We start from the raw sequence: 1,153,433 nt of genomic DNA, 5'->3' as shown, positions 1-1,153,433 counted from the left end.
TATAGAACTGGGACGCGTGGAAGAAGCCTCAGAGTCTGAGTAAGACAATTCCTCTATAACATTATAAGCCACCTGGGAAATAATAGATGGTGGGTTAGTCGGTGAGGAATGTGCCGACATTGTAGGATGGTGCCCAGGTGTGTGTTCATGCTGATGGGCAGCATGCCTAGAGTGTGAGTGTGGGATGGGCATGGTCAATGTGTGTGCCAGGCATCCCATGGACCCCACTGCAGAGAAAACTGGTGTGTGGGGTATGGCCAGGGCTGGTGTACCCAGAAAGGGTGAGCCTGATAGGGATGGTCTCTACATGAGTGCCAGGATGGAGGTGAAAAAGCTGCCTTAAGAGTGAGATGAAGGTAAGGTGAAGGTGAACGAGGGGAACTATATGAGGTGATAGCATGCCTATGTCCCATAGAAGACCATTCAGTGAAGACATGAATGGGGTTGAGTTTATCGAGGTGATTTGTGGTTATGTCATGTTTTTCATTGTGCCTTCCTATGTCAGGCAGATTGATCTAGAGTGGCAGCAGACATAGCAGGAGCTGTTGATGGAGGCATATGTTGCTTCTCAGGAGTGAATGCCTCAGAGCCACCTATTGGTGTGGGTCAGCTGGTCTATCTCTCAGATCTCCCTGCTGAGGAGGACCTGTGTCTCTCTACAGTACCTGACATGGGTAGCACAGGAGAATGTGAGGCTCCCAGCAGCTCAAACAGAAAGTGAGCCAGTGAAGTTGTCACAGCCAGGGATCGTCTGCAGGGCAAGGTAACTATCCTATCTGAGGGCTTCTGCTGCACCCACGTCTTTTGGCATGTCCCTGAATGAAAGGGACTTTTGCCAAAGTAGTGCTTTTAAACATTCTTCACGTTCCTTACATGTCCTGGCCGGCATACCTCGGCAACGGGGGCACTTAGAAATGCTGTGGGATTCACCCAAGCACTCGAGGCATGAGGCATGCCTGTCAGACATGGGCCTCTGCAGGCATTACAGTTCTTTGTAGAGTCAGGCAATGAAAAGGAAAGAACAGGTTGCTCATTAAGAGAAAACTGTCATTGAAAGAAGGCTCTGCCGCAGCTGCTGTAGTAGTTGTGGTGGGGTTTTTTGTTTGTTTTTGTGGTAAAGATGGTTTAAAAATAAAAAACAATTAAATTATGAGGGAAAGGAAGGAGGCTAAGTCAAAATGTTCAATTTTTTCAGTTAGGAAAAAAGAGCTGCCTGCGTCCGTCCACAGCTGAGAACAACGGAAAAGGAAATGAGGAGATCTGTACTGCATGCTCTCTCCTCAGTGTGGCGACATCACCTGCCGGCTCCTGCGCATACGTGATACGTGAGGGAAAAGGGGGGCACGGCTCTGCAAAGCTTCTGATCTACAGCACGGGGACATGCTGACACCTATGTGGAGCACGCTCAGGAAGCACTCAAATGAGAACATGGTGCAGGATGGGTACAGGAGTACCCAGAAGTACTCAGAAGTATTCAAAGTTATTGACATGGGCCACTGGGCTGCACAGCCCTTGTATCTGTTCTCAACCCTGTGTTCACAGCGGATGTTTCCATGGCAGATTTCAGCCACAGAGCTTTGGCTGACGCCAACAGTCCCCTTATAGAGTGACTGATCCTGGCTGGACCACAGGCTGCCAGGGTGTTGAATAGCTCACAGGATTCCTGGAATGACTGCAAAATGAACAAAATTTGAAGCCTACAGTTTCAAGTCTGCCATGTTCAGGAGACTTGTGCAGAGAGAGGATCTAATGGGGAGTTTATCAGTAAAGGAGAGCCTATATGGTGAGGTCTTGCTGTTGATACTCAGCCAAGATGGATCAATAGGATCACAACCATCAAAGATGAAGACATCCAAAGGTGGTTTTAAGAACTCCAGAAGGTTTGCATAAGATTAGTCAAAGCTAAGAATTAGCATGTCTGAAACTGTCCAGGTTCTGTCTCACAGCTACATTGGGTAAGAGGGAACTGAGAGTCATGGTTGTTCTGCCCTTTATCAACTCACAAAGGAACACGAGAAGGTGCTGTGCATGTGTGTGGTGTACTCAAAAACTTCCAGGCACATGCACACTAAGGGTATGTCTAAATTGGAGTGATTTGTTGACAGCACTTTCGTTTGGAAGATATCTTCCAGCAAAACTTCTGTTGATTGATCGCAGCTTTGCAGTCTGGCTGGTATAAAAAAGAGCAGCTCAGTTCGGTTGGGGCTGCTGGAAAGGGAGGATGCACAAACCCTTCTGCAGAAAAGCCTCTGCAAAAGCCCAGGGGTGGAGACTCTGCAGCACAGACTGAAGGCAAGATGCTCCTGGTGGCATCACAGGGTTGGCAGCATCAAAGTAGGGGCAGCCCAGACATTTAGGAGGTAAGACAAACACCCAGGCACAACCATGAAGACAGCAGCAGGAAGTAGACCAGAGGAAGGCAATGGTGAACCAGTGAGTGAGCCAAAGCTGGCATGTTTCAGTTGAAGCTTTTTTTCCCACAGCTTGATCTCCAGCTATGAATAAGGCCCCATGCTGGGGTGAAGTGAAGAGGGAGTGAGCAGAGCCCTCCACTGGGGGATGCATCTTCAGCCGTTTTCTGACTCAAATCATTAGATTGCTCTGCCTTGTGGACCAGGGCAGATTCACTGACTCAGGCCACTGGGCTGTGCAGAACTGAGAGCAAGGAAGGATTTATTGACGGGTCACTAGGTTGTATTACCTGCAGTTAAAGGTGAATGTATGGACAAAGGTTGGGGAGAAAGGAGGCAGGATTTTCACGCACACTTCCCTACTTGCAAAAAGAGACGGGTGCACTCACCCCACACTGGATGGAGTCTTCCCAGTGTCACAGGCTGCAGTAATATAAAATGTATTAACAATAGCAAAAGAAAGTATGATTAAAACAAAATAGTATTCATAATATGAACACTCTTACCCTCTGCAAAAACTATTCCAAATAGGTCCACCCCACGTCATTATGGAGAATAAAAAATCTTTCACTTTCCTCAGGAGCAGCCTTTCGTTTCCCCTGTAAGCAGGGTGCTTGTGCAGCTGCTCATGAGAAGTTTAAATGCTGATTAGCAGTGTCCACAGCTAGGTTCTCTGTTTCTACTGGTGGTACACATTCGCACATGCCTTGGTGTACATGGATGGAAAAAGTCTGCACGTGGATGGAAAAGCTTAAAAGGAACATGGGTGTCCATATTATTCTTTTCACTTGAACTCTTTGGCCAGGGAGCATATTCAAGAACCTGCCTCTTAATTTAGATGTTTCATATCATTCCTTCCTTTTTGCTTTGTCCTTCTGGGGTGCCTCAGTTGTACTTTGATCAGTCCTCCTGTGACATCTTCTACAAATGTATTTACATAATGTAATCTTGGAGCAGTATATGGCAGTCTCTTATGAAATGTTTATTATATGTGTCCTGCATCCTTTTAGGAGTGGTGACAGAGAGATAGCCTTAGTCTGTATTCTGTTTTGACTAGTCAGTTCTGTTTCTTATTTTTTTAATTGCCTTGACAACACAGTTTCCTTCTATAGGAGCATATACTTATGCTATAAAAAGTCCATCCTTGAATCTGGTTTTCAGATAAGCAGTTCCCTTCTCCAACAGACACAGGCTCTTGGCTCTCTCTTAGTAACCATGTATTTGTATCTTAATTGTCCCAGTCAAGGGTTCTAAGCTGCAACTGGCTCATTCTGTCTTTAAAAATACATGACATTTTTATAATTCTCTCCTAACATTAATTCTGTGCTATACTCATTGAACATTTCACAACAACAGGTTAAGGGAAGTTTCCTCATTTTTCTAATCTCTTTCAGATTGATTTTTCTGAAGGTATAAAAATGTGATAGCTTTCATTGCTGCACATTAGTAAATCTCTAAGGCTGTGTCTACACTATAGATCAATTTCGAAAGGCAAACTGTCAAAAGGCACTTTTGAAATATCAGCTTTCAAAGTGCATGTCCACATGCCAAAAGCAGATTGAGATTGCAATCCACCTTTCTGAAAGACCGGTCCCCTCTTTCGAAAGGGAGTGTCCACACATCCCACAGTGCTCTTTTGAAAGAAAGGGCCAGGAAACACCACGAATGGGGTCACATGGCAGACAAGCCCTTCTGGGGCTGCAGCCCGGCACTCCTTTAAAGGGCCCCTCCCTGACACCCTTATTCTGCATGAGCTGAGGGCTGGCTAGCCACCCAGAGCACCGCAGACCCTGACCATCCAGAGAACCCACTTTGGGGCACACTACTGACCCCCAGCAGCTCCTTGATGCCCTACCCCTCAAGGCTGTAGTAAGCCTGCTGGCCATGCTGCTAGCTACCATCCTGAAGCGGCTGCAGGGGGCTACCTTAATGGCCGTCCCAGCACAGGCACTGGCTGGTCGTGTGCAGCAGCAGCCTGTCATCTGCTCAGAGTGCCAGCAGGTTCTTGACTTCTGCCTTGCTCCATGAGCAAGCTCTTCTTTGGCCCATGGCTGGGATCCTTGGAATCTTTTTGATGCCTGGTGGGTGCAGGGCTCCTGGTTGCTTGACATGCTGCAGCAGGATTTGCTTGGGGAACTCTGGTGTTTGCTGCAGGGCATACTGGTGGGGGCTCATGCTGTCCCTGCTGCCAGCTCACTCTCAGCTTCCTGCCATGGGTTTTCTGGGTCCCTGCATCTTTAAATGCGACCAGCTGTGCCAACCAAAGAGCTTCACTTGTGCTGGCAGGAGCGTCTCTGCATGCCCGCCAGCCAACACTATGGTGGACTCCTTTCAAAAGAGTGATGTGCAGTCTCTGTTTCAAAAGAGCCTTTTGAAAGAAGGCACTCTTCCTGAAATGGGAAAGGAGGAGCGATTTGACTGGAGTGCCACGTTCTTTTAAAATTCCTTTTGAAAGAGCATGTTTTGTGTATAGATGCTCCATGGGATCTTTTGAAAAGAAAGGTTACTCACTGTAGTAACGGGGGTTCTTCGAGATGTGTCCCCGTGGGTGCTCCACATTAGGTGTCGGGCTCGCCCGGCGCCGCAGATCGGATCTTCCAAGCAGTTTCTGCCGGACCACACATGCGCCGGTGCGCACCGCTCCCTTGTGCGCTCCGGGCCACGTGAGCGATCCGGTCCCCGCCAGTTCCTTGACCAACCGCCTCGGATGCTCCTGCAAAACACTAAACAGAGATCCGAAGCGGGGAGGATGGGCGGGTAGTGGAGCACCCATGGGGACACATCTCGAAGAACCACCGTTACTACGGTGAGTAACCTTTTTTTCTTCTTCAAGTGTCCCCATGGGTGCTCCACATTAGGTGACTACCCAGCAGTAACCCAAGATAGGAGGTGGGTAATCAGATTATGTGCAGCTTGTCCCCGAGAGGACCGCTGTCGAGAGACGGGTATCCTCTTGGAATACCATATGAAGGGCGTAATGTTTGGCGAAGGTGTCATAGGATGACCAGGTCGCTGCTCTGCAAATGTCTTTTAGCGCAACGCCCTTGAAAAAGGCTGTTGATGCCGCCACCACCCAAGTGGAATGAGCCCTGGGCGTGGACAGTAAAGGAGTCTTTTTGAGTTCGTAGCACATTTTTATGCAGGATACGATGTGCTTCGAGATTCTCTGCGAAGACAGACCTTCTCCTTTCGATTTGGGAACGAGAGAGACTAGGAGTCTATCCATTTTCCGGAAGGACTTGGTCCTGTCTATATAGAAGGCTAGCGCCCTCCTCACGTCCAAGAGGTGTAGGCGCGCCTCTTTGTTAGAGTTATGAGGCTTTGGATAAAACGAGGGTAAAACGATAGGTTCGTTAATGTGAAACTCAGAAGAAACTTTAGGAACAAAGCCTGGATGCAGCCGTATGGTTACCGCCTCCTTGGAAAAAACAGTGCAGGGTGGCGTTGCCATAACTGCCACAAGCTTGCTCACCCTGCGAGCTGACGTGATTGCGACAAGAAAGGTCGTCTTTATCGTAAGGAGGAGGAGGGAAACCGTGGCCAAAGGCTCGAACGGCGGTCCCATTATCGCATTAAGCACCAGGTCCAAGTTCCACGAAGGTGGAAGCGGTTTCCGAGAGGGGTATAGGTTTACCAACCCTTTGAAGAACCTGGTAACCATGGGGTGGGCGAGCACCGTGTGCCCTTCCTCTTCGTGTCTGAACGCCAAAATGGCGGCAAGGTGGACCTTTAACGAGGATAGAGAGAGTCCTCCTCTCTTGAGGTCCAGTAAATACTCTAATATTACAGGTATAGGCACCGAAAGGGGGGCCAGCTGTTTGGTAGAACACCATGCCGTGAAGCGAGTCCATTTCTGCTTGTAGGTCTTCCTGGTGGAAGTCCTCCTGCTACTTTCTAGGACTTGTTGCACTTCCTCCGTACATGTGCTCTCTAGGGAGCTGAGCCATGGATTAACCACGCTTGTAGTCGCAGGCCTTGGGGGTGCGATGCACTATGGAACCCTGGGCTTGCGTGGGCAGATCCAGCGCCACCGGAAGGGGCATCGGTGGACGGTCCAACATGCACAGGAGTAGGGGGAACCATTGCTGTCGATCCCACGTTGGGACTATCAGGATCATTCGGGCTCCTTCCCTCCTGGCTTTCTGCAAGACTTTGTGGATCAGCACTGTGGGAGGAAAAGCGTAAAGCAGGGGGCCCCTCCAGGAGATCGCGAATGCGTCTCCCAGGGACCCCCGTCCCAGTCCTGCCCTAAAGCAGAATCGTGGGCACTTCTTGTTGTGTTGAGTGGCAAACAGGTCTATCTGGGGAGAACCCCATGCGTGAAAAATCGGTCGTAGCAGATTGGGACGGATCTGCCACTCGTGCGTGAGTGCGAAACGCCTGCTCAGCTGGTCTGCCTTCACATTGTGAGCGCCTGGTAAGTACGAGGCTTTCAAGATTATATTGTTGGCGATGCACCAGTTCCATAACCGGACTGCTTCCGCACATAAGGCACGGGACCGAGCTCCTCCTTGCCGATTTATATAAAACATGGTGGAGGTATTGTCTGTACTGATCCCGACTACTTTGCCTTGTATATGGTCTCGAAAGTGTCTGCAGGCGTTGAACACTGCTCTGAGCTCCAGTATATTTATGTGCAGTGACTGCTCCGTGGAGGACCACAGCCCTTGAGTCACCTCTTCGCCCATGTGTGCTCCCCACCCTATGAGGGAGGCATCTGTAGTAAGAAAAACCGATATTTGTGGTTGGTGGAAGGGTACCCCTGTTAGCAAGTTCTTGGGGTTTACCCACCATTGCAGGGATTTGCGCACCTCTGCTGTGGGCGACACCACCCTGTGAATGGTGTGTGCTGCCGGTTTGTATATGCTCGCCAGCCAGTGCTGCATGCTGCGCATGTGTAACCTGGCGTTCGGTACTACAAACGTCGCCGCTGCCATGTGGCCCAGCAGCTGTAAGCACGTCAGGACCGGCACCGTAGGGCTGAAGGTGATGACCTGCAAGAGGGAGACGATGGCCCGAAAGCGTGTCTCTGGTAGATACACTCTCGCTGTAATAGAATTTATGCGTGCCCCTATGAACTCTATGTCCTGTGTGGGGTCTATCTTTGATTTTGCCAGATTGATAACCAGGCCGAGCGAAGAGAACGTGCCTGCTGTGACGCGTATCATGCGTAGTACCTCCTCCTTCGAGGCCCCTTTGAGTAGGCAGTCGTCCAGATACGGAAATATAAATACCCCCTGTCTGTGCAGGTAGGCTGACACCACTGCCACGGTCTTGGTGAAGACTCTGGGGGCTGAGGACAGGCCAAACGGTAGGACCTTGTATTGAAAATGTTCTTTGCCTACCATGAACCGGAGGAATCGTCGGTGAGCCGGATGGATAGTTATGTGAAAATACGCGTCTTGTAAGTCAAGGGCTGCGAACCAATCTCCATCATCTAGTGCCGTAAGGATGGAGGCAATTGTGATCATCCGAAAGTGTTGCTTGCGCAGGTACCGGTTGAGGCCTCAAAGATCTAAGATGGGCCTCCAGCCTCCTGTCTTTTTCTCCATGAGGAAGTACCTCGAGTAGAACCCTTTCCCTTGCAGTTGCTCCGGCACTCTTTCCACTGCCCCTATGAGCACGAGATGGTCTACCTCCTGCTTGAGCCTCGCTACGTGGGAGGCCTCCTGGAGGTGGGGCCTGGGTGGAGGTCGTGGTGGTGGGAGCGACTGGAAGGGGATGGCGTACCCCGTGGCTATGATCTCCAGCACCCATTTGTCTGTGGTGATCCTTGGCCACTGGTCGTAGAATGGTCAGAGGCGATGGTGGAATAACCGCTTCGGATGACCTTGTGCGATGGTAGTGATGGCGCAGCCCTGGATCTGTGTGTCAAACTTGTGGCCTTTGGCCCTGCCCCGAGGACGCACGGCTCTGTTGGGAACGTCGCCTGGGAGTTCTGTACTGCTGGTGCTGTTGATGTCGCCCTTGCTCGTAACCCCTGTGGTACTGGGGACGCTGTTGCTGGTACTGGTACCGTCTTTGTTGAGGGTAGTACTTTTTCTTTCTGTATAGATGGGTGTAAATCCCCAGGGTCCTAAGTGTGGCTCTTGAATCTTTACTGGAATGAAGGACCGAGTCAGTTGATTCAGCGAACAGCTTCTGCGAGTTGAAGGGAAGATCGACTATCTTTGCCTGCAGATCCCTCGGTATACCCGAACTCTGGAGCCAGGACTCCCTTCGCATCACCACTGCCGTAGCTGTGGAGTGTGCTGCTGTGTCCGCAACATCCAGGGCGATCTGAACTCCCGTCCTCAAGGCCGCGTAGCCTTCTTGCACGATGGCCTTGAGCACCGGTTTCTTGTCCTCTGGAAGCGAGTCCATGAGGGAGGTTAGCCTAGTGTAGTTGTCGAAATTATGGTTCGCTAGATGTGCTGCGTAATTTGCCATTCGCAACAGTAGAGTGGAGGAGGAGTAGACCTTTCTGCCGAACAGCTCTAGCTTCTTGGCATCTTTGTCTGTTCCCCCTGTCTTGAATTGAGATGTCTTTGATCTTTGTTGCGACGACTCCACCACCAAGGAATTTGGTTGTGGGTGGCTGAACAGGAACTCCATGCCCTTCGCCGGCACGAAGTATTTCTTATCCGCTCTCTTGTGGACAGGCGGAATAGTCGCAGAGGTCTGCCATATCATAGTGGCAGACTCCAAGATTGCTTCATCAAGCGGTATTGCTATTTTGGAGGAGGCAGGAGGTCTCAGATTTTTGAGGAGCTTATGGTGTTTCTCTTGCACCTCTGCTGTCTGGATGCCTTGCGTGAAGGCCACCCTCTTAAACAGCTCTTGAAACTGTTTGAGATCGTCCGGAGGATGGACGTCCCCCGGGGCCGTAGCCTCGCCCGGAGAGGAGCGCGAGGAACCACGAGGATACACCTCTCTGGACCCTTCCGGTTCCTGTTGGTGATGGTACATCCGCTCGCTGGAAGCTTGCAAGGGAAAATCTCGGGGTTCCATAACCAGTTCCCCCTGAGATATTTGAGTGTCTGTCCCCGTTCGCGATTGCCCTCGGGGATACGGGACCGTCTGTGGGGATCTTTCCCTGGTAGATTGCCGGTGGTGTCTATGCCCTGCGTGATAGGGGCGACCATGGCAGCATGGGCATTGTTCTTGGGAAGGTGACCTAGACCATTCCCTTGGTGCATACCCTCTGCGTCTGGGGGAGCGAGATCGTCGAGAGACCTGGGACACTGGAGAGAGCGATTTGTGATAGTACTCCAGCGGCTCAAACCCCAGGAAGGGTGAAGGTGGTCCCAGCCAGGGCGAGGCTGGTTGTAAAAATGGAGACGGGGGCTCCGGGTAGGCTAGGGGGGACCCCTGCCTTCTAGTTGGAGTCTGCAGCATGAGCGGAGGGCTGAGAGAAAGCAACTCTGCAGCCCTGTCTGGAGAGGGGCTGCGGTGCCTTGTTTTGTGTGCAGCCTTCCCCCTCCCTTGAGGGGGTAGCTCTGCCCCCTGACATGTAGGGGATCTCGGCCCCATCCGTGCCGTGCTCGGCACGCTCATGGGCGGTGCCTCACAGGCGGTGTCCTCCGGTGCCTGCAGGCTGCGTGCCTGCACGCTCTGCACCACCGGTTCCCCGGGGGTCAGTGCCGCTGGTACCGGCGCTTGTTTAGCCACCGCCCTGCCTGCGGTGCGGGGCGGCTGTTTGATTATCAGAGGCTGAGCCGCCTCCACGTGGCTCTCTGTGCCGCTGACGATCAGCTGTTGCTGCAGCTGGGGGCTATGCGCTCCTCCCGTCCCGCTCGCTGTTGCTGCCGGCAGGGATCGGGCTGGGGAGACTTTCCTCCGTTTTTGCGCTGATGGGGTGAGGGAGGCAGCTTTCCTTTTATGGGCCCCGGAGGGTCCCTCCTGCTGCGGCCGCTCCGGCACGTCTGGCTGGAGGGCCTTGTCGAAGAGCAGCATTTTAAGCTGCATCTCCCTGTCCTTCCTTGCTCTGGCTGTTAATTTTGCACAGAAGGAGCATTTCTGTGTGACATGGGACTCCCCAAGGCACCTTATGCAGTGACTGTGCCCATCAGACGCTGGCACTGCCTCTCGGCAAGACTCACATTTCTTGAATCCTGAAGAGGACATTGTTGGTGAGTCTTTCAGTTGTTAATGGGGTACTTAGCACCTTCTCTGTGCTGTTTTCCCCCTCTCCGATAGCCTGCCGCGGCAGGAGGGCTAATGGCCCTAGGCTCCTGGCCTCCGGTGCTCCGCTTGTTGCTAGGACTGGACTGAATGCCGTCCCGCTTGTTGTTTCTTTTTTTTTAAATAACAACTGGCTAACTTAACAGTAGCCTAAGAACTTGAAAACTTTAAAGAAAAACAGTTAAAACCATTGAATACGCTAACTTGGCCGTAGCCTAGTCGGATTCCGTCTGCAGCCGACGGCGGTTAAGAGGAACTGGCGGGGCCTGGATCGCACATGTGGCCAGGAGCGCGCAAGGGAGCGGCGCGCACCGGCGCATGCGCAGTCCGGCAGAAACTGCTTGGAAGATCCAAGCTGCGGCGCCGGGCAAGCCCGACACCTAATGTGGAGCACCCACGGGGACACTCGAAGAAAAAGTGCCCTTCCTTTCAAAAACTATTTCAAAAAAATTTGCTAGTGTAGATGCAGCCTAAATGAGAGTTTTTCAGAAGGATAACAACATATTACAAAATCCTTTAAATTAACTACCATTGTTTATCAAAGTTTTTGTTTCCATTTGGAAGAATGAATTTTTAATTACCGAACACATAATAGATGTGTGTCATCTAGAATTTTGAACAAAGGAAGGACCATGCAGACTCAGAATAGACATGAAATCCATTTGGTCCAGTTTCCAACAGTAGCCAATATCAAATGGTTCAAAGATAGGCATAACTACACAATGCATTTAATTTTGCAATACTATGCAGTGCAGAGAAGGAGCTCTTTCAGACCTGTTCTGTAATCTGTACATGCTTTGTAAACAACATTCCTAATTTTATGTATCAATCTTTATTACAGTGTTATGCAAGCACCATAAAATGTCGCAGAAAAAAAAAAGTCATCCTCCATGGATTTTACTACTTTTATCATTCCCTACATAGCCTGTTTTCATCTCAAAGACTTGCCCCAGGTCCTCACTGAGGACTGTACACATTAAGACTAAAGCATGTTGTTGAATGTGGCCCTTGTGAGAGCCAGGCCCATTGTAAAAGAAATCAGGGGCTAATTGACCTGTAGATCATGGCTACACTAGAACACAGAAGTTGTTGAAGAAGGAAAATTTAGGAATATAAAAATGTCAGTCCTTTTACTTGAGAAGAAATTAGGTATTTGCATTTCAAGGACTTTGAAATTTCTGTTTTGCTGATCCCATTCATAATTTATGTTTTCTGTTATAGTTGTGTGGACTGCAAAGATACCGTGGAAAGGAAAGTTCTTCTTCCAAAAACACAACTTTTGGTTGCTCAACATGGGCTTCTAAACCCAAAGAAACCAAGGAGAATTAAGGCCTCTGTATTTGCCTGGGATATCCCATTCTTTAAAGACTAGATTATCTGGTTGCACAAATACTTAATTCAAGATTTTGGAGGATATCATGGTATCTTCTAGCATTGAATATACCTCTCCAAGGAAGGAGACTCATTATTAGGACAAGACAGGTAATAGTTATGAAGGATTCAATCATTAGAAACACAGATAACTGGATATGTGGTGACCATGAAAACTCAAAACATCTAGATAAACTTACGTGTAGTGGTGGGGAGGAACCAGTGGTCATGATACATATAACTACCAAGTGCATAGGGAAGAACAGGATCTCTTTACCAGAAGATGTTGTGAAAGCCAAAATATAATGGAATTTAAAAAAAGAACTAAATAAATACATGGAGGGTAAATCCATGAATGGTTATTAGCAGAGCAGATAAGGATGTTGTAGCTATGTAACTAAAATGTACTATTCCAGTGTTTGTATAACAATATACCCTTATGCAATGTAATACGTACCTTGCCAGCTAACCTTTCTGACTAACAGATAGCAATGGTCAAATGCTGTTGGTGAAGATGCCTCAGACAGGCTGTTTGTGTCTGTTACGTACGTCAAGGCAGAAACAGACAAGAAGCGTCCTCACGACTCTCTACGGTCACCCTTTGTTCTTAGTTCTATTCTTCAAGTATGAGATTTAAGAATGTTGATATTAGCCTTCAGATTGACAACCCTGAAGCTCAAGCAAGCAAGGAAAAGATAATAAGAGCCAACCAAGACCAGAATGTGACGACACACAGTTGTCAAGATGCTGATGCAGAATGACAAATGAAGTGATCTTGAGATAACCATTTGGTACAAAGTAACTGATTGCAACATGATGTAACAAAACTCATAAACTTATATAAGAAGAAACTCTTACAAAAGATGCGGAGTGTTGCCATGAGATTTGGGGTTCTGTCCTGCCAGGATGGGGGAGCAGGGTTGGGGAGTGGAGAAGGGAGGAGTTGAATGAGTTTCTATGCTTTTAAATTTGTATTTTCAATAAAAGCAGCATCTTGGTTTTTTCCCCATAAAAAGATCCTGTGTGCTTCTTATACCCCTAACAGTGGTATCCCTACCGTTTGCTTGCCAGAAGCTGGGAATAGGCATTAGGGAATGGATCACTTGACAATTACCTTTTCTATTAATTCCTTCTGGGACACTTGTCATTGGCCACTGTTGTAAGAAAGGAACTGGTCTAGATGGACCTTTAGTTTGACCCAGTACAGCTGTTCTTATGTTCCTTAAGTTCTTATGTTATACACTGAAGTGGATGACTAGTATGCCCTTTTTGCTAGCTTTGTCTCTGTGGGCTTGTGTACACTAGCCCCCTTCTTTGAAGGGGCCATGGCAATCAGCCTGAGCAGGGAATAGCAATGAGGTGCTGCAATGAATATGCAACACCTCATTAGTCTAATTCTCTCCGTGGCCAACTTTGAAGTTGCAAACTTCGAAGCACTGGCATGCCATATAGCCACGGGCACTTCAAAGCACCCTTACTTTCAAATAGTCAAGAATCAAAGGTATCAAGGCCTGCGAAGGTGAGAGCCCCTTCTAAGAAACCCAAATCAAAAACCTCTTCCACTTGGCTACATAGGCTTCCTACTATTTAGCAAGACTTCCCTTATAGGGTCTGAGCATGAGAGCTCCACAGCTCTCAACCATGGAACTTCCACACCATGAGGTGTAGGGACAGAAGGTTGGGGTGCTGCAGACACCCCTCCTCCTGCACCAACAGATCCAGCCATAATGGGAGTTTGACTGGTTTGCAGACCAACATTTCCAGGACTGAGTACCAGTGCTGCTGAGCCCACAATGGGGCCACTAGGATGACTGATGCTCGATCTAACCAAATTTTGAGTAGGACCTTGTGGACGAGCAGAATTTGAGGGAAAGTGTGTAACAACAGGCCTTACCAGGGAATGCTGAATGTGTCTGCCCAGGACCCCGGACTCCAAGTCTGGTAAAAACAAAACATGCAGCACTTCGCATTGAGGTGTGAGGCAAACAGGTCCACTTGGGGATGTCCTTACCTTTGGAAAATTGGTTGAAGCACGTCTGGGTTTAGCGACCACCTGTGGTCCACAAAGGACCTGGTGAGATGGCCTGCTAATGAATTGTGGACTCCTGGAAGGCAGTGGGCCTGCAGGAGGATCTGATGCTGAATGCAGAACGCCCACAACTTGAGGGCCTCATGACACAGGGGAGAGGAGCATGCACCCCCATTTGTTGATATAGTACATTGCTCCTGTGTTGTCTGTACTCTTGGCCACGCAATGCCCTGTCAAACTGTCCTGGAAGACTTGGCAAGTCAGGCAGATGGCCCTGAGCTCCCTGACATTTATATGGAGTCTGAGATCTTCCTGGCTCCATAGAACTTGAGTTTGGTACTCCCCCAGATGAGTTGCCCAGCCCAGATCTGAAGAGTCTGTCACCAGAGAGAGTGGGAGTTGGGGAGGCCTGAAGGGGACTCCTGCACAGACCGTCAGAGCATCCAGCCATCTGCTGAGGGTGGACAGGGCCTGAGGTGGAACCATTACTCATGTGTCTATGCTGTCCCTGACAGTTTGGTAAACCGAGGCCAGACACAGCTGCAACAGATGCATTCAGAGTCCAGCAAACTGGACTACAAATGCACAGGCTGCCATGTGACCCAACAGTTTCATGCAGCACCTGCCTGTTGTGGTGAGAAACCTGATAATATTGTGCATGATACCTGCCATAGTTTAAAATCTGCTGTATGGAAGGAAGTCCCTGACTCTGCTCGAGTCCAGGAGGGCTCACATAAACTCCATTCTTTGTGTTGGGACCAGAACTGACTTTGTCTCATTGACCAGGAGACCAAGACTACCAAATGTCTGACATATTAACTGTAGATGCTATTGCACCTGAGCCTGAGCGTTCCCATTACCAGCTGGCTGTCCAGGTATGGGAACAATTGGACTCCGTGCCTTTGCAGGGAGACTGCCACCACTGTCATTGATTTGGTGAAGACCCTAAGGGCAGCAGACAAATTGAATGGGAGAACTGTGAACTGGTAGTGAGCACCGGACACTACAAATGATAGGAAGCTCCTGTGAGGAGGATAAATCATTATGTAGAAGTAGGCATCCTGTAAGTCGAGAGCAGCAAACCAATACCCCAGCTCCAGCAAAGGGATAATGAAACCTAGGGTCAACATGTGAAATCTTATCTTTTTTACCAACTGGTTCAGGTCTCAAAGGTCCATGGTGGGCTCCCCCCTTTCAACTTTGGGACTAGGAAATACTGAGAATAGAACCCCTGTCCTTGAAACTCTTCTATAGCCCCCCACTGAGAGAGGGATTGAATCATGAGGGGGGTCCCTGAAAAGGGACAGGGAAGAGGGAAAGTGAGGTAGGAGGCAAACTGGATAGCGTATCCCCTTTCTACCATGTGTAGCACCCAGCAGCCCGAAGTTACACGACACCAGACAGGGTAGAAAGGGGATAGGTGGAAACAGAACAGAGGAAGTGCTGGAGCTGGGCTTGGAACTGGTGTGGTGCTTTCAATCCACCCATCAAAATGCTTGTTTAGAATCCGGCAGAGACTTAGGGTGCTCTGCCCTTGACCCGGCTGATTAGGGCACCTTCTGCCATTTTGGCCTCTGCACCTATTATGATCCCGCTGCTGTTGGGGAAATGTCTAGCAGCGGGGCAAGGGGTTAAGTGCCTATGCTGGGTTGCAGATATATGCAAACCCAGGGAACGCAGCGTGTCCCTTGAATCTTTTAGGCTATGCAGCCTTTTGTCAGTCCTCTCTGAAAAGAGAGTGGGTCCCTCAAACGGCAGGTCTTAAATAGTCTGTTGGATCTCATAAGGGAGGCCAGACACCTGAAACCATGCCCCCCCTTCACATGGCTACCCCCAAGGCCATGATTCTCATGGTAGCATCTGTGGCATCCAATGCCACCTGGAGGGCCACTCTGGAAATGAATTTATTCACCACCATGGCCGGAAACTCAGGTTTAGAGTCTGGAGGGACTCACTCTGAGATCTTTGAAAAAGAGGTGGCTGTGTTGTACACGTATCTACTAGCCAGAGCCTGCTAGTTAGCAATTCATAATTGTAAATCACTCTTGGAATAAAACTTCCTGCCATACAGGTCCAACCATTTGGCTTCCCTATTCTTTGGGGAGTGATCCTAAAACCCCTGTCTCTCCCTATAGTTTGTGGTGTCAACCATCAGGGAATTGGGGGGAGGGTATGTAAACAGATGTTCATTGCTCTGAGAGGGTACAAAGTATCAGCATTAATTTTTCCTACTCATTGGCAATGCCAAGGCCGGAGTCTGCCACACTGTTTTCACTTTAATGAGGGGTAAAGCCACTCTTGTGGGTGTCGAGGAGGAAAAAATGTCTGTGACAGGATCCATACCATCCTGTACCTTCTTGGCCTGCACCCCACCCTGCACAGGAGCTGCTGAAACGCCCTGCCATCCTCCAACACCAGGGATGCTGATGACCATGCCACTGTCTCATCAGGTGAGGAAGAGGAGGAGATCCTCATGACATCCTGCTGTGGAGCCAGAGCAGAGAGTCCCACTGGCAGTGGTTGGGGTCTCTGTAAAATCTGCGGTTCCTGGCACCCTACACCCAGGACCAGCTGAGGTGCCGCAGGCACTGAGAGCACCGGTGCCTGAGTTAAAACCTGATTTAAAGGTGCCTGGCCTGGTACTAGACCAGCTGGTGCGGAATGTAACAGTGCCATGGGGCCTGGCACTGAGGCCAGGGGTGGCCATACCATCAAAGCAGGTGCCAGTGTCTGCGTCGGCATCAGGACGATGGAGCCAGACAGTGCTGGAAACGATGCTCCCATAGTCTCAGGACGGTCCTGGTGTTCTGCCTGCAGTGGAGCGTCAAGCAATGCTGATGGTACTGACTTTGACACTGGAGAAGTCCCTGGGAATGATGGTACCAAGGGCATTCTTGACGGACCTGTCAATTGACCCTGGGCTTCATGGTACACTCAGAGGGTCCAAAATGGCCATTGGGTGCCTGCTTGACCCATGGAGGAGCTCCTGGCATCCCTGGAATGGTGACTTCAATGGCTATGGGAGGGGACAGATCAGTGACTCTGCCTCCTTCCCAAATTGGAATAATAAGATTCAAACTCCGACACGAAGAAACCTGAGGCCGAGGACCAAGGTGGTACCACCGGAGTTGGTAACAACACCTGGGGGGCCAGTGCCTGTGATGACTCCCCCAGCTGGGCTGGGTCCATGGTAGGTGCCTGGGGTGGATAAAAATGCTCCAGCACTACAGGTGGGAGCAGCATTAGTGCCAGCACAGCTAAAAACCCCAGCATCACCACCCCAGGGGATAAAGCAGGGGAGGCCACTGTCAGCAGTCCTTCAGGTCCTTGGCCACTACGCTTATCCCTAGGCAATGAGGCGTCCAGTACCCTGGCTCTTAGCAGGTCCTGCACTGCATGGAATGCATCCGGCACCATAGGAAACTCCAGCACATGCAGGTCGTGGCCTCACACTAGAGTTGTGGTGCACACCTCGGGCTCACGCTCTGGGAACTGGGGCACTGGTGCAACTGACTCCTCCCAATGCCTCAGTGCCATTGGTAAGCAGGCTAGGCCTATAATGCCACTGCTTCTATTTCTTTGGCACTTGGGACTGGGTCTTGTGCCTTCTCACCTGCATGGTGCCCTCCTCATGGTGCTAAGCTTCCTTCTGTGCCGACGCCAGCGTGTGCGCTGTGGCACGCCACACCGAAGATGTTGTACTCAGCCCTTTGTGGTGGGAAACATCCAGCTGCAACGTCACCTCCATGAGGAGTACTTCTAGTCTTCGAGCCCTATCTGTTACAGTCCTGTACTTAAAGGAATGGCAGATAGCACAGCGGTCGCCTTGATGTCCTTCCCCAAGACAGGTAAGGCAGTCCATATGTGCATCAGACTTTGGCATATGCTTGCCACAGTTCTTACAGATTTTGAAGCCTGGAGAAGCAAGCATCCCCCAGCACCAAGGTGCCAATAGATATGGGGTACCCACCCCAGCAATTAAAAAACAATCACCACTAACTACTATACTTATCTAGAACCATTTACAACTAATTACACTATCTACACAGGCTATCAGAGATGAATGAGAAGAGAGAGAGGGAGCTTCAGCAACGGACAGTGCAGTGAGAAGGAACTGACCCGGGGGGTGGGATGGATGGTGCATATACTGGTCGCCATAATCAGTGCCACTCCAGGGAGCACCACTCCACCCGATGGCTACTGGCTAGGGAAAAACACTTCCAGCAACTGGGCACGTGCCAGCACACATCCAGTTTGGAATGCACAGGAGTAATCACTCAAAGACGAACCTCCAAGTTCCTGATGGCTATTCTTGACTTAAGAATCCTTTGGCAGAGGAGCAGAGAAAGTGCTAAATAATGGGACCCATCACTCATAAAGAAGAAAAGGAAGAAAACTGGGAAAGGGTTGTAATAGCACCGTCTTCAAAATGCACAAATATCTTCCCATCTAGTTTCTGATGAGGATGTGGAGAGCAGTACTTGAACTGCTCATGGAGAATGAAATTGAGCCTTTGGTGCAGATGGCCTGCAAAAGTCACTCAGCAGTGTGAGTCACGCAAGTGAATGGCCATGCAGAGGCCTTCTCTGGATGTCTCACAAATGGATTACTCTCCTAAGTAACTTTTGAAAATGGAAGTTAGAATGGTGAAATTTTGACCTCCAAGGGCCAGATTTTCAAAAGCATTTTGGTAGCTACAGATGAAGACAGGTTCCTAATTGGATTCTCAAAAGCATCTAAGCAAGTTAAATGCCTAACTCCCATTGATTTAAAATACCAATGAAAATCTAATCCAACAGTATGTCTACACAGGCATAAAAAACCTGCAGCTGATGCAGGTCAGCCGACTTGGGCTCAAACGGTGTGGAATGTGAGTCTGAAAAAATCATAGTGTAGCTGTTTGCTCTTGGGCTCTAAGATCTCAGGACCCTACAAGTGGGGAGAGTCCAAGGGACTGTACTCCAACCTGAGCCTGACTATCAATTTTTAGTCTGCCACCTCAAGCCCCATGAAACTAAGTCAGCTGACCTGAGACACATGTCTTTTATTCCCATTAAGACATATCCTAAGTGACTTGGCCCAAGTGAAGCAGAGAATTAGAGTCAGGAGTCAGGAGTAGGTCAGGTTTCCAAACTTTCAGTGCTTGAAAGAAATCATGATCCCAGTGAAGTCAATGGGAGTTTCGCAATTTACTTTAATGGGGACAGGATTTCATCCTCAATTTTCAATAAAACAAATTCAATGGGAATTATTTTTTTTTTCCCTTCTTATAAGTATGGCAATGTAGGTGACCAGTCCAAAATTCTCAGACTCACAACTTGGACTGACCACTGACCTAAAATCACTCTCACAACAGTCTTCATTTTATACAACTTTCACATATAAAACGATGTGGTAATTTAAGCACTATTTAAAACCAACGCACAATGGAAAGTCAAGTTTACCAGAAATTTCAACCAATTTAGAATAGATTTATTTCTATAAACATTCAACTCTCGCTTAAAGGCCACTGTAGAACACCATAAATCATCAGAGAGCTAATGTTGGTTGGAGAGCCTCCCTTACAAAAAAAACAAAACAAAACAGAAAACACTTCAGTCCCTTTTGCCATCTCTTAGAAAGACCAAAAAAAGATTTCGCTTATCAGCCTCCATTATAATTAACAGCTTGGTCCTGTTCAGAATATTGATTGGTTAGTATTCAAGATGCAAAGTCAATTCTGATACATAATCCACTAATACATCAGATATTCTGTATAATGCTTGAAGTATAAGTAACAAGGAGACATCTCACTGGAACTTCATCTTCGAGGCATTAAAATATTTGTATTATAATGCTGAGGAGCCTGCTTATGTTATATTAAGTTTATACTAAAAATTTCTCCAAGATATTTTTCATATCACACCATCAGTTTAAAAACAGCTTATGTGTGCCAGGTGTTTAAATGAACAATCACTGCTACAAACGGTAAACAACATTGCTCCATTAAAAACTGTTTTTCAACCATGGCACTCAGTGACAGAAATATATTATTTTCTTGGCAAAGCAACTAAGAAAAATAGGCCAGAAATTCATTTTTAGTCTAGTAGTCTAATACATTCATGTAACCATAACATACTTTATATAAACTATTTCCTGAGATACTTTGGGTAGTTTATTTTGTTGTATTACTGGATGTGTTATCTTTGATGATTCGCTTTAAAACACCTGTGCAATATTTTGTGTGTAGAACACTATCAATAACTCAAACAGTAGCAAATGCAAATATATTGCAATGGAACAACTCTTACACATGTTGTACTTTTAGTCATGTTACACACACTAACATCTGTCTCCTTTGCAAAAACATGAAGTTACAGCTAAAAATCTACAAAATTCAAAAAAGTATTTCAGGAATGTTAGGGTTTGGAGTATAAGATAAATGACACTAAGAAAAAGTCGCAATCCTTATTGGCTAGGTACTTTCTTCAAAAGCAACTGGACATGTTGTAATCAGTTCTCAACATAATAAATATTTCTACTAATCTGTTTTGGAAGAACAAATGTCTTTTAGGGTTTCAAGCTCCTCTATAAGTTTCTTGTTCTGAACTTCTAGCACTGCAACTCGACTCTCCAGACATTTTATATATTCTTTCTTCCGTCGTCGACATTCCTTAGCAGCTTCCCTGAAAAAAGCAGAAGAGTGCAAACAAAAAGGCCATTTGCAGCTATTATGAAATGCAGATTGGAGATAGCTCAGTATACTATGGAGATCATGAGAGCATTCCAAATTTTAGAACAATTTCCCAAATGAGTTTGCAAACACTAAGCAAAACTGGGCTCACAAGGGTCATAAGAGTCCCTTCCTTGAATTTACATGGCAATTTGCAGAATTGCTTCATTTCATGACTTGATTAAACTTCAGAGTAAACAAGGTCTAAGTCAAAGACAGTTATTCTGCTTTATGGCAGTAAAGATCTTTGAGGGCCTTGAGTTCCTCAATCAGTGTCTTGTTTTGATTTTCAAGCACAGCCACACGATTTTCAAGACATTTGACATACTCCTTCTTCTTTCTGCGACATTCTCGAGCAGCTTCCCTAGAACCAACACAAGGTAAATAACTACCAGAACAGCCACAATAAGGCAAAGACTGGATAAATGAAATCCCTGAAATCCCTATAATGACACAAGAAGCTGATCACAAATCAGACAAAAAGAAAGCTAAGCAATAATTACAGACAATGGCACAATTAAGCAGCTAATTAAGACAACAGGAACAGCTTGTTAATATAGTCCGCTCAGCTTCTACAGTATGAGGAATGAATTTTTACTCACATGAACTGACACAGTGCGACAATAATCAGATGCTAGTGAACTGCCTTTAACTGCACTGTTATGATTAAATTACTGCTTTCGTTTCTGCAAACAGTATTTTTGTTCCCATCACATCTCATTTTGATGTGCTTCTGGAGGAACTTAGGGCTTCATATTCTGCAATCAAAAATTTAACTCCAAAAATGTTACAGAATTACTTTCAGAACACTTAATGTAGCAGCACTCTCCAGATTAAATGCTCAGAATCAGTCTAAACAGACAATGTAACCTTGACTTTGCTTTTGCAAAACAATGGGTTAGGGTTAGTTATAGTTCAAAATGAGAATTCTTTTCTTTAAAAATGTTCCCTTATACCCATACAATCCTGATTCTTCTTTACATGTAAAGAATCACCCATTTCACAATTCTATTCAAAATTGTATTAGGTAAGAGTTAAGTAGTTTGGGAAGATTTTCAAAAGCACTTAAATCCCTCGTGAAGTTGAATGGCAACTCACTTAAGTTTCTGAGAATTCCACTCCTTAATATTTACTGGGATGATATTGCAAACTGTCATAACATATTATGAAAAATGCTTTTCTGGACAATCTGAATAAGAGCATGTGAAACTAACTCAGAAACTAAAGAGAAAAAGAATAGGAAACAGTATGAAAACACAACAATCTGCAGGAGTGACTTGAAACAAAGACAGGCAAGAGAGCAACACAATATCATGAATGCAATGAGAAAGCATGCAGCTATTTCTTAACTAAGAGGTACACCTGGTGGTCAATTTCTTCCTGCTCAGTGCATGCATCTAAGTTCCAATGAGGTTAGCAACAGATGTGCACATACATAGATGAGAAAACAACACCACTACAAAACAGTCAAAATAATGCGTGAAGGAAGATAGTTTTGCTTATTTTGCACACCAAAGTACGTCCATTTTTTTTAAAGTTCCAGTGTGACCAGTACATCAACTGTCATACATAAGCCTACCAAAATCAACGTTATTTAATGGCAGTTATATTCTGCAAAAACATCTCCCTGGCAGAATGCTATGTAACACAATATGTAACAATCCTTTCAGAGTACAACAGAACTTCCTTGTACAGTTCACATTGCATAGATTCTTTGCTGCACACCCACCAAATCTGAATGTAATTCATATTTTTGAGTATCAACCACAAATGAGTGAATGAAATTTACATCACAAAGAAAACAACTGCTTTTAATCACTCAAATATTTTCATCCTACAGGATTTATATTTTGATGTATATTTGGAAAAAAGGTTTTGAGTATAATGCAGATATCTAAATTTCAGACAGCAATAATTTTATGCTTCTTTCCAAAAGGACCAAGCAAACAGCAATGGTGAGCCACATGCTTTTTATTTATCATTGCCAAGCTTTCATAATTGTCCTGAAGCCTCCAGAAATTAAAGATTACTCTTTAATTGAAGATTATGTCATCTGAGGAAGTCTTCAGGAATACATCCAACCTAAATCGGCAGCCCTATTTACACTGCATTATCTGACCTTGTTTGTCAAAAAGAAAGAACGAGAAGCAGTGGAGGGGAGACACAGATTTTAGTTAAAATACTCTGTCTCTGCATAAGTGCAGAGTGCAGTACAGGACAACTTGGTCAGTCAATGTCTCCACTTAAACTTGATCAAAATATTTTTGTTGTTCACAGGTACTTTAAAAAATGTGAATGACAATGATTTGCCACGACAAGTGAAAATGTAAACGCTGCTTTCTCAGGAGTGCTCTCCTGCGAACAAAGTGAAACCCTCTCATGGGGAGTGGAAGTATTTTGGGGGCAAAACTGCCCAAAAACAGTGTTCATACAAGCTGACTTTTAGTGACAGGACAGTGTTGACACAGCTTTGCTGATAAAAGCTGCATAGTCTAGACACACCTTGGAAGGGACCAGAAACATAAACAAATAGGGAGCTGCAGTTATTTAGAAACACTCATCAGCTTTTTCTGAAGTTGAATAGGAAGCGTTCGCTGCGGGTGATCCTTCTGCCTTGAAAGGTAACATTCTCCAAGAGCTGTGCCAATGAACGTGTACTGGAGAAGCACAGGACTGTGAAATATATCTGTTGGAAGGCTGGGTTCTAATACCTGGACTGCTCTGGATACAGGCCACAGATTTTTTTTTTTCCCACTAGCAAATTAGGAGACCATGGTGCTGGTCCAAAAGCTGAATGGTTCTAGCCATGGAGATCTCCAGACTGTTTGAAAGGACAGAGACATAGCCATTCTTCCCAGACATGGGAATTAATGACAGCACTATAAAAACTGAGAAAACATCTCTGAAAGATGATCAGAGCAGAATGTGTTTATGTATACTAAAGAACAGAACTGTAAATGTAATGTTGAAATCTTGTATTTAGTTATATTTAACAGCAGCAAAAGGGTGGAGGGTGACTGGGATTTTTTGGCCACTGGAGAATTGTACCTGAGGGTAAGTACGTGATAAATACACTAGCTGGATAACTCCAGAAAATATGACTAGCAGTGAAAATGTTAAGATTGATATTTAAATTGACATAATTATATTTCAGTGTTAACAGTCCATGGGGATGAGTAAGGCAACTCATGACTTTGAGAATTATTGTTGAAGGCCCTCTGTAAACTCAAGAGAAAACATTGCATTGGTTTCTGATTTATAACCTTGAAAACATGATTTTTTCACAATCATGAAGACCAGAAACAATATTATTTTCAAATGGATTTAGTAACAGAGTTTTGTAGGAAAGGGTGTTCCTCATGACTCAGTGGAAGAAAAGCTACTTATGATTTAGGAAATTATTGACCATTATACATCAGTCTTTAAAGTGCTACAAGACTGCTTTTTTGTTTTGTGAAGATACAGACTAACATGGCTACCCCCAGTGCTACGTACACACTTGGCAATGACGTAGTTTAACTGCTAAGAATGTTCTGCTCTCCCTCCATTACATCAAGGGCCGCGTGACCTTAAGAGTAAGAATTTATTGTAATACTTTCTCTTGGAGGAGATTAATCTTAGCTGACATTTGCAGCAGTGACTAATAATTATATTATAGTTACATTCTCTTACCTATTTTTCATAAGTCTCAGCTCCCTTTTGCGTGTTGCTTCTTCTGCTAGCTGCTGAGGGCTGTGCAAAGTTCCTGGAGAGGCTGCCATTACCACTCCTTGAGGCAAGGCTGTAGTGGGAGTTCGAATCTGGTAAGCTGGCATGTCTCCAGTGGCAGCTGTATTAAAGAAGAACATTTTTTCTTTGTATAGACTTATCTGTCAAAATCTAACTGAAATAAGACTTCTTTTAAATGTAAAACTTCATGTTATACAGGATCACTATTACACCAAACATTTTGTAGGGTTGTGATGTGATGACATAAAAGCTACCAAAATACAATTAACACATTCCCCTGTCTATTACTTAACACATTAGTTACACAACACATTTAAAAAGCTGCTTTTCTATGTTTTTAACTTGGAACCAGTCTCTTTTTAATGTTCTCACTCAGTTTCCTTAGTTCCTGTAATTCTTCACTCATTTCTAAGATGTCCTTTTGGTAATTTTATGACAAAGACAATCTTTAAAATATCATTAAAGTTGGGTAACAATGTAAATGGCATGTCTAACATTTAAAATTAATACACATTTAAATGTTGAGTGCCTTATACATAAAAATAAGAGCAAGTTCTTGCCTATTAGTTTTTAAATGTTTTCTATATCACAGTTGACCAAAGCATATAACTTTCCCTCATCACAGCAGATGAATACTAAAGATCAATCAAATTTCAGGTGTTGTCAGATCATCTCATTAAAATTTGTACTCCAGTTCTTTTAAAAATAATTCTAATAGGAAAATAACGGAACACTCAGTAAAATTCAGAAATGTGTTAAAAATAAAAGGTCTCCCTCCACAATCCACTTTTTTTCCTTTATGAGAGAAAGAGAGAAAAGGTAGAGAGGGAGGGAAGGAGAGGTTGGGAAGATGGAGAAGTCAATAATATGGAAGAAAATATAAAAAGAACTAAGGAATAGTTACCCTTCTTATAGGCTTCTTCCACATCCTTTCACACCAGTGGATCTTCTAAAGCAGTACTCAGAAATTGTGAAATGGGAGAAAAATAGATTTAAAATAATAGACTCCTGGGAAGACCATATCAAAAATTCACTGGATGCAGGTCACATTCAAGCAAGAGAGGATGGCCTTGTACATAAGGCATGGGGCAGACTGGCATTCGAGAGATTTGGCCCAATATCGGTCTCCCTGTGTAACCAACGACAAGTTCACTTAGCTCCTGATTCATATTTCTGTGGTACAACGGTGTGCCGTGAAGCAGCACTTAGTGTGCCTCAGAGCCACACACCAGGAGTGCTGTCCACTACTCTGCACAAGCACCTCACTGCTTGGTGGGAGAAGAATGTGGCAGCAGCAGTGGTGAGCAGTGGCGGCACTAGCAGCTCTGGCAAATTACCAGCATCAAGTTAGAGTGGGGCAGGGGGCCTGTGGGTGCCTGGCTCTGGGGGGAGAGGTGGGAGTTTGGGTTATAAGGGGGAGCTGGGCGGTGCCTGGTTCTGGAAGAGGGGAGGGGGCTTGGGTTAGAGTGGGTGGCTGGGGGAACCTGGCTGAGGGGAAGGGGATTGGGTTTTATATGTATTGGGTGCACCGTGAAATTTTAATGAGTGCTGAAGTGTCCCACTAGATGATAAAGGTTGCTGAGCACTTTCATATTTAAGCACACTAATTTTTGTTTTAGTTTACAATTTGTAAAATGGAATAATAATACTTCCTTGGTCCAACACTAAATCTGTCATGTTTATTTAGGCTGCCAGCTGTTCAGGCCAGAAACTGTCTTTCACTGGGTGCATTTTCATTAGGAAAAAAGTGTCACCTTAACTTGAGTTAGCTAGCATGAATTTAAATCTCTGCGAAGACTAGAAAGTTGGTACCATAATTTTAATTGGTTTTGTTCCCCATAATGCTTAAGATCACTGGTTAACTCCTGTGAAAACAACAGACTGCTTTTTTTTTCCAGCAGGTTTTTACCTCATGTCAGCTAACTCAAGATGACTCTAGTGAACACAATACACACGCATGTGTGTGTATGTGGCTCTAACCCAATTGAGCCCTTATCTCAGATAGCGTCTCTAGAGGATGCTCCTTTAAGTCAAATAAATAATGATAATAATGCCTTGACCTGGTCAGCATACTATCTTTCTCTAGCTAAGAGAGTGAGTTCTAAAAGCATTACGTTAGAGGAAAACAATTGTTTCTAATCTAGCAAAGGTCGCAACTGAATCACTAGACCAAAACTCAGACAAAGCCTCAACATTTTCAGTTCACACCACAGTAAAACAAAATAATGTAATTGTGCAGTAGAGTAAATCTCTTCAAAGTACTTCACAATATACCAAATGAAATTACATTCGAGCTGTGATTATTTCTATCTACAAATCATTTTATATAAAGTCTCAAAAATTGGAAATAACCAGAAGAGAAATTGTCATTTTCCTTGAAGACAAGCAGCAAAAAGTGATGTAAGCAGATGTACACATCAAGTATAGCCACCTATTTTTCTATTATTAATTATTATTTGTTTAGGAGAAAAAGCCTTAGATGTTCTCTAGTACACAATAACAAAGTTATTTCCTTTCCCCAAAGATATCACAGTCTAAAAGGCAGACCCAGAAGATCAGGCTGCTTTATTACAATGGTCACCAACATTTTTAACCACAAGATCACTTTTTGAATTTAAGTGCAATCCGTCATCTACCTCAAACCTAAACACCCTTGCCCCATCTCCTTCCCCACCCCTTCTTTGAGACCCCATCCCTGTGCCACCTTGTTTCCAAGAACCAGCCCAGCTCACTTCATCCTCCCTCAGTTTCACCAGGCTGGGGCAGGGTGCTGCAGTGCAGGCATTGGTCTCTGACCATGGGGGGTCAGAGTGCAGGAGGAGCTCTGGGCTGAGCCTGGGGCAAGGGGGTTGGGTGCAGACTTTGGAAATTTAACTGTAGGAGGGCTCAGAGTTGGGCTGGGGGCCTTGCGTATAGGAGGGGGTGTTCAGGATGTGAGATCTGGCTGGGCCTTGCTTACCTCAAGCAGCTTCCAGGCAGTGGTGCAGCAGGACTAGGCAAAACTCACCCCCATCCTGACCCTGCACCACTCCTGAAAGCAGCCAGCAAACTCCTTCCACCCTGTGTCCTGTCATGCCCTGTCCTGCTCTGTGGAAATGAGGTTCAGGGGTGGGGGGAGGGGACTCCTTGATGTTAGCAGCCCCTTCCTCTGCCTTTCCCACCCTGTATAGCAAGCAGGAGGCTCCAGGAGCACAGCTCCAAGGCAGAGGGGAGAGCAGACTTGCTGTGTGGAGATGGGCAGCTGAAGTGCTGCTACTTGATAGCCTCCCAGGCAAACCAGTTAGGTCACATGGCAGAAGCTCCAGGATCGATCTAATGGTAGGTGACCACTACTTTATTTGGTTCAGCAGTTGTGGTGGTGATATTTTAAACATAGATGAAAAACCTGCTTTTTGTGAGACACACAAAAAACTGGGTTTTTAAGAGGAGCTTGAATGAAGACAGGATTACACTTGGAAAGCTGGTATGAGCAGTACTGCCTAACCGCAAAGTGGTCTAAAAATGCAGAGCCATGAAGAGAGAAAGGAAATTGTGTACTAAGACTAGAATCACTGGGTGAAATGGGTAAGAGGGGAAACAAGACAAAACTTAAAGTTTAAATAGGGACAGAATTATGAAAAGCTTTGATATGGGGAAAGGGGAAACAGAGGTTTAGATCTGTTGAGGATGGTACTATTCTAAACTATGTGAAATGCGCTCAGATGCCACCATATTGATCAATCCCTTACAAATACTTGCAATACCTGTGGTTACAGAGCCACACTACTGTGGAAGATCAGCCTGCTCAGGGTTGATCTTCAAGGGTTTCAATTCATGCACGTGCGAAACAGTGATTTCGAGGGCCAAAGTCAACCCCGGAAATCCTCGTGAACGGCGAGGAATAAGGAGAAACGCTCCCATGGACCTTCTTCCATGCAGACAGACATCAAAGTTGACTGCCAGTAAGACCATTTCAGCTATGCAAATGACATAACTAAAATTGTGTACTGGTGGTTGACTTCTATGTCTAGTGTAGACATAGCCTGAGGAGAAAGTAATAATCAGTTAAACAATGGAAGAATGGAAGAGGAAAACCTCAACATAAAGAGGGTAATTCAGTTTATTATTCACTTTAAACTAATCTGATTTGACTTTCTGGTCCCCCAAAATACAGGTTCACCAGCTCCTGCCCTATATGCTCTACCATGTATTGGGCTGGTGACTTCAAGGGTAGGTCTGAGATCACTATCAAAGAGAAAGTTAAAGCATCATATGAATTAGGAGTCAGTGAGACTGTACTTCAAGGACCTACAGGGGAAAAGAAATAATATAATGGTATCAATGCAGATGGACCCCCACAAACATGTAAAACCCCATTGTATTTATGGCATTCAAGTTTAAGACTTTAGCTTACCATGTGGATCAGACTGCAGGATTTATTAGAGAGGGAAGTGATATTTTTCTTCCAAATAAAATTGCACAAAAATGGGAGTCACAATAAGAGTATGTGCTCAATTCACTTATCTTTAGGAAATACAATAATATTCATTATGACTCCATAATGAAACTTTATGAAGATTGTTAGTGGAAATTTTTTTCACAGTTATAGACCAAATTCAAATCAAAGATTAAGGTCAATGGTGCACATAGGTAACAGCCAATGAGTGGGAACCAGAAGAGTCCAAATGGCTGATCCCACATCCCACTGGCTAGTTACTTTTTCCTTAAGGTGAAGCAAAAGAGTTAAGCAAATGGGTACAAAGCAGTCACTGAAAGCCTTGGACTGTATCAGAGTTCAGATACATAATTTATTTACAAAATGACTAAATTATTAAGAAACCCCAGCAAAGCAACATTTAATTTTACTGCTACTGTGCAAATTATCCCTGCAAAACAACCTTATCTGGAGAACTTAATAAAATCAATATACTAATAAAAATCCCTTTAAATACAGGCTTTTTAACTATTTTTCTCTTGCTGAGTACTAAAGAGTATGCAGAGTTAAATTCTGATAAAGGCTATTCAGGAAAAAAGAATATGACATGCTGCTATATATCTCTTCCCTTCTGTAAGGCAAATGTAGTGACTGCCTTCTTAAAAGGGTTTTTAGCTTTATTACATAATCTTTCTAGTTAACTCCTGAAGAGCTGTTTGTTTAAGCACAAGAACCTAAAGCATAGACCTGAGTAGATACTTACACTTAAAGTATATAGAGCAGCTTTACTCAGCTAACAGAAGTCTGTGGACATAGGCTGCAAACTAGTTAACAATATAACTCTGCCAGCAGCATTTGATGAAGCAGAAAGGAACTGACTAAATCACAGCATGACTCGGAGCTGACGTCAATGTGTATCTTGTTTGGAGTCTAACTTTTCCAGTTCCCTACTGCAACACGATTCCAGGAAATCTAATGACGTCAGCCTTTTGAACTCAATTAGCTGAGGAACGCACCATTTTAAACAGAGGAGGAAAGAAACAGGCAGGCACTGCAACTCGCAAAACACTACAGCTCTTTCACATGCATTTGTGCTATTTTCTTCAGCAATGACTAGAAAAGGCTTATTTGTATAACTGGAACAGTGCACATCTTTCACTTGTAGTAGCACTTCAGCTTTCACAGGCTAAAATAATCTGATAAATGAAAAAAAGAGCAGCTGCACATATTTTATAAAGAAAAGAAACTGCTGCAATTGCAACAAGAAAGATACACTAAAGAGTGTTTATAAAAATGACAAATGTACACTGAAATGCTCTGTCAACTAATGGGGAATAAAAATAATTGGCACCAATTTGTGTCAATTAGCATTATACAATTAATTAAGTACTTCCGCAAGTTCTAAAGCCAGATTCCACATACGTCTAACAATGAAATATTTTCTGGATTTCCAAATACTATGGAGACTCACATTTTAAAGAGATTCTTACCCTGACAAGAAATTCTTACCTGTTTCATCTCCTGTTACAGCCATGATCAGCTTTTGCATACAGGATTCTCTTGTTGCTCTATCACAGTCCAACATGAAATGTTCCAAACTAGCAAGCATGTGCAAGATTACAAGCAGCAACACTGACATCACAATGACCTCACTGGCCTAGCACTATCATTAATGCTTTATCCTGGAACAGCTCACTAAAACTGCAGCCCAAAGAAAACCCTGCTTTTGATACTAAACCATCTTCTCATGTTTCTGTAGCCTAGCTTTGTGTTTTTTCTAATTTACACATGTCCCTAAATTACAAAACATACTCAAAGGTCTACTTGTAAATCAGACTCAAAGACACATTGACAGGAAAGGCTGATGGAAATTATTTCATAATCTTAGTATTATCAACTCTAGAAATTACGAGTCAGAGCCCTAAAAATCATTAAATTAAACCAAGTCTAAAGATATTTTCAAAAGAAGTGTAAATCATATTTTTCATCTGTGTTCTAATTTTTCAACTCTTTCTCACCACTCCCAACCTAATTACACTTCTACAAATTCATTGTAAGTAAGGAGATTTTGTTTCTCTTTTCCCGGAAGACCCAATTGAGACCATAGTCCTATTGTGCTCGGTATTGTACAAAAATGTAAGATATGGCCTCTATGCCCCAAAGAGCTTACAGTGTAGTGCAAAACATAATGATGAGTTTGTGACATGGGCTCTCAAACCGGGACTCACCAATCTCATCTAGATGGGACTATAAAACGTCCATTAGATGGGAACAATCCTTGCTGAACTGAAAAAGATTGAATCTTGTAACCAATAGGTGAAAGGCTCTGTAGCGCCTTAGCAATGCCCTGAGGCATCCAATAATTCGAAGTACAAATGTTATAGCTTTGAGAATGAGTCCACTTTTGGAAAATTAGATTTATTAGATCAAGTTCTATCTTTCTTGGACTTTGTACAGACAACATCTGAAACTCTGGCTACACAGGCAAAATATCCCACAACTGCTCACACCACTGTAATACCCCCTCAATAAAATCCCATGTCCTGTTCTAGTAGGGACTGCCTCCCATTAGTGAGCATATAAATACAAAAAATGTACCAGTAAAACAAATATGAACACAGCATCCAGTTTCACATCCAAGGTAAACGAGTCTACCACTTACTAAATCCGAAGTTGTTATGCTAACTTTGGGACAAAGATGTACATTTTTCCACCCCTACATGGGTCATTAGCAGAATGTGATCCCTCAGTCTTCAGATTCCCAGCACAGACCTCTTCTACTTCGTCTACAAAAACAACTAAAATAATGAAAGCATACCTTTATCCTTTATGTGGGCTAATCCATACAGGGAGATACAACATACATTACCAGTGGGTTACACAAGTATTTGTGAGACAGCAGTGCAATGCTCAGCATCAGGAATCCTAGTTTCTATTCTTGGCTCTGGAAGCGAATTGTGTTCTAGAGTTACAGACCATGTAGTCAAATGTAACAAAACCCAGTATGGGTTGTCTGCATGGGACCCTGGAATCTCTGGATATAAAAGCCTGAGCTAAAGATTCAGAGCCCAAGTATGGAGGTAGCAAGAGAGTTATAAACCCCCAACATATGATCTACCCATTAGAGGAAGACAAAAAGCCTCACTATTTGTGTGAGTTACAGAAGCACTTACTGCTTCTGAAAGGAAGTTTCAGACTGAAATTTGGCTGTATTACATTAGAAACCTAGGTTCAATTCTCAACCTGCCTCATCTTGTGCAAGCTTGTAATTATTTTTGCTGCATACTGGGAAAATTATAGTTATGACATTTACTGATCCGTCTCGGCCACAATATGATAATACATTAATAGTTGTGAAAGTAGAGAAATATTGACACTGACTGGGATGCAGATGGTCAGGCCTAGTGGTTTGTGTAAGAAAGGGGTGGCAATTCTTCACACCAGCTGGGCTGCAGAACTAGGAAGTCAAGACTGAGATCAAGAACCATATGCAGACACCAAGAATCAGACAAAGTCAGGAAATCAGGAGGTGAGCGTGTGGAGCAGGCGGTGTTGGATGACCAATCCAAAGCAGAGAGGAGTTCAAGTGTACAAACAAATTCCTGTTCCTCCTTCTAACTTACACAGGCTCAACGGACCAATCAAGTGGTCTAGTGTTCTGCCAATTGGAGCCCAGGAGTGAAGCCTTCTGTCTAAGTGGGGCTCCAAGGAGTCACAGTTCTAGTGATACAAATAAGCCATCAGGTAGAGAGGCACGATGATTTCCCCACCAAGGAACCATGCAGACTTGGGTTTTGAGAGTTATGGGTCGTGACATCACCTTTCCTATGAGCACCCTTCAGAAAACTCTCATTTAGTCTTCCCAAGATCACTATCATGGAAGGTTCATATCTGGGTGAACATTTTCTGCTGATTCCCAGGAGTATTCTTCAGGGCTTTACCCCTTACAGTAACTTAGATACCAGAGCCTACCTTATTTAAGTTTGGAGTCTAAAATTTGATGAATGATGTATTCCTCATGGCCCAGTACATGCGTGGGTCCTGTGGGGAAATGAGTTCTTTCAGTCTGAGTTTAGGAGTGATACAAGGAACACTGGATGGATTCAAAAGCATCAGGATAGATGGAGCTCAAAGGTAACAGACAATTTGTCACGGGATTTGACAGCGGCTAAGGACTCAGTAGTAAAATAGAGGGACTAGCTGTACAAAATTGCTCCATCAAGAGCCATAGTATTTGTCCCACTGAACAGGTAGGGCCCTACTGATAACGCTGACCTACATATCACCTGTAGTCTGTTTTTGCCTTTTGTAGGTGTACCCTCACGTGCTCTGGAAGCTGGTGATTTTGTGCTGTGCCAAGCCAAGGCAAGCAAGTTAAAGGAAGTTGCAGGCAGTTTCAAATAAAATTGGAAGTGCAAAAAAGAGCTTTGAGCCATGAATGAATGGTCTGAGTCATTACACATATATTTTGCATATGAAAAAGTCAGGACACCTTACACTGGTGATAACCGAGAAGTGTTGCAGCTACTGTTCAAGGACCTGATTCGTTCTCTCTGTATTGCTGTTTGGTTGGGGATAGTAGGCAGAGGAGAGCTGTGGGGCATGGGGAGAGTGCGGGGGAGTGGGGAGGGAGCAGACCATTGCTGCCCTGCCATACCATGTTCTCTTCCCAGTGACCCCCAAAACTGTATCCTTGGGGTGGCATGTGGGGGAGAGGGTGGGACAATGAGAGGAAGGTGGAGGGGCTTGGAGAATGGTAACAGACAGCCCCACCTCTTTGACCCGCTAAGGTTCCTGTGCTTGATTGCACAATTGCTCTGGATGGACATGGCCCACAGGCCAAGACTTTGAGACCTCTTTTTAAAATGGACCCCTACTGGTCTTCCACTAAATATTTTTTGTAACCAACTTGGAAACCTGAAGCTAAAAACTAATTTGGATTTTACTGCACTCTCATCTTTAACAACTTCATACTAACAGGGAATTTTTCAACATAAAGGGCCAGAGAGATAAACTGTGTTTTTTATCCCTAGTTGAGCTGTTTCCTTAACAGACATAGACCAGTTTAAGGAAAGGAATTGTCCATTTTGGTGAAGCGGTGTACTGTGATCAAAAGTGTCACAAATCTGTTGGTTTTCATCCTGGAAATACTGGAACCTAAGGCAGCAACCCCCTAGTTTCCAGAGATTGGGAAAGATTGCAGGGTTTGTGATGGGTATCCTAATGTAAGTGCACGTCTCAGGAAGCAAGATATGCCAACACTGAGAGTTGCATTTGGAGTCACTAGAAGTGGAACACTAGCCTTTGGCTAGTAAGGCACCAAAGTGCCATGACACAGGAAAATTATGACATCACTATAGGGCTACTTTTCTTGCAAGGCCTTTGACAATATAAATAGCATCATTCATGAAATGATTCCCTCACCCCAAGTGTCATATGGTTCTTTGTTTACGATGGCCAGTTCATCAGATGGAATCCCTGATGCAGAGGCAGAATATCAGTGTGAATAGATCCTGGTAGAGAGCTACACCTAAGGAGCATCTAGGCTTGAGAATGCAGGCCAGTTCTTGGCTGAGACCTTGTTCAACAGTTCCATATTTTCCCTTTTGTGATAGCGAATCAGCCTGGCCATTTTTGGTCCTGTGGTGGTACATAATGGTAAATGTGAAGTTTGAGAAGAATGCAGCCCACAGGAGATGCCATTGGCTCAAGGTAAGTGCTCTAAGATCTGGTTGTTGGTAAACGCTTGGGCTGTGGCCACACTTGGCCAAAATTTTGAAAGGGCCATGCTCGTCTACACGGGGCTGCTTTCAGAAGGACCCCACAGACTTCGAAATCAGCTAATAGGAATAAGGGAATTTCAAAGTCTGTGGGGTCCTTTCGAAGAGACAAGCCATGCGTGATCCAAACACAGCACTTTCGAAGTGCTGCGGCCAGCAACATGCTAATGAGGTGTTGAATATTTATTTCAGCACCTCATTAGTATTCTCCGATTTGGCCATTAGCATGGCCCTTTCAAAATTTTGGCCAAGTGTGACTACAGCCTCTGACTCAGTAATAAGACCTTCTAAATAATGTCATCACTATTCAGAGGTGGTCTTTATTGCCAGAAGTTCTTTATCCATGCTCTCACAGGTTAGTTCCATTCCTCTAGAATAACAGATGCAAAAATGCGATACTTGCTTTGTTCTGTGTTTTTGGAAAAGACCTGCTCTATTCACCATGCTAAAGGTGAAGATAAGGTTTAACTGTTGAAAAGCACACTGGGCCTCAGGGGACCCGGGAAACTGGATGTTTATCCAGAGCAGATTGATGAGGAGTGTTATTTGTTTCAAAAAAATTTAGAGTGAACCATTAATACAAATTTGACAAAGTCACAAAATGCTGTACATTGCTTATGGTATGGGGAGCTGCCCAGTCACAGAAAGTCTGCACTTTGGGTGGGTCCATCTTTGAGGACAGAACAGACTTTGTAGTGCTCTAGTGCAGGGATAGGCAACCTATGGCTCAGTATGGAACCAAACATGGCTCGTTTGTCATTCCTAAAACATACACAACTTTTAAAAAAAAATGAAGAATTTTAGAACTGCATAATTACTCATGTCGAGAAGGTCTTTTTTCCCCTATTTCACCTATAAACAAAGGTGAAAGTAAGAGGGTGTGCCACGGTGTGCAGCTGCAGCAAGAGCCAGCTGGGGCATGATGCTGAGAGCGGGTATAAATGTCTCCCTCTGCAGGAACTGCTGCCTAGGATGCACTGACCATGCTCAGGAACTCTTCTGAAAACAGCCTTTCCACAGCAGCAGGTAACCCAGGCTCAGAGGCCCTCTGCTCTCTCCAACTCCCCTATCTCTAGCAGTACCTTACCCATGGACCCCCCAGCTCTAACTCCCCATGCACCCTCAGCCCCTGGCCTGTCTCCCCCACATGCCCACAGGCTGCAGCCCTGACTTGCAGCAAAATAATCAGAGGGTGACATGTAAAAAAAAAGCTTGCGAGGGGCTACCGTGAAAAATGAACACTGGACAAAATAGCGTGTGGGCATGACCAAAAAAAAAAGTGGGAGCTTAAACCCCACAAGTTTTTGCAGGTTCATAGAGCATTATCGATAGGGGAAGCTTTTCACTAGCAGGAATTATGTGAGGAGATGCATACTAAAAATTGGTTATGAACTATTTGACAAGTTTCACAAGGACAAAGTCTTACAGAAAATTCAAGACATGCCATTATGGGCAAAAACAATTCGACAGAGCAGTGAAAATGCCCAATCAAATGAACAAGGAACAAATGCAAAATCCGAGTACAGTTACTTATTTTTCATTTGCTTTGGACGACACAACCAACATATGTGATGTTAATCAGGTGTGTATCCTAGGACGATATATTCATGGAAATGCTATGCATGAAGAAATGACTGATATTATCAATGAAAAATAAAATAAGGGGCAAAAACATTCTTAAAACTGTGATGGACTTCAAAACAAAACAGCAGTCATGTAGCACTTCAAAGACTAACAAAATGATTTGTTAAATGATGAGCTTTCATGGGACAGACCCACTTCTTCAGATCTATATAATTTCCCATCCAGACCCAGATATACAGCACAGAGGTCCAAAAAATTGCAATAAAACTGACAAATCAAATACATGAACTACAGGAGGGGAATAAGGGGTGGGGGATGTTAAGAGTCTTGCCTAAGAGCATTATCAACATCAATCCTTGTAATGCGTGAAATAGTTGTTGTCTTTGTTCATACCAAGTGTTAACGTGTCAAATTTGAATATGAAGTCCAGTTCACAAATCTCCCAATATAATCTGTTTTTAAAGTCTCTTTGTTGTAGGACACATATTCTTAGGTCTTTAACAGAATGGCCCACTCCACTGGAATGCTCACAGACCGGCTTACGTGTATTGAGATTCTTAATGTCTTCTCTGTGTCCATTCATTCTTTGGCAAAGTGTTTGCCAGGTTTATGCAATGTACATTGTAGAGGGGCACTGCTGGCCATAATGGCTTATATAATATTGGTCAAGGAACATGAGAATGAGTCCCTGATCTTATAATTAACATGGTTAGGTCCAGTGATGGTATCTCCAGAGTAAATATGTGGACAAAGTTGGCAATGGGATTTGTTGCAAGGAAAAGTTCAGGGATTAGGATTACTGTGGTGTAGCCTGTGATTGCTAGGGAGAATCTTTCTTAGGTGAGGTGGTTGTCTATAAGAGTGCAGGCCTGTCACCGAGGGCCTTCCAGAGTGTAGCATCATGATCTAGAATACGTTGTAGGTTTTAATGATACATTGCAGGGGTCTGAGTTGGGGGCTACAGGTAATGACAAGTGGTGTTCTGCTATTGGTCTTCTTGGGCCTATCTTGAAGTAGCTCGTTTCTGGGTATTCGTCCAGCCCTGTAGATCTGTTTTGTTTTGTTTTGTTTTTTAATTCTCCCAGTCGGTAATTAAGTTTTATGAATGCTTGGTAGAAATCTTGAAGTTTTCGGTCTCTGTCAGTAGGATCAGAGCAGATGCGATTGTATCTAAGGGCTCAACTGTAAACTATGAATCATGTAGTATGTACTGGGTGGAAGCTGGAGGCATGTAGGTAAGTGTAGCAGTCAGTGGGTTTCCAGTAGAGTGTGGTGCTGATGTGGCCATCAGTGATTTGTACTTCATAAATGAACTTTGTACATGAGAAAGAAATACAGTTGGATAAACTTGTGTCTGTGCGTACAAATGATGCACCGAGCACAGCTGACAATAAAAGGGATTCCTTACTCTTTTGTCAAAATAGTTGACCTGCCTGCTTTTGAACTTTCATTGCATTGTGCCTCAGGAGGCACTCTGTATGCAATCCTGTGGAACCGAACTCAGAAATGCATTGGGACTGGACATTCCTATTGTCAGTTGGATTCCTGTCTGAGCCCTTAATCACCAGCAGTTTCAGTCATCGCTCAAGGAAGTATATTCCCAATATCCCAATCAACTAATGCATAGCAATGTTTGTTGGTTTTCTCTTGGCAAAGTTTTGTCTGGTTTTGCTGCCTGCATTAACAAGATAAAGTCATGATGGGATATGAAGGATGTTAAATATGACAAGTTTTCAGGCTGTGATAGGTTGCTCAAGTTTTACTATCTCATTGACATTACTAGCTATTTGAATAAGTTGAACCTTAAGCTACAAGGGCAAGGAAATAGTCTTGACTTTGCAGCAGGCAGGGTTTTGATTTGAGTCAAAAGTGACTGTTTTCATCAAAGATACAGAGATGGACTGATTTCATCATTCATATCAGAGTGAGAATCCAAGCAGCAGCCTTGATTTGCAGCAGTTTGCTGAATTTGTTTCTGAGTTCCTGATGGCATTCATATCTCATTTTGTTGATTTTAACAAACACAATACTCTAGTTAAGTTTATGATTTGTCCTCATAAAGTGTGCAACGAAGAACTCTATTTGACAGTCATTCCAGGCATCTCAGTCAGAAACTTGGAAATGGAAATAGCAGATTTCAAAGAGCCAGACATCTGGGTGGAAAAATTCATCAAGCTGAATTCTGATTTAGAATGCCCTGCTCAACATGCAGATTGGCAAAACTGCACAAATGGGCTGACATGAAGAAATTGCAGCATGAAGATAATCTGATTCTGCAAACTTGGAAACAACTTCTGGTAACACACAACACTACACAAAAAGTCAACTTGGTCTTTTAATGTTTGGTTTCACCTATATGTGGGAGCAGGCCTTCTCTCATCTGAATCACATCAAAAGCAATTTGTGCATGCTTTAAGATGAATTCAACCAGTTATGATGCAGACTTCAAAAAATGTGCACAAAGTTTAAGCAGCAGAAGTCTGTGAATACATTTTATTTATGCTATTATTAATGATCAATAATATTAATTTGTATATTTTCAGTTATGCAAATCAGCATTCTTATACTGGCTCTTTGTTGACCACTTGTTCTGAATTTTGATGTAGTTTGGCTCTTCAGTTTGAAAAGGTTGTGGACCTGTGCTCTAGACAAATGCACTTTCCACAAGCTTGGCATAGAGACCATGCAGCCAAAGTCTCTCTAAGATAGTTCAGACATGAATATCTTGCAGTTCAGGTTCATCTCAAAAGAACAATATATCATCCAGATAGACCACAACGTACTGATCCAATATATCTTATAATGTATTGTTAATAAAATGTTGGAAGGTCACTGGGGCACATCAAGCCAAACTTCATTTCTAAATATTTTAAGTGGCCACTGATCGTTCTGTCTTCAGAGGTTAATGAGAACATTTTTCAGCCTTCTCTTGTGACAACATTTTGTATTCTTGAAAATTGTTATCAGCTTCCCTCAGACTTCTCCACACTGAACAAACACTTTTTTTCCATTTTTTCCTCATAGCTCATGTTTTCTAAACCTTCAATTATTTTGTATCTCTCCTTTGGACTTCCTTCAGTTTGTCTTCAACTCTTCTAAACTGTGGTGCTCAGTACTGAACGCCAGCCAACTATCCATCCATAATTATCAGCTTCTCATATGTTGCTTACAACACTCTTACATCAATCAGAAATGGTGCTATGTTAGGCAGGCTCCTGGGTAGACAACCTGCCCTTACTAATCTGGTCCTGTATATGAGCTTCTCATCCTATAAGGGATATGTCCAAAACTACTGTGATAGTAGGAGAGGGATGGTTGACACATGGGTCACATTGTCTCTGTTGGAGACATAAACTGTCCTAAGCCAGGCTTAGAAACAGCATAGACAAACACATTCAAGTGCATGTGGCAAATATACACGCAGCCATGTGCCTGAGGAGTTGTTGGCATGATCTGGAAGTGACCAGTAGGCTCATTCTGATTCATGCAATTAAGTGCATCAGAATCAGAAACCAGTCTTCAGGTAGGTAAGTTCCGGATGTTGTGGCATCCAAAGTGATACCACTAAATTCCATCCTTTGTAGAAGTAAAAGGGAGGACGTTGAAATATTGAATATGTGAAAGCGAGACACAGTGCACTTTACCACTCTTTGAACTTTCATGTAGGAACACAATGTCCTTTTAGATGCCAATTGTTGAGATAAAGGAAGACAAACTTCCTCATTGGTGGAGCTATGGGGCAGCTATCACTGCAACTTTAGCAAACACTCCTACAGAGTCCAAAAGGGAGGACTCAAAGTACAAGAATACTTTGCAACAAGAATGTATTCCAACATGAAAGCATGTGTCTAGAACAGGGGTTTGCAACCAAAATAGCGAGAAGAGCCATTTTTTCAAATTCAGTTACAAAATCAATACTTCAAGAGCTGCAATGTATCTGAATATGAGACAGCCCTTAATAAATAACTTCAAACCATACTTTTTATCAACTCTATTTTAAGAACAGTGAAAACACATTGATTTGTATCATTTAGAAAGTTTTTACCCTCATCTCCAGGCTTAACCCATCTCAGGCCCCAAATCTGATCCCTATCCCCAAGCTTTACCCCCCAATCCCACAAACACACCCCACATCGCCAGGCTTAATCCTCTCAGCCCCAAACTACCCACCATTCCCAGGCTTAACCCCCTCTCAGCCTCAAACCCACCCCCTATCCCCAGGTTTAACCTGCCTCAGCTCCAACCTCCGTACCCCTAATGCCCAGGATTAACTCGCCTCAATGCATGCAGCTCCTCCATGGCTGCTGCCACTCCCTGCCTCCTTCTCCTATGTGGCTCCGGCAGGAGCAGATTTAGCTGCTCCTCCCCCAGCTGTCCTGAGGACTTAGCACTTCCCCCACATGCAAAGTGGACAGCTTCCTGCCTTGCCAGTTTTCTCTTTCAGGACTCCCTGTCCTGCTGCAGCTTTCTTCTCCAAGGCTCCCTGCTGCAGCTGACTGTTCAGTGGCTCTGAAGGCTGCTGCCACTTAAACAAACCAAAATATAAATAAACTGATTTGGTTTAATGGTAGGCATCTGAATTTAGTTTTTATTTTAAGCAGCAGCAGTCTCCAGAGCCACAAGAGGAGTCAGTGTGGCAGTGCTCAGAGCTGCAAGTGGCTCCTTACAGAGACACATGCAGCTCTGGAGCCGCAGGTTGCTGACCTCTGGTCTAGAAGGTTTCCTGGATCCATGAAATAGTCACCTGGATCCAGGAATTGAATAATAGCTGCAAGAGTTACCATCTTGAATTTTTGTATCTTGAAAAGGATGTGATTAATGGAGGAGCTAATACTGTTTTCTGGACATTCCAGCCATTCAGTTAACTAAAGTCTTTCTCAGTAGTTAACTCTGGAGACCTAACTTTAATTGCCTTGCCTGTGAGGGTTATAACCATAGATGGGGTTCTACAGAGTCCCCAGGAATGCTAGGGAAGCAGGAAGTGAATTATCAGGAGGCCATGAGATCCAATGGAAATAGAGTATGTGCTTCTGAATTGGAATCAGCAACCTTCCTGTTCCTCTTGTTGTGGGGAAGGACTAGGAGGACATGAAATAAGCCATGGAGCCAGAAATGGAGAATCCAGTAACATCCATGCCTAAGGAAGGACTAGGTCTTGAAACTACAGACATATGAGTAGAACAGGAAATATTTAGTCAGATGCAATCAGGTTATTTTCTTTATACTGGGCTTTGTTAGACTCTTCTGTGCTGAGAACACTTAACTACCACCATACACTGTAACTCTGCAATCTGAATCTCAGGGAAACTCTCTGTGTCTTTTAATTTCTTTCTTTAGTTCCTCTGTAATATCTATCAACCAAGTAATGTTTCACCAAATGGCCGTTTCTACACAGGCCACTTCCTTTGGAAGTGGCATGCTAATTGTAGCCAGACAAAATCTCCCCACTACAGACCAGCTTTTGTCTCCCCTCTAAGGTGCCTCAGCGCACATAGGGCACTGAACAGCAATTAAACAGCACAGTCTTTGATGCCTTCCTAAAGGGGCCCGGATGTGCTGGCTCATTGTGACCCTGAGGAACTAAAAACACAGATAGAGGGCTAGCAGGCTAACCGTTAACGAAAGGCCTCAGAGAACTGCCCTTGGCTGGCATTAATGGAGTGATGCACCCACAGAGTTATCCCAGAAGAGAAATCTCCGCCCTTGTAAAACAATGTCCTGTACTCCCAAATTCTTTATATCCTGTCTTACAAGTGCAAATTAAGTAAGAATTGCCCTTGTAAAAACTAGTGTCACAAAAGACAGACCAGTACGATCTGACACCATAGATAAGAAAGAGAATACGTGATCCAAGGGGTATAAAGATGGGCCCAGCAGCACTCTACCTCTGAGTGCATTTCCACCAACTACCTGCTGGTCGGGTCAGGGGATTGCCTCCTGAGGTCCGCAACGGGGGACGCCCAACCTCATATTCGTCTTTCTGCGGAATTGAGTGACCGATCCTGGCTTGACTACTCTGGTATCGAGAGACGCAAGGAGGGTAAGATGTACCCACATTAAGGTCTCCTTTTGGTGTACACAGTTAAAGAACTAGAGCTCTATAGATAGATTTCGTTGTATTAAGATGTCGTTGTATTGGACTGTAACATAACCTGTTAACACCTGTACTCTGCTAGCATATAAGAAGTAGACAATAGCCTTTTGTAACTGCATGCTTATAACTGTAGCTTAATAAACTTGTAACTTGTAAACTTAGTTAAAATCTAAGCCTGACTGCTGTCACTCTTTGTCACTGCAACACAGCCGGCACAATCAAAAGAACTTGAACCGTTTGGTTACCACAGCCTGGCTGTAGGTGAGAGTGCTAAGAGCCTAGTGTAGAGTCGTGCTGCCTCCACAGGGCAGACTCCTGGGGCGCCCGTCAGCCAATCCTGGCTGCCCGCTGTGACGGGACAGTGCGTCCTAGCAGTTGAAGCCTTGGGTGTGGAAAGGCTCTTAGCGCTACCATTGGGGCACCCGTCAGCCAATTTTGGCTGCCCGCTGTGAAGGAGCTCCCTGCTCTAGCAGTAAAAGACTCGGGTGTTTAGGACCCTGGGGCATCTGTCAGCCTGGCCCAGGCTGCCCGCTGCGAAGGAGCCCTGCGCTCTAGCAGTTAAAGACTCAGATGGTAACAGGGGCATAGTTGGCACCTCACCGCACATTACCCGGCCACTGGCTAACACTAATACATGGAGCAAAAGATGCTAATGAGGCACAAATGCAAATTCCCCGTGCCTCATTAGCATAATGTCACGTGATTTGGAGTCTAGAAGACTGTTCTTCTGGACTGCAAAATGCCATGTAGAAGCACAGCCTGGAGGGCTGTGAGCTTCCGGAAGGAAGTCCTTCTTCCAGAGGCCCCTTCTTCCCAAAAATTTTTGGGAAGAAGGGGCCGCAGGAAGGAGGACTTCCTTCTGGAGGCCCCCCCGCCTCCAGGCCGTGCTTCTAAATGGCGTTTTGGAGTCTGGAAGAACGGTCTTCCAGACTCCAAATCACATGATGTTATGCTAATGAGGCATGGGAAATTTGCATCCGTGCCTTATTAGCATCTTTCACTCCGTGTATTAGCACGCCACTTTGGAAGGAAGTGGCCTGTGTAGAAACGGCCAGTGTGTGTGTGGGTGGGGAAGAGTGTTGTTAATAAAAAATCACCCTTTTCAGATCACAATCTGATTCCAGTGTGCTACGAGGTAGGAGTTTCTGTGTATATATGCCTAAGATTGCAAAGCCAAACTACTAAGGGAAATTACAGTTTTCAAGCTCTCTCCAGAGGGAGGGCAGTTACAAGAGTCTGAGGATCTCAGGGCCCCTTTTGGTAAAGCTGCTTATGGGCCCACACAATTTTGTTTACCTGCAGGGTCAAAAACCATGGCACCTCACGGCTCCAATGGCTCTAGTTCATCATGTCCAGCCAAAGGAAGAAGTGGCCCAGGCCACAATGCTTCACATAGCTCCCCTTGGCTGGAAATGGTGACGTGAAGCCAAAGGGAGCTGCAAGGCCCTGTGAGTATGGACCCTTCAAGTAAACAAAACAATGTGGGTGACACCGGCCCATGAGCAGCTGTCCCAAAGTTGGCCTGTGGCTCACTTTGAGAAATACGGCTTTAGTAGTAAAGTGTTTTAAAGTCTCACGTGGGCCTCCCCACCTTCTGCACTCAGAGTTCCAGAATGGGGAATGGCCTTAACAAAAGCTACTCAGGATCCTGAGACCCTAGAATTAGCTTCTACCTACTCTTCTTTTTCAGGAATCAGAAAGTCCTTGAAGTATAATGTACTTCCTTTGAACTGAGTAGAAATAAAGAGAGAGAACCTCTTGCCTGCAAAAGGACAGGGAAGATAAGTGGGAAAGAGGTATGGAGTGAAAGGCGATAGAATAGTCCAACCTCCAAGACGAATCTTTCAGTGTTAATTTGTCCGATGAGCTCCGGAAATAGATGAAACCATTCCCATGAGATGGGAGGCTGCTGGGAGCCAGATGACACAGATCCAGATCACAGGGGTGTTGCATCAAACAAGGAATTTAGGTTGAAAATTTTTCTCACTGGTTTCTGTGTTTCTTTTAGGTGGCTCTAATGTCCTTTGGTGGTGCGAAACTGGATGGGGTGGGATTTTTGAACTGTCTGAGACCTATTAAATATTCTCTTATTTGCATATATGTATGTTCAACAAGCAAAAGACTGCCCTTTAGTCTTTCAGCAAACTGCAGAAAGTAATTGGTGGATTGACTGAATAATTTAAGAACATTTAAAAAGTAGATCTTCAACAATGTTCTGGATTTCATATGGACTTCCCATGCTGAGCACATGTAGCTACTCACATACACTGTAACTCTCAGGACTGTAGCCAGGAAGATCAATGCAAATTAGAGCTGTGAAAATGAGGGGTCTGCTGTGTCATTGTCATCAAAAGTGATTGGTGCACTCCCCAGCCACACATGTGTACCAAGGAATCAGGCGATACCAGTAATAGGTCAAGCACTGCAGACAATGGAGGGTGCGGTACTGTGAGTCTGACTCAACACATGAAATGGAGAAGTTACTCACCCTTGTGCAGTAACAATTGTTCTTCAAGATGTGCCCCCATGGGTGCTCCACATCTGGTGTCAGACTCGCTCCAGCACCGCAGTTCAGAAATTTTTTCATCTGTGGTCAGCTGGATCACATATGCACGGCCAGCGTGAGGCTCCTTTCATGCTCTTTTAGTCACATGGGCGATGTGGCTGAAACCAGTTCCTGGACGCCACCCCAGAATCTGAAAGATATTAAAGGAGAAAAGCTCTGGAGCAGGGAGCAAGGGCAGGTTGTGGAGCACCCACAGCGACACATCTCGAAAAATGATCGTTACTGCACTAAGGTGAGTAACTTCTCCTCCTTCTTCGAGTAGTCCCCATGGGTGCTCAACATCTGATGAGTGAGTAGCAGTACCCTCCAAGAAATACAACATGGAGGAGGGTACCAGAGTTAGTGCTTCTCAGTGACCAAAAGCACAGCTGTTGAGAGCAGAGCATGCCCTGCCAGCTGGTGCTGAATAACACAGTATGTGATGAAAGTGTCAGGCAATAACCATGTTGCTGCACGGCAGATCTCCTTTAATGGGACGCCTTGGAAGAAGGCCATGGAAGCTACCATTTCTCTCATGGAAAGGGCTTTAAGTTGGATAGGTAATAGCATATGACAGATAGCATAGCAAGTGGTGATACATGAAGTGATGAGGTGGGAGAGCCTCTGAGATGATATGGCTTCCCTTTTGGAGTGATCGGCGATTGATACTATCAACCTGTCCATCTTACAGAAAGGTTTGGTTCTGTCAACGTAAAATGCCAAAGTCCTTCGTACATACAGTGAGTGTAACCTTGCCTCATGAGCTGACGCATGAGGCTTCAGGTAAAACAAGGGCAGGATTATAGGCTCATTGATGTGAAAGTCAGACGAGAACTTGGAGATGAATGCTGAGTGGAGTCTGAGTACCACCCCCTCCTTATTCAAGACAGTGAAAGGCAGGACAGCAATCAAAGCGGCCATCTCACTGGCTCTGCAAGCGGATGTAATAGCTAAAAGAAACACAGTTTTCATAGTGAAGTACTTAAGGGAGGTAGTGGCTAAAGGTTCAAATGGGGTTCTGTAGAGAGTCTGCAAGACTATATCCAAGCTCCAAGATGGAGAAGAAGGTCAACAAGGGGGATACAGGTTGGTCAGATCTATGAGAAAATGTTTGGTGATCAGATGGGCAAACACCAACATGCCATTGATGGTAGGCTTGAACACTGATATGGCTGCCAGGTGCACCTTTAAAGATGTTAATGCCAATCCCATTTGTTTCAGCTGAGGTAGTCAAGGATGACATATATAGGAACTTCCAAGGGAACCAGACCCTTTGAGGAGCACCATGTCATGAGGATGTTCCATTTCGACAGATAAGTATTATGAATAGTAGGCCTTCTGCTATGCATAAGTACCTGTTTTACTTGTTCAGAACAGCAGTACTCGGAGGTATTGAGCCAGCTGCCAACCAATCTGTGAGGTGGAGAGTGTATGGCTGGGGGAGTAGCAATGACTGCTTCTTCTGACTGAGGAGCTCTGGCAAGCTGGGAAGTGGGCAGAGAGGATGCGGAGACACTCATCTTAGAAATGGGAACCAGTGCTGGTGGGCCCATGCCGGGGCTATTAGGATCAGTCTGGCTCCATCCATATTGGCCTTCTCTAAGACCTGAGGTATGAGAAATGTGAGGAGAAATGCATAGAGTAGAGGACCCCTCCAACTGATAAGGAAGGCACCACCCAGGGAGCCCGGGCCTTGTCCCACTCTGGAACAATAATGAAGACATTTTCTGTCTTTGAAGGTGGCAAACAGGTTGATGTGGGGACAGCCACACCTATGGAAAACTAGCTGGAGGATGTCGATGTGGAGTTCCCATTCTTGGTCTGGTGCAAACTGCCTGCCTAACAAGTCCGCAGCCATATTGTTGAGTCCTGGCGAGTATGAGGCCATGAATATTAGATTGTTGCGTATTCACCAATTCCAGAGGCGAACTGCTTCTGTGCAAAGGGAGGGAGATTGCACCCGTCCTTGGTGATTGATATAGTACACGGTGCCAACATTGTCCATAAATATTCTGACTGCAGAATCGCAGATGCGACTTAAAATGTGTTTTGCCTGCAGTAAGGACTGCCCTCAACTCCAGTAGATTTATATGCAGGGTTGACTCAGGCAGGGACCATTGTCCTCGTATCAAGATTCCAACCATGTGAGCTCCCCACCCCAATAGGGAAGCATCTGTTATTAAGAATGTCGGCCACAGTTGATGGAAGGGTGTGCCTGAAAGGAGACTGACCCGGCTCTTCCACCATTATAATGATTCTAGGATGCAGTCTGGTAGCGATACCATCTTGTGGACGTGGTGTCTGTTGGGTGTATAGACAGTTGCCATCCAATGCTGTAAACAGCGAAAGTGAAGCCTAGCATGTCAAACCACTTACACCATGTGGTGGCAGCTATGTGGCCCATCAATTGTGGACAAGTATGGACTTGAAACTTCAGGCTGTGGTTCATGACGTTGAAAAGAGTCTGTACAGTGTGAAAATGCTGGAGCACTAAGTAGGCCTTGTCTGTGATCGAGTCTAACCGAGCCCCAATGAATTTGATAGTTTGCATCAGCTCAGTAACTGACTTCTGATCATTTATGATGAGGATGAGAAATAAAAGGGTGAGCTTCACGACATGAATCATATTGAGCATGTCCGTGCGTGAATTACCTTTTAGGAAGCAATTGTCCAAATAGAGAAGTATTATGATGCCCCAGTGAAGAAGGAATGCCTCCACCACAGCAAGGGTCTTGGAGAATACTCTGGGGGCAGTCAAAAGACCAAAGGTAAGGCTTAGTATTGAAAATGGTAATCGCCCACTGTAAAGCAGAGAAAATGCCTGTGAGCAGGAGGAATAGTAGGCATCCTTCAGTCTACGTAGACTATGGGTCGCGCCCATCGTAGTTCCATTTAGAATCATCATTTGCAGCGTCGACTGTGACTGTGAAGGCCCACATGAGAGTGACAGTCCTTGCTGCATCTGTTGCATGTGTAATGGGTGTCTGGCAGGTCCTTACTGTGCTTTCTGTGGGCTCGCTTCTCCTCCGCTAGCTGTCTGATATCTCATCTCACCCTTCTGAAGGCCCTTGTGTAGTTCCTGCCTCCAGCTGCTGCGATCGTCTGCCAGCTCCTCCCAGCTGTCTGGCTGGATGTCTACCTCCCTGAAGTCCTTCTTGCAAACATCTTTGTAGCGCAACTGGGAGCGTCTGGGAGGTCTTTTGCCAGAGGCTAGCTTGCCATACAGGATGCCTTTTGGGATCCTTCCATCATTCATCCTGTGGACGTGGCCAAGCCAGCAGAGCTGCCGCTGCCTGAGGAGGGTGTGCATGGTTGGGATTCCAGCTTGCTCAAGGATGGCAGTGTTGGACACTCTATCCTTCCACAATTTTACAAGGATGTGCCTGAGGCAGCACAAGTGAAGACATTCAGCCTCTTTTCCTGGCGGGTGTACAGGGTCCAAGACTCGCTGCCATAAAGGAGGATACTGAGGATGCAGGCTCTGTAGACTTGCATTTTGGTGTGGGTGTACAACTTGATGTTATTCCACACTCTCTTGCTGAGTGTGGACAGAGTTGTGGCTGCTTTTCCAATCCTTCTATTTAGCTCAGTCTCCAATGATAGGATGTCAGTGATGGTGGACCCGACGTAAACGAACTCTGGACAACCTCTAACGTATAGTTGTCAATGCTGATTGATGGAGATTCAGCAATGTCCTGACCAAGTACGTTTGTCTTCTTTAGGCTGATGGAAAGCCCAAAGTCCTTGCATGCTTTGGAGAACTGATCCAGCAGTTTCTGAAGCTGGTCTTCTGTGTGTGACATGACAGCAGCGTCATCTGCGAACAGCATATCTCTGATGAGGACTTCCGGCACCTTAGATTTAGCTTTCAGCCTTGCAAGATTAAACAGTTTCCCATCAGATCTTGTGTGCAAAAAGATGACCTCTGTTGAAGATCCAAAGGCGTTCTTCAGGAGGAGTGCGAAGAAGATCCTGAACAATGTCGGAGCAAGCACGCATCCTTGTTTGATGCCGCTCCTGATGCTGAAAACATCCAATCATGTGCCGTCATATTGGATGGTTCCTCTCATGTCTTCATGGAAAGACTGGATCATCTTGAGTAACTGTGGTGGACAGCCTGTCTTGTGGAGCAGTTTGAACAGTCCATCCCTGCTGACCAAGTTGAAGGCCTTGGTCAGGTCGATGAAGGCAATATAGAGTGGCTTCCTCTGCTTCCTGCATTTCTCCTGCAGCTGCCTCAGAGAGAAGACCATGTCCACAGTAGATCTCTCTGCGCGGAATCCGCACTGCAATTTGGGATACACCCTCTCAGCAATCTTCTGGAGTCTGCCGAGGATGACGCGAGCGAACAGTTTACCAGTGATGCTTAGGAGGGAGATTCCACGGTAATTGCTGCAGTCGCTTCTGTCTCCTTTGTTCTTACACAAGGTTACGATGTTAGCGTCGCGCATATCCTGTGTAACCTCTCCCTCTCTCCAGCACAGGCACAGTAGTTCATGTAGGGGTTCCAGGAGGGTGTCCGTGGCACACTTGATTACCTCTGGTGGTATACCATCCTGGCCTGGGGCCTTTCCTTCTTCAGTGCTGTCGATGGCTTTCTTCAGTTCGTCCACAGTTGGTTCCCGATCCAGTTCGTCCATTACTGGTAGGAGCTCGATGGCATCAAGGGCTGTATCAACCACAACGTTCTCGGGTGAGTACAGCTCGGAGGAGTGCTCAACCCAGCGCTCCATCTGTTTGGCTTTGTCAGTGATGACTTCACCAGATTTGGATTTCAGAGGTGCCATCTTGTTCTGGGTGGGTCCTCATGCCTTCTTGATGCCCTCGTACATTCCCCTGAGATTACCAGAGTCAGCACTGGTCTGGATGCTGCTGCGTAGCTCGAGCCAGTAGTTGTTGGCACAGCGCCTGGCCGTCTGCTGTACTGTTTTTCTGGCTGCTCTCTTTTTGAACTTTTTGGCTCTCTCTGAGTTTGCTGTCTTTCTGGCATCAATGCGGGGCCTTCCAGTTGGTTTAGAGTGGTACAGCTTCTTGGGTCTCACCTTGAGTTTGGAGCAATCTAGCGAGTGATCTGTATCGCAGTCAGCACTATGATAGCTGCGTGTCAGAAGCACGTTTCTGAGGTTATCACGTCTAGCGATGACCACGTCTAGTTGATACCAGTGTTTAGTGCGTGGGTGTCTCCATGACACTCTGTGCTGTGGCTTGGTATGGAAAAATGTGTTTGTGAGGCACAGATTGTGGCACGTGCAAAGTTCAAGAAGATGCTGTCCATTTTCATTCATTTTTCCCACACTGAAGTGGCCTAAGCAGGAAGGCCATGAGTCACGATAGGCTCCAACTCTTGCACTGAAGTCACCCAAAATGTACAGTTGTTCGCAAGCAGGTATTTGTGCTATGGCAGCACTAAGCATGTCATAGAACTTGTCTTTTACGTCTGGTGTGGAGTACAGGGTTGGAGCGTAAGCGCTGATCAGGTGGACAGGACCGGCGCAAGTTTGAAGTATGACCTGAAGGAGTCTTTCTGATCTGCCCACGACTAATTCCACTATTTGTAGAAGGGTGTTTCTGGTGGCAAAGCCAACACCACGCTCCCTGGGTTCATCTTGGGCTTTACCCTGCCACAAAAAGGTGTAGTCCTTTTCCTTTAGAGATCCCGAATCTGCAAGTTGCGTCTCTTGCAGAGCAGCAATGTCAACTTGGAGCCTCTTCAGTTCTTCATTGATGAAGCAAGAAGAATGGTGATGTGAAAATAGGCATCTTCCAGGTTGAGGGCTGCAAGCCAATTGCTATTGTCTAACACAGGAATTATGGAGGCAATTGTTACTATCTTGAATCATTGCTTGCCAAGGTATCGGTTCAGAGGTTGAAGGTCTAGTATCAGTCTCCACCCACTGCTCTTCCTCTTGGCCAGGAAATGACAAAAATAAAATCCTCTTCCTCTGAATTTCACTGGTACCCATTCCACAGCTCCTGTGGAAAGGAGGCGATCCAGCTCCTCTCTTAAAACATTTTTGTGAGGGTGTCCCTCAAGAGGGACACAGTGGGAGGGATGGAAGGTGGAATGGAGAGGAGGGAGATGGTATATCCTGATGCAATTATTTCCAGTACCCAACAATCGGATGTGATCTCAGCCCAATGGTTGTAAAATGGGAAGAGACGGTGATGGAACATGGATGTGGGGGTCGGTGAGACAATGCTCCGGCAGTCCTTGACCAACCTGTCAAACCTGCGGTCTCGTGGGTTCAGCCAGCTGGTTACGGGTCAACTGTTCAGGCATCGTTATCTCTGCTCATTGCAGTTGTGATCAAAGCCATTTTGTTGATATTCTGGGTGATGGAAGGAGTAATCATATCTCCTCTGGAAGGGGTGATATCATTTTTTGGCGATTGGGTGGTATGTACATACCCAATGTACGTAAAGTCACTTGAGAGTCCCTACTTGAGTCGAGGACATCACTTGTGGTTGTCGTAAACAGCTTGAATTTATCAAATTTAAAGGGCAAATCTTCGACTTTATTTTGTAGTTCTTTCGCTACACCTAAAGGCTGTTCCCAGGGTGCATGATGCATAATGATTACTGTTGCTGTGGAACATGCTGTGGTATCAGCAACATCCAGTGCCATCTGGACCCCGGTTCTGGATGCAACATAATCATTCTGTGCAATAGACTTTAATATTGGCTTCTTTGACTCTGGAAGGTAGTCTATTACCGTAATCAATTCCTTAATGGAGTACTTTGTATTTGTTCTTATTAAACTTCATCCTATCTACCCCAGATCATTTTGAATTATGACCCTATCCTCCAAAGCAGTTGCAACACTCCCAACTCTGTATCAAGCCAAATATATCCTCAATACATGGCACAAGGATAGTTAGAGCACATGTGTGGACCAAATGAGGACTGCTGCTGAAAATCTCTGACAGAAACCACACAGGGCACATGAATACCTCAACTGAACACACACAGGGACAATACTCAAAGAAGAATTTCATATTTCCACAAATAGTAAGCCTAAACTTTGTGGTCACAGTGAAAAAATGGAACAAATACAAATGAAGCATCATCCTATTGACATTTTTACAATGGCCATTTCACATGAATAAACTTTTCCTAATACAGTCATCTACTGACACATTTCAACCGCAGAGGACAAGTAATACCATCCATCCTTACCAGCAGGATTTTTCAGAGACTGTCCTTGCACTTTCAAATTTCATTAATTTACACTTGCTCTTATCAATCTAAAGCTTTCAAATTAATTCAGTGGTATACTTTTTTAAAACCATCAGCAATATTATGTTGTCTTACTCATTCAACATGTTTCTTACTATGAATAAGACAATAAAATCATATGCCACCTGTCCAGAGTCAGTGATAAGATTTTCATACAGTTTGCTTTTTTTATTTATATTATTATTATTAATTGTGCCATCACAGATTAGAACAGTCCACCATACCATGTAGTGCACATGTGCCCTAAATTCTACGGGACTTGACTCCCACACCAAGAATATCTGATATTTACTTCCACCAGACCTAGCAAGCAGATAATCTTAGTTTACAAGCTTTAAAATGCATTAAAGAGTTGTATCCCCTGTAAACTCTAGCATCTTCTCTTATTTTGACTGGTTCAAGGTGACTAATTAGCCAATTATAAAGCCAATCATAAAGAACTGTGCAGTATCTTTATGGGCTATCTCAGTTGGGGGGGTGAGCTAGCTCAGTGGTTACAGCATTGGCCTTGTGAATCCCGGATTGGGATCCTACTCCTTAAGGAGGCCTTTCAAGGGTCTGGGGCAAGTCAGATTAAATAACAACAACAAAAAATCTGTCAGGGATGGGGACAGGTCCTACTGTGAGTGCAGGGTACTGGGCTCAGTGACCTCTTGAAGTCCCTTCCAGTTTTATGATACAGGTATCTAAATATTGAAAAAAAAAATCTCTATTTCTTAGGGAAACATATACTCATTCGTAGAAGTTGAAACTAAAGAAAATCTTACGTTTTTTTTCAAAGGCTGTATCACCTTGAAATGCCAGAACTTCCAATTTGTGTCCAGCTGATTTCTTTCTCTTTTTATTTATTTTGCCTTTTTTTCCATTCTATGTAATGTTGTTTTCTTTCCTGCTGTTAAGTATGAGGGGGTCACACCAGTGAGTGATGATGCATAGGCATATCCTCCTCATAAACCCACCTGAGCAGCCTTTCTTCCTCCTATGGTGACCTATTTACATACAGCAGCAACATGCTCCTTAGACCATGCAGAGGTATAAGAAATTAAGTTGGGGACCCTCCCATGCCTCCCACTCCAGTCCTTGCCACTTCCTACCTCATGAAAGAATGCAGAAGTAAGGAAAAACAGCCTTTTTTCCCTATTGCCTTGTTCAGTTCCCTGTTCTGTGGAGAGATCCAGGAATTGGCCCTCTTTACCCTTTTCATCTCCCACTTCTCTCCACAAGGAAGCCCTAATATCACTGCTGCTTCCTGCCACCTTGACCAGAAGCCAGGAAGAAACTAGTGACCTTACTGAACCCTACTTCTCTCCTCTTTCAATTCTTTCTCTGCTCTTTAGAATGGCTAGAAAGGGAAGGAAAAGAACCTGCAGGCTTTTGCTACTGCTTGCATTAATATACCAAAATGGGGAATTCCTCATCCATGGCTCGGTGTGCAGAGAGGAATAAAACAGGCACTTTCTTGACTGCTGTTATATGCACCTAACTAGTTGAGGTCCCTGACTAGTAGAACTGCCTTCCATCTCCTGTCCTGACTCCTGCAATAATCTCAAGATGCAGGGAAATACAGTCCCAAACATCCCTATCACTATGTCGGCTCCCACAGCACAAATATAAGTCCTATGACCATTGTTAAAATGCTTGATTAGAAAATTTTAATTTTATGTTGTTTACTACAGTTACACAGCAACATCCATTCAAACTCAAACTGCAGCACCTCCACTCTTGTTGTGCTACTATGAAACATTCTTACAAGCTCTGCAAAAAACATACATATGAGCTAACAGTGGCATCATGCTCTTCCCTCATGACCGCATTTTGTCAAAAATAAATAAACCTGCCTTTCGTGAACAAACCAACCCAACCCATTCTTCTCCTACTGCAAATTTTTTCAGCTCCTTTTATTAATTACTCTTTCACTGGTTTAATATCATACTGTGCACCAACAAACACTATGTGAAAAAAATCATTTGTTTAAATTTATATTTAGTAGGTCACAAAATATACCTTGGACAACAACTTGGCTTCCAGGTACAAAAAACTGCTGTGTGCCATCAGGGGTTTGTGCTGCATATTGCACAATGGTAGCACCTGGCTGACCAGCTCCTGAATTTGTCATTGTTAAGGTCTGCAGTCCCTGGATGCCATCAGATGCTGGATTAGAAATCTGGATTGCTCCACCTTGGGCTATGGCAACTAAATAGAAAACATACATATATATATGTATTAGTCAATAGAAAAAATATATACAACATATTATACTATATTTTCTCTAGAAGAAAGGTTTTTTCACCATTATGGCATCCTAATTAAGGTATTTTTAGAAAACTGTCCCAGCCCCCTATGTGTCTTACTCCTGTTTTGTATTAGTCACTTCTTGGGTCAATGACATGGAGAATGAACTACTCCCTCCCTCTCACCCCCACCCTTTTTTTTTTTTAATTTATAATCCTAGTAACTCTAATACTTTAATAATCATTTCCATAGAAGATTGATGAAGATGCAGAGCATCAAGCCCTTTGAAAAAGCTGAAGTTGAGAGTAACTATAACGGATGAAACACGAAAAATAGAAGGACGTTCATGTTTATCCAGGTCCTTTCATAAGATGCAAAATGCTGGGGCATCAGGAGGAAGGAAAAACAGGCATATTTCCTTGGAACTGAAAATCTTCCTCCATTTCTCAACATAGGGTGTCCACAGTTAGGCCCCTTGGAATTTAAAGTTATCTAAATGAGAAAAGACTAAGAAATCTTCTTCTGAGATAGCAAAATGTGAAAATCAGAATCTATTACCATGCAGTCAAGAATATGAAAGAATATGTATGTATGCATTTTGTTTTTAACGGCTTATTTTGTCCTCTGACCCAAAGAGTACTTAATATATAATAAGTGTGCTGTAAAAATTAAGTCATTAAAGGTATGAATGCTAATTCAGCAGATATTCAAAACTACTTATTTAAAAACAAGAACATACCACTAACTTCTACAATACACACTTAGAAACACCATTTAGGGAACACCCATATCCTAGGAAGAAGTAAATGTTCTTTATATGAAGGTATTAAAACTCCACACATAACCAAAGTATTCAAATGATGTGATGTGATACTACATAAAAATCTATTATAAGTATAGGTCAGTGCTGTCCCCTCACGATTCTACTGTGAGGCTCTGGTTGCTTGGTGAAGCTCTTGAAGTGTCAGCTTCTGGAGTCATATGAGTACAGGAGAATCTCAGCTTTCATTATTTTAAAAAAATAAGTGTTTGCCCTTTTTGGTCTTAGAGAAAAGCTGCAAAATGTAAAATCTAAAATTTTACATACTATAAGATAAATAGAAGTTTATATATTATTATTATATTTCATGACTTTTAAATAAATTTGATGATTTAGGGGATCCCAGCTTGTCATTTTGAATCCCTGATGTCCACAATATAGGATGTTTCTCTTTAGTTTCAACTGCAACACAATGCACTAAACATAGCACATGTAAAAGGGCCTTCAGTTACTGACAGTTGATCTAGACACAATTTATACATACTGATGTATCAAGTGGTTTAATTTTTTGAAAGAGAGGGCTATTTGTGTTCCTGTTTGTTTTGACAAAGGGTCAGTTAGTTAGGTTGATCAAATATAGGAAAACTCCCCCTTTACAGAAGGTTGGGTGAAGCAGCAAGCCTTGCTTGAATCACTGAGACATAGTTCCATCCTATCTTCAACCTGACCCTAGCGCAGCAAGTCCCAACAGGATGTTTTCTACATTAAAAGCCAAGACAGACTCCACAAAGCACCAGAAAAAAGAAAGGAGGTGGAGTAGCAGTTATGTTCCCTTCTAGTCTTGGATGCACAAGACATTCCATCCCAGAAACAGAACATTTGAGCACATCCATATGACAAGTGAGATGAAGGACGAGAGGAACAAATGAATCCTGCTGCTGTACAATCCCTCTGAGAAGCACATCTACCAAACTCCTTGAAAAATACAATAGCTTCCCAATTCTTAAGAAACTAATGTTAAACCCTTAAGATCTTTCCAAATACTATCTTATCTCCAACCTCCTGTTTCTAGACAAAATAATTTAGAAAACAGTAACCACCAAGTTCCAGCACCATGTGACATCAGCCAGTATCCTGGATATTTCACAGTCAAGTCTCAGACCAGCACACAACACCCAGACAGCTCTAGCAGAATTAAAAGATTGCTTCCTCATGGCCATGGACCCAAATAAGATCTATTCTAAATGCTTATACTGCAGACCTCTCCACAGACTTTGATACAATAGACCACAAAGTAGTACTAAGACATCTACATGGCACAGCAGGAGTACACAATGAATAGCACAGTAGCTCCAATTATTCCTCTCTAACAGAACTCAGAGAGTAGAAATAAACAATTGCTCCTCCTCTCCAACAGCCGTCACCTCTGAGGTCTCACAGAGACTCACACTATCCCATTTCATACATAAGATCACTGGGAGAGATAATGAGTTAATATAGGCTAAGGGTATGCCTGCAAAGCAGCCTTATTCCAAAATAAAATATTCCGGAATAGCTATTCTGAAATAGTTTATTTTGAAATAATGTTGCTACATGCAAAACTGCATTTTGAATAAAAAAAACAAAAAGCAGTCAAGTAGCACTTTAAAGACTAGCAAAATAGTTTATTAGGTGAGCTTTCGTGGGACAGACCCGCTTCTTCAGACCATAGCCAGACCAGAATAGAGTCAATATTTAAAACACAGAGAACCAAAAACCGTAAGCAAGGAGGACAAATCAGAAAAAGATAATCAAGGTGAGCAAATCAGAGAGTGGAGGGGTGGGGGCGAAGGTCAAGAATTAGATTGAGCCAAGTATGCTGACGAGCCCCTATAGTGACTCAGGAAGTTCCCATCACGATTTAAACCATGTGTTAATGTGCCGAATTTGAATATAAAAGTCAGTTCGTCCACTTCTCTCTCTAAAACGGTGTGATAATGTCTCTTCAGTAACACACATACCTTGAGGTCACTGACAGAATGCCCCATTCCATTAAAATGTTGACTAATTGGTTTGTGGATCTGGAGTGTTTTGATGTCTGTTTTGTGCCCGTTGACCCTTTCTCTAAGGGAGTTAGAAATCTGTCCAATATACAAAGCATCTGGGCATTGTTGGCACATGATGGCATATATGATGTTAGTAGAGGAGCATGAGAAAGTGCCCGTGATTCTGTGAGTAACCTGGTTAGGTCCAGTGATGGTATTTCCAGAGAAGATATGTGGACAAAGCTGGCAGCGGGCTTTCTTGCAGGGAAAGGTTCCAGGACTGGTGTTCCTGGGGTCTAGGCTGTGGCTGTTAGTAAGGATCCTCATGAGCTTGGGAGGTTGTCTGTAGGAGAGAACAGGCATGTCACCCAGGGCCTTCCAGAGTGTAGCATCCTGATTAAGAATAGGTTGTAGGTCTTTAATAATTCGTTGCAGTGGTCTGAGTTGGGGGCGGTAGGTGATGACAAGTGGTGTTCTGTCCTTGGCTTTTTTGGGCCGATCTTGGAGTAGCTGGTTTCTGGGTATGCGTCTGGCCCTGTCGATTTGTTTTTTTACTTCTCCTGGTGGGTAATTCAAGTTTATGAATATTTGGTAAAGTTCTTGTAGTTTTTGGTCTCTGTCAGTTGGATCAGAGCAAATGCGATTGCACCTACGAGCTTGACTGTAAACAATGGATCTAGTCACGTGCGCAGGATGGAAACTAGAAGGGTGTAGATAAGAATAGCGATCAGTAAGTTTTCGGTACAGTGTGGTACTGATCAGGCTATCCTTGATTAGTACTGTAGTGTCCAGGAAATTTACAACATGCAAGAGATACATGTTGGGGCATTCTGTCAGTGAGCTCAAGGTATGTGTGTTACTGAAGAGACATTATCGCACCGTTTTAGAGAGAGAAGTGGACGAGCTGACTTTTATATTCAAATTCGGCACATTAACACATGGTTTAAAGCGTGATGGGAACTTTCTGAGTCACTATAGGGGCTCGTCAGCATACTTGGCTCAATCTAATTCTTGATCTTCGCCCCTACCCCTCCACTCTCTGATTTGCTCACCTTGATTATCTTTTTCTGATTTGTCCTCCTTGCTTACGGTTTTTGGTTCTCTGTGTCTTAAATATTGACTCTGTTCTGGTCTGGCTATGGTCTGAAGAAGTGGGTCCGTCCCACGAAAGCTCACCTAATAAACTATTTTGCTAGTCTTTAAAGTGCTACTTGACTGCTTTTTGTTTTGATAGTGTATAGACTAGCACGGCTTACTCTCTGTTGCATTTTGAATAGTTATTTCGAAATACCACATCCACACACAAAGAACCTATTTCAAAATACAGACAGGCATTCATGGCCCTTAGCGAACATAAAATAGTTACATTCCGCCCTCTTGGAGTTAGGGGTTGGAGAAGATAGATTTTCCAAAGTCCTTTAGGGAGCTTTGCTACCCTGCATGAAGTGGCAAGGCCACCCTGGCCAGTGCTGCAGGACAAGGTATATAGAAGAGAGCCAGAAGGTTTCTCAAGTTCTTTTGTCTGCAAGTTAAGATGGTCACCTCCAACCTTCAATAGCTCTTTATGGGCCTTGGTGTCCTCCTAAGGAACGGCAGCAGGGGGAGCAACAATAGCCTCATCCAGGGATGATGAGGACGAGGACACCATTCCCAGTGCCTCCCCTGGTACCAGAGGTTCTGGAGCCTAGACCTCTGCCTCTTGTGGGACTGATGGTGTCCCTTCCATAGAAGGCTCAGTACAGGACCAATGAGGGAAACTGTACGCTTCCCTGAAATCCCAGCCACCAATTTATAAGGGGTGGGCAAGATCACAGGGAATACAGTTTTACTATGGTTTTTACCATAGCCCCTGAAGCCATTGCACCAGATGCAATACCACCACTGGAGGGGATCCGACTGGGAAGGGTTAGTCTGGTACCATCTGAGAGCCATGGACACAGAGAAGGCTGGTACCCTACCACCCATTACTCTGTGATGAAGAGCTTGTGAAGGTGCGCTGGCATTAGTGTTGGACTCAAGACCACATGATTGGCATTGAGGACCTGGATTCTCTCTGGGAACAGCTGTTCCTGAAGTGGCTGTGGCCAGCAGATTTGTGACAGTGGGTGACCAGTGATTCATGCCTTGTGCTTCTTGAGCAGTGCCACTACCGCAATCTGCACCGGGAGTCAGACCATTTCTGGCACCTGCAATGAGTTGACAGTCCAGGGGAGGGGCACCCATATGAGAAGCCTTGATGCTTACATGAACTGGTGCTGTGACGTTAACCAGGACTCAGTGAGTTTTGCTACTGGTGTTTTTTCTTGGCATGGAGCACATGCCTCCAAAGATCTGCGCTCCTGAACTGGGGAGCCATGCCATGAGCCCTGTGTCTGAATTCCTGACCAAACAAGTGAAGAGGAATTAACAGAGCTGTCTTATCTTGCTTTGACCCCCAGCAGTTGCATGCCAGGGAGTGGCACCCGGACTCTTTCCACAACGGAGTCTGCTGCCATCATGGTGGGAGCCCATCTGCACCAAATACAGGCTTGTCCCTAGAACATGGAATCACAGAGGCCTGTGTGGCTGGTATTGGCAGAGTCAGTAACTTTTGAGTGATATGGAGGGCTCCTGAATGTAGCTCAGGGTCCTGCTCACATCTGAGCAAAGAGGTGTGGAGTAGGCTGGGGAGCTCAACCCTATCTGAGGTGGGCCTCAGAAGCCCAAGGAAGCTACTTAATGTGAGTCTATGCTCATCACTGCTTTATCCCACTGTTTTTGGGATGTGGTTGAATTACCCCTTGCCATCTTCTTCACTGGAGTCACGGAGAGGGAGTGATTTGAGCTGGCAGAAGCCACTGCAAGGGCTCTACACAGAGGCCTCAGGGCTTGGTGCCAAATCCAGCACCAACTCCATAAAGTAGTCATGGACCCAACTGCCCAACCTTCTTGGTCCTTAATTGAAATATTTCATATCTTCCACCCATCACTGCTTTGGGTTTCACCCAGGGAGCGCAAGCATCTCCTGTGTGCGACATTAACTAGAATGGGCCATCTGCAGGCATCAGAAGACTTGAAACCTAAAGATCGGAGCATATCCCAATCAGGGGAGAAGTCCTGAAGGTGATCAGATTACACTAACTATTACTAGTAAATAACTAAACAAGAAAAAATAATCAAAAAGGGAGAAGGCTACAGCAGATAGCTGAAACAAAGTTGTTCCATCAGTGTCAAGAAGGATTTGAGGGTCGGGGGAGTGGCTCAGTGTCCCTTATACAGTGCCATAGAAATGCCACTGCAGGGGGTCGATAAAGGCACTCCTTTATGGCTACTGCTAGGGGAAAAAATTCCAATACTGCTACATATTGTAAGCATACACAGCTATTGTGGAATGGACAGGAGCAAGCACTCAAAGAAGAAACACGTAACACAAATAGAGGCAAAACTAGAAAGATGAAGGCACAAACCAAGTTCAATCTAGCTAGAAACATAAACGGTAACAAGAAAACATTCTAAAAATATATTAGAAGCAGACGCCCATTACTCAGTGAAGAGGAAGAAACAATAATAGATAATGTGGAAATGGGAAAGGTACTTAATAAATTGTTTTGATTTTCATCAAGATGATTGGTGAGACTGGACATGTAACAGTGATTACCAGTGAAAATGAAGTAGGTTCAAAAGCTAAAACAGAGAAAGAACAAATTAAAAATTACTTAGAAATGTTAGAGGTCGTCAAATTACCAGGGCCTGATTAAATGAATCCTAGAATACTCAAGGAGCTGATTATGGGGATATCTGGCCCATTAGCTATTATCTTTCAGAAGTGGTGGGAGACAGGACAGATTCCAGAAGACTAGAAAGGGACACACAGTGCTCATCAATAAAAATGGGGAAAACAGCAGCTCAGGGAATTACAAACCAGTCATCTTAACTTCTCTACCAGGAAAAATAATGGAGCAAATACTTAAGGAATAATTTGCAAACATCTGGAAGATAGTAAGGTAAGTAACAGTCAGTGCAGATTAGTAAAGAACAAAATCTTGTCAAAATGACCCAACAGGTTTTGGTTTGGGTTTTTTGGAGTGGTTACAAGACTTGGGGATAGGAAGAATGAGAAAGATGTAGTATAATCTAAACTTTGGTAAAGCTTTTGATACAATCACACATGACTCCCTCATTAACAAACTAAAGAAATGCATCCAAGATGGAGGTACTATTAGGAGGTTACATAAGTGGCTTGATAACCATGCCCATCAAGTAGTTATCAATGGTTCCCAATCATGTTAGAAGGGTATAACGAGTGTAGCTCTATAGGGATGAGTTCTGAGACTGGTTCTGTTCATTATCTTCCTCAATGATTTAGATAATGGCATAGAGCAGGGCTCAGTAACCCCGAGCATGCATGCCAGCAATGGAACATGAGACAATTTCCACTGGCACATGGCAGGATCTCAGCCAGGCCCCTCCTCCACACATTCCCTTGCAAAAGTAGATAGGCAGGGAGCAGAGAAAAGGAGCAGAAAAATCCCACCACACAGGAACCACCTGGGTGGTGCTGGGTGTGGAGGGAGAGCAGGAAGCATCAGCACATGACAGAGCACATGGTATATGAGGCGATAGGGCTGGTGGCAGTTGGAGTGGAGTGTGTGCAGGTGGAGCCTGTCTTGCAGCTGGGAGGTCTCTGTCCCTAATCCCCAGCTCCCCCTGAGTTGCAGCAGCACCCACTCTGTGCACAGCAAGTGGACTGGCTGCTGACTTAGTGCAGAGAGGATACTGGCAGACAAGTCATGCCTCAAGGCAGGTTTGAAAGCCACTGAGGCATGAAGGGACATGCAAGCATTCTGCCAGTCCCATGGAGCCAAGTGGGAGCAGCAGGTAAGCCTCCCCACTGCACCCCATGCACCTGCCCCTGCTGCCACACTCATGGCCAGACACCCTCTGCCTCACTCCCTTCCCCACACACACTAATGGGGGAGTCACAAGTGTTTGCTTCAGAGGGAGATGCAACTGTTTGTTTTAGCAGAAAATGATCTATCATTTGAGTGACCGATACTGTGATTTCAGTTCTTTGGAAGGAGGATATTGTAGTTAGTGATTAATGTAATCTAGTTTAACTTGTTTCAGTGTGTTCAATATTTAAATGTTTTTTCATTTACATATGGACAGTTTGTTTATGTAGACATATAATTGTAGCATCTTCACCAAATACATTTTAATTTTGTATTATTTGCATATCTTGTCTATCATGTTAGATTTCTGCAACGATGAAAAAGAATTCCTTGGTTGAAAATTTAAACAGAGCCATGCCATCATCAGCAAACTTAATCATCACCAAACGGCTCTCAGCAATCAGTGTCCAAAGCCATTCAGTCAAATTGCATGGATGAGTTTGACAAATGCTAGCACTAAAATTTCCAGTTATAAATTAATGGACTTCAGTGCCCTCAAACTAGCAACACCATTAAACAAACATGTCAGGAGTGGCCTTACAATAAGGGCGCACTTCTGTATCTGCATTCATTTGTTTTTCAATTGTGTGAAAAATAGGATTGCTGTTGATGATAGGTTTGAGCCCAAAAATATTTCATAATTTTAAGGGAATGCCTTCACACATTAGCTCACAGAATGTCAATCATTTTCTCTGATTAACAACAGGATGTTGCTAGACCAGAGAATCTAGTATAAGAGGTTCAACATGTATTAAAATCCTGGACATTTTTAGATATTTAAAAAGATTTAAAGACAGAAACAGTAAAGCTCTGCATCTTAATTTATTTATTAATGAAGCTTCTGTAAGTAAGGCTATTGGTGACTTTAAACAGTATCAATTGCCTTTGGACTGCATAGAGGTCAAAAGGCACAAAATTCAGCACTCTGCCTCAGAAAGGGTTGCTGACCCCTAGCACAGACACTATGCTTATACAGTTTGTGGATGATACCAAGCCGGGAGGTGTTATAAATGCTTTGGAGGATAGGCCGAAAATTCAAAATCATCAGGATAAGCTGGAGAAATGGTGTGAAGCAAACAGGATGAAATTCAACGAAGACGAACGCAGAGCACTTCATTTAGGAAGTAACAATCCACTACAAACATTCAAAATAGGAACTGACGGCCCAGGAAAGAGTACAGTATTGAGGAAAAGACCCTTCAGATCACAGTGGACCACAAGCTAAGTAACTGTCAACAATGTAACACCGTTGCAAAAAAAAATCATCATTCTGGGAAGTATTAGCAAGAGTAATGTAAGCGAGACAAGAAATAATTCTTACTCTCTAGTCGGAGCTGATTAAGCCTCAGTTGAACTATTATGTCCAGTTCTAAGCACAACATTTCTGCAAAGATGTGCATAATTTGGAACAGTAGTCTCAGGAAAGAGCAAGAAAAATGACTGAAGGTCTAGAAAATATGACCAATGAGGAAAGATTGAAAGAATTGGATTGTTTAGTCTGGAAAAGACAGAGAAAAGCTGTTATGTTCCAAGTACTTAAAATTTGTTTCAAGGAGGAGGGCGAAAAAGAGCAGGGGTCTGGACTTGGTAATCTTTAGCAGTCCCTTTCAGTTCTACAATTAATTGTCCCATTTTTTTTTTTAATTTCAGTTTAATAGGAATCTTCATCTCTTCTTGCATTGTGCCTACCCAGAAACTGACAAATGGGAAGTGGCCAGTGCATCCTGATAATGCGCCAATTCTTAACTGACAAAACAGCTCCTTAAGATTGTAGGTGGCTACAATGAAATCGTAAAATTGGTGCAGCTGAGCATTTGCTTAGAAGCTCAAGACCCAAACAGAAGTAGGCAGGTAATATGGTATCTTGTGATAAAATAGTAAATTCTAAATGGTCAAATCTAAAATTTCAACTTGCCAGTATGTAGTAGTAACTGGCTATTATTAATACAGGTCTGATTGACTCTCAGCTCTAACTTTTCTTTCACATGACAGTTTTTACAGCAATGAGAAGAATATCAAGAAATATTTTGCTATAACTCCTTTCAGCAAAGACAGATCTACTGACTTCACTTCAAGAAAAGGTGAATGGGATTTTGTTTTCAGTTTTTTTTTCTCCTTTCACATACAATGGAGATCTTTTTCAGATCTAGTTATGAACTGATCAACTATGAACTAAGAAAACTACTTGCAAAAAGATACAACTTTAAAAACAAAGTTCTCACACGAGACTCAGTCATAGCATACGAAGTTTGTTATCTGCATCCTCGAATCACATTGCTGCAAATATATTTACCAAATACTGTATATTAAATCTGTCTACAGGAGCAGAACATCTTGTTCTAATTTATTTGCATGATTACTTATTTGAGGAAAGAAGAGCATGCATCAGGACTTTTCTAGAACAGGCTCATATAATAGCCTATTTAAAATTAGATTCAATGACATTTAATTGAATTTCTTATAGCCTTTGCTAATTTAGCAGACACTGATGACCATTTTTTTTTGCTTATTTCAAAGTAATGTCTTGCTAAAAAAATATTCCAGTTAAGATGGAGAAAATTCACTACACTTCTAGTTAGTATATATTTGACTAATTATAATAAAAGAAACTAATGTGCAATTAATTTAAAAATTCTTGTCACTAGAGTGTTCACTTAGTTTCGTTTTAAAACATTAAATTTCTTGAAGAAACTTAAAAACACTAGGACATATGACCAGAATAACATTTTAACAAATTCTTTCAGATTAGACACGAGAGTGATCCCTGGGCTCAAAGAGGAAGATGGCTAGCTAGTGAGTATTTCCTCCCAATAATCCTAAAATGAAAGTAGAAAAAGCACAGATTCATGCAAGAATTCCCTGCAGGGCTGCTGAGTTCCTGAAGCCCAGAAAGTGGAGATCCCAACCAGTGAAATCACAGGAGTTCTTCAGGCTTTACTGAATGACACCTCAAACCTTAGCCACCAGGGGGAAGACAATAATGCAACTCATGAAAACCTGGTTCTCAGACTGACTGGATGTTGAATTAAGATGTTTTAATTTTACAGTCTATCACAGATCTGCAGGTCTGAAGATTCACTGTATGTCCGTTAGAATACATCTCAGCAGATGCCAGGGAGTTCCCTTTGTACAACAAACACGCAAAGTGTCTCATTGTGGCTATGTCTACACGTGAAGCCAACATCGAAATAGCTTATTTCGATGTAGCAACATCGAAATAGGCTATTTCGATGAATAACGTCTACACGTCCTCCAGGGCTGGCAACGTCGATGTTCAACTTCGACGTTGCGCGGCACCACATCAAAATAGGCGCTGCGAGGGTACGTCTACACGCCAAAGTAGCACACATCGAAATAAGGGTGCCAGGCACAGCTGCAGACAGGGTCACAGGGCGGACTCAACAGCAAGCCGCTCCCTTAAAGGGCCCCTCCCAGACACACTTGCACTAAACACCACAAGATACACAGAGCTGACAACTGGTTGCAGACCCTGTGCCTGCAGCATGGATCCCCAGCTGCCGCAGCAGCAGCCAGAAGCCCTGGGCTAAGGGCTGCTGCCCACGGTGACCATACAGCCCCGCAGGGGCTGGAGAGAGAGCATCTCTCAACCCCCCAGCTGATGGCCACCATGGAGGACCCAGCAATTTCAACGTTGCGGGACGCGGATCGTCTACACGGTCCCTACTTCGACGTTGAACGTCGAAGTAGGGCGCTATTCCGATCCCCTCATGAGGTTAGCGACTTCGACGTCTCGCCGCCTAACGTCGAAGTTAACTTCAAAATAGCGCCCGACGCGTGTAGCCGCGATGGGCACTATTTCGAAGTTAGTGCCGCTACTTCGAAGTAGCGTGCACGTGTAGACACAGCTTGTGACTAGAACCAAACCAACGCCAAATTAATAAATGACTGATATTTAAGAAAAAATAATTTTGGCATTAACAGTGACTACATGATTTATGACATAGGGAACACAGTTAAGTAGAAGTTGGAAAAAATGGCCAAAAGAATTTTTAAAACAGAAAGAAAATTTATTTTTGGTAGCACTCAGTAATGGTATTTTATATTATGTTTATGTTGAGCGAAATTACCACATAAGGCCCATTTCTCTTTCCATTCAAATCAGCATCCAAATTCATAGTGACCACAACAAAAGTAAAACTGAACTCTAATTCATGTAGAGTTTCTTTTATACGTATTGAAGGTTGCTGTGTAGCATAAGTAATTGCTGAATTTGTGTTTAGTTTCCAAATGCACATAGTTTCTTCAGGCACTTTCAGTTCTGAACACATGCAACAACTCTATTGCTTTGTGTTTTGCTACTTTTATTCCTTCAAGCTTATCCTGGTTTTCCTGAAAAGGCTACATTTTGGAATGAATTCTTCACATTGCTTAATCTAACTTTAATGCCAATTCTCTTGATGATACTGTACTTTGGGTCATGAAGACCCAAAATGTAAAAGGTAACAACTACTAAACACAGTTTCTAACTGAGTGGTGTAAGTTGTGCGCAGCGCAAGAGGACCTCAACGCTCCTGTTGCAGTCCTTGGGAAGTAAAGACACAGCATTTAGCAAGAGTGAATATCAATACCCTTGTTTTTTAGGTCCAAAGGATTTAAGGACTTTCACATAAAACAGAACGTGAATTTGATCATCATTATTAACATTTCTACAACCAGAACAATAATGAATATGAAGAACAGAAATGAGTAGTTCAGTGCAAAATTTACATTTTGTTTTCTTAGTGTTGATAGTCACCTTACTTTTACAAAATATAAAGGACAGCGAGAAGAATTCTAAGAACGTTTAAAGCTTTAATTTATTTAGAAAAGTGAAAGAATGGCTCTTTCTAAGTTCCATTGCTGACATATTAATTGGAGTTCTCTGTTCTCATTACAAGATTCAGAAAAAGCACACTTCCTTACCATGTTCCTGCCATTGTGCAGGAGAAAACATGCTGTTTTTAATAAATAACTCATATTTCTTCACATTAGAAGACATGAGACATTAATGACTCACTGCAAGAGTAAAGTCTTTGTTTTTAATGTTATAAAAACTCTATATAAAAAGGAACAAAGATTAATGGAACTTCAACAACAAAAGAGAAATAACTATGCAAAATCTAACATTCGTAATGAGGTACAAAATGTTTAACATGTAAATAAAGAAAAAAATCTTTGTGGAATACTGCTAAGCTATTTTTATTGCCAGCATTCACAGAAAGTGAATGAGCAGCTGGAAATTATAGTTTATGGTTAATTCCAAACAGAGAATTATGTTAAAACAACCAGATTGGAAAATCAAACAATTAAAAGGCAGAAAACTGAAAGCTGAGATGGAAAGTTCCCCTGGACCTCTCCCTCCTGTGCTTATTCCTAAATTGTAGTCTCTATCTCATTACAAATTATATGTCAATTCATACCATAAATAATAGGATGAAAATGGTCATTTGTACGTTGTAATATCCAGTAAGTTACAGTACAGTACATACATTTTTCAGACAACTTGCTTACTGACAGAATTAGAGATATGAATGCACTATTTAACATCACATAATTTTATAGTGTATGGGTCTTCTGCATTAGATTAGCAAACTGATAACTTTCTGAAGACAAAAAGCGAGCCATAATCACATGCAACTTTGCATCATACTGTATTAATATTTTAATCAACATTTTTCAATCAACATGAGCATTTAATACAGCATTAAAACAATACAGGAATGAAAAAACTATTCTTACAGTATACAAGTAGAAATATATGTGTACGTGTAAGACAAGAGAGACATTTTGCCTCTTTTAGCCAGTCCCTGATTCTTCCTTACTTTAAGTACAATTTCACAATCACCCCATATTTGGGAAATAAACCAGAAAAAGTTTTGTTTTTGCTTATGTGGTCAGAGAGAAGGTGCAACGTGCAATCTTCTTGGGCTAATATGAAGATAAATCTCATTATTTTTCTTGGTCCAAACATCTCTCCCCCTTTTCACTCTGCTATTTTTAAATTCAGCATAAGATAGCAACAGATTGTTTTAATTAAACGCTATACTGTATCTTAGTATACATACTGTATTGCCCTGCGCTAGTCTGATATAGGCTGGTTGGTACAGCCATTGCAGGGATGCCAGAAGGTGTTCCTTCTTCCTCTGACTTTTCCTCTTCAATCTTAGTGACACCAGTTGCATCAGAAGATAGTTCATTTAGAATTTTTCTAAAACATAATTTAAAGCAGATTTAAAATCAGTGCTGTCAAAGCTGATTCCCACTTTGACACTCTGAGTGCAGAAAGTGGGGGTCTGCAAGAGACCTTAAAAATGCCTTGCCTCTGTTCTAGTGGTTCCCAACCTTTTCACTAGTGCAGACCTCCAATCACCCCTCCAACCATTTGCAGTCCATCAATCACCTCCCGCAAGCCATTTGTGGACCCACATCATAGACAACTCTGGCCTCTATGTACACTTTATTAAATGAGAAAGGAAACTACAACACAGATTTTCGGAAAACAATTAATATTTTTATTGGAAGACATTTAATTTAAAAATAATTCATTTTAACTTTGCAATTTATTTAAAACTTATTTTCTATTATCATGTTTATGTATCTTTTATTTTTCTCCATGGACCCCAAGTTGGGAACCACTGCTCTACAGGCTTCTGCTTAAAAGCTCCCCAAGGTCACAGATTCCCTAGCCCTGGGAGGTAGCTGCCACCATCCAAGTGAGAAAGCCTCTCTTTAAAAACAGGAAGACATGCGTGGGATGTCTTCCTTTGAGATAACACCAAGCTCTTAACCCTCCCTTAGAAGAGATCTTGAAAACAAAGAGGAAGAAATTAAGCTGTAATCTGATAGCTGTCGTTTCACTCTTAGGAATGCATATACACTGAACCTTCTCTAGGACACAGGAATCAAATCATTGCCTTAAAACAGGGTGATTTATTAACAGAAGATTTACATAATATAGCATATATGGTTGCTAGGTGTTACAGAACAACTAAAAAAAAAAAAAAGACAGATTAAAGCACAGAGAATTACTTCTCCAGGATTCAGTTTAAAAATTAAGAGCGTGTAGAAAGGTATATCAAAACCAGCCTAAAAGTTCCGCATGAAACCCAAATAAAAAATACACTGATCGTGTCTGACTGAACATTTCCTTTCTACTTACATATCTGTATGCCCACATCTCCTTGTGGCCTAGATATTTACTGAACTCCTTAACACTGCTCAGGCTTAAGCATCTCTCTGTCTGTCTGCCCCGGCAACACAAAAGGAAGACTCATCAGCAAGCAACTGCTTCAATTAAAAAATCTCCCTCTCTCTTCCCATTGGCTCCTCTGGACGCTTGCTAGCAGAGAACCCACTCTCTGTGTGCATCTACAATTGCATTCCTCTTTCAAAAGAGGCATGCAAATGAGGTAAACCAAAAATGCAAATGAGGTGAAATTTGCATATCTGACACCTCATTTGCATATTCTAACGTTGAAAGAAGATGTAGATGCTGCTCTTTCGAAAGTAAACTCCATCTTTAAAAGAATCCTTTTTCCCTTAAGAACGATTATTTCGAAGATGGGGTTTACTTTCGAAAGAGCAGCGTCTACACTGGCTTTCTTCTTTCAAAAGAAGCTCTTTCGAATGATGCCTCATTTGCATACATCTTTCAAAAGAGGAATTCAAATGTAGACGCATGGGTCTAACCCTTTATAGGCATTAATTCATGACAAATGCCCATAACAGAAACATTCTGAGGACAGTTTTTTTTACTTACAGTTATACTGTGAATAGTATGTGGGTAATGTTGTAGCCATGTTTGTTCCAGGATATTAGCAAGACATGGTAGGTAAGGTAATATCTTTTCTTGGACCAAAATATGATTGTGAGAGAGACAAACTTTTGAGCATACACAGAGCTCTTCTTTAGGTAGCATTAGTAATAGCATGTATCATATATGACAGTCAAGCTACTTTTTAAAAAGGCATACACTTACCGGTACGAAGGCCTTCTTGAAAGAATCTCTCTACGTTTTTGAGAATCAGTTACACCCTCTGAGTCTGCAGAGTCCTCTGCATTTGCAATGGATGCCACCTATAATTCCAAAATATCTGAAATTAATTATCTCACATAATATAGATGCTGGTAACAGAATGTCTGATTTATAGGCTAAATGTTCATTATGAGCAAGGGTGTGTTTTCCTCTGCACATGTACATATACTTGTACTAGTTCTGATTGAGCAAGCGTGAGTATGAATAGCAATACAGCTGCAATAGCACAAGTAGCGGTAGCAGAAGTACAGTTTAGTTGTGGATGTATATTCAGAATGTCTAGGCTGTGCCTCCACTGCCACAAACATGCTACTGAAGAACTAATTCGAGTATGTGGACATGAACAGAGGAATGCCATGGTTACCTTGCAGTGTAGATGTAGCCTTACATGTAAGCAATTTCTATTTTCAGAATGGTGGAACCTTAAATTTTGATGCACACATTCATTATAAACTACAGGACTATGCCCAAAACCGAACTGTGACATTTCTGTCACAGTTTACCAAGTTCAACTGATTATCAGTCTGAAAACTATGTCAATTTTTTTCATTTTGGTAATCTCCAGTTTACAGAAACAAAAACAATCCAAATTCTTTGTTTCTCATTCTAGCTTAAAAAAAAAATCCCTCTCAGAGGTGGATGAGTATGTGTCATAAATTCATGCTGTTAGTTTAATCGATTCAAAAAGCTAGATTACTATCAGCCACTCACATACAACCATTTCTTAACCTGCAACTTGAGTATTAGTTTCAACTTAACACCATAATAAAACTGAATAATAAATGCAAAATGTTATCCTAACAACTTTAATGCGAATCCACAACACATATGAAACGCATAGGTTAAAGCTGGTGTGGTAACCTCGCCACAAACACAGAAATTAGGCTAGCTTCCATAAATTAAACAATACTTTTAACAACATAAATGATCCAAAATATTACATCCCACATCTGCATCACAGATAGGTTTCTAACAGTGTGCAAATTTCAGCTTTACAACTATCTAACTTTTGTGAGTTCAAATTCATTGTGTTAGAGTTGTATTCACTTCATTTTTACCTTTTAATTTCCACTTTGGGGATTTTAGAAAGTAAAAAGCTGCACAACTAAACCACAGTCTATACCAGCAGACGTTATTCTGTGTAAAACTGAAACTGTGATTAACTGAGCAAGGAAAAATACCATTTTTGATTCATTTAGCTGTTGGGTAGGATATGTGCAAAAGTAGAACTGTGCAGTAATATGCAATATAGCTTATTCACGAAGAGTGCACATAAGCTGAAATGAGCAACATTCACCATGATACACTCATCCCTTGCTATGCAAGCACAGTTGGTTCCTAAGCTTCTGCTTGTAGGCAAAAACTTATAAGAGCAACACAAAATTCCCATTAAAATACATGTAAAAGTCTCTGATTTGTTCCAAGAGCTTGTAACTTGATATAAATCAGATGAGTTTAGGTACCTTCCTGATGTATTTGAATAGTTTGGCACCAGAAATAGGATGTAGTGTATGTATGTAGAGCAGGGATTCACAGCCTATGGGTTGGGACCCAAACATGAGTCACGATTAGATTTGTTAAGGGTCGCCAACTGGGCAGTTCCGACCTGCATGTGACTATTAAAGAAGCCATTTGCAGTTTCTTAACACTGCTGCCTCAGGCAAATATCAATCATTAGAGATAGCAATTGCCATATGCCTAGGTGCTGAAAGCTTAACGCTTGAGTTAATTGGTTTTAATGACTTTTACCTGCTCGGAGCAAGAAGGTAGGGGGACCCCCCCAGCCTAGCAGCCCCAGTGAAAAGGCTGTGGAAGGAGGAGGAGTATCTAAAGCTTGGGCCGTTTAGGGCTGCGGTTTGACTGGGGGGGGCGCGGAATCTAAGGCTGGGGGCGGTTTAGGCACGTGGATGGGGGAGGTCTAAGACTAGGGGAAGTTTGGGTCTGCAGGGGGTTAAGACTGGAGGCAGTTTAAGGCTGCTGGGAGGGGTGTGAAGGTCTCCCTGTCCCCCAGCCAGGGACCCTGCGGCTGGAGCAGAGCCATCTCCCCACCCCCCGGCAGAGACCCCATGGCTTGCTCATATGAGCACGGGAAGTTCACTCATTTAGTGAACATAGGTGGGTATACTTGTCCCTCGTTTTAGTGAGTACTCATAAGTAAAGTACTCATTAAATGAGGGATGGGTGCACAGAGCAGTTAAGAACCCTAATTTTGGGCACCAGCTTTTTCACACAGACCAAAAACTAGAGACTTTTTAGGTTAGTCTTATTTTTAAACTACGTAAAATAATCTAAATATTAATTAGATTCAACAAAAATAAGCTAGGACTCCGATGGAGTCAAAGTTGGACACACTGGAGGTTCCTGTATCTGGAGCTAACATCAAAAAAGACAGAATTCAGATGATTGCTATACCTATCATAATCTAGGACCATAAAAATGCCCTGGACATAAAGCAGCATTTGCGTGAATCCAAACAGGCATGACTTCTCAGAAGATTCCGAGAATTTGTGGCTTTGAGATACCTCATCTCAAAAGTACAGTCAGAAGTCATGACTTCAAAGAACTATAGGTTACTACTATACAAAAGAAAACACTAAACAAAACAAACCTAGTGTCTATTTTCCTTTGCTGAGTTGACAGCAATTTCTCCTCAAAACCATTTTGCACAGTGTGGCACTTGCTGGGATAAAGCATGGGACTTAGACTAAAATGAAGCATACTAATAATTCAAAAACCTAATAGCTGCATGTACACCACAAACTTACTTCAAAGTAAGCCGCTACTTCAAAGCAGCATGCAGAGCACCTACACACACTTTCCCTTACTTCAAAGTTAATTTTGAAGTAAGGGAGGCTAACTTCGAAGTCACTACTCCATTCCCAGGAACGGAATAGTGGCTTACGTCGAAGTTGTGTGTGTGTAGGTGCTCTGCACTCCTACGTCCAAGTAAGTCATCCACCCAGGAGGCAGCACCCCCCGGAGAACGGAGACACTCTGGCCAGCCCAGGCAGGGCTCTATATTCCCTGCTAGCACCTTAAAGGAAACAGCTCTCTGGCAACCCCAGGCAGGAAGCTGAGACTGTGCCACAAGCAGGGGCAGCACGAGCTTCAACTCAGACTGCCCCTGCTCAAAGCACCAGCCTGCCTCCGCCACTACTGGAGCCATCACATGATCCTCCCACCATGAGGAATATCAGTGTAGAGAGCCTACATGGTGGCAAGGATGGTGTTGTCAGGAAGTTTCCAAATGTTTTGTAATTTCCTCAGGAAGTCACTCCCAGTGGTAGCTGGGAGTGTTGGTGGTATAGGGTTTGAGGAGGCAATCTACGTAACTGGATAGTCTGATAGTAAGGGTGCCGATACCTGAAATGATAGGGCATCTGGGGTTTCCAGGTTTGTGGATTTTGGGAAGTAAATAGAATCATGTAGGTTGAGGCTCGGATGGTGTGTCCCCATGAAGATGGACTACCAGCCCTGACGTTACCACAGCTAATCGGGTGTCTGACCTCAGTAACATTGTTCTCACCCACAATTATTTCCAATTTGGGGACAATTTATACCTCCAGATCAGTGGCAGTGCTACGGGAACCCGCATGGCCCCACAATATGTTAACATATTTATGGCTGGCTTGGAACAACGATTCCTCAGTTCTCATCCCCAACTACCCCTCCTTCACTTACAATACAAATCGACTACATCTTTATCATTTGGACTCATGGTCAAGACACTCGAGAAGAATTCCACAGAGACTTTAACAATCTGCTCCCCACCATCAACTTATGCCTTGACCACTCCACATGAGAGATATGTTTCCTGGACACTACAGTACAAATCACTGATGGCCTGATCAATACCACTCTCTACCAGAAACCCAATCACAGCTACACTTACCTACATGCTTCTAGCTCCCATCCAGCACACGACATGATGCATCATTTACACTCAAGGCCTGAGATACAATCTCATTTGCTCTGATCCAACTGACAGAGACCAAAAGCTACAAGATCGCTACCCAACATTCATAAACCTGAATTATCCACAGGGAGAAGTTAAAAAAAAAAAAAAATTAACAGAGACAGACAAATACCCAGAAACCAACTACTCCAACACAGGCACAAAAATGCCAGTAACAGAACACCACTTGTCATTACCTACAGTCCCCAGCTCAAACACCTGCAACACATCATTAAAGACTTACAACCTATCCTAAATCATGATGCCACACTACAGAAGGTCCTCGGTGACAGGCCTGTTCTTTCCTACAGACCTCCCAACCTTATAAAGATTGTTACAAACAGCCACAATACTACTAATCCTGGAACTTTTCCTTTCAACAAGCCCTGTTGCAACTTTGTCCACATATTTATTCTGAAAACACCATCACTGGACCCAACCATGTTAGTTACAGAATCATGGGCACATTCTTCTGTTCTTCAACCAATATCATATATACCATCATGTGCCAACAATTCCCACACACCATGTATATAGGACAGACTGCAAACACTCTTTGACAAAGAACGAATGAACATTGAACAGAAATGAAAAAACTCCAAATACACAAACCTGTGAGCTCTTTAATGGAGTCGGCCATTCTGTTAAAGACTTGAAAGTTTATGTTCTACTGAAAAGGGACTTTAACAACCCTCTACAGAGGGAATGCTCAGAACTAACATTCATATTCATATTTGACACATGAACACATAGTTTGAACAGGGACAGCAAATATCTGACCCATTAAAAGGACTCTTTTACGTATTTTGATGTTTTATCTAACTCTTAACTTCCCCCCCCCACGCACCCCCTCCCGTCCGTCCCTCTGCTCTTCTGAGTGGCCAACAATAACAATTTTTCTGATATGTCAACCCTGATCACAATTTTTGGACCTCTGTGCTTTATATATTGTCTCTCTTCTGGTAAGACTATGATCTGAAGAAGTGGGTCTGTCCCACAAAAACTCATCACCTAATAAATTATTGTGTTAGTCTCTAAAGTGCTATATGACTGCTTTTTTTTTTTGAAAGAATACAGACTAACACAGCTAGCTCTCTGTCCCTAAACCCAGATATAATAATGGATGCTGCTAATGATAATCTATTCTCTTTTTAAGAGAGTTTGTCCCTCTGTCTGTCTGCCCATTCCTCTTCATCAGGGAATGAGGGGGAAATGCAAAATCTGCTGCATTCCTCACTCTGGCAGGGTTACACATGGGGCAGCCAAACCTGGACTTGCCCCAGCTACGGGACATGCACCCCTCTTCCTGCTACGCCCACTGGAGCTGTTGCAGCTATGGAGAGATGCTTCTCACCTGGCCCCAATGTCCTGCAGTGAGAGAGGGCTGGGGTAGTTGTCTTTCCCCAGGGCAGCCTGAATATTAAACCCACCATCCCCAGCCCCACTCTAGAGCAGTAACTTCAACGAACCATATACATTTTCATTGTATCTTCAACAAAACAAAAAATAATTGAATTAAGGACCTGGCCGATGTCAGGTAAATCTTCTAGTAAACAATAAGAAGAAAAGCTGTATTTATAATATTTTAATTTTCAATACTACCAGATAGATACTTTCCTCAATACAGAGACTACATTATTTTAGATTTTCTATTAAAACAATGAGAAGATAGTCCATGTATTGAAGACTTTATAATCCCATATCAGGCAAGACGTGGAGGAAGAACAACAACAAAATAAGAAAACACTGTAGAAGAGTCATTAAAATAGAACCATATTATAGAAGTTTGCTATGGCACAAAGCGAAGATTCCAAGGAATCATTTATTTAAAAGATTAACAGAAAATATTAACAAATCTCTACAGCCCATCTGTTTAGCTATAATCAATTGGCCATTACTCTTGTATATCATGGTAGAAATGGGTCTTCTATTCACTGGTGAGAAAGAAGATGGGAAGTTGAAGATCTATGGTGGAAATTTCCAAATAGCTGGGAGAACCACAATATTAAAAAAAATCCATAACTACAGTAAAAAATATAAATGACAGCTAACCTGAACTGTCTGAATTGGTGGTGACTGAATAACTGATGATTGTGTGGCTTGAATTACACCCTGGACATGTACAGTTTGACCAGAAGGCAACTGTACGAGAGTTACAGATGGAGATCCTCTTCCAGCACTCGATCCAGCTGCAGAAACCTGCAAGAATTATGATAATCAAGTTTAAATAAAGTGCTCTGTGGATTTCAACAGATCCTTCCGAAAGCAGTAATGCAGATAATTGAATGATAAAGTTTTGACCCCAACTACAATATGAACAACAGTACAGCATAACCGATAATTCTCAATCCTCAAGGCTGGAATAGTGGAAGAATATGGTTTCCTTACTCAGATTAGCAATCTTTCTGGCCCTTTCTTCTTACAGTGTTCTACAACAAACTCTTCCTCCATTAGGTCTTACTACTGCACCAGAGACAACCAGAGATCCAGGTGCCAGCTGAGAGATGAAAGCTTCTAATCCCTGGAGTGGGAGATTTTAAAATTTATCACTTTGTTTGCTATGAAATAGCCAGAAACCCTTTGAAAACCTCTAGTAAATCTTAAATAATTGACAATACAATTTTCTCTTTTCTGGATCTGGTCTCTCTGACCAAATGTTTTGAGACACCTTGTGGAATTATGATAGCTCTGAATTTAGAGCATATGCCCTTCCGGATTTATTTAAAAAAAAAAACACCTCTTAGAAATGCCTATAGCCATACAACTGCCAGAGTTGTTGAATTGATGAAAATATTGCTCTATGGAGAGGTAACCAAGGCTAAAAACTGTCCTGAAGCAAAGGGAAAATTTTAAAGATCATGGTATCTGATTTGAATCTGTCTCTGGCAAATCATCCCTAATCCTGATACTGTGCATATCTTTAAAACAAAATACAGAATAACTGATTTTACAACAGTAACATTGGATTTATTTTGTTTCCTTCTAAAATTTGACTGTGTGCCAAAATTGCAGTCTTGCATTAACTAAAATGCCAGAACATTTTGAGTTATTTGACCATGTACTAATGGAAGTAGCCTTGGCAAGCCATGTAATCCTTACGGCATTGGCAACTGATGATGCCTACATCATCTGAATTTCAAGGCTTGCCTGGACTGCCAATTACTGAAGGCTAATGATCAGCAATGGCAATTCAATAACCTGAAAAACACTGAATAGTGTAATTTTACTATGCATTTCCCACTGTCCCAAACATAGAAAAGAAAGGAAATTCTGCACTGTGTAAAATGAGGGGATCTGATCCACTGAGGAGCTCAGCACTTTCAAATGCAAATGACTTCAATGGGCATTAAAGGCTCTCAGCACCACAGAGGAATTCATGTTTTTTTATTTAGAGAGCCAGACTGTGCCCTACTTCTGGGTCCACATGAGGGAGAGGACGTGTAAGGACTACACACGATCACTATTCTTATGGATGGGCCTGCATCTGTTCAGAAGAAATATTTCCCATCTGTAGTAGCACTGCAATGAGGAAAAGGGGTTTGGGATTTCTCCTGCTTTGGCTTTGATAACGAAATGTGGAAACCTTCCTGAACAAGGAGTGGTGGGGTTGAACTAGGGCATGGGGTTTGAATGAAGGGGCATGGGGTGGGGCTGGCACGGGGGCGGTAAAGCTGAAGACGCACAGAGGTGAAGAAGTGAGAGAAGCGCGGGGGTGAAGAAGTTGAAGTGTGGGGTGGTGAACAAGCTGAGAAGCATGGGGTAGTGAAGAAGGTCCAGGAGTTTGGGTGAAGAAGCTGTGAAGCATGGGGTGAAGAAGGTGCAGGAGCAGGGGTGGTAAAGAAGCTGTGAAGCGTGGGGTGGTGGTGAAGCAGCAGGAGCGCAGATGCGACGAAGAAGCTCCAGAAGCGCAGGACAGAGAAAAAGCTGGGAACTCGCAGGGGTGGCGAGCCACAGCTCAGCATCAGCGTGGCGAGCTGTGAGTGGGGGCATTGAACTAGGGTGTGGGGTTTGAATTGGGGCATGTGAGGTGGGGGTTCAGCTGACCAGGGTAGAGGGATTTTGAGTTGCATTTAACTTGAATTATTGAGAGTTAAGCGCAATTCGAAATCACACATTGCGGAGGATTACTGTATCCAGCATCGATCTGGCATGAGGCTCACTCACTAGCAGCTCAGGCAGCATGTTGTGATGAGCTTTGGCAGAGGAGCGGGCAGAGAGGTTGTACCTGATTACTAAGGCTTTGATGCTCGCCATACCAGTGAGTTTTGTGATTGCTCACAGTAGCGGACTGTTGGGAGTGAGTTTACAGCATCAGCACAGTCCATTTGACATCATCTCGCATTGCCATCTGAAACTGTTCAAAATTTGTTGTGTTTATTGCAGTATATTTGGACTTTAATTAGCCCATCTACCATTTATAATGGTTTCTAAGGCTAGCAAAGTGAAGAAAGTTGATGAAAGTGCAAAAAGGAAGCGAGTTCCCAGCTTCTTCTCTATCTTGCGCTTCTGGAGCTTCTTCGTTGCATCTGCTCCAGATGATGACTTGAAAGCAGCGAAAGCAGAAATATGATAATGCAGCAATACAATATTGAATCATTTATGATACACAATATCAAGGAACAAAAGGAACAGATGTGAATGTACCCTTGGAAGATGAACCTGCTGACATCCATGTTGAAAAGGCAGTTACCTCTTCTGTAACCAGTATTCTTCAAGATGCATTGCTCCTGTCCATTCCAAGTGGGGTGTGTGGTGGAGCATGCCCAGTTGCTGGAAGCTTTTTGCCCTAGCCAGTAGCCATAAGGTCGGTACAGTGCCCCCTAGCATGGTGCCTGTATGGCAACCAATATGTACACCATCTGATCTGTCCCCAACTCTGTTCCTTCTTGCCAGCTACCCCGACAGTGGGGAAGGTGAGAGAGTTTTGGAATAGACTTGAGTAACACATCTTGAAAAACACCAGTTACATAACAGGTAACAGCCTTTTCTTCTTGGAGTGATTGCGTATGTACATTCCAAGTTGGGAGAATACAAGCCAATGTCTAGGAGTGGGGACAGAGCCCCGAAAGGAATGCAGGACATCCCTGCCCACCACTGCGTCCTCCCACATGTGCTGCATCAAGCATAATGCGCTGTAAACATATGAATTGACGACCCGGTAGCTGCCCTACAGATATCCTGGATAGGGACCGTGGCCAAATATGCTGCTGAGGAAGCTTGTGCTCTGGTAGAGTGAGCTCTGATCAAGGACGGGGGACCCCCACCAACTTATAACACTCTTTAATACAGGTCACTATCCAGGAAGAGAGCTACTGGGAGGAGACCAGAAGACCCTTCATCCTGTCTACCACGACAACAAACAGCTGTTGGGACGTTCTGAAGGGTATCAACCTGTCCAGATAGAAGGCCAGCACCATTCAAACATCCAAAGTATGTAAACTCTGCTCCCTAGGGAAAGCATGAGGTTTTGGGTAAGAGACTGGTAGGGCAATGTCCTGGTTGACAAGAAAAGGGGAGGCCACCTTTGGCAGGAATGCCGGATGGGGTCTCATCCTGACCTTATCCTTGTGTGACACTGTATGGAGCGGATCCACTGTCAGATCCCTTAGTTCTGACACCCTCCTGGCCGAGGTAATGCCCATCAAGAATGCTGTTTTGTAACTAACAAATAAGAGGGAGCAGGAAGCAAGGGGTTCGAAAGGGGCACCCATGTGTCTTGACAATACCAGATTGAGGTCCCACACTGGCGGGGTGGGGGGGTCGCACCTGCAGTCTGACCCTTTCCAGGCCCTTTGTAAACCTTTTTACACAGGGTCTGAAAAGACAGACGATAGACCCTTTTGAACTGCTCAGACAGAAAATCTTTTCCATTTGGCTACATACGTTGCCCTTGTGGAGGTCTTCCTTCTGTTTAATAGCACGTCTTTTACAAGTTCCGAGCACGAGAGCTCCACTGCTTTCAGCCATTGAGCTTCCACGCTTAGAGATGTAGCGCTTGAAGATTGGGGTGGTGCAGTCTCCCCTCCTCCTGTGTCAACAGGTCCGAGTGTAATGGGAGTGCCAGTGGGTCACAGACAGACAGCTCCAGGGGGGTCAGGTACCAGTGCTGCCGAGCCCACACTGGGGCCACCAGGATGACTGATGCCCGGTCTGACCAAATTTTGAGTAGGGTCTGGTGGATGAGTGTCATAGGGAGAAAGGCGTAAAGCAGGAGACCTGACTAGCAAATGCTGAACACATCTGCCCAGGATCCCAGGCCCCAATTCTGGTACAAACAGAATGTCTGGCACTTCACATTGAGATGGGAAACAAATAAGTCTACTTGGGGACGTCCCGACTTCTGGAAAATTAAATACGACATGTCCGAGTGTAGCGACCGCTCAAGGTCCATGAAAGACCTGCTGAGACAGTCCACCGAGGAGTTGTGGGTTCCCAGTAGATAATACACTTTCAGGAGAAACTGAGGTTGAATGGAGAACTCCCAAAGCCTGAGGGCCTTGTGACACAGGGGAATGAAGTATGCACCCCCTTTGTTGTTTACATAGTACATTGCTGTGGTGTTGTCTGTGCTCACAGCTATGCAATGACCCTTTAGATTATCCCAGAACACCAAGCATGCAAGACTGATGGTTCTGACTTCTTGATCATTTATGTGGAGCAGGGTCTCCTCCTTGCTCCACAGGGCCTGGGTCTGGCACCCTCCTACATGCGTCCCCCTGCCTAAGTCTGAGGTGTGCATGACTAGAGAGAGGGAGGGTTGTGGGGGGGGTTGAAGGGCACTCCCATGCAGATCGTCTGAGTGTCCAGCCACCAGCGTAGGGTTAACAGTACCCGTGGTGGGACTGTCACCAACATTTCTGTGCTGTCTCTGACAGGTCTGCACGCTGAGGCGAGCCACAGTTGGAAGGGATGCATTCACAGCCTGGTGTGCTGGACTACAAACATGCATGATGTCACGTGACTCAGCAACCTGAAGCAGCCTCTGGCCATTATGGCTGGGAACTTGTACAAGTTGTGGATAAGAGATGCCATGGCCTGAAACCTGCTTTGTAGCAGCAAGACCTTGCCTGCCCCACATCCAATAAGGCCCCCACGAACCCCACAATTTGCATGGGGGTCAACACTGACTTTGCCTTGTTTACCATGAGACAGAGAGAGTTGAATATTTGTTGTACCAGCTGCACGTGCTGTGTTACCTGGAGCTGCGAGCAACCCCTGACCAGCCAATGGTCCAGATATGGAAAAAGGTGTACCCCATGCCTGCGTAGGACGGCTGCCACTACTGCTATTCATTTGGTGAAGACCCTCAGGGTGGAAGACAGTCTGAATGGAAGTAACGTGAACTGATAGCAGTCATTTCCCACAACACAACGGAGGAACTTCCCATGCAGATCAATTGCTATGTGGAAATACGCATCCTTTAAGTAAAAAGCGGCATGATTAGGCCAAGGAATATCATACGAAACCTTATCTGTTTTACAAATTTGTTTAGGTTTCGCAAGTCCAAAATAGACCTTATCCCCGCTTTTGCCTTCAGGATTAGGAAATAATGGCAATAAAACCCCTGTCCCCGAAACTGATGGGGAACCTCCTCTATAGCCCCCCACTAGAGGAGGGACTGTATCTCCTGCCTGAGCAGAGTCTTGTGAGAGAGGTCCCTGAAAAGGGATGCGGAAGGAGGGTGGGAAGGGGGATATGAGGAAAACTGGATAGAGTATCCCCTTTCTACCATGCGTAGGACCCACTGGTCTGAAGTTACGTTGCACCAGGCAGGGTAAAAGGGTGATCAGCAGGATGAAAATAAAAGCTGAGCTGGAACTGGGGTGGTGACTGGTGTGTCGCTCTCGACCGCTCCATCAAAATTTTTGTTTGGGCCCTGGAAGGGGTTTATGGTGACTCTGGCCCTGAGTATGCTGGCCCTGACACCTCCTATTAGTATGGCCCCATCTCCTGTTGGTATCCCTTCATTGCTGAGGGAATTGTTTGATCTGAGGCCTAGGAGTGAAACATTGACGTTTGGTCACAGGGGCGTGCAGGCCAAGTGAATGTAAAGTGGCCCTCAAGTCTTTCAGGCTGCGAAGCCTTTTGCCTGTCTTATCTGAAAACAGAGATGGCCCTTCACAGGGTAGGTCCTGAATAGTTTGCTGGATCTCACAAGAGAGCCCCGAAACTTGTAACCATGCCCCACTACGCATGGCTATCACAGAGACTATGACCCTGGTGGCAGCATCTGCTGCACCCAGTGCCATCTGTAGTGCTGTGCTAGATATAAGCTTATGCTTGTCTACCACTGCCTTAAATTCAGGCTTACTCTCTAGTGGGACCAGCTCCGAGAAATGGGATAAGAAACTAGCTGTGTTGTATGCATACCTGCCAATCAAAGACTGCTGGTTAGCAACCCTTAACAGTAGGGCTCCTGTTGAACAAACCCTTATTCTACACAAATGTAAGTGTTTGGCCTCTCTGTTTTTAGGGGAAGGGCCTTCAAACCCTTGTCTCTCCCTATGATTTGCCCCATCAACAACAAGGGAGTCGGGGGGAAGGGGGTTGAAAAAGTGCTCATTGACCTGGGCAGGAACAAAGTACTGATGCTCATTCCTTCTGGCCATGGGTAGGGCGGAGGCCGGGGTCTGCCAGACTGTCTTTGCCATATTGGCAATTGTTTTAACAACAGGCAGTGCCACCCTTGTGGGCTGCGAAGGCAAGAGGATGTCTGTCACTGGATCCGTTTCATCTCTGACTTCCTCTTGTTTGTATACCGAGGCCCTGGACAACGTGGCGTAGCAGATGCTGGTATGCCCTACTACCCTCCATAACTGGGGATGCCGAGGACCCAGCCAAAGCCTCATCAGGGGAGGATGAGGACAATATACCCACCCCTTCCATGCCCACTGGTAGGAGGGGTCCTAAATCCTCTGTCTGAGTTCCTGGCACCGTAGTCTGCGGTGTCGTGCTCAGCGCCTGGGGTAAAGCACCCGAATATAATGCAGGACTCATTAGGGGCACCTCAGAGTAACTCAGCACCTGGGATGGCACCAGGCCTGCCAGTGCCATTACCTTCAGTGCAGTAGGTCCTGGCACTTGCATGGGTGGTGCTCAAAGATGGGTTGGTGCCGAGCCCACCAAAAGGGCCTCTGGCACAGTAAGACCCTCTGGTGGAGGCGCCCCCAATGACACTGACAGAGCACCCGTGGCCTCTGGGGAGTGCCGGGTGCCATAGTAGGGAGTCCCACAGCCTGCCCTTGCTGTTCATGGACCACCCATGGGGTCCAAAAGGGCCACTGGGAAACACCTTGAGAGGGCGCCTGCCAACCCTCATCTGCAGGGTGACGGCTCTGGTGCCGACATTCACTGCAGCATGATGCTTTTGTGCTCCCACTCCTGGCTGAGCTGGAGCAATAAGAATAAGGGTTGGACTCTGATACTGACTTTGATGCCGACAACCAGGACAGTGCCATGGAGCCCATGGTCTGTGCTGGCTCATGCTGTACTTGCGCTGCGTGGTAAGGCAAGCTGAATGGGGTCATCTTAGCTGGTCTGCCTTGTGGAAGCCGGTCCGGTGCCAGGAACAGCGATGGTGCCATAAAAAATTACTCTCCTATCCAGTGGTCTGCGTTATTGCCTGTATCTGGGGCAGTCCCTCCAGTGGCAATGAGGACTCATAGTATGGTGTCAGTCCCAGCACCATGACCTGTAAGAGGCCCTGCACTGCAAGGACTGTCTCCAGCATTGAAGGCAGCATTGGGCCCCCGCCTCGCGCCAGCATTGATGCCTACACTTCATGACCTGACTCATGGTGTGCTCTGGCAGACATCTCAGAGGATTTTCAGCTCTTTACCCCTTCTGCGGACCATGCTGTTTTTTGTCTTGCGACGCACCAGGGATTGACTTCTGTGTAGTTTTGTAGCGCTAGGTGCTGACACCTGGTCCCATCAGGAAGACTTTTAAATGTTGCGCTCTATCCTTTAGAGTCCTAGGCTTGAAGGCCTTACAAATGGAGCAACATTTGCAAAGGTGTGCCTCACCGAGACAATTCAAACAAGACTTGTGTGGGTCACTCTTAGGCATCTGTTTGCCACATTTTCAGAGGGTTTTGAAACCTGAAGAGCCAGGCATCCCCTGGCACTGAAGCGTCAAGAGGGATTAAAGTCCCATCTTGGCTCTTTGACAATTATGTTAACTATTTACAAGTCATAAAAACTGTCTAAACTATTTACAACTATTTATACTACAATTACTAAATTTACAAGTGATGGCTACCAGCCGAACTATGGGAAAAGAGAGCTCCAGCAACTGACAGCATGACAAGAAAGAAATGAGCAGGGGATGGGTCGGGCAGTGCACATGTTGGTTGCCATACAGGTGCCACTTCAGGGGGTGCTGCACTGACCCTACGGCTACTGGCTAGGGCAAAAAGCTTCTGGCAACCGGGCGTGTGCCACCATACACCCAACTTGGAATGCACATGAGCAATCACTTGAAGAAGATCTTCACCCTGGTAACCCAGACGTTGCAGAGTCCTCACCCTCATGAGCCTGAACCTACAGCTGAAGAAGCTACAATGGAATATTCATTAGATTAGTTGCGCAGCTACAGCAACTACAGTAGCTTTAAGTTACCTTTTTTCAGTCAAGTGAACTTTTATTGCATTAAAAAGTGAAAAGTTTCTTTAAGTATTTAAATTACCATTAGCAAATACAGTACAGTACAGTACGAAGTTTGAGTTTCTGATAAAGAAAGAAAATTACAGCATTAAGTTGTGAATTACAAATTGTACTTAAGTGCCTATAGTACAATTTACTGTATTTACATGTAAAAGCTGTGCTGCACACTAATCTCTTGCTATGGGTACTTAACTTTTTGGATCATCTGCTGAGTAGAGTACAGTAGTATTTATAGTGTAATAAATGTATAGTGCAGTAAATAATACAGTATCTAAATAGTGCATCTCATATACATTAGTGAAATTAGACTGTCTTAAGGCATCATTATGGTGACGTCCAATAATCCAGAAAATTTGGTAATCTGGCACCTGTCTGGTCCCAGACATGACGGATTAAAGGAATTTTACTGTATAATTTAAGAAAAATCTAATTTTGTGCAACGTTACTGTTGACGGCAACCACTGTGAGCCCATTCAAAATGTACTTGTCCCACTGTAGATTGGCGATAGTTCTTTACTTGTTTTAACACACTGAATGTGCATTCACCTGAATTCTCTGATGCTGAGAGACTGACAAAAATAAGAAAGCAATTGAGATATTAGGAAATACAATCAACAGGCCAAGATTAAATTTTCTTGAAGCAGTTATTTTGGCTTGCAGTCTGATTTAAAGTTGATGGAATGTATAGGTTTCAGAAAGATGATCTCATCAGAGAGATCTCTTGAAATTTCATTGTTATACCTTTGTTGAAACCATTCAGCTGCTTGGTTCTTTGAACTTCCAAAGGAATCCAAAAAGGGTACAAATTTGTTACATTAACTCAAATCAACATGTGAACCCAGATTTGATGAAGTCAGTAATAACAACAACAAAACTGACTCAATAGTGGCTTTCTGCATCAGACAGATGTTAGGCTGCAACTGGTGGAAAACTCAGCTGAAATGTCAATACCCTGGTGTTACTGATTTGGACTCAGAAAGGACTGCATCCCATGGGTCACAAATCTTTTGAATATCTTTAAGAAGTCATTCAATATTATCCCTCTCAACAGATATGACAGAATTACATGGTTTAATTACAAGATTAGTTTTGTGGATCATTTTAACAGCTTTATCCACATGGATGACATTAAAATGGAATCAAATTTTGATGTATACTTCTGAATTGACATAAGCTAATGTGAGATAAGAGATTCAAGCTCACTTAAAGCCTCCTTCAAGACTCCGTTGAAGAATTCCACAGAGATTTCAACAACCTGCACCGCACCATCAATCTCAGCCTCAGCCATTCCACACAAGAGATTCATTTTCTAGACACCATAGCACAAATCACTGATGGCTAAATCAATACCACTCTCTACCAGAAACCCACTGACTGCTACACTTACCTACATCCCTCTAGCTTCCATCCAGGACACATCACACAATCCACTGTTTATAGTCAAGCCCTTAGATACAACCATATCTGCCCCAATCCTACTGACAGAGACAAAAACTTCGAGATCTCTACCAGTCATTCGTAAAACTTAATTACCCACCAGAAGAAGTTTAAACAATAAAGAAAAAACAGATTGACAGGGCCAGATGAAAACCCAGAAACCAGATGCTTCTAGACAGGCCCAAGAAAGTTGCTAATAAAACACCACTTGTCATCACCTATAGCCCCCAATTCAAACCCCTCCAGCACATTATTGACAATCTACAACCTATATTGGAACATGATGCTACACTTTCAGAGGCCATCAGTGAGAGGCCTGTCCTTTCCTACAGACAGCCACCTAACCTCAGGAAAATTCTCACTAGCAACCACATGCTTCCCCACAGAAATACTAATCCTGGAAGTTTTCCCTGTGTCAACTCTGTCTACCTATTTACTAAGAGGACACCATCACTGGACCTAACCACATCAGTTCACAATCAGGGGCTCATATTCCTGTACCTCCACTGATATTATATATGCCATCATGAGCCAGCAATACTCCTCTGCTAGTATATTGAACAAACTGGACAATCACTTTGCCAAAGAATGAACACAAATCAGACATTAGGAATCTGAATACACATAAACCCGCCGGCGAGAATGTCAATGGAGCAGGCCATAGCATCCAAGACCTGTATCCTAAAACAAAGGGACTTTAACATCAGATTACAAAGAGAGACATCTGAATTGGAATTTATTCTAATTCACCTTATAGACTAGCAGATATTTTGGAGTATAAGCTTTTGTGGGCAAAGACCTGCTTCATTTGATGAAGTGGGTCTTTGCCCACGAAAGCTTATGCTCCAAAATATCTGTTGGGCTATAAGGTGCCACAGAACTTGGTGTTGTTTTTGAAGATACAGACTAACATGGCTACCTCTCTGATAATTCTCTAATTCGACACTTTACAACTTGGCCTTGATAAAGATAGCAATTACCTTATGCATTACAAAGACTCTTTCCCTGTCTTTGATATTTGTAGTGACCTCAGGCAACTCACTGAATAGACACTTGCCGTAAGTAATTTTCTTCCCCCCTTCACCCGCACCTGCCCAGCGTGACTGACTCATCAGTTTTCATTTCATTTTTTTTTCTGTCTTTCTGTTAAATTCTCGTTGTGCCAGTTTACTTTTAACAGAATTTCCAGATCTGCAGAAGTGAGTCTCTTCCATGAAAGCTCATCACCTAATAAATCATTTTGTTAGGCTTTAAAGTGCTACAAGACTTCTTTTTATTTTTTGTGAAGATACAGATTAACATGGCTACCTCTCTGTCACTAAGGATCATCCAATGATCACCAAAGTATTGTTAGTCTTTAAAGTGTTAAATGACTGCTTTTTTGTTTGGTCAGTTACTTCAAAGGATAAGAAACAAAAGGTGGGCTGACAGGAGAGTTTTGCTAGGGACTTTAGAGGCAGAGATTAAGAGGGGCTAGAAACACATGACAACATTTTCAACTTCTTTAAACTAAAAGGAAACCTGGATTTTTAAAAAATAAACTTCAAGAACAGGTAAACTCTAAGCATGAAGCAGCATGGTACTGAGTCCTCCAGAACATGATAATGAGGTTTGGATGCAAATTTCCCGCACCTCATTAGCATATGGCCATGTGGTTTGGAGTCCAGAAGATGATCTTCTGGACTCCAAAATACACATGCAGACGCACGGCCCACAGGGATCTTCTGGAAGCAAACCCTCCTTCTGGAAACCCCTTCTTCTCCTTCGGCTTGTGTAGACACAGCCTAAGAATAAAAAAAGAATGCAGGTAACAAGCCCATCAACAGAGTGGGAGCTATCCTGTTTATTGTGCCCAATGTAGCATTCATGCTTACATGTCCTATGGGCAGGTGGCATTGTAGCCAGACAGAACCCCACCTTTTGTTCTACCCCATCTTGCCTTCCCTAGGTGCTTCAGAGCACGAAAGGGTTAAAAGGAACAGCCCAACCCTGGAATGCCCGAGAGCGCAGATGTGCTTATCTTAGCCATGGTCTTTGATGCTCCAGAGCAAAGCTGATAAGAACAATGGGCTAATTAACAGCCAGGCCTCAGACTGCCCTTGGCTAATTACCATCAATTGATTCACCTGCACCCTTGATCCCAGACGGAGGAAAATTTCCAGCTCATTGAGAAACAAATGTCCTCAATTGTCTCTACCTCGCAGGCGTGAACTAAGCCCTTGAACTCCATGTGAGAACCACCATCAGATAGTTTAATTCAACTGGCACTTTTTAAAACAAGGGAGAAGCATGCATGACCCAATGGGTATAAAAGAGGGGTCTGACAGACCCCCTATTTGAGCTCCAGTCATCTTTGCTGCTGGACAGGAGGGGTGTGGTCTCCCGAGGTCCCAGGGGATGCCCATTTCCTCAAGAAAAAAGGGAAAAAAGGAAAAATACTTCTTCCCAAGGAATTGAGAGAAGACTGGCCAAGCCACGTTGGTAACGCAGGCGTGAGAATAAGACCTGCTAGGTATTCTACCTTTTGCTTTTGCGCGCATTTAACAAGTATCGATCTATGAATTAAAGTGTATGCTAGCTATCTGTAATCAAAGTATAAACCTTGTAACATTGTAGCCACAAGAGCTTAACTCATTAGTTAAACAAACCAAGTAACACTGTAACCACAAGAGCTTAACTTGTTAGATAAATAAACAAAGTAATTGATTAAGTGGTAACCTGACTCCTCCTGTTACTGTGCAAACCAAACACAAAACAAAGAACCCAGCTGCTTTTCAGCTGCTCTAAGCCTGGTCACCAGTGGAGCTCTGCCCTACCAGTTGAAATCTTGGATGAAAACAAGGGCATAGTTGCTATCTCACCTGACCATCGGCCAACAGGCATATATGTGGATTTGGTGTAAAAATATTAACAAACAGGGGTATGATCTAGGTCTATAAACTCATGAGTGGTGTTGAGAAAGTGAAGAAAGTTATTTACTCCTTCCCATAACACCAGAATTAGGAATCACTCAATGAAATTAATAGACAGCAGATATAAAAACACACAAGATATAAAAAACACATACGATTTCTTCAAAGTCAACCTATGGAAATCTTTGCCAGACAACACTGAAGGCCAAGACAATAACAGGGTTCAAAAACAACAAGAAGTCTTGTGGCACCTTGTAGACTAACAGATATTTTGGAGCATAAGCTTTCGTGGGCAAAGACCCGCTTCATTAGATGCATGAGTCGGGGGCGGGTTTCAGAGGGGTATTTAAAGAGTGGGGTCCCAGTAAGAGGGAGGGCCAGAGCTGACAAGGTCTATTCAGCAAGGTGGAAATGGCCCAGTATCAACAGTATTTATCAAAAGAGGAAAAAACAAGTCAGATCAGACAGGGGGATATACGCCTTTGTCAGAATCTAATGGGGAGCTATTAGCACCCAGAGCAGACACAGTGCCTTTATAAGCTGTGAGCCACTCCCAGTCTCTGTTTAATCCATGGAGAATGGAGTCAAATTTGCAAATAAATTGCAGCTTAGAGATTTCTCTCTCCATTTGCTTTTTAAAATTTTTTTGTTTCAGAACTGTCACCCTTAAATCTGCCACTGAGTGTCCAGGGAGACTGAAGTGTTCCCTCACAGGCTTCTGTACATTACCGTTCCTGATGTCTGATAATATGTCCATTTATTCTTTTACAGAGAAACTGTCCAGTTTGACCAATGTAAATTGCAGTGGGGCATTGCTGGCACATGATATCGAATATAGGCCCCACTGCAATTTACATTGGTCAAACTGGACAGTCTCTCCGTAAAACCCTCGAAATGGTTAACTCAACTGCCACCCGACAGGAGCGGGAAATCCTCCTGTCAGGAGCAACAGCTGTGAGTCAGGTGGCCATCCCTAACAGGAGCCGGGAAACTACTCCTGTCCAAGGCAGCAGCCTGACACTTGCTATCCCTGACAAGAGCGGTTTCCCACTCCTGTCAGGAGCAGCAGCCAAGAATCAAACTGCTGCTCCTGACAGAAGTGGGGAAACTACTCCTGTCAGGGGCGGAAGCCTGATTCTTGGCTGCCACCTGAAAGAAGTGGCTTCCCAGTCCTCAGAGGGGCAGGGAGCTGGGAACCAGGCAGCAGCAGGGCTCCCAGCTCCCCTCCACTTGCAGAGCTGCCCCTGGTTCCTGGCTCCCCTCCACACCATGGAGCCAGGAAACTGACCAAGGTTGCTGCCCTCATCAGTTTCCCAGCTCTGCAAGGGGATGGGGACAGGGAGCCGTGCTGCTGCCTTGTTCCCAGCTCCCCACTGCTTGGGGGGACCCAGGAAACTGACCAGCATCTGGCTGGTCAGTTTCCAGGTCCCAAGCAGCAGGGAGCCATGAAACTCGCCAGCCCAGGGCTGGTCAATTTCCTGGCTCCTGAAAGTCCAGGGGAGCCAGAATCAGGCTGCAGCCTGGTTCCCATCTTCCCTCGACTTGCCTGAAAATGTGAGTTATGCGGGAGTTGCAGGAAAACAACCCAGCATAACTCGAGGGTTTACTGTACTTGGCACAAGGAGCCAGAGACTAACACAGGAATGCTTCCTGCTCATACTGGGACTATACCAATAAACTGTATTTGAATAAAATTGCCAGAAGGCACTGTCTGAATTCAAAAAGAAAAAACAACAACAACAACAACAACAACAAAAACCTGGTGTGATGGAAAGCCGTAGGAGTTGAAGGGCAGTGAAATATTCTAATACCCCAAAGGATCAAGGTACAAATACTGACCAGTACACTGAAATATAAGTAATATTTTCCTTTTAATATAGATCGTGCCTACTTTTAAAAAATCTCCAGGTTTTATGGCACTTGCCTAATATATCAAAACAACGTTTGAAATTTTTAATTGTTACCTCCAATCTATTAACCAACACAATACTTTTCCAGAAAATATCTAAAATTTCTTTTAAAAATCCAGAAAGTAGCATCATGTCTGTAATGAAAAAAACACAGGTAACAGCTCTAAGAATTTTCACCTGCAGGATTGCACTTAGTTTGAGTAAACAAGGGTGGGGTGCAGGGAAAACACCAAAATTATCTTCTCCCATTAAGTTGCTGAACCAAGTGTCTCCATTTTTAGAACACACATGAGGTTCATCTCTTCCTCCTAATCCTGTAGGTGTCTCAATTTAATGGGACAGCATTATCAGATAATTATATAGCAATACTTCAAAGAACAGGGAAGGACCATCTAAGTGGTTTCCACTGCAGTACCACAGTGCTGCACAAGCTTTTTTCAACCACAATCCCCATATTTTATTGCACTTGTGGCACAACCCCCAAAATAGCGAGAAGAGCCATTTTTCTCAAATTCAGTTACAAAAATCAGAACTTCAAGAGCTTCAATTCATGTGAATACAAAACAGTCCTTAATAAATAACATCAAACCATACTTTTTGCCAGCCCTGTTTTAAGATCAGTACACACACAAAGCACACAATGATTTGTACCAGTTAGAAAATTAAGTTACCCCCATCTCCAGGTTTTACCCACCTCAGCCCCCAAGTCTACCCTCCTGTACCCAAGCTTTTCCCCACTTGAGCCCCAAACCCACCACCATCCCCATGCTTTACTCTATATCAACCCCAAACCCACAATCCACCCCCAGTTTTTACCTGACTGAAATGACAAGCTCCGCACACTGTTCCTCCCTGGCCACCACTTGTCCCCACTGCTCCCCCCTGCCACTGCCTCCTCAGCGCAGCTCCAGCAGGGCAGGCTCTGCCACCCTTCCCCCCTCAGCTCTCTTTCCCCTGTGTGCAGCACGGGAGGCTCCTTGCCCTGGTGGCTTCCTCTTCTGGGGCTCCTTTCTACCACTGACTCTTCTTGTGGATCTTGAAGCTGCTGTCACTGAAACAAAACACTAAATCTAGTTTTAACTGTGGTTTTTGTTTAAGTGATGGCAGCCTCCAGAGCCACGAGAGGAGTCAGCAGCTGAAACACTCAGATCCACAGCTAGTTCTGGAGTGCGACCCCCTCAGGAAGACATCTGCAACTTCCCAGCGGGTTCCAACCCATGGGTTGCACACCACTAGAGTACTGCCCTGAGAAATTATTTAAGTGTTACCTCTTTGAATTACCTCAAGTAACATGCTGTATTAACTGTGGTCCTTATACTGTCACATCCATAACAAAGTAGTCATTATTTGGGACTGTATCTTTATTGGGTTTGCTACTTTAAGAGCAAAAGACTGATAAAAGAAAAAGGTGTTTAATTTTGAACTACGTAAGTATCATATTCACCTAAATGATACTTCTCTGTAGTTCTAAATGCCAGTTACAATTATAAATTCTCATTTTCACTTGTTTTTCTCAGCTTCATGCATGTCAAATTACCTGAGCTATCGGGGGGAGCTGACTTTGGCTTGGCTGATTTTGTATGCCAACAGCGTCGCTCTCTGTCACCAAATCTGTTGCACTTCCATCCTGCTGGGATTCAACCATATCCATGGTCATTTGTCTAAAAATAAATAATATAGTGCAAGGAAATGAATTCAGGCCGGAAGCTGGGTTATTTATTTCTATTATATTAAATTATTTGTCTCCTCAATGCCCAATATCCCCTCAGTTTTACCATTTCACCAATTTTATCTTATCAAAGAGCAAACCAACAGTATTCTAGTAGCAGAAAGTGTTGCCTTGCATGACTCATAAATTAGGTATCAAGTTTACTCCCTTGGTTAGCAGGAACTAGATGCACTGTGTAGGCAATACTCCCAGCACTGAACAAGGAAACCAAAGCTGCTTTTCTCTAGAAACCAGTATGTCCAGATACTAGCTAGCACTGCTGATTTCAGAAAGAAACCTTTCCAGGCTTTCCATGTTGCTGGTAAAGAAATGGAAAGAACATTAAAATGAGGGGAAACTAAGGAAGAGAAGAGTTAACTGGGAAAAAGAAGTAGGCCACTCGGAGGAACCCTAAGGAAGAAATATCTAGCAATTATTTATTCAGAGAGGTCTATAAAAGAAACTGTAGTGCATGATTCACTATACAGGTGGACGAAACAATTTTATGCCTAGGAAGAATTGTTTAGAAATGTTCCGCTTGTTTTTATTCAGCTAAGTTAAACAGTCATGATACTATGTATCCTGAAATGGACACAATCAGATCCACAAGATTGTACCTAACAAGTGAATATTTATTCTAGATTACCACCTGTAAATTTTTTTGTGATGAAAATATAACTGCCATCCATTCTTATCTAAGTTAGCCACTGTTACAGTACAGAGAGTATGAGATTATTAAAATATTGAGTCATCTGAAGAGTGCTGACAGAAGTATTATTCATAAATCCTATTGTTCTGTCACACTAAGTTGAAATATCCTCCTTTAGACAAAAATAATTATGGTTATATTCTTTCGTCTCTTTTGCCAACAGAGTAATTTCAAACTTGAAGAGCTTATATTTGAGACACTGAATGGATATTTTTTAAACAAAGTACAGATGTTTAGTACTTGATTTTTAAATTGGTGTGAGCAACTGTTTTGTAATATTTCAAAAACATTTTATATCCTAGAAATACTAAACCTAAGCTTGGGTAAGTTACATCCGTCAATTGAAACAAACTGATTCTGCAGGTGGAGAAATCTTTTAAATATATCAGCTACACAAAAACATAATTACCTTACAGTTGTTTTCCCATTATATTTCTTGACACACTTGCTCATAATGGAATGTGAAAGTGCTTAAAACAAGAGGTGTTTTCCTCAGCTCACTTTCTCTCCTACTGAACACTGCAGTGTAATTGTGATGTTGAAGTTGTGACATCATAATCATTACCACAGCAACAAACCAATCTCAAAAACATTATACAGCCTTCACGGCAGGATGTAGAAGTGAGACACTGAAAGAGAGATGTTCAAACATATGGCAACATATACTTAATATTGTAGGAAATGCCTAAGAAAAAGACCACACAAGGAAAGGAAAATCACCTATTTATTGTTCTTATTTTTTGACAATATGAGGATACCTCTGTAAAGACATAATGGGTTCCTACTCTTGGGTCTGCGGGTATCATGGAAAAAAATGAAGACCTGGGAGATGGGTCAGTAATTGTGGGGTGGGTGTGAGAAGCATGGGCTGCAATGTCCAGGGTAAAAAGAGAACCAAGGAAAAATGGGGCCTGGGGTGGAGGCAATAATCAAATGCGTATGTTAGTTGTCTGTACACAAATGAAAGAAGTGTGGGGAATGAGTAAGAAGAACTTGAAATGCTAGTAAATAAATGTAAGTATGACACAGTTTGTATCAGAGAGACTTGGTGGGATAATACTGTACAGAACTGGAATACAAGAGTACAGCTTCCTCAGGAAGGACAGGCAGGGGAAAAAAAGGAGGTGTTGCTTTATATATTAAAAATGTATACATCTGGACTGAGGTTGAGATGGTCATAGGAGAGAGACTTATTGATAATCTCTGGATAAGGTTAAAAGTAGTGTAAAAAAGAAAGATATCATGGTAAGGGTCTATAACAGATGATTTAAGACTGGGGTCAGCAACCGAAATAGCAAGAAGAGCTATTTTTTCCAGCTGGATAGAACACTCACTAATTCAAGAACGGTAATGTATGTGAATACAATACGGCCCTTAATAAATAATGTCAAACCATAGTTTTTGTAATCCCTATTTTAAGAACAGTGTAAACACAATGATTTATAATAAGATATGTGTTTACTGCAGGATCTTCACAAACTTTTTACATATTCTATTTCCTCACAGTTTACATGTAATGTTTGTACAACTGTCTTCCTAACTTTCACTGCTGAACCTTCTGTGGCTACGTCTATAGAGTTTTATATACAAAACTGGGATTTCGTAGACAAAACTCATGGAGCTTCTACACACACATAATGTGTTTTGTCGACAGCTGTGCAGACCCTCCAGGGGTTTCTTTTGTTGACAGAGCAGATCAAAAATTGATCTGCTTTTATATGTAGACACAATCTGTCGACAGAATTTTTGTCAGACCACCTCTTCCAACAGTAACTTCTGTATACAGATGCTTCTAATGTAGACGTAGCCTCTCTCTGGAGGACAACAGGCGGAGTTATTCAACATCTTGAGATCAGATATTATTTGCTATTTAGATATGAGTTGTTCATTTTGGGATTTTAGCCCTTCACTGTTTATCAAAAATAATTCAGAAGAGCTTTTTGTTTGTGTCTTTCTAACTTTGCAATTATGGTGTCAAATGTCACGAAGTCCTTCAAGATCCACATGCAGCCCTAGAGCCACAGGTTGCAGACCTCTGAACCAGGATGGGTAAGGCTTTTTTTAAACAACTAACAAAATTACTTAAAGCACAGGACTTGGCAATGATGGGGGACTTCAACTATCCACACATCTGTTGGGAAAGTAATACAGCATGGCACAGGTTATCCAACAAGTTCTTGGAATGTACTGGAGATTATTTGTCTCAAAAGATGGAGAAACCTACAGGGGGAATGCTGTTGTACGTGTGATTTTAACAATTTGGGAGGAACGGGTTGAAAGTAGAAGGAAGCCTGAGTGAAACTAATTGTGAAATGACAGAGTTCATGATTGTAAATGGTACAAGGGAGAACAGCAAAATGAAGACAATAGATTTAAAGAAAAAAGACTTTAGCAAACTTAGGAGTTGGTACAGTCCCATGGGAAGCAAAACTATGAGGAAAAACAACTGAAGACATTCAGCAGTTTTTCAAAGTGACATTATTAAAGGTGCAAGAGCTTACTGTTCCACTGGATAGAAAAGATAAGTACAGCAAGAGACTGCCATGGGTTCAGCAGGAGATCTTTAATGATCTAAAAATTAAAAAGGAACCCTATTAAGAGTGGAAACTAGCTCAAAGTACAAACAAATAACACCAGTATGTAGGGGCAAAAATAGAAAGGCAAAGGCACAAAATGAGCTCAAACTAACTAAAGACATAAAGGGTAACAAGAAAATATTCTCCAAATATATTAGCAGCAAGAGGAAGACCAAGGACAGGGTAGGTCCATTACTCAATGAAGAGAGAAAAACAGTAACAGAAATTGTGGAAATGAAAGAGGTACTCAACAAGAAGATTGATGGTGATGGGACACTGTGAGCCGATGCCCAGGTGCCAGCTAAAGGTCTGGTGGGGCAAAGGGGATGATGCCACACCAGCAGCTATACTAAGCAGCCAGGGCAGGCTGGGTTCTTTGGTTTGTGTTTAGTTCGGGTACAGCAGCAAGAAGAAAATTACACTTAGAGAGGCTTTAACAGTTACTTTTTATTTATACAAACATGGAAACAATTTAACTCAGACAAGTGATCAAAGTACCACAATTGTGAATTTTTGTTTATAACTTTACTAACAGTTAATAGGAAACCGCTGGCAGCCATTTTACAACAGAAGCGGCTGCCGCATGTAAAAGGGGGTTTTAAACTGACCGCTCAATTTATGAATGAAAGCAAGATGGCCGCTGAGTGAGTGACAGGATAATGGTTTTTCTCGTGGTTACTAATGTTTACAGAAGGTAATTGCTGACCGCAGCTTGCCAATTAAGGTAAGGTAAGGACCCCCTGTGGTTTGATAGACAAGATAATGATTTTCTACAGTTCTGTGTAAAAGATAGTGGAGGATCGCACTGTTCTAATAGATCAAAGGGGTAAACGGGGTTTAAAGATAAGGTACGGGCTTCCCATGGTTTGAGTGACAGGCTAATGGTTTTTAGCAGTTTATAGCCCAAAACAGTTAGTACCCGCGGTTTTAAAAGGGAAACAACACAATTTAACTTAAGAAAAGTTTTAGATAAACTAGCTAGCTTAAACTAATACAAGTAATGTGTACACAAGAAAGGCAAGTTGCAGGTGTGATTTTCACCCCTGCCTCTTAGACCTGGTGGAACCAGAGTCTTTCCCTCAATTCCTATAGGAAAGAAGTGTAATACAGGTGTAATTCTTACCCCTGCCTCCTAGATCCGGTGTGACCCAGAATCTCTCTCTCAATCCCTCGGGAAGAAGTAGATACGAACCAGGCGTCCCCAGTCTTGGGAGTTAATTCCAGACCTGGCCAGCAGGTGTTGGTGATTGAAACTCAAAGGGGGGTGGGCTGCCAAACCCTTTTTATACCCCTTTTGTCACAGAGGCTTCTTCCTGGTCTCAAGTGGCCAATAGGGAGGAATGTTTTTGAACCCCAGGTTTCCCAGGGAAGGTACAAGGCTCAATTTGCACCTGTGAATTGTGGACAATTGGGCACCTTTGGAGGTGATGGGCGGGGGTTCCCCGTTCTTCCTGGGGAAGTGATCAGGCGTGTCAATTACCGAGATCAGCCAGAAGGGCGGCCATTAGCTAGCCCATTCACCGTCTGGTTTTTGTGTATAGTAGAGGGGCTGGGCGAGACAGCACACCTGCGTTCCCAGGACATCAAAGGCTACCTGTCTCCCCTGCTTGTTTCTCTCTCTGTCTCTCCCAGTGGTGGGGGGAGAAGAAGAAAAGGCCAAATGGGGGGTTCATGTCTGGCTACAGACACCTACAATAATGAATGCTGGAGAAAAGGCAATAGATTCAGAAATTAAATTAGGAAAAAGAACCAGTTAAAGTTTACTTGGACAAGTTACATGTCTTCAAGTCACCAGGGCCTGATGAAATGCATCCTAGAACAGGCAAGAAATTGACTGAGGAGGCTTCTGACCATCAGCTATCAATTTTGAAAAGTCATGGAAGATGGGAGAGATTCCAGACAATTGGAAAAGAGCAAATATATTGACCATACATAAACTAGGAAATAAGGACAACCCAGCAAACTACAGACCAGTTAGCTTAACTTCTGTGCCAGGAAAGATAATGAAGCAAATAATTAAGGAATTCATTTGCAAACATCTAAAAGACAATATGGTTATAAGTAACAATTAGCATGGGTTTGTCATGAACAAATCATGGGAAAGCAACCTGATAGCTTTCTCTGGTAAGATAACAAGCTTTGTGGATAAGGGGAAGTGGCAGACATGATACACTCTCACATGACTTTATTATCATTATTACAGGCAAAGACAATATGTTCATAAGGTTTGTGGATGGTACTAGGCTGGGAACGGATGACAGTGGTTTGAAGGACTGGATTATAAATCAAAATGCACAAGACAAACTGGAGAAATGGTGTGAGGTACATGGCATGAAATTCAATAAGGACAAATGTAAAGTGAACAAACGTTCACTTAGGAACAGTCAGTTTCACATATGCAAAATGGGAAGCGAATCCCTAGGAAGGAGTACTGCAGAAAGGGATCTAGGGCTCATGGTGGACCACAAGCTAAGTATGAGTCAACAGTGTGACACTGTTGCACAGAACAAAACAAAAAAAAAAAAGGCAAATATCATTTTGGGATGCATTAACAGGAGTGTTGTAAGAAAGGTATGAGAAGTAATTCTTCTGCTCTACTTTATGCTGATTAAGCCTCACCTGGAGTATTGTATCCAGTTTTGGCACCATATTTCAGGAAAAATGTGGGCATGCTGGAAATGATCCAGCGAAGCATAACACAAATGATTCAAGGTCTAGAAAACATGACCTATGAAGAACAACTGAAGTAATTAGATTTGTTTAGTTTGGGAAAGACTGAAAGGAGACATAACAGCTTTCAAGTACCTAAAAGGGTCTTAAAAGAAAGAGGGAGAAAATCTATTCTCCTTAACTTCCAACGACAGGACAAGAAGCAAGGGGCTTAACTGCAGCATGGGAGGTTTAGGTTGGACATAAGAAAAACCTTCCTGTCAGGGTGATTAAGTACTGGAATAAATTGCCTAGGAAGATTGTGGAACCTCCATCACAGAAGACATTTAACAACAAGTTAGATAAACATCTGTCAAGGATGGTCTAGATGGTGCTCAGTTCCACTGTGAGTGCAGGGGACTGGACTTGATGACCTCTTGGCATCCCTGGCAGTTCTAGTATTCGATGATTCTATGCAAGACAGACAGGAACTCCATATTACAATGGCTTTGAGGCCTCTGCAGTACTCATACTTATTTTTAATGCACAGACGAACTCCTGGTATCTCAGTGCTCTCTGATACATTATTTGAGCGAGAAAAATATAATTAGAGAAACAGAATTACAGATAATTTTGCATCTCTAAGAATGCCATCTTGACTAGATACACAAAAGTGCCCTGCTTCCTTGTATCTGAAGCCCCTGTATTGATCTCAGATTGTAGTATGTCTCTTAGTAATGAAGTCTTGAAAGATTTACAGCTTTCATGGTTAAAACTGTCTCCTTGAATTCTATCATTCATACACTCTTAAAATAAAGCTCATCTCACACTAGCTTGTTTCCAAATGCGGTCAATGAATACACCATGAAGAATGTATTAGAGTATTCTATCTTTTATTAGTTTATTAGAAAAAATATTTTGTTCTAATAGTTCAACAGCAGTTGTAATTCAATTAATAAAAATACAGTATTTAATATTTAATTAGACACATTAACACGTGGTTTGAAATAGGATGCGAATTTTCTGGGTCATTATAGGGGCTCTTTTGCATACTTGGCTTAATCTAATTCTTGACCACCACCATCTACCCCTCTACTCTCTGATTTGCTCACCTTGATATTTTTTTTTCTGATTTGTCAACCTTGATTACTATTTTTGGTTCTCTGTGCCTTAAATATGGAGTCTGTTCTGATATGGCTATGGGTAGAAGAAGTAGGCCTGTCCCACGAAAGCTCACCTAATAAATTATTTTGTTAGTCTTTAAAGTGCTACTCTACTGCTTTTTTGTTTTGATAGTGTTTAATATATATCTAGAAGGTACCTCCAGCATTCCTGCTTGTTCTCCTGTGTTCCTTTCCCCCAAAATAATGCTAAAATAATTGTGCTGTCAAAAATCTCAAGCTATTGAGGGCATGGGTACTCAGTATGCACCAAGGATTTATTCAGAGGAGAGTGCATAACTTTCTATAGAAGCAATTCTGGAATGATTCACAGGCTATTCCAAAGAGCTCCTACTGCATCCAGCCACTGCTTCTTGCAGCATGTGTAGAAGGGTATCTTCCTGAATTATTGTACTTTGTATGCACATACCCAACACAGTAATAGGCAACCATTTAGGTAAGAAATAATCTATGACTCTAGAGACTCAGCTGTGAAGACACTAGCTGTTTAATATGTACATCCAAACCAACATGCATAAATCAAGACAATTGAAATAACAAGATCAATAATGTAATCAATATGCATTAGCAACATAGTCATTAAAACTTTCTTCTGCAATTAAGAATAAAACCTTGATTATTGTACCTGGTGTAGCTCAAAAATCCCACTTCAGAGTTCATATCCAATATTGTCTGAGATTAAATTTTGGTTAAAATTACTCATTTTACCCCCATCCCACTGAAAATGTACCATTGGCTTCTTATGGCAAGGAACATCTGTCATGTTGTGGAAACTGACATTTCTCCAATTTTACTAGTTTATTGCTTTGAACATGATTTATTATTAAGTCTGGAAACACAGATCCATTAGTTAGAAATACAGCATTTTTCTTGCTTTGATGAAAGGATAGTTACAGTTACCTGCTAAATATCATTTTCTGTTGCTCTAAGTATCATTGAAACAATGAGGAGTTCTGTGGCACCTTAAAAACTACAAATTTATTTGTAGCAGCAGAGCCAAAACTAAAGCCCAAGGGCTTCTGCCCTGGGTGCGGATCATGTAACCTTAGCCCTAGGCAATAGGGCTTCAGACTTGCTGGAACTCAGCATCCACATCAGCCTTGGAGACTCCATTAAAATGGGGTTGAGACCCACTTTTGGGCCCTGACCCACAGTTCAGGAAGTTTTTCTTAGTTCATGGCTAGGGCTCCTAAATATTACGATAATAAAAATAATATCCATCTTATGCCCCTTATTTCATCCAATGATCTTTGTAAAAAAGCATTAAAGGATCCATGAGTAATGAAACTGTTAGCTATATATACACAGCAAGCAACTCAGCTCATTTTAATGAAAGAAATCATGTTGTCTTGACAATCAGAAACAATAAAGTCTGTTTAAGGAAGGCTGACCTTTCGAATCATAACTTTACAGGCCTTGCATATGGAACTTAACCCTAAACTCAAAAATTGCACAAAGCTTTATTTCAGATAAAGCTTATTTAATTACAAATCAGCACTATATCATGAGATTTACGTTGACATTAAATATTAATAGAATTATTACATTTTTAATCACAGTTGCTCACTATCTTTCAAAAAAGTTAAATGGCAACACAATGATACTAGTTAGGCACGATTTTTATCTTAAAATGCACAAGTTATATATCTGCACTTCTATCAAATGTGATTGAAAATATATTCTCTCATTTAAAATAAGGCAAGTTTATGTTTGGGGTTTTTTTGCTTACAGAAGGTAAGGGAAAAAAATCACAGTGCTGGCAGGAAACACATGCCAACTGGCTCTGTCTCATTAATGAGGTAATAACTTACTTATTGCATGTCCAAAAAAATAAAGATTTTTCAGTGTTTAAGAGACAGGTATACTCTGCATTTGTAAATGTGCTTATGTGTCTTCACTGTTTAATATCGAGGACAGGTTGAACCTCTGACATATAGAGATCCAAGTCCTTGCTAGGCTGGCAGCAGCCAGGGAGCCACAACCACAGACAGGCCAGAAGAAGGGAAGCCAGGAGCAGCCAGAGATTCTGAGCTGGGTTGGCAGCAGGGGACTTATGGAGGCTAGGAAGCTGGTTGTGGCCAGGGAGCTGCAGGCAGCAGTCCCTGCCAGAGCCAGATCAGAAGCAGAAAAGCTGACAGCAGCTGTGGGACACAGATGGGAGCCCTGGCTAGGAAGCCAAAGCCAAGCTAGTGGCAGGGAAGCCAGCAGCTGCGACCCCTGTTGGGCCAGGAGCACAGCCAAGTGGCTGGGACTGATGGCCAGCAGTGGGCCAACAGCCTAAGGAGGAGTCGAGGAGCAGTGACACAGGGCAGCAGGGAAACAATGACCTCCCTGGTTTGTCAAACTCTCTGGTTCAGTATCCCTCAGGTCCCTAGGGTGCCAGACCAGGGAGTTCTAACCTTTACTTAGCTTTCTCAAACTGTTAGGAAATCTGAAATCCTCAACAGAAATGCCTTTACCATTTGAAAGCATATTAAAATTATATGTATTGTGATTCATTCATTGACCTCATCAGAGCTAACTAAGGGATATGGACATTCTATGTCAAGTAATGAGAAATGTCAGTGCATTAGGAATGTCACTGGCAATCAATCCTATATGAAGAAATAGCTTGAAAACAGTGTCAGTAAAGACGTCAGACAGATGGAAAAAAAAAAAAAGACGCACAAGAAATCTTCTTCTACCGCTTCTCCCAAAAGGAATCTCACAGCCAGAAAATTCATTCCACCAGGAACCATTTGCCTTATAAGCCAAAACAGCAGCACTGACTGGCAAAAAAGCCAAATGAAAGCAGACACAGCTAGAAGGAAAAAGTGACCATGTGTAAGAGCCCTGCAAATTTGTGGATATCCACTTTGTACCACAGACCATGTTTGTAGATCATGGACTGAATGATCCAAATGCAAATTCTGCATCTTTGCAGAGTTTAATCATGTGAGTCAAGATAGGTGGAGGCCACTCGACTTTGGAGACACAAATCTATTTTAAAAAACTTCCCACTTGCCCCCACCAGAGACTGAAAAAACAAGCTTTGCTCTCTAAGCATTAAAAAAATACTTCTGAGAAAAATAGTGGCAAACTGTTTCTAATTTTGAAATACTTATAAATAAAAATAAATCTTTTATATCTATTGATAAGATTTCGCTGCATAACCAGTAATGAAACTGCTCCAGAATTCAACAAGAACTGGAGCATCTGATACCTTCATTCAATACACAGAACCATTATAAGATAATTAGTTTATTCTAATACACTTTTATGACATAAGAATATATAAATTATCAAATAAACTTGCTCAGTAGTAAAGACACTGCTACTAAATTAAGGGCAGATAATCTGTAATTGACCAATTTAACTAGTGACTGACTGCATGCATCATTCATCTGACCCCTGCAAATCTTTCAAACCTTCGATAGGTGTTACACATTAAGGGTTTTATGCTTCTGGGCTACACATCATGTAAACTTCATTCCTAGAGAGTAAGGACTTGTTTTGAAGTAAAGTTGCAGAAAGGAAACTCAGAATCCACTTTTCATGAATTTCAAGGCTGTTATTTTTTCTTCAGGCCAACTACCAAACCTTTATGAACAGGATGGAACAGTGTTCAGGAACATGTGTTTATTATGCAAACTCTCTGCTTGCAACTCTGTCTAAGTAATTGAACCATTTTACTTATTTCATACCAATATATGAATTCCCAGATTAAATTTCCATTATTAGTAGCAGTCCCCATTTTTCATCTTCTATCTTCCAAGATTTTTCCACACTTTTCCTTCCTCTCTTTTGTCTGAGGAATCTAACAGTCTCGGCAAAAAAAAAGTTAAAAACTCCATTGGTATTAGAGAACAGGTAAGCTGATATATGACTCAAGGGACACATCTGCTCACAGAATACTACAGCTAAGAGAAATCAAGTAGGTCGACTGTGATTTTCAGGCACGCCACAGCTGGGTCAAAAGAACAATCTGGAGCCCTATTTACAATTACAGTGTAGCTAAGATTATAATTTATTCTGAAGCTCTGGTTGGAACATATGTCCAGCTGCATGGACCCCCCCAACCCACTTTTGCACACCACCTCCCAACTCACTCCTGCATCTGTGTGACACAGCAGACTGACATACCCCTCCCTCTCCCCACAGTGTAAATGAAGCTAGGTCAGTGGAAATTTTCTTCCATTGATTGACCTAACTTCGTTGCTCACTGCAATAAGAGTCTCCGCTATAGCTGTTACATCAGCAGAGCTGCAGCGGCATCCAGCAACACTTCTCTGTGACTAGCTCAGCAAGCTGGTCTGGAGACAGCACACGCCCCCTGCCTTGCTGAGGCACTTCCTGCTCTAGCCTGCAAGTGTTTGTGAACTTGCTCTGCCTCACTCCCCTCCCTGTATCATGGTTGGACTCCAGACTCAGCCACTGCTTTGGGGCTTGCACGGTTGCACCTCAATTTGCCTACACACCTCGGCACTGGGTGCCATAGCATCCCCACCCCTTGGGCCAGCCCACCTGCAGCCGCCCCAGACGCCCTGGGGAAAGGCCGAGAGAGTAGAGCGGCGTCCACCTCCCCAGGTGCTGCAAGCTGAGCGTCCCACTGCCGGGAGACAGAACACACACTGCCTGCTGGTGACAGGCTCTGCTCACGGGCAGCCAGCAAACAGCCTGGCTGCAGCGGCCCAGAAGGCAGCCTCTAAGGAAGGGCAGGTGGCTGCGGAAACGACCCCCTCCAGCCAAACCCCAGGAGGAACTGAACTCATAAGAACGGCCATACTGGGTCAAACCGAAGGTCCATCCAGCCCAGCAGCCTGTCTGCCAACAGGGGCCAGCGCCAGGTGCCCCAGAGGGGTGTTCCGCAAAGAAAGATCAAGCGATTTGTCTCCTGTCATCCATCTCCAGCCTCTGACAATCAGAGACCAGGGGCACGTGGCAGCCGCGTTTCTCAAGACATGCAGCAAAGGCAGCCGCTCCCTCGGCCTCTCCTCCCCCACCCTTGTTGTCCCCTCGGCCACCTCCGCCACTGAGCTTTCCCCTCTCCCGGCGCCAGACCCGCAGGGGGTCGGGCTGGGCACACACGCGTCCCCGCCCCCTCCCGCACTCACCCGACACCCTCTACGTGGCGCCCCCGTCACAGGGGGGTGGGAGCGGTTAGGGCCGGGCGGAGTCTCACGTCGCCTCCACGTCAGCACTGATGCAGCCGCGCCGCCGCGGGTACGCTGAGAAAATGGCGTCTGCGGTGGCTCTCAGACGCAGCGGGCACAGGAGGAGGAGCCACGACCGAGGCTGCCGTAGTCGCCAGCGCCGATTGGTTACAAACGAGACCTAACGGCCGGCCCTCGCCAACCGCCGCACGGGGTCATCGGGTCGGCATCTGATTGGTTGCGGGAAGGAGACGTCTTGTTCCTTCCGGGCTCCCCGTTTCGGTCGGGTGGGGTGTGTTTGAACGGTGCACTCAGCTGTCTGAGGAGAGGTGTTATGTGCTCGTCCGGGGCCTAATCCCCATCCCTTCCCGTTCCCAGTGGCACGGATACCACGTGGGATGCGAGCAGTCCAAAGAGCCTTAATGGGTTCCCTGTTAGCCAGGCCCGGGGCCCATCCAACACACAGGAATTGGGACGGATGTAGCGGTGGGCGCCAGCCCCACTGGCAAAGACAAAGTGTTTGAGTCAAGGCCGTGGGGTTTTATACCTGCCCAGTTTCCTGCTGGTTTCTGTGACTTTGCTACAGTTATTATTCTGTAAAATACACGTAAACTCTTATCTCAGGTGTCAACACCCTGAAGTATTCTCTGGGGGCAGCAACGAGCCACCGTCTTTCTATATCACTGAACCCTCTTCGTGTGTCTGAGCAGTGCTCTAATTTCCATGGAAGACACATTAACAGAGTGCACTTACGTATTTCTTCCATCTGAAGATACCTCAGTACAGAGGTCACGGCAGTGAGAGGTTTAGCGACCTGTTCAGGGATACGCTTGTGGGATAGATTTGTATACCAAGACAAAATTATCCTGTAATTCAGACTCTAATGCCAAAAAATGTTTTTGTTTAGGTTTTTTTAAAAAAATTTAAAAATCCCAAAAATGTTAGTACAGTGTATCAGAAAGTTGCTAATAGACAAAAGAGAGACTAGTACTAATGTTAATGTTCTTTCTGCCTTGAACCAAATGATGTGGAATTCACTCAAGTGGGATGTGGTTCACTGTCCCACGTAGCAGCACATAGACTACTTACAGAGGAAAAGAATAAGTCTCCATCACATCGTTAACTGAGAGACAAATGACTTTTAGATCTAACTGCAGAGTCTCATACATTGAGCTCTAGCAGTCCTAGGTTTGAGTCCACCAGCGGATGGTTTTAGATGCACTTAGGCTAAGGCTACACTATTGTTTCTATTTTGGGATACATTGTACAGCAGGGCTTTTTCGAGCACAGTGTTTCATGCCATGTAACCTTCATGGTACAAGGGCTACAAGGGCGTTCAAATTAAGTACTTATTTGGACACCAGGTTCAAAATAAAATGCCTTGGAATAAGTTAGACAATTTCTTTCTGAACCTCAATAAAATAGGGACAATAGTTCCCTATTTTACAGGAGTACTGGGAAGATAAAAACAGTACAGATTGTGAAGGGCTCAGACAGTATGCTAATGGACACCAATAAGTACAAATAACCCAATGTATAAAACTTTAAGGGCATAAATGAAAGAAAGGAAGAGAACTAGGTTAGTGTTTTTCTGTCTCCAAGAACTGCAGAATGCCAGGTGTAATATTCAAGACTCAAGTGTTTATAAACTCCACCATGAAGCCACTGTGAGCTCCATGCCAGTCCCAAGCCTGGATGAAGGAGGAGGGTTGGTCAGATGTGTGTCAATGCACTGACTGTCAAACAACAATACAAATGAAATCTGATACTAGTACAATTAAATGTTAAAAGATGCTGACTTGGACGTCGTCTGGATAACCTTGGTACAAGATACCAACTGAGCGATCAGTATTGGGTCAATAAGTTGGCTACCAAAAGAAAATTACAGCTAACAGGTATGCTATCCATTGGAACATGGAAAGTCTGAACACTGTGGGCAACTGGAAAATCAGAGCTGCTTCAGAAGGAGAAGGAGAGATACGGATGCGATATACTTGGACTTACAGAGATGTGTTGGATGGCATCAGGAGAGATACGCAGTTGCAAAGTCATTTGGTCAGGAAACAAAAAGAAGCATGAAGCAGGAGTTGGATTGAGGAGATTGAGCTATTCTCTGAAGACTTGACAAAGACAGTAGAGGAGATACCGAAGAAATATGTGTTGATCATCGGAGGAGATTGGAATATGAAGGTTGGTAAAGATAATGAAGGTTGGGAGAGAGTCATGGGAAGGTTTGGATATGGAGAAAGAAACAAACGAGGTGAGAAACTACTAGAATTTGCTACAGAGTATGAGATGGTGATCTGCAACACGAGATTCCAACAAAAGGACTGTAGGAAGTGGACATGGCGATCAAATGATGGGAAGTCCAAAAACATGACAGATATAATTTTCATAAGAAGAAGATGGATAACATCAGTACAGCAGTGCCAAACTTTACAAGGAGCGGATATAGACTCAGACCACAGTCTAGTGATCACAAACATCAAGATAAAACTCAAAAGAAAATGTAGGACACAGTTTAAGAAAAGAAGAAACGTGGCGAGGCTATGTGAGGAAGAAACAGGGAATGCGTACAGAACAGCGCTCGAAGAGAAGATTAAGAATATCGCCACAGAGAAAGACCTAGATAAGAGAGTCACATGGACAGCCATCACTATATAAGAGCAATTGAGAAGACTGTTCCAGAAGAAGAAAAGATCAATAAGAAGTGGATTACCCAGGAGACACTGAAGTTGGTTCTAGAGAGGAGAGCACTGAAGATCAGAAGAGATGTTTCTGAGACAGCAGAACAGCACTATAGGATGAAATGCAATGAGGTAAGGAAAGAAGCCAGAAAGGATAAGGAGAAATGGTTAGAGGAGTAATGTGAAGATATCGAGAGGTATTACGGCGAATGTAAGACCAGGGAGGTGTATAAGACAATTAGGAATATTAATAGGAATTGGCAACTGAAGCAGATGACGATCAAAGATGAGAATGAAGAAGTGCTCATGAACAAGAAGAAGATTGTGCAGCAATGGATGAGATATTGCACCGATCTGTACAAAGCACAGTTGAACCCAAGTGTCTCAGAGAGACTGATTGAAAAACTGAAAGACATATCTCCCCTGAGCATCAAGAGCAAGACCAATATTTTGAAGGAGGAAGTTGAAAAAGCAGTGAAATGACTAACGAACAACAAGAGCCCTGGAAATGATAACATCACAGGAGAGATGATCAAATATGGTGGAGAAAGCTTGATTCAGGAAATATACTGACTACATAATATAGCATGGAAAGAAGGGAAGACACGTAAGGAATGGACAAGATCTGTGCTAGTGACAATACCCAAGGAAGGAAGTACATTGGAGTGCAAGAACTACAGCACGATTGCCCTAACAAGTTACCTAAATAAGGTGGTGATGATTATCAATACTGACTGAGAGATTAAGATTGCAGATAGAAGACCATATAGCAGATGACCAAGCACGGTTCAGAAAAGATAGAAGTACCATACAGCAGATATTGGCACTAGGACTGGTAGCGGAGAAAGCTTGACGAAAGAACAAAATCGTATACACTTGCTTCGTCGATTATCAAAAGGTATTTGACAGTATAGCTCAGAGTGACTTGAGCAGTGTGAGAGTCATACAGAGTGGATAGCAGACTGATATGGCTGTTGAAGAATATAAATGACAATGCGGAGACAGTGGTGAGAACATGTGGGGAGTTGGGAAGTTGGTTTAAAACAAGTAGAGGTACGAGACAAGGAGATCCAATATCGCCAGGTATCTTCATTGCACATCTGGAGAGAGCGAGGAACAAGATCAAGGAAGAGGTAGAAGGGATATCTGTACACGGGAAAAGAATTAAAAACTTGAGGCTCACGGATGATATAGTTATCGTTGAGGAAAATGACAAGAAGCTAGCGAAAACGGTGCGGGTCTTAAATGAAGAAGGGAGGCAGAACAGACTGATTGTGAATATCGATAAAACAAAAACAATGGTATTTGGAGATAAGGAAATAGGAAGGAAGATCAGTGTCAATGGTATTGAACTAGAAAATGTAGAGAAGTTCACGTATCTGGGGAGCAACATAACATATGATCTAGACTGTAAGAAGGAAATAAGAACGAGAATAGTGAAAGCAAGAGCAAGTTTGAAGGCAGTGGATAAGATCTGGAAAAGCAAAGCAATTAGCTTAAGAATGAAGCTGAGCGTCTTGAAAACGTGTGTATTCATCAGCAAGTTGTATGGATATGAGACATGGGTGATAACAAAAGATTCAGAAAGAAGAATATTGTTGTTTGAAAGGGGTTGTTATAGAAAGATTCTGAGAATAGGATGCATGCAGAAGGTCACCAATGAAGAATTATATCAGAAGATACAGCCGAAAGAGAACCTGCTACAGAAGGTTCTAAAATGGAAACCACAACTATTTGGACATATTTGCAGAATGAACGACGAACAAAAAGTCAAGAGCCTAGTATTCGACATAATGGACAGCTCGAATAGGAGAGGCAGACCACACAGAGAATGGACAGATGATACAGTAGATTGGTGTGAAGCTAGTGTTCAGAAACTAAGCCACTCTGCATGGGACAGGGAAAGATGGAAGGAAATAGTGAGAGAGGCGTCAGATGCCAACGGGCACTGATCCCACAGTTATTGATGATGATGATGATGAAGTGTTTATACCACATATTTCACATAGAAAGTTTATATAGCACACAACTTTTATTCTGAAATCACCTCAACGTATTGTCCAGCAATATTGTGTATAAGCTTATATATTATTTTTGCTATGTCCATCCATCTGTCTGTCTGGGCGAGGTTCTACCATGTTACCCCACCTCCCACCCTCGCATTGCGCCTGCTCCAGCCCCTCCTCCAGCTAGTGTGGGGCTGGCCCAGGCCCCCCAACACAGCCCCTGCACCATGCCAGCTCCTTCCCCTGGACACTGCAGAGCCCATCCCAGTCCCCCAACAGACTCCCCCACATACACACCATGCCAGCCCCAGCCCCAGCTCCAGCCCCTCCCCCAGCCCGCACAGGGCCCAGCCCAGCCCCCTGACAGAGCCCCCTCCATCCCCTGCACTGTGCAAGCCGCAGCTCCTTCCCTTGGCCAGTGTGGGGCCAGGCCCAGCCCTCAACAGAGCCCTTCCTCTGGTCAGTGCCCATTCCCCACAACAGAGCACCCCCACCGCACCATGCCAGCCCCTTCCCCAGCCAGCACAGGGCCTACCACAACTCCCCAAGGGAGCTCCCCCACCACACCATGGCAGCCCCTCCCCCACTCAGCACAGGGCCTGGCCCAGCCTCCCAATGGAGCTTCTGCCTTCCCACACACACACCGTGCCAGCCCCTTCCCCGGCCAACCCAGGGCTCAGCCCCAGTCCCCACAATGAAGCCTCCCCCACACTGTGCCAGCCCCATTCCTCCCCCAGCCAGCACAGGACCCAGCCCACACACTTTGGATGTGTATTACAAGTTACTATCTACAACTTACTTCCAGACCAACTTCTGCTTCCAAGCAGAGCTGCAACTGGGCCTCTAGCAATAATGAATTTCTTTTATGTGTTTGTTTACATGTTTGTGAACCTATTCAATAGTGGTTTGTTTGTTTGTTCATTTGTTTTAAAAAGCCAGGTCTAAATCAGTTGTTCTCAAACTTCAGGCCAATTAGCACAATGCTGTAGCCCACATTAGGGATGTAAAATCCAGTGGTGGGCAGGGACACTCCAGCCTGGCCACAACAGTCTCTGTCTGTGGCCCGTCCACCTGCCCCTTTCCCATCTAGTCCTCTCCCTGGCTGCTGCAAACAGGACTGCACATGCCAGGCTGGTGCACCCCTGCCTGTGGTGGCCCTTGGGGCTGCAGCAACCCCCTGCATGCAGCGGGCATGGGACTGCCCCAGCCTTTACCAGTAAGTCTCAGTTGTTTAACCAGTAACATCCCAAGCCCACATGACATCTTCGGGCCCATACACATAGGATTGAATGTAGATCATATAAATCATTGTGGGAAATCGTAAATATCTTAAGAACCACTGGCCTAAATTGGTGACAAGTATCAGAGGGGTAGCTGAGTTAGTCTGTATCTTCAAAAACAAGAAGTCCTGTGGCACCTTATTAGACTAACGTATTTTAGAGCGTTAGCTTTTGTGGGCAAAAACCTGCTTTTGACAAAGTGTCTGGTGAAGCAAGTCTTTGCCCACGAAAGTGTATGCTCCAAAATATCTGTCTGTAAAGTGCCACAGAACTTCTTGTTGTTTTTGGTCTAAATTAATTTTCAGGCAAATTACTGTGATTGATGAATTGGAGAATGTCAGGACTGGTTACTTTTGTCCACTGCCATCATCTCAAGAAAATAGGGAGGCCAGGTTTTCAGCCTCATTCATGCAGTGAGGGGAAATAAATCTGAGCATCTGTTCTGGTTACAGATCACAGTTGACTGCTCCACCTCTGGTTTTACTGATGAGACACAAGTATATTAACATTTATCAAGTTTTCACCTTTAGGTTTGTTAATTTTCCATGTTTAATCAGTTCCTAGTAGAGGTTTCCTTATGAAAACATTATTTAGCACAATTAGAAAAAATACAAAACAGTGCAAATAATGTTTGTAGTAACCTAAACATTACCATTTTTGAGGTGTTTCTGTTCTCATCCTACATTTCCTTTGTTGAAATATTGAACAACATCCTCTTCCTGTTTTGAATTATTTCCACCTTCTCTTATTCATTGTGACTTCCTATGTCCCTTTTGTGGGTTTTCTGTTGCTATTGCTTTCCTTGCTTTCTTCCACTAACCCTTTCCTGCTTATATGGAGGTCAGTTAACTCACTAAGTACTAGGGCAAGTGTAAATGTTTGAAAACCCAATCTCTGGGCAAATAATTTATTTAAAGTATTATGTCAATTATAAAATAACTGAATAAGGAAAAAAGACTCTTAAAAGCCTGACATTTTTGAAGACAGCTGTCTGAACGGCATCATTAGAAATTACATCTAAAGTTAATAATTGTTTTAAATCTCAGAATTGTTCATACGCTATTCAGCATAACCTAACCCTTTCTGGCTGTGTCTACACGACAACAATAACTTTGAAGTTGCTTACTTCAAAGTACAGCTTCAAAGTAACAGACTTTGAAGTTGAGCATCTACACCCACCCTACTGTAGATGCACCCAAAATGATTATGACTGAGATACCAACAAGAGCTTTTTCTTACAAATGTAGTTCTTTACAGTGATAGCTCACTGGTTAGAGCCCTGTTCCTCTTAACTAGAGGTTGCAAGTTTGACCCTTGTTAGAGTCTCAGGTGTATTTCAGGATAACAGTTTTCAAGTACTGTACATACAAGCAAGTTAAATAAATGTTAGTCGGGGTGACATAGATGGTGCTAGAAGATCTTGCTGTGAGTGAAGGGACTGGACTCGATGACCTCGTCAGGTCTCTTTCAGCTCTATGAGTCTATTCTTTGTCCAGTGATATTAGCTCAGTAGTTAGAGCAATGGCCTTGCAAACTTAGGATTGTGAGTTTGTCCTTGTTGAGGCTTCATGTTAACCACTTTGAAGCACCCAGTGCAGGAGCCTGAATTCACATGAGCTCTTGAAGTCCGTTCCAGTTCCATGAATCTATTCTCAGTATTTAAGTGACTATGTTAAATACAATTAGTTTAAGTCAGTTTCATGTGCATTTGAATCATGCTTAGGTTTTCCAATAAAGCCTCTCAGTAGGACATTAAAACCAGAAGAAAACACCTGTCTGTTGTATAATATGCTAGGTAAATGATGCATATACATTATCTTTCTTGAACCCAAGAGAGTTGCTAGCACCTTGGAGTTCTCAAAACAGGCTTTTTTCAAAGTTAATCCATTACAGCTTTATTTTTACCACTTTGGCATTCCATCATGATCTTGCCTCAAATGTTTTTAATTGCCTATAGATTTTCAATGGTAGCCTGCAAACAAAGAACCCAGACTCTGAAGCTCCAATGCAAACCAACCTTTTCCCTTCAGGTTCTGAAGTCCTGCAACCCAAAAGTCCCTTTTGTACCCCTGAACCTTTCTGCACCCCATTCACAGTTGCTTAACCAGTGCAGACCCAGAGTTCACAGATCCATCTGCAGAGTTCACCTCCTACCAAAGGTGGATGAGGGGGTAAAGAGGCACCTCAATTGCTCTGCTTCTCAGGCACTTGCTCATTGTTTCTCTCTACCAGCCATCCCGCTGGCAGTTATAGGCCACTCCTACAGGCCAGCTGCTTGCAGTTCCTACTGCTCTTTCTCTGCCAGACACCCTACTGGCCTCTTGTTGCACCTCTCCACCAGCCAGACTGTTGCCTGCTTACTGTGCCTCTCCACCTCATAGCAGCTTGATTGCCAGCCAACTGTGTCACCTTCTGCTGCCACCTGCTTCTGTGATGTGACCTCTACCTATCAGTCTCTTAGTAATTTTCTGTTCTTTGTAGGCTGGCAGATACACTGTTCTACCTCAAGTGATTTCAGCTCTTCTTCAGCATTTAACGTAAAGAGGCTCCTAATGAAACCTATTTAGCTATTTTTTGTGAATGGTGGGAGGGAGGATTCACTATTTTCTAGCTGGGACTCCTATCCACAGCCCCTTTCATGGGTCTCTGGCATTCAATCCACTGTCTTGATGAGGTTCTTTTGGGGGGGGTGATCTCATTTGGGATAGGTTAAGCACAGTCCTGCTTCCCTGGATTCCTACAATAATTGCAACATTGGTAACCACCTCTCATTACTTCTGTATTCAGTGCTAAAGTAATTTGTGACCCAACACCTGTCAAAGTTGATTGCTTTGATCAAACACCACTCTATGGCCATGCCTACACATGTCCCTCCCTTTCGGAGGGGGCATGTTAATAAGGCACTTTTGAACAGTTTAATGAGGCACTGACATGCATATTCTGTGCCTCATTAGCATAGTGGTGGCCAGGCACATTTTGAAAGTGCTGCTTTCAAAATGCAGATTGGCTGTATAAATGTAGGCGCTTCAAAATAAGTGCCACACTGAAATTCCCTTATTTCCCAAACAAATTGGGAATAAGGGAATTTCAATTTTGATTTCAGCTTATAGGAATACGGGGATTTTGATGTTGGCAAGGTCCTTTCGAAAAGGACCCCTGTGTAGTTGAGCCATGGGCGAGTGAACTGTGGCAGTTTTGAAGTGCTGCGGCCAGCGGCATGCTAATGAGGCACTGAATATTCATTTCAACACCTCATCGGTATTCTTCAATTTAGCCATACGGAAGTTTTTTTGCAAGTGTAGATGTAGGCTTTGGGTTTGTACCAATATAACTATAATCAATTTAATAAACCCTCATATTTTTCAATTACACATACGGGCCATATTGATTATATTCCTGTGGGTGCTGTAAAATATTCTTCCAGAAACATGTCTGTTGTGGGTTAATGCAGTTAGAAAAAGGGTTACATTGTACATAAAAACATTGTTTGTAGACTTTATTTTAGTAGGAGTTAGGCCATTCTTGGCCACTTAGATATTATGCATAATTTGATGCTTATTGTAGCAACGACACAGTGTTAAACAATTTTGTTTTGTAAGTTTTATACACATTTGTAAATTTATACTGTTGAGACATGTCAAAAACTCTTGTTTCAAACAGTTCCAGCCGTTGTACACGTTAAGACATGGTGATGGGCACATTTACTAAGATAAAAAGACATCTGTAGTTCAGATGTTGAAGTCTGATACATCATGAACCCTCAGTATTAACATCTTGTAATATTTAATTTTTCTGTAGTTTTTTTTCTAAATTGTTTATTATGCCAGGACCTCTGTTAAATTTTTGGGATAAGTGCTAATCAAAAGATGCCCCATTTTATCTTCACGTAACTGATTCTATGGAGTTTACTGCTCTGGATTTTTCTAGCGTGGTTTTGATTTATGTGATTTGTTGTTCAATTCCAACATTTTCTCTTTTGCAAAACTGAATACCTGTAAATATTTCAAAAGGTTAGTAAAAATAAATGGTAGAGGAGGGTGAAGAGAGTTTAGAATTCATAAACGCTAAACAACAATCCCAAAGATAATGCTAATGAACTAGACAGCAAACACCACCTATTTCAGATAGGTTCGTGATGATCTACTGATGCCCATTCTACTTGGTGGTGATCATTGATCTAGGGTGCATATACACTACCCCGTAGATTGACTGATCTTCTGGGGTTTGATTTCGTGTGCCAAGTGGGGACGTGTGAAATCGATCAGGGGTTGACAGTAGACCCCTGTGTGCTTCAATCTCATGAGGAGTGAGGGAGATTGGTGGGAGAAAAGTTACATCTGATGGCTGTTGAGCAGTGTTTGTAAAATATATGGATTACCAAGGACAATGTATAAGACTGCAGAGAGCAAAAGGAAGCGCTATTCTCTGTAATGCTGTTTATCCACTTCACTACTACTGCTATTGAAAAGACATATAGTTTTTGTTATATATGGGTAAAGATTAAATTTATACTCTCTACAGTTTCAGTTCTTTAAACCACAGGGTATGGTGCCCTCATGTGGCTGTTTCATTTTCCTACCACATCTGTTCAAATTGTAATGCATGGTTTACACACACATCACATAGAACTGGAAGGGACCTCAAGAGGTCATCGAATCCAGTCCCCTGCCCTCTTGGCAGGACCAACCACCATCCCTTTTTTTTGATCTATTTGCCCCAGATCTCTAAATAGCCCCCTCCAGATTGAACTCACAACACTGGGTTTAGCAGGCCAATGTGTTTTCCAGCTCTTCTGTTTACTAGAAAGCTTAACTAAATTCTATCATTCATGAATTTTATAAAACATACATCCTGTGGGATTATGTTTATGTGTGTAAACTGATATTGAAGTTCCACAGCCAGGAAAAGAAAACCCAACTCCAGGTCACTTCTTATCCTTTTCTTTCAGGATGGCTTTAGTTCCAAAAACAATAGCCAAAACCAGAACAAATATATCTAAAAATAATATTCAGCCCATATTTTTTTTTTAACTTTCAGTCAGTTTGGGAAAGAGAAGACACTTTGTTTCCTACTGAACCAGTTTTCCCTTTCATTTTATAAGCCTGCCCAAATCAGCTATGTGATAGACAGGAACCAAGTAACTAGAAACTGACACAGCCATGATAGTCTGTATACTAACAAAACAAAGAAGCAGTCATTAAAGACTAACAAAATAATTTATTAGCTGATGAACTTTCTTGGGGCAGACCCACTTCTTTCAGATCTGGAAATAATGCTGAAATGCAACGGGTCATGTAACTAGAGATTGTATATGTTTTGTCAGTTGTGTTTATGTCAATTAAACTAATTGCATGAGTTACAATCAGAGTTTCAACAAGCAAGTGATAGCCAAGATTTTCCACACTACCTTGTCTAATTTCAGTTCCACTCAGATTACAGATTAAATAAAAAGACAATCTTTATGTAACAAGCAAAAAGTATTGCAGTAAATTCTATTTTATCCAGTAGTCAAACAGTTGGTATTCTCAATTAACCAGCATTCTGTCCATAGAGCAGCAAAGATCTAAATGTTTGTAACAGGAAAATTGAAGTTTCTAAAATCATTTACAGTTCTGATAAAACTTGACAGAAATAGCATTCTATGTATTCAATGTCCTCTAAAAGCTGCTTTGTGCTCGCTTATATTCAATACTGCATTTCACTAAAAAGTTTTATCATTTTAAAAGTACACAACTTAAATACACAGTTGTACAAAAGAGTTCTAATTTCATCATTTATAGAACATATTCCAGATCTGTGTTCACTGGCAATATAAAAAGTATGGGAAAAGTACAAGAGACTAGTTGAGGGGATTGCTAAAGAGGTATGTAACTTTTAACTGCTGAAGTTGACTATGTAATTTAAGTTTTAGTCTTAGATCAAGAGGACAGATGTTTGTTTACATCATAAATTATATTTTGGAACCCCTATTGGCAGTCTCAGCAGAGAAACTGAGGAAGCTATGGACAATGAACTATCTCACTATTAAAACAAAAAAGCAGTCAATTAGCACTTTAAAGACAAACAAAATAATTTATTAGTTGAGCTTTCGTGGGACAGACCAACTTCTTCAGACCATAGCCAGACCAGAACAGACGCAATATTTAAGGCACAGAGAACCAAAAATAGTAATCAAGGTTGACAAATCACAAAAAAGATTATCAAGGTGAGCAAATCAGAGAGTAGAAGGGCAGAAGTGGGGGGCTGAGTCAAGAATTAGATCAAGCCAAGTATGCAAAAGAGCCCCTATAATGATCCAGAAAATTCCCATCCCGGTTCAAACCATGTGTTAATGTGTGGAGTTTGAATATAAAAGAGAGTTCAGCAGCCTCTCTTTCAAGACTGTTATGAAAATTCCTCTTCAGTAAGACGCAAACTTTTAAGTCGTTAACAGAATGGCCCACTCCATTAAAATGCTGGCTGACAGGTTTGTGGCTCAGGAGTGTTTTTATGTCTGTTTTGTGCCCATTAACTCTTTGTCTAAGAGAGTTTGAAGTCTGTCCAATATACAAAGCATCTGGGCATTGTTGGCACATGATGTCATATAGGATGTTAGTTGAGGAACATGAGAATGTGCCCATGATTCTGTGAATAACCTGGTTAGGTCCAGTGATGGTATCTCCAGAATAGATATGTGGACAAAGCTGGCAGCAGGCTTTGTTGCAAGGAAAAGTTCCAGGACTGGTGTTCCTGAGGTATAGACTATGGTCATGGGTGAGAATCCTCATAAAGTTGGGAGGTTGTCTGTAGGAGAGAACAGGGCTGTCACCTAGGGCCTTCTGGAGTGTGGCATCCTGATTAACGACAGGTTGTAGGTCTTTAATAATGCGTTGCAGTGCTTTGAGTTGGGGGGGCTGTAGGTAATGACCAGTGGTGTTCTGTTCTTGGCTTTTTTGAGCCTATCTTGGAGTAGCTGGTCTCTGGGTATTTGTCTGGCCCTGTCGATTTGTTTTTTTATTTCTCCTGTGGGGTAATGCAGGTTTATGAATGTTTGGTAGAGATCTTGTAGTTTTCGGTCTCTGTCAGTAGGATCAGAGCAAATGCAATTGTACCTACTGGCTTGACTGTAAACAATGGATCTAGTTATGTGTGCAGGATGGAAGCTAGAAGCGTGTAGGTAAGGATAGCGATCAGTGGGTTTCTGGTAGAGTGTTGTACCAATCAGGCCATCCTTGATTTGTACTGTAGTGTCCAGGAAATGTATCTCTCATGTGGAGTAATCAAGGCATAAGTTGATGGGGGGTGCAGATTGCTAAAGTATCAGTGGAATGCTTCTAGAATCTCTATACCATGTGTCCAAATCATGAAGATGTCATCAGTGTATCTTAAGTAGAGGAGAGGTTATAGGGGACGAGAGCTGAGGAATCGTTGTTCCACGTCAGCCATAAATATATTAGCATATTGTGGGGCCATGCGGGTGCCCACAGCAGTTCCACTAATCTGGAGGTATAAATTGTCCCCAAATTGGAAATAATTGTGGGTGAGAACAAAGTTACAGAGCTCAGACACCTGATTGGTTGTAGTGACATCAGGGATGGTATTCCTGATTGCTTGTAATCCATCTTTGTGCGGAATATTAGTGTACAGAGCCTCTACATCCATGGGGGCAAGGATGGTGTTGTCAGGAACTTTTCCGATGTTTTGTAATTTCCTCAGGAAGTCAGTGGTATCTTGGAGATAGCTGGGGGTGTTGGTGGCATAGGGTTTGAGGAGGGAGTCCACATAACTGCATAGCCCGGTGTTTAGGGTGCCAATACCCGAAATGATAGGGTGTCCAGGTTTCCCAGGTTTGTGGATTTTGGGAAGTAAATAGAATAATTCAGGTTGGGGCTCAGATGGTGTGTCTGAGTGAATAAGGTCCCAAGTAGCAGCAGGGAGTTCCTTAAGCAGTTGAAAAAGAGGTTGCTGAACTCTCTTTTATATTCAAGTTCGACACAAACATGTGGTTTGAACCGAGATGGGAATTTTCTGGGTCATTATAGGGGCTCTTTTGCATACTTGGCTTAATCTAGTTCTTGACTTCCCCACCACCACCACTTCTGCCACTCTACTCTCTGATTTGCTCATCTTGATCATCTTTTTTGGGATTTGTTGACCTTAATTGCTATTTTTGGTTCTCTGTGCCTTAAATATTGAGTCTGTTCTGGCATGGCTATGGTCTGAAGAAGTGGGTCTGTCCCACAAAAGCTGACCTAATAAATTATGTTGTTAGTCTTTAAAGTGCTAATTGACTGCCTTTTTGTTTTGATAGTATATAGACTAGCACCACTTTCTCTCTGTTACTATCTCACTGTTAATGATAGTGGGGGTGATTAATTCTAATTGACTGGGAAACTTGGACTCCTGCTTTTCCTGTATTGTGGATCTAGACTGAGATTTCAGTATTGTTAATCAGACCTCTTCCATAAACCATAAATATCCTGTTACCACTTAAGAAGGACATCTTGGAGTCCTTGTGGATGGTTCTCTGAAAATATGCACTCAGTGTGAAGTGACAGTCAACAAAGTGAACAGAATGTTGCGAATCAGTGAGAAAAAGATAGAAAATAAACCCACCCCGCAGACTGTTACCTTGTCATAGTGAGTGGGTTTACCTGTTGCAATGAACCGGAGAGCAGTGCTGTAGGGAGTCTTGTATTCTCAGCAGGATCACTAATGGAGTCCAGATGAAGAATCATCCTAAAAGTCCTTAACAGCAGAACAAGCAGAGGATAGCAAAGGTAATGCTACAATGGACGTGAAGGCAGATGAAGTCTGCAGTGGGCAGTAGATTCCCAGTCATCATGGATCCCATGCCATTGGACTTGAGACTTCAATCCATCAAGGATTATGTGGTGGCTGCAATACAACAGTCTCCCAATGTTAAAAGAAGTCATGCACGGGCATCTTCCTCTGTGTGCTACTCTCCTTGGACTCACAAATAGGAGGGTGATGTGAAGATGTCCTACTCATCATTGAGTGACCACCAAGAGAAGAGAGATAATGAAATACCTCTATACATTACCTCTCTGTAAATCCATGGTATGCCCACATCTTGAATACTGCATGCAGAAGTGGTTGCTCCATCTCAAAAAAGATACATTGGACTTAGAAAAAGTTCAGAAAAGGGCAACAGAAATTATTAGCAGTATGAAATGGCTGCCATACAAAGAGACATTAATCAAGTAGGAACTTTTCCACCTGGAAAAGAGACAAATAAGGGGCTGTGACAGATGTCTATAAAATCATGAATAAAGTTGAGAAAGTAAACAGGGAATTGTCATCTATTCATTCTCATAATACAAGAACTAGCGGTCACCAAATTAAATTAATAGGTAGCAGGTTTAAAATAAACAACAGGAAGTATTTGTTTCACACAACACACAGTCAACTGTGGATCTCCTTGCCAGAGGGTATTGTAAAGGCTAAGACATAACAAAGTTCAAAAAAGAACTCGATAAGTTCATGGAGGATAGGTGCATCAATGGCTATTAGCCAGGCAGGCAGGGCTGGTATCCCTATCTTTTGTTTGCTATAGGCTGGGAATGGATGACAAGTGATGGATTACTTGATGATTACATGTTCTGTTCATTCCTTCTGAGGTGCCTGGCATTGACACTGGAAGGCAGGACACTGGGATAGACTGACCTTTAGTCTGACTGAGTGTGGGCATTCTTATGCGCAGTGCTTTTTTGTTAAAAAAGAAAAAAAGAGCTGCTGGTATTCACTCCCCGTCTAAGGATGGAGGGGATCCTGCAGCCCCAGAGCTGGGAGTTGGCTGGGGAGCTGAGCCCCACCAACAGCCCTAGTCATAGGATCCCAAGCCTGGGGTACTCTGAAAAAAAGGTGCCGGTACTCTCTACTGGCACTAAAAAAGCACTGTATATGGTTAATATTGATGTCATTGGTTTAATATCTATTTATTACATTCTGGAGAGGCTATTTAATATTGCCATCTAGTGGACATAGTTGCATTGCTATTTATCATGTCTTGAAAGAATAAAAGGAAATTAATGAAAAAGGCGGGACGAAATAATCATATTCTTAATTTTAATTGAATTCCTGTGGCAGAATCTACAAGAATAAACATTTCTTCCTGAGTATCCTGGATAGCCACAAAATCTGTCTTACACATATATGCTTGTAGTGAGTCAGTATGGCCTCCTGCAGACCCGGAGGCAGGGGAAGCTATGCAGAGGCCCTGGTGGGCGGGGCCGGAGCCAGGAGACCAGAGGCCCGCCCCTCAGAGGGCGGGGCCGAGGGCTAGAAGAGCCAAAGGCGGGACTCAGGAACCATTCGGGGCTGGGCCTCCGGGCAAGTAGGATGTGCCTGCACGAGCTCCTCGGGGCCAAAGGGAGAGGGCCTGCGGCCGCCCGGCCAGGCCAGAGGAGCAGGCCCCCAGAGGCTCCACGCAATCCCAGGTCCGTATGCCCCAAGGAGACTACCCGGACTTCCCGGACCTACCAGGACCTTCCCACCGGCGGAGACCCCCCACCTTGGAAGAGGCCCCGGGAGCGGGCTGCCCCAGGGTCCCGGCGGATCCTTACAGCACCCAGACCCAGGACCGCCTTGCGTCTCCTGTATTGCCGCCGCCTGACTACCCTAACGACATTGTTATGGACGATTGGCCGGAGCCCCCAAAGGTGGATGACCCGGAGGAGACCGACCTAGGAGGACCCCTTGACCAGATGGACTGGGACCTGCCGCCAACAGAGGGTGAGGTAGGAAGTGGCCCGGGGAACGACGCTCACGAACCAATGGCAGTGTGTTGCCGTCTGGATCCCCACTGCCGGGGTTGCATGTGAGCGACCCCCAGGGCCCCGGGCCAGGTTGCAGTGGAGTGGGAGGGCCTGCGACCCCCTACCCCCCTCCTTGACAGGGCCAGCCCACGCTGAGCCTGTCTGTAAACCTTGTGTTGCTGCCCCGCCCCAAACTGAGGGCTGGGCCAGTGTTTAACCCCTGTGTTGCTGCCCCGCCCCAAACTGAGGGCTGGGCCAGTGTTTAACCCTTCTGTTGCTGCCCCGCCCCCAACTGAGGGCTGGGCCGGTGCTTAACCCTGGTGAACTGCTGCCCCGCCCTGGACTGAGGGCCGGGCCCAGAACTGTATTATTACTTGGGACTGCTGCCCTGCCCTGGACTGAGGGCTGGGCCCAGAACTATACAACTCTTGTGAACTGCTGCCCCGCCCTAGATTGACGGCTGGGGCCTGTATGGTGGTAGCGGTGAGCCGCTGACTGCCCGAACTGAGTACGGGCTGGTGTCCTAACCTCCTTTTTGTTGCCGCCCGCCCTAGACCAAGGGGCTGGGTGTCACGGGACGTGCTACAATGCTAATTATTTGAATGGACAAAATATATCCAGGCCCATTAGTGGTCACCTGACCACATCCTTTTTCCACCTTTAATCACAGGCTTTAATATCACTTTAATTCAAAGGGACAGGCACAAATATGTATTTATATAATTTGATGTATAAGCATCAATGTACACCTCATAAAATTTTCCAGAGAACTCCATTGAGTTCTGGTGTGCATCAATACCCTGTTTGGACATAACAATTAGTTGCACTGGGCTACGTGCAGCTCACAGAAAGACAGCCAGCCTTCCACTTTCCTATGCCCTACACCCACTTCTGCACTCCACAAGCCACAGCCATTTAATTTCATCTCAGTTGCTGACTGGCTGTTGTTGGGAGTTTTATATGTTTATGATTGATAGCACTTATGTGTGTACATATTGGATGCCGGGGGAGTGGGCAGGCATAGCCTGCCCACAGCAACAAGGCCCCTCTCACAATGAGAGGGGACCCATTAAAAACAGCCCGGTCCCAAGTAAATACAGGGGACAATGAAAGAAAAACCGGGAGCGGGAGTGAGGGTCAAAGGTTTAAAAGAAGGGAGCCGGAGGGGGACACTGAGCAGAGGACCCCGGACAGCGCCCACCGTTCCTCAAAGGCATCCAGGGAGTTGGTGGACGCCGCCCAGAGGAACTCTGCTCGGATTCGTGAGCGGAGGGAGGAACGGACGTAGGCCCCACAGTCGCAGGTCGCCCCCCCCGCCAGCCTCCTCTCCCTGGTTTTGTAAATGGCCATTTTGGCCGTGGCCAGGAGGAGGCTAACGAGGAGGTCCCGCGACTTTGTGGGGCCATGGATAGGGTGTGAGAGGATGAGAAGGTGTGGGGAGAAGTGCAGCCAGAACCTCAAGAGGAGGTTCTGGAGGAGCCGGAAGAGGGGCTGCAGCCTGACGCACTCGATGTAGATGTGCGCCAGGTTCTCCCTCGTGCCGCAAAAGGTACAGGTGTCCGGGGTGGGGGTGAACCGCGCCAGGTACACGCCCGTGCTCACTGCTTCTTGGAGGATTCTCCAGCTGATGTCCCCAGCGGGCCACGGGACCAAGGTGGAGTAGAGGCCGGCCCACCGGGGCTCCCCACCCTCCGATGACGGCAAGAGGTCCCGCCATTTGTGATCGGGGTGGGACACGAGGGTGGGGAAGTGGAGCGTGCGAAGCACGAGCGCGTACAGAAGGTGTCGAGGCGCGGTTCGGAAGGGGACCGGCTGGAAAGTGTGCAGCCGGCTGAGGTGATGGGGGGGGGGGGATGGGGGCGGGCAGGATGGCAAGGCCGGGGGCCGACGGAGAGGTCCGGAGGGCTAGGAGTGGGAGGGGGGCGGGGTGCCCCCTCTCGCAGGACCCAGCCGAGGTAACTGTGAGCGGTGGAGGGCAGGGCAGTCTTCACCTCCCGGAGTATGAGACGGGGGGAGCGTAGGTCGGAGAGCCCCATGTGCCGGGCGAGCGCCGGGGCTTCCATCCAGTCCCCCCGCTCGTAGTCCAGGAGGTCTCCGACCCTGGTGATTCCACCTAGGACCAGCCTCCGGCGCACCGTGCGAGACTCCGCCGCCTGCACACAAAGGTGGGGGTTGTGTAACAGGGGCTCCGCGAGGAGGTCTTCTCCCACGGTGGCCCCTAAGGACCTGGAGGCTGCGAGCAGCCGCCAAGTGCAGAGGAGGTCCTGGTAGAAGGCCGGCAGCTCCGAGAGGCCTCGCGGACGGTCTCTGCAGGATAAATAGAGGAGCTGCCGGTCGTATCAGAGCCCTCGGTAACGGCGGAGGAAAGCGTGCGCCAGCGTGCTCCACGCCAGACTATCTGCACTGTTGGTGTTGAGAAGCCTCTGCAGGGCCCGGAGCCGGAAGACATGGACCTGAGTGCGCGTGCAGGTCAGGCCCTGTCCCCGCTCCTCCGGGGGAAGATGGAGTACCCCTGCAGGGACCCAGTGCAGTCCTGGCCAGAAGAATTCCGGGATTAACCTCTGGAGCTGGTCCAGGAACCCGGGGGGTGGGACCAGGGTGCTGAGGCGGTGCCAGAGCATGGACAGGATGAGTTGGTTCAGCACCAGCGCTCTCCCTCGGAGGGAGAGACACTGGAGTAGCCCTGTCCACCTCCGCAACCGCTCAGCAACCCTGCTCTCTAGGCCTTGCCAGTTTTCCGGCGGAGAGGGATGCGTGGCGGATAGAAAGATGCCTAGATAGAGCAGCGGACCCGCGCTCCACCGGATGGCCTGAAGCACGGGTGGGAGGCGGCTCGTCTGCCATCCGGTCCCGACCACCAGGCCAGAGCTCTTGACCCAGTTGACCCGGGCGGAGGAGGCTGCCGAGTAGATAGCTTGGCAAGCCTCCAGACGCGCCAGGTCTCCCGGGTCCTGGACCACGAGGAGCACGTCGTCGGCGTACGCCGACAGGACTAGCCGCAGCCCTGCCTCTGGAAGCGCCAACCCCGTCAACCTTCGCCGAAGGAGGCAGAGGAAGGGCTCGATGCCAGGGCGTACAGCTGTCCTGAGAGCGGGCAGCCTTGTCGTACTCCCCGTCCGAAGCTGACCGGAGCGGTCAGGGTCCAGTTGAGCTTGACCATGCACTCCGAGGCAGTGTACAGCACCCGGAGAAACCCGACGAAGCAGGGTCCGAAGCCGAAGGCCTGCAGGGTGCCCAGGAGATACCCGTGGTCCACCCTGTCGAACGCCTTCTCCTGGTCCAGGGACAGGAGGGCGAACGACAGGCCGTCCCTACACCCAAGCTCTAAGAGATCCCGGACCAGGGACAAATTATGCAGGATGGTGCGGCCCGGGACGGTGTAGGTCTGGTCGGGGTGGACCACGTCCTGCAGCACGGACCCCAAGCGACGGGAGATGGCTTTGGCAATGATCTTGTAGTTCGTGCTGAGGAGCGAGATGGGACGCCAGTTCTTGAGGTCGCGGGGGTCCCCCTTCTTGGGTAGCAGGCTGAGGACTGCACGCCTGCACGAGAGGGGGAGCACCCCGCTTTGCAGGGCCTCGGCCCAGACGCCGAGCAGGTCTGGGCCGAGGACGTCCCAAAATACGCGGTAAAACTCCATGGTCAGCCCGTCCATGCCCGGGGATTTATTGGTGGGCATGAGACAGAGGGCTTCCGAGAGCTCGGCCAGAGTGAGAGGAAGCTCTAGCTGGTCCTGGTCGCCCGTGCTGACCGACGGGAGTTGGTCCCAGAGCGCCCTGCAGGCGTCGGCGTCGGTCGGATCCGGGGAGAAAAGGGCGGCGTAGAAGGCGCGAGCCCTCTCGCGCATCTCCACCGGATCCGTAAGAGGGGTGCCATCCTCCGCCAGAAGGCAGAGGATATGTTTTTTGGTGCCCCTCTTCTTCTCCAGGGCATAGAAGAAGCAGGAGCCGCGGTCCATCTCCCGGAGGAGTTGGATTCGCGACCTCACCAAGACCCCCTGTGCCCGATGGGCGTCGAGGGTCCTGAGCTCGTCCTGCTTCTCCTGGTACGTGCTGCAGAGGGATGGATCTCCGGGGCTGGCGGCTAGATGCCTCTCCAGCTCAAGGACCTCCTGTTCCAGCTGCCCTATCAACGCATCCCGCCACCGGCTGGCCCCCCGAGTATAGTCGCGGCAGAAGAGCCGCGCGCGCACCTTTCCCAGGTCCCACCACTGCCGTGCCGAGGGAAAGGTGTGCCGCTGCTCGCGCCAGGCCAGCCAGAACTCCCGGAAGGACGCCACGAAGCCCACGTCCTCCAGCAGGCTGTTGTTAAAATGCCAGTAGGCCGACCCCCGCTTCCCCGGCGAGAGGGAAGCCTTCACGGCCACCAGATGGTGGTCCGAGAAGGGGGCCGGCCGTATGCTGGAGGCGTGGGCCTGGGAGAGATGGTGCCGCGAGATGTAAATGCGGTCCAACCGGGAGTGTGCAGATTTATGGCCCACCACCCGGACGTAGGTGAAACCGGCGTCCTCGTCCAGGTGGTGGCTGCGCCAGACGTCCACCAGGGAGCGACGGTTAATGAGCTCCCTGAGGACGTCCGCAGCGGCCTGGCACTTCTCGGTCCCCGTGCGGTCCCGCTCCTCGAGGGTGCAGTTGAAATCCCCGCCAAGGACCAGGCACTCGCGAGGATCGATGGTGTCGAGGAAGGCCGCCGCCTGCCGGAATAAGGGGGTTCTCTCCGGGCCGAGTGTCGGGGCGTAGATGTTGACAAGGTGAAGAGGCAGCCCCTCCACCCGCACCCGGAGATACAGCAGGCGGCCCGGCACGACCTCGACGCTCCCCAGCACCTCGGGCTGCAGGTCTGGGGAGAACAGGGTCGCTACCCCGGCCCTCTGGGCCGAGAGATGATTAAAGTGGACCCCGTCTCCCCACTCCAGCCGCCACTTGGCTTCGGCGGCCGGAGTAGTGTGGGTCTCCTGTAGAAAGGTGACCGAGTACCCACCCTCTCGGAGGAAGGAGAGCACTCGGCACCTGTGGAGACCCGACCCGCAGCCCCTGACGTTTAGTGTGGCAAAGATGAACGGCGCCATTTGGAGAGCTGGGGAGGATCCTCGCCAGAGGGAGCGCCGGCGGTTCCCATGGGGCCACGCAGCAAGCCGTGAGCCACGCCAAAGGTGACGAGGGCGTCACGGAAGCCACGGGCCCGTTGGTAGACCACAGCATCCCTCTTCCCGGTCCCCTTGCCCTCCCTCAGAAGGGCCCTCACGGACTCTAAAGCAGAATGGAAGTCTCCCCAGCGCTGGAGGGCGAGAGTAACCTTGTTCTTGGAGCTGCGAACGTCCTCCAAGAACTGGCGCATCTCACCCGCCAGCGCGTGGGGTGCCGAGGCCTCGGGGTCTTGAGAACCCGTCGGCCTCGCGTTCTTTTGGGCCCCTCAGCCAGAGAAGAGGTTGGGGTAGGGACTGGGGCCTGAGTTTGGGAGGGATGTGGGCGGCGGAGGGAGAGCAACCCCGGAAGTGCTGGGAGAGGGCAGTGCAAGAGGGGCCTCCCGAGGAGTTACGACCTCGGGGGCAGGTATGACTGGGCAGGGGTAGAAAAGAGGAGGAGGGATGGGGGCAGGGGAGGTAGAGATCGGTGGGGGAAGGGAGGGGTCGTGGGGGGGAAGGAAAGGAGGGAGTCGGGGGAGGGGAGGAAGGGGAGGGTTTGGAGGGGGGTGGATTTCGGGTTCTGGAGCGGGGCATTGGCCGGGAGAGGGTATGGCGGGGGTGGCAAGCAGTGAGGCCAAGGTGGGAGCAAGGGCGGAAATACGGGCCAAGGGGGTCTCCAGAAGGGGGGCTTCCTCAGGCAATGGCAGGGTGGAGGATGACGTGCCGGCACTCTCAGCGGGAGGCGCCGGCAGGTCGGCGGGGAGGGTGTCGGGGTTTTTGGTTCCAGGGACGAAGGAAGGGTGCAAGGGGAGTCCTGATTCTCCTGGGGCATCCGGGGGCTGGACGACCTCCGCCGGGGGGTCGTCCCTAGTTGAGGGAGGGGTTGCCCCTTGGGACAGCTCAGGGCAGAGGGAGGTGGCAGTCAGGGTATCGCTGGTAGGAGGAGAGGGGGAGGGTGGGAGGGGGAGTGGAGAGTCCATGGGCGGCCCACAGGCCTCCAATAGCAGGCCCTCCATATCCAGGGCCACCGGGGTGAGGCCCAGGGCCTCGACCTCCTGCGAGAGGAGGGCGAGGCCGGGACTCACCTCCTCCGGGCGCTATGTTACAGCCGCCTGGGTAGCGGCCGGAGGAGGGTCGGAGGAGGGCGCGGGCGCAGGAAGGGTCGTCTCGGCCTCTTTTGGCTCTGGCTCCGGGGCCAAGGGGGTGTTAGTCTCCTCTGCCGCCGCCGCGGCAACCTCCATCGCCCCCGGCAGATGGTTGGTAGCCGGGGGTTCGGCAGGTGGAACGGGGCTGGCGGATCTCTTGGGTGCCTTGTGCGGCACCTCCACCCCATCCTCCGGCGGGGTGGGGTGACGGACGCGCGCACCCCCTTTTTTCCTTTTCCCCCCCACCAATACCTAGCCCTCCGAGGAGGCGGGCTGGGCAGTAGAGGAGGAGGGGCCAGGGGATAGGGCCGACAAGGAGGGAGGGAGGGAGGAGGGGGGTGGGGCGGCGAGGGAGAGGGGCGACCCGCCCTGGGGTGGGCCCTCTTTTGGTCCTGCCGCCGGCCCTGCCTCCCTCTCCTCCACGGGCCCGGCTTTTGTGCCCGCTCGGGTGCCGGCGCCCGTTTCTTCTCTCCCGGCACCATGCTGCCGGGCGCCCTCCGATGCCCGAGCGGCGATGGATCCGTCCGGGCCTAAAAGAGGAGGGGTGGTCCCAGGGCCTGTCGCGGTCGGGGCGCCGCTGGTCTCGTGGCTGACGCCCCCCGGGTCGGAGGAGGTCCCGGGCTCCTCTTCTTCGTGCCGGGCCAGGGGGCAATCCCTCCGGACATGCCCCGCTGCCTGGCACCGAAAGCACCGGGCCTCCCCCAGGGTGTAGAAGACCCGGTACTGGGCCCCTTGATAGGGCACCAGTATAGTCCCCTCCTGGGCCACCCCGCCCTGTGCTGCCGCCGGCGGCAGTTGGACTTGGGCCTGCTGGCGGAATGAGAGCACGTGCCGGAGGGCGGGGTCTTTGCAGCCTAGGGGGAGGGGACTCAGGACCGTCAAAGGCCGGCCCAGGGCGGTGAGGAAAGGCAGAAGGGCGGCGTTGGGAAGGAAGGGCGGGACGGACGAGAACACCACCCGCACGCCCAGGTCTTCCAGCGGCTCCAGGGGCACGTGCACGCCCCCAACCGCCAGCCCCCTCTCCACCACCTCCTGGGCGGCGGCCTCCGAAGCCAGGAAGAAGACGATCTTCCCAAACATCCGGGAGGCCGCCACCACGGCCGCGGACCCCACCACCCGTGCCAGCGCCCGCACGTAGGTTTCCAAGTGGGGCGAGGCAGCCACCAGGAGGCAGCGGACCCCATGCCTCCTGGTGAGCGCGGGGAAGGGGCCGCGACCGTCGGGGATGGTAGTCCTGGCGGAGGCGGAAGGAGCAGGGTGCGGGGCGGCGGCCGCCGCCTGGGCGTACGACCTGGGGGCCGAGATGTCGGGGCCCCCAGGGGTGGTGGAGGGAGCAGGGGGAAGGGAAGAAGGGGAGGCTGCGGCGAATGCTTTTGCAGCCGGGGGGAGAGTCCCCGCCACGGGGGGTTTAGCCCTCCGAGCGGGGCTCTTGCCCTTTCTTTTCCCCTGGCCCTTCCTGCCCTTTTGGGGGGGTGGGTTCGGGGCCAGGTTGCTGGAGGACGCCGCGGCGGAGGTGGTGGGAGCCCCGGAGCCTGCACCCGCACCCTCAGCCGACATGGCGGCACAGTCTTGGGCGGCCCTGGATGAGTGGGCCGCCGTTTCGGGGGTGGGAGGGGTGACAGTGGAAGATGAGGGGAGGAGGGGGTCACTGGATGACCCTCCGGCAGGTGTGGGGGTCATGGTGGTGGGTTTGTAAGATGGGGGAAGTTTGTAGGGCGTGGGGGCCTTTAAGAGAGAGCGGGGGAGGGGAGGAGAGTGGAGGGGAAGGGAGGGTGGAGGCGTGGCTGCCCCTCCCCCACCGGCTGGGCTGAGGACCCAGTCAGATGGGGGAAGGGCAGAGCAAGGGCAGTGAGGTCAGGGGGAGGTGAAATCTACGATGGCCGCTACTCCCAGCACAAGGTGGTAAGATGGCTCCTTTTCTGCACTGGGATGTGAGGGATTAAAGTTTATGCGTGGGGGGGGGGCCTCCGGCGCTTAGGTGAAGTGAAAATAAAAAGGGGGGGGGTGTGGGCACAGCCAACCTGGGGGAAATGGGGGGGATGGGGGTGCCCACGTGCGCCTGAGGGGGGGGCGCCCACAGCAGCTGCTGCAGAGCCTTCAAGAAACCAGGGGGAGAAGGAAGGGGCAGCTGGTTAGAAGGGGGCCTAGGTGGAGCAGGGGCCCCCAGTGGCGGCTGGGTGTGGGTGGGGGGGGCAGTAAGGGGGGCGGTGGCTGCAGGGGTGGGGCAGGGGCACACCCTAACACCCCACCCCTGGCTATGCAGCCACCCTTCTGGAGCCCCGATGGAAAAGAAGGGCTCTGCCCAAACTCGCCCCTCCCAGGCCACTCCACAGGAGGAGGCCTGCGGAGGGGGCCCAACCGCCGCTTTAAGAAGCCCCTTACCTTTCCTGGGTGGGGAGGATGCAGCAGCTGCTGGATGAAGAGGTGGGCTGCTCAAGTGGGGGGCAGCAGCAGTTCCCCCACCCCAGAAGATGGAAGGAGGAGGGGACAGGGAGCTGCTTCCAGAGGCAGGAGAGCAAGTGAGCCTGCCCTCGTCTTTGTTTCTGTTGGGAATGGGGCAGAAGGAAGGCAATGCTGCTGAAGGCTGGGAGGAATGTGTCTCCCAGAGGTCATCTGCATGAGAATGCAAAGGGCGGCAGGTGTGATACTGAGGCTGGGAGGAGTGTGTTTCCCAGTGATCATTTACATGAGAATGCAAAGGTGTGCATGTGTGATACCTTTTCAGGCAAAGCCTAATGGGTAGCAAGTAAGCCATGAGATTTGGTCTATTGTAAACATGTAGTTGTAAAATCACAATTTAAGCTGACACTTAATGCGGGAGTTGTGAGATCTCACCAATGCTCTGGGTTGTTGTGGGGGACAGGGCAGTCGCCTTAGCTGTGTAAGACATTGATTACACAGGGCTCCCTGGTTTAAAGCATTGTGAAAAACAGGGGAGGGGTACTGGTTGAGCTAACTTGCTGAGTGCCTTGGCCCTGCCTATGCCTTGGCCATATAGCTATAAGCCTGGCTTGACTAACTCTTCCCCACCTGTTGAAAGATAAAGTTGGATACTAGGGTGTTTGTGAAATCCTACACTAGAGATACCAAAAGCTGAAATCACAGAGTGCCAGCTGAGGCCATGCAGAGCTGAAATCACAGAGTGGCAGCTGAGGCCACACAGAGCTGAAATCACAGGGTTCTGCTTTAGGGCGATCCCAAGCAGTGGGGTTAGGGACAGCGGCGGACACCAGTGGGCGGCCGGTAGGAGCGGCGCAGATGACGGCGACCGGTGGGCAGCCAGTAGGAGCGGCGGCGGCGGACCAGCGGGCAGCCGGCAGGAGCGGCGGCAGACGACGGCGACCGGTGGGTGGCCGGTAGGAGCGGCGGCGGACGACGGCGACTGGCAGACGGCTGGTGTCAGCAAGGGGAGGCTGCAGACAAGTGGACAGCTAGTATTGCCCTGGTGATGTATCTGTGGGCTTTGGGTTTGGGACTGCACTGCAGAAGGTACACCCTGTAACTGTGTGTGTGGGGAAAAGGGCCAAGAGCCCCAGCAAGAGACTGGGTTCTACTGCGTATGGGGATGGTATCTGGGTAAAGGGGGTTTGTCTCTTCCTTGCTTAGATATACTGCATCTGTCGCCGTAACCTTGGGGTAGGTTACGGTCATTAAACAAGCCATTTCTATCTCAGACTCTGTGCTTGCGAGGGGGGGAGAACCGCCTTACAGGCACCCAGCACAGGGGTGAAATTGTCCCAGGCCACTGGGTAGGGGCTCGAGCCAGTTGGTTGTATTCTTGATAGGAAAACCCCACAAGAGTTGAACCCGGCCCTTCTGGCAGGCATCTGGCGTTAATAGAAGGGTTACATAAGTTTACGGTATTTCCTCCGTAACTGCTGATTCTGGCACTTTTACAATGTGGAGTTGAGCAACTAAAATGGCATTTGTCATTGGAATCCATTTTGTTCTTAAATGCAGGAAAAATAAAGCACCCCTGGTGTGGAGCGAAAGGCTGGCTGAAACTTGTCAAAGTGACTTGAAACTGCCTGCAAATTCTCCTGCCACTCACTCTACATAAGGAACTGGATGATGTGATCACAGGGATGTGCATTCAGGAGGCAGCTGTGTGCCGGTTCCCACAGTGTCTAGATCAAGAACTGAAGAGCCCTGCGGTATCAGGTAGCAATGCCATCCGCTTACCTCCTGTTTGGGGTTCAGCTCGAGATACTGCAGCAGCAGTTACCATCTGACAGGTGAGGTGGAGTGTTTCGCCCCAACAGCCATCATTGGCCAAGGGTAGAAGATCCTGGTCCTGCAATATACTACCATCTGGCCTACCCATAGAAGGCGCCAGACTATAGTGTGTGCATGTGTAGAAGGGAGAGGCATCTTCAAGCTCCTTGTTTTCTGGGTTTTTGCTGGGTTTTGTGTTTGTTTATCTATTGCCTTTTATCCCCATTTATGTAATTAACCCTAATACAATACTTACCTGTTTTGAACAGATCTTTTGTCTCTACCTTCTTTTCTGCATCACTCCTGTGGGAGAGGGTGGGATACTAGCTGCTTCCCCAAGTGATAGATCCTGTTATAGGAGTGAACCCGGTATCTGTAAAAGGGAGCAGAGAAATATATCAATTTATTTGATTTAATTTTCTCTTGCTTATTCTATGCACCTGAGGAGTGCAGAATAGTTCCAAGCTACCTGCCCCACCAGGCAAGCCCGCTGAGAGCCCATATCCTTGTCTAGATCAATATCTTCATCTATTATTGTATCATCTCCGTTAGGTCCTCTTTCTGCTGCCTCCATGCCCTCTGAAGTATCCATGGGGCTCTTGTTATTGGACCTGGGGTTGCTGCTCAGGATAGCATCCAGCTCCTTATAAAAACAGCAGGTCTTAGGTGCAGCACTGGAGTGATGGTCTGTCTTCCTTACCTTATAATTCCTTTCACCTCAACAGGAAAGTGTTTGGTGCAATAGCCAACCATTGTCACCTTGGAGAATACCACAAGACCGATTTTCTCTGAACCCGCCAACTGGAAATGGAATTTTAAATTCCTGGGGCTTGCAAGGAGCAAAGGCAGATGGTGGAGGGATAGCTCAGTGGTTTGAGCATTAGCCTGCAAAACCCAGGTTTATGAGCCCAATCCTTGAGGGGGCCATTTAGAGATTTAGAGTAAATAGATCAAAAAAAGGGATGGTGCTTGGTCCTGCCAACCGGGCAGTGGACTGGACTTGATGACCTCCTGAGGTCCCTTCTAGCTCAATGAGATGTATATAGCTGTTCACTGGGTAGCAGAGTTCAGAGTGGCTGCATGGAGCTCTTGGGAAACCCCATGAAGGGCAATACAAGTAAAAAAAATGCCTTGTGGTGTCTGCAATGCATGTTTGTCAACAACAAAGGGAAAGGAAAAGAAAAAAGTCTCTTTTTGAGGAGAAAAGTTTTGTCATCGAAACTGCACGTTTTGGCAGTGTGTATGCTCTTGCTGTTTTGTTGCCCAAAGGCAGTTTTTGGCATCAAAACTTGGTAATGTAGACAAAGCCTAAGCCGAGCTGTGCCTATAGGGCTGGGTAGAGCAGAAAGAGTAACTAAGCCACTAGCCAGAGCCCACCAATAGGCACAGAAAGGAAGTAAGGAGGAGGGGAAGCAGGCTTGGGGGCAGAGATAGAGTTTGCTTGCTGACTTGCTCTCCCCTACTTCTAAAAGGAGCTCTTTTGGGAGTAAAGGCACTTCAAAGTAGTGTAGGCACATTGAAGTGCCTGCAGCTACACTCATGTCAGCACGTTGAAGTTAGACATTTCAGAGTTGCTATGGGGGAGAATTAGCGTAATGAAGTGCTGCATATTCACTGCAGCACTTCATTAGTAATCTCCCATCACCCTGATGAACATGCCCCCTTCGAAGTTGGGGGCATGTGTATACAGCCAAAGGTGTTGAACCAGTACAGAGTACAGTGCTCTGTGGTTTGTCAGCTGAGACAGAAGCAGAACCTAAGAGTCCCTGTTTCAATCATGCTGTGCATAATACTGTACATATGAATTTAGTAGAGGTTTCACTATTTTCTTTATAGGACTTCAGAACTTCATCTCTTTTTGCAATTAATTTCTAAATGTTCCCTCTTATATCAAGGTGTATTTCAAGTTATTTATTTTATTCTGCAGAGTTGAAGAATTTAGGATTTATTTGGCTTCTGGAATTTAAAAAAATTATCCCTAAGTGAAGAATTCTTTAAGGTATATCGAAAAACAGAATTACACAAATCTATTTTTTCTGACGTGTATGTAAAATTGTTGACTTCAGACATTTAGAACAGTAAAAATAACAGAACTCACTTCATTCAAATGTGACTTAAAATAAATGTATGGAGATACACATCTCATAGAACTGAAAGGGATCCGGGAAGGTCATCAAGTCCAGTCCCCTGCCTTCTTGGCAGGACCAAGCACCATCCATAACTGATTTTTTTCCCCATTTATTTGCCCCAAACCCCTGGCTTTCTCAAGTATTAAGCTCACACCACTGGGTTTAACAAACCAATGCTCAAACCACTTAGCTATCCTTCCCCCATAGCTTGGCTTGATTTTTAAAGGACAACTATGGTCAGAAAAGTGACTATAGAAATGACACCTTTTTTTCTTTTTCTTTGTAAACCTTTAGATTTTAAATGCTAGAGAATAGGCAAGACATGGTTTTGGGTAAGGCCTGAGTTATAGTTTGACTTGTGTGTGTGGTTGGTCTTTTGGGATTGGAAGAATATTTTGTTGGATGAAATTGGTTTTCATAACCACTCACGCCTGCAAAGATGCAGGGAAACTGGAGTCTCTGAGGGACTTGCTTGTATAATTTTTTATTGGCCAGTGTGGTGAAACAGAAATTCTTTTAGTCTGGTCTGTGATACCTTGTAAGTGAAGGATTTCCAGTGTGGAGCTCTAGCTCTACCAATTTGCCCTAAATCGGTGGAAGCAGCATCCTTCAGTCTACGTAGACTATGGACCACACCCTTCGTAGTTCCATTTGGCATCCTCATTTGCAGCGTCGGCTGTGACTGTGAAGACCCACACGAGAGTGACAGTCCTTGCTGCATCTGTTGCATATGTAATGGGTGTCTGGCAGGTCCTTGCTGTGCTTTCTGTGGTCTCTCTTCTCCTTTGCTAGCTGTCTGATCCTCAACTCACCCTTCTGAAGGCCCTTGTACAGTTCCTGCCTCCATCTGCTGCGATCGTCTGCCAGCTCCTCCCAGCTGTCTGGCTTGACATGTCCTTCCCCAAGGTCTCTCTTGCAAACATCTTTGTAGCACAGCTGGGAGCGCCCGGGAGGTCTTTTGCCAGAGGCTAGCTCGCCATATAGGATGTCTTTTGGGATCCTTCCATCATTCATCCTGTGGATGTGGCCAAGCCAGCGGAGTCGCCGCTGCCTGAGGAGGGTGTGCATAGTTGGGATCCAGCTTGCTCAAGGACGCTAGTGTTGGACACTCTGTCCTTCCACAATTTTGCAAGGATGCATCTGATGCAGTGCAAGTGGAAGACGTTCAGCCTCTTTTCCCGGCAGGCATACAGGGTCCAAGTTTTGCTGCCATAAAGGAGGGTGCTGAGGATGCAGGCTCTGTAGACTTGCATTTTGGTGTGAGTGTACAGCTTCTTGTTATTCCACACTCTCTCGCTGAGTCTGGACAGAGTTGTGGCTGTTTTACCGATCCTCCTATTTAGCTCAGTCTCCAAGGACAGGGTGTCAGTGATGGTGGACCCGAGGTAAACGAACTTGTGGACGACCTCTAACGTACAGTTGTCAATGCTGATTGATGGGGAAACAGCAATGTCCTGAGCAGGTACATTTGTCTTCTTCAGGCTGATGGAGAGCCCAAAGTCCTTGCATGCTTTGGAGAACCGATCCAGCAGTTTCTGAAGCTGGTCTTCCGTGTCTGACATGACAGCAGCATCATCTGCGAACAGCATATCTCTGATGATGACTTCCCGCACCTTAGATTTAGCTTTCAGCCTTGCAAAATTAAACAGCTTCCCGTCAGATCTTGTGTGCAAAAAGATGCCCTCTGTTGAAAATCCAAAGGCATGTTTAAGGAGGAGTGCAAAGAAGATCCCGAACGATGTCAGAGCAAGGACGCATCCTTGTTTGACGCCGCTCCTGATGCTGAAAGCACCCGATAATGTGCCATCGTATTTGACGGTTCCTCTCACGTCTTCGTGGAAAGACTGGATCATCTTGAGTAACCGTGGCGGACATCCTATCTTGTGGAGCAGTTTGAACAGTCCATCCCTGCTGACCAAGTTGAAGGCCTTGGTTAGGTCGATGAAGGCAATATAGAGTGGCTTCCTCTGCTCCCTGCATTTCTCCTGCAACTGCCTCAGAGAGAAGACCATGTTGACGGTAGATCTCTCTGCGCGAAATCCGCACTGTGATTCAGTATACACCCTCTCAGCAATCTTCTGGAGTCTGCCGAGGATGACGCGAGCAAACAGTTTACCAGTGGTGCTTAGGAGGGAGATTCCATGGTAATTGTTGCAGCCGCTTCTGTCTCCTTTGTTCTTATACAAGGTTATGATGTTAGCGTCGCGCATGTCCTGTGGAACCTCTCCCTCTCTCCAGCACAGGCACAGTAGCTCATGTAGGGGTTCCAGGAGGGTGTCCGTGGCATACTTGATTACCTCTGGTGGTATACCATCCTGGCCTGGGGCCTTTCCTACTGCAATGCTGTCGATGGCTTTCTTCAGTTCGTCCACAGTTGTTTCCTGATCCAGTTCGTCCATTACTGGTAGGATCTCAATGGCATCGAGGGCTGTATCGACCACAATGTTCTTGCATGAGGACAGCTCAGAGTAGTGCTTGACCCAGAGCTCCATCTGTTTGGCTTTGTCAGCAATGACTTCACCAGATTTGGATTTCAGAGGTGCCATCTTGTTCTGGGTGGGTCCTAATGCCTTCTTGATGCCCTCATACATTCCCCTGAGATTACCAGAGTCAGCACTGGTCTGGATGCTGCTGCATAGCTCGAGCCAGTTGTTGTTGGCACAGCGCCTGTCTCTCTGCTGTAGTGTTTTTCTGGCTGCTCTGAGTGCTTGCAGGGTACTCTGGCTCGGTGAGCGTTTGTACTCCAGGAGTGCAGCGCACTTCTTTTCGATGGCTGGAATCATCTCATTGGAGTTAGCTTCAGTACACTCAGTAGTATCCCCACCCTGACCCTAACAGCCCTTACTATACCCTCAATGCTTAATTTTTGTTCTGTGTGAGCCCCAGCATATCTAAGCTCAGTAGTTCATAGACCCAGGACCTCTGTGCTTGCTGTACCTGTTATCGAAGTAAAAAAATGTGCTTGAACCCCACAACTACGCAGCGTGGGAGCACTGTAGATTTATATAGTAAAAGAAGAGAAGCTTGGTTTGCCACACTGATCAGCAACCTATGTGAAAAGGTGGCAAAACACCAAAGCTCCAGACAGCATCAGGGTGTAGATAACCTTATAAGACTGTGTTAGCTGATGGCTGGGGGTGAGGTACCATGTGTGCCCTTATTTCATCCGAGTCTTTAACTGCTAGGACAGAAAGTCCCTTCGCAGCAGAAAGCCAGGGAGGCTGACGGGTGCCCCAAAGGTTGTACTGAGAGCCTCCTTCACCTGAGTCTTTGACTGCTAAGACAGAGAAGTCCCTTCGCAGCAGGCAGCCAGGAGGCTGACGGGTGCCGCAGGAGTCTGTGCCGTGGTGGCGGCACAACTCAGCACTCAGCTCTTGGTACGCCTGACCAGTGACCATGCTAATACAGCCGAAAAACCAGCTAGGTTCTTTTATTTGTCTTCAGTTTGCACAGTAACAGGAGGAGTCAGTTTAAAACTTAAACAGTTACTATTTAATTGATAAGGAAAAGCTTAACTTTTATGGTTACAAGGCTTATATTTTACTTCTTTAGTTACAAGCAGCTAGCATACAACAAAAGTACTTTATTTCATAGATCTATTATTAAATGTGCGCAAAAGCAAAACACATAGCAGGTCTTATTCTCACCCCTGCATTACCCGGCTTGGCATGGCCAGCGTCTGTCACTCAATCCCTCAGGAAGAAAAAGTATGAGGAGGGCGTCCCCTGGGACCTCGGGAGGCAAAGACCTTCCTGACCGGCAAGTATAGGTAATTGGAGCTCAATTAGAGGGCACTGCTGGACCCTTCTTTATACCCCTTGGGTCATGTACACTCTTCCTTATCTTTAAATATGCCAATTGTGTTAGATGGTCTCGTGACGCTAGTTCTCACAAGGAGTTTCAAGGGCTTAATTCACACCTACGAGGTGGAGATAATTTAGACATTCTTTTCTTATGGGCGGGAGATTCCTCTCCTGGGACGATGTGTAGGCATATCAATCACCAGTACTAGCCAAGGGAAGCCTGAGGCCTTGGCCATCTGCTAGCCCGTTTTTCTTTTGTTGTCTGGTTTCGGTCCATTCAGGGTCATGATGAGGCAGTCCGTCTATGCTCTGAGGCATCAAAGACTGTGCTTGAGGTTAGCATATCTGTGCTGTCAGGCATTCCAAGACGGGGCTGTGTCCTTTTGCTCCTTTGTGCTCTGAAGCACCTAAGAGGGGCAAGATAGAGTAGAGCAGAGGGGAATTCTGTCTGGCTAGACGGTCACTGTCAAACCCAATTTTAGAAGCACTTAATGGTGCTGTTAAGAATGCTGGAGAGGCACTAAAGTTTTCACAAACAAGCGTGGCCCTTGTACTTTCTATTTAAGTAAAAGATACAACACACGAGTAATTGGAAGCCAATGTCAAGCGCATTGTCACTTGTTAATTCTGAAGTTGCACATTGCTTCTGACCCAAGCCAGCAAATGCTCACAATCTTTGTGCAAGAAACTCAGCTGATAAGTTAAAGACTCAGCTGTTGAAGAAGTGAAGAACCCTTTCATCACATTCAGAAAGGCTGTGGCCACACTAGCAAGGGACGTCAAAAGGGGTAATCCCAATCTGTAATTTCAAAGCGAGTCATTTCGATGTGAAACAGCTACACATAAAGTGCGGATTGACGTTGCGATGTACAGTGTTGAAAAGACCCCCAGCTACACAGCACCTTTCAAAAGAACGTGGCAGGAAATGGTGTGGAAAGGGTCGAATGGCCAACTAGCTCTTCCTGAAGCATGGGCCAGCCACCCCCTTAAGGGGCCGATCTCAAACACCACCTCCGTGCACATGCTGAGGGCTCAGGCTGTGTGCCGCACGCATCCTCCATGACAGGACGGGCGGAGCCTTGCTCAGCCTCATCACTGCAATGTGCCATGGACCTGCAGCACCTCCAGGATGAGGACATCCTGCATATTATGGCCAGCCTGATGGCTGTCCTCGCTGCAGTCCATCTAAGGCCCCCGTGCATAGTTGCTGATGCAGCCTACCCTCTCCAGGCCTAGCTAATGCACCCCTAAATAGGCCACACTACTGAGAGCCAGGACCAATACAACGCCTGGCTCAACCAGACCAGGAACATGGTGGAGCAGATATTTGGGTGCCTGAAGGCACAGTTGAGGGGCTTGCTCACGTGCCTGGACATGGGCCTCCTCGGCATGCTGGTGGTTGCGGGCACTTTCTGTGTATCACAAGCACGAGCTTTTTGTGGCATGCTGGGTAGCCAAGGCTGTGCCACAGTACGACCAGTTGGGTGCGGTCCCGTGCCACCAGGCACACTGGTATGGGGTACGCATGCAGGAGGCCCTATAATTTAGCCCCAGCCCGCCCTGTGCAACCCCCCCACCTCCCTCACCTCCATCCCACCAGCACCCCTGCCCACACGCACGTCCCTCACCATCCCCACCCGATGCATGACACTGACACTGTCCACTAAAGTTAACCTAAACAAGCCTCTACAACTATTTACAAGAGGCTCAGGGGGCAAACTCTGTACAGGGGAAGAAGGGGGGCCTCACTCGTCCATAAGGGTAGGGGGACGGGAGCTATGGCAGCCCCTCGAGCCATGACCACCCTGGATCCAGGCCTCCCTGTGGGGCTGGGTCAGTGCTGGGAACACTGGTCAGTACAGGTGCAGTGGGGGTGTGGCAGGACTGGGCTCACTGGGGGGGCCCGTGGAGCCATGGCTGGGGTGGGTGTGCCCACCTGCAACCACCACACCAGCTCCTCCCTTTTAGCTGCAGGCAGGTGGGGTGGGAGCAAGGTGGCAGGAGGGGTGGTGGAAGGCCTGGCAGGGGGCGACAGCCTGGGTGAAGATGTCCAGGTAGTTGGAGACCCGATCCCAGGCTGCCCGCTCCACAGACAGCCATTCCCAGAGCAGGTGGTTTTGCTCCCGCCACGCAGCTGTATGGGCTGCTGCTAGATCGTCCACCCAGCTGCGCCAGTGGGCCCGCCCGGCACAGCGCCTGGTCCTGGGGGCATGTCACACCTTCCCACTAATTGGCTGCTGCAGGGCTCCCCAGCACGTCGAGGGGGCTGGGGTGGCTTGTGGATGTTGAGGCTGTGAAGACATAAGGGGAAAGGATGGCACCCCATCAGTCGTGCAACTGGGCACTGTGAGCCGGCAGCCACATCCCTGTCGGCCCTCCCTCCCTGCCTGTGGGGGTGGCCTTGGGGCATCCTGGCCACGGTGGGGTCTGCCCATTCCGGGCCATTTGTGGAGCTTGTGCAGCCTCCCCACCCTCCCCTGCCACATGTCTTGCATGGCTGCCCATGGTCCCGTGAGGGGATCACTGCAGGCAAGCCCTCCCTGAAGGTGAGCATGTGAGTCCTCAGGGCTGCTGGCCAAGTGCCCAGCAGCATGCCAGTATCAGTGGGGCCACCCCCTCCAAAGGCCCATACTGCCCGACACCCGGTACTACCTGAGAGTGCCGTGGGAGGATCAGGGGAGGTCCAGGCAGAAGTGGCCTGGCTCATGTCTTCTGAGGGCATGACCATATAGAGCATGCCCTCACTTCCATGCTCCATGTCATCACGCTGGGGCTCCAGGCATGGGGTCGAGGGCAATGCGGAGGGTCCGGCTGTGACTCCTTGCCCTTCCCCTCCAGCTTGGCTGTGTCCAGACCCGGTTCCAGGGGTCCAGCCTACCTGGAGCCAAGGAGCTGGTCCAGCTCAGAGAAGTAGGGGCAACTGGCAGGTGCTGCCCCTGACAACCTAGCCAAGTCCTTTGCCCTTGCATACCCTGCTGCATCTCCTTTACTTTGGAGCGCACCTCATCGGTGTGTGGGAGGGGCAGCCCTGTTCAGCCAGGTTCTCAGCCAGCAGGGTGAAAGTGGCAGTGTTCTGCTTCCACCCCTCAATTCGGAGCTGGTCATCTGTAGGGTGCGAGAAGACTTTGTAACGGTCTCATAAGAGCAGTCCGACCCCTCTGTGAACTCTTAGAGGAATCATATACAGACACATGCTGCCAACAAACAAGAGATACCAGAACTGGTCTGTGCAAGGTGAAAGCTGCAAAACAACTCACATCAGCTGCGAAACAAGCCGCGCCTGCCAAAACTCCAAGGCTACGCTGGCAGTAGGCCACTAGAGATAGTGATAAGGAATGCATAGGCAATTTTAGGCAATCTTATGTTAATGAGCTCAGCTTATCAGCAAGTGTTAGAAGGCCTGTCACTGAGCCTCTCTCCGAGCGAAGCTCCGACGCATCGGGCTTTCCCCCCACTGGTGACTGCAGTGTCTCTGGGGCTCCCGTTGCTGTTGTCACGCGCTTTCAATAAACCAAATATAGCACTCGCCTTCTGGGTGCAGCCTCGTCTCTGGGGAACCCGAGCCTGGTTGGCTACAGCATCCTTGCCCCCCTATATGGCCAGGAGATCCTGGACCTCAGCCTCCAGCCACAGGGTCCCCCTCCTCTTTGGCAGCTGCCTGGGGTCCTGTAGGCCCTGCTGCCCAATGCCTTGGGATCCCTGGGGCTGCTGGAGGTCTTGCCTGCTGGCTATGGCTCCACCTGGCTGGTTTTCAGCCATTCAACAGGGAGCTGGAGAGTGTGCAGCTGTGAGCACATGCTTCTATGGCTGCCAGCACATTCTCAGCTTCCTGCATGGGGTATGTGTGTCCCTGTAACTTTAAGGCAGCCAGAACTGACAGGTATAGAGTCGTAGGTGCTGGCCAGGGCATCTCTGTGCTGCAGGGGCAGGGAGGGAGGGGAGCAGCACCATGGAGGACTTTTAATTTCAGAATGGTAGGCAGGAGAGTGGCTACATGTTTCCTTTCTAAATCAACATCGAAATAAGGCATTGTTCCCTAGACAGGAGAAGACCACTGCTTTCAAAGTGACCACCTTTTTATTTCACTGTTGATTTTGAAATGGGCAATTTGCATGTAGTCACTCTGCTGCTCCTTTCGAAAACGCTTTACAAATTAATGCCTAGTGTGGCCACAGCCAGAGTGTGATACCTGGCTGATGAATGCAGAGATGGAAACAGGCATCCAGTATTAAGTCACAACATATGTTATCTTAATGCTAGTGGTAGGCTAGTTGATGCATTTCTGGATGTTCTGATTATAGAAGACTCATTGGCTGCCACATCTTAAAAGCTAAATACTTGTCAACCGAACCTAAAAGGGATGTCTGCTTATACATTTGATGAAGTTGCAAACTAGGAGACCTGGTAGAGTACAAGCTTTGCTCAGAGAAAAGCATAACCACAATCTCTTGTCTACATACTGCAGCATCCATCTACTCTTACTAGGACTCGTACAAGCTGCAGAACCTTCTAAAGACATTTAAAAAGCTACACATTTAAGCTGTGTCTACACGTGCACGCTACTTCAAAGTAGCGGCACTAACTTCGAAATAGCGCCCGTCGCGGCTACACGTGTTGGGCGCTATTTAGAAGTTAACTTCGACGTTAGGCGGCGAGATGTCGAAGTCACTAACCTCATGAGGGGATCGGAATAGCGCCCTACTTCGACGTTCAACGTCGAAGTAGGGACCGTGTAGACGATCCGCGTCCCGCAACATCGAAATTGCTGGGTCCTCCATGGCGGCCATCAGCTGAGGGGTTGAGAGATGCTCTCTCTCCAGCCCCTGCGGGGCTCTATGGTCACCGTGGGCAGCAGCCCTTAGCCCAGGGCTTCTGGCTGCTGCTGCGGCAGCTGGGGATCCATGCTGCAGGCACAGGGTCTGCAACCAGTTGTCAGCTCTGTGTATCTTGTGTTGTTTAGTGCAACTGTGTCTGGGAGGGGCCCTTTAAGGGAGTGGCTTGCTGTTGAGTCCGCCCTGTGACCCTGTCTGCAGCTGTGCCTGGCACCCTTATTTCGATGTGTGCTACTTTGGCGTGTAGACGTTCCCTCGCTGCGCCTATTTCGATGTGGTGCCGCGCAACGTCGAAGTTGAACATCGACGTTGCCAGCCCTGGAGGACGTGTAGACGTTATTCATCGAAATAGCCTATTTCGATGTTGGCTTCACGTGTAGACGTAGCCTTAATGTCATTATACTGTTTTTCCAGGAGCAATCCAAAGAGACTGACCATCTTAGGAAAAAAAACAGATTAGACACTTGGACTTAAGTTCAAATGAACCAAACCTAGAAAACCCCACTGACTTTCTCATGACCAATCCTTGTTGTTTGAAGATTACTGCAAACATTATTACCATATCAGTTCTTGAATGTATTGTGGCAAGGTGCCCCCTTATCCTGCTCAGGTTTTATGCCTTTCCCCACTCTCTTGTTCTGGCCTTCTTTCCCTCCCCTAGTCAGTTAGGACTATCAGCTTTGCTTTGAAGGAAAAGCCAAGCATTTTTCCTTCCCCAAATGCCTTTACAAGCATTCCTTGGATTCTGACCACTACTTTCCTTAGCTCCTTCTCAGCTGATTACTGATCTCCTCCTCCTCTTCTCTCACACTCTCTCTTTGCTTTACTGGGAGGGTTTTTTAAACCCTTGCCAGCACACCTACAGTCAGATCAGCTGGCTCCCATTCCTTGAGTACAGTGCTTTTACCTGTGTTGCTGTACTAACTGCTTCCCTAGCTCAGGCTGCTGGCATGAGATGCTTTTCCCCCCTTCCTGGCAGCATCTGCCCACCTGACCCTGTTACCATATCCAAGGTGATATGTAGCAGCAATGAAGGGTCCTGTGGCACCTTATAGACTAACAGAAAAGTTTAGAGCATGAGCTTTCGTGAGTTAACTCACTTCTTCAGATGCTGGTCTGAAGGTGATATGGTAATAAGGTGATATGATAGAGCTAAGTAGTGAGGCTGGTGAACTACTTTTGCTACTCTGTTCAGAGAAGACTGTCATGTCTCTTTTCTAAGCATACTGTTGGAACCACTTGGATCATTAAACAATACCATCCAGGTATCTGCTACAACAGTAATTGATCTTTGTCCACCAATCAAAGTTATACTTGGATCAATTAGACATGCATTGAAGACATACTGGAAGAACCAAAGACTTCAGTTCAGAAATTGGCTAATTAAGGCATTTACATTAACTCCTTAAATACTGAGGACAAGAAGTGTTTGTTGTGCTTGCTGAAAAAGTATACAGACTTGACTCTTTTAATCTACAACAGCAGCTTCTTGATTCTGTAACCCTTTTTTAAGAACAGTGCACACACAATGATTTGTACCAGTTAGAAAGTTTAAGTTACTTTCACACTTACATTGGAGAGCAAATGATGACAAGGAAAACGCTGTACCTGGGGAGGAGACTTAATCAGGAAGGAGCAATGTTCACATCAACACTCCATGCCCCTCCCATTCCCAGGTTCTACCCCCATTGGTCCACAAACCTGACCCCTATCTCCAGGCGTTACCTTCCTCAGCCCCCAGATCCGCCCTCCTATCCCCAAGCTTTACTCCACATCCTGCAAATCCATCCCCAGGCTTAACCTGCCTCAGCCAATGATGTTCTCCAGTTATGCAGTGCTGCTGTTCTTCCACATCCACCACCTCCTCAGCAGGGTTGCACAGCTTCAGAGGAGCAAGCTTGGCCACCACTCCCCCCAGTTCTCCTGTGGACTTAGTACTTCCCTGCCACCCTGCCAGTCATTAAACCAATTAAATTTAGTTCCATTATTTCAGCCGTGGCTGGGCAGGCAGCCACAGGAGGAGTAAGTGGCAGTAGTGCTCAGAGCCGCCACTGTTTCCTTAAAGAGCTGCAGGATTGCCAACACCTGTGCTAACAGAACCATAGATATCTGATCCCGGGAGCTGGAGACAGTGTTTTATTTTGTAATAAATCTGGCTGGGTGCCTTCAATCCTCATCTGATTTTGTGATCTTTAGGGGTTCTCTCACGGTCTGCTGTGCTGGCTACCTGCACAGAGCCACTGCAACATTCAAGGGAAGCACATGCGTGCAGCCAAACAGTTACCATCATTGGACAAAGCAAGATGCATATCAAGACACTTTGATTCAAGATTGAATTTTAAGGGATGTAGTTTAAAACCAAAAAAACTAAGCTGTACATATGTAGTGAACAAGCTTGATATGGAAGCTGTTGAGAGAATTATTAAACCATTTATAATCTCTTTTCAGGATCTAACCCCAACTGTATTGTCATCTGGATGTTTCTAGTTTCTCTGTATTTTTTAGCTGAGCACAAGAAAAAATTATTACAACATATGAGAAGTGGCTGCATGGGGTGGGAATGTGAGGTTGGTCATGCTTATGTAACACAAGAACTACACTGCTTTTGCTCAAACTCAAAAACTTTATTAAGATAAAACCACACAGCATTCTTTCTTGGATGAAACTTTCCATATTCATCTGAAAGGGGAATTAGAACTGAAACTGCATTTCTGAACATGATATCAATTGCATGAGCAAAGACTACAGTGTATTTACTTTTTTTCTCTCTTCAGAAAGTCATGATCTCACGCTCATCTCTTTTCTTCTCTCTCTGAACTTCCAAAGGGAAAATATATTCCAAAAACAAACCAAAAATTCCCACCAGAGGGAGTTTTGTTAAGATGCAACTACCCTTTAAAAAGCAAGTTAAGTTTGAAGACAATATTTTTAGAGTCTGAATGTTAAAGTCCATAATTTTGCACATGCATTTAAAATGATTTTACTTTGTTTTGTTACGTTGTAATACGATAGAACTAGCCTTGCATGGTGTCAAGTATCGGAGGGGTAGCCATGTTAGTCTGGATCTGTAACAGCAACGAAGGGTCCTGTGGCACCTTATAGACTAACAGAAAAGTTTTGAGCATGAGCTTTCGTGAGCAGAAGTGAGAAGTGAGTCTGTGCTCATGAAAGCTCATGCTCAGAACTTTTCTGTTAGTCTATAAGGTGCCACAGGACCCTTCGTTGCTGTTATGATAGAACTAGTTACCATTCATTACTGTGTAACCCAGCATCGGCAACTTTTCCATGAGGGACGTCCAAAGATAGCTTAAGTTATGATTCTACAGGATCAGACAAGAGCAGCAGGGAAGTTTAAAAGGTAAGGGACAGATGGGGAAAGTCAACCGTGCACATGCACAATTTTATACAAATGTTAATCATACATGTGTTCACACACTTTTGAGGGGCCAATGTATAGACAGATTTGTGGTGGAATACGGAAGTACCCCCACCTCTTATATGAACTACAAAAGGCATCAGTAACCCAAACAGCGGCCTGATGAATTATGTCCTGGATAAGGAAAAAATCACTCTTCCCAGTGACTGGCTACTTGGATTGCCTGTTTTGGTTGAATGTATTCCTGGTGGCTTTATCACGACATAATCTTTAATTAAAGATTAATCTGTAATTCTGTGAGTTGAAAACTCCTGATTGCCACAGCATATGTTCTAGGAAAGCTGAAGAGGAAACAGCTATGCAGAATATCCTGAGGTGTCTCTGTGGGCAGGAGGTAGGAATATAGGAAACTGTGAGATTTGCATGGATAGTCAGATATTTGTGCTAAGATACATGGAGATGTGAATGAAAATTCTAATTACTCATGGGCTGCCTTAATTGGGGTGGGGGAGTGCTCTTCCCTGAAACTAAACTGGCTTGCCTTCACTTGGTGTTTGTCTTCCCTTAGTTAACTAGCTTGAAGACACCTTCTTTGGGGAGAAGGTGGTTATGAGAACAGATAGTGGACCAAAGCTGTGAATGTGTATAAGAGATGCAGGTGCCTCTTACTAGCCTTCACATATGTAATTACAGAAGTGTTATTTACTCTGTGTGTGTATGCAGTCTAATAATGGTATGCCTACAAGACTAAATGCAGACAACGTCCTTCACAGATACCATGGAAAAAATAGTTAGGGTTTTGCTTTTGTTTGAAAAAGATGGGAGGGCTACGTGCCCCGCCTCCTGCCCCTCCCCGCATGGCGCTCTCTCTCTTAAGGAAATTAGACTCCCACAGCGTGTAGGATGAGACTTTGCCGGCCGACAGACTCTCCCACATCGGAGTGTTAAAGGCTCCTTGCACCGTCTTTCTTCTTAGGCTTGTAGTTCTGGGCCAGGTTGGAGGCGGGGCCGGGGGGTGTCGGAGAACACAGCACAGGCGTGCCTGCGAGAGGAGCTTCAATGGCCCGCGGAGAGACAGGGAGGGAGGCGGTAGCGCTGGGACAGCGATGCCGGAATTCTACCGTCACACCTCGCATCACCCTACGAGATACCGCGCCAAGCTACGCTGCGCGCCTTTCCGTCACTACCCGCTTAACGCGACGTGCAGAAAAAGGAACATGCGCAGAAAGAAGCGCTTGTGGCAGCTCGTGAGTAACGCATGCGTGCTGCGGAGAAAGGAAACGAATCCGAACAGCGCGAAGCATGCGCATGCGGGTCCCGCCTGCCCCTGCGCTGAGGGGAGTTCGATTAGTTATTTACGGTAACAAAAGTCGAGGGAATTTAGTCCTTCGGCACTTCCCGTAGTGCGGACTGTACCAAGCCGACCGGGGGACAAGTACAGAGTGCCCAGGCTCGGCCGTGTGCCTAGTGCCGGGAAGCAGGCGGTGGCCGGCTGCGTGACTTGAGACGCACGCAGCGGGGCGGGTGAGTATGAAACAGGCCTAGAGCGCTAAGGGGCCGGCATGTGAGGAGGCGCCTCTCATCTCGCGGGCTGCAGTGCGGTGGCGGCGCCGGTGGAGAGATGGGGCCGGGGGCCTCAGCCGAGTAATGGTAGGGCTGTGAGGAGGGCGAGCGGGGCAGGGACTGTAGGCTCGGGACGCGTCGGGGGGCCGGCTGGCTCCGCTGACTCAGGCCTTTGCTGCCAGGTAACCCCGCGCTGGTTACCGTAGCAGGGTTTACCCTGTGACCTCCCCGCGCCCGGCCTGGATGCGCCGGGTCACTCTTGCAGCAGCGTGCTATCGCCGAGCGCCTGCGGCCTTGCGGCTGCTGAGAGAGCGGTGGGCTGTTTCCCCAAAGCCTCTCGCTCTTCTGAGGGGTTTTGTTCTCCCCGCGCCCACCCCGCCGGCTTGAAGTCCCGGCCACGCCTGGCTCCCCGCACCCGGTTTGAGCGCTGCCTCGCAGGCCCGAAGCCCCCGGGAATGATACACGCCCCGGCCAGTTTCGCTTTTGGTTTGTGAGTGAGTAATGGGGGTGTGGAGGGCCGGAGAGGTGAGAGACCCACATCCGGAGGGGTGGGTAGGGCGGCCGGGACCCCTCGCCCCACTGGCTCTGGACCTGGCCCCTGACTGGTGGACTTGGCCAAGTTAAATCCTTTGAGTGTTTCAGCTCTAGTATCGGTCACTTGGCTGACCTCTCAGCACTCCACCTTTGTGACTCCTTTTACTTTCACAGCACATTTCTATAGAATTACTGGGGACTTCCACTTGTCATGAAACCACGTTTGACAGCCCCACTTTCTCAGCCCATTTGGGGGTGGGATATAAAAGATTAGGAAACCAGAAGCCATCTCAAAGGGTAGCCCTGTTACTCTGTTTCAGCAAAAACAAGGAGTTCTATGGCATCTTAAAGACTATCAAATTTCTGTATAAACTAAGCAGAGACTTTTGTCATTGATGCAGCTTGTTCTGAAGTAAGCTGCACTGGCGTGTTACTTTTTATACTAGTCCAACATATTCACATTGTAGCTATGCTTACATGTGGCACTTTGTGTAACAACCCCTCATAGGCAATTCATCCCCAAATTTCTGAGGATTAATTAGTTGATCTAAAAGGGTTAGAGATTACAAAGAAATCTTGTAAATACTTTGGAGCAAAAAGTGCAACAATGTGTCCATCTCCAATAAGTGTCTTTTATCTGAAATCAGTTAATATTTTACATTTGTGTTCCTTTTGTGTCCTTCCAGTACTGCCGTACAGATCACATATATGCAGCACCAGCCTCACTGGTTCTGTATACATCACTGGGGGGATATATGTGTGTCAATCAAGTTAGCTTCTCATGATTGGAAGAAAACTCTTCCTTGTGTGGAGAGTGTATTTGTCTGATTAATCCTTTTATATAAAGACCACTTACTAATACTGCTTGTTTCTTTTCCTGGAGTTCATCCTGCTGGATATTGCCTCAAATCTCTCCCTTTTTAGTGATTTTATTATACGTTATCATTTGTGTGAATTCCAGTTAATAGTATCAATATATTATGTGAAAATACTTTTTATTTAAATGTATTGTAGTATATTGGATGAAGGTTTTGAATGTTTCTAGTAAAGTGAAAATTACTGTCATTTTGAGGTGTATTAATAACTAGGGGTTTTTAGAATTTAGGAGAATATCTTGATACAGTAAACTCTTTCATATATGGCGTTCTATAATCTGGAACTGTCAAATAACCAGTATTTTAACCATGAGTAAATCTTAGTTAACTTTTCTTTAAGTACAGCATAGTGAAAGTAAATAGAGGTAAATACAGTATATGTTTACAGTGTATAGTACTATTGTTAGTAAATAAAGTACTCTGCATACATGTTTTGTGTTGTAATATCTAATCTTGTTTTTCTTTTTAGTGTTATGCATTACTAAGTATAATGCTCTATTATCCAGACTATCTGGCAGCCTCCTGGTGCTTGGGCTGCTGGATATGAAAGAGTTTACTGTAGAGTAATCTGTATAAATGTCCAGGACTACTCAGAATCCTACTAAGCTCTCTGCCTTGGTGTTAACCTAGTGATTAGATTCACAGGACAGTAAGTATTTCCTTCTCTTTCAAAATCTGCTATCTTTAATTTATTTTGTTTATTGCATAAAAAGGTAAATACAAGTGCCTGGTTTTCCATTCTTGTAAATCAGGCATGTTTGTTTACTTTCCCATCTTTCTGTTTTGTGTTTTCCTTCAGATTACGCAAATCTAACCTTTGCAGTCCTTTTACAAGCAAGCCTTTCACGCTTCTATGGCTTTTGTCAGGCATCTTTGAACACCATCTATTTCTATTCAATCTATTTTAGAGAGAGTGTCCCATACTGAATATGGTATGCTAAGGTGAAGGTATGCCGTTCTTGTGTGTAGTGGTATTTTATATTGTCTATCCAAACACTTACTGTTTCTTTGGCTGCTGTGCATTTTGAAAAAAAAGGTTTATTAAAACCAAAATAGTTGAGTATAATTTTATGCATTGGACAGCACTCTATCAACTTCAACTATTTTCTTGATGGCAAGATGTTGTTGGTTTTTCCTTGTGCAAGCATGTATTTCTGTAGTGGGAGTTTAAGTGTACGGTCTTTCTGGTGCCCTGTAAAGGAGTGTACCAGTAGCACTAAAAGCTGCTCCTGTTCCTAAGTTTTTGGACCCAGAAGACATTGACTCTAGGTTAGGATATCTGGATCTCTGCTTCCTTGTACAGGATGGACTTCACCTACTTCTCAGATTTTTGATCTTTTGTAGTGCTGATAATACTGCTTATTCTGAGGCCAACTGTGAGTGGCCTTATTTCTGTTATTTTCAAGCGACCCCACTGACCACAGATTCTGTTTGGATATTGTATAGAAGCTTTGTAATCCCACTGGGCTAGGAAACCATTGAGTAAGGGAACAAGATTATAGCTGAGAAACAGGATGCTGCCTAGGGTAGTTTTCAGCCAGTAGTGAAGACTCGAGAAAATACCGACAGCAATTACTGGCTAGTAGGTGAGTGCACTGACCAATGTTCCCTTCAATTTTTTTCTATCTGTGTGCCGAATAAATTTTGTGGCATGTGCTGATATGTACCACCAATGGGCATGCATGCTGATTCTCCCCCCGCGGCAACTTCAAAGTGCCTGGCTGGGACTACGTGGCGTGCCGGCAGTTCAAAGTTTGTCACTTAGAAGTTGCCGTGGAGGGAGAATTAGTCTCACAAAGTGCTGCGTATTCATTGCAGCACTTAATTGGTAATCTCCCATCAGCCTGATTACCATGCCCCCTTGGAAGTTCAGGGCAAGTATAGGTATAGCCTAAATGTACTGTGCCCTTAACTTTTACCAGTAGCTCTCATATTCCCCCAGTAGCCATTGGTTATGATTAATAGACTGAAAACTAAACTAGTTTTCCTGCTTTTCCAACTCCTAGTCGACTTCTTAGTGTAAATCTTTCCTGCAGTGAAGATCTTCTGGAGTTTGGGTTAGTGTGCTTAATAGGGGCGTTTGAAATCAAGCTTACAGGGTGCCTGCATTGGGACGGGTACTCCTGACTCCTAATAAGTGCCAGGGAAGTCGGTGGCAGCAAATGCTCCCATCAGCCTCCTTTAATGGAGACAGCATGGAAGCCTGAATTAAGGTATGTCGACTCCAGCTATGTAACTAACATAGCTGCAATTGCGTACCTTAAGCAGACCTCCCACTGTAGTGTAGACCTGCTCTTGGACTCATATGAATAATACCACACAATGAAAATCTTCTTTCTGTGCCTGCAGAGGAAGCTAGTTGGCTTAGCAACTGAAGGAACTCTTATTTGAAGGTGCCTGACTAATGATTCCCTCCAATTCAGGGAAGTGACTTTGTTCAAAACATCACTAAACATGTACTGGTTACTATTCACTCCAGTCCTAAAATTTATTATGACTGGCATAAATGAAGAGTGAATTGAGACGTCTGTGCCGCAGCAGCAGTATCTTCAGCATCTAGGCATCTAACTTAAATCCAACATCATATATTTAATCATGGCTTTCTCACTAAATTGTCCATAACAATCACCTACTGAATTCCATCAAACATTGTGAGGGATAATTAGTTTGGTTTCTCCCACTGTTTTCAGTGATGCTGAAGAACAATAGTTGTCGTGGACCTATTTTGCGACTTCAACATTTTTCTTTTTTCCTGAAGAAAACAAGCATTTTTTTCCCAAAGACTTATGTATTAAGTGGTGGGGAAGGCATATGTTGAGGAGCAGCTTTTCATCTCTTCTTCAAAGTATCTTACCACCTTTTGTCTGTGACTAAACTGCACACAATAGTTTCAATTTTGGTTACGGTCATTACAGCGTTCACTGTCTCTTAAGTATTCTGTTGTGAATGCAACACGCTTTAGTTGGCCCTGAGGTGATTTTGAGTCTGCTGTACAGTATTAAGTAATAGCTAGCTGGCTTTTAGCTGATGTAGCGGCTCGTGTACTAAGCTCCAGAGGTCCCAAGTTTGATTTCACCTGTTGGCATTGTTTCCATTTTCTGACATAACTATTGTTGTTGACAGATAAGCAACCCCATTTTTTTGTCATCACATAGCCATGTATTACTGGTTCATTGCATATACTACTCCATCCATCAAGATTTAAACTGGCAATTTTCTCTTCCGTATTTCTTTCATGACATCTAGCAATGTTCCACCAATGTCTGCTTCACCAGGTGGAGTGTAGCTTGGTTGTAAGGACTCAACCATGTCTATGAAGGTGTTAACAGTATGAAAAGGCAGATTTGTGGCAGAGATCAACAGATTATTATTTGGTTCATTTATGGTGTCTTGTTGGTATATGCTGATATTACAAAGCCATCCCTGGTGGTGGAATGATGGGATGATCTGAAATCTTTTGCTTGCTACTGGTACTTATCTGAGATGTTAAGTTGCAGCACTGGTGCTTTAAAGTACCAATGGATGAATCTGAAGTTGTTGCAGAAGGTCTAAGTCTCTTAGGCTTAAATGGGATCCTGAAATAAAGTTCAAAAATTATGTTACATAGTCATTTTTCTCACTTGGTTGTTCACTACTTACATTTGTCAGCAACAATGCAGATCCTACTCCAAGGCACCAAAAAGCTGCAACATTGAGTACACTTAATTTGGAGTAAGCCCCATTGAAGTCCCTGGCGCTTCTATATTTTTCTCAGAAACAGAATGAGGTTCCCTAGGAAAAGCTGAGTTACGCTGAAATAAAAGAGGGCATAGACTTACAGCATCACCATTATAGTCAGTGGTTATGATGTTAAAAAATGAGGGGTATGTGTTATGTAATAGAAAATGATAGTGACAACTGGTATCTCTAGATTTGTTATTGCAGATAGATTATAAAGCTAGTTAAACAAGCCATAAAGTTTGGCTAAGCTAAATTTTTTTTCTAGCAACATCGAACATAATGAACAGTTTGGGGAATTTACTTGCTTAGACTAAAAGGCATGGGGAGCTTTAATAATGTATTGCAAAATGAATTATTGACATTACTAGCCAGTTGATCTACATTGTTCTTCAGTCATATATATCCACTTCACTTTCTCTAAATTAAGCAGTTTCTTGAAGATTTTTCATCCTTGCAACTAGATCCAGCATCATCATCTTGCACCACTTAGATTATGCCTATCTAGCTTGTATCTGACTTTCCACATGACTTTGAGAAACAGCAGTTGAAAGCCCAGAACTTGTAAGGAGAAAGTGCTGGTAGTTAAGATGAGAAGACTAGCACTATTAATTCATTTTTTGACACTGTGTACCAGGTGTTAGTAATGTATGTGGTAATAGTTATTTGTAACTTCTGAGAAGCTGGATAGTTTTTGGTGTGTTTTTGTTTGTTTTTTTTTAAGAAAACAATAAGCTTTTGATTCTTGGAAAAAATACTTGATTTTTATCCACCTGGACAGGCTGCTACCCTTCCAATTGAGCAGCTTTGTTGTTAAGAATCCTTGAAAGTACTAAATCACGAAGATATGAGAGTATAGGGATTCAAATACAGTAAAGAGTAAATATCTCATGTGTGCGTAGCGCTCACAAGCATGATCATCTCAGAGGTAGAGTCTGAGGCTGCTGCTATGCTACCATGGTCCTGTCAGAGGTGCCAAGGTAATGAGGCAATTTGAAGCAGGCTAATGAGGTACTGACATACATGTTCAGCACCTCATTAGCATAGTGGTGGCCACCCAAACAAACTTCAATTTTTTTTTTTTTTGCCCCCAAAATGACAGTGAAGATTGGGGCAGCTTCAAAATAAGTGCCCAACTTTGACATTCCCTTATTCCTACAGGACTAGAATGGAGTAAGGGAATTTCGAAGCTGGGCGCTTATTTTGAAGCTGCCCCATCTACATGGTCTATTTGAAAAATCAAAATTTGTTCATGTGGCCGCCATTATGCTAGTGAGGCACAGAATATGCATGTCAGTGTCTCATTAACTTGCTTCGAATTGCCTCATTACCATGGTAGTGTAGCAGCAGCCTGAGTGTCCAATTCACTCCTTAACACATAATGATGTGTAATAGCATGTGAAAAAGGCAAATGTAATTCTTAAGTGAAACAAATAGGGAACAATCAAACTTCCCTTCCCATGTTTGCCTATGTAGGTAGGACGTCTTAATTTTTGTTTGCTGCTTCTGCCAAACAGCAGATGATGTACTTATTGGACCACTGGCCTAATCTAGTGTGAGAATTCCTCTGTTTTTAAATTAACTGTTGTCCCCAAAGATGTGGAATACTAGTTAAATTACAATACATGGAGTCAACTTCACCTGGCTTCAGGATTCCAACTGTAACAACATAATATTATTAAAATCACTTGGGGGGTGGGGAATGGTGTTTGAGCTATTGAAGAGCTCATTCTGTTGGCAGCATTTGGATGAGTTCAGATGTCACTTTTTTGAAATATTTCTTGATTGTGCTAATTGTTGGCTTATTTTGTGTGTACATGAAAATATCTAGTGGTTATAACAAATTTATACTTGTGTTCCTCTGGAATACACAAACTTTCTGAAAGGCAAAAATATACAACAATTTTTTTCATTAGCCAGCCTTCTATTCTAGAGTTTTTGTTCAGGTGTGACAGATGTTCATGAAACACATTGGTGGCCTGAGAAGTATAGGACATGGAATACTAAGTTGTGCATTTACCTTTTAGTGTAGTCCATATGTTGGAATATAATCTAGGAAACTAAGCTCCTTGAGGCGGGAACAGACTTTGTTTAGAAGCAACCAAACAATTCATAATGTTATGTGAGTGTTCAGTTGTCCAAATTCAATAGGACAGTTAATTGTACATTGTAAAACACTTGGCAGATTTGATGTTACTTAACATTTGAATGAGATGCATTTAATTTTTACTTAGTGTGCGTGAAGTACCATATCACACCAGCATACTCAGTTATAAAACAAAGCAAAAGTTTAAAGTGGTGCTTTTAAAAAAAATGCTATTTGCTTTAAAAGATTTTAGGGATCTACCCATTAGTTCTTAAAAATTCTTGAAATGTGCTGTTTGAATGTTTCTATGTGTATCGCAAGTTGAAACTATTTTTTCCCCTCTCACCTTTACAGGTTAACACTAAATCCTCACAATGTCCCTGAAACCACGTGTAGTTGATTTTGATGAAACTTGGAACAAACTTCTAACAACAATTAAGGCTGTTGTAATGTTGGATTATGTTGAAAGAGCAACATGGAATGATCGCTTCTCGTATCCTTTACACAGAATTTTGACTTCATTTTCCTACATATGAATATGTTTAACCCAAAGTGGCCCTTATACTTGGTAACGTACCATGGGTTTGAAACAAAGCTCATCAAAACTAATGGGATTATTTCCACCGATGTCACTGAGTTTTGGATGACGTGTTGAGAGGAATTCATGAGATTCTGTACAAATTTTACTTGTTTTTTCGATGTTTTTTGTAGAGAAGTTGATATCAAGTGTAAGTTGTTCACATTCCTTTCAGTGAGCTAAATTTTAGTGGGTGTAACCAGTTGTTTTAACTATTGTCTTTCCAAGGAGGTACCTTGTTATTGTTAAAATCATTTATATCCATCTTCTACTATCCTAGAACTATTCTGCATTCAAAACCTCTATTGACTGACACTCCCATTGTTACAAGCAACTAAGCCCCCTTGGTTCTAAGTATTCTTGTTGACATATTAAGGCAATTATCACTTCACTAATAAACAGACAGGGCAGAAACCTTTTCCATTTTCAGAAACACACATCCTGCTTCATTGCCATTTACCAACCTTTTTCTTCTCCAGCAGTTGAAGATAAATCATTTTTCTTAAATGTAGTTGTGGTGGTGGTTCCCTTGCCCTCTTTTATTGGTGGACTTATGACATGAAGGATTCTTTCTGAGGGAGAAGCATTGTTGTCACAACTAAAATAGGCTTATAGCATAATGAAGAGGCATAACCCAGTGACCTAGTTTTTTGCTTTGAGAAGAGTAGTCTTTTGACTCTCTGAAAGTAACTTAATAGCTTTGTCTTGCAAGGTCATGCACTAAAAACTGCCTTGTAATGCGTGACGTGCAAGTGACCTCTCAGACATTAACCTGCAATCGGAATCCTTCTTACAAGCAGTAATTTTCTTATCTTGTGCCACAGAACAGATTTTTCAGACACATTTCTACTACATAAATTTACAAAAATTGGAGGGTGTTTTCACTCTAGGTCCTATTTAACATGCTCTATTTACATCTCATGTTGGCTTTCTTTTTGAGCCCATGTTGTCCCTAAAGAACGACAAAAAACAGACTTGGTTGTAATTCTACTTGCAACCTCATTTTCAAGGACAGTAAGTTAGGTGGTGGCTCTTTGATTAGAAAACATTTTCTAATTGCACTTCTGACATAATAATTCTCATCTAATTTTTAAGACACCTATTATTTCCATATTTTAAATGTCACTGCTGATTGGATTTTAAGAGGACTTCATTGCATATTGTCAAATGATTCTATTACTCTTCAACCAAAAGTACATCTTTTTATAAATACATTAGAAGCAAGAGGAAGACAAGGACAGGGTAGGCACATTGCTCAGTGAGGAGGGGAGACACAGTTACAGGAAACTTGGAAATGGCAGAGATGCTTAATGACTTATTTGTTTCAGTCTGCACCAAGAAGTCTGAAGAAGGAGTGCCTAACGTAGTGAATGCTAGTAGGAAAGGAGTAGGCTTAGAACATGGCTTCCCGAACTGGGGTGTGTGCCCCCATGGGGGGCATGAAGAAATTCCGGGGGGGCAGTGTGAGGTGTGCCCCCCCCCCATTATTCTCCCCAGCCCCAAGAAAGAGCCAGCCTTTGCTTCTGGTTTTCGGCCCCTGCCATTTTAGCTGGGTGACCTGATGCAGCCTATATAAAAAGCAGGCAGCAGGAGAAGACCCACATGCAGAGGAGAGAGTGTGTGGGTTGGGGGAGGAGGATGGGGTTAGATGAGGGCCTGGGGGTGCCTGGTTCAGGTAAGGGGAATGGGGATGGCTAAGTATGTGGGGGGGGGGGCTGGTGGTGCCTGGCTTCATGGGAGGGGAGGGGCTCAGGCAGGTGGCTCGCAAGGTTTGGGTGGCTCACCAGCTTGCAGGATTCATGGGGTTTGGGCATCTGGCCCTGGCATCGCAGGGCTCAGGCTGGTGGGCGTCTGGCTGGCTCTGGTAGTTCAGGGCTTGGATGGGTGGCTGGCCCAGGCAGTGTGGGGCTTTGGCAAGCGGCTCTGGCAGTGCAGGTTTCAGGTGGGTGGAACAGCTGGCATGGACAGCTCTGGCAGCTGGCACAGGGCCCAGGCAACTGGCCAGCTGGGTCTGCACCAGGCACCCACAAGGGGCCCAGGAAAACTATTTGTGCTTGCTTTTTAATTTTAAATAACATTTTTATATCAAGTTTTTGTTTGTTATAAATTACACTGTTTTTTTTACAAAAGAGGGAGTTGGATGATGGTAAAGGAGAGGTGGCGGGGGCATGAAGGCTTCTCAAAAATCAAAAAGCGGGGGGTGATGCCGAAAAGTTTGGGAACCACTGATTTAGAATACTTCAAAAAAAAAAAAAAAAAAGGTTAAAAATCACTTAGAAAAGTTACATGTCTGCAAGCCACTAAAGCCTGATGAAAAGCATCCTAGAATACTCAAGGAGCTGATGGAGTAGGCATTTGAACCTTTAGCTATCATCCATGGAAAATCATGGGAGACGAGAGATTCCAGAAGACTGGAAAAGGGCAAATACAGTGCCCATCTATAAAAAGGGGAATAAGAACAAGGCAGGAAGCTACAGACCAGTCAGTTTAATTTCTGTGCCAGGAAAGATAATGGAAGAAGTAATTGTGGAAATCATCTGCAAACAGCTGGAAGCTGGTATGGTGAGAGGGAAGAGTCAGCATGGATTTAGAAAGAACAAATCATGTCAAACCAATCTGATAGCTTTCTTTGATGGGATAACAAGCCTTGTGAATGAGGGAGAAGCAGTGGACATGGTATACCTAGACTTTAGTAAGGCATTTGATACAGTTTCGCGTGATATTCTTATCAATAAACTAGGAAAATACAACTTAGATGGGGCAAAACTGGCTGGATAACCATACCCAGAGTAGTTGTTAATGGTTCTCAATCCCGCTGGAAAGGTATAACAAGTGGGGTTCCACAGGGGGTCTGTATTGGGACAGTTCTCTTCAATATTTTCATCAACGATTTAGATGTTGGCATAGAAAGTACACTTATTAAGTTGCAGATGATGCCAAGTTGGGAGAGGTTGCAACTGCTCTGGAGGATAGGGTCAAAATTCAAAATGATATTGACAAATTGAAGAAATGGTCTGAGGTAAACAGGATGAAGTTCAATACAAACAAATGCAAAGTGATCCACTTAGGAGGGAACAATCAGTTTTACACAGCCAGAATAGGAAGCGACTGTCTGGGAAGGAGTAAGGCAGAAAGGGATCTAGGGGTTATAGTGTACCACAAGCTAAATAAGAGTCAACAGTGTGGTGCTGTTGCAAAAAAAAGAAACGTGATATTGGGATGCATTAACAGGTGCGTTGTGAGCAAGACATGAGAAGTCAGTCTTCTGCTGTACTCTGCACTGGTTAGGCCTCAGTTGGATTATTATGTCCAGTTCTGGGCACCCCATTTAAACAAAGATGGGGAGAAACTGGAGGGGGTCCAGAAAAGAGCGACAAGAATGATTAAAGGTCTAGCGAATGTGACCTATGAAGAAAGGCTGAAAGAATGGGGCTTGTTTAGTTTGGAAAAGAGAAAATTGAGCAGAACAAGATAGCAGTTTTCAGGTATCTAAAAGGGTGTCATGAGGAGGAGGGAGAAAACAACCTGTTCTTCTTGGCCTCTGAGGATAGAACAAGAAGGAACGGGCTTAAACTGCATCAAGGGAGACTTAGGTTGGACATTAGGAAAAAGTTCCTAACTCTGTGGAGGGTGGTCAAACACTGGATTAAGTTGCCTAGGGAGGTTGTAGAATCTCCATCTCTGGAGATATTTAAGAACAGGTAAACGTCTATCAGGGATGGCATAGACAGTACTTGGCCTTTCTGTGAGGGCAGGGGGCTGGACTCAATGACCTGTCAAGGTCCCTTCCAGTCCTAGTATTCTATGATTCTGCCTTCTAAAACCCAAAAGTTAGGCTCTTGTAACATACAGTTCTTAATCTCAAAAGCTACGTCTACATGGGGATGCTACATCGAAATAGCTTATGTAGCGAAATTGAAATAAGCTATGTCGATGAATAGCGTCTACACGTCTTCCAGGGCTGGTGCCGTCAACGTTAGGCAGCACTACATCAAAGTAGGCGCTGCAGGGGAGCGTCTACACACCAAAGCGGCCCACATCGAAATAAGGGTGCCAGGAACAGCTGCAGACAGGGTCACAGGGTGGACTAGCACTTCCGGGTCAACAGCAAGCCGCTCCCTTAAAGGGCCCCTCCCAGACACACTTGCACTGAACATCACAAGATCCACAGAGCCGACAGCTGGTTGCAGACCCTGTGCGTGCAGCATGGATCCCCAGCTGCAGCAGCAGCAGCAGCCAGAAGCCCTGGGCTAAGGGCTGCTGCCCACGGTGACCATAGAGCCCCGCAGGGGCTGGAGAGAGTGTCTCTCAACCCCTCAGCTGATGGCCGTCATGGTGGACCCCGCTATTTTGATGTTGCGGGACACGGATCATCTACATGTGCCCTGCTTCGACGTTCAACGTCAAAGTAGGGTGCTATTCCCATCTCCTGATGGGGATAGCAACTTCGACGTCTCACCGCTTTATGTCGATTTCAACTTCGAAATAGTGCTCGCCATTTGTAGGTGTGGCGGGCGCTATTTCGAAGTTGGCGCGGCTACTTCGAAGTAGCCGGCTCGTGTAGACGCGGCTAAAAAGAAGTTAAATCATGGGTGTATCCCTAAGATGCTGAAGTTAGCCAGAAGTGCTAGGAAATGGATTCTAAGTTGAAAATACTTGAAAATTTACAAAAAACTGTTAAAATTTACACCCTCTGAAAGAACCTGATGTGGAATAAGGTAAGAGTTTGTCTTGATAAATCATCCACCACAATACTCCATATGAGGTATGTGTTTTAAAATTGTATGTGGGAGTCATTGTTTAGCTGGCAGCATTTCTCATGTGTTCAGAAGACTTCTGAAATTTTTACTTCATAAATGACTGTTTTGGGTCTAAATATTTCTTTAAAAATCTGTTACAAATTACTACCTTTTTCCTATATAACCTCAATTTGTGACTTTGTGGTAGGAAAATAGAGGGGTTTTTTTTAACCATGTATGACCAATTTTGTGTTGACTTCCCCTTAAGAACTTAGCCTGTAGCTTACTAAGTATGAGTTATTAGAGAGTGCACACTCACAGAATAAGTTTACCAAAGGACTTCTATGTAATTCCTAGTCCCCCTATGGTCATAAGCTCTTACTTCCCTGTCTAGGAAGTTGGTAGCATAGTGATTTTCTTGGGCTTCTTATAGCTATAGGAAAGGAGGTTTCTTGGGATCCCTTCTGGAGCTAGATAACATGAATTTCTGTCAGCTTGTATTTGTTAAATAAATATCAGCCCTTAAGCTAACTGCTGTTCCAAAAGTATGTATGTACTTCAACTTAAGCTCTGCAGAACAGTACAGAAGAAAATGATAGTTTCGTTAAAATATTTGCCAACGAGACTTGCATCTGATTTAGAAGAATTATTCAGTAATTCATATCCTCTCAGTTACACTCTAACAGAATAAAGTGCTGGTTTTAAAAAGCTAGCTTTTGCTGACACTTCTTCCCCCCCCCCCCGCCCCCCACATGCTACAACAGCTTCAGAGGAGGATAGTTTACAACAACCTGTCTCAAATTGTAGGTATTTGCTAGGGCTTTAATCTTATACTGATTTGTCTTAAATGTGTAGTAAGAAAACATTACACTATCGTAGGCTTAGAAACCTAGGGAAGTGATGTGGCTAAAGAATTTTGAACTGTGTAGTATTAAAACTTCTCTCACTATTTAGCAAACTTACTAATTATAGCACAGTTCATCAGTCTGTGTTGATCAGATAAATTTTAAAAATTCAAGTGATGCTATAACCTGAAGATGAGTCTGAAGACTTGTGGGAGAAAATAGTAGTTAGCTTTCTTCAGTGTGGTTGTGGCATGGTATTTGAAACTTTATTTTTATGTCAATAAGTTATGTTGCTATAGAAAAAAGTCATCCTATTTAATTCTAAACCATATTGTTTAGCACTGTGCTATAGGTAGTGGCGCGCAACCTTTTGTTAACCGTGATCCCCATATTTTATTGCAATTATGTCACGACTCCCGAGTTAAGGCCCATAAGCCCTATCAGTCCCAAACCCACCTCCCATCTCCAGATTTAACTTGTTTCAGAGCACAAACCTAGCTCTCCTTGGGCTTGTCTACTCTACCACCTTCCTTCGAAGGAGGGATGTTGATTAGAGTGTTGGGAGTTCATTAATGAAGTGCTGCTGTCCTTAGGCAGCACTTGATTAAGCAAATCCTGCCCCGCCCCCGCCCCCCTCCCCCCAAACGCATGGCAACTCAAGTTTTTAACTTCGAAGTACCGGCACATGTCTAGCGACGGTGCACCTGGAACTTCGAAGTCCCCTTACTCCTCAAAAGGAGTACTTCGAGGTACCGGTGGGTGTGCTGCGGCTAGATGCGTGCTGGTACTTCGAAGTTTAAAACTTCTGAGTTTATCGCAGGGAGGAATTTGCTTAATGAAGTACTGCCTATGCACAGCAGCACTTCATTAGTAAACTCCCAACCCCCTAATTATGATCCTTTCTTGGAAGGAAGATGGTCGTGTAGATACAGCCCTTGTGTGGCTTCCACCTACCCCAGGCTGCTTCCCCTGCTGCCTCCTCCCCTGCATGACTGTAGTCTCAGCTGCCCCTCCCACGATCTCTCCAGCAGGTTTCCCCCCCACATGCAGGGTGGGTGCTCCTCTGCCCTGCTGGCTTTCTTCTATGGGCCCCTGGCCCTGCCGCAGCTGACTGCTCATTGGCAGCCTCTGGAGCCACCACTTAAACAAAAAAAATAAATTCTGTGTAAGCAGTGGTAGCCTCTGGAGTTGCAAGTGGCTCATTAAAGACCTGTGACCCCCTCCGGCTTCCCCAAGGGGGTTACAGCCCATGGGTTGTACACCACTGCTATAGTGCACTTCAAAAATGCAGTTTTACTGGCTACAGTTGAGATGGGCTTAGGTAGTCAAACTGAGTCCTGCAATTTCAATGCAGGGGATGGTGCTCTCAATGCACAAAACTCATTTCCAAACCTATTTCTTCACTCTGTTCCAGCAAAGCCTGAAGTTTGAGGGGTTTTGTAGCATTTTCTTTTCATTTAAATCAATTATCTTAAAAAGGATGAAAACAGGATAAATGAGGTTGGGTATACCAGCTGTGCATGGTTTCCTGCTTTTGGTAAGGAGCAGCTTATAGACTGTCTATTTAAAGCATGACTCAGTTTTAGCTTTGACCTTCCCATTTTCTCTGTCTGAACCTCTGCAGACATGAAATAGTTCTGGCCATTGCTTCTGGCCATTATGCGCCACTTGGTTTTGCTTAAAACTTGTTACTGTAAATGTCCTAGCTGTACTGAGAGTAACTTTTCTTAATTTAGACAGTTAATGAATTGGGTGTGGCAAAGTTCCTAAGCAGTAACTTCTCGGATACTTGTTTGTCAAATTTATTAGCCTAAGGTGACTAGCTTTTTATTATACAAATTGCTCAACAGTAAATCTTAGGAAAGATTACGTTCACTGGTGAAGAATAGTATGGTGTCTTTTTCCTTCTGATCTACATTTCATTGCAGAATTCCAGCTGCCATGACCTTTGACTCCTACATAATCACTTTTTCAGCGAGCCAAATGAGGGACGCCACAGACACAGATTCTGTGAACAGAATATTTCAATTAGGCTTAAAATGCTAGCAGCATTTTCTGTTTTCCCCTAACGTTTCACAAAGGATTCTGCAAGAGGTTAGAAATCAAAGTCTGGATTTGCATGTTGTATTTTTGATGTGGGGTAACCCCCATCTTAATTATGCTTTTAAATGGGAGGACAGTATAAGTGAAGCTGTCTACGCATGGGCAGCCATGCCCAAGCTACAAACTCTTGAATCTTAAAAATGAGTTGTGTTCTTCCATTGTCAGCTGGTTGCAGGTGATTGGCCCCCCCACAAGAATTCTCCAGAAATTGGTTTGACTAATGTATTCCTTTCAGAGGCTTCTTCTGCTGTGTGATTGATATGGAGAGTTTTTTGAACTTTGGATATGAGTGTTCAGGAGGATCCTCAGAGGTGAGGTTGGTAATACTTAACAACATTTTCTAGATCCTTTGCTTCACCTGAAGCAAGCCTAGTTGTACGTTGTTGGCCAAGGCACAATTGCAGTGGGAACTGCTGTTCACCATGGCTGCTTCTATACATGCACAATCTTCCGGAAGATGAAGCGATCTTCCGGAGGATCATCTTCCAGAAGATTGTATCTGCATGCTAAACGCAGCCTGAAAGAGCTACCCCCCCGCCGTCTTCCAGTAGAGCACATCTATACGTGCACTGGCCCTCGTCCAGAAGAACAGGACAGGAAATGATGCAGATGAGGTGCATGGCAGGGACAGCCGTTCCAAGGCCGCTGGCCACGCAGCCCTTTAAAGGGCCCCACCCAAACAATCCCTCCCTGCACAAGCTGCTGAGGCCTGCCATCTGCTTGCAGCAAGGCAGACCCAGGTTCTTGTCCTGCATGGTCCAACCAGCAGGCATGGACCCCCAGCAGCCACAGGCCAGCAGGCTTGCCCTGACCGGCAGGCTGGCCACCCTCCTCAGCTTCCTGTGGTGACTGAGACCCAGACCTGTGGGTCCTGACAACACACTGCCCATGCTACCAGCATGGAATTGTGGGACAAGGGTCATCATGGGGCAGTGGGACAACAGTCGCTGGCTGCTGAATGTCAGGGTGAAGGAGGAGGCCTTCCTGGAGATCTGCAGCTGGCTTGCTCCCATCCTCCAGTGCTGGGACACCTGGATGAAGCCATCCCTCTCCGTGGAGAAGTCTTATGGAAACTGTCCACCCCGGACAGCTACCGGTCCATCAGCCAGCAGTTCGGAGCCATTGTACTAGAGGTAAGCACTGCCCTGGCACTGGCCAGAGGGGGAAGAAGGGGGATGGTGGGCACAGGGACCCCTGGGGGCCAGGACAGTTGGGGGCTGGACTAGGGGGTGGGTACGCATAGCCCATGGGGGATAATACACGGCGGCTGCTGCTGGAGGGGTGCCCCAGCAGGGTGGGGGGGACAGGAACACCCCTTCACATGCCCATGAGTGTGCCCACTCTTTCCTCTGCAGGTCATGAGAGCTATCAACAACATGCTGATGTGACAGCTGTTGTATATGTGGGACTTGGACATGCTTGTTGAGGGCTCTGCGGAGCTTGGGTTCCCCCAGTGCTTCAGGGCAGTAGATGGGACACATCCCCATCAGGGCCACAGACCACAGCAGCGGATGCTATGTGAACCACAATGGGTGCCACTCAATAGCGTTCAAGGCGGCGGTGGGTGTCTGAGGGAGGGTCACAGACATATATGTGGGCTGGCTGTGCAGGGTGCACAACGCGCACATCCTGCAGATTTCTGTCCTGTTTTGCAGGATGGAGGCTGGAACGTTTGTGCCCTGGCAGGAGTGTGTCATCGGGGAGGTCGTCATGCCCTGTTCCTCATGGGTAACCTGGCCTACCCACTCCAGCCCTGGCTGAAGTGCCCATGCATGGGCCAACTCTCACCTTCCCAGGAGCTGATAGGTGCCCAGCTCATGTGGGCCCAGGGCACGTTTGGCTGTCTGAAGTCACGGTTCAGATGTCTTCTCACATGCCTTGATGTGGGGGTGGAGAATATTTCGCAGGTTGTGGCTGCCTGCTGTGCCTTCCACAACCTCATCAAGGTGGATGAGGAGGTCCTCCCCCAGGGCTGGATGGCAGGGCTGGTCCCCTGGTAATAGCAGCCTACTCCAGCATCCGACAGATTGCTTAACTGCGATGGGGTCCACATCCAGGAGGTGTTTGCTTGGTGGGGGACTACTAACCCTCCCCCACCTTCCTCCACAGCAACGAGGGACACAGGGAGGGTGAACTGTAAATAGGTATACAATAGTAAATGTAGAACACTAGAAAACCTTTTTGTAAATAGTTCTTAGGAAATAATAAAACCAACTTATATGTACCAAAAACCTGCATAACTGTATACAGGGGGGTCAGGGAATGCGGGCATGTAAACTGGGATGGGGACTAGGACAGTAACATTGGGGGCCCCAGTCAAGGAACAAGGTAGATGACAGCGAGCCCTGGCACCCATGGACACCCCTCCTGTCCCAGGGTGTAGTGGATGGCCGCAAGCCCTGGCACCCACGGGTGACCCTCGTGTCCCAGGTGTCTGGTTCCCTGTGGGGCGCTGATGAGGCCGGGAGGTAGGCCCAGGCCTCAGCTGAGGGGCAGAGGAGACAGGTTGCTGTTCTGGGGACCCTCCAGGGGGCCAACCATGGCCATGAGCCAGGTCACAAGGTCCCTGTGGGCAGCCACATGCAGGCCTGAGGGCTGTAGGATGTGCAGGGGCTGCTGGGGGTAGATCAGCCAGGGCCCTGTGCATTGTGCGACACACACACACACACACACACCCCAGGTCCCCCTGTGTGTCCTGCTACCAGTTCAGTGCAGCTTCATCAAGGGCCAGCCACCTCTCCACCAGGGCATTCTGGTGGTGTAGAGGGTCTGTGTAGGACATGGCTTTGTCCTTGGAGGCCTGGCATCTGGTCCAACAGATCTGTGGCCCCGATGCCAGGCACAGCTGGGGCTGGTCTGGGCCCAGCTGATGTGCTGCTGTGTCCTCTGGCCTGGATGGGGCCTGGGCTCCTCGTCAGGCTCTCCTGCCCCTCAGAGGCTGCTGCTGTAACACAGATGGTGGTAGGGAGATGTGGGGTCACTGCTGCATCCAGACCCTGGGTGCCATCTCCCACCCCGGACCCATGGGACATCTATGTCCCAGGGGATGCCATCATGCTGGCCCCAGGGCATGGTGGCCTCTCCTGGAAATGGGCTGGCAGGCTATGGGGTGCTCAGCCATGCAGGGGAGCGGATGGACTGCAGTCATGCCACCTGAAGGGCCCTCAGCACGCTTGGGGCACTCTCCGTGGGGGCGGGAGCTGGATGATGTTCGCAGCCGTGGCCCAGGGCACCAGCCTGGGATGGGCCATTGGGGATCAAGGCATCGCAGTGGGGCCCCAGTGTGCGCCCCCTGCCCCGGGGATGTGCTGTGGCACACACCAGACTGTACGTCCATGGTGGGAGGGCCTTCCTCCCTCTCTGGTGTGGCCATCTCCATGGTGACGCAGTGTGAGGAGGCGTCATCTGCAGCCGGGAGGTGCCTCAGCGCCTGTTAGAAGGGACAGCTGGCTGGGGCACAGCTGGACCTGTGGGTTCTGTCTCAGGCCTGCATGTATCCTTGCCACAGCTCCTTCACCTTACACCAGACCTGCTCAGATGTCCAGGAGGGGTGGCCTTGGGCAGCCAGCCCTGGGCAAGGCACATAAACATGGGGGCATTGCAGAGGTGTTTGCTGGTGTCGCAGAGGACCTCGTCATAACACTAGAACCTGAGGAGTTCCTGGAGCTCTGGCCCTGTCCAGGAGGGGGCCCTCCATTTGGGAGCGTGGTCAGGGTCCTGGCTCCCCTCATCCACAGTCCTGGGGCTCCCCTGGGTGGCATGGGCTGCTGACCATCTGGCCGGCTTGGGGCTTGGTGGACAGCCCTGCATGTGCTGCCACCTTCCAAACTAAGTTTCCTGCCACAGGGTCTCTGGGTCCTAGCAGCTTTAAAAGCCGCAGGACCTGGAAACAGTAGAACCCCACTAGGGTTGCCTAGAGCTTCTCCACCTTCTGGCATGCCACTGCCATGGCAGACCCCTTGTTCCAGCGTAAGCGGTCCGCAAGTGTCTACACATGCTTTCTTCTGGAAGATTGTTCTGGATGAAGGTGTTCTTGGTTCCGCAGCAGAGTATGGAATCTGGAAGAGTCCCTTTCATGTGGAGATGCTCCACAGATCTGCTAGAAGAAGGCACTGGTCTTCCGGAAGACTTTGTGTGTATGATTACTCTCCAAGGCTCTTAGCGTCTCTTGTTTCTGTCTGGGGATGTGTGCTAGTTATGCCATGGTTTATTTGGCATAGGTCAGCTGTCAAGTTTAGGGGGTTAAAATAAAAGAACATCTGGCTTCCACTCTTCAAGGTAACACCTTGCATAGTGGAAGCCAGATGCCATTCCATCTCCCAAAAGGATAAGAGGCCTCAAGAAAGAATTGGCTAGACATATCTTGAAGTTCAGAAATTGATGTTCTTGGGATGTATTTGCCCCCCAATTTAATCAGACTCCTGTTTCTTAGAGGCACTTTGTGAGGGGAGAGATATTTCTTCTAATAAACTGAGGACAAGTTCGGCTGAGGAATAACCTATGATATGTTAACTGTTGATGTAAACTCTTTTTTGCCTTTGTTTTTGAAGCCAGCAATTTAAAAAAAAATCTTTGAAATAATCTAAACATCATTGTATAAGGCAGCTTTTTATTTATTTATTTTTTAAATACACCACTGCTACTGATATGGCTCTTATACATTGGACAAGAAGGAAGGTGAGCTTTCTCTTGCACCATATTATTTTGAATACATTATCAGGAGCAATGTCAGTCTGATTCAATTACAATTTGATTCCATTGGCCAGAGAAGCTGCGGATTGGACTTGAGTTAAGTACTTTTCTCAAGGTCCAAACGAGTTGGTGAGACTAGTGCATGAACTGATGAAGAAAATTTTCTTAGTGTGGCAAACCCCTGTGAAATCTCAACAGTATAGACAGTTGCTTATAGTCAATGGCTGGGTCTACATGTGCCCCTTCTTTTTGAAAGGGGCATGTTAATGGGCAGGTTCGAAAGATCACCAGATAGGAAGAAGGGCTTTCGAAAAGTGAGGGGGGTTCCTTTCGGAAGGTCCTGTCTCCACGGGAGGCGCGCAATTCGAAAATCCTCGCTTTCAAATTGCCGTGGCTGCCATTATGCTAATGAGGCACTGCATATTCTTTGCAGCGCCTCACTAGCATCTTTCAAACCTGCTCATTAACATGCCCCTTTCGAAAGGAAGGGGCATGTGTAGACCCAGCCAATATGCTCATGGAAATTGAGAAGCAGTTGTGCTACTTCCTCAATTAGCTATGGTCTCAGCTGTAGGCTTTTTTTTTTTTTTTTTTTCCTTAAAGAAGTGTATGCCAGCTAAGGGATACTACATCACCAAAGACAAAATAGATTAGAACTTTCTGGGGAAGAATTCTAATGCTTTCGGCAGATGTTTGAATAACGTCTGCCAAACAGCTTTATGTTAATAGAGTAGCCTTGAGTTATGATTTGTGTCTGTCAAGGCAAGAAATTAAGTTTAATATTGAAAGCCAACTGTGCTATCTATATTGCTAGCAGATGTCTCACATCATGTTCTTTATGTTCCTTACTGTTGCTGTTTCTTCTAATGTAGACAGGTAAGTTTACTTACCTGGAAAGCAGATGGATACATCAAATACCTTTGTTTCATTTTTTTAAGAGCTTCTGTTAACATTTGGTCAAAGCAATTGTGGTATCTAGTGAAAGGGATAATTCCTTCACTGTCTGCAGGAGTGGAAGGCTTTCTGAGCTTGTAGCTATCAAAAAAAAAAAATCCATATTTGAAAAGGCTTGGAATGAAAATGGGAAGAACTAAAGTCAATCTGCAGAGCCTCTTCAGATCCAGCAAAAGCCAACTTGTGGCACCTAAGTAAGGGCAAGACTCTGTATATATCAAAAATAAGCTGTCTCACACAGATCAGTAGAGGATATAAACATAGGATAAGCTCTGGAATGGCTTTAATTCTTCTTTTTGCAGCAAACTATTCACAGCTTTTTCCAGTGTGGTAGAGAGATTTTTATGAATAGCCACCTGATTGTTTGGAAACTGAGCACTTGTCCCACTGAGGCCAGGTCTACACTAGAAGATTAAGTCAAATTTATGGGTCTAAGGTCAATTTTATAAACCATCAGTGTACACCACAGTGCTTAATACGTCAGTTTTAAGGGGCTGTAAGTCTTGACTTTTGTAATGCTGAATTCCCTGGGAGTAACTCTTAAAAGTCAATTTTAAAATGGCAACCTATGTGAGTACAGACAGCTGTTACTAAAATCAGTTTCATTAGCCTCCAAAATTGTCCCACAGTGCTCCTTGATGTGTCCTTTCTGGTCATCACTTTACCTCTGCTGCTTTCCAGTAGAGCAGGAAGTAGGTGGCAGGAAGCAGTGGTCACCAGCCTGGGAATTTTGATTCAATTTCCTTTCTTCTCTGGTCAGCAAGCAAACATCTGGAGCACACCCCTGCAGCACACATAGTAGCCTTGAGTTCCCAGGATCATAAAATAGCCCAGCATGGAGCCATCAGGAAGTCTTGGACCTCATCGCAGTGTGCAGGGGAAGAAGCTATCTTCCTTCAGCTCAAAACCACCAAAAGAAGTGCCGTGTCTTATCATGGAATCTGTGCCATCCTCATGCCTCCACCCATTCTGTTCTGTCCTCTTGGTGGGGACCCAGAATGAGGGAGGGAAAGGTCATGGAGATCCCTGCCCTCTACCCCCAGGGAATCCCGCACCTGCCAAAGGCTAACACATGACAAACCATGAGCTTTAGTATCATTCTGTTTTCTCTGTACCTACCATTCTCCCATTAGGGCCCCCAAAATAAAAACATTGTAGCTTGGGAAAAAGTTTTGTTTTAGTCGACATGCTTTGAGGTCCATGTGTTGGGGTTGGGTGTGGTGGTGAGGGTTGTCACGTGGTTGGAGGGGACTTTGTAAAGGGCAAGCAAACAGGATGGGAGCGTGTGGGGTGGGGAATGATTAATACTCTTCATAATCATTCATAAATTTTGGTTCTCAAGGCATCTCTGATTTTTCAATATCTCTTTCTGTGCTTTCCTGTTTGCCCTTGTGTTTGGTTGCTTATAATTTCTTGCCAGAGCCCCTGCCTCTCATGCTGGCATGAAATTCTTCCCCTTTCCCTCATGGTCCCGAGGGCAAGGATAGTGTTTTCTTCACTGAGGCTTAAGGGGGTCAGAAAGTATCTGAACCTGGCTTTTAAATGTCCAAAGGTACATTTATCACCATTCTGCACCTGCTCAGGCTGTTGGAGAACTCCTTACTGAAGTCCACAGTCTGTGTATGGCTTCATGAGCCATGGAAGCAAAGGGTAAGCAGGGTCACCAAGAATCTCTGTGGGCATTTCCACACCTCCAGTGTTCATTTTCTGGTCTGGGAAGAAAGTTCCACTCTGGAGCCTTCTAAACAGACTAGAATTTCTAAAGATTGTGCGTCATGCACCCTTCCCAGCCACCTCATGTTGATGTTGGTTAAACAACCTTTGTGTTCTGCCAACTCCTGTAACCCCTTGCAGGTAATGTACTTCGAGGTCTGGTTGTCCAGTGCCAGGGTGGTGATGTGCATTCCATCTATGGCCCCACCTCAGTTATGGAACCCTGTGGCAGCACATCCATCCACTAAGTTGTGCACGTTTCCCAGAGTCACTGTCATTCACAGGAGAAGCTTACTGATCACATTGGCTACCTGCAGTAGTTCCCCCTTCATCGATGCACTGATAGTGCATAAGCATTACAGTCAGAATATACTGTATTGTGGTGTAGGAAGTTCTCACAAAGCAGCACACTACACACTGAAGTGCCTTGGGAGCCATGTTATTCTTTGTAATGGCTGGTGACAGTCAATGTAAAAGCAGCATGAAAATTCCCTTGTACGTTTCATCTCAGCGGAAAGTGAGGCAAAAGCAGTCGGGGATGATAACATCAGAACCACTTGCGGTGACTTTTTTTCCCCGACAAGACACTGGTATGGGCTCCTAAAATGCAATGGGTCTGCAGGAACTGTGGGAAAGGTGCCCACAATGCACTGCTGCCACAGTGAGACTTGGGCAATCTGCTGGGGACACACTAAATCAGTTTTGGACACTCAAATTTGACTTTCTAAAATTTAGTGTTAAAAAGTCAACTTCAATAACTTTGACTTCATTCCCAAATATAGACATACCCTGAGAGCATCTTTTAGGGGAGTTCACTCTGTGTGGTCCCCCAGAAGAATGGTATAATGCTGTACTTTGAGCGGTACAGCTTGTTCATGAAAACCAGCAAACTCAGGATGGGAACTCTAGTTTCTATCCCTTTGTGTCTTCCTAGTTGTTGATGCTGGCATGAGGTGGCTGTGTACTGTGGCGTTTGTATAAACATCCTGCCTTAGGCCCATGAGGACTCTGTAGGTTTACTTCTTACAACCTGGCCTCACAGCTCCCTGAAGGAAAAGGAAGCTAAAGATTCCACCAACAGATATGCATGGTGAGAGAACGCAAGTCAAAATGAGTCTCATTACCATGTAAGATCTGAACTATTAGACTAAGACAGACCTACAGTCTTGCATGGATTAAGCACATCTCTTCATGAGTGGAAAATCTTGACTATAGAATGGTCAATAAACAGAAGAATCCTGGATGCTCTGTTTTCTAGAGACACCACAGTTCTATTTTGGTGGATTCAGTTGCTTGCTTTAAGAAGGTTCATGCTTGACTCTACAGCAAAGCTGCAGTCTTTTTAGCCAGTCTACCTGGAAGTAAGCATCTCAAAGACAGCTTTTTCCACTTGTGTCCCAATAGAAGTTTTCAAGGTTTTGGAACTCTTTGTGTCAATATCAATGCAAAGATGTATTTTCCCGAGGTGAGAGAGCTATTTTTAAACTACCTGGCAAAGCTATCTCCTGTAGGCCTGTCTTTTTTTTCCTCCTTTCTTAAGCCAAGGATCTCTCTAAAATCAGGGTGCATAGAACTATTCACTGATCTGAACCCGGGGGCCTGTGGTTGTATTCTTCAATGGAGAACTTGAGGGACCTGCCCTACCATCATGCTGCTGCACCTTCTCTGTTGGGTTCCTCCTTTGTAGCCAAGCCCAGTTTGTCTGTTGACAAGTAAAAGAATAGCAGAGACAAAGTAATCTTCTTTTTTTTTTTTTCTGTGCTACAATATCCTGGGATGTGGACTACATTGGCATGTTTTTATCCTGCAAGATTAGGCAGACTGAGCTGCAAGCTGTCACATGATCCATTTTTCCATTCATCCCTGTATCACTGTTTCTCAAACTTGCGAACTGCCATGCTAGTCAATGTAGAAATTTAGCTTGGTTCTGCTATTTCTAATGATTCATCCCTATGAATCTTCAACATAATGCCAGCCACACTGTTAAATGGTGGATTTGTTTGGGCTTTTTTTGTGGGGGTTTTTTTAACCTGGATTTCCTCCAAATATTTCCTTCCTCTGTGCATACAGAAAAGAATCCTTACAAAGGTTTATGTTAATGCGATACTCCACACACAGATTACATCTCTTGGTTTTGTGAGATGCCAGGTGCCACTTAAGCCCTTTTCTGGCTTGTTTTTTAATTTCGGTATTTTTATTTTTGTCACTGGAATTTAAAACTGAGATTTATGTTTGGAAGTTTTCTTTGAAACTTTTGTATTCTCTTTTGTTTGTGTAGAATGACCAAATGACTCATCTCCTTGTATGCAACCACTGGGAGCTTCTCTTGCAGCCACAGTTTCCTGGTCAGTGACTTAGAGGGATAGTGGGCCACCAGCAGGGGTTAGACCCTGCTCCTTTCTGGAGCCACAAACACAGGAAGAGCAGGCAGTTGTCAGATAGTTGTCACCTTCCCATGGGCAGTGAAGCTTTAGCTTTGAGGTGCTGGACAGTAAATTTCTGTCAAGGGGCTTTGGGTTTCAAACCTAGACTTCGTCAACATGACAACAGATGCTGGTGCTTGGCTCACCACCATCTCTATACTGCCCCAGGTGCCCTGCTGTGCTCCTGCCCACTTCCCTCTCTAGGGCTTGCTTTTTCCCTAGCTTGCTAGGGTTGAATAAGTCGCCTGTGGAAAACTTAAGTCCCTCTTTTCACATGGTCCCAGCTAGTGAGTCTGCTTTTTTTTTCTTTTTTTTTTTTTTTTTAAATGGATTAAATATTAAAGTAGCGCAGCAGACTTATTAGTTAACATCTTTAAAAAGCAACCAGATTTTTTAGCTAGCAAGTCTCTCTTTGAAAAGCAAAAGAGAAGACAAGAATGTAAAAGAACCTTATGTGTTTCTGTTCTGTTCAGATCCAGTAAAAACTAGAAACAGTTGTAAAAGATGCTAAATTAGTCTTCGAAAATTTAGATGCTAAAGGGCCAAACTGCAGAGCACTGAAGTATTGCGCTTCTACACTTTGTTGATCAGACCATTTGTTTAGGTGTCTCAGTATGTACTTTGGCCATGGTAGCATTTAAAATATGTGCCTAAAATCTCGCTTCCAAGAAAGTGTTGTGCATATATCAGAATGACTTATTATAATTTTTTTGCATCCAAAATGTGAAAGCTATAGATCAAGCCTTGAATTTACAGAACCTGAAATATATTTCAAGAACCTTTTCAACCTTAACTTCAAATCCAGGGACATATATGCTTTGTGTGTGGCCTATCCAGAACCTCTTGGGGAGAGACTCTATACTGAAACTAAATTTTTTTTGGAAAATCACGTACGCCATTTGCACAAGGTAACTATTGCATGCCTAAAAGTTTTATCTCTGTATTTAGCAAATGCTGCATGTCCTATGTGGATGGATGGATGGATGGATAGACCTCACAGTAGCTTTCACTAGCTCTTAGAGAGAGTGTAAAATGTGGACTCAGAAGTCAAAATACATTTCAGTTTTTGAAAAGTGGTGTAACTTATTACCTTATGTTGGCTAAAGAAGATTCTAAGTGGGTTCTAGTGTGACTGGAGGATTTGAACTAAAATTATGAATAGTTTTCCAAAATGGTGGGTTTGTTTTGTTTTTGTTTTTTTTTTTAACTGTGTACACTTGACCCTCTTGAACACAGCAACCCTGGGAATTCAGAGTGTGCTGGATTAAAGATTTTGCCTAATGAGAAGAGGGACATGGGGGGTTGCTGCTGGGTTTAAGGTGGCTTGTTTATCTAGCACCCCACTCCTGAGTGCACGTAGCTCCACATCCCCTCTTCCCCAAAGCCCTGTCCCCCACCACTAGGGGAGCAGTGAGAAAAGCCTCAGAGGAAGCATTGCTGTTTTTTGCCATTCCCCCATGCAGAGCGTTGAAGAGCAGCATGAGTAGCATGGTGCTACTTCCTTCTTCTCCTTACCATGAGTATTCTGGAATTAGGGATGCCCATTCCAGTATGCCTTACTGGGGAAAATAGTTGAAAATGGGAGGACAGAGTGGAAGTACAGAATCACAAACATACAGACTCAAGTACAGTTATAATTAGATGACCAAAACTTTCAACAGACTATTTGCACTGAACATATACAAATGAGGATATGTCACCAATTCCATTTTTGTCATTGATTGACTCAGTATGTGAATTTATTTTTGTTCCAGCTTACGGTCTAAATTCAATTTCCTTGTCCCACAAATTGATCTTTATTTTTTAGGTAGTGGTACACGTATATGTCAAAAGGTTTTTGTGTAGACAAAACACGGGTGCAGGGGGCGGGCAGTGAGGTAAAGGTCTTTAACCCCCACCCCTTCCTCAGAGCTAAGCAGGTGGACGGATTAGAAACAGGATGGGAATTAATCAAAGGCTTCAGGAAAGCTAGACCACTTCATCAACATCTGCTTTCTAGCCCTGGAAACAATAAAGTTTTTCCCTTGTAAGTAGTGTAAACTATGCATAGATCTTAAGAAATTAATTTGTGATCTTTGTTTCCCTAATACAGAATAGAAATACTTTGTACCACTGTATTTTAGTTACAATGAAGACACTGAATTTCTGCAGTTCACTATTAATGAACTGTACTCGAATTAATTGAGGACAGGTTGTTTCCTCCTACTTAGTTATTTACCTTTGCTTTTACATTTGTCCTTGGAGTCAAGAAGGTGCCGGGGGGGGTGGTGGTATTTGTTTTTGTTGTTTTTACTTTACCTGTTCTGTCTGTTTATGCCATTAATACAAACAGCTACTGAATTTATAATCTTCTGTGTATCTTTGTACACACCCGCATAAGGTGACGTGCATTGGGTTTCTGGTTTTAACATTTAAAAACTACCCTGTCACATCACAGGCCATATTTTTTTAAAAACAAGCACTGAAAATAAGTGATTGTTCATTTCCTTAGAAATTTTATCTTTCTCACTAGCCTTTTTTATTCATAAGAGTGTGGAGTGGTGCCAGAAGAGCTGGAAGGGGCTAAATAAATGCAGTTTTGCAGTTGATCACTTTTTCTACATTAAAATAATAGCATTTTTAAAGTAAAATGAGGAGGGGTAAGATACTAAAAACTAAAGTATTTGGTAACTGCATTTCAGCCAAATAAGTATTTTTACATTGAGATGGTTAGAATAAGGCATCTATCTTCTGTCAAATTCAAACTAAGCAGTTAGAAATCCTAGGTGTGGTGTGTTTGAAGTGATTATTTCATAAAAATTGTCACTTCATCAGTTTAGGCCATAGTTGTTCAATTAGATTGTGGGCTAGCAGATCATACTTTAATGTCTGGGCCTTTAATTTTTGGTAATTTGACAGCAAACTATTGGATTTACAGTCTCTGAGGGTAGCGGTGTTTTGTCTATAGCTTCACAAAATACAGAGCAGTTTGTTAGCCTCCAAGGTTCTACAGAACTGCTTGTTTTTGTGCTGAATTTGCAATGATTTGTATAAAATTACTTACTCTCCACACAGGTTGAATTCTGTTTCCAGCAAAAGACTTAAGCATATGCTTAAGCCCCTGAGATTGGAAGCGTGCATGTATCTCGTGTTACTGAATTGGGGTCTTTTTGTTGAGAGTCCTGGTTAGATGAAAGGGCTTATATAAATTAGTAAATTATGCTGCTTTAACTATGCTGGCATGGGTAAAGTTGTGTGGACCTGTTGTACTGGTATACAATTTTATTATACAGATATAGCTACTTTACTTCTGGAATGGGAATAAGCACACTGGCATAAGGCACTTTTATGTACATAGAACTGTCCATATAAGAGCTTTGGGGTTTTTTTTATCAGTATAATCTCTTTGGGTAAACATCTCTCATCAAAATAAATATTCTGAAATTAGCTAAAATTTCTAAAAGTGTAGCTTATACCTACCGTTGGCTGTGTCTACACTAGCCCAAAACTTCAAAATGGCTGTGCAAATGGGCATTTCGAAGTTTACTAATGAAACACTGAAATACATATTCAGTGCCTCATGAGAATGCTCGCAGCCGTAGGACTTCGAAATTGCTGTGGCTCGCTGCTGCACGGCTCATCCAGATGGGGGTCCTTTTCAGCGCTTCATTAGTAAACTTCAAAATGGCCATTTGCATGGCCATTTTGAAGTTTTGGGCTGGTGTAGACACAACCATTATGTTAGCTTGAAAACTGTGTAGCCACAACTGTTCATTTTTTATAAAGGACTGAAAGCAAAACACCACAAATAGATGTAAGTTCTTGAAGACCTCAGAACTATGTATACACGGTGCAAAGGTGGCTGTGCTACAGTAGAACTGTAAACACTTAAAAATATTTAACATGGTTCTTCGGAGTTTATTTGGACTTTAGTATTTCTAATGTAGCAGTGAGATAAAATATCAGCCAATTAAGAGAGTCTTCTCCTGATAGGGAAGGAATTAAACATGAGAAGAAAGGATGCTAATACACTATTACTTATTCAGTGTTACCTTGTATTCTGAATGGTTTACAAGAGTGTTAATGGTCTTTGTGTGTAGCAGACCATCCACAGGCCCCACCCCTTGCAGCTCCACTGGCCAGCACATCTCTGTGGTCCCTTTGAATTCAGCCACCCCTCTCACAACTCCCGTTGGCCAGGAACAGTGAACCATGGCGACTAGGAACTGTGGAGGAATGGTGGCTGTGGTTGTCAATGTCAGCAAAATAGCTCAAGGCTCACAGTCAAATTATCTTGATGGGTGGCTCATAAGTTGGTCACCACTACTCCTGCACTTTTTCAAATGCTTGGTGACCAATTGCTTCTCCCTAAACAAGTAATTTTTCCATCATATTGTGTGTTTTTTGTTTTTTGTTTTTTTTTTTAACAAAGCAATTTTTTCCCCAACAAAAATCTTCCTATATTATAACTGGCTTGTCAAAAGCTCGATGACTTAGTTTGGCTCTTTTACAACATCACAGAGGGCAAACACTGAAGTGGAAAAATGCTGTGAATCAGTATCATAAACTTCTTAAGATGTAAGGACTGTCTCAATTTGTCCTCGTGGCTTGAAATGCACTTTTGGAATTCAGTAGTCAGTTGATGACTGTATGCTCTTGAAATATTGTGAAGTGTGTATCTTATATCTGTACAATATTTGCCATTACATTCGGAAGCAAGCATTTATGATGTAGTGTTCCTTTTTTTTCCCTTCCCCCTTCATAGCGTGTTCTGGAATCTGAAGAACAAGTACTGGTTATGTATCATAGATACTGGGAAGAATACAGTAAAGGGGCAGACTACATGGACTGTTTATACAGGTAAACTTTACCAACAAGTTTTTAAACAATGTAGCTGAAGATAACTAGAACAATAAAGTTTGGTTTGTACAGAGTTGACTAAAGAAAGCTGTAGAAAATGAGACTGCTCACCTAGTATGGTAGTTGCTTTAGCTATGTATTATATTGTGGCTAAAATCATTAATGGTTAGAGTATTATTTTATGATAGCCTGTATGAAATAGGATTGTAGTCTCAGTTATTGGTTAGTGTAATGTTTCTCAAACTGTGGCCTAATGATGATCTGCGGAACGTGCTAGCTGTCCATAGAAAGTTGTTTGGCCAAGTTGTGCCAACTCCTTTCTCTGTTTCTACATGATACGCTGCTTGTAAAGGAGGGAGTTAGTGTGTAGTTCAAAAGCTCCTCTGCTATTGGTCCAGCTTCTGTGGGTAACAACTACTAGCTTACCTACCTTCTCTCCATAGTTCACTAATGCTACCATGAGTTCAGAGAAACACAAAAAAGGTCATTATTGATCAATTTTCCTTTCTTAATGCAAATAAACCCTTGCATGCAAAACAAGATGGTTTTGAATAGCCCAGGTGTTTGGGGTAGCACTTGCACCCTGAGAGCCTAACTGATTGCCATAGCCAAAGCCATATAGAACAGGGAGGCCTCAACAATCACTGGGTTCCTTCTTCTTGTCTCTTAACTGTAAGAGGGAACATTGATACCTTCTGCATCCCTTGCTTCTAGGTATTAATCTATTATTTTAGTACCTTCTTTAGGTAGAGTAGTCAGGAAGTTAGTTTTGGAAGGTTTAATTTTTGCCCACTGACAGTTTTAAAAAAAAATGCTTTATAAGTAGCTGTTTTCTTTCATTTGTGCTGTTTTGCATGCACGGAATGAGACCCCTTAGGTTTTTTGGTCCTTTTCACCATGTTGTTCTAAGATGATATTTATTAACACTTGCGTTCTTATTCTACAGTATGTAAAAGTTTAAAGCTGACACTTTGGAAAAAAAATCAATGAGCATCAAAAGTTTGTTTAGCTGAGGACTATATCATGTTTCACTTATAATAGCGCTCTTAAATCCCGCTTCTCAAGGATTTTTGTCTCTGTTACTTGATATATCTGAAGAACTCTAGAAAAACGAACATTTTATTTTTGGTCTCTGGTATAAAGGGTGGGGTCCTGTCTGGTTTCCTACAGACTTGTTGATGGAAGATTCTAAGTTTGAAATATAAAATTGAGTTTTCAGATATGTAAAAGTCAGCTTTTAAAATTATATAAATGTACTCACTCCACATTTCCAGTTCTTTCTATTCAAAGACTTTATTTGAACTGGTGGACTTCATTCAGATAAGGGCATGACTCCTGATGTAAAGAGGCACCTAGTCAGTGTATTGAAAATGATGCATATGGAGGGAATAGGCTATAAAGCAGTGGTGTCCAAAACAAAATTTAGCGATCACTACAGCCTGCCCCCCAGCCAGGCGCCCCACCTGTTCCCTGCCATGCAAACTGCTGGTGACTCACCAGAGTCCTGCTGCCCCAAGCTGCAGGAGGAGTCACTTCCACCATGGCCGCCACGTGCTTGTCCCACCAAATGGTGGACTGGAGGGTGCTCCGTGCCTGTGGCTCTAATGAGCTGCTTCACCACAACTCGGTGGCCAGTTTGCCCTGTGGCAAATGGACAGCGTATTGGACACCACAACTATAAAGAGCTTAAAAACAAAGACACAAGTAGCTTTTCTTTTTAGTGAAAAAAGGGAGCCATTGGATGGCGCAAAGAGAGGAGGTAACTTGTCACCCCATCAGCCTAAAATGCCTGAATTCCACAAGAGCCTTAGATGTTCTGTTTTCCAAATCTTGCAGTTAGAATGTTTACAATTTGAGATTGCCTTAATGAAACTTCTTGCTTTAAAGATCTTTCTTTGCTCCAGGGGAATCCAGTGAATACAGTGTACTTATATCTCCAGAAAGCCTTTGACAAGGTTCCTCACCAAGGGCAAGGGTAAACTGTCATGGGATAAGAGGGATGGTTCTGTCATGGACTGTTAACTGGCTAAAAATTGGGAATAAATGGTCAGTTTTCAGACTGGAGAGGGATAACTAGTGGTGTGCCCTGGGTCCATACCGGGACCAATCATGCAAAATATTCATAAATCATCTGGGGAAAAAGGTAAGAGTCTGAGATGACAAAATTTATGATAGATACTAAATGTCCCAGAATAGTTAAATGCAAAGCAGACTGTGAAGAACGTGAAAAGGATCTTGCAAAAACTAGGTGACTGGGCAAAGAAAAGGCAGTTGAATTTTAACATTGATGAATTCAAAGTAATGCACATTGGAAAACATAATTCCAACTATACATATAAAATGATAGGGACTAAATTACGTGTTACCACTCAAAAACGAGATGTTGGAGTCATTGTGGATCAAAACAAAAAGCAGTCAAGTAGCACTTTAAAGACTAGCAAAATAGTTTATTAAGTGAGCTTTCATGGGACAGAAAGCTCACCTAATAAACTATTATGCTAGTCTTTAAAGTGCTACTTGACTGCTTTTTGTTTTGGTAGTGTATAGACTAGCATGGCTTCCTCTCTGTAACTATTCATTGTGGATAGTTCTCTGAAAACATCAACTCCATGTGGAACAGCAGTCAAAAAACAAACCATGTTAAGGACCATCCTATATAAATCCATGGTGCACCCAAATCTTAGATATTAAGTGCGAATGTGGTCACCTCATGTCCAAAAAAAAAAAAAAAAAAAGTGGTGGTAGAAAAGGTCCAGCAAATGGTAACAAAAATAAAGAAGGGTATGCAATGGCTGCTATACGAGATTGGATTGAAAAGGTGGAGACGTTTTTCATCTTTGAAAAGATAAGACTAAGGTGATTTGATAGGCATATAAAATCATAACGTGAAGAAACTAAATGAGGAAAAGTTGTTTGCTTTCATAACACAAAAACTAATTGAAATGAATGAGTAGTAGATTTACAACAAACAAAAGGAAGTATTTCTTCATGCAGTGCAGTCAACCTCTGAAACTTCTTGCCACAGGACATGGAGAAAACCAGGACTTCAAAAGGATTCAGAGGAGAGCTAAATAAATTCATAAATTCAGTGGCTGTTCTCCAGGATGGGTAGGAATGATGTCCCTAGCCTCTGTCAGAAGCTGGGAATGGGTGACTGGAGGGATCGCTTATGGTTTGCATGTTCTGTTGATTCCTCTGGAACATCTGGCATTGGCACTGTTGGAAGACAGGATACTGGACTAGAGGGACCTCAGGTCTGACCTACTATGGCTGCTGTTACATTCTTATGAACAAGCTAGTCAAGTTTCAGAACCCAGTCTGAAAATTCCTGTTCTTTCTCCTAACATGGATCTAAACTAAAGAGATTTTCTTGTGCCATCTCCCATCCCACTTGTTGTATTTTTAAAGTCCCTTTGGCAGTTTTACCAAATAATTTCTGTAAAAATCTATATCTTTAGTTGTTACTGGTGAAGTTCATAAGATTTTTGTGATGTCTATTCACATAAATCCTTTCTCACATCTGTTCTCTTCCTCTTTCTCCCTGCTCCCCTGAACTTGCTTCCATGGTGCTTTGTCCCCCTTTCCCTCCCTTCCACATGCTTCCCTGCCATCTTTCTCCTTTCTTCTTCAGATGTACTGAACAAGCTTTTTTCCTCGGAAACTTCTCAGTGGTATTTGGCAGCTGTGGCATCATGGGATCATCCAGTTTTCTGTAGATTTCCTGCAAGTGGTCTGCAGCAGGCTCTAAGGAGCCTCTCATCTAGGCGTTGTAATGTTGTAGCTTATGCTGTGCAGCGCCACCACGCTGCTGCCCCCACCCCCCCACACAAAGTCCTGTAGCGGCTCCATGCATGTCATTTGTTTGCTTTTGTAGAAAAATATTCAAGTTTGAGAAGCTGGCCCTGTATCCTGCCCTGTATAATGCTCTGCTTGTTCTCTCCTCCAGTGGTGCTCTGTCTTATCCAGTCATGCCCTCCCAAACCAGTAATGGAATGTCTGTGCTACCCTGCATTACTGCACAGCCAAGGCTTTCTCAGCCGTGCAGCCTGGGTTGAAAGTGGAGTTGGGTCAGAGGTGGAGATGGTTTTGGGGTAGGGAAGGAATGAATGGCAGCAGAGGTGCAGCTGCGAGCAGAGTTTGAGGACACAGGCAGTGGGGGCAAAGTCCAGCTGGGTTCTAGAGTGGAGCAATGTTTGAGGGTAGAGAGGGAGTAAGAGTGGAGCTGGGCCCAGAGGAGCGAGACTGGAAGTTTAGTGTACTGTCTCCCCGCTTGCTGAGGAGATCTGGCCCGGGTTTGCTGGCAGGGAAGGGGCCACAGTTTAGGGACCACTGTTGTACTCATGTGAAGTGAATCCGTGTCGGCAGAGTGTGCAGATGACACATAAATGTACCGTGCTTTACATATTTTGGGTCATGGGGTTTTTGTAAAAGACATGTAACAGTGGTACTACTACTTATAGGGTTAAAAATATGCTGGATTTTCTGAAATACCATATCTGAATAGTCCACCTGCAAGCAATGAGAACTAGTTTTTTAAATCAGCAGAAGTTATATTTTTATCCTTAAACTCAAAACCAGATGTTAAGGTCCAAATTTTTATTCACGTTTGCAGGCAAATATTTTGGGCCTGAAAAATTGTTCCAGCTGAGAGAGAATTTTTATATCCATATTGTATCATTTAAGCATTTGAAATAAAAATTGCTGTAACTTTGACTCAGGGTATAAAATCCCACTAAATAGTTTAGCCTGTTTTCGTACAAGTTTTGTAATGTTTTTCTCCATCTTACACAAATAAAATAAGAGGTTATCCAACAACTTTTTAGCACAACGAAACAAGTAGTCCTATAGCACTTTAAAAACTAACACTTTTATTAGGAAGTGAGCTTTACTGGGAAAACGCACTTCATAATCTGGTTTGCGCTTCATGGTTTCCAAAATAATTTATTGAAATAAGAACACTTTGTGTAACAATACATTCCTAATTTTTTTCCCCACCCTATTTTGGCCAGTTGGCATCAGAACACCAGGTTTGGACTTGTTGATATACTGGTTACCTAAGTATCCGTTGAACATGTGTGCAATGTTGAATAACTCAGTTGATGGCAATGCTTTTACCGTGCAAAAGTGAAGCAGATTTTTCTCCCCCTGACGCTGGTGTGGGCTTGTGCTGTAGCTAGTTTTGCTAATAAGAGCTTGGATTATTAATTTGTGGTCATGTTTTCAGCTAGTTCTGCGGAAAATGTGAAAAGATTATATAAATCTTAATTTCATGTGGAAACTAAATAGAATCTTAAAAATGCATGTTAATGAAACTTACGTAAAAAAACAAAATTCCAGCGGCAGACTGCACTCATCTTTAATTCAATTACAAGCAAAACCTATTGAAGTGTTACTCATAGTTGCACAGAGGTGTATTACAGAGCAGTACCATTTGTATGAAATAGTACGGTAATATCCATACTTAAGATGGCACAGTACTTCTCTGGCTGCATCTATATTATGAGATAAAATCGAGTTGAAGTCAGTTAGCTTGAATTTTCCAAGTGCCTGTCCTCACTGAAAATTCTATTAGCTTGATATATGGACCGCTAAAATCAACATAATATCAAAATCCTAAAATCATAGAAGCTTGATGGGTGTAGTGTTCAGTTCAAACTTAAAATCCCAGATGAAGGGTGGTGAGGATGCAGCACATCTTAAAACTGAATTCATTAGCCTCCACAGATGTCTCGTATGTGCCCCATGGTTCTTCTCTCTGGCCTCTTACATCTCCACCACTCTCAGGTGCGGAGGAATTAAACAACAGGCAGACAGTTTCAATTAGGCTCCTGGAAGCCCATGGCTGCAGGGTCATGAGAGGCTGAAAAATCTTTTCTTTTTCTTTGCTAGTAGTGCAGCTGTGGGGTCTGTGGTTCTGTGTATACCCCTGTTAACTGCCTTTTTTTCTGCACTGCCTGGCGCCAGCCGCTGGCTCCCATGCCCTATGTCAGCTAGGCTGCGGGTGGGGGTCACCCTTGTCTGGTAGGATAAGAAACTTCTTTTCAGCCGTTTACATGTTGTCCTAACCCCGACATCTCCCTTTCTCCCCCACCCCCCCTACCCTGGAGGCAACACACAGCATGGAACTTTTCCATGCCCAGCCACATCACATGGCTTGACCCCAAACCAATAAAAAGATGTGCTGTGCAAGGTGCCAGGCAGCTAGCATTCAGTGACATTCATGATTTTTGGGGGCTGGCTGTAGCCAGGGGTCTTGTAGCTGCCCAAGGGACGTCTCCCTCTGCTGTTATGATTTTTGAGGCTGGCTGTAGCAGGGGGTCTTTTAGCTGTCTGGAGGATGTCTTCCTCGGCTGTCATGATTTTTGGGGGCTGGCTGTAGTCTGAGTTCTTTTAGGCAGCTGTGGGAAGTCTCCCTCAGCAGTCATGTTTTCAGGGCTGGCTGTAGCCAGGGATCTTTTAGCGCCCCCTTCCCCCACCACAGCCATATATGTTAATGAAGGCAATGTATTAGCTATACAGTTACCACATTTGTCAAAGTAAGGCTTGCAGCCGGGAATATTCTTGTCCTAAGGGTCTCTTTTTTCCCAGGTCCGAAGCTGGCTGTAGTCTGGGGTCTTTCAGCTGCCCTGAGCCATAACTGTGAATGGTTCATTTGAGTTACAGTGTAGCACCCATATCTACTTAAACGCTTAACATGTCAGGGGAAAGAGGGGAATGAAATGTGGGAAGATGTCGTCATATACTCACATCTACTTAGGGGGTTCCCACTTACTGGAATCAAACTGAACAATGAAGGTTGTGCAGCCAGATGTGTGTGCTATTTTGTGGAGATGAAAACTGGCTACGTTTGTCTGTGTGCCAGTCACAGTAAATGCTTTCTAGGATTTTGAATGGTCATCCATGCACTTTGTACAGCAGAAAAGCAAAATGCTGGGCTGAATAGACCTACATATTGTCTAATTCATGTGTAATTCGAAAGATCAGTATAGAGCCCATAAAGTGTGTTTGTGTATTAAAATTATATCCGCTGCTCTCTTCAAGCTTTGTACTCTTTTTTTGTTAATGCTGAAAACCCAATATAGCTTACGCTGATACAGATTCTTTCCTTTCTCACCTGTCACAAGAATGGTTGTTCTTGGATACTAGTTAGTTGTATACTGAAGCATAGTTTCAATAGTGGAATTAAATAGGTAGAACTTGGTTAATGAGAGCTTCCAGAGCTTTCATTAATTAAGAATTAAATAACCTAATTTGACTTGCAGAGCCCAGACTTTATTTACAGGGATAGTACGGGGGAGGTGTGAGGATTTTTTTAAGCATGCAAGCTGGGATACATGGGATTCCATAATACTACATTTTAGCCTTGCTGTTCACAGTAGAGCTTTAAAGTAGGAGTATACTACATTTTTTTTAGTAAGGTGGAATTTTTTATATAATACTTACAAATGGATATCACGGATACAAAATAAGGATTCAAATCTGCCCTGTTGAATATATGCAACATGAGATGTGACGTGGCTCATTAGTGGACAGAATGGGAGTGGGCAAGGGCTAGGAGTTGACAGTATAACCTGTTGCTATCCTGCCAGTTCGCTTGCATCAAGCTTTTTTAGTACCCTTTTACTTCTCACAGGCAGTAAGTCAAGAAGGAAGAGATGAAGCAAAATTCTGATCATGAATTGTACAAATCATCCCAAATAGCAAAACTTGCAAAGAATATGTTAAAATACATTAATTAGCAATGAAAACTAGTTAGATATGTAGATAACCAAGTATGCCTCCTTAAAAGTCAGTTTGACTGTATTTAGTTCATAATCCAATTGCATGTACACTAAAAATTCACAAGATCGTATACTTTTGTCTACCAAGTGATCGTTAATCATGTAATAGCTTCACGCATTAGTGTTGTCCCTCCATCTTCCCATTTCTTTCCTTTCTGATACCCCTGCTTCTTAAAGAGAGAGATGCTAATTTGTCTGCACATATTGGAGCTAAATACATATACCATTTTAGGTTTAAGAGTAGTAGATTGAAATTCTAGGAGACTAGATGTACATTAATAGAGGGCGGATCACATAACAGTAAAGCATAATGACTCTTACAGAGGTCTTGCTTCTGTTTAAAGGGTTAGTGTCATATCATATCAACTTTGGCTCAGATAGTCCACTGAACAGTCTCAGGTTATGTAATCTGAGAGACGTATTTTTATATATTTTAAAAATTCTTTTAACTAATCCTTCCACTTACCACCTAGTACTGTGCATTTTTACAACACAAACTTTGCAGCTCTGAAAGGGCTATTTTAACTTAAAAAAACAAAACAAAACTGTGTATTTGTATGTGATGCCCAAACTTAAAGGTATGTCCTCTGAAGCATCATTTGTATTAAGTTTGTGGTAGTGATGGTTTGGTTTTGGTATGGTTTGGTCTGTTTGTCTTTGAAGCATGTGATTACTTTCCACTGGAACTGCTTTTATAATGACAAAAATATAACTGTGGTGTTCTTAAGAACTCCCTTTTAAAGAATCATGTAAGGTATTTTCTGCAGTACCCCAAAACTCCACTTCTTTATTTCTTATGTTGCAACTTAGTGATCCTAGCATCAATCCAGCTTTTGCAATTAATCCGTTTATCAACAAAGATTGAGCGATAATGACTGCTTTATTTCTTCTCATACTGGTTTGGATCTGAGGTAGTAGTGTAACTGAAATAATTCATAAAAATCTGTTCTGTAAAGTTTGTATAATGTCAGTTTCGCAAATATCCAGGTTTGCTTTATAAGAATTGATCAAAGTCAAAACAGCTATTTGTGAGACCAGGAACATGTTTTTAAGTCAAAACTATAATAATTGTTCCTTCTGGTCTAACCTCTTACATAACAGAGGCCATGGAATTTCATTTTCTGTGTCCAGATCATAACCTGTGGTTGAGGTGTAGAGCATATCTCTTAGCAAGATCTCCAGTCTTCATTTAAAGGCTTCAAATGATTGAGAATCCATCAGTCTTTGAACCCTTTCAGTTTAACACACATTTGATTTGTGAATTTTGCAACTGGGTAGTAAGTCCCAGTAGGTCTTCACAGTGCTGTACATAGGGGTAAAGCTAGCTCCCTGTTACTGCTCTGTCCCCATCTGGTAAATTCAAAGACCACGTTAGCTAGCCCTTTTGGCCCTTGACTGCACCCTAAGCTCATGCTTTATTGATTATCAAACAGGATCTCCAAATACTTTTTACAGTCACTACTTCCTTAGATACAGTCTTCCAATCAGGTTTGGCATCTCCGGCATATACCATATATTTGGTGGGTCAGGAAATCTTCAAGTACAGGTTTGTGTATTTTTAGTTGAGGTGTTCTGAGTGCAATGTTTTTCCTTGGCAGAGTTTTTGATGAATGCTGATGTCTACATAAATGTACAACAAAAGATGACTGTTGCACACATCACACTTCACTACACCTGAGGAATCAGAAATCAGATTAAATTTTATCACCGGTGTGATGCTGTGGCAGAAAGGGCTAACGTAAGCCTTATATATGTTGAGAGTTGAATCTGAAATAAGGAGTAGGGTGCAGTGTTCCCTCTAATATTTGTCTATATGCAGAGTGAATTTTGTTATGTGCATCAGTATGGAGATGGGTCACACATCTGCATATTGGCGCACATAAAACTCATTCCACATGTGGACCATCGGTAAGGGGGTGAGTTTGAAGTGTGTGAGGAGGACTCAGATTGTGGGGGATGAGAGCTCTGGGTGGGGATGCAGGTTCTGAGGTGTGGTTAGGGATGAGGGTTTGGAGTGTAGGAGAGGGGTCTGAGCTGGGGCAGAGCATTGGAATGAGGGCTATGGCTGGGGGTGCTGGATTTGGGGGCTGGGAATCAGGAGTTTTGTGTACAGGCTCCCCCACCAGGAGAGCTCCCCCAGGTATGTCACCACTGCACCTCCAGACCGGGTGAGTTGTTCCTCCCTGCCAGCTGTGGCAGCTCCGGTGAGGCTGGACTGAGCTGGACAAGGGGCACATTTTGGCTATGGCTTCAGGGGACGGCAGTTGGAGGACTTGGAGAAAGTGCCTTTGCTTTGGCTGTGGCAGCTCCCTGCTGGGACTCGAGGGACACCCCTTTCCTCTGGCCCCAGCAGGGACCTGTGTGGCTGCAGGTGAGGCATGTTGTTCTGGCCATAGCTGCTCTATCTGTGGCAGACCTGAGATCTGTATGGGCTTATTAGGCATCTGCGTGGCCAGGCCACTTAGAGGGATCTGAGGTAGGGGAGTGACAGTATCTCTATATTTGGCACTGGTGTAACTGCTAGTGGAATATAGTTTCTACCTGTGGTGTTGTAAAGTCACAAAGGATGTTGACAAATTGAAGAGGATTCAAAGAACAGCCAGAAGAATGTTTAAATGATAATGAAACTTGACTTATAGCATCAGAGAGGTAGCCATGTTTGTCTGTGTCTTCAAAAACAGCAAGGTGCCACAGGACTTGTTTTTGACTTCCAGTGAAAGAATCAAGAAGATCAATCTCTTTAGCTTAAAGAAGATAAGCGCCGAAATGGGGAGCAACATTTTGGAAAGAGCTTTCCAATCTAACAGACAAAAGTAAAACAAGTGCCAAAGGCTGACAGTTGGGCAAATTCAGGGTAGGAATCAGGCATAACATTTTTAACTGCAATGGTACATGGGATTGCTAGTTGGTGGCAAGGGTTTTTAATGAGTCTATTCAGGTATAGTAATCTATGATTGGAGAATAGATGTCAGAGGGAGGAGGAGAGGGAAGGTTATCTGGACAATTACAGACATGTTAGTGTAATTGCAGTAGTATGGAAAACTAGAACCAATGATGAGAAAAATTAAAAACTGATGGAGGTAAATGGCAAAGGGAATGCAATGCACTATAGGAACATGGGTTTACCTATGCTAGATTGTGCCAGACTAGCATGATTTTTCTTCTTTGAAGAAATAATATAAGGAAAATTAAATATATCTAAGTGAGCTTCAGTAAAACATTGGACAAGATACCAAATAGTGAATTAGTAGTTGAATTAAAGAAGCTGCCAATTAGCACAAGAACTGTAGTTGGATAGAGAACTGGCTCATGGAGAGAAGGGAAGGGTGGTGTTTAAGTGAAATTTAGGTTTGGAGGGAGGTTACTGCTGGACTTGACAGGGGAGCTGCTTCCTTCTGTGTGACCTAGGGGTGGCGAGAGACAGTAGTGGCAGCTGGAGCTCAGCTCTAAGTGGCACCTTCCTTCCCCACTGTGGCCTGGCAATGTCATCTGTTCCTCGCTCCTCGCCTCGCCCATGGCCTGGGGCAGCCCAGCTCCCCTCCACCTCTTTTACTGCCCCATTGGAGCCACTCAATGCAGACTGCCCCAAGCCTTTGTGGCTAGCAGACAGACCAGGACAAGGGGGAGGGGTGGAGATTGGAACAGGGAGGGGTGGGGCTGGGGATTGGCCCTGGGCTGGGGACGTGACTCCCCGACCCATCAGGAGGAAGACAGGCGGAGGTGTGGGGGGTTGCCAAGCATAGCAAGCGTGGGGCACAGCCCTTTGTTGTTATAAAATAAATGAATTAGAATATAATTATTACACTTGTATTCCAGTGTGTAGTGTACATACAGAGCAGTAAACAAGTAATTGTGGGAATGAAAATTTTGTTTTGACTGACTTTGCAACTGGTTTTTATGTAGCCTCCTGTAAAACTAGGCAGAGAACTAAATGAGTTGATGTACCCACAGGAATGTGGGTATCCTTGGTTGAGAGCCATTGGTTTAGTCTTTTTGGATGGCAGAGAGCAGATGTGATTGGTGTTTATTTCCCTAATGCTTTTGTAAAAAGCAATGAGGGTGAAGAACTATTTAAGCTAAAGGAAAATGTTAGCATGAGGACAAACAGGAATTAACTGTCGGGGAGCAAATTCAGATTGGACATAAGAAATTTTCCAACTATCAGAGGAGCGAGGTTCTGGAACAGCTCTTCCAGGAGTTGGGTGGCACACACCATACTTAATTTTAAAAGAATGGTTTCTTAAGGTGCTGGAGAGGAAGCCTTAGCAGCCCAGGGTGACACTTTGGCTTTGTGTGTTGAGTTCCTAAGGCTCATGCCTTAGATGTACAGTTGGTCACTAGCACATGGCCCACTGTGTCCCTCAAGTGTGTTCTGGGGTGTGGTAATTCCTCGTCTTTCCCTGAAGTAAGCAGGAGGGCCAGGGGCTGGAAATGGGACACTTGGTCATGTGGAGCTAGTGCTCTGAATGGGTACTGAGCATGCTTACCTGGCTGGTTCTTGCTGACTGATGACTCTGTGTGGGGTTCAGAAGGAATGCTTCCCCCAATAAGTTTGTTAGTGACCTTGGAGGTTTTTCACCTTCCTCTATAGCAAGAAGTGCAGATCTTTTGCTGGGATTATCTGGGTGTATCTCTCTGAATTGTTTTCCTGATATTGGTATATCTTGATCCTTCCTGTTCTCTGCTTGTGGCACATAATTGTTCAGTCCCCTATGAGCCATAACACTTTGGTCTAATTTTAGTTGTTGGGATTTAGTATGCAGGTACTCTCTTATTCAAAAAGTGAGATTAGTAGAATCCTGAATATTTGCTGTGTATCCATGGACCATTTTTACGGATAGTGGAGCAAATGTGGATACCCACCAAATGTGGTTACCCTAGCCACCAGGTTTGGGGAGGAGGGGTGCCAAGTAGGCCCACCACTGCTGGTGGAGGCAGGAGGCTACAGGCCAAACAACCCTCCCCGCATGAGGGGCCCAGTGCCAGCCCTGCCTAGTGAACCTTGACCTGTAGGGGGTCTGGCTTGGGGAGATATGGCACCTGCTCCTCACTTGCAGTTTTGACACTACAAGCTGATACAGTTGGGAGCCTGTGTGGGTGGGGTGGAGGCAGGTGATTTCCTGAAGCTGGCACCCTTCTCCCCTCCTGGAAAAGTAGAAAACTGTCCCACTCTGAGACAGGAGGACCTGGCTCTGCAGAGCTGAAGCTATGGTGGAGGTGGGGCTAGTGCCCTGGAGCAGGCAGGGGGCAATACCGTGGGCAGGTGCACCTGTCCCTAGTTCTCCTAGCCTCTGGGCACTGAGCCCATTCCTGGGGGGAAGTGGGGGCTGGTATGCCACCAGAGCATCCTGCAGGGCAGGTGGTTTGGTGCCAACACTAATGGTGCTTGGAATGTGGTGTTGAGTTGGGGCAGCCTAGGGGGTGGGAGACTGCAGTGTGCTTGGGACTGGCAGCCACCTGTCGGTGGCTGGGGCTTGGTGGCAGGTCAGAATTGAGTGTCCAGCACTTACTCTCTGCACCACATCCTACCCAGCAACCTGAGCTCCTGGGGCAGCCCCAGTATTCCTACCATGCAGTTCAGCCCAGCAGCTCTGGCTGCACTCCCAGTGTGCCAATTCTTGGGAAGTAGGGCCCACCACTCCCACGGGGATTGGAGTGGGCAGGGCACCCATGATGTACCCTTTCACTCCTCTCTGATATGATAAAAGCTGCTTGCTGCCACTGGGTAGTGAGGCTCAGAGGCCCTCGGCGGTGGCGGCAGCAGCAGCACATAATGCAACATCCATTTCTTCCTCCTCCCCACTCCCACTCAAGACCCTGCTCCCACACTGCCCCTTACTCTCCAGTGCCTGATCTCCTGCTGCGTCTTTCCTGCAAGACCCTGCACCTGCTCGCTCATCTGTGCTCACTACCTCCTCCCCGCTAGATGGCTTGCTGCTGCAGGTGCGGATGCAGATGAAGGTAAAATCCAGCTAGCTGATTGGATCAAGGTTTGAGTGTGGCAGATGTAGATTGTCTGCAGATTGACACTTTGGAATTCATGTTGGGCTCTGTAGTTCAGATAACATGGTGATCCCTTCTAGCCATAAATTTCAAGTCTGTGGCATTGCAATAGCCTTTCAAGGGTTGTGCTAATTTTCCCTCACTGGCAATTTTACAATTAAAATATACTTAGTTCAAAGAATGAATTCAGGGCAAGTCCTGCAGCCTTTGTTTTTATACAACAGGTCTTATCTTATGGAATGCTGTCATTTTCAAAATTATTTGTAATTTGATTATGTAGTTACAAAATTTATTGAAGTATTTAGCATCTCACTTGGTTTTATGCCCTGGGATTTGATTGGAATGTTTTTGTTGCCGTAGGTACCTTAACACACAGTTTATTAAGAAGAACAAATTAACTGAAGCTGATCTTCAGTATGGCTATGGAGGTGTGGATATAAGTGAACCTTTGATGGAAATAGGCGAGGCAAGTACCTCTGAATATAGTTTTTGTGAGGTGACCATAAAGTGTACATAAAAATGTATAATTCAACTGTGTTTATTTAAATTTTAATGATACACATTTGATTTGCACTGGGAGTGTTGCAAGTATTTAGAACTCTAAAAAAAAAAATCACTTTTAAGACATTTTACAGAGACTTGTTACTGCTGGATCTGAAAAGCAAAATTTAATGAGTGGAACCTGTGGGTGAGAGAAACCGATGTGTGTCCGGATCTGGGTAAAATACTGTTGATCAAGCAGACATGGAATTAGTCAAACAAAAGAATTGAGAATGAACATCAGTACTGGGAAGGATGATAATTCCTGCCCGGATTGTGGTTTAGTTTGTATATTTTTAAACTGCACTAACTATGGGATAACTGTTCTTTGTGTTTGTATCTTGATAGCTAGCACTTGATATGTGGAGGAAATTAATGATTGAGCCACTGCAAGCCATCCTTATTCGAATGCTCCTCCGAGAAATCAAAAAGTGAGTGCTTTCATGGTTTTTTTTATTGGTGTTTCTAACCTGGTCTAATTCTTAATTTGTTGCTTTGGAGAAGGCTGTGAATTCATTGGACTTCAGCTAAGCTGCTGTTTACTTTAGTATCAGCCAATTCTGACCATACTGTGCCAAAAGCTGCAGCTATTGAAAACATGAACATTTTATTTTAGCACAAATAGAATTTGAGTTGAAAAAATTAATTCTCTATAATTAGTGCTGGAAGAATTTTGATTTTGTTTGGAAATTCAGTTGGCAGAGCTGTAGCTCATGAGGGAGGCCACCCCCTTGTTGAATGGCTCTAACCTGTGGTTGGCCCCCACGCTCCAGGATGGTGTGTTAGTGAGTGGAACCATGCCAGTGGGACTGCAGAAGTTCCCTGAGCAGATATGAAGCTGGATTCATGCTGGTAAAAAGTATGTGGGAGGTTGCACTGCTGGCTATAACTGATGGATATTTTTTCACCTTTTTCACTGTGTCAGGTGACATAGATATTGACTAAGGACTAACACTTCAAATAGTGGCAATGTTTTTAGTACCTAGGACTTGAAACTAAAACTCTGATTGGTCTTCTAATGCTGAGTTGAAGAGAAATCTTGAGCTAGACAGTATTTATGCCTGATTTTAGCTGCATAATGGGGATTTGTACCTACTGCACGTAAGGAAGAGTGTTGCGAAGGTTAGTATTTTTGTACTGGTTGAAAATAGTCAAATTACCCACTCTAATGGGTTAATAGTATATCAATAACTATTAGTATTTTTATTTCTACTCCTTTCAAATGGATTTTATGCAAGCGTGTTATAGGCAGATAATATATCCTTCTGTAACATGACTTCTGAAGTCAGCAGTACTCAACCTAATTAAATATACTGCTTCTGGACCCAATATGAACAGTGATTCAAAGATAAATTGGTTGTTAAGTAACAATCATATCTTAACTCTTTTGAGTCTTGTGAACAAGAGTAATAAGGTTATACCCCTCTGTAGTACAGAAGTTTGTTTAGTTACACTAAGCATGAGCAGCATGGATTCTCATCTAGACTCTTTATTAGCTGACATGAATGTGTCATGTTACTGAGACAGAGGGCCTGATCAATGAAAATTGGGTATCTCTTAGGAAAAAGATTGACACTCTCGCTAGAGGGGACTGTTTGTCAGCCATAAAGCATCACTTTCGGTGGCTGTGAAAATGATCACATTGCTTCACAGTGGAAATCAGCTAGTTATGGACCTGATCCAAAGACTGTTGTTCATAGTGGAGACCTTGCATTTGTTTCAGCGGGCTTTTGATTGGGGCCCGTAAGAGAGTGGGACAGGCTGGTCAATTAATTGAAAGATATTGTGAAAGTTGTGTGCCTTTCAGGCTCTATGAAGCATTATTGTCTAATAGTTCACCTAGTTGCTCTTTTCTGTGCTGCCCCAGGCACTGCTGGAGGAAGTCATTTTACATATGTTCCTTAGTGTCATCATCTGTAAAATAAAGGTCATCACTTTTCTTCCTAAAACAGTTTATATATAACGAAGTGCACTATTCCAGAGAGAAGGAGTTATTACAGTTACAAAGAACCAAACAGTACAGTGGCTGCTGGCAGAATCTTTACAATTTTGCCTTAGCTGAAATAAGCTCAAATACTACTCTAATGTATCTTCTGTAATAACAAGCAATATTACAAGCAATTAATCAAACAGGTATAAAGAGTTCAGTGGCACCAACAGTAGCTGACTTTTAGAATCAAGTTTAGGAGTGCAGGGATTGCACAGTATCTTTGTAGCAAGAAAAAATGTTAAATTACATCTCATGCACAAATATTTAAAGTAATGAATATTACATGGAGTGGATGGAACGTGGAACAATATAAAAAGTTACATTAATACTTTTCATGTAGAGTATGCAAGTCTCAACATAAAACTGAATTCTATTTCATGTAATTGTTTCTCAGTCCACTAGAGTGTGTTGTGCATTTTTTTTTAGTTTTGTTTTTGTAATGCCTATTAGTAAATAGAAGGGGAGTTACAGCTCATATAATTTGAATTTGTAATGCATAACACAATGTAAAATGAGTACATAAATATATCTCAGTGGCTGGAGCCTTGTTGGTCAGAGGATATTAGAGAGACAAGGTGGGTGAGATGTTACCTTTTATTGGACTTACCTCTGTTGGTGAGACAAGATTTTGGGCTACATGGAGCTCTCTGTTCAGTCTAGGAAAGGATATTCATTGTCACTGCTAAATACAAGGTTGCACAGATAATGGAGCATGAATAATGAGCACTTACTTTGAAAGGTCCCTTAGAGTATGTCATCTGTTAACATTGATGAAGTCTTAAGACCAAAAAAGGGGGTTTGTGGGCTGCAGATTTGTTGTCATAAGCCACAAATCCAGTGTCTCCATTAACATAATTGTTTATGGTGTCTAGCAAAGAGATGCATTTAAACTCCTAGGCTTGTCTTTTGAAAGTTTTGTATGGGTTTCCTTTTGAGGATGAAGACTCATAGGACAGAGAGAGATAACTTTGTGGCAAATGTTCGCCGTCAAGTGATAAGTTTTTTTTCTATTTTATTGTTTTCCTTGTGAGTTCATGTAGCACTGTCCTTATTGCCATTCTGGTTTTGCCCCCATATTAGTTATTGGAACATACCGTGGAATGCGTGAGGTACACCACATACTGTACTAGGTACATGTAGATCCCAGAGATCTTGAAATATGTGATGTGGGGTGGGTTGATTATAGTAACAGTGGAGATATGTTTGCAGATTTTGCATATGTTGTTTGGCAGGGTGTTCTGCCACTTCATTATTGAGTCCTTCAGCACACCATCTTTGCAGCCATAAATGTCAGTTTCTTAGGTATCAGAACTCTACTAATGGCAGTATAGTTGCTTGTTTGAAATATTTATAAGATAATGAATAACCCATCCCAGAATGCATGCCAAAATACATCCATTTCATCCTCCCAACATTTTACATTGAACAACAGAGTCAAAACTGCCTTGGGGTACCAAATGGCCCCCAAATATGTCAGCCTCTTTGTGGATCATCTTGAAGACCTAATACATGATTGCATCATAAACCAGTGATATGCCTGAGATTTGATATTTTCATGCTTTGCACAGACAAGCTCCATCATAGATTTCATCGACAGCTTCAGCAGCCTCTGCCCATCCATTAAACTCTTGCAGTAGCATTAACTTGCTGGACACCATAATCAGCTTTAGGTGTGGAGCCTTAGAGAGGTCTACATATAAGAAACCCACAGGTGACCATGCTTATCTTCATAGATGCATAGACTACAAACACCCCAAGAAGCCTGTTATCTACAGCCAGACGCTCGGCTACCATAGAAAATACTCGGAGGAGAAACTGTGGGATATGTACCTGAATGCTCAATCGCTTTCACCCAACTCTGCGGCTAAGTCTATACTAGGGAAATAAGTCAATTTTCAGTTATGCAATTTTAGCTATGGCACTTGAGTAGCTAGAGTCGATTTATCATAACCAACTTATTCCACTAGTACAGACCTAGTCTCTATACAGTAAACTCTTGAGATACATGCATCTGAGTTGCCCGTCTCAGATTAATGTGACTGCTGCCCCTGACAGGAGAGGTTTCCCTGCTCCTATCAGAGGTGGCAGTTGCTCCAGTAAGGGCAGCAGCCGAGAGTCAGGCTCTCAGCTGCTACCCCTTACAGGAGCAGGTAAGCTGATAAGGGCATCTGGCTCTGCAAGCAGAGGGGAGCCAGGAAACTGACCAGGGCTGGTGCCCTCATGAGTTTCCTGTCTCCCCCAAGTTGCCTAGGAAATTAGACTTAAATGGAAGTTGTGAGAACGCAACCCCTGCATAAGTAGGAGGTCTACTGTACTCTCCCATAGACCTCCCTTACTCCACGCAAAAGCACGGAGCATAGGGGTTGACTGCCAACCCCAGAGAGAGTGATTTTTTTGCCATATGTTTATCAGTCACACAAAATCGACTCCAGAAGATTGAGCCTGAGTAGGTTGTTGTTTCGCTTAGTATAGACAAGCCCAGACAATCGAACAGAGAAGTCAGTAACAAAATACCTGACTTTCCTTGTCTTTCTTGTATTTCACCTAAACTGTTGATATGCTGGAAATGGTTTTTATTGCTTGTCAGTATGCTTTAGAAAAATAACCATAAATGTGCATATTTTTAGTGCAACACAAATGGAACAATTTAGTTATGTATTTAATAAAGACCTCTGACTAAAATTGTACATGTTTTTATATTTGTAGTTTTAACTAAATACAAATGACAGTCTGTTTAAAGAAATAAAAAAAGCTTGTAAATGAGTATTAATTTTAAAGTAAGACAGCAAAATATAAGTAGAAGACTTAAAAATAATCCTAAGTGTAACACGCTTTGTTCCCCCCCCTCTAGCCCAAGCTGTACTTCTACAAGGCAAGCTGAATGTCAACTTTTGCATTTGTGTTTGAATACAGCAGGAAGCAGACAAGATCATGAATTGTGAGGAAAATTCAAGTATGAAATACCCAAACACGGAAATAATCTGAAACGGACTGAAGTACTAGTTCAGATAACAGTAATTAATAGAAACTGACTTAAATTAGGTTACAGATTGTTCTATTAATTGCATAGACATAAGCCTTTTAGCTAGCTATGTAAGTAGCTAATAGTTGTTGAGGTATTTATATTTTCTTACCATTACATATTACCATTTATTTTTTTCTTACCATTAAAAGAAAACCTATGAATTCAGTAGCACTCAGAAAAATAAATGCAAGAATGGCATTTCAGTCTTCCATATTCTAAGTCAGTGACTTCCATATCAACTTGGACTAGTTAATAAGCCTTAAAGGTTTTTTAAGGTACAGCTTGTTCAAAAAACAAACTTCTTGATGGTATAATTTCATAATCATTACAAATGTGTGTATAAACATACAAACAAATTTGCCACAATTTGCCACATATGTTGCTCTTCAATAATTGTTTGCTTTTGCAATGCTGAATACTGGCATAAGTGCACACAAGAATTACTAGTAAGCCAGCAGATATGCATGGGAATACATGCTTAAGAGCTAGGTACTCAAAAGTTTTTTTTTTAAAACCACTTTTTAACCACAGTTATTCATAGAACTTTGAACCTGAGCTAGTAATTGGAGATTTGTTCCTGCATTCTTTCTTGTTAGTTCAATGCAGCGTCACGTTAATTCTCTATTTTCAAGGCCATGTAATGTAAACATATACTTTCCTTGCAAGGACAGCCAGCATTTATTACTATTTTATCATGAGCCTTAAAGGTACCTGTTCGTCAGTTATGCAGTGAGCAACACACTGTTGTCTTGTCATTACATCACTCAAATTTAGTTCTTAACGTAGTACAAGTGTGTTTGATATGAGTTTCCCTGTGTTCTACTTTAAATGTTATGCAGTTTCCTTATTAGATATTAAAAAATTCAACTGTGGCAGTGTTTGCAAGTTCAAATGTACAATAGTCTTGTGGTATCTGTAGGTTTTTTTTTATTTGACCCACTCTTTGATCTATAAGATAAATGCATGGTAAAGAAATTTGTCAGGTAGGTTTATCAATACATTTATTATTAGAATCTATAAAGACAGCGTACAAATCCAAGTTCTGCCCTATACACTTTTCCTGGACCTGACGAACAGTAAAGATCATGTCAATGGTGCTGCGGCCTGGGCGAAAACCACACTGTGCCTCTGGTAGGTTCTCCTCTGAGATGCTGGTGATCAAATGGTTGAGGATGACTCAAGCCAAGATCTCGCTAGCAGTACAGAGAAGGGAGATGCCCCGGTCATTTCCAGTTAGCTTTGTTGCCCTTGTTCTTGAAGAGCGAGATGACTGTGGCATCCTTTGTCTTTGGGCATGTTTTCTTCTTCCCGCATTCTGATCAAGATGTTGTGAAAGGCTTCAAGTGACACTGGTTCTGCCACTTTGGAAATTTCAGCAGGGATACCGTCCATCCCAGGGGTTTTGCCAGAGGTGGTCTGGCTGATTGCCTTTTTGACCTCATCCATTGGAGAGTCAGGTCAAGATGGTCTGTTGTGGGTTTCTGAGGGATCTGGGCTAGGGCCACAGGGTCAACAATGGAGGGTCTGTTGAGAAGGTTGCTGAAGTGTTCTCTCCACCTATTGTTGATGCTGTTCTTCTCCCTCGGAAGAATAATGCCATCTGCAGACAGGCAGGTGTAGTGCTTGGCTTTGACGGTCCATACATAGCACTGAAGAACATCTTGGAGTTCTTGGTGTCAGCGTAGTGTTGGACTTCATCAGCTTTACTCTCCCACCACTCATCTTGCGTTTTGCAAAGTACCGTTTGTGCCTGGCTCTGAAGGTGTTTGAAACAATCACAATTAGGACTGATCGTTTTGCCATAGCAGAAATGCGTTCTGTTTTTCCTCGAAGATTTTCATGATGGCCTCGTCATTTTCATCAAGCCAGTCTTGGTGAACTCTCTCTTTCGGTCCTAGTGTTGACTTGCCTGACTCTGTCACCAGGGTTTTGAACTGGTCCCATTTTGTGTTGGGTCTCCAGTCAGAGGTCCATGGGACGTTAGCACTTCATCAAGGCAGGATGCAAATTTCTCACGATGACCAGTATGTTGCAGCTTCTTCTTCGAGTGTCCCCGTGGGTGCTCCACAATAGGTGACGGCTTGGCCGGCGCCGCAGATCGGATCTTCCAAGCAGTTTCTGCCGGACCACGCATGCGCCGGCGCGCGCCGCTCCCTGGCGCGCTCCCGGCCATGTGCGCGATCCGGTCCCCGCCAGTTCCTCTCAACCGCCGTCGGCTGCAGACGGAATCCGACTAGGCTAAAGCCACATAGTGTATTCAACGACTTTAATTGTTTTCTCTTTAAAGTTTTCAGTTATTTAGGCTACCATAAGTAGCCGGTTGTTATTTTGTGGGGGGGAAAAAAAAAAAAAAAAAAACAACAAACAAGCTACGGAGGGACAGCTCAAGCCAGTCCCAGTAACCAGTTCCTCTCAACCGCCGTCGGCTGCAGACGGAATCCGACTAGGCTAAAGCCACATAGTGTATTCAACGACTTTAATTGTTTTCTCTTTAAAGTTTTCAGTTATTTAGGCTACCATAAGTAGCCGGTTGTTATTTTGTGGGGGAAAAAAAAAACAAAAAAAAACAACAAACAAGCTACGGAGGGACAGCTCAAGCCAGTCCCAGTAACAAGCGCCGGAGGCCGGGAGCTAGGGCCATCAGCCCTCCTGCTGAGGCAGGCCATCGGACAGGGAAACAGCACAAAGAGGGTGCTAAGTACCCATAAACAAACTCAAAGACTCACCAACAATGTCCTCCTCAGGCTTTTAAAAAATGTGAGTCCTGCCGAGAGGCGATGCCAGTGTCCGATGGGCACAGTCTCTGCATAAGGTGCCTGGGGGAGTCCCATGTGGCACAAAAATGCGCCTTCTGTGCAAAATGAACAACAAGAGCACGGAGAGACAGGGAGATGAGGATTAAACTGCTGCTTCTTGACAAGGCCCTCCAGCCAGACGTGCCGGAGCGGCCGCAGCAGGAGGGACCCTCCGGGGCCCTTAGAAGAAAAGCTGCCTCCCTCACTCCATCAGCGCAAAAACGGAGGAGAGTTTCTCCAACCCGATCCCTGCCGGCAGCAACGGTGAGCGGGACGGGAGGAGCAAGCAGCCCCCAGCCGCAGCAACAGCTGATCGGCGGCGGCACGGAGAGCCACGTGGAAGCGGCTCAGCCTCCGATGATCAGCCAGCCGCCCCGCACCGCAGGCAGGGCGGCGGCTAAGCAAGCGCCGGTACCGGCGGCACCGCAGGCAGCGGCACCGACCCCCGGGGAACCGGCGGTGCAGAGCGCGCAGGCACGTAGCCTGCAGGCACAGAAGCACTCCGCACGTGCGGCACCGCCTTCGAGCGTGCCTAGCACGGTGCCGACGGGGCCAGGATCCCCCGCCCATCAGGGGGCGGAGTTACCTCCCTTAGGGAGGGGAAAGGCTGCACACAAGAGGAGGCACTGCAGCCCCTCTCCAGACAGGGCTGTGGAGCTCTTTTCTCACAGCCCTCCGCTCATGTTGCAGACTCCAACCAGAAGGCAGGGGCCCCCCCTAGCCTACCCGGAGCCCCCTTCTCCTTTCCTGCAATCAGCCTCCCCATGGCTGGCACCACCCTCACCCTTCCTGGGTTTTGAAACGCTGGACTATTATGCAAAATCGCTCTCTCCAGTGTCTCGACGATCCCCCTCTCCCAGACACAGAGGGTACGTGCAAAGGGAATGGTCAAGGTCACCTTCCCAGGAACAGTGCCTATACTGCCATGGTCGTCCCTACCACGCGGGGCATGGACACCATCGGCAATCTACCAGGGAAAGATCCCCACATACTACCTCGTACCTCCGAGGGCAATCGCGATCGGGGACAGAGACCCAAACGTCCCAGGGGGGACTGGCCGTAGACCCACGAGATTTTCCCTCGCATACCTCCAGCGAGAGGGCGCACCATCACCATCAAGAACCGGAAGGGTCCAAAGAAATGTACCCCAGCGGTTCCTCGTTTTCCTCCCCGGATGAGGCCACGGCCTTAGGGGACGTCCATCCTAAGGACGATCTCAAACAGTTTCAGGAGCTGTTTAAGAGGGTAGCTTTCACGCAAGGCATCCAGACAGCACAAGTGCAAGAGAAACATCATAAGCTCCTTAAAAATTTGAGCTCCCCGGCCTCCTCCAGAGTAGCAATACCGCTTGATGAAGCGATCTTGGAGTCCGCCACTCCCATATGGCAGACCCCTGCAACTATTCCGCCTGTTCAAAAGAGAGCGGATAAGAAATACTTCGTGCCGGCGAAGGGCATGGAGTTCTTGTTTAGCCACCCCCAGCCAAACTCCTTGGGGGTGGAGTCCTCGCAACAAAGACTAAAAACATCTCAATTTAAAACAGGGGGAACGGACAGAGATGCCAAGAAGCTAGAGCTGTTCGGCAGAAAGGTCTACTCCTCCTCCACCTTAACGTTGCGCATGGCAAATTACGCAGCGCACTTGGCGAACCATAATTTTGACAACTATGCCAGATTAACTTCCCTCATGGACTCCCTTCCAGAGGACAAAAAGCCGGTCCTCAAGGCCATAGTGCAAGAGGGCTACGCGGCTGCGAGGATGGAAGTTCAGATTGCTTTGGACGTTGCGGACACGGCAGCACGTTCCACAGCAACTGCAGTGGTGATGCGACGGGAGTCCTGGCTCCAGACCTCGGGTATACCGAGAGATCTGCAAGCAAAGATAGTTGACCTTCCCTTCGACTTGCAGAAGCTGTTTGCTGAATCAACTGACTCGGTCCTTCATTCCAGTAAAGATTCAAGAGCCACACTCAGGACCCTGGGGATTTACACCCCTCCATACTCAAAGAAAAGGTACTACCCACAGCAAAGGCAGTACCAGTACCAGCAACAGCGCCCCCAGTATCACAGGGGTTACGAGCAAGGGCGGCATCAGCAGCACCAGCAGTACAGAACCCCCAGGCGACGCTCACAACAGGGCCGTCCGTCCTCGGGGCGGGGCCAAAGGCCACAAGTTTGACATACAGATCCAGGGCTGCGCCATCACCACCATTGCACAAGATCATCCGAAACGGCTTTTTCACCATCGCCTCCGACCATCCTACGACCAGTGGCAAAGGATCACCACAGACAAATGGGTGCTGGAGATCATAGCCACGGGGTACGCCATCCCCTTCCAGTCGCTCCCGCCGCCGCGACCCCTGCCCAAGCCCCACCCTCAGGAGGCCTCCCATGTAGCCAGGCTCAGGCAGGAGGTGGCCCACCTCGAGTTCTTAGGGGCGGTGGAGAAGGTGCCGGAGCAACTGCAAGGGAAAGGGTTCTACTCTCGGTATTTCCTGACGGAGAAAAAGACAGGAGGCTGGAGGCCCATCTTAGACCTTCGTGGCCTCAACAGGTATCTACGCAAGCAATGTTTTCGGATGATCACGATTGCCTCCATCCTTACAGCACTGGACGATGGAGACTGGTTCGCAGCCCTCGATCTACAAGATGCGTACTTCCACATAACCATCCATCCGGCTCACCGGCGTTTTCTCCGGTTCATGGTGGGCAACGAACACTTCCAATACAAGGTCCTACCGTTTGGCCTTTCCTCGGCCCCCAGAGTCTTCACCAAGACCTTGGCAGTGGTGTCAGCCTACCTGCACGGACAGGGGGTGTTTATCTTCCCGTATCTGGACGACTGCCTGCTCAAAGGGACCTCGAAAAGGGAGGTCCTCCGCATGATACGCGTCACAGCAAACACGTTCTCCTCACTTGGCCTGGTTATCAATCTGGCAAAATCAAAGATAGACCCCTCACAGGACATAGCGTTCATAGGGGCTCGCATAAACTCGGTCTCGGCGAGAGTATACCTACCAGAGGCTCGCTTTCGAGCCATCGGTTCCCTCGTGCAGGTCATCACCTTCAGCCCTACAGTGCCGGTCTTGACGTGCTTGCAGCTGCTGGGCCACATGGCAGCGGCGACGTTTGTGGTACAGAACGCCAGGTTGCACATGCGCAGCATGCAACACTGGCTGGCAAGTGTATACAAGCCGGCAGTACACACCGTTCACAGGGTGGTGTCGCCCTCACCTGGGGTGCGCGAATCCCTGCAATGGTGGGTAAACCCCGGGAACTTGCTAACAGGGGTACCCTTCCATCAGCCGCAAATATTGGTTTTCCTCACTACGGATGCCTCCCTCATAGGGTGGGGAGCGCACATGGGCGAAGAGGTGGCTCAAGGACTGTGGTCACCCACGGAACAGTCTCTACATATCAACGTTTTAGAGCTCAGCGCAGTGTTCAACGCCTGCAAACACTTTCGAGACCGTATACAAGGCAAAGTCGTCGGGATCAGTACAGACAATACCTCCACCATGTTTTACATAAACAGGCAAGGAGGAGCTCGATCCCGTACCTTATGCGTGGAAGCAATCCGCCTATGGAACTGGTGCATCGCCCACGATATAATCCTGAGAGCCTCATACTTGCCGGGCGCGCACAACGTGAAGGCAGACCAGTTGAGCAGGCGTTTTGCGCTCACCCACGAGTGGCAGATCCGTCCCGATCTACTACGGCCGATTTTCCACGCATGGGGGTTTCCCCAAATAGATCTGTTTGCCACTCAGCACAACAAACAGTGCCCACGATTCTCCTCCAGAGCAGGGCTGGGCCGGGGGTCCCTGGGGGACGCGTTCGCGATCCCGTGGGGGGGCCCCCTGCTTTACGCATTTCCCCCCGCAGTGCTGATCCACAAGGTTCTACAAAAAGCCAGGAGAGAAAAGGCTCGGATGATCCTGATGGTCCCAACGTGGGATCGCCAACAATGGTTCCCCCTACTCCTGCGCATGTCGGACCACCCACCGATGCCTCTTCCGGTGGCGCCGGATCTGCTCACGCAAGCCCAGGGGTCCATAGTGCATCCGCACCCCCAAAGCTTGCGACTGCAAGCGTGGCTAATCCATGGCTCAGCTCCCTAGAGAGCACATGCACAGTGGAAGTACAGCAAGTCCTAGAAAGTAGCAGGAGGACTTCCACTAGGAAAACCTACAAACAAAAATGGACTCGCTTCATGGCTTGGTGTTCTACCAAGCAGCTGGGCCCCCTTTCGGTGCCTATACCTACAATTCTAGAGTATTTACTGGACCTCAAGAGAGCAGGACTCTCGCTATCCTCGTTAAAGGTCCACCTTGCCGCCATCTCGGTGTTCAGACATGAGGATGGGGGGCACACGGTGTTCGCCCACCCTATGGTTACCAGGTTCCTCAAAGGGTTGGTAAACCTCTACCCCCCTCGGAAACCAATTCCACCCTCGTGGAGCTTGGACCTGGTGCTTACCACACTCATGGGACCACCGTTCGAGCCCTTGGCCACGGTTCCCCTTCGCCTCCTTACAATAAAGACGACCTTTCTTCTTGCAATTACGTCGGCTCGTCGGGTGAGCGAGCTTGCGGCAGTCATGGCAACGCCACCCTGCACTGTCTTTTCCAAGGAGGCGGTAACCATACGGCTGCATCCAGCCTTTGTTCCCAAAGTTTCTTCCGAGTTTCACATCAATGAACCTATTGTTCTACCCTCGTTTTATCCAAAGCCTCATACCTCCAGCGAAGAGGCGCGCCTACACCTCCTGGACGTGAGGAGGGCGCTAGCCTTCTACGTAGACAGGACCAAGTCCTTCCGGAAAACGGATAGACTCCTAGTCTCCCTCGCTCCCAAATCAAAAGGAGAAGGTCTCTCATCGCAGAGAATTTCAAAGCACATTGTATCCTGCATAAAAATGTGCTACGAGCTCAAAAAGACTCCTTTGTCGGCCACTCCCAGGGCTCATTCCACCAGGGCGGTGGCAGCATCAACAGCCTTTTTCAAGGGCGTTGCATTGAAAGACATTTGCAGAGCGGCAACCTGGTCATCCTACGACACCTTCACCAAACATTACGCCCTTTACAGGGTATTCCAAGAGGATACCCGTCTCTCCGCAGCGGTCCTCTCGGGGACCAGCTGCACTTAATCCGATTACCCACCACCTATCTTGGGTTACTGCTGGGTAGTCACCTATTGTGGAGCACCCACGGGGACACTCGAAGAAGAAAGAGAAGTTACTCACCGTAGTAACGGTGGTTCTTCGAGATGTGTCCCCGTGGGTGCTCCACTTCCCGCCCATCCTCCCCGCTTCGGATCTCTGTTAGTGTTTTGCAGGGGCACCTGAGGCGGTTGGTCGAGGAACTGGTGGGGACCGGATCGCGCACATGGCCGGGAGCGCGCCAGGGAGCGGCGCGCACCAGCGCATGTGCGGTCCGGCAGAAACTGCTTGGAAGATCCAATCTGCGGCGCCAGCCAAGCCGTCACCTATTGTGGAGCACCCACGGGGACACATCTCGAAGAACCACCGTTACTACGGTGAGTAACTTCTCTTTCCCGGTTGTTGAAGGAAGGTCTGATAACCTTGAGCTTCTTGTGATGCAGTGGTGTGATGTGCAGCATCAAGACTGATCTCACTAGTCTATGATCAGTCCAGCACTCAGCTCCCCACATGGCCCTGGTGATTTTAACATCTCGAATGTCCCACCTGCGACTGATGACATAATCAATCACGTGCCAGTGTTCCGATCTCAGGTGCATCCATGTGGTCTTGTATTGATCAGCTTGCCTGAAGAGAGTGTTGGTAATCATCAGGTTGTTTTCTGCACACAAGCTCAGCAGAAGGCAGCCATTGGCATTAATATTGGCAACACCGTGATGCCCCAGCACGCCTTTCTAGGTCCTACAGTCCCTGCTGACCCTGGCGTTGAAGTCACCCAACAGGAGAAGCTTGTCATTAGGAGGAGTTGCTTTCACAAGATGGTCACGGTCCTCATAGAAACTTTCTTTTGCTTCGTCACTACTAGTCAGTGTGGGGGCATAAGCACTGATGACTGTAACATGGCAAGAGGTGTTGAGGGGGAAGCGGAGCTTGATCAGACGTTCACTGATGCAAGTTGGTAGGTCAGGAAGCTGGTGCATAAGTGATGTTTTGATGGCAAGAGATCAATGCCAGAATCTGCTAGGCCAGCTGGGCACTAGGACATATGAGAGCGCGAGTGTTGAATCAGCACAATATCCAACAGTCCACTAAACTGAAAGTGTACAAGGTTGTAGTCCTGACCAGTCTCCTGTATGGCTGTGAAACCTGGACTTTGTACAGAAAACACACAAAACTGCTGGAGCACTTCCACACATGCAGCCTGAGGTCAATACTGCACATTCAATGCAGGACAGAGTTACGAACCTGGAAGTCCAGTAAAGAGCAGGAACCCCAAGCATCAAAGCCATGATTCTGAAAGCCCAGCTTCACTGGACAGGGCATGTCATACAAATGGAGGAGTTCAGAATCCCTAAGCAACTCCTCTACAGTGAGCTTTCCCAGGGCAAAAGGAATCAAGGTAGGCCTCTCGAGGTATGAAGACTGTATAAAGGCCGACATTGCTCATGCTGATTTAAAACCAGATCAGCTAGAGCAGCATGCAAAAGACTGAACAGGCTGGCATGGTCTCATACGACATATGTATGACAACTTTGAAGAGCAGCAACCCATACACCTCATTGACTCTCGTGAGAGGAAGAAAGCAACATCAGCAGCCGCATCAGAAGAGCCAGGACATTTCCCTTCCCTGCCCCCCGGCTATGAACCTCCATGCCATTCAAAGTTTGGACTCCTCAGTCACATGCGAGTCCACAACTGATGAGCCTGTGCAAGCTCAAGACATCGTTGTCGGACACGACGGACTACCTACAATATAGTATTTGATTAATCCATAGAAAGATTACCTTGCTCAGAAACGTTTAATATGTGCTCATATTATACCTATTAGACAATTACTGTTGTAAGGTTCTTGAGTGGGCATTGTCACTTCTGAAGAATGATTTTAATACAGTATCTGTATATAAAAAGGTTTGTTTTAAACAATTTGTGAAGTGGAGTGGAGTGAAATATGAGAACCAGATAGCATTCATTTATCTATTACAATATTTCCTTCTCAGTTTTGGTGAGCCAAAATGAATTGTCTTTGCAACACAGTCCTTTGGTCATTTTAAAATAATTTCATAATAGCATATCTCCAGTGAAAGCGCTAAAATGTTTGCCAGTATAGTGGCAAACCAATACTGTTCCTAGCTTATGTCATCAAAAATGGGCTTTGGCTTTTATTTCGTTTGGTGATTATAAAGAGAGCAAGAATATAGAAGATCTTCACTGGTCAGACTTCCTACTGATATTTCACTGCAGTAGAGTTTAATAGACCATCAAGGTATCAGAATCTGAAGCTGATGATATCAGACTCAGTTGGGTGGGTTACTTCACCAGTCTGTCCTCGGTCTTTTACAATACATAGTGACCGAAAACAGAATATAGAGACAAAACTTCAGAGAGAGAGACGTACTAGCCAGTATCTTCAAAAAACAAAAGAAGCAGTCAAGTCAAAGTGCTACTTGACTACTTTTTTTGTTTTATGAAGAGACAAAGCTATCAGTCTTGTGGGAGAAAAGTGTGCACACTGTTAAGTATTCTCATAAGTAGATACCGTACCAATACAATTGCTAGAAATGATCGGTGACCACTATATTGATCTTGTGGAAAATTTAGAACAGTATATCAATGCCTAGAAATAGGACAGACAACTGAAAGAGAGTCTCTTTTTCCCATGACCAAAGAGAGGAGATATTTGAGTCCAGTAACTATTGTATCGTCTCCCTGTTGTGCAGTTCAAGCACTGATGTACGTAATTCGGGATTGCTTGAAGTGAATGGTAGAAAGAGAGCTGTCACCACGATAAGATGGTTTCCGAAAGGGGGGGAGGCTCATGATCAAATTGCAAATATGTCATACTGGAAAACGTAGACATTTTGCTTCATTGATCCTTTTTCAAAGTGTGTGTTTGTCATCTGACATGAACATCTCTGAAGATACCAGCAAATATGGGGATTCTAAAGCAGCTCATCAAACTTACCATTGCTTTCCTATGTCAGTAGCAGACCAAGATGCGCACAGCCGTGGACCACCAGTGAATGGTTAAACTTTGGTTGGGCGGGGCGAGAGACAAGGAGTCTCTTATTTCATCCTTTCCATTTGTTTCCCCAAGTCTTTTCAACTTGTACAGAGAACTTTGTTGTGGGAGAAGCCCTCAAAGGTTTTCGGTAATGTGGAAAGAGCTGGGTTTCCTTTTGGTGGACACTAACTTCAGATATGGTGATGGGATATATTTTGCTGCAGCCATCAATCCAATGATTGTACACATCTGTGAAAATGAGGAGCGCAGATTATTCCTGAATCTAGCAAAAACCAAGTGATGTCTGTTGAAACAATAATAAGATGGAAGTGGACATAACAATTGAATAGTCAAAGCAGCAGATAGATCTGATCCCAGATAAATAAATCTGATTAACAAAAATAAGACTTATATACACCAAAAACGTTAGAAGGTCACCAGTGATGGCTTGGCCAGCCATGGTCTTCCTTAGTAAAGTGTGAAAAAACGATGGTATCTTGTACAAAGGTTCAGTGGGTATAAAGCTGAAGCTTTCTTCACCATTATTTATGAGCGGAATCCTAAGGAACAAATGCTGCTGCCAAGAAGAAATCTGAAGCCTTTGAGATATGGTGCTGGCAAAGACAATTTATCTCTGGGGGGGGAAGACAAACACTTATCTTGAAAATATCTTTGAAGAGAAGCAAACACTGCTCTTGGAAATCCCAGCAGGTACAGGTTTACATAATTGGGTTGCATGTAGTATAGAGTTGGAAGGGACCTTGAGAAATCATAAGTACAGTCCCCTGCACTCACAGCAGGACCTGTCACCGTCCCTGACTTCTTTTTTTTTTTTTTTTTTTTTTTGGAATATATTTGCCCCAGATCCCTAAATGGCCTCCTCAACGATTGACCTCACAACCCTGGGTTTACAAGGCCAATGCTCAAACCACTGAGCTATCCCTGTCCCTGGGTAAGACCCTGGAAACACTTTAGCATGGAAGGAGTGGTGATGGTTCATTGGAGTAAGGAATGACCAATATGGAGATGAGTAGATTGTATGCAGGCTACCTTTGGGAGGTCATTGTTCAGTGTGCAAGTGAGTGAAGTGATAGGTCCAAGAGGCTTCCATAATTTCTAAGATGCCACCAGTATTTGGATAGAAATAAATGGTTTTCACTTACTTAACTGCTTCTTAACAGCCTGGAGATCATTGACGAACAGCATTTTGATGTAGTTTTTATAGTGTTGTCAATGTACCCAGTACTTAATAATTATTCTGTGGGGGCCGTCAAACTTATGCATCACAATAAGACCCGTAGCCTACATGGAATGAGAGAAATTCAATCAGCGTACCATGTGAGATTCATGTCACAAATGAACGAGAGGGAAAAGATAAAAGAAGGGATGTTGCTTTCTGCTGGCTAACTTAAATGCACTTTGCTTTTCCCTTCTAGATACATCATTTATTCACAGATGAATTTTTATCTTTGGTTAATAAAATTAAAAAAAATAGAAAATCTTCTTCCGTACAGTGTCAAGAAGTTCTGTGTCTTTTGTGTCTGTTTTATTAGTCACAAAGTTTCTTAGGAACGTGTTTTTGCCTGTTTCAGTGATCGCTGTGGAGAAGACCCAAACCAGAAAGTAATCCATGGGGTTATTAACTCCTTTGTTCATGTTGAACAGTATAAGAAAAAATTCCCCCTAAAGGTAAAAATGCATGATTGCTTGGTGTATTTTTAATTGTGAATATTAATAATATAGCACCTTGTATTATTTGTCCTTGATTAGACTTTCCTCGTTTAGTTTTATCAGGAAATTTTTGAGTGCCCTTTTCTGAATGAAACAGGAGAGTATTATAAACAAGAAGCTTCAAACTTGCTGCAAGAGTCAAACTGCTCACAATATATGGAAAAGGTAAGAAGCCCTCCTTTTGTATATTCAATAGGTACAAGTCAAATTTATATAGAGGCAGAATACAGAACAAGTTAATTATTTTTAATACAATAGCACATGTTAATTATTTTGGAAGAGACATTTTTGTACTAATTTTGCTTCATATGTACAACTACATGGACCCAAAATTTAAACAAGTGCCTTTTATTTTGAACTTTCAACATATTTCTGTAATTCTATCTCATTAGCTTGGTCAGTGAGAACACATTGTATCCATTTCAGAGTGAACATAGATACTGTGGGGATAGGGAGAGGTTTTCCAGGAACCTTCTTAAACAGCTTATGAAATGTATTGTATTTAAAGAACAGAAATTGTCTGGCAAGATCAAATATGAGGATTTTACTAGCTGTTTGCACAGCAGAAAGGTGTTCCGTGTTGCCCTGTTTGTCTTCCCCTTGGCCATGTTTGTTATATTACTGTACATCTTTTGCTATGTATATATTTATGCTTTCTTGTTCTGTGGTAGTTATCAATTATTTTCTGTTATGGTAATCTAATTAAATATTTGTGTCTATGCTCTTCATGTTACTTTTTGGTTTCAAATCACTTAGTGGATATTAAACTCTGATTAACTGATAAATGTGCGTGATGTGTAACCGTAGCTTTTAAAAGTAACTTCTCTACAGCAATTGTCATCCTAGTGCAGCAATTTTCAAGGGTGTAATTAGGACCAGAATATTGGTGTGAGTTACAGGCAGAAACATAGTGTTGTCCAGAGGGAATGAGAAAGAAGTGACTGGGGCAGCATCTACACTACAAGATAAATTCAAATTTAAGGCAGTTAGCTCAATATTAACATGACTGTCTTGACTGTAAACACCATTAGCTCGCTTTAGGCAGCACTAATATTGAGAGTACAGTATCACAGTTACCTGATAGGTATAGCTCCAAGCTCAAATTCAGAAGTTGAATTACAGGCCACTGTGGAAGTGCCATGCCTTAAAATCCAATTTATTTAGTCTCCAGAGGTGTCCCATATGTAACCCAAAATGCCCCTCAGTGCTTTGCTTTGGCTGCTGCTCTCCAGTTAACTGGGTAACAGGAAAAACATGAATTTCAAAGCAGGATCAGCAAGCCTGTGGCTGTGGGCTCATGTTTTTATGGTAGTCTAAGAAACATCTTTCTTTCTTTACTATTAGCACTGTGAGCGCAACTACCCATACAGATAACCCCTGCAGGAAGTTCATAGTTGTGTCTCTATGCTTTTTTGAACTGTACTGCCTGGCATCAGCTGCTGCCCCCCCGTCCCCCCCACCCCACACCTCCAACACCATGTGGCAACAAGGCTGTTGTGGGGGCCATGCTTGCATAAGACATTGAGAAACTTCTTCTCGGCGGTTACATTTGTGTGCGAAACCCATTCCCTCCCCCACAGGCGCCACGCCATCTGGGTCTTTCCCATGCTCAGCCACATCGTATGGGTAGCCCCCCCACCCAATAAAAGGATGTGCCTGCTGTTCAGTGCTGACACTGCTGCCAAGCAGCACCATTTCATAGACTGTGCATGTTTTGGGCTCGAAGGGCAGGGAAGATATTCAGGGGCTTGCTGCCGCTGGGGGGGAAGTCTCCCATTGGTGGCTAAGATAGGTGGAAGGACTACAGCATTTAAAGTGGCTGTGCAGCTGCAAACCACAGCACCCCCCAATGCCTTGCCAAAAATAATTTTGGGTGCTTGCTGTCCATTGCAGACACCTACCAGTTTTATATTTCAGTTATAAAATCTTTTTGCTAATACCTTGTATCTGTCTTCATTCTTTGACCCCCCCAGAAGAACCGGGGGAGGTGGGGCGGAGGGAGTAGCTGAGATTCCTGTTTGTTATAAGATCACTGCCATCACCCCTCTTGGCAATATCTGTGTAGTGAAGGGGAAAGTCAGTTTTTTTTCCCTAGACTTTTCTATCCTCTTCTAACTTTTTAGAATACTGTCTGGGCCCCTGTGTTATTTTCAGGGATCACATGCAATGATGGAAGGTGGCACACTCAGTGGATGGCCAGTTGAGAACACCGTTATTCCACAGAAGACTTAGAGTGCACCAGAAAGCCAAAGACTATTCCCATCAGCAACTGTTGTTTTCTGGAAAACTTTCCTATCTTCTCTTCATGCTTTTCAGGGTCCCTGTATTATTTTCAATGGTCAAAAATGTTTTTTTTCCTAGACTTTTCTGTCCTTTTTCTTTTAACTTTGAGAATACGGTCAGGGTTCCTGTATTATTTTCAAGCATCGGATGCAGTCACAGCAGGAGAGATGCTCAGTGGGATGGCCAGTTGAGAATTCAGCTACAGAAGAATGACATCTTCCCACATTGCAGTTTCCTCATTGCCCTCCCATGCCAATCAAAATTCCGAAAGGTAGGGCATCCACACAGAAGGCAAAAAAGTTTACAGAAATTTCTAGGACCAACAAGGGTACCCAGAATGCTACAGAGATGAGGGAACTGTGGAATAGTTTCCCACAGTGCCCTACTGCAGCAGTCGATGTGTGCCACTTGGAGTGTGGCAGCAATGAGTCAACCTCATGAGGTACACACAGGAGGTGAGGATGGTCAAATTGGAACTTTTTAATTCCAGAATTACAAAATCAATGTTAATCAAGTCAAATTTATCTTGTAGTATAGATGCAGCCTGGGAGAGAAGAGAGGATCAGATTAATAGCTCTATTTTAGCCATGTTAGTTTGCACCTGACGGCTAGACATCAAGGAGGAGAAATCAGGGTCTGAGGTAGTAGCTGAAGGTGTTGTGTGTGAAATTACACAGATGTAAGGGGAGTGGGGGAGGAAGGAGAACCTTCACAGAAAGTTAGAGAGGGGATGAGAAGAATCCTCTTCAGGACATGCTGAATAAGCAATAAAAGACATTGGATGACAACCAGGAGAGGACAGGTTTACAAAAGTCAAGACAGGAGAAAATATCAAGGGGAGGTGTATGGTCATCAGCATTAGATCTCTCAAACTACGTTTCTGCCTAGTTATTAGCTGGGGAGTCACTAGTACGAATAGGAATTACTTCAGGAAACAAAGTTAATGATTTAGTAGGTACCCCTTTCCTTCTGAATTATCGTTGAACTAAAGTCTCAGTGTCCTGTACAAATTCATGTTCCCTACTCATACTTGAATTCTCAAATGGGTATGCAATTCTCCTTTTCTCTCTTTAACTGTTCTGTAGTAGTTGTCTGTTCTATAGCTCAAAATTTTGCCTGTAGGTTTTAGGTAGATTAAAAGATGAAGAAATGCGGTGCCGAAAATACTTACACCCCAGCTCCTATGGCAAAGTAATTCATGAATGCCAACAGCGAATGGTAGCTGATCACTTGCAGTTTCTGCATGCAGAATGTCATAATATCATCAGACAGGAGAAAAGAAGTGGTAAGTCTCACAAAATGTGACATGTTCTGTAGGGGGTTTTTTGTTTTTGTTTTTTTTTAATGTTGCAGTTGATGATTTCAGCAGATGGAAATCTTCCTTCTGCATAGGCATTGCACTAGGCCTCTATGTTCCAGACAAACTCCAGTTAGTCTCCTTCCCATTTTACCTATCCAATCTGTTTAATTTAGCATAATTTGTAAGATTTACTCGTTGGCCAGTCAGTTTTTCATGGTGTTTTGTCTGTCATTAGTGGATGTTAATTTTTTATACAGTTTTGACCTTTCCTCTACAAAAATTTTATGATTCTATAATAAATAAGACAAGTGATACAAAACAAGGATCAGATAGGACCAAAAGAGGGCAAGGTTTGTTTTGGTTAGAGCAAAACTGATATTGGGATGTGCAAATGGGAATATTCAAGTAGGAGTAGAAAGGTTATGTTATCTCTGTAGGAGACACTAATGTGATCACTGCTGGAATACTATGTACAGTTTTGTTGCCTGTAGTTCAAGAAAGATGTTGATGAATTGGAGAGGATTCAGAGAAGAGCTGTGAGAATAATTGAAGAACTAGAAAATAGTATTCCTAGGGTTAAGCTCAAGGAGCTCAGGTGATTGAGCTTACAGAAAAGATGCTTAAGGGGTGACTTGTTCCTACATGAGGAAACAAATGTTGAATCATAGAATGATAGGGCTGGAGGGGACCTCAGGATGTCATGTAGTCCAGCCCCCTGCTTCAGGCAGGATCAACCCTCCACTAAGTCATCCCAAATAATGAATAATGGGCTTTTCAGTCTAGCAGGGAAAGTTAACATAATCCAGTGGCTGGAAGTTGAAGTCAAACAAATTAAGACTGGAAAGAAGATGCGTCTCTTTGATGGTGAGAATAATTAACCATTGGAACAATTTAATGAACATCGTAGTAGATTCTTCCTCACTGACAAATTTGAAATCAAAATTAGATATTAGTAAAATAATCTCTAGAAATTATTTTGGAGTAGTTCTGTGATCTGAAACTAGATGATGACAATGATTCCCTTCTAGCCTGGGAATTCGTGAATACATGCAGTATCAATTCAGTGGAACCCCCAGCTACATGTGTTCTTTCTCCCATTATTCTAGCTTTCTTGGAAGTAGGGAAGAACAAGTCTCAGACAACACTTTTGCTCCAAAGTGTAGGCATAGCTGCCTTTTAATGTATGGCTGAGGAAATTTCACCAAATCTCAAACTTTTCTAAATTGTAGTCCACAGGTTCTTTCTGCTCACACCTGGGCCCTCTTGCTAGAAAGATGCAGTGTATATCAAAGCAGTAAGAATCTTTCAGGGCATGGAGACAATTCGTATTGTTCCTTTTCTTGGATTAGCCTATTAATGAAGTTTATTCTGCCTTTTTGCTATATGTTCTTCAGATTACGGTAAACTGTTTCATATCTGCCAGCCCTGGGACTGGGAGGTTGCCAGATAATCAAATACTCTGACTAATGGAGATGTATACCTAGCAATGCATAACACTGAAGAGAAATAAGATTAGGTATTAGGAAACAAATAAAAATGTAAGCAGAGTACTTTACTAACAACAGTAGTATTGTCCACTGTAAGCTTAAACTGTATTTGCTGTATTTATTTGTATTTACTTTCACTGTATTGTACTGTGGAAAACATAACTAAAATTTGCTTAGGGTTAAACTGCCAATTATTTGAGAGGTCTGGTGTTCCTTGGTCTTGACTTGTAGTAAACTCATCCCGAGGAGAAAAGGATAAAGCAGCTTTCCTATTATAAGTATTCCTTGCTACACATTTTCAGGATTAAAGTTGAATATTTTATTTCCATTTTCTTCAAGTTTTTTGTTGGATGGTAGATTCCTTTTGCTGTCCTAGGAAACTATCACTTACGTGCTTGGAAGTTCTCTAAGATGAAGTGGAGCAAAGCAGGAAGAGCCTTGCAGAGAACACCAGAGCTCTCCTGATTTGCCACCTATCACCTGCTGACATGGAGGTTTAGGAAGATAGGAAATAAATGGTTCCTGAACTTTGTCGTAGTGGGCTGCTGCCTCTTGTTACTCCACTTCCATCTGGAAATCTCACAATTTAGCTTTAATGTAGATTGGTTATAACTCAACTAGTTATCAGGTGAAAAGTGATTTGTCTCAACCTTCATACTTTCTTTTCCTGCCTTTCACTGTACATTCATGTTCAATGTTTATTATTATTTCAGAACATTTTTCAAGATAAGGGATGGTTTTATCTTAATTTGATTAAAATCCATGCAAATTGATGGTGGTACATAAATGTTAATTTAGGCTAGTGGATTTTTGAAGTATATTGTGTAAAAAGTATGTCTTCATTGCAGACATGGCAAATATGTACACTCTGCTTCGTGCTGTGTCAAGTGGCTTACCTCATATGATCCAGGAACTACAAAACCATATCCATGATGAGGGCCTTAGAGCAACCAGCAATCTTTCTCAGGAAAATGTAAGTTTCCTCCAGCTGCTAAGTTAACCCATCTTATTACAGTTCTGATGAAATCTTTGCTTTCTTTCCTAGAAGAAAGGTAAACTGTTTCATATCTCCAGCCTCTGACAAACAAGATAGGGACACTGTTCCTTACCCATCATGGCTAATAGCCATTAATTGGATCTAACCTCCATGAATTTATCTAGCTCTTTTTTAAACCCTGTTACAGTTCTAGCCTTCATGGCCTCCTCTGGCAAGCAGTTTGACAGGTGGACTGTGCTATGTGAAGAACTTGTTTTTATTTGTTTTAAACCTGCTGTCCATTAATTTTCATTTGGTGTCCTTTAACTCTTAAATTATGGGAGCAAGCAAATAACTTTTCCTTGTTCATATTTTCCACACCACTCATGATTTTATGTACCTCTATCGTACCCACCCCTTAGTCTCCTTGTTTCTAAGCTGAGAAGTCCTAGTCTTTTCAATTTCCCTTCATATGGGACCCGTTCCAAACTCACTCAGTCATTTTAGTTTCCTTTTTCTGAACCTTTTGTAATGCCCAGAAAGCTTTTTTGAGGTGAGGGTCCACATCTGTACGCAGTATTCAAGATGCAGGCGTACTGTGTTTCATATGAGGGCAATAAGATACTCTTAGTCTTATTCTCTATCCCTTTTTTAATGATTCTTAACATCTTGTTTGCTTTTTTGCATGGATGTTTTCAAAGAGCTATACACGATGACTCCAAGATATCTTTCCTGATTAGTTGTAGCTAAATTAGCACCCCCCACCATATTGTATGTATAGTTGGGGTTATTTTTTCCAATATGCATTACTTTACATTTATCCACATTAAATTTCATTTGCCATTTCGTTGCCCAATCACTCAGTTTTGTGAGATCTTTTTGAGGTTCTTCACAGTCTGCTTTGGTCTTAACTACCTTGAGCAGTTTAGTACTGTCCGCAAATCTTGACACCTCAGAATTCACCCCTTTCTCCAGATAATTTATGAACAAATTGAACAGGGTTGGTCCTAGGACTGACTCTTGGGGAACGCCGTTAGTTACCCCTCTCCATTCTGAAAATTTTCCATTTATTTCTGCCCTTTATTTTCTGTCTTTTAACCAGTTCTCAGTCCATGAAAGGATCTTCCCTCTTATCCCATGACAACTTAATTTACATAAGAGCCTTTGATGAGGGACCTTATCAAAAGCTTTCTAGAAATCTAAGTATGCTGTATCTACCAGGCCCCCTCCCCCATCCACATATTTGTTTGACTCCTTCAGAGAACTCTAATAGGTCAGTAAGAGATGATTTCCCTTTACAGAAATCATGTTGACTTTTGCCCAACAAATTATCTTCTTCTATGTGCCTGACAGTTTATTCTTTACTGTTTGTTTCAACTAATTTGTCCCATACCAATGTTAGCCTTACTGGTCTGTATTTGCCGGGGTCGCCTCAAGAGCCCTTCTTAAAATATTGGCGTTATGTTAGCTATTGTCCAGTCATTGGGAACGGAAGTTGATTTAAAGGATAGGTTACAAACTACAGTTAATATTTCTGCACTTTCATATTTGAGCGGTTGCATTTTTCAATAGATCTGTTTTCTATATTTTGTATTTTTTAGATGCCAACTCAGTTTGTGGAGTCCGTTTTGGAAGTACATAGTAAATTTGTTCAACTTATCAACACTGTTTTGAATAGTGATCAGCATTTTATGAGCGCCCTTGACAAGGTAATTTTTCTCATGCGCTATTTTTTATATTGTGAGTGTTTTTTACATCTTTTATCAGAGCATAGTAGAGCTGGTTGTTCAGCAGTACATTGGTATCCTTGAGAGAATCCTCATGGAGTTCTTTTTCCCATAAAACAAAGACACAGTAGAAAAAAAATCAAATATTTTGTAACCCTAGGAACTCAAATTCAGTAAGGAACCCTTGCATTTCCTCAAATGAGAAGGGATTCTGTATCTCCAACTAATGTGAATTAGACATATATTTACAAATATTTTCTAGGGCATTGTGTCTACTAAGCAATTCTTAAACAATTTCAAAACTGTCTTTGCTCTTGCCAATAATGAATTAGACTCTGATCACTGAAGTTACCAAGTGTATTGCAGATTACTTGATCATACAAAGTTGCATGGAAACTTTTTTTGTTTGATTCCTCAACGTGGATAGTTGCCGTGTTCTGATAATTTTATCATTTTCAGGGCCAAACTATTTAAAATCAAGGTAGTAATAAGTTTCAGGATATGAGGTTTAGGCATCTAAGTTTTGTAAAATGTATAGCTAGGGAAGGCATTTGTTCATAGGTACTAAAGTTGGCACCCTATAAATAGTAATATAAGTTACATTGTAGAGGTTGAATCTCTCTTGTTCAGCACACACCAGATGAGACAATTTGCCGGATGATGGGAGGTTAGTATTTTGTAGAATATTAACATCACTTCCACTGTTCATGGAGCTCGTAAACATTTCAGGGTAAATTACAGGTAAATAACAGTACAAAACACTGAGGCCACATCTGCACTGGCACAAAACTTTGAAATGGTTCAAGATTACTAATGAGGTATTGAAATGCATATTCAGTGCCTCATTAGCATGCCGCTGGCCATGGCTCTTCGAAATTCTTGTGTTTTGCTGCCACACGGCTCGTCCAGACGAGTCATTTTCGAAAGGACCCTGCCAACTTCAAAATTCCCTTATTCCTATCAGCTCGTAGGAATAAAGGGATTTCGATGTTTGCAGGGTCCTTTTGAAAAGGACCCTTGCCTGCACGAGCCGCATGGCAGCAAAACACAAGAATTTCGAAGACCCGTGGCCGGCAGCATGCTAATGAGGCACTGAATATGCTTTTCAGCGCCTTATTAGTAATCTTCAAAATGGCCATTTGCATGGCTATTTTAAAGATTTCTCTTTGTGTAGACGTCACCTGAGAGCCAGGATTGATAGCTGTAAACAAACTTCATGGGACCACAGGAAACTTGGCCACAGTGGTTGTCCAGCTAACTAAATTTATGACGGATTATGGGATTTGCCAGAAGAGAGAGTTCCGGATTACAGAGATTCAGCCTGTGGTGGTGGTAGTGGTGGTCTATTCTTCAGCTGGAATGACTGCAATATCTCAGTGTCCAACGTTGTCCACTAGCTTTTTGGACCAGGCTTATAATTTTCACATGTAAACTATTCTAACTATTATAAATATTATCCAATCTTATCCGTCACCAAATTCTGGACATCTTAGCTATGTGTACCCTGGCACCTCCCTTTCAAAAGGGGCATGCAAAAATGCTTACTGAAAATGCAAATGATGTGCTGATATGTATATTCAATACCTCATTTGCATAATGATGGCCACTCACTGTTCCAGAACAACCGCTTAGACAGGGTTCCTTCAAAAGGAAGCCCACTTTCAAAAGCACCTTTCTTCATTAAAATAATTAGGGGAGGGGCCAGTGTAGATGTAGCCTCTTTTGACTTAAGTTTTTTTGTTGGGGGTAAATATATAGATTAACGTAAATATGGTGTTTAATTGAAATATCATTTTGTTATTCTTTTCAATTATATGTATAAAGTAAATTCTACATTGTTGCGTTCTATATTGTTTCTGTAGTTTTTTTATGTAAAGGCTGAGGGGTTTTTGTATTTATAAACTACTTTAGGCTTGCTTCTGCTGCTGTGAATTTTAATTCACAGCTTAGCTGCGTTTGTGTGTATGTGTATGTCTTGAGAGTTTTGTCTGTTCATGTTGTGTGCTCTGGGAAGAGGAATCTTGTCCTCTTCATGTTCTGGACAGCACCACACACAGTGATTTTAATAAGGAATTTTTAGACTTAGTTTCATTAATCTTTTTAGTCTCGAGTGAAATTGCACAATCAAGAAAAACAATTTAAAAAGTGCTGCAACAGGAGACAATGTTGCCTGTTGCTTCTCTCTTAAGGATTTTTCAGTTTTTTTGGCGAATCTTTCATGCCCTTGTCCAGGAGCAGGGACTGTATTTGAAAAAGGAAAATAGGTTTTACTATTTCAACCCACACCTTTTGTGTGTGTGTGTGTGTGTGTGTGTGTGTGTGTGTGTGTGTAACATGTCCCATAGTAGCAGTTGTGGACTCTTCGGCAGTGCTATAGATGGATTTCAACAAAAGAGTAAATTCAGGTAGACATGCTTAACCTTTACAACTTTGTAATGTGTTCTGGTTTAAAATAAAAATACTTAACAAATGGCCTTTCGATATTCTTGAAATGGAGAAAAGTCAAAAGCGAAAGACTCATTGCAATTCTAGTATACTTTTTGACTTAATTCTCAGCTGCAATTAGTAGTATTAACCACAAGGTGGAGTAGGAGTAGACTTACACAATTGTATCTTTGATCACCAAGCGATGCAACTTGAGAGCTTAAATACCAAATAAGAAATGGGTTAAAGTGAAGAATAAACATATGTAATTATAATTTTTTTAAGTAAACATTCATGATCTTTGCCTGATTTCATTTACTCATGAGTGAGCTCAAAATATGAGTGGAGCTCACAATACTGTGCTTTATAGTTTTGCCATTATGGGGTATTTACAAAAATTGTCTGTGTTTTGTTAGGTTACTTGAACAACCAACATTGCTAGAATATCTCCAAACTATTATTTTGGAGGATGAATTGTAAGCCTCTAGAAGTTTCGTTAATCTTGTCAGATCATATATGTTCTTAACACATGGCTTTTCAGGGGGTTGTAGTCATGTATCAGGATGTTGCTGAACCACATGAAGCATTGTATTGAAGAGTTACAGGTTTACCATATTTCTGCGTGACACCATATCTGTACGGCTGACGTTCATCTGTAAAGTTCATAATGTGATATAGAAAACCAATGGTTGTTTGTGGTGTTAAGTATTATCTCTACAATATGTCAATTAAGTGTTTGTTAAAGCTTCAAAATCAAGTCCCAAACCTGTATATACATAATACAAACAAGGTTTCTTCAAGAGAAGGCCCGTAACCCCTCTCTTCCAAGGATATCACGTGACTGAGCAGTGCACTGATCTTTAGTACTACATACCTGTGAAGGAAAAAAGTACTTCACGTTGCTGGAATACTCTAAAATCACAGGAGTAAAGTGCAACAGGGAAGCCTTTAAGCTTGATTTCTTTGCAAAAGAGCTTGTAACCCAAAAATTCTTGATTGTTTTGCAATTAACAGTGCTTGGTGTAATGGTCTCTTTTGATATACGATATACTCAAGTTGCGTTGCAGTTATTTCAATAAGGCTGTGTCTACCCTACAAAAATAACTTCCAAGTTCAACCTCAAAGTAGAGTGTCTACAAACACCTTATTTCAAAGTTAAATTTCTAAGTAGGGCATTACTCCATCCCTGGGAATGGAGTAAGGACTTTGAAGTTGGGCTCCCTACTTCAAAGTTACGGGTAAATGTGCTTAGACTCTGCTGGCTACCTTGATGTAGTGTCTAATTTGGAAGTTAACTTTGAAGTTAGTTCCTAGTGTAGAGACATCCTGAGAGACTTAAATATGAACTGTTTTTTAGAATACTACAATGACAACTCTATTACTTTTGTCACTTAAGCCATAGAAATCCATTAATTTCCTTTTTGCCCTCACATTGACGGTCTCCAGATCTCATTTTTTATTATGTTTCAAAGATCTGCCACGTGATCTTCACCCTGTAATACTTTAGACACCTGAGATGATATCACCGTTTACAATTTGCTGTGAAGTATATGTTCCTGAATTGAGGCTTTGCTGCTATTTATATCTGATTTGTTGTCTCTTTTTACTCCCCATTGTGTACTTTCAACCCAAGTTATACACTGTTCTGATTTCTCACTTTATTGCTCCCTTTGTGCTCCCACTCTTAAGTTTGTTCACCCTGCTGCGTATTTTTGGAACATCTTTCTTCCTGTTCCTCTAGCATCCTTTCTCCTTCTTTGTATTCCTAATGAAAATAATTTTGTGATCTTACTTTCCATAGCTGACTTGCTCATCTGTGATGTTGACTCTTCACCTTGGTCTCTTCCTTAGTCTCATTTAATAATGCCACCACTTAGGATTTGCTTATTGTGTAATATTCCATGTTTTTGTCACTCTCCCTTTTTGTCCATTTTTCTGTTCTGTACTTGGTTTTATTTAGGATAGTCTTTGCTCTAAACTTAGCAGTGTCTTCATACCTCTCTGTAAATCAGTAAAGCAAAAATTCATTTATTTCTTAGTTTGTCTTTATTGTGTGTTTTTACATAGGCTCTAACATCAGTAGTAAACTATAGGGAACCCAAATCGATCTGCAAAGCTCCTGAGCTGGTAAGTAACAAATATTGTGTGCTGTAGTAGTAACAAAAAAAAAAAAACTCAAAAGTCATTATTAACACATAGTAACTACTGAAATATTCATCTTCAAAAATATGTATTTAAATAAAAATAAATATTTAAGTCCCCAAAAATATGCATGAGCAAACAAGCATTTATGCGGTGTGGCTACCAGTTTTCCATTTGTTTCAAAATGCAATGGTTTGATGTTTGTTTTTGTTACTTGTCATCTGAGCAGTCCTATTTTAACCATTATTTAGTAGTTGGAAGTACTTTCAAACACTGTTGTTCTCTGGCTTGATAAGTAGATTTTGTTTTGCTTTTTGTGTTTTTACTTGAGCTGGCCAAGTACTGTGACAACTTGCTGAAGAAATCAGCCAAAGGAATGACAGAAAACGAAGTAGAAGATAAGCTTACAAGTTTTATTACTGTTTTCAAATACATTGATGATAAAGACGTTTTTCAGAAGGTAACCTCCAACATTTAGTGACAGTTAAAACAAAAATATAACTTATCTAAACTACTTTATATGTAATGTTTGTGTTCATTCTTTTTTTGAAAAAGTCTCACAACTAAGAAAATATCTTGCTTACTTTGTTTCATACAGTTCTATGCCAGAATGTTGGCCAAACGATTAATTCATGGTTTGTCTATGTCTATGGACTCTGAAGAAGCCATGATCAATAAATTGAAGGTAATATGAACTATTCTTTCAAAATTGGGTAAATAGCAGTAGTAACAGTCAAAGCATGTCTCATTTAAGAGGTATCAGCAGATGGTGCCAAAATTAATTTAGCTATTAATAGCTAGGGTTGCAAGTTGGTGATTATGAAAATCTGCAACCTCAGCTCTCCTAAATTCATGTATTGATGCGCACAAAATCCATCACCATAACTACAAAATAATACAAATTGTTCTTTATTTTGTTTAGTTGTGTACGATGTGCCACTTGACCCGTATTTCCAGAATACAGGTTGAAACTCTGTAATCCAGAACTCTCTCATCCGTCAACATCTGTAATCTGCCATAATTGTAGTTAGCTGTATGACCACTTTTATCATGGTTATGGCCAAGTCTCCCATGGTCCCATAAAGTTTGTTTGCAGCCACCAGTCCTGGCTCTGTTCTGTGCTGTTATTTAGCTGCAATTTGCCCCCTAAATGTCTTCTAAGAGCCTAGTAAGCAGTGCAAGTGCTGATAATGTGCTAGACAATATTGACCTCACATAGTCCAGTAAATTCTTTTGTTTGGCACCAGTCAGGTCCCAGCAGTGCCGAATGAGAGAGTTTTGAACGCTGTAGTAGCACCAGTCAATGATCAAAGCTAAGGCAATCCTTTCAAAACTTTGTAAGTTAGTATTGGGCACAGACAAATTTTAGAAATTAGTAGTACAGAAAAGCAACTTTCTAAAGACAGGTTAGATAATTTTACATATAAAGTCACAATTATATTTTAGCTAATAGGACACTAGCAATGTAGAAATCTATAAATCAGTACTGTTTTGAGGATGCATTCATAATTTTTAAGAAAATGTGTATAAGATACTAATTCTTACCTATGAAATGTATTAAAATGTTTCATTTACAGCAAGCCTGTGGTTATGAGTTCACCAGCAAGCTCCATCGAATGTATACAGACATGAGTGTTAGTGCAGATCTCAACAATAAATTCAACAATTTCATCAAAAACCAGGATGCCGTTATAGACTTGGGAATTAGTTTTCAGATATATGTTCTGCAGGTACTAATGCATAATCTATTCCTATCTATACCTTTGTTTTGTATTTCCAGGACAAAAGGTTTTCTAAAATGTAACTATGTATGAATATTTCTCACATGGAATTGACAACTTATAAAATTGATATCACTATTGAACAGTCCTGATGATCTAAACCAGCTTATTATTCCTAGATTTTGTGAAAGATAGTTTACCCTCTGCAGTGCATAATGGTAATATTGAAACAAAGACCTTAACAACAGTATGCATTTCAGTGAGGTGGACAACTCCTTTTTCTAACTCACGTGTAAGGCTATGATTTAGTCTCAGAGGTCACGGCAGTCATGGATTTTGTGACTTTACCAGACTTCTGTGACATCATCTGTGTCAGATGTCTGCAGCTGAAGCTGGGACTGGGGTGGGATTGTGTGCCCCGGTCCTGCAACTGGGGCTGGGTGGCTGTAACCAAGACCCTGTACTTTTTTTGGAGGGTGGACAATGTGCCCCTGGGCTGCGTGCCCCTGTCCAGCAACAGCCGTCACCTCCAGAGCAGGGCCTGTGCTCCCCATGACTGTGCCCCCCTGCTGTGCCCCAGTCCTGCAGCTTACACAAGAGGCTTGTAGAAGGAACTGTGCTGCAGCCAGGAATGAGCTTCTACTAGTAAAACAAAAAGCAGTCAAGTAGCACTTTTGAGACTAGCAAAATGGTTTATTAGGTGAGCTTTCACGGGACAGACCTGAAGTGGGTCTGTCCCACAAAAGCTCACCTAATAAACCATTTTGCTAGTCTCAAAAGTGCTACTTGACTGCTTTTTGTTTTGATAGTGTATAGACTAGCACGGCTTCCTCTTTGTTACTATTCTACTAGTAGTTGCAGCAGGGACTGTGCATTCCTCTCATGATGTTAGAGAGCTGTTGCCTACCACACCCCAGCTGCAACTGGGGTGGCACATACCTGTCCCACAGCTCCAGAGGTACACCCACCACCACTGCTGTGCCCAGCTATGTCATGGCTCCTACAAGGGCTGTGCACCCAAACCCTGTGGCTTCCATCACATGGTTACAGCAGTAGTCATGTATTTCTCTCCTCTCTCTCCCTCCCTTCCCCCCCCCCCGCCCCCCACACGAGCTTCCCAGGACCATGTGCAGCTGCCCCCCAGCTGCAGCTGGAGCTGCGCACCCTCAGTCCCATAGCTGTGACCAGCTCCCAAGTGGGAGACTGTGCCCTTTGCCATACCTTTCTGTCTCTAAACCATCCCCTTGAAACTCATGTTTTCTTTCTAGTTAGCCCTGCATCTGTTTATTTTTAGTAAAGTCATGGAGAGGTCATGGATTCTGTAAATTCTTTATGGCCTGTGACCTGTCCATGACTTTGAGTAAAACAACTGACAAAATGTTAGTATTATTCATCTGTCATACAAATTCACTAAAAGGACCAGTTCCTGAAAGGAAGATTGCTTTTTATTTATGCTTCTGGCAGCTAATTTTGAATGTACATTGGAATGCTAATTTTTTTCTTCTCCCCTCTCCCACATCTTTCAGGCTGGTGCATGGCCTCTAACTCAGGCTCCTTCATCGACATTTGCAATTCCTCAGGAACTGGAAAAAAGCGTACAGATGGTATGTTAATAGTTTCTTGCAAATTTGTGACTAATGTACTGATACTTCATTAGAATTTGAAACAAAAAGTTGCTAAAAGTTACTGTGAAATGACTGTGTCCATCAGGTATATATTTAAACCACAATTAATCACACTCTGGTTATCTGCAGTTGGAATAGGTTCCCCAAATCAAATTCTGATCTTTCAGAATTCCTCATTTCCAAATTTTAGCTATATCCTTCTTGCTATTCAAATAATTCAACTGTTTAGATACTTGCATCTGAGTTCACATACTGATTTCTCATATTCAGGGTTAAGGGGCTGATCTTTTCCAATGTCAAATCTTAACAGCACACATAAGTTGTTTGTCCTATGGTTCAGGGGAACCCTGAAAACCAAGATTCTGACTGTTCTCCATGAAAGGTGATCATGCACTTTTCACAACAGTATGGATTTACACCTGTGCTCTTTCCCTTTGTCCAAAAATTTCTATCCACACCTATTGGCATTCAGAATGCTATATGAATTTTGCATTTTGTCCTGATCCTGGAAGTGGCACCATTTCAGAGGCCCTGTGTTTTTATTATATGCATGTATTCTAAATTCTAGTATTCTAAATGTATTCTAAATTCTAAATACATGCACCTTATGTTCCTTTACAATGTACAAAATCTAAATTGATTCCTGTGAACACACATGTAGGTTGTGAAGCACGTTGGGGGGAAAAAGCATATAGGACTGAAAGATTTTTTTTCATTATAAATTATACTGAATTCTATAGAAACTGTGTTCAGGTACACTTTTGGATATACTCTTAAATTGAAAACTGATGTGTAATGGAAAACATTCATATTTGTGATAAAGAATGTTACTCAATAAAAAAGTGGTTAAACTTTTTAATGAAATACTCCTATTTCAACTTTAGTGTATTAAGCAATATTTTATATTGTAGTACACCAGATAGCAAAGAATTTTCATACTGTTCTCATTACACCAATCCTGGCACTCCTGGGAAGTCCCACCCCATGGCTGTCTTTAGTGATGCATATCTCTAGAAGATTCTTGGAGGGGAATATACAGCCTTTATTAGAAGATGACTTCTCAACATGCTTCTAGTACAAGATTTTTTGCAGCACCATTTTTTTCCCCATAAGGCCTGTTGAGAAGCCCCCTTTCCTATTCTTACTAGATGGGAAAACTCCTGTGCTCTTTTTGGGCCCTTCTTCCCTCTCTGGCCTTAAGATCCACCAACACACACGCTACCCCCAAAAGGTGTCCTTTGGAAGCTGAGTAAAGCAGTTTTGCAATTCCACTCCTTCACCACTTGCACGCGTTTTGACTGCTTTTTCCTGTGCTGTTATCAGCTATGCCTCAGCTGAGCTAGCAAAGCCCCCACTCAGCAATGTTAGCAAAGGCAATGAAGAGTGCTCAGTCCTGTTCAGAGCGTGGGGAGAGTGTCCACTCTTGCCACTCGACAACAGCCAACACTAAGCTGAAGAAGCATGTCCCTTGGGTTTCTACTGACATAGTGGAAAGGGAAGAGTCCTTGCCCACCACCACCTCCTCTTCCCTGGATGAGGTATTGATGGCTGCTAGCGTGCCCTGCCCCAGGATGACTGCAAGGCCTCCTAGGACTTCCTAAAGCATCAGGCCTTGAATTTGGATATTCAGACAGAAGAGGGGAAAGTGACAAACTTACGGCCTCTTGGGTATTTTGGCAGTGGCAGGCCCCTAAGAGTAGCACTTCCCCTTATGAGGCAGTCATGGATTGTGTTAAAGCTCTCTGCCAGATCCACATTTTTCTCCCGTCTACAGCTTAAATGGCTGGAACATATATTTTGTGCCTGCTAAGGGCTACAAATTCCTATTCTTTCATTCTCCTCCTGGATCCTAGTTGATGATAGCCACTCAGGGCCCACATCTAAAGTGAAGGATCCCAAAAATATGGACTTGTTTTATGTTCCAGCTCCACATAATGAAGCAGCAAAACTGTTAGGTTAAAATCATAGTGACCTATGGGAAGCAATGCAACAATTTGAAGGACATGAGCCTGCAGAGCACCAGGCATAGCTCTCTTCCATTGTAAAAGAGAGAGAAAAAACACTGTAAGCCTTTCTATAGGTAGCCCTGGGTGCCACCAGTTCCACAGCCAGATAAATGGCAGGAGCTTATGGTTACAATCCTTTGGGTATCCTCAGTAAGTGCCGCAGATGGTGCAGGACCTTGTTGCACAACCCTAAAGACTTAAAGACATTTTTGAACTTCTGGAGCCTGTACTCACCTGCAGTATCTAGTAGACATTATAGATCCCATCAGTCTTTGGTGTTTCTACTCTCAGTTGCCCAGATGCCTGTAGAGGAGGAGAAAGAGGAAGAATTTGGGCCATAACGGTCTGCCTCTCATCATTTTGTCGCTTTGAAGCACCTTTTATTTCTAAATGTTTTTTACCATGACATTCTGTCCCATTTCCTCAGTGCATGGAACCGTATTGCCTCATACTGCTGGCTCATAAACATGGAATTCAAGTAGGCACTCTGATTTTTGCCAGTGCTGTTTTCTCACCCATCTTCCTTGTCCCTCTTCGTGGACCCTTGTCATGAGAAACTGTTGGAACAAGAAGTCCACTTCCTCCTTTGGATGGTGGTTGGGTAAGAGATTTTGCATCAGTCAAGAAGAAAAGAGTTTTATTCTGGCTACATCCTGATCCCAAAAGCCAAGGGTGTTGGCAGACAGATTCTAGCCAAGTAACTGCTATCTCAGGAAGTCAGAGTTCTGCATGGTCTCCTTGGGCTTAATCATCCCTTTAAGCAGCCCTCGATTTGAAAGATGCAGCCCTTCACATTCCAGATTTTGCAAGGTCACAGAAGATTTTTAAGATTTTTTTTTTTTGTAAATCAGGCCCATTATCAATTCACACTTCTACCATGCAGTCTATCAGATTTGCCATGGGTCCTAAACATAGTGGAATTCGAGTAGATGCTCCAGTTCACCAAGTGTGTAGTGGTAGTTGTGGCCTTCCCCAGAAGCAGAGTTCACATTTTGCTATATGTTGATGGTTGGCTGATCAAGAGTTAGCCTAGAATTCAGAGGGAGTCCACCATAGATCTCATACAGTTGACCTTCTGGGCTTCGGCACTATTAATAAATGACCAGAAGTTTATTTTTATCCCTAGTCAAAGAGTTGTGTTCATCATGGAAGCTCTCCAGTCGGCCCGCATTGCAAACAAGATGGTCTCTGTTCTCTCACAATATAATAACCATAGCTTGAACAACCTACTTATGAGGTCGTCTCCTTTGGTCCAATGTATTTATGGACAAGTGCTCTCTCTTCTTCCACACCAGGAGTTTGGGGTGAACTGTAAGAGCTCTCTTCCTTTTCTGTGATGTGGTCATTTTGAGCACTAAAACTCTCATTGACCTCAACAGAGTGTCTCTCATAGGTGAGAAGTACCACCAACCAAAAGATTTTATTCAGCCTAGTGCATTCATTTATCAGATTCTGTATCTTCTATGCTTTCTGGTGTCTCATCAACCTCAGCTTTGTTTTCCTCCTGTTCAGGCTTTCCTTTTTTATATGGGGCTGCTAAGGAGAGACTATATCCCTACGTACAACCATTCCAGTACAAGTCATTCATTCGCTCAGATGGTGGGCTCTTCTCCCAAGAACTTGCACCAGAGGAAGCTTGTATCTGATGTAACCATGATCTTCATGAATGCAAACTGAGAGGGGCTGGGTTAGTCACCTGGGCTTCCTCATGTACCATGTACAAGGATATGGGGCCATACAGTAGCAGCTGACGGGCATTCTGGGCCAGTTTTATCTTGCAGGTTTATCTTGCAGAAATTTGTTTTCCCCTGGGACTAAGAATGATCTTTGTGGAGTGCTGTAACTAGGCAGCCACTACCATCACTGTCTGACGAGGGCACTCGGCTTCTGAAAAAATGCACTCGATCAAGGTTTTGGACATGGACTTAAAGGAAGATCATAGAAGATCAATATGGTGGGAGTGTCTTTGTATCTAGATTAACTGTTGAAGAGGCAGTCAGATTTTCTTCCAGAACTCGGCACTCTGGAACATCCCCAAAATATGCTTTATTTGCATCTTATAACTGTATTGCTTATGTGTACTGCTTCAAGCAGTTGGAAAAGGCAAACTTGGAAGCTTCTTGAATCAGTCAAGCATGAGCTTTCATACATGCCTTCTTTGTCATTATTAAACATTATTGACAAGAGGAGTCAGATTGCAGCAGCCTTACCCAAGGAAAATCTGTCTTTTTTTGATCTGTCTAAAGAAGTCCGTAGAAGTTGGAACGTGCGTAAATCCTTCATGGTCGAAGAACGTCCTGATCACGGAGCCTAATGAAACTTTTGAACATGAGCTTCTTGTCCCTTTCAGCTCAGAAATTATAGGCTAAGACTTCGGGACTTTTGCTGGGTAGCATATCCTGAGAGCAGGTAAAATATTTGAACTGAGATTTAGGAAAATATTGGATCATATTTTCAACTCATTATGCCCACTGGGACGTCATCTGTAACAAAGGCCAAGGGACTGCCTTTATGTTGATCTGTTTTTAAGAAAAGGTTAAAGCTAAATTTTTAGATTAGATAATGGCAGTAGAAGCTTGGAGGATCTCTAAGGGAAAATTCATAAAAGTTTCACCCCCTGTATTTCTACCTTCCCCCACCTCCATGCAGTTTAAAGATCAGGCTGCATTTCTACACGTGTACATGGTTGGAAACTGGTTTTCCAAGCCTTATAGCAACTTCCATTTGACCTTTTGGGGAACTGCAAACTCTTTGTACATCATCAAACTAATTTTTCATGTTGCAGTCCCCAACTTATAAACAGGTTATGTTCCAAACACCTGGTCATAACTCGATTCGGTTGTAAGTCAGAAATACCCTTATACTGTAATCCTTGGTTTACCTTTAATTTCGTGTAACTTGGAGAGGGCTTGGGTTGGGGTCCTGGGAGGGTGCGGGGAGGTTAAGCTTGGGGTGGGCTTAGGCGGCAGAGGTGGTGGGAGGGTGCAGTTGAGCTGGGGGTTGGGTCAGGGATTGAGCCTGGCCTGGGGGTTGGAGCTGGAGCTGCGGGGATGGTGGATAGGGGGTTTGGAGCCCAAGGCACAGGTTGAAGCCAGAGCCCCACATCCCAGGGAGTGTAAGCTGGGGCCATGGGGAATTGGGGGGGCGTTGAACAGGGTGAACTGGGCGTGGAGGTGGGATTGAACAGAGGTGGGTTGGGCTGACGGGGGATAGAGCCCCTGCACATGCTGGTGGCAGCACCGGCAGCTGACAGCTGGAGCCCAAAGCACGGGGCGGGGAGGGTGAGCTGGGACCACTGGAGGGAGGGGTTGAACTGGGTGGGCTGGTTGAACGGGGGGTGGTGCACTGGATCAGGGTGATTGAGTGGAGGGTGTTGGGAACTCCACCAGGGCTTGAAGTTAGAGCCCCAGGCATGGGAAGGTGAGCTGGACCACAGGGAGAATGAGCCAGGTGGGGGAGTGGTTGAACAGGGGTGCACCGGGGCAGGGTGCTGCAGTGGGGGTGGGGGGCTCTGTGTGTGCTGAGTGGGGGAGGGTGATCCTGGGCCACACGAGTTGGGGTGGTTGGGGTCCAGGTCTGCGGGGGTTGGGGCTGATTATGGGGGTGGGGTTGGGTCATGGGGGTTGGAGGGGAGCCTCCGGCGTGTGGCTTGAGTCCCCAGCTGGGGCAAGTGAGCTGGGGTGTGTGGGGGGAGGGTGAGCTGGAGGTTGGTCATAAGTTGATGTGTTCGTAAGTTGGGGACCACCTGTACCTTTAGCTTGCAGGGTAAGAGAACTTGAAGTTATGTCTGGTAAGGAAACTCTTCTGCAGCCCATTTCTTACCAAAGTGGTCCTGTAAACTACTCTGGAATGTATACTCACCATGATTTTTTTCCCCCATATCAGTCAAGTTTATCTGCTTTCTTCCTAGATTTCCACCCCTCCCCACAATTCTCTTCTTTACTGCTTGCTAATTCCCAGCAGTGCCAGGATTGGTGGATTGCATATGGTGTGAGAATGGGACAATTTGTTCCTTGACCTGTAAATTGGTTTTCTCATATATAACAATCCACCAATCCTTTATTCCCTTCTGAAAATTACTGTTTGTTGTTGATAGGAAATTACTGTTAGATGTGGATGCTTAAGCTTTTGAAGAATCTGCTAGTAATATGATGTACCCACTGCCAATTTAGACTGGGAATTGGATTCCAAGAATCTCCTAGAGAGGCACCTCAGTTACAAGAGACGTGCTTGAGACTTCCCAGCAATGCCAACATTGGCAAATTGTGTATATATAGGTGAAGACCAATTTACAGGTGAGGAACAAAATTGTCCCGTAGCATTGGGAAGGGAGTATGCACTGAAAAGCATTTTTAAAAAAAACCTGGAAACATTCTTTCCCCTCTCTTCCCCCCCATGCTTCTGAGTGAACATCTTTGTACTCTTGGGCCTTGGTGAGGGGTGTGTGTTTGTGCGTGTGTGTGTGAGGAGTGTGGTTTCGTAATATAGCCATGATAAATTTATACTGAAATGTCTTCAAACAGTTGCACAAAAATCACCTTTCACAAGCAATGAAAATTTTATGTAAAAACATGGAGGGGAGGGAAAAAAGGGACAAGATCATAACTGTGTTGAATATCGTCTACACTTTTTCAAGGGAGCAATGATTTTAGAGCTTCAGTGTTGGGGTATCTAGTTGGTCTCTTTAAAAAGGCTTCTTTGCAAGATGTGGGTTTACAGCGTTTTATGAAAATCAGACACCTTCAAGGTTCAAGTAAATCATTCAGAAATGGAGGTACCCACAGTCACTTCTCCATTTTAATAATCTTGGCAATTAGATTTTGATAATGAAGTTGTGGCAGACCTGAGATTTTTACTCTTTACAAACATCAAAATGGTAATGAAATTTATTTGTACTTGAACCTGGCTTCTACAGAAGCCTTCTGGAAAAAGGGGTGGAGTGGGCATGGTGACTGTTAGTTCTGCTCAATTCATTAGCTACAAGAAAGTAATGAGGCCCTAACCTTGTTGGGTTTGGTAAGGGCTGATGTGCTTACACAGGGCTTTGGTTTGCTGATCAACAGTAGGGACGTATCTAGTAAAATACCATAGCAGCATATGTAATGATGGTATGCAATGTAAGTCACAAATTGGAGAGGAAAATGAATTGCCAAGAGTTCTATACTATGTTAAGAGTTAGAACCAATTGTTTTCATAGTATGTTTGGAAAATATTTGACAGGATTTTCTAAATAACTTAAACATGTTAATCATATTTGGTCCAAATGGACTAACAGAAATACTATTAAAAGTGCCTATTGTGGAAGGATGTCGGTATCAGTTATACTAGGGTCTTGTTCAGAAATACAGAGTGTACTCAATCTTGCTATTCATTTTTAATGCCCTTAGAAGGAAAATTGTAGTGTGCCTGTGTTTTGAAAATTAATATTGTGACTTAGTTAACTCTATGAAATTTAATTTTAACCATTTGCAAGTTGAAACAATATGATCCATATAGCTGGTCAGTGAAACAATAAAGGGAAATTTGGTCCACTCTGTGTTTAAAGGACACTGTTTGCTTTTTAAGGGTAGTAAGTCTGTGGCTCACTGGGCCCTTGGTGTATATAATACTGATGATCTTGTTACTACTGGACTTGATCTAAATTATATCAAAACTCAATATAATAGGTTTTCTAGTTTGAAACAATGAATCAAGCTTCACATATAAAGGATTATAATTGCATCAAAGGAAAGGTTACATATTTAATTGTACTATGCATGGGGATAGATGTGACCATGTTAATAGTAATATGGTATTAGTACCCTAATTTAATACTATAATAGTATAATATAGTCATTGTTATGCAGGTTGTTTTAAAATCTTTTGGGTTCACTATCAACAATACTTGTATTTGAAGAATACTGCGCTACAGCATTAATAATTCACATAATTTCTTTGTCATCTTTAATTCAGTTCCTAAAGTCTGAGGTTTCAAGTTATAATATATAGATTTAAATGTTTGACTGTGATACTTTGGTCTAAAGTAAAAGCTCAGTTTGGTCAACTTACATCTTGTAAACACATGAGGAAGTACTGTGTAGTACAGGTTGAACCTCTCTTGTCCAGAACTCTCTCATCCGGCAACATCAGTAATAAGGCATGATCTTAATTAGCCAGATGACCACTTCTCATGTATGAGGCCATGTTTCCAGTGGTCTCATAAAGTTTGTTTACAGCCACCAGTCCTGGCTCTCAGTGTTCTGTGCTGTTGTTTAGTTGTAATTTAGCTTTAAATGTCTTCTTAGAGCCCAGTAAGCAGTGGTAGTGTTGCTAGACAATAGTGATCTTCTGTCATTTGGCAAATTCTCTTGTTTGGCACCGGTCAGGTCTCAAGGTGCTGGGCTAGAGAGGTTCAATCTGTATTTTTAAATACTTAGAAAATGCTGAATATTAAATTTGTCTTGTTCCTCTACTTATTGTGTAAGGAATGTGATAGTGAATTATTAAGGCTATAAAATGAGTGATTTAACTTAAGATAACTTTTGTTTTACAGTTTGAATTATTTTACAGTCAGCATTTCAGTGGGAGGAAGCTCACTTGGTTACATTATCTTTGTACAGGTAAAAATAAATGCATGTTTCTTATGTATTGAAAACTTACAAAATACCACATGCTTCACATACCAGGTCGTAAATAATTTCCTGTCTTAAATATATCTAAACTCCTTTCCAATTTGGAACAAAGATTTTTATAAAGCAATTTGTCATCTTTTACATTCACGGATAAACTAACACGGTTTTTCCCTTTTCTCAAACAGTATTTCTTAATTGCATCCAGTTAGTGGTAAAAGCGTATTAATGTACATTGCCAGCTTTAAAAGACCATGGCAGAACTTCTGAGTTATTAATCACTGAGCAGACCTTCAACCAGTCAAGTGGTCTATACTGCTTGACCTCTTGAGCATCAAGGCCTTTTAGCTTAACATAAGTGCACAGAAGTTTTAAGTAAGACCAGTTTAAGTTACACTTCCAATTACCATTTTGAAAAATATCAGTAATAAGTTGTCTTCACTTGCCTGTTGCATGAGGTTCATCTTTCTGATTCACAACTAGGAGGAATCCTTTTTTAAAAAATCACTTTTTAAAAAAATTATCATCTATTAGTTGTATGAGTGGTAAAATGGAGGCTTTACTTTTTGCCATGCTCATTCTTGAATATTATACTACTTTGTTTTTGTAGCATTAGTTAGTCATAATTTTATTTCATTCAAGGACATTATATTCCAATTGATTCAGCTAGCTGGGTCCTTGATATTTGAGCATATAACTTATTTTATAAAGGTGAATGATAGAGTCAAATTGCATAGTCAAATATATATACTGAGACGATAATTGAAAATCTCCATTAGTTAATGTCTATCCCTACAAAATGTTTTCAAGTAGTCCTCCACATTGCTTTTTTTTTTTTTTTTTTTCCAAGGGAGACATAAAGAAACTTACAATATTTGGAAAACTCCCATTACAGAGAATTCTCTTTTTCCACTGGCCTTCTTTCATGTAAGCCAGTGCTAATTCCCTTTTTACATTGTAATGTACTGAAACTATTCTGATTTACTCTTTGTTGTTATAAGTTTAAATTCTGCTATGTCGAATTCCAGTATTATTAGGCAGTGCCTCATCTCTAAAACATACCGCATATCTATAGCGTATATTGTTGACTTGATTTTTTTAGTTGAAAAGTCCATGTGTTTGCAAGTACAAATTCAAAAATGACCATGAACAAGTTTTGCATCCATACATGGCTAGATTACTATCCTGTAGCCCTGTGTACAAGTGCAAATCCCTCATGTGCATGCACATTGATAGTAGTGTGTGTCCAGGAGTGCACATAGAGCTTTTAATAATCAAGTCTTGTATGACTTTATAACATAGTTGCAAAGGTGTTGTGTCAGTTTATGAGCTATTACTATGCTTTTACAGGTGAAGTTAAGATGAACTATTTGTGTAAACCATATGTAGCCATGGTCACTACATACCAAATGGCAGTGCTGCTTGCCTTCAACAACAGTGAAACTGTCAGTTATAAAGAACTTCAGGATAGCACGCAGATGAATGAGAAAGAACTAACAAAAACCATCAAATCATTACTTGATGTCAAAATGCTCAACCATGACTTAGACAAGGTATGTTGTAATGACACAAAGAGAATGTGTAACGTTTCCAGTCTTGATTTGTTTCTGCCGTCTTACAAGTTCATTTTTATTTTTTTAAAAAAACAAAGGTGTTTGCCCATCACTTAGAACCAGATTACTGTCCCTCTCTATCTTTTCTCAAATCCCTGTGAGGAAGGCATGAGCAGCCACCTTTGGATGGAATAACCAGTGGAAAGGATAGATAGATGGGCTATTCAGATTCCTCAAAGTGTCTGTACACCAGCAAGGTCTGCTGAAAAGGTAATAAAGCTAAGGCTGTATTATCTTTTCTGCTCAGCCCCTTCTATGTACAAAACATTCCCTGTATGGCTTCAGTGATAATACTATCAGGGAAAGCTCAGTAAGCACAGCTCAGCCAGAGCCAGTCTGATTTTTAGGCTGACTATGAGTGGTAATGTCCTAGACCAGATACAAGGACCAAACCACTTGTTCAGTCTTTGGACCAAGAGAATCAGCAAGTAACCCTTGCCTTGATTACACATTCTAAAGAAACTTGTAGTCATGGGAAGATTTCTGAGACACAGCCATGTGCCTCACAGTCTGTGACATTTTGCCAGCAGTGAGAAATTCCACAATTCCTACAGTACCCGAACAACTTTCAAGTACCATAGTAACATTTGCTTAGGCTTGCGCTGAAGAGAAGGGACTGGGAAACAGAGGATTTAGCTTCAGTGTCTGGCTCTGCCACAGAATCTCTGATCTTGGTCAAGTCACTTAGCTTCATTTTATAGTTACTAGGAGAGATTATTTCCTTACCTCACACTAGAGCTGTGAGGATGAGGTCTTTAAGTTTTGTGGCAATTGGATGCTATGGTGATGAGCACTACAGAAATTATTGTAAATAAAGAAACATTGATATCAATAGTATTTCCAGTCCTTCCAGAGAGTTTGGGATACTCAGGTGATTGTAACATCTACACTCGTGGAGTGTGAGTAAAGGTTGCTCAGGTGGTTTCCAATAAGTCAGCAGTGGCCCCAATGTTGTTGTGGTACCTGACAAGGACATTTGCTGATAAAGATGCTAGGCAAGAAGGAGTATTAGGCAGTGGGGTGGGAACTCACTTGGAAGATTTGGATATTAGGCTTAAGGGTACTTGTTTGCTGGTATCAAGGAATGAGTTTGGCTTGGGAGGGAAGCCGAAAAGCTAACATCAGGTTGAGGAGAAATGTTTAGTGGGGACTGTATGGGGTTTGAGTTTAGTGTGGAGAGCTACTACAGAAAATAATGAACTCCATTTATAGTGCTAAAAAAGTTGATAATTAAACAACTAGCGATGCTCTTGAATATTGTTGTCTTTTAAATTCCACTATTTTTTCTGTGTAAACTATTAGATAAATGGCAGATTTCTTTTGAAGTTCTATTTAGTGCATACTGTACTCTTTGCATAATAGAAAAGATAACTAAACAAGCTGTGTAGATTGATTGATTGAAATCAAGTTACCAGAAAAGTTAATACTGACTATGCTTAAAATACACTTAATTTTAGAGTAAGCGAGTGGTCAGTGTCAACTGGCAATTCTAGATTTCTCTTGCTGCAGCTTTATGGACTGTACATTTAGGTAAAAAATAAACACGAAGTCATGTAGCACTTGAAAGAAGTGGGAAAGTGGGTCTGCCCCACAAAATAAATTATTTTGTTAGTCTTTAGGGAGGCAAGATCAAATCAATATCTTAGATGCCTGTATACCAATGCAAGAAGTATGGGTAATAAGCAGGAAGAACAGGAAGTGCTGATAAATAAATACAACTTGGTGGGATAATACACATGATTGGAATGTTGGGATTGAAGGGTACAGCCTGCTTAGGAAGGATAGACAGGGAAGAAAGTGGGGAGGTGTTGTCTTATATATTAAAAATGTACACACTTGGACTGAGGTGGAGATGGACGTAGGAGATGGACGTATTGAGAGTCTCTGGGTTAGACTAAGGGGGTAAAAAACAAGGGTGATGTCCTGCCATGAGTCAACAACAGGCCGCCTATACAGGGGGAAGAGATGGATGAGGCTTTTTTTAAAAAACTAATAGTCATGCAGGGCCCCAGATTTGGTGGTGATGGGGGGACTTCAACTATCCAGATATATGTTGGGAAACTAATACAGCAGGGCACAGACTATCCAGTAAGTTCTTGGACTGCATTGGAGACAATTTTTTATTCCAAAAGGTTGAAAAAGCTACTGGGGAGAAGCTGTTTTAGATTTGATTTTAACAAATAGGGAGGAATTGGTAGAGAACTTGAAAGTAGAAGGCAGCTTTGGGGGAAAATGTCATGAAATCATAGAGTTCACAATTCTAAGGAAGGGTAGAAGGGAAAACAGCAAAATAGAGAATGGATTTCAGGAGGGCAGATTTTGGTAAACTCAGAGAGCTGGTAGGTAGGGTCTCGTGGGAAGCAAGACTGAGGGGAAAAACAATGGAGGAGAGTTGGCAATTTTTCAAAGGGACATTATTAAGGGCCCAAAAGCAAGCTATCCGGCTGCGTAGGAAAGATAGAAAATATGGCAAAAGACTGCCTTGGCTTAACCAGATCTTGCATGACCTCAGAATAAAAAAGGAATTTAAAAAAATGGAAACAAGGACAAATTACAAAGGATGAATATAGGCAAACAACACAAGAATGCAGGAGCAAGATTAGAAGGGCTAAGGCACAGAATGAGCTCAAACTAGCTACAAGCTTAAAGGGAAACAAGGATTTTTACAAATATATTAGAAACAAGAGTAAGACCAGGGAGAGGGTGTAGGGCCACTGCGCAGTGAGGAGGGAGAAACAATAACAGGGAACTTGGAAATGGCAGAGACGCTTAATGACTTCTTTGTTTCAGTCTTCACTGAGAAGTCTGATGAAGGAATGCCCAACATAAGGAATGCTCGTGGGAAAGGGGTAGGGTTAGAAGTTGAAATAAAAAAAGAACAAGTTAAAAATCACCTAGGAAAATTACATGTCTGCAAGTCACCAGGGCCTGATGAAATGCATCCTAGAATACTCAAGGAGCTGATAGAGGAGGTATCTGAGCTTTTATCTATCATCTTTGGAAAATCATGGAAGACAGGAGAGATTCCAGAAGACTGGAAAAGGACAATTATAGTGCCCATCTATAAAAGGGGAATAAGAATAACCCAGGAAATTACAGGCCAGTCAGCTTAACTTCACTGCCAGGAAAGATAATGGAGCAGGCAATTCAGGAAATCATCTGCAAGCACTTGGAAGGTGGTAGGGTGATAGGGAAGAGCCAGCATGGATTTGGAAAGAACAAATCATATCAAACTAATCTGATAGCTTTCTTTGATGGGATAACAAGCCTTGTGGCTGAGGGAGAAGCAGGTAGATGTGGTATACCTAGACTTTAGTAAAGCATTTGATATGGTCTCATGTGATAGTTTTATCAAAAAACTAGACAAATACAATTTAGATGAGGCTACTATAAGGTGGGTGCATAACTGGCTTGATAACCGTACCCAGAGAGTAGTTCTTAATGGTTCTCAATCCTGCTGGAAAAGTATAACAAGTGGGGTTCCGCAGGGTCTGTGTTAGAGCCGGTTCTGTTCAATATCTTCATCAATAATTTAGATATTGGCATAGAAAGTACACTTATTAAGTTTGCAGATGATACCAAGCTGGGAGGGGTTGCAACTGCTTTGGAGGATAGGGTCATAATTCAAAATGATCTGGATAAATTGGAGAAATGGTCTGAGGTAAACAGGATGAAGTTTAATAAGGACAAATGCAACGTGCTCCACTTGGGAAGGAATAATCAGTTTCACACATACAGAATGGGGAGAGACTGTCTAGGAATGACTACAGCCGAAAGGGATCTAGGGATTATAGTGGACCACAAGCTAAATGTGAGTCAACAGTGTGATGCTGTTGCAAAAAAAGCAAACATGATTCTGGGATGCATTAACGCGTGTGTCATGAACAAGACACGAGAAGTCATTCTGCTCTACTCTGCGCTGGTTAGGCCTCAGCTGGAGTATTGTGTCCAGTTCTGGGCCCCACAGTTAAAGAAAGATGTGGAGAAACTAGAGAGGGTCCAGAAAAGAGCACAAGAATGATTAAAGGTCTAGAGAATGTGACCTATGAAGAAAGGCTGAAAGAATTGGGCTTGTTCAGTTTGGAAAAGAGAATATTGAGAGGAGACATGATAGTGGTTTTCAGGTATCTAAAAGGGTGTCATAGGGAGGTGGGAGAAAACTTGTTCTTCTTGGCCTCTGAGGATAGAACAAGAGGCAGTTGGCTTAAACTTCAGCAAGGGAGGTTTAGGTTGGACATTAGGAAAAAGGTCCTAACTGTCACGGTGGTCAAACAGTGGAATAAATTTCCAAGGAAGATTGTGGAATCTCTATCGCTGGAGATATTTAAGAACAGGTTAGATAGATGGCTATCAGGGATGGTTTAGATAGTACTTGGTCCTGCCACTGGGGCAGGTGGCTGGACTCGATGGCCTCTTGAGGTCCCTTCCAGTCCTAGTATTCTATGATTCTGTGTGACTGCTTGTGTTTTTTTTGGATACGGACTAATGTGGCTACCTTTCTGTATATTTGGGTTGTAGTCTAAACCTAGTTAAGTAATTAAACGTGACATAAGTTAAGTTTTTTGATGTTCTGTATTGCTTGTAACTGCTGATCCTACACCTTTAAGTTCTGTACCCCTAGATTTATTACGTGTTCTGTTTATTCTCTCTGGGGCACCTGGCATTGACCACTGTGAGATGATAGCATACTGAACTAGATGGACATTTGGCCTGAACCAGTATGCTCATTCTTAGATTATGTTCATGGCTATCAGGCATGAAGAGGGTAGAAAGACGCACATTATTTTTAGAAGGATTTAGGGTTAGAATGATGGGAGAGCCCATAGTTGGATCAACGTGTACACTAACACAATAAAATTGTTGTAGGTGTTTCCTTAATTTCTTCGTTATATAAGCAAACCATGAAATCTGTTGAATGATTATAGGAAATACAGTGACTTCTCTAAAACACTTCTGCAGGTACATGGAAATCCTGGTCTTTTATTCTTGGCCTTCAGCTTACTGTATTGTCTGCTGCCTCCCCAGCTCCTCCCCAACAAAAAAAAAAATCTCCAAATAGTATTTTAGGAATACTAAATAGTTCAAGTAAAAGAAGAATACATTGTTTGAACTGATTAGCACATTTTATATATGGCAGAGTTCTTTCTGTTTATTTTGGTTTTAAGTAAACTGCCTTTCCAGCCTAAATAGGCTGTAGGTTGAGAAAAGTTAAATAACTCCAGATCTTCAGAATTACAAACCTTTAAGAACTTATAACAGACTTCTGAACATGTGTGTTTGAACCATATTTAGAGTGGGTTAATTTTTCTCTAGGAAAATATTAGCCATCTTGGAAAAATTATGTATGCTGCTTAGGATTTTTGGAAACAATTATGAATGTTAACATTTTTTTATTTCAGGAAGATATAGAAGCAGAGTCTACTTTTTCATTAAATATGAACTTCAGCAGTAAACGAACAAAATTTAAAATTACTACATCAATGCAGAAAGACACACCACAGGCAAGTATATGTCAACATCTTAAAAAACCTAAAGTTTACTAAGAGTTTTATTAAAAACTAAGTTCATCTGAACTAGAGAAGTCAAGCAACTAAAAATACTGGCGATTTAATGGGTCTGTTAAACAGTAATGGAATACTATTTATTAAAATATTTTGGACGTTTTGTATATTTTCAAATATATTTATTTCAGTTACAACACAGAATGTAAAGTGTACAATGCTCACTTTAAATTTACAAGTACTTGTACTGTAAAAATATAAGAAGTAGTCTTTTTTAAATTCACCAAATACCAGTACTTCACTACAGTCTCTTGATCATGAAAGTTAAACTTACAAATATAGAATTGTGTACAAAAATAATTGTTTCATTTTTGAATGCAATGCAAAACTATAGAATCTTTAAGTACACTCAGTCCTACTTCTTGTTCAGTCAGTCACCTTGGGTATGTCTACACTTACCAGAAGATCGACTTCTTCAGGGTCGATCTTTTGGGGCTCAGTTTAGCATGCGTAGTGGGGACACACGAAATCAAACCATCAGGGCTCTTCAGTCAGCGTTGGACTCCTCATTGTCAACCTCCCTCTGCATGGATGGCCAGAAAAATCTAAATAGGATATGTCAATTCCAGCTACACAATTGCTATAGCAGGAATTGCACACCTTAGATTGGCTTTTCTATCTAGTGTAGACCTGCCCTCTGTCAAGCAAATTTGGTTACAATTTGCTGAAAATAATGCTGCCTGCTTCTTTTTTACAGCGTCACCTGAAAGTGACAGCAGGTGTTTGCATGGCACTTTTGTATCCAACATTGCAAGGTATTTACATGCCACATACACTAAACATTCATCTGCCCCTTCATGCATCAGCCACCATACCAGAGGACTTGCCTTAATGCAGATGATGCTAGTTTAAATGTGTGATTGAACTCTTTTGCGGGGAGGAAAATCTGTGTCTCCTGTGCTGTTTTACCCACATTCTGCTGTATAGTTCAGGTTATCGCAGTCTTGGATGATGCCCAACACATGTTCAGTTTTTTTAGAATGCTTTCACAGCAGATTTGACAAAACACAAACAAGGTATAAATGTGAGATTCGAAGGGGTTGCCTATACTAGGGAAATGTAGGTTTCAGATATGCATTTCTAGCTGTGGCATTTGTTTAGCTAGAATTGACATAGGAATTGACTTACTTCCCTGGTGAAGACCAAGCCTCTATAATCTTGCATGGATACCCCTTACTCCACACTCTAGTGTGGAGTACAGGGGTTGGTGGCCGAGCCCAGAGAGGTTGATTTTTTGCCGCATCATCACCAAACGCACAAAGTTGAACTTCGGATGATCGACCGCCGGTGTGTCAATCTTCCGGTAAGTGTAGACAAGCCCCAAAATACTATAGACAGCGCTTGACCCCAAGTTTTCCTAGCCACTGATGAATTAACAATAAAGAAACTCCAGCCAGTTCACCTCGATTCCCCATCTTGTACCCCAGAAATGTCTTGTTCTGGCCAGAAGTCTAATGAGTGCAAGTTCCTTACTGAGTTCACTTGCGCAAAAGGAAAATGGACGTGTATCAGCCTTCGTAACCTGAGCAGATTTCTCCAGTACTTCACGCAAAATACACCATTTTATATTTTACCTGGAACAGATTTTTTTAACTACAGAAAGATATGTGTATGTGAGAGAGAGAGAGAGAAGTAACAGGTATATAGATCAGAGTTAATAACCTAGCCTGCAAATATATTTGTTTCTTAAATTCTACAAACTAAACAGGATTTGAATCAAGCAACGTGTCACTCTGACAGATGGTACAGGCAGGTTACAGATGCTAAATACAGAGGCTGGGATTGTCCACTCCCAGTTCAGTCTGTCCTCCAGATTCTTTCGAGGTGTAGAGCTGTGAAGTGTATGAGGCCAAGTTATGTCGTCAATTCCCCACCTCCCAGTTGTTTTTTTTTTAATAGTTTTCCTCTGTCTCCTTAGAAAGATCTTTTCCCCTGACATGGGGACCAGACAATACCCTTTGGACAACCTGTCTCCATTGCTTACAGGGACCTCTAAGACCTTTTTTCATTGGTGGGGGGGGGGGGCTTATGGCAATTTTTTACATGTTCTGGGGAGTTGATCACAAAATAGCCCCAAACCACCACCACTAACCCCCAGGCTTAAACCCATCTCAGCTCCAAACCGCCCCCCAAAACCCAGGATTAATTTATCCAGGAGCTCCAAGTGCTGCCAAGCCGTCTGTTCTTCACCCCACCTGCACTGCTCCCCCCAGACCCCCATGAACATCATAGCAGGGGGAGCTCCCAGTGCCCTGCCACACTAAAATAATAGTACTCAATTTAATCAGTTTAATGGGTCGATCTCTCCTGTTGGCCATCAAACCAATTAAATTGAGTTCTACTCGAGTGTTTCTCAACTTTTTTTATAAAATACCCCTTTTACAAAAAAAAAAAAAAAATTTAAGTAGCAACCCCCAGTACCCACAGTTTTCAGACACACACAACCCCAAAGCAACCCCAGTCCCCCTGCTTTAAACCAACCCCCCCCTTTTCCAGAGACAGCCCCCCCACCATTACAATCCAATGCCAGCAACTCACTGGAGCTGCCACTGCGACCACCACCATCATCATTGCTGCCTTGTACTTCTTCTCCAAGCACTGGGGAGGGACGCATGCACAGAGTGGTACACAGTGCTCCCATGGCTCTGAGCATTTTATTGAGCCTCCAGTGCATGTACCACCAGCCGCTTCTCTCTGCCCCGGAGTACTGTACAGGAGCTGTAGGAGGAGTGAGACGGCAGAGGAGGGAGCCACAAGTGGTTCCTTAGAGTCATGTGAAGCTCCGAGCTGCCCATCTGCCTTTTAAAAATGGTGCCATTGCTGGCTACATGGGCTACAGGCCACCAGGCCGTGTGTTAGACACCGCTGCTCTAAGACCTCACCACTGTACATAGTTTTGGGGATTCTTTCTTCAAGGGTGTTGATGACCCAGCAACCATTCACTGTCTGGCTGTTCCACTGTCGTCTGACAGGTTGGTTGTGAGTGTTTCCATCTCACAACGTATTTCAGTAACACACACACATAGCAAAACTTCTTAACTTCGCATACAGTGATAACATATACAACATAAAAGATTATTAATGTTCAACTGAGCAAGATTTAAAATTATGCCTCAGAAGGCATAATTTTTTTTTTAACAATGTATCAAAATTGTAAGAGAGTGGAGGAATATGTGGCATCTGGGGTGTCTGAGGCATAGAGTGTCACAAGCAATCGTTGTAAATTACAACTTGGTTGAGGCTCCCCAAAATGTGCACAGACTGGTGTTTCACATTACCTTCATTGAGACCAAGCCACTGCAAAAAGTGAGCTTTGTGCTATTTTAGAACTCCCAAACCCCACTCCAACTTGCATTATGTGCTGTAGTTACAGAAAACAATCCTGCCTGGAAGTTCTCAAATAGAGATTTAACAAGCTTTCATTGTTAAGCATTTAACTTTTTTCATGTAACAAAGTTAAAAGCATTGCAGATGCTCTGTGAATGTTTGTTGATCTTAGTATGTTTGCAGTATCTCCATTTTCTCCATATTTCAGGAGATGGAGCAGACCAGAAGCGCTGTAGATGAAGACAGGAAAATGTACCTTCAAGCTGCTATCGTCCGTATCATGAAAGCACGTAAAGTTCTGCGACATAATGCTCTTATTCAGGAGGTAAGAGGAAATGCTGTCCATTATCATGATCTAAGTGAAAACCCATATGATGATTCCCTCTAATTTTTTCCATCCATGTGTAGAATAGACTTTATGTGCACCAACCATGTGTGGATGAGTATCTCCAAGAAAAATGTGTGGTGCTGGTTGCAGTCGCTCTGCCAACCAGCTGAGCAGACATGAATCTCTGCTGGGTGGCCACCCAAGTGTTTACAGAGAACACCGATGGTTTGAGTGTTGTGTTCGATCACAAAACTGAGGCCGTGTGCAACTATTTTAATGAGACTGCCAAGAACTTTTCTAGAATGGCTTTAATTTAGAAAGTAAGAATTCTACTTAAGTAGGCATGTTTAGATATAGTCACCTGGCCCTGCCATTGTACCTGTCACAGGCATTAAAAATGTATAGTTTTCACTTTGATTCCTGACAAGTCCAGAGCTCTTCTGATAAGACTGTATTTTGTTTTGCTCCGTGGCTCAGGTTTTAAAAATAGTTAATTTAAACATATGTCTGAATTTGAATGGGAAGCAAGTGTCTAAATTCCCTAGACTGCTTTGAAAATGCCAGCCCATTGATGCTGTCCCTCCCCATCCCACAAGCCCAGAATGAGCATCTGTCCAGACTTGTACAGCCAGAATTTTGGGATCTGGAATATTCAGCTTGAGATCTGAACATGCACATTGTGAAGTCTGTTCTTTAGGTATCTTAGTTCCATCTTCCGTCACTTAAAATCATTGTATGATAAGTCATCTACACTTCACTGTACAGCAGGGGTCAGCAATCTTTCTAAGGCAGAGTACCAAAATTTGACTTTTTGACCTCCTATGTGCAGTCTCAGTGCTAGTGATATTTTTTAAAGTCACTAATAGTCCTACTTACAGCAGCTTCATGAATAAATAAATTAACATGCAGAACTTTAACATTTAGGTGGTGATTAGTAGCATTAGCTGGGCTTTGTTAATCCACAAGCTTTGAGCAAGCTCCTGGCTGCATGGGGGAGGAGGGGCAGGACTGAGCTCCCAATGAAAATTGGCTTGTATGTCACTCTTGGCATGCATGGCAGGGGTTGCTGACCCCTGTTCTTTAAAATTATTCAGTCAGAACCATGTAATAAGTAAATAATCCATTCCACCTCAGAATCTTTGTTCCCTCTTTACTCTCATCTTTCTCAAAACACAAGTGAGCCTTACAGCATGCCTAGGTGGTGACTAGTTTTTTGCTATTTTGTATCAAGAGAAGGAATGAACTATGAAGTCAAAGGTGTCTTACCAAAAGAAAAATAGTTAGCCACTCCTAACTGTACATAACTGAAGAGCACTCCTGCTCAGATGCTTCTGCAGATCTGCACTTGAAGTACAGAAAAAAGAAGGCAACAGTCTGTCGAAACCAGTCCTGGCATATTTTAGAGCACTATAAGCAAATCCAGTGCTTCATTTTTCACTCAGAAATTGAGTATCTACCCATTATAATCACACAGCATTATGTATTTTGATGACTCTCCTTTTACCAAGTAGGCAGCCATATCTTCTGAACAGAGTGAGTTTCTCAAAAATGCCTTACTGGCTTAGGACCATTAGCACTTAAGTGTCTAAATCCCATTTGAAATTAGTACTTGTCACTTTTGAAATTGGGACTGAGGGTCCAAGGTCACTTGTGCTTCTGAAACATTTTTCCAAGATGCAGAACAAATATAGGGTTAGCACGGTCTAACAATTGCACTGCAGGTTCAGCCTCTCTCGTCCAGTATCCTGGGGACCTGTCCAGTGCTGGACGAGGGAATTTGCTGAACCACGTGAGGTCAGTATTGTCTAGGAGCATTACCAACACTTCCACTGCTTACTGGGCTCTTAGAAGAGACTTAGGGGTAAATTAGAGCTAAATAACAGCACAGAACGCTGAGAGCCGGGACTGATGGCTGTAACCAAACTTTCTGGGACCATAAGAAAATTGACCACACCCATGGCAAGTGGGCATCCTGGAAACAAAAGAACATGCCAAATTGCGGGTGTTGTTGGACAAGAGTGTGCTGGATTAGACGTGTTCAGCCTGGACTTGAATACAGCCTTCTCTTTAGACTAACTTGTTTATGCAAAGAACAAGTTGTTCTGTATGATACATATTCTAAGACTTGAGCTTCTTAACTTTCCAAGTTGAAATGCATTTTCTCAGTTCTTCCACCTTTTTAGTCTAAATGCGCCCATTCCTCGTTTAATGAGTACTTGCTAAAACAAGGAACATATATACCTACCTTTATTCACTATATGAGTGAACTTCACCTGCTTATATCAGCGGGGTCCCTGGCTGAGGGTGAGGAGACCCACAGCTGGAGCCTTCTCCCTGCCTTCCCTCAGACATGCGGCTGTCTGACAGCCCTTCGGCTGGGGGAAGAAAGGGAGAAGGCTCTTAGCCTGGTTCCCTCCCCTGCTGTGGCAGGAACATGACACTGACCAGCCATGAGCTGATCAGTTTCCCAGCCGCAAGCCATGGGGAGACTGGAACCAGCCTGCCCCTGGTTCTGAGCTCCTGCCGCTCTGGGAGCCAGGAAACTGACCAGCCGTGGGGTTCCTGGCTCCACTCCCCTTGGAGGAAAATTCGAGTTGTGCAGGGGTTGCAGGAACAACCCTGGGTAATTCCAAGGTTTACTGTATTAGACCCTCGTCCCACCCACCCTGCAGACCTCACCCTCCCGCCAGGTTTTACCTGCCCCCCCCATGGTCCCAAACTGCCTCCAGCCTTAAACCCTCCCAGCAGCCCCAAGCCTCCTCCCACCTTAGACCCACCCCCCCAGCAGCCTCAAACCACCCCCCAGCAGCCCCAAGCTGCCCTCAGCTTTACACCCCCCAGCAGCTCCAAACTGCCCCCAGCAGTAGACTTTCCCTGCCGCCCCAAACTTCCCCTAGTTTTAGCCTGTCTTCCCCTGCATCCTTCAACAGCCCTAGGCTTAGACACTCCTCCTCCTCCTCCTCCTCCTCCTCCTCCTCCCGCAGCCTCTTCACCAGGGCTGCTAGGCTGGGTGGCTCCCCCAGCCCTCCTGTTCCCAGCAATTAATTGTTGAGGTTTCAGCAGCTAGGCATAAGGTAATTGCTATCTCCAGTGATAGAGATAGCTGCCATGTCCAGCAGTTACTACTATTGATAGATATCTGCCGGAGGCAGCGGTATTAAGAAACTGCAAATGGCTTCTTTAACACAAATCTAATGGGACCCATATTTGTGTCCCAACCCATCGATTGGAAATCCCTGCTCTACATACGTACACTACATTCTATTTCTGATGCCAAAGTATTCAAATACATCAGAAAAGTACCTAAACGCAAATGTTTTATGTCAAGTTACAAACCCTGGGAACAAATAGGAGACTTCCACATGTATTTTAATGGGAATTTAGTGTTGCGCTTATGAGTTTTCACCTATGAGCAGAAATTTGGGACCCAATTGCGCTCGTGTAGCGAGGGATGAGTGTATCACCTTCAACTCCCTTAAGTTTTTCTCGCAACTATTTTGTTCTTTGTCTGAAACATTTGCCCTTCTTGTAGGTAGTATTGGCACTTCATATGTGATCATGTGTATTCCACCAGGCATCAGATTCTCTGGCTAGCAGTTCAAACAGAGCAGTGGCTCAGTACTCACACTTTAGCTATTCCAGTGCTTCAGAGTTTTCCAGTACACTCATCCCGCACTATATGAGCACAATTGGTTCCCAAGTTTCTGCTTGTAGGCGAAAACTCATAAGAAGGCACTAAAGTCTCATTAAAATACATGTAAAAGCCTCTGATTCATTCCAAATGCTCGTAACTCAGCGAAGGAGTGGCAGTATGTGGCACTGCTTTTGAAAGGTAAGTGAACCTTAGATTGTGGGAGGGCTTGGAGGGGATAAAGGCTGAGTGCAGTTAGGGGCCATGAGCGGGAGGGAGGGTTAAAACCTGCTGGTGGTTTGGGTCCATGGGTCGGGCAAGAGTGTCAGGGGTGCTGCGGGTTGGGCCTACAGGGAGGGCGGCGGGGCGGGGGGTTCAGCTGAGGTGGGTTGGGGCCACGCAGCTGGTGGGATGGTAAGGTTGCAGTGGCTTGGGGCCGCAGAGTCAGCAGGGGGTTCAGGCTGCTGCGGGTTGGGTCTGTGCATCTGGCAGGGTTTTAGGCAATGGCAGTTTGGGTCCATGGGGCAGGTGGGGTGTTAAGGTTGTGGCAGGTTGGGTCCACGGGGAGGATGGGGGTTTCAGGCTGAGGTGGGTTGGGGCTGTGGAGTTGGTGCGAGGTAGCAGCAGGTTGGGTCTGGCAGGGGGTTCAGGCTGTGGCAGGTTGGGTCTGGAGGGCTGGTTCAGGCGATTGAGGGTTGGGTCTGCAGGACCAGTGGGGGTTCAGGCTGCAGCAGGGTGCGTCTTTGTGGCTGGTGGGGGGTTCAGGCTCCTGCGGGTTGGATCTGCGGGGCTGGTGGCGTTTCAGGCTGCAGTGGGTTGGGTCTGCGTAGAGGGTGGGGGTGTACAGGCTGAGGTGGGTTGGGTCTGCAAGGCTGGTAGGGGGTTCAGACTGCGGCAGGTTGCGTCTGCAGGGAGGGGGACAAAATTCGTATTAGCAGGGGGAGTTTGCTCATCTAGTAAGCAAAAGTAGGTATATGTGTTGCTCATTTTAGCGAGTGCTCGTAAGTAAAGTATTCGTTTAATGTGGGATGAGTGTAGTAACAAGCGCAAATTTCCCCAGAATCCCCACCCGTCCCATTAGGGAATCAGAATTACTAGAGCTCTGAACCCTGAAGGTGATGACCAGCTGAACTCCTTCCTGATTCTCCCTACTTTCCCACCATTGTGCACCAAGTTGATCAGAGCTAGTAGGAGTCCAAGAGGAGCTCCATCTGTTTGATCTTTGTAGGCCCCACAGAAGGGTTGCATTCCACCACAGTTATCAGTATATACACCCTTGCGGTTCCACAGGAGGGGACTTGTACAGTCCAAACTTGAAGGGGTTTCTTCATCCCACTCTATTCCAGCCATGACTGTTCCAGAGAAACCTCTGCATTAAGGCCCTCATGTCTCTCAAGATTCTGAATAATCAGATCAGTGAAAAAGACAAAACTTAGGCTGGAAATCTGGTTCCCACCATCACTACAGTCTTTCCAATAAACTTCCTAAGTACAGTGGACCTGACAGAAGCTTCCTGGCATATTCCAGTCCAGACTGGATATGTGAAATGTCTTTTGTATACCTACAGAAATCATCAGTACCTATACTAAACTGTGCCTTTCAATCTGTTATCCACAGTGCTTATGAAGGTGTTGCTAGTAGCAAGTTCGAGTAGTTTGGGGTTTCATTTTGTTTTTGTTATTAGAGCATAATCCAGGATGTCTTGCAGAAAGATTAGGAGTACCCTCCCCATGAAGTTGGCATACAGATGTGTGATGATTTAGTCCCTATCTCTAATAAAGCGTTCTTCATCAATAGATCTTGAAGTGCTTTGAAAAGAGTAACCATTTATCCCCATTTTACTGATGAAAAGAATTTTTAAATCCCTTCTTAAAGGATTATACATGTAAGAATTGAGCTAGAACCCAGAGGTCCCTGAACCAAAAGTAACTCCACTATGATGGCCATAGAGATTTCTAAGTGCAGGGAAGGTACTGTAAGCTCCACACACTGATATCCATGGTGTTGCACAACACGATTGTCACCCATCCATCTTTATCTGCAGTTCCTGGGCATGCTGTTTTCAGGCTTAGCAGTTACTCCCCATACAAGACTGCATGTTGGCAGACTTTCAGGGATTCCTGTTAACCTGGAATCATTCCTTTAAAAAAATACCATAAAGAAGAGTAAAAACACCATCAGTAAGTGATCCGGTCCCGTAAAAATATTCAAGTGGATGTGCTCTTTGGAAATGTTAAGACAGTCTGCCGATGGCCATCATTCCATGAACAACTGGTTGAAAACCACTGATCTAAGAATTAGTAATGAATAAGTTTGTTTATGCAATATGAATTTAAAATGAATATTTCCATTTATTTGTTCTGCAACAGAAGTTAACAAAGGGGGTGCAGCTGCAAGTTAGAATTTTCCAGTGATGATAAAAGCAGACTTAACCAATATAAGACATACAGTCAAGAAAGAAACAGTTTGTGTCTCTCTTTTGACCTTAGTACGTGTTGTAGTATAGTATGTAATAATCATCTTTGTGGTCTGTTTTTCTTTAGAGAAAATTTATATTGCATTTGCTTTGAATTTATGACTGAGTGATACATTAAATGACTTTTTTTCAACAGGTAATTAGTCAATCAAGAGCTAGATTTAACCCAAGTATCAGCATGATTAAGAAGTGTATTGAAGTCCTGATAGATAAACAGTACATCGAGCGAAGCCAGGCCTCAGCAGATGAATACAGTTATGTAGCATGATGCTGCTATCCAGCAGGTGTGGATGTAAGGAGATCATTGCTGTCACTGTTTGGTGTGTTCCTGTGGGAAGAAGCAGGCCTGTGCCTCCATAACTGGTCACTTGGCAGCCCCTGTTTTTCTGCTGTTTACAACATCACCAGTGCCACGTCATGAGCGTCAATGAAAATGCCTATAGATATTTCAAGCTCATGTCATTATGACATTTCTTAAAACTTTACTAAACAAATGAGTGGAGTATTGCTGGAATGTGGAAATTTGGTTGGGTACCATGCTTTTTTTTCCCCCTCCTTCATGTTTGCAGTTGATGTTTTTTAATGTATCTTAAAAGAAAAAGTTAAACTAAATATTGTAATATGACAGATATCCTAATAATTGTATATCTACATTAAAATGTAAAAAAGATGAACATGATACTGCTGCTTGTCAAATAAAAAAAGAAATGTAATGTGTCTCCAGATTAATGCTTGTAAAGTAGCGATGAAATCATGCCGGTTAGTATACTGTGGTCTTAAAAGCTATGAAAATAGTATGTTATGTTAGTTTTTGAAAAAACAAGAAGTCCTGTGGCACCTTATAGACTAACAGATATTTTAGAGCATAAGCTTTTGTGGGCAAAACCTGCTTCATCAGATGTCTTTGTCCACAAAAGCTTATGTTCCAACATACCTATTGGTTTATAAGGTGCCACAGCACTTCTCGTTGTTTTTGCGGATACAGATTAACGTGGCCACCCCTCTGATGTTTGGATTTTGAATTCCCTCACATTTAGCTCTTTGATAGGGACTTTGTTTATAAGGAGCTGAATAGTAAATATGGCATGTAAAAGATGTTTATGCTAAAGTACAAGTTTTGATCATGTGGGATCAGGCTAATTTTGATATATTTTGTCAATATCTGAAGGCCATATGTGTGTGTAATATATACATCTGTCTCAATATACAGCAGAAGAATTAGCGTGTAATTATGCAAATAAAGTATCTCATCTCTCCCCCATTATTGATTAAAAAAACATTTCCTCCCAGGCAACAGACTGATGCCCTTTGTCACATGGGTGCTGGAGGTGTGAAGGGAGGACGGCGAGGACTGCACAGGTCCCTGGCCCTCGCCCCTCCACCACCTCTGGGACTTGGCTCATTGGGGAGGAGCTGCCACAGCTAGAACATAGCAGGGAGGGAAGGCACCACTCAAAGCCAAGCTCTGGCTGCTGCTACTGAGAGGGGAGTAGCTTCCCACTGCTGGACCTGGATGCAGGGGGAGTCAGTAGCAGCAGCTGGAGCTCAGTTCCGAGCTACACCTGTCATCCCCATGCAGGCCTGATGGTCGTTGCTTCCAGCACCTCCCTTTGCCCATGGCTGGAGGCGGCCCTGCTCTGCTCCACCTCTCTCACCACCACAGCAACCTCTCCCAAGCCTTCCTGGGCTGCACCAGACCGGGGGCTGGCTGAGCAGCTCCCCAGCCCCTTGGGAAGAGAGGGAGGGTAGTGAGCATAGTGAGCAGGGGGCACATTCACTTAGTAATTCATAGTTAGGTAATGATCACAAATCTCTAACTAATAAATGTACCTATCACACTCCTGATAAGGAAAAGAATTGACCAGTAATTCAGAATTGGCTTATTTTGCTTTATATGTTACATAAGTGGATCCAAACCCTACATACAGAAGGCACCTCCTGCTGCTATCACTCTTCCGTTCCTGAAGAGGATTTCTGTCCTTTCCCCCAGGCTCTGAGTCCTAAGGCACCTTTTATTCGCTGCTTCCTCTCCTTGGCTAGCTCCTAACTGTAGCACTGGCCTTCCTCTATTCACTCAGGCTGTTGTTCCGCTTCCGTTTCCTAGATGACAGCACACTTGGAAATTGACCTAGTTAGGTACATTAGATTGGCTTATGTGTTAAATATGGGAATCCTTTCAGAATATACTAATTTTTTATATGGGTCTTGCTGAGTAAGTAACAGTAATGGGAACTACACACTTCTGCATGTATATGGTGCAGGTTTCTAGTATCCTTGTTAGGGTGATGCATATTCACAATAGGGCTCACCTCCTGGCATAATGTCCAGTACCAGTCTGAGTGATAGAACACAGTAGGACCCCACTCTGCAGAGTGGGAGCTCAATTACTGCACTTTAAAACACATGCATTCTGTACTTAGTGGAGCACATTTTCACTGAGCCACCTGGAAAAGTTGTTTTTCTCCTTCCCCACCCCCAATTTGGTTCAAATTTGAATCTGACAGCTTTCTTTATGAAGATAAGTTCTTTCGCATCTTAAATGGGAAAACCTATGACAAGAGCAAAGTGCTAATAATACAATAATCAAATCTTTTCTTTGGATAGTTGATTGTACTATAGCTTCTTCAGGCACGTCTCATTTCATCTTTGTGTTCTCTATATACTAGACAACTCCTTAGTGTCCAATTTTCCAGTCCCATGTCTATATTCACACAATTTTTAGTAGAAATGTATTTACACATTGATCTTGCTAGTAGAATGCTAATGTTTGATCTGATCAGAGACGAATTTTTACAAACCACATTTTACAGAATCATGCTATAGACGAATCAGTGTTTTCTGATAGTGCTGCAGAACAAATATCTGTGGTTTCAGTATTACTTTATCTCTGGATCTTGAAATATCTAAAAATGTCAGCACTAATACTTAGGGGCTTTTCCCAGAGAATTTACTTAGCTGAGACATGTCTAGTTATTTTAAGTATCGGAGAGGTAGCTGTGTTAGTCCGTAGCTTCGCGACTAACAAGAAGTCTTTTGGCACCTTATAGACTAACAGATATTTTTGAAGCATAAGCATTCGTGGGCAAAGACCCACTTCATAGACTCAGGCATCTGATGAAGCGGGTCTTTGCCCACGAAAGCTTATGCTCCAAAATATGTTAGTTATTTTAAGAAATCATACATTTTAGTATAATTGACATTCCCCTGCAATATCTTTTATAACTACACACACACTGAGTCAGTGCCCTTCTCCTGAAATGTAGCTGTAGCTGTGCATTACTTTGAATTTTTACTTCATAATTTATTTCCATCCACACCCTCCCCACAGGGAAAACGTAGGGGAAAAATTCAACCTTCTCAAGTTGGCTTAATCTATTGAAGTCATTCTTGGCACAGGGTGATATAGCTTACAGCATTGTGCTACAGCCTGGCATTAAAACAACCTGGCAAGAATCATCTAAAACACCAAAAACTGCTAATAGGCAATAAAAAAAACAGTATGAACTACAAAGAGAGGAAGGAAAAGGCCAATTTAAAAAAAGAAAATGCTAGTCTTGTTTTGTATTCTGTTCCATTTTCATCTGCAACCTCAGATACTTGATTTGTAACCAGACTTGCGAATCCAGAAACGTTATTTTTTTTTTCCAGCAAAACTTTTTCCCCCGATATTACTGTTGCTGTTAATTGGCATTAATGATCATATCTACATTGAGAAAATTGATTTAACCCCAAATACAATTTTATTTTTAAAAATTAAGTTGTATCCTGCATCTTTCTTTCCCACATCAAACTTTGTATTATTTGTAATGTTGAACTTTGTCTTGGGACTCTTTAAGTGCTGTATCTATGCAATGCCATATAATAGGAAGCTTTCAAAATAGATTTGAGAATGTATCTCTTACTCTGTTCATAGTTTTCCAGAAATTGTACCAGTATTCTGAAGAATGTTTCTATTAACTGAGACAAAACTATTTTAGGAGAAAATATTTTGTATAAAGTGGTATCTTTCAATGATACTTCTAGGTCAGTAGGTGATAGAAATATATAGAGGAGTGGGGGAGAGTCCATGCTCATTTTCACAAGTGTGTTGAGTACCTCACTTCAACTGGTAATTAATTGATTTGAAGTACTAAAGTGTGGCCAAGTTTGGATCCTGCTGTAAGTACTGAAGACTGTCCAACACCTAGATGTCTTGCTTTAAACTGGGGTATACAGAAGAAGTTACATATAAGATTTCCAACCTCATGGATATGTATGTTGCTTTTTGAGGAAACAAAGACAAGCTTCTTGCCCTGTGAATCAAATCAAGAATAGAATAAAAGGATGACAGACCACTGGTGTTAAGAGGTAGGGAAGCAGAAATCTTTTGAGAAACCTAGATTCTTCAAGTAAGTGTTTCTGGGAGTGCTCTCTGGTTTGCATTCTCAACCAGGGATTCAAGTTAGTCCATGCCTGCTAACTGCATGAGGTCATAAACAGACGCTGGGAATAGGCAAGGGGATGAATCACTTGATTTACCTGTTCTATTCGTTTTTCTCTAGAGCACGTGTCTTTGGCCACTGGTGGAAGATCAGGTAAATTCTTAAAGATGTGAAAGGGAGGAGCAGATCTCTGCCACTCTATTTCCTCTTCAACAGCTTTCCACTGATGCTGTCCTCTGTGGAATAGGATCAGAGGTGGTAGAACTTGGAACACCTTATACACTTGCTCAGGGTCTAAGAAAGTATATTTAGGAAGGAAGAATGGTCTTTTTGTTGAGGTATAGGGCTGAGACTTGAGAGATTTTCTTAAGTCAGAGATTTTTCTATGTAAGCTTGAGCCAAGCCATCTAATAGTCTTCTGCTCCCAGCATAATATGTGGCTAATGTTTAAATCAGAAAGTTTTGAGGATGATGATAGCTAACTCTCATAGTGCCTTTCATCCATGGATCTTGGTGCTTTTGTAAAGGAAGGCAGGCTCATCACCCTTATTTAGCAGTGGAAGTGCATCCTACCCTGAAATCAGCCAGTATTTCCAAGATCAGATGGTCCTCTGCTGGAGCAGATACTGAGAAAGCCCCAGACTGGACAGTGAAAGACTTTTGCAATGCCTTAGGTGAGGTCCAGGCAAAATATGGCCCATGTGTTGGATCTGGCCCACCAAGCTCATATGGCTTCCTGTCATGCTCAGAGAAGCCATCTTGGGAGGCTCTGTGAACACTGCAGGCATGGGGAAAGGGGAGAGAGGCTACTCTTGCTGACCGTGCCCCGAGCAAAATCTTGCAGCTCACATTAGCAGGTTTCTGGCGAATGGGAGCTACCTGCTTGCAGGACACATAGCATGTGAAGTATCGCTCCCCTTGGGTTGGCTGCATTCAGTTCAGAGCAGAGCACCTGACCATTGCAACTACTCTGAGCATGTATAGGGGCATGGAAGGCAGGGATCCTGGCTAAGGAACCTGCTGGGCTGCTGGCTGGAAGCTGCTGTTTCCCCTCTACCCTCTGTCAGCTTCCTGCACCCTTACCCCACATAACCCAAAACCTCTGCACTCCTTCAGTAATATCCCTTCTCAGACCCTGCACCGCTCCAACACCTTTGCCCTTGGTCACAACTGCCTCTAACCTGCACTCCCTCCTGCACCACTTCTCCAAGTTAAAATCCTCTTCTGCACCCATTCATCCCAGACCCTGCACTCCCATTCTCTGCCTCTGGTCACAACCCCTTCCCAGACCCTGTACCTTCTGCACCTTAGTCCCCTGCCCCAGGTGACAACTCCCTCCACCCAAACTCCTAGGTAACGCACCCCATTCTGCACTGAAGTTCCTTGCCCCAAGGTCCCTTCTGCACCCAACCTCCATCCCAGACCCTGCACCTTCATTAATAGCATGGAAGAGTGAAATCCTTGACCACTTAACAATTCTTGGCGTAGCACCATTAAAAATCATTGCCCAACCCTCCCTTCGATAACTGTTTTCTGTAACTCTTCCATTTTCTCAAACTGTAGGACATAGACCTCAAAATATTTTGATATCTTCAGCAGTTTCTCCGGAAAACATTAAACAGGTCAGGAATAATATAGTGCTGGCAGACTAGTAAATGGCATGGACCACCAATATTAGTGTTTTCATTTAACTTCCATGGCTGTGTTTATTCTAGTTTTGGTTTCCTCAAATTTCCCATTACTGCTGCCAATGATGCAGCGGTCCCAGCCGTAGTAATGATGTCACCTTACATCTGGCAGGGCTGAATGCACAGCATTTTAAAACTATGGATGCCTTGTTTGTACACTAAGTACCACTGGTGTAACTGGGCTGAATAACAGGGAATGTGAGAAGGAGACAACTAGCACAAACAGAGTCACTCCTTTTATGGCTAAGCCTGAAAGCTTCATATTATGGTGATTGTTGCTATAGGAATGTCCAAGAACCACAGCAACTGTCCTGTAAATGTATCTAAAATATTTATTTTTCTCCAGGTATTAACAGTTTATGCTTTGATACAAAAGAACTGTTAACACAACTGCAGTGACAAGGTTTTTCCAACCCAACTTTTCTATTCATAGCCCAAGACACCATTGCATTAGGCACTGTACAAACACAAAAACAAGGAGTCCTATTGCACCTTAAAGACTAACAATTTTATTTATTAGGTAATGAGCTTTTGTGGGTAAGACCCATGTCATCAGATTGGAGTAGATGATAAGCATCCAGGATTTTAAGATGGTCCCTGCTCCAAAGAGCTTGTACTTAAATCAGTTTGGACCCCCCAGTATAAAAAGGATGTGCATGTGCTTGAGCAGGTTCAGCGGAGGGCAACAAAAGTTATTAAGGGGCTGGAGCACATGACCTATGAGGAGAGGCTGAGGGATTTGGGCTTATTTAGTTTACAGAAGAGAAGACTGAGGGGTGATTTGATAGCAGCCTTCAACTTCCTGAAGGAGAGCTCTAAAGAGGATGGGGGAAACTGTTCTCAGTCATGTCAGATAGCAGAACAAGGAGCAATGGTCTGAAGTTACATAATGAGAGGAGTAGGTTGGACATTAGGAGAAACTACTTCACCCAGGAGCGTGGTGAAGTATTGGAATGCGTTGCATAAAGAGGTGGTGAATTCTCCATCCCTAGAGGTTTAAGTCCTGGCTTGACAAGGTCCTAGCTGGGAAGACTTAGATGGGGTTGAACCTGTTTGAAGCAGGGGGCTGGAGTAGATGACTTCCTGAGATCCATTCCAGCCCTATGATTCTCCGATCATAAAAAGCTTTGCTTACTGCAACATACTGACCAATATCCCTGTTGCAGTGTGCAATAACAAGAGCCAACAGATGGATCCAAACAGATAAATGGAGGAGTGGCATGCAGGAAACAATCAGACAATGTCAGGCTGCATGACTGGCAGTTGTCTCAGACTAGTTGGGTGGAGAGTGTTGTCAAGTTCTTTGTAGGCGTCACAGCAAAGGAACATGTTAGGAGGAATTTGAAGGAGACTAAGGTAGCTTTGTGACTATTTTCAAAACACTTTGGTAGTGTAAGCCAATTGTCTTCTATTTTTCTCTTTGTTGCTGTAGAATCCATTTCCTTGTTGTCATGCTGGCTAGGAGCTGTCTGGGTAGTTTTATTTCTGCTCAAATTTCCTATTTACAGCTTGGGAGGTTTAAAAAGAAAAATGTGTAAGTTTTTGTTTGGTATAAAAGTAGATAGATTTTTCTTTTTCTCTCTTTTGGTTAAGTGGGTTGTATGTACGAGCGTCCAGAGGTCCAACATTTCACTTATACAACCAGCCTGTGAGTGCAGTACTCAATTTATAATGAATGTGCTATGCAGCCACTTAGCTCTCCCACTGAGGGGATATATCAGTAGCAAACAGAGAGAGATGGTAAAGATGCATGTTCTTAACCGCATCAAAGACTTTTAGTGCCAAACTCTTCCAGGACTTGCATGAATACTCAGAAGTGTATTCCGGGACCTTTTCTCTGTCCATCAAAAGAAAAGTTGTAAGTCTTAGCACTCTTGAACATTACACTCTAAAATCACTGTGAGAGAATGGCATACTGGTACCATGTACTCTGGCTGCACTCATGGGAAACATCAGAGGAGCCTTTTTTCCCCCCCGAATGGACTATTTCTGGGCTGAGTACCCACCTGAAAATGTGGTTCCTGAGAATATTCCTTTGCCCTTCTTCAGGCAAAACTGCGCTACATACAAATGTGATCCTACTTTCAGCCAGGGAAGACTTGGAGTATGAGAAGGTCAGAAACGTAATCAAAATTAAAAGACCATATTGTAGAGACATACTACAGCACTCAACCTGCACACCAGGACTGCTCTGACCACATTCTTTTACCTGTCTTCTTAAATCAGTCAAGGAATTTTCTTCAACATCTCATCCCATGCTTCTGCTGTGAAAGTAAAATGGTTCTGCCTTCTGCAGATCCACTACCAACTGACCAGTATCCTGGGGCAACTGAGATTATCACTTCCAGTTCTTGCTGGTGCTAGCAGGAACCCTAGTGGTTATCTCATGCTTTCTCTCTCAACAGTACATAAACTGTCCCCAGTGCTTTGTGACTGCATGGAAATGCCTTCTGGCATGCAAGGCAGTCACGAAGATTGGTTAACAGGCTTGAGGCACCAGTGTTTACTGTTATCTCTGATTACTGTCATACAATGCTATAATTAACTCAATGTGAAGTGAAAGCACAGGTCCCTGCCTGCAGTTCAGCGGTGTTGTATCCCCTGAAATTTCTGTGCTAGAGAGGAAATATCACAGACCTGCCTGGGTGTCATTTGCAGCAAAAGCAACACGATGGTAGTGAAAGACCTCTGAGGTAATGGTAGGCGTCCTTCAGTCTGCATAGACTATGGATCGCGCCCTTTAAAGTTTCAGTTGAGGACTTCATTTACAGCATCTATTGTGACTATGAAGACCCACATGAGAGTGACAGTCCTTGTTGCATCTCTTGCAGATGTAGTGGGTGTCTGGCAAGTCCTTAGCGTGCTTTCTGTGCACTCGCTTCTCCTCTGCTAGCTGTCTCATCTTCATCTCGCCCTTCTGAAGGCCCTTGTGTAACCCCTGCCTCCATCTGCTGCGGTTGTCTGCTAGTTCTTCCCAGTTGTCCAGCTCGATGTCTACCTCTCTGAGATCTCTCTTGCAGACATCTTTGTAGCGCAACTGGGGGCGTCCGGGAGGTCTTTCGCCAGAGGCTAGCTCATCATACAGGATGTCTTTTGGAATCCTTCCATCATTCATCCTGTGGACGTGGCCAAGCCAGCGGAGCCGACTGCCTGAGGAGGGTGTGCATGGTTGGGATTCCAGCTTGCTCGAGGACGGCGGTGTTGGTCACTCTGTCCTTCCATGATATTCTAAGGATGCGCCTGAGGCAGCACAAGTGGAAGACGTTCAGCCTCTTTTCCTGGCGGGCATACAGGGTCCAAGTCTCGCTGCCATAAAGGAGGGTGCTGAGGATGCAGGCTCTGTAGACTTGCATTTTGGTGTGAGTGTACAGCTTGTTGTTATTCCACACTCTTGCTGAGTCTGGACAGAGTTGTGGCCGCTTTTCCGATCCTCCGATTTAGCTCAGTGTCCAACAACAGGGTGTCAGTGATGGTGGACCCGAGGTAAACAAACTCGTGGATGACCTCTAACGTATAGTTGTCAATGCTGATTGATGGGGATTCAGCAACATCCTGACAGAGTACGTTTGTCTTCTTTAGGCTGATGGTAAGCCCAAAGTCCTTGCATGCTTTAGAGAACTGATCCAGCAGTTTTTGAAGCTGGTCGTCTGTGTGAGACACTACAGCAGCATCATCTGCAAACAGCATGTCTCGGATGAGGACTTCTCGCACCTTAGACTTAGCTTTCAGCCTTGCAAGGTTAAACAGTTTCCCATCAGATCTTGTGTGCAGCAAGATGCCCTCTGTTGAAGATCCAAAGGCATGCTTCAGGAGGAGTGCGAAGAAGATCCCGAACAATGTCAGAGCAAGCACGCATCCTTGTTTGACGCCGCTCCTGATTCTGAAAGCATCCGATAATGCACCGTCATATTGGAAGGTTCCTCTCATGTCTTCGTGGAACGACTGGATCATCTTGAGTAACCGTGGAGGACAGCCTATCTTGTGGAGCAGTTTGAACAGACCATCCCTGCTGACCAAGTCAAAGGCCTTGGTCAGGTCGATGAAGGCTATGTAGAGTGGCTTTCTCTGCTCCCTGCACTTCTCCTGTAGCTGCCTTAGAGAGAAGACCATGTCAACGGTAGACCTCTCTGCACAGAATCCACACTGCGATTCGGGGTACACCCTCTCAGCAATCTTCTGGAGTCTGCCAAGGATGACGCAAGCCAACAGGTTACCAGTGACGCTTAGGAGGGAGATTCCACGGTAGTTGTTGCAGTTGCTTCTGTCTCCTTTGTTCTTATACAATGTTACAATGTTAGCGTCGTGCATATCCTGTGGAACCTCACCCTCTTTCCAGCACAGGCACAGTAGCTCATGTAGGGGTTCCAGGAGTGTGTCCACGGCACATTTGATTACCTCTGGTGGTATACCATCCTGACCAGGGGCCTTTCCTGCTGCAATGCTGTCAATAGCTCTCTTCAGTTCATCCACAGTTGGTTCTTGATCCAGTTCGTCCATTACTGGTAGGAGCTCAACGGCATCGAGGGCTGCATCAACCACAACGTTCTCGGGTGAGTAAAGCTCGGAGTAGTGCTCAACCCAGCGCTCCATCTGTTTGCCTGTGTCAGCAATGACTTCACCAGATTTGGATTTCAGAGGTGCCATCTTGTTCTGGGTGGGTCCTAATGCCTTCTTCATACCCTTGTACATTCCTCTGAGATTACCAAAGTCGGCACAGGTCTGGATGCTGCTGCATAGCTGGAGCCAGTGGTTGCTGGCACAGCGCCTGGCTGTCTGCTGTACTGTTCTTCTGGCCTCTCTAAGTGCTTGCTGGGTACTCTGGCTCGGTGAGCATTTGTACTCCAGGAGTGCAGCGTGTTTCTTTTCAATGACTGGAATCATCTCATCGGAGTTAGCTTCAAACCAGTCGTTTGTGTTTCTAGCTCTTCTTCCAAACACCAACAAGGCTGTGTTGTAAACTGTATCCCTCAGATGTTGCCATTTGGATGTCACATCGGCTCCCCCAGGGCCGCTGCGCAGATTTTCCTGGAGGGTGTCTCTGAACTTTTCAGCTTTCTCCGAGTTTGCCGTCTTTCTGGCGTCAATGCAGGGCCTTCCAGCAGGTTTAGAGCAGTACAGCTTCTTGAGTCTCAGCTTGAGCTTGGAGCAAACTAGCGAGTGATCTGTATCACAGTCAGCACTATGATAGCTGCGTGTCAGAAGGACGTTTTTGAGGTTATTACGCCTAGTGATGACCACATCTAATTGATGCCAGTGCTTCAAGCGTGGGTGTCTCCACGACACTCTGTGCTGTGGCTTCGTTTGGAAGAATGTGTTTGTGATGCACAGATTGTGGTACGTGCACAGTTCAAGGAGACGCTGTCCATTGTCATTCATTTTTCCCACACTGAAGAGTCCTAAGCAGGAAGGCCATGAGGCCCAAGCAGCTCCAACTCTTGCATTGAAGTCACCCAAGATGTACAGTTGTTCACGAGCAGGTATTTGTGCTACAGCAGCACTAAGCACGTCATAGAACTTGTCTTTTACTTCTGGTGTGGCGTACAGGGTTGGAGCATAAGCGCTGATCAGGTGAACAGGACCGGCGCAAGTTTGAAGCGTGATCCGAAGAAGTCTTTCTGATCCGCCCATGACTAAATCCACCATTTGTAGAAGGGTGTTTCTGACAGCAAAGCCAACACCATGCTCTCTGGGTTCTTCTTGGGCTTTACCCTGCCAGAAAAAGGTGTAGTCCTTTTCCTTTAGAGATCCCGAATCTGCAAGTCACGTCTCTTGCAGTGTAGCGATATCAACTCTGAGCCTCTTCAGTTCCTCATTAATGACAGCGGTCTTTCGGGTGTCACTGATGGCCTGAAGATCTTCAGTCAAGCCGGTCAGCACGGTCCGCACATTCCAGCAGGCAAGCTTAAATTGTTGATGTTTCTCCTTTCTTGTTGATTTTCTTATTGGATTGCCTGGTGCCCAAATTTCAGTCACTTGTCAGGTTCAGGAACCTTAAGCCTCACGCACCCAGCGAGGCAGGTGAACTGTGGCGGGACAGTACCCTATTGGCTGGGGGCTGCCCAGCTTGAGGCGGGCGGTGACTGTCCAGTGAGATGCGAGGGTCTCTCCCACCGTCGAAGGCAACCCCTGGCGTTCGTTCTCTACGCCAGTTGAGCAAGAGCTTATAACCGGTATCTGTTGCCTCCCGTGTTGATACAGCGCTGTTCAGCGATGCCGGAGTACCTCTCCGGGTGCGAGCCTGGGCACTTATTATGGAGACTCTGGGCTGCCCAGACACCAGTGTCCCCCTCTCGGCTTTACTGATATAGTCCAAAGGAGAGGAAAGACCTCTGAGGTAATACTAGCCCTAGATGTTGATACAAGCCAGCTATCCTACATATTTTGAGATTTTTTTTCTCTCTAAGGCTGTCTCCAAACTTCAGGAAACTGTCAGCAAAAGATATGGAAATTGTGCATCTTTTGCTAACAGTTCTATGCGGAGAGGCTTTCTCCACATTTGACCCAGCCACAAGGGGCCAAATATCGGGAAAAGCCCCTGTCCCAAGACATCCCTTTTTGCCTCATGGCACAAGATACATAGAGTTGTCTGGGCAGAACACTTCCACTTTTCCAAGACTAGTTTCAGAAAGTGGAAGCATTGTTTGGCTGAAGCTGGTAGTCCAGACATAGCCTAAGTGTCATGTAAAATGCTGAGGCTTTACTAGATTGTCAGGAAAACCTGACAAGTATTGCCAAGTTATTTCTCAGTTGAGCCTTTGTTAAAATATATATAGTTGGAGAGAGTGCAACACCATTTTTACCTTGCATTGTACAACAAACTGGCATGCAGTAGGAAGTCTGAGCATCAGCCAAGGCTTGAGTAGCTAGTCTGTATGTGAACCTGCTCCTATAGTTCATCTCAGATCACAGGGGAAGGTGTAATGATGATGTGAGAAACAGCATATTAAACTTTTACACCCTTCTGCATTTTCCTTTGCCATTCTAATATATAAGGTGCATGGAAGAGATGAAAATCTTCAGAATCAGCCGTCTTCGATCAGATTAGGAACACCACCACAATCATGAGCTAGAAGAAGAGAACAGCAAGTGTAACTTCCTATAGACAGACTTGAGCCTGGTCTCTCTACCGTTTGAGCTAAAAGCAAGGTCGCTGTCAGGTAAGGTGGTAGAGGAGGCTCATTCTTTCTCTTTCTAAGTGGTTTAAGTGTTGCTGCATGGGACAGTGAACCGCATCTGGGTGGGTGGGTGACATAAGCAAAGCCTCCAAATCACATGATAGCCACAGTCTCTATTCCTCTCACTCTTACTCTGTCCCACCTCAAGATATATCTGCACGTAAGTGGATGAATGCATAAAAAGAGACTGTAAGAGAGATTTTCAGCTGACAGGGTCCTGGTTTCAGAATATTCAGTGAGTGGTAAGAACTATGATTATCCCCTTTCTGCGGGAGACTAGTTACTGTAACATGCGTAAATCCAGTTTCCTTGACAGCATCAAACTAAGGCCTAAGCTTTCCACACCTGGGCAGTGGTAAGGAATGTGTGTATGTTTTCAGGCAACTTTGGAACTGGCTGAAGACTTCTATTATATCTTTTGATTTTTAGTTGTACAATTCTCTGCACATTCCTACAGCAGAGGCGAGCAATCATTTTTCTTGTAGGGGGTGCGGGGGCGTTGTCAGTCAAGAATTGGGTAAGTGGACCTAGGCCGCACTCTTCCATTATACTAATGGAGGAGGTGGCAGGTTTGGGATAGAGGTTTAGTGCAAAAAGGAGCTTTGGCTGAGGAATCGGGATGCAGGAGGGCTGTGTGGGATCTGGGAGGGAATTTGGGTGACGTGGATGTTGTGACTGGGTCAGTGACCAGAAGGGGTCATGGGTGGAAGAGAGGATTCTGACCTGGAGCAGGGGTACAGGAGGGAGTGCAGGGTCTGTGAGGGGGTTGTGAGCTGGGACAGGAGTGAAAAAGCAGGTGCTGAGATTTGGGTTGTGACCAGGGATAGGAGGTTGGGGTGCAAGGTCTGGAAAGGGGTTGTGAGCTGGAAGAGGGATTTAAGGGGAGGTCAGGGCCTGGGAAGGGGTGTGATGTAGTGGGGGGATAGCTGTGTATATGTGTGTGGCTCACAGAGGGTGTGGGGCTCCTGCGGAGGGTAACCTAGGCAACCAGGTTGACCCCCTCTGGACTGCAGACAAAGGGGGAGGGGGAGCCTGAGTGTTTTGAATTGGAACTGGGAGTTGGAAAGCAGTTAGTCTGGGCTGAGAGAGAGACAAAGGAGGGCAGAAGGCCCCAGCACCAGGGGCCCCTCGAGGCTTCCTCTCCCCAAAATGGATTGGATCGGTTGTCTCTGCCTGCTGTACTGACTCCTCTGTACGACATTGTGCCCTGTTGGCTAAGAAACGCGCTGTTCTCCTGCTGAGTGAGAATCATTCCTGCCGACGGATGGGGTGCAGAGCTTGGGGACCCCCGAACCCCCTGACAATGGGTATGGGTGCAGAGGGTTTGGTTTACACATGGGTTCAGGATATGGGGGGTCATAGGATTTGGAGGTTGGGGTACCAGAGGCAAGCTCTAGCTGGGAGGCGCTTACCTCAGTCTCTCTCCCAGCCAGCAGGTTCCTTAGGCACAGGCCCTGCCTTCCATGCCCCCACAGCCACATGTGCTCAGAGCAGCTGCAGAAAGGGGCTCTGTGTGCTGCTCTGATCTGAAGGCTGTGAGCGTGGGAAAGAGGTACGTCAGATGCTGCCTGCCCTACAAACAAGAAGCTTCTAATGGCTGGAAACTAGCAAATGGGAGCTAAAAGGGGAGGGGGCTGTCTGAGAAGCCGCCTTCCCCCTTCCCCCATGCTGTCAGCATTAGTACACACACAGCCCCCCAGCTGGTTTTTTTGAGTGCTGAGCAGAGGCAGGCAGAGAGCCAGCTGAGGCTCCTACAGGCTGAATCCAGCCTGCAGACCACATTTTGCTCGGCCCTATACTAGAAGCATGTGGTAACAATGAACAGGCTATATATATATATATATATATATACAGATTCAAATTATTTCTCAGAGAAAAGTGGTTAATGCCCCAAAACCTTGCTAATTAAATAACTTTAATTTTCATCTCTATTTCTAGGCTACTCCAAAAGAGAGACACTACCTCCTTCCTGCATAAACACTACTGAAGCCCCTCTGCCCTGCATTCCTTCAGCCTGGAAGTTTATCCGATCCTGCTAATAAAATTTCCAATCAGTTCAGGTAAGAAAAGCAGAGGTTGGGGAGGAGACTCCAGTGTGTCCAAGTATTTCACAGGGTGGTAAATAGTTAAGTTGCAGTATGCAAATTAGGTCCGAGGCTCCAGAGGCAGCAGATTGGGAAAGCGCTCATTTCCAGTTTGTAGTCCTCTGCGCATGAGGGCGATCTCAAAGGTGCCAGGTTCAGGTTCATTTTTTTTTCAAAAGGGAATTTTTCTTAATGTTGTAATACATTGATGATATGGTCCAAACTTGGCACTAGCTGCACAGTCAAAACAATAGGCAGTTCTGCCATGTTCAAAATTCAGTACAATCCCAGAGCAGGCACACCACAAGAGGTGCAAGAAATCTGAGTCACTGCTGTGATTCACAGCCTTGCCCCTTGAAGCTGTTGAAAGAAACCTGAAAACATACTCTTCTGGGGAACAGAAATTACTCAGACTGGTGGAGGGAAACATCCCGCCCACCTGGAAACACATCCCAGTCTTAAGAAATGTTCTGTTGCCTGAGTGATCCTTGTGAAGTACAGCCCCCTGTCCATTCTTGAGCAAGCTCATGCAGAAATTAACTTGAATTGCTGCCACATGCACTTATTCTCAGCCAATAGCTAGATCCCTTACACTTGGCTTCCAGATCACGTGGTAGGTGCCTTCCCCATGTTCAGAGATAGGAGACGATCATCCAGCAGCACTACAAGACATGATGATGAACCTGCTACTGAAAATGGGCCCCCAGTGTTTGGGTTTTTCAGTTTTAAAAGGGACAGAGAATGCACTTGATTTGACAGTGTTGGAAGGGACAGAAATAGGACTCTGAGCACTGTGGAGGGAGGGAAATTAGGCAAGTGGGGATGGCAGTCTTTGTTCTGAATAGAGAAGCATTCAGCAATAAGGAGGAAATAGTTGGTGGCTTTTGTGGGCTGGCTCACAGACTCTCTCCGTTCTTTCCCACACCCAAGTATAAGCCTTGATAGTCAGGCTTGTCAGGGCTGGAAAATCTGCAACCTTGCCTGGTACAACTCCTATAGATGTGGGCAACATGTCCCAGCCTGCTGTGCTTTATCAACTGCTCCACAGAGAGAGTCAGAGTGGCAGCATTGCTTCAGTTTTTCTGGAGTCTGTCCTACAAAGTGAGACAGCTGAGATTTTGTAGTGCTGCAGTCAGTCAGGTAAGGCCTCCATAATAAAGATGTAGTGGTGCTAGAGGATGCTGTGCGCTCCATGCACTGTACTTAATTCTAAAATAAACTGACACATTGATGAAAAATACATGTAGTCATGGTCCGCTGGACAGAGAAATTCTCTGTGTGGCAGATGCGACATCAGTGACATCTGGAATGCCTCTTTATGTAGCTTTGAGGCACAGTTCCACTGTACAAGTCTGAGCATGTTGGACTTAGCTGGGACTTATCCAACCAGCTCATTAGAGTGTTCACAATATAAAAATAAAGTCCTTGATGGAGCTCATCATTCGTGGCTGCACAGGGAAAGTCTCTAGGTCATCAATATGTCACTATGATTAGTACAATAGCTACTTGTTCACTTATTAATTTCTTTTTATGGCTGGTGTCTGGCTCCAGTAATACAAAATTCAGACATCTAAAGGAAACAGTTTCAATACTTTCTGTGGGTTTCAGTTACATGCGTTTTGTTAAAATCAATGGAAATAATGAGACAAAATGCTCCAAGCCCCTTTCGAAATTCCTCTTTATTGTTTAAAATGGCTACTCTGTTATTCCACACCCATAATAATGTTTGCTTTGCTGACTTCTAATGTAGTAAAATCACGTTCCTTTCAGAAGTAATTTTTCTTGGCTCTGTCTCTTCAGATTAGCTCAAATTTGCCAGTCGATTTGTAGCATCTGATTTTGTGAAGGCGAAGGTGCATGTCGTCACTAGTGTGTGTCACCATTAGGGTGGGCAGCTTTGACTTTGTTGGCCGTTCACTGTGGATACCTATCCCACAATACCTGCTGCCCCCTGGCATTTTGCCTTAAGCACCCAGTGTCTAATAGGACAAAGTGCCACAGGTGGTTCTGGGTATGTCTCTTCAGCCTCCCATAGAGCACTTATTTTCTCTCCCTCCCTTTGGAAAGCAACAACAAAAACTGTTTTCACACCCTTTTTTTTTCACTGGCTATCCTTGGAGAAACCATTACAAAGTTATCATGGACCCTGCCTAGCTTCAAACCCTTGTGGCAAGTATTGTGAGCACCTCACATGCTGTACTGCACTTTGCATAGACTAGTGCCTAAGCAGTCATCAGAGTGATGAAGAGTCAGAGGAGGACAAGGACATACACGTGAAATGCTGGAGAGGAGGAACAGGGAGATGCTGGCTGTACTCAATGCTTTGTATGCAGTGGAGTGCCAGTTCTGGCAACATGAAACAAGCTCAGAGTGGTGGAACCACTTTTTTTGCAGGTATGGGATGATCAGCAATAGCTACAAAACTTCCCCAGGCATAAGGCCACTTCCATGGAAATTTGCGAATTGCTTTTCCCCACCTTGAGGCACAGCCATACCAAAATGAGACCTGCTTTGGTAGTTCAGAAGTGAGTGGCAGTATCTCTGTGGACGCTTGCAATACCAGACAGCTACTAGTCAGTGAGCAATGAGTTCAGAGTGGGCAAATCTATAGTGGGGGCTGCTTTGGTCCAGGTAGCCAAAGCAATCCGTACCCTTCTGATAAAAGGGACAAAGGCTCTGAGAAATGTGCAGGGCACAGTGTATGGTTTTGCCATGATGAGGTTCCTGAAGTACATTGGGGTGATAGATGAAATGCACATCCCTATTTTCGCACCAGACCACTTTGTCACAGAGTACATGAACTGCAAAGGGTGCTTTTCAATAGTGTTGCAGGCATTGGTGGATCTCAAGGGTAATTTCATCAACATCAACATGGGATGGTTATGAAAGGTACATGACACATGCATCTTTAGGAACTCTGGTCTGTTCACAAAGCTGCAGAATGGAACTTTCTTTCCAGACCAGCAAAATCACCATTGGAGATGTGGAGATGCCAGCAGTGTTCCTGGGGGATCGAGCTTACCACTTGGTCCCTTGGCTTAGAGAGCCCTACTCAGACAGCCTGAACTGCATTAAGAAGCAGTTCAATTACAGGCTGAGCAACTGCAAATTGGTAGTAGAATGTGCATTTGGCCATTTAAAGGCCAGATTCAGCAGCCTGATGACTTGGTTAGATCTCAGTGAAAGGAACATTCTCCTCATGGTGGTAGCCTGCTATGTGCATCATAATTTGAGAGGAAGGGGGAAATTTTCATGCTGGGCTTGAGGGCTGAGGCTGATCACCTGGCTACTAATTATGAGCATCCGGACAGTAGGGCTCCTTCCTAAGCCCTCTTCATCCATACAACCAGAGGACTGAGGAGGAAGTCAGAACCTGTGGAGATAAGACCTCTCCTCTCCCCAGCTCCTGCCTGCATCATGCTGACCAATTGCAGAGGGCTATAGCACAGAATTAATTACCCATGTTGGGGAGGGCAGGGCTGAGTAGAAGCTGAGATTTCAGCACCATCAAGCAACCTGAGAGCACCTGCCACAAAGTCCAGACTCACCTTACTTGGTATACTTGGAAAAGCAATGCCACTGTAAGTAACCCATGCAATAAGGGTGGCAGAGGGAGAGGAAACTACCCTCCTAGTAAAATCTCTTTTAAATGCCAACAGTTTGGACCAGTTTTGTGAGTTCTGGTGGCACTGAACCTTAAGGGCTGACAATATGGACTTGATGGGCATGGATAGGGTGGGGCAGCAAAGCAATTTACAAAAGGAGAGATGGTGAGTGCTCGGGGCTGGTATTGAGGAGCCTTAGTGGGGGGAGCAGAGACAATGGGGACCTGAGGCAGACAGAGAAGGGGGTGGAGCTGGCAAAGATGGGATTTTGGGCAGGGAAACACAAGATGTAGGGGAGGGGCTTTAGGGTTTTGGGTAAGGAGCTTGTGCTGGGAAGAATGCAAGTCCTTGAACAGGGAAGAGGTTCAAGGGGGTGTCAGGAGGACAAATGGAAAGGATGCATATGGGATTGGGGAAAGAGGGAGGGAGAATATAATGTTTGTAAGGAGGTAGGGGGAGAAGTTGGAGTTTGTATGGATGGTGGGAATGTTCATGCAGCTCCCTTCTTTGTAAATTACGGGTTATTCTTTGGGGGAGGGATTTTTTTTTCCCAAATTTATAACATATATTCCAGTGTCTTAACTCATTCACAGTGGCCTAAAATACTTACTTGCCATGGTGATAGGGTAGGAAATATTCAAGCCAGTTGCCCTAGTCGTGAAAGCCCCTGTGCCCCAATCAGTCCCTTGTGTCCCCCAGGTTGAAGACTTCCATCGCTTTCCTAGGTAATTATTTCACAATGGGATGTTAGATGTTTCGGCATCTCTATTGTGTCTTATCATTTTACCAGGGTCATCCCAAAGGGGATGTGGCCTGAGGCAACCCCTTTCTCTTTTCCAGGCCCTGTCTCCTGACCTTGCTCTGCCCCTACCCTACCTCTGCTCGACTCTGGCCCCAACTCTTCCCAGCCCTGATCTGGCCCTTCCTGCCCCCATTTCACCACTTTCCAGAAGGCCCCATCCCTGGCCAAAATGATCCTGAGGATTACCATGGGGCCCAGCCCAGGGCAGCAGCAGGGCTCAGACCCCCTGAACTCACCACAGCAGAAGGAGCAGAAAGTGGAGCGAAGCAGCAGCTTCCTCCACTCCCATGCAACTCGCTCCAGTACATTGTGGCAATGGGAACCAGGGATACCTGGCCTCCACCCTCTCCACTCTGTTCCCAGAGCCTGCATCTCTCGGGTAGCAGAATGGGCTTTGCTTCCCACCACTGCGTGAAACAGAACGCCCCAGCTGAGAGATGGTGGAGGAGCCAAGCAGGCTGCTGGTGGTTTTTGCTTCCTGTGGCTTCTGCGTCTGCAGTGAGTGTGGGTGAGATTGACCCCTGCCCCTGCCCTGCCCCAGGCCCCTCCAGTAATACCCCAGGCTGCACTGGGCCCCATGGGCTAACCTTAGCATGGAGGAATGTCCCATCCACAGGAGAGTTCAAGTGGCTGCTTTGGCCCTACTCCCTAAAGCTCAGGGTCCAGGCCAGCCACTCCAAACCATTCTATGAACAGGATGGCTCTGCTTGTCACATCTTCTCCACTTTGTTGCCTGAATGAAACTCAGCCCCTCACTACTTTGGCTTCATAGTTTGCTCATTCTGCTTAAATGAAGGCAGTGTCAGCATCAGCTCTCCAATGTTTGGGCCCATGAATGTTTGAGTCTGTGCTGTTTGTTGGCTGAAAAAAAAAAAAAAAAGGGCTAGAGGTATTGTTGTCACGTGTGACTTCTATTCCTGTTTCTCCTAACAGGCACTGGTCTGTGAGGAGCTTTTAGGCACAGATTTATAAACTTGGAACGGTGCACATTTGTAATGCATCCTAGCTGCTAAATAGTGTTCTAATCCAAATGGTTCATGCCCTCCATAAGAAACCCCATGAAAGTTCATATGTCCCAAAAATTTGTCTCCTCCAACTCTTGTTTCAGGAGGCATGTGGCTTCTAATCCAGCCGGCTTCAGTGGGCCTGCAGTTCCCTTTCAGATCAGGGGGTTGGTTAAGGGCTCCTTACTGCACCCCACAGAAATGGTCCTTCTAATTTTTGCACCCATGTGCAGAATAAATTTTGTTGTATGTCCAAGAGCATGTGCAGATGTGCACCACCTACAGAAACATGCTTCAGGCTATGGGTGCTCTGCTGAGCCACTGAATGGCACTTGAATTACCCCTGGGCAGCCACCTAAGTTCTCAGCTCACAGGGAATACTGCCCCACAGGACTGAGTTCATCTACTATAGATTGTTCTTATAACCACTTTGGCTGTGTCTACATTAACACTGCACTCTTGAAAGACACATACAAATGAGGAAATAAAAATGCAAATGAGGCACAGATTTACATGTTGGGTACCTCATTTGCATATTATTTCAAATGAGCTTCTTTTGAAATAAAACCACAGTGTAGACACAGCTCTTTCAAAAGAAAACACCTTCTTTGAAAGAACCCTTCTCCCTATTTTGTTTCAGGAAGAAGGGATTTTTTCAAAGGTGGGAGTTAATTTTTGAAAGAGCTGAGACTACACTGCTTTTTTTTCTTTTGAAATAAGCTATTTCTAAAGGAGAATATGCAAATGAGGTGCCAGATATGTAAATCTGCACAACATTTGCATTTTCGGTTTCCTCATTTACATGCCTCTTTCAGAACTGCATTGCTTGTGTGTACACAGCCTCTGTGAGTGGAAGGTAAATGGAGCAGCTCCTGCTATACATTAAGCTAGCGGGGATGGAAAGAAATTGATTTCAGCCTCCACATTTCATGGGTGAACTGCCACATCTCATGAAGGCCAAGGCTTGGGGGCAGTATCCTGTGAGTTTTTTAGAAAGGTCCATACATCATAGAAAACTGTGAGCATTGACAGCTCTGGAGTAGCAATCAGTGTTACATATGGACACTGATATACCCAGAATTAACTTACCACAGGCATCTCAGAGCCTCACCACAATGTCTGAATTCCATGCCAGTTGGACGGAATTGTGGAATAGTGAAAAGACACTCAGAAGAGGTGACAGTTTTTCTTGACGCTGCAGGGTAAGCACCAGGGCTACCCTTTTTCCCCCTACACAGTTTCATAAGTAATTAATTCTGAAAGTCATAACTCTGATCTCCTCCTTCAGATCTGAAGGATGAGAGTTCTGTGACTGGCAGCACATCACACCGTAGCAAAGTAATTTTTCCCTATGTAACCTTTCCCCCGAAAGGCTAAATGCATGATTAGGCCTCAATTTGTCATAGAAACAGCCCACAATGGCACTGAGCAGGCACTTTGCCTAACCCCACATAATTCAATCTGTACTGCACACAAATAGAAACCTTGCAGCTAGTTTCTTCTACAGTCAATACACTGTCCAATAAAAGGGTCTCACAGAGCCAATTGTCTGACTGCTGGAAACTATTTCAACTGCCCCTCCTTTGCTCTGGTTTAGGAAATCTGGTTTTGGAAATCTGGTTTTAAAAGTCTTCTGTATAGTAACAGGTTAAACTTTGTCTCTTCTGAATATAATCTCTTCCTGCCTATTCCATTCAAGCTGATGAAACCCATATTATTACCCAATCCTTCCTGAAAACTCAGTTCTGTGGCAAACACTACAAGAGAACGGCCAACCAGCAATGGTTGTGAGGCAGCCAGCGATAACCATTCAGGCAATGTGAAGCAGTCAGGAAGCATTAGGGCTAACCTCTTTTACCGCATGACCTTATCTTTCTTACCCTCATCCTTCCTTCCCAGTTTCAATGGTTACACTGGCTTGTATTTTGTTTCCAATTAGAGAAGGGATTTAGGTCATTCAGTTATTAGCTTTGCATTAGAGATGCCTTTTTAATCTTGGGCAAGTTACCTGATCTTTCTTTGCCTGGGTTCTCCGTATGTGACTTTGGGATAACAACACTTCCTTTCTCTGTCATTTGTCTATTTACACTGTGGGCCGGTGGAGGCAGGGACCATGTGGTAGCACAGTCGCATGATATCAGTTAGGATCTCTGAGGGCTTTCATAATAAATAAATATCTTATTTAATAAGCTGTGCCAGGCAAAGACATGTCTAATGTGAGCTTTTTCAGCAGCTACCCAATGGGGTTGTGCCTTGACTGGAGCTTTGGTGTGCTGCTTCGGTACCAATAATGATGATCAGAGGAGAGAGAGCTCAGTGGTTAAACTAGCATTGGCCTTATAAACCCAAGGTTGTGAGCTCAATCCTGGAGGGAGCCTGCTAGGGGTCTGGGGCAGGTCAGATTTCTGTCCTCCAACTCCCCAGCAGGGGTGGGGCTGGGTCAGTGGTTTTTCCATTTACTGGTGTTGCGAGTTCAATCCTTGAGGGGACTATTTAGGCATCTGGGGCAAATAGATTTTAAAAAAATCAGTCAGGGATGATCAATAGGTCCTGCTGTGGGTGCAGGGGACTGGATTCAATGCAAGGAATGGCTGAAGAAAAGTGACAGGTTGTCTTTCATGAGGATGCCACTGTTGGTCTCATACTTTTGTTATAGGTAGCAGTGATAAGGCCTACAGCAAAGTCCTCCTAACACTTTTCATTGTCAGACTCAGTTTCCAATGGCTTATATCGGGGGTCGGCAACCTTTCTGAGGCAGAATGCCAAAACTGGGCCTTTGACCTCTATGTACAAGGGCCAAGGGCCACTGATGCTTTTTAAACTCACCAAGAGTCCTACTTACAACAGCTTCATTAATTAATAAATTAAAATGCAGAGCTTTACCATTTAGGTGGTAGTTGGTAGTATTAGCTGGTGTCTGTTAATCCACAGGCTTTGAGCAAGCTCCCTGCTGCATGGGGAGGTGGGCAAGACCATAAGGAAAATCAGCTTGCGTGCCACTCTTGGCACCCGTAATGGGGATAGCTGACCCCTGGCTTATATCCTGCACAAGTTTAGCTGAAACTTTCCAACCATCTAACGAAAAATGCAGGGGGTGAGTTATCTCAGTCAGGGGCCACATCAGCAAGGGTTATGGGTTGGGGTTTTTTTCCTGTTTTGCTTCTTGCTTTTGTGTGGATGAGTGACCCAAAAAAGCTCCCCCGCCCTTGTAGAGAATGAGAGCCAGTGGCATCTCTAGTGCCAGCTCAAGGCAAATCAGCCAAAATTTGGCCAGCAAATAAGCTTCTAAAAATTGCAGTTCATACAAGCTCAGTAGAAACACGTCACAGTTTGGAAGCTAATTTTTCTGATTCAGTCTGTCCTGGGCATACAGTGTCCCATGGCTGCAGGTGCTGAGCAGGACTTTCCTGGCAACTGCTTCTGGCTTCTGGGGGCCACTGTGGTGCCCAGGCCAGGAAATGAGACTAGAGAGACATTGTGTCCTTGTCTGTCAGTGCCCAGGGTGCCAGGATGAGAAGAAAACAACCTGACTGGAATGCAGAGGCATGAGGAGCTGGTCGTGAAGCTAGATGCTGAAGGTTGATGGGGGTGGGGGGTATTATTTTTTCTGCAGGGCTTTCCCTCATTCAGTGCACAGGATGCAATGTTGCCAACTCTCACGTTTGTGTGTGTGTGAGACACGACTTTGGCTGAGACAGAAACTACTCTCATAATGACTGAAGAAATACCAGCCCTCTAGCAGATATGAGCCCTCTGGCTGACTCTGGAACTTTCCCACCTCCCAGGGCAGAATAACAATCAAAGCTGCTGCTGGCAGTGCGCTCTTCTTCTCTGTTTTTCTTTCCTCTCACAACCTGAAGCCGTTCGCACAGGAGGTGAGGAGGGTTCTTAAAAGCTTGACAGCTGAGGTCTGTTCTGCTCACTTCACTTCCCCTCTTGTGATCAATGGAGACAGGATGGTTTGGGGCAAAAAAACACAAGACTGGCCAAACAGGAGCAGACAAAATGGTCTGTCTAGTCCCATGTCTTGTCTGCTAATAGTGGCCGATGTCGGATGCTTCAGAGGGAATGAAGAAAACAGGACAACTGAGAGATCTTTTCCCTGTCCTCCTAGCCCAGCATCGGGCAACCAGCAGCTTAGGGATTCTCAGAAAATGCTATTGCATCCCTGAGCAGCTTGACTAATTGCCATTGATAGACCTATCTTCCAGGAACTTGCCTAATTCTTTTTTTGAACCCTATTATACAGTATTTTTGTCCCTCACAACATCTCCTGGCAGTAAGTTCCACAAGTTAATTGTACGTTGTGTGAATGTGAAATACTTCCTTTTGTTGGTTTTAAATCTGCTGCCTACTAATTTCCTTCAGTGACGCTGGGCTCTGAACCTGGAAAGAGAAGAGCTGAACCTGCTGCAGAGCCCTCCGGCCTAGGAGAGGGGGGTGAAAAGTCCTAAGAGGAGTAGAGACAAGCTGGGGATGCTGAACTGATGGGTACTCAACTGTGCGAGTGGGGGCTGGTGTGTAACCTAAGGAAGGGTGAACCGACAGAAGCTGGAGGCTCAGTGGGAGCAGGGCATGGACCGATGTGAGAATGTAAACTCTTTCAGTAAGGGCCACAATCATCTTTGCCAATAAAGCTTGGAGAGGGGCCAGCACATACTATTTCTCTCTCTCTCACATTCACTGACTTACCTGCACGCTGGGACAAGCAAAGTGTGTGCAAAATAAAAAGAACAAATAAAATATTTTTTAAATTCACACTGGGGGATCTGACTTTTTTATCTCTTAAGGGGCTTTGTCAGAATTTTGATCTCTTGCAGCTGATAATAGAGGCTAAATCTGGGTTATACAGTGAATGCCTCATTTGTTGCAGAAGTTGGAAGCTGTTTAGTCAATGGGGCCAACAGCCACCATGGGCCCTGGAGCAAGATGGGGGAGGCAGCTCCATGCCCCTGGAAGGGGGTGGGCCTAGGGCAGTCATCCCTTAGCACCCCCAGACCACAGCAATTGGATCCCCTCCCTGACAGTTGTGTGGAGTGGTGGAGCAGCAGTGCCGGCACTGGGAAGGAGCCCAAAGCTCTGGCTGCCACCTCTGTCAAAATAGCAGTGGTGGTGGCTGGAGTGCTGGGCACAGGGCAACTGCCTTCTTTGTGTCCCCCTCCCCCATCAGCAGCAGGCCTTTGTTTAGTGGATGAAGCTGAGGGACTTCAGGAAAAGAAAAGCTGATTCCCATGGTGAAGGCAGTTGAATGTTACCTGGGGAACTGAGAACAACAAGAAGTCTTGTGGCACCTTACAGCCTGCCAACCTGAAACAAATCCTCACCGGCCACTACAGATCACAAACCAGTGACTCTAGGCCTGGAACCAGCCCCTGCAACGGTCCTCACTGCCAACTCTGCTCACATATCCACACCAGTGACATCACCACAGGACCTAACGTCAACTATACCATCAGGGGCTCCTTTACCTGCACATCTACTAATATAATATATGCCATCATGTGCCAGCAATGCTCTACTGCAATTTACATTGGCCAAACTGGACAGTCTCTATATCAAAGAATAAATGGACATAAATCAGACATCAGGAAAAGTAATGTACAGAAGCCTGTGGGAGAGCTCTTCAATCTCCCTGGACACTCAGTAGCAGATTTAAGGGCAGCAGTCCTAAAACAAAGAAATTTCAAAAATCAAATAGAGAGAGAAATCTCTGAGCTGCAATTTACTTGCAAATTTGACTCCATTAACCATGGATTAAACAGAGACTGGGAGTGGCTCGCAGTTTACAAAGATAGTTTCTCTGCTCTGGGTGCTAGTATCTCCCCATTGGACTCTGACAAAGGCTCATATCCTCCTGTCTGATCTGACTTGTCTTTTTTTCTTTTGATACCTACTATTGATACTGGGCTATTTCCACCTTGCTGAATAGACCTTGTCAGCTCTGGCCCTCCCTTTTACAGGGACCCCACTCTTTAAATACCCCTCTGAAATGACCTCCCCCCCCACTCATGCATCTGATGAAGCGGGTCATTGCCCACAAAAGCTTATGCTCCAAAATATCTGTTAGTGTACGGGGTGCCACAAGACTTCTTGTTGTTCTTGAAGGTACGGACTAACACGGCTACCCCTCTGACACCTGGAGGACTGGACTCTGTCCCTGCCTTTGCACACTGTTCTCATGTGATGCTAACCAAGTCACTTAAGCTGAACTTGTCACACATGGCCACTAGCTCTGTTCCTTATTTTTGGGTACCCTTGATCCATATGAGACTTATACAGGCAAATTTTCAGAAGTGCTGCATGTTCACTGCTGCAGCTGAAGTTAATGGGAATTACTTTTAACAAACAAAGCTATTAAAATGCCAAATATTTGGAAAAAGTAGGCCCTGGGAGACCCAAGCATTCAAAATTAGTGAATGCCTGACAATTTTGGCTTGACTTTCCCTCTCCATGTATGCGTAAAATGGGAACAATAAAACCAAACAATCTCACGGCAGTGTTGGGAAGGTAAATTAATAAACATCATGGAACACTCTTATAGGTTGGTGTATGCCCCATAGAAATGTTTATTGGGAAAGTTAAAAGTTTTCTGTCAGTACAGGGCTTGAGTAATATGTGACAAAAAGGCTTGAAGCCATTTAGTGAAAGTGCAGAATAAATTCATAAATTGCAGAGTCAAACTCAATTCTAGCATTCCTAGCTGCTGAATGTGTGACTCTGCAACCTTAACATTCTTTTAACATAATTTCTTGTACATAGTACTTAGAGAAAGTTGGTATCTCACATGAATACATAGTAAACTTGTTGGGACAGGGACTGTCTTGAGTGTGGGTGAGAGATAGATGCCTCGCACAAAGGAGCTCTGATTGAGGGCTTCAAATACTAGTATAACAGAAATAACGTTTTTATAAACAGTAAAACCCTAACAGTTACCACAGTGTTTGAGAAACTCCTGCTAGAGCCAGTAGAGTGGGATGTGTGTGCAGAAGTCACGTTATTGAGTTCTAAATTTAAAACTAGCAATTATAAGTTGAAGACTATAGTTGTAGGGCCAGCTTATCTGAAAGTCCCATAGAAAGGATTGCCAGGCACTCACTCAGCAGTGAGATTATCCCTGCAACACTGAGAAGGTTAGGACTTTAAACTGTGCATCACTGAGCCAGCACATCCACTGACAAAGCAAAAGCATAACAGATCCACTCAGCCACTTCCTAGTGCAATCAGCATGTGTGTCTTTTGATAACTGATGGCTCTGGGAATTAACCCTCATCAAAGGGATCAGTAGAGTGTGCAAGGTGAAACTCTATGGTGTTGTGAAGTGCTAGCAAAAATACCAAATTACAGGGGGTTTACTCCACTGCATAATATCGTGTTACTAATTTAAAACTCATGGAAAGGAAAATGAAACTTGCTTCAAGAAAGCAGTAGGCTGGATAAAGAAACATTTATCTCCTTTTTCCCATCTGACAGCAATTTCTATCTAGTCAGCAGTAGCTACCAAAAATAGCAATGAGTGTATAGGGTTAGTGGTGCCAAAAAAGGAGATTAATCTTCAAAGCTTCTCTCTGATAGTAGAGTGCAGCCGTTCAAATTCAGATGCGCCTTTGTGGGGCTCTGCTGGCATGTGTCACTCGAGCAGCAAACAGCTTTGACAGGAACCTGCAGTCAGGAATGTACAACTGCTTCCCAGCACTGACTCTCCTGCAAAAGAGATCGCCACAGGCAAGGGTATACAGGACACAGGCCCTGTGAGTGTGGAGTGTGGGCTGTTTGTACTCCTGATAGGGTCAGCCCTGCAACACCTTCATGTGCAGAGGTCCCCTGATGTCTGTAGGCACTGCAAGCATGCCAGAGGGGTTGAAGAACTGAGCCCAGTATGGCATTGTACTGTGTTGGACTGGGATTTATTTTTTGAGCAAATGGTTTAATGTGTATTAGAGAGAGAGAGCCATGTTAGTCTGTACCTTCGGGAACAACAAGAAGTCTTGTGGCACCTTAAAGACTAACAGATATTTTGGAGCATAAGTTTTCGTGGGCAAAGACCCACTTGATCAGATGCATGAGTGGAGGGGCGGGGGGTTTCCAGAAGGGTATTTAAAGAGTGGGGTACCAGTAAAAGGGAGGGCCAGCGCTGACAAGGTCTATTCAGCAAGGTGGAAATGACCCACTATCAGTACTATGTATCAAAAGAGTTAAAAACAAGCCAGATCAGACAGGGGGATGTGGGCCCATTGTCAGAATCTAATGGGGAGATCTTAACACTCAGGGCAGAGAAGCTCCTTTTGTATGGTGCAAGCCACTCCTAGTCTCGGTTTAATCCTTGGTTGATGGAGTCAAATTTGCAAATAAATTGCAGCTCAGAGATTTCTCTTTCCATTTGATTTATGAAATTTCTTTGTTTTAGGATTGCTACATTTAAATGTTACTGAGTGTCCAGGGAGATTGAAGTGCTCTCCCACAGGCTTCTGTACATTACTGTTCCTGATGTCTGATTTATGTCCATTTATTCTTTTACGTAGAGACTGTCCAGTTTGGCCAATGTAAATTGTAGTGGGGCGTTGCTGGCACATGATGGCATATATTATATTAGTAGATGTGCAGGCAAAGGAGCACCTGATCGAATGGTTGATGTTGGGTCCTGTGATGATATTGCTGTTGTAGATATGTGAGCAGAGTTGGCAGCGAGGTTTGTTGCAGGGATTAGTTCCAAGTTTAGAGTTACTGTGTTGTGCTCTATAGTTGCTGGTGAGAATTTGTTTAAGGTTGGCAGGCCATCTGTAGGGATTCTAAAGGAGAAACACAAAGAAAATTTGCTGTCTCTTCAACAAGCTTGTGTGAATCAGTTCAATCCCAGTAAACAACAACCCAAGCCCAAAACAAAAACTCAGTGCGACCTAGCCCTGCTATCAAGAGGGCAAAGGGAACAGTTTCTCTGGTGCCCAGTGCTTCAAAGGGGCCTGGAGCTCCAGTTGTGGTGTTAGCTGGAGATCTGGGCACCCTTCAAAGCATGAGTCCATGCTTCTGCTCTGCTGTGCATGGCTCTGAGGAAGAAGTGTAGGTGGCTGCAGGCAGCACCAATGTCCAAGAGGTACCAAGGGCTGACTGGCCTAGGCCCTACCCCTTCTTTCCTTGGATCCACCCCTCCCACATTGCCCTGGGGCTGTGGAAGCTTTCGGCCCCACTGGTGTGACCCTTCTTCCCAAAGAGACACCCAGCAACAGGAGTTTGAACTAAAGTGATAGAAAATTTCCCTTCACCCCCACTATTTTTGGGATGCCATTCCTCCCTGTTTAAAAACCTGTTCCTGTGCTATTGAGGTGAATGGGCCTGTGCTGTTGACTTTGGGCTGAAGAGCTCTGCTGTTCAGGAAAGACTTGGAGTAGAAAGGCTAATCCTTCAGATTGAGAGGAGCCCCCTGAGCTGGTTTGGGCACACGCAAGGGTGTGCCCTGTGGGGGTTCCTTTGGAACTCTCTGCGGCATGTCCCACTGGGAGGAAGCTCCCAGGTTTATGTAGGACATGCTGGAAGGATTTTATCTCCCGTCTGGTCTGGGAAGGCTGGGAAACCCCTCAAGAGAATCTGGAACCTGTTGAGGAGAAAAGGGAGGTCTCCATACTGCCTCCACAACCCTCACTGGGAAAAGTGGCATAAAAGAAAAAGAACCTATTGACTTCAGCGGCTACAGGATCAGACGACAAATCTTCATGACTTCAGACGACTTCATCTTCATGACACTTCATATGTTCTCCTCTGGTCAGAGGCACTGATGGAGCAGCACATGCTGACAGCTCACCTCAGAGGCAGAAATGTGACCATCATGTCTCCACAGCCCTTCCTGAAGATGCAACGCCTGGCTTCATCCTGCACAGACCTGCTACCCTCTCATATTCTTGTGTTCATTGAATAACTTCTACAATGCTGGCTTTCCAAATTCAGTTAATGTCACAGTTACTTAAGCCCAGTAAATAGACTGCCTCCCCACTTGTTTCCAGGGCCAAGCACTGTAGTTTTGCTCTCCTCCATGACTTTTGGTCCTAGCTCTCTCGCTTTTACACCAGTTGGCTGAGATTTGAGATGGGTCTAAATAAACACCTGAGAGACAAAAAGCCCTAAGAGCCGGAGTCCCAGATTGAAAATTATGCCCAAATTTTGTATTTTATAGGCTGTAACCCAGCAAAGCATTCAAACTGATGCTAAATTCAAAGTATGTCCATCAGAAATAATGCATCATGTGAAAAGAAAAAAGGTAGGACATGTTTCCAATTGGCACAGTAGGTTAGGGTGGGGGGAGTATTGGTGAGTGTGAAAGGGGTGTGTAGGGGAATGTAGGAATGTAGGCATCCTTCAGTCTATGTAGACTATGGATCGCACCCTTCGTAGTTCCATTTGGGATCATCATTTGCAGCGTCGACTGTGACTGTGAAGGCCCACACGAGAGTGACAGTCCTTGCTGCATCTGTTGCATGTGTAGTGGGTGTCTGGCAGGTCCTTACTGTGCTTTCTGTGGGCTCGCTTCTCTTCTGCTACCTGTCTGATCCTTATCTCACCCTTCTGAAGGCCCTTGTGTAGTTCCTGCCAGCTCCTCCCAGCTGTCCGGCTCGATGTCTACCTCCCTGAGTGTCCTCTTGCAAACATCTTTGTAGTGCAACTGGGGGCATCCAGGAGGTCTTTTGCCAGAGGCTAGCTCGCCATACAGGATGTCTTTTGGGATCCTTCCATCATTCATCCTGTGGACGTGGCCAAGCCAGCGGAGCTGCCGCTGCCTGAGGAGGGTGTGCATGGCTGGGATTCCAGCTTGCTCAAGAACGGCGGTGTTGGTCATTCTGTCCTTCCACGCTATTCCAAGTATGCGCCTGAGGCAGCACAAGTGGAAGACGTTGAGCCTCTTTTCCTGGCGGGTGTACAGGGTCCAAGACTCAATGCCGGAAAGGAGGGTGCTGAGGATGCAGGCTCTGTAGACTTGCATTTTGGTGGGGTGTACAACTTGATGTTATTCCACACTCTCTCGCTGAGTCTGGACAGAGTTTTGGCTGCTTTTCCATTCCTCCTATTTAGCTCAGTCTCCAATGACAGAGTGTCAGTGATGGTGGACCCAAGGTAAATGAACTTGTGGACGATCTCTAACGTATAGTTGTCAATACTGATTGATGGAGGTTCAGCAGTACGTTTGTCTTCTTTAGGCTGATGGAAAGCCTGAAGTCCTTGCATGCTTTGGAGAACTGATCCAGCAGTTTCTGAAGCTGGTCTTCCATGTGTGACACTACTGCAACAATTACCATGGAATCTCCCTCCTAAGCATCACTGGTAAACTGTTTGCTTGCATCATCCTCGGCAGACTCCAGAAGATTGCTGAGAGGGTGTATCCCGAATCATAGTGTGGATTCTGCGCAGAGAGATCTACCGTTGACATGGTCTTCTCTCTGGGGCAGCTGCAGGAGAAGTGCAGGGATCAGAGGAAGCCACTTTATATTGCCTTCATCCACAAACAGTGTCATCTGCAAACAGCATATCTCTGGTGCGGACTTCCCACACCTTAGATTTAGCTTTCAGCCTTGCAAGATTAAACAGTTTCCCATCAGATCTTGTGTGCAAAAAGATGCCCTCTGTTGAAGATCCAAAGGTGTGCTTCAGAAGGAGTGCAAAAAAGATCACGAACAATGTCGGAGCGAGGACGCATCCTTGTTTGACGCCACTCCTGTTGCTGAAAACATCCGACAATGTGCTGTCATATTGGATGGTTCCTCTCATGTCTTTGTGGAAAGACTGGATCATCTTGAGTAACCGTGGTGGACAGCCTATCTTGCGGAGCAGTTTTGAACAGTCCATCCTTGCTGACCAAGTCGAAGGCCTTGGTCAGGTCGATGAAGGCAATATAAGGTGTCTTCCTCTGCTCCCTGCACTTCTCCTGCAGACCGGTGGGACCACTTTTTTCTGCCGGTGTGGAATGATCAGCAGTGGCTACAAAACTTCTGCATGCGTAAGACTACTTTCATGGAACTTTGTGAAGTGCTTTTCTCTACCATGAAGCACTGCAACACCAAAATGAGACATGCTCAGAAAATTCAGAAGTGTGTGGCAACAGTTCTGTGGAAGCTTGTAACACCAGACAGCTACTGGTCAGTGGGCAATCAATACAGAGTGGGCTAATCAATAGCAGGGGTTACTGCAATCTAGATAGCCAAGGCAATCAATACCTTTCTTCTATGAAAGACAGTGGCTTTGAGAAAGGTGCAGGACAAAGTGGATGGTTTTGCCATGAGGGGGTTCCCCAAATTTGTTGCGGCAATAGATGGAATGCACATCCCTATCTTGGCACCAAACCACCTTGCCACAGAGTACATAAATTGCAACGGGTGCTTCTCAATTGTGTTGCAGGCACTGGTGGTTCACCAGGGTCATTTTACTGACATCATTGTGGGATGGTCAGGAATGGTGCATGAAGCACGCATCTTTAGGAACTCTGGTCTGTTCAGTAAGCTCCAAAATTAAACTTTCTTTCCAGACCAGAAAATCACCATTGGAGTCATGGAGATGCCAATAGTGATTCTAGGTGATCCAGCTTACTCCTTACTCCTTTGGCTCATGAAGTCTCACACAGGTAGCCTGGACCGCAGCGAGAAGCAGTTCCACTACAAGCTGAGCAAGGGCAGAATGGTAGTAAAATGTGCCTTTGGCCATTTAAAAGACAGATTCAGGAGCCTCCTGACTCAGTTAGAGCCCAGTAAAAGCAACATTCACTGTGTGATGGCAGCCTGCTGTGTGCTTTATCATTTATGTGCAAAAAAGGGAGAAAATGTCCTGCCAGGCTGGAGGGCAAAGGCAGAACACCTGGCCAGTAATTATGAGCAGCCAGACACCAGGGCAGTGAAGAGAGTGCAGTGAAGAGCACTGCTAATTTGGGAGGCATTGAAAAGCAGCTTTATGAATGACCAGACATGTCTGTTGCTCTTAAGGAGGTGACCCTGTATGATGTGTGCTTGCCTGTAAACCCCCCAGCTCTCATTCAACACAAAAAATAAAGACAATATTTTACACTGGTTTTTGCAAGCTTATTTGACACTAAAAGAGTTCATGGCAAGGGCTTAGGGCATGGGTAAACAGGGGCATTTTGCCATCACAAGGGTGTGGGGGGTGGGAAATGCCATCCCTCTGCTGTTAGAAGTATCTCTGAGAGTGGAATATCAGGCTACCCATGACTCTTTTCCCCCCCCGCCCCACACACACATTCTGGAGTGCCAATGTGCAGAGGTGAGGAAACGTGGTAAGGACAGCATCTGGTTCATGATGGATTGCGGTAAGGTGCTGTGCTCTTGTTCTAGGCATAGGCATTGCATTGCAGGACTTCTGTTTGCTGCCTCATCAGCTGCAATATCTCCTCATGGATCTCCAATTCAAGCTGTCTGAGCACTCTCTTCACCTCATGATCTGCTCTCCTTTCTTCTCAGTCAGCCTGCCTTTCCGCCAGAGTGGTTTTCCTCCATGTAGTTACCTGTGCCCTGTCTGTGTTGGTGTTTTTTATGTACATATCTTTATCTTCTCCTATGGATTTGTGCCTGTCTAACAGCTGGAAGGGGGAGAACTGGGAAAGCAGTGCAATAAAACATAAGTGAAGGCCAGACATTAAGGAGATACATTTTCTATAGGTAAGTTTAACAGCACACACAAGAATTTCATGAATTAACCTGTGGAAGACAATAGGGATATACAATATGAAAGGACAAATTTTGGCTTTTAAACATCCTCTGTGCAGAAGGTAGTACACAGAGATCTTAAGGGACCTGCTTGACTTGGTTTGCTTCCAGCCATGGTCATCCACAGATTGGGGCATGCCTTCAAGCCTGTGATTGCAAAAGCAGTTTCTGCAGCTGTGCACGCTGTAAGTGTATGGGGAGAGGGCCTAGTGACTGTGTTAGTGTCCGTCACTGTGTGCTTCTCTTTCCCCTTTGCTGGGGCATTGAGCCTTTCCTTTCCCCCCAAGGGACATGAGGAAAGAAAGGTGGGGGCAAGCATGGCAGTGCAGTTGTGTATTGGAGCTTTGTGTCTCTCACAGTCAGCACATGCTTTTGCTTCCCACTCTGCTGTGGCAGTGAAAGCTTCCCCCCCCTGCCCCCAGCAGTCCAGGAAAGGGAGGAGGGAGTGGTCCAGGCAGAGGGAAGAGCGTTCACTTTCCTCCCTGCGGCTGTGTGCCTGTCTGTCTCGGCCAAATGCACTCCCCGCCCCTGCCCCCTTGCCTGGGACAGAGGAAGTTTTCCTTCCCCAGCACCCCTTGGAATGGAGCGGGGAGGTCCATGCATGGTGAAGCAGTTTGTGCTTTCCTCCCTGTGGCTGGTCACTGCATAGTTCCCCCTCCCTTGTAACCCTTGACTGGAACAATGAAAATTTCCCTTTTCTCAGCAGCCCAGGCAGGAGAGAGGAGTGGTCCAAGCAAGGCAGGGATCCCACAGGGCTCCTTCCTCTCTTTTTACTCCATCTGAGAGTCATCTTAGATGCCTATGTGGCTTTAGCTACTGCATCACCACACCGATGACTTTCAGATCTGCCTTAATATTTTTGATCTGGCACCCTCCATCCTAACCTACTTTTCTGACACCTCTTCTTCAATATCTTATGCCAGTTTTTATATAACTGGCCAAAACTGACCTGTCACTGTTGACAGCACCACCACCATCCTGTCTATATGCCACTTAAGCCCTTGTCTCCTGGCTCCACGTAGTGTTTTAATCTTTGCACTTTGCTCACCATAAAATTTCTGTGATCACCCTTTTCCTTTCTGGCCAGAGAGACAAAAGTCTTATCCAGGCTCTCAGCATCTTCTGTTTCTAAGGCTGTGTCTACACGTGCCCCAAACTTCGAAATGGCCATGCAAATGGCCATTTCGAAGTTTACTAATGAAGCGCTGAAATGCATATTCAGCGCTTCATTAGCATGCGGGCGGCAGCGGCGCTTCGAAATTGATGAGCCTTGCCGCTGCGCAGCGCGTCCAGACGGGGCTCCTTTTCGAAAGGGCCCCGCCTACTTCGAAGTCCCCTTATTCCCATGAGCTCATGGGAATAAGGGGACTTCGAAGTAGGCGGCATCCTTTCGAAAAGGAGCCCCGTCTGGACGCGACGCGCGGCGGCAAGGCTCGTCAATTTCGAAGCGCCGCTGCCGCCCGCATGCTAATGAAGCGCTGAATATGCATTTCAGCGCTTCATTAGTAAACTTCGAAATGGCCATTTGCATGGCCATTTCGAAGTTTGGGGCACGTGTAGACATAGCCTAAGAGTGTAACTTCCTCTCAGGGCTGTCTCAAGGATTTCTGGTGCTAGGTATGCTATGTCTTATGTGCCTCGCAACCCCAACCCACATTCCATATAGAGAATAAAATTTTCTTGTATTTATATGGGATTTGAAATGAACAATGTAAAAATAAAACTAAATATTTTATTTGTTTTTCTTCTACTTTTCATTAACCCTAATAACTATACTGTGTCGGGTAAACCTCCCAGTAGAGGACACTTTAAAGTTTTAACCATTTTGAGTTGTACACAATGTTTCTAATCAGTGCTATAGACAGTTCAGTTTCAAGTTGCAACCATCTTCCAAAGGAACTGATTTTTTTGGGAAGCTAGATTGAATGAAGTCTGATTTTGAGTTGTAGTCTTTTTGCAATGGGTCGTTAATTTGTGTAAACATTTTGAACTTTGCTTTTCATGCTCTTGTTTTCACAAATTGGGCAATAAGTTGTTTGAAACAAAGTTTTAAATCAATTTAATGTTCTGTCGAGATGGTGGCCAGTCCAATAAGTCTCTCAGCATAGAAGACTAAAGATGTGCCTTTATCAATTTTAATGTTGAAAAGCTGAGCTCCCCACCAGGAACAGAAACTGGAAGAGTCAAGAGAATTCAACAAAAGATCAAGTTGTTGGGAAACCTGTCTGTGAGTTGGAGTTCTGGACTAAATTTCAATACCTCTTGAGGTGTAAGACATCTTGGAAGTCATCGCGAAATAGCCGTCAATTCACTGCACAAATCTACTTCAGCAATATCTTTTGAATTTCCATGTTGTAATGCTGACTCTAGCAACAAACACTCTTCTAATATCTGTATTGATATTGTATTTGCAAACTGTGCACATCCTTAAGGAAACCAAATATTGAATGAATTTCTGTATCCTGCTCAAATCATTCTTTAACTGACTAGATTGCACTATCTATGACTGAAAAGTGAAGTTTACTTCAAATTTTTTGTTTGTTTGTTTTGGCTCATGAACTGATATGTTTTTTGCCTCATATGTGAACTCTGGCTTCTTTCGCTGAATACATGCTCATTCTGGTTCAAAGGCTATTGGTAGTTCAAATTCCTCAGCAAGCTCACAAGCATCTACTCATGTCTTTTCAAACATTTCAGCACTCCTACGTTCCTCCAGAAACTTCTTGGTCAGTTGAAGCTGTTGTATACCTGACTGTTTGCTGAAGCCCTTTGCCTGAAGTTTCTTGTTGGTAAGGTTAATCTCAAATAAGATGTCACACCACAATATGAGTGAAACCACAAATTTGAAATTGCAAAGGCCATTTGCAAGACCTTCTGCATCTGCATATTACTAGATAATCAGTTAGCATATTAGCTTCGGAAATTTCAATTAGTACACCATAGATATTTCTAATCTCAAATCAATGAGGTTTCAAGGCACTAATTCAACTCTCCCATATTGTTTGACTCAATAATTTCAGAGCTGCAGAATGTACATGGGCACTAAAAAATTTCCGGCAGTGTGTTGAATTTGAAAAAACAAAACACATTTATGTGTTGCACCAGGTCAAAAATAGTGGTTGCCTCCAAACAACACCTGGCAGCATTACTGACAACCAAATTCAAGAACTGTATACCGCAAGGAACAAAATATGCCCACAGATTCATTTCTATAATTCTCGTTCATACATCATTGTCTTCAGCCTTCATCTTGCTCCCATTGTCATAGCATTGGCCATATAAGTTCTCAGTAAATAATGATGTTCCTTAAAGTTCTGATAGAATACATTCAGTCATAAAAACACCACTTGTCTCCTTCAACCATACACACCCAAAAAATGTTCCCTTATGGTCAATTCAAAATTATCTTCAAATGCAGATTTTGATGCATCTACAAAGCCAATGATCATTGTCATCTGCTCGATATGAATTATGTTTGGAGTATAGGTCAGAATTATTGAAAAGTATTTTGCAGAATAAGCAGCTTCTAATATTTTCTCTTTAGTAGCATTTGATAGGAGTTGAATCAGCTCATTTTGCAGTTTTTCCAAGGTAATGATCATGAGATTTGTGATCACTTATTTTATGCAGATGCTCCTTCATGATGGGGTCAAACAAAACTAAGTATTCAATAAAAAGACATTTCTGTTACTTGCACTATATAATTTTTCATTTGTCCCACAGAATGCCAAGATTTGCCCAATGAGAACTTTCATTAAGGCAACCAGATGCTACAATAAATACACAGACTTAATCTTACATGTAATTGTGATTCTCTTGTTAAAACCTCTTACCAAATTTTTCAAGTCCAACTCAGAGCAAATTCTTCATGGGCAGCATGTCTTTGGGATCCTGGCTTGTAACACGGCAGAACAGCTGCTGTTGTGGGTCACTGACTGGCCTTCACTAAGTGGCAAGCAACATTGACTCAGCTGTGTGACGGCCTAACACTGGGCAACAGAGAATGCCTGAATTTGAACTGCCAGCCTGTAGCCAGACAAAGTCTCCCCCTTACAAGCCAGCTTGCTCACTGCCCCCCCCCCCACGCCCCGCACTGAGGAGCACACAGGGCACGGAAACGGCTGCTGACAGCACAGTCTTTGATGCCCTCATTGAGGCCCAGATGTGCTAGCTTATCGTGACCCTGAGAAGCAGAAAGCACAGATAGAGGGCTAACAGGCCAAACTGTCAACAAGGGGGGGGGGGGAACCTCAGGAAATCACCCCAGCTGGAATTGATGAATTTGATGCACACACACATACCATCCCTGAAGAGGAAATCTCAGCCCACACAAAAAGAATGTCCTGTACTCCTAAATTGCTTATCTCCTGTCTTACAAGTGCAAATTAAGTAAGCAATGCCCTTGTAACAAACTGGCGTCACAAAAGACAGACCAGTATGATCTGGCACCATAGATAAGAAAGAGAATACGTAACCTAAGGGGTATAAAAGGTGGGCCCAGCAGAACTCTAACTCTGAGTGCATCTCTACCAACTACCTGCTGGTCGGGTCAGGTGATTGCCTCCTGAGGTCCACAACTGGGGACGCCCAACCTCATATTCGTCTTTCCACAGAATTGAGTGACCGATTCGGCTTGGCTACGCTGGTATCGAGAGACGCAGAGAGGGTAAGATATAGCCATGCTAGGTCTCCGTTCTTTTTGTGCACAGCTAAAGAATTAGAGCTCTGTAACTAAATGTCGTTGTATCAAGATATCATTGTGTTAAATGGTAACAGATATCTTTGTATTGGATTGTAACGTAACTTGTTAACACCTGTACTTTGCTAGCATATAAGAAGTAGATAATAGCCTTTTGTAACCCCAGGCTTATAACTGTAGCTTAATAAACTTGTAACCAGTTAAGATCTAAGCCTGACTGCTGTTACCCTTTTGTCACTACAACACAGCCGGCACAACAAAAAGAACTTTAACCGTTTGGTTAACACAGCCTGGCCGTAGGTGAGAGTGCTAGGAGCTCCCTGCTCTAACAGTAAAAAACTGGGTTGTTTAGAACCCAGGGGAATACCTCACCGCACATTACCCGGCCACCGGCTAACACAGCCCCTGCCCACCAGAGAAGAAACCTAGGCAGTGCTCGTTTGAAGCTATGCTGTGACACATTTTAACTGTAGTTACATAAACAGCTGTGCACCACGGTGTGAAATAAATAACTCAGTGTCTGACATGGCAATGATGCATTGTTTTACAACTACAATATTTGATACTTTCTCTTATAAGAGGTAACATAGATATAGTAAATGCTGTGTTATCCATCACTTGGGTAAACAGCATGCTTGATTAACCAGCATCTGCTGAGGCTGGCAATAGCAGGGCCAGCACCCTAACTGGGGCTGGTGGCAGCAAGGCTGGTGCAATGGGCTCAGTTCCCCAGCAGAGGCTGGCAGCAGTGGGGCTGGCACAGCAGGCCTGGCTGCCCAGCCAGGCATGGCACAGCGGGTCCAGCAGCCCCAGTCAAATAACAGACACACATAATTATCTGGCAAACCTCACTCCTCAGGGATGCCAGATGTAAGCAGTCCGTCGTGTCCGACGATGATGTCTTGAGCTTGCATCAGTTGTGGACTCGCATGTGGCTGAGGAGTCCTAGCTTTGAACGGCATGGGCGTTCACAGTGGGGGCAAGGGAATTGTCCTGGCTCTGTTGGTGCAGCTGCTGCTGTTGCTTTCTTCCTCTCACGAGCGTCAATGAGGCTTACGCGTCGCTGCTCTTCAAAGTAGTCATAAGCGAGTTATGCGAGAGCACGCCAGCCGGTTTGGTCGTTTGCATGCTGCTCTAGCTGATCTGGTTTTAACCCAGCATGAGCAATGTTGGCCTTCATATCTCCCAAGAGCTATAAAGGGATGCCAGATAATAAAGCTTGTACTGTATATTTTTTAAATGGAGAAAAAAATCACTTCTGTCTAATTTGGCACCCCTTAATGCCTGGTGCCCTAGGTATCAGCCTAGTTCACCTATATTGTTGGGCTGGCCACAATTCTGCTTTTGCCTCACTAACCCCCATCAAAAGTTCTCTGGACTGCTGTTAAGATTATTTTCTTTACCAGTCACTTTGACCACCTCATATTCCTTTCTGATGCCTCCTTGTTTCATCACATCAAGGGTAAGCTTTGCATGGTCACTTTGAAGGTTCTTCACAGATTTGTGCCTCTTTACTTACCCCCACTTCTGTCTTCTCCCGTCACACCACCTCCTCCAGTTCTTCAGCAGTTCCTCATAAGCCCATTTCTGAACCATCTTCTATGCTGGCCCATATCCACAGAACACCCTCCTTCCGCTGATCAACAAAGCTAGTGTCCTCTCCTCAACACACAGCTCTTTCATGATACCTCTAAAAAAACCCAGAGGATGAGTAATGGTTTGAGACACAAATGGAAACAGCTAATATTGATAGATTTCAGGGGAAAAACTGGAAGGGCCCATATTGAAGTGTGTCCCTCTGCACCCTCTCTTCTTGTGTCTTTTCTCTTAAAGTATACGTTCTGGCAACAGTGCTCATGCCTTGGTACATATTTATACAGCACAAAGCACAATGGGAATCACAACTGGCATAACACAATGTGAGTATTCAGTAATAAGTATGAGTTCATGAGCAATAGGAACAATGACAGGTCCTGTGGCACCTTATAGACCAGTGGTGTCCAAAACAAAATGTGACAGTTGCCACAGTCTCCCCACAGCTAGGTGCCCCACCCCAGCCAGGCACTGCCCCTGAGCCAGCACCCACTTCCCCCTGCTGCCAGACACCCTACCCCTCACCCCACTCTAGCCAGGCACCCTCCCATGCAAACGTTGGTGACTTACTGGAGCCCCCAGCCAAGATGCACCACATGAGCCTCCCCATCCCGAGTTGCCTCATAGCCCTGAGTGTGCTGCAGGAGGAGCTGTCTCCACCACTGCTGCCATGCGCTTGTCCCACTAATTAGTGGGACGCATGCGCGGAGGGGAGGAGGGCGCTTCACACATGCAGTTCTAACAAGCCGCTTTGCCACACTCCACTGTCCAATTTGCCATATGTGCTGAACAGACAGCGTATTGGACACCGCAGTTACAGACGACAAGATGTATTGGAGCATAAGCTTTTGTGGGCAAAGACCCACTTTGTCAGATACATGCTCCAATAAATCTGTTAGTCTGTAAGGTGCCACAGGACTTCTCATTGTTTTTGCACAAACAGACTAGCACGACTACCATACTGATACTTTTCAGGAGCCATCGGGGCTTTGCTGTCAGATGTAATTTTGAAAGAGAACTCTTACAAGAATTCCAGCTGTCATGTTTCTCATTGTTTAACCTTTGCTGCCTGGGCCTCTGCAGGGTACCTTTTTCCCATTTTCACGAGGGTGGTGGATGACAATCAAAGAAAGCTTAAACGTGAGATTCCACCACATAGCGTGTGGCATCACTGCTATTTTCTCAGTTTGTACAGTAGTTACATGTGCAGACAGTAGTCAGGAAATATAAGATGGACACATTTATTCCCAGATGTGGTGCCAATGTTGTAATAGTTATGTCAAAGAAGATTGGCAGTAGCTGTGTTTATTTACAGCCAGATTCTGCCTGGCCCTTATGTTAGCTGCGCAAAGCTGGCAGTATCATGCTGTGCAAAAATTCCCATTCACTGGCAGTAATTGCCTTGGAGTAAACAACTCAGGAGCAGGGACCATGTCTGCTTAATTGCTCTGTTGTACATGCTCACCTGTCATTTTATTTAACTAATTAAGGCATTGTTATCCCTTTTGATCTAAGCCCTGGCCAAAATTCAGGTCTTGTGCGTTATTTCCATTTGGAGCAGAAATTGATGCCAAAGTCGGTTGTTTTGTTGATGGGCTCCTGATTATTTACAAAGAACATACGAAGTCCTGGTTCCCTGACCTTGGACTCAAAGGCTGCATCTACACTATGAGATAAATTTGAATTTAAGGCAGTTAACTTGCTATTACAACCTGACTGTGTTCACTGTAAATACCATTAGCTCGATTTAGGAGCACTAATATCGATATCATAACGTCATTGAAACCAGCTGGATAGCACCAAGTTTGAATTTAAAAATTCAAATAAAGGCCAGTGTGGCAGCACCATGTCTTGAAATCAAATTTATTAGCCTCTAGAGGTGTCCCCTATGTATCCCACAATGTCTCACAGTGTTCCACTCTGGCTGCTTCCATCTCCACTGCTCTCCAGGTGCACAGGAATTAGGTAACAGAAAGACTGTGAATTTCAAATCAGGCTAGGAAGCCTGTGGCTGTGGAGGGATGTTTGTGTGAGAGGCTGAGGAACGTCTTTTTTTTCTTTCTTTGCTATCAGCGCTGTGAGCACATCTACCCGTTACAAACAGCCCCAACACAGAGCTTGTGGTTCTGTTTCTACCTCTGCTAGCTGAGCATGTGGTATTTTTTTCTGCACTGCCTGGCATCAGCTGCTGCCCCACCACACCATGTGGCAGCTAGGCTGTTGTGGGGGCGGGGTCGTGCTTTGAGAGGCTGCAAAACTTCCTCTCAGGGGTCTCCCCCACAGGTGCCACACAGTTGGAGACTTTCCCTCACCCAACCACATCACATGGCTAGCCCCAAACCCAATAAAAGGCTGTGCCTGCCGTTCAGTGTGGATCACACCGCCAAGCAGCACCATGTCCTAGCTTGTGTGTGGTGAGGGCTCCAAGGGAAGGAGAAATTTTCGGGAACTATTGCTACCATCGGGGGTGGGGCTGCTTCAACAGCCCCTCCAACCAAAAATATTTTCAGAGGGGTTGCTGCCATCGGGGGGAGTTCTCCCCCAGCAGCTACAAATTGCAGGGCCTGGCTGCTGCCTGTGGGGAATGGTTCAAGTGGCCCTCATTCCACGGATCCCACACCCCACAGCCAAAAAAGATTTTTGGGGACCATGTCGTCTGGCCATTCAACCTCCCAAACACCACCCCTCCCTGCCAACAATGGCAATGAAATTTGGCGAGCCCCCGCACCCCCTGTTGGCAATGTCTGTGCAGTGATGAGGGAAGCCAAAAATCTTTTTTTCCTAGCCTTTTCAATTCTTTTCTAACTTGGGACCCCTTCATGCAGGTAAGAGTGGGTGGAGGGCCAGCTGAGGAGACAGACTGTGCACAGAAGCTGTATAATGAACTGGGAGGGCAAAAACTCTGCCTCACCAAATCTCTTTTTTTCAAAACTTTTAGTATCTACTTTTTCTTCATGCTTTTCATTTCCCTGTATTATTTTCAGAGACTGAATGTACTCAAGGGAGGGAGGGCAGTCAGTGGAGAGCCAGATGAGAAGACACCTGCTGCTTTTTATAAAATCTTTGATAATTCAGTTACAGCTACAGTTTTAAAGAGCAATTCAATTATAGAAGAAAGAGATTTCTATTAATTTGACAATCGTTGTTGATGCCTGACTTTTCCTTCCTTCCACCTGGAAAAATGGACATTTGCTTACCACAGGAGGGCAATGAGGGCAATGCAATGTGGGAAGATGATGTCAAATACCCATAACCACTTGCGTGGCATTTTTTGCCCATGCTGCACCAATGGAAATACCCACAGTGCTACAGGGATGAGGGAACTGTGGGATAGGTTCCCACAATGCACTGCTGCAACAGTTGATGTTTGCAAATTGAGTATGGCAGCAACATGGACTTTGTGAGAAGCATGTGGGGGGGGGCGTTGAGGATAGTCAAATTCAAATTTATAAACTCCAGTGTTACAAAATAGATATTAATAAATGTGAATTTATCTCATAGTGTAGACATAGCCAAAGAGTAGGAGTTGAGTCCTTTGCTCACAGTTACAAACACGTTCCAGCCTGCACTTAGCCCAAAAGCTTTCTCTCTAGACTTTTGCTCAATGTCATGCTACTGGTGCTTCTCTGTCTGGTGCTTCCTTGCTATGGCTATGCTGAAAAAATGCTGTCCTTAACTTGTGCGAGCTAAGATACGTCAATTAATGTATGTTGAAATAACAGTGAAAACACAGCAGCTCTGCCTTTGACTCAGGTTAGTAGCTCGTGTTTAACCCTAAGTTTCCCTCTAGACTAACTGAAGCAGCCAACAGACGTTAAAAGCTAAATTTCTCTGTCTTCCCTGCTATTTTAATCCAATGTAGCTAATGTACATTTGCTCACCTAAGATGAGAACACATTTTTGTTTGGTTGTTTGCAATTGAGGCTCAATATCCAGGTAGCCCCTTCACCCATATAGCTCAGTTTCTGACTAGCCCTGCCTTTGTTTTGGATGGTAGTTGAAACAATAGGAAGCACCTTCCATCCTGAATTAACCCCACCTCAAGTCAGCCATGTTTAACCCAACCCCACATAAGCATATAGCAGTCACAGTGACATCCATGTTTACAGTCATGTGGTTCCTCCAAGATTCTCTCCCTGCTCCATTTTATTTAATACATTATATATATCATAACACTAATCCTACCCACTGAACAATAAGTGTCTGAATTTCTGTGTATTGGGGCCACACGCAGAATGTGTGTGTGTGTGTGTGTGTGTGTGTATAATAATTACTCATTTAATGTACAGCGTAATCAGAGGCCAGAGATATGAAGGGTTTCTCCCTATTTCCAGACCTGCACAGCTGTGCACATGGCACACAATTAAGCTGCTGAAAAGCATGGAAAGGGAACACACTCCAGGAATGGGTTATTCTCAGATATGAAGAATTGTATTTCAAATTGTTTTGACTTTTGCACATGTGAAAATGTATTTCCAGCTGGAACATAGGTGAAGGTTGTCATAATTGTCTTTCAGAGAGACTGTATTGGAATTCTGCTCTGTCCCTCCTTCTCTATCCTCGCCGGTGGGGCTTCATGTCACCCTCTGCCCCATCCACCAGTGTTTCAATTCGGCAGTCCATTCATTCTTCCACTTCATCTTCTTGCATAATTACCTCCATATCTTCTTTTTTTTTCCATCCCCTACACGGGGGCTCAGCCACATTCGTCTGACCTGTGAAGCCGCTGCGCTGTCCGTGTCTCATATATCACTTTAGCCATGCTGCTTGCCATTCTAGTTGACTTGTATGTAAACTTTCTATTATGTTGCCTCTCTTTCCCTAATCATTAGGTATCATTCAGTCTGACCAGAGACTCTGCATTCCTCAGTGCTGGGACCCTTCCTCCTTGGAACAGAAAGTACCTACCAAACATAAACCAATACAAATTATGACAACAACAATTGGTGCATGACATTGCATGTAGAAACTCCATTCAGTGTATACTTAGCACATATTTCCTTTCAGAGACGATTTGTGTGTTTATAATTATTAAGCACTACTTATTAGTACAGGTACATGTTGCCAATAGAAGTTAAGTAGGTCTTAAGTTCCAGAAGAAAGGCTTTGCAATGATTATAAAATAGCTAACTAGCATTACTTAGTTTGTTGTGAACAAACATACAAATGCAAATGAGTAAAATATACGCACAATGCATATGTATGTCCTCCAGCCCTTGGGAATCAAATCTCCATGTAACATAATACAGTCCTCAGCTTCCAGCTAATAGGGGGATGCAGAAAAACCCTGAGGCCTCCTACACAGGGGGCTAAAGATTAAAATGAAAATAAACATATAGAGAGGAATGAGGCAGGGGTGGTTCTTAATTACATTTTGAATTACATGGTCCTGATCATGGCTCAAGCTGTATGGTCATGCAGGGGCTTAACCAGCAGTGTGTGTCTGAATCTACCTACTCCCTGCTCTCCAGCCTCTGCACAGCTTTACTGAGCCCTGGATTGGACACATATTGGGATAGGTTCTGTACTTTTGCCATTCCCAGACATGATAGAGGTGGGTAGAGAGCAGTGGCAGCTTGGCATTGGTTTGTCCCCCTGCCAGGTACCAGGCAGCAGAGCTGTGCTAACATGCGGTGTGGGGGCAGATGTTAAGTAGTCTGCAACTGATAAGGGCCAGAAGCTGATTGGTCTTTTGCTGTAGAGTAGCATGGACAGGAAAGGAATTGAGCCTTTGAGCAGAATGATTCCCCCTTTGTGCTGCTTCTGGGATGGTATGTTTATATGAATCTGTTTTGCACATCTGATAGCAGATCAAATTTTTAGACCAACTATTGTTCCTATTACAATTTACAAATAATAGACTAAGCTCAAAGCAAATGACATTTCAGTAATTGTTCTCATTAAAGGAGGGCTGTTGGGTAGGTTAGACTCAACATGTAAAATAGAAAAAGTGACTGTAGTTTCCTTCCTGATGTAGTGCAATTCACTTAACTGAATTTAAACTGGGAATGAATTTGGCTCACTATTCATAAATTTGCTTGGGTATAAACATTCCCTTCAGTGTTGGTTACCTAGCTATTGCAGAATGATGCTTAATAACCAGGCAGTAAAAGTCAGTAAAAACCAACTGGCAACAACAGTCAAACTGACTAGTCTATTTTTATTTCCAAGCTGAAAAGGCACAAAAAGGAAAGAAACTGTTTACACTGGGGATCAGAATTTTAAAAACTTTCAGTTATCTTAATTTGTTAGTATTAACACAAATGGACCATTTGCTTTTAAACAATGCATAGATCAATATTTTCAAGTTGCCTAACAGTTTTGTTACACCTTAAAAAAGGCAAAATCACACTCATATTTAAAAAAACTTTGGCTGTAAATATTTTTATAGTATCTCTTTAAAATCAGTATTTTAAAAATTATACTGTAGTATTGCCGACCTGTTTTCCTTTTGTTGATTATTAAGACTCTGCTTTGGCAGCTTTATTCAGGCAGATTTCCCACTGGCTTCAAATGAAATTCCATTGGAGTTAGTGGGGTTTTTAGCCTGAGTAATGGCTTGTATGATGGGAACATTGATTTGTTCCTCTCCTCCTCACCCCACAGTGAACTGTTATGCTCCACTTCATCTGTATGTTGGTGACAGAAACTCATTGTAAAGTGATTACTAGAGCCAATGACCAGAAGAGCAGTAGTGGGTCAAAAGAATTCAGGGGCAGCACCCATATCAGAATAGTTACACACATTTAACCATTTTTTGGTGAACCAAAATCCTTTTGATATATTTCACAGGATCATAGCCATAAGAGATGGGAGAGCCGTCCTGATGAAGGCTCCCAATCTTTTCATTCTTAATCACAAACCAGAAGAAAAGTATATCTAGCTATCAATGCATCATTATAGCACAACTAATCAACCACCCTGCATTCTCCAAATCCACCAGATTCTGCAGCATTCTTGTTTCAGTGAGAGTGGGGTCATGTGCTGCTTTTGGACAGAGGAATCAAGCTCTCTGATCAGCTAAAGGAAAGGACCTGTAAGTGATTTTCCTGCTGACGCAATGTTCATTAGCATGTTTCCAAAGGGGACTGTTTCTAGGCATTAGGAATGTGGAAGAAAGATGTTTATCCACAACTCAGTAGTAAATTCTTAAGATACCTCAAAGGAGCCAACCTTTGTATAGTTCTTTGTTTAAGTCATTGACAAGTGGGTGGTAATGAACATTGAACAAAATCCTCCTGACAAAGTAGTGGCAGGTCTGCTGAACTTCTTTGTTGGCAATAACTGTTTTAAGTCATTTAAGTTCATAAAAAGTTGTCTTGGTATCAAATTGTTTTAAAAGCTTTCCGTATGTCTTTCAGCTAAGCTGTGTATTTAGCCTGCTCTACATTCTTCTGGGTAAAACAGAAAGGGCTGTTCTGCACTTACAGAAACCACTACTGACTACCTTCATTTTTAATACAGTATTTAAAAATGTTGTATCTGATTTTCATAGGTGCTTGACACTCACAGCTGTGCTTGGCTTCCCTTAGGCCACGGGTCTCAAATGCAATTTAGCTTAGAGCCAATGTTAGTCTTCATATCCTCCTACACGGCCAATGGGCACCTTCTTCTGAAAGGGTTGGGGGCGTGTTCTCTGTGCATTTGCCCCAATCCCTTTGTGCCTCCTGGCCCCATCTACTGACCCACAAGCTCCCCCCTCATCATCAGATCAGGCAGTTCCTCGGCCAGCGCTTTTGGCATCATGGTAGAGGCAGCTATCAGAATTTCCCAGACCAAGCGGCACCCCCTGCAGCTGGGATTATTTCAGTGCTGGGGGACCTAGGTGGTCCTGGGATCCATGTGCATGGGCCTGATTAAATAACTTTGCAGATGGATTGGTGAAGTGCGCAGATGGCTTGCAGGCAGAGAGTTTGAGACCTTTGATTTAGGCTATGTCTTCATTGCAGATGAGATGTGCTTTTTTTTTATCATGAGTTTGTCAACATGAGACAGCTACCTTGATGTAAATCCTAAAGGTGAAAAAGCTCAGGCAGTGTTTACCTCAACACAACTTTCTGAGGTCAACCGAGCACCCACCACCTTGGGTTCACCTCAACTAGCTGCATCAAGGTAAATGTAGATGGCCTTATCTCCCCTATGATTTATTTTAAGGGCTGGCTCAGTGTAAATATCCACCTTATTTTTGCAGTGAAGACAAAAACCTTAGAGTTGGTGCCACTGCATCTCTAAAAACCTGCTCAGCAATAATTTGATTTCAATGTGAGTTGGTGCCTAACATGCTTAGGCACTTTGGGAAATTCTACTTAGCACCTCAGTGTATATTTAGCCACTTGAATACTTTTGAAAATCTGGGCCTTTTATACCATCTAATTAGGAGCCACCATTTATTTTTCAGAGCAACTTTTTCAGTGGGATTTCAGGTAACATATTACTGAACTATAAAAGTGGGTGAAGGTGAAATTATGTGTCTGAGCCAGTGACTTGTTTATAGTACACACTAATAGTAATGTCAAATCATGAAACTCTTACTCATGTGAGTGAGCTTTACTCACCTAGTTAGTGCCATTGACATCAGACTAGTCTGTAAGTGTTACGGAAGTAATTATTTGCACAGGGCTCAGAGAAGAAATGAGCACTACCATTATTAATTGTGTGTGCTCATGGGAATTTACAAGCTTCTAAGCACACAAACTATGAAGAGAAGAAAACTCATTTCCTAGCTGCAAAATTATTGAACATTTAGAGCCAAGCAACAGAAACCTCAAAAAAAAGTTTCCCAGGCTTCTCTCCGCAAATACATTGCTGTACAGTGCAATTCAACTTTATTTAGTTTAGCATATTTCATACAGGGCAGCCCCAAACACCTCACTAATCTAAGTTGCTGAGCTATACTGCAGAGCTAACTCACAAACAAAAGGGAAGAGTGAGACATTTTAAAAAGCAAACAAGAAGAGGCAATTTTTCAGCTGAGAGTTGGAATGCTGTAAAGAATTCAGGGACATAAAGGAAGTCTTAAATTACAAGAACAGAAGTTATAGATAAATTGTGTTTAGTGACATTAAGCAGACTGGAGCACCAATACTGATGCTAATTAATTTTTACTGACTTCCATGGTGTAATCCAGATTCACATCAATGTAATAGGGATCAGAATCTGGCCCTCTATCAGAATTCATTCTTGGGTGTCTGCCTAGTGGGTGTTGCCCATATCCTCAGGAACTAACTGATTGTTTTGGGGTTAGGAAGGAATTTTCCCCTGCGTCAGACTGTTAGAGACAGAGTGGGGCATTTGTCCTCCTTTGCGGCATCAGACACAGTCACCTGCTGATGTAAAGTAGTGTAAATGATGACCTTTCTGTATGAAATCTTTAAACTATAGTTTCAGGACTTCAGGAACTTAGCCAGAGGTTAAGGGTCATTACAGGAGTGGGTAGGATCCAGACAGGCCATTCTGACCTTTAAGTCTATGAGTCTATCCCTTTCTTGGGTAAATTGCAGTAAGTTGGTTAACTACATTTACTGATGATAATTATGGGGCTTCTGGTAATGTTGTCCTTTTCCCAATTAGGAGTTTATTTTTTTACACCTTCTTATACAAGCCATTAGCCAGCATTTAGGGCCTCACGTGTTGGCCTCCATCACACAAAGAAATTATGATAAAGGCAGGTATTTCTTTGATGGCATCCTGCTTATTTGCAGAAAACATACAAAGCCCCATTTCCCTGAGTACAGTAGGAAGCAAACAGAAGGCAACATCCTTGGTCACATTTAAAGGCTTCTTTCGATCAAAACTCTTCCCCCAAAGCTCTCTTTTCACTTTCTCTTTGCTACACTGCTTCTTTTCTCTTTTCCTTGTTTCACTGCTTGTGTGTGTTCTTTCCACTCACATAACTCATTTGCTATTAGCCGTGCACGAGACCTATACTTTACAAGGTGATTCCTATTGTTTCAGCAATCTTACTCCAAAAAGTTACTTAAATGCTCCTTATATTCAGCCTACATTAAGGGCAGCTGTCACTCTTTGTATTTTCACAATGTTTCTACCAAATTGCATTATAACATTATTTTTAAGGTTGATGCTTTAATGGACATGAATGGGTTTTGTAGAGGTAGCAATATGATGTTCCAGACCAAGTTACATTTCTCCAAAAAATATTGTCAATAATCATTGGTTGTAACCTCAGAGGCACTGAGACCACTGACAAGGGAGAGTGAAGTCTCTACTCTACAGTCTTGGCTGAGAGCCAACTGGCTTTTAGCTCAGGTAGTAGAGCATAGGGCTTTAGTCCCTAAGGTCTCAGTTGCATTCCCTCCTGCTGACAATCCCAATGCATTGCCATTACAGTGGGGATTACAGGTAGGAAGCAGAATGGTGATGTCTCAAAATTGCCACTCTGAAGGGAGCAAAAACCAAGCAGTAAACCCCAAAAGAACCATGACAAAAAGCTAAACTATTGGGTCACATCTTCAGCTGTCGCCAAGGCGATGTCTACACAGCGCAATTTTGAAAGGCGACCTTTCGAAAGCTGCCTACACACAAAAAGCAGACCGAGGTCATAAACTCCTCTTTCAAAAAAACAGCCCACTGTTTAGAACGGGAGCATCCACATGGCCCAGGGCAGTCTTTTGAAAGAAAGGGCCAGAAAAATCAGAGGACAGGGTCTCAGGACAGACAATTCCTTCCAGGGGCCGCAGCCAGCCAGTCCCTTAAGAGCCTCTCCCCAGCACCTGTGATTGGATGGCGGGCACCCTGGACACAGCCGCCCTGCAGGACATGACCAAAAGACTGCATTTTGTGTGTAGATGCTCTGCGAGATCTTCCGAAAGAGGCCTTTGGTTCAAAGATTATTTTGAAAGGACTTGCTAGTATAGATGCAGCCCAAGTGTCCTTTGCTTATAACTCCACTCATATTCCCCAGCACAAGGGAGTCCTTGGATAACATGAGCTGTTTTTATATAACACAACAGAGCATATCACTGTGCTATATCCTTGGCTGCTCTAGCTGACAGTTTCCACCAGCAGCCCTTAGGTGATGTAAGATACACTGGTACATATATTTTTCATGTCCTTAAATTTAAGCAAGGGTTTAAGCTAAAGGAGGTCTACATTAGATTGCGGTAGAATGATTTAGAAGTGATTTAATTAAACAGATCAAATTTCTTAATGTAAACTAGGTCTTAGCACATAAGGTCCAGATTCCTTACAGATCCAGATTCCATGTCTCTGGAGGGATGAACAGGTATTGCTGTATCTGTATACTTCATGTGTTCTGTGCTGCTGCTCAACTGTGGGGCTTTACAAAGTAGCTTTTCATTTCCATACTGCACAGAGGAATGTAGTGTAGCAAGATGTTTGCCATGTTTAGGATAGCAGTGGGTAAATAAAAGGCTCTCCATGGCTATTGCAACATCATGATGAAATGGTATCTGTTAGTGTAACTTAGTGTGTCACTGATGGACAAAATTCACTTTACTTCTTCTCTGTCTTTTGGTCCTTAAATGTAAAGAAAAGCCAAAGGGTGTTTGCCTGAGTGAAACCTGAACATTTTAGGAGGACTTTTCTTCTTGTGAGGAGGGATAAAATAACTTTATGCATTTAGAAAGAGCAATTCAGATTAGCAGTGCATGTTTGGATAGTTACACCCTGCTTATCCAAACTAGCCAGACCTGTTGAACATGGCTGTACATCTCCTGAAGACAGGTTCTCTCATTGCTTCTTATATGCCATATATCATAAACACTATACTGTAAAGTCAATCACTCCATAGTAGTTTGGTCAACTATTATGGTGGTCAGATACATCAGAAATGCATACAAAATAACAATAACAGCAACAATAAGTAATAAAGAATAAACCACGTATGCTGTGAAGAATTCCAGACACAACCACCCGGCTGTATGTCATAATGTGTGGTTCTCCTTCATATTCACTTTTTAAATTAGATTCTTAGTTCAGCCTGTCAGTATTCCACCATTTGCTTGGACCAGCCCTTTTGTTGTATGGTGCTGTGTACACAAGTGTCCACATAATAAGCAGTGCTTTTTTTGTAAAAGCAGAGGAGCTGGTAGTCAGGTGGCTCCCCACTATGGGGCTACCAGGGTCCCCCCACCCCTCAGTTGGAGCTGCCAGTGGGGCTCTGCACCCCAACTGGCTGTCAGCTGCAAAGCAGGCAGGGTCCCCCGCCACCAAGCCAAGGATCCTGTGGCTGGGGCTGTTGAGGTGCTGATACACCTTACCAGCATGTACTGGCACAAAAAAAGCACTGACAATAAGTATCCACACCCCACCTTCCTAACTCCCAGAACTCTTGAATGCCTTTTTTTAGGCTCTTCTGGATAATAATTGTCCTCCATCAGTAAAGTGAGCCATTGTCTCAACTGAGTATTGTGTGCGTAGCCCCTCGCTGGATCAGGTCTTATATTTGTCAGTTATTCACACAATATAGCCAAATACTGGGATTCCTGTTCCTATCCAGAATTTTGATACTCAAAGGGGAGAATATATCACAACATATTGACAGCATAATGAGTTGGGTGCTAACTGCCATAGATTATGATAAGAAAAGAATGCTATGGTGACATACCAGCCTTCCACTGAAAAACAATCAAATGAAAGTTGTGTGTCATTAAATAGAAGTGCTTTGCCATAACATCCTATTGTTTCAGAGCAGACACCACTTGCTGTGTGATGGAGAGCTGTACAGAATCTCTCCATTCATTCCATCAGTGCTCTGTTGGTTTCTTATGCTTGTCACTGGTGAGTCCCCAGCTGGAGTAATGTTCTGGGTACAATATTTTAGGAAAGATGCAGACAAATTGGAGACACACCAGGAAAGAGCAGCAAGAATTATAAGTTTAGAGAATTTGATCTGTGAGGAAAGGTTAAAAGATGTGGATATTTCCTCTTGAGAAACGTTGTGAGATGTGAATTCTAGAGCAGACAAGGCTCAGGCAGTGTTTACCTCAGTTCACCTTTTCGAGGTCAACCTAGCACCCCTCCCCTGGAATTCAGCTCAGCCAGGTGCATCAGGATAACCCTATGCTTCCTGATAGCCCCCAATATAAAATCATAGGGGAGAGCTTAGTGTAAACACGTATCTTATTTCTGTAGTAAAGACAAAGCCTTAGAGTAGCTGCTGCTTTGTATTTCTAGGCCTGCTATGTCTATACATCTTTCTGGAGCTAATAATTCTTTGGTTGAAGTGCTTCGGGAATCTCAGCTCAGATTACAATGGCAGGTGTATGTCCATCCCACACTGTGGAAATGGCAAACTAGGGAATGCACTTACACTGGTCAGATAACTCTTCAGATATGTTAAGGGCTGCTACAGAAAGAAAGGTGACCAGTAGTTCCCATGATCACTGAAGGAAGGACACAAAGTTAAGGTCTTGATCTGCAGTCAGGGACTTTGGGTTTATATGATGCTCTGTACCTCAGAGTATCACCCTGGAACCTCATACTCACCACTGTGACAGAATTAGGATATATTTGGTACAAATACCTGCCTTATGAGGTATCACTTTAAAAGTCTTAATCTGTTGAACACAGTGGCAATGACAGCTTCCATGGGCCCTGGGGCAAGGTGGGAGGGCCCTGGCTCCTCACTCCAGAAGGAGTGTGGCCAAGAGCAGAAGGGGCAGAGTGAAGAGCAGTCCATGCGGCCCAGACCATGGCGCTGGCCCCACCCTACTCCCTCACAGCTGCGACCAGCCAGAGCAGCACTGTCACTACACTTCAAAGGGACCCATAAACTAGCCTCTGCCAAACTAGTTGCCATGGTGGCCAGAGCTTCAGCCCCTTTGAAGTGCTGGGTCCAGGGGCAAACCCCTCCCCTCTTTGCCCACCCCTGGCAGCAGGCCTGGGTGAATATTAATATCCTGTTGCACTGTATCATTGAATGTCAAGTTAGGCAGCATTGCTCTGTGTGTTAGAGAAATGAGCTGGGAATTGCCCAGAGCCAGCCTTTCAGTGACAAGGGAGGAAGAGCCATCGGTAGCCAGAGAGTGTTAATGGCTCCTCAAAACCAATCCGTGGTCCCAGAGGCTGCCCAGCAAAGGCATGTACACCACAGAGGCAGATGGACCCACATCACTGCATGGCTAGTCTTGAAAAGCAGGTCTCAGACTGTGGCATGGGACCAATGTTTCTGCTAATCTGTTCCATCCGTGAATTTTTTCCATCCATGAACAGAATAAATTTTATGTACACCATGGCATGTGTGATTGAGCACTGACATTAGAAACACAAAATCTAGCTGTGGGCACTCTGATAACCAGGAGGGGTGGCATTTGAATCTCTTGTGAGCCACCACACAAGTGCTCAGCTTGCAGGAAACACTGGTTGGGACCCTATTTTAATGGCAAGTTTAGGACTTCCTGAGCCCCATCTCATGGGATTAAAGCTGAAACCTGAGGGCTTCAGCCCTGGGCAGTGGGGCTTGTGTTACAGGCCCACTGTCTGGGGCTGAAGCCCTTGAGCTTTGTCTCTCTTGCCTGGGATTGTATAATAATTCTTGTTGTCAAAAGAGTGTCAAGATGCAATGAGATGAGACTACTTGCTCTAGAAGCTGGAAAGAAGTATAAAAGAGGGCGTTTGCCATCATCCTTTGGCCTCTCTCCTCCCCTGTCTCACCACTTCATCAATTAGAAGGAAAACACTTTGAACTGGGGAAGAATGGTCCCAGGCTAGAAGGGGGTCCAGGCTCTGTGTGGAGGAATTGTCAGGTAACCATACCACGTGGTAGAGTGAAAGACTCTCTTATTCAAATTCAGCTTCGTCTGATTCCATTAGAATTTACACTGCACATTTACTTTTCTTTCTTAAGTGACTAACTATGATCTCTGGGCCTGCTGCTTGTAATCACTTAAGACCTGTCTTTCTGCAGCTAATAAATCTTCTGTTGAAGCACCTGGGGAATCTCAGCTCAGATTACAAAGGCTAGTGTGTGTCCATTCCACACTGTGGGTATAGCGAACTAAGTAATGAGCGCTCAGCAGTTAGGCTTCTGACTGGTGCAAGTCAGTGCAATTCTGGTGTTCAAGGCTGCGGAGCTGTGCGGAGATTCACTGAAGCCCCTGTGTCCCTGCCTGTGGCTGACTGTGTAAGTGTAGTGCCTTTCAGGGGCTTGTAGCTTGATTAGCATATTGTGGGGCTAATCTGGTGGCTGACCTGTGTAACTTTGTTCTCACCCACAATTATTTCCAATTTGGGGACATCTTATACCTGCAGATTAGAGGCACTGCTATGGGCATCCGCATGCCCCCCTCCCCCCAGTATGCTAACATTTTTATGGCCAACTTAGAACAACAATTCCTCAGCTCTCTTCCCATTACTTACACTACATCAATGACACCTTTATCATTTGGATCCACGGTAAAGGGGCTCTGAAAGAATTCCACAGAGATTTTAACAACCTGCATCCTACCATCAATCTCAGCCTTGACTATTCCACATGAGAAATACATTTCTTGGATACCACACTACAAATCACTGATGACCACATCAACTCCACCCTCTACCAGAAACCCACTGACTGCTACACTTACCTACATGCCTCCAGCTTCCATTCAGCTCACACCACATCATTTACAGTCAAGTCCTTCGATACAATCGCATCTGCTCTGATCCTAGTGACAGAGACCAAAAACTGCAAGACCTCTACCAAGCATGCATAAAACTGAATTACCCACTGGGTGAAGTAACAAAACAAATTGACAGGGCCAGACGAATATCTTGAAACCAGCTACTTCAAGATAGGCCCAAGAAGATCAACAACAGAACCCTACTTGTCATCACCTATGGCCCCCAAATCAAACCCCTGCAATGCATCATTAAAAAGCTACATCCTATTCTGAATCGGGATGCTACACTCCAGAAGGCTCTAGGTGACAGGCCTGTCCTTTACTACAGACAACCTCCTAACCTGAGAAAGAGTCTCACTAGCAATCACAGGTTACACCACCATAATACTAATCCTGGAAATTTTCCTTGCAACAAACACCACTGCCAACTCTGTCCACATATTTATTCTGGGGATACCATCATTGGACCTGACCACGTTAGTTACAAGATTAAAAATGCATTTTCAGCAACATTACATATGCTATTATATGCCAACAATGCCCTGACACTATGTACATTGGACAGACTGGACAAAACCTTTGCCAAAGAATAAATGGACACAGAGCAGACATCAAGAAACTCAATACACATAAGCCGGTCAGTGAATACTTCAGTGGAGTGGGGCATTGTGTTAAAGACCTGAGAATTTGTGTCTTGGAACACAGAGAATCGAACAACAGATTAGAGCTAGAGATTTGTGAGTTGGAGTACATATTCAAATTTGACACATTAACACATGATATGAACATAGACATCAATTACCTCACTCATGACAAGGACCACTTCCCTTCCTTTGATGCGCTAATTATCTGAGACGGGACAATTAACATCCCCCCACCCCTCACCCCTTTCCTTCAATCCTATTGCATTTGTTCATTTTTATTGCAATTTTTTTTTGGTCCTCTGTGCTTTTAAATGTCAGTCTGTATTGGAACTGAAATTGATCTGATGTAGTAGGTCTGTCCCACAAAAGCTCATCACTGAATAAATCATTTTGTTAGTCTTTAAAGTGCTACATTTCTGCTGCTTTGTTTTGTTTAGCTTAAGTTGTCTTTGTCCTTTTAGCTCCCAGCATTTTAAAAGCCTTGCTACTGATTATGGGCCAAAGATGACAAAGGAAGGCCAGATTCTGCTCTTAGTAAGCCAGTGTACATCACAACTAATTTGTTAACCTCAGTTGGAGCTACCCCAGAATCTGGCCATGAATGTCTCAGCCAACATAACAATGTAAAGAGATAAAAGATCACTTAAATTCATGCTGTACAAATAATATAAATCTGGCATTGACTTGGTAGGCTGACCGGCTTTCATTAGGAAAACCCCTAACAAAGACAGCCAAATATGGGATGTTTAGTTCCCAGATGGGGATTAAATGCCATTGTGTGAAGACAGAACATGACACAGTTGTAATGGAGCTACATAATTTGACAATGTGTCTGAAGCAGAGCAAACACAGCATTGATGGCAGCAGGAACCAGAGAGAGGAGCAGGCCTGCAACTAAATAACCACCAATCTGGTGGGCTGTGGGTGGGTAGGGAGAGAGGGGAAAGCAAGCAGCTGGGCAGCAGCTGCAACTGCAAGAGCAAATAAATCCTCTTGTAGTCCTCCTTTCCTGCAGTGCTTTGCAAAGGCTCATTGTTGTACTGGTTCTGCTGGTTGTGTAATATTGGCCATTTACACCCATATGCCTGGTTTTGTTACTGTCTTACATACTCTGTTCTTGTACTGGGGTGATCTTCTGCAGATGTGTCCTTGAAGAAGTCGGAGATCCCCCTACAAGACAGTTTCTGCTAGGATTGTCTCCAGCAGGCTGATCATACTTTACTGCATTGTTATGCATAGCACCAATTCACTTCTGCTTGGTTTTCTTCTCCAATGACATTACAGGCCAAACTCTAGGTTTCTTACACAGAAGACAATGGGTGCTTTTGCCACGGACAGTGTGAGACAGGATTTCAGCATTAGTTCCCATATAGTAGAAGTTAATAGACTTCATGGGACATATATGGCCAGTATAACCAATGATCATTATACACGGGAATAATATAGCAGCATTTTGCACTCCTGTAAAACTTTCCTTCTGAGGAACATTGGGTTCAATTCACACTTACCTCTGATGCTGTGGGCAAATAAGAATGACTTGTGCTAAGCCAGATGTATATGTGATCAGAACGATTAGTGGTGTGCTAATTCAGAGCACCACACAGGAAGTCTTGACACCTATGGATTCTGTTTTGCTCTAGGCATATGTCTACACTGGCACTTGATCAACAAAACTTTTGTCCTTCACAGGTGCTTAAAAAAATCCCCCTCCCATGAACAACAAGTTTTGCTGGGGCAAAGGAAGTGTGACCGCTGCTTTACTGGCAGGAGCACTCCACTGGGGAAAAAGTAGAACTCCCTCACAGAGGGTGGAAGTATTCTGTTGACAAAAGTCCCAACAAATGGTTTTTGCACCAGCTGCCTTTTTGGGAGCTGAAGATCGGAAACATATTGCCATATTGATAAAGCCAGAGAGATTATTTACTGTATGTATGCAATGTTCCATTACTGTTTTTACAGGATTATAACAGTAAGTAAAGCCTTTCACGTTATGTATTTGAAATATACAAATGTTGCCTACATTGGAGTCGAATGAGGAGCAAAATACATCCTGACTGTCAAACAGCATCAGAAACTGTACAACACAGGGATCGACAATTTTATACTGTTTTGATCCTTAACATTATTTTATTATTGGTTGCACTTGACCTCTGGTTGCTATTTGTTTCATTAGCCTGTTTGGATTTTTGTTCAAACTGACTGTACTCTTGAGAAGCGTTGCAAAGAGATGCAAGGAAACAGTGACAATGATAGCAGATGTGTTAAGTGATGTCAGAGTGACTATCTGTATGTGTACCAGAGGGCAGCCGAGTTAGTCTGTTTCTTCAAAAACAACAAGTCCTGTGGCATTTTACAGACTAGTAGATATTTTGGAGCATAAGCTTTCATGGGCAAAGACCTACTTTGTCAGATGCATCTGTTAGTCTATAAGGTGTGATAGGACTTCTTGGTATTTTTATCTGTATGTGGACTACAGAAGTACTGCTTGAGCCAACCTCTGCTCTCTCTCCATTACCCTGGTATTAGTCTGGAATAAATCAATTAACTGCAGTCCACATACTTCAAATTTCCTGTAGTGTAACTGAGAGCAGAATTTGGCCTACAGCGCTTGGGCTAGGGTTGTACATCATTTTGGGTAAGGAGATCATAGCAAATCAGAATGGTTCACAGTGTCTAAAAGTTAATCCAAACAGCTATATCCTCTGTTGACAAGATTTCTGTTTTTCAAAGAGATATGAAGAACTACCACAATCATACTTTTAGTTTATAATTCATATTGATAGTCTCATAAATATGCACAATGTTGCCATACTTAAATAAGTAGATATAGTTAGCAATTGCGTAGTTCACATGGACTCTGGTTATTCAAAAAGCTAACCTTATATGCTGTTTCGCATCACTTCACAGAAATGCAGGGTGATAAAACTGTTCCACCAGATCCTTTAGTGATCGTGGCTGGTTTATTTGTCCATAAACTGGCTTACTCTGGCCCAGGGAGGATTGCCTCAGTGTAAGGATACTTCAGCTGTAGTGCAAGGCTGATGTATCTACTAGCATATGCACCACACACCCTCAGTGATGCTTGCACCACCCGGCAAAGGGCATGGAAGTGTTTGGAAAAGGCATGGGTAGGACACTGTTATGCAATGATGATCCTGGATTGTATCTTTAGGCCCCTGTGGCCATTAAAGTCCTCCATAAATCAGAGCAACCCTTAGGCCACTCTAACCCAACAGGGCAGGAAATGACCATGCATCGAATGCTGTCTAGCTGAGGGCAATACAAATTGAGCCAAGTTGGCACTCTACCTTCTGATTTGCACTCTTCATTGTGGCCTCACTTGAGGATCTGTCCCATTCTTTTGTTTCTGAAAACTGAATTGTTACAGATTGAGGCATGTTAGTTGAGGCAACACTCATTGCACAGACACCATTGCCTTCAACCTTGTCGTAAACATGCCTGCTTCATTGTTCAGGAATAATGAATGTTTTATGTAGATCAGATTACTCTGGATCCTCTTATGACATGAGAGTTTGATTAATTGGATTTTTTTTAAAGCCAGAAGAGGATGTGCTCAGCTGAATGCCATCTCCTCCTCCCACAACTCTCATTTATCTCCTTCATCCACCTGTTGGAGCTTGTTGTAACCCTCCCTGGGGAAGGAGCTGTCGTCTTAGTACCTGATTGTACAGCTTCTCACACAGTGGGCCTTAGTCTTGACTGGAGACCCATAGATACTGATATAATACAAATAAATAATAAAGTATCTGATTCTACTGTGAATTGCAAATTACTTATGGATATTCTTTACTGGTTGATATCAAGTTTTTGCAAGAGGTTACACGGCCATTACCCAGACTGTTAGCAGAATATTCTCCACATTCAGTTTGATGACTCACACCAAGGAGCAGGTGTTTACATATGCATTAACTGTATGTATGGGTACAGTTCTGGGAACCAGGAACTCCCCAGCTGTAATCCTGGCTCTGACTCAGTCTGACCTTGAATAAGTCTCTTCACCTCTTTGTCTCAATTTCCAAATCTATCAGATGGGGCCAGTAATACTTACTTGTACTATTGCATAGAAATGGTGCAAAAACTAATTAGTTATAGTTGCAGTGTTTGAAAATGTAAGAGAAATACTTATTTGCTCTCTGCTCACTTTACGATGCAGGGCTCTCGTCTTCAGTAACAAACTATGGACTTGGAAGCGCCAGTCTCTTGATGGTTCATTTTGCTATCAGGACTGATGATAGGTGAAGAGTTATAGTGAGGTCAAGTCCTCAGAAGGCTACCTGGCTGGACAGAAACACAGTTATTTAAGACGGGAGATCCATATCTTGTCAGTTCCCAAGTACGGCGACCGTCTGTCCTGTTTTTACCAGGACAGTCCCTTAGTTAAGCTAACTCAAAGGTGTCACAATTTTTTTAAGAAAATGGGCAAATTGCCCCATATTTTGTAGGGCTCCTGTTCCTCAGTGCCCCGTGTCTCAGGATGCCCCCCCCCACTGCTAGAGAGCTCCTCAATGGGGTGGCTGCCCTATTCCCAGGCACCCTTAACCTCGGAGCAGCAGCTCCTACTGCAGGGGAGCTCCTCCATGGAGCAACTGCCCCATTCCCCGGTACCCCTGCTGGCGAGCTCCACCACAGTGAGGCTGCCTTGTTCTCTGGTGACCCATGCCCAGGCAAGGTAGCTCCTGCTTCAGGGAAGCTCCTCCGTGGAGCTCCCCAGTGTGGCAGTCCCACTGCCTGGGACCCCTGCAATAGGGGAGCTGCCACATTCCCCCGTGCCCCCACCCCAGGAGGGTGGGAGGCCCCTTTTCTCAAAACCCAATTCCCCTCTCCCCTCCACTGGGAGACTGTGGATCCCCCATCCCTTGTGCCTCACTGTGGGGCAGCAGCCCATTGCCGAGGAGCCTGACATGGATCCCCAGAGGCTGCTGTCCTGTATTTACCATAGGGCAATGTGGTCACCTGAGTGACAGTGCTCATTCTAGTTTTATTCTGGGCATTTTAAAGAAGGTGATTTAGAAGGTTGTGTCTCCTTAGTTGCTCTCCAGGTGTAGCCTTCCAGATTCTGGTACTTGACAACTCATTTGAGGACCCTATTAAGAAAATACAGCTCTTCAGGCAGACAGCACACTGTACCATCCTGGAGTTGTTTCAGATTTGTTTTTTCACAGCTTTAAAGAGATGTGGCAATGGAAGAGAGGAGTGTCTTTCTCAGCACAGACCCATATCTTCTTTGCATAAGTTTTTAAAAAGCTTTATTACTAAACTAAGGCTGCTGATACAACTCTACTTCCACCTTTGGCAGGAGCAACCCTTCAAAAGAGAAACAGGGCTGCTCAGTGACAGGGGAAATATCCAGGCCTGAGAATTTGGCAGCCCATGGAAACAACAGAGTTTATTTGCATGGCCCCGCCCCCTCCAATCTGCAATCCACTTGGTCTTGAGGGGCATATGCTGCTAGATACTGAACATGTGCTGCAAGGCCTGCTTGTGTCTTGCTGAATCACCAAGCCAGATGTAGAGCTGGTTCTGTCAGTGACCTTGCCAGAGCTTCTGCACAGAGGAAGCTAGCAACCTGTACTCTCGGATACTGCCATTGAAGTTGGCATTGCTGGGAAAACAGCTCCATTGTCTAAGGGACTTTTAATTATTTTTTTAGCTTGTATTTTTACATCTCATTGTAGTTTGCGTGGTGTGTTGAGTTGATAGGCCTACAAGGTGCTATACAGAATAGTAGACAGGAGTGGTGTGTGAATGTTTCAAGATGTGCTCCATGCTGTCATTCTGTCACAGGTGTATTTGTTTTCACTATTTGCTATGAATCTTGTCCTGCAAAATGAACATATTTCTTTGCAAAGAAATCTGAGCTCACTGTGCTACAGACTATGGTTTACTCTGTGCTGAGCCTAAATAAAAAGTGTCTAAAAGTGTTCATTAGAACACTTACAAAGATTATAGCTGTAATCATTAAGGCTGTTTCTACACAGGCCACTTTCTTCGAAAGTGGCATGGTAATAGACAGCCCGAAATATGCTAATGAGGTGCAGATGCAAATTCCCCACACCTCATTAGCATAACGTCATGTGATTTGGAATCCGGAAGACCGTTCTTCCAGACTCCAAAATGCTGTGTAGAAGTGCAGCCCCGGGGGAGCTTCCGGAAGGAAGTCCTTCTTCTGAAAATTTTTGGGAAGAAGGGGCCTCCGGAAGAAGGACTTCCTTCTGGAAGACCCCCCGGGGGCCATGCTTCTAAACGGCATTTTGGAGTCTGGAAGAACGGTCTTCCGGACTCCAAGTCACGTGACCGTATGCTAATGAGGCACTTTTGAAGAAAGTGGCCTGTGTAGAAACGGCCCAAGAGAACAGGTGAAATAGATTTATGTAACCAAGTGGTACCATTTGTAAAACAGACCCTTGGGTAAATTGTGGGTGTTACACTATGAAACATACGGTACATAAAGAAAAATGCCCATGCAGCTATAGATGAAAAGGTTGTAGCCTAAAATTTATGGTCCTGTAGCTCAGCTCATGTAATTATGTGGTAATTGAATTACAGGATAGAAAGAAACAAAGGAAGTGGCTTGGCATAAAATACAATTTCCCAGATAAGAGATTTAGGAGTAAACAAACATTGCTATAAGTCTAAACAGTGGGTTGAGAAAATTAATTCACTGCATATTGCATTTTTTGATATATTTAAAAATAACTACACATCACTAACTGGTAATTTTATGTAAGTGACAATTGCAAGAGCTAGTGTTTGTGTTCCAAGTATCAATATGTCTTTACTAAAAAAAATTATCTGTTAAAAATTTAGTTCAAGATTTCTGTCTGTATATGACCAGTTGTTTTACAATATTGGCATGAATCCTGAAAAACTTGAAAGATATCAGCTGGCCACACTTGTGTAGGTTTGTCATTTTGACTTTGGCACTAGGTTGCTCTGTGGCATAGGGTAATTCATTTAACCTCTCTTAAGGATTGGTAAAATCATTACAGCAATCTTTACACAACAGGACTTCACATTCATTAGGGATTTTGAAACACTTGGAGAGATTCTCCAGTACCAGATGCCATACAAGTGCAAACGACCAGTAGTGTTTTCTTCCAGTCACTAGTGAAAGAAGGGAGCATTTTCTTTCTAGACAACATATTCTCATTACACCATCATTGTTACAGGAGTGACATAATCCTCCACCCCAGGCATCCTACCATGTAGCTCCAACAGTGCAGTTATAAACTTTCCTAATCACCACAGATCTACCTCATGGTTCTCTCTTATCCTCCACCTGCTGTTGACCAACTCCCTCTGAAATCACTAACATGCTGCGGTTGTGGGTTGTGGTGTTATTTTGGGCTCCTCTAACTGCAGAGTCCTGCCAGAATGCATTGCTCTGCTTGCTTATTACTGTGCTTAAAATCAAGTTCAAACTTGCAGTTTACAAGGTTACTATCATTTTGTTTCCTACATTCCCTTCTTGCCCTTGGCTTATGAGATGGGGATAGGGTCCAGAGTGTTCTAAACAAATGGGAGACTGGGCCAAAAGAAATCTGAGGTTCAACAAGGAGAAGTGCAGAGTTCTACACTTGGGATGGAAGAATCCCAACCATTGTTACAGGCTGGGGAGGGACTGGCTAAGTAGCAGTGCAGCAGAAAAGGCCCTGAGGATTATGCTGGATGAGAGACTAGATCTGAGTCAACAGTGTGCCCTCGTAGTCAAGAAAGCTAATGGCATATTGGGGTGCATTAGGAGAAGCATTTCCAGCAGATCGAGACAAGTTATTATTCCCTTCTATTCAGCAATGGTGAGGCCACGTCTGGAGTACTGCATCCAGTTCTGGGCCCCTCAGCATAGAAAGGATGTGGATACATTGAAGCGGGTTCAGCGGAGGGCAATGAAAATGATTAAGGGGCTGGAGCACATGACCTATGAGGATAGGCTGAGAGATTTCAACTTATTTAGTTTGCAGAAGGAAAAACTGAGGGGCAATTTAATAGCAGCCTTCAGTTTCCTGAAAGGGGGCTGTAAAGAGGATGGAGAGAGTGATGACGGATGGCAGAACAAGGAGGAATGGTCTGAAGTTGCAAAAGAAGAGGTGTAGGTTGGATATTAGGAAAAGCTATTTCACCAGGAGGGTGGTGAAGCACTGAAATGCATTACCGAGAGAGGTGGTGGAATCTCCATCCTGAGAGGTTTTTAAGTCCTGGATTGACATAATCATGGCTGGGATGATTTAGTTGGAGTTGATCCTGCCTGAGGCAGAGAGCTGGACTAGATGACCTCTTGAGGGTCCTTCCAGTCCTAGAGTTCTTTGATTCTATAATTCTATGAGCTGTTTCTTTTTTTACGCCAGGACCCAAAAGTGCACAGAGTGAAGTAATTATTCTGTTCTAAACAACCATGAAAGCTGCCTGATTCTGTCTCTGCATTCTGATTCCTGCCTGGGTTATTTATTTATTTATACAGCATCTACATAGTCTCAAGTTTTAACATTGTTTTTTAATATATATAATGCCAAAACATTAAAAGAATATGAGTTGTTTTCTCTCAGTCTTCTTTTTTAGTGCTCCCATCACTACAGTTTGCCTGGATCCTGACAACACTAATGTTAAGTCCCAAGAAGTGATTCCCTAGCCCAAACTTGTAGTCTTCCTTGAATTGACATGCATGTGGATTTTTAAAAATAATTTTACTGGTGGATAATTCTGTTACATGTCTTTAGCATTGTAGTTGTGGGGGGGTGGATCTTTCCAAAGGCAGAAGTTTAAGAGTTTGCTGAAGTTGCTGAGAACCACGGACATTCTGGGTGCGTCTACACTAGCCAGCTACTTCGAAGTAGCCGGCACAATGTTGAAATAGCACGCATCGCGTCAACGTGTGCAGTGTGCTATTTTGACGTTGAAATCGACGTTAGGCAGCGAGGTGTCTGAAGATGGGAATAGCGCCCTACTTCGACGTTCAACGTCGAAGTAGGGCATGTGTAGACGATCCGTGTCCTGCTACTTCAAAATAGCGGGGTCCTCCATGGCGGCCGTCAGCTGAGGGGTTGAGAGATGCTCTGTCCAACCCTTGTGGTGCTCTATGGTCACTGCATGCAGCAGCCCTTAGCCCAGGGCTTCTGGCTGCTGCTGCTGCAGCTGGGGGTCCATGCTGTATTCACAGGGTCTGCAACCAGTTGTCGGCTCTGTGGATCTTGTGCTGTGCAGGCCGAGTGTGTCTGGGAGGGGCCCTTTAAGGGAGTGGCTTGGGGCTTTGCTGGCCTCTTATTTCGACGGGGAGCACTTGTGTGTGTGGACGCTCCGCATTTCCTTCCAGGGCGGCTCCTTTCGATGTTCTCTGTTGCTACTTCGACGTTGAATGTCGACAGCACCAGCCCTGGAGGATGTGTAGAAGATACGCGTTGAAGTAGCCTATTTCGATGTTCTTACATCGAAATAGGCTACTTTGACGTAGTGTGCTAGTGTACACATAGCCTCTAGGTGTGAGAAGCAGAAACTGTCCTTTCTTAGAGGAGACTGCTGCTACATAGGTCCCAGGCAGGAACGGCCACAAGGATGGCCTAAAGTTGCTCTCTGGGAGGAGGTGTAATCCTCCAAGAGGGTATTAAAAATTACTGTGAGGCTGCCTGAGCCACACAGTTTGGATCTGGATGAGGAGCCACACTTCTCCATAGTTTGAAGGTAGATATGGCTTGGGTGGATCTCAAGCTTTGACTCATCCTATAGAGATTGTGGTCTAGTCACAAAGTTCAGGTCCGGCTTCACTTTGATGTGTGTTTAGGTCCAGTGCTGTGTTCTGGGCACGCTTTTAATTAAAGTGATCAGCAATGGTGTTATGCTTATAAGAAGCGCATGGGATCTTTTTCAGAGAAAATACTATACACTGTGCTAATTGAAGGTACAATGTGATTAGCAGTACATACATTCAGATACACAGACATACACTCACTGAGAGAACAAAAAAACAGTCGGGTAGCACTTTAATGACTGACAAAATAATTTATTAGGTAATGAGCCTTCATGGGGCAGATGCACTTCTTCAGGTCCTACACATAATTTTATAGTTACCAGTCTGTCATGGCTCAAGTCAATCTAGTATTAGATTGAACATGAGTGAGGAGCCAGGGTTCCATTGATCACAATTTGAGGCTCCGAGACTTGGCTTGCAGGACCGAACCCAGAGTCCCATGGCGAGCGCACCCATTCAGAAAGTTGTAAGATCCCTTTGCAGTCTATGGGTTTTTCAGTGTCAAGCAGCAATCCTTGAGATAGCGACAGAGAGGTAGCCACGTTAGTCTGTATCCTAAAAAAAAACAATAAAGATGTTAATGTTGGGGCTTTCTCACAGTCATCTTGTTTATGGTCTTGTCTTTTGGAAGTGTCTGCCTGTCTCCAGGATTCCTCTATTCTGCTAATTTATTCAGCCTCAGATGCCAGGGATGTCCTCTGATCATCAAAATCCCTCTGACCATTTGGACCTTGTAATGACTTTCACACACATTCTTCATTCACACCAAAGGATTCTGCAGAGCATTCCATAGTAAAAAACACAACTTAGTTTGTAATGCTAACAAGAAGAGGCAAAATACTACATCTAGGATAATCATGAGGAATGGGGTGAAATAGAAGCATACAGAATTTATAAACAAATTGTTGTATATCATACTTATATTCCTAGAATCATAGAATCCTAGGGCTGGAAGGGACCCCAGATGTCATCAAGTCCAACCCCCTGCCTAAAGCAGGATCATCCCTAACTGAATCATCCCATGCTACATGACTGCTTTTTATTTTTGATATAAATCATCCCAACCATGACTTTGTCAAGCCAGGACTTAAAAACCTCTACATAGGTAATGCCTTCCAGGGCTTCAACACCCTCCTGGTGAAATTATTATTCCTAATATCCAGCCCACATTTCTCCCTCTGTAACTTCAGACCTTTGCGCCTTGTTCTGCCATCCATCACTACTGAGAACAATCTCTCTCCATCCTCTTTAGAGCCCCCCTTCAGGAAGTTGAAGGCTGCTATCAAATCGCCCCTCACTCTTCTCTTTGGCAAACTAAATATGACCAAATGCCTCAGCCTCTCCTCATCAGCCATACATCTATACTAAAATACTATATTTTGGCTACCCTGGGAGCTGTCAGGATTACGTGAAGTTAGGGTCTCCCATGGCGTTAAAGACATACAAAACTTCAGCTGAGGATGCTAAGTGGGCTCAGTGACTAGTTGTTGTGGCATAAGGGGATAAACGGGGGGGAAAGGCCAGTGTGTATAGATGTACTGTCCAGAAGCTGGATCCTAGTGTCTCTCCTCTCACTATTAAATATAATGTATAGATTCCCAGAGAAATACAATATATATGTGAGACATATATTTGATTTACTTACAAGTTTTAAAATATTTAATTGAGAGGGAAAAAAAAACTATGGTGATTTTATTTTACCAATTGTAAAGAATATGGAAATACCCACAGTTTCTCTGGGTTCACTGTTCTCCAGGATAGTTCTGGTGTTTATAAATATTGAAAACTTATGCCTGTCCCTGATAAACTGTACCAACATAGAATCAGAGAATCATAGAACACTAGGACTAGAAAGGACCTCGAGAGGCCATCGAGTCCAGCCCCCTGCCCCAATGGCAGGACCAAGTACTATCTATACCATCCCTGATAGACATCTACCTAACCTGTTCTTAAATATCTCCAGCGACGGAGATTCCACAATCTCCCTTGGAAATATATTCCACGGTTTGACCGCCCTGACAGTTAGGAACTTTTTCCTAATGTCCAGCCTAAATCTCCCTTGCTGCAGTTTAAGCCCATTGCCTCTTGTTCTATCCTCAGAGGCCAAGAAGAACAAGTTTTCTCCTTCCTCCTTATGACTCCCTTTTAGATACTTGAAAACTGCTATCATGTCTCCCCTCAATCTTCTCTTTTCCAAACTAAACAGGCCCAGTTCTTTCAACCTTTCTTCATAGGTCACATTCTCTAGACCTTTAATCATTCTTGTCACTCTTTTCTGGACCCTCTCTAGTTTCTCCACATCTGTTTTGAACTGCGGTGCCCAGAACTGGACACAATACTCCAGCTGAGGCCTAACCAGCGCAGAGTAGAGCAGAAGAATGACTTCGCGTGTCTTGTTCACAACACACCTGTTAATGCATCCCAGAATCATGTTTGCTTTTTTTGCAACAGCATCACACTGTTGACTCATATTTAGCTTGTGGTCCACTATAATTCCTAGATCCCTTTCTGCTGTAGTCATTCCTAGACAGTCTCTCCCCATTCTGTATGTGTCAAACTGGTTGTTCCTTCCCAAGTGGAGCACTTTGCATTTGTCCTTATTAAACTTCATCCTGTTTACCTGAGACCATATCTCCAATTTATCCAGATCATTTTGAATTATGACCCTATCCTCCAAAGCAGTTGCAACCTCCCAGCTTGGTATCATCTGGAAACTTTTTGTGTACTTTCTATACCAATATCTAAATCATTGATGAAGACATTGAACAGAACCGGTCCTAACACAGACCCCTGCGGAACCCCACTTGTTATACTTTTCCAGAAGGATTGAGAACCATTAAGAACTACTCTCTGGGCACGGTTATCCAGCCAGTTATGCACCCACCTTATAGTAGCCTCATCTAAATTGTATTTGCCTAGTTTTGTGATAAGAATATCATGAGAGACCGTGTCAAATGCTTTAGTAAAGTCTAGGTATACCACATCTACTACTTCTCCCCTATCCACAAGGCTCATTATCCCATCAAAGAAAGCTATCAGATTAGTTTGACAAGATTTATTCTTTACAAACCCATGCTGGCTGTTTCCTATTACCTTACCACCTTCCAAGTGCTTGCAGATGATTTCTTTAATTACCTGCTCCATTATCTTTCCTGGCACTGAAGTTAAGCTGCCTGGCCTGTAATTTCCTGGTTATTCTTATTCCCCTTTTTATAGATGGGCACTATATTTGCCCTTTTCCAGTCTTCTGGAATCTCTCCTGTCTCCCATGATTTTCCAAAGATGATAGATAAAGGCTCAGATACTCCTCTATCAGCTCCTTGAGTATTCTAGGGTGCATTTCATCAGGCCCTGGTGACTTGCAGACATCTAATTTTCCTAAGTGATTTTTAACTTGTTCTTTTTTTATTTCAACTTCTAACCCTACCCCTTTCCCACTAGCATTCACTATGTTGGGCATTCCTTCATCAGACTTCTCAGTGAAGACCGAAACAAAGAAGTCATGAAGCGTCTCTGCCATTTCCAAGTTCCCTGTTACTGTTTATCCCTCCTCACTGAGCAATGGCCCTACCCTGTCCCTGGTCTTCCTCTTGTTTCTAATATATTTATAAAAAGCCTTCTTGTTTCCCTTTACGCCTGTAGCTAGTTTGAGCTCATTTTGTGCCTTAGCCTTTCTAATCTTGCTCCTGCATTCTTGTGTTGTTTGCCTATATTCATCCTTTGTAATTTTTCCTTGTTTCCATTTTCTATACAATTCCTTTTTCATTTTGAGATCATGCAAAATCTCCTGGTTAAGCCAAGGTGGTCTTTTTCCATATTTTCTATCTTTCCTACACAGCGGGATAGCTTGCTTTTGGGCCCTTAATAATGTCCCTTTGAAAAACTGCCAACTCTCCTCAGCTCTTTTTCCCCTCAGTTTTGCTTCCCATGGGACCTTACCTACCAGCTCTCTGAGTTTACCAAAATCTGCCCTCCTGAAATCCATTATCTCTATTTTGCTGTTTTCTGTTCTACCCTTCCTCAGGATTGTGAACTCTATGATTTCATGATCACTTTCACCCAAGCTGCCTTCCACCTTCAAGTTCTCAGCCAATTCCTCCCTATTTGTTAAAATCAAATCTAAAACAGCTTCCCCCTGGTACCTTTTTCAACCTTTTGGAATAAAAAATTGTCTCCAATACAATCCAAGAACTTGCTGGATAGCCTGTGTCCTGCTGTATTAGTTTCCCAACGTATATCTGGATAGCTGAAGTCCCTCATCACCACCAAATCTGGGGCCCTGCTTGATTTTGTTACTTGTCTAAAAAAAGCCTCATCCACCTCTTCCACCTGGCTAGGTGGCCTGTAGTAGACACCTAGCAGGACATCACCCTTGTTTTTTACCCCTCTCAGTCTAACCCAGAGACTCTCAACACATCCAACTCCTATGACCATCTCCACCTCAGTCCAAGCGTGTACATTTTTAATATATAAGGCAACACCTCTCCCCTTTCTTCCCTGTCTATCCTTCCTAAGCAGGCTGTACCCTTCAATACCAACATTCCAATCATGTGTATTATCTCACCAAGTTTCTGTGATACCAACAATGTCATAGTCATATTTATCTATTAGCACTTCCAGTTCTTCCTGCTTATTACCCATACTTCTTGCATTTGTATATAGGCATCTAAGATATTGATTTGATCTTGCCTCTCTGTTATGCCCTGACCCTCTTTTTACTCTGACATTGTTGCCCATGCTGCCTCCCATTTCTGACCCATCACCCAGGTTTCCATGTTGTCCACTTGCCTGTGGACTTTGCTCCCCTGCCGCCATTGAACCTAGTTTAAAGCCCTCTTCACTAGGTTAGCCAGTCTGTGTCCAAATACGGTCTTTCCCCTCCTCGAAAGCTGAACATAATTGTGCATTGTAGGGTTTGTTCAATGCATGCTTCCCAGGAACAGAAGTAATGACGTAGAACTGGAGAGTGGATTTTTTTTTAATTCTGCAGTACTAGAGATCTGCTGAACTGCCTTCCCAAACATGGAGGTGCCGTGTTTTGTGAGGTACATGAAAATAAAACATTGCTGCTAGATTTGCTGCCTATGCTGAACTCTGTTCTGTGGTTAAACAGAGCACATCAAATTCCAGAGGCATAATTCTCCACCATTTTGAACCTTGGGCAGTCACTTCCCCTTGTGTAAAAAGCAATCAAATCAGGAATTCTTCAGTAATTTCACTCAAGCTGCAAGGCTGCAGAAAAACAGAATCCTAAGCTGACAGTAAAATACCTTTCACAAATACTAAAAATACTGTTAATCTTCCTCCTAATGAACTGTCACATTTGTGTCAATAAGGTGCTACTCAACATGAGTAAAGTCCACAGAATCTGGCCTTCAACAGACACAGCAACTTTCAAAGCAATCTGCATAACCATTTGTAGTTTTGGATCATTTACAAGAGTTAAGCTTTGAAGCATATAAAAGGCCAGAAATGGAAACTCTAGTCATTTTACTGTATTGGTACATGTGCTGTAAAACTGTACATTTTCTTAGATACTGGTCACAGTCTGGCTTCCCCAAAACCTTCCTGGGTGTCATCTGCTGCCACGGGTAAAACTTGTCAGACTGACACTAGTTTACTACACATCACATCAATAATTTGATCTCTAGCTCTACACAAAAGCTCTTATCTAGAATCATAGAACTGGAAGGAACCTCAACAGGTCACAGAGTCCAGGCCCCTGCATTTATGGCAGGATCAAGAACCATCTAGACCATTCCTGACAATTGTTTGTCCAATGTCCTCTTAAAAATTTCCAGTGATGGAGATTCCACAACCTCCCTAGATAATTTATTCCACTGCTTAACCACCCTGACAAACAGAAAACTTTTTCCTAATGTCAAACCTAACCCTCCCTTGCTGCAATTTAAGCCCATTGCTTCTTGTACATAATCAGAGAGTAAGAAGAATAATTTTTCTTTCATTTCCTTGTAGCAGTCTTTTAGGTACTTGAAAGCTATTATCATGTCCTCTTGAAGTCTTCATAATTTTTTCAGTCTTCCTTCATAGCTCGTTTTCTAATATTTAATAATTTTTGTTGCTCTTCTCTGCATCTTCTCTAATTTGTCCACTTTTTTACTGAAATGTGGTGCCCAGAATTGGACACAATACTCCTGTTGAGCCAAATCAACTTGAAATAGAGTGGAAGAATTTTTTTCTCATATCTTGCTTAAAACACTTCTATTAATACACCTTAGAATAATGTTTGCTTTTTTTTGCAACAGTGTCACACCGTTGATTTATGTTTAGCTTGTATTCCACTATGATCCCTAGATCTCTTTCTGTAGTACTCTTTCCTATACAGTCATTTCCCATTTTGAAGTAGGAAACTGATTATTCCTTCCTAAGTGGAATACTTTTTATTTGTTCTTATTGAATTGCATCCTTTTTAGCTTGGATCATTTCTCCAGTTTGTCCAGATGATTTTGAATTATAATCCTATCCTCCAAAGTACTTGTAACCCCTCCCAGCATGAAATCTTGCACAAACTTTATGAAAGTAGTCTCTATGTCAGTATCTACATCAATGATTAAGATATTGAACAAAACTAGCCCCAAAATTGATCCCTGCAGAACTCCATTTGTTATGCTCTTCCAGCATGACTGTGAGCCCTTGTGATAACTGCTCTCTGGGAATGGTTATCCAACCAGTTATGCACTCACCTTAAAGTAGCCCCATCTAGTTTGTATTTATTAATGAGAAGCTCATGCAAAACTGTCTCAAATGCTTTACTAAAGTCTAGGTATGCCACATCTACTACTTCCAGCTTATCCACAAGGCTTGTTACCATGTCAAAGAAAGCTAACAGGTTGGTTTGACGTTATTTATTCTTTACCTATCCATGCTGTTACCTATCAGTTTATTATAAATGGATTCCTTAAGTGTTTGCTCCATTATGTTGTTGGGTACAGAAATTAAATTGACTGGTCTGTAGTTTCCTGGGTCTTCCTTATTTCCCTTTTTTATATGTGAGCATATGTGCCCTTTTCCAGTCTTCTGGAATCTCTCCCATCTTCTATGGCTTTTAAAAGATAACAGATAATGGTTCAGATATCTCCTCTGTCAGTTCCTTGAGTATTAGTTAAGATACTGATTTCATTTCTCCCAAGATCTTTGTCAATCCTTTATCCCTGCTATTACAGCCCATGATCCTCACGCCAATTTCTGACCCATCTCCTGGGTCTCCATGTTTTTGACTTACCTGTTGGTTCTGGTCATCTGCCCTCATTGAATCTAGAAACTTTTTGAAAACTGATTATTTTTTCAAGGCTGATATATCTGCAATCTGTAGTTCAAATGACTCCAAATTTGGATTCTCACCTTACCAAAGGAATCTGACTGAGCACATTGATTTTAGAGGATTTAGAATTGTCTGTCTTTAAACAGAAGTTGAAAGCAACCTTAAGTGTTGTGGTGCTGCCACACCACTCTAATAACGGTTGGAGATGCGACCAAAAAGGGTGTGATAGGCAGGCTTCATAGTAAGTAAGTGAGAAACTTGGAGTCAGCTCAGCTCAGAGGCAACACGTGGGGTGGGGTAGTCATATGCATTTGGACCCCCTCCACAGTCCTGCCTCTCTCCTGGGGAGTCCTGAGAGCAGAGTAAACTTCCTAGATCACTGTGTGCTGACTCTGCAGGAAGAAGCAGGCAGGGGCTGAGCAGGGGTGGGGGCCAGGTAGTAGTAGGGAGAGAGCAGGGCATGAGCAGAGCAGTGAATGGGTGCAGCATGGGCAGGATGGGGGTGGGGCAGAGGCTTGTGGCTGGTGCCTCCCTGGAGCCCCTGTACTCGGCTCTAGCTCAGTTCACACCTCTCTTCAATAGTCTGACCTTTGAAACGTTATTTCTGGCTGACAGGAAACCAGCCCTCCACTCACTCTCATTTCAAGCACGGGTCTGGAAATACCCGTTATTAGAGATGAAATCTTAAGTTCTGCAACTAATGATCGGTAAGTCCTGCATTTCCCAGTAAAATGCTACACTGCCTATAAGCGGGAGAGCAACTGTGTTTGTCAAACCCTTACAGTGCCATCCACATCATCCCTATCTTTTATTTGATCAGCTGCTTCTGAGAACAGGTGGACGAGAAACCATTTTTCTTTTCTGAAGATAGGTTTCCTGTACTTTATCAGATTTTAGTTATCTACAGGCTGTACTAGTCTATCTTCAATTAGATTACTAATCAGATTCCCTGCAACTGAGGTGAGGCTTGCGGGTTCCTGGCTCCTTTTCTGAAAATAGGCAGTAGCTTGGACATTATCCAGTTTTTGAGAACAGTTTGGTGATTTCTAAGGCTCCATTGCACATGTTGATCCATATCACACTATTTCACTCCTTATTTCTTTCGCCTCTCTGAGGAACAACATTCTGTTCTAGTGATTTACTGCTCTTGAAGTCCTCAGAGAGGTGCATAACTTTTGTTTGTACAGCATTGGTATTGGCAAGGCTTTGGTTTTAAGTGAACAAACAAAAAAAAGAGTTTCACAAAATATGATGTAAATATTTACAATTCTGTAAGTGAATAATTGTCAAACAATGGGTCAGCTGAATACCCAGAACAGGTGCCTTTGGTATGATGACAGCTGGATTGCTATTGAACACTTGTGAGAGTTTGTGGCAACAATTGCTAGTTTATAATGTATTCCCTAGCCAGAAGATCTACAGGGCTAATGTTCCAACCTATATATAGTTTTGTAGGTGCAATTGGGATCGATCGGGCCTTCTCTGCCTCTGCTGGAGGCACTGGGGCCCTGATACCCTCCCCTCCAGAAGCCTAGAATGTCTGGAGGAAATACTGACCAATCAAGAGCCAGCAGGCTAAACAAGAGCCAATTATAAAAGGTTGCCACATATCAGAGCAGAGCAGTGTGAGGGTCGGATAGACCACCTCCACCTCTTCAGCAGCCCAGAAACCCAGACCCTGGCCTTTAAGCACTGCAGATAAGCATTTGACTTAGAATTTTGTTTCCAGGCCTGACCGTAGGGCAAAACGACCAAAGCCGTTGCCTTGGGCCCTACACCTTCAAGGCCCCCATGCTCCAATTGACTATAGCATCCTCCATCCACTGCCAGGCCTCACTGCCAGCATGCCTTCTTGGGCCCTGCCCACCAGCCAGGCCCTGCTGGACTTGCTCTGGTTGTTTTGTGTCTGTATTTAAAAGTACAGAAAGACAAAGTTTGTGTGTGCTATCGAGCAGCTTGCTATAGACTGATGCCAAACTTACAGCTACAGCCAGTGGACTGAGGCGGGGAGTGCTTGCAGCCCCATATTTTGGCTCCCCAGGGCTTGCTATGAAGCAGGTACACAAAGTGTATCATTGAAGGTAGGCCAAGTTCTTCCCTCAGAGAAGCTTACAGAGCCCCTGCTGCAGACAGTGGGAAGCAGGTTTGTGCGTCTTGGGGAAGAATTTGTTCCTGTATGATTTCAATAAATTCTCTTATTTAAAATGACAGTAGTCACAAATCAGGAGGCTTTCAGCTATGTGACCTGCTCCAAGACTGTGAACTCTGCCTGAAGTGCCTGCTGTGTGGGACTCTTGTGTACTCTAAGTGAAACAAGATGAGACCTGAATGAAGACTCGCCTTTTGGCACTGTGCATAACCATGGCAGCGTCTGGAGTGTGCTGGATTCTGTTCATTGTAGAAGTTCAAGTCAGCAAATTAGAAGAAAACAAAGGGAGAAAAAATCTCACATGTTCTTTGCCTTCACACCACTTCTGCCTCTCTTGAAACATGTGCCTTCATAAAATGGATATGATGTGTGTACCTGTACTGAGAGTCCCGTTATTTAATTTCACGAAGCATAACCTGATTTTACAACAATATAGGATTTTTTAAGAATTAAAACAGATCGATCCAAGGTAGAACCACAGTTATGAATACCTTGAGAAAGGAGAATGGCTAATACTCGTAGCTGAACGAAATGTTAAGGTTGTTTTAAAGTTTACAATGGAACATTGATTTACAGCTTTGCAACTTTCCTATTGCTGAAACAAAACAATGCTTTTATCATCTTAAAGAAACAAACACAGAAACAGTTTTCTTACCTTGGTCAAACCTTTGTTTAAAACCTTCCCTTTATGTTTCGTAATTTACATTTAACACCGTACTGTACGGTGTTTGTTCTTTTTTCTGTTTTTTTTTTAAACTTGCTTTATTGGGTATTTCCAGTTCCAAATGGGGGAGGGTAGTTTTCCAGTCAGTTCATAATTATGGTATTTATAACTCTGATGTTCTACTGTACCATAAAACACTGCAATTGCATTTTGGTAACTGTAGCTTGTTCTGTTTATTGTCAAAGTATTTGTGCTCTGCAAAACAATGACGTATTTACCATATATGACAAGCTATCACAGAATTTAGCTCAGCACTGAGAGTCTCTTATTTCACTTCATTCTTCTCTTTACTGCACTTCAGCAGCTGCAAATACTGTTACGGAAAACAAGATGAAGGAGAGAAGAAAAGGAGGTAGCAGATGGAAGGGAAAATGAGAAATGATGTGGTAAAGAGAATAAGAATTGGGAGATGGAAGAGAAAGACGAGAGGATAAGAGAAGAAATAGAAGAAAGAATGTAAAGAAAAATAAATAGAAGAAAAGAATGAAGTTGGGTGTGTGTGTCTCCTTTCCTCTGATTTGTTTGTTCTTATTTCATCCTTTCCTCTGATTTAGCACCCAAACAATATTTATGGTAGTCTCCTCCTTTTCAAGGAGGTCGAGTATCCACTACTCCCTCTCAGCTGGGATCAGCAACTCTGAAATTAGGCCATGGTGTACTTCCAGAGCTTTTCAAGAGTATACGGAAAGTCACTCAAGAGTGGTGCTGCTGCAGCATTCAAGATAGCTGCATATGTTCTGGGCATGCTTCTGACAAGCAGTTCTAGTAAATGCATACTCTGATTTTCCTTTCTATTTGTCCACTTGTTTGCTTATATTACAGAAAATTAATTTCACGCGCATTTCCAAATCTTGCTCTTTAGCAAATATTTATGTAGTAGTAGTAGTGTAAATGCAGTGAAAGTGGCCAAGTTAATACATCTAAATAAATGTGTAATGAGGATCAGTGTTTAATCCTTCATATTCCTGAGAAACCCTGAAAGTCCCCATCCTCTTTTTAAATCCCCTATGAGGCTTTACGTTGCAGCCACCAAATTTCAGCCAGTGGCAACTTGATGGAATTCCCTTCCCACCCTACCAATGCTGATACTTAATCACCCAGGCTATATCTACACGTCAGCACCATTCCGAAATATTTTGAAATAGCTATACCGAAATAGCATATTTGAACCAACACGTCCACACACAAGTGTATTTCGAAATAGCATCCAGATATTCTGGCTTATTTTGAAACATTGCTATTCCGTGTCTTAACAGCGCCTATTTTGAAATAGTAGTTTCAAAATAGGCATTATTCCTAGGTCATGGCTACACTAACCCACCCTTTAAGAAGGGGCATGTAAATACAGCCATTCAAAAATGCTAATGAGACATGGATTTAAATATCTCACACCTCATTAACATACTCCTGCAGGATCTCACTTTCGAAAGCGGCTGCCTTTGAAATGCAAGCAGACATATAGCCTGGGTTCCCTCAAAAGGAAACCCCAATTTCGAAAGCACCCTTCTTCCCAAAAATAATTGGGAACCCCAGCTACATGGCTGCTTGCATTTCGAAAGCAGCCCCTCTCGAAACTGAGAGCCTGCAGGAGTATGCTAAAGAGGTGCAAGATATTTAAATTAATGCCTCATTAGCATTTTCAAACAGCCATATTTACATGCCCCTTCCAAAAGAGAGGGGCAGTGTAGCCATGGCCTTAGTGGAATGAGGTTTATCAGAATCAGAATCATGCACTGCTATTTTGATTTAATTTTGAAATAACATGTGTGCCTTTTGGACACTGCCAAAGACGTTTCGAAATAACTGCTGTTATTTCAATATAACTTCGCTGTGTAGACACAGCCCCAGAGAGTTCATTGATGAATGCCACAATATATTCCTTTACCTATTAATCCAAGAAGGAAATGAACGGAACCATAAATTTAACTGGAATCCCTGACAGTTCAGATTAGTACCAGAAGAAAGATTTCTTAATATATGTCTAAAACTTGTATGTAAATTTTAAGGTGGAGTATACATGCTTTGATGTTGCACCCCATGTGCTTTATGGAAATATGCTTATGAATGGCCTAAATTGAATATGCTTTATTCAAAATACTTAATGTAACATATTATTAGAACAGTTATAATCTGCTAAATGTGTATATCGGGGTCATCAACCTTTTTGAGGTGGAGTGCCAAAATTTGACTTTGTGACCTCGATGTACGGTCTGAGTGCCAGTGATAGTTTTTAAAGTCACTTACAGTCCTACTTACAACAGCTTAATAAATTAACTAATTAAGAATCAGAGTCTTGCCATTTAGGTGGTGGTTGGTAGCATTAGCTGGTCTTTTGTTAATCCACAGGCAAACTTCCCTGGGTTCCTGCTGCTTTAAACAACCAATTTACACCCTTCACAAAACCTCTTCTTCTTTACAAAGCCTGGCATTTTTGGAACAGCCCCAAAATGGTTGCTTGGTGTTTAGTGCTAGAAGTGGGCAAGAGTTAAGGGGAGGAAGCAAGGTCAATAGGAAAGAGCTCCTAAAATCTAACCTACATCTGAATCCTGTCCCTGCCACTGACTCGCTGCATCCACTGGCCAGTTGCTGGCAAGTGTTGTGGGGAGGGTGGGGAGCAGGGATTCAAAGAAGGCTTGGGGAGCTATGGCCCCAGTTTTCAAAGATATTTAGGCACCCAATGTCCTTTGAAATTTAATAGGAGCTGGGCATAGAACTCCTGTAAGCACTTTTGGGAACTTAAACTCACACTTAGCTGCCCTGTGCCTCAGTTTCCCTGTCAGTAGATGAGGATAATTGGTTCTCTCACATTCCTTGCTTGGGACCTATGACAGATGACAGGTTACTGGTTAGTACCCAATTCAGCAAATCACTTAAAATGTGCTGAACTTCCCATCAGTATTCCTGAAGTCAAGACCGTATAAGCAGGTGGTGGAAGTTGAGCATGTGGTGTGGTTGGCATTTCTGTGGAATTGGGCCTTGGTTCTGAGACTGTGGGGGAAGCCAAATATTTTAAGTACTCATTACAAATCACTAAGGGCTGCAGTGGATTCACTTGTCAGCAAGGAGAGCAGACCACCTTCCTGTTGGTGAGTCTGTCCCTTTCTGAGTACAAAAGCAGCTGAAATAGCACAGGCTAAGTGTGCAGAGCTGGTTGGGCAGCTGGGTGGAGGCACCTGCTGCATTCCATAAGATGAATGTCCCCAGTTAATGGGAGTCAGTTGAGGGGCATCCGCATCTGGTCACTCTCTCCATGAGTGCTAGGCCAGCAGAGCGCCCAGTACCCTGCAGTGAGCCTGGGGAACTAACCATCTCACAGGCACGGAGCAGCCTGGGTGCTAGCTGGGGGCAAACTTCCCTTCTCTGCCCAAGATTAAGGCCAGACAGCAAACAGCACCCACATCTGGAACCACTGTATGTGCTCCCCTGCCTGCAGCAGCCAATCCCTGGGCCCCTTTGCTCCTTTTACATGCAGACAGCAGTGGCAGCTCCTTGCAACTGCTGCCAGGCTGCCCTGGCGCACTGCACAAGGCACAGCCACAGCATGGCTTTGAGTAACCTCCCAGATGCATGGAGGAGGAGCGGTGGGGCTGAGCTCCAGCCATGCATGTGGATGAAAATCAGCTCATGTGCCATTCTTGGCATGCGTACCAGGGGTTGCTGACCCCTGGCCAAAACGTTATGTTACTATGTTAAGTCCACGTCCCCCATTCAGTGAGAGTTAGGCTCCCGAGTCTGTAAGTCACTTTTGAAAATAGGACTTTGGTTTCTATGTCATTCAGGTACTTTTGAAAATTGTATCTTAAGTCCACTATATTTCTGGTGTTGTTCTTTATTTTTGTCTGCATCATCTAAGTAACAGTTCATCAGTAAATAAGCCCTTTATTCCTTTCTATTTTAATCCTTCCAGTAACACCTGGCTAGCATTGGCTTGTCCATATCCATATTCCGATTTAAGTTGAAATCTGTATAATTTATAACTGCTTCACTTTGAAAGAGAGTATAAACTGAGTTAGTGTGAAATACTGCTGCATCAAAAGATCAATTGTTACCCACCCATTGGGTGCCCATATTAAGACTCATGTCAGACCAACAGTTCTAGAACCAGTTGCCTTCCTTCTGCTCAAATATATTTTGATGCTTAAATAAAATTAACATCTGAGAGGTGTAGAGAATCTCTTTGGGATAGTGACTCTCCTTTGCTATGTGTGGGTAAATGGGCTCCAACTTGGTTAAGGTACGTAGGTGCTACTGTGATATAAATAATTATTAATAATAAACTCATTGGCTACGTCTACACGTGAAGCCAACATCGAAATAGGCTATTTCGATGAATAACGTCTACACGTCCTCCAGGGCTGGCAACGTCGATGTTCAACTTCGACGTTGCGCGGCACCACATCGAAATAGGCGCTGCGAGGGTACGTCTACACGCCAAAGTAGCACACATAGAAATAAGGGTGCCAGGCACAGCTGCAGACAGGGTCACAGGGCGGACTCAACAGCAAGCCGCTCCCTTAAAGGGCCCCTCCCAGACACACTTGCACTAAACAACACAAGATACACAGAGCTGACAACTGGTTGCAGACCCTGTGCCTGCAGCATAGATCCCCAGCTGCCGCAGAAGCAGCCAGAAGCCCTGGGCTAAGGGCTGCTGCCCACGGTGACCATAGAGCCCCGCAGGGGCTGGAGAGAGAGCATCTCTCAACCCCCCAGCTGATGGCCGCCATGGAGGACCCAGCAATTTCGACGTTGCGGGACGCGGATCGTCTACACGGTCCCTACTTCGACGTTGAACATCGAAGTAGGGCGCTATTCCAATCCCCTCATGAGGTTAGCGACTTCGACGTCTCGCCGCCTAACGTCGAAGTTAACTTCGAAATAGCGCTCGACGCGTGTAGCCGCAACGGGCGCTATTTCAAAGTTGGTGCCGCTACTTCGAAGTAGTGTGCACGTGTAGACACAGCTATTATGTCCAGCTGCTCCTTCATCACCTATTCCTTTCTCCAGAGTGGTAATTGCCTTAGAATATAAATCTTTCACAAATGCATCAGTTAGTAAGTGGTTTGTCTAATCTTGGGGCATAATTAGACACTGAAATACTCAGCTCTCTGTGTGTGTGTGTGTGTGTGTGTGTGAGAGAGAGAGAGAGAGACAGAGAGACAGAGAGAGACAGAGACCCGTACTGAAACATAGAATTATTTCATCAAGTACATCGAAAGTACTTGTAGTTTATATAAGCCAGCAGTCTTGCCAATTTTTCTCCTAAATAGTATAATCTTTTTCTCATAATCTTTTATCATGTTTCTTACTTAATTTCTCTCTCATAATTAGCCATTAGACACCTTCAGAAGCTTTTTTTGCCCACACAGTCCTTCTTACTGTTGCATATTTATTCTTACATGAATAAAATATTTCAAAAAACAAATAAACCAAAAAAGAAAAAAAACAAGCATACCCTAAATCCAAAAAACTAGCATTAGAACTGTTGGCAGATACTTTTTTTGGGGACCAGAAAAGTAGGTATTCCATAAACTATGGAGGGAGGGGAGTAATTTAACCCCTCTAATGACATGATCTTGAAAAGTCTTATTCACTTCCATTGGTACTGTGACTATTCACACGATTGTGTGAATTTGTAAGATTTAGCCTGTCAAGTCTCAAGATATAATTGCTTCTCTTACCTGCCTGCTGTATGTTCCCTTTTAAAAATTTGAATACTGAAAATGTTAAAGTTTTACTTAACCTCCTTTTATTTTGTTTTCCATGAGAATACTAGCATGGTTGGGACAACCATCAACAAGCTTGTTCCATATAGAAAGGGCAAGAACCACAGTTTTGTGGGCGGTGGGGTGGGACCTTTAGTGTGCCTGTATCTGAAGTAACTAGAGTGGACTAGCAACCAAGTCTATAGCTAATAAGTTTTGTAGCAGTACAGCAACATTTCCTATATACAATGTTACCTCAGCAGTGGAAATGACTACTGATACATTATATTGCAAATTACAACATTTACCGAACTGCTACAAAACTATTTATTTAGTATAAAGTTTCTGGGTAGCTCTACTGGTACACTTTACAGCTGCATCAGCCAGTTTTTCTGATGTGTATGAAACCAATGAGTTATCACTCTTGCGTGCTCTCTGTATGTTTCCCAGCCAATCTGGTGACCCCGACTAATGTGTCTACGGATCAGTGACCCCCTACCCAGAAAAGGTTCCCCACTCTTTTCTTAGTTCAATGAGGAGAGGGCTAAGGGGTGATGTGTTTACAATTTCCAAGGCTTAGGCTACACTATGGAGAAATGTCGGGAAAATATAAGCAAATTGCACACCACAATTTCTGTATCTTCTGCCAACCATTCTGTCAGGGGAGGCTTTCACGACATTTGGCCCATCCACAGGGGGCCATTGTGATCATCTAGTCTAACCAGGAAAAGCTCCTCTACCAGGACATCCCTTCTGCCTCGTGGCACGAGGCGTACAGGAATGTTGGCAGAATGTGTCCACTTTTTCTACAGTGGTCTTGGAAAAGTGGACGTGTTGTTTGGATGCAGCAGACTTCTTCAGTTTAGACATAGCCTCAATGCCTAAAGACAGAACAAATATTTAATAATAGACTCTTCACTCTAGAAGAGAAAGATGTAGCATGATCCAATAGCTGGAAGAAGGAGCTAGACAAATTCAGATTGAAAATAAGGTGTAAATATTAGTGGTATGAATAATTAACCATTCGAACAAATCAACAAGGGCCAGGGTGGATTCTATATCCCAGACCATTTGCAAATCAAAATGGGATGTTTTCCTAAAGGATTTGCTCTGTGAACTTTTTGGGAAGTTCTCTGGACTGTGTTAAGTAGGAGGCCAGACTAGATGATCACAATGGCCCCCTGTGGTGCCTTGGAATCTATGAAACTATCATCTCCATTTGCTGTTGAGCAATTAACCCTTGGGTGTGATTGGCCCATGGTGCCAGCTTCCTTTGCCCATGTGTTAAAATTAGAAACAAGCACTTTGGTTCCTTCTCCTCATGCTGCTATACATGCTTAAGAGACAACCCCCACAAAAATTTGCAACGCTACCTCATTAGCCATCTCCAAATGTTTCCTCAAACCCTCCTTTGCCATGTTGCCTACCAAAAAATGGTTATGCTGCTCTTCTGCAGATATCACTATCAAACTGTGCAATACTGTCTCAGTCCTTGTACTCCCACATCTGCCCATATCATACTGCCATTTGCCTTATACTTGGCTTGTAAACTGCTTGGACAAGGGACTATTTTTTTTCCTGAGTTTGTACAGCTCTTTGAATAGTGAGGTTCCTGCTTGGGGACTAGGACTCTTAGTCCCTAAGGCAGGGGTCAGCAACCCCAGCACATGTGCCAACAATGGCATGTGAGTGGCATGCAAGGCAGGAACTCAGCCCTGCCACTTCTCCCCGCATGCACTCGGAAACATGCTCAAAAGCTGTGTCACCTGTGGATTAACAAAGTCCAGGTAATGCTACCAACCACCACCTAAACAGTAGAGCTCTGCATCTTTGTTTATTGACAAAGCTTCTGTAAGAAGGACTATTAGTGACTTTAAAAAGTATCACTGGCACTCAGCCCATACATAGAGGTCAAAAGGTCAGATTTCAGCATTCTGATTCAGAAATGTTGCTGACCCCTGCTCTAGGGTAAGAGACTTAATACATATCAACTTTCCAGTCACACATAATTTATGGAATAATTTTGATGACAAATCATTTTTAATATGTGGTCACAATCAAATAAGTTCTGGCTTGTTTCCTTCTCCACTCAAAGCAGGAGTGTCTGATTACACCAAGGTTAATATTAAACAATGAAACTTTTTATAAATACTAGTACAAAAGACTACAAGTAACTCCCCCTCTCCACCCCAAAACTGGCTGAAGTAGAACAGGGCATAGTTTCCATTAAGAGATAGGGTGAAATCCTGATTCCACTGAAGTCAAGTGAGGAAATTCCCATTTACTTCAATGGGTCTAAGATTTCACCCTATGGCTACGTCTACACGTGAAGCCAACGTCGAAACAGCTTATTTTGATGTAGCAACATCGAAATAGGCTATTTCGATGAATAACGTCTACACGTCCTCCAGGGCTGGCAACGTCGATGTTCAACTTCGACGTTGGGCGGCACCACATCGAAATAGGCGCTGCGAGGGAACATCTACACGCCAAAGTAGCACACATCGAAATAAGGGTGCCAGGCACAGCTGCAGACAGGGTCACAGGGCGGACTCAACAGCAAGCCGCTCCCTTAAAGGGCCCCTCCCAGACACACTTGCACCAAACAACACAAGATCCACAGAGCCGACAACTGGTTGCAGACCCTGTGCCTGCAGCATGGATCCCCAGCTGCCGCAGCAGCAGACAAAAGCCCTGGGCTAAGGGCTGCTGCCCACGGTGACCATAGAGCCCCGCAGGGGCTGGAGAGAGAGCATCTCTCAACCCCTCAGCTGATGGTCACCATGGCGGACCCCGCTATTTCGAAGTTGTGGGACGCGCAACGACTACACAGTCCCTACTTCGACGTTGAACGTCGAAGTAGGGCGCTATTCCTATCCCCTCATGGGGTTAGCGACTTCGACGTCTCGCCGCCTAACGTCGAAGTTAACTTCGAAATAGCGCCCGGCGCGTGCAGCCATGACGGGCGCTATTTCGAAGTTAGTGCCGCTACTTCGAAGTAGCGTGCACGTGTAGACACGGCTTATATGTTTGCAGAATAATATTAACACAGTCCTTTTCAATATTGCCCATCTCAGTGTTCTGATTATGCACTACTTAATCACAGATAACCCTATCGTCTGTATTGGATTTTGGATACTGAAACTTACTAAAACTATAGTTTGCAATCCTGGAAAAGATTACTCAAGCATATTGCCTTCTGAGATGGGTTAACTGAGTTTCCTCATCATGCTATGCAGTTCACTATGGATATGTCTAGATTACAGGGCTTTGTCAACAGTGCTGTGAGCTGCAGGGGTGTGTGTGCGCAGCGGGGTGGACAAGGCTGGGGAGTATTGGTCAGTATTCATAGTGGGGGGGCGTGGCCTTAGAAGCTTCATTGCATGAATGACTCACTGTCTCTACTCCTTGTCTTCCTTACAGCTAGACCCACACTGACTGAGGGCTCAGCCACCCCCGCATCACCAGCAGGCCAACCCTGCAGCTGAAGGGGGCATTGGCAGGTGTATGAGGAGATGCTGTGCAACCATAATGCCACTCTGTGGGCCATGCAGGGGAGGATAGAGCACTGGATAAGGGCTGACATAGAATGGCAGCCACAGGCCTGGGACCAGCTCATGTCCTGCTTTGATGCCCTCACTGGTGTCCGGCAGTACATGCTGGCCCAGCTGTCCATGGCCACCCCCCTTGCTCCCACCCCCATGCCTGGGGGTGGTGGGGAGAGTGCAGGTGTGAATGTCCTGCAATCATGGTGATGCCCTTGCAGGTAGTCTTGGGCTTGCCCTCCATGAGGAAGAAGAGGACTGTTATGAGGAAGTTCAGCAGCTCCTGCAGCATCTTAATGTGGGGCCACCAAAAGCCCTGGGGTAACTCTGGCAGCATGGCTCCCAGAGACCAGCTGTGTCACCCACCAAGATGTGAAGACCTGTGCTAACTGTGTGTCCCTTGAGGAGGTTGGTGTGCCCCACACATAGGCAGGGAATGGGTGTCTTGCCAGGGGCCCTTTAAGGGCACAACTCCCAGAAGGAACTGGTGACCTGCAACCTTGTCTGACAGGTGGCCATTTTGCTAATAAAGTGGCCGGACAGTCCAGACACTGTCAACAAAACATATTGCTCTTTTGAGCCACCTTGCAGTATAGGAGCGACACATCAACAGAAGTTTTGTCACAAGCTATCTTCCAACACAAACTTCTGCTGACATATCCCTGCAAACTAGACAGAGCCTATGTGTGGAACCATCACAAAGAACTTTAAAACCAAGATCCTATTGGCTCACTGTAGACATACATTAAGGTGTGGTTTTACTATTTGAAAAAAAAAAAAGTGTGGTTCCACCTTTAAGTGGTCTGGCCTGAAAATGTAACCTGCACTCAGCAGATCAATTTGGGTTCTTTTTATCTTGTATGCCACTATCCAGGATAAAGGTCCTGCCAGCCAAATTGAGCAATTACTGACAATTTGTACAAGTACATTTTTCTCCTAATTCTGCCACCACTGACATTTATAAAACCCATTGACTTCGAAGGGGTGGTAATTAATGTCATAAATGACAGAATATATTCCATTTTGATTTATTCTTGTTAGCCCAGCAGAGCCAAAACAGTATGATGAGTAATCAAGATTATTCTCTTGAAGCACATCCAGATCTGAGGGGGCAAAGTCTGTGTATGGTGATCAGTGTTCCCTGTAATATGTGTGCTTCTTTGGCTGCTCTGTAGAAATTCAAATACTTCCTAGCTGATGAGCAGAGACCACACAGCTTGGCTGTGTGCTGCTATTGGGATGCTTGTTTGCACATGCTCCAGTGCACATTAAAATTTATTTCATACGTGGATGGAAAAAATGAAAGGGAACATTGATGGTGACCTGCAAATATGACAAGAGAGTGGTTCAGTTCCCCATGCACTGCTGTAAAAGTGCCTGTTTCTCTGACGCTGTCTACACTGCAGGCTTCTGTCAACACAGCATGCATCCAGACTGCAGATCTCTTAGAAGAGGTCTGCCACTTTGGGAACATTCTGCTGACATCCTTGTAAACTTTGTAAACCCATGTGGATAGGCCAAATGTCAGAAAAGCTTCTCCGGTCAGAACTGTTGACAAAAAGATACACAAATAGCACTGTGCAATTTGCATATCTTTTGTGGACAGTTTCCCGCACTCTAGACACAGCCCTACTGACTGACTGACCAAGCTCCTCTGGGTTCAGAGAGCATCCTCACACTGCTGGCAGACAGCGCTCAGTCAACAGAAAGATATGGCTGCTCCTCCTCTCTCTTGTTAATGAGTCACTGGGTGGGAAACTGTGAGGACTTAGGATCCAGAAAAGATCCAGGGAGCAGGACACAGAGAATTTCTATTGTTTGTTCCTTTCATCCTTTCCTCTCTTGGATCCATGCAAGTGAACACCCTGTAAAATCAAAAGGGATCTGGCCACACTGATCCAGTTTGTGTGTGGATAAAACCATATGTGGATGCTCCTGTGCCAAAAGTGGCTGCTCTGGATTTCATGTGACACATCCAGAGCATATAAAATACCAGGCTAGAAACGGATTTCACCGTGGATGGTTGCACAAAAGCAACATGAAGACACGAGCACAGCATAGCTCCTTCCTTTCAGCCTGCCTTTATGTTATGGCCCTGCTCCCTGCCTGGACTACCAGTGCCACAACCCCAGGGTCAGGAGAATGGGGGCCCCTTACCAGCTTGAGGAACAGCAGCATAGACCCCCTCCTGCAGAAGGACCAGGGTGCATGTCTGCTTAGCAACCTGCTGCACTTCTCTCTTTTTGGTATCGTCCAAGTCCTCTGCTAGGAGTTGCTGGTACCCTCACCCCCCTAATCTCCCAAAAGATAACACCCACCCAGATCCAGGGGGTTGCCCAGGGGTGCCCAAAGTGTGTGTGTGTGTGTGTGGGAGCTTTCCTAACGGGAGCAGCAGAACTGGCTGCTGGATCTCAGGCTCATGCAGCTCATTACAGACACTGACATTTGTTCCTTTTTTACGAAGGTGCACTCACATTGACTGACCGATTCATAACCACAGTACGTGCTACAGACTGGTTTTCTTTCACACTCCAGAAGGTTCTTTTTTTTTTTTTCTTCTCACATGAACACAACAGAAATTTCCCTCTGTTTGGATTACAAGGGACAGGCAGGAGCCCTGCTAATGGCAGGGAAGAAAAGCGGGGCCTGACATAAAAAGTTTGCTCACCCCTGGGGTAGCCTGTTATCCTCAGGTCAGGTCTCCACATGCTGCTCTGCCAGGACAAGGCTGGGAGCTGGTGTAGAAGGAAAGGGGGGGCGTTCTGTGAGGCTGGGATGAGCCGGGGGACACACAGAGGGCGGTAGAGGGGGCAGCACTCCCCTCCTGGGGCAAACAGGCCAGGGAGGTTTGAAAGCCCCGCCCAGAAATGTTGGAGGCCCTGGAGGGCGGTAGGAGGTTTACAGCCCCCCAGTGGTGGGGGATCAAAGCAGGCCCCGGGGTCACCCAGCACAACCTTGGCCGCCAGGCTGGGCGCCCTCTCTCCGCCCGCCGCCCCTGGGCTAGGGCAGCACTCAATGGTGCCCCGGGCGCGGCGGGGCGGGCCCGGCAGCTCGGTTTCCTTGGGAGAGCGCAGCGTCACCAGCCGCACATGGGTCCCCTGGGCCTCCTGCCCCGCGGCCGGCGCCTCCCCTCCCCTGGGCTCGGCCCCTGACCCGCCCCCTCCGCCAAGCGTGTGGCAGCAGGAGGCGCAGCCGCCGGCCTGGCCGGGCCCAGAGGCAGAGCGAGCGCAATGCCCCGTGCGGCCGGAGCGGGGAGACAGCGCGGCCCTCCCCCCGCCGCCCGCCACTGAGCAGCTGCCGCCGCCGCCGCCGCGCTGCGCGCAGGAGGAGCCGCGGAACAGGTGGCCAGAGGCAGCAGCGGCCGAAGCAGCCGGCGCTGCCACCGCCCCGGCGGCGGCCGAGCATGTGAGCGGGGCGCCCGCCGCGCCGGGACTCGGCCGCTCCGCAGCAGCAGCAGCTGCCGCCTTCGCTCGCCGCCGGCTTCTGGCCGGGGCGCAGAGCCAGGCGCGCCCGGAGCCGGAGCCGGGCCGAGGCCGAGCGTGCGCGGCGCGGCCGCCGGGGCAGGATGAAAGTCACCGTGTGCTTCGGGCGGACGCGGGTGGTCGTGCCCTGCGGGGACGGCAACATGAAAGTTTCCAGCCTCGTCCAGCAGGCGGTGACCAGGTACAAGAAGGCGATCGCCAAGGTGAGGGGCGCGCCCGGGGCGGCCCGCGGGGCCGGAGCGGGGAGAGAGCGCCTGGGATCAATATGGCGCTTCCTGGCGAGGGGGAGGGAGGTCGGGAAGCAGGGGACAAGAGGGGGAAAGTGCAGGCTGCCGGGCCGGCCAGCGACGTGGTAAGGGGCTGGAGCGGCGCAGCCCCCAGCAGAGGTGGGGGCTCGGAGGCGTCCCGCCTGGCTGAGCGGCCAGGGGCTGGGAGAAGGGCCGGGAGCGGGGGCCAGAAGCGCCAGTGCTCCGGGGCGCAGCGAGCCACTTCTCCTGCCAGTAAAGTTTAACGCGCGGCCGGGCGGCCCGGCCCTGGGGCAGGGAGCGTGCGCCCGTGCCCGGGGAGTTCTTTGTAAGCCATCGGCGGGCGCTGAGATTTACACCCCCCCCCCAGCCGCGGAGACCTGTGGTGTGGGGCCTCGGCTCTTTGTTTGTTACTCTTGTAAGGCGCACGCGAGCCTCTTGGAGGTGTGTGTGTCCAAGGGGCGGTGGGGATCCCTCGCGCCAGCTCCTCTGCCCCTGCGTGTGTCTCTGCTTGTTGGTTGCAGCCACCCTGAGTGCCCGGGGTCCGGACAAACTGGGGTCTGGGGGTCACATCTTGGGAGCTGAATTGCGGAAGGCTGCGTCCCCGCATGCTGTACGTTTTGTTACACCCTCAAAGCTTGGTGTTGGGAACAGAGCACAGTTCAGTTCCCCCACGCGAGTCCCCTTCCAAATGATTTCTCTTTCCTGGGTAGTCGTTACTGCAAAGAGTTCAAATCCAGCCCCAGGCTTTCCAGCTGCTCCAGGCCCAGGAGGGAAAGGGCTGTGAAATGCGTGGAGTTCACAAAACAACAGGCATGTAATGTTTATATCTGAGAAAAAGTAATAGTCCTTTGCACTCCCAGAGCCGGGAAAGGTACTGGAAAGAATATTGGTTGGAGAATAATAATAATAATGATAATAATAATAATAAAAAAAATGTAAGACTGGGTTAAAGAGTGTGTTTGTGGATTGTTTGGGAATGTGGTGGCTTTATGATAAATCAATGCCTTCTGTCTGTGTCAGGACTGTTCATGTCAACACAGAATAATTTACTTTTCTTGTTGTGACAAAAGTTTACAGTGTAGGGAATCTCTGAGCTAGAAATAAACTAATTGCATTTATCTTTGGAAATGTAATTTACTTCATTTTAGTAATGTTAATAAACAACTTATCTGGAACACTTTTTTCATGGAACTGGTGCATGAATAAATGTATAGTCATTTACAAACAATTTCATCTGGCCTTCTGTGTAGACAAAATGGTTTGCTGAAAAAATTCATTTCTGATCACCTTGGTCAATTAAACCAATAGTTTAATTAAATTTTATCTGTTGCTTCCTGCCCTTCCCCTTCTGTGCCCTCCTTTCCCCTGCTGAACATACATTTTGCTCAAGTATTTGGGTATGAAATATTTTTACTTTTCTGATTTTTTTTTTTTTTTTTTTTTTTTGGTGTGGGTCTTGATCTCAGAGTTTCACTTTAGAAGTTTTTACTTGAAGATTCTCTGAAATTGCACCAAAAGGCTAGTAGTTTACTCCATTGACATTAGCATTGGCGGGTTGGAGATATTATGCAAGCATTTTCTTTGAGAGAGAGCTCTTTGTGGGGAAAAGAGCAACTGAAATTTCCATTTTCTGTTTACTTTTCCTGACTTGTTTTCGGGGGTGGGGGGAATGGGACAATCACTCCTCCTTAGTATATTTTTCAGATGCCTTTTATGTGTAATGTCACACAGTATTGTTCAGTGAAATAGTACAGTATGGGTAAAAATCTTTCACTGAAAGATGTCAAGATGTTAGTATAGACCAACTATAGTTATTTAGACACCCTCATTGTTGTGCATGGCATTTAATATGCAAACAAAAGACAAAGCCCTAAAGCACTCTTAAAGTTGAGTGCAACTCACTTAAGTGGGACTATATTTGACATAAGTATTTGCAGTATTGGTCCCTAAATTTTACAATATTAATATTACCTTAATATAGTTATGTTAAATCTGTGGTTCCCAAACTGTGGTCTGTGAATAGCTGTCTGGTCATATTGCACTAAATCACATTCTTTTTTCAGCTGTTGAATTGCATTAAAGATCTTTACAAACACATTTATAATATTATATTTCCATGTGAGCATATTACAGTATGTAACTCGGGAAAGCTATGTGACGGTGAGTGGGAAGGATGAGTGCCTGTATGTTTGCAAATGGCAGGGAGGGGCCCATGACAAAAGGCCTGTGTTATGTGGTCACCTTAAGGGAGGAAAAAAAAGTTAGGAACTTCCAAAAGGTGATATATTGACAGATGAGCTTTGTAAAGAGAATTGTAGAGATTGCAACTTGCTAACTTCTGGTTGTCAGAGCTTTTGATCATGAGTTTTATACAGGACCTATTGGCTTTTTATTTTTTTATATATTTTATTTGATGTCTTTTGCATGCTTTGTTGCAGTTGTGTGGGGTTGATATGGTGTTAATTACAACAAGATGGCTTCTATTATATGGAAATCTTGTTGTGAAAACAGTCATCTACCCCAACTGAGACCACAGTGATGAATCCATTAGTACATCTATAAATAACTATAGCTCAGTTGTACCAAATATTACCCAGGGAGTTATATGGAAATAGGGGTGGTATTTCTGTAGTTTTTTTTTTTTTTTTTTTGTCACTGCCCTATCCTTTTAGTAGAAATTAGGTGGTCTTTTAGTATTGGAGTTCAGCAGTTGTACTGCTCTTTGCTTTTGAAAAACAGGAGGAGGTAAGGAATGTAATCAGTTAATATATGAGGGAACAAGTGTGGATTTTTGTATTTATTTTTGGTATTGTTTTGATGACATTCGAAGTTTTTCTGACTTTTTGAAAACATACTATTCTAGCATCAGTTATAGCTTGATAGAGGAAAGGGACAAAAACTGATACATGTTTGTATAATTTTTAGCACTGACATGAAAATGTAGGTTCCAATCCTGCAAAAATATATGAACCTGCTTACTTTTACATATTGTGAATAGTCCCAGTGACTTCAGCGAAGCTTTGTGCAGGTTGCAGATCACACAAGTATGTCTTTGCAGGATCAGAAGCTCACTGATCTTAGCTTTTTTTTTTTTTTTTTTTACCACAGCGTTCAGTTTGTGACTAGCAGTAGATGCTCTAAACTGAGAATGGTTTTAACGTGCCTGCATATAGAACAGTAGCGCGCTACATTCATACTGTTCAAATCAAAAAATGCCAGTGGAGTTGCTCTGGCACTAACAGTCCTATTTAGAATTATGAGTGCGAATGTGCTCACAAAATACTGAGAGCATATAACTTGATCTTTATTTTAATTTTCTTTTTCTCACTCAGAATTATTGGACTTGAGTTGAGGTGGTGGGAATGAAAACACCTGCTTGAAAATAGGAGGTAGGGTTAGAAAAGAAATGCATACTATTAAAAAAAAATTAGTGTATTTAAAACACATTTCCTTTTCTTCAGAAAGATAAAAGGCAATAACTGTAGTTGCTTTTGATTATAAGGAATTGGAAAATCCCTCTCCTTTATATTTTAATTGTGAACCATTCCTATCATAGGTGCACTATATCTTTATACATATTTCTTAGAACTGGAAGGGACCTCAAGAGGTCATTGGATCGAGTCCCCTGCACTCACAGCAGGATGTATCACCATCCCTGACAAATTTAAAAAAAAAATCTATTTGCCAAAGACCCCTAAATGGCCCCCTCAAAGACTGAGCTCACAACCCTGGATTTGGCAGGCCAATGCTCTAACCCTTGAGATATCCTGCAGTGGCTTAATTTGCTATTATGATGCATTGTATCCCTATGTCAGGAGGATGGAAAGTCCAATTACATCCTTGGAACCTGTATTACAAGTACTATTTCTTTTTTGATATGCCCATAAAGGCTGTGTAGTTGAAATATGAGCATAAGCTTTTTCTCCACAACTTTAAAACAAACAGTCAGAACAAATAAAAACCCATCCAAAAACCACTGTCAATATGATGCATTCTAGAATTGTAGGTGGGGCTTACAGCCCACTTGTCCAGGAAAAGAAAAAATGTTTCTTTGGAGAATGCAGTCAAGTTTGTCAGAACCTAAGGCATTGTCTCCATTGGGAATTGAGCCACTGGTATTGTAATATCAGAGTAACCATATTAGTGTCGACCCATGATGGAGGAGCACTCAGTGGTATAAACCACTGTGACTTGCACCAATGAGTGTTATCCTGCCTAGTAGGTAATGGTGAATTTCCAAAACCTGCTTATTGGGATTGCAGAAATTGTATTATCTGAATGATTTGGAGATTGCCACCTTCCATACATTTTCAGGGGGACTCTGAGGATTTGAATAATAAAAAAAAGAAAAAAAAACTTGGCTTATATAACTGAATAATAAGTATTTGTTAGGCAGAGTATCTTGGAGTGCATATAATTTTCAAAGGAGATGTATGGATTGATGCCAATAAACTGTTTTGACATACTAATTAGATTATATATTAGGGACTGACATTGTTAAAGGCACAAGCAACTGAACAGTTCTAACTGAATAACTTCATCAAAAGATTGACTTCAACATCTACTTTACTGAAATTTGTCAGAGAAGTTAAGTGTTTGTCTAATCTAAAAGGGAGCAGATTATCTGTCTGACATCTTTAGTCTACAGTGGCTTTAGTATGAGGCACCTTTCAGTCTCACTTCTGAATTTCTACTCACTAGGTCCTTAATTTGTGAAAATAAGTTTTTGGAAAATATAAAGAACGTAAAATATGCGGTACAAGGGCAATAAGTCACAGTTACTCTGGAGGTTACCATAAGTTCTGTAGCACTTTAAAGACTAATAATATAATTTATTAAGTGATGAGCTTTCATGGGACAGACCCGCTCATGTTTTGATTCATGTGTGTGCTTGGACATGTGAATGTGCAGAGCAAATGAGAAGTTGAATATACTTCATTGAGAGTCTTGAGATAAACTAAGCCATGTCAGAGGTCAAAACACAGCAGGTGGTAGTTGGCACACTTGAAAGAGAGAGAAAATCATATAGCTGTTACAGTACTTTTATCGGAGGCTACAATTCAATTATCCACCAAATGTACAAAAATTACCAGGTATAGAAAAGTGATTCAAAAGTTAAGATCAAAGGGGCCATTGTGAGCATCTAATGTGTGTTCTTGCAGAGCACAGACCAAAGAATCTCACCTGGAAATCTTCTGCTTGAGAAAGTAACAAGAAGGTCACCTTCCCCCTGTTGATATGATAAAGATTTTAAGGGAAATATTTAGAGATTATTTAGAAAAAATAAGACAGTAGACATGCTTCCAGTGGTTCCTTAGATGTATTTCTCTTATTGTTCTCCCAGAAAATCAAAACAAATGTTTCGGGTTAGATTAGATGTCTGAGGGAGTTAGTGATGTCATATAGAACAGCTGCAGCAAAGCTTAGCTGTCAGTTTTGAATTCATAGTAGGATAGTTGGGACAGACAGTAGCTGCATCTGTTGCGTATTTGATCACCTCTGTGAGGTGCATTGTCTCATGCCCAAAATTGCAGTGAATATTGGAGTGTGCCCTGCAATTGGCACTGTTGTTGGCTGTCTACGCAACAAGGTCAGCATCAAATGGGTTTGGGGTATCAGGTTGAGAGCTAAGCCACCCAAAGTTGGAACTTTAAACTTTGTACCTAGGAGTGAAGTGCATTGGTGGGGGAGTGCAGGGTAAATTTGTACTCTTAGTGAATGTGTTGTGTTTTTTCTGTCCTGTGCTATTCAGTGCCACCTGTGCCAAATGTAAAACAAAATACTAAAAACCCTGCATTCACTTCAAAATACATTATTTTTAAAGTAGATCCTTCAAAATAGTCTTATGATACAGTGTTACAGGCTTTAAAAACCACCCAGTTGCCATTGTTTCTTTCTGTATTTCCAACATAAAAGGTTTTCCACCTGCCCATATAGACTCTCAGAATAATTACTGAAAAACTCCAGTCCGAGGGATATAAACCAGCCAGTGGTTTTTGGGGTCGTTGGGCTGCATTGTGTAGTGCATGGATGGAGTGCTCAGGAGCAGGATGCTGCTACAGTTGGTGGAATTGGGATGTAGGTCTATAAGGGCCAACTAAGCTGCAACAACTTCCATCACTTCCTACCCTGTAGTAGTCCATGGTATCCCGGTCAGAGCATGAGTGCCATGACAATGTTCAATGGTTTCAGTGAACAACTGGGTTTTATCCGGCATCCCTTAATTCAATTTTTGCACAAATCTTGTCTCCCTTGAAGTTAAATAAAGGTACCCCAGGATGTTCTCAGAATAGGAAAAGAACCTGCTACTCATTTCAGCTGGTAACCTGAGGCTCAGCTGAAATATTTCTGTCCATTGTTTGATTTTTTTTGGTGGGCAATGCTGAAAAATTTACCAGATGTCACCTAGTCAAAGAATGATATGATTGTGTGGTCATTACTGCTCATAGTGCTCTAAGAATGATTCCTGACCACTTTATTGGTATGAGGTTCTGAATAGAAGCAATGAAACTGAGCTGTTGTTTTTGCTCTGCTACTTGACAAAAACTGTAAACAGCAGCAGAGGGATTAGAGTTTTCTCTCTGTAGTCCAGTGAAGGAAACACTGTTGGTTCATATTAAGTTCATGATTGGAATTTTATCACTCTAAAGATGAGGAAAATAGTATTTTAAAAATACAAGGGTTCAGTTTGAAGATAGGCCTGGTGTTGTACTGGTACTTATAGACTAACAGATACTTTGGAGCATAAGCTTTCATGGGCAAAGAACCACTTTGTCAGATGCATGAGTGTTTCAGAGGAGGGTTTAAGGAGGGAGTCTCAGTCAAGGGGAAGGCCAGAGTTGACAAAGTCTTCACCTTGAGTGACTCCCTCTTTAAACCCTCCTCTGAAATCCCCCACTCATGCATCTCACAAAACGGGTCTTTGTCCATGAAAACTTATGCTCCAAATGATCTGTTAGTCTATAAGGTGCCACAGGACTACTTGTTGTTTTTTGAAGATGCTGACTAACTCAGCTACCTCTCTGATACTTACGCGTCTTAGAAAGTTTTCTGTTTCCCACTGTTCCCATTGTTTGGTTTCACTTTTGACTTGTGCTTGCAATGGAATAATGTAGGATTAGCTTCTTCAGTTGTTAGTGGTGGTATTCACATATTTGAATTGAAAGGGACATGCTTGAGGTAGTCTCAGGGTAAGGATGGGAGTGAGACCTTAAATAGAATGCTTTCTGCATAAGGAACTTACATTTGTCTGTAAGCTCTCATGTCAGTCAGGGAGCTATGTAAACAATCTCATCAGTAAATGTGAAGAGCTTCACGTGACAGTGCATTGCTGCTAGTTATGTCACAGATACATATGAATTAAGTTGCTTATGCAATGTACATATCTGTAGAAAAAATTGTTGGCCTTTGTCTAGTTTCTGAGGTTGATGTGCAGTGACTTAGTGGAGTTGCTGGTACAAATGGTTGATGCTGTCTTTTGCATGTTGATGATAGTGCTCTTTGTGTCAGGAAAATATTTTTCATGAGACAATGGACTAAACAGTGCTGTGTGACATAAAGTACACATTTTAAAACTCTTGCATTCTTCATTTGCTTAAGTGCTTCCTCCTCTTGATGTATGACTTGTTATAGGGAAGGAGAGGCTATTCTGATATTGTCTTATTTTCCAAATTAGATGCAATTGCAAAGTGTTAGTTTTCACTTAAGTTTGGAGTTCAGGCAAGTTGCTGAAATCCCCTTTTTTACAATATATTGAGATACGTGCCTTGTTGGAACAGGATCTTTTCTCTTTCTAAAGGTAGGATTTCTATTTGCAAGGATGTTTTAAGAATGTCGTTTGTATAGTTTGCGGAGGTGTGTGCGCTGGTATGTTGGTATCTATGTTTCTTGTGTACCAGTGGTGTAGTATATTTTCTTTTCATCTCAACATAAAGGTTGTGAATTCTGTCCTTGCTGTGTGGTCTTGGTACCTGTGTAACTGGTGGTTGGGTTTCTTGTGAAGGGAAATAGCGGAGAGGGAATTGAGTTCAAATACTAGCGATAAGGGATTATAAGCATTTATAAACTATTTTGCTAGTCTTTAGAGTGCTACTTGACTGCTTTTTGTTTTGATAGTGTGTAGGCTAGCATGGCTTCCTCTCTGTTACTATTTATAAGGGAAGTGTAGATGTGGACAGCATTTAGGGCAGTGTCCAATAGGAATTCAAAGGTTGCCACACTTGTGGTGGTTGTCTTTCCATATTGCCATGGTTCTCCCCCCTCGCCTTGCACACCAGTCCCCCAGTTAATGCCCCCCCCCCGCTCCCCCAGAGCCAGGCACCCCCAGTGTTCCTCCCACGTTCTAACTGAACACCCACCTCCAGGTCCCCCTGTTCTAATTCAATGCCGGTGACTCACCAGCACCACCTCTGCCACCGTGTGCTGCTCTCACCACGCAGCGGGGCATGTGCGTGGAGTGTGTGGAGGGTACTCCCTGCGTGTGACTCTAAGGAGGAGACGCATTTTAAGACTCTAAGAGCCACATTTACCGCAATGTGGTGTCCATGTGTGGTGAGTGGTAAATGTGTTGGACAATGTGGATTTAGTGTCTTGGACCCTTGATTATCCTTTCCATAACAATTATAGCTGATCAGTTACTGCTAAAAGAGTAAATCTATGAAAATTAGGATTTCTCTCATGTATGGTACCCATCCAACTTTTTATCAATATGATATATTCCTTAAGCAGGACATTATAAAGTATAATGTATATGTAGTGTTTTTATTTAACTTTGACATTATGGGGCTTCTTAATATATACATATTCTTTTATTATAGGAAACAGTATATTTGCCTGTGTGGGGAAATGGTTTGAGAGTTACATTTGGTGTTCAATATATAAATGCTGTTCAGAATCTATTAACAGTATTTCATAGCTTTTAAAACAGAGCTGGGGTTGGGGGCATGGAAACTGTGAAAGAGCTTGGCATTGTAAGGGGAATAGTCAATGTATGTACTTTAGAGGGTCAGGTTAATGTTAGCACTTGGTTTGTAGGGAGTTGCCAGGCTCCTTCTTTCCCTTAGAATAGTGTTTCTTGCCCTTTTTGTGCTGGTGACCAGGTAGGAAAAGTTACCCCCCCACACACGCTTACGGCTTTGTGGATGAAAATTAGCATAAGGAGGGTTCTATGCTGTGGGGCCCCAGACAGATGCCCTGCTTGCTGCTCCTATTTGCCCCTGCCTAAGTCTGTCCTGTGGAGCCACCCTGCCCAGGTTGAGAACCATTGTTCTGTGGAATAGCCTTCAATCAGCAGGAAATCTTAGTCCTCCACACTTTAACTTTTCTAATAATGTTTGCAGATGCGTGTGCTGTGCTTTTAAAACAATGCCATTGGAAATAACATATTCTTATTTGTGCTATGATATTCTTTGCATCTTGGTACTCTTAAACTAATAATAGGCAAAACAAGCTGCATTAAAAAGGAATAGAAGTGATGAGGATGATATGAACAGTATGTTTAATGTTGCCTTAAATTAATTTTCTTTTGTTTAGGCCAGTGAGCAGTTGCTTCAAAAAGAAATTTTTTTTCTTCTTCAGGAAAACAACTTTTTTTCATCTAAATATAAATGGTATGAATAAAATGTGCAATGGTACTGACACTAAGAATACAATGGATTTTCTCAATATAAATCTAGATAATTTCTTAACTGTTCTTGCCCAGAAAGATTTTGCAAGTAGTAACAAAACCAAAAGGGTTGGGAGAAGGGTAGCACAAAGAAGTTCTGGGAAGTATTTTGGGAGTATCTGCTATATTTTGTGTGTGTTTGATCTTCCCCAGTTAAAACAAAGAAAATGTTGGTTTTGTCACTATAATGGCTCAGCAAGTCTGGTGCTGGAATTAAAATAAAATATTAAACTGCCTAAGTGCTGAATTCCATTATCCAGCTGATCTTCTGAGAAGGGTCATTTCACTAAAAAGGGCTTGGGCGCAGCGCTGTGTTTGGGCCTGGTAACATTTGTCATTAACAAATTTAGAAAAGGGAAATGAGTCAAACTCTACAGCCATCAAGAAATGGACACATTTTAGACTAACAGGGAACATCTAGTTTCTTTTGCTGATCAAAATATTTTAGCTGTTGCATATTTTTCTACTCTAGCCCTGGTTGTTTTCTAAAATGGTTTCCAGATGTTACTGCTAGATCAAAGAAGATTTGTATAATCACTTTGTTGCAATAGATTGTGTATGTTAACAGGTATTGGTTACATAAAAGTAATTTATTTTCCACTTCATTTTCTACTTTGTATTTTTTTTTTAAATATTGGTAACATTTAGAATATAAAGAAAAGAGAAACCAAAATCTAAAAGCTGCTGTCTTTTGAATACTTTGGACCAGATCATATGAGCTTTTCTCATGTAGTTAGGCTGGTTGGAAAAAGTTAACAGGCTATGCTTCCTTCTCCACTATCCTGTAGAAGGTAGACTGCTTGGCTTTTAAGAGAGAGTGGTGTTTGAGGCTTTTAGGTTAGGGAATGTCACAGAAAATACAAATTGCATTCTAAGGGTCCTGTGGCACCTTATAGACTAGGAAAAGTTTTGAGCATGAGCTTTCGTGAGCACAGACTCACTTCATCAGATGCTGGTCTTGGAAATCTGATGAAGTGAGTCTGTGCTCACGAAAGCTCATGCTCAAAACTTTTCTGTTAGTCTATAAGGTGCCACAGGATCCTTCGTTGCTGTTACAGATCCAGACTAACACGGCTACCCCTCTGATAAATTGCATTCTGATATTACTGATCCAGAATTACCATGTGATGAAGCAGGTCTTTGCTCACGAAAGCTTATGCTCCAAAATATCTGTTAGCTTATAAGGTGCCCCAAGACTTCGTGTTGTTCTCGAAGGTACAGACTAACATGGCTACCTCTCTGATACCTGTGACTTTAGGGACTTCACTGAATCTTTCTATCATCAATACAAAAACTTCTGAGCTCATGAGGTGCTAATTGACTTACATGGGAGCGAATGATGTGTAGCACCTTGTATGACTGGCCCTAAAATGCAAGCAACGGCAGATTTTTTTTTTAGAACTGTTCAGAATTGTTTTAGAACTGTTGTACTTTGATTATGGGCCCAGTCTAGATGCTGCTGGGCTGTTAAGGTGCCCAGAAACTTGTAGGATTAGAGCCTGAGTAGTTACTGCTTTATTACATCCATCTTCTGAAAAGCTAAACCCCCACGTACGTGTGGTCTTTTGTGCTGGTGCAATTTACGGGTATAGCTTGTCAGTTCATTGTTTGTCTGGCTCTCTAGAACTTCCATGTTTACTGGGGTGAATTAAATACTGGACGGGGAATGAGTGGGGATGTTGGGGAGAGGACAACTGGGAGAAAGAGATGTATTCAGAAAGAGATGTGGCTATACAAGCGAGGAAGAAAACAATGGTGTATCCCTGGAGGCTAGCAAAAGAAAGTGACTGGGGTAATGAAAACATGAACAGCCCCCCACGCCTGTCCCAGGAGTATTCCCTTTCAAGGGAGCCAGATGGAGGGAAGCAAAGATGTTGTTTATGTGGAAGCAAGCTGAGATAAAGGAAAGAAATATGTAAACAAATATACAAAAAGAGCTGCAATCTGAATCTTGAAGAAGGAAAGAACAAAACTAGTAAGGAGGGAGGAGGATGTGACATGCAAAATTCCAGAACTCAACACTGACATATGGGGTGTGGAGGGGATCTATCACAGAAGAGGGATGAAAAGATTGGAATTAAATAACAGAACAGACTTGTATCAATTTTTTTCTTAAAAAGAAAAAGAAGAAGAAGAGAAAATACTTTTGGGCAAGGAGAGGTTTTGGTAAAATGGCTCTGAAAGAAATATCACTACTACATGACCTGGACGCACTCTTCCTATGTTCTTTCACACTCAGCCTGCTGTTGGTGCTGAGATGTTGAGGTTCTATTACACAGGGAGTGAGAACCTAATGTTTCCCTCTTAATTTGTGGAAATATTCTTTCTGGGTATAAATATCTTTAATTAGAAATAAGTTTGTAAAGATTGAGAGTAATAGTAATTTAACAATCTTTTTTGGACTTCTTTATTTTTTGAGTCTCTGGCAATGTAAATAAGTCCAGCACAACTGTCTGGATTTGAGTTTTGCAGAAAATTAGCCGGAGTTGTTAAGAAAAAAAATTGTTCTGCCTTATCCCACTTTTTTGTATTTGTTTACAAAATCCATTGATTATTTTTTTATTCCCACCAAAGAGGTGCAGAGTAACATGTTTCTTCTTTATTAAAGATAACAGCTTACTTAAGAGAAACCTGCAATAATAAATCAGTGTGTACATGTAGTGTAGGTTAGATGGAAGAATAACTTCTCAAATTTCCAGCGCTTATTCTGAGCAGAGGGGTAAGGACTTGATTATGAAGCACTATTTAAAAATGAGCACTTCTGTTGAGTGTTAATAGGTTTACACTATAGATTGTGATCAGTTTTTTTTTTTTTATTTCATAATTAGATGTATCAACTGGTTTAGCTTTATTAACAAAATAGCTAACTGGAATAACGAGATCTGAACTCATTTGGATTCAAGAATCTATTGCATTGAACATGCTTCATTTTTAGAAGTACTTTTTGTGTGTGCGTGCACTGTCAATTTGTCCTGTTGCCTGCCCCTGAAGACTTTTTACCTCCAGCTGCAGGAGCTGGGAAATTAACCAGTTACTAAATACCAAGAGAGGTGGAATTTCAACAGCAGGGTGTCGGTAGCTGAGCCTTTCCTAGTGAATGAGCGTTTAGCTTCTGTAAAGCATGTAGCCTCTGCAGACCAAAGGCATAAGAATTTTACCCTCTCGAATTCGTATCTCCCTGTTGGTGGCAGAGGGGTGTTAGAAAACTCTTGTTCAGATCAGATTGAGGCTAGTTGTGAAAGTTGAAAACATTGCACAGTTGTGATACATACCTGATCACAGAAAAGCCAATTGAAGTGTGAAGTGGAGCTTTGGTCATCAAACTGGCATCTTGTTAGTTAATGTATTTGTTCTCTGTTAGAAAACCTCTAACCTAGGTCTCAGCTTACCATGGAATCAAGTGAATGAGATTTTAAAGGTATTAAACTGGGTGGACACAGGGCATTCAAGGGTGTTTTAAATTATGCTGACACACTTGGAGGGTGGGGTGCGAAGGGATGTTTTTCAGCACCTAGCACAGTAGTTCCCAAGCTTTTCCAGACAGGGACCTGTTCTGACAATTCAGGAAGCCTTGGTGACCCAAGGCAATGCAAAAATGGGGGTGGGGGTGGGGGAGTGCTGTAACTCGCTAATTTTGCTCCTGAGGCAAGAATATAAAATTGTGTCCCTCATGGTTATATATTCATAATAGTAATTTCATAGAAAAGGGGAAACATATTAATAAAATAACACTATATTTAGTATAGTTGATCAGAGTTATGGTGGTGGAAAGACACTCATCCCCAAACTGATCCCCCCCACCTTAAACCTCACAATCAGGGGCTAGGGGAGTCACACTCAAGGGCAAGAGGGGGCTGGGGGAGTCACATTCAAGGGCTAGGAGTCACTCAGGGGCTGGGTGGAGGGCTAGGGGAGGCCCAGGGACCCCTGTGGCTGGAAGCCGTCTGGGACATGGAGCTCTGGCCAGCAGTGTCAGCCACCTGTGTGTGGGGGGAACCCCAACCCCCACAGCTGGAAGCTGGCTGGAGCCCTGGGATGGCAGTGCCAGCCATGGGAGCCCCAGACAGGTTCGGGGGGGGCCCTGACCCCTGCAGCTGGAAGCTGGCTGGGATGCAGAACCCTGGGCATGCAGTGCCAGCAATGGGAACCCTGGCTGCGTGTGGGGGACCCCCAGCTCCCACAGTTGGAAGCCGGCTGGGGTGTGTAGTCCAAATTTGCAGCACTAGCTGCAGGAACCCACTCCAGGTGCTGAAGGGACCCCCAACTCATGGAGTCCTGGACCAGCAGTGCCAGCCAGGGAAACCCAGCTGGGTGCGGGGGACCAGGAGCTCAGTCCTGACTGACTCTCTGCCCCCAGTCCCAGGCTTAAGCCTGACAACCCAACTCCATCTACCTCTCCAAGTCTGAGGACCATTTCAATATGAATGGCTTCTTAAGGGCCACCTGGGGAGCTGCCCAGCCCAGCTGGTGACCCTTTTCACATGTAATCACGACCCATAGGTTGGGAAACCCTGATCTAGATGGAAAAAGGCCACAGTAGTGCGGTGATTCTCAGTCTTCATTGCACTGTAACCGCTCTTCTGGCAACAAAAGCTACTACATGGCCCCAAGAGAGGGGACCAAAGACTGAGCCCACCCGGGTCCCATCACATTAGGTGGGGTAAGAGGGCAAAGCTGCAGTCCAAGGGCTTCAGCTGTGGGCAAGGGGCTTGGGCTGCAGCCCTGGGTGGTGGGCCACAGGAAATCTGTTGCCTCTCACTTTTTCCATTCATGAGCAGATTAAATTTAGTGATGTGCACCAAGGTACGTATGGATGTGCACCGCCAATACACACACATGCTGTCAGCTGTCGGTGCCCTGCTAATCAGCGGGGTGGCATTTTGATCACTCCTGGGTGGTCAGCCGAGTGCTCAGCTTACAGGAAACACTGGTCCCATACCACAGTTTGAGAACCCCTGGTGCAGAGAATTGGCTAACGGGATTGTAAAAAGGGACTTTTCCCCATCTAGCTAGTACCTGCATTGCAAAACTTCCTACCCCACAAGCAAAATAGTGCATTTTGGTGAGGTAGCCATGCTGTGCTTCAAGTGTCTGGCATTGAAGTACTCTCTCTCCATGCACAGCAATTGATTAAGAACATAGTGGTCTCCTAAACCAAAGCCCGTTAGTATTAATTTGTGTTCAGTGTTTTACAAAACTTCTCCTACTCCAGTGGGATGTTTCTATGAAGTCAATACTTAAGACTTCTTATAGTTGAGCTTTTATCATGCAGCAGTCATTGCCAGGCAGCGTCCTACAAACTGAGCATGTAACGAAGGCCAAAATAAGTAGACTTTGTATTAGATCATTAGTTAAGTCAGTGGTGAGGAACCTTTTTTTGGGTGAGGGCCACAGAGGTGAGAAGCAAAATAACAAAAACAAACCAGCTAAATCAAAACACCTCATTGATGTGGTCCGCAGCTGTGAAATTGTGTGTGTGTGTGGGGAAGACTGGAGGAATAGACTGGGTATTGAGGGGTCTGAGTGGAAGAGGGGGTACAGGAGTTGGCTGGAGGTGGGTGATCTGAGCCAGAGTGGTGTGCAGGAGCAGGCTGGGGTTGTGGGTCTAGGAGAGAAGAAGTGTGAAGGAGGGTGTGGGGTCAAGGAGGGAGGGTTCAGGAGCAGGCTGGGGGTGGAAGGAGAGGGGGAGGGTTTGAGGTGGGGGTCTGTGAGGAAGAGTCAGAATGCGGTGAGGGGTCTGGGAGAGGGCGAAGAAGCTGTGTGTATGTGTGTGGGGAAGTTGGGGAGGGAGGGTGCGGGAAGGGGGCTATTGTGGGGCATGAGGTCTAGGTGACAGGTGCAGCTTTCCTGTGTGGCATCCCTGGCTGCTCATGTTTCTGTGCCCTTCCCCCCTTGCTCACAGGCTCTGGCCAATCAGAGCGGTGGTAAGAAGCTTCCAGGCAGGCTACTAATGCCATTGCTTCTCCCCCTCCCTTCTCACAGCTGGGGGAACAGCGGCAGAGCCCAGAGCTGCTTCCCACCCCTGGCAGAGCCTGTAGTCTGGATCTGCATTGCAACGTGTGCCTGATCTGGCCCACGAGGTTTGGGGCTCCATAACCCCACCCCCACTGCAGGCTGGATGCCATGGAGCGGGGCCCGGAGCCTCAGGATCTGGATCCAGGTAAGCTGCAGTCTGGATCTGGACCGTGGGCCCTTCACCCTTGAATTACATTCATAGGCAGTCTTTACAAAAAGAAGCTTTTGGACCTGACTGTGTCCTGTGGGGAAGTAAGAGTGACTGAGGCAGTCCCTTCATCAGAGTGGATCCATTCTGAGTGAAAGACAGATGGTGGAAGCATGGAGGGTAACCTTAGAAGCAAAAATAATCTGTGGTCAGTTTAATATTCTGTTGCTTTTTAAAAATGAGCTAACTAATTGGCACTTATTGCTGTAGTTGAACATTTGGAGGAGCCTAAACAAGCAAAGGGAGCTTGGTCTAAGTATTTTTACTAACATACTATATTTCAACCTGAAATCAAGTTATCTTACCTATTATAGTGGACTTTTTTCTGTGCTTTATGGTTGATAAAATGAGATGCAGACCTGTATGTCATCAGGTTATTGATGACCCCACAGCCCAGATAATTCATTTTCTCCCCCTAGCTCTCTTTCATTGCAGATCTTGCAGGGGTGAAGTAATAGAATCCAGTGGAAACCCCTCTGAGAATGCCCTCAGGGTGGATGAGCAGTTGCACAAGCATAACGACTAATTTTCTCTCTCACGGATGTTGTAAACATTTAATAATCCAATTATTGTTTTTTTGACTAAAATTTGCTGCAGAAAGTGCTCTCTTTGGTTGGTTGTTTTGAAATTGCATTCCTTGAGTAATTTGGTGCCTTCAGTGTCTTGAATATAGTGGGACAAAGTAAAATGGGAAGGACAGTTCAGTTTTTATTTTAATAACAATCTATTAGTGTAATTTATTTATTGAGCTTGTGTGTCATTAGAAACCATCTTGTAAAATGCAGAACCTGTTTTCTTGGTGTTTTTAACTGATTAGAATTAGGACTATCAATTATTTGCAATTCATGCAATGAACTAAAAACTTAAGCAGTGTTAATCCCAGTTTTAATTGCACTGTTAAACAGTGGAACACCCATTGAAATTTGTGGAATGTTTTTGGACATTTTTCTGCAGTTTCAAATTTTATTTACAGTACATGATACAAAATGTTCAGTACTTACTTAATATTATTTTTATTACAAATATTTGCACTGTAAAATGATACTTTTTTTTTTAGTTCACCTGATGCACATACCATAATTTTCAATCTCTTTTTTTGTGAAAGCACAATTTACAAATCTTATCTATTATTTTTGCTGTGTCAATCCGTATGTCTGTCAAGGCCAGGTTCTACCATGTTTCCCTTCGCACTGTTGCCTGCCCCAGCCCCTCCCACAGCCAGGCCATGTCTACACTATCCCAAAACTTCGAAATGGAAAGGAGGTTAGATAGGAACTTCAGCAGATAGGAATAAGGGGATTTTGAAGTTGCTAGGGACCTTTTGAAAAGGATCCCTGTCTGGACGAGCTGCGGCAATTTTGAAGTGCAGCGGCCACCGGCATTCTAATGAGGTGCTGAATAGGTATTTCAGCGCTTCATTAGTAGATTTCCAAATGGCTATTTGCATGGCCATTTCGAAGTTTTGGGATAGTGTAGATGTAGCCTCAGTGTGGAGCCCGGCCCCCAATGGACTTACCCCCACTCGCCAGCCCCACCCCCCGGCCAGTGTGGGGCCAGGCCTAGCCCCCTGACAGACTCTTCCCCTGCACCATGCCAGGCCCAGGCCCAGCCCCTCCCCCGGCCAGTCTGGGGCCAAGCCCAGCCACCCTGAGCATTGTGCCAGCCCTATCCTCTCCCCAGCATCGTGGGGCCTGGCCCAACTCCTGATGGATTCCCCCCACCCTCCACTGTGTCAGCCCTACCCCTCCCCTGTCCAGTGTGGGGCCCACCCCAGCCCCCAATGGAGCGCCTCTCTCCTCTGTTGGCTAGCTTGGGGCCCAGCCCATACACTTTGGATTAGTATTTCAACAAGTTTCTGTCTAGAACTTTCTTTCAGCCCCACTTCCACTTGCAAGCTGCAACCGGGTCTCTAGTTCAGATTAGTTTTGTTACATAATGCCAATCATCAACAACACTGTAAAATCTTACAGCCTATAAATCCATCCAGTCCTACTTTTTTTTTTTTTTTTCCCGGCCAATCACTAAGACAAAGAAGTTTGTTTACGTTTATGGGAGTTAGTGCTGCTTGCTACTTACTTACAATGTCACTTGACAGTGAGAGCCAGCATTAGCATGGTATTTTTCTAGCATGCATTGTAAGGTATTTACATGCCAGATATGCTAAACATTTGTATGTCCCCTTTGGCCACCATTCCAGAAGACATGTTTCCATGCCGGTGCCTTTTTGTTCGTTTGTTTTAAAGTTAATTAAATTTGTGACTGAGCTCCTTTGGGGACAGTTGTGTATGTCTACTGCTCTGTTTTACCTGCATTGTGCCACCTGGTCCATGTTATAGCAGTTTCAGATGATGACCCAGCATCTGTTGTTCATTTTAAGGACACTTTCCCAGCAAATCTGAGAATATGCAAACAAGGCACCAATGTGAGATTTCTAAAGATAGCTGCAGCACTTGATCCATGGTTTAAGAATCTGAAATGTCTTCCAAAATCTGAGAGGGGTGAGGTGTGGCACATGCTTTCGGAAGTCTTAAAAGAGTGATACTCTGTTGCAGAAACTGTAGAATCTGAACCAACAGAAAAGAAAATGAACCTTCTCCTGGTGGTATCTTAAAAGATGACAAAAGTGAATGGTTGACACTCCTTTGCATTTTTATCAAGCAGAATTCATCATCCTCGTTGTGGATGCATGCCCTCTGGAATGGGGTTTGAAGCATGAATGAATATTAGCATCTTCAGTGCATCTAAGTGGTGGCTTGAATGCAGTTTTTTGTATCTGTTTCTACCAGTCCTACAATCCCAGTTTGGAATCTGAAAGACCTGTCTTTGCATTGGCACAGATAATAAAGGTTCTGCAGAACAAAACACTCACTGTGTTTGTTGACAGACTGTCTTTACCAAAATCAGGCAAATTTATCGGAGGGCAGAATTTAGCCCTGCAGTTATGAAGTTATTTATCAACAAATGTTGAGCCAGAAGTAGCAGCAGCTTTTCCCATACCTGTTGGCTTGGAATTGGTAATAGAAGTAAAAAGTAGCAAGAAAAGTTGTTTTAATAGAATAATTGTCTTTTTGAGTATATCCTCCTGCACAAGTAATTGTGTTTAGTGAAGGAATGTATGAATCATTGCTCCTCAGGCCTATTCTGTGAGAATTATGAGAGTTCAGCTCATAGGCTTCTGTCTCATTTCAAATCCTTAAGACTGGGAACAGGTTGTAGAGAAATATAACATATAGGCATTTTCCCTCATCAGTTTCTTCCATGTTCAGTTCCTGGCGGGACCGATATTCGTGGACTTCTTGAAGACATGTATCCTGAGCCAGTTCCTTTAATAGTGAGCGCTTCATTAGTGTATGTTTCACACTTAAAGGAAATATAAATGTTGCATTGACCTTCAAGCCCTGGATAATGTGTTGGTACAAAATGACTCCTTGTTACAGTGGAAATATGCATGATCTCTTTATAACACACCCTTAGACAGTGATCTTCCTCTTTTGGACATGAGGGTTAAGATCTGTTCTTGGTACTACATAGGATACAGGCAAATGTGACAGATATGGGCTTGTCTACTCTTGGAAATTTACCAAAATAGGTGTTCTGGGATAATTACTCTGCTTATAGTTATTTTTATATTACATCACCCCACTGCCAGTGGATGCTTATTCTGGAATAGCTTATTTTAGTGACTGTCCAAGTGTATACAAGCTCAGAGTATCAGGATACTTCATGTGCTAGTGATGAATGGGGAAACCACATATTAGGCTGTAAGTTCCACCAAAAAAATTACGTCTTGCAGTACTCTGAGGCATCAGGTGAGCCCACTGGTCCAAATGCTCTTTAACCAATCCTGTGATTTGAAAGGGGGAAATGCCTTTCTTATTGCTGAATTTGGTTCAAAGGCATTTTCAGGTTTAACATGAATGGAATAGGATCTTCATACCCTTCTGACTGACCACCAGCTGATGAAAAAGTAAGTCAGCTTGTCCCAGCTTTGCTCACATTGATACTTGGTGAGGGTGGTGGTGGTGTTACTGGAAAAGCACAGCTAAAATAGCAAGTGTGTCTGTAACATTGTCTATGTATATGAATTAATTTGTCTTCACAAGAGCCCTTGGGCTGGTTGTTAAACTTAGTGCATGAATACATCTCAGAAGCGTGTTTGAAGCTTGCTATGTAGCTTTGTAGAATCCCAGATAGGAGAAGATAACTCTACGTGTTGGGTGCCCCAGGGCACAACTGTACTGTGACTGGTAGGTGTAATTCCCAGTTTTGGGTAGATCTACGTGCTGGATCTCACGAAAATAGTGTGCTAAAGAGGCAGTGTAGCTGCACTGGCACTGCTAAGTGACTGAGTACAACTCAGTCTGAGATCCTAGGTTCAGGCAAGTAATGGATGCTGCCATTCACATCACTGTTGTCACACTCACGTTTTTCACATGCTAGCTTTAGTGTATGTCTACCTGAGCTGGGAATAACACCTCGCATTTGTAGGGTAGTTGTATCTTGAGTATTTATGGGGTGATGCAGAGCTCAATCTCCATTCAGTTCCATGGCACTCTGAGGCAGCGGCCTGTGAGAGTATCTTTTCCGTCTTTCAGTACAGCAGCTGCTCAGGAAAGTGTGGTGGTCCAGTGTGTTGCTTGGAGGAGGGATGTGTATGTTACATATACAAGGCCCTATCCCCTGCGGCCAGGGTTGGGCTAAGGGCTGTAAACTCTTGATTTCCCTGCTAAAGTATTACTGAGCCTGTACCACTTGGGTGGGATCAGACTGTAAAGCTAGAGGGTGCTGCTCTGCATGAAACCACAGCAAGGAGTCAGAGCATGTAAATGCCAACAGCGATGCCTCCTAGAGAGGAGAGAAGTGGGTAGATGGAAGAGGACAGGGAAGAATGGAGGGTGTGTGTGTCAGTTTCCTGCTGGCTGATGTAAATAGAGTTTAATTATTCTGTGTGTTTATAACTTTTAGGTATTGTCCAAAAGAAAAGTTGAACCTCATTAGCTGATAACCATTAAAACATGTTGGCTTGTAACTTAGGCAATGCCTCTCTAGGCACGACAGTGGTTTGTAGCTCTTCTGGTTGAACGCATAGTGTTGCTTAGAGCTGTGGAAGAATTTTCTCTGTTGCTGTAGGAACTAGGGATATAAAATCCTGTTTAATTGGTTAAACACTAGAGTTAACCAGTTAATTGATCACATTGGTGCGGCGGGATGGGGTGGGGGGGAAGAGCTGGGGAGGCAGTGGCAGCCCAGTCCCCTGTCATGTACAGGGGCTGCTCTGGCTGGGCTGGAGTGCCCCTGCTCACAGTGCTCTGGGGACCAGGCCTGCTCTGGGTCTGGCTGGAGTGTTCCTGCCCATGGTGCTGCTGTGGGTGTGGCACGCTCTAGTGTGGCTGGAGCAGCCATGGTCCCAGCTGCCCCTCCCTCTGGGCCCATTGTGGCTGGGCTACCCTGGCATGGCTGGAGTGCTGCCACATACAGTGGCCCTGCAGGGTTGGAGCAACCCTCACCCAGCAGTGGGCAGGGGCTGCTCCAGCTGGTACTGGTTAGCTATAACTGGTAAGCTTCATCCGTTTGGCATACCAGCTAATGGGGCAAACTTTAACTTCCCTAGTAGGAATTCCATGTTCCTGAGTGATGGTAACTATGCATTTGTTGACCTTGCTGCATCTATAATCAGGGGATAGGTTGGCATCCCTATAAAGCTCAGGACTACCCATTTTTGTATCCGTGAGCTCTGTAGTGATGGTGACCTAAATTTTAAGTGCAGACCTTGCCTAAATATAGGCTTCACACTAAATCTGCTTCTTCTTTTTGCTCACTGGGAGGGTATACTCACACCGATTCTTAACTTATTCTCTGTTACATAATGGCTCAATTTTACATTTTTATTGTTCAAAAAAGTGAGACACATTTCTTTTTTTACTTGAGATTTTCTGTGTCATCCTCTCTGGAGTGGAAATTCAAATTCAATTAAAATGCATAAAAATTACATGTAGGGTTTTTTTTAATGATTTAAAATGACCTTTAAAAGTGTTGGATATGTTACAAACAAAAAAGCCAGAGTTGTTTTGCGTTTAAAACTGACTGATTGCAGCACAGATGTTTGAGTGTGGGCTGCGGACTGAGTGTTAAGACCCTGTGCATTGGGAAAGTTCCAGAGCCTGAATGTTTATTCCCTGTTTAAACAGCCCCTTATCCTGTGGCCCCCCCTCCCCCGAGGCTGCGTGAGCTGGCAAGGGGTAGCTGGGGATGTTGAGCTGCAGTGTAAGCTTGACCTGGTAGGCAAGGGATTTGACCAAAACCACATGAGAAGTTCATAGTGAAGCAGGAAATTCAAGGCAGATCTAATTGATCCCTGTTCTGTGACTGATTAGGTCCCATGTCCACCCGTCCCCTCTGGTAGGGATGTAGGAAAACATTGCTGCATTTTACGCTGATGCTTGCTTGTAGGTGCTGGAATTAGGGTTGCTGCTGCAGCCCCTCACTTGACAACGAGTAACAACCCAATGCAAGGTTTCTGCCTGCAGCACCTGCACAACATTTTTTCCAGCTCTAGTTCTGCTGCTGTTGGGCAGTCTGTGAAAAATTCTTATGCCGCATTCAGCTTATTCCATTAGAGCAGTGGCTGTCAGCAGAGGGCCTGCAAACCTGTCGGGGGTCATAGGGTCTTTTGGCTAAAACCCAGAGCTCAAGTACCAGCACTTCCCATAAGGCTGAAGTCAGGATCCACAAGATTGAAGCCCAACCCCCACACACCCCACACAGCAGCAGGGCTGAATTCTTGAGTCCAGTTGCTGCTTCCCATGAGGCAGAATCCCCTTGGGCAGAGTTAGGGCCATGGGGGTGTTACACCCCTCTCGCAAAACTACAGCACAAGAGCACAACGTTCCTGGGTTAAATGCCACCTCTCCTCTCCTCACACCCTCCCAGGTCAGAGGCAGGAAGCAGGAGCCAGATTGTTCAGTACAGCTGCTGCTCTGGCTAGTGCCATGGAGCAGGCAGCCACCACTACCCTTGTCTGCTGCTGGTGCAGGCGTTGAAGCTGCTCCTCAGTGCCCGGCTCCCTTGGCTCATGCAGCTGGTAAGTGCTGCCTCAGTGGGGGAACCCAGCTCCATGGCTGGCAGAGCCCTTGGGGAATAGAATCGTAGGGGAGCTCTCCCAGCACACAGTCCTTAGTCTCCTCCTCCCTGTGCCCTGAACTACACCTCTGACTGTACTCAGCCCTTAGCTGACTCTCTTCCTGCACCTTGAGCTGTTCTGAAATTTTTTGAGGTGAGTCCCCCAGCTTTGAGTTACAATTTTTGGTTGCCCCACTCACTGCGCCCTCCCTCCCATGCAATCCATAGAGGCTGGGTGGCCTGCTGAGTTGAGTCAGGGATTTGAAGAGGTGCCTGCCCCATCCCTGGAATCTCTGTTGTGCAAAATGAGTTTGAGCTCTGCTGGTCCCTGCCCACCCAGTAAGTCAAACTAAACCAGTGTCTGAGCCCCACATTACCTGGCTTACAGCCCCAAGTCTGTTGGGCCCTGCAGCTATTATAGTGTGTTGTGGGGGCCTCAGGAAGGAAATGTTTGGTGATCAGTGTCTTGTGGTAGCATCAGCAAATCAGAGATGAAATCAGTTTCTCTTGTACAAATTTGGACTCTGTATTTTGTTCACATTGCCTTAATATTCCCTACCCTTGTTATAATTCTTTTCACAGTTCTAAATTTACTAACATTACTGTAGAGATTTTATGTAGTGTGGAATATTTGGCAGTGAGAATCTAGGAATGTGTACCTGCCTGCATGTTTCTAAATCAGAATTAGGGCAAAACGTTTCAGTTTAGTTCTAAAGTGATGTAGCTGTTTCATGCCAGATGTTAGTAAATGGTGAGTTTTTACTTCTATGCAAAACACAAGCTGCCAGATTGCCTGGTTGTAACTTCTCTGAAGCTAGTGAAGTTACATCCATAATAAGTTTGGCCCAAGATGTCAGATGTTACCTTGCCTTATTTCTAGTCATCAAGGTATAGTGGAATTAGAGGCTTAATTTGGGTGTTAGTGCTGGAATTTTTCTTTCCATACAGACAGTATTCCAATTATGTCTGCTTTCTGTTGGAAGCCAAAAAGATTCATTAAAGGCCTTAGCATTCAGTTCATATTTGTTATTGTCGTCCTTGGAAAATATGGACCACCTTGTTTGGGATTTGTCCATGCTTGCAGATATTGCCATTGGAGCTGCTATAACCAATAATAAGTCTCCACTCCTTCTGCTTGTGGCATGGAAGAAAACTAGACTTTATTTATTTTTGCATAAATGCAACCTTGGGTGCCCAGAACTTCAAAGTGGCCTGCTGGAACTCCAGTCCTCAGCACATCCTCTTTTGTGACTGTTAGGGTGGCATCAGGAAAAGGGAGAATTGTGTGAGTCTGAGCTGAGAGAATAGTATCCACTTCTCCACCAAGCAGTTCCCCTTCGGCTACTTTCCGTGGTTTGTTTGAGATCTCTCACAGGAGGAGGACTTGCTGGGAGCTAGTGTAGCAGGGAAAGGGTGATGTGTAAGCATGCAACAGACCTAGTAGGTATGATCCAGTCATATCTATCACCTACTGTCTGGTGCGTGAGAAAGATGTGTCCATAAGATGTATGAGAACATTCCTGGCAACTGAGCCAGTTTAAGAATATAATGCAGTGTGTTCTTAATGACACTGGTTCAGCTGCTACTGGCCTTCTGAGTGGCCAAAGTGTGTCTGAGTCAGAAAAAATTGTGTTATATTAAAAAAAAAAAAAAAAGAAAACACTACACCAAAACCAAACAGACAAAAACCTTGAAACACAAAACACTACACTGAAAAACACAGGGTGGGAAAATGAATAGCTGACAGGTTACAATTCCACCCTAAAATGGCTCCTTAAAACACAAACATGTGAGTTTGGAAAGTGGCACCTAGTTGTAGTGAGAGAACAAATATGGTAATGTTCAGCAACAATGTAGCTCATTGTTTTGTCTCACTGAAGACTTCATTAAGAGTCTGTTAGGATGATGAGCTATCACAGCTGGTTACTTCAGTTTTGGAAAGATTGAGCAGGTGGGCTACACAAGCAAAATAATTTGTTCAGTAATTTTAAATTACATTATAGTAATTGCTCATCTTTTGTCTTTTCACTTATTTTAAAATGCTTTCTAAATACAGGACATGTTCTACAGATTCTTGTATGCCTTTGATAGGCACAGTATTTCAATGAGTGAGGATGTGGAATGGTAAGTAAGGCTCATAAGGCTTGATAGATTACACTCCAGTCATGAATCCAACTATTATAAAATGGTGCTTTGATATCATAGAATCATAGGACTGGAAGGGACCTCAGGAGGTCATATAGTCCAGCCCCCTGCTTCCGACAGGATCAACCCCCACTAAATCATCCCAGCCAGGACCTTGTCAATCTGGAACTTAAAAACCTGTAGGGATGGAGAATCCATCACCTCTCTAGGCAATGCATTCCAGTGCTTCGCCACCCTCCTGGTGAAGTAGTTTTTCCTAATATCTAACCTACTCCTCTCCTTCTGTAACTTCAGACAATTGCTCCTTGTTCTGCTGACACCACTGAGAGCAGTTTCTCAGGTCCTCTTTAGAGCTTTGCTTCAAGAAGTTGAAGGCTGCTGTTAAATCACCCTCAGTCTTCTCTTCTTAAGCCAAACAAGCCCAAATCCCTTAGCCTCTCTTTGTAGGTCATGTGCTCCAGCCCCTTAATTTTTGTTGCCCTCTGCTGAACCTGCTTCAGCACATCCACATCCTTTTTATACTGGGGGGCCCAAAACTGGACACGCTATTTCAGATGTGGCCTCACTGGTGCCGAATAATGGGGGACAGCCACTTCTCTAGATCTGCTTGAAATGCTCCTCCTAATGCACCCTAATATGCTATTAGCTGCCTTGGGTACGAGAGCACACTGTTTATTCACATCCAGCCTTTCAACCACCGTAACTCCTAGGCCCTTTCCACTGTACTGCTGCTTAGCCATTTGGTCCCCAGCCTATAACAATACTTGGGACTCTGCACTTCTCCTTGTTGAACTGCATCAGATTTCTTTTGGCCCAATCCTCCAATTTATCCAGGTCACTCTGGATCCTATTTCTACTCTCCAACACATCTACCTCTTCCTCTTTGTGTTGTCTGCAAACTTGCTGAGGGTGCAATTCAGTCCCTCATCCAGGTCATTAATAAAGATGCTGAACAACACTGGCCCCAAAACTGAGCCTTGTGACACTCTACTTGAACCCGACCGCCATCCAGAGATTGAGCCATTGATCACACAAGATCTTTCCTGTTGAAATACCAAAGTGTTTAAGGGTCTCTCCGACTGCTTATAACCCCCCCTAAAAAGAACAAGCTGGTCGCACTCGTACTTTGCCACATTGTAAGGCAGCATGGGGAACCTTTTTGGGACAAGGGCCACTGACCCACAGAAAAATCAGTTAAGGACCTCATGCAAGTGAGAAGCAAAAACAAAACAAACCCCAGTGGGAGACCCTCCCTGCATCTGATAGTTGTGGCACCAAACTGATAAGCAGGAAAAATAAGACACACTCACCTCACTTGCAACTCGAAGCACCAGGGGTCCCCTCACACTCCAGTCCTGTGGGGGTGGAGCAAGGCCTTCCCCCCTCCCCCTGGGCCAGATTAACTCTTTGTGGGGTCTTCTGTGAAGCCACCTAGACTCTGAGGTGGAACCAGAAATGAGGGGTGTGTTGTGTGGAAGGATGCTGCTGGGGAGTGAGCTGAGGGTACAGGGTCTGGGCAGGAGGCAATGTGCAGGAGTGGGGGTGGAGGGGGTACAAGGCCTGGATGGGAAGAGAAACTGAAGTAGTCAGAGTGGCTACTGGGGAGGCAGTTGCCTGGTTACAGAGAAATAAAGCAACTATTCCTTCCTAAAGAAAGCTACAAATAAATAATACGAGCTTCATTTCTACTGCCTCTGTCACATCTATTAAAACTGCTCTTATTTCAATTAAATAAAATAATTAAATCATTACTATAAAAACAAATCAAAGAAGGCTATTTGATTAGGTCCAACATTTAGCATTTATATCATTAAACATTGATTATATCACTATGAATTATTATCCAGCCTTTAACTTTATTGTTCCTCAAAACTGAAGCTACAGCACAGGTTTTAGTATAAGGAGTGCACACATGGCTAGCTCTTTCAGTAACCTGTAACATTACCATTGGCTTTTTTGAAAAGTGGTCATTGTACTGAGCCACAATAGATGGTTGTACAATACCGTTTAATGTCAATTTGAGTGTTGATTTTAAATCTAACATTTTGTCTATCAGTCTTCAGCGCTTGCCTAATACATGATCTGCAGTGCACAGCTAGCGGTTGTACTGTTGTATTATGTATACCTTCATGCCTGCATTTAAGATCAATTAATTGCAGCAGCATTATATTGCTTTATGCGACTTGAATCTTATCCAAGGCCAGTACAATATGTTTTCAAATTATGTGCAGACAGTTTGTTGAAAACACAGTTGCTGTAATATTTAATTCGCAAATGTGACACAATATAAATAATTATATTTTTTGGCGAACAGTGACAGTATGCTTAAAGTAAATATTGAGTTTCCTGTACTCCCTAGTATATCCAGTGACATTAGCAGTAGCTTGTGCCAAGTCAGAAGATGTTAAATTTGCTTTAGCTTTCCTTGAATTAAGCACTAATGGAATGGATCCTTCTGTTTAAACTCTGCATCCCTGCCAGTGTATACTGTGCTACTGATGCTTTATTTTGAAATCCTGCTTGACTGTCCTAGTCTCTTGAAGAGCCTGATCCTGTAAGTGCTTACTAACAAGTTGTAAGCATTCCATATGTTCCACTGAAGATGATGGGACTGTACAGAGAGAAGTGCATACAGTGGTCCATGCTTACAGAATGGGACAATTAGTATTGAAATGTTAGTTCGCTTCTGTTTATCCCAGTGGTTGTTAAGTTGTTTGCATTTCCACATGGAGTCTGTTTTAAGAATTGCTTAAAGGGACATTTTCGGATCTGTGTCTAGATAAACATCATCATCAACAACCATGGGCTCAGCACCCATTGGTGTCCGATGCCTCTCTCGCTATTTCCTTCCATCTTTCCCTGTCTGGCGCGGAGCTAGTCTACAGTATACTATATCATCTACCCATTCTCTATGGGGTCTGCCTCTCCTGTTTGAGGCATCCATTCTGCCAAATACTAGGGTCTTGATTTTTCACTCATTGTTCATTCTGCAGATATGCCCAAATAGCTGTAGCTTCTATTGTATAACCTTCTGTAGTAGGTTCTCTTTTCAGATGTTTCTTCCTATATAAGTCCTCATTGGTGATCTTCTGTATCCATCCGATTCTTGGGATCTTTCTATAACAACTCCTCTCAAATGCCAATATTCTTCTCTTCGAATCTTTCATTATCACCTATGTCCCACATCCGTACAACATGCTGCTGAATATACACATTATCAAGATGCTCAACTTCATTCCTAAGCTAATTGCTTTGTTTTTCCACATCTTATCCATCACTTAGAAACTTGATATTGCTGTTTTAGTCACTGTTTTTCTTAGTCTAGATCATACATCATATCTCTAGATATGTGAACAGCTCTAAGTTTTCTAGTTTGATCCAATCTACACTGATCTTTCTTCCTATTTCCTTATCTCCAAATACCATTGTTTTTGTTTTATCGATTGTTCATAATCAGTCCATACTGCTTCCCTTCCTCGACGATAACTATATAATTTGCAAACCTCAAGTTATTTCTCATCCTGTGCACTGATATCCCTTCTGCCTCTTCGTTGATCTTGTCCATTGCTCTCTCTAGGTGTGTGATGATGATACTCAGTGATAGCGAATCTCCTTGTCTCGTACCTCTACTTGTTCTAAACCAACTTCCAACTCTACGCACGTTCTCACCACTGTCTCTACATGGTTATTGATATCCTTCAGCAACCATATCAGTTTGCTGTCCACTCCATACGACTCAAATACCGCCCAAGTCCCTTTCTGATTTGTACTTTCAAATGCCTTCTGAAAATTGATGAGGCAATTGTAGATGTTCCTGTTCTTTCATCAAGCTTTCCTCACTGTCAGTCCTTGTGCCAATATCTGCTGTGTGGTACTTCTGTCTTTCCTGAATCGCGCTTGCTCATGTGCTTTGTTTTCTTCTGTCTGTAGTCTGTCTCTCCGTCGGCATTATCATCAGCACCTTGCCTACATGACTCATTAGGGCAATCATTCTGTAGTTCTTGCACTCCAACATGCTTCCTTTCTTGTGTATTCTCAGTAGCATGGATCTTGTCCATTCCTTCGGTGCCTTCCCTTCTTTCTATGCTCTGTTACGTAGTTGGTGTATTTCCTGAAGTTCTGCGTGGTATTTGATCATCTCTCCTGTGATCTTATCATTTCCAGGGCTCTTGTTATTCAGTCATTTCACTGCTCTTTCTACTTCTTCCTTCAAAATATCAATCTTGCTCTTGATGCTCAGCGGTGATACCTCTTTCAGTTCTTCAGTCAGTCTCTTTAAGGCACTGGGGTCCAACTGTGCTTTGTATATACATGCTCAGTGGAGGGGAATGCTCGGTGGTTTGAGCATTAGGCATTGTGAGTTCAGTCCTTCAGGGGGACGTTTAGGGACCTGGGGCAAATAGATTTAAAAAAAATCTGTCAGGGATGGTGATAGGTCCTTCAGTGAGTGCCCCCAACTGGACTCGATGACCTCTCAAGATCCTTTCCAGTTGTATGAGATAGGTATAAAAAAGTTCTACGGTATCCAAATTCAACTTAAATGTTCTTATGAATGCTTGTATGCTGTGTTCTTGTGGTTGTGGTGGGTCCCAGGGTGTTGGAGAGAGAAAGTGGGTGTGGTAATAGCTTTTATTGGACCAATGGCAGCTGGTAGGAGAGGCACATGTTGAGCTTACTCACTTTGGGATGCATGAAAGCTTCCCTCTCACTGACAGAAGCTGGTCCAGTAAAAACTATTCCTCACTCTCCTTGTGTCTCATGATTTTTTTTTTTCCAGAGCCAATGGAACACTTGTTTGGATTAGACATGTTTCTGTAGTGTTTCTAAGCCACACACAGCATCACAAAAGATAGAAGGTGAAACTGACCAGTTTTCTTTCACTATTTAAGCTGAGGTAGATGTAGAGAGCATAAGTAGTTACAGTTATGAAAACCCGATTCTTTAATATGAAATGCTTCTAAAGGAGGAAGATAATTGCATTTTAAAAACAGTATAATAGACCCAATAAAACAAACAATTTGATAGCATCCAAGTAATGCTTAATTTAAAAATAAATAAAATGTTATAAAGGAAAAACAACTCCAAACTCCACATTATAAAATCCACTTCCATTGGTGTAGGGATTGCCCATATTTGACTGTAATTTGGCATTCAAATCTGCTGGATCGCCTTCTGATCCTCTGAGTACCTCTGTTCTGTTTTTTCAGCTCATGAAACTGTGATTGACATTCTCTTTCTGAAGCTTCTGTATCCAGCTGGAGCAGAAAAAGTTCTTAGTTCCATTTGTTTCTTAAAACACTGATATCTCCAGGCGGGTTGTATCAGCAGGGGTAATGTGAATGGACTTTCTGCTTTTACAAACCGAGCACGCTTCCCAGTGTTGCCGTTCACTTCTTCTTTTATCAGTTAGGAAAAATGGTTTTGTTTGTTCTTTCCTCCAATGTGTCTCCCTTTTTATTAGCCTTATACAAGTCCAGATTTTGTTGTTTGTATTCTGCTGAATTATGTACCACAAAAAGAATCATCTCAGCTGTGTCAGCCACCAAACCAGCTAAGCTATTATCCTTATTTTTAGACGTGCTAGATACATAATGTACAAGTGCAGGCAGAGATGTTTTATAAACATCAGTGTTCACCCTAGGAAGTGCTTGCTATTATCTGTATGGATTAACAGTGAAGAGAAAATCTAAAAAAGAAAACGGGTCTTACTAGATTCTCACTAGTGTACCTCCTGCAACTTCCTTATCATAGAATCTGAAGAGGGCTTAGAATTTTGCAAGTTCAGCCTCTTGTAGGAGATGGAAATTATGTTCATGACAAGATATTTATTAAGATCCTCGTCGTGCAACACACCTGTGAGAAGCCCCATGGAAGATACTGGGGTTCTCTGCAGGCATAGGTATAGGAGCAGGAAGTAAGAGCATGGGGACTGCTGCAGTACCCCCACTTTTTGTGTATCCTAGCTACATGCCCCTGCTGTCCAGGGTCCCAGTCTTCAGTCTTGCCTCCTGATGTCCTGGTTGGTTGGCCGCTGATTTCCAGGTGCTCTGCTGCTGTACCGGGGCTCCACTGGCCGCGCACAGCCAACTGTTGATCCTGGGGTTCCACCTGGCCTCTCATTCTGCTGCCTGTCCATTGGGCCTGGGATCCTGGTGGCTGGTCTGGGACCCAGGCCACCTGCCTACTAGCCCAAATGTAGGGTCCTGCTGGCTGGCTGCAGCTATAGAGGGAGGGTGAGGGGTGTGGAGAGGGGTAAGGGGAGGGCAATCCACCACTCCCACTCCAAAAACTGTTGCAACACCATTGGGCACAGAGGTTTTGTCAGTGTATAAGAGCCTGTGGGATGAAGCATCTCAGATTGTAGAGTGTTTTGGATAAAGACCGTCCTGTACTCTGTGTGTTTTTATAGCACCTAGTGTAATTGTAATTCAACTTTCTAGTGTGCACTCATCTTATATTGGTAATGTCCTTTTTTATACTTCTAAACCGAAGCACCAGTCCTGCAAAGACCTGTATGCATGCTTCACTTTAAGCATGTATGTGATTTATTTATTTCATTTTCTTCAGGTGCCAGTCCTGTGATTGGTTCTATGTTGGCAGATTTTGGTACCCACATGCAGCTTCTCTGAAGTGGGGGCAGAAGTCTGTCTGCACAGGGCCCTTTTCATAATTGGGGCCTACCTTGTAGATGTGACCACTTGATGAAGAGTTACAAAAATGATAGAGCACGTGGTGCCAAGAATGACACAGCTATTACAGGGTGATGATTGTTAGTACAGGAATGTACATATCTGCTTTTAAGATGCATATATTTTAAAATAATTGAAATGCTGGGTTCACATCTGTGGAAAAACTATCTATCTTTTTGTATCGAGTAGGAAAAGCTAGGAAATCAAATCTGTGATCATCTTGTCTGACTTTCTTTATAATGTACGTCATAATTTTTTCTTGCCCTGTGTTTCCTTTAAGTCCGTAAAGTCTGATTCATATAGAGCACATCATCTAGAAATACTTCTAATCTTGACGGCAAATCCACCATATCCCAGGTTAAATTCTTTCAGTGGCTAATTATTTTCACTTAAAATTTGTACCTTAATTCTAATCTCCATTCAGCCTCCAGGCATTAGATTTTTATGAATTTGTCCACTATCTCAAAGAGGTTTCTTCAGGCAGAAGTCTTCACTGTGCTGCTTCACCTGTACTTAGACTCTGGTCAAGTCACCCACTAATTTGCTCTTCTTCTTCGAGTGTCCCCGTGGGTGCTCCACAATAGGTGACGGGCTTGCCCGGCGCCGCAGATCGGATCTTCCAAGCAGTTTCTGCCAGACCGCGCATGCGCCGGCGCGCGCCGCTCCCTTGCGCGCTCCTGGCCACGTGCGCGATCCGGTCCCCGCCAGTTCCTCTTAACCGCCGTCGGCTGCAGACGGAATCCGACTAGGCTAAGGCCAAATAGCGTATTCAACGACTTTATCTGTTTTTCTTTCAAAGTTTTTTCAGATACTTAGGCTACTATGAGTTAGCCGGTTGTTATTTTGCAAAAAAAAAAAAACAAAAAAAAAACAAACAACAACAAACAAACTACGAGCGGGACAGCTTCAGCCAGTCCCAGTAACAAGCGCCGGAGGCCAGGAGCTACGGCCATCGGCCCTCCTGCTGAGGCAGGCCATCGGACGGGGAAAACAGCACAAAGAAGGTGCTAAGTACCCACTTAATAAAACTCAAAGACTCACCAACAATGTCCTCTTCAGGCTTTAAAAAATGTGAGTCCTGCCGAGAGGCGATGCCAGTGTCCGATGGGCACAGCCTATGCATAAGGTGCCTGGGGGAGTCCCATGTGGCACAAAAATGCGCCTTCTGTGCAAAAGTAACGACCAGAGCACGGAGAGACAGGGAGACGCGCATTAAAATGCTGCTTCTTGATAAGGCCCTCCAGCCAGATGTGCCGGAGCGGCCGCAGCAGGACGGACCCTCCGGGGCCCTTAAAAGGAAAGCTGCCTCCCTCACTCCATCAGCGCAGAAACGGAGGAAAGTCTCTCCAGCCCGATCCCTGCCGGCAGCAACAGTGAGCGGGACGGGAGGAGCACGCAGCCCCCAGCTGCAGCAACAGCTGATCGGCGGCGGCACGGAGAGCCACGTGCAAACGGCTCAGCCTCCGATGATCAGCCAGCCGCCCCGCACCGCAGACAGGGCGGCGGCTAAACAAGCGCCGGCACCGGCGGCACCGCAGGCAGCGGCACCGACCCCGGCGGAACCGGCAGTGCAGAGCGCGCAGGCACGTAGCCTGCAGGCGCAGAAGGACACCGCACGTGCGGCACCGCCTTCGAGCGTGCCTAGCACGGTTCCGACGGGGCCGGGATACCCCGTGCGTCAGGGGGCGGAGTCACCTCCTCCAGGGAGGGGGAAGGCTGCACACAAGAGGAGGCATTGCAGCCCCTCTCCGGACAGGGCTGTGGAGCTGCTTTCTCACAGCCCTCCGCTTACGTTGCAGACTCCAACCAGAAGGCAGGGTCCCCCCTAGCCTACCCGGAGCCCCTTCTCCATTTTTGCAACCAGCCTCACCCTGGATGGCACCACCTTCACCCTTCCTGGGGTTTGAACCACTGGACTATTATGCGAAGTCGCTCTCTCCAGTGTCTCGACGATCTCCCTCCCCCAGACGCAGAGGGTACACACCAAGGGAGTGGTCTAGGTCACCCTCCCAAGAACAGTGCCTATACTGCCATGGTCGCCCCTACCACGCGGGGTATACACACCATCGGCAATCTACTAGGGAAAGATCCCCACAAACTATCTTGTACCCCCGAGGGCAATCGCGACCGGGGACAGAGACTCAAGCATCTCAAGGGGGACTGGTCATGGAACCCCGAGATTTTCCCTCGCAAACCTCTAGCGAGAGGGTGTACCATCACCAGCAGGAACCGGAAGGGTCCAGAGAGATGTACCCCAGCGGTTCCTCACTCTCTTCCCCGGACGAGGCTACGGCCCTGGGGGACGTCCATCCTACGGACGATCTCAAACAGTTTCAGGAGCTGTTTAAGAGGGTGGCCTTCACGCAAGGCATCCAGACAGCAGAGGTGCAAGAGAAACACCATAAGCTCCTCAAAAATTTGAGACCTCCGGCCTCTTCCAGAGTAGCAATACCGCTTGATGAAGCGATCTTAGAGTCCGCCGCTACGATATGGCAGACCCCTGCAACTATTCCGCCTGTCCAAAAGAGAGCGGATAAGAAATACTTCGTGCCGGCGAAGGGCATGGAGTTCCTGTTTAGCCACCCACAGCCAAACTCCCTGGTGGTGGAGTCCTCGCAACAAAGATCAAAAACATCTCAATTTAAAACAGGGGGAACGGACAAAGATGCCAAGAAGCTAGAGCTGTTCGGCAGAAAGGTCTACTCCTCCTCCACTTTAACGTTGCGAATGGCAAATTACGCAGCGCACTTAGCGAACCATAATTTTGACAACTATTCCAGGTTAACTTCCCTCATGGACTCGCTTCCAGAGGACAAAAAGCCGGTCCTCAAGGCCATAGTGCAAGAAGGCTACGCGGCTGCGAGGATGGGAGTTCAGATTGCTTTGGACGTTGCGGACACGGCAGCACGTTCCACAGCAACCGCAGTGGTGATGCGAAGGGAGTCCTGGCTCCAGACCTCGGGTATACCGAGAGATCTGCAGGCGAAGATAGTTGACCTTCCCTTCGACTCGCAGAAGCTGTTTGCTCAATCAACTGACTCGGTCCTTCATTCCAGTAAAGATTCAAGAGCCACACTCAGGACCCTGGGGATTTATACCCCTCCATACACAAAGAAAAGGTACTACCCTCAGCAAAGGCGGTACCAGTACCAGCAACAGCGCCCCCAGTATCACAGGGGTTACGAGCTAGGGCGACATCAACAGCACCAGCAGTACAGAACTCCCAGGCGACGCTCACAACAGAGCCGGGCGTCCTCGGGGCGGGGCCAAAGGCCACAAGTTTGACATACAGATCCAGGGCTGCGCCATCACTACCATCGCACACGGTCATCCGAAGCAGCTATTTCACCATCGCCTCCGACCATTCTACGACCAGTGGCAAAGGATCACCACAGACAAATGGGTGCTGGAGATCATAGCCACGGGGTACGCTATCCCCTTCCAGTCGCTCCCACCGTCACGACCTCCACCCAAGCCCCACCTCCAGGAGGCCTCGCACGTAGCGAGGCTCAGGCAGGAGGTGGACCATCTCATGCTCATAGTGGCGGTGGAAAGAGTGCCGGAGCAACTGCACGGGAAAGGGTTCTACTCCAGGTATTTCCTCACAGAGAAAAAGACAGGAGGCTGGAGGCCCATCTTAGACCTTCGCGGCCTCAACAGGTACCTGCGCAAGCAACGTTTTCGGATGACCACGATCGCCTCCATCCTTACAGCTCTGGACGATGGAGACTGGTTCGCAGCCCTCGATTTACAAGACGCGTACTTCCACATAACCATCCATCCGGCTCACCGGCGATTCCTCCGGTTCATGGTGGGCAACGAACACTTCCAATACAAGGTCCTACCGTTTGGCCTCTCCTCGTCCCCCAGAGTCTTCACCAAGACCTTGGCAGTGGTGTCAGCCTACCTGCACGGACAGGGGGTATTCATTTTCCCGTATCTGGACGACTGCCTGCTCAAAGGGACCTCGAAAGGAGAGGTTCTGCGCATGATACGCGTCACAGCAAACATGTTCTCCTCACTTGGCCTGGTTATCAATCTGGCAAAATCACAAATAGACCCCACACAGGACATAGAGTTCATAGGGGCTCCCATAAACTCGGTTGCAGCGAGAGTATACCTACCAGAGGCTCGCTTTCGAGCCATCGGTTCCCTCGTGCAAGTCATCACCTTCAGCCCTACGGTGCCGGTCTTGACGTGCCTGCAGCTGCTGGGCCACATGGCAGCGGCGACGTTTGTAGTGGAGAACGCCAGGTTACACATGCGCAGCATGCAGTACTGGCTGGCGAGTGTATACAAACCGGCAGTACACACCGTTCACAAGGTGGTGTCGCCCACAGCCGGGGTGCGCAAATCCCTGCAATGGTGGGTAAACCCCAGGAACTTGCTAACAGGGGTGCCCTTCCACCAGCCGCAAATATCGGTTTTTCTCACTACAGATGCCTCCCTCATAGGGTGGGGAGCGCACATGTGCGAAGAGGTGACTCAAGGACTGTGGTCACCCACGGAACAGTCACTACACATCAACGTACTGGAGCTCAGAGCAGTGTTCAACGCCTGCAAACACTTTCGAGACCACATACAAGGCAAAGTCGTCGGGATCAGTACAGACAATACCTCCACCATGTTTTATATAAACAGGCAAGGAGGAGCTCGATCCCGTGCCTTATGCGTGGAAGCAATCCGCTTATGGAACTGGTGCATCGCCCACGATATAATTTTGAAAGCCTTATACTTGCCGGGTGCGCACAACGTGAAGGCAGACCAGCTGAGCAGGCGTTTTGCGCTCACACATGAGTGGCAGATCCGTCCCGATCTGCTACGGTCGATTTTCCACGCATGGGGTTTTCCCCAAATAGATCTGTTTGCCACTCAGCACAACAAGCAGTGCCCACGATTCTGCTCCAGGGCAGGACTGGGATGGGGGTCCCTGGGGGACGCGTTTGCGATCCCGTGGGGGGGCCCCCTGCTTTATGCGTTTCCTCCCACAGTGCTGATCCACAAAGTTTTGCAAAAAGCCGGGAGGGAAAGGGCCCGGATGATCCTGATAGTCCCAACGTGGGATCGCCAACAATGGTTCCCCCTACTCCTGCGCATATCGGACCGTCCACCGATGCCTCTTCCGGTGGCGCCGGATCTGCTCACGCAAGCCCAGGGGTCCGTAGTGCATCCGCACCCCCACAGCCTGCGACTGCAAGCGTGGTTAATCCATGGCTCAGCTCCCTAGAGAGCACATGCACAGTGGCAGTACAACATGTCCTAGAAAGTAGCAGGAGGACTTCCACTCGGAAGACCTACAAACAAAAATGGACTCGCTTCACGGCTTGGTGTTCTACCAAACAGCTGGCCCCCCTTTCGGTGCCTATACCTACAATTCTAGAGTATTTACTGGACCTCAAGAGAGGAGGACTCTCGCTATCCTCGTTAAAGGTCCACCTTGCCGCCATCTCGGCGTTCAGACATGAGGAGGAAGGGCACACGGTGTTCGCCCACCCTATGGTTACCAGGTTCCTCAAAGGGTTGATAAACCTGTATCCCCCTCGGAAACCGATTCCACCGTCGTGGAACTTGAACCTAGTGCTTACTACACTGATGGGACCACTGTTCGAGCCCTTGGCCACGGTTCCCTTCCGCCTCCTTAAAATTAAGACGACCTTTCTTCTCGCAATTACGTCAGCTCGTAGGGTGAGCGAGCTCGCGGCAGTCATGGCAACGCCACCCTGCACTGCTTTTTCCAAGGAGGCGGTAACCATACGACTGCATCCAGCCTTTGTCCCCAAAGTTTCTTCTGAGTTTCACATCAACGAACCTATTGTTCTACCCTCGTTTTGTATCCTGCATAAAAATGTGCTACGAGCTCAGAAAGACTCCTTTATCGGCCACTCCCAGGGCTCATTCCACCAGGGCGGTGGCGGCATCAACAGCCTTTTTCAAGGGCGTGCGTTAAAAGACATTTGCAGAGCGGCGACCTGGTCGTCCTACGACACCTTCGCCAAACATTACGCCCTTCACAGGGTATTCCAAGAGGATACCCGTCTCTCTGCAGCGGTCCTCTCGGGGACAAGCTGCACATAATCCGATTACCCACCTCCTATCTTGGGTTACTGCTGGGTAGTCACCTATTGTGGAGCACCCACGGGGACACTCGAAGAAGAAAGAGAAGTTACTCACCGTAGTAACGGTGGTTCTTCGAGATGTGTCCCCGTGGGTGCTCCACTACCCGCCCATCCTCCCCGCTTCGGATCTCTGTTAGTGTTTTGCAGGGGCACCCGAGGCGGTTGGTCGAGGAACTGGCGGGGACCGGATCGTGCACATGGCCAGGAGCATGCAAGGGAGCGGCGCGCGCCGGCGCATGCGCGGTCCGGCAGAAACTGCTTGGAAGATCCGATCTGCGGTGCCGGGCAAGCCCGTCACCTATTGTGGAGCACCCACGGGGACACATCTCGAAGAACCACCGTTACTACGGTGAGTAACTTCTCTTTAGATAACCTGCCTAGACCGAACTAAATGCAGCCTGCGTAGGGAAAAGGGCAGTGCTTTTTATAGAAGACTAGACTAGAGGTGTCCAGTATGTGGCCCACAGAACAGAATCTGTCCTATGGAGCCTTTTTATGTGGCCTGCTGAGCTGGCAGTGGCACTGTTTTCAAAAGGCATCTGGGTGGCTCCAAGCTGCATGTGGCTCATTAAAAAGCCACTTGGGGCTCCGACCACCTATGCGTCCTCCAGCTCTCATACAGGGTGGTAGAGGCAGTTCCCAACATGCTACCGAGATGTGCATAGAGGGGAGCTGGCAGGGGTCGCGGGGGTGAACGCAGCCCTAGAACGAGGGAAAGGAGCAGCTCCACTGAAGGCATCAAGCTGCTGAATGCTCTGCTGAACAGCATTGTGCAGCCTGCCTACTACAGCCAGGCTGGCATCACTGAGGACCTGCTGTGGAGCCAGTTCTACGCTACTCCGAGGCAGTACTGCAGGACTCCTGTGCCCCGCTCACCGAGATGAGCAGCGTCCTCAAGGTGGCAGTGCCCAGATGGACAGACAGATGACAGATGGACTGGATGGGCTGTTGGGGCGGTGAGGAGCTGTTGGGCTAAACAAATGGACTGGCTGGGCTGGAGGGGGTGTGGGGAGTTGTTGGGACAGATGGACAGGCTGAGCTGGAGAGGCAGTGGGGCACTTGAGACAGACACACAGAGAAGCTGGGGTAGAGGGGTACATGAGGGAATTGGGTTTAAGGCTGGGAAGCTTTGGGGCTGTGGGGGGTTTAAGGCTGGGTGTGGGTTGGGGTCGTGGGAGGGTTTACGCTGTGGGCAATTTGGGGCTGGAGGTGAATGGGTGGTGGTTTGGGACTATTTCATGTTTGTCCCTTGGAACATGTAAAAAATTTATTGTGTGGCCCCTGATGAAGGAAGGTTGGACACCCCTGGGCTAGGGCCTGATCCTCTATTTAAGTCCATGTGGGTGAAGCCCCAACATCAATATTTAGGCTGTAGATGGGCACAATCATAGAACCATAGATTCTTCTTCGAGTGTCCCCGTGGGTGCTCCACATTAGGTGTCGGGCTCGCCCGGCGCCGCAGATCGGATCTTCCAAGCAGTTTCTGCCGGACTGTGCGTGCGCCGGTGCGCGCCACTCCCCCGCGCGCTCCCGGCCACGTGCGCGATCCGGTCCCTGCCAGTTCCTCTTAACCGCCGTCGGCTGCAGATGGAATCCGAACTAGGCTAAGGCCAAGTAGCGTATTCAATGACTTTAACTGTTTTTTCTTTAAAGTTTTTCAAGTAGTTAGGCTACTGCAAGTTAGCTGGTTGTTATTTTTCAAAAAAAAACAACAAAAAACAACAAACAAACTACAAGCGGGACAGCTTCAATCCAGTCCCAGTAACAAGCGCCGGAGGCCAGGAGCATAGGGCCATCAGCCCTCCTGCTGCAGCAGGCCATCAGAAGGGGAAAATAGCACAGAGAAGGTGCTAAGTGCCCGTTTAACAACTGAAAGACTCACCAACAATGTCCTCTTCAGGATTTAAAAAATGTGAGTCCTCCTGAGAGGTGATGCCAGCGTCTGATGGGCACAGTCTATGCATAAGGTGCCTTGGGGAGTCCCATGTTGCACAGAAATGCTCCTTCTGTGCTAAATTAACAGCCAGAGCAAGGAGAGACAGGGAGATGCAGCTTAAAATGCTGCTTTTCGACAAGGCCCTCCAGCCAGACGTGCCGGAGCGGCCGCAGCAGGAGGGACCCTCTGGGGCCCATAAAAGAAAAGCTGCCTCCCTCACCCCATCAGCGCAAAAACGGAGGAAAGTCTCCCCAGCCCGATCCCTGCTGGCAACAATAGCGAGCGGGACGGGAGGAGCGAGCAGCCCCCAGCTGCAGCAACAGCTGATCGGCGGCGGCACGAAGAGCCATGTGGAAGCGGCTCAGCCTCCAATAATCAGCCAGCCGCCCCGCACTGCAGGCAGGGCGGTGGCTAAACAAGCGCCGGTACCGGCGGCACCGCAGGCAGCGGCACCGACCCCCGGGGAACCGGCGGTGCAGAGCGCGCAGGCACGCAGCCTGCAGGCACCGGAGGACACCACACGTGCGGCACCGCCCTCGAGCGTGCCAAGCTCGGTGCGGACGGGGCCGGGATCCCCTGTACGTCAGGGGGCGGAGTTACCTCCTCAAGGGAGGGGGAAGGCTGCACACAAGAGGAGGCATTGCAGCCCCTCTCTGCACAGGGCTATTTAGTTGCTTTCTCACAGCCCTCCGCTTATGTTGCAGACTCCAACCAGAAGGCAGGGGTCCCCCCTAGCCTACCCGGAGCCCCCTTCCCAATTTTTGCAACCAGCCTCACCCTGGCTGGGACCACCTTCACCCTTCCTGGGGTTTGAACCGCTGGACTATTATGCAAAATCGCTCTCTCCAGTGTCTGGACGATCTCCCTCCCCCAGACGCAGAGGGTATGCACCAAGGGAGTGGTCTAGGTCACCTTCCCAAGAACAGTGCCTATACTGCCATGGTCGCCCCTACCACGCGGGGCATAGACACCATCGGCAATCTACTAGGGAAAGATCCCCACAGACGATCTCGTACCCCCGAGGGCAATTGCGACCGGGGACAGAGACTCAAGCATCTCAGGGGGGACTGGTTATGGAACCCCGAGATTTTCCCTCACAAACCTCTAGTGAGAGGGTGTACCATCACCAGCAGGAACCGGAAGGGTCCAGAGAGACGTACCCCAGCGGTTCCTCGCTCTCCTCCCCGGATGAGGCTACGGCCCCGGGGGACATCGATCCTCCGGACGATCTCAAACAGTTCCAAGAGCTGTTTTACGAGGGTGGCCTTCACGCAAGGCATCCAGACAGCAAAGGTGCAAGAGAAACACCATAAGCTCCTCAAAAATCTGAGACCTCCGGCCTCCTCCAAAATAGCAATACCGCTTGATGACGCAATCTTGGAGTCTGCCACTATGATATGGCAGACTCCTGCGACTATTCCGCCTGTCCACAAGAGAGCGGAAAAAAACCCAAAAACTTTGTGCCGACAACGGGCACGGAGTTCCTGTTCAGCCGCCCACAACCAAATTCCTTGGTGGTGGAGTCGTCGCAACGTGGGGGAACAGACAAACATGCCAAAAAGCTAGAGCTGTTGGGCAGAAAGGTCTACTCCTCCTCCACTCTACTGTTGCGAATGGCAAATTATGCAGCGCATCTAGCGAACCATAATTTCGACAACCACATTAGGTTAACCTCCCTCATGGACTCGCTTCCAGAGGGCAAGAAACCAGTGCTCAAGGCCATCATGCAAGAAGGTTACGCGGCCTCGAGGACGGGAGTTCAGATCGCCCTGGATGTTGCGGACACAGCAGCACGCTCCACAGCTATGGCAGTGGTGATGCGAAGGGAGTCCTGGCTCCAGACTCCGGGTATACCGAGGGCCTGCAGACAGAGATAGTTGATCTTCCCTTCGACTCGCAGAAGCTGTTTGCTGAATTAACTGACTCGGTCCTTCATTCCAGTAAAGATTTAAGAGCCACACTTAGGACCCTGGGGATTTATACCCCTCCATACAGAAAGAAAAAGTACTACCCTCAACAAAGACGGTACCAGTACCAGCAACAGCGTCCCCAGTACCACAGGGGTTACGAGCAAGGGCGACATCAACAGCACCAGCAGTACAGAACTCCCAGGCGACGTTCCCAACAGAGCCGTGCATCCTCGGGGCAGGGCCAAAGGCCACAAGTTTGACACACAGATCCAGGGCTGCGCCATCACTACCATCGCAAGGTCATCCGAAGCGGTTATTCCACCATCGCCTCCCACCATTCTATAACCAGTGGCAAAGGATCACCAGAGACAAATGGGTGCTGGAGATCATAGCCACGGGGTACGCCATCCCCTTCCAGTCGCTCCCACCGCCATGACCTCAACCCAGGCCTCACCTCCAGGAGGCCTCCCACGTAGCGAGGCTCAAGCAGGAGGTAGACCATCTCATGCTCATAGGGGCAGTGGAAAGAGTGCCGGAGCAACTGCAAGGGAGAGGGTTCTACTCGAGGTACTTCCTCACGGGGAAAAAGACAGGAGGCGGGAGGTCCATCTTAGATTTTCGAGGCCTCAACCGGTACCTGCGCAAGCAACGCTTTCGGATGATCACAATCGCCTCCATCCTTACGGCACTAGACGATGGAGATTGGTTCGCAGCCCTCGACTTATAAGACACGTATTTTCACATAACTATTCATCCGGCTCACCTACGATTCCTCTGGTTTTTCATGGTAGGCAAAGAACATTTTCAATACAAGGTCCTACCGTTTGGCCTCTCCTCGGCCCCCAGAGTCTTCACCAAGCCCTTGGCAGTGGTGTCAGCCTACCTGCACAGACAGGGGGTATTTATATTCCAGTATCCGGATGACTGCCTACTCAAAGGGGCCTCGAAGGAGGAGGTACTACGCATGATATGCGTCACAGCAGGCACGTTCTCTTCGCTCGGCCTGGTTATCAATCTGACAAAATCAAAGATAGACCCCACACAGGACATAGAGTTCGTAGGGGCACGCATAAATTCTATTACAGCGAGGGCATATCTACCAGAGACTCGCTTTCGGGCCGTCGGCTCGCTCGTGCAAGTCTTCACCTTCAGCCCTACGGTGCCGGTTCTGACGTGCTTACAGCTGCTGGGCCACATGGCAGCCGCGACGTTCGTAGAACAGAACGCCAGGTTACACATGCGCAGCATGCAGCACTGGCTGGCGAGCGTATACAAACCGGCAGCACACACTGTTCACAGGGTGGCGTCGCCCACAACAGAGGTGCGCAAATCCCTGCAATGGTGGGTAAACCCCGAGAACCTGCTAACAGGGGTACCCTTCCACCAACCACACATATTGGTTTTTCTTACTACAGATGCCTCCCTCATAGGGTGGGGAGCACACGTGCGAAGAGGTGACGCAAGGGCTGTGGTCCTCCACGGAGCAGTCACTGCACACAAATATACTGGAGCTCAGAGCAGTGTTCAACGCCTGCAGACACTTTCGAGACCATATAAAAGGCAAAGTCGTCAGGATCAGTACAGACAATACCTCCACCATGTTTTATATAAATCGGCAAGGAGGAGCTCGGTCCCGTGCCTTATGTGCAGAAGCAGTCCGGTTGTGGAACTGCTGCATCGCCAACAATATAACCTTGAAAGCCTCGTACTTACCAGGCGCTCACAATGTGAAGGCAGACCAGCTGAGCAAGCGTTTCGCACTCACGCACGAGTGGCAGATCCGTCCCGATCTGCTGCAACCGATTTTTCACGCATGGGGTTTTTCCCCCGATAGACCTGTTTGCTACTCAGCACAACAAGAAGTGCCCACGATTCTGCTCCAGGGCAGGACTGGGACGGGGGTCCCTGAGGGACGCCTTCGCGATCTCATGGAGGGACCCCCTGCTTTACGCTTTCCCTCCCACAGCGCTCATCCACAAAGTGTTGCAGAAAGCCAGGAGGGAAGGAGCCTGAATGATCCCGATAGTCCCAACGTGGGATCGACAGCAATGGTTCCCCCTACTCCTGCGCATGTCGGACCGGCCACTGATGCCCCTTCTGGTGGCGCCGGATCTGCTCACGCAAGCCCAGGGGTCCATAGTGCATCCACACCCCCAAGGCCTGCAACTACAAACGTGGTTAATCCATGGCTCAGCTCCCTAGAGAGCACATGTACGGAGGAAGTGCAGCAAATCCTAGAAAGTAGCAGGAGGACTTCCACCAGGATGACCTACAGGCAGAAATGAACTCGCTTTACGGCATGGTGTTCTACCAAACAGCTAGTCCCCCTTTCGGTGCCTATGGCTGTGATATTAGAGTATTTACTGGACCTCAAGAGAGGAGGACTCTCACTATCCTTGTTTAAGGTCCACCTTGCCCCCATTTTGGCGTTCAGACACGAAGAGGAAGGGCACACGGTGTTCGCCCATCCCATGGTTACCAGGTTCCTCAAAGGGTTGGTAAACCTATACCCCCCTCAGAAACCGCTTCCACCTTCGTGGAACTTGGACCTGGTGCTTAATGCGAAAAGGGGACCACCGTTCGAGCCTTTGGCCACGGTTTCCCTCTGCCTCCTTATGATAAAGACGACCTTTCTTCTCGCAATCACGTCAGCTCGCAGGGTGAGCGAGCTTGCGGCAGTTATGGCAATGCCACCCTGCGCTGTTTTTTCCAAGGAGGCGGTAACCATACGGCTGCACCCAGCCTTTGTTCCTAAAGTTTCTTTCTGAGTTTCATACTAACGAACCTATTGTTTACCCTCGTTTTATCCAAAGCGTCATAACTCTAACAAAGAGGCGTGCCTACATCTCCTGGACGTGAGGAGGCGCAAGCTTTCTATATAGACAGGACCAAGTCCTTCCGGAGAACGGATAGACTCCTAGTCTCTGTCGCTCCCAAATCAAAAGGAGAATGTCTCTCTTCGCAGAGAATCTCTAAGCACATCGTATCTTGCATAAAACTGTGCTACAAACTCGAAAAGACTCCTTTACTGGCCATGCCCAGGGCTCATTCCACTAGGGCAGTGGCAGCATCAACAGCCTTTTTTCAAGGGCGTTGCGCTAAAAGACATTTGCAGAGTGGCGACCTGGTCATCCTGTGACACCTTCGCCAAACATTACGCCCTTCACAGGGTATTCCAAGAGGATACCCGTCTCTCGGCAGCGGTCCTCTCGGGGACAAGCTGCACATAATCCGATTACCCACCTCCTATCTTGGGTTACTGCTGGGTAGTCACCTAATGTGGAGCACCCACGGGGACACTCGAAGAAGAAAGAAAGGTTACTCACCGTAGTAACGGTGGTTCTTCGAGATGTGTCCCCGTGGGTGCTCCACTACCCGCCCATGCTCCCCGCTCCGGATCTTTGTTTAGTGTTTTGCAGGAGCATCCGAGGCGGTTGGTCAAGGAACTGGCGGGGACCGGATCGCGCACGTGGTCGGGAGCGCGCGGGGGAGTGGCGCGCACCGGCGCATGCGCGGTCCGGCAGAAACTGCTTGGAAGATCCGATCTGCGGCGCCGGGCGAGCCCGACACCTAATGTGGAGCACCCATGGGGACACATCTCGAAGAACCACCGTTACTACGGTGAGTAACCTTTCTATTCTAGGGCTGGAAGGGACCTGAGGAGGTCATCTAGTCCAGCTCCCTACCCCAAGCAGGATCAATCCTAACTAAATCATCCTAGGCAGGATCAAGTCAAGCCAATGGAGAATCCTCCACCTGTCTCGGTTATGCATTCCAGTGCTTCACCACCCTCCTGGTGAAATAGTTTTTCCTAATATCTAAACTACACCTCTCCCCCTGTAACTTCAGACCATTACTCCTTATTCTGCCATCTGTCACTACTGTGAACAGTCTTCCTCCATCCTCTTTAGAGCTCCCTTTCAGGAAGTCGAAGGCTGCTATTAAATTGCCCCTCGGTCTTCTCTTCTGCAAACTAAATAAGTGCAAATCCCTCAGCCTCTCTCAGCTGGCTCAATTGCAGGTTCAGGTATGTAAATGAGGAGGTAAGCTGACTTTGAGTGATTAATTTGGGGGGTGGGGAAACTATGTTTGGGAGTTTTAAGGGGTGTTATTCCCATTGTTGTTTATGATGCCGCTCTCTGATTTTAGACCAAGGCCTTGAATATTTATTTCCATGGGCTGGTTTGGGGTTTGTATACAGATACATGTTTTTTTGGTATAGTTTGTTTTTTATTTTCAGAATAAAATGGGTTTCTCTTATATCTAAAAATCCAGAACGCTCCTTTTTTTCCCCCTGAGACTGTCGCCTTCTAGAAAAGACTCATACCCAACAGAAGACTGTGGGTTTTTTTTATTTATAGCAATACCTAGAAGACTCTCTCATAGACCAGGACCTCATTGTGCTATGCACTGACCTAAGATGGCTCTGGCTTTATAGAGCGTATAGTCTAAGGCAGAGGTCCCCAAGCTGTGTGGTACACCCTGCTGGAGAAACTCAGAGGAATATTTGGGCACCACCGGCTTCAGCACAGCTCCACATCCAGCTGCAGGCTCCCACTGTGGCCCAGCTGCAGTTCTGTTCTCAGCCCCTGGCTTCTGGTCTGCATTGCAGCCCAGCTGCAGCTCTGCTTTTGCATCTCGCCTCAGCCCTTGGCTGCAGCAGTGTTCCCATCTGTGGTCTTGGCATCAGACTTGCCCCAAGGTGCAGCGAGTAAGGTGTAAGGTGGCCGTATCTCCCTGTCCTGGTGTGCCCACGCTTCTTGCCCAGACCCCTGGGGAAGTGGTGGCTGCAGGTGTGCCCCAGTCAGAGCTTGAGCAGGTGTGTGTCCTTGTGCTGGGAACCAGATCAAAGTGTAGACTTCTCTGTGACACCTCAGGATTAGGTACTAGTTCTATGACGCTACTTGTAGCAAAACTCCTGGGGCAGTGTTTTCACTTCCTTGTGTTTCGAAACATCTCCATTTTATCCCTATTTTGGTTGTGCAAGGTGTAGCCAGGGAAAGTGGCATCTGTTTTTTTCACTCAACTCAATTGACTGCAATTGCCTTTTTGTGGAAAGCATCTAATACATTAACAGGTGCTACTGCTCCACAAATTATAATAAAACACTCTTAAATTTAGTGGCTAAGAGAGGATACTTAGGTCCCTGGGTTTTCGTAGCAGCCACTTGTAGTATGTATGACAGGTCAGAAACGTGGGTCTCATTTACAGTCTATGCTAACTCCAGAGATACTTTTAATAAATATTCCGGTTTCACATCGCACATTTATTTTAAAATGATTGAGGCATTCAGGTACCATGGTTTGAAGCATAATATAAATACAAAGGTAAGGCTCAAAGCATCTCGCTGGCCCATAGGTCCTCAAGGATTCATAGACTTTGTATTGCATAGCAGAGTTCCAAGGGCATGTTTTAATAATTTGTATTAAGTGTTTAGTCTCTAACATCTTAACATGTTCATGTTCTTGATTACAAAATAGTTTCTGGTTCTGTTAATGGCTTAATGATCCCATGTGAAAGAACTCTGTGTAAGCTTGTAAGCGACTTGATGTCACCGACAAAAGTTGGTCCAGTATGACCCACCTCATGTTTGTAATGATTGTGATATTTTCTTCCAAACATGGACCTTGGATGTTAGTGTTTTGGTTTGGAAAGATAAATCTTAAAACATGATCTCATTGGGAGACATGGGATGGGTGTTTTCCCAACTTAGTGCCTCTGGGTAGACCCTCCCCACAGACTTGGTTAGATGGATATCTCTCCTGTCTACATTGCTACAGCCATAAAGCTCATTATTACAGCTGTATACAACCTACTCTTACTTAGACCATTAAGTTTTCTCACTATTTCAATGCAATGATTTGTTCAGGTTCATACAGATTCTCAGCACTTACTGCTGCACTAGTGAATCTCTGTTGCAATCAGGAAAATGAAAATCTGGAACTGCTTAGGCTTGAATTGGGTAATGGGAGTTCAGAGAAATTGAACAGATTTAATTTTCTTCTGTCATGCGTAACAGTATACACCAGTGTTTCTCAACCTTTTTATTTTTTATAAAGTACCCCTTTTAAAAAAAAAAAGTACCCTCATTACCCACAATTTCCAGACATGCAACTTTTTTCTATCATTTAAACACGTTTGTTTAAACAACCTAATTGTAACAGGTTGGTTGGACGAAATTGCCTATAGGCAATAAACTTGCCATCATGCTGATGATTGTGCAAAGAGGATAAATTAAATATTAGATCAACATAAAATGAGTCCAATTTTTTTATTCATACTTATGTATGTATTTTATGAAAACATCAATGAACAGGGATCAATAAAATTACAAGAAAAATTTATTATTAATTTAATGTGAAACTTCAGCTTGCTTGGATGAAATCAGATGTTCAAACCTACATTTCAAACTGCTGAGGGCCACAGGTACAGTTACCACAGTTTGGGGTACGTTCCTCCAAATCTGCAGTTTTATTTTTTGTTTTCACAAGGAATCAGTCCATTTTAAACCCTTTCAGTTTTAATTATAAATACTAAATTAAAATTGTACAAATAGCAATTTTATCACTTCAGATGACAAGCATAATATTCCAGAGCCAGGCACAGCAGCTTCCCACTGTAACCCATTCCCTCTCCCCTCCTCCAGAGCCAGGCACCCTCAGGCTGTCCCCCTTGCCCCCCTCCCCCCCCCCCAATGCATTGCTGGCAATTCACCAGAGCTGCTGCTGTTGCTGCTGCCGCCGCCATTGCTGTTGCCACACACTTCTCCCTCCACGCGCCTCCGGACTTCTTTTGCATACCCTGTGGGTATTCTACCATGCTCTGAGAAACACTGGTATACAGAGTAATTGAAAGCATTTATCTAAGCTTTAAAGAAAGCAGAACTGAAGCTTGTGCTCTGTTAGACCGGTATGCTAAAGAGGGAGATGTTATTTTTCCTGGGTTTGGGCAGACTGTCAAATTGAACACTGAAGACTACTGGGCTTCAAAATAGGGTTTTCTCAAACTCTAGTGCACAATCGTTTTCTTCTGTTATACCCTAGGGGCTTCAGTGTCTCACATGGGCTTTCTAGCAGCAAGCAAAAGATGAATACCTTATTTTGCTTTGCTCACGGGATACAGATGTGATAATAGATACCACTGCTAATGTGTGTCATCCTAATATAATGTAGAGGGGTTTTAGATCTTTTTGTGACACATATGAGCACGAATATGGGGCTGGCTCTTATTAAAGATGGTGTTTCCAGAGGAATGGATTTATAGCAATTAACTTCCAAAATTAAAAACAACATTTTAGATTTTTTTTTTAAATAACTTCCTCCTCTTGCTTTTAGCTTGGCTAGTAAGAGCAGATTAGTCAATTTTCATTTTGGTTTCACGTTCAGGTTCCTAGTATGGTGTTGAAACACTTGAGTTGCAAATACTACAGGAAAATATTTGTTGACATGTTTTTAGTTATTTCCTGCATTTTAATCATTTTTAAAATTTTAGTCTTAAATTTAAAAAAAAGTCGTATTTTTAACAAACTTAAGTTCCGACGAGACTTCATCCAGGAGTGTTGTTTCATTGTATTTCTGGTTTTTTTTCCAGAAGCCAGCTCTAATTACTCTTCAACTGAGCAAGACTTTGGACATTCTGCCCAGGAAAGAATATCCAAGTTGGCCAGTGTAGAACCTTAATGTCAAATATACATTTGGGGATTTGAATGGCTGTTTCCTGTTTCAGCCACACGAGACTTGAGTATTTTAACGGTGTTGCCGAATAAACTTGCCTGTCTGTAATCCCATTTATGTTTCTTTATGGAGTTCCACTATTTCCTCATAAGTATTGGTGTGGAAATTTGCCATTTTCCCCCTTTTCAGTACCCATGGCAAAAATAGGGAGCCATAAAGCTCAGAGAGTGGATTGTTCATATGGATTTTCTTTTCAGTTTTAAATTTTGAGATTAGTTTTCAGATTTTCCAGGCCAGGTCTCCACTTCCAGCTTGGAAATGGTTGTGGATCAATGTGATGGTTTTGCTATAGATAAGGCATTTAGAGGGCAGTGTCTGTGCTACTTGGTAGGCTAGGATATTGACAACTTAGTATTGTTATTCAAAAACTAATGTTGCAAGCTTCTTTAGGATTTTGTCCAAATATGGTTTAAATCAAATTGTAGCACTGCCTGCCCAAACTCACACTGAGAAATTAAAGAACATAAGCGATGAGTCATCATGAAAGAAACCAAGCCCGGGATATGGCTTACAGTACACCTTAGTGTATACATAGTAGCATTGCTACAGAAAGTCAATAATAATTCAAATAATAAATCACTCCACAGCAGTACTGTATGCATGGGTCAGACTGCACTTGTGAGTAAATTGTCAAACCCAGAGTCTGGAGCAGGAGAGTTTCAGTGTGGGTAAGTCACATACTGGTCGAGTATGTTGAACTAGAGAGCCTTCTTCCAGCCTGGAATGTTACCAGAGTTGGGTGCTGGAGGGAGGGGAACTGGTTTTAAGGGTGAGTTTGAAGAATCCAGAGAGGTCTGATTGGACTGAGCAGAGAGACGGGAAATCTTGAACGGTTCAAGTAAATGCTTTTTTTTTTTTTTTTTTTTTTTTTTTAAGAATTTTGGCAAGCTATTGTTCGTGCTGATGTCCAAGTCTGTGCTGTAGTGTCACTGTTTAACCCCGCTGATATTTAACTTTGTGTTTTTATGTTGCGTACTTGATACTAAAAGTGATTCTAAGAAATGTACAAAGAGAACTTGGAGTAATGGTGCTCATGATATGAGATAGACAAGGTGGGTCCAGCCTTTTATTGGTCCAGCTTCTGTTGGTGCAAGAGAAAAGCTGTTGAGCTCTTCCTCAGGTCAGTGTGACACTTGAAAGCTTGTCACTTTCACCAACATAAGCTGGTAAAAAAATTACCTCACACGCACTTCATACCAAGCACAACTTGAACAACTGTGACCAGGTACTGAAATTTCTAAATAGCAGTGTCTGTTAAAAAATAGTTTGCGATATTTATATAGTGCAGTTTCTTCTGATAAACTGTGGTGGCATCCACAGAGACCCTGTGCAGAGCTTTGACTATAAAGATTATTTTAGTTTTGAGACTAAGCAAGAAATAGCATTTTAGTATCAATTCTTCAAATCAGAATTCAGAGCCACCCTACAAAGCACATTTTGTCATGTCAAGAGTCTGTCAAGTTATAACATGAATTTTTAGACTGTCATTTTTGTCCAGAGCCCATTTGGTATAGAGCAGTTAACATAGGATTAGAAATTGACAGCCTCTGCATTCTGCTGCTGCTTTGCCACTAACGCACTGTGGAGCTTTGGGTAAGACAGTTCGCTCCTCTGCTTCTTTTGCTCTGTAAAATGGAAATAATACTTCCCAGCGCATTGATTGATTAAATAATGTTGGGACCTGATTTTGGGTGGTGGTGGGGGGACATGGAGAAGAGGGAAGTACTTAGCTGGAAAATTAGGTATATACAGGTTGAATCTCTCTTGGCTAGCACCCTTGGGACCTGACCAGTGCTGAATGAGAGAATTTGCTGGACCCCAGAAGGTCAATATTGTCTAGCACATTACCAACACTTCCATGATTTACTGGTATCTTAGAAGACATTTAGGAGTATATTACAGCTAAATAACAGCATAGAACACTGACGGACAGGACTGGTGGCTGTAAACAAATTTTATGGGATCGTGGAAAGCTTGGCCACACCCATGACAAGTGGTCATCTGCCTAACTGGAATCATGCTGGATTATGGATGTTGTTGGATGAGAGATTTCTGGATTAGAGAGGTTCAGCTTGCACAGGTTGAACCTCTCATCTTGCACCCTTGGGACCTGACCAGTGGTGAATGAGAGAATGTGCTGGACGATGGGAGGTCAGTATTTTCTAGTACTTTACCAACACTTCCACTGCTTACTGGTCTCTTAGAAGACATTGAAGGATAGATTACAACTAAATAACAGCAGAGAACACTGAGAGCCAGGCTGTAAACAAACTTTATGGGACCACGGGAAACTTAGCCACACCCATGGTAAGTGGCCATCCAGCAAATTAAAATCATGCCAAGTTACATACAGAGTTTGCTGGGTGAGAGAGTTCCAGGTTAGAGGACTTCAACCCATAGTAAGTAAATTCTCAACATGACAAGAGAACCAACTTGAAACTGGTCAGTTTATAAGATTAAAAAACAAATGTGCTGCTTTTTATTTCATTTTATTTTTTAAAGTGGCTTTCAGGTAAATTCTTCAACCATGCCAGGATATTGGTTTGTACATGAATGAGAGAATGAAAACATTTAACATTTTACTTTCTTCAGCTGCACTGAAATGTTCTTGGTTACTTGCTAAAACATAGCACTCGCCTTTCTATTATGAACGATAGAGAGAATTTTTTGAACCTTGTAGTTCAACTAAGCCATACTTTCCCCAAAATTAGATTGGAAGATTTTGATGCTTTTTGTCCCCATGACTGAAAAAAAACAGAAAGCTAAGGAGCATTTGGGTAGAGACACATGCATGTTACCTGTGCCTCACGGCTGTTTATGAAATGATCCATTGAATAAAATTTTGAGATCCTTGAGAACCCCAAGGGAAGGTTGTGTATGAGAGGAGCAGCAGTATTTTGTAACTAGTGGTACAGGAGATCTCAATCTGAGAAGTAGACGTGCTGGAGCAGAGCTATGAGCTCTTTTCAAAGAAATTGTAGCAATTGTTTCTTGTAAACATTTGCAATGTTAATTAAAAGGCCCACAGAAGAAAAATGCTGTTCTTACAAGTATGGAGTGGTCTTAAATTGTTTTTTTCCCCTCCATTAGGAATAGCAGTAGGACTGTTTTGCAGTTTGACTCTTAATGTTTCAAAAATAAAGCCTTTACTTGATGTTAATTCCTTTGCATGCTGTTAATGTAGGTCCATATCAAATAATGCTGAACTACAGATAACCTTTCAGGAGATCACTACAAAAAAAGCTATTCTAGACCGCTGCAAGCTGTTACTGGCTTTGATTTGAAGTCAGTTTGATATTGGTATTTTAATGGGATCAGTAAATTTGAGAAAACTGGCTGTTCTGTACGGAGATGTGACCAAGGGCGCTCATGAATTTTTATCTGTAACTTTTCACGAATAACAAACTACTACAAGCTGGCACCCATGTTACAGTCTGTAGCTCTGGAAGCCTAATTATCCACTTACCCTCTGGGTGTAACACCGTTAGCACATTAAAGAGTAGAGAACTTCAGTCTTTTAATGCTGTGGATTCAGCACCATCCATGAGCACAATGAATTTAAGTACTACTAAAGTGAATCAAGAATTTCCAAAGGACACATTGAGGGGACAGATAAGTTAGTTGTCTGACAGTGAGGTGTCAAGTCATGTCTCCATACAGTAATCCCTCGAAATGCACGATTTCGAGCTGCCCTTAACTCGCATTAATACGAGTTAAGTCCCACTCAAAATCCCATTCTCCCTGGCCCCGGCTCAACCTCCCTGTCCCTGTGTGGTCCTGGCTCAACTCCACCCCCGCCCTGTCCTGCAGCCCTAACCCGCCCTAGGCTTAACCCCCCTTCCCAGCACTCCAGCCCACCACCAGGCTTAACCCTCCCCAGCTGCTCCCTGGCCCAACCCCAGGATTTACCTTTCAAAATGAACTCCAGGTGCTCCTGTTGCTTCCCTGGCTTCAGAACGTGCATTCCACTGGGGAAAAAAAGCCAGCTATTGAATTACACTAAATTCAGGTTACGTGAGGATGTGTGCAAACACAACCCTCATGTACCTCGAGGGACTACTGCATCCATGAACAGTGCAGAACCGTACTTAGAATATGTGTTTAGCATTTCAGTCATAAAAGCTTTTCCCCCCACCCCTTATAAAATGCTTTTATTACAAATCCTGACAGTGTGAAACAATGAGAGAATATGTTGCAGATGGGTTGAATATACAATATGCCCAGCTCTTTTTGAAAATAAATGAGAAGTTGGGTGTCGAACTTCCTTGGACTCCTTTGAGCATGTGTATTTGTAACTCCTACTCTTAACTCATTAGTGATGGGCAAATAGCATTGTAAGAATCTAATACAGCACAGCAAATGCTTGCAAATGTTGTGCTTTTGGTGTTCTGGGTAGAAAGCTCCGTTTTCCTCCAGCAATTTTTCAGTTTTGCTGGGGTCATTGAACTTTTAATACCATCTGCTATTTGGCTCCGTAGTGTTGCTATTCCACAGTGACTAGACATGTATATAGGCAATTTTTATTATGTGGCCAGAAGAGCAGGTAACTAATCTGTTCAGAGGATGCTGAAAGCATAGGTTTTTGAACTGGATGCTGCTAATGCTTGGTGCTTAGAAAAAATGTTCACAGCTCAGAAATATTGTTAATGGAATGAAAGTGCTAAAGCAATCATAACAGATTGGAATCTACAATATTCTCTTAGCATGTGTGTATGTGATGGATTGATGTAACAAATGTTATAATAGCTTATGGCCACATTTAGTTACAAAAATTAGTGTTTTAAACAGTGAATTTAAGAGTTATAAGAGCTAGATTAATAATACGGTATACAGTGCAGAAGAATGAGAGGTTGATTGGTGTAAGTGACTAATAAAATATCTTTCTTTTAGATCTGTAGAGGCTTAAAGGTGAGAAACTTTGCATTGATGACTACAAGATATAAATGGAAACACATCACTGTGACTAACATTCATACAGTAGACCCCTGACTTATGCGGCAGTTGCTTTCCTGCACAACCCCCCACAAGTAAAATTTTGCATTACTCGGGAGAGACAGGAAGCTGACCAGCTCAGCAGATATGGTTAGTTTCCTGTCTCTTGTGCGCAGCGCAGCCCTGGAAACCAGGCTCCAGCTCCCTGTTCACAGGAGTGGGGAAGCTGACCAGTGCTACATTGCTGGTCAGTTTCATGGCTCCCCTGAGTGGTAGGCAGCCCTGAGCCAGGCACCAGCTCCCCACCCCACTGACTCTCATTAAACCAAGATATACCCAGCTTGAGTGCGCCTGTTTCGGGGTACTACTGTATGGTCAAGTTTTATTAATGCAAAAGCTCAGCAAAAATGAATTTTAAGTTTGTAGGTTCAAATGCTTACAGAAAAATGCCGTACAAGAATTGGCGTATCAAAGTTCTGCAGTCATCTCAGAAAGGGAGGTCAAGGGTCAGACAAACATTTAACAAGAAAACTTCTAAGATTGTTCAATGGCTGGAAGTAGGATTTAAAATCTAGAATGTTTTCATTGATTATAAAATCTGTGGATCACTGAGTCTGCAGTTGAAAGCACTCTATCTTCGATAACATTCCTGCCCTCTGATGTTAATTCAGGCTCCAATTTGTGTGCAGCATTGCTGGTGAGAATTGGTCCCAAGAAATCTGCTGACAAGAAAATCTGTTAACCAAATAGTCTGCCTCAGAGAGAGCCAAATCAGTGGTAATTTCAGTCCCAAGCAGGAGATCAAAGCAGCGACTCGTGATCTGTGTGTGGAGGAACTGACTGACATTCCGCCAGCTGGTGATGGATTCTGACCAATCAGTACGGATGTTGATCTCCTCCCACTCAGTCCATGCTGTCGTCTTTTCTTGCTCTCCAGGAACTGTGACTGAACACTGGCTCTCCATGGGTATATTGCTGCATAAAAAAGATCTATAACAGCAACCTTAGCTTTTGTTAAGGGGCTAAAAATCACTGTGTGGATTTTAGGAATTAGTCTGGAGCATGGACTCTGAAACCCACTGAAGGGATGTCTCTCAAAGCCTGGACTCCAGCCTGACCCCTAACATTTACGCAGTTATATTTAGCCCGTTAGTGCAGTCCAATTTAGATGACTCTGGATCTGACACTTGCTCTACACGTCTTTGTTTGCAGTGTAGATTTATTGTAAAGGGGCCATGGTCCTCAGTCCTGACCAGTATCTGAATCAGGTGACTGGGGGTTCTGGTCTAGGTGGCATCATGGAAGCTATGCCTGCTCTAAGAGGGGACTGGCTCTCTCACCACAGCAGTGTGCAGGGGGACAACTGCCTGTCCCTAGTACAAGCTCTACCACACCACAGCTGTAGCACTCTAATTATGCTGCTGTAGTATACACACTTGGAAGGCAGGTTTTTTCCCCCATTGCTGTAGTTAATCTACTTCCTTCAGAAGTAGTAGCTAGGGTGATGGAAGAATTCTTCCGTTGACTTATGAGTGTCTTTTTTGGGGCGTAGGTTGGTGTACTACATCTATTAGGGGTGTGGCCTTGCTGAGCAATGTAGCTAGTTATAGCCCAGGATTTACTGTTCCCTTTGGCCTTGGATGATCAGAGGGAGCGGAGGTGCAGAAGCCTAGAAGGGGCTTATTGGAATAAGACAAGCACAGAGACTTTGGAAGAGCTTGAGGAGACTCAAGCAGCGAGGAAGAAACCTGGTAAGTCAAGTAGACTATAGCTGCAGGGTGGTGAAATGAGAGGTTTTTGAGGTGAGAAGAATCACAGGGCTGGAAGGGACCTCAGGAGGTCATCTAGTCCAGCCCCCTGCTTCAAGCAGGATCAACCCCCACTAAGTTATCCCAGCCAGGACCTTGTCCAGCTGGGACTTAAAACCCTCAAGGGATGGAGAATCCACCACCTCTCTAGGCAATGCATTCCAGTGCTTCACCACCCGTCTGGTGAAGTAGTTTTTCCTAATACCTAACCTACATCTTTCCATTTTCAACTTCAGACCATTACTCCTTGTTCTGCCATCTGACACCACTGAGAACAATTTCTCACCCTCCTTTTTAGAGCTCCCCTTCAGGAAGTTGAAGGCTGCTATTAAATCACATGTAAGTCTTCTCTTCTGTAAACTAAACAAGCCCAAATGCCTCAGCCTATCCTCATAGGTCTTGTGCTCCAGACCCTTAATCATATTTGTTGTCCTTCGCTGAACCTGCTCCAGCAAATCCACATCCTTTTTATACTGGGGGGCCCAAAACTGGACACAATATTCCAGATGTGACCTCACCAGTGCCGAATAAAGAGGAATAACTACTCCTCTAGATCTGCTCAAAATGCTCCTCCTAGTGCACCCTAGTATGCTGTTAACCTTCTTGGCTATAAGGGCACACTGTTTACTCATATCCAGCCTTTTATCCACCATAACCCCTAGGTCCCTTTCCATCGTACTGCTGCTGAGCCAGTCGGACCCCAGCCTGTAACAATGCTTGGGATTCTTCCGCCCCAGGTGCAGGACTCTACACTTCTCCTTATTGGACCACATCAGATTTCTTTTGGCCCAGTCCTCCAGTTTATCCCGGTCCCTCTGGATTCTCTCTCTACCCTCCAATGCATCTACCTCTTCCCCCTAGTTTTGTGTCATCCGCAAACTTGTTGAGAGTGCAATCCAGTCCCTCATCCAGGTCATTAATAAAGATGTTGAATAACACCAGCCCCAGAACCGAGCCTTGCGGCACTCTGCTTGAAACAGACCACCACCCAGACATTGAGCCATTGGGCCTGACCATCAGGCCAGCTGTCTATCCATCTTATAGTCCAAGGATCCAATCCATATTTCCTTAACTTAGGAAAGTTCCTTAACTAAGTTCCTCAACTTCCTTAACTAAGAATGTTGTGGGAGACCATATCAAAAGCCTTGCTGAAGTCAAGGTATATCGCATCCACTGACTTCCCCACGTCCACAGAGCTTGTTACCTCGTCATAGAAGCTAATCGGGTTAGTCAGGCAGGACTTGCCCCTGGTGAATCCATGTTGGCTACTTTTGATCACTTTCTCCTCTTCCAAGTGCTCCAAAACGGATTCCTTGAGGATTCCCTCCATTATTTTCCCAGGGATTGAGGTAAGGCTGATGGTTCTATAGTTCCCTGGATTGTCCTTCTTTCCTTTCTTAAAGATGGGCACCACATTTGCCTTCTTCCAGTCATCCGGTATCTCCCCTGATCTCCAAGAGTCTTCAAGGATAATGGCCAAAGGTTCAGCAATGACCTCTGCCAATTCCCTCAGTACCCTTGGGTGCATTAAATCCAGACCCATGGACTTGTGCACATCTAGTTTTTCTAGATAGCTCAGAACTTGTTCCTTCCCCCCAGGTGGCTGCCCTCCACCTTCCCATACTGCATCGTCCAGGACTGTCATGGGGAAGTTGACTTTGTCCGTGAAGACTGAGGCAAAGAAAGCATTGAGTACTTCAGCTTTTCCTGCATCATCTGTCACTAAGTTACCTCCCTCATCCAGTAATGGCCCCACACCTTTTCTGATACCCTGTTTATTGTTCACATGCCTGTGGAAACCCTTCTCGTTACTCTTCACGTCCCTTGCCAGCTGCAGTTCCAGTTGTGCTTTCGCTTTCCTGATTACTGCCCGGCATTCTCCAGCCGTATGTTTATACTCCTCCTTAGTCAACTGTCCACGTTTCCATTTCTTGTATGCATCCTTTTTGAATTTAATCTGACGAAGGATTTCTCTGCTAAGCCAAACTGGTTGCCTACCATGTTTGCATTTCTTACTACACAGCGGGATTGTTTGTTCCTGTGCCTTCAGTAGCACTTTAAAATACTTCCAGTTCTCTTCAACTCTTTTCCCTTTCATCTTTGTTTCCCAAGGGATCCTGCTCATCCGGTCTCTCAGGGAGTCAGTCTGCCCTTCTGAAATCAAGGGTCTGTATGTTACTGCTCACCTTTCTTTTGTCCGGATCCTGAAATCTATGATCTCATGGTCACTGCAGCCCAGGTTCCCTCCCACTTCTATTTCTTCTACTAGTTCTTCCCTGTTTGTGAGTAGCTGGTCAAGTTGCGCATGGCCCCTGGTCGGTTTCTTCAGCACTTGTACCAAGAAGTTGTTCCCAACATTCTCCAAAAACTTCATGGATTGTCTGTGTGTGGATGTATTGGTCTCCCAACAAATGTCCGGATGATCAGTCTCCCATGAGAACCAGGGCCTGTAATTTGGAAACTTCACTTAGCTGCCTGAAGAAAGCCTCATCTGCAGATGGCCAGTTCTCTGTATTGGGTCTGGAACCGCAGGCAGGAGGAAGGTCTGTGTTCCCTTACGTCCGCAGTACCGTATGTGGATGGGGCAGAAGCCCTTGCGATTGGTGGGGAAAGGCCTAAGCTTGTAGAGGTAGAGGTGATGAAACCTGCTGCCCAGAGAAGAACCTGCTCCTGCCTGAGAGGGAGAAGGAAGTATTTCTATCTTGTGTTTTAATAATTGAACCCCTAAGAGGATGGATGCTGCTTGAAATATGAGTGGGTGTGTAATTTCATTGGAGTTGGAGTGTGGATGCTGTAAAGTATATTGGGAACCCAGTTGTATACTCTGTATAATGGAAAACACTTCATGCCTGTGAGTGCTGCAAGGTTCCAGCGCCTGAGGTTAGGGGATGAGGGGGAAACTGAGGCTTGTATAACTGAATACTAGGAGGAGTTAGACCGACTCTGTCTCCTTTTGCCTATTCATTCCTAGGAATTTAATTTCCCAGTTCCCTCTCTGTAGGAGGTGCCTCACAGACACTGCCACTGTTGGTGGATAAGTCAGAACACAGAAAATGAACTTTGCATTACGTGGTTTCTTGCAATTCATGTAAATCAGTCCAGTTTGTTCCATAACTAGTTATGTTCCAGCTGACAGGGAATTACTAATGGTTAGTCCATATACTGCTTTACAGCTGTAGCACATTCCACAGGTTATTTATATTTAAAAGTTCATGCCAAGCAGCTATTTACTGCAACCCATTTTAGGAATGAGGAAACTGAGAGTGAAAAGTTCAGGGTTTTCTGTAACAAGGTGCTGAGCACTCTCAACTATCACTGAAATCAGTGGGAAGGTGCTTAGGGTTTTTGGTGCTTGTGGAATCAAACTCTACGGTTTGTCTACACTACCGCAATCCCTTGAAAGAAGTTCTTCCGGAAGATCTCTTCTGAGCAGAAACTTCTTCTGAAAGAGCGCGTCCACACACAAAGAAGCGGACTGAAAAAAATCTATCCACCGTTTCATTAGAGAGCATCTGTGCAGCCCCTGCTCTTTAGAAAGAATGCGACAGGGAGCGAAAAATCCGGTGCCAGTAGGACTCTTCTTTCAAAAAAACGACCCGCAGGGCATCTACACAAGTTTTTTCTTTTTCCCCCCTCATCTGGGAGAGTAAGAGGACTACTGGACACAGTGATGTGGTGTTCTGATTTATTATTGAAAGAACACATTTTGGGTGTAGACGCTCCATGGGATTTTTGGAAAGAACCCCGGCTTTTTCGAAAAAGCTTGTTCGTGTCGATGTAGCCTAAGTGATTTGCACAAGGCCAGGCAGAATAGTGTTGAAATCAGAATTCAGGAGGCACTGGTTATCAAAACTATGATGCTGCTGTGGAGCACAGCTCTTAACAGGCTTCCCCCTTAGAACTCTTCTTGTTTCTGTAGTATAAATTACTGACATATTCCCTAGTTATTCCTTTTAAGAAAACAAATGCCTAACGAAAAACATGCATTTTCTGCTTCCCAACATGTTTCCTTTCTCTTAGTGCTTTTCTGTCCCTTATAAACTGTACTGTGCTTTTGCCATGATTAGATTTAAAAACACAGGAACAATCACTATGGATTGTAATATCCCCTGAGAATACTAAGCTATATTGCTGATAAAAATGTTGAAATAGTGTGTTATGGGCACTATATTAACTGATAGAGAAATACAGCTGAGAGAATTAAAAAATAAGGGATCAATTTATGAAGAGTGAGTGGAGGAATTGATTACACACACACACAAAAAACATGGTTTGCCGGGGCAGCTAAGAAGGATTGTCATAATCAACATACTTCAGATGCAATCTCTGTGACGGAGAGGAATTATTTAAGACCTATCTCCAAAGTGTCTCTTTAGAATGTGTCAGGACAAGTTGTGGTTTTATCACACTTTACCAGGTTGAGGTTAACCCCAGGGTTAGTTCTCGTGTTGAAATAAATCCATTTTCCTTATAGAGGTGTAGCTTTAATATGAAACATGAGAGTATAACTGGGGTGTACGAAGAATTGGAAAACTTAAGGGGATGCATCTGGTAACAACGAGCTATGTTAAGAATGTTGAGAGAGGAAGGGGCAAGCCATGTCCTAATGATTTTTGTTATAAAATTCAGAGAAAAGTCCAGAAAATACACTTCATAGATGGGGGTAGGCAATAATTTTCAGAGAGGCCATTCCATGTATTTTGTACTGCTTGTGGGCCAGCTCTGGGCCCCCTTGGAAGGGACAGGACCTCGAGGCTAGAGAGAGAGACAAAAAGAGTGTGTGAATATGAAAGAGAAAAACTGAAAGAGAGAGGCTTTGTGACTCTGATTGTGTGCTGCAGTGTATATGTAACAGTGACGATGTGCGTAACACAGAATGGGTACAATGTGACCACGTGTGCCTGACTGCTGCTGGGCACGTTTCTGAGAGAAGCCATCCTGTCTCTCTTTAAGGGAAATCTGTCCTGCTCTGCACTTTTGAGTCACTTACCGTCCATGCTTCAGACTGGAGCAGCTCTGTTGTGCGTTCCCCTCTTTCCATCCCTGCTCTGCAGAGATTGGCTACAGGGGCAGGGGAACACCTTGAATTCAGCACTACCCTTTCCCTTCCCCATCTGCACAGTTAGCAGGAGAATCCTAGGAGCATCTTGGTTATAGATGGAACAAGGTGGGGGAGGGGCAGCTGAACACATGCTGCTGGCTGTAAGTTTGCATGCTCTGCTGATGGGCTGAGTGGGCCTAAGAGAAGTGCTTGCTGGGCCTCTGGGACTGATTTGTCCACCCCTGGTTTTGATCTTTGCTGCATTACTTGGAAGCTGGGTTAAATTCTATACTGTAGAACCTCAGTTGTGAACAGCTTGGGAATGGAGGTTGTTCATAATTCTGAACAAAATATTATGGTTGTTCTTTTAGAAGTTTATACCTGAATGTTGCCTTACTATAGTTTTGAAGTTTCACTGTGCAGAAAAAATGTTTCTTTTCCTTTCTGTAAAGTAGTTTAACACAATATTGTATCAAATTTACTTATTTTTCGAGTCTTGTGCTGCTGCATGATTGTGCACATCAAGCTCCAAATGAGACGTGTGATTGGCTGGTCAGTTAGTAACTTGGGTATTTGTAATTGACGTTTTGCTATATAGTGTCTCTTTAGACTTCAAACTTCTGATACATGCTTTTTGAATACTTTTGAAATTTGCAGTGAGGAGAAGGGCTGAAAAGTGAAGACAAATAACTAGAGAACTAAAACTTTTACAGCCATTTCTTGTTCGAGCAGCTGCCTATAAAATTGAAGGAGCAGAAGTTACATCCTGTTGGTGTAATTGGAGATAGAAAAGAATACGTTCTAACATTCCACTTCATTTTGTTTGGGGTTGGAAACCATACCTGTAGCCATTGTGGTTCGCTTTCAGAAGTGGGTATTTGAGTCACTTTCAAGCATGATGAGTCAAGGATGAGAATATGGTGTGTGCCATTGTTTTTGCTTTGTTATGGTATGTGTAAAACACCAGAAGAGTATGCAGTTTTCCTCTTAAAGTTTTGCTTGTCTTCCTCTGCACAGATATATCATTCATGTTATAGTTTGTCTTCTAGTTTTTTGTTGGAGTACTGTTTGGATGTCTTAGTGTGTGTTGGGTGCTGTAACTGAAGTGAAGATATTGAATAGTTTAAAGTGTGTGACTTTCAGGACTTCTTTTATACAGCAGCCATCAAGTATTCTCTTCCAAAAGAAATGTTTTTTTCTCTTGCTTGTTTGTTCTTCAGCATCAAATGCATTATTTACGGATGGTGCTGGATGACTGACGCTTACGTGAACTGAAGGGGCTGAGAGGTTGTCAGTGACAGTTTTCTTCCTAATTGATTCTTGAGATGCTTAACGCTCTGAGGCTGCATCAACACGACGAGATAAAATCGATTTTATTAAAATTGATTTCTTAACACTGGGTTTTATCCATACTATTTTGAGCATCTTTGCCTTCCCACATGCTCCCCACAAAATCAACTTACTGCTACTATACACAAGTAGCTTAAACCAAGCTTAAATCGAGTGCCGCAGCAGTGTGTTCTGGGAACCTTTGCCACACTTCCCTGAGCCCTGTTGCATTCTGGCCCCACAAGTAGATGTGGGAATATGACAACATCTTCCCACATTTCATTCCCCTCTTTCCTCTGCCATGTTAAGTGTGTTCAAGTAGACACAGGTGCTGCACTGAAACTCGAATGATTCATTCACAGTTACGGCTCTGGGTGGCTGAAAGATTCCAGACTACATCCAGGTTTGGACCTGCAGAAAAAGACCCTTAGGACAAGAATAGTCCCCGCTGCAAGCCTTATTCGAGGACTGTGGTAATTGTATAGCTACTACATTGCCTTCATTGAAACATGTATGGCTCGGGGCAGCTAAAAGACTCCCAGCTACAGTCAGCACCCAAAAATTGTGACGTTTGACAGCCCCGAAAACTGTGACTGCCCCAGGAGACCCATCACCTGCTCCTAGGAACAGTGTGCCTAGGCTTTATTTTGGGTTTTGGCATTGATTTAGGCCTCCTGGGAAAGAGGACTCTAAGTAGAAATGGGTACTACACTGAAACTTGAATGAATCATCAGTAATGGCTCAGGGCAGCTAAAAGACAGTAGACTTTTGACAGCCATGAAAATCATGACCACCCCCAGAGGCCCTTTCAGGAAGTTGATTCTGGATTTAGGCCTCCTACACAAGAAGACCCTTATGTTTCAGTAGACATGGTTGCTACACTGAAACTCAAATGAGATATTGAAACAGTTAAAGCTCAGGGCAGATAAAAAAAAAACAACAAACCCTGACTACAGCCAGCCCCGAAAACCATGACCACCAAGGGCGACTTACCCTGAGTGGATAAAAGAACCCCAGCTACAGCCAGCCCCAAAAATCGTGACCTAGGGAGATGTCCCCCAGGCGGCTAAAAGATCTCCGGCTACAGCCAGCCCTCGAAAATTGTGACCGCCGAGGGAGATTTCCCATAGGTGGCTAAAAGACTCGCGGCTACAGCCAGCCCCCCAAAATCAAGACCCTTAACATGTGCAACTGCCTGGCAACTTGCACAGCATGTCCTTTTTTTGGTTCGGGGTCAAGCGATATGATGCATCTGGGTGTGAGAATGTTCCAGGCTGTGTGGCACCTCTGGGGGCAGGGAAGGGAGGGGATGTGGGGTCTGGACAACATGTAAACGGCTGAAAAGAAGTTTTTCATCCTACCAGATAATCAAGATCCCCCTACCCACAACCTAGCTGATACAGGGTACGGGGGGCCAGCGGCTGGCGCCAGGCACTGCAGAAGAAAAGGCAGCTAGCTGGGGTATACTCAGAACCACAGACCCCACAGCTGTGCTAATATAGCAAAGAAAAAGTGAGAAGATTTTTCAGCCTCCCATGACCCTACAGCCATGGGCTTCCAGGTGCCGAATTGTAATGGTCTTCCTGTTGCCTAATTCCTCCAGACCTGAGAGCAGTGATTAAAGAGGCCAGAGCGGAGAACTGTAGGGCATTGTGGGGCACATACGGGACATCTGTGAAGGCTAATGAAGTCAATTTAAAGACATGGCACAGCCTCACTACTCTTCATTCGGAATTTTATTTTCAAACTGAACACTACACCCATCATATTACCGCAATTTTAGGATTTCAATATCATGGCAATTTTAGTCATCCATAAATCGCGCTAATGGAATTTACACTGAGGACAGGCACTTGGAAAAATCGGGCTAACAGACTTAAAATCGATTTTTATCTCATAGACACAGCCTTATTTAACCCAGGCACAAACCATCCTCAGCCAGATTCCAAATAGTGCAAATAAAAATCACTTCCCTCAATCAAATTTCACTTGTATGATTTTTCTGAAGTCCATTTTACGAGCTCTCAATTTATCTAGAAGTAGACAAGACTTGAATTTGTGATGTAAAAAATAATAATCCCAACTAATTTTGTTTGTCATAAATGAGCAAAAAAGTAGGAATATTTTCCTTTTTGGATCAAATTGTGAATTGCACATTTCTTGTGAGATGAGGCAAAGTGCTAAAATCCCCAAAGCATCTAATCTATATTTTTTCCGTAGACATAACAAAAAGCTAGAATTTGCCTTTCAACCAGTGAAATATTATAAAAGTGGATGCTGGCCAATGTAGGTATTTTTGAAGCCAATTTATAGTGGAAATCACTTAATCATCATTAACTGGGTAATAGAAACCAATGCATGTTTTAACCCCAAACCCAATTTGTGCATTGTCCAAGTTTGAGGTGTCCTTAGAGGAAGTTTTGGAACTAATTGATTAACTTCATAGTAACAAGTCACTGGGGCCAGAGAGCGTTCACCCAAAAGCTCTGAAAGAACTCAAATGTGAAATTGTGGTTTAAATCAGCTTCTGTACCCACTGACTGGAAGATAGCTAATGTAACACCAATATTTAAAAAGGGCTCTAGAGGTGATCCCGGCAATTATAGAACAGTAAGTCTAATGTCAGCACTGGGCAGACTAGTTGAAGCCATAGCAAAGAATAAAATTGTCAGACACATAGGAGAAAATAATTTGTTGGGCGAAAGTCAACATGGTTTCTGTAAAGGGAAATCATGTGTTACTAATCTGTTAGAGTTCTTTTGAAGGGGTCAACAAACATGAGGACAAGGGGGATCCAGTAGATATAGTGTACTTAGATTTCTAGCAGCAACGAAGGGTCCTGTGGCACCTTATAGACTAACAGAAAAGTTTTGAGCATGAGCTTTCGTGAGCACAGACTCACTTCATCAGATGCTGCCATCTGATGAAGTGAGTCTGTGCTCACGAAAGCTCATGCTCAAAACTTTTCTGTTAGTCTATAAGGTGCCACAGGACCCTTCGTTGCTCTTACAGATCCAGACTAACATGGCTACCCCTCCGATACTTAGATTTCTAGAAAGCCTTTGGCAAAGTCCCTTACCAAAGGCTCTTATGTGAATTAAGTTGTCATGGGATCTGAGGGAAGATCCTCTCATGAACTGAGAACTGGTTAAAAAACAGGGAACAGAATAGGAATAAATGGTATATTTCAGAATGGAGAGGGGTAACTAGTGGTGTTCCCCAAGGATCAGTCCTAGGGCCAGTCCTATACAACTTATTCATAAATGATCTGGAGAGAAGGGTAAACTGTGAGGTGGCAAAATTTGCAGATGATACTAAACTGCTCTAGATAATTAAGACCAAAACGAACTGTGAAGAATGTCAAAAAGATCTCACAACACTGAGTGATTGGGTAACAAAATAGCAAATGAAATTTAATGTAGATAAATATGAAGTAATGCGCATTGGAAAAAATAACCCCCCCCCCCATACATACAATATGAGGGGGACTAATTTAGCTGCAACTAATCAGGAAAGAGATCTTGGAGTTACAGATAGTTCTCTGAAAACTTCCATGCAGTGTGCAGCAGTGGTCAGAAGAGCAAGCAGATGTTAGGAGTAATTAAAAAAGGGATAGAGAATAAGATGGAGAATATCTTATTGCCCTTGTATAAAACCATGGTATGCCCACCTCTTGAATACTGTGTACAAATGTGGTCTCCATCTCAAAGAAGATATATTGGCATTAGAAAAGGTTCAGAAAAGGGCAACTAAAATGATTAGGGGTTTGGAACGGGTCCCATTTGAAAAGAGATTAGAGACTAGAACTTTTCATTTTAGAAAAGATATATAAAATTGAGTGGTGTGGAGAAAGTGAAGAAGGAAAATTATTTTCTTATTCCCATAATATAAATTAATGGGCAGCAGGTTTAAAACCAATAAAAGGAAGTTCTTCACACAGCTTACAGTCAACCTGTGGAACTCCTTGCTAGATGAGGCTGTGAAGGCTAGGACTACAACAGGGTTTAAAAAAGAGCTAACCTCATGGAGATGAGGTCTATTAATAGCGTTTAGCCAGGATGGGTAGGAAAGTTGTCCATAGCTTCTGTTTGTCAGAAGCTGAAGATGGAGTGCAGGAGAGAAATCATTACCTGTTCAGTTCACTTCCTCTGGGGTGCCTGGCATCAGCCATACTATGCTGGATGTACCTTCAATCTGACCCAGTTTGGCTGTTCTTATGTTTTCACTGGGTACTTCTCTTTTTTAGTGGAAGAATATACAGTCTTCCCCTGCCTTACAAGGGTAATTCATTCCTGAAAAGCTCGTCTTAGGGTGAATTCTTGTAAGTCAAAAATGTAATTACCGTAAATTTCAATGGGAAAAAATTTTGTGTGTTCCTGATCCCCAAAATTTACACCCACTTACGCCTACCTGGCAGAGGGGACAAGCAGCAGGGGCAGGGGCAGGATGGACTGTGTGCCCAGCAGCCAAGTCTCCCAGGAGCGCCTGGGAGCAGCTGCTGGCTGCTGCAGTGCTGAGGCGGACACCAGATCAGCCCCAGGTAAAGGCTGGGCTGGGGACTCCGGGAAACAGCCGCCAGGTGGTGAGCGGCACCCATGGCACAGCTGTGCAGGGTGGGTGGTGGCGGCCTCCTAGCTGCCTGGGGAGTGAGCAGCAGGGGTGGGGCCAGGATGGACTGTGCACCTAGCAGCCACATCTCCGAGGAGCTCCTGGGAGCCTGTGGCCACCGGCTAGTCTGGGGCATGCTGCTGCTGCAGTGCTGAGGCAGAAACCAGCCCAGCCCAGCCCAGTCCTGCCCCATGTAGAGGCTGGGTTGGGGGCTCAGGGTAACCACTGCCACATGGTGAGCGGCGCCCATGGCACAGCTGTGCAGGGCGGGCAGCAGCGGCCCACTAGCTGCCCAGGGAGCAAGCAGCAGGGGCAGGGCAAGGATGGACTGTGGACCCAGCAGCCACGTCTCCCAGGAGTGTCTGGGAGCAGCTGCTGGCTGCTGCAGCGCTGAGGTGGACACCAGACCAGCCCCAGGTAAAGGCTGGGCTGGGGGCTCTGGGAAACCACTGTCACGCGGTGAGCAGTGCCCGAGGCACAGCTGTGCAGGGTGGGCAGAGGCGGCCCCTGTTAGCCAATGGCCAAGGATGTTTGGTGAGGTGCCAGCTATGCCCGTTTTATACCATCCGTGACTTTAACAGCTAGGACGCACTGTCCCTTCGCGGCGGGCAGCCCGGGCTAGGCTGACGGATGCCCCAAGGTCCTAAACACCCGTGACTTTAACTGCTAGAGCTCAGAGCCCCTTTGCAGTGGGCAGTCAACACTGACTGACAGGTGCCCCAATGGCAGCACTGAGAGCCTTTCCACACCCGTGACTTTAACTGCTAGAGCTCAGAGCCCCTTCGCAGTGGGCAGTCAGGATTGACTGACAGGCGCCCCAAGAGTTTGCCCCATGGAGGCGGCACAACTCAACGCTAGGCTCTTAGTACTCTCACCTAATGGCCAGGCTTTATAGCCAAAACGGCTGAGGTTCTTAAAGTGTGTTGGAGCTTTACTCCCTTTTCCCTTTTTACCTCCCTTCTTTGTTTTTGAAGAGGTGGATGGATCATTGTCATCCCCTTCTTCATCCAGCCCTGCCCCACTCAAATTTCCCTCATGTTCTTCTGATTTGTGATGTGTGATAGCTGGTCTTAATTTTACAGAGGGACCTTCCTCCTCAGAGGAGGGGGACTCATCTGCTGAGTCCCAAATGTCTCCGTCCCATTCCTCAGGGTCTAGCCAGAGAGCAGTCTCAACTTTAGCCTGGTTGATTCTGCGTGTTTTAGTCTCCAGCTTTTCCCTTCGTTCTATCCCTTCTTTCTCAATTAAGGGAAGTAATCTTTTCTGAAGATGCTCCATATCCCTATTCAGTGTTCTTACTCGGGTATCTAAATTCTGGCATTCCTTGCGCAGTGTGTCCCTTTCCTGTTGTAGCCTATTAAATTCTATTGCCAGACTATGATAATCCTTACAGGCAGCTTGCCAAATGTTAGTAAGCAGCCATATACAAGCACCTTTTCCTTTCCCTTTCTTCATCTTGCAGGCAGTTCTCCAGTTACAGAAATGCTGCCAGATCTCTGCTGGTTTTCCCCAATATTTCTCCAGCAGTTCTTTGCTCCCCAGAGGATTTCCCCATCCCTCTTGGGTCAAACTTTTCTCTAGCTCAGGGAATTCTGTGGTGTTTATCATGACTGGTTTCATTGTGTTACTGTAGTGCAGCCTATATCACAATCCTGCCGACTACGCCAAATCTGTTAGCCGATGGCCAAGGATGTTTGGTGAGGTGCCAGCTGTGCCCGTTTTATACCATCCGTGACTTTAACCGCTAGGACGCACTGTCCCTTCGTGGCGGGCAGCCCGGGCTAGGCTGACGGATGCCCCAAGGTCCTAAACACCCGTGACTTTAACTGCTAGAGCTCAGAGCCCCTTCGCCGTGGGCAGTCAGGATTGACTGACTGGCGCCCCAAGAGTTTGCCCCGTGGAGGCGGCACAACTCAACGCTAGGCTCTTAGTACTCTCACCTAATGGCCAGGCTTTATAGCCAAAACGGCTGAGGTTCTTTAATTGTGTTGGCTGCTTTACAGTAAACCAGAGAAACAAGTCAGGCTTATGCACAAACGGTTACCAAAATTTATTAAACTAGATTCTAATCATGTCGTTACAAAATTGCTAGTGCCTACTTATTTAAATGTATAGATGTTACACACACAAACAAGTTACAAAACTGAAGCCACTATCCCAAAGAAAGAAAACAAAGTATAGAGCTCTATTTCAAAATATGTGTACACTAAAGATAGGAGATCAGGTGTGGGTGCTTCTTACCCTCCTTGCATCTCTCGATTCCAGCGGTGCCAAGCCAGGATCGGTCACTCAGTTCCGCGGAAAGACGAATAAGGGACAAGGCTTAGGGACCCTTTTAGCTGCAGAAGCCTTGGGAGGCTGTCACTTATCTGACCAGCAGATAGATAGTGAAAAGCACTCCAAAATCATGGTGCTGTAGGTCTCATACTTATACCTCTGTACTCCTTTATTCTCTTTCTCCTTTCTTATGCCAAATTGGGGCTGGTCTGTCTGGGTGACGCCAGCTCTCGCAAGAGTAGTTTACACTTGCAAGGGAGAGAAACAATAAGTTTCGACTACTGGACATTCCTTTTATTAGGGTAAATATTTTCCCACCTAGGATGTTGGTGTGTGTGCATGATGTTATTTAGTAGGGGCTAAGAGCCATGTCTGTCACAGCTTCTCTGTCTGCTGTGAGCCTAATCGTTGTATGTGTTCCCAGAGGCACATTGTAGCAGCACACCTGTGCTTCTCACAGCTTCAAAGGCTGTGCTGGAATTTATATTAAGTGCCCTGTTGTTTTGGCTCCCTTGTGTTCCCAGCAATGCTGGTCTGAGAGGGGGCTGGCTGTCTGGCTACAGCCCCCTAGCCACCCAAGGAGCGAGCGGCAGGGGCGGGGCGAGGATGAGCTGACTTTCTCCAGCTGCAGGGTGTCCGCATCCCACTGAGTCACTCGTAAACGCGAGTAAATGCCTCGTAAGGCGAAGTAGTGGTCCTTAATCAAGCTGCTCGTAAACTTGAATTCTCATAGCCCAAATGGGCAGATCTCGGGGTATGACTGTATTGTGTAACATGGAGAAAATTAGTTTTAAAGTTAATTTAAATTTTATAGATCCAGTTGATGATAGCATTAAGACACCCCAGGGTATTTTCAGTGTTTCATTAATATACACCTTGGATAGTTGAAAGCCCTCTGCCTGTGGCTCTGTGCTTCCCAATACACCAGAGCTCTGTTAATGGACCGGTAAAACATGCCTTGACATGTCGTGTTATATTAGCTTATGGGAATGCCGATGATGACAAAGGGTGCATATTAATTTTAGCGTGTGTGTTAGTGGTTTGTTTTTTGTGTGTGAAGTGAGGTCATTAATATTGGATGAATGATGGAGTGTATGGATTTTAGAAATTGACAGGTAAAGTAGGACTAAACTTTGCCACCACCTCCTCTCACTAGATGCTGACGGGAAAAGTGGGTGTGAAGAACTTGCAGAGTCTGACTTCTGGCAGTGGGGAAACAAAGTGGATGGCAGGCAGTCATCAATACTAGATGCCCTACAAGGATATCTGCCTATGTGGTTGTCTGATGTGGTCGGAAGGGTAAGGGGGCAGGAATGCTGGTTGTTCCTTTTGTACAGATATAGCATGCTCTCTTGCATAAATCTTTAGACCTTTTAAAGGTGTACTCATTCCCAGCTACTTTTGGTGTGTGTGTGTGGGCGGGGGGGGTGGGGTTCATCTTTGTCTCTTCAGCCCTGCCCCTCATTAGGCATTAAATATTCCTTTAATGTGTTTATGAGAAATATATAAATTTTTCAGGAGACCTAATCTCTTTAAATACTCTGACACTTATTAAAATTACCTTGGAAAACAGATTTCCTCACAAGTATTGTAAAATATATTGGCTTATCCCTTGCATGATGTGATTATATGGAATACCATTTATTTTATTAATTTGCTAAACACATAACTGAAAACTTTGTGCATGCGAGGTTAGAACAGTGAGAAAATTCTTGTTTTTCTCGAATGAAATGTTCTCATTGTTCCTTGAAACAATAGAATGAATTGAAGCTTGTGCCCATTTTGCTGAGCAAAGCATTCTGAGCTTTTCATAGTGGGAGGCAATAGTTGTCGCTTTATGCTATAATGTTTTAAGTGCACTTACATAGAAATGGTATTCCCTGGTGCTTTGCTTCGAGTTTGTCTGTTGCTGAGTGATGAGATCATTGGTCTCCTATACCTGCCAGCCTCTGAAATCTATAAATGAGGGTATTCATGGAGTTAAACGGCATCATCCTATTTTCTTCCCAGGAAATACATTTGACTGAGGTAAATTTGTTAGCTTGAAAAGTAGAGGAAGGTTATTTTCCATGAACAGGGGACTTTGGCATGTATGCTTCACCAGGACCCAATCTGGGTAGTAGTAACTTCCTTCTGGTCTTCTTTGATACAGATCATGTAACCATTAATAACCAAACTGTACTCAGTATTTTTAATTTAAAAATGGCTAACCATTTACCTTTTTTTTGTTTTTTAAGTCAGGTTTGTGACTTTTATGTAGAGAAAGGAACTTCGGAGAAGTAAATAAAGATAATGAGCAAATTCAAGGAAGCAAAAAAGTAAACCACTCTCATCCTCTGATTCTTTATAATTCATCATGTAATTTCTTTGGCAGCAATTCCAGAAATAGTCTTCCTGCATTTCAGAATTGTCTCTTTCCTTGAGCACCAAGTAATAGCCTTTTCATTGGAACAAATGCTGTACAGATGAGCATAAAATACCACAGAGAAATAGCAGAAGGAAAGGCACTAATTCAGTTTAACAGAATGCATATAAATGATTCTCACAAGAGGAGTTGAATCATTGTAAGTACTTTTTTAAGCAATCCCATCATTATCTAAATGTCGCCCAGCAAAAACAAAACTGTATTAGGTGCCAGTGGAAGTCTAGTAAAAGTGTGTAATTGGATGGATCCCAAAGGCACCTTATCAGTGAAGCAGTTTTGCTCTAAATGGGGATAAAGAAGAGCTGGATGTGTAGAAGACCTCACTTTCCTCGTGGTCCTTTTTTCACTTTTCTCCTTCATGTTCCACAGCAACACCTCAACCTTCATTTATTTACCATGAAGCATTTATGCTTTTGTAGTCAGCTACAGTACTTGTGTGTACGAGAAGCATATGTGTTTTTAAGTTGAAAACACAGAACGCACACACCCACCCACCCACATACATGTGCATGTGCACACAAAAACCCAGGGTGAAAGTTGATGGTGGGAACATCGTATTGTCGAAATGAGACTTGGTATTGTTTCCATTTCTAGAATGTAGTTCCAGTGAAATTGATGTCATCCAACCAATTAAGATTCCCTTTAAGTAACCATATAAAACTGCTTAAATAATATTTTGGTTGCCAGCTCAAGCACTCAGAGGTCAGGTAATACCAGAGACTAGGTTACCCATGCAATTCTGTTTCCTTAGGCTTGTGCATTATGATGAGGAGTTGTAATTGGGACTCTGTTGAAATCAATGTCAAAATTTCTGTTGACTTCAGTGGAATCAGGATTTCACTCAGAGTAGCATAGCAAGGGATAGAACTCAGCTCTGCTAGTACATAAACAGGTGGTCTTCTGCTTTACCCACAGTACATTTTATCCTTCTGTTAGCCCTTAAGGTACCTGCACGCTCCATGTTTGTCAGTGCCAGATGGAGGAGCTCTTTAGCTGTTGAAGGTGCTCCTTCAGTATCATTCAGTTATGGCTAGTGTGTATCATATCCTGCTCCCTTGCAGGGTCTGTGGGTTTCTAGTTGTCACACTATGTCTCTGCTTGAGTGAGCTCCTCTAGGGAGTGCAATCAGAGCTTCTCTGTCTTCTCTCCACATCAAGTGGCCAATGAAGATGTTGGTGAGCAGATTCTAAGTGTGCTGTCCTCTCACGCAGTCATTGCAGGAAGGAGAAATCTCTAGTTTTGTCACCAGAACTCTGCCTTCTCATATCTTGTTTGCCCCCTCCCATCCCTGGTCTCTTTGTCCTGAATGGGTCAGTGCTTCAGACCTTGTGATCTGTGCTTCCCTCTCCATGTCAACGCTGTCTTTCCATGTTCCCTTTCTCCTCTTTTTGCCATTCCTCAAGATCTTCGCCTGCACTTTCATATCCCATTCTCCACATAGGGCAGCTTTTGCCTTTCCCGTCTTGCCTCTCCCGCACCTTAAACCTATCTTTCACATACATCCAAGCTTTCTAGATTTGTTTTCACCAGGTGCTCTTCTGTTCTCTATCTCCACTACAGATCTCTGTCTCCCCACCCCCATATCTGCCCTGAGATCTGTTTGCTTATAGCCCTTTTCCCATAGGAACAAAATTGTCCAGAAACCAGCAACAGAGGAACTGTGCCTTGCTTAAAGTATCCCAGACAGTGGGCTCTGCATCCTGCCTCACTTCTCCATGCCCAATGTAGAGCTGAAGTGACTGAGCAATGCAGAAGGGTTGGAAGCTCTGCAAAGAGGTGGGGTGGGGGTTGGGGTTGGGGAGCAGGTTGGAAGTTGGTGGGTGAAGGTCCCCATTTCCCCTGTACTTATGTCAGTGTTAACAATCTTCAAATGCAATTAGTCTAGGCGTCCTCAAAGCTTTACTGCATTTCCGGCTCACCAGCCTTTACACCAGAATGTCAGTATTGTCAAAGTGTTTTTACTTGTATTAGCTATTTGTTGGGTATGTAACAAATAAGAACATTTTTCATTTGGGGAGAGTACTTAAGATGGTAAGTTTTATTTATATAACACAAACGTGCTAAGCCCTAGAATTACAGTGAGCTTGTTGTTACATGGGTAACATTTTAACAAGGAAGCCTTTCTTGGTAGAAGGAAAGAAATTACTTTAGAGGTGGGCAAAATTGTTCCATTAAAGTATTTGAAACAGGAGCAAAAGTTCTACATAAAGAAATATCTCAAAACAAATGATTTAGAAAGCTTGGGTTTGTTCCTGTTGTCCAGTAGCTGGAATGAGGCGAGTATGGAAATAAATATCTAGCAATGTGTACAGAATTCTGTGAAGTGCTACTAATGTCTCGGATGAATCTGCACAAAATACAGGATCGTTCTTCTGAACAATGTAATGGACACAGCATATTCTCACGAGCTTAGTGAAAGATACCTTAAAAGCATCCAAGTTTGTGAATCAACAGTTGCAAATTCTTTTTGATATTGTGCTGTGCTTTAACATTAACTTGGCCTCAATTTCTGTATTCAATGATTTGACTATACTTTGATAGTGATTTGACTATACATCATTCTTGGCCATAAAACTATAAAGATTGGCTGCTTCTGTACTGTAATATTGCTATAATTGTATTTTTCATTTGCAATACTCCCCTTTCTGCAGTTACTCCTCAATGATGTTAGATGTTTATAAACAAAAAATATATACATTTTAAAATCTATATTAGAGTGAAGGAAACATTGGACAGAAGAGGTGGACAAAATCAAACCAAAATATTTAACCTGTTCTGGCTATAGATTAATTTAATTTCATTGTGCATTATTTGTTTCTCTTGCTTTGAAATAGTAAATGAAATCACTTTGAAAGGATAAAAAGATGGTCTGTTTTTCATTGGTGCTTTGAACTTCGGCTTTGCTATTTTTCAAGGTCTTGTACCTGTTTCCTTTCACTGATGTAAAATAGAGATCCTGCTTTCTACAGTAAGAAAATATCAGGAGGGCTGTTGTTCTTCAACAATGTAAGCACAATGATTTTAGGAGAGGCAATGCTCTTTTTGGGTTCTTTCCTCCTCTCTGTTAATACCAGTAGGCTTAGTAGATGAACAATACATTTAAAAAAGGAAGGTTAAGAGAGAAAGCAGTGAGTCACATGTTTCTCTCTGGGGCTATGTCTAGACTACAGGGCTTTGTCAACAGAACTGGTGGAGTGTCCAGATTGTGGAGTGTGTTCTGTCGACAGCTGTACCCCGCTTGCTGTGAGGGAGAATTCTGCTGTCGACAGATCTGTTGACAAAACACTGGTCTGGACATTCGGGGGGTGGGGGGAGGGCTTCTTTTAACAGAAAAGGCCTCCAGGGCACCATGCAGCAAGCAGTACTCCACAGCAAGCAGCACTCTGTGGTTTCTGCCTCTGGCCATTCTTTGAGCTGCAGGGAGCCCAGGATTCGCCCTCCATGAGGAAGAGGAGAATAGCTGTCCGGAAGTTCAGCAGTTAGCTGCATCATCTCACTGTGGAGCCACCACAAGCGTGGGGGCAGCTCTGGCAGCAATGGTCCCTGGAACAGCTGTTTCCCACAAAGCTGTGAAGCCCCATGGTAGCTGTGCTGTTTCTGAAGGAGGTAGGCACACCCGCAGCAGATGCAGGAAACAGGTGTCAAGGGTAGAGGAGTGTTTCCTGGAAGGACCTGGTGACCTGCAACCCTGTCCGACATGGTTCCAGGTGGCCATTTGGCTGATAGAGCGGGTGGGCAGTCGGGCCGCACTCTGTCAACTGAGCAGATCGCTCTTTCTATCTGTCTTGTGTTCTGGATGTGATCTGTTGACCAAAGTTTTGTTGCAAGATATCTTCTGACACAAGTGTAGGCTGAAAAATCCCTGTAATCTAGACGCAGCCTGGGAGAGTATGTCTGAGGAACAGTTGGCTTCTCAGTCTTCTGTCTGATTGAAGAACTTAATTTTTTGCTGCATGTTTTGAAATTTGGGACTTGACCAATGTCTGGCTAGAACCAGTGAGAGTAGTCTGAGAAGCCTTTTGTGAAATAAGGCACACGAATCCCCAAACAAATTTCTGTAACTCCATGTGGTCTGTTGTTGATGGGTGCTAAGAGGCTTAACCACAGGGGGATGGCTTGGGTACTTGTGGTAGCATTATGGAAATTTTGCCCACTGGAAGATCAAGATGCAGGTGAGAGGAAGTTGCCAGTTTCAGTAATTACTGCACGTGTCTGCTTGCTTGACACTGCCTTCTCCTTCAGACTGGCTGCCCGCTCTCTTCTCACCAGTGTCTTCTCATTGTGTGCTGGCCAGGTTTTGGAGTCTTTCATGGGGCCGGACTCCTACCTTACAAATTGGGTCTCCTTGCTTACTTCTATTCTGAGGCCCAGTTGCCCGCCTTGGCTGCCTACCACTGTTGGAAGTCCCAGGTAAGCATCTGGAGCATAGTAACTTCAGACTGATAAATTAGTTGGTGGATGCGTGAACCAGTTAATTTATGTCTAGGTTTGACACTATCTGTGAGCAAGGTGTGCTTGGAAGGATAGTCTCCCAGAAAATCATAGGATTTGGAAGGGACCTTGAGAGGCAATTTAATCCAGTCCCCTGCACTCACAGCAGGACTAAATATTATCTAAACCAGGCGTGTCCAGCCCGCGGGCCGCATGTGGCCCTGGACAGCTAGTAATGCGGCCCCACAAGATTGTAAACTTTTAACATTATTATGTGATTTATATACATTAACTATATTATATATTTTATATGCAGCCCAAGACAATTCCTCTTCACTCAATGTGGCCCAGGCAAGCCAACAGGTTGGACACCCATGATCTAAACCATCCCTGACCACCTGCTCTTAGAAATATCCAATGATGGAGATTCATTAACCACCCTAGGCAATCTATTCCAGTACTTAATTGCCCGAAAATGTTCCTAATGCTCAACGTAAACTGCTTTTGTTTAAGCCCCTTGCTGCTTCTACGCTTCCTGATATGTGGCACCCAGAATTTGACATGATATTTCAGTTGTGGTCTTATCAGAATGGAGAAGAGCCAAAGAATTATTTCTGCTTACAGTTCTCCTGCTTATATGTCCCATGTTTGCTTTTTTTTGCCAGTGTTCCACTATTGACTCACTTAGCCTGTGATCCACTGTGATGCCCAGATCCCTTTCCTCAGTACTCCTTTCTAGGCATTCATTTCCCATTTGGTGTATGTGCAACCGGTCCTTTCTAAGCAGAATAGTTGACATTTGTCTTTACTGAATTTCTTCTGCCACTTTGTCCAGATCATTTTGAATTCGGTCCTTCAAGTCACTTGCAGTTTCTTACAGCTTAATGTTGTCTGCATTAAGCATACTTGCTAAGCATACTCTCTATGCCATTATCTAAATTATTGATAGTTATTGAATAGAACGAGACACAAAACTGACCACTATGGAATCCCACTGATTGTGCCCTTCCAGCTTAGTTGTTAATCACTGATGATTATTCTCTTAGACTAGTTTTGCAACCAGTTACTCACCCTCCTTCCTCTATAGTGGAAAAGGTGGAGTATGTAATTCTCCAGGCCTTTTATTGGGAGTGGGAGAAGAAGAGGAATATGGGCACATTTGGTAGTTACCAACCTAAAATGTGGTCCTGCCTTTTAAACCCTTCTTCTATTTCATCTTCCTTTTCTGCGAGTCTTCCAGATGACATTTAATATCTGTTCTCCTGTCTAGTTGTTTTAATTGCTCTCCCTTGTCCTGTGGCCTGTTGGCTGAGAGATTATCTGCTATCGACTTAGGTCATTTGGAGAGACGCTCAGAGGGTCTACTATTCCTTTTCAGGTGCTTGCAAACTGTATTTTGTTTTGCATTTTTGCACGTTATTTATGGCTCCTTTGTGCCCATCCATTCAGCTTCTTCCAAGGGATTCTGTGGTTCTTGGTTCAAATTTAAACAGTCCAGGTAACCTAAAAGATGTGGGCCTAGAATTGTAATTATGCCAAAGCACCCCAAGGATTGGGGCTTGTAAAGTTTGTTGTTAAACATGAAAAGGCATGTATTTCTGTTTTTTCAGTATTTTATCATTGGGATTCCTAGAAGGAAATTAAGATTTCTAAAATCCAGGGCTATAAAACGCTTCTGTGTTCCCTTCTGTGACTTGTTCTTTTAATTGCTGCTGAAAATATTGAATTGACATTTTTCTGGAGAAGTAGTAGTCAACTCAATTTTTGGAATATGAAATATACTCTGGTATGTATTCAGTGAACTATAAACAAAAGCAAATTACCAAGTCTACACAAATGAGATATAAAATATATTTCATGATAACCTGTGTAGAAAAATTAAATGTAAGGCATGAGAGTTTTCTGCTGAAGTTCGTCGAAGAACAGACAATACTGTTTTGTGTAGAAGAAAATATGACACATCTGTGGTCACTGTGCTGTTTTCTATGGCTGTTCAAAACTCGATGGCAGTGAGGGGCAACCTAAGCTAGTGAGTGGGGCTTATGAATATCCTCCTTCATCTCAGCAAGATTGTTATAACCAAGATGGTTCCCCCAGGATAAGGTGATTTTGCTAACAGCACTTGCATACCTAGAATTTGCATGGTGTGCCGATTGAACTGTATAGTACTTTGGATGCAGAGAGAGTGCATGGTTCTCACTTCACATGCCCCTACTTTATGTGCATGCCACTTTTGTAATATGGGTAGTTTAAAAAAAAGAAAAAAAAACCCTATGTGGTTGAAAACAAGAATGTGGCAACCCTGTGAATGGGCAGTGGTAAACAAAATGTCGTGTGGGCCATATAGATGGATCACCATTGCTGCATAGTGTTAGCAGAAATTGACTACTGATTCTTCTGATCCAAAAATCACTGATCTTAACTAGAGGAACGGAAGGAAAATTTTGTTTTTGTTAGTAATATAGGTCATATGATACACAGTTTGGGCGTGATTCTATCTAGCAAAAGGTGTTGTCCGTGACACATAAACACACATTTATGCTATTTGTTTCTGGTGGCCCCTGTTTATAGGAACAGAATCCCCATTTTTCACCAGAATAATCATTTTCTTCTCCCTCCTTCACTTGCTCGCTTGCTCCCTCCCTCCCATGAGTTGTACTAGTCAGATCTTTGGTAGACCTTTCACCCTCAAACTGTCCCTATATGCAGCTTTAAGAACTTTCCATGTGTATTTCTACCAAGAAGTCCCATTTGAAAATCACAGTATTCAAGCACTTAACTATGAGACAGCAGCAGCTTTAGTGCCAAATTAAAACATTTTATAGACAAGATGAAGAAATAAATTAAGGTAAATAGGGAAAACTACAGCCATAACGTTGTATAAGTGTATTTGTAGATACCAGTGCAGTTCACTAGTGGGGAGGGGCATTGGAGGCTTCATGCATTGGCCCTGTCCTGAGCACTGATTCTAGAGGTCCCATTGTCCAGGAACTGCAGACCATGAGAGCTCTGGGGACAGTGACTGTGGGCAGTGACATATGGGGACAACTTGACCGTTCTCACCCATGATCTAGCCCAGAGACCACACTCAAAATCCCTCTAAGAGCCTGATCTTGCACCTTCTCCTGCACTCTGCCACGCTTCTCCAGTCCAGAGCCTGCACCCAGAGCCCACACCCCTTCTGTACCTCAACCCCCAGCCCAAAGTTGGCATCTAAACTCCCTCCTGGAGCACAGACCCCTCCTCACCCACTCACACCCACATTCCTACCCAGAGTCTGCACACCACATCATCTTCTTCACCTCAACCCCTGGCCTCAGCCTGGTGAAAGTGAGGAAGGGTCGGGTAGAGCAGGTGACGTGGCAGGGGGAGGGGGATGGTGTGATGATGGTGGGGCCTTGGAAAAGAGGCGGGACAAGGGTCTGGCTTCAGGGAAGGCATGGGCAGGGAATAGGTCTTTGGGTTTGTGCAGTTAGACACTTGGCATCCCTTCCAGGTCGCCATGTTGGAAGAGAGTGCTCAGCTGGTGTTAGTAGCTTACTGGGTACCAGCCAGTGCAGTCAAAGCACCGTGCTGATGTCAGACAGATAATGCAATGGGTACGTGTGGGCCTGTTGATGGTTTTGCTCTCATGCCCAGAATAGCTTTTGCTGGACCTGACCCGGGTATCCCCTCTGATCCAGCTATCCCCTTCAGAGCCTGAGCTTTCCAGAAGTGCTCTGAGTCTTACAGTCACAGCATTTACATGAATCTCTTCAAGAAAACACCAAGTAGACTTTGCAGAACTGTTTCTTGGCATTTAAAAAGGCTTCCATCCAACCAGAATAATAAAGCAGAAGTCTGAATTACTGCAGTCCTGACCCGGTCATTCTCTGAAATTTGAACTAGTGAAGACTTATGGTCGGCAATATCACAAAGCTAAGAATACCAGTATGGCTGTCCTTAGGAATTATGGGGCCCTGTGCAACTCCCTCCCATGTGCCCCCTCATGTGACTTGTTCTTGCACCCATCCTGAGTTGCCCCCTACCTTCCGGTGCCCCCTCTGGCAACTCAACTGGGAGAGTCCATCCAGGGTGGGGGTGTGAATGGCTTTGCTGCAGCGTCCAAGGAGTGGGAAGCCTGGCAGAGTGCCTCTGGCCGGGACGGATCAGCAGCAATGGTAAGCACGTATCCTCCCCCACAACATTTCTACGCTCACATCTCCATAACTTGAACCACCACTGGGGCAGCAGGTAAGAATAAGTCTCAGTGGTTCCCCAAATTTTCAGATGTCCTCCATATTGGCTTACTCTGCATGGCCGTGTCTACACATGCCCCAAACTTCGAAATGGCCATGCAAATGGCCATTTTGAAGTTTACTAATGAAGCGCTGAAATGCATATTCAGCGCTTCATTAGCATGCGGGCGGCAGCGGCGCTTCGAAATTGACGCTCCTTGCCGCCGTGCGGCGCGTCCAGACGGGGCTCCTTTTCGAAAGGATGCCGCCTACTTCGAAGTCCCCTTATTCCCATGAGCTCCTGGGAATAAGGGGACTTCGAAGTAGGCGGCGTCCTTTCGAAAAGGAGCCCCGTCTGGACGCGCCGCGCGGCGGCAAGGAGCGTCAATTTTGAAGCGCCGCTGCCGCCCGCATGCTAATGAAGCGCTGAATATGCATTTCAGCGCTTCATTAGTAAACTTTGAAATGTCCATTTGCATGGCCATTTCGAAGTTTGGGGCACGTGTAGACGTAGCCCATATGTGCAAGGATGGCCCTGTGTACCAATAATGGGAACAAAAGATGGTCTTAAGAAGCAGCACAGATACCTGGTGTGATGGGGTTTAGGGGTCCCTCTGCACTGCACCCCGTCTGCTGGCAGGATTGACTCTCACTCAGCAGGTACAACAGAAGGTTTATTAGGCAACAGATGCCCAGTTTCTCACAGAAGCGACAGCACAGCAGCCAGAGACAGTGCTTCCAACCCATCCTGGGGAGAAGACCCCGAGGGGTGCCCCTCTGGGGTGTAGCTTTCCCCCTCCTCAGGCTGGCTGCCTTCCAGCTCCTCTTTCCCCAGCTTCCTAACTGCTGCCCCCGATTCAAAACCCAGCTTGGCTCCTCCCTCCTCTTTGTTCAGGGCAGAGGTGTTACCTGTCAGTTGTAGCCCCAGGGTCATCCTTAGCCACTGGGAGCTGCTGCTTGCCTCAGACATCCAGCCTGACTCTCACATGCACTCCCCCCACTCCATCACACCTGGTTATCTGATCAAATTGACCTTCTTATATTGTGAGACTGTGTGAGCTGTGGGCTATTACCCACAAAGCAAGTAGTGTACAGTAAACTATTTTAGGAATGGCTGGTATTACTCTAAGGCATGTGTAGAGGGAGGTAGAGCCACAGCTAGTGAATCCTTTTTTTTTCCCTTTGCTGTTTTTTCCAAATGTGTTACTTGCTTGGAGCTGATCCTACATGTTATAGACTGTATGAATATCACTGAGAGACCCTGTTACTGCCCTGTGCCACCCTTACAGGATATCTCCCCAGAACAAAAAATAACCCATCTTCCTGCTGCTCCATCCACTGAATAGCCCCCAATTAATGCAGTAAATGCACAACTTTCCTGTTCTTTAGTTTGGTGCCTCTTCTTAGATTTACTTTAAATTCCAAGCCCCCTTTCTGCCCGCTCACCTTCAGGAGGAGTCAGCTGAATGGAGGCAGAAAGGCTTCTTAGTGTCCCTTATTCTGGATCTTCATCCTCTCTCCCATACCATAGAAAGGGATGTAACCAGCAGGGTGTATTTGTGTCTGTTTTTTAGCTCCCTTACACCAGACAGAAGAAGTTTCTCATGTTTAGGGCAGGTTCACACACACTCTCCTGCTGAAGTCAGGTTTACTTCCAAACAGAAGTGGCTGATGTGGAGTTTCTTTGTTACCAAGTTTGGCTAATGTGTTGTGTCATAGTAACAGAGAGTAAGCCGTGCTAGTCTATACACTATCAAAACAAAAAGCAGTCAAGTAGCACTTGAAAGACTAGCAAAATAGTTTATTAGGTGAGCAGTCTTTTTCTGGTCTGGCTATGGTCTGAAGAAGTGGGTCTGTCCCGCGAAAGCTCACCTAATAAACTATTGTGCTAGTCGTTAAAGTGCTACTTGACTGCTTTTTGTTTTGGTGTTGTGTCATGTCTGTTTTGAAATAAGCATACCCACCCTCTGACTTTTATGGGGAAAATATCCAGTTGGCATAAATTTGTTTGGACCAGCCATTAAACTGTGACCTTTTCACGGCAGAGGCTATGCTGCCTGAGTATTGGGGGACCCAATCCTTGCTGATGTCTCTGGCTGTTAGCATAATAAGCAGCCAGCTGCGGGGAAGGATTAATGTATTGTGGAGTGCCTCCACCAAAGTCACTACATCTCTACAGGCAGTAAGAATAAGTTGCAGCTTTCTGCCTGGCTGGTGATTTTTAGGTCTTGTTTAAACTCCTGGGGTGAGTTGACCTAAGTTACACCACTCCAGCTATATGAACAGTGTAGTTGGACTGGACACAGCATAGGTCAATTTACTGTGGTGTCTGCACTGTACTGTGTCAATGAAAGATGCTATCCCATCAGTTTAACTTATTCTTCTCTCTCTAGTGGAGTACTGCAATCAACTGGAGTGCTCTGGGTCAATTTAGTGGGTCTCTGGGTTGATTTAGCGGGTCTCTTCATGACTTTAGATACTGTGCTGATACATTTATTTAAACAGGATAATCAGACAGATTCCCGTTGAAACCTTTTGTTCATAAATTTTGTGTAAAATTGAATGCATTTGTCTGAGTGGTAGCAACAATGATACAAATGGTCCTCTTCAGCTGTACAGCTAGAATCTGGGGTGGGTGCAACAATTTGGATCTGCATCCAAGATAATGAAATTGTATCTGACCCTCTACTTTTTATAGAGAGCTGCACCCGCATTCTAGATCTGTGGTTCTCGACTGGGCATCCATGACAAAATAGTTTCAGGTGAGTCCACAGCCCTGTGGAGCTGAGATCTGGAGCCCCACTTGGGGGTGGGGAGTGCTGGAGCTTTCGCCCCACTGGAGGGGGTGCCTGGTCTCAGGGCTTTGATCTTCTAAGTGACCCCCTGAAACAGTAACCTCACATTGAGAACTGCTGCTCCAGAGCCCTCCAGATTTAAAAATTTGGATCTGCGTTTGATCCATGAACAAGAAAGATGGGAAGCAAAGAACGGCATCCACGGTCCCAGTTATCTGCGGATATTTAATGGAGAGCTGTGGTTTTGCAGGGGTGTACAGGTAACACTAAAATTGTGAAATCATGTTCTTGGGCTTTCCAGTGTTATTTAATGGATGTTGGAGAGACCTCAGGTAGAAAAATTTTTATTCTGTATTTTACCGTATTCTCTGGTGTAGATATACATGAGGACGGTCCAGGGTAGCTTATAAGTAGGTTTAATGGATAGGGATTTGCATAGCTTCTGTGAACCTGTACTGTATGAAGCTCATGGAAAATGAAATCACTAAGGCCATTTCTGTAGCATATCCAATAGGCAGAGTCTGCTTCAAAGAACAGTGATCTAGGTAAAAGCAAACAGAGAGGTTTTGAATTAATTGATAAACTATGATTAATGCTCTTCTGCAGTTATACTGTTATGTAAGACTTGTGTTTGTGTTTGTTTGTTTTTCAGATTGGCTGTGAAACATTTAGGACAGTTTTTTTTAACATCAGTATTGTGTAAATAATTTTCCCATATGCCAGAAAAAACTCAGTTATCTGCCTAGTTTTCTTGTGACAGTGTCTTTTATAAATATCAGTTTGTGAACAGACAATTCATATCTTCCCACCCGCTCAAAGAAACCAAAAAACCCCCCCTAAACAGCCAAACAAACTTAACTTTAAGCAGATAATGAACACTGTAATGTATGTCTCTCATGGGTGGAAAAAAAAGAGGATAATTGCCTTTTTTTTTTTTTTTTTTTTAAACAATTCTCAAAGGTATACTTCTGCAGTATAGAATTATATTTTATGAAATTTTCATGTGACCTTTCAGTGTGTGAATTCAGTTATTTCTTTATATTCTCTCCAGGGTTAGGCTATATTACAAAGATAGGAAGTCCCTAATTTAAACCAGTTTCTACGAAGGTGGCAGCACACCAAAATGTCATGTTGCATATTATTCTGAAATTTTACAACTCAGTATTACTCCCTTCCATTGGAAAATAAGGCTGCTTTTGTAACTTTGTGTGCTGTTTGTTCCATACAGAGGAATAGATTTCCTATCCTTCACAGTAGACTTTTTGGATCCACTGATCTTCAACTCTGAACGCATACATCTTCTATTTCTTTCTGTGTTAGATGTGAAGTCTAGCTTTGCTCCCTTCTTAATCTAGTCTCTTGCTTTACTTTTGACCAGTGCAGACATGCCATTAAAAGATGAAGCAGTCTTGCAAGATGTAATGAGTCATTTGAAGTTCCGTGTACTGTTAGATGCCTCAGACAACTATAGATGATAAAGGAAGGGAGGTGAAATGATGCTTCAGACATTGACCTTCTCTCCAGCCATCAGTGATTACTTCATATTATTAAGCCCCTGATTCTGCAATCACAATTCATATTGAATAGAGATGACAGAACAGATAAGGTGCTAGGTGAAATTAGTGGGGGTGACAATATAAAAGGAGAGGATGTGCTTTTACATTAGTTTGCAAATACTCAGGGCAGTTATATTGTTAGAAGTTCCATTTCAATTGGTACTGTAATTTTACAATGGCTGAGTAGAGATGTGACGATCAGAAGCACCTAATCAGAGATGAGTGACAGAAATAAGTTCATTTGAGGGAGAATAGTGAGATTTCTAGATGCACAGAGGAAGATCGGTGGTTTGAGGTATGGGGAGGATCCCGAAAAGGTGTGGAGTTCCCTTCTACTTGGGAAGTGGGTGGCGTATGACACAGTACAGGAAGATGAGCTAAAGATACAAAGGGAAGGAGAGGTGGTCTACATGTGAAGAGGAAGAAGGCCACTAACACAGGATGGAAAACCTCTTGGAATGGTGCTGGGTAACTATTATTGCTCACCCTTGGCAGCATCTGATGCATTCATTCCTGTCTGTTCAGGCAGTAGAGCAGACAGGATTCTTGTTCCAGAGAGTTGACAGTCCAACACAGCTGCAGATAGGACAGTGCAGACAGTGATGTATGTGTTGAAGGTCCTGAGTTAAAACGCTAGCATTTTGTTTGCATGTTTTAAAATAGCCATGTGGAAACCCTTAGGATGGGGAAGGGCAGTGTGGTGATAGCCTGTGGGAAAAGTTAGGCCTTGTCTATACCCAGGTTTTAGCCCTCAGTGGCTTTATCTGTAACTGCAGTAACCCCTGTGCAAACACCAAGTGTGGACAAGGAAAGCTGAAATTTGCATTGATTAAGCTTAGCTCTTCTTGAATCCAGGATTTACACTTTGCGTTTGACCAGCATAGGGATGCCAGTTTCAGGTCTCCAATGACTAAATTGTGGTTCATCCCCAGTGAAGATGATACCTGTGTTTTAAATATGGCTTGGAAAAATTGACTAGGCATGTGCAAGGAGGCATTTTAATAGATATTTTTTTGCTGAAAGGTAAACGCATACAAAACTTATGGTGCAATGGATATAGGACAGCTAAACTGGTGAGACTGCATTCTCAATAGGGGTCTTACTTTGATGTTTTAGGGCTTCTCTGCATTTAAACACAGCAGTTGTACCTCTGTAGTGTTTGAGTAAAGGCACTGCCTATGCTGATGGCAGGGTTTCTCCAAAGGGCACAGACACACAACCTCCTGGAGAAGTGGTAGATGGGTAAGAGAATTTTTTGTTCACCTACTAATGTCTGCACCAGGGCTTAAGTTGGTTTAACTATTCATGTGAGTGTATATTTTAAACACCCCTGGGCAACAAGATTATGCAGTTTGAACTGCTCTAGTCCAGCATCATGGGGGAGCTAATTGGTAGTGAATTTGCAGAACCATAGGAAGCTGATATTGTCTGGAAGTATTTCCAACACTTTCACTGCTTACTGGGCTCTTAGAAGAGATTCAGGGTAAATTAGAGCTAACTAACTGCACAGAGTACTGAGAGCCAGGACCAGTAGCTGTAAACAAATGTTATGGGACAGCGGGAAACTTGGCCACCCACATTTAGTTAACTAAAATCAATCTGGACCATGTATATTGACAAGCCAGAGAATGCTGGACTAGAGAGGGTCAACTTGTGCTGACCCAAGTTTCTAGGCTACATCTACACTAGTCCAGAAGATGGATCTGCTCAGGGTTGATCTGGGGTTTGATTTTGTGTATTTAGTAGGGACATGCGAAATCAACCTCAGGGCTCACAGTTGACTTTTGTACTCCTCACATGAGAGAAACTCCCCCATCAACCTTGTTCAGTAGGGACAGCCCAAGTAAGCTAGAATTGCCTATTTGCTCTCCACTTGCTTTGCCTAGTGTAGCCATAGCCCTAGTGTAGATGAACCCTCAATAAAATTTATTGCCTGTCTGTAACACTGCTTACAAATGTTAAATGCTAAATCATAGGGATTAAAAGTTTTAAAAAAAGATTAAGATTTCAGATTTGGTAACAATGTGTAGCTGTAATACAGAATTAAAAATCACTTCCCTTTTACCTGCTAAGATGGGAGTTGAAAGCTTTTTTTCCCCCTGTGATGAAGTGGGGGGTACCTGTGTGTGTGTGAGTGGCTCACAGAGGGTGTGGGGCTCCTGCTGAGGGTAACCTTGACAACCAGGTAACACCTTTGTACTGCAGACAAAGGAGGAGGTGGAGCCTGAGGGGTTTGAATTGGAACTGGGAGTTGGAAGCAGTTAGTCTGGGCTGGGAGAGAGAGAGAGACAAAGGAGGGGGCCAGGCCCCAGCTCTGGGGGCCCCTCGGGGCCTCCTCTCCCCAACATGGATTGGACTGGCTGTCTCTGCCTGCTGTACTGACTCCTCTGTGTGATGCTGTGTCCTGTCAGCTAATAAACCTGCTGTTTTCCTGCTAAGTGAGAGACTCTCCTGCCTGCGGACAGGGTGCAGAGCTTGGGGGACCCCAGAACCCCATCACACTGGTGTCAGAAGTGGGATGTTCTGCACCCTGAGGATGGAGCATCCAGCAGTAAGTGACCGGGGCCCCGAAAGAAGTGGGGCCTGCGAGACCCAGGTGTGCTGAAGGGCAGTGAGGTGCAGTTCCCCAAGGCGGAGGGGCCTGCGGCCGAACCCAAGCAACTGCGGTTGTGGTCCTCGAGAGAGGGTGTCACACCCGAGGAGGGGTTACCCCTGGGAATCTGTTGGAGTCGGTCCCAGAAGGTGGAGGGGCCGAGAGCCCAAACCCCAGGAACAAGTGACCCCTGAGGAGGCTGACGCTAAATGAGTTTGTCCCAAGACAGTGTGCTCATGGTCCCTGAGAGCGGGTGTCACACTGAAGAAGGGGTTCCGCTGGGAGTCTGTTGGAGTCGGTCCCAGAGGGCGGAGGGGCCTACGGCCTAAACCCGGGCAGCTTGTGACCCGCAAGGAGCCTGGCACACTGAAGGGATTCTTCCAGGAATCGTGGGGTGCAGAGGGCATCAGCCTAAGAGCCTGCAACCACGCTCAGCAACTCCGCTGTGAAGTGGCAGCACCTGGAAACCAAATCAAGATTAAAAAAGCTGGACAAGGCAGCGTGGATGTGCAGTGGCAGAGCTGACGGTTAAGGAAAATACTGCAGAGGTGAGCCCGGATCGGGGCAGGGAACCCTGAACTGCATGGAGCTCTAAACCGAGTGGCCTGCCACAGCTCAAGGAGGGAAGGAGCGATTCCAACCCATCATCTACTAGTGGCCAAGACAGACCTGCAAAAAGTTTTCCAGGCCTGGGCCGAGGAAGGTGCCTGTGCGTCTGTGCAGGAAAGCAGCTGATCCACTGGGAATGGCAAGTTGTCTGTGAGAGAAGCTGCTTCACCTTCTGTGTGTGTGTGGAGACCAGCCGGGGGGCTGGGACAAAGGAAAGAGTGTCTCCCATTGTCTGTCTGTGTTGAACAGCAGCAGCAGCCTGGGAAGAGAGCAGAGCCTGCGTTTGGAAAAGATGCCAATGAGGAAACTAGCCCATTGTCTGAGGAAGATTCCCCAGCCTGGGGTGGCTGGAGAAGGAACCACCAGAAAAGAGCATTCCAGGTGTGTCTCTGAATCCAGCCATGGGGGCTGGAGCAGAGGGAATGGCTCTGGGATGGGCAGTGGTGTCCCTAATAAGGACACTGGTCCTTGGTGCAAGAAAAGTGCTTCTGCTTCTGGGGAAGTGAATCCTTTGCCTGAGCCTGTGGGGGCTCAAGATGGAGCCAAGATCCCAGAGCTGGATCTGAGGGCAGCTGAAGCCCAGATGGGAAGTGGGCCTGCCTCTGTGTCTCTCAGGGGGGATGATGCTTTAACGTGGTCTAATCCAGTTAGTATCATCAGGGAATCCCAGAGACCAGACGATTCTGGTACTTGTTCTTTGCCTGATGCTGAGGTGTTACTGGGAGGGGGTGAGAGGACTCTGTCCTACCAGAGTCATCCTCTCGCCAGGACACAAGAACAGACAGGCAACGGAGTTACGCTAACTGATGAAGATAAAGGAGCTGGTAGCAGAAGGGAGGAAAGGGACCCTTAACCTTCTGTCCGGTGGTACTGGCTGTCTGCCTGAAGGGGGATTACGTGGGAATCTGCCTGATGGGCCAGAAGTGATCCTGGGTTTAGGTGAAACCCAGGAGCTGGTTGTGGCTCAAGGGAGCAGTGCCCCTGTGGAGCCAGACAGGGGTAAGTTATTGTTTGGGGAAGCTCTTAAGGAAAAGAATTTCCCTGAAACTTTTCCTGACCCGTCTGTGGGGACTGCAGAAAATGGGAGTGAGGTGGAGAAGAATGAACAGGAAAGGTGCTTGTCTGTAAGCACCAGAGCAACCCTTTGCCTGGGGAAAAGTTTGTTTCAGCTCCTGATGGCCAGGACCTGCCTGAGTGTGAAACCACTGGCTGTGCTCTGGAAGGGTCCAAAGCAGGCAGTGTAAAAGTTTCTCAGGAATTGGAAGTTAATGCAAGTAAAGTAAAAACTATCAGGAAATGTGAGCAGCCCTGCGAGAACCAAATAAAACAGCTGCACAGTCAGTCTCTGTAGGATGCAGGAGAGGGCCAGCAATTCCCCATCTCCAGATGGTGGAAACACTTATATTCTTATACTGGACTCCACTTCTGATTCCATGGGGAGGCAGTAGTTGGAGGTGGAAGGACAAAGGAGCTTTGGGCCTGGTGGGCCAGTAAGGGATAAACAGGGATTCCTTCATGTGGATTCTGCGTCTGGGACTCACAAAACAACTCTCAGAAAGCAGTTTGGTTTGCAAATTTCCAGACTGGTGGGGGGGGGCCGTCTCCCTGAGATCATCAATGGCCCAGCTCTTGTTAGAAGAGAGGGCACAGCCAGAGAGATCAAATTTCCACCCCAGGGGGCAAGAGAGAAAATTAAAACTTGATGGTGCTAAAAAAGGCCTCAGCCATTTATCCCCAAAATACCAAATTCTCAAGGAGGTTGCACAAAAGTTGTGGTCTACCAAAGAGCAACGTAAATGTACAGTTGCAATGGGTTTGTTCTGTTACTCACGCTAACTGCTGTAACCAAGGGGTGCTGCTACCAAAAGCTGTAAAATTGTACCATGCACTAAATGTTTAAAAAGAGCCATGTAACATGACAACATTAATGTAGAAGCATAAATTGTATGCTAAAGGAGTCTGTAACTCTAAAATGTCACCATTGTTCCCTGTAACTAGTCTTGCAACCTCTAACATGAAAAGGAACATTCCAAACCTATTGTGTGGCATGGAAGGGGAAACTAAGGCACACAGCCATTGTGGTGGTCTGGCTAAATGCCAAGGATGAAAGCATTTGTACCTTCCGTTACTGGACTGTAACTGAATTCCAAACATTAGCTGGAGCAGCTGTATGAACTGGTGGTCAGATGGGGCAGGACCCAGACCACAAAAGACCTGTTCGATCTGTTGGTGCTGCAGCGAGACCAACCAACCCAAGGGAACTAAAGGAACTTGCCCGGCTGCATCACATGAAAAGGGCCAAAACCAAGCTCCTAACTTGGAGCCTCCCCCAGCAGGACTATGATGTGGAGGTGGTGCACATCAAGGGGAGAACAGAGGGTACAGCCAATGCCCTATCACAAGGGGAGAGCCCCGAACTTCCCCAGGTCACCAGTTAAGTGACCCCGCTCAGTTCGGTCTGGAAGGGGGGAGAGATGTGATGAAGTGGGGGGTACCTGTGTGTGTGTGAGTGGCTCACAGAGGGTGTGGGGCTCCTGCTGAGGGTAACCTTGACAACCAGGTAACACCTTTGTACTGCAGACAAAGGAGGAGGTGGAGCCTGAGGGGTTTGAATTGGAACTGGGAGTTGGAAGCAGTTAGTCTGGGCTGGAAGAGAGAGAGAGACAAAGGAGGGGGCCAGGCCCCAGCTCTGGGGGCCCCTCGGGGCCTCCTCTCCCCAACATGGATTGGACTGGCTGTCTCTGCCTGCTGTACTGACTCCTCTGTGTGATGCTGTGTCCTGTCAGCTAATAAACCTGCTGTTTTCCTGCTAAGTGAGAGACTCTCCTGCCTGCGGACAGGGTGCAGAGCTTGGGGGACCCCAGAACCCCATCACATCCCCACTTTTCGTTCTCCTTAAAACTTAGAAAACTAGTTTGCAGCTTTTGCTCTTTTACTTTTTGGTGATATTAGCATCCAGATCCTAACTTACTTACATTTTTGCAAATGCATTTCAACCCTAAGCAATCATATTAACACACATTATGTAGCTGTTTTCAAAATGTTGGACAAACACTAATCATGAGTGGAAATGGATAAGTGAAATCTGATTAGGTAAATGCAGACTTGAATAAGAGTCATAGGAAAGTGCTTTGCATATGAAAATGAGTAGGAACAGTTATTTGGAAAGATCTGCAAAATCTCTAAGTTTACATGGTTAAAAAATGCAAGTTCAGAACACTTAAAATATCTTCAAAAATAAGATAAGCATAGTAATTAATTTGTGAGCAAATTTATGTGCAACTTTCTGACTAGTAGCAAATTTTACTGAGCTTTAATCTCTGTAAATATTTTTCCACTTCATAATTGCATACCTATTTCATATATATGACATGATTAACTTGGTAGAGTCTTTCATGTCTGAAATCGTTGCTCCCAGTTCATTCCCGTTAACTGGTTATCTGGTAGTTCTTTAGTTTGTGTGAACCTTATATTGTGTGCCATCCATAACTGATAATCTCGTAGAATCCAGAGAGTGAAATGGAATTAAACTTTGTCTCATCCCCAGAGGTGGTCATTCCAGTTTAGGAGTGGGCTGTTACATTTGCAATGAGTGAAGCTGAATGCAAATCAAGCTGAAAAGGTGGAACTTGATTAAACCCTGTGCACTGCTCTGTCAATGTGGCTGAGTTGCTTCCAGCGTTAACTCCCTTTGTTCCCCTTTTTACTACTGTTCCCTCTATAACAGTCCCTTAAGTATTTCCAGTTACATTGATTGTGGAACAGGGACTGCTTTGTGCGACAGCAGAGGACTGAATCTCTGCTGTCCTTGTTGTAATTGATCTATGGGTGTAAACAGAGGAATTTCCTAGGTCTGGCTTTACTCCAGGACTAAATTCACTATGAAAAATACATTACACAGTTACTTGGATGTGCCACTTTGTGGCACATTTCATCGTGCAAGGTTCTGGAACCTCCTGCCTTCCTTCTGACGCAAGGCTTACACAATAGGCTGCGTGCACTCCAGACTTACCCTTTCCTTTATAATTACTCTAATGGTGAATACACATCTCTTACAGAGATTTGGTTTTAAGTGGGGCTGTTTTGATGACATTTTGATGGACAAAGGTTCAAAGAGACAAAACTGAGGACCATGTAGTGGTCGGACCAGGAGCTAGTGACATGCATTGCACAAGTCAGCTTGACATCAGGCAGATCTTTGTTTTGTGATGAAGTAATCATATACCAATGCTTAGACCAAGAGCGCATCCAAGCATCCAAGTTGCTTTGTATTTCTTCACCTGTTAGAAGAATGTGCTTGCACGAGCAAGCTCATGCTGTATGCAGGGTTGAAGAAGAAGAGTGCTGCCTGAGGTCTTGCTACCACTACCATAATGTCCAAGCACCTTGGCCATGTGGTGTAGCCCTGACTAGCTGTAACATTAAAATCACTGTGTATGCATGTATACATACATACATATAGAGCTTGGATTAAAAAGGTTCTGAAGACATCACTGAATTCAGACTAACATAGAAGGCCTTCTTTTCAGCATTTGTGGCAGGCAAAGTGGGTGCATATGCACCAACAAGTACAAGGCATTGTCCCTGCCAGTCTAAGTTTTATGGTCATAAGGCAAAGACTGATGGCACGTGGCTTGGATGCAAGCTGGGGGACTAGTGGTGTCCTGATGGCAAAGCCAATGCTGCTTGCCTTGGATGACCCTCAGAGTAGCCCACGCGGTAATATGAATAACCTGCTCCAACCTCTGTGAACTAGCTGGTACCAGAAATAAATGTTTTACTTAAAGCTGCAACATCAGCTTTATAATATGCAAGTTCTCTACCAATGATTGCTGTCCTGTGTTCATGGCAATCATCGCGATCAAGTAGTGTGTGTTTATGTTCCAGGATGCAAAAGGTGGTTTCTGTTTAGTCATTGACTTTTTTTCCTTGTGACAGCAAAAACTGGAAAGCCAGTCGGTTGCAGTTAACCGGCAGAGCAATTGGAACAAGCTGGGTTTAGGAGTTGTTTTCTCTCCCCCTCTTGTCTTGAAGAGAGCAGCTTTGTCCCTAAGTAGGGCTGCTTTGACACCTAGGCAGGATATGGGAGCTGCTGTGATTCCAGTTCAGCAGATAGATGACCATCATACCTGGGCTGCCTATGTGCAGGTTTGTGACTAAACACTTCCAGTGCTGTCCTCCACCTGTATCCAACATCACTTGGCCACTGCCTTAGGACTTTGATCAAGAGGTAAATCTTCAGCATCAGGAGAAATAATTTCACATATGAATAGATTTAAGTGAGGCTGGCTTGTGAGTTCTAACCCCCTCTCTCTTCTGTCACTGACCATCGTGTAGAGGGACAAGAACTGTGACATGTACACTGCAGGGGGAGAGCACAGGTTTGAGATCAGAGTTCACCTTCTCCTAGACTGATGTGCCTCAAAAGGCTTGGTGAGCTCAGTCTGCCCCAGTTTGGAATCAGAGTTTCCCTCCTCCTAGGTATGGTTGTTCCAGAGTGCCTTACTCTGTATTATTCAGCGCAACTCCTTAAGATCACTCCACGGAGGGCTTCCTCAATCCACCACCCCGAGGACACCCTGTAACACTGTAATACCCTAGCATGAAGAAAATATCTACAGAACAGAGTGAGCAGCCTTTCTGAGGTGGAGTACTGAAATTTGACCTCTGGGTAGGATCTGAGAGTTGATGATACTTTTTAAAGTCATTAATTCTCTTGTTTACACCAGGTTCATTAAATAATAAATGAAGATGCAGAGCTTTTACTGCTTAGGTGGTGGTAGGTAACATTGGCTGGTGTTTTGTTAATCTGCAGGCAGCATGGGTTTGAGCATGCTCCCAGTTGCATGGGGGAGGAGGGGTGGGGATGAGCTCCTGCCTCATGTGCTTATCAAAATTGGCTCATGTGCCACGGGTCCTGAACCCTCCTGTAGAATGTAAGGTTACTCCTTGGTATCTGCTTTCTTAGTTTATCCTTGAGTAGGTCTTATTTTTCTACGTAGTCCTGATGGAATAAACAAAATGTAAGTGGCTTACTAGATTTGATAATTTCGGACTGCACTTATTAGATAAAGTGTGCAATTAACAAGATTTTTCTTTAATTATAAATAACTGAGGTAGAAAGTGAAGCATTTGTAAATGTCAAAGTAATTTTCAGAGCACAGCTAGATGGATTGTATAACTGGGTACTGTGCACGGGAAATAAGAGGACTGACTTGCTTAGACTTGAGGAGTGTGAAGCAATGATTAAATGACTGTATTGTTGCATTGAATTTCAAGCTTAGCATTAACTGTGCTCCTGAACTGAATGAAGTAGGCCAGCCAGTTCTTCTGCACATTCTTTGAACTATGCTAGAAACATCTACATAGCTTTCACAAAATAATGATGCTTACTGATTTACACTTCCCGAAAGAATTCACTTGTTCTAGAGCAACGTAGTTTAATCTGCTGCTGTAATAAAATGCAACTTGATACTTGTAGTGAAAACTTAAAAAGTTAATTGAACGTTGAGATTAGCAACCACAAGTGAGTGAATATAATGGTGTTTCATTAGATTGCCAAAATTTAAAAAAATAATAGTTCCAATAGCAAAGTCTGAATTTTAAAAACCTAATTCTACTTCAGAAATGAAATGTAAGGTGTCCTCAAAATGTTGTTGTTTGGAGTAGCCCCTGGAGTAAAACTGTGTTTGATTCCAAGCGTCTATTATCATAAAAATATTTTCTGGAGACGATTTCCCAAACAATTTTCTAAATACCATTTCAAAATATATTTAGTTCTTGGTATTGGTCCAATTTATAAAGTGATATCCACTTCAAAGATTCCAGGTATTCTTCTCTTGACCATTTTACCATTTTAAAGGGGCTGGGTATTATAGCAGTACAGTTTTGAATCACAGTCTTTTATACTTGTATTTTTTATACACAGTAAAATAGTGTGACACAGCCAGATAGTTACTCATCAGATGTCTGTACAAATTCAGAATGGGACACCTTAAGCGTTTTTAATTGTAGTACTGGTATTAACTGATTTGTAATAGAATTCCTCAGTACTTCATTGTGCTGGGTAGATAATGCTTTCTACATGGGCTGTGCAGAGTACAGCTCCAACAGTTACCATGGGTGACATTTCATTTTAGGACACTATCCTGTAGTGCTTCATACATGTTCACCAGTACCATGCAAACAATGACACAGAATGCCTTTCACAGTGTTCCCAAGGACTGATCAGAAAGTTTTGCCACTTGATATGAAGCTTCAGTTAGCGCTGCAGACCAGGTTTGATCTGATACATCTTCCATCAAAGCTGAAATAATATTTTTAGTAATAGTTACAAAACTTCTCTTTGGTGATGTTTTATTAACATTAGGTAGGAAATACTTAGGTAACATTAGGTAGTGACATACATCTCATTGAATCCTGCTGAAATGAGTGGCATTGTACCTGAATGGCACTCAAGGCAGAACTTAATCAAATGTCTTTTGAAGGTAATATAAATATCTTGCATGGGCTCGAGCCACATAGTATATATCTCAATTTTGAACATTTCCAAATCTAAGGTTTTTGGATTCAGTTTGTTTGTTTATTTTGCTGTAAAATATGGAAATAGATGGTTACCAAAATACGGGTTCAGCTCTGGGTCTGGATTGCACTTACTCACAAAGTTTAGTAGCGGTCAGATCTTGGGTTTTCAGTTTGGGATGCATTCATTTCTGAAAACTAGTCTTTCCCATTGCTCCAAAGGAATGTAGATAAAAAGTGTAAAATGTGGAGTACTCACTGGGAGCAAAGGGGAATGGAGAAATGGCTCTCTTCACATAGAGTAGAGGAATGGGTTATTGTTGTTTCATATTTACTTAATAGATCTTGTCTGTGTAAGCTCTTGCCAAACTTGTTTTAGGTCTTTCTTGTCTAGTCTTGCTGATCTACTATGTGGTGTTAGTGGCTTGCCAAACAGGAATGAACCACAATGGTCTCAGCTCAGGTTTTCTGGAGTAAGATATAAAATACATATGGGGAAATGAAGTTTGGGTTTGGGTATGGGTTTTTTTTTTTTTTTTGACATTTCTTAAAAGAAAAAACACACCTTTTAAAAAGCGTTAGTAATTGACAGAAGAACATAACTTTTTATCTAAGCTACATTTTACTGTAGATTAGACATACGAGGTAACATAAGGGCAGCAATTGTGTTTTTGAAGTTGTCATTCCATCAACCCTGTAATTTTGTGTCTTTGCTATGTTACCCTTTTATTAACATTGACTGGAGTGGAACTTTTGCGGACATGCTGTCCAAACACAGGATAAAGATCCAGAAACACCAGAGTTCAGTTTAATGACGGCTGTCTTTGTAGATTTAGTCAGTCTTGCATCTGTACCCTCTCCGTAATACCTCCATTTTTGCATATAGGAAACAGAGGCTAGGGGAGTTACCTGATTTGGGCAAGAACAGGTAGAGTTTGGTTGAGGGGGTTGAAGAGGCAGATTGGGTTTGCAGAGGCAGGAGTTCTCTCTAAAACAGAGCTTTGTTATTCCAGATTAGGACGAATTTAGATTGTATCTCAAATGCCGAGTGTCTTTGAGTTTTGGCAGTGAGTCATTGTAATAGATGCCCTATTTTGAAATGTAAACCGTACGGTAGCCTGTAAATTCTATGAAGTTTTACTAACAGCTGGGTTTTTGAGATGCCAGAGGTAGCTCTGCTTTACATAATGGGGTGCAAGATGAGGAACTAAGGCTACATCTACACTACAAGGTAAATTTGAATTTATTAATATTAATTTTGTAATGCTGGATTTTATAAATTCGAATTTGTCTAGCCTTACCTCCCCATGTGCTCCTCACAAAGTCAACTTGTAGCTGCCACACTCGTTTGGTAAACATTGACTGTTGCAGCAGTGTATTGTGGCAACCTATCCCACGGTTCATCCCTCTAGAATTCTCGGTATTTTGGCTGGTATTTGATAGCCCCCCAGGTCCTTGTTGGGGCAGGGGGTGTGGCAGGGGTTTCAGTGGGGAGCTGGTTGAAGTATTCCTCCTGTGCGGCAGCAAGGCCCCAAAAATCTTAACCTCCGGGGAAAACTTCCCACCCGGCAGCAGCTAGCGCCTCCCACCAGATCCTTGTTAGGGTGGGGAGGATGGGGAGTTCAGTGGCGGGGAGGGCAGATGCAGTAGTCCCCTGTGCAGCAGCAGGCCCCTGAAAATCTTGGCTGCTGGGGGAGACTTCCCCCCCCCCCAGCAGCTTCAAGCCCCCAAAATTCTTTCGCATCTTGGAGTCCTAGCCATGTGCAAGCCAGGACCTAGAGGTGCTTGGCAATTATGGTCAGCACCAAATGGGAGGCACATGCTTTTATCTACATTGCTCTAGAACAACTGAATTCTTTTGGAAAGTGTAAATCAGTAAGAATCATTATTTTGTGAAAGCTGTGTGGATGTTTTTAGTATAGTTCAAAGAATGTGCAGAAGAACTGGCTGGTTTACTTCATTCACAGGTTGCAGACCGCTGATAGTAGCTTAATGCTCCTACCCCTGCTTCTTGTGGTTCGCAAAAGAGACATTAGTTTGCTTAGAATAAGAAAAATGGACAAGGAACAAATGCTGACTCAGGTGTGGGCACAGGCCCAGTTGTTATGCAGAACTGCTCTGTGGTGCCATGACTTGAGATTATTTACCGGTATCTTGGTGTGACAAGGTCAGAATAAGACAGGCCTCCCCCAAAACCTCATGGAAATTAGAGAGTACTTATCTGAGAGCTTTATGGCGATGTGGAACGAGGATGGGTGCTCTGTCCCCAGGCACATTAACAGGCTGTTCCGGGAGCCCCGGTCTGTGTAGGTACAGCATCTGCCACAGATCATACCCAATTGCCTTAACACACTTGTAGCGCAGTTAAAAATGAGAGCTCACCAAAAGTGGCCTTGCTATCATCAGTCTCTGGCTGCAAAATATCCTAGTAGAAGGGGACGGGATCCAATGTTACAGAAAGGTCCTAGCTGTCAGCAAGATCAGCTGCTCCAGTTCGTTTACTGACCATTGTTGTCATCGTCGTCCTCTTCTTCATCCACCATGTCCTCTTTGCTGTTGCCAGAGGCTTCCTAAGAGATCTCTTGGGAGGTATCCATAGACTGTTTGGGTACAGTGGTTGGTTCACTCCCTTGAATCCTATGCAGCTGCTCATAGAAGCAGCATGTTTGTGGAGATGACCAGGAATGTCCATTTGCTTCCTTTGTGTTATGATACATCTGCCTGAGCTCCTTTATGAAATATGGCACTGCTGGGCATAGCCGGTGAACCCTTTTTCCTCTTTGTCCTGTGAAATTCTCGTGTTTGTGTCTGCATTGCTTTTGCTGCTTTGTAGTTTCCCCAACACATTCATTCTCCTCTTCCTCCCCAGCACTCGGCAATGATCTCCTGCACGCTCCATGCTGGAGCTTGTCTGTGACCCTGAGAATTCATGGCCAGATGTGCTCCTGAGTTGTGCTCCCTGCTGTGCTCGTTATGCTGGCCAGACAAGAAATTTCATTTCAAATTTTCCCAGGGTGCTTCCCCCACTGCTGGAGGATAGTAGAGTGGAAAGTGATGGCCAGAGTGGTCACACTGTGGTACTGTGGGATACATCCAGGAGGCCAAGAATGATAAATTCACAGTGCTTAGTCTGCACTTTCCCAAGGTTGACCATGCAAGGTCCAATTTGATGTTGCTCTTAGTCAAAAGTAGGAGTACAAAATTCAACCTCAGGAGCCCTTCAATCAACAGAATGGCCCCTGTCATATAGACTGATTCCTTACAAGTTCAGCCTAAGTCACCTACATTAAAATTTATCTCCTGTTGTAGACCGAGCCATAGTTAATGAGCCACGATCTTGTCAATTTAGGTTGTATCCAGTATCTCCTGTAAGCTGAGTGCTTCGGTGGTGATTAGCGGAGCGCTCATGGCCATCCACAGTGGGCAGCATATGTTTCTATTGCTGATGGACATGTGCAAATGCGTTGGTGCATATAACAAGATTTATTTCACCTATGGATGATGAAAAAATTTGGGGGAACACTAGTTGTATCTATTCAAAATATCCTTCCCTTCACCAGCGGCAGCACTGGGCTGAAACCAAGGCCTGTGCATGTTGTTTTTATGCTGCGGACAGCATTGCCGTGGCATGTAAAATACTGTGCAGGAGCGCAGCCTCGATTGGGTTCAGAATGAGGTTCTTTATGTTCTTTCAAGCTGGCAAAGGAAGGGAAAGGAGGTATATGCAATCTCTGTAGACAGTTTGAGTGGGAGGATGGAGACTGAGAGGACCAAGGAGAATGGAAATCAGTATGTGGGAGCAAAGGAAAAGAGAAGTGGAGGTATAATGTTGGGGTGGGGGGGGCTGTTTTCCAGTTAAAAATGCTTGCTTAACAGCATTTATTTCTTCCTCCTAACATGAATCTTTCCTCCGATATTTTGCTCCCCCACCATGTTAAAATGTCAGTGTGTGTTTGGGGTGGGTGCGGTTTGCCTCTCCACCTCCAGCCCGTCACATATGAAAATGAGATAAAAGAACTTTGTCCAAGAGTTCTGCCTCCCACAGACATCAATGGTTTTTGCTTCCCACTTTTCTTCCTGTTGGTAGCAGAGTAGCTTTGAGTTTGAATATCTGTTATCTGAAACTCAAGTCACTTAAATGTTAATACTTTTAGGCAACTTAAAGTGAGAGTTAATAGTAATTCGTAATTTGTACCTTTTTAAAAGTCCAAGTGGGAAGTTGAGATAATGTGGCTGAGGATAAGTACTTTGGAGACATCAGATACTGCAGCCATTACCTTGACAAACATCCTCTGTTTATTTAAAAAAAAAAAATCCCACTGTATGCCTGATCTCAGTCACAGTAATATATGCCCTTGATGTCAGATCCACGTGTAACAGATTTGTGACCCACTGCTTAGGAATGTTATCATTGTTTGTTCAGTACTGATGGTGCCCTTGGCATGGACAAGGTACAGCTTGGCCATAGCCCCAGCCTTGAACGCCTGACAATCTGATCAAGCTAGAGGCAGAGCAGACATTATGACTGGGAACCCAAATCTATTTAAATATTTTGAGAGTTTCTGGTGAAAACATACATTGCTTTGCTTCTTTCATTTAAGTCGGGGGTGATACTACAGGAATTTAGTGGTGTGTTCATAAAATAATTAGTTCATTCCCACTGCAGCACATGCAGGCCATGATCTTCCAACTTTTTGATGCCTTTCTTTTCAGGGGCCTGTCTTCAAACCCCTTTAAAGTGTTTCATGTTTTAAGGGTGGGAGTGAAATACTTTCTGAGACTCAGGCCTCTTTAAAATGTAGAAGATTGAACCCTGCAGAATTGGGGCACCCAAAGCTGTTAGTCAGTTTTGAAAACTCTGAACACCACGTGTTGAATTAGTCCTGATATTAGACATATAGCAACAGTGCATGGAGTTGTACTGTTGCCAAGATCATTGCCGTTACACAGATGGGATAGCTGAGAGGCAAGGAGAAGTTACATGTTGTGTCATGTTCAGCCCTCCGTGGTCATAATAGAGCTTTTCAGTATAAAAATAATCTCTTTCAGGAATTAAAAAACTTAGTAACTCAGGCTTGATACTGTAGATGTCTATGAGAAAATGGTTTCTATTGATACAGCATCATTCTAGTGATAGTGGTGTATATGGTGCAAGGGTTAGGGTATATTACAGAAGCCTTGTGCCCTCATTTGTTGGTAAATTATGGTGTTTCCCTTAAGGTACAGATTGTATACAATATGAAACATACATGTCTTGTATTGCAATTGTATGTAAAAAAAAATATTGTTGGAGGTTGACATGTCTCTGAGATATTCTTTGAACCTTTTAATGGTGTATAAAGGGAAATTTTCCTTTACAGGAATCTATAGATTGAAGTGCTTGAATTATTTTTGTCTAGGGAGATGGTTTTGGAAGATTTTCTGTCATGAAAAAGATAGTACTACCCTGTCTTATGTTCATTCCCCATCACTCAGTATTGGTATAATGTGCTCACCTACTGCATTAATTGGTGACATAAAAATACTGAAGGTATGGAAAGGAGAAAAAAAATTGACTTCACATAGTATCAAAATAGTAGCCATGTTGGTTTGCATTCACAACGAGGAGTCCTGTGGCACATTAAAGATGAACAGTTCTATTTGGGCATAAGCTTTCATGGATAAAAACGCACTTTGTCAGAGGCATCTGTTTGTCCTAAAACACATGATTTCTCATTGTTTTCCACGTTACATAATTAAGTTTTGTTCAGAGGATCAAAGATTTTATTTACAGGACTTGAATTTCAATTGAAACTTTCCCATTAACTTCAGTAAGTCTAGGGCTGGACATATGAACTGTTTGGGAAATTTATTTTAACAACATGCATTGAATACCTGATTCTTTTTGCATACAGGATCCAAACTACTGGGTACAAGTACATCGTCTAGAGCATGGGGATGGAGGAATCCTAGATCTTGATGACATTCTTTGTGATGTTGCTGATGACAAAGACAGAGTGAGTACAGACCGCTATTAAACAGGCTCACAATTCATGGTTTGCGAACACACATTGCTTTATATTTGTAGTGTAAGCACTGAAGATGAGGTAAGAGGGAAAAAAGAGAAGGTAGGGAAGCAGGTGAGGGAGAACACGAAGGTATTTTTTCTGAGCCACCTAATATCAGTGTTTTGACAAAAATTCTAAGTACATTAGTGAAATTGAACTGGAAATGTAATAAAAAACACTTAATTTAAATCAAGGTGCTTTTGTGCAATATAAATGTAAGTGAAATATGAAAGCAAGGATGAGAAGAGAGAGGAAATCCCTTTTAAAAATACATAAGATTTTCCAAAATGTGTGTTTAAACTTCAGATCCTAACTCTTTAAGTAGGGATCCAAATAAGTAGTTTAGTTTTGGGTTCTGAGCATCCTGTTTTAACTTTCGAAAGTCATTAACGGAGCTACGTGGTACTCAGCGTTTGTGAAAATATCACATTGCTTGTATAGTTCAGATTTTTGGGATGTAATTTTGAGAGTCAGATATGTAAAACTTTTTTTTTTTTTCTGGTTGCACTCAGCTAATTCATGTTTCCCTTTAATGCTGGATTTTCATTGGATATGGTAAACACACATTTACTGTTTTAAGTAACAGTGTTTCCTATTTTATCCAAGCTCATAGACAGTAGTCAGTTGGGGAAGTTTTATGTAACATGATAGACTATTCTTAGTGAAGATAAGGGTCTGCTGCACGGGAGTACTGAGCAATGAAACTGAACCTTCAGTCCAGAGATGCTGTTCTCAGGGTTGTGTACCTATTATCATAAGGCATATAATAACCGTTGTGAGCCCAGTAGGCAATTTGAGAATGTCTTGAAAATTACTCAAATTTAGAAATAGTCTGTCAATATTTCACTTGAACAGAGTTTGACGGAGTTATTTTTGCTCATGTACTAAAGCTTTATAAAGCAGAGAATTGTTATGTATAGACGACTCCTCACTGTCTGTCTGAAATGCTAAAATTGCTCAAGTTGTATAAAGTAACAACATACAGTGTCTCCTTTTTAGGAATTTTCCCTATAAAAATAGTGCCTGGCTAAGAGATCATGATGGTTGGAAACCATGTAACATTACCATTTCATTTTAAAGCACTTCTTGCAACAGCTTTGCATACGGGCCTCAAGTAGGATGATGATTACCATCCGCATTTGTTTTCTGTTTAACTCACTCAAGTCATGCACTTCTTACCCTTCTCCTTCCTAAGGGAGGCACTTACTGTTGGATTATTTAGAGTTTTCATTCTTTGGCTGTAACCTTTGCTCGCAGGCTTCCACTGGGGGATTGTTCATACTGAAACTGTGTGTAGGTGTTATGTGGTTGACTAATGGGAGAAACACTCTTGCTGCCATTGAAATTAGTAGTGCTATTATTACATCAGTACTCTTGAGCTGCCTGAGTGAAGAAGATCCCTTTTAGACAGTTGACTTACACAATATCTGTAGGTGTGGCTAGCTTGTTTCCTCTTTATTTTATGAAGATGTTATGAAGCTGGCATTTCTGTCCTCAGTTTCTATTCACTGAATATATCACTTATGTTTGATTTTTAATTAATTAATTAATTAATTAATTTTTCCCCTAAAGAGCCTTGAGGTTGCTGATGGGAAGGGTGAATCATAAAATTATTTTGCACGTAGGATGTGCTGTACTAGATTATCCTTGAATTAATCATTCCAGTTTGACCTTTCATTGTGATTGTTTTTAAGTATTGCAGTCATTAGTCACTGTCTTTTGATTACACATCTTCTGAGATTTTTACACTCACTGGAAACACCAATGACATTTTTGATTCTGTTTTCAGTTTTGGGCTGCTGCTACTTAGACGTATAGCAGAAGTTTCAATTGTTTTATGATTTTTTTAACCGATACAAAGATCAGTGTTGCAAGGTGCTGAGCATTGTTGGCCGTCAAGTCACACAAACACATAAGTTCATATTTAACCAAACATGATGTAATTAAGAATGTTTAAACAGTCCATGTTTAAACTTAAGCATGTACTTTAATTACTACCTAAGCATGAGATTACTCTTGTGTTTAAAACTAAGCACATGCTGAAGTGTTTTGCTGAACAAAATACTGGGCACCTTTCAGAATTGGTCTCATAACATTTTTTGGGTTCGTTTTCAAGGAAAAGATATTCAAATGCACAAAAAAAGAATGGAGTTGGTTAGTCATCCTCTTTGGCATTAATGTTATACCTAGAAGTGATCTTTAAAATGGCACCATTGCATTTGTCTAAAGTTTTTCCCTGCTCTTGTAGTATCCAATTGTTACTCTGAAGTTGTATATCTTTAGTTTGAGAGTCTAATCTTTACTAAGCAGCCACGTGTATGACTTGATGCAGGTTTTTGTTAAGTCTCACATCTTGGAAAACGCTGTTACAGAATAGTAACAATTTTCATACAGAGTATAGGACAGTTAAGGGCTGTGCATTTGTTTGCAGCCTTAATTCTAAATACATTATAATATCATAAGGTTGGAAGAGATTGAGATAAGTCATTGAGTCCACCCCACTGTGGAAAGCAGGACCAATCACAACTAAATCATCTCAGCCAAGACTTGGGGAAGCCTGGACTTAAAAACCCCTAGGGAAGGAGATTCTATCGCCTCCCCAGGCAACCTATTCCACAGCTTCACCATTCTCCTAGTGAAATAGTTTTCCCTAATGTCCAACCTAGACCTCTCTTGTCCACCTTAGATCTCTTTAAATGTTATATAGAGGCAGCTATTTTCATGAAATATCAAACTCTAGGAGCAGTGTGAAGTATATTTGCCCCAGTTCCAGTGTCTCCATGGATAAATTGTTTGCTATAAATGGACTTAGATACTTACAGATAACTGCTGCTAAAAGTGGAATAAAGAATATGTCTTTGTGAGGGTTCCTTTCTCTCTAATATGCAGTTTGTTAGAATTTCTTTATCTTTTTTACCATCCCTCTTATCCCCTGATTTCCTTTGCACTTTAATGACTGAGAATAGATTAGTGGTAGTGGACACTCTCTGGCATGATATGAAATATTAAATACACCCCAGAATTATAGCAGGGAAATATACTCTAGAACATTAATTTTGTGCCTCAGTTATTTCTACTTTAAAACAACTGCTGTGATAGTGATTTTAACATAAAAATAGAAACTGGATGATTCATTCTAATTTAGACAGCACATCATAGAACCATAGAATCATAGAGCTGGAAGGGACCTCAGGAGGTCATCTAGTCCGGTCCCCTGCCTCAAGCAGGATCATCCCCGACAAGTTGACATTCACAACCCCCACAAGTATATCAAGTTGACATTCACATTAAATTGCAATACCATGATCACAGAACCTAAGCAATAGCCACAAAACAAAACAAAAAAAAGCAGTCCTGTAGCACTTTGAAGACTAACCAAATAATTCATTAGGTGATGGAAATTCAGATCTGAAGAAGTGGGTCTGTCCCACGAAAGCGCATCACCTAATAAATTATTTTCTTAGTCTTTAAAGTGCTACATAACTGCTTTTTTGTTTTGTGAAGATGCAAACTAACCTGACTGCCTCTCTGTGACTAAGCAATGTTGGAGATTTTGTATGGATAAAAGAATACATTTTTTACAGTTGTGATATACTAAATTTGTTTGGAGTTACTTTAGCTTATTGCAGCATGCTAAAATATAAACTCTTTATTGACTATTCGTAATTTCATTTTTGAAAAGTGGATTTATATTTTTAAATCTTTTGTTGATTTATAACTGAAAACTAGTATGTAGTTTCCTGAGACAAGTGGATTAGATGATCGTGCTTTAGATGATTTTTGTTTTTTACTGAAAATAACTTTCTTCTGAACAGTTATGGGGGATAGCCTCCTGAGAAAGTGGTATTAAGATAATTATCCATTCAAGTAGTCTGACTGGATGCATTCTAAATACAACTTAATAAAACTTGTCATCAGGTAAATATGCCTACTTGAGATTAAAATCAGTCATTCCAGAAGATATGAAAACAAGGTGTCATAGAACACTAGAACTGTAAGGGACCTCGAGAGGTCATCGAGCACAGTCTCCTCCCTCTCAGCCACACACCACCTAGCCCATCCTCGATAGGTGTCTGTCTAATCTGCTCTTAAAAATCTCAAGTGATGGAGATTCCACAACCTCTCTAGGTAATTTATTCCAGTGTTTAAGCACCTTGACAGTTAGGAAGTTTTTCCTAATGTCTAATCTAAATGTCCCTTGCTGTAGTTTAAGCCCATTGCTCCTTGTCCTATTCTCAGAGGCCAAGGAGAACCATTTTTTTCTCTCTCCTTGTTTAACCCTCTTTAAGGTACTTAAAAACCACTATCATGTTCTCTCTAAGTCTTCTCTTTTCCAAACTAAACAAGTCCAGTTCTTTCAGTCTTCCCTCCTAGCTCATGTTTTCTAGACCTTTGATCATTCTTGCTGCTCTTCGCTGGACCTTCTCCAATTTCTCCACATCTTTCTTGAAATTTGGTGCCTAGAACTGGACACAGTACTCTGAGGCTAATCAGTGTGGAGTAGAGTAGAAGAATGACTTCTCGTGTCTTGCTCACTACACTCCTGTTAATGCATCCCATAATCATGTTTGCTTTTTTTGCAACAGCATCACACTGTTGTCTCATATTGAGCTTGTGGTCCACTATGACCCCTAAATCCCTCCCCACAGTACTTCTTTCTAGACAGTCTTTCCCATTCTATATGTATGAAGCTGATTGTTCCTTCCCAAGTGGAGTACTTTGCATTTGTCTGTATGAAACTTAATTCTGTTCACCTCAGACCATTTCTCCAATTTGTCCGGATCACTTTGAATTATAAGCTTATCCTTCAAAGTAGTTGCAGCCCCTCCCAGCTTGATATCATCTTCAGACTTAATAAGCATACTCTCTATGCCAATATCTACATTGCTGATGAAGAGTAACAGAGAGATAGCAGTGCTAGTCTAAATACTATGAAAACAAAAAAGCAGCCCATTAGCACTTGTGACAGACCACTGCCTGGAAGCTGCAGGAGCCTTCTAGAAGTAAGATATGCTGGGTGGTGGGCTAATGCCTTTTTGTTTCCTGATTAAGTCCAATTAGGGCAGGCAGTTGGGGCCTTGTTAGGAATCAGCCACAGCTGGGTCTAATCAACAATCATGGCCAGCTGAGGCCCTGCACTCCCTATAAAAGCTCCTCTCCACCTGGTTGCAAGGGGGAAGGCTTTGGAAGGTGCCCTGGAGAGCAGAGCAGGAGTGGAGCGAGAAGGTACCACTGGGAAGCGGTGGGTGAAGTGGCCCAGGGTGAAGTTGCTATATTGGGGCAGGGGTGAAGGCCCTGCCAGCTGCCTCTTGTCCTCTAGGGACCCTGGGCCAGAGTCTAGGTTAGAGGGTGGGTCTGGACTCCCCCCACCCTTCCCCAGAGGGTTGCTCCAGTGGAGCACGCGTGGGCCTGCCTGGGGACTGGCTTTGTCCTCCCCATTCTGGACTTGCCTATGATGAGGGTGGCTTGCTAAGCGGAGACACCTGCCTCTGGAAAGGCCTGGGCAGATAGGGAGTCTCTGTGAGTCTCTGAGGCATAACAGAGAACTGCCAGGAAGGGTAGGGACCCACAGGTGCGGACAGGGAAAATTGTCTCACACTTTAAAGACCTGACAAAATAATTTATTAGGTGATCAGCTTTCATGGTACAGACCCACTTCTTCAAATCATAGCCACACCAGAACAGACTCAATATTATGATTTGGACCCATGGTATACAGACTCTAGAAGAATTCCACAGAGACTTTAACAATCTGCAACCCACCATCAACTTATGCTTTGACTACTCCAAGTGAGAGATACATTTCTTGGACACTACAGTACAAATCAAGGATGGCCTGATTGGTACCACACTCTACCAGAAACCCACTGATCGCTGTACTTACCTACATGCTTCTCGCTTCCATCCTGCACACACAACTAGATCCATTGTTTACAGTCAGGCCCTTAGGTACAATTGCATTTGCTCTGATTCTACTGACAGAGACCGAAAACTACAAGATCTCTGCCGAATATTCATTAACCTGAATTGCCCACCAGGAGAAATAAAAAAACAAATCGACAGGGCCAGATGAATACCCAGAGACCAACTAGTCCAAGATAGGCCCAAATAAGCCAAGAACAGAACACCACTGGCCATTACCTACAGCCCCCAACTTATATTACTGCAACGCATTATTAAAGACCTACAACCTATCCTTAATCAGGATGCCACGCTCCAGAAGGCCCTAGGTGACAGGCCTAGATAACCTCCCAACCTTATGAGGATCCTCACCAACAGCCACAGTCTGTACCACAGGAATACCAATCCTGGAACTTTTCCTTTCAACAAGGCCCCTTGCCAACTTTGTCCACATATCTATTCTGGAGATACCATCACCGGACCTAACCAGGTTATTCACAGAATCATGGGCACATTCTCACGTTCCTCAACTAACATCATATATGCCATCATGTGCCAACAATGCCCAGATGCTTCGTATATTGGAGAACCTTTACACTCTCAGACAAAGAATTAATGGGAATAAAACAGACATAAAAATACTCCTGATTCAGAAACCTGTCAGCCAGCACTTTAATGAAGTGGGCCATTCTGTTAATGACCTGAAAGCTTGTGTTTTACTGAAAAGGAATTTTCACAGCTGTTTAGGAAGAGAGGCTGTTGAACTCTTTTGTATTCAAATTTGACACATTAACACATGGTTTGAACTGGGATGACAATTTTCCAGCTCGTTACAGGGGTTCTTTTTACATACTTTGCTTTATCTATTTCTTCAGTTTTCCCCCACTTCTGCCCCTCTGTTCTCTGATTTGCTTACATTGATAATTTTTTCTGATTTGTCAACCTTGATTACTATTTTTGGTTCTCTGTGCCTTAAATATTGAGTCTATTCTGGTGTGGCTATGATCTGAAGAAGTGGGTCTGTCCCATGAAAGCTCATCACCTAATAAATTATTTTATTAGTCTTGTAAAGTGCTACTGGACTGCTCTTTTGTTTTCATTGTTGATGAAGATATTGAATAGAACCAGTCCCAAAACAGATCCCTGTGGAACCCCACTTGTTATGCCTTTTGAGCATGACTGTGACCCATTAATACATTCTCTTCGAGAATGGTTATCCAGCCAGTTGTGCACCCACCTGATAGTGGCCCCATCTAAGTTGTATTTGCTTAGTTAGTTGGTAAAAATATTATGCAAGACTGTGTCAAATGCTTACTAACATCTAGGTATACCACATCCACTGATTCTCTGTTATCCACAAGACTTGTTATCTTGTCAGAAAAAGCTATCATATTGGTCTGGCATGATTTGTTCTTTACAAATCCATGCAGGCGGTTACTTATCACCTTATTTTCTTCCAGATGCTTGCAGATGAATTCCTTAATTATTTGCTCCATTATCTTTCCCGGCACAGAAATTAAACTGACTGGTCTGTAGTTTTCTGGCTTGTTCTTTTTCTCCTTTCTATAGATGGGCACTATGTTTGCCCTTTTCCAGTCTTCTGGAATATCTCCTGACTTCCAGGACTTCTGAAAAATGATAGCTAAAGGCTCAGAAACCTCTTCCATCAGCTCCTTCAGAATTATAGGATGTAGTTCATCAGGCCATGGTGACTCGCAAGCATCTAATTTTTCTTAGCAATTTTTAACTTGTTCTTTTGTTATTTTATTCTCTAAACCTACCCACTTCCCACAAGCATACATTATTAGGCATTTCTGCATTGGCTTTCTTGGTGAAGACTGAAACAAAAGTCATTAACCACCTCTGCCATTTTCAAGTTTCCCGCTACTGTTTCTCCCTCCTCACTGAGTAGTGGGTCTACCCTGTCCTTGGTCCTCCTCTTGCTTCCAATATATTTCTAGATGAACTTCTTGTTACCTTTTTTGTCTCTAGCTAGTTTAAGCTCATTTTATGCCTTGGCTTTTCTATTCTTGCCCCTGCATACATGTATTATTTGCTTATATTCATCTTTTGTAATTTCTCCTAATTTCCACTTTTTACGTGACTCCTTTTTGATTGAGATCCTGCAAGATCTCCTGGCTAAGCCAGGGTGGTCTTTTACTCTACATTCTTCCTATCTTATGCAGTGGTATAGCTTGCTTTTGGGCTCTTAATAATGTCTCTTTGAAAAACTGCCAACTCTCTCCATTTGTTTTTTTCTGTCTTGCTTCCCATGGGACCTTACCTACCAGATCAGTGTTTACCAAAATTTGCTTTCCTGAAATACATTGTCTCTTATTTTGCTGTTCTCCCTTTCAGTGTTTTGTAGAATCATGAACTCCGATTTCATGGTCATGCTGTCCCAAGCTACCTTCCACTTTCAAACTTTCAACGAGTTCCTCCCTATTTGTTAAAATAAAATCTAGAACTGCTTCCTCCCAGCCCGTAGCTTTTTCCACCTTGGCTGTGTCTACACTAGAACCCGCCTCTTTCGAAAGGGGGATTCTAATGAGGCATTTTGGAATTTGCTAATGAGGCGCTGCAATGCATAGGCAGTGCCTCATTAGCATAATGGCAGCCGCGCTACTTTGAAAGTGCCGCTTTCAATCACATGTGGCTCGTCTACATGGGGTCCTTTTCAAAAGGAGCCTGCACACTTTGAAATCCCCTTATTCCTATAACCAAATAGGAATAAGGGGATTTCAAAGCATACGGGGTCCTTTCGAAAAGGACCTTGTGTAGATGAGCCACATGTGATCGAAAGCGGCACTTTCAAAGTGCTGCAGCTGCCATTATGCTAATGAGGCACTGCATATGCATTGCAGTGCCTCATTAGCGTATCCTGATGTGTGTCATTAGCATCCCCCTTTTGAAAGGGGGGAGCTAGTGTAGACGTAGCCCTTCCAAAATAAAAAAAGAAAATTGTCATCCATGCAGTCCAAGAACTTTCCATATAGTCTGTACCTCACTGTTGGTTTCTCAGCATATGTTGGGATAGTTGAAGTCACCCATCACCACCAAATCATTTGTTTTGGACAATTTTGTTAGTTGTTTTGAAAAAGCCTCATCTACTTCTTCTACCTGGCTAGGTGGTCTGTCGTAGATTCCTAATGTGACATCATCCCTGGTTTTTACACCTTTTAACCTAACTCAGAGATTCTCAACATCTTTGTCTCCTATATCCATCTCCACCTTTGTCAAGGTGTGCACATTTTTACTAGGTAAGGCCACATCTCCTCCCTGTTTACCCTGCCTGTCCTTCCTGAGTAAGTTTTACCCTTCTATACCAATATTCCAGTCCTGTGTATTATCCCACCAAGTCTCTGTAATCTCATAGTTGTGTTTGTTTATTAGGATTTCACGTTGTTCCTGCAGCACTAAGACGCACAAAATCTTGCTTCTTTCTGTTTAAGGATAACAGAGAAGTAGCAGTGTTAGTCTGTACTCCAACAAAACAAAGCAGCAGAAATGTAGCACTTTAAAGACTAACAAAAGGATTTATTGGCTGATGAGCTTTCATGGGACAAACCCACTTCTATTTAAGGGGTCACTTTCATTTGCAAATTAAGCAGGCATTAGGCTTTGTTAGGGAGCAACATTGTATAATGGAAACATTGCAATTGAGAGAGTTATTCAGTTACACATAAATATGTAAAGGTTTTTCCAAAAAGAACAGTTTTGGTTAATTTTCTGGAAAAAAGGTTGGTTGTCTGGAAGAAACAATAGGAATCTACTAATGACTGGAGGTATGCCAATCAAAATCCAAAAGAAAGGCATATTTGGGATTGTGAAACCGAATCAGTTTAACATATTTTTCTGTGTATTAGGAAACTGAAATACACTTAGTGCTTTTCATATAAAGAATGTTGGTTGTTACGTTTGTAAGGAATCAATCTTCACTACAGTTTAATTTTCAGTATTTCAAAGGTTCTCTCCCTCCCCTTTATTTTAAATAACCATCAAAACAGAGACAACAATCTAGAGGGTAGGGCACTCAAATGTCAGTTAGCAGGTTTTCTGTGAAGGCATCCTGGATAGAGAGAACTGTGTGGAACTTTAACCTTGGTATGGGATTGTACGAAATTAACACCATTTAATTGGCTGTAATTGCATTAACAGCACAACATGGGAATTCTCCAGATAGATTACTTTGTGTCCATAAAACAGTTTGTAATTTTACAAATGGAAACAAATATATAATCTGACCTGTATATTTAATAAATTATTTAAGGTATACATATGTAGGCACTGTTACGTGGTGCTGCTATTTGAATATAGAGATTTTCACCTGGCAGCATTTACACTACAGCAGATTGTTTGCAGAAGTCATTGTTGGAAGAGATCTCGTGCCAAAACTTCTGTAGACAGATTGGGTCTACACACAAAAGCAGATCGAAAGAGCAATCCACGCTGTCAACAAAGAGGAGCCAGACTGCCTGGCCCTTTCTTGACAAAATGGCTGACGGGAAGCTCTGCAAACAGGGCTGCCCGGTGAACTGGAAGCCCAGTCTGTTGACAGAAGGGTCCCAGAGCATCTACACTGCCCTTTTTTTGATAGAACTCTGTTGACAGAAGCATTATTCCTCAGCATGGAGAGGGATAACCCTGACAGAGAGAGTGCTCTCTTGAGTTGAGACTCTGTCAACAAAACACCTTTGGTGTGTAGACACTTCCTGAGTTTTGTCAACAAAAGCCCAGTTTTGCCAGCACAACTCTGTAGTATAGACACGGCCTTTTAGATTATCATAACAAATTCTGTTCAGGTGGATAGGTTTCCAGAGAGCTAGCAAATAATATTGTGCAAAAAATCTGTGATTTCACTTGAGTTTCTAGTGGATGTGTGTGCATATTTAAAAACAAACATCCACCCACCTTCCATCTGTCTTCTCATTATGGTCTTCTCAGATCAGATTGAGGCAGGTAGAAGTTGATGCTACTGTCTGAGTTTTGCTTGTGTGAGTGAAGAGGACTTACTCAGGATCTCAGACCGGCACCATTTATGAACACTAAAACAATAAAAGAAAAAAAAGGTAAAAAATTCCTTGGTTTAGTCTGTGTTTTATGAAATGTGTATAGATGTATACAAACATAAAATCAGCCTGTTAAGTTTGAAGTGACATGATTTCTTTTCAGCGTGGATTTACAACACAGACATTTTTATGTGTTGAAAAAATTAAAAGTAATGTATAATTCAAGGCCTGCACAGTAATTTTAGTACTGCTGCCAAATGAACTGTTTAAAGATTGGGATTTCTGGCTGATATAATGCCGCCACACTATTTGTATGATAAGCTTTGAATTCAAGGGAAAGGTAATGGCATTAATTAGACTCTCAATTTCATTATGGTGAGTAGTGTGACAATAAGAAATGGTGACTGTCTCTGGAGTGGGGTATGAGGCACATGGCTTTTGTTCAGATGATCTGCTTACTCAAATGTAGGTTGGATTTTAATTAGCTTTGGATTGTTCAAGGTTTATGCCTTTCTTGTTTCTTGTGCTGCTTTGTCCTCCAGTATAATCTTCTACTTTTCAGTTCAGTGTTTGTTTCTTTTCTTGGGTGACACTCATACAAGAAAATATTGTGACAATAAATTTGCTGAAATTATTCCTGAAGCTAAGAACATGCTCTCTTTGCTTGGCTTACCATCCCCTAATACACTGTCACCTCTTTCCTTGTACATAAATCTATTTTAGTTATGCACCATGATGTGCAGAGGTGTTAAATGAGTCAGTATAAGGCAGCAAAGTGGCTAGAGTATAGACCAATTTTCACTCTTGTATGTTGTTGTAACTGTATATTTCTTTGCAGGTTTTTTGTGTTACCTATGGCTCTGCAATTGCAAAACCCATCTGGTTTTGTTTTTATTTTTTTATTGATGATTATGCACACCAGATTAGGGCACAATTATTTTTTTTGACTGGTGATTAGGAAGTCTGAAAAATGTGGTGTGTATTGTTCCTGAAATGTAGTTGTTGAAAACGACAAGTTCATTTGGTACATCATTGTTGAAATGGAGTCCATTAAACATTCATAAAGCAGAGCTGTGTTAAATGAGGAAATTGTTGCTGAAATTTCCAGTGAGCTAACAAACTGCATTTTACACAAATCCTGTTTTAAAGCCGTAAAAAGGCTCTTTATCCCCTTAATTAATGTCTGGCTATGGCTTGCCTAACAGGAGAAAATTTAAGGCTTAAACAGTTGCCTCCTTGTGACATCTGGTCAAATTAAGAATTCTTTTTTTTTTTTTTTTTGGTATACTGAAGAGCTTGTGTTTAATCTTCTGGGCTACCATAGAATATGGGTAATTAAAACTGCTTTGTAATTCAGATGTACAAGATATGAGTTTTGGGAAAGAGGACTGTACGCATAGTAATCATGCAATAAACAACCTTAAATCACCTTAAAAAATAAATCAGAGAACTGTGCAAATGTGTAATGGTGTGGTGGATTAAGGGGCCGGACTGGGACTTAGGAAATCTGGGTTCAGTTGCTAATTTGCCATGAACTTCTGGAATGTTGTTTAAATAAGTTATGTAAACCCTGAGCTCATAGGCTATGTTGACACTAGAGTGATCGGGTGACAGAAGTTTCTGTTGGAAGATATCTTAGGTTGACATTTTGTGGCCACACACAAAAGTGGATCACTCCGTGGACAGAAAGCAGCTGGACTGCCTGGCTGTTCTCTCAATGAAATGGCTAGTCATAAGCACCACAGACAGGGCTGTCGGTGACCCAGATGCCCTGTCTGTCGACAGAGGGTCCACTGGAGCATCCACACGTTTTTTTGGTTGACAGATCCAATCAAAAATGTTGTTCTGCTTCATGGGGGAAAGGCAAAAGGCTGTTGATAAAAGTGCCAAGTTCTGTCAACAGTGTGTTGAGAGAATGCATTTTTTAGTGTGGACGCTTTGTGAGTTTTATTGACAAAACTGGGGGTTTGTTGACCAAGCTCTCTAGTGTAGATGTAGCTATGGTAAGTAAGTTCTCTCTAGAGTGACTGACAGAGTGTAGTGCATGTTGCAAGGTTGGGTCCTTGTCTGTCTGGCTATGTCTGCACTACAACATACATTGAAATTTATTGATATTGATTTTGTAATGCTGAATTTTATAAATTTGAATTTGACTATCCTAACCTCCCAACATGTTCCACACAAAGTTAACTTTTTGCTGCCACACTCAATCAGCAAGCATCGACTGTTGCAGCAGTGCATTGTGGGAAACTATCCCACATTTCCCTCATCTCCCCAGTATTCTGGGTATTTTTGGTGGTGGTTGACATCATCTTCACACATTGCATTGCCCTTATTCCCTTCCCATGATGAGCAAGCATACGTTTTTCCACATGGAAGGAAAGCTAGTGCATCAGCAAAGATCACCAAATGCATAGAAATCTTTCTTCTATAACTGAATTGCTTTTTAAAATTGTAGCTGTAACTTAATTATGAAAGATTTTATAAAAGTCAGCAGGTGTGTCTTCTCAGCTGGCCCTCCACTGACTGCCCCCACTCCTTTGATTACATCTGATCCCGGACAATGAAAAACATGAAGAAAGAGTAGGTAGGTAAAGCAAGGTTTTGGGAAAAAAAGGAGTTGCTGAGGGGAGGGTTTTTAGGTTGCCAGTCCATTATACAGCTTATGTGCCCAGTCTTTATTCTCAACTGCCCCTCCACCCACTCTCCCTTGTGTGAAAGGGTGCAGAGTTAAAAGAAAGAGGATAGAAAAGGCGAGGAAAAGATATTTTTGGTTTCTCTTCATTACACGGACATTGGCAAAAAGGGAGAATGGGGATGGGGCTCGCCACATTTCATTGCCATTGTGGGGCGGTCTGGTATCTGGGAGGTTGAATGGCCAGTTGACATCGTCCCCAAAAATCTTGTTTGATGGTGAGGTGTGGGATCCATGACTCGAGGGCCAGTTGACCTGTTCCCCTCGGTGAGGCAGCCAGGCCCAGCGATTCATAGCCTCTGGGGAAACTTCTCCCCATGGTGACAGCTAGCCCCACTGGTCCTTGTTGGGGTGGGCGGCATGGGGGGGTGTCAGTGGGGGGGCCAGTTGAGATAGCTCCCCCCACCCCGGTGGCTGTAAGCCCCTGAAAACCTTAGCCACCAGGGGAGACCTCCCCCCAGCAGCAGCAATGCCCCCAAAATCTTGGAGCTGTAATCTTAAGCAAGCCAGGACATGGTGCCAACAGGCAGCATGATCAGTGCTGAACTGCAGGCACATTCTTTTGTTGGGTTGAGGGCTAGCCACGTGGTGTGGTTAAGCTTTGGAAGGACCCTGACTTTGTGGCACCTGTGAGGGAGAGAAGGGGGATGAACACAAATGTGAACTGCTGAGAAGTTTCCTGGCCTCTTATGCAAACATGACCCCCACAACAGCCTTGCTGCCATGCGGTGCAGTGAGGCAGTTGCTGGTGCTAGGCAGTGCGGAAAAAAATAGCAAGCGCTCAGCTAGTAGAGGTAGAGACAGAACCACGAACTCTGTGCAGCAGCTATTTGTAATGGGTAGATGTGCTCACAGTGCTAACAGCAAAGAAGGAAGGACATTTCTTAGCTCCTCATACAAACATGACCCCACAGGCTTCCTGGTCCTGATTCGAAAATGACTGTCTTCCTCTTACCTAGTTTCTGCACACTTGGAGACCAGCAACCAGAACAGAGCAGTGTGTAGCATTGTGGGGTACATACAGGACACTTCTGGAGGCTAATAAATTCAATGTTAAAATGTTGCGCTTCCACACCAGCCTTTATTCAAGCTTTTAATTTCGAAATTGATGCTTTACCCAGTCAGTTCTGGCGATATTGTAATATCGATATTAGTGCTCCTAAATCGAGCTAATGGTATTTACAGCGAAGACAGTCTCATTATAATATTGAGCTAACTGCCTTAAATTCTAATTTCTCATAGTGTAGATGTAGCGTCTGTCTTACTTCCTTTTATTGAAATGGAGATGATATTTGAAATCTCACAGGATGTTGGAGGATGGCTTTAAATTCATTAGTTTATGAGTTGCTCAGATGTTATATTAATGGAGGCCACATAAGATTTAACCTAGATAGTAAGGTTATGTTCTCCCAAATTTTGGATCAGAGTCAGCAGTTTTTAGTTCAGCAAAATGTCACCTGATTGTAAATCAGCATTCTGTGAGTAGAGACTACAGAACTGGGCCCTAAATTTATCATGAAAACAAAACCATGATTTAGTTCAACTCGGGCAAGATTATCACAATACTCTTAACAATCACTTCTTCTGCCACTACCAACGTTATGACCGCAGCATCTAGAGCATACTTAAGTAATTTCTGGAACTGGACCAACTCATTAGGGATCTTGAAAATTTAGAATTGTAATGTTGTAAAACTATTGCAATGCCTCTCTTCCCCCATTACCTCAACCCCAAATCTCTTGTAACAGCATTTAGTTCCCAGGTGTTACAACTGGTTGCTGATTACCTCAGTTTCTTTCCTATTGTGATCTCTACCTTTGCACAAGCTTACGATTAAAATAAAAAAGTTTGTACTTCACACTGTTTGTGGCTGCTGTGCAAAGCTCATAGCAGTGAGGAAACATTTGAGTTTCATATCTGAACAAACAAGCATCTGGAGTTGTGCAGCCTTTTCTATTGCTGAGAATTGTGAAAGTTAGCTTAGCTCCTCTCCTGCCCCATTCTTTGACATCAAAATTTTACGTGTATGTACACTCCTTTTGAAGGTATTCTGTAAGTTGCTGATCGCTCTGCCACTTGAGGGAACCTTCCTACTGAGGATGTTTTTGTGTTGGCTCTGGGTATTGAAATTGTATGCACAAAAGCTGTTTTCCTGTTGTGTTTTATGTTGTTTTTATTATTTATGTACATATCCGGAACAATAACCACAACTATTTATTGCGGTAACATAGTACTTAGTCCCAGCATGGTAACAGAATCTGGCCCCAAATGTTAACGAAACGTTGCCTTATTAAAACAAACTGCAGTATGGAATGTTGATGTGATAGATCTCAGCTTCTAATTGTTCAGAAAGGTCCATCCAGAGGTGTATTGAGAGATAAACTGACTGTCCTGAATATAATAAGAATATAGTTTTTAAAGAAGCTGTTTTTGTTTGGTTGGGTAGTGTTGGCAAATTGGTAAGAGTGGCATGAAGATGTGCTTACTTATGAAAATATATTCACTATACTTGAGCTGTATGATGTGTGAAAAGAGACCTCTTTTGTTCTGGAATAAATATAATACACTTTCCTGGAAAAGCCACATTTTGAGGCCATCTTGAAATTTCACTTCTTGTGAGTTACAGGTGATAGTTTTAATGTTAAATTGTGCTTCTTAAATAAGAGACCAAAGGCCATCTAGTAGCCTGGCTGATGATACTCTGCACTGCCACAAAGGTGGTAGATCTGGGTTCAGTTTTGGGCTTCGGCTCTTGCTCCTTGGCGTAGCGGGAGCTGGAAACATTTTAGAAAACCACCTACCGCCTGGGGAAGGATTTGCTTTGGATACTTCTATGGAAACCCTCCCATTAAAAACATGTGTTTTTGGCTGTAATAGAAATAGAGTCCCACCTCGTTATTTTAGCCGGCACAAGTGTCCACAGATTGGGAGTATGAGAAATTGGGACAGGGTGAAGTTTGAGTAGTAAGAGATGCCTGTTTAAGACAAAACCCCAAACAACCAGATTATTCCCATAGACTTGGGACAACTGGTCACCCTACCTCAATTGCAGATCTTGCAAAGCATGGAGTAAAAGGGTCTTACTCCTTTGCTAGAACTGCATGTCTTCTGAGAGAGAATCCAGTTAAAGGTGGTAGCTGGAGGCATTTCATATGTTGCGTGGCTTTGGTACACCTTCCACCAGATAATAGTACGTTAAATGTGCTTTTTTAATTAACTCTTCTTACAGTTCTTTATATATTTCTAGGTCTTACTAGGGGATGAGTTTGCTGAAGTGCGAATAATGGTGCTCATACCACCTCATAGCTATGTGTTTTATTAACCTTCCTTTTACCACTGATCATAATAGAGAAAACTGCAGCCATGATTGTATCAGATGTTGAGCAAATGTTTCAAGGAGGCTGAGCAATTCCTTTTAGAGATCTGTCCTGATTTTGAAGGAATGATTGTGTGCTTGATGCTCTTGCTAGCTAGAGGTACCATCTAGAAAGGCTGGGAGATGCTAAACTATGCAGGTCACCTTTCCTAAGAGGGAAATTTTCAGGTGTCCTGCTCTATAAAACATCAAAACTGTGCAAAGATCCAAAAATAAAGCACTCAAAATAAGAGAGCCATAGTCGTTAATCGTCGCTTCAAGTTTAAAATGGGACTACTGCTGAGGTCAATGTATGTTCTAGTCTAATGGATCTCTCTTGATGACCCTTATGCAGTGAAAATGACCTTGCTCTTTTATAGTGATTGGTTACTATATTTTTCAGATGTCTTTCAGTTGTGGAATGTCACTGATAAAAGTTCGCTCCTGTGTTAGCAACACTTGACCTTATACCTGCATCACTGTCTTGGGGTATGTCTACAAATCAGCCTTATTTCAAAATAGGATATTATGGAAGAGCTATTCCAGAATAGTTTATTTTGAAAGAACACTGCTATACACAAAAATTCATTTTGAAATAGCCATTAGCTATTTTGAAATACCTTGTCTACACACACAGAGCCTCTTTTGAAATAGAGCCGTTGGACACATGACAGCTTATTTTGAAATAGGCTCTGTTCCCTGTCTTAACAGCACCTATTTTGAAACAGCTATTTTGAAGTAGGTGTTATTCCTCATAGAATGAGGATTATCAATTTGGAAATAAGCCAACCGCTCTTTCGAACTTATTTCAAAATAGCTGTTGTGTTTTGTAGATGCTAGGATGGTTATTTTGAAATAACTTTGCTGTGCAGACTTAGCTTCATCTATTGTGCTTGCAATATGCAATAAGTATGACTCTAAGTTTTGTAATCCACCACAGAAATCAAGGTTGTCAAAACTGGGCCATTGTGATTCATGACTGTGCATTTCACACCTTTTCATTAATTTCCAGCAGTATTATCATTCAACCTATGTTCTCAAGATATTTTTTAATTATCTTGTAAAGGGAGTTAGTCTGCACTGAGAATTCATTAACACAGTCCTCCTCTCTTGACACAAATATAGTCTAAAAGAGAGACTGCTGTAACACCAGTGTACCTAGTAGAAACAGTGAGATTTATACACAACAGGTAGTGGCCCTTATAGGTTTTCCTAAAACCATTTAGTAATCCTTGCACCTGTGATTCATATCACAGTTGCTTTGTATGTGAAATGATTACATGAATGTATGGAAAGAGGGTATGTGGCTATTGTGTACATCATCAATGGCAATTCAGACAAGTCATAAGGTATTTTTGGTTTGTTTTTTTTCTCACAAATAGTTACATTAGTGGTCGAAGCATTCTAGAATGTTTCTCAGAAATGAACTGTGGTTAGCGCTCTGGCAACATAAACCATACAGTACACCTAAGTGCAATTTTGGGCAAAGGCTATGTTTGTTTGGCTCAGTCTAAATCAGTATAATAACTTTGAGGATTACACCATTGTAATTGTCTTAGTACAGTTATACATTCAAAACTTCAATAGCATAGTACAGTGTATCACAACACCCACATCCTTGTGAGCACAAGTTGCAGTCTATAGTGGCTTGGCTATATGTCCAAATTGGTTGACAGGTTTAAAAGAACAAATCCTCATCTTCGCTATTTTATTATCAAAACTCTGTGACTTGGATTCTGTTATACTCCTGTTACTGAGTTTTTGGTTTCAGTGACCTTGTCCCAGCCCAGAGTGCCCACATATGGCTAACTGTGCACATCTTTTGGCTTCCAAAAGTTGTGGTACAACTTCTCCTGTTACCAGTTTTATAGATGCAATGATGATGTGTTCATGTTCAAGGGTTAAGTTCACTCACCATCTCCATTTCCAGCTTCAGACAGTAGCACCTTGTTGCTTTTGGACTCCTGCTGGCTCTGTCCACTTGCTGAAAATACATGAAAGAAAGAAGGTTTCTATCTACAAAAGGAAATAAGGTGACTGAGTTAAATGGCCTTAAATTGGCTCCGATTTTTTCCCCCCCAGAAGACTAGCAAATATCTTTCCAAAGTTCTTTCCCCAACCTGGTATAGCTAAACTGTGGCTATTAGTGAGGAGAGAGTTAAGAGGATGCTTTGAACCTGAACTCTTCTGGTTCATCCCCACGCCCTGTTGGTGCTGGCTATACCTCCACGCCCTCTTGGCTTGTAGTACACTTCCTTTCTTTCACCTTTAGCATGTTTAGCAGGATAATGACAGCATTTTTGTAGATGAACATCACATCTGTAGCCTGCTTCAGTTTCTACGCTAAGAAGGATCTATGCCTGCTCTCCAATGACAGTGTGCCTTAAAAAAAAATCGCCTGCTCTTTTTCAGCTGTGTTTACTGTGGACAAAATTAAAACTGCCTTTAGGAAGGCTTGTTTTTTCTATGTTGCTTTCCTTCCTGTAAGCCTGAAGAGAGTCCATTGCATAATTGGTGTTCTTTGGAAGGTAGCATCTCTACTGAATTTTATTTTTTGGAGACGTTACCTGCTTTGGAATTAGCTTGTTCATTGTGGTTTTAAAATGGCAGACAGATCTAGAAGGAAAATTACAAAGAAGTCGTCTTCTTTTTCATATGATCCCCGGAGAGACTCTGTGAAAGTTAGAAGGTATTTTAAGTCCCTGAGCTTCAAGTCAGCTACCTTGGACTCGTGGAAAAGGCAGGACCAGGAAAAGCTGGTTTGTATCAGTTTTTTAAATAGCTTTTGAACAAGAACAAAAAAAAAATCTGTATTTCTTAAATTCTTGAATAGCAAACCTAGCTGTGTGGGTCCTTAGGTAGTGGGAAAAATGACACGTATTTATCCCTGCCGCCTATATGTGTGTTGCTGTTTAACTGTGGTTGTGAATTTTTGGTCACAGAAGTCAGTAGCTATTTTTACCTGTTTAAGGTACCTAGACTGGGTTTTAACTGATGGGATCTATTTCTTCCAAGTAATTTGCATCATATGATTATTTTTTTGTTGTTGTTGGTTGTTGACATATTTGTTCACTATGCTCTTAAGACCATTTTGAAGGTTTGATAATCAGCCTGGTTATTTAAACAAAAACTGTTCACTTTCTTTGCTACTTCTAAAAATGTTGAAAAGTACCAGACTGACAGCTTTAGGGACTGAAGTATTTTAATTATGTGCAAAACAGGTAATGCAAATCAGCAACATCATCTGTTCTGGAGAGACGAGTTCCATGGGTTAAAGGGCAGGATATCCCTTAAACCTGCTCTGCACTTTACTACAGTAAAGCACTGAGTTGGAAATTCTTTTGGCTTGCGTGCTGAGGTAGTAATTATAGTTTGAGAGTAGAAAATACAGCAAATGAAACTGAAGTGTGTCAGTTAATAAATGGTGTCTGTGCAGAGTTATATTTTTCTGTATGAAAAATATGTAAATATTTTGTACGTAATATACCATGAATATTAATAAATAGTTTTTCCACTAAGAGGATTACATTAGTGAGAGGATTAGATAACATATATGAATTTAAACACACTGTATGTTCCCATGCTGGGCCCAGTGTATCTGCCTTCTCAAATTCTGCATATTAGAGGTGAGATTTTAACAAACGTTATATCCCTATGAAGTAAAAGAATTATATTATCATGCCACTAAAAGATGAAGGCTTTTTTAAAAAACACTGCATGTGGTTTTGCATATCCCACAGAATAATTTTAGATTAGCAATCATTTTGGTGTGCTTCAAAATACGAATATTTAATACACTTATCCCTCATTAAACGAGTACTTTACTTATGAGTACTCACTTAAACGAGGGATGCATGTACTTACTTACCTTTGCTCACTAGATGAGTGAACTCCCCCTGCTAATACAAGCCTCGCCCTCCCCCCATGGCTCCAACCCACCATAGTCTGACACACACACCCCCCGCCGGTCCCGCAGCCCCAACCTCCTGCAGCCTGACCCCCCCCCCCAACAGGCCTCGCAGCCCCAATCTGCTGCAGCTTGATCCCCCAGCCCTGCAGCCGCTAACCAGGGCAGCCTGACTCCCTGCACCCCTCTGGCCCCACAGCCCCAAACTGCAGTAGCCTGACCTCCCGTCGGCCTCACAGCCCCAACCCATCACAGCCTGACCCCACTTCCGACCCTGCGGCCCCAATCTGCCACAGCCTGATTCCCCACATCCCCGTTGGCCTCAGAGGCACAACCCACCATAGTCTGAACCCCCTGTTGGCCCACACATCTCACCTACAGCAGCCTTAAGCCCCCTGCCAGCCCCCCAGACCCAACCTACCACAGCCTGAACACCACAACTCCCCGCCCACCCCACAGACCCAACCTGCCACCAAGTTTTAACCCTCCCTCCTGCTCATGGCCCCAGACTGCCCCCAGCCTTTAACCCCCGCTCCCCCAAACCCAAGGTTCACTTAGCTTTGAAAAGCAGAGCCACATGCTGCCACTCCTTTGCCAAGTTAGGAACACTAGGAACCAATCAGACTTTTATCTGTATTTTAATGGGAAATTACAAGTTTTCACCAACGAGCAAAAAGCTGGGAACCAATTGTGCTCATGTAGCAAGGGATGAGTGTTCAAAACTCAGCCGATGAAGGTTATCCTTTTCAAATGGTGTTCATTATAACTTCAAAACTTTAGTTACTGGTGTGCATTAAAGTCTGGAAAACACACTTTTGGATTACACACTTTTGCAAATTATTGAATATACAACATACACAATAATTGAAATATTTTGTACTATGTTAGGAGATAGAACAATGTAAGTTTAAAATAAATGATAAAACATAGTGTTTAAATCCTAAAAAATGTAATTGTTATTTAAACAAGGATGTTAATTGGGCCTCTGATGACAAATGGGGAGAGAGTGCAAAAATTTTGTGCAAAGGATGCAATTTGTAAGGAATAACAAAGTCAGAGTTGGTGAGGTGCTGCTTTTGAAAGTTTTCCTGGATTCATGTATTTTGCAATATATTTCTTCCTTTGGCTAGATGCCATGGCTAGTGCCTGACCCCTAGTGGTCAGTAAGGAATATTTTTAATTTCATGAGTGTGATTTTTTTTTTTTTTTTTTTAAAAAGTACATTGAATTAAAAAAATTAAGAGTTGAATACTTAGTTGGAGATGCCAAAATCTGCTGTTTTAGAAGATGGAAAGGTGACAGTTTGCTTTAGCTACTAAAACATTTTCTGATCCTGCTGTCAGAAGGTAGAGTATACTTTTGGTCTTGAACATTTCTGCATGGTATACTGTGTTGCAACCTAAATAACAACCCTGAGTCTCAAGACTTACAATCATCCTATATTCTTATTCTTTGATTTTGTATTCTCAAGATTGTAGGATGTGGAAGTACTCTTTTGAGGCTCTTATGTTGGGGTGCACTTCTGAACGGTTAGTGTTAGTTTTTTACCTTTGTCATCAAACTGTTTAAAAACACTGAGAAGTGTTGGTCTGAATTTATTTTTATAGATGTTTTCTTGAGATGTGGATCCCATACTTTTACCAAGTGGCCTCCACCAATTACATTTTGTCATTTTGCAGACCCACAGTTAGTTATGTACTGCATGGGTATTTATTGTAGAGGTAAGCAGTCATACACAATTTACTGTTTTAATGACTTTTTAAAAACTTCAAACGCTAAAGAACAGTCTCCTCTCTAGTTCCCCTTCCATCCTAGCTCTGTTTCTTCTTGTGGATTGTGACCTTTTAAGGCTCCCACTTCCTGTCGTATGGGGTCATCACTCATTTGCATGAAAGTGGAAGAGAGGATGCAGGAAAAGAATCTTCCAGGTTGTGTCTCACTGGACAGGAAGATGGTTTTATGTCTGCGGTGTGTGACCTGAGGCGTGTTAGATGTTCTCTGTCCCCCATTGGAGGCATGAGCACCCTGACTCTCTCACTGCAAACTGAGGGACTAAACGACAGTCTTCTGGGGGCCTGAGCTGAGAAGCTAGGAGGAAATACTGATAGATCAAGAACCAGCCCTTTGGCTTTTGCTCAGAAGTGGAGCTCGGTGCGACTGGGACAGAGGAGGACCTGCTTTGTTCGAAATCCGGATGCCTGGCCAGTCAAGTCTCAGTTCTTCATTTGTACTGCTGCTGCTGTCCAAATCTGGCTGCCCATGCTACAGCCTACCTGGTGACTCTCTGCTCCAGGCACTTTCTTTTTGCTGAATTAATGAGTTCCTGTGGCACCTTAAAGACTAATAGATTTTTTTTTGTGCATAAACTTCTGTGGGTAAAACTCACCTGTCCAGATCCCATTCCCTGAAGCATGTGGCCAATCCATTTCCCAGCACCTTCTGGTAATGATGGTATCTTCTTGGCTGTACTGTGTGAATAGTTCTAATTTTGAGAGTGTTCTGGGCTAAAAGATACAGATGTTTTTTCTACGGTAGGTTGTATGCAACGAAGATTGTTTGGACATGTCACACCTTGTCATTCTTCATTTTTCTGCCTTGTATGGGAGCATTGAAACTCAACAGCTCTGATAAATCTTGAGTTTTGTTTTGGTGATGTATTTTGATGATTTCCAGACAGTATTTAAGCTCTTAATGTAGTAAACATGTAAAAAAAAGTGGGCCATTAGTCTCTTAGTTATTATGCAGCAAAGTAAGACACTTCTAGCTGCTCAAAAACATTAAGATAAAAAATGATGTGTACTTGTGTTCAGCTAAAATGTCAGGCTGATGCAAAGTGTCTTACGGGATTTTGCATGTCTCCTATAAAAAAATTGTTCCAGCAGCAGTGGACTACTTTTGTGTCGTTGATGTTTACTAATGATTCTTTCTGAAATATTTGTTTTTGAAATATGGGGATAGGACTAGGTGAAGCTAAAAAGTCAGTGAGAAGTCCCACAGCATTTAACTAAAATTCCTGATGACCTCTTGCATTTGACAAAAATTCTTTTCTGAGTTCTGTTGTCTTTTTGGTCTAGTGTGTGTTTGAGAAAAAAAAGTACAAATTAAATAATAGATTGTGTTGCTTTTTGATGTAGTGAAAATAAAAAGAAAACCCCAATTATTCTCTTCCTGCCCCGCACTGCTTGTCCAGTTTGGTAAAGCAGAACCACCTCATGTGCCTTGTGGTAGCCACTGGAGCCATTAACCTACCATAATTTGTACCTTGTCTGGTAGTCCATTACACGTCCTTTATTCCCTCAGACAGAGCTGGTGTTAAGTAAGCTGTGATAAGTAACTTAAAGCGGGTCTAATATGTGTCACCTTAGATATCCACTTCTGTCTTTCTCAGTTTAAGGGGTGTCATCAACCACTGAGTGCATAAACACATTCAGCTTTCCTTTTAATTGGATTGTAAAGCTCCATTTGTACCTTTATTGTGCAATGTAAATAGTATATTAATTCTATATATTTTAGGTAGTCATGTAACTTTTGAGAGTTTATTATATCATATTTCATTTTTAAACCTCCAGAAAAAGTTGCATCCTAAAAATATGCATAAGGCATTCACTTATGATAGCAACTATTAACATTTTTAATGTGTTCGCTGTCTCCTTCCATTTTAAAAAATTAGTTCAGTACATGTTAGTGTTGTTAAAATGTCACTTCCGATCGTACGTCTAGATAAGATATTTGTCATTTGTAATACAGTTTATGTTGGTCCGTGATAGAGAAGAATATTCTAACCTTTACAAAAGGGTTATTTTAATGTTTCATGACAAAAGTGGAAAGATTTAAAAATAATGATATAAAAGTGTCTCCCCTGACTCAAATTGCATTTCTCAAAAATGGAAGAGAAAGCAGTGACTTGCTTTTTCAGCAATTTTTCTGTCACTTGAACCCTGAATCAGTCAGAGGTAACAGGACATGGGGAAAATCCAGGGCGAGCTGTCTGATTTCATATATGTTTCCGTTCAAGCACTCACTTTCTTTTGATTTGTGGTCTATAATTTTCACTGTATTTAGCAGTTTACAGAACAGCCACTGACAAGTGAAACCCTCCCAACCAGATGCTATCTCATCTGACTTCAGCCTAATGATTGCATTACCTGGCTGGTTTGAAGTACAGTAAATCATAATGATTGTTCATCCATTATTTTAAACAAATAAACCAAAAAAACCCCAATAAGCAATGAAATGGTGAGGGTAGTAATGCTCTGTTCTATACTGCTGAACGTACTAATTTCTTAGCTGCTGTTATATGTTGCTTTTAATTTTTGAGACCAAAATCATTTGTCCCAGCCAAGCTCTGAGGGAAGCAGAATGTGAGTGAAATGAAAAATACAGTTGGACAGTATTTGAAATTTTTATCTTGGGAGTAGTATTTAAAATCTTACATGCTAGTTGTAGGACTCCATAAATTCTGAAACCTGATTCTTTTACTCTGCACACAATATTTTTATGAAAATAAAGATAACAATTTTTTTAAACAGAGTGGATATATTTACTAAGTGAGAGATTCTGAAGAAGACTGTATTAGATTTTGGGTTTTTCTGCTCGGTTTCAACGGTGACTATAGGTGCCCATTCTCCATACAGACTGTAATGATACGATGTTGATATGTCTTCTTAATGTTTCAAAATGTAGTAATAGATTAGAAATTTATTGTGAACTCCAAGAGGAAAACGCCTTTCATAATGAAGTAAAATGGAAGTCTGAAATTGTTTCTAAATCAGCAAATTGCAATTCATGTTACAGGAAATCTGTTGAATGATTTTCTTTTTGGGGAATGAATGATTTCTCTGAAAGAGCTCATGGATCATATTTTTAACATACACTTGATTTGTCCTTTTACATTATGAATCTCAGCATTTTTATTTCATCCTGTTTGTGGCAGTAACATTCCAGTGGCAACTAGCAATGCTAATGGTTAACTGGTAAGCCTCACCCTAAACGGATGAGGATTACCCGTTTCAGTGAACAAGTGATAGTTGAAGCAGCCCCCACATGTGGTGGGCAGGGGGCTGCTCCTGCCCTACAGAGCCCACTGCAGACAGGGATACTCCAGTCTGGCCAGAGCAGCCAATGCCATGGGCCAGGGGTACTCCAGCTTGGTTGGAGGAGCCCTTGTTTGCAGCATGCCTGGCCCAGGAGTGCTGCAGCCGGGGTGCTCCTTCTAAGCTTGTGCTGCCCTCCCCCACCAGCTAACTAATACAAAGCGATTTTACATCCGTTGTGGCATCTGAAGTTACTGTATACGTGGAAAAGTCAGTTTAGGAAAGTATTGAATGTGTCTTTAGCCATCTTTAATAAAACTTTTGCCTTTTGTTTGCTGAAAAAAAGTCCTGGAGCTATCTCTTCCCCTCATTACATTAATTGTTATGGGGAAATTGGATTCACTTAACATTTTTCAGCAACAGAACTACAACTGTAAGTGAGAAGTTAGCAGAGCCAGTTGACCTGAAGTTCCCCTTTGATTAGTCCCGATCCACCAGCTACAGTTTCAGAACCTCTGGCACAGACTCCTTCAGAGTAGGGAAGACCTTGTTTAAAAAAGATAAACCAAGTAGTGTCCATGCCATATTTTAGGAGATAACTAGCAGATTTTCTTGATTTGTCATAACTACCAAAAAAGATGTAAGTCTGCCCCCCCTCCCCCGCATACCTTTTTATTTCCCTGTACGTGCCATTTTTAAGTTTTTAGAGACAAATATAAATACAACTTGGTAGCTTATTATTTACAGCAAAAGCCCTATTTAATTGTAATTATTTCCTTTTGTTTTTCTTTTAAAAATGAGTGAAAGCAGTACATTAGTATATTAGCCTTTTACACCTCTTTGCCCTAGCTGAGAACTAATTTTGATGAAGAGCAGAATTTAGTGGCTTAAGTTTAGTTTGTGTTTCATGTTTATGCAAACAAAAACTTTTCACAGTCTGGCACTGCTGAGGAAAATGAACTCAGGTAGGAGTGTCCGAGTTGTTAAATACCAGCAGTCTGTCTAATTACTGTTGCGCTTCAAAACATAACATGGTTAAAACAAAAAAAGCAGTCAAGTAGCACTTTCAAGACTAACAAAATAATTTATTAGGTGGTGAGCTTTCGTGGGACAGGCCCACTTTGTCAGACCATAGCCATACGAGAACAGACTCAATATTTAAGGCACAGAGAACCAAAAAAGTAACCAAGGTTGACAAATCAGAAAAAAATTATCAAGGTGAGCAAATCAGAGAGTGGAGGGGCAGAAGGGGTCGGGGAGTCAAGAATTAGATTAAGCCAAGTATGCAAAAGCTGCAGCAGCCTTAAACCCCCCGCCAACCCCACATACCCAACCTGCAGCCTGAACACTACACCCTCCCACCCACCCCAAATATGCAAATCTTGGCTTAATCTAATTCTTGACTCCCCCACCCCCTTCTGCCCCTCTACTCTCTGATTTGCTCACCTTGATAATTTTTTTCTGATTTGTCAACTTTGGTTACTTTTTTGGTTTTCTGTGTCAAATATTGAGTCTGTTTTGATATGGCTATGGCCTGAAGAAGTGGGCCTGTCCCACAAAACCTCACCACCTAATAAATTATTTTGTTAGTCTTGAAAGTGCTACTTGCTTGGCCCTTTTTTTTTTCTTTTTTTTTTTTTGTTAAATAGTATATAGACTAGCACGGCTTTCTCTCTGTTAGGACATAACATGGGTGAGAGACCTTGTGTAGCCCTGGCTTTGCAAGTACTAGTTTCAGCCATTAGCGTGACCTAGAGGGTGAGGTAATATCTTTTATTGGACAGTGTCTGTTGGTGAGACTGGTAAACTTTTTGAACCACATAGGACTCTTCTTCAGGTCTGGGAAAGGTATTCTCAGCTCTGATGAACTGTGCAGATCGAATGGTGGTTCCTCTCTGACAGATTTCCTCACTCACCGGGGCTGCATCTACACTGAGCTGTAGTGCCAGCAGCTTGATGCATGAGGGCTCTCAAGGATGCACATGACTGCTCATTTGTGTATCAAGTGGCTAGTTTGCATATTCACACGAGTTCGCCCTGCTGACTGCTGCCAGCAGACAACAAGCAGTGTAGACATGATTTTGCTAGCAAAGGCCCCCCTTTATCAGGAGCCCCTTAACCCTGAAAGAAATCAGGGAAAAGGGGCTGCCGGCAACGGGGGCCTGCACTGCTTATTTTCTTCTGGCAGCAGCCTCTGCTGGCACAGTGATTTCACACAACTATGCACATTAACCATGCAGCTAGGCAAATGAGCAGTAATTTGCATTTTTGTGAGTCCTCCTTTGCATCAAGCTGCCAGTGCTCCATCTCAGTGTAGATGCAGCCCCAGTCTTTCTAATATCCTGGGACTGCTACAGCTACAACACCAGTATGTTGTATCCAATCATATGATTGGATTTTAATAATCGCAGATCCTTTCCTCCACTAGTAGTATGCAATGTCAAAGGGTTTATATGTCAGGAGTTTCTTTGTTTCGTTGTGACAGAAACCCACAATATAACTATGATCAAACAACTGGTAATTTATTTCAGCCATTTTCCACCAAAATGGCCTTTTGTAAAAAATTTGTGACAATAGCCAGCTTCCAATACTTCTTGGAAAAATCACAATGCGTTTCTGTTAAAGCAGGCTGTCAAATAAAGAAAGTCTTTTTCTTATAACTCTCCAAGTGCATTGATGAATAATACCCAAGCATTGGCGCTTCAGGTTATTACATTATTTGGTGTACAATAACAGTGAATATAGATGTTAGACTAAGACATCAGTCTTGTTCCTATCAGTCCACTGCAGCTGGTAATTCTGAGAGAAAGTGGCAGAGTACTGACACTGGTGGTACCTTGGTGACAATGATAAATGGCTTTTATGTGAAAACGGTTACTGGATAGTATTTGCAGTGGTTCATTGTCATTTTAGAATAGAAATGATTTTCTGAATCAATGAAAACGTTGTTAAAGTTGCTGGTTGTTTCTGCAATGATAGAGGGAGCTATTTAGTATGCTCTGTGTAATTGTGTGTATGTGGGTGGAGATGTCTGTCTATGTAAAACAATTCCCCAGACCTCTTAAGAAGTTAATTAAACAAAGGCCATGCAATTTAAAATAATCAGTAGTTGCTAAGTTAAATTATCTTGTTGTATGTATCATTGGATTAATTCCTGCCATTCACTTCAGTTTGAGATGGCTGTTTTGGATGTAGGTGTTTGAGAACTGACAGTTTTTTAAAAGCCTTTTAGTGCTACTCTATGCTTGTATTTACAGGTGTATTTTAAAACCAGTAAAAACTTGTTTCTCCATGGTGTACCAAAGCAACTGTGCCTAACATTTGTGTATCTGGGGCAAAACCAATGTAGTAGGGCAGCGTTTATCAAACTGTGTATCATGACCCCATTTTAATGGTGTTACCAGGGCTCATTTAGACTTGCTGGGCTCTGACATTAAGGCCAAAGCCTGAGCTGCACTGTCTGGTACTGAAACCCAAGTCCTGGGTGACCAGGCTCAGGTTAGAGGCTGCCTCCCTCGGACTAAAATCTTTGGACTTTGACTTTGTCCCCTCTCCTCTCCCCAGGGGTAATGAGGCTCAGACTTGGGCTTTGGGGTCCCTTCCCCACCACGGGTGGTGGGGCTTGGTGGGCTCAGGCTTCAGTCCCTCCTTCTGGGGTTGTATAGTCACTTTTTTCTCAGAAGCGGGTCATGATGCAGTGAAGTCTGAAAACCTCTGCAGAAGGGATTTGCTATGTAGTTTTTCAGGGTTAACACACCTTTTCTTATACTTGACATCTCATCCTGTGTCTCATCCAGTGTGTCATGTCTCTTTCTGCATAATTACCTATGTCTGTATATTGTCCGAGGATATCCTAAATAAATTGTAGTGCTAAAAGGCAGGAACCTGCTTCTGGATTATAATTCCTTCTTGGAAGTCATGTTGTATTGTATTTATGCCTTGATATTTACACAGTGGATTAACTAGGTAAAGCATTAATCTTCCATTCTTCTTTTTTTTTTTTCCCTCAAGCAGATTTATGGTTGCGGAAAAATGATTCTACTTTTGCCTTCCAAAGTTCTGGTATCTTTTAATGCATCATTGGCTCAAATCCAAATCTTTGGATGAACACCCAAAAGTTTTTTCCTCTAAATTGTCACAAAATAGACAGTCTGTATAGATTCCTCTATGACTATTTGGCCACTGTGTATAGGACTAAAACCAGGTTAAACAAATATTTGCTACTGTTTTTCTGTTCTTAATTACTCATACATACTTTGGGCTGTTGATGCCATACGTGGGCAGGTTTTTCCAGTTTTTTTTATGAAGGATGCTGTGTGAATGAAGTGTTGGATATCTATTTCTATATTTCTGTTTCCCAGTTTTTATGTAACTTTATAAGGATTAACATGTCAGTGTTAAACATTATTTCTATTCTTTTGTAAAGTTCGGGGGGGAGAAATATGTAGAATTTGAATCCTATCATTCCCCAAATTCAATGTGTTGGGATTGGGGTGTTGAGCTGATCCCTTAAAAAAAGATGGCCACACAATAATTAGTTTCAGATACGCATGTCTTGAAAGAGCTGGATTTTTGTTCGGACTTATCTCAGTTTGTAACATTTAAACACTTCAGCATGTGGATCATAATGTGAAAAATAGTTTTTAGTGTTTAAAATATTAGTTTTGTTATCATCCAGTATGAAACCTGCATCTGGAGTATTTTTCTGAATGTTCTCTGTTTTTACTTTCATCTTTTCTTCACTACTTAGGCTACGTCTACACGTGCAGCCAACATCGAAATAGTCTATTTCGATGAATAACATCTACACGTCCTCCAGGGCTGGCAACGTCGATGTTCAACTTCGACGTTGCTCAGCCCAACATCGAAATAGGCGCAGCGAGGGAACGTCTACACGTCAAAGTAGCACACATCGAAATAGGGATGCCAGGCACAGCTGCAGACAGGGTCACAGGGCGGACTCAACAGCAAGCCGCTCCCTTAAAGGGCCCCCTCCCAGACACAGTTGCACTAAACAACACAAGATACACAGAGCTGACAACTGGTTGCAGACCCTGTGCCTGCAGCATAGATCCCCAGCTGCCGCAGAAGCAGCCAGAAGCCCTGGGCTAAGGGCTGCTGCCCACGGTGACCATAGAGCCCCGCAGGGGCTGGAGAGAGAGCATCTCTCAACCCCACAGCTGATGGCCGCCATGGAGGACCCAGCAATTTCGACGTTGCGGGACGCGGATCATCTACACGGTCCCTACTTCGACGTTGAACGTCGAAGTAGGGCGCTATTCCTATCTCCTCATGAGGTTAGCGATTTCGACGTCTCGCCGCCTAACGTCGAAGTTGGTGCCGCTACTTTGAAGTAGCGTGCACGTGTAGATGCAGCTTTAGTGTGCTTTCTTTAAAGTCATGTCAGGTAGGTATTCTTCAACAGTGAATCTAGAGACCAAATTTAGTTATTAGCTTTTTATATATTGCTGTTGCAGGACTTATTTTTGTAGCCATAGCAAAAATGGTGGAAAAGATCAGAGGCTTTTTTTGCTATTTCAGTATCTTTTTGGTTTGGCAGACCTCCCCACACTCACCTACCCCCCTCTGTTTATTCTAGCAAGGCAGAAAGACTGCAAGCGTTGTCAGCAGCAAGCTCTTTGTAAACTCTGAGTCACTCTCAGGCTTATATTATTGCAAACTTTATTTTTCCTTCGTTTTCCAAAAGTTCAATCATTGCATAAACAATATGTATTTTTCTTTTATTTTCCAAACCAGCAGTGGTAGAGGAGAGAACCCTTACTTCACTTTAAATACTCAGGCAACACTGGCTCAGTTTGCTGGTAAACAAGTAAGGCATTTATTTATAGATATCCAATTTTATGGAATAAATTTGAGACTAGGCATACATGATAAGGAGGACAGACAATTGACTTCAGACCCAAGTCTCTATGGCTTTATCTTTGAACAAATTTTATTAGGAAACCTGGTTGAATCCTTTTGATCTTTTTGTTGGAAGTCTTTAGAAATCTCAGTTGTTTGTTGTGACCACTTACAGATGGCCTCTAGAAATTATGGCTCAGATTTGCAATTTATAATTTGTTTGGAGGCAATCAATCAATCAATGCACCGTTTTTAAAAAGGGTTTTGTTTATAAATTTGTTTGTGGCAAGTCACCTGATGGAAAGTGAATATGTAAGAACGCTGTTAGTAAAGTGAAAACTGGAAAGCCTTGTGTACTGCCCTGAATGGCGTCAAGGAGCAGCTGATGTGTTGGACAATGCTGCATTTGCGAGTGGCTGCTATCCCAGTTTCACACTGCTTGCTAAATAAGTAAATAATTTTTAATCAAAACAAACCAGTTTTAAGAGTAAAACATGACTAAGGATGCCTCTGAAGAACATTAAGATGAATAAATTACTAAGTTCTCTTTTTGACATCGGCTTAGGAATTGGCCTCCACATAAAAATGTCCTAAGTTTTTTGGCCAAGTTCCTAGGGAATTGGTTCCCAACATGGTGGTGTCATCACATGAGATAATGTTGTAAGCAGAACGTCTGCTCACAACAACATATGTGGCTCCTGTTAGTCTTCGTTCGCAAAGTTAGTGGGGAGTAAGCTGTGGTGGTGATGTTCCCATATCTGGCAATCTTGACACCAGGTTACATTTGACAGGGAGGTCCTTCTTATGAAGATTTTATAAGCATTTGTTGTCAAGTCCAAAATATTGCTGCTTAGGTCAACAGAGCAGCCATCAAGCTGGCCACTTGGAGTGTCCGATCACATGGAGTAGATTTTTAGTAGTAGCCAAATTACTGAAAAAGCTCCAGACTTTTAGCATAGGATGGATGAAGTTTGATTTAAAAGCTGCCTTTGACTCTGTTGACAGTAACTGTGTTTGGCCCTGCCTGCAAGCTGCTGGTATGCATGGCAAACTCCTCAACTTGTTTGTAGGAATACACTGCAAAAGTGAGAGCCAAATCTGCTTGAGTACTAGGAAGTCTAACTGGCTTGAGTACAATGACAGCATCAAGGGTGCATGGCTGCCCTTGATCCGTTCAGCACTGTTTGACCAAATCATGAAAACCATCCCTGGTCACATGCCTGGGAGGGGGTGATACTGCATGATTTCTGCTTAGCAGGCCTAAAAAATGAGGAGGACAGGATATATTTTCATCCTCATGATCTAATCTTATCAGTGCTCTGAATATATTTATGAAAGTAAGTGGGGATAGTCTTTAGATCTTTTGGAAGAAGAACAAACTGATGAAAGTGGCTGATGTAACAACTGTCCTTCCCATCATAATCAATGAACAAGAAGTTGAGTTCATCACCTCATTTGAATATCCTGTTTCCTGTGTCACAAAGTTGGGAAGTGTTGCCTTGCTGACATGAAACAGCAAACTAGCATGACCATGGGCATTAGGCACACACTTTAGAAGCCTCTGCCACATCACAACTGCTTATCCATTTGGGCTAAGGTACATATCTGTCATGCAGCAGTGGCTTCTGTCACTCTGAAAAATTGACCACTATACAGTTGAAATGTGCCAGCTTCAACTTGCAACCTGAAACAGCAGTGACATTGAAGCTGTGTAGTGGTCTTGTCATGTTTAAATGATCGTGCCAAGCATTGGCCCATTGGGTCTCCAATCTTTTCTCAAATGAGCTAGTGCTGGCTGAAGTAGCTTGACAGTCTGCTCTATATGTTGGAGTCGGTAGTTGTCCTCCAGTGTTTATATGTTCAATCTAAGAAAACCTGGGGTGAAGAAGACTTTGTAGATGGCTTTACAAGTGCTGGAGAGGTGCCATGGGTTCTAATTTTACCCACCTCAGCCTGCATATAAAGCAGGCTGCAGCATCAGGAGGAGACCAAGTGATGGAGATCTGGAAATGGGTTTGTCGAAGTGTGCTCCACAAGCAGGGGAATAAATGAGTGAATGGCAATAGTTGTTTTGTTTTCAAGTGAATGGAATGGCCTGGAGACATCTGGGAAGATGCAAGTAGCAAATCAGGTTGTTCTTGTGGCAATTGTTTTTCTCTTTTGCTCTGCCACAAATATCCCGTGTGTCAGTGGGCAAGTCGATTTTAGAAAAAAATGTTTGTGTGAACCCCAGGGTGCAAAGTAGAGGGAATGTGGAGTAAGAAGCTTTGATTTTTGTGTACTAAAACATTAAATGTAAGACTGAGGGTTTCCTGCCTGTTTCCTAGATCTGAGCTGGACTGTGAAATAATGCAAGATGGAGGATCATACAGAGTGAGAGTCTTTCACTGCATTACGTAAAGTTTTCATGGGTCTTGTTGGCAAGTGTCACCATAAGAATATCCAGAAAAAGAGAAGACACTCAGTTTAGTAGAAAGGAATACCCTCCAGCTATATGTGGGAAAAACACATATATAAATGCCAGTTCTTGTACTGTAGCAGACCCAGTGTTGTCAGTTACTGCAGTATTTGTTGTTAATCTTGAAGCTCAGCCTCCAGTAACATATATCTCAACTTTCGTTAGCAGCGAAAAAGGTCCATTGAAGAGAAAAACATCTTTTTGACTTCATATGTTTGGGTGTAGTCCCCCACAGGCCTAGAATTAAGAGCTGAATTAGTTCATGTGGGCACAGTCAGTCACTCAGGCTGCAAACCAGGGACATGTAGGCAGGAGGAAGCTAAATAGAAGGAAACTCTCATATGAGGGACTAAGGGTGTAGGAAGCTCTAAAGTTAGGAGGCTGGCAGTTGTATGGGGAGGTTGCATGGTGGAAGCCTGAAGTGTCACTCCGAGGTGAGGGAGAAGGAGGGGGGCAAGGACTCTAGCTGTTGAGAACAGTCAGATTGGTGCAAAGGTATGATTGTGTACTGTAGGGTCTAGACTAGAACCCAGAGTACAGAATGGGCCCATGTTCCCATGCCAGTAACTGGGAGTGTGACACCATGGCGCAGTGAGCAGGAGGACTGCCTAAGTCACTGCTGGAGTGACACTGAAGTGACAGCAAGTGTTGGAACTGCTCAGGGCTGCTGGAACAATTTTTATAGTGGAGCTGTTGAGAGCTATTGAACCAAACTGTAAACTCTGTATATAATGGAAACCACTTCAAGCCAGGTGGTGCTGCAGCGCGCTCATGCTGTACCTATAGCACCTTTGGCAGGGGACTGCCACCTGCAGCTCTGGAGGTGCATGCATCTCTTTAAGGACTTGTTTGTGGCTCCCAATGCTATAATTGCAAAGTGTAAAACAAAACACCACAACACACAAAAACAGCACAACACAACACAACACACAAAGCCCCCAAAAACAAAATCCCCCTTGTGATTATTTTGGATATTTTGGTAAATGTCTAAAAGCCAAACAACTCATACCTAAATTGCAAATGACATGCATTTTAGGATATGTTGTCCACTGCTCTTAAAATAAGGGTTACAGAAAGTATGGTTTGAGGTTTGTTAATTATTAAGGAATGTCTCGTATTCACATGCATTGCAGTTCTTAAATTCTTGAGTTTTTTTTTTATTGAATTTGGAAAAAAAAAAAAAAGCTCCTCTTGCTCTTTTGGTTGCAGAGAAACTTTTTATGCCGAGAAACTTTGAAAGATTACCCTAGAAGGGGCAACTGCTGAGTGACCTGGCTAATGGGTGAGACACAAAGAGGGAGCAATAGCAGCTCTTGGTGCGAGAGAGGGGGTCACATAAATGCTAAAGGGGAAGCTTGAATTAAGATTTGTAACTCCAGCTACATTAATTTTGTAAATGGAGTCAATGCACCTTAATTTGAGCTTGTACTTCCTCTCCATTGCAGGAGCTTGATGGGAGGAAACATTCTTGTTGGCTTCCTGTACTCCTAGGCTGTGTCTACATATACCTCTTCCTTCAGATGGGGCATGGTAATGAACAGTCTGGAAGATGCTAATGAGACATGGATGTAAATTTCCTGCATCTCATTAGCATATGGGCATGTGATTCAGAGTCTGGAAGAAGCTCTTTCGGACTCCAAAACAGCTTCAAAAATTTTGAGGAAGAGCAGCCTTCCAGAAGGAGGACTTCCTTCCAGGAGATAACTGTGGGCTGCTCGTCTACACGGTTATTTTGTCGTCTGGGAGAGCTTCTTCTGGACTCCGAATCACATGGCCATATGCTAATGAGGCATGGGAAATTTACATTCACCCCTTATTAGCATCTTCTGGGCTGCAGTGTAGATGTAGCTGTAGTGAGGGTGAGGAGTAATGGTGCCAGTGCAGGTACCCTGTGAATTTGATTTAATGTTTCCTTATCAGACTTGCTAAATCAAACTCAAAGATCAACCACAGCAGCGTTGATCTTCCCTGGTGTAAAGTTGTGCCCTGAGACAAAGAAATAGTGTGAGCTGCAAGGAAGGCATCTGCCTCACAGAGCTAACCACCAGGAGGAAGCACAGTCTGCCTGTGAGTAATGCACCTTGTACCCTCCAGCGGGCAGAGGATTCACCCTAAGTGTCTGTCCCTCAGAATCAGAGAGAAAAAATGAAAAGTAAAACCCAGCAGCACCCGAAGAGTTAAAAGGATTTAAAAAAAAAAAAAAGAAAGCAAAAATCATTTTGTTAAAAAGCTCTCAATATTTTGGAGTGGTGACTCATGTTTGGACTAACAGGTCTGAAGCCCAAGAAAACAAATAGATACTTTTTAATGGCCTGATGTCAAAGGCAGCCTGAACTAATTTTGACCTTTTTGCAAGGTAAGAGTCTAAGCCCATTGCAGGAACGGCCTTCCATTGTGTCTGATGAGGCTTCTCTTGCTAAGTGGAGATAATGAAAAACCAGGAGTTGGACTTGTATCACCTTGCTACAAGTTGGACTTGTATCAGAGCATTAGGGGAAAGACCCAGCACCTGCTGTTCTCTTCTGCCCAGAACCGTTCCCACTCCCTATTTGCCACATTGAAGTCTACACCTGCTGATCGGCTGCCAGCTTGGACACTTCTGAAGGTGCTCCAGTTGGTGAAATTAAAAACAAAACACCACAAATGAAATTCATGTCCAGGTGTAGCAAGGCACAATTCCTACAGAGCTGGAAATGGGCACTTTTGGATGCTCTCATCCCTGTCTTTGTGAAAGAAAAAATAGTTTACACCCACATTCACTTCCTGGATATTGGATTAAACAATTTAAATGTGGGTGAAGGGATAGGTGAAGTGGAGGTGACATGGCTCTTAATGAGGTTACAAATGCCAAGTGTCATGCTTGAATGCTTGATTCTGACAACAGTAGACATGCTTGAAATCTTGTGTGAGCCTTAAGTAATGTCAAACCAGTGAACAAAACTTAATCAGTTAATCCCCAGAGCACTGAGCTAAAGAAGAAGATTGCTCCCATTTTGCATATGGGAAGGTGATAACAGTTTGCCAAAGATCACACAGGTTAAGTCAGTCACAGCACTGGGACTTGATTACTGATGAGGATTAGAATTCGTGTTCCTAGTTCCATGCTCACTCTGCCTGGCTCAGGTGCCTTAAAAGAGAAAATCATAGGCATATTTTATGTGGAATGTTGTTTAGCGGTAAACTACAGGTTGAACCTCTCTAGTCTAGGACTCTACTGATCAAACCGGTGTTGAATGAGAGAATTTGCCAGACCGTTTGCCAGATCCACTTCATCTTTGCCCACGAAAGCTTATGCTCCAAAATATCTGTTAGTCTATAAGGTGCCATAGGACTACTTGTTGTTTTTGAAGATATAGACTAACACGGCTCCCTCTTTGATATAAATCAGAAAGTGACTTGGGAGGTGTTGGAGTCATACGGAGTGGATAGCAAACTGATATGGTTGTTGAAGCAGAGAACATGCGGAGAGTTGGAAGTTGATTTAGAAGGAGTACAGGTATGAGACAAGGAGATCTAATATCGCCGAGTGTCTTCATCTTGCACCTAGAGAGAGTGGTGGACAAGATCAAGGAAGAGGTAGAAGGGATATCTGTACACAGGATGAGAATTAACAGCTTGAGGTTTGTGAATGGTATAGTTATCAAGGAAGATGAAGAGAAGCTAGTGACAGTGATGCAGCTGCTAAGTGAGGAAGGAAAGTCATACGGACTGATGATAAACATTGGTAGAACGAAAACAATAGTATTTGGAGATAAGGAAATAGAAAGGAAGATGAGTGTAGACAGGATGGAACTAGAGAATGTAGAGAAGTTCTCATATCTGGGGAGCAACATGATGTATGATCTAGATTGTAAGAAGGAAAAGTGACTAGAATAGTGAAAGAATGAGTTTGAAGGTGATGGATAAGATCTGGAAAAACAAAGTGATTAGCTTAGGAACAAAGCTGAGCATCTTGAAAATGTATTCATCAGCATGTTGTACAGCTTTGCCATGTGGGTGGTAATGAAAATTAAAAGAGAAGAAGGATATTGGTATTTGATAGGAGTTGTCAGAGAAAGATCCTCAGAATAGGATGGATGCAGAAGGTCACCAATGAGGTATTACATAGGAAGACGCAGCTGAAAGAGAATGTAATGCAGAAGGTTATGCAATGGAAGTTATTGCTATTCAGGCATATCTGCAGAATGAATGACTAATGAAAAATCAAGACCATGGTATTTGACATAATGGATGGTTCAAACAGGAGAGGCAGACCCCACAGAGAAAGTGCAGATGATACAGTAGATGGATGTGGAGCTAATCAACAGAAACTAAGCCACTCCATGCTGGACAGGGAAAGACAGAATGAAATAGTGACAGAGGCATTGGTCACCGACAGGTGCTGAGCCCATGGTTGTTGATGAAATTGATGAGTAGTTTGGTAGAAAGTCTGAAGTAGGCTTGTCTTGTTCAAGTTACTGCTAAAATGGATTTTGTACATTTTTTCTAAAATGAAACTGAAAAGTAGCAGGATTGAAAATGTGGTTTAGATCTTATACACACTGAATGATTTTGTGCACTAAATAGCTTGTGTTTATTTTCAATACATTCAGTCCAGCTGGCTCTCATTAGGACTGGCCTTGCAAGTATATTACATAATTCAGCAGTTGGGGAAAGAATCTCACTTGGTGATTTGAGGGTGTGTGTGGTTTATTTTTTTTTCCTGTAATGCAACTGAGACAAGAGAATTACAGTTTGTTAAAGAACATCTTACTTGACTACCATGTGTTACTTACAAGTGAGTTTAATAGACAACTGAAAGACACATCCATGACATAAAATCCGTATTTCATCCTGACTTTTTGAATTAATGCACAGTCTCAAATCTCAGGTAATACACGGAATAGTTTCAACACTCCTGAGGGGTGATATTTGAATATGTGAGTGGGTAATGCCTGAGGAAAATCCTGTGTAATAATAACAGTAATAAAATCTTTGTATTTGTATTTGTATTCATTTGTATTTTCATGCCAGCAGAAGTTTTAGCTGTGCATAAATATCTGTCCCCCAAAAGGGGGAGGTCGGATAGTTTAGAGGAGTGTTAATGGCAGTCTTTAACTGTGACTGCCTGATGGCCACTAGGCAGATCCTCTGTCTAGATCTCTTTGAAGAAATATCTACACTGTAGTTGGCATTAGTTATCTCTTAATTGGCAGTCTCCTTAGAACAGGGATTTCCAACCTACGTGTTGTGACTCAAACATGGTTCACCATTAGATTTTCGAAGTGTCACCAGCTGGCCAGCTCTGAGCTGCATGTGGCTCTTTAAGAAGTCATTTGCAGCTCCCGTCGCCGCCACCGCTCACTCCTCTGACTCAAAGTCCCTGCCCTGCTGTGCTGAAACGGAACTTAATTTAAATGAGTTAATGGCCAGTAGGAGGGATCTGTCTGTTAAAGCAATTAAATAGAGTCCGATTTTGGTGTGGCAGGGCAGGGAACTGCCAGTGCTGCAGGTGGAGGAAGGGAATAGGAGGGCTGGGGGAAGCAGTGTGGAGGGGGCAATGACCTGGCAAAGGAGCAGTGAGGGGCAGCAGCAGAACTCATGAGGTAGGTGGGGGGACATTTTGGGACTACAGGGGTGGGGTGGGGGGGCCGAATCAAGATGTATAAAATTTTTGTCCCAGAGAGAACCTCCCCACCTCACTTTTGAATTGCCTTGGGTCACAAAGTCTTACTGAATTGTCAAAGTGGATCACTGCCTTAGAACATTAGTACTCTTGTCCAAAAGCAGTTCTTTCAGGTTAGGATTGAGGCAGGCTCTGTGAGTTTTATTACAAGTGCAACCCCTAAAGTCCAGACTTCTGCAATCTGGCAACATCCTGTGGTTGCTGTTGCTGTGTGTGCCCCTGACCTGAAGCAGTCACAGGGAGAAGGCAGGCAGGCCCCAGCCTCATCAGCTTCTCCCAGTGCTTTCAGAGCACTGCAAATAGCTCGTGTGCAGGCTTAAGCTCAAGCAATGAGGGAGGAGTGGAGATCGGGGTGGGGATACTTGAGGGGAAGAGGCATGGTGGTCGTGGAGTACCACGGAGTTCTACTCCTGGCCCCAGCCATGGGGCTTTGCTGCCATCCTGCCTCTTTGCCTGAGCAGCCCTGCTTGGCACCCAGTAGCAACAGAGGGGCCACCACTGACAGAGTGGGGACTGCAGGGGCACTCGGGAAGAGCTAGAGTGGCTGTGGGACTGCATGGCTGGGGGTGGGAGTTCAGCCCAGCAGACACAGGGCTTTGTGCACTCCTACAGGACTGCACGCCTGGTGCAGAGGATCTGGCACTGTCATCCTAATGTCTGGCAGATTCTCTCAGTCCCAACGGTCCCAGATCCGGGAATTACAACTGGTACAAGGCACACCACTCATTTCAGACTCCTATTTGTTACATCCATCATGCACATCAGTGAAGTAATTGCATCCTACGCAACTTTTTATAAGATGCCCAGGGAGAGAAATATAGAAATCCAGAAATTAATTATAGAAATTTCTTATCTTAAAGAGAAGAACCCCACATAATCTCCAGTGCCTGTCACTTTTATTCTGGGATCCTGCCTTGCATTAAGACGGCCAGTGTTATAAGTGTGAAATGTGCACAAGAGTGGGGCCGTAAGAAGGAGCGATACATATTGTTTTGTGGTTATGTAGAATTGTCACAAATCTCGTAGATTTCACCAACATTAAATTCGTTATTAGGGAACAAGGATGATTGGAGAGCAGTGTTTCCTGTAAGCTCTGCACCCGTGCGACTACTCAGTACAGATTCAAATGCCACCCAACCGGTAAGCAGAGTGCCCCAACTAGATTTTCTGTTGGTGGTGCACATTCCCACACAGTGGTGCCCATCAAATTAATTCCACACATGGATGGAAAAAATCTGCGCCTAGATGGAAAAAAAAATCAGAGGGAACATTTGTGGAGAGTAGAAAGGCCAGATTTGTAGAAAAATTCAGTGATATTACCTGTAGTAAAGATGATGGTTAGAGAAACATTTCTGCCTTCAAATTTGAAATGTTAGGTTGTCAACGTTTTGCTGGAGTATCCACTTTTTAGAGAGCAGAATAATTTATCATTCAGATGTTTATTTTTTTGTTTTGTTTTGGTTTTTTTCACCAAAAAGTTGTCAGTGTTGCTGTCAGACTGGTACTGGGAGTTCCCATTGTCACCTGCCACATAGTTGGGTGTGACACCTGTGACCAGAGCCTGGATATCTGATAACTGAATTGAACCTTATATAACAAACAATTTTATTTTATATTTGTATTTCTAGTTTGCTGTGTTTTTTCCATTAAAACAATCAACAATTAGGATTTTCTATCCCTAGAACAAATCCATGTTGCTTTGAGTGTGAATTACCAAAACAACATTTTTTAATGTGTTAGTAGAGAATACAGCTTATCAAATGTTTTTATGAAAATTCAGTACAAATCTAAGTAAGGGCTTTGGAAATTTTTCATGGATACAGTGATTTTGCTTTATTTTAGTTGATACTACTTTTTATGTTCAAGTGTCCAATAAAGCAAAATGCTAGTATCATGGTCTACTTTTTAATGGATTACTAACTTGTGTCAAACTAATTATAACTGAGTCTTACACGTATGTGTTTAATTTTGCATTTTATCTGTTATCCTCTAGATGGAGTAGCTTGTTTGATGTAGAATATTTATAATAAGGATTGACTGAGTAGTAAAAATAAACTGCTTCATAAACGGTCCTTTGAATGTTTAAGTAGACTGTTAATAAAAGATGAGAAATATGGTATGGAAGCTTTCGTTTATTTATTGCATGTACAATTGAATTATTTGAATAATTTTGATTAATTTAGTGTACATTTGTGTTATCAAGACAATGGTTGTATAAAATTATATCCCAGTTTTTAAAAAAAAACTTCATAGCAGAAATGTTAAGAAGGAACAAAAGCAAGTTTTTAATTCCATTATATAAATAAACAGTAGCTTACAAGATGCGCTTAGGAAAATGAGGGAGGAGAAGGCACCTGGGCCAGCAGCAGTAGTGTGCATGGATAGAAGTCATTGAGAAGAGACAGCTTCAGCAATTTTACAAACCTGTTCATTTATATTCTTAAGAAAGAAAATCTTAGATAAATGCAGAAAAGCTTGGAGGTGCCTGTTTTTAAACATCAAGGGGATATTGCACTGTGCGCTAACATCACATGCTATAAATGTATATGAGAAGATAAATGATAGAACATTGCTTCTGCAAGGAGCAGTACGTTAGAATTTGGAAGGATCAGTGTGGAATTATGCTGTGAAGGAATACAGCTAGTGCCATTTTGCTGTATGAATCTTTAAGGAGAATTTCAGAGAAAAGATAAAGCAACAGGGCGTAGTTTTTGTGGTCTTAGGAAAGACATATGGCCGTGTACCAAGAGAATTCATTTGGTGGAGTTTGTGACAGAGTGATATAGCTCAAGTCTATGTATGTCTTGTCTAGCATATGCATGATAGAGTGACTACAGAAGTGATAATCAAACTGGGCTGTAGTAGAGAAGACCCAGTAAATGTGGGCTTGCAGTACGGGTCAGCACAGACTCCTGTTTTTGCTTGCACTTGGCTTGGATATGATAAGCAAGAATGTACAAAAGAACCCCTGGAATGTGCTGTTCAGTGATGATTTATAGTGATATGTGTGGACTGTTGTGAGAATATGCAAGCCAGATCTGGAGAGTAGCAGTACAGGTTTGAGCAGGTGGGAATTAAAGGGAATGTTGGTAATACTAAGGGTAGGTCTACACGAGACCTGAAGTTGATCCTCAATGCACAATCCCAGCCATGACAATTGTGTAGCTGGTATTGACTTATTTGGGATCCACTTATTTGGCCAGTAAAGGAGGTCGATGGGAGAAACTCTCCTGTTGACCTTTCTTTTCACTGTAAGTAGGAGTACAGGGGTTGACTGTGGAGCTCTGATAGTTTGATTTCACATGCCCCCACTAGGCACATGAAATCAAACCCTGGAAAATTTATTTTGACCAGGTCAATCTTGTGGCAAGTGTGGGAGTAACTTGAAGTTCTGATAATGTGGAAGTAGGAAGCACTAGAAAAGACTATTGCAGGTACAGTGCTCAGAAGAGAGAGAGAATTTTAAATAGCTGGGATCAATGATTGCTGACCATGGTGCACTCCTTAATGCTTCCTGGCTTTGTAGCAAAGGTGCTTGGTGCAAATTGTGAGAGCTGCTCCCACTTCTCTGTGATAAAAAAATATGCCAATTAAGTTGAAAGGGAGAACATATGTATTTATAATTTAACACCCCCCAATGCACAGAACAGAGGCTTGATAACTACAAGAATGGAAGTCGATTTGCTCTCTGTTATGGAAGTGATGTTGAAACTGTCAAATGGTCGGATGTTCTGTGAAAGGAATGAGGTTGTGAGAGGTCTAATGCCCCAGCTGAAGATAAGTTGAACGAGCCTAGGTCAGTGGTATCCAGCCATTTTAACCATAAGCTTACTTTTTGAATTTGTGCAATCCAAGTTCAACCTCAAACTCAAATACCCTGAACAGCAAGTCAGAGGCTCCCAGGCGCAAAGGGCAGGGGCAGCATGGAAATGCGTGGCGGGGCTTCTGAACTCGCAGCCAAACCACTCAGGATCACCTGTCAGATGCTCCAAGATATACTGGTTGGTGATCTCCGGAAGGCTAGGCTATGCTGATACGGACATGACCAAAGGAGATATGAAAGCTATATCAGTGGGCTGGCCTTTGCATGGATGGAAGATAACCGAAAGTGACATAGGATACTAACTGTTGAAGTTCCTTTGACTTTACTCAGTAGAGACTTGGGCTGTGTCTACACTATGAGATAAATTCAAATGTATTAATATCAATTTTGTAATTCTGGAATTTATAAGTTTGAATTTGACCAGTCTCACTTCCCACATGCTCCTCACAAAGTCAACTCATTGCTGCCACACTCAAATTGGCAAATATCCACTGTTGTAGTAGTGCATTGTGGGAACCTATCCCACAGTTCCCTCATCCCCATAGCATTCTGGGTATGCTCGCTGGTCTTTGACGTCATCTTCCCACATTGCGTTTTCCTCATTCCCCTCCCATGCTAAGCAAACCTCCATTTTTTTCCCCACTGAAAGGAAGGAAAATCAGGGCATCTGCACAGATGGCCAAAAAGTTGTCTGTCTTCTGTAGCTGAATTCTCAACTGGTCATCCTGTGATTACATCCTGATCCATGAAAATAATACAGGAACCCAGACTGTATTCTAAAAATTAGAAGAAAGAGGATAGAAAAATCTAGGAAAAAAGATTTTTGACTTTTATTGAAAATAATAGAGAGACCTCGAAAAGCCTGAAGAAAGAGAAGATAGGTAGATTTTTCAGAAAATAGAGTTGCTGATGTGGTGAGTCTTTGGCTTTCTGGTGTACTATAAGGCTTCTGTTCAATGACTGTGTTCTCAACTGGTCATCCACTGATGTCCCACCTCCCATCATTGCATATTATCCTTGAAAATAATACAGGGGCCTGGACTGTATTCTAAAGTTAGAAGAAGGAGTATACAAAAGTCTAAATTTTTGGTTTCCCCCCTCATTATATTGCCATCAGACTTGCAATGACTGTTCTCAACTGGCCATATATTAGGCCATAGAAAGTGACATAGGATACTACATGTTGACGTTTCATTAATGTTCGGGAGAGACTTGGCCTGCTAAATACCCAACTCGCTTAATTGCTTTTGAAAACCTTTGTCTCTTGGGAATAACTTACTGATTACAATTCCAGTTGTGTGCTTCTATCAGAAGTAGCAAAAATTGCAGGAGGATGTTTATAATGAGGAAAGATGGAGTTTGGAGTAACCCACCTCCCTGACTATTACAGCATACGTAATTAACTGGGATAGGATGAAAGCCTAGGCCTTGCATCAGGGCTCAAAACAGATGTAGAAAAGAGATTTCCATGATCAGGATCCACCTCAATCTTCAAGAGTGCGGGGGTCCATACACATCAAGTCACTTTAGTGTTTCAGATGTTAATTCATGTGGGGTACTGGAGGGGGAGATACGTGGCTGTGGGGCTGGGGATGGAGATTTTCAATGAGTACATGGGCTTTGCCTACTAATTCTGAGAAATAAAATAGGTCAGAACATGTGCCATGGTATATCTTACATGTTAAAGTTGATTATATGGCAGTTTATTACTTACACAGAACACTTCAGTTGAAGCAGAATACCAGTGAAAACTGTAGAAGATTGGAAATTAGTGTTTGACTTTATACTTTTGTCAGGTCCATTTAGTTGTTCACCAGCCATATGTTTATGTGGTGTTTTATTTTCTGAGTCCACTCCAAACTAAAATGCTATCCAGCTGTCCCAGTTTGCTGTTTAATCCCTTCTGGTGTTGGAATGTGCCAGGATCAGGTTCCTTTGGCTGTCAGCTCAAGTATACATGACTTTGCTAAATCAATATTTCATGTATCTAACCATGCTGGACAAGTGCACTTGTTTAAAAAACTTGGTACTATATACAGCAGTGAAGCTGTTTACAACATTAGCACCTACATTTTCACAAGTAGCATCCCACTAATATAAATTGAGGAATACACACACAGTAGTGAGCTATTCATTGTATTGATGCAGACGTGGTAGACTGACAGCCTATTATGTACTTGATTTGTCAGTTTTTATTGCTGTTTTCTTTGGTCCTCTGTACTTCTAAATGTCAGTCTGTATTGGAAATGAGATTGATCTGAAGAAGCAGGTCTGTCCCTTGAAAGCTCATCACCGAGTAAATCATTTTGTTAGTCTGTAAAATGCTACATTTCTGCTGTTTTGTTTTGTTAACCCATTATGAAGGCTTCTGTATGGCTAAGTATAGGGGTTGAGACTATTTTCAAGAGTATAATTTATAGACTTTTTTAACTACTCCACCCATAAATGTAGGCATCAGGGTTATTCGATTAAAGCAGGTAGTTGATAATTTTGGGATGTCGTCCAATGATGATTAAAATATTTGTTAAAAAAGAAGTCAAATATAGAACACAACTAATAGTGTGTTAAATAGGGACTGTCACAAGGCTATTGTGGGAATGGGTGGTGGTGAGAAGGGGGTTGTGCTATTGCCACCCTTGCTTCTGTGCTGCTACCCTCAGACCTGGGCAACTGGAGGACATCTGCTGGATGGGTGCCTATATTTAAAGGCAGCACCATCAGTGTCAGTGGAGAAGTAAGGGTGGTAGTAACATACCATGCCATCCTGATTTCTGTGCTGCTGCTAATGACAGCATTGCCTTCAGAGTTGAGCTCCTGGCCAGCAGCTGCTGTTCTGTGGCCACCCAACTCCATGAAATATGGTCTCCCATACAGATTTCATGGTCCATGGCATGCTTTTCACAGCAGTTAATTTGGTAGGACCCTAGTCATTGTTTTATAACTTGCTGGAAAGAGAAAATGCAAAGTTCTTCAAAAGCTGCAAACAGCGATGTTGTGATTATGTTTGGGGTTATGTATCAATTAGATAAATTAAGTAAAATAATTTTTCTTTTAAGAATGTTTCATTATTATTACTCATATTTCAGTTTACACATCTAAACAAGAACTGCTTGTTGTATTTAACAAATTGAGCTTTCTACAAAGCTTTGAGTCTTTGGCATTATTTTTAGTTGCTTTAAGCTCAGAGGGTAGATAATCAAATTATACACAAAGTAATTATAAAAATTGAACTCTCCCCCTCCAAGAATAGTACTTAAATGTTTATTAAAAACCTGTTTATTTGCAAAATGTTTACATCAAACATGCCTGCTCTATTTCAGTACTTTTGCAGGCTTTTTGCAACATCTTTTTCAAATCTTTGTGTGTTTAAGCAGGCCTCAATACAGGTAGTAATTACTACAATAAGGAGCTGCTCAGGTTCTTTCATGTGTTTTCCCCCACTGACTTGTGTTTTTATTCATAATGTAAATTCTTTCTCCGTTCCCAGGATGTACACAATTAATGGAAGAAACTACACAAGAAAGAACTACAGTCATGCATAGGTCATCAATACCAGATGTTTAATTATTGTTGTTAGGAAGCATTTGGAAATACCTGGTGTGCACTTTAAAAACATAACGGTAATAGAATCCCCTGGGATTTTGATGGATTGGTTCCATTGTATTAAATGATGATTAAAATGATTAGGTGCACAGAGTTGAAACATTAATCTTCTGAACATCTTTATCAAGAATAGGTAATAATTATAATGCAGTTGATATGTGATGCACGTCATACTCTTTTTCATGCATTATCTGACTTTTCTGAAACTGCGCCAGGTTTTAATTAACGTACTTGAGCAGTATGAAAACTGGTGCATCTATAATTATATTGTCAGTAGCGATATTGTTAACCTTTCACGACAATATATTTATCACATAGAAATAAATATTGAAATTAAATGTGAGGCCGATGGTGTTCTTTCTCTGAAAGAAAGCAATTCAACAGGAGAAGCAGCCTGACTGAGGCTTGGTCTACGCTACAGAGTCAGTTCAATGTAAGGTAGTATATGTCAACCTAATTATGTCAGTGTACACTAACAATGGGCAATCTAGGTTAGTGAGTGGACCACATGAGTGGCCCACCTCCATTTCAGTGGGCCACAAGATTGTCATAACTAAGACATTCTTTCAAGATAGGGTAGTTTTGCTAACTCTCCCTGGGTATCTAGAATTTGTGGGGTTGGGATGGGGTAGGGTGGATGCTGACTGAGCTTTAGCAGTGCTTTGACTGGAAGCAGAGTTAGTAAACAACTCTGCATTGATCAGTCAATGTTGTGTGCAGTCACCATGTACCTCACTTGCTTTACATGTGTTGCTTTAGTAATGCTCGTTCAAAAAATCAATGTGGACGGAAACCAGCAGAATCTGGCAATCCTGCTTGCGGCCAAGCATAAAATATCTTGCAGACTACACACAGAGCCCCAGAGGGCCACAGGTTGCCCATCACTGGTGTAGACACTACAGCTTTGCTCCTGCTGATACGCCCCACAACTATATAACAACTCATTTTTAAGAAGTTTTAGGCCAGGTCTACACTATTCCTAAAGTTGATTGTAGATATGCAATTCCAGCTATGGAAGTTGCATAGCTGGAATGGATGTATCTATGGCCGACTTAGTCTGGCTGTCCTCATTGTGGGAGGTCGATAGAAACTCTCCAGTCAACTTAGTTTACTCCTCAAGTGAATGAGGAGTGCAGGGGTAGACTACCGACCCCAAATAGTTTAATTTTGCGTGTCCCCACTGAGCGTGCAAAATCAAACCCCAGAAGGTCAACCCTGGCCAGGTTGATCTCCCAGGTAGTGCAAATGTACCCTGAGGGATTCTATCTGTGTGGTCTCTAGTTCGCTTACGTTGCCGGGTGGCTGTCATTCTTGTCAATTTCACGGCTCCATTATGGAGCCGTGAAATTCCCAACAAAGCATGACACCAGTGGTGGGCCCCAGTGAGAGCCTGGGTGCCTCCTCTCTTGTATACTGGCTCCCAACTGAGCTGCTTGCTGCCTGTGCTTTCTGCCCCCTGCTGCCACTGGCCTGCCTGCTTCTAGCTCGGGCTGCTGCCTAAACACTCTGTGCCTGATTCTGCTCACCATGGGGAGGTGAGAAGGCAAGAGCTCAGTGGGACAGTTGGTCTCCTAGCAGGGAGCTGTGCGGAGCTGAGTGCCCTGATTTTCAGCTCCCAGCACCACTTCTTTTTAGTTGGCAAAAGTGGCTCTTGTTGGACGCACGCTACTGACAGAAGGAGGATGGTGTGAACACCACAGTATTTACTGAGGCTGCTGTAAGTTAACCTAACAAACACTGACTTAAGTTTGTAGGGTAGATATGCCCTTAAAATCATACATGCTAATACATCCTTCATATATATGAGGTTTGTTCCTTTGAGGACTATGTTCTGATGGAGAAAAGGGTCAAAGAAAGTACAGGGCATCTCACACCCTCAGATCATTTCAAGTTTCATGTGGCTCTTCTCTACAGAGTCTCAGTGCACAGTAAAACGAATGCAGTATGAAAACGTCGTCTTTTCTCCCATTACAGATCTGTTGAAAATTGGATCTTTCTGTGCTGGTTCACTTTTATTCAGTTGAATCTGGGCTCTCCACTGCTTCATGGTAGTGCCCCTTTTTCTATTTTATCTTAGTGTCATCATTTTCTTCAGAGTAATAATCAGAATGAGGAACCACTAGCTACCTCTTGTGTTCAGTCTCTTGAACTACACTGCTGTTTGCTTTTTAAGACAACCAAAACAATGAATGAGCAAAACAGCAACTTGTTCTGAAGGGTTAGGATTCAGTACTAGTATTTTATGTTCAAACATGAGGGAGTGTGAGAGCAAGCACTGTTGTGCTTAGGAAGAATGAAATAGTTATTTGCAGAGACACCTGGAGACCCCAGTTGGGGTCAGAGCACGTGAGCTCTGCATTTTACAGGTATCCCCCAAACTGGGTAGTTGCTCTACAGAGCTTTAAATACAATAACTTCATAATATCAGGATATTTTTGAGAACAGCAAAATACATGTGACTTAAATAGTAATTTCTTTCTTGTAGTGATTTAAAAAAAAAAGCACACATGCTGTTGAGGAACCAACAAATAATGACCGATAGTCTTTGATGCTTTGCGGGGGCATTTAAGATACACTTTCCTTTCTTATGTACAGCTGATGTGCTGGAAAAGCCTGTGTTTTTAAAAGAGTCTGCAAATATGAACCACTCCTGTTGTGGGAGGCAGTTGCATATTCTTCACCGTAGCGTTGCTCTCGATTTTTGGTGGTGTTCTTACTGAAAAAAGGTCATTGTTTCTGCTTGTTTCCTCTCTTTCCCCACAACCACTCGCTATAAAGTGTCTAGCCTTCAGAGTTTCAGACAGCAGCTTGAAAACCAGTTTGCTAAATGCTCCAACACCAAGAGGCAAATTAGAAACAAAGCAAAACAATACAACTAATGTGTTGTTTTTAAAAAGTTCATTGGGTTAATAATAATTTCATGATTATTTGGGCCTGCCTCCTATTTTTTAATGCTTACTGTTGGCAATATTAGCTATTGTCTTTTAAAGCGATTTAGTTCAGCATTTTAGTCATCTTAGTCATACAACCTGAAAGAATGCCAAATAGTCAATTCCTATGTTTTACTGTTGTCTGCAGAACTTCTCAAGTTAATATAGCATGACACTTTTTTTTTCTTGGTACTTACTACTTACCTGCCAACATGGTCATCTTTCTGAAAACAATCAACTTTCAGATTTGCATGAGTTGCAGATATGTTCATACATTTATATAGAAACCATCAAAGCCCATTCCTTCCCATGTTACAACTAAATTCTAACAAAGTCACAACTTTAGGAAATAATTCCCAAGGTTTGCAGGAAGTAGCATTTGATAGGTTGCTGATCAATGTTAATTTGGCCTTTCTGTAGTAGGTGTTCTGCTATGTTGCCTTTTCTTCAAGATAATGTGATTTTTTTTTTATACTGGAACATCTACTTCATTTAGGGTATGTCTGCACTATAGTGTGTTTTCAGAATAGCTTATTCCAGAGTTGTTTTTCCAAAATAAGCTATTTTGGAATAATGTGTTTATGCTACATGGAAACCCCAAAATAAGCAAGACTAATCAGTGCTTCCAGGGGCTCTAATTCATAATATGATGTCTACACAGCAGCTTTATTTTGAAATAAATTATTCTATAATAGCTTATTTCAAAATAGCCCTTATTCCCTGCCTGCATGACCCCTTTTTTGAAATACCTGTTTTGAAATAGGCACTGTTCCTCATACAGTGACGTGTAGCAAATTTGAAATACATCTGCTATTCTAAAATTATTTCTAAAGAGCGGTTGCATTTTGTAGATGCTCACATGGTTATTTCAAAATAGCGGCCATTATTGTGAAATAACTTAGTTGTGTAGACATATCCTTTGTGGCCAGGGTGGATGGAGAAGGAGGCTAATCAAGGTTACATTGAGAATTATTGATCTAGCATCTCCTAACTTTTGTATGCCTGACTTTTGCTGCCTAAATAAAAATTTTAACTTAATTTTTGTATGCAATGTTGGTATGTTGAGGTTTGTTTCATCAATCAATTGCATCACTTGGTGTTTATAATTTTTATTTCTGGTTAGATAGTTGTGAAGAGCAGACAGTAGCATAAAGTTTTTCTGTGACCAATCCTTTCCCTTTTCTGCCATATAATAGAAGGTTACTGCCAGTTCTTCTTCTAGATCATGCATTCAAAAATCCCTATCTCCACACCACTATGAAGAAGTGTGAATGGTCACTGGGCAGAGGAATCCTATAGAAAAAGAGTAATTTCTTTTTTGAAGTTTTTGTCTTTTTCTACTGCACTGTATATTTGACAAGATTGTTCTCTTTTCGGTATGCTGTATCCGAGGACAAATGCCTTTTCTGTCAGCTTTTCTCCCTTCTGCTAGCATGGCAACTATTGAACCTAAATGCTGTTCTTTGGAGAGTGTTGTTTTTCCATCAGCATGTCGCCTTGGCACACACTTCACTCAGTTGTTACTCTGAGGGTGCCAAAAGATTCGGTTGTTAGGTTTGTCTGGATACAGTTTGTTTGTATCTTGTCTTCCATTTTTCTGGTGTTACAACTTTTGCAGTTTATTTGCAGGGAAAAAAAATCAAGGCAGATCCCTTGTGTGGGTAGAGTTTTTTTTTTTTTTTTTCTTTTTAAATACAGTTGGAAAGAATGGCATCACATATTTCCTGTTAAAATAAGTAAAGCAGCCAAGATCTTATTATATGTCCTTTCTGAATTGCCTTTGGAAACAGGTGACAAAAGAAATTATACATTGAGTGAGAGGTTTTTTTAATGTTCTGTACAAAGCTGTAGCCCATTTGAATAACTTGTTCAGCAGAAGTTTGATATTTGTAGAAAGTAGATGACATCCTGTGTATTGAAAGAGCTCTCCATTGACACTATAGATGGGAAAGGAAAGATATTTTTAAAAAGAACAACATTTTCAGTCCCTGTCAATAGGGGTACCTCCCATCTCCTACCAAAGTCTACTCTCAAACTCCATGAAGTGCAACTAGCTTACGAATATTCCTTTCTCAGCCCACAGCCACTGCTCCTAATTTGCTTGTAAAAGTTTCTGCAAGCAAAGAGTAATCCGAAATGACACTGAATGCAAACAGTGTGATTTTTATTTTTTTGAGTAAGTAATCACCATTTTTACATAGTCACTTTTTCAGAAATGTTACTGTACTTTAAGAAGTTATCCCTTTAAATGAAATCTCAATCTATTTCTAAAAAGCAAATATACTCTTCAGATACACAGAAGTAACTTATGCCAAGATATTTTCATATTCAGTAGGTATCCAACTAACACAAAATTATGACACACACACTTAAAAACCACTGCAATTTATAGTAACAAAGCACTGTACGAACAGTGGCCAATTAGTCCTCCCAGCAGCATTCTCAGGTAAATTAGCATTAACTCAGTTTTACAGAATGGGACACATGGAGTCAGAGGGGTTAAGAAATTTGCAGGAGGTATATTTGCTATGGTACATTTTTGAGGTTTGTTCTTCCTTTCCTATTTGATGTTCTGACCTTCCTGTCATTTTTCCCCCACTCTCATCTTCTACTTTCCTCTTTCACCTTCTGTTCCCTTTCTCTCTGCACTTACTTTTTCTGATCTTTTTCTTTCTTTGGATTTTTTTTTCTTCCCTTCATCTTATGGATGCTTCTGTCATACTAGCAGTGGACAGCTCCTGGCTCTTCTTTTCTTCCATCGCAGCTGTTCCTTATGTAGGAGACCAGGTTTGGTGATCTTTTTCCTAGTTTCCAGATGCCTTTATGGGCATCAAAGTCACATTTTCAGTTAGGACAGCTAGAAATCAGGAGGAGTCAGCACAGAGCAAGCAGCAGCCATTTCTCCATGGATTGCCAGCAGGTACTGTGCGTACCGTCTTTAAAAACTGCTCATATTCATGCTAGTTCTGGCATAAATAAATAAATATATCTCATATAACTGGAAGGGACCCCCAGACGTTATTGAGTCCAGTGCCCTGCCCTCTTGGCACAGGACCAAACACCATCTCTGACAGTTAGTTTTTTGTTTTTGTTTTAAATCTATTTGCTACAGACCCCTAGATGGCCTTCTCAAGGACTGAACTACTATCTGTTGGCCAAGTAAGGATGCTCAGTGCTTCTCTAGGACTGTGCTCCCTGCTATCCCTTCGTAATTACCTCAGAGACGCTTTTATGATTCAAACAAATTTTGCTGCATTTTATTTACTCTCATTAGTGCCAGCCTGCTTCTTCAGGCTCTCCAGAGTTTGCTCTTGGGCTTGCCTTCCTTTGTGAAAGGGGCTTGCTGCCAGGGGAAAACATATTTGCCGCATCTACATTAGCAACTTCTTCCAAAAGTTTTTTTTCGAAATTAGAGGGCTCTTCTGGAAGATTCTGCAGAGCATCTACACACACAAGCATTCTCTGGAGAGTAAATTGAAGGAATGCATCTCTCCTTTCAGAATTGCTCTTCCTTTCCTGTTTCAGGAAGAGTGTCCCCTTTCAAACACTTATTTCAAAAGAAAACATGTAGATGCTCTGCAGGCACTTTTTTTCGAAAGAGCAGTCTTCATGAGACGTGATTTTTCGATCCCTGGCCCGTCGTTTTCAAAGAGAGGGGGCTGCGTGGATGCTCTCTTTTGAAAGAGTAGATCGCTCTTTTGACTTGCATTTTTGTGTGGACATGCTCTTTCAAAACAAGCTCCTTCAGAAGAGATTTTCTGAAGGGCTTCTTACAAAAGATGTCTGTGGTGTTGATGTAGCCACTCTTGCATTCCCTATATCTTCCTTCTTTCTGAAAAGGTTTGTCTTGAAGTCTGTCTCTCTCTAGGCAGAGCCTTTTAGCCCAGGCACCTCTTTCCAGACTCTTTGTACTGCGTTCGCCTTCATAGTTATACTTCTGGTCATATGTCGTCATGATTTCAACTGGATATGCTTGTTTAGTCTTAAATTAAGCTGGATCTGCTTCAATTAAGGATGCAGCCACCATAAGAGACAATTTCATTCTGCTTGTTGAGGGGTCTTGCCTTTCAGAATATAGCATAAAAACCAGTGAATTGTAGTGACTTCAACATTGCGTTTGTGGAGCTTTCTGATGTAGGTGTTTTATCTCAACTGTAACCTATGGTCCAGTGCCCCCCAGCTTGCCTGCTCCCCGTTGGCAAATTTGAGCAGGAAGTACTATGAGAATACTTTCTTGGCAGATTTCTGATGCTACTTCTGCTGGACTTGCTTGAAAATGCATTAAGTGACTTTATGCTATTTTGTCACTTCCTGTTTCATTCCCATCTAGGTCCAGAAGCAAAAAGGAAGTCGTATTTTATCTGGGTGGTAGAAACTGATTTTTACCTGGGTGGTAGAAACTGGGAAAGAGCTTTTCCCACCAACCTATCTCCTGACATTCATGGGGATGGGAGTAATTAAGCTGACATTTTGGAGCAGTCAGATTAGACAACTTGCGGTGGTGCAGCTGAACTGCTGTAACCTCCCTAGTGTAGCAGTACTCTTAGACACACATTTTCAACAATGATCTTTAATTTTGCGTGGCTCTGTTTTGGAGTTCCGAATTTCGGTTACATTAGTGTCTGGCTTTGAGGTACTGAACACCTGCAATACCAGTAGAAATTGCAGAGAGTCATGTGTTTAAATCCAAGCATCTCACTACAAAACCTGCATTTCTGCACCTATCTTAAACTGAATTTGTACTCCTAGAGAACCCTCGCATGGTTCCAATAAGCTCTACTGATCTAGTGGGAACTATTCATGCCCAGAAGGCAGCGATCTTGTCGCTAACCAAGTAGGTGGAACATTTTGTGTGGAAAGCATTTCATTATTATTTATTATGTCTTTGCTTTCCCCTCTGCTTTACAGGGTATCTAATTCAGGATGTTTACGTTATCTTTCTAGACAGTTGCTTAAAATAAATAATTTTAATTATGTTGTTAAAAATATATATATGGTGGTATATATTGTGTCGCCCCTCCCCAAAAAAGGAGCTGATTATACATCCCCAGGGATGATTTAAAAAAAAAAAAACCCTTAAAATATGGACAATTTAAAGTGGGCAAATTTAATTATAGTAGGAAGTGCAATTATTGAATGAAGTATGAGAGACATGGGAAATGTTCCCATCTAAATAATGACCAGAATGTGCTTGTTGGAATGATATTCCATTACACATTCAAGGCTGTAGGATTACAACGTTTTCAGGTTATTAGAAGATGATGATAATTTTGTATTTTATTACCAAATTGCTATCATACTCTCTGAGGTATGAAGTGATATTAATGACCATTTTCATTAAGAAATAACATTTTGCAGCATCAGTATATGTTTCAATGTGCAGCAATGCTCTAGGGTATAGTGATGAAAACTAAAGAGTTTAATTTTAAAAGGCAACTGGGAAATTATTTGGACATTCAACAAAAGCTTCAGGGTGAAGATACATTAATGAAGATGTTTTTTAAACCATTCGGGATAAATACAAAATGCACATAGATTACCTGGCCATTGTGGTTTATTAAAAACATTAAAAATCAGTTAATTATTTAGTATAGTATATTAAATTTCAATAATCTGAATTCTAATGAAATATAGAAATGAACCACTAAAAGAATTAATGCTAATTAACATAGCTATGTAAATGAAAGCACGGCAGGGAGTTAACATATTGAAAGTATTTTTCAAAATAAAGTGCCTTCAATAGATTGCTTTATAAAGCAGTACTCAGTTTCCCTGGTAATATATTCTTTTCATGGAAAGTCCAGTGTAAAACTGACAAGTTATGAACAGCCTTTCTTTAGAGGTTTTTTCCTGTTTCCTACTGTAAATACTAAAATATTTTCTCTTTGCCAAGGTCAGATGCACAGACTTGCTGACTGTTGTCATTGATCTAATGAACTATAACTCTCTAACTCTCATGCCATCGGTTCAAGTTATGTTGCTCCCAAATAAATATGCTAATTCCAATCATCCAGAGCGTTCCAACACTAGGGCACTGTATTAAGTCAAAATGTCTTTCACAAAAGAGAAGAGAAGAGATTTCATATATTACAGGATGCTTTAAAAATGAATAGTCATTCCTTGTTTAACAAATATTTTGCTTATGAATACTCTGTAAAATGAGGGACACACGTACTTACCATTGTTCACTATGTGAGTGAACTTCCCCCGCTTATATGATCCCCTCACAGAGTCACTGGTTGGGGGGGCGGGAAGACCTGCAGCCCTGTCTGGCCTGCTCCCAACATTCCCCCTGAGGCAGCTCCCTGCACGCCCCTGCCCTGCCTGGTCCCAACACTCCCCGAGCCTGCAGCTCTCCACCCAACATTCTCCCCCTGGCCCCCCACCAGCCCACTCCCAATACCCACCCTGTCCCAAACACCTCCCCTGGTACCAATGCTGCAGCCCAGAGGAACAAGCCGCCACCTCCTCCACTGGAGATGCCACCAGGTTTTAACCCTCCCTTCCATTCATGGCCCCAAACTGCCACCAGCCTTTAAACCCCCCCTTGGAAAGGTAAGTGAACCCCCTGCAAACCCAAGGTTCACTTACCTTTCCAAGGCAGTGCCCCATGCTGCCACTCCTTCCCTGAGTTTGGAGCACTAGGAACCAGTGAGAGACTTTTACGTGCATTTTAATGGTAGTTTAATGTCCCTCTTACGTTTTTTTGTCTACGAGCAGAAAGTTGGGGACCATTTGTGCTTGTATAGTGAGGGTGATTATAATTCATTGTTGTGCATAAACATCACAAATCTAATAATATTCAACATAAATTTGATTTAGAGCTGCTAAAATTGGGGAAAGTGGGGATTTTTGGCTTTTAGTACCTATACATTTCCATTGCTGGTCTGTAAATTATTGTGTTGATTGAGACCCAGAATATTGGGTAATAGAGGATTACATACATGTCTACTGAATGGGTACAGTGGGAGGTCTGCAGGAAGACTTTGCAGCTACAATTCAAGATTTTTTTTTTTTAATTCTGTCTCCTGTGTATCTCCTGTTAAAAGGCATATGCTAACAGCTGCTTGTGTATCTGAGGTCAGAATTAATCATTAATAGCTCCCTTTTATCCTTGATATCTTACTGTTCATGCCCTTTTAAAGATAAACATCAAATCAAATCTCCCAATTGCACTATTTAAACAATGTGGGGCAGTTCTGCATCAGCGATGAGAATGTTAGTATTGCCAACCCCAAGCATTCAAAAATTGTGAATTGGATCCCCTAAGCAAAAGATTTGTTTAATTTGAAGTGTTTACCTTTGCTTCCTGATTTGAGTTTTCAGGGTGCAGTTGCTTTATGTTTCCAAGCTTTTCTTGGCAACCATACTTAGAAATTATTTTAAAATTGAACTTGTCTCGGGTGTCTCATGCCTGGGACTTTCCAAAAAACAGCAAATCATGAGACTTTGGATAAAATAGTGAGAGTTGGTACTGCTGGGGCTTTTCTTCTGGGTTCAAGGATGTCAGTATTAGGCCCTAATTGAAAAATTGGGCTGTAGGTGAGGTTGGGGCTAGCAAGAATATGTTTGAGTGATCCACAGATGTGATGGAGAAAAGATTAGTGTTTGTGTGGCAATATGTTCAATGGTATTTTTAAGACCTTGGTAAGAGAGCCTTCTGTGTACATAATTCTCTCTCTCTTTTCCCCGTCCTGTGTAACGTTGCATCCAAGGAGTTTGAGGCTTTTTCTCATCCCCGTTTGATGTACAATGCTTTGCAATTGAGAATCTCCTGAGCAGTGTAGTTTTTTCAGGATTTCTTGATGACTTTTACTGGAGCAAGCAAGAGTCTGAAACTTTGAAACCAGGATGCTTAAATTGTGGTGAAAATGCTCTTCAAGGTCTCAGATACCTATTCATTTTATTAACAGAAAATCAATAACAAAATAATTTGTGTGGTGTATATTTCTCAATGGATGACTTGTAGGACTATACAGTTGGAGTCATCAGTTTGTAATGATTTGCCAAATAAGAAGTTCAGTTATCTCTTAGAAGTACTGTGAGAGGACTCTTCACTACGTGTAAAACAGCTGTCTTTTGTAGTGTATGAATATAAAGCTGTAGTCACATTTTCTGTTGTTTGTGTGTGCACGATGACTACTGTGACATTAAATTCCTTTATTCTGTCATACTTTTAAATCACTCTTACCATTTGCAGTTTCTGTATCCCTCTAGTGATTCAGAGATGTACATTTCTGTAAGGGCTGCTGCCAATTTGAAAATCATGTTTCTGTCAGATGTCTCTCTATTGTACAAGTAACACTGAAAATTACTGTAACTGATGCCGACTAGAGGAAAATAACATTTTTTTCTTTAGTTGGTTTTCTTTGTGTGTATGCACTTTGTATAGTCAGTTTCACTGCTGTGTGTGTTGATGGTCAGTAGGACTTTGTCTCTGGTGTTTGCAAAATAACATGATTTTCTTGTTTACTCATAGTGGGAGTCAGTATAATTATTCTTCTTAAGCTTTACAAGTGAGAGAGGGCATTAGGGACTGTGGTAACATAGCTGTTGCTGAAAGGTTGTCTCCTTTTCTCCAAACCCTAGTTGGAGGGAGGATGGGGTTTGGAGGCTGTGGGTCCTTTCGCTAGCCAGACCATTGTATGGGACCCAGGATTCTCATCAGGTGGTTAGAGAATATTGGGAAAGTATCCTTTCTATGCCCTGGATAAGAGCCGGGTGATCTCTTATGTACTCTTACACCTGTATGGGTCTGGTCAGTTCTAGGTGACTCTTGCCATTTCTTGCTGCAGTCCTGGGTTCGAGGAGAGAGTGCTGTGGCTGTTTAAGAAGTAGGTACTACCAAACGGATTTCACGGAGCTAGCAGGTTCCCAGGGAAGGAAGATGAGCATATTCTTCTGGAAAAGAGTAAGGCTTGATAGAAGCGACAGCTGCAAGAGTGGAGATGGAAGGGAGCAAGCAGAAGGTAGGGGCTGGAGTAAGATCAGTCTTCCCCAAGTCCAGAAATAGGGGTATGGAAGGGGCTCAAGGAACTCTACTCCTCCTTCCCAGCCTTTCACCCCCCACAAAGGTTGGGCAACTTAAGAGTCAGGGTTTAGAGGCAGTGGAGCTCCTCTTATCTTAATGCTCTCTGTGGGAGACAAGATTAAGGGAAGCAGTTTCATGAGTGAAAAGTAATGGAGATCTTTAGTCCTCGTCTTTGTTTGCAGGGGAGTACAGGGGCTGGAGCAACCACACTAGGGACAAGCTGGGATCTCTCGTCCTGGGGACAGGGATCAACAGGTAAACCAGCCGATTGTCCCTTCTGTAGCCTTATACCCTATGTGGGTAAAGCATGGAACAGCCAAGGGGGGCTATGTGGAGTCATTGAAAAAGGTCTTCACTCTCTGGTAGGTGTTCTCCACTGTGCAAAAGAGGAGGGAGAATGGAACCAGCCAGTGGAGAGCAAGAATAGGAGGGGTCTGTGGAGGGAGGCACAGAAGGTGAGCACAGTGGTCTGAGGTGTTCTTAGCTCTCCTGCTCCCCTGTTGAAAGACTGGGACAACAGTATACAGGCCTTGGATTTTAAAAAAAATTAATTATATTTAAACCTGAAGAAACTCACATTGGCAGTTTAGGTCTACAAATAGAAGCATTGGCCTTAAAGTGTTTTGTAAAATTACCCTAGATATGAAGTTTTTAAAAGAAAATCAGAAATGCTCACAAGAAAGTAAGGATTCTCATTTTTAATTAAGGGTCCAAACCTGCTTCCAGTGTGAAATTGATTATTTAAACTTCCTTTACCTCACTGGGAGCAAAATGGCCCTGGTACAGTTGTATTCAGGGAAAGAATTATAATTTTGCTAGTAATTTGGTAAAATTGGACTGAGATGTGCCCTACAATAACCAAACACGGGGACAAAGGTTTTCACTGTGATTTGTCCTGATGTGCAGATGTTTCTGGGTGACCAGACCAAACGTACTTAACTGCATGAAGTAAATGAATGAACAACAAACTCACCTTCCTTCAAACTCCATAACTAGGTCTCTTGCAACTGATTTGTCTGACAACTTAAACTAAAGAGAAATGTTTTCCAGAATTATGTGTATAACCCATTTAAATGTGGTTAATACAATTTTGTAAGTAAATAAATAATCCAAGATTTAAAAAGTAAGATATACTAACTGCTCAGCAGAGGTCACTGTAAGTTTGCGATTGAAGTGTTTTAATCGTGCTTGTCTAGATGCTAACCTAGTAACAGCATTATATTCATAAGGAAATTCTCAGGATTGAATCTAAGTTAAAAAAAACAAAGGAACAAAAAATAAAAAAAATTTTTTTATAGACATTTGTTGTGGAAATAGAAAATTGAAGTGATTGTTTTGTGAGGCTTTTAATGAAATGAGAATGTTAGCACCTTCCTAAGTATGGATTATATGTAACTCTTGCCTGTAGTATTACTTAGAGGGTTTTATCCAGATCATACGTAACGGGGATATAAAAGAGAGAGGGAGAAAATATGCTTCTGTCAGAAACACCTTTAATGTATATTTCTAGTTATGATGCATATACCTTTCTGTACAAGGGAATTTTAGTGTTACAACAGCATTAGCAGGGACTCAGTAATTTAAACTTATATAGAGTGGTTGCTTTTGTTACAGGTAAGATCAAAATCTGTCTTTCATAGTTCGTTTCCTGGTTTTAGTTTCCAAATATAACACAATTACTGTTCAATAAGCAATTCAGTTGTTTGTGAGGTTTTTTGTTTTGGTTTTTGCGATAAAACAATCATTAGCTTCCCAGAGAAGACAATTAAAATCAATGTTTTGAAATTTCGTCTTAATAATTTGATTTTTTTGGGGAGTGAACCGCATCTACTACATTGTCAAACTTTATCCCAGCTCATGTGCATTGCTGTAGTATCTTGGATAAAGGGCATTAAACATAAAAAGTGATTAAATAGAAAAACAATCCCCATGTTTATCATAGCTGTTTTCATTTTTACTAAGAAAAGGCAGCAGATATTTATTAATCTGTCATGATCTTCTGTTCTCTGATATTGCTTTCGTAGCCCAACTGGACAGCCACCTGAACCTCTAGCTCTGCTCCTCATATGCCCCACCAACCAGGTCCTGTCAAGCCAGGCAGCTGGGAGCTTTGTTTGCCAAGCTCCATCGACCGTAACTAGCACCCAACCAAATTCACAGTCCATTTTAGTCAATTTCAGTGTCATAAGATTTAAAAAACCCAAAATTTTATAAATTCAGCATTTTTAAACTGAAATGTTCGTGTTGTAACTATAAGGGTTCTGACCCCAAGAAGAATTGCGTGGGAGAGTCACAAGGCTATTTTGTGTGTGTGTGTGTGTGTGTGTGTGTGTGTTGTGGTCCTGGTATCTTAACTTTTGCACTACTGCTCCACTGGCTGCTTTCACAGAGATGGGTGCACAGCCAAAACCCACTGCAACTTTCATTATTCATGAAATTATGGCTTTTTCCTTTTACAGTTCTCTGAAGGATGACCAGGCTAAGTCAAATTTCAGTGAGGGGGACTGGGTAAATTGTCCTTGTAAAATTAAGTCAGAATTGTGTAAATATGCAGCAGACTAGATTTTTTTCAGATGTTACCTCCCTGCAAACTCATTGTAATTTCTGTGAACTACTGTGTCAATATATTAACAGTGCCTGCTCTAGTTTTGTTTCCAAGAGATGAATTGTACTAATTAGGTTAATATTAAGCTACATTTATCCACAATTCAGTAAGAAAATATTTTCACTACCACATTGCATATTAACACAAATGGTGGTACTGCATATTAATACAAAGCTTCCATTTAATAGGAAGATTTAAATTTCATGTAACAGCAGTTCGTTTCCTGCTACGCCTTTCAAAAATCTTGCAGTTGGTTAGGGATTGTTCAGAACGTTTCATATTTGTGGGTCTGTTGGTCCTGATTAGGGATACTGTTATCAGGAGCATGGTCTGCATGCAGTGTTTACAGTTGTCCGTTCAGTACCGCTTTTTATTGCAGAATTGGCCCAGTCATCATTGGGTCGAGGTGCTGCTTGCTGAGAACAAGGACTTTTGGGTAATTTCCAAACCATAGGCACTGCAGCTGATCTTTCTTTCAATGAACTAGTAAAGCTGGAATTGCCTGTGGCTTCCTTTTGACTTAGGAGGACAATCATTGTAAGACTCTGCTGGTCCACCCATGTGCTCCACCAATGTGCTTACAATGCCCCTGGCGTACGTGTATTGGTGTGTTAGAAAGTGAGCACATGTGTTAGCTGTCATCTTGGCTGATGCAGTGGGGACTGAGCTGGAGACCTCTGGAACTAAAATCATCAGCTGCTTCTGCTTGAGCTGAAGAGGCAAGCTTTTTAGTTACATCTGTATAGAGTACTGTTCTTCGCAGATTGGTTACAGAGGACTTGTACACACAGAGCAGGGATGAACTCATTGCAAATGTACAATGTTCCAGTCAAAGGTTTCTCTAAACACTTTTACATTTACCCGGGAACTATGTGCAGTATTAAAACCAAAACTAATAGCACAATTTGAAAATATAGGCTGAACCTCTCTAGTCTGGCACCCTCGGGAACTGACTGGTGCTGAAAGAGAGAATTTGCTGAATGAGGGGAGGTCAATAGTGTCTAGAAGCAATAGCAACACTTCCAATGCATACTGGGGCATTAGAAGACATTTAGTGTTAAATTAGAGCTAAATAACAGCATAGAACACTGAGAGGCAGGACAGGTGGCTGTAAATAAACTTTCTAGGGCCATGGGAAACTTGGCCACCCCCATGGTAAACTGACATCTACCTAACTAAAATCGTGTTGCGTTATGGATGTTATAGGATTAGGGAGGAACAATCTGTAGAAGAATCCTGCTGTGAAATGTCTGTCGATCAAGCTGAGCGAGGGTGTCTTTTGCTCAGTCCCCACTTTGTTCTGGGGTTTGCTTGGATTGTAGGTCTTGGAGACCAGTTTGAGATAATGATTCCATCCTGTCTAGTAGCTCAACAGATAAGTTTTTTCTGGTTCTATGAGAACGTTTCATAGCAGTCCTCTTGGCTTTTGTCTTTGGTTAATCTCATGGTGTTTGGGGAGGCGATTCTCAGTCTCCCCTTGCCTTTAGTATGCAACAAAATTCCCCTCCCTAAAAGCCATGTTTTCAGTAGTGGAGGAGTAGGGTTAGGCAAAAAGAACAGTGTAAACTCAGTCTCCCCTCTAGTTACCACCACCCAAACTGTGGGGTAACAAGCTCCTTCATTGAGAGATTGTACAGGACAGTTCTGTTATCCATGTCAGTAGCCCTTTACAAGAACTGAAAATCTAATGCTCACTCTTTCTGTATCTGAAGTTGGATTATTGTCTGTGCTATGTAGATCCTGACAGTCTTTCTATCTAGTTGTTCAGTTGCTGTGTTTTGCATCCAAGAACTGGGATAATTATCAAATTTATGACATGGGATCATAGCAGTTAGGTAGGTGCCAGATGGGTCTGTTGCCTGTAGGGTTTGGAAAGAGAAAGTTGGTAGGGAGTAAAATGGGGGAAAGGAACTGTTTGTCCTGACTGTAGCAGTACAGGACAATGCAACTCAGCCGGATCTAATATTCCAAGTTGTGGATAAAAGGGTATGACAGCCCCTGTATAACATTAATTTGATTAAGTGACTGACATAGTTTAGAGTCAATTGGGCAAAGAGAGAATGTCTCTCTGATGCCAAGTACTTGTGTAAAGTATTTTTCAGCTGAAATGAATTTTCCCACTGAAAAAGCCAACAGCTTTATTTTCCCTTAGCTCTGTTCTGAGACTTGTCACATTAAATCAGACATCTTGAAGCTTTCAAAAATGTTTTAGGGGAAAAGAGTGGTAATTTCTCTATAAGATGTGTTTCAGATGATGATCTTACTAACATTATTGACTTCAGTGGTTCAATGTGTTAAAATTAAGATGACGGTAAATAGAGCAGCATCTCCTTAAACAGGGCTTGGACCTTGTTGGTGTACACTGTACACACTGTTCAAAAATAAAAACAAACTCTTTTATAGTGAAGAATCAGAACACTTTGATGGAAGTGACAACATTTTTCCTGTTGTTCCAAAGACCAGACATGAGGCAAGTTTAAGAGACTTGGTCACTGTGGGGAAACTTTAGTTTCTGATGGGTTTAGAGTACCTCTGTTTACCTTTAGCATGATCTTAGTAAGCTTCTTGTAGGTTTGAAATTAGTGAACAAGTTTGTTTGCAAACGAGTTTGCTTTTTCACAAGCTGACTTTTTGCCTCCTGGTTGTTCCTGAAATGAAGAGGTCGTAATTCTGAGTCCCTAGCGCCACAGACACTACAATGGCAGCAGTGGAATTGAACATCCGTCATCACTCTAACCACCCTGCAACCACTGTCAAACTGACCAAAAGGCCACATGTCCTAACCCAATTAGGAATTACCTGAGGGACTTCATGCTTTCTTTGCTTTCACCAGGCGGTGGCTTTGTAGTTGTGTTGCTTTTTCCAGAAGTGGAGGCTCATACATTCTTAATCTTATTTCAGTTACAAAAAAATGTCTGTTGTCACACAGTATAATGACTAAGTACATGGAGAGCAGATCAAAGCCTCAGTTCAGCTAAGCGCTTAAGTTCTCTGGGACTGCTCACATGCTTAAATTTAAAATTTGTTCTTAAGTGATGTGCCCTTTATTTAGGTACTTATATGGCCAGGAGTGCCCATAAGGTGTTGGGGGGCTTTGGACTCAGGGTCTGAGTTTCTAATGTGCCAGGAGCTCTACCTGTCATTCTGCCCAGGCCCTGGCTCCACTCTACTCCATACCACAAGGTCCCACCCCATGTCACATTTTTAAGACCTGCCCCCAACCTCTTCTCTGTCCAGTTCTGCATCCTTCCCCTGAGTGCACTGTGCCCTTGCTTCTCTCCCCTCCCCTCCAGCAACTGCTGATGCAGCAAAGCATCTGATCCATGGTGGGCAGAAGTTGCTGGTGGGGAGGAGTTGTGGAAGGGGGATGCCAGTGGATGCCCAAACCCAGGAGCATGGTCTCCTGCAAGTGTGGAGCCCAGGATGATCACCCTGATTCTCCTTATCTTAGGGACAGCTCTGTCACCCTCATTGTGGTAGTGTCTCAGCACCTTGTGAGTAAAATTTTCTTTACTTTTTTTTTCTTTTTACAGTATATGTTTTGAGGCTTGGAAGAACAGACTGTGTTTTTATCAGATTTGGCATTTTTTCACAGCAACAGGCATGTTCGCAGGCATGTGTATATTTGAGAGTGAGAGATTCAGAAACAGGAAGAAGAAATGAAACAGCAAAATTTTTCACCCTTATGAAAGTTTTAGAAATTCTATTAAAAATACAGTAAGCTCTTTCATATCCAGCATTCTATTATCCAGAGCTCTCCAATAATCAGCATTTTAACCATAAGTAAATTTTTGTTACTTTTTCCATAAGTTCAGCACAGTGACAGTAAATATAAATAAATACAGCAAATACAGTTTAAGCTTACTGCGTACAATGCCACTGTTGTTGGTAAATAAAGTACTTTGCGTACATTTTTGTTTGTTTTGTAATATCTAATCTTATTTTTCTTTAGTGTTATGCATTGCTAGGTATACAGAATCATAGGCTGGAAGGGACCTCAGGAGGTCATCTAGTCAAGCCCCCTGCTTCAAGCAGGATCAACCCCCACTAAGTCATCCTAGCCAGGACCTTGTCAAGCTGGGACTTAAAAACCCAGAGGGATGGAGAACCTACCACCTCTCTAGGCAACGCATTCCAATGCTTCACCACCCTCCTTGTGAGGTAGATTTTTCTTAATATCTAACCTGCACCTCTCCCTCTTCAACTTCAGACAACTACTCCTTGTTCTGCCATCTGACACCACTGAGAACGGTTTCTCACCCTCCTCCTCAGGGCTCCTCCTCAGTAAGTTGAAGGCTGTATTAAATCATCCCTAAGTCTTCTCTTCTGTAAACTAAACAAGCCCAAATCCCTCAGCCTATCCTCCTAGGTCTTGTGCTTCAGCCCCTTAATCATTTTTGTTGCCCTCCGCTGAACCTGCTCCAGCATATCCGCATCCCTTTTATACTGGAGGGCCCAAAACTGCACACACTCTTCCAGGTACGACCTCACGAGTGCTGAATAGAGGTGAATAACTTTCTCTAGATCTGCTTGAAATGCTCCTCCTAAATGCACACTAGTATGCCGTTAACCTTCTTGGCTACAAGGGCACACTGTTTACTCATATCCAGCCTTTCATCCACTGTAACCCCTAGGTTCCTTTCTATCGTACTGCTTTTGAGCCAGTCGGTCCCTCGCCTATACCTCTCTGTTAGCCAGAATATATGAATATGTGGCAACCTCCCATTCCTGGGGCTGCTGGATATAAAAGAGTTTACTGTGTAAAACAAACATTGGAATTAGCCTTTACATCAGAATGAAAACCAGTACCTGTACACATGCTCTTTAACTAACATGGAAACAGAATAATCAGAAATGTTGATATCTTTTCTTCACGTGCAGGAGAATGGATTTATTAGTATGATTTTTAAAATTACTCTACTGAAGGGTTTCAGATACATTTAAACACATTTATAAAAAAAATCTGAATTGTTCAGAGAAACTGGAATACTTGACTTCAACTGTATTGTAATCATAGAAAATGCCCTGGTCAATATTCAGAAAGAAATTTATCAGTTTAATAGGGACATAATTCCAATCTACTACAATTTAAACAGTCTAAGTATGATTCTAAAACAGTACATAAAACATACATGTTGAAACGGCTTTCTATTCTGATATTTCAGGAAATTATCATTTGAATTAAGTATTGGGATAAATAGACATAAAATATCATAAAAACAGAGGAAAGGTCTTATTGATCATACTAGTGACCATCCAGTCTACTATTTCTTCTCTGACAATGGCCAGAGGAAGGTGCTTAAAGCTCTATAATAGACTAAAATGAAATAATCTTGATCTTAAAGCAATATTTTTTCTCAACCACAAGCTTCTGTGTGCTGGCTTAAGCCCTGACTTGTGAAGGAGTTTGAATTCCCTGTTTTCTCTTTTTAAAATCCAAAATGTTTTCAGAGTACTCACATTAATCCATGTTTCAAAACACTAATATTTCTTATGTCGTGGATTTATGGTGATTGTCCTTACATGAAACATTTTTCCTTCCATAAAGGAAATACAACTAAAAACTAAGGATTTTCTAGTCAATGGGAAGCAGGTGCTTTGGCTTACTCCAAGATTTAGGCTGGGACTAATACTCAGTGTTCTGCAGTCAGTGGGTCACATTCATCTCTGGTATAATACTGTTGGCAACAGTGGAGTACACCAGTTATGAACTTAATGCTCTGTATTTGTGCATGTGTGTAATTAACATAAGGCAGGACTGAGCTACAAGCTTGCAGAGGCGCATCTGCGCCACTGTAACACTTCTGGTGAAGATGCTTTAAGTCAGCTGGAGAAATAACTACCATGAGTTTAAAAACACCACCTCAAGAGAGGAGGTGACCATGTTGGTGCATAAGTCAGCATAATGACATACCTCAGGAGTGTTGATTATTCACATCTGTAAGCCCTGTAGCAATACTGAAGAAATTCAGAAGAGTAGGCCAGGGCATGTTCTTTCAGTATGTCTGTCTTTATTAGTTTTCCCTTGAGTAAAAATCGTCCATCAGTGTTCAGAATTCACACTGTTTCTTTCTATCTATTTTGCATTGTGTTCATACTCATAATATATCTGTGTGTAAGCTAAAATAAATGTATTTGTAAACACGTAATCTCCATTATGTGTGTTGTACCTTGGTGGAACCTGTGTATTACTAGAAGAATTAGAGAGAAACTATACTATGGGCAGCATAGTGCCACCTATAGCAGAAGTTAAAAGCCACCACTCTACAGTGTTGGTTTCAAATTGTGTTAACTTTTGAATGTTTACCCTTTCTTGTTGAAAATTGGTAATCTTGTCATAGGTCAAGGAACAAATGTTTTCCAGAAATGTTACCCCAAGTTGGGTAGCTGTATTCAAGCATAAAAAGATGAAAAACAAACAAAACAATTCCTCCCCCACCCCACCAAAGTCTATGGTTTATGTGCTAAGAAAAAACATCTGTAACATCTTTTTGAACATATGTAGTACCTCAGTATGAAGCTGCATTTTGAATGCTTTTAAATGTCTGTAATCTGTTTGGCAGTATTTTAACAACTGGATTTTTCTGCTTGTCAAATATATACATTAATTTTGTAAATTTTCTCCATTCTGTACGGGCTGCATTATATTCTTCAGATATTGACCTGCATGTTTAACTTGAGCACTTTTTTCCATCCCAAATCAATCATGACCAAGATTAAGCCAAAGTGTCCCAGCTGTAGAATTGTGCGGATTTGCCTCTCATGGTGTTACCTCTCTTGCTGTTTGGCTTGATTACAAGTGGACTGTCCTGAACCACAAAAAGACTTGGGTATTGGTCAGGCATAACATCCTCCAATTGATGCAGTTCTTGAAATCTGACCTATATGCAGTGGACTTTGACTCAAACCAAGTGGCAGTTTGACTTTTCTTCAGCTCCAGATGGTTTGTAATTGCTTTGCCTTCATTTTGCTATTAAACCAAAGTGTAGTTGAAGCATCTGTAATATATTCCTAAGGGGCCACTTCCTTGTTTAAGTCCTGTGGCACCTTTTAGACTAACAGATTTTTTGCAGCATAAGCTTTTGTGGGCAAAGACCCACTTCATCAGATACATTGGAATGGAGCTTCCAGGGCAGGTCTGTCCCCAAAGTTTCATGAACGGTACTTGTTTCATTTTCTGCAAGTTGGATGTAGTAGCTGAATCGCTTTGGTGCTGTTTTTTTAGCCTTTAGTTTTACTAAAGGGTTCTTCCATTTCTTCTGCGATTTGTCTACTTGAATGTTAGAGATATGTTCCAGGCTCGTGAGCATTTTCTGTGTGCCTGCCACATTAGAGAAAAATGTAGTGGCTTACTTAAGTACAGCCTTCAGCAGAGATGTCTTTTATATTGTTACTCTACATCCTTGCACGTGATTCTGGTGTTCCCTGTTTTCTCACCTTTGATTGAATTAAGGTCATTCTCCTGTCCATCTTTAAGTATAGAAAGGAAGTCTTGCATGTTGTATTCTAGGCCCAGTATTTTTTGAGCTAAGCTGACTAGATAAAATTGAAGATAGTGCTTTTGCTGCAAAATTTCCATTTGGTCGAACAGCCTAATGGATATTAGAAGGCAAGGAATACTTGTCCGTATGCACTGATGGGTTTGGCTGAAAGAAACAGCTTAATGGAGGAAAACTCCCGTTTGCCTGAGAAAATATCCTTCACGTTAATTCTTCAATTTAATAAAGTTTCTTTCAAATCCAGGCTAGCATTACTGTGTCAGCTGAGTCTTTTGTGTACAGAAAAAGCTGAACTTCTATTTTTATATTTTCAGTTTTTGTTTTTTTTTAATAGTTATTCAGTCAGACAGTGAACAGAACTGCTGTCTGGTGATGTCACATACTACAACAGTAATTTCTGCACTGATTTCTGGTTTATTGATCGGCTCTCACATGCAGACTGCGCTAGTAGGATGGAACAGTGAGTGCCACAAGAGTTGGGAAAATGTAGCTTGTGTCATAGAAGAGAAATATATTTTAGTTTTGCTGTAGAGATCATTGAAGTTTGCAGAAACATGCCTAAGAGCCCCATCGTTTGATATAGTGTAATTGCTGCAATTAGCTTGCCATAGTTTGGTGCTTGGAATTTCCAGGATTCTTAGAACAATATAATATACATAAAATAATAGAACTTGAAGGAAGCTTGAGAAGTTGTCAGGTCCAGTCCCCTGAACTCATGGTAGGACCATGAATGTGTTTATCTTGATTTCCCTGTTCTTATTTAAGCTGCTGTTACTTTTATTGTTATCATTATTATTATTGTACAGTAACTGTGTATGATGGCTTAAAGAATAAGGCAGAACTCTTGATTTCATGCAGCTAACGTCAATAAAAACAATAATGTATAGGTTTGTCAGGGATTAGTGGGACGATGAAATTTTAACTTTAAAAGTGTGCATGTGTATGGGGCAGGGTGGGGGTGATCACAAAAGCTCATCACCTAATAAATTATTCGGTTAGTCTTTAAAGTGCTACTGGACTGCCTTTCTCTTAAATTTAAGGTAATGCCAGAATAAGATTTTTTTTCTTCTACATCGGCATCTAGTTGTGTACAGTGTTGGTAGAAACCATGCATATACTGTTATCCTGTGGGCGGTGGGTGTATGTATGTGTGTATATATAAATATAGAAAGAAAATAAAATACAACATTCAAAGAACACGTTCACTAAAAATTCAGAAACTGGCAGAAGTGTGACTGCATGTGCAATCTTCGTTGAGCCTCCTTATACACGAGGGTTATAATACTGGTTTTAAGTAGAAGGTTACACGTTAATACTGCTGTAGGACTCCTGCCTTAGTCACTGCACAGGATGGACCTGCTGCAGGGTTGAATCAGGATTGTGTAGTGAAGGAAGCTGTTGTCTGTAGGATTCCTGCCTCATTTGTTGCAGAAGCTGGGAGATGAGATCAAAATGAACAACGCAAGAAAGGGATTGCGGACCACAGGAGAGATGGGATTGGTGCTTTCAATTCTGGTGTGAAGCCACAGTGACAGGACAGCTCTTCTGGGCCTCTTTAGCTCTAGGTTGGAGCATGCTCAGTCTTTCCAGGCACAGTTCTGTTCAGTACTGGGAATAGTGAGAGTCATACCCAATGAGGACAAAAACTCGCTGGAGTTCTGTTAGTGTCTGTTCAGCATGGGTACACTGTGGATTCCCAGAGGCTTAGAGCTTGGCCAAAACTCAGTATATTTCCTTGGTCATGACAGATATTACGTGCTGGCACAAAGACATCTTGCCTTCTAAATTTTAAATTGCTGCTGTATGGGATACGCGCATGAGAGCATTTAAAATAAAGGGAATTTTTAACATGGCCACAACAATGTATTTTTCCTTTAGCCCTGTTTTTATAAGTAACTCAGCTGTTTTAGGTGAACTTTTTCAAACAATTGAGTTTGAAGGAGACACCACTTGGTTTTAAAAATTTTCAGCTATAACAGTTAAAGCTTGACTAGGTTATAAGCAGCTGAACACAAGTTCTTAAAATGGGAGGTGGTGTGCCATCTTTGTGATAGGTGTCTGAGACTCCCTGCATCTGTGAACTGCATACAGTACTGATTCTCTTGGTTCATACATTTATAGGGCATCTATGACCTAACTTAAGTCAGCCATTTTTAAATGCCACGTATCAGTTTTGTAAGAGCCGTCAGTTAACATCATATTTGATTAGTCTCTTTTTCCTTCCTGAATATCTGAATTGTTGCTGGTTGCTTCTTAACAGTCAGATACTTCCTTTCTGTGCTTTAAACCATTTTGCAGAGATTTCCTTCTCTGTAGTTCATTCCTGTGGCAGGATCAGTTTGACCCAATGTTGTTAAAATGCTGACAGTCTGCTGTGTTTTGCATAAGATACAATAAAATGAAGCCACAGCAGCTATGACAAAATTAAGAATTATTATGTTAGGAATATTTATCATATAAATAAAATCCATTTTTAGACTAAATAGATTTGTGCTCGAAAGAGAACCATGCAGTTCATTTTGTATTGAAATTATTTTCTGTTTTAAAATTATATGCTCTTCTGTTTAGGATTGTGTCAAAAATTCTGAGAGTTCTTTTGTGTAGTGTTTAGTTCTCTTATATTAGTTAACTAGAGATGATATCTATATTTGTGGGCATTTCAATTAAGATTTTTAAAATCCCCAAATAAGTCAACATGTCTTCAAATTCTAAATTTTTTTTGTGCAGCTGAAGATAGCCTTCTTCAGGTTAGTTTTTTTATATGTTGCCATATTGTCTAAACTTTCTTACTGGCTACAAAATTGACAGGGGTCTAATAACCACAGTGGAGACAAAACAGAAACATAAAGATCATGTGTTGTATAATCATCCTGATTACTCTGAACAGTACTATGTTGCAGGTTTCACTAATGATGATTAATTGTGAGCCAGGCTACATGAACTGCCATGTAGAGTGGGTTGTAATTAAATAAAAATATAATCAGTTTAACATTGTGCCACTAATATGTATTTACGATAGATAGTCCTTTTGAAAAGAGTTTGATTCCCTACAGTCATTAGGAAGTTCACTTATACATTTGAACTGCACAGATGTTGTTAAAAGCTCATATTTCAGTCTATAAAAGCTTATGTTATTTTCGGATTGTGTTGCAATATAAATAAGCTTTGTACATCTGTCTATTTTGTCAGGCACTAAAGCTGCTTAATGTTTTTTTTTTTTTTTTTAAAAAAAAGCCTGAAAATATAAGGAGGGTAGATTTATGAAAACATAACAGCTAGGAAATTAGTGGTGTAAAGCAAAGCATTATTTACACTTAAAAAGTGAATAACAGCAAATGAAACACATCTGGTTAGTTTTTGTCACCTCATTGTGCTTTGGCAGTTTTTCCCACCACAAACAAGGTGCATGGTAAATAATGCGGATCGTTTCAGTTTTTCCTGTAATGCATAGGCAGTTTGTGGCTATTTCTTGAACACAATTAAACAAAATGGTCCCATATATGCATAGAAAATATATCTGTGTGATTGTAAACACACTTAATTGTTTCATGTCATTCCCAAACACAGGAAACTGAAAGGTTTGTTCTGGTATTTTTGTGGAAGTAGTGAGCTTGTTTGTGTGTGGGTTTTATATGGGTTTCTAGAGGAAGGAAGGAATTTTTAGGCATACCCCATTTCTAGTCTGCATGCTTTCTGGATGTAAATTATGTAACACATACATGACAGGTATTCATAGTATAGGAGCTGTGTGCAAACAGAAAAATATAAAAGCTTTAAAATCAAAAGTTTTCACCATTTCTGCCAAATGGAGCCTTAGTGATTTTTTTGGTGCTGTTGTAGTTTTGATCCAACAACCATTCCTGTTGTTAGATGGTCACCGTCATAGGTGTAGTGACTTTTGTGTATAAAAGTCACTGACTTCAATATTATCAGGAGTGAGCACCGTGCAGTGGCTCAGAAGATTTCTGAATAACCAACAAAGTTTGTTTTACTTCTGTACTCTACTTACAGGTGTACTGCAATACTGGAGCTTCCTAGGTTTATGGGATATTAGAACTGTGTTATTGGAGAGTCAATGTAGCAATCTTGCATCACGTTGGAAGGAGACATGTTAATGTTGAAAGTGTGTCAGATGCTTGCGGCAAGATTTGATCCTTGTTGAAAAAGCTATCTATCAGCATGATGCTGTCTCGTGCACGTGGCTGATATTTTATCATCTCTACTTCTCCTGTGTGAGTGAACAATGTAGGTTTTTTTTAATGTGAGTTGCTTTTAAAAGATGTCATTGTTAAACTCAAAAGGAGTGAAATACAGACATGCATAAATGATGCCTAACATTACATGTTTGTGCAAATTCTGTTATTAATATTAAACATAACATTATTTAAGCAATTTTCTTCCTAATTAATAGAATACATTAAAAATTAAAGTTTATTTAAATCTGTCACTTTTAACTTCCATTGCCAACTCCCACCCCTAAAAAAGATGGTGTTATCAGATATTGAAACATCACATATAAAGGATGATGAGTGTCAGTTACACTGGGTGATATGTGAGGCCATCGTGCAGAAAGACTGAATGCAACAGGGAAACTAGAATTTTATCATTGCTGTAATCTGGCACTTCTTTGGAAATATAGCACTAGCACCAGTTGAAGGCACTGAGACCTGGGGATGCCACAGCCTTTTGGAAATCAGCACAGTGAAGTTTCTTTATGTTTAATGAGACATCAAAATAGCTTCCAAAACCCCTCTCTTACTGCATAATTAAAGGAGCAGACAGTGTGACTGAAGTTTGATTCTGTGTAGAAAATATTGTTCTTGTCTTTTAATTACAAAAATATTTTTGTTAAAATACATAGAAAATTATCAGATTTTTAAATTATGAAAAACATCAAATTAAGAATGGCTGCTGTGCTTACTTGCACTTCTCCTGACTATGAAAACAAAAGAAACAAACAAACAAACAAAAAAAAAGAAAAATCCAGATTGTCTAGAAGGTGCAGGGCCTACTGGAGATGCAAAACTGTTTTCTCACTCTAGAGATATATGATGTTCAGATAAATTGTCAGAATGGCTCAAAATATTTTGTATTTGATGTTGAAGTGCACCTGTTTTCTCTTTACCCCTTTCTCTCTCTGCCCCGCATCTCTGAAGTGTTGCATTCTGGGTAGCAGTGCAATAACCTAATAACACCTTGCTGCTGCTTCCCCCACGCTGCTGTTTTTTTTGAGGAAGGGGACACACTTGGCAGAAAATAATCAATCAAGCAGAGTGCTGTCATCAGGCTTGAGGATATTTACCCCCTGGGCTTGCTGGAATCATTCCAGCTGTTGCTTGTCGAGGGCAGGATGCATTTAGGGATAGACATACATTTTTGTGGGAAACTAAGCAACACTTGTATTAAACATAAAACCACACAACAAAGTACTTTGTGCTTAGTTAAGCCAGTGAACATCTGTCTCATTTGCCCAACCGTAAAATGGAGGCTGTGGCCAGTTTCTCAATCAAGAATATTTAAATTATGTATCTTTGGATTTTACTCATTTAGGCTAGGTCATTCACAGGTACAAGTAATGTACATATTTGTGAAAATTAGTAATGGGAAAGCCTGAAGTGGTTAGAGCCTCATAAACACCCCAAATTTATGGTGATTATCCAGTACAGGTTGACATTCTCTCATCCAGCAGCTTTGGGACCAGGCTGGCGCTGAATGAGAGAATTTGACGGACCATGGGAAATCAGTATTAACACATTACCAACACTTCCACTGCTCTATTGGGCTCTTAGAAAATAGTTAGTGGTAAACTACAGTTAAAGAGCAGCACAGAACACTGACAGTCAGGACTGCTGGGTGTAAACAAATTGGATGGGACCACTGGAAACTTGGCCACACTCATGATCAGTGGTCATTTAGCTAACAAAAATCATATTTGATTATTGATATTGCTGGACAAGAGAGTTCGGGATTAGAGAGGTTCAACCTGTACTTGAATCCACATGAAATTCCAACATCTTGCACAGTTGTAGACATGGGAAGAGCATTCCTGCTGCCTGCTTTGACTGAGACCGTGAATTCTGCTTTCGCCTTAGTTGCTGTGCTTTCAGTAGGCAGTCCACTCGATCTCCATTCCACTCTGTCTTCTGTTGAGCAACTAGGCAGCCTTATCATATGCCGAGCCAGCTCTACACTAGGGTTAACTTCAAGTGTATGAAGAGTCCCATTGATTTCATTGGGATGATTCTTATTTAATATTGAGTGTCTGATCAAATGCTTTGCTGGATCATGGTCCTAGTCAGAAGGAACCAGAATATCATGGACTTTGTAGTTTTATGCAAGAGCTCCTAATTAATGTGATTTAATTTTTATTGATCACGAAAAGTACAAAAAGTAACTGATTTGAGCTTGCATATATTTCTAAATACATCATCAACATGAATAACCCTGGGCTTCGGCGCCCATTGGTGTCTGATGCCTCTCTCACTATTTCCTTCCATCTTTCCCTGTCCAGTGCGGAGTGACTTAATTTCTGTAGACAAGCTCCACACGAATCTACTGTATCATCTATCCATTCTCTGTGGGGTCTGCCTCTCATATTCAAACTGTCCGTTATGCCAAATAGCAGGGTCTTGATTTTTCATTCTGCAAATATTCCCAAATAGTTGTAGCTTCCATTTTATAACCTTCTGTGGCAGTTCTCTTTCGGCTGTATCTTTCTATGTAATTCCTCATTGGTGACCTTGTGCATATTTTCTTCTCACTCAGAAAGACCTGGTGTCAGTTACCCAGCTGTTCCTATGCAGAAGTTTTGTTTCCAGATGGTTTTTTATATCTTTTAGTTAACATTAATTTAGAACTAGTCAGCTCCATATGGCATCAATGTCCAAACAACATTGATAAAAATAATTTGTCTCAAATTTCATTATGCACTAATACTGAGTTGTAATATGTACATGAAGGTCTTCTATGAAATCCTGTTTACCTGGATTTTGCTGAAGAACTACTTTAGATCTGAGACTCAGAATTTTCAGTCTTCAGAGGGGTTTAATGTAGAAAAAGCTAAGATTGCAGCCCAGAAAATGTATAGTTTTGTGTATTATCTTCCTGAAAATATAGAGTTGGAAATGTTTTTCATTTAACAGTAATGGTCTCGTTTCATGCAGTGTAAGTTTGTTTTTATTCAGCACTCCTGGGGAATGGGAATGCGGGGGTGCTGGATAATTAAATTTGGCAGTTGTGGGAGAGAAGCTGCTGACCCTGCTCCCCCAGCTCCACTGCTACCAGCTCTGACCAGGAAGCTGGCCCACTACCACTCCCCAGTTCCACAGCCGCTGTCGTTAGCCAGGCAGCTGATGTCACTACACAGCCAGCCCCTCACCATGTGGACACCAGGCCTGCTGTGCTGTCAGTGGCGGAAGAGATACTAGTTAATAGAAAATGCCAGTTATCGGAATTCTGGGTAATATGACTTTTACTGTACTTTGATATTAAATGTAGTTTTGGTTGTGTGTAGTCCTATGAGAAACTAGTGATTATTTGTGTAGCTCAGTTATGCATGAAATGAAGGTTTTAGTCTACTTTAGACTGCACCAATCTGTTGTTCTTTTATCATTGATGTAGCTATGTTTGCCACCTTAATCTCTAAGCAGTAATTTGAATTTATATTACTCATAATATCACCCCATCTGTGTAACTCTTCTGCTTTTAATAGGCACTACTTTTTTAGGGACAGATCCAAAGATTCTCCTGCTATCTCATCAGAGGCAAATGCATTTGAATTCTGCCTCTTCCTGTGTTGTTAAAAAAAAAAAAAAAAAAAAAAAAAAAATTAAAATCCTAGAATAGACTTGGTGTATGTGTTCATACTATTAACAAGTATTTCTTTTTGAGCTTGAACTACTGCTTCTTAAACCCTTATGCTCAGTTAGTGATTCCATTTGCTCCCTGAGGGCTTATTTCGCCTCCTTGCTAGGTGTCATTTAAGAAGGTACAGTAAAATCAGGCTCCTGTTAACTAATTACCAAGATGATTTCCTGTACAGTTTGATTCCTCTAGGTACATGAGATAGATCTGCCATTATTTAGCATTTGAAAGATGGTTTTAACACCTGGATTTATTTACAAAGACAGCAGAAACCTCAGTGCTTTGTTTCTGATATTGCTGGATTTTACTATTATAGAATTAAGTAGTCTGGAACAGTGTTTCTTAAACTTTTTGAGAACATAGAACAACAAATAATATTTTTATGTGGAACACCTGTGAAAATATTCTTCAAAAATTGTTGTCAGACCAAAACAGATACTATAGTATTGAACAAGTAACATTGCTTCTTGTTTTAATAACAGAAAATAAATACCATGATGTTGAATTCAGATTATCATTCTGGTTTCTTGATTGTCTTTTTTCCTCTTTGTGGCATGAATATATTCTGTCCATTAAAGGTATTCGTAACTTCTTCAGCAATCTCCTATGTAATTGAATGGTGATCTCTGCTTGGAAAGCAACTTGATCCCTGCTATGAACCATTGATAGCCTGGTTAGAGATGATCTGCAACTTGCTTGGGTAAAATTTTAGCATTTACGTTTGCCAACATATAATGTAACGTATGGATTACAAAATATACTGCATAATATACTGCATTTTGAATGAATGTGAGACCAAAGAGAGGATGTACTTCGGTGTGGCTGACAGAAAAATTAATGGTTTCTACTGTGTTAGCAAGTGCCATATACATAGCACAGCAAGGTAATAAGTAACACATACCATATTTATTAAAGCGTAACTCAGTCTGACAGGTTTCCAGTCTAGCCCATAGATGCAGCAGCCAAAATCCTGACATAGTAGAAGGAACAAAATAAGGTCACAGAGAAGTCAAGTGTGTAAAGCACAAACCCCTGAAGAGTTCTCCAACTAGAATGAATGTTCGTAACACCCTTAACAGGTTGTCATTAAAATTTCTGAGATGTGAGGTGGGTGGGAGATGTACCAGACTTTTCACAAAAATCCTACACCTTTTCTTCTCCAGGCAACCTTCCAGCTCTGAGGCCTTGAAAAGAGATCCAGTATTGATTAAAGCATATGCAACCAGGTCTTCTGTTATGCAGGAAGTAGGTTAAGGAGCTCATAAATAAAGGGGATAGTTCAAAGGCATGTAACCTAAAATAAGTCTTTAAATGTGGAGTTTTAAAGAGATCAGACTCAAAATAGTATAGAACAGGAGAGCAAAATGATGTTTGTTATAGTAAAAGTCTTTTGTGGAAGTTATCTAAGTGGCAGCAATCTTAAACCATTTGAGCTTGAGTTTCCCAGTTATGGTGTGCCAGATGAGGTCAGAGGAGATCAAATGTTATTAGCAACCCTATTGTTCAAATATTTACTTAGAGTGAAGGCAGCTGGTGACTTACAGTAGCACAGGATGCTTGGATGCTTGGTGTGGATCTTGGTACTGTAAGTGCTGGTTCGGGGGTGATGAGTGGTGACTCAGCTCTCTTTCCTATAGTGCAAACATAAAACAATAGCGGTCTTGAAACAAGGGCCGGATGAAGAATGTGCTGCCAGCTTGAAAGTAAAGTTGGGTGTGAAAGGAAACTGTGCTGCGAGAAAACATGAAGGAAGCAAGAGGTGGAAATAAATTTATAGTCAAAGGAAAGGGGGAATGCGTTTTCCATGTGAATCACATGGCTTGCTTCACAGTAATGCCAAGAAGAGCTCATGGACTGCTGGTTGTAATTTGATATATCTTTTATCCTCCTATTCTTGCAAAAATTTGCGGGTGTCGATAACTTCAATGACAATCTTTTCTGTGTGTGGTTGTGTGGAATTCATAGGTGAGAAACAAATATGCACAAATTTAAGTTATCCATGTTATGTAAGCTCATGATCTGCTTGAGAATTTTTTTCTACCCTTAGAGATGCTCAGAAATCTATAGTCCTCTTCTGTGTCTAACAGAAGATGGAATATGATAGTCCAGAAATGAATGGGAAGGCATAAGAGCCATAAAGGAATTTTATTAGTGGTGGCATGGGGTGAACTGTACCAAGCTCTAGAATATATATTCAGATCAAAAGCATTTTGATGTCAATACCTTACATATGGATGTCACAAAAATGCCTATGGATGGATATATAGAAAAGCCAAGTTTTTGAAATAATAGTTCAGATGTAAATTGTTTTTATTTTGTTTGCTGCATGCTGACAGTCAAGTCAGCACTATATATGAACAAAAATAGGTATGGCTCATGCTCAAGGATCAAGCAGTAAAAAGGTCCTTGAAGTAACAATGTGCAGATAACAACTAATAGACTATGCCTAAAGGAGACCATGAATGTTTTAATTTTAGTAGAGTAGTTTGATGGTTGACATACATGTTAAGGATGTGAACTGGTTGGTTTTCTTTGTGGAGAAAGTGAGTTTTATGGAAGAGGAGAGACTTTCGAAGCCACAGATGGTAGTTAGGTGCCCAACTGCTACTGAAAATCCATAGGAATAAGGTGCCTAACTGTGCAATTTGAAACTATCCTCCAGACACTGTTTTGTGATTTGGGAGAGAGCTGAGGGGTAAGGATTTTGAAGGAGCATTAAAGAAGTTACCTGCTCATCAGTCACTGAATTTGAATGGCCGTGAATGCCCATTTCCCTTAAGTGCTTTTAAGAGTCCCAGTTTGGATTCCTGCCTTAATATCATAAACGAAACACCTGATTTTTTCAAAGGCACTTGAGCACCTATTAGTTCAATGAACTTCAGTTGGTCCAGGTCTAGCTATTTCTATTTAGAAACCTGAGTTTAGTCACAAGTGTTGAAAATATTGGCTTTGATATTGAGAAAAACAGCTGTAAGAGAATTATCAGCTATTGAATAGATTCATAGATTGTAAGTCCAGAAGGGATCGTCCAATCTGACATACCATAATACAGAAGCTAGTAATTTCTATCCAGTTACCCATGTATTGAGCCCAAGAACTGGGATGTCTACAGCATAATTATTTGGCAAGTTTTTGTGCTCATTTTATTTAAATTAAGTGGTTAAAAGCAGCAGCAATCTTCTGCATTGTAGAAATCAAAGATGTCTGAAGACAACATTCAGTTGTAAACTTCTGAAATAAACACAGTTTCTTTTAGAGCCATTAACATTTCAGAGGTATGAACAACCTCAATTCCTTTGGTGTTCATAATTCTGAGTTTCTGCTGTAATTTCATGCCCTTTTAAACTTTGCAAACTAATTTTTGCAGCACTAAATTGAAGAAAAGGGGAAACCAAGTCAGCTCTAGAGATGTTTTATTAAGAGCTGAGACAATTCTTTTTTCTCAGTATCATATTTCTCTAGCTAATTTTTTCTTTTTCCAGCTGGCTTTTTTTGTACCATACACAGTTAATCTTTTGCTTGAGGACAAATGACTATTTTGCTTTAGAAAAGAAGGAAGAGTTAATCGGTTATCTTATTGAGGGGAAAAATGTTAACAGAAGTTTTAATGCAAACACAACTCAAAATAATGGGGAAAATGTGAAGTTAAATCAACAACTGGACAGGAACTATTCAGTTCTAGTACATGGGAATTCTATTTTTTTTTGGGGGGGAGAACAAAATACACATTTTAAATTTGCTAAAGATTTCAAACAGACTTAGTATTGATAAAGTGTGGATGCAGATGTGATAAGCTTTATAAATACAAACTTCCCTTAGACAACATGTCTGGAAAATACCATTTTGTAACCTGTAATATATATTTTCCTAAGAAACTTGTATTCTGAGTATTTTGAGACTCTAAAGATAACTTAAGTTGGAGAATGCAGTTTTGGATTTGAGGCAGTAAGGCAAAAAGGAAGCATTTTTAATAAAAACTAAGCATCAACAATATTTGTGCTGCCAGGCATATTTTTCATCAACTTGTATTGTATGGTAAACATACAGGGATATTCAATCTTCAAAAACAGTAAATTAATGTTGTGTATTTTTCTTTAGTTGAAATGTTATACCTTCATTCACCATTGATGTCTACCACTTGTATTGTCATTTGAATTCTGTACACGAGAGACCTTACTTAAACATATAACCACTGATGATTAACTTGTTTTCCTTCATCTGCTCCTCTTCTGAATGGGGGTGCTGTGTAAGTTGATCATATGCTTGGGAAGCCATGGATGTCATTCTTTGGAGAACAAATGCCTCCTCTTTTAGACACAGAGTATATCTTCTTGCCTCAGAGTGAGAGTCTTGAGGTTGCTCTAAAATAGGGTGCCTTGGGTGGCAGCCGTAATACATTGTTTACCATGAAGCAGTGCGCTGATTAGAAGAATTGATTCCAGTTACAGATGTCAGGTTTTCTAGCGTAGTTCATGCACATGACTAAGTAGGTGACACGTAAGGGATGCACAAGGGGCCACCCCCCAGCATCACTCTTGACCCCTGAACTAACCATCAGTTCCGGACTGCTTCCAATGAGTGTGGGGATCTCCCCCAGAGTGGTGCAGGGTGAACTTCCTAGCTTGCACTACTCCTAGGCATGCTGCTCCAGAAGTGGCAGATGGGAGTGCAGAATGAGCAGGGGAGGGGTAGGACGAGAGCACAGGGCCAGTGCCCCCCTATAATCCCTGTGCCAGTCGCCTCTGCAGGAATGTTTGCCTTAGTGCAAATTGTCAAAAACAAGGTGAACAACCCAAACTGGTGATGTGTTCTGTAGTTGGGCTTCACCAAGCCTGTAACCAATATGAACTCCTGGATCATTGTAAGTATCTCTGAATTTATAATAAGCGTATCCCCTTAGACTCTCCAGTCTATCTTACCACCCAGGAAAACTGAAAATAGTTGTTTACACTAAATATCACACCACATTCTGGTTGCCTTCCATCCCAAGAGACTGGTCACTTATCCCAGATCAAGTGGTACCCTAGATTTTACACAAAAAACAAGACTTCTATCCAGTCTGGTAATAAGGTGCTTAAAGTTTTATTGACTGGGAACAAAGGAATGTAGGAGTTATTTATGGGTTAACAGTAACAAGTTGTTCATGATCTGTCAACTCAGTGTGTTTCAGAACAGGCCCAGGACGCAGCTTCTGTGGGTCTCTGGCTTCAAATAAAAGTCTTTGGCCCTTCAGAGTTCTAACAACCAAGAAGATGAACAAACTTCCCATGGCTTGTTTTATTTCCTTCAGTTAGCTTTCAAAGCCATAGAATGAACTTCCTTGTATGTAGCATTTACTAGGCTTGATAGAGTTATTAACCAGTTCTCGCACTGGGATGTTCCTTGATGGCCCATTTGATTTCTGTTAGTCCTTTGGGATGCTAATGGGGTGAACATTCTAATGCCTCATTTCAGAACTGCAGGGTAAACATTTTCAAAGTTGACAAACCAGCAGTTATGGAGCACTTGAAAGACTAACAAAATGAAGTGCTTCATGACTGCTGGTTTGTTTTGTTAGAATACAGACTAACACAGCTACCTCTCTGTAGCATTTTCGGTGTCATAAACCAAAACTTGCTTTCCTTTACAGTATGAAGCAAAACTATTGCTAGTCAGAATAGTGCATGCAGAAATCTACATGAATTTTGTACTGTGTGTATACTCTAGACTAGTGCCTATTTTGCGCAAAACTAACATATTGGTGAATGGGTGTAGTCACCAGATGTGTGTGTGTGTGTGTGTGTGTTGGTTTTTAGCTAATGCTGGTAGCCTGGGCAAGAGCTGGCACCTGGCCTGCCAGCATCATAACATGGTTAATTTTGTCAGTCTGTTATGTTCAATATATCAATAGTGCCAGTCCCCATGATAACTCTGTCAGCTTTTTACTTGGTCAGTAACACAGAGCCAGTATTGAATTCTAAATGGCAGGCTCACTGTTTATTGTCTGTGCAATCTCTGATAAAACATTAATCATCTGAAGGTTCCATTCAAACCCATTGGCAGAAATTGTGAAATGTAATTTAGCTTTGGGAATAGAATTAATGCTTTCTAATAGCGCTGAGCTATTCTGTGATTTATTGGTTCTGCTGCTTGAGGGGTTTTATAATCTAAATTGGAGATTACAACGATACACAACATTGTATATCATAAATAGGAATTGTGTGTCTGGTGAAGACCGTAATAGGTTTTTAAAACTAGTATGTATGGTATGTATATTGGTACATTCAATAGCATATTGAGGTCTCTTTTGGGAACCCGACATTAATATTGCCTACATATTGTTCTTCACATCTCATTCAGTTTGTAAATCTTTGAACTTTCACTCTAATTTTGTGGACATACAGATGTTTAAGTATTGTATTTCTTGATAATGCAGTGCTATCAAATGATATAAGTGTATTCCTGTGGAGCATCATTATCTAGTCCTACATACTTGATAAATGTGGTATGTTTTTCTGATCTTGTTTTGAGGTGGGTAGCTAATGTTAAGTTTTCATTGCCTGGTCCAGGATTTTCAATGGGTTTTGTGGTCTAATAAAATAATATCCACTTAATAACTTTTAGGGAAGAAAAGTGCATGAGTCCTCAAGACTCCAGTCTTGTCAGATCCCCTTTGACCACAGACATTGCTAAGGGTTATGCGGACATGGCAAACTGCTATGCATGTACTAGAAGTGAACCATTTTAATCATGCTGTTATCTGAAGCATTCTTTCTCATCCCTTCCTGCATATCCAAAAATGTCTTTCCTAAGGTGTAAATATATGAAGCTGAACTGTTTTTCATATATTTGTTCTGACAGCTGGAATAACAAGCTGGCTTGACCATTGTTCAGGTAGCTGTTGCAGTGATAGAAATTTTAAAATCCAGCAAAACAATTAAAATGGTTAGTGCAGAAAGTAATGCTGTTTACTGCATCCCATTTGTTAGCGTTCCTTGTCACAGATCTTCAAGTTTTGCTTGCACATTTTGAATTCCTAGCCTGGCAACAGGGGAAACAATAGACCCACGGTTACCCCGAATGTTGGGTATCTTTTTCTTCCTCTTAACTTGTGTACACATGCAAATCTCATTAATACATCACACATACAGGATTAATGATGTAGAAAATTTGATTAGAGATTAGACTGTGAACCAGATCTTCACTAACGTATATCATATTTTCAGCAATGCGGGTCTCTTTTATTTATTTTATTTCTAAAAGCAAACAGACTTTAAAGAGAGTTTTTAAACAAGAGTATAGAGGCTCTTTTTGAGGGTTAACATATTTTAATAGGCTCAGTTTTCATTATGATGAGCATTTATTATTTTTTACGACATAAATGCCCTCATGGATAACTAGAAGTGGTAAACCTTACTTCTCCTTGAGTCCCAGCTGTGGATTGAATTAAGAGCATATAGATAACTTGATTAGAAAATGTTCTAGTATTGAGATGAAAAGACTTGCTTGAAGAACAAGATTTGTTGTTGCTGGGTTTTCCCCCCCCACAAGGAGAACCACTTTTAACTCACCAAAATCTTTTTGCTAACCATTTCATCCTCTTTTCCTCCTCTTTCACAGTAAACCGAAATCAGATTTGTCTGAAGCAGTGGTAGGTGATTAGCTCCTAATTGCAAAGTACACATGAGCCTCTTTGGTTAATCTTATCCTGCTTGCCATCTACAGTGATGGGAAGAAAAGAGTAAGCAACTGCTTGAAAATATGACTTCTCTGGGATAATTTTTCATAGGAAGTATAATTATGTCCAAGTGCTTTGCAAAATGGAGAGAGAACAAGGCAATCAATTTGCAGCAAAAGGGGCCTGTGTAATTATTGTATTTGAGGGCTGTTTCCTGTCTTTGCATAAACGAAGTGAAAAGAAGTTATTCTTTGGCTAACTTTATAACTTTTCACTCTTATTTCCCTTTCAACTTTTGTTAAGGTGGAGATGCACTTAAAATGAATATTTAGGGGATGTGTAATTCCTGTTACGGTTTTCTATGAGCATTTTTTCAGATCTATAATAACAAAATATAACCCTTTAAAATCCCTATTTTATTTTTTATAGAATTTCAAAACACAAATTGGACCGTTCTACCAGTGATGGTGCCTATTGTATTCCACTGAGGATTGTACACACCTAACACGTGTCTAGAGCCAGAGACTTAAAGTACAAGTTGAACCTCTCTCATTCAGCAAACTTCATAGTCTGATGTGATTTTAGTCAGCTGAGTGACCACTTACCATGCGTGTGGCCAAGTTTCCTGTGGTCCCATAAAGTTTGCTTCTGGCTATCAGTGCTCTGTGCTGTTGTTTAGCTGTAATTTACACCTAAATATCTTCTAAGTGCTCAGTAAGCAGTGAAAGTGTTGGCACTGTGTTAGAACATATTGACTTGCCGTTGTCTGACAAATTGTCTCATCTGGCCCTGGTCAGGTCCTGAGGGGGCTGGATGAGAGAGGTTCAGTCTGTAGTAGATTCTTTTCATCTGCACACGTGCCCTTGCTCCACCTTATGTTTTTTGACTTAGGCCATAAAGGTTTGGGCAGACAGATGGTGCTCTAAGTTCCTTCTCACTAGCTCATGGTCCATGTTGGAGCCTCTACTCTTCCCTGATCTCTTGTGACTTTCTAAAGCATAGGAAAAGACTGTTTTATTTTTGTAAATAGTTAGTGATATTTTAGTTTTGTTGGTAGTAGTTTTTGACACCCTTTCCCAAAAAGATTCTTTAGTCATTCTCTGTTTGAAACAGATCGACTTTCCTTCCCTACTACTTCTGCAGTGTATCCTACACAAGACAAGACCGAAGAGTGTGACAGTCATTCTGATGCCTAATTCTGACTGGAATAGTTCTACTTTCCTCTTCTTCTCTAAATATTGGTGTGTTTCCTGCTTCTGCTGCCGGCTTTCCCAAACTCCTCATAAAACATGCTGGCAGGATTTGGCATCCTGAGCCACAGACTCTTTACCTCAGGGCTGGTTTTTTTTTTAAAAATGGACATTTTAACTACAAAGGGAGTATTTATCAGCAGTACAAGACATCGTCTCAAGTAGCAGAAAGGAGTTGCTGAACTACAGGGTATAATGGTGGACTTTTCCTTTTGCATAAGCACCAAGTTTCCCTGTGTTTGCACCCCAAGTTTCCACCAAAGCATACAGTGCCCAGTGCTAGGTGCTTCAGAGAGGAAAGGGAATGAACAGAATAGGCAGTGATCAAGTGATGGTATCCCTTGTCATCCAGTCTTAGCTTCAGACAGACAAATACCATGGGCAATCAGAGTGGGCTGTTGCATTGGCTTATAGCCAGCTGAAGGGCCTGTCCTCTAGAAAATTATCTTGTTCTTTTAACCTTACAATTTTGGCTTTCACAGAATCCCATGGCAGAGAGTTCCAGCAGCTGGTTGCATGTTATGTGAAGAAATACTTCCTTTTGATTTTTTTAAAACCTTCTGCTCATGAATTTCACTGGGTGACCCCCTAGTTTTTGTGCTGTGTGAAGGATTAAATAACATTTCCTTATTTGCTTTCTTCACACCAGTCAAGATTTTATAGACCTTTGTCATACATCCACACTTAGTTATCTCTTTTCCAAGTTGAAAAGTCCTAGTCATTTTAATCTCCCCTCCTTTTTCATACCCCTAGTTGTCTTAGTAACTCTTCTCTCTCCCTTTTCCGATTCCAATGTATTTTTGGGAGGATTGGGGTGACTAGACTGCACACTGTATTCAGGATGTGACCATACTATGGGTTTCTGTAGTAGCTTTATGAGATCTTCTGTGGTATCTATTCCTTCCCTTTTGGCTCTTAACATTCCAATATCACGACTTTGCATTTATCATATAGCTTACCTTCACCCTTAAGGATTTGCCACTCTTTGGCTCTGACAGTCCCAATTTTAATTTGTAGGGAAAACAGTGCTCCTTCCCATGAATCCCAATACTACTTTCAGGTTGCCTTTGCTTTTTGAGCCAGAGAGTTGACTTGTAGCTTGATTATTAAAGGGATTTCCTTGAGGCAGGTTTGTTAGGTTATGATGAACCTGTTTTATGCTTGGGAAAATGTCTGTATATCCCACCCATTTTCCAGATGGTCTTTTTCAGGAAAAGTGCCCATGACAATAGTAACACTGTAGTGTGTCACTGATTTATTTTTTTAAAGAAATCCCATTGCTATCAATCATCAACAACCGTGAGCTCAGTGCCCGTTGATGTCCGATGCCTCCCTCATGATTTCCTTCCATCTGTCCCTGTCCAGTGCACAGTGGCTTAGTTTCTGTAGACTAGCTCTATACCAATCTACTGTATCATCTACCCATTGTCTGTGGGGTCTGCCTCTCCTATTTGAACCTCCCTTATGCTGAATACCAGGGTCTTGATTTTTCGTTCATCGTTCGTTCTGAAGATATGCTCGAATAGCTGTAACTTCCATCATATAACCTTCTGCAGCAGGTTTTCTTTCAGCCGTGTCTTCCTATATAATTCCTGGTTGGTGACCTTCTGCAGCCATCCTATTCTAAGGATCTTTCTGTAACAACTTTCTTCGAATGCCAGTATCCTTCTCTTCAAGGGGCAATGCAGTTCAAGAAAGATGTGGAAAAACTGGAGAGGGTCCAGAAAAGAGCAACAAGAATGGGTCTAGAAAATGTGACCTATGAAGGAAAGGCTGAAAGAATTGGGCTTGTTTACTTTGGAAAAGAGAAGATTGAGGGGTGACATGATAGTGGTTTTTATGTATCTAAAAGGGTGTCATGAGGAGGAGGGAGAAAACTAGTTCTTTTTGGCCTCTGAGGATAGAACAAGAGGCAATGGACTTAAACTGCAGCAAGGGAGGTTTAGGCTGGACATTAGGGCAAACGTTCCTAACGGTCAGGGTGCTCAAGCAGTGAAATAAATTGCCAAGGGAGGTTGTGGAATCTCCATTGCTGGAGATATTTAAGAACAGGTTAGATAAATGTCTATCAGGGGTGGTTTAGACAGTACTTGGTCCTGCCATTGGGGCAGGGGGCTGGACTTGATGGCCTCTCGAGGTCCCTTCCAGTCCTAGTATTCTGTGATTCTATGATTCAAATCTTTCACTGTCACCCATGTCTTACATCTATGCAACATGCTGCTGAATACACATGTTTTCAAGACACTCAGCTTCAATCCTAAAATAATTGCTTTGCTTTTCCAGATTTTATTCATCATCTTCAAATTCACTCTTGGTTTTGCTATTCTAGTCCCTATTTTCTTCTTACAGTCTAGATCACATATGTTGCTCCCCAGATACATGAACATATATGCGTTCTCTAATTTAATCTCCTCTACGCTGGTCTTCCTTCCAGTGCCATTTGGGAAAAGGGTAGGAAAATGGAGTAAGTTTGTAATTTCTCAGATTATTTGTTCATCAACTTCGTTCTTGGTTTTTAATGCTTTGTGCATTGGAGCATAGATCAGCCCAATAACTTGATTATCAATCTGAAGCTGATGTTGCATAAAACTGTTAAGACTCCCTCTCACAGATTATTGGCAGTCCTCTACAGTACTTGTCCATTGTTGTGTTACAGAGTGGTAAGAAATAAATAATGTATGGCATGTGTAATACGTTGAGTGCCTTTATTTGCATGTATAGAATTTCTTTTTGACTCCGTAATGGGTAACCTGTCAGTTGTAAAATTCATGTAAATAAATCTAGTATTTTGGGGAAGGTCATTTTGCATGGACATGTATTCTAGACATACTCTCTCTGCAATTAAATCAGTCTACCATGCAATGTATTTGTAACCTACTTGATATCATAATGTTCACCTGATCCAAATTAAGACACCTTACCCATATAAAATGCCGTGTTAAAAACATTTGTCTCAGAGGCAAAATCAGTCAATTGTAATGGACATAAGATGGTTAAGATTTCGTCCCTTCAGTTATACATAGGTGGCCAAGAAAGGAGCCATACAGCACTTTTGAGATTGTCACTGAATACATCTGGACCCTACACATTGCTTCCATGAGTTGAAATAAGGATTCTGTAGAGTTCCCTGTTATCTCATGTCTTCATTTAACATGGAGAATAGAGCTGGAGTGAGCCGCGTAATGTTTATGATTACAACAAATCAAATACCTTAGTTTGACTGGGGTGTTGACTAACTGAGCGTCTAAAACTTTGAGATTCTCAGTACTAGCTCTGCAAGGCTGACACAGGACATACAAAACATTGGCCCTGTAAGCTGGATGTAACCCTTAAATGTGGTACAAAGTTGTCTTTCAGACTGGAGCTCTATCATTTTGTTCTTGTGCTGTGAAGTGTAGTGTTTGTAGAGAATATACGCATTAAAATGTTTTGCATGAAAACTTTTTACATGAAAACTTTGTCTTCTGTTAGTTAATGGCTGAATGATTTTAACACATTAGAGAAACCGTCTGTGGTGAGATGGCCAGTGATTTTATTAATTGTCTAAATGTAGCTATATTGTGTGGTGATTATCCCTTTAAAAGTGACTAATTTCAATGTTCCACTTTGTCTTCCTTCCAACTCTAGTGTGGCAAGTATGATCATTAGTTCTATGACTGCACTTAGTACAATAAAGCTTCTGTCGGGTAGTGGCCTCTCAGTGCTCTAGTGTGATAAAAATAATAATAGATAATGAAAATGGAATGCTTTAGTTTCTAGTATTCTCCAGGTTGATTTTAAAAAGACAAAATTAAATGCCATGGTGGGACCTTTTGCAAGATTACATGATTTGCATTTGTGGTTAATATATTCAGTGTAATTTAGTTAAAAAGGTTTCTTCAGCTTACAGACAAAACAGCTGATGAGAGTACTATGAAAAAGATGTTGGGTTACAGTTTTCCTGGCAATTCCTGTGCCTGTTGCAGCAGATTTATGTGCATGTCACACCACAGGACCTAAATGGAGAAGCTGGAAGAGCTAATTTACAGTAAAAAGGGGTGCATGGAAATGCCACTGTAATTAGCTTTCACCATAAAAGCCTAGTGATAGCTCATGGGTGAGCTCCACCTGAGTGGCACTCTTCGAATGTGACAAACCTTGACCTGCAATCTGACCAGAGTGGAGTGTTGTGGTTTGCTCCACATTAGACTGAATCAGCAGGTCTACTACATGCCCTCCTCCCCCGCCATGATTACACTGCCAACAGTGCCTCTGAACACTTTGCAGTCCCTCACAGGTGCAAGCCTTCCAGTGGCAGATTCTACTATCTTCATCTCTGGCTGAAAGAGCTCCCCCAGAGCACTGCAGTTCTTAGATTGGATCCCATGGTGGCAGCTCCCCCCACAACACCTTTACACCCTGTGTAGTTGGTACCTGCATGCCACTCCTCTTCAGCTAGCTCTGACCAGTAGCTGATCAGAGTTACCTCCAGACAGACAGATTCTTCCTTCACTCCGAATACATGGGAAGCTTGCAGAAAGGGTTAAATCCATATCAGTCCCCCTCCCTCTTGCCTGGGGCTTGCCTGCAGCTCATCACCTCCCCTCCCATGGCTTAGTAGAGCCTCCCTGTCTCAGGCGGTGTCATAGTTCCACTGCCCTGCTGCAGGCACTGCCTGCCTCAATATCTTTCCCCGTGAAGCTGCTGCTTTCTCTCTCTCTTTTGAACTCTAAGCTTGGGGTTTTAACTCACTGTAGTAGTCATGTGATCTTAGTCTCTGGCCTTGTGTGGGCATCCAGAATAGTTTCAAGCTGGTAACTGAGGCACATATTTACACAATCTGCTGCAGATATCTCCCTCATTCTCTGCTTTCATGCAAGGTGTGACCCTCATGTTGGCTGTTCTTGGAAGTGAGAAATTGACAGTTCTTCAGAAACATACAGACAAAGCTTCTAAGAGTCTGCTTCCATGTGGCTTGTGGAATCACTGCTCAGACATAAGCATAATCCACTGACTAATGAATTATGGTAAACATTTGTAACTTTAAAGGTCCATGAAGGATGGAACCCCTGTCTTTAAAAGGAATGGCGCTGATTCTGATGAGGTTTTTCTTTGTCTGCTGAAATATCTGAATTAGAATAGCTGCAGGGGTGGCACGAGGGGCAGGCACGTGCCCCTCAAATGCTATGGCCTAAGGTGTCACGGGGTGGTGGGCCCAATGCCTCTAATCAGCTCAGGGGCTGGGGCTATCATCTGCAATAGAGTTTTGTGCCCACTCCTTCGCACTCAGTGGCAGCAGCTGGATAAGCCCCAGTTCACTCTCCTCCCCAGCTGTGCTGCTCAGGGGAGGGGGCGGGACCACCCCTGCACTTGCTGGTGGGAAGCCGAGTGATGTGGCCAGGGGAGCAGAGCAAGCTGGGACCCGTGCTGCTCTACTTCCCCACACTGCTGGTGATGAGAGTGGCATGGGAGGGAGGGTGTACCTCTGCTGCCAGTGCTAATTCCCCAGGCCACATCATTTGGGTGACGGAAATGGGGAAGGGATGTTGCAAAGGCGGGAAAGAGGAGAGGCCTGGGGCAAAGGGAGTCATTCTGGCCCTTTGCTGGGCTGGGGGTGTGTGATCCTGTGGTTGGTGGGGCTCCTCCTTGTGTCCCCCTCACCAGTTGCCCCTAAATAACTGGGCTCAGTATGGTAGTTAAGGTGGACAGATCTGGAAGAGTGGCTATGGAAAAGAGTATTTCATCATAAAAGTAAATAAACTGGTTTTTCCACATATTTTAATATTTTCAGAAAATTGCTGAGAAGTATTGTTACAAGGCACAGCTTAGGAAATCCTTTACGTTTAATAACCTTCCATGCACAACAGCATCTTTTAAGAACAACAAAGAAGAAAAAGCAAGGAAATGCAACACGCAATTCTCTATTTTAAAAAGGCAATACTACACAGCTATCCAAACCAGTGCCAAATTTCACTTTGCTGTTCCCAGCCATATACATTAAAAGGGTCATATATCTTAAAGTACACGTATGACTTCCGCTGTTTTCCTGGTGGGTGGTGTTACTGTAACTGCAAATCATTTATATTACAGTTACAAACAAGTGCCCTAATCAGGATTGAATTGTGTTGTAAAAATGCAGATGAAGAATTAGGATTGCCAGCTTTGGTTGGACGTGTTCCTGGAGGTATCATCACAGGACATAGTCTTAAAGATTTGTCTTTAGTTTCTGGACACTCCAGGAAAACCCTGGAAGTTTGGCAACTCTGTGAAGAGTGCCTCTACCCTGGACAGTTTACAGTCTGTCTGTCTGCACATGACGAAGCCTCTTACGCTTCAGGTTATTAGCTTTGCAGATGCCCGTGACACATTTTCAGTGAAGAAACTGCGTGTCTTGGATTGCTCTGTTTTTGTTCCATACACCTGGCTTTGTGTTTCCGAAGGCAGAGCTCAGTTTCACTTTCGAAGGAAATGACAATCCTACCAGTCTCAACACTTTCCTCAGGTTGTCATTTTTGGCAAATGGTAGAACATGAGAGAAAGCAATCAAATAAAATGTAGCTAAACACAGATCCTGTCCCAATAATGCAAAAACATTGAGTTATTACCTGTGGCGTATCAGTTTGAAAAAATTCTGACTTGGAATATATTGTGCCTCAGCTTCCCACAGAGGGGTGGCCACTGGTCTCTGAGCAAGCACCTTTCACTAGCAGGAAAATCCAGACTATTTTGTTTCCCCATGGTGTTCACATAACTTATTAAAATACCCATGTCCTCTAGCCCTAAATACGAATACTCGAAACTATCGTTTATTTAAATCGCCTTCTACTGGCTTTAATGCTTTTTCAGTTCAAGGAGATAGGTGCTTGTCAAATTGCTAATTGGGGCAGTCTCTCTGAGTGTGGAGTGCACCGAATTCGTGGGTGCACATTACATAATCTTTTTTGTATGTCTGACTGTAAACACTTTGAATGGTATGCCACTTCCATTGAGAGAGAGAGAGAGAGAGAGAGAGGGAGAGACCATCCGAGACCTTTTTATATAAGCATCATAGTGGTTAATATTATCTGTGAGTGAACACTTGGTGATGTATCAGATAAATTTTACAGTGGACAACCAAGGCATCATGTGCTAATACTAGACCTGTCGCAAAACATCATGTTATTCCATCCAGTCTGTCAGGAGGGACATGAAAATAGTTTCTGCATTGCCTGATGTAGAGCTAATTTTTATGGCTCAGTTACATATAATAGTGAAGTATGCTGCTTTCAGCATCTCCGTTTCCAGGTACCGCTGTGTAATGATGTATGGCACCTCTGACTGTTCAGGTCAAACTAGCACATTTTCCGCTGATGTATGTTGTCCACTCAGAATGGCTAAAAGGATTAAGCATATTCCAAAGCTGATAAATGATTCCATTGCAAATTATGTGGACATGGATTTATGAAATGGATGTATTGGTAGATGTATTGCATAGGACTGTGCAGGAAGAATCCATAGGGGAAAAAAATCATATAATTTGGTTATCGGAGGTCTAATGGGTAAAGATAGTCAAAGCTCATTACTTTCTCAGTTTATAAATACTGAAGGTAAACTTATATATATTTGCATGAGTTTTCAATTTAATAAAATACATGTTTCATTTTACTTGGAATTTTTTAAAAAAGATATTATTCCTTTACCTTCCATTCAGAAGGCCATTAACGAAGCACTCTTCTTAGTCATTAGCATTCACAGCTCTATCAGACTGCAGTTCAAACTTTCCCTTGTTTTTGTCATGGAAGATGATGGAGCAAGGTTGCTTAGAAACGCTGAGCTGCCCTCACAATGGGAATTATCAGTCTGTTCTGTGTATTCACCCCCACATGCAGGGGAGAAAATTGAGTTTCGTTGCTGACAGTGTTAATTGATTGCTAGTTGTTTTAGCAGGACTATGATGTCTATACTCAGCATTCCTTTAATTTCTTTCACAAGATGTAGGAACAAGAGAGAGTAAAATACTGATATTCATTTATAATGATAATTTATTTTTTCCCTATACAAATTTTATTCTGGTCTGTGCTGTTAATCATAGACAGTATCTCTGATCAACAAGCTGGTTAAACTTAGGATAACTGAAGATCCCTTAAAATTATTTTGTTAATGAACATGTTTTGTTGCTGAGTCTAGAAAGAAAATGTGTTCCCTATCAGTTTGACTGTCGGTTAGCAAATCTTACTAAACCAAGAGTATTTGCTGTCTTAGAAAAGGCCAAGGATTTCAAAATCATTAGTGGATTGGCCTAACATTCCAGCTGTAACTGTTTTCTAATGATTAGAAAAACTAAACTTCTCCTTTCCCATTTAGTGTCTAAGCACTAAAGAGAAACATGTTCTTTTTTCAGTGTGTTGGGCAGGAGTGCTATCATAGATTTAGGAAGAGTTTATGGTTAATCTGCAGAAGTTAGCTATTAAAACAAAAGAAGATAATTTGTGTACCGTAGCAGCTTTCCTGCAAGTGACTAACTGATAAGCAATTATTGCTAACAAGCAGAAAATTACTTCATTATCACTTTATTACATTTTGCTGTGTTTTGGATGAATAGTGCAATCCAATAATTTCATTATGAAAGTATGCCACATTTGTATTGAAGGAATAATTCCACTTTGTTAAATATATTAAGTCTATGTAATATCTGAGTTGCAATTTACTGCATACTCATAGTTTCTGAATCTGGATTGTTAATTTATGAAAATATACTTGAGAAATAAAACAGCTTTTTAAAAAGCTATCTAGTATACCGAACGGATATTAGGTTTATAATGGAATCCACTTTCGAAGGCTTTTCAGTATCAGTATGTATACAAATACAAATGGAGGGACAAACTTGGCTTTCATAGGGTACCTCTGTTTACTTAAGAGGAAGGGGAAGTGTCTTTACTTGGGTGTTTTTGGGCTCACTCCCTGTTAGCTTGATGTCACAAAGCAAAACGATAAGATGAGCTGGTGTTTGAGCAGGAGAGGCTTGTTCCCTTCTATCTTTAAATTTATTTTCTCTGGGGATAGCATCTGTCCCAATCAACTCTGGCTTTTGGGATGACACTTCCATTTGACCTTGCTTGGGAATTGTGAAATTGGATTCCTGTTACTCTGTTTTTAACAAAATCTCTGAAGCAATTGACTTTATTTCCTGTTTTCATTATAAGCCTGTTAGCCCATTCTGGGTTTCAGCAGGCAGGTATGTAATCACAATGTGACCATTGTCAGCTATTCTTGTGTGTCTGCAGTTACCAGGCTGGTGAAACCATGTTGGTATCAGTGTATTCTTGGAAAATCTGGGCAACTCTCCATCCCACAGATCCTCCTCAGCAACAGAGAGCTTGGTGTGGTCTTGGGGGGCGGGTACATAGAGCAGTGTAGCGAAATGTGAAGAGTGGGGAGTGACAGTCAAAAGCTCATATGTGAATGGTTAGCAGTTTTATCTACCCTGAAAAATAATGTACATAATTAGTTATGGGAAAGCAACTGCTGCTGAAGAAGGGGCACTTTTAGGTAGTAGAGCTGATTGGAAGAATTGTAATGATTTTTTGTTTGTGGTGGTGGTTGCTGAATGGTCAAAATCTAATAGTTCTACAGAGACTGTTTCTATTTATTTTGTAAGGTCTGATGGAACTCAGGCAGCACTGCTTCAGACTCAGGAATCTTGGGGATTCCAGAACTTATGGTTCTTGGGCATTCCCCCATTTGTCCACCTAGCACTAGTCATTAATCAGTTTTGCCTTCACTGTAAACAACAACAGCAACAACAACAGAAAGTTTTCTTTACATCAAGATAGCACACTCAAGTTAACTAGCTCACTGTGAAAACTCATCCTCCCTCTTAGCTTTAGTTTTAATCAGTGTGTGTGGAAACAAATGTCATTAGTGTAACTTTATTACAAATCTACCTAATAAGCTGTAGTCTGAATGGGGCTGTGGCAGAAAATTCAAACACGCTCGCATTCCCAAAATAATACTGAGAAATTCTGCAGCGAGTCTGTATACCCAGAGTGTCACAGAAGCAGAATGAAATGTATGCCAAGAGAAAAGCAAGTTGAAACATGCTTTTTCTGGTCTCTTTCTCACTAACTCTGAAATGAAAAGCCCTCCTGTTCTTGGGTGAAATCCATTTCATTCTCCCACCCACGTAAACCAAGAGCAGTTGAGCTTCATGAAAGTGAAGCGTGGGGATGGAGAAGGCAAATCTACCCTACAAAACTGCCCAGGCCTGTGTTTCCTCTCGGCAGGAATGGCGGTGTTGCATTTGTACAGTAGATGTGCAACATGTTTGGTCCAGCTAGTGATAGTCTGTGGACCCCCATCTTGTCTCCAGCCAACCCTCCGTGTAGATTTTTCTCAGGTTTGTGCAGAAACCTCTTCCCTTCTGTAGGCAGTAAAGAGGTACAGCCCTACACATGAATTGCAGTGGTGTGCAGGGCTGTATGCTGGCTCTTCATTCTGGGTGAATTTCATCCTTGTAGATAAAGTCCCTATGGATTGAGGTTGTCCGTAAACCACATCCCCATTTATTTTGTTCATGGTATGGAGGAAATTCTCTCTCTCCCCTGCACCCACCTACAAGATGTGAGTAGATTATATCCAAGAACTGTAAGGGAAGATGAGCAATTTGCATTGGTGTGTCACATCATAAAGGGGCACCCGCAGTGCCTGCACCTCACCTATATTATTCCTAGCAAGACTGAAGGCCACAGTGTGCCAAAACATTTTGAGTACTGACAGCAGTACTTCAAGGACCTGGAACCTGGTTCAAGAGCTTAGTGCAGTGTGATGCACCCTAGGCTAGTGAGTGGGCTGCATGAATGACCCTTCTTCATCTCAGTGGGCCACAAAATTGCCATAATCAAGACACTGTCCTGGGGTAGGGTAATCTTGCTTACTTATTATGCTAACTGTGCTTGCCTGCCTAGGATTTGTGGGATGCGCTGACTGAACTGTAGCAGCACTTTGGTTGGTTGCAGAGGGAATGCGTGGGTCTCTCAATAGTATGTGCAATCAGGTTACCCCTCACTTCACGTGCCCTTGCTTTAAATGTGTGTCACTTTTGTAATATTGGTAGGAAAAAACCAGCTCTGCTGATGAAAACTAGCAGAATCTCACAACCCTCTGCATGGGCAACAGTAAACAAACTGTCTTGTGGCTTGCACATAGAACCCCAATAGGCTGAATGCAACCCTTGGGCTGCAGGTTGCCCACTACTGTCTTAGTGTGTGCTACTGTGTTAGTCACATGACCCAGGCCAGGGATTTGCAATTTACAGCTCTGGAGCCACATGCTGCTCTTTAAGGGATTCTTTGTGGCTCCTGACACTATAATTGCAAATTTTAAAAAAAGAAAACCTTCCTGATTATTTTCAATAAACAGTGAAGGTTTAAAAATCCCAACAATGAACAGCTCACATCTAAATGGCAAACAATATGTGATGTCAAAACATTGGATAGCTCCCATTTTAATATGTGCAGTGAATTGTGGGATATGATACTGTATGTGTGTTTTGATTGCGTTGCTAATAGTCTTGATTTTGAAAAGGAAAAGGAAGCTTGTGGCATTCCTACTATGAAGGGCAGAACACATTTTAAGAAAGAAAACTGAAATTAAACGTGAAGTAAAATAAGCATAATTAAAGTGGGATTGGAAATGAAAGTCAGGAAGATAGTGGTACAAACACATGTGTAAAGTGTGGGGAAATAAAATATGTAAAAAGTTTGTGAATGCCCTGCAGTAATCATGTATCTCATTATAAATCATTGTGTGCAAACTGTCCTTAAAATAGGAGTTACAAAAAGTATGCTTTAACGTGATTTATTAAGGACCATTTCATATTCATATCCACTGTGGCTCTTGCATTATTGAGTTTTTACCGAATTTGGAAAAAAAATGGCTACTCTTGCTATTTTGGGTGCTAATCCTGGGCCCAGGCAGTCTAAGTAATGTACAGTTGTGCTGTGTGCAAACAAGTCTGAAAAGGAAACATGAAATATTTAACACCATAAATGTACTGCTTCCGCTATGCCTTCCTTGCCCAGGGATTGCACCTTCAGAGTCTTTCCAAAATCATAGGTCTTCTGATAAAGTGGGGTGCAATACATTGCTGTATAAATTAAGTTCTTTTCTTAAATTTGTTAAAATTAGACCTTTTCCATTTATTATGTACATATAATTGATATATTCAAATTTCAAGGTATTGATGTAAGGGCATGTGTCGTATTTGAGTATAATTTACATGTAAATTGTATGGTTGAAGCTAAGCTCTTGTACAGGCATGAGCATTAAGGAGATGATTTAGAAGTACAGCTGTAAGTACATAAATACGTTTTAAAATGTTGGAGTTTTAAACTAAATGTTCAGGTTTCCTAAATACCAAAGAAAACTAAACAAAGAAAAATGACTTTTTTGACATTCAAAGCATCCATTTAGTTCTAGAGGGCTATTATGACTAGTCTAATTTTACTTGTTACAAACAGGTTTTAAAAATATTATATATGATTTATGGAATCTGTGATTGTAATTAGCTCTGTGCTAATGAGCATCAACATACATTACCATATTAAACAAAAAACACACCCAGACGCTTCATTAAATCTAGATGAATTTATTTTCTCTCCACAAGTAAGAGTATATTACTGCAAATTGTTCTCTACCTGTAAAGAGCAATAATGGGCAGTGGTAATGTCAAGGCAAAAATGTTTTTGATTTTGCACAATAGCAAAGCATCCCTAGTAGGTGTTTTGTTTTTAATAGTAAGGTCTGCTTAATTTCTCGAGGTTTTTATACTGTTGCAGTCACTATAGAATGTAAGAGCCCATGTGTGCTCCCATTAATTCCAGATCTTATCTTTTCCAAGAGGATTTACATGTACTTTGAGCGCCTCTACACTGGAGGCTTTAAGAGTAAATCCTGTAAAATACTGTGCTCCATCACACACACAAATGGTAATTAAGGTTGTTCAGTATCTCACAGGATATGGGTGCTAGTTGTCTGAGTGTGGTAATGTAACTTTTAACAAGTTGAGGGTACCATCTTGTAGATAAAAGTTTGTCTGGCTACTGGAGACCAGCATGGATTGTTTTGAAAAATCACGATAGGGACCTAGACTAGAACTTGGTTCTCTGGAAAGGTTCAAAAAAGGAGGTGTCTGACAACTGTAGGAAAACTATGCTAATTTAGCAATTCTGGACTGTCTTTAAATTCGTTTAGTTTATGTTTTTTAATTCCCAGTAGAGAGGGGCTGCCGTTGGGGCTACTTAAGGAAGATGATTGGAAATTGATGTCGGGATATAAAGATCATTCTGTAAAATATTTTCAATAGTCTAGATAGTAACGTGCACCATGGCTTGCATCGTGCTGCCAATCCCTTCCCTGATTATCTCTACTCCCGCTAGAGAGTAGCTGAACTAGTTTGAGATGTGATTTGGGTAGGAAACATTTCTGTGAAATGTGGTTTAAATAGGAGCATTGTATTGTGTCAAGATGACTTGGATAGTGACTTTTGCCAAAATACAATTGTGCAGTGTTGATGTATTCTGTAAACTAAACAAGCCCAGATCCCTCAGCCTCTCTTCATAGGTCATGTGCTCCAGTCCCTTAATCATTTTTGTTGCCATCTGCTGAACCTGCTCTAGCACATCCACATCCTTTTTATACTGGGGGGCTCAAAACTGGACACAGTATTCCAGATGTGGCCTCACCAGTGCTGAATAGAGGGAAACAACCACTTCTCTAGAGCTGCTTGAAGTGCTCCTTGTAATGCACCCTAATATGCTGTTAGCCTTCTTGGCTACAAGTGCATACTGTTTACTCACATCCAGCTTTTCATCCACCAAAACCCCTAGGTCTCTTTGCGCTGTACTGCTGCTTAGCCAGTCAGTCCCCAGCCTATAACAATGCTTGGGATTCTTCCATCTCAAGTGCAAGACTCTACACTTCTCCTTGTTGAACTGCATGAGATTTCTTTTGGCCTAATCCTCCAATTTGTCCAGGTCACTCTGGATCCTATCTCTACCCTCCAACGTATGTACCTCTCCCACTAGATTTGTATCATCCACAAACTTGCTGTGGGTGTAATCCAGTTGCTCATCCAGGTCATTAATAAAGATGTTGAACAACACTGGCCCCAGAACTGAGCCTTGTGGCACTCTGCTTAAAACCGACTGCCATCCAGATATTGAGCCATTGACCACTACCCGTTGGGCCCAACTGTCAAGCCAGCTTTCTATCCATCTTACAGTCCATGGATCCAATCCATACTTCCTTAACTTATAGGCAAGAATATCGTGGGAGACTGTATCAAAAGGTTTACAGAAGTCAAGGTATATCACATCCACTGACTTCCCCATGTCCACAGAGCCTGTTACCTTGTCATAGAAGCTAATCAGATTGGTCAGGCAGGACTTCCCCTTGGTGAGTCCATGTTGGCATAAATGCCAGTGAGCTACTGGTGCCGCTGGAGCTGCTGGGGCTGTTGCTGCCAGGGCTTCTGGAGATTCCATGGTTGCCAGGGTTGCTGCTGCTGCGGCCGCCAGGGCCAGTGGGGCCACCGAGGCTGCTGTTGGAGCCTTTGGGGCCTCTGGCATGTGGCACATGCACGAAGCAGGTGGGTAGCAGTCCTTGAGCGTGGCTGTAGGAGGAGTTGCATTTAAAGTCTACAAGAGCCGCATGAGGCTTCAGTGCCGGAATAGCCGCACCATGGTGTCCACATGTGGTGAGCGTTGAATGTTTTGGACACCGGGCTTCTGATGCATGGTCTCCTAAAACCTGGAGGTCCTCCCTTGAAAGAATTGTTTGGTAAAGACCAGCAGGTCGGTATCTCTTTCTTCATGACAGTTGTACTGTCGAGGAATGAGAGGAAAAAACACAGTATGAGAACATCATACTGTTTCTTGCATACACAGAATTTTGGAGTCGTGCATTTCTGCCACTTCCATGGGGATAGCAGCAAGTGAGATTAAATTCATTCCTTCCCCACTGGAAGGATGAAGAGAAACTCCATTGGTGAGAAATCAGGGAGGAACTTGCAGAGGGAAGACTTAATGTAGTATTTTCCTGGGAGAGTTTCCTGTCTGTGTTTGAGGACCCTTTCCTGCACAGATTTGAGAGCTCTTTCACTTCTTTGATATTCAGGACTGTGTACATTGTAATAGATTTAATTTGTGATTCCTACCCAGAGAATCTGAAGCTAGAAGAGACCATTATAATCCTCTAGTTCAGTCCTTCTTTATAAGACAGGCTAGGGAATTTTCATTCTGCATTTCCTGCACCAAACCTAATGACACGTGGTTGAACTACAGGGTTCTCATCCAGGGATCTGGGACCTCCTAGGGTCTGCAAATATGATTGTTTTTTTTGGGTGTGGGGAGGAATGGGGAAGAGGTGGTCAGCCTAACATAGCTGGCATTAAACTTGCCAGGGCCCAGGGCAGAAAGCCAAAGCCCCAGAGTGCAGGACTGTCGCTGGGGCCCCAAGCCCTACCTCCTGAGGCTGAAGCATCTTAGCTTCACAGGGCCTCCTGCGGCATGAGGCCTTGGACAGTTGCCCTACTTGCTGCCCCTTAATGCTGACCCTGGTTGTTGTTTTCAGAACAGTAGTTGTTGCACAGCTGGGCCATGTTGGCTTTATAGTATGTTATTGGGGTTGGATATTCCTCATTTTCCTCTAATAAATGCCTGTTTTTGCCTATTTCTAGTGTAAGTGTTTACTCCCCGAAAGAGATGGTTTCTCATGCTTTGAACTTCAAGCAATTTTCGATGAGGATGCTTTTCAGGGATATAAACTGAAGACATCATGTTTTGAAGAGAATATTGTGGGTTTTTGTTTTTTTTTAACTTTGTTTTTAATTACACGAGATGAATTTATTATCCATGATTTTTGCTCATTTAATGTTGAGATTTGTCATCTGTGCTGTGAATACCCCGAAGTGAATCCAGCAAGTTGGTGGTAGTGAATATACTTTGAGCTATACCTGAAATGTATTAAACCCAGGCAAGTGCTTTCGATGCCTTTTTCACCTTTGATTTTCATCCACTGGGACTGAATTTAGGTCTCACTTGCATTTTGTCAAATTTGTTTATGCTTTATATTCACAGTTTGTCAGTATTACTTTTGATCCGTGTTGCTGAGCAATGTGCAATAACTACTGTCTCTTCTCATGAAAGTGGTTAAATGCCTCAAACCTTGATTTAAGCTACCCCATAATAAACATAGCACAAATTTTGGTAGGTTTGAGACAAAACAACAAAATAAAGCCTCTGTATGCAATCGTGCTCAAATTTGACGGAAATATTGTGATTTCTATCTGGTACAGCTAAAGCTGGCTTTGTTTTTAAAGGGTGGAATACAAACACATGAGCCATGTCTACACTAGCCAAAAACTTCGAAATTGCCATGCAAATGGCCATTTTGAAGTTTACTAATGAAGTGCTGAAATGCATATTCAGCGCCTCATTAGCATGCGGGCGGCCGCGGCACTTTGAAATTGATGTGGCTCGCCACCATGCAGCTCGTCCAGACGGGGCTCCTTTTTGAAAGGACCCCGCCTACTTCAAAGTCCCCTTATTCCTACGAGCAGATGGGAATAAGGAGGCTTTGAAGTAGGTGAGGTCCTTTCAAAAAGGAGCCCCGTCTGGACAAGCCACGCGGCAGCGAGCCGCGTGAATTTCGAAGTGCTGCGGCCACCCACGTGCTAATGAGGTGCTGAATATGTATTTCAGCGCTTCATTAGTAAACTTCAAAATGGCCATTTGCATGGCAATTTCGAAGTTTTTGGCTAGTTGTAGAGATAGCCATGGTGAAAGAGGAAGCATTGATTTTTTTGTTACCTATTTAAGCGGCAGTTTTACAAGTGGCAGACCTCAATTATATTATACTGACTATGTGACTATTTAACATGTACCTTCTAGTGAATTGATTTGTGGTTGCTGGTTTCCTGCATCCTAATTAAACCAATAAAACATATTATGAGGTCAGTTGACTGGAGCATAAATTTGAAAATGATTGTCAAATAAAATCTTGCTAGAATAATCCATAAAATATTGTTAAATTACTGTCCAGATATAACTGGCACCACGTAGCCTTTTTTCCTTTGTGTTGTTGTATAATTGAATCTTGGTACTGTCTCTTTGATAACTACTGGAAAGCTCCAAATTAGATTAAATTATAAGTGAGCGTATGAAAGTGGTATTCAAATCTTTACTTAAACTAATTAATGAGTAAGTGCTCCACAGGAGGTCAGCCTTGAGGCTTGTTTAGAGGAATTGTGGCAGGAGCTACTATTTAATTATAAACAAAATGCATGTATTAAACGGGACAAAAACCTGGCCAGAAGAGAGTGCTCTTCTGTTCTGAGAACTGGGAATACCCAATATGATTGATTATGAGTGTTCTGATAAACTCTGTCACAGGCATTTGTACCGAGTTATTTAAGACAATAAAACAAGGATGAAGATGCTGGCAGCATAGGTACAGAAGCTGTTAAACTAAAACAAGGGTTGATGTTTTGAATGCTTATTTATCTTTACAAATGGTAAGGCATTTACTCTGGTTTTTAAATGGTTGAGAGAAGAGACAGTGATTGAATGATAAGGCTGTGTCTACACCAGAGAGTTTTGTTGACAGAAGGGGCCTGCTGTCGACATGACTCAAGGAGCATCTACACACGCACACAAAGCGTTCTGTCGATAGAGTTGCAACAGAACTCTGCATTTGTCTCAGTGTTATCCCTACTAGTTCACTGTTGCTGGAGAGCACATGATTTCTATTTCTGTGTGAAACATTCAATAGAGTTACTGTAAAAATATATTAAAAATAGAATTGTTGCCACAGAATTTCATTAACCTTTTGTTTCTGTGTGATTCATAACTGCTAACAGCTGTAATGTACATTTTGAGGTCTGCGCTTCCTGCTGTTTGTTTCTTGTATGTTCCTCCTCTCCCTTTTCCTAAGCAGCTCTCACTGTTACCCAGTCCCAGCTGCTTATAGGGAAAGTGGACATAAATAGCAGGAGAGCTATTACACTTTGTCTTCAGCATGAAATGCAAACATTACTCTCAATAACAGGAAATCTCTTAATAGCTTGCAAAGTGTATTTTTTAATTTCCCTTTGTATTTTGCATGTCTTTATTTTTTATGAAATAGTATAAACAGTTATGAATTTTATTCTAAAACTGATTTAGACAATACTTGATGCTAAAGATTTCTGCATTGGTCAGTCAACTTTTAGAATGTTTAAAAGATTTTCATGTGTCAGGTTTGATTTTTAAAAAGTCTAGAATATATGCAACTGGTGCAATTTTGTATCTAATCTTCTATTTTTTTCTACCTTTATTTAGTTTATTGGGATAATCTTTAAATCTTATAGTGCCATAATTTAAATGCCTTCCATATATGTATGTGAATGAAAAAAATGTCTGTAATCGGCAATTTAAGATAGAAATACAGCATCCTTTCCTTAGGGGATAAGTCCATTGCCACCCTGTTGTCACAAAACTTTTGTGCTCTTCTGCAGTATGTTATCTTTCTCTTCTGAATGTATGGGAAGTGTGTCTGCAGTAGTGATTCTCTCTTAGAATGATGCACATAGACTAAGAAAAAACAAAAATGCATCTTGTAAAGTGTTTTTGGTATTTAACTTCATGCTGAAAAATGTTTCATTAAAATTGCTAAGATACTAGCAGGGCCAGCCCCATTGTGGCAGTTACCAAGCTGGAAGCTTGTTGGCAGCTCGAGCCCAGAGGATTCGGCTGGGGCTGGGTGAAGCCCGGCAGCCTGGGGGACGGGAGCTGGTTGGGGTGAGGAGACCCACCGCTACTACCTCCAGCCTCGAGGATCTGACTGGGGCTGGGGGAACCCAGCCAGCCCTGGGACTAGCCAGCTGGGGAGCGGAGCTCCACCATATGCTGCAGCCATGGGAAGCACAGCAATGCCAGCCTCAGGGATGCGTGTGGGGCTGGGGAAACCCCGGTAGCCCCTGGGTCAGAAGCCGGCAGTGGCGCAGAGCTCCGCTGGCGGACCCAAACCTGGGGAACCACAGCAACCCTGGGGCTGGGAACTGGCTGGAGCATGGAGCTCCGCTGGCAGCTCCAGCCCCAGGGACACAGTCAGGACTGGGGGAACCCTAGCAGTGCTGGGGCCAGGAGCCGGCAGCTGTGCAGAGATCGTCTGACAGCTTGGGGTCCTGGAGCCAGCAGCTTCTTTCCCGAGGAAACTGGGAATGCTGGCAGCCCTGGGATGAGGAGCCGGCCGGCATGTGAAAGGAGCTGTCTGGGGCGCAGAGCTCTGCTGGCAGCTCCAGCCTCAGGGGTGTGGTTGTGGCTGGGGGAACCTGGCGGCCCCATCCCTGGGGACCTGGTCAGGGCAAAGGGAGCCCCGGGGCCAGGAGATGGCGGCTCCAATGCCACATCCCCGGGGCCAGGGGATGGCAGCTCCAACCCTGCAGCCTCAGGGGAACCCCAGCAGCCCAGGGGCCAGGAGCTGACCAGAACACAAGGCTCTGCTGGCAGCTCCAGACCCGGGGACCTAGCTGGGGTGGGTTAGACGGATGGATGCCTCTCCTTTGATAAATGCATAGATTTATGCAGCATATAAAATTCTGATGCTTTTAATTCTTTGTTCCTCTAGTGATCTGATGAATTTCTAGATCAATAGAACAGAAAACGTGCCGAGTGTTAGTGCAGGTTAGTGAATATTGTTAATTTGGTAAATTCCAGAGGCTAGGGCTGAGAAGGAATTGATGACCAAGGTGAGCTACATGCTCTTCTGCAATTTGTAAGACATTAGTTCACCTTTAAAATGAAAAAGGATATCATTTTATGAAGTAACTCAAGAGCCTTGGAGAAGTTCTATTCTCAAGGTATTTCGGGCTGGGCTGAAGCCTATGTTAGAAATAGTGGAAATTTTGTAAGAAAGACCTGTAAGGATTGCCGGATTGCTGAAAGTGAACTTTAGATGCTGCTTTGAACCTCTTAGGATTTCAGCTCTTGTTGCTTCTGTAAAGTCTAGTGTGAAAGTTAACAATTAAAGCATAACAGAATGTCATTGTGGAAGTTTCAGTTGTTTTAGGCTCATACCACAAGAAAAAAATATTCCTTTTGTTTTTATTGCTTTTAGAGTAACAGAGAACAATGGTTTATTCTGCTTTGTTTTCAATTTTTGGATGCAGTATCACAAATGATCGATGAAACTTGGAAAATAAAGTCAGATGAGATGATTGTATTCTTTCAATAAAGAGATTAAGCTCCTGTCCAAGTCCGATACTTTTTTTTGTCTAGGAAGTAGATCAGATATGAGGGATATGTCTGTAATGGAATTGCGACAGTGGTGCACAATGTGCCCAAATGGGTAAAGGGCTAAGATGCAAATATCCAGTTTACTCTGTTATTTTAGGGGTTGGATTACACTGAGTAATATAAAGGTTGGCTGTGTTACAAGGACAAATGCCGTAATTAAGTCTGGAATTCACAACTATCTGTCTCTATGTACTGAAGAATTTTTAATGAAGTTATCACTGTGTTTATCCTCAAGCCCCTGTGTTAGGTAACTTTAATTAAATTATACGGGCATTATTATTTCCTCTCTAAGATCTTAGGACCCCAACCCAGGTTCAGTTCATTTGCAAGAAGCCTTGCAGTCTATATGGAGATGTGGGTTTCACGGTGTGTAAGACTCATGGTTCATCCGTGCGTAGAAGGTGACCAGCACAGCCGTTGTGGGATAACTATTGCACCATAACTCCCATGTTGGGATACTCTGGAATAACAATTTATTACAAAATGGAGTGATTATTTTGGAATTAAATTATGTTTAGTCCAGAATGGTGTGCCCATAAGGGGGAGTTACAGCAGAACAACTATTTGCCATTGATGTGCCATTTAGTTTCCCGAGGTAGACACGTTATTTGCTGCTTCAGTTGTGTGGTGGCATAAATAATGAATCATAAACATACAGGTAGAAGAGATGACCCTGTTCTCTTTTTCTGGATACTCACGTGGCTGCAACTGACCATCTTACAAATCTTAGTAAGTTGTTATTGTAATACTCTGTGCAGTATTGAGTGACGGGAACTGAGCCAGAGACAGAGAGTCTGAAGTCGGTGGGAGGCACATTGGAAAAAATGTTGTAATTGGCTTCTCTGAGAAGAAAAAGGAAGTCTGCAAAAATGCCCAGTATTGAACTCACAGCTTTAATCAAAAGATCATGTGCTGCTTTTCAGCTACTGTCTTGCTGTAGAACTGTTCCTAAAAGTATATTTCTAGTTACCTAATTTATTAGGTGAGCTTTCGCGGGACAGACCCACTTCTTCACACCATAAGCAGACCAGAACAGACTCAATATTTAAGGCACAGAGAAACAAAAATAATAGTCAAGGTTGACAGATCATTAGTTTCTGATTAATCAATATTAACTCTGATTTCTGACTTGTCAACCTTGATTACTGTTTTTGGTTCTCTGTGCCTAAATATTGAGTCTGTTCTGGTCTGGCTATGGTCTGAAGAAGTGGGTCTGTCCCACGAAAGCTCACCTAATAAATTATTTTGTTAGTCTTTAAAGTGCTGCTTGACTGCTTTTTTTTATATTTCTCATTGTTTATTTAGGCCAGTTTCAACTGTCTCAAACTACGGGATGTCTTGGGGGTAGAGTGGAGTGAGGAGGCTGACTCCTTAGCTTAATACACTATGGAAACTTCTCCAGTTTAGCTTTTCACAGTTTACTAGCTTTTCTCCAGATTATAATCCTATGTTTGTTTGAGTTTTCCTCTTCCCCACCCGCTTCGTTTTCCAATGGTAATAGATTATGATTAATTTTCTGACATGCTAGTACTGAAATGTAGTAATTTGCGCACGTGCTACAGGAGATGTGGTCTAGCTGGTAAACACTGAATAATGTGGGGACGTTTCTGGCTTGTCAAGGTTTGAAAACAGAATGTGACTCAAAGGAAACCATTATCATAATTTGATAGTATCCGCTTTTAACTACTTTTTCTGTTATGTAATGTCCTGGGTATTAGAACCCTTTAGAATATAAAAATATAGTTTAAAAGGTTAAAATAATTTCTACATGCAGGGGGTGGGAATGGATGACCTACTGAAGTCCTTCCATTCCTGTACTCTGATGCTGTGAAACACAGAAAATTATAGTGTATCTGAGACACAATCAGGACTTGTTTTTGCCAGATAGCCATCAATACTGACCTTGTATAAACACAGTCTGATAGGTAGCTCTATGAGCTGTTAGGAAGTGGAACAGAATAGCGAATGCTCTTCACTGGGTGAGTTTGAAATCAGCCTTTTCTTTTGGTGTCTTGTTACCAATTGAATATTATTATAAAGTTATATTCTGAGTGTATAAAGAAACAAGACTGAGAAGTTAAATTCTTCATGTTAACATGGCGCTGAAAAGCGTACTACTGAATGTTCATTTGTGTGCAGATATATACAGAGGCAAAAGAAAATAAAGATAGGCATGTTCTGATCAATGAACTGATTCTGAATAAGAACTGATAAGGCAGCGTATGATGCATAGCAGTACTTCTAAGTTAATCTTTGGAAATGTAATGATAGACTTGATTTTGTTTTCCCCTTCATTAACATAAGGAATGCCCACAATGAAAAAGATAGGAAAATGGAATAATAGGTAACAGAAAATATACTCTGCAGCACCAAGCTGTACGGTACAAGAGCATCTGCTAACAACTACATTTTCATAATGTGGAATATATTATAAAGAATGGTATTTCTTATTATTTTGTGAATTACAGAATATTAGTAGTTTATGTATGGCGGAGACCCCAGTCTTACCAGTACTTAGTCATATGAACAACTTTACACACACAAACTGTCTCATTAGCTTCTTGCATGCATCAAGATGTGGACCTGTTTCCATTGTGAACCAGGTGTTGCATACACCATTACCCTTTTATTTTCCCAACTGTAGTCCACGTGGAATACCTACTTTAGAGGTCTGAGTCATGGGGCTGAGGTAGAATTTTTCTATCAAATGTGACATTCCATGGATGAGACGTTATTGACTTATGATCAGTGTTTCCTCTAATTTTTTCCATCCATGTGCAGAATAAATTTTATGTGCACCCAGGCACGTGCAGATGCACATTACCGACAGAAACACATGCTGCCAGCTGCGAGAGTTCTGCTAATCAGGTGTTTGGCATCTGAGCCTCTCCTGGGTGGCAGCCCAACAGCATAACTTACAGCAAACACTAGTTACGATACACCGAAAAGAGGTGTTCACAGCTCTAAAAGGCAGAGTGAATGTACTTTACAGGAATCCTGTCGCCAACGAATTGATGTTGCCAATCATACTGGGAATTTGACAAAAATGTCTGGTAACCTTTTCCTAATACTCATTGTACAGGTTCAACCCCTCTAGCTTAACATGCTCTGATCTAGCAACATCCAAGGTCTGGCATGATTTTAGCTAGCTGGACGTCCACTTATCATGGGTGTGACCAAGTTTCCCACAGTCCCATAAAGTTTCTTTACAGCCCCCAGTCTTTGTTCTTTGTGTTCTGTGCTGGTATTTAGCTGTAATTTACCCCTACATGTGTTTTAGGAACTCATTAAACAGTGTAAGTGTTGGTAGTGCCGATAGATAATTCTGACCTCTCATGGTTTGGCAAATTCTCTGGTTCGGCACCACTGATCCCAAAGGCGTTAGACTTGACACATTGGACCTGTATTAACACAGAAGAGAGCACCGTGTGAAGGTTGTCGCAGAAGACTTGTGTGCACAGCATGGGATACTGATGTGCCCACTTTGAACAGCCACTCTAGAACTAGTGTAATCTGAATGTTGTGCACCAGTCTGAGCAGATAGTTGACATATCAAATCTCTGGATATGCAACTTAATGCTGCGAAGAGCATTATAACTTAAACATTAAAATTGGCATTCAAGTACTGGTTGGTTGGGACATATATTCCCAACCACTATATGATGAAAAACACACAGCTTACCAGTACAAGAGAACAGTAGCCAGTCTGAGCTTTCTAATTCGTGATGATCTTTAGAACCTTCCAGAAATAGTTCTGAAACTTTGCAAACCTTTTTGGAATGGTGTTAAGCTCTTAGAGTGTCCTTATTCAATAATGCTGATGTTGTGAAGAAATGTAGGATTATAGATTTCCACAAAAAAACTTCAGGATTTCAGTCAACTCTGGACACAGTAGCTGATATTGAATTATCTCAAAATATTGCATGGCAGATGCTGTTTCTTACATCTCTGGATAATTAGACAGTATGCAACTGTGAACACTAGTCACAAACTATAGGCTGCATTGTAAATCATTGCAGGCTTATATCAAGCCCCTTCTGAAGCCACCCTTTGACTTGCTAATTTGGATTTGGCTCTTTGACTGTTGCCAATCTTCTTTTGTCATGGAAAGGAAGAAGAATCTAGTCTAAATCTAGTTCCCAGACCAAGGAGTTGATAGAACTTTCCATTTTAAAATTGGTTCAGAATTTAAATGATAATGTGAGAAGGGTACTTGTCATAAAATGTGCTGCCAAATGAATGTTGAAATCCAAAGTATCCTGCTCTTTTCCTTGTGGAATTTGAAATATATCTGTTGCCAGAGAGTTGTCACTGGAAAGAGGAGAATTTCCCACCAAAACTGAAGTTAAGCAACAAGCAAGATGAACAAATAAAGGCCTGGTGGCAGTGAGAGTGATGACCACATTTTGAAAACTCCCATTGTGCTTTTAAGCCAGATAGTCCCCTGCAAAAGTGGGATTTTTTTGCATATTTGCTAATTTATTCAGCAGGAGAAATGACTTCCTGCTGTGTTGCCATAGCCAGCCCCACCTTGCCCCTTTTTTGCACATCTCCAAATGTGCTTAGCTGTGCAACAGGCTAGGTTTCTTTACTGAAGTGGGTTTGTTTTGGACTGCATGTAAGGCTGTGGCCTCTGTGTAGAAAGCAGGTGTGTTTGGGAAGTAAACAGAAAAGTTAAGTATGGGGGAAGTAACAGTGTAGAGTAGAGAAAAGATCCATATCAAGGGGGTAGCAGAAGGAAGTATTTTATTTGGGGGATAGATCTTAATTTGTGTTGTATATTAGGTCTAGCCCATGCAAGCTTTTTTATTGGGGCCTTAAACTGCAGGTCTGTAGTTTGAATGTTAAGGGAGTGTTCTGTCTGGTAATATTGTGAGAAAAGCTAAGTCTCATATTCCCTGTTGATATATGGGGACTAAAATCCTGACATGAAAAAATCTATTAAAATAATTTGAAGGATGTGATTTAAGCCTAACTAATCAAGGAAATTCAGGCTTAGTGACAACTCTGTACTTACCCCAAATCCGTTCTGTTTATGATGTTACAGAAGTTCATAAAAGTAATTGATAGCAATATGTAATTTAAGCAGTGTGAGTATAGTATGTACCTCCTTTCTTTAGATATCACCACATTATCAAAGAAAGAAATGTAGTGTTTAATATGAGTTTTCTTGAAGTTTAAATATTGACTGTACCAGTTATTCTGGTGATAAGCATTGCATTTTAGTGGCTAATAGGGAATGGCCTGAAAATCTTGGTACGTGTCTAGTCAGAAAAGTTTATGTATTAATACGGAACTGTCTAAAACTACTTCTTTGTCAATGGAGCTGTAACTTTCCCTCCCACTGAAGGTTGGTAACACCTGGTAGGAGTCTTGACATGCCTACAAAAAACTAAACTAAATGACTGAATTCTGTTCAATTAAGTCAATAAATACCATGTTACTTCAGAACGATGTGAGAGTACAGTTCCAAATGAAGAGCATAAGGCTTGCTTGTGACTTAGATGCTTCACTAGTTATTATTAAGGTTAGTACAGAGATGTAGGTGTGTATGACATTAAAAAAAAAAAGGCAAGAGACTTTAATCAAGTGTTCTACATACATTTCATTGATCAAAGGAAAGCTTCAATTTTATCTGTCATACGAGATGTAGAAAATGAAATTTCAATACGAGTTTCTCCACATACCTGGCTGAATTAAATGAAATCTTATATAAAGGATGCTCATTGTTAGAACTAACAAAACCCAAGATTAGCGTGTGGGATTGAAAGATAGCAATCTCAAGAGCTGTGTTCTCCGGCAGTGTGTCTGCCTCTCCCCGGCTTTCCCTCAGGTGTTTTAAAAAAGACAGCACTTTATGGTAACAGGTGATTTGTGGGTGACTAATCTTAGGTAAACTATCTTGGTTTTATTTCTGATTTCTAAAGTGGCTTTCAAAAATTTCCCTTTCAGAAAAGTAAATTTAGGTATTTCTCATTTTAGTGACTTCCAAAGCCAAAAAAAAGCCAAAATCACTCCAAGCGGGTATCACATTTTGCTATGCTTCCCCATGTGTTTTAACTTTATTCAATTGTTAAGTATTTTGAGGCCCACAGGTAGAAAATATGAGAAAAGCACCAGTATAGAAGAGGGACCTTACAATTGGATATGTTTAAGAAGGAGTGAGCTGGATAGCTCTTGGACTTCATGCATGCATACATACATGCATGCTGGCACTTCAAAGTTGCCGTTGAGAAGAATTAGCCTAATGAAGTGCTGCATATTCACCGCAGCACTTTATTAGACTCTCCCATCACCCTGATTAACATGCACCCTTCGAAGCTGGTGGCAAGTGTAGATCCAGCCTAAATGTGCTGAATGATCAGTAGTTGCCATTGGGAGCACTGAGCAAAAAACAGACAAAATGTAATTGAGACTTCCAAATTGCTTGACTGAACACAGAATATTTGTACCATTTGATAATGATTTAATTTTAAAAGGCAGAAAAATCTTATAAAGAAACTTGTTTTGCAGAATTTCTTTAACTTTTTTAATATAAAATATTGTTCTATAGTATTTATTAAAATCTTCAAACTTATGAAGTGTTTAGCTCACATCTGTTTAAAATACATTATTATACAAACGCCATGCCTGGCAGGGACTACTCCTTTGTGGGGGCATATTAAACCATGTTAATATGATCCTGCAAAATGGATGTGTGTGTGTTTTTTCCCCCTGTTCATAGATGTATCGTGTGCATTTTAATTCTGGTGTCAAGTCTGCTTGTCAGACATGTTCCCCGTCTATTTTCTTAGATCTGCTGGTCAGTGAACCTTTAAGAAAGGAATAGTGCTTCCTTTGAATGTTGGCTCTTAAGTTACTTACATCACATTAGCTATTCTTTTTTTCTCACATCTCCATACTAACACAGGCTGTCAGTTTCAGTTATACAGCTTCAGTTACATAAATAATGTAGCAGAAGTCAACATACTTAGGTCTACTTACCACAGTATCTTCACTGTGTTAAGAGCTGACACTCTGCTGTCAACTCTCTTTACTCTTCTCATTCTGATTCAGTACCGGAGTCAACAGGAGAGTGCCCAGTGGTCAGTTTATTGTGTGTACACTGGACTCAATAAATTGACTTGTGCTGAATCAATTCCTGCCTGTTGATCCAGCACATAATGAATAATGGTGTAGGAAAGGGTTTACGATATATCTTTAGAGAAACTTAATTCAGATGCATTTCAGCCAAATAATGGGTATTGGCTTATGTAACGATGCAGTTTCTTTTTGGTGTATGTATCTATACTTTGTGCCTTGCGAGATTTGCATCACTTAAACATCAAGAATAAAGTTGAAGATTTAATCTTTTGCACATCATAAGATATGCAGAGAACACCTTGCAGCTGAGGGATGTTTAATGCCACTGTTAATGGGTTAGTGAGAAGAAAGCTCCCATTTGGCTGATCTTGGAAAGATGTCTGTGTTGGACAAGGCTGGGCAATAATTTTTGATGCGGGGCCACTCCAAGAATTTGGTAAGTGGTCAAAGACTCATATCACTCTTCCATCATATGGTATGGGCTCTGGGATGCAGCTTGAATACAGAAAGGAGTTTGGAGTAGGGATTGGGGTGAAAGAGTGAGTTTGGGAGGGCTGTGTGAAGGAGGATTTATGGCCTGGGCCATGGGATTGGCATGTGCAGGGTGGGGATGAAAAGTCTGGGAGGAGGTATGGGTGCAGGAGAGGTTTCTGATTTAGAGGAGGGGCATAGGAGATGCAGAGTCTGGGAGGGAGTTGGGACCTGGGATTTCTGTAAGGAGGGCTGCAAGATTGTGCTGAGGGTTGCTGTGCAAGAAGCCTCTCCACTTCCATCCCCGACTGTGGTGGCACTCAGATAAATATATGGCTCCCTGTAGCTGAGCTGCTCTGAGTGGTGAGTGAGGGTGTGGCCGGCAGGGAGCCTTCCTGATACTCCCCCTGGATCACAGGCCTTATTCAGTGGCCAACCCGTGGGCTGTATTTTGCCCACTCTTGGTGTAGGGCAAATTAATATTCTGGTCAAACTGTAATACACTGGTGTGCTTGATACATACACAGTCACTCTAGATGCTGCATGAAGAATTCACTTAAAAGTATAATCCCTTATAGTGATTCTCCACCCATTGATGTGCAAATGTCAGTTTAAATTTATTCCCAATATTTATTGAACACTGTAGTTTTAAAATGTCTTTCCCTTTCACAGACTATTAGTGTCCTATTTTTAGTCATTTTTATAGCAATTAGTATAAACAATATTTTTTTTCTTCGAAGCTCTTTGGGAATTTTGACAAAATTGCATTTCAGAGATAATTATGTAGCATTCTTTGTTACTATAATTACATTATAGAGTACAGTAATTCCACCACCCTGAGTTCAATTTGCATTATCTGATAAAGAATTGGAAAGTGCTTACTGTAACACATTTTCAGTGCTCCCTACAGTTTTTAGTACATTTGTGGCTTTAAATTTCACACTAGAGCAATGCACCAAATTTGCTTTTTTTTGTGATGCCAGCTCTTTCCAAGTGCAGTGATTTTTTTCTGTAACACTGAGCATACATTGTCTGCCTCAAAAATTTTAGGAATTTAGATAATGCCATGTACAGTTTATATCTTGGTGGTCACTCAGGAATGAGTAGGACATCTTCCTGTCACCCTCATATTTGTGAGTCTGTTGATGGCTGATCCACCCAATTCTGGAGCTGCAGGTTTTATCATGGAAGGGGCAGCTATTGGAAGGGTGCAGGGCAGTTTTTGCTTCTCTTTTCTTCTTCACCTCTGCAAGTCTGTTCTGCGGTGAGACCTCTCAGATTATGCCACTACCTCACAGAATACTGTTGTCCACTGGGGATGGTGCTGGACAAGATTCTCTGAAGTGCTGGTACCCATGCTAAACTTTTTTGTGTGTGCCTTCAGCATGTCCTTGTATTGCATCTTCTAGCTACCAGTGCTCCTCCACCCCTTTTTTCAACTGTGAAAACACAGTCTATTTTGGGAAACACTGATTAGACATCTGAACCCTGTGAGCAGTCCAATGAAGTTGTTGGTGAATGACAATAGGTTCAAATGCTGGTCATGTTCAGCTCTTCCAGTTTGGTAGTGTTTATGCACCTGTGCTCCCAAGAGGTATTTAGGATTCTGCTGAGGCAGCATTGATGATAGTGTTCAAGTGCCTTCAGATGATGCTTGTATGTTGTCCAGGTTCCACATGCATGTAATAACTTTGGAATAGCCAGTACATGGCAGAGAAGTAGCTTTGTCTTAGCATAGATGTCACCGGTTTTCAAAGACCCTTTGTCTCAGATGGGCAAAAGCTGAGTTTGCACAGCTTGAATGATGCTTGATTTGTGTGTCAGTGTTGACTTTACCAGGCAGATTGCTTCCAAGATATAAGAAATGTTGCACATTTTCCAGCACTTCTCCATTGATTTCAGTAGAAGGTACACAAGTTTGTTCAGTTGTTGGTCAAGCACCTTGCTCTTTTTGGTGTTCAGTTAAAGGCTGAGATTTTTGTATACTTTGGTAAAGGTGCTTAAGATAGTCTGAAGGGCTCCAGGAGAAAGAGCAGCAATCAGATTATCATCTGCATATTGGAGGTGCATGTTTGAGATTGTGGAGCTCTCTCACTTCTCGCCCTCAGTCTCCTGAGATTGAAGAGCTTTCCATTCATTCTGTAGATGATCTTCATGCCAGCGGGAAGCTTGTCTTCAATGAGATGAATGTTCATGGCAATGAAGGGTTATGGCAATGAAGCTGTAAAACAGTGATGGGGCAATGACGCAGCCTTGTTTGACTCCTGCTTTACCCTCAAAAGGGTTGCTTTGGGATCCATTGTTGCTCAATACTGTGGCAGTCGTGTTGTCAGGAAGCAGCCTCAAGATTCTCATGAATTTTTTGGGGCAGCTAATCTTTGAGAGGAGGGTCCACAGGACATTACAATTGATTGAGTCAAATGCTTTGGTTAGGTCAATGCAGCTCATGTATAAGGTTTGTTTTTTTTCATGACATTTTTCTTGCGGTTGCCAGGCGGTGAAAATCACATTCACTTTTTATTGGAATGGCCAGAAGCCCCCCTGGGATTCTGGGGGAGTTGGTTGGAGAACGACAATGATTCCTTGATTAAAATACAGAAATGGGAGTCTGGAGATCTTATTACCAGTCCAAGCGTTTGTACTGTGAGGTTTAATTTATTTATATTTTTATAAAGGAAGAAGCAGAGTATTTTCGTCTCATCTCAGATTGCATCCCACACAAAAGTAACCGTTTTCTCACCTCTTTGATCCTGTAAGCACGTGGATGGCTTTAGGGATGTTAGAGAAGGATACTGAAATAATTGAGAACACAACAAAGTATAACTGGTTCATTTTTGTGTTGAATCTAACAGTTAAAACAGAAAAAATTGCAAGTGGAGCACAGTTACGATCTTCATTTCTACCCTAGTAACTGGTTTCCTTTTCAGTCTTAGCAATTGGTTTATATTCTTTTAAATTTTCACAGTTAACTCCTCAAGGAAGAGGGCTTAAAATTGAGTTATAGAAATAAATAAATTAATTTGAGACTTTTCTACCTGTTGCCGGCCACATCAGCAAGGAGGTTGTGTGAACTCCTGTCTATCTCCTGTTGAGCTCATCTGTGCTAAAGTAGTTAATACAATGAGCTTTAAACAGACACTTATAAGTGCTGTAAGTGTATGTGCAATTAATGACTAAAGGAAAGGAGTTAAATGACAGAATGACTTCCTGATAGTCCTTGCATGGAGAGAGAATTAGGCTACGTCTACACAACACCTTTTTTTGAAATAACAGCTGCTATTTAGAAATAACTTTGCAACATCTACGTTACGTGCACTCTCTCTGGAAATAAATCTGAAATAGTTTGCGTGCTATTTCAAATTTTGTAAACCTCACTGCAGGAGGAATAATGCCTGTTTCAAAATAGGCAGTTAAAACAGAATAGTGCTATTTTGAAATAAGCCATAATGGCTTCCAATGGCACTATTTCGAAATAGGCATTAAGTGTCCAGGCATGCTATATTGAAATAGCTGGATACTATTTTGAGATGCATTCTTGTGTGTAGCTGTGTTATTTTGAAATATCTATTTTGGGATGGATTATTTTGAGGTAACGCTGTTGTGTAGGGCTATGGCTATGCTACATCCTCATTTTGGAGGAGGAATGCAAATGAGGGAGGTTGAAAATGCACATAAGGTGCTGATTGACAAAACTCAGACCTCATTTGCATATTCTTGCACAATCACGTTTCTGGAACAGACTTTTACAAAGCAAAAACAGTCGTGTAGATGGGGTTCCTTCAGAAAAAAGCCCTGTTTTTGAAAGAATCCTTCTTTCTGAAACAAAATAGGAAGAAGGGTTCTTTTGGAAACAGGTTTCTTTTTTTTCTCCCAAAGGAGCCCTGTCTGCATGGCTGTGTTTGTTTTCAGAAAAGTCTCTTCTGGAAATGTGATTGGAAAAGATAACGCAAATGAGGCAAGAGGTTTGTAGATCATCACTTTTCAATATCCCTCATTTGAGTTCCTCCTCCAAAAGGGGAATATACTGTAGACGCAGCTGAGATGTAGCCTTAGTGGTCAGGAGGAAATACATTTAGGACATCTTCAGTTATAATATGAATGTAAATTATAACTGTCTGTATTCTTCATGTCATGTGATCAGGAAAAAGCTCGATGAAGACTGTGAATGGTGAATGAAGAAGGAACATAAGTAGCAATGACTTTTGCAAAAGCATGTTTTGCAGTATTCTGCCAGAACATGAGCTTTTCATAGACAGAAGGCAGTAATTACAATGATCCCACAGTTGTTGCCAGGACCTCCCTGTTAGATTGCTAAATTTTGTTAGGGATGGTATGGTGCAAAGAGGAAATCAGCTAGCTTTCTCTTGCAATGATAGGTCAGCATACTGCTGCTTCTCTGCATTAGGCAAACCCAGTGATTTAATAATCTTGTTTGATAATTGAATAGTAACAGAGAGGTAGCCATATTAGTCTGTACTCCAACAAAACAAAGCAGCAGAAATGTAGCATCTTAAAGACTAACAAAATGATTTATTTGGTGATGAGCTTTCGTGGGACAGACCCACTGAAGTCTTTGGGTCTGTCCCACAAAAGCTCATCACTGAATAAATGATTTTCTTAGTCTTTCAAGTGCTACATTTCTGCTGCTTTGTTTTGTTTGATAATTGTCAGTGACAAATTCATAATATAGCTTTGTGTAAACAAGGGCTAAATCACTTCTTTTGCCATAAAGTGTTCTTGTAGATTTCAAAGCAGCAGGGTTAATGTTGAGAGACTAGTGGACTTGGAGTGAACTCTGAGAGACACATTATGGGAAGAAGTCAAATACCTGAGTTCCTCTGGAACTGCCGAAGAAAGCTAATCTTTGTTTGACACACACACACTGAAGAGAAGGACTTTGAACTTTATGCCATATTATTTAGACTGGTGTTATTTATAATCGGCATTAGCAGGGAAGCGTAGAAGAGGAACTAAAGGATTCTTTACTATATCTGATTTTCTTTGTGATGTGGACAGTTTGTGGTAGTCACTTTTTTCCTCCAGTAATTTACAGTAAAAATGTAAATGTGGCACTAAGACTGAAGAGAGAGGTCAAATGTGCTGAGCTGGAAGTGGACTCTAGGCATAGTCCAAAGCTGGCAGCATTAGAGTGACATAGCTGCCTCTGCTCTGTAACACAGGCACTTATTTGCACAAGCAACAGAAGGCATTTTCCTCTTAGGGTAGCAAATCCACCTCACTGAGAGGTAGCTAGGCTGACAGAAAAGTTCTTCCATCTACACTGGTCAGTTTTACTACTACTTAGTGATGTGGCTAGGTCAACCTACGTTTTCAGTGTAGATCAGGACCAAGTTCCAGTTCTTCTTGCTGAATTTTTCTAACATCTGAATAGACGCATAGAGCTGCTTCTAGAAGTAAGGGGGTGGTGAGACTCACCATCCTAAATGCGATTTTTTATGCAGAAAAATGGTTCACAAGCTATGTGTAGCTAAAGGACCAAGACAATAGTAGGGAGAATGGTGCTGGAGTAACTAAGTAGGACACTGAGTTCGTTGTGTAGTTTGTATTCTGAATCATATCCAGTTTACTTCTCTACATTCTGCTTGTCCTTTTAAATCAGCGTTTTTAAACATTTTTTCATGTGTGGACATAGAAAAAAAAATCAAAGGGAGGTGCAGACATACCTGGAAATCTTAGACATAGTCTGCGTACCTTTTGGGATCCAGGTTGTGAAACACAGGTTAAATTAAATCATTGCCCTAAATGATACATGGCCATATATAATACGGGTTGAACCGCTCTCCTCTCACTCCCTTGGATCATGACTGGGGCTGAACCAGAGAATTTTCCAGATCACAAGAGGTCAGTATTGCCTAGCAGCATTACCACTTCCTACTGGGCTCTTAAAAGACATTTAGGGGTAGATTACAGCTAAATAACAGCACATAACCTGAAAGCCAGGATTGGTGGCTGTAAACAAACTTTATGGGACCATGGGAAACTTGACCACAACCATGATAAGAAGTTGCCCAGCTAACTAAAATCGTACTGGACCTTAGGTTTTGATGGACCAGAGTGAACTGGACTGGAGAGATTCAGCCTGTATATTCATCCCTAAGGTGGACTTTTGCTCATTCTGCATAACTGCTGTTTTTCCCCGGCTACTGTGGAAGCTTGTTGAGTACTTCTCCTCTCTTGGGTTTAAAAGATAATTGGGAATTTGCAGTCCATCATATTTTTAGTGTTTAATAGTTACAGATTTCAGGCTTCATTTATTTTACATCTGTGTAAATTTAATTTTTTCTTTTTTCTTTAGAGAAGCCAAGAAATCATTGGTTTAGTAAGACATTCAGCAAAAATTATGCACACTATAATGCGGTAATCACATTATGGTATTAGCTGTACAGAACCTAACCCCCTAGTACAGTTGTCAATCCCAATCAAACAGAATGGCAAAATGCATTCTTTTCAGATATCTTGAAAAATGCATGGACTAAGAATTAATTTTTTTTTTTTATTACGAAACACTTTTCGGTTGAAGCAGTATAAAAGGCCACTTTTGTATATCATTGTAAAATTATATTTCATTGTGGATCATAGGATCACTTTTAAATGCCACCCTCATCCATTGTATTGTTCTGCTTTGAGAAACAAAAGCAATGCTTGCGATTGAAGTGTTATGTGTACTTTTAGTCTCAGTGAGTGAGCCAGGTCAAATTACATTATTCTCATGGGATTCATTCTTTTTCATTGTTTATCTGTATTGTCTTTGCTGGATGAGTAACACTATTAAATTATAAAATAACAATTTACAGTAAAGATTGCAGTTTGTCTACTAGTGGGTTTATAGTGATAAGAAGTGCTTTCTTCTTGTAAGCAGCACTTACTAGGTTTTTTGAGCACTAATAATTGTTTCTTTGACGTGCCTTTTTGTTTTACTGTTGCACAGTGCTGGTGCTGTGTAATGACAGGGAAACTGAGTCACACAACTTTTTGTGACAAGACATGTAGAACTGAGACTGTTAAGAGTTCTTAGTACAGAACAGTTTTCTGTACTTGAAGCAAAAGCTACGTTGCAGACAAATACCAGAATCAGGTGGGTCACTAACCAATGTACGTTTTTATTCAGCACTTCATGCAGGATTCTCTCTTGGATGTTAGCTCGTTAGTAGGAGGTTGGTGGAACTCTTCTAGCTCTCAAACTCCTTTCGATGCAACATTGGCAAGCTATTGGCCTGCAGTTTGCATTCCAGGGGCCCCTACTAGACACTGGGTAACATACCCCCCCAGGGTATAAATCCTGTTTGACTTCTCATTTTGAAATCAACTGTGATTCATTTTTGTATGTTTCTGTTGATTTTAAGAATTTATTTTTATTTTAAAAAGGCAAATGTGGTGGTTTTGTGCAGGAATCCTTCCCAGCCTCTCTTCCCTCAGTGTGGTTGGTTTCATGGACATGGAAGGCCTTGCTGCAGTTTCCTCAGACATAGGCTGTTTTCTGTTATAAAATGGAAGGTGTCCACCAGATGTGCCAAACCAACACCACAAGTGCCAGTTGAGCTGATGATGTAGGCAGGGTAGTAAATACTTCTGAAGGCTGGTGGCGTTAATAAGTGGCAAATAGCATTTCTGTACAGGGCACAGAAGTACCTGTGAAATGAACCGGTTTTTCATGCTCTTTAAGAAAATGGCAGAAATAACAGTTAAAAAATACACAAGGCAAGAAGAAGCATTTTAGTAAATATGTTACCAAGAACAGTAATAGAAAAATTGGTTTCCTTTATTGTGTATCAGAACATACCCATTTTCTATTCTCAAACTTCATTCTAGTTAGTGAATCCTATGATTAGCTGAAGGTTATGGTCTTTCATCTAGGGAGAAAGTATACATGCAAGAGGACTTATGAGTATTCTGCAGCTGTGCGCTTTTCTGTCTTGCTCATAAAAAGAAAACTAAGATGATTGCCCTGTTTTTCCAGGAGTGTTGGCTGTTAAATTATTTATCTTGACTCTGTGGGAAGCTGTAATGGTTGTCACTTGGTTTTGGAAGAGACCCCATTCTGATTAGTTATAGGATTTTATGTCGTCTAGGCCACGTCTACACTTGACTTCAAAGTTGATTGTAGATACACAATTCTAGCTGTGGCAATTGCATAGCTGGAATTGACAGACTTACAGTCAACTTACCTGGCTGACCTCACTGAGAGAGTCCCACCAGCCTCCCTTATTCCTCATGAAGTTGGGAAGTACAGGGGTCATCTCTTGACCCTGATATAGTTTGATTCCCCTCTGGGTGTGCAAAGTCAAACCTCAGAAGATGGATCCTGAAGAAATCCCCTTAGCTAGATTAGGGGATTTGGAAAAGTTGCTAGCATCTGTAACTTTTTTTTAAATTTTGTCAGTCATTAATTTTCTCAGACCAGAGGAGAGAAGTAATTTGGATTTCTCCATTTTGCTCATTTCTGTTACTCTTGCTCAGTTGAAGTGGTGGGCCATTAAAATCCGTTAATTGTTTGATGGAAACTTAGTTGTCTATAAGAATCTGTTACATAGTGTGGATCCAAAATCATTGTGTATCGTAAAGACTGCTGAATTAATGCAACAGGTTTAGAACATAAGAACATAAGAATGGCCATACTGGGTCAGACCAAAGGTCCATCCAGCCCAGCATCCCATCTGCCGACAGTGGCCAATGCCAGGTGCCCCAGAGAAGGAGAACAGAAGACAATGATCAAGTGATTTATCTCCTGCCATCCATCTCCTGCCCTTGTTCTGAAGGCTAGGGCACCATACTTTATCCCTGGCTAATAGCCATTTATGGACCTAACCTGCAAAAATTTATCAAGCTCTTTTTTAAACCCTAAGAGAGTCCTGGCCTTCACAGCCTCCTCGGGCAAGGAGTTCCACAGGTTGACTGTGCGCTGTGTGAAGAAAAATTTCCTTTTATTAGTTTTGAACCTACTACCCATCAATTTCATTTGGTGTCCCCTAGTTCTTGTATTATGGGAAAAGGTAAATAATTTTTCTATATTCACTTTCTCCACACCATTCATGATTTTATATACCTCTATCATATCGCCCCTCAATCGCCTTTTTTCCAAACTGAAAAGTCCCAGTTTCTCTAGCCTCTCCCCATATGGGACCCTTTCCAAGCCCCTAATCATCTTAGTCGCCCTTTTCTGAACCTTTTCTAATGCCAATATATCTTTTTTGAGGTGAGGAGACCACATCTGCACGCAGTACTCGAGATGTGGGCGTACCATAGTTTTATATAGGGGAAGTATGATATCTTTTGTCTTATTATCGATCCCTTTTTTAATAATTCCTAACATCCTATTTGCCTTACTAACTGCCGCTGCACACTGCGTGGATGTCTTCAGAGAACTATCCACTATAACTCCAAGATCCCTTTCCTGATCTGTCGTAGCTAAATTTGACCCCATCATGTAGTACGTGTAATTTGGGTTATTTTTTCCAACATGCATTACCTTACACTTACCCACATTAAATTTCATTTGCCATTTTGCTGCCCAATCACTCAGTTTGCTGAGATCTTTTTGTAGTTCTTCACAATCCCTTTTGCTTTTGACTGTCCTGAACAACTTGGTGTCATCTGCAAACTTGGCCTCCTCACTGCTTACCTCATTTTGTAGATCATTGATGAACAAGTTGAACAGGATCGGTCCCAGGACTGACCCCTGGGGAACACCACTAGTTACCCTCCTCCATTGTGAAAATTTACCATTTATTCCCACCCTTTGTTTTCTGCCTTTTAACCAATTCCCGATCCATGAAAGGACCTTTCCTCCTATCCCATGACCACCTAATTTACATAAAAGCCTTTGGTGTGGGATCGTGTCAAAGGCTTTCTGGAAATCTAGGTATATTATGTCCACTGGGTGCCCCTTGTCTGCATGTTTATTAACCCCTTCAAAGAATTCTAATAGATTAGTTAGACACGACTTCCCTCTGCAGAAACCATGCTGACTTTTGCCCAACAATTCGTGCTCTTCTATGTGCCTTGCAATTTTACTCTTTACTAGTGTTTCTACTAATTTGCCTGGTACTGATGTTAAACTTATCGGTCTATAATTGCCAGGATCTCCTCTAGAGCCTTTTTTAAATATTGGTGTTATATTGGCCGTCTTCCAGTCATTTGGTACCAAAGTGGATTTAAAGGATAGGTTACAAACCACTGTTAATAACTCCGCAATTTCACATTTGAGTTCTTTCAGAACCCTTGGGTGAATGCCGTCTGGTCCTGGAGACTTGTTACTATTCAGCTTATCAATTAATTCCAAAACCTCCTCTAATGTCACTTCAATCTGAGTGAGTTCCTCAGATTTGTCACCTAAAAAGGCTGGCTCAGATTTAGGAACCTCTGTAACATCTTCAGCCGTGAAGACTGAAGCAAAGAAATCATTTAATCGCTCCGCAATGGCACTGTCTTCCTTGATCGCTCCTTTCATATCTTTATCATCCAAGGGCCCCACTGCTTTTTTAGCAGGCTTCCTGCTTCTAATGTATTTAAAAAACATTTTACTATCGTTTTTTGAATTTTTGGCTAGCTGTTCCTCAAACTCTTTTTTGGCTTTTCTTACTACATTATGACACTTAATTTGGGAGTGTTTATGTTCCTTTCTATTTTCCTCACTAGGATTTGACTTCCACTTTTTAAAAGCTGCCCTTTTCTCTCTCACTGCCTTTTTAACATGGCTGTTTAGCCATGGTGGTTCTTTGTTAGGTCTCTTACTGTGTTTTTTTATTTGGGGTATACATTTAAGTTGGGCCTCAAGTATGATGTCTTTAAACAGTTTCCATGCAGCTTCCAGGGATTTTAGTTTAATTACTCTACCTTTTAGTTTCTGTTTAACTAGCTTCCTCATTTTAGTGTAATTCCCCTTTTTGAAATTAAATGCCAGAGTGTTTGACCGCTGCGGTGTTCTTCCCAACACAGGAATATTAAAAGTTATTATATTGTGGTCACTATTTCCAAGCGGTCCAGTAACAGTTACCTCTTGGACCGGATCCTGCGTTCCAGTCAAGACTAGATCGAGAATCGACTCTCCCCTTGTGGGTTCCTGTACTAGCTGCTCCAAGAAGCAGTCATTTAAGGCATCAAGAAATTTAATCTCTGAATCCCGTCCTGAGGTGACATGCACCCAATCAATATGGGGATAATTGAAATCTCCTATTATTACTGTGTTTTTTATTTTGATAGCCTCTCTAATCTCCCTTATCATTTCAGCATCACTATCACTGTCCTGGTTAGGTGGTCGGTAATATATTCCTAATGCCATATTCATATTAGAGGAATGAATTGTTATCCATAATGATTCTATGGAACATTTTGATTCCTTTAGGATTTTTACTTCATTTGATTCTATATTATCCTTCACATATAGTACCACTCCGCCACCTGCACGACCTGTTCTGTTTTTCCGATATAATTTATATCCCGGTATGATAGTGTCCCACTGATTTTCCTCATTCCACCATGTTTCTGAGATGCCTATTATGTCAACTTCCTCCTTTGATATGAGGTACTCCAGTTCACCCATCTGATTAGACAGACTCCTAGCATTAGTGTAAAAGCATGTTAGAAAACTACCACTATTTATATGTCCGCCTTTCACAGACGCGTTGGATTTTTTTATGCACGATTGTTTCACATCTGATCTTGCCCATATATTATTTCCCACGTTCCCTATCTGACTAACTTCTAGGGAATCCCTATCTATGGAGCCTCGTGTAAGAGAAGTCTCCGTCTGATCCAGGTGCTCCCCCGCACCAATCGGCTTTCCCCCACCTCTTAGTTTAAAAACTGCTCTACGACCTTTTTAATGTTTAATGCCAGCAGTCTGGATCCACCTTGATTTAGGTGGAGCCCATCATTCCTGTATAGGCTCCCCCTACCCCAAAAGTGTCCCCAGTTCCTAATAAATCTAAACCCCTCTTCCCTACACCATCGTCTCATCCACGCATTGAGACTCTGAAGTTCTGCCTGTCTATCTGGCCCTGCGCGTGGAACTGGAAGCATTTCAGAGAATGCCACCAAAGATGTTCTGGATTTCAGTCTCTTTCCTAGTAACCTAAATTTGGCCTCCAGAACATCTCTTCTACCCTTCCCTATGTCATTGGTACCAACATGTACCACGACGACCGGCTCCTCCCCAGCACTGCCCATAAGTCTGTCTAGATGCCTCGAGAGATCCGCAACCTTCGCACCAGGCAGGCAAGTCACCATACGGTTCTCCCGGTCATCACAAACCCAACTATCTATATTTCTAATGAGCGAATCCCCCACTACTAAAACCTGCTTCTGCCGAACAGCTGGCGCTCCCTCCCCCGGAGAAGTATCCTCGGCACGAGAGGATACATCACCACCCTCTGGAAGGAGGGTCCCAACTATGGGATGGTTTCCCTCTGCTCCCATTGACTGCTCTCCTTCCCTGAGCCTTTCATCCTCCGTAACAGCATCAGGACTGTCAGATTGGAGGTGGGACAGCCCTACTATGTCCCGGAAAGTCTCATCCACAAACACCTCTGCCTTCCTTAGCTCCTCCAGTTCAGCCACCCTGGCCTCCAAAGCACGCACTCGGTCTCTGAGGGCCAGGAGCTCCTTGCATCGAGCGCACACATATGCCACCCACCCACAGGGTAGGTAGTCATACATACTGCACTCGACACAATAAACAGGATAGCCCCCACTCTGCTGCTGGGCTTCTGCCTCCATTTCCTACTCTAGTTATATATGAGGGTTAATTAAATGTTTCAGATAGAGGTTGTTATAAAGGATTTAGTTTAAGGGCAATAGAAGTCACTGGCTCCCTCTAAACTCCCCTCTCAAAACTCCCTCCTGTTAGCACGCACCCTGGTCGCGAGCACCCGGTCGCAAAGCTCCCTGGTCGCTTACTAGCAGGGTTTAAGTGCTCGGCCTCCCTGATAGCTCCTCCCTCTGCCTACAGCTCAGCCAATCAGCACACGGTGTTTCAATTCAAACCTAATCAGCTTCCAACTGCCTGCCTGCCTGCCTGAGCACACGGCCTTTCAAACAAACAAACACTCAGCTCAGCACTCCAAACAAACAAACAAACAAACAAACAAACAAACACACAAGCCCAAAACCGCCAAATATAAGCAGCCACTTACCCCAAGGTGCTTTAGTTTGCTCTTTCCTTCTCCTCCTCCAGGAGAGCCTCTCAAAACTCCCTCCTGTTAGCACGCACCCTGTTCGCGAGCACCCGGTCGCAAAGCTCCGTGGTCGCTTACTAGCAGGGTTTACATATGTAAAACCTACCTAGGCATTCCTTGTCTGAAAAGTGATGCTTATAAATCCACTCTGACTTTCCTCAGGATGAATGAGGTGCTTGCTGTGAAGAGTTAGGGAACCTCTCTCATCAATTTTGGCAAGAATTTGTCTTTATGTAAAATATATTTGTGTGTGTATGCACATGTATATATTTCTGTGTCTGTGTCTGTCTGTCTGTCTGTCTATGGTGCAAGAACTCCTCTTAAGCTGTAAGAGTTACGACCACGAAATTTAGTGTGAAGATTCCTCTTACGGTATCTTAAACCAAGGTGAGGGTTTGGTTATGCTTGGAAAGTGGGAACTGCCTGAAATCCCAGGATTTCCCAGAGTGTGGAAGGGGAGCGTCACCTACAGGAAGGGCAACATAGTTCTGACTTGCCACTGGGGGGCAGCAAGCTTAGGGAACAGTGATACTACAAAGTCACTGCTGGGGCAGCTCCAGCAGGAAAACATGTGCCATGTATTAAAAAAGGGATCGATAATAAGACAAAAGATATCATACTTCCCCTATATAAAACTATGGTACGCCCACATCTCGAGTACTGCGTGCAGATGTGGTCTCCTCACCTCAAAAAAGATATATTGGCATTAGAAAAGGTTCAGAAAAGGGCGACTAAGATGATTAGGGGCTTGGAAAGGGTCCCATATGGGGAGAGGCTAGAGAGACTGGGACTTTTCAGTTTGGAAAAGAGGCGATTGAGGGGCGATATGATAGAGGTATATAAAATCATGAATGGTGTGGAGAAAGTGAATATAGAAAAATTATTTACCTTTTCCCATAATACAAGAACTAGGGGACACCAAATGAAATTGATGGGTAGTAGGTTCAAAACTAATAAAAGGAAATTTTTCTTCACACAGCGCACAGTCAACCTGTGGAACTCCTTGCCCGAGGAGGCTGTGAAGGCCAGGACTCTATTAGGGTTTAAAAAAGAGCTTGATAAATTTTTGCAGGTCAGGTCCATAAATGGCTATTAGCCAGGGATAAAGTATGGTGCCCTAGCCTTCATAACAAGGGCAGGAGATGGATGGCAGGAGATAAATCACTTGTCTTCTGTTCTCCTTCTCTGGGGCACCTGGCATTGGCCACCGTCGGCAGATGGGATGCTGGGCTTGATGGACCTTTGGTCTGACCCAGTATGGCCATTCTTATGTTCTTATGTTCTTATGTTCTTATGTGGAGTCAGGGCTCTCGACCCCGGCTCCCTTTGGATAGGTGGGTGCCTGACCCTGCACCCCACAGGGGAAGCCCACCTGATCCCCTGCAATTTCCCCCACAGTTAGCTTCCCTGACATGCTGGGGCCAGGAAACTTAGACTTTGCCCTTCTTCAAGCTCTTGTGGAGGTTGGGCACAAGCCCTCTTGCCCCACTGCTGCTCTGGCTGGGGCCAGGGAGGAGAGCTGTAGCGGTGACCTCAGCCCCAGCCTCTCCCTGCCACTCTGGCCAAGGCTTGGGAGAAAGACCTGTGGTCCCAGCCTCCCCTGTTTTTCCACAGAAGCTATATTTTTGCAGAATCCAAAAAATCCAAGCGTTTTTAACTCTTCAGGTGAGCAAATGGAAAGCTGTTTAATCCTCATAGCTTCATAGTCTAGTTTTTCTCTAATATTTAAAATGCAGTCTGTCTAGAAATTGCCTATGGAGAAAAGGGCCTGGATCCGTTAAAGTGTTTATAGTTTAGCTTACTGATTAAATTAGGTATTTGTCATCACCACATCATTAACACTACAAAATAGAGGAAAACTGAAGAGTTTCGAAAGCTCTTATTTTCAATTTGAAGGCTTTTTATCTTTTTAGGATAATAATTGTAGTATACTTTGTGTAAGTAAGGCATACATATAATGTTTGTGTTTTGTACTTCATGTGCAGTAAAGCCTAATATATAAATGTGTGGAATATTTTCTGAAGGTAAGTGTTAACATGTTCTTGAAATATTTACACACACACCTAATGGTGCTAATCGGCACTGGAATTGAACTTCAAACTCCAATAGTTGAAATTAACTTAAAGCACATTCACAATAAATTCTTATACCCTGTGCTGGGCTTTCTTGCTTCGGTCACTATTTAGTTTATAGTGACCAAACCACTGAGTTTACGTTATCAGCCCTACTTTGTTTTTAGTAAGTTAAGTTAGCATTTTACGCATGTTCTTAAATGAAATTTGCAAATTTCTCATAAGAAATGTACCACCCTTGTTCAATTGAAATGCATTTATACAGTTACATATGAAAAAATAGGTCTTTTGCCCATATCTTCTGTGCAATATTCCTATTTACGAAAAGCATAGCCAAAATTGCTTGCATTTTTATTTCCAGATTTATATCTAAGCAGCATTTTTGTTTCCGGATTTATGGCCAGTGACTGTTTTTAGTTAGTTTCCTTGGCTGTAAAGTATTACTGTATCTTATGATGTATATTTTGCATATTTCTGAAAGAACTAAAATACTGTGCTTTTCTCCACATGGGTATCCTATTTTCAGTGAGTATTGTTTCTGTTCTTCCTTAAAACGGACATTTTATTACTTGTTATATCACACATGGGAGGAGACTATAGCAAAGAGTGGCTGGATGAGGAAAGTTCATGATCTTATACGAGCAACCAAAACAATTACCCTGGCAAACAGTATCCATGCCCCCATAGGGTAGGAATGTGTATGTCTATTAAAAATTACTTAGAAAGTGCTCTCATGCATCCATGTTAGGAAACAAATTGAACATGAAGGAAAAACTTACTTAAAAATCTGCACTCCTTTCTTTGACTATAATTGCTGTAGCGTCTTGGGAAGGAAGGAGTTTGGGAGTATCTCCTTTGCCCACGTTATAATGTCCTCAATGTTGGGATGACAGTTAAACTGTAGGCTTGGGGGACCTGTGTCTCAAAACAGGCTTACTTTTTATGTATACACTCCTATAATACTCCCCATCCTTGTTAGCACAGCTGGCTGTCACTGGATGCCCCAGTGTCATGTACGTTTTGGTCCCTTCTTGAATGTGGGAGGAACAGAGGAGGAGGCAGAACAAGAAATTCATTTCCTGATTCTGGTTCTTCCTGACATGCCATACACTTTCATTTTTAAATGCATACCTGTCATATGCATTTAGAATGACGTAGCAAGAAATGAGTTGTGCGGTGTAACTGCTTGTGTACTCAATGCTGTGTCTATTTGCTGTAGGTTTTTTGTTCCATGCTTTCTTTGAGAACACATAAGCAGACTCCCATGTTCAATGGCATTTACCACAGTGTCCACCAATCCATCAGAACTGTTCTTGAGACTCTCAGCTTCCGTTTAAAATTTTTTCAAGACTTCTTGTTTATGAAGATAGCATTGAAAATGTGAGCAGAGTATAAACAGATGCATCATTGTCTTCCTGTGTCTTCAGATAGTCTAAAACAGCGGTTCCCAACCTTTTTGAGACAGCAGCCCATAAGGACAATTCAGTAAGACTTTGTGACTCAAGGCAATTCAAAACTAGTTGGGAGAGTAGGGGGGAGGTTCTCCCCTGGGGAAACTTTTTTCTTTTTATAAAACTTGATTCACCCCCGCCCCTCCCAGCCCCGAGTCTTAAATCACTTGCAGCCCCAGACTGCCCTCCCCATCCTAGGCTGAAACTCCTTGCAGCTCCAAAATGCCCCCCACTCCACCCACCTCACATGAGCGCTGCTCCTTCACTGGGCTGTCCTGGCTACTTCTCCGCGGCTCCCCCCCAAGCCCTCCTACTCCTTTCCCCCACCTGCAACACTGGAAGTTCCCTGCCTGTGCCATGCTGAAATGGGACTCAATTTAATTAATGTAATGGCTGGATCTTTCCTGCCAGCTGTTAAACCAATTAAGGGGAGTTGTGTTTTAGCATGGCAGGGGAGGGAATGGGAGCCAGAGGAGTGAGTGTCGGCAGTGGTGGGTGCTGCAAATGGCTCCTTAAAGAGCCACATGTGGCTCAGAGCTGCTCAGCCAGCAACCCTTGGAAAAATCTAATGGCAAGCCATGTTTGGGTCCTGACTCAAAGGTTGGGAATCCCTGATGTAAAACTGTTGATTTGAGAGAAATGATTACCTGTACCATTCATCTCAATGGGTAAGCTTGGAATCTTAAAAATGGCAGATTAAGCCAGACTTGCTCTAATATGGCTCCAGTTGGGAAAATTAGCACTAAAATAACTTGGACCAAAGCTACTGTACTGACTGATTCATTATCATATTTGATCATTAAAAGTATCTTTAAAAAAAAATAAAACTAAACAAAGTTGCCGCAAAATTCACTATGCCACATTAGAGTGAGGCCAGATCCAGGGACCTTACTTTTCATGCTTATTATATGGTGGTATGCATGATGTTCAGAATTATTGAAGAGTCTGTTGAGTTTGCTCACAGACATTCAGTGATGATTTTCAGGCTGAGGATGCAAATTAAAACATTAAGACCATGAAGATTGTTGCATTCCTAATTAGACCTACTTGCAAGCATTTTTGTGCGTGAAGTCTAATGATTTTATCAGTAAAATGTGCCATCTATCATGTTTTCTGCCAAGGTAGAATGATCACACTGTTCCCACAGTCAGGAGCTTGATGTGGTTGTATGGGGTTTGCATGTGTTCAGATTCAATGTTTGTGCCTCTGGTAGCTCTTTATAGGTAAGAGTGAATTTAGTGTCTTGGAAGATGGACTGGGGATGCAAGTCTGTTTTTTTAATGAAGTGGGTTTGTCATGCATAAGAAGCAGTGCAAGTTTCCTTAATTTCTTAGCTGGAAAAGGCTACCTGGGAAGTAGCTTATTCTTCTTGATCTTCTGTCCTTCACTTCTTGGCATAGACTGTTATGTCCTTTCATTGGTGTGGAGATCTCTTTCCAGTTAGAACTTCAGCCAACATCGCAGCTTCATTAATGTTAAGCTCTTGGAATGTTGTTGGAACACATCTGAAGTCAGTGTTCCAGAAGCAGAAGCCTCTTATCCTTTTCCCAATCCACTTGAATCAATCCCTGAGAGATGTCATTTAAAAAGAGGTCTATGAATCAGTCGATGCTTCATTTCATATGCAGTTAGAATATAATAAATGATTATAAAATGTATAATATTAATGTAATGTAGGAACATTTGTTAACAGCATTACTTTTACATCTGGGCTTCAGGGGGTCTAGTTTACATTCCTTTGATTTAGATTTCCCTGACTTGGGTGATTAAGCTCCCTGAGAGGCAGATTTAGATCAAAATTAATCATATTGATGTTTATATGGGGCTTTAGTAACTGAAAACTCAGTTCAGAATTAGATTGTAGCATTTGTTTAGAGCACAGGCTTACTATAAACAGATTTTTAACAAGAAAGTTTTCCTCAGATGGGATGTATGCTACAGATGAAACTGAAAATTACTGTTGTACTTATTGAGAGAGACAATGTATAATATATTGGTGTTTTTGTGCAGCAAATTTTAAAACTAATCTTACTGATCAACCTTATGTAATTAGTAGTATTAGAAAGCAAATCATCACAGAGAGATTCCTATTGTATGTAAGATGATTGTTGCATCTCACCATTCAAATGGGATTCCATGAAAAAGTCTTGTGTTAAATAAAATCCAAATACTGATATTGATCCTGCAGTCAGTTTGAACAAATATAATTATTCACTCAAGCATCAGTTTTCAAATGTCCTTTAAACTATGATAAAGTGCTGTGCTGAATATACATAGTTACTTTATATGTGCTTAAGGAATGTATTGAATGGGGCCTTAGCAATATTTTAGTAAGAACTTAAATTGATATTGGAAAGCTTTTATTTAAAAGAATATATTTTAAGAAGAACAAAGAGACAAAAATATTCTCTGAATAATATTGGTGGTATTTTCTTTTCCAGGAGCAGTTTAATTCAAAGGGCACTTGGTTTGGCTATAATAAAGTTTATCCATTTGTAACAGTGGAACCTCAGAAAATAATTCAGTCATGGATTGAATTCTGAATTTATTCTAATGTTATCGATTAGCCTATTCACAAATGTCAGTTATTTAAAACATATCATCTGTGTGTACTTGTAAATTCTTTTTTCTTAATTTAACTTGCTGGAAGTGGGAAAATTCAGTCTGTATTTTACACTATTTTTAGGACCACCTATTACAAACCTGTAAGAGCAGCATATGTAACACATGGGGGCTGTGTCTACACTGGAGAGTTTTGTCGACAGCTAAAGGAGCCTTGATAAAGCCTTTTGTTGACAGAGTCTTGACAAAGCTCTGCTTTTCCCTCAACGGAGTTATTCCTCAAAAATTTGAGACTTAAGGCTCTGCTGACAGAGTTCTGTCAACAAAAGTGTAGTGTAGCTTTTTCTGTCCACAGAGAGGGCTTCCGGTTCACTGGGCAGCCCTTTTTGCAGAGCTTCTGATCAGCCATTCTGTTGACAGAGGGCAGAGCAGTCTGGCTGCTCTTTGTTGACAGAGCGGATTGTTCTGTCGATTTGCTTTTGTGTGTAGGTGCACTCTGTCGACCTACGTTACTATTGACAGATGCTTCTAGCATAGATGGTAGCCATGGTGTAATATTTCGGCTGTGGAGCATACATTCAAGATGTAACAAGAAATTGAATAAATTTCTGGTTTTTGAGCAATAGACCCTGAATGTTGTAACACGGGTGTGTGTTGACATTGGTAAATGAATATTTTAAAAAGGTTTTGTGTGTGTCTTATTTAGCCCTTTCTTCAAAAAGAATAATGGATACATGTGATACAAATGCATTATGGACATTTCTACCTTGACTGAATAAACCTTGTCATCTCTGGCCCTCCCTTTTAGTGGGACCCCACTCTTTAAATACCCCTCTAAGCCCCCACCCCCACTTATGCATCTGACGAAGTGGGTCTTTGCCCACAAAAGCTTATGCTTCAAAATATTTGTTAGTCTGTAAGGTGCCATGGGACCTATTTACTACTTTGCAAAGAAGCAGAAAGTACCTGATGATCCTTTAACACAGAGCAGCTACAAATCTTCCATGCCTTTTTCTAGTTTTCTTGGTTCCAAGAGTTGATCTTTTCCCCTGCCAAATGAAAAATTAATTAAATTTCCCCTGCCAAATTAAAAAATTACAGAACATCATTTTTATTATTGTTGACATTTTGCCCCTCATGCTGCAAGATTGCTCAGAGACTAAGGCAGAATCTTCACAAAGAAAGTGCAAACTCAATGCTTCTTAAAAAGTGTCCTGCATTCTTTAGTACCTAGAATTCTGAAATAAGGCTGAGTAATTCATATATGATACTTGGAAGTTACATTAGATATGATTTCTGCTGTATAAATACAGCATCTGAAGTGGCTTTATTAAAATGCATGTATCCTGAAGTTGAATTCTTTTTGTAAGGAAGCTTTCTGCTTGAATTCTAGTCCTTTTGTCCCTGTCTTTCAAGAGCTTTTTATCGGTGGTTCCTTCAGCATTCCCCTTATCCCTAGCACAGGACAGAAAAATAGACTTCCACCTTAATCCTGATTTATTTAAACTGAAATTGAGAGTGTGTGTCTATACACACACACACACACACACACACACTATATTCTTTAAAATCCTACAAGGATCAAAATTTACACAGGTTTTTTTGAAATATAGGCATACTGCCTGCGAGGGAATGAATTATGAAGTTTACACAAAACGGATGTTTAGTATTGCTAAGAAACCTTCTCTAATTTGGGGTTGATGAGTTGTGCATGTTCTGAAATGCCTATGTGCTTGAAAAGATATTTGGTCAGCTTTTGATCAAATATGAGCAAGTTGACGTTGGTGTAGCACTGTTGACTTTAGTGCAGGAAACTGTGTATTTACACTGGTACAGGTTGGACTTCCCTGGTCAAGCACGCTCAAAACCTCACCTATCCCAAATGAGGTAACTTGCCAGATGAGGAGAGGTCCCTTGCTTCCAGCCCTCCCTGAGGCTTGCTGTGTTTCCATCGACTGGCTTCCTTCCAGTGGCCCCATTGGGCTGCTTGCTCCAGTCCTGGCCCCAGCCCCGCTGCTTCCAGACACTGTTTGGCCCCAGACACTGACTCTGGCTCCATGGACACGCTGCAACCCTCGCACCATTATCCCTGGTCCTGCTGTACCATGGATGTTGCCTTACCGGAGAGTCCCAGATTTCAGAGGTTCAACTTGCACAAATAAGATCTGAACTAGGCATACATAATATCTCTCTCCCTTAATGGAGCTGTCTTTGTTCCGGTTCTCAAGACTGTTCCTTATTAATGTCCTTGGGAGAAACATAGCATAATGAATGTTTGCCTCTATCTCATGCCGTGACATTGCGTTGCTGAGTATTGTATATAATTTGTTGTTATGCCAGTTTCTGTGCAGTTTATTTCATCATCAGACATTTGATGGATCTTGATGGGTGAATTTAGGGATGAGATTGCTAAAGGGAAAACCCACATCCATGATGTACCTGTACAGCAGGCAGTCATAGGTTTGCTGGCTCCACAAAGGAATACAAGGTGGTGTGAGGACTGGCTAGTATTTCTGACATTCTTTACCAGCTCAGAGAGGGGGAGTCTGGGTACCCTTGGTTGCAAAAGACTATTTTTCACCCCACACTGTACAGAAATGTAAGTAGCAGGAGATACACTTGTCTTTAAAGGCACAGCAAATTCTGTTTTCTTTTGCATTTCTTCCTCAAGTCTCTGTTACTCTACTGAAAACATTATTCATCATACAAACATTTATTTAATTGAAAATGTTTCCCTTCTGGAATTCATGTGAGAGGTGCCCCTTTCCCTATTCCTTGTTCTCCCCAGAGTCTGAGGCCCTGAAGGACTATAATTTGGGCCTTTTTTGTAATAAATAGACTCTAAAACATGATGTATAAAATTCCAGTCATGCTGCTTGTTAGGCCATTCATTTCTGACCCTAGCAGAAACAAATAAACATACCAGTTGATAATAGCATCCAGTTTGTATGTGAAGTACATATTAAAAAAATACTGTTGACAACTTGAACAGAAAAAAGATTTATAAGCTTAAAAACATGTTTGTTTTTTTTAAGCAGTTATCTTTTATCTTTCCTTGGTCTTCCTTTTTGAGGTGTGGTATTGAATGAAAGACCCAGAACATACCAGAAATCTTGTTTCCTTATTGCTGGTGTGCACCAAAGTGACCGGGTCTGGTTAATTGGTATATGTGTGAGAAAATGGGCTTTTAACATATACACTTTTTTGGTTGTATGACGTTTTCCTTTGTGGGGAGAAGGGGGGAAATGTTCACATATGTCTGTCAGTAGTTTGTGAAAAAATCATATGCTGCATTTTCTTGGTGGTATAATCAAGGCTTTTTTAAGCACAAAGTTTGAAATAACCTGGTTTTTAAGATAAACCTAGAAAAGTAGAGAAATGGCCTCCCCCTGCTCCTACGTTTTTCTATTTCCCACTTTTTTTCTGAACATCAAGCTAATAATGTCTTGCCATTTTCAAATATTTCATTTAAGTTCTGATATTAATAATCATGTTTCATCTGGCTGCCACAGGTCTTGCTAAGATGGACTCACTGTAATGTGTTCATTCTCTGTCCATGGAGGAGAGAATACATTAACTGTCTAAAACAATATTGAAAAGATGAAAACCAGCTCAGTTAATTCCAGTGAAATAAAAGCAATATATTTATTTCCAGTGCAGTATTGAAGGTTGCTGGTTAGATGGACCTTGGTAATTGCTGGAGATAAAGTATTTGCTTTTTATGTAGAAATAAGTTCAGCACTTTTTTTGTGCTGGTACTTGCTGGTGCTGAGTCCTGGCATGTCAGCAGCTCCAGCCATGGGATTGGGGGCCGTAGGGGAAGGGGTGAGGAGTCGTCTGAGTAGAGTCCCCCCCCCCTTTTTTTTTAAACACAATAAGTGCACTGGATATGTTTGTGTATTTTGAGGTGATACCACTCACTTCATTGTTTTCTCCATACTGGAGAACTTGAGCTCTTTTCTATAGCTGTGGAGGTGATGGGAGGTTTTATTTTTAAATTAATTTAGTGCTCATGCAAAATTAAGTTCTGACTTGATTACAATGTGGAGTCTTCTGCTGAAGTGGGTCTGTCCCACAAAAACTCATCACTGAATAAATCATATTGTTAGTCTTTGAAGTGCTACATTTCTGCTGCTTTGTTTTGTCCAACCACTGAGACTACTTGTGCAGTACAGTTACTATGCAATATGCATAAAGTTGGCTAACTCAAACCCCAAGTGGTTCTGGAACAGGTGGCAACAACGAGAGGTTCTGCAGACTGTGCTATTGATGCGCAACAAGTTCTGGATGGAAGGGTCCATCTTGCGGGAGGAAGAATAGTGCAGTAGTCTATCCCATTATTTTGCTTTATTAATATTCCTGGGACAGGCATAGTATTATAAGCATACGTCTCCTTACACCCAAAAAAGCAGACAGTTGTGTTACCAGTGCTGTGGACAGCTATTCACTCTGCGTAAAGAAGAGCAGTGACATGGCAGATTCTATCCCAGCTGTTTCAGGGTTATGCCATATAGCAAAAGGGTTGCATTTGATTGTTTTTCTGGTTAGGCTTTTTGTCGATTGATTGTAAAAGGTCTGAAGGTTTGTTTTTAAAGTTTTGTGGACACATTTCTTGCCAGATGGCTGAAAATGGCCATCTCTGATCTGTCAGCTCTCAGAGCTGCTGTGGCTTTAGTTGTCGTAGTAGTGTAATGCTTGTGCTGTAATTCATCAATTGAGAATGGCCAACAAATGGGCCTTCAAAGCCATTTTTAAAATATGTATTTCAGAAATACAAAGGGTTCATTAACAGAGAAGGGGCAGAACTGGAATCTGAAACCCAAACAACACAATATCTTGTAGTCCCTCTTTTGTGAAGGTGTCTGATAAGGAGTCACTGTCCTAATCACATTAGTAAATTCTTTTTATCAGAGGACATCTGGGATCCTAAATGCAGTTATCCATCAAGAAAATATAGTGCTCTCTGGCTGCGTTATTGGGCACTGGCTGATCTGAGGCTGAAAATGAAAATTGCCTGCCCGCCTGAGTGTCCTTGTAAATGCCATTGAGTGGCATTTTCCCCAACTGCACTTCAGGGAAAGCATATACACAATCAGCCATATGCACTTTTAATCAGGCCAAGTGCAACATGGAGCTCAAGTGGCTGAGTAGAGCAGGCGAAAAAGAATTTAACAAAGTAGTCAGTGGTTCAATCAGAAATTTCTTCATTTTGGGTGACATTTACAAGGAAATTGAGGCAGGAGGCCAGTCTCTATTTTCAGCCTTGGGCTGGATGCACCAGTCAGAGTCAGTCAGTTATCCACGTAGTTTTTGGTATTGCATAAACAGAATATTTGACTGATTGAATCCTTGCTTAATGTGGCTGGACAGCCACCAGGATAAACTAAGGTTTCAAATATTCAAGGTGTCATAATTTTAATCTTTAACATATTTGTTTATCCCTTCAGCTCAGTCAGTATGCTGAATCAGAGAATGTGAGAATAACTTGCTGGTAAGGTGAGGTATTGGATCACAATAAAAATTTATATGACAAAGGGATGTATGGTTTTTTGAGAACCTTCCATTCAGTCTTTGGCCTTTATTTTCAAATGTTTGTCTGAATTTAATTATTATGCTGTTTGGAGGAAAACCTGGACCACCTCAAATAACAGCCACAGGAATATCATCCTTTGGTTTTGCAGCTTCTGACTTTTAAATGACTTAGCCCAGCAACACTTGAGTGAAAACATACATCATGTGATGTTACTGTTGCTTGTGCAATGTTTATTTTTTAGTCTTATTATATGGTACATTTTGCTATTTCCTCATATGTGAAGATAGTTGGTGCAGGTAGCTATCATCTTTACTAGGGTGCACTCTTTCAGCTGTTGGAAGCAGAACAGGTTAGACCATTGTGACATTTCCCTGTAAAGAAAATGAAATAAAATTTAGGTTTTTTGGTAATGTTCCTCTTTTTTCTCCATTTTCCAGTAAGCTCTTCATTTAAATAACATGAAGAGCTGTGTTAATGAAGGTTGATGCAGCATCCATACTTAATATATATCTGTAATTCCATAATGATGTCAGTGGGATCTGGGTATCCAGACCCAACTACTATTCAGTGCTTTTTAGCTGCTTTTTCTCTTGGGCTTCTTCCCACCTGGCCTCTTCAACTTCACCCTCACCACAGAGTTAAGCTTGCTAGGTCTTCTCTCTTGATGCAAAATGCTGCCCAAAACAATCTTCGCCTGGCCGTCAAGCTACTGACAAGAGGAGCACTTTTCCCTTCTCTGATTCCAACAACACACTGACCTGCTGAGGCCTATCAGCCATTTTGTATCTGGGCCAGCAGAACTATCCTTGGCTCTTCGTAGCACATAGAGAACTTGTCTTTAGTATCCAAAATGGGTGCTCTCAGGACTTCTCTGGAAAGCTTGGAGGACCCACTTTTGCTTCTGTTTTCCTATTACGAGGATTCACCTTCACCGCTATTTTTATATTAGCCATGCTGCTTGAGACAGAGTGTAATATGATGGCGGGCTGCCCAGCAGGGAACCGCAGAGATGAAAACACCCCATTGCACGTGTTCTGTGTGAGAGATATCTTATTTAGTTCTAACGCATGTGTCACTGTTTAGATGCTCTGGATCATTTTCTGAGGATTTAGTGCTTCGCAACAAGAATGTTTATCTTATCTTCCTTGAAAATAATTTTTGATATAGTGGCTACTTATCATCAAGATGTGTTAATGTTGCTTGCCCTCTTTCAGTGATTGAGCCAATTGGAGAAGCAAACTGACCAGATGTAGTGGGGGGAAGCACAGGGCCTGCACAAACAGTAGGGAGAAAAATCCTTGATGTGAGGATACTCTTCAAAGCAAAGGTTCCCAACCTTTTTGAGATGGCAAGTCATTTTGACAATTCAGTAAGACTTTGTGAGCCAAGACAATTCACAACCAGGGGGAGGTGGTTCTCTGTGAATTTTTTGTTTTATAAATCTTGATTTGCGCCCCCCCCCCCCACCACCACCCAGGGCTTAAATCCCTTGGAGCTCCAGATGCCACCCCAGCTGCCTTACACAACCACCCCTTGCTGACCCCCCACTGCTCCTTTGTTGGGCTGCTGCTGCCACCTCCTCCATGCAGCTCCCTCAGCCCTCCTTCTGCCACCTTCAGTGTGGGCAGTGTCCTGCCCTGCCGTGCTGAAATGGGACTCAGTATATTTTGTTTAATGGCCAGATCTCTCCTGCCAGCCATTAAACCAAATAAATTGAGTTCCATTTCAGCATGGCAAGGCAGGGCAGGGACTGGGAGCCAGGGGAGTGAGCGACAGCAGCAGCAGGAGCTGCAAATGGTTTCTTAAAGAGCCACATGTGGCCCAGAGCTGCCCAGGTGGTAACCCCTATAAAATCTAATGGTGACCCATGTTTGGGTTCTGACCCATAGGTTGGGAATCCTTGCTTAAAAGTTTCAGTGGATTATAAAATGAAAAGGAGAGAACTTCATAGATGTCCATCACTTAACGGTCACAGGCTCAGAAGGTGCTGTTCCCTGTGAATGGTCTGTCTTCTTGGGTTGAAGGACTGATTCGTATTATAGGTTGCAAGTGAGAAACTGTTTTAGGCAAACTTACAGCTTGTTACAACTAAGTTGTAGGCATTTGTTTTTGTCTAGTTTATAACCCTTTTCTGCCTATTTTATTCTCGTCAGTGTTCTTTATTAATTTATTCTTCTTTTACAACAAAACCATCTCAGTGTTATGTTAGTCTAGGTGAGGACTCATCCTTTGTTTTAACCAGTTGGTGCATGCCCTTTTTCTTTGGAGGACAAACTTACTGATCCCCTGAGCTGCACGATAATCCTCAGAAATTTGAGAGCTGCAAGACACTTACAACCTGTCCCACAACGTTACTTTGTTTGTTTATCTAGCGAGTTAAGCTCTTGTGGTTACAATTGTTACAAGGTTTATACTTTGATTACAAATCGCTAGCATACACTTTAATTCATAGATCTATACTTGTTAAATGCGTGCAAAAATAAAAAGTAAAATAACTAGCAGGTCTTATTCTGACCCCTGCGTTACTAACGTGGCTTGGCCAGTTTCTCTCAATCCCTTGGGAAGAAGTCCTTTTTCCGTTTTCTCCAGGAGTCAGGTGTCCCTGGGGACCTGGGGAGACCACACCCTGCTGTCCAGCAGGAAAGATGATTGGAGCTCAAATAGGGGGTTTGCCAGACCCCTCTTTTATACCCATTGGGTCCTGTAGGCTTCTTCCTTGTTTCAATTGAATTAAACTGTCTGATGCTGGTTCTCACAGGGAGTTCAAGGGCTTAGTTCACACCTGCAAGGTAGAAACAATTGAGGGCATTTGTTTCTTAATGGGCCGGAGATTTTCCTCATCTGGGACCAAGTGTGCAGGCCAATCAACTGATGGTAATCAGCCAAGGGCAGTCCGAGGCCTGGCTGTTAATTAGCCTGTTGCTCTTACCAGCTTTGCTCTGGAGCTTCAAAGACTGTGGCTGAGATAAGCACAAGATGGTGGCTAAGATAAGCACATCTGCGCTCTTGGGCATTCCAGGGCTGGGCTATTCCTTTTAACCCTTTCGTGCTCTGAAGCACCTAGGGAAGGCAAGATGGAGTAGAGCAAAAGGAGGGGTTCTGTCTGGCTACAGGCTCAGAGCTTCATCCCTGCAGGGTGAGGCCTAGCTGAAGCCCCAAGCTCCTTCCCCACTTGCAGCTAGGTGGAGAATGAGGGATTCCATGGGCTGCAGTTTAACTGGGGAGCCATGGTTTTGTCACATCTGTAGTATACAGTGCTTTCTGTCTGTGCTGCAGTGAGCAGATTTATACTTCCATCAGGCTTGGGTTTTGGCAGGCATACCTTGCAAGTGAGAGTTGTAAATCCTGTGGCTCCAGCATGCTAAGTTTAGAATGCTAATGCTTTCGGGGATGGTACTGCATGGGAGGCCTAGGAGATACTTAAACACACACATTTTTTAAAATCCTCTTCTCTGTGCTAACAGCAGCTTCCTGTGAACAGCTCAGGCTGTGTACATGTTATTTGGCACAAGTAGTTGCATCTTGCCTGTCTGAGTTAAGAAATCTCTTTTTCTCTCCACTTCTTATGTAGCAAATATGATTTCTGCATCAGATTGCTTAGCTTTTCTTGTATTGTAGGCTATTCTAACAACATTCTGAATCAGTCTGGTGACGTTAATGTAGCTCTAATCACCCAAATGACAGGAATACCCATTGTCGGTTACTAAATTCTGCATTTTACCATGCAAGTGAACACACAATGAAAAAGCAAGCATAACACAGCACTATTTAATTCATTTCTTTTGGCACACATGATGAGTAAATATACCGAAGATATTTTATAGGCATAGTAAAACGCTTAACACAAGAGCTTACCCACGGCACTATCCCTGCAATTGAACCTTTGCTGAGAAGTAGTGGGACCAATTTTAGCGTGAATTCTAAAGGCTGACAAAGTGTGAATTAGTGAGCTACGAATGACCTGTTAATAACTTGTTAATGACCTGAAAGTCTGTGTTTTACTGAAAAGGGACTTTAAGAATTGCCTACAAAGAGAGAGTGCGGATCTCTCTCTTATATTCAAATTTGACACATTAACATGTGGTTTGAACCGGGAGGCCAATTACCTGGCCATTATGTGGACTCTTACATACTTTGTTTTATCTTACTCTTGACTTCCCCCCGCACTGCCCCTTTTCTCTTCTGATTTGCCCACCTTGATTACAATTTTTCTGATTTGTCAACCTTGATAACTATTTTTGGTTCTTTTTGCCATAAATATGGAGTCTGTTCTGGTATGGCTGTGATCTGAAGAAGTGGGACTATCCCACAAAAGCTCACCACCTGATGAATTATTTTGTTAGTCTTTAAAGTGCTACTGGACTGCTTTTTTGTTTTATGACCTACTAACAGCCCATATTGAATGATGGTGGTCACTTTTGTTGACAGACCCAGTGTGGTATTTTTGATTTCTGCTTCAGAGATGATCTTAAAGATGGATGTAAACTGTTTTTGTTGCGCTTTCAAGAGATGAGCTTGGTGCTGAGTTTCAGCCCTTTTCCCTACAGTGATTCTGTGCCTTATTCCATTTGGATGCTGTAGGATAAAGGATGGAACTTTTCCCCCTTGCCTATTTGTGCAAGTAGTGGATCATCTACCCTCTGATTTTGGAAGTGCCTAGGAAATAGTTCAGGCTACTGCATACAGCACAGCCCTTACAGCTATGGGTACATTCCGCCTCTCCATCTGGCTACTGTGTATGCTGTGGTCAGCATCATGTGCTAGCTGACAGATGGATGTGTACTACACTCTTGTTCACAGAAACAGTGTGAGCTGCAGACAGGAGTTTGGGTAATAATTATGTTGACCCCCTTGAGAATCAGTTTCCCCCCAGGCTATCATGACAGTATTTCAGATTCTGCCAGTTTCTTTGAAAATGTAGGCTTTAGTTTTGGACAGGTTGTGTACTTCTGTTTTCCTGCATGGGTGTGAACTTCATCTGATGTGACATATTGTAGAAGTGAAAAAAATAGAGGGTGGAGTCAGAATTGCATGATGTGAGACGGATATACAGGTTTGTTTGAACCAGCACTGGGTAGAGCAATGAAAGTGAATTGTTTTTAAATGTTTTCACTGTGTACCTTGAATAGCAAGGTTTTATGATACAAGATAAAAAAGCAATACAAAATTAACAGTGCTAATTGAACTTAAGTACCTTTCTTTTACATGCAGATGTGCTTTATTCTTGAAGCAACACAATAATAAAAGATCCAAAGTAGACCTGAGAAATTCATAAATGCAGCATCCTTTGGTGCTGCAAAATGCTTACCGAATGAATAAATTGACAACATATTTTTAAAATGTAGCCCACCATATCTGTGTTAGGTGGCAGGTTTAACCATATATATGTATATCTTTAATATAGTATCGTTCATTTCAAAAGCCTCACCCAAGCCATTCTCTGAGCCTCTTATGACTTACAGAAACCATTATGAAGAGTTCTGTTCAGTGTCAGCTGACTTTTTGTAGGCAGTTTCCATTCACGAAATGAACTTTAATTCTACCCTCATGAGGTATCAGAAAAATGTGACTCTCAGTTGTCCCACCTCCCTGACACTCTTGCAAAGATCATACTACATGTAAGTTAATATAACAGGAAAATATCTTTACTTCTTGCAGCATAATAGTAAATGATCTTAACTCTTTAATTCCAAGACCAGTAATAGCTGCCTCGTCAAAAGGACTGCAGCAGTTCCAAAGCACTAAAATGTTGTTTGTTCATTTCTACAATCCTTCCTAGCAACATCTTCAACTCCTCTTCTATCCTCCTTGTCCCTGCAACAACTACTGAATACTGAACAAAACAAAAAAAGCAGTCCAGTAGCACTTTAAAGACTAACAAAATAATTTATTAGGTGATGAGCTTTTGTGTGATAGACCCACTTAATACTGTACATGGAGTTCCCCTTCTCTGTTGACCAACCCAGATGCATATCATGGTATGTTGGATGCTTTGACTCCCTTTGACTACTTGTGCTGCTCCTGTTTTTTTTTTTCTCCGTGTTGTCTGTCACCCATATCCCTCTGTGATCCTGCTTCAGGTGTCATTCTCCATTGTTTCTGGTCTCACCACCTTGCCTCTTGTTTTCCATGTGCTTGAGATTGCCTGCCTTCCTTTTCATATTTTCCCCACTAATTCTCTCTCATCCCTTCCAGCACCCTCTGATTCTGTGCTATGTGACCACCGTACCTTAGCTGGGACCCAGAAGGGCAAATTATCAGAGAGGGTGGCTTTTCTGACACTTGTAGTTATATGGATGGTTGTAGCCAATATGAGAGAGACAAAGTGGGTGGGGTTGGTGATGTTATCTTCTAGTGGGCTAACAAAAGATGGTGCAATAGAAGATATAACTTCACTCACCTTGTCTCTTGGACCTTGTTATTGTAGCATTCCAGTTCCAATAAAACATAATTTTAAGAAAAGCCAAGTCTTAAATATGAGAGAGATTTTTGCCTTACGCCCTCACCCCCAACTCTCTTTGAATGTGGAGAATAAAAATACCAGTACACTCAACAGTGATTTATTATTGAGCCTTAATGGTATTTTCTACTTTATATGGTATAAATATTACATGCATGTTCACGGGAACAATGTTTCCATCTCTGATGAGGGACTTTTTACTTTTGATATTCAGATGAATTTTTAAAGATGCCTTCAGTGAGTCTACCGCAGATATCAGTGACAGAGTGAGGCATCAGTACAGTGACTGTTCTCACAGGCTGCTCACTATTGTGCTTTGCTAGACATTTGCTCTGACAGCTGCTAAAAAGTGCAATTTTTTGTGAGATTCTAAGAGGATTTACCAAGATTCCTCTTGGGAGAGTGATGTGATACCTGTTGCCATGTACTTTGAGCGCTGTGCTAACCATCCATGCCCAATGTATTCAAATAAGCATGGCAGAGACGGTAATCCAGGGTCTCCTTGGTCTGCATTTTTATACTGCTGCAAAGAAGAACTAATCTCCTTGTCCTTTGAATTATGCACTTTAGAAAGACCAATAAAACAGAAGCTGTACTATATTTGAAAATCAAGGCGTTATAGTTCTGGTTTTCAAAGAACATTCATAGGATTTAAATCACAAATAGAGTAAGAAACTGGGCAGTATTTGAAATTTTGATTGACAGACTGATTTATGAACAAAATAGTCTCAGGGGGTAGCCCTGTGAGTCTGTAATTTCACAAATAACAAGAACTCCTCTCGCATCTTAGAGACTAACAAACTGATTAGGTCTTGAGCTTTCATGGGTAAGATCCACTTCTTCAGATCAAAGCATTTTCCATGAAAACTCATAACTTGGTAAATTTATTAGTCTTTGAGGTGCTACAGGACAGCTTGTTACTTAAGGAAAAAAGGTTTTCAGTGATCTGTAACGTATATTATTTACAAGTTGAAATACTGAAAAACTTCTCTTTTCAGCAGTTTGCTACTTGTTTTAAGAAATTACATAATCTGATAATTTGGAGCACTGTCTAGCATACTGTTGGCACATTTCAAATAAGAGTAAGCCAGCACTTTTCAAATAGAAAGCCATTTAGGTATCCAAGTTAAAATACCCTGGTTTTTGGAGAGCCCGTTGAAGTCAAAAGGGCTTTCGGCTGTTCAGCACGTTGGAAATCCAGCCACTTATATTTAGGCACCAGAGTACTTTTGGCCATAATAAAACAACAACAGAAGTGAGAGATCATCTCATGAAATTATTGTAAAACTGTAACTTACAAAATCAACTCTTAGAACTGTAACGGCTTTGAATTGTGAGTCCAGTTGCTTTATATAAATTTACATGTTTTATTAATCACTTTAAGTTTTCAGTGTTGAAATGTGTTTTTTGTTTTATTTTGGTTTATCGTGAGCGACGTCTTGGGGAGGAAAGCTTAACTCGGTTGATTTCGGCTGCTAGTACAAAGGATGGATGTTGCTTCTCCATTTCTCTCTCTTTCACACACACGATGGGTCTTCTACTCCACTCTCTGCCCTGACATTGTGACTTATGGGATCCCGAGATAGCTGCTGGAGTTGACTCCTCTCTTGTTCCTGTTTACATATGCAGAGAACAAGCAAAAGGGGTAGGTCTGTGGGCACTGCCGAGAAATGACTTGGATTGCTTATGCTTCAGATTGGCACTTTCTCCTCCCATCTCCCAGTTTCTGTGCATGTTACTTTTGTTGCCACTCTTTCATCTTCATGTATCCCAATTGCATCTCTTTCTTTTTATTCTTTATTCATACTTAATCCTTTGCCTCTGTTTCTTCTTTGTGGCCCTGCTCTCCAGAGAACCTCTGTGTAAGGGTGGCTTACATCTCCCCAGTTCTGGCCAAACAATGGCCTCAGAATCAGTCCCAGACAATCTCCAAGTGGAGTAATGCTAAAAACCTTGAGGCCATAGGAAAATGTGATTCCTCTTCTCCTATACTCAGTTAAAACCCCAGGCACTATGTTTAGGAAGCTATTGAAGTAGTGATCACATAATAGTCATGTAGATTATCAGCCCGTTCATTGGAAATGGTGCTTTTGGCCACGAAGGTTTTTGCTGCTAATGTATACTTAAGATGACTTTTCCTCATTTCCTCCTTGTCACCCTCCGTTTGGGGTGGCTAGTTTTGTTTCCCCATAGCTTAATGGAGTCAACAGAAGATAAAATATAGCAAAAGTTCCATGAGTTCTGCTTTGCTGGACTGTATAGCCATGGCTCTTAAATGGTTTACTCTAAGGACACTTAATATGCTGCCACAAGTAATATTTGATATCAGAGGAGTAGCCGTGTGAGTGTGGGTCTGTAATAGTGGCACCTTATAGACTAACAAAAGTTTTGAGCATGAGCTTTCATGAGCAAAGACTCACTTCATCAGATGCTGGTCATGGAAATCTGCAGGGCCAGGTATAAATAAGCCACAGCAAGGCTGGGAATAACGAGGTTATCTCAGTCAGGAAGGATGAGGCTTACTACCAGCAGCTGATCTGGAGGTGTGAACACCAAGGGAGGGGAGGCTGCTTTTGTGTTTAGCCAGCCATTCACAGTCTTTGTTTAAGTCTGAGCTGAGGGTGTCGAATTTGCAGATGAATTGTAGCTCAGCAATTTCTCTTTGGAGTCTGTTCCTGAAATTTGTTTGCTGTAGGATAGCTACTTTTAAGTCTGCTACTGTGTGGCCTGGTAAATTGAAGTGCTCTCCTACAGGTTTTTGTATATTGCCATTTCTGATATCTGATTTGTGTGCGTTTATTCTTTTACGTAGAGACTGTCCAGTTTGTCCGATGTATATAGCAGAGGAGCATTGCTGGAAACATGATGGCATAAATTATATTGGTAGATGTGCAGCTGAATGAAGCCATGAGGGTGTGGCTGATCTGGTTAGGTCCTGTAATGGTGTTGCTTGTGTGTAGATATGTGGACAGAGCTGGCAACGAGGTTTGTTGCATGGATGGGTCCCTGAGATAGAGTGACTGTGGTGCGGTGTATAGTTGCTGGTGAGGATTTGCTTCAGGTTGGCAGGTTGTCTGTGGGCAAGGACTGGTCTGCCTCCCAAGGCCTATGAAAGTGGGGGATCAGTGTCCAGGATGGGTTGCAAATCCCTGATGATGCGCTGTAGAGGTTTTAGCTGAGGGCTGTAGGTGATGGCTAGTGGTGTTCTTTTGGTTTCTCTCTTGGGCTTGTCCTGTAGTAAGAGGCTTCGTGGCACACGTCTGGCTCTGTTGATCTGTTTTTTCACTTCCTCAGGTGGGTATTGCAGTTTCAAGAATGCTTGGCAGAGATCCTGTAGGTGTTTGTCTCTGTCGGAGGGGTTGGGGCAAATGTAGTTATATCTGTGCCATCGTGTGCCAGCAACGCCCCTCTGCTGTATACATCGGACAAACTGGACAGTCTCTGCATAAAAGAATAAACGCACACAAATCAGATATCAGAAATGGCAATATACAAAAACCTGTAGGAGAGCACTTCAATCTACCCGGCCACACAGTAGCAGACTTAAAGTAGCTATCCTACAGCAAAAAAATTTCAAGACCAGACTCCAAAGAGAAATTGCTGAGCTACAATTCATCTGCAAATTTGACACCCTCAGCTCAGGCTTAAACAAAGACTGTGAATGGCTGGCTAAATACAAAAGCAGCTTCCCCTCCCTTGGTGTTCACAGCTCCAGATCAACTGCTGGTAGTAAGCCTCATCCTTCCTGACTGAGCTAACCTTGTTACCCCAGCCTTGCTGTGGCTTATTTATACCTGGCCCTGCAGATTTCCATGACCAGCATCTGAAGAAGTGAGTCTTTGCTCACGAAAGCTCATGCTCAAAACTTTTCTGTTAGTCTATAAGGTGCCACAGGACCCTTCGTTGCAAGTAATATTTGATCATTGTACTAAGCAGAGAAATAATGTGGGAGAAAACAATTAGAAATATGTAGTCTTTACTGAGGAGCAGTGCTGTAGTAATATGAGAGGTTTGAACAAGAAATGAATGCATAATATGTTTCTGATTTATATGCATGATATGAATCCACAGTGTATTTTTTATGTTTAGATGGGCAGACATATTTTAACAAACAAATGTTCTCCAATGATGTTGTTAACTTAAAAGCAACAAACTTCAAAAAGGTGACCTTTCACGGAAAACTTAGAAACATGTCTTTAGAAAAGACCATCGCTCCCTCATTTCCAGCCTTTTTCTTTTATTTTTAATTACTGGGGATCTTTTCATTAAAGCAGGATTTTTAAGGTATTATCGGCTCCTGCTGTTTATGCCTCATCTTAAATTCTAATCTCCTATGACAGCATAATGATTTCCACAGCAGCCCGTGGTAGGTTTTATGTGTTTTATCTTTTTGTACAAGTGACTTCCTTACAAACTGCATCCCAAAGTGATTTCAGAAGTTTAATAATAGGTAAAGATAACAATTAAAACAAAAGATGTTTAGCAATCGAAATTGAGATGTATTCAAAGCAGAACAGATACAGGCTTTCAGATGAGATTAAAAAATGAAGAATTGATAAGGGCAAAGAGACGAGCTGGCTGTTGTTGACGGCTGAAGCAGCAGCAAACATGATGCTTTCAGTAATGGTAATGAGATTAAGTGAAGGTACAGAAGGACTCTGCTTATTTTTTCTTTTTAATCAGACAGTTTGAGAAGAGTAGAAAGAAAGAAAGGTGAGGTGGCTGAGATTCTTGGAACCTGGAGAGTTTTAAAAACATAAAATAGGATTGCAGTAAGTGGCAAATAAACTGGAACAGATACATGCTTAAACAAACATCCCACAGTCATATCCTTGCGAATAAAGGCAATATAATGAGAAATACAGATGCTATGACAGACAGTAAAATAAATTGTATCTAAGTGGAATTGTTAGACTCATCCCTGAAGCCTTTAAGGCTCTGATTTTAGAGGCACTGAAGTTCCAAGTTGACCTCATGAGGGGTTGTAGTTAGCTGACCTAATCCAGCCCTAATTGTTTAAACATGGAATTGACTTTTTATAGCAATCTAATGCAGTGACATAGCTCAGCATTTGTACGACAGCATAGAGCTCTGCATGGTGTCATCTCAAACCTCGTTCCCAGCTGAAAATCTGATTGTGAATTCTGGTACCTTGCCTGGGTCTGATTTTGGACAGTGCACTTCACTGTTTTCTGTGTTTGTCTTAAGTGCTGTGTGAAATACTGCAGTCATTGATAAATGTCACTTTCTGGTTATAACCTACACAGATTTCGGGCTGGGGGAAAGTGGAGTTTTAGTGTCTCTACCTAGTGTATGTGTGGGGGAAGTGCTGAATTGGAAAGATACTGGGAGAAAATAAAATGCAGCAGGTGAGCGATAAAGAGAATAGAGGAGATTACTTCTTTGAGAAGAGGAGCTATGGTGAGTGCTTCTCTGGTCTGCTGTGTTTAAGTATGTCTCTGTCTTTCACAAGGAAACAGAAATCCACAGGGCAGTATTAATTTTTCAGAAACACACACACATACTCATAGGGCTTCCTTCACCCTAAACGTGGATGTGTGTGGCTTTAAAATCAAAGGTTCGAAAGAGTCTTTTATTTTTAAAACAGCCACATGGGAAGAGTTTAGCTGTGTTTCCAGTAGTCGGGTTCAGCCAGACAGAATTAGAGTTAACTTAGTCCTATGTAACATGGGAGCTGTTATGGGACCAAGAGTCTGAGGGAGACCAAGTCAGATGAGAGACTGCAGTAACTGAACATGACAGTATAACCAGTCCTTTGGGGGGGTGCGGGGAGGCTGTGTGTGGGGAAATGCTTCTCTTTCTCCCATTTGTATCACTGAACCTTGCTTTCTCAAACTTGGTTTTTAAATGCATGACACTGCGCCATCTTACTGTCTCTCCACTAAAGCTGCATCAGTATAATAGCTAAATGTATTGTTGTATACAGCATTGCTGTATAATTCTGGTACACCCGTACAAGGTCTGTGTATCTGTTGTTGATTACTCTGTAATCATAAAAATAGAAAATTAATAGGAGTATGAATGAATATACAACACGAACAAAAAGTACAGGAAATTATAAAGTTAAAATCAGCTACCAGTCAGAGACTATGCAGTTTCATGGGTACCAAGAAAAATTGATATTGATGGAAATAGAGAAACATTTCTAGAGTTCAAAGTGCTATTATTTGTGTAATGTGAGAGCCCGTAACCCTTAGTTAATAAGCTTCCACACACACTTCACATTTATGCAAAATTTAATGAAGAAAATACTTAAATTATTGAATATACTGTTTGGTTCATTCAGCAAAAGGAGTTAAATTTAAAATATTTTTGCTTATTAAAGTGTTGACAGTGTAATGATCCATCTGGCACTGAGAAGTAAAAATCACAACTGAGTTTTTAAACCACCCCTCCCCACCCAAAAAAAAAAAAAAGCCCCTGCAACAAGATTTGAATTCAGTATGAATAAATGGAGGACTGTCAGGTTTTGTCCAGGAATTGGGTTCCAGAAGTCCCAGCCTTTTGCATTTCCTGCTCTTCTTGGGGGCCAGGGAATCCTAAGTGGACTACAGTAGCTTCCAAGTACTTTGTCCAGTGAGATATTTGTACCAAAGGATCAAACTGATTCAGAGCATCTCTGGGAAAGCTTCTGCTGTCAAGTATCCAGTGAATTCCCATGCCAGAGATTAAGCCTGTCTTGTGTTAGTAGAGTTGATAGGGAACTTTCTGACAAAACATTTTTGTTGGAATTGTCAGTTGATTGAAACTAAATCTACTTATGGGAGAGGATTGGTTTCAGTGAATCTGTCGAGTCACAAACTTTATATGGGGAAAAAAAGCTGATATGCCCCATCTCAACATTTTTAAAGGAAAAGCTTTGTGTTTTGACTCGCATCATTTTTTCATTTAGATATTTTAATCAATTTGCTTTTTTTAAAAGATTGGAATAATCAAAATGTCTCAAACAATGTATTTCATTTGACCCCTGCTGAATGCTTTTTGTCTTATTAATTTATGAAATTTTCAGGTTTTTGTAATACAAGCATATTAGCAAGCAGCTACTTCCTATGCTCCGCATTTGTCCTCCCCAATCCTTTCCTTTTGGTACTTTCCTGACATTACCGACTTCCAGGTTTTCTAAGGGCCTGATCTTTAAATGTGTGTAGGCACACAAAGCTGCAGGTAGGCACTTACTAGGATTTTTCTGAAGCAGCTAGACCTCTGCTTATTGTTGGTTGTGGGACTTGGGTGCCTAGGTACTGAAAATACCACTAGGTGTCTGTTGGAGTCTTTAGATGTTTAAATACCTGAATTAACCAGGAACTGAAATTCTGTTTCAAGAGATGATTTTTTACACTTTATATCTACACTGTCACTTCACTGTGCTAAAACTTTCTCACTCAGTGTGAAAAACAACACCCTCGCTTCAGCACAACAATTTTCAGAGTTATGAAGTGCTTGTGAAGATGGTGCTACAGTGTTGGGTGCTGCACTCCCTACACCATTAGCTTCTCCCCTCATCAGGGTATGGTTTTGAACAGCACTGGCAGAGTGCTCTCTCCCAGCATTGGTGCTATGACCACATAGCTATGTCAAAGTTAACATTGTCAGTGTAAGTTACGTTGAAAGTCAGTGTGATCTTGGCTTCTGGATCACTTAAGAACTTCTGAAAATTCTCACGTAGTGCAGTAAACCCCACTCCCACCTCTTCCTGAGCGGATCATACCATACAGTGTGTACTAATACCTTGTGGGTGTGAAAGAAGGAGTCCTTGCACAGTTGTGCACAGACCAGGCAGAGCTCAGGGAAGGTCAGAGTGTGGAGAAATCCTCCTGAGGATAAGGAGGGTGAGGGGGTGAGGCAGTGGCTGTATTGCTTTGCATACTTGGGAGGTAGGATGGTAGGTGTATTGTAGGGATGGGCAAATCACATATGAGTGGTCCTCCATCACTTCAGTGGTTCACAGCAGCCCGCAGCTCTCCCATCTACCTTCATTCGTTTCTTGTGCACCAAAGCATCAGAGCCCCACACTTACCTGCTTCCCCCTTTCTGAGCACTTTTTGTGTGTGTGAATTGCCTAATCTGCACTCCATTCCTGCTCCACCCTCCCAGAACTGGAACACTGGGAACATCTGATTCACTGCATTCCATCCCTGGAAGAAAGGTAGAGAAATGGTGTGAATCAGGCAATTTGCAGCTTCTCCAAAAGTGTTAGGAGTAGGAAGTGTGGAGCTCCAGTGCCTGGGGATCAAGGGCTGTGTGGGAGGGCATCAGCCCAGGAGTCTGTAAGCCACAGCTGGAGGGCCCACGAGCAGCAGGTTGCCCATCACTGGCGTATTTGCCTTCAACGGGATGGACAGCCACCGCGGGTCCAAACACAAGGTGCAAGGGGGGGTCCCAGCTCTCAGCCCTTGGAAAGGGGTTGCAAAGGCAGATGGGACAGGGCTCAGGGACCCTCCCTGCTGCCCTAGACCCGTGGAGTGGTGCAGCACAGTGCTGTTGTGGCATTTCAAAGGGTCCTGTGGCAAAAGGCCACTTCATGCGCATGCGCTGACACACAGTTGGTGGCCTGATTGTCTCCAAGGGTGTTTGTCCCTCATTAGGAATGTGTTCATGGGGAAATTTTGGCCGAGTCAGCTGTGATATCTCTGGAAATTGCTCCAGGAATAGTATGCCTTTTTATCGCTCCATTATGGTCTGCTGTGTACCAACAGGTGTTTGAACTGTTCTGATGGCACAATAGTTTGCAATTTCTTGTGCAAGTATATAACTTGCTGTTAAAGTTTTATATTTAAACCAAAAGGATGGAATGAACCTCTGCCTATTGTTTTGTGTATTATTTCTGACATTATGCACATAATCTTTAATTTATTGGTTGACGTGACAGTTTTTTTGTTTGAAAAGGCAAAAAATAAACATCTTTATAGTTTGAGCAGTGTGCAGTGTCAAGTTGCTGAATTATTTGTGCAATATGCAGCTTTTATTTCCAGCACTTTGTTTAAAAAAAAAAAAAAAAAAAAAAAAAAAGGGTAATAAAGGCAAAGGGTAGTTAGATGGAATTTTATTATGTTTTTGCCTTTTGAATCAACCTTGGCAGTTGATTTAAAATAAGTTTAGTTTAATAGGTATTGTATTGCGCACCAAAGATAATTTAAGGTAATGTCAAGGGCACGTGTTATCTATTCTTTTGTTGTGGTGAGGTATTGAAATTAATGAGTGGAACAGAAAGAAATCAGAAAATGTTTGAAGTTTTTCATCTCTGTCTCTAGATGGGTATTTTTAATCACATTCTCCTGGCTTTTGCATGCAAATTAAATTGAACAGTGTACAGTATGAAATTAGTGGTTATATTTTACAGAATCAATTTCCTTGAACTTTAATATGTTGGAAATGTTGACTTGTGCTTTTAGTTAGCTGGGCACATTTTGTACTTTGGCTCAAATTAAGATCTTAGATTTTAACTTTTGTTTCAGTCAAATAACACAGAAGAATTGATAGCCTTTGTATTTGGGAGGCTGCAATAACCATTTTCTCTTTGTGTTTAAGGACTGCAGCTCAAAATGACAGATGAGTCAACTGTTAGATTTAATATATCTTTATTTGAACAATATATCTTGCAGTGTGACACTAGCCCCTCTAATAACCCCACTGTCTGAATTACTTACTGCATAGCGTCACTGCTTAACTGGTGACCCCGTGTCAGTAGTAAAATACAGAGCTCCTGTGTGACCCACATTTTTTACTTGAAATGCCGCTGACCTGCAGAGAGTCACCTCACACCCACATGCTCAGTTGAATACAGAAGAGTGGAGAACAATCAGGCTCCCTTTTATAAGCCTGCCCTCTTGAAAGGAGGCAGCATTTTATGGAGCACTCTAAAGATGTACTTTGCTTGCAAAGTGATATTAACAGCTCTATCCCCAGTGTTGATCACATTCTTTCATTTGTGCTGAGGGAGCAAGTGTGAGAGAAGTGAAATCTGGTTATTCACACAGCTTGGAAGCATACCTGTTAGTTGTTCCAAGCAAAGCTCCTTCATATTACATTGTATATCTCTTGCAGAGCCTCTACGAAGATGTCTATTCTGTTTCTCCTTTTAAAAATTAATTGGTCACTCGCTGGTATGTGTCACATAATATGGCTATTCTTTCAAGTGTGTCCTGAGTCATGAACAAAGGGGGGTGCTTTTACAAAATGAGTAGCCTTAGCTACAGACTCATTTGGAGTTGTTGAAGATGAGGAAAATAACAAGTATAGCTTTATACCCTGTATGCTTCCAAAGAGAGATCCAACAAGAAGTCCTGCCAATTAAAATCATAACATTAGCATTGGAGCTTTGAATGCAGAACTGTAGCCACTTAGTGCATTGAATTCCTACTCTTCTTAGTGGGCACATCATGTATCCAGTGCTAAGGAATCAAGCCCTTTGACTCCATTTAAATAGAGCTCATTAATTAAAGAACAAGCTTCTCTCCAAATTATTTTCTTTACTACTGTTTTTGCAGTTTCTTTTGCTGCTTTTTTATCTGTTGGTTTTAGTTCTTCATGAAAAATATTGTAAAAAAACAAAATTACAGTTTTAAATCCACAAAACTAGCTGGAAGATTTAGAGGCAAATATGGTAACTGAAACTACTTTTATCTCATACTTGGAAACCGACTAGAGTGCATTTTGAAAATTTTCTTATAATTTCTCCTGATGAAATACACAAGAAGAAATAAATATCCACAAAGGGATCGATAATAAGACAAAAGATATCATACTTCCCCTATATAAAACTATGGTACGCCCACATCTTGAGTACTGCGTGCAGATGTGGTCTCCTCACCTCAAAAAAGATATATTGGCATTAGAAAAGGTTCAGAAAAGGGCGACTAAGATGATTAGGGGCTTGGAACGGGTCCCATATGGGGAGAGGCTAGAGAGACTGGGACTTTTCAGTTTGGAAAAGAGGCGATTGAGGGGCGATATGATAGAGGTATATAAAATCATGAATGGTGTGGAGAAAGTGAATATAGAAAAATTATTTACCTTTTCCCATAATACAAGAACTAGGGGACACCAAATGAAATTGATGGGTAGTAGGTTCAAAACTAATAAAAGGAAATTTTTCTTCCCACAGCGCACAGTCAACCTGTGGAACTCCTTGCCCGAGGAGGCTGTGAAGGCCAGGACTCTATTAGGGTTTAAAAAAGAGCTTGATAAATTTTTGCAGGTTAGGTCCATAAATGGCTATTAGCCAGGGATAAAGTATGGTGCCCCTAGCCTTCAGAACAAGGGCAAGAGATGGATGGCAGGAGATAAATCACTTGATCATTGTCTTCTGTTCTCCTTCTCTGGGGCACCTGGCATTGGCCACCGTCGGCAGATGGGATGCTGGGCTGGATGGACCTTTGGTCTGACCCAGTATGGCCATTCTTATGTTCTTATCAATATCAGAAATGAATGCTAAATCTAATATTACATAAATTTTCTTTAAACTTGTTCTGAGATATAAAATAATACAGAGGATTTTACTCTGATAATCTGCAAAGCAGTATGCCTTCTGAGAATTAAATCAGATATGGATTTTCAACTTAGTTAGGCAAAGTTATTTGTGTATTTAGAGGGCATTTGTGCATTTAGCCAGGAGGACTAGGAATGACTTGTCACACCTTCAAATTGTTTTTCCATTGACAAATTAATGGGCATTGTGGTTTTTGAGTACCACTTTATCTAAATTTCCTATGTGAATTTTACAAAAATACTAAGATGAAGTGAACATCTGATGGGATAATTTGTACCGTAAAATAATATTCTCAAAATTGTATTTAGACAAAGCAAAACTTTAATTTGTACTTTAATAACTCAAAGTATGTGAAATAGTGTTTGGATTATCATCGCATTGCAATGACTTTTTCAGTGTTATCGAGCATTATTTGTGCAAAGGTAGTGACTTCATGAACTTTGGTCAGTAAGATAATTAAAGGCTAATTTCTCATGTAAGTGATTTGTTTTTATTTATGTTGTAGTTTGACATTTAAATTGAACCTACCCTTTCAAAGTTTTATGCTTTCCTTGGTATTGTTTATATGGAATATAAACATTACCTAGAACAAAGGTGTGCAAAGTAGGGGGCAGGCCCCCTTGGGGGGACATGAAATTTCATAAGGGTGGCACAGCATGATCAGCTTCTGGGTTTCAGGCTCATCCATCTAATTAAAAATGTTGAGATATACTACTGTTTTATGTACATGTAGTCACATTCATATACCAATTAATAAAGTTTTTACATTCTACACACTCATTATCTTACATATGCTGAAAGATATTTTTTTCATATGTACATAAGTGAAATTTCTGTTGGTTTGAAGTACATTAGTCCAGTTGTGGGGAGCCCCTCTTAATTGCAGCAATCAAAAGTGGGCCCTGACATAAAAAGTTTGCTTATCCAGACCTAGAATGTCTGTTAGATGCTTCTGTTTTTTTTTCCCCATTTGATTAATTTTGTATTTTATGGGCAACAAAACATCACTGGCTAAATTATCACTTTTTTGTTGTGTTTTTCCCCTTACCAGTCCATTGAAACAGTAGTTATCTTTAAATAGGTTTTCAATGAAGCATGGAGAAGACTCCATGATGGAGTATTTAGGATTGTCCCAGTACCATTAAAGTCAGTTTAGTGATCAGAAGGCTCAGAGATGGATTTTTATAGCTACTTTCCTTAGTGTCCAAATAATAATTGGTTACCATCTCATTAAACATGCACCTAAATTTCACATTGCTTTTAAATAACAAGCAGTTCTGTGGCACCCTGGTGACTAACAAATGTGTTAGGTCATGAGCTTTCATGGGTAAAACCCACTTCTTCTGGTGAATGGAGTTAGAAAAACAGAATCCGGGGTTTATAATGGGGAAGGGGGGAAAAGGAGTTACCTGTCACTAGTAGGACCAGTTATTGAGCCTGTTAAGTAGGATGTGTCTCATTCCTGCATATATCAAACGTGGTGAAATTGCCCTTCTAACACACAAAATAGTTAAGATCTCTGTTCAGGCCTAGATTAAACATGTCAAATTTGTAAATGAATGTCAGATGTCTCCATATCTATTTTTGTGGTAAAAATCTTTTGAAAAAGAGTGGCTATTTTAAAATCCATCATTGAATGTTCAGGGAGGTAAAAGTGTGTGCATATATGAGCACTGCACAGCATAAAAGACAGTGAAGACTTCTTGGGTGAGCATATTGGGAGGCTGTTATTTCAGATACTGCCACAAGAGAAAGGTCTTCAATAAAAGAATGAAAGAGAGAGAGAGAGAGAGAGCGCACAGAAACTACAAAGCAACTGGTGGTTAACAGCAAGAGGGCAAAGTGAAAGAAGAGGCATTCAACCCAGCAAAAATATAAGCTATTACTAAAAGATTGGGTGGTATTATGAACCTGCTGTGAAGTCTTCACCAATGATGATACATATTGAAGCTACGGACATGGTGTCATGTGGAACTACACAGATTACAGAAGACGGAAACACTGGGGGTAAACCATTGGCTGTCCATTTGGTGTGAACCTACAGGTTTTGCTTTCGTGAGAAACGCGGCCACATTCCAGTGAAAGAGGGACTGTTCAAATGAGGTGGTTTGCATCTAACTTGTAGGTCACTAATCATCTTTGTTTGAAATTATTTGGAACATCCAGGATAGCATTATATGAGCAATAGCAGGAAATGGTTTATGCTAAAAAAGAAAATGTGATACAAATTAAGCCAATAAGGGGGAGAAAAAAAAAAGTGAAGAGAAGTTTTTCAGTTGCTTAAATACCGGTGCTAGGAGTCAGGATAACAGTCAAGAGACACTGGAAACTTTCATCAATGAGATGAGGCATTTGTGAAACTTGGTGAGAGATGTGCATGATTGGAATGTTAATATTGATTGGTTATAGCCTATTTCGGAAAGAGAGTAAAAGAGATGGAGGATATTACTGTAAGTTAAAATCACCATTACTTGTTTTAGAATTATTGCTAATTAAGAACCACAGGTTCTTGCATGCACATGGATTAATATGTTAGCCAAAAATGTCTAGTTGTGAGAGGGTTACTGGTAATGGTAGGTGGGTTACAGGCCACTGAATGAGATGAGAGAACAGGATGAGTTAATCTTTAAGCACCTGTCTGCACTGTGTGGAAAGAATGGGTAGTGGTGTGAAGGCATTCAGATCGGGGGATGAGAGCTACATTTTATCTTCATTGTGATAAATAAAGATGAATTAATCACTAGCCTGAAAGTTGATGGTTGCCTAGGGATCACTGATCATGACTCGATTGTGTTTAATATGGACTAACGGGACAGTTCAACCAGAAATATTTATGTGCTTGGTGCTTCAAAAGAGCTAATTTCCACAAACTGAGGAAACTTATGAGAGAAATTAATTGGGCGGTAAAAATAGGTAAACATGATTTTATTCAGTCAGAAGTTTGGTTAGTAAAAAGGTAACTATGTAGGTGCAACGTGCCATTTGACTTAGTACTGTACAACACTCTAATTACATTATTACTACACTACTGCATTAATGGTATCATAAATGGTTTGAGATGGTTATCTCAAAAAAGTAGTTGTTTGAGGGAATCATCTTTGAATGGAAGTATTTCTAGTAAGGTTCTACAGGGATTGGCACTAAGTCTGATGTAATTCTAAAATTTTCATCTGTGGTCTGGAAGTAACAAATCACTGCTGATAAAACTTGAGGAGGCACAAAATGACAGGATAATATATGATGAGGAGGATGCGCTCTCACAGACTGATTTGGATTACATGGTATGCTCGGCCTGTTTGTACAACATGTATTTTAATGCAGCCAAATAGGAAGTTGTATATATGGAAACAATGAATAAAGGCCATAGCTACAGAATGGGGGACTGTATCCTGGAAAGCAGTGTTTCTGAAGGACACTTACGGGTCATAGTGGACAAGCAACTAACATGAGTTCTGTTAAATTAATTTCGATGAAATATGTGCTCCAAAAGAGTCCCAAACGTGTTAACATGACCTTGCTCCTATCCAGTATTAAATATTGTTAAACAAGGTTCATGGCTTGGTTTACAGAGACCTCAGCCTGCTTAGTTTCATGGCAAACACATCATTAAACGTGTTTTTATTAAAGTTACAGAAAAGAGGGAGACCAAGCACTTGAAATGCAAAGTATTATTAGGGAAAGCTTTTTATTTTAATAACATTTCATTTTCTGTTTCCCTTTAGCTGAAGGCTCTTGAGGGGGAGAAGTTGGGAAGGGGAGGGAAGAGCTGAAGAGAAGTTCTGTGGAATCCTTATAGCACATCTCTTTCCATTACAGTTTGATCTGGTCAAAGATTGTGCCGCTCCCCCTGCCCCCCCGCACCCAGGGTCTCAGGCTGCAGCTTCACTACATTCCCCTTTTGGAAAGGGACTACAAATGCAGCTGATTGGAAATGCAAATGAGGTGCTGATTTACATATTTTCATTATGACAGCCACTCGCTGTTCTGGAAGTGCTGTTCTTGGGGAAAAACAAGTAGTATAAACGGGGTTCATTGGGAAGGAAACCCTGCTTTCAAAAGTACCCTTCTTCATATTTTTCAGGAAGAAGAGTTCTTTCAAAAACAGGGTTAGTCTTTGGAGGAACTGTATCTGCACTGCTTTGTTTTTTTCCAGAAACATTTCCAGATTGAGTGGAATATGTAAATCACCACCTCATCTGCATTTCCAATAGGTCGTATTTGCATTCCCCTTATGAAAGGGGAATGTAGTGTAGCTGCAGCCTCTGTGTTTGACAGTGTCTTAGATGTTAATAACTGTTGTTTCGGGAGATGTTAGTTGAAATAGTCTGAAGTTGTGGTGGTGGTTGCGAACATCCAGTCCTCTTTTCAATAACACTGTACGTAAACAAAGGGAAAGAAAAGAGTGACAGCAACAGAAAATGCAGCTTTTGTCTGTTGACTTGCCCTTGCAGTCTCATTGCTGGAAAAACACAGGACCAGCGTATGGTTTCATTACCCATTTTGGGACCATTTAGGGCATTAGTTTAAAATCTGTCTCTCCGGTCGTAGTCTTACAGATGTATTGCAAAATATCTCTTTGTGGTTGGCTAAACTGGACTCTTATTAGACAAAAGAAACACCAAGAGGGATAGGGTTGTGGGGAAAATTAAGGGGATGGATGGGATTTAATGAAATTAAGTGAAGGTACATGTGCCATCTAGATCTGTTTTTGTGCTAGTCTGGTCAGGACATCTCTCGCAATCAAGATGTTGAAGGCCTGACGGAATCACAGTAGATTTTGTGTCCATAGATGGCGTAGCTCAGTGCAGTAGTTACTGGCAGATATTTTTTTTTTTTTCTGCCAGAAGTCTTTTCTTTAGAGAACCTGAAAAGGAGGTGATGGTCACAATGATTTATCCTCTTTATTTTGCTCACCAATTGGGTCTTCACTATGTACTGAACTTAGAAAGTGTGAAAATTTATTTAAGTGCTTTTTGAGTATTACATGGAATCCAATCATATATGTGCCAATATCTTATTTTCTAAACTTTTACATTGTCTACAATTGGACATTAAATTACTTGGATTTCTTTATCTAGCTTTTAGGTTTTGGTTAAATTTTATTGACTAGTAGACTGTTTCTGTTATTGGAATTGAAAGAGGATTTATTCATGCTGCTGTCCAGTTTTAGACTATTTGTTTCTGTATTTAAAAGTCCTGTTAAAAGACAACAGTTGGAAACAATTATGTGTTTACTCACTCACAGGCACGAATTGAGAGCCATATTCTTAGCTTGTGTTAAGTGGAGATGCTTCTTTGACTTCAGTGCAACAAGGCTAGTTTACCAGTTGAGAGTATAGCTCAATATTTAAAATTGCTCTTTCCATAGGGTAATTTGCAATACACATGTCAAGCTGAGTTAAGACCCGTTGCGTAGCTCATTAGAGATCATGATAAACCAGTGGTTTCTTACTGCCAGATTTCATTCTCATCCATCAGCTGATTAGGTCCAGGAATTCAGTCCTGTGCCCTGCTAACCCTGTGCAATTGGTGGGTCTCAAACCACTAATTAGGGATGCAGCTTTTCACCTCTGAGGAAATCTTGAAAACCTAGGGAAGAACTTGAACTCTGTACTTCATAATGTTCCACTTGTGGGCTGTGATTTACGAAGGAGCCTGCAGGTATGTTTGTACAGCAGAGCAAATCTTATAGCTGGCCTGTGCCATCTGACTCAGGCTCGTGGGACTTCAGCCTTAAGGATAGAAGCTCTTAGTGTGATCTTGTTCTCAGAATTGATGAGAAGCAGTATGGATGTCCAAAGGAAAGATGATTGCCCCGATTTCGAATTATCAGAAGTTGCCATTGCCCCTGAGAAGCTCCAGAAAGCTGTTGCACAGTGTTTCTTGTTTAACCTTGAAAAATTATTAACCAATTGTGTTAGTCTTTCTTAGGGAAGTTAATGGTGTCTTGTCAGAATTTATGCAACAGTATGCTGATGCAGAGAAGCGTGTTCATAGTTGATGTCAAAGACAGCTACACTGTTGACTTCAAAGTGCTCCCATGACACCTCTTTAATGCGACCGTGTGGTCACTGCACCAGCACTGGGAGACAGCTCTACCGGTATGACAGGTAAAACCACGTCCATGAGGAGAGTAGTTTACACTGACGATTACAGCCCTGTAACTGGCTCTGCTTGGGGTGTGTTGTCACACTCTCAAGAGAGAATGTTCTAAGAAGCTCCTCCTCATTCTCCATCCTCTTTTTCCATTGAATAGAAAAAAGTCTGTCATGATTCCCCACTTTACCTTTCTAGATAAGGCTGATAAAAGTGAATCCTGTAGTCTTCTCCAGATGCTGTGTCAGATGAACAGTATATGCTTGGCCTCAACATGGAGACATCCCAGGCATCGCCATTGCCCCATGCAAGTTTGACAGCATGAGCACTACATTGTGGGTACCTATCCCACCATGCCTTAGTCCCAGTTGCATGTGGCTGTTTCATGTTGGAAACCCAGAATTCCAAGCACCGTCCTAGAATTCTCCACATCACTAACCATGCATAAAAAGAACTGGAGATTGTGCCATTTCCTGCTGCAACTTTCCAGTGCAAGTATGGATCCACAGACGCTCCAACTCATAGCACAGATTGTTTTGGCAACCACAGTAGCTACCATGCAATTTGTCCTTCAATTCCAAAGCTTTGTGACTTTTGGCTATCTTAATGGTGCTGCTGCTGCTGCTGATGAGGATGGTTTGGAAGAGCACATCTCCCAACTACAGTCCAAGAACTCTGTTGTTGGCTGTCATGAATGCACTGCTGACAGTGGAATGGCAGTTTTGGACTTGTGATACCAGCACACACTGGTGGGACCACATTGTTTTGGAGTCCTGCGATGACCAGCAGTGGGTGCAGAACTTTTGCATGCACAAGTCCACCTTTATGGAACTTAGTGATGTGCTGGCACCTGCCCTGAATCGCAGCAACACAAGAATGAAGCTAACTTTAATGGTTCAGAAGCAAGTGACAATCACACTGTGGAAGTTTACAGTGCCTGAGAGTTACTGGTCAGTGGCAGATCAGTTTGGGGTGGGCAGATCTACAGTGGGATCCATAGTGATGGAGGTGACCCATTCAGTCTGTCAGTGTCTCCCCCTGAAGACCGTGACCCTGGGAGATGTACAGGCCATAGTGTATGGCTTTGTTACCCAGAGCTTTCCTAACTGCTTTGGGGCAATAGATGGCACCGACATCCCCCTCATGGCCCTGCCCACCTTGCCTCGGAGTATATCAATCAAAAGAGGTACTTTTCGATGGTGATGCAAGGGTTGGTAAATCACAAAGGTCATTTTACTGATATCAATGTTGACTGGTCAGAGAGAGTTCACGATGTGTGCATATTCTGAAATTCAGAAGCTCCTGGATGGGACTTTTTCCCTTGATCAGAAAATCAAGATTGGTGACGTGGAGATGCCCATTGTTATATTGGGCGATCCTGCTTAGCCTCTGCTTCCCTGCCTTATGAAACCCTCCACAGGAGCCTTGAATGCCAGCAAGGAAAATTTTAATTGCAGACTCAGCAGATGCAGAATAGTGGTGGAATGTGCCTTTGGCCATTTGAAAGCGAGGTTCAGATGTTTGCTGACACATTTGGACCTTTCGGAAGGTAATGTCCCCACTGTTATTGCAGAGTGTGCTATTTTGCACAACATATGTGAATCAAGGCGTGAGACTTTCCCATCAATCTGGAATGCCGAAGTGGAGGCCGTAGGCAGGGCTTACTCTCAGCCGCCTACGCAACCATACACCAATAGCCATGCTGAGGCAGTAACAATAAGGGATGCTTTAACAAACAGCTTCTGTAAACAGCTTTAATAAACTGCTCCCTAACGCACATGCTACTGATGTATTTCTCTGCCATAATCCCAATAAATCATACCCTGCCATAATGAATGAACGAGTTTACTTGGTGGGAGGGGGTTAAGTTGCAGTAAGGAGAATGCATGTGCCTGTTTCCTCACCCATGCATCTGCTGTGGACCAGGGAGTATCAGTGGGCAGCTGTGCCTTCAAACACCTCCCCGCCCCTCTGTTCCCTCAGCTGCCTGTCCGCTGTGGACGAAGGAGCCTCACTGGGCAGCTGTGCCTTCAGCCCCCCCCAACCCACCCAGTTTGATTTGTTTCTCCCCCACTCCTGCAGGGCAAGAAATCACACCGAGCTCAAAGGAATATTTTTATTTTGGAGGGAGGCAAGGTTTAAGAGGCCAGGGAAAAAAGCCTTCTCCAGGTTGCTTGAATAGCCTTTTGCAGTGGCTCCTGGGGCTGGAGTGGCAGGCTAGCCTTGCCCTCCCTCCCTGTGCATGGGGACCACGATGATAGGGGGATGGATGACCTCTCCTCAGGGAACTCTGACCAGCAAGTATTGGCTGCTGCACAGCTGGGTTGGGAGTCCCTCTGCAGCGGGGAGCACAGGACCTCCATTTGCTCAGTATCAGCCATTACGAGCTTTGCCACCACCTCACTGTGCCTTTCCACTTGCAGCTGCTGGAGGTCAAGCATTCTCTCATTAAACTCTCCTTGACTGTAACGCCACTCAGCTGTACTTTGATGGCACTGGGCAGTGTCCTTTGTCAGCTCGGTGTGCTCTGCCTCAGTCTTTTCCATATGCTGCAGGATAAGCCCTTGTTTGCATTTTTTGTGTCTTCGGTTTTTCTCTGGAACTCTGGGCATTGGGTCTAGAAAATGAAGGTCAGAAATTAAGATACAATTCACATAATGTGCTTTGAAGTGCAATGAATGGGTTTCTGTGCATACTATCACTGAAAGTATACTTTTGAATGACACTCATGGGTTAAGGATTGGATAGTAAGCATGCCTTTCACAATACATCACTTGCCATCCATAGTCTACACAGACTGAAGGATGCCTACTACTACTTGCCATCACTTGTCCACCATGTTGCTTTGTGGACATGGTAGGTTGTAAGCAGTTTTACTCTTTCTGGGGTAAGCTGAGGTATGCAAAACAGAGGAAGCCACTGAGTGTCCTGTGGCTGTGGAAAATGGATGGCTGCGTAGAGGGGTTCAATGTACAATAAAAGTAGTGTAAAGAAAAAAAGAATCCAAAGAGAGGCTGCATGTGAAGGGACATGGGAAGGGAAAAGCACAGTAGAGGAATCTCCCACAGATAATTTTAGTTAATAGTATTAAGTGTGAAGAAGGTCACGTTTTAATATCGACCTAACACCTTGAAATTCAATTTCGTCTAGTAGTGTAGATGTAGCCTCAATCTCTAATGAATAGGTCCATAACTTCTAGGAGTGTGTAGTATAAGGAATGGTGCAATGTTCTTAGAGTTAACATTGAGCTGGTTCTTTATCAAATGCATTTGTCATTCAAAAACAGTAGTTTGGAAGTGGACTAGTGTAAAATTATTAACAAACCACAAATCATTACCGTAGAATAAGAAAAAGTACCACCAGGATCTCAGAACTTGAATATTGTTTATATATATTCCCTGGCAATGTGCAGAAATGTTACATTTTGATGTGTTTTTCAATGGAATTGAAACCTTATGAAGGCGGTTTGGTGCTGTCAGCACTAGTGAATAAGTGTTGAGATGTGGGGGGAACAAAGGGAAGACTTGAAATGGGAAATGCTAATTTTCAGAGCTTGTACAGTTAGTATAGTCTTAAGGTTACAGACAGACTAGTTGGAAAACAAGGAGAGCTGGAGGCAGCTTACAATAAAAGGTATATCATGCCAGAAATCAAGGAACGTTTGTGAGCTAGCTTCAAGGGAATAAAATGTAATTTTGGGTTAATGTTTTACTCACGTTCTGTAGGGGGGAAAAACAATTTGATCTGTCACTTGGAGAATTTTGAAATGTATTTTTCATGTCCTGGTGCTATGAATAAGACTGTTCTGCCTACCCTTCAGTGTTGTAGTCTGTAGATTCGTGCAGATTTACACTTCTGAGTTGAGCCAATGACTGAATTTTGGAATTAGTGCAACAGCCAAAATAAGTAAATGATATTGAGGATACACGACAGAGCATCTTGACAAGTTTCAGTTTCCCTTAGTTATGATGCATCACAGTATACCAAAAAAGTCTTGGTACATTTATGAAGATACTCAAGTCTTGATAATAAATGAGGAGACATCTGCAGCCATTGTTTACCTCTGATGTAAAGGGAAGACAGATATTTTACGTGAGAGTTAATGCTCCATGGCTTTCAAACTGGTCTGGAAAAAAGTACCAAGCTTCTACCAACCTCCTCATCTTACTGTTTTGCACATGATGCTAGTGATATAATGATGGGCACATTGGAGGTGCCCATGAGAGGTATTTTTTCTTCCGCAACAGTTAAAGGGACATTGACAGTTTTTAAATCTAGTTATTTAAAAGAAATATTAAAAGTTTATTCAGCTACTTTGAAATTTCATGCCAATTTTTTTGACATTTTAAATAACATTTTCTAATTTTTGAAAATATTTTTCTTGGTCGTGTTTTTTCAGTGTACCACACAAACGGGGAATAATGAAATTGACTAGGTGAACCATGTCAATTCACAAACTGGAAAAACTAATAACATTTTTCTTCTGTAGTATCTTCTGATTGTGGTAATTTTAGGTGGTGTTTAGAACAACAGTAGGTAGCCAGATTTCAGAAAGAAATGTGATTTTATGTTGTCTGTGTCCATTTAACCTCCAGCTTGAACAGTTGGAGGCAATACTTTCTTGGACGTGCTTGTTAGATGTTTCATTGCAGAGGTGTTTAGAGAAGCCAGAGAGTAGTAATAAACATAAGATAACATAAACATAAGAAATATAAACTTCTCCCTGAAAGTTTTCAGCTTGAAAATTGTGTGTGTATGAAACCAGCCTTTTGTTTTCAAAATGTTTCACAGAAGTTGACAAAACTGAATAGATTATTTTCATTCCAAATAAACGCTTGCATTTATTTACTAGGGAAAAATACCTAATGCTCATTAGTATACATTATTTTTGTCAATTTTGCATTAAGAATAGATTTAGGGAATTTGTCTCCCTTAAACTGAAGTGGCTTATATTAATCTTTATCAAGTTCTGGTTAAAGGCAACTGGTTTTTATTTTTATGCCTGCCTTGGGAAATCCTGCTGAATGCAAAGACAGAAGTATCTCTGGAGAGTTCCTTAATAAAATTGTGTTGGATAGGCACACATCTCATATTGCATTAAAATACGTAATCAGAATTACATTTTAGGACTACTTCATAGATGTCATAGCCTTCATTACATGCACCAATATTTCTTGATGTGTACAGTAAAGCAGCGATTTAATGGACCCTGATATAACAGACTGGGAAAATAATGGGCACTGTCTACCAGCCCCCAAGCCCCCCATAAATGCCTGAGACTCACCAGAGCTGCCACCGGGGCTGGAGGGTCCACAGCAGCAGATGGGGACACTGGGACCAGAGGAGCAGGGGTGGGAGATAGAGGGGGATGACGAGGGTGGGGGCTGCAGCAGGGCACAGGAGCTCTCCTCCCCAGCCCTGTGTGCATGGAGCATGTTGGCACCCAGCCACCATTGCCTGCAATGGCACTGAGCAACAGCCATGGCATTGGAGACTGCAGCCGGCTGGCAGCGGCCATGCTCCATCTTTGCATGGGTGGCTCAGAGCTGGGGGCTGGAGGAGCTGCAGTGCTGAGAGCTGCAGGAGGTAAAAGGATCCAGGCCAGCACTCAGCTCCTTTCCTGGTAATTGGGAGAGTCAGATGGAGGTGTGAGGGGAAGAATAGGGCAGGAGGGGAGAAGGCAAGGAGGGGCAGAGGACAGGAGTGAGTGATGGGCTGGGAAGGTCAGTGCATCATCATACAGTATAACCATTCTGATATAACATTAACAGACACCCCTTTCCCCCCATTTGTCCATTAAGTTGAGAGTTTACTGTATCGTTCCTCACCAGATACACGTATTTAATCGAGATCTCTGTATTGCTACTTACCATTGTACTTTCAGGGCACATTCAACCCCCTAGGGTACAGGAGAACATAGATACAGCTGTTGATGCCAACTTGTTCACTAAGGAGGGCTAAAGAAATCTCTTCGGGGATTGCCAGAAAAAGAGAACTTTATTTTGCAGAGGTGACTCTATCCTGATGAGCCCGTCTTTTCTCAGCCTTGGCTGCCCATTTTAAGGAGTGTGTTGTTTGGCACTGAGCTGGTCTAACCATATCACATACGTGGTGGACTTGCCACTGGTAGATGTTAAGACAAACTGTGGAGTGACTTGGTCCTCATGTGTTAGGTATGGTCATTGTTTAATAAGAAGAGATAATGTAGTGCTGATTTACAATGTCACATTTACGTTGCTCTCTTTTTAATAATAGATTACATTGTCATTTGCAGCTTGTAGCCATATTTGATGAACAGGATCCACACCATGGAGGTGATGGCACCAGTGCTAGCTCGACAGGCACTCAAAGTCCAGAGATTTTTGGCAGTGAACTTGGCTCCAACACTGTGTCAGCCTTTCAGCCTTATCAAGCAACAAGTGAAATTGAGGTCACACCTTCAGTTCTTCGAGCTAGTAAGTAAAAACTTTCAATGCCTCTGTACATTTAATCTTAATTTATGAGGATGCCAGTTCGTGTTACCCATTCGTGCTGTTGGGAACACAATTCGTTATTTATCCTTATCAAAAGCTGATTAAAGTTCAGGATTGGAGTAACTGTTTGGTGCATGCAAGTAAATAAGCCCTCCCCATTTTAATAAATTGCATGTAGGCTCTGTTAAATAGCAGTAAACTTTTTTGTGTTGCTCCAGCTTTAAATTGCATAAACACAGAAAATTAAAACAAAACCTCCAAGTGAAATTGTCATGTGTGTAGTGTCCACTTTCCCAGTTTTGCTTTATATAATGAAGACTGAAAGAGTAGAAAAGAACCATAAATAGCAGTAGTTGAACTCTCTCCCAAATCTGTGAATGCACATAGCCTGCCCTTACCACCCTTCAGCTGAAACACTTGGTGATGCATATGGGAAGAATCCCCTGTTTGAAACAACCGTGAAAAATCTTTATTTTGTTTATTTCAAAGCTGGGACTGTTATGTGCTAAGACTGTAAACGCAGCAAGGTAGGAACTATATTTACCTGTGTGTTTGTAGAGAAATTAGCCCAGCATGGCTGTGATCCTGCAAGGGTCTCTGTGTACTTTTTCATTATAAATAGCTAAATTGGGGCACACCTCTTTTTAGGTGTTGGCTCAGTCTTAAATTATTAAGCAGAAAATGAAAAAAAAGAAAAAATATACAGTTGGTAATTAATATAACCCCTTTCACTGCAGGGCCACCAGCACTTCAACTGTCTCCCCCTTTGTTTGTTTTACATTTGTCCTCCTATTCTCCATTTCGGGGAAATGTTAGGAATATTACTTAACTCAAAGTAGCTTGACAAGAGTTATACTTAATCTTATTGAGACATCTGATATACAATACAGAGATTCCCTTGTGGGAAAACTCCTGTAGAATTCAATATGAATAAAGCCAATAGATGTCTATAAAAATGAAGTGGCTTTTTAAATGAAAACATACCTGTGTAAGCCTTGTGTAATTCAACATAGAATGCTTTCCCATTGCTTTTTCAACTAGCATGTAAAGTTTGAGCAAAATACGTTTTTTCATAACACGGGCTTAGAAAACCTCTAGAGAAGTGGTTTCCTATTAAGCTCTCAAAAAGACTTTTTGGTAAGAGTTATGTGCCTAAAGTACAAGGGAATAATATTTTCAAGTCGGCTGCAGTCTTACTAATTGTAATTGTGGTGCAGCTCTTCTAAAATTTGCTTAACCTTAGGGAAGGAGAGGGGTCAAGTGGCTCAAGGAGAAATCTGCCTCATTGTGTTTTTATTTCCAGCTGCACTGTTGGTTGACTTTTCAGCAGAAGGGTAGCATTGCTAAATGTACACCCCAGCTGTTGGTCTGAGTCCTGGGAACAACAGTGTCCTCTGGAGCTCCCAGTAGGCTGAAGCTGCTCAGGTTTTCAGTTTTGATGCCCCCTTAGTGTGTTCTCAGGGGTGTGTGCAGGAATTTATATTTGAGCCTCTTTGGGGTCAACTCCTCCAGGAGTTTGCCACCCACTCCTCTTCATCCAGCCCAAGGGGGAGCATGCTGCTCAAACCCCCGAGCCCCAGGAGTAGCTCCATCTTTGCTCCATGTTTACCCATCTACAGCCCTAGCAGGAGCTTGACCGTTCCTCCCCATCTTGTCCTGGCAGGAGCTCAATCTCCCTTACCTGTGTTGCCTGGGACTGGAGAAGTTCTGTGCCCTCAATGATTGTTGGAGAGAGGGACCTCTGTCCCTGCTCAGCTCACATTTCGCATGCCCCTGCACATTCTTGGCATTCAAGGGCATCTATACGGTGACACATTGGACAAGGCAAGCAACTTCAGTTGATGATCTGAACATAAATCAGAAATATGTTGAAGGATACTCAGTGACTGGAACGTGCTTTGAGATCGTATGATAAAAGTTGCTAGACAAGGGAAATATTAGTTCTTCTTTGAGTGTCCCCGTGGGTGCTCCACATTAGGTGTCGGGCTTGCCCGGCGCCGCAGATCGGATCTTCCAAGCAGTTTCTGCCGGACTGCGCATGCGCCGGTGCGCGCCGCTCCCTTGCGCGCTCCTGGCCACGTGCGCGATCTGGTCCCTGCCAGTTCCTCTTAAACGCCATCGGCTGCAGACAGAATCCGACTAGGCTACGGCCAAGTTAGCGTATTCAATGGTTTTTAACTGTTTTCTTTAAAGTTTTCAAGTTCTTAGTCTATTGTTAAGTTAGCCAGTTGTTATTTTCAAAAAAAAAAAAAAAAACACAAGCGGGATGGAATTCAGTCCAGTCCTAGTAACAAGCGGAGCACCGGAGGCCAGGAGCCTAGGGCCATTAGCCCTCCTGCCGCAGCAGGCTATCGGAGAGGGGGAAAACAGCACAGAGAAGGTGCTAAGTACCCCATTAACAACTAAAAGACTCACCAATAATGTCCTCTTCAGGATTCAAGAAATGTGAGTCTTGCCGAGAGGCAATGCCAGCGTCTGATGGGCACAGTCACTGCATAAGGTGCCTTGGGGAGTCCCATGTCACGCAGAAATGCTCCTTCTGTGCAAAATTAACAGCCAGAGCAAGGAAGGACAGGGAGATGCGGCTTAAAATGCTGGTATTCGACAAGGCCCTCCAGCCAGACATGCCGGAGTGTTCGCAGCAGGAGGGACCCTCCGGGGTCCATAAAAGGAAAGCTGCCTCCCTCACCCCATCAGCGCAAAAACGGAGGAAAGTCTCCCCAGCCCGATCCCTGCCGGCAGCAACAGCGAGCGGGACGGGAGGAGTGCACAGCCCCCAGCCACAGCAACAGCTGATCGGCGGCGGCACGGAGAGCCACGTGGAGGCGGCTCAGCCTCCGATGATCAAACAGCCGCCCTGCACTGCAGGCAGGGCGGCGGCTAAACAAGCGCCGGTACCGGCGGCACCGCAAGCAGCGGCACCGACCCCCGGGGAACCGGTGATACAGAGCACGCAGACACGCAGCCTGCAGGCACCGGAGGACACCGCCCGTGCAGCACCGCCCATGAGCGTGCTGAGCGCGGCGCGGACGGGGCCGAGATGCCCTGCACGTCAGGGGGCGGAGCCACCCCCTCAAGGGAGTGGGAAGGCTGCACAGAAAACAAGGCACCGCAGCCCCTCTCCAGACAGGGCTGCAGAGTTGCTTTCTCTCAGCCCTCCGCTCATGCTGCGGACTCCAACTAGAAGGCAGGGGTCCCCCCTAGCCTACCCGGAGCCCCCCATCTCCATTTTTACAACCAGCCTTGCCCTGGCTGGGACCACCTTCACCCTTCTTGGGGTTTGAGCCGCTGGAGTACTATCACAAATCACACTCTCCAGTGTCCCAGGTCTCTCGATGATCTCGCTCCCCCAGACGCAGAGGGTATGCACCAAGGGAGTGGTCCAGGTCACCTTCCCAAGAACAGTGCCCATGCTGCCATGGTCGTCTCTATCACGCGGGGCACAGACACCCCCAGCAGTCTACCAGGGAAAAATCCCCACAGACGGTCCCGTATCCCCAAGGGCAATCGCGAACGGGGACAGAGACTCAAGTATCTCAGGGGCAACTGGTTATGGAACCCCGAGATTTTCCCTTGCAAGCTTCCAGCAAGCGGATGTACCATCACCAACAGGAACCGGAAGGGTCCAGAGAGGCGTATCCTAGTGGTTCCTCGCTCTCCTCCCCGGACGAGGCTACGGCCCCGGGGGACGTCCATCCTCCGGACGATCTCAAACAGTTTCAAGAGCTGTTTAAAAGGGTGGCCTTCACGCAAGGCATCCAGACAGCAGAGGCGCAAGAGAAACACCATAAGCTCCTCAAAAATCTGAGACCTCTGGCCTCCTCCAAAATAGCAATACTGCTTGACGAAGCAATCTTGGAGTCCGCCACTATGATATGGCAGACCCCTGCGACTATTCCGCCTGTCCACAAGAGAGCGGATAAGAAATACTTTGTGCTGGCGAAGGGCATGGAGTTCCTGTTCAGCCACCCACAACCAAATTCCTTGGTGGTAGAGTTGTCGCAACAAAGATCAAAGACATCTCAATTCAAGACGGGGAACAGACAAAGATGCCAAGAAGCTAGAGCTGTTCGGCAGAAAGGTCTACTCCTCCTCCACTCTACTGTTGCGAATGGCAAATTACGCAGCGCATCTAGCGAACCACAATTTCGACAACTACACTAGGTTAACCTCCCTCATGGACTCGCTTCCAGAGGACAAGAAACCGGTCCTCAAGGCCATCGTGCAAGAAGGCTACGCGGCCTCGAGGACGGGAGTTCAGATCGCCCTGGATGTTGCGGACACAGCAGCACACTCCACAGCTACGGCAGTGGTGATGCGAAGGGAGTCCTGGCTCCAGACCTCGGGTATACCGAGGGATCTGCAGGCAAAGATCGTTGATCTTCCCTTCGACTCGCAAAAGCTGTTTGCTGAATCAACCGACTCGGTCCTTCATTCCAGTAAAGATTCAAGACCCACACTTAGGACCCTGGGGATTTACACCCCTCCATACAGAAAGAAAAAGTACTACCCTCAACAAAGACGGTACCAGTACCAGCAACAGCGTCCCCAGTACCACAGGGGTTACGAGCAAGGGCGACATCAACAGCACCAACAGTACAGAACTCCCAGGCGATGTTCCCAACAGAGCCGTGCGTCCTCGGGGCAGGGCCAAAGGCCACAAGTTTGACACACAGATCCAGGGCTGCGCCATCCCTACCATCGCACAAGGTCATCCGAAGCGGTTATTCCACCATCGCCTCCGTCCATTCTACGACCAGTGGCAAAGGATCACCACAGACAAATGGGTGCTGGAGATCATAGCCACGGGGTACGCCATCGGCTCCCTCGTGCAAGTCATCACCTTCAGCCCTACAGTGCCGGTTCTGCCGTGCTTACAGCTGCTGGGCCACATAGCAGCAGCGACGTTCGTAGTACAGAATGCCAGGTTACACATGCGCAGCATGCAGCACTGGCTGGCGAGCGTATACAAACCGGCAGCACACACCGTTCACAGGGTGGCGTCGCCCACAACAGAGGTGCATAAATCCCTGCAATGGTGGGTAAACCCCAAGAACTTGCTAACAGGGGTACCCTTCCACCAACCACAAATATCGGTTTTTCTTGCTACAGATGCCTCCCTCATAGGGTGGGGAGCACACATGGGCGAAGAGGTGACGCAAGGGCCGTGGTCCTCCACGGAGCAGTCACTGCACATAAATATACTGGAGCTCAGGGCAGTGTTCAATGCCTGCAGACACTTTCGAGACCATATACAAGGCAAAGTAGTCGGGATCAGTACAGACAATACCTCCACCATGTTCTATATAAATCGGCAAGGAGGAGTTCAGTCCCGTGCCTTATGTGCGGAAGCAGTCCGGTTATGGAACTGGTGCATCGCCAACAATATAATCTTGAAAGCCTCATACTTACCAGGCGCTCACAATGTGAAGGCAGACCAGCTGAGCAGGCGTTTCGCACTCACGCATGAGTGGCAGATCCACCCTGATCTGCTACGACCCATTTTTCACGCATGGGGCTTTCCCCAGATAGACTTGTTTGCCACTCAACACAACAAGAAGTGCCCACAATTCTGCTCCAGGGCAGGACTGGGACGGGGGTCCCTGGGGGACGCATTCGCGATCTCCTGGAGGGGGCCCCTGCTTTACGCCTTTCCTCTCACAGTGCTGATCCACAAAGTCTTGCAGAAAGCCAGGAGGGAAGGAGCCCGAATGATCCTGATGGTCCCAATGTGGGATCGACAGCAATGGTTCCCCCTACTCCTGCGCATGTCAGACCATCCACCGATGCCCCTTCCGGTGGCGCCGGATCTGGTCACGCAAGCCCAGGGTTCCATAGTGCATCCGCACCCCCAAGGCCTGCGACTACAAGCGTGGTTAATCCATGGCTCAGCTCCCTAGAGAGCACATGTACGGAGGAAGTGCAACAAGTGCTAGAAAGTAGCAGGAGGACTTCCACCAGGAGGACCTACAAGCAAAAATGGACTCGCTTCATGGCGTGGTGTTCTACCAAACAGCTAGCCCCCCTTTCGGTGCCTATATCTGTAATAATAAAGTATCTACTGGACCTCAAGAGAGGAGGACTCTCACTATCCTCGTTAAATGTCCACCTTGCCGCTATTTCGGCGTTCAGACACGAAGAGGAAGGGCACATGGTGTTCGCCCATCCCATGGTTACCAGGTTCCTCAAAGGGTTGGTAAACCTATACCCCCTTCTGAAACCGCTTCCACCTTCGTGGAACTTGGACCTGGTGCTTAATGTGCTAACGGGACCACCGTTCAAGCCTTTGGCCACGGTTTCCCTCCGCCTCCTTACGATAAAGACTATCTTTCTTCTTGCAATCACGTCAGCTCGCAGGGTGAGCGAGCTTGCGGCAGTTATGGCAACGCCACCCTGCACTGTTTTTTCCAAGGAGGCGGTAACCGTACGGCTGCATCCAGCCTTTGTTCCTAAAGTTTCTTCTGAGTTTCACATTAGCGAACCTATTGTTTTACCCTCGTTTTATCCTAAGCCTCATAACTCTAACAAAGAGGCGCGCCTACACCTCCTGGACGTGAGGAGGGCGCTAGCCTTCTATATAGACAGGACCAAGTCCTTCCGGAAAACGGATAGACTCCTAGTCTGTCTCGCTGCCAAATCGAAAGGAGAAGATCTCTCTTCACAGAGAATCTCGAAGCACATCATATCCTGCATAAAAATGTGCTACGAACTCAAAAAGTCTCCTTTACTGGCCACGCCCAGGGCTCATTCCACTAGGGCAGTGGCGGCATGAACAGCCTTTTTCAAGGGCATTGCGCTAAAAGACATTTGCAGAGCGGCGACCTGGTCATGCTATGACACCTTCGCCAAACATTACGCCCTTCACAGGGTATTCCAAGAGGATACCCGTCTCTCGACAGCGGTCTTCTCGGGGACAAGCTGCACATAATCCGATTACCCACCTCCTATCTTGGGTTACTGCTGGGTAGTCACCTAATGTGGAGCACCCACGGGGACACTCGAAGAAGAAAGAGAAGTTACTCACCGTAGTAACGGTGGTTCTTCGAGATGTGTCCCCGTGGGTGCTCCACTACCCGCCCATCCTCCCCGCTTCGGATTTCTGTTTAGTGTTTTGCAGGAGCATCCGAGGCGGTTGGTCAAGGAACTGGCGGAGATCGGATCGCTCACGTGGCCCGGACCGCGCAAGGGAGCGGCGCGCACTGGCGCATGCGCGGTCCGGCAGAAGCTGCTTGGAAGATCCGATCTGCGGCGCCGGGCGAGCCCGACACCTAATGTGGAGCACCCACGGGGACACGTCTCGAAGAACCACCGTTAGTACGGTGAGTAACCTTTCTTTTAATACCCATAGGAAGGGTAACAGTTTGAAGAAGTGCTTTTGTGAAAGCATAGAAAAATTAAATGGGTGAAATATTTTGGCATAACTATGGAGCAGAGCAGGGCAAGAACCATTTGATGTTCAAATGAACAGAAGGAGGTGGAGATAGCTAAGCCACACTCTCAGAAAACCATCATCCAGCATAGTCCGTCAGGCTCTCAAATGGAACCCACAAGGAAAATGCGCAAAAGAGGAAAATCTTGGAACATGTGGAGAAGACCTACTGAGATTGAAGGACAACAACTGGGGTACTTCTAGAGTTAGCTAGAAGTTTTGTCCCAAGACAGAATGAAGTGGAAGAGACTTGTAGATGACCTGTACTCCATTTAATTGTGATGGTAGTATGTTAATACCAATCAGAGATGTTCCATTTACTGTTAGAATATGCTTCCCCGTTTGCTGACAATGAGGTGCATTTTGTGTTACCAGCAGTTCCAGCACATGGTATAAAAGCCAAGCCAATAAAATTATCCTATATTAGATGTACCCTTTTCAGTTTTTTATTTGAATATATGTTGGAAACAGTAATAATATGGCTCTTAAGTTTTCCTTTTAACTTGTGAATAGGTGCATAGAATACAAATGATATCTTCAGGATTTAGCATAATCACCTTTTTACATGTGTAATGTGTATTCAGTGCATAAAACCTTTCTAGGTTTGTGGGAGACGCAGATCCCGATTATTATATGTTGACAAGGTCATATATCTATTAATTGGATTGGAGATGGGATACAAAATTGCTGTAATTATTGTAATTTTCTAGCTAATTGCAGGGTTGGCAGTGAATATTTTACTTCTAACAGATGAAAAACATTGTTCTGGCAGAAATTGTTTTATAGGATTTTCGACATTTTGTTTTACATCTCTAGTGCTTTTTTGCCCACAAGCTGGGCTGTGTTTCTGAGAGGTTCAGATGGAAAGTACATCTGTCCCCTTTTCTACCACTCACCTGGATGCAAGTGGTATGTAGCATTCTGTTCTGAGGCAGTGTCTAAGCGTATTAAGATGGGGATTAAGGGCCTGCTGAGATTTTTGTTTCTTTGTTCTGGTTGCCATGTTACTTGTTTTGTTTGTTTGTAAATCACACCACGACTCTTCTCCCCTGTAAGGGAAAAAGAGATGGGGAGTCCAGCTGGACTGTAACTCTCACGTGTACAAGCATATAACTATGTACAGTGCACATGCGGGGGTGGCTCAAATTGGATCTTTGCAACGAAATGTGAAAATGGAAATAATGCTGATCTGTAGTGTGAAAACATCTATCATGCATAGAAGTGCTTGGTATTTCTAGTCACATTTCTTCTTATAGCCCTTTCTCCTTGTATTATTATTAGTATGATTATTGTAAGCTAAACCTCCTGTTGCTGTATTTCAGCCATTGAACTGAATTTTTTTTTCTAGTCATCTAGAACCTGAGGTGTTTTGTGTGTGTGCGTGTGCCTGTCTGCTTCTGAGAGAAGGTTGGAAGCTCACTGCCTAAGATTGTTAAAGCAGACTGATGTTTATTCCCTGCTGAAATATAAACTGGAAGCGCAGGTGAAAATTGCCAAACCTAATGAGCAATTTGGCAGATGAGACAGGATGTCAGGCAGTGACAGTTCAGCAGTGGGTGCACTGTCTGTGAACCAAGTTGTTTGCTTCACAGTACTGCATTTAAATACCATAAACAAATTCATTTTAGCCGACTTCCCTTATTGCTGGTCCTTTCCTTTGGACTGTTCTCCTTTTAAACATTGTTTTTAATTTATAATTATGTTTACGTAAAGAACCAACAGGTGTGAAAATGTGTTCCAAATTACATTTTGAATATTTCAGTAGTTACAGTAGAAGGATTAATCCCTCCAGCCCCACATTAGCAGTATTTGGAAATATATATCAGAGGAGATATTAAAATACGGTAGTAAAATGGTAGTAATCACTTGGTTCACTACACTGCATTTTCTGTGCTGTCATCTTTACACTGAAACATTTAGCACTACATTGCACCTGATAATGTGCATTGTGCCTTAAGTTGTCCTGTATTCTAAAGAATTCTTTTTCATCTTGTACTTACTATTTCTCATCTGATGCTTCGCTGTTCTTAGTACTAGTCCATAAGACACCATGGCTGTCTTAAGTGTCCATGTGTGTTAGAAAACTGCCCCTTTCTCCATTTTTAGGAGTAGTTTTTATATACTTGTGTTGAAATGTTCTTAACTACAGCGGACTGGCCACCTGCATGGAGCACTGACCTGATGAGTGATATTCCTGCTGAGCTGCATGGCTGTATGGCCACGCAGCAACCTATCAAGGGCTGCACAGCTGCTCGGGGCTGCAGGTCTGGGAGGGATCCCCTGGCCACAGCTAGGGAGTGGTGCGTCTTCCCTGGCTCTTGATAGTGTTCTTTTTTCCCATGCATATGCAGAATGAATTTTGTTGCGTGCAACAATAAGGAATTGATGTGTGGAGATGAGGGTTTCGGAGTGGGGGAGAGAGGGCTGGCACAGTGGGTTGGGTTGCAGGGAGTGAGGGCTCCACCTAGAGGTGTGGGTTTTGGGTGGGGCTGGGACAAGAGGTTCAGGGTGCCAGAAGAGTCTTAAAATATCAGTGCTTCAATTTACTTGTCTGTAAATTGGATTTAAAGTATCTGTCTAGTGAAGCAGTATTGTGAAGATTAATATTTGTCAATTGCTGTGTTTAGGGATCAAGGGCATGACAGCAGATTAGCTCTAATCATATTCCACCAAAGGAGTAGAAAGGCAAAGTTTTATCTGTTTGTTGCTTCTTTAGATGGAAGTGTGATTGTAGCGTGTTTCCCACCCATTAATCTATGCTGCCAGTTTGAAGTTTAAAAAAAACCAAAACCTCCCTTCTATTTTTGCCCATTTTGACTGTTTCCTCTTTTCTCTGTACCAAAGAGACCTAAAATGAAATGAAATTGAGGTGCTTGTGAGCAGAGCAGTAGTTGATGTTTCCCTAGAGGCCAGCAAAACAGAGAGAGATGGGATGTGAATTTTTGTTTGTGGCAATTATCTCTCTTCTCAGAACAAGGGGTAGTCCAAGGCAGCTATCAAACAGTCTCAAACTGCCAGACTTGCCTGAGCTGTGCAGTCGTTCCCCGTTCATCCTCCCCACTCCCATGCAGTTAAATAACTTGTAATGAATTTAGTGCATGGTTCCAAAGAATAAGAGGGGGAGAATATCATTAAGCAGTGCATTAAAAACAATAAATAATCATAGGACTAAGTCAGTTAGTACAACTTACATCCAGCTGCTCTTCTGGAAAACCCTGTGTAGAGTAGTTTGATAGGGTTCGCCACCTCAGGGTGGGGGAAGGCCAGAACACCTGACTACTGTCAGTCGCTGGGGGTGGTGCTTCATACCAAGTTGGACCACAGTTATTCTGGGCCAAGTTTCCTTCAGCAGGGTCAAAGCAAATCGATAATCAGTAGCCCTAGCTGAGGGCAGAGCAACAGTCAGTGCAGGACTCAGCTCCTATTGGCAGGGGCTGGGCAAACAAGTGAATGGAATTATGTGTGGGGGCAGGGGAGGTGAGAATGGGGGTGGAGACTGCCACGGTGGAGGGAGGGGCAACGCAGGCCCACCCACTCCTTTGCACCCCAGCCCAGGGCCCTAACAGCAGCTATAAATAGCTGCTAGTCAGTGGGGTCCCAGATCGCAAAATGTTGACATCCATTGAGCACAGTGCTGCAGCCCCACTAGCGTTGCTGCCTCTGGGCTACTTCCATTCCAGAGAGAATTGGACATTCTGTATCCTGCGGGTAATGCACAAATAGCAGGTCAGGAGGTTCAGGCACTGGGGTCTCTGATCAGCTCAGAGCCTGCCTTTTTAATAAGATCAGGGCTCCACCTCTTGTACTAATTTTCCTGCATTTCAGTCTCTGGGAGGAGAGAGGACAAGGCTCCTGTGGCTCTGCCCACCTGTGCTTTAGGGAGGACTTTTTTGGTTTGGGGGAAGGCTACAATACCTCACTACATCCAGGTATTCTCTGAAGGAGACACAAGTATTCCTTTACACTTCATTCTTCCACTCTAGCCAACTGTCTGGATGCTTATTGTATTAGTGCATCTCATGGGAAACACTTATATATAGTAGACCATCGATTTACATGGGGATTACATTCCCACCCACCCTTGCGTAAGTCGGGAGCAGTTTTTTTTTCCTGGTGGAATGTGCATTCTGCAGCTGGGGGAGCAGTAGGAACACCTGGAGTTTCTTTTTGAACTGTAAGTCCTGAGGTGGAGTCGGGGGTTAAGCCTGAGGGTGGGCTGGGGCTGTGGGAGGGATGGCAAGGGAATTACCCTGAGGTGGGTTAGGGCTGCAAGGGGGTGAAGGGGAGGTTGAACTGGAGCTGTGTGCCCAGGGTTTGAACTGGGGCCAAGAGTGTCCGTGGCTGCCCCTTCTCTGGGGCTCGGGGGCTGGGAGCGCTCGTGGCTGCCACTTCCCCGGGGCTATGTGCAGGTGGGAGGAGCTGCCCTTCCTGATGGGGGGTGAGCCAAACTCTGTGTGGGTAGGGAGCAGGGCTGGTGGGAGCTGGGGAATGGGATTTTGAGTTGCACTTAACTCGCATTAATGCAAGTTAGGCGCAACTTGAGATCACACATTTTGAGGGTATACTCTACTGTGGATTATTTTGTCAGTAAAGAAACCTAGCAGATGGAATTCTTCCATTTCCTTTTGCTGTGCTAGATACAAATCTATTACTTCGCTCAAATGTATTTATTTTTTTCATTTCCTTTTTAGTATCAAAAATTGCTTTGTGCTTCTGTTATTGTTTTCTTTTCTCCCAATCCCATGTGCAGCTGGAGATTGGCTTCATATCTAGAAATCACACATGTTCCAAATTGTTTGGATTAAGGGAGAAACTAAGAAGAGGGTGGGGAGGAGAATGGGTTTGAAAACGGAGGATGCCAGCACAGTCAGTCTTTCTGCAGCTTTGGTCAGGCAAACAGACAATGTAAACTTTAAGATGAGCATTACATCAAGATGAAAATGCCGCCTTCTTCTTTGAGTACTTGCTCCTGTCCAGTCACACACAGGTGAATGGGTGCATGTGTGCCCCTCAGTCAAAGGACTCAAAAATGGAATTTTGGGCCTTGGCAGAGGAAGGCGCTAGAGTGGCTTTCCACGTGGCCTTGGACACAGCAGATGGAGCTGCTGGCTCTGTGGCCTGAGCCATTTTTGTATTGTGCTGCTCCTTGCTGGTCTTTTCCTTGATCCTCAACAGTCTCTGCAGTAACTTCCTTTCAACAGGGGGACAAACGGTCACTAAACTCCCTGGGCTAAAGGATTCCTGTACTACTTTCCTCACCCTTGGCCTGTGTGTCTCGGGACCAGCACGTAAAAAAATCAGGCCTCACACCCTGTCTGTCCAGTCTTCTCAGACTCATCAGGACTTTGGCCAGAGCCAGTACAAGGGATTTTTGGAAGAGACAGCACATCTTGCTCTTCCACTCTGCCTGGCTCCTTCTGCACCAAACTGGTCTCCATGTGACCGTTTTGAGGGTATGATTGTGTATGATGCACCTTTCAGTTGGACGGGTCCATCCCTGTTAGTTTTTCCCACTGCTGCCCCTTCTTCCCAGCCTGTCATTCTAGAACTACAGACTGCTTGTCCTCAGCATGGTGCATCGGGCTATATCTTCTGACTCTCCTCACACCCACCCCTTTCCACCTTCCCTCTCTGTCCCTCTGCAGGGATCCTCCTCATGAAACACTCTTCAGGAAGTCAAAGGTTTGCCTAGGCTGTGAGCAGTGGAAGGGGTTCTGCATAGATAGTGGTACCAAAGGTACTGTTCTCACTACTTTGTGCTCCCCAAGGCCGAGGGTGGGGTTTGGCCCATTTTGGACCTATGCTGGTTGAATTGTATGGTTCAAGTTCCATATAATTTCCCTGGACTCAGTTATCCCTTCCTTGGAGCTGGAAGAGTGGTACACCACCTTCAATTTCAGTTTCTTCCACATTGCCATGTTGGAGAGTTACAGGCGCTTCATGCGATTTGTGGTGGGACCAAACCACTACCAGTTTGTGGTCCTCCTGTTTGGCCTTGCCACGGCCCCCTGGGTTTTTACTAAATGTATCAATGGTGGCCTCTCATCTTAAGTGGCATGGAGAGTTTTATCTATCCTTACTTGGATGATTGGCTCATGAAGGGCAATTTCCACTTCAGAGTCTGCATGCATGTGGACCTTCTGCTCTATCTGTGCCACCTCCTTGGCCTGTTGGTAAACATAGGATACTCCTAGTACCCATGTAGCCCATAGAGTTCACAGGGGGAACTACTGGACTTGACACTCATGAAGACCTTCCACCCCCACTAACAGGTGTCAGGCCCTTGTAAACATCATGGCTTGCCTACAGGCCTCCCCTGCCACTATGGGCAGCATCTGTCATCAGCTGCTTGGACACATGGTGGTGTACGCTTACAGGGTCAGGTATGCCTTGCTACAAGTGTGTCCCCTTCAGCAGCACTTGGCACCAGTATATGCCCGCTTCTGGTGTTCCCTGGACAGCGTAGTGACAGTCCCACTCAGATCCTTGATGCTCTCACTTGGTGGATGAAGCTCACAACCATTATGGAGGGGTGTCACTCTGAGCCTCTACCTGCTCTCTTGAGCTGGTATTGGATGTGCCAGACCTGGACTGGACTGGCCACCTCAGCAATCTCCAAAGTCCTTGGGGTACATGGACCATACACAAAGCTTCCCTTATAAATGTGAAGGAAGTGAGAGTTGCCCACAGGGTGTGCAAGGTCTTCTTCCCTCACCTGGCAGGCAGAATGGTACAGGCATTCACGGACATGGCCACTATGTTCTGTGTCAACCACCGGGAGAGACCTGGTTAGACACACTGTGTCAGGAAGCTGTCAGATTCTGGAATTTCTGCATTCAGTATAGTTTCCACCTGGAGGCCCAGAACTTCCTGGGTGCAGGGAATCCCCTGCCCAATCAGCTGAGCCAGGAATTCGCTTCAGTGTGAATGGGCTCTCCACCTGCAAATCGGAGCCTTGCTCTTCCCTTATGGGGGCACTCCTCAGGTCGACCTCTTCACCACAGCACAGAACACAATGCCCCACCTTCTGCTCCAGATGGCGGGCAGATGTAAGGTCCTTAGGTGATGCTTTTCTCTTCTGGTGGTAAGTTGCACATTTCTACATTTTTCTGCTCATGCCTCTTGTCCCTTGGGTCCTGAAGAAGATCGAGCTGAGATTATCCTATTCATGTTGGCGTGGCCTCACCAGAGTTGATTTGTCACTCTGTTGAGCCTTGTGGTGTACCTCCCTGATCCCTGCTGCTCTGCCTGGATCTGCTGTCCCAGAACCATGGCTGCCTCTTCCACCCAGACTTCTGATCCCTCCACCTCACAGAATGGTTGTTCTGTGGCTAATGAAATAAAAGCACTTCTGCTCCAAGGCAGTTCAGAGAGTCCTGTTGGGGAGCAGTAAGCCATGAACCAGGCAGCCAGGTGGATCCAGTTTCCAATACTGGTGCAGCAGTTTAGCCTTGCCCCCAGCAAAGGCTCCCATTTGGGTGATCCTTGGATACCTTCTCAGCTTGAAGGAAGAAGGTTGATGCTTTTGTCCACCTGAGTGCACTTGGTAGCAAACTGTCTTTCACTCATTGATCCAAGGTCACTCTGTTTTCCCAGGACATGATGGTGAGGTTTCTTCATCACCTTGAGCAGCTTTTCTCGCAAGTTCAACCACCTGTGCTATAGTGGGATCTTTAATCTGATCATCTCCAGACTCACAGGACTGTCTTTTCAACCAATGACCATGTGTTCTTTCCTGCACCTGTCCTGGAAGGTGGCCTTCCCCATCCTCCCTTACATCCTCAAGGAGGGTCTCTGAGTTGAGGGCCTTGACTTCACACACAGTCTTTTGTAAAGAAAAGGTACAGCTATAACTGCCCTCCACCCTCCTCCCTAAGATGGTCTCCACTTTCCATATGGGCTGGGATATATTCTTCCTGGTTTTCTTCTCAAAGCGTCGTGATGGCTGAGCAGTTGCAGTTGTATGTCTTGGTTGTCTGTAGGGCTGTACAATTCTCCATTGACAGTAGAAAGCTGTTCCTCAAATCTTCTCTGTTTGTCACCTGTGTTGAGCTGAGGAAGGGTCTCAGTTTCCACACAGTATAACCTCCTGCATTTGGATTTGCTATCAAGCGGTGGGTCCTCTTTAGGCCCGTTCTCATCAGGGCTCTCTTGACCAGGACACAAACCTCCTTGGCAGCTTTTCTGCCTGATGTTCCTGTCCTGGGCATTTGTAAGGCTGCTACTTGGTCTTCACTGCACACCTTTGCCATGCACTATGTGCTGCTGCAACAAATCTGAGAGGATACCGTCTTTGGAACAGCTGTGTTACAGTCAATAAGCCACTGACGTTCTCCCACCTCCGTGCATACTGCTTGCAATCACTTAGGTTTAGTGGACGTGAGTAAGCACTCCAAAAAGAAAAGACAGTTAGCTGTGTATGACACTGGTGGGTTTTTTAGATATATTGGTCGTAACCATTCAACTTTTCACCCTCCTTCCTGAGCGTTGGAGTTTTCCATCAAGAAAGAATTGAGGGGCCTGGTGGTGGCATCCGGCTCACCTATGGGTGTTACTAAGACAAAATCTTTTGGCACTGGTTCATGTGGTAAACACACACACCTACACTGAATGGAGATGAACAACACTTCTTTAAGAGCACTAGTTATGGAAACAGGTAACTGTCTTTTCTACATTTTCAGCTGCATTTGTGGTACAGGTTTCTATTCATAACATCTGTAGAGTGGTAATGTGGGTTTCTGCCTATATTTTTGATAGTCACTATGCTATCGATCAGCAGATTTAGCATGGTGCTGGGTTTGGCAGAGCAATGCTATGGTCTGCTTGTCAATGAATTCAAAGTCTTCCTCTACATCTGCTTGTGAGTCACCTACATTGGAATGTACATGAGCAAGCAATCAAAGAAGGAAAGACAGCTACTAATCTTTTGTTAACTGTTCTTTGAAATGTGGGCTTACGTTCATTTCAGCCTCCAGCTCACACTTCTGTCGGAGTTAGCCAACAAGATACAAATCCGTAAGCATCGAGTCAACTGGGACCTACATGCTGGTATTACAGCTGACTTGCTGATACCACTGAGTGAAAATCTTTCTGGTGGTGTGTATACCTTCACTGGAAATATAAACAAACAAAGTCAATAAACAAAAATTACAGTGAAGGAATGAACATGGCAATGTTGCTGAAAATTGGCAGGGCATTAGTGGGCCATGAAGAGATGTGCAAAGATGATTTAAATGTATAAGTTCAGAATTTCATTTTGTAATGCAGATGAAAGTCAGTATTCTTAGAAGTTAGATGGCTGAGCTGGATATCTGAGATAGATTTAACTACCAATTTGACTGATTCCTTTTAACCTAATATGAAAATTTGCGATTGCTATATTCTGTGAGCATCAACAGAGTACTTCTGTAATTTTGTGCATCAGTTTCCACCTGCCTTTAACTGAGAAGACAGCTTTTACTGGAGGGCTTATATTGTTTATATTCTACATCCAGTCAGACATAAAGGATGAATGTGCTGGATTTCCACTGGAGAGTAGCTAAACAAAGTCGCTAATATTCAGATAAATTTAACCCTATTGTTAGGAACATATATGTTTATTGAAAGTTGCTGTCGTTGTGCTAGAAGAAGGAAATATAATAATTCCCTGAGAGAATTTCCTGGGTCCTCCATTTTACATCTTTCCACTGTCAGAGAACGGGGTTATACAATAACATTAAAGATAAGTACATTGAAAACAAATGGGACGTTTGTTAAAGTATTCTGTGAAATTTATTGCCTCAGAGAGTCTAATGACATAGATCTGTTTGAAAAGGAGTTGGGCGCAATTTATGACCAATAGTAGCATCTGCAGTTACATATATAAAGTGGGATAATTAAATGCCATGTTTCAAATCATCCTGTAATATACATGATACAAGGCTGGAATTCCATCAATCTGTTTTTGCCTTCCTTTGAGTTAAACCTTGGCCTAAGATGGATGTAAAACATAATCTTGGTAATATGCCACATCTGATAAATGTATTGGTTATAAATTATTTATTCAGCTGTAAAATTAGGGAGTGTTTTTTAGTTTTGTAAATAAGAGATTAATGCAAAGTGTGTGTGTGTGTGTTGGGGGGGGTGCATATTTGTTTACAAGCGCATTGCTGTTGCTTAATAACACTCTCTGGTTACTCTCCTCAGGTAAGACAATCTTTTTAATTGTCATTGTGAGAACAGTGTTGCAGTGTAGTGCTTTGCTGATGGTGTACTGTTGTCAGCCCTGGTCAGTTCAGAGCAACAGCTTTTAAAAGCGGAAACACGTGCCCTAGATTTTTGACTAGCCAGCCAAGGCTGTAAGACATTATGCTTAAGACATATTCCAATTTAGACCAACCTTAAACTTTTATAAGTTAGACAGCCTTTGGCTCCTGATTTGTGGTCCTTTTCTCTAGGGTTCTGCTTGTTTCCCCCTCCTCTCCATTTACCACCAACGAACTTATGCACTCTTGCAGATTGTCAAGTGTTGGGACAAGTCATGTTTGAATTTTGTGTGTGTGTGTGTGTGTGTGTGTGTGTGCGTGCGTGCGTGCGCGCGCACGCACATGAGAGAGAGAGTTTTAAGTGGGGAAAGGAAGTTGACAGATGGCTGCTGGTTAAACAGACTTGTTTGTTAGTTCTCCAGGTTTTGTTTTCTCTCCCTGAGACAAGACTGAAAGATGAAATGGGAATGAAGCAAAGAGTGGATGAGAAACAAATCTCCATTAATTTCTCACTTCAGTTCAGAGATGTCAAAAGATCAGTTGTTCTTCCTCCCTCCTTGCCCCCCTGCTGTAAATCTGAAATGATTTGTGTAAATAAGATGAATTCCAGCTTCAAAAATACTCATGTGGGTTCATTTTAGGGGCAGTTTAAATACCACAGATAGGCATTCAGTTCATATATATGAAAGCCTTTGTGTTATGTTTTGTTACTGGAAACCACAGTTAGTTACATCAAACCCCCTCATGGTTTTGAAATTCTAGAAGCCTTATCAGAAAAGCAAACACTCTGTGCAGGGCTAGCTGTTGGCAAAATCAAACACCCTGTCCTTTTAGGATATTTTGAACAAAAAGTAAAATTTAGATTACATTAATAAATTGAAGTGTTAGAGTATTAATATTTGGAGACAAGACATTGTTTGGAATTGGAGTAGTAATGAAGTGCGTGATGCTGTTCAATGTACTTGTATTTGCTGACTGCTGGTCTTAAGCAGAATTATTTCCAATCAGTGCACAGTCTTTCAGAACGCTTAGCAATACCTTGGACCTCACTCTTCTTGCAGTTCTTGGGTATGGTTGTTAAGGGAGGGAAACCCTGTCATGTCCTCTCCTTATATCTCTGAGGAAGAAGAGAAAAGAGCTCTCCAGTCCCTTCCTATATATAGATGATGGAGAAAAGAACACGACCCCCTTTCCCAGCCTCTGGGAGAACCAATCCTGATTCCTCATTTTCTCTTTTTTTTTTCTCTCTGAGAATAGGGAATGGTCCATGATATTCCTGTTCCTTTCTTCACCGCTGGAGGTTGTGGGGGTAGTTTGAATAATGAGAGCGAGAACCGTTCACCACTTCTCTCAGCTATCAATTCAACAGAGAGTGGAGGTGACCACAAAAGCAGCCACATCAATTTGCTAAGGCCCAGGAAGATCCAAAAAACAAGCCATGCACTTGTATTTTTGCTTCCACAAGTGCAGGGAAAGAGAACTGAAAGGGGGTGATTTTAAATTACTCTATTAATTTCTGGCTGTTATGTATATAAGCTGTAGACTAGATTTCTCAGAGTAAACTTTGAACAGTCATTGGAGCTACCCCTACTGCACCCAGGGGTTAACTTTATATATGCCTATGTGTACTTGTTATTTTCAAGTGACACTCAAGTGGGGCCCATTTTGTAGGCAGCAATACTCTGAGTAGTCATATTTGGCTGTGGCGTTACACCAGTACAAGCAGCAACGTGGAAGAAATACTATTTAGGTGAATGTAGAAAAAGGACCCAGAGAGAGAGACAGACAAACAACAAGTAACAGCTATGGATTTGTTTCAAAATAAAGTAAGTGACATTTACAGCAATGCCAGGACTTAGTTTTATTTTCAGTTGACAGCTGTTCAATAGAAGCTAAAATTCTTTCAGATGGAAATAAAAAAATACAGTTGATTGTTCAGTTTCTGATAGGAACAAGATAGTGCATCTGCTTCGCTTTATTAAGTAGCCATAAACCCTGTGCAAATCCATCTTCTCCATATAACAGGTTTAGATACACCGTCACTAAACTTTCTATATTTCTGCTTTGTTGTGTGTTGGTAAGCACTTGTTCAGGGCTGTCCTCAGGATCAGATCAAAATTAGTGTTTGTGAAAAGTGCTTCCACCAAATTAAAAAAAAAAATTCCCTTGCTTCTCTGTTTCAATCTATTTTAAGTCAGATGCTTCAGGATGTTCAAATTGCCACAGTCTGTGGATTATACGCCAGGAAATTGACCTATCTCGATGGTAGGTATTGCATAGAGGGTCTCACCTTCTCATATTTCCTCATACTTTCTTTAAATTTATTAAAAGTTTAGTCTGGTCTTTTCAATTGGTGGGAAAAGGATTAAGAAAATATGGTGGACTTGTAAATGCTGCAGTGAAGAAAGCTATATGTGTACGCTGCCTCTAATATGGGCTGCATGGCGCTTCTTAACAAGGGATGCCCATTATTTAGCTGCACACAGACATTGCTGAAGTTTGATATGGCTGATGGTGTAGTCACAGTTCTACAGAGGCAGAGCGAATAGCTAATTTTGAATTAAGTGTTCAAAATCCAAGACAAAAGTAGTGAACTTGGAAAAAGACAAATTCTCTCTTCAGCCCTCGTCTCCCATAGGGCACTGCTAAACAGTTCTTTATTGCTTTGTTTAAACAATGATAGAAAGCAATAACATAATTTTCGCTGTTCTCCAGTAGGGAAAAAAAAAACTGGTATTAAATATTGCTATTATCCAATTAATAGAACTGCTTTGCAATTCCACTGGAGGATCTCAAAATGCTGCTCAAGCATTAATGAATAAAGTCTCACCAATCCTTGTGGTATAGTGAAGCATTATGCTAATTTTTGGAATGGAGAAACTCAGTGTGTGTCCCTGACCATAGGTCACAGAACAGATCTCTGGCATAGGAAGGGAGCATTTATGTTTAGTGTTTCAGGTTATACCACCTTTTCCTGATGGAAATTATACAGCCTTGCTAGCATTGTTGTGATTTTAATGCTGCTTTGAGATTATATATTTCTGTCCTGTCATTCCAGAAGATCAGATGGAAGTTACAATATTCCTTCGGTTTTCCACTAAAGATAACATGTGATCCTTTTACAGGCATGTAAAATACTCAGGGCTGTTGAAGGAAATACATTTAATGACCAAAGAAAACTTTTTATTTCTATTCTTGTATGGAATTTTATTTTGTGCATCTATTCTGTGTGCAATGTCAAGCATAGAAAGAAATGGTGGGGTATATGAAGCACATTTTATTCCAAACTACTCGCTTTATCATGCTGATAAATGTTTTAGACAGTTTTGAAATAATATGCTTTGCAAATATTATAATTTTTTCCTAATTTTTACACATTTAATTTCTGATGCCTCTATCAAGATGGGGTGATATGTAGCAGGAAATTCATGGTTTTTCTACTATGTCAGAAGCTTTAACTCCTCTCTCATATTAAGATGTGCTACAAGTTTGGTACACAAATCTTGGGTTTATCATTTGTAGGCGACTTACAAACTTGGTGTTCTACATCAGACAAGTGGTTCCTCTAGCATACTATCCTGTCTTGACAGTGCCTGGTATTAGGCATTGCAAAGAAGGATACAAGAAACTCCGTAATGGCAAAAATATGAAATAACTTATCTGTAAGGGCTATTTGTTTCTCAGTCTCCTTGTTAATTGTTGGTTTATGCATCTGAAGAAAGTCTTCAGAATTTTTTATCCACTTAATGACCTTGATGAATTTATGAACAATATGGATATGCAGTGGTGTGTGAATGCTATTACAATCTTTTCCTAAATGAATACCAAAGGTTAACTGTATGTGTTGTGAAGAGAAGTTTCTCCTCTTACCAGTTTTGAATTTCATATGCTCATTAGACTGGAAAAGACTTCAAGAGATCATCTGGTCCAGCGCCCTGCACTTACGACAGGACTAAGTAATATCTAGACCAGGGGTGTCCAAAATTTTTTCACTGGGGACCACATGGCAATTTTTTACATGTTTCGTGAGCCAAACACAAAGTAGACCCAAACCACCACCACCACTCCGCCTGCCCCCAGGCTTAACTTCCCTCACAGCTCCAAATTGGCCCCCCCAACCCAAGATTAATTTACCCAGGAGCTCTGTGTGTGGTCCCTCCCACCTAATCCTTCATTGGACCATCTTCTCTTTGCAGCGGCTGCATGGGCCCTCCTGCAGCCATTCTGTTCCCCCCATGAATATTGCAGCAGGGACAGGTCCCAGCGCCCTGCCATGCTTACAGAACAGGAGTCAATTTATTTGGTTTAATGGCCAGATCCCTTCTGCCAGCCATTTAACTAATGACATAGAGTTCTAGTCTAGTGTTTCTCAACTTTTTTTTTTTTTTAAATAAAGTACTTCTTTTTTGAAAAAGGAGGAAGTACCTCAGTACCCACAATTTTCAAGCATGGAAAATCCCCAATCTCCCTTTCCTTCCTCCACAGCCAGGCATCACCAGCTGTTCCCCACCCCACCCTTTAACCCAATCCTTTGTCTTCTCCTCCAGAGCCAGGCACCCCCCTCCTGCTCCCCACTTTAATCCAATTTCCCCGAGCCAGACATCCCCAGTTCCCCTACTTTAACCTAATCCCCTCCTCACCCTTCCCCTCCTCCAGAGCCAGCCCCCCACCTTCCACGATCCAGTTCTGGCAACTCACCACAGCCACTGCTGCCACCACCACCACTATTGCTGCCACACACTTCTCCCTCCAAGCTCTCGGGAGGGATGTGCGTGCAGCGCAGCACACAGTGCTCCCGCAGCTCCGAGCATTTTATTGTTCAAAGATCCTCATGCAGTTTCAGTGCGCATACCACTTGCTGCTGCTTTCTGCTCCTGTGATGCTGTGCGGGAGCTGAAGGAGGAGTCAGGTGGAAGAGGCAAGAGCCACAAATGGCTTTTTAAAGAATCACATGTGGCTTGGAGCCACCCAGATGCCTTTTAAAAATAGCACTGCTGCCAGCTCTGCAGGCCATATGCAGACTGCTAGTTGGACACCCCGATACAGACCATCCCTAAGAGGTATATGTTCTAACCTACTAATAAAAATGTCCAGGGATGGAGATTCCACAGCAGTTTATTCCAGTGCTTAACCATCCTGAGAGGAAGCTTTTCCTAATCTCCAACCGAAACTTCCGTTGCTTAAATTTAAGACCATTGCTTCTTGTCCTATTCTCAGAGATTAACAACAATTATTTTCCCTCCTCCTTGTAATAACCTTTCATGTACTCGAAAGCGGCTATGTCCTCTCTTTCTTCTCTTTTCCTGACTAACCAAACGTAATTCTTTGCCCCCCCCCCGCCCCGGGGTCACGTTTTCTAGACCTTGAATCAGTTTTGTTCCTCTCTGCACCTTTCTTCAGTCTCTCCTCGTCTTTCTTGAAATGCAGTGCCTAGAACTGGACATGGCAATCCTGTTAAGGCACAATCAGCAGAAAGTTGAGTGGAGGAATTGCTTCTTGTGCCTTTCTTATGTCACTCCTGCTAACATCCCAGAATGAAGCTTGCTTTTTTTGCAACAGTGTTGACTCATATTTTGCTTCTGGTCTACCATGGTCCTCAGACTCCTTTCCGCAGTACTTGCACTCTTTTCCTATTTTGTGTATGTGCAACCAAATGTGCTGCCCTATGTGGATTACTTTGTATTTGTTGTTGAGTTTTATCCTCTTTCCTTTTGACCATTTCTCTGTTTTGTCCAGATCATTTTGAATTTTCATCCTATCCTCCAAAGCACTTGAAAAACTTCTGAGTGCGATATCATCCACAGACTTTATAAGTGCCCTCTCTACCATTGATGATGATATTGAACAAAACCGATGCCTACAGGACTTCACTTCCTGTGCCCTTCCATCTTGAATGTGAACCTTTGATACCTACTCTCTGGGTTTTCCAAAATGCTTTGTATGCATCTTGTTGTAGCACCATCTAAGTTGGATTTCCCTAGTTTGTTTACAAGGTCATGTGAATCAGTATCAAAATCTTAACTTGGTATGCCTCACTTCCCCTTTCCTCCTATACATAAAGCCTGATACCCCGTCCAGGAAAGACACCATATTGGTTTGACATTTAGTCTCAACAAATCCATTCTGACTATTTATTATCTTCTAAATGTTTGCAAATTGGCCCATTATCTTTCCAGGTACAGAAGGTAAGCTGACTGGTGTGTAATTCCATGGGTTATGCTTATTTTCTTTTTTATTGATGAATGCTATATTTGCCCATTTGTAGTCTTCTGGAATTTGTCTTTCAGCTTCATTCAGTTTTCTCTTGTTTTTATTGCAAACAAGAGCAGACAAACTGATTTTCCTTTGGAGCCATATTTTAAAAACACACACACAGAGCTGTTAGTTCTTTTATAAAGTACAGGGCTGGTTATTATAATTCTTTTGTCTTTGATGTGGCTGTGGGACTGGTGATACAAAATTTGCCATTTAGAGGTTCTTCCTTATTCCTGATGTTACCAGTATTCTTTTGTGGTCTTGAAATCTCTGCACAGACTTTGTTTTAGAGGCTGTATGGAATATTAATTACTTAAGGCTGTCAAGGAAGTACATGTATTCAGTCTGACATATTGAGCTATTTGCACCTTGCAGTGTGTGCCAGGTTGTAGAAAGCCATTTTCTACGCTCAATTCCTCTGAGTCTAGAGCTTTTAGTTATTGTGCCACTCTGTTTTAGATCTTTCTCCTTTCTTCTGTTTCAATACAGCATGTTGATGAAGGGTCAGAATGCAAGTTTTTTAATAAAACATTTGAATTTGCACTTGCACATTTGGTCTTTCATTATACTTCCAATGCCTAGCACTGTTCTATAAATTTACTCTGCTAAAAGTATTACACATGCTTTTAAGTATCAGAGAGGCATCCGTGTTAGTCTGTAGCTTCGAGAACAAGAAGTCTTGAGGCACCTTATAGACTAACATATTTTGGAGCATAAGCTTTTGTGGGCAAAGACCCGCTTTATCAGATGCATGAGTGGCGGGTGGTGGTTTCAGAGAGGTATTTAAAGAATGGGGTCCCGGAAAAAGATAGGGCCAGAGCTGACAAGGTCTATTCAGCAAGGTGGAAATGGCCCATTACCAATAGTAGGTATCAAAAGAGGGAAAAACAAGTCAGATCAGACAGGGGGATATGAGCCTTTGTCAGAGTCTAATGGGGAGATCTTAACACCCACGGCAGAGAAGCTGCCTTTGTAAGCTGCAAGCCACTCCCAGTATCTGTTTAATCCTTGGTTAATGGAGTCAGATTTGCAAATAAATTGCAGCTCAGAGATTTCTCTCTCCATTTGATTTCTGAAATTTCTTTGTTTCAGGACTGCCACGCTTAAATCTGTTACTGAGTGTCCAGGGAGATTGAACCATTCTCCCACAGGCTTCTGTACGTTACTGTTCCTGTCCACTTTGGCCAATGTAAATTGCAGTTGGGAATTGCTGGCACATGATGGCATATATTATATTAGTAGATGTGCAGGTAAAGGAGCCCCTGATGGTATGGTTGATGTTAGGTCCTGTGATGATGTCACTGGTGTGGATATGTGAGCGGAGTTGGCAGCGAGGACTGTTGCAGGGGCTGGTTCCAGGCCTAGAGCCACTGATTTGTGATTTGTAGTGGCTGGTGAGCATTTGTTTGAGGTTGGCAGGCTGTCTGTAGGCGAGGGCGAGCCTGCCTCCCAAGGTCTGTGAGAGTTGAAAGATAGTTGTTCAGGAAGGGTTGCAGATTGTTGGAGAGGCCTTAGGTGGGGGCTGTATGTGATGGTCAGTGGTGTTCTCCTGTTTTCCTTGTGAGGCCTGTCTTGTAGCAGGTGGCTTCTGGGTACCAGTCTGGCTGTGTCAATCAGATCTTTCGAATAATGACCTGCCTTTTTATATATTAAAGTTTATAAAGTTAAATATATTCTAAACCCTGTTATGTATTGTGTTTTTTTTTCCCCTCAAAGAATTAAACAGAATGTGATTGCTGTGTTTGAAGGAAGTCCTACACCTACCTGCTCATGAGTTGGGAAAACTCTTTTGGCCAAATCCTAAATTTTTTCCTCAACTTTTACTCGGTTACTACCAGCAGAAATCTTTTTTTTATTTCAGTGAGCATTTTGACTTAAAGATATGTACTAATTCCAGGTCTTGTCAGATTTCATTTTCACTTGTAAGAAGCAAATGCCACATATTTCTGATTACCGTCTCCCTATTTTTTCTTGTTTTCATCCATATTGCAGTATACTTTCCTTCACCTGTTACACATTTTTCTCTTTTATCCTTTGAGTCGCTCATCTATTTAAAATACCAGTAACATATTAAGGTGGCATGTTTCAGCACTCATAAGAACATAAGAATGGCCATACTGGGTCAGACCAAAGGTCCATCAAGCCCAGCATCCCATCTGCCGACGGTGGCCCATGCCAGGTGCCCCAGAGAAGGAGAACAGAAGACAAGTGATTTATCTCCTGCCATCCATCTCCTGCCCTTGTTATGAAGGCTAGGGCACCATACTTTATCCCTGGCTAATAGCCATTTATGGACCTGACCTGCAAAAATTTATCAAGCTCTTTTTTAAACCCTAATAGAGTCCTGGCCTTCACAGCCTCCTCGGGCAAGGAGTTCCACAGGTTGACTGTGCGCTGTGTGAAGAAAAATTTCCTTTTATTAGTTTTGAACCTACTACCCATCAATTTCATTTGGTGTCCCCTAGTTCTTGTATTATGGGAAAAGGTAAATAATTTTTCTATATTCACTTTCTCCACACCATTCATGATTTTATATACCTCTATCATATCGCCCCTCAATCGCCTTTTTTCCAAACTGAAAAGTCCCAGTCTCTCTAGCCTCTCCCCATATGGGACCCTTTCCAAGCCCCTAATCATCTTAGTCACCCTTTTCTGAACCTTTTCTAATGCCAACATATCTTTTTTGAGGTGAGGAGACCACATCTGCACGCAGTACTCGAGATGTGGGCGTACCATAGTTTTATATAGGGGAAGTATGATATCTTTTGTCTTATTATCGATCCCTTTTTTAATAATTCCTAACATCCTATTTGCCTTACTAACTGCCGCTGCACACTGCGTGGATGTCTTCAGAGAACTATCCACTATAACTCCAAGATCCCTTTCCTGATCTGTCGTAGCTAAATTTGACCCCATCATGTAGTACGTGTAATTTGGGTTATTTTTTCCAAAAAGACACTCAAAGGTCTTGTGTACATTACCTCCCTACTATGAAGGGAGGATGGTAAATAGGGTGTTGGGTGTTTATTAATGAAGTGCTGTGGTGCGTATAAAGCACTTCATTAAGCAGATTCCCTCCTGCCCGCCCCTGCGTCAACCCCGAAGCGTTAAACTTCGAAGTGCCATCTCGTGTTTAGCTGCAGCTCACCCGCCGGTACTTTGAAGTGCCCAGGGTACTTCAAAGTCCCTTTACTCCGACTTCAAAGTACCGGCACGTTAGCCGCGGCTAGATGCGAGACAGCACTTCGAAGTTCAACACTTAGGAGTTGCTGGGGAGGGGGATAGAATTTGCTTAATGAAGTGCTGCGTATGCACCGCAGCACTTCATTAATAAACTCCCACCATCCTACTTACCATCCTCCCTTTGAAGTAGGGAGGCAGTATAGGCACAGCAAAAGGTATTGAAATCCTGAAGTTGTGTGTGCAACCTTAATTCTGCTCTGGCATTTTTGCATTGTGACCATGGCTCTCAGACTGTGGGCCATAGAGCAACTGGTGATACTTGTGTATTCCATGGAACAGAGTGGCTTAGAGAGTGCTAGTAGGTCACATGGCTCTGATTCATTCTTATTTCCATCTGTCTCTGCAGCCTGACAGACCTCAGTCAGCCTAGCTACCGCTAATGGGGCTGGTGTCTCATAAAGACTTTGAGACAACCACCTCTTAGTTTCCACAGAGCAAAAGAGCTGACAGACTGAGCCCTTGTTTCCATTAACCCTCCCACTCTGCCTCTTTGATCTACTCTACGCAACTTTAGCTATGCAAATCTGTCTTCCATGTGGTAAGGTCAGTGGGGCTGCACTCCCATCGACTTCAGCTGCTCTTCTTATCCTGGTGGAATTCCGAGTTGGGGGTGACCTCTCAGAGGTTGATTTATTGTAAGAACATAAGAACATAAGAATGGTCATACTGGGTCAGACCAAAGGTCCATCCAGCCCAGCATCCCATCTGCCGACGGTGGCCAATGCCAGGTGCCCCAGAGAAGGAGAACAGAAGACAATGATCAAGTGATTTATCTCCTGCCATCCATCTCCTGCCCTTGTTCTGAAGGCTAGGGCACCATACTTTATCCCTGGCTAATAGCCATTTATGGACCTAACCTGCAAAAATTTATCAAGCTCTTTTTTAAACCCTAATAGAGTCCTGGCCTTCACAGCCTCCTCGGGCAAGGAGTTCCACAGGTTGACTGTGCGCTGTGTGAAGAAAAATTTCCTTTTATTAGTTTTGAACCTACTACCCATCAATTTCATTTGGTGTCCCCTAGTTCTTGTATTATGGGAAAAGGTAAATAATTTTTCTATATTCACTTTCTCCACACCATTCATGATTTTATATACCTCTATCATATCGCCCCTCAATCGCCTCTTTTCCAAACTGAAAAGTCCCAGTCTCTCTAGCCTCTCCCCATATGGGACCCGTTCCAAGCCCCTAATCATCTTAGTCGCCCTTTTCTGAACCTTTTCTAATGCCAATATATCTTTTTTGAGGTGAGGAGACCACATCTGCACGCAGTACTCAAGATGTGGGCGTACCATAGTTTTATATAGGGGAAGTATGATATCTTTTGTCTTATTATCGATCCCTTTTTTAATAATTCCTAACATCCTATTTGCCTTACTAACTGCCGCTGCACACTGCGTGGATGTCTTCAGAGAGCTATCCACTATAACTCCAAGATCCCTTTCCTGATCTGTCGTAGCTAAATTTGACCCCATCATGTAGTACGTGTAATTTGGGTTATTTTTTCCAACATGCATTACCTTACACTTACCCACATTAAATTTCATTTGCCATTTTGCTGCCCAATCACTCAGTTTGCTGAGATCTTTTTGTAGTTCTTCACAATCCCTTTTGCTTTTGACTGTCCTGAACAACTTGGTGTCATCTGCAAACTTGGCCACCTCACTGCTTACCTCATTTTCTAGATCATTGATGAACAAGTTGAACAGGATCGGTCCCAGGACTGACCCCTGGGGAACACCACTAGTTACCCTCCTCCATTGTGAAAATTTACCATTTATTCCCACCCTTTGTTTTCTGTCTTTTAACCAATTCCCGATCCATGAAAGGATCTTTCCTCCTATCCCATGACCACCTAATTTACATAAAAGCCTTTGGTGTGGGACCATGTCAAAGGCTTTCTGGAAATCTAGGTATATTATGTCCACTGGGTGCCCCTTGTCCACATGTTTATTAACCCCTTCAAAGAATTCTAATAGATTAGTTAGACACGACTTCCTTCTGCAGAAACCATGCTGACTTTTGCCCAACAATTCGTGCTCTTCTACGTGCCTTGCAATTTTATTCTTTACTAGTGTTTCTACTAATTTGCCTGGTACTGATGTTAAACTTATCGGTCTATAATTGCCAGGGTCTCCTCTAGAGCCTTTTTTAAATATTGGCGTTATATTGGCCATCTTCCAGTCATTTGGTACCAAAGTGGATTTAAAGGATAGGTTACAAACCACTGTTAATAACTCCGCAATTTCACATTTGAGTTCTTTCAGAACCCTTGGGGGAATACCGTCTGGTCCTGGAGACTTGTTACTATTCAGCTTATCAATTAACTCCAAAACCTCCTCTAATGTCACTTCAATCTGAGTGAGTTCCTCAGATTTGTCACCTAAAAAGGCTGGCTCAGATTTAGGAACCTCTGTAACATCCTCAGCCGTGAAGACTGAAGCAAAGAAATCATTTAATCGCTCCGCAATGGCACTGTCTTCCTTGATCGCTCCTTTTATATCTTTATCGTCCAAGGGCCCCACTGCTTTTTTAGCGGGCTTCCTGCTTCTAATGTATTTAAAATACATTTTACTATCGTTTTTTGAATTTTTGGCTAGCTGTTCCTCAAAATCTTTTTTGGCTTTTCTTATTACATTATGACACTAAATTTGGGAGTGTTTATGTTCCTTTCTGTTTTCCTCACTAGGATTTGACTTCCACTTTTTAAAAGCTGCCCTTTTCTCTCTCACTGCCTTTTTAACATGGCTGTTTAGCCATGGTGGTTCTTTGTTAGGTCTCTTACTGTGTTTTTTTATTTGGGGTATACATTTAAGTTGGGCCTCTAGTATGGTGTCTTTAAACAGTTTCCATGCAGCTTCCAGGGATTTTAGTTTAATTACTCTACCTTTTAGTTTCTGTTTAACTAGCTTCCTCATTTCAGTGTAATTCCCCTTTTTGAAATTAAATGCCAGAGTGTTTGACCGCTGCGGTGTTCTGCCCAACACAGGAATATTAAAAGTTATTATATTGTGGTCACTATTTCCAAGCGGTCCAGTAACAGTTACCTCTTGGACCGGATCCTGCGTTCCAGTCAAGACTAGATCGAGAATTGACTCTCCCCTTGTGGGTTCCTGTACTAGCTGCTCCAAGAAGCAGTCATTTAAGGCATCAAGAAATTTAATCTCTGAATCCCGTCCTGTGGTGACATGCACCCAATCAATATGGGGATAATTGAAATCTCCTATTATTACTGTGTTTTTTATTTTGATAGCCTCTCTAATCTCCCTTAACATTTCAGCATCACTATCACTGTCTTGGTTAGGTGGTCGGTAATATATTCCTAATGCCATATTCATATTAGAGGAATGAATTGTTATCCATAATGATTCTATGGAACATTTTGATTCCTTTAGGATTTTTGATTCATTTGATTCTATATTATCCTTCACATATAGTGCCACTCCGCCACCCGCACGACCTGTTCTGTCTTTCCGATATAATTTATATCCCGGTATGATAGTGTCCCACTGATTGTCCTCATTCCACCGTGTTTCTGAGATGCCTATTATGTCAACTTCCTCCTTTGATATGAGGTACTCCAGTTCACCCATCTTATTAGACAGACTCCTAGCATTTGTGTAAAAGCACGTTAAAAAACTACCACTATTTATATGTCTGCCTTTCACAGACGCGTTGGATTTTTTTATATGCGATTGTTTCACATCTGATCTTGCCCATATATTATTTCCCACGTTCCCTATCTGACTAACTTCTAGGGAATCCCTATCTATGGAGCCTCGTGTAAGAGAAGTCTCCGTCCGATCCAGGTGCTCCCCCCCCGCACCAATCGGCTTTCCCCCACCTCTTAGTTTAAAAACTGCTCTACGACCTTTTTAATGTTTAATGCCAGCAGTCTGGATCCACCTTGATTTAGGTGGAGCCCATCATTCCTGTATAGGCTCCCCCTACCCCAAAAGTGTCCCCAGTTCCTAATAAATCTAAACCCCTCTTCCCTACACCATTGTCTCATCCACGCATTGAGACTCTGAAGTTCTGCCTGTCTATCTGGCCCTGCGCGTGGAACTGGAAGCGTTTCAGAGAATGCCACCATAGATGTTCTGGAGTTCAGTCTCTTTCCTAGTAACCTAAATTTGGCCTCCAGAACATCTCTTCTATCCTTCCCTATGTCATTGGTACCGACATGTACCACGACGACCGGCTCCTCCCCAGCACTGCCCATAAGTCTGTCTTGATGCCTCGAGAGATCCGCAACCTTCGCACCAGGCAGGCAAGTCACCATACGGTTCTCCTGGTCATCACAAATCCAACTATCTATATTTCTAATGATCGAATCCCTCACTACTAAAACCTGCTTCTTCCTAACAGCTGGTGCTCCCTCCCCCGGAGAAGTATCCTCGGCATGAGAGGATACAATAGCACCCTCTGGAAGGAGGGTCCCAACTATGGGATGGTTTCCCTCTGCTCCCATTGACTGCTCTCCTTCCCTGAGCCTTTCATCCTCCGTAACAGCATCAGGACTGTCAGATTGGAGGTGGGACAGCCCTATTATGTCCCGGAAAGTCTCATCAACAAACACCTCTGCCTTCCTTAGCTCCTCCAGTTCAGCCACCCTGGCCTCCAAAGCACGCACTCGGTCTCTGAGGGCCAGGAGCTCCTTGCATCGAGCGCACACATACGCCACCCACCCACAGGGTAGGTAGTCATACATACTGCACTCGACACAATAAACAGGATAGCCCCCACTCTGCTGCTGGGCTTCTGCCTCCATTTCCTACTCTAATTATATATGAGGGGTTAATTAAATGTTTCAGATAGAGGTTGTTATAAAGGATTTAAGTTTAAGGGCAATAGAAGTCACTGGCTCCCTCCAAACTCCCCTATCAAAACTCCCTCCTGTTAGCACGCACCCTGTTCGCGAGCACCCAGTCGCAAAGCTCCCTGGTCGCTTACTAGCGGGGTTTAAGTGCTCGGCCTCCCTGATAGCTCCTCCCTCTGCCTACAGCTCAGCCAATCAGCACACGGTGTTTCAGTTCAAACCTAATCAAGACTCACAGCTTCCAACTGCCTGCCTGAGCACACGGCCTTTCAAACAAACACTCAGCTCAGCACTCCAAACTCCAAACAAACAAACAAACAAACACAACCCCCAAACATAAGCAGCCACTTACCCCAAGGTGCTTTAGTTTGCTCCTTCCTTCTCCACCTCCAGGAGAGCCTCTCAAAACTCCCTCCTGTTAGCACGCACCCAGTTCGCGAGCACCCGGTCGCAAAGCTCAAGCAGACACAATAAATCGATGGCTGGTGCATCAATCGCTGCAGTGTCGATACTCTGTGTAGTGGAGACAAGTTCTCAGAGGAGTGTGCAGTGGAGGAGGTAACCAAAGACCAAAGAAGCATAAATAGAGGGGGAAAAAGGGGAAGGATACCAGGTGGCAGAAAATACTTATGTCAAAACTAGCAAATGGCAGCACATACTTATTTTTCTAACATTACTTTTCATGGTTGGGAGTGAGGGGGGAGGAGAATGAATGGGAAGCAAGCTGCAGGACAGTCTCTCTGTTACTCTGTTATTGTCATCGAAAGCTTGATAATTTCTGTATGATGATGCAATTTTAATTATGCAGTCCATGATTACATGCTATTTTTCTATGACAGTATTGTCTGTAGTCTTAGGTTCATAACGGTAGCATTTTGTAGTACTGTGTTGTTCTATGTGTACAAGAAATCTAGTACATGAAAGTATTTGCTTTAGAAGATACACATTGAATGGAAATTATTTGAGGTTTGGAAAGCCTGCTCTGTAGGGAGAGGCTAAACAAGCTCAGTCTATTTAGTTTATCAATGAGAAATTTAAGCAGTATCTTCATGGTAGTCTACAAGCACCTACATGGCAAAGAAATCTATGTTGAAGGAGGGATCTCTAACCTAGCAGGAAAAGGTATAATGAGCTCCTGTGCTTGGAAGCTGAAACTAGAGAAATTCCAACTAGAAACGTCGCACTTTTTTTTTTTTTTTTTCAAAAAGCAGAGTGGATAATTAACCATTGAAACAAGTTACTTAGGGAACAGGTAGCTTCTCCATCACTGAAGTCTTAAAATCAAGCTGGGACGTGTTTCTGAAAGGCATTCGATAAATCAACTCGAAGTTAAGAACTTGTTATAGATCTTTATTTCTTATGCACGAAGTCTGATGAAATGATTATAATGGTGTCTTCTGTCCTTAAAATCAATGGGGCTTATTTTGAGTCCTGCATTATTTAGAGAGCACCACAGAACATCTGTCTTGAGTATATATGGTCTTGTCACTCTGATTTAGCTTTTCTCTTGCTATTTATTTTTCTTCAGTGTTTTCTTTCTCTTTCTTGATCTCTCCCATGTCCCTCTTACCTCCATTTCCACCAGTTATGTGGTCTGTTCTCGTTCCTATCTCTCACTCTGTATGTGGACTCTGTCTCTTCCCCCAGAATCATCTTGACTGCTGTCCAACAAGTATTCTCCTGACTCCCTCTGCAAACCACTATTTTTGGCTGCACATTTCCCTCTTTACCAGTTCACCAGTCCCCTATTTCCTTTATCTTTGCAATGTTGTGCTGGAGAGGGAGAGGGGGAGGGAAGCAAACAGGTAATCAGAAAAGGAGAATATGTGCTGATATTATAGCATATGCATCAAGTTATTTTACCTAGTTTGAGTGCGTCAGTTTCCTCTTCTGTCCAGCAGCTTGGCAGGATGGTGCACCTGGCCCAATCTTTGTTTCTCTTGGTAATTGTGAGTTAGCTCTTGACCAGCTGACAGCACCATGCAGTGGGCTAAATTTTGGGCTGATAGCTCAGTTTTAATTCCAGCTCTTCAAATGAATGATTGGTTGTTTTTTTTCCCCCCCTTGGGCAATGAACACAAGCCTTTGCCTCAGCTGCTGCATTTGAAAAACGGGTTAATAAGCCTTTTACTTCACAGAGGATTTTTCCTGATTATAGCTAATGGTGAACAGCCATTGGTATAGCTACAGCAGTGCAAACTCCTTCCGTGGAAAAACAAAGCCAGTGCAAACTGGGATTTGCACAAATGTTTTCATACAGGGTTAAATTGCACTGGTGTATGTACTAGTTTGTATCAGCTTTGGCTCACTAAGCGTTTGCGTTGGTAGCTGCAGTTTTTTTACAAAATTTTCAGTATCAGCAAAGGTCTAAGCTTGGTATAGAGAGGATTATATATTGTTTACAATTTCAAAGAATATACTACTGCACCATATAAGTGTTAACTATTGCTAACAATTTTTAAAAACTGATGATAGTAGCATTCATGATGAGAAAAATTGCTTAATAAGGCTGATTATCCTACATTTATATCCTTTAGCTTTTACAGCAGGAGACCAAGATTTCTTATGCAATATTAATTCAGAATGTACAACAAATTGGCATTTGGAAGCATTCAATTTTCTGCATAATTGTTCGTTATTCAGTGGCCCATTATCAGTAATTTCAGGGAATTAAAGATACTCCCTGTAAAAGTTTCTAGTGAACTCTTTGGAATTGATGAACAATAACAAACCTGCCACTTAGGCGGTAATTTTCTCTCTCCTCACACAAATACTGTATTACAGCTTGGAAAGTCTAGACAAGGAAACTGCTATATAGTAAATCAGTGGAAATCTTCTTTTCAGCTGTATGCTGCTGAGTTTATTTTGATCCAAGAGCCTCTTCATCTCTTTCATTTGTACAAATTCCTTTTGTACCACAGGGTGAAGTCTTTCTTGCAATTTTTTTTCTGTTTTAGAAGATTGCAAAATATGGTTTTCTTTTAAAGATGTTTAGTACTGTATCTTAGTAGACTACTAGGGAAGTGCCTGCTAAGTCTGTTGATGAGTCCCAGAGGGGCTTCCAATTCTAAATCTCAAATGAATAAATCTCTCATCTCCCCTGAACTGTTAAGTGACCAGACGTTGCAAAATGCAAAAGTTCACAGGACTGTGGTGAGAGGAAGCCATATACATAGAAAATGTGTCTGCTTGGGAATATTCTGTGCCCCTGTATACTCCACATCTTTTTTTCTGGTCATAATGCAGGAGTTTGCTTCTACTGCACATAAGAAAGGGTATGCCAATAGGAAGAAGAAGACTGGAGCCACTGCTTATCTAAAAGCATTTCCTTAAAAGATGGTCCGTCTTGTATTCCAGTGAGGGCTACATGTCTGTGCCTTGCATTCAAAATCAAAAATATGAAAACAGTTTCCATTGGTCCATTCATATGACCTGGTTCACCTTGTATTTCCATGTGAGGCAATAAAAGGTATGATTGACCAACTGCAATTATATTTTTTTTCTTACTGTCACATGGCCTGGGCCATGTCTGATGCACTTGTAGAAATGATAGCTGCACATTGGTTTTTAAACAGTTTACACAACAGTTTACAAGCATTATTTTCTACAGTTTATACAAGTTGTATTAGATACTAGTTTTGATTGTTCTAAATGGACGTGGGCTTCTCATCCCTCTTTCTTATACTCATATGTGGGTACTGGATTATGCCCATGATTCCAGGATTGAAACTTGGAGTCTTCTGCCAATGATCATTCTTGGCCAGTGATAACCACCAATCCTGCTGCTGTTGCCTGGGAGAAACTCACATTGTGGCATGTCAGAGTATTTTTCATTTGCGCCCAAGAAAGCTGCTTGTCAGAGGCTGGAAATGGATGACAGGGAAGAGGGATCACTCAACAACTATCTGTTCTGTTCACTCCCTCGAGAGCTTCTGGCATTGGCCTCTGTTGGAAGACAGGATACTAGACTAGATGGATCTTTGGTCTGACCCGGTATGGCTGTTCTTACGTTCATTCATTTACCTGTTTTCTTCCTGAAATCATGTTTCTGCAGAGGAACATCAAGTCCATTCCCTCAAAGTACAGTGAACTCTGCCCTTCTACTTGCTGGGAGTGAAATAAATCAGGAAGTTCTCTAGGTTATTTTTTTTGCAAAGATCCCCAAATTGTGGGGTGTACCTTCTAGGAGGATGTGAAGGAACCTTGGGAGGGGGCTTGGTGGGTTCTGGGCGTGCCCCAGTCCTTCTCTATCTTTAGCCCTGCTCCAGTCCTGCCCAAAGTTACTTCCCCAGGTCCTGGCCCTGCCTTTGGTCTTTGACTCTTGCTCCATTCCTGGCCCAGAGCCAAGCCTGGGGGCAGGGCTCAGAGCGGGCGTGGTTACTGGCTTCCACCACAGCCCAATGTGGGAATTGCCATTCTGGATCAGACCTGTTATCAGTCTAGCCCAGTATCCTGTGTGGCAATAATCAGTATTAGATGACTGAGGAAGGTGTAAACAACTATACGTTAGGCCAGTGGTGGGCAATCTGCCAAGTGGGGTTCTGTATGGGACCCACAAGACAGTTTGTTTACTGTTAGCCATGTGCAATGTTGCCAGATCATGCTGGTTTCCGTCCGCATGTTGTTGTCCCCCCACCCACCCTCCGGCGCCTTGGTATTTCCAAAGTGACACACACAAAGCAAGAAACATGAAGTGAGGTGCATGCTGACTGCACACAAGAGTAACTGGAACAGCAGTGTGCTTGCTCTGCCTCCAATCAAAGCACTGCAACAGTTCTCTTAGCATATCCTGCAAATTCTAGATATGTAAGTGCAGTTAAGAAAACTACCCTATCCCAGGAGACTGCCTTGCTAATAACAACTTTGTGGGCCACTGAGATGAAGGTAGGCCACTCTTGCAGCCCACTTACTAGTCCACGTTGATCCTGGTTATGACAGTCTTGGAGTTCACTGAGATGGAGGGTCACTCGTGCCACTCACTCATTAGCCTAAGCTGCCCATTGCCAGGGTTCCCTCTAAGCTATGTGACCGTGTGGGTATGTAATAAGCCTTGCTCAGGGACTCAAGGCTGCTGTGGTTGGGGTGGGGAATGGGAGTGGGAGCAGGGAGCTTCTCCCCTGGTTGCTGTCACTCCCTGCTGGGGCCAGAGGAGAGGCATGTAATATGAAGGGGTGTATGGGTACAGCTAGTGAAATCAATACAGGGTATCTTTCCTTAAAATCCAGGCCAGTTGCAGCTCCAGGCTGGGATTTCCTTCCCATTAAGGCAAATCCAATCAGCGACAAAAGTACCTCTGCCAGACCCACTGGCCAGCCAGAAGCCACATAAGGAAACCTGCAGACATCCCAGCTGCTCTACCCACCCACACCAACAACCCCCAAATTCAGGTGAGAGGTTCTTAAACCTGTTTCATCAAAACTACACAGATTCTTCCAGGCCCCAAAGGGTCCAGTGGCAGTCCCTGATCAATATATACTTGGATCTTACCCAAAACCAACACACTTTTGCCCCAGTCCTTCAGATCTAAACATCTAAAGGTTTATTCACAAAAAAAAAAGAACATAGAAAAATTGTTAGTGATACTTTTCATAAATCAATTACAGCTATTGATGCAGGCCAGCAATGTTATATGCTGATTCTTGAAAATCTCTAAAAGTCCATCCCATAAGGAATTTTAGTTACAGGAGAACTGGAGATCTGGTGAGCTGAAGTCAACATGCTGGAACGTGCATCTTTTGAGCAGGAATCAGAACAAAGTAGTAAGATCAGGTGCCTTAGATGGATGCTGCAAGGTCCACCTCAAGGTTCTTCTTTCTTGTCTCTAGGGACCAAGCTCTTTCTTCTTCCCATCAGGCACTTGAGGGTCAAAGCCACCTGACCCAGGTGTGCGCCTGTGGCAGAATGCCATTGGTTGCTGATTTTGCCGGCATACCCCTGCCATTTACATGGAATGGATGTCTTGGTATCTGATTTTAACTCTTTTGAGCAGCCCAAGTCACATGATCCACAGGCTACATTCCATTGACAAGTCCCACATTTCTGGGATGTAGATTTGACTGTCTTGAGCATCTGGTTTCCATCTCATTGTTTAGCTGAATATCCTGGCTAGAGCTGAGTTTACACGTCCTATTGTGAATCTTAACACTGAAACATTTTCTAAGACAGCTTCATAGCTAAAACCTATAACTTTACCTACCAACATGATACAGACATATAAGTAGCATACATAAATTCAGGACATCCACAGCTTCCATTACACACCTCACATGAACTCTTTGGCACAATATTTGAGGTCAATAGACACAGTGGGTTCATAAAACAGTTCCCATATCCTATATAAAAATCCAGTCATGTGATACTGGTCAGTAGGGAGCTGCTGCAGCTGGGGACAGAAATGTGCTCCTCCAGTCCCAGCAGTAGGACTGGATTAAGAAAGGGTCTTTAGGGACTGCAGCCCAAGGACTCAGGCTGAGAAGGTGCCCTTAATCCAGTGCCTGAGCTGCAGCCTTTAAAGCTCCTTTCTGGTGTGGGTGGTGGGAGATGTTCCTGTAGTCAGTCATTTTTGCCTCTCTTGGATGGAGCTGAGTTGCTTGGAAACTCAGTCCCCTTGCTACCATTGCCTAGAGGCTCCACTTCCACAACTTTCATTGGCTGGGAATCGCACCCAATGGGAGCTGTGGGGAAAGGTGCCTGCACGTGAGCGTGCACGTGAGCGTGGAGCCACCTATCTTCTCCCCCACTAAATGAGACCTGCCCTGGTAAGAGCCCTGCACTCTATGCCTTGGCCTCAGTCCCCAACTCCCTCCCAGACCTCAACCCAGAGACCCTGCCCTGAGCTTGCTCTACCACCTTCCTAGACTCCACCCCCAACCCTGAGTCCTCATCTACACCCTTGTTCCTGCCCAGGGCCCTGCACCCACCATCCCAACCTCCTGCTTTGAGCATGCTCCTGCAGTCCAAACCCTTTGGCCTTCATGTGCCCCAGATGCCTCAGTTTCAGCCCCACCCAGAGCCTGCACCGCCAGCTAGAGCCCTCATCTTCCCCACTCTTGAGCTCCTGTTCACACTTGGAACCCTTTAGTCACACAGATCATCCAAATGCAGAGTGACTTTTGTTAAGTGTACCAATATGGAGGTGGTATGTTGTTTCCACATTGGCACACGCAACAAAATCCATTCTGCATATGTGCAAAAGAACAAAAATAAAAATCAGAAGGAACAATGTCCCTCGGCAATGCAATGCTTTCCTAATCCTTACACAAAGGTGACAAACATTGTGTCCTATCAAACAAGATGAATTGCTGTTTGTTTATTACGTGTGTGCTAATTTTTACATGGAAGTCTATTTGTGGTTATTTACCTTAAACTTGAAAAGGGAGCAAGCACATGGCAAGCTAAATGGAATTTAAATGCTTTAGTTCTGATAATGTGAGCCTTTTCTCATTATGTTAATATTCGGCCATGTGGCTGACATATTATTTTATAAAGCTTTATGAAATTCACTTGATAGTATGGACTGATACTTAGATTCTTTATATGAACAGTTTTAAACTAAACTATTTAGAAACTTAGGATGTTTCCTGGAAGATAGAATTTATTTTTTTTCTTGATGTTCAGTGGGGTGCAATAGGTATTCTTCTGTGACTGCTCTCTGTATATTTTCTGTCACCCCCACGGTCATCCATAACTCACCCCTAAGATACACTCATGTTTTCTCTGAATGTCCATGTACAATATTCAAACCTCCTATGGATACGTATACTGAAAAATCAATATGCTTGGAAGGCCGTAAGAGCAGATGGCTTTCTAAATTCTAATGTGAGATAAGAATGATGGTGTGCTTGTAAACCCACTTCACTCCCAGGTGAGTTAAAGTAATAACTCCACCAGCATAGCAGATGTCTGTCTTGTCATGCAGTTCTGTCTCTTTTGTGTGTTACATAAGGCTTCATTCTTTTCAGCAATCAAAATATTTCAGCATCATTTCACAAAGCCCATAGATTAGATACTGTGGTGATGTTAAGAAAATTGCTGTCACAGGATGATTATTTTATTTGTGTAGTAGCAGCAGCGTTAAGTAAATAATAAGAAATTGGCACATGAGGCATTTGTATGCCACTATGCTGGGGTGCATCACGAACTTTCTGAGGGCTGTTGCTGGTGTGTGGCGGGTTTATTCCATAGCTGCCTTCTGTGGAGTTCTTATTATATAGAGTACCTGGCCCTGGACATGCTGAGGTAGGATTGTGAATTAAGATCTCATCTGGTATGGCAATTTGTGTGTTCCTAAGTCCCTCCTCAGGCTCTACCTGTTGAGTGGTTGGATGGATAGAGGCTGCTGTTGGCTAACTTCTTTGCACTGTTTAACTCCTTACAAATTTCTGTATGCAACAACTCAGATTGTCCATGAGTGTTCTGCGTGGCACATGGAGTAGGGTTGCCAACCCTCCAGGATTGGCTTGGAGGCTTCTGAAGTCCGCCCCAAATTCCCAGTGACTATTGAATTCAGTTTTGGAGGTTTTAATAGGCTATTTTAAGGTCATTAGGTCATGTGGGTGGGTGGGGGAGGGGGGTATCCCTCCTGTGATTGCTTCAGTCAGGTGCGGCAGTCCTAACTTTGAGTCAGCTTGTCTCCTGACAAAGTTTTGGAACATGAGCTTCGAACCCCAGAATGGAAAAGGAGCAAAAAATATGCAAAGGCCAGCTGTCTCCATTAAAGTTTGTCAGCAAAATGGGTAAGCCGCTGAAAGACATTTCTCCCAATATCCTTACAAACACTTGGCAACTGTTTTTGAGTGGCATTGTAAAATGGATGAGAGGGTATCTTCCCTTTTATGTAACAGTGAGAAATCACCCACCTGAAGCATAACACAAGGGGAGAACAGTTGATGAGCTTCTGAAGCACATAGAATCATAGAACATAGAACACTAAGACTGGAAGGGACCTTGAGAGGCCATCGAGTCCAGCCCCCTGCCCCAATGGCAGGACATGATCATGGGAGTTGATTTTGAAGTGGGTGGATCTGCAAAGACTGGGAGCCACTGGCTACTCTGTGCCTCTAGAGCCACTGTCTCACCTGTCTGCCAAGAAAGGGTCCAATAGTAGGAATGAAACTCCTTAGCACGATGTCTCACAACTTGCCTTTCATTTCTGTGGAGCCCAGCAATTTTATTGCATTGCAGTCTTCCACAGGTAATGAGGAATTGCAACATTTCATCTTAATTGCTTGAGCATGCATTGGCTGAGTTGATGCACATCTCCTAGAACTGGAAGGGACCTTGGGAGGTCATCTAGTCCAGTGCCCTGCCCTCCTGGCAGAACCAGGCACCATCCCTGACATCTGTTTGTCCCAGTCCCTAAATGGCCTTCTCAAGGATTGAAGTCACAGTTTGCTATTTGTACGTCAGTGATGGAAATTAATGGCCTTACCTCTAATTTGACTCACTTTGTTTATAAGATGCCCCTTCTCTTCCCATTTGGAGTGCAACCGTTTATGTATGTAAGCTCCTTCTGCTGAAAACGTTTAACTGGATTTGTCAATGTTTGGCATTACGTTTTTGTTTTTTCTAATCCCGTCTCACCTTTTCTAACTCCACAATACCTGGTTGTCAGTAGCAGGTATGAGGCTGTGAAACCCTAACTTGCATTTATTGCTGACACGTGAAATGAGTGTGTGCTTCATAAATGTAAGCAACTGGTTTCTAATAATCCTGGTACGTATTTCTGCCATGGAAATAAGAGCAAATGCCATTACAGTTACAGAAATGGGGTGAAAGTTAGACATTTTTAATATCCACTCAGTAGTTCCTTGCCAATATATCTTGTTCTAAAGGTTACCTGTCAAAGTTTTATAATGGAGAAAATTCAAATGGAAAAACAGACCCGGCTCCCCCACCCTCTCTTTTCCTCTCATACACACACTCTTTTGTGCAGAGGTAGAAGGTAGATCTATAAGATCCTTTGGCTAAAATCAAGTTTCAGTGCATAGTTTTCATAAACCTTAAACTCAATCTGCAAATAAATTGAAATTCTGCTGTCTTGTGTCAATATGTAGATTATCTATCATGCACTTCTAGGTAACAGATTCAAATCTAGCTCAAAATTATTAAGGGAGAAAAGCTGTAGCTCTCTGTTGGGGTTTTAAACACTGAAGTGACTTGGTAGGCAGTGGAAGGGCTTGCTGCTCTTAATGTCTGAAATGAAACTCCTCTCACTATTGGCAGTAATGGGATATCGTTATTGGTGGTTTTTGGTAGTGAGGTCAGAATGAATGTGGAGATTGAATTATTCTGGGGTCCCCGGACATATTCTCTCCTGCTGAAATTTGAGGCATAATGGTGTGGTGGAGGAAGAAGAACTTGCATGGTACCAGATCTGTGAAGAGAGGATTTCATTCTACAGGAATGTCAGCCGGACACTTCAATCAGCCCTCAGTTCACACACATGCTTACTTTAGAGATGAATAGTCTATTAAACCGTTAGCATTGAGCTACTTCTATTCTCATTGGTTCAACTACAATTGAAGGGGACAGGGAGCCTCTGTATGTAGTCCATCTTCTCACAATTGAACTAATGAAGATAAAAGTAGCTACTTGGTTGCCACCATATTATTTACAGTATACTGTTCGCACTATGGAAAATTCAGTGTTGGTCCCTCTGTGACTTTTTTAACAATTCAAAGTATTTTGTTTTAAACACCAATAGAGCTGCTGCAGGTTTTCTGTTTCCCTGCACTGTCTGTGGTTGTGCTGGTTACCTAGGAAACAGCCATTGGGTGGTATTTTATTTGCTTGGTTGTCAGAGTTATGTTGAAAGTTTCAAGGAGTAGAATGGTGCATGCAGGCTTCAGCTATGTAAATAGCTCTGGCTATCATTATTTGAATATCTGGCTATCATTATTTGAATTTTTGGTAGCTTATACTTCTGCAAATTCATCTGAGAAATAAATACTTTTTTGGTTTATGCAAATGTCAGTGCCTGCTTTGGGTTTGTGAAGGAGAGTGGGAGAAATTCCTGTACTAGCTAAATGAAAGAATTGTGAAGCACAGATACATTAATTACTCGTATAGTTGCTGGGTAATAAAGTTAACATATGTAACCCTTGGGTACTCACACAAGTTCAAAGTGTAATCTTACTGTGTTATGACTGCTGTATGGGAATTCCTTGTTTAGAATGGGAATTATTTTCTCTCTGCTCAAGGGTGAATTAACAGAAGAAAACAGTGTTCTATAGCTCAAAGCAGGAAATAGATAAAAAATCAGGTTTATTGGAAGGTAGGAGACATGGCCATGCTGGGTCAGAACAGATGTCCATCAAGCCCAGTGGTCTGTCTACTGACAGTGGCTAATGCCAGGTGCCCCAGAGGGAATTAACAGAACAGGTAATTGTCAGGTGATCCATCCCCTGTTGCCCATTCCCAGCATCTGGGAAACAGAAGAAGCTAGGTATGCCATCTCTGCCCATCCTGCTCATAGCCACTGATGGACCTGTTCTCCATGAATTTATCTAGTTCTTTTTGTAACCTTGTTACTCTCTTGCTATGGTCTTATAGTCAGATTGCACACTTAAAAAGGAAGGGACATTAAGCTGAAGGCTGTGCCCATGGAGGCTGCTATCAGACCTGTCTTGGGGCTGAGCTGTTTCGAATCAGTGACAAGTATTCCCCCAGTCATGTGCTCTTTCCAGCACCATTCTCCATTTCCAGTGTCAAGGAAGAAATGTAAGAAACATCACATGGAGAGAGCCTGCTCGCTGTGCAGAAGATGGCCAGGTGCAGAAGGAGCAGTCATGCTGCCAATGGACTGATGGTCCCTTTGATCCTGAAAGTGGTCCAAATGGCAAAGGACCTCTCTTTTTTTCTACTGCTCCTGTCAACTCTGAGGGGACATGTGCCAGCCCAGGCAAGGGGAAGCAGAAGAGAATAGGGAGCATTAGGCCCCTTCCTAGCACTAAACCCCAGCTACCTTAGGGCATATTTACCATGATCCAGACATTGCAGTCACTGGTTTGCTGCTAGCTGCTGGACGTGTGCAGAGGCTGAATTGGATATAGTTCTGTCGTGCTCCCCAAGAAAATACTCCTCTTCCAAAGCTGAAAGAGACTTTCACTTCACCAAGTGCTCATCACCAGTACCCAGGCTCTATGCTACTGTCTCTTGTCTCCCACTCCAATAGCACCTAGCTAACAGGCCAGTTTCTGAACAGTGGCCATATTAGAACCAATGGGGTTTCCCCTGATGTTGGACCCCTCCTAACACTATTTCTTCTCGATGGCTTTGGTGCAATGAGCTATTACCCATTCCTAGTTGACGCTGATCCCAGCTTCGACATCAGTCCTGGTACTGACAACCACATAATGGCTCCGATGGATGTGGAAGAAGTCGGGGAAGAGTAAGGCCAACATGGTACCCAGTCGCACGCTTCCATAGTTTGACTTCATGAGCTTTCAGGAATTTCTGAAGTGAGTAATGGTGAACATGGACTTGGAGACAAAGAATCAGCACATATCTGCTTCTCACACACTTTCTCTCCATTTCTTAGTGTCAAAATCAACTTCTGGAGTATAAGGCGTGTGGGTTACATTTAATTTTCAGTAGAATGCTCAGAATAGTGACCAGATCTGGTGCCTGCTTTTCTCTTCCATGAATCCTAAAATTACATTCCCTAAAATGGTCATAATCATTAGCTGTTAGAACCCACTAATTAATGCCAGTGTCATTTTTCAGGACAGGATGATAGGAATCTAAGTGCACGAAACACGTGTGTTACCAAGATTTTAATCTGTTTTGGAAGAACTATCTTCAGATTGTCAGCGCAATAAAAAAACATTTGGTCAAATGTTGGAAGTCTTCTGTTATGTTGTTAATAATTTCTATTATCTGTTGCCTTAAAACCTATAGCTAGCACCACGTATGGTGATGCAAGTCAGCCAGTGCACTCCCTCTCCCACAATGAGTGAGAGAATGGAGTCTGTTTTCTGTAAAAGATGATGTATATTCATCCAATGGAGTCACTTTTTTGCTCTTGGAATATAGTTTTTCTTCTTTAATTATTTACCTAGCTTTTGATTGTACTTCAGAAGAGAATTGACAAGTGTTGGCCCTTTTTAAATGCTGTATTTTGTAGATCAGTTTACAATCATTTGGTTTTTCAGTTTTTTTTAAGTCTTCTGAGTAAAGGCCTTAAAAAACTTGTCTTTAAATCCAGTTTATAACTGGCTCTAAACTCTTCAACAGTTAACATCTTCTAATTTCCATAGGATTGAAGAGCATATAATAGCGTAGTTTTCTCTGCTGGAAAATTTCTAACACTTTAGAGACTGGAAGAGGGTATGAAACTCAGTGCATCCAACTTGGAAGACTAGGTATCTGAATTGTCTCTCCTGCAATTTGAAACTTCATTTCCAGGAACTTTAGACATTTAAAATATGAAACTAATCTAAACATCTTTAAAAATAACTTTAGATTTCAGGTAAGGATAATTGTCCAAAGTCTTACTTGTGTGGTGGTTTAAACTGTCTTTACTTGTGGCTCTATCCATTATTGTTTTATTGTGGATTGTTTAGAGATCTGCTCATGTGCAGGCTTCAGCGATGGTGAGCGAGCAAACAGTCCATTTGGCCCGAGACATATTTATACTGAATCAAATACAGTCTCCCAGTGTTGATGAAGTTACTGTACAGATTGTCCATGTTGTCATTTCAGTAGTTCAGTATTTTCATTTGAAACTCATCTGTCATAAGCTACATACTTGGCTGTGGGTGAAGAGCACAAAGCACACGTTGTGGTCAGGGAGATGGTGTAAACTGGCCTGATGTTCTCATTCTGTGCTCACTGTCTGTGTTATGCTGTCAGCAGCAACAAAGTGGTATGGAACTCTGTGCATGAGCACTGCACCATGGGAGATTCCTCCTTTGCACTGACATCATTCTCCTGGGATTAGGTACTATGGGCTCACAGACGAAACCTGCCAGATCCTCAAACCCATTAGCAAGCCAACAGCTATAGCTCATAGTATGCTATACCATACTCCTTACAGCAGACAAGCAGGAAAGATGGAAATCCTTTTACAATAAAAATGGAATTGCTGGCAGGAAAGAGGGGTTGCAGTTCTGTGCTCCTAATGTCGAAAGAGTAGACTATGCAGTGAGAAGGTTTTGAATTTATAGCCTTTTTATTAAAAAAAAAAAAAAAAAAAAAAGGACTTCCAGTTAGCAATAATTTCCAGTCTCTGAACTGAGGCCTTTTGTCCCTCAGGATGGTTCCAAATCATCAGCTAATAGTTTTCTGACTTAACCATGAAGTGATGGCATTGAAAATATGGTCTAAGTACATAAGCTCCTTAAATATGACAGAAACATTGATTCAGTGGCACCTTTCCATGAATTTTTATATTTGATTTTTTTCCCTAGTTCTTTTGACTTTTAAAACTTTCTGTAATTCATTATTAGATTTACCGTTTCTAGTGGTTATTTAAAAGGCACCTTAGCTACAGAAACAAATCAATATTTACAGTGCATTAGTGCCACAGAGAATTCGAAGCCTTGTGATTAGAGTTCATTGCTGTTTTATCCAATCTTCAAAGAAACCACAGACATCAAACGCTATCAGCTGTCATCCTGGAATCAGTGACATTGCTCTGGTCCCATGCGCACTTCATCCAGTGGTTTAATTATTAAAGCTCATTTTCTTTGATTTTTTTTTCTTTTAATATTTCAGAATATGTCATTTCAAAATCTACAAACTAGGTAAACAGGCAATTATAACCAAAAATACTTTAATAGAAAATCCATTCAATATATCCTTTTTATAACTGTCATACTTTTGTAGGAGGAATTTTGAATAGTGGTGTCAGAAAAGACAGTATTTAATAACTTGGAATAATGGTAGGGTATTGGAAAGTAATCTGTTTGAATAGTTGTGGTGAAAAGTTGTGGTTTTACAGAGATTTGTGCTAGATCTATAGTAACATGCCACCCATGTTTCAATAATGCAGTAATTGTCTTGTTAAAATGTTCATATGCGTAACCTGGATGTACATTTAATATGTGCTTAAGCAAATATATTTTATAATGCATTTTAGGTAGAGTCTGGATATTAACACATAGTATCACTTTTACGTTTAAAGACAGAATTAGTTTGGGAAGACCTCATGCTGGCTCTGTACAAGTCATCAATAGTTAGTTAGCAAGTAATATCTTCTCACTAGCAGCATGTATACAAGACTCTTTCCTCTCTTTTCACATCGCCCCAGCCTTTTAGGAAAGTGTCTAAGGAATGGCTGAAAATGCCTCTGTAGTGAGTCAGTATGGCCTCCTGCTGACTCAGAGGCAGAGGAGGCTGCGCAGAGGCCCTGGTGGGCGGGCCTGGAGCCAGAACACCAGTGGCCCGCCCCTCAGAGGTCGAGGCACAGGGCTAGAAGGGCCAAGGGCAGGGCTCTGGACGCATTAAAGGCTGGGCCTCGGAGCAGGGAGGAGGCGCCTGCATGAGGTCCCGAGCGCCAAGGGCAGAGGGCCTGTCGCTGCCTGGCTGGGCTGGAGGAGCAAGCCCCCAGCGGCCCCGAACAAGCTCGGATCCAGATGCCCCAGGGGGACTACTCGGACTTCCCAGACCTGCCAGGACCCTCACGCCGGTGGAGACCCCCCCGCCTGGGTGGAAGCCCTGGACGTGGCCAGACCGGTGAGGGTGAGCGACTCCGATGCCCCAGGAGCGGCCTGCCCCAGAGTCCCGGTGGACTGCTGCAGCTCCCAGGCCCATGACCACCTCGGGCCCACCGTGCTACCACCACCAGACTACCCCAGTGACGTCGACATGAGCGACTGGCTGGAGCCCCCAAAGGTGGACTCTTTGGAGGAGACCGACCCCGCGGGATCCCCTGACCAGATGGACTGGGACCTTCCCCCGGTGGAGGAAGAGGTAGGAAGTGGCCCGGGGAACGACGCTCCCGAACCCAGGGCAGTGTGTTGCGGCCTGGATCCCCACTGCCATGGTCGTGTGTGAGTGACCCCCCGGGCCAGGTCGCAGTGGAGTGGGAGGGCCTGCGACCCCCTACCCCCTCCTGGACAGGGCCAGCCCACGCTGGGCCTGTGCTCAAACCCTTGTGCTGTTGCCCTGCCCCAAACTGAGGGCTGGGCCTGCACTGTGTTGCAATTGTGAACTGCTGCCCTGCCCTGGACTGCGGGCTGGGCCTGGACTGTGTTACAACTGAGAACTGCTGCCCTCCCTGAACTGAGGGCTGGGCCTGTACTGTATTACTGTTGTGAACTGCTGCCCCGCCCCGAACTGAGGGCTGGGCTGGTGTTATAACCTTCTTTTGGTTGCCGCCCACCCTAGCCCAAGGGCTGGGTATCCCAGGACTCCTACAGCCTCCTTATGCAAGGATTTCAGTGAGTGTGTTAGGTATGTGTTATACCATCCTCGTTAACGTTATTTATTTTTCTGATACATGTTAATATTTGGGATCCCTTGTTCGACCACAATTTCCTTTTTTTAAATGCCACCCTTATTCAGCAAGGTGTAAGCGGTTCCATTTTCACTTCAGAAAGACAGACAATGCAGTGTTAGTTGTCATCTGTTTTAGAAAAGTAGTCTACAGTTCATTGAAAAATCATCATATTAGTTAATTTACGGGGAGAATGTGAAAAGATAAGGACAAGATACCAGCAAGTATTTGTTGGACTTGTGTTCTCAAATACTTCTTAATGCAAGAAAACAAAGAAGTTGCATGGCTGTAAGTTATTGGTGCATGTAGTAGGGTTTAAGTACTGCTGGTTAGCAAAATGGAGAAATACATTCTGGTGACAGCTGTTTCGAACTGAAATATAGATGTACCACTTAAGAAAAATGCCAAACTTTTACCACAGAACCACTTTCCTGATCAGGCTAATGTAATAAATGAGAGATGATGTTCACAGCTAAGACGAGCTAAGATACCCCTGTTAATGTGGTCACTTCATTACTCTTTGTGGTGCTGTTGCTTATGACTACCTCTGTGTCACTTTTGTTACACAGTTCTCCTGGGATTCCAGAGTGGTTCTTTTGTTATGCTTACCATTCAGAGGAAAAGTGGTGCTTTACGTTCAACTGCATAGCAGAGAATTAAGTTTTCAAAGCCATTACATCTTGAAAACAAAAACACTGTGTATAAGATGATGTGCTTCATGAGCAGCTGCATATTTAATATTCTTAAATTACTTAAAATAGGTAACGGCAGTTCAATGTATATATGGAGTTTGGTAGGATTTAATTGATCCTTCTTGAAATGTGCCTAATTACTTCACTTCTGTTTTGAATTTTATTAAGTATTGTACATCATTAATAGAAAGCATTCATATCTGTGATGAAGTAAAACAATTGTGAAAATCTTAAAATGTAATGAAATGTTAGGCTTTGAAATAGGAAACAAAATGGTATAATAGTGAAAAAAAATTTGTTTTTTTGTGCAATGTTCCCCAGTTAGTGCTCATTATAAAACATGATAATTGCCTGTGGATACTATTCACATTGAATACTTTTTAAAGACAAGGAAATCATGTTGTTAAACCAATATTCATCGCACTAATATTCTTGCTTTATAAATTGTGGAGGGTAGGAACTGTGTGTGGTTCTCTAACACCACCACAACAGAATCTCAGTGTTGATAGACTCTCTGTGTGCTAGTGTATAAATTAAGATTGCAGAGTCTGGAAAATCCACTTGTTAAATTCCTGCTATTGAATTTTTTCTCCTGATTGTCTGTGGGGTACAATCAATCAATTTCAGTAGGATCTAATCTTTCCTGTCAAAGGAAAAGATGGTTATGGTTCTAGCCCTACAGTTTGGAAGGCGACTTTTATGAGAACGCACCAGATGTAAATCCAGAACAGTGCTGTTTTTGGCCTGCTCCAAAGACTCTGCCAAGCAGAGCTCAGTGTTCACATGGATTTTTTTTTAACCACTTGTTATTTCTGTTACTCAAAACCCTGTGAAAAGAAAGAAACTGACAAAAATCATTAGTGTGACAAAATGGGTGAGGTAGTCTCTATTATTGGACCAACTTTTATTGGAGAGAGACGAGCTACAGAGGGTCTTCTTAAGGTTTTGGGAAAAGTACTCAGTGTCACAGCAAAACACAAGTGTTGAACAGACAGCATATGTGCTAACTACTTATGCTAAACTAAGGGACTGTTCACGGTTAAGTGGTCTATTAACCCCCTGTAGACATAAAACAAAAAGAGGGGTGGCGGGTTATAGATTATTGTAATAAGCCACCAATGCAGCACCTGTTTAGTAAGTGTGTGGGAGAGAAGGAGTGAAAGATTTTTGTTGACAAAAATGCTAACAAACGGTATTCAGTGTGCTTGACTTTTGACGACACAGCAGGTTCTTATGGGAGAGTCTCTCCTGCTGACATAGCTGCTGATGCTCATAGGAGGTGGTTTTAGAATATGGATAAGAGAGCTCTCTCCTGTCAGCATAAGGTAGCTATATGAACACACCTGCAGTATAGCTGGGCCTCACATTTTTCAGACCTGAGAGTAGCTCCCTGTAGGCCTAGGACAATACTACAGGTGACAAAAATTGCTGGTTTCACTCTGTTGTTGAATGGCAGCAAAGGCAGGCAGTGGCGTTTCTTTGGGGAAGAGGGAAAAGAGGAGGACTGGAAGAGATTATAAGCAGAACATATACTGTAGATTGTTGTTATATCATAAGTGAAACTGGAAACAAATAGTTGTGTTTTCAGGAAGGACTTAGAATGCGATATCACCAGGGCTCAGAAGTGGAAGCTGACTGCCTAGAATGTCCTACATGTCCTCCTTCCTACACTTCTGCTTACCTACCACATTCAAATATTGCTAATGAGGTACTTCCCTCATCCAACCTGTCAACTGCTGCAGCTGGCAAGGTCGGGAATAGAGTACAATAAAAGCCACGTATCCTTGTTGTAGCAGCCAGGCAATTAAATGAGTGATACAGTAATAAAGACAAATCCAAGAGAGTTTAGAGTGAGAGAAGATGAGTGGAAGGGTGTGCGTGCACACTCCTATTCAGTGGAGAGAGGGGGAGAAGGTTGGGGGGAATTCAAACATAGTGAATATTTATTAGTTGGTGGCTGATTTAAAAGGGGGTGTCTAGGGCCAGCATCTGGTACAAACCCCAGCTCCCACCTCTTTCCTGGGAGATGAAAAGAGGGGACTGGACTTCTCAATAGGGCATTTCTCCCAGAAAACCTCCATGCCCCTAAGCTATGTAGTCGCTTCTAGCAATTTGGCTTAATCTCCTGGCTAGTTGGGCTCTCTCATATTTGTAAATGGCTGCAGTAATCTCTTTGGGACCTCAGGTTGCTCAATTAATTTAAGAAAAATATTTCATAAGGTAAAGGTGCTTAAGATACTGTAATTGTGCTTATGAAACCAAAAAGTAGCTTTAAATAGTTGACTCTCCTGAACCTGCTAAGCAAGGAATAATTCAGGATGGTTTTCAAGAAATGCACTACAGCCCTGTATGGATATAAAATTGGTACCCACATCCACATTTGCATGTGTGAGTATCTGCATGCATGGATGCTCATACCCAGTGCTGTAGAGCAGATATCTGCAGGGCTCTATAGTAGACCCATTGCCTGCTAGGCAATTGTCTTGTGTATGCAGCCTTCTTTTAATCACAGTCACTTACCCAGAGTTTAAAAATGTACTTTTGTGTGAGGGGAAGAATATTCAGTCTACTTGATATTAATTTGCCATCTATTTGATTCCTTCAGATATGCCACTTCATGTACGGCGTAGCAGTGACCCTACATTGATTGGCCTCCCCACTTCTGTAAGTGATACTAATTTTTCTTCAGAAGAACCTTCCCGAAAAAATCCCACAAGATGGTCCACAACAGCAGGCTTCCTCAAGCAGAATACCCCTGGGATGCCCAGCAGTCATGACAGAAAGGTACGTTTTGGTTTATTTGTGGGTAAAGTTGTCTGAAACATGAGCAGTAGGTCTTCATTCCAGAGCTGCAATTTTATTATTTTCACGTATTTTCAAACTTTATATCCTCTTCATCTAGTGAACGTGAAACGCCACAAGAATGACCCTCTTCATGGTAGGATGTGCAGTGTTCTTGAACATATTGTCGCATACTCACTAATGTCTTGATGTTTGCCACTACCTTTATTTGGTGCTTTGAATTCTCAGTGCTTGTGTAGAGCATACCTGAAATGCTGATAAACATTTTCCTTGAATCTGAGTGGGCCACTTCTGAGATGTGCCTGATTTTCTCCAGTCTCCTCTTAAATCTTTATGGTACTCTAGACTCTCTATATGGTAGTGCAGAACACTGAATGCCTGCCAGTCAGCTGTCTATTTATATCTTTTTATTGTAGTAAATTAATGTTTCCAATTTTCAGTTTCAGAACTGCAACTTGAGTAATACAAAGTAAAAATGGCATAGTTTGTGTTCATGGGGTAACTTAACTAAAGCTGAAACAGTCTCTTTCATATTTTCATTTAGAATTCACTGTAGTAGATTGGTGCAGAGCTAGTCTGCAAAAACTAAGCAGCTGGACAGGGAAAGATGGAAGGCGATAGTAAGAGAGGCATCAGACACCAATGGGCACTGAGCCCATGGTTGATGATGATGATCTGTATGTGAGAGACACTGGTAACTAAAAAAGCCACCATGAATCTTGTTTCTGCATGCAGGTTATTTTTTACCATAAAAGCTGAAAGGGTTTTTTTTTTTTTTTGTTTTTTTTTTTAATTTGTTTGGTTTTGTAAAGTTGCCTGTTATCTTTTCTCTCCCCTGACTGTAATGGTGAAGTTGTCTAACTTTGCTTCTAATGGAAATTGATTATTCAGATGAGACGTTACAGTTTGTTTTACCATTGTGACTATATACACAAATGAAAAAGGGATAGAACATTTGAACTCTGATATTTTAGAAATGGTTTTCTTTTTAAAATGGGCGATTTGGTTAATCCCAGCACCTGATTTCAAATGCTATATTACCAGATTAAATGTTACATAAAACAGCAGAAATGTAACAGAGTCAGGGCTATGTTCTCTGACAAAGACCTACATATGTATATTGCAACAGAATTTTCCTTTCTCCTGTGGTATTTTTCCATCTTTTTAAAATTAAAAGCCCTACCTATAAAAAGGATCTACATTGAAGTATCATGCAGTGAGTATAAATGTCTAGAGCCAAATTTCTGAAGGAGCCTCAGTCTGGTTCTACAATTGACTATGTGTGCAAATTATAGCATTTAGATGTCTACTTGATCTGCAAGTCAAATCTGATAGTTAAATGTCTAATTTCTGTCACTTGCACCTGTGCTTGATTGTGTACACAACATTAGAAGCCATTTTAAAAAATTTAGCTTTGGCTTTTTTAACTTTAAAAAGAACAAAATGGGTTGGAGAATTATCTGTGCAAAATGCTAACATCTTATCTCAATTTATCTGAAATGCTAATGAGGTTACATTTTATTACTCAAAAAACATCGGTATTGAAAAAAGGGCCATACGTAGCATGAACAGCCTCCTTGTGTGTCTTAAGTTAGTGTTTGGAGTGATTTAAACAGCAGCCTAGCTTCCACTCCAGCCTCCATGCATCATTAGCTGTTCAGCATGTACTTACTCTTGATTTTCTTGAAAATATTTGAAGTGCACTGAAGCATGGCGTCTCTGGAAATGACCATGGTGACCAAAGTGGAAAGGAATTGAATTGATCTAATGTAGTGATGGGAAGCTGGCACAAGAGAGCATTAAATCAGGAAGATGGGAGAGAATTAGTGTAGGTTAGTAAAGCAGATCTTGATAATGTATTTTTTAAAAGGCATTTTCTTACATACCATCTGTGTTAATCTTTTGAGCGAAGCCGATCACTCGGAGGATTAGTTTCTGTAGTATTAGGCAAGATGTTGCAAACAATTGAAAATAAACAATCCAGTCAACTGCCTATGTAAACATTTTGTACATTAATTTTGTTCTTAGTGCAGTTGTATTAATTTAAATAGATGTCTATTTTACTGCAGAGGATCTCAGTTATGGCTCTTTATAATATTTCTCAGTATCTCTTCTCCATTATCAGTGGTATAGAATTGTAGCTACAAATCTTTATTTCATTTGTGTCCTTAATATAAAATGTGCAAATGCCTCAGTTTTGAGGTCTCTGTCAGGTAGCCCTGGGCGACTGATAGGCTATGGCCATGCAGCAAAGTTATTTTGAGATAGCAGCCATTATATCAAAATAACTGACGGTGTCTACACTATGCGCACGCTATTTTGAAATAAATTGAAAATAGCAGGCGTGTTATTTTGAGTTTTATAAACCTCATTGCATTAGGAATAACTCCTATTTCAGAATAGCTATATTGAAATAGGTGCTGTTAAGACTTGGAATAGCACTATTTCGAAATGAACTATAATGGTGTTCAATGGCACTGTTTTGAAATAAGCACAAAGGCTGCATCTGCACTAGCAAGTTCTTTTGAGAGAAATTTTTCAAAAGGGGTCTCTTTCTAACTGTCCACTGGAGGGTCTACACACAAAAAGTGTTCTTCAAAAGTAAATCAAAAGAAAGTGGCACTCCTTTTGAAATCGCTCTTCCTTTCCCATTTCAGGAAGAGTGCCCCATTTTGAAAGCTGTTTTTGAAGGAAAATGTGTGTAGTCATTCCACAGACTCTCTTTTTCGAAAGAGCAGTCCTCACGGGGCCTAGTTTTTCAATCCCCAGCCCATTCTTTTGAAAGAGTGGGGCTGTGTGGACACTCTTTATCAAAAGAGTGGACCTATTTTTTGATCCGTTCTTTTGTACGTGAAGGCGCTCTTTCAAAAGAAGTTCTTTTGGAAGAGATCTTCCGGAAGGGCTTCTTTCGAAAGATCTCTGTAGTGTAGACATAGCTAAAGTGTCTGGACATGCTATTTCAAAATAGCTTGGTGCTATTTTGAAATGCATTTTGAAATGCATTATTATGTGCAGTGGTTATTTCGAAATAAACTATTTTCAGAGTGAATTATTTCAAAAATAACACTGCTGTGTAGATATAGCCATACCTCTTGCTCTTGCAACATGTAAAACAATTCTGCATAGAGATTTTTATAGATACTTAGACTATCTGGCCAGTAGGAGCCTGCCACTTAAGATTTAAGATTTCTTCTTTATGCATCCAGATAATGACAGGGATGGACCTGTCTTGTTCCAAACTATTTCATTGCATATGTAAGAAAAGTGCAATTCCAGCAAAGTAGACAGAGAGTTCTTAGTTTTTCTTTGACTGATGTCCCCATAGGTGCTCTGCTGTAGCTGCTGTGCTCATCCTGATGCTACAGATCGGAGACTCTTTATAGCTGTATTTAGGTGGTCTGTGCATGCGCTTCTGCTGCGTTTCTCCATTTGCACTCTCTTGATCATGTGGAGGGACTGGCTCAGGCCAGTTCCTCTCAATCACCCCAGGCCTGCAGATGGAGCTAACTGCCTCTCCTCAACTTGACATCATGAGACTGAATATTCTTTTTCAAGTGATGTCCCTGTGGGTGCTCCACTGTAGGTTCAGGGCTCATGCCGGCTTGACAGATCAGACTTTTCATAGCTGTATCTAGCCAGTCTGCGCATGCGCTGCTGCTGTGTCTCTCTGTTTGCGCTATTTTGATCATGTGTGGACCAGCTGAAGTCTGTTCCTCTCGACTGCCCCAGGCTGCAGACGGCGCTAACTGCATCTCCTCAACTTGATGTTGTGAGGCTGAATATTCCTTTTAAAACTCTGTAGATAGTTCTCCTCTGTAGTTATTCATTTTCTGTTCGTCATTCCTTAAAAGAAAAAGAAGTTTAAAATTACTGTTGTTGGACTTAAACCTTATAGTTAAGTTTTATTAGACCTGTTCATTGTTAACAGTTGTATAACTGTGGTTAAAGAACTGATAGTGTGGAGCCCTTGCATCATGCCGGGCTCTCAAGGGTTCAAGAAATGTGAACAATGCCAGGAAGCAATGCCTGTCTTGGATGGCCACTCCGAGTACATTAAGTGCTTGGGAGAGGGTCACATCCCTCAAAATACCAGCACTGCACGAAGCTAACTGCTCGAGCTCAGCGTGATCGAGAAATTCACCTAAAAATGATATTGTTTGACAAGGCTTTTCAACCTCCAATTGAAGAGCCCATTGCAGCTCAGGAGCAACCTCTAATGAAACGTAGGGCTTCCTCCCCACCTACTTTGCCCTCCAAGAAGTCTAAGACCTCACCCACCCGGTCGTTGCCTGCTATCTCGCAGAGAAGTCCTGGAGCTGTAACAAAGCCTGGCACTTTCGGCACTGCTTTGGTTAAACCTAAGCTGGCCATGAGCAGCAAGGCATGAGATACCCTTGCTCTTCCTGTGCTGCAGCTTGCTGATCAGCTCGCTGCAGTGTTTCTGCTTCTGCTGTAGAGCTGTGAGGAAAGTGAGGAGTAGAGAACAGCATTCAGCCACTGATACAGAACAGTGGTGTTGGTTGCAGCCCTTCACTCCTAAGCATATGAGTAGGTGAGAGGAGGAATGGCTGACAGGTGGAGACACCACAAAGTTTAATGTATCAGGTCAGAAGATTTCTCGTGGGCTCAGAGAGGACACCAGGTTTACACCCTCCTGGGTAGGCAGGATATGGAACACCAAGACAGCAGTATGGGTTCCAGGGAGAATGGAAGAGAGGAGACGGCAGTGGGATTGCCACTGTCCCGACAAGATTACAGGAAGGTGGGCTATGGGGCAGCAGCTTTGGGCAGTAGGAAATGTAGGGTTTTGGGTTCCTTAGGAAGAGAGAATGAGGAGAGAATGAGATGTTCCACAAGGACCATGGGAAAATCAGGCCTGCTAGTGCTGTCAGCCACCCTCCAGTGGCCTGGCTTGGATGTAGCAGGCAGTCAGGCTGTTTGCTTAATCCAGGAAACAGAATCAGCTGTCCCTGACCTGAGACGTTTATAGGTTTGATGAACTTTGAATGTCAGGATGTTTAGAAGCAAACCCAGGCTCTGTCAGAGATTCTTTCCTCTCTGCTTTTGTTGCTTTAGTGACATTGCAGTGCCTTGAGGACCGCCCCTCCCATGTATTAATGTGATGTCATAATACATGGTAGTGGAGTGAAAAAAGCAGATTTTGGTGTGTTTTGTTGTTCGTCTTTGCCATCTGGGAAAGCAGCTTGAAAGTGTATTAATTTTTAAGTGTTCCCAGTGGAGAGGCTCTTTAAATACACTCTTTAGTGAACCCCAAGGCTTCTATTTACATGAAGGCTTTACTTCTGGTGAAGGATTCTAATGTTGGCAATTACTCTCCAATGAATAGTAACATAAAGGTAGATATGTTAGTCTGTACTCCAAGAAAACAAAACAGCAGAAGTGTGGCACTTTATTTTGTTAGTCTTTTAAAGTGCTACCTTTCTGCTGTTTTACTCTCCAATGAGTGATCCCCACATACGTGAGAAATCTCACTGAAGTAGAGCTTCTCTTTTGAGTAAACATTTAGTGTTAGGACCATGTTCTCAACATCTTTCTTTGGAAATTATATTTCTTGAGAACTTTTTGTGGTCATGATCCCTTTTTCTCCAGTCCTTTCACCAACTTACTTTGAATAATTTTGGAATTTTTTTAATTATATGTAGCACATCAACATTAGCAGTAATTAAGGGCTCAAGTTAATTCAAATGTTTTCATGTCATTCCTTGCAAATTGTAATTGTAATTTTGATTTTTTTTTAAGTCCTCCACATAAAACCAATATCTACTACATGTATGGTCTGGCACAATAAAATATCTAGTGGTAGTTTGACTTTCTGAATAATTATTACACATTGAATCACAAACTTAAAAATTAATAAATTACTGTCCAAGCAAGCAATTGTATAGCTTTAGTAATGCGAGCTGAGTTGGTGCAAAACACCATCGAGGTTTTTTCCACTCAGATGCTATATCTTGGCTGCCAGTGCCATATGCATCACCATGCTATATGAACATCAGGAGTCGTATCTTATCTCTATTGACGATTACAGATTAGTTCAGCTCTTTTCTTCTCAGTAGGCTCAGCAGGTACCTTTTTCTTGTGTGCATTACTAAACATTAAACGTGCTTTGATTCTGTGTCACTGGAATACACAAGGTTTGTCTGTTAACTTCATTTGCTCACACAAAGAAATGGTATGGGCATTTGGCTTCTAAAGAAATTACCCTAATTTGCTTTCCTTGGAGTTGAGTAATATGTTGTTGAATTAAACGTCAACATTGCTGCCATAACCCGCCAAAGTGAAAATGTGTACTGAGATGAAAGAGAGGTCAAGAGAGGGGAAGGAGAGGGGAAAATGGATGTGCCTTGACTTGCTCGTACTCTGTCTTTCACTCACATTCATATACCTCAAGCAAAGCAAATAGCACATTGTATGCTCTGCAGGGGTGGATCAGTAACAGCAACCACACAGCTGAATTTACCTGGTGTGCAGATTTTCTTCTATTTGTATTTACCATTTAGTCAGCATCTAGCTTTGTTTCAGAGGGCTCACCTTCACATACTTCACTAATGGAAAGAATGGTCTAATCTGCTTGAATAAATGAAGCAATCTTTCCTGTCATTCTGGTTTGGAATCTCATGCCACTAGGGAGAAAGGTAATGAATGTGGGAAGCATATGGAAATACTTGAAAAATAAATCTCCCATCATTTGTCAAGTCCCTCAATTATAATGCATTGAATGTCTTCTCCTCCTCCTCCTGCAGAGGTACTTGTTGACTCTTCTTCCAGTGGTAACCCAATGGATGCTCCACTGGAGGTGTGGCTGTTTCCCTGCACTGCTGATGGATAAATTTTAGTAGCAGTGTGTCCTATATTCATTGCTCCTGCCTTGCCAGGAGGCTAGCCAACTAACACAGGAAATCCTATCCCTCACTTCCTTCTCTACTGCTCCTGCATAGAGATGGACCTGGAGTTGTTCCTTCACACATCATTAACTCCCTTTAGAGTTGTTAATTTTAGCTGTTCTTGGAGTTTTTCTGTGTTACCTTGTCTGACAAAGTGGGGTTTAGCCCACAAAAGCTTATGCCCAAATAAATTTGTTAGTCTTTAAGGTGCCATGGGATTCCTTGTTGCTTTAGCTGAATCAGACTAAAATTGTTACCTGTCTGAACCTTGTTTGCCTTTTGTTGGCTGTGCCAAAGAGGAAACTGTTTCCCCTAGGCCAACCCTGATGGAGAGGGACCCACCTGGAAAGAGAGAGAGACAGCTTCCTGGGCTTCAGAAAACTTCTCAGCTGCAAACTCGACTGTGCACCCTCAGCCTAGAGTGGAGTGCCCGTAGAAGAACTGTAAGAAGAAAAAAGTAGTAGTTATTCACTTTGTGCAGTAATAATGGTTCTTAAAGACATCTCAGTGGTGTCCCTGTGGATCCTCCACAACCTACTTTCCTCCATCTTACCTCGGAGTTCTGGTAGCTGGAACTCTGTAGTAGAGAAGAAACTGAGGAGGGAAAGCTCAGGCACTGAACCAAGTGCTGCCAGTGTGTCAGATCAACAGAGCAGGGACACAGATGTGCCTGTGGTGGAGCACCCAGAGACACACATCTTGAAGAAATATCCTTATTTCACAAGGGGAGAAACTTAGTTTTCCTGCAGGGAATGGCCAGCGTAACAGAAATTGCTGAAAGAAGCAAGCCAGCAAAGTCAGCTGGGGTGGTAACATTCTTTTTGGGAAAACAGTGAATGATGCCACGCTTTTTGACACCTGCCTTTGTGTGTGTATGTCAAATGCTTAAAGTTTCTATTTACATTTCCCTTTTTATTTGGTACTGGAACATGTCAATATGTGAGAAGAGTGCTGTTGTGTGTGGTATGGAAGTTAAGTGAAAGCTGAACCACGTCTCTTGCTGTGAGACTTGTGCCTGTCTGATAGGTACGTTTGTATGTAACCTCTTCAAGCCAAAATTTTCCCATTGGTACAATAGATTTTTACTACAAAGAAGTTTGTAGCCATAGATATGTTGGTCAGGTATTAGCCTCATTGTACATCTTGAGTACCTGAATTCTAATGTTTGAGTGGATTGTGTAGGAGGTAGCTACAAAGATCAGATGTCAAACTAACTTGAATACTTATCTTTGATTCTTGGAGCTCTGAGCCTCACATTCCTACATGTAAAGTAGAGGACATTTTTAGTGTCTAAACATTTGTAAAATGCTATGCAACTAACAAGGGTGGCAATGGAGTTCTGGTTCTTGTCACTCTTATCTACTTGACTAAATCATTAGATTGCACGTTCAGCTCCCTTCCTTCAAAATTTGAAGTGTGAATTTTTGAGCATAAGTGGTAATTGAAGTGTTCAAATTTTAAAGAATATAGTTGGTGTAAAATTTCTTTGGGAATATTTTAAATTTTGGAAAAGTGCCCCAACTTGAAAGAAGTTTGGTGCATTTGAGAACAGGATAATTTGTACAAATAAAAATATCTTTGTTACTTTGCTCCAGCTTTGCTCAGGTAGAGCTTTAAAAAATTAGTTTTGTCATTTGTCATAGAGAGAGAATGCATTTAAAATTCTGAAATAATAAATCTATTGAAATAAGTTGTTTTGATGGAGAATAAAATGTATATGGGGCTACAGTGTGTCTGTATCTATTTATGCAGATGCTGTATGATAGGGTACTTTCCTGTGAGATGGTGATGAAATAGCTTAAATCAAATGTACTCCCAAGAACTTACAATAATATTAAAGAAAAAAAAATGGTGTGAGGTTTTCCTCTCACATAGTTTGAAGATTCATGAGTTTTCTGTCAAAGGTGATGCTGCTGTTTTAGAACAATAAAAATTAAAATCTGGTTCCTGTGGGTGATAGCATTCCCAACTTTCAAAACAAAACTAAATACATATTTCTCATCATTTTTATTTTGGTTTTCCCTCTTGCTGTGATGATTGATGAAATTGCTGCAGCAAGTTGGAAATGAGAGACATGAAATGAAATATCTCTTCTTAGTGCTTAGATTGGTAATTGGTAGTCCTATGCATATACTCCTTTGCCATTCTGTTTGCTGAGAGCTGCACACATAGACCACATTCTTCTGAGCGGGAGCCAAGAACCAACCAAGATCAGAAGTGACAAAGTCTGCAAAGATACTCTTTCAATCAAATGTTTGCTTTTAAGGTTTTTATTATTTCCCCTTTTTTTTCTTCCCCGTTACCTAATTTCACCCTGGGGCATACCTTTTCATGTTTATTTAGGAGACTCCATCCACTTACCCTTCTGTCCTAAAGAAAACAAACAGAGGAACATTATTATATGTCGGGGCAGAGGTGGGAGAAGCTGAAGATGATGTGTGCTTATCTGAAACCTGCCTTTAGTTCTCCCCCTTCCTGTGTGAAGTTGGGCAAGTTGTGTACTCCCTCTCTATTTCAGCTCCCAATCAGTAAAATGGGGTTGATACTAAAGAGCCTATGGTGAGCATAATTTTGAAAAATGTGTGGGTGCCTTCTCTTCTGTGGTTCTGGGAAGTCCAATGCTCAAGGTACATAAGAAGCTTTTCTTTTTCCTTAAGCATTTGTAAAAAGGGGAAGAGGAACGTGTCTTTTCATAACTGAGTCTCTCCAAGTATGTCTTCACTATGCAGAATATTGACCTGGCTAGGGTCGATCTTCCAGGGTTCCATATCATGCACCTAGTAGGTATGCATGAGATCAAACTATCTGGGTCAACAATGAACTGCTGTACTCCTCAATATTATGAGGAGTGAGGGAGATAAACAGGAGAGGTTCTCCTGTCAACCTCCCTCTGTGAGGATGGCCAGGTAAGTCATTATAGATTTTAGCCGTAGCTAGAATTGTGTAGCTACAGTCTACTTTAATGTGTAATGTAGACTTGACTTCTGTTTTGAAGGCCATGGTATTGACCTATTTACTTAAATCAGAGTTCTGTTCTATGTTTTATAAAGTTTGGCCAAACATCTGTCTGAAAGAGCTGTCAGTCAATTGAGCTGGTGAAATTAATGAGAGAGTGGCTGAGTACAAAGATCTCCTCTCCTCGGGCGTGACATATTGGCCTCCCTGCTGCCACTCAAGTCTTTAAATACCTGTCTCCTCAACATATCCATTGAGCTGGCAGAGGAAGTATGGAAAGTGTGGGGCTTGGCTGAGGAGACAGAATAATGGTTACCTCTTTTCTTTTTCATAACCCCTTGAGCAACTTCTTAGTGCCTACTAAACACTTTTTTTTTTTTTACACCTCCCACCAACTAATAGTATCCAGCTTTTCCACTTGGAAAATGTTGTCATCCCCAGATGAGGTATGGGCAAGTGGCACATACTCTTCAAATGGTAGTACTAATTTTGATGGGTTTGGCCCACAGTTTCCAGATTAGAGTTGTAGAGCACCATGTTTCCTGAGTCACGTTGAAACCCCTAGAATTCCTTTATGTGATTTTTGCCTATAATTATTATTACCATTGTATTTATTATTCCTTCTACCCAAAAAGATGTTTCATCAAAATACACAAAAAAGTAAATGACAGCAGTCCAGCATGCATGAGCAGCTGTACAAAAAAGAAATTAATCTGCAAGAGGGAGAAATGGCAAGGAAATAAGTAGATTTATGCTTATGCTCCCTACCCAGAGGGAAGGGGATACTGCCAAGCAATGGTGTCTATCTCACTTTTGTAATACAAGTCCAATACCAACCAACCTCTGGGTAAATGTGGGTACAAAACCAAATTCCTGAAGAAAATTGCAGAGTTGTGCTCAACTACCTTTTCTTTAATCTAGTTGGTATAAAAACCCATTTTTTCCCCTCTGTATGCATAACTGCATACTTAGGAAAGCTCTTTAGAGAGAGCTTGCAGGAAGGATGAGAAATAGTCACCTCCTGGTGTCACTGTGAGCCCAGCAATGGGGACACAGTTGAAAGTCCTGCATTTCTGCTGCACACAAGTAGTGTGAAGTTCTTCTGGACTGTTATGTGACAGAGGAATGCAGGATCCAACCTCAAAATATCTTAAATTTGCTTATTTAGACATCTTGCTAAGCTTAAAAGAAGTTAGACGCTTCAGAATGTTTCAGAGATGGTGACTGTATGGGTGTAGAAAACGAAAAACAACTTTTAAGGAGTTTTTATGGCTAACCAAATACGACACTCTTCAGTGTCTGAGTACATAGGTATTGTTTTTTTTTTAAATGTGTGCATCAGATGCAGAGACATTGTTTATGAAAACTTTCTTAAATATTCGATTCATCTCTTTTGGGAGAGAACAGTTGTAACTTGGGTTTTGATTTATGAAGCATACAGGCAGGAATAAGCTCTAGCTTCTGAATTGTAATCGCAGTACATCATTTGCCATATGCTGTTTTGTTTGTTTTTCAGTATCTTTAGTCAGATTCTACTGTGAAATTAATGAGTAAAAAAGAATCGGGGGGAAAACTTCTTCACAGCCCCGAGAGTCGGAGAAATATCCTCTGTAGCATGCTTGATAATTTTTGGTTTTGCATGTGTGCATACAAAGATCATGACATTTTTGGTTTTCATTTGTAAATAAGAGATCAATGGCACAAGTCTAATTGGCAGCCTAGTACATTTCACTTTACTCTGAATTTAATGCATGTCCTTCTATTTTGAGTATCTACATGTAACTGCACAGCTTTGGGAATTCATGAGCACAATGTATACGAAGTCTTTTCAAATGACTTCAGTGTTCCACATGCATAGTGTGTGGTCATCCTCCTAATCTGTTTCATTCATAGACGGGGAAAGGTCTTTTGCATCCCCTATGTTCTTTGTCAAAATATTAGGTAAGTGTTGTCTGCTTCCTGTAATAGCTTGTTTCAGTAACTGGAAATCACCCACATTCTAGGTCAGCATCTTCACATGAATGGAGAGGAGACAGTAAGCTAAGAAAATTGTATAAGTCTTGTTTCCTTCTAAAACAACGTTCAACGGGGTCTTCATATAGTGCAGCTAGAACTACTGTCTTGCTGAGCACTTGTTATGGCCTTCATCTGGTCCTTTTTACCTTCCAGTGTCATGTTTTAAAATCTTAAACTAGACAGACTGTTAAATTACACTGTATAATAATAAAATAAACTGAACTTACCCAGAGGGAAAGGGAGACTGCCAAGCAATGGCGTCCATTTCATTTAACATATTCAGATGCTTATAATAAATCACGCACTCACTGGTTGATAAAATTGGTTTCCATGTTTCCACTGAACTAAAATCTCCACATTTGGCACGCTAGCTCACAGAGAGCTGCTGACAAAAGAAAACATTCCAAATTTGACTTCTGTCAGACATCACAGAAAGGTCATCCCTTGTTTAATGGGCTCACTACACCTTGAGATGCCTACCAGGCTTATTAATACAGAACTGTGAATAATTCATTTCAGCTACAATACAGAAACTTATTTCCTGCATCCCTTAGTAGCAGCAGAAAGGCTTGGAGGCATCAGCAGTAATGGAAGAACTAAGTGAAGGAGAGGAGCCTGGGAGAGAACTACAAATATTGTTGGGTTTGCTTGTGTGAAGTATGGTAAAAGTTTTTTGTTTTGTTTTGGGGTGGGAAGAAAGAGGGTAGAAGAAAGTGTTAGGGAGTGGGTGAGCCCACCCCTTCAAGACCCTAGCTGTCCCTCAGCTTATCCCATTTGGTTAAGCCCTGGATCCTGAAACCCTGTGTCTGTAGTCCGTATCCCCTGTCCCCATGTGTCCCTGCATTCCCCTTCGCATTCAGCCCTGGCTTAGTACTTATACTTCTTCTTCGAGTGTCCCCGTGGGTGCTCCACATTAGGTGTCGGGCTTGCCCGGCGCCGCAGATCGGATCTTCCAAGCAGTTTCTGCCGGACTGCGCATGCGCCGGTGCGCGCCACTCCCCCGCGCGCTCCCGGACACGTGCGTGATCCAGTCCCCGCCAGTTCCTCTTAACGGCCGTCGGCTGCAGACGGAATCCGAACTAGGCTAAGGCCAAGTAGCGTATTCAATGACTTTAACTGTTTTTCTTTAAAGTTTTTCAAGTACTTAGGCTACTGCAAGTTAGCCGGTTGTTATTTTTCAAAAAAAAAAAAAAACAAAAAAAACAAAAAAAAAAAAACAAACTACAAGCGGGACAGCTTCAATCCAGTCCCAGTAACAAGCGCCGGAGGCCAGGAGCATCGGGCTGTCAGCCCTCCTGCTGAGGCAGGCCGTCGGACGGGGAAAACAGCACAGGGAAGGTGCTAAGTACCCGCTTAACAACTGAAAGACTCACCAACAATGTCCTCTTCAGGATTTAAAAAAATGTGAGTCCTGCCCAGAGGCGATTAAGGAGAGACAGGGAGATGCGGCTTAAAATGCTGCTTTTGATAAGGCCCTCCAGCCAGACGTGCCGGAGCGGCCGCAGCAGGAGGGACCCTCTGGGGCCCATAAAAGGAAAGCTGCCTCCCTCACTCCATCAGCGCAAAAACGGAGGAAAGTCTCCCCAACCCAATCCCTGCCGGCAGCAACAGCGAGCGGGACGGGAGGAGCGAGCAGCCCCCAGCCGCAGCAACAGCTGATCGGCGGCGGCACGGAGAGCCACGTGGAAGCGGCTCAGCCTCCGATAATCAGCCAGCCGCCCCGCACCGCAGGCAGGGCGGTGGCTTAAAACTGCTTTTCATAAGGCCGTCCAGCCAGACGTGCCGGAGCGGCCGCAGCAGGAGGGACCCTCCGGGGCCCATAAAAGGAAAGCTGCCTCCCTCACCCCACCAGCGCAAAAATGGAGGAAAGTCTCCCCAGCCCGATCCCTGCCGGCAACAATAGTGAGCGGGACGGGAGGAGCGAGCAGCCCCCAGCCGCAGCAACAGCTGATCGGCGGCGGCACGGAGAGCCACGTGGAAGCAGCTCAGCCTCCGATAATCAGCCAGCCGCCCTGCACCGCAGGCAGGGCGGCGGCTAAACAAGTGCCGGTACCGGCGGCACCGCAGGCAGCGGCACCGACCCCCGGAGAACCGGCGGTGCAGAGCGCACAGGCGCACAGCCTGCAGGCACCGGAGGACACCGCACCTGCGGCACCGCCCTCGAGCGTGCTGAGTTCGGTGCGGACGGGGCCGAGATCCCCTGTACGTCAGGGGGCGGAGTTACCTCCTCAAGGGAGGGGGAAGGCTGCACACAAGAGGAGGCATTGCAGCCCCTCTCCGCACAGGGCTGTGGAGTTGCTTTCTCACAGCCCTCTGCTTATGTTGCAGACTCCAACCAGAAGGCAGGGGTCCCCCCTAGCCTACCCGGAGCCCCCTTCTCCATTTTTTGCAACCAGCCTCACCCTGGCTGGGACCACCTTCACCCTTCCTGGGGTTTGAACCGCTGGACTATTATGCAAAATCGCTCTCTCCAGCCCTCCCCCAGACGCAGAGGGTATGCACCTTCCCAAGAACAGTGCCTATACTGCCATGGTCGCCCCTACCACGTGGGGCATAGACACCATCGGCTATCTACTAGGGAAAGATCCCCACAAACGATCTCGTACCCCCCGAGGGCAATTGCGACCGGGGACAGAGACTCAAGCATCTCAGGGGGGACTGGTTATGGAACCCCGAGATTTTCCCTCGCAAACCTCTAGTGAGAGGGTGTACCATCACCAGCAGGAACCGGAAGGGTCCACAGAGACGTACCCCAGCGGTTCCTCGCTCTCCTCCCTGGATGAGGCTACGGCCCCGGGCGACGTCCATCCTCCGGACGATCTCAAACAGTTCCAAGAGCTGTTTTACGAGGGTGGCCTTCACGCAAGGCATCCAGACAGCTAAGGTGCAAGAGAAACACCATAAGCTCCTCAAATATCTGAGACCTCCGGCCTCCTCCAAAATAGCAATACCGCTTGATGACGCAATCTTGGAGTCTGCCACTATGATACGGCAGACTCCTGCGACTATTCCGCCTGTCCACAAGAGAGCGGAAAAAAAACAAAAACAAAAAACTTCGTGCCGACAAAGGGCACGGAGTTCCTGTTCAGCCACGCACAACCAACTTCCTTGGTGGTGGAGTCGTCGCAATGTGGGTGAACAGACAAACATGCCAAAAAGCTAGAGCTGTTGGGCAGAAAGGTCTACTCCTCCTCCACTCTACTGTTGCAAATGGCAAATTACGCAGCGCATCTAGCGAACCATAATTTCGATAACCACATTAGGTTAACCTCCCTCATGGACTCGCTTCCAGAGGGCAAGAAACCAGTGCTCAAGGCCATCATGCAAGAAGGCTACGCGGCCTCGAGGACGGGAGTTCAGATCGCCGTGGATGTTGCGGACTCAGCAACAGCGTCCCCAGTACCACAGGGGTTACGAGCAAGGGCGACGTCAATGCCACGACCTCCACCCAGGCCCCACCTCCAGGAGGCCTCCCACGTAGCGAGGCTCAAGCAGGAGGTAGACCATCTCATGCTCATAGGGGCAGTGGAAAGAGTGCCGGAGCAACTGCAAGGGAGAGGGTTCTACTCCAGGTACTTCCTCACGGGGAAAAAGACAGGAGGCGGGAGGTCCATCTTAGATTTTCGAGGCCTCAACCGGTACCTGCGCAAGCAACGCTTTCGGATGATCACAATCGCCTCCATCCTTACGGCACTAGACGATGGAGATTGGTTCGCAGCCCTCGACTTACAAGACGCGTATTTTCACATAACTATTCATCCGGCTCACCTACGATTCCTCTGGTTTTTCATGGTAGGCAAAGAACATTTTCAATACAAGGTCCTACCGTTTGGCCTCTCCTCGGCCCCCAGAGTCTTCACCAAGCCCTTGGCAGTGGTGTCAGCCTACCTGCACAGACAGGGGGTATTTATATTCCAGTATCCGGATGACTGCCTACTCAAAGGGGCCTCGAAGGAGGAGGTACTACGCCTGATATGCATCACAGCAGGCACGTTCTCTTCGCTCGGCCTGGTTATCAATCTGACAAAATCAAAGATAGACCCCACGCAGGACATAGAGTTCGTAGGGGCACGCATAAATTCTATTACAGCGAGGGCGTATCTACCAGAGACTCGCTTTCGGGCCGTTGGCTCCCTCGTGCAAGTCTTCACCTTCAGCCCTACGGTGCTGGTCCTGACGTGCTTACAGCTGCGGGGCCACATGGCAGCAGCGACGTTCGTAGAACAGAACGCCAGGTTACACATGCGCAGCATGCAGCACTGGCTGGCGAGCGTATACAACCCAGCAGCACACACTGTTCACAGGGTGGCGTTGCCCACAACAGAGGTGCGCAAATCCCTGCAATGGTGGGTGAACCCCGAGAACCTGCTAACAGGGGTACCCTTCCACCAACCACACATATTGGTTTCTTCTTACCACAGATGCCTCCTTAAGGGTGGGGAGCACACATGGGCGAAGAGGTGACGCAAGGGCTGTGGTCCTCCACGGAGCAGTCACTGCACACAAATATACTGGAGCTCAGAGCAGTGTTCGACGCCTGCAGACACTTTCGAGACCATATAAAAGGCAAAGTAGTCGGGATCAGTATAGACAATACCTCCACCATGTTTTATATAAATCGGCAAGGAGGAGCTCGGTCCCGTGCCTTATGTGGAGAAGCAGTCCGGTCATGAAACTGCTGCATCGCCAACAATATAACCTTGAAAGCCTCGTACTTCCCAGTCGCTCACGATGTGAAGGCAGACCAGCTGAGCACGCGTTTCGCACTCACGCACGAGTGGCAGATCCGTCCCGATCTGCTGCAACCGATTTTTCATGCATGGGGTTTTTCCCCACATAGACCTGTTTGCTACTCAGCACAACAAGAAGTGCCCGCGATTCTGCTCCAGGGCAGGACTGGGACGGGGGTCCCTGAGGGACGCCTTCGCGATCTCATGGAGGGGCCCCCTGCTTTACACTTTCTCTCCCACAGTGCTCATCCACAAAGTGTTGCAGAAAGCCAGGAGGGGAAGGAGCCTGAATGATCCCGATAGTCCCAATGTGGGATCGACAGCAATGGTTCCCCCTACTCTTGCTCATGTCGGACCGGCCACCGATGCCCCTTCCGGTGGCGCCGGATCTGCTCATGCAAGCCCAGGGGTCCATAGTGCATCCGCACCCCCAAGGCCTGCGACTACAAACGTGGTTAATCCATGGCTCAGCTCCCTAGAGAGCACATGTACGGAGGAAGTGCAGCGAGTCCTAGAAAGTAGCAGGAGGACTTCCACCAGGAAGACCTACAAGCAGAAATGGACTCGCTTTACGGCATGGTGTTCTACCAAACGGCTAGCCCTGCTTTTCGGTGTCTATGGCTGTGATATTAGAGTATTTACTGGACCTCAAGAGAGGAGGACTCTCGCTATCCTCGTTTAAGGTCCACCTTGCCGCCTTTTTGGCATTCGGACATGGAGAGACAGGGCCCATGGTGTTCGCCCATCCCATGGTTACCAGGTTCCTTAAAGAGCTGGTAAACCTATACCCCCCTCGGAAACCGCTTCCACTTTCGTGGAACTTGGACCTGGTGCTTAATGCGAAAAGGGGACCACCTTTCGAGCCTTTGGCCACGGTTTCCCTCTGCCTCCTTATGATAAAGACGATCTTTCTTCTCGCAATCACGTCAGCTCGCAGGGTGAGCGAGCTTGCGGCAGTTACGGCAACGCCACCCTGCGCTGTTTTTTCCAAGGAGGCGGTAACCATACGGCTGCATCCAGCCTTTGTTCCCAAAGTTTCTTTCTGAGTTTCATACTAACGAACCTATTGTTTACCCTCGTTTTATCCAAAGCCTCATACCTCTAACAAAGAGGCGCGCCTACACCTCCTGGACGTGAGGAGGCGCTAGCTTTCTATATAGACAGGACCAAGTCCTTCCAGAGAACGGATAGACTCCTAGTCTCTATCGCTCCCAAATCAAAAGGAGAATGTCTCTCTTCGCAGAGAATCTCGAAGCACATCGTATCTTGCATAAAAATGTGCTACAAACTCAAAAAGACTCCTTTCCTGGCCATGCCCAGGGCTCATTCCACTAGGGCGGTGGCAGCATCAGCAGCCCTTTTTCAAGGGCGTTGCGCTAAAAGACATTTGCAGAGTGGCGACCTGGTCATCCTGTGACACCTTCGCCAAACATTACGCCCTTCACAGGGTATTCCAAGAGGATACCCGTCTCTCGGCAGCGGTCCTCTCGGGGACAAGCTGCACATAATCCGATTACCCACCTCCTATCTTGGGTTACTGCTGGGTAGTCACCTAATGTGGAGCACCCACGGGGACACTCGAAGAAGAAAGAAAGGTTACTCACCGTAGTAACGGTGGTTCTTCGAGATGTGTCCTTGTGGGTGCTCCACTACCCGCCCATCCTCCCCGCTCCGGATCTCTGTTTAGTTTTTTGCAGGAGCATCCGAGGCGGTTGGTCAAGGAACTGACGGGGACCGGATCGCGCACGTGGCCTGGAGCGCGCGGGGGAGTGGCGCGCACCGGCGCATGCGCGGTCTGGCAGAAACTGCTTGGAAGATCCGATCTGCGGCGCCGGGCGAGCCCGACACCTAATGTGGAGCACCCACGGGGACACATCTCGAAGAACCACTGTTACTACGGTGAGTAACCTTTCTTTCTGAGCTCTTGCCCCACACTGTCCCTTTCATAAGCCCTTCTGAGTCTGTATGTGGTCCCCCACTGACATCTCCGACAGCCTGGTACACCCTGGTCTGTCCATGCCATGCTTCCTTACCTGGGAGTATACACAACATTGTCAGCCTTGCTCTCTGTCAGCTGGCTGCCTCTTGTTTGCCATAGCAGCTGCTCCAGGTGGGTGAAAGTTGTAACTGTGGAACCTCTTTAGCAGACTCTGTATTCCTTGGAGCAGTGTTTCCCAAACTTAAAACATTTGCATGCCACTTTCAGAACTTTGTCCTGGTTGGCATACCGCCTCTCCCAGTGCCATCCCAGTGCTTATCTCCTGATTTTTAGTCATTTATTTTCTGCCGCGTACCCCTTGAAATCCTTTTGTGTACCACCAGTAGTGCGCGTACTACACTTTGGGAAACACTGTCTTGGAAGAAAAAAAAATTGGGGGGAGAGGGGCACGGGGTAGAGGGATGCCAAAAAGCCAATATAGATTAGAATTTATAATTATCTATCCATTAAACATATTGCAGAGATCCTTGTCTAATATCTTAGAAATAAGACATGTGGAGTCACATGACCATAAAGGAGACCTCATGCCCAACTTGACCATTTCATAGGATAAATAAAGATGTTTTTCTTAAAATGATTCTTGCTACTGATGTGTTTTGAGGAAACTTCAAATTATTCATATGCAAAAACTGATGACTTTTGATGTAACGATCAACTCTGGAATGTTTCTATACTCCAGTGGTTTATAATAAATGGGTGTAACATATCTAGAGTTCAGATCAATGGTAAAATGGCTTTGGTTAGTGGCTTGTCACAAACATATATTGATTACAGATTAGAATTATATTGTACTGACCCATTCATTCATATATATTTGTTGTTATACAAGTTGTTGGTTAGGAGGTGACTACAGTGTTAAATGTTCACGTGAGATTAGAAGTTTATATATTTTTTGCGTGTCCTGTCTGTGGATGTATTCCACAGTATGGTGCTCTTTCTGCTGTTATGTTGAGTCGTGCCATAGTCTGAAAGTAGTCCCAATGGCTAGCTTTCCCATTGTCACAGGTATAAGGCTTAGTCCTTGCATATGTGCGACACACTTTTAAGATTCACCTACTGCAAAGACATTGCAATTTGGAACTGTATGAATGTGTGTTTTTTTTTCATGTATTATGCTCAGATCATGCCATGTCATCAGTTGAATGGCATGCCGGCTTCCAGCTTCCTGTTACCAAGTCTTCACATATACCACATGAGGAAACAGCTCACATTTTGCTACCATTTAATTGGAATTCACAGTATGGTGTTTTTTAGCCAGCAGTCTAGTTGCTAAAAGCATCCATTTTCCTAGAGTAAATTCAGTATTTCTTCCTCTCAACCCCCTCCATACTTATAGCCCTGATCTAAAATAGCAGGAAGACTTTTCTTTTTATGAACTGTCATTTTTACAAATGGATGCCAGTAGCACAGCAGATGAGCAATAGGAATGACATTTTTCAAAGTTCTGCTTTAGTGTGTGTACACACTGTATTACCCTATTGCTTTGCTCCAAATGAGCAGTCTTGTTCTTTAAATTCAAACTCACGCCTGTGCAACAAGCCACAGGATGTAGGTGTAACTGTGTTCTGAGCAACGAGGTTAGAGAGATAAAAGTTGTTGTTCTGGAAGTGTACAAACAAGAGAATTCCAAAAGTGCATAATAGAAATTCAAGCAAAATAAGTCACTGAATGAAATAAGAGTCCCGTGGGTGAGGGTCAGCAGATGAAAGCAGATGGCTTTTTGAAGACATGGTTATGGTGGGAACATCACTAAGAGTATGCAACTTGGTAACATGGAATCTGTACAGGGAATTTCAGCTGAGATGATTTGATCCTTTTAAGTATTATTATATTATTATCCCACAGTAACGGTAAAAATTGAAAGTATGCTCCTGTCATATAAATTTTACATCAGACATATGGAAAGCAAGAAACACTTGGCAGTTCATATGGTGAGAGTGGCCCAGTAGCAACTGAAATAACAGCGTATCTGTGGTTGGGATACGGTGACTTACTAGTCTAACAGAGCTACAAATATCGGTTTAAACCACAAACTGGTTGATGCACTGACAGCTAATAATTAAAGCATTGCTGCACACAGGTCGTGCTAATATATCTTATCAACAAATTCTAGGGGAATCTCTCGTGTAACAAGCTCATTGTCACTTGCAAATCATCTCAAATTGAAAATACAGAAAAATCGCTGTGCCATTTTTTCCCAGCTCAGAAAAAAATTCTGTGGGGAATCCATAGTAAACTAACCCCCTTAATTTGCTGATATATGTCTCCTAATTTGAAATGCAGTAAAATGCTGCTGGAAAGTATTGCTGTAATGTTGTGACCTAACAACTCTTGCATTATACTGATCAGTTTTCATTACAAATATGGAATCATGCCCACAGTTCCTGAAAGCTGTTTGGGGAAATTCTTTTTCAAAATTAGAACATTTAATTATAACTGATGATCCATGTCAGTAGCAGTCTTGTGAGGACTCTTAGCTGCAGCTCCAGAAGAAATGAGTTTTGTGTGTGACCCTGGTGGCTACCTTTTTAAAAGTTTTATTTTAATGTAGTACTGCAGGTTAAAGTGATATGTACCGAGTTTGCATGTCTGAGGAATTGGTGGGCTACTGCGTTTTTTCTCCCGATTGCGTTTGCGTATTTTACCTTAGTTTCGAACTGTTGTTTGTAACTGATTTTTTCAGTAGCTCTCAATGTGCAAACTGAATCTACAGTAGTTCTGATCCCCACCCTAAAATTTCCTGGAATTGGTTTAGCTCTGATAGTGGGAGTAATGCTGGGAATACTGTTGCGGATAGGACTTAAGTTGACCACCAGCTGTACATGTACTCTTGAGGCTTAGTCCTTGCATGTGTGTGGTACACTTCGAAGATTCACCTACTACAAAGATGTTGCAATTTGGAACTGTATGTATGTATGTTTTTTCGTGTATTATGCTCTGAACTTTGTTCAGAACAAGACTACGTCAGACTTTAGTTGAAATGCCTGTCTTGTATTCACTGGTGCTCAATGTTGATACAACCAGTGAAGAGCAGCTAGTGGTAGTGATGGTTTGTGGGAAATTTTAGGAAGAACTCTGGTTTGCCTGTGATAGGCTGTTTTCCTAAAAAGGTTTGGGGTTAATATCATGCGCTCAGCTCTTTTGGTGCGCTCAGCTGTGTTGGCCAGGTACACCACTGTGCTAATTTTTCCTTTGTTCTGAGTAGGTAGCAGCAGTCTAAAGCACCAGCAGCTAAAGGAACCTGGTAGCAGTAGCATTCCTGCTTTGTTTCCACCAGTGTAGCTAAATGCTGGTATCAGCCGTGAAACTGCATTAAGAAAAAAGGTCTCGTATAGAGGAACTTAACTTCTTGTGGTGGGAGTATCTTACTTTGAAATGGTCCAGAGTATTAGTGTCTGATAGGTATTTATTTTTTTAGCAGAAAAGAGTGAACACACACTCATGCCATATATACACACATCTGTATCTCTCATGTCTTGGTGTATGCTCCATGCAAACCCACTGGTATTTGTTTATATCTTTTTGCTGTCACACAGGATTCCTGACTTAGTGGATTGAGACATTGCTATGAAAATGTAATTGTAAGTTAAACTGATTATCTTGGATAACTTCTAGATAAATTGAGATTCTGTGCATTGGTGCGCAGCTGAAGTTGGAATAGAGCCCTTGATATTGGTATTGGTTTTTTCCTTTTACTTTCACAAAGATGTTTTACTTTTTGTACATGCTTAATGGAGACTAAGTGGGAAAGGAGTTCTGTGTGTAATAGGTGAAACAGTCTTGTTTAAAAAGGCTGTGTTGAAAGCAGTGTAAATATAGCTCAATAATAATATAATTATATATGAAGAATAGAACACAAAAAGCATATCTTACCTAAAAGGCAGGGATAGCTGTTCATTCAGGCTAGCTGAAGGTCTGTTATATGACAAAAACTAATCAGTGACTCATGGGCCAGTTGTAGGCTTTCTTAATGTCAAATCATATTTGCTATTTTTCTTCATCCAGATTATGCTTATGCTTTACTTTGCTTGCACCTAAATTGACAAAATCTTTTTTTTCTTGGCTCACAGTAACTGTACTGATGGTTTCACTTAAAGGGAAATAGAATGAGAAAATGCACAGAAAGAATTCCATTTATTACACACTGCCTTTTCCAGCTATACTTCAGAAACTTCTCTTTTGTAGAGTTCTACAAAGTAAATGAACACTTTTTTTTTTAAATAAGATCCACTCATTACCATCAATTTTTGCCAGTATTGTCCTCAATATGCCACTTTGAAAAACAAGAATCATTTTTTGGGCTCTTGTTACTGATTGATGTTACTTTATTTTACACTGAAGATCACCCCAAGGTTATATATATTTTATTAAATGCCACTGCTGGATTGCAGAAAAAAGGGAAACTATCTTTTGAGCACACACCCGGACATACTCATATCCTCCTGCACTCATACACTTCCACAGGAGACGAACTGCACAGGGACAACGGAGGAAACCAAGGCATAACAGGTCCAGTGTGTCTGGCTGCAGTCAAGAATCCGGGTCTGTGAGTTGGTTGTATGACCCCTTGTCAGGTTAGTATTCAGGAGCAGTCAGTACAGTCCATCGTGGGGGCAGCAGACTCCCCAGCCAGATGAGACTACCTACTGCAGAGTGGTGATGGCAAAAGCCCTCCTGTAGGTTTGCAGCCATTTTTGGTATGTTTTAATCCATAGCTCTTGCCTTGTCCCACTGCCCCAGGATGCTATATGACCATGAGTAATCTGCTAACAGGAGATGGGACTTGGATCTTCTTTTGATGGGGCCTCTTTCTCTTTTTTGAGTGGATTCTTTTGTAGGGCTCAGCTTTTATCAGAGAAAGCAATTTCTTTTACAGAGGAATATCCAGTATTTCTTACTGGCTTATAATACTTAATATAGACATAGCAGCTGCTACAAAGCGAAGCTTATAGAAATGTTAAAGACTTACATTTCATTGTGGCCGACTGAGCAGAGGCAACAGTTGATGCCTGGCCAAATTAGTGTACAGGTTGAACCTCTCTTGTCCAGCTCCCTTGGGACCTGACCTGTGTCAAATGAGAGAATTTGCGGGACCACAGGAGGTCAATATTGTCTAGCAGCATTACCAACAGTTCCACTGCTTACTGAGCTCGTAGAAGGCAGTTAAGGGTAAATTACAGCTAAACAACAGTACAGAAGACAGAGAGCCAAGACTGTTTGCTGTAAAAAAACAAAACAAAAACAAAAACACCAAACCTTTATGGTATTACCGGAAACTTGGCCACACCCATGATAAGTGGTCATCCAGCTAACTAAAATCATGCTGGCTCATGGATGTTGCTGGATGAGAGAATGCCAGAGTAGAGATGTTCAGTTTGTAGTAGGAAGTTTTATTTGATAGCTTATTCAGACAGGAATTTTATTACAAGAATATTTGGTGTGATTCAACTCATTCTTTAATTCTTTGATGCTGAAGTTAATTTTCTGTTTGAATCAATTTTTGGTAAGCTTCTCAGTCATGAGACAGTAATACTGCAGTACAGTGCATTTAAGAAAAAAGTTTTTATACTAGAAATCCTTGCCTTGAAAACTTCATTAGGTATTCCATTTAGTTATTGAAAGAGATTTTTGGGGGTAGCATTTCATATTGTGTTCTATAAAACTATCCTTTACAATTTTCTTTCCCTAAAAGCGTGCATATTGGCACGGAGGTATGTTATAACACTTAACGTACCTTGAGTAGAACAATATTGCTTTTGCTTGGCCTAGGAAATGTTAGGCTGTGTCTTCTGTAATTGCTATAGGAGGGGAAAATTGATCTGAGATCCTGAAAACGTTGCTGAAATACATACCCATGCTGTCCATCCAGCTGAAGTTTAAGTTGGAAGAGATGTGAAAACGTAAACTGGTACAGGACATGAAAAACCTCATCAAGCTTAGTTTACCTTATATAAGAGAGAATCTTTTGCAATTAAATGGCTGTATAGTGGCTCAAGGCAACAGAATTGTATATGCATCTTTCCACTGTAATTTTCCAAATATACTTCCTCCTTTTTTCAGTGTCTCTTTCATAGTGTCTTAAAAACCAACTGCATTCTCAGTGTTCAAGTACTGGTTGTGCTTTTTTATAAGGCACTTTCTTTGTTTCTTTTCAAATAGAAAGATGAAAACTACAGAAGCTTACCACGGGATACTACTAACTGGTCCAACCAGTTTCAGAGAGACAATGCACGCTCATCATTAAGTGCCAGTCACCCCATGGTGGACAAGTGGCTGGAAAGGCAAGAACAGGTAAAATATATTAATGGATATATATTTATTACTCTAACAATCTAACCTTTATGCAAGTCTATGGATGTTATGAAGAAATAAATTAATTCCTAAATGATGATTCTGTAAGCATGGGTGTGAGCATCAGATATGTAGAAACTAAAGATGCATTGGAATTTAGGACCACAACAGGAAATATCATCCATTTGTGAGCCATGCTCACCATTTATGCAGTATGTGGAGAGTGTTCTGATAAGCATGGCTCTTTGCTACTTTTCTTCACAGCTTGCTGTATTTAGAAATCGTTATTTTAAAGTAAATTTTATTAATGAAAGCCCACGTTACACATAGAGCTATGTAACTAAATAGGGATCTGTTTTTGCATATAATTTTTGAAATATTTCTTTTGAAACACTGCCATGTCATTAACTTTGAGCTTTATAGTTATGTCTGCTGTTTGCCTTTGTTGTCACTGTATTGAAATTACCTATTTTTTTTTTCAGATAATAATAATTAGACCTAACATTATTTCTCCTTTATTAAGAATCCTGTGGCTATAAATATTGAAAGACTTAAAAAGAAAATCAAAACTGATAGATATCACCATTGCTTGATGAGATTTTTGTTCATTAGGTATCCAAATTGAGAACTTACTGGAAAGCATTTCTTGCTTGTTTTACGTGGTGTTGATTCTGGAACTGGTGCCAAAGATTCTAAGGCCGTGGTGTCCAACATGCTAGCCACATTTTGGCCAGTTGAATGTGGCTAGTCAGCTTGAACAATAAATACATTTTCAGAATAATGTGGCTTGTTCACTATACACTGGTTGTACACCAAGGTAAGCGATCTGTGACAGTGTTGTTTGTGTTGTTTTTTTGAGGCATGCCTCCCAGAGTCATTAGGATCTCATTGAAGTATTTCAATAAGCTGTTGCCTCAGCAAAAGGAGTTGGATTAGAAATTGTGCAAGCAACCTTCCTAGAAAGTGTCAGTGACTTTCATATTTAAATATTTGAACGGCTCTTTCTGATTAAATGTTGTCTTTTGTGAAGTTTTTGTTCACAGTCCAGTAAAGAGACTACTTTACCCAGCTTCGTGATAAATAATTGCTGTGGCAGCCTGTTTAAATTATTGCAGTCAACTGGTTTAATTCCCATACCACCAAAATTTTTATTTCTTAAAACTGAGTTTTTGTTTTTAAAAATGAGAGGGATGATTCATTCATTAAATTTAATGTTAATAATAAATCTCACGTATCTGGAAGAGTGGGAGCCTTTGGTCATTTCATATCAACAGGATAAGTAATTAGTCTGCAAACTGTTTAGCAGGGCATGAACACGGAAGGAAACATACAATGAGAATGGAATTAAGCACAGTTCTGAGGAGTTAGGGGAAGAGGCTTACACATGAAAGCATGGATGCAGGTGGAAATCCTGTTTGTTTCTTTTCTCAGAATAACATGCTTTTGAATGTCCCTCTGAGAGCCCTTTCAGTTTCATTGAATTAACTTAATGTCTTTTCATTTAATAAATGGAATTTGGAATGCTTCCTAATAAGCAAATTGGAACTTACTGATCTAAACCTGTTGCATAGTGAACAATAACTAAGCAACACGCTTCCTCTGTTTATGAAGCAGTGTGTTCACGAAGTTGCAAGTAGCTAATGAGGTTGTCCAAAGGACACTTCTGTCTTGTCTCGCTCTCCGTGTATTTAAACATATTAAGGAATCATATAAGACCCTTTTTGACTTGAAAATGTTGTGAATTCATTAGTTCACAGAATAAGGTGCCTGTACTTAAACTGTTTCTCACAGCACTCTCCATTGGCTCTTCCTTGCCCGGCCTTTGTTTTTCAATTATCTTTCTTTTGGGAGCCTCAAGACATTAAAGAAGTTTTTCAAATGGAAACAAGAACAGCAGGCAAATAGGAAGAACTTGTGTCTGGCCCATAGTGCCAGGAACCAACCTGCACTGCCAAGACATTTGACATCTTTAATTGCTCTCCTCCACAGAGGAGTGGTGGTTGAGCTAGAATCCTCTCTCATGCTTATACAGGTACCCAAAATGGCCATGACCATGCAAAGTAGCAGACTGTGGTTCTGGTGACAACTCAAGTGCAATGACAATGTTGAGAAGCAGCCAGGATACACCTGTGCTGTAATACAGCTCTTTGGTTTCATAGATCAGTTAGAAGTGAAGGTAGTACCAGGTTCGCCACTGGTCCTGGAAACATTGTTCATAGGAAGATTTTCCATTGGACCAGTGTTACCTCAACCAAGGTTTCTTTTGCATACTTGTGACTTCTTTTCTCCTCCTCTTTTTCTCTTGCACATATAGAAGAAAAGAAATTTCACAGAAGGACTCTTGTACACCATTTCTTTGATGCTAATAATGGCATTTGTTAGATAAATAGTTCTGTTTCTATAGACTGGTGTAGATTTGAGGGACACTTGAGAATATATAATACAAATAGCAATGAGTTGCCTCTGTGGTGCCTTACCAATCCTTTACTAAAGTAGAAATGGCACATTCAAGAAGAGGAAGGATTTGTGTCCGCCCTCTGAATTGTTTTCGGGCAAAGGTCTGCAACCAAAATAGCAATAAGAGCAATTTTTTTCAAATTCAGTTACAATATCAGTACTTCAAGAGCCGCAATTCATGTGAATACAAGACGGTCCTTAAAAAATAACATCAAACCATACTTTTTGTAACCCCTATTTTAAGAACAGTGCGCACACAATGATTTGTACCAGTTAGAAAGTTTAAGTTACTTTCATGCCTGGATTGGAGAACAAATGAGGACAAGGAAAATGCAGCACTTGGTTATAGGAGCAGTGTTTGCATCAACTCTCCACTTGCCCCATCCCCCATTTCCAGGCTCTTCCCCCTTATCCCACAAACTCACCCCCCATCTCCAGGCTTTACCTTCCTCAGGCCCCAAATCCATCCCCCAATTTAATTCAGTCCCCTTATCCCTAAGCTTTACTTCCTATCCTGCTAACTCACCCTCTGCCATTCCCAGGCTTAACCCATCTCAGCCCCAAACCCCACTCTGCCATCCCCAAGATTAACTCACCTCAGCAGACAACCTTTGTCAGCTACACGCAGGGTGGCTGCGTGCCCTTCTGGCAGAAGATTTCATACATCTTGAACTGCAGGTGCCCATTGTAGCGTGCTGGCTGTCATGCTTAGCCCGCAGGAGGCAGTACTGTTTGGTCAGCTCAGTGCGCTGCTGCTGCCACCTTCCCTCTCCGCCGCCTTCTCTGCCAGGCTGCATGGCTCCAGCAGTAGAACACTCGACCGCCTCTTCCCTTCCCTCCCCCTACCTCTCCTCCAGGCTTAGCACTTCCCCCACCTGCAGTTTGGGCAGCTCCGTACCCCGTTGCCACTGAAATAATGGAACTAAATTTAATTGGTTTAATGGCCTGATCTCTACCATTGCCCTGCCAGCCATTAAACCAGTTAAATTTGGTTCTACTGTTTCAGCAATGGCAGGGCAGGGAGCCACAGAGGAGTCAGTGGCAGCAGTTCCCAGACTTGCAACTGACTCCTTTAGGAGGCATATGTGGCTCTAGAGCTGCTAATTGCTGACCCGTCTTAGGGAGTTACATCTGTTTGTGATGGGTAAGAATCTGTACTTCAATTTAAGATGGTTCCCAATTCATTTACACACTATTTGCTGATAGTATTGCTCAGTGTAACTAACAGGAAGATTTGATATTCTAGCCCATAAAATAAGACATGCCAGAGCTACTTGTGCATTGAAGAATTCCTTTGCCAACAGAAAATTGAAGGTCTAAATTGAGACCATTTCAACTTTCAAATTTCTCGTAGTTGGCTTGATATTTTACAGCAATTCTAGGAGATAAGGTCTCGTATGGTTTCAGTCACCAGATGGGGTTCATTCAGACTTCAGAGTGGTGGCAACATAAATTTTATTGCTCTCTTCTATTTATCTCTTTAAATAATAATTTGAAATGTATACTTTACTGATTTAGTTAAGTTAAATCAGTGGTTCCCAAACTAAGCTCTAGCAAACAGTGGTGTTCCGCGAGCTGTGGCAAAGTGTTCCGCCATTGAAATTGAGTAATGGTAGTCTCTTCTCCATTCTCAGAGAAGTAATTTTCCTCACAGTTAGTATGAGAATGTAAAAATGATAAAGTGTTCCTCAGAAAGCACTGTGACATCCAAGTGTTCCATGATTGGAAAAAGTTTGGGAACGACTGAATTAAATGAAAGTACTGCTTCTGAGCTTTGCTTTGTGAGATTTCCCACTAGAAGATATGTTCCAAGGAATCAGTTGATGACAGTTGGCAGTGTACAGTTGGCAGTGTATTACCACTGTACAAATGAGGTAATAATAATAAACCCTTAAAACATCTCTGCCCACATGAAGCTGGTTTTAGGATTAGATTCAAAGACTGGGGAATGCTATCTATGTGCACAAGTCAACACACTGGGGAGGTTGAAGTGGAGAAGGTGAGAATTCAGATTAACATTTAATGACAGAAAATTTCAGAGGTATAACCATGTCCTGTGGCACATTAGAGGCTAACACAATAATTAGGTTATGAGCTTTTGAGGGTTAAACCCACTTTGCAAATTCTATAGGGCAGTCATTTCATTTTCTAGAACCAGATACAGAAATTGGCAAAGATCAAGTTTATGTAAGAGAAATCACACTGAAATAGTATGTTCTTTGCTTCACTGTTGTGGCTCTGCGTTTTGAAAGGATTAACAACCCTGTGCTGTTGTATGCAGTGGTGGGAGTTATACTTTTGATTGATTGATTTCTAAGGCAGTTGATCAGAAGACTCATTTGCAATCTGAATGGCACCGTTCAATTAAATTAAAACTGCCTCCGAATTATATAAATTGATTTGTGTTCATTAATGAATAAAAGCACTGTTGAAAATACACAGTGACTTATTCAGCACAACTCAACATAAATTCAGTTTTCCACACCCAATAAGCTTTTTGAAATCTTAAAATTGAGAAAGCACCAAATTTAGAAGATGAAGCACACATACATGATCATTGCTGTTAGGCAGTCCTGAATAGGAGAATCCCTGAAGCTTTTCAGTGTTCTTAAAGATGGAAAATGAAAATGGATTTTTCTCTATTCAAATTAGTTGACTACTTCTGCTGTTCTCCAGTGGTGGGAAATTACAGTATAGTAGATCAAGCTGAGCAGAGCTCTTTTTGCTTTAAACATATCACTGGCTGCCTCCTTCCCCTTACAATTAGCTTCTTGCTTGTGACACTTGCCATCAGTGATATCAGAATGTAATCATTGTGTGAGCTTTCTGATTCTTATCCTAGCAATGATATCTGATGTACAGCTATTGTTAGTGCTTGATCTTCAGGCAACCATATATCTACCTTTGGGTTTGTTTTACGCAAAGGAATGCTTATTTTTAATATGACTGAATCTGATATTTCAAAATTTTAAAACACAAGAAGATAGAATGGGACTGTGGGTTGCAGTGCTTTTAAGAGTGTGAACAGGAAGGAACATGAGAGAGATTATGAGATTCTATCTACCCGAGAAGGAGATGGTATTCCTTTACCAGCTACAAAATCATAAATTGTGCACATGCCACAGCACTGTAGTTAAGGCTGAGTTATTTTAATCTTTGTAAGTTCTCATTTTCTTTGTAAGTGCTTGCAGTTGGCTTGTATCTCCTAAGCTTGTTCTTGGCTCCAAGGTGTGGTTTTATGATTTTTATGGCTTCGCCAATTTTTGTGTTTTTAGTGTGCTAAAAGTTGATTTTTATGCTTACAGAAATAAGTGATTCTTTTTCTTTGTTTGGGCTCTGAACTGCAGGTTGAACCTCTCTCGTTCAGCACCCTTAGGACCTGACCAGTGCTAGACAAGAGAATTTGCCGGACAATGGGAGGTCAATATTTTCTAGCACGTTACCAACACTTCCACTGCTTACTGAGCTCTTAGAATACATTTAGTGGTAAATTAGAGCTAAATAACAGCACAGAGCACTGAGAACCAGGACTGGTGGCTCTAAACAAACTATATGGGCCATGGGAAACTTGGCCACACCCATGATAAGTCGTCATTCAGTTAACTAAAATCATCCTGGATTGCAGAATTTAGTGGACAAGAGACTTCTGGATTAGAGAGGTTCAACCTGCTGTACTTTTTCATATTTATAATTTGAAGCTTGTTGTCACTGCACCTGTACTACTTATCAATGGAGCAGTAATATCACTCACTCTTCAATTTCCAGCTCCCTTGCTGTTGCCTTTGTGAGGGAGGCTGGTGTCTCACTCCCTTCACACTGGAGTGTTTCCAGGCTGCACATTTTCCTTCCTTCATAGCAAAGGTGGGCTGTCCAAGAACTCTTCTTTGCTTTCCTCTTCAGAGAAGGTTAACAGTGTGACTGCCCACAATTATTGATACCACATAACTCTTTTAATGCCAACCAATTTTTTTCTTAGGGTGAAAGTTTTACATTGGAAAAAGCAATAGAAAAGAATAAAGAAATCTGCACACAATGCCAATAAATTTATCAGAAATCATCCCAATGCTAATACAGGCTCTAGCAGAAGCAGTCCCTTAGCCCTTGTTCCCCTTCCTGAAGGGGTTTACTTTGTAGTCACAAGTTCCTCACAATTTTACCTCAGCATAAGCACAGAATAAGTTTTGTAGGGTCTCAATAGGTCAAGTTCTCCTAATCTTACTCTCAGAACTGGGGTCATCAGTGGAGTGGAGTCCTTTCTGTTTACTGATGAGGAAGAGGGCCTTCAGCCCATTTAAAACCAGGCTATAGAGCAGACAATCCTTTCTTTGTCTTAGCCCGTGGAGAATCCAGATTGAATTTAGAGTGCGTGCGCACCACTTTAAGGAGTAGTTTCAAAAGACTGATACTGGAGGTATTACGTCAGCTTTCTCTCCCTACTAGAGAAGTTACATACTATTCCACAAGTACACATACACAATTTAATTTTTAATACAAAGGACCCCAAAGATATTAAACCTAGTTCAATAAGAGGATATTGTTAGTCTGTCTGGCACTTCATTGTCAGTGAGGCATGCCTGCTTTTAAAATGAACACAACTGAGAAATAAAGGAGTGAGGCAGTAATGAAAGTACTATTTTGGGATATGTACTTCCTTACCCTGGTCTCCTAGTGCAAAAGAGCGGCAAATATAGCCTCAGTGGCCAGCTGCGGCATTCATTTGGATGAAAGGTGCAAAGGTAGTGAATGGTGTCAGGGTGAGGAGGTGTAAAAGTGGTTTGGGTCCCCTTTCCTTTTCACTACCCTGGATCATCCTGTACCAAGTAGTGCATGACCAGATCCAAGACTAATTCAGTCCCAGGGACATCTGCATGACTACACTGGGGTGGGTGATAATCAGCCAGAGGGCCAGATGCAGTTCAGCAGGATTAGTTCTTGGCAGGCCTCAAGAAGCTTCCGCAGAAATGGCCACTCACAGCCCCTGTTGGCTGCAGTTCACTGTTCCTGGGCAGTGAGAACTGCCAGAAGCAGTGCGGGTCAGCTCAGCACCAGAAAAACTCAAATTATGTTTTGTGGACTATGGACAAGCCATATTACAGTTTCAACCTTAGCCTGAAATAAGTGAAAGATAAATGATTCAGATAAAGTACAAGTAGATGAACAGATTATATTTCAATCATATTTGAGAATAAATGATTTTGAGCAGAGAGCCTTAAGGGATTTTTTAAGTGTAAGACTCATTTGCAGCAAGATTTGAGATATTTACATTTAAAGTAGATAAGTATTTGCATTCAGGGTGTCTGTAGTTGAATCATAACTGAGAATGATTGCATTCACTCCTGGAAGGATGAAGGAAATAATCTACTAAGAAGGAATTGATGAAGGCTGAAGCTTTTCACATCAAAAGAAAACTAGCATTGGTATTAAAACAAAGTTCATTCAGGAAATTAATGAAGGAAGAAAATTGACCAGTACATTTTATAAACGTTTCTGGTCAAGACAGACATGGTTGAATCTGCTGAGAGTAATCTAGGTACTTTGAATAGTTAATCAAGTTGATGTGGATTATTTTTTGTGAGATATTTCTATATGTGAACATGGAGAATGATGATTATTTGAAGAAATGGTCTGACTCTTTTTTATCAACAATAACTTATAGGGATTGTGTATTACCAAAGTTGGTAGATAACACAGAATATGAGGGGACTGTATCCTGAAAAGAGTGACTTAGAAAATGGCTTAATGGCCATGGTAGATAACCAGTTGAACATGCATCTGATGACGTGAGTCTGTGCTCATGAAAGCTCATGCTCAAAACTTTTCTGTTAGACTGTAAGGTGCCACAGGACCCTTCGTTGCTGTTACAGTTGAACATGAGCTCCCAGCGTGATGCTACAGCTAAAAGGGTGAACATGATCCTGGTATAAAAAAAAAAAAAAAAAAAAGCAGTCAAGTAGCACTTTAAAGACTAGCAAAATGGTTTATTAGGTGAGCTTTCTTGGGACAGACCCACTTATTCAGACCAGAACAGACTCAATATTTAAGGCACAGAGAACCAAAAACAGTAAGACAAATCAGAAAAAGATAATCAAGGTGAGCAAATCAGAGAGTGGAGGGGTGGGGGGGAAGGTCAAGAATTAGATTGAGCCAAGTATGCAGACGAGCCCCTATAGTGACTCAAAGTTCCCATCACAATTTAAACTATGTGTTAATGTGCCGAATTTGAATATAAAAGCCATCTCAGATGTTTCTCTTTCCAAAACGGTGTGATAATTCCTTTTCAGTAACACACATTCCTTTAGGTCATTGACAGAATGCCGTATTCCATTAAAATGTTGACTAACTGGTTTGTGGATCTGGAGTGTTTTGATGTCTGTTTTGTGCCCATTGACCCTTTGTCTAAGGGAGTTAGAAGTCTGTCCAATATACAAAGCATCTGGGCATTGTTGGCACATGATGGCATATATGATGTTAGTGGAGGAACATGAGAAAGTGCCCGTGATTCTGTGAGTAAGCTGGTTAGGTCCAGTGATGGTATTTCCAGAGAAGATATGTGGACAAAGCTGGCAGCGGGCTTTGTTGCAAGGAAAGGCTCCAGGACTGGTATTCCTGGGGTATAGACTGTGGCTGTTAGTGAGGATCCTCATGAGGTTGGGAGGTTGTCTGTAGAAGAGAACGGGCATGTCACCCAGGGCCTTCTGGAGTGTGGCATCCTAATTAAGGATAGGTTGTAGGTCTTTAATAATTCATTGCAGTGGTCTGAGTTGGGGGCTGTAGGTGATGACCAGTGGTGTTCTGTTCTTGGCTTTTTTGGGCTGATCTTGGAGTAGCTGGTCTCTGGGTATTCGTCTGGCCCTGTTGATTTGTTTTTTACTTCTCCTGGTGGGTAATTCAGGTTTATGAATATTTGGTAAAGTTCTTGTACTTTTTAGTGTCTGTCAGTTGGATCAGAGATTGTACCTAAGAGCTTGACTGTAAACAATGGATCTAGTCACGTGTGCAGGATGGAAACTAGAAGGGTGTAGATAAGTATAGTGATCAGTAGGTTTTTGGTACAGTGTGGTGCTGATCAGGCCATCCTCTATAAGTACTGTAGTGTCCAGGAAATGTATCTCTCGTGTGGCGTAATCCAGGCATAAATTGATGGTGGGGTGTAGATTGTTAAAGATTGTCGTTAGTGAGATTGTGAGATTATTAGTGGAATCCTTTGTTCCTGTTTGATGTTCCCACTTTGTAACAGTTTAGGGAATTGGTCTGTGCCCAATTAAGGGTTCTGTTTGGTTTTATGAACACTATTTGTGCTTCTAACAATTATTGTGAATTTGATTGTTCATTTTGTGGGTGAGGGGAAAGTCCAAATAATGTTCATAAAACCAAATGTAGTTTGCTGCAATGTTATCTTTTACTAATTGGAGCCAAACAGCAGGCAAGGAAAAAGTTGTATCCTGTTAACTGATTTGACTGTACTTCCTGTGCAGCCACCTGGGGGGAAGTGTTACAAAGATAGTTAGACTGGATGCTCAAACTCTGAAAATCATTTGCTAAAACAAAAAACTTGAGTTATGGACAGGTCATGGGATCAGAGATAAGACTGTCAGTAACTTATGTTTTCCAACAGAACCGGAAAAATAGGCTTCTCTTTATATTGCATCCGCATAGTATTGATAGTGAATCAGATCCAGAGATTTGAAATATAAATTAAGCATTGCACAGCATGTATTTTCTGTGGGCCTTAAAATAAGGTTGTGCGTTACCATTTTCTAAGTTTACATGTGAAGTAGTGGAATTAGTCATTATGTCATAGGCTTAGATGAAAATGACTGTGCGTGTAACCCCATCTATCTACTTGCACGTATGTGTGTATTTATATATTTTTCTATGTTTAACTTTTTAAAGATCAAAATAGAAATGTCTGTCGGGGAGGGGGTGCATCAATACGTGCTAAGGAAGAATTGCATTCTGAATTGTGAGATAATTCTATAAAGAAAGCAAGTATTTAGAGCTCAGTACACATACGTCCTAGGTGAAAAAATGATGAAGTTCCTGAAATATTTGATAAAATGGTTAATCAGGTCTGCCTGAAAGTTTATGCATTATCCAGTTTGCATAACAGTTGTGTGTATTGTTTTTTTGTTTTTTTCCCCCTAGCATGGTAGAGTGGGGCTTTAGTTTATATTAGGAACAGAGCTGTCCCCTCATAGGTCAAGGTGGGCAGCTGCTCCAGGCCAGGTGCCTTGCAGGGGAGGATGGGCCTGGTGTCCACAGCAGGGGTTGCTTTCTGATGCTCTCATTTATTTGTATTTGTTTGCCTCCACCCCTGGGCTTGAACTCTTCCATTTTATTTCTGGTAGCCAGGATCGCCTGTGGGCTGTCATAGGGTCCTGGTATTCCTCTGCTGCAGTACGCCAGCAGACATTTTCACAGAACAGTTTGGTCTGCCCAGCCTCGCCTTTCCAGGCTTCTGCCTTGGAGGAACAGAGCCTGCCTTATTGTGGAAGTGGAACCCTCCACCAGTCTAGTGAGTCCCTCCCGCCCCCCCAGCACTGGTGAGTGCCAGCAGCCAGTCTCCATCAGGGCCCTTTACCCATATCCCAAAACTGGTTTCCTCCAGTGCCTCACACCTCCCCCTTTAGCTGCACTTTCTCCCGTCTGCCAGCACTGGTTTTGGGGAGGGGTGGATCTTGCCAACAGTCTCCTGACCTGGAGGTCAGCTTTTATCACCCCCAGACTCAGGGTCCTCCATGTCTTTTTCAGCTCTCTGGCTGCAGATTCCAGCCTTGGGTTTCTCTTCCCCACAATCCAGACCATGAGACCCACAACTCCATTACCACCCACCGGGGCTGGCAAAGTTTCCACCATTTTGTGAATTTTAAAACTCAAGTGCCCTAAACTCTGAACATGACTCTTATTGCTTGGAAATCAGCCTCCTGGGGATGCAGACCAGCATCTGAAGAAGTGAGTTAACTCACGAAAGCTCATGCTCTAAACTTTTCTGTTAGTCTATAAGGTGCCACAGGACCCTTCGTTGCTGCTGGGGATGCAGAGTAGCACTAGTGATCCAAATTAAGCCTGAGTTTCAGGTAGAGAGCCCTGACTAGGTATTTTTGCACCTAGGGCAAAATATTAGTTTTGTGTCCCCTCTTCTCCAAATTAAAAAAGTCTCTAGTTTACTAATATTTATTTATCTTAACGTCAAGAAAAAAATCTACAAAATGTTAATTAGTATAGTAATGCACGGTAGAACAAAAATATTTTCAATATTAGAATCTTATTTTACATAGATGATTGAAATAACAATAAATACAATGTGATTCTTAAACAATAATATAAAGGAACATATAATCAATTACAAAATCATTCTAATGCTTACTATAAAGTTACTTTACACACCTTTAGGATGGCAAACTCATCAGTTCTAGCATTGAAATCCATTGTTTGGGATATTTCATGTGCTATACAGAGAAATGACAGTCATGATAACTTCTGCTGCCCAATACTAGAATGTAAGTAATTTTTTATAAACATTAGCTTACTGAAGCTTCATTCTTTGCTAGCTGTAGTTACTGTCAAAGTAAGGAATATCCTGAGAGTAATTGATAAATTTGGATATGACTCTACAAGTGAGCAGTCATATATTCATTATAGTTGGTGCTTTTTTTTTGTTTGTTTTTAAAAAAAAAAAAGAGGAGGGGTTTGGGGGAGGAAACCAGGAGCAGGTACTCAGCCTGCTCCTCACCCCTCTCCCCAGCCAATCCTGCAGCTGAGGCTGCCAATGTGATGGTACTCGGCGCTGCAAGTACCAGAAGAAAAAAAAATGATAGTGATATATTAAGAGATGAGGCTGATGATAGTTTGAAACTGAGGATGTGATATGTTTGAAACTTTTGATTTCAATACAGAATTCATTACTACTAAAATCAATCTGATATTTCATTGCTAAATTAATCACATTTTTTAAACTCAGAAATATCCAGTTCTTGGATAACTGATCCAGTTAAAAAAGAAGAATCATCAGCTGTTTAATTTAATGCACTATATCTCCAATTTCAGTGGGTAATCAGGGCATCAAATATTTGGTTTATCTCCATTATGTAAGCTTCAGTTGAGGTCAAATTAACATTTTCATCCTCTGGGTCATTGAGATCAAATCTTTTAACTCATCTTCTTTTCGTTGGTAACTCAGGTAAAATTTATTGGCTAGTTCAGGTGCTTCTCTGTCTAATGTATCTTTTAATGGTACAGTTTCTGGTATCTTTAATTGTGTTTTTTAAACCAATAATTAATTTAACAGTTTCACAAATGGTGATATCTTTCTTTTGAAGAGCTAAATTAATAACTTCTACATACTGGAGAATTTTACTCCAACCATATAAATTACAAATAAGTTTATAATCTATATATTTGACAAACTCTCAGCTGCAGAAAATTGTTTCAGGATATAAAGTGTCTTTGGAATTTTTTGCAGAGCATATTTTATGCGTATATTTTGTAGCCATAGATTTTGATGACCAGTGGGTATTTTCATGTTGTTTTAGAGTAATATTTACAGAATTTGTTGAAAGATTTAAGATTTTGTTAAAAATTTCCATCTAGCAGTAGAAGTTGAAAGAAAATAGAAGAAGAAGAAATCTGTGTGTAGTGACAAAACATGTAATCATATCTGTGGATACTAGGGCAGTGTGACAACAAACTAAATTTAAGCCATATCCCACCTGGCATACATTTGGCGAAATGATTTACTTTAAATGATTTACTTTAAATTATTACTCTGCCCTGTATTCCCTTATATATCCCCTCCATGTTGGTACCATTCTCATACCCCTAACTGCGCACATGTTTAGATCAAGTCCATCTTGTTTGACTTCATTCAAAATTTCAGTTGACAAATCAAGTCCAGTTTTTGATGAGATATTATAAAATCTACACAACTTTCGTCAGCCCTAACCTTTCCTTCCCATATGTATAAATATCTCATAAGTTGCAATATTTGTTCTTTATGTGATGTATTGGGAGCGCAACAAAACAGCAGAAATGTAGCACATTAAAGACTAACAAAATGATTTATTTGGTGATGAGCTCATCACCACATAAATCATTTTGTTAGTCTTTAAAGTGCTACATTTCTGCTGTTTTGTTTTGTTGGAGTACAGACTAACATGGCTACCTCTCTGTTACTATCGGGAGTACAATCAAACAATGAATATGATTGTGATTTTTTTTTAGTTCTAATAACGATTTCTGAACCAACTTTATTTCCTAATAAAGCAATGAATTCATTTTGACCTACAGGAGTAAAATATCTTATGAAATCCTTTTTATACGTGTGGGCCGTAGTGCCTAATTAATTCCATTAAATTTAGGAAGAGGCCAGTTTGTGAGTGACAGGTGGTTCCATTTGTTCCTCTAAGAGTGGTATTATTCCTAGCACAATAAAAGATAGCATCAAGAACTGTTTTCAAAATTTTGTTTTTACCAATTGTATGGCTGTTTCTAAAGCATCTTACATTTCCACCAATTTTTAACATTTTTCTAATTATTTTTCTAATACAGTCCCTTCTAAATAGATTGTGAGAAGGGCTGTTACTAGTGGGCCATTTAGGGATCTGGGGCAAATAGATTTAAAAAAAAAAAAAAAAAAAAAAGGATGGTGCTTGTTCCTGCCAAAAGGGCAGGGGGCTGGACTTGATGACCTCTCGAGGTCCATTCCAGTCTGAGATGTGTATCTCTCTGTTGTTTATATTATATGATAATGAACTTTAAAAATATGCCAGAGATCTTATTTCCATTATAAGAGCAGACACCAGACTACCAAAGGGGTGGTGCTGGCCTGATGCGCATGGAGGTGGCAACGGTACAGAACCAGGAAGCCCAGCCCTGGATGTTTGGAGCAGCTCAGCCCCCATACCCTGTTGGAGCAGGCAGGCTGAGCACTGCAGCATGGGAGATGGGGTTAACCCTTTAACTCCTGGATGCTATCTGCCCAGTCAAGGGCTGGAGCCGACACGGACAATCTGGAGAGTGACAGGAGAGGGGCCTTGCAATTTACTGGAGCTGCACTCCTGATTATGCTGCACTGAGGGCAAGTGCCCTGCTTGCCCTGTCCTCGTATGGTACTGGTTACAGGCTGCTCCCCAAGCCTGTTTCTATTTGCTTATATGGGGGAGGAGGAGGGAAGGAAGGAGACATATTAGATATTTATTTTGTGTATGTGCATATCTGATGCCGTGCTGTTGAAAGATGGTACCTATTTGAGTTCATCCTTCTCTTCTTTTAAAAATTAAGTTTATTTGTCCTCCCTCCGCATAGCAAGTTATTTTTTTAGCATTATTGCTTTTGGTGTACAAATACTATTGACACTTCTATTACTTTACTACTTTTGTGTCCTTAGTTCACTTTCATTCCAAGTTTTCTAGGATGGCTTTCAATACAGTTGTTTTAATTCTTTTTAGAATGTGTTTGTGCTACTGCACAGCATTGCCAAGTGGCTTGCTGGGAGTGCTTTGTAAATTATTACTATTCAGTGCTATTCATGCCACTAATAGTTAAATGGCTATGGTGTCTCATATTTTCTACACTAGCTCCGGTGGAACACCAGTTCCATATTTCTCTAAAATTGTTAGAGGCTCAATTCAGAATGCCTGACTTAGTCTAAGCTCCCATTGGGACTTCAGTGAGGATATGGCCTTAGTGAAGAGGGGGTGAGTAGTTCTGAAGACGGCCCTTAATTACTATAGTGCCAAAGTAATGCTTAAGTGAAATACATTAGTAAAATTAAAATTTGTCTTCATTCCCTTGGTGGGTTATACAGCTAATGAATATAGATCTGACCAAATTAAGATAATTTATTTCATTGGCTTGCATTACTGCAAAACTTTTCAGTGTGTTATAACTCTTTTGTACAAATCTTAAACAGATGCAGTTTCTGTGTGTCAGCTTCCAAGACCATGAAGGTTAAAAGTTTTAAGTTTATTAAACCAATTTTCATAATTGCATTTAGAATTCACAGTGTACTCATCAGGCATCTTCTTTTCCAACAATTTAAACCAAGGCTTTTTAATAACAATTATTTATGCTGTAGGAATTTTTTAAACAAATCTCATGTTTGTTTCAAAGATAGCATTTTTAATACTAGATATTACTGATTTTTCCTTACACCTCTACTTGCACTTTACATTCATTTCACTTCCCTTCTTTGCTGCCCCTTTGCCGGTCTGTCACATTTCTGGTTCATGCCTTCTGTTGTGCTGAGGATGGAGGTGAATCTGCCCACTTCCGATCTGCCATGCTCTTCATCTTTCCATGGTAAAATCCCTCACAAGGAAAGCTGGTTTTTGATGTATAGGCACCAACAACTGAAGATCATTGGAATCTTGCCAATTTTTGTTGCAAAATCAAATCACATGCCAGTAGGGTTTTCAACCATAAGTTTTTCTGGGAGTCTCCTGGAATCTGCATTAATCTTCCAGGGACTATTGAAAGCAACCTGGAGATTTTAATAAGGTATTTTAACAAAAAAACATTGTCAGGTTTGGGGGAAAAAATCTCCTAGAATAGTTTGTCATAGTTAGCAACCCTACAAGTCAGGTTTGTTTGAGTCTGTGAACATTTTCGGTGAAGATTGAACAGTTTGCAGTTTTGCACTGAAAGCAGGTAGAAGTTGGTGCTTTCTGTTACTTCATTCTGAGATTTTGGGCTTTTTTGAACCTTCCACCTTCTGTCTTATTGTACTTCTGCTTGTTTTCACTTAGATTGTTCATAGTTACTGGTTACATGGTTAGTGTTATTTTGGAAGCAGGATGTATACGTATAGGCATATAAATTGTTAATATAATTTAAATATTCTTTGTTCTACTGAAATAAACTGCTTTAACAGCATGATAATATGGATGTCAAGGCTTTTCCGTTGTTACTCTAGCACAGTGTTTCCCAAATGGTATTCTGTGGAACCCTGGGGTTCCATAAAGTGAAAATAAGGGTTCTGCAAGAAAATTCCATTACAATAGCTGACTCCTCTGCAGCTCTCTGCCTTGCCCCTGCTGAAATGGTAGAACTAAATTTAATTGGTTTAATGGTCGGTAGGGTGGCGGGAGGGATCCAGCCATTAAACCAACTGAGTTTGGTTCCATTATTTCAGTGGTGGCAGGGGAGGGAGCCACAGAGAGCCTCTCACTTGCGTCACTACCTGAGCAGCCACACCTCTTGGGTGAGTGTGGCTTGGCTCACCCCTGCAAGCAGAACATCTCCACACCAGCCTTCTTTCCGCTGGCTGCACATGGCCACCAAGCGTAGGCTCCACAGCCAGAACCATAGATGGGTTAGTCCTGGAGGTTGGTTTAGGGCTGAGAAGGGTTAAGCCTGGGGATGCGTCGTGTGGGTGGGATGGGGGATAAAACTTGGAAATAAGGGAATTGGGAGCTGAGGGCTGAGGCAGGTAAAGCCTAGAGATGGGGAGCAGGTTTGGGGGCCAACAGGTGTAGATCCTGGGAATGGGGTTCCACAAAATTCTTTTGAGTTTAAAAGGGTTCTGTGGCCAATTACTGGGAAACACTGCTCTAGCATCAGGTGGGATCCTGGAAATTTGTGTTGAACTATGCTAGTAAGCGTATCCTGTTAGTCCCAGTCAGGACAATAAAATAGTTTCTGGAGGGAAGAACCTTAGGACAGGCAACTACATAAACTTGTTTATTTTATAAACCAAAATAACTAACAGCTCTGAAAAGGTGTATTTTAAGTAGAGGTGGAACCTCTCTAGTCTGGCACTATTGCATTGGTTAACGTCTGTAGTCCAGCATGATTTTAGTTAGCCAGATGCCCACTTGTCCTGCGCGTGGCCAAATTTCCTGTTGTCTCATAAAATTTGGTAACAGTCCCCAGTACTGGATCTCAGTTCTGTGAGCAGTTATTTAGCTGTAATTTACTCCTACATGTCATCTAAGAGCCCAGTTTGCAGGGAAAGTGTTGGTAATACTGCTAGATAATATTTACCTCCTGTGATTCGGCAAATTCTGTCATTCAGCACTGGTCATGTCCTAAGGGTGCTGGTCTAGATAGGTTCAACCTGTAGTCAAAGAGGAAGCAAACAGAACAAAGCAGAATACCAAGAAAATAACACAAAACATGCAGTCTAAAATAGGTTCACTAAAAAACTGATTATAAATAATTTCTCACTTTTTTTTTGATAGAGTGCTTTTCTGCCCAGGTAACTCTTCGCCTAGGTTCAGCAGTCCTTCTCACTGAGTTGCAATCTGTTTGTGTTCAGCTGTTGTCAAGTATCTCTTTGGGTTGAGGAGGTGCATGTAAAGCAAGCTGAAGAGTATTATTGTTCTTTTTCCCCCTGCCTTGTATGGAATTTCCATCAGGTGGAAATCATTTGTCTGATTCCTGTAGAACAGATCAACAGACCAGGATACAGGTTATTATCAGGTGATCAGATCATTTGACACTCTTGTCCATGAGTGAGTAGCATTAGTTCACAGGAATGCCAAGCCATTTCACATGTTTATTTGCTTTGCTGCTGGGCCATTAGCTTAGTCTGGCTTTTCCATTGTTGCCCCTGAGGTGTCAATAGTGGGAGTGGAAGTAACCCAAAGCATATGAATACATATGAAATCCAGGCACACAGGTTAATATTGCTAACTTTAAATACAAAAATGACGTATGAATACAAATAGCATAATAACGTTGTGTAAATCATAACCTTTACAGTAATACCTTACAGGAACAAACTTGCATGAAGTATGTCTGTTATGTCATTAATATAAATAAGCATATTTTTATAACGTATATGAAGATCTCATATATAAATATCACTGAGCTAGGGAACGGTCAGAGTGATGTCCTGAAGACCAAATTTAGGTAGCTAATGAAAGATTCAAGTTCAGGACCTCCATGGAAGCATTCTGTCTCTGAAATGCTATTCCAATTCTACATGCAGAGGTACTTAGGTATAAGTGCAGTCTTAATCCATGGATGAGGCATTTGTGTAGGGAGGAGGGGTTTAGATATATTAGGAACTGGTGAATGTTTTCATAGACTCGTAGAATTCTAGGGCTGGAAGTGACCTCAGGAGGTTATCTAGTCCAGCCCCTTGTCCAAAGCAGGATCAACCCCAATGAAATCATTCCGGCCGTGACTGTTATCAAGCTGTGACTTAAAAACCTCTAGGGATGAAGATTCCACCACCTCTCTCAGTAGTACATTCCAGTGCTTCGCCGCCCTCCTGGTGAAATAATTTTTCCTAATATCCAAATTACACCTCTCCCTCTGTAACTTCAGACCATTGCTCCTCATTCTGCTAGATGTCACCACTGAGAACAGCCTCTCTTCATTCTCTTTAGAGCCCCCTTTGAGGAAGTTGAAGGCCGTTATCAAATTGTCCCTCAGTCTTTTCTTCTGCAAACTAAATAAGCCCAAATCTCTCAGTCTCTACTTATAGGTCATGTGCTCCAGCCCCTTAATGATTTTCGTTGCCCTCCGCTGAACCTGCTCCAATGCATCTGTGAGAGGTAAAAGGCAGGGGTCTTATTGGCTGTGTGGCCGAGTGTGGACTTCACCCCTTTTATTATTATTATTATTTATTATTATATTTTATTTATTTAGTTAGTTATTAGTAATACTGTGATTACTATTAATACCGAAAGGCTTTTTAGTTGCTTTTTATAAAGTTTATTTATATTAGAGATAAGAACAGAATGAGAACAATACAAACAGAGAATCTGTTCCAGATCATCCCTGGATACATTGAACATTTATTTCTTTTCTAACTGTGCTGCAGCTAACCTCACAGCTAAAGATGCAGAGTTTCCAGGGCCAAGGTGGTCTAAGGAGGCTGATCGTTATCAGCTTTTACAGTGAGGGCCCTCTACCAGAGGTTCCCCTAATTCCTTTGTCTCTGAGGGCGGTATTGGTTCCAGGTTGCATTTATTTAGGCCTATTTTACTGCTCCTTAGAGCTGTTACTAACGACTGGGGCCTGATCCCCTAGCCGGCTGACATCTTACCTAAGCTGAGTCCTCACGGAACGTAGACGTACTTAGGCAATCCGGTGTACGGACGTTGTGGAAGGTCTCCGTATCTTGTTGTCTGGACCAGCAAAGGCAGCGCTCAGCCGTCCTGTCAAGCGTCCCTGAGTGGTAAGCTTAATGTCCTTAAGGTACCTTGTCCTCAAGCTCGCAATGAGTGACTGGCCAATGAGGTCTGTTATACGTGTGGCTCATAATCATATTCTGGGATTTTCCTCTCTCACTATGCCATTTTTTTCTCTCACTGTGCTAATTTTTTGCCTCATTATTTCATTTTTACGCTTCCCATGCTAAATACTTAACTTATTGTTTTGTTTTTATGCTTTCCATGCTAATAACTTATTATTCTGTTTTCTCACTTTATGCTAATTTTTGCTGTGATGGCAGTTTTCAATTCGTGGTTTAAAGGTTGGCACAATCACCTGATTATGTGCCCTTATCCCCATTGGCTAGCCTCTGCTTATTTGCTTTACTTATTATTTGATATAAAATATAATACTGTAACATCAGCAAGTATAAAAGCATCAGCTTAACTGGCAAAGTCTTAATAGAGTATAGCTTCCATAGCTTGCAGTTGTATATGTGATTTAGCATATTTCCTGCTTGTCTTCAGCCTTGCTTGTTGCACAGTTACCTGAAGCCTGTGGCCTGGCTTAAAGCCTTTGGCTAAGCAGCTGAGTTGAGTTCTGGAGCCTTTCTAAATTTACCCTGACAGCGTCCACATCCTTTCCATACTGGGAGACCCAGAACTGGATGCAACACTCCAGATGTGGCCTCACCATTGCCGAATAGAGGGGAATAACAGCTTCTCTAGATGTGCTGGAAATGTTTCTCCTAAGGCACCCCACTATGCCTTTTGTGTTCTTAGCTACAAGGGCACACTGTTGACTCTTATCCAGCCTCTCATCCATCATAATCCCCAGGTCCTTTTCTTCTGCACTGCTACTTAGTCAGTTGGCACCCAGACTGTAACAGAGCTTAGGATTCTTCTGTCTCAAGTGCAGGACTGTGCACCTCTTCTTGTTTGACTTCATCAGATTTTTTTTGGCCCAATCCTCCAATTTGTCTAGGTCACTCTGGACCCTATCCTTACCCTCCAATATATCTTCCTGTCCCCTTAGCTAAGTATCTTCTGCAAATTTGCTGAGGATGCAATCCATCCCCTCGTGCAGATCATTAACAAAGATGTTGAACAATACTGGCCTGAGAACCGATCTTTGGGGGAAGACTATTTATCTACTAATAATTGACATACCAATAAAGGCAAATCCCACTAAAGACATTAGGCTTGAAGTTTCTAGCATGGGAGTCCCAAGTCACATCAAGTTTGTGTTTCCTTTGGAAGTGATGTTGGCAGTTTCTGAATGCACAAGAGCATTGTCTAAATTGTGTTGTGCATGGAAAACAAGAAAGATTGAAGTTCTGTAATTTACTATCCTATTATAATACTGTCTTTCTTGCCTTATCCAAAGAAGATACATTCCATAGACCAACTTCAGCGGATTCTGTTAAATGATTTATTTAGCTCAAGAGAAAAGCTGAGGGAGGTAATAGGTTGAATGAAAAAGAATATGAAGTCCTGTGGCACCTTATAGACGAACATATTTTGAAGCATAAGCTTTTGTGGACAAAGACCTGCTTCATCAGATGCATGCAAAATAATAAGGGGATCTGATGAAGTGGGTTTTTGTCCACAAAAGCTTATGCTTCAAAATATGTTAGTCTGTAAGGTGCCACAGGACTTCTTGCTGTTTTTGAAGACACAGACAAACATGGTTACCTCTCTGATATCTTGAATGAACCATCTTCTATTGATGAGAGAGACAAGCTTTCAAGCTTAGCAGAACTCTTCAGGTTTGGGTAGACTACAAAGTGTCACAGCTAAATAAAAGGTAAAACAGATTGTTTAGCATAAATTTAAAAAAAGGCAGCTGGGGATGTTAGTGGGTTGTAGATTAACAACCCCTCCCCACCATCTGCCTCCCCTTCCTTTCCTCCCTGTGACTGGAGGAATGGTCCCTTGAAAAATGTGTTCATTACTTACACTAAATAATCTCTTCCTTCTTCTATTTCACTGTGATACACTGAGGGAAATTTTTCAGTACCAAATTAAGTTGATTTGTCTGTCTGCATCACAGCCTAGGTTGGCATATCTTACATTGCTCAGCACTGTGAATATTCCACTCCCATTCCCACTCCAAGCGACATGGTTAACACCAATATAAGCGTTGATGTGCACGTCACTGTGTCAGTGGGAGAGCTTCCCCTGCAAACATAGCTCATGCTGTTCATGGACGTGGGATTTTTAAGTTGATAGAAGATTTCTCTTTACCTAGAAACCTGTCTCCTATCACTACAGAGCATCTTCGCTGTACTTGCTGCACCCATACAACTGTAGTGGTACAGCTACACTACTGCAACACTGAACATATAGCTACACCCTTAAGTTATATAGAACCTCTGCAATAATTGTGTGGGTTTTGTATGTCCACACTAGCTCCTCGCCAGGGTGCTCAGATCAGCTGCCATTGTGGGGCACTGACAGATGGAGGCCCCAGTTATGAGACTGACTGCTAGAACTGTCTGGTGTAAGCAAAATAGTGTCTACACTTGACACTGTGTTAATCTAACTATATCAACCTAAGTGAATGTAGTGGGCCACTTACACTGGCAGGAGCAACACTGCCTTATTTCAACCTGACTCTAGTGTAGACCCATCTTGAAGCAGTTTTCCAGAGCTGAAGATCTGCTCTGTGTGGCTCAAAAGCCATCTGTCATCAACAGCAGATGGTCCACGCCTTCCTTCTTCAATATTGCATGGTGAACATGGCTACAACAACACTGCACATACCTGTCTGGTTGTCAGCTGTGGTGGATGTTAAATTTTTCTTCTTCTCTTTGTATAGTTCTGGTTTTTGTCGTCTTATTTTGCAGTCAGTATTTATACATAAATTTATCTTAAATAACATTTCGGGCAACTCTCAGTGTATAGAAGTTATGCTGAACCATTTAACATATTAATAACTACTACTTTTCAATTTGGGAATGGCTGTGAATATATCATTAATAGATTTTTAACCATGATTTTTGTTGGGAAAAGTCAGTCATTGGTAACTTATTTATTTTTATCCATATGCCTTTTTTCTTCACAATAGGTATTCAGTGCTGGTAAATGCATTTGTATTTTGCAGTTTGAGGGTATTTTCCTTTTCTCACTTACTCTGATATTTTTGAAAACTAGTGATTTTTCTCCCTTTGTGACTCAGCAGTAAGATGGGCCCATTTTAATTGTCTTTGCTGCCAAATGCAGCTAACAAGCCAATGTTTTCTGTTTAGGTACAGGTTGAACCTCTCTCATCTGGCACACCCAGGACTTGATTGGTTCCAGATGAGACAATTTGCCAGATGATGGGAGGTGAATGTTTTCTAGCACATTAGTAACATTTCCTCTACTTAACTGGACTCTTAGAAGACAAATGACAGCTACAGTAAAACTTTCATATCTGTCATCCCCGGTACTGGGAGGTTGCTCAATGTTCAAATATTCTGGATAATAAAGAACAGCTCTGGATCCCTCGGGGGGTGGGGGGATGTGGGACCTAGCCATCCGTACAGCTGGGAGCTGACTGGGGTGCAGAGTCCTGCAATCAGCTCCATCCCAGGGCAGCCAGACGGGACTGGAGGAATTCCGACGGGTCCAGGGCTGGGAGTTGGCAAGGGCACACAGCTCTGCCAGAAGCTCCAGCCCTGGGACTGGACAGGGCCAGGGGAACCCTAGCAAACCCAGGGCAGGGGAACCTTGGAAAATCGGGGGCCAGGAGCCAGTAGGGGGCGGAGCTCCCATCAGCAGCTCCAGCCCTGGGACCAGGGCAGAAGAACCCCAGCAGCCCCAGGGTTGGGAGCTGCTCTGGCAGCTTGGAGGGAGGCATGGTAAGTACTGAGTGGGCTGGCCCCAAGGGGCTTGGGATTGCTTATGTGCTCATATGTTTGTGCTGGTTATTTGAGAGTTCCAGTCGAAGAAATACTGGATAAAACAGAGTTTACTGTAAAAGGACAGAACTGAGAGCCAGGACTGGTGGCCGTAAATAAATGTTATGGGACCCCGGGAAACTTGGCCACTCCTGTAAGCGGTTCCCCAGCTAACTAAAATCATGCTGCGTTAGAGTTTTCCAGGCAACAGTGTTCTAGATTAGAGAGTTTCAATCCATAGTGTGTGGTTCCCTGCCCCGCCCCTTGACACCAAAAGCCATTATGTTTCATTCCTCATTCTCAAAAGGAAATATCATCATGTTGAGTTGATGGAGATCTGGTACAATTCTTGTATTCTGGGATATCAAGCAACAGTGCAATAGAATTTAAGGACGCTGGAATGTTTATTTTCTGTAATGTATTTTTAAAAAGTAATTGTACTTAGCTAAGTTTAATTTTTATTATTTTTAACACAAAGAAATTGGAGAATTTCAAACTTAACACGGTACCTGTAGGTTCTTAATTTTTATATCATAGGCAGGCTATTTCCCTCTTTCTGAGATTATGCTAATGCTCTCAAATGCATTAGCTTTTAAGGTAATTCTTGTGATTGAAATCATACTCTAAATAAGGTTAAAGATCAGTAAAGTTATTAAAGTAACAACATTTAACAATACAGAACTTTGGAAACATGGTCTTGCTTCCATCTGGAGCATTAAACTTCCAAGAAGAAAATTGAAAAAATCTTGGATAACCGAATCATGCTAAGCCCTGTAATAATATAAATCTGCAAATGAGTTTTGAGTCACCTCTATCTCATTTACACAGCATTTCTTTTTTTTTCCCCCCAAAAAAAAGGTTTTACTGTAAGACATAAATTCACTGTGTTTCATAGCTTAGCTTTCTTCTCATGTACTTTAGAAGACTGGCAGTGGCAATATCACCGTGTCTGTCACACCATTTTTCTTTGTACAAGATAGAGCTGCCAACTGTGACTGAAGGTATTCTGGTAGAGCATTTTACCCCGCAACATAATGTAATATCATTCTCTTAAAATAACCTATTAAAATCTCTGCGATTGCTTTCAATAATCACTGGGAGATTGATAGTCTGAGAGAGGTAGCTGTGTTAGTCTGTGGATTTATAAGTAACAAGCACTCCTGTAGCACCTTAGAGACTAACACATATATTAGACAGTGAGTGTTTATGGGTAGGACCCACATGACCTAATCAGTTTGTTTGTCTCTAAGGTGCTACAGGACTGCTTGATATTTGAGAGATTAATGTTGATTCCAGGAAATTCCAGACCGATCCTGGAGGGTTGGCAACCCTAGTAAAAAAATAAATGATCTAGGGCTCTTGTGCTTCACATGAGGTAATAGCCAGTAGAGCGGCCCCAAAATCACAATCTGGGATGAGTGTCTTTATATCAGGAGTCATCTACACTAGACCCCTCTTTCAAGGGGGACATAGAAACAAGCCTGGTTGGTGAATAGCAATGAGGTGCTGGGCTGCATGTGCAGCACATAATTAGCATAATTCTCACCACGCAAACTTCGAAGTTTCTAACTTTGAAGCATGTGCAAGCAGTCTAGCTGTGGGTCCTTCGAAGTACCTGCACAACTTCAAAGTTGCCTTACTCCCAAAATGCTCCCAATATGTTTTGGAAGTAAAGGAACTTGAAAGGTGTGTGGGTACTTCGACATGCCCACTGCTACGCTGCTTGCCAGCACTTCGAAGTTAGCAACTTTGAAGTTTGCAGGCATGAATTACGCTAATGAGGTGCTGCATATGCAATGCTGCACCTCATTGCTATTCACCGACCAGGCTTGCTTTGAAGGAGGGGGCTACTGTGGACGAGCCCTCAAGGAGTAATATTTTGAAATCACTGTAGCTCTTGGTACTTAGGAATATGATTTTCGTACTTATTGTTGCCAGCTTTTACCATCTGTCTTCTATCTTTCTTGTTTTTTCGTCTCTGTGATTTAATTTTTGTTTCAGTTTCACTGGGATTTCTCTCTTCTTTACTCATCTGCGCACTTACACATTTTTAACAAAAGCATTTAAAGCAATTACGCAATAAGAAAAATCTTGTCCTTCACAATTTGAAGTTTTAAATACATCCTGTTTAACTTTTTATCAAATCTTTTTTTGATATAAACAAACAACTTCTGGATGTAAATGCTTTTGTTAGATTTTGCATTAAATGCTTTTTTTATTGAATTTTTTTTATTGCTTTGGATGAAATTAAAGGGTATTGGCAGGAATGCTAGTTTGATCACATTAAGCACATTCTAGTTTTTCATATTAATTTAGTTTTTAATACTCCAGAGGGAATAATTTTCTTGAGAAATTTGTGTTGTAATCTTTAACAGACATAATTTAGTAATTTTCTCATGAAAAACTGGCTGAAGTTTTGACATTAATGACCTGAAACGCTCAGAAACAGGAACTCATTTTTGTTTGAAGTCCAAGAAAAATAGTTTTTGAAGTCAAATAAAAATAAGTTGTTCAGTATTTTACAGACTTCTTTTCAATAATGAGGATGTATAACTATCAGTTGGTAAGTCATGTGAATTCAGGGTTACGAAGGTTGCAACTCCCTGGTGCAGCACCCTTGGGACCCCAGTGTTTCCAAATAAGGGATTTTGCTGGCCCAGGGGAGATTAATGCTCCACCACTTCACCCTCCTGGTTCCTGGTCACCCCCACTGGCCCACCAGCCGTGGTTCCTCAGCTTTCTTATTGCAGCCGGCCCCCTCAGCCCCAGCCCTCTGATTCCTCACAGGGCTGCTGGTGGACTGCTGGTGCTGTGGCCCATCCCACCCTTGCTGGCCCCTGTGGGACTGCCAGCTGCTTGCTCTCCTACCCTAGTGCTCTGGTCCAGGAACATTGCCAGTCCTGCCAGATGAGGGATGTTGCCAGATCAAAGAGTGCCTGTTTCAGGTTGTGCAACCTGTACTACCACTTCAGTAATGGAGCTCAAAGTTTTTTTCAGCTAGTCTTTGACGATGTTTTATAGGGAAACTGCATTATATAAATAGCTTATTTTAATGCATAAGCGTAACTTTATGACATATACCAGCAAGTCTCTTACTCATGCATGCAAGAATTTTTGAAAGTAAAGAAAGTGCTGCTGTCATGATCTTTTGACATAAATTCTTCGCTTTTAGCCTGGAAATGGAGTACATTCCATGTCATCAAATGTAATGAATTTTTCATAGGAACGGATTTATTTTTAGCCCCTTTTTGTCACTACGTTTTAAAGGTTGTTTTTCACCCTTCTGTACAAACATACAGGTTGGACCTCTCTCATCCAGCTCTCCCTGACCGGTGCTGAATGAGAGAATTTGCTGGATGACGGAAGGTCAGTATTTTCTAGCACATTACCAACACTTCAGCTGCTTACTGGGCTCTTAGAAAAGATTTAGGTGTAAATTACAGCTAAATAACAGCACAGAACTCTGAGAGCCAGGACTGGTGGCTGTAAACAAATTTTATGGGACCATGAAGAACTTGACCATGCCCATGATATGTGGTGGTTTGGCTAGCTAAAATCATGCTCGATTATGAAGTTTGCTGGATTAGAGAACTCTGGATTAGAGAGGTTCAGCCTGTATTTACTTATACCTCATCTCTGAAATAAAAGTGTATCTTTTTTTTCTTTTTTTGCTTTCAGGTTTTTCTGCTTTCTAATTAAATATTTTTGTGTACTTGTGTCAAAATAACAAGTTTGTGCATCATTAAAATGATAGACTTCATAGGTGAAAACATGATCCGTTTTGAAAACACTGGCGTAATGATTTTCTTATGCTTTCCACTCTGTGTGATCTACTAGGACTTACCTTTTAGTTCACGATTGCATGCTATCAGAAGCCAAAAGGAGTGTTCCATTTACTTAAGCTGCTACCCACCTTTCATAAGGGAAACATTGGTATGAAGTTCTGTGGTGCAGCTATTCCTTGTTCAATCTGTACAGTTGTGATATGCTTGTAGTTTTTAATAGCCACTGTTTCTCTTTGAGATGCATGTTGTTTATTTTTTTTTTAAGAAGTACAACTGGGGAAGAACGGACATTTCATCTTACAATGTTATGAAATTATTTTGAATGTTGAGTCCTAGAGAGTATGAGAGAAATGCTTTTGTTTGGAAAGAAGAGTTGGAGGGGCAATACAAAGCATTTCATTTTATATTCTCAGTTATGCAAAGTTTTAGCAAAACTTTTCAGAGTTTCTAGTAAATGTACATGCAAACATGATTTTAGGGGCATAATGGATCTGATTAAAAGACCACTCTAACACTTTTGAGCTTGAAAATTTTACTTGACCTTACCTTGAAGCTTTTTGTTTTTGTTAGGTTTTAACTTTGAGTCCCCTAAGAAATACTAATCCTTTTACTGATCCTTTAAGCGATGGAAACAAAACAAACCAACCAGTATTTGTTCTTTGTTTTAATAAAGCTGATGCACAGATGAGGTTAATTGAGAAATGACAGTAATCTGTGACCTAGGTATTTGTTGTCATTCATTTGTTGATGATTTGACGTTTTATGAAAACCTGCAATTCAGTTGATTAATATAGGCTACAAACTTGCATCTAGATGCCCATCCTCTTCCTGCTCTCTGGTCTTCAGTTTGTTACCTTTTGTAGTTTGTGTGCTAGGCCAAGTAATTCACATAATCTGTTTTCTACACTGGTTTCATTCTGCCTCCCCTCACCCCAATATTTACAGTGTTACATCATCAAGGACCTGTAGAAGTTTCCTTCACTTAAATCTCTTCTTTATTTTATTTCTCGTCTTCTCGGCCCTGTGCATGAACCCTGTCTCACCTCTCATATCAGAAATTTTTTCCCGTTTCTATGGGTTGTCTCTTCTGTGGTTCCCTTCTACAACTGCAATCCTGTGTCTGCCTAGTGACACACGTGTCTTACGCATCTCACTACATCTGCAAATCCCAGAAATTCTAACCTAGCTCTCCAGAGATGCAGTCTCATGCTCAAAACAATACATTCAGAGTTGGGCCATTTCTCTGGGTGTCTCAGCCTGTCCAGTTGGCAGTGTCTGTCCAGTTGCAACATAAGCTCTTCAGGGTATAGAGTGTGGGTGTATGTATGCAGAAAAGAAAAACCGAAGACCCAGCTGACTTGGGCTTGTGCAGTTGGGTTGTGGAGCTGTGTAGCCTTCCAGGCCCAGGTTCTAGAACATGCAGGACTTGTGGTAGCTAAAGTCCCATGAGCCCAAATTGGATGACATAGGCCAGCTGTGGATTTTTTTTGTGTTGTGTTTTGTTTCCTTTGTTACAGACCTAGCTACCTGTGTTCAGTAATAGTGAGTAAACATAAGATTTTTGTCAATTTTTTAGTAATAGTCATGAAACGAGTCACAAGTAATAAAGAAAAATTCATGGAGGCCATGACCTGTCCATGACCTTTACTAACAATAAGTGGGATGGGATTAAGCAGAGGTGAGAGATGGAGTGGAGTCTCATTGCAGGGCAGGGACTGGCAGCCTGAGGACCCCCCGCCCCCCCAAAAAAAATAAGTTGGGACGTAGCCTCAGCTCCAGCAGCTGCGGGGAGGCTGGTGCTCAACCTTTGTCCTTGACTGGGCTGCCACTTCAGGAGAAGGATGCACAGTGTGGCTGTAGCTCCTCCACTCCACAAGCCACAGGGCAGGGGCTGTAGGGTGCTGATTACCACCATCTAGCCCCAGTTGCAGCTGGACAGGGGCGCATCAGGGTTACCATCTCCAGGCCTTGCTTCAGTTGCTGATAGATGAAGCAGAATAATTTATTTAATGAAGTCACAGAATCCTTGGCTGCCATGGCCTCCATACTAAATAGTATCCTTAATATTAAGCTAGTATATAGAGGTGGGAGTTGGTGTCCATACCAACTGGTTTTTATGCGCATGTGTATTTTGCATATTTTTGAGTCTCTGAGAAAGTGTGTTCTTGACAGTGTCTAAACGAGTCTTTTGAGTTTATTTTCAGCAGCATCCAGTGTAACCTGTAAAGTTGAGCTCTGAAATCAAATTCCATACATAATTTCACCCCTAACCTGTAATGTAGATATGAAAAGAGCTGAGGAATTGGATGGAAGAAACCTCATAACATACTTGGCTAACTGTATGGTGTCTTGATTAGGAAAAGGAGTTAGGCACAATCCCTTCCCAGTACTTGCTTGCAGTCTTTTAATGCAATGACACATAAAGATTGATTACCATAGTAACAGTGTTTTAACTTTTATAATTGCAAAGGTGTTTAATGGTAATCAAATTCTCTAGTCATTTAAAATCCTGTTATACTATTCAGTCACCTAGTCCATCCTCTCACTACGGTGCTTGGTTATTCCTTATGGGTTATCTTGTAGTTCTTCATCCAGGCTAGTTTTACACATTGGAAGTAGTTGGGGATTCTGTCTGTTCCCTTGGATGGTGGTTGCATACCATTATTTCATATATTAAAAATTCCCTTAATGTCACCTTGTTTCATACGCACAGCCTTGCCCCACATAGCAGTTCTTATCTGATCTTACCTGTAGCATAATTAGACTATTGCTATTTCTTCTCATTCTTCTCCTTCTGAATCTTTGTTAGACTGAACACAAACTATATTTTCTTCACATTTTCCTTGTGAATGAGCCCCTTCAAACCTCAAGTTTTGCTTCTTTGTCTTTGGATACCCCTTTCTGCTAGCAAGGTGGCCAGTACTGAACATTTTCCTATGTGGTCTCATTGAGCCACACAAAGAGCTGCTATCACCTCCTTGTTGCTACTTCATGGTTGCTATTGCCATGCATGGACTACAGTAGCTTTAGGATATATCTACCCACCACCTGGTAATTTGGAGTCAGGGCGTGCTTATCTGTACTAGTTCTGCATGAACTAGCATGCCAGAAATAGCAGGGTGGTCCACCTGGTACAGAGAGCAGACTGGGCTAGCTGCCAATGTACAATCCCACCCAGCTCCCCAGGATGTGCAAGCCCAAACTGCTGCTGGGTTGCTATGGTCATATTGCTATTTTTCATGCACTACGTCAAGCGTAAATGGAATGTGCAGGGTTTACATGAGCTGGGAATTTCATCTCCCAGTTGCTGTATGAGTATAGTCTTAAGAGTCAAATATGCTTATCAGCCCAATACCTGTCCATGCATAGAGTGGAGTTTTTCCCTTTCCCTGATCTGAATTATTTCTAGAGCTAAGTAAATTTGTCTTTCACCCATGTGCTGAACAGACTTGCTGGGGGGAGGGGAGGCATGGATGTAAAATTCAAATACAGTCACTGTTATCTTTCACAACCCTCTGGTCCCAGGCTGAGCACAGATTGGCTGGACCAGAGAATCAAGACCTTATACTTTTTATTGCCACATGCTCTCTCCTTCCTCCTCCCCCTCCTCTAATTGCTGATGGTTTTTGGTGAGTTTTCTCTTTGTAATAATGTTTACATAATGATATATTATCTGACTCACAGGCTGCCTCTACACTAGCAAGTTCTTTAATAAGGGGTTGGGGGGCGCTTGCTTTTCCGGAAGAACCCACGGAGCATGTACACACAAAATACACCCTTTCAGTCTGAAATCAAAAGAATGCAGCACTTTTTCCGGTGGTCTTCTTCCTCCTGCAGATGAGGAAGATTCCTTTTCCTAAAAGATTCTTTCAGAAAAAGAGTGTGTGTAGACACCCGGGGACCCATTTTTTGAAAGAGCAGCCCTCATGGTGCCAGATTATTCTATCATCAGCCTGTTCTTTCGAAAGAGCTGTGGCTGTGGCTATGTGGGCACTCGTTATCGAAAGAGCAGGTCTGTTTTTTGATCTGGCTTTTTGTGTGTGGACGTGCTCTTTTGAAAGAAGCTTTTTCAGAAGAGATCTGCAGAAAGAGCTTATTTTGAAAGATCACTGTGGTTTAGATCTAGCCATAGTGTGTCTGTCTGCTTAACTGTTCCTATATGTATAATATTAATAATCACAAACACCAAGGGATGGGTTACTCAGCCCCTCCTTTCCTCAACAGCAAGCAGGAAGGGGAACTTCTAGTTTTAAAACTTACTTGAAAATCAGTTTTGTGTGATGCTATCAGAGCTTTACTAAAATCTCTATACATTAAGGCTGCATCTACACGTGCCGGCTACTTCGAAATAGCGCCTGTCACGGCTACATCGACGTTAGGCGGCGAGATGTCGAAGTCGCTAACCCCGTGAGGGGATGGGAATAGTGCCCTATTTCGACGTTCAACGTCGAAGTAGGGAATGTGTAGTCGTTGCGCGTCCCACAACATCGAAATAGTGGGGTCCGCCATGGCGGCCATCAGCTGAGGGGTTGAGAGACGCTTTTTCCAGCCCCTGAGCTCAATGGTCGCCGCGTGCAGCGGCCCCTTAAAGGTCCCCGCCCCCTGCCTTCCTGTGCAGGAAACTGAGAGAGTGTGCAGGCGGCAGCACAGCCACGAGGCCGCCCTGCATGCTACTCCGTGCCCACACACCCCCACCCACTGCGATGGCTGCCCCCCCCAAGTGCCCCCAGGGGACCCCCCCCAAGGGGAGCCAGGGCTCCCAGCCCAGCAGCCAGGTGAGGAAGCGGCAGCGGGGCCCCTCCTGGATGGAGGCCGAGCTTCGGGACCTGCTGGGGCTCTGGAGCGAGGAGGAGGTGCTCCAGGTAATGGGGAGCAAGAGGCGGAACGCGGATGCGTTCGCTCGGCTGGCCGAGGGCCTGGCCGCCCGGGGTCACCCTGTCCGCACTCCGGATCATGTCCGGAGTAAAGTGAAGGAGCTGCGGCAGGGTTATGCCCGGGCCCGGGATGTGGCCGGCCGATCTGGGGCCGCCCCCGTCACTTGCCCCTTTTACAGGGAGCTCAGGGACATCCTGGGCCCCCGGCACACCACTTCCCCTCCGGCCACTCTTGATACCTCGGCCGACGAGCCCCAGCAGGCCCCAGAGTCAGAGTCCGAGTCCGGCCCAGAGGTAAGCTCCCCACCCCCGGGGCACCGGAGGAGGAGGAGGGGGAGTCCTCCTCGAGTGACGGGGGCCTCCAGATCGTCCTGCTATCCAGGAGCTCCAGCCGGGTGTCTGCCCAGTGGGTGTCCCCCGACCGTGGGAGCAGACCGTCAGGTATGTACCCCCACCGGTGCGCACCCCCGGGGTTGGGGGCAGGGACAAGGGACATGACCAGGGCCCTCCACATGCCCAGATGACCATGGCCCCAAGGACAGCAGTGGCATGTCCGTCACAGGAGTGCATCACCCCTGCCCCCCCAGCACGACAGTGCCATGCCCCATCCCTGGGGATGCGGGGAGCAGAACCTAGGCTCCCCCGGGGGGAGGGGGTGGGACACCCATCAGCAGCAGCAGCACCATCTCCCGGGGACGGGGATGGGGAACCTGGAGCAGAGGGGTGGGGGGACAAAGGCCACGGCTCGGGACCCACACTAACGGCTGTCTCCCCTCTTCTCTACCCCCACCCCCGTCTTCCGCAGCTGCACCATCGGAAGGACCGGAGAGCGCCGGCAAGGTGTCAGTGGTCCCGGAGAGCCCACTGGGGCCATCACTCCAGGCCAGCCCCTCGGCGGAGCACCAACCAGCCACACGGCAGGGACGACGGCGGAGCCAGCCGCCCTCCTGGATGGTGACGGACCCCCAGCTGCTGGCCATCCATCGTCGGCAGCTGGAGGTCGCGGAGCAGTGGATTCGGGTGGACGAGCGGCGCCTCCTGCTGCAGGAGTGGGCGCTGGCCTGGCGCCAGGAGGCATGCGGGGCCTTCATGCGAACGTTCGAGCGCATAGCTGACTACCTGGCCCCCCATGCCGTGCCGGCCGCCGCTCTGCCTGCCCTGCCTGCTCCACCCGCCAATCCACCCGCCATCGCACCGCCACCGAGCGCCCTTCCGCCGAGGGGGACCTGGGGCCAACTGACACCTGCCGGCCGTATCTCCCAGTTCGCCCGGCCCCCAGCCAGCCCCGGCGAGGGCTGAGGCCGAGGCGTGGGTTGCGGCCGCCCACCCCCAGCGCTGGACATTAGGGGGTGTGGGGACCAGGACATGGCCCCCCTCTTTGTATATATTCCCCTCAGTTGTATGTTTGTGTTTGTAAATAGTTTCTATTAGACCCCTGTTGTTATATTTTGTTGTTATGGATGCTGATACCTGCCCCCCCATGTACATAGTTCTCCCCTTCCTTGTCTTCCCCTTTTTTTCTTTCATCTTATTGGAGTTGTAATATATATATGTATATATGTAATATTTATCCAGCCTGTACATAGTAGTTAGTTAAGAGATTAATAATGAGAGTTCTCTACGGAGATTTGGTTTAACAAACAAATGTCTGGTTTTATTTCTTTTCAAGAAAGGTCGGGGGGGGGGGTGCTCTTGGGTGCTCTGTGGTGTGGGTGTAGGGGCAGGGAGTGTTGTGGAGGATGAGGGGGGCAGTGGGGGGCCTGCCAGCATTCACCCCGCGGCCTCATCGAAATGGGCCCGCAGGGCCTCCCAGACCCGGGTCCCTTTGGGGTCCACCTGGTGACTGGGGGCAGCGGGTGGCTGCACATCGGCCCTGCCGGCCTCCACAGCCCAGCCCTGAAAGAAGGCTTCCCCCTTGCTTTCCACAACGTTGTGCAGGGCGCTGCACGCGCCCACAACCTGGGGGATGTTGGTGAGGCCCGCATCCAGGCGGGTGAGGAGGCATCTCCAGCGCCCTTTGAGGTGCCCAAATGTGCGCTCCACCACCTGGCGTGCGTGGTTCAGGCGCAGGTTGAAGCGCTCCTGGCTGGCTGACAGGTGGTCCATGTAAGAGTGCATGAGCCAGGGCCGGAGGGGGTATGCCACAGCTGCGATGACGCAGAGGGGCATGGTGGTGTCCCCCACAGGGATATCCTGCGGGGGGATGTAGGTCCCCGCCTCCAGCTGGCGGCACAGGCCCGACTTCCGGAATACCCGGGCGTCATGGGTGCTGCCAGGCCAGCCCACATAAATGTCCAGGAAACGGCCCTGGCTGTCCACCAAGGCCTGGAGGACCACAGAATGGTAGCCCTTCCAGTTTAAATAGCATCCTCCACTGTGCTCTGGGGCGCGGATGGGGATGTGGGTCTCATCCAGAGCCCCGAAGCAACTGGGGAAACCCAGGGTGGCAAAGCCCGCGATGGCGGCATCCGGGTCCCGAGGCCTCACGAGCCTGTGGAGGAGCAGGGCGTTGATGGCGCAGACGACCTGCAGGGGATGCACGTGGGAGAGCACCAAGGAGGGGTTTGCAGGGTGTGTGTGGCCCTCTCCTGCCAGGGCTGCCTCCCCCTCCCCCTCCCCCCCCGTGTGTCCTCTTACCTCCATGAGGACAGCCCTGACGGTGGCCTTGCCGACGCCAAACTGCTGTCCCACGGATCGGTAGCTGTCTGGAGTGGCCAGCTTCCAGACAGCGATGCCGACCTGTTTCTCCACAGTGAGGGCACGCCGCATGAAGGTGTCCTGGTGCCTCAGTGTGGGGGTGAGCCACTGGCATAGCTACAGAAATGTCTGCCGGCTCATGCGAAAGTTCTGGAGCCAGCGGTCGTCGTCCCACTCTCCGAGCACCAGCAGCTCCCACCAGTCGGTGCTGGTGGGGTAGCTCCACAGCCGGTGGCGTATGAGGCTGGGGGCACGGGGTGGTGCAGGGTTGGGGGTTGCGTCCTTCTCCCCTGCGGGCAGCTCTTCCTCTGTGGCAAGGAGGTGCTCAGCTGCCTCCTGCATGGCATGGAGCAAGGCGAGCACTGCTCCTACAGTGGCGGCTGGGGGGACCTCTGGCTGCTGCTGCTGCAGGTCCATGCCTGCGTCGCTCGAGGTGTGCATTCCTATGGCTCTTCAGACCGCATGCTGTGCAGGCTGCGTGTGTCTGGGAGGGGCCCTTTAAGGGGGCAGCTAGCTGTTGCCCCGGAAGCGCTAGTCCACCCTGTGACCCTGTCTGCAGCTGTTCCTGGCACCCTTATTTCGATGTGTGCTACTTTGGCATGTAGACATTTCCTCGCAGCGCCTATTTCGATGTGGTGCTGCCCAACGTTTACGTTCGCAGCCCTGGAGGACGTGTAGACCTTATGTCGCTACATAGAAATAAGCTATTTCGATGTAGCGTGCACGTGTAGACGTAGCCTAAATCTGTTATATTCCCATCATGCTCTAATTTTATAATTTTCTGCTTTTTGACTGCTATTCTTCATTGGTCTGCCATCTTCAGTGACTTTCCCAAGAACCCTGTTTCTGTCATCCTCTAGTGGATATTATAGTTGAGCTTACATTTCCTGGTATATAGTAGTAGTAGTAGGCATTCTTCAGTCTATGTAGACTATGGATCACGCCCTTCATAGTTCCATTTGGGATCATCATTTGCAGCGTCAGCTATGACTGTGAAGGCCCACATGAGAGTGACAGTCCTTGCTTCATCTGTTGCATGTGTAATGGGTGTCTGGCAGGTCCTTACTGTGCTTTCTGTGGGCTCACTTCTCCTCTGCTAGCTGTCTGATCCTCATCTCACCCTTCTGAAGGCCCTTGTGTAGTTCCTGCCTCCATCTGCCGTGATCGTCTGCCAGCTCCTCCCAGCTGTCCGGCTCGATGTGTACTTCCCTGAGATCTCTCTTGCAAATATCTTTGTAGTGCAATTGGGGGCGTCCGGGAGGTCTTTTGCCAGAGGCTATCTCACCATACAGGATATCTTTTGGGATCCTTCCATGTTAGCCGATGGCTAGGTAATGTGCGGTGAGGTACCAGCTATGCCCTTGTTACCATCCGAGTCTTTAACTGCCAGAGCGCAGGGGTCCTAGCACTCTCACCTATGGCCAGGCTGTGGTAACCAAATGGTTAAAGTTCTTTTTATTGTGCCGGCTGTGTTGCAGTGACAGAGAGTAACAGCAGTCAGGCTTAGGTCTTAACTAGTTACAAGTTTATTAACTACACTTATAAGCTTGCGGTTACAAAAAGCTATTGTTTACTTCTTATATGCTAGCAGAGTACAGGTATTAACAGGTTACATTACAATTCAATACCACGACGTCTTAATGCAACAGCATCTATCTATAGAGCGCTAATTCTTTAACTGTACACACCAAAAGGAGACCTTAATATGGGTACATCTTACCCTCCTTGATATATATACATCTTACCCTCCTTGTGTCTCTCGATACCAGCGTAGCCAAGCCAGGATCAGTCACTCCATTCCGTGGAAAGACGAATACGAGGTTGGGTGTCCCCAGTTGCAGACGTTGGGAGGCAATCACCTGACCCGACCAGCAGGTAGTTTGTGGGAATGCACTCAGAGTCAGAGTGCTGCTGGGCCCATCTTTATAACCCCTGGGTCACGTATTCTCTTTCTTATCTATGGTGCCGGATCCTACTGGTCTGTCTTTTGCGACTCCAGTTTTTACAAGGGCAATTCTTACTTAATTTGCACTTGTAAGACAGCAGATAAGCAATTTGGGAGTACAGGGCATTCTTTTACAAGGGCGGAGATTTCTCTTCTGGGATGGCTGTGTGGGCGCATCAAATCCATCAATGCCAGCTGGGGTAATTTCCTGAGGCCCCCCTGTTAACAGTTAACCTGCTAGCCCTCTATCTGTGTTTTCTGTTTCTCAGGGTCACAATGAGCCAGCACATCTGGGCCCCTTTAGGAAGACATCAAAGACTGTGCTGTTTAACTGCTGTTTAGTGCCCTGTGTGCTCTGAGGCACCTTAAAGGGGGAGGCAAAAGCTGGTCTGTAGCGGGGAGATTTTGTCTGGCTACATTCCATCATTCATCCTGTGGACGTGGCCAAGCCAGCGGAGTCGACGCTGCCTGAGGAGGGTGTGCATGGTTGGGATTCCAGCTTGCTCGAGGACGGCAGTGTTGGACACTCTGTCCTTCCATGATATTCCAAGGATGTACCTGAGGCAGCGCAAGTGGAAGACGTTAAGCCTCTTTTCCTGGAGGGCGTACAGGGTCCAAGACTTGCTGCCATAAAGGAGGGTGCTGAGGATGCAGGCTCTGTAGACTTGCATTATGGTGTGGGTGTACAACTTGATGTTATTCCACACTCTCTCGCTGAGTCTGGACAGAGTTGTGGCTGCTTTTCCGATCCTCCTATTTAGCTCAGTCTACAATGACAGGGTGTCAGTGATGGTGGACCCGAGATAAACGAACTCCTGGACGACCTCTAACGTATAGCTGTCAATGCTGATTGATGGAGGTTCAGCAATGTCCCGAACAAGTAGGTTTGTTTTCTTCAGGCTGACGGAAAGCCCAAAGTCCTTGCATGCTTTGGAGAACCAATCCAGCAGCTTCTGAAGCTGGTCTTCTGTGCATGACACTACAGCAGCGTCATCTGCAAACAGCATATCTCTGATGAGGACTTCCCGCACCTTAGATTTAGCTTTCAGCCTTGCAAGATAAACAGTTTCTCATCAGATCTTGTGTGCAAAAAGATGCCCTCTCTTGAAGATCCAAAGGCGTGCTTCACGAGGAGCGTGAAGATGATCCCGAACAATGTCGGAGCAAGGACGCATCCTTGTTTGACGCCACTCCTGATGCTGAAAACATCCGATAATGTGCCGTCATATGGGATGGTTTCTCTCATGTCTTCGTGGAAAGACTGGATCATTTTGAGTAACCGTGGTGGACATCCTATCTTGTGGAGCAGTTTGAACAGTCCATCCCTGCTGACCAAGTGGAAGGCCTTGGTCAGGTCAATGAAGGCAATATAGAGAGGCTTTGTCTGCTCCCTGCATTTCTCCTGCAGCTGCCTCAGAGAGAAGACCATGTCGATGGTAGATCTCTCTGCTCAGAATCCGCACTGTGATTCGGGATACACCCTCTCAGCAATCTTCTGGAGTCTGCCGAGGATGACGCGAGCAAACAGTTTGTCAGTGGTGCTTAGGAGGGAGATTCCAGGGTAATTGTTGCATTCGCTTCTGTCTCCTTGGTTCTTATACAAGGTTACAATGTTAGCATCACGCGTATCCTGTGGAACCTCTCCCTCTCTCCAGCACAGGCACAGTAGCTCATGTTCCAGGAGGGTGTCTGTGCCACACTTGAGTACCTCTGGTGGTATATCATTCTTTCCTGGGGCCTTTCCTACTGCAGTGCTGTCGATGGCTTTTTTCAGTTCGTCCACAGCTGGTCCCTGATCCAGTTCGTCCATTACTGGTAGGATCTCGACGGCATCAAGGGTTGTATCAACCACAATGTTCTCGTGTGAGTACAGCTCGGAGTAGTGCTCTACCCAGAGCTCCATCTGTTTGACTTTGTCAGTGATGACTTCACCAGATTTGGATTTCAGAGGTGCCATCTTGTTCTGGGTGATGGATGCCTTCTTGATGCCCTTGTACATTCCCCTGAGATTACCAGAGTCAGCACTGGTCTGGATGCTGCTCCATAGCTCAAGCCTGTAGTTGTTGGCACAGTGCCTGGCCGTCTGCTGTACTGTTTTTGTGACTGCTCTGAGTGCAGGGTATTCTGGATCGGTGAGCGTTTGTACTCCAGGAGTGGAGCGCATTTCTTTTGGATGGCTGGAATCATCTCATCGGAGATAGCTTCGAACCAGTCTTTTGTGTTTCTAGCTCTTCTTCCAAACACCGACAAGGCTGTGTTGTAAATTGTTTCCCTCAGATGCTGCAATCTGGATGTCACATCGGCACCCCCACGGCTGCTGCGCAGTTTCTCCTTGAGGGTCTCTCTGTACTTTTCGGCTCTCTGAGTTTGCTGTCTTTCTGGCATCAGTGCGGGGCCTTCCAGTTGGTTTAGAGTGGTACAGCTTCTTGGGTCTCACCTTGAGTTTGGAGCAAACTAGCGAGCGATCTGTATCGCAGTCGGAACTATGATAGCTGCATGTCAGAAGGACATTTTTGAGGTTATCACATCTAGTGATGACGACGTCTAGTTCATGCCAGTGTTTCGAGCGTGGGTGTCTCCGTGACCCTCTGTGCTGTGGCTTGGTTTGGACAAATGTGTTTGTGATGCACAGATTGTGGTACGTGCAGAGTTCGAGAAGACGCTGTCCATTTTCATTCATTTTTCCCACACCGAAGTGGCCTAAGCAGGAAGGCCATGAGTCATGATCAGCTCCAACTCTCACATTGAAGTCACCCGAAATGTACAGTTGTTCGTGAGCAGGTATTTGTGCTATGGCAGCACTAAGCACGTCATAGAACTTGTCTTTTACTTCTGGTGTGGCATACAGGATTAGAGCGTAAGCGCTGATCAGGTGGACGGGACCAGCGCAAGTTCGAAGTATGAGCTGAAGGAACCTCTCTGATCTGCCCATGACTAATTCCACCATTTTAGAAGGGTGTTTCTGATTGCAAAACCAACACCATGCTGCCTGGGTGTAGTACTTTTCCTTTAGAGATCCTGAATCTGCAAGTCGCGTCTCTTGCAGAGCAGCAATGTCAACTTGGAGCCTCTTCAGTTCCTCATTGATGACAGTGGTCTTCCAGGTGTCGCTGATGTCCTGAAGATCTTCAGTCAAACCGGTCTGCACAGTCCAGCAAGCAAGCTTAAAATTTTGATGGTTTCCTTTTCTTGTTGATTTTCTTATTGGTTTGCCTGGTGCTCGAATTTCAGTCACTTGCCAGGTTTGGGAACCTTTAAGCCTCATGCACCCAGTGAGGCAGGTGAACTGTGGCGGGACAGTACCCTTCTGGCTGGGGGCTGCCCAGCTTGAGGCGGGCAGTGACTGTCCAGTGAGATGCGACGATCTCTCCCACCATCGAAGGCAACCCGTGGCGCTCGTTGTCTACACCAATCGAGCAAGAGCTTATAATCAGTATCTGTTACCTCCCGTGTTGGTTCAGTGCTGTCAAGCGATGCTGAAGTACCTCTCCAGGCGCAAGCCTGGGCAATTTTTTTGGACTCTGGGCTGCCCAGACACTAGTGTCCCCCCCTCAGCTTTACTGATATTGTCCAAAGAAGAGGATAACCTCTACGTCTGGTACCAGCTCAGCTGCAGGAGTTGCCGGGTCAACGCCAGAAGTTGGCACAGAACTGCCTTAAGGACTAACCTCTGGATTTTCTGTCAGGGTTTACTCCCTTAGCCTTGCTCCTTCCCAGGATAACCCATAAGGGAGTGGGACATGTTACTGTAGTTATCCAAGTTAAATTTTCTCATCCCCCAAGTTTCTCATTCCACAATTTAGATTTGCTCACCCAGGAGTTTCTAACAAAACTTTTTGATTGTTTTGGTGTGGTAGTGGCAGTAGTAGTTTTTGTTTTTAATTTTATTTTTAAGCTCACCTTATTCATTCTGTCACTCGCAAATTTCATCACTTTATTTTCCCTTCCTTTTGCATATCATTAATAAGTACATTCAGGATCATCGGTCCTGTTACAGAGCCCTGAGGAAAACATTATGAGCTTCTCTGTGCTCTACTTAAAGAGATTTTTACTCTCTCCCTCCCTCTCTCTGTGTTCATTATTGCTTTCAGCATGGCTATCTGAAAGGAGAGAGAACTTTTTCATCAATTTTTATAGATTTCTCTTGCTTTTGCTGCCTAGTATGCTGTTGCACTGTTGTACACTGTGTGAGTTTTTTGTAGGATTTTCGTGGCATAAGTCAAACCTTAGAAAAGCTTCTATCCAATAATGTTAAGGAACTGGCATGAGCCCATAATGGCAAAGCAATGCAAGGTTAAACTGTACTTATATATTGGAGCATATGCTTCAGGCATTAGTAGAACTGTGTGGCTGTAAATTTGATAGAGCTCTACATAAAAAGCAGTACTGCAGCTTGATTCTGAATATTGTATTGATTTTGTGTCATTCAGTCAGACGAAAGAGGGAGTGAAAAATATTACTGATATTGACGCATTTCCATATAAGAATAGATGAAAATGGTTCTGGGGCTTCTATTTGTATGAGGAGAAAAACAAGAGGTACATAAAATAGTGATTGGTACTCACAGAATTGGTTGTGTTATTTACTCTTTTTTATTGGGAACCCATTATTTCTTCCAGGTTGTCACACACATTTCAGCTATAATTCCTCATTGGACTCAGAGGATTTTCTGACAGAGAAATGTTCATTAGTGGGGACACATTAGCGCAGGCTGCTTGCAACCTTTTCACCTCTATGGACCCTGATGCACGTGCGCACACAGCTGGCCGGGTGGGAGATGAACCAGTGAGGAGTAAAGGCAGGTCAGTTATAGATATATAAAATCTTGTTTAATTAGTTAACCAGCCTCTGTAGAGCTCCCCTGCCCACAATGCTCCTTGGTCTGCCACAGTACCGGGCAAATTAGTAGAAACAATAGTAAAGAATAAAATTGTCAGACACGTAGAGGAACATGATTTGTGGAGCAAAAGTCAACATGGTTTCTGTAAAGGGAAGTCATGTCTTACTAATCTGTTAGAGTTCTTTGATGGAGTTAACAAGCATGTGGACGGGGGGATCCAGTAGACATAGTATACTTAGATTTCCAGAAAGCCTTTGACACGGTCCCTCGCCAAAGGCTCTTATGTAAATTAAGTGGTCATGGGATAGGAGGAAAGATCCTTTTGTGGGTTGGGAACTGGTTAAAAGACAGGAAACAAAGTGTAGGAATAAATGGTAAATTTTCACAATGGAAGCGGGTGACTAGTGGCATTCACCAAGGGTCAGTCCTGGGACCAGTCTTGTTCAATTTATTCGTCAATGATCTATAGAGAAAGGGGTGAGCAGTGAGGTGGCAAAGTTTGCAGATGATACCAAACTGTTCAGGATAGTCAAAACCAAAGCAGACTGTGAAGAATTTCAAAAAGATCTCAGCAAACTGAGTGATTGGGCAGCAAAATGGCAAATGAAATTTAATGTGGGTAACTGTAAGGTAATGCACATTGGGAAAAATAACCCCAATTATACATACAATATGATGGGGGCAAATTTAGCTACAACAGATCAGGAAAGGGATCTTGGAATTATAGTGGGTAGTTCTCTGAAAACAGTGTGCAGTGGCAGTCAGTAAAGCAAATAGGATGTTGGGAATAATTAAAAAAGGGATAGAAAATAAGACAAAGAATATCTTACTTCCCCTATATAAAACTATGGTGCTCCCACATCTTGAGTACTGCGTGCAGATGTGGTCTCCTCACCTCAAAAAAGATATACTGGCGTTAGAAAAGGTTCAGAAAAGGGCAACTAAAATGATTAAGGGTTTGGAACGGGTGCCATATGAGGAGAGGCTAGAGAGACTGGGACTTTTCAGTCTAGAAAAGAGGAGACTGAGGGGCGATATGATAGAGGTATATAAAATCATGAATGGTGTGGAGAAAGTGAATACGGAAGAGTTATTTACTTGTTCCCATAATATAAGAACTAGAGGGCACCAAATGAAATTAGTGGGTAGCAGGTTCAAAACTAATAAAAGAATGTTTTTCTTCACACAGCGCACAGTCAACCTGTGGAACTCCTTACCAGAGGACGCTGTGAAAGCCAGGACTCTAACAGAGTTTAAAAAAGAGCTCGATAAATATTTGGAGGTTAGGTCCATAGATGGCTATTAGCAAGGGGTAAGGTATGGTGCCTAGCCTTTTGTCAAAGGCAGGAGACAAATCGCTTGATTATTGTCTTCGGTTCACCTCCTCTGGGACACCTGGCATTGGCTACTGTCGGCAGACAGTTTACTGGGCTAGATGGACCTTTGGTCTGACCCAATATGGCCGTTCTTATGTTCATGCTGGAGCACGCCTAGCTGTGGCCGGCCGCACAATGCTGAAGCAGCCCATGGTGAGCAGGAGGCTCCTCCAGCTCTACCAGTTAACTTCTAACATCCCTATCTGGTTGAGTCAGTGTGTTTGCGAGTTGGTTTTCATTTTCAGTTGGAGCTACTATTGAGGAAGCCAGTGGCATGGTGAAGGGTTTTTGGTGCTGCAGTTTAAATAGGGAGGTGAGTCTGGCACATTTTTTGTGTGACCGTTAACGATTCACTTAGAGCCAGTTTTTCAAAAGCGGCCTCTCATTTTATCCCCCATACATTTGGTGTCCATCTTAAACTTCTCAGAGGTGCTGAGTAGATGTGCATCCCAGTGTCCTCGGAAGGATTTGTGGCTGCACAGTCACTTTTTTAAAATCAGGCGATGAAATTATCAGTTTCACTACCCCAAAATGAAGGCATCTGAAATTAGAGCGTTCTTAAAATGTGGACTATAATGTCCCTGTGCCTCAGTTTCCTGAAACACACATTAGAATAATAAAACACACCAATTTCCCAGTGGAGCTGTGAAGATAAATTAATTTTGCTATCAGCTGATGGAAGGCGCCAGGAAGGCTGACAGAAATAACAGGCCCCTGGGCAAGGAATGGGGGTGGGAGTGGGGGACAGGCAGCTCCATGGAACAGCAGTTCCAAGTAAGTAACTGTTCTTTCTCTCTTCAAAGGCACAGCATGGTATTGCCATCCTTACTTCTGCATTGCTGCTGGTGGCAGCAACTACATTCGCAGTTGGGAGCTTGGAGAGTGTCGACTGCTGGCTGGATGCCTGACTCCGAAAGCAGTGCTTCTGTCAGAGTAGCGGAACAGTAAGGCTGGCAGTAGCGTAGCATGCCTCCCGTACGTCTCTGCTGCTGTCTTTAGAGTTGGCATCAGGCTGGAAGGCACCACTCCCTGCCATCCTGGTACAGGGAGTGGCTTCCACTGGCAGGCATCCATCTCCAAAGGGAGTTAAAAAACAGGGTTGCTGGTTGCAAATGAGAACCGCTCGCTTTCTACAGATTCTACACAGTTAAATTATAGAGGAAAAAAATGTCATGGCCTCTGCAGGTGGTCTCTCTTGTGAGTTAGTTGCTAAGGCAGGTTTTTCGGTGTTTTTAATTTGATGCAATGTTTCCTGATTAAAATTGTCAAAGACCAGGTTACCAGGTTATAACCAATAGGCAGCTGAAATGGAGAATTCATGTGGAAATCTGCAAGAGAAATTGACCAGAGAGAGAGATGCTATATTATTTTAATTAGTTAAAAAAAATCTTTTTTGGTCCTGTTAGGTAATGTCTGTGTCTTGCAAGAGAATATCTTGTCATAGAGTCTTAACTGGAACAGGCTTTGTTTAGATTGTCTACATGGGGGAAGGGTTAAAGGTTCAGCAGATAGCAGACTAGAATGAGAATCTGAAAACATGTTTAACTCAGGGACACTAAACTATGTAGGAATTGTATATATGTACACATGTGTACAGTGACTAACACAGATAAACAAAATTATCATGTAATATTTTTAATACCAGTAATAAAAATTTAACGCTGCCTGGATAGAAACTCCAACCAGCATTCGGGTAATGCAGGGGTTCTCAAACTGCATGGAACTGATGACAAAAATTCTTGCATGACCAGGATTGAAGCCTCAAACTGTTGCCATGGGTAGAAGGGCAAAAGCCCAAGGTCTTCAGCTGTGAGCAGCCCATAACATGTGCCCTGCCGCTTAGGTCTGAAGCTGAAGCCTGCGCCTCACCCCTTGGGCTGAAGCTCTCAGGCATAGGCCTGATGCTTTGGCTTTGGCTCTAAACCTCAGCAAGTCTAAGTCAGCCCTAGGGACCTGGTTAAAACAGATTCACCACCCATTTTGGGGCCCTGATCCACAGTTTGGGAATGACTTTTCAGCTAATTCCTGAGAATTGCAGGGGAAATAAGCCTTAAAAAGAGTAAAACTGACCTGTCTGACTCCCCTTGAAGCAAAATAAAATGTAATACACTCATAAGAGGAATAGCTATGAATTTCTAAATCAACTGGATTTATTATTATTTATAAACTAAAATTCTTAATTTTTGATATAGGCGTTGAGGTATCATTTTTTATTTCGGCATTTTCTCCCTTGAGGGGAATCTCAAAGTTAAAACATCCACATCACTTTTAAACTACCCATAAATATTGGGTAATTTTACATTCTTCTTCGAGTGGTCCCCATGGGTGCTCCACAATAGGTGTTGGGCTCGCCCGGCGCCGCAGATGGGAATTCTTCTAGCAGATTCTATTGGATTGCGCATGTGCCGGTGCGTGCCGCTCCCTTGCACGCCCCCGGCCATGTGCGCGATCCGGTCCCCGCCGTTCCTTCTCAACCGCCATCGGCTGCAGACGGAATCCGCTCCGGATAAAGCCAGAGACAGAAAAGATAGTTGTTTTTACGTGTAGTTTGTTTGTTTTTGTCACTATCAAAAAAAAAAAAAAAAAAAAGAGAAAGAGAGAGAATATTAGACAGCAGAAAAGAGGAACGAAGGAGAGAAGGGCGGACAAGAAGGCTAGTTAAACTGTCCACTGCCCCACAGGCCAGTGAATGTTATTTTGGGTTAGAAAGCACTGATTAGTGGCTAAGTACCCTATTAACAGTAAAGACTCACCGCGATGGCGTCCTCGGGGTTTAAGAAGTGTGTCTCATGCCGCGAGGCTATGCTGGCCTCCGATGGGCATAGTGAATGCATTCGCTGCCTGGGAGAGTCACACGTTACCCAGAAGTGTTCCCACTGCACTAAGCTTACAGCCAGGGCGAGGAAAGACAGAGAAATGAGGCTCAAAATGATCTTGTTTGATAAGGCTCTCCAGCCTGAACCACTGGAGAAGCCTCATGCAGAAGGGCCCTCTGGGTTGCATAAAAGGAAGGCAGCCTCTTTGACCCCCTTGGTGCAGAAGAGGAGGAAACTCTCCCCGGCTCGATCCTTGCCAGCGGGCCCAGTGGGCAGGACGAGCGGAACGCAGAGCCCCCAGCCGCGAGCTGATGAAAGCGGCAGCACAGCAGCGCACATGGCAGAGGCTGAGCCTCCGGTTAAACAACAGGCGGCACGGAAGGTGCCACAAGTGCCAGCAAGGCAAGCGTCGGAATCGGCGGCACCGACGCATGTGGCACCGGCCCCTGCGGCGCCGACGGCGCAGGGGCACCTGGCACAGAGCCTATCAGCACTGGAGGAAGCTACCTGCGCGGCACCGCCGCTGACTGTGCCAAGAGTGGCTCTGACAACGGGGTCGAGATCCCCGGCATGGGAAGGGGTGGCGCCCACCCCGCAGGGGAGGGGCAAGGCAAAAACAAAAACTCAGCACCTCAGTGCATCTCCAGGCAGGGCCGCGCTGCCCTGAACTCCTTGCCCCGCGGGGGCCCCCCCCACCCCCCCGAGATACACACACCGCACCGACGGGCTGTAACTCCACCGGCTTGTTTAGGGCCTCCTCTCCGTTCCTCCAATCAATTTCGCCGTGGCTTGGGCCACCTTCACCATTTCTGGGCATGGATCCCCTTGAGTACTATCACAAACCTGCTTCACCACTATCTATGTCGTCGCGGAGGTCCCGCTCTCCCGGACATCATGGGTACACTCCCCGATTGTGGTCCAGGTCTCCATCACCGGGCCCTTGCCCATGCTGCTATGGTTGTCCTCATCATGCTGAACACAGACACCGCAGGTCTAGATCCAAGGGCAGGTCCTCCCCTGCTACTCATCAGTACTCCTGTGTACACTCTCACTCTGGGATGGGAACACAGTTGTCTCAGGGGGAATTAGGTCCAGAATCCTGAGACTTCCCTTCACAGTCCTCCAGGGAGCAAGTATATCACCGAACTCGGGAGCCAGAGGATTTGAGGGAGGTGTACCCCAGTGGTTCCTCCTCATCCTCCCCAGATGAGGCCATGGCCCCCAGGGATGTTTCCCCCCCGGATGACCTTAAACAATTCCAGGAGCTGTTCAAAAGAGTAGCTTTCACGCAGGACATTCAAATACCAGAGGTGCAGGAGAAGCATCATAAACTCCTGAAAAATTTGAGACCCCCAGCTTCATCTAAAATCGCTATCCCACTGGATGAAGCCATTATGGAGTCAGCCACTAACATAAGGCAGACCCTGGCCTCTATTCCTCCTACAAACAAGAGAGAAGATAAGAAGTACTTCGTCCCAGCCAAGGGCATGGAGTTCCTCTTTAGTCACCCTGTGATGGGGTTCTGGGGTCCCCCAAGCTCTGCACCCCGGCCGTAGGCAGAAGAGTCTCTCACTTAGCAGGAGAACAGCGGGTTTATTAGCCGACAGGACACAGCATCGTACAGAGGAGTCAGTGCAGCAGGCAGAGACAGCCAGTCCAATCCATGTTGGGGAGAGGAGGCCCCGAGGGGCCCCCAGAGCTGGGGCCTTGCCCCCTCCTTTGTCTTTCTCTCCCTCAGCCCAGACTAACTGCTTCCAACTCCCAGTTCCAATTCAAACCCCTCAGGCTCCACCTCCTCCTTTGTCTGCAGTACAAAGGTGTTACCTGGTCGTCAAGGTTACCCTCAGCAGGAGCCCCACACCCTCTGTGAGCCACTCACACACACACAGGTATCCCCCACTTCATCACACACCCGCAGCCCAATTCTTTGGTGGTCGAATCATCCCAGCAGAGGTCGAAGATGTCTCAGTACAAGTCGGCGGGGGTCGGATAAAGATGCTAAGAAGCTAGAGCTGTTTGTCAGGAAGATATATTCCTCCTCTACCCTATTATTGAGAGTGGCAAATTACACGGCACATCTATCAAACCACAACTTTGACAATTACTCTAGACTCACTCCCCTCATGGATTCACTCCCGGAGGACAAGAAGCCGGTGTTAAAGGTGATTGTCCAAGAGGGCTATGCGGCATCGCGGATGGGAATCCAGATTGCCCTGGACGTGGCGGACACAATGGCACGTTCAACAGCTGCAGCAGTGGTAATGTGTAGGGAGTCCTGGCTCCAGACGTCTGGTATCCCCAGGGACCTGCAGGCGAAGATCGTGGATTTTCCCTTTGATAAGCAAAAGCTGTTTGTGGACTCAACCAACTGGGTCCTCTACTCCAGCAAAGACTCGAGGGCCACACTTAGGACCTTGGGTATTTATACTCCCCCATACAAGAAGAAGAAATTTTATCCTCAGCGAAGACACTACGCTCACCAACCACAGCGTGCTCAATATCAGCGAGGCTACGACCAAGGGTGCCATCAGCAGCAATACAGGACTCCCAGGCGACGTTCTCAACAAAGCCGTACACCCTCGGGGCAGGCCCAGAGACAGCAAGTTTGACGGGTATGTCGGGGGCTGCACTATCAACACCATGGCTCAATGCCACTCTCATCTCATGTTCTATCATCTCCTCAAACCATTCCACTCACAATGGCAAAAGATCACCACAGACAAATGGGTGCTAGAAATTATAGCCACGGGTTACACGATCCCTTTCCAGTCACTTCCACTGACGAAGCCTCCCGCCAGGCCTCATCTCAGGGATGCTGCCCACGAGGCGAGGCTCAAGCAGGAGGTAGATCACCTCATGTTCATAGGGGTGATGGAAAGAGTGCTGGAACAATTCCAGGGGAAAGATTTTTATTCACGCTGCTTCCTAACAGAGAAGAAGACAGGAGGCTGGAGGCTGATCTTGGATCTACGGGGCCTCAACCGTTACTTGCACAAGCAACGCTTTCGGATGATCACAGTTGCCTCCCTACTTAGGGCACTGGACGATGGAGACTGGTTTGCAGCCCTCGACTTACAAGATGCTTACTTTCATATAACAATCCACCCAGCACACAGATGCTTCCTCCGCTTCACAGTCGGCAGGGAACATTTCCAGTACAGGGTTCTTCCGTTCGGCCTATCCTGGGCACCCAGAGTCTTTACCAAAACCCTGGCAGTGATATCAGCCTACCTGCACAGACAGGGGGTGTTTATTTTCCCATATCTGGATGACTGTTTGCTGAAAGGGGCCTCAAAGGCAGAGGTCTTACGCATGATAAGCGTCACCGTGAACACGTTTACTTCGCTAGGCCTAGTTATCAACCTCGCAAACTCAAAGACCGAACCCTCACAAGATATAGAGTTCATAGGGACACGCATAAAGTCTATCACAGCAAGAGTATACCTGCCCGACGCCCGCTCCCGCGCCATCAACTCCCTGGTGCAAGTCATGACGTACAGCCCCACGGTGCTGGTCCTAACGTGCCTGCAGCTGTTGGGGAACATGGCAGCAGCGACGTTTGTGGTACAGAATGCCAGGTTACACATGCGAAGCCTGCAGCATTGGCTGGCGAGTGTTTACAAACCGGCATCCCACACTGTCCACAGGGTAGTGTTGCCCACGACGGAGGTGCGCAGATCCCTAGCGTGGTGGGAAAATCCCGAGAATCTGCTAGTGGGGGTGCCTTTCCACCAACCACAAATTTCTATTTTTCTTACTACCGACGCCTCCCACATAGGATGCGGAGCACACATTGGCAGCAAGGTGACACAAGGGCTATGTTCCCCTGCGGAACAGACACTGCACATAAACATACTGGAGCTCAGAGCAGTGTTCAACGCGTGCAGACTTTTTCAAGATTACCTGCATGGCAAAGTAGTCGGGATCAATACTGACAATACCTTCACTATGTTCTACAGCAATCGACAAGGAGGGGCACGATCCCGTGCGTTATGTGTGGAAGCAGTCCGATTGTGGAACTGGTGCATTGCCAACAACATAACGTTGAAAGCCTCGTACTTGCTGGGAGCTCACAACGTGAAGGCAGATCAGCTGAGCAGGCGCTTAGCACTCATGCATGAATGGCAGATCCGCTCCGACCTGCTATGGCGCATATTTTGTACCTGGGGGTTTCCCCAAGTCGATTTGTTTGCCACCTAGTACAACAAGAAGTGTCCCCAGTACTGCTCCAGAGCAGGAATAGGGCGGGGGTCCCTGGGGGACGCATTCATGATTTCATGGAAGGGCCCTCTCCTCTACGCATTTCCCCCCACAATGCTTATCCACAAGGTTCTGCAGAAAGCCAGAAGGGAGAGAGCTCGCATGATACTCATAGTCCCAACTTGGGACCGGCAACAATGGTTTCCCTTGCTTCTGCGCATGTCAGATCATCCACCACTTCCCCTACTGGTGATGCCGGACTTACGCACGGAGGCTCAGGGGTCCATAGTGCACCCGCACCCTCAGGGTCTGCGCCTACAAGCATGGTTAATCCATCGCTCAGTGCCTTAGAGAGCACGTGTACGGAGGGAGTACAACAAGTCCTGGAGTGTAGCCGAAGGACCTCCACCAGGAGGACTTATGAACAGAAATGGACTCGATTTACAGCCTGGTGTTCCGCCAAGCAGTTTGCTCCCCTTGACATTCCTATAACCATAATAGTAGAATACCTGTTGGACCTCAAACGAGATGGGCTTTCTCTATCCTTGCTAGAGGTCCACCTCGCTGCTATATCAGCTTTTCGGCATACAGAGGAAGGGCCCACTGTATTCGCCCACCCTATCGTCACAAGGTCCTTGAAGGGGCTGGTAAACCTTTACTCCCCTCGAAAACTGCTTCCGCCGTTGTGGAGTTTGGACTTGGTACTCAGCACGCTATCGGGACCACCCTTCGAACCATTAGCCACGGTACCCCTCCGACTCCTTACGATGAAAACAACCTTCTTCCTTGCGATTACGTCAGCCCGCAGGGTGAGCGAGGTCGCAGCAGTGATGGCAACGCCGCCCTCCACAGTATCCTCAAAGGAGGCGGTAACCTTACGGTTACACCCAGCCTTTGTTTCAAAAGTTTCCTCGGAGTTCCATCTTAATGAACCAATAGTTTACACTCGTTTTACCCGAAGCCTCACAGCTCCAGCAAGGAGGCGCGCCTACATCTCCTAGATGTGAGAAGGGCGTTGGCCTTTTACATAGACAGAACTAAGTCCTTCCGGAAAACGGACGGGCTTCTAGTGTCTCTCGCTCCCGGGTCAAAAGGGGAAGGCATCTCTTCACAGAGAATTTCTAAGCACATTGTGTCCTGTATAAAAATGTGCTACGAGCTTCGAAAGACTCCTTTGCTGGCCCCGCCTAGGGCTCACTCCACCAGGGCGGTGGTGGCATCAACAGCCTTCTTCAAGGGCATTGCGTTAAAAGACATCTGTAGAGTGGCGACCTGGTCATCCTACGGCACCTTCGCCAAGCATTATGCCCTACATTGGGTATTTGAGGAGGATACCCGTCTGTCGACAGCAGTCCTCTCGGGGGGCAAGCTGCACATGAATCGATTACCCACCTCCTTACTTGGGTCACCTATTGTGGAGCACCCACAGGGACCACTCAAAGAAGAAGGAGAAGTTACTCACCTGTAGTAACGATGGTTCTTCGAGATGTGTCTCTGTGTATGCTCCACCACCCGCCCATCCTCCCCGCTTCGGATCTCTGTCTGGTGTTTTTCAGGAGCATCCGAGGTGGTTGGTCAAGGAACTGGCGGGGACCGCATCGCGCACATGGCTGGGGGCGCGCAAGGGAGCGGTACGCGTTGGTGCATGTGCGATCCAATAGAAACTGCTAGAAGAATTCCGATCTGTGGCGCTGGGCGAGCCCGACACCTATTGTGGAGCACCCACGGGGACACATCTCGAAGAACCATCGTTACTACAGGTGAGTAACTTCTCCTAACTGGAACATATATTTTGCACTTTACATGTAATTTTAAAAAGCAAATTCTTGTGAAAGTTTTCTGATGTCATCACTAAACAGCACTGTGCAGGGATGGGGGGAAAAACATGAATCCTGTATTTTAATGTTTAAAATGCCTGAGTTAGTAAGTCAATTTTGAAAGTGACAGAGAACAGAACGTAACACTTTTAACTCACTTCTGGGTCGACTCTTTCATCTAGTGCTCAGGGGTACCAAAGTGAACTGTAGCCAGTGAAAGCCTTGCATAGTGATATAGATCTGTAAATCAGGCAACAAGGGATTATTTTTTGGATTAAAATAATAAAGGATAAAAGAGTTGTGGGACCTATTTGAAATTTTCTTAATGACAAAGTCAGGTTCCCAAATAAAAAAAATACAATTGTGTGTTTAAAAAAAAAAATTAGTTCAGGAATGAGGGAAAATTTAATCATGGTCTTTGAAAAGTTAAGGTGAATAATAAATATGTGACATGATTTATGCCAAATTTTCTTCCTTTCTTTGTCTGTCTATCAAGAGAAGACTCTAACTCATATATAATACATATCCACAGAAATCTTTCAAATTACTGAACTTAGAGGTGAAGGTTCATACATTTATTTTTCTTTAGAGGAAATTATAAATGTCCCAATTCCATACATGCCAAGTAATTTTTTTTTTCTGCTTTTAAAAATTGCACAGGGCTAGATGACCGTTTTTTGTTATAGTAGTAACAGACTTGGTCTGTTGAAGCAAAAAATATTAAGAAGTCTGTTGCTCTGCATTACTTACAAGAAGGTGAACTCAAAGTGGTCTATTTATAGGAAAACTAATGGACATGCCTAACTTGACCTACTTTTTCTGAGTACTGTACTTGATATAGAAAGCAGCAGCACTGTACTTGAGAGAGTACTGGCTTTTAAAACAGTTTATTTTCTTCCTTTGGAAAAAATGCTGCCAAAGTTCATATCAAACCATTTTGAATGTTTTTCTTTTTGCTTTTTAGATACACTAACCCTTTTAGTAGACATCGTAATAGTATCTTTGTTTTTTCTTAAGTATTAATGTGACAAAAACTTCAACTATTTTAATATAAAATAAACATGAACTTTGCTGTGTTGCTTGTAATGAATGTCCAGGTTAGTTTAACGTGCGTTAGGGACAATTCTAGCTAACAGTTTTAGGCACCTAATTTTGAAAAGTTCTGCATCAAAATCAAGTATATGTTCTCCCCAAAACGTATTCCAATATTAAAGTTTGATTGAATTAAGAAGCTAGGGTGCCTACTTGTTGCACTGATAAAATGTATCACATTTGATCAGAACTGTACTTTCTTTTAACACTCATCTGAAAATAAGAAAAACTAGATGTACACAAGTCCATGGGTCTGGATTTAATGTACCCGAGGGTACTAAGGGAATTGGCAGAGGTCATTGCTGAACCTTTGGCCATTATCCTTGAAGACTCTTGAAGATCGGGAAGATACTGGATGATTGGAAGAAGGCTAACGTAGTGCCCATCTTTAAAAAAGGAAAGAAGAACAATCCAGGGAACTATAGACCGGTCAATCTTAACTCACTCCCTGGGAAAATAATGGAGGGAATCCTCAAGGAATCCATTTTGGAGAACTTGGAAGAGGGGAAGTGATCAAAAGTAGCCAACATGGATTCACCAGGGGCAAGTCCTGTGTGACCAATCTGATTAGCTTCAGTGATGAGGTAACAAGCTCTGTGGACATGGGGAAGTCAGTGGATGTGATATACCTTGATTTCAGCAAAGCTTTTGATACGTTCTCCCACCACGTTCTTGTCCATAAGTTAAGGAAATATGGATTGGATCCTTGGACTATAAAATGGATAGAAAGCTGGCTTCATGGTTAGGCCCAACAGGTAGCAGTCAATAGTTCAATATTTGGATGGCGGTCGGTTTCAAGCGGACTGCCACAAGGCCCGGTTCTGGGGCCGGTGTTGTTCAACATCTTTATTAATGACCTGGATGAGGGACTGGATTGCACCCTCAGCAAGTTTGCAGATGACACAAACTTGCGGGAGAGGTAGATACGTTGTAGGGTAGAGAGAGAATCCAGAGTGACCTGGATAAATTGGAGGATTGGGCCAAAAGAAATCTGATGCAGTTCAACAAGGAGAAGTGTAGAGCCCTGCACCTGGGGCGGAAGAATCTCAAGCATTGTTACACGCTGGGGACCGACTGGCTCTGCAGCAGTATGATGAAAAGGGACCTAGGGGTTATGGTGGATGAAAGGCTGGATATGAGTAAATAATGTGCCCTTGTAGCCAAGAAGGTTAATGACACACTAAGGTGCATTAGGAGGAGCATTTTGAGCAGATCTAGAGAAGTAGTTATTCCCCTCTATTTGGCACTGGTGAGGCCACATCTTGAATATTGTGTCCCATTTTGGGCCCCCCCAGTATAAAAAGGATGTGGATTTGCTGGAGCAGGTTCAGCGGAGGGCAACAAAAATGATTGAGTCTGGAGCACAAGACCTATGAGGATAGGCTGAGGGATTTGTGCTTGTTTAGTTTACAGAAGAGAAGACTTAGAGGTGATTTAATAGCAGCTTTCAACTTCCTGAAGGGGAGCTCTAAAGAGGAGGGTGAGAAACTGTTCTCAGTGCTGTTAGATGGCACAACAAGGAGTGATGATCTGAAGTTGAAGAGGGAGAGGTGTAGGTTAGATATTAGGAAAAACTATTTCACCAGGAGGGTAGTAAAGCATTGGAATGCATTCCCTAGAGAGGTGGTGGATTCTCCACCCCTTGAGGTTTTTAAGTCCCTGCTGGACAAGGTCTTGGCTGGGATGACTTAGTGGGGATTGATCCTGCTTAAAGCAGGGGGCTGGACTCGATGACCACCTGAGGTTCCTTCCTGCCAAGTGATTCTGTGAAATGCTGACATAAACTGTTTGAGTTATTTTACTTTTAAATACATGGCTTGATTGAGAAGTGTAAAATTAATGCAGTTAAATTGTTTAGCAATACATCCTAATGGAAATAGTCTGCAAGCTATCTATTAAAACATTTCCACTGTGATATGAACATTGTGGTTTAAGCTTCCAAATGAGTCATTGGAAAGTTGTCATCTAATAATTAGACTTAAGAGGAGTTTGAATTCTCGTGCATTCTGAGACATACAATAACTGAGTGACCCTGAGGTAAGTTAAATGACCTCTTTGTGTCTCCATTGCTCTATTGAAAAAAGGAAGTACAAGCATATGTATCTGAAACCAGGCTTGATATTTGAGCTAAGCCTTCCAGGTAAATGAATTATTGGCCATACTGTAACTGTAGTCTTGTTATTAGTAATGTTCACAACTACATCAAACTAAAAATCTGTCCCGTGTTTGCATAACAGCAAAATATAACCTTGTTGGCATGTCTTAAATGTGGACCCCAATATTTATTTTACATAGGCAGATCTTCATAGATTCCATATGTCAGTTTTCAAATGATACACCAAGAATGTGCAATGGCTGCAGTTTGATCAGGATAAGAAGTCCTGAGGTCAAGGCTAAAGGTGTTTTTTTTTTTTTTTTTTTTTTAAAACATTGAAAGAGCACAGTTCAGTTTTGTGGAAGTTTATTTAAAAATAGGAAGTGTATAAAAAGCTGCAACAATATAATTATATAAGATGAAGCCATTTTATTTTCAAGTGACTGGCCAATTTGATAGAATAGTAAGTATTTATACACAGGTCTAATACGTACAATATACATACATGTGTTTGAAGTAATACAACTGAATTGCCTGTGATTTGGTATTGGTCAAATCTCTGAGAATGCATTTTAGATACATTGGCAATTGCTGAGAGCATTTTTATGCTGCATTTTATACGTCACGTATTTAGTACAATAAAGAGTTAGTACTTTCGTGTTACATGACATCTTTCTTTTCCCTGTTCTGTCATCTCATTTTTCAAAAAAACATAGTGTAGTGGATGCACCAATAGGTGTCACTGCCAGCACTGAAATGTGCACATACTAATGAATGTAAATCCTGAGAAGAGATTTCTTACCATTTAGCTTATTTATGTCTATGGAATACTCTACAAGTGAGTTATTGACAAAATAATTGTTACACCTAATTTTCTTGATTTTTTTTTTTTTTTTTTAAATCCCCAAATTATTCTGTTATTTTCAGTAAAAGAGCTAAAAAGTAGATCAGGCATTCCAAATATTATCAAATGACTGAAGAGGAAACGCATCTGATACAGGCTTACGCATTTTGTGACCATATGTTCTGGTCAAAAGATCTGCTTTCTTGAGGCTTTCTTGAGACAGTGTTTTCTCAGTATTACCGATCTCAGAAGTATTCTCTGTCCCCAAAGTGTCCACGTATCTTAAACTCCATTGCAAACCTGGATAAATAAGATGATTCTCAATATGCTGACATTAACTGGGACAGATAATTTAACTGATTTTGCCCTGAGTACATGACATGGAGAGAGACCCCCAGGTCTCCTGACTGCCCAGCTCCATCCTATAATAATTGAACAGTTCTCATCTTCTCTTGCATATTCATTCTCATTCTCTCTCTCTCTCTCTCTCTCTCTCTCTCTCTCTCACACACACACACACACACACACACACACACACACACACACACACACACACACACACACACACACACACACACACACACACACACACACACACACACACAGAGAGAGAGAGAGAGTAATTTTTCCTCTGCAGATGACACCCTTCCGATGGCTGATTTGAATGGTCTGATGAGTTTAGTTCAATGTATGTATGAATACGACAAATATGATATACAGTTGAGTCTGGACAAGACAAGGTCTGGGGTAGGATTGTGGGACCTGAAAACATTCAAGATAACAGTGAATGAATGACATGGCTGTCTTGCAAGTGAGAACTTATTGCTACTTAGCAACCTTCATTACAGCAGATGAATGACTGCATACTGAAGTGAGCAGTACAATAGGAAGAATGAGAGATATTCTGGACAAATAACTTAATTTGGTATGTGTTAAAGTATGACTGTGATACATACATTCAAATAATAGTAAATATCAGCAAGTTATTGGCAGCAGATCAGTAAGCAGATCTCGGCCACATGATGCATTATCTTGAATGTATCAAATGAACTATTAATCCACAAAGAGATCGGTCGCGAATTGTTCAGAATGGATCACCATTGCTGCAAACCTCTGGTAACAGAGATGCCACATAAGCAACAATGAGTATTCAAGATACATTTCAGTGAAGTATAAGACCCATAATTTGTAATGCTATTTGCATTATGATCTCTCAAATTATTAAAAAACTTAATGTGGCTGAACATAATGAGAGTGTTGGAGATAGTCCTTTTATCCACTTTCGTGAACTGCAGGGCAGTGAGAGTGACACTGGAATAATTCTTTTAAATACACCTTATATCTTGAACTGGCAGGAGCCTCAGCAGGAGTGAGATTTCATTTCACATTTTCATTAGTTTAGTTCTCGCCTTTTTTTCCCCCTTTCAGTAATCCTGGCTCATACACTCTCTCATGCTATGTCTACACGGTGCAAAGTAATTCGACTGCAGGTAAACAAATCTAACTAGGGCAGTGGTGTAGCTAGAATCAATGCATCTGCATTTGGCTTACTTAGCCGTCCTTACTGAAGAAGGAGAACAGTAGAGTTTCTCTTGTTGACATCCTTTACTCCTCACGTCTCATGAGGAGTACAGGGGGTCAACTGCCCAACCCTGAGAGGCTGATTTTGCCTATCCCTGCCAGACATGTGAAATCAAACCCTGGAAGATCAACGTGGAGTGGGTCGATATTCCAGGCTAGTGTAGACATAAGGGTCAGATTGCAATACGCTTAGGCAGATTGAATAGAAACTTAAGGTCAGTGAGACTACCATTGACTTTTTGTCTGCTTCTCAGTGTGTGAGAAAGGGTATTTATAGTATATTTCCATGACAATTCAAATTTATTTATAGTTTATAATTAACATTTTTTTGGGAAGCAGTGAAGAAGTTGTATATTATTTCTACCCTGAGGTCATCCCACTGCAGATTTTCTCATTATATTGTTACTTTGTCCTTTGAAAGGATTACACTGAATACTCCTCAATGTGGCACTTCAAAGACTAACAAAATGATTTAATTGGCGATGAGCTTTTGTGGGACAGACCCACCTCAACAGATCAACTGCATTTCCAGTACAGACTGGCATCTATAAGTACTGATGTCCAAAAAAAAGTTGCAATAAAAACTGGCAAAGCAAGTACATAGGACTGAAGGAGTGGGGTGGGGAAGTTAAGTGTCCTGCCTGAGATAATTATGAGCATCAAAGGAAGGGAAGCAGTCCTTGTAATGCCTGAGATAATTATCTCTGTTCATACCAAGTATTAATGTGTCGAATTTGAAAATGAGCTCCAATTCTCCACTTGCTGTATGGAATCTGTTTTTAAAGTCTCTTTGTCCTAAGACACACATTCTCAGGTCTTGAACAGAATGGCCCACTCCACTGAAGTGTTCACGGACAGGCTTATGTGTATTGAGATTCTTTATGTCTACTTTGTGTCCATTCATTTTTTAGTGAAGAGTTTGCACTGTCTTCCAGAGTCTCTTTACTGTGGGTCCAAATGATAAAGATGTCACTGATGTAGAATAAGTAAAGGAGAGATAACGGGACAAGAGCTAAGGAATCATTGTTCTAAGTTGGCCATAAATATGTTAGCATAATGTGGGACCATGTAAGTGCCTATAGTAGTGCCACTAATCTGGAGGTATAAGTTGTCCCCAAATTGGAAATAATTGTGGGTGAGAACAAAGTTACACAAGTCAGCCACAAGATTTGCTGGGGTAACATCAGGGGTATTCCTGATAGCTTGTGGCCCATCTTCGTGTGGGATATTGCTGTTATAGTACATTGATCATATCTTTATCATTTGGACCCACAGTAAAGAGACTCTGGAAGAATTCCACAGAGATTTTAACAACTTGCATCCTCCCATCAATCTCAGCCTTGACCATTCCATGCGAGAAATACATTTCCTGGACACCAGAGTACAAATCACTGATGGCCAGCCACATTGACACCACTCTCTACCAGAGACCCACTGACTGCTACACTTACCTACGTGCCTCCATCTTCCATCCAGCATACACCACACGATCCATCTTTTACAGTGAAGCCCTTAGATACAATTGCATCTGCTCTGATCCTTCTGACAGAGATCAAAAACTACCAAGCATTTATAAAATTTAATTACCCACTGGGAGAAGTAAAAAAGCAGATTGACAGGGCCAAATAAATACCCAGAAACCAGCTACTTCAAGATAGGCCCCAGAAGATCAATAACAGAACAGCACTTCTCATCACTTATAGCCCCCAGCTCAAACCCCTGGAATGCATCATTAAAAACTTACAACCTATTCTAGATCATGATGATGCATTCCAGAAGGCCCTAGGTGACAGGCCTGTCCTCTCCTATAGACAACCTTCTAACTTAAGAAGGATTCTCACTAACAATCACAGGCTACATCATAATAACACTAATCCTGGAACTTTTCCTTGCAATAAACCCTGCTGCCAACTTTGTCCACATATTTCTTCTGGGGATACCCTCGCTGAACTTAACCATGTTACTTATAAGGTCAAGGGTACATTCTCGTGCACTTTGACCAATAGTATATATGCCATTATGTGCCAACAATGCCCCTCTACAATATATATTGGACAGGCTGGCAAAGTCTTCGCCAAAGAATTAATGGACACAGAGCAGACATCAGGAATCTCAGTACATGTAAGTCCTTTAGTGAACACTTCAAGGGAGTGGGCCATTCTGTTAAAGGCTAGAGAATTTGTGTCTTAGAACAAAGAGACTTTAAAAACAGGTTACGTACAGAAAGTGGAGAACTGGAATTCATATGCAAATTCAACACATTAACACCTTGGTATGAACAGAGACAACAATTACCTCAGGCGTTACAAGGACTGCTTCCCTTCCTTTGATGCTTGTGATTATCTCAAGCAAGACACTTAACATCCCCCACTGCTCACCCCCTCCCCCTTCTGTCCTATGTACGGTAGGGTCTCAAGGTTCGCAAGTGTCACGTTCATGAATTCAGTTATTTGTGAATGGCCTCTCTTTTCCGTGGCTCTAGTGCTAGGTGCGCTGGCAGCTGCTGCAGCTTCCCGAGGGCTGGGAGCACTGGAGCCTGCTGTGGCTTCCCTGGGTCTCTGGGGCCAGGAGCGCTGACAGCAGCTCCCGCTTCCCCAGGGCCCTGGGCAGGAGCACCAGCAGCCACCACTTCCCCCGGGCACTGAGTGCCCACAGCCACCACTTTCTGGGGACCCCAGGCAGGAGCACCAGCAGCTGCCACTACCCCGGGGCTCCGGGACCAGTGTGCCAGCAGCCGTTGCTTTCCTAGGGCCCCAGGTGGGGAGCCCTGGCAGCCACCACTTCTCCAGGGGTCCAAGCGGGGAGTGCCTGCAGCTGAAGCTTCTAAGGGCTCCAAGCTGCCCCCCCATACACAAAAATCAACATTTGCTAGGGTTCTGAACACAGAACCATCATGAATGTTGAGACCCTACTGTACTTGATTTGTCAGATTTTATTGCAAATTTTTTGGACCTCTGTACTTCGGGATGCCAGTCTGCACTGGAAATACAATTGATCTGATTAAATGGATCTGTCCCATGAAAGCTCATCACTGAATAAATCATTTTGTTGGTCTTTAAAGTGCTACATTGCTGCTGTTTTGTTTTGTTAGAATACAGACTAACATGGCTACCTCTCTATTACTATTGAATATGCCCCAACTATTACTCTTTCTGTTAAGAACTCTCTTGTCCAGAGGTGAGAGAATAAACCTCAGAGCCAAAAAAGAGGATGGCGAGGCAAGGGAAAGCTCTGTCCAGAATTAAACTTTCAATGTTTATCATACTAAATGTAAAGATACTTGTTACGTGATTTTAGCGAATACTTTTTTTTTTTCCATGATAAAGCTTTTTTTTTTTTTCGGTAACATTTTCTGATTTAAAGCCAAACAAAAAAATTTACAAGTGTGTTTTTTGCACCCCAGAGGCAATCTTTTTTCTTAAGTAGTAGAACAGGCACAAATCACATTCTTAATAGAAAATATCTGGTATAACCTGCCAAATCTGATGGCACAGTAGAACCTCAAGAATCATGAACTAGTAGCCAAAGAAATGGAAGTATGAAATCAGGCAGGAGCATAGACCCCCTTTTGCCCCGGTCCCTCCAAAAATAAAATACAGTTCTGTGGTTAAACAAAAAGGAAACAAAATTTTTCTTCTGCTTAGTAAAGTGTTAAAGCTATATGAAGTCAGTGTGCAGATATAACTTTTTGAAAGAATAGCCATAGTCTGCATCTACACTAGTGAGTTTTATAGACAAAACTGGGGTTTTGTAGACCAAACTTAGTGTCTGCCTACAAAATGCATGTCATAAGATTGATCCTCTTTTATGTAGACATGATCCGTCAACAGAAGTTTTGTCAGAATCTCTCTTCCGACCGTAACTTCTGTAGACAGATGCTTCTAGTGTAGATGTAGCCATAATGTTTTTCTCAGAGATACGAGCAATCTCCATTCCCAAAGTATTCATATCTCTCATGTTCTACCATGCTTTTATTTTTTGTGTCATCTTTTACACTCTACATTAAAATGTAAATGTGAAAAGTTAAAAAGAAATATAGTGAAAATCACAGTACTCTGTATTCACAACCTCTTTCTTAGCTGCTGGGTCAGGTGGGGTAGCTGATATGTGCCTCAGTAATATTTATATGAGTAGTGCCACTGGAATCAGTATAGCTAAATATATAATGAGCTGCTATACAAAATAAAGATTATAGAATAGCTCTACAGTGATTACCACTGACAAGTTGAAAATTGTGACTTTCAGGAGTGTAGCACTCTAATGTATGCAATCAGAGGACAAATATAGGTTTCCAGATTGTGGCATTGTCACTCTTGGGCTTCCTCCTAGAGCTTTCATGCATGCAGACACTTCATACCTGCTGCAACAGACCTTTCTAGGCTGCAGGTTATTTCACACTTTGGAAGGTGACAAGTAGAAAGTAAACTGAAATTACAATGAAGCACATAAATTAACAAAAATATGGACTATTGACTTCTTTTGGTGGTGGGAGTGTGTGGATTTTTAATTTAGGTCTGTCTGTTTTCTTATTTTCTGCCTGTCACCGATGATATTTGCTTGCTTGATGTGGATTGCAGAAAACACCTTTCGAATTGACAGGGAGAATTTGTATTTTTTTTGTTTGTTTCTGTATTTACTCAAGAGCTTCCATTTTTCATGTTATCTTTGTAACCATTCACATTTGATTGAAAATTGTTCGTCTCTGGAGATTCAGCAGTTAATCAAGAAGTGAGAATGTTAGCCCGAAAGCCTGATGCTAGTGTGCTTGTGCTTGTTAAGATACTGGAAACAAGTCTGTTAAGAGCTCTCTCCTGCCAAACCTAATGATAAAGAGAGAGAAGCTGCTTCATGTTCATGTTGCGGGGATCCATGCAAACATCAATAAAAAACACTGCTTCCAGGAATGAATAGCCAGTACAATATCTCTCTCCTGTTATGAGCAAAATAATCATTACAGTTAAGCACAATAGAACAAAATAAGGGAAGAAGGAATGGAGTTGTAGATATAGTTTAATAATGGAAACAAATGTTTACTTTGTGTTTACCAGCTGAAATAAAATTTGCTTCTGTGTAGTATTTTAAGAAATTTTAATGACAGTCTTTTCTCCTCTACATCGAAATCTGTTAGTGGAACTCTTAGGCTGTGTCTACATGGGCTCCCTACTTCGAAGGGAGGATGGTACGTAGGGTTTTGGGAGATTATTAATTAAGTGCTGTGCTGCATATGCAGCACTTCATTAAGCTAATTCTCCCCCACGACAACTTCTAAGTGTTAAACTTCGAAGTGCCGGCTTGCGTGTAGCCACAGCTAACCAGCTGGTACTTAGAAGTGCCCGGGCAACTTTGAAGTCCCTTTACTACTCCTCAAAGTATTTTTTCAGTTTTTCTGTAACACATTTGCACTATCATGAAAGGTAAACAAGGTAAAACTTCAGAGGTTACAAGTCCACTCAGTCCTACTTCTTGTTCAGCCAATTTCTAAGATAAATAAGTTTGTTTACATATACAGGAGATAAAGGCCTCCCACTTCTTTACAATTCGCCTGAACTGAAAAGTTAAAAACAGACACTTGCATAGCACTGTAGTAGCCAATGTTGCAAGATATTTTTGTCCGATACAGTAAGTGATTTGACTAATGTCAGGTAACAGACAGGTAGAATATGCATCTATAGAGCAGCATTCTGCCACCTTAGCCATGCTTTCTTGTTGCCTTCTGCAGCAAAGGAAGCAGGGGTTCTGTAGACCATTGCCTCCTTCAGTTCACATACCCTTAATGCATCCCCAGGACAGGTCTATCCTGTGCATTGAATGAGGGAAGCATCCTGTGGAAACAGTATGATGGAATCGTACAATTATAGATTGTATCATAAAGTATAACCATAAAAGTTCTGAACTGAGGTTGCATAGGCAACCTTAATTCTGGTATTTCCTGACTTTTGAGTGCTTGACCTTGTACATTCATTGTTCTTTTAGTATAGTTTTGTGTGTGCAATAATTACATAATTTGTGTAAATAGAATTATTAAACTATTTTACCATGCATTTTCAGTGATTGTATCCCTTCTTATATTCATTCAGTAAGAAGTACCTGAATTTTAAATGCCTGGCTTGATCTGCTTAGCTGATTTTTCATGTTTGAAGAGTTAATTTTATTGTATAATTTAGTATAACAATAAAAGAAAAATAATTTCTTTTCAGAAAAAAGTGCTATGCTTCCATATTTAGTGGCTTGATTCATGAATACAGATACATAAACATGTGCTTTGAAAGCATCTGCTATTGCATACACATGCACAAGCTTGTTAAATGATTTGATGCAATTAAGAGTAATTGTGCATAATGTATCCGAAAGCAGGATATAGCATTTTAGGCTGTCCGTTTAATTCTGGATCACATTTTTTTAAATTAACTGAGTGACAAAAATGTATCACTGTGACTGCAAAAAGTTTTTACTATATTGATTATAAATTACATTGAAAATCTTATTCTTTTGATGTAGCGTATATGTGATCTATGTATAATATTTTACTAGCGGTCCTAAATAGAAAGTTTGCCATGCACTTGGTACAAATATAACAGGAAAGCTCATCACCCGAAAAATAGTTTTGTTCGTCTTTTAAAGTGCTACATTTCTGCTGCTTTGTTTTGTTGGAGTACAGACTAACATGGTTACCTCTCTGTTACTCTTGGTACAAATATGTCTTTTTGGGAAATAGACTTCAAGGAGAGTGTCCAAAGCTGGGTTTCTGACTCTTTCTTGACCCACTAAATTTTGCGTGTCTTCTCCATAGCTTACCTCTGTAATAGCACAGAAAGGTGGATTTTGCCTTTTAGGAAGAAAACTGCTGTCCGAATAAAGAAATAATTGCTTGATGCAGAGATCTTCAGTTATTTTCTTTCCTCCATAAATCAGAATTTGAAGTTACAGGCCTCTGCAGGTGTCCAATTGACTTTACATTTGGTTCCATGTAAATCAAAATCGGTGTTATATTGGAAGGAAAAGAGTAACTGATTACTGAAATGTTAAAGACTTTTCTAAAGGCTGCATCGGTTGATTATGGCATTGTGGTAGCAGTAAAGTAGCTAGCGTTGAGAATATGCTTTCCATCTAAGCACCTATCTTCAGGCAATAACTTTTTTATTAAATCCTCATCTCCACAAGTTATCTGTGAGTTATTCTTTTTCTTTATATTTTGTGTGTGTGTGTATGCACGTGCGTGTGTGTGTGTAGCCATACATATGTGCTGGAAGTAGGAGTTTGGCGGGTGCTGCGGCACCCTGTGACTTCAAGTGGTTTCAGTTATATGCCGGGTTTACAGTTTGGTTCAATGGCTGTCAGCACCCCCACTATAAAAATTGTTCCAGCGTCTGTCAGTCTCTCTCTGTGTATATAAATGGAAAACTATTTTGTTTCATGCATACAAACTTTTTATATATCTAGTGTTCACTGAGGAATATCCACGTTGCCTGTGTGGAATAGAAAAGAGAAAAAGAAGGTGTTGCACTGATATTTATTGTGCAAGTTGAACATATCTTTCATTGTTAATGAGGAAGATTACAGAGAACCATAAATGTTTATAGTTGTTTATAAAACAGAAGCAGATAGTGTATATAAAAAAAACTTCCAATGTAACATCCCCACTTCTACAAACATTGAAGCATGTGTACAACTTTATCCTTGTGAAAAGTCCCAATGACTGTATCATGTGAATAAAATCCTCATGGAAGTAAAGTTATGTTTAGGCTTTAGTTTGGTAGATTTGGATCTAAATAAATAAAAACCGGAAACTCAAACCGTAAAGAAGGGTGGAGAAAGAATTACAAGGTTGATGATGATACTAAGATTCCATGTGGTTGTGTGTGTTTTGGCCAATGGTGTTTACATCTTAAATGATCCCTTACTTTCTGAGGTTAGTTGTTAGACTAGAGTTGATAAGTTTCAAGTTATAGGCCACTGGGTATTTATCACACGCAATTTTACTACCTTGCACAGCTTCTGATACGTATAAGCATCACCAAGAGCCACACACAGTGAAATAAAAACAGCTGATGGTTGGTGTGTTTGACTCCACGTGTCTCTGCAGAGTCAAGGTTTGAAATTCTAAGTGATGATTCCTAGACCAACTGACTTTTCTACACTATAGACATACATAAGTCATTAAGTTTAACACCATATGCTATGACACTGTTTAAGCAAATCTGGGGAGGAAATACTGTTTATCAGAGAAGCAAATCTAAATGTCCTGGTTTTTTTGCATGTTTAAAGCAACTCTGGATTAAACAGTATATACATTTTTGTACATCACCTGCAATAGTAAATCATGTCGATGACACTTAAGCATTACTGTCACTTGTACAAAATGGACCATATTCTTGTGCATAGTTGCATCATTCATTGAGTCCTATAGATCTGAATTCAGGTACAGTTTGTTACTGCACATCTGTGACTTTCATTGTGGGTATCCTTTACAACTGGTTTATTAACACTTGTTTCTGTATAGAAAATATCTGGTTTGGAGTTCTTGTTTACATTCATAGGACAGTTCTAGGCAGGTTGAAGATGCTGGTTAACCTTTGAAATGTATTGTTTGCTTGGTGCATAAGAGAGAGAGATGACTAAGAAGTGCGTGTTAGAGCCTCTCAAAATATGAGATCATCAGTCTTCAGGTAGTTTGGTTTCAAGCAGTCCCTGCTGTCCAGGATGCACAAAGCATAGCTACAACTCAAAGTAGCTCAGTGCATTCCACCTCTGATTTTTGCAGACTCTATGAGGAAATGTCAATTGGACATTACTGAATGCCTCTGCCTTGCTTTAATATCTCTTCAATAATTTAATATATTGTCTGGCTCTGTGTGCTGAACTCATAACCCACCAGTTGCTTATTGATTTCTCTTCTAGTAGAATCTACATCTGTGATTTGACCCATGCCAATTACAATACAATAGGTTTGGTTGGTCACATGGGTAATTAAAAGTATAAATATCTATTGAAGACCATAGTTCTAAAAATGTTTTTCTTTCTCTTTTCCTAATGGAAGTCCTTTGATTACCTTAGTCTAAATCTGGAAGTACTGCAGTCCCAATTCTGACATTATAAATTATAGGTGCAGTAAATAATATAGGTATTTTCAATTTGTACTTTCGGAAAGTAAAATAAATCAATTTACTTCAGAGCTTTTTCCATTATTTGAAGCTATAAATACCACTGTTAATGAAGTTCTGAGGTAAACAATATATAAAATCTCTTTGCTTTGTTCAGGAATAATGCATTGTTATGTGAGATCTGTTGCATTAGCAATTCCATTATTTCTCTAACTGAAACACGCTTAAAAAAAGATCTCTCTATAACAAGCGTCAGCAACCCTTCCTAGGCAGAGTGCCAGAATTTGACCTTTTGACCTCTCTGTATGGTCCAAGTGCCAGTGATACTTTTTAAGGTAACTAGTAGTCCTGCTTACAACAGCTTCCTTATTAAATAGATTAAGATGCAGAGCTTTACCTTTTAGGTGGTGGTTGGTAGCATTAGCTGGTCTTTTGTCAATCCGCAAGGTGGCAAGGCTTTGAGCAGCTGCCAGCTGCGTAGAACAGGGCTGAGCTCCTGCCTTGTTTGCTGATGAAAATCAGTTCATGCGCCACTCTTGCCCCCCATTCCAGGGGTTGCTGACCCTTGCTCTATAATTTAATGACAAAGAGGCAGATCCTGCAGAACCTTACTCTGTATTTCCCCAGTGCTTTTCAGTTTGATCTCTTAGTGCATTTGATAGCACTTTGAGGATAATCACTTTTTGCTGTTTCCTCTGTGTAATTATTAAGTTTCCTCTTATGTTTGTTGGAGCTTTTCAGAAAATAACTTTGGAGAGGGTACCTGGCAAAGAAATTCAGGAGCCATTGTACCTGATACAACTTAACATATTTTTTAAAATGTAATAAGCATTCAAGTAGAATGTGTCTATTTAACTCCTTCAGTAAGCTGATTAATGACAGAATTAAATTTATTAGTTGACAAATTGTTCCTCATCTTTTTTATTTTATGCATTTAGTTTGTGTAACATTTTAAAACCATACTTGACCTTGATGGATTTTCTTCCATCTCATTTCATATTTACTGTTAAACTCTAGCAGTGCATCATGATAATAGTTGTCCACATATGTTACAGAAAAACATACAGTTATGAAGTAACTTAAAAAGGTGTTTGTAGTGTTAGACAGAACTTCCAGTCATTGAAGTCTACATGTCCATCTTGGATATAGTAATCAACATTAAAAAACAAATGGAATATTAAGGGAGGACATTTTGTTATTTCCAGGATGAAGATGGGACAGAGGAGGAGAACAGCAGAGTTGAACCAGTTGGACATGCAGACAGTGGTTTGGAGAGCACTACCAGTTTTTCTTTAGAGTAAGTTACTTTGATACTTTGTCATAGTTTTTTGAACACTAAAATTTAGAGTGGTAAAGGAGCTCTTGCTACAGCAAGTTTGGTAATGTGAGGAAAAAAATAGACTCGTAATGTGCATTTTATTTTGATTGTAACTCTGGATAAAACAGATATTTCCGTTTTGCCCTTTTCACCTTGTTAAGCCTCTTTGTTAAGAGGTCCATACTAGTGATTTAGCAGCAGAGATGTGGAGCATTTTCAGAGCTATTCCTCTGATAAAGGTTGGGTGGGTGGATTTTTCTGTCTCCACACAAAGATGCTTAACCCTACAGCACTTTAGGGTTTGGCAGCAATGATGGGGGAAGGAATGGACCCAACAGACTATCCCAAAATATTGGCAGGTGAGAGTTTGGGTGTTGAAGGTCCTTATTTCTTCCACAAATGCAGTGAATGAATTCCCAGGGAAGGAGGAGTTTTGCAGAGAATGACTATTCAGGCAGAACAAAACCTCAGAATGGTGATAGGCATAACCTGAAGCTCAGCTTCACTCTAGGAAAGATGCAGTAACTGATGTGTCATGATGAATTCTTAAAACAAGGAGTTGTGCCCTTTGAGTTTCATTGCAAAGTCTGACCCAGGTCTGTCTGTGATATTGGTTTGGAAATGATTCATTACACTCCCAAGTATACTCATCCCTCGTTAAATGAGCACTTCATTTACGAATACTCGCTTAAACAAGGGAAACACTTACCTAGCCTAGTTCACTCTACGAGTGAACTTCCCCCACTCATACAAGCCTTATCCCCTTTCCCCCAGCTCCAACCCCCAGTCTGACCCTCCCTCCCCCCACCATCCCTGCAGCCCCAACTGCTGTAGACAGACCCCCTGCTGGCCCCACAGCCTGACAACCCACTGCTGCCTGCACTCCCCGCAGCCCCAAACCATGGCAGCTTGATGCCCCTGTTGGCCCCGTGGCCAGACACCCCGCACCCCCCGCAGCCCTAAACTGTGGCAGCCAGAACCCCCTTACTATCCCCACAACCTGAACACACCCCCCACCCCCCGCCGCCTGAACCCCTGGCGGCCCTGCAGCCTGATCTCACAGCTGCCTGTATCCCCCACAGCCAGACCCCTCTGCGGCCACCTCTATGCCCCTGAGGCCAGACTCACCGCAGTTGCCTGTACCCCCCCGCAGCCCCATAGCCAGTCCCTGCCACCTGTAACCCCTGTGGCCAGACCCCACTTCGGCCACCCGTACCCCCTGCAGCCAAACCGCTCTGCAGCCGCCTATAACCCCTGCGGCCCCATATCCAGAACCGCCCCTCCTGCAACGCCTGTAACCCCAGTGGCCAGACCCCGCTGCCTCTGCCTGTAACCCCAGCGGCCCAACTCCCACTACCCCCGTGGCTGCAAACTGCAGCAGCCAGACCCTCTTATCAGCCTGCAGTCAGATAGCCCGACCCCCCAGCCCGCCACCAGATTTTTGCCCTCCCTCCCCACAGCTCTAAACTACCCCAGGCCTTTAACCCTCCCCAACCCAAGGTTCACTCAACTTTCAAAAGTAGCACCACCTGCTGCCACTTCTTCCCCAAGTTGGGAGCCCTAGGAACTAATCAGAGACTTTAACATGTAATTTAATAGGAATTTAAGAATCTTAAGAGTTTCTGCCTACAAGCAGAAAGTTGGAAACCAATTGCACTCGTAAAGCGAGGGATGAGTATATTTTAAAATTGATCCCTTTGTTTGTAGAGCTGCTGATTGTCATGGGGATTAAAGTGGCATAAATATTATACTAATTGCATTACTGTACATTAAACAATAGCATGTTGCATATCCTATTTGCAAAATTCTGGATGTATAATTTAAAATACTATTTGATAATTAGAGTATTTACAATTTTAATATCAAATTTAATGCTTCTTGTTCCTTATCTTAGACTTTTTTTCCTTTATTTTTTTTAACACCACCTCTCCTCTATGTTTAGAGATCAGTTCAGCAAAATACATCAACTGAATATGTAGTGGGAGTTTTCTTAGTGCTTGCACACATGGTGCAGTAGTGCATGCTAGAGGGATGTGACTTCTAAACTGCACCAACATGCTGTGCATTAACTGGCCCACGTAGATCCTGCTGATGTGTGCTAAAAGTTCTCCAGTGAACTTCAGTGTAGGATTATTTTAAACAGTACTATGACAGAGCTTGCTAAGAAAATTTTAGGACACACCAGCAGTGTCTACAGAAGGCAGTACACAATATATTGGTGCACTTCAAAAACTAACTCCCTATAGTGTGCATTGTCATATGTGGACAATCCCTTACTGGTGGGAATCTCGAGGTTAGGAGCAAAATGAAATGTGTGATACAGAGTTAAGTATCATGAACAAAGTATGGTACTAGAGACCAGCAAAACCACATGTTCAGATTTAGATTCAGAGCTTTTGTTCCTAAAGTTTTGAAGTGTTAGATTTGAGATCTTGACTCATTGGCTTGTATTCTTTTATGACTGTTGGTTCCCAAACCAAATCGTTCCAAAATGTGTGGTTGTTGAGAAATAAGGAGATTTGCTTCAGGCTTACTTCTCCTACCTTCGGAAAAAATTTGTTGAGCTTTTTGGATCTTTGACTGACTTGCTTTTTTTTCTTTTCAAAGCAGAAAGTATAACTCCAAATCAGTTCTGCATGTCTGCCATATGGCACGTTAAGTTTATTGCTTTGCAAAAAACAGAAATAAAGATTTATAAATTCACATAAACAGAAATAATTGTTGTAAACTCACTGCAGCAGAACCTCAGAGTTATGAACATCTCAAGAATGGAGGTTGGTTGTGACACTGACCAAAACATTGTGGTGGTTTCTTTCAAAAGTTTACAAGTGGACATTGATATAATACGTCTTTGAAATATTGTTATGCCAAGTAAAAATTCTGGTTTAAGCCATCTTCACTTAAGTGAAAAAAGCGAAGTAACTTTCCTCATCTTGTCACGTCTTTTTTTTTAAAAAAATCTTTCTATTTTTTTTATTAGTTTAATAGAGTAATGTAATACATTTCCTTTTTTGTTTTTGTCTCTGCTGCTGATTTCCTACATCTGGTTTCAAATGAGGTGTTTGGTTGACTTGTTAATTCATAACTCTGCTGTTTATAAGTCTGAGGTTTTGTTGTATACAAATTTTGTAGGAACACAAGACATTCAATGGTGTTTGTGCTTTCCAAAAATGAAGGAGGTTTAACCATTTAAAACTTAAATATTCCTCCTAGTGTAGTGTTGGCCTTATATTAAACTTAAAGGGTAGAGTAGGTTTTCATTGGATAGCTGAAGGTTGTACGGCTATGTTAGTTTATACTTTTGAGAAAAATTGATTGTGCCATATTGGACACAAAAATTGAAAAAGAGATAAAATCCTAAGTTTGAACCCTCCATGTGCCTATAGACAAGACAGCTTAAATTTAACGAAAAAGTCACAAACCAAATTCTGGTGTATATTAAATATGAATGAAACTGGTGTTGTGCTCTACATAATTCATGGAATTGATTAAGGTTACCAAAAAGGGTTAGTTCAGTTTTCATTTGAGTTATTAATGGAATTGTTTTTGATAATTGATCTCCTTTCATGCCATCAGAATAATATTCAGGTATGTAGTATTTCAGCATTGCTTCCATCACCATTGGTTAAGTTCTTGGATAGCTTTGTTTTGTGTGTGCATGTGTGTGTATATGTGAGGGGGTTTTTTGTTGGTTCATTTATGGTACATATTCATGCTCCCTCATTCGTCGTTGTCTCACAGCGATATGGTAAAGCTCGTCGAAGTCTCCAACGATGGTGGGCCTTTGGGAATCCATGTAGTGCCTTTCAGTGCCCGAGGAGGAAGGTAATGTATTATGTACAGTTTTAACTGAATCCTAACCTGCTGTGTTTTTATCTTGGTTATGCTTACTCCTGATAAGTTCTTGTAGGTTTTATATAAAATAACAGTTTTTTCCCCAAGAGGAAGTTTTACTGACTTAAAATGATTGAATCATTCTGCCATCCTTACTCATTCTGTACACTTTAGAATGAAGGTAGCACGTAAAGAGAAGAAAAATGTCTCTTAATTAATAATAAAAATTTTATTGTAACATGCTGAAAACTTGAATCGCAAAGATATGAATGATTTATTTCAGACGCTCATACAGTTATTTTATCTCTTTAATTCACTATAGTATTTGTGCATCTTTTTCCTCCTGTCTGGTTAGTCATTTACCAAAGTATCATTCTAACCCAGAGAATTCTTCATGTATGTGTATTTTACAAGTAAGATTGAAAGAAAAAGAATTTCAGTGTAGTATTAAATAGTGTCCCCTGTGCTGGGGGCAGGGGGGGAGAAAAAAAAGAAGAAAGGCCTATAATATGGGGTTTTGAAGTATAGGAGTATGTTGTGTAGAATGCATACCTGCCTTAAATTTCATTAAATGACAAAAGGGAAAAATTTCTCAAGTCTTAAGTTTCAGAAAAAAAAATGAATGCAATGCAGGTGATTTACATTAAAATAACTTTCAGGATTGCATTAGTCAACAGAACACTCCATTTGCTTTGCTGAAGTAGACTTTTAGTATATCAATCGAAACGTTAATGTATTCTCAGGAAATTTTTATTACTTTTGTACCAATCATTATTCACCATGGGGGATTTAAAGCTTGCGGGCATACTGAAAAAGAGCCAATCCATCAAGAATATAAGTAGGATTTTATTTGGGGGAGGAAGATTACCTTTATCTTGAAGTGTAATTGCATTCGCTATTTCTTCACTTTAAGGTGAAAAGGGACCAACTATATTTCTAAAAAATGTAATCTTAGATTACACAATGAAAGGATATTATGTTCTTACAAGACTATACCTATTTATCAGCAATTTTAGTTTAAATTTATTAGACACAAGTGTCACTGTATCAGATACTCATGTCATTCATTTTTCTATGCACACTATGCATTTTTCTTCAACAATGGAACCATGAATATGGTTTTAAAAACTTTATTTCTGATTATTATTTTAACCTTTATGCTTCATTAGCTGTACTGACATGTAGTACTGTGACAAAAGTAATAATTTTATTGAACTGAAGGCAATTTTCCATAAGGACTTTAAGAGATAAGAGCAAACTGCCATAATATGGTGACTCTCTCTCCCATGAGTGACCTGACTCAGTCTTCAGTGAGTTCAGTCAGCAGTATAGTAATGTTTTACTCACAATCTCATAAATAAAGATAGGAGGTAATAGCATGCTGTGATTTCTGCATTGTTATGTAGCTGTGGACAGTGCTGGGAGAGATGGGAATTTCTCATCAAAATTGTTGGCCACATCTTAATTGGAGTGATAATTAGTTCAATACAGTGGTGTGTGGTGATTTTTTTCCTGCTTTGTTTTTGTCTCAAATCTCTCAAAACAGCTGCACTCTATTTGTTCTGCTATCATTGTTCTTTTCATGTAGCCAACCCTCATGGAGAAAGTAGGGATTAGATCAACAGTCCTTGTAGGAATGTAATAAGGTTTTTATTAGTCGCTCTAAAAACCTACCAAATCTAATCAGTCGGTAAAAATCATGTATTTCAGCGGTAAGATTTGCAGAGGGTTTTGAAAATGAAATTTTACTGTTAGTCTATATGAATTTTCCACGCAGGAAGTCAGTGGAACTACAGGTTGAACCTCTCTAGTCCGGCCCCCTTGGGACCTGACCAGTATCAAACTGGAGAATTTGCTGAACTACAGGAGGTCAATATTGTCTAGCAGCATTACCAACGCTTCCACTGCTTACTGGGCTCTTAGAAGACATTTAGGGGTAAATTACAGCTAAATAATGGCACAGAACATGAAGAGCCAGGACTAGTGGCTGTAAACAAACTATGGGATTACAGGAAGCTTGGATAGCTACCTAAGTAAAATCATGCCAAACTGTGGAGGTTACTGGATGAGAGAGTGCCAGATTAGAGCAGTTCGACCTGTACAATATCTGTTGAAAAAGCCATGAGTTTAATTCATGATTTGTGCCTGCTAAAATACAGGGGACCATAATTATTAGCTTGAACAAATTGTTGAATTATATATTTTAATTTTGGTTTTTCAGCCTTCTCATTTTTTGGATCATCTTTAAACATTAATACCATACTACAGAGCCCCAAAATACTGTCTTATAAATCGAGGTGTATAAGAGATATGTCACCCATAAAATTGAGTTTTATATAGTGTAATTTCTGTCATTTCATATTGAAATAGTATAATTTATTTTTTATGGAAAAATATCAGCCAGTCCTGTGAGTGCTTATTTATAGTAGTTCTTTTCCATTAGTGGAATTACTTCAGTAAGTAGAATCTCAGTAAGGAGCTGCCAGGCTCTTTATGTGGTTCTTGAAAGTAAGAAGCAAAGTTTATACTGTATATAATGACTGCATAAAGTAGATGCTTTTTTTAAGAACACCAGGTACATTGTAAAACATGAAAGGTGCACTGCATACTGTGTACTTTTCAACTGTTTCTCCTCTAGTATTTTTTGTTCCTTTTAATAAAGGCAAGTGTCCCGAAAAGTCTAACACACTTTGAAGTTGAACTTTAATAATTTTGAAAGAGTTGGATTTAAAGTTATGGATCACACTAATTGACGTATGTTGAAACTGACCAGGTTGTGTTTAATAGTCCCCCTTGGATGACATACAGTAACAATAAATTTAGTTTGAGTTTTAGGAAAGTTTTGAGACATAGTTTCTTGCTTCTAAATTAGAACATGATAGAATTAGTTTTTCCAATCCCCAGTTTCTTATGAGTTGCCATATTTGCTTTTACTGTTTCTCCAGTTGAATTCTCCAGTTCTTCAGAGCTGCAGCCTATCTCTGCCCCAAAGTCTTTACGGTCCCTAAATGCTAATGTTATCTGGTGGTGGTTCTCAGATGTTGCTGACCTCTGGCACATGGTCTTTCTCACTCATCTTAATTGTAATCTATTAAAACGCTGCCTTTTAAACAGCTAAAGAGAGACAGTACTAAAACCCGAATCCTTTTCAGTTAACAAAAACATATAAAACTTAAAAATATGACTTTAACACACTGCAAAAGATTACATTGATTTCTCCAGAGCAAACCTACTATGCAGTGACCCTTAATTCTGTATCATTTACTTTCTGCTAAGTATCTGAGCACAAACAGGAGTGAAATGATCTTCACAGCACTCCTGTGAGGTAGCAAAATATTGTCATCTCTATTGTGAAAGTTAAATTTGGAGGCACTGAGTGATAAATGACTTGACCAAAGTCACATAAGAAGTCTCTGGGCCAGAATCCTTTGAATTCCAGCTTAATGCCATAGCCATAACACCACTAGAATCACAACTCCTGCAAACATACTTGTTTGGTGGAGAGTTTAGGAAAAAGTTCTTTTTGAAAACTATGTACCTTTAAAATAATGGAAAAATTATTTGCACTACAGTGGGTTTGTCTACACTAGCTCCCTACTTCAAAGCAGCATGGTAATTAAGGTGTTGGGAGATTATTAATGAAGTGCTGCGCTGCATGTGCAGCATTGCATTAAGCTAATTCTCCACCGCAGCAACTTCAAAGTGCCGGCTCGTGTGTAGCCGCGGCTCACCCACCGGTACTTCAAAGTGCCTAGGCAACTTCAAAGCCCCTTTACTCCTCAAAATTTTATAGTAAAGGGACTTTGAAGTTGCCCAGGCACTTCAAAGTACCGGCGGGTGAGCTGCGGCTACACGTGAGCCAGCACTTCAAAGTTTAACACTTCGAAGTTGCCGTGTGGGAGAATTAGCTTAATGAAGTGCTGCATATGCAGCGCAGCACTTCATTTATAATCTCCTGACATCTTGCTTACCATGCTCCTTTCAAAGTAGGGAGTTAGTGTCGACAAGCCGAGTAAGTACAGTCTTCTCTGATGTCACCTTCAAATTGCTTTGTATTTTTGTCATACAGTAAAGCTAATGCAGAAATTTTTGAAAAGCCCACCCTGTTGTGAGGCATAAGCAATATAGCATTTACTTTATCATGTTGTGATTGTCAGCTTTTTTGTTATTCCTAATGGTGCTATAAAGTCTACATAAATCAGGTCAGGCCATTATAATGAGAAAAAGTAATAAATTGCAAGGGAGGGACATAATCTCCTCAGAAAAAATTAACTGACTGGACTAGATGCACTTTCAATGACTCTTGCCTATGTCTCCATGGAACAGTTGCATCTTCAAAGATATATGTGTATGCATGCACTTTTTTTTAAACAGAAACAGCAAGGATAAATGGTGGGGTGGGCAGGAACAGTCAATTCATTTTTTTTTTTTCAAAGGGGCTGTGCTTACTATCCTTGCGCTACTCAGTGAAACAAACAAAGCTAATGTCCACCCAAAAGCAGTTAAACTTTTTTGTCACTGGCATAATCAAGATTTTCAGAGTGAAGGATGCTGTGGTCCGTCTATCACTCATACTTTTGTGTTATGTCTGGTAGGATGCATGACCTTAAGTCACATTCTGCCAGCAATAGCCGAGATCCTTATAACAAGTAGGGGTCGATTTGAACATTTATTTGTAACACAAGGAAATATTTCAAAGCTTTAAAGTGCAGTTTGGCTTCCTGAGGGCTTGTCTGTGTTTAAAATGTGGTAGTGATGCAGCTGCATTGCTGTCACTCCACCACTGTAGCACATCAACAAGCAGGTTTCTTCTGTTGGAATAGATAATTCCCCACCCGGAGACATGATCGATGGCTCAGGGAGAATTCCTCCATCAGCCTGTGCTGGCTTCATAGGGAATTAGTAGATTTAACTGCATTATTCTGGGGTGTGTACCCTGCACCTCCTCCTGGCCCCTCTTGAGCTTACCTAAAGTTCCTCCTTGAACCCCTAAGTTCCTTTTCACCATCCTTTGCGTGAATCAGAGCTTGTTTTGCAGTTTACTTCATGGGGATTTTTTTCTCCTTCTTAGTTAGCCAGTTTAACTTCCTGTGTTATCTGGAACTGGTTAATATACATTAAATTTTATTTGTATTTAAAGTTAATTTTTTTAATAGTTTCAATAGTCTGCATGCTGCATTGGCCATATGTTAAGCACTGCCTGTCATGTCAGGTGTTGTATATCCCATAAATCCTGCCTTTTGTGTCTCGATGAGGGAAAAAATAAGGAGAGGTTCAGTATACGCTGCTCTTTCTAGAATAAGATAGGAGATTTGTGGAGACCTGTGCCTAAAACAGTACCTACCTCATGGAGCATCAAGTGACTGCCCTAGGACCTGCATGTAGTCAGCAAGTGTGAGAGCAGTTGTCTGTAACAGACTCCTGGACTGGACCTCCTCTTAGCAGAGAAAGAGGAGTCAGTCGTCTTCTCCAAAACCTTCACAATGATTCAGGTACCCAGAGCTGAGCTACTGACATAGTACCATGGTGGGAAGATGCTGGCATTATGCTGTTGGCAGGGGGGCCATTGAATCTGGTACCAATGAATGTCAGTTCAGTGCCAGCATTGTTGATAGCAACAACACGGTGGCCTGATGAGGCAATGAAGAATTGCTTTACTTCTCTGTACCAAACTCTTTCTTCACTGCCGGAGTCCATTGTGTTGGTAGTATCTCCTGCAGTGTCTCCTTAGCTGTCATGCAGATTCTCAGAGTGGTATTAAGCCCAGAACCACCTGAGAAACATGGCAAGAGCTTGGCTTGTTCTCTGGTGACTTGTTTGGCTGTGGCACACACTGTGTCACCACTAGTGCAGTCTTCAGCCTTAGTTTCAGTTTCAGACTCTCTTGGCACTCTCACCTGTGGTACTGGAGCAATTGTTGTCTTGGGTTCATACCTCAGCCACCAACCTCTCTTCCTATGATTGATTGTTTTATTTCAAAACTTTACATTCTTTCAAAACTCTCATGCTATTTTTGATGTATTAGTCGTCTATACCCCAGCCTCCAGTAGGCAACAGTATAGTTCCCTGCAACAACAGTATTATAAGCAACTTCTCTACCTGTCAAGGCAGCGTGATTTTTCAAGGAGGAGGTGCAAAGCCCAGAGAAGGGTGTTCCCCAACTCTACTTTGAATCAGCCTCCTTCTCCTTAGTCATCTCTGGTGAATTGACCCATTTTTCCCCCTTCTAAGGCAGCAATTCAAAAGACAGTGGACTTTCTGATACCTTTCCCCCCACTTGGGGACAGATTGCCTCCTTCCTGGATTGCTTGGGAAGTCATAACAGACAAATGGACCCTATGAACTTTTGAGACTATCCAGTTTCTTTCCATAGCACTCTCTCTCACTCAGCTTTTATAGAGACCCATCTCATAAGCCACTGCTCCAACTGTGCTTACTCTAGTAGCCATATATGTTCACTGTCAACATTAAGGAAAGGGACTTTGCTTATATTCAAGAACAATGGGGTTAAAGATCCATATTGGACCCTCAGATTCTCAAGAAGTTAATCAAATACATATGATTTTGGTTGATTTTTCTGAACATCAGTCCTTCCTTCCTTAGGTTGCGGTGAATGGCTAGCCACCCTCAACCTCCAGGATGCCCACTTCCATATGGTGGTACTACCAGTCATTGGAGATTTCTAAGGTTCATTGTGCTGGGCTGACAGCAACAAAACAGTGCATTACTTTGTCCTGTCATTGTCATCAGAGGACTCTGTGGGTGCTCCAGGGCCAGAGAACCCATTGGGAAAAATAAAAGGGTGCTCAGTGATGAGCCTGCAGGTTGCCTACTGACATCCTCACATGCTGCCTCCCAGTTAAGGCTGATCAGCTGTTCAGCAGTGGGCAGGGAGGCACTGGGCGGGAGGAAGAAGCAGGGACAAACAAAGGCAGAATGATTGTCGGGCATACTCAGAAGGAGGATGATGGGTCAGCAATTGGTGGGGCAGAGCAGGGGCCATAGGGCAGAATGGGGATCAGGAACCCCCAGGGAAAAATAAGAAAATTGGTTTCTGTGATTGGCATCATAGGTATTCACTATGGGGAAGGAAGGAAATTAGTCTTCTTCTAGCTAGATCAGCAGTTCTCAAATTTTAGCAACCCAGTGACCCCATTTTGATTTTAAAAATTTGGGTGACCCCCCCCCCCCGCCCCTTCTCCAAGAATCTGCTGGTACTCTCTCCTCTCCATCCCTCTTCCTCTTTTGTTCACTCTCCCCGACCTTCATTCACTTTTTTCAGGCTGGAGAAGAGGGTGAGTGCTCTGGCTTGGGAAGGGGAGTTTGGGGAATGAGCGTGAATTTAGGGCAGGCATTGAAGTGTGGAGTGGGTGGAGGCTCTGACTGGGGTTATGGGCTCTGCGGTGAGACCCTAAATGAGGGGTTTGTGGTACACAAGGGAGTGCAGGGTGAGAACTCCATCTGGGAGGGGGGTTTGGATGTCAGTGGGCGGGTGTGCTCTGGGCTGGGGCAGGGATTTGGAACATGGAAGGAGGTATATGTGGTGAAATGGGGCTGGGGTTATGGTTTATGGTCCAGGAGGGGGGCTCTGGGCTGAGGCAGGTTTTTTTTTTTTGTGGGAGGGGGTACAGTGCCATTCCGACAAGGGAGTTTGGGTGCAAATGGGGACTGCAGCTTGGCATACAGAAAGGGGTGCTGGTTCTTGGTGCTTACTGTGGCTCCCAGAAAGTGGCTTCCAGGTCCTGGGGGAGGTGCAGACAGGGAGGCTTGGTGAACTGCCCTTGGAACTGCATGAGTCACTGCCACCCCTCTGCCCCCATCCCACAAAGCTGCTGCCATTGTTCATGGGTCCTAGCCAATGAGAGCTACAGAGCAGGAACTCAAGTGAGGGCAGGATGTGGCGTTTCCCTGGCCACCATGCAGCTAGGGGCTTCAGTAAGGGTCCTGGATGACATTTCTGGGAGCTGCATGGAACCAAGGCAGATAGGAACATGCCTGAGTTGAGGAAGAATTGATAAGTGGGGTCTGTGGGCTCTCCTAGCTTTTTCTCACAGACCTTAGTTTGAGAAACGCTGTTCTAGATGGTTGTATGGTGCAAGGCAGATCCAAAGATGAGGTTCTCCATCACATTGAGTTTATCATAGGTAAATTAGATCATATAAACCAAAGTCGTCGTCGTCTTCTAAAATTAAAACAAAAAGCAGTCAAGTAGCACTTCAAAGACTAGCAAAATAGTTTATTAGGTGAGCTTTCGTGGGACAGACCCACTTCTTCAGACTGTAGCCAGACCAGAACAGACTCAATATTTAAGGCACAGAGAACCAAAAACCGTAAGCAAGGAGGACAAATCAGAAAAAGATACTCAAGGTGAGCAAATCAGAGAGTGCAGGGGTGGGGGGGCGCAGGTCAAGAATTAGATTAAGCCAAGTATGCAGACGAGCCCCTATTGTGACTCAGAAAGTTCCCGTCCCAGTTTAAACCACGTGTTAATGTGCCGAATTTGAATATAAAAGCCAGCTCAGCTGTTTCTCTTTGAAGAACGGTGTGAAAGTTCTTTTTCAGTAACACACATACCTTTAGGTCATTAATAGAATGCCCCATACCATTAAAACGTTGACTAACTGGTTTGTGGATCTGGAGTGTTTTGATGTCTGTTTTGTGCCCATTGACCCTTTGTCTAAGGGAGTTAGAAGTCTGTCCAATATACAAAGCATCTGGGCATTGTTAGCACATAATGGCATATATGATGTTAGTGGAGGAACATGAGAAAGTGCCCGTGATTCTGTGAGTAAGCTGGTTAGGTCCAGTGATGGTATTTCCAGAGAAGATATGTGGACAAAGCTGGCAGCGGGCTTTGTTGCAAGGAAAGGCTCCAGGACTGGTATTCCTGGGGTATAGACTGTGGCTGTTAGTGAGGATCCTCATGAGGTTGGGAGGTTGTCTGTAGGAGCGAACAGGTATGTCACCCAGGGCCTTCTGGAGCGTGGCATCCTAATTAAGGATAGGTTGTAGGTCTTTAATAATTCTTTGCACTGGTCTGATTTGGGGGCTGTAGGTGATGACCAGTGGCGTTCTGTTCTTGGCTTTTTTTGGGCCGATCTTGGAGTAGCTGGTCTCTGGGTATTCGTCTGGCCCTGTTGATTTGTTTTTTTACTTCTCCTGGTGGGTAATTCAGGTTTATGAATATTTGGTAAAGATCTTGTAGTTTTTGGTCTCTCATTTGGATCAGAGCAAATGTGATTGTATCTAAGAGCTTGACTGTAAACAATGGATCTAGTTATGTGTGTAGGATGGAAGCTAGAAGGGTGTAGGTAAGCATAACGATCAGTAGGTTTTCGGTACAGTGTGGTACTGATCAAGCCATCCTTGATTAGTACTGTAGTGTCCAGGAAATGTATCTCTTGCATGTTGTAATCAAGGCATAAGTTGATGGTGGGGTGTAGATTGTTAAAATCTCTGTGGAATTCTTCTAGAGTCTCTGTACCATGGGTCCAAATCATAAAGATGTCATCAATGTATCTTAAGTAGAGGAGGGGTAATAGGGGGCGAGAGCTGAGGAATCGTTGTTCCAGGTCAGCCATAAATATATTAGCATATTGTGCGGCCACGCAGGTGCCCATAGCAGTTCCACTAATCTGGAGGTATAAATTGTCCCCAAATCGGAAATGACTGTGTGTGAGAACAAAGTTACAGAGCTCAGACACCAGATTGGTTTTAGTGACATCAGGGATGGTATTCCTGATTGCTTGTAATCCGTCTTTATGTGGAATATTAGAGCTTCTACATCCATTGGGGCAAGGATGGTGCTATCAGGAACTTTTCCGATGTTTTGTAATTTCCTCAGGAAGTCGGTGGTATCTCGGATATAGCTGGGAGTGTTGGTGGCATAGGGTTTGAGGAGGGAGTCCACGTAACTGGATAGTCCGCTGGCAAGGGTGCCAACACCTGAAATGATAGGGCGTCCAGGGTTTCCAGGTTTGTGGATTTGTGGATTTCCAGGTTTGTGGATACTTGTCTGCTTTTTGTTTTGATAGTATATAAACTACCACGACTTCCTCTCTGTTACTCTTCTAAAGTTGTATAACTTGATCTGAATTTATTGTAATATTTATATATCTTGTCCTGCAAGATATTTTGTGAAGAAGGGATAGAATAGCAGAGACTGAGCTATGAATTTCCTTATGTGGCAGCTTAAATTACGATCTTAACGTTACGTTAACAAGATTTTGGTGTGTAAATATTCTTTGTGTTAAGGTAGACACTGACATGCCTACAGTTTCCATGCTAAAGAATTGTTATAGATTTTTTGCTGTTCCACATTGCTCTTTTCTAATTTTTTTTTTCCATTTCCAATATGTATGTCAGGCCCTTTTTGTTCCATAGTTGTTAAATCCTAGTAAAATTTGTTGCTGTTTTTCAGTAAAATGTACTCCTTTGTTTTGCTACTCTAGTTGTTTGATGCACAGAAGATTGAAGCAACATCTGCTTGCCATTGATTGTGCTAAAATTCCTCTGTCTGATTTTATTTTTGCTGTCACATATGGTTATAAAAAATGACACTGTACTTTTGCTGATATAATGATGTATGGGTGTTTTTTGTGTCCTCACTGGAGTATTGAAAATCCTTCTAGTTGAGTCCTTACCTTCAGGGCCCTGCATTGTAGCCTTAATTCTTGAAGACATAAATGACATGGAGAGTTTTCCTTTGGTGCCAGTCAGTCCCATTTCTTCATCATCCAGACAGGCTGCTCTCTTGAGTAAACCAAAGCATTCTTTTCCCCACATCCTTCTCCCTAAGGTTATATGGAACCTCATCATCTCAGTCAGGCTGAGAACTGAGTGTCCCAATATGGAAATCAAGCTTAAGCCCCAGGAATCAGATTAAGGACTACTATAATATCATTAGTGTGAGCAATGAAATATTTTATTACTGTAGGAAGTGTTTGGATTAGTGTCCTGTTTGGGGCCTATCAGCTATGACCATTTAATTGACGAGAAAAGGCCTCTCTTTCTAGTGTGACAAAATTTATATATTTTTTGTGTTCTAGTTAAATCATCTGTGAACATTTTATCACTGAAATGATTTGTATGTGTCAATGACCCTATTCTTTTGTTTGAGAATCGGTAGTTTTATAAGGGTATTTTTGCTGTAATGATTGCCTTGCATGTTAGTTACTTTTTAAAACAGTTTTATTTGACCATTTTCATTTGTCTCAGTTAATTCAATTACAACTAGATCATGGGCCGTAGGGCTATGTGTGCACTGGAGTGTTTTGTCGACAAAATTAGCACTTTGTTGTCAAAACCCCTGAAGCATCCACATTCCCATTGTGTTCTGTCGATATTAAATTGTCAGAACACGACGCTTTTTGTTGACAGTGTTCTGCCACTCCCCCGTCAACAGATTCTGGATGTTCCTTGGGGGCCCTCTGTCAACAGACAGGGCTTCTGGGATGCCGGGCAGCCCTGTCTGCTGTGCTTCTGGTTGGCTGTTTTGTTGAGAGAGCTGCTCTTTCCCAACAGAATGGATTGCTCTTTTGATCTGCTTTCCAGTTTGGCCACAGTCTGTCAACAGAAGTTTTGTTGGAAGATGTCTTCTACCAGAAACGTCTTTAAACAGATCACTTTAGAACTAGTACTGCATCTACACTGGGATTTTGTTGACAAAACTTATGGAACATCTGTTCATAAAATGCATTTTATCAACAGAAACTGTTGACAAAAAAGCCGTGTACACACAGGGGGCCCTTCCGTCAACAGAGCAGATCAAAAGATCAATCCACTTTTATGTGTAGACGTGATCTGTCAGCAGAAGTTTTGTTGGAGCATCTATTCTGACAGTAACTTCTGTAGATACATACTTCTAGTGTCAGTGTAGCCCAGGTGAATAACTTCAGTGCACTGGGCCGTGATGGCTGAATCCTATTCAAGTGTATTAAGTGCAGTGTTCTTATTACGCTCATGGTGTTTACACTGTCAGCTTTTATTAAGATAAATTATGATAATTTCCATACAGCTGGTTGGCAGTTTTGGGGAGCTCACATTTTCAAAGAACTCAGACTAGCTCAGGCAATTTAGATGTCAGTAAAACACTTGTGCTTATTTCCAATTTTATCATTCATTGTAATTTATACTTAGAAGTGAAACGTTAACGTGTGTCTGTTAGTTTATTTTAATTGTATAATTAGACTAATGAACCTTGTGGAAATGTAGTGGTGCAAGTGTTAATATAATTAAAGCAGTTAAATTCCTAATTATATATCTAAAACCAGTATAAAGACAAAAGATCTCTGTGGTTTGCCATTTCTGCTTTGTTCTCCCCATCAGTTAAAATTAAGCTGGTGTAAAACACAGCATGAAGAACAATTTTCATACACCATTATTATTGTAATTTCTGCTGGGTCATGGCTTTGCAGAGGGCTTGTCAGAGCTTTTAAGAAATTCAATCTCAGTGTTGTGGAGTTCTAGGCTAAGGCCTTGCCTGCACTGAGAAAATGTATTATGTTGTTCAAAATGTGTGAGTTAACCTGATCGCTAATATGAGGCATCATCTAGCATAGACAAGGTCTAGTTATCTTTTAAAACATGTTATTTGGTCAGGGTTAACCCCTTACTGTTTTAAAAAAAATAAAAAATGATTTGCCTTTGTTTAACATTGTTAAAGCCTTTTAATTAAGATGTTTTCTCATATGATGGATTTTCCTATGTAGGAATATGCTGCGCACCTATGTATTTGTGCTTTAAAAAGTAGCTGTTTTCTCTAAAATAACTTTATAAAATGGCACCAACAGGCGGGCCAACAGCCATGCCGGGCCCATTGGCAAGGTGTAAGTGTGGGTGAGGGCGGTCTCCGTGCTTGCAGAAGGGGCAGGGCTGGGGGGCAGACAACTCTCCACATTGCCCCAAGAGTGCGAAATGGTGGCACTCTGGCAGTGATTTAAAGGGATGGAACATTGGCCACTGCAGTAGTGGCGGCTGCTGGAGCCCCAGGCTGTTTTGAATCACCAGACTGTTTTGAATCACCAGGCTCAGGGGCACTGTATCCCCTTTATACTCTCACCCCGCAGGTCCCTACCACCAATTTTGCTTGGTTTTCAGGTTTATAACAACCCCACCCCCCAGCTCACACGTGAGCAGCCAACTCTGCAAAGGAGTCCTGAAATCAGAAATTCAGACAAGGCTCTTCCTTGTTGCATTTCATTAATGCCCTTGACCCAGCTGCAGAATGTAGTAAATGTTTACTATACTTGTGTGTGAACCACATCTGTGCTGCAAGTCTCCATTGCTCGGGAGCACTAGTGGTGATGGTTGACAAAGAAAGAATCCAGTTTACTTTGTAGATTCCACAAAGAGATGACAAAAGACCTTTTGCTTCTAAATGAGCAAATATAATCTACAGTCATTGCAACAATGAACACAAATCTAAATAATGCCATTTTTAGAATAACATTTTGGAGTGTATCTCTACTTTAAATTACTATTATAATGGAGTAATGAGAGGAATTTGCTATTAAGATTGTATCGGAAATTAGGTTTATGCCAAATTTCTGGAAAAATTATTCTGCCTCTGACAGAATCATATTAGAAACCATTCCTCTGTATGTGTGTGTTTTTAAACTGATATGGTATTGTGCCTTTTTTCCAAATATATAAGCTGTCTGTGTGTGTTAAAAAAGACAGAGATGTGATCTCTAATGCTTCCAGCTGTTGTCTAGAAATCAGGAGGGTGGTGGGTTTAAATTTGAGTAAGGCTGTTCATCTCCTTTTTGATCATTGGTGAAGTTGTTTCAAAAAGTGTTGATGGAACCATATTCCACTGGAATATACAGTTCTATATCAACTGAAATTCTTTCAAAAAGCTCATCAAGTTCACCAACATTTTGTTTCTGGTGGGGTAGGTGGGAAAAGTTTTGCCAGTGCTGAAACATCACAATGTTTTCTTTTGAAATTAATTTTTATTTTTATATTTTAAACTTTTTATATATTCTGAAATTTTAAGATGAGAAAATAGAACATGAACATTTTGATTGTCCTGAAACATCTTTAAAACAAGATTTTTTGAAGCATTTAGAAATTTTCAAGCTTTATTCCTAACTGTTACCAAAACAGATTTTGAAATCTCAAAAATCTTTAACAGAATGGAATTTCTGTTCTCCACTCAGCTCTGATTGCTGGTTTTGCTATTTCAGTGGTAGGGTCCTTCGTCCATCCAGATCTAACAGTAGTTAAAAAACAAGATCTCCATGAACACCAGATGCTGCTGCTGAGTCGAGCATTCCTTCATTAATACCACTTGCAAGCTTTGCTTAATGAGACTAATTGCAATTTGGACATGTAGTTTATTTCTGTATTACATTATTTGCCAGTGGTTAGAATTAATAAGGTTTTTATTAGATTTAAGCACTTATGTAGATGTATTTCAGAAACAATGAATCATGCAGAAAATAAGATGTCTTACATTAGCATTAGGTTAATATAACTTCACTGGAAGGGATAGGTGTCACAACCATTATACCCAAAAAAAAAAAAAAAAAAGAGTCAGGAATATAATAGTTGGTGACTATCTCAAAATAAAAAGAAATCTATAATTACGTCCAGTGTTCTGGCGACACAAATAGGTGTGAAAGTATGTCAGTAGTAGTGTTAGCATTTGCACAAGTAGAATATTATATTTTCTATTATATATGGTAGGGCTTTAATGTTTAATTAGAATAGAGGTAAAGGATCTTCTACCTTAACAAAGCGCATCTTGAAAACAAAAAGCAGTCAAGTAGCACTTTAAAGACTAGCAAAATAGTTTATTGGGTGAGCTTTCATGGGACAGACCCACTTCTTCAGACCACAGCCAGACCAGAACAGACTCAATATTTAAGGCACAGAGAACCAAAAACAGTTAGCAAGGAGGACAAATCAGAAAAAGATAATCCAGGTGAGCAGATCAGAGAGTGGAGGGGTGGGAGGGAGGTCAAGAATTAGATTAAGCCAAGTATCCAGACAAGCCCCTAGAGTGACTCAGAAGGTTCCTGTCCTGGTTTAAACGATGTGTTCATGTGCTGAATTTGAATATAAAAGCCAGCACATCTTGTGTGCCTTTTGATACACATGTATATAGGTATATGTACACCCACATCCTGATTAATACATGGATGTTGACCCCATACAAAAGAGAAGATGGGATTAGGATGGAAAAAGTTATACCCCACACCCCATTTTGTTTTCAAGAAGAACAGGAAAAAATCTGTTTTTTGAGGGGAGGGAAAAGGAATGTGGATTGCTGGGATCTTTCTCTCATCCCCGATCACTGTGTGGGGGTGCAAGATATAGTTTTCTCTGAAACCGCTGTTGATAGCTCCTTATTGACACTGTGTGTGGGGATGTCTCTTGAGGGCTGAATTGTTTTCTCAAATGTCAGTTTAGGAGAGGAGAACCAACTCCTACTATAAAGTAAGGGAGGCTCTACATGGGCAGGATTTCCCTGCTGTCATTCCCCAACCTGTGCTTCGGAACGGGGAGAGGGATTGACTTTGTTTTCAACAGATGTGGAGGCCAATTGGGCCATGCTACTTTGTTGGGCTCTGATTTCCAGATACCAGGGCTCAGAATTTAGGGAGGAATTTCCAGCAGTATTGTCCTCTCCAAAAGGCAATGATAAATTATACTGACATGCAATGTAGGGGACTAGCATAAGGACCTAATTACCGCTTACATCCCACTTCAGGCCTGAAGTGGGGCTTCATGGTGCTCCTCTACCTGGGGGGAATTTTCATCAAAAATGTTTTGGATTTTTTTACTCTATTCAGACATGTTTTTAACATGATGGAATGATTTCTTTTTGTCAGACTTCAGTAAAACCAACCCATGGGGAAAAAAACAAAAAACAATGTTTTTTCTCCAAACCAGGCTTTTGGCCTGAAGACGTAGAATGAGGAAAGGTTTCATCTCCCTGAGAAAATTTAAGAAGGCTGAAGGAATGAAAATATTGTATAACTTTAACTATAGCTTAGACTGCATAGAAACTGTAATTATGGTACAAAATGATGTAATCAAAGCATGCACACTCCTTTTGCATTACTTTATATTTTACTTAGAGATATAAAAGTATTTTGTATAAGCAACCATTCTTAATGTTTTTAGTGCATTTCCCCAACTGAAAGAGCATTCTAGTAAAATTATATTTTGTAATGAGACAATACACTTCTAAAATCCTAATACTATGATCTAGATGTTTTGCACTGAAACCACAGAAAAATAGATGTAACCAGGAGCTATTATTTACAAGTTCTATGTTTTATGGAATGTGACAGACGTGGAATTGCTGTGTAATCATTACAAATACTGAGCTCTAATAATTCTGTGAATGTTGTGTGTGACTGAATAGGTGAGGTAGAGTTCCTGTATAGTTGTAGCGGGATGTTAGATGTGCTCAGATAACTGTGGTGATCTGATTTGGTGGGGGCTGTAGGAAGGCTCATCAGGAAAGCAATTTAGCACATAAGGATACCACAGAACATGCTTCAAAGACAATGGGACAAACCTTTAGCTTCATGGATCCTATCTCTGTTACCTAACAGTTTGCAAAGCGTGTTTCGCCAAAGCTAGGTGCCTGGAGATGAAAAGAACACTATGGCAACTGTGGAAAACCAAGGCTAGAGAGTGAGCCACATGAGTGGCACTCCTTCTCAGTGGTCCGCAAGGTGGTCATAACCAAGACACTCTCCTAGGACAGGGTAGTTTGCTAAGTGTGCTTGCATACCTAGAGTGAGTCGGGGTGTGCTGATTGAACTGTGGTAGCACTTTGGATACTGAGGGAGCACACAACTCTTACAGTCAATGTTGTGTGCAATCAGCATGCACCTCACTTTACACGCCCTTGTTTTCTGTGTGTGTCACTTTAATAATACCCGTGGGGAGTTGGGAGGGAGAGCCCTATGCAGATGGCAACCAGCAAAATCTGGCAATCCTACCATGGGCAACAGCAAATAAAATGTGTCAAGGGTCACTTATGGAAACCCAATGGGCTGCATGCAACCTATGGACCACAAGTTGACCACCATTGGTGTAGGGAGATAGGTTGATCACGGTGTGGGAGAGAGGGAAAAGAAAGACAGACAGGCAGACACGCGCTGCAGAGGATGTCTAAAGAAAGTGGGCATTTCCAAACCAGGAAATGATAGGCCTAAGGGAAAAGCTATGTGTGTAGCATCAGTTTTACTGTCATTAAGAAAAGTTATCACTGTCATGATTTTGTTCTAAGAAGACAGTAGCTTTAAAGAGTCTGGTCACTATATTAACCACTGTCATTACTCTTGGAAGGGAGAGGAATGCAGAGTCTAAACCAAAGTCAGATCTTCTAACACAACTTCTACATAAAATATAAAGTAATGCAACCAGTGCTAAGGAACTGCAGCCCAGGTTCCTAGCTTGAGAGCAGAGAACAACGTGATTTCTTCTGAAGCCATGTGATGAGTAGAGGCTCACAGCCAGGATGGGGAGTGCACTTAACAAGACCAGGAGATATCAGAGATGCAGGACACTGATGCATTTAAATGATGCTGGACATCTGTGGAATGTTCTGCATGGCTTCTTAGTAGAAGTGCACAAATTCAGTTTTAATGAATTGTTTGATGGTTTGCTGTGTTAATGTCACATGTTTTTTGCTGACAAATATACACTTTCTCCATTATCTGTGCTTGCCTGTTTGGTCCCCACCACCATAGCATCTTACCAGCTCTAGGGTATTTAAAAGCAGAAATTTCAGTAATGCTCTTTCTCTCTCTCTCCAGCTTCTAGGAGACCTAGGATGACTAGTTTGTAAGGGGTGGAGGACAGTTTTGTTTTTGAAGGGTGTGTGTGTCTTTGTGAGAGTATGAACAATTTATGCAGGGAAAGCTAAATTACAGGTACTACTTCTGTTTTTGTACCTATTCAGTAAGGTACTCCAGCATGAACGGAACTTTAAATATGAAAGGGATCTCATTAAATACTAATGGGCCTCCTCAGATGCTTCTAGGCACGTGTTTGACTTGAATGGTGCATATGTGGGGTTTTCAACCTAATTCACCATGAGCTCCATAGGCAGCTCTCTCTGTTTTAAGTGGGCCACATCTACACAGTTTATATACCACCTGTATGGCCCTGAGGATGTTACACGGGTTGCAGTTGTGTGCTGATTAGGTCATAAGTGGCCTGTGGGGAGCGGATGAGAACCACTGGTATATGTGGTCCTGACTCTTGACATGCTGAAGTTGAGGTGGTGATTTTTTTTTTTTTTTCAAAAAGTAAACATAATGGCTGTGTCTACACTAGCCCAAAACTTCGAAAGGGCCATGCAAATGGCCATTTCGAAGTTTACTAATGAAGAGTTGAAATACATATTCAGTGCCTCATTAGCATGCGGGCGGCCGCGGCACTTTGAAATTGACATGGCTTGCCACTGCGCAGCTTGTCCAGACGGGGCTCCTTTCGAAAGGACCCCGGCAACTTCGAAATCCCTTTATTCCAAACAGCAGGTAGGAATAAGGGGATTTCCAAGTTGCCGGGATCCTTTTGAAAAGGAGCCCCGTCTGGATGAGCCACACGGTGGCGAGCCACGTCAATTTCGAAGCGCTGCTGCCGCCCGCATGCTAATGAGGCGCTGAATATGAATTTCAGTGCTTCATTAGTAAACTTCAAAATGGCCATTTGCATGGCCATTTTGAAGTTTTGGGCTAATGTAGATGCAGCCCATGTGTGTAATATGCTGGGTTATCAGCCTGAACAATGACCCAGTTTGCTTATTTGTTGGCTTGTCAAAATTTAACAGCCCCTGACCTGAAGGGGCACTTTTAATAAGGAGAGGATAGTTTCCGGGTGGATGTTCATCAGGCTTGTTCTTACCCTTATGCAGAAAACACTGCTGCATAGGGCACCTGAAAATTTGGGGCACCACAGATCTTAATGTTCACTCATCCATCTCTTCCCATCCTGGTTCTGTGGCTGTGCTTCCTCCAGAGAGGAGGTAGTTAACTTAAAAAACCTGCCAGACCTATTAGCTGAATACTGAACCTATGAAAGTGCTATTCATGTGGCAGTGAAGTGAGTTAACGGGCATGTGCCAACCCCAGGTATGTCCTGTTTGGTTCTGAATTTACTATATTACTCTACAGGAACTTAGTTTAAAATTTGCTTTAAAAATTTCATGCTTATATTGCTGAAGATTATAAAATCACATCTCTGAAAAATCATTGTCTACCCCACTTCCCTCCTCTTCCGGCTGTTGTTGGGCATGGAGCACTGATTTCATAGTTCTGCATAGGGCTGTATAAATCCTAAGGACCTCCCTGATATTCATTTACCTCTTCGGAAATCCCAGTAAGGATGGCTTAGGCCCCTGTGCAATACAGACTAGACAGAGGTAACCAACTCTTTGCATCAGATGGTAATTATTTTTCTTCTCTAGCAACTAGACTAGGGTTGACCCAGGTACTTCAGGGTAAACTGTCCACTTAAAAATCAGACTTCTGTCTTCATTTCCCGCACCTTACTCTTTTCATAAGTAACAATTATAGATTCTTCTCACTTGAAAAAAATCATACAACTTTTTTATTTTCCATATTTTCAGTTGGGTTATGCATGGTATACTTTGCTCAAATGAGAGTTTTAAAATCTACGTATCCATTCCAGGCTTGTTTTTTATTGGGTATATCATTATTTTTAACCAAATAGTAGCAATAATGGCTGAGGATTTCTGCATTAACTGGAAGAGTTGAAGTGTGAATTAATTTTACTGTGCCCTCGTCTCCAGTTGCCTTACTAAGATGAGGCAGGCTATTGCTTTCATGTTGATTCCAGGAGCCAAAGGTGCAAAAGTCACAAGTACAGGCTTCACACATCAGCCTACTGTGATGTTAACTGAATTGTACTGGTTGCCTTTCTGGAATGTTAAATATAGACCGTACAGTAACTGCTTTCATATCCAGCATTCTGTTACCCAGAACTCTCAAGTAACTGGCATTTTTAACAATAAGTACATTTTAGTTACATTTTCCATAATTACTGTGTAGTGAAAGTAAATGCAAATGCAGTATAAGTTTACAGTGTACAGTACTACTGTTGTTGGTAAATCAAGTACTCTGTGTACATCTTTCTTTGTTTCTTAATATCTAATCTTGTTTTTCTTTAGTGTTATGCATTGCTAGGTGTACCTCTCTATTAGGTGGAATATCTGGCAACCTCCCAGTCAACCTGATGGATATGAAAGAGTTTACTGTATTGCATATCTTATTTCAAAAATGTAATGCCCTAATAGTCATAGTTTTATATAAGGTTGTGTCCTAATTCAAGTAGTGTTTGTAAGTGATTTGGAGCTTGGATAGCCTGCTTCAGAACAGCTGTTTCTTCAGCTGAGCAGTACTGCTTTAAACAGAGAATAGGCTTAGTGATTATTATGAAAGCATACTAAATCAGGGGGACATTATGTACTGCGGAAAAATTAAGATATATAATCATTTATAATCTTAATGTTCTAGAACCTTGGGATTATTAGTAAAACGACTGGAGAAAGGTGGAAAAGCTGAACAAGAAAACCTTTTTCATGAGAATGATTGTATTGTCAGAATTAATGATGGAGACCTTCGCAACAGGAGATTTGAACAGTAAGTGCATTTAACGTACAACTTACCACTTTTTGTTAACCTTTAACCACTGCATGTTCCAGTAATTTCAAGAAATAAAGTTATTTAAAAAGAAATTTTCTGACCATTTTTTTATAGAGGAAAGAAATAGTCAACAGTTTTAGAACATATTTCTTTTAATTAGTCAAGTTACAAAACTACAGGATAGTTACTGCTATTGGAATACATCGCACTTTTCAGTAAATAGATTACCCCTTCTTTCTGAGACATTACAGATCCATTTTTTCCCCATTACCTGATAATAAACTGTGCCTGGTTTTATCTTGAAAAATCAATCGTGGTTATTTTTTTTTTTATACATATACAGAACTTCATGCTACATATCTGAGGGTAGTATGGAGTACTGTCTGTGGAAGAATTTTAACATTTATTTTTGTGTGTGTGAAATCTGAAGACATGCCAAACAAAGCAGGTGAAGCTTCTCTGTAGAATTTTGTGAAGTTACAAATATTTACTTGATGGTAGGTCAGCATGTTAAATCAAGGAAATTATTTCAACTCACAACAGATTATATTTCATAGAAGAATATCTGACTGAAAATGTAGAGAAGAAAGTGAATATTCATATTGGGAGCTGGAAACGTATTACAAACATCCGACATTTATAAACATCCACATATACAAACAAAGGTCAACAACTGCTTCTCTCTACATCCTGGCTACGCAGCCATCACCTGCTCCTCCAGAGTCTTCTGGTTCATGCTCATGACACTGCTGGATGGGGATGAGGACTGCCAGAGCTGGTGGTGATCCTCTGGGAAAGAGTGTGGCTGGGGGCTGGCTGCAGGAATCAGGGCAGAACCTGCAGGCAGGGCATGGCAATCAGGGAATGCCCAGAAGTTCCCTTCAGAATCACCACCTACCCTTCATCCTTCTCTAATTAAACTTGCCTCTCCTCAAGCACCAGATTCAACAGATTTACAATATTTCAGCTACATTATGAGTTAAACAGGCCTTTGTGGGCTAGTCTGAGAACCTAACTACCCTCAGAGATTTATAACATTGTTTCTATGGGAAAATCATTCCAAGTTCCAAACATGTCACTAACAAATTAACTTTTGGAACACAACCCATTTGTAAGTTAGTGACTTCCTGTATATATTTTGACAAATTTGTCACCACAGTTTTGTGAGAAGTAAACTTCTTTTCAATATGTTATATATTGTCAACAGCAGGAATGATGTCTTCTAATGACAGTTGTGCATACGTGATTCTTCGTAATGCATTAGTTTCCATTAGTCCAAACCAGAATTGAAACACCATTGTGCAGAAGTATATTTAAAAAAAAAAATTCCTGTCCTGAACAACCTGCATTCTAAGGTCATGATCAGAAACCCATTGGGGTCAACAAACAGACAAGACTCTCATTGAACTCAATGAGGCTACTAATGTGCAGGAAGTTACTTACTAAGTTTTCTTGCGATTGAGGTGTAAGAAAACACACACACACATGAAGGGCACATCAGTATATTTATATTTCCATTTACATATTGACCATCTGTTGTCAGCTGAACAATTTATTACAGACATTTCAGAAAAAGAAGGTCGTGAAGATAGTTTGAAGAAGGGACTGGGTCGCAGTCTCTGAGGACTAGCCCAGGTACATATAAATGGGAAAGAGCCCCAGAGAGAAATGGTCCATTTTGTGTTGGAAGAAATTGAAATGAAAACTATATTTCATTTGTCACCCCTGTAGTTAGTTTATATAAAGATACTGCTAATTATTTAATAAGCCTAATCGAAAAATGATGCATTTTTAGAATTATGACTGAAGTTGCCACTGCAATGTGCAGCATGTACAGATCTTTAATACATATTTAACTTATATTTACTTTTTTAGTATTTTTCAGCCATACTGTGTCACCCTGTAGAAAGGAACCTTAACAAAAAGCAGCCATATTAGACTAATGAACAAATTCAGTTGTTTTTCATTTGTTTCATCTTTGTTTGTCAACTCATGTTGCTTAATTAACGTTCGTAATTGTGCTTGTAATGTCTTGTAGTCTGCCGGTCTTAATTTGTCAATTTTGTGTTCATTCTGAAACCTAGAGCACAGCATATGTTTCGTCAAGCCATGCGTACACCCCTCATTTGGTTCCATGTGGTTCCTGCAGCAAATAAAGAGCAGTATGAACAGTTATCTCAAAGCGAGAAGAACATGTACTACTCCAACCGGTTTAGCCCTGATTCGCAGTATATTGACAACAAGAGTATTAACAATGCTGGACTTCACACATTACAAAGAATGTCTAGAATGAGTAACCAGACAGATCAAACAGACTCTTACTCACATCTACCTCATAGTGTGAATTCATCAGAGAAACCACCATCTGGCCTGACTCCATCACCTCAGAAAGTTTTTACCTCCACTGCAAATAGTGGTTATAACACCAAAAAGATAGGGAAAAGACTTAATATACAACTGAGAAAAGGTAAGGAGCATGCTTCTGAAGTAGTTTATATTGTGTAATATGTGTGTCTTTCTCCCTTTTGTTCTTTCTCTGTACATGAAAGCCTAATGTAGGGTAAACAATCTGTTGTCTTTCGTTTAGGATCACTGTGTTACTCATGAATGATGAAGCCCAAATAATAGAGCCACTACTCCACAGCATCCCATAATAAATTCTGTATGTGCAGCATATGTTACAAAGTTATTTTAAAGCATTTCAAAGAGTTCCAAAATATCTTACTGGAACATCTTTTTGTACTTTCCAACCTATTAAGGCCAGCTGCCTTAATTACCGTAGTCCCATTGAAATAGGATCCGAATGGTGTAGGAGAAAATAACAATTTTTTAAAAAAACTCTAGAAACTACTATATTGTATATCTAAAATATTGATTACTTAAGTTTAATATCTCCACTCTGCCTTCATGGGAAATAAGTGTGGCACAGCCAGTTGAAAATCTGAGAATTTTGTCTTTCTAATGCTATAAAGCTCTTGTTTCTTATCTGAAGAGCTGTGATATGTTCAGTCTAGGTCATTTACTAATACATTAATAAATAAGATACCATCATATGAATGATGCTTTTCATGCTGAGTTGTAGGATACTCTAATTTGAGTTTGATGGTAATCCAGTTTTGGGGGGAAAGAAAATACTGCATTTGTGTGTGGTCTTGCATAAGTCTAGTATAGGTATATCTCTGTATATGCATTTGAATATAGCAAGACAAGATGGGTGAGCTAATATCTTGTATTAGACAAATATTGTAGGTAAGAGAGAGACAAACATTCAAGCTTATGCAGAGCTCTTCTTCATGTCTCTTTGGATCTTTGGGAATTTTCTCTCTTCCTCCTCCCTTGACATTTTTCTGTGTCACCAACACAAAGTTGGTCCTTCAAAATATATTCTCACCCCACTTGTCTCTCACATAACATGGAACTGAGAAGACTGAAACAAAACTCCATTTTTAGAGAGGTAATTTTATAGCATCTGTGCTACAGTCACCGTTGAAAGTCAGTATTGGCAAATAGTTACCACTCAGTCATTTCTGAGATACTACAGTTATTTCATTAGACTTAGAAGAAAGAAAATCTATCTAAGAAGCTGCTGTTTTTTACCTGTTGGCAAATGATGACTTTTTAATGACAATGTATGCCACAATCTTTAGGTTAAAATAAGTGAGTTCAAGGCAAGCCCACTCCATTCAGTCTGGAAAAGAAGACATTGGAAATTATATAGAAAACAGACTTCCACTGTGATGTAATATATAGTTCTGCTCACTCTGTTTTATTTTGCCTTTATATATGCATTATGCCTTTATTTGTTTATCATTAGATTTTTGTTAATTAAGATGCATGATGTATAAGGAGCTAAAGACAGAGTATATTGAAGGGTAGAATTTTGGTTATAGTTTCATAATTACCAGGATGACAATTTTCATTTTAAAATTATGCTTTATTTTCTGTGAACTTCACGTGAACTACCAGATTGTTTGTTTCTGGTTACTGAATTTTAAGCTGTACAAACTTGGATCACATAAGGCTGAATTGACAGTCTGCTTCTGTTGTTGATGCTCCTTTGGAACTACTTAAGGCCATCAGCTAAAGACAACTTGGTTGGAAAAATGTTGTTATTGGCTGAGTAAGGAATCCCTGTACTTACAGAAAATGCCCCCAGTCACTACACTGATTCTGCCAGTGTCCTCTTTAATGGAATGGATAAATAGAGAGGCTATGAAAATATCACTGGGATATAGTATGCAAACATCTAATTTTCTCAGCTGGGATGAAAATATATATCTTTCATGTAACTTGTGCAACGTCAACAGTAATTATGATTACCTGCATTTTGGCTGGGGGAAATAATTACAGTAGACCCCCAAGTTACATGAGGGTTGCATTCCTGGGCAGCCTGGGGAGCTGGGTGAGCAGACAACTGTGGCAGAGCGGATTCTCCCAGCTGGGGGTGGGAGCAGGGAGCTGGCAGAGGAGCGGTGCTCTGGACAGCTCCTGAGAACCTCAGGATTTCGACTCACGTTAAGGCAAGTTAAGCATGAGTCAAAATCACATATAACGGGTTTATTGTATTTTGTCACACAACAGTCTTGATGTTGAAGCTGCTGAAACTGTGGCATGCAGCTCACTTCCATTTGCCCTATTGTTCCATTCCATTATTCCTAGACATGTTGCTTAGTGGCACCAACCAAAGTTTCCTCTACTCTTTTCCATTCAGGTGCAGAATAAATATTTTTGTGTGTACCAAGGCATGTGCAAATATGCACCACCAGCAGAAACAAAAAAACCTAGCTTTGGGCAGTCTGCTAATCAGCTGAGTGTTGTCTGACTCTCTCTTGAGTGGCTGCTCAAGTGCACAAGTCACAAGGAGTACTGGCACTTGCTCTTTCTTATCTCGTGGTCCACCTCTCCCCTGCCATTCACAATCTCAGCATTTACAGTAGCTGCTTACATGTCATAAATAAGGAAAAGGTTCACTGTCTTTCTTCTTGTCTCTAATGTAGCATTTATTAGAATGATGGGGAAATTTAACATCATGTGATCAAAATTTTGAGGAGTAAAGGGACTTCAAAGTTGCCCCGGCACTTTGAAGTAGCAGCGGGTGAGGTGCAGCTAGACGCGAGCTGGTACTTCGAAGTTGCTGCGGGGGGGAATTTGCTTAATGAAGTGCTGCGTATGCAGCACAGCACTTCATTAGTAAATTCCCAACACCCTGCTTACCATCCTTCCTTCAAAGGAGGGTGGTAGTGTGGTCGTAGCCAATAAGCGCATCCAGGCTTAATCAGTTCAACTTGATTTGACAAAAAAAGATCTCTGAAGTTCAGACTTTAAAAACATGACTTAATTCACATCTTAGGTTTTCAGTTTTGTTTCTCACAGTTTGTTTTTATAAGAAGGATTTCTAAGATTGTTCTAGTTGTAATTCTTTTGTAAAAACATTAATTAAATTGTAAACAGAGATGCACAACAATTTAACATACTTTATGCATGCTAACCTAATATAGAATGCATGCATACTGAGAGGATTCCTCATTATTAATTTGTTAGTATCATCCGTAAATGGATGCTTCTTCCCATCTTGAGTTTCATTTGATTAGTCTGAGATTGCAAATGTGGAGCCACAAATGAAGCAAAGTGATTAAGCGTACCCCCAAATAATTTGTTATAAATATGAAGGAAGTGGGGACATTGATTGTCTTTGATTATTTCTAATGAAGATTGTTGTAGAAAGAGGTTTTATAAAAATCTAACAAACACATGTTCTTTGCTGCTAACAGACAGCTGTTATTTTCACCAATTAACTTTGTTAGCTTAAAAAATTCCTTGTGGGGTACATTAAAGCATACACATATGTAAGGCTTCTACCTGAAATTCGCTTCTGATTTAATCAGTGTAATTCTGGGTGGTGATGTAGGACGGGTGAAATGACTCTTCAACATAAAGAGAGAGACTTTTTTTAAAGCTGTGTTTTTACATATTATGTGAACTGTGTCAAGTAAAATGACACACTAGGACAGCCCTGTAGTAGTTGCCTCCATAATTACAATTTCTTAATATTTATTGCCATTTTGGCATTTTCAAATAATCTGATCTTCCAGAGGCATTAGATGTTTAATAAAGTCAGAAGAGAAGGTCAGTAATGTGTTTCAGTCAATGCAGAATGTTTGTTGGCTTTTCTAAATGAAAATTGATATCTATTTATCTTTCCTTAAAGGTTAGGCCCTGAACTTTTAGCCTGCAGATATAGGGGTTATTGCTGATATTCTAATACTATAGAGGCTTGCATTACAGTCTCTCACCATAGTAGATACAAGTTAAGACAGCATGAAGAATGACAGTTGGGTTGTAGCTTTTGTTTTACTGTGTGTCACATCTTACAATAAAGCTAAACAAGAAAGAAAATACAGAAAGTTCCTCCCAGGTGGCACGTGTAGAGAGTAAGGCCACTTTTATAACACCCAAATCAGGACAAACTTTGATGTCAGTTATACCAGCAGAGACCCACATTAACTCCTTTTGACAGAACTAATCTGGCTTTAAGCCAGTGAAACTGAGAAAAATCTGGCCCAACAGTTATAAATAATTTACTACCCCAAAAATGATCTCATAAGTCTCTTTCTTTATGTGTTCATTAGCTTATAACATTTAGCTCAGTCGTCCCTTAAGCATTCAGACTGCTTTTAGTCAAGCATCACATCATTCACAGTTCAAATACACTAGTCTGGAAACAACATGGAATATTTCAAGACGGCTGTAGTTTAGAATGGCTTCATATCACTGAAGGAAAATACTGTTCATTGAATGTATTAACTTTATTGCATCAGTACAATTAGGTGTTTTTTCTTTTGTTTAAATTTAGTGAATATAATACTGATATTACTTAATCAAAGTTAAACAGAAAACCCTGGCTGTCAGTGGATATAGACAAAGCAACAAACTCTTTAGTTTTAGTTTATCAAGCTGTTTATAAATCAGTCATGGAAAGAGAATTTTTCAGAAAGCCAAAAGAATCAGAATTTCCGTGATTTAATTATGACATTATAAGAAATATGGAAATTTTACTTAGATTACTCAACCCATCTATCTTATCTGATGGGTTGGCTCTAGTAATTTGTTTTTGATTTTTCTACTCTGAATTGCACACGCTTCCATTTTCTCTAGTTTGCAGCCACATCCTGAAGTCTGTTCTTCAGCAGTTAGCTTTGTGTGGTGACACCTGTCCTGTTTAGCTGTCTGTTGAAGATGTGAGGCTCCAAAAAGGCATAGTGGCTCATGTGCAGAGCTGTCTGAAGGACAGTAATATGTGCTTACTTGAGCAAAATTCCTCTGCCCACTAGATAAGGAATGAATAAAGATTTCAGTCTGTGACCCTGAATTCCTGGTACTCCATGGGTGGGGTCGCTCTAGCCCCACTGGAGCAGCCCTTGTCTGCAGTAGGTGAGTCATTCCAACCTGGCTGGGTTGGAGCGGCCTCCCTTGCATGCCTGCCTACCCTCTCCCCCTTTCAGCCACCACAGACGGGGGCGGTACTGGAGCAACCTCCACTTGCAGCGGCCCCATGAGGGTTGGAGTCCATGTTCCAGTCCATACCAATTAACCATAGCCTTTTAGGGTGAGGCTTACCGGTTAACAGGTTAATCATTAACATCGCTATTCCAGGCAATACTTTCCCCCAACAATGGCAAGCTTGTCCCTGATGATTGGTGGTTGAGGAGACTGCACTACCTCTCTTACCAGAAGAGCCTGGCACATAACACTGAGTACACTGCTCATCACCAAGGAGCTAATCCTAGGAAAAATGGAAGGCTAATCTTTATTTCGTAGGGAGGCAACAGAAACTTTGTGGCACACACACAGGTTTCTGCTATTCCTGTACCCACTTTCATAGTAAGGCTGATCTGTGTTAAGGAAAGAATTTGCGTTACAGTCTGTATTCAAATCTAAAGTATAATGGATGTAATGAGTTATTTTTTCCATTGAATTTTACCAGCTCCCCACCTCCCGCTAAACAAACCCCCAAACAAATGAAACTTTGAAGCTGCTGTTTTCTGTTTCAGTTGAGATTGCTGCTTGGAGCAATTATCCTTGACTAAAGTACTTGTCCAATTAATGGCCCTTTTTGAATTTATCATTGATCTTGCTGCTTGTCATCCCTTGGGTAACTCTACTCTGGAACGCTTATTCAGCATTGCACATGAGTTGGAAAGGAAGCTCCAACTTGTCAAGAAAGCTGCTGATGTTATCAAGAGAAGCTTGAGAATTTGAATTGCACAAATCAGTAGGGTAATCTCTAAATGCCTCATTAATTTCAGTATCATTAAGTTTAATTTGATCATATTTGGAGACAGCAGCTATAGAGAGGAGCGGGGATTCTGCACTCATTTAGTAACTTAGCCACTTCCTGGTTTTGACTTTGGAATCCTATAAAAGATTGGTAAGAAGTTTGCAAGGCCTAGCTTAAAAGGAAGATTATCAAGTTCTATGGGTCAGTCCAAGTTGTCCTTGGTGTAACCCATTAATAATGAAGTTGAGGGTGAGTGGGTGTTAGATTCAGGTTGTTTTGTGCTCATGATGAGGAGGCTGGCAGGCCAGTAAAGCATGGTGTGTATTTATGAAGGGTGCGGGGGAGGAATCTCCTGCTAAAGCTTCCTTCTCAAACTTAGTCTGTATTTTCTTTGCGTGTCACGTTTCCCTTCTCCTTTTAAAATTTTGAATGTGTATTTTCTTTGGACCTTTCAGAGGTACTGCTGAAGTTGGCTATATGTTCACACAGTTTCTTCATAAATAATACTGTGATGATACATTTTATTCCCTACAAACTAAATATGTTCAGTATCTTAAAGCAGCAGGAGGGATATTGATTCTCCTACGTTGTCTGAGAAATGCACGTTTCTGCTGAGACATATGTAGCATGGGTAACTAGACCAATTATATGGGCACAGAAGAAACAATGGGCATCAAATCCAGCCAGCCACAAGTTAGTGCCCCAAGCTGAATGTATACTTGTAATATCCAAAGTTTGTTAAACCAGCAAGCTACCTGTGGAATACACAGGTTCTGATTAAACAACATTAAATACCCAATACACAACGATGGTGAAAAATACAAAAAAAAATCTGACTAGATGGGACAGAGTAAATGTTCACCAAATTATCAGTTGCACATATAAATAGCCTACCAAAAGCAAGAACCACTCTGGCAAAATGTCAGCATGTATCTTGCTGTCCCTAAGGAAAAATACTATTTTATACACTAGAACTGTGTCTAGACTACAGAGTTCTGTCAACAGAAATCACTGTTGACAGATATTTCCCAAAAGAACTGCTGTGTACAGAACACATCAACACCTAATACGGGCTACCCCTTCAACACTCTCTATCAACAAGAGTGTCCAGACTGCCCCACCCTCTGTCAACAGAATAGTCAACTGGAAGCTCTGCAGATGGCAACCCTGTGAACTTGAAGCCCTCTCGGTCCACAGAGCACCCTGCAGATCGTCTGCACTACTTTTTTGTCGATGGAGGCGCTATGCCTTCTACGGTCAAGCCAGAACTATGCATGCTGTCGACAGAACACATTTGTACTGTGGATGTGCTCTAGTTTTGTCACCCAGAAGCCCTCCTCTGTCAACAGAACTCTGCAGTGTAGACTCAGCTTAGGATGCTAGTAAAAATGTCATCTTCACACTAAAATATATCCCAAATTCATGAGATTTTCCTCTTTTTTAAAAACTGTGTTTATTATGCCATTTGGAAATCCAGAATACATTGATGACAATTTACAAAATTCCAGCTTCCAATCCAGGAAGAATTAGTTGAATTTAAAAACCCCAAGGTTTAGGCTGAACACTTACAAACACAAAATTAAAGCAAGTTGACGAAGCAATCCAGCCATTGATAGAATCAACAAAGAGTGCAGAGTTTTCATAGTAGACAAGTAGAAATAGGCATTTGGTATGATGCATCTGGGAAAAAAATTTCATCACAAGACAGAACAAAAAAACCCTAAAATGAAATTTAACCGGAATGTCTAGGTTTGTAAAAGCATTAAAAATAGAATTTTGGGAGGCAAGAGGGAAGGGCAGAGGGACATCCAATAACCATCTTGATTATAAGGGGAACATTTAGCCTTTATAAAGCAGCATAGCAAAATTTATCCTGAGAATTTATCTGTTTAGGTATTAAAAACCTAAAAAATCAACTCTTAATGGGTAGAGTAAGAGTGTACTTAATTTATTTTAAAAAATCATGAACTTTATAGAAGTGAACATGTAGAATTTTGTGAGGTTTTAACAAAAGTTCTGGTGAGTACACTTGCCATATGAAAAAGTGAGGTTCAGTTTATTTTTTCCACTGGATTTAAACTCTAACACAAGGGTGTGTGAACTGTGGATCCACAATGACATAATGATGAAGCAAAGGGAAATGAGATTAACAATAAAGAAATGTTTCCTGGGCATGTACTCATAACATTAACAATATTTTAGACATTTCAGTTTCTTGAAAACAATATCAAAACATTTCCAAAAAATGTGTTTAAAATAGAATGTCCAAAAACAGATTGCGGACATCAAAGTTTTTTCTTCATGTTCTGCAAGAGATGTAAGCTTTAAAGAATTGTCATTTTTCCATCTCCTGCTTTAAACTCTTTTTACAAAGAGCATCCTCATTTAATAGTCCAAAAACTTTTCTCATATTATTGGGGTGCGTAGTCAACATGGGATTTTGGGATGGTGTTGTGGAAGAAGTGTCTTCATGGCTTGCAAAAGTTTTTTTTTTGTTGTTAGTTTTGTTTTTTTTTTTTAAATAAGACGGGTTTTTAATAACCTTGTTTGAAGTACTTGAGAAGGACGTGTTTTTCTGAAAACGCTGGGCCAAAGAGGAGCAGACTTTATAAGTCTTTGCTAAAGATGGCCTATTTCTCCTGCAGATGTGTGCTCAATAAGTGGTTGCGTACATTCTGTAGTAGATGAAAAATTCTGAATGGCTTTCAGTGCTTACCTCAACATTCCAATATTAGGTTATCGAATGTGGAGAACACAACCCACTGATACATGTGGGACAGTTGAAATAAAAAAGGGAAAGTAAATTTTTTTCACATCTGAGTGGAAAGGGGCCTTCTAGCTGCCATGGCTACTTGTGAACCCAAGAGGTGAGTGCAAAAACATTCCTGGGCTGTACACTGCCTTGACCACTTGTGGGTATACTTCCTTAGTAATGGGGAGACATCACCACTGGCACCATCTTGTTTTCCTTACATCTCCCAGGATCACTGCCAACTTTTGTAAACTGAGCTTTAGCTAGTTTTAGCCAGACAGAGAAATCATAATAATCTGTGTCCAGTGTGAGAGAAGACAAACCTGAGTACAGTCTCGACAGCACTGAGGGCCAGACAGTCCCAGAGGCATCATATATATGTTGAACACAAGGTAATGTAGCATAGAACCCTGGAGCAGACTGCATCAGAAAGTCTTCAGGGCAGATGGGCAACTGATAATACGTTCTGAGGCCTTGCTGAGTGGAAAGAATGGAACCACTGAACTGTGATTCAATCCATCACTACCAGAGTCTGTAGATGAGTTGACAAAACCTCCTGGTCAACAGTATCAGACAGCTGAGATTGCTAGAAGAGTCATCATTGAAAGAAAGTAGGTTATTGACCAATAAAATCAGTGAACTCTTTGTACTAAATCAAGGATGAAATCAGACTGACAAAGGGAGAAGGATGTCAAGGGACACCATTTCTGCTTTGAGGAAGGATGGAGATAGGGCAATGAACGGGAGATTCCTAGTACAGAGGTTTTGAGAGAAAGGGCCCAACAGTCATTTGTGCAAATGATTGGACCTTACGTTTCAAGTTGGTTGTTATTTCCAGGAATTAACTTTTCACGTATTTCTATGGAACATTTTTAGGTAGTATTTTTATAAGGCTTCTATATGTAAGTACCACAAACAGAAAATATTGGCAACAGGTCAATTTGTTTGCTAGGTAGAATCAGTAAGTAATAATTAGATGAATGTCCATGTCTCAGACAAAGAATAATACTTTATATTGTTTGTGCAGGCACAGAAGGTTTAGGATTTAGCATCACTTCGAGAGATGTACCAATTGGAGGCTCAGCTCCAATTTATGTGAAGAACATCCTTCCAAGAGGTGCAGCTATTCAAGATGGGAGACTAAAGGCTGGAGACCGTCTTATCGAGGTGATGAAACATTGTATAGTATTCCTCTAGTTCAAAAGGTGTTCTCTGTATTTTGGCATGAATGTGTGGGTTAGTTTATTTCCACTGTAACTTAAAACGTATTTCCGGAAATTACTCATTCTATTTGTTGCATTCTCAGTGTAAGGAATTTGGGGCTATATATTTGCAACAAGATGCACAATTTAAAAGGAGGGGTGGCAGCCGGGTTAAGAATAATGATTTTACAATACTAATTTAGTGACATAAAATCATAGAATCATATGGCTGATGGGTCTTGAGAGGTCATCTTGTTCAGTTTTCTGCATTCATAGCAGGGTCAGGTATTTTCTAGATAATCCCTGGAAGGTCTAACTTGCTCTGAAAAATCTGCAGTGATGATGATTCTTCTTCGAGTGTCCCCGTGGGTGCTCCACATTAGGTGTCGGGCTCGCCCGGCGCCGCAGATCGGATCTTCCAAGCAGTTTCTGCCGGACTGCGCATGCGCCGGTGCGCGCCGCTCCCCCGCGCGCTCCCGGCCATGTGCGCGATCCGGTCCCCGCCAGTTCCTCTTAACCGCCGTCGGCTGCAGACGGAATCCAACTAGGCTAAGGCCAAGTAGTGTATTCAATGGCTTTATCTGTTTTTTCTTAAAGTTTTTTCAGGCACTTAGGCTACTATAAGCTAGCCGTTTGTTATTTTGTAAAAAAAAAAAAAAAAAAAAAAAAAAAACAACAACGAACAAGCTAGGAGAGGGACAGCTCAGCCAGTCCCAGTAACAAGCGCCGGAGGCCAGGAGCTAGGGCTATCAGCCCTCCGGCTAAGGCAGACCATCGGACGGGGAAAACGGCACAAAGAAGGTGCTAAGTACCCACTTAAAAACACAAAGACTCACCAACAATGTCCTCTTCAGGCTTTAAAAAAAAAAAAAAAAAAAAATGCTGCTTCTTGACAAGGCCCTCCAGCCAGAAGTGCCGGAGCGGCCGCAGCAGGAGGGACCCTCCGGGGCCCTTAAAAGGAAAGCTGCCTCCCTCACCCCATCAGCGCAGAAACGGAGGAAAGTATCTCCAGCCCGATCCCTGCCGGCAGCAACAGCGAGCGGGACGGGAGGAGCAAGCAGCCCCCAGCCGCAGCAACAGCTGATCGGCGGCGGCACGGAGAGCCACGTGGAAGCGGCTCAGCCTCCAATACTCAGCCAGCCGCCCCGCACCGCAGGCAGGGCGGCGGCTAAGCAAACGCCGGTACTGGCGGCACCGCAGGCAGCGGCACCGACCCCCGGGGAACCGGCGGTGCAGAGCGCGCAGGCACGCAGCCTGCCGGCACCGGAGGACACCGCACATGCGGCATCGCCCTCGAGCGTGCCGAGCTCGGTGCAGACGGGGCCGGAATCCCCTGTATGCTCCCCAGCCCGATCCCTGCCGGCAGCAACAGCGAGCGGGACGGGAGGAGCGAGCAGCCCCCAGCCGCAGCAACAGCTGATCAGCGGCGGCACGGAGAGCCACGTGGAAGCAGCTCAGCCTCCGATAATCAGCCAGCCGCCCCGCACCGCAGGCAGGGCGGCGGCTAAACAAGCGCTGGTACCAGCGGCACCGCAGGCAGCGGCACCGACCCCTGGGGAACCGGCGGTGCAGAGCGCGCAGGCACGTAGCCTGCCGGCACTGGAGGACACCGCACGTGCGGCACCGCCCTTGAGCGTGCCGAGCTCGGTGCGGACGCCGGAATGCCCTGTATGCCCCCCAGCCCGATCCCTGCCGGCAGCAACAACGAGCGGGACGGGAGGAGCGAGCAGCCCCCAGCCGCAGCAACAGCTGATCGGCGGCGGCACGGAGAGCCACGTGCAAGCGGCTCACCCTTCGATAATCAGCCAGCCGCCCTGCACCGCAGGCAGGGCGGCGGCTAAACAAGCGCCGGTACCACCGACCCCTGGAAAACCGGCGGTGCAGAGCGCGCAGGCACGCAGCCTGCCGGCACCGAAGGACACCGCACATGCGGCACCGACTTCGAGTGTGCCGAGCTCGGTGCGGACGTGGCCGGGATCCCCTGTATGTCAGGGGCGGAGTTACCTCCTCAAGGGAGGGGGAAGACTGCACACAAGAGGAGGCATTGCAGCCCCTCTCCGCACAGGGCTGTGTAGTTGCTTTCTCACAGCCCTCCGCTATGTTGCAGACTCCAACTAGAAGGCAGGGGTCCCCCCCCTCCTTGGCCTACCCAGAGCCCCCTTCTCCATTTCTGCAACCAGCCTCACCCTGGCTGGGACCACCTCCACCCTTCCTGGGATTTGAACCGCTGGACTATTAGGCAAAGTCGCTCTCTCCAGGGTCTCGACGGTCTCCCTCCCCCAGACGCAAAGGGTATGCACCAAGGGAGTGGTCTAGGTCACCTTCCCAAGACCAGTGCTTATACTGCCGTGGTCGCCCCTACCACGCAGGGCATAGACACCATCGGCAATCTACTAGGGAAAGATCCCTACGAACGATCTCGTACCCCCAAGGGCAATTGTGACCGGGGACAGAGACTTAAGCATCTCAGGGGGGACTGGTTATGGAACCCCGAGATTTTTCCTCGCACACCTCTAGTGAGAGGGTGTACCATCATCAGCAGGAACCGGAAGGGTCCAGAAAGACGTACCCCAGCGGTTCCTCGCTTTCCTCCCCGGATGAGGCTACGGCCCCGGGGGGCGTCCATCCTCCGGACGATCTCAAACAGTTCCAAGAGCTGTTTTACGAGGGTGGCCTTCACGCAAGGCTTCCAGACAGCAAAGGTGCAAGAGCAACACCATAAGCTCCTCAAAAATCTGAGACCTCCGGCCTCCTCCAAAATAGCAATACCGCTGATGACGCAATCTTGGAGCCTGCCACTATGATATGGCAGACTCCTGCGACTATTCCGCCTGTCCACAAAAGAGCGAAAAAAAAAAAAAAAAAAAAAAAAGTACTTCGTGCCCACGAAGGGCATGGAGTTCCTGTTCAGCCACCCACAACCAAATTCTTTGGTGGCGGAGTCGTCGCAACGTGGGGGAATAAACAAACATGCCAAAAAGCTAGAGCTGTTGGGCAGAAAGGTCTACTCCTCCTCCACGCTACTGTTGCCAATGGCAAATTACGCAGCGCATCTAGCGAACCATAATTTCAACAACCACATTAGGTTGACCTCCCTCATGGACTCGCTTCCAGAGGGCACGAAACCAGTGCTCAAGGCCATCATCCGACCATTTTATAACCAGTGGCAAAGGATCACCACAGACACATGGGTGCTGGAGATCATAGCCACGGGGTACGCCATCCCCTCCCAGTTGCTCCCACCGCCATGACCTCCACCCGGGGCCCCACCTCCAGGAGACCTCCCATGTAGCGAGGCTCAAGCAGGAGGTAGACCATCTCATGCTCGTAGGGGCAGTGGAAAGAGTGCCGGAGCAACTGCAAGGGAGAGGGTTCTACTCGAGGTACTTCCTCACGGGGAGGTCCATCTTAGATTTTCGAGGCCTCACCGGTACCTGCGCAAGCAACGTTTTCGGATGATCACAAACGCCTCCATCCTTACGGCACTAGACGATGGAGATTGGTTCGCAGCCCTCGACTTACAAGGTCCTACCGTTTGGGCTCTCCTCAGCCCCCAGAGTCTTCACCAAGACCTTGGCAGTGGTGTCAGCCTACCTGCACAGACAGGGGGTATTTATATTCCAGTATCTGAATGACTGCCTACTCAAAGGGGCCTCAAAGGAGGAGGTACTACGCATAATATGTGTCACAGCAGGCACGTTCTCTTCGCTCGGCCTGCTTATCAATCTGACAAAATCAAAGACAGACCCCACACAGGACATAGAGTTCGTAGGGGCACGCATAAATTCTATTACAGCGAGGGCGTATCTACCAGAGACTCGCTTTCGGGCCATCGGCTCCCTCGCGCAAGGCTTCACCTTCAGCCCTATGGTGCCGGTTCTGACGTGCTTACAGCCGCTGGGCCACATGGCAGCAGCAACGTTTCGTACAACAGAACGCCAGGTTACACATGCGCAGCATGCAGCATTGGCTGGCGAGCGTATACAAACCGGCAGCACACACTGTTCACAGGATGGCGTCGCCCGCAACGGAGGTGCGCAAATCCCTGCAATGGTGGGTAAACCCAGAGAACCTGCTAACAAGGGTACCCTTCCACCAACCACACGTATTGGTTTTTCTTACTACAGATGCCCCCCTCATAGGGTGGGGAGCACACATGGGCGAAGAGGTGACGCAAGGGCTGTGGTCCTCTATGGAGCAGTCACTGCACACAAATATACTGGAGCTCAAAGCAGTGTTCAACGCCTGCAGACACTTTCGAGACCAACTGAAAGGCAAGGTAGTCGGGATCAGTACAGACGATACCTCCACCATGTTTTATATAAATCGGCAAGGAGGAGCTCGGTCCCGTGCCTTATGTGTAGAAGCAGTCCGGTTGTGGAACTGCTGCATCGCCAACAATGTAACCTTGAAAGCCTCGTACTTACCAGGCGCTCGCAATGTGAAGGCAGACCAGCTGAGCAGGCGTTTCGCACTCACGCACGAGTGGCAGATCCGTCCCGATCTGCTGCAACCGATTTTTCCACGCATGGGGTTTTTCCCCAGATAGACCCTGTTTGCTACTCAGCACAACAAGAAGTGCCCACAATTCTGCTCCAGGGCAGGACTGGGACGGGGGTCCCTGAGGGATGCCTTCGCGATCTCATGGAGGGGCCCCCTGCTTTACGCTTTCCCTCCCACAGTGCTCATCCACAAAGTGTTGCAGAAAGCCAGGAGGGAAGGAACCTGAATGATCCCGATAGTCCCAACGTGGGATCGACAGCAATGGTTCCCCCTATTCCTGCGCATGTCGGACCGGCCACTGAGGTCCCCTCCGGTGGCGCGGGATCTGCTCACGCAAGCCCAGGGGTCCATAGTGCATCCGCACCCCCAAAGCCTGCGACTACAAACGTGGTTAATCCATGGCTCAGCTCCCTAGAGAGCACATGTACGGAGGAAGTGCAGCAAGTCCTAGAAAGTAGCAGGAGGACTTCCACCAGGAAGACCTTCAAGCAGAAATGGACTCGCTTTACGGCATGGTGTTCTACCAAACAGCTAGCCCCCTTTCGGTGCCTATGGCTGTGATATTAGAGTATTTACTGGACCTCAAGAGAGGAGGACTCTCGCTATCCTCGTTTCAGGTCCACCTGGCCGCCATTTTGGTGTTCAGACACGAAGAGGAAGGGCACACGGTGTTCGCCCATCCCATGGTTACCAGGTTCTTCAAAGGGCTGGCACCTCTGTGGAACTCGGACCTGGTGCTTAATGCGAAAAGGGGACCACCGTTTGAGCCTTTGGCCACGGTTTCCCTCCGCCTCCTTATGATGAAGACGACCTTTCTTCTCGCAATCACGTCAGCTCGCAGGGTGAGCGAGCTTGAGGCAGTTATGGCAACGCCGCCCTGCGCTGTTTTTCCAAGGAGGCGGTAACCATACGGCTGCATCCAGCCTTTGTTCCTAAAGTTTCTTTCTGAGTTTCATACTAACGAACCTATTGTTTACCCTTGTTTATCCAAAGCCTCATAACTCTAACAAAGAGGTGCGCCTACACCTCCTGGACGTGAGCAGGCGCTAGCTTTCTATATGGACAGGACCAAGTCCTTCCGGAGAACGGATAGGCTCCTAGTCTCTATCGCTCCCAAATCAAAAGGAGAATGTCTCTCTTTGCAGAGAATCTCTAAGCACATCGTATCTTGCATAAAAATGTGCTACAAACTCAAAAAGACTCCTTTACTGGCCACGCCCAGGGCTCATTCCACTAGGGCGGTGGCAGCATCAACAGTCTTTTTTCAAGGGCGTTGCGCTAAAAGACATTTGCAGAGTGGCGACCTGGTCATCCTGTGACACCTTCGCCAAACATTACGCCCTTCACAGGGTATTCCAAGAGGATACCCGTCTCTTGGCAGCGGTCCTCTCGGGGACAAGCTGCACATAATCCGATTACCCACCTCCTATCTTGGGTTACTGCTGGGTAGTCACCTAATGTGGAGCACCCACGGGGACACTCGAAGAAGAAAGAAAGGTTACTCACCGTAGTAACGGTGGTTCTTCGAGATGTGTCCCCGTGGGTGCTCCACTACCCGCCCATCCTCCCCGCTCCGGATCTCTGTTTAGTGTTTTGCAGGAGCATCCGAGGCGGTTGGTCAAGGAACTGGCGGGGACCGGATCGCGCACATGGCCGGGAGCGCGCGGGGGAGCGGCGCGCACCGGCGCATGCGCGGTCCGGCAGAAACTGCTTGGAAGATCCGATCTGCGGCGCCGGGCGAGCCCGACACCTAATGTGGAGCACCCACGGGGACACATCTCGAAGAACCACCGTTACTACGGTGAGTAACCTTTCTTTTCACAACCTTCCTAAGTAAGCTGTCCTGTGCTTAACCACTTAGGCAGTTAAAATGCTAATGTCCATCCTAACCCACCCTTTCAGCAATTTAAGCCCATTGCTTCTGGTTCTGTCTTCAGAAGATAAGCAGAACATGGTGCATTTGCAACAACATCTTTGTGGCAATTCAAAATAAAATGTTTTCTTTAAATAATAATTGCAATATTCTTCATAAATTTGGGAAAAAACATGCAAATGTGCTAACATTTTACTTCATTTCTTTTGGCTATTCAGTAACTTAAAAAAGAGAAAAGAATTTTCAAAGGTAGGTTCAGCACCCTTTTTAAGTTTAGATCTCTGTCTCTGAAAATTCCTCTCCTTCTCAGTCAGCACTAACATGTATGTGGGGATGTGACCAGAAAGCCCTCAATGCCAGCTGGCAGATGGGCCTGGCTTCCAAACTTTTCAAGATGGGGACCCATTTTGAAAATTCAGGAAGACTTGCTGGCTGAAAGCAATTCAAAACTGGGGGGCAGGGGTGGGGTGGGAAAAGAGGTTCTTCCTCAAGTGTCCCCATGGGTGCTCCATGATAGGTGTTGGGCTTGCCCCGGCGCCGCAGGTCGGATCTTTCCAGCAGTTTCTGCCGGACCGCGCATGCACCGGTGCGCACCGCTCCCTTGCGCGCTCCCGGCCACATGCGCGATCCCGTCCCTGTCAGTTCCTCTTTAACCGCCATCGGCTGCAGACGGAATCCGCTCAGGCTACGGCCAGAGAGTTAGTGTATTTAATGTTTTTAAAGTGTTTAGAGTTTCTTTTTCAGTCTTTTAGCTTAAGTTAGCTTGTTATTGTTTTCAAAAAAAGAAAAGAGAGTAAAAAGTAAAGTTTTACAGCCTTAGTAGCAAGCGGAGCAGCGGAGGCCCGGGGACGTAAGGCCATTAGGCCTCCTGCCGCGGCAGGCTGAGTCCGAGAGGGGAATAGGCACAGAGAAGGTGCTAAGTACCCTATTAACAACTCAAAGACTCACCACAATGTCCTCTTCAGGATTCAAAAAGTGTGAGTCATGTCGCGAAGCGATGCCGGCCTCTGACAGTCAGTGCATTAGGTGCCTCGGGGAATCTCATGTCACCCAGAAATGCTTCTTCTGCGCAAAGCTCACAGCCAGAGCAAGGAAGGACAGAGAGATGCGGCTGAAAATGCAGCTCTTTGACAAGGCCCTCCAGCCAGATGTGCTGGAGCAGCCTCAGCAGGAGGGACCTGGAGGGGCCCATAAAAGGAAAGCTGCTTCCCTAACCCCATCAGCGCAAAATGGAGGAAGCTTTCACCATCCCGATCTCTGTTGGCAGCCACAGCGAGCGGGACGCGTGGAGCGCATACCCCCAGCCACAGTCACAGCTGAGCAGCGGCGGCGTGGAGACGCACGTGGCAGAGGCTGAGCCTCTGATAATCAAACAGCCGCCCTGCACCGCGGGCAGGGCGGCGGCCAGGCAAGTGCCGGAACCGGTGGCACCGACCCCCGGGGAACCGGCGGTGCAGAGCTCGCAGGCACGCGGCCTGCAGGCACCGGGGGAGACCACCCGCGCGGCACCGCAGTGGAGCGTGCCAAGTGCGGCGCAGACAGCAGGGCCGAGATCTCCGACACGGAAAGGGGCAGAGCCAGCCCCACAGGGGAGGGGAAAGGCAGCACGGAAAACCCGGCACCGCAGCCCTTCTTCAGACAGGGCTGCAGGGCTACTCGCTCTAAGCCCTCCACTTATGCTGCGGACTCCAACGAGGCAGCAGGCGTCACCTCCAGTATACCCTGAGCCCCCATCCCCGTTCCTACAGCCAGCAGCACCATGGCTCGGACCACCATCGCCCTTCCTGGGCTTTGAACCCCTGGAGTACTGCCACAAATCAGTCTCTCCATTATCTCAATCATCCAGACGATCTCGCTCCCCCAGACGCAGGGGGTATGCGCCTCCAGAGTAGTCCAGGTCTCCATCTCCGGAACAGTGCCCATGTTGCCATGGTCGCCCCTATCACGCGGGGCATAGACACCATAGACATACTCCCAGGGACAGATCCCCCCAGACGGTTCAATATCCCCGAGGGCAATTGCGGACGGGGACGGAAACACAGATATCTCAGGGGGAGTTGATTCTGGAACCCCGAGATTTTCCCTCACAAGTATCTAGCAAGAGGATGTTTCACAGTCAACAGGACCCAGAGGAGTCCAGAGAGGCTTACCCTAGCGGTTCCTCGCTATCTTCCCCTGACGAGGCCACGGCCCCAGGGGACATCCATCCTCCGGACGATCTCAAACAGTTCCAAGAGCTGTTTAAAAGGGTGGCCTTCACGCAGCAGAGGTGCAGGAGAAACACCATAAGCTCCTTCAAAACCTGAGACGTCCGGCCTCTTCCAAAATAGCTATTCCGCTTGATGAAGCAATCATGGAGTCCGCCGCCACAATATGGCAGACCCCTGCGTCCACTCCGCCTATAAACAAGAGAGCGGATAAGAGGTACTTTGTCCCGGTGAAGGGCATAGAGTTCCTGTTCAGCCACCCGCAACCAAATTCTCTGGTGGTGGAATTGTCTCAACAGAGGTCGAAAACTTCTCAGTACAAGACAGGGGGAACGGACAAAGATGCCAAGAAACTAGACTTGTTCGGCAGAAAGGTCTACTCCTCCTCTACCCTACTGTTGAGAATGGTGGATTACGCAGCGCATCTAGCGAACCATAATTTTGACAACTACTCCAGGATGACTTCCCTCATGGACTCGCTTCCAGAGGACAAGAAGCCGGTGCTCAAGGCCATCGTGCAGGAAGGCTACGCAGCCTCGAGGACAGGAGTTCAGATCGCCCTAGACGTAGCGGATACGGCAGCACGCTCAACAGCTACGGCAGTGGTCATGCACAGGGAGTCCTGGCTCCAGACATCGGGTATCCCGAGGGATCTGCAGGCGAAGATCGTTGATCTCCCCTTTGACACGCAGAAGCTGTTTGCTGAATCAACCGACTCGGTCCTTCATTCCAGTAAAGACTCAAGAGCTACTCTCAGGATCTTGGGGATTTACACCCCTCCATACAGAAAGAAAAAGTATTACCCCCCAACAAAGACGATACCAGTATCAACCACAGCGTCCCCAGTACCACAGGGGCTACGAGCAAGGGCGACATCAACAGCACCAACAGTACAGAACTCCCAGGCGACGTTCTCAACAGAGCCGTGCGTCCTCGGGGCAGGGCCAAAGGTCACAAGTTTGACACACAGATCAAGGGCTGCACTATCACTACCATTGCGCAGTGTCATCCAAAGCTACTATTCCACCATCGCCTCCGACCATTCTACGACCAGTGGCAAAAGATCACCACAGACAAATGGGTACTGGAGATCATAGCCACGGGTTACGCGATTCCCTTCCAGTCACTCCCACCGCCACGACCTCCACCCAGACCCCACCTAAAGGATGCCTCCCACGAAGCGAGACTCAAGCAGGAGGTAGACCATCTTATGCTTATAGGGGCAGTGGAAAGAGTGCCGGAGCAACTCGGAGGGAAAGGGTTCTACTCAAGATACTTCCTCACAGAGAAAAAGACAGGAGGCTGGAGACCCTTCCTAGATCTTCAAGGCCTCAACCGGTACTTGCTCAAGCAACGCTTTCGGATGATCACAGTCGCCTCTGTACTTACGGCGCTGGACGATGGAGATTGGTTCGCAGCCCTCGACTTACAAGACGCGTATTTCCACATAACCATTCACCTGGCTCACAGGCGTTTTCTCCGGTTTATGGTAGGCAAAGAACATTTTCAGTACAAGGTTCTGCCGTTTGGCCTCTCCTCAGCCCCCAGAGTCTTCACCAAGACCTTGGCAGTGGTGTCAGCCTACCTGCACAGACAGGGGGTGTTTATATTCCCATATCTGGATGACTGTCTACTGAAAGGGGCCTCGAAGGAGGAGGTACTTCGCATGATACGCGTCACAGCAGACACGTTCTCTTCGCTGGGCCTGGTCATCAATCTGGCAAAATCAAAGATAGACCCCGCACAGGACATAGAGTTCATAGGGGCACATATAAATTCCATCACAGCAAGGGTTTATCTACCAGATGCCCACTTTTCGCGCCATTGGTTCCCTCGTGCAAGTCATCACCTTCAGCCCTACAGTGCCGGTTCTGACGTGCTTACAGCTGCTGGGCCACATGGCAGCAGCAACGTTTGTGGTACAGAATGCCCGACTGCATATGCGCAGCATGCAGCACTGGCTGGCGAGCGTCTACAAACCGGCAGCACACACCGTCCACAGGGTGGTGTCGCCCACGACAGAAGTATGCAGATCCCTGCAATGGTGGGTGAACCCCAAGAACATGCTAACAGGGGTGCCCTTTCACCAACCACAAATATCTGTTTTTCTCACTGCCGGCGCCTCCCACGTAGGGTGGGGAGCACACATGGGCGAAAAGGTGACGCAAGGACTGTGGTCCTCCACGGACAGTCACTGCACATAAATATACTGGAGCTCAAAGCAGTGTTCAACGCCTGCAAACACTTTCGAGACCATATACGAGGCAAGTAGTCGGGATCAGTACAGACAATACCTCCACCATGTTTTATATAAATTGGCAAGGAGGAGCTCGGTCCCGTGCCTTATGTGCGGAAGCAGTCCGATTGTGGAACTGGTGCATCGCCAACAATATAACCTTGAAAGCCTTGTATTTACCAGGCCCTCACAATGTGAAGGGAGACCAGCTGAGCAGGCGCTTCGCACTCACACAAGAGTGGCAGATCCGTTCCGATCTGCTACGACCGATTTTTCACGCATGGGGATTTCCCCGGATAGACCTTTTTGCCACTCAACACAACAAGAAGTGCCCACAATACTGCTCCAGGGCAGGACTGGGATGGGGGTCCTTGGGGGACGCATTCGTGATCTCATGGAGGGGCCCCCTGCTCTACGCATTTCCTCCCACAGTGCTTATCCACAAAGTCTTGCAGAAAGCCAGGAGAGAGAGAGCCTGAATGATCCTATTAGTCCCAACGTGGGATCGACAGCATTGGTTCCCCTTACTCCTGCGCATGTCAGACCGTCCACCGCTGCTCCTCCCGGTGGCGCTGGATCTGTTCACGCAAGCCCAGGGGTCCATAATGCATCCACACCCCTGAGGCCTGCGACTGCAAGCATGGTTAGCCCATGGCTCAGCTCCCTAGAGAGCACGTGTACGGAGGGAGTGCAACAAGTCCTAGAAAGTAGCAGGAGGACTTCCGCCAGGAAGACCTATAAGCAAAAATGGACTCGATTCACTGCATGGTGTTCTACCAAGCAATTAGCCCCCCTTGCTGCGCCTATACCTGTAATACTAGAGTATTTACTGGACCTCAAGAGAGGCGGACTCTCCCTATCCTCGTTGAAGGTCCACCTTGCCGCTATATCGGCTTTCAGACATGAAGAGGAAGGGCACACGGTGTTTGCCCATCCCATGGTTACCAGGTTCCTCAAAGGGCTGGTAAACCTATACCCCCCTCGGAAACCGCTTCCACCTTTGTGGAGCTTGGACCTGGTGCTTAATGCGCTAACGGGACCACCGTTTGAACACTTAGCCACAGTTTCCCTCTGTCTCCTTACGATAAGGACGACCTTCCTTCTTGCAATCACGTCAGCTCGCAGGGTGAGCGAGCTTGCGGCAGTTGTGGCAACGCAGGGAGGCAGTAACCTTACGGCTGCATCCAGCCTTTGTTCCCAAAGTTTCTTCAGAGTTTCATATTAACGAACCTATAGTTTTACCCTCGTTTTATCCAAAGCCTCACAACTCCAACAAAGAGGCGCGCCTACACCTCCTGGATGTGAGGAGGGCGCTGGCTTTCTATATAGACAGGACTAAGTCCTTCCGGAAAACGGATAGACTCCTAGTCTCTCTCGCTCCCAAATCGAAAGGAGAAGGTTTCTCTTCGCAGAGAATCTCGAAGCACATCGTATCCTGCATAAAAATGTGCTACGAACTTAGGAAGACTCTTTTACTGGCCCCGCCTAGGGCTCACTCCACTAGGGCGGTGGCGGCATCAACAGCCTTTTTCAAGGGCATTGCGCTAAAAGACATTTGCAGAGCGGCGACCTGGTCATCCTATGACATCTTCGCCAAGCATTATGCCCTTCACAGGGTATTCCAAGAGGATACCCGTCTCTCGACAGCGGTCCTCTCGGGGACAAGCTGCACATAAACCGATTACCCACCTCCTAGCTTAGGTTACTGCTGGGTAGTCACCTATCGTGGAGCACCCACGGGGACACTCGAGGAAGAAAGAGAAGTTACTCACCGTAGTAACAATGGTTCTTCGAGATGTGTCCCCGTGGGTGCTCCACCACCCGCCCATCCTCCCCGCTTCGGATCTCTGTTTAGTATTTTTCAGGAGCATCCGAGGCGGTTGGTCAAGGAACTGGCGGGAACCGGACTGCACACGTGGCTGGGAGCGCGCAAGGGAGCGGCGTGCGCTGGCACATGCGCGGTCCGGCAGAAACTGCTGGAAAGATCCGACCTGCGGCACCGGGGCGAGCCCGACACCTATCGTGGAGCACCCAAGGGGACACATCTCGAAGAACCATCGTTACTACGGTGAGTAACTTCTCTTTCTCCCCTGGGAAAAATGCACCCCCGTCTGCAGCTTTAAACCCCTCTCACCCCCCACCCCACCCTGAGCTCCCTCCAGGGTTAATCCCTTCTCAGCTACAGTTACTAGATTTTTGAAAAACTTATGCAGGAGAGGCAGCCCCACCCATGGGATCCCCAGCCAGGGATGCCTGTCTCACATAAGATTTCCAAAACTGGGTAAGGACGTGGGCAGGGACCCCGCAGCCCCATGGATAGAAGCTGACTTGGGTGCGGAACCCCGTCCAGTAGTGCCAGACATGGGAGCCCCAGCAGAGGATGAGGGGGAACCCCCAACCCCACGGCTGAAACCTGGCTGTAGCTGGGCGTCCTGGCCTGCAGCACCAGCCACGGGACCCCTGCCAGGTGCAGGCGGGATCCTCCACTGTCCCACAGCTTGGAGCCAGCTGAGGCATGGAGTTCTGGCCTGCAGCACCAGGCACGAGACCCTGGTCAGGTGTGGGGAGATCTCTTACTGTCCTTCAGAGACATGGCCTTCAGTGCCAGCTGCATGACCCCAGCTGGATGCAGGGGGAAACCCCAGCTGTCCCACGGCTTGAAACTGGGGAGCCCTGGCTGCCTCTCAGCCCCCTCTGTTTCCAAGCAGGCGTAAACTTAAGGCAGCCTGGGCCTCCCACCTACGTTACAGGTGAATTCTGCTGCCCTGCCAACCCCCACTGCTCCTTTGTTTAGCTCTGCCCAGCTCCCCCACAGCCCTATCACTCCCATCTGTAGCCAAGCAGTTCCCTCCCCTGCAGGCTTACATGGTATTCAGTTTAACTGGTTTCAGAGTGGGATCCCTCCTGCCGGCTGTTAAACCAAGTAAACTGAATTCCATTTGAGCACCCCAGAGCTGGAACTGCAAGCCAAGGAGGAGTCAAGTGGCAGCTCAGGAGCCGCAAATGGCTCCTTAAGAGCCCAGCTGGCAACCCTCAGAAAATCTAATCACGACTCAGGTTTGGGTTGCAACCCATAAGTTGGGAATCCTTGGATTAAAAGAATAATCTGATCCTAGAATGTGCATTCTGGTTTACAACCTCACAGGTCATTCTTTGGTAAATGCAAGCTGTGGTCACACTGGTCATCCATCTAATTGTGAAATGTTTGTCCCAATATTATATATAAGATGTTCTATATCTGTTCTTAAAAAAAAAAAAAAAAAAAACTAAAATCCAAATTAAGGTAGACTACACAAACAAGTTTCTGCATAGCAAAAGATGTTGCTTCACCTGTCTGTCAGTCTATATGTAAATTAAGCATTGTAAGCTAACACTATAGGGAGTCATTTACATGCAAAGTCAGCAGGAGGATGTGAAGATACCAGGAAGGAGCAGCAGGTTGGAGAATTAATTACAGCAGTGTGTGCTGGGATGGGAAGGATGTCCTGAATCTGAGGGACAAACAGTGAACTTTGCCAAAAAACATGTGTCAGGCTCACTCAAAATCATGAAATTAGGTAAAAATAATAGATTTGGTGAGTTTTTTTAGTTTGCTTTCTGCATTTTGTGCCTCAAAATCACACTGGGATCATATTTTGACACTTTCTTCACAGCCATGAGGGCTACCACTTTTTAACAATGAAGGCTGAAATGATCACATATCCCCTTTAAACTGAGAGGTAGGACTTTAAGGGAAAATCATGATCATGAGACTCATGACAAAATCATGAGAAATGGCAACTCTGAGAAGGCAAGGAAGGGCATACCCTTTTATCCTTCACCTAGGTGGAGGTAACTGAGCAGTGTGATTATGTCCACAGCTGCAGGTTCACAACCAGCCTTGGTTGATTTTGTAAAGGATATTTGGGGTGAGATAATCTTACCTAGACTCTTAGCCTGTTAAGTTTAGTCACCAGGGATCAAGTTATGATTTTATTATATATATAACCCTTTTGTTTACATTATCTTGATACGTGATCTCTTGAATCTGGATCTCTGATGATAAACTTGTGATTGGTTTAACTATCTTAGTGATGTGGTATTGTACAAGGAGCTGATCTTGAACTGAATCATTAAAGTTATTGTGCGTATGATTCTCCTGGGGAAGCTTATCTGAGTGTTTCATGGATAAAGGGTTAAGCACTACTGGGAGCACATCAGTGGTGCCCTGGGTGGGGGTGAACCTATCGTTAACTTGAATGACAAAGTAGGGGCTGGCAGAGCCCAGAGGAGATTGTGCAGGTGAATAACAGGCTGGTGGTGTTGGAGGGCACAAGCTCGTGGGTAGGGGAGGAGGGGCATGTAAACAAGGTGACTCCCAATCCCATGCCCCCTGAGAACCATCTCAGGGGACAAGTCTACTCTGCCGCACACGCTGTTCTTGAGCGTAAAAATGCTTGAGGTTTTCAGAGCTGTCGGTGTGACACCTTTTGTGATCATCTTTGTGGTCATCTCTTTCTCTTGTTTGTTAGAACTCATCACTGGAAATGTAAGAGCAGAACAATAGATATTGTGCATCTTTCTCTGGATTTCTTGCTCCAACTGATCACATTAGCAAAACTCCCTTTGGCTTGAATAGGAGCCGATACTGAGTCCTTATGTTTGTTCCTCCTAAATTTGTAACAGTTTGGTGGCCAGGTGAATTGTGATGGGTACAGCAATATTTTCTAGTGCTGGAGTCTTAGCAGTTTTACGTATTTTATTTGTCATAGGTAAATGGAGTTGATTTAACAGGCAAAACCCAGGAGGAAGCTGTCTCCCTTCTGAGAAGCACCAAGATGGGAGGGACTGTAAGCCTTTTGATTTTCCGCCAGGAAGACACATTCCAACCAAGGGAACTGGTGCGTAAAACAGAGAATGTCTTGAAGATTTTAGATTAATGTAAGCAAATGATATGATCCTGATATCTTCTGGTAAATATCTGTGGTCAGTAACGGAAGACAAGAAAATCAGATTTTGTTATTCTCTGGTTGTGTTGGATATTCACTATACTATGTGAATGGGAGTTTTAAAATCAGATTATGGTGGTGTTTTGGGTGACGGAAAATATTTATTATAAGCAAAACTATTTCACAGACTTTGCATTAATACATGAGACAAGTAGATTATTTCATAATTTTCACACTCATAAGTTTGTGTTTGAAAATTTGCCATTTGTCCCGTCACTTGATTAAAAAAAAATCTGAGAACTTAAAACAAAGCCAGAATGGGATGTGTGAATGCTTTGTTATCAAAAGAGGAATTTGCAAGCAAAAAAAAAAGGGAGGGGGTTATTTTAATATAAAGCATCCCCTGTGTGTTATGGAACCCTACTGTTATTAATTCAGAGAATTTATTCTGAATAATCTGAATGAAATGAAACAATCATTGTTTATTATAACATCTCTTTGACTTGTAAATTGTATGTATATGTTTCCCTGATTATTATCCAGGATAACTTTTGTTCTGGTAAGGTAGACTATGAATATAAACTGTATTGTGTTCTATAGTCTATTTGAGTGCTATAGTTTTAAATATATAGTTACAAAATAAATTACCTGAATTCTCATATATAGGCAGAATGAGAGGAACTACTGTCTTCTCTTTTGATGTGATGAACAAATTGTTTCATTTCTACAGTGTTTTTTGTATCTTGAATTCAGAAATAATGAATTTTTATTTGACCCTTTTAAGGCATTTAATATCATTCCTTGCTCTGTCTTTTGTCTTTCAAAAGATCATTTAATCCTGAAAATCTGAAGTGGCCAAGAAGGCTGCAAATAAGATACATGTGTTAGCCTAATACCTTTGGAATGTGACTTTAGGTACTGATATGTCATGGTTTATGAAAACTTTCCTTTATAGACTTAATCAAATTGAATAGTATAGAAATCGCATCCCATGCCTCTGAATGGCGGAAACTGCAAGCAACCTGATTATAAGCTTCTGTGATGTAATGTAGTTAACTTATGGTAAGGGTGAAAAGAAATTCTTTCAAGTGCATTGTAAAACTCTCAGAAGTAAGAACTTACATTAATTTTGCATATATTATTTCTATATTAATTTTAATGAATACGTAATTTATAGTAATGCTTATAAAATCCAGTAAAGATTTTACTTGTATATAGAATAGCCAAGAAGTATATGGCAACCTTAACATTTAATCTGTTTAATTTTAGTTTTAACTTTTATTGATGTCTTTTGACATCACAAAGAGAAATCAACTTCTTTAAATTAGTTGAGTATCAGCAGCCTCCCTGCAGCTCTCAGCTGATGCCAGTCCTAGTGCTATTTTGATAGGATGTCAGTATAGAAGAATCACCTTGTTCATGGGAGGTGGTAGGTAGAGAAATCTTTACTTACCTTCATAATCAAAGGTCTGGATTGTAGGATGGTGTAAATTGCTATAACGCTAATGAAACTGTAGCAAACTATCCTAGCTGTGATTCTAACCCAGAGTGTGTGATGAACTCTGATAACTTAGATTTGTACATTCACACCTCGGCATGTGCAACTCCTAGCTCTGCTCTGCTGGCAGCTGTCATAGGGCATAACACAGGAGCAGAGAAGTGATGAGGGATCTGCAGAGCAGAAACTTGTTTTGAAAAGGTGCTGTTCTGTCTGCTAGGAAGAAATCATAAAGACCGTTTGGATCAATAAGATAAATTGGTTTCACTTTTATCAGAAATTCACATACAGAAGTTTTATGATGGGGGGAAAAAGTCTGTTTGCCTTTAATGATAAATGTAATATTTTTTACATATGGCTGAATTGGAATATTTTGTCCTTTATGTTCTCTCCACCTTTCCTCCATCTTTTCCACATTGCTTTTCTATTTCTTACAAATCATATTGTAAGCACATTTAATGAGCAATATATAAACAGAGTTTTCATTACAGTAAATGCTTCACGAGATTTTACTTGACATGATCTTGTACATAAAACAGTGGGTGGGAGTTGTCTGCTGACAGGAGCTCAGTGTTACCACCATTTATACTTTGGCTGATCTTGTACAGGTTTTCTTGCTAAACAAGTTCTTTAGATTTGAGTTGAGTAGTCAGGGGTTGTGGCTTCTGCTTTCTGTATGACTTTTGACAAGTCACGTCACTTAACTGTGCCTTAGTACAAAACTTACCTCCTTCATGGGAGGGTTGCGAAGCTTAATGTCTTTAGAGCATGTTAAAATAGCTGGTTGGAAGGAGCTATGGAAGTGCACAGTAATATTTATATATAGGTAACTAGGGAATGTTTAAGCAAAGACTGTCCTGGTTTATGATAAAATGTGTGCAGTTTATGTTGTTATGTTGTGCGGGAGAGGGAATAATCATCCCGTGCCAGCAGCATTGAAACTTGCAGTTGCATTGATCAGCATGCTCAGGAAAATAAAGCACAAACACAGAACACCAAGTGGCAAGATGCTACTTGATCAATTTAAAAAGGCGATGGTGGTGGAACTGTCAAACCCTTCCACAAAATACCAGGCATTTTCTTGGGTCCACTATGTTGTTAAAGGGTGTCATGCCACATGGGCTATGTCTACGCTAGAGAGTTTTATCGACAAAACTAGCATTTTGTTGACAAAATTCACAGAACAGCCGCATTACAAATGTGTTCTGTCGACAGTAAATTGACAGAACTCAGCACTTTTGTCGACAGCCTTGGCCTCTCCCCCATGAGGCAGAATGCCTTTCTCAACACAGTCTGTCAACGAAAAGTTGTGTGGGCGCTCTGGGAGGCCCTCCGTCGACAGACAGGACTTCCAGGACACCAGGCAGCCCTGTCTCCTGTGCTTCTGGCTGGCCGTTGTGTCAAGAGAGCAGCCAGGCAGTCTGGCCTCTCCCTGTCGACAGAGCAGATCAAAAGAGCGATCCGTTTTCGTGCCTGGACACAATCTGTCAACAGAAGCTTTGTCAGAAGATAACTTCCAACACAAGCTTCTGTTGACAGGTCACTGTAGTGTACATAGACTGTGCACTGTAATGTATGTAGACATAACCATAGACAGTAAATCTGGGTTAACCCTCTGTGGCACAACTGATAGGACACAGACTTCCTCTGAATCCTCTTGCCCTCCCCCATGAAGGGAATGGGAGTCCCTCTGCAGGGTATCCTTTTCTGCCCAGTCTGCAGAGGGCGCAAGGTGTGTTACACCTCCGAGAACATAGCTCTTCAGTTCAGCTGCAGAACACTGAGGTTCAGTCCCCAGTTTCAGCTAAGGAGGATACTGTTAGATGCAGATTAAGGCTCCCCTTTGCCCTAGGAGGTAGTAGTTCTACTTGCAAAATCCTGGGTCCCTTATGCTTCTCTCTTCAAGTTGCAGCTGACTAGACATTCACATATTTCGATGTGAAAGAACACACTTTCTAACATTTAGTTTCTCATATTACTCCCAGTTGTTTCTGCCAAGGAACTGGCTATCCAGGATGCTGCAAGGAAGCCAGAAACCCCCACATAAATAACCACTAACCATCTTGCCATTTTGGACTAGAAGAGAAAAAAAAAACTTCTGCCAAAAACCTGGCTATCCAGGTAGACCCCCATCTTCCTGGAAATACAGCTGAGTGATACCTCAGCCAGAGAGAGGGAGGGCTGTGAACAGTAGTGGCAAGATGGCCACTGGGTACCTGGCTAGGGCGAAGCCTGTAAGAGCCAGTCAGTTCCCACAAAACACCTCTGAACTGGCCGGTGAGAGGAAGAATATTTTTCTCAAGGCACATACCCACATATGTGCACTTTTGCTGAAGGGGGAATGGAGAGACTGAGGTGAGGCGCCCAGGGTGGCTTAGCATGAGCACTTCTGCTTCCCTCACAGCCACAGGATTTGGGCGTTCCCTTGCCAAACTCAAAGCCATGTCTGCACTCAGAGAGGTGTGGGCCATTTTGAAAGCAGATATTTCTTTAAAATATTTGCATAAGATTGTCCAGTTTTTGCCATGTAAAATGGCTTTAATTCAGCCAGGGATGGCCAGTGGGAAATTCCCCTGAGCAGAAGAAATCTTAGTAGAGAGACCTGGGCGTCCTCCTGTGCCAGCCGCTCCTGGCAGAAATGGAGGGCTCAGGGCTTCACTGGAGGTGTGAATATAGCTATTATCTACCATCAGGAGTAGTAGTATAAAATTAGAGGAGTTGTGCCTATGCAGCTCTTAATGTGCACCAGTGTTGGGCAACTGTGGATCAAGGAGTACACCCAGCTGCCTAAGCTCCCCCATGTCCACTCTATGCCAGAAATGAGATCCTTTTCCTCTGCTAACAGAGTGATGTCTTATGTAGCCATGTTCTTATTTATTTTCTTTTTTTTACTTCCTTTAGAATGCAGAACAAAGCCAGTCACAAATTCCAAAGGAAACGGTAAGAGATTTGTCTTTTACATCTCAGAAAACTGCCCAAATATTTTAAAATTTATTTGGCACTTTCCTATCTAAAAAAAAGTTTCACAAACCCTCCTTTCACACTATATACTGTAGATGGCTCTCTCTAGCTTTACACTTTTATTATGTAATTTGCAATAGTATTTGAAAGACTCCTGGTCAGCAGACAGAGGGCAGCCATTCAGTACTGGGCATTTAGTCAGGAATCATTAAATGATTTCAGTTAGAAGAACAAACCAGTAAAATCAGAAAGTTTTAAGTTAAGGCTTATGTGCATTCCTATCTCAAGCCATTGTTTGTTGTTGCAAGGGATTTTTAAAGAACTATGATGTAAGTTAAGGAAGTAGCAAGTTTTAGAAGGCTTCAACTGAGATTCTGTGGCAAAGTTATATAGAGGTTAAACCTCTCTAATCCAGCACCCTCAGGATCTGACTGGTGCTGGATGAGAGAATTTTCTGGACCACAGTTCCACTGCTTACTGGACTCTTAGAAAATATTTAGGGGTAAATTAAAGCTAAACAACAGCACAGAACACAGAGAGCCAGGACTGGTGGCTGTAAACAAATTTTTTGGGACCATAGGAAATTTGGCCCTATCCATAAGTGGTCAGCCAGCTAATTAAAATCATTCCGGATTGCAGATGCTGCCAGACGACAGAGTTCTGGATTAGAGAGGTTCAATCTGTACAGAGATTTCCATAGGTTTCCCTAGACTGGAATATCAGTCTTTTAATATTAAAAATGCTAAAATATTCTTATTTACTTCAAGAAATAGATAATCTTATGAAGCATTATTGTAAAATACAACATATATCTTTCATGTGCATAGTATCTTTCATACAGGCCATGTCTCAAAAGGTTTCCCATTGTTAGATAACATGGTTGTGAATAAGAGCAGGGAGGTGTTAAGAGCAAGGGAAAAGAGTGATTTGACTGGGATGTGAAGTCACATGTGGAGTTGGTGTGATATAGAAAAGCTGTTTCATTTGATACTTCTCCTTTCCAATAAGGGTGAGAAAGAGAAAGGGCTAGGTGAGCAAAAGAAGCAAGAACAGGAATAGAAAGTGCATGTCCGTGAGGTAGATTTGAAACAAGGTGTTTAAAAGTAATCATGTCAAAGAAGGCAGTTTGGAGCTGGATCCTAAAATACATTTCCGAATTGGGCAGCCACATTCTTGATATGTTTGGTAACCTGAAACTTGAGGGGGTCTTGGAAAAGGTAGTTGTGGTAGTCAGACATGAAGAAGACAAATAAAAAACTGGACCCAGTTCTGAAATTTGGAAGTGAGCATTTGTAACAGCCAGTGATCCTTCACCGACCTGCATCCATTTGCAAATAGTCTTTATGCTGGAGTAATTATAAAAGTAACACTATTTTGTAACTATCATGTACGGGATAATATAGACATTTCTACAAATGTGATTTTTCCCTGATGTAAATCAATGACACAGTCTCTGATGTATTTGTTTTCAAATCTTATTGGTTTTTAGGGCTTCCCCCACTCTCCTTGGTTCTACCTTATTACCTGTTTAGTTTTACTGTCTTTAGCTTCAGATTCCTGCACCTACAGTTTCTGGTTTTGCGCCACCCCCCTTCTGCGTTTTTTGGGTGTGCGTGATTTTTTGATGCTAGTTATAAGTTTTTTGTCACAGAATTGACAATAGAAGGCAGAGTAAAAATAGTAACAGGAAGGGCAATGAAAATGCTGGATCTGTGTAGATCAGGAGGTTCAAAAAATCTGGGTTTTTTAGCTTTAAAAAACTGCCACAATTATTCATGGTAGTTCTGCACCGTGAGTATAATTTTTAAAATTCTATTAAATTCACAAAGCAAGAATAGAACATATAGGTTAATATTAAAATTGCACAAACTTAACGGTATTATTCACTTTTGCATAGCTCCAAATTTATAGTGAGGAAACTTCAGTGGCTTCAGTGGAGTTATACCAGTGTAAATGTAAAGTAGTGCAGCATACAATCAGCATCCCCACCCTACCCCAATATTTGAACATTAGCTTTTACTTCACTTATCTGTAGGCTCTGAAATCTTCATATGAGAAGGACATGCACTCATATCTCCGTCTTTCCCAAGATTATGCTCTGATTATTCCCATTATAACAACAATCAAGTACTTCTCCCCAGGACACTAACCCTGCAGGATCTAAATTTGCTTGTCAGTCACCTGCCAAGAAGTGCACCTTCATTTCTGTCTGCAGCCAAGCCTCAGCTAAGCATAATGTCTGCCCTCCCTGGTGAACAAGAAAGTAGTCAAATTAGTGCTTAACCGTAAGGCTTGCCTATATGACATTTTGAAACTTTGGTTTCACATTGTTCTAGCTGCACCAATTTGGTGACCTATAAGAAATCAGAATAGAAGAAATGCACCTGTAGCTCAATAGTATGATTGTTTGAAATGTAAGAGATTGGCCGGGGTATAAAAACTAGTAATTTGTCATTACATTTCTGTTTTGAAGCATAATTAATCTTATTACCGAGCATTGAAACAAACTATTAATTATATGTGTAAAACATCTGCCAGTTAATTCTCCTGCTTCTCTTTGAAAGTCAGGTGTGTTTGGGTGGTATTTTGCATTTACAATGGTTTTCCTAGGTTTAGTTTCTAAATTCAGACCTGCCAGTGTACTTGTGTGTCAGTGTACTTGGTAGGAAAATGATCATTTCCAGCTAGGGCCCCGAGCAAGTTTGAGTGTCTACCAAAATAAACCAGGGTAGGGCTAGGGTTAGACTTCCAGGGGCCCAGGACAGAAAACCAAAGCTTGAGCACCACGATGTGAAGTTGAAGCCAAAACCTGTGCAACTTAGCTTTGCAGGGCTGTGTGTGGCATGGGGACTTGGACTATTGTCATGCTTGCAGAAGAGGAAAAAGTGCCCCAAAAGTTACTTGAGTGAAAGTGCAGCTGTTTGGGGGGTACTTAAGTACAAGTTAACAGTGTCCCTCTGAAAAACTACTAGAGTAAAATTACACACATGCAGTCTTGTGTCATATGTTTATTGTACTAAAGTATCCAAAAAGGAAAGAAAAGGACCTAGGGATTGTGGTGGATGAGAAGCTGGTTATGAGTCAGCAGTGTGCCATTGTAGTCAAGAAGGCTAATGATATATTGGGGTGCATTAGGAGAAGCATTTCCAGCAGATCTAGAGAAGTTAGTATTCCCCTGTGTTTGGCCCTAGTGAGGCCACATGTGGAGTATTTATGTCCAGTTCTGGTCCCACTAGTATAGAAAGGATGTGGCCACATTGGAGCGGGTCCAGTGGAGGGCAATGAAAATTAAGGGGCTGGAGCACATGACCTATGAGGAGACACTAAGGGGCTTGGGCCCATTTAGTTTGCAGAAGAGAAGACTGAGGGGCAATTTGATAGCAGCCTTCAACTTCCTGAAGGAAGGCTCTAAAGAGGATGTAGAGAGGCTGTTCTCAGTGGTGACAGATGGCAGAACAAGGAACAATGGTCTGAAGTTACAGAGGGATAGGTGAAGGTTGGATATTAGGAAAAAATAATTTCACCAGGAGGGTGATGAAGCACTGGAATGCTTTACTGAGAGAGATGGTAGAATCTCCATCCCTTGAGGTTTTTAAATCCTCGGATGATGTAGTTAGGTTTGATCCTGCTTCAGGCAGGGGACTGGACTAGATGACCTCCTGAGAACCCTTCCAGCCCTCAGATTCCATGAAAGCAGCTGCCCTTTTACTCAAGTAATTTTTTGTGTACTTTTTTCAACCTCTGCCTGCTTTCTACCACTAACCCTGGCCTTGGCTTTTAATCTACTGCTTATGCAGAAAAACAAGTTTGTTGTGGCATTGATGGGGGGTGCAATTTTTATTGCATGTTGCATGCAGTGGGGTGGAAAGAAAAAGGTTGTTAGACCCTGTTCTGGTGTTCAGAGAAAGGGAATGGGATTGAAAGTCCTGGATTCCATTTCTTGACTCTTCCACTGATTTACTGAGCAAAAATGAGAAGAGCAGTCCCTTTATCCATTTCCACTTTTGTAAAATGGGCATAAATGAACCGTATGTCCAAACTGGCTGGTTTTGAGGTTTGACTAGAGGCTTCTTTCCTAGCTCCAGCTAAAATAGTTGGATGATTTTGTGGTTAAGGGGCTGGTTTGGTCCTCCAATCTGACAAAGTAAGAGAAAGAGGGAGTGTGTGTGTGTGAGAGAGAGAGAGTGTTCTGCTATGTACACAAGTGCATTTGTAAAAAGGGGGGTAATATTCCTTGCCTTAGAAGGTTGCGATGTTGAGAAATTCATAGATGGTTTTTGAAACACTCAGCATGCTAAAATAATAGGGTTAATTTACTAGCAATTACCTAGTCTTAGAGGGGTGACCGTATTAGTCTGTAGAGTCACCAAAAAAAAGACTAACTGTTTTATTTATTAGGTAATGAGCTTTCATGGGTAAAACTCACTTAGATTCTGGAATGAAGAGGGTCTTACCTCTGAAGGCTCATTATCTAATAAAATTGTCAGTCTTCAAGCAATTACCTAGAAAACCATGCTTTGTATATTCAGGTTGCACATCTCATGTTGGGCCCCTTGCCACTGGCCCTCAGCCTTCCTCTGCCCCATGTCTGGTCCCGCTACCTCCAGCCTCACTGACAGCTATAGGCTCTGGCCCCAACCATGACTCTGCTGCCACTGCCAAGGGCTCTATCTATGGCCCTGCTGTGGACTCCAGCCTGGCCACTGCCCCTGCACTTCTGCTGAGGGCTACAGCCCCTTCAGCAACTGCGCTGTCTCCTCTGCCACAGATTCCAGCCTGGGTTTCTCTGTTCCAGGAACATCCATGGTCCTGCTAGAGCTTGGGTGCTGCTGGACCAGCGTATCCTGGTTTTCAGAGGTACAACCTATAGTTGTGAAGAGTTTAGGAATGAAAGGTTTGATGGTTGAAAGTTTATTGGAGGGCAGCCCTGTGAAAGGCACTGCAAGTGGTAAGGGTTTTCATTAAAATGACTTAATGTGGCACTTACCTCTTACTCTTCTCTGGTCATGCATCAGTGTGTGTTTGAATTTGCTACCTAATCTTTTGCATAAATGTAGAACATGGGATTGCTGAATATTTTTACATTATATTTTGCCGACAGTGGAGAGGGGGAGTATAGGTTCTCATTGCTCCAGTATGAATTAATTCACACAGCTCTTTAGTTTCCATATAAGCTTTGCTCTGTGGAAGAAACAGATACCTCTTTCACAAGGACCCTGAATTTCTGAGCTGAACGTCTGTATTCCCCATTGAGTTCAACTGGAGCCCTAGGTGTGCTGCATGTTTGAAAACGGAGCCTGTGCTGTACACAGTGAATAGTTTAGCCTATATGCATCTACTGAGCTCATCATTGCATGTGGGATGTCAATGCCAAATGGGAAGAAGTTTGCCTGCTGACAAAGTTAACAGTGTTGTTTTTTCTTATGTTGATGGTGTGTATCATTCTAATTTTTTTAATACTTTTTTTGTTGTATATAGGAAGATGTGCAGCCTTTGTCTTCCAGGAATGTGGCACTGATAGCAGGGGATGTGACAGGGATTGCACTGGCTTCAGAGGTTTTTTTGGGGGTAGTGTTGAATGGCTTCAGATGACACTTTTAATAAAGTTGCAACCTAAGAAAACGTTTTAAAAAAGAGAGAGAATCCATTATTTTCGGCGTGATACTGCTCAATTTAGAGTCCTTGTTACCACTGGACATACAATATTACCAAATGGCTTATATGGTATTAATGAAGAGAGCTGAGCTAACAGTCCACAGTGAATAATTTGCATAACAAATGAATGATTGGATAATTTCTGTCCTGGAGTCTATCATAAGCGGTTTGCTGAAAATTTAAGATACTTGAAATTTGATGTGTTGGTTAGATGGGATTGGGCCTGTAGGTTCCATGTTTGCATATGTAAATTTTAGGATTAGGTTTCCAGTTTGAGCTTTCATGTAAAAATTTAAGATGTTCTTACTGTACTCTGGGTTCTGTAGTCTTAAAATATGAGTTCTTCCCTGGCACCCCTTCCAGAAAGGTCACGAACAGGTGAAGTGGTTTGTCAGCATCATCCAAGAAGTCAGTTGAAGTACGCTGTTTCCATGACCATTCCTGCCAGTGAAATTGTTCAGTGGGACGTTGGTGGAAAAGAAACCTACACGGGCAAACATCTGGCTTATATTAGAGCTAAATAACAGCACAGAACAGTGAGGGCTGGGATTGATGGCTATAAAACTTTATGGGAGCATGGAAAATTGTCCCACAACCACCATAAGAAGACATCTTGCTAACTAAAATAATGCCGGACCCTGAATGTTGCTGGAGCAAAGATTACCAGACCAGGTTCAACCTAGGCAATGTTTACACCTGTTTTAAAAAGTTTAGAAATATCTGATGAGCAGGATGTTTACAGCAGTGGTTCTCAATCAGGGGTACCCAGAAGATTTCCAGGGGGTGCATCAACTCATGTAGGTATTTGCCCAGAATCACAAAAGCTATCTTAAAAAGCACTAGCAAGTAAAACTAAAATTTCATAGTGTGACTTATTTATACTATTGCAATCTATTTTTATAATTGTAAAACTGAGAAAGCAAACAATTATTCAGTAATAATATGCTTTGACTCTTGTATTTTTATGTTTATTTTTCAGTTAAATAGTTTTTTAGATGAGGGGAAATGTGTGGTCTGTAAAACAGATTAGCTCCCTGAAAGGTGAATAGTAGTCTAGAAAGACTGAGAACCACTGGTTTATAGAAGTCTGACCAATTGATATAAATCTGGATTTTAAATGAGCTATAACAAGTCATGGTAGGAGAATAAATCCATTGGTTAGAACAGTAGTGTGGTCATAGAAGTAAAAATATGAGTATAGACAAGCAGTGGTATTCTTATATCCAGGTAAATAAGAAAACACGTGGAAATACTTACACTTCTGCTTTTACAAAGCTTTGATGTCATGCAAGATGAAAATCACATGTTAGCATGTGAAAAATACCTGCAAAATATTCTTCATCCGCACTTTTATTATCCATTTTAAACATTAAATTGAAAGCATCTTTGAAGATGGGTTTTTTTGCTATTAAACTGAAATTTCTTTAGAGTGGCCATGAACCCAAATACTTTATTTTAAAATGAATCACGACTAGTAAGACAGCAAAATACTCCAATGCTAGTTCAGTAAAATACTTCACTTAGTATATTTAAAAAAATGTAGTTTAATGTACATATAATATGCAAATGATCTATTTTCGCTCTGGGGCTAACACTCAGACCAGATGTCCCATAACATGTTTAAAAACATAAAAACATTCATTTCAAATATAGTTTTTGATATTTAGCAGCTGCTGTTTGATTTGTACAAAACTGCAGTCCCTTCCAGATGTGACATGTTAACTTAGCTAGTATGAATGATGAGTCTTGGTATATATGTGCAAATAAGATTCATTGCTGCCTGTTGAACACATGGGGGAAATTGAAGTACTTAACGTAGAAAGAGTTAGGGAGGGAAAGAGCGAAAAATTCATGATAAGTTCAACATCAATTTATAACTATACAAATAGCCAAAAAACTTTAAGCCAGTAAAACTATAATGTAAGGCAATAATTGTAACATATTACAAAGCATTTTCTCTCTGTTTGTCCAAGTATTTTTTGTCAGAAGAAAACATAGATGTGTGTCACTTATAAATTGATGGGCAATGTTTTCTCCACTGGAAACCCAATTTCAAGCCTAAATGAACTCCTCTTACTGTATTTGTCTGTAATGCATATCCACCACAGGACTCAGAGCTTTCAGTGTTGCTTCTCAGGAGTGGCCAAAAACTGAAATTGTCGGGGTGTGTTGTGGCACACCTACATGCTTTGGTTTTAGTACATGTAGCCAGTACTTACATAAATACTAAATTTTGCCTTCAGCAAAACAGTTCTGTATAGACAAAACGAATTAGTATTGATTCCTTTAAAACTCTTATAGGTTTGTATATACATGTATATGGATATATTCAAGGAAAGAGAATGTGCTAGCATATTTTTATGGGGTTTGGTTTAAGAAGTTACTTAATGTGAAAATGGCATGATCCACATAATTAATAAATACTGACACCATTATGGGCTTTCCAAAAATGTCGATAAAGCCAGCACATCAGAGCAAGCCATTATGTGTCTTGTATGTGTCGCACAACAAAATAAATATTTGGAAATATTTTGGATAATTTTTATTATTATTATTGAGACTTTTAAAAAATCTGTCTACATATAAAACTGTGATATCTTAGTACCATGAATCCAACTGTGCAGGCCCCTGAGGGAGGAAAGAAAATAATGAAAGCACTCTAGAAATCTCACTAAAACATAGTAAAATTTCTTTCAATACATAAAAATGCCATGATTATAGTCTGATTATTCTGAGACTTTCCGAGGCTACAAGCAAAAGACAGAATCTGGGACTCTTCCTTTTTCCAGCGATGTAAGGCTACCATTTCTAGACCTAACATCACCTTCAAATCGATCACTGATGGAGAACTAAATACATCTTGTTTTTAGCTTTGGATCGGGATAATTTAGCGCCAAAATTTCACATTTGGAAGGAAAGAAGAAAACCTATATATTGTCAATTAATTTACAAATGGCTAATAATAATAAATGGAGGTCGATGACATTGCCTTATGGGTTGCAATGTTACAAGTTGCAGCATAGATGGATTAGTGCGGGTAAACTGGTCAAACTTAGGTTAAGTGGTTAGAGGCCTCAGATAAAGGCAGTTTATAACACAGTGGTGCAATTCATCACATTGGTAACATCACCATGTAAGTAGATGTGTACGTATGCTAATGGAAAATTAGTTTAGTCCTTAAATGATCTACTTTTCATTGTATAAATAATTTAGAGATGTAAGTGTGTTCTTTCAATCTGAGTGGGTGTACAAAGCTTTTTAACTCCCTGCTTTGAGAAGAATTGAGAATGAACAGGAGATTGTCTGGGAACCCCATGATACATTTAATTTCTGTTCATATATATTCATATATATATATATATATATATCACAAAGTAACTACAGGCAAGTTTCAATGACTTAGTTGCTGCTGAGAAAAAAAGTCTAAGCTTTCTCAGGAATGAACCTTGTATAGAGAAGGCAGCCTGCTTTGTAACCACAGTAAATCCCTTTGAAAACTTGTCCCAGCTTGATTGAAAATTGCTTCTCCCATTAGGTGGGAGTAGTTTGTTGATTTCTCCATCCCATGCTGGCTGTTCTTCAGCTGATCCTCTATGGGGTCTTGCAAAGAGAAGGCTTCGAAGCAGGAAATTTCTCTACAGGAATAGCAGCAGGAAATGATGAAAAGGAGATGCTGTTACTAAAATGACAAAATGGATTTTTCAGATTGTCAGTGGTTCCATTTTTTATCTTTGTGGAAAATTACAAGTTTTATGATCATTCTAAGATCTGGTCAGATTTATTAATGGCAGTATAGAACAGAAATATCATCTGTTCTTTATTTTATTACCTTTTATCTTCATATTCAACATAGAGCCACAGTTTTGATCTAGTCAAGATATTTTATAATTTAAATGTATATTGTATTCATATTATATTTAAAAAGTGGATACCTAATCTTGAATATTGCTTATTATGAATTGATGCAAGGTGTGAATTTGAAGCCAAAAATTCACCTACATATTTTATCATTCATTGAATTTTTATTACAAATTACATCCTTGAACAGCTTCATTCATTCATTTTAAGTCATTTCAGATGACCTTTCCTTCAAGAGACTATATTTGAACAGAATATTATATGGTTGCTAATTGTTTTGGACATGGTGTATGCAAAATCTTAAAGGAGGGGACTGTTGTTCTGGAATCATAGTACATAGATTCTCTTATGTGTTTATTTCAGGCATATCAGAGTATATGAAGCAATAAGTTTTTCCTACAGATCAACTAATCATGAAAATAATGTTGAGGTGTCTGATTGACATACTGAAGCTGTTAATTTGGAGCGTATCAAGATCAAATGGAAGTTATTGCAATTAGGCAGTGATTGTGTTTTCTTTTCATTTTAAATTTTTAAATGCCACATTTTACATTTTGCTGCATTTTAATGCTGTTGAGTGATGGCCTTGGTGCAATTTTTATACTTTCTGAAGTTGAGTTCTTAATGCTCAATGACTTCAATGCAAATTTTATTTTCTTGTAATTGTTATCATATTGTTAGCTAGGGAAAATTTTAGTACAAGCTATATGATTCTATGGTCTGCAGCACTGTGATTACAGATTAAAGCAGCAGCATCAATGTTACCATCGTGTGTTATGGCTTTGCCACAGTATATCTTTCAGGGTGAACTGGGGTAACAAAAATGACCTGCCTACAAAGAAGGTTGATGAATCAGCTGACCCATCTGTAGGCTTCTAGCCACACAAATTATTCTGAACCATACAACGTCTAACACTGGAGGCTGTGTTATCAGTGATGCACATACTAACATTTCCTTTGTACTGTGGGGTTGCACAGCGGAGACTTTTTTTTCTCCTCCAGTACTTACCTGTCTGTCTGTAGTGCTTATTGTTATTTCAAGCATCTCTTTTCACTCAGGCATCTTTAAAAGTATTTGACATGGAAATCATGGTATGTAGAAGGGAAAACAACTTAGTTTATCTAACATCCCCTCAAGAGCCCAACCTCTCTCAGCCTGCGTGAGTATTCCATGCAATTTCTGGCTTATCATTGGGCCCTGCTCCTCATAGCATCAGGCATCCAACTCTGCACTGAGTAGTTGCTTGGGCTGTCCTCATCTCAGCAGGAAGTGAAGTTGGAAGGCAGGTGCCTGCAGTTGGACAGCTAGGAGGAAGCGTGGGTGGGTGTCACTGAGCAGCTGCCTGCTACAGAGTATAGGGACATTGGTTGGGACAACAGTTGCTTGGGGTGGGTTTTCTGAAACTGTGTTTATGGAGTGAGGAGGGCCAGGGGATATATTCAGAGGAATCAGATCAGAGGTCTGGAAAGTAAAAACTGGTGAATGGGGCACTGGGCAGCAAAGGAAAGGAAACCATGGCTGGGCGCAGCCTTGACAGTGCAGTTTTTTGTTATTCAGGAGCAAATGGTTTTGCTGTTGCCAATCTCATCTATAACATTTTTTGAAGCATTTCTTTTAATACTTCTAATTCCAAACGTAGAAATTTGAAGAAATGAGTAATGTTTGCCTTCTTGCTGTTTGTTCCCTTGTATGGTTTAAAATACATACCTACTGCAGGTGATTAAATTATTATACCAGCCATGTGTACTTAGGAGTAATAAAATATAATACTTCTAACACAGTCTACCTCTTTGGCTGGTAAAATGGTTTGTTAGTATTCAAAGTGCTCCATACCTATGGTGTTTAAACCTTTTTACTAGCTAATAATGGGTTAAGCATATGTGCATACAGCCACTCTTTCGCCGATCTGATTCTAGGAGTCATATGGAGATGATACCAGATGTTCTATTAACCTGAATTTTTCCATGGGACTTTGGTGGAAAATATTGTGATATTGCAATTAAAGAATATTTCTTTAATGACAACTGTAGCTAGAAGCTGACTGCAAGTGAGAAATATTTTAAAATAATGACATGTTAATGCTTTCCTGACAGAAATCAGAGGACGAAGATCTTGTTCTTACACCTGATGGGACCAGAGAGTTCCTGACATTTGAAGTTCCACTTAATGATTCTGGATCAGCTGGTCTTGGCGTCAGTGTCAAAGGTAACCGGTCAAAAGAAAACCATGCAGATTTGGGAATCTTTGTCAAGTCCATTATTAATGGAGGAGCTGCATCCAAGGTAAGAGGAAAAATCTGTCTATCTTTGCATGTCCACAATTAAGGCCATAGCTTGCTTTTTGTGTTCATTTTAAGTAGATTCTCTAATTTCTCCCTCAAATGTAGCTTAGATTGCTGCTTAGATTGCTACTCAGATTCATATATTTGTGTGTCAGAGGATTTATACAAACTTTAAAGGCTCTCTGCAAGGAAGAAAGCAATCACTGGTACATTTCAATTAGTATGCTATTTGTGTAAACAGATTATGATAATGGCTTGAAGTGCAAATGTATATATGATTGGAATAGACACTTCCCACAATGGCTGCTTAAAAGCTATTATACCAGTGTTCATTTGGCCATAAACTATTAGGATTAAGAGAAGTTTGTGGTGGTTATTTTTTTTCTCAGGGGACAGCGGCTGGTTTTGGTTTTGGTTTTTTTAAACTAAAGACACAAGCTTCCTTTATAATACATTATTTTATGTGACTGACTGCTACCTTTTCTCTTGCCAGGATGGGAGGCTTAGAGTGAATGATCAGCTAATAGCAGTAAATGGAGAGTCATTATTAGGCAAGACAAATCAAGATGCTATGGAAACCCTAAGAAGGTCTATGTCTACAGAAGGAAACAAACGAGGAATGATTCAGCTTATTGTAGCTAGACGAATAAGTAAATGCAATGAGGTAAAGAATACACTCTTTTATTTGGTGTCTGAGAGATAAATACTTTTAGATACTCTTGTTGACAGAAGATTTGCTGCCTCCTTGGAGGCCAGGAAAATAGTATTGGAGAATTTACAGGAATGTAGTGTGAAATTATTTCAATTTCAGTTTTATACATATTAAACTCATTACCAGATCAATGAAGCTTATTTCTGTTGAGTATATTATTTCATTTTGAGCATATTTATCAATAAATAATAGGAAATACTACATAGAGGTACATTGATTTTGTAATTGCATTATACTGTCAATGTGACTTTAAGGGTTTTTATGCACTTTTTTTCTCATGCAATTTATACATTAGGTGTAATGGTCTTTCTCTTTTCATTCTCAAAATTGATGTTAATTTTTTAAATGAAAAGTTTTTCAGATGGAGTGAATTTTTAGAGCAGCATTTGAAACTGAATAAAATCCTACTGTAAGCTTTTATATACCTTAAAGCAGCATGTATTTAAAATCCCCAATCAGAAAAGAATTAATGTGTCCCTTCCAGGTTCAGCATCTACCTAGTCTTTGCTGAGGAAAGAAGAATCTTTAATTCGGAATTTAGCTAGAACTACAAATAAAGATGGAAATCACTTTCAAATATTTTCCCATTTTAGCGAACATTTTGATATTTACAATTTTTACTTTTTCTACATAGTGCCTGATAGCTGACCTTTGAAAATAATTTAAATATTATGTAGCCCTGTGTATTTTTATATTATATATAAAAAAATAAGAATTTGGGGTATAGAATTTTGAGGACATGTTTAACAGGATACTGATTGCACTAATTGTATTTGGATGCAGTGACTCGTTCATAAGGGCGTGGTCTTAGTGTTATGGTTAATCTTCCTGCCCTCTGAAGTTTAGGGTATTGGAAAGAAAACCTGCACAAATTCATATTATTTCTTGTCTTCCAGGGTCCAAATTTTCTCATATCATTAGCACTGGAGTAATTCTGATTTTAGATATGCTAGGACAATATACAATCAAAATAACTGTTGGGTAAGGGGGAAATCCCATTCAGTGATTTTTCAGGAACTCTTCCATTTTTGCCTGCTGTCAATTTTGTATCTGCTTGTATATACTAAGGAAATGTTTTAAGTTTGGGTACCGTAGGGCCCCACGCCTTACAAAAAGATCTGCATGAAAGAAGTCTGCTGATTCTTAATGGACACATAGCAAACAGCCTTGATCTAAGTGAAAATAGTACCCATTCAGTTCAGCAAGATTTGGTTAACCACTTACATTCAAACTGGATATGACTAAGAAAAATATGTCTATTTGCTACTCCTCATGTTTGCTACATAAAAGTCAAATGGCAAAAACAGTAAAACAAGTTGTCTCTCTCCTGCTTCCCATATAGAAATCCTGTGTTAGTGCCCCCAAACAAATATAATAAACTATACTTGTGAGGAGGAGAGGGTTTTGTCCACTTGGGTCTCATATACCAGTTTTATTGCTTTCTCTACTCCTTGGTGGACTGGTAAGATCAACCATGGTGACCTACCTCACTGTGTTGTTGTGCAGTTATTGGCACTGTCTGCACCCTTGGCAAACAGTATTTAAGCAAGATTTTTTGAGGCTACTGCTGTTTTTTCTTGTAATGCTCCCTTCACCACACTTTTCAAAAGCAAACCGTAGTGGCTGTGGTATTTGTATGATGGAACACAGTTTTCAAAAAAGAACTTCCTTCTCAGTAAGAAAGATACAGGTCCAATTGCTTAAAGTCACTGTGCCCAGACTTGAACAGACCATAAAAAGAAAAGCAAAAATTCTCATCTGGGTCCCACAATTTTCTTCCTAGACCACTTTTTTTTGTTTATTACAGAACAGTCCAATCTTTAAATCCCAAGCTGATGGCCACACAAAGTGGGAATGCATCTCTTTCCTCACACCATCACGTGTATATACAGCATTAATTAATTTGATAGTATCTTCCTTCTTCACAAGCACCAGCATTGGACATTTCTTTGACTGTGCTAAATTCTGGCTGCCAGACATGTGAACCTACTATGTGGCAAACCTTGCATCAGCAGTATTTGTGAACATCACTCTCCAGTGAGATGGGGCGTGAGCCTGAAATCTCTTCCCAGTTGCCAATTAACCATTATGTAGCCTCAACAAAGTTTTATTTGAAAAGTGTTCCAAGCTGTGTCCCAAACCAGACACACGCCAGCAAGTCCACAAAATAGAAGGGGTGGCACAGTGAAGGCCTAGAACAATGCAACGTAATGCTTTAAAATATTTTTGTCAGGAGTTGACTTCTACAGTTTTCAGGTGGCCATCGTAATAAAGAAAATTCTACCTCTTTTCATAGTATTAGAGAGAAGATTGTCTTGCTTTTTGGAGAATCTGATCAAATTTGAAAGGGTGCTTTTATTCTCAAGAGTGCCTGTAAAAACTGCACTTTCCTGTTAACTGATGTATTCTCTGTGTTTATTAGCATTGTATCTGACAAATTTGGTGACAAAAAATAGTTTATATTACTGTTAGCCTGGAAGAGCCAGCACAAGATGGAGGGAGAGGGATTATGTATATTTCATGTTGTATGTCATCAAGTTGTTTATTACATTATATTCTGATTATAGTTATTTACATCCATTGTAATTCCTTAGTGGTTTTGCCTAAAATTTGATTTGTAAAACCACTAAAAGTGGTGGTGGTGCCTAAGAAGTAAGAACATTCAGTCCACAGATTGCATTTGCCAGGCTACCTGATAGTAGAAACCTTCTTTATTTTTATTATTTCAATATTGTTTTATTTTTTATTTTTTTAATATGACAGCCCAGTAAGCATTTTTGTGGTTTGAAAATCAAAGTGGGATTTTATATCATACTGTCTTGTAACCTTGCCTGATGTTAGCAATAAGGTAGAATCAGTTGGATATTCAGCAAACAGTGTACATGAAGTTTACTATTAAATTTTTTAATCATTTTAAATTTCTTGTATATGGTTTTTTTAAATGGTTTGCTTTTTGCTTGTAAAATTACTCCATTTGACTTCGAGTGTGGGGAAAGAGAATAAAGTGGAAAGGCAGAATGATACATTTTAAAGTCCTCTTTTAGAACAGAGTTTCAATTTCAGACAAAAACCAGGTTCCTCTGAATGAAAAAAGATTTTGCCTATTGAATGGAATGGAAGTAAGATTGGTAGACCAGTGCCTCAAGGAACAGCTGGTTAGATTTTTAAGTTAAATGCATCTTTACATATCTAAATGCTCAGCTATCTTAATTTGAGCAGCTTCAAAGGGTCATAATGCTTTTTCAAATATTTACTTTGTCATATTAACATTATTTTATGCAACTACAGTGGTTCGTTGTCCACAATAAGCTTATAAAACAATTAAAGCTTTGATAACTGATGTAAAAACTACACAAACAGCATTTTGTCTTTGCCAGAGTGATAATGAGGGGATCGTTCTCATGAATATAATCTAATATAGAGATGTAAAAAGCCCATTTAATTGGTTAATCAATTAAACAGGTTTAACCAATTAAACGGTAGGTTTAACTGATTAATGAAATAAAGTGGGGGCAGTCTTTGCAGCTGCCATGGGAAGGGGTACTCCAGTCCAACCAGAGCAGCCCTTTTCCATGGCAGAGGGGCTGCTTCTCCCTCGCCTGGGCCACTGTGGAAGTGGATTGCTCTGACTGGGCTGGAGTGCTCCCACCTGAGGGGGCCCTGTGGGACTGGAGCGACCCCTGCCTGCAGTTGAGGGGGGCTGTTGCAGTCCCTACAGGTAACCATAACCAGTAAACATCATCTGTTTAGGATGAGGCTTACCAGTTATCCAGTTAGCTGGTTAACCATTAACATCGCTAGTCAAATACAGGGGAGACAGCAGCCTCTGTAGGTCCTGAGCAAGGGGTGGGTGGTGGCGGCTCTGCGCTACAAGAAGGGTCAGGACTGTGGGCAGAAAGGGAGCAGATGCTTCTTCTGACCTCATCCCTCATCTGCATCATTCCTAGTTGTCAATGTTTGTTTTTCTGTGGGGGAGACTGCAGGACTGTCCCTGATCCTGTTTTTCATTGATGGTCTCAGTGACCCCTTGGTGATGGTCACAGTCATTCATCAGCACCTTTCATTGATGGTCTCTTCCAGCACCCATGGAAAGAAGCAAAGCTGGGAGGGTGGGGGAGAAGTGAGTGAGGTCTCAGACTGCATCCCTTCTCAGTGGGTGACCTTGTATGGCTCTTCAGGAGCAGAGTCCATAGTCCCTCAGGGAAGTTGGTGGGCAGTTCTTCCTGTCCATGTCCCTCATCCTGTCCATGTCTGTCACCCTTCGGCATCCTCTGTCAGCAGTCATGTCTGACACCTGTCAGGGGAGATTGTCTGTAGGGGAGAAAGCAGGTGATGTCCCTGCTCATGTCTCCCTTTGATGGGTATAAGATCCTGGATGTCTCTGGGAGTGGGCGGTTTCAGGGTGAGAGGTCTATGTTGCTAGAGGAGGTAGGTAACTCCTTGGTCACATCTCTGGAGCAGTCTCCATCACTTCTCCTGGTACTGGTGGTGGCCCATGATGTGTTTTGTGTAGATGTCACAGGCCAGCCAGATGGCATGAGACACAATCAGCTGTCTCACAAGTCAGGTGTGGCGCTGACCAATATCGTCTGTTTCCAGTACTGACTCATTGTGGGGGGTCTTAAATGCTGAGCACCCCATCAGTAGGGATTGGTACCCTACTGACACCATGCACATTGTAGCTCCAGACCCTCAAGGTGTGTGCCAGAGGGGTTCACTTTTTGATTTTCATCATGGAAGGCTCAAGTCCAGTTTCCGACTGGGATAGTGGTGTCCACCATGATCATCTTCTTCTTTTTCTCATTGGTAATCACCATGTCTGCTGTCAGCTGGCTATTGGTTCCTGGGATGGCTGAAGTCCATGGCAATGCTCCCAAGGGTCATCGGGAGGGCTGTTCATACTGGATGGTGTTGTGGCAAAGTTGCCAGGCCCTGGAGTGGATCCAGCAGCTGCAGAGGTTGTGGGGCAGCATGTCACTTCTGAATCTGCACTTCCTGTTCCTCTTATCGTTGTTTCTGTGGTGGATGGTGCCATTGAAACAAGCACAGACATGGAGAGTGTTCTGAATAAACTTCAAACCAAGAAAGGTGTTCAAATTTCTGCATCAGGGCACAGCACATTTATGTAGATAAATGTCTGTCCACATCTCCACTATAAATCTTGAAAAATCATTATAAACCTATATTTACTATCACAGCTATTTCAAGTGAAATCACACAATTGATTTTACATGTATATTGCTATTCCAGAAGTAATTAATATATATTTTAAACATTCAGGTTATTCTGGTTGTTGGTATTTTAAGTAAATTTAATAAAGTTATCCTTAGCTAAAATCTATGTTATCAAATTCACAGCTTTGGGTACTCTCTGAAGCTTAACATAAGAACAGCCATAACTATATCAGACCAATTGTCCTTCTAGTCCAGTAACCTGTCTTCCAGCAATAGCCAACACAGGTGCTTCTGGGGGAGCGAACAGAACAGGTAATTATCAAGTGATCCATTCCATGTCACCTATTCCCAGCTTCTGACAACACAGCCCAGGGATACTTGAGAGCATGGATTCATACCCCTGCCTACTGTGGATAACTGCCCTCTGGTCAGTTAACAAGGATTGTATATTGAAATACTCTTCCTCCTCCCCTCTCCTGCCAAAGTTTCCTGGAAAACTAAGGTACGGAAAGTTAAGAGGTATGCTCAATGTCAAATGTCAGTAGTAGAGGTGGGGCTTTTTTTATTAAATCACCGAGGTACCTTAAGTTGTGCAAAATGCTTGGCTCCCTACATTAGGGTTGTTTGGTTTTATTGGGCTGGATGAGCAAAAAACTTGCGTCTCTGTCACCATAATGCATACACAACCCTTGAGCACCAGCACCCACCAAATCATCACAACTATGAGGCATGCATTGAGCCCCCAAAATAATAATCCCTACTTGACCAGCTCCCCCACCTCCTCCTTCAAATCCTGGCAACTTGCAGTGTATGAGAGGTGAATATGTCTGCTTTCAGGAGGGAAATCTTTACCTGTTGCAATAAGATAAAGGGTTCCATAGTTTGTTTAATTTGTTCAATTATGTATTTTAAATTTGTGAGACTCAATTAGCTGCAAGCATTCTGAAAGAAATCAACTTTAACAATCTTCACCCCACCATCAACTTATGCCTCGATTACTCCACACGAGAGAGACATTTCCTGGACGCTACAGTACAAATCAAGGATGGCCTGATCGGTAACACACTATACTGGAAACCCACTGATCTCTGTACTTACCTACACCCTTCTAGCTTCCATCCTGTACACATAACTAGATCCATTGTTTACAGTCAAGCCCTTAGGTACAATTGCATTTGCTCTGATCCAACTGACAGAGACCAAAAACTACAAGATCTTTACCAGATAGTCATAAACCTGAATTACCCACCGGGAGAAATAAAAAAACAAATCAACAGGGCCAGATGAATACCCAGAGATCAGCTATTCCAAGATAGGTCCAAAAAAGCCAAGAACAGAAAACCACTGGTCATCACCTACAGCCCCCAACTCAAAGCACTGCAACAAATTATTAAAGACCTACAACCTATCCTTAATCAGGATGCCACACTCCAGAAGGCCCTAGGTGACAGGCCTGTTCTTTCCTACAGACAACCTCCCAACCTTATGAGGATTCTCACCAACAGTCACAGTCTATACCACAAGAACACCAGTCCTGGAACTTTTCCTTGCAACAAAGCCCGCTGCCAGCTTTGTCCACAAATCTTTTCTGGACACACCATCACTGGACCTAACCAGGTTATTCACAGAATCACAGGCACATTCTCATGTTCCTCAACTAACATCATATATGCCATCATGTGCCAACAATGCCCACATGCTTTGTATATTGGACAGACTTCAAACTCTCTTAGACAAAGACTTAATGGGCACAAAACAGATATAAAAACACTCCAGATCCACAAACCTGTTAGCCAGCATTTTAATGGAGTGGGCCATTGTGTTAATGACTTAAGAGTGTGTGTGTTACTGAAGAAAAATTTTCACACCACTCTTGAAAGAGACAGTGCCAAACTGTCTTTTATATTCAAATTCAACACATTAACACGTGGTTTGAACCGGGATGGGAATTTTCTGAGTCACTATAGGGGCTCGTTTGCATACTTGGCTTAATCTAATTATCGACCCCCGCCACCCCCCGCCTTCTATCCCTCTACTTTCTGATTTGCTCACCTTGATCATTTTTTTTTCCTGATTTGTCCACCTTGATTACTGTTTTTGGTTCTCTGTGCCTTAAATATTGAGTCTGTTCTGGTATGGCTATGGTGTGAAGAAGTGGGTCTGTCCCACAAAAACTCACCTAATAAATTACATTGTTAGTCTTTAAAGTGCTACTTGACTGCTTTTTTGTTTTGATAGTATATAGGCTAGCATGGCTCCCTCTCTGTTACCAAAAGAAATAATGTTTGGTAGATTTCCATGTTCCTGAATACTTTGTGTCTCTTTGTTCCTCAGTCTTCCTCCTGCTTTTTGATGCCAAACAGAGCACAGCACAAGGGTATCAGAGGGGTAGCTGTGTTAGTCTGGATCTGCAAAAGCAACGAAGGGTCCTGTAGCACCTTATAGACTAACAGAAATGTATGAGCATGGTCAAAGACCCACTTCGTCAGATGCAGGTGTAGAGAGCAGTAGCAAGCCCCAGTAAATAGTCTTCCTCCTGTCCTCTCCATCCTTTTTAAAAGAGATTGGAACCAGGTCATCTGTTCCATCCACTCCCTTATTACTTGAGTGCTTTGTAAAGAAATGAAACAGGGTGAACAAAGCAGTCCTCTTCCTCTTGTATAGTTGCTATATTGAGATACATAGCACATCCAAATTCCAATTTCTAGTCTCTCATGGGTTACCACCAAGCCCCGGGTCACACTAGGAGCTAAAATCCATTTTAGATGCCTACACCCAGCTATCAGAATTGCATTGCTGGCATCAATGTTTCAAAATCGATATTTTCTGCCGTCAACACAGCAGGAGGTCAATGGGAGAAACTCGCCCATCAGCTTCCCTTACTCCTTGCAACAGCCAAGCATACCAGAACAAATGTCAGCACCGTTACAGTTGAATTTAGCATGCACCTGCTAAGCACTTCACCAGTTACACAGTTCTGAGGATGCTAGCAGCAGTTTTATATAAAATAACTATCAGCACACATACTAGAATTAAGGTCCACACTGATCATTGCTAAGTTTTCCCATTTTTCAAGTTTGTACCTGGTTTGGGAGGCTAAATGAGATGTTAACAGTCAAAAACACGTTGAAATTTGACAGTTGTATTCTGAAAGGCCATGTCATGGGAAAGTACTTCTGAGTAATTTGAACACATTGGCTTACAAACTACAGAAACGGGTAGAAGAAAGCTTGGAGAATAAATTTGCGTTGCAGAAAGGACTTTAATTCTCCCGACGTTAGAATACAGTGCTCTTTTTAATAAATTTCTACAGCCTCTCCTTCAAAACCACAAATGCTTTCATGTCAATCAGAGTTTTGATCAATTATGTTCTGAATGGGAATGAGAGAGAGCTACATGATTGTTCCATTTATAAAAATGCATGATATGAAATTTTGATTTGATCGCTTATGCAGATTAGTATTTTGGTAATGCTTTGGCAGATAACCTTTCTCATATTTGTGCTTTTAAGTTCACATGGGACGATAGTGGTTAAGTAACAGGGACCAAGTCCGTTTATCACCTAGAAAAGGAATGTCTAGTGCAGATAGTTTTTAGCAAACAGCTTGTTCTCATCTGAATTATAAAAGGCCATAATCAAAATCAGAGGGGTAGCCGAGTTAGCCTGTATCTTCAAAAGCAACAAGACCACCTGTATACCTTATAGACTAACGTATTTTGGAGCATAAGATTTCATTGCTCACAAAAGCTTATGCTCCAAAGTATATTAGTCTATAAGGTGCCAGAGGTCGTGATAATCAAGATCTTCATTCTTACTTAAAAAACAATGAAAAACTGACTACTTTAAGAGGAAGAAAACCTGCAGCATGGAATATTTTGCTCAGGATTCTGTGATGGTTTGGTTGATGCACCCATTATAGCTCAGTTTTAGTGCATAAAGGTGGAACAATGATGTCCAGCGATATACTGCTACCAGTAATACTTGAGGCAAAATGAACGAGAACCAGTAGCAGCACTGCTAATCGTCAGTCTTACCATTATTAAAAATGGGAAGCTTGCAAGATTTTGTTTACATTCACTGCCCTTTTTGCATTAATCACGATAAATAATGCTAAAATAGCAATTAAACCAGTTTGAGCCACCTGTGGTGAAAAATAGCTCTTTAGTTATACCGTGTTGTTGCTTTTACTGTCCATTGCTTTGTCTTGCTGGCAGCATTTAATCTAACTTTGACTTTTTTTTTTTTTACACAATCTTTTCTGAAACAAGGATAAATAAAAGATTTATTGAAAAGCCCTTTGTATACCCTCCCCATCCAGTTTTTGTTAATTTAGAAAAGGCATTATATCTTTTGTTAAATATTTGTGTAGCTGACTGTTGATGTCTTTATTTAGATCTCTCCTTTTGAGATGCTAATTAGAAACTGGAAAAAGTCTTTCCCATGAAAATGGGTAAAGTACTTGGTTCCTGTTACAAAGCACAACCATCTAAACACAAGAATCCTGTTGTTTATTCTTTGTACACACTGCAGCTTATCTGCTTACCTGGTGTGAATTTCTGTTCATTTCTCTATGATTCCAAACTTTCTTGTATCTTTCTAAAATTGTTGGGATTGTCTCACAAGCGAGTTTGATTGTTGTCTTCAGAGAGTTTGTCACATGGAAAATGGTCACAGTATATTTATATGGTTTACTAAAAAGCTAGACATTTGTTACATGAATTCATTAAACCAGTCTGTCTTTCAGGGAGAATAAATCATCTGACTGCAGAAGTATATTAATGAGTTCCAACTCATTTTCCTACTGTCTTTAGACAAAGGTTAGTTCATCTTTGCCTATAATTGGCATGGAAGTTAAATGCCTGAGCACACTACATATTTTTACAGGATTTCAAATTTTCATATTTTTATTGTTCTCAAATTTGCCTTTGATTTCTTTGTATCAGAGGCTTAGGATATGGTTTAATTTACTTTTCAGTAAAGCTGTCACTTGTAATCTGCAATTTGAAAAAAAAAAAAAAAAAACTAATAAAACAAATCCTCATTTCACAGTTTAAACCTTATTGAGTCTAATTCACTTGCACTGCAAGTTTATTATTCTCCTGCAGTGTGATGTGCTTCCAATTGTAATTGTGTTGACCCTTCAATGCAGTACCTCTCCCCACTGCTTATCAAATTGTGAAAGATAAGTCTGCAGTTTGGAACTTCATTAAATATCTCATTTATATTAAACAGATGATAGCTTAGATCAGAAATAATTTTTGCAGATGGTGTGACCTCTGAGCCTGGTGTTTGTGGTCATCGTCTTTGAAATGCAGTGAATTTCTCAAATGCCCATCCACTCTGTGTTCCTGGCATTGAGCCCGTGACCAGATGTCATATGGTGTTAGTCTATTGGGTTGACTTCAAAGCCTTTCTTGTGAAGATTGTAGTTGAGTGCTTTGTAGCTCTTGAAGCAATTTTATATAAAGACTTTAATAGCATACGTGTCTTTGTCTTGCTGGAAATGTGAATAGTATGAATAATAATGGGGAGCTATTTAAAAATGTTGCTTTATTACAATATGTGAAATTATATTAAGGCCAACTAACCCAGGTCTTTGGCAGGAGAGAATGAACCTGCAACCTCAGAGGCTAAACCCATGTGCTCTACCTCATGAAGTAAAAGCCAGCTGGCTCTCACTTATGGCTGTAGAGCAGAGACTTTACTCTCCCATCGATGGTCTCGGTGCCTCTCGGGTTAGCACTGTGAATTGTGCTTTTTTTCCTTTGGAAACCATTCTAGAGAAGTGCTGTCTTTTCTCAATGCCTGGTGATGAGCAAGGAATTGTAGAAGGCCTCAGATATTTTGGGAAGCATTCAGTATCTCGCAGGATATGTGCACTAATATATTTTAATAATGGAATATTTTTATACGAAAGGATTTATATAAGAATAGTATGTGTTGAATTCAAAGCATACCTTTCGGCACAATGGCTAAAACCTACCAACCTTTATGCCCTAAATAAGGGATCAGCAAACTTACTATGTCAGACCACATTTTTATCCCTGCAGTTAGCAGGGGTCCCCCAACCTGTCTTATGTAATCCAAACCAATGGAAATTTCAGTTACGTTCATATGGAAAAAAAAAAAGTTTGGCATGTGGAATTAAATAGGTAGGTAAAATGTAAAAAATTAATTGATATATAAATGTGAATAAATATACGTAAAACCAATAACATATTTCAGCATTTTTGATGAGATGGATGAGCCTGATGCCCAGCAGCCGATCATGCCAATCAGCCTCCCATATGACATTTGACATCCTTCCAAGGGGCCCATATCCCCACTTTACTCATCCCTGCCCTAAATGATTACAAAGCCACACAATTATTTGTGCTATATTAGCCAGAAATTCTCCTGAAGGGATCTGGATTCAGTTCACAAATGAAATTAATTTAATGGCTAAGCCAAAGTAGACATTTTGTCCGAAGTGCTGATCACCACTAAGTTATCAGTGGGGCTAAATAGTTATGTTTGAGGCACCTCAGCAAAGTTCAGTATGCCGCGGGTTTGGGTGTTTCAGAAATTGGATTATGGAAGATGAAATCTTTCATGTCCACTGTTATTGGTCTGAGTAAATAAATTGGAAGTCTCAGTTGGTTCTCTTGTGCACAGGTGTTCATGTCACCTGGGTCCCTTATTGGAAGTCTCAGCCGAACAGCTAAGAGTTAGATACATACAAATCAATTGTGCTATTGCTCCTAGGGTAGTGGTACTCAGACCACAGTGGTTCATGAACCAAATTGGTGATCACTGTTACACAAATGAGCCATGCTAGTGTGAATTAGTGATCACTGTTACACAAAAGAGCCACACTAGTGTGAATTCATTGTTTCATTTACTGAAGTAGTGTACAGTCATATTTAAACTATATGACGGGGAAGTGTGTGTGTGTGTGTGTGTGTGTGTGTGTGTTTAAAAATTATCTCAGCAAAATGATTGACCAAGAATTAGCATTTTATCCACTGCAACTGGTTAATAACATAGTAAAAACATCCTGAGTGGTTAATAATGAAATCACACCGTACTTCAACATCCCATGCTTCCAAGAACTGGAAGAAACACATGGAAGATCTGCTTGTGGCCCAGGAGCTTCAGTCCAAGTATTGCTGAGCTCTAGATGATGTCAGATCATATTTCTCTTCAACATATAAGAGCTTTGCTTCCCCCCTGAAATCTGATTTTCGATAGTACATGGAAGAAAACCTATTTCTTATTTCTTGAAAATCTATTTTGTGTGTATAAGAGAGGTGACCACATTCTCCCAGAAAGAAAAAACAAAACAAAAAACCCCAAACAGAGGGTCAGACAGTTCTGATGATGGGCAGTTTGACTACAGGGAGGGGGTATGGGGGAGAGGTTGTTTGTTCTTTCTCCCCCTATTTGCATAGCCAAGCAGCATCCCTCCATCTCCTGTGGCACCACCTCAGTGATCTGACTTTTCCTACATGGGGGGAATATTGTTCTGAGGAATCATGCTGGGCGGAGGACTCTGGGCTGTGTTAGGAGTTTGTTGATTGTGAGGAAACTGACAGGGATGCTGCAAATACCCTTAAAATATAGACATTCCCATTTTTCATGAGCATATGAAATCTCTTTACCCTGAGGGTGAGAAGTCTAAGCAAAGACTTTATCATAAGCAGCCTGTTTTCATGTATGTCAATGCTAATATGTATGACAGGGAGTTTCATGGGGGATCCCCTGGTGATCATGTACAGAAGCAAATTCATCATTTCAAAAAGGGTCAGTAGCTGAATTCGAAATGGAGCTCCTGTTTTCTGCTGCTTCCTGACAGCCCATCAGTGTGTGAAAGAGGCCAAATTATTTGTCAAATAATATTGAAATATGCAAACTGTGCTTATAAATAATTATGCAGTGAAGCTGTACCAAAATGTGATGCTTTTTGTCTATGTATTTTCTGCTGAAAGGGTTGAAATCAGACAAGGCACCATGGGAGGTGCAGTGTAAAGTGGCATGGAAACTTGACCATTAAGCAGAGCTGTCATTGCGAATTATTTTGGTTCCAGGGTGAAAAGTTCTAGTGCATTTGGTGCCCAGCCGGATCCAGGCCTTAGGCAAGTTGTTATAATTCCCCCATGCTGTTAAATGGACTTCAGCTCTGATTTTCCCCTCTCTGTGCAGTTGGAGTCCCCTGGAAGTCCCCCTGGGCCAGAGCTGCCTATGGATGCTATACTGGATGACAGGGAACGTAGAATTTCCCATTCGCTCTACAGTGGGATTGAGGGTCTCACCGAATCACCCACAAGGACTGCAGCATTGAGTAGGATAATAGGTGAGTCAAATAGACTCTGCTAATCAGGTCTTGTTTTTGTCACTTCTGTGGTTCATTGAAGGATGATTAATGTATTATTTATGTGGGAAGCATGGAACGTGAAAGTGACAATGACCAATTTACAACATGCCTTTTGAAAGAACTCTTCATCACAAGCCTTCTAGATAGCTTAATGTGAGAGGGGAAGTCAATTGATTGATCAAGCAAGCTTCAGCGCCCATAACAGGTGGCAGAAGAAATAATGGGAACATTTTAAAATGTTTTCCCTCGTCTGAGATGGGAAACTACACTGTTAGTATGTTTGGTCTGAGTGTGAAGGTTGCATGCAAATAAAAAGACTCTGAATATTACTATAAAGAATGCATAGTTCTGCCTCATCACGGATGCATTTTCACTTTAATTCTTCTAAAAAAAGAAAACTGTGTAAACTGAAGCCAGTATCTTCAGTAAAATATTTTCCTGTTTCAGTTGAATTTCAGCTGTGCGGGGCACCAGTTTTAAAACCTTGTAAGTGATTTTATGCATCCTTTGTTTGGATTCCGTGCTGTACTGTGTGCATGGCCCCCAGTGGGTAATGAGGTTATTAGCACTTGCTCTGCAGCAGTTGAGCTTTCTACTAGCAGATTTAGTTCATAAAGACTTGTCTTGCCACAGGAGTGGTTGGACTTACTGAGTAGCTCAATTATGGGATTAGCTTGTAAGGATTTTCAAATTTAAAAAGCAAGATATGACGTTTGATTAAAATAGCACCTTATGTGTAATACTTTTACTGATAGTTTTGAGTTGTGAGTCCCAAACTCCAATATAACCATTAAATCCACTGCTTTTTAGTATGTTTCACATATATGTACAGCATTAGAATTGGAGATTCTTTGTAGAATTGACATGAGTGACTTTAGTTTTCAGTCCCTTAGCATAGCTATTCAGCTTTAGAAAGTGAGAATCTCCATTGTGTCCTTTTTGCTAGTCATTGCTTTGTAAATATTTTCCTTGTACTTTCTGAAGTAGGAAAACCACACTTTCTTAGACGCCTGTGAAACCTCACAGTTTTGATTTGTGTGATTTTCTACCAGTTCAGTCATACTATCACCTGAATGGATATATGAAAGCCAAAGCTCAAACTGAAAAAATCTGTTAAACTGTAATGCAAAATAGTTTTTTATAATCCTAGTGAGGAATAATGTGACCAAACATCACAAATCCATGAAAATTTCTCAAAAAATCTATGTCTGTCTAAAGGAAGTAACTTGTTTCATTTTGAGATCTGATTAAAAGTTCAAGGAGTGAAAATGCTGCTGAAATTGTTGGCGTTGTAGTTTCAAAAGCGAAACTAGTCTAATTTTGCTGTTTCCGTTTCTAGATAAATTAGCTGTACAGCACTTAGCCACTGCTTTTTTCCTTCATATAAAATTCAGGTACACATTAATTCATTACCATGTAAACATATTGTGCATCAACAGGTGAACAGGCCCTGAGAGAGGATATTTGGTATTCCTGTCTATGAACTATGACATCATAGGAATACAGGATTTGATCTGCTGCATAAGACTTTTTTATCCATCAAGTCCAATTGCTTTCTTTCAGCAGTGACCAGTAATTGAAGTCTCAGCAAATAGCAAAAACAAACAGTTAGCCCTTCCACAAACCCTTAAAATTTGATGTGTTCATGGCCACATCTTCAGTGTGTGCTGTGTATGTAGGGTATAAAAATCCCTCTTGCATATGCTCATCTTGGAGCTGACTATTTCTGTAAAACTAGGGTGCTTAGTTTACAGCTCTCAGGGATGTGAAAAATGTTATGCCCTATGTGAAGTAAGTAAGATGACCTAAGCCTCAGTGTAGATATGATTTTTCCTTTAACCACGCTGCTTCCTATATGAGAGATGTAGTTACTGCAGTGATGGAGGAACCCCTTCTATGGCTGTAGATTTGATACTAAAAATGCTGCAGTACTTCAACTGTGCCACTAGTGTGTTTCTGTTGTAGCTATACCGCTACCTTCGGCATAAATACTAATTCTGTCTACCTTGGCTCTTATCCTTCGTGTGACTCCGCAGTTACAGTGAAAAAGGGCACCATTTCAGATTTTCGTTGAGGGGCAAGTTTTAACCATGATTCCAGGGACTATTAAGGCACCTGAAAACTGTAGTTTTCTGTTAGATAATTTAGCAATTAGCTGGCAAGACCCCTGTATCTAATTTAATTTCTATATAAATGACGAATAGTAGACACATTCAGTTCTATTAATAAGATTTTCTGGCATCTTCTAGCAAGTCTTTTAAGGGACGATGTTAAGTTTAAAATGTTAATATATATAACACACACACACACTCTCTCTCTCTCTCTCTCTCTCTCTCTCTCTCTTTGTTACTAACTATGTGGAGAGAAAGAGAAACTCCATCAGAACTCCTGGTTCTAGCTCAACTCTAGGAGGGAAGCGGGATTTCATTTAGGACTAATTCAGGAATTCTCTCTCCTCTTGTGGGCTCTGGAACCAGCTTTTACAAGAGCAGTCATTTAATATGTCAAGAAACTTTATCTCTGCATCCTGTCCTGAGGTAACAAGTACCCAGACAATATTGAGGTAGTTGAAATCCACCATTTTTACTGAGGTTTTTAATTTTTGTAGCCTCTCTAATGTCCCTTAGCATTTCACAGTCACTATCGTCATCCTGGTCATGTGGTTGGTAATATATCCCTACTGCTACATTCTTATAACAACAGCCTGGAATTACTATCTGTAGAGATTTGGTTCATTGAAGATTTTTACTTCATTTGAGTACGCTTCCTGTCACATACTGTGCCACTTCCCCAGCAGTACAACCTGTTCTATCCATGCAGTATATTTTGTAGCCTGGTTTTACTGTGTTTCCTTGATTATTCTCATTGCATCAGGTTTCTCTAGTTCATCCATCTTGTTGTTTAGAGTTCTGTGTTTTGTATATTAGCACTTTAAAAATGTGTCCTTTTTTAGTTGTCTGCTAGTACATGATGTAATTGATTGGGACTCTTTTTCATTGAACTGTTTCTCATCAGCTCATTCCTGTATTTTATCTTCCAACTTCCACTTCTAGGACACAGAGAATCTCCATTAATAGATCTTCCATTATGGGATGTCTCTGTTCGATCCATGTGCTCTTCTGCACCTGTCAGGTTTTTCTAGACTTTAGTTTAAAAACTTCTCTATGACCTTTTTTAATTTTAAATGCCAACTCTCTGGTTATGTTTTGGTTGAGGTAACATCCATCCTTCCAGGCAATATGTTTGTGAAAGTGAAATTTGAAATCAAATCCCATGGTAATGTTCTGACTTATTTGTGCTAAGTTTTCAAAATCTCAGAACTTTTTTTTCTGAAATTCTGCAACTGTTTATTTTCCATTGTGCTACTGGTTTCTGTAACACACAAATATAGACCTGTGTTCAATGTAAATTATTCTTTCTAAGTGAACATTTTAGTACAAGGTCATCTTGCATCTTTTAGTTGCAGTCTGAATGATTGCTGATTTCTTAAGGCTAGCAGGTTTTGATGCTAAAGTGACTAATCAGAAGTTATTTATCAAGGTTTTGATTAGCATAACAATGATTTAGATTGAATGCAGTGTTGTTGTAGCTGTGTTGGTCCCAGGATAGTAGAGAGGCAATGTGGGTGAGACAATACTGTTCATTGGAGAGTGCTCACCAGGAAAAGTAACGATGCTCTCTGTGTGGATAGCTCAGAGGTAACCAAAAGGCCTGTAAGGTCATCTAAGTCTCTCCACCAGCAGCCAGACACTGCCCCAGGTTTTACCCCGCAACCTGTGTTGAATATCATGGGGCCTGGTCCAATGAGGTTTTCAGGGTGCGTGAACGAGCTGCGCTGTTCCCCAGAAAAGATGACAGACCAAGGATCAACTTTCCCACAAAAAATTTTATTTTCCAAGAGCAGGGTTTCTTTTATATTATAATATTTCCTTCTTATATTTTAACCTGATTATACTTGTTTATATTGTTTTGTTTTGTTTGTTCTATAAGTACAACTATTAATTCCCCTATTCCCTAAGCCTAGCACAGGATTTGATGTTTAAAAGACTAATAGCCTTTAGTATATTGTGTTATTGCAACAATCAATTCTATTCTAAACCCCCTTAACTTACTTTGGGTCCAATGGAATACACAACGAGGTGTTCTTCTTCGTATGCTGCAAGGGAAGAGATATCAGAACTGTATACAGATGTTTCTTTCTCTGTGTGTGTGTGTGTGTGTGTGTGTGTGTGTATATGTATGTGTGTATATACTAATATTATTTTATATGTATGCCAGTGTTAATCTTTATACTGGTACGGGCATCCAGTTTTATTCTTTATATTTGTTATATTTTACAAATGGGTAGTTTGACTAAAAGGACTACAATACAATAACTAAACTATATTGTATTCCCTTCACCTCGGCGCACCCGCGCTCTCCTTCCCTTTAAAGGGTTAGGCCGTTCTACCCTAAGTCCCAGCTACCTAGGGGAACAGATTGTCTAATATTTGCCTAAGTGAGATTGCCCTGCTGGCCAGGCAGGGGCCTCCAAAGAGTAGCCGCGGGTCTAACCCTCTGGTCCGACTACCACCTTAGGACTTAATAAACACAGCCTCCTGGAACCGCCTATGTTGCCTCCGAGAGGACCTTTACTGCATCGTCCCAGGCGTGTGTATATAAAACCCTCGTCAGGGCTTAAATAGGTACCGTCTCCTCAGACTTCAATTAAAATAGGTATTTTTGCCTCCTTAGGCTCTTAATACCCTGCAGGGATTTAAATATCGGGGTTTTCCCTATAGTGGGTTATCCCCTTAATAATTCTATAATATATATGTGAGTGAAATTTCCTAACGTTGGGGTTTTCCCAATAGTGGGTTATCCCCTTAATGCTCTCACCTCAACTCAAGTGAGCTCTACCTGGAAGAGGGAGCAAACAGTTCTGTATACCCCTAACTATAACTTATATCTATGTTATTTTTTACTAGTCTTCTATGTATATGCTTAATATAAAGCCTAGGTCTGTCAAGACCGCCTCCTGTGCTTTACATCTATTGCCTTAGGAAATAGGGTTACAGAGTCTATGGCGCGCCTATTTAAACAATATTAGAATTCCCCGGTCTGCCATAAAAGTAACAGCAGCAAGGGATAATTACAGATAATGTTACTAGTAACAATGTAACAGATAACACAAAGAATATTAAACCTAATTCCATAGTGATTAATTAACTAACTAACAATTAGAAAACTAACTAACCTAATGCCCTATGAATGTGTGGAGGTATGATGTTATAATACCTAGCCCTCCTGCTCTGTCTATCCGGGCGCCGGGCCCGCAGGTCTCCTCAGGTGCTAGGAAAGGAAGCCCTCACGGCGCGCTTTTATGGCAGCTGCGGCAGGCAGACAGGAAAGGCAGGAGAGAAGAGAGGCCAGGGGGAAAAGGCCAACGTGGTAAACAAAAAGCCCCTGGCAGAAAAAAGCGGCTGCGGTTCCACCACTGCCCAGCAAGGGACGGTGGCTGAAGCAGCAGCGCCGCTTGCGCGGCTCACCAGGCAGGGCACCTGCTGGCGCGGTCTGCCCGGTGAGCCTGCTTCAGGTAAAGTTCTGAGGGCTTTGAGTGATTCAGTTCAGTTCGCTGGATCCTCTTGACTGGAGCTCTTCAAAAAGGCTTCGCAGCCGGAGCTCTTCGAAAAAGCTTCTGCGTCCCGCGGCGGCTGGGGAGCGTCGATTGACACGCAGATCCGCTTCAGCTCTCCGCTTCAAACCTTCGGCCACTAGCGCAGTCCAGCTCTGAACGCAGTCCTTTTTGCTGACCCGTCCGCTCCTCTTCTCGTCCTCCGGCGGACTGAGGTAGCCGGGGTTGGGCTCCAGAATTTATAGAGCCTGGGCGGACCTGGTTGAACACTCGCAGGTGTCAGGTCCGCACCTGTGTTGCCCCGGCAACCAAGATGCAGGTTCTACATACATATTCATAAGCATCCTATCTTGTCCTATCAAAGCATCGGAATTCAAACCTCCGCTCATGAATAATCAATTAGCTCATAAATATTCATTACCAACTGGCAACCCTAACGGTTACCCCCTATACCTTATATTGAACCTAGTTGACTAAACACTTTTACACAACAATTTAAAATAAATCCTTTTATATTTTTGTTTTATTCTAAAGCGGATTGATGGGAGACACTGTTAAAAGGGTAGAAATAAAACTTTTTAATTTAAAGGGTAGTGGAAGGCACACACAAACCTCACAGCCCATGGCCAGGGACATGTTCTCTAGAAACAGGAATTTACAACAAAAAGTTGATCCAATAAATTGCATTTCCTCACACATCTTGCTTATCTAATGGCTTAAATTGGTGCTGTTTTTCATACTTGCAAAGAATTCCAGTGTTTGTTCTTAAACTGACATACATATGCATGGCAGGAATTGCTTTGTTCACTTTAAAACCACAGCTATCTTTGTGGTGGAGTACAATAGCAACCGTACAAAAGGGTTTGGGATAGAGGTGAAGAATATACCTCACCAATAAAAAACTCCTGAATGAATTTAGGTAGTCTGAACATGAATTTCCCAAGAGGAATTTATTCTGCAAATATATGGGCTCTTTAAAAACAGTATGTAGGAAGGACCGGTTTTATGTGTTTTCAAAAATAGCACTTCTGGGAGCATCTTTCCCCCAACACTTCCTTGGTATTAATTCAGATGGCAAAAAAGAGAACTGTCGCCTAGTAAATGACTAAGACGTTTTCTTCAACAAGCCTAGGACTTTTACCATTTGGGAACTTACCAGTCCCAGTTGTATTTAGTTTGTGAGGTTAGTCTACTGTAATTATAGAAGAATGTCTGCTGCCAAGCGAGCCTACTGATTGGAGCAGAAGATCAGCTAGTAAGTGTTTGGGATGTCTTCTCTCATAAAGTGGTTCTGCAGATCACCACAGTAAGAGTCACATATGCGGCCTCAAAGGATATTGCTATGTGCTAGTGTCTCTCATTCGTCTAGTGTTCAGGAACTAAGAGAATAAGAACTCTTTGTAGCCTAACCAGCTCCATTTTCTTTTTGTTAACTTGGAACACTCACAGCCTTTTTCCTATGGTTAGTGTTAGGGTTCTTCCTTGTTAACTTAAAGGTATACATTTTTAAAATTATGTGTATAGGTTTCTTAAATAGGAGGAAGTTTTTTTTTTTTGTTTATAGTCTTTAGAATTAATTAACAAACAAATAAGAATTTATAGGATTCATCTATGGGACACAATGAGAAAGGGGCCATAGACTTCCTTTTGGAGGTGGATTTGAGGGCACAAGATCCAAATTTCAGTGCCCAAACAATGTTTTGGGTCTAATCCTAAAACAACACTTGAAGTAGAGCATCCTTCACCTGGAAGTTGAGCAGCTGAGAGACATATGTCAAACTTCTGGACAGAAACTCCAGTGAAGTGAGAGAAACAATGGCAGCATAGGCCACACATAAGTAGCACAAACAAGTCTTCCAAATCCTGTACAATGTGGGAGCCAAGTTCAGTTCCAGTCACACTTCAGCACACAGAACCTCATCAGCTTTTAGGTGTGCAAAGAGTGACAAGGCTTTCTTGAATCTCTGATAGTTTAATTCTTTATCTGCGTGGTGGTGATGGTGGTGTGACATGGGCTTTTTTCTATAGAGCTTCCCTCAAGTTTCTGAGAAGCTTTCTTTCAGTGACTTTTAAGCTCTAAACCTGATTTATGCACTAGTCGGATTTGGAAGCTTAATTATAGCTCAGTTTTCTCCAGAGTTCTTGTCTCTGCAGAATTGAGATGCTCCATGAATCAGGGTGAGAGCTCAGCAGTTTATGGGTGCAGGTCTGGTATGCCAGCCATCTAGTACTGGATCTTGGTGAATTCCTTTCTCTTCATTAACAACTGTTCTGTCTTGAGTATCTTCATCAAATGTCTGGCAGTGGTGGCATCCCATCTTCATCAGGGCAGCAGGTAAGTGATGTTTGTAAAGACCCAGTCATCTCAAGAGCTGTTATGCTGCAAAGAAAAAATAATAGAATCATAGAATACTAGAACTGGAAGGGACCATTAACCTGTTCTTAAATAGCTCCAATGATGGAGATTATACAACCACCATAGCCAATTTATTTCAGTACTCAAAGCACCCTGACAGGAATTTTTTCACAATGTTCAACCTAAATCTTCCTTGCTGCAATTTAAGCCTATTGCTTCTTGTCCTGTCTTCAGAGGCTAAGGAGAATAATTTTTCTCTCTCCTCTTTGTAACACCCTTTTTGGTACTTGAAACCCGCTATCATGTCCCCTTTCAGCCTTCTTTTTTCAATACTAAACAAACCGATTCTTTTATCTTTTCTCATAGGTCATATTTTCTAGACCAGTGGTTCCCAACCTGGGTTCCTTGGACCTCTCGGGGTCTGTAAAGGTATTAAAGGGGACCCATGGAAAAGAAAAGATAGATAAAAAAGATAATAGAAAATAAATTTTAAATAAATTGCAAAGTTGCAATCAGTTGTTGTCTGAAAAGCTATGTTGTGGCACCTTTGTGTGATGAAATGATTGTGATGGTTAGAAGCACGCAAACATTAGCCATACATTCAATATGGATCAATGGTTGAAATAAGGCTCCCTGGAAAGAAAGGAGACTGATGAGCAGAGTGAAGCACTCACAAGTGGAATGTCTAATCAGACATAAATAAATGGCAAGTGAGAAAAGTTTGGATTTACTTGGTCCGGCAGTGAGAATGAACCATGACCAATGTGTGTCCTGTGCTATGAGGAGTTAGCAAATGAAAGCCCAAGTGCTAGTCTATACCAGGGAAATAAGACAATTTCAGATACACAATTCTAACTATGGCAATTAAGTAGCTAGTATCAACGTATTGGAGATCGACTTACCTGACTGTCCTAACTAAGGAAGGTCGATGGCAGTGTTTCTCCTGTTGACCTCCCTTACTCCATGCGATAGTGTTGGGATATCATGAAATGACAGAGTGCCCAACAACACCATCCTTGAGCAAGCTGGAATTCCAAGCACACAGTGGTGGCTGTACTGGCTTGGCCACATCCACAGGGTGAAAGATGGAAGGATGCCAAAAAACATCCTGTACAGTGAGCTAGGCTCTTGCAACAGACCTCCTGGACGCCCCCAATTGCGCTACAAAGGCATCTGTAAGAGGGACCTCAAGGAGGTAGACATCGACCCAGATAGTTGGGAAGAGCGGGCAGACGACCTCAGCAGCTGGAAGCAGGAACTACACAAGGGCCTTCAGAAGGGCAAGATGAAGATCAGACAGCTGGCAGAGGAGAAGTGAGCCCGTAGAAAGGACAGCAAGGACCTGCCAGACACTCACTACATATGCAGCAGATGGAGCAAGGACTGTCACTCTCATGTGGGCCTCCACAGTCACAGTCAATGCTGCAAATAATGATCTTAAATGGAGTTATGGAGGGCGCGATCCATAGTCTACACAGACTGAAGGATGCCTTAGAACAGTGTGGAGTATAGGGGTCAACTGCCAACCTCAGAGAGACCAATTTTGCACGTCTTTACCAGACGCGCAAAATCAAACTCTGGAAGACCAACCCAAGCCAGGTCGATCTTCCCGGAAGTATAGATGTGCCATAAAATCAGCCAAACTTCACCATCACATAACACAGAAGCATAGCAAATATGAGTCCAAACCTCTTGATTATTTTCATAGTAAGCTTGCCAAGTTCAAGGAAGGCAAAAAAGCTTATGACAAAAACATGATCAGGTAGTGACAATACTGGAGAAACGGAAGCCGCCTACTGTGTAGCCCAACTAATAGCAAAGATGGGAAAGCTATATCCCATCAGGGAGGAGCTAATATTAATGGCAGACAATGCTTTTTTGGTGCTGGCATCTCAGTAGCCGCGGCAATGAGATTGGCTGGAGGAGCAGAGCATGGGAGCTGGCTGAATGATGTCTCTTTTTTACAACCCCAGTGAAGAAGATAATTGTAAATACTGTTCTTGGGGAGAGGGCATGCAAACAAAGTCTGATCCCATTGTCAAATAATACAGTTCAATACAGAATTGAGCAAGTGGTTGAGACCATGAGGGAACAATAGAGTATGCCAGCATCACTTCTGTGCACTACAAATGGATGAAACAACTAACAATGCAAACTTGACACAACTTCTTGTCTTTGTCAGGTCTGCATACAGTTGGAAGGTAAAGGAGGACTGACTTTTTTGCAAACTACTACCCACATGCACAACTGCAGAGGCAATTTCTGATAAGCTGAACTGTTTTATTGTTGGGAATAAAATTGACTGGAAAATAAAGTATTGGGGTTAGAAAAGATGGAGCTCATGCCATGACTGGTCAACACTGTGGACTTATCACTCATATTAAGTCAGTTGCTCCATATGCAACAAGCGTTCAGCGTAGCACTGGCAGGGAAGCCCTAGCCACTAAGGAAATCCGTGCCAACTTAGAGTATATCATATGAATCTGTGAAAGTTGTTAACTATGGCAAGGCTGGTCCTCTCAATTCAAGATTGTTTGCAATTTTTTGTGATATGGGCAATGATCACTGTCAACTGCTGCTGCACATGTAGGCAGGCTGGCTCACCAGAAGGGAAGTCCCAATGTGTATTTTTGAGCTGCAAGACAATTTGAGAATTTTTCTGATGGTCACAAAGTTTGAGCTCATCCATTTAATTGGTTGGCTAAATTGGCTTACTTAGCTGACGTTTTGGCCATCTTAATGGTCTCAACCTACTTTTTCAAGGAAAAGCAGTGACACATTTTCAAGTTTGAGACAAAATTGAAGCAATGATAGAGAAATTAGAACTGCGGTCCAGTCAAATTTATTAGTTCAACTACAACTCATTTAACAATTCCCCTTACTTTTTGATTAAATCAGAAATGCAGTTCTTCAGTGATGTTAAACATATAGTCAGGGAGCATCTGCAAAGCCTGAAAACACAGCTGCAAGAATACTTTCCAAATCCAGAGACCAGAAACAACTGGATTAGAAATCCCTTTGAATGCATTAACAGTGACACCGTCATAAGTTTCACATCAGAATTGCAAAGTAGCCTAATCAAAGTGTTTTGTGACAAAACTTTAAAGCTGGTCTTCTTACAAAAGTTCTTCACTGAGTACTGTCTTCATGTCTCCACTGAGTATCCAGAGCTGTTAGAGGGCAACACAATTCTGGTGCCCTTTGACACGACATATATGTGTGAAGCAGCTTTGAACACCAAATCTTGCAGTAGGCTTTGTGTTGACTCATACTGATGACTGAGACTGTCACTCATCCAGCCTTTGAAGTCAATGAAATAACAACCGTGAATAAGCCAAAAGTTTATTATTTGTTGCTACATAGTACGAATCATTGTGGTAACTTTTTGTGATGAGCTGTGCAATCAAATTGTAGTGTTGCAGGAAATGAGTATGCATCATTTTAAATATTAGTTATTTAGGTTTCCTTTTTCATTTAATGATAGTGGTTAGAATTGGCTTTGACGAGTGTCTGGGAACAATTTGGGGGGTTGTTATTGGGAGTCTGCACTAGTGAAAAGGTTGGGAACTACTGTTCTAGATCTTCAAACATTGGATCTATTCTTCCTTGGACCCTCCCCAGTGTCTTCCTATCTTTCCTAAAATGTGGTGGCCAGAAGTGGACACACTACTCCAATTGAGGCCTGATCAGCACAAAGCAGGGTGGAAGAATTACTTCTTGTATTTTGCTCACTAAAGTCCTTTTATTGCAGAATCATGTTTTCTTTTTTTGCAGCAGTGTCACACTGTTGATTTATACTTAGTCTGTCATCCGTTATGACCCCTAGATCCCTTTCTGCGGTACTCCATCCTAGGGAGTCACTTCCCATTATTCATGTGTGAAACAGGTTGTTCCACCCTAAGTGGAGTACTTTGCTTTTGTCCTTATTGAACTTCATCCTATTTTTGTAAGACCAGTTAATCCAGATAATTTTGAATTCTGACTCTATCCTCCAAAGCATTTGCAACCCCATCCTTGATATTATTTGCAGACTTGGTAAGTGTACGCTGTATGCTATTATCTAAATAATTGATGAAAATATTGAATAGAGCTGGCCTCTGTGGAATCCCACTTGTTGTTCCCTTTTAGCATGGCTGTGGACCATTAATAACAACTCTCTGTGAGCAGTTATGCAACCAGGTATGCACTCACCTGATAGTAGCCCCTTCTGGGTTGCATCTTCCTAGTTTACTTATTAGGACATTTGATGCTGCATCAAATGTCTCATTAAAGTGCAAGTATGCCATGTCCGCCATTCTCCTTTATCCACAAGGCTTCTTACCCTATCAAAGAAAGCTATCAGGTTGGTTTGACATAATTTGTTCTTGACAAATCCATGCTGACTGTTATCTGTAACCTTATTATCTTTCAAAAGTTTGCAGATGAATTCCTTATTGTTTTCTCTTCCTTTCTGTACCATGAGTAGAACTTCGCTAGATTGAGAGCCCGTTTCGTAAAGAGTGTTGTAGAGTTCCAGCAGGCAATCTCAAGAGCACACTCTTTAATCAGTAGTCCAATCAAGTCCTGTCAAAGAGTGCTAGGTGTGAGGTATCCAGCTTTTCTTTAGACATTTCTTGTAATGCAACAGGTTCATCAGCTTGTTTACAACTATCTGTAAGCTCTCCACAGAAGAGATGTGATTGACTTTCTCTGTTGTTGGGGTGTGTCCAACAATTTCCTGAAAGTGAAGCCCTTTTGGTTTTCTCTGCCATGAAAAGTCTGGGTGCGTGGAGTTATATAATTAAAATGTCACTTTTCACTCTCGTCAAATATTCAGAATGGTAGATGGTAAGTTTAAAATGCTACTCAATTTCTTTAGCCTCTCTAAATGGACCTTCAATCTTTAAAATGCAGTAAGGTTCTACTTTTTCACAATCAGCTCTGGAGACTTTATTAACTACTGAGTTAACAGTCTCCGTAGGCAATATGTTTGATAAGGAGTACACTGCCAGGCTAACCATTAACTTGTCCATCAAAGAAGCAATTGCTGGGCAAAGAATTGGCTGTTATGCAAACGGAACATATTCATTTCAGCGTGGTAAGGATGGCGGGTTTGCCACGTGGAACCAATGTATTCTAATCATTTTAATCTATTTTACAAAATTTCAGCTACGATTTTTTCTTGAATTAACGATATAAAATGTTTGATTAGCTAATACAATGAATTTTAGCTATCAGTTAGATTAGTTTATATTCTCTCCTATCAGTCTATTGGTACAATTAAATAACAGTACAGCAACAAGATTATATGAAAGGAGAAAATAACAATTGCTGTAGGTCCTATAACTCTATACAGGTTTTCACACTTGTGCTGATGTGTATTATAAGAGATGAGCAAAACGTGCATTCATACTAATTTTTCTAACTCTTGGTATTTTTTATTACTTGGTAACTTATTACTATATGGTACCATGCTGTGCTGTGTCTGTATTACATATACATATATAATACATCATACCATATGGTTAGTCCACTAATTTTTTGTTCAAAATATTCATGAGAATTTTGTTAGTTAATTTTATAGCAAAACAAAGGTTCCTGCAGTATTTACCATCTTTCATTGTGGTTTGTTGTGAATACTTAAGCCTACATCTGTGAAACAACCAAACATTTAGAAGGCAATATTTTAGCAAGCAACAGTGTCTAGGGTGTAAAATAAGGAATTACACAGACATTTCTATCATGTGGAAAAATATGAATAACAAATACACTGGAGTCATTTTTAATAACTTGTCAAATTTCTTGAGATAACTAAATAGCTTTATTTCAATATTTATAGTGCGGTTTGGTGTTTTATAGCAAATATAAGTAAGTTTGGCTCAGTAGTATTGCAGATACTATGGTAATCTTATCTGTTTGAGGCTAAACTGGAAAAGTTTTGAGGATAATCATTTTCTATAGAAATCAGTTTTACTGTTCTACTAAATGTCTTTACTTGTTCTTTCACCCTGAGCATATTTGCGTTGAAAAACAGGAAGTGGTGACTCAGGCTAAAATTATAGTGATATTACTGAACATTGTAATAAAAAAGGCCCATTGTGACACGGATTTTTATATCAATTGAAAAGTTACATCTGCTTTTTGTTAAGCAGCTCAAGAACCCTGTCATGCAAATGAACATATTACTGGAAAATATAATTCCACATATATCTAAAACAGTAGAATGACAGGGGTATTATCTTCAAAAAGATCCAAATAGACTTTTAGCTGGGAAGAAACAACTTCTCCCTTATTTTTAATACACCTTAGGCTCCAGTGTAACAAGTCTTGCCTGCAGGCATAGTTCCAATGAAGCAGGCTCACATATGAGGTGCAATAGTCAGCCAATATGTCATCTCTTTGATTCAATATGAGGATGCTGTCTTGATTCCTTTAACATCAATGTCAAAATTCACTTGAGCTTCAGTTAGAACAGAACAAAAGTCTTGAGCCAAATTTTCCAAGTCTGGTGCATAAATCTAGGTTTTTAAATTTATATCTTGGCATCTACATAGCTGATTCCAATTTTTTATTCATTTATTTAATTATTTTATTGTGGAAGTAAAAAAAATCCAAATTTCAAATTTTTCAACCAGTTCTAGCTACAAATGTTCAACATTTCTGAAAATTAAGCCATTTCTTCAGGCATCTAAATATGGATTTAAGTTCTTAATGTTAAAAAACTAAATTGGAAAATAGTAATGGAGAGAGAGCTGTGCTAGTCTATATACTATCAAAACAAAAAAGCAGTCCATGGCGAAGATCTGAAGAAGTGGTCTGTCCCACGAAAGTGCAACACCTAATAAATTATTTTGTTAGTCTTTAAAGTGCTGCTGGAGTGCTTTTTTGTTTAAATTGGAAAGTGTTCACCTTGGTGACCACGGCCTGGTGCACAGGAGGTAGTGATTCCCATCAATTGTCATTGTTCCTTTTCAACAACTTCTGTTCAGTTCTGAGGATCATCACCGTAAGCTAGTTAATATTCTCCTTCAGTAGCTTATAAGTACTTGACACATGCCTTTTTCAGACTTCTATGTAGTAAGTCTCATGCAATTTTACTTATAGTATTACGTCAGTCTTATCCGTGATGTGACAGATTTGACATGACATTTTATCGTTTGGATAATATATGGTACGTAATTCGGGGCTTTATCAGATTTCTCCCCCCTTTCTCCTCCCCTTATTAAATAGGCAAATACCAGCTTTCTCCAACAGTGAACATGCCACAAGATGACACTGTTATTATTGAAGATGATAGACTGCCAGTACTTCCTCCTCATCTTTCGGACCAGTCATCTTCCAGCTCCCATGATGATGTGGGATTTGGTACAGCAGATGTTGGCTCATGGGCCAAAGCCACAATTAATGAATCTACAGACTGGTAAGACCATAGTACCAAACATGAAAATAATAGTCAATTGCATTATTTCTTTCTCCTTAGTTTAATGGTTGGCTATGCTGAATATTAATTTGATTTTTAACATTCAAACCACAACATTTTTAAGCCTTTTATTGCCACTGTTTCAGTAAGAGAGTTGGTGCAGATAATTTTGATGGACTTTTACTTTCTAGCTGAATGGTTTTGTGTGGGTCAAAACACATTTAGACAAGTGTTACCAACTATTAGTAGGACCAGATTGGTATATAGCTGTGCTGACAGAATTAATATCATGTACACATATCTCATAGAACTGAAAGGGACCTCGAGAGGTCAAGTCTAGTCCCCTGCCTCCTCGGCAGAAACAAGCACCATCCCTGTCAGTTTTTTTCTTTTCTTTTTTTTTAACCTGTTTGTCCCAGGCCCCTAAATGGCCTGTTCAAGGACTAAACTCACAGCCCTGGGTTTACAAGGCCAGTGCTCAAACCACTATAGTCAGATTAGCCAGCCTAATAGTTAATCGGAAAATCTCAACATCTGTATGACTGCCTCATTACAAATTTAGGATTATCAAGTATTAAAGATGAATTTCAGTGGGACAAGTTACTCAATCATTTTCTCTATAAATAAGATTTCTACAAAATAAAAATGAAAGATGTAATTTTATGTACTAGTGTTTAGGAGACTTTAATCACAGTCAGCGATGAACTGCTATTTGAGGCATTTATCACGTCAGCTTTTACAGTATTAAAGATGATAATGTTTAGATAATCTAATTAGACATTAAGGGTGTTCTTAAAATAGGCCAGCAGCTAATATATTAATGATCACATAACATTTAACAAATGAAGATTTCCTGAATATTTAGGATAAATATTATGTTTTGCATTGTGATTTATTAGTAGTATACTAATACTTTCCAAAATTTAAAACACTGAAAGCAAATTACTTCATGTTTTACTTTCCAGTTAAGTTGAATCTTGATCATATGTATAGATTTTTACCTATGAGCTCCAGCTGCTAATTTATTAGTCCCATTATTAACTTGTTTATTGTTCTTAATAAAGGAAATGTTGCATACTGTTAGTACAGATCTCAGAAAACTGCATTAAATTGCAAGTCTAGTAATTATGTACAGCAATGAGAAGAATAAAAGATCCTCTCTATGGAACAACCTCCTAAGGGTGTAGTGATAATTAACACAAGCAGAGTGAAGAATTAGAATTTTCTTACTCCCCTCATCTCCTGTGTCTGTTATGAATGTGTCAGCAATATCTTAATAAAATAGCAGTAGCAATGCCCTTTGGTTCTGATTTACACTAGTCAGCTATTTCTATTTTGATTTTATGTTTAATTTGAGTTGATGTTCAGGGATTGCTCTTCCTGATTCTCCACTGTTTTAATGATTGTAGTAAAAACAGCTTTTTGTCTTCATTTTGCTTTTCTCTTATTATTGCAGCTTTTCCCTTATAAAAGTCTCACCTGTAATTTAAGCCCTTGAAATGTCCATCTCTGTCTTTAGTAAAAGGTTTTAGATTTGAAACCTGAAGTTTTTACATTGAACGATGCTTAAGACGACATATAATACTTATCTCTGAGCAAATTTTGCACTGAACGGGGGTTGGGGAGAAGAGAAGAAAAAACCTCCACTGTAGACTGTGAAAGCCCATTTGAAATCTGCAGATGTTTTTTATATTTACTGCTGCAGTGTAACATACTAGTCATACACTTTTCTAAGCGCAAAGGAAAATAATGGCAAAGAAAATAGATTAGATATTATGGAATTCATTTTGTACAAAAACCCTTTTAAATTGCTACCTTTATGAGAAATGGTTGAGGTCTTCAGATGCAATTGCAGGTAAAAGAGCAGATCAGTTTATGTCTTTATTCATATATAACGCTTTTTATTTGCAAAAAATAAATAGCAGCAGAAGTAGATTGTTGAATGAATTTCCTACTGCTAATGGATCAAGATAGAATTGTAAAATGAAGGTGCATTGTAGGATATTGCTTTAAGGCTCAAAGGGTAAAGCTAAGAATATGGAGGAAGGGTTATCCAAACAAGAATGGCAGCTGTTCTGAATCACAGCAGAAAATGTAAGCTTTTCCAGCCTGACAATATCTCCCTAATCCTTGATGAAAATGTTATGAAAACAAAGGGGCAATAAGACGGGATTAATAACTGGAATTTTAATAACACTGAGGGTCAAAAGACGGTTACATTCTTTTAAGAATCAGTTGTTGTTCCAGAAATCTTATTTGTTAAGTATGCTGAAACATAGTAAATTATGATGGATATTAAAGGAGTTGCAGTAATGTTATATAGGCTTTAACATAGCTGAAAAATACTAAAATTAACCATTTTATTTACTCAGCTGTGCTTATTTTTTAACTTGTGACTCTTTACCTTCAAGTTGGACTTTTGAGTTACACGGTATATGTGTTCAGATGGCTGTGATGTTGGTATTTGTTAATTATTGAAGTAGGCATTGCCTCATTAGCAATATATTTTAATTTTTTATATTGTGCACATTAAAACTGGTAGCATAATGTGGCATGCGGATATTTTTAGCAAGCTAGATTTCAATGAAATTGAGCCATGTAGTAATTTGTATCTGGAAGAGAGGAAAAAGTAATTATTTGTGCTTATAATTTTTAACTTTAGCATATTTTCTAAACATTAAATAACTACTCCTGATGATAACTCAAAGCGGGAAGTAAGGATAATAGGTGCCGATGAGGAAGTTGAAGAAAAAGTGAGAGGTTACATGATTTGCTCAAGGACTCAGACTCAATGGAAAAGCTGAGATCACAACTCAGGAGTTTCTAGTTCCTCCTGTGTTCAGACCAAACCGTGTTTTCCGCACTCGTTGGTCTACTTCTGAATTGGTTGTTTCATCATCAAATGCTAGCATGTGGCATATGACTTCAAGTGAATAATCCTACAAAAGCTGAATTTACATGAACATGATATTCATCTTTAAAAGAAACTTGATATATGTTGGATAAATAAGCAATTATGTGAAGAAGATCAAACCAATCGAAGAACAAGCAGCCAAAACAAACAGGAAATTTTGCCCTTGCAAGAAAAGACTCACAAATTGCATTCTGTTCAGACAGATGAAATTGAGCATTTCTAATGTATATAATCCATATTAACAGATGTTGCTAAAGAAATTCCTCACTTAATATTAACAGATTTATCATTAAATACCAATATTGTGATCTAAAAACTCCTGTGTGACCTTTGGAAAGACACTTATGATCTAAAAGGCATTGCACACCCATAAGTTTAATTGAAGTGATTGAGAACATGTTCCTAAGCCCATGTGAGATATACATCTCATAGAGCTGGAAGGGACTTTGGGAGGTCATTGAGTCTGGTCCCCTGCCCTCACAGCAGGACCAAGCACCATCCCTGACAGATTTTTTTTTTTAATCTATTTGCCCCAAGCCCCTAAATGGCCTCCTCAAGGATTGCACTCAACAGCCTGGGCTTAGTAAGCTAATGCTGAAACCTATGAGCTATCCCTCCCACAAGGCACAGTCAACTCACAGTTGCACTTTTCAAAAAGTTTGTTTTCTCTGTCTGTAATGCGGGAATAATGCTTGCTTCACGGGGCTACTGTGACGTTTAAATTGTTGATATTTGTAGAGCCCCAGTTCAGAAAAAAAATGAAGCGTTGCTAAATCACGGCCGTGAGTACCACATATGTAAGGTACTGTGGGTCTGAGCTAAAACCACTAGGATAAGAGACATTGGACATTTTCTTCAGTGGGACAGGATCAGGACCTGTATAAGTGAAAAGTTTTGTATGGCTGTCACTTTCGAGCAAGCATCTGTTGTCATTCATGCACCCGTCCTTATCTCATTTGCCTATCATAAAACTCTTTCATATTCTACAAAATAAACCAATTCATAATTACAGTATGCACATATTTAGCCTGAGCTTTACACACTGATGCTATAGTATAATGGGTACCGATGTAGGTTTAGCTAGCATTCCTGGGCTACGTAACTCCACAGCAAATTAAATCTGTCCTGAAATCTTAACTCTTTCTTCAGTTTCCCTCCTCATTGTACAAGCACTAATTTATCCTCAAAGTCCTGTGGGAAAGGGACATACTACAGTCCCTTCTTGATGAAAAGCTAAATAGCTTGCCCAAGTTCACATGGGAAGCCCATGGAAAAGCCAGGAACAGACTCCATATCACAGTGATTTGATCAACATGAACCCTTCATCCCCACCCCACCCTCCACCCATCCCTGCCCAATAAAATGAAATGGGAAAATGTTAGTGCAATATTTTTAGTCAGGCTAAACCCAGATAATACACTGAAAAATTCACAAGTGACTCTTGGATGTGTATGTTTTTGGTTGGGGCTGCAAGCATCGGTCTTGGTTTTATAGTTGCAGAGTTTCAGAGAAATTAATATGCCCTTCAGATACATCAGTACACATTTTGTGCTTTACTGCTGCACTATAGAAACACTTGGAAAACAAACCATGCATGCCCCTAAGCATGAGAAATACTCACTTAAAAATCATTCCTAGATATATGGAAAATCAGAGCAAACCGCGCTGTCCTTCTAATATCTCTGTGGTTTTCTGTGCATTATTTTATTATGTATAGGCATTATGTGCTCATTTGTGTTCATGACCATTTAGTAGGCTTTTAATTATTGATGCTTGATAAATTACTGTTGCTGTGGACAAAATAGGCCAGATTCATTCCTGATGGAACTCCATTTACGTCAGTGGTTAATTTAAAATTAACCAATTTATCAACAGAGAGAGAGGGTAGAAGTCATTTATGAAATGTCACGTCCTCTTTTCTGAAGATGAGGGAGGTTACATGATCTCAATAAAAGTCTGCGTGATTTTCTTTTTTTCCCTTCCAACAGCACTCTTAGCCCAGATGTTGATCCAGTGCTTGCCTTCCAGCGAGAGGGTTTTGGACGCCAGAGCATGTCAGAAAAACGCACAAAACAATTTTCAGATGCCAGTCAGTTGGAGTTTGTTAAAACAAGAAAATCCAAAAGTATGGACTTAGGTAGTGAGTGATATTTCTTTTTATGTTTTATCTGAATATTTTGATGATGTAAATATAGATTTTTGTCATTTCAAATATGAGATTGATGCACACAGAGCTAAGCATGCATGTGTTGATGTAGAGGTATTAAAAACATGAGCTGTTAAGTGGCCTGTAAACTGTGTAAATGTCCATACATTTGCTTGTTGTAAACATGCAAATGTGTATTATTATACTTGAATAAATACAGATTGAACCTCTGTAGACCCTCAGGACCTCACTGGTGCCGAACAAGAGAATTTACCAAACCACAGAAAGTTAGTATTGTCTAGCAACATTACCAACAGTTCCACTGTTTTCTGAGCTCTTAGAAGACATTTGGGGTAAATTAGAGCTAAATAAGAGCATGGAACACTGAGATCCAGGACTGGTGACTGTAATCAAATTTTATGACACCATGGGGAATTTAGCCACACCCATGATAAGTGGATATCTGACTGACTAAAATCATGCCCAATTATGGATGTTGCTGGATTACAGCATGATGGACTAAAGAGGTTCAACCTGTACTTAAATGCTAAGATATTCTATTGTTGTTCATTGTTATTTTAGTGATGGCTGACACCGGATATTCGAGATACAAGATGGGTGAGGTTTGAACCAACTTTTGTTGCTGAAAGAGAAACAAGCTTTCGGGCTTACACAGAGCTCTTCTTCCACACTTGAACCTTGTCTCTCTCTCACCACCAGAAGTTGGTCCAATGAAAGATATTGCTTTGTCTCTGTCACCCACCTTGTATCTATCTGATGTTTCATAAAAAATGAAAATGTGTACTGAAAAAAAATCACCGCATACCATGTTTTAAAAAAAGTTACTACTTCTGTTGAATTGACATTGGAAAGAGATCCATATTCTCAATTTATAGTTATACATTTACTGTTCGACTGTTTCCAATTTGGTTGTCTATAGTAAAAGTTACTGAAAATAAATGCTAAGTAAATGAAGCAGCATATTAGAAAATGTGTCTCAGTCCCATTTCTGGTTTAGGCCATACAGTAATATCTGTATAAAATATTTCTAATTAAATTATCCATAGTTCTGACATTAGATACAGGTTTTGAAGGGCAGAAACTATTAATGTTAAATTGCAACTTTTGAGAGTTTAATAAAAACTCTAAATGCTGAAATTAGTAAAATGCAAGGAGTACTTTTTGCTTTATAATATATGTGGATATTTTAATTCAAATCCTTACTTCACCACCCTCTCTAAAGTAACATTGGTGGTGTTGACTGACTTGCCTTGGCTAGCTGTGATGTGCTAACATGTAAATAACATATTGTACCTGCCTGTGATATGGAAACGACTGACAAATTGCATGATGGTTACTAGTTTGCTGCCATTTTTATCAAGAACATTTACTCAATGTTGCATATTATTTGCATGAAGTGTGGTGTTACCTCCTAACTTAGAAATATGGAATGTTGTATGCATGTGGGGTGTGGGCACTAACGGGGCTAACCTTATACATTTACCTTTTAACAGTAGCTGACGAGACTAAGCTCAGTACAATGGATGACCAGAAAACAGGTAAGAATTGACAGTAAGGCTGTTGCTATAGAAACCTTGGTCAAAGCAGCTTACCACAATTACACAACTGCCAATCACATTGCATGAAAACATGAATATTCCAATACTTGCATGGCTGTTTTCTATTGTTGTGAAAGATCAAGCAGCACAGACCAGAGAAAATTCTGTGTACAGCTAAATATATGAGTAGTATACTCAAAGCAGGCCAGACAGTATAACTATACACCTCTTTCTGCATTCCTGAAATTCATAAATACTCACTTTAGTTTTGTCTGTCTGTCTGTCTTTCAAAGATCCTGAAATCTGTTCTTCGGGGCCTTGAATTCTACCTTAAAATGGGATGTCCAGAGATCATGCTTGCAAATAACAAGTTTTTCTTTGCATAAAGTTGTAAATTTTTTGTTCATGCTGAAGTATGTTTAGAATTCAAAACACAGCAGCATATTTGAACAAATGAATGTGTAAATAGAATCTGTTTCATACTGCAGGCATCCTGAGAGGTGTTAAATGATCATGAAAAATAGCATTCAAAGCATATTTTTATTAGTAATTAAAATAATGTGCCAGCTGCAATGATGAACCTTTACAATTTATTAATGCAAGTTAGCTTTTGACCTTTAGAATGCTGTTTTAATTAGGCTAGATACAGATGACATAGTAACATACCTTAGGTCTAATTAGGAATAATTCACCTTTTAAACCTGAAAGTATTACTTACTTTTCAGCAGAACTCAAGGGATAAGACATCCCACCCACATTTCTTATTAGTATTTTACCATTGCTTCTCTATATAAATGACATTTTATAGCGTAAACAATACACTGGAAGAACATAGCTCTTAAAATAATAACCTGTATGAGGCAATAGAATATCTATTCAGATATTGCTGACTAATGTGAGAATGTTGGAAATAGGTGCCGCTTTAACATTACAAATAGAGTAATCCCATTAACATCAATGGGGCTGCTTGGTGTATAAAATTAAATGTATGTACATTTTTGTAGGATTAGAACATAAGGAACCAATTCTGCAATTTTTTAATTGACAGTATTCTTCCAAAACTGTTTTGCTGAAAAATGCAAGTTCAGGTTGACTGAAATATTCAACAAAACTGTGTTAAATTCACGAAATTATTTCAGTCAGAAGAAAGAGACACATTTAAACTTTTCATTTCAGAGTTTTCAAAATGAAATGTTTCAGGGTTTTTTAATCTTGAATTTTGCCTTGTTTTTATTTTTTAAATTCTTGACAATTCTTTTATTTAATGAAGTGTTTTGCATAATCTAAAATAAACAGTAATTATTATTATTTTATTTTACTTTTTTAGTTCTTTGATTTATTTCTTTGTCCAGCAAACTATAAAACCAGTCATTTGCATATCTCTGTTCCTGGGGCTACTTGCGGTACTAAGCACTACTGAAAGCCACAAGATCAGCTCCTAATTTTAGCTTTGTAGCTTGTTTCAAGGACAGAGTTGTGACTATACTGCCTAAAGATTCACATGTGCAATAAGCACATATAATTGTTATATTTAGTGGTGCACACTGATTTAGGTTTTATTTGTAAGGTACAAATCATTCCTCAGGGAAAACCTATGTTAAGTTCCAAGGAGACACAGTTTGGATGACTTGGGTCAAAGGGCACAACCTTAACCACAACGCCACCTAGTATAAGCAACATAAGTATTTTATTTACAGCCGTAGTGGCTCAAAAAAAATTGTGCTTTGATTTTGTCTTTGTTTTTGTACAATACTAACCAAATTGTATGTATAACTGATGGAGTCCTGCCATTGCTTCAGGACAGTAGTTAAGTGAACCACTTGCATTTGTTGGTGGAGACATTTTTTGTGATGTTTTAAAAGATGAATGTTCAATACATGTGATGAGCTACATTCTGATGAACTATATAAAATGACAACCTTCATCATATTTAGTTTATAAAAATAAACTCAAACTCTGTCAAAGTGAAATTTGGTTTAACTTTGTTGACCAAAAGGGAAAGCAAAGTCCTCACCAATGCTGGGTACTACAATAGACTTTTAATTATTTTTCTTTTTCCAGTTCACTTGAACTGTCTAATCCTTGCAGAGTTTACAGTTCATACCAGAGGTTAGAAGTATATTCAGTGGCAATTGAGCATGGCTCATTTATCCAGACTTAAGCATACAGTAACTGCTGTTGTTTCTTACTTCTATATATGCCTTGTCCTAAAGCTAAAGATGTTTTTCAGAGCTTGTCTAAATCATTTGTTGTTTTTTTTTTCCTTGGTGAATGTCATCAGCTTTCAAGAAACTTCCCCTTTTTCAGTTGAGGATATAATGACTTGTTATTTCTTTCTTTAAACCAAAATGTTGCTCCTTTATTGAGTGGGGGAAAGTATTCTGGTTTTAGTTTATCAGAACTTAATAGAGTGCTTTTTTTTTTTTTTTAAATAATTCACTGACTTGCTGCTCTTATGTGACTAGTAAAATATAATATGGACTTGCACAATTTTACAGTTCAGAAGCAGGTCAGATTTTTATATCAGTAATATCAGCTACTTTGTAGTATTCTGTTAGTTTATTTTTAACCATTCAGTATGAAATACTACACTCCTCTTTTATTTTAATTAGCAAGCAGGATGACTTTAAATCTCAGGCAGTAATTTTTTTACAGTTTTATTTAAACTAGAAACTGAATTAATTTTTTTTTTAACAATGATTCCAGTTTTGACTTTTTCATCCGCAGGATCAAGAACAGCTTTCTAAAAGAAGAAAAAGAAAAAAAAAAAAAAAGAAGTGCACTAAATTATTTAGACAAGACAATTCAATTAAAAATTAATTTTACAGACTTTTTAAATAATCAGTGATAAAGGAAACATCACATGTCCTTTGAATCAGGGACTGCATATGATTTGTATCTTTGGAAATTATCAGGCAAAGATACAACACTATATAAATACTTAATACAATATCAAAAAGGGGAGAAAGTATGATGTAGTTGGTAGGGCTGGAGAGCATAGCAGAATAGTAGAACTAAAGCACTTGGGGTGGCAAGAAATAATGTTTCATATAAGCTATGATTATCTTAAGTTTAGAAATATGTGTGTCCTATGTGGGGGGAACGTTGTGTGCACTGCAGGCAACATTGTGTATGCCTGTGAAGACAGATTCATGTGTCGGAAGGAGCAGGGGATGTATTCTGTGAGATAATGCTTCAGCCTTGTCTTCAATAGAGGAAAAAGCTGAACTGAGATACTCAGCTCCATCTGTGTGAATAGTGTAGGGGGAGACAATGTACCTTAGTTTGAATTTCGGCAGCATCCGCATCATGGGAGAGTGATAGGAGAAACTCTCCCATCAACTTCCCTCACTGTTCTTGCTCCAGTGTGGAACCAGTTGACCCACTGAACTGACCTGCAGGAGATCAATGTCCACAATGTCAATGTCCCAATAAAATGAAGAAGTCTCATAGTACCTTATAGAATAATAGATGTATTGGAGTACAAGCTTTCCTGGGCAAAGATGCACTTCACCAGATGCATGTGTTCTATGAGCTTTTTTCCCCAGATCTCAAATTACTTTTACAAAGGAGTTTGTTTTTTTTTTCTTTCTTCCAGATCTCAAATTGCTTTAGCAAAGGAAATCAGTAACTCCCATTTTCCAAAATGAAATAACATAATACAAAGGGAAAAGTGACTTGCCCCGGTCACTCACCATCTCATGAAGTAAGTCTTTGCCCACAAAAACTTATGCTCCGATATATCTGTTAGTTTGCAAGGTGCCACAGGACTTCTCATTATTTTTGTGGATACAGACGAACACAGCCACTCCTCTGATACTTGTCAGCAGGTCAGTGGAAGCAACAGGAGTAGAATTCAGCTCTCCTGAGTTCCACTCCAGTGCTCTGTCCACTAGGACACTTTGACTCCCCGGAGCATGTATTAGTCATACCAGAGTCATGAACAATGATATTGTTATACAATTTGTAAGGTGCCTACGAGGCCCCAAACTGAATTTGGGCCCTGTTGTACTAGGTATCTTTCGAAGAAAATTAGACAACAATACAGTCCTTCTTCTGAGGACTATAATGTGAATGTAAATATCTTAAATTTGAACCCAGCTAGAAATTTAAAAGTCACCACTGACCCCCAACATAAGCTAATACAGCATTTTCCCATCAGAGTATCCCAGAGATGCGCAAGCAACCTGCGGTGCAGAACAGCAACAATGCAAATTTCCCCCATGCTGCTCTTTAAGATGGCAGAGTTGAAGAGGGGTGGCAATTGGTTTCGTTTGCCTAGCAAGGGTCTCTGGTCACAAAACCCTGAGGAGCTCTGAGCTAAATGGAACAGCCTGGAACCAAGCAAACTTAAACAGCAGCTGCCAAAGTTTTTTTCACAGCTGCCTTCTTGATTGTATGAACTTGCTGGAAAAAAATAATCCAGCTCATGGCTGTGCAAACTCTGCAGTGTTTGGTTCACATACAGGTCCACAAAAAACAAAAAAAAAAAAAAAATCACTGCAGTTTGGACCTCAAGCACTGGGAACAAACCAGCTCCTGCAGATTCACTTGGACGTTTAAAGTTGTAGAACTCGCACCTTCAAGAACAACCCTTCCTTTCCCGGAAATTGATACCTTTGGAGAGTTGGGGTTATGGGCATAGTTGGAGGCATAGAACAGCTGCTGGGGTGAGTAACAAAGACCAGCTGGGAAGGGAGTTTGATGTCTTCCCAGCTGTGCAAACAAACCTCACACTATGTTCGCCCAACTTTCTTGAACTTGGGCTGAAGTTTGAGGTTAATATTCACACAGCTCTCACCTATCTTCATCAGATAAATATTTCCCATTAGTCATTATCCTGAAACCTTTTGCATAGATTACTTCCTTGCATGTACACATGCACACACACAGAAGCTTTTATACTGGTTCCTGAAGTATAATAAAAGTGATGAGCAGTGTATTATTCAGGATTAAATTTTGCTAAAATCCATCCATGAGACAGAAAAAAATAGCCTGCCAAATTTTTGAAAGACAAGACAGCTATGAATAAACCAGCTGTTAGATAAGTTCACTTTTCTATACAAAGGGAGAGGTTATTCCATTACCTAGCAACTTACTGCAGTCTCCTTACTGCAAAATGAAATCCAAATTATCTTTCTGTATGAAATGCTCTTATATCTTTTCCTAATTACTGAATGTCTATACATTCTTTTTGTAAACTGTAATTATAAAGCAAGCATTATGTGCCCATTTATGCTCATAAAGGACAATTAGAAAAATCCCATTTCCTTCTGCCCAGTAAAGATCATTGTGAGAACCATATTTATGTAAGTCATGCTTTCCCAAAGGGAAGGCTAGATGGGATATGACCTAATGCTCCCAGAGTACTGTAAAACTAATAATGGATTGCAGAAATGGTAGCAATATTTATTGAACTTGGGTGGCCATGAACAGAAATGTGGACAGGATACAGAAGCTGAAAACAAGTAGTATCACCACAGAAATAATATAACTACTGTGATCCTAAAACTATTTTTATTTTAATATATCATTATCATCTGTGGCCATTTCATATGAAGACAACTGTTTTGAAAACATCTGGTTAAGTCTTCTTTAAAACTGAGCAGAGAAATTGAAACGATGTGTGAACAGGATAATCATAAAGGTAGTGGTCAGCAACAAATCCCTGAGAAACAGCAATTTTTAAAAATAAGTTAATTTCAAAATCATAAATTTGCCTTTTCCATTATAGGGTAATATGAAAATATCAACTTTTTTCCACATTTACAGTTTTGTCAGTAATCACTAGGCATATTATACAGGCAAAATTAATTTCTATTTGTTTTAGAGTTAATTAGAAGTCTTCATTTAAAGCAATCCAGAGAACCTCCCCCATACAACATGAACTGTGTGTGAGAGGGTGCAGGTGTTTTATTATTATTTTAAAGTTTGAAGTTATCAGCATTTTCCTCCCCGGTATATTTTCCTGACAAATGACTTGTTGATGTAGCCAGCCATCTGTAATGAAGCAACACTTCCAGTGAAAACCATGCTGTGTGTACCAACACCCTGTAAACTATATATAATGTTCGTTCATTCATCCCTATGTCCCCCAAAGACACCTACCCACTCTGGCACACGCGTCATTTTTCCATGTAAGGCACATACTTGCAGCCCTATGGCACCCAGGTGCCCAACTTCGGAAATGTGGCATGCTCCTGCAGGTTGCTAACAGCCCTTTCTCAAAGGGCATTTTTGGGCACCCGTGTCCCCATGTGAGTTCACACATGTCTAGTTTAACCCCTCATGCACACATGCCTACAACTCACCCACATTCCCCCCACACCCTGACCACATGTATTAGATAATGTTTAGCCTCTTAGCCAGAAGATCAAGAAGTGAGTGTGCTCAAGTGACCTTATAAGAGAGATCCAGGTACGCACCCCCTATCACAGAGCTTCACTGGAAGCATGCACCTTTATTCACATTTCTACACAGCATAAACATATATCTCAGGGCACACATGCTCCTCATACTGCACATCATATGCTATTCCTTCCACTGCTAATCCTTCTAGTGTCCCCAAATCATAGTAGTTAAGACCTGCCTCTACTTACCGTGAGATATCAGATTTGAGATCTGAAAAAAAAACAAAAACAAAAAAAAAAAACAACCTAGGTATTATGTCATTGGAACAATGTATTCAGTTTCATGCATCTTATTACCTAAAAGATAATCAAAAATAGGAGAAAGATCAGGGAAAGCCAGTGAACAGAGTTGGCAAGTAGAGGAAGACAGTGTTTTATTTATGAAGTTAAAAAGTGCTATGTGCATATAACTTGGAAAAGCAAGAACTAAATATGGATATGATAATGCAAAAAAACTGTAGTGTGCAAACACCAATGCGAAACTGAAATTATTTAATGCAAAATGAAGACTTCGTCACTGTTTGTATAAATAACTATGAAAGTTAAGGAGAATATTTTTGATAAGGGGAACTGTTGGCCTGTGTACTATGCTGGAAGTGTGATCACATGGCACTTTTATAGGTACACTGGCCAGAACACCAAGAAATGTGCAATAGGTCTTCCATCTCTAGTTTTGATGAGTCTAAGTCTATGAGTCTAGAAGTCTTCTAAGGGTTTTCTATTATTTCATTACCACCTTCAAATAATAAAACTAGAGACTCACCCCAGATCTCACCTGTTAAGTCTATTTTTACCAGCAAACTGATGTACGCACAGATGGCCTCCTATTCTGTTTCATTTTTTCTCCCGTCCTTCTGTCCATGTAGAGTAAATGCCAATGTGTTCTTCATGGAACTTTTGAACTTCTGACAAAACTTGTTCCTGTTCATCCCTCTTTCTAGCACTATTTTCTGTGGCCTATGTCTAAACTACTTCGAAGGAAGTTCTTTCAGAGGATCTCTTCCAAGAAACCTTCTTTCAAAAGATCGCAACCACACACAAAAAAGCAGATCAGAAAATCAGTCTGCCCTTTTGATAGGGAACGGCCACACCCCAGCTGCTCATGGGAAAGAATGGGCCAAGAATGACTCAGATCAAAAAATCTGGTGCCATGGCGGGCTGCTCTTTCAAAAAAAGCGGCCCCTCAGGCATCTATATGCGGTTGTTTTATGAAAGAATCTTTCAAGAAAAGGTGCTCTTCCTCATCTGGGAGTGAAAGAGGGCCACTGGAAAAAGTGCCTTGTTCTTCTGATTTAATATGAAAAGAATGCATTTTGTGAGTAGATGCTCCATGGGATTTTTCAGAAGAGCCCCGGCTTTTTCAAAAAACTCGCTAGTGTAGACTTACCTGTGGTGAAAGTTTCAGTGACAAATTTTCCGGTATGACTGCTGTTTTGAACATTGATGCCATCTCATGAGATGGTTTGGATCATTAGTTTGCTTCATTATAAAAGGTCAGACATGTGGTCCACAAGCATAGGAAGACAATCGTGGAAGAGAGGTAGAAAAGAAAATCCTTTATTATATAATTGATTTCTTGTATGCATGTTTAAAAAAAATCAAGTTCAACTGATAGTAGATGGTCTCAGACTGTTCTTTGTCCCTCCACCCTTCTTAGACTTGTATGTCCCAAAATTGCAGGTCCTTTTCAGATAATCTGAAGTATTACCGAGTAATTTGGATCCTTTACATCTTGTTAATCAATATGTGAACTAGTCCCATCAGATCCACTTAGATTGTTCAGAGGGCTATCATTATAAAATTAGTATAATACAATGTTTTGATGCAAGTCTTTAAAACTCAGTTGAAAAAGCTCCTTGAAATTGGAGTACAGACTAACAAAGCTACCTCTCTGTTACCACTTGAAATTAGCAAGCAAAACATTTTCTCTATATGTCACACTGAAAAAGCAAATACTTCATTATCAATAAAATCTTTTTACTCTGCATCAATTCCAATGGTTATGTGAAATGTTATGCTTAAAAAAACAAGACAAAAAAAACCCCACATCCATTATTGTTGGAGGCCAAAAACATTAGTTTATAAGAATATTGGTGATATTAAATTGTTGTTTTTTTTTTTTTAATTGTTGAGAATTATTTTATTGCTCAGATGGTTGAAATAAGAGTGATGGGGGTAACTTCCCGCTGACTTGAGGAGTTAGACATTGCTGACCTTGTTAACATCATTGAGTAAGACATGATGTACTCATTTATTGTTCAAATAAATAGATCTGCACAGAAGTCTCAACAAATTAGAGATGATGTGAACAGTGTTTAAGTATATTCCCATAGACTTTCACTATAAATGTGGAGGATCAAATATACAGTTCTCTGTACTAATCCTAATTAACATTTTTTAAACCACTAAGGTTCCCCAACGAGAGACGTGGGTCCTTCATTAGGCCTGAAGAAATCCAGCTCATTAGAAAGTCTACAGACAGCTGTTGCTGAGGTGACTTTGAACGGTGACATTCCCTTCCATCGTCCACGCCCACGGATAATCCGAGGACGAGGTTGCAATGAGAGCTTCAGAGCTGCAATTGACAAATCATACGATAAACCTGTCGTGGATGATGATGATGAAGGCATGGAGACCCGTAAGTATTTTGTTGCTGTATATTAAGAATGTTGTTGTTGTTCAATTTACTTCGTAGGGTTAAAAACAGACAGCAGACAAGGTCAGCTGAAAACAAAATGCAGTTTTAAATCTTTTTAAATAAGGTATAATTTAGATTTATCTAGATAGTTAGAGTCGGCTTTATAAGCGCTTGTGTCTTGCATACATAGTCAGATTACAACATTCTGATGTTAATTCTCTTTCTAGAGCAAGAAAATGAGATTAAAATGACCATATTTGTTTTAATTATTTAATATGAAAAGTTCTGTAAGACTATATTTGAATTTGTTAAATTAAAAAGTTTAACCAAAAAGAGAAAAAGTTGATTTCCAGTTGAAAAATGTCAGTATAGAAGAGTACATTAATGATGTGCTGGAAAAAAAATTACCACTGTTCTTTAATTAGAATGAGTAAGACTGGCAGATCTAATAAAATTCGGAAGTTAATGATCAGCTATTACCCACCCTAATGGGCATTAATTTACATTTCCAGTTCTTTAACCCTAAGTGTGACCCAACATGTGGAGAATGTGTCATTAATATAAAAGAACCACTTCAAAGCTAACCTTATCATTATTGAACTATGTAAGAATAGTCTGGTAAAATGACAGTCCATGCTGAATGCAAATAGTATGAATGGTAAATCACCTCATTTGGGGGTTGTATTAAAATTACTAAAATGTTCACCACCTTGTTGTGTTACTTTTGCTTGTCACCATCTAGAAGATTTGATTTTTAAATCAACCTGAGTCTATTTATAAGTTTATGAATGAAGATGGTTATGGTTAGAATGAAGGAATAAAATTGTTAGGTTAAATACTAACTAAAAGAGTTTGGAAAATGAACTTTTGCCATCTGCCCTAACTTTCTGTATTTATTTTCCATTTGAGAAAGTCTATACTCAATTAAAATAACTTGATCCTGTAATTTATGCTCATATACAAGATCATTAATTTTCCTTACTCTGCTCCTAAAATTATTCTGTGACTTAAGCTAAGATGATTTTGTCGCAGTCAATATTCCACAAACCCCAGCAACAGACAGAGTTAATTTTGCATCCCTCGCAACCCACCCTGTCTCCCCTCACCACCCTCTGCCTTGCAGTTTCATGCAGCAGTGGGGCTAAATGCCAGTCTTATGCTCCTTGCTGTCAATCTCCTGTTCACCAATGGCTGAATAAGAATGTGAATGTGTGTAAAACAATTTTGATCATTCTTCCAAAGTGCATGTCTGAAGTCTTTCTGGACGTGAGGCCTTTTTTTCCCCCAGTGTTTTTGTGTTTGATGAGAGCCAAGTAACAGTCATTTCCTGTTGTCAGACATCAGATACCCCGTGCTCAGTGCGAATTAAAGTTTCAATGGCTTAATCTCATTTAACTTAAATAGGGTGTAAGAAAAAGGTTATCGCTGAACATGTATGTGGCTGTAAATGTTCTGGCTACATCTACACTAGCCCAAATCCTTGAAATGGGCATGTAAATGGCCATTTTGAAGATTACTAATGAGACGGATAGGAATAAGGGGATTTCAGAGTTCCCAGGGTTCTTTCAAAAAGGAGCCCTGTCTGGACAAGCTGCGTGGCAGTGAGCAGCAGCAATTTCAAAGAGCTGTGGCTACAGGCATGCTAATGAGGCACTGAATACGTATTTCAGCGCCTCATAAGTAATCTTTGAAATGGCTATTTGCATGGCCATTTCAAAGATCTGGGCTAGTGTAGACATGGCCCCTGAGTTAGTCCACTTGCCTTCATTGGGGATGATATGAAGATGCATAGCCACTGGTATACCTTTTAGAAGGGTTCAGTAAATGTTTCCATCCCACAAACTCACCCTGTACAAGGTCAGGCCTGCTGACTGATGCCTACTACAGGCAAGTCGTTGTCTCCAATCCCTGCTGAGCTCTTCCCGCCCGATTTCAGGGGTCTTGCACTGATAGATCTGTTCATGTAGCATTCAGCCCGGTTTATACACAAGAAGAACAAGAAGTCCCGTGGCACCTTATAGACTAACAGATACTGTGGAGCATAAGCTTTTGTGGGCAAAGACCCACTTTATCAGATGCATCTGATGAAGCAGGTCTTTGCCCACGAAAGCTTATGCTCCAAAATATCTGTTAGTCTATAAGGTGCCACGGGACTTCTTGTTGTTTTTGAAGATACAGACTAACACGGCTACCTCTCTGAACCCATACACAGTGGTTCAATTATGAAAAGGGACCTGAGGCACACAACGTATAGAGAGAGCTTATGATTGCTGTGTAAAACACGCAATATCACATTATCTTGGTAGAGCTTCACCTGTGTTGTACATATTGTGCATTCATAAGTGATAGAGAAATTGGTAGTACCAGGGCAATATAATGAATTCAACCCATGGACTTGTTCTCTGCAGTCTTGGGTTTCCCTTTTGTTCATGATAGTGGTGTGGCTATTTATTGTACAAAAAATCTACAAATCCTGGCCAGCCATACTAGACTTAGCAGAGAATGAAAGCAATGTCATTTACTGGGACCTTTGTCTCTGAGAGACCCTCTGCAATCCATTTTGTGCAAATTGTCTATGGTTTCAGGTTGCACAGATGATGTCAAATGACCTCTCCATATGAGCAAAGTTTGGTTGCTCCTGAATAGATATTTGTCCATTTTGCAATCTAGTACTCAAATAACTGATGTTGCTGGCACAACTATATTTTTCATCTAAAAAAGTGGGTTTTAGCTCTGAAGGCTCATGACCTAATAAATTTGTTAATCTCTAAATTGTCACAGGTCTGTTTGTTATTTGTATGGCTGCAGACTAACACAGCTACCCCTCTGAGACAATATGGCTAAGTTGTTTTTAATCATATTTAATTTATTTTATAATTGTTTACAATTAAAAATGCTGCTTTGTCTTCTAAAATCCATTCAAAATGTTAGTGATCAAGTTGTTGCTGCCCCAAGGTGATATTTCTTTGTGGTGTTTGCAGTTTTCCTGTCTCTTTTCCCAAAGTTTCAGAAGCAGGAATGTTTTTTTTTTCTTTCAGTCCTTTGGGTTGAGAAAACAATAGTACTGAATTGCATCTATAAAAGATTCTTTAACATTTGATCATCTTATGAAAGAGCTCTAAAAATATGGAGATACTGTATGTGATAAAGGACCGAACTGCCTCTTAAAAATAATTGCTCTCACTGAAACAGTATGTTATTCAAACCGTTAAAAATAGTATGAATACCATCTGGAAGTGTCCGATTCTGTGAATGCATTTTAAGAGTTTTGCGAAGGATACTTACGGAGTATAATGGCTATGATCAGATAATAATCACAGAATGCTGTGGGTGTTCAGATTATAAGAATCGTTGTGCTTGTTTTTTAATACTTGGAATAGCTGACTAGAAACAAAATTTCTATCTCTGGTGTGTTGTCTGAGAACAAGTCATCTGAATCTGGAGAAATTGGCAAAGGTTTCTAATCTTTGTTGAGTCTTAATTGCTAGAACCTACAGTCATATTAAATATCACAATACGCGGTCTAGAAGCTCAGTTATGAAACAGCTTCACATTAAATAGCTTCAATTTCTCATGTGTATCTTTTCCATTTTATGGCGTAATTAGGGAAATAGCTTCATAATACCTTTTTGTAGTTCTCTTTAATACAGTGTGGCTTGTGAAGGATGACTTTGGCCTCCAGCTTGAATTGATGCTGGAAGCATCTCCCAAGGAAATTTTTTCCCTCAGTGGCCTAAATGGAGTGTGAGTGTGTGTGTGAAGGGTTGGGGGTTGGATCTCATATATTTTCGAGCCACCTAGCATCATTATTGCAATATAACAAAAATCAGATGTTTCATTTATAGCATGGACTTGAATTTTAATTGGACATTTGCATCTGTTCTAAACACCAGTAATTAGGTATACCTTAATTGTAGAATCACTGTGCTGCACAAAAGGAAAACAACGTTCTTCATGTCATGTCTTTTTAAAAACCTGGAAATCTGCTTATCCTAGCTTTTCACAGGGGAAAATGTATCCTACTTCAATGGATAAAAGAGGCTGCGGTGCAGACTAAGAAGTTAATTGAAGGCAAACTACAGTGGAAGCTTAATGGAAAAATATTTGTTGCAGAACAACTATGCAAAGGAAGCAATATTATCTCTGTACAATATGCAAAATAAATAGTAAATAGGAATTCATTGTTATGACAAGTTGTTTAGCAACTCAGCATAATACAGGACGCTTGATACATTCTTAGGATTAATTTACTGTGTGATCATTTTGAATATGAACAACAATAGGTCAAAATCCATTCACCTTTAAAATTCTAGCAAAGTTAACTAAATAAATGTATGACTTAAATATGTATACCAGATTTTTCATTTATTTTGTACTACTTGTGTTCATTTACAGGCCCAAGCAGATAGTTAAATGTCTAAATGTTCCCTTTTGCACCAACAGTTGGTTCTAGTGCCAATCAGCATTCACAAAATTAGAGGCTGTTATTAAATGTGGTTCTCTGTGTCCAAATCGAAACTTTTAATAGTCATTAAACATATGCCTATGTTCCAGTTCTAGTAGTAAATACAGAGACTAATGCTAGTAATGTGGACACATTTTAGAAGTTTCCAGTCTTGCGCTCTTAGTAACAATTGCCTGAATATTGAAAGTGCACCTGCAATTGAAAATTTGAGGCCTGATGTGTCACTAAAACTTAGATCAACCTAGCTACAATACTCACAGTTACCTAGTGTGAAATTTTTTTTTCAGAAGGTGTTTGTCAAAAGTTGTTGGGGTTGATGGCATATTCTGTGACACTTGGGAGTACCCTGAGGTCTTCCAGGATATCCATCAACTCATCTATACGCTTGTCTAGTTTTACAACAGGTTACAGAAAATTCAGTAGTTAAACCAGTACAATCTATAAGTTCATTCAGGATAATGACTTGTTTCTACTTATTCATACACCTTATGCTGAAATGTAAGTACAGTATTTTTATTCCAGTTTGTTAATGATCATAAGATGGTGGTAGTCTTCTGTGACATTTTTGCATGTTTTTGTAATTAAGTAGATTTTAAATGAGGTGTAACTTGGTTCTATACAAAACAAATCTGACTCCTAAAAAGGGTACAGTAATCTTGAAAGATTGAATGGCAATTGTTTCAAGACCTTGGATTACTTTAGGACCGTGTTTCTCAACCGGTAGTAGGCATACCGTTAGGGGTATGTCAGAGAAGTCTGGGGGTATTTTAATTTTTTTTTTTTTTAAAAAAGGGGTAGTTTATTTTTTTTTAAAAAGGTTGAGAAATACTGTTCTAGGAGCTCTGGAATGCTTTGGGAACAAGTCTTGCCTGAGACAGATGGCTGTGTCCCTGCATTGTGGTCCAACAGAAGAACAGTAAATTGCTGTGTTCATCTGGGATATCTAAGACGTTTCAGTTTTTGAGTGATGAATCATTTAGAAATATGTGTACCATGATATTTTTGTCACTTTTCTCTTCAGACGTTCTGGAATGTGTGTTTCAGGTTGTATCTTGCCTCTTTGTGGGTCTAGACTTGAAAGAGTTCATAATGTACACTTAGAACACCTTATTTGTTCCAGATGACAAAAAGTGCACCTCTAGAGTCTTCATTCTAACCAATGGAACTCTTCTGAGGTGTAAAACTGTAACTTTTAAAAAATAAACTGCTGAAGGAGATGAATTATTTCATCAAATTCATGGTGCTGTTTTGCTGCTGAAGTTTAAAAAAACAAACAGTTAAAGGCTTTTATTGAAGGTCAGCTGTTCTAAAGGACTTTTTCACAGTGGTGGTGTTGTCATGTTAGTACCGGGGAGGGGAGAGACAAGGTAGATGAGGCAGTATCTTTTATTGGGTCAACTTTAGTAAGTTGAAGCTATGAGCTTATGAGCTATGCTTTGGGTCCGAGCTAAAGACAAATTGGTAAAAAAAAGAATGTTGGAGGCTGCCACTTGAAATGATGGGAGCTAATATGTTATGCATAAAGAGTTTGAAGTAAGCAATTAGGAATAGCAGGCACTGTGGTGTACTATAAATAGATCTAATATAAACAACTTGTATAATTTGATGAGTTTTAGTAAAAAGTTATGGAGTATATAACACTAATCTCCCTCTTTATGTTAAGCATATCTAAACTAAAATCTAAGCAGCAACAAAAATTAGCCAGTTATTGGCACTGCTAGTGCATCCTATTTATTGATCAGTGCTATTATTCCACAGTGTTCTGTGAGGCTCACAGAACAGAGACACTGATTCCCTTCCTTGAGGAATTTACAGGGTAACAATTGACATGAAAAGTGTCAAAGGAGAGCCCAAAGAATGAGCAATCAAGGGTTACAACATAATGTCACGTGGTTATTTTGTAATGCACTTGTCTCACTTCAAAACATACTCTCTCCAGTTTACAGAAAACCACTTCTCTTTGTTTGTTCCCATCCCATCACAATTTTTTTCTTATTTTTTCAGTGGAGGAAGACACAGAGGAGAGTTCGAGATCAGGCAGAGAATCTGTGTCCACAGCAAGTGACCAGCCATCCCACTCACTGGAGAGGCAGATGAATGGAAGTCAAGATAAAGGGGACAGAAAAAAGGCTGGAAAGGACAAGAAGAAAGACCGTGATAAAGAGAAGGATAAAATTAAGGCAAAGAAAGGAATGCTAAAAGGCTTAGGAGACATGTTCAGGTAGGTGCTAAGCAATCATAGATTGTGAGAATGTGTAAAACAAATGAGCTTCATTTTTTGCATTATAGTAATCCTCAAATGTCATGGCTGGGAACAATGCCCCATTGTGTCGGGGCCTAAGCAAATACAGCAAGTCCCCAACACTTAATTTGTATTTCAGAGGTTTGTTTTTAAGTTAGTCATTTGGAACTCAGAATATTTTCCCATAGAAACAATGTTAAAAATAGTAGTTAAGTTCCCAGGCCAGCCCACAAAACCTACTTAACCCAGAAGGAGGCTGAAAATACAATATATTTGCAATGAAAAATAGTAGAAATTGTTTTTCATTTAATCTTGAATGCTGGTGCCGGAGAAAAGGCAGGGTTGATTAGAGGAGGATAGTAGGTAGGTAGGAGCCCAGTGAGCGCCCCACCCACATCTGAATGCCCTCTGTATTGCCTCCTGCACCCAGCCCTATCCACCCCCTTTCCTGCAGCTGCACCCAGCCCCTATTTACCAGGAGGCAGTGATGGTGCAGGCCGAAGGAATCCGGTGGAGCAGGGGGCTTCCTTTAAAAGTGCCGCTAGCTGCACAGCCACCCCCTGCTCTTCCAGACTCCTCTGGCCAGTACTTGCACTACTCACCATGATCTGTGCCTTTTGTTTGCTCCATTGAGGCCAGGGACATCCTTGCCCATACACAGAGTATGCAGCCATATTGGGCATCCAGAAATCTGGGGTACTGCTGGGTCTTAATGTCCCACCGCTTCCTATCCCTGTTCTGTGGCTCTGCTTCCTCTGGAGAGGATCTAGTTAAAATTGAAAAAGCCTGACAGACTTATTAGCAGAACAATGAATCTGTCAAAGAGCCATTGAAGTGGTCATGAAGCCATGTAACAGGTATTTGCCAACCCCAGGTACATGCTGTCAGTTTCTGACTATACTGTGTTAGTCTAAAGAACCTTAGTTTCTTTGCTTTAAAAATATTTCATTTTCATGTAAACTGTCAACTGACCCCCCCTAATCCCCTTTCCCGCCAGTTAGGGGTGCCATTGGATATAGGGGCACCAGTTCCATAGTACTGTGTAGGGTTGCATAAATATTAAGGACATCCCTGTCTGAAGCTGCAGGTGAGCTTTTGTTTGTATGTGCAAATGTTTGTAAGTCAGATATTTGTATTTCACTACAAGTTTCAAATACCAAGAATATGAACATGCCTTTAAAGCATGGCATCATTGTGTAAGCTTCTCAGGGGGAGTGAATAATTTGCAGCTTGAGAGAAGAAGAGCTAAGACAGCATGAAGCTACCTGGTGACTTCCTGATCCTGGGCTATTCCAGGTGCTGTATGGACCTCCACCATGACTTGAGAGCCCTCTGAGCCTGTCTGGGGCTTCCTCATAGGCCACAGTGCTGCGTGACAGCAAGGGTGGTGGTCTACTTTAGTTTGTATGCTGAGAGAATTCCCTCCCAACTGGCACCTTTATGCTATTCTGGTCCTTCTAAGATATATAGGAACCAGAGCAGAGGTGAGATCCCACCTGCAATCTCCACCTAGGTATGAGAGTTGTTGTAATAACAAAAAAGATTTCCTCACAGGCTGAGAGACAGTTTTAAGCATGGCTTTAGTAACATCATCTTTCTCATAAGTGGTTGTGGGAGAAAGTAAGCAAAATTGTTTTTCTCACTAGCAAAAGCAAATGCAGTTCCGTGACAAAGGAATATAAAGGTAATGCCTGACTCTTTTGTATGTACAGAAGTTCATTATGTGTACTGAATTGGAATTAGAGTTACTGGTATCAGCTTAATGAATCACTAATAATAATTCACCATGAAATGGTACGAAGCTTCAATTATGCTAAATCAAAATCCAGTGTTTGTTACATTTCTGATTCTATAAAAACTTCATTAAATGTAGGTACTGGCTATGGCTTGACAGTTGTTTTATGTCTCTGAATTACACTATCAGATTAGATTGTCATTTTTTGCAGAAAGCTAAATAATAAGGTCTAATTGTTTAGAAGGTGTATGTGTTTCTGCAGAGATGTTCACCAAACAAAATTACTATTTATCTTAGGAGGAAGTCAGACCTGTTTAGTTCAAGCGTGAGACGCATGAAATCTATCATACTGGGTTCTCTCCTCAAGACTCTCACAGCTTCATCTGAAACCTGAGGCTTTAGGCCTTATTTTCAGAGGTGTCAAGCATCCACAGCCCCTGTTGAGATCAGTTGGTGCTAGAACCCATACCTCTCAATCTGCCCGTCCATGAGATGCAGTGTGTGGTAAAGTCTCAGAATGAGGGGGACATACAAATTATCCACACAGGAAACTTAAAATTCTATGGGATTTGTTCCTTCAATGTCAGTAACTCTTCACACAACCTCAGTTTCATGATTCTTAATTGCTGATGTTTAATTACTTTCAGTGCCAGATTTATGTGGAATATAGATAACTTGGGAGGTAACATGACTGATAACCCTGTAAAGGGTATGGGTCAAATCTAAAATGTTAGATTCTCTTGAGTTTCCTCCTTCTAAAATAATGGTATAGATATCCACTTTACAGGGATTCTGTGAGGCAAGGTAAACCATATGGATAGACTACTTGCTTTTACCATGGACATAGTGGGGCTCCATGTGAGGGCAAGGGTCCTGTCACATATTGCAGGTTGCATTATTTATAGAGATTCATAAAGATTTTTGTGTTTCTTTATCACTTGGAGGTCTCCGAATGTAAATTGCTGGTACCACTGATAGAAATTTGTATATGATATTGTAGGTGTTGGTGCTGGGGGTCCACCCTCTCCAGGGCAGGAACAGTGTCACTGCACCCTGCTAAAGTCCCACGGGCCAGTAGGCCTAGCACCTTCCAATAGGGCCGAGCAATGCAGTTTGTCAGCCCTGGCTCTGGGGCAGGATGGGGCAGCTCATTGCCTTGCAGCAGGGCTGAACAATACAGTATGTAAGCCCTGGCCATGGGACAGGGCGGGGCAGCAGTCAGCAAGTCCCAGCATCTGTTTAGCAGGGCTGAGTAGTCCAAAGAGTATGTTAGGACTTCCCTGAAGCAGGGCAGAAAGGCAAGCACACCATCTAGGCAGCACAGTTTGGGGGGGCAAGGAACTACCTCTCCATGGGGAGGGGGTGTGGGCCCACCCATTCCACTGCATGCCAGCCCAGGGCCCTGACAGCAGCTCATGCCCTAAAGCTGATCAGTGGGGATCCAGGCTGAAACACACTGTCGTGGGCTCTGACGGAGCATCCCCCTGTCCACTTCCTACCTTACCTCCCCCAGTACCAGGTCCTACACAGAGTCCTCCAGGAGATCAGGTAGGTTGATGTCCTCCAGGTATGTAGCCTCGGGCAGGTCCGGCTACTCAAGCATTTCCACGTCGTCAGAATGGTGGCAGGTAGGCAGGACTGTAGGCTCAGGCAGATCCTAGGCCTGTGGGTAGTAGGCAGGTGGCAGGGTTACCAGCTTGGGCAGGTCTGGGCCCCTTGGGGTAGCCAGCAGGTGTGGGCTGGTGCTGGTCCTCTGGATCTGGGGCTCACAGTGAGACAGGAGGCCCTGATGGATCCAGGAGCTCTGGGTACCGAGACAGAGGCAGGCTCAGCTGTGGCTCTAGGGTTCAGTCAGCATGGCTGGCTGGCCTGGCCTGGCCTGGCTGGTTTAGGCCCTTCAGCTCCTGCTTGCAGGAGCCTGGCCAGAAGCATCTGGTTCAGCTCACAGGCCAACCTTTTAATGAGCCACAGGCCTCGCCTTGCCTCTGGCGCTTTTGGTCACAAGTGCTTCTAGTTGCGGGGCGGGGCAAAGGTGCTCTGGGCCTGCCCACCAAGGTCTCTGAGAGGCTTCCTCTGCCTCAGAGCCAGGGGAAGGCCACTGCGCCTCACTACGGATATCAACGACTAAATGTAAAATCAACTTGATTATGTTATATACACAAAGTACTTTACAAACGCATCTTTAATTTAGAAAATGACAGTAATTTGTCCCTTCAGAAAGAATCATGATTCTCCTGTCTTTTAGTGTTCATTTAAGTAATTCAGCATTGCATCTCATGCTCCTGCAGTGCTTAGTTTTGCTTTATTAATTCATTCTCCATAATTTTTGAGAGATGGACTTCATTACATTTTGTAAGGTAACAGTTGTCACTTCTGCCTGCCCCCATTGCTTTGTATACCTACACATTTGATGCAATTGATAGTTTGGTAACTGGTGAAGGACCACACATATGGTAAACAGAAAAATATGATGCCAATATTGTTTACTGTTCAAGCCATAATTAAAATATAGTTAGGTGTTTCAGTGCTTCACAGCATTATTACTTTATTAGTATTTCTCCATTTCTTTTCTTTCCTTCCTTTCTATTGTGCTTCTTTTCAGTGCACTTAACGTATGTTAAGATGATCTTTCATCATTACATTGCATGAGGAAGAACACTTATGGGATGGAATTACTGTAACTGACACTTTATTTCAGTGTCTGTATTTAGCCAAGGGGCTTTTTATTGCCTGTACACAAACTGACAGCTCATAAGCTGGCGCCTACATAATGCACGAAAATAAGGCTGTGTTCTCTCAATTAAAATCTCAGAATTTGGTACAGGGATCTTCATTAAATTGTACTGTAATATGGAAATTCCCACTAGAGATCACAGGTTACATTTCTTCCTCTTCAGCACAGAATCATTATTTCAAAACATTCACCTTAAGAGCCTTACAGCAAGTTTAAAGTAATAAATACATCTTTTAAACAGTTACATTATTTTCCCATTTTTGGGGGAAAAAATATATTTGGTGTAACTCAGAATGACCCCATCAGGATGAAAAGTTGAAACATCCAATACAGCAAAGTCTTCTGCAGAACTCCCATTGATTTCAGAGGCGTTCTATTCACAGAACAGGATCAGGCCTGGATATTCTAATGATCACTCATTCTGAAGTGTGCATTTGTGTGTATACACAGAGGCTACTTCTACAATACAGCGGTCCTTCAAAAGAATTTCTTCCTAAAGATCTCTTCCGAAAAAAATTCTTTCAAAAGATTGTTTCCATACACAAAAAAGTGGATCGAAAAAATTAATCCACTCTTTCAATAGAGAGCATCCTGTCTTTTGAAAGAACCGGCCAGGATCGAAAAATCTGGCCTCATGGGGACTGCTCTTTCAAAAAAAAAAAAAAAAAAAAAAGGGCCCCCTGGGCACCGAGACACATTTTTTCTGAAAGAATCTTTCAGAAAAAAAGCACACTTTCCCACCTGGGAGAGAGAAAGGGCCTCTGGGAAAAGTGCTTGTGTTCTTCCAAGTTAATATGGAAAGAACACATTTTGTTGTAGGTGCTCTGCAGGATTTTTTGAAAGAACCCCAGCTTTTTTTGAAAAAACTCGCTAGTATTGATGTAGCCAGAATGGGGTATGTATTTCTGTGTTATATATATCTTGGGGTGGAGAAAGGAATAGTATGAGTAAATTGTTCAACTGAAAAGGTGATTCAGTTCAAAATTATTTCTTCACACTAAACCTCATATTTAAATACAGGGTACTTAATATATACTCAGAACTGTCTTCTGCAAAAAGTTGACCTTTGTTGCCACGGTAACTTTAGATGAAATATTGAAGAATCAGCCTCTAGGGCTTCATATGCAAGCTGGGGGTATAGTTTTTGCTAAATTCATATGTTGTTTTGCTGGCTTTCTGTTTCACTATAAGGAACGCCCAGAAGATGATATATTTTTCCATCATAGGATTATAAAAGTATTTTGTTCAAATATTTTTCTTTTAAAAGCATGTTCATAACAATCAGTAAAACATATGCAAGTTATGCTTTTATGGCTGTTTTTGGAGGGTTTTAGTTCGGTAAAGGCAAGATGAACTGAAAAATTTCAGTTCAAAATTAGGTTCCATAATTAACACTGCATATGCTATTCTATTCTGCACGAGTTTTTCACTGTGGTATCTCTGGTATATATTAAGCAATGTGATTAGCTTTTGCTGTGTGTAACTCATTCTAGGGAGAGGACTGAAAAATTGCTTATTTTTCCCCCCAGTTTGTGAAAGTGAGGTAGGCAGTTTGCCCTGACCTGGAGTGTAAAGCAATGAGTATTAAGATGGTTCTTAGCTCCGTGTTACAAGTTACAGTCTTAGTATTACCGATGCAGTTTTACCATAGTTAAGTGTAGCCACTTAGAAGACCCCTTTATTGTACTGACATTTCTCTCCAGGCATCAGCTTAACTGTAGATGGGGATCAGCATTTATGGATATGAAAAGTGGTTTGGAGTGGGCCAGAAAAAAGTAGATGGGTAGTGTGTGAGTGGGAGTGTGTGTTGTGTAATGCAAAGAAGTATTTGCTTTTGGAGGCTGTTTGTGAAACAGCTGTAGGTAAGGATGTTAGCATATATATTAATTATCCTTGCTAGTGTTTGTACTAAGGCCCCTGACAAGCAAACACACACCCATGCAACTTTTAAGCATGTGTATTAGTCCACTGACATCTGTGGAAAGCACCATCTGTTTAAAGAACATAAGTGTTAGCAAGACGGGGGACACAATTTCAAGATTTGGCCTAGAGTGTTTACGAAAGTATAAAACTCTAACCGTACAATGCCAGGTCTTCGCCTCATCTCTCTGATGTTGTAGAGCACAGATGGGTAAACTGTCACATTGGAAAGCCAATGCAAATACAATATCCCCATATTACCATTAGAATCTAATCCTACAATTACATTTAAAATGATTACTCAGAGCCTTACAGTGTTGTTTCAGCCAGTTCTGCAAGAGGAAATAGATAATTTAGTTTGAAACCTGGTTTAGGTGAAATCAGATATAGTGTTGTCTTTTTTACACAGCCTTTTCCAGAGTGCACTGAACATGTCCAGATTCATAAATATATTATTTGTAGCTTTGAATTACACGTTTCAACCACATTAACCATCTGAGACCTCTGACTGGGCATTTGGGAGAATAACATACACAGATTACTATTGTCTGCTACATGGCTTCACGATTGAGCTGCTTATACTGGGTTTTCATTTAGCTTTCATGGTGTCTGAGAAGAGATAAAAAGCAAATCAGAGATTTTTTTTCTTGCAAAAGGTTTGAAGACCAGTTTGAAATGAGCATTTTTGAGCGTGTAGGGTTAAATAAACCTATACATAAATGTTTCAGTTAAAATTTCAGTCATTTCAAAGATTTCATAATTAACCTCTGTATTTGCAGACTTGATATATCTTTTCTTCTTTTTGCAATCTTCACCAACCATTTCCAGACCTTTGAAGTTGAACACATGTAGCAGATGTGCCTAGTATTGAAACGCACACAAATCAAAATAAGTAGAAAGCACATCGACCTTCACAGCATTTTCCTTTTAAAAAGGATGACCTGATCTGAAACATCCAAACATTTAAAAAAAGAGCCAGTAAGCCTGACTGACTAACAGAGCCTTGCAGCAAAAGGTAAAGCTTGCCAAACCAGGGCTCTTGTAGACAATTAAGAGGAGAGCAAGTTCCAATGGTAGGGAGCTATCACACAAGTACGTTCTCTGTCCCTGCTCTCTAAAGACGGGGTTTGTATCAGAAGCATCGTAGAGCTCCTCTCTCATAGCACAGGAGATTTCAGGCTTTGAAGACTGTCATGGACTTTTTGAATTGCACCTGGAACACTGTTAGTCCCTGCCCCACCAGAAAGATTGGGTGATCTCTTCTAAACCATTTGGAATTTTCAGGAGCGTGCCAAAGGCTGCTCTTTTTCTAGCATGTTACTGTAATCCCTCAAACTGTGCGTAACTGTAGTAAGGCCTACAATTAGTCAACCCCAAATAGCCGCAATGGCCTGTCATGTATTTTTCTGTCAGAATGTCTGAAAACAATCAGGGATCCAGTAGGACCCTAACTAATGGGCAGTACTATACTTCCCCTGTTTGTGACGGAGGAGGCACAATCCCCTTCCATTATTCTGGGGAATCCTATTCATGACCCACCATTTTTCTGGAGTTCCCATGTTGACCAGATTGCTCTGATGCTGGTTCAGATTTCTGTTAGCTGCTGAGGACACACACAAGCATCAGTCTTCAAAATAAATTAGCCACAGAACAAATGTTACTTTGCTGCAGATTATTACCCAGAACTTTTATTTTTTTAACTCTCATTTGAAGAATTTTCTTTTTCTTCAGAGTTAAACAACATTATCAATATGCACATGCAAGAGAGAAAATTTAATTAAGCTAACAGAAAGCTTAGCGTGAAAATATTCCTGTGCTCATAACACGAAGAAAACAATGCCCCTTCCAACTCTCCTGTCCTCTTCCTTTTCATAGTCTCTCATGTCTTTTCCTGCCCTCCACTCCCTCTTGGCAATTGTAATCGCTTGTTTTCTGGAAGACAGACTTTAGCATAATGATGTTTCGTAGCTTGCTTTTGAAAACATCAGGCGTTATAGTTATTTATAACTGAGATCTAATTGGCTGATATGTGGGTGGTTTAATGTGGCAAATTTCTCATTTCTAACTAAACAACCTCACATAATCTGGCAGTGATTTAAGGAAGGTAGTTACAGTAAGTGGATAGTAAACTCTATGCCTTTTAAAATGACATAGAGGAAGTACAGGTGTGTAATTGTAAACCATGGATGTAAAATAAGAGATTAACATAATTTTATGTGGCTTTTTCATTTGTCATTCTAATAGGAAACAGAGATTTGTTCTATGTATTCTTAGTGCTTAATTTTTCCAAAGAAAATTGTGAACTTGTAAATCTGTGGGTATAGTGTATGTTTTTTAATTTGAGTAGAATCAGAGTTTCTGTTTCCAGCACACACACAAATATGTGTCTGACTGACCTACCTGTTACCAAAGACAAGCCCATAGTAGCTGATAACATATTCTCCCAGTATTCTTCCTTTGCTTGTCAGTGAGTTTAAATAGGGAACCTCTGACATCTACAACACAGTATTTGACTGCAAAGCAAGCAAAAGGAGGCACATAGCATGACAGCTGAGTTTTCTAAGACCCTTTCTGACATTCCTTAATGTTTCTTTTCCAGATCTGCAATGTGAATGTAGAATGCAGGTGTCAAGGATGACACCTACTTTATAATCTCTGTAAAGCAAACCTTTTCGTAAAAGAATTTGTTGACAGTTTAGATATTCTAAGTCAATTTCAATTCTAGTCTATATAGAAAATGGACATTTTTTTCTGCAATTGGTGTGAGAACTGAAGGTTACTGTCTATTCAGTCCTTAACAAAGTATGCTAAATAAATACTGTCTTTCGTGAAGAAAGGATCTGTTAATGACATTCATTGCAATGCATTATGGAAACATTTCTTCTGAGAGTTCATTTGCAACAGATAGTGGTTGGATATTTGTAGTAGTGTCAGAATAGTTCAGAGATGTTTCGATTCTATGTTTTGCTTTTAAAACTGAATTTTTTTCCTGAAAATCCTGGTTAACAGTGGTTTTAAAGATGTTTTGTGTGTGTTAAAAGAAAATGAATGAAAATTGTATTTAAAAATGGAATATACTGCTTCAGATAATGGTTGAACTACTTAGGATGACATTTGCTTGAGTGATGACCTGTTTCTAAGGGATGTAGTTTCAACTTAATATTACATTTCACTTCTTATGAACATTAATTTGTAGTCATCGTGGGTGTGTCTGCACATCAAAGTTATTTTGGAATAATGGCTGCTATTCTGAAATAACTTTGCAAGTGTCTGCACAGCAAAACTGCTATTTTGAAATAATTTTGAAACAGTAGATGGCTTATTTTGAATTATGTTAATCTCATTCTGTGAGAAATAGTGCCTATTATGAAACAGATATTTTGGGATAGGGACTATTTTGAAATAAAATATTCCAGAATAGCTTATTCTGAAATAATGCTGCTGTGAAGACATAGTATTTTGTATTGGATCCCCTGGAATCAGGGGCACTAATCCAAATTAGGGTCTACTGTGTGTGGCCACACTATTTTGGAATAAGTTTTGCTTATTATGGGGCTTCCCTGTACTGTGGACATATTATTTAAGAATAGCTTATTTTGAAATAGTAACTCCAGAATAAACTATTCTGGAATAACTCTGTAGTGTAGACATACCCAGTGTGTTGGAATGTTAATGCCCCCTATTAGGACATCTTTGTGTTTTGATAAAGAATAAAATAATTATTTTTGTAGTAAACTATTTATCATTCTTAGTAGTTAAAATGAGCTCAGAGGAAATTGAGAGAAAGGAACTCAAAAAGTGATACATCATGTGAAGAAGCAGGAAAAAGTCTTGATTTTAGTACAGAAAGTGGAAATGTTGGATAAGCCTTTCTCCAGAATGATTCTGAAGCTTCACTGTCAGCCAGGTCACTCCTCCTGCACAGCTGAAGCAAGAATGTGGTGTTGTCTCCTTCGCCCCAGGAGCCTCTATTTATACAGACTCCGCTCCACCTCAATTAACTACTGTATAATACAGCCACAGCCCTTTCCCAGGGCTGTATTCTAACACTTGTTAGGGCCACTGCAGGCAAACACCCTGTTGCAAGGCCCGAACACAGAAAAGAATTCATTGAACAGTCCACAAATAACAAGCAGTCCTGTAGCACCTACATTACTGGAGTAATTCAAGAAAAGTCTGCATGATTGTAGGATGATTGAAAACAAGATACTGCCTCATCTTCAGGGAACAGCAGTACAGCCCAGGAATCTACTTCTATAGTTAGCGAGGGGTGATTTGAGAAGGTGAAAAGGCAGTATGGGCTGCATAATGTTAAATTGGTTGGTGATGCTGCATCTGTAAACCAGGAAACAGCAGCAAGATTTCTACCTGAGCTGGCCATACTTATTGAGGAGAAAGGTTACAAACTGGAACAATTTTTTAATGCAGAGTAAACTGGCTTATTTTGGGAATGGATGACAAAGACTTCTTTTCTCTCAAAAGATGAGAAATTGGCTCTGGGTTTCAAGGGTGAAAAAAGACTGACTCACCCTTCTCATTTGTGGAAATGCAACACAGGACTTCATGCTAAAACCAATGCTGGTTTACCAAGCCCAAAAACCCATGTGTTCAAAGGCAAAGATAAGTGTCAGCCCCCATAACATGGTCTAACTAGCATGCATGAGCCACATCAGTGCTGCTTTATGGACTAGTTTCAGAATTGTTTAGTGCATGAAGTGGAACACTACCTGACATGCAAGGTCCTATTGATCCTTGGTAATGCTTCCAGGCTGCCATGCATGCCTTCAGGCTGCATATCCCAATGTGGAAGTGGATTTTTACCTCCAAACATATCATCGCTCCCCTGGGCCCTTGACTCAAGTATCATAGCAAATACTAAAGTTTATTACATTTGCTGCACCTTTCATCAAATTCTAGGTGATATGAATAGTGATCCAGATTGAACAGTGACCCAGTTCTGGAAGACTTACACCATGGCAGACTGTATTTTTAAAATATAAGAGAGTCTCTGAATGAAATGAAGCATTCAGCTGTGAATGCATGTTGGAAAAACTGGTGGGTAAAAGCAGTGAGATTTTTTTGGACTTCCCTGAAATGCAGCATGAGGTGGACAAAATTACGTGCCTGGGTTTTTGTATGGGAGGGGAGGGATTTGATGATTTCCAGGCTACTTGAGTTTCATACCGTCAAGCATAATGAATAAGAGCTGAAGAAGCCTATTCAGGTGGAGTGGCAAGTCGGAGGTGGCATGATAAGGAGACAATTCAAAGCAGGCTAATTAGGTGCTAATGTGCATATTCAACACCTCATTAGCATAATTGCAGCCATGCGAATTTCAAAGTGCAGACTTCACATTGCAGATTGATGGTGTAGATGGGGCACCTTTGCAATAAGCACCCCAGTTGGACATTCCCTTACTCAGATATAGTTCTGTGGGAGTAAGGGAATGTTGAAGTGGGGCACCTATTTTGAAGCTGCCCGTCTACGCTGTCAATCTGCAATTTTTTCGTGCAGCCATCATTATGCTAATGAGGTACTGAATATGCATGTTATCGCTCATTAGCTTACTTGGAATTGCCTCATTACCATTCCACCTCTGACTGGAGACTGAGCGTGTGGAAGCAGCCTCAGTCAGGCACCAGTCACAAGGACATTGAGGAACTGGAGGTGGCACTTGAGCCAAAGCTGACAATGAAGATTTTGTATCAGGATTTTTTGATTTGCCAGATAACTCACAGATGTTTTTTTCTGAGGATCCATTCATGGAACAAAGGTTGAAATTCAGGAGAGTGCTTGAGGGTGTGCTGGCTCCTGGCAAGGAAGTTTACAAAGGCATACAGAAATGAGCCAAACATGTAGCCATCACCATTTTTTTCCCATATATAACTTCCTCCACCAGCTCCACTCCACAGTGGACCTGGGTGGGCTGCTGCCCTCCCCCTTCTCCACCCTCCCTGAGACAGCTCTTCTCCAGCCCTAACACTTGCCCTGCCCCACCTGTTTGCCCTTTTTCTTTGGGAAGGGGGATCAAGAGCTTCCCTGGGTCCATATGTCCACCTGGGGGCAGGGGCGTAATACAGGGGTATCCGGTATCAAGTTGTTCATTGTCCCCTGCAAGGCTTGTTGGATGGGCTGAGGGGAGGTGGTTCAGATCCCTTCTGCCTCTCTTCCCCTGAACCTTCCTTGCCCTCCTACCTGAATTTGGGGCTCACCCAAGTATCCCATCATAGCTACACCACTGATCTGCGTGGCTTGATGACAGCAAAAAAAAAAAAACACATGTAAATCGAGGGCCAGCTATCAAAGGAAATTCTTACTACAATCACCCTGTTAACTGTGGAACTCATTGCCACAAAATATTCTTGAGGCCAAGAACATAATAGAATTGAAAGAAGAATGTTACTCATATAGCTAATAATGAGGAAGAGCTCGTTTTTTATTATCCTTTTTTTATAATTATGAGCAGTGATTCTATGGCATGTGTATACTTGAGCTCAGGTAATTCATCTTACAGCTCAGAAGAGAGAAGTTTTAAATATGGCTTCATTTCAAAATGGTAATGGATTGTGCAAAATATCATGTGTTAAAAAATTTTTCAAGGAGGCTGTGTCTATTCTTGCATTCTTCTTTTGAAAGAAGCATGAAAATGAGGGAAATCGAAAATGCAGATGAGGTGCAATTTTACCTATCTCGCACCTCATTTGCATAATCTTTCTTTTGAAAGAAGAAAAGCAGTGTAGACATGGCTCTTTTGAAAGTAAACACCATCTGTGAAAGAACCCTTCTTCCCGTTAATAAAAAAAAAAAAAAATCCATGTCTACCATGCTTTTCTTCTTTCAAAACAAGCTCTTTTGAAATATTATGCAAATTAGGCACCGTATATGTAAATCTGCACCTCATTTGCATTTTCAATTTCTCTCATTTCTTGCCTCTTTCAAAAGAGGAATGCAAGTGTAGACATAGCTGGATTGTTTAGAGTGGCTCATGTATCAAGGAGCTGGTGCCTCATCATCAGTATGAAGAATTGATTGGAATGTGTTACAGTACAACCTGAGATTATGTGATAGTATTGCTCTTTTTTGGCATTCAGGTAAGTATGTTTGCAATTTTGCCATAAACCTTTTTAACGTGCAATAACAGTTTAGGAGGTAATGTAATGTTCTGTTGCACATCAAATTTTGCTGGTTCATTGCAAATTTATAAAAGATGGGAAGGCCAGCAAATGTTACTGCTGTTGGTAATGTAGACCCTACTGCCATGTGTTCACTTGATCAGGAGTTCCTGGAAAGCGTATTTCTAGAGCCCTGCGCAGATACAAATTTCTGTTCATAGATAGAAATACGTATCCGCTGATCTGCAGGTCCATTCCAGATAATCACAGCACCTAATTGAGATGAAAATGCTCCCAGGAGCCAGCGCTGCACACTGGCAGCAACTCCAGGCTGTGCAGGTATTCTGCACCAACCTGTGTCACCAGTCTGGTGGTATACAGACTTTCATTTTCAGGATGCTAAATTTATAGGGAAATTCTTTGATAGTATTAGGCACCACCTTGAAGCCAAAGTGCCATTGATATTTGACAAGATTTAGGATCCTAAGTGCTAAATCATGTTTTCAATTAAATTTGAATGTCACAGCGCCCAATGCTATTAAAAATCTGGGCCTTGGTCTTTCTATACCTCAACTTCTCCATCTCTAAAATGGGGATACCTGCCCCATTACTGTCTTTTAGAGTTCCTTCTGGTCCTGTGGTGGAAGACACTTTTGAAATGAAGAATATTTTTTTTAGAATAATAACGAGCAACATTTATAACAGACTAATACTTGTGTTAGGATTCATTTTGTACATTGCTTCACTTCTAAATGGCTGGAAATATGGGTATATCTACTTTTATTTAAAATGATGCTAGATCGCCAGCACCTAGTAAGAAACCTTTAAATTGAAACTAGAGTTTGTGGACCAGCAATGTGCATTTCAAATAAAAGGTTTAGTATAAAACTAGTAAGCCCTTAGCAGTATCAGCATTAATGGGCATTGCAATAAAAGAACATGAATATAGGTTACATTAGACCAATATCAAGGGGCTATAGGACATTAGACAGGAGGTATACGAACAGTATTTTGAGTGAAAGTAGAATTGCTATTAAACATGTTAACAGTAACATATAACAAATAAAAATATACACCTGACTCGTATAAATTCTCTTAATTTTTAACTTCCAGTGCTCCAAAGTCTTGAATTCAGAATACCTCCCTGTACTAAAAAGACATTAGTGCTTACTTGCCAGTCCAGGCAGAGGCAATTAGTGAGTTAAAATATTTCCTCTGTTGATACTGGACATCTAATGAAACCCACTGCATTTTTTCCAGTGAAATGCTGGAGTCTCTAAAGCAGGATATTTGAATAATAGGTCATGATGATCTCAGCACTAGGCAGAAATCTTTACTAGTTCATTTCTCTTACTTGGCCACATAAGTATGAAAAGTGCATTGGTAATATAAGGAGTCTTGCAAGTCTGAGAGCCAGTTTCTTCATTGTTTAATCTCTTAACATTTACAACCTAAAAATAAACCTTTGTTGATGGGAAGAATGTTTTGAAGTTGAAATAGAGATTTTTAAAACCCTTCATGATGCTGTAGCTCTGCTAATATCCATTGTACCAAGCACAGTGGTGGGCAATGTTATTAGTGACTGCAGGTCTCAGTAGAATACAAATAAAAAGAAGAATGTGTCAGAACTGAAAGGACCCTGAGATTAGAGAGGGCGTTGTTTTGATTTAAATAATAAGTTGTTCCCAAATCTGTTAGGCTCTTTCCTAAGAGAAACAGCAGGCCTGTCCCTTTGCTGTGGCTATAGATCACGAGAACAGGAATTAAAAGATGAATGTATAAATTAGAGCAGCCAGTTGGCCACGTTAACCAGGAACCCATCTCCATGTTAATTGGCACCGAAATAATGAAATTGCTTGTAATTCACACCTCTGGTTATTTTGGTAAAGGCACTGTGTGGACATTCTTATTTTGAATTGAGTATTCTATTTTAATACCTTGTTTTTCAGTTTAATTGTATCAAAAAAGGACATTCCTCATCTGAAATAAATGTGCATGCGCAGACAACCTCAGGCATGATTTACAACTGATTTAGTTATTGCACTTACCGTTACCATGAAGTCAAATCCTAGATGTGACTACCAACAGCCTAAGGGACAGTTGCTGGTATCCAACTATTTCGAGGGCTCTAAATAATTCTAACCAATTCACCTTCTCTCTGGCCACCCTCCAGTATGTGTAGTGAGGATGATGCAGGAGCCTCTCTGCTAGTTCTGTCCCATTGGTAATTCGTCCCCACCACAAATTGATCTGCCCATGGCCAGCTATATGCTTTGCACCAGTAGTGCTGCATAACCTTTACCATAATATAAATATAGCTCTTAATCTTTCACACGAGATATTGCCCAGATGAGATAAAATCAAACTCTGCATGCCAGAACCTCAGTCACTGTAAATGTATGTAGATACCCAGAAGGCAGTAGAGAAATGCCAGTGGAGGATTTGGCCTGGTATTTCCAAGCAAAAGTCGATCTGAAATATTTTATTTATCAACTTTTTAAAAGGCACAATTTAGCCATTATTCTTTAACCTCCACTTAAGAATTGCCCAGAGCATGAACTTTATTTGTACATGGTAAATAAATTTCTTGTGTCCTGGTGCCCCTTATAAAGGTGTCCTGCCTGCGGGGATTATTTCTTTATATTTTTTAAAATGTATTTTTGTGTGTGATTTTTATGATTAAAAAGTATCTCTCATGTTCAGTCATACTCAGTTTTATCAGTCAAGTTGGGGTGCCCAAAATGTAGTTTGGGACTTTATAAAATGTGACTCGCCATCATTTAGGCCATGCAGGTTTAGATACTGAATTACATGCTAGGCCCTGCAGTCTTCATGATCTTGCACCTCTATCGTGTAGCTGAGGGTGGCTGCCCAGTGTTGTTAAAATTAAACATGCCCCACAGGTTCCTGCCAAATTGTCTGTGGTGTGTGTTACCTTCTGTCTGTATCACCCTCTTCCTCCCTCCCTCCCTCCAATTTCAAGTGTGAATTTGTGAATCAGAATGAAGGTATAAAGTGATAACATGTGTGCTTAATTTAGCCTACAGAGGATATTCTCTGGGAAACTCGTAACAACACAGATTTTCCAGTAATTGACAGAAAAAGATGCTGACTGACAATTTAATTTTTTTTTCAGATAATGAGATCTGTAGGGAAGTTTTAATCTTTGAAGGGTTTTACATGAACTGTCAGTATCTTGAATAGTAACAGAGAGGTAGCTGTGTTAGTCTGTACTCCAACAAAGCAAAGCAGCAGAAATGTGTCAGTATTTTGATTAACCTTTTATGTGGCTATATAAACTTTCTGATTTTCCACATTTTGATCATATGACTGTAAGACTTATTTAGAGGAGGAATGTTATTGAGGAGTCCTCATGCTCTAACAAACAAATTCCTCTCTTAATATTCAATCAAATCAATGTATATCATTTGTGTTCTGAAGTTAAGCATTTGCTGCATCTGAAAAACTTTCTCTTTGACTAAGATGCCAACTAAGCATGTTGACTGGGCTTTTGCATCAAGCATTTACACTGAGGGTACGTAACACTCAAATGCAAGCCTTTCAGTTATAAAGTGAATTTATAAAGACTATTCATAATACTAAATTCCACTTCCTTTGTTTCTAATATAAAAAAAATCAGATAAAATTGCCCTTCCAACTCTTATTTTTGCCTTCTCGTAAGTGCTGATAGGAATGGATGGGATTTTATGATGCATATCTGATTACCATTTCTTGTAGGGTCTGCCTTTGGATCGGTACCCATTTTCTAAATTGTACTGCTTCTTTAGGAAAAAATAAATCATGGTAACCAGATGTAGTATGATTATTTGCCTCTGACCTGGCAAAGTGTTAGTTTTAACAAAAGAAACTAATAGAAATATTCAGATTGACCCTTTCTCATCATGTAGGTTGCTTGGAGCTCAATCAATCTCTCATTATTATCAGAGTTATTCAGGCAGAGGCAGCAGCGCTAGCATTTCTCATGATCAGCCCTTGAGCCAGATGCAATTTGCAATTTGTAGCATTGTATTTTGAAACAATAATGTATTGAAATGAACAGAGCAGGAATTAGAAGTATAGTAGTAGAGGACACACTGAAGAGTATCTACAACATAAATATACTTGTCAAGCACTCCCAGTGGACACTGGTGATTTAAAGTCACATCATGTAGTTTTGTGTTAGCATCTGGACTCATCCACAATTTTTAAAATAAACTTATGTGTTCTTGAACATACCCAGCAACAAAAATGGCCATCTTGGCCTGCGTTTTTGATATCCTTTCTTTCATTAGGAGCCATGATGTAGCTGATGCAATCCCTTTATCTGTGTAGTGAAATGTGAACAAAATAATTTGGAAAGCTTTCATGTGACATCTTGCTGGGTAATATTTTTCACAATCCGAAATTTGTACAGTCTGTAGAGTATGTAACCAGTGCCATGCTTTGGATATGGTAGCAACTGGCAAATATTAATATACCGTTACTGGTACAGGTTGATCCTCTCTAATCCGAACCCTCTCGTCCAGCAAACTCCATAATCTGGCATGATTTCAGTTAGCTAGAGGACCACTTATCATGGGTGTGACCAAGTTTCCCATGGTCCGATAAAGTTTGTGTACAACCTCAGGTCCTGGCTCTTAGTGTTCGGTGCTGTTGTTTAGGTGTAATTTACCCCTAAATGTCTTCTGAAAGCCCAGTAAACCGTGGAAGTGTTGGTAATGTGCGGGAAAATATTGACCTCCCATCATCCGGCAAATTCTCTCATCTGGCACCAGTCAGGTCCCAAGGGTGGACAAGAGGAGTTCAACCTGTTGCTAATTTAATCTTAAGTATAGATTTGAAAATGTTGGTCCCTTTTATATATTATTTATATATTACTGCATAGAGGCTTTTATAGCTGTCTCTAGAAGAGATTCACTAATATTGTGGTATTCAGACTTTTAATCAGTGGAGCTCCAGAATGAGACTCATACTGCTGTCCACTTTGTAAGTGAAAATTGCCTCTCAGTAGTTACCACACACACCCCCCATTGTTGTTTCGATTTTTAGTATTTTAACATTCTATTGTTCATGTCTTTATTAAACTCTTGTGAGTGCAAAGTTACTTGAGACAGCCTCGATTGGTGAATAGCGGCTGAGAGAGAGGGACAGAAAACATTAAATGACATTAATGAAAGGATGTATTGTCCGTTAAGATCACATGACTGATTAAAACCCTGCTTTCAATATGGCCAGATGAAACTCCTCTAAGAGTTACTTTTTAAAAAGAAATTTCTGTTCTTCGGTGCCAAACAACACACACTGAGAACAAGAAGCCCAGGACTACTTCTTGTTTTTGAAGATACAGACTAATTTGTTTACCTCTTTGGTACTTGTCAACACACACTGGCCGTGTCTACACTAGCCAAAAACTTCGAAATGTCCACACAAATAGCCATTTCAAAGTTCACTAATGAAGCGCTGAAATACATATTCAGTGCCCCCTTAGAATGCCAGCAGCTGCGGCACTTCAAAATTGACGTGGCTCGCCGCCGCGTGGCTCATCCAGATGGGGCTCCTTTTCGAAAGGACCCTGGCAACTTCAAAATCCCCTTATTCCTTTCTGCTGTTAGGAATAAGGGGATTTCGAAGTTGCCAGGGTCCTTTCGAAAAGGAGCCCCATCTGGACGAGCCATGCGGCGGTGAGCCACGTCAATTTTGAAGTGCCGCAGCTGCCGGCATTCTAACAGGGCGCTGAATATGTATTTCTGCGCTTCATTAGTAAACTTTGAAATGGCTATTTGCGTGGCCATTTCGAAGTTTTTGGCTAGTGTAGATGTAGCCACTGAGTTTATCAAATCTGATCTTTCTAGGATCACTGAAGCTATATTCACAGTGCTTTTTTTGTGCCAGTACTTGCTGGTCCTGAGTACTGGCATGTCAACAACCCCAGCCACAGTATTGGCTGTGAGTGGGGAGCTGGCCGAGTATCGGCTTCTCAGGCTCTCTTTAAAAAAAAAAAAAAAAAAAAAATTTCTGTATATACAACCAAATAATATTTCTCATCTTGATGGGTGTGTGCCTCTTAGAGCTCTTGCTACACTCAAACAAACTTTTACATTCATTGCTTTTTACAAAATCTCAGTTGAACCATCATATTTTTTCTTTGGCTACTTTCATCATTGCTGATTACCAAGACAGTTGTGTCTAAAGGGAAGTCTTTTTCTTTGTAAGCAGTTGCCTTCCTTCATGAGTAATTCTGTTGTCAGAGCTCATTGTTTAATGGATGATAATTCACCACCCTGAAGTAAGTAACGGATGGCATGTTTCACAGAAGATTTTGGCATCACTGAAATTGGGCAGGAAGAGCAGACTGAATAAGGATAGCATGTCTAGGTCTCTGTTTGCTGAGTGATGGTATCTGAGTGTTTGCTGTGATGGGAATAAATGGTAAATTTTCACAATGGGGGAGGGTAACTAGTGGTGTTCCCCAGGGGGTCAGTCCTGGGACCGATCCTGTTCAACTTGTTCATCAATGATCTAGAAAATGAGGTAAGCAGTGAGGTGGCAAAGTTTGCAGATGACACCAAGTTGTTCAGGACAGTCAAAACCAAAACAGATTGTGAAGAACTACAAAAAGATCTCAGCAAACTGAGTGATTGGTCAGCAAAATGGCAAATGAAATTTAATGTGGGTAAGTGTAAGGTAATGCATGTAGGAAAAAATAACCCAAATTACACGTACTACATGATGGGGTCAAATTTAGCTACGACAGATCAGGAAAGGGATCTTGGAGTTATAGTGGATAGTTCTCTGAAGACATCCACGCAGTGTGCAGCGGCAGTTAGTAAGGCAAATAGGATGTTAGGAATTATTAAAAAAGGGATCGATAATAAGACAAAAGATATCATACTTCCCCTATATAAAACTATGGTGCGCCCACATCTTGAGTACTGCGTGCAGATGTGGTCTCCTCACCTCAAAAAAGATACATTGGCATTAGAAAAGGTTCAGAAAAGGGCGACTAAGATGATTAGGGGCTTGGAACGGGTCCCATATGGGGAGAGGCTAGAGAGACTGGGACTTTTCAGTTTGGAAAAGAGGCGATTGAGGGGCGATATGATAGAGGTATATAAAATCATGAATGGTGTGGAGGAAGTGAATATAGAAAAATTATTTACCTTTTCCCATAATACAAGAACTAGGGGATACCAAATGAAATTGATGGGTAGTAGGTTCAAAACTAATAAAAGGAAATTTTTCTTCCCACAGCGCACAGTCAACCTGTGGAACTCCTTGCCCGAGGAGGCTGTGAAGGCCAGGACTCTATTAGGGTTTAAAAAAGAGCTTGATAAATTTTTGCAGGTTAGGTCCATAAATGGCTATTAGCCAGGGATAAAGTATGGTGCCCTAGCCTTCATAACAAGGGCAGGAGATGGATGGCAGGAGATAAATCACTTGATCATTGTCTTCTGTTCTCCTTCTCTGGGGCACCTGGCATTGGCCACCGTCGGCAGATGGGATGCTGGGCTGGATGGACTTTTGGTCTGACCCAGTATGGCCATTCTTATGTTCTTATGTTCTATATATCCTCACATAGAAAATAGCCACTGCTCTCTGTGCCCTTCCCAGGCTCCATGTGATGGCTGTGTCTACACAAGTCCCTCCCTTTTGGAAGGCGCACATTAATGAGGCACTTCAGAACATGTTAACGAGGTGCTGATATGCATACTCAGTGCCTCATTAGCATAATGGCAGCCAGTCATGCTTCGAAAGTACTGCTTTTGAAACACACACTGGCTGTGTAGACTCAGGCTCTTTGAAATAAGCTCCACAGTTTGAAATTCCCTTATTCCCAAAATGAATAGGGAATACGGGAATTCGAAGTGTGGGGTTTATTGTGAAGCCAGTCAGCACCTATACAGCCAGTCAGTGTTTCGTAAGCAGCACTTCTGAAGTGTGGTTGGCTGCCTTTATGATAATGAGGTGCTGAATATACATGTCAGTGCCTCATTAATATGTTCCAAAATGCCTCATTAACGTGCCCTTTCTAAAGGGAACGGCATATGTCGACATGGCCGATTGGTTTTGGAAGAGCAATATTGTGGATTGGGTATTAATTTTTCAGATATTTCTGACTTGCCACAGGGTTTCTTTTAGTGATCATTCTTAATGATAGCAGTAAGTAGAAAAGATATAATTGTAGGAAACAATGCACGAAATTTAACCATATGTTTAGCAAGTTCAGAAAGATGGACACTCTTCACAGAGATTTACTAAGGTGTTTACATATCTGATATGCAGTTATACAGACTGTAAGGCTTGGTATCATATATACTGGTTGAACATCTCTAGTCTGGCACTGCGTGGTCTGGAAACGCCCAGGGGTTGGCATGAGTGTCACTTACATCCTCTTATGGGTGTTGCCAGGTTTCACGTAGTCCCATAAAGTTTGTTTGCAGCTGTGAGTCCTGGCTGTCAGTGTTCTTTGTGGTTCTTTAGCTCTAATTTGGTTTAGCTCTAAATGTCTTCTGAAAGCCCCAGAAGCAACAGAATTATTGGTAATGGTGTGAGACAACATTGACTTCCTGTGGTTCAGCTAATTCTCTGATTTGGCATGAGTCAGTACATGAGGGTACTGGACTAGAGAGGTTCAGCTTGTAGTCCCTCCATGCCAGGTAGCTGATTCACTTTGATAAAGTTACTGAATTAAGCTTCATACTATGCCTTGATTTGCTCAACATATTGTGGGGTCACACAGAAATCAAGTAATTTGCTCAGAATCACAGGGGAAGGCTGTTATGAGCTGAGACTGGGAGCCCCGTTGTTCTGACTTTACAGTGAAGTCTTTCCTCTCCAGCAGAGATCTAGATTTATGGCTGTGAGTCTATATTGGCTTGGTTACATACAAGGGAAGGAGCATCTTGTGAATGTCATGGCACATCTCCTATTCTTTGTGGCAATGAGAGCCATCCAAAGGTGATGATCAATGGGTGCAAAGATCATACTAGTTATCAATGGTGGTAGCTTGTGTAACAGAGGTCCGCACTGTTGGTATACCTTTCCAGCAGAGACTCTGCATGTGACCTTGTGGAATAAACTGTGAATCCTAGGGTTTCCTCTGGAGGTATTCTCCATTTGCATGGAAGATATTTGCCACTACACTGCATGCAGAGCCACCTTACACATCGCTGTAGCATGAGAGATCTAAAGGAGGTGTGTTGCCACGGTCTCCCCTAATGAGCACTACATCAGAAAACTCATCCAGCATGGGATCATCAGAAGAGAGATGTCTGTCATTTTTAATATAAGTAGGGAATGCTTGTGGTTTTGAAACATCTCAGCCATATCATCAGTGTCAACCATGGTTTCCACGGCAAGGCAGGGGAGGTGAGAATGGTGCTGTGAAGGCAGATCATACAGAGACTGATCTGTCTAGGTTTTTCTGAGACTTTCTGTTCAGTAAAGACAGTTGTGTGGAACCTGTGCATTTAGGACCACAGGAAGTTCTATATATTTTAAAATTTTGCCAAAGTCTGGGAAGCTGATAAACTCTCCAGATGATTAACGTTTCAGGATTAATATTCTTCCATTTTCAAGTCCAGAAGCTGATGGTATTATAAGCATCCGTTGCTCTAAATTAGTACATTTTACCTATGGTGTTAGACTCTAATTTAAAATACGTTTTTATTTTATCTCTGTAAAGAAGCATTTTGTGTGTGGTCATTTAGAATTTTTTAAAATATAAATCTTATAATTTTGCTGACACAACAGGGTTAAAATATTCCATAGGCCATTGCTAATACCCTTTTTGAATAGGGGGTGTGCACTTGAGTGAGAGAGAGAGAGAGAGAATATTGTCACTACTACTGGGAAAAGAACATGCCTTACTTTATGTCAGAAATCATCGATAGAATTGCTTGAGACACTTACCATTTGTTAATTTTTAATGACAGTACTTTGTCTATTATAGAACATAATGCTACTGAACTTTTTCTGTCTCAATCAATTTTTGTGTTTTTTTCATTAATCAACTAATGCATATTTCTTCCATAGCTCTTTATTCTAATGAAATATATGGGCGATTTGGCAGATGGCAATGATCTCATCAGTAACGCATCAGAGTAAAATCCATTTAGCAGATTACATGGAGATTATTTTTGTTGTATCAGAGATATTGCTATTTTCCTTTAAACTGATGCTATGCTTAATAGATAACACTTCAGAATTCATATTGCTCACCTCTAACATTTTTCCCTCAGCTTGAAAGCAGACTTGATATATTTTTTGAATGAAATGGACTTCTCCTGTGTACATATTTCATTCCAAGGAATTTTTCTCCTCTCTTTTCAGTCTTTCCTTATATTGTTGAGCAACTCTGAGGGCCTGATCCTAAGTCCACTGAAGTCATAGGGAGTTTTTCTATTGAGTTTAATAGGCTTTGGATCAGTCCCCAAATTGGCTGATGGGAAATTCACTCAAGCAAGTGGATGCCAGTTTAGTACAGCTGCGTGACCAACTAAAGGATATTTGCTCTATACTTTACTCTGCTTGGATGGTTACATAGAGGTTATCTCAGTTTGAGGTAAAGATTCAGAAACACAGGGTTCTCTTCTCAGACTCTTCTCTGAATTAGTAATGCAACAAACTACCACGTCTTTTAAGATTAGCCATTTCTTCTCTTATACTGTAACTTGATATGTGACCTGTCTGAATACACACTGTTCTAGAACTTAATAAAAATAATTGATCCATTTATATCTTTAACTGTCTTGATGTTAAATGATTGCTGTCATAGCCTGAGTTGAGGTTTAAAAGTGTGAATCTGATATTGACCGTTCATATATATATATAGTCTCCGGCACTTGTTGCAAAAAGAGAATTAAGAAGCTAAAAATTAATAGAACCCTGGAGTACATTGGCAATTAGAGTGAACAAGATTTCAGTTACTCTCCTTCATCAGTTTCTCACACTCTTGGATAGATAGGATATATTTAATTAACACTCCTTATTTCAATCTGTCAGAAATTGTACCTGAAATATTTGTATATGTTCCAATGAGAGTAGCACTAAACCATTTATTTTAAAACTACACTTTGGCTGTGTCTACACTACAAAAATAACTTGGAAGTTGCTTATTTCAAAGTACAACTTTGGAATTCTTTTAGTATTATTTAGGGTAGAGCAGGAATATTACATTTTTGTTTTGCTCTCTTTTTCTCATTGTACATTAAAGGTGTACCACCAAAAGGCAGAATGAAGAGCTCTTAAGCCCAATGGAAAAAGGAAACATGATGGCTTCAAGTCATCTTTGTATCTTCCCAATTCGGGGCTTCTTGTGGCATAACAGAGAGCACTGGGGTCCTGCCAGAGTCAGAACAGCCAGGCCCTGATTGCCTATAAAGCATAGTGCTGCCTGGAATCTCCACAGCAGCCCAAGCTCTGGCATGCCTGTCCCAGAACCAGCCTTCCCCTGCTGTGAGCCAGCACACCACCTGTACCCAGGCTTGCAGTTGTCTTCCAAAGTTTTGGCTCTTTTGGAATCTTCAGTCCAGGGTTTTAGTGTTCCCTTACACTGGTCTTGCCCTTTCAACCAGTATATAGGATCCAAAACATGGGTGAAAATCATACGTGAGATCTGTAATTTTTCTTATTTTGTTAAGGGGTGCAACTATTTGAATAAAGAGTGGAATGATTTGGATTACAAGAGAACCATAGCAATGCAAGTCTGAAAAGGACTTTGAGAGGTCATATAGTCCAGACCTCTGTGCTGAGGCTAGATCTAGACCATCCCAGACCAGAGTTGTCTAGAAGTCATTCCTAGCAGCTGCCAGTGACTTGCTTGGAACCTTATTCTAGTTTTAGCTAACTACACTGGTAATTAAAGTCTGAGGTTTTTTTTCTTTTGCTACTATCTAAGCAAAATCTACTTTACTGCTGTGACAAAGTCCCTTGTCAGCCCCTGTGGGTCCCTGCGCTTCCTGGCGGTTCTCTGTTGCCTCAGAGACTCATGGAGGCCCCTTATTTGCCCAGGCCTTTCCAAAGTCAGGAGTCTCCGCTTAGCGAGCCATCCTCATCTTAGGCAAGTCCAGAATGGGGAGAATAAAGCCAGTCCCCTTGCAGGCCCGTGCCTGCTCCAGTGGAGTAATCCATCTGGGGAAGGGTGGGGGAGTCCAGACCCACCCTCTACCCTGGACTCCGGCCCAGGGACCCTACGAGGACAAGAGGGAACTGGCAGGGCCTTCACCTCTGCCCCAAAGTAGCAACCTCACCCTGGGCCACTTCACCCAGCGCTTCCCCATGGTACCTTCTTGCTCGCTCACTCACTCTGCTCTGCTCTGCTCCTCTGGTGCTCCTTCCAAAACCTTCTCCGCTGCCACCAGATGGGGAGCCTTTTATAGGGAGCGCAGGGCCCAGCTGACCAATGAGGGCTTGGGCCTAGTCAGGGAACAAAAAAAACATTGGCCCACCATCCAGTATACCGTCCTTCCAGAAGGTTCCTGAAGCTTCCAGGTAGGAGTCTGCCACCCTGCAAAGTGAGCACATTACTACTTGTTCTACCCTCAATGAGCATGGAGAACAGTTGATCACTGTCCTCTTTGGAACAGACTTTTAAGCTACTTGAAGACTCATGTTCCCCTCTCACATCTTTTCCCAAGACTAGACTTACACATTCTTAAACCTGCCTAAATAGGTCAAGTTTTCTAACCCTACTATCATTTTTTTGCTTTTATCATGTCTCTCTCCAACTTTTCCAAAAATTTCTTACAATGCAGCCTCCAAAATAGGACCCAGTACCCCAGCTGAAACCTCACCAGTGCCAAGTAGCCTGGGCCACTTATCTCCTGTGACTTACATGCAATGTTCATGTTAATGCACCTCAGAATGATAATAGCCTTTTTCATATCTGCCTCAGATTTTTGGCTTATATTCAATTTGTGATCCATCTTAGCCCCAGGGTCTTTTTCAGCAAAACTTTCAAACAAGTTATTTCCCATTTAACAGTTGTACATTTGATTTTCCCATTCATAGTGAAGCACTTTGCACTTGTATTTACTGAATTTCATCTTGTTGATTTCAGCCTTGTTCTCTCATTTGTCAGGGTCATTTTAAATACGAATTCTGTTTGCCAAAGTGCAAACACCCCCTCACAGCTTGGTGTCATCTGCACATTTTAGAAGTATACTCTCCCTCTCCACTATCCAAGTCATAAATTAAAATATAAATGATGTTGGAAAAGAACCATACAGGATCCTACTAGATAGGTCCTTTGAGTTTGACAGTGAACCATCGATAATTATTCTTTGCATATAGTTCTTAACCAGTTGTTCATACACATCCCTTATAGGAATTTTATCTAGATCGCACTTGCGTAGTTTACTGCTTGTGAGAATGTCATATCAAAAGCCTTACTAAAATCAATGTATATTATGTCTACTGCTTCCCACCTCCAGTAGGCCAGTAACTCTGTCAAGGGTGGAAATTAGATTGGTATGGCATCACAAATTTATTGGGGCTATAATTTATAACTCTGTTTCCCTCGAGTGCTTACAGATGGATTTTTTTTTTAAATAATTTGTTCGAGTATCTTTTCAGATATCAAAGATAGCCTGAAAGGTCTGTGATTGATCCAGCAATGCTTTTTCACTCTTTTTAAATCTAGGTTCTATATGTGTCCTCCTTCAGTCTTGGACCTCAGCTGTCCACCAGCAGTCCTTGAAGATGATACTCATTAATGCTTCACCTAGTTTGTTTAGTAACAGAGGGTGAATTTTGTCAGGCCTTGACAACTTGATTCCATCTAATTTACCCAAATATTCTTTAATCTGATCTTCCCCTGTTCTGGTTTATGTTCCTCTCCCCTCGTGAATACGTTATGAATAACAGTGTTAGTAAAAACTTTAGTAGAACAGATGTTAAATACTTCCATCTTCACAATATCCATTATTAACTTTTCCCCACCAAATAGTGGTCCAGTGTTTTTTCTTTCTCTTCTTTTCTGTTGTATTCACAGACCATCCTCTTACTGGTGTTTAGGTCCCTTGCTAGTGTAACTCAGTTGTGTCTTAGCCTTTCTGATTTTCTCCCTGGATGCTTCGTGCTGTTCTTTTGTGTTCATGCTCAGCAATTCGTCAATTTTTCCATTTTTAGTAGGATTCCTTTTTGATTTTCAGGTAATTAAAAGCTTCTAATGCAGCCATATTAACCTTTTATTATTATTCATATCTTATTTGGGTACTGCTAATAGCTAATTGAATTTTAATTATAAAATTGGTGCATAAACTAACTGTTCAAATACATAACAAAGTTTTTAATTGTTATTGTAATATTCTATCTCCTTTTAGTGTTTCATGTTTTTTAGCTCTGTCATGTCCTCTCTTTGCCTTTTCAAATAACTACTGGTGGTCAATTTAGCCTCATGCCCCTTTGGTCTGGATTACTTTGGAAATGGATTACTTGGGAAAAACAGAACATTTGTGTACTCTGAAGATGAAATAGTCTCCATTTGCTACATTTTTATAGGTATCTGTAAAATCCTTTAACTTTGTGTGCTTTTAGATGGTGTGGCTTGAGATTCTTTTTTTTTCCTGTAGGATCACACAAGAGCTTTGTTTTAGAAAGGAGGGAAAATGGGAAAAAATATAAGTTTTTGAAGCTTTCCTCTGAATACTAATTTTTCAAGTGTTTAACAGAAGTTTGTATTCTTTTATAATGTTCTGCCTGGACCACTGTTTGAATGATGTGGCTCCACTTTGCACATTAGTGTCGCTTTCATTATACTTTTGATGTAAACTTCTGAGTGAATAGTGCCACAAGTGGCCATCTACTTTCACCAGTTTTAGCGGAGCATTTGATGGAAAAAAAACACTCAGTATGTTTGAAGTGATAAACATGAGGGGCTTGATAGATATGCAAATGTTATCCCTTATGCTCTAAAGAGACCAGAAAGGTTTCTTTTTCTTACTCCATAAAACTTTAGAAATACTATATATAAGTTTCTGAGAGATGTAGTTCCATTTGTGATAGGTAAAAATTAACGCACATACTGCTCTTAACAATAAATAATAACCTCAAACATTCCCTTTGCCAAATGCTTGGAAGAAAACATTGTAACATGCCTGAAGTTGAACAGTTCTGAGGTCTGGCTAGTCAAGTGGAGGGAAGCAGTGTTCTTGAGGTGAAGGAACCGCATGGAGAGCACTCTGCCAGCCACTATTTTCTGTATGTAGCGAAGGTGGTCCATCTCAAGCACCTCCACTGACCTCAATCTTGCCAGCACAGAGAGAGGTAATTCTCCAGGTGACCAGGTCTGAAAACATTCAGGGCTTAATAGGCCAAATCACCAATTTGAATACTGTCCACTGTAGGCAATGCAACTGCTGCTATAGAGTGAAGTGAGTTGATCTTGCTTACTAAGCAGTTCTTGTATAGGTGATTCTGGATTGTCTCTTGCAGTTTGTAAAAGAAGAGTCTACATTAATTTCAGCTCTTCCTTGCCTTCTCTGGAAGTTGCAGTGTTGAGTAGTTTAAAAAAAATTGGTTGACTTTGAATTTAAAAAGAGTGATCTAGAAATGTTATCAGAAAAAAAATTATAAATTCTCAAGAAAACTAAGGGAAAATATTAAAAATGGAGTTTCAGAGGTCTTGTCGCAGTCTCCTCTCCTAGTTTTCAAAAATTCCTGCTACTATAATAAGCACAACATTGTCCTAGGGGGAAAAAATACATGTGTGTTCATTTGACAAGTTAGAATCTTTTGTTATTAACAGGTTTGGCAAACATCGCAAAGATGACAAGATTGAGAAATCTGGTAAAATAAAAGTTCAGGAAGCCCTTACTTCAGAAGAGGAGAGAATACGAATGAAGCAAGAACAGGAGAGGTAGACTTCAGTATTTGCTTAAACATTAGTAGAGAGAGTTTTTGTTCATTTTTTTGTGTCATTTTTAAACTCAAGACTTTATGTGCATCTGAAGTTTGGTATTCATTGATAAAATTACCCAAGTGCCAATGTGATTACAAAGTTAATATAATAGAAAGAAACAGAGAGAAACTGGATTTGTTTAGGACATAAACAGTGACCATTTCTTTTGACTATGTTCAGTATCTGTTATAAAACTAGTAGTGGCAGTATAATTCTTTCTTTATTGGGGCACATGAAAGAATAACTTTATTTTTTTTATTTTCTTACCACTAATTCTAAAATCCACTTCACAAACTTCTCAGAAAGCAAATATTTATATAATATTGAAATACATTTTGTATCTTTTCCTTAAAATTTTGCATACCTGGTTTATTGCTAGATGTTTGTATGCTGATCAGAAACAGAATTTAAAATTTGAGCGTTGCAAATAAATTTGTCACTGCAGTGCTGTCTGTTTATGTTGTCATGGAGTAATGTGTACATTAAACTGTTAACTGTAAAACTGAGTGGTGAGTACCTCTATTTTTGCCTTTTTGTTCTTTCCTTAACATTTGAAACCTTTATACTGTTTGTGTCATATGCTCCTCATTATTTTAAACAAGCCAATATTTCCAGACCCTAGGGATTCTGAGCCCAGGCATTATCTCTTATTACTTGATTTAGGCGTAAATCCAAGAGAAGGTTATGAAGTTACCCTATCATGGTCTAAAAGTACCTACCTGGGGAGAAAATTTCTGAGAGTAGGTAACTGTTCAATCTAGTAAACAAAGGTGTAAAAAGAAAGATGGACTGGTAGCTGAAGTTAGACAAATTCAGACTAGAAATGATGTGTGTATATTTAACAATGAGGGCTATTAACCACGGGAACAACTTATCTTGGGATGGGATGGAAAACGCATGTCTTTCTAAGTTATGCTCAAGGTCAACTAAAATATGTGGGCTTGATGCAGAAATCACTGTGCAAAATGTTGTGACTTGTATAATGCACATGTAACTAGTGCATCTTGATTGTTCCTTCTGGCCTTAAAATATATGAATCTGTGAATTCCATATTCAATATTTGGCTCCCAAAAGTGTGTGTTGTATTAATCTTTAACAGTAAAAATCTTTAACTTGTAAAATTCTGAATTTCTTTTTTCCTAGTTCAGAGGCCAAGACATGGCTTTTTATTATTCTTTTCATATGGCTTAATTTTCCCTTTGTTGACAAAAACAAAATTAGGAGCACTGAGCATCTTTCTGTTTTGTTGAGACATTCTCTTAAATTAATTGCTCTCTCAAGTAAAACTGTAAAGGGAAGTTTTGAAACTGGAGGAAATATGTAACCAAGTATGTGTGTGCATGTGTTTGTGTGTTGGAATGTTGGAATCTGCATGATGCACAGAATTATTTTTCATAGTAATGATATTAGTGAGATTATCAAGTGCATGTATTATGAGACAGACTGTAATAGTCATTCTGAGGACTACTATATAATTACGGAGCCTCCTCTGTATGGAACAAGCTACTCTCACCAAGCTACTCCCAGCTTCTTGAAATCTCTCCTAAACTCACTCCTAGTGTGCCATGAAAGAATTTATACACTGACTTGAATCATTGATATGTGCACATGGCAGAACTTGGTAGCAGTATAGTCTTATTATTTCTACCCAAACCCTTCCTCTGCTCCCACAACCTCATCCCAATTGTTAGTTTACTTCTTTTTGTGTACTGTAGACAATGATAATGTAAGTTCTTTGTGGCAGAGACCTGTACTGCTAATGGATCATGATAACATAGCAACAAAAATGTGCTTGATGCTTCCATATGTTGCCAAAAGTACCAGATGGTGATTTAGTCCATGGTGGTTTTGAATTGTTGCAGTCAGATTGTATTTCTTCCTTTTTATTTTGTAATGTAAATGTATTGGATACATAATAAATTGCTGCCATTCAAATTAAGCAGACATCCAGAAAACTGATTGGGGGAGACAGTAAAATGATTCATAATAGTTCCTTTTTCACTTACTTTATATTTTAGTGGTCCAGTTCACTCTCTCTCATTTTGTTTGGTGTTTGAAGCTCTGCACCTTTAATGATGCAATCCTTTTGGGAGTTATGCTGAATTTCATGAATTTACTATGTATAAGAGGCTTGGAACAAAAAAAAATCCTTACGGGTCAGAGAACAAGTGAATGGTCCATTAAAAAATCAATCATGCCCACAATTTTATAAAATTATTATGCTCTGACTTTGTAATTTGAATAGTAATATGCTTCCAATAGTATTGTTCAAATTCTTGAAAGTATTTTGCTAATATTGATTAGAAGACAAATATGCAAATTAATGTAGTCCAATTTATCAGTGTTTCAAATGGATAAAAATTGCCTTATATAAACAAAATACTAACAGTCATTTCTTTGCAAAAGAGAAAGTTACATTAGCCAGCTGTGGTGCATGTGTATCAGTAACAATAACAGAGCAGTTTAGCGCAAGAGGTAAATTGTCCAGCTGAAAATACTATACCAGATACGTTCAGCTATCCACATTGACACTGTGTCAGGAACCTGGAATAAGCACCCACCGTTTTAAAAAAAAATTGCCAGAGGATACTTACTGACTGTAAATTGTCAGGATCTCAGATTGACATTTAATCCGACAGCACATTGCTTCATATTTCTATTATGAGGAGTCTAGTGAGTTGTCTTTAAATATCTCCTGACACTGACTAGTTGACCCAAACTGCTTAGGTTATGAGTTCTGACAGGCTGGCAACCCCAGTTGGCATTGTCACTGAAGTGAGAGTGCAAAGGAGTTACTTTGGATTTGCACTGCTTGAACTCAACAGAATTGGGTCCATTTAGGGCCAGATAAAGGCAGTCCTGGGCATGAGGCACACCACATCATGGGGGATCCTCTGTGCCTAATACTCCCAAGCTGTGATCCTGCCATCCATATGGGTTTCCTCTCCTCCCAGTGAGCCTGGGACAGTAGCATGGGCCCCCCTTTTCTCTTAGGACTAGCAGGAGCTTTCCTTTCTTTCTTCAAGAGCATCTTCCTCTGTCTGAACCTGATGACTTTAAGGCCTTCCAGAACTGTATGAAATGTGTGAGACTCATTACAAATTCCAGTATTCCCTGTTGGACATCCTTCAGACATCTCCTCAGTTTAAGATGGTACTACCTATCCTCAACATGCAGTGTGGTAAATCCCAGCCTCTGTGCTACTTACATACAGGCAGGTTGAGATGGAATACTATATCCAGTACAGAGGCTTGGAGTATTTTTTTTTCTTTCATCCTACAGGGAACATGTTAGTGGTTTAAGCAGTTAACAAATAGAACAAACAACATTGATTCCATTCAAACCTATCAAATAGAGTTAGAATATCTGATTCATAAGAGCTATTCCTTATCCACTCTGCAGTTCAGAAAAGGGAATTATAAGCCCTAATGAGAAAGTATGGCTTCATGTATTATTCCAGATTCACGTATTTTATTTTAAACCTGCCTCAGGATCATGGGAAACAATTTCAGGACCTTGTTAGAGAAAGTCAGTGCGTTTTTCATAATGTCCAACCTAAACCTCCCTTGCTGCAGTTTGTCCATTGCCTCTTGTTCTATCCTCAGATGCCAAAAAGAACAAGTTTTCTCCTTCCTCCTTATGACACCCTTTTAGATACCTGAAAGTACTCTGGCTTCCCCTGAAAGGTACAAAATAGTTTTAAGACGTTCCCTTTGAGGAGACTGAACTGTGTAGCAATACCTCAGATAGGTCCCTTTATTCTCTCTAGAACTTGTGGGTGATGCTGATCGCTAGGCCTTTAAATGCCCATGGCAAGGGAAAAATACAGTAGGTCACAGAAGGGTCCATAATCTTGTTCCATTTACTGCCATCCCATGCAATAAACCGAATCCCCCAGGAAGAGTCCAGATCTTCAAAAAAAAAAAAAAAAAAAAAAAAAAGGGGCAATTCCTCAAACAATATCTTCTTCAAAATGTCCAGTTTGACATATTAGTCAAGAGTTACACTCCGTCACCCACCATCTCCCACTCTAGATCCTGCACTTCATCACCATTATGAGGATTGGGGTTTTGATTTTCTACCTTCCTGGGAGTTTATCAAATTGGACGTATGGACTGTGAAATAATTTCAACAGATTATTCCTTCCGATTCAGCTCCCTACTTTCCCACCCCCAATCTACTCCCTGTCTCTTTTCAGGATCTTCTTACAAGGACTTTCTCAGTTAGAAAGTATGATCCCTCCTTACTCTAGAGTGGTGATGGAAAAGGTGGCAATTGACCCTGTTCCATAGGATGTTTGTTGGGAAATTGTTCTATTTTCAGTACTACCTGGCTCCAAAGAGAATTTGAAGAAGGAGACCTATCCTGAATTTTGAGCATATTCATCCGTGCTCAACGACCCGCAATGGCAATCCTAACAACCATAATTTCCTTTTTGGATTCTGAAGATTAGCTTCTTTCCCTCAACCTTGTGAGTGCCTATTTCCATGGTGACATGCATCCCTCGCATTGATCATTTCTATGTTTTATGGTAGGCAAGGGCCACTGTCAGGATCTCATCCTACCCTTTGGCCTTTCCTATATCTCAAGAGTTTTTACCAATGTCCTATCAGCAGCTGCCTTCTGCCTTAGCCACATGGGAATAATAGTCTTTTACTACCTGCATGATTAGCTCCTGAAATGTCATTCACTTCTACAGTTATTGAGAGCAACCATCAAAAAATTATCTCTGTTCCACTCAGTAGGTCCTCACCTACTCAATGCATAAACTTCAGTGGGGCTACTTCATCTCCACTGCTGCTAGGCCATATTTGACAAAGACAGATTTGTTCTAATGTCCAGCACAGACATTGCATTCAACTTCTGGTCCACACGGAATTCTATATGTTTGTGATATCCTTAGTTAGCCCTATGCTGTCAGTGTCTTCAAGCCTGGCAGAGAACCATCCATTCACCTAACAAACATACTGTCTGCAAATGGGTGTCCATATCTTTAAGGCCCTTGTCTCTCTAATTTGGTGGAAGGATACACTATCCATCTGCTGAGAGCCATCGCAACAGACACTTCTCTGCTATGCTGGAGTACAACCCACCAAAAACCACACATCTCAAAGAAGATGGTTGTCTCTGGTGGTGATCCTCAGTATCAACATATTAGAGCTCAGAGCGCTTCATCACACTTGCTTGCACTTCCTCCTCATCTTATTGATCAGAATAATGCTGAACAACAGAACGGCAATGTATTATATCTGTCATCAGGATGGAGAAAGTTCCCACTTATTTTGTATAGAAGTTGTAAAACTGATACACATACAGTGCACGCATATTTCAGTGGTTAATCTACAGGACTGCAGAACACAGTGGTGGATTCTCTCAACAGACTGGTTTTCCAAAACATATGTCTTACCTGGAGCAATCCACAGATAGATTTCTTCAGTACTCCATCCGATGATAAGGATAGATGATTCTCCTGGAGTGTTATTATTTGAGCTTGTTAGCTGCTTTATGCTTGCCCTTGAATTCCCTTACCACTTATGCTTAAAGAACACATTGAAACAAGAAGAAATAGTGGTCATAGTCTTTTGTGTGAGACATGTGGTTCCCAGAGTTGGTTCGCATGCCTCTGCAATCATTCGCCATCTTCCTATCAGTTTTCAATTATCAGGTCACAATAAGATTCATGAAAGGCCTGTTCAATCTCTTTTGACCCTGGGACTTCCAATTAGTTTGTCAGTATGCTGAGGAAACCTCCGTGATCACATAACAGGTGATGCATCTGACAAAGTGGGTCTTTGCCCACAAAAGCTTATGCTCAAAAAATCTGTTAGTCTGAGAGGTGCCAAAAGGACTTCTTGTTGTTTTTTGCAGATACAGACTAACACAGCTACCCCTCTAATACTGGTGAAAAACTGTTCCCTCTTTCACTTGTCCCTTAGTATGGCATTCTTCATAGCTATTACCTTGGCTAGGAGGTTAAGAGAGCCTGAAGCCTGATTACTGAACCCCCTGTGTACAGTATTTCATTGTGACAAGGTTTCCTGAGAATTTCACATCAATCAAAAGATTCACCTCTTGGTTTACTATTCCTTGCCTCACTTTTTCATGGAAGAGTTATACACCTGACATAAGAAGAGTTCCCACCTTTCTATCTAGATGTGACCAGGCCTGGCAGGAGTCCACTCAGGCTGTTCTTCTCAATTGCAAAATGTTTGAAAAGACAGGTGATTTCCACCCAAAGATTATCCAGGCAGGTTATCAACTTTCTCTTAAACTGTTACAAAGCCTAAGGAGGTTGGTTCACCTTCAAGAGTCAATGCTTCCATGAGGGATCTGCCTCATTAGCCTTGCTGAAAAATGTTCCTATTTCAGATATCTTCGGGACAGCCACCTGGTACTCAGGACCCACCTTTTCCCAGCATTAGGCTCTTGTGACTACTTTCAGAGCAGACACAGCTTTCAGTGCATCTGTTCTATGATCTCTAATGAATCCTGCTCCTCAGCAACCATTCCATGATGGGTGTACTGCTCAGGTGGAACACCCATAAGGATGCTATCCAAAAGTAGAGAGATTATTTATCTTGTACAGTAACTGGAATTTTTTTAGGTATGTATTCCTTTGCATTCTCCACTACCCACCTTCCTCTCCTCTGCCTTGAAGTCCTCTTTGAACTTTGGTGGTTGAGAAAGAATTGGAGCGGCAGTGGGTTAAGCATTCTCTATGTACCCTCCTGTTGGGGCAGGATGATGACTGGGGAATTAGTGTGGACTCTCAGACGCTGCCAAAGATAATCTCTAGTTAAAAGCACCCGGGCATGCACATTTATGATGACATGAAGCACATCTCAAAGAACTCATTCCTGTTCAAGATAGGTAACCTCTCTTTCTTAATGTCTGTATTGCTTCCCCTTTTTGTAGAGGAGTAGCTCCGCTCACTCTTAGGACTAACTGAACTCTTTTTGCCCATGTAGCAGACATTAAGAAATATAGACAAAGGTGTCTCTAACAGTTATCTAACAGATACATCTTCCGTGTTCTTCGCAACTGGATACTTGTTTGAAATAAACGCTGAAATTCTGGTGTAATCTCATGATTCAGAGCATTTTGAAAGACTCTCCACACCTGGGTTTGGGTGCGTTATCTATCTCATGAAAGATCATTGATCTAATGAAACATTTTATCATTCTGGATATAGTACTTTGATATTAAGTGCAGTTGCCAAATAGCTCTAGGTTACTATATTTTTTACCATTAGTATATTTTAGTATTTTATTCCGTCCTGTTATTAAACGCCAAACTGTCTAGACAGTCTTTACACCACTTCGTTTGCCAAATTATATTTATATAATTGAAAAAAAGAGTTGTTCTGTAATTGAACACTACTAAGTTTGGGAATATGATGTATTCTGAGGGTTTGTCTGGAATGATGGGTGACAGGTATTGGAAAAAGGAATGATGTTTTGAACCTGGAAGAGAAGTATATGAAGTAAGTGTGCTGGAAATTTGTGGTAGGAGTGACGAGAAATTCACTTGGAGACCGTGAAAGGTCTGTGAAGGAGGAATGGATGCTTATTATGAGATGTTAGGAAGAGAGTGTGGCAGATGAGAGGGTAGCGGGAATGAGTGTTGGAGGTCAGGGACCATGCTGGCTGGGTCTTGTTTTTGTCTGTGTTCTAAAGATGTAATCCAATTTTACTGTAATTACTTTTGTACTTGCGTAGGAGTGATGTGTGCTGGCTCACTTGCTATATATAAAGTATAGTTTAATTTTGTCCTTTTTTATTTTTGGAAGCACTGACATTTTTGTCCTTTAGTTTGTAAAGGAGATTAAATTTACATAATTCTTCTGTTGTTTGTATATTTACCTGTGCAAATGTCATCACCAATGGCATCAGTACTGCTCTGGGAATAGAGGCTGTCAACTGCAACTGGAGAGCCAGGAGGGGGAGCTCCCAACATTGTTTTTCATGTCTTGACTACATAGCAAATATTGCATGTTTTCAAAGAAATTGGAGGGTAGATCTTGGGATAGGGAGAGCATCTTCCACCAGCTCCTAAGATTTTCTGTATTGTTTCTGTGACTGATGCAATAACAAATCCTGTGTTATGCAGGAGTTTGAACTAGATGATCGGAATGATTCTGTCTGTCTCTTAATATCTTGGAATCTAGGAAATCTCAGTTTTACTTTAAAGTTTATTGGGTACTTGCCTCACGTTCCAAAATGAAGGTCATTGTTAGTTCTGAGTATATTTTCCCACAAACAAGAGATTCAGAAAATAAGAGAAAGGGAAGGTTTTCTTCCAAAATTCTGTTAACTGTGGTGCATCAGAGCTTATCTGACAGTAACTGAAAACTGATGTTCTAAATAGCTGCTTACAGTGCTGCTATATTGAGCTTTGTCACAGAGTTAATGTTAATGCCACGTTATAAACACGTGAAAAACTAAATTTAGACTGGAAATGCTGACGGAGCTCTTAACCACAGCAGAATGAACAACGTTCCGCGACAACCATTGTTGCAGGTTTAAGTGTCACTGCAAGTGCTGGAAGAAATAACTAGTAAAATTTTGTCTTAGACACAGGAAGAATTGTATGCCATATATTTTAAGAGAATCATTTTGGAGCAAATTTTTTAATTTCTTTTGTCAGGTCACCCAATATTTTTTTGGAGATATTTTATGTTAATTTGTATTTTTTAAAATATTGAACGTAAACAAGTCTGTGGTGTTTTTAGTATCTCTTTTTGTGTAAAAATGTTTCCTGGATTTTGAATGCAACACTTCACATGTACATTAGTAATTAAAATAGCCCATTGATATTTTGTCCCAGAAGAGTTGGTCATTCCATAAAGGCAGTTTCTTGAATTGTATATTTCCTGAGGGTATGAGTGCCTAAACTTCCTACATATAAGAAACTTCTCTTCATCTTTTTCTAGTGCCATTAAACCTACAAGCCTTTTGTTGTAAAATATACTAATGAATAGAAATGTTACAACAAGAACAGAAGTCTTGTGTTTTCCCTTCATCATGCATCATCCATTTTAATTAGACAAAAGGGTGGTGAGCACTGTGACAAGAGTCTGGAATTAAAATCATTAATTGATGTCAAGCTGAAGAGAGACTGCTAACATGAATTTAGTGACAGCAGGAAAGAAATTAACCTTATTACTTTATTTAGTGTATTAGATTGTTTAATGTTTTTCCTATGCACGGTCAATGCACTTTGTCATAATAAAAAAGGACACATACTTTTTTCAATTACGTGAATGCTTGTTATTTTCTAGCTATGAAACTTACACAATAAATCCCTTGAAAACTTAAAACAAAACATCAAAAGACACATGCCAGAACTTCAGTTTCTCTTCATAACAGCTTTTTACATATTCCAAATGATTGTCATATACCATATGGTCTGTTTTTAGTTAGCCACGTGTTAACAAGTGCTATTTGATGACAAAGTGCATCTAACTAAATATTACTTTTCTGTAGAAGAAAGGAGAAATCAGAATAGTAAAAACTAAACACATTTGCCCTCGATGATGATGGTGACTGCAATAACTGTCTCTCTTTGCATCATTGAAAAACATTTGACATTTAATATTAAGCACCTACCTTGCTCTTGAGAAGAAAGGATGACAACAGTATCCTACAGATAATTTGTGACCCGAAAGGTCATAATAAAAGAATAAAGGGAGCGTTATCTTCCAATGAAGGCCATCTGGAACTATTAAAGTATCAGATGTAGTAAGGGTTGAACAGCAGGACACTCTCCTGGTGTCCTTCCAGATTTCCCAGAGAGACCATAATATTTTTATTGGAAAACACCAACTCCCAACCTCCCTGCCCCCCATTCCGCACCAGCTAAATATTTTTATAAAACTATTTCATCCTCCATAAAGAAAAAAAGAAATTGTATGCACTGCAATATACCGCTTGATTTTGTTGCATAGTCTATTAAGTGTTCAAATACAGCTTTCAAATATAACCATACCGCATTCAGTTGTAAGGTTTGCTTTTGATTTAGTTTATACCAACGCTGCTTAATGCTTCTCAGCAGTGATTGTCACCTCTGCATCTATATGTACAATAGATATTCATTGTTCCAGGGTTTTCAATAGAATAAGATCTTAGAAAAAAATCAAAACGTGAATTTCTCCTTGGTGATCTTTGGGAAGGAGTATACATGTGAGTGTTGTGTTTGTTCAATTTACCATACATTTACTGGAGAGCATTTTAATATTGGTGACTTTATTTTTTCACAACACTCATGGGCCTAATGTGTAAGATGAGTGCAGTGTATAAAGTAATACAATGGCAATAGGTTTTGCAGCAGAGAACACAACAAATGTAGCTAGAGAACTCCGAGCTTCAACTAATTCTGTGGTCCCAGTGAAGCCTATGAAATTTGCCATTGATTGTCATTTTTTCCACAAAACTTTTTTCTTTTCTGTGTAAGGACCTGTCATAGAGCGGAGATTATTAGCTCGTTTATTAAAAGTCTACTGTATCTATAAGGCTAGGCAGTAGAATGACTAAGAGCACTCCCCCATTTCTGTTGAAAACTTAGGTTAAAATCAAGGATGGATTCTAAAGAGAAACAGAAACAAGGAATGTTGGGTTATTCCCCCAACCCCCCAGTCTGGTGAAGTATTTCGGGATCAATGGGGTTGCTTTAATTTTTTTAATCCAACGTGGCCACACACTTACATTTTAATATCAAATAACCATTTAAAAACCATAGTGAGTCGTTCTTCTGTGTTCATTAACTTGTTAGACTGAACTGTGTTTATTGCTGTTGAACTGAACAGCACTGAAGACACATTAAATTCTCGAGACTGCACTAGAGGATTCTAACACTTTCTAGCTAGCAGCACTTAAACCCCATGTTTACTCTAATTCCTAAGGACAGTAGCAATTATCTGAATAATCAGAAGGATACCTGATAGCATATTCACAACATGCAGCATAAGCTCCATCTACAGTGCAGCTGGAACCTTCATTTTGTAACCAGTTAAGGGTTTAATAGTTTTAATAGGGTACAGGTGTCACAGTTCAGTTTGATGATGCCAGTTTTACTGTCCTCAGAAATGTGAGTTCGTGTTCACAACTAAAACTGTGCCCAACCAGGTTTTTACGGAATCATTCTAGGAAATTTTGCTATGCTCTGCAGCCCTAGCAGCAGTTGCACATACGAAAATTGTGGACATTTTTGGGTTTTCTTTTGAGGATTTGTGGGATTTCTTATGTAAAACTTGTAATCCCCAGCTCACAGGTCATGCTGACTTTTTCCATCATGGAGACTTTTTTGTCACTAGAGATTGCTTCATTTCCTTCTTATTGCCCAAAGCTTTGGAAGCATAATAGCATAGAACGGGTAACAGCACCCATGGTGGTCAGAGTAGGTGTCTGAAAGAGGCAGAGGTGCATGCAGAATTTTCTGTTCATTTACTGCATTAAACTAAAGAGTGAGGAGATGACTCTGGGTTAGGCCATGCTCAGCCTGGTGGCAGAACAGTGCCAGGACCAGCAGTTTCCAGGTGAGATACCTGTGAATTATCAAGCATGCTTCTGATATTTTCTTTATCTGACTGGAAAATGACCTAAAGCCAGAAATGTGTGAATATGTGAGCTGCTGTCTCTGTGCATGATAGCATTGTCATGGCCCCTTGGAGGCTAGTCACAAACACATTAGTGCTGTTCTTTGGCAGAGCTCATTGGCTTGGGGAGGATCACAGTTGAAGAAATGGTCCAAGAAACCAAGTGCTGTTGTCTTAACCAATCTGATAAAAGCGGTGCTTCTGGTGTAAGCAGAGGAGGGGTCGAACAATTCCAGGGAGTTCCAAGTTATATCTGGGTTACTGATGAATCTCCTTTTCTATTTCCTTGCTCCTTCAATCAGAACAAATCATTGGATAATTAGCTGAAAGTTTTGCTATCCTGTGGTGGATCACAGGAACCACTTCCAGGGAGGTAGACAGCATTTGGTCTGGCAAGTTTCAAGATGCCAGAGCACACAAAATTTCCTAAGAGGCAGACTGCAAAATTAATTTCCTTTCAGCAGGGTTACCAGCTGCATTTCTGTTCCAAGTGCACTTCTTGGCTTTTGACTGCATGCCCTGATTATAAGGATGAGGCTATGTCATCTCAGTTGCGTCAGAGTGGTGCTTCTTGCATTGTGGGAGACTGGAGGGCCAAATCCAAAGAGAAGTGTGAGAAATGCAGTCATGGCTGCTTGATGAGTGCACCAGAACATCTGTGAACATGAAGAAGAGCATGCCAGGGGATGCTAAGTCTGGCCTATGACCCCTGTGCTTGCTATTTCTGGCTTGGCTGTGCAAGTGAACAGGAAAAGGAAAGCTCTGTGCCATTAATTATTTTAGTGATGCTTGATGAAAATGGAGGGTGAAAAGGAATGAGTGCTCCGTGTTCCTGCTAATACAAGGTTTTGATACAGGACCTTTTTTCCTTTATGCCTCTATTAGTATACTAATATGATGTCTGTTCATTAGCGCTGTCCATAATACACTGATTTTGATTAAAATGTTCTGTCGATTCTAGAGATGACCATTTGGCTTAAAAATTAATAGAATATTTTTAAAGTATTTTTAAGTTTCACAGTTTTCAGAATGATGTAGGGGAGTGTAACTGAAATTCTGGTTTTCAGCCATTGATTACAACTGGTAATAACTCTCACCTGTGTTCTCAAGGAAGCTGCTGTAAGCAGGTCTGAGATTTGTGAATGGGTGGCTGGGGCCCATCACAATTAGATCAGTGGTTATGAGACTGAGACAAAGGTCAAAGAAAGACATAGAAGAGGGTAAATTCTCATACTGATTAGGTTGCTGAAAACTAGGAGAAAAGCTGCCGTCACCCTGAAAGTGTCAGAGGAGTAATGGTCTGCATGAGCAGGATTACTTGATGGTACACCAAGCCCCTGAGGCATTTCCCATCATCGTAGGAGGATTTCTGGCAAGAATCGGCTACAGGCCAACCCACTTAATGATCTCTTTATTGGCAGGAGTCTCTGTCAAAAATTGGCCTGAATGCCGGCATCCCAGCAGAGTGGCATGTATACGTTGACGGATTTCCCACCAGACTTTCTGACACTGACACTTTTTTTTCCCTCTTTTGAATCCAGGGATGCAGAAGCAGGCCAATCACGTGGCAGCAGCAAAGGAAAGTAAACTATTATGGGAGAGCAGGTCCAGTGAGCTGTCAGTATCAAGCAGGTTGTCATTAGCTTCTGCCCCTGCATAATGCTGCTTCTATCCTTGACAAAACTGCTTCTGCTGTCATACAGATAGAGTTGTGACCATTCTGTGAAGATCTTTGTCATCCAGTTGGTCTTGGTGGAAGAGGGTGGGATATTGATTATCACTTGAGCAGTGCTTGAATCTTGGCAGCTGCAAGATCAATAAATTAAATTGGTTAGGCATGTTGCAGACCGGAAGCAGCAGCCAGCACCATTTCTGCTTTTAATGGAGGACAATAGTGCCTTCACAACAACAGATCTTGTGCTTACACACCAGGCACTGTGATTCATTACAGTCCACCTTCCAGCTTGCTGTGTGCAGCATTTCCAAAACGCCTAAATCACTAATTTTGAAAAGTCCCATAAATGGGTTTTAGGTTTTGTCAGGTACTCATGAAATTTTTACTCCTAGACTTTTCCTCCTGCAATGGCCAGACCAGCTTAATGATCTTGACTCTCATTTGCTTCCATCTCAGGTTTGAGTTTACTGTTTTCCACAAATTCAGTTTCCTGACATGGGTCTACTGTTCAGCACTCAGTCCAGTCTCTTTAAAAGAGTGAGAAGTCCTGTGGTACCTTACACACTAACAAATTTTTAAATCATAAGCTTTCGTCATGGGCAAAGACCCACTTTGTCAGATGGGTCTTTGCCCATGAAAGCTTATGCTCCAAAGAATCTGTTAAGCTGTGTCTACACGTGCATGCTACTTCGAAGTAGCGATACTAACTTCGAAATAGCGCCCGTCATGGGTACACGTGTTGGGCGCTATTTCGATGTTAACATTGACATTAGGCGGCGAGACGTCGAAGCCGCTAACCCCATGAGGGGATGGGAGTAGTGCCCTACTTCGAAGTTGAACATCGAAGTAGGGCACGTGTAGCCGATCCGCGTCCCGCAACATCGAAATAGCGGGGTCCGCCATGGTGGCCATCAGCTGAGAGGTTGAGAGACGCTCTCTCTCCAGCCCCTGCGGGGCTCTATGGTCACCGTATGCAGCAGCCCTTAGCCCAGGGCTTCTGGCTGCTGCTGCTGCAGCTGGGGATCCATGCTGCATGCACAGGGTCTGCAACCAGTTGTTGGCTCTGTGGATCTTGCGTTGTTTAGTGCACCTGTGTCTGGGAGGGGCCCTTTAAGGGAGCGGCTTGCTGTTGAGTCCACCCTGTGACCCTGTGTGCAGCTGTGCCTGGCACCCTTATTTCGATGTGTGCTACTTTGGCATGTAGATGTTCCCTCGCAGCGCCTATTTCGATGTGGTGCTGCCCAACGTCGAAGTTGAACGTCGACGTTGCCAGCCCTGGAGGACGTGTAGACGTTATTCATCGAAATAGCCTATTTCGATGTCGCTACATCGAAATAAGCTACTTCGATGTAGGCTTCACGTGTAGACATAGCGTTAGTCTGTTAAGTACCACAGGACTTCTCATTGTTTTTGCAGACACAGACTAACACAGCTACCCCTCTGGTCTCTTGAAAAGGGAGCAGATGATCTGTGGTTGGTGGAAATCTTATTCAAATTCTTCACTTGATGGTACTACACTTTGGTGAAGTTTTTTTCTACCACTGCCATATTCATAAAATCCTCAAACCATATACTTAGAAGGGAAGGCATGAGTGATCTGTTGTGCTGGATCTCATTCTCAGCAAGGTGATCAGAGACTCCCTTGGGCTTCATTTGGCAGATTTCAAAGTGGCTGGAATAGTTTCCTCTCCCTAGCAGCCAAGAACTTAATGATTCCTTTTGGGCAGAATGTATTTTCTGATTCTCCATAATGGAGATGGGGGGTTGGAGGCTAGGTCACAGCTATCTGGACAATAGTGTGAGTGATGTAATGTACAGTGGTTATAGACCCACTTTTAGTTTTCACATGTTATAGTCAGGTGAGATTGTTTTTATTTAAGTACAGGGAATAGAATCCTAAGGTTCATTTACAGTGGTCCCTATCTATCTATCTAACTAAAAATATATATTTAGGGGACATTAAAGTAGTTGTTCTCCTCTTCTCAGCACTGGTGAGGCCACATCTGGAACAGTGTCCAGTTTTGGGCCCCCCAGTATAAAAAGGATGTGGATGTGCTGGAGCAGGTTCAGTGGAGGGCAACAAAAATGATTAAGGAGCTGGAGCACAAGACCTATGAGGATAGGCTGAGGGATTTGGGCTTATTTAGTTTACGGAAGAGAAGACTTAGGGGTGATTTAGTAGCAGTCTTCAACTTCCTGAAGGGAAGCTCTAAAGAGGAGGGTGAGAAACTGTTCTCAGTGGTGTCAGATGGCAGTACAAGGAGTAATAACCTGAGTTAATGAGGGAGAGGTGTAGATTAGATATTAGGAAAAACTACTTCACTGGGAGGGCAGTGAAACACTGGAATGTGTTGCTTCGCGAGGTGGTGGATTCTCCATCCCTCAAGGTTCTTACATCCCGGCTTGACAAGGTCCTGGCTGGGGTGACTAAGTGGGGGTTGATCCTGCTTGAAGCAGGGGGCTGGACTATATGACCTCCTGAGGTCCCTTCCAGCCCTATGATTCCGTACTAGGTACAGGAAAGAGAACAAGATCCAGAGTTACCAATTCCAGCAGTACAGTGAAAGGTGCAGGACTACATGACAAAACCATGTGTCCAGTGACTTGCAGGAACTGAAAAGTGTGCCAGAGTAGGCTTTTAGCAAGTCTAGGGTTCATTGGTAGTTGTCCACTTGCTGCAGTGGCTGCATAATTGGATTAGGAGGCTTTATTTCTGTGAAACATAATTTCAAATCAGGAAAATCAGGAGTTGATCAGTAGTCTAGTATCAGTGAATCAGCTTGGTACTAGAAGGTTATTAGTACAGTAATACAAACGTCAGTGGATAATAGTGTTGCCATTTAAATGGTGGTCATTAGCCTTTGCATTTAATTCCTAACAGATGTGTACAGAGAGATTTCACTACTTTCCCAGTGCCATGGTTTCAGATCACCTGCAGCCTCAAACATATAGCAGTGCATCAGTTGACATTTTCAAGGCTATCTTTACAACCAGATTGTCTTAAAAACCTCTCTTTTTTAATATGAAATTATTCAGCATTTGCAAAATGCTTTGAAGATGTGAGCCTAGTATATCTACAACACAGAATACAGCATGATAGTCAGGCTCTTCTCCAATGCAGGGTTTAAATAGCTGAGGTGAGTACCACTGGTAGGGATGAAACAATGTCAGCAACTGTTCGGCTCTAATCTGTCCTACACTGTATATTTTTATTTATATATACATCTACATACATATTTTAATCCTTTCCAAATAGTTGTAAACTGTAAATTTGCCATATGTATATTTGTTTAATGAAATGTGTAGAAATTAGGTGCGTGGAGAGCTCCTACCAAGCAGGAAACCAAAAAGGTTTTCTTAAAAATTTAAACAGCCTCTTGCAGCATTAACTATTACAGCTGGTTATTTAGAGTCCTGAACGCATGAAGACAGTTTGGGGTAGGAGTAGCTAATATAATCAACATTATAGCACGAAGCTTCTTTTGGGGCAGTAGCCAGCATTCTTTGTGAAAGTATGTTTAAATATTTCATTCTTCTCATAGGCTTGCTTCAAATTTGCAGACACAAAATAATGTTAAAACATATTGTGCTCCAAAGAAGACTGTAAGCCAGAACAGAATTTTGAACATTATTTTGAAAATGTGTTATTTAAACAAGACTGGATACATTTTATACATCTGCAAGTGATAGCAGTTTGTGTAGTAGGCTGTTTGTTTTTTGTTTTTTTTGTTGTTCAATCTTAAATCACAGCTGAGTAATTTAAAAAACATTTTATGGGTCAGTAGAAAGAAGCCTTCCAGAATTTTAAACTTAAAATTATGCAATGTGTTAAACATTAGTGACTTTAAATGGCAATTGATTTCTTGGGGTGTATCTGATGGAAACACTGCTTCTTCAATTCATATGGTATTCAGGCTTGAATCTAATTTTTAGCTCTGTGTACTACAAGGTGGATAAGAGTTGTTCTCTTTTCCTGCAGAGGCCAGGGCAAGAGGCAGTGGGTTCAAGGTACATCACAGTAGAGTTAGATTAAATCTAGGAAAAACTTGCTAACTGTAAGAGCAATGGGACAGAGGAACAGACTGCCTAGGAAGGTTGTGGAAACTGCTTCAGAGGAGGCTGGATAGCAATCTGTCTTGGATGGTAGATGAAACAAATCCTGCCTCTTGGCAGAAGGCTAGAGTTAGACTTGCAGTCTCTTCTAACCCTGAGATTTTCTAATTCTATGTTTTCGTGACAGGATATGCATTACTAAATAATTATAGGTAACATTCTATGAACTAGTCTGGGTATCACCATAATTATTGGCATGACACCCTACATAATCAATTGTCAGTCAGAGGAGTAGAGATAAACACTGTGTGTTGAACCATATATGCTCATGCAGCTTTGTTTAGGAGTTCTTGATATGGAGATGTGGATTATGATACTGAATTGCTGCAGAAACATTAGTGGTCCATAAACATGAACGACAGATTGAACAGATAAATGGCAATACTGGTTGAACCTCTCTGATCCGGAATCCTTGGGACTTGACTGGTGCTGCACAAGAGAATTTGCTGGACTACGGGAGGTCAATATTGTTTAGCACATTACCAACATTTCCACTGCTTACTGAGCTCTTAGAAGACATTTACGGGGTTAACTAGAGCTAAATACCAGCATAGAACACTGAGAGCCAGGACTGGTGGGTGGAAACAAACTTTATGGTATCACAGGAAACTTGGCCACTCTAATGATGAATGGTCATCTGGCTCACTAAAAACATTCTGGATTATGGATATTGCCGGACGGGAGCGTTCCGGATTAGAGAGGTTCAACCCGTATATCATCAAGAACAGATGAGACTTCAGAACACACATTTTGTCGGGATGTCAATGGCTGTGTGATATCGTCATCAAACCATAGCTAAATTCGCCAGAATTATAATGTGATATTCAATGTAACATTAGGGATGATCTTACCAGTTGGATAAGAATTGTTCATAATTGTCATATTGGGCCTAAATTGGACTGACCAATGCAGATTTTAGTTCATGCCATTTGTGGTTAAATCATCAATTTTCATGCACTAAAATGTTGGCTGTCCTCAATATGTGAAATATTTGTTCAGTCAAGGAAATACCAACTACAGCTTCTAGGATGTGATGAAACGATGGCTCTTGAAACTGCAGATAAAATGCCAGAACCCACCAGCACCTGACCTTCCTTATTTATTTTTCTTTTCAGACAGCGTTAATCTCAACGCATCGTACACAAGCCCCAAAAATACTATTAACACAGGCCTGCAAAATAGAAATGAAATCTTCAACTAAAGCTAGTTGTTTTCAGGCTTTGGTCCCTTGTGTTTATACTTTGTGTATTATAGATAGTACGTAGTGTAGTTAAGGTTGTAAACAATTTGAATCACAATGGTCTGTTCTCTGATTTGTGGGATAGTGAATAATATACCTTTCCTTCCACTGTTTTAACAAATTGTAATAATATTTTTACAGGCATACACCAAAAAGAATGGAAGCTTTGAAACTTGCCTTGGATGTAATGTTTGTAGTGAACTAGGTTCTTTGTTTATTTAAAAACATGTTTAATCTGAGCAGTGCCTTTTTGTTTTGTTTTGTTTGTTTGTTTTTTTAAAAAGGGTGCTGATACTCAGCCAGTGCCCCCTGCCCACCTCCCCAACCAATCCCATGGCTGAGACTGCCAAGATTGTGGCAAATACTGGCACAAAAGATGCATTGACTCTGAGAAAGATTAGGAGCATTTGAAAAGAGGAAGCTGAGCCAGTTCAGTACAAAGAGTGCCCATCTCTCAGGCTGTGTTTTGAGAGATGTATTGCAAGATTTTTCTGTTTTTTCTTAAAATCAGTTTAAAAAAACTAATGTTACTATAAACATTACATGTTGAAAACAAAACTTGCAAAAAATGAGTGAATAAAAAACTTAACATACTCTGAATTCTGTTATGTGCCCATATATGAAGAAGTGGGTTTTACCCAAGAAAGCTCAGACCCTAATCAGTTTGTTAGTTTCTAAGGTGCCACATGACTCCTTGTTGTTTTTTTTCCAGTAGTGTTCACTTGCATTTAATTCCCTTTTCTATTTTTTTAAACTGGAAATCTCAACTAATTGTTTTTAACTGGATGTCATAAAATCTACTGGAGTCCATATTCACTTCAAAGAGAATTTGAGTGTGAAGTCTTGTTGCAAGATCTAGTTCTGAAAAGACCTTAGGAAGTGTCAACTGAGGGTGCACAAAAAACATTAGAATGGGTGAGGTGATTATAAGCAGGTTACTGCTCACAAAGAAAGTGGATAGCACTGGCTGGAAAGATAGATATGTCTAGGCATTTATTTTATGTGAGGAACTGGTACTTTCACTAAACATCTATGGAGAAAGAAAAACTGCCCTTACTTCTGTTCCTTCCTTGGCACCCTGGGCATTTGCATGGCCTCCTGTAAGAACGAGAGGCTTTGCTAGTACAAGTAAGAAAAATGTACATTTACCTTTCCCTTCACTGAATCAAATCTAGGATAAATTGTGGTCCCACGGGTAAGATTTTCAGAAATGCCTAAATGACTATTTTCGGAAGTCACTATGGAGCCTACATCTTACTGAACACAAGTAGGGCCTAGCAGCCTAAATGATTAAATTCCACGTTTTTAAGAGCATTTCAATACCAAAAGATGTAGATTGGCCTCAAGTGGGAATTTCAAATGCCTAGGCATATAAGCCCCATTGAAATTAAAGGACGTTTGCCACCTATGTGCTTTTTGTAAATACCAATCTGTATATTTAAATATCTATTTTTTTTTTTAAACGCAAGCTCTTAGTCATTTTAAAATGGTTCTTAGGCTCCTAAGTCACTTAGGTCACTAAGTGCTTTTGAAAATGTTAACACAATTTAGCCTTGCAAGAAAATTTTTGATATCAGAATGTCCAGGCTTTTTGAGTGCTTTTGATTTCTACATTAACAGAGTATGAATTCAGTGTGTGAATTCTAGTGTTTTGAATTTCTTTCTGTGTATTTCTATCTGGCACATTTTCCAAAATGCCTAAGGGTGCCTATGCACCTCTGATGTTCACTTACATCCTTTCAAAAATGTTGCCTGTATGAATTAGCTATCCATACAATACCAATCCACAAATTCATCAAATTTCTAACCATGAGATTTTTGTTAGTTTTTTGAGATTTAGTTATGGTGCATCTGGATTAAAAATCAATATATGGCATCAGTGTCCATTTGGAGTTTTGGTGTAACACGTGGAATACCGCATTTGGAAATAAAGAACATAATGTCATTTGGTTCCAAGTATTCTCATTTTCCATTGAAATCAATTCACAAGAGAACATATGCTGCAGACTGAGGAACTGAATCTTCAGTCTCACAAAATTATTGAAGATTGTGCGTACTGGACATCTTGCAAATGTCAATATATTCCGATTAAATCTCCGTTTCTATTTGTGACAAATTAAAATAATCAAAACCAGGTGAATTGTCAAACAAATTTAACATGTATGAACAAATAGCTCTCTTGTGAATTAGAATATGATATGACTATAGTGTCTGGTGCTGGGGGCACCATAACTAAAACTCTAATAATGGATAATTAAACTAAGGTCAGTCCTGTTTCCTTACTGATGAAAGAGGAGTAATCATGGATTTTAAAAAAAAATCATTGATGAATATTCTGGAGCAGTGTTTCTTAAACTATATTTCAGTGGACACTGGTATTCCATGAACAATTTGCAGGTGTGCCCTGAGCATCTGATACTTTCTGTGAAATCATACATGGGTGGTATATATTTTTTGTTATTAAAATCAGATACAATGTTGCTTCATCATTGCTATGACAGCTGATTAAATTACTTCATTCTGGTTTTGCTGTACATATTGTTGTTTGATGGCGGGGAGGGTTGTTTTTATTCTGTTTTGTGGTCTGACAATTTTTTTAAGAACATTTTCATAGCTGTTCCATATTCAAAATGTTACTGTTTGATGTTCTGTAGTCTCAAAAAGTTTAAGAAACACTCTTCTGGAGCATAATTTAGCTATAGCTGACTAAACCTGATAGGTGAGCAAGCATGATATCCCATGTAGAAAGTGGGTCTGTGTACGGATGCTAAGGAAAATTAATCCAAAGTAATGAAAGTGAATCAAGCTAAAATAGTATAAGACCACTTTCATTTTGAACGAATGTGTCCAGGCAGGATTTTAAGGTAGTTTAACTAATTCATGTATAACTGATACCTTTAGTTCATTCCGATGAACTCTTCTGAGGACCAGTCTACTGGACCGTACAGTTTGGACTATGGGGTTATGAAATGCAGCATGGACTAGCTTGTTCCACTGTCACTTCCCCATGTGGACATTGCAAGTGAAAACTAGATGATACCTAGTTTGGATTAATATTGTCCTGTTTAAACAGGACTGCCTTAACCCAGACTTCGGTACCTTTTAGTTCATGCCTCCACATGGAGGAGTTACACAGTAGCACACACTTCATAGCACTGTAGTCTGAACTGCAGAGCCATATAGATATATCTTGATTTGTCCACATGTAGATCAGCCCATTGACTGAAAATTAAAACACTTACATGTACAGAATGTGTCTGAAATATTACCTTGAAGTATCTGCTACTTAGTGAGGAAAAAACCTTGCTTTGAAAGAAATGTATTAATGTGACTCAAAGTATTTTCACAAGTTATTTTTTAAAATTTCAGTTTCAGAATTATTTTAATTTTTGCAGAATTCAAGCCAAAACTCGGGAATTTCGAGAGAGACAAGCTCGCGAACGTGATTATGCTGAGATTCAAGATTTTAACCGGACATTTGGATGTGAGGCAAACTCAGTGTATGCTGGAATTTCTTCATATGACTCTTCCACGAATAGTGGCACAGTGACTTTGAACACCAGGCCTCAGAGCCCCAGAGAAGGACAGACAGTTGAAGCATTGTATGCCCAAGTGAAAAAAACAAGAAATTCAAAGTCTTCACCTGTAGACAGGTAGGCACCAGACATCAGTCAATACTATGTTTCAAAAATTTAGCTTCAGAACGTTTTTGCTATAGGAGATGACTGTTCATCAGTTATAAAGCCAGAGCTGCATTTTATTAATGGGTTTTTAAAAGCCTTTATGTAGAAAAATATTGAGTTAACACAAATCAAGCCCAAATGGAATGAGAAGCACAAGCATTTGTAATTATTCTAATGTTTCATCTCATTCTTAAAATGGATTTGTATCCAAGATTCATCATTTAGTATAATTCAAATTATAGTCAAACTTGTAACAGCCTCTATTTTAATTATCAAAGGTCTTGCTAATGTGACTGGGGAACAGCGACAGTTCTGAATTTTGTTTGGAGCAATTATTTTAGCTATGCAAAACTCTTCTAATGTAACCAAAAACTAGACAATGCTTACCTGGTGTCTGATTTTATTACAAATCTTAACCTCAGCCGAGCTTTGTGAACATTTTGTGAAAACCTAGGTCAAGTAAGTGAACTAGGGCTGGCTTTGGGCCAGTTTCCATACATGGACTGTAGTGGGAAGAAATATGTGTGGTGGTCACTGAGGGGACTCATATGTTTTGGTGGCCAAACTACATTAAATGTGTTAGTTTTTCGTTCATTTGTTCATTCATTCAAAATCAAGTGAAACTGAAAATTTGCAGCAAAAATTGGTATGCAGAACTCCACAATCTGCAACTGTCATAAATTCCATAGACCAAACGTGGGAAAGTTCACACAGTTGTAATTATTAAATAAGTGAGAAACACCTATCTTTTTAGTTCATATTGCTGGTGTTGTAACTTTGCATTTTCTGAACTTTGGAAAAATAATTATAAATTCCTAATTCAGAAGACATTGGTAATTAATTCAATGGTATATGTACATTCATTGTGGATGCCCCTCTTTTATCTCAAAAGATAAATGCTGCTGCACTTTCATTAACCCCATGAATCCCATTCTCTTGGTTGCAATATTTGAGGTCAGTAACCTACATCAGAGTAGGGCTTTGAATTTTCATATTTCTCTTAAAACCAGAAGACATTAAATTCTCGCGGTGCTAGTGATGATGTAGCATTTGACCTTAAGTGAATGTAGCCATCACCTATACTTTAGCTAACTGTTTAGAGATATTTTTAATGGAGGGATGGAAACTGTTATGGGTAACCCTTATAGATGGACCCAGTTGGAAAAGATTTTTTAAAATGGCCTTTGGCATGGAAGAAATATATACTTTATAACAGAAAAATATTCCATCAGATATTGAGAACTAATGAAATTTCATGTGGACTTTGCCCAACGTTTTTACTCACATTCAGTAACATATGGCTGCTTTTCCTTTTTTCAATCACTCTGCTTTTCGAAATTGCTTAGCAAATATGCATTGTGTAGGGTTTATTTTGTGCGTAAAATAAAATTGTTTATCATAAATACAGCCTGAATATACAACTTATTTTTAACGTGGAAAACCGTATGTTTTTTAAACAATGAACGTTTCACCTTTAGGCTTCATATTTACTGCTATATTGGCCAATATAATTGGGTGCCAGAAATCACAATACTTTTAGGGAGCTTGCAAATCAAGATTGTGTGGTTGGATAGTGTAGTTACCACACTGACTTCTACAAACGTTTTGTTAGAGCAAAGACAGTTTCATGCCTGAGTTGAATAGCATGAATGTCATTAGAAGTAAAAGGGTTACCTTTGATGAAAACCTGTCCGAGAGTAAAAATAAGACCTGTCCTGACCTACCTACCTGTGTGGGATCACTGATGAAAAATCAAGGAGGCTGTGGCTACACTAGCACCCTCCTTTTGAAAGGGGGATGCTAATGAACCACTTCCATGCATATGCAGTGCCTCATTTGCATAATGTCAGATGTGTGTGTTTCAGAAGTGCTGCTTTCGAAACACATGCTGCTGGTGTAGATGGGGGCCTTTCTAAAGGACCCCTGGACCTTGGAAGCCCCTTCTTCCCATTTGTTTTTGCCTCATTAGCATCTGCCAAAGTGGCTCATTAGCATCCCGCTTTTGAAAGGCGGGTGCTAGTGTAGCCATTGCCGGAGAGTGAGAGAGTGCAAAAGTGAAATTATGGCTGGGATATTATTGGACTGAGGTGATAATCAAGAATGCAGAACTGAGAGCAAACTAGTCTCCTGTTCACACCTTCAAGCAGATCTAGTCATTATGGAAATATAGAGGAGTTCACTAACGCCTATTTGATCATTATGAGGAAAAGGAGAGACTCAACACATCCATCAAAATTGAGAAAAAAATACTCAAAATCTAGAACTGGAGCTATCTGGACAAGGGGCTTTGTTAAAACATGGCAGTGAGGAAGATGGGAAACATAGCAAGAATGACACTTGGGAAAAATGTGTTGAAATGGAAAAGGAATGGTATTTATTATTCATGTTTGTAAAGTGCCTATCAGAGAAGTAGGTATCTGGGCTCTGTTACAAAAACTTGTCTAATAGATGGAATATGTTCCATTAGGATCTGAGCACTCTACTCTCTCTTTCCACTCCTTATTAGAAGTCAAACTCCAAATGAAGTTGGACAACACCTTAATTAAGGTATGGGTATTGCAGAAAGTCCTTGAGTCTCAGGCTCAGCTAAAACAAAAGAAGTCCTGTGGCACCTTATAGCCTACAGATATTTTGGAGCATAAGCTATCGTGGGCAAAGGCCCACTTTGTCAGATGCACGAGGCTCAGCTAAATTTGTTATCAAAAACTCAATCTGTAGCTGTAAACCCTTTTCCAAGAGAGAGAGTGTGGTATCTAACCCATGCAAGAGCTTGGTCTCTGACAGATGAAACTAGCAATGGCCTGTCTGAGCACAGAACTGAGAGTCAGTCTTTGAGATAACTGGGTAGGACCCAGTCTGTTTAGGACTTTGTGAATGAAGACCAGGATCTTGAATTGATTTAATATTTGGTAGGTAAATCTGGAGATGGATGTGGTATGTTCATAATAGTGCATCATGTGTGCATGTCATCTGTAGCATGTGGGTTATTACTTGCTTCACCATCTTTGTCTTCTTGTTGGCCTTTGTGGTTATCTCAAGACAGAGTGTGTTATAGAATCCTGGCCTGGAAATATTGATGTTCTAATTCACCCATAGGTCTTTATCCAGGAAGGAGCAGCATCTCCTGAATAGTCATTTATAAAGACATTCTTTGACCCTCAATGCCTGAGATTGTGCGTTGCCTTCACATGTGCGTCAGCATTGTATCAGCCTTGTACTTTCTTGTAACCAACTTCCAACCCCTGTATAACTTTGCTCCTTCTGCTCATCATCCCTCATCTAAGTCCTGTTTGACGCCACTGCCCCCTTTTCACTAATGATGCCAGTTTCATATACTTTTTGCCATTTTCCACCAAATATCTCCATGCTTTTTTCTGTGCCACCTTCAGTGCACGGACTGTCCTTCCTAAGCTTGTTCACAAAGCCGCTGTCACCTGCACAATCACGTTGATCCTGATGATCTCATGATGCCCACAGGGATTTTGGTGATTCATAATGGCTAATTTGAGCAGTAATTGGGAATAGTTTTTACTTCCAAAAAGTGTTTTAAATATATATTAATATTGACATAAACTTGTATCATAATGATGTGACTAATCACTATGGCTGGGTTTACACTTGCCCTCAACTTCGAAGGGGGCATGGTAATCGTGGCCATGGGAGATTACTAATGAAGTGATGCGGTGAATATGCAGCACTTCGTTAGGCTAATTTTTTCCCGCGGCAACGTCGAAGTGTTGGCTTGCATGTAGCCACGGGGACTTTGAAGTGCCTGCGCTACTTCTACATCCCTTTACTCCACAAAGTGTATGTAGGTGCTTCGAAGTTTAACACTTTGAAGCTGCCACGGGGGAAAATTAGCCAAATGAAGTGCTGCATATTCACCGCAGCACTTCATTAGTAATCTCCCGTGGCCCTAATTACCATGCCCCTTTCGAAGTTGGGGACAAGTGCAGACAAGCTCTATTTTGATTATAAGTAGCACCCATTTGCCCATACTTCTTTGTTTGCTTTTAAATATACAAACTCTCCTAAATAGAGATAATCTTTTACTTTATCAATGGAAAGAGGCTAGCAGCCATTGTTGATGCCAGTGAAAAGTACTAAAAATAATATTTCCTCATTGAATCATCTGGTGAACTGTCATTAGAAAGTTGTAACAGCATCTCTATCTGCAATGTTTGCTTCATATTAAAAGTGGGGTAATTTAGTTGGGTCATTTTATTTCTGTTACGGATTTACATTTAGTGCCAAAAATTTGACATTTAAGTATGTTTGAAAGGTGGTTTGAATTTTCATGTGAAGAAACCTGTAAACAAAATGTCTCCAGAATAGCTTGCATACTGATGTTGAGAAACTGTCTAATTTTTCCTTAAACTTACAACAAAACTATTGTGTCTAATTGTGAGGCCATGGTCAAGGTTTGTTTTTCTGTAATATCCTAAGTTTTTATTTGCATCAAAACTAACCATTGAATTGTGTAACCTTAGCTGTCAACGTTCTCCGAATGATAACAAGCAGTAGATAAAGCATGTAAGCAAACAGCTGCTTATTATGATCTTGTGTAAGCTGGCTTCTTTAAGCATAAGAATGCTATAGTAGAGTCTGTGGGATGTGACCAAGACATTGTCTTGATAAACTGTTAGACAAAAACTAACCCAAAAGTTCTTTTGCGTTCTAAGTTTTAATTGGCATGCTACTAAAAAAAAAGTCTTTCCCTGCTGAGTTTGGGTGCTTACATTGACCGCATCTACACCACAGCAATTTTCGAAAGATGGTCTTCCAGAAGATGATCTTTTGAAAGAGCACATCCGTGCACAAAAAAGCGGATTGAAAGATCAAGCTGCTCTTTTGATAGAGAGCATCCACATAGTCCCTGCTAGTTCGAAAGAATGGGCCAGGGATCGAAAAACCTGGCGCCTTTACGAAAAAGGGCCATGCCTTTTTTTCCTAAAGAAGCTTTTGAAAGGAGATGCTCCTCCTGATCTGGGAGCCTGTGTTCTTTTGATTTCAGATCAAAAAAGCGCATTTTGTGTGTGGCTGCCCTGTGTGTTCCTTTGAAAAGGGGTCTGATTTTCTAAAAGACCTTGCTAGCATAGATGCTGCATTTTTATTTTTTGTCCTGTGAACTGTTACAACATTTGACAATTTGTGTGATATATTGAACAGAGAAGTATTTGCTCCTGACTGCATATATATACACCTCTTCCCAGATGTACCTTACAAAGATGAGTATAATGCCAAAGTAAATCAAAAGAGAACAAAGCGTTGCCTACAAACTGTGGATATAGATAATATTGTGGGTAATTTTCATGCAAAAGTTAAAGTGCTTCACTGCCTCACTACCATTTCAATCATGCCAGGTTTGACTACAAGAATTCTGTATAATAGAATTTATGAGGACCTTCTCTAGAAATCAGACCTTTTCCTCAACACACTTCAGTATGGTATTCATAGGTGCTGGAGATTTTGCCCCACTCCCTGGCTTAAAATGGTTTCCATCTTATACAGGGTTGACAGTTTGACAGTTATACAGGGTTGACAGTTTGTTTCAATGGCTCTCAGCACCCCTACCTTATAAGTTGTTCTAGCACTCCAAAGGGATTTCCGATTGCTTCAGTGCTGTTTGTGTCTGCAGAATTTAACTGAGGTTAAAGGAAAATGAATCAGTGGTAGGCACTGAAAACTGGTTATTTTACAAAGAAGCGTACCATCAGTCAAGTCATAAATATAGTTTGACGGAGTGAAGTTCTTCATTTTAAGGTCTTATGAAATCCTTGCAGATGTCAAGCCTGCCATAATGCAGGTAGATAACAAGCCTCAGTGATTTTCAAAACTCATTTTAAATCTTAATAATTCTTGTCATATCAAATTGCCTCCTATAGCACTAAACATGATGTTTCGCAAAGCAATTTCTAAGATTTACGGTAGGTGGCTTTTGATAAGAGGAGGAACTTGTATGTTCCAAGGATGAAGAATATTGAAACTGTAACAAAAAACACACAATTTGATGGGCTGGCTATCAGAGCAGCTGCAAATATATTAATTGTCATTGTTATATTAGTTCCATTTTGTGTTCTAATGATTTGCATAATTCATGCTGCTAAGACTTTGTTTAAATGCATCGTGTCTTCGGTTTAGACAATAAAAAGAAGCGTAATGGAGTTCATAAGGTATGTTTTATTTTACATGATTAGACAAAAAAAGTGTCTTGTGAATTGCATTCCTGTAGATATGGGATTTAGTGTAGATGAGAAATGCGTGCTAGTATGTTTTACATCATACAGAAGAAAAGACGGGCTGCTGATCAATAGTATTTTTTCATTTAGGTGACAGTGATGCTATACAATCAAGTTTTTATAGCTATCACCTAACATCCATAGTTGGAGAGTCCATAGAAAGCTGCTAATGGGCATTTATTGGTTGTCGCCATGTAATCATTTCTCACCAAGAGTGCGTTGTCCTCAAATATAATTGAAATAAAATAGGCACTGGGCTGCTGTAAATCTAAATAGCTTGAAAGTAGTACGCTAGACTCCCCCAACTCACTGAGGACACTTTAATGGAAACATAAATACCATAATCACATGCTTTTTGCGTGCGTTTGACCATTAAAAAGTAAAATGCCCCTTTTAGAAGAAGAGACCTTTATGAGCTGGTTTCTTTTTCCATCAAAACTGGAATCAAGTTATGTCAAAGAAATGTTAGGGGTCTGGAGAGAGAAGTTGCCTCAGCTATCATCTGTTTAGTGCTAAAAGGCAACTGCTGTTTCAAAATATCAAGGTTACACCACCTATTTTATTTGCTGCTCTTACAGATGATAGGGAGCATTTCATTTAGACATTAACTTTTATTAGTTCAGTGGTGTTTATCTGTGCTTAACTTGAGGTGGGAATAATGAATTCTTTAGAGTAGCAAGACACATTCCAATGTAATTTAGAAGTATATAAAAAAGGTAGAATAAACATACTCATTCTTTCTGGCCTATGTGAAATAATTCTCTGTAATAGCCCAGTAGGTCACAAAATCTATGAAATATTATATATAATGCCAGGATCAATATTTGTTTAAAAAACCAGGATACCCAGACTGGTATATTAAACTTCTCCTTTATTAGCAGTGTCAGTCATAGGAATTTTCTTTAAAGTCTGAGAAATCGTTCACGCACATAAATCTAAGCTTACTGCCGTTCCCATAATAGATGAAGATATGAGTTATTACTCAGCGTGACATATCCTGTAAGTACCAAGACCTTCTTTTTCTCTCACACAAAAAAGAGTTATGACAATTCTTCCAGTTGGTTTAAGATGCTACGATAGGAGCACTGCAATGAAATGGAAGACCAAGGTAAACGACCTAACGCATGGCTTTTGAAACCAAGGGTGGGAAACTTCAGAGGGTCATTGTCCACTGACTTACAGAAAAATCAGTTGGAGGTCACAGTGAGGCTCAAGCCCAGGAGAGGGGGTGACAAGAGTCAGAGACATGGAGTTAGTGGAAGGGGTGAGGGGCTGGTAGGAGGTGGGAATGAAGGCAGAGGGTTCAGAGTACGTGGGAGGGTCAGGGCACAGTGCATGGGTGCAGACATCAACGTAGTGGTTTTGTTGTGGGGGGTTCAGGGCAGGGGGGTGGAAATTGGTGGAGTGAGGGCAGGGGCTGAGGGCAGAGAGTTCGTTGCAGGCAGGGCAGGAGAGAGAGTGGTGGCCGCAGAGCAGGGGGCTTATGACAGGGAGCTGGGAGATCCTAACGGGCTTAGTCCATGGAGCTAGTTGGAGCTAGTCCATTGGGTGTGGGGGGCAGGGCTGTGCTACCTGGCCCTACTATCACCTTGTAGGGGTTTGGGTCACAGTTCCTGGCCCCAGCCATAGCTTCTGGGCTGGGGAGGTGCCTTCCCACACGCCAGGGGTGCTTAGGGCTGGGCTCCTTGCTGTAGGGTGTATGGGTGCTCCTTCTTCTTCCCCAGCATGAGTTGGGGGGTGCGGAGCAGACTGGATCCAGAGCTCTTCTCTCCAGCCCTGGCGCAGCAACAGTGGGGGATGTGGGGGATGGAGCCAGAGCCAAGGCCACAGCTTTATCCCTGGCCCTAGCACAGTGGCAGTAGAGGGAGTCAGAGCCAAGACTGTTTTCTCCAGTTCCAGGGAGACTTGCTGGAGTGGCCTGGCCTGGAGCCGGGGTGGTTTTTCCAGCCCAAGCATGAGCTTGTGGGGGCACAGCCAGGGTTCATGGCTGCAGCATCTCAGCAGAAGCTAATTGTTGGGTGGGGGGAAGTGTGGGGAGGCTGCAATGCTACCCCTGTGCGGTGCTATGGCTGAGCACCGGGGAGCAGGGATGAGAAGTTTTGGGGTAGAGGAGCAGGTGTGGCAGGGTGGAGACTGGCCACTGTTTTCCGGCTGCAGTTGTCCCACCCCACCCAGTGGTTATACTGCAGTGTGGCTGCTCCCTAAGATCACTGCCCCATTGATGAGTCTGAAATGTGTCATCCTTTCTGTTGGTGCCCCTCCCTTTCCATGTTCTGGAAAATTCCAGGATTTTGGGCACTTTGCAGGCACAACCAAACCGTGACCTTGGTTAAAGTTAGGTTAAGAGGAAACTGCATATCAAATTTCATGGTTGTAGCTCTGATGGTTTGAGATCTTCTTGAACGAACATAGGACCAACAGAGAGAGAGAGTCTGAAATATATAGATAAGGTCCCATAATTCATTTGTGTTGCTTTATTATTTTTCTTAAATCCATGTATTTTCATTAGTGTTACCTCAAAAACACAGGGCCTTATTCTTATTTACAGCAATCCTCTTTTCACTAGTCTGCAAGCGTAAAGGAGCCATGCATTCATGCCCATTATTGGCATACTTTACTCGGCCAGAATGGGGAAAAGTTTCATCGGGGAAGCTGTGTTAGTCTGTTTCAGCAAAGACAATGACAAGTCCTGGTGCACCTAAAAGATTAATGAGTGTGTGTGTGTAAGCTCTTGAAGCTTAATATAAATCAGAATCTGATTTCCTATTAAAGGGGGCTTTTAAGAATGGCATTTATCCTCCTGTAAGTAACTAAGTGACAACGTTGCAGGGAACAGCAAACTGCTGTACCCGTCCAGTGCACCAAACTGCCAGTAATACCTAATTAAAAAGAGGCCTGCGTTTGGCTCTTCTTTCTTTTATTTGGGGCATATTTCTCCTGTGACTGTGGTGAACTGTGGACATGATAATAAATGGGATTTGAAACTCAGTGGCCGTTTCTACACATGCCACTTTCCCTGGCCGTAGCACAAATAAACAGTCTGAAATATGCTAACGAGGCACGTGTGCAAATTCCCTGTGCCTTATTAGCGTACGGTCACATGATCTGGAGTCTGGAAGATGCTCTTCCGGACTCCAAAACAACGTGTAGAAGCACGGCCCCCCGGGGGCTCTTCTGGAAGGAAGTCCTCCTGGAGGCCTCTTCTTCCCAAAAATTTTTGGGAAGAAGGGGCCTCCGGAAAGAGGACTTCCTTCCAGAAAACGCTCCCCCCTCCCCGGGGGCCGCGCTGCTACACGTTGTTTTAGAGTCTGGAAGAGCGTCTTCCAGACTCCAGATCATGTGACCTTATTCTCATGAGGCACAGGGAATTTGCATCTGCACCTCTTAGGCATGTGTAGAAATGGGTAGTGTGATCCTTTGTGCCTTATTTTGTTCCCATTGATTTTAGCACTTGAGCTTATACTTTGGGTGCAGTTCAGTGCATTCCTGTTCTTCCACTGCCCACACTATAAAATAACAACCTTTATGCCTTAGGCTTGTATTTTAGATGCAATTCAGTGCATTCCTGTTCTTCCACTGCCTATGCTATAATCCAACAACCTTTGCACCCTAGACAGCCTAAAAATACTTTCCTGTCTTTTGTAGGCCTATGGTTCTAGGGGCCATTAGAAACCAATAGCTCTGATATTCTATGGGCCTAGGTTGCTTTCTTCCCCTCCCTCTTTCAATCTTGATGTAATATAAAACAAATTTTAATATAAATTCATGAGGATTTATGTAGAGCTCCTGATGTGAGGAGTAGTTGGTATGATACTATCCAGGGTTTGGGTTATGATGTGGATGGTGGGGCAGAGAGGTAGTTTAGGAATTTACAGTGAGCACTGTTCAAAACCTTCATTTTAATTACTCACATGTTCTAGATTCTCTCTGAACAGATCCCACGTGCTGATACTGTTGTGAGAGCCACTTAATTATATGTTTACCACATTTATCTTGAATGTTTGCTTCTTCAGTCTCCAAACAGGCTTAATTTGTAATCTGAAGAATGACAGCTGTTCGGTGTTTTTCCAAAAACAGAATGAGTTAGTGCTTCTAGAATTTTTTTGAAGGGAAAATATATGGCAAGATAAGAGCTGAATTTCCTTTGGAGAGTTACAAAAAGAGGAAGTGAACTGGGTTCCACCCAGAAGTACACCTCATTGCTATTTTAAACCAGGGTTGTTATAAATTTCTGGAAGTAAGTGATAATTCTATTCTGTTCTGTAAAGCTACGTCAACACTATAGATATCTTTCGAAAGAAGCCCTTCCAGAAGATTTCTTCCCAAAGAACTTCTTTCTAAAAAATCTGTCCACACACAAAAAAGCAGATCAAAAGAGTGATCTGCTCTTTCAAAAGAGAACACCTACAAAGCCCCTGCTCTTTTGAAAGAACAGGCCAGGGACCAAAAAATCAGGTGTGATGAGCACTGCTCTTTCAAAAGAAAGGCCATGAGGAGCATCTACACACATTTCTTTCGAAAGAAGGCATTCTTCCTGAAATGGGAGTGGAAGAGCACTTTCAAAAGGAACACCACATTCTTTCACTTTATTTTCGAAAGAACAATTTTTGTGTGTAGATGCTGCACAGGATCTTTCAAAAGAGTCCACTTCTTGCGAAAAATCTTTCAAAAGAACTTGCTAGTGCAACCACAGCCTAAGTGATTTCAGTGCAACTATTTACTGTGGTGAGCCAAGGTTCATGCTGAAACTCTGGTCTGTCACTCTCTCGTCTGACATCTATAATCCAGCATAGTTTTAGTTAGCCAGATGACCACTTATCCATGGGTGTGACCAAGTTTTTCATGCTCCCAATAAAGTTTGTTTACAGCCACCAGTCTTGGTTCTCAGTGTTCTGTGATGTTATTTAGCTGTAATTTACCCTTAAATGTCTTCTAAGAACCCAGTAAGCAGTGGGAGTGTCGGTCATGCTGCGAGCCAATATTGACCTCCTATGGTTCGGCAAATTCTCTCATCTGGCACCAGTCAGATCCCAAGGGTGCTGGACTAGAGAAGTTCAACCTGAAGTTATAAAAAGTGGAATTTAACACAGTACAGATTCAAAACTTGTCATTGTTTATTAGTATAACTGTACAGTCTAGAGGCAAAAGTGAAACAATTAGACACCCTGTTGCCAAACTATGAAAGGAGGAAGTGGTTTTTATTTTTCTCATGCTGTAGAAGGCAAAGTTTAATAATAAAATTAGCTTGCACAATGTTTTCCTTTAGTGTGAAGGAATACTTGATTGTAGTACTGTTGCAGCATGCATATTAGAACATGTACAGTTTCTTGACTAAATATGACAGTTTGTAAAATGGGTATTGTGGGGATGCCACTTGTAGCACTGTAGTTAAGGCTGACTTGAGTCTGTACATGTGATTTATTAAACAGGTCAAAATATTGATTCAACAACATCTATAAATACTCCTTTTAAATATGCATAAAAAGCAAAGAGAATCCACATTTTGGATAACCTCTACCTTCAAAAATGATAGCCATTTTTCTATCACTATCCTGCTCGATGTACACAGCACTATACGTTTTTGCCCCATGTGTTGTATCCCTCTGAGCAAAATGGGTATACTCTATTTCAGTAAACAAGTAGTAGTCTTAGAACAGTGTTTGAGGAAATAAAGAATGAGGATAAAAATACTGTTTAATTTGTACCTTTCTGCAAAGCTCCTAGTTACTTTCACCTCTTCTGTCTCTTTCCTATTTTATAAAAGTAAATGAACAAAATTACTCCAGGGACATATCCATGTGTCACTGCCTCATACTTATATCCCTGAGGCTTGACCTACACTTGAAAAGTAAGTCAACTGCAGATACGCAGTTCTGGCTACAACAATTGCGTAACTAGAATTGACTTATCTGAAATTGACTTACTTGGCTGTCCTTGCTGAAGAAAGTCAGTGAGGGAGTTTTTCCCACAAATCTCCCTTACTCCTTGCGATAGCAAGGATTACAGGGGTTGACTGCTGACCACTGATGGATTGATTTCTCACATCCCTGCCAGGCGCTCAGAATCAAAGACTGGAAGATCAATCATAAGTGGGTCGATCATCCAGGTAATGTAGACATGGCCTAAGACTGGTTCTGATTTAGTGCATAGAGATGTCTGCTATAAGGGCATGTCAGGCATACCCTATATTCCTTCAGTGTAGGGTCCAGTCCTTCAGACATTGTTGAGAACAGTGTTTACTATGGTGACTAATCCACTTTTACTTCAGTGGGACCATTCATGGAAGCATAATCTACCCTCAATAGTAAATATTTCCAGAATACAGACGCCTTAACCTATACATAATTTACACCAGGGCCCATTTCTCCCTGTGTGTCTTGTACACTAGCAACTCTTAACAGCTGACATAGGATGGTACTAGTAGGTTAAAGATAGTACAACGGTCATCTTCTATAATGTTCTTTTAACTAGCAAACAGGGTTTGACTCACTGTTATTTTATGGTTAGTGTCTTCTTTACACATAAGACAAACTATATTTAACTACATTGTTTATTCTTATAGCCTGATTTGTTTGTGTGACCTAAATTGTATCCTGCTTCTGAGCCAAGTATTTCATGACTGATGGAAGTGGTGCAGCCTTGTCAAGAGGAAGAAAGTCCTGTACTGTGTGGGAGCGGGTAGGGGTTAATGCCTTTAACATCTTGTAAACTGATTTCATGCTTGTGAAAGTTTCTAGATTGACAGCCCTGGATCTTGAGTACTTTCGTTAAGTCCCAGTTTAACTTTTTCTTGGCTGGAAAAATACAATGCTTCTTTCCCTTTCCCATCGCAAACTGGATAACCAGTAGTGTATGGTCTTGGTACAGTGTGACTCATGCCATAATTGTCTAAGAACAAAACAGTTGTATATGGAAACACTGAAATCTTGGTCCTTGCAGCTCATATATTGAGATATTTTAAAGTTAAAAGTTTTTTTTTCACATGACCTATTTTATAAGATTATGATTTTTTTTAAATTTGTTCCTGGAACATCAGCTGTATTTACTCTCTTCAGAATTATTTTCCATCCCTTAAAATACCAGTGACATTTAAATAAGTTTTCAATCTGAAGCGTTTGACGTGTACATACAGATCTTTCTTGGATCATGAATGTATGAAATATTACTTACTAGAGCAGATATTTGTAACTGATAAGCAATTCAGTCTGCCATCATTTTATGCACTTTTATGTGACATTGTGGTATTAACCAATTTGAAAGAAATATGAAATGTTTTGCTTCATTTTAATTGTATAACCTAAGTGGTAAATTAACATTAATACTAATTGTATAATACCTTACATTATTTATTTAAAATGCTCCATACATCCAAACACAGAAGAGCATGGTTCCTATAGTAAGTGTCTTACCACTGGGCACCTAAGACTAATCCTAATGTCAGTACTCTCAGCTAACAAGCAGAGGACATAAAAGATAACAGTCTCAGTTTCTGAGCTATAGCATTGAAGGCATGGTTTATTAGCATTTGCAGCTCATGCCTCCTATATAACTCAAGAGTTGTATATGGCATTGGTACTATGTGCTATCAAGAAAACACTACAGAGACTGATTTTTTTTTATAACTGGCATGATAAATCCAGTATTAAAGTAGTAAAAGGGGGTTCCTCTGGGCTGTTTTATGTATCCTCTTAAGGTATACTTTGTCCACTTGCCTGAGATCACCTACATGCATCATTCCTAAAATGTATTCACATGAACACCCACCTCCTCTTCCCAAGGAGAGCTAAATACCCCCTCAAGGAAGGAAGGGGTGCATCTGGGCTGATTGAATTACCTGAGTGTGATATAAAGGTCGCTGAAATCAAAAACGCTTATTCATTTTCCATCAATAATAATTTTCCTTAATATTTCATCAAAACCTGCTGATTTGGAGACCACCTTCTGGGCTCTGATTCATTATGACTGCAGACATAATTTAATTTCCCCCCTTTTTCTCATTCTGTGATATGCTCTTTCATCTCTGAGACACTGTTAAGATGTTTCTAACATTCACAGGTTGCTAATTGGTCTAACTTTTTTTAAAACTGTACTTAAAGCTAAGATCTCTGTTCTGTTGAAGCAATTTTCATGCATTTGCTTTTAATAAGTTTTCTTTCATTCTGTGCATCTGATCATGTGTAAATTTTCTTACATATGTACAAAAGTAAAGAAATTTAGGTCATTTAATTTTTTTTCCTGCCCTCATAATAATGAAACATGTTGCTCTAAAATTTGCAAATATTTTTAGGCTATAGACTGAAGACAACACCTGATGACTGATCAAAAATGTACTTGTTCAACAATCTTTTATTATCATCACTACTACAGCACTCAGATCTGTGGAAGGTACTTCATAGTACAAATGGAAAGAAAATTATTTCAGCCCCAATGAGTTGATAAATTCAGCTGGGGGAGCGGTGCAATGGATGAGGATAACAAACATTAGAGAGGTGCTAGAAGTGAGATTATGCATTGTCTTTAAAGATCACTGTTGATTTAGGCATCTGTCATCATTTATGGTTCAATTGGAACTAATTTGAATTTAAAAAAAATACTATTTATTAACTTTACTTAGGCCTTACATCAAAGTGAGTCTCAAATTTAAATGAAAAGGGGGCAGTAATTGGGAGGACTAGAATTGAAAGGACATTTCAGTGGAAGAAGCCCTAACCAAAAGATCTACTTTTATTCTTCATGCACAAGGGAATTCTTAACGACAAGCATCTAGCTCATCTTGACAGGAGATGGGACCTTCTCTGTGGATGGCAAAACTGTGGAATAAACTCCCCCAGGAGCTAAGGACTACCTCAAATCTCACAAACTGCAAAGGGTATTTCTTTGACTTGCCTTTTGTAGCATAAAGACACAGATAGCAATAGGTGTATTAAATAACAACAAAATCCTCACCACCACCCTCCTAAAACAAGAAAATCTATTCTTCACACTTCTCTCTGGGGAGGGGATGAGAGAACAAATAACACTTGACATGTAGTCACATTGCTTAATGCTCTCCCAGAAGGTGGTCAGATATTATAGAGAAGAGTACAAATATAAACCTTTACAGTATAGAAATAAACTTAAGCAGAACTATTCGTGCGAGTAAGGACTGTGGGATTGGCACCTACATGTCCCATACTCTGAACTCAGTTAATTCCTAGTTTAGAAAATGCATTACTGCTGTTGTTTTCAATGGAGATGCACTGCTTACTGCCTGATTGAAAATGTCCTTATTTCAAAGCACAAGAAGCCTTAAATGCAGGTTTTAAACCTACCAATCACTGGTTACATGCCAACAACAAAATTTAGTGTGACTGGAAAGAGTCTGCCTAGTAGTTTTAAGAGACTCTTACACATTTTGGTGGTGGTGGCTCTGAAGGAGCCAGAATTGTCATATTTTGACATTTTACTTTAATTATCTCTCAGCCATAAAGACTGTCACAGTTCACATGGAGTTGATATCCATACCAGGCAGGCACATGATTTAGAGCAGGATCATGTTTTACTTATAGTTTACATGATGATTTACTTCAGTCAATTCTAAACTGAAATTCAAAAAATGTTTGCTAAGTCTTGCTTAGATAGTCTATAATATAACTTTGACCATCTTCTAAAGCCACATGAAATAATTTGAGTAGACTGAATTTCAGTGGGTTGCATTAGTTGTACTATTTTTGATGGAGGGTAAAATTGCTGCAGCTTAGGATTCAGAATTGAATAGGACAATAGGTCAAACATAGGCAGCATCCGTCATTAGGAACAATTTCACTTCATTGGACCTCCAATTTATATTTTTAATACTCTTTACATTACTGACTGCTGCCTCCATTGTATGTAGTATATATTGTATATGAAATGCGTACAAATGTATATAAAGTGTCTGTGTATGCAGTAGGGCCAACAGCCACTAAAGGCCTCAGGGCAAAGTGGGAGGGCAGGGCTAAGGACAGAAGGGGCGGGGCCAATTACAGTCACCTGTAGCACTACCAGGACCCTGGCGCTGGGTGCCCCACAGCCACATGGAGCAGCACTACCAGCAAATTTTCCGTGCCTCATTAGCATATTGGCACATGGTTCAGAGTCCAGAAGAGGCTGTTCCAGACTCTAAAGTACACATGGAGACGCATGGCCCGCAGGGATCTTCCGGAAGGAAACCCTCCTTCCCCAAAATTTCTAGGACCATGATGTGGGAAAGCAAGATTACTGCTGAGCTCTGCTATTCTGGAAGGTGAAGACTGTGAGACAGCAATCCCTTTCTCAGCGTGCACTGGTGTTGGGAAGGTTACATGTTGACGGTCTATGATTTAGACAGGGTTCTTTCATCAACACTGTGTGTTTGATGGTCCCAAATTTAAATAATTCACATATTCTGTTGATCCATTCACCTCACAACTAAGACCTTCATCCAAAGTGTAAAGATCCCACCACTAAAATGCAGCTGCACAACTGCTAAGAGCTTACGCAACCATGGCATGAAATGAAGGCAATTGAAATCACCTCAGTCTTCAAGGAAAATTAGGTATGCAGAGATAATTAAATGAGCTGGAATTTGGCCATGGCACCACTGTTAACATTAGTATGTGTACAAAATATGCCAGGTGATGATGATATTTTGTTGAATTTCAGAAAAGCATATTAATTAAGACCTAGACCTTGTTGCTCATCTAATCCACCCTTCTGCTTATACAGAATTATGTTTTCTACTGCCATGTCCACTTTAATTTCAGTTGTCTTTTAGGTGGGCTTTTTTTTTCACTACTTTATACTGGGACACTGTTCTTCATTTTTGTACATCTCACCTAGTAATATTATTTCTTAAAACATCATCTAATTTTTCCTTTCATTATCACCTTCCACTTGTTCCTAAATATGCTCAGGACCTTGAGGTGCAGTGCACCTGTAATTCCCAACAATCTCTGGAGGCTGTGTTTCAGGCTCAGAGCCTGAATCTTTTTCTCCTTAGTGTCCAAATCCTTGGTGTATTTGTAGACATGTACTAGGTCTCTCTCTTGTAAATTTAGTTCATACCAGTCCCATTAGACCCTTAATCAGTCTGTGGTGTGTATGGGTAGAATACAGCAAGAATACTGTTTAAAGTAATTGAGCAGTTACATCATCTCTTTCGTAGTATCTAATTCATTCAAGTCTCTTCTTTGCTGGGGAGGATGGTGAAGACTGGGCTGGCAGAAATATTCCATTCTGGAACTGCCTAGTTATATAAGAATTCTGAGTGCTCGTTTTTCAGTTCAGCATGTCATTTCTGTAGTCAAGTCCACAATGACTGTTTCTGAAGGAGCTCAATCCTTGATTTCATATGTACCTCAGTGTCAGGAGCAAAAACAACCCTTCAGTCTTGTTTTGATTCACACCTTTCCTCTCTAGAGAACTTTGTGTGTCAAGTGCTTCACAGACATACCAAACATTCAGTTTCTTTTTCTTTTAATTTTATGAGGTGCCCATTGCTGGTAGCTGAGCACCTCTGGAGGGCATATGTGAGGACTGCCATTTTAGGAGATGAACTGTGCCTTGAATTGGGACCTCTAGAGCTCAGTGTATGAGCTGCACCTGCTTGGGCTGTTTAACTGCTATTGTAATAAACTCATGTCCTCTACAAAGGGTGTCACAAAGCCACCTGTACAACAGTTATCAGATGTGGTTGCTTTCTGTTATGAAGTGTTTCTTTCCTGTTAACAGTAAGGCCAGCGTAATACCTCATTGCCCCTTTCAGTGTTGAAAGTGCTTGTTTAAAAATGATTTTAAAAGATGATGCTTACATAAGGCAGAGGTGTGTTGAAATTCGCATATTCTTCCAGAATTCATCACCCACTCTGACACTGATTTAAACGTATGCTAGTGGCCAAAAGAGAATGAAGAAGAGCAAAGAGAGGATGAAAACCTCTGAATTTTTGGTGATGGGGGAGTAGAGGTGAGGGGATCTTTTGAGATAGTGAAGAGATAAGGGGTAGTAATTAGGAATGGTGATTTCAGAAGAGAAGAGACAGAGATGGCCATGGTGGGGAGAAAACTGGACTTGGACAGTGAGTGCTGGTGACTGAAAAGAGAGAGAGAAGCTGTGTGTCTAAGGAACAGGAAGCTGGGAGGCTGGACCTGAGAAAGATGGAGTGCATCTGGAAAGTGTAGGGGAAAGGAACCAGTCCTTAGTCTGTGTCACTCAGCTACATGACTCTGCTAATTCACACATTATTCATGAGGATACAACTACTTAAATGTTGCTTCTTAAAACATATTTTGATGCATGAGCCAAGATTCACGTAAAATTTACCTGGTCCACAATACCCAAAAAGCGTTCATGCTCTCCCTGCCACAACAGGGACTCTGGAGAAACAGAAATAGGCTGAATTTAGCCAGGTCTTTTCTCCCTGTCTGTATCAGATCAGAACAACTTGAATGGGTATGAAACAGCAGGAGAGGCAGTGTTTCTTTCAGCTCAGTCACATTACTGTCTCATTGTATCTGCAAGGGTGCCACAGACTTGATTAAAAAAATTAATGGTGAGAAACAAAAGGGAGGGAGAGGAGAACAAACAAAGGAAAAAAGTAAGAGAGTATGGAGGAAGTTTACTGCATAGAAGTCAATCAGTTATCCCTCAGAGCCCAGAACCCTAATCTAATTGTCTAAGTTGGTCCTTCAGGATTGAGTTGCATAAGTGAAATGGCAGTGCTGGGGGTAAGGGAACTGCAGGAGGCAGGCTGTAAACAGGATTGTGTGTATATGCATGAACAGTGAAGCAGAGATTCCATCTGTTTGTATTTGTCTCACACCTCTGGTGGTAGCAGGGATGCAAAGACTGGCAAATACAAAGACTAAATGTTAGCATGTAGTCCCTTCTGGTCAAAGTTGAGGCATTGGTGGCCCCATCTGAGAACCTTGTCCTGATTCTTTGTGTGCTGTATTCTTTTTGTGGCTAGTTTTCATCTCCAGGGCTGTAAATGTGTCAGTTTACTCTGTTAAATTTGTTTAGAATCTGAAGGAAAACAAAAAAAAAAAAAGCACAAAAAAATCTCCCTGCGAACTCATTGAACACTGGAGAGCAACAGAACTGACCTGAAATAGAAATAAAAGAGCTTTAGCCAGAATCAGTTTGCCATTGCAGCTGTTTATGCCAACAACCTACTATTATGGGAGAAGGGACAGTATGAGGCTTAACTTTCAGCCTAAGGCTGGGTCTACACTTTCCTTGAATATCAATGGCTGTTACCCAATGTTAGTTATGCCAGTTGCGTACCAAAATTTGATTTTGCAGCTGTTGCTATTTGTCCCTCTCCTCACTGCAGAATGCCAATGGGAACACTCCTCCCATTGGCATTCCTGAATCCTTGCAGCTCACAAGGAGTTCCGGGGTCCCGCAAGATCGAACCTAAGCATTCAATCTACCCTGGAAAGTGTAGACTCAACCTTAAAGAACTAAGGATCTTTGGTACCTCTCCCTCCCCATTCCCTTGAGAAAGGACAGTCCTCTTCTATCACTTTCCCCAGCCAAAGAAACCTTCTTCCCATCCATCTAGTCCTGTTTGATCACCCCATTTAAACAGGTTCCAGGACACCTAAGGCATCCAACCACCAATGAACTGAGAAAAATATACTTCCCACTCACCTAAATGCAACCCAGCGCAGCTTATCAGTTCATTAGCTCTGTTGACTCCCTGCCAAATTCTTTTCTTGTCCCTATTTTATTTTCCTTGTGAAACTAGCTCAGCCTTCTTTCCTACCCAATGGGATGAAAATGTCATAAACAGGTAGGGTGGGGAGGCAGGTGCCACTGGAAGCATAGTCAAGAAGAGAAAACAGAGTTTCCCTTAAAGGAGCAAGGCAGAGAAAATCTATATCATTCTATGCATGAGCCCTTTCCATGAATCTAGGGTTTGCCTAAACAAACAGTTGATGTTCAGCTAGCAGGGTATAAATCTACAGAGCACAAGCATGCTGCATGCTGTCTGCCTGTGTGTATTGTGAACCCTGCTACAGAGTACTAAAATGTCCCTAGAGTACACTGACTTACTCCTTATTAGCAGAGTAAATCACAGTCCCATATGGGACTTCTTAGTGTGCACTAACAGGGTGCACTAATATGGTGACTGGTACTGTGTGACATAATCGTGCTTTATAGATTATACCCCAGGTTCCTGCACATCAGGAAGCTTGTCTAGGCAACCCCTTGGGTTTTATGCCTAGTACATTGCTTCTTAAAGACTTTCAGTTTCTCAGGAAATTAACAAGTCCTGGGGTAGTGATGCAGTTTTTACCTATACAATGCCATAAGAGTATGATATGGCACTGTTTATAGATTAATCAAATACAGTCTCTGCTCCAGAGGTCAGACAGTCAAACCTTAGACATATTAGTAGAGAGCAAGAGAAAGCAGGAAGACAAAGGTTACAATAGTAATATCCTCATGTGGTTCCTTTGGATGACTGCAGGTGACATCCACCTGGGAATTAGCTGGTTTCCTAAGGGCTCATGTACCACCTACAACAGTGCAAATACTATCTGCAGTAAAAGTGAGTTTCAGAGCAAATCAGAAGAACAATTCATTCCTTCAGCAATCATTATTCTTACTCATGCTGTACCATTACGTGTACATTCCATCTAAGAGTTTTAAAGAAATAACACACATTCATTTATTTCCATAAAAAGGAAAAAAAAAAAAAAACCTTCTTGCAAACCTGCTCAGTGCTGAAAGAGCACTGAAATGATTCATGCAAACAGACCTTTCTGACTGAATAACTGGTACATTTTGACAAGCTGAATGTACAGCTGAATATACTTGCCATACTATAAGTGTGTGATGATTAACTTTAACTGAGACTTAAGTGTGTTCATCAAGGGGAGAAAATGCCCCAGTTTGACTATTGCCTGATGGTTCACTGAGGTCAATTTTGGTATTAGATTTAGTCTGTTGGTAATGTTTGAGAAAGTGTAGTGAGGTTTGTAGATCTGCATGTGACAGAGTACGTTAATTCTGATTGCAATCTTTGGCTACGTCTCCATGTGCCGCTTCTAATGAGCTGTTATGAAGATGCTAATGAGGTGTGGATGCAAATTTTCCATTCCTCATTAGCATATCGGCATGTGATTCGGCATCTGGAAGAAGCTCTTCCAGACTCCAAAGTACACATGGAGACGCACGGCCTGTAGTAACCTTCCTCCCCCACATCATGGTCTCTGCATGTACTTCTGAGTCCAGAAGAGCTTCTTCCAGACTCTGAACCAAGTGGTGATATGCTAATGAGGCACAGAAAATTTGCATCCGTGCCTCATTAGCATCTTCCGATTAGCTCATTAGTGTGCCGCTTCCAGAAGAAGCAGCATGTGGGGATGCAGCCTTTGTGTAAACCCTCCTACACAACTTATACCCACTCAACCTCTGATTTGGATAGCTATGTGCTGCCTATGTAAATTCCCTCTGCAGTTTCATTTGAATATGAAATTCTTAACTTTATGGCTTAAATGAATGTGTGGTCCTGTTGAGAGGACAGGGAACTGGACTCGATGACCTTTCAAGGTCCCTTCCACTTCTAGTATTCTATGATTCTGTGTATCCCATTAAGTTCCATTAACTGCTTATGTGTCATGGATGGGCAAGTACCTGACTGCAATGAATGCCTTACTCTTGCAAGTCCCTGAGCCCCTTGCTAGTCCAGGGATTAATTTTGAGATTGTGCAAGATGCTATATAAATAGACAGTTTTATTTTGTCTGCATAGTATAGTATGAGGTACATTGGGGGAGACATTATTCAGAGAAAAATGTGAATCAGCATGAGTTCCAATATCTGATCAATTATAATATTGCTATAGAATTAATTGCATAATGCATTTGATCCCTTAAAAAGAATTAAGGGACTATTTTGGCTTTGTAATGTAATTTTCTCACTAGAAAAATATAATTGGTAGTGTAAGTAACACATGCTAAATATTTTATATGGTTAGTACCACCAGCATGACACAAGAATTAACATGACAGAAATGCAAATGGATTTTTGCCTGACTTCTGCAACCATAATTGCTGTTGGAGAATCGGTTCATGATAATTTTTTCAGTACACACATTTCTTTTTTAAGTTCTAAGTATTTTAGTGAGATCTGTGATGAACTGTCCTATTCCTCTGACAGTTTCAGAGAAGTAGTCGTGTTAGTCTGTTTCAGTAGAAATGAGTACAGTGGCACTTTAAAGACTAACAACTTTATTAGGACATAAGCTTTTGTGAATTGCAGATCGTTTTGTCAGATAAATGATGTGAAAGAATGAGATGGCTGGTTTACAGAAATGGGAGTGTTATATCAGTGCTAATTTGATCCAGGTGGATGTGGCCCACCTCCAACAGGGATAAGAAGGTGAGCATACCTAAAGGGGGAATTCACTTTTTGTAATGATAAAGCTATTCCATTCTCTATTCAACCACTGATGTTTGTATGTTACCATTCTTGTCTGATTCATGTCCATTTATTCTTTTGTGTAGAGGCAGTCTGGTTTGCTCAGTGTACATGGCTGAAGGGTACTGCTGGCACATGATAGCATATGTCACATTAGCAGAAGTTCGGGTGAACGAGCCTTTGATATGGCTGATGTAGGCAGGTCCTATGGTGGTGCCACAAGGGTAGATCTGTGGACATAGTTGGCAATCAGATTGTTGCAGGGTTTGGTTCCTGGGTTTAATATTCCTGTTGTGTAGCATGTAATTGGTGGTGAGTATGTGTTTCAGGCTGGGGGAGGAAAGGTGCTGTCTGTAAGTGATGAGTGACCTGCCTCACAAAGTCTGTGAGAGTGAAGTGTCATCATGTAGGAAGGCGGTAGATTCTTAATGATGTGTTGGAGTGGTTTGATAAGGGAAAGGAGGGTATCTGGGAATGGCCAGTGATATTCTGTTGCTTTCTTTGTTAGGTCTGTAGCCTTCTTCTTGGCGGTCACTTGATAACAAGTAGGATCCTATCTGTGTGTCTGTTGATAGCTGATCAGCCCAATTCTGGAGCCATGGTTCTTATCACAGACGTGGCAGGTGTTAGTGTCTGTTGGAAGGATGCAGGGCAGTTGTTGACTCTCTTTTCTTCTCCTCCACCTCTCCTCATCTGCACTGTGGCAGGACCTCTCAAATTGTATCAGCTCCTCATGGATTATCGATCTCAACTGGGGATGGTCTTGGGCAATGTTCTTCCAGGTGTCAGTACCAATGCTGCTCTTTTTATGTGTGCCTTCAGCATGTCCTTATATTGCTTCTCCTGGCCCCCAACTCTCTTCTCCTTATATTGCTTCTCCTGGCCCCCAACTCTCTTCTGTCCTTCCTCCAATTCAGAAAACAGAATCTGTCTTGGGAGGTGCTGATCAGACATCTGAACCACGTGACCAGTCCAGCGAAGTTGTTGATGAATGATAATGGCTTCAGTGCTGGTCATGTTCAGCTCTTCCAAGATGCAAGATTTCAGAAGAGCAGACTTTGACTCCCTGAGAGAATGGATGAGCAGGATCCCTTGGGAAATGAAGATGAAGGGGAAAAAAGTGGAAGAGAACTGGCAGTATTTTAAAGAAGTCTTACTGAAGGCACAGGAACAAACAATCCCACTGCATACTAAGAAATGCAAACATGGTAGGCAGCCAGCTTGCCTTAACAGGGAAATCCTGAGTCAGCTTAAATTAAAAAAGGATGAATACAAGAAATGGAAACATGGACAGTTGACTGAGGAGGAGTGTAAACATGCGGCTAGAGAATGCCGGGCAGTAATCAGGAAAACGAAAGCACAGTTGGAACTGCAGCTGGCAAGGGACATGAAAAGTAACAAGAAGGGTTTCTACAGGCATGTGAACAATAAACAGGTTGTCAGAGAAGGTGTGGGGCCATTACTGGATGAGGGAGGTAACCTAGTGACAAATGATGCAGGAAAAGCTGAAGTACTCAATGCTTTTTTTGCCTCAGTCTTCACAGACAAAGTCAACTTCCCCATGACAGTCCTAGACGATGCAGTATGGGAAGGTGGAGGGCAGCCATCTGTAGGGAAGGAACAAGTTCTGAGCTATCTAGAAAAACTAGATGTGCACAAGTCCATGGGTCTGGATTTAATGCACCCCAGGGTACTGAGGGAATTGGCAGAGGTCATTGCTGAAACTTTGGCCATTATCCTTGAAGATTCTTGGAGATCAGGGATGATACCGGATGACTGGAAGAAGGCAAACGTAGTGCCCATCTTTAAAAAAGGAAAGGAGGACAATCCAGGGAACTATAGACCCATCAGCCTTATCTCAATCCCTGGGAAAATAATGGAGGGAATCCTCAAGGAATCCATTTTGGAGCACTTGGAAGAGGGGAAAGTGATCAAAAGTAGCCAACATGGATTCACCACGGGCAAGTCCTGCCTGACCAATCTGATTAGCTTCTATGAAGAGGTAACAAGCTCTGTGGACGTGGGGAAGTCAGTGGATGTGATATACCTTGACTTCAGCAAGGCTTTTGATACGGTGTCCCACAACATTCTTGTCGATAAGTTAAGGAAATATGGATTGTATCCTTGGACAATAAGATGGATAGAAAGCTGGCTTGATGGTCAGGCCCAATGGGTAGTGGTCAGTGGCTCAATATCTGGATGGTGGTCTGTTTCAAGCGGAGTGCCTCAAGGCTCGGTTTTGGGGCTGGTGTTATTCAACATCTTCATTAATGACCTGGATGAGGGACTGGATTGCACTCTCAACAAGTTTGCGGATGACACAAAACTAGGGGGAGAGGTAGATTCGTTGGAGGGTAGAGAGAGAATCCAGAGGGACCCAGATAAATTGGAGGACTGGGCCAAAAGAAACCTGAAGCTGTTCAATAAGGAGAAGTGTAGAGTCCTGCAGCTGGGGTGGAAGAATCCCAAGCATTGTTACAGGCTGGGGACCGACTGGCTCAGCAGCAGTATGATGGAAAGGGACCTAGGGGTTATGGTGGATGAAAGGCTGGGTATGAGTAAACATTGTGCCCTTGTAGCCAAGAAGGCTAACGGCATACTAGGGTGCATTAAGAAGAGCGTTTCGAGCAGATCTAGAGAAGTAGTTATTCCTCTTTATTTGGCACTGGTGAGGCCGCATCTGAAATATTGTGTTCAGTTTTGGGCCCCCCAGTATAAAAAGGATGTGGATTTGCTGGAGCAGGGTCAGCGAAGGGCAACAAAAATGATTAAGGGTCTGGAGCACAAGACCTACAAGGATAGGCTGAGGGATTTAGGCTTGTTTAGTTTACAGAAGAGAAGACTTAGAGGCGATTTAATAGCAGCCTTCAACTTCCTGAAGGGGAGCTCTAAAAAGGAGGGTGAGAAACTGTTCTCAGTGGTGTCTGGTGTCAGAACAAGGAGTAATGGTCTGAAGTTGAAGAGGGAGAGGTGTACGTTAGATATTAGGAAAAACTACTTCACTGGGAGGGCGGTGAAGCACTGGAATGTGTTGCCTCGCGAGGTGGTGGATTCTCCATCCCTCAAGGTTTTTACGTCCCAGCTTGACAAGGTCCTGGCTGGGGTGACTTAGTAGGGGTTGATTCTAGTTGAAGCAGGGGGCTGGACTAGATGACCTCCTGAGGTCTCTTCCAGCCCTGTGTTTCTGTGATTCTGCAAGTGTTCATGCACCTATCTTCCCAAGAACTGTTTCGAATTCTTCTGAGGCAGCGTTGACGATATTGCTCAAGTGCCTTCAAATGATGCTTGTATATTGTCCAGGTTTCACATGCATACAGTAATGTTGGAACAACCACTTCATGGCATACAAGAAGCTTTGTCTTGGAGTAGGTATCCCAGTTCTCACAGGCCCTGTGTCTCAGGTGAGTGAAAGCAGAGCTTGTATGGCTCAGGCAATGCTGTATTTCTGCATCAATGTTGACTAGCAGGTGACTTCTGGTTACCCACCTGCCTCTGTCAATCTTTTTCTTCACTTCCCCAGATGATATTGTAGTTTTAAAAATGCTTTCACTACCAACTACACACCCCACAACAGAAGCACTAACCCAGGAAGTTACCTTCTGACCATGCTCAAAGTGGGCCACAGCCACCTTGGTTGAATTAGCAATGATGTAACACGTCCATCTCTGTATCCCTACTATCAAATTCTTTCACTTCTAAGTGAGTTGCACCTCTTGAATGGTTACGCCTTTAATAGAGTTGTCTGTCTTTCAAGTGCTTTAAAGTGTTTTTGTTCTGTCAGTGAAGTTCAATCTACTTCAGCCAGTGCCCAGTGAAGTCAGAGGTATTCTTTTCATTGGCGCCTTTGCGTACTGCATTGGGCTCCCTTTGGATAGAAGGTTTCCATTTTAATTAGTCTGTGTTAGCATAAATTTAGGTCCTTTTTCACAAACTCTTCAGGTTTTGGTGATTGTTTATGGATTTTTGATCCAGTAAAATGTATACTCACGTAGTGCTCATACTTTCAGCTACTGTTTTTCAATTAGGTGTTTGTGTGTATTTGCTTTTTTTTTGTTGCAGTGGTTCTGCCTCAGTCTTCTAAATAAAATTTGGTTCTTTTGTGGGTCTTCAGGTCTCTGGCCTGTGTTTTCTGTTTATATTTATGAACTTGTTGTAAAAGAATCTTTCCTAAGATATATATATGATCAAATTAGCAGATCAAAATCAAAAAACAAAACCATAAAAAAAAGGGTGGGGGTTAGATAGTTTATCCTTTTTTTTAAAACAAATTAACTAAATTCAGAGACAAAATGTAGCTAAAGCAATGCTCTGAGAAATGATCTTGTGTCAGAATTAAGCTATTGGAAATGCATTAATTTTTATAAAGATGAAAACCATTGTTATTTTTACATTCACTAAAGAGCTATTTTCCTGCTCAAATGTGAATCTTATATTAATTGTAATTTATATGTTTCCTAAAGTAACATATATAACTTGGTTCATCCAAGTATCCCAATAATTTCGAAGGACACATGCTTCATGGTTTTTCAGCTTTGGGGCCTTAGTTTTCCTATATCTGAGAATAGCTACTGTGTTAAAGTAATTATGATAATTTCTTAAAAAGTAAATGTATTGCTTGGAGTTCTTTAAGAAACATCTCATTACTACAGTAATAGTCTTCAGAGCACTTTTCATCAGAAAATCATGTAAATAGTTAGACTGCTTGGCAGCTACTAGGCTACAAGCTTCAGCTGAATTATTGCGTACTTACCCAAGTAATAGTATATTAAATCTGAGTATTTCCTTGTCAAATATCTACTACAAGTGAGATGAATTAAAATAATACTTAGCACTTATAAAGAGTTTTACATTTCTAAAGCATTGTACAAATAATTGTTACTACAGCCTTGGAGGTTGGTAAGTTTTTATCCCTTGCATTAGAGAGGAAAAATGGAGTCAAAAGAAAGCTCAGTTCACCAATATGAAGCCTGCAGGGTTTCATTGGTTTTACTCAGAGCTGGGCAACCTGCAACCCAAGGTCCACATGCAGCCCACTGGGGCACAGCCTGCAGACTTCCTGACTGCACTTTTCCCCCATGCACCTATGACACACTGGGACACCAGAGCCCCACATTTCCTACAACTCCCATTTTGTCTCAGCAGTTTTGGAGGAGCCATGAATCAACTGATTCGTGCACCAACCCCTTTTCTTCCCCTGCCTCCCAGAGCTAGAACACTGCAAATCAGCTGTTGTCAGTGTTCCAGCTCTAGTTGTGGGGGAGGACTGGGGATAGAGAATGAATCAGGTGAAGGTCCTGGGAAGAAAGAGAAGGATCAGGTTAGCCCAGCCCTGATGTGTGAGAGGCACATGGTTAGAGAGAGAGGGGACTGCAGGGCCGCAGGTCTAACCCCTTCTCTGAGGGGAAGGAAGGCCACTCATGCATCCCATGCACTACTCATGATTCCCATCCCTGGTTTAACTGAAGGGAGGGTATGCCTTTCTGGACATAATGCTGCAGTTTAAGCCCTGGATTAGTGGGACTTGAGTCAGTGTCAACTGACCCATGTTAGGATTTGAGAATCTACAATTGTGTTTGAAACCTACGTTAAAATTTTTCTAATTTGCACTCAAAGCTCATGCTCTGGCATCCACACTGCAATGTAATGACCCATGTCAGAATAACTGTATCCAGACTTTCTAGTGCTCTCTCCCGTCCCCTCTCCATTGCAAACCCATGGGGCTATGTGATGCCTTGCTTACAGATGATGATTGAGGAGAAGAGAAAAGGTTAATGCTGACCTGTGCTGCAGCCATTTTCATAGTGGAAGGGTGGAGGGTCTTCCTTTTTCAATAGAGTGGATTGCAGATTGTTAGGATAGACTCCTCCAAGACGTAGCTGATAGAGATGATTTTAAAGCGTTCTAAAACAGGCTGAAGGCAGTCTGTGGACCACTCATTGCTGGCTGTACACCAGTGCACTCTGCTGATGGCCTCACTTAGATCACAGATAGTGCTAAAATCCTTGACCACTGGGCTGAACATTTTCACAAAGTATTTAACCAGGCCTGAGATTCTTGAGCGGGCTAATGATGCGCAGCTGGTCATTCCACCAACCCTTGACGCAGTACAAAAAGCTGTTAAATGGATGAAATCTCGAAAGGCACCTGGCAGCAATGCAAGTCCATCAGAAAGTGTACTGTCCTCTAGCATAAACATGTGTCATGACTATCTGCTCAAATAGCCAAAGCCAGTTCTGCCTTTGCAAAATTGACCAAATGCCTATGGAATGACCATGGTATTAAGGTCCATACCAAGGTAGCAGTTTATTAGGTAGTTGTCCTGAATATCTGCTGTATGGCTTGGAGTCATGGACAGTGTATTGCCAGCATGTTTTGAAACTTGATCAGTTCGATATATGCTTTCTGAGGAAGATTACCCACATGAATTGGTGGGACAAAAATTCCTAGCATGGAGGTTCTTAAGATGTGTGGTGTCATGGGCATGGAAGGAATGCTTATGAACAAACATTTTCTCTGGATTGGTCATGTTGTGAGGATGGATGATACATAGATGCCAGAGATGACCTTCAATGGCAGGCTTGCTCATGGAAATCGCTCTACTGGTGGTCAGTATAAGTGCTATAAAGATGTCTTAAAGGCCAACATAAAGTCATGCGGCATATCCCCCAATGATCTGGAAACTCTAGGTCAAGACAGATTGTCTTGGCAACACACCACTGTACAGGCTCTTACTTGCTTTGAGAGTCAGCATGTGCAGGCACTACAGGAAAAATGTAGGATTTGAAAAGAACGTACAATGCCTGCAGTTAGCGGGTTTTTATGTGACATCTGTAACAGGCTCTGATGATCAAGGCTTGGTTAAATCGCTCACCAACAGCATCATAGAAGATGAGATCCATCGATCGATGACTCAGTCCAAGAAGTTGCGATAGACTATAGTGTAATAAGGAAATTGTCCCATGGAATTGTAGGATACTTCCACCTGACTCCTGAGATTTGAGTCAAGCAGGGCTACATCTGCATTGCAAAGCAATAAGACTTGGTCCCAGCTTACCTTGAGTTTGGATCCTTCAGGGTTGCAGAGTCTTTGGACTCTGATCCAAGCCCTGGATTGGCACAATTGCAGTGTTAGAAACAAGAGTGTTTTAGGCTTGAGTTGGTGCAGAAGAGTAGGTTTGCCTTGCAAAATAGACAGAACCTCTGTGACTCATTTTCTTCATCTGGAGATACAAATCTATGCATCAATCTCTACACATTTAGTGTATGTTGTACAGCAAGCATGATCCTTCTTCTGAAATCAGTGGTAAGATTCCTGTTGACTTCAGTGGTACAGTATTGAGTCCAAGTTCTGCATCTCTCTTCTGGCCCTGTGTTTGTGTGATATTTGTAGAGACCACAAGAGGTCATCTATTCTATTATTCTGTGTTGAGACCAAACCAAGTATACAGGCCCATTGCTGACAGGTATTTTGTCTAACCTGGTCTTAACCTGAAGTACTTAGTTTCATGTTGTATCAGAAAGATCCCTGTACTGCTCTGCATTTTGTTACAGCCAAGCAATATATCCTTCTCAGATGCCATTTAATCTTCTCCTCATCCTCCTCTTCCAGTGCAAGAACAAACATTGAAGGAAATTATGTTAAGCCCCACAAATCTGAGAAATACTTAACTTTGTCTTTGGTTTTTGTCATGGTCTATTTCAAATTGTTCACTTTTCATTTCACTGACTTCTCTCAGCCTTTATTCAGAGCTGTTCAGTTTCATTTTAGGAAAGGAGTTTAAAATTGTGGTTTTAGCAAATGCTCTGTGTGAGTGTAAGTAAAATCCACTTAGTGGTTACATATTGCATTTTTTTACACATGCTGATTGCTACAGCGTTTATCTTAAATCTCATGTTTAAAGCATACTGTTACAGAGTGTATTTGAAAGAAATCCTAATGTCTTCTCTGTGAAATATACAGTTTACGTCCTAATTAAGTTTTTCATTGTCTGTGCCCATTAGTTTCACTTATTTTTTTATTTCTAGGTGATTATTCTGGGATTTTTTAAATAATCTGTAATACTGGGCACTGTAGAGGTTTTTTTCTGTTTCCCTCAGGAGCTTTCTTGGGTCTGCCTACTTCCTTTTGCCATGATAAATTTCCTTTGTAGTCAAGTACAGTGATTTTCTGAGTTGACATCCCTGAGGCTGTGCCTTCCAGATCAATATAGTTTTTCAGAGTTGTTTTATGTTGTGAAGCACTCTTTTGCCCCCTTTAAAGTATAGTTTAGAATAAGCCCAAGTGGAGATTTCTGGTATGTCAGTTTACTTTTTCTCTTTGTCCTTGTTTCTCAGTCAAATCTTAATCAATTGTTGTCCAAAGGTTTCTCATTTTCTGTTCTTATAAATTGTTATGGTCAGATGGTTTTTCTAGGCTGACATTTATCTTTGCCATGTAGCTGTCTACATTTTGAAGTATACAAATACCATAGACCTCTGACATTCCTTCATTAAATATATTAGAATTGGCTCATTACAAAATCCATCTATTTCTTTTAGTTAGGTTTGTAAATTTTAAGAATATGAAATGCGCCTAGGCTTCTGAGAAAGAACAGAACAAATTTCTTAGTTTAATTACTCATTTAGGATAGTACAGTCTGTTGCCAAAACCAGTTATCATCAGCTTTGATTAGAAATTATACCAGACAGGTGATGAAAATTGGACTGAAATAGATTATATTGGATAAGAAAGGAGTTCCTTTAAATTTGAAAGAGCAAAAGGGTATCAGTGGGAACATTTACATATGCATTTATTTTACTATGTAGATGGCTACAAGTACAATAACTTATGTTCTAGTTTCATGCTTTTCATTATTACATTAACTATTTTTGCTATTTCTCTGTGACCTGCAGTCATTTTAATTTTAAACTAATTTCAGTTAGCAGTGTTGCAGCCACATAGGTAGGTGGATGTGTATAAGTGTTCATAGAACAAATCCATGAATGAACTTTTTTTTTTTTTTTTTTACAAGTAAATGAACCCACACCTTTGCTAGATGGAATCTATCTCAACAGCAGGAAGCTATGAGAATGCACAACTCACCTCTTTTCAAAACAGCACATTCCATTGCTAAACTTAAGAAGCATTGTTCTGCTTCCCATTCCTGTTTATCTGGTGACTATTCCCTTTTTGTCACCGTGATTTACTAACAGAGTAACTGTCTAACTCAGAGTATCAGAGAGGTAGCCAAGTTAGTCTGTATCTTCAGAAACAACAACAAGTCCTGTGGCACCTTACAGAGTAACAGATATTTTGGAGCATAAGCTTTCGTGGGCAAAGTCCCACTTCATCAGATGCATCTGACAAAGTGGGTCTTTGCCCCCGAAAGCTTATGCTCCAAAATATCTGTTAGTCTATAAGTTGCCACAGGACTTCTTGTTGTCTAACTTAGAGTTGCAGAAAACATTAATACATAAGTTAAATTTACTTTAAAGTATCTTGCTACAAATATTTTGGGGATATCCATTGATTTGTCGTCTGTCACACTTCATAAAGGTCATTGCATGTGGGGTAGTCTGTGGCAGGGAGAAAGTGACTGAATTTTGCCCTGAGGATCTTACTGGCTTCCATAGGTTAGGGGGAAATACTCTTGTAGTATATGGGGATGATTTTAATTTGTCCTAAGACAACTTTACATGATGCTGTCCCTTTGTGCTTTGATGCAACTCAAGCATTATAAAGAGCTTTTGTTTAAATAAGAGACAGATCCTGTTTGTTTCTGTTCCAGTTCCTAAACAGTCTATTCATTTTACGTATATAAACACCCTTTGTCATTAATCAAGATACAGAGCGCTAATATTTCAAATCCTGCAAAATTATATATTTGGAGTTTAATGCCCCTTATATGGGATTTTAATTTCATACCATTACTGTAGTTGGCAAAGCAGCCACTTCATAAGATGAGTAGGTTATAAATTAAAATAAATACTGAAATGATACCTGTAATAAATCAAGATTTAGGCCAACATTTTCCATTTGAAGTTAAGCGCGAACATCCAAATTCAGGCACCTAAATAAATGTCCTGATTTTCACATGCACTGAGCACTTGCTGCTCTCAAACGGTAGGAATTCTGGCTGCTTTGCATCTCAATCAGTCCACTTGCCTTTAGATGCCTACCTTTAGATGACCAAGTTGGAAAATATTTCCCCCACACTGCAAATACATCAGTGCAAACGCTAATTGAAGCTTGTAGTTATATCACACATCTGAATTATGCTGCTTTGCAGATGCTAAGGATCTAAATGAGATTTATTAAGAAAGATGGCAAACAAAGGGAAGGTGAAGGATGCACAGAATGATGAGGTATAGAACAGCGATCAGTCATGAAAATGCTTAAGGTTACAGACATGTTTGTTCCTTTTAAACCCATCACAATTTGACTATAATTAAATGAAGGCTAGTTTGAGCATCAGCATCGGAAGAATAACCAAAAGAAGGCTTAAAATGGCAGGTGGGAAGGAAGGGTTCTTGGAATACAGGATTAGCAAAGGCAATCCTGGCAAAATCAGCTGTATATGGAAAAAGTTGTCAAGCTATATGTGGTCTATGATAGAAAGCATAATGGTGAGCTGAAATGGCAGACCATTTAGGCTACGTCTATACTAGAGAGTTTTGTCGACAAAACTCATGGAGCATCCACGCTAAAAATGCATTCTGTTGACAGTAACTCAACAGAATGCAGTGCTGTTTTGAACAGACTTCTGCTTTTCCCCCACAAGGCAGAATGTCTTTCTCAACAGAATCTGTCAACAAAAAAGCCATGTGGGCCTTCCGGGGAGCACCCTCTATTGATACACAATGCTTCCAGGAAACCAGGCAGCCCTGTCTGCTGTGCTTCCACTTGGCTGTTCTGTTGAGAGAATGGCCGGGCAGCTTGGTTGCTCTCTGTCTACAGAGTGGATTGACTGAGCAGTCTGCTTTTGGTTGTGGCTGCAATCTGTCAACAGAAGTTTTGTCAGAAGATATCTTCTGAGAGTAACTTGTGTCAACAGATTGTTGTAATGTAGACATAGCCTTAGAGTGTGGGGAGGAATCAAGGAACAATTAGTGTTGAGATGAAATGTGGGCAGGGCCTTTAAGTTAAGGATGAGGAATATGGAATGAGGCAAAAATAATAGTGTTGTGAGGCTTTTGGCACAATAGCTTGACATACTCATCCTTCTATTTGAACCAAATATAACCAGTTATGTCCTTTTAAACAATGGAACTGCAAGCACTCATTGCATTTTACACTAAAACGAATGGAAATTATCTAACTGGCACCAATTTGTTGTTCAGGATTCTGTTCCTCTCCTGTACAGTCCGAAAGACAAGCTGTGATAGGTGGATGACATGCATACTAGGGTCTGGGGTGGTGAGATGGGAGAGAAGTAGTAAGAAGTATTGGTTGCATCTACCCTAATGAGTTCTTTTGAAAGATTTTTCTAAAGAAGGGGGCTCTTTCAAAAGATTCCTTGGAGCATCTACACACAAAAAGCCCTTTTTCAAACGTAAATCGAAAGAATGCAGCTCTCCTTTCAAATTTGGTCTTCCTTTCCCCTTTCAAAAGCACGTGTAGATGCTTCACAGACCCTTTTTTTTTTTAAAGCAGCCCTCACGAGGCCTGATTTTTCGATCTCTGGCCTGTTCTTTCAAAAGAATGGGTCTGTGTGGATGCTCTCTTTTGAAAGAGCATATCTCTCTTTTGATTAGCTTTTTTGTGTGTGGACTCACTCTTTTGAAAGAAGTTCTTTTGGAAGAGATCTTCCGGAAGGGCTTCTTTTGAAAGATCGTTGTAGTGTAGACCTGGCCATAATGTGTGTAATTCTTAACCGATCAGGTGCAATAATTTAATGTTGTAATGGTACATTGATTGTAAAATCTGTGGGTATAGATAGATAAGTAGGAGACGTATAAAATCTTTGAAGCATTATATTTTCTCATAATTGTCCAAAGTATTACTTTAAAGCTGTTGTTTTGGTTGATTATTCTAACAATTTTTAAGAAGAAGGGCTTAAACAAGTAGGAATAAACACTTAATGTATACATAGTATACCTTAAGCATAAAATTCTCTTGTTTTCTTTCTTGTATTGCCCCATTTAAAATTTGAAAACTTCAAATAGTCTACTCTGTTCATTACTGTAAAGAGCAGTGACACTTGCACAAAACAACGATAACATTCTCTGAATAAATAATGGATCACACAAAATGGTTTCCCTCATCCTCACTTCTGATCATATGTTTAAAAGAAAACTACCTAAACAACCACACGGGAAGCAGGACTTTAATCTATAGTTAAGAGTTAAATACACGCATATTTTCACAACACAGACGTGTGCAAAGTGCTGTAATGGGTTCATCTTAGCTGTAAATGTTGGGTTATTTGACCTCAGCATCTGTCAGTTACGTCTGCTCTATTTATCACAATAAAGGGGGTTTCTGTTCTTAGAAGCATAAGATTTCATTTCACTTTAAACTAACCTTTTGTTACATTATACATAAAGTAGTTTTCATTGAGGTCATTTTCTCATTATGTATCACAACTACATATATTTTTAATACTTGTTTTCTTTCATGATAAAGTCAACATACAACATACCTCAATATACTTGTAAAATATTTGTGCATTTTGTTTACTGTCTGATGGTTTGTCTACAGAGTGAGCTAAGATGTACGTAAGGAGATACAGTTTTTACAGCACAGTAAAATACTGCATATTAATTGGTCTTTTTAGACCCTTTTGGTACTCAGTAAATATTCCCTAAGGTGTTTGTGCTAGTTTAATCTGATAACTTGGTATTTTGCCATGCCTCTCATATTAATATAAAAAAGAGTCAGTATTTCTTGAAAAATTATTCACTGGGTACCAAGTCTGGGGGTGAAACTGAACTGACAGAGTCATTTGTAGTAAAAATCTTAAGCAAAGCAGCAGATAAACTGCACAAAATCTTCAAAGTTGGCAATGGGATTTCTCTATATGCCAAGGAAAATTGCTTCTATTGAGGATCTGAGACTCTTCGCCAAGACACAACATGCTTATTTTCAATGTTCAGTAGTTTCACCTTTTGATTCAGTTCAGTGCATCATGGACCATTTTGGCTGCGATGTTTGACAACAGTTATTTCATATCACTACTGCTATATATACGCAAGACATATTTCAGACAATGTGACGGTATGATGTTGATCTTGAAGAACTTATATTTGAAATCTCCAGTTTTTCAGCTATTTTCTTGTGATGTTTTATTTGAAAGAGTGATTTCTTTTTTCCTATAGGCTAGATCAGGTTTTTATATAAATTCTCTTTCAAGATTGCACAGTGAGCCAGAAAGCCACATATGGACTTTTTATATACAGTCATTTGACAAAATAAATGCATTTAATCCCTGGCACACCTTGAGAAATTTCTAAAAGCACATCTTAAAGGGAGAGGTCTAATGAATGGTATGGATTTTTTTTATGGAGACTGTATCATCAATGGAAGATATTGACATGTTTAATAGTGTGTGGAAGAATAAAACTCTTAATACTAGTGGCAATATATAAAGCATAAAATATTTTTGTTTTGTAAATCTGCCATCCATAGCTATCACAAATAAATACCACAATCACATTTTATAGTAGTACTGTTGTTGTGGTTCTACATTCACTACAAAAAGTGAATTTATAGTAATTCTCAATGGTTAGATTTTACTAGTTTTCTGCTAAAGTTAGGATCCTAACACAACCTTTGAGTGAGAATGCACAACATTTGCTGTTTACTAAAACGAACCATTGAAATTTGTAGCCCTACTGTCAGCTGTGTGAATTGCATTAAGAATTAGCATTTCAAAATATGCATGGTTGTATTTTGAGTTGTCCCATTCTTTTCACATCAGTTATCTCAGGAATTGCGTAGTTTGCTATAAATTGCTGAAATTATAAGGACAAAAAGTGAACGGTGAAGAGCTATTTTTATATTGGAACAAAACACACATTGTTTTGCTTTGCCTATCAATGAGCACTACTGTTTTCTATTACGGTTCCATTTGTTAATTAGGTTTTCTGGGGCCAGAAGTCAACTATATCTTTAATGAGTTCAGTGACATCACTAAGGGTGCTTATATTCCTTAGCAATGGTTTGCATTGTTTGAATATATCACATTAGCTTTAGGAGGGGCAGCACAGATGCCAGGGTCAGGGCATTAGCAAGTAAGAGATCTTTGAGTAAAATAAAGACATAAAGCAAAATCTGACCAAGCAAAAAGGAACAATTAACTGCTGTTCAGGGAGCATGGAGGAGAATCTCCAAACATTTTTACCTTGCATTAAAGTTTCCTGCATGTCCCATCCTTATAAAAGTTATATCAATAAACAATAATCCAGAACCTTAATCCATCCTTAAATCTTCAGCTAAAACATGATAAAAAGATGTCATATCAAAATTGTAGCTGCTGCCATTTTTAATTGTCAACCCTTTTAAATATGCCCCCAGTATTAGTACTATTCCATAAAGTTATTGAAACGGTGACCAATAAAAAATGCACCATTTTCAGAAGAATGCTTGGTAACCAAATGAGCAATAAGAAAACAATTTACTTGGCCAACAGTGTGAGGGCTTTCATGCATTTTGTTGCTGTTCTGTATATCAGCTAAAGTATATGTCAGGTGTAAAGGGAAAAGAGCTGTTAATTTATCTGCATTTGGAAGCTAATGCTTCCAAATTCACTCTTTCTCATGCTCCCTACTCCATACACACACAATCTACACTGGAAGAGTCACTGGCTATGTTTACATGAGAGGGTTTTCAGATGAAACTGGGCTTTTGTCAAAAAAACCTGTGGAGCATCTACATGCAAAATGTGCTGTGTTGGCAGACTGTGGACAAAACCTAGCACATCCACTGGCAGCGTTGTGCCTCTCCGGATTCAGGAATAATGCCTTTGTCAACAGTTTCCTATCAACAAGAAAAGCTGTGTAGATACTCTGGGGGGACGCTCTGTCAATATGGCTTCCAGTTCACAGTCTGCAGAGCTTCCAGTTGGTCATTCTGTCAAGAGAGGGATTGGAGTTCAGGGTGGGGTGCAGGGTTTGGAAAGAGGACACAAGTATGGGTGGAGGAGAAGATTCAGTCCTGGAGGAGGGATCTAGGAGGGGGTGCATGGTTTGGGAGGGGATATTGTTTCAGGAGCAGGCTGCAAAGTGCTTGAGTTGTGACCTGGTGCAGGAGAGGGAGAAGAGGACTGGGGAGAGGGAGGGGCTGGGGTTCCAAGTGTAGGCTATGGCTGGGACGTGCTTATCTAGGCAGCTCCAGGCCAGCAGACAGAGGAACCCTCAGGCAGCCTCCCTGCCTTCTGCACCCTGCACACTACTTAAAGCCAGCCATCTGAGGGAACAAAGTGCTATGTGTGCCACAAGCCCCCGGGGGAAGGAGGTCTGGACAGTGGAAGCTGTGAGTTTGTGCTGGAGCCAGGGCAGCCTGTGAAGACCCTCCCTCCCTGCCACCCCAGGGTTGCAGTGCTCAGAGAAGCACATGGCCCCTGCAGCCAGCCACTTTAAGTAGTGTGCAGGGGCACAGCAGGCAGGGATCCTGCCGAAGGCTTCCACTGGACCACAGAAGGGTATTGGACCAGATCCAGTGGCTTGGCAGCCTGGATTCAGCCTACAGGCTGCATGTTGCCTGCCCCTACATTCAAGCGTGGTGTAAAGGTGCAAATGGAGAGAAGGGGAAGAAGGATGAACATGACAAAGGAGTCAAGGTTTTATTTTTTCTGTCCATTATTTGAAGGTTGGCTATGTTAAAACGCCTTCGCTCTGATTTAATGGTGCTTTGGCTGCTTTCAGTGTTTTAACCTGCCAACTTTGGATGCACTCTCCAGCCCCAACACCTTGGGACACTCGTCTATAGATCATCTCATTTAGATTTGAAAGGCTGACAGGTGTGAAGGAAGCAAAGCATTATTGCTTCTTGTTAAGTACCTGTGTGTGGAAGCCATTTGGATTTGGAACAGGAATTAATGTCCTTTGTCCTGGATGTTATTCATTGTACAAAATAGAATGAGGGATTTAAACCATTTGAAGGGAAACACCTTCCCAAAGTGTGAAATCAAGGTGAACAGATGTACATCTGAAACATTTGTTTGTTGGCACTGAAGTTAAGCTTTCATTGAAATCCCCATACATATCATTCTATCAAATAGAGCTGTCAGATTCCAAACAAAACCTCCACTAGTTCTGTTAAGTCAGCTGAGGAATTTAAAGGAAAAAAAAAAAAGAAAATCGAACTCCAGAATCAAATCAGGGGAAGAGAAGCTATGCCTTGTGATATGGGGAAGTAAAGAGGAGATTAAATAAACATGGAGATATATTTACATGTCTCACAGAACTGGAAGGGACATCTAGAGGTCATCAAGTCCAGTCTCCTGCCTCACAGCAGGACATATCACCATCTCTGACGGATTTTTTTTTTTAAATCTAACCTGTCCCAGAGCCTTGAAAGGCCCGCTGAAGGACTGAGCTTAAAACCCTGGGTTTGCAAGGCCAATATTCTAACCAGTGAACAGTCCCTCCTCTCTAAATATTCCTTTCCCTCAAACCGGCTGGAAAAACAGTGTGATAATAATTAGCTATTTGTGCAAAGTGCTGTGCAAACTTTAAGCTTCACAACAGCCTTGATGGGTGTAGGAAGGACATTATTGCCATTATATAAATAAACTGAGCTACAGAGAGTCTAAGATTATAGCTCATGCATCAGTCATGATCTCATGCTCATTTCTCCCAGTCCTGCTGTCTTTGAGATGCAGTATGCAAAATATTAGTCTTTTGAATGGAAGGTGTTTTTCCTTGAGCAGGCTGGGGTGGGAGCTAGTTTATAGGAGATGTCTTTCTCTGACTGATTGTAAGAACAATACAAAAAAGAATGGAGGGGAGAAATTGTGACCCAAGAATACAACTTACACTATAAATAAAATCTGCCAGTGCTGCTTCACTCTGACATGACATCTAATTTACACAAGAGAAACATGTTTCTTTTGCAGAAAACAAAAATGCTGATTTTACTACATATCCATCAGTATTTAGGAACTGGTTGAGTATATGCAATATTACATTGCCTTTTTATTTTAAGACAGGATCTAGAATTGTCCAAATGCAAACAGGCCTCGTGGAGTGTAGAACTTGAATCATTTCTATCTTTTCAGTCACTCTGCTATGGAATGTTATCTCCTACTATCAATCATGGATATTCACGCCCTCCCCCAGGAAGTATGTCCTTGGCACTTTCCTCTTCAAAAGCTTTTTCTTCCAACTAAAGCTCTAAATACGATATAACTGACCATATTCTTGATGGAGTCATTGCCTGCATTGTGTGCAATGTTACTGAAAAGGACCTTATTCTTCATTTTGATCAATCAGTGGATGATGCTGAAAAAATCTGTTCCAAACATCCCATTGTACCACATACTGATACTATGATGTTCAAATACTGTGGGTGATGGGTAGACTCAGAACCTAGACAGACAGAACCCTTTAAAGAGGAACCCAACACTAGTTCTGTACCTCCTGATTTGGGGTCAAATTTCCAAGTACTGAAGCAGTAGGAAAGTTTCTCTGCAGAGTTTGCTCATCTTTTAAGTGTGAGTTCTGGCTGAACCCCAATAACTTCCCATGGGGCAAAAGTCTCTTATTCCTTCAAGATTGTGATTTTATCAGTGCAGAGCTAAACTTTTGTGGTAACCTAGAGGGGACTAAGTCAGCTGTATCCATGGAACTTAGTGGAAGCTGAAGCTGCAGACTCTATCTCTTTTTTTTTTTCTCTTTTTCTGAAGTGTTGCCCCAGGCTCACCCATTCCTTGAAATATCTCATAACTTGATGAATGACTGGCACACCCCCATGCTGAAGAAGTATTCTTACAAAAAAATTATCATCTTCCCAATTCTTCAGGACAATTATTTAACACAGACTCAGATTTGAACAGAGATCGGCACAACATTTAAAAAATGTAGATTAAAGTATGGTTACCCTCTGCATAGTGTTCATCACAGCTTTTTAGTTTTCTTTAGTTTCAGGAAGCACTCAGGTTTAGGTATGTGTCGAGTTTCGTCATAGCTTTTGATAGTGGCTAATCACAGATGTTGTTTCAGATTTCTATTTTAACCATCCTCGTGTCATTAAACAATTTCATCAATTCCATGGATTATTCATATTTGATCCAAAGAGGGGAAAAAATTTAGTGTCCAATGTATTTTGTCCCAGATAGCTCTGTGTCATAACATATGTGAATATGACGCACCAAATGTAGTCACGCAGTAGAAAAAATATCAGAGTTGTTTTGAAGGTTGCAAATGGGTTTTAAAGGTGAGAATCCTCCTTTTTTGTTACTCATGAAGATGAAAGTACTCAATTTTCACAACACAAAAATAAGAGGCCGTCAGATGCTTCAAATGTAAAAAACTGCATTCTGAGGCTTCCTGTCATATCTGCAGTTTCCCTGTGGATGAAAATTTTAATCAGATGTTTTTGTACTTCAAAGATTTTCATTTGATTTACAACTTGTAGGAGTGGAGCTGCAGTAAGTAATCAGGGAGCATGCCACGAGGAGGACAAAAGGAAGGTGAAACATAGCGTTAATAATTTAGTTTCAATAACCTTAAAAGGTTTACTAGTCACTTTTAACCTTGTATCAAAAAAAGAAAAGAAAAGCAAAAGAAAGAAAAGAGAGAGAGAAAGCCGGCTACTGCAGTGAATCATAAAAACAGTTCTTTGAATTTGCAAATCATTTATCTAAGTTGGGGTACAAAAGGTCTCTCACTTTCTCACATATGATGTCAGTGCAACAACATTTGGTAGATACAGTTGTAAGCTCATAAGCCATTTCAAGAGTTCCTGTGTGCTGCTGGAGTCATCATGCATTCCACTTTGAATTCATATGTGGATCACTTTTTTGCAAGGGGTTTGATGATTTGACTATTCTCACCATAGTCGATAGGTTCTAGAACTAGTGTTGGGTGTGAGGCGGCATACCCTAGTTGAAAAGGTTTCCATACACACAAGGATTACACTGTGGTTCGCTGGCTTTCAGCACACCAGCACAAATTGTTCCAAAACTCCATCACAGTCTCATGAAGTCCAAGGAGTCTTTGATATGCCACTTGTAGATCAAGTAGCCACATCTTTCTTGGTTTGTTCAGATGCTGTTCTGAGGGGTCCAAAGTCTGCATGGCAGATCAAAACTGGGAGGGTGGCTTGTTAGGTCAGTCATACTGCACTTATTTGGAATGGTGGATGAGGTCCAGACACATTGCCCTTCTCTGGCCATGTTGAGAGAGATGAGGTAGTTACATGAAGTCCATAGTATTTTGCACAATTTAAGGCATTTTTGGAGGGATATATTGTCTGTAACATGCCAGATGTGAATTTCTAGAAAGTCTTTGGTGGTTTAAATTCCTGTGTTCTAGCTATATTGTGACTGATAGTTGGCCATTCAATGTTTACTAATACAGAAAGCCAGGAGAGAGACATTTATGTCAGATTTGTTAAATAGAAAAGGTAAAAAAAAAATTGCTACTCTTCAATTAGACTCTGGCTTTTTAATGGGCTGCCTACATGCCCTGTCTTGAGAGAAGAAAACCCTGGAGTCTGAAATCGTTGAAAATGTAAAGGTTTTGATATTTTTTCAAATGTATAAATACAGTAATATAAATTATAGCTAGAACACTTAACAAAACAACGCATGATACATATCATCACATGCCCAATGTGCACACCATCACTACTAACACTTAGCTAACGGAGCTCCTTTCATCTGAGAATGTCAGAGAACTTTTTAAACTTGATTATACCTCACAGCACCCAGTTAGATAGGTAAAATAGCTTATATTCATTTTATAGGGAGGTTAAATGAGCAAAGAGGGCCAGGTTTTCTAAGGTATTTAGGCATATGAACTGCTGTACTTGGATGTATTTGAATATTCCACTGTGTGACTTCTTGCATATTTATGTTCCTAAATAAAGCAAAGAATCATAGAATGCTAGGACTGGAAGGGACCTTGAGAGGTCATCAAGTCCAGCCCCCTGCCCTCATGGCAGGACTTAGCAGCGTCTAGACCATCCCTGATAGACATTTATCTAACCCGTCCTTAAATGTCTCCAGAGATGGAGATTTCACAACCTCCCTAGGCAATTTATTCCAGTGTTTGACCACCCTGACAGTTAGGAACTTTTTCCTAATGTCCAACCTAAACCTCCCTTGCTGCAGTTTAAGCCCATTACTTCCTGTTTTATCCTCAGAGGCCAAGAAGAACAAGTTTTCTCCCTCCTCCTTATGACACCCTTTTAGATACCTTACAACTGCTATCATGTCCCCCCCTCAATCTTCTTTTTTCCAAACTAAACAAGCCCATTGCTTTAAGCCTTTCTACGCAGGTCATGTTCTCTAGTCCTTTGATCATTCTTGTTGCTCTTTTCTGGACCCTTTCCAATTTCTCCACATCTTTCATGAAATGTGGTGCCAAGAACTGCACACAGTACTGCAGCTGAGGCCTAACCAGCTCAGAGTAGAGTGGAAGAATGACTTCTCATGTCTTGCTCAAAACACACCTGTTAGTGCATCCCAGAATCATGTTTGGTTTTGTTGCAACAGCATCACACTGTTGATCTATATTTAGCTTGTGGTCCACTATAACCCCGAGGTCTCTTTTGCCATATTCTTTCCTAGGCAGTCACTTCCCATTCTGTATGTGTGAAACTGATTGGTCCTTCCTAAGTGGAGCACTTTGCATTTGCCTATATTAAACTTCTTCCTGTTTACCTCATGCCATTTCTCCAATTTGTCCAGATCATTTTGAATTATGACCCTATCCTCCAAAGCAGTTGCAACCCCTCCTAGCTTGGTATCATCTGCAAACTTAATAAGCGTACTTTCTATGCCAGTATCTAAATCGTTGGTGAAGATATTGAAGAGAACTGGTCCCAAAACAGACTCCTGTGGAACCCCACTTGTTATATCTTTCCAGGAGGATGGAGAACCGTTAACTATCTCTGGTTATCCAGCCAGTTTTGTGCGCACCTTATAGTAGTCCCATCTAAGATGTATCTGCCTAGTTTATTGATAAGAATATCACGTGAGACCGTATCAGATGCCTTATTAGAATCTAGGTAAACCACATCCACTGCTTCTTCCTTACCCACAAGGCTCATTAGCCTGGCAAAGAAAGCTATCAGATTGGTTTGACATTTGTTCTTTACAAATCCATGCTGGCTTTTCCCTATCACCTCACCACCTTCAAAGTGTTTGCAGATGATTTCTTTAATTACTTGTTCCATTATCTTTCCTGGCACCGAGGTTAAACTGACCTGACTGTAGTTTCCTGCATTGTTTTTATTCTCCTTTTTATAGGTGGGCATGATACTTGCCCTTCCTCAGTCTTCTGGAGTCTCTCCTGTCTCCCATGATTTTCCAAAGATGATAGCTAAAGACTCAGATACTTCCTCTATCACTCCTTGAGTATTATAGGATGCATTTCATCAGGCCCTAGTGACTTGCAGACATCTAACTTTTCTAAGTGATTTTTAACTTGTTCTTTATTTATTTTATCTTCTAAACCTACCCCTTTCCCACTAGTATTCTCTATGGCTATGTCTACACTATCCCAAAACTTCAAAATAGCCATGCAAATGGCCATTTCAGAGTTTACTAATGAAGTGCTGAAATACATAGTCAGCACCTCATTACAATGCTGGTGTCCGCAGCACTTCGAAATTGCCACAGCTCGTCCAGATGGGGGTCCTGTTCGAAAGGACCCTACCAACTTCGAGATCCCCTTATTCCTATCAGCAGATAGGAATAAGGGGATTTCAAACTTGACTGCTTGTCCAGATGGGGGTCCTTTTCGAAAGGACCTTTCCTATCAGTAGATAGGAATAAGGGGATTTCGAAGTTGTCAAGGTCCTTTCGAAAAGGACCCTTGTCTGGACAAGCCACTTGGTGGTGAGCCACGGCAATTTCAAAGTGCTGCAGCCGCTGGCATTCTTATGAGTTGCTGAACATGTATTTCGGCGCTTCATTAGTAAACTTTGAAATAGTCATTTGCATGGCCATTTTAAAGTTTTGGGATAGTGTAGACATGGCCTATGTTAGGCACTCCTCCTTCAGACTTCTTGGTGAAGACTGAAACAAAGATGTCATTAAGCATTTCTGCCATTTCCAAATTTCCTGTTACTGTTTCTCCCTCCTCACTGAGCAAGGGGCCTACCCTATCCTTGGTCTTCCTCTTGCTTCTAATGTATTTGTAAAAAGTCGTCTTGTTTCCTTTTATACCTGCAGCTAGTTTGATCTCATTTTGTTCCTTTTTCTTTCTTATCTTTCCCCTACATTCCTGTGTTGTTTGCCTATTTGTAATTTGTCCTAGTTTCTGTTTTTTGTATGATTCCTTTTTTATTATGAGGTCATGCATGATCTCCTGGTTAAGCCAAGGCAGTCTTTTGCCATATTTTCTATGTTTCCTATGCAGTGGAATAGCTTGCTTTTGGGCCCTTAATAATGTCCCTTTTGAAAAACTGACAGCTATCCTCCGTTGTTTTTCCCCTGTCTTGCTTCCCATGGGACCTTACCTGCCAGCTCTCTGAGTTTACCAAAATCTGCCTTCCTGGAATCCATTGTCTCTACTTTGCTGTTGTCCCTTCTACCCCTCCTTAAAATTGTGAACTCTCTGATTTCATGATCACTTTCACCCAAGCTGCCTTCCACTTTCAAATTCTCGATCAGTTCTTCCCTGTTTGTTAAAATCAAATCTAGGACAGCTTCCCCCCAGTAGCTTTTTCAACCTTCTGAAATAAAAAGCTGTCTCAACTACAGTCAAAGAACTTATTGGATAGTCTGTGCCCTGCTGTGCTAGTTTCCCAACATATATCTGGATAGTTGAAGTTACCCATCACCACCAAATCCTGGGCCCTGGATTATTTTGTTAGTTGTTTAAAAAAAGCCTCGTCCACCTCTTACACCTGGGTTGGTGGCCTCTAGTAGACTGCTAGCAGGACATCACCCTTGGTTTTTTACTCCTTTTAGCCTAACTCAGAGACTCCCAACACATCTGTTTCCTATGTCCATCTCCACCTCAGTCCAAGTGTGCATATTTTTAATATATGATCCGACACGTCCTCGCTTTCCCTCCTTTCTGTCCTTCCTGAGCAAGCTGTACCCTTCCATACCAACATTCCAATCATGTGTATTATCCCACCAAGTTTCTGTGATGCCAACAAAGTCATAGTTTTATTTATCTATTAGCACTTCCAGTTCTTCCTGCTTATTACCCATACTTCTTGCATTTGTATATAGGCATCTAAGATACTAATTTGATCTTGCCTCCCAGTTTTGCCCTGACCCTCCCTTTACTCTGCCATTATAGCCCGTGCTCCCTCCCATTTCCGACCCATCTCCCAGGTCTCCATGTTCTCCACTTACCTGTGGCCTTTGCTCTCCTGTCCTTGTTGAACCTAGTTTAAAGTCTTCCTCACCAAGTCACTTTGTAAATCTATCCAAAAGACATCAAATTCCTGATTTTCATAGGAAATGTTCACACAGAGCTTCCACTGGACTTGTGAGTGTTTGGTCCTTCTGAGAAATCAAAGTAATAAATCCAAAATCACACACTTGACAGAATATGCAACCAGGAACCCAGGAATCTTTGCTCATAGATCCAAGCTCTGTTCCAAATAAATTATTGTCTGCAAAATGTTTAACGTTTTGAAAATAGACAGGATTGGGAAATTTATTAAAAAATCAGACAATGTTTATGTGGTAACATAACTATTCAGCCAGGGAGCTCTATATTTTGGGTTGGAAATAATGTGGTTTACTTTAAATCTATCACCATAATTTTCTGTCATCACAGCTTAGGCAGTTTGTTCAGCATTGGCTAATGAAACTAAAAGTGCATCACCTGGAAATCCTAAATAAAGTGATATAATGAATGAGATGTGAGACAGGAAACCAGAGCTTTGGATTCGGTTGCTAAGAACCAGTGTCAGAATAATGATTTAATGCTTCAATTTTAAACACCTAAAACACCTGGTATATCTATTATAGGCCATCAGGAGGAGGTAGGGTTTTTTCATGTTTATGACATGAATTCCAAAAGACAAACTTTTTTTTTCACTTGTAAAACACTTCTATCCTACATAAAAGCTTTAAGTGCACAGTGTGCAGTAATGCATGTGTATATTTCATATTCTGCTTTACACGTTTACTGCTTTATAGGTTTATGTCAACCCTAAATACAGCTGGTGATATGCGAGGTCTTTTCAGCTCATTTAAATCAGTGTTTCTCAACCTGGGGGTCTACAGGATGGCTGTAAGGGGTCTCTCACATACAGGGCTGGCAATTGCCTGAGTCCTCTTGGCAAAAACGGCACTGCAAAGCTAAATTACGTGCTTCAGCCCCAGATGGTGGACTTGGGCTTCACGCAAGACTCATAAGTGAAAAGCAGGTTCAGGTGTCCTCCTGAAATACAAATGCGATATTTCCATTTCAGTCAATTTATTTCATTACTATATGGTAAAATGAGAAAGTAAGTAACTTTTTCACTGATAGTGTGATGACACTTCTGCGTTTTTATGTCTGATTTTGTGAGCAAATAGTTTTTAAGTGTGGTGCAACATTAGGTATTCAAAAAGTCAGACTTGAAAGGCTACTACAGTAGTCTGGAAAGGATGGTTAAATGCTGTAAATGGACCAAACGTAAAATCTTTGCAGTACTAGTAAGCTCATTCGAAAAGACATCACATGTTTTCATATATATGTGAGGTTTATTTCTAGGCAACAAAATGATCTTCTCTTTATTGGTATGAAGTAAATAAAGTTCTCGTTTACTTTCTGTTCCCTGGATCAGAAGCGTTGCCATTGCTGTTTGTACTCTACAAATGACCAGAGATTCCAGTCTGAGAGGCACCCCTTGTTCTAATGACAGCACAAACACATAGGAAGATTCAGTCCCTGTCCTGAAAAGATTACAATCTAATTTAATGCAAGAAGCAGTGAATGAGACAGTCGGGGAGGGGGTGCGGGTGCTGATAATATCAGAGTTCTATTGATTAGCTCTTGCACAACCTGAGAATTGTAAAGCTCCTAAGCTTTTTTATTGATTATAAATGAATGAATGAAATCTGCTAGCCTCAGACTGCATCACAAACTAACCATCCATGGCTGCCTGATTATTTGGTGACACCAGACAGAAGTGTGTCCTGACCAGAGATTTGAAGGAAGGTGAGAAGAGTGACTTCCCAGTTTAATTCAGAAATGGTGATTTTGACATTAAAACAACAGTAGAGCTGAATAGAATACCAATGAAAGCAGTGAAGTGCTGAAGGTACCTTATCTTTAATGGTCTGAATTGGGACTAATTGCTTTAGAACATCTACAATAAAGCCACTGAGATCCCTTAAAAGAAAAGTGTTGTGCTCACCATCGTAGGTTGCATTAGAATGATGTTTTAATGTACTGTCACTGCACTTTAGGATAGCCATTTTGATGAAATACAGAAGTATAGTTGTTTTCATATTGTTTTGTAAGGGCTTGAGGAACAGTCCTTTTGATTTTTGTGCTTTAATTACGGCTGTGATTTAGTCACGGGTATTTCTAATGAAAGTCATAGACAATAAACAAAAATTCTTGGCCCCATGACCTGTTCATGACTTGAACTATCAATACCTTGAGTAAGTCTTAGTTGGCAGGTGCTGCAGGGGAGATCCCTGCTCAGTAGAGAATTGATGTTCTGGGGAAGGGGTGGGAGCCATTGCTGGCGAGGGTCAGGGGCCACTCCTAGGGGAGGCACCGCTCTGGGACAGCACAGGGGGTGCTGCTACTCTGGAAAAGAGGCTCCAGCCAATGTCATCAATTGATGGGGCCCACCAAGCAGCAGCTGCTCTAGTCACCTCCAGGACCACATCCCTGCCACTGCTCTAGCTGGCTCAAAGACCACTGCTCAGGTAGTTCCTTGGGCCAGCTGCTGCTCAGGGAGTCTCCAGGATGACTGCTGGGGCCACCAGGCTATGGCTGCTCTCACCAACCTCAAGATTGCCATTCAGGGGGTTCTTATGGTCAGGCAAAAATTCTGCCTCTTGGACAATCCCCAGGGCCAGCTGCATAGGGTTGTCCAAGCAGCATCGGAGGCGAATGGCTTCAAGGGCAGCCCCAGTAGCTACTGGTTTGGCCGGCTGCAGAGATACCTGATAGGCTAGCTGCACAGTTGCTCCAGCTGTGGCTGTCCCCAGTGCCACCCTTGGGCAGTCCTACGGTCAGTCACACTGCCCAATGTCATGGAGGTTATGAAAGGTCACAAAAAATCTATGATTTCCACAACTTCTGGGGCAGACTTGGAGCCCCTAGTTATGAAAGTAACAGTTCCTGAATTCACCTAAAATTGTTATCTTTGAACAAACTTAGATTTTTCTCCTTTTACTAACTTATTTGAAACTGAGTAGCTATTTCATGCAGTTATAGGTCATCTGTGGAGTCTTCATAAATGAGTTACTTCCACTGTTGCTTTGACTATTGCTTATTCACGGCATGCAACTGGTAATCAGAAACGCATAGTATAGTTTTAGTTTCTTAATTGAAGGACTGAAACTTTTGTAAATAGGGGGGAGAGAAAATCAAAGACTTCAGGATGGCTGTTCAGTTACTTCCACTATGAAACAGGTATCCACAACAATTTGTTCAAAATACATGAATAAATGGAATCACAGATACTTTCAAAATGAATTTCCAGTTTTAGTCCCATGAAAGTTTGTAAATACCTTTTTCGGAATTTCTCTATATCTTATTTACTGTGTGGTGACAGTCAAGTACAGTATCTTGTTTTTAATTGCCATTTTATAATTTTACCTTCAATTTCATTATTCAGAGTACTTTTTCTCTGCCAAATGTGTTTTCATGTGTCCGATTTTCAAATACTAACTCACCTGAGTATCTCCATAGATTCAGGACTTGGATTCGATTGGGCTTCTATACCACTTATTTTATTTACTGAATGTATTTATTCACTTCTTTAATGCTTGTACTGTAGTGTCTGAGTACCTCAGAAGCACTACTGCAGATAGCAGTTCAGCCCCTCTGTAAGATAGTGAAGTTTTTTTTTTTCATGGCCCCCAGTCATACAGAGAGCCTGGGGCAGAGCTGAGGAAAGACCCTACATGTCTTAATGCTAACTCACATGCCTTAAGCACAAGACCATCTTTCTTCTCTAAACAAGTTTACACTTGTTTCCTGGTGATAAACTGACTGTCAAAGCATTTTAAAGGTCTATGATGGTTCTAAGCTATCAATTGTGATTCCAAAAGTAAACTATGAGCTCAGATGTTCTCAGTCTGTTGGCAGTGGCAATTGCCTTATGAATTGTTTGGTACCATGAAACCCTGAGGGGCCCAACATGATTTGGTCTTGCTCCAGATGAAATTGAAAACCCCAGGCACTTTGAGACCTGGAACAGTTGTCAGTGAACCGCGAACAGTATTATTTTTTTTGCTGTGACATCATTGACAAATGGTTACGTTCTGACAGACCGATGAATCGGGGGTGCAAGGGATGCTATGAAATAAAGCCTGTGTCTCAGAGTGATGTTCCAGTACACCCAGACACTCTGCTGAGTCGTTTGTATGGGGAGCAAATGGAGAAAATTCTACGTAAGCCCAGCATGCTTAAATTTTGGGTATTGGGGTGTAAAGAAAAACTAGTTATACTGTCCCTAGGGTATGAAAATAAATGAGAAAAATGTCATTGGTTTTCTGCTGCTTCCCTAAAGAGGATATGTTTAAGTTTCCAGTCACCTGATCTAACTTCTTATTTGTCATAGATTATATTATAATAGCTAAAGATATTTATGAAGGAAGGCATTCCTGTTACATGCATTAGAAATAAGACAAATATAATTGCCAAGGGAAAAGTGTTTCTATGTCAGAATAAAATTGTTAGAGAGGAAGTGGAGGTTGGAGTGGGGGGAAGGATATTTTTTATCTTCAAAGTGAATTTTAGTTTGGTAAATCTGCACAAATGCAAGTTACTTTCAAGTGTAATTGGCTGTAGTGTTAAACTCCCTGCCCACTGCCAAGGAAATCACTGTTATAGCTTTCACATGTGAAGGAACTCAGATGTGTCTTGTTTACATTGCTGCCGTTTATAAAACATTTAAAGCAACTATTCTGCTGAATAAACATTCAAGAGCCTGAAGGATAAGCATATCGCTTAAACTTCTTAAGACTAAACTTTCCAAACCATTTCCTGCCAGAGGGACCTAGCAGTAAAATTGCAAACTCTGTGCTCTGAGATGAGATAGGCAGAATTAGATTAAGCAGCTTACTGTTGACATGTCTATTGATCTGAGTTCCGTGCAGTTTCCTGTCTCTGCTTGCAGTCAGATTGCTGTATACAATAACATAGTGGCCTGGTTTATGTGAAATTGGGGACTCCAAGCATCAATTACTCCAGGAAGGCAGTGGCACTGGAAGATAAGGTTAAGCTGCTCACAGTGTTTAAGACTGCTGAAACCCAAGCAACATATTTGCTGTCTAAATGGCTGCTTATTAATTTGACAGTGTTCCATTTATACATGAGGTTTGTTGTTCCTATAGAGATCGTTCAGTATTATTCTCTGCAGGTAGCAACTAAGTGCACATTATAAACACCCATTGTAAGTAGTCTTCCTCCTCTCTCCCGCTCCTCTCCACCTCACTTTTGTTAAAAATACTTACAATTCACTTGAACATTTTACATAAAAATATATTAAATTTGGGAGGGGGAAAAACATGAAATACTGTAGGACCTATGTGTGGTAATCAAACCAATAAGAAATAATTACCAATAGTTAACTGGCCTCAAGAACTGCACAAATCCACTTTTTTTCCTTTGGTCTCGGTTCAAATAATGCTGTTTGGAGGTATGGGTTACTTGCTGTATAATAGTTGCAAGAGAAAAGGAAGCTGGTACCCTTGAAAGTGTTTGCTTCATGACCTGTTCCTTTATGCCCTGGATACTCCCTTTTTTATCTTTTCACAAAGAATGTTAACAGAGTCAGTTGAAAGAAATTGGCATTTTCACATTTTAGAGGAGCCTGGGGAGCACTGTTGCAGCAGCCTTGTGTTGAGCCAGAATCTCAACCCCACAGTATTTTTCAAAAGAGGTTCACACAGAAGAACTTTTCCTCTGGGGAGAAGGGTGAAAGTATCTTTTAAACTGCTTTGCAGGTGGTTACTTCAGTACTGTGCCACGCACATTGCAGCCAAATTGCCATTGTCTTAAATTCAATGATCAGAAGGAAATTCAGTGTTCCCATACAAGGACTGAGGAGTGGAATCAGGTCTTCTAGCATTCCGGTGAGAGATCTGTGCTGTGAAACTGATGAAAGGAGATATTATAATAGTGACATTTGAGTACATTTATCATGACATTTTAGGGGCTTTACAGTACATATTTTTATCTTTGAGCAATCTCACAGCAGTCTAATACTGTTAAGGGGGGTGGGGACCCTCCTCATGCATAATATCACACTATGGAAGTCCAAAATGATTCAGCATTTGACTGAAGAACAGAACCAGGGTCTATCTGGTATGTTTGAAAACTGAAATTACAGAATATGTTACTAATTTTGCTAATTTTACTTTTACAGTTTATCTTGCTGTAATTAGCTTTAAAATTACACATCTGAACTGCCGTGAAGCTTGAGATTAAATGAATGTTAGCATATCATTGTACTGACTGTGTTTAAAATATGTTCTAGCATTTTATTGGCAACGTTTTGAGTTTTATCTTTTAATGAGATATTAATTGATTTTACTGCTGGTTTTTGTTTATGGGGAATAAAATGCCAGTGACAGATGGGTACCTAATAAACTCTATTATTATTAATAATTACAAGTGCAGAAATGCAAAAGCTATGTTAGAATATTATTAAAAGGTTTACAACACAAATTCCATTCTCAGTTAAGATTCCTCATTTCATTCTTATCCTGTTCTACTTAGACCGCAGGACTTGGACATGACAGGATTTTGCCATTTAGAGATTTAAATTGCATCCTCTTATTTTGTAACCTCTTTAATAAGTGTTTTAAACTACCACCTTCCTCTCGTCCTTTCTTTCGTGCCAGAGTATCCTTTCAGGCTTGCCAGTTCTTAGGGGCTTTCCTGACACCTTTATTGTCCTTCCTTCAGTGCGCAGTTAATTAAGCGGACCAATCAGAATACAGGGATTAACACAGAGCAGAGTTAATCTTGCTGTTCTGCAGTTAATTGTGTCCATTGTTATGAGAGAAATAAGTGTACAGTGCAGGAGCACTGTGTTCCAGATTACTTGTAAAACACAGCTGGTAATTTGATACACAATAATGTGTACTCTGAAGTCACTTATAATAATTAGGAAATATTTCTAATAATTTTAGTCTTAAAATGCATAAAAATACTAGTATTTGAGCAAATAATCTTCTACCATGAAAAGAGATATTTAGGGAAATGAGTGTCACCCAGAAACAGGTAGTAATTTTGCACTGATAAAAATTTATTAAATGTGGCATGATTAAATCAGGAGCATTTACAAATATATACCTCTCACATATGTACACTTTTAAAAAGTACTAGTAAGAGGGAGGCTTGGCTCTAGTTAAATCAGTGCTTTAAACCACAGCATAGAAGTCAGATTACCATCAGTACAAGGGCCTGATCCTCTCAACACTCCCAAGTGTGCACTGATGGCTATTTGTATAATATTAGGAAACCGTTAGTATCCCCAAAGGCCATTCAATGGTCATCTCGTATTTTCTTCAAACTCAGCTATACCAATATGAGATCCTATCAGATAACACCATTTCCAGTTAAATACATTCTCTGCATACCTGGAATGGTAATGATGTGATTAATGCCTTCCATATGTCCCAGGACTGATGCACTTTTCCTTTTAATACATGAGGCATCTCCATTGGTAGCATTTCTGGATAATAAATAGCATTGACTAATTTAAGACACTGATACATTTTTTCCAGTTTTACAACATTGTTTTTCCTTGCTCAGTGCAGAGGGAATGAAATTGCTTAAGCTTTTCCAGATGAGAAATTCAGAAAAGGCATCATATCTCCCAATGGTAACCAAAAAACCCACCCAACCACCTCACTACACATTAAGCAGTGGTGGCTGTAATGTCTTGTTGGAGATGGTGTGTGCCTCATCATGGAGCTGGAGGTGGGGTTGTTCAGTCTGCCCAGTCACGAAAGTTGACAACCCTGTGTGGGGTGACTGCCTATGGAGGAAAAGTCCTCTTTTAGCCAGACCAGGCAAAGCAGCACCCACCTTCCCACTCAGGAAAGTCGTGAAATATAAGGTTTTGTTAGGATCCACTGTGACTATTGTACTAGTTGATCCTTTCTCAGAAGCATGGGAGGGAATTTTTCCCTCACTGCCAGATTAGCGAAGATGAAGTGTGTGTGTTTGGCTGAGGGGGAGGGTTTACCCTCCCCACAGTGGATTAAGAACTTGTATAGGGCAAACATGACAAAAATTAGGCTGTGATGCTGTAACTCATTATGTAAACATGGGGCAGATGTCCAGTGTAGTTGCTCAGTTAAGGAAGGGGCACAATTATCAGGTAAAATGGATTAGTAAAATATTTAACAGAATTAGTCCTTAAAGGAGTGGACATGGGGGTTTGAGGGCTCCAGCCCCTCTTTATAGTTCACCCTTAATCCTCACTTGAGGGACACGATGAGATTCTCAGCAGCAGGGTGTCTGGGTACCAGGATGGATAAGGGGAAGGAATCACAAAAGCCCCTGGGTTACCAGGTATATAGTGAAGTGATTATGGAATTATGTACACTGGAGACTTTTATCTTCCAGATACTCCTAGACATTTAAGAATAAATTATTGCCTAATAAACCCCATTCAGTGTTCCATGTCCTTTTTTCAGCATAGCCTGGCAATGTACTGCAAGGAAGTAAATACCACCATGGTAAACTTCTGGATCTCATCAGATGCCTCATTCTAAAATGCATCTACAGTGTATGTGGACTTTGTCCATATGGACTGCAAAAACACTCCCACGGGTTGTTTATGTTTCTGCCATATTCATAATACGTGACCACAGCTGACCTGAAAACTGAAATAAAAGCTTAGTTTTCTGCTTAAATATGGTCCCTTTTATGTTACTGCAAAGAGGTTATTTTTCTGTTTTACATACTATATGATAACTACAGTGCTTATTTTTGTTGTCTAACAAAATACCATGAGCATTCTCAAAATATTCTGAAGATATTTAATTCCTGCACGTTTGAATATTTTTCTGTTTGATAAGAGAGTTATTTTGCCATGGAAGGTTTCACATGTATTACAAATACAATGGCATATCTGGAAGAACACCAAAGGCAAGACTTTTATTGATACTAGATTTGCACATGAAATTCTTGATAGGTTAGATGTTGAACATTCACTTTCTTGTCAATAAAGAATTGATTACGTGGTCACAGATGGAATTTGTACTCAGAGTATTTATAGGCAATGTTTTACTGCACAATTGCCACTGAACAGTAGCACCAAAGAACACCATAACATATTCCAGCTGCTGTCCTTTGTTTCGACACTTCCTCTCCTTTACACACTATGACCTTTCACATAATTTCTATGTAAAAAAATAAAGAGACAGGGAAGAGCAAAAAGTTTTATATTTGGCAATTAACTGATCAATGTTGTATTTTAAAGGATTTTTTTAAATCCCGCTTTATAAAAAGTACAATTCCTTTGTTATCTTAAATTGTATAAGACAGCTGAGTTGCATCTTAAGTCCCATTTAAAACTGCAGTTGCAAATTTTGGTTTCTGTTTTGCAGAGCCACTCATTAAAGAGTAACATGGTATCACTTGTAATTTTATATTTTTAAGTTATGTCTACACAGCATAGTTATTTTGAAATAAGTCGATATTTCAAAATAACTATCCTATCAGAAGTGGGTCTGTACCACAAAAGCTCATCACCTAATAAATTATTTTGTTAGTCTTTAAAGTGCTACATGACTGCTTTTTGGTTTTCATAGAATACAGACTAACATGTCTATCTCTCTGTCACTATCCTAGCATCTGCACAACACTACCGTTATTTTGAAATACCGGTTTTTCAGGCATAAAGGACTGGTGACAGATGGGGGGTTAGCCATAACATGCACATCTACATGACTTCTTTTCTACCAGCAGACCTTTCTGCCGAGAACAAAATCTTGTGCGGCTATGCTTATTAGCCGCGTGAGTACACAAGTAGGAATCTATTTGCAATTTCCAGAAACCTGCTTGGCATAGCTTTGCCGCAGTGGAGCTGATGACCCCAGCCGTGTAGACATGGTCTATGTGTGTAGACACTGGATTTCGAAATAGTGCCCAGCTATTTCAAAATACATTTTGTGTAACGGTGTTATTTCAAAATAAAATATTCCAAAATAGCTTATTTTGAATTAAGGCTGCTGTGCAGACATACACTGTTTTCAGCTAATCTTTATTTATTTATCATCCTTACTGTCTGTGACCTTTATTTCCTTTTAAATGCACTTGATTTAGCACTTGCACATTAGAGATTGAGTCATTTATTCTCGCTTATTACAGTATAGAGAGTAAAGTTCAAAAAGCACAATCTAACCAAGAAAGAAAGTGAGACTCTCATGTATGTGTATTTGCATTGTTTGATTTATACTGTTCTATGTACAAATCAATGAGTGCCTAAGAGTGCACAAACTTATCAGTAAAGAGCAGAAGTAATTAGTGTTAGCAGAGGAAAAGAGAAGCAATTTTTGCAGATTTGGCGTAGAATGTATCTTTATAGTACGTTGAAGAACATTAGAATCTAATGAGAGTTATTCTAGTGAACTGATTTACATTTATCTCTCTTCAAGAATGTTAATAAACTGTATTGTTCTTTTTTAAACTAGTGCCGTTTGTTTTTTGTAGAAACTGAACAAGTTTCATTCAAAGAAAACGAAATAATTTTAAGTTAAATTTCTGTTTCTGCACATTTTCATAAGAAAGTTACTCTTGCAAAATACATACAAAGGTCTATGTGTGTCATTGATTTTTTAATGTAAGGTCTTCACAGTAAAATAAATGAGCTCTACTTAGTATCTGGTGCACACACAGTCTTACATTTTTAATTTGGTTTTGTTACTGTACACATATTTTAAATATAACAAGTTCTTATGGCCACTTTCTGGCACAAAATAAGAACAAGTAAAATCCTTTGTTTTAGCATAATGAGAGATAAAAGTAATATTTCACACCTTTATATAAAGCTAAGTGTGAATTTAACTCTTCTTACAAAAAAATTGGTTATGTTTTAAATAATATTGAAGTATTATGTGTGATGCTGCACTGTGCTATGCCCTGTAATGCACCATCAGATATTAGGTAGACAGTTGTTCCCAATGTGTCAGGTTTCTCCATGCAATATCGGAAAGGCTATTAGCCAATTACTGCAGGGCACTGTTTTCTCTTTTTCTATGTCTTGGCTTGTTTATGTTAAATTACACTACAGGAGGTCTGTTACATTTCTCTGGCAGTTAGTGCAAGGGTGCTGTTGCAAATGCTAGCTGCAGTGCTTTTTGTATCTTGTTTACATAGTTAAAATAAAAGTAAACCCTGGGAGAATCTTTTACTACTCCAAAATTCTTCCTGTTCTTATGACTGCAGATCATAATATCTCAGTAATGGTGTGATTGTAGTAAGTCACTAAGGAGGTCCCAAGCTTAAATACTGCAGTAGCAGGGGAACCTAGACATATTCCAGTTGCTGGCATGACATTTGAAGTATTTGCTTGACTGGTAGATGTAAAATGTTAATCTGAAACACCTTCTGCTTTTGCTAATGTCTTTTCAAATAGAAGCTAAAGATTCTATGGAGTATTCCAAAAGGGTAGGATAATAAGTAGTCTCTGAACAATATTTTACTCAGGTACTAAGATTCATTGTATTAGTAATAATGTATGTCAGGCACAACATATCTAAATGCATATATAGTTGTTCTCTATGGTGCATACAGCACCCACAGGCAGACTGGAACCTGAGACCTAGGGAGCTTAGTGAAGGAGCCTCTACAGCAGTGGTTCCCAAACTTTTTGGCATCACTCTCCGCTTCCGATTTTTGAGAAACCCTCACACCCCCCCACACCTCTTCTTTACCATCATCCAACACTGCTTCTAACAAAAAATTCAATTCATAATTTAAAATAAACACAAACACTTGATATTAAATGTTGTTGGAAATTAAAAATAAGCACAAATAATTTTTCTTTACCCCTTGCGGGTGCCTGGTGCAACCCCAGCTGGCCAGCTGCCTGAGCCCCGTGACAGCCACTAGGGGTGCCTGTACCAGCTGCCCACCTGAGCCCTGTGCTGCCAGAGCTGCCCGTCCAAGCTGACCGAGGCCCACAAGGCCAGGGCCAGCCACCCACCCAATCCCCTCGAGCCCTGCGAGCTGGCTGCCCAAGCCCCTCTGCCCAAGCCCCTCCCATCCCCCAAAGCCAGACACCCCCAGACTCCCACTCACTCCATCCCCCTCCCGCAAGCCAGTCCCCTTCTAACCCCATCCTTTTCCTCCTTCCCCAACCCACACTCACTCCCCTTTGCAAGAGGCAGCTAGCTCCATATGAGTCTTCACCGGCTGCCTGCTTTTTATAGAGGCTGCACGTAAAATGGCAGGGGCTGACAGCCCGAAGGAAATGCCAGCTTTGTCTTTGGATGGGGAAAATGATGGGGGGGGAGGGCTGGATCGCCTCACACCCCTTGTTCCCAAGAGATTTCTTCTGCCCCCCAGTTTGGGAAACCATGCTCTACAGTTTGAGGTAAAAGCCTATTGGCTCTCAGCTAAGGTTGTAGAGGAGACTTATTCCTTCTCTGTGTAAACGATCTAGGTACCACAACGTGGGACACTGAACCACACCCAGGAGGTATGTGGGCTACACAAGCACATTGTTGCTACTCAGCACATGGCAAGCAATAAGAAGTGATGCATGGATTTAAGATTACATTGTAACGCTGTGCCAGTGTAAAAATAAATGACATCCATGTGATTTAGTGAACAGTAAGTGTACAGTGGGCTAGAACCATAAATGCAAACTGTATGTAGACGTGGACAAACTGAATCAGGAGCTGTAAATTCTTAAGTCTTAAGGTTAAAACTTTTTTTAAAAAATTATGTGTGTCTTATTGGTTTGGTTTACACTATGCAGGTTTGTAGGTGGATTACAGATAAATCACCTGCAACAGATGAAATTACTAACAGAAAACAAGAGAGTTGCGCTAATCACATTGCTTTGTGGTATTTTAGGACTCTCTGTTCCTCTTGAAACATCTAACGTTTTGTCATGATAAGAAATTCCCCACTTTGTGTTTTCTTGCAGGAGGGGACTGAGAAGGTGTAGGGAACTATGGAGGCCTATCAGTGGTTATGATTCTCATGAGAATTCTCAAAATACGAATTTATTATTGAGACTTTGTGATGGCTAGAACTTGGGTTCGGCCTTTGTGTGAAGAGAGATAACCAGGTATGACCTGCTGAATGTGTGGGGCTTGAGGATGTATGAGAGAAACTGGACCAGACAGATCTGTGGGTAACTCCACACAGCATCTGTCCTTAAGTCATAGTCCTGAATCCAAGCTCCAGTGCAGGCAGTAGAAATAACTCATATGCCTGTGTGACCATTGGCTCCAGAACAATGGCAAAACATATGTGCTCCTTCAGCTGTGTGTAAAAGCCATGGGAGCCTGCTGCACAGAGCAACGTCTTCCTAGCTCCTCTCTTTCTGTGCCAGATTATAGTCCAAATTCTCATGGAGTTTCACTTGCCTGTTGTTGGCATGGAATAGTTGACAGCTGCTGTGTAGTGGTGGATGAAATGTACTCTGAGCAACATTTTGTTCCCTGCAGACCCCTAGAACTTATGATTCATGTGATTTTCCTTTCTTTAACACATTACAGAGAAGAGTAATAGGACCTTTAAGGAATTTGCGTTGGTGCATTGTAAAGTATTTCTCTTGCCATAATAATGTTCAGCAGTCTCATGGATTTATTTTTAAATACAAACCAATTATGATATATGTGGTATTTTGGAATATTTGTTCTATTTGGAGATATTATTAAAACATTATAAATATAAGCAGAAAACAAAAATGGTACTAATATTTGACTCTGAAACTGGTATTATAAAACTGGGGCAGACAACTGTTTCAGAACTCACCTCCTTTTGGTTCCCCACTATTGCTACCAATGATTTATTTACTAACAAATTCCTCTCAAATCTGGAATACAAACTGTGAGAGAATGAGGTTTGTTTGCATTGTAAGTAAATAGCACAATTGATCACTAAGTATGTAGGTTCCTGTTGACAAATCCTGTTTATGATATGTGTGTCGTAGTTGAGTGGGGGTGAAAGAAGATGAGTCTGATGGTTTCGGTTTTTTGAGGAGGCCAGGGGGTATTCCCCCAAACTGCTTGTCCTTAGATTCAAGTTACTCTTAACATTTGCTGTATTGAGGTAGTTCTGCTTAATTACTGTTTGCTGGCTCAAACAATATTTCCCTTGAGTCATTGAAAGTTTTACTGCAACTCTATTACAATTATGAAAATTAATGATCTTTCACTATTTTTTTTAATTTACAAGAGTAAGTGAGAAGAATGTCTATGGTCTATATTCTTCCATTTCAACACATTAAAAATATTTGGGAGGGGATTGAGAATTTGAAGGTCCAAAAGTCTTAATATTCTTGGCAAGTTACTTGCCTTGTAGGCAGCAAGCTATTACAAATCTGAATGTAATAGGAACAAATTGTATGTCTCCAATTCACAAGGTCTGGTGAAGCACCGTTATTTCAGAAGGACTTCTCATATTTCAGAAAAATAAACACATGCATAAGTCATTGCAGAAAGAGGGATGCAGACAACCCAGGATTTATTTATGCAGTTGCTGGAATGAGAAAGAAATATACCATGGACAAAAAACAGGAAATGAGGATTACCTTCAGGAGGGAAATGCTGGAAACAAGTATCTAGTAACTAAGCAGGTGAAAAAGGTTTTTTGACATAGGCAAAACAGAGCCTGCCAGAGTGTTTATGTATGAAACCTAACTCAGAGAAGTTCAGTTGTGGGATCTGAGCAGCCATGTCAACAACTTATCTGCCAAGGCTGTACCTACTTTGCATATGAGTTCACATAGGCTACATCTACACTAGAGAGTTTTGTAGACAAAACTGGGGTTTTGTCAACAAAACTCGTGGAGTGTCTACACACAAAATGCATTTTGTTGACAGAAACTGTTGACAAAAAAAGCCATGTAGATGCTCCAAGGACCCTTTTGTCAACAGAGTGGATCAAAAGATGGATCCACTTTTATGTGTAGATGCGATCTGTTACCAGAAGTTTTGTCAGAATATCTCTTCCAACAGTAACTTCTGTAGACAAATGCTTCTAGTGTAGACATAACCATCATGTTTAATTCACAAAATAAATACACAAGTATTGTGGCCATTATTTTCACAGCTGAATACTACTTATGGTATGAGTTTCCCAAGAATAAAAACTTGCAGATGATTAGCTATATCTTCACACAGCAGTTCCAAGAGGAAAGTGTGACCATAGGCTACATTTAAGACTAGATTCTGTTTGTTTTTATTCATGTATGTTATTCCACTGAATTTCCTTAGTCTTGAAGGCATCCCAGACAACAACTATTGAGTAATAAACCATGAAGATATAGTGAAATGGAGACAAGTTATCATTTGTGAGTTAAAAACAATCATTGTGGCAGATTGTAGGAAATGTTAGTGCTTATTTTAGCAAAATACACCTACAGCTATTTCCCAGAGACCACTTTGCAATTCACAATTTTTTAATTTATTTGCTTAGAAAGCTCAACTCTAGCATAGCATCTGTTCTGGTATTTCTCGTGAGTTCCTGGTTTGACATCTGGACTATTGAGGCATGGGAAATAATAGAAAATATATTCACAATTGAATCCAGGGTTCTCAGGCTTTACTAATTTGTTCAAACTACTTATCAATAGTTATACTCCAAATTTAACAAACTCAAGCTAGTCATCACTAATTATATCCTAAAATTAACCCAAAGTGTTAAAACTCCTAACAGTGAAATTTCCTTCAGTCTGTAGATGATGGCTTTTACAATGGAACCTCAAAATTGCAAACATCTCAGGAATGGAAGTTGTTCGGATCTGAAATTTTTTTAACTCTCAACAAACTTGATGTTCTTTCCAGAGGTGGTGGAATCTCCATCCCTAGAGGTTTTTAAGTCCCAGCTTGACATAATGATGGCTGGGATGATTTACTTGGGGTTAATCCTGTGTTAGGCAGGGGGCTGGACTAGATGACCTCCTGAGGTCCCTTCCAGCCCAAGAATTCTATGATTCTATGATTACACCTTGAAAGATTTAATAAAAGAGACATGGGTTATTGAAAAAGAGAAAACAAAACTAGTTTCAGTGTGGAGGACAGATAGTTGGGTACATTATGAAAATAGATGATTCCAAAGGTAAAGCTAGTGCCAGGATATGTAATCCTAAATATTACTCTGATTAGATTTAGACTAATTCACGTCAAATTCAGCAAATATTTTCAGGTAAAAAATGGGTTTCTCCCTACCCCCCGCTGAAAAAAATCAAGATGGTTCAATATTTACCATTTCATAATGAAACATTTTGTCTTTTCATTTTGAAATAATGTTGAATTTAAAATTTGACTAAGTTTATTTAAAAGTTAATAATGCCCACAATCTAAACAAATGAACAAAAACTATAAAATAGTTTTTATTTTTTCATTTCACATAGAGCTGAAATGAAATTGGAAAAAAAAAAAAACCAAATGTCATACAGTTTGAATCTTTTTGTTGTCTTGCATTCCCTCCGTGATCTGCTGTTCAGCTTCTAAATCAAAATATCCATTGTTTGGTCATGTCTAATATATTCTGCCAAGAACAAAAAACTCTGAAATATAGAAAAGAACCCAGACTGCAAAGATACTTAATATTTATTTGAGTATATCTATTTTCATATACGGAACCATCTTAGAAAATTCTGTCAAGGAAACGATGGTCGTGATTCTTAAAACTTTGAAGTACTTATATAATAGACACCTGTGAGTAGTTCCACTGATGTCAGTAGACCAACTCAGTGGTAATGGAAGCTCTTTACATCTTGATTGACACTGAACACGTACACATGTACTTGGTCAGTTTTTTTGCAGGGGGGTGCTTATGAATATAAGAAATTAAAAAAGGACAATCAGTTGCAGGATGTGATGGACATAATTTTCCTACATTTCAGAAAAAAACTTGGAAATTATGTTCTGCTTCCATGTATGTAAAGAGCATAGTTTTTAAAAGAAATTATTGCATGTAGAAAAATGTGTAATTTTCAGTAAGTGCTGTTTTGTATATATGAAAATATTAAAAGTGATTGCATAAGCATAGTAGGTAATCAAAAGTGTAATGATTCGCACAGAGATTCCTGTTTTATTCAGGAAAAAAGAGATGAATTTGCAACCTTTTGCTTTCTGGCTTTTTCAGCCTTTCTTGCAAATTTTATGCAAATGATTGTAGGTAAGTAGGCCTCACTACCAAGCTGCCAAGAAGTGAAAAAATGCCTGGAATTAAAATGCTCAGAAGGGCACTGCGCATCTAATTAAGATAATGTAAATAAATGTTTGAATTCAAATTAGGTAATTGAGTTGAAAGAATTACTGACTCAATTCATAGTGGTTTTGGATATTCTCTAGTGGATTTATTTCTTCAGTTGTGTTTGTGTTATTCATTGAAGGCTCTTTAGAGCCGACCTCACCCCACTCAACTTAAAAGAGAATCTACCTGGTAAGTAAAATCTAGCACTGAAATGGGGGACATACACTGAATGTGCATGTACATTTTGAACCTTCAGCCTGTGCAGAATGAGGTTTCCCTGTGTATTACGTATGTGCTGTCTGGCCTGCCAGTAGGGGGCTTAAAGAGGCAACTGTCAAGGGGCCCAGCAATTCAAAGTGGTCTGGGGCACCAGTCACCACCACTGCTGCAGCTCTGGGACATTTAAATCACTGCCGGAGCCCTGCACAGTGCAGTCAGTGTACCGCTGAAGGCTGACTGTCCACACTCTCGTCAGTCTACGTGAGGCCCTGCCCCTTTGAGGAGCATGGAGCTGCCCCCTCCCACCTTGCCCAGGGGCTTGGCAAATCTGTTGGCTTCCCTGCATGCTCCATTATCTGTACTGACTTTCAGTCCTTTCCAAATGCAACTTGTGGTGTTGGTTATACTCTAGAAACTCCTGAGTGGCTTAGCTCCTAGCTTCCTTAGCAAACTGTTTGTTTTACTCCCAACTAGGCAGTTGAGGCCAGCTAAAGTACTGACAACATCCAATGTGGAAACTAGAGAAGCCACATTCTCACTGAGCAGCTGTCTGTGGCTGTGTAACTGCCCTTAGCCAGGCTGGAACCTGGGACCTCTGGAGCTTAGTGCAGGGGTGTGTGCGCACACACACATATACATATATCTCATAGAACTGGAAGGGACCTCAGGAGGTCATCGAGTCCAGTCCCCTGCCCTCTGGGCAGGACCAAGCACCATCCCTGACAGATTTTTTTTTTCATTTATTTGCCCCAAACCTCTTGGCATCCTCAAGGATTTAATTCACCCCCCTGGTCTTAGCAGGCCAGTGCTCAAACCAGCACCTCTACAGCTTGAGCTAAAGGCAGCTGTCCTCAGCTTAGGCTGTAGAGGACACTTATTTATTTCTCTGTGAAGTGGTCTAGGTACCAGTACATGGCACAGTTAACCACACATAGGTGTGTGAGCTACAGCATCTCTTCCCATTGGTTGAAACAGTGGCAAGTACCCTCCTGTGTAGCCTGCTCCAGAGATTCCCATTTATCACTCTGAGGGTTGACAGATTCTAGTCCCAAGATCAGACCCAATTAAATTATTATTACAGTTATTCTATGGTGGGGAACAGGCACAACACTCACGCTGTAGGAACTTTTTTATATTTACACATAATGTATTTACACATTTAGTAAAGTTATATTCACTATCTCAGGAAAGTAGATGGAGACAGTACAGCAAGTACATTTGGCCATCCATACATACACCATCCCTTGCAGAAAAACCTGGATGTTAGCCATTATCTGCCTCATTATCATCACCTTCCTCCTCTTTGCCAGTGGCCAGTATTCTTACCCTTTCTGTCCTGGGAGGCCACTTTTATAATACATTACACTGATGTTACCATGTATAATGCATATTCAAAAGAGGATTTTCTCTTATTCCTTGTTTGTATTTTCTCCCCTTACCAGTATTCAGGTATACTTTTGCTATAGGTTAGTTAGTACATTTATGATTTCACCCTATTATCATATACATCAGTTCATTGCCATGGCACATTTGCAGTTGGATGTTCCATCCAGAACCTTCCAGATGGAAGTGCCAGCTCATGCACTGCAGTCAATTGATGTCCTCTTTACAAAACTCCACTTACGTCCTACCCCTGATTCCTCAGAATTTATGAATTTCTTAAGTTTATCTATGCCCCTCCCCTCCTAAATCCATCCCTATGGACTACTTTTGTTTCACTCTTTCCTTTGCTTGAGTAGCAGGATGCCACTCCTGCTCCATCTCCCGTACTGGGGTAGGTGTGGGGTGCAGAAATCCCTCTGAACCACACAGCTCCACTTGCTATTGACAGTGTGGAGAGTCAGTCACAAGCCTCATTACACCTTGGTGACTTCCATCTGAGAAGTGGTTGTATTTAGTGTGAACTGTAATTCTGGTCTACAGTCTTCACCCTTTTGGAACAACACAGCACAGACCCTCCAAAGAGACTGTTGGGATCCTAGAGCAAAGAAAGGAAAATTAAGTGCCTGGTATGTCTCATAAGGTGGGGGCAAAGTAAAGTGCAGACACGTTTTATTGTAAAATTAAGGACAAATCCCTCTTGTTTTTTCTTTGCAATTCACTTTAAAGTTTTAAAAATTGTGACTTTGTCTCCAGAAAAATTTAAAAATGCCTTTACTCACTACTCATACCAATCAGAAGTGAGCATGCTAACAAGGAGAGTGTAGAATGCAATGATGCTTCCCAGTTTGCAGCATTTTGGGTTGAGTAAACATGAAGCTCAAAATGTGTTGAAACCACAAAAAGTAACAGCTGCTGAAATAGTCTGGTTGGTTAAAACCCTTGTGAGCCCAAGCCAGCAAGTTACCCATAGTTCTGATTGTACATTATACTGTATTCTTAGAAGAGAAAATCTCATTTGATTTTCAATAAATTCTCACACTAGACTTGTGATTTTGATGTCACAAGAGATATCCATACCAATAATAACCGGGTTAACAAATATACATTTTTTTAAAGATTTCATCAAATTTTTTGCATCTATATTTTTTTATGTGTCCGTCCATCTGTCTGGGTAAAGTTCTACCATGTTCTCCCACTCCCACACTGTGCCAGCCTCTACCCCTGTCCTGGCCAGCACAGGGGCCATCCCATCCTCCCAGTAGACACCCCACCACCACCACTACCATGCCGGCTCTTCCTCCATCCAGTGCGGGGCCTGGCCCAGTGCCCTGACAGAGCCCCCTACCCACCATGCAGCCTTTCCCCAATCCAGCGTTAAGCCTGGCCCAAACCCCCCCCCCCCCACACCAGGTCAGCCCCAGCCAACATGGGGTCTAGCCCAGACCCCAAAAGAAGCCCCCCCCCCACCATGCCAGCCCCTCCCTCACCTTGCAGAGGCCCGGACCAGCCCATCAACAGAGCTCCCCCTGCACTGTGCTAGCCCCAGCTCCTTTCCTGGCCAGCCCAGGACCCAGCCTGCACAGCCAGGCCCAGCCCCTACCTCTGCTGCCCTCTACAGAGCCCCCCACTACTCCTCCTGCAGGCAGGGTGCCTGGCCCATACACTTTGGATGTGTATTACAATGTTTCTGACTAGAACTTTCTTCCTACCCAACTTTCACTTGCAGGCAGAGCTGCATACGGGCCTCTAGATTTTTAGGATTAGTCCAATTAACAAGACTCATTTGTTTCTAAGACCTAGCTAATTTACTCTGAATATACCCATGTTTTGAATGGTATTTCCCTGTAAATCGTCTCTTTCAGTTGTTACTTTAGGCTCAGCCTGCACTCCATTGCTGCATTAGCATGAGCGTGAAATACAAAGTGAATTTTCTTGGCATAGGTATGCTAGCACACATTCTTCTGCATGTGGAAAACATTTGCTTTCCATGGAAACCAGCTGTGTAATTCAAGGTAGGGGAGTCATATTGCATAGTTAAAATATCTAGGTGGTAATTGGTATTTAAAATGGGTCTCCTGTTACTTGAGAAACAGGAAGCCTAGGTGCCATTAGAGCTCCAATGTGCTGCCACTTTCATAAGCGCTTCTAAAACACTGGGAGAAAAACAGAGCATCATTGAACTCTGTTGATTCCACTGTGATTGATCTCACAGATTTTTGAGGTAATTGATGGTATTGTCTTAGTTGAGTCTGTTAGTGCAAATAATTATTAATCAATATGCACTCAACTCTTACTTTAGAAGATCATTTTAACACATGATTTATTCTTAACATTTCAATTGAGCTACCTTTACAAGGAGAAAATCAATTGGCTAGTGGGCTTAACGTACTTTAATTATCTGAAGAGCTGTGTTCTTTTTCCAGGCATTTTTGCCACTGTAACTGATTGTGTCCTATACTAATAAAGCCTTTTACTCCTTGATGCTGATGACAGGAAGTTTTTCACAGCTATTCTAGAGACATAAAAATAATGCAGTTTGTATTGATTGGATTTGTTTTGAAGTTATTTGGTTTAAGATCCCAAGAATGATATTTTAAGCACTGACTTTGGAAACTAATTCATATTATGAAAAAGGAGAAGTAACACTTCTTCCAAACACAAAGACAACTAAGTTTTGGATTAATATCTCCAATCTTGTAATTTTTTTCTTGAACATTTGCTCATATATATTCCAAGTGCATCAGTCAACTATTGTAGTTAGTTTGAAGGAACACTTCCATACCAGAAATGAGACTTAGGTGTGAAACATTTTAGGATGGGGTGGTGGGGGGGAATAAATAAATCACTTGGAGTGTGTGTGTGTGTGTGTGTGTGTGTGTGTGTATTAAAGTCACTGAAGTTTGTATTTTGTATCTTTTAAACAATACATTGGCTGTTTCAGTGAAGATATTAGTAATACGTCCTTATCATGTGATCTCTGCTGGCATTTAGGTACAAGATTATGGAACCATCTACCATCATGGACAATCACTGGAATGAATGACAGTTTTATGCTACTGATTATCTGTGTTATTATTTTAACTTTAGCATTGCATATATGGCTATCAGATATATAAAGATATCTCCAACAATGACAACTAAATATCATTTCCTTGCTTTAATATCCATATTTCACTATAGGTGTACTTAAATAACACCTTAATTTAGATAGTCCGATTAAATTCAATGAGAGCAAAGGTATTAGAATCTGACTTTGGGTTCCTAATAACATTATTTAAGTGGATAATTTTTAAATATTATAGTTTTCATTTCTGACACAGATCTGTTTTATTTCATTTCTCTCAATTCAGTCAAGTAATGTAAACTAATAAGTTTTCACTTCTGTATTCACTCAGTTTCTGTTCTATTGCAATTTTAGGTTCTAATATATTACCACCGTTCTGTAGTAGGTAAATCTCCACAGAGAGAGAGAGAGAGAGAGAGAACCTTCAGTTTGATAAGCAGTTCATACTGGAATCTTTAAAAAATATCATGGGGACAGTCTCTTGATTTTAAGTTTTGTAAAAGCGCTTCTCTCTCTCTCTCTCTCCCCCATGCACACACGGTTGCATGCACCTATCACCTCAATTTTAGCAAACAGTTGCACTCACAGTGTTGCTTTAAGAATTCCTGTGTGTTTATAGCATTTTACTTCATACTTGAAGGATCTGACTTTAGGCAAGGAGAGGTTTTCTTGTAAGGAACAAGCAATTTATGTATTAATCTTAGTTCCTACAACTGACTACAAAAAAAAAAAAAAAACTTGGACGACCTGAGAGAGGATTGCCTGGAATTGTGTGTTATTTTCCTGTGTATATTTTCCTCTGAAACTGAGAGTTTACCTCTGACCAATGATCATACTTAATAATTTTGTCATGAGATGGAAACAAGCAAGTATCTGATCCTGGTCCAGTAAAGCCATTTGGAGTTTTCTCAGTGACTTCAGTTGGGACCAAGATTTCTGCAGGAACTCTATGAAAGTGAGGATTATTCTTTTGATATGTTAACCTTCCTAGGGGTTATAATTTTAGAAGCTTCTGTGGTAAGCAAGATGTAGATCTAGCCAAGGCCAAACAGTGGGGATCATTTGCTTATGCTTAGTAATCCTCGCTCCTCAGAGTCCAAGCAGCAAGGAGAACTAGTTTCTGCTTGTCAGAAATGTTTATTCCCTTTCCCCAAGAGTTCAGACTGATTTAATAAGTATGTGAACACATTCTCTTCTTCCTGAGGATCATTCAACAGTCTTTTTCTCCTGTGATGTTCCACAGTGGCTGGCTGGTGTTTATGCACCTTACTTTGTTGGACAGGAAAAAACATGTTCTGTGGCAAACTAGTATTTCATGTGTGGTAATAGTAACAGAGAGACAGCCATGCTAGTCTATTTATTATCAAAACAAAAAAGCAGTCCAGTAGCACTTTAAAGACTAACAAAATAATTTATTAGATGATGAGCTGCACTGTGAAGCCAGCAGGCAATAGAGAAACAAAAGGTTTCTTATAATATCTGAATCTCATGTTATAAGGCAATATTTAAGGTTCTCTGTGCCTTAAATATTAAGTCTGTTCTGATATGTGTATGATCTGAAGAAGTGAGTCTGTCCCAAGAAAGCGCATCACCTAGTAAAGTATTTTGTTAGTCTTTAAAGTGCTACTGGACTGCTTTTTTGTTTTGATTTATGGTAATGTTTCTCTCCTGCCTTGTGGTTTACAGTTGTGGAGCAAACATTTTAAATATTTCCTTATAACATGAGATTCAGATATTATAAGAAATTAATGAACGCAGCAGCTTAAAAGAATTTCACAGTCTAAATATATTTTTGCCAGTCTAATATGTAGTTTAACACTATCAACACACAGGTGAGCCACACTTTGAATTCACCTTTGCATTTGCTCAGTTGCGGTCTATGAGCCTTGCCAGGAACTGGCACCCAGGAGAGAGAGAGAGAGAGAATGTGTGTGTGTAAATAGATAGATATGTCAAGATACAGATATATGGAGATATATTTTAGTCTCATGGCAAAGTAACTGAACAAGTATTATTTTATCAACTGCAGTTGGTTGATAATATAGTAAAAGCATCCTGACTGCTTAATAATTAGATCACAGTGTTTTAATATCATCCGCAGCAAAGAGCCACCAAAGAAAGACCCATTACCTTATCTGGTGTTTCCCAAATTTAAAGCATCTGCGTACCCCTTTCAGAACTTCAGCCTTATCAGTGTATCCTCTCTCCCAGTGCCGTCCCAGTGCTTATCTCCTGATTTTCAGTCATTTATTTTCTGCCGCGTACCCCTTGAAATCCTTTCACTTTGGGAAACACTGAAACCAATTGGGGCTTGGGAGCCTCGGTCTGAAGCAGACTTGCTGATGGGGTTGGGGGCGCAAAGGGGGCAGTTGTCCACAGGCCCAGTGTTTCAAAGGGGCTCAGAGCTCCAGCTGCTGCCACTGCTACTTTGGCAGCAGTGGCAGGCGGAATTCCTTGCCCCTGTGTAGTGCTGCTGCTCATGGCTTTGAAGGAGTGGGGATGGGGGAGCCAGTGCTCTGGTCTGGGTGACACTGAGGGCTGAATGCCCTAGGCCCCTCCCTTTCTCACCCTTGGCCCTGCACCTTCCTGGGCTTGGATCCAGGCCCCTCACCCACCTTGTCCTGGGGCCCACGTCAGCTGTCGACCCTGCTGGTCAGAGGTATAACTAGTCAGCGCTTACTCCTTTGCTGGTGTGACTGTACCTTTTTTTTTTTTTTTTGAGACTATTATCCCCATCTCAAGATAAGACATCATAGTAGGAAGAAGAGAAGTTAACTCTTCTGTATGTTTGTGTCATGTTGCTTCCACCTGAAATGATCTGGGCAGGAAGTTCCCATTTTTAAAAGAGGACATTGTTTCTTTCAAGTGTTCAAACTTCAGAACAAAGGGAACTTCCACTGAAAGCAGGTACTTCTGACACAATGGAAGAGCTCTGGAAGTACAGGAAAATCAGTTTGGTATGCGTGAAAGATCAAACAAGTTCACTTCTAGGATTTTGCCCATTGAGTTACTCTCTTCCTTCAAGTCTGTTGCCTGCTGGCTTCACAATGCAGTAATATTGAGGCTTTCCAAATTAAAAGCATCTGGCTTTCTATCTTTTATGTGCTTCAAAAAAGATAGCCTTGAGGAATCAGCTGAGTCACAAATCCCGTGTATTTTATTGACATTGTTTGGAATTGGTATCCTCACCAAAGCTAAGAGCTGAGCAGGTGTGTCTGTTTTCTACAACTGGGCCTCCCAATATTAGTCCTTTTTTCCTTTAACAGACATTTTATTTCCTCTGTAGTAAAATGCCATTCCTGGATGGTGGTTAATCTTGATTTAGATTAGGAACTAAAATGATATTTGCACATGAGATCAAATTTAATATTTCCTTTGGCAGTTGCTTTCTTGTGAGTCATGAAAGCAGGGACAGACTTACAACTTCAAACACAGTGTTATGTAGTTTGTTCATAGTTTGTTAATGCTTGATAATAAAATTGAAATATGAAGGTGGAGAAGAGTAATGAATTTTATTGAAAAGAATTTGGAAACAGTTTTATTATATTGTGACATTTCTACATGGGAGGAGATTTAGTTTGGCTCGATTAAGAGATGACTATGAGCTGAAAATTGTTGGGTGATTACAGTCTTATGTAGAAGCTTCATAGTAAAATTGGAGCTTATGAAGAAATTATAAAGTTTGTTTTTAGGTTATTAAGAACAAACATAATTTTAATGCCTTTATTAATACTTGACGAGTACTTCAGTTGTCAGGTTTGAACTCACATAAAACTGTTTTAATTTATGATCTGTTATGTTTGTACTGGATAACTAGCTATAGGAAATATCTGTACTTAGTATAAATCTGTCACAGTTAAAAATGTTCAGTATAATTATCTACAAAATGTAGTCATGAGGAAAAATGCACTTTTATGTAACAACTTTAAGTATAAGGATGCATTGCATGTAATCTCAGGATCTGGAACATATTCTGGCTCATTGCATATATTTTCAGGACCATTTTCATATTTTTAATCTAGTTCAATACGTAAGGGGAATTTTATACATCTTAATTTGATTTAAGGAATTGTTGTGAGGAATATGGGAATTTTGTAGTGCCTATAAGGCAATAAGAAGTTACTTTTACTTTATACATTTGAATTATGTGACAGAATCTGCCTTTTTGAACAGATGAATAAACTGGAATATCCCCGCAGACGTTAGAGCTCTTTGCAAAAGTGCCTAAGTTGTTCTTTGATTTTCAGGAGTCTGACTGTCCAGAACTGGGGGAGGGATTTCAAGATCCCCGTTTCTAACAAACATAACCACTTGTTTTAACTTCTATGCTGTGATGGTTTCTATGCTTCTGATGGTTTTTCTAAATTTTATTTTGTGAGTGGAAGGACAGAACATTGTGGCTGCTCTGTGCATTGTTTTTCATCTTCAATTCTCAAAAGACTTCTTAGTTATTTACTAGATGTACCATAAACCAGCTTCATAACTGTGATTAGCATGATATGAATAACAAAGAATGTTTAGCTGAAATGTCAGGATCCAAACAGCTTAGACAACATCTGCTTGATCAACAAATGCAATATACAGCACACACCAATTTTACAGAGCTCCACTTAACCCAAATTCTTGGTTAACCAAAGTTTGCTTTGTCCCCAGGGTTTGTACTGGATGAGGATACCAGTCTACTTTGCTAAGCATAGCTCCTTTTAAAGCTGGCTTTTTGAAAGCCAGCTGGCGTCTGTGCACTCTGTTCTGGAACTGAGGACATGGAATGCAGCCTGTTCAAAGGGAGAGGAGGCCAGCGGGCTTTGGAGAAAGGCTGAATCTCTTTTCCTTGCAGAGACAATAAATGGGATTTCAGCTGAAGGTTTTGATGTCTCCCAAGGCCATTGGATAAATTGGAAGGGGCATGGAGACAGAGGGACAGAAATGTTGTGTGATACAACGTGCATATATTGAGGAATGTCATGTGGATTACAAAATCCCATCTGGGTTTTGCAAAGGATACATCTCCTAAAATGGCGAATGCTTTGATAAGTGCAGCCTAGATTTTGGTCTTTGGATCTGTTTTAAAGTCAGTTTGCTATTTCAGAGGGTTGTGATTCTATTTGTGTCTGTCAGCATTTACAGCAGAAATGGCTCTGGTCTCATAGGCTATGTGTACACGAGCGCATGGTAATGAGCAAGTTGGGAAGAGACTAATGAGGTACTTCCATGAATATTCAGTGCCTCATTAGCATAATGGCAACCATGCATGATTTGAAAGCATCGCTTTTGAATTGCATGCTGCCCAGGTAGACGAAGGCCTTTCAAAAAGACCTCCCCCCTGACTTCAAAAGTCCCTTCTTCCTATTGGGTTTTAGGAAGAAGGGGCTTTAGAAGTCTGGAGGGTCCTTTCAGAGGGCCCCAGTCTACATGGGTGGCACACAATTCAAGAACGGTGCTTTCGAATCACGCATGGCTACCATTATGCTAATCAGGTGCTGCATATTCGTGGCAGCACCTCATTAGCATCTTCCCAACTTGCTCGTTACCATACCCCTTCTGAAAGGAGGGGCTAGTATAGATGTAACCATAATTTAGTTACACATTCAGATATCTACTTTCTCTACTATCCAAAGGTTGATGTTCAAAGTCAGCTTTTTATTCAGTCCATTATTGTTAAGGGGCAGTAGTAACTTTATAGTTGGCAATGTGATGAACTTTCATTACAAACCCCATTGTCTCCAGTTCAGGTTTGACTTGAAAAATGAATTTGGCCTCAGCACTGCTGTGTTTATTGTGAAAAGGAGGTAGAATGTTTTCATACTGCTCTTGAGTTACAAGTCATTACCAATTTTACAGATTTGAAATGTTGACTTTTGTCCCTCTCTCTCCATCTGTCTCAAACATGGGCTTCCTATATCTTTCAACTTTTGGTATTATTAAATCTACCTGAACATACATGTAATTTCTACTTAACAGAGAATAAATTGTAATTAAGCAGGGCTTTAAACAATGCCGTTCTTGATAAATTTAGGCCTAGTCCTATTCTCATAGATGTGTGTTGAGAACCAGCATAGCAGAGCATAGCATCATACCCAGTATATTTGTTTATTTTGTAAGCAGTATAAGATCTATGATGATATTAACTATTTATTTCCTTATTTTTGACAGTTTAGCTTCTCTAACTGGTGAGCTAGATAAGTGCTTTGCTGTCACTTAACAATGTATTAAATTAATTTTATTTCTTTGTTTAGATTATAAATAGAGACAGTTCTGAAAAGTGACTCTTGAGTTTGGATTCCAAGTTCTGCTACTTCAGAGTTCATAGGTGTTGGCATCCATAATTTGGTTAGGACCCATTTCTTCTGAGTAGAACATATTTATTTATAAATAGCAATGCCGGACGGGACTTCATGGATCATCTAGTCCTCATAATTTCCCAATTGCATTTTGAAGAACTAAGCTATTAGCACTGGATTTCTGAACAAACTCAACATAATTTGTTCTGGAATTTTGTGGCATTCAAGCTTTGTTCTTTAGCTCTTGTGCCATATAATCTGTTAAAGCTAAAAATACAGTCATTTTATTTTATTATCCTTGTTCATTAGATACTGAACAAAAACACACAATTATTAGTTCATCAACTAATTCCCTAGATTTCCTCGGGTATTAACCAACAACTAGAATTACTGTACATTGTTAATCAGCATTGAAATGTCAGTTATTGCTCTCTGAATGTTATCAAAGACTTAAATGTCTTTGTTTTGAATTATAAAATAAAATAATGTAGGAAAATATATGTAAACAAGTAACGTGGAGAGTCATGTAAAAATAACTTACTGATAAGAGAATAGTTGGAAATTATACTTAGTATATCTGGTCAAGGAGATAGGCAACTTAGCAAGTGAAGAACTTATCAGCCACAATTGTTTTTTACTAATCCTTGACTACTAGAAATATACCAAAATGCTGAAAGCAAAATTAAAGAAATCAATTTTGTTTTTGAAGGAAAGATTGATGCTTGAAGTTACTGTCCCTTAAATCTAAATTTGATCCCAAGAAAGTAAAAGAAAAAAAGGGTGGGGACCGGGGAGATAAAATCAGGAAGAACAAGAAAAAAAACATGTAGAGAGTACAGAACCATGACTATCAGTTGGGGGAAGTATTTGCTGGAATATGTCAGTGATTGGCATCCAGCCTTGTTTAACATGAGAAGCAATGATCCATACAATGATGGGATGATTGAGGACAGCAAATCAGACATGAGTTTGCATGCAGTTAGCTGACAAAAAATGCTAATGCAAGTGAGCTTACATATACCAAGGCATTGTTTCACAGAGAAGAAAGGTAACGACTCTTAAGTCTCTGACGTAATGGCAAATTGAAAATTGCACTTGAGTGGTACAGGATTACTTGAAAACAACTGACAAACTGGAAGGAGGTCAGAGAAAAGCAAAAAAAAAAAAAAAATCAGAGTCTAGAAGGGTTGATGTAGGAAAAATAAGAAGTGCATGTATAATCTGGCCAACTGATGACTAAATGAGGATTTAACAATGTACCAATATTTGAAAGGTATAAATGTGGAGAATAATTTAGTTTGGCGAAAAGGGAATAGCTAGGAGTAAAATTGATTAAAAATTAAAAATAAAATTAATTAAAAATTAAATTAAAATTAAATTAAATATTAGACATATATCAGCCATCAAATATCAGGCTGTGGAATAATAATTAATGGAGAAAGCTGAAAGCTGCTGAGTCACTGTGGGCATCACCACCATACTGCCTGTCATTCAGTTCTGTAACCAGTGTTCCTTCTAGTTTTTTCTATCCATGGGTGGGATAAATTTTGTTATGTGCACTGAGGCATGTGCAGATGTGCACCACCAAAGAGAAACACATTCTGCTGGCTGTGGATGACTGTGGGCACTCTGCTAATCAGCTGCTAATCTCTCCTGGGTGGCGACCCAAGTATTCAGCTTTCAGAGAACACTGCCTGTATTGGTATCCTCTTCAGCTTAAAACCTCTCTTTACGTCATGACTTTCAGGCCAGATAGTAGAGTGTTTCTGCAGAACAACTCTAAGGTAAGGCCTTTGCTTTACATTCACACAGCAAATATTCTCATCCATGCTTATCTTTGTGGGTGGGGTGGGGGGCCCTGATGCAATGTTCATCTCTCTGGCCTTGACAAATGCAATCTTGCCTCACTTTTATCCATTCAGAATGCTGCTGGTAAAAGCATTGCCGTAGCCCTAGAAAACTTTTTACATGTGTCCCATTTTTTCATCCCTGTAATTAGCTGGGGGGCCCCAACCTGTAGGAGGATCGCAGGAAGGGATGCAGCATGTAAGGACACTCACGAAGGGGATGGGCTGCTCAGGAAGGGGGTGCTGGGGGCTCCAGGGTGTGCCCCAAAGGGGGAGGGGTGCTCAGGGGGATGTCTCAAGGTGAGGACCCCGGGACTTAGCTGCATCACCACCTCCATCTCATAGGTGTTGCCATTGCTGTGCTGATTACCATGGAAATTGGTGCTGCTGTAGAGCAGGGAGTTGGTGATCCTGGGCTGTACCATGTTGACGGGCAGCATGGCACTAGGCTGAAGATAGCTGTGCACCCCCCGCAGACAGCAGCACTTGCTGTACACTGCATATTGGGGGTGTCCCAGGGGCCAGTGTGACATGGGCTGCAAGGACCAATGCGGCTGCCATACTGAGCTGGAACTCGCGGGCTGCCCCCCCCGCCTGGCTCTGGGCCTCTGCTCATTCTGATTGGCTCAGTGGCAGGGGAGCACTCCCTTGTCAACAGCAGTAGTATAGGCCACAGGGGAGGAAGTAGAGGCATGGGGAGGTGGCAGAAGCTGTGAGGGGGAGCCAATTGTGCTGCACCCCCCCTCGCAAAATGTTGCACCCCCCACTTTGCACACCCTGCCTTAACATATGTCTTTGGCCATATCACCTGCCTTTTTGTTGCCCTCCACTGGCTTCCACTTCTCTATCATATCAAACATAAGCTTTTGTATTCACTTTCAAAGCCAAGTCAGCTCCCACCATACTCACAATCTTTCACTTGCTATCAAACTGTTAGAGCCCATCTTCGATTAGCCCGTGATGCCACCTTCCTCTACCCCCTTGTTGCATTTTTCAAACAAAACACTTTGTACTTTCTCTCATGCTGTTATGGCTAGAAAAAAAATTATGTCGGTTAGATGGCTGGTGTAGTGAGATCCATTAGCTATCATGCTGAACAATATTGTCTTGTTGTTTCCCTGTACTCCCACATCTATTGTCTCTTGTTTTACACTTAGATTGTAAGTCCCTTTTGGCACATTCTATGTTTGTACAGCACCTGCCACAGTGGGGTCATGGAATATGGCAAGGGACCCTAGGCATTATGGTAATGTTAATAAAATGGTGATAATAATTGGTCATGACAACACTCAACTAAAACAAAGTACTAGATAATGTTCTGCAGGGAACAATCCTGTACTGAAAGAGTGATGAAGTACATATTCAAATTGGTCTTTCTTTCCTGATCTTTTCCTGGATCAGAGATCAACAAAGATTTTACTGCAGTTGTTGATGATTTTATTTTATTTTCATGAATTATCCCATAGCTCATTCTGGCAACAGACTGTATTCAGAAACTGTTTCAGCAATGAACTTGGTTTCTGAAGTTTTATTCAGAACTCTTTTTGATGGGCAGCAGGACTGTTTTTAGGGGGAAAATGTATTTTTTCCTACAAATTGTCATATAAATTCCCTCCTTACCTTGATTAACACTAGGAATAGCAACTGCATGACTTCTAGCTGCAAGCTTTCTATTTGCTTATTGTACCAGTCTTTTTAATTCCGGCAGTCTTTCTTGCTCTCTTTTCCCTTGTCTTTTCAATATGCTTCATATGAGCTGTTGGATCTTCCCTAGTGGCTGCAATAAAAGGCTTACATGGTAAGGCTCCTGCTTTGTTTCCATGTCTGTAGTTTCCAGTGGTCCTTAGCTGTTTTCCATTCCTGTATCATACAGTGTTTATCTGATGGATCACTCACTTGGAGCAGAGACTGCAGCTTGTGAAGTGGGGTGCTTCACTGTCTATGCTGCGTGGAGCATGAGCACAGTGGCTCCTACCACTTCACAGTAACCTAGCATTCACTCCTAGCATTTAGGCTCTCCCTTGGCTCCAGCTGACCAAAGCCATTTGGAGTACTGTATTTTGAGGAATGGCTCCCCCAATGCACCATGGACCCATCCCTTTGAGCAGGTGTTCAAACTGTAATTACTGCCTCCTCTAAGTTCTGTCTCTTGGTTTCCTTCTCTTGAGAAGAAAGAATACCTCCAATTTAAGTAAGCAGTTACTGTTTGGTTTTATTTAATACAGGCTTATATAGTACAACAGAGGCAAACACACATTGAAACATCTCAGGCTAATGTCACTGAGAAGTCTTTTTAAGCACAGATAGTGGGCTAGTGCTTCAGGCTAGCCAAATAGCTCATACAATGGAGGAAAGTCTAATCCCAACTATGCAGCCCCCAATTTCAGTTATCACCTAAAGCACTAGGTGACATCCCCAGCAGTTAGTCTAAACTGCGATGGCAGCTGGAAGTCCTTAGAGTACAGTGAGACCCTGGACATACCTTCCCTACACAGAGAGGGCGGGAGGTAGGGTAGGAGTAACTTTAAACAGCACGCAAGGACTTTTTTGTGCAAGGGCTGACACAATGTTGCCCTAATCATCCAGAGACTGGGGGCCCAGACTCTGCTGCTTAGCCAAAAGTTGCCAGCTCCCCTCCCTTGGCTGAGCAACAATTCCTTATGCACAAAACAAAAAAGCAGTCACGTAGCGCTTCAAAGACTAACAAAATAATTTATTAGCTGATGATGAGCTTTTGGGGGACAGACCCACTTCTCCAGATCTTCTTCTTCTTAGGTCTGTCCCCCAAAAGCTCATCACCTAACAAATTATTTTGTTAGTCTTTGAAGTGCTACTTGACTGCTTTTTTGTTTTGATAGAATACAGACTAACACGGCTACCTCTCTATCACTATCTGCCCTTATTCTCAGTGATCATTTGTGATGTATTTCTTACTCGGGGGCAGCCAGAGCTTTTATTCTCATTCGCATTTCATTTCCCTCTGACCACATGACTCCATCTTCATTAACACCAGGAAACATCCTTCCTTCTGGTTGGGAGGATTTTTTAGCTCACAGTCACATTAACATTAGGCCAGTGTAGCATCATAGCCAGGCCTGCCAATGCTGGGAGGTGGGGAAAGCAGAGGGGCAGTTGCCCCAAGCCCTTTAAACCTCTCTCAGATTTTACCAGGGTCCTTTTAATCCCCACAGTTTCTCTTGCTATCTTCCCTTGCCTTTTCAGCATGCTGCTTATTTGCTGTCAGATCTTCCAATTTAGTGGCCTCCATAAAAGGCTTTAGAAGTAAGGCTCCTACCTGCCTTGCCCCCAGCTTTTCTCCCTCCATCTGAGTCCTTGTAAGAGCACAGCGCCATCCCCTCCTTTTTCCTCCCCACAGCCATCCCCTTGCCTGGGGGTCTGGCAAGTCTGTTGGCTCTCTGATAGCCATTTGATAGAGGCTCCAGTTCTCTCCCATTCCCAATGTATGTATCATTATCTCCCATTTGATATATCCCTTAGTGAAAGTGGCATCTAATGTGATGAGTTTTGGGACAGCCACTTGAATTAGCTACACATTGCTTAGCTATCAGGACTGTAGAGAGCTGTCACTTGACCAGATTCCCTTTGTCATCCTGTCCCACAAACACAAACTCTGCAAAACTACACCTCACGTATCCACATATAGCCACTTTTCTCAATCCTCTTGCCTTCTTCATTTAACTTTCCACTGACTTCAAGAAGTGGGCAACACTTTCTAACAACTGAATACAAGAAAATAATAGCAAACAAATAAGAGGAAGAGCATGGTGAACACACCATGACATACAGCTAGCTAATACCCTGACATTAATTTTTAAAGCCTTGCAGTGATTTCTAAATGAAGGAAATATTTTCATGAGATCATTCTTACTGCATGCCCTACTCAGTCACAGAAAATAGAGAATTTGGAAATGGAGAATGGTCATTTCTCCACACCTGCCTCTGCAGGGATGCTCCAATTGTGTAATTTTACTACTTCGTTGATTTTCTTTTTATGGAATCTTTTATAGTAAAATCGATTTAAAGTATTTCCCAGTGATACTGCATCTTCTCAGTTTTATAGCAGCCACTACATTTCCTTATACAAAATTAGTTTCTAAATTACTAAGAAGAATTCTAAATCTAGTCCTCTGTGTAAGGCAATAAGTTGTTATAAAGGTAAAATTTGTAAGAGCTCAACCTTGAGCTGGCTTATGTCTGTGCTGCAGCATAAGGGAATGTAAGGCATGCACATCTCTGTTCACAAGGCAGGCAAAAAGCAATAGCTTCTGGCCATTTCTCCCCTTCCTATAGAGATAAGCAGATAATAATGGGTCTAGACTTGGCTTCACACCCACTCCCTAGACTCCAATGTGCTGAGCCACGAAACGTGTTAATGCTGCACGCTTCCCCTGTGCACTTTGCATGGTGCTAACCTAGCCCTAAGCAAGCTAGCAAAGGAAATAACAAACCCATCAACTGTACTGCTATGAAAGCATAAGGGCATTCTGAGGTAGATTTTTAAAGCAGCTATCATGTTCATTTGTGAAAGGTTTAAAGAGATCACCTTGGTTGTGTCATTCTATTCAGGAAGGGAAAGTTGGGGTCGGCTTAATTGCCTGCTGTCCTAGGGCATGAAACCAATAAATGAGCAGTAGAGAAAAAGGTCAGCAATCTGGAAGGAGCAGAGTGCTATAGCGCCTAATCACTTTACCTAAGTTAAATTCTGTTATTTTACAGTTTTTGAGCTGTGTGAGATTGAGAGTCAGTTTCTACTTTCAGGAATTCTTTTTCCAACTCAGTGACCCAGAGGTTTCTATTCAGTTATTTATAATGATGTCTCAGTAGCTGTGGAGGTTCAGATCAAGTATGCTAATGGAAGTATCAGAACAATATGGGAGCGTAAAACATGAGGCAGAATGAAACATTATTAAGGCATGTGTTATTCTCTCACCTCTATTAACTCTCAGGAGTTTTCAACCATTTCACGGTGATATACTTGTGAAAATATTTGAATATGTCTATTTCAGTGCAGTTTGCCTTACAAGTCACTTCTTCAGGGTCAAATTCATGAAAACAGCAGTTGCATGTAAACACAGCAAAAACAGCATAAACACAAGCCCATATTCTGTCTGCCTCATGCATGACATTCTCAGTAAGCTATCTCCTGTCATTTGCTTTGGACAGAGATATGACAGGCCAGGCTAGGTCACCTTTACACTAAATTATTAAGCTCTGTACCTTGCTCTTTCCTGCTGTAGTTGTGGTAGCCTGGCAGATGTGGCTCGGAGTTCTCTTCCTGGATTTTTCCTTTCAGGTGTATCCCTAGATAAGAACAGAATGTGGCTCTGTGTCGTCTTAATCAAACCTGTTACAGCAATGTTAACCTCAGAAGTCCAGAAAGTATTTGGGTTTTTTTTTTTTTAAATTTCAAACCCTTTAGGGTCCACTTGGTGTATGTTTTCAGGGGGATTTTTGTGCAGCCATGTGGGCCACCAAGCTAAACTCATCCCTTGTTTAATGAGTACTTGACTTTAGAGTATGTGTTAAAATGAGGGAGACACATACCTACTAATGTTCACTAGACGAGTGAACTTCCCCCACTAATATGAGCCAGCTGCTGGCAGGGGCTGCAAGACCAGCAGCCCCGGGGCTGGCTCCACTCCACCTGCTGGGTCCCCAGTGCGGGGCGGAGAGACCGGTAGCCCCATGAGGTCCCCAGCAGAGGGGCTGGCGAGTCTGGCAGTCCCACAGCTGGCTCTGCTCCAGCTGTGGGTTCCCTGGCCGGGGCATGGGAAAACCCACAGCCCTGCGGCTGGAGCCGAGCCAAGCCAGCCGCAAGGTCCCTGGCCGGGGTGCGGGAAGACCCACAGCTGGAGCCAAGCCGGCCGCAGGAAGATCCACAGCCCCGCAGCTGGAACTGAGCCAGCTGTGGGGTCCCTGGCAAGGGCTCAGGGAGATCCGCAGCCCCCCCCACCCAGTCCCAACATTCCCCCAGCCCACAGCTCCCAACGCAGTCCCCACAGCCTGCTCCCAACATCCACCTTGTCCCATTCCAAATCCCCTGGCCCCCCACACCCCCAGGTACCTCTGCTGCAGCCAGAAGGAACAAGCCGCCATCTCCTCCACCTAAGCCTCCTATAGATTTTAACCCTCCCTCCCACTCCTGGCCCCAAACTGCCCCAAACTTTAACCCCCTCCTAACCCCAGGTTAGGAACCAATTGTGCTCGTATAGTGAGGGCTGAGTGTACTTTTAAAAAGACAGTTAAAGGTGAGATGTGATGAAATCACACGCGCCAACAGCACCGCTCGTATGTCTACAAAATGAGCCTTAAAAATGAGCAATGGGCCCAAAACGTTAGAGCTAGGCATGAGGTACATTATCTTAACAACACTCATGTTTACTAAAACAAACACAACAGGAGGAAGTAAATGTAACTGTTACATAGGCATCCTATAATTATGACAAATCAGTGGAAGCTGAGGTAGAAACCTCAGACCTAGGGGTTTCATTAGGAGAATAACAAACCTCTATTCTCTGCCAGGATTGCTAATCACTTCCTATTGACTATTTTATAACCACAGAAAGCTCTGTGATTTTAATTTCTGGAAGATGATTTTTTTTGTTGCCAGATGTTTATGCAGTGGTGGCCCCAATCAAACCCAGACTGTAGTGGTACCTCTCTTTTTGCTGTGAGTTAGCCCTTGCTGGTGCACATTTTGGTTTATTTTATTTAATCTCCTTCCACTTGACTGAGTGTGCAACACCTTTATGTTCTTGGTGAGGTTAATGCTCAGAGCCTCCTGAGATCACTGTCAATGCTACTGTGTTGATTGGCAAGCCGGGGGGGGGGGGGGGGTCTGAAAAGTTGTGCAGGTGGCAAGCTTTGCCCCAGAGACTAAGCACATCCCCTCTGTGCCTATTATTTGGTTAGAAATACGTAACAAAAGCTTTCCCAGTAGTGGTAGCAACAAACAAATTGCGCCATGTCCAGCGTCAGCAATTTTTAAATGCTAATTGTGCCTCTTCATGGATAAACAGGTGGATTTTCTTCTAACATGCCTGTAATTCAGCATTTTTTTAAATCACAAGGTCCATGGTACTTTAATTATGAGGTTTTTGTACTATATGTTTCCTTCATGTGGTAACTTTTTAGCAGTACCTCACCATGTTGCTGAGTCTTGTTTATCGTTCACCAGAGTCAGGCTACTTTGTGCTAAGGCTTAATTATGCTTTTTGCCCTTAAAAATAGATGGAGCCAGATCAGCTTTGTTCCTAAACTGTTCCTTGTTATAACAAAAAAGTGGCAGCCCCTGTAGCTTCTCCAACTTAAACCAAGACCTAATCTGTCAGCCTCATTCATTATTCACTGTTCCTGAAGTAGATGAAATGATTGTGTATGAGTCTCCTTATTTATAACAACATTTGTTTTAAATCATGTCAGGCTGGAAGATTTAATTTTCAGTACAGAGCTGTTATTAAATAAAGGTGCAAAGAAAGTGATTTGTTACAGTATTGAATTATATATAATTTACTGAGTGCCGGAAACACTGACTTATTAGTCCATTTTCAGGCTTCTATAAAAATATTTTTATGAAGCGTATTCTTCATTGCTGAGTTAACTAAGGTCACATTTGTATTAGTATTTAAATTCAATAGTATCAAAAAAGTATGAGTATGACAGATGTACTGTAAGAGCTTAAACACCTGTTTTCTGTTATGTGATTTAAAGGATTTTGAAAGAATCAGCACAGTGCAGACTTAGCACTTGTGTTACAAATATAATTCTACTTTAAAATTCTCTATCATCCCATAAAACTGATTCTTTAAAAACTTTTTGTTTTACTCCAACTTTTCTTTTATTCTACTGAGAAACTGGAAGCATTTATTAGTCTTTTAATAATTCTTGACAATCACACCCATTTATTGTAGATGATCTTTGAATGCATATGTAACAAAATATTTCAGTGTTTGAATAGCATTGGTCCCACATTGAAAATACAATTTATTGTTATGATTGATCACTCTACTTGTCAAAGGGGAAAAGTATCTGGGCCTCTTTGAAAGTATGTACTTGTGATAATGCCTCAGATATCTCTATCTTTCCAGATGGAAGGATATTTTAGTTTACTTTTTGTCCTTATGGTTGTCATAGTTTTTTCTTGGTCTGTAAGAAATTATAGCAGAAAGTATTAAGTGGGAAAGAAGCAACAGATTTTTATAAGGTTTCTTATTTTTCAAGGAATTGCAATGTGTGTTGCATGTTATAATGCTACGACTACAAAAGCTAAAATGTTCATTGCTTAATTATATTCAAACTAGTCTGTAACAGAACTTAATCATATATTTTTCAGTCTTCTGCTAAGAAATTAACCTCATTAGTATGGCAGAAATATTCCTTTAGTTGGGTTAACCAGCTGACACTACATAATTGTGTGCCAGATAATCACTTTGCAAAGTGTACACTAAGCAGAATGAAAAGTGGGATTGTCAGGGAGCTGCTGGAAACAGTCCCCCAGATCCCAACTGAAACAGCCACTGGCACAGTGCACTGTATCCTGAACTATCTTACCCACTATCTTGAACACCACCCTCCCCTTTTCATCCCAAACCAGGGAATTCAGGTAGAGTATTCTAAAATATTAGGAGTCAGCTACATCCACCATGTACTTACTGAGGACTTTCTTGTGATGGGAAAAATCACCAATTTGGAGGATCTAGAGCACATGGAGTGGAAAAGAACTGTTAATTATAAATGAGACTTTAAAACATAACTTAAATGTAATATACTTGTGCAATACAGTGGAATCTCAGAGTTGAGAACCCCTTGGGGAATGAATGTTTTTCATGTCTGAAATGTTCCTAACTCTGAATGAAATGCCATAGTTGTACCGTCAAAACTGAACATTGCCTTAATACAGCTTTATAATTTTACTATCCAAAAAGACAAAAAGATTGCTGCTTTTAACAATATTAATTTGAAAGAAATGAGGATAGAAGCAGTTTCCTTATCTTGTCAAATCTTTTTTAAACTTTCCTTTTTTTTTTTTTTTTTTTTTTTTTTTGGTACTTAATATTTACCTTTGTTGGCTTAATTAAAAGACACCTGTAGTATCAGAAATTGTGTACTTTATTTAGGTACTTATAATGCTTGACCTTCTTTGGATGAACTAAACAGTTGGAGTTTCTTTACTGAGGCAGCTTTTGCAGTCCTCAGATCATTCTTTTTTATTCCCTTTACAGTTTGTCAGGATCCACTTTGAAGTGCAGACACTAGAAATGGACACAGCATTCTAGCAATGCTAATGCCACATGTACAGTGCCCCATATTCCCTAGTTGATATTCCCCTCTTTATACATTCAAGGAGTGCTAAAAGCTGTGAATCTCTATTAGGCTGGAAACTCATTTTCAGCATGTAATCCATTGGGATTCCCCAACCCCCTTTCAAATTTACTGCTTTCCAGGATGCAGTCTCCATGTCATTTGAGCTACACCTTTTGCATCTAGGCACCTGATATTACATTCGGCTTTACTGAAATCTATGGCTACATCTACACGACAGAGATCTTTCAAACAAAGCCCTTCCGGAAGATTTCTTCCAAAAGAACTTCTTTTGAAAGTGTGCGTGCATGCACAAAAAAGCGGCTCAAAAGAGTGATATGCTCTTTCGAAAGAGTGTGTCCACACAGCACCCCCTCTTTTGAAAGAAGGGGCCACAGATCAAAAAATCAGGCCCAATGCAGACTGCTCTTTTGGCAAAAAAGGTCTGTGGAGCGTCTACACATTTTCTTTTGGAAGACACTTTCAAAAGGGGGCACTCTTCCTGAAAAGGGAAAGGAAAAGCGCTTTCAAAACGGGTGTTGTGTTCTTTTGATTTACTTTTCAAAGAGTGGTTTGTGTGTTTCGACGGTCTGCTTGATCTTTTGGAAGAGCCCCTTCTTTCGAAAACTCTTTCAAAAGAACTTGCTAGTGTAGACCCAGCCTATGTGTTTTCGATGAGTCCCTCTTACCAAGCAATTCAGATAGGTCCACAGAACTGACTAATCTTTTTAGTATATTACCATTAGAAACAACACCATTCCTTTTTGAAATCTGTCACTTAGCCAGTTTTTAATCCATTTAATATAAACTGCATTGATTTTTGCAGTGTACTAATTTTGGATCAGATTATTATTAGGTAATCCTACTACTGATGTTCACTAGCTTTGTAATATAGAAGACTGACTATTATGTCAAGGTTTTCTTTATCATCCAAATTTGTAATCTTATCATAAAAGGCTATCACATTTGTTTGACAAGATCTATTTTCCATAAAGCAATGCTGATTGGAACTAATTATGCTCACATTCTGTAATGCTTGATGGATTTCATCCCTTATTATCCTTTCCATGACTTTCCCCAGATTTGATGTTGGACTAAGTAGCCAGTAGCTGCCTGGGTCATCCCATTTACCCTTTTTATGTATTAGTACAGTGTGTTCTTGTTTTCAGCAATTTAGAATATTCCCAGCATTCCAAGATAGCATAAATTTAAGCATCATGGACTCAAGAAGTCCCCTGCCCATTCTTTTAAAATTCTTTGGTGCACGTTATCTTGGTCATGCAGAATTTAAAATGCTACTTTTGGGATAAGTATCAGAGGGATAGCAGAGTAAGTTCTGCAGAACCTTATAGACTAACAGATACTTTGGAGCATAACCTTTCATACACAAAGACCCATTTTATCCATTATCATCCATTTCTAGAAAAGGACCTATTTCATTGTTTGAATTTCTTTTGTTCTTGATGTATTTTAAAAATATTTTTGTTGGGTTGATTTTGTTTGTAACACCTTTGTTAAAACAAAATTTTCAAAATCCACAATCTGAAAACCGTAGCATCCTCATTTCTTGGACTTTCGTAGATTTTTCCTCACTTTGGGTCTACTTTAACAGTATAAAAACCCTTTCTGGTGTGTATTTATTTTTGTGGAGGACATAAACTAATGATAGCCCTTTATCACAATACATGTAATAACTTAAAAATAGTGTTACTACCAATCTTATCCAAAATGTTGGTGTTTGCCATCTTTAAATAACATGCACACTTATTAGGATAATGTTTCAAAGCATATTATAAAACTTAAATTGTGGTATTGAAGGTATCGTGTGTATTTCTGAGTGCATAAATGCTTGACTGCTTTTTAACTTTGGAAATATTTGTGTATATTAATTATTTTCTTATGTTCCTTTATATTGTTCTTTAAAATTTTATTTTGACATTGGTAAACTGAATATACAAATGTGAACCGAATTCCCATATTGCGTTGAGAAGCTTTCTAATAGCCTGAACAACTGTATACCAAGAGCTTGAATTGCCTCTGGCTCTCTTTTCTGTTATTCCCCAGGAACACTACTTGCAAAAATCAGAACATTGCTCTTCCTTAGTTTTAAATAATATACTAACAAGCTTTAAAATTTTACATCATGAATTTCATTTTCCTCTCTCACTGGCCAAATAATACAGTGCTATGAATCATTATGCAAATGCTTTTAGATTTACTACATATATTTGAAAAGGACCAAGAACCTAATGGTTCTTTTGTTTGAAAACTTATCTAATTTAAAGAATATACCTCCTCCATGTTGCCTGGTTTGAAATGTAGGGTTGGCGGCTCTTGACTTCTTTCCCCAATATGCCAGGATCCTTCAAGAGGATACACACACTACTACAGTTTCTGGAGTCGTTACTTTTGTAAAAAGAAATGTAGTGTACTTGGCAACATTTTGCAAGTTTCCTTAAGGCTTTTTACTATATGTATTGATTGTTGCTACTAATTGAAAAAGTAAGTGCTACATGCTTGCCCCTTGTGCTATGTAGCCATGTGCTATTGTTAATGTAAGGGCTGCCCTTTGACCTCAACTGCTACTAGGAATCAGAATACAACGTTATATTGAAGTGCAGGATTTCGTGACAAAATTCATAACGTAAGAATAACTTGAAGACTGGTTGGTAAATTTTAATTAAAAAGGAGTAGGATATTGAGAAAGTGTGACCTGTTTGGTATATTTATCATGTACCTTCTGTAACTGTTGGCAAAAATATAGAGTCCTGAGATGTGCGATGTAAATATTTTATGGAGGAAGCTTCTCCAGCAGAGATGTTAATAATTTAAAATATGATGTACTACCTACAGAGTTTTAGACATAGACTTTTAGCAATACATTCGTATTTTGTAGGAGAGCCTAGTAAATTACTCCCTTGCCACATATTTAGTGTAAACACTGAGTCTGCATGTCTTTCTTTACAAATTATGCCCACATAAAACATGTCATAATGAACTTTGTTGTTTTTAAAAAGCTGTGTTCCAGGATACACCCAGAAATGCCTCAGTGTTTGTTTTGCCGAAAGCTGAAGTGGTATGTCTTATCTTATAATACCATAAAACTGTTTTGAACCCTGCAAATTGTGTCAAACTAATGTTTTGATGATAAATATTCATAGTGTGATAATCATATTGGATTAGCAGATTTGATAAACCAGCTAATGGAAGAGCAGTGCATAACTGGTCCAGCCAGTTTGTCAAAATACATTTTTAAAATTGTTTTTCAGTCTTCTTTGATGTCTGTTGTTTCTGATGCTATTACGTATCATCTAACTTTTTGTACTTATGTTTATTCACTGTTCTGTGGATCTTTAAAACAGGGGTCTTGAGTTTCCTAGACTACATGGAATTAACAAAAAGAGTATCCAAAACAAGCAGCTATGTCTCATTATGTCAATATACGTCCGTCTATTTATACATATGGGATATGGTATTCAGTGCAGTAGTGCAATAGAAATATGTAAGGTTCAGGATTTAAATATTTTTCATGTTAAACTTCAGGATATTGTGCCATTAGGTTAGCATTAATTCAGTTTATATACATCAGACCATGCTCTCTATTTAAGTTATTAATGAGTCTAGGCATTCATATTTTAGTACCTGATGCTTTTGAGAGAGACAAAATACAGATTTTCCCCCCTAAATTAGAAAAATCTCTGAATAAAGGTTGATTAATAATCATTCTAAGTAAAAGTGCTGTCAGAAACTATCATGCAGGAAATGAACTCACTTTAAAAAAAATCTGCTTCAAAACTGTCATTTTCATAATTTAATAAAGCAGTTGTTTGGGGATTAAGAGAATATTTGTCCAATTTTGCTGCTTACTAAACTAGAAAAAAAAATCACCCAGCTAATTAGCAGTATTGCAACACTGATTAAATTGATAAATCTTCTGATGTATTTCTAGGGCCTATTGCTGTAATATCTGGGCTTTGTATTAATATGTTGTTCAGTACAATTTTAAAAGGTAATAGGAAATACAGCAGTCTAAATTTTACATGTCTACTTTTGCTGTATTGTCCTTGTATTTAAATCAAAGACAAGATGGTCTAGCAGATTAAGATCCCTGTGCTGCATTGTGTTCAGGGTGACCTGTGGATGTGTATAGGCCCCTGTAGATATGTCTACGCTGCAGTTAAACACCTGCGGGTGGCCCAAGTCAGCTGATTTGAGCTTGCAGGGAAGATTAACTGCAGTGTAGATGTAACCCCCAACAGGCAGACTTGAACCTGGGATCTCTAGATCTTAGTGTATGAGTCCCTACAGGCTGAGTTAAAAGACAACTGTCTTTCAGCTAAGGCTATTGACGAGATTCCTTCCTTCTCTCTGGAAGTGGTCTAGGTGCTACTATGTGGGACAGTGAACCACACCCAGCAAGAGGTCCCAGAGCCTCAGCACCAGCCCACACCCAAACATCTGCACCTCAGTTAATCAGCCCCTTAGCCCAAGTTCTGCTAGTCTGAGTCATCTGATATAGGCCAGCCACTGGTGTTTAACTGCAGTGTGGGTGTGCCTTTTTACATCAGTGAGGCTATGACCATGCTCAGGAATTCAGACCTGTGGAACTTACAGTACAGTTGAGGCCTGTGTACAGGGCGGGAGCCAGGATGTTCTGACTGTGACTCTGCCGTGTGGCCTTGAGCAAATCAGTTAACATTTCTGACTCACTTTCTACATCTTATTACCAGTCTCCAGAGTGCTGTGAGGCTTAATTGGGTAATGTGCATGTAGCTTCTTGAAAGGGTTGAATATTCTTGTCGTTAAAGCTCACAAACCCTTTATTTTAGATTACAAAAGGGAACCTGACAAAAAAGGCACCAGGAGTTGCCTCCCCTTGGACTCAAAACCTTCTGTTATGCACTTTTCTAAAGAAGAAAGATTGGAAAAACTTCATTTACTGTGCATGGGTAAAACAGTGCAATAGCTAAAGCAGTAACATACTCCAAATACCCCTGTTCCACATTTTGCGTGAGACCTAGCATAGCTCTGAATCAAGAACTTGGGAATTTTTCATAGTTGTACTGTGGATAAACCTCCTGCCAGAATGGATGTGTTCAGCAAAGCCACTAGTTGTTGAATCTTAACACCAAGTCTTTCAGGATAATTCTAGGCTCTCAAAAATCTGAGACGCGACCATTAAGATTTTTAACTTCTTAATAAATTATAAACATGTGTTGTGTGCCAGAAGAACTGACTCAAGGGTATAGGGTTTGAATACATTGTCTCCTCTTCTTGGAAAACGGTAAATAGACCACAGGGGGTGTTTCAGTTCAGCAGCTTTGTTTTCTATTACCTTTTTGCTCTGCAGTATCTGTTACTGCCTTTAGATATTCTATAAACAAACAACAATCACTCTCCTAGATCACATTAACTCACACAGACTGCCCAGCACTCGTCAAAATCTCACAAAGGTAGTAGCATTTCTTTAATCATAAGGAGCTTACTTTTCCTGTGTCTGCCCAGTGTCCGGACAGTCATTTAGTACGACGCTTGTTCCATGACATAGTGCTACATTTACATTTTGCATACAATATGTAATCCAAAGCCAGCTGGGCCCCAGGTGAAGGGATCAGTGGTCTAATAATCAGAAAACTCTTCAGAGTTTTGTTGTTTTATTGCATGTTCAAAAGGCGAATGAAGCAATAATTGCTATGCGCATGTTAACTCTCCTTCCTCTGTTCTCCTCCACTTTTATTAAATTCCTTCATGCAACTTTGCTCTTTCTACAAGACTTTTCTCTTCCAGTCATTGTCCTCTCTCGCATTATCCTCTTCCCCCTTCATTTCCTTCCTCTACCCTATCTGCTAAATTCCTATCCTGCACTCTGCTTCTCCTAGTCTTCCTGTTCTTCTTTTAGTATCATACTTCCCAGACTCTTGCTTGCTCCCCAGGATGCACTGTCTTTCACTCACCAGTTGCCTAAACCCTCATCCTCTTGCTGCCTCACTGCATTTTCAGGATTTCCCCATTAATACAACCAAATTCCTTATTGCTCTAATCTCTGTTGACCCTGCAAATGTATCCCTTAACCGCAAGATCTTCTGAATGCTCTGAGCATCCATATTCCTCAGAAAAAAGAATCCCCTGACTCATCTGTCCACCTTTGCCCCATTTCTTCAAAATTCCTCTGGAGCTCTCCACATCCTTATTCCCTTTCTCAGGGCCTCCTCTCCTCATTGCAGGGTAGAAGGGAATGTGGGGGAGAGGAAGACAAGATAGTAGTGATATAATAAGTAATCTTCCTTCCTCTCACAGCACTATCAATGATACAGGTGTAGTAGAAAGGTTAATTGCTCTAGTTTTTCTCTCTCTCTCCCTACCCCTCTTGTGTCTCCCCCCACCCCACCAGTAGCAGCCAATACTGAAGGGAAATGACTGGCCCCATTTCATTTTTTCTCCATTTAAAATCCAGGTGATTAAATGCCCTTGGAGGGCAAGAAGGGGATTGCGTTCTAACCCACAAGAGCAAGTGTGTTGATAGACCTGTGTTGTCAGCCTAATAAAAGCTTGGTAATCTTTTCCCGCTTCACACCAATTGTTACTCCATACTACGGCACTTAGCATTTTCCTCCCACAGTTGCCTATCGTTCTTTAAATCCCTCTGACACATAAAAAACAAAGTATTTGCCTGAGAGAGAGAGTTAACAGGGCAGAAGTATTCATTCAGTTCCTTTGCTCTGTTACTGTTCTTACTCTGCACCTTCTTTTCCTGATTTTGAGCTCTACTGTAGTATTAACAGCACCACCTGCCTATTGTGTGGCTTCCCAGGAGAACTCTTAATCAGTTCCGTCCCAGCTTCTCTCTGTATCTGACTGCCCTTAACTTATTGGAGGGGATTTCTTGTTTTTCATTTCCCTTACAAGCATTTTACTTACACTAACCTCGCACCTTACTGGGGCAGAGGGGTGAAAATTCCTTGAGAGATGATCAAACCCTATACAGGTTTTTTCTTCAAAGCTGCATACAAGACACAGGTCTCAATCGCCTTTCATACAGTTAAGATGAGGGGAAGAATAAGTTAATCTTTCCACTGTCCTTTTACCAGCTAGGTCAGTAACTGAATGATATGAAAGGTCAGGGTTTGCAAACTATGGGGAGCTCTGGTCCTGGATGCCCTTGTTCTCACGCTTGCTTTTCCCATTGAAAAGCAATTGCTTTGAGCACCGAAAATGATTACACAAGATTATACCTTTAAAGGCAACTCAGAATCTTGTTCAGTGGAAGAACATAGTTTGTAAAATGTCGTATGACTTGCACAGCAATTACGTACCTTGTTGTAGCTAATTTCAGAAAGCATTCAATTACCCTTTATTTCTTCACTCTTTTTATAAGCCCAGTAGCAATGTTGAAAATAACTGCCTTTTTTTACAGGTTTTCATACAATTTGTGCATATTCACTAAAAGGGAGGATAGCACATCTTCCCCCTATTCCTCTCCTATTTTTGGTATATTTTCATTATTTTTTGAAAGTTTCATTTAGATCATGTGGTTAAAACTGTTCCCAAGAGCCAAAGCTTAATAAAAACAGTAGAACTGGTCAGGAATTTTTCATCAATGTTTTTGTCATCTGTTGGAAAATACAGTTTCCATATTATCAACATTTTCCATTGGAAAAAATCCATTTTGCTGCCACTTTTTTTTTTTTTTTGGTTTCTTTTGTTAATTTCCCATAGGGAATATCAAAATAAAATAGTCTGTTCAGATTGGCCAGCTCAGAATGAAATATTCCAGTCTGTGAAATGCAATTGTAACATTTTTTCAAACCCCTCGAGTATTTATTTTTCTCTCCATTAGCTGTCACAGTGCCTCATGCTCCCATTCACTTTTGTGAGCTGGGCATCCTGGCTGGTCTATATCTCCCATGAGACACTGTGGCATTCAGAGGACAGAGATTGTCACACTGACCCCAAATGAAATGTGTTGATTCAGCTTGACAAACTGAAACAAATACTTTGATTTTGGAGAATGTCCAAACAGTTCATTTTGACTTAAATGACAAAATGAAATATTTCCACATTTCCAAATCATACTTTGTTGAATTCCAATGTTCTCTTTAGTATTATGACTTTTCAGTTCAATTTGGGCCAAAAACAAACATCAAAATATTGGATTTTTTCATAGGACAGAAATTCCAGTTTTCAGCAAGCTCTAAAAGTCAATCGCTCTTCAGCACTAACATGAATCAATCAAAGTAGTGGCTTGAAGAAAATGTGCACGTGTGTGTATATTTTGTGTGTATAATATGTATGATATATGAAATGCAAAGGTATTTAAAACTAATCAAATTAACAAATGACCTATTTGAAATAATTACAAACAACAGAAATCTGGCTAGAATGAGAAGACTGAGTTTACCTCAAGTATACAGTACGCTCATGTCCTGTGTGTTCCTTCAGAGCAGCAAAGAGTTCTAAGCTGTACCCTTGCCACCCACACCCTTTACCACCTTCCCTCATGTGTAGTTCTTTAATGGTGGTGATCAGCCTCTGCAGTGCTACTTACATTAATTATCGTTCACGCCTGTGGCAAGGAAACTGGGTTGGCACAAGGTATGGCCCACTCTGTGCAGTGAAAAACCAGAAGGCAAATTGAGTTTAAGGCTGCATCTATACTATGAGATAAAATTGAATTTATTAATATCGATTTTGTAACTCTGGCATTTATAAATTTGATTTTCACTATCCTCACACTCCCCCCCCACCCCCGTGCTCCTCACAAAGTTGACTTGTTGCTGCTAGCAGTGCGGGGCGGGGGTTCAGTAGGAGGCCAGGTGAAGTAGTCCCCACAAATATCTTAGCCGCTGGGAGAGATTTCTCCCCGGTGGCTGCAAACCCCTGAAATTCTTTCCTGCCCTTGGAGCCCTAACCACGTGCAAGCCAGGACATGGTGCTGCCTGGCAGCATGGTCAGCACTGAACAGCAGGTACATCCCTTTATTGGGTCAGGGGCTACCCACGTGATGCCTGAGCACAGGAAAGACACTGACTGCGTGGTGTCTCTGGGGGAGGAAGCGGGGTTCACACACAAGTGTAAACCCCTGAAAAGTTTTTTTTTATCCTCCTATGCAAGCGTGACCCCTAATAACAGCCTTACTGCCATGTGGGGCAGTGACTGGTGCCAGGCAGCTGAGAAAAAAATACTGAATGTAGAGACAAAACCAAAAATTCCCTGCAGGGGCTATTTGTAATGGGTAGATGTGCTCACAGCACTAATGGCAAAGAAAGAAAGATGTTTCTCGGGCTCTTACACAAAAGTAACTCCACAGCTATGGAGTTATCTCCTGGTCTCAATTTGAAATTCACGGTCTTCCTGTTACCTCATGCCCATGCACCTGGAGAGCAGTGGGGCATTGTGCACTGACGGGCATAGTGGTTTTCATACAGGACTCCTCTGGAGGCTAGTAAATTTGATTTTGTGATGTGGCATTTCCACACTGACCTTTATTTGAACTTTTGAATTGGATCTTGATGCTATACCCATCAGGTACTGATGATATTGTAGTATTGATATTAGTGCTCCCTAAATTGAGCTAATGGTATTTACTGTGAAGACATTCACATGGTAATATTGAGCTAACTGCCTTAAATTCACATTTGTCTCATAGTGTAGATGCAGCCTAAGAGTCATAGTCTTTTCGTTGTTCTGTAACTGGGGACAGCATTGCCCTATTTGCAGGGCTCATGGCAAAGTTATATCTGAGCCCACAGTAAGTGATTTGGCAGATATATTATTATGAATAAAATACCTTATTTAAGATATCTAATTGAGTCTGTTTCAATGTAAATTGAAATTAAATTTTACAACCATGAACATTTCATTTTATGTTTGAAACTTGCACCATTAAGATTGTTTACACCAATAATACACATCAGACTGTCACCAGTATTGTAAGTATATCCAAGTTTAAAAGAGAATGCAGTATAAGTAAACCTTGTTCCTGATACCCTTATGTTCCAGAAACTTAAATTGCTACCAGTCCTAATGAGCTACATCAGAGCTAGGCTAGTGAGTGGGCCACATGAGTGACCCTTCTTCATCTCAGTGGGCCACAAGGTTGCTGTAACTAAGGTGGTCAACTGAGATAGGGTAAATGGTCTGAGAGAGGTAGCTGTGTTAGTCTGTAGCTTTGCAAATAATAAGCACTTCTGTAGCACCTGGGGGCCGTTTCTACACATGCCACTTTCTCCAAAAATTTTCAGGAACAAAGGGCCTCCAGAAGGAGGACTTTCTTGTGGAAGACCCCCGGGGGCCGTGCTTCTACGTGTCGTTTTGGACTCCAGAACAGCATCTTCGGGACTCCAAATCACGTGACCTTATGCTAATGAGGTGCCAGGAATTTACATCCACACCTCATTAGCATATTATGGGCCATTTATTAGCATGCCACTTTCGGAGAGACTTTAGCCTTCGAGACTATCCTATTTATTAGGTTGTGCGCTTCTTGTGTGTAAGACCCATAGTGGGTCTTGAAAGCTCATGACCTAATACATTTGTTAGTCTTTAAGATGATGCGGAACTGCTTGTTATTTGAGAGAGAGTAGTTTTGCTAACTGTGCATGCATACCTAGAATTTGCAAGATATTCTGATTGAACTGTAGCAGTGCTTTGATTGGATGCAGAGAGAATGTCTGACAGTCACAATGTTTTATGCAATCAGCATTCATCTCACTTCACATGTGCTTGTTTTAAGTGCATGTCACATTTATAATATTGGTAGGAAAAAAACCGTGCGGACAAAAACCAGCAGAATCTTGCAACCCCGCCTATGGGCAATGGTAAACAAAATGTCTCATGGGCCACACAAAGAACCCCAATGGCCTGCATGCAGATTGCCCACCACTGAGAGAGGTTATTAATCTTAATGCTAAAAGAACCTGAGGGTCCAAAGTTAATTGGGTATGAGAAAATATAATTGAATAAGTGAAAAGTATTGCATATTTCCTCCAGACCTATTTTATAATTACATACTCCACTGTTTAGTTTTATTTTAAAGAGTGCATCTTTATTTCATGACTTTTTTGCAAATTGTAACACTAATTATTCAAGGATGTCTGTCCTTAAACATACTCAGTTATTGAGGGCATCACATCAGCTTAACTTAGAAACCAAACTGCAGACTCCTGTACCATAATGTGGAGTGGTAATCTGAGTCCCGAGGGGGAAAAGAAATTTGCTTTTCCAACCTGAGCCCACAATTTTTCCCTAGCAAAACTGGCAGATCTTCAGTGCTTCCTGCCTATACCTGCTATTGAACTTTTTTGCCATTGTCTTGTGAATGAGCATTCCCACGGGTAAATCATGCTCCATTAGTACTCTATTCAGCATAGTGACTTCCTCTGCTTTCCTCCCACTAAAAGCTGCAGCTGACATGGAATTAAAAAGTACATCTCACATAGGAAATAACTGGGACAAAAATCTTAATATTCATTGAAAAATTCAGCTTCTAGGCCACTGAAAATACAGAAGCAAAGATTGATCATTAGAATTATATACTCTCATGACTATATGAAATTCAAGAGATTGGTGTCCAATTTTCGGTTGACAACTTAAAGATGCCAGCTAATTGACTAAAGCATTGTATTTGTGACAGATGCTTTAACCAATTAGGGAAACAATGAGAAGTTCTTTTCTTAGCTACAGCATTCTGGAAGGGGAAATGTGCACATAATATAAGAGCTTCAGATCTTTTTAAGAATAGGTGAAAGTGGATAGCTACTTCTGTCATGCCGGAAATAGTTTGTGGATGAAGGTATTACTATAATGCATGAAATATGAAGCCTCATGAATTACTGTCCTCCTTATGAACCAGTGACATTAATGTTAGTCTACTAGGCTATGTCTACACTAGAGAGTTTTGTCAACAAAACCCGCAGAGTATCCACATTCGCAAGGCGTTCTGTCCACAGTAAATCGACAGAATGTGGCGCTTCTGTTGTCAACATTCTGCCATTCCCCCATAAGACAAAACACCTCTCTTGACAGATCTCTGTCACCAGAAAGCCATTCTGGACATTCCAGGGCATCTTCTGTCAACAATCAAGGCTTCTGGACACTGGGGAACCCTGTCTGCTCTACTTCTGGTTGGCCTTTTTGTGAGAGAGAAGCCAGGTGGTCCAGATAGTTGGTGGTGGTGATCTGTCAACAGAAGTTTTGTTGGAAGACATTTTCCAACAAAAACTTCTTTCAGCAGATTGCTCTAGTGTAGACATGGTGAGCACTCCTAAGTTCCATTCAGTGCAGGCATTGAGGAGGATACTTAGCACCCTTTAAAAGTTACTCCTGTAAAAATGCAAATGCCAAGGTGTCGACTTCTGGCTATGATGGTTACCTAGGAGACAGATGTAGAATAGAATTTGGTTGTAATGTCAGCTTTGTGGGAGGAATATACTTTGCGCTATAGATATATTCACATGGATTCACATACACAACACAAACACAAAGAAAGAAAATTGCTTGATAAGTTATCTTTTTTATTTGCATCATGAAAGAAACATTAGGCAGGCTTCACTTCGTTTAAAGATTTTTTGGAATGAATTGCACCCTGACGTAAATTAACTGAAATGGGAGAAATGGTTTAGATTATCATGTGGGGTGGGTTGTTTATAGGGGAGTTAAGCATAAGTTAAGTTAAATTTGTTTCTAGCAACAATACTGAAAATGCCATAATTCACGTACCAATTATTTCCAATAACTGTATTTTGAATACCACATTTATAAATGATAGTATTTAACTTACATAACAATTTCTCTCCTCAATGTTCTTTTAAAATCATTAATCTCTATAGCACCCTGTGAGCACCACCACTTATCTTCCTATCTCCCTTTTTATAGTTGGAAAAGCTGAGGCACAGAAAGGTTAAGTGGCTTACCCGTTTTCACAGAGGGAGTCAGTGCCAGAGCTTGGATTAGCTCTTAAGAGTTCTTGTTCCCCCTGCTGTGCTCAAATCCACCAAACTGTGCTATTTCTCAAAAACGAAGGATAAAGAAGTGATAAAAAAAAAAAAATCGCTGTCTTCATATACGCCTGTCATGGAGTACTGATGACCTAATGAAAGCTGCAAGGTCAAAGCTTGCATGGTTTACTCTGTTTCCTTGTTTGGAATTTCATTGTGTTGGTTCCAGAAAGAAAGCCATGATATATAAATAATGCGTGAGAGTAAATAATATAAAATGTGTGTCTGACCTATTGGGTTACATTTTCATGGGTAAAGGGAAAGGAATAAACTACTTTTTTAACTCTATTGGGTTTACAAATAGTTCTGAGTAGCTCTTTATTGATTTGTCATCATCATGCCATTAACTTCAGTTCAACAATTTCCTATTGACTAAATGCTGGAATAATTTGCTTAGGTGTCTCTTGCATTTTATGGCTGTTTTCTGAAAGTTGCCTAAGAGAGGTTGGCCTCCAACTCTTACTGAAATTCAATGGGAGTTGAACATTTAATTTCCTTAGGTTCTTTGGGAAATCCCAGCCTAAAAAATAATGTCAGAATGTCACAGTAGTAATCTAGCAGTCATTACATATAATCATTTTTTGTGCCACTCATGTAAGAAATGATTATTTACTTCTGTTAGTTTTATCATATACAATGTATTTCCAGTTAAGTGGAACTTACAGTGAAAAAGATACCTACATCTTAAGTGAGGGAGTATAAAGGGTATTGATCAATATTTATGATCTGTACTTATTTACATTCACATAGAGGCACAGATATATACAGTAAACTCTTTCATATCCAGCAGCCCTGGGATTGGGAGGTTGCCGGCTATTCAAATATTCTGGCTAATACCTAGCAATAGCTTAACACTAAAGAAAAACAAAATTAGATATTAAGAAACAAACAAAAATGTATGCAGAGTACTTTATTTACAAACAATGGTAGCATTGTACACTGTAAATTTATACTGTATTTGCTGCATTTATTTGTTTTTACTTTCACTATACTGGACTTATGGAAAACTTAACTAAACTTTACTTATGGTTAAAATGAGAGTTATTTGAAAGTTCCAGATGATGGAATGCCGGATATGAAGGAGTTTACTGTAAATTGTTTGACTGTGGGGCAGCCTTTTTCAGAAGTATTTATTATTCACAGGTAGAGAACTCATTAGTGAGTTTTGTATGCCATCAATACATATGCCAATAAAACCTTTGGTACTTCCACAAATCAAGTACTCTGCAGTTATCTGAGGATGCTCTTTAGGGGTCTTGACCTTTCTGAGCTCAAGACTCATTTGAAAACCTTGATGGCCTATTGCAACCCAGAAACCCAGAGGATACGCCAAGATAGCCCTCCAAACATATTCCCCCTCCTATGGCCCATTGAGAGCAAAGAGGAATTTGGAGACCTAGTGGTAAAATGGGAGAGTTTAGGGCACCTGTGCATGTAGTGAGAAAACAGAGAAGGCAATGGAGGCAGAGCAGTTGGGGTGAAGCAAAAAGCTCCCCAAAATCATGCACCCTGCCCTCAGGCCTGGAAAACAGAGAATAAAGGAGTGGGGTATATTTGAGGTAATGGGGACAAAGTGGGAGGAGTCAGGGGAAAGAGTTGGAAGGCAGGAAATTCACGGGTGTAAAGGGAGATAATTTGGTCGGGGGCAGGATAGGTGGTATGAGAGGGGGAACCACCTGGTTGTGGGGAAGGGGTACATTGGAGTTATTCTGAAAGGCAGAACAGGGGTTGTAGATGGTGTGTTTCCCTGTGGCAGGGTTGGAGGTACATTGAGGGCCCAATACTTATCAGAGGATGTCATCCGCCAGTCAAAGCAAGAAGCTGGTCTATGCTAACCCATGGAGAAGAAGGAATAGATTAGACAGTGCAACCAGGAACCTCAGCCTTCTTACATTCCCAGTTTACCCCTCCCCTTACCGTATCACAAAGGGTGTGTCTACACAGGCACATATCTTCAAAATAGCCATGCTAATGGCCATTTCGAAGATTACTAATGAGGCGCTGAATTGTGTGTTCAGTGCAAGGAAGTATTAACCACTCCTTCCCCAATCCTGTCCCATAGGGTGCTCTCTTACACAATGTGTTGCTATCTCCAGGGCTGCAGTACCACTCAGATTGCACCTGGCCACACTGATGCAATGTGGTCAGGGACAAGTCTTTGTGAATGGTGGTGTGATCTGGTGCATGGCGACACAATGCCACTCAAATTTGGCTCACCTACATTCTCCCTGGAACCCCATCAACATGACGCAGGGCAGCTGGGTCAAATTGGAGCTAAACTGCAACTTTGTATGCCTTGTCACAAAGCCCAGAGTGGGGAGACAATCCTGTGATCCTTTGACATATTCTGGCAGTAGTTTTGGGTCTGACCTATGGGATGTGAAACCCTGCTTTAGAATCTTACATTTGTGTTATTGATACTAATTATTTAGCCTTCTGAAAAACAAACAAAAAAAAAAACCTCAGTTACCGTTAGCTGTGTCTACACTAGCCCCTTCCGTTTGGAAGGAGCATGGTAATGAGCGAGGTCGGAAGATGCTCATGAGGTGCTGCCATGAATATGCAGCATCTCATTAGCATAATGCTGGCCACAGAGATTCAAAAGTGCTGCTTTCATATCACACGCCTCCTGTGTAGATGAGGGCCTTTCAAAAGCACCCCCCAGTCTCAGAAAGCCCCTTCTTCCTAACACCAGATAAGTATGCCTCTGTCTACAAGAGCAGCGCACAATTTGAAAGCGGCACTTTCAAATCGCCGCATCCGTCATTATGCTCATGAGGCGCTGCAAATTCATGGCAGCGCCTCATTAGCATCTTTCGACCTTGCTCATTACCATGCTCCTTCTAAAAGGTAGGGGCTAGTGTAGACACAGCTATTGGCTATTCATTGCCAGGTCAAATATCTCATCAGCTGCTTGGGCTAGAAAAAATGCTTTGTTCCATTAGCCTACATTACCAGCTTTCCAGTTGGATATAGTATCTCTTTCTTACCTGTGTGGTCCAAGAGGCACTGGACATTTAAAACTCTCCTTAATCAACAACTAGAATGTGTCAGTCCTTAATCTAGAATAAGTGTAATTTTTTGTGAAGGAGGAAAGAAAACACATTAAACACAAGATCTGTTTTGTTAGAAGCTGTTCGAAGGGTGCTCAACTTGCATGAGAATAGGAGATGAGGGGATAAGGTGCAGAAGAAATACAGTTCTTTTTATGGGTTTCTAATTTATGGTTATAGAAATAAATATTTTTTATCACCACAGTGCAAAAAAAGGGGGCAAAAAAAAAGTGTGTATGATTACTTCCTAAGATTTTTTAAGCAGTCTGATTAGCAGGGATCCTAGAAATCTGCCATGGAAAAATGAGGGTTTTTTTTACAGAAAATCTTTAGTTTTAACATTTTGTGAACAAATTCAAAGATATGGACTAGAACGCTGATTGCCTGATCTAAGTGGGCTCAGAATATTTTTAAACATACCAATAAACATTGTATTCAGCTGAAACGTGTGTGTGTGTGTGTGTAGTGGCTGATGAAACTAATGTTTGATGATTCATTTTCATTATGGGAAAAGATTGATTTTCTTGTTTTTTAACAGGGAATTTTGGAAGTGGTTGTTCTTACACTGCAGAAAGAAAATTTCTCACGCATGTGTGTATGCATATGAGAAAGTAAGAACATATATAGTGTTGTAATTTTGGTTTTGAGAATTTGATATTATAGTACAAAATAAATACTATATTTCATATGCTGCTACTGGAGCTGCATACTGCTATACACTGCCCTTTACACTTAGCACTTCTGTTTGTCAGAAGGCTCTAATTGCTTTATGTGTGAGAACATTAAGCCGTAATAAATTTATATACACAGCTGTTCCATTACTGCAGAACAAGTTCTATCTTCTAATAAATTGATCTTTCTTTTTAGTGTCAACTCAAACCAAAATTTACACTCAAGTAGGTGAACCCTTAACATCATATAATTAGTTCAGTGCCACTAGCGGTAATAGAGGGTACACATTGCACACTGTACATCCTTTAAATGTATCAAGGAAGAAAAGTTTTGACTTCTGTTAATTGTTTCTTGAAAGCTTAATTGTGATTAAGAGCAGCTTTAATTGGAGCAGGGAAAGAAATTATGACCTTTAAAACACATACTGCAAATAACAGGTCTGCATTTGCCATGGGGTGCATTTGCTATAAGGGAAAGACTAAAAGCCTTCTTTTAAAGAGAGAGATATATATAAATATATGTATATTATTGCGTCGGTAGTTCTGTATAGAGTCACATTTAGGTTAATGGAACAGAAGCTGAGATTGCTCTGGAGTTTGATTAATATTTAATTAATCTTTGGTAGAAGCCTCTGATTTTAAATTGAGCTGGGTACTAATAAAAGAACCAATTCACCAAAGAGGTCACATAAATTTGACTTGCCATTATGAGGATTTAAATTAAACTGGCCCAAGTTTTGTTTTCTGCTTATTTCGTATCTGCTATATATCAAGTGTAAGTAATTTACTAAGGATGATAGAGCTGAGGAAAATGTCACCTGAATTTGGCAGTATGAATGGAGTAGCTGTAACATAAGACATGTCATTTGGTTTATTTAAAGCAAGTATGATAGCCTAGTGATTTGCATAGTTCTCTCAGAACACACCTTTAATTCCTAACAACAAGGAAAGGAACCACCTATACCCACAGTGTTCAATACAGTCGTTACCCACCACATGTGGCAAATGCACCCATACCTAACTCATAAGAAATAATAATTCTTTGAATTCATCACATGTGCTCAAGGTGATTAGCACAGATATAACACTGTGGGCACTGATGCTGCCCGCACTGAAAGGGAGCACTGCCGGGAACAACAATTAAGAGGATTTGGTATCATGCCCTCTAATGTGAGGGTACGGATGCAACACCAGTGTCTGTGCACTATTCACAGAGAACAGTGGGAGCTGCACCACTCCCGGCTGTGCCAGGGGGTGGTTGTTACAGGCTATGTGGGGTTCAAGCCTTTCCGTAGTTAGCCTTTCTTTGCTGCAATGGGTCATGTTGCCGTACTTGTGTCAATGATTATTAAATCATCTCACAGTTTCATGTGAATTCCAAGGCCAGAATCTATTTACTTTTCTAATAGTGTGTAATACAGTTTTGAAAATATATAAAATAACGTGGTGAACATGGAAAGACGACAACCACAAGTGTGGTGAACTTTGAATTCCTGTTGGACACTGCTGACCTATATGCATCAAAGAAAGAATACAGTCCTATACTGTAGTCAGTTAAATAGACATATCTCAGTGCTTAGCTGGATACACTGCTGATGTCATGGAATTGGGAAGGATATATACTATATGAGCTGTGTGAATCAAGATTAATTTTCTTTGTGGTTATTGCTTAAAATGAGAATTTTATGATTATTTACTACTGTATCTTAAAAATTAGGGACCTTGTACTCCTCCCCTTTGTGTCCATGTGCATGGTGCCCAGTGCCCTACGGCAATGGGAGGGTCTGCTGTCACATATTTCCTTCTTTTCTCCATAGGCTGTGGGAACACCAGCAGATAGGCTCTGTAGGATTCCATCCCTGTGGACATTGAGGGGCTTATGCCTGGGGAGAGGATACACATTGCACACTGTTCATCCTCTATATGTCTCTTACTCCAAAGCCCACCTTGGGAAGCAGTGCAAAAGCAATTCAGTCTATGACCTATAGATTAATGCTGTTTCTCCTTCCACATCGTGGAACCATCCTTGGAATGTGGGTTTTGCAAAGGCTGTGTTCTTCCGAGGAACAGAGAATGGAAAGGGCCTGCGTAGTAAAGGTTGAGGTAGAGGACAGTTTATGGATCCCCAGTTTCTAGTTTAAATGACCATAATTCATGACTACTTCCCTGAGATGCAAACCACTAAGCAGTTCTAATAAAAAAAAATAGGAAACTGAGTTTAATTGTATTAATGTCCTTTCCCTGTACTAGGCTTTTCTCATTCATGAGAATGGAGCCCTATAATAAAATAGAAAGGTAGAAATAAGGTAATGGTCCAAGTTAATCTCAAGGACCTATACCATTGTCTTTGCTTCAGTGGCCAAAGAGTAGCCACTACATGTGTTGATATTACTTTGAGCTTAACAGTGCTACAACCTTGATTTAGTACAGTGCTACTCATACTGAGGCTTGTGAGCCACAAGTGGCTCTTTGCAGCGCACGATATTAAAACAGTAATTTAACTAACCAGTGTAGGTTATTAACCCATTAGGATACTTTTTATTATTATGAGCCAATTAAATTATCAACTTACACTAGGTTATTCAGTTATTTGCTGTGAGAATAATATACATACAGTAAGTCCCCAATTTATGAATGTTTTTTTTTCCAAACATTCGTTTAGTTGGTTCTTTGGAACTCAATTCATTTTCCCATAGAAACAATGTTATATACGGTAATTAGATTCCCAGTTTAGCCCACAAAAGCCTATTTAATCCATAATGTAGCTGAAATATTGTATATGTGCAATGAAAAATAATAGTTTTTTTTTTTTATTTAGCCTTAAATGCTGGTGCTTGAGGACTGCAGGTTTAATTAGAGTAGAATGAGGAGATAGGTGGGGATTCAAAAGGGGACTTCTGGGCATCCCCTGGCTACCACCCCTTTCCCACTCCAGGAAGTGGCAAATGGTGCAAACATGGGCCAGAGGACTCCAGAGAAGCAGGCGGCAACTGTACAACCCAGTGGGCAGCTGGAGAGAAGTAGTAGGTTCCCCTCCAGAGCACCAATTCTCTCCAGCCACTGTCTGCATGACTTTCCCCTGCTCCTCCCGCGTCCTCTGACCAAGGCTTGCACTACTTATCATCAGCCGTGCCTCTTGCCTACTCACCTGAGGCTACCAGTGAGCAATCAGTTCCCACAACTATGGCTCTTTTAGTACTGCTGATTGCTAAACTGGATCCTGATTCCCTGAAGTCTGCATATTGGCTCCTGTATGTGTATTGGCATTTTTGGATGCAGTCCAGCCCTGTGTTGTTTATTTAATAATTATACTGCCTCTTCTGGTGTGCATTCTTTTTCTTTCCATTGGTAACTTTATGATATATTTATAAAGACTGCTTTAGCTGTCTTTTAGAAATTATAAAATGTGTTCAAGAACGGTTTGGATATTTCCAAACTCTTCTACTCTGTGTTACTATCAGCCAACAGAGCTCCTGAGAACACTTCATCATTCCAGAATGAGAGAGGCAATAAAAGTCTTTTAAACATATGAATATTAATGGTAGTAAAATATGAAATTTTGGTGTTTGTCTTCATAGGAAGAACTTTACTGGATGAATCATCTTTATTGTCCTTTATGCCTACTGGCATATAGAACAGCAACAGAGGTCCTCCACTTCTGTCTGTTACTGGCCAGCCTCTCAATAGCACTCCAGGTGTGATTCGTGCTCTTCATTTCTACTACAATAGTCCAGTGCCATGTTTTCTTGGGTCATCCTCATTTCTGCTTCCCTTCAGGATACCTCTGCACAGCAGTCTTTCCATCTTTCTTCAGTACATGCCCAGTCCATCTCCAGCGTCTTTTCATAATGATGGTGGCCATGTCATCTTGCTTGCATCCGATGAGCAGATCCTGATTTTCAGTTATTCTTGGCCAAAAAATACAGAGGATACTCTGAAGGCTTCTGATGTTAAAGGTCAACCAGTTACTGAGGTCATACTCTGTCATCTGCCAGCATTCTGGTCCATATAATAATGTTGATAAGACACAGCTCTAATTCAAATTCCATTTGGTGTGGATGCTATACTGTGATGACTTCCATACAGCATTCAGACTCATGAAGACATTTCTGCCTTTATTGAGTCTGATCTGAATATCGCTTCTAATACTTCCATCTTGTCTGATGATAATAACCAGGTATGTAAAGCTCTCTGTGGCAGGCAGATCATGGCCATCAATCTTGACTGATGCTGCTGCCTCAATGTTTAGAGTCATGACTTCTGTTTTCCTCTTGTTAACTCTTAGTCCAACTTGTTTTCTGAAGGTGCAGAGTTGATTTGTCTTCTCTTGCATATGATGATTCGTATGGGAGAGCAACACAAGGTCATCAACAAAATCAAGGCCCTTTAGCGCGGAGAAGATTGACCATCTCGTACCTCTTGGCTCATCTTCTGTTGTACGCTATATAACCCAGTCTATGTCTAAGTTAAAAAGCATCAGAGACATGACTCATCCCTGTCTTACTCCAGTCTTAACTTTGAAGCACAGATCATTGTTTCCCACCCTACATGTGAAATTGTTATAAAAACTCTTGATGAGCTGTACTACTTGTTGTGGTATTCCATTTGCTCTCAAAATACACCAAAGGCTGTCCCTATGAATGCTGTCAAAGGTTTTTTTCAGAATCAATAAAGTTGATGAACAATGGTTTCTGCTATGCAATGCATTGCTCAATGATGTTACGCCATACAAATATTTGATCTACACACCTTCTTCCTTTGTAAAAGCAAGCTTGTTCTTTCCTCACTGATTTCTCAGCAGCCTCTGAGATCCTTTGAATAATGATCTTAGCGAGGTTCTTGCTTGGCACTGACAGGAGAGTAATGCCACACCAGTTGTTACAGTCATTGAGTGCTCCTTTCTTGGGTATCTTAACAATAATCCAATGTGTCCATTCCTCTGACACCTGTTTTCCTTCCCATATTGCTGTAAAGACTGGTTGGAGATTAGTGGCTGCACATTCTGGGTCTTTATTCAACACTGAGGTTGTCATGTCCTGGAGCTTTACCATTCTTTAAGGATCTTATTGCTATGCTAATTTCTTCCATTTTTGGTGGAGCAGTATGTATATCAAGATCTGTTTCCACTTTTAGAATATCAGCCTGTTTAGAACTTCCTGAAAGTATTCTGCCCAACAAGCCTCTTGTTCCCTCTCTGTTGTAAGTAGGTTTTCTTGTTTGTCCGTGACAGGGACACTTGTAGTGGCATGATACTCACCACAATCAGTCTTGGTGATTTTAAAAATCTTTCCTTGCTCTCTTCCAATAGCTGCTTCTTCAGCTTGTGCTACTAGTTCTTCTGTGTGAGATCTCTTATAAGCTCTCACCAGTTTCTTGACACGCTGGTCTGCTTCTTTGCATTGCTTCTGGTATCTTTCTTTAAGTCTTAGTCATTTGGCATCTCTAAGTTTCTTCTTTAAGGTACATCTATTATTGAATGCCTTCCATGTGTCTGGCATGATCCATTCTTTTTTCTTCTGTTTTTCTTTGAAACCTCGCCAGTCTTCACTGCTCTTTATGTATATTGTTGTAATTTGTTCCCATTTCTTATTCATTTGTTCTGTGCTGTGATTTTCTTCTTTAAGATCTTGTAAGGCTTGAAACCTGTTTTTCACCTTAAGGACAAAAGCATTCTTTGGGGTCTTGTAGCTTCTCTGCATCAAAGCATTTCTCATGGTTCTCTTGCAACCAGTGCTTCTTAGCTTAAGCTTTTTGAGTGCTGTCACAAGTTGGTGATCACTGCCAACATCAGCCCCTCTTTTCATCTTGACAGCTAGTAAAGAGTGTCTTCATGTTCTATTGATCATCAGGTGGTCAATCTGATTACTATACCTGCCATTTGGTGAGTTCTATGTTAGCTTGTGAATTTTGCATTTTTGCAATTTTGCCTTTTTCTAGGTCAGGATTGTTAGCCGTGAGCCAAACCCCCAGTCCTGGAGGATTGGTGTGCATGCTTAGTCTGACTCCTCCCCCCTTGACTTTTCCAGCTTGGTTGAATCTGCCAGGAGCATTAAGCTCCCGTCAGCATAGCTGCTGGGATTGTAAGAGCATGCAAGCTACCCGACACTGACTAAGTGCATGCACAAGGGGAGACTGGATGAATCAAATGCATACAATATCCATTTCACAAAGCCACTCAGGCACATTAAGTAACATTGAGCTTTATTCATGAAATGGGATCAGAGGATTGTCTCATGTAAATGGGAAACTTCTACATTTCCAGTACAGTACTATCTCCAAATCTGAAAAAGTGGGTCTTTTAACTTTCAGTCTTTAAAGTGTTACATAACTTCTTTTTTGGTTTGTTTATGGCAAAAATACTTTGTTTCAAAGCTTGGCTCCCGTACCAGTCAGTGGAAAAATATTGATATCCCAAGATGGAATCTAGTAGGACGTGACATGGTCACATGTCCCTATAGTGTCACAGCAGCCTTTACTTGGAGGCTGTCTGTAGTGCTCTCAAAAAGGCTTCTCAGGTGCAAGATAAGCATTGCATAAGGCCTGTTGCTCTCTTTAAAGTCCCTTCCGCATCCAGCTATTCAGAATGAATCACCTTGTCTAATAGGTGTGCCCCAGGTATAAACACATTTGAAAATACAGACATACAGTCAATATTCCTAACTTCAGATACAAAAAAAATACATGTATACAAATAGGATGATCATATTAAGCAAAACATAAACTTTCCGATGACATTTCACATGACTTATCTTGCATCACATTCACTATGATTCTGTCATAATCATATCATTAATCATATCATTGCGAAGAATAAAAGATGCAGTGTCACACCCTAATTTACACCTTCTGATGATCTGGCCCCTATTACATTTTATAGATCTGCACTTGTACTGTAGATACCATTCTTCATTCAGAATAATATGTATAATAGTTTCCGTTTTAGGGAAAATGATGGATCATCAATAGATACCTATTTTAACACTATTATTCAGAAAATAATTTCTATTTAGTGTATATGGCAATATAAATCCATCTTCTTAATGCTGTGCAGGAGAGACTTTCCGGTTAGTACACAAGAAAGCACAAAACATGCAGTTTAGATATTCTGGAAATGCCAGCTGATTTGCTATTTTTGCTGCTGGAGCTCCTGCATATATTTGTGAAATGGAAGAATAAATCCTGACAGTTTTACCAAACTCTCAAACAAAAGACATTTTACATTCTCTTAGGGGCAGATCCTCAGCTGGAGTGAATTGTCATAGATACACCAGCAGAGCTATGACACTTTATATGACCTGAAGATCAGCCCCACACCGAACCAACTCCTTACTGTATTTTGGATATGCAGGTTTCAACAGTAGCAGCAGCAAAACCCAATAACTTATGTTACCACCCATTTTAATGGGCTGAAAATCTTCCTTACAAAGTATATAAAAATCAATAATATCAACCCCAACAAAGACAATATTGTGGTGACAATGATGTGATATCAATGTGGGTATATTTTTTTAACATGATGTCAATGCACAAAGTCATCCTGAGTCCTTAGAGACACTATTATGATATCAAAATGAAAAACAATCCACACAAGTTGAAGCAAGCAAAATGAAATTTTATTAGTGAAAGACTATAACTTTTTAATGTCCAGAATGTATTGAAGGTGTTTGACACATTAAGTGATATTATCTTTGTACGTTTTTCAATTCTGTTCATAGCAAAAGGTGACAATTATGCCAGTGAAAAAAATCCTTTAATTTAAAAGCATGAGCCATTAAAGTTGAAAAATAAATTAACAAAGTCAAAGAGGTTTTAACCACAGGACCAGTTGCCTTGTTAAGTGCCCCATATTGTTGCTAAGTATCAGAGGGGTAGCCATGGTAGTCTGTATCCACAAAAACAATGAGAAGTCCTGTGGCACCTTATGCACTAACAGATTTTTTGGAGCATAAGCTTTTGCAAGCAAAGACCTGCTTCATCAGATGCATCCTTATTGTTGATGCAGTTGTACTGTATTACATGGTTTTTCTGTGAGAACCATATGTCCATCTGTCTATTCAAAATTTCCTAGGATCACCAAATTCTGTATACCACTTCCACGTACCATAACTTAAAGCAAGGCAAAGGTTTAGTTGAGCTAAGGAAATGGGATGTGCCTGGAATGGGACTGCTGCTCATAAATCCATACAGAAAAGAGACAGAATCACCAGGCAGGTAAAAGGGACTGGGTGGGGACGTACACTCCCATTATCCAGGACTGACCCAGGCCTGAGCCTCCCACCCCACAAGTGCCCTTAGGTGGTGCAGGGATAGCTGAAGCTCCCCACCACCCCCACTGATTGATATAAGAACATTGCTGGCTGCTCGCCTTCACCAGGGATTGAGGGGAAAGTGCACAGTTCACAGCATTCACAACTTCTCCTTCCCCTGCCCCCAGCTGTGTCCACGGGCTCTGCAGCAGCCATGGAGAGGTGCTTCTCATCTGACCCCAAGCTGGTATGGTGAGAGAGGGCTGAGATAGTCCTCTCTCCATGGGGTAGCCTGTACACTGAACCCCTCATTCCAATCCCAGAGCAATGATTTAAATGAAGAAAAGCAAAAATTAACTGAGTTAAGGACCTGAGCAATGTATGCAAATGTGCTAGTTAGTGCATCAATCTAGGAGGTTAATTTCATCAGAAAGCAACAGCCATAGGAAATGCATTTAGACACATATTCGAGTAATCAGACTTGCCTTTGATTTCCATTTTTCTGGTTGATTCAAATAGATCATTGCTAGTTTCCTGAGATACTTAGTGAAAATGTCAAGCAATAGAGGGTTAGCATCAGTGCTAGAGATATTCAGAACCAAAACCTTGGCACCAAATTTCCCCTGACTTTCAAAAATTTTAGGTTGATCGTGAACCTTTATTTGGCAGTTAGCCCCCTTGGGATATTGGGCCCTCTGAAGTTTGTGCCTGCTCTTCTTTGGGTGTTAGTGGGGCTGGGATCAAGCCCCATAATGACAACTGCATCTGAGTGTTCCTGAAGTTTGGATCCACCTCTGAAAAGCCTGGCCCAGTGTCAGTTTAGTAAAATGGGCTGTTTCTCATCTGATCTGTGGAAATTAATCTGCCACTAGAGAGAGAGGGAAAAGCTAAAACCAATGAAAACATTAGTTTGGAATTTGTATGGGAATATCCCACAGTTAAAGAATTAAAGTAATTGTCCTGGAATTTGATTCCACAGAGTTGGGATCAGAGGGCAGGCAAATCTCTTATATAGCCAAGCGAACACAGTAATATATCATCTCTTAAACTGTTCAGGTCTTTCGGTGAAATTTGTATTGCTCTATTACTTTACTAACTAACAGATTTCAAGGCAAGAAGGGACCACTTCGATCATCCAGTCCGACCTCCAATAAAGGATGCAGAAGTTGGGGAGGGTGGAAAGGAAGCAAATGCCTCTGGGCCTGGCATTTCAAAGGTGCCTGGAGCTCCAGCTGCCACCAGTGCTGCTTTGACAGTGGTGGTGGCTGGAGTTCTGGGCCCTTTAAAACACCACAGCCACACTGCTTCAACGATCAGGGAGCTGGGAGGGCACACCTCTGCGGTACCGGCAGCACTGAGGGCTGACTGTCCTTGGCCACTCCCCTTCTGCTTTTGGACCTGGCGCTTCTGGTCACAGAGTCTGTCCTCACTCCCACCTTGCCCTGGGGCCCACTGCACCCTCTGCCTCCTGTATAACACGGGCAATAGAACTCCCTGAAAATAATTCCTGGAGTGTCTCTCTCCCAAATACATCCAATTTTGATTTTAAAATTGCAAGTGATAGAGAATCCAAAATCGCACCATCATTGTTCCAAAGGCCAGTTACCCCCATGATTAAAAATGTACACCTTATTTCCAGTCTGAATGTGTCTAGCTTCAACTTCCAGCCAGTGATATGGTCCTTGACATTGTGGTTTTATTACTTTTCTTTTTTGAACAAAGATTTCATTTTTACTGAAAGCAAATTACAGTCTGCAGAAGATGCTATTTGTTTTTTGGGTTTTTTTTTGTTTTTTCATACCCACATAGCATTTTTATGGATCATTTCAGGGGTTAAGAGATAGAAACAATCCATCTAAAAATGTGTTTTCTGTTCTCTAATATAATTTCTAGCAGTTTGCTAGGCATGACATAGAAACCCTCATGACATTTCAAAGAAATAAGCTTGTTGACATTGAAAGAGAACTAAAGAGTGTAAATCTATGGGCCTCTGTCCTGCAAAGACTTAAGCATGGTCTACACTAAGGCTATATCTACACTACAGACATCTTTCAAAAGAAGCCGTTCTGGAAGATCTCTTCCAAAAGAGCTTCTTTCAAAAGAGTGCAAAAAAGCAGATCGAAAAAGTGATCTGCTCTTTCAGGAGACCGTCCATGCATCCTTTCCAATCAATGTGCCAGGGATCGAAAAATCAGGTGCCGTGAGGACTGCTCTTTTGAAAGAAGGGCCTTGCAGAGCTTCTACGTGTTTTCTTTTGAAAGACGTTTTCAAAAGAAGGCGCTCTTCCTGAAACTGGAGTGGAAGAGTGCTTTCGAAAGGAGTACCACATTCTTTCAATTTACTTTCAAAAGAACTCTTTTTTGTATGTAGACGCTCCACAGGATCTTTCAAAACAGCCCCCTTCTTTCGAAAAATCTTTCAAAAGCACTGACCAGTGTAGATGCAGCCTAATAGTGGTACTACTATTGCTAAGTCAGTTAATGGTGCGATTTTTTTATCTACGTAACTATGTCAGTTTAATACCTACTATGGACACAGACTAATGGATCAACTGGCATAAACAGCATGGCCATTTCTACACAGGCCACTTCCTTCAGAAGTGGCATGCTAATACACAGAGCGAAAGATGCTAATGAGGCACAGATGCAAATTCCCTGTGTCTCATTAGCATAATGTCATGTGATTTGCAGTTCAGAAGAATGGTCTGCTGGACTCCAAAGCACGTGACATTATGCTAATGAGGCACAGGGAATTTGCATCTGTGCCTCTTTAGCATCTTTCACTCTGTGTACTAGCAAGTGGCCTGTGTAGAAACGGCTTATCTGTATAAACTCAGTTATGCCAGAATTACTATGTTCAGCTAACAGTGTTTCATCAGTTAACTACAGAAATATAACTAATCATAAAACTCTTGTAAAGTAGACCAGGCCATCTGCGCAGCATCCCATGGGGATTAATCAGCTGTGCAGTTACTTGCATCAAACTTTGCGTAACTAGATCCGTCATGAAAAGTATATTCCTTTCAATGTCAGTGTAGGAAAATGTTTCGAAATTCACAGACTGCATCTTACCCTTTCTCTAGCATATTTTTATTCTTCATCTAGGGTCCCGAAGATTAACCTTTTTTATGTCACATACATATTTCACCATAGAGGGACCTGTTGATTCTCATTATGGGTTCATTAAGTCCTTCTTAATATTTTGAAAAGGGCTTCCTTTTAAAAATGTCATTTAATTATTAGTTTACAAAATACCTTATACCTTATTTTGCAAAGTACCTCATGATAGTGCATTAAAAATAAAAAAAAAAAAAGTTTTACTGTTGTATTTTGAACAAAATCATCGTTGACCATGTCTGCAGAACATTTTACAGTTATTTGTGGTTTGCAGTTGAGTTAGATTGTTTCTGTACAAGCTCACATCTTTAAAGTAAGGATTAGACTTCAGAATAGCCCAGTAGTTTACAATCTGCATTCACATGTTTACTGAAGAGTTCTAAAATAATGGCTCTTCTTTCTAATCAAAGAACGCCCCTGAAATGTAAAACACAATTCCTGTCTCCCACATGTGAGCTCTGACAAGCTAATAAGGAAGAAAGATGGTCACAGTAAAAGGGGTCTTGGGTGCATTCCTCACATTTCACTGGTTGTCAAATGACCACATAGGGTCTGGAAGTGAAATCTAGTCTTGAGAGTTCGAAGCGTCTGCTGTAGTGTAGTGACCTCCCTGTCAGCCATAAAATATCCAGAGGACTAGAGCTATCACATCAAAAACATGTACCATATTAACAGCTTTGGAGACTATGATTTTAACCTAGAGAGTAACACTGTGTATTTTTAATTTGTGATGATTTACCCTATTGGAATTGGTGTGAAATTGATAACAAATTGTGGTGTCAAAATCTGGGAGTGAATTTTTTCATCTGAAAGAAGCTGAGTGCCTTTGAGATTTGCATAACTTTCTCATACTACTTTTCATATTAGAGTCGATGCTTAAAACTGTGAAAGTAAACTGAAAAAGACAAAACTTGCTAAGTAGCTGATTTCATACATACAAATTGTCTTTCTAGTTTTTATACCCTTGTTTTGATGGGAATTAATGTCGTGTGTCTATGTGCTTGAGAGAGAGAGAGACACACACACACCAGTGTAAAATCTGAAGAGATCTTCTTGTCATTTTAAGCTGATCCCTGAATTTAGCTACATTTAAAAGTACAAACATTAAAGAAGGTATCACTCTCTGTATTCAATTTGCAAATATAAAATGGTCGAGAGTAGTTTTTGTAACTCTGTGTAAGCTCAGATTGACAAGGATCTTTAAAAGGAAATTCAGATGGGACGTATACCCTTCAACATGCAAGAAGCTGTCCCTGTTAGAAACTAACTTTGCATACATAATTAATTTGAGCAACACATTCAGTCTCTACAGCTACAAGAGAAATTGAATTCAGGTGTTTGCTGAACATATGGGGATTTACTGTGAATTTATGACCTGTGGTTTGAGTGTAAAACCCCAAGATACTAGCTGATAAAAGTTAATGAAGCTTGTGCGGAGAAGCTATTTTTTACTTGCATTTTAGTAATTGTTACGGTTTCTTCTTCAGCACCTTCTGCCAGCCCCATTTCTCATAAGTTCTTTGGAACTTGAGGAAAACAGAAGCAGAAACAGACCCACCTTTCTAAGTCCCCTTCCATAGTACCTTTACAACTGAAGGTATTTAAGGAGTTTGTGACATATTCATTTGACCCAGTCACAACACACACTAAGTGGTCACCACATGGATACACCTTTACGCAGTGAAGCCCTGTGTTAGGTCCGTTTGCACACCAGAACTATGCTGGCTAGCCATGTAAGCACACACTCAGAATCTGTGCTTATTTCTATAATGCCTCTGAAAAGTGAAAATGCACAGGACACACATGCAAAATGGCACCCGTGGCCTGTTGGACAATACAGTCTGAATGTCCTTCTGCAGAGACAACTAGGCAGAAGAAGAGCTGACCAGACTGGTCAAGTGATGCTTAGGGAGTTCCAGCTTTGTTGATGGAAGACAGAAGAAGTATTAACTACCTAGCTTACTACTACTTGTAATACTAACCAAGTAGAAACCATATTGTGTTTCAATTCACCCATCCATGTCAGTAGCTGTTTACAGACTCACTTAAAAACATGTCGAGACATGGACCGCAAGGCTTTTCATGACTTTAACCTTAAACCTAAATCCATAGATGTTTTTAATGGTATTTTCCAGTATGTTTGCAACTTTTTTGTAACAAAAGGACAGTTGCTGTTTATTCACCTGTTTGAGTGATCTGAGACAAGCCCTTTTGCTCTGAATGACCATGGTTGGGGGGGAAGGATGTTCTAATTCCATTAAATCTAGCAGAAGTTTTTTGAGTGGATTAACACTGCCCTATAGTCTTTTCTTCTATTTTATCCTGCCCTAGCAATGATGGGAGGTCCAATTTAAGACACACTCAGCTAGTTCTGAACTTTGGCAAGCATATATTCTGTAGGCTAATGCATTGCTCCAAGAGAGAGAACACCATTAATAGTCAATGAGGCAACCTTTTAAAAGTCATGGGAACACGTTTTCTATTTGGTTCTACCTATGGAAAGACGGCTGGCTGGCTCTTGATATAGAAAGTTTAAGTGATGTGAGTATTCTGACTAAACTTAAAGATACTTAATTAGTACAACAGGTAGGAAATATCTGCTCACTAGCTTCCCGTGACTGAGAACCTAGTAATTATATCTGTGTTTAAAGCTGCAATTGGGAGATATAAACAGCTAGTTATATCAGAGAAGCCTGGGCGGCTCCAATCTATGTTGGAAAATTTCAGTGTGTAAGAAATATTGTTCATTTACTTAATCTTTGGTTATTCTAGCTGAGTTGTTACTGCCTAGCAGTGGAGGTGTTAGGACACTTTTTCATCCTTTTTCAGGCCAATGAATTTTTCCAAAGCTTTTGTCATTCTTGTTCAGAAGCTTGTTTGTATCCACTTTATCACACTGACAATCTGTCTGTTTTGAAAGGATTACAACTGTGCACATCAATGAATGACATCATGGTGAGACATTGCTTAATGATCTGAGACTCCTATGGTCATTGCTGTGGCTGCTCATTACTGAAAATTTGTGACAAGTCTGGTCTATATGAGCTTTGCTTACAGTTGCATTTTTAAGCACATCCTGATGACTGTTTTAAGCAGCATTCCTGAAATAGCTGACTGTTAAGTGTGCCATCTGTAGACCGAAGATAAGTAAGGACCACATGCAGAACTGGTGTAAAGAGGCCCAATTCTATTGCAGAAAATGGAATTGTGCCAGCTTACACCAGGGCTGAGTTTGGCCCTGAGAACTTTCATCTTGATTTTCTTCAAGAACTGTTAGGAATCAGAGCAAGGAGATATGTAATTTGTCTTCACAAAAACTGGATTCTGACAATTACCTGCAAAGTTGTGAGTAACCTCTCTTAAAGTAAATTGCAGTTGAGTGAGAAATTTGTAACAAAAGCACAGCCTACACAATACCTGATTTACTATACAAAGCTGAAACTCAGTCAAGTTTCACATATGCCAAATTTCAGGTGAACCAAGGATAAGTTTCAAGTTAAATTCCTTCCTCCCCATACTTAATTCTGGACAGTTTGGATTGAGTTTGCTTTGAAATTTTGGGTTCTTGTGAATACAAAAATATAATACAGGGCTTATAAATAACGTACTCTGGCTATTATCCATCCCCAATCAGTACTGGTTCTGTACAAGTTCCCTCTAGCAGAGGAGAGCTTTAAGCAGCCTGGGACAAAGCTGTCCCCTAGTATATTTTGTGGCTGAGTCCTGAATCCAAGTGATATGCTTACCAAGTAATAACTGGTATTACCATTGATTGAGAAATTGCTAGGTTATTTATTATTCATTAAGCGCAATGCGAAACTAATATAAAGACAGTCCTTGCCCCCAAGGAATTTGAGGTCTATGAGGCAGTCAGGGTATGTAAACACTACAAAGTTATTGCAGAATAGCTGCACTTCATTAGTAATTTCCCATCAGCCTGATTAACATGCTAATTCTCCCCTACGGCAGCTTTGAAGTGTCAAACTTCAAAGCTCTGGCATGCGTGTAGCAGGCACTTTGAAGTGCCCACACTGCTCTGAAGTGCCTTTACACCTCAAAATTTTGGGGAGTTAAGGCACTTTGAGGTGCCTGCGGCTACATGCATGCCACCACTTCGAAGTTTGACGATTTGAAGTTGCCGTGGAGGAGAATTAGCCTAATGAAGTGCTGCGTATTCACGACACCACTTCATTAGTAATCTCCCATCACCCTGATTAACATGCCCCCTTTGAAGCTGGGGGCAAGTGTAGACCCAGCCTTACACTTTTATCTCTTCTGAGTTTGAAGTGACCAATGAGCCTCTCGTATTCATTGATCATTTAACGTAGATCCAGTGGCCTAAGCAGAGCTATTTGTCAGTCTCTTTGTATGATAACTGAATGCCATTACCTATACACAAAAGTCTTACTTCTTAAAGCCTAAAAATTAAAAAGATATCAGCAGGTCAATATGTATTTTGCATTACATCTTATACATACTCGGCTGCTGTATTGCTTCTTTGTTACAGTAATGATCTCTTTTTTGAAAACCAATAACCTATTCCAATTTTTCATACTTGTACCAAACTATGCAAAAATCAAAGTGCATGATGTGGTATCACTATAGATTAACCCAGCCAATGGCTGTACAGGGCCAACAGGATGGGGGTGGGGGAAGAGGGAAAATTCCATAGATGAGACTTCAAAATTCCTTTCCCCTCAGATTTTTATTTTCCCCTAAGGGCAAGGATGATCTGGGATTTGCATGCCTTATGGTTTTACTGTGAATAGGGTCTAAATCTACAAGTCTGTGGGATTATTCTCCACTGTTCCTTTTAGATTTCTCATTTGAAACAATGTCATACCTGCACATTTGTCACCAGCATTGTTAGCGGAAGGCAATGAATGCAGGTTTTAAGAACACTAGAATAAGAGATTAAAATGGAGAAAGAATTGCTTTTGGTTACCCTTAATCTAAAAGATTTGTTTGTCAGGTATCCTACAAATCCCTCATCACAAACCTTGAAGTATGCCAGACACTGGAGCCGGGGAGAGGGCGAGGGGGGCAATGACTGAGAAGCTGGAAAATGGCAATGAGATTAATGAATATCCACTTTTCTCTCTGCCTTATGAAACTGGACATTCCTGTACATATTTCAAGATGGTTTCTTGTAAATCACGCTTAAAATGTACTTTGGAGAGGGGATTACGTGTTACTGCCACTACAGAAAATTTATGGGCTTAAATAGTTCAAGTCTGCATGTGACTGTACATAACAAAAACTATATTATTATTCAATTCCACAGAATACTGCAGTGTCACAGGGTGTCGTCAAGCCTGTAATCTGTATGTGTTCTTGGGAGCCTGGACCAAGTTGGGTTCTTCTGTCAAATGGATTTAATTTTAGATTTCTGTTAGACTTTAATGATAAAATATATGCATTTAAAAGACTTGTTGGAAACAAAACTAAGGGATGACAGGTTCTTATAGACTGGAGGAAAATAATCAAATTGTGTAGACAAGATTTCCAACCATCATTAATGAATATGATGGAAATAAAGATCTGACATTACTAAACAGATTAAACAGTGAATGAGTATCTCCCATGTTTATTAAATATTAGAGGTCACTATTACAATTTTTCTGTATGCTTCTAATTTTTAATCAAAATGTTTGATGCTAATAAATGCATTAGGTCCTTTATAATCCCTATGGTAACATTTACTGAATAAGTGCCAGTTTTTTGTGATGAGTTTAGAAATTGCTTTGTAAATTAGCCTGACTGCTCTTACTCTCATTCTGTCCAAAATTTCCTTTTAAAGCTGCAAACAGTATTAGTATTAAGAACAAACTGAAGAAGTTTTATTTAATGCCTGCAAATTGGTTGAAAATTCTTTCATTACGCTAAGTAGTGTCAGTTCATAGGAAGTAGCCATTTTCCAAAAGACCAAATTTCACAGATTACAGTTCTAAAATGAGTTCATTCTGTACTTCCTCCTCCTTTTAGCAACAGATCAACCCCTAGCAATCATGACCGGATACAGCGTCTGAGGCAAGAATTTCAGCAAGCAAAGCAAGATGAAGATGTGGAAGACCGCAGACGTACCTATAGTTTTGAACAACCCTGGGTGAGTGTTTAGATTCAACATACACTGGACACTTCACCCCTCCCCCCCCAATTTACATTAAGGACAGTGACTTCAGCTGTTGTCCTTAGTCCTGCATGCAATATGGATCCAAGATCCTCTGATCTTTAACTCCTGGTCTTTCTTTTATCTCCATCTGTGGTCTGTTGTTGCTAATCTCATTTTATTCATGCTCAGCCATCTGTCCATTGTGTAAATGGTATCATTTGCTCTGTGACAAAACATAGCTCAGTCACTCATCACTATGGACTAATTTATAGTTCAATTTGTCCCTTAAAGGAGGTGGAGGGGAGAGGGTCAGAGTTGTGTAAGCATTTTCCATAAATCGGTAATTTTTCATTTCTCAAACTAGAGAAATCAAAGTGGAAAAAATGGATATAGTCAGGACATACAGCTGGAATGGATGGAAAGACTGTGTTCAGACCAAAGATTGGATAACTAATGCCTAAAAATATTGAGGTTCTTGTGGGGCATTATCACGGTTTGAGATAATTTTTTTTTCTTTAAGCAAAGTATTAAATGTTTTTTCCTACTAAAAAGAAGAGGTACATATCCCAATTGATCATTTAAATCCTTTTCAGGCTGATGTAACATGGGGATAATCAATGCACTTGTTTTTTTTATTAGTTATGGTTCTCAAATTAGGATTCTTTCAAAATCCATAGCAAATATTTTATCTAGTTTATTTTTATTTAAAAATGTCACAGTAAGGAAAATGAGGTTGGTACAACATGTTCCAGGAAAGAACAACTGTATCTTGAAGCCAATATAATACATCACAGTTGCAAAAATCTTGTTTATTGGGTGGAATTCTTGTTGTTAGGCTTGGAAGGATTAGAATTTAATTTATAAATGTTGATAAGGACTGTACACATGCAAAACAACCAAAAAATTCCATTGATAGGAATTTACAGATAGGCAAAGTAAGAAAAGTACTGCTTGAGAACTTGTATTCTGTTTAATTAGTGTATTTTTGCTGTTCACAGCTTGTGGTTTAATGGTTGTAAAACTTGAATCTGAAACTCTATTGTCATGAAATAATTATTGTGTGACTCTTCCTGTCTTTAATTTCCTGAAGCTGTGAATATTCAAACTGATAAAATTACAAAAAAGAAAGAAAATAGAAAAAAGCTTAAACCTGAACTTTTGCTCAACTGTCTATATTTAAATAGAAAAAATAAGCATCAATATCATTCATCAAAATTGTAAAAGAAATGTGCATGAGTCTGATGTGGAAATGCCCAAAGATAAATGTCACTAAGCCTGATGGTATTTTGGACAACATATGTAAAACCATAGATGTGCACACCACCTCTGTTTCTCTTTCATGGTGAATATAGAATTGACGTGTTTACACACAGCTTAACCTTTGTGCCCTTGTCCTTCTTTAATGCATCCATAACTGTGATGCTTTTAATGTGCAGCATAGAAAAAGACAAAGTTAAATGTGTCCTCAAATGACCTAAAATTGCGAGAATACTGTGTAGGCTTTTCTCTCCCACATTGGAAAACCTTAACCTTCTCTGAAACTGATGAAATAGAACACACATTTTATTTTTTTTTCCATTACCAGAGGTTTTTCATGTGATGCGGTGAAGATAACTTGATACCCCCTTTATGTTCTACTCTAAGATTTTTGGGATATAGGAGGTTGTGAATGGGGAGTATTTCTCCATAAGGAATGTCCACTTTTCCTTAGTCTCAGAATATGAGATCAAGCAGAGTTCTTGGGAAGAGTATTTTATGAGAAAATCTTGCACTCTTGAAGACTTGGGAACTTCACTACTGAAGGTCATGGGCCAAATTGTTGTATATCTAAATGCCATAGCAACTTTAGACAGACAATTTGGCTTGTATTATAGTTTCCTGTAATGAGTAGGGATTATTTGGATGACAGGCTGATTACCTTAGGAATGGAATAATTTACTAAATTGTGGGTCAGAACATTGACCTTTTCTTTCTTTTCTCTTTCAAACAATTGGGATCTCTCCATTTACTCCCCATTCTACCGATCATGCAAATGAGCTCAAAGTGACTGTAATTCTGCTTAATGTATTAATTTTCATTTTGAAGCTTATTGTTGCTTTTGTAGGAGCTACTCTGTTGTTAAAGCTTTAACTAGCTGAGTGATTTTTATTATATCTGCATTTTTTAAAATGTTGGTCCAGAGTAAGTTGGCATTATTTTTTCTCTCATGTTGTCCATCCTTGTAGGATCACAATGCTTGGAAAGGGTAAAGCAATGATCTCATCCATTTCTACAGTTTACAATCATTTTAGTCTTCAGGAACTATAAACTTCTCTCTTAAGTAATGTGTATATCTTTAACATATTAGTATAAGATCATGGAGTTTGTAAGGGCATCCGCTCAAAATGCATCCAGATGTGTTGTTAAATACCAGTGACATTCAAAAATGTGCAAGTAGTTTTCTATACATATGTAGGAGGAGACTTAGGTTCATTTGTCAAACTCCTTCTCAGTCTCCTCATCTATAAACTATTGAATAGAAACTGTAGCAGTGAAAAGTGCACCTGTGTGAGGACTATTGTTTAAGAATGATGTTTTTGCCTAAGGGAGTTGGTTTGTGGCACAAATGGGGCTTCTGTGGTTAAAAGCTTTAAAATCCAGAGAAGTGCTGTAGCCATATGATTGAAGTAATCTTGCCCTGTTTTGGATAGAAAGATGGGGAAAATCTATCATCTGCAGAATGATGTGCATTATGAAGTGATAAGTAGTTTGCATTTTTCATTTATGTGATGATGGGAGAGCAGGGGATAGGGAGCAAAGTGATGATATGATATAGGACTATTGTTACGTTAAAGAGTATATGGAAATGTGCTTGAAGTGTGTACAATGTGTACTGATAGAACTCCTGTGCCTATAGGGATATTCACAGGGCATGGTGGCTAGTGTTAGCAAGCCTATCATCTCCATGTCCTCAATTGCAATCCATCCTGGGTTGATAGTGACTAAAGATACTACAGTTGTCTATGTCAAATGAGTTTAATATCAGGCAGTTCTTAGTGGACCAGTGTCCCTGTTATAAAAGACTGCATTGAATTGACACGTAATTATAACCTTGGCAAAGATTCTGATAACTGCCTGTATATGGCGTCTGAAATATCCTGTTCATTAAAAGTTCCTGTCAGACTATGTTTACTTTTGTGTAGATGGGGAGTGTGGAAAACGGGCAGTTTTGCCCAAACTATACCTCTTAGCTACATCAACACTAGAGAATTCTGTTGACAAAACTTGCAGAGCATCCACAATAAAAATGCGTTCTGCCAACAGTAAATCAACAGAATGCAGCACTTTTGTCAACAGCTTTCTGCCTGTCCCCCATGAAGCAGAATGCCTTTCTCAGCAGAATCTGTCAACAAACAATCTGCATAGGTGCTCCGGGGTGCGCTCGGTCGACAGACAGGGCTTCCAGCTCACCAGGCAGCCCTGTCCGCTGTGCTTCCAGTTGACTGTTCAGTCAAGAGAGCAGCCGAGCAGTCTGGCAGTTATCTGTCGACAGAGCAGATCACGTTTTCGATCCACTTTGCTGTCTGGCCACAATCTGTTGACAGAAGTTTTGTCAGAGGATATCTTCCACCAGTAACTTCTGTCGACAGATTGCTGTAGTATAGACATAGCCCTTATATATATAACCAAGCACTTGAATCTCTAAGGCCATCAGTCCAGCCCCTTTCACAGACATTAATTTCACATTAAACTGATTTTTTCAAGTGCTGAAAATGCTAGTGTGTGGAGGATGGGATAAGGACATATATTAAAACAGGCAGGACCAATTATAAAAATTTGCTCAAGGTCACTTTAATAGTATATCGATTTTTTCAGCCATTCTCACTTCATTAAGAGTGACTAAGGTTTTTTTTTATTTTTTTTTTTTTTACGTTTAGTCCACTAAAGTCCAAAGTACTTTTTCTGCCAGCTCATAGTTTTGTTGAAGTTAATTTTCTCATGACCTGCTTATTTTTTTCCCTAACAATTTATTTGTGTTTGAGAGAGAGAGAGAATTACCAGGAGAGCCACAATTGTGTTAAATGCACAAAATATACACAGCTAAAATGGAAAAGTAACACAGGGATACAAACAAACGACTGTTACTCTGCTGGCAAGAAATCAAGCCAGTATTTGCTGGAATAAAGGTGTAATTTGTATTTGTAAATAAATAGCAGTGGAAATGCAGAGGAACCAGTGTACATGCAGAGCATTTTCTGGCATCATCTATCTCAGTTAAACATTTAAGATGCTTGGTGGTGCTATGTCATATTTTCCTTCAAAAATTGGAGTCATTTTGTGTTGATATTTCAGTTCAGTGCCAGTGTCGTGTGACTGGGTTTTTTGTTCCTTTACATGTTGTGAGTATTAGGTCTTCTGAGAGTCATCTTTCTTTGAACCAATCCTGGAGTTGTGGGATTTGAGCTCTAATTTCTTCTATATCTTGTATTTAATGTTTTTTTGTCTAGTCACTTCTTAATTAACTGATCCCCACCTTCAATAACAAAAACACAGCGTCAAAGTGTTATAGTCTTAAATGTCAAGGGATCGAAGAACCCAATTAAAAGAAAAAAGGATGTTGAATCAATTGAAAACAGTCCATGCGTCTCAGCTCTGCTCCAAGAAACACACCCACCACTCAAAATGCATAAAAACTACTTTTCACACAAAAAACTGATTTAAAAAAAAAAAAAGCACATTGCTGTTTCCAGTCACTCATAGTCTAACTGGATGATTCAGTCTGGAGAATATTGGTGTCAAGAATGATTGTTGTTAGACAAAACTCACTCCTAAATATTTATGCACCGAATAAAGATCCTTTGTTTAAGGGCAACAGCTAGTATGGTCAAAACAAATGTATCCCTACTATTCCAGGTGTGGGATTTTAATTGTACACTGAATTTTGCAGCAGACAGAATGCTGCATGGTTTCAGTAAGGTAAAAAGGCTCAAAAACATTTAACAACCTAATGAAGTATAGCAGGTCTTGGAAAATCTTTGCTTCAAAATTATGAGCTATCCTTTCTTTCCCATTGCTTTATTCCAACACAGACCCTTCCCTTGTCTTGTTAAATGTTTTTGAAACATTTAACAACTTAATGAAATATAACAGGTCTTGGTAAATTCTTACTCCAAAATAAGAGACTATCATTTCTTTTCCATTACTTTATTCCAATACAAACCATTTCCTTGTTTCTTACTCCAGTATCAGGGGCTTCCTGCAGCTGCAGTGCCTTAACTGATTTATTCCAGAACAGGCCTTTCTCTTGTTTCTTGCTCCAAAAAGCAGGGGCTATCCTTTTACTATTGCTTTATTCCAGCTCATACCCTCCCTATTTTTCTAAAGCAGACATAATGGAAATCTTATCCTTTCTGTCACTTTTTGCTATCTTCTTATCCTGACAAGCAATTATTACACCTTATACAAAATCATAGGGACTCAGTAGCTCATTCCTAGAAGTGAATACCTAGAATCGTTTGAACAACTTACTTAACAAAGCAAAACAAGAAGGGTCAGTTTGTATCTGCTTGTATCTGCAGTTGCATCAGCACCTTAACACTCTTTCTGAATGAGTAAACACGTAGGCTATGGTTACACTAGCACGTTTTACAAGCAAAATGCTGGTTTTGTTAATGAAACTTGTGGAGCACGCGCACACAAAATGCGTTTTGTGAACAGTATCTGTCAACAGTATTTGTCAACAAAACAAAAAAAATTCTTAAAATCAGCTTATGATAGATTTTTTTTCTAAGAAATTTTGTCCCAAGATATAAAAGCTCTGATCTAAGTGTAAAACAACTAACAACTATATACATTAAAAGTCAAGCAATTTTTTTTCATTTCCCCAAGTCCAGAGATAGAATCCATGTAAAGACCCTGTCCAAAGACTCCTTCCTTTCATTATGTATGTAAATTCCATCCTTTTTTTTGTCACCCATTAAGGGAATTAATATGATCTCCGATCTTGCTTGTAAAATCTTAAAAATCTTATATTTGAAAAGTATGTTTCTATTTCTAATTGTGCTAAAGTATGCATTTATAATTTAACCCACTTGGAATGAAGGTGGCAGATTTAAAAATCTAATTATTGCATTTTGTATTTTGGCGTAGTTGTGCCTCATATAATGCAATTCATGCAAATAGGAAAAAGGCAGAATTTCGAAGTTCTGAACGTACAGTGGCTGGCTTCTGTCACGGCAATTATTTTTCCATCTGTGGTGATCCATAAAATCAGAATCCCACACCACTCTATGGCCGTATCTACATCACAGTGATCTTTCGAAAAATGATCTTTCGTAATACCTCTTCTGGAAGCTCTTATTTCAAAAGAACATGTCCACACACAAAAAGCAGATCAAAAGAGCAATCTGGTCTTTCAAAGATGAGCATCCACACAGCCCCCTCTTTTGAAAGAATGGGCCGGGGATTGAAAAAGCTGGCACCATGAGGACCACTCTTTTGAACAAAGGGTCCCCGGAGCATCTACACACACTGTTTTCTGAAAGAATCTTTTGGAAAAAGGTGGTGTTCCTCATTTACCAGAGGAAGAGGGCCTCTGGGAGAAGCACCATGTTCTTTCGAAAGGAATTTGAAAGACCACATTTTGTGTGTGGATGCTCCCCGTGTTCTTTCGGAAGGAGTCCTGATTTTCCAAAAAGACTTGCTAGTGTAGTCGCTTTTCAGTTTTCTGTATGTACACCATAGAGAATGTATACAAAGAAGTGGAATTTTCTTATTATGTGAAGTTTGAATGATACCCCTGCTAGCAGTTACTTCAAGAATACATCGCTATATGTTCTGTTCCCCCTAGAAACATAAACAAAAAGATGGAGGTAAAAATGGTCTTCCAGGACATCTCTAGACCCATAGAATCTTTATATCGTTGTACATTATGATACCCACAGTTAATGGGTTACATTTCATCCATGTCGAGCACATTTTACGTAAAGTGGACATGGTCATGCAATTTTACCTATTTCTAATTCTATTGACCATAGGTACATCAAAAGTTTTAGTGCCCTAAGTTTACAAACTGGCTAAGAACTTGCTTCAACTTTTGGATTAAACTGTAAAGCCTTAAACTGAGAAAATAATAAAAAACCTATTACAGAATGAACCTCTCTAGTCCAGCACCCTCGGGAACTGACCAGTGTTGAACAAGTGAATTTGCAGGACGACAGGAGGTCAATATTGTCTGACCTCATTACTAACACTTCCACTGCTTATTGGGCTCTTAGAAGAGTAACAGAGAGATAGCCATGTTAGTCTGTACTCCAACAAAACAAAACAGCAGAAATGGAGCATGTTAAAGACTAACAAAATGATTTATTCAGTGATGAGCTTTCGTGGGACAGACCCACTTCATTAGATCAATCTCATGTCAGTCTGTATTGGAAATGAGATTGATCTGATGAAGTGGGTCTATCCCATGAAAGCTCATCACCGAATAAATCATTTTGTTAGTCTTTAAAGTGCTCCATTTCTGCTGTTTTGTTTTGTTGGGCTCTTAGAAGACATTTAGGGGTAAGATACAGCTAAATAACAGCACAGAACACTGAGAGCCAGGACTGATGGCTGTAAACAAACTTTATGGGACCATAGGAAACTTGGCCATACCCATGATAAGTGGTTATCTGGCTAATTAAAATCATGCCAGATTATGGATGTTGCGGCATGAAAGGGTGTCAGGCTAGAGAAGTTCAACATGCAGCTCTGTTAGTTTCTATGTAGCTGCAAGGAAATTGTGTGAGTTTTAACTCATACAGTTTCTCTGAATTCTTTCACCAGGATGGACAGTGGTAAAATGAGTTTCATCTCCTAATAAAGAGGATTCCCCAAAATCTGCAGAGGTCTTTTGTCCTGGAGTCCCCGCATATTTCTCTCTTTCTCTCTTTCATGTACACATCTGCACACATTCTGAGGCTCTCGGAGTCTGTGTCTACACTACGAGGTAAAATCAATTTTATTAAAATAGATTTCTTAATGCTGGGTTTTATCTATTCGATTTTGAGCATCTTCACCTTCTCACATGCTCCCCACAAAATTAATTTACTGCTGCTAAAAGACTCCAAACTACGGCTAGGTTTGGACCTGCAAAAAAAGACCTTTAGGACAAGAGTATTCCCTGCTGCAAGCCTTACTTCGAGAACTGTGGTAATTGTATAGCTACATTGCCTTCATTGAAACATGTATGGCTCAAGGAGACTAAAAGACCCCCAGCTACAGCCATCATCCAAAAAGTATGATGTTTGACAGCCCTGTAAACTGTGACTGTCCAGGGAACTCCACCACCTGCCGCTATGGAAGCGTGCCTAGGCTTTATTTTGGGCTTGGATATTGATTTAGGCCTCCTGGGAAAGAGGACTCTAAACAGACACAGGTACTACACTTAAACTCGAATGAATCATCCGTAATGGCTCGGTGGGGGTAAAAGACTTTTAACAGCCATGAAAATCTTGACCACCCCGGAGGCCCTTTCAGGAACTTGAATCTGGATTTAAGCCTCCTATGAAAGAAGATCCTTATGTTTAAGTAGACATGGTTGCTACAAAACTCAAATGACTCATTGAAACAGTTACAGCTGGGGGGGGGTGATAAAAGACCCCCGGCTACAGGCAGCCCCAAAAATCCTGACCACTGAGGGAGACTTCCCTCGGGCAGCTAAAAGAACCCCGGCTATAGCCAGTCCCGAAAATCATGACCACCAACGGAGACTTCCCTCAGACTGCTAAAAGACCACTGGCTACAGCCAGCCCCAAAAATTGTGATCGCTGCGGGAGATGTCCCCCGGGCAACTAAAAGACCCCCAACTACAGCCAGCCCCCGGAAATTGTGACCCTCACCACTCTCAAGCTGCCTGGCATCTTGCACAGCACATCCTTTTATTGGTTCAGGGTCAAGCCATGTGATGCAGCTGGGCGTGGGAATGTTCCAGACTTTGTGGCACCTCTGGGGGGGAGGGAAAGGAGGAGATGTAGGGGTCAGGACAACATGAAAACAGCTGAAAAGAAGAAGAAAAAGCAGTCAAGTAGCACTTTAAAGACTAGCAAAATAATTTATTAGGTGAGCTTTCATGGGACAGACCCACTTCTTCAGACCATAGCCAGACCAGAACAGACTCAATATTTAAGGCACAGAGAACCAAAAACAGTAATCAAGGAGGACAAATCAGAAAAAAATGATCCAGGTGAGCAAATCAGAGAGTGGAGGGGTGGTGGGGGAAGATCAAGAATTAGATTAAGCCAAGTATGCAGACGAGCCCCTATAGTGACTCACAAAACTCCCATCCCAGTTCAAACCACGTGTTAATGTGCTGAATTTGAATATAAAAGACAGCTCAGCTGTTTCCCTTTGAATAGCGCAGCGAAAATTTTTTCAGTAACATGCAAACTCTTAAGTCATTAACAGAATGCCCCATTCCATTAAAATGTTGACTAACTGGTTTGTGGATCTGGAGTGTTTTGGTGTCTGTTTTGTGCCTATTAACCCTTTGTCTAAGGGAGTTAGAAGTCAAAAGTCGCCCAGATCCAGACAGACGTCATCTTTCCTTAAATATTGAGTCTGTTCTGGTCTGGCTATGGTCTGAAGAAGTGGGTCTGTCTCACGAATGCTCACCTAATAAATTATTTTGCTAGTCTTTAAAGTGCTACTTGACTGCTTTTTCTTTTGATAGTACATAGACTAGCACGGCTCCCTCTCTGTTACTATTCAACATGCAAGGCTGAAAAGAAGTTTCTCATCCTACCAGATAAGCATGACTCCCACCCACAGCCTAGCTGACACATGGTATGTGGGGTCAGTGGCTGGTGCCAGGCAGTGCAGAAAAAGAAGCGGCTAGCAGGGGTGTACACGGAATCTCAGACACCACCGCTGCACTACTAGCAGAGAAAAAGAGAGATTTTTCAGCCTCTCATAACTCTGCAGCCATGGGCTTCCAGGTGCCGAATTGTAATAGTCTTCCTGTTGCTTAATTCCTCCACACCTGAGAGCAGTGGAGATGTAAAAGGCCAGAGCAGAGAACTGTGGGGCACGTACAGGCTATCTGTGGAGGCTAATGAATTGGATTTAAAGCCATGGTGCATCCTCACTTCTCTTCATTCGGAATTTTAAATTTGAACTGAATGCTACACCCGTCAGGTTACTATGATTTTAAGACTTTGATATGTCAATTTTAGTGGTCCATAAAGCTTATGGAATTTACAGTTAGGACAGGCAGTTGGAAAAATCAGGTTAACTGACTTAAAATTGATATTTTTCTCATAGTGTAGACACAGCCTAATTCTGTGATAGTGCAACTCCTACAGGAACCACACTCTCGTGGACTCTGCTAGTGTCCTAAAGCAAGTGAATTCCAACCTGTGGAGAGGGAAACTGAATAAGTTAGTATTAACGTACCCACAGGAGATCCACGGGTTAGGTGGTAGTAATGGTTCCTTGGATATTGTCCTGAACTCCATGGAAAGACTTCCGCCATAAAGGGGAATAAGGCTGCTGAGGGACACTGTGCCTGCTCTTCTTCACTCTCCCCAGGCTGAGATTCACGTGAATCCTCTGTTGGCAGAAGTGAAGGGTACAGTATGGTCCAGCGAGATTAATGACATCAGCACATTCCATGCAAAATTACTGCTTAGTTTTACTCATTTGATACCATAACTGTTGCTTTAGAAATGTGTCACTTTCCCAAGCCAGGTTTTAAAGTAATGTCTATTTAAGAATAGAGCTGTCTAATTTTATACCCATCACACCCTCGTGTTGAGTTTTCATTTTACAAGTTGAGTGTCCTGCATTCTGTTTAATGTTGCTGAGTGGAATAGCTATCATCATCACTTCAATGTGTTGTTGAAGACTTGAACATACATTTATTCGTATAATTCAGCCTTGGTTGTTATTGCAGCCTTGACCGCTTTTTGATTTAAAAGGTCAATGCTTGTCATACATCTCATCACAAACAAGGCTAGTGTTCTTTGCAATTTGCACTAAAAGCTGTTGCCCGGTTTGTTTGATGGCTTCAAAGAATTATTGTAATTATATTTTTCCTTATGGTACCTGTTTGTAGAGGTGCTAAAATGTTTTTGTGCTCTGTTCCAAGTGTATTGTTTGAGTTGCTAGACATTACATTTTTTCACCATGAAGACTTTCTTTTATTCTTCATGTAGGGTTTTGGTTTTTTTTTTTGGTAGCAACATAAATTGTTTTCATATGTGCGGGGGTGAAATACAACTGACAAATCCTAACAAACATTTCCTTTAGAAAACACATTTTCTCTGTGCATTAAATTTTAGTAATAAGGTAACATTCTTATATATATCTTTCTCAGTCATTTACACAAAGAAAGTTTTATGTGGATATATGAATTTCTCTGATCAATTTAAGAAAAAGATTAGCAAATTTGAGAGATTTTTGGTGTGACATCACATCCGTGATACATGAGGCTTTCATTTGCCATACTCTCATACTTCGGATACTTAAATTCAGACTTTAATCCATTCTACAATCAGGATTTTCAAATGAAGAGCGTGAAAGGCAGTTAGGGTATGTCTGTACTTGAATTAGACACCCACAACTGGCTTGTGACAACTAACTTGTGCTCGTGAGGGATGAGGTAAAGGGGCTGTTTAACTGAAATGCAGATGTTGGGCTCAGGTTGCAACCCTCCCACCTTGCAGAGGTCCTAGAACCTTGTGTCCAGCCTGTGCAGCTACAGGGCAATTAAACAGCCCCACAAGACTAAGCCCTAGGAACCTGTCTCAGCTTGCACGGGCCCACCATGGGGCTTTGTTTGCAGCGTAGACACACCATTAGGCAAATACATAACTGGCCTGGGTCTCGGAGGTGTTGAGCAACTTTGACTTCAAATGACTTAATAGGAGGCGCAGGCCTTATCGCTTCTGAAAGTCAGGTAAGTTGATTTAGGTGCCTGCCTTAAGACACACCAGCATAAAAATGTTGGTTATAAAGTGCAGTTTTCAAACCTGGTTGACAACAAATCCATGTGTAGACACATTAGAAACTATTCAGGGGCCTGAGACTTGCATAGCCCACATCCTTGCATCCAGAGACCCTCTGTAGAGTCTGCAAAAACAAGAAGAAGTCCTGTGGCACCTTGTAGATTGGCAGATTTATTGGAGCATAAGCTTTCATGGCTAAAGACCCACTTCTTTGCATCTGACGAAGTAGGTCTTTGCCCACAAAAGCTTATGCTCCAATAAATCTGTTAGTCAATAAGGTGCCACAGGGCTTTGATTTTTGTGGATACGGACTAACACAGCTACCCCTCTGATAGTTGTAGAGTCTTACACTGGTATCAAGGAATCTAATCCAGATTCAAGTACCCAATATAAACCCCCACTTTTGAGAGGTGGGCCCATAAGTTTTAATTTTGGCTCATCTATGAACATTTTACAAGGTTTTATCACTTTTGTAATGTTTCCATGTTACTTTTTATATATTAATATACAGTATATTGTGTGTGAATGTTTTTCTCTTGTGTACATTCACATTTTGTGCACTTGAGTGCTCTGCAAAATCCTATATTTCATAGTACCTTTTAGCCAACACTGCCAGCCTTAGACCCAAACTACTCTGACAAATTGTGGAAAACCAGTGTTTAAAAGACAGTTACATAGACAAACAAAATTATTTACATGATCAAGATTTTTAATATTTTGACATTTGAAAGTGGCTGTGACTTAAAAATCAGATTTTTCGCTTTCATGTAAGCTGCAAAGCAGTTTGCTGATGTTTTAAAATCTCCTGAATTTGAAGGGTCTGGTTGCTTAATCCTTGTGCATGCTGTAAAATGTTCTGAAGTCCTATCGCCTGAATTATGAAACAAGTGAAACATTATTGCTCTTGCAAATGAACAGGGAAACAAATTAGATGTATTATCCTACCACATTATTCCTCATACAATCAGACTTTTTTTTGTTGCCCACGGAATAACTGTATGTGCCATCAGTTTTGTCAACCCCAAGCATTCAAAAATCCTGAATCAGGTCCCAGAAAATCATGAAGTTAGCTTAAAATCATGATTTAAAAATAAATGTAATAATAAATATGTGGGGGAAAAATTATTTGCCTTCTGGTCATTGACTCTTTCTGCAAATTCAAAGTTGCATTGCATTTAAGCATTTGCAATTGTAATTTCAAAGTTTTCTCTGTAATCCTTCTGGAAACAGAACAGCTAGAATCTTACTCTTTTTTATCAAATGAAAGTTGAAATCCTAACCCTAACCCTAACCTTTTCCTCCATACTCTGGGACGTTAAGTAAAACACACACTATCACAGATTCATAATAAAGTTAGGAAAGTTGACATCATTGTGAAGTAAAATACTCTTCTCTTTAAAGTACGCTATGGAAATTTGTCTGTGGGAATTATATATGTATATTCAGTGTAGTTTATCTCAGTGAGTTTCCTGTTTATGACACTGAATTTATTGCCTCATCATCATACCCTTTGTTTAAAGGGATATTTTTTGTTATAAATATTTTTATTGGGGCTTTTAGAGGGTAAATCTATCCCTATATTAAGCACCATTATTATATCATGGACTCTCTGGACTACTTGTTTTCCATTTTATATTCTCAAAATGATACTCATACATTACAATAGTCTAGTAGCAAGTAAAGCAGTTGCTCTCCAAATTTTATCTGTCAGATTTTGAGCTGTTGCTGATATTCCATCTGATGTATGTTGTGGTTCAGAAAAGAGGTTCTAGCACCTGTAGACCTGCCTCACATTTTATATTTTACTGGCTACTTTCAAGTTCCTGGATATATATTAAAACAAAGGAGCAGCTTAAGTCAAGAATTACAACTCTCTGTTTTAACATTTGCCTTCAAAATGTGAGGAGCTTTTGAAAAACCTTTTATCTTCATATGTTTGTCAGCCACTGCTATGTATGTCTGCTGCAAAAATATAATGTCAGAAGACAAAAGAGGTATTTACTACAGGTGAAAGAGATAGAGGAAAAGGCAAAAAGTGATGAAACATAATTCACGTACCAACACAGCTAATGTTTTTTAGAGAGAAGTATAAATTTGATTTTTTAAATAACTAGTTTTCACCTATGTCTGACATATGACAGCATTGTTTGCTATATTGGCAACATATGGAAAACCTTGAAGTCATAAAATATGGTCAAATATGAGTCTTGTAATGTGCGGTGCTATCAAAACAATAGCCCATTTTCATCTCAACCCAATGTAATGTTCCAGAATTTCAATGCCACAACTACATCCCGGCTCTAATGTTATTTCAAATCCTTGCCATGAGGTATTGATTGCCCTAGTCTTTCCACAGAACTTGCTAGTATTTTCTGTGGAAGACTTCTATCCACTTGATGAAAGGATCATATCGAAGTTGAGCGAGGTAGTGTTTTGCACGGGATATTATACACAAGTTCAGTGTAAGTACTCCTTTCATAAGGAATTATGCCCGGGATACGCTGCTAAAGACTAAGGCCACATTTACACAAGTGGCCTTTTCTGGCAAAACTGGGCTTTTGCTGGAAAAAAACATGGAGGGTCTACATGGCAAGTGCACTTTGTCAACAGTTTGTTGACAAAACCCGACACATCCACTGGCAGCGTTATACCTCTCCCCATTCAGATGAAAGACCTCTCTCAACAGTGTTCTGTTGACAAAACAGCTGTGTAGACACTCCAGGGCACTTTTGTTGTGAGAGAGCACTTCTGGTTCAATGAGCAGTCCTGTTTGCAGAGCTTCCAGTCAGCGGTTCTGTTGAGAGAGGGCCAGGGAGTCTGGCTGCTCTCTGTCGACAGAGCAGATTGCTCTTTCAATCTGCTTTTATGCATAGAAGTGGTCTGTCAACAGAGGTTGTGCCAGGAAATCTCTTCGACAGTGATTTTTGTCACCAGAGGCTTCCTGTGTAGACATGGCCTGAGGGTATATCTGCACAGACATAAAAAACCCACAAGTTCATCTAGGTCAAATACTTTGGTTTCCAGCTGAGAAAGAATTCTTTGTGGAGGTTCAGGCTAAAATTGTAGCCTGTGCTCTGGTACCTTGCAAGCCCAAATCAGTGGACCCATCTCAGCTGTGCCTTGGCATTTTTATCCCCAAGTCATATATACCATAAAAATAATCATTTCAGAGAAGCTCAGCATGTTCTGCGCTTACTAAAATTAATTGGAATTTTAACTGCTCAGTGCCTCTGAAAATCTGTCCTTAAATAAATACTCTGCCATTCTTTCCTTTACAGTCTTTCCTTGCATACGCCACCAACATCAAGTAAAGGATTGTGGATTAGAGCAGTCCAACAGGAGACTTCCTATACTTACTAGTTCCAGTCCCAACCCCTTACCCAGTGCTGGCATTCAAAAGACTGCTGGCTGAATTCTCTTTATACAGACACAGTGAAAGGGGGATTGTGACTGTAACTCCCTTATTCTGCTTTGCCTGGCCCCAGAGCACTTTAAAGCTGAAGCAGTCGAGCAGATGTTTGTGATGGACTCTCACCCTGCTATGTTCCCTGCCCTCCTCATCTCTGACACAATTCCCCCAACCTTATGCATTCAAGTAAGGGGATATGGCAAGTACCAGACCAGGTGCAACTGTGGCCTCTTTCACACCAGCCAGTGATTTCCTTTGTGAACAGGGACCCTTCAGACAATGTGCATTCACTTGGCTCTGTTTGTAGCTGACTGGAGAATCCAGCCCCACATGTGCATGTTACTGCATTACATAGTAAGAAGCAGAACTGGAGTTTCATTGAACCAATTAATGTTGTGCAAATGTTATGGCCATACTGTGATATCCTTACTTACATGGGTTCAGATCCACAGCTGATATAAACACCCTTAGCATCACAGACATGATATTGATTTACACCAGCTGAGAATCTGGCCCGCTGATTTTACATTGAGTTACATATTCCATCAGATCAGACTAAATCTCAGTTGGACCATTACTTTTTATCAGATAACATTTCAAAAATTAAGGGTCAGATTAAAATACAGTCTATAGTTAATGGTGTTATTATATTATGGTTATGCAAAGACCAGTTTGAGTGGCGTGCTGCTGTTATTTTAAAGTATGTGTGTGGCTACATAACAGTAATTGAATTAATTGCTCCTGTGTAGACATTTTTATGCTTTGCTTAATAATGTTTTTTAACTTTTCATTTTCTAGTCAAACTCCAAGACATACTCCCAGAGTGGCAGACACTCTGTATCTGTAGAAGTTCAGATGCAGCGGCAGCGACAAGAAGAAAGAGAGAGCTTCCAACAAGCTCAGCGCCAGTATAGTTCATTACCCAGGTATATAAAGAGTCCAAAACTTTTTGGGATATGTGAGCCTGGAGCTAATTTTTTTTGTCTGGAAGAAAACTGCTGTGCTTAGCACGTGCACTTCGTTTAACAGAAGTATGAGGAGTAATGCTCCGGTTGCCAGCTGTCTAATTGCACTCACCCTCACCTTGCTCCCTGCCCTGCCCCTTTTCTGAGACCACACCTCTTACAGCCATCCTCCTTCCCTTCTTCACTTACTCTCCCCCTACTCTCACTCTCTTTTGCTGGGCTACAGCAGGCAGTTGGGATGTGGGAAGGGATGAGGGCTCCAGCTGGGGATACAGGCTCTTGGTGGGCCCATAAACGAAGGGCTAAGTGGCAGGGGGCTATGTTTGGGGTGAGGCTGGGGATGAGGGATTTGGGTTGGAGGATGGGGTTCTAGGCTGGGGCCAAGGGGTATGGAGTATAGGAAGGAGCTCAAGTCTGGAACAAGGTATTGGGTTGCAGGAGCAGGTGCAGGGTGTGAGCTGCGTGCTGGGCTGCACTACCTGGAAGTGTCTGACATGTCTGGCTCCTAGGTGGAGGGGTCTGGGGTCTTTGTGTGTGGCCTGCCTCTGCAGCTCCCATTGGCTGTGATTGCCAGCCAATTGGAGTTGCAGAGCTGACACTCCGAGACCCTGTGGCCACTCCTGCATATAGGAGCTGCAGGGATATGCTGACTGCTTCTGGAGCCATGCAGAGCCAGAGCAGGCAGGGAGTCCGCCTTTGCCATGCTGCACCACTGACCTCACTTTTAGCAGCCCATTGAGTGGAGACAGCAGGAGCCCATTTCAACTGGCCATTCTGGTCGAAAAGCAGATGCCTGTCAAGCCTAAGTAATCAGGGCTCTCCTTACGCATACACAGAATATGCAGCTGCATCAGGCACCACAAAATTTGAGAGGGCTCCAAGTGCTGCATGGGGGACCCTGGGTTTGGGCTGGCAGTAGTGGCTCGGCTGGCAGGCAGGACCCTGAGCATGGGGCTGGTGGCAGTTGGGAACCACATGAAATATCTTCTTACTCTGCTCCTTGCAACCACTCTTGTGCCCTGAGTGTAGCCCTCACCCTATGGAGTGGCTATTCCTCTGTTGCCCCACACACACACTCCTTGGAGAACACCATAAACCATAAGGACGGCCTTGTAAGTAACACATGCAATTAGGAAGAGGCATGAAAATCAATGGGTGGTAGTATGTAGTGTCTGGGTCCCCGCCACCCCTTAGGATTACTTCAGAGCAGTGATGCACAAGGAGGGCTAGTGAGTGGGCCACATGAGTGACCCTCCTTTCTCTTTGTGGGATGCAGGATTGAAATCGGGTATGTGCAAATTAAATACATTGCACTTGAGTCTCCTTTGCAACCCAGAGGCTGTGTCTACACTACAAGTACAACTTCGAAGTTAAGCGTCTACACACCCCCTACTTTGAAGTTAAACTTTGAACTAGTGCACTGCTCCATTCCTGGGAACAGTGTTGTGACTTTGAAGTTAGCCTCCCTTATGTTGAAGTTAACTTTGAAGTAAGGAAAAGTGTGTGTAGATGCTCTGCAGGCTCCTTTGAAGTAGCCTCTTACTTTGAAGTTAACTTTGAAGTTATTTTGTAGTGTAGACACAGACAGAGTGATCCATTACTGGGGCAAATGAAATTGTTGGCAAAAGTAACATAAAGAAGTAGAGGGAGCTCAGGGCTGGCATGTGTAATCAGCGTGCACTTCATATATGCCCTTGCTTTAAATATGTGTCACTCCTCATTTTGTTGGGGCTGCTCGACCCTCTCGTCTGCTGCAGATCCCGCCCACATTCAATCCCGTTACTCAAAGCCCCACCTGGCCCTCTTCCTCTCCTCCTCCCCAAGCATCCTCCGTCCCTGCTCTTCCCTCTGCCTCCCAGAGCTTGAACACAGTCAATCAACTGATTCACAGGACTCTGGAAGTTTCAGAAGGGAGGGGAAGAGAAGGAAAGTGTAGGTCCCCCAGAGTGAGAGAGATGTGAGAAGAAGGGTTGCAGGTGGGTGCGTGGGACACACATAGAATCCCAGTGGGCCCCATGTAGCCTGCAGGTCACAGGTTGCCTACCCCTGATCTACAAGCTGAACCTCTGTAATCAAGACCTCTCTCATCTGGCAACATCCATAATCTGGCATGATTTTAGTTAGCCGGACAACCACGTATCATGGGTGTGGCCAAGTTTCCCATAGTTCCATAAAGTTTATTTACAGCCACAAGTCCTGGCTCTCAGTGTTCTGTGCTGCTATTTAGCTATAATTTACCTCTAAATGTTTTCTAAGAGCCCAGTAAGTCGTGGAAATGTTAGTAATGTGCTAGACAATATTTAGTCCCCCATGACCCAGCGAATTCTCTTGTCCGGCACCATTCAGGGCCCAAGGGTGCCGAATGAGAGGAGTTCAACCAGTACTATCGCTTTCCATCTTTAGGAAGGAATCTTTGGAGAAAGAAATAGATCAGAGGAGAGAAGCAAACTGAGGGTGCGTGCAGTTTGTGTGTGTCATATTTTTTGTATTGCCTAATTTCTTTCCAAATGAAAAATCAATCTTGTGAGGTTGACACACAAACTTATTTTAAAAAGCAAAAAAAATCAAACAAAAGAACATGGAGACAAACATGAAGCACTAACCAAAACTGAGTCACATCCAAGTTTCTGGCATGTGGGTTTCTTCAAACTTACTGGATCATTAACATTGGAATGCTGACAATTAATATCCTTTAGTCTAAACAAATCTGTACTTACAAAAAGTTCACAGGGCAAAGAACTGCTTAGAGTTAATTTGAAACAAAGGCCAAATATTAAGTAAAACTGAATGGTAAGAATTTTACCCAGCTTGTAGCGTAGGTTGCGTAAGAATGGCTGGATTTTAACACTGTATGTGAATGTGGATATTTTTTAAAATTGTCAGATATTGATTGTGGAAATCCATGATAAGAACTGAGGTAGAATTGAGCTGCCTTTCACTAGGGGTACTTTAAGCTTGAAAACCTCCCTGTTTGGGTCTGCCTTTTGCAGTGGGGCCAATGGTCACTGTGGGCCCCTGGGGCAAGGTGAGAGGGGAGCTTGGCTCTATGCTCCCAGAAGGGGCAGAACCAAGGGCAGAATCGTTTGGGCCTAAGGCAGTCAGCCCTTAGCGCCACTCAGACCACAGTAGCAGTGGTGCAGTTGTAGCTCCAGGCCCCTTTGAAACACTGGGTCCATATGCAACTGTCCCCTTCCTCTCCCACCCCCATCAGCAGGCCTGGTGTTATGTATTATATTGCCCTTGTTTTGCTCCCTGTATGGATTTTGTGACGTGTGTAATAGCTATATATACATCTTAACACCAAGAACTGCTGAAGCCTTCCTAAAATGGCCATTTCACTGTTTTATTTTGCAGCAACCCTAGAACTTTGATAGGTAAAAATGGTATTAGTTTACCACCAAATCCCTGATTTTGAACCCCATTATCACCTCCACTATTCTGCAAAAGAAACCACAACTCTTGCTTTTTCACATGCCACAATTCAGTCTACTTAGATTTTTCCTGGGAAATTTGGAAGAAAATGGAAAAAAGGAAATTTAAACTTATGGACTGCGTCTACACATGCCTCTTCTTCTGGGAGCATCACAGTAAGGAGCAGTCCAGAAGATGCTAATGAGGCGCAGATGTTAATTTCTCCTTCCGGAAGACCTGCACAGGCCATGCATCTGCACATGTATTTTGGAATCCAAAAGAGCTTCTTCCAGATTCTGAATCAATAGCCATATGCTAATTAGGCATGGGAAATTTACATCCGTGGTTCATAAGCATCTTACAGACTGCTCATTACCATGCTGTTTCCAAAAGAAGCGGCACGTGTAGACACGGCCATGGTGTTTGGAGTTTTCTAGATTTTTTTGTAAGGAAACTTTTCAAAATGGCAGCTACATAGCTGTTTTTCTCCCGTAGTAGACCTCTTTCTACCTGTCGAGTGGCTTATGTCACAGAGCTCTTGTTAGTTTTGCTGAGAAGTACAGGAAAACCTCAAAGTAGCATACACTTCAGGAATGAAGGTTGTTTTCTGAAACTCCAAAATGTTTGTAGCTGAACAAAATGTTGTAGTTCTTTCAAAAGTTTACAACGGAGCCTTGACTTAGTATAGCTTTGAAATTTGACTGTGTAGAAGAGAAATCCTACTTTCCCTTTATTTGTATTAGTAGATTACATTTAACCCAGTACTGTACTGTATTTGCTTTTTTGGGGAAAGGGTCTCTGCTGCTGCCTGATTGTGTACTTCCAGTTCCAAATGGGCTATGGGTTGATTGATCTGTTTGTAATTCTGGTGCTCCTAACTCTGAGGTTTGGCATTTTAGTATGTCTTTCAGAGGATGAGGTAATTAAAAAAGGTAAGTGAATATGAAAAAGGTTCAGATTAAGTGTAAATATGCATTTATTTAGAGCGGGGGAGGGGACTGGGAGTGCCTGGCTCTGGGGGAGGGGATTTACTGGGGACGGGGAGAATATGGAAAGACGACAACCACAAGTGTGGCAATCTTTGAATTCCTATTGGACACCACTGGTTTAGATCGTTGAGTTCAACGGATAGCAATCGATGGCTTGATGTCTAGTTGGCATCAAGCAAAATGCCATATGGGTCGGTTATCCTGGGGCTATTGTCTTAACTGTCTTCACTTATTATCTGGACGATGGGTTTGATTGCACTCTCAGGAAGTTTGCAGATGACTCTAAGCTGCAGGGAGTTACACTGGAGGGTACACTGGAGGGTAGGGTTAGAATCCAGAGTGATGTAGGCAAATTGGAAGATTGGGCCAAAAGAAATCTGATGAGGTTCAGCAAGGACAAATTCAGAGTCCTTCATTTAGGACAGAATCCTATGCATTGCTACAGGCTGGGGACCATCTGGCTAAGTGATAGTTCTGCAGAAAAGGACTTGGAGATTACGGTGGATATTAGTCAACAGTGTGCCCTTGTTGACAAGAAGGGTAATGGCATATTGGGCTTCATATGTAGGAGCATTTCCAACAGATTGAGGGAAGTGATTATTTCCCTCTATTGGCACTGGTGAAGCCACATCTAAGAGTATTGTGTCCAGTGATGGGTCCCCTGCTACAGAAACTGTGTGGACAAACTGGAGAGTCCAGTGGAGGGCAATGAAAATTATTAGGGGACTGGAGTATGTGATTTATGAGGAGATTCTGATGAAACTGGGCTTATTTAGTCTGCACGAAGGAAGAGTTAGTGGGGATTTAATAGCAGCCTTCAATTACCTTTAGGGAGGTTCCAGAGAGGATGATGCTTGTCTGTTCTCAGCTATGGCAGATGACAGAACACGGAGCAGTGGTCTCAAGTTTCAGTGGAGGGAGGTCTAGCTTGGATATAAGGAAAACCTAATTCATTAGGAGGATGGTGATGTGAAGCACTGGAATGGAATCCTTACAGGTGAGGCTTTACAAAGCCCTGGCTGGACTGATTAAGTTTGGGTTGGTCCTGCTTTGAGCAGGTGGATGGACTAGATGACCTCCCAAAGTCTCTTCCAACCCCAGTCTTCCATGATTCCAGGGGATCAAGAGAGTGTGAGTATCAAGAGATGACACAGAAAGTCTCTTTCTCTAGCCATGTTATACTAGAATTTTTCAGACCTTGCATTTCTCAAAGGGCGCTGCTCCACCTGTGGTCTATTGTGATATAAATAAAGCTCAGACAGGTTCGGGGATTAGGGGAAATGGAGGGGAAAAATGCCAAACCCTGTATAAATAATAATAGTATGGGCTTTCTTGAAAAAAACTGGAATCCACTTTCATCCTGTTAGTCCTGTTAAGGCACCTGGGAAATGTGAATCCTGCATTTTGAACATAGAATCATATAATAGAATCTTAGGGCTAGAAGGGACCTCAGGAGATCATCAACTTCAGCTCCCTGCCCAAAGCAGGATCAACCCCAACTAAATCATCCCAGCCATGACTGTGTCAACCTGGGACTTAAAAACCTCTGGGAATGGAGATTCCACCACCTTTCTAGGTAACGCATTCCAGTGCTCCACCACCCTCCTAGTGAAATGAACCTGTGTTTCAGTTTTTGCCATTTTAGCCATCACTGTAGTGTCGCAAAGCTGGAGATCAGCTCTAATGCAAAGGTCCACCTACAGAAATGTGTATTTTTAAAGAGAAATTTCATTCCCCACAAATTTGGAAAATAACCATAGAAAACAGAGAGGTTTATGAATAACAGTGGAAGAGGAATTTATTGAATATGTTAGAGTGCAAAAAATACAAGAAAATGAATAGGAATGCTTATTAATGTGCATTTAACGAGTATTTAGTTACAGTATTCATATCACTCTTCACACGTTTACAAACACAAGTGTTTATTCTCAGGTCAAGGTAAAGGGAGTTGTTAGAAAGTCGTGCTGCTGAAATTGTGTGCTTCAGAAAATTACCAATAATAAAACAGTAAAATGGGACATCTGTGAGCTTTTCAATCATCCAGATTGTTTAGAGATTTTTGACTAACCTAGGAAGAAATCTCACTATCACTAGTGCCATTCGTGTCCCAAATTCATTGATACAATCAGTTTTATGATTAACACAGATGCACTGATTTTATTCTTAAACTTGGTTACTTTCCATCTTGTGTTACTTCAAGCAGCCTTTTTAATTTTTAAGTTAAATGTTGAGTGCTTTAGGAAAGTAAAACTTCATCCACATTTAAGAAATCTTCCCAAAAAGACAGCACAAATGGTCCAACAAATTTTGAGCAAGTACCAGAAAACAGTAATTAGATGAAGTCTGTTTGGTTAGTCATTCCCATTTTCCATGTGGAACTGTTCTAAGTAATGTTTAACTCCAACCTAGTCTTACGTATTGAAAAGTTATCTTGCCATAGTTCAGAAAAAACTTGGGAAGTTTTGTACCCTAAGGGTCATTCAGTTTGCTCCTATGCCAGTAGGAAATAGAGCTTGGTTTTTTTAAAGAATGGTAGGCGAATATCAACATTAGTAGTAATTCATTTAATGTCCATGGTATAAAAAAAGTTTTCATCCAGTGATCCCGGAGTATATTACAAATGGGGTTAAGTGTAGTTGTCTCTGAGCTGAAGCACAAAGAGGTTAAGTGACTTGCCAAATAAGTCTACTAAGCTAAAACTGAATCTTGTTGTTATTCTATGTGTTGACGTGAAAAACTGATCTATATATATAAAGCAGTTAAATGACTTTCCTATTGATTAATGCAGCAATATATTTTGTTTTACTGCTTGATTTTCTTACACTAATTTTAATCTCAAAGTAGATATCTCTCTTTTTCCAGCCCCAAATTGTTTTACTTTATCATATCCAATCTTATTTTAAAGTCATAAAAGCATCTAGTAGCTAGATAGTAAATTAAAGATATTTCAGAACAATAATGTTTCTTTGAAATAATGTGGTGATTTATTGTAAAAAGGCAATAAGAATTTGTAATTCCTGTATGCATTTGATTTATCTATCTACCCTGTGGAGCCAGAATATAAGCAAAATAGGTTATCCCTTCCATTCCCTTCATGAAAGATGCTGGAAAACAGTTCTGATCATACAATACTCTTCTAACTCTGGATTCTGAAAGAACAAAAAGTCATTGGCACTGTACATCAATGATGAGTTTTGTCAGCAGACTGATATAGCTTTAAAGCAAATATGTAAAGGATCAACCTGTTGTGTTTTTAATCAAATAGGAGTTTAGATTTAAATCTTTCATAACTGACTTACCATTTATTACATCTTCTTGCTGTTATCTTGTTTCTCTGGCATTCTGGCAATATTTTTGTAGGCTGTTTTGTTGGCTTCCAGTTGAATTATAACATTTTTAAAGATTCAGATGGTTGTTGTTGTTCTGCCTGGCAAATTCCATACTCCTGCAGTACTTTGGAAATACATCTCAAATGCAAAAGAGACAAAATGGTCATTGGGGGGAGAGAGAAGAACGCATCAAGAAGTTTACCAGCTGCAAGGGTAATATCAGCTGAGAGTTACATTATGTGGCCGGTGGGGAAATTACTTTATGAACAAGTTGACTTGACTCTTGGATCCCTGTTCTTCTAATGATTACTGTTTAAACGTTAAGGCTGCATCCACACTAGCAAGTTCTTTTGGAAAAGCTGTCCCTTTTTCAAAAGAACATACAGATCATCTATGCACAAATGCACTTTTGATCTGAAATTGAAAGAACGCGGCTCTTCTTCTGGAACTCTTCTTCAGCTCCCAGGTCAGGAAGAGCACCTTTTTTCTAATGCTGCTTTCAAAAAAAAAAAAAAAAAAAGTGTGTAGATGCTCCATGAGCCCATCCTGCAAAAGAGCAGTCCTCATGGCACTGGATTTTTCAGTCCCTGACCTGTTCTTTCAAAAGAGCAGGGTCTGTGTGCTTGCTCTCTATCGAAGGAATGAATCAATCTTCTGATCTGTTTTGGGCGGGTTTTTGTATGTATGGGTGTGGTCTTATGAAAGAAGTGTTTTTGGAAGAGATTTTCTGGAAGAACTTATTTCAAAAGATCACTGTAGTGTAGACATAGCCTAAGAGGGTCCTGTGGATTTCTTTAAAAACATTTTTTCCATTCTTCTTTTCAGGCAGAGTAGAAAAAATGCAAGTTCTGTATCTCAAGACTCCTGGGAACAGAGCTACTGTCCTGGTGAAGGGTTCCAGACTGCAAAGGAAAACCCCCGGTATTCCAGCTACCAAGGATCAAGAAATGGCTACATGGGAAGCCATGGCTTCAATGCCAGGGTAATGCTAGAAACTCAAGAACTACTCCGACAAGAACAGAGGCGGAAAGAGCAACAATTGAAAAAAAAAACATCTTCTGAAGGGACAAACAACTATGACTCATATAAGAAAATTCAAGAGCCTAATTATGTCCTGCCGAAAGGTCCTTTCAGGCAAGATGTGCCACCTTCACCATCTCAGGTAGCCAGGTTGAACAGATTACAAACTCCAGAAAAGGGAAGGCCATTTTATTCTTGAGTTGAAGAAGAAGATGAGCAACATATCATGCAATAAGGAACATTTTCATATAAAGACTTGTATTTCAAAAACTGTTTAAACTGAGGGTACTAAGGAATATATCTGTCTGTTTCAGTGCCTTTAGCAATCTGGGCAAAGAATCAATAGGCCTTATGTCTCTTTGCCATTCTGTCCTATGTGTTATATTCATGGAAGGATTTTCCACCATTTGACAATCATACCATAGGTAAGCAATGTGTTGGTTACCAAGCGTCCTAACCCAATCCAGTAGCTGTCAATGGCTTATTATTTGGATTTGTTCTCATGTGTTCTACTTTGCAGTGAGTTATTGCACCAAAATACAGAATTGTGGCATAAATTAAAGAACTTGAAGTTGAAGACAGCATCGACACATCTTTATTATTTCTCTTGGGGTACAGTTGGGTTACATATCACTCTTGAGTGGCTAGGGCTTACATCCACTCAGGATCACACGTCTAAGATGATTTATGATGGAGTCATTTACAGTCTTTGATGATCAATATTTAATTGTCTATATGCTAAAAATGTTTTTCTCCTGTTATGCACACATTCTTTTTCTCTGAGCTCATATAAAAATCTTTATCCTGATTCATAAGCAAATTAATATTATGGCTTTCAGTTATCCTGGGAATCCTCTTTCAGTATATCTTAACACATGGTCCTTTACCAGTGAAATAACGAAAGAGAGGGTATTGTATTTATAAAGTCTCAGTCCATATTTATTCCTTCATGAAATAGGAGGAACTTTGGAAAAACATAAGTCTGGCTCGTGGTTTGTTTTCCTTAAAAATATATTAAGGCATGTGACAATTGTATCTAAGAAAACAATTAAGGAAGAATTACCCCCACAGTCATCCTATATATGATTATAGTTAACTGGTCTTTATTGTGGTGGGGTTGGAAGGAAGGCTTAAAGCTAGACAAAATTAAATTAGACTATCTTTTTGGAGCTGAAAGCTAAATAAAAAAACCACACACACACACACACAGAGCAAACAACACCCCCCCCCAAAAAAAAAACCCCTCTTTTTTCTGTATTTGGCAAAGTTTTGTGGCTAATCACCTTGTGATTTCATGTGCTGTACCTTCACATCATGGTACCACATCAAAGAATCGCCAAAATGTATTTGTAAGAGATAAATGGAGAAAACCTTTTACACATCATCCTGAAAACATGTTAGTATCCAAAAATAACTGAAATTAAAAGATTGCTCTAGCAGTGATATTTTAATGTGCATATGGGATATGAGAATTTCTTTTGCAGGAGGTATTTTTTATGGTTTTTGGTCTGAACTCCATGTATGGTAAAATATAGCTGGGTTGCTAAAGTGCCTGCAAATCCTCATGTGAAAAGGCTTGAGATTAAGACTCAACAGTTCATTCTTAAAAAAAAGAAGAAAGAAAAAGAAAAATCATATATTGTGTGATTTGAAATATGCCTTTTTTTACCAGCACATTTTATTTTTGCATCAACCAGTTTTTAGAATCTATGTGAAATTTCAGCACATGTATCTGTCTTTATGCCTGTTTGTTAATGGTTTTTATTGTTAATAATGTACTCCAGTGTTTGTTACTAATGTAAGCACAGTGACATTGGATGACAATGGCTCTTTTATGCAGAGTTTACAAAACTGTGTAAAATGGCTTCCCTGTACATAATGAAATTTAGAATAAAAGGCTGTTTCCATTCTGGTCTTAGTATTGCCTGTTCTATTCCTAGTATTGTCTGCAGAACCTTATGACGACTGCCACAGTCATCACCTTTAAAAATATTTAATGGATCTTATTTTATCATATTCCTAATGGTTTCTGCCTGTCTTTCTGGAAGTGCTTCTAAATATAGACAAAAGAGAAGAGAATGGAGCCCATCTGAACACCTGAAGGCCCCATCAGAAAAAAAAGCATTGAAATCTCTAATGATATTTTTAGAGAAGATCTGTGACATTGATACACATTTTCGTAAGACCAAATCCTGTGTCAGTCTTCAAAGGCCATTGTCTCTGCACATTGGTGGGGGCATACTGGGCAAAGTTGTAGCCAGTGAATCCATAATTTACACTGATCCATTGGCCTCGAGCTCTTGCTGAGCCGGAGTGCAGGTCTGGTTACAGAATGTCTCTTCTGGTTTTCTGTAGTCAAAAATCATCTGATTCTGTCCTCAGACAGCCAGCATGAAGCTCCCCTTTCCACAGACTGTTTACTCAGGCTTTGCTCAGGATTAAGGTTTTGGACCTTAAAGAAAGATGTCAATAGTGGACAAAACTTGAAAAGAGAAGACTTGTGGAATACAGCATTTTTACTGTGCCAGCAAATCTGTTTCCCCTACTAATACTGAAGATGGGCATCTGATTTGTTCTTGGATCCTCCAGAAATGTCAATTATAATTCTATGTGTGCATGACATCTCTTTATTACCAGGATAGTAATAATGTAAAATTGTGCCTTGTGACTTCAATGTAGGTACTCCAGGGAAAGTTAAAGATTGGACTGCAGGGTACACAGGCAATTTTTGAGGCAAAATATACTCTAAGGCTTGGTTTTGAAGAGTAGTTTAGATTTTTTTTTGTGGTATGCAATTGAAAATGCCCTAATAATTGCATTCAGAGGTTTGCAAGCTCAACTACCCATCCAAATTATTTCATCTCCTTACCATCTCTGCAGATCACCAAGTTTGATGATGATATGGTAGCTTATGTATGCACAAATAACTGGGGGCACTAAACTGCATCTGAGAAAATGGAAATTTTTCAAAATTAGGCCTTCGATAAACTGTTGTAAGAAAAAGGAACATTCATAGGAAGGTATAAAAACCCGGATGAAAGGTATTTTAAGTGCTAATAAGGCATATGTTATAGTTAACCTGGCATGAAAGTCTCTCTTTGAGGCATTAACGATTTGCCACAATTAGATGTGCTCATAAGAATAGGCTGATGTATTTTGGGCAATGTCTGTGTTTTGTTAGCTGAGAATTTTTTTGCCTTTATCATCCTGTCTTGTTCCTGATGTAGCAGAGACAGGATTTCTATTATTAACTTTCATAAGTTGTAAAGGGCAATTAGGAGGAAGGACCAAGATGCTTTATGAGAACTGACCTTTAATTCAGACTGATGAGTAACCCAAAAGCTACTTAAAGAAAGTACAATACTAATGCAGCTCATCTGTGGACTAATTAACATTATGAGGCTAACTCTGGTGGGTTAGTATATCTAACAGTGGTCATGGGATGAGTTTTTAGAGAGATTTTAGAGGGATCCAGCCAGGGATATTGTCTTACAAAAACAGTCAGAATTCCTTTTCACTTTAGATATCTAAAAGTCATCTGTAAATCCTCCTGGTATTTCATCAAAATAATTTGTTATTGCTATTGAAATTCCGTGGGAGAGTTTTATATTGTGAATGTATGAATCTCTTGCCTTTCTGTAAAAGTATGTTTCCTTTCTGCTAGAGGGCCTCCCTGGAAACAAGACTGTGAGCTCAGAGAGTTATTTTTCTGGCCCTAATATCCTAACGTACATCTTTGAGGACTCCTGCCATCAAAAACTGTTAAAATGGCTCGGTGCCCAGCATAGCACGGATGTGAAGTACAACTGCCATTTATTGCTGGCAAACAGCAACAAGGACAACAAAAGCAAATTTTAAACCAATCATTGCCTTGGATATATTGTTCAGATTTCAAGAATCTCCTGATGTCTGGCGTACTTTCATTCTGTTTACGAGTGTCAGTGGTACAGCATTTATCTCTGCTGCATATGTTGGGAAGAAGCACTGGCCAGACAATGCAGAGATTCGCCAGACAAGCTGTGTCGGCTGAAAACAGGATGCACTTGAGTAATTCAAACCTTTGAACTTATGTTGTTAAGTCTTACAATGGATTTGGATATTACATGTCCTGGTTTGAAATTCTGTTTTCAAATGTTCCCTAATTTTATTTGTTGGGCTTGATCGTTTCTTTATCTCACTCTGTACAGTCTTCAGTGTGGTTCTTAGGACTTGTCAGGAACCATGCACAGCATGAATATATAGGACAAAATTCATGTACTTCTCATCTTACTATTGTGTTATCCCACCCTGGGCTTGCAGACTCACTTATTAAATTACACACCAATGAAAATACTCTGTTTACACTAAAGTGCAGCTTGCAAAAGCAAACTCAAGCCACGAGAAGAGAAAATATTAAATTATATTTGATGTAGTTCAAGGGGAAAATATCAGTCACAAACAAGAAGCAGCCTAGGGAAACTTATGGGTCCTGTGCCATCATGAGAAGCAAATACAGGCAACAGAATTCAGAAGCAGACACAAAAGAGATATAAAATGATGCAGATTCAAAACAGGAACAAAATTAGTGTGAGGGTCATGAAACAGTGAAAATTTTGAAAATTTTCTTCAAATCATCTTCCATTGCCCAGCTGGAAGAAGAATCTTAATGAAATGTTTTAAGGTGGTTGAAGAGGGTTTCAAGATGGGCATGAATTAAGAGCAAATTAATCTTAATGCCCACGCATACACCCACCTGACGCTCAGAGACTCATTTCCCATTGCGATTCAAAAACCCATCATTCTTTTGTCTCTTAAGATCAATACTGGTATTTATTGGTATTATGGTCAGGCCCACAGCATATAAAAGAAATAATTGTTCCTCTGTGAGTAGCTCACACTGAGAGGCTGTCTACACTTATGGTAGTATGTGGAAACAGCATGCCCAGCTAGCACATATATAAATAGCAGCGAGATGTTACTTCCATGAGTAGAGAACAGACAGTTCAGAATCACAGTGAGTGTGCCCTGCATGGCTGTCTATCTGTGTGTCCAAGTGGTAGCTCCCACATTTACCCTGCTATTTTTAGTAGTGTAGCATCTTGCTGCTTTTGGCCGTGATGCTAAGGGCTTTTTCCACCTCTTCTCTGGCCCTATTGCTGGAGCCTTTCCTCAATGCAGAAAGACTCTTGACAGCAGGGAAAGGCTCTGGTAGGTGAGAGGTAACAAGGAAAGACTCTGGCACCATGTAGCTTTACCCCACTACCAGAGCCTTTCACTACCACAGGTGGCTGTACACTGCATTGTGGACACAAGCCTTCTGTTCATTGCTGTGTGTAACTACCACACAGCCTTATATAGCTTTATATGGTACTTCATGCATAGACAAGGCTTACGAAAACAAACTGAAAATGAGGATGGCATGGGGAAGAGAAATAAACTATTTGTGAGAGAGACAGCGGAAGAGAGAGAGACATTGAGCTCCTTCAGTCGGGAACTGTATTTATTTTACCTCCTGTAATGCATTGTGCTTATTGTTGGTGGGTTATAAATAATAAACTGTCTGGATTTTCAGTTTTAACATTTAAAAAGTTCTTTTTGAAGTTTGCATATTCTGATTTTTATAGACTTTTGCACCTGAATCCCTCATTTTCATTGTTGAGTTGTTCTTGGTTCCAGTGGTATTCCCATTTTAAGTATAGGGAATATCGCTAGACCCCATAATTCCTGTACAATGAGAATGGATTTTTTGTGACCTCATTCTAAATAGTAACAGTGAGACAGCCGTGTTAGTTTGTCTTCTTACAAAACAAAATAGAAGTCATGTAGCACTTTAAAGACTAACAAAATGATTTATTCAGTGATGAGCTTTTGTGGGACAGACCCACTTCACCAGATCAATAGCATTTCCAGTACACACTGCCATCTGTAAGAACCGAGGTCCAAAAAAATTGAAATAAAAACCGACAAATCAAGTACATAGGACTGAAAAAGGAAGGAGTGAGGAGGGGGGGATGTTAAGTGTCTTGTCTGAAGTAATTACGAACGAAGGAAAGCAGTCCCTGTAATATGTGAGGTAATTGTTGTCTTTGTTCATATTAAGTGTTACTGTGTCAATTTTGAATATGACGTCCAATTCACAAATCTCCCTATGCAATCTGTTTTTAAAGTCTCTTTGTTGTAAGAGGAATATTCTCAAGTTTTTAACAGAATGGCTCACTCCATTGAAATGCTCACTGACAGGCTTATGTGTATTGAGATTCCTAATGTCTGCTCTGTATCCATTCATTTTTTGGCAAAGAGTTTGCCTGGTTTGTCCAATGTACATCGTAGAGGGGCATTGCTGGCACATAATGGCATATATAATATTGGTCGAGGGTACATGAGAATGAGCCCTTAATCTTGTAACTAACGTGGTTAGGTCCAGTGATGGTTTCCCCAGAATAAATATGTGGGCAAAGTTGGTAACTGGGTTTGTGCAAGAAAACGTTCCAGGATTAGTATTACTGTGGTGTAGCCTGTGATTGCTAGTGAGAATCTTTCTTAGGTTAGGAAGTTATCTACAGTAGAGGACAGACCTATCACCTAGGGCCTTCTGGAATGTAGCATCATGATCTAGAATAGATTGCAGGTTTTAAATGATGCATTGTAGGAGTTTGAGCTGGGGGCTATAGGTAATGACAACTGGTGTTCTGTTATTGATCTTCTTGACCCTGTCTTGAAGTAGCTGGTTTCTGGATATTCACCTGGCCCTGTCAATCTGTTTTTTCTATTTCTCCCAGTGAGTAATTAAGTTTTATGAATGCTTGGTAGAGGTCTTGTAGTTTTTGGTCTCTGTCAGTAGGGTCAGAGCAGATGTGATTGTTTCTAAGGGCTTGACTATAAACAATGGATCTTGTGGCATGAGCTGGATGGAAGCTGGAGGCATGTAGGTAAGTGTAGCAGTCAGTGGGTTTCAGGTAGAGAGTGATGTTGATGTGGCCATCAGTGATTTGTACTGTGGTGTCCAAGAAAGGAATCGCTTGTGTGGAATAGTCAAGGCTGAGATTGATGGTGGGATGCAGGCTGTTAAAATCTCTGTGGAATTCTTCCAGAGTCTCTTTACTGTGGGTCCAAATGATAAAGATGTCATCGATGTAGCGTAAGTAAAGGAGGGATAACGGGACAAGAGCTAAGGAATCATTGTTCTAAGTAGGCTCAGTCTAAATAGTTATACTTGGCAATGTGCTCTTACCCGCACAAGAAGAGCCAGAGGAATGTGCTAATTTACACTAGTCAGACAATACTTATAAGGCTGGATTATGAATAACATTGGAAATGGCACATTTTGCTGCTATAAATGAAAAACAATCTAAACTGTTTAGTTTTCCTGCTCTGAGCCTTCAACAACAAGAACTCTGAACAAACCAGAGATGTACTGAGAACATTTATTAAAGTGTACACACAGTTTTTGTGATGAGCTTCGAGTCCTGGCAAAGAAAAGGCTAAAGGGGCCCAAATGTGCTAAATCCAGTAGCATATCACTTCCAGATAATCTCTGCCAGTTCTAAAGCTTCCTCCCTAACATCCTCTACCTCAGAGGTCTTCAAACTTTTTCTGTTGCCATCCTTTTGACAGCAGTGGTTCCTGTCTGATCCCTGCCCCAGGGAACTAGAACCATGGTCAGGAGCTGGGGGGCGGCATACTTGCGCAGGGAGCAGAACAGGGCTCTCTCCCCTCCCCAACCCAACCCCAGTGGTGGCTGGCCCGGGTATTGCCGTGTTTGGGAAACCCCTCTAACAGGTGTCCTGGAACAAATTTTATAGTGGAGGTGCAGAGAGCCATTAAATCACACTGTAAACTCTGTATGTAGTGGGAACCACTTCAAGCCAGGGATACGCAGTACCCCTCATTCCAGCACCTATGTATTACTCCAGCTAAATGCATGGAGTCTGGCCTCTAGTCTCCCCTCAGTGCTTTGCCTAGCACCAATGATTTGTGCAGACCTCATCTTTTCAATTCAGAGGTTCCCTTTCCCAGTTCCTCTAAGAAGGGAGAGGTCTCTCCTTCATAACAAGAGGAAATGGACTCTCAGAGGCAATTTAATTATCTCAGGAAAGGAGTTTGCAAGGTGCTGCTGGTCTCCTCAAAGCAGCAGTACAGGTGAAATCACTGTCTCTTTTTTTCTGCTCCCAGGAAACTGGAGAAGTCAATGTTTGTTCTTCCATTTGGTTGGTTCCTGTTTCCATCTGGACTCTTCCAAGCCCTGAGACGTTATTCTGGGATAATGTTCAGGTTTTTTATGTCCTTCCGATGAACAAGCACAAGGCCATGTAATACTCAGTGGGGTGCAAGGCTGTTTAGCCAAGTCTTTACAAAGCAGGAGGATCCCTTGCCTCGGAAAGGGAATAACTTTGCCTAAAACTTTTGAATCTAATGAGGCTGTGGAAATAGCATCTTTCTCCCTTAAATACTTAGCAAAATATATAATAGACCCGAGAGACAAGTAGGGAAATCTGCTAATAGTTACAAATATGAATTTCTGTGCTCCCCAAAAGCACATTTTGTGTAGTCTGGGGGAAAGTTCACTTTTGGTGTGATGGTTATGCACATAAATCACCTAGTCAGGAAACAGGTCTCAAGGTGAGGCTGGGTTCTTTGGCCCATTCAATCCTTTGTAAAAGTTTGTCCTCACAAAATCATGCCAAGGGATTAATAATAAATAATAACAGCAAGCTTCTTAATATAGAAAAGGAGGCCTGCTTAACTATTTCCCCAGGAAATATTTATGCTATAAAAGAAGCCAAGGGAATGCTACAAGAAATAGTTCTGCATTAGCAGCAAGAGAAAATCTAACCAGAGGTGCTGGAGTACTTTCAATGGCGGCAGGAGACTGAAAGAGCCTTCTTTCTCCTGCCCCAACCCACAGAACTAAAGCTAGGATCATGGGGAGAGGTTGTGAACCCAGACAGAGGTTCAGAGAGATGAGGCTGGTGCCACAGGTGAAGGCAGGCAAAGGGCCAGCAGCCAGGACCCCATGTAGGAGGGCCAAAAGCGGGGCCCTGGGTGAGGGGTTGAGCACTTACTGTGTGGGGCCAGGAGCACGGTTCAGGTGTGGTGCTGTCAGCCATGACCTGGCACGTGGAGCTGGGAGCAGATTCCTGTGTAATGATGGTTACCCTTAGCAACCTCCTATACACTCCTATTTGCTGTGCTTATAAATCTAACAAATCTTTTCCATCTCCAGTTTCTAAAATTCAGTGAGGGGAACTTAACCAGCTGTAGAGCAAAGAACAGAGGCTGTCAGCTCTCAGGTTAATCTGAAGTCTACCCTATAGTTTGGACTGAATTCAAAGAATCTCCAGTACATGTTATATTACTACTCGCTATGAAAACTATGTAGAGATACAGTCATCCCAAAACTTGAGTATAAGACACTGAATTATGTAATTTGTTGAGACATGAGTTCATTTAGTATTTGTAGAATTAAAACTCAAATAGGATTGCTGGAGTATGGATGAGAAATAAACAATATTTGATTATTCCAATCCAAGTTAACAAAAACTGCAGAGAACTTCTTTTGTGAGTGGCAGCACACAGAATTTTTACAATTGTTCATTCTTGTTTTTAAAAGTTAGTTTGCATGAATAATTTTCTCATCTTTATGCAGAATTTTTCCACATTTTTGTTGACTAAAATATTACTAATCTAATTTCCTATTAAAAAACTCATTTCCAGCATTACAGAGCTGAAAGGTGCTACAAAGCATTTAGTCTTCAATTTACATACAACAAATCCTGTAATCTGATGGGGGCTTTCACACAAGGGTGGCTGCAAGAAATTACATGGGCAAAGAATTATTTTAGTCCAAGGTTCTGCTCTACATTAATTTCATTGGTTGAATTCCCGTTGAGATTCTTCCATTATTAAAATGCTCTTTGATGTGGATACAGGACAGGAACAATCCGCACAATGTTGGGGTGCTAAGTTTTTAATGCTGTTTGCATTTCTTTTATTTTTCTTTTTAATTAGAACTTAGGGAGTATGGGGTTATTAGAAAGGGACAAAGATGCCAGATTGGAATAATTCATTTCATTTAACGCTCATTGACAAGACAACTTTAAACATTCTGTAGATGAAGCATCAGTCATGACAGACCGAACGATAATCCTAACATTACAATTCAAGTAAATTAGTTTCCTGTGGTATGTATTCCAGCATTGCATCAAGCTGTACAAAGCTTAATGCTTGCATAATAAACTGGGACTTTAAATGATGCCAGAAATTATCATTACAACACAGATATTTCAGTGTCTGTTTTTATTAATGTGGGGGAAATGGGGCTGTATTGAATGCAGATGAAGCAGAGAGGGCGTTTCATATTAGAAGTCACAATGTAGAGCAGTTAAAAGTTAAACAATTGCAAAACTGATCAAATGGATTCATAAAAATTAAAATTAGGTGCTGAACTGAGGCTTTAAGCCACAGCCAGGGGTAAGTGCGCCACAGCAGGGCTTAATGGTATCATGCCTCAATTAGGCACAGTGCCTCAGGATTCACAGCAAGTGCAGCCTCTGTGAACCCTTTTGTAAAGCTGCAGTAAGTTTTTCCCTCTGCTCTGTGGTTGTAACAGGGTGACTTTGCTGATCAGCCAGCCCTGTTTAGTGAAGGAATAGCTCCAGCCCACTGGTGCTGTCTCAACAGCCTGGGTGGGATTTGATGGAGGACAGCAGATTCCCCTAAAAGATGGTGAGGCCATTTGAATAGAAGACCCTGATCCCAAGGGAGCTGATGAGCCAGACAGAGCCAGATGATTAAATTCCAGCTAGGTACAGCTTAGGGGTGACTCTCGAATGAGACCTGGGATGGAGGATGGGGGCTTCTTTACTAAATGGGGCCAGAGGAAAGAAAAACTGATGTGGGGGGTGGGCCTTAGCCTGAGGGGCTAAACTTCTAGAAGCTTGAGAGAGGCTGCTCTGGGAAGGACTGGGTGGGGGGCGGGGCAGGGCGTGGGCTCCCTCCTAAAGGGTAGGCAAGCCACGTGTCCAGTGTTAAACTGGACAGGCTTGCTGTTCTAGGACTGGTACGCAGGCTGGTACACAGACAAAACCAAGCATGGTTTTGGCTGGTATCGGGAGGAGGTGCCATTCTGAAGAGCATGCCACTTTGCCCTGTGGGTGTGACATTGCACGTACAGTAAAGGAACAGCATCCACTGAAAAAATAGCATCCACATGTGCACCTAGCATCTGAGGTCACTCTGGTGGAAGTGGGGGCAGGTTGCCAGGATCAGGCCTATGCTATTTTTATAAGTGCTGGAATGGCTGATATCCTGGGAATGAGTGAGTGGCCTCCCTACTAAAGGAGAGAAGTAGGGTGAGCCTGGAAGGCACATGTGTTCCCACAGGACTGAATACATTGGGCCCCCAGAAGGGGAATGTTTTAACTGATTTTGGGTTGTGGTTTTTTAAGTACACTGAGAAGCCCAGGGGAAAAAACAGAGACAGGGTATTGCAGAATGACCTCTAGACAAGAGGGTGTACTCGAGGCTGCCAACTCTGTTACAGAGATGTAGAGGAAAGGTGGTTTAAAAACCTGCCTTTGCCCTTCTCCCTTTGGGAAGCCTAGAGCTGTTGGAGACACTTGCTTATAGCAGGGCTTGCACCCTCAGAGCAATATGCAGCCTAGCTGGCCCCATCTAGCTCTGCATATGTAGGTGTCAGTAGATAGAAAACAGAGAACCTAAAAAGTGTTTATATTTGGCGGCAAATATCAGCTGTTTTGCCTGTTCACATAGTGTCAGTGATTTTAACTAAGAATTGTTCACAATGACACTATCTCACAGAAGGCAAGATATCCCCTTGCCCTCACAGCAACATAGGAGGGAATCTGACTGGCCAACAAGGCATTGTGACAGACTGCAAGTCAACCGCTAAAAGCTTCGCTAGTTAGGTCCTGTAGAGGAAACAATCAAGTAAAATGCTTATCTTCTGCTCTGAACAGTCAGAGCCCTACAGATTTACACTGCATGCTTTTAATTCTTTTTCACCTCTGCTTTCCCCTCCGGATCAAGGGTTCAGGATTTGGACCTGGAAAGAGACGGACAAGGATGGAGCACAGGAAGTGGCAGCAAGTCTCAAGAGGCAGCAAATCAGAAAAACTCACATTTCAGAGCAGCTGGTTGTCAGTTCCCTGGGCCTGCATGCTCACAGCCCGCCACAGGGTGCTGTGAACGAGATAGAGGTAACAAGGGACCAGCGTTCAAGACTGCAGAAGTCTGCCCTGCCTGATGCTGCCCCTCCCCTGCATGCACTGTATAGTTATTAAAAGAGCCGTGAGCAGCAGCATTATTAAATTTCAACAGTGGTATTTTGGATCCAGTTGTTAAACTTTCATTGAAGAGCTACATAACAGCAACAGCTTTGTATTGTTTTTAGCTGGTGTTCTAAAGCAGCAGTGGAAGAAATCCAGGCAGTAATCTAATACAGAACAGTCTGCTGCTTTTGTTAAACATCTTCTCCTGGAAATGCTGGCAAGTATACATTGTTCCCTTATCATTTTTCCTCTTGAGAGATTTCAATTCCATTTACCCCCACAGGCCCAAATCCTTCTTGAATATATGAGTTAGATAGCAAGGAGGATTACTAGAAATAGCACAGACAATGACCAAAAGGCTGTCTTGCAAGCCTGTTTCCCAGACAGCCACCCACCTTTTACTATCAAGGGGATGAATACCATATCTGGCTGCATAATCAAAATCCAGTGACCTATCAGTGCAGGCAGTAAAATAAAGCCCTATCACTCTTTTCCTTTGACTAAGCTGCAGGTCAGGAACCCTTTTAACCCAATTTTTCTGACATCCTGTATCTAGTCGACATTTAGGGACACAATAACCAAGCTACCATGCTTTTACTAGTGTACTTTTACTAAGCTTGGTGTATGCAGAGTCCTCCTTTCTGGTAAAATTGAGCACCCTGGTACTAACATAATAGACCTGAATTAAAGAGCTACAGCAGGAAAAACATTAATGTGGCTGGAACAATGGAAATCACTGATAAGTTTGCCCAGCAATCTTTTCACACAATATTTTTGCTAGCACGTTACTGCTGAATGTCTCTCAAAACAGAATGCCTAAAGTAAAAAGGAATGCTCATGTGGATCTTAAATGTGGTTCACTATATGGAAAGGGTCTTCTGTTTTTTTTTTAACTTAGTCATTACAATTTTGATGAGCAGAACAGTGCTGAGCAAAACTCAAGGTTCACAGAAGGGTCTAAAAGCTGCCCAAGGAAGCTACTGTATTTTTTTAATCTTAGATTCAGGGCCCAAACTGAATTCGTTACCCAGAGACAAATAAAGAGTTTGTATAGAAGCGGTGGGAGGACTTTCTGTTTTAGCACCGTGTGTGTGTGTGAGAGAGAGAGAGAGAGAGAGAGAGAGTTTCCTCTCATTTTTCCATCCATGGGCAAAATAAATTTTGTTATGTGTACCACCAATAGAAACATATGCTGCTGGCTGTAGGTGCTCTGCTCATCAGCTGGGAAGCGCATGAATCTCTCCTGAGGTCTGCCCAGTTTACAGAGAACGTACGTGTGTGTGTGTGTGTGTGTGTGTAAAAAGACATACACAAAAATATCTCTGATCCTCCTGCCATCACCAGTGAGATGGCCTGGCAGAATAACTCTCCCCACCCAACTCCAACACCACCAAAGGTACTAGGTGCTGTCATATCAGAGGAGATCATGAATCCATTCCTTCAACTGAACCTATGTTACGTATGGGGCGGGTGTGTGTGTGAAAGGCCCTAGAACAGATGTGGTGGTGAGTCCAATACATCTTTAATACTGACCTGTCCTGTGGGGCAGCATGTTCCCTTTGCAGCATCCAGGAAGACTTTTGTGAGAGGGATGTCCAAGGCTCCTCCCATAATTATTTGGCAGGAGAAGACAGCAAGTCCTGGATTGAAGTGCTTAGATTCCTTACAGGAACTTATGCTAGAATCATGTCAGGATTAACTCAGACCTCTATCTCTCCACAATACACAAATTATAAAATCCCCAACTATTGTAATAAGGGCCTTTGGATTTGCAGAGGGAAGGGGTTAATGGAAGCCTCCAAAAATTCACTATGCTTTTTCTTTTATTTTTCACAAAGCTGCCCTTGTTCAGTCAGCCCCTTTTCCGACCAAGGAGGATTGGATGCAGCCTTCCTTCAGAACGCAAACTGAAGGACTGTCAGAAGGCGAAGGTCCTGTTTCTCTTTTAGAAGTCAAACAATGACCCAAGTGCCAGTCTGTGGGCATGTGGCAGACACACCTTGTGACCACAAATTGTATTGTGCTACCACTAGGCAAAGATCTGGCCAAACACAAATAAAGGACTATTGTATTTCCAGGTACTGAGTGTACTTTATTTATCAATTTACATCTCTGAATTCAAAGAGACTTGGATTTTTAAAGCTTTAGCTGGAGCTTTGAATATCCTACAATATGAATGTGATCAGTAGTTATGGGCAAGGAGACTTTTGTAGAAGCCATGTCATCTCCAGAAACACAGTGCTCTACTTATATTATTGACCCTATCACTTGATTTCAGAGGAACAGTTTCTGCTCTTCCAAGCATTTCAACAATACCTAGTCCAATAGTGTGTTTGTTTATGAATGCCAGCTTTGCGGTTTCACACTGCAGTCTCTTTTTGGCATTTTTTGCACAAGTGTAGAACCTTTGAAGCCTGCTACTGAGCGTTAAAGGAGTTTTAAGTGCTCTCCTACTGGTTTTTGAATGTCCCCACTCCTGATGTATGATTTGTGTCCATTTATTCTTTGCGTAGAGACAGTCCAGTCTGGCCAATGTACATGGCATAGGGACATTGCTGGCATATGATGGCATATATAATATTAATAGACATGCAGGTGAATGAGCCCCTCATGGTATGACTGATGTGGTTAGTTCCTGTGATGGTTTCACTTAGGTATACTGTGGACAGTGTTGGCAACGGGCTTTGCTCCTGGGTAAGAGCTTCTATTGTGTAGTATGTCAGTGGTGGTGAGTATTTGCTTCAGATTGGTGTTTTGGGTGGGGGAGGGGCAGGGGCTGGCTGTTTGTAAGTGAGGATTCACCTGCCTCCCAAAATCTGTGAGTCTATGTTTAGACTGCGTCTGTGTTTTGAAATAATTTATGCAATTTGTGCAACACAAATTGTGTACATTATCTCAAAATACCTTATTGCAAACTTCAGTGGCACCAAACTTTGGAATAAGTGGCTATTCCAGAAGTTCCATTACCTCTCTCATGATGAGGGGTGAGGGAACTGGAATACTACACTTGAAACAGCAGCGTTATTTTGAACGTGGGGAAAAGCTGCAGCATTGCTATTTTGGGATAGCTCTGTATCCTGAAATAGAACACACAGTCTAAACACAGCCAGAGATGACACTGCAGAGCTGGTCTAGACTCTATCAGACTGGATCTGAATAGAGACTGGATCACTGCAAAAAGTAATTTCCCCCTTTTGGTATTCTCACCTTCTCATCAACTCTTGGCAGTGGTCCACATCCACCCAGATTGAACTAGCCTCATTAGCACCAGGCCTCTGCATAGTAGCGCAACATTCCCATCTGATGAAGTGGGCTCCAGAACATGAAAGCTTATGCCCAGATTAATTTGTTACTCTTTAAGGTACCACAAGACTCCTCAGTGTTTTAGCAGAAGTAGAGAATATTTTAATTTTGTGTTTCATGTTTTAAGCTGTGTAGTCTTCATCCCATAGATGATATCATGAAATAGACACGCCTAGAAGCTACCCAGGGATCCTAGGATCCTTACCTTATGCTTTTCATCCACTATGATCAGCAGGAAGTGTTTGTTTCTTTATAGTTCATAGTGCCCCTGAAGTGAAACTGTTCCAACCCACCTTCAGTAGCTAAGACCATTCTTGTAACAAATCGCCCCACATTGTATAGAATCATAGCAATTTTAAAGCCAGAAGAAGTTATAAAAATCAAGATTGAACCCCATGCATGAAAAGGACCATAGAATTTTGCCCAGCAATTCCTCATTCAAGCCTAAAAATTTGTGGTCAAAATAGAGCACATCTTTTAGAAAGACATCCAGTCTCCAGGGATGGAAGTTTGACTATATCCCTTAGCAATCCATTCCAGTTTGTAGTTGCTTTAGTTGTTAAATTGTGTGGCTTATTTCTGTTGTATGAATTTTTGTAACTTCAGCTTCTGCATGATACAATTTTTTTGTCTTCTAGATTAAAGAGATCTCTGTTATCGGATACATATTCTACTGAGGCAGATAATTACACATTTTGATAAAGTCACCCCTTCAGTTTCAGTTCAATGAGCTAAGAGTGTCTCAGGTGACAATTTTGGATGGATTTTTGGCAATGCTGAGCACCAAAATGTCCCTTGGGAAACCCAGGAAGCTTTAGGTGTGGAGATCCTCTGAAAACCAGGCCATAAGATCACTTAGGTGGCATATCCAAAAATTGGATGGAACCATATTTAGAAGCCAATATTGAAAATCTGGCTTCATACAGCACCGTCTGGCTAAGAGTCTGTCTATTAGGAGAACTACATGTGCCACCATAGTTAACAATCTGTTGGCATTTAGTAATCTCTCCTGGGGGTTATGATTCATCGGTGTTATTTTTTCCTAATGTGTCTATAACTAAAAACAGCTTTGTTTTACAAGGTAATATTTTGCAGACTATTAGTCAGTAATGTGAACTATAAGACCTAATGAACAGAATATTCTTAATGCTACATTAGTTTGGGATTAGGTAATGAAATATTGTCACCTTGAATTTGCTATCTTCCTATTATGGGCTTTCTCTCATAATCCCTGCTTAACAGAGGAATGTCCAGACCACTTTTGTAACAAAAAGGGAATAATTGATTGAAGATCTCTTCAAAGAAAGAAAATAATTGTAATTTGAAAAGCTATGATTAGAGGTTAACAATCCTAATAGCTATTTTTCTCTTCTTTTCATTTCTTTGACAATTGAGATTCTAGTTAAAAGTCTAGGGAGAATAATTTACAACACCCCAAACCTCAGAATTCAAAACCTCTATAAAAACTTGTAATTTTGTTTGCTTTGCAGACATTTATTTTTCCTCTCAATTTAGTTATCCAAACACAGAAAAAGTTCTCACAAATATTCCACGGAAACTGTAAGCAACTTTGAGTTCAAATGAGTTTAGCGAGGAACATGATCTTCTATCAGAGCAAATAAAAGTAATGTCAATAAGAGACAGAAAATTTTTTAGTTCTTTTACCTAGCTTTTATCTATGCATAACTGAAATCAACTGCCATAATCAAATATAAGAACTCAGATAGGTAGTGTTTCTCATTGGTAGCCCTCAAAGTGCTTTACAAAGGAAACCAGTATTTCATCCCCACTTTACAGATGAAGAAACTGAGTGACAGAAAAGGGAGGTAACTTACCCAATGTCAGCCCACAGGCAGTGGCAAATACAGGAATAGAATTTAGGTCTTTTGAGTTGCCAACTGTGCGCTCTTCACTGGGTCATACTGCTTCTTTTCTCCTAAACAAAAGCAGCTCTGATTACTTTTTTAAGAGCAAAATACAGGTAAATGAATTCTGTCTTAAGACTTGGGGTTAGAGTAAAGTCACACTCATTTTGGTGCAAGTAATACATGACAGTGTGAACATTTTTTCCATCAGCTAGCTCAAAGAGCTCTCTAACCTGGACTGCTAGAAGTGGGACTTTAGGTGGTGGTCATGCTAGGTTTACTGGATTCAGCTGGATTACAGTTTTGTGAGGCTGTTGGCCTAACGAGTGGCAGTCCCACCTCACCACTTCAGCCTGCAGTCTCTTTGTTCCCTCCCAGCACTCTGGCCCCAGAGCAGGGTCAGAGCATGGGGTCTTCCCTTCCCCCTGGTGCTTCTGCCAGATCAAGCAGGGTCAGGGTATGGGGCTTACTCCACTCCATCTAGTGCTCCCACTGGAGAGCATGGGGACTGGGGTCAGAGAAGAAGTGGATATTCTTGTGACCCTAGTCTGCTTCCTGGCAAGAGCACCAGGCAGGTGGATGGAGCCTCATCATCCCCATCCACCCTTCATGACAGGAGCCCTGGGCAAGTGGAACAGATTGGGATGCAGGGGTGATTTCATTGTTCTACAGCCCCTCAGTTAGTTAGGACCGCTGGACATGGGCTCTGTTGGTCCTGTGGCTAATCTGCCACTGACGGGGTTACCCAGATCACTATGGGACGAAGCCAGATTCTTCCCTTGTTTCTGCTTTTTCCCTTAGGAATTATTTTGCAGGAGTTCTATGGCTTATTTTACACTGGAGATCAGACTAGATAATCACAAATGTCCCTTCCAGCCTTGGAATCTATGAACTTCCATGAATGAGAATGTTGCTCATAGAACATTCTTCATTCCTGTAAATGACAAGGACATCTATAGTTCCACATACCTGATGGGGCTCCTTTTCAAAAGGACCCTGGCAACTTCAAAATCCCCTTATTCCTATCTGCTGATGTATAGATGTATTCCTATCTCCTGATAGGAATAAGGGGATTTTGAAGTTGCCGAGGTCCTTTAGAAAAGGAGTCCCATCTGGATGAGCCGCGGCAATTCCAAAGTGCCGCAGCCGCCGGCATTCTAATGAGGCGCTGAATATATATTTCAGCACTTCATTAGTAAACTTTGAAATGGCCATTTGCATGGCCAGTTTGAAGTTTTGGGATAATGTAGCCATGGAGAAGTAGCCATATTAGTCTGTAGCTTCACAAAAAACAAGCAGTCCTTTAGCACCTTAAAGACTAACCATTTTATTTATTAGGTAATGAGCTTTCATGGGTAAGACCCACTTCATCAGATGTGAAGTAATGAAAACACCAATTGCTTAAGAAAGATCAGGCTAATGTTCTGTACAGAGCATATGCTGTGATTCTCTTGGGAATTTAGGATTTCCTGCAGAGTAAATTATCAATTTGAACAAATCATAACAGGATGTAGACCTTTCCAAAATATTGAGCTCCGTTCTTAAAAAAAAATTCCTCTGTACTTGCCCAGTAAACTACTGCTCTTTGAGAAAACAATGCTGTGAACAGACTCAGCCCTTACGTTACACTCTAGAGAAGCAGAGCAGAATTCAAGGAAGATGGTGCTCATAACTCCATGTGGTTGCTGAACGCAACTCTTTGTTCTGGTCTTTCTCTTCTGTAGCCTCACTTTGGACTTGAAATTTGATGAAGTGGGTCTTATCCACAAAAGCTCATTACCTAGAACATAAAATAGTTAGTCTTCAAGGTTCTATGGAACTGATTTTTAAATACACATTTATATTTTCATTATTTTTTCCCTTCATGGCACCACTACATCTAGTGTAAATGTCATAATATACTTGTCCATTGAAGCTGAGAGTCTGGAAATGACAAGGAGCGTTAAAAAAATACAGTGCTGAAAGTGACCAGTTATTAGGTTTACCAAATGGAATTCTGTCACACTATATAACTTTCCAGGCACTTTCCAGGAAGTGCCAGCTTCCTCCTTGCATTCTGGCAATATGCTGCTTCTTCTGAACAAGCCCATAGGGTTGAGAGGATAGTTTTATTTTTATGGCTTCCCTAGTGAGACTGTCAACCAAGGTGCCAATGGCTATTGCCTGAGAGCTCTGCAGAGCCCCACTTTTGTAAAGGGGACACCTCCATGCACTAAAAGCAAGTTTACTCTCAGGACTGCAGGTAACTTGCTGCATCACAACTTTGTGTATATGTAATGCTGATGGGCAGAACCAAGCTTAGTGCATGAAAAGCCACCTGCCTCTCAGCTAAGGTGATGGAGAAGATGCATTCGTTCTCTGCATAAGTGGTTTAAATGCCGCCACATAAGACGGTGACCCACACCCAGTCGTTGTGTGGATTACATGTGGTAAGGGGGAGTTCCTCCCACCACATACAACATGTAGTAAATATATAGCATGACTCTGCCATATAACTCTAGGGCTGCTTCTACACTCTCACCCTCCTGTCAGAGGTGGCATGGTAATGATGCAATGCAAAGCAGGCTAATAAGGTGCTATTGTGCAAATTCAGTGCCTAATTTGCATAATGGCAGTCACACAAATTTTGAAGTGCACACTTCGAATTGCAGATTGACAGCGTAGATGGGGGCAGCTTCAAACTAAGCGCCCCACTTTCACATTCCCTTACTCTGATCCAGTTCTGTGGGAGTAAGAGAATGTCGAAGTGGGGCACTTATTTCAAAGCTGCCCCCATCTACACTGTCAACTTGCAATTCAAAGTCTACACGTTGAAATTCGCGTGGCTGCCATTATGCTAATGAGGCACTGAATATGCACATTAACACCTGATTAGCCTGCTTCAAATTGCCCCATTACCATGTCACCTCTGACAGGAGAGTGTAGAAGCCTCCTACGTAACCTAGTTAACCCTACCACAGCCACTTTGCTGCAGTTAGGTTTTGAGTGGTTTTGGTGGCATAAGCTGGGATTGGCATGGCATTGCACTGGTATACTGGCGGATTTGTTCTTTCTCATTAGTTACAACTGTAGAAGATGACATTGCAAAGACTCATCTCGGAACAAAACACAGGCGAAAGGCTTTAAGCCATGGTTTAACAAAATAGTGAAGCACACGCATAGCTATCGGTACGTTGAAAGTAGTTGAGTACACCCGCTTGGATTCCAAAACCATCACAGGCCTCAGTAGGCATATTTACATAGTAAAGGAAAACCTGCTGCAGGCCCATGCCCACTGACTTAGTCTCGCAGGACTTGGGCTGCGAGGCTGTTTCGTTGCAGCTTTGACTTTCGGGCTCAGGTTGGAGCCTGCAGACTGCAGCTGTCCCACCCTGCTGAGTTTCAAAGGTTACTGAGAGTTAGTTATATCTTTGCCTCTGCTGAAGTACAAAGCAAAACTGCCACTGATTTCAATCAGACCAGGAGCTGGGCCTTAAATATTTATACCTCGCTAGTCTGCTATGTAAAATAACTCCATCCATACTTATTTGTAAATGCAATTAGTATTTGTAAAGTGCTTCAGAGATGTAAGGTAGTATGTGAGTGGTAGAAGTATTATTGTTTATTATTACTACTTAAGAGATGACATTTGACCACTTAGTCCTGTTTCTAAATTATTAAGCAGTGAAGAAACCATAGTAATCAAGAATATAACCTAGCAATGCATCGTCAGTGATGTAAATTGTACTAGTTCATCAGGCATTCTTATTTTTAAAATGGAAATTAAAGGATTTCATTCCTAAAAGCTACATTAACATAACACAAAGAAGCTATGTTAAACCATGGTAGTTTGCAAACTTCGAGGCAGAAAAGCTCTCCTTAACTCATCCCATCCTGCCTTATTAATGGAAAACCTATGTGCATATTATAAAGCACTCACGCCAATAGAAATCTCAACTCTATTGGCAATCCAAGTAATTCTTTATAGCCAAATGGTCTAGCAAAGGATATCTTCCATTAGGAGCAGAGCTTCAGCACAAGTTGTATTGATCCCCTTTCAAGTATAGATTGGACTAGGGCAATTGCTAAAGGTAGGAAATCAATTTGTTTCTGCATTGCACAGCTCCAATCAGTATGTCACACGGTCACTTCCAATGCATTTATTTACAAAGATGGATCAGGCACAAAGGATATAACATTTGTAAATATCTTATATGTCAAGGCACAGAATGCCCAGAATAGCAAAATTGTAAGCAAATGGTCAGTTGCAAGCTGAGTGGTAAACTCTCTTATGTTAAACCCAGTTGTACTGAGTTAGCTAAATAACCTTTAGTCATATTGGTGCAACTTTGTGTGCAGGCCAGGCCTCAGTTAATTTGAAATAAGTAAGACATGATTCTCATTTACATTAAGCTTTACTGTAAACGAAAATCAGGCTCATACTTCTCAGGGTTTTTTTTTGAGCTGTTTTGAGTTCTAAACTGCAAAACATGTGAAATAACCACCCAGATGGCAGAGTTCATCTTTCTGCCTGTGTGTTCAGGGCCATTTTTCAAAAGAAAGTGTTTGAAGTAGCAAACAGTAAATCATAATGAGGCCATTTCCAATAAAAGGATGCACTGCAGAAAGAGAGCCATCTAAAGCGGCACAGTCTGCCAGCGTCAGATGCTCACAGGAACTGGCAGAGCTTGCCCTTTGATTTCCAACTTCATCAGTGAGTTTAATGCAAATGCAGCCTGTCTTTGAGTATGCCTACATTGCGAGTGAAGGTGTGATTGTAGCAGAAGTAGGCAGCCCTGAATATCCACAGATGCCCACAAGGCTTTCCCCTCCCACTCCCTAACAGGTAAAGGGGCGGTGCGAGGACAGACCCCTTCACTGTCAGCAGGGAAAAAATATGATAAGCTGCATCCTAAATCTCCATGCAGCAGGGGTTGAGTGCTGGCAATGCTGAGTCCCATCCCTTCCCTCCACTCCCACCTGGTGATACTGACCTGTGGAGCCTGGGGCTGTGTCCATGATGCCCCTGACCTTCAGTCACTGCATGAGCTCTCTCCTCCAAATTTATTGTGTGAAAGGAAGTAAAATCTGGATGGCAGATTTCAGGTCAGATGAGGAGTTGAGCCTGGAGGATGTGGATCTATATTTTTGTAAATGCACTGAACTGTACCCAAGCTAGTTTAAATGAAGGTAGCCTGAAAAACCATAGCAGTGTAAATGTGGCAACGCAAACTTCAGTGTGGGCTAGAAAGCAGATTACATGTCCAGGCTTTCCAGTGATCATATAATCTGTTTGTTAGCCTGTGCTAAAACCTATATCCTCATGTCAATATGGTTATTGTTGCACAGGCTACCTAGATTAAACCTAGCATGGGGGACAGCTCAGGGCATTTACAAAAATATAGATCCACATCTTCCAGGCTCAACTCCTCATCCGACCTGAAATCTGCCATCCAGATTTTACCTTCCCATTCTTCAGTCACACCTTCACTTGCAGTGTAGATATACCCTGAGGCTATGTCTAGGTTACAGGGATTTGTTGACAGATGTTTTTCATCAGAAGATATCTTCTGACTAAAATTGTGTCTTGCAGCCAAACTGCTAAGAGATACGCTGTGCCAACAGAGAGTTGCCCATCCACTCCATCAACAAAATGGCCAACTGGAAGCACAGCAGAGAGGGCTGCCTGGTATCCTGGGAGTCCTGTCTGTCAACAGAGGGCCCCTCCCAGAACGTCTAGACTGGCTTTCTGTCGACAGAGGCATTCTGCCTCATGGGGAGCGGGATATGGCTGTCAACAAAAGTGCTGCAATTTGGGAATCTGGATGCTCCCTGGGTTTTGTTGACAAAATCCTCTAGTGTAGACATAGCTTGAGGGATCAAGTGCAAATGGCTTTTGCTGAGCTGACCCACTTATTTCCTAAATGGGGGACTCTACCAAACTGGAATGCAGCTGAAATACCAATCCAGTATCACTTGCCCCAGGGCCCCTGATCTGTAAACTCAACTCCAGTTCAAAATACACTGTGAAGATGCCACTGGAAAAGTTTGTGACTATAAACCCAGTTTGTACACTGGTGATTCTGATGGAGAGCTATTTCTCCTGGGTGAGGATGTGAGTATCTGTCCTCCTTGTGTGAGCTGTCAAATAGTCTCCTTTTGTGCGTGTAGCCAGACAAAGGTCTCCCCCTTACAAGCCAGCTTGCTGTCCCTCCTGAGGTGCCTCACAAGCACACAGGGCATGGAACAGCTGCTGATAGCACAGTCTTTGATGTCTTCCACAGAGGCTCAGATGTGCTAGCTCATCATGACCCTGAGAAACAGAAAGTACAGATAAAAGGCTAACAGGCCAACTGTCAATAAGGGGGCCTCAGGAAATTACCCCAGCTGGCAATGATGGAGTTGATGTGCCCACACAGCCATCCCAGAAGATAAATCTCTGCCCTTGTAAAAGAATGTCCTGTACTCCCAAAATTGCTTATCTCCTGTCTTACAAGTGCAAATTAAGTAAGATTTGCCCTTGTAAAAACTGGCATCACAAAAGATAGACCAGTACGATCTGGCACCATAGATAAGAAAGAGAATACGTGACCCACAGGGTATAAAGATGGACCCAGCAGCACACTGACTCAGAGTGCATTCCCACCAACTACCTGTTGGTCGAGTCAGGTGGTTGCCTCCCGAGGTCCGCAACTGGGGACGCCCAACCTCATATTCGTCTTTCCGTGGAATTGAGTGACCGATCCTGGCTTGGCTACGCTGGTATCGAGAGACGCAAGGAGGGTAAGATGTACCCACATTAAGGTCTCCTTTTGGTGCGCACAGTTAAAGAATTAGAGCTCTATAGATAGATGCTGTTGCATTAAGACGTTGTGGTATTGAATTGTAATGTAACCTGTTAACACCTGTACTCTGCTAACATATAAGAAACACAATAGCCTTTTGTAACCACACGCTTACAACTGTACCTTAATAAACTTGCAACTAGTTAAGATCTAAATCTGACTGCTGTTACTCTCTGTCACTGCAACACAGCCGGCACAATACAAAGAACTTTAACCATGTGGTTACCACAGCCTGGCCGAAGGTGAGAGTGCTAAGGGCCTAGAGTAGAGTCATGCCGCCTCCACGGGGCAGATTTCTGGGGCGCCCGTCAGCCAATCCTGGCTGTCCACTGCGATGGGACAGTGCGTCCTAGCAGTTGAAGGCTCGGGTGTGGAAAGGCTCTTCGTGCTACCATTGGGGCACCCGTCAGTCGATCTTGGCTGCCTGCTGCGACGGAGCTCCCTGCTCTAGCAGTAAACGACTCGGGTGTTTAGGACCCTGGGGCTTCCATCAGTCTGGCCCAGGCTGCCCGCTGTGAAGGAGCCCTGCACTCTAGCAGTTAAAGACTCGGATGGTAACAAGGGCATAGTTGGTACCTCACCGCACAGTACCCGGCCACTGGCTAACAGCACGTTATCAGATTTTCTTCATACAAGGCAATGTCCTGCAGAAGTGGCAACATTTATCGAAAGTGCCCAGTCAACGTAGATTTCATAGATGGGGTCAGCTCTTACAACAGGCCTATAATTTCATTGAAGCCTTGGAGGTGCCTGATCAACCTGTTTTTTAAAATCCAAATAAACCTGGTTCATACTTTTTTTGCTCCAATTTATGTTTTCTTTCACTAGAATTTTGCATAACATGCTTAAAGGTTAAATTTGTCATTCGTCCACCTTTCTCCTACTTTGGACAGAGTACTGCACTTTGTCCTGCTAGTAAGTTCTCCCTGCCCAGCAGCACAAGACTGAGGGAGACCTCTACATCATTTTGCTTTCCCTAATAGGTAAAATCCAGATAAGCAGCTCCTAAATCCAGAGTGAGGCTATGAACGAGAAAGATCAGAACAAAGGGTTGTGTTCAATAACCACATACAATTATGAGTACCATCTTCCTTGAATTCTGCTGTGCTTCTCTAGAGTGTAATGTAAGGGCTGAGTCTGCTCATGCCATTATATTCTCAAACAACAGTAGTTCATCGGGCAAGTACAGAGGAATTTTCTATGGACAGATCTCAATATTTTGGGAAGGGCTATGTCCTGCTATGATTTGTTCAAAAGGATACTTTACTCTGCAGAAAATCCTAAATCCCCCAGAGAATCACAGCATGTATTCTGTACAGTACATTAGTCTGATCTTTCTTTGGTAACTGGTGTTCCGTGGGAATATAGTTTAAACAGATGAGAGAGAACTGTGTAATGCTGTGTTTATTTTACTTGTACAAGCACACAAGTGTCCATAGAGTGGTTACACAGGTTAATTCCATACCCCTTGGGAGAAAAGGCTATCAACCTGCTATCAAAGGGCTATCAAAACTTAACATAAGTAAAATTGATTCCCTGTGGTTTTCTAGGAGGTCAGGATTGAATGAAAGACAAAGTGCCTGCTACTTTTTCTGACCATTCACCTTTCATTTCTCCATAGGCACCTCTAAAAATTTTCACTATGATTTGAAATACACTTTGAATAGAAGATGAAGAAGGAAGTGGATGGTGTTTTTGCCTCACAAGCCCTACAGAGTTATAAGCCTACAGTGAATCCTGGTGTATCACCAAAACACCTTAACAGTAGCAGAGAATCAGTAAGGCCCTGCTCCATAGCCCATTGACATCAATGGGAGTCCTCCAAGTAACATCAGTGGTCTCTGTAACAGGCCTATAAAGGTTTATTTCAAATGTCTCTCCTTAAATCACTCTTTACACTTGGTGATAAGAAATAAAACCCTTCCTGACCCTCACCTGGTGTTTATAAAATGGCATTTACTTTGAAATCCTTAGAAAATCCCCAGAAAAAAATCAGTGAAAACTTTCTACCTGAGCAGCTGCGCACAATCCTCCTTCACGTGCAATGACGGCACACAGAATATAACAAGATATTCTTGTTCAACAGAGCAAAGCTTTTAAAATGATACTTCACAAGGCATACATTGTGCAAAACATATCATGATTATACAACAGTGGTGAATGAGGATTCCACTGTGCCACATCATTCTGAGATTTGTGGTGAAAGATGATCAAAATCTCACAAGACCACCAAATTTCATAAGACTTCTATAATTTAAGATAGCAGACAGCTCCCAAGATCAGTTCATTTTCTTAGGCTTTTGCCAAGATGGGATGAAAGCTCATGAGAACAGCTTGCAAAATTTGGATTCTTGAACCCCCACCTCCAGATCCTGGAGTCTGAGGTGTAGACTTAAATGCCAGCCACACCATGCCCATAATCCACCTGCTGTCCCCATCTTTTGTCATGATACTTTTGTGAATTCAGAGTTACAACTTCAGCCTTTTTCCCGAAACGTGAGTAGAGTAAATCTTTTCTTGTCTGTTATCATAATAGAAGACACTAGGTTGAATAACCTCACAAATTTCAAACTAATAACTTATTATTTTTCACTGATATAACATGTAGGTGGATGACATTCCATGACTGATGTTTGTAATCACCTTCGGCCCAGATAAAGCACCTCCCTGTTCTGACATTCTTTGACTTGATAAAGTATTTGTCATTTCTATTTCCTTCTCTTATGACTGGGATAACTTTGTTTTCATTCAAACTGTCACAGCTTGGAGATCAGCAAGGACCATAAGTGTCAGGTAATAAGCCACCCTCATTCTGGTGACTCTGTTAACACTGCTAATATGCAGATCTCTTAGTGTGTTGATTTACTTTTCCTAACATCATAATCCTCAACAGCCCAAGCTTTATTGATGAATATTAGACCTATCAAAGCTGAGCAGGATAAGCTTCTCCTGTTTTCACCAACCTTATTACACCCTTGGAGCTTTAGAAGAATAAGCATATGTAATACTGTAACTTTCAGTATATTTTAAAAACTTTATTTTAATGCACTTTGGGATAATTTGAACAGCCTGCAACTGTGTTCCCACATTGCCCATGTAAACATTTGGCTGGCAAGCAATGAAAAGCAAACTGAAACCCTCTCATTTTGCAGAATGCCATCCCTGCTGGATGACTGAAATGATAACAGGCCAACACAGTAATCACAACTGTGTGCATGTACTTTGAAGAAAAATAGTGAATAAACAAAAAAGCTGTCTACACTAATGAGATAACTAAAGAAAATCCAAAAATAAGAGTGAGAACTGGTCAAACATATAAATAATTGTACAAATGTCCTCCCCCCCTCCTCCCACAGGTTAAACACTCGCTATTTCTTTGCAATAAGAACATTTCCTAGGATCATTCTCCAGTTCCATCTCTCCCCTGTGGCAAAATCAATTGAGACAATTTTGGGCTGAAGTGCTGAAATTACAAACACAGCCAGTGAACAATGTTGTCACTTCTTAAACCATTGGGGCCTGGTTCTCATTTAGACCTTCAAACTCCTCTGGCACAGTGAAGGGGACTTGTAAATGATAATCAGTCCTTCGATCTTTTGGCCACAGTCATCTGGATTCAGTTTATCTTGACCATTGTGAGAAGCCTATAAATTATTCTTGCCGCCTAATGGAGTTGCTGATTACATACATGTACGGCTTTTCCATTTCTGACGACTTCTACCTTTGTAACAGTTTTTTTATTTTTATCTTAATGCCAGTAAAGCTGGTTGGTACTGCTTCACATCCTTACAACTTTAATATGCCTGACTGCGGTACATGAAACCTACCACTTCTACCTCTTTGCTGAGTAATGACTGAGTCTCACAATCAGCTGGTTGTTCTGATGTGTGATGAGCCTTATAATCACTTCAGTCCTATGGTTTTGCTTCATAAAAAATCTTTTGTTTATAATCAAACCCAGTGTAAATTATTATTACCTGGGGAGGGCTACCACTGTTACCACTCTCCCTTTCATTGATAAAGAAGTCTCACTAATGAGCCCTCCCTGTGCAAATCTTCTATAGAGAGGTGTATTTATTTGGGTGTTTGATCCCTTCTGGTGGTTGATTTCCTGGGTGCTGGGCTGTAGAACTGCATCTTCCCAGAACAGCATTTAATCAGTGTCTGCATTGCGCTGCAGGGGCAGTTACTCCAATCCTGTGCCTTGGTGCAGGGGAGACCAGAGGATCTGGCTCAGCAGTACAGGGTGGTGGGGAACCCCAGAGAGCAAGAACGCGGGTGTCAGGGACTTGATCAGCAAGCCAGGGAATATCCCAAGGGGTCTTCTGTGACTGTACCCTGTCACAGTGGCACGGTGACTGGGGGATGTGCACAGCTGGGTAGCTAGCAGTAATTTTAAGTGTGTTCTAAGTTTGGTGGCTGGTGAACAGACAAAATGGTTACTGGTTGGTTCGTTAGTGTTTGCGCATTTGGGGTAAGGGAAATAGAGGAAGGAAAATCAGCAAAATGAGTGAGAGTGAGGTCCAAAAGAAACTGGAACTTCACAGGATCCAAGCAGTTGAGAAGGAGAGAGAACCTAACAAACAAGTAGAATTTAAAAGGCATGAAATAAAAGCTCAGAGACAAGCCCAGGATTGAGCCTTGGAATTAAAAAAGCTTGTAAAGGAAAAAGAAGAGGGAGCCCAAGGAACAGACCTAGAACTATAAGAAAAGAACTGGAAGCCCAAAAACATGAATTGACTGTACTGGAATGGAAGATGCAGCACCCCAATGTTAGCCATACCCACCTGTCCAAAACTTCATGAGTAGGATAGACTGTACCCAGCTTATGATGAGTTTGGGGACTCTGCGGAATATTTCATCACCTGTGGAAGACTGTGCACCACCCACTCAATTCCTCAGGATCAGAAAATGACCACTCAAGTTGCAAAACTGAAAGGGAAAGCCTTGGACAGGTTCAATAAGATGCCTATTGTTGATTCTTCTGACTATGGTGAATTCAAAGATTTGGTTTTAAGACAGCTTCAGATTACACCTGAAATTTACAGGGTGAAATATAGAACCCTTGAGCGAGGGGCTGAGCTAAGTAACATGGCCATTGTTAACCAAATGAGGGAGATATCTGCTAGATGAGTGATGTGGGAGAGAGTATAAGCTTTAAAGACTTGTGTGACCACATTGTTCAAGACCTTTTCCTGGGTAAGGTGAATGATGATGTAAAGCAGTGTTTGTGGGACAAAATGGTCAAAAATGTGGATATTTTTGCTAAATTTCTGACGTATTTGAGAAGTGTCAAACACAAGGAAAGAGCAAACTCAAAGCAGAAGGGGACGCAAGGAGCATGCTTGCAGGAAGGGGGACGCAAGGAGCATGCTTTACCCTTGGAAAGAGGGGGTGGTTGAGGGGTTGGGCATCCTTCCAAAATTCACTCTCCTGTTGCTTGTCCCAGTTCTCCTATGCATACAAGAGAGCCTAAGAGCATGTTTACACTCAAGTTGTCACTCATGTTAAAATGGCAGGTAAGCTAATGATGCATCCAGGGGCGGATGTTTGGGATTGTGTGTTGGAAACCCATGTAGATTAAAGGCCAACTTTGCTCTGAATAGATGTTGTTCCTTTTAGATGACTGGTAAGCACTTCATGTAGATTCTGGTGGGAGGCAGGGCCGGGAGCGTGGTGGGAGGACAATGTAGGTGGAATGTTGAGAAGCTCACAACAAACATAGGAGTGGAAATGTGGAGCCTCAGATTTAGATGAATGGGAGTTGGAGTAGGTTAATGAATATATGCTAGTGGGAGCTCACCCCCGTAACAATGGGGAAGTTGGTTTTGGATGTTTTAAATCATGTGGTTGGGGTAGCTGTGTGCCCTACAGTGTGCCCTGTATTCCTGATGTCACTGGGGGGCAGTGTGAATGAATATTGGGTTGTCCTGTGGAAGGAGCCTAGATCCTCGTTAGGTCCTGCCCATCTCAGTGGTGTCATGTAGCCCCAGGCCACCAGAAAAGTGGGGATAATGGTATCTCTAGCCTGGATTCTCTAGGGTGGGAGAGGTGGGGTGACTCTGGAGTGTAGGTGTGGTGGAGCCTGGCTCTACATGGGCGATGGCAGGCGGTGGTCTTTTTCCCTTAGTGGGTGATCCTTCCTCAGTCTAGGGGGTAATGGGGATGGGAGGAAAGAGAAGAGGGGAAAAAAGAGGTGGGGGTAGAATCTCTATTAGTGATGTGGGGGGATGCATTGGTGGAATATGTGGGCCTGGGACATTTTCTCTTCTTTGTTCCTCATTGTCTTCCTCTAGAGTGACTTTGTCCTCAAATTATCACTGTGACTCCACTAATCACTAAAGGAACAAATGTCCATTGCTGAAAGTAAATAAACAGCAAATAGCTGATAACTAAGCCACTCCACACTGGACAGGGAAAGATGGAAGGAAATAGTGAGGGAGGCATCGGACACCAATGGGCTCTGAGCCCATAGTGATTGAGGATGATGATAAAGCAGCTGATGAGGCTGCACCTCAGGCAGTGGTTACTTTTTGCACAGGGTTTGTAAACCTGGCTAATTCAAAGCCATGGGATGGGCACATTAAAGCTGTCTGGGTAAAAGGACAGATCATACTTGCCTGGAGGGATACTGGGGAAGAAATTTCTGTAGTCCAGAGGGATTTGCTTGGGGAGCACAATATCCTTTTGGGGACCTGACTGCATTGGAAAGGCAGTGGGGCTTGTGCTATAGGCTCTGTGGCTCACACGGTCAATGTGTGCTCCCCTACTCCTTTGCTGGGACAGCAAACGTTTCCCTTTCTACTGGAGCCTGGGGAGCGGCTGAGAGTGGGGTTGCTACAGGCTTGTGCTGTAAGGGAGGATTCCAGCTCTGTCCCCAGACATATTAACAGGTTCTTCTTGGGGGCCCTGGCTGTGTAGGTAAAGAGGCCACTACAGATATCATCCAGTTGCCTTAACCTACTTGTAGTATCATTAAAAATGGAACTCAGTAGCCTTCCCACCAGCAGGGTACAGCAGCAAAATGTCCTGGGAGAAGGAGACTGGCCTTAAAGTTTAAAAAAAAAACCTCTTGTCTGTCTGTCTGTGAGGTCAGCTGCTCCATTCACCAGCTCACTAGTCTCCTCCTCCTCATCCATCACGTCTTCTCTGCTGTTGGCAGAGGCTGCTTGAAAAACCTCTTGGGAGATATCCATGGACAGTCTGTAGACAGTGGTTGGGTGTCCTGCCACAGAATTTCATCTGCTCGTAGAAGCAACATGTTTGTGGCAATGACCCAGGCCATGCATTTGCTTCTTTTGTTTTCAGACATGCCTGATGAGTGCCTTTATTTTCATGTGGCACTGCTGGGCATATCTGGTATATCCTTTCTCCACCATTCCCTGGGAAATCTTGGCATAGATGTCTGCATTTATTTTGCTCTTCACAGTTCTGCCAGCGCAGCTTCATCTCCCACCCCTCTCTCCCACCTGGCAACAAGGTTGTGGATCTTCTGCATGCACCATGTTGGAACTCATCTGTCTGTGACCTTGGGAATTCATGGCCAGATGTGCTATTAAGGGGTACTGCCTGCTTGACTCGTCATGCTGGCCAATCAGGAAATGAAATTCAAACTTTCCCAGGACGCTTCCAGTAGACTGAGAGACCTGAAACTGCTGGCCTGAGTGGCCACACTGTGTACTGGGGCACACGTCCCATTGGCCAAGAATGTCGAGTTTCAGAAAGCTCCATCTGCACTACCCTAAAGTTGACCATGCAAGATTCAGTTTGGCTTTACTCTTTGTGAAAAGCAAGAGTACCAAAATCAACCTTAAGAGTTATTAAAGTTGGTGGACTAGAAGCTGTGTTGTGGACTCATTCTTTAGCAAATTGACCTAATTCAGCTAAGTTCAACCTAATGTTCTATTGTAAACCAGGCCTCAGAGTCTCTGCCAACACCTTTGGCTTCTCAACAGACTCGCTTTCGATGGTTTCGCCAATGTGTGTATTGTTTTATAAATGCCTGCAGTTTTGTCATTGCCCTTGACTCTCCTGAATGGGCACTTTGGATGTCCTGGCATCTGCTGCTTACAATTCATTGAATTTGTGAGTTTCTGTGTCTTTCTAAAGGCTGGAACCATACTACAATTCCTTCCCCTAGACTAATTAACAGATCTTTGGCCAAGAGGCTATGAAATGCACTCATGTCCTCTCTTTGCTGTCTCCATTCTGCCATTTCCTACTTTCCACTGCTTTTTCACCAGAAGCAGGGTATTGGTTCTGTAACCCATCAGAACTGGTGCTGGACTCCTCTGGCATTCCTGCAATAGAATATTCCCGTGCGCCAGACAATGTTGTCATACAGATAACACTCCCATGTTATAGTGTCTTCACTGTTTTCATGGCTGACTCCACACTCCCATTGGTCTGCAGGTACACATTAGAAGATGTGCTTTGGTCCATTCCCATTATTCAAACAATATCCTAAATACTTCTGAGACAAAGAGGAGTGCATTGTCATGGAACACACCATTCAGACTGCCACATCCTGCAAGTTACACTTTTAAGAATCACTTCCCTAGCTGTGGCTTTTGGGGGTAAAGAAGATGAAAAGTCTTTCCCTCCATAATGTATGAGGCAGGAATGCTACTTTCTTTATGGCTAAAGTACGACTATTAGGCTTTCTTGTAAGAGCTATAATTCATTTCTTTAGCCTTTTACAAATCATCTTTTTTTATCCTGGGAGTAGGTTTTTTTCTTCTTTTGCTTCTCTGGGTCATGGCATGCAGGCATTAGTATTTATTGATGAGAAAATATTTGGGAGAGATTAAAGACACCCTTTCAACTGTTTGGGTGCATGAAACATCCAGTTATGAGGGATCAAATGCCAATGAAACCCTTATCGCAAGGTTGAGAAGTTGTCCAAGAACCAATTTCAGTGGGTTATCTTCTGGCTTCACAGATACCTTTGTGAAAGAAGGAAGATTAGGGGCCAGATTCTGTGCTGGTGTAAATTGGCATTGATCCTTTGAATGCAGTGGAGATATAGCAATGAATACCACCTAAGAATCTGTTTGTAGATTTGTGACAGTTAATATGTATTAACTCCTTGTGCCTATTGAAGCCACACCTCTTAATACTTTTGTGAAATGCATTAACACCTACTGTTGGGAAAGGAGATGATCACATTATCAAGAGACTTGGATCTTCAGAAAGCAACCCTCCCTCCAGATGTATGACAATTAAAAAAGCAGAATGGATTTGGAAGTAGGTCAGTGTATGGTTGGGGTGTGGCTATGAAAAGGCAATGCTAGCTAAAGGCTCACTCCACCTGGGAATTGGACTGAATTGGATCAGGTTGCATGTCTCATTGGGTGTGAGGGTCACATCTGTATCAGTTTATGGGTGGCTGAACCTAGTTGAAACAGTAAAGTTTGCTGACACTGGATATATTTACTGACAGTGTTCTACGGGATAAATGAAATATTTCCTTATCTCATTCTGTTCTTCATCACCAAAATCTACACCTACACATGATGTTTTTGAGTTTCTAATAAATTAACCATCCAAGTAGCTTCTACAAAGGAAAATAAATGGGAATGAGGAGGGAAAAACGAGAATTGTTGATTTTTTTATTTTCTTCTTCCATGTTTCTTCTTTTCCTTTCTTTTATTTTATTGTAATTCCTCTTTTGATAGGAAGAAGAAAACTGTACTTAGTAAGACTCTTTATGAAGAAAATAACTTGTTCTTTCTGTATTACCAGAGGCTTTATAAATGTACTTAAATACTGTGTGCCGATCTTCAGTAAGATTCTGAAATAGCTCATGGAAAAACATTTGCATATCACATTATAGCTTTTAAAAAACTATGTTTTATTGCCTTTACTATTCGTTTGTAATAATGTTGGCTTTTCACTTTCAGATGAAGACTCTTTTATTACTGCAAGAGCCAGGAGTCATTTCTGGGGACATTTGGGTAAACAAATGTATTAACAATCCCCAATTATCTGTCACTGACAAGCTTTGAAATAAGAAAGAGAGGGATTCATCCAAGTAAGGTGTACTAGTTTGAAACACTATCATTTCTGGGTGCGCTGAGCTTTTGAGAGGGTTTGTTCAGCATTTGTCCTTCCTCCGTATGCAGATATTTTCACAGACATCACTAGAATAATCTGTTTCATGGCTAATAAGGAAAGACCCACATAACTTGTGAATTAAAAATTAGGATGTGAATTTTTTATAAGAACGATGGACAATTTTCTACCACAGTCTGGCATCATGATTGCAGCTGTTTGAAGAAAGTTTCCTGCAGTCAAGCTAACGTTTCAGTTACATGCTGATATACTATACTGTGAATTTATAATAGCAGATATAGTATTGTGGATTAGATTCTGGGGAATAGAAGTTCTGAGAGCTGATGGGTTCAAACTTCTGTGAGTTCTACTGTGTGACCTTAGCCAGGTCGTTTAGGGCCTGACCAAAGCCCACTGAAGACAATATGTCTGCTCCGTATGGATCTGGCCAAGGCACTAAATTAGGCTAAACCAAGGCTGAAATGTTAGCAGCAGCTTATTAAATTTAACATAAGGAGGGGTATTACCCGCTCTATCACTCAGAATCTCTCTTACCTTTCATTTTAAGTGACTCCAGTGCGGGAGTTGCAGGATTCTTACCACATAGCCCATAACTTAGCGTACGTCTACACTACAAAATAAAGTTGAATTTATCAAAGTTGAGTTTCTAACACTCAATTTTATAAAGTGGAAGTTGAGTTTCTGCACCTGTCCACAAAGTTGACTTAGTGTGTGCACACTAATCACCAAAGTTCAACTGTTACAGCAGTGCCTTGTGGGAACCTATCCGACAGTTCCCTGAGCCCCATTGCCTTCTGAATTTTTTTCACTGCTGCATTACGGAAAAAAAATTCGCCACAAGTGATTGTGGGAGTGTGATATCATCTTCCCACACTGTGTTGCCTTCAAAGCAAACGGCCATTTTTCAGATGTCTTTTTTTCCCAATGACATATTGTTTCAGTCACCTGAATCATGGAACTTTTAATCAAATGTGACCTGATAGCAACCACTGTCATTTTCCCAGACTGCATTGCCCTTTGAAACTAAACGGCTAATTTTCAGAAGGAAATTAAGAAAAGTGGGGAATCCCAGAGGGCACTGGTGTCCGGCGGTTAGCATCGCTCAGAAGAAGAGAAGGAAACACAAGAGTGCCTCGCTCACTAGGGCTTAGATTTTCTTTCCCCTGCTGAAAATCAGTGGTCCCCTGGGGAAAGAACATCTTTCACTGGACAGAGCAGCAGGTCAGGGAGCTGTCAGTTCCACCTTTTAGGGTGTTTGCAAGGTGTCTGTGCCATGCTTACAGGAACCTCAGTGGTCCCCTGGGGAAAGAACACCTTGGGTTTATCTACACTTGCCCCCAACTTTGAAGGGGGCATGTTAATCAGGGCGATGGGCGATTACTAATGAAGCGCTGCATTGCACATGCTGCACTTCATTAGGCTAATTCTCCCCTGTGGTAGCATCAAAGCTTCGAACTTCAAAGTGCCATCATGCATGTAGCCATGGGCACAGACTTCGAAATGCCCGCACTACTTTGAAGTCCCTTTACTCCTGGCTTTCCTGATGGCTTCATGGTGGTGCTCTATAAAGTATATAGATGCAATCACCATGCTGCTAGTAAAGAAATGAATTAAAAAATGCTGGCCTTTAGTATGTGTTCTCCTCCATTGCTCTGCTGGGACTGTCTTCACATTCAAGGCATGCTTTTTAAGTGACAAATCTTTCCCAGGTGAGGTGCCTATAGGGTAGGTTTTGGAATTGATGAATTAGATAACAAAATTTTGAGACGTAAAGGGACTTGGAAGTAGTGCAGGCACTTTGAAGTTTGTGCCCGCAGCTACACGCATGCCAGCACTTAGAAGTTGCCATGAGGGAGAATTAGCCGAATGAAATGCTGTGTATGCACCGCAGCACTTCATTAGTAATCTTCCATTGCCCTGATTAACATGCCCCCTTTGAAGTTGGGGGCAAGTGTAGACCTAGCCCCTGTGTTTGAGCTTCCTGAGAAATCTGAACAGGAGCCAAACGGATCAGTAAAGGTGTTCAGGCTACAATAATATATGAGCATTTCAGGAAACCTGTAAGTTTCTTTCCATTCAGTGGGGCTGGGCACCTGTGGTCACCGCTCAATAATTACTCTGCCTTTGAATAACAAGGATGCCTGTCCCTGTTCTAATTGTGCCATGCTAACAGGCACCTCAGTGGTCCCCTAAGGAAAGACACCTTTCACAGCATAGGGCAGCAGGTCAGGGATTTGTCAAACCTACGTATTATGGTATCTGTTCTCCAGGTGTCTGGTTTCCCCTGTGAAATGCAACAAACAGGACACCACAGAGACTGGACAGCTTCCCCAAGCCACATGCTTTGGGAAGTGTGTGTATGTGGTGGGGAGCGGGGACAGGTCACAATGCAGATTTGGCGAGTGCTGGCCCCCCAAACCTCTTGCACCAAGAGCTGCAGAGATGCTCCTATTAGTATGGTGCAGGCACCAGAATATGGTGGGTGGGGGCAGTCCACAATGCAGCTTTGGCTAACCCTGGTCCCCCAAACCTCTCACTCCAGGGCTGCAGAGAGAATCCCGTTAGCATGGAGTAGGCACCACATTTCTCCTGGTGACAGCCAGGCCCCGACAATGTTTCCCACCTTTGGAACCTTCATCATATGTGTAGGGAATGTGGCAGAAGGAATGCAGTGCTGCTGAAGGCTGGGAAGAATGAGTCTCCCAGAGGTCATCTGCATGAGAATGCAAAAGGTGTGCATGTGTGATACCTTTTCAGGCAAAGCCTAATGGGTAGCAAGTAAGCCATGAGATTTGGTCTATTGTAAACATGTAGTTGTAAAATCACAATTTAAGCTGACACTTAAGGTGGGAGTTGTGAGATCTCACCGATGCTCCGGGTTGTTGTGGGGGACAGGGCAGTCGCCTTAGCTGTGTAAGACATTGATTACACAGGGCTCCCTGGTTTAAAGCATTGTGAGAGAGAAGGGGAGGGGTATGTGTTGAGCCAGCTTGCTGAGTGCCTTGGCCCTGCCTATGCCTTGGCCATATAGCTATAAGCCTGGCTTGACTAACCCTCCCCGCCTGTTAAAAGATAGAGCTGGATACTAGGGTGTTTGTGAAACCCCACACTAGAGATACCAAGAGCTGAAATCACAGAGTGGCAGCTGAGGCCACACAGAGCTGAAATCACTGGGTTCTGCCTTAGGGCAGTCCCAAGCAGTGGGGTTAGGACTGGCAGACAACAGCAGGACCAGCGGGCGGCTGGTAGGAGTGGCGGCGGTAGACGACGGCGACCGGCGGACGGCTGGTAGGAGCGGCGGTGGCGGTAGACGACGGCGACCGGCTGACGGCTGGTGACAGCAAGGGGAGGCTACAGACAAGTGGACAGCTAGTATTGCCCTGGTGATGTATCTGTGGGCTTTGAGTTTGGGACTGCACCGCAGAGGGTACACCCTGTAACTGTGTGTGTGTGGAAAAGGGCCAAGAGCCCCAGCAAGAGACTGGGTTCTACTGCATATGGGGATGGTATCTGGGTAAAAGGGGTTTTGTCTCTTCTGTGCTGAGATATACCGCATCTGTCGCTGTAACATTGGGGTAGGTTACGGTCATTAAACAAGCCATTTCTATCTCAGACTCTGTGCTTGCGAGGGGGGGGAGAACCGCCTTACAGGCACCCAGCACGGGGGTGAAATTGTACCAGGCCACTGGGTGGGGGCTCGAGCCGGTTGATTGTATCCTTGATAGGAAAACCCCACAAGAGTTGAACCCAGCCCTTCTGGCAGGCATCTGGCATTAACAGAAGGGTTACATAAGCAAATGAGTACGTGCTGCTGTCTGGAAGCATAATAGGCACTGCATCACAGGCATGTGTTTTACTGGGTCAGAGGCTGGCCATGTGGTGTGGTTGGGTGGGGGAATAGACCTCTGACTGCATGGTGCCTACGGGGATGGCGGGCTGTCCCTGTAAACATGTGACCTGCAGAAAAGATGTTTCTTGGCCTCTCATACAATCATGACCCCCATAGCCTACCCACCATATGGTGCAGTGGGGTAGGAGCTGGCCCACTACATGGTGATCGGGGGGGGGTAGCCACAGAAATGAGGGATAGATCCCCAACTGCATGGCACCTGTGGGAGGAGTGGGCCCTCCGCATACAAATGTGAAGCACTTAAAAAATATCTCAGCCTCTCCTGCTGTGTTCTGTGCAGGGAAGACGCCTTCACCCCATGTAGAACATGATGTCCTGTTGTCTCATGTGCCTCTGTCTTGTTGTCACAGCCAAGCCACCACGTGCTGCGTTGGGGTGGGGGCTAGCCTGCAAGATGAACTGAGATCTTGGCTGTCCTGATGGCTCCATACTGGTGCTCTGTAAAGTAGCTAGATGCAATCACCATGCTGCTAGCACAGAAATGAAATTAAAATGCTGGCCTTTACTGTGTGTTCTCCTCCATTTTTTCTGCTGGGACTGTCCTCACATTCAAGGTATACTTTTTAAGTGACAAATCTTTCCCAGATGAGGTGCCTGTAGGGTAGGTTTTTGGAACAGATGAATTAGATAACAAGTCACCAAGAGTTTTAATTGAAGAAATTCAAATATGAAATTGCAGAACTATTACCTGTACTATGCAATCTTTCTCTTAAATTGCCCTCTGTAGCTGATGGCTAAAGGGTTGCTAATGCAAAGCTGACTTTTAAAATAGGGTCTAGAGGCCATCCTGGCAATTGCAGGCTGATAAGCCCAATTTCAGCAGAAGACAAATTGTTTGAAACTGTAGTCAAATGTCTGAATTATCAGATACATCAATAAATATATGTCGGGGAAGTGTCAACCAGCTTTTATAAAGAAAATGTTGTAAGCAGGGAGTGGGAAGGGGTCAACGGACATGAAGAAAAGTAAGCCAGTTAATATAGTGTACTTACACTTTCAAATAGCCTTTGACAAGGTCCCTTACAAAAGTCTCTTAAGCAAACTAAGCAGTCATGGAATAAAAGGAAAGGTCATCTCATGACTAGGTAACAGTTTAACTGATAAGAAACAAAGGTTGGACATAAATAATTGTTTTTTACTGTGAAAAGAGATAAATACTGGGGTGTCCTCCAAGTTTCTATACTGCAAACTGTGTTCTTCAACATAGTCAAATGATCTGGGAAAAAGGGAAAAAATAAATAAGGTGACAGCTGACTGTGAAGAGTGAGAAAATGGTGTCGTGATTGAACAACAGCACAGCAGTTGAAATTCAGTGCTGAGAAGTGCGAAGTAATGTGCATTGGGAAAAATAATCCCATCTCTAGATACAACACAGTGGGGTCTAAATTAGTATTACCACTCAAGAAAGAGTTAGCATTGACATTTGCCTGAAAACATCTCCTCAGTGTGCAACAGCAGCCATAAAAGTTAACAGAATGTTAGGAACTAGTAAGAAAAGATTAGATATCATGATGTTTCTGTATTAATCCAAGGTGTGTCCATGTTCTGCATACTGGTTTCCCCAGCACAAAAAAAAAATGTTAGAATTGGAAAAAGTGAAGAGAAGGACAATAAATATGACAATGATTAGGAGTGTGGAACATCTTCCATATCAGAAGAGATTAAAACAATTGGGACTGTTCATTTTTGAAAAGAAATGACTGAGGCGTGATATGACAGCTTCTGTGAAATCATGAGAGGTATAGAGAAAGTGAATAGGGAAGTATCATTTACCCCTTTACATTACACAAGAATGAGGGACTCTCCCAATGAAATTAAGAGGCAGCAGGTTTAAAAGAATTAAAAGGAAGCACTTCTCCAACAATACAGTCAAACGTTGGAACTCATTGACATGGGCTGTTGTGAAGGTCAAAATTATAGCCAGGTTTAAAAAGAAGGCTAGGTGCATTTATGGAGGGTAGGTCCATCTGTTGCTATTAGCCAAAAGGGTTTTGGATGCAGCCCCATGGTCTGGGAGTCTCTAAAGCTGCACATGTCAGAAAACAGCACAGGACGACAGGGGTGGATCTCTCCAAATGGCCCTGGTCTGTTCATTACCTCTGAAGCGTCTGCTGCTGCCACTGTCATAGAAGAGGACACTTCAAATAACATGCTCTTGACTAATGACTGGGTGAATATGAAGTGAATGAAGTCCCATATTATAAAATGCTGTTTTACTGGGCACATTTACATAACTCCCTGGTGCTCCGGGAAAGTAACACAAGCCTCTTAAGACTAATAAGAACAGTGGAACTGTCTGTAACAGATTTGTGCTGCACTGCATGCCCTCTCTCGTATAGTGCTCATAATTAATTTGGCAGGCTTCTCAAGAAAAACTATTAAATTATTGTCCCAGTGACTTAAACCTTTAGCTTGAAAGTCATCTGACATAATTGTCAGGGACTTGATTTGTAGGCCCAGTGAGAGAAGAATTCCTTGAGGAAAAATTGAGATTTTTAATTATTGACTTGTAGGCAGGCATGATTAACAAGGATTTCGCATCCTCAGCTACCAAATCCCAAGCCTCTGCTCTTGCATCCGCTGTTTCCTAAGTGAAATCTCTAAACTGTACCTTCCACTTCTCAGAGTAGCCTCATTAAATCAACTAGAGTTAAACCTTCAGCAGATTAGAGCTTGTAAGGGGACTGTAGATGTAACACCTGATTACCTTACTAAAGATGATGACATGAATTGATTTTTTTTAGAGCTTGGTCAGCCATGCTACCGCTAGCACCCCTACTCCTGTTTTCTCACACACACGGAATCAAACTGTGCATTCAGCATGACAGGAGCAAATTAACTCTGCTACTTACAAAATAATGTCAAGGGTTGAACTAAGAAACTGCCAAAGAAGAGCACCATATATTCTGTAATCCATTGATTGCAGATGTGTTGCATTATCCTTAGAAAGGGCTCAACCACTAAGGAAAGAGATTGTATATCACCCCAGCAGGTGAGCTTTAGCACTGGATGCTTAGCTGTGGACATGACACGCCCTTAGTTTCTGAAGGCAAGAGCAGATACAGTACTGCTGTTTCCACCACAATAAAAAGATTAAAAAAAGACCAAGTCACTCACACTGTTTTTAGAAACAGGGTAAAATGCAGCAGTTGCATTTAAATGGTGTGTTTTATATGTAAAGAAGAGCTATTGGAAGTAACGTCTCTTTTCTCCAGGTGCTTTTACATTACAGGTGTTTTCTGTCACATATAAATATACAATGGTTCATTAGGTGGTAGGACAAAAATATGCCCTTTCAGAATCCATATACTGATTCATATTGCCTTTGTTGAATTTCAAAACTGTCTGCCTTGATTACTCAAGACTTGAAAAAGCAGACTACTAAGAGCAAAACAATACTGTTTTCTGGCAGTGCCTTTTTTGTCAAAAAAAAGAGGAGCCGGTACTCAGTCGGCTCCCTGTCTTCTCTCCCCACAGCCAAGCCCATGGCTCGAGATGCGGGTACTCAGTATCACCAAGTACCAGCACAAGAAAAAGCACTGTTTTTCTGGTGGACTCCAAGGTAACACATTGCATGCTATGTAGATACTGATTTCACAGCTGTATTTATTCTTTTGTCTATTTTTCTAGGAAATGTTGTATATTATTGCCAAACAAGTTGGCTGGTGCAGGACTTTGTCTTTATATAGTTTGTTGGTTTCTGAATTACCCACCAATTTGATTTTAATATTCTGTTTCTAAGAAGGCATTATAGGCTTAACACCATCCTCTTTCTATGATCATGATGTCATCATATTTATAATACGCACACAGCCTGAAGGGCAGACATACATTTTCTTGGTCCGCACATTAATCTGCGTGCCAATTATAAATCTGATGACATCATGAGAATATAAAGAGAATGGTGTCAAGCCTATAATGCCACCTTAGAAACACAGTCCTAAAATATGTTTTCTTGGTCTGGTCGTTATTCTGTGTGTGTGTGTGTGTGTGTGTGTGTGTGTGTGTGTGTGTGTGTGTGTGTGTGTGTGTGTGTGTGTGTGTGTGTAATAGGTGTCTTCATGGGTCGATTTCACAGTGCTGGAAACAATTATGAGACAAATCAGTTGCAAGGAAGAATTCAATCAGAAAAATGTGAATGATAACTGGTAAGCATTTAATAACACAATCCCAGGATTATGGAAGAAGACTGTGCTGGTTAAAATTCCTACCAGGCTTAGAGGGGAAGTGAAGACAGATGTAAAATACATATATAACAATATAACAAATGGAAGTAACGAATAGTGGCTATAAATCACTACCCTAGGACTGTATAAAATTGATGAGGAAAGCTAAAGGCCGCAAGGCCAAGCTATGGAAAGCCAAACTAAGGACAACAAGGAATTTTAAAAATATATGAAAAACAAAGAGAATCCTAAAAACAGTATTGTTCCATTACTAGATGGAAATGGTAGAAGTGTTCATAGTAAGGCAACAAAGGCAGAAATGTTCAATATAAATTTGATAATTCAGGGAAAAACAGATACTGCAGTCTCATCATATGAAGATGACAATTAGACTTTTTAAAGCATCAGCTTCAGATAATGTGCATCAATGAGATTTAACAAGTGGGTTGAGAAGAGTGCTGGCCAGTTAAGGTCAATTTCAACAGGTTTTGGTGAGCTGGAAAAGGTCCAGAAGGATGAACAAAAACTAATGTACTGGTTTTCAAAAATTGTAAATGGGATAAACTGGGTAATTATAGGCCTGTCAGCCCAACAGTTATCCCAGGAAACATAATGGAATGTCTTCATGGGAGTCACTTAATAATGAACTGAAGGAGGCATTGAAATTAATGCAAATCAACATGGGTATATGAAAAATATATCTTGTCAAACTAGATATCTTCTTATGAGATTATAAATTTGGGTGCTAAAATATGATGTAATAGACTTCTGTGAAGTCTTTGTCTTGGTAACACATTCCATTTTGATTAAAAAAATAGAGAATGCCATACCTTTAATATGGCAACCAGTCAATTGATTAAAAATGGGTAACTGATAGGAATCAAAATATATCTGTTTATGGGGAGTCATCCTTGAGTTGGTCTATTTCTTGTGCAGTTCCACAGGGATTGGTGGCCCTACACTATGGGAGAGTCTAGACTGCAGGGAACAGCAAAAGAGACACAAATTGCACACCACAATTTGTGTACCTTTTGCTGACAGTTCTGTTGGGAGAGGCTTTTCCAACATTTGGCCCATCCACATGGGGCCAAATGTCAGAAAAACTCCCTCTTGTCAAGACATCCCTTCTTCCTCCTGGAACGAGATGCACAGGGATGTTGAAAGAACAGTCCCGACCAGCAGATCTATTCTGAGATATCTGCAGTCTGGATGTGCACTTTGTCAGCAAAACTTCTGTCTACACAAGTTTTGTTGACAGAAGCCTATAGCCCAAGTAACATTTTTATGAATGTCCTAGAACAAAACATAAAAACCTCACAGATGAAGTTTGCAGATGATACAGTAATTGTGGGGGAATGGTAAATAATGAAGGGGACAGATTTAGCATGATCTAGATGGCTTAATAAACTGGGTGCAAGCAAAAATATGCATTTTAGTAAAACTAAATTGAAATGTATATATGTAGCAACAAAGAATGTAGGTCTTACTTATAGGACAGGGGACTCTAACTTGGGAAGTAGTGATTCTGAAAAAATATTTGTGGGTTTGGTGGACAATCAACTGAATTTGAGCTCCCAATATTATGCTCTGGTCAAAAGAGCTAATGCACTTGTGGAATGTATAAATAGGGGAATCTTGAGAAGGAGTAAAGGAGTTATTTTAGTTCTGTGTTTGGCACTGGTATGACCACTGCAGGTCTACTGTGTCCAGCTCTGGTGTTCCCAATTGGAAAAGGTTGATAAGTTGGAGCTGGGTCAGTGAAGAGCCAAGAGAGTGAGTAATAGCTTAGAAAACACAGTGATAGACTCAAGGGCTATGTGTGCATGGGAAGCATCTGTCAAGAGTAGAGTCTGTCGGAAGGGATTTCCTGGAAAAAATTCTGTTGACAGATCGTGTCTACACATAAAGGCAGATGGCTCTTTTGATTCACTCTCTCAAAAGAAAGCAGCCACACACTCCAGCCACTTTGTCAACAGAACTGGCCCTGAAACCCCGGAAGGCAGGTATGCATGGAAAGCCCTTCTGAGACTGCTGACCACATGCTCCCTTCAAGGGCAAGCCCTGACCTACGCTCCCTGCCCATTCTCAGGCTTGCCTACCTCCTGGAGGGAAAACAACGCTGCTGCAGGGCTCTGGTGCTGTTTGTGAGAGACCAGGTACTTTCCAAACTGCTGCCATGCCAGAGCAGCCCTTCGGCTTGCCCTGGACTGAGAATCAGCTTCTGCTGGGTCTGCCCCTGTTCCTGATGGTCGTCTTCCACTGCACCTGGGGAGACAACATTGAGAGGTGGCTCACAGAGTACACTCACAGTGTACCAGTCACCCTGGCCCCCCGCAGGAGCTTAGGCATTTCTGGTGGTACACATTTCTGGTGGTACAGCTCTGACTGGTGGGACTGGCTGGTCATGTAACAATGGGGACACCACCAGTGGATATAGAACTTGTGAATGTGCAAGGAGACCTTTCTCGAGCTGTGCACCTGGTTCACCCCTGCCCTCTGATGACAGGACACCAAAATGTGGACGGCCATCCTCCTCAAGAAGCGGGTTGTCGTCACCCAGTGGAAGCTGGCCAGCCCTAACAGCTACCGCTCCATGGGCCACCAATTTGGTCTACTCTTGGGGTCATAGTTATGTAGGTAAGGCATTCTTGGGCCACAGGCACTGCAGAGGGAAAGGCTGGGAGAGGAGAGGGAAGGGGAAAGGTGGAGAGTGGAGGGGGAGGGGGAGGATGGGATGGGGCTGTGGAGCTCACTAGGGCCCAGGCGTGCTATCCCCCTGGTCTCTCACAGGTGTGTCTGGTCTTCTCCCTTCACAGGTAGTGTGAGCCATCAACACAGTCCTGCTCCAGAGGCTAGTCTGCATCACCGACAACGATGCCCTCATGGCTAACTTCAATGCCCTCCGCTTTCCCAACTGTTTCAGGGCACTGGATGGGACACGTATCCCCAGCTGGGCCGCAGACTGAAGCACTGGCTGCTACATTAACTACAAGGGCCATCACTCCATCATCATGCAGGCCCTGGTGGACCACTATGGACAATTTCTGAACATCTTTGTTGGGTGTTTAGGTTGCACCCACAAAGCCAGTGTGTCTTGGAACTCCCGCCTGTGTTGGAGGATGGCAGCGGGAATCTGCATTCCCCCGCTGGGTGCTGGCTGTTGGGGATGTGGACATGCCATTGTGTATGGTGAGGGATGCAGCATACCCACTCATGCCATGGCTCATGAGGCCCTACACATAGTCCCTGGCCCTTATACAGGAATTGTTTAATGCCCGCTTCCTCTGGGCATGGAACCGAGTGGAGTGTGCCTCTGGGTGCTGGAAGAGGAGGTTCCGGTGCCTCCTGATGTGGCTGGATGTGGGGGAATGGAATGTCCATCACATGGTGGGGGCGCGCTGCACATTCCACAACCTCGTGGAGTGAAAGGAAGAGGACTTCTGATAGTGTTGGGTGGTGGACAGTGGAAGTGCCTAGGAGCAGCTGGGTGTGGTTCCCAGCCACCAAGCACATGGGAATTGGGTGTGCATCTGGGAGGCCCTACAGGACAGCTTTGCTTGTGGCTCTCAATGACACCCCCCGGGCACCCCAGGGGGGCATCTGGAACCCACGGCCCTACACCCTTCCCACTGGGACCTCTTCCCTCACCCACTCCTCCCACCAATCCCCATCCCGTAAGGAGGAACATGGGTGTGGTGCTCCAAAATCCCTTTACTTAACAACGTACAACTGTATATAGAATAAAGATTTTAAAAACAACTATTTACATTGTGCTGCTTGACTATATACAGGGGGGCTTGGGAAAGGGACTGGCGGGGGGAACATCAAACTTTGGCGGTGGGGCTGGGAGAGCGTGGGGGGTAGGGGACACCTGAGGGGCAGGAGTGCTGGCCATGCCAGTGCCCACTGCTGTAAGTCCTGCAGCAACATCAGGGGCATGGGCTCTGGGGGTGCAGGGATAGGGGCAGTGGGAGCAGGGGCAGGAGGGGATGCAACAGCAGCAGTAGGGAGGGGAGCAACAGGGGCCATGAGTGTAGCAGCCTGGGCCACCCTGGCCTCCAAGACATCCAGCAGGTGGTCAAACCAGGGCAGCCACTGGTCGGAGGCCAGTGCCCAGTCCCGGTGCTGCTGCACCTCCCCCTGCAGCTGCTGCTTGGAGATTTCATATTGCCACTGGACATCAGCTGCCACCACCCATTGGCTGTCATCATTCAGTCAGCAACAGCCCCTCCAGACATAGGCATGCCCTGGCGGTGGTGGGGTGCCCTCCGTCCATGCTGCTGCTCATGGGTTGCCTGGTTCTAGCTCCTCCCTGGGGCTGCCTGGCTGGGTGATGGGGCTGGCCTGGCCCTTGTATGGTGTAGCTGTAAGGAGAGAAGGGGAGGTGATGAGTCTTTCCTGTTGCATGGCCCCTAATACCCTGCCCCCTCCCAAGCTGTGGGGTGGGGCTGTCCTGGGTGCATGCCTGTGACCCCTGCATGGTGGGCCCTACCATCCAAGGACCCTGTGGTGTCATGGGGACCAGGCTGACCACTGTGCTCCCTCCCCCTGTAACATTATGGGCCAGTGGCCTGGGGGCACGTCCCCGCATGGGTGGCAGGCGAACCGGGTACAGACAGACCTTCCCCAGGGCGCCCCCCCCAACATGCATGCCGCTATCAGTGCTGTCTGCAGCAGTGAGTGCAGGCATGCCCATCAGCGGGGCAGTCTGTGGTCCTCAGTGGTGTCTCTGGGAACAAGTCACTGAATATATGGCCAGCTTTCTCCCAGTCATGGCTGGGGCAGGCACCCGCCGTCTCTGGGGCTTGTGTGGAGGTTATGGCAATTCACTGGCGCCTGTGCCCAGGGGCCGTCCACAGTGTCTGGGTAGGACACACTGCTATATACATGGGTGCATGTACTGAGTCTGCATCATGGGTTCCTTCCTGAGCTGTCCTGGTGTGACCCATCAGGTACTCACCTGATGGTCCCCTGAACAGTCCAGAGAGCTCTGTGCTGAGGTCGTTGCACTGGAGGGGGTATCACTCCAGGTCTATGATGAGGGTCCCCACACTGAACTCAGCATCCTAGGGCTGCATCCTGTGGATGCAGCAGGTTCTGCTGGGCCACCAGCTGTGTTACCGGGGTCCTCTTCCTCCTCAGTGTCCAGGTTCTTGTGGCTAGGTGCGCTATTGCCACTCCCTAGGAACAGGCCCAGCTCCTTGTAATAAGGGCAGCTGGCCATCAGTGCCCCAACCTTCGCCATTCATCCTGGGCCCGTGTGTTGCTCTGGTGGAGCTCTTTGCATTTTGCCTACACCTGCTTGAGGTATGGGTGGGGTGGCCATGCTTTGCCAGGGCTCTGGCAAGGTGGGTGTTGCCGGGGGCACTCCAGAACTTTGCCATGGGATTGAGGCCTCTTCAACCCAGAGGGCAAGCAGGTCCTGAATCTCTGGGCTGGACCTTGAGGGGCTCTGCTTCTTAAACCCCTGGGATCCCTCACCAGTGTCCCATGAAGGTGCAGGGGGATCAGGGGCAACCTGGGCCATATTTTTTACAGTCCAGGATGCGGCTGCTGGGATGTGGTGCTGGTGGAACACCCTCAGCTTCCTGAAACATGGTTGCAGAGGCTGCCTGTGCCTTTAAAAAGCAGCTGGCAGCAAGGTTTATAGAGCCCTGCTTGTGGTGGAGAGGGCACCTCCCAGCTCAAGCTGGCTGGCACCATGGAGGGATGCCTCTGTCAACAAAAGGAGCCCTGGAGAATATACACACCATTGTCCACAAAACACTGTTGACACATGCATTATACCTGAATGGGGAGAGGTATGATGTGGCCTGCAGAGGTGCCAACTTTTGCTGACAGACAGTCGACACAGCACATTTTGCATGTAGATGCTCTGTGGGTTTTCCTGCCAAAGGCCCAGTTTTGCCAGGAAAACCTCTCATGTAGACAGAGCCAAAGAGCACAAGCAGCCTGAAAAGGAATAAGTTAATTTTATTGCAGCGTATAAGAACAAATATTTAATAATGGGATGTTCAGTCCTGCTGAGAAAGGTATGCCATGATCAATGTCTGGAAGCTGTATCTAGATAAATTCAGGCTGGAAATAAGGCATACATTTTTAACAGTGTGGATCATCAACCCTTGGCCCAATTTGCCAAGGGCTGTCGTAGATTCTCTGTCGTGGATGGTTTTGTGAAAGAGCTGCCCTAGGAATTATTTTGGGGAAGTTCTATGGCATGTGGTCTACAGAATGTCAGACTAGATGCTCTCAGTGGTCCCTTCTGGCTTCTGAAATCTTTTTGGCCACTTATCCCTTGTGTAGAGTATAAAATGCTTTGTATGAGTGAGGTATGTTTGCACGATGTGCCATTAGCTGGGACCCTTGACATAGCGCTGGAGTCAGGCTCCTCCAGTATGACGAGCTCCATATATCTACACTTCTGAACCAAGCTGCCCAATTTCTAGTCTCCAGTTATGTTTGCAAACAGGGGACACCTACTTTAATAGTTATACCATATATCTTTAATATTTTTGAAGTGCAAATTGAACATCACTTTTATAGAATTTGTCTATGAGGCACTAGGTTGTTAGTTCCTGGAATTTGATTTGTCTCACTTGGGAGGATGAAAAGAGGGTTATTACACTTTGCCAGGGTTTGAACCTATAAGTTTAAGGGTGTCTACGGCTTTCAGACCCAGTGCTTGGGCCATTAGGACAGCTTACTCAGTTTTTGAAGTGTCAGCTTAATAATCCTTACCCACAAAAGGCTTGCTGCTGCTATTTCAGCCAAAGCCCTGCTGTTGTTGTAGGAGTCTCTGTTCTTTTGTCTTGCACATTGGTCCAACCTGCAGAAACCTTCAGGTTTATCACTCATTAGCTGTGTCTACACGTACACGCTACTTCGAAGTAGCGGCACTAACTTCGAAATAGCGCCCGTCGCGGCTACACGCTTCGGGCGCTATTTCGAAGTTAACTTCGACGTTAGGCGGCGAGACGTCGAAGTCGCTAACCTCATGAGGGGATCGGAATAGCGCCCTACTTCGACGTTCAACGTCGAAGTAGGGACTGTGTAGATGATCCGCGTCCCGCAACGTCGAAATTGCCGGGTCCTCCATGGCGGCCATCAGCTGGGGGGTTGAGAGATGCTCTCTCTCCAGCCCCTGCGGGGCTCTATGGCCACCGTGGGCAGCAGCCCTTAGCCCAGGGCTCATGGGAATAAGGGGACTTCGAAGTAGGCGGCGTCCTTTCGAAAAGGAGCCCCGTCTGGACGCGCCGCGCGGCGGCAAGGAGCGTCAATTTCGAAGCGCGGCTGCCGCCAGCATGCTAATGAAGCGCTGAATATGCATTTCAGCGCTTCATTAGTAAACTTCGAAATGGCCATTTGCATGGCCATTTCGAAGTTTGGGGCACGTGTAGACACAGCCATTGTTCTGTTCTGTCACTTAGAAATAAACACATGCTCACCAAGTGAATATTGATAAAATGCCTTGAGAATGTGATAAAAATGGGGTAAAGAAAAGATAGCTTTCAAACTGAATAAATAAAGACTTTTAAAATGTGATGAAAGACTTCTACAAGGTAGTTATTTAGAGTGAATCCTCAGAGGTGTACATGGAGTTGGGGGCTTTATTGTTTGGTCATGCTCTTTCAAAGGTTTAGAGCTTTTACTCTGTGTTTCTAAGTAAAAGCTCTTTGAAGGTCATGTTTGAATTCAAAGCTGTACTTATTGTCTGGTTTTCCATGCTATCTACATTACTGTTGCATATCGCATTCGGAAAGCCAATATCTCCTGAAGGTAATATTTTCTAATTCCACTTTTATCCTGCCCTCTGGTATAGCGTTTCCCAGTGCACATATACATCTGCAGGTGCCGATAAGGTAGAAAAAAACTACCTGACTAACGTTATTAGAGTGCTTTTTTTTCCTGGGTAGTTTGAAATGATTATCGCCTCCAGACTATAGTCATATGCTAAAAGCTCACATGCCTTCGCTCTGCAATACTACCCTCATCACTTTGAAGTGATGGTGGCTGCAGAGATTACCAGCCAGTGGGAAATTTGTCTGTCATTGCGAGAGAGGGGAAGGGAGAAAGGCAGCTTTTCAAGATGAACACTAAGTAATATTATTTCTGAACTGAAGGCTGGGGCTCCCTGTTCAGATTTCAGAGCGGGCAATTAATCTCTCTGGGTTGGAGAGCAGTACTAAACATAACCATTCCATTAAATTGCCGGATGTCATAATGGTTAAGGGGAAAGAAACCGGCATTATAAGTGGAGCATAACCCCCCTAGCCCAAATTTGACCCTGTTATATGAAATGTTGGCCTGGACAAAGGTGTGATTGTACCTGGTGGTTACAGAGGCACAAAGGTTGTGGGAGACGAAGGGGCCAAGAGACTTGCCAGGCTCATAGGCATGGTGTAGGGGAGTCTGGCTCCATGATCCCTGGAGTGGGCAGAAAGGAAGGTGCTGGGGCAGCCATCCCTCAGAGCTGGTCCCCCTTCCCCAGGCAGCACTCAGAGCCACCTGGAGCATGCTGCATGGCACTTTGGTGGCAATTTAAAGGTCCTTTTGAACAACTGCCTCTTTTGTCCCCACTCCCCCTGTTCCTGGTTGGCAGGCCTGGGCAGAAATCACAGACAACTCCCTCTGACAGGCACACTTACAGTCTTTGCACTAAGAGGAACATAGGGCCCACTTCTTCTCTGCTCTTCCAGGGAGCACAGTGACCCAAGAGGAGTGGAAAGGCAGGAGAACAGGTTTATCCTTCAATCTCCCTCATCCAAAAGGGTGCAAGGAGTGTGCAAGGAGTAAGTATACTGTGCTTGGAGACAGGGAGTAGTAGTGAGTGTGCTCCCACAGCCCTACGGAAGCCAAGGAGATCACCAACTTCTGTTCCCCTGAAGGCTGTTACTCTTCACCAACTCAGCACAAGGCTGTACCTTCAAGGCACAACTGAGCCAATAGAAAACGTCAGCTTGACTCCACTGAGAAGTCAGAGGAGCTTTTGTGGGAGTGTGGGCGCTCAATACGCTTGAGTGAAGATGAGTCTGAAAATGATTTTGTTGTCCTTAACCTTTACACAACCATACCTTAAGAAACAATCATCAGATTAATGCACATTCCTGCTTTAAAGTTTCTGTGGGACAGTCACACAACTAAGCACGTTTGCACCATAACAAAACAAGCAGTGAGCTTGGGGGTAAGATGCTTAGCTGACAAAAATGGCACAGCTCAACTGGCTCCAGAGGAGCTGAATATTGGGTCTATCATACCTATAAATACAACTTGGCATGTCACAGCAGGCCTGCTATTTGAGGATCTGGGGTGGCAAAAGTTTCCTCATGCCTTTTGGTTTTTGTAATGGAAACAAGCCTGGGGAACACACTGAGTGATAATGGAAATAGTTTACAGCCTTCTCTCCCAGGGGCTCAGTAATAATACAGACCTGGGATCAAAAGCATGGAATAAGCATATAAAAATGAAACATATTCCCCCCAAGCCACAGAGTTTATATTCCTTCATTTTTTGGTCCCTGTCTCCATTGGGGTTGTTTTTCAGTTTTCTTTTCCCCTCTCATCTCAAATAATTGAGGCAGCTGAACAATATATGATAGCTAGAGTGTGAAATGGGAACCCAGGATGCTCTTACATTCCAACCCATCACATTAATGAGGACAAATCATTTATGCCAAAATTTTCATTTGTAGATGCCTAAGGATCCTTGTGAAATATAAATAAGGATGAATATTTAGCTAACCTGTGGCAAATATTTGCCTGAATCCCTTTCCTTGGTTGCTGCAGAAGGGTAACTTTTATGTCACTTGGCATGCTGTAAAGATTAGTTAGTATTTGTAAAATTCTCTGGTGCTGCCTATTTGTGCAGTCTCCATCATCATGGTATCTGAATGGGCCATAGGTCTTAATGAGTAGCCCCAAATGCTCTGGGGACTGGGAAGTGTCATTATGCCCATTTTGCAGCTAGGGAACTGAGGTGTACAGAGGTTAAATGACTTTTACAAGGCCATACAGGGAGTTCATGGAACAGCCAGGATCTGAACTTGTAAGAACATAAGAACAGCCATTCTGGGTCAAACCAAAGGTACATCCTGATCAGCATCATGTCTTCTGAGAGTGGCCAATCCCTGGTGTTTCAGAGGGAATGAATAGAACAGGTATTCATCAAAGCTACTTATACACTAGCCCCTTCCTTTCCGAAGGGGCATGGTAATGAGCAAGTTGGGAAGATGCTAATGAGGTGCTTCCATGAATATGCAGTGTCTCATTATTGTAATGGCGATTGCACGCAATTTGAAAGCACCCCTTTTGAATAGTGCATTGTCCGTGTAGAGAGGTGCCTCTTGAAAGGACCCCCGGGACTTCAAAAGCCCCTTCCTCCTAAAACCAAATAGGAAGAAGGGGCTTTCAAAGTCTGAGGGGTCCGTTCAAAAGACCTTGTCTACACAGGCTTTGTGCAATTCAAAAGCGAATCACGTGCAGCTGCCATTATGCTAATAAGGCACTGAATATTCATGGAAGTACCTCATTAGCATCTTCGCGGCTCACTCATTACCATGCCCCTTCTGAAAGGAAGGGGCTAGTGTGGAAGCAGCCTGAGTGACCTTTTCCCTGTTGCCCATACGCAGCTTCTGGCAAAAAGAGGCTAGGGACACCATCCCTGCCTATCCTGGCTAACAGCTATTGATGGGCTTCCATGAATTTATGTGGTTCTTTAATTGTTATAGTCTTGCCTTCACAACATCTTCTGGCAAAGAGTTCCACAGGTTGCCTGTGTGTTGTGTGAAGAAATGCTTTCTTTTGTTTGTCTTAAACTTGCTGTCTATTAATTTCATTTGGTGGCCCCCTAGTTCTTGTGCTATGGGAAGAAGTAAATAGCACTTCCTTATTTATTTTATTCACCCTAGTCATGTTTTTGTACACCGCTATCATATTCCCCCATAGTCATTTCTTTTCCAAACTGAAGACTCCCAATTGTATTTAATCGCCCCTCATATAGCCCAAATCACTTTGTTGGCTTTTTCTGCACCTTTTCTAATACCAGTAGATCTTTTCTGAGATGCAGCTACCAGATCTGCCACACTATTCAAGATGTGGCCATACCCTGGATTTATATAGAGGCAATATGATCTTCTCTGGTTTATTAGCTATCCCTTTCTTAATATTTCCCAACCCGCCACTGCACATTGACTAGGTGTTTTCAGAGAACTATGCAGAGTGACTCCAGTATCTCTTCCTTTCTTCACTGAATTTTATTTGACATTTTGCTGCACAGTCTCCCAGATATGTGAGATCCCGTTGTAGAACTTCACAGTCAGTTTTGGACTTAACCATCTAGCATAGTTTTGTAGCATCTGCAATTTTTTTCCAGCACACTGTTTACCCCTTTTCAATGTCATTTATAAAAATGTTGGATAGCATTGGTCTCAGTACAGACCCCCGGGAGACACCATGACTTACCTCTCTCCCTTTTGAAAACTGACCATTTATTCCGACCCTTTATTTTCTATCTTTTAATCAGCTACTGATCCATAAGAAACCCTTCCCAGAACAGCTTACTTTGCTTATGAGCCTTTGGTAAAGGTCTTTATCAAAGGCTCTCTGAAACTCTAAGGTTAGGTCTAGACTGCAGGCTTCCGTCAACAAAACTTCTGTTGACAGAAGTTTTGTTGACAGAGTGCACTTCCAGACTGCAGTTCTCTTGAAAGAGCTCTGTTGGTTGGGAGCATTCTGTCGATATCCCTGTACATCTTGTTCCACGAGGAAGAAGAGATGTGTCGACAGAGGGGGTTTTCCAACATTTGGCCGTTTGTGGACAGGCCAAATGATGGAAAGGCCTCTTCCAACAGAACTGTCGGCAAAAGATACACAAATGCATTGTGCAATTTGCATACCTTTTACCAACAGTTCTCAGAAAACTAGCCATAGCCTTGTTGCACTATACTTAACTTGATCTCGCTTGCCCACATGCTTGCTGATGCCCTCAAAAATTTTAGTAGCTGGCTAAGACATGATGCCCCCTTACAAAAACCCTGTTGATTCTTCCCCAACAAATTATTTTACTCTATCTGACAATTCTGTTCTTCAGCATAGTTTTAACCATTTTGCCCTATATTGGACTCAGGTTTACTGGCCCATAACTGTCAAGATTGCCTCTGGAGCACTTTTCAAAATTGGTGTCACGTTAACTATCTTCCATCATTTGGTACAGAAACGATAGGTTACAAACCACAGTTAGTAGTGCTGTAATTTCCATCTGAGCGCCTTCATAACACTTGGGTGAATGCCATCTGGCCCTGATGCCTTTTTACTGTTTAATTTATTAATTTGTTCTAAAATCTCCTCTAATGGCACTTCAATCTGGGAAAGTGTCTCAGATTTGTCACCTACAAAAAATGGCTCGGGTTTGGGACTCTCCCTCTCATCCTCAGCTGTGAAGGCTGATTAAAGAATTCATTTAGTTTCTCCACAATGGCCTTAATATCCTGGAGTGCTCCTTGAGCATCTTGATCATCCTCTGGTTGTTTAGTAGGTTACTTCTTCTTTACTTAAAAGGTATTTTGCTATTACTTTTTGAGTCTTTGGCTAGCTGTTCTTCAGATTCTTTTTTGGCCTCCCTAATTAAATTTTTACACTTCAACACAGATTTCTTAACATTTGACACTAGATTGGGGAAGAGAGGATCCCTAGTCTAGCACCTTAGCTTTGAGTGCATCCTGTCTTTCCTTGCACCTACATATGCTTCCTTGTAACTCTAAATCACTACATAGACCCTGCACTTATTGTTATTGCTGAATGGGAGACCAGCCCAGCTTTTCTTCCACATCTCTTCATCGACGGTGTCCTGATTCGCTTTTCAGGTGTTTGCTATTGTAGTACATGCTTTCCCTTTGTCAACGAGGCTTTTTATGTTTCATTTGCAAATTGCATTTTTGTAACATTTTTTTCTCAGCTATTGGTTGAGCACAGTTAAAACTTGCCTCTTGCATTAATAATGAAGATTATATATCTATTAAGCTCAACTTATCTATAGCAAACCTGGCAAGTTTCAGGTTGATCAATGTAATAAGGAAAATGTGTTTTGATTACTGTTATTTATTTCAAGAAAATAACACTTTATAAAAAGATATGGGGAGCTCCTGAGCTGGGGCGAACGCCTCATGGAAACACTGAAGGGGTTGGAGATATATTGGCTTTTATGACATTTGAAGTTATGCTATCTCAAGCTACGTATGATATATTTTTAAAACAGAAGCCACCCTCATTATGAAGGTTTTTGGCAGCGAATAGTAAAAGCAGAAAGCACTGCTTTCATTTTCTGAATGAAATCTATTCCTGACACATGTATTATTAAATATACATTGTACCTGCATTATAACAACATAGGTGATTAATGGTGTACAGCAACTAGAGAGCTTGTTCATTTACATTCCGAACTGGATCAGGGCAAAATGTGAGTTTCCAATTTATTAATAAGATCTATTAAAATGAATCTAACTGGCAACTCACTCATGGTGTGGCTTGATGGCATAATATGGTAGATAAATTTGCCTGCAATGAGATATTGGCTCACAGCAAATGCTACAGAGATAAACAAGTAACAGTTTCTGTATTGTCCCATCACAATCTGCCCTTGTTTTTTTTTACTAAAACTCTTTGCAAAATCACATTTTATTATTCCCTCAATCTACTTATGTTGACAAGTACTGGCCATAAACCACTATTTCAAAAGCAATAATGTTAACCATGCAGTGGAAATTCTGCCTGAGTGCATTAATACCTATGCATTATGCCATTCATAATAATAAAATGAAGGATATATGTCTTCACTGTTTGGTTTTGACTCTGTTGTAATGGTTTGAGAGAGAATTGGGTTTTCAGGGAAAGTTAGGGTTTCTAGTTTGGGGTAAATTCACATTGCTGATTTTATATTATTTATTTTCTGCCATGGTTACAAGGAATGTCTGATAAACCATAAAGTTGATGATATGTTTATCTTCTCAGTACGAATACAATATCTGTTGTATTTTAAAGTCTACTTTCTCCTTCTATTGCTTAGTCAGACAATCCAACTTGCTCACTAGGCTTGACTATAAAGGCAAATAGGAGCATTGATTTCTCTATTTCATCACCTCCAGAGAACAATTCATAAAGCACGGAAGTTCTAACAAGTCAATCAATATTCGCTACTTAAATCGGAGATACCATGGACAGCCTGTTGTTATTAAAAGTGCTCTTTTGAAGATGACGCTAAATAAAAGAGAGAAACTGATCCAGCCTCAGATTGGAGTTCACCACTCGAGGAAATGGTGTTTAGCCATAATTAGAGATTTTCCGGTTTGATTCATGCCCAGTGAGGAACAGGCATCTCATTCAGAGCATCATGCAATGAAATATTTCATTGGAACCTAGCTAAATGGTTCTGTAGACAAGTTTACTTTTTCCTCCTAATGGTTGCACAAACTAAATCTACTATTAACATTACAGGATGCCTCGACATTATCTCTTCTTGAAGAATAACTACAGAACTGGAAACGATCTGCGCTTTGAAGAAAGCTGATTAGTTTGTTTATCAGCTACTGCAAATGTTATCTCATTCAGTCTACTTTCATTTCAGGAGCCAGATACTAAATGGTTTCAGAAGAAGCATAGAAAGTCTTTCTCCACAATCAGCTGATCACCATGAAAAAGGAGTTTTGGATACATCTTAAATTGTGAATAGATGAGTTTGTGCAGAAACAAGGAATAAGTTAGATGGATTTTGTTGAGGTGATGTATTGGCTGGGCCGGGGAGTGAAGATGCAGATAGTATAATCTTACAACCTAATGAGGTCTGAAGAGAGTGTTGTTATTGAGTGTTGTTTCTCTTTAGTAAATGATAAAGCCAATTAACTCATTTGTAGAGCTTTGCGTGTGACATATAGCCTATGTCTACACTGCAGTGCTCTGTCGACAGAAGTTACTTTTGGAAGATACCTTCTGAAGAAACTTCTGTTGACAGATTGTGGCTGCTCTCTTGACAGAACAGACCCTGGAACTGTGTCGGACAGGATCGCATGGCTGGCAAGCCCTTCCAGGAGACCTGTCCTGGTGCTCCCTTAAAGGGACTCTCCACACCCACCCTCCCTGCCCATGGTGAAGCTTGCCTACATCCACGAGGGACAACGTAGCTACCTCAGGGCTCCTGCACTTTCTGAGAAAAAGTTTGACCTTTCCACATAGCCATGGTGCCAGAGCAGCCCTTGGGCTCATGCTGGACTCACTCCCAGATGCCTGAGCTGCTGATTACCCTGATTGTGGCTGCCCTCCACCTCCTCCAGTTGGATAGACCTGCCACCAGCATCAAGGCACATTTTCTCAGTGCCCCAACCCATGCCTGCCCCACTCCGGGTGACCAGAAAGGTCTGGAGGTGAACTGGGACCACTTGGTCATGGGGCAGTGAGATGACCAGCAGTGGCTCGCTCCAGAACTTCCACATGTAGAAGGACACCTTCCTGGAGTTCTGTGTCTGGCTTTCCCGCATCCTCTGAAGGGAGGACACCCGGATGCAGCCCACCATACTGCTGTAGAAGTGGGTCACCATTGCCCAAAGGAAGCTCACCAACCTGGACAGCTACTGATCCATCGGGAACCAGTTTGGCATGGGTAAGTCCCCTGTCAGGGCCATCCTCATGTAGGTATGGCAGGCACTCTTGGGCTACAGACCCTCCATGGGGAGAAGTGGGAAGAAGGGTCCTGCCTAAGGGGGAACCTTGAAGGGTGGGGTCAGGGGTGCAAGGGGTTGGGTTGGGAAGGGGCTAAAGACCCATTCCCGGGGGACTGTGCTGTCTCACCTTCCCACAGAGGTGGCGGGGGGGGGAAGACAGGAGGGACCAAGGTCACCCACCAGGACCCAGGGACACCTTCCCTCACTCCCTTACATGTGTGTTTGGTCTCCACCCCATGCAGGTAATGATGGCCGTCAACACACTCCTGCTCTGGAGGGTTGTCCACATTGCAGACCTGGATGGAGAAGAGTCTAGCTTTGCTGACCTGGGGTTCCCAAACTGCTTCAGAGTGATCAACAGAACCCACATCCCCATCTGTGCCACAGACCACAGCATGGGCCAGTACAAAAACTGAAAGAGACATTACTTCATCATGCTGCAGGCCCTGGCTGACCACCAAGGAGGTTCCTGGATGCTTATGTCAGTTGGTTGGGCTGGACACACAATGAATGGAGGCAGGCACCTATGTCCCTGAACAGGAGCTGGCTATCAGGGACATGAACATGCCACTGTGCATTGTAGGGGACTTCATCTACTCCCTCATGCCCTGGCTCGTGAGGCCCTACCCCTTCCACCTGGACTCTCCCCAGCACCTCTTTAATACCCACCTCAACCAGGCATGGAACCAAGTGAAGTGTGCTTTCAGCCATCTGAAGGCACAGTTTAGGTGCCGTCTCAGTTACCTGGATGTGGGAGGAACATATTGTCCCCCAAGTTGTGGGGGCATGCTGTGCCCTCTGCAAGATTGTGGATGGGTAGGGTGAGGCCTTCCTCCAAGGGTGGTAAGCTGAGGCCTGAAATGGCTGGGAACACCTGGGTGTGGCTTCCATCCACCAAGCCCATAGGAATGGGGTCTGGATCAAAGAGACCCTATGGGAGAGCTTCTCCCATAGCTCGCAATGACCCTCCCCATGGCATCCCCAAAGGGGCTTTGGGCCTGCAGTCCTACCCCCCGACGAGGGCCTCTCCTTTTGCCCACTCACCCCTCCCCAGTAATGAGAGACATGAAGGTTGTGAGTGAATAAAGCTTTACTTTTTAACGGCTGAACTTGTGCAAAAACAATTTTGTGAACACTAACTGTTTATAGAGTGCATCTGTGCTGAGCTATTTACGTGGGGGTTGAGGATGGGGGGGCTCAGTCTAGGAAGAGGGTGGAGGACCGTAACCCCATGGGGGAGTGGGACCAATGTGGCACTAGCCGCAAGGTCCCCTCCTGCCACAGGTTTGGGGTCTCCATCAGGTCTGGGATGGGGCTGGAAGCACAGGGAGGTACAGGCAGGGAAGAGCTGCAGCAGGGTTAGGCTTGGTGGGCGGAACAGAGGGGCAGTGGGTCTGGCATGGTGGGGGGAACCAGGAGCCAGGGAGGCTAGCATGGCAAGTGGGCATGGGAGATAAGGGTACCTGGGGAGAGGGAAGACTGGCATGGCAGATGGAACCTGGGGGCAAGGCAGCAATCATGGCCATCAGCCAGCAGGTGAAGTCCATGAAGCCTGGGGGGATGTCGGGCAGGGAGAGGGCAGCATAGGAAGGGGACGCAGGGACAACAGGGAGTGGGGATGGGAAACGAGTGGTTGAGGCAGCAGCCGCAGTGGGGGGAGTGGGGCCGGTGGCTGGCATGGGTGGCTGGGCAAACTGGTCTTACAAGATGCCAGTGATGACAGCCAGGTGGGACATCAGTTCGGCCCAGGCCCACGTCTACCACCTGGTCCTCTTGGTCCTCTCATGCCACCACTCCAGGAAATTGTTTTGCCTCCTGATCGTGACTGTGTAGGCCCACAGGGCGTCATCCCCTGGGCAGCAACGGGCCCTCCAGCTGTAGGCCCAATCTAGTGGTGGTGGTGTAATGGTCCTCCCTGATGCCGTGCCCAGAATGCCCCCCTCCGGTCCCTGGGGAGGACTGGCTGGTCCCAGCAGCATGGTAGAGCTGGACCAGCCCTTTCACGGTGGAGTTGTAAGAGAGGGGGGAGAGATGGTGAGTCGTTCCCACACCACAGCCCCCTAAGTGCCTGCCCCCCATCCTCCATGAGCAGCAGCCCCTGCCCAGGGCCAAAGGGCTGGGACGTCCCAGGGCAGTGGTCTGTAATTGAAATCGCGAGGAGCCATTTTTTCAAATTCAGTTACAAAAATCGATCCTTCAAGAGCCACAGTGCACGTGAGTAGGAGCGAGTGCATAATAAATAACTTCAAAGCGTGTTTTTAATCACCCCAATTTTAATAACAGCACAGGCGCACACACAATTATTTGTACCAGTTCAAAAGTTGTTACCCCCATCTCCAGGCTTCACCTGCCTCAGCCCCCAAATCAGCCCCCAATCCCCAGGCTTTACCTCCCATCCCACAAACTCCCACCCCACATCCCCGATTAACCCCTCTGAGCCACCCCCCCTCACCCTCAGTTTTAACCCTTCTGAGCCTCAACTCCCCCTGGATTAACTCACCTCAGTGCATAGTTCCACTGTGACCACAGCCTCCCCCACATTGCTCCCTGTCACCACTGCTGCCTCCTTTCTCTTGGCGGGCTGCAAGGCTGTACGGCTCCAGCAGGGGCAGGCTCAGGCACCTTCCCCCCAGTGACTCTGCTGGCTGATTTCTGCCCATGTGGAGTGGTTCCCTGTCAGCTCGGCTTTCACTTCCAGGCGGCCTGGGCTGACGCTCCAGCTGCTCAGCAGCTCTGGAGCTGCTGCCACTCAAACAGAATTTATTTTTAATTTTTAAATAAATCAATTCCATTTAAGTGGCGTCTACCTCCAGAACCACAAGAGGAGTCAGTGGTAGCAGCTGTTGGAGCTGCAAGTAGCTCCTTAAAGAGCCACATGTGGCTACAGAGCTATAGGTTGCCGACCCCTGTCCCAGGGGCATGGGCATGTATGTCCTGCACAGTGGGCCCTGCAGCATGGGTTTCCCATGGTGCCATGGGGACTGGATTGACTGCTGTACGCTCCCCCACATGATGGGCCTATGCCCCAGGGGGACTTTGGCCACAGAAGGGGCCCCATGTACACAGCATACTCGCTGAGTGCAGCCTGGCCCTCCCCAGCCCCACCTCCCCACACGTGTGGCTTGTGGTGCTGTTCACAGGAGCGGGTGCTGATTGTTGCCTGTGGGAATGTCCGCGAGCTGTGGCCTGCTGTGATGTATCTGCGGTCAGACTGGTGCCCCTGTGCCTGGCCTACTTCCAGCTGTGCAGGAGTGGACCCCGCACGCCCCAGGCTGTGCAATGTGCCAGGTACTTACTGGAGGGCTCCTCAAAGACATATGTGGATGCCCTGTTGTGCATGGCCTGGCTTGAGACTCCTGAGGCCATAGCAATCACTGGACTTGGGGTCCGAGGGTGGCTCTGGCTGTGGCAGGGTCCTGGGCTGTTGGTCGTCTGTCTCTGGCTCCTGCTCCATCAGCAATGGTGGGGCCTCCCCAGCTGTATCCAGAAAAGTGTGGAAGGAGAGCTGTTATCACCCCCAAGGAGACTGAGCAGGTCTTCGTAGTAAGGGCAGTTGAAGAGTCTTGCCCTGACCTCCTTGCTGTATCCTGGGCCTGGGTGTACCTCTGCCATATCTCCTTCACCTTGGCCTGGACCTGCTCTGTTGTCCAGGTGGAGTAGCCCTGGTCTGCCAGGGAGTTGGCGAGCCAGGCATAGGTGGTCAGAGTAGAGCATTTTGTGGTGGGGGGGCGGGTGGTTCAAGAACAGGGGCTCTTCTCCCCAGAAGCCCGGGGCCCTGCATTTTGTGCTGTGAAGGGGCTCCTGGGATCACTCCATCAGCTCCTTGGAGGATCCTGCAGGGTTGCAGGGCTGCTGGCTGTCTGCCATCACCATGATACTGCTGCAGTGGGTAGGTATGAGGGAGTCAGCAGCCTGTGTGTCTGCTACTTCTGTGCACTTAATTTCCTGCCACAGAGTTTCTGGGGCTTCCTGTGCCTTTAAAAGTAGCCAGAGGCAGAGACGATAGAGCTGTGATTGCAGTAGATGGGGCATCTCCTGGCTGCAGCTGGCTGGTGCCATGAAGAACCTCTCTCTCGACAAAAGGGCCCCCCCCAGAGCATGTACATTAGTGTCTAGTTGACAGAATCTGTTGGCAAAGGTGTTCTGCCTCATAGGGGACAGGGGGAAGGGTGTCAATGGAAGTGCTGAGTTCTGTTGACATACTGTTTACAAAACCCATTTTGTCTGTGGATGCTCTGTGAAGTTTGTCGACAAAACCCTCCAATGTAGACACAGGCGCAGTGTTTAGTGCTCTTCTGAAATTTACTGTGAGAGCTTTAGCAACCACCAAATACGTCAGCACTCAAACACAATTGGCAGGGAGAAGGTAAGCTGCCTGCCCTGCTTAAGAAAACAAATTCTCTTAACCAATGAAGTATGTCCCTTGCTTCATACCCATTAGTAGGTCTCACAGGTTCTCTATGTACCATTTAAACCATGGGACTTAAAGTAGGATGCCATTGAGATGACATCTAGGTACCCATCTGTATCAACTGCCTTTTGCATGCTGATTTAATGGTACATGACCTATCAGGAAGAAATTCAAACTACTATGATTGATTAGCCTGTGTGTTAATCTCGCTATTAAAAGAAAAAAAAACCCAAAACCTCTTTCCCTTAACCTCAAGTACACCATTTAGATTTTCCCAGGTGGGGATGCCTCAGACCTGATACTCTGTGCCACAATCCACAATTCAAGATGTATCTGCTATATCCACACACACACACACACACACACACAAGATGAACCCCCACATCATTCTTTAAATAGAATCAACAATTAATTTAATATTGGAGTCTTTAGCTAGAATAAGGAGTGATAAGCAGGGTAATGTTAAAACAGCTTTGCAGCAATGCAATAATTATGTATCTTAAATGCTTTGTTATTAGAGGACATGACATTGTACAGTATAAGGTGGAATCATTTCTTGTAGCTGTGCAGAGACAGAGCCAATACATCACCATGACTGGTGGTAGTATGGTAAGGACGAGGGAAGAAGAAACACTTTTAAAAAGTGATGGGGTGAAACAAAGCCCTAGCTCCCTTGAGGACTAGGGTCTGCTGTTGGGCTAAGATTCCTGGAAGAGCAGATAGCCCTACATATCATTAGACCAGCTCACCTCAGGATTAATGCATATGTATAAATAAAGGAGATTACAATTCCAATAAGACCTTATATCTCCTCCACTTGGAAGCTGACCAGCAGGGCACAAGCTCTATCCTACTCAGTGGGAGAGGGGTGAAACCAGTATCACAAGCAACAGCAGTGTCACTGTTATTACTGTAGGGGTGTCTAGGAAATTAATTACACAATTAATTAATTATTAAGTTCCCCTGACGATTCCTCAGCTGACAAGTTTCTGGTATGAGGATAACAATTTGCATGAGATGTCAGATGGGAGTGACTGTGCCAGTAGCTCTGTTAAACCTCTCAACATGTCCAGATATTTCCAGAAGCCTGAACAAAGTCAGCCTGAGCTGGGTGGTTATATTAAACCAGTGGGCGAAGCAGAGGGAAGGTTTCTCATCCTCTCCCCCGCCCCCACCCATCTCTCTCTTTGAGCATAAGTTGAGGCAATCTCATTCCCCTCTGGAAGACATCAGAGACTTTTATGGAGGTAACACAGGCCCACCTATGAAGATGAAATATGTCTTCTCTGACAAATTTGGAGGAAAATCTCTAGGTACCAATGAGAGCGAAAGGCTCTCTTGAAAACATCAGAGATGCTCAAAAGGAGAATCTGGGGCAAGGTGTTGTAAAAGAGGTCAGGTGGCTATAAGGGGAAAGTGCACAGCATTACTACTTCATGAACCTCCGCCCCTCTGCAGTGACCATCAAATTCAGTCTGAGTGGTGCTAGGTTCTCAGAAGTTAGATCACAGAACCATACTAGTATTCAAACGGGGACGTATGTGTGTGGAAAATGAAGGAGGGGAAATTGGATCTGTATTGGGTTGCCTCAGTTACCCATCTGAATTCAGCATTATTTTGTGACTGTGAAGAAATCATTATACAGTCTGATGGTAGCGTGAGTGCCTTGCCTGAAATGAATTGATGTGCTTTATCTAGCCTAGTTGGCAACCATGCACCTTATGGAAAACAAAACAAATAAGCAGACATAAGAAATGTCTGACAGGGAAGCTCCAGCTCACTGAAAGCTTGGTTCTTCTGAGCCGTGCTTCTAGCCACACGACTTGTATTGCTTAACTTTGTGAGCAAACTGCCTCCAGGGACAGAAGCTTGGCTGATCTGGCAACTAAGGAGCAGGTAACATTTCAGAGAAGGGGCCCTCAGACAAATGTGATAAGATTTGGTTTAACTTGTTAGAAACCTTTGGTTAATCCCTAGCAGATGGAAAGTGAGATGTTGCTGGCCTTTCCCCTCTCAGTCCCTCTTTCCTTCCTCCCCTTTTCCTTCCTTCTCAATCTTTTTTTCTTTTTTGGTGGGGGCTTTGTTTTGTTTGTTCTTTCCTTATTTTTGAAAAAAAAGAAAAGCTTAATCATAGCAAAGACTTGTCTCACAGTTGTCTCAGCAAGGTCTGGAGTGGGAAGAGTGAGTGATTTGCTCACCCTCAAAGGTGGCCCCTCTAGGTCAGAATCAGCTTTGTCTACAGTGCCAAGTGAATGACAAAACCAGCGTCATTCACAGATGCTTATGATGTTCGCCCTCCCCACCAAAGACAAACGTTTTGTCACTGCAAATGGCAGTGGAAACTGCTCGTTATCGGCAGGAGGGCTCTCCTACTGACAAAGCCAACCCTGCTCATAGGTGGTGGAAGTATTTTTGCCAGCAGAAGTCCCAACAATGAGCATTTATACTGCCTGCCTTGAAGCAACACGGCTGTGTCACTAAGAGCTGTGTAATATAAGTAAAAGTTTAGACATTTGAGTCAGTTGGAAGGCTTTTTGACCACTAACAAATCTGTCTCCACTACTGTGACTCGAATACCTTTCAGGACCAATACAGTCACGCTTATGTAACCCTTCTGCTGGAGAAAGTCGGCAGCAACCAGGGCTGGGTTCAATATGCAGGGGTACCTTTTCATCCATCTCACATAAACCTGCTGAAGTTCCCACCCAGTAACCTGGGAAATTCACACACCCCTGGATGCCTCGGCGAGGCAACGCTTCCCCACTCACAAGCACAGAGTCTGAGCATAGAAAAGAAACTTTTAATGAAAGAGGCAAAGCAGTCACATGGCATTAGCTTGGGAAAATACCACACCCACAGTTCATAACCAACCCTTGAGTAACTGTCTCAGCAGTCTCCTTTGCCTCTCAGGCTCACCAGTGTAAAGGTCCTATTCACAAACCCAACCTTTCTCTATACTCCACTTCAAATACCCCACTTATAACTCTGTGCAGGCCCTGACGTATCACCCTGATGCACACTCTCACTGAGCCTGAAGCAATGCCACCTTTGTGCTGGTCCAGTGTCTGCTCGCTCCTGCCAGCTGCCCACTGGCCACCCACTGGTTGCTCTTTCCAGCCATCCTGCTGGCTGCCCACCATTATGCCTGCCAGCCACCTATTTTCTGTGCTTCACCAGCTGCTTGTTCACCGTATCATAGATTTTGCTGTAGATAAGACCCTGTGTTTCCAGCTCTCTGTGGCTTCAGATGCCAGCAATTTCAACCCTCACTGGTTCAGCTCTGGGCCTAAAAACAGCATGCAACTAGGTGGATTCTCACAAAATAACTTTAGACCCCACCCTGCCCCACTTTTTCTCTATCTTGGGGCAGGGGGGACAATCTTGCAGCTATATAGCCAAACAACAACTTCCACCCCACAGTGCTCAGCAGGGAGGAGCCCTGTGAGATCCATATCTTACACAGCAATGAGGACTGCCCTGTAACACCCCACAACAACTTCAAGCATTGGGAGACTCCAAAATTCTTGCACTGGCTGATAGCATACATTGTGACTCTACAACAACATGTTGTTTACAAAAGAGGAAATCTCATTGCCTCACCTTGTACCCATCAGGCTTTGTTTACAAGGCATTGCGTATGCACACTTTCGCATTTCCATGCAAATGATCTCTAAAGGGCACATTCAGAAGTATTGAGTTCCTGCTGGCACATTCCTTATACTTGAGACCGGCAATAACCAGTGATGGTATGTGCCCCTATGGCATATCGGCACCTTTTTTTCAGAGCTTGAAATCTAGTCCATTGACAGACAGTGCAGGTGTATGACTCTGCCCTCACCTAGCTAATTACAGGATTACAAGGCCTCATTGACTGACTGTAAGAGGATAACAGTGAAAAAGACTTCCAAAAGTACCTAGCTGACAAGGAGGCCTACTGCCTTTAAGTACAATGTAGGCATCCAAGAGCCAGATGTTTAGTGCAGATAGGGCCTTAGTAATATTTTAAACAGGTTAGATACCTGTAATCATTGGAATCTGCACAGTAAGATGCCTAAACACCTTTGAAAATGTGTCCCTACATCAGTATTGAGACAAGGACCTGGGTTCCTAAGTCGGGCACTTTTGAACACTTCACCCAAGCCTCAAAGCAAAATCCATTTTTTTAAATCTATTTCAGTCAGAATAAGGTAAAGTTCCGCTTGTAATAATACTACGTAAACCAATTCAGACAAAGTGTGATTTTTTTTTTTAAATTAATGGTGTCCCTTTAAGGTAAGTGCTTTCAAATGGAACAACTGCCAATTTATAGTAATTTTAATGGCTAACAACCTTGAAAATGTCCCTTTAATTAGCCTGTAAAAATGAGGTGGCTTTTCATAGTGTAGCTCATTTGCAGAGTATATGCTGTGCAATTAATATTATCATTTTTTTTATTGGGAGAATTTGGTAATACTTGCATTGTTGCTCCAAAACATAACAATTGAGAATGGCTACTAAAGACCTCTAAGCTATGTCTACCCTAGAGTGCTCTTTCGAAAGGGTGCCATTTGAAAGAAAGTAGCTGACAGATGCCCTCTCTAACAGGAGTGTCTACACCTGGGGTGGGGCTGGGGCTGGTGATTTGTGCTGTTGAAGGAGCCATTCACCCTTTCCAAAGGGGCCAGCGAGCCCTTTGAAAGAGCGTCTACGCATGCCCACACACTCTTTCGAAAGATGGGGGCAGGAAATGCTGCAGCCAGGGCTTCATGGCAGACAAGCCCTTCCGGGGTCATTGTCAGCCCCAAGTTCAAAGGTCCCCTCCCTAACACCCCCACCTTGCACAGCACAAGGCCTGCAGAGCTGCTACCAGCCCCGCAGACACAGTGCCTTCAGGACAGAGCATGAACCAGCAGCAGCTGGGAACCCTGCTTGCAGATGCCAGCAGAGTGGTTGCCCTGCTGGCCACAGCAGTGGTGGTCATCTTGCACCTCCTGCTGGGGGAGGCCCCCCAGGAGCAGCCAGGGATGACTCAGACCCTCAACTCCTTTATCACCATTGCCCTCCCCTCCCACCAGGTGCTCCACCAGCTCTGGAGCTACTCCACCAGCTCAGACTGGTGGGAGCACATAGTCATGGGGAAGTGGGACAATGAACAGTGGCTCTAGAATTTCCAGATGTGGTGGCAGATCTTTATGGAGCTCTGCCAGTGGCTGTCCTGTGCACTGGGACATGAGGACACCCAGATGCAGTGTGCCCTCCCCATGGAGAAGAGGGTCACAATCACTGTCTGGAGGGAGGGATAGCTCAGTGGTTTGAGCATTGGCCTAGTAAACCTAGGGTTGTGAGCTCAGCCCTTGAGGGGCCCATTTAGGGACTGGAGCAAATAGACGTCAGGGATGGTGCTTGGGCTTGCCAAGAGGGCAGGGGGCTGGACTGGACGAGATGACCTCCCAAGTTTCCTTCCAGTTCTAGGAGATGTGCATCTTCAGTTATGAAATGAAATGAAGCTGGCCACACCAGGCAGCTCTGTGGGACACCAATTTGGTGTGGGCAAGCCCACAGCTGGGGCCGTCATAATGGAGGTAAGGAGTGCCAAGCCACACACCCTTGAGGAGGCCATGGGGCCAAGGTGGGGCCTGGCATACCCTGCACACCCTCAGGGGTGTGTGTGTGTCTACCGCCCCTGACTTGCAGATGGTGCGCGCCCTCAACATGATGCTCCTCCAGAGGGTGGGCCGCATTGCAGATCTGGACGTGACCATCACAGGCTTAGCTGCACTCAGGTTTCCGAATTGCTTCAGGGCCCTCAACGGGACCTACATACCTATTTGAGCACTGGAGCAGAGTGGAGGACAACATATAAACTGAAAAGGCTACCACACCTTGGTCCTGCAGGCCATGGTGGCCAGCTGGGGCTGGTTTCAGGACATCTAAGTGGGCCGGGCTGGCTGTAGCCATGATGTATGTGTTTTCCACGATTCGGGCCTCTGCCACCGACTGGAGGCAGGGACCTGCATACCCCAGAGGGAGAACTTGCTGGGGGACACCATGTGCCCCTCTGCCTGGTGGCCGACACGGCATACCCACTCCAGCTCCACAACATGGTTGAGTGAACCTTCGGCCATCCCAAGGGCTGGTGGTGCTGCCTCCTAGCTTGCCTGGAGGTGGGTTTCCTCAATGCCCCCCACAGTGGTGGCTGCCTGCTGCACACTACATAATAACATGGAGAGCAAGGGGCAGACCTTTGTACAGGGGTGGGTAGCCATGGCTGGCACAGGCTATCCCCAGCTGGTCACTGCCCCCAGCTGCCAGTCCAGCAGAATGGGGTCCACGTCTGGGAGATCATACTCCAATATTTTGACCAGGGGCCCCAGTGAGCGCTGCCTCAGCCACCCCAGGGGGTCCACTACGCATGACCCCCCCACCCTGTGCATCGCCTGCCACCTCCTGCATGCAGCCACCCACCCCACTGCACACTGTCCCGACCTCCCACATACTGCCCTCCCCAAAGGGCACACAGGGATATGGGTGAAATAAACTTTTTATTCAACACAACAAATGATATTTGCTCAAACTCTGCCAAATGTTATCTTACATCCACATACAGGTGGGAAGGCGTGAACTACATACAGGAGGCAAGGGATATGAGTGGCCTGCGTGGGGGACCCTTACTGTAGGGCAGGGAGTTGAGGGCTTCAACCCACGCTGGCCTCAGGACCTGTGCCCCCTCCCCCCGGTCCGGGTTCCCTGATGGAGCTAGGAGGGTGCAGGGAGGATGGGGATGTAGGTCCAGGGGTCTGCCCCAGATGGGCAATTGGCCTCAGCAGAGGCCTTTCCAGGGGTGCGGGGCTCCAGCAGGAGGGGCTGCGGGGGAGATGGCAGGAGGGGGCATCCAGGCCAGGAAATCCCTGAAGGTTCCCTCCACATCCCTCAGGGTGCCCATCAGGTCTGCCCAGACCACCCAGTGCCAGGTGACCTCACCCTCCTCAAGGTGGAGGCATGGTTGCACCACCTCCACCTGCCGGCGGATTGAGGCAGTGAGGTGGTGGTCCTCCACTGCCCACCTTTGGTCCCTCTGGGAGTGGGGTCACCCTGGTTTGGCTGGTGGCACAGTGTGTTCCTCCTCCCTCACCTGCGGGGGGCTGTTGGGCACTATGGAGGGTGTGAGGCTCTCCCAGCCATCAGATGGTGCAGCTGTGGAGATAGTAGGGAAGAGAGGGATAGGCCATGAGTACAGACCTCTGCTGCATGGTCCACTTCCCCTGTCTCCTGGTGGGGAGCGGGTCCTTGTCCCCTGTCTGAGGTCAGGGCAGCCCTGGAGGCCCATAGTGGCAGTGGGAGTCCCCACCCCCAGGGGGCAGCTGCCTTGTGCAGTCTGGCCCTGGCCATCCCCTACCCCGGGGAGCAGGCCATGGTGTTGTCCATAGGTGTGGGTGCTGAAGACCACTGGTAGCCATGCTGCCGTCAGGTGGCCAGCCAGGGTCTGCTGGGGTGTGGGGGGACCTCTGGCGAGCACTCAGCCCCTGCCCTGTGGTCTGGGGTGTGTGCCCTGTCAGGTACGTACCTGTGGTCCACTGCTGAGGTTGGGGGATGCATGGCTGACTGAGGCATGGCTGGAGGAGCAGGAAGGGAGATCTATGACAAGGTCCCCTGCCTCACTGGACCACTGCACTGCTTCTGCAGGCTCTGGCTGTGGCCCTGCTGGCATTGGGCTTGCCGACAGTCCTGGCTCTTCGGGGTCCTCTGGCTGGGGCTCCTCCATAGAGGTGTCAAGTATGGAGGGTGGGGAGGCGGTGTCCCGTGGGCCCAGGAGGCTTCAGAGCTCCTGGTAAAATGGGCATAAAGTGGGGGCAGCCTCTAATTGTCTGGCTGAGCCCCAAGCCCGGGCATACCCCTGCCGCAACTCCTTCACCTTGCTGCATATCTGGTCCGGAGTGAGGGCAGGATGGCCACAAGTAGTCAGGCCCTCAGCCAGCTGGGTGAAAGCAGCCTCATTGCGCCGCTTATTGCCCATCTCATGCCAGACCTCCTCATTCTGCCATAGGCCCAGAAAGTCCCAGAGCTCATGCTCCACCCAGTAGGGGGCTGGCTCCCCCTCTCCCACCCCGCCCGCCTGGCCCCCTGGTAGCCCTGGACACACTCAGAGGTGGGGATTTGGGGCTTCTCTCCTCGCTGGCTACTGGCCATGCTGTGCTGGCAGCCATTGTGGGTCTGGCTGAGGCATGCAGGGGTGCCACGTGCGGTGGCTGCTGCCTGCACGCTCTCAGCTTTCTGCAACAGGATTTCTGTGTGTGGCGGGGGGCTTTAAGGGCTGCTGCAGGCACAGACCATAGAGCCCTGCAGGTGCTGGACAGCACATCTCAGCGTCCCAGCTGATCAGCACTATGGTGGGCCTCGCTCTTTCGAGAGAGCGGGTTGCGGAACGTCTACACACTTACAAAATACACTTTCGAAAGGGGCTATTTCTGCTATTTCATGTTCGGAAGAGCGATTTCAGTTGCTGGGGTGTATTCCCTTAGGTTTCGAAAGAGCACGCAGTGGGCGTAGATGTGACCTGCACTCTTTCGAAAGAAGGCCCGGGCTTTTGGAAATAATGCCTGGTGGAGACACAGGTCTACTATTCTCTGTTCACTTGCTGGATTCAGTTTGTAGGGAACGGTGTTGAGAGTTACCCAGTGTTCAAATGAAACAGCACCATAGCTGAGTGGAAAAACAGATGCCATTCCCAGGCTTGAATCATAGGTGGTGACCTCATGAAAGACAAAAAGATCCTATTGGCTGAAGAGGATAAAATATCATTTGCTTAATTTCAAAATCCTAAGTTCCATATGGTCACTGATACACATGAGCCTGCAGTCTTAGCTGAAATACATTAAATGACAAAGTTATAGCATAGACAATATTGCATCTACAACACCCATGGCAAATTATATTAGGTCAAAAGAAAGGAGCCTGTAGCGCTTTAACCGCAGGATAATTTCTTTGAGTAGCATGAAAAAGTGGGGAGGATAGATGGCAAGGCAGTAGTGTCTTCAATGAAAACAAACCCAAAGGCATTATCCTACCATCACAAAAATGAACAGCAAACTCCCACTGACTTAACTGGGAACAAGCCCAAAGTCTTTGCATGGGAAAAGGAATCTCCATCATTTGCCTGTTGCTAGAAAACAATTCACACCTCACTGAAGTGAGTGGGGCAGGGAGAGGAACGCAGTCACAACTTTGCACGCTCATATAGTTGCCTGAAGACATTTGTCATAGTGACTATGTGATCTGTGTCTTGGAGCCATTTTAGTCTTTCTCACATCCACCTTCTTTGGTGATAGCCCAAATGTCCTACACCTTGCTAAGCTGCCCCCTCATTTCCTTTGCTCTGAGTTGCATCCCCCAGCTCACAACTGGGTTAATGGCACAGGGCAAACAGTGTGAACACCTGTATGCCTTTTCATCTGGGAGCCTGTCATAGCACACACATTCAACACAAAGCAGTGTTTATTCATTCCTCAAAGGCATCAGCCATGTAGAGCGGAGATAAGAACAATAGCAGGCTGACACTCAGGAATATTATTTACACCTTTGTAAGTTCCCCTGACACCTGCTAACTCGACCTCTGACTTGGTTAGGCACCTGCTTCTACCATCTGTGTCTCTAGATGTGAATTCACTGGTCTGTCAGCTCATCCAACAATCCCTCAATTTTTTTTTTTTTGGACTTTGAGATTTTACATGGTCTTTGATCCCAGACTCAGCATGGAAGTGTAAATCACTCTAGCCTGGCTGGAGCAAAGATGGATACTTTCCTGTCTGTTGATGATCCAGCCATTATCTTAATTGTTTTGAAGGTGTACCTGAGGCTGTCTTGAGTTAGCCAAAACAAAACAAAACTTAGCCAGTGTTTCATTATGTGTGAGTTTCCCCATTTACACCCTTCTTTGACTTAACTCTCCCTCACAAGCAACTCAACAGAGGCATGCACCATATCATAACAAATAACGCAGAGCTTTCCTAGGTCATCGCATCTATTTTCTACATGGCTGGTTTAAAAATCTTCTAGGAGTCTTTTCCTCCTACTTGTGTTTAACATTTGAAATTCATTTTTTGTTTGCCCTGGAGCCTGTTTGCAGAATTGTGCCATAGCAGGGAACAGTAAAGTGCTGAGCAACTGAAAGATGGAGAGAGTTTTGGGTTTCCATGATATAAATGCTAGTTACAACGTCACACCCTTGGGTCTGCAAATCCAACCAAAAGAGGAAATTAATAAAATCTCCCTACCCTAAGCAAAACTTTGACCTAGAATAGCGAGTACCACCAGAGACTCTTTGAAATGCACTATAGAGTTGGCTATTGCTCCTGTTTCTGTGGGCTATTGACTGAGCCTACAGCACTCTAGATGAGAGTCACCCTGGACCCACTTACAATAGGAACCACAGAGGGAGAAAATGGTGGGCGCTCATGGAAGTGGGTGAAGAGTCCTGAAAATAAAATTGTAAGTCTTTGAACAAATAATTTTTGCACATTCTTGCTGGTCAACTGCTAAAAATTAAGCAGAACTTAATGAAGCTCTATCTTATGTGAAATATCATTAGGGAGGACATGACAAGGAAAAAAATCAGGCTTCCAATTGCCTAGAAGTGCAGCTGTAATAGGAAAACAATCCTGTAAGACCAGTGCCGTTCCTATCTCTATGCGTGATACACCAAGGATAGTTGTCTACTTTTAGTCAAGTGGGAGAGATGTGAATTTTGATGCTAAGGGTCATGGGTCCATGGTGGGGGGGTGGTTGCAGTAGCACCACTAGCACGGATGGTCTGAATTATTTTTATCAGTATATTGTCTAGTGCTGCCCCGTATAATAGCTACACGTGCATTTTTTCATTTGCTTATAACTTTATTTCTGTGTGTGTTTTTCTTCATCATTGTAGGCTAGGAGGCACTTCTTTGGTTAGGATCAATGACTCGTCAAGTTTGGCATCCATTGGATGGCCATTTTCGTATTATCAATAGGCTGAAAAATGCCTTAAGCTTTTCAAAAGATGAAGATATGCAACTTAAATGGAGAAATGGGTTTTCCTGACATTTACTGTTTTAACACATACATCCCTCATCTCTCTGGGGCGAGCAAATGCATGAAAATGTTGCAGCCACACAGGGTCACTTTTCAGAAAGTTATGAATGAGTGAAATCATCTTTCAATGTAGGCAAGACTGATGTTTTTGCTGCCATCAGGCCTGCCAAGGGGTTGAGGGGGAGTGCAAAGGGGACAATTGTGTAGGGGTTTGGTGGACTTAAGGGGGCCTGGGGCTGCCGCTGCCGCTGCCACTGCCACTGCTGCTGTTGTAGCTCTGCTCAGGGCCCAGGCGCTTTGAAATAGCATGGCTGTACAGCATAGGAGGCCTGTGGTGAGCCCTGGAGCTCAGAGCCAAAGAGCTGCAGGACAAGAGGCAGGGGCCAGAAGTTGTAACCATGTGAGTGACTGGGAATGCCAGGCTGGGAACAGTGATGGTGGGGGAGAGCCAGGCTGGGAGAGAAGGAGGGAGACAAGCTCTGGGGGGTAAGGCTTGCATGGGACTGCAAGGAGCAAGGGCTGAGGAGGGGTGGAGGACCCAGGCTATTAAAGGAAAAGAGGGGCAGGGTAGGGGTGTGGCAGACTTAGGCAGGGATGGCTGGGAGAAAGGAGCCAAACAGGGATAGGCACGAGACTGCTGAGGAGGTGAAGAAGGGAAGGGGCAGAGCTGAGCACAGGACCACTGGGCGGGGGCAGAGGTGGGCTGGGAATGTCTGGGGTCGAGATGAGCACAGGAACACCAAGTGGGCTGGGACAGAGCTGGGTGGAGACTGCTGGGAGAGTAGAGGGGAAGGGTCTGACCTGGGCACAGAAGAGCTGGGGGGGCAAAGCTGGGTGGGGGAGCAGCGGAGGAAGAAGCTGAGCCAGGCACAGGAGCATTGGCAGGGCAGAGCTGGGCAGGTGGTTGCTAGGAACACAGAAAGGAGAAGGGACCAAGTTGGGCTCAATAGCATTCAGAAGGGGGCAAAGCTGGGTGCGGGAGCAGCGGAGGAAGAAGCTGAGCCAGGCACAGGAGCATTGGCAGGGCAGAGCTGGGCAGGTGGTTGCTAGGAACACAGAAAGGAGAAGGGACCAAGTTGGGCTCAATAGCATTCAGAAGGGGGCAGAGGTGGGCAAGGGGTAGTTGCGGGAGGAAGAGAAAGGAAGGGTCTGAGCTGGGCACAGAAGAGCTGGGGGCAGAGCTGAGCTGTGGGGCAGGTAGGGGAAGGAGATGAGCTGGGCACAGGATGGCTGGGGTCAGAGCTATGCAGACTTGATGGGGATAACAGAAAGGGGAAGGTGGGTGGGAAGGGCATCTTGAGGCAGGTAGAGGATGGTGCTGTGACCAACCACAGGGTCCTCTGGTTGTCTGAGTGCAGGGGACTGGGGTCGTATTGATTGTGCTGCCCTGGGGCTTGGAATTCCTGTCAGTGAGTCTGGCTGCCATTAATATTATGAAATATAGCCATCCACCAATCTGGCTAAACCATAAACTTGTATGTTATAAATAATGCTTTTATGTAGAAAAAAGAGTTAACTGCTCCAGCTCACACTTTTCAGGCACTTTTAGGACTGCACCTGTGTACAACTGGGATTTTCAATGGACCTAAAACCGACACTTTCCAACGTTTTTTGACCAATGTGTTTTTTAAAAAATACCAATTTGTCTTCCATTTTCCAAAACAAGACACTGTGAAACTTCCAAGAAAACACTTTTGCTTTGTCCTTTATGAAGTCAACTAGAATTTTGAGCTGGCACAAATCAATAAAAATAAAGATGAAAATACGGGCAACATGTAAAAAGCTAGTGAAGGGAGTTAGCTGTGCATGCACTTGGCAGAAATGACACATTTATCCTGCTCTGCTGAGACAGGCTGGTAGGGTGGAAGATTTTGAGCATTTGTTCATTTAAAGATAAGGATAATTCCCTGCACACTGCACTATGAGCAGAATGCAAAGAGAATTCCTTCAAAGTCTGCTCAAGCCAGTAAACTCATTTCTGCAGTATAAGAATCCTTGCCCAGTCTCTTGAAATTCCACAGGCAATCCGGCCAAGGCAGCTACTCCTAATTTCTGTCTAATGAATGATGTCTTATGCAACTCATACTGATATATAGGTCTTCAATATGGATCAGGACTTGCTATCTTGTGGACTTGCTGATGCACATGGTTAAAACAGTCAACACTGTGACTCATCTACATTGATTGAATTATATTGTTGCAAAAACCTCATTTGGTTTATACATGATTTTCCTATTGACATGAAACACAAAATAGCTCCCCTTGTGAGTTCTCTCTTCTTCTTTCACTCTCTTACTCACACACGTTTTAAATAGAAGCTAGTTTACTGAGAATGATATATCTTCTATAGACCCAAACACCAACAGATGAGCTTATCCGTAGATCGTTATTTCCTTTACAGTTTTTGTATTCAAATAGACATGTGCTTGCAAAATAAACATATCTATATTCATGCTTACGATGATTGCAATAATTTCCAAAGGAAAGAGAAATCTTACCTGGGATCTGAGAAAGCAAAGTAGAATATATTCTTTTTTGCCTTTAGGTTTGATGGCTTGGAGAGTTCTATTATCGTATGAATTACATTGGCTTAATGTAATGCATACAGATGGCAATCCTTGTGCTAGGTACAGCCGTCATTTTTGTCTTCACAGGAAAAAAGGGGAAAAAGTGTTATCTGTCCAACTCCAAATTTTCACAACACAAAGGGGAGTTGAATGGTCTGGTTTGTGTAATCTTGTCTGCATGCATGGAGGCAACCTTTGGTTCCTTTAAATAGAAATTCTGTTCTCAAAGTTATTCTGGAGGTGAAGTTTACTGGAAATACAACCTTCTGGTATGTATAATGATTTGGACCCATGGTATAGAGACTCCAGAAGAATTCCACAAAGACTTTAACAATCTGCACCCCACCATCAATTTATGCCTGGATTACGCCACATGAGAGAGACATTTCCTGGACACTTCAGTACAAACCAAGGATGGCCTGATCAGTACCACACTCTACCGGAAACCCACTGATTGCTGTACTTACCTACACACTTCTAGCTTCCATCCTGCACACATAACTAAATCCACTGTTTACAATCAAGCCCGTAGGTACAATCGCATTTTCTCTGATCCAACTGACAGAGACCAGAAACTACCAGATCTTTACCAAATATTCATAAACCTGAATTACCCACCAGGAGAAATAAAAAAACAAATCGACAGGGCCAGACAAATACCCAGAGACCAGCTACTCCAAGACAGGCCCACAAAAGCCAAGAACAGAACACCACTGGTCATTACCTACAGCCCCCAACTCAAACCACTGCAACGCATTATTAAAGACCTACAACCTATCCTTAATCAGGATGCCACACTCCAGAAGGCCCTAGGTGACAGGCCTCTTCTCTGCTACAGACAACCCTCCAACCTTATGAGGATTCTCACCAACAGCCACAGTTTATACCTCAGAAACACCAGTCCTGGGACTTTTCCTTGCAACAAAGCCCGCTGACAGCTTTGTCCGCATTTCTATTCTGGAGATACCATCACTGGACCTAACCAGGTTAGTCACAGAATCACAGGCATATTCTCATGTTCCGCAAATAACATCATATATGCCATTGTGTGACAACAATGCCCAGCTGCTTTGTATATTGGACAGACTTCAAACTCTCTTAGATGAAGAGTTAATGGGTGCAACACAGACATAAAAACACTTCTGATCCACAAATCTGTCAGCCAGCATTTTAATGGAGTGGGCCATTCTGTTAATGACCTGAAGGGCTGCGTCTTACTGAAGAGGACTTTTCACAACAGTCTTGAAAGAGAGGCTGCTGAACTCTCTTTTATATTCAAATTTGACACATTAACACGTGGTTTGAACCGGGATACGAATTTTCTGGGTCGTTATAGAGGCTCTTTTGCATATTTGGCTTAATCTAATTCTTGACTCTCCCCCCTCACCCGCCCCGGCCCCTCTACTCTCTGATTTACTCACCGTGATAATTTTTTTTCTGATTTGTCAACCTTGATTACTATTTTTGGTTCTCTGTGCCTTAAATATTGAGTCTCTTCTGGTCTGGCTATGGTCTGAAGAAGTGGGTCTGTCCCACGAAAGTTCACCTAATACATTATTTTTCAGTCTTTAAAGTGCTACTTTACTGCTTTTTTGTTTTGATAGTATATAGACTATCATGGCTTTCTCTCTGTTACTATTCTACTTGTATGTAGTTAGAGATATAGTGTTTGGATTTTTAGTAGCTGAAGCTAAGCCATTTGGTTAATGAATAGACTTACAAAAGAAGTGGAGAGAATAAAAAAGGGTATACATTCATCCCTTGTTTAACAAGTACTTTCACAGAATCACATAGAATCACAGAATCATAGGGCTGGAAGAGACCTCAGGAGGTCATCTAGTCCAGCCCCCTGCTTCAAGCAGGATCAACCCCCACTAAGTCATCCCAGCCAGGACCGTGTCCAGCCGGGACTTAAAAACCTCAAGGGGTGGAGAATCCACCACCTCGCTAGGTAACGCATTCCAATGCTTCATCACCCGCCTGGTGAAGTAGTTTTTCCTAATATCTAACCTACACCTCTCCCTCTTCAACTTCAGACCATTACTCCTTGTTCTGCCATCTGACACCACTGAGAACAGTTTCTCACCCTCCTTTTTAGAGCTCCCCTTCAGGAAGTTGAAGGCTGCTATTAAATCACCTCTAAGTCTTCTCTTCTGTAAACTAAACAAGCCCAAATCCCTCAGCCTATCCTCCTAGGTCTTGTGCTCCCGACCCTTAATCATTTTTGTTGCCCTTTGCTGAACCTGCTCCAGCAAATCCACATCCTTTTTATACTGGGGGGGCCTAAAACTGGACACAATATTCCAGATGTGACCTCACCAGTGCTGAATAAAGAGGAACAACTACTTCTCTAGATCTGCTCGAAATGCTCCTCCTAATGCACCCTAGGATGCCGTTAGCCTTCTTGGCTACAAGGGCACACTGTTTACTCATACCCAGCCTTTCACCCACCATAACCCTTAGGTCCCTTTTCATCATACTGCTGCTGAGCCAGTCGCTCCCCAGCCTGTAACAATGCTTGGGATTCTTCTGCCCCAGGTGCAGGACTCTACACTTCTCCTTATTGAACCACATCAGATTTCTTTTGGCCCAGTCCTCCAATTATCCAGGTCCCTCTGGTTTCTCTCTCTACCCTCTAATGAATCTACCTCTTCCCCTAGTTTTGTGTCACCCGCAAACTTGCTGAGGGTGCAATCCAGTCCCTCATCCATGTCATTAATAAAGATGTTGAATAACACCGGCCCCAAAGTCAAGCCTTGTGGCACTCCGCTTGAAACAGACCGCCATCCAGATATTGAGCCATTGACCACTACCCGTTTACTAAAGAGTACTCACCAAAACAAGGAACATACACACCAACTTTTATTCACTAAATGGGTGAACTTCCCCCACTTATATGAGCCAGCACGGGGGTCCCTGGGAGGGGGGGGTAGGGAGACCCCACAGCCCTGTGGCTGGAACCTTCACCCTTCCTTCCCTCAGACATGCAGCTGTCTGACAGCCGTGGGGAAAGAGAGTGAGAAGGCTCTTAGCCTGGTTCCCTCCCCTGCACTGACGGGAACATGAAACTGACCAGCCATGAGCTGATCAGTTTCCAGGTCCTGCAAGCCATGGGGAGACTGGAACCAGCCTGCCCCAGTTCCCAACTCCTGCCACTCTGGGAGCTAGGAAACTGACCAGACCTGGTGGTTCTTGGCTCCCTTCCCTTTGCAGGAAAATTTGAGTTATGCAGGGGTTGCAGGAACAACTCCAGGTAACTCCAGGGTTTACTGTATTAGACATCCCCCTGCTTACCCACCCTGCAGACCTCACCCTCAGCCAGGTTTAACCCCCACTCCAAGGTCCAAAACTGCCCCCAGCCTTAGATCACCTCAGCAGCCCCAAACTTCCCCCAGTCTTAGAC

General features: G+C 42.6%; 3 protein-coding genes and 1 long non-coding RNA gene across 28 annotated transcripts; 3 read left to right on the top strand and 1 right to left on the bottom strand.

The window, feature by feature from the left end:
* Nucleotides 1–19,150: 19,150 nt before the first annotated feature.
* CREM (cAMP responsive element modulator) lies at nt 19,151–104,971 on the bottom strand. 15 transcript variants are annotated; one of them, XM_074984990.1, is made up of 8 exons: nt 104,845–104,971; nt 92,466–92,589; nt 76,058–76,204; nt 69,994–70,091; nt 68,081–68,223; nt 54,073–54,261; nt 24,359–24,515; nt 19,151–20,639 (listed from the first exon to the last, which is right to left on the bottom strand). In XM_074984990.1, the coding sequence occupies exons 2-8, from the start codon at nt 92,583–92,585 to the stop codon at nt 20,495–20,497; spliced, it is 999 nt and encodes a 332-aa protein (XP_074841091.1). In that variant the 5' UTR covers nt 92,586–92,589; nt 104,845–104,971; the 3' UTR covers nt 19,151–20,494. The 15 variants fall into 15 exon arrangements, with proteins under 15 accessions (XP_074841091.1, XP_074841094.1, XP_074841096.1 ...); XM_074984989.1 differs by having other exon boundaries at nt 20,497–21,050; XM_074984993.1 differs by lacking the exon at nt 76,058–76,204.
* A 42,567-nt stretch (nt 104,972–147,538) lies between these two features.
* Nucleotides 147,539–254,885, top strand: CUL2 (cullin 2). 4 transcript variants are annotated; one of them, XM_074984986.1, is made up of 23 exons: nt 147,539–147,762; nt 149,680–149,859; nt 150,010–150,158; nt 155,368–155,506; nt 173,865–173,967; nt 177,804–177,898; nt 192,043–192,148; nt 192,571–192,653; nt 209,786–209,882; nt 209,979–210,089; nt 213,330–213,492; nt 215,843–215,967; nt 217,572–217,679; nt 222,189–222,248; nt 222,595–222,723; nt 222,862–222,948; nt 223,841–223,993; nt 225,511–225,588; nt 234,148–234,214; nt 235,574–235,776; nt 241,236–241,337; nt 244,933–245,049; nt 251,296–254,885. In XM_074984986.1, exons 4-23 carry the CDS (start codon nt 155,388–155,390, stop codon nt 251,425–251,427), a joined length of 2,238 nt encoding a protein of 745 aa, XP_074841087.1. In that variant the 5' UTR covers nt 147,539–147,762; nt 149,680–149,859; nt 150,010–150,158; nt 155,368–155,387; the 3' UTR covers nt 251,428–254,885. The 4 variants fall into 4 exon arrangements, with proteins under 4 accessions (XP_074841087.1, XP_074841088.1, XP_074841089.1 ...); XM_074984987.1 differs by lacking the exon at nt 149,680–149,859; XM_074984988.1 differs by lacking the exon at nt 150,010–150,158.
* Nucleotides 254,886–340,512: 85,627 nt separating this feature from the next.
* On the top strand, nt 340,513–1,075,823 carry PARD3 (par-3 family cell polarity regulator). 8 transcript variants are annotated; one of them, XM_074984975.1, is made up of 25 exons: nt 340,513–340,999; nt 442,616–442,717; nt 611,910–612,090; nt 663,834–664,012; nt 688,795–688,926; nt 756,638–756,729; nt 760,492–760,575; nt 781,092–781,217; nt 783,305–783,687; nt 793,278–793,417; nt 809,023–809,151; nt 813,599–813,637; nt 825,266–825,454; nt 825,947–826,117; nt 839,522–839,672; nt 854,873–855,062; nt 859,965–860,113; nt 861,637–861,681; nt 870,502–870,729; nt 877,199–877,415; nt 906,686–906,796; nt 928,855–929,112; nt 1,048,680–1,048,800; nt 1,064,980–1,065,107; nt 1,073,701–1,075,823. In XM_074984975.1, the coding sequence occupies exons 1-25, from the start codon at nt 340,880–340,882 to the stop codon at nt 1,074,092–1,074,094; spliced, it is 4,059 nt and encodes a 1,352-aa protein (XP_074841076.1). In that variant the 5' UTR covers nt 340,513–340,879; the 3' UTR covers nt 1,074,095–1,075,823. The 8 variants fall into 8 exon arrangements, with proteins under 8 accessions (XP_074841076.1, XP_074841077.1, XP_074841079.1 ...); XM_074984976.1 differs by lacking the exon at nt 813,599–813,637; XM_074984978.1 differs by lacking the exon at nt 861,637–861,681 and having other exon boundaries at nt 859,965–860,101.
* LOC142008989 (uncharacterized) lies at nt 379,870–390,490 on the top strand. The gene is made up of 3 exons (XR_012644297.1): nt 379,870–379,956; nt 386,758–386,873; nt 390,437–390,490. It is a non-coding gene; the product is annotated as an uncharacterized LOC142008989 (long non-coding RNA).
* Nucleotides 1,075,824–1,153,433: the final 77,610 nt, after the last annotated feature.

This window comes from Carettochelys insculpta, chromosome 2 (assembly GCF_033958435.1).
Source record: "Carettochelys insculpta isolate YL-2023 chromosome 2, ASM3395843v1, whole genome shotgun sequence".
Lineage (NCBI taxonomy): Eukaryota > Metazoa > Chordata > Testudines > Carettochelyidae > Carettochelys > Carettochelys insculpta.
The sequence above is the reverse complement of the archived record's forward strand: the minus strand, read 5'-3'. Positions and strand labels throughout refer to the sequence as shown.

Excerpts from the sequence above, each read along its gene's own strand:
- CREM (XM_074984990.1), bottom strand. The coding sequence starts at position 92,585 with ATGACCATGGATATGGTTGAATCCCAGCAGGATGGAAGTGCAACAGAT. Across the intron at positions 54,262-68,080 it reads GACTAGCGCAGGGCAATACA|TTGCCATAGCCCAAGGTGGA; the intron begins GTATGTATACTA and ends TTTTCTATTTAG. Across the intron at positions 24,516-54,072 it reads AAGCCAAGTTGTTGTCCAAG|CTGCCACTGGAGACATGCCA; the intron begins GTATATTTTGTG and ends TCTTTAATACAG.
- CUL2 (XM_074984985.1), top strand. The coding sequence starts at position 155,388 with ATGTCCCTGAAACCACGTGTAGTTGATTTTGATGAAACTTGGAACAAA. Across the intron at positions 173,968-177,803 it reads ACGTACGCCATTTGCACAAG|CGTGTTCTGGAATCTGAAGA; the intron begins GTAACTATTGCA and ends CCCCCTTCATAG. Across the intron at positions 222,949-223,840 it reads CCATGATCAATAAATTGAAG|CAAGCCTGTGGTTATGAGTT; the intron begins GTAATATGAACT and ends TTTCATTTACAG.
- PARD3 (XM_074984975.1), top strand. The coding sequence starts at position 340,880 with ATGAAAGTCACCGTGTGCTTCGGGCGGACGCGGGTGGTCGTGCCCTGC. Across the intron at positions 813,638-825,265 it reads CACAAATTCCAAAGGAAACG|AAATCAGAGGACGAAGATCT; the intron begins GTAAGAGATTTG and ends CTTTCCTGACAG. Across the intron at positions 906,797-928,854 it reads ATGAAGCAAGAACAGGAGAG|AATTCAAGCCAAAACTCGGG; the intron begins GTAGACTTCAGT and ends TAATTTTTGCAG.